Raw genomic sequence first — 1,153,433 nt, forward strand, 5'->3', positions numbered from 1 at the left:
GCCTATGTCTCCTAGCTTTCTTCCAGTGATCCTGCCATTTCTCCCAATACATTGTCTCTCTGAATTGGTTTAGAGACCTAGAGAGAGCTTCTTCTGAAATCTGCAAAGGGGTATTTAGGGTGAGATGAAGGCTCAGAGATCTCAGAGATCTCAAGCCCAAATTTCAGGAGTTAAGCATTTACTATCATTCTCCCAACAGCAGCTAGACTTTCTAATACTTGTACCTTTTCTAGAATTCCCAGGAGAAAGGAGGGAAATACAGATCATGTTACTATGTATCATGGCTCCACCATAGAGACACACTAACTGAATATGTTACCTTTTCCCTGCAAGTCTCAATTGTTCTACTTTTTGGTTTGCAGCTTTTGTTCTCGTTCAACTGTAGTTTTTCTCAAAGCACCCTAGCTCTGACCCTTAGAGTGACCCCAGTTCCTGGGCCCATCTTTCTTCTTACTCTTGCATATTGTATCCCCTAATTCCCACCTCTATCCCTTGCCTTGTGAGTCCTTTTATCCCAAATTATGCTTTCAATTTTTACAGCTACTCTATTTCTTTTTTTTTTTTTTTGTGAGGAAGATCAGCCCCGAGCTAACGTCCGATGCCAATCCTCCTCTTTTTGCTGAGGAAGACTGGCCCTGGGCTAACATCTGCGCCCATCTTCCTCTACTTTATATGGGATGCCGCCACAGCATGGCCTAACAAGCGGTGCATCGGTGGGCGCCCGGGATCCGAACCTGGGCCACCAGCAGCGGAGCGCATGCACTTAACTGCTACGCCATGGGGCCGGCCCTAGCTACTCTATTTCTTAACACCATCCCTTCCAAACCAATAGCTAGCTCTCTGATAAAGCGCTAAGAAGCCCCTCTCCTTATAGCCCCTGACATCTTCCAACTGACTTCTCTAGACCCTTACTGGATTCAGGCCATGGATGAAACCCTAATCTCTCTAACAACAGAAAATTAGAAATTCATCCGTTTCCCTAGAAGTCTGGCTCAAATTACCTCTAGCATCCTTCTTTTCCACTTCTCTTTCTTTGGTATAGTAGAAGGAACATTAGATTTGGAATAAAAATAACTGGGTTATTTTTTCAATGCAGCAATCTAGTAGCCTGAGTTCTAGGGGAAAACATTTACTCTTTCTGAGACTCAATTTCCTCATCTATGAAATGAAAATGGATGACAACAGCCCTAGCTACTTCAGCGGATGATTATGATGTCAAGTGAAATGACAGATTTCTTTGTTCATCACAAATTCAACAAACTTTGGCACCTATTTGGTGTCAGGATGTGGCTGTGGTTGGGTGTACCCAATCATGACCAAACAGATAGAGTCACTGCCATCTCAGGTGGAAAGAGTTTGTAAGCTGGGAAGCACCATACTATTATTATTCTGCACAAATTCCACATCCTGGAATTTCCTTGACCCTCCAATTTTATTGATTAAAACCCCAGGTTCCAAAGCAAGCTTGACTGAAACATTAACTACACACCTCAGAAGCCCAGGACATATTTGGCCAGAGGAATGAACATACAGGCACACTGAAGGAGAGAACTTAGACAGAGGGTGCCAACCCTAAATCTACTCTGAGAAGCCAGAGAGAGACTTCTCAAAAGCGCTTGCAAATGATAATGGAGTGGGGTGGGATGAGGTGGAGATAGAAGCCGCCATCTGGATTCACATCTCAACCAGCCTAGTCTTGGCTTCGTGCACCGTTCTTTGGATCCCACCTTGCTTCATGTTTCAGCTAGCACAGATTCGGGGGTGGAGGGAAGCAGCATCAGCCATCCTAACTACCTCAATCTGTTTTCCAGACATTGCCTTTTTCTTTTATTGGTTTATCTTAGAACACATCAGAGAGTTTCTCTCTTTCTCTCAATTTCTGATGCTCCCGGGAAGATTTTTTTATTTGGAAGCATGAGCATAAGGACAGGACTCCAATCTACCATATTCCCAAACCACAAACGAGAGCAAGAAACAACTTAGCAGCTATCCATCTACAACTTGCATTCTTCTAAATTTTCTAATCAATGCCAAGTTCCTTGCTGCTAACACATTTTCTCTTTAGACACTATATGTTGAAGATCACTCCAAAATGTAATATTATAGATTTTCACTGATTTTCCTGAGCCCCATTTAGAGTGAAACAATCTGTATCAGCAATTTTTTGAACTCACAAGAAAAATTCAGACTTTGAGAAAAGTCTGCATGGAACTAGTTATATGTAAGTCCAGAACATGTTAAATTGACTGGTAGTGTTTCCTGATTCTCCCAGCTTTCTCCAGTGCCAGGAGATTCTGAAATATACACTTAGCCTGCAGCTGATTTTAAAGAGACGACATCTCTGCAATTCAGCGTTTTACAATGAGGAAATCTATATCATTCCTTCTTATAGATAAATCTAATACTTACGTAATCATCTAAAGTCATTCTTGGACCCCATGTAGATAGGAGTGACAACTGCTGATGAAAAAAAGTTTAAAAAAAGCAGGGGGTAGGGTGGGAAAAGGTGAGAGATGTATTGAAAGCATCCTCATGTAATAGACTGGTAGTGAATAATTTGGTGGCACAAAAGGTCGATAAATACAGGCACATTCCATGCCTCAAGAAAATTAGGATCTTTCCAAGTCTTAAAAAAAGAGGGAATAAGAAACGATGAAATCCAGCCATTTGTGACAACATGGATGGACATTGAGGGTATTATGCAAAGTGAAATAAGTCAGAGGGAGAAGGTCAAATACCGTATGATTTCCTTCATTAAGTAGTAGATAATAAAAACAATAAACAAACACATAGAGACAGAGATTGGATTGGTGGTTACCAGAGGAGAAGGGGGGAGGGAGGAGGGTGAAAGGGATAATTCAGCACATGTGTGTGGTGATGGGTTGTAATTAGTATTTTGGTGGTGAACATGATGTAATCTATGCAGAAATAGAAGTATAATGATGTACACCTGAAATTTATATACTGTTATAAACCAATGTTACTGCAATAAACAAAAAATTAAAAAAAAAAAAAAGAGGGAATAGTCACTGCACACCAAAGCAGTGGCCTTGCATTGTCTACTACATTTCTCAGCAGAACGCACCACCTGTGCTAAGAGCTAAAGTCATCTTGTTGTTGACAGGTTGTCAGTAAACCTAAGGATGTGTGGTGGGGGACCACCAGGCATGGAATAGACTCTGGGATGAAATGTGAACTAGTCTTTCCAAACTTCTGCTGGTCTTTGGCCACCATATCTCAAGTGAGGAGCCTTAGGAAAAAGAATTATAAAGCATTTAAACAACAAAGCCATATGTTGTATCCATCCCTCACGCAACCCCATGGGGGCTGTGTCAGTGTGTGACAATGTCACATGAATGGGACAAGGTAGCAGTGCCCATGCTCTGACGTGTGCTTTTTTAGCTGGAAAGATTATCGAAATTCTTCATATTCAGAGTCAGTAAGATATTTCAGAGAAAGGCAATTGAACTCCCTCATTGTTTATTGAGCTGACTTAAGCATTTCATACCAGTGTGTCTGGCAGCTTTGGGAACTATTGTGTAAGTGGGGTAACCCAGAAGCGATTGCCAACATTCTGAGAATATTTCTTGATCAAGGATTTGGCAAATTCATTGCGAATCACATTGCCCCTAACCACTTCTTTTTTGTAAATCAGATTTCAGCTCTGAAACAGACCTTGGATAATTCTCCCCTTTGAAAATGTAGCCCTGCTTGGCAACTCAAGTAATGCACGTCAATCCCAGGACCCATTTCCAATCCTCCAATCAGCTTTCCCGTTCCCACAGGCTGTCATTGCTCACTGATACCTTTGAAAAGAGTAAATCTGGGCTGATGACGGAACATTCTTTGTACACAAAGGAAAAGCTGCGCAATCACCCACCTGTATGGGCTCAGGAAAGCGTTGCAGGTTGAAAATTAGGCTGAAGAGTGAGTATCAGGTATCCAACCCTTTGGGAAAACCCCAGATCCAGCCAAGATCCCTTGGCAAGAGCACACAGCTGAGAACCTGAGGCTTGGGCTCTCTGAGCGGCTGACTGATATTTGATTCTTTAAATAGACAAAGAATTCGAATCCAATCAGCAGACACGTCTCCAGAGAGATAGACAGAGAGAGTGAGTTCTGTGTCTAGAGGGGCAGGCTGGTTCAGGGCAGGTTATACGCAGGACACCTAAAAGATTGTGACTGAAATGGTCAGAGACAGGATTGCTGACCATCGCTGTGGAAGGCATTTGGGCTTCAGGTTAGAAGGCAGGAGTACAGACTTTGGAATCTTCGCTTTGTCACTAACTAGCTGGGTGACCTTGGGCAAGTCACTTAACCTCTGAACCAACTGAGGATAACAATAGAAACACTTCCACATGGTTATTACAAGGACTTAGTGAAGATTGTCTGTTAAACAAACAGAAAGCCTCAGACAAGGCTCAAGAAAGGGGAGCTAGAATGAATAATCAGGGGCTTAAATTAATGAACTTTTAAAGTATCTCTTTAGAATAGGATAAATAAATTCAGGGCCCAGAGTCAGGCAATTGGTTTAGGCAGCACAATGGAGATAGACTTTTTCATAATTAGTACTGGGACAATTGTGTATCGAAATGAGAAAAAAAAAATGTTGGACTCATACCTCATCCCCTACACAAAAATTTGTTCAGGGTCGATCATAAACCTAAACGTAAAAGGTAAAATTATAAAGCTTCTAGAAGAACCTAAGATAATATCTTCCTGAGCTCAAGAGAGGGAGTGCGGTGGTGATAAGGAGGGACGTGGAGGGAACATCTAGGTGCTGGCAAGTTCGATTCCTTGACCTGAGAGAGAGCTCTAATGGTCATGAACTTTCTAATTATTCTTTAAGCTGTACATACATGTTTTATGCACTTTCTATGTACGATCTCTCTTTCCCTTCACATTCTCTATAGTCTCCATGCTTCCTCTCTGCCTTTTCAGCATATCCCACGGTCAGGCCATTTAGAGGACAAACACTATTTTTCATGGAAATAGAAATCAAATAAATATTTAAATACAGCAAAATACAAATATTTTATTTCTATGGTAGCATAGATAGGCAAGTTATAAATACACAACGACATTGTTTGACACAGTTCATAGTTTGATATCAGTAAGGTACATACCAGGATATAGCACTCTCTGTCTCTCTCTTCTTTTGTTTTTTTTTAAATTTCATCTGCTACTTGTGCTCACATTCTGCCCAAACTATCTGTCATGCTGCAGTCCTCAGGCCTCAGGCCTTTCCTGCTCACACTGTTTCCCCTAAATCACTACTTCTCTTCTGCTTTAAGTCTTTCTAGCCAAGTTGCATCTTATGGTTGGTGGATAAATTCCTAACTACTCTTTGCTTTCTGATACAGTATCTCAAAATGCTTCCTCTTCTTTCTTCAAATTTGCCCCTTGTTCTAGATTGCCAGGCCAAAAATATTCATCTAGGGACTACATTTCCATCTTGTGGCATTATCTTATCCTTATATGCCTGTCCATTTTAAAGCAGCAGATCTAAAATCTGTACTTACCTATTTACCAGAGCACCTTTTGGGTATACACTAAGAAAGATTAGCATTCACAGAAAAACTGGTAAAAGAATAGTTCTTTACATTTTGAATGTTCAACACAAAGCATATGCTTAATAACACTTAAAATAAAAAATTAAGAAATACAGTATTAGATTAAACATTTAAAGCAAGCTGATGTTCAAATATAGACAGTACCAAGTCAAACCTATGAGCACTAAATTGGTCTGCCTAATACACTCATTGGTGATTTGTGTTTTGTATGAATGCTCTTATCTTAAATAAAGAGTTTATTTTTAATAGAAATGCTGAAATTATTGGATAGACATTCTATTCTCTTCATTACTCCTCCTCTGCCTTGGAAAAACCTACTCAGTTACTTGGTCCCACCATACCCGTACTGACCACTATCCACTCTATAGGGAAAATATCTAGAAGGAAGTCATCCATCTCTCAGTGCCCAGAGGAAGTTACGAGACAGCAGGTGACATTTGGGCTCTCATGATTTCCCGTCTACATAACGTCCAAAGCACACTTTCCTGACATTATTCCTCTCACATAAGTGTCTGATCTTTTCTGCATTTCTTCCCTAACCTCAATAATCTGATCGTGGCTCCTCTAGAGTCAACTTTTCAACCTACTCCAGTCCTGTACCCTTCTTCAGGGGGTGTAGGTACTGGATTCATCCTTAAGAGGTGGTAAGCCCTGCCTCCAAGGTGCCCTGCTTTTCCTCTCCTGGGCCAGAAAGCAGACCAGAGAGACAAGGTGAGAGATAAAATCAGCTGTCTTACTAGGGAGTTCAGACAGCACAAGACAGCCTGGCAGAAGGAGTGAGGTCAGGGAGAGGTCAGAAATCAATTATCGTGGAAGTCAGGACTATAATATTCACAGTTCAGGCGATATGATGACCCTTGTGGATTTTCTAATCCACACAGCTTAGCTGCTATGTGTCCTTTTAGAAAAAAGTATCAGGATAAAATAGCACTCCAGAGAGGAGAGTAGATCACAGAGTCATTCATTCATTCACTTAGTCATTCATTTGTTCATTCAGCATCTACATTGTGCCAAGATTAGACAGAAAATATAAAAGGAGCATAAATTGTGGTCTAATAGCAACATGAGAGAGAACTTCAATAGCTACTGTAGGCGTTTAGAGGAGGAAGGAGTTCTAAAGAGGCCAGGATGGTCCAAAAATGCCTTGTAGAGAGGTGGTACCTAAACCAGAACTTAAAACTAAGGATTATTAAGGAAGGTAGGGAGGAGAAGGCATTTCAGACAGAGGGAGAAGCATAAACAAAACTAGGATGCAGGGATGTGCCTAGAATGTTTGGGAACAGTAAAGGGCCCAGGAGAGTTAATGGTTGTAGAAGCAAGCAACAGGAAATTAAGTTGGGTTTGAGGGTGGTCTGCCAACTAGAAACGTGTGGGACTTTTTCTGTGGGTAGCATGGAATCTTGGAAAGTTTGATCTGACAGTACAGGGCAGCAAGGTTCAAGAGGGGAGGCAGAGAAACCAGCAAGCATGCCGGGCAAAGTCCAGGTGAAAGACAGTGCAGAGGAACGGACAGAGTCTTGGAAGAACTGGATCAGCCATTGCCTATGCATAACATTTTAGCCTGAGACAACTGGGAAAGAAAACGAAGTCTAAATGGATAGCCTGAAGCAGAGGTGCTGACACAGGAGGAGCAGGCTCTGCCGTGTGAGGCGGAGGCACACTGAAGGATTCTGTACACGTGAAAGATTCACACCATGCTTAGTGCTGAAGGGCGGCTCGCTCTCCTTTTGACCGCTGGTGGCTCCGCAGAGTCACTGCTTTCCTCAAATGCAAGTTCTGAGGTAACTGCCTTACTCTAAGGTAAATCATACGCCACCATCAACGAAAAGCCTTGTCTTAAGTGTATATTGTCTTTTGATAGCTTCTTGATTTCATTTTAAGACAAATTATATCACGAAGCTACCAAGATTAGTAAGAAACTTTAAAATAATATTTATTTCACCTTTATTCCATATCTTAATTTCAATTTTATAATGTTTTATCATGTACAAAATATATTAGAACATCGGTGTGCATGTCTGTGTAATATTTATAAATGAATAAGTATACATATGTTGGGATATATAGCATGTGTGATCAAAAAGTTTGGAGACAGTTAATGTGAAATAACCCTTGAGTTCAGTTCATATCAGCCTGAGTTATAACCACTATCTACAATATAGAGTATATGGGAAGGTGACTTATTAAAAGGAACAGAGCCAGGAGGGAGTCCCCTCCTGAGCTCCAGACCTGGGCTTAATGAGGAGCCTACAGGCTGAGATGGAGCCCTCACTACCAGCAACCCCAGGGCGAAAAAAACGCAGGTCCATCTATGTCCACCGAGGCACCAGCCGGGACTCAAGTATCAAATCATGAAGCTCTCTGGTGGGGGAAACTTCAGTTTCCATTTGATACAAATCATTTTTTAAAATATTTTCCAGGTAGGAATAAAAATAAAGACCTTTTCTCATATAACCAAGAGAGCTTTGTCACCCAGACAAAATCGTCAATAATTCTTTGATATCATCTATCTGTCTGACCATTTACATATTTCTCTGATTGTCTAAAAAAATGTTGTTTTACAGTCAGGTTTTGTTTTGTCTTAGGATCTAAATAGGGTCCACACATTTGATGATAATGTATTTTACTCTCCATCTCTCTTCTTTTAAATTGGGTGTAATTTATGTATAATGAAAAGCACAAATCTTAAGTGTACAGTTCAATTAATTTTTGACAAATGTGTACACCTGTGTGACTCATACTCTTATCAAGATATAGAACATTTCCATCACTCCAGAGAGTGTTCTTAAGTCCTTTCCCAGTCAATTTCTATCCCCTATCCCAGAGGCAGTCACTGCCCATAGATTGGCGTTGATTGTTCTAGAACCTCGTATAAATGTTACTATAGAGTATATAACCCTTTTGTGTCTGGATTTTTTTTGCTCAGCTTAACATTTTGGGATTCATCCATGTTTTTGCTTCCATTAGTTATATATTGCTTCATATTGCTAAGTATTATTCCACTGTATGGGTACACCATGATTTGTTTATCCATTTATCTATTGACTAGGTTGTTTATAGTTTGAGGCTGTTATGAATAAAGATGCTATAAACATTCTCTTTTAAGTCTTTTTGTGGATCTAAGTTTTTATTTTTCTAGAGTGAATACCTGAGATTGAAACTGCTGGTTCATAATATGGTAAAATATATGTAAACATGCATTATATGAAACTACTAAGGAATTTTCCAAAGTGGTTGTACCTTTCACACTCCCACCAGCAATGTATGAAAGTTTTGGTTGAATCACATCCTTGCCAACATTTTGCATTTTCAGTGTTTTTAATTTTAGCCATCCTAGTGGGTGTGTAGAGGTTGTCTTTAACTCTTTTAATCTAGATCAGTTCACATTCTAGCCATTTTTTAAATTTACTTGTTTTGTCTCTTAAAGAAATTAAGTGAGAAGATCTGAAAAATGTCCCATATTCTGGATTTGGCCGATTGCTTCTTCATGGTGTAGTTTAACTTGTCCCCCTATCTCCTTTATTTCCTGTAAACATTTCTGGTGCTTTTTATTACTTTGTGTAGATCTATGTTTTTGTCTGGTATAATTTTACTTTTGCATCAAAGACTTATTTGTACATTTTTTTTTTTATAGGGAAGATCTATTGATGATGAATTGTTTCAGCTCCTGCATGCATGAAAAGCCTTTATTTTGCCTTTGCCTTTGCCTTTATTTATTTATTTATTTCCCCCAAACCCCCATTAGATAGTTGTATGTCATAGCTGCACATCCTTCTAGTTGCTGTACGGGGGACGTGGCCTCAGCATGGCCGGAGAAGTGGTGCGTCGGTGCACGCCCGGGATCTGAACCCGGGCTGCCAGCAGCGGAGCACACGCACTTAACCGCTACCCACGGGGCTGGCCCTTGCCTTTGCTTTTGCAAGATATTTTAGTGGAACTAAGAATGCTAGGTGGACTGTTTTTCTTTCAGTACTTTGAAGATGTTGCTCCATTGTCTTCTAGCCTGTATGGTTTAAAACAAGATATCTGCTATCATCCTTGCCATTGTTCCTCAGTGTGTATGCAATGTACCCTTATTCTCTAACTGCATTTCTTTCTTTCTTTTCTTTTTTATATTGAGGTAACATTGGTTTAAAATGTTATATAGATTTTAGGCGTACATCATTATAATTCAGCTTCTGTATATACTACATAGTATTCACCACCAAAAGTCTAGTTTCCATCTGTCACTGTACAAATGTTCTCCTTTACCCCTTGCACCCTCCACCACCCACCTTTCCCTCTGGTAACCATCAATCTATTTTCTGCATCTATGTGTTTGTTGTTCTTTTTTTTTTTTCAATCTTCCATATATGAGTGAAATCATATGGTATTTGTCTTTCTCTGTCTGACTTACTTCACTTAGCATAATACTCTGAAAGTCCATCCATGTTGTCTCAAATGGCAAGATTTCATCTTTTTTTATGGCTGAGTAGTATTCCATTGCATGCATACACCACATCTTTATCCATTCAACCGTTGGTGGGCACTTAAGTTGTTTTCATGTCTTGGCTATTGTAAATAATGCTGTAATAGGGGCAGGCCCCATGGCTTAGCAGTTAAGTGTGCGTGCTCTGCTACTGGCGGCCTGGGTTTGGATCCTGGGCGTGCACCGACACACCGCTTGTCCGGCCATGCTGAGGCGGCATCCCACATACAGCAACCAACAGGATGTGCAACTATGACATACAACTGTCTACTGGGGCTTTGGGGAGAAAAAAGGGGAAAAAAAAAGAAAAAACAAGGAGGATTGGCAATAGATATTAGCTCAGGGCTGGTCTTCCTCAGCAGAAAGAGGGGGATTGGCATGGATGTTAGCTCAGGGCTGATCTTCCTCACACACACACAAAAAAAAGTCTCAATAATGCTGTAATGAACATAGAGGTGTATATATCTTTTGAAATTAGTGTTTTTGTATTCTTTGGATAAATACTCAGAAATGGAAGAGCTGAATCATATGGTAGTTCTATTCTTAATTTTTTGAGGAATCTCCATATTGTTTTCCACAGTGACTGCACCAATTTACATTCCTACCAGCAGATTATCAGAGTTTCCTTTTCTCCACTTGCTCTCCAACACTTGTTATTTCTTGTTTTCATAACAATGGCCATTCTGATGAGTGCAAGGTGATATCTCATTGTGATTTTGATTTGCATTTCCCCAATATTTAGTGATGTTGAACATCTTTTCACGTGCCTGTTGGCCACCTGTATATCTTCTTTAGAAAAATGTCTGTTCAGATCCTTTGCCCATTTTTAAATCAGGTTGTTTGTTTTATTGTTGTTGAGATGTATGATTTCTTTATTTATTTTGATATTAACCCCTTATCAGAAGCTTTTTAGTTTGACATAGTCTCATTTGTTTATTTTTGCTTTAGTTTCCCTTGCTTGAGGAGACATATTCAATAGGATACTGCTAAGGCCAATGTCAAAGAGCATACTGCCTATATTTTCTTTGAGGAGTTTTATGGTTTCAGGTCTTACATTCAAATCTTTAATCCATTTTGTGCTAATTTCTGTGTATGGTGTAAAATATTGGTCTAATCTCATTCTTTTGCATGTGGCTGTCCAGTTTTCCCAACACCATTTATTGAAGAGACTTTCCTTTCTCTGTTGTATGTTCTTCGCTTCTTTGTTGAAAATTAGCTGTCCGTAAATGTGTGGGATTATTTCTGGGCTCTCAGTTCTATTCCATTGATCTTTGTGTCTGTTTTTTTGCCAGTAGCATGCTGTTTTGATTACTATAGCTTTGTAGTGTATTTTGAAATCATGGAGCATGATACCTCTAGCTTTGTCCTTTTTTCTCAGGACTGCTTTGGCTATTTGGGGCCTTTTGTCGTTCCATGTAAATTTTAGGATTCTTTGTTCTATTTCCGTGAAAAACGTCATTGGGACTTTGATAGGAGTAACATTGAATCTCTAGGTTGCTTTAGGAAGTATGGACTTTTAAACTATGTTTATTCTTCTGATCCAAGAGCACAGAACATCTTTCCTTTTCCTTGTGTCTTTGATTTCTTTCAACAATGTCTTATAGTTTTCAGTGTACAGGTCTTTTACCTCCTTGGTTAAATTTATTCCTAGGCCTTATTCTTTTTGTTTCTGACTGCATTTCTCTATCACTTGTTTTAAGAAATTTTATTGTGATTTGCCACGGTGTAGTTTTCTTTGTGTTTCTTGTGCTTGAGTTTTATTGAGCTTCTCAGATCTGTGGGTTATAGTTTTCATCAAATTTAGAAACTCTCAGCCATTATTACTTCAAATATTTTTTTCTATCCCCTTCCCCAATTTCTCCTTCAGAAATTCCAATTATGCTTATCTTTGGTTACTTCAAGCTGTGCCTCGGTTTGCTGATGCTCTGTTCAGTATTTTTTAGTCCTTTTTCTCTCTGTTTCATTTTAGATAGTTTGTATTGCCATGTCTTTAAGTTCATTAGTCTTTTCTTCCTCGTATATCCCATAAGTATATTTTTCACCTCAGAGATGATAGTTTTCATCTCTAAAATTTTTATTTTTACATCTACTATTTCTCTCTTAGCATGCTCAATCTTTCTTCTAGCTTGTTGAACATATGGAATAGTGTTATAGTAACTCTTTTAATGTCCTTGACTACTAATTCCATCATCTGTGTCATTTCTGAGCTAGTTTCAATGAACTTATTTTTTCCCTCATTATGGGTTGTATTTTCCTGCCTCTCAAGATGCCTAATAACATTGAGTTGGATGCCAGACATTGTTAATTTTACCTCAGGTGGAAGATATTTGTGTGTTCCTAAAAATATTCATGAGCTTTGTTCTGGGACACAATTACATTACTGGAAACAGTTTGATTGTTTAGGTCTTGCTTTCAAGCTTTTTCAATGGGACCAGAGTAGCATTCAGTCTAAAGCTAATTACACCTAACTACTGAGATAAGACCTTTATTAGTTATGTATTCAATGCCCCATGAATTATGAGGTCTTCCATTCTGGCTGATGGAATCACCACTATTTCCAGCCCTGTGTGAGCTCCAGGCTTGCTCTTCTAATCCTTTTAGTGGTCGTTTTCCTGGTCTCAGATAGTTTTCTCACGTAGATGTTTTAATCAGTACTCAAGTAAATACTATATGGGGAACCTCTCAAGATCTTCTAGTTTCTCTCTCTGACATCTCTCTCTTCTTTAGTACTCTACATTGTGAACTCCAGCTTCATTGGCTTCCTCAAACACCCAGCTCCATCTCCTTAACTCAGGAAGACCTCTAATCTCTGCCTGGCTTCGCCCTCCCTGAACTGCAGCCTGGAGACTTTTTCCAGGTAGTAATCTGGGCAATTGTAGACCTCACGTCATTTGTTTTTTCTCTCAGAGATAACTTTTCGTTGCCTGATGTTCAGTGTCTTGAGAGCCACTTTTTCACATATCTTGTCCATTTTTAAAATTGTTTCAAGCAGGATGACAAATCTATGTGTTGTCATACCATCTTGGTCAGAAGCATGAGCCTCCGTTCAAATTTGTCTTAAGTCAGCTTTATGGGAAGAGCTGCTGAGGCACAGACAAGTCGAAGGACAGATCAAAAATCACACAGGTCAAGTCAAGAGGAAAACTGTAAGACAGGACTCTTAACCAGAAAAGTGGCCTACTATACCTTCTCCTAGACAATGTGGCCTTGAGAATAGCTTCACACAATCCACACAAGTCTTCTATCAGGAGAATCAGGGGGGGCATGGAAATAAGGACGCAATGGTTAGGCTGAATACTGGGGAATAGAAAACAAGAAGATTAAAGCAACGGCATAGACTGCAGCCTTAGGTTATGCAATTTGTATTGTCTACTCTGTCTTTCCTACTTCCAAAGCTTCTAGAAGCTTACCTTCGCTTCTTTATCTTCTAGGCAGCACAGTGCCTTAGACCATCTCAGTGTGATCTTTCTATAAATTCAGTGTTCATCTCACAGCATAGAACATATATAAAGGAGCCTGCAAAGGTGTGGTTCTCAGAGCAGGTTGTTGAATGACTTGCAGGGTGCACCAAGAGGCATCCAGCAGTTGCTGTCTTAACATTTCATCCACTTCAGCCTATCCCCTTTCAGCACTGACTGCAAATATCTTTATTTCTAAGTCTTTGGAAACTAATATGGGCAGTGGCATATTTTGATAGCACACTGAACACCAAAAAGGCTAATACCTATTCTCTACCTTCTCAAGGTGGAGCTAAGTATAGTACTACCAAATTCTGGAGACTCAACCAGGATTGTTTCTAGTGTGGAGAGAAGATGAAGACAAAGACATAGGTGAGAGAGCCCTAGTGGGAAGATTGTTAAGGAGCACACATTTGTAGATATTTGAAAGATTAGCAAACTCCAAGTTACTATGCAGATTTATTTATTATTGTTACTATTATCATTAAGTGAGCCACACTTAATGGCCCCATCCTCTAGGGGACATGTGTTGGGACATGAAAGTTTTCCTGAATGATCAAGCTAGGAGCCCCTAGGCTGATACGGGCACACCATGTGAGAGTATCCTTCCAGAATGTCAGTTGTCTCCCAGGGAAGCACAGAAGGTCTATCTTAACTTTGAGAAATCTTTTGGAATATTTGTGATGACAAAATTTTATGCCATGACTAAAGCAGGTCTACCTTCAAAGTATCCTTGAACTTACTACGGAACAATTGATTGTGCTTTGATATCTGCAGTGGTAGCTTAGAAATCTGAAAGAAAAATAGACAGTCCTCATGAAAAGCAATCAGAGAAACTGACTCCATTGGATCTTAGCCACAATGCTGATTGTGAGAGGATCAAATAGAGCTGCACAGCTATGGGCTTCCCTGGGGACCTTTCTTTTACCCAGATTCTCAGCTAGGTTATGTCTGAAAATAAAGCACAAATGATGCATCATAAAGGTTTCCAATTCTACAATGTCACCATTTATACAGAAAAGGAGATAAAGCTATGCCGATGGACTTGTTTTTCTCCTTAGAATTGCCAAACTAATCTTCCTAAAACATCTTTTGTTTTAGGAAGTGACTTTAGGATCAAGTCACTCTGCAGTTCAAGATTTCACAGTGGCTCACCTGCTTACCAAATGAAGGCTAAGTAGTTCTTCCTCACCTTCAAAGTCTTGTAGAAGAGGTCTCTGCCCTGCCTCTGCCTTAGTTGTTTTTCGGTATTCCCTAAGAGAAAGAACACAGTGAATTTCATTGAAAATCTATTGCAAAGCATTGTTAGACATTTACATACATATTTTCATTTAATTACTCTCATTTTAAATATGTATAAATTCAGATGAAGGTTCAGAGAGCTTGAATGACTTGCCTACAGTCAGAGCCAGCAAGAAAAAAGCCGGAAATACAGAAGCCAAGTCTGCTTGTCTCCAAAGCTCAGGCTCCTTTAATTGTATCTCACGGCCTATGCTCTATATTTTTTCTTTTAATATATAAGTAATGAATGAATATAGCTCATTATAAAATATTCAAGAAATATTTTATGATGTAGAGAAACATGTGAAATCCCCACTTACCCACAGCCAACTCTCAAATGCCTCCCACACGCAAACATTGCTAACAATTTGGTGTGCGTCTTTCGTTTTGTTTTAGCATTTATAAATATGTATGTACAAATACATGTGGGATTTTTTTACGTAAATGAAAAAGAAAAGTTCTCAGACTTACTTTTTTTACTAATATCTTTTCACAGTGATATTTCCCTGAAGCCTATACAAATCTATCCCACCATTTATAACAGCTACATAGTATTTCATAGTTTGAATGTTTAACCTTTATTTAGCCACTGATTGGCGTTGAGAATTTCCAAATAAGCATCTTTGTAAACACTTCTGAATCTTTTAGGATAGATAATCAGAGGTAAAACGTTGGCTAAAGGTATATACATTTTTCGCTCTCGCCAGCATTGTATGCTAGTAATATGCTAGTCCATAATCTGGTTTCACCTCACTGATTGTTAGCGAAGATGATCATTTTCTTAACTTTATCCATCATTTGCTATTTTTGTTCTGTGAATTGCTTATTGAGAAGTTTAGCTTATCTGAAAGAGGGGCCAGTTACTTGTCATTTTCTTACTGATTTGTAAATCCTCCCTTCATGATATAGACATTATCCTTTGTTATCTGGGCTCCAAATATCTTCCCTTAAACTTTCTCTTGTCTCTTAACATTATTTATGATGTCCTTTGTCAAGTGAATTTAAATTTGTAATTGTTAATTTTTAATGAGTTTAATTTAAATTTAAATAAGTTTAAATTTGTATGCAGTCAAGTTTATTAATCTTTTTTCTTTATAGGATTTTGTGTCTTGCTTAGATAAAAATCCTCCTCCTCTCATCTTAACCACTACCTTTGGCCAGGATAATGATATAGAAAATTCTTCATTTTTTCCTCTAATACTATATTTCATTTAGAATTCATGTTTATGTACGATATTGCAGGACAATGGATTATTTTTTCTAAAAAATGAGGTTTCAGAGCCTCTATTTCTAGGAATGGTAGACTACATAATTTAGACCAACCTTTCTACTGAGAATAACAGAAAAGCTAGAGGAAAAGGTGAAAAACAGTCTTAAAAGCACCAAACAACTAACGAATGAATGGGAGAGAATATAACTTCCAAACTAATAGAGGAGGGGAAATGGAGTGATAAAACTACATGAGTTATTATTCATTTTATGTATTCTTGGAATTGATTTATTAATATATTATTTAGGAGTTTTGCATCTTTGTTCAAAGGTAAGATTTGCTTATAACTTTCCTTTTCCATGCTAGTCTATTCTGCTTGGGGTATGAGAGTTATGCTAGCCTTAGCTCAAGTTAAGAAACCTTCATTGTTTTCTATCTTTGTAATAGTTTATAAAACAGAAATTATGTGTTCTTGTAAAGTTTTGCAGCTATAATCTATGGAAGATCAGGAACTGTTGCCTTTTATGGTATAGATCTTTGGGTATCTTTTCTATTTTTCCACTGGTTTGTACATTTTTTCTGCTCTTCTTTAGCCAGTTAGGTACTGCTTTCCTATAAAATTTTCATTTCACATGGATTTTTCATATCAGATTCTCTTATAATTTAAAATTTTATCCATAGCTATAGTTATGTCTTCTTTATCACATTTGCTTCAGTATTCTAGGATCCAATGTGTCAACAGAACATCTGATGCCACGTTGATTCTCATATCTTTGAGGTAACGCTAGCTCTAACCCTAGGAAAGTTTTAAGATTTTCCTCTATAATTTTTAAGATTTTCTATTGCTTATGTCTTACATTTCACCAAAAGGTATAGAAGCAAGAGACTTTTCCCATTCATTCTGCTCGCTACTCAACCTGCTCATCATTTAATGTAAAGATCATTTTTTTCCCCTTAGGTTATCCCTGGCTGCCATCCCTCCTCATCCTTTATATTCTCTCTTTGGGGATGGGGATGGGAACTTTTAATCTATCCTTGATACCACTTAAATTTTCTCTCATACTTCCAAGATCTTTGCCTTTTTGAAGTGTTTTCGGGAAAATTTTTACTAACTCTCTTTACCTAAGTGCATTTTATCTCTTGTTTTTTAGAATCACATTTTTGTTTTTTTACATTTTCATCCTTCTTTAGGGTAATAAAGTCTTTTTGTTTTCTGGATGCAATACCTTCCCTTAAACTTCTATAGATGTTGATTATACTTACTTTAAGGTATTCTTCTGTTTGTTCTGATAACTCTTTTTCTTTATGTGTTATTTCATCTTCTATGTATTTTTATTTTTTGTACTTAGTTTTCTTCAAATGCTTTGTGATTATTAGCAGCACTCTCATCTTTCCATTTGAGACCCTTGTTCCCTTCTCTATGGATGCTGCTTCTTTTTATCATAGCCCGTGTCTGGTGAGAGAGGAGAATGTACTGGTTGGTAGGGTTTGCCAAGGTTTCATTTTTGGTTCTAGGGCTGGGTCCCTTTTCCTTCTCAAGGCTAAATAAGTATCTGGACCAGTGGTTGGCAAACTTTTCCTGTAAAAGGACAGACAGTAAACATTTCAGCTTTGTGGGCCACATGGACTCTGTCTCCAGTATTCAACTGTATGGTTGTAGCACAAAAGCAACTATAGACACTATGTTAACTAGTGGGCACGCTGTGTTCTTATAAAACTTTATTTACAAAAATAGATAGCCAGCCTACAAATTTTCCAGCCTCTGACTTAGACCATTACTTCAAAGATGGCAGTGATGGGGCTTCTGTAATCCAGTCCTGAGTGTGACAGGTGCAATGATGGCAGGGAATTTCAGCTGCAGGAGTCCCAGCACGGTTGGGCATTATTTGGACCGTGAAACTCTACAATTTGACTCTACTCTTCCTTCCCCATTCTGGGAGGTAGTTAACTTTCCTTAATAAATTTCTTTTCTGCTTAAACCAGACATAATGAATTCTGTTATTTGAAACTTGAAGTCTGATTTATACACCCTCCTCCTTACATTATAGTAACTCCTCTAAATTTCTGTTCCATAAAGTTGCTTGTTTTCTTGTACTAGTATAAACTAATTCTCTCTTCAAAATTGTTTTCTGTTGTCTTATGCAATGTACTCATTCTGTCTCCTTGCTTCACTATAGCTCAGTTAGTTTGGGAGCAATTTTAAACAGTGAGTGTTTACTCTCTTCTGCTGTTGCCTGAGGTTCTTGCAGCTTTGACTCTTGTAGAACGTACTCCTCAGCCTCCTCCTTATGTGTAATCCTTAACTCATTCATATGGCTATGACATTGCAGGTGTTATTCTGTCACCTTGAAAGTCCCTCCTATATGCAAAACTGAGCTTGAGTGTCACCACCTCCATGAAGCCAACTCTGACTTCCCCAGCGTTCATCAATACATCTGGGCTCTGGGTTCTCAACATGGATAATATTACATTAGATGGTCCTAAATTAACCACTTGTTTAAGGTAGTTAACATAATAACAAGATAGAACATTTATCGAGCCCTTATTATGGCCTAGACACTGTTCAAAACACTTCAAAGTATTAATTCATTTAGGCTTCGTAACTCCCTGAGACAGATGTTACTATTATCATCCTGGCTTTACAGATAAGACAACCAAGGCATGACATATATTAAGAAAACTGTCCATGGTCTTATAGTTAGTAACTAGCACGATCAGGATTCAAATCCAGAGAGTCTGGCTCCAGAGTCTGGGCTTCATTCTCTATACTATACAGCCTGCTATGGGTTAGTTTTTTTTCCCTATTAAATTGTAAATCTATCTGCTTTTCTCTAGGAGCTTAGTAAGGGTGATGGATCAGAATAGACGTAATTTGGTTCTTGCAGATTAATTATATCACCATGTGATGGCCGTGTAGTTACCAGGATATGATATCAGTCAAAATTACTCTGATCCATCTCGTTCCTTCAAGTCTAAGCAAGAAAAATAGTCGCTATCCTCCTAGGAAGTTCCTAAGACATCTGAAGTCTTATATGGCTATGCCTGTTGGGAACAGCCCATATTGGGTCTGCAGGCATCAAGCAGGTATCAGAGGCGGCCTTTGGTCCCAGGTGAAAGACACACAATTCACGTTTGACAACTCTGTGTTCCAACCAGTTAGTGGTCTTTGGTAGAGACCATGAGCATAAAGTCACATTTCTCATTGGGTTACTCTGTTTCTGCTCATTTTCAAAAGACTAATACTATGAGTGACTTGAAGCCAATGAGAAAAGTAATCATTTTTATCTCTTTCAACTTGCCACTTTTCAGTGCAAAAATAACACATAGTAAGTATTCAATAAATATTGATAGAATTGAAAATAATCTCACTTTACCTCAGTGACCACAGAAAGATGGTTGGCAAATGGCTTGAAGAACTAGCTAAAAGCCATGTGTGGCAAGGTGACAGCTGCACACTGGAGGGTTTTGATTCCTGGGATTGATGGATGTAACAAGTGTCATCTCTAAGCAAACAAATGCAGACAGTGAGATTTCTGTCAGGAAACATGATTGCTCCCATTTGCAGCATGTAAGGTTGTTTGACACCTTGTGAATCATAAATACCAGAGACAAAGGACCAGATTTTCCCTCGCCTCACTTGCGGAATGATTAAATCCTTTGCTGCCACTGCATCTCTTGGCAAGTTGAGGGGTGTGTGTGCATGGGGAAGGGGAAGGTGAGGTGACCGGGGAAAGAAGTATTCTAGGGAAGGGTGGAAAGGTAGAGATTTCCTACAGATTATGCCTTATTTCTTTCTAAACAGCTTTTTAAATTTCCAAATTTGCCTCTAATTTGTAAATATTTCACTTTTAAGCCACCATGATGCTTCCCCTTTAATTTCTTTCTATCTTAGAGGATAAACCTTGCATTTTCTTGGTACATATTTATTTCTCTTTCTAGTTTTTTCTATGTCCACTGATTCCTCCTTGCTTTCCCTGAGGTTTTAGAAGGGAAAGGAGGTGGTGATAGAGGCAGAGGTCCAACAGCATGGAGTCAACATTAACGTTTCTTGTCTTGCTGATGGAGGAAGTCTCATGATACTCAGCCATTAAAGCCAAGCGCAGACCTCAAGAAGAGTGATTCTTCCAGGCTGCAAAATTAGAAGCCTCAAGGGCATGACTCTGAGCATGGGCTTCTAATAAACATAGTTTTGGAATTATCTCCCACACCAAGGAAAAAAATCCACCTCTTTGTCCAGTCTAAAGAGATGTCTTGAGAAGAAACACAAGGTATTTCATAAAGGCCTAGATGTGCACACGGGTCAATGAGCCCAGTTTCCCTGTAATCCTTAGAGGTGAAATGTTTGCATTGTTTTCAAGAGGAAAATTGCTGTTAATCTTGAACTCTGAGGGAAAGGAGAAACAGGAAGCCATTGGGAACATAAAATAACAGGCTGAACTTTGAAATTAAAACAGGAAAATTCACTGCCTGACTTGCCATCTGAAAGCAGCTTTCATAGTCAGTTGAAGAAAACAAAAGGAATCTGTTTGTGAAAGATTCTCTAAGTCATATATATTTGCTCACAATGTTTACCGTAACTTGGAAGTCTGACTTCGCAGAAGCTCACTTAAGTAAAAGGGTCTAGTTTAAAAGACAATTTCATATATCACTTCTTGCTTCTCCTTCTCCTCCATGTTCCTTGTCTTCTTTCACTTCAAGATCTATAGCAATGTCTACGAACATCTCATGAATGTTTCTATAACTAAGAAATGCTGCATTAACTCATGTCATGTCTGTTAGTTCAAGGGGCTTCTCAAACCTTATGGCAGAAAGAACACTGAGAGTTTAAGACCTAGGTTCCATTTTAGCTCTACCAGGAACAAGTCAAGGAATCCTTCTGTTCTGTAGCTTCATTTTTTAAAAAAAGAGGTGGGTGGACTTCACCAGAAAATTTAAAGTCCCTTTCAAACGACCTGATCCAAAAGCTCATCCTTGTTTATACTTAAATTACATAACCTTCACTAGAATATAAACCATGAGTGCAGGGTCTGGGTATGTTTTGCTCACTACTGTGTCCCCGGGACCTAGAACAGTGCCTGACCCTCAATAACTATTTGTTGAATGAAGGATGAAGGAGCAAATAAATAGACGGCGTTGGTTCATAAAGAGCTGTGATCCAAGCAGAATTGTCATGTTGAACATGGTAGCAAGGAGGATGCAGCTTCCCTCACCTCAAAAGGAAGAACCCAATGGGAGCTGAGAATTTAAGACAAGGTTCAATTGAGAGGAGGGGGCCCTTCTCCCAGGCTCTGAAAAATATGTGCTGGTGCTATGGAGCCAAAATACAGACATGAGTAAGAGGTCCAAAGTGGGCAAGAAAGAAAGCTTCAATTTCAGGGGCCAGATGAACACCAGACTCAAGAATTGGCGTGTAGAGTGATATGCGTAAACATGGAAACCCACAGACAGAGGAGAAAGACTAATCCAATTTACACACGTATGACAGAAAAGACGTGAGGGTCAAAGTGACTACAGATATAACTAAAAAAGCAATCTGTGCTGTTATTATGAAAGCAATCTTTTTGTAATTGCTGGCATTGGTCAGATCGTTTTTAGGGTGATGGATCTTGATTTCTATATTTTAAATGAAGGAGTCTATAAAGGAGTAGGAGAAATAAGAAATTACCTAGGGCCGGCCCGGTGGCTTAGCGGTTAAAGTGCATGCGTTCCACTGCTGGCGGCCCGGGTTCGGATCCCGGGCGCGCACCGACGCAACGCTTCTCCGGCCATGCTGAGGCCACATCCCACATACAGCAACTAGAAGGATGTGCAACTATGACATACAACTATCTACTGGGGCTTTGGGGGAAAAAATAAATAAATAAATAAAATTAAAAAAAAAAGAAATTATCTAAAGAAAAGAAAATAAGCTAAAGAATTCATTATGCTTTATTTGGAGGAAACTAAGGGACGATGCTTTTAGCATTACTTTCAAATATAGAAAATAAGTTTTTTGGTTCATTGTGAAGAATAACTTGCTAGTCAGGGAGATAATTTAAGAAATGTGCAACCAGGGAGCAGGGTGAAATCTCTTGCACTACACATATAGTATTTTCAAAAGTAGGCATTCATGTGGAAAACAGTCTGACAGTTCCTCAAACAATTAAATGTAGAATTACCATATGATCCAGCCATTTCACTCCTAGGTGTGTACCCAAGACAAATAAATACATATGTTCACAAAAACTTGTACACGTATGCTCACAACAGCATTACTCATAATAGCCAAAAAGTAGAAATAATAGAAACAATCCAAATATCTATCAGTTAATGAATGGATAAACAAAATGTGGCATATCCATACAACAGAATGTTATTCATCAAAAAAAGAAATGAAGTACTGATACATACTACATCATGGATCAACCTTGAAAACATTATGCAAAGTGAAAGAAGCCAGTCACATAAGGCCACATAGTTTATGATTGCATTTATATAAAATGTACAGAATAAGCAAATTCATAAAAACAGAAAAAGTAGGTTAGTGGTTGCCTGGGTCTGAGTGGGGAGGTAGGAGGAATGGAGAGTGACTGCTAATGGGTACAAGATTTCTTTTTGGAGTGATGAAAAATACTCTAAAATTACATTGTTTTGATGGTTGCACAACCCTGTGAATATACTAAAAACCACTGATTTCTACACTTTAAGTAAGTAAATTTTGTGGCATGTAAATTACATCTCAATAAAGCTATTAAATTTTTTTAAAGAGTAGATATTCATCTGAACTGAAAGGGTCTAAGTGTAGCCAGGCTGAGGCAAAGAATGTACCATATGACCTGTTATCAGCTCTAGAATGCTATTATTCTGTGATTTTGACCCATAAAGATACCAGACTTAGATGTGATCCAAAAGCTAAACAGATTGGATGTTTAAAAAGGGTCACAAAGACGTTTTCATATAGATCATAAGAGAAGACGCTTTACCCTGAATGCATGCACAAAGATGCTATTGGAAACCAGTTAAGACTCAACTTTCACTGTCCAGAAGTGAAAAGTTCTATATGTAGAGTCCAAGCCACATACTCTCTTTCCTAAATGATTCTCTTTTACTCCAATCCAATCTTGCTACTTCCACTCCTGCAATCCTCTACATCAAGAAGACAATGTGATCCTTTAAAATATAAATCAGAATGTGCTACTCTTCCTATTGTACTTAACACAAAATCCAAAACTTACCCTCTCCTACAAGTCTCATACGAGCTGACCCCTGCGTCCCTCCCCACTCTTGCTTCTACCCACAGCCTCCAGCCACATTGGCCATTTTCTGGTGTCCTGGGATGCAAAACTTGTTCCCACCTTAAAGCCTTTGCATTAGCTGTGCCCTCTCCCGTGAATGATCTTCCTCATTAGCATGTCAATCCCATAAGAGCATACTGCTTTATCCTTGGTGCTTATCATATAATAGACACTCAATGGTATTTGTTGAAAGAATGAATTACCTATTTCTTCATTTTGAGGAGCTATGATATTTACCTCCTATAACAACCACACAGGGTCCTCATTTTATAAACGGGGAAGTAGAGACATGACCTATAAGAGGCTACCTCGCATGCAGAAGTGGATTTTGTTCTGTATGAGGATAATTTATTGGGAGAGTAATTTGGTGATTCTCCCTGTATTTCCGGTCTCCCACTCTGCCAAGTAGGTTGTCAGGCTTTGCGTTTCCTTGTATCAGGGATTGCTGCTGGGTTGGTTGAAGGCAGTGGCTCTTCCTGTATTTGTATATCTTTCCTGTATTTCTTCCAGTTGAAGAGCTGATGCTAGTGGGCTGGAGGGGTAAGGGAGGAAGGAATGCCTTTGAAAGGAAGCAGTCTGAAAAGGAAAATTCCAGCAGACTGAGGATGAGACCTGGAGCCGTGGAGAAGCATGTCCAGTTCATTGCAGTGGCCCAGTAGAAAGCAAGGCTTCAAAGGGACGTGGTCCCAGGTATGACTCAGAAGGCCACAGCTTTCCTGCCAGCATAGTTTCATCTCCCCAGGCAGGTTACAGGGGCAGAAAGTTGGATATTAAGAGATTTCTAGGTTTAGATCACGATAATATCAGTGTGACCATGATGTATGGAGATAAAAAAAGCCATACTCTATAGGACTATGCTATGTCATCTCCTCTTGAGGTTGCAAAAATCAGGCAAAAAGGAAAATCATTCATTTCCTAGAAAAAGAGATCAGAGATTTGGGTAAATATTTGGCAAAGCTAACATGTCCGTTAGGAATCTATTCACACCACCCAGGGCAAAACAAACACCTGCTCCAGGCCTGAAGGAGAAAAAGACTGCTGAAGGAGAGAGGCACCCTGCAGGGAAAATCAGAGCCAGTGCCTATTACAGAGTGCATGGAGGGAGGACAGGCAGGAGTGTATTTTTAAGTAAGAGGGTAATTTGGTCTTCTTAGCTGTTGGTTCAGATATGCCAAGCTAAAGATAAATCATTGTCACTTTCAAAAGTATACCTGAAGGGAATTGGCATGAGTCAGTCAATGACCAGTCAAAGGTTCAGCCGCCGTGGGAGTGCTGTCCCTTTAGCAAGGTTCACTGGGTAATTGATGGGCTCTGCTTCAACGGTTTGTTCTCCCTTGGCATCTGAGGACTGCTCTGGTCTAGGGAGCTGGTTTCTTTCCCTCAGTCACCGCAGCCTCCATAGCAGGGGCCATGTTGTCCTCATCCAGGAATGTATGCAAGTTTTCTGCTCACATCACCAGCCCTCTGGAGAATGCAACCAATCTTCTTCACCGAGCGGTGGGAAAACAGGACTCTGCCAATATTTAACTGGTGAAACTGCTTAAGTGAAATCCCAACTAGGGTAACATGAGAACATTAAATGTTTAAGCAATATTTATGAGGTAGCACATTCCTGAGGAGTCAGCGTTGCTACCACAGTCCAGTTATCAGTGGACTTAAAGTTACACTCAATCCATGAGACTAGAATTTCTGTAAAATGGTGTTTTCCTGTCTTCAGAAATCCTGATAAGTCCCAAACTTTCTCACCTATATGAAAAAACGAAGAAGTACACATACACACTTGCTCTTCCTTTGCTGGGTTAATTGTCTCTGCCCTCCCACTCAGCACTTCGCCAAAACCTCCCATGTCTGATATTTCCCAGCATGCCAAGCTCCAAATGGGCTGCCTCTCAAGCAGGACACCCCACCTGATTGCCTCCTTAACTAAGCTGGATACCAGCCCACCAAGTATCAGACTATGGTACAACTGAGCACATGAGATGCCTGCCCATCCAACAAGCCTGACTCCTCAGGCTCTAGCGAGGAGCTCTACAAAATGGCAGATACAGGCTTAGTCTCCGCTCTTTCCCCTGAGAGAAGCCTCTGAGTGGATGTTTTGTAGATACACCAAATGGAATCTAGCCAAAAACAGAGTCCTTGTTCTCCTCCACAGGGGTCCCCTATGCCAGCACCTTTCTTTCTCTTAGTGGCACCCCTCTTTCCATTTCTTGTCAAATCACCTGTCTCTTCTTTCACCTTCATTTCCAATATTCATTCCATCATATCTAAGATGTTCCCATCATGGACTTCTTTCTTACTGTCTCTCCTTTCCCATACTCACCCATCCAAGAACCTGGGCTTCTAGCTCAGTCTCCTGGATGGTTCCACAGCCTGCAGTCTGTATCCACCTCATTCCTCCCAAGCCCACTACCAAGTGAGTCTTCCTCATCTATTTTCTATTGTTCATTCATTTATGCAACAAATATTCATTGAGTTCCTACTATGTGCTGGGTACTGTTCCAGGCACTGAGTATCAATTGCAAAAATTATGCATAGTTACTACCATTTTGGAGCTTACATTTCTAGTAGAGTGGGCACAAAATAAACAAATGTATAGTAAATTAGATGGTGGTGAATGCTATATGCAAAAAATAAAGCCTTTAGTAAGAGGAATAGAGAATGCTGGGGAGGGGGTACTACTGTATATTGAGTGGTGAAGGAAGGCCCTTCTGGGAAGGTGATATTTTCGCAGAGACCTGAAAGAAGTGAATTGTGAGTGCATGAGTGCATGAGTCATTTGAACATCTGGGAAAAGAGCAGTCTATGTAGAAAGAACTGATGGTACCAAAGTCCTAAGTGGGAGGCAGGCTTGGTGTGTTCAAGGAGCAGTAAGGAGGCCAGTGTGGCTGCAGCAGAGTGCGTGTGTGAGAGAGTAGGAGGTAATGAGGACAGAAAGGGAGCAGAGCAGGCAAGGCCAGACGGTATAGGGACTTGTAGACTGCTGGAAGGACTTTAGCTTTTATTTTAAATGACATGCAGAGCCTCTGAGGGGTTTTGAGCAGAGGTCTCATTAGAATTCTAAAAGGATTACTCTGGCTACTTTATTGAGAATAAGGGGAAAATGGTGAAATAAGGGAGCCCAGTTAGGAAACCATTACAGTAACCCTGGTTGAGAGATAATGGTGGCTTGAACTAAGGCTTAGTGGCAGGGGTGTTAGGAAGTAGTTGGATTCCAGAAATATCTTAAAGGTAGAGTGGATAGGATTTGCTGATGGATTGAATGAGGGCTGCGAGAAAAAGCAGACTCCAAGGTCTTTTACCTAAGCAATGGGAAGACTGGAGTATCCATTTATTGAGATGTGGAAGACCAGGGAAAGAGAAAATTGGTGTTGGGGGGTAGGGGTGAAAATGAAAAGTTTGGTTTTGGACATGTTAAGTTTGAGATGCTTTTTAGATACTTGTATGTCAGTGCCAAGGAGGCACTTGGATATGTGAGTGTGGAGGTTCAAGGAGAGGTTGGGTCTAGACACGTACATTTGGGAGGTATTGGCATATTGATGGCATTGATGGTGCTGGAGGAGATCACTGATGGAGGGGGGGTCAGTAGCATCATGTAGGGTGTGCTGTGGCACCGGGGAGTTCTCACTGTCTATAGAGAACAAAAGCCCTTTGCTCCTTAGGCTGCTCCCCAAGGCTGGCTGGAACCCAGCCTGACCCTGGCTGTTCAAACACCCAGTCTTCCCTTTTGTGAATCCTTTACACCAGTCATTACTTTCATCCTCTCTTCACTGAGCCCCAGGCATACCTTGTGCATTTTTTATTCTAAGCCTTAAATGCTACCCATCTTAAAAGGTCCAGTTCAAATCCCACTTTCATTTGTTTATTCACTCCCCAAATATTTTTGTAAATCTACAGAGTGTTAGGTGTCAAAGATACAGCAATAATAGAGACACTTACTTTCCAGAAAGCCTTTCCTGATCCCCTGCCTAATTGCTCTTTCCCTGATCTGTAGCAAACAAACCCAGAAATTTTAATTGGCACTGCAATGGGACAAGCTCTGCGGTAGGCACTGGGACAAAATTGGAAAGAAGAGATGCTCACAGTCTATTGGAAAAGCAGACAATTCAACATGAAATTACAAAAAGCATGTTCCTTGCTATGGTATAATACATTTGTGTTGTTTTAAGACACTAAATTTGTAGTAATCTGTTATGGCAGCAATAGAAAACTAATATAGCACTCTACGGTTAATTCACTCTTTCAAAGCTGTGTTTTATCTCCCCCGGTATAAATTGCCCATTTCCAAAGATCAGAGACAATGAAAAAATCTTTAAAAATTCCCTCTTTTAATGCTCCTATTAATCAGGGTTATTTTGGTGGCAAGTAACAGAAAACTTAGCAAAAATTTTCTTAAGCCACAAAACGGGTTCAATCAATGAAAAGTTCTGGAGTAGGTCTAACTTTGGGTACAGCAGAAAAGAGATGCTCAAGTGATTTTGATGTTGTCAGAAACCCATTTTTCCTCAATGCTTTCCTTTCTGCTCATTTTCTTCTCAGATAGGCTGTTCTTACATGGTGGCAAATATGTCCACTAGCAGCTCCAGGCCTACATTCCACATTATATTAGGAAAGAAAGAGGGTACCTTTTCCTCAACTCTAGGGGTTGGTCTCACTGGATTTACTTGTGTCATCTGCCTGATCTAATCAGGGCAGCCAAGGGAGAACCATAGTCTCCTTGCTAGGCCTGGGCCATGTGCCCAAACCTGGAGCCCAGGAGCAGGGTCAGCACCCTCACCTTCAATGTGCAGAATGAGGATGAAGGAGAATCCACAGCAAGCTCTCTTTCCCTGTGATGCTAGAGCAGGCAGTAGTTGCCAGAAACAGGATATCAGGGAAGTGAATGGACTTTGAAGTCAGATAGATTTAGGTTTTTGAATTCCGTCTCTCTCCTTTACTAACTGGGTGTCTATCAGCAAATCTTATAATCTTTCTGAGCCTCAGTTTCCTTATAAGCAAAGTTATGTAATAGGGTCTGTTTCATTGAGTAGTTCTTAAACCAGATCATTTGTATGAAACTGCCTAGCACTGTTCCTGGCATGGACAAGGCGCTCGGGACACGGAGGTTCCCTTCCCTCTTCCCATCTAGTGGAGGCTGAATGTCCTCAGTCAGGCAGCCTCCTACAGAGCACCTCTACCCTGGCTCACATTCTCCAGTCTCCAGAAAGCCTTACTGTACTCTACCTTATGCCAGCTTGAGTCTACCAGCTCCTCAGGGGAGTTCTTGGCCATCTCAGAATCCTCCTTGCTTCTCTGGCTGAAAGGGAAGGCTCTTCAGTTACTGATTTAGAAGCAATGACCCCCTGCTCTCCTGAAGGAGGTATCCCTTGCAGGGTATCCTTGCTGGGTGCTTAATCTGCAGGAGAAGGAAAATGCAAGAGCTAATGTGCACCCAGAGGTGCTTTCAATTCCCCCACAACCTAAAGCATCCCACTGCCCTAGAGACAGGGGACACTGCTTGTACTTCAAGGTGGAGCCAGCAAAGCCCAGCGTGCTTACAAAATTTGCTAAATGTTCAGCAAATCAATAGCAATGCTGGGAGCCGATATTTAGAACTAAATGGAGCCCAACTTGGGTGGTTCTCAAAGTTATTAAACTAAGAAAAAGAAATATATCTGGCATTGTACCCAGAGCTATCTCGTTCATTATCTCACATCTTACCTCAAGCTATCACTACCCACGTCCAGTGCTAAAACAGGATTGGCAGAGCCCCGCACAGAATTCTAACCGGTGCTAGTTCATTTCTGAGGACTTGATACCGAAAGACTAGGAAGGGGTAAGGAGAGTATCTCCAAGCCCTTAAAGCCTGTCATTAGTTCCTGACTTTCTCAGTTCGTTTAGGTCTTATTTATAAAATAAAGCCAGACCTTTATTTCATATATTGGCTTAGGCACCCTCAACTCCAGACCTCAACCGTTCCCGGTAGGCAAGGATTGTAATACCCTCTGAGCCTTGATGAAGAGAGTTTTCCTCATCACCCACAGCAGCCAGAAGATAGAAAAACTTCTAAAAATTCCATTCCACTAGAAACCAAGTGGAAAATCACATTGCAGTCCTGTTTCCAAGCCAATAAAGATGAACAATCCAGTAATGGGGAGGGTAGGAGAACAGAGGGGAGAGTTTGGGAGAGAATGAATAGAAGGAAAAAGAAAAGAAAACCCTAAAGCTATCTTCAAATGTCAGGGGACAAAAAGAAATTAAGTTGCCCAGATGCACAGAATGAAAACATTATTTAGTCATTCCCCAAAATCTTTAAGCATAAATAACAGGCTTCATATTAGCCTACCCAAACTAGGCACAAATCCCATTTGCAGGTCTGTTTTTTAAAAAAACAACAAAATCTCTGCAAATATCATTAACTCACTCTAAACTTGCTTCCAAAGTAAAAAGTCGAGTAATGAAACAATATTAATAGGAAGATGTGGGTCACAAACAGAGGAAGGCTGTAGAGTAAACAGCATCCTTGAGATCTGCAAAGCTTTAAGGGGAAACTATGAAAATGGCTGGTTTTGCTCTTACAGAGACAAAGCCTCAACTAGCTTACTGCACCAATCTTCATTTTCTGCATTTTCCTCCTGAGGCAGCAGGAGGATTTGCCATGTCTTATTTTGCATACTTATCTTCACAGAAGGAAAGCAATATGGTATATCATCGGAGGGAAAAATGACAGCAGTCTAAACATTTAAAGCAAAAATCAAATCAAAGTATTGCCATGTTAGACTTCCATCAGAAACTGAGTTCGATTTATGTTAGACTGGTTGATAGTTTGGCAGGGAGGGTCACAGTCTCGTTTCTTTCTTCCTGAGCCAAGGAAGATTTTATGGCAGCTCTTAACACTACTGACCCTGCGTCCTTCGAGAAGATTCTTTTTTCTGGGCTTTCCAAACACCACACTCTCCTAATATTTTTCCCTACACCTCTCTGGACATGTCTGTTTCATCTCTGATGGGGATGACTCTTCTCTTCCTGATGTTTCCCCAGGGTTTGATCCAGGCCTCTCTTCTTTACTGAGCTCACTCTCCTTGGGTGTCTGGTCTGCTCTCATGACCTCACTTGCCATCCTTGTCCTCAGGGCTGTCTTTTCTGAGCTCCAGAGCTATGTAGCAGCTACTTCATTGGACATCTCCACTCTAGTTCCCCAATGCAGTGTGTCCTTCAAATTCCCTTCCCAAACTGCTGTGTTCTTGGCACTCTTACCTCAGTGAATGGCCCAGCAGTACTAACAAGAAACTGGGTGACATCCTTAACACCTCGCTCTTGCCCATTCCCCAATCCACTCAATCCTCAGGTCCTGTTTATTCTACTTTCTAACTATTTCTTGAATCAATTCACCTTACCATATTCATTCTGCCACCACCTTTGTCCAAACTGTGACATCAGGAGGCAGTAGGCAGTAGAGGCTAAGAGAACTGTCGCTGGAGCCAGGGTTTAAATTCCAACACCACCTCATACCACCCTTGAGCAAGTCATTTAATCTGTTTATACTTCAGTTTTCTCATCTGTAAACAGAGATGATAATACAACAAAATTCATAGAGTTATTGTGAAAATTAATGACAGTACATGTGAGGGGCTTAGAAGAGCTCCCAGGACATGATTAGCTCAAGAAAGTGTTAGTTGTGGTTACCATGATTATTATTACTATTAATATTATTACTGTTATTATTGCCCATCTCGATAACTTAATCTCTTACATAACTTCATCTCCTATATCCACTAATACTTCTCTCCAATCCTTTCTGCACATTACAGCAAGAGTTACGGTTCCTAAAGGTAAATCCTATTATGACACCACTTTGCTTATTCCATTTCCATCGGGATAAAGTCCAAATCCTTTAAATATAACTCAAGAGGCTCTCTAGTACCTAGCTCTTCCCTGCATCTCCTTTTCCACTAGTCCTTTCTGACATCTCTGGTCCTTTTCATATGACTGAACTCTCTTCCCCTTCTTCACACAGATAACTCCAGCGCTCCCACAGATTCTCCACTCGGTGCCTCTTGTCTGTACTGGGAAAACATAATTAGAAACAAAATCTTCTTCCAACCCAGAAAACCTCCCCACAAAGGTAGTGGAGAAAGAAAACAGTTTTATTATTGAATAAGCATTAAACCAGAATGTGATGGCAATCCCCTAAGAGACAGGCAATCCCCTAAGAGACTGCAAAGACAGAAAGAAATCTCACCCTTTATATAGCCAAGCAGATACAAGCCATTATATACACGTTTCCAAGATAAACAATAACTAGTCTACAAGCAAGAGGACTTGGCAACACCATTTGTCACACACAGTTCACCCTGACTTTACCTGGTAATTGGGGTGACCATCTGTGTGATCTAATTAGCTTATCAAGAAGAAAAACAAACTTCTCATACTTTTATGACAGGAGGCAGTTTTGCAACTTGGAGCAAGATGTCCACCAAAATTAGGCTCCTACCCTCCCACAGAAACAGGGAGATAGGGGTGTCATCTCCCTTGATGTTTATGTTTCAAAGAAATAGCTCCCAGCTTCTTGAGAAAGACATTCCTGGTTATAAAGTTGACAAAAGATCTATCTAGTTTTCAAAAGGATTTATATACATTTCAAAGAGAAGAGGACATACTTACAATTACAAGTTTTCTAAAGTAAATTCTCTGAGAAAAAGGAAGAGGGATATCTCTCCCCTTATTTTCAACAGGGAGAATTAAGCCTCTTATATTCAATTTCTATTTATCCTTACACTCGCATCAGAATATGTTATGAGCCTGCCATGTCTGCCTGAAAAGCACCATTTTCTTCCCCTATATCACACTTGAAGCAGCCTTTCAGTATTTCTTTCATTCAGTATTTAATGAGTGCCGACCAAATGGCTATGCTGTGGTTAACAACTGACGTGGTTTTATCTGAATGAAGCTTACAGTTAGTGAGGGAGCCAGAAAAATAAACAAATAAACAACTGTTTAATTAAAAACGTGATAAGTGTAAAACAAACATGTTGCTTTCAAATAGAAACATTTTGTTCAAGAATTAATTAATGATTGATAAATACATTTCCAGAGCTCCATAGTTTAGGGAAGAGAGATTGCTTGGACAAATAAAAAGGAATAATTAGGATTGGAATTGGTGTCTAGCCCCCATCGAGAGTGACTGCCTCTCATGCAGGCAGAATGGGTTGAGAGTAAAGAAATTGGTTCACGCTTCTATTGTCTGCCCCACTTCAGAGGATAAGAGGATGGTGTAAACAAACTTCTCATGAAGCTGAAAAATTATTAATGCCGATGCAAGTTTAGGTGGTCAAGTTGTATGGCCCTAAAACCAGTGTTCTATTTGCCAGGACATTAATTAGGACAAACACTCAATTCTCTAGATGTTGGCTGACTGGTATTCCCAACCCAGACCATACATTTAATTCTAGGACTTGTGAGAAAGGGTTGGAAATCAGAGATTCATATGAGACAAAGAAAGAGGCAACACTATAGCCAATTCCAGAAGGCGTGCTTCCAAGGCCCCCACCCATGAGGGCAATGTCTGTGCCTGATTTTCACTCGCATCATATAACCCAGCCAGAAATATGCCCCATTGATCTCCAAGATAAATTCCATCATTCCATTTTATCACCCTAACCTAATGTTTTTTTAAAATGTTAACTCTGATCCAGCAAAGAAGGCTGGCATGGATGTAAAGGTGGCATAAACAACTCCTTTGAAGCTGATTTTGGTTGTTTGGGGGAACATCTTTAAAAATAAACACCATGGAGATAATGCTCTGAAACTAGAGTAGTGACCTCTAATTCCTGTTTGGTGGGCTTGGGAGGGAAGAATTTAAGGAGCGGCGATGATTTAGTGTGCATCAGAATCACCTATAGAGAGTGGAGATTTTAACTCAGTAGGAGCCTGGGAATTTGCATTTCTAACAATTTCCCAAGTGATGCTGATGCTGCTGGTCTGGGGACCAAATTTTGAAAACCATTGTTTGATGTTAATAGTTGCTCATCTTGACTGCACATTAGAATCATCTGAAGTGCTTTTTAAAAATACCGATGCTGGAGTACTACATCAGATCAATAAAATCAGAATCCTTTGGAGCAGGGTTAGCCATCTGTGTCTTTTAAAGTGCCACAGAGAAAGCAGGATTGAGAACAACTAATTTAGATAAAGCCCTGGAGAAAGAAAGCAGAGGATTGAGTGGAAGGTAGAAAGAGTAGTATATGAACATCAGTGAACACTTTCTCTAAACATGTGGGAAGGTATAGAGTGGAATCAGAGCATGGTAGAATATGATTATACAGTCCAAACCTCTCCTATGAAAGATGGACCAGAGAAGGGGAGTGATTCATCCAAGATTTCACAGCAGATTAATAGCTGATCTAGACTTGACCCCAAGTTCTCATGATTTCCAATCCAGTGATTTTTCCCCCCACTAAACTTGGATTTCAGCTCTGACAATACTCAAAACACTTATGAGAAATTGATCTTTGGAGACAGACGATAAACAGATGTGAGAATACAATATGCCAAATCGCATACTATGGGAACAGGAATACCAAGATGGGTCATTTAGCTTAGTCTAGTAGGATAAAGTGATGAGTCAGCATGAACCAGTGGTGAGAGAACAGTTCAAAGAGAGAGAAAAGTACAAGCCAAGCATAGAGGTTGGTTTGTGAGGGATCTGCAAACCTCTCAGAATTGCTGCAGCATAGAGAGAGAGGAAAGTAGGGCTCAGATCTTAAAGGATCCAGATCTTACAGGTAATGGGGAAGACTGATGCATTTTAAACAGAGTGTGGAATAACACGGTAAGATTTGTGTTTTAGGTAGGTCGCTTTGTCGGTGGTGAAGAAGTTTGATTTGATAAGAGCTGGTGTGTAAGCAAGGAAACATTTAGGATGCTATTGAAACAGTTCAGGGGAGATATATTAAGGGTATAACAAGGCAGAAGTATAGGGATCAAGAAGGAGCAATGGAGTTGAGATACTTTTGGAACTGAATAACCCAAGACTTGGTGATTGATTTGATATGGCTTATGAGACAGGGAATGGATCAAGGATGATGTCCAGCTTCCTGGACTGAGCAAGCAGGAGCAATTGCAATAGGAAGATTGGAGGAAAAGCATGTGGGGAGAAGCTGATGAGCGCCATTCGGAGAACATAGGGTATCCAAGTGGAGATGTCTAGTACATGTTGGGCAAGAGAAAAAATTGTTCACAATTCCCATTCAGAGAGAGTTAGAATCATAGGAGTAGCTGATAAAAACCAGCAGGCAATTCAATCATGGAAACTTGGGGGGATGCCAACATTTCGGGGGAAGGCAGAGTAAGAGGGGCCAATTAAAGAGAATGAGCATGTAGTGGAACAAAAGTACTTATGTGTGAGTCATCACCCCTCTACATCACTTTTCCTCCATTCCACACTCATGCTTTAAGAAGAAACCTGTATTTGGCCCCTTGTTTCTTGCTTCTTCCCCTTTCCAAAATAGTAAAGAAAGCAAAAGGCAAGTAAATCTATACAATAAAGAGATGAATGGAAGAAGAGTGTGGAGAATGAAGAAAAAGAGTTTCATATCTGGAGCTTCAGAAGAGAATTCTGGAGATTGTGGTGCGAGAGGCTCTAGATCGGCTATGAGGTTTAAGAAAATTTGTGAATGTTATAGGAGTCTTTGATAAGTGTGGATGGATTAGATTCCCTTTAATATTCTTCAAGGGATATAAGGCTAAATTGCTTTTAGTTGTTGCTCTGGATATCTTTGAAAAAGTCTCTGAGGAGAGGCTGAGCAACATGACATGACAAATTTTCCAGAGTCATAAGAAGGAATCATCAGGGAGGTAGGAGCACCCAGAAGAAAGTAATGCCACGGAAACCAATGAAACAAGGGAGAAGCCCACAGCACTGAATGCTGCTGAGAGATTAGATCATCAAAGTCAACTTTTGCCAATGTAGTTTTGGATGAGTTAGGAGTCAGAAGTCGCCAATGGGCAAAGAATGAATGAGAGGTAAAGAAGTGGGATGGTGAGCTTGATCTACTCTAAAAGAAAGCTTAACTGATAAAGGAAAGAATTAGGAGTAGCTAATGGGAAATAAGAAGATCATTTGAAATGAGACATCAGTTTATGCTTGTACAAAGTGATTGATCTGAGCAGGTATTTTCAGTTCAAACTCTTTGCTTCTCTCTTGCTCACTAGTCAAAAGTCAGCTCCTCACAACAATACATTAAAAAGATCATACACCATGATTAAGTGGGATTTATACCAGGGACGTAGGGATGGTTCAACACCCGCAAATCAATCAACATGATACATCACATCAACAAAACAAAGAATAAAATCCACATCGTCATCTCAATAGATGCAGAGAAGGCATTTGACAAGATACAACATCCATTTATGATAAAAACTCTCAACAAAATGGGAATAGAAGGAAAGTACCTCAACATAATAAAGGCTATTTATTACAAACCCACAGACAACATCATACTCAATGGGGAAAGACTGAAAGCCATTCTTCTGAGAACAGGAACGAGGCAGGGCTGCCCACTCTCACCATTCCTGTTCAACATAGTACTGGAGGTTTTGGCCACAGCAATTAGGCAAGAAAAAGGAATAAAAGGAATCCAAATAGGTAACGAAGAAGTGAAACTCTCACTATTTGCAGATGACATGATTGTATATATAGAAAACCCTAAAGAATCTGTTGGAAAACTATTAGAAACAATCAACAACTACAGCAAAGTTGCAGGGTACAAAATCAATCTACAAAAATCAGTTGCATTTCTGTATGCTAATAATGAACTAACAGAAAGAGAGCTCAAAAAGGTAATACCGTTTGCAATTGCATCCAAAAGAATAAAATACCTAGGAATAAATCTTACCAAGGAGGTGAAGAACCTATACAATGAGAACTACAAGACATTATTGAAAGAAATCCATGATGACATAAAGAAATGGAAAGATATCCCATGCACGTGGATTGGAAGAATAAACATAGTTAAAATGTCTATATTACCTAAAGCAATCTACAGATTCAATGCAATCCCAATCAGAATCCCAATGACATTCTTCACAGAATCCCAATGACATTCTTCACAGAAATAGAAAAAAGAATACTAAAATTTATATGGGGCAACAAAAGACCCCGAATAGCTAAAGCAATCCTAAGAAAAAAGAACAAAGCAGGAGGCATCACAATCCCTGACTTCAATACATACTACAAAGCAATAGTAATCAAAACAGCATGGTACTGGTACAAAAACAGACACACAGATAAATGGAACAGAATTGAAAGCCCAGAAATAAAACCACACATATACGGACAGCTAATTTTTGACAAAGGTGCTAAGAACATACAATGGAGAAAGGAAAGTCTCTTCAATAAGTGGTGTTGGGAAAACTGGACAGCCACACGCAAAAGAATGAAATTGGACCATCTGCTATCGCCATTCACAAAAATTAACTCAAAATGGATCAAAGACCTGAAGGTGAGACCTAAAACTATAAAACTCATAGAAGAAAATATAGGCAACACTCTATTTGACATTGGTCTTAAAGGAAACTTTTCGGATGACATGCCTACCCAGACTAGGGAAACTAAAGAAAAAATAAACAAGTGGGACTTTATCAGATTAAAGAGCTTCTATAAGACAAACAAAACCAGAATCAAGATGAACAGACAACCCACCAGCTGGGAGAGAATATTTGCAAAACATACATCTGACAAGGGGTTGATCTCCATAATATATAAAGAACTCACACAACTGAACAACAAAAAAACAAACACCCTGATCAAAAAATGGGCAGAGGAAACGAACAGACACTTCTCCAAAGAAGATATACAGATGGCCAATAGGCACATGAAAAGATGTTCAACATCACTAATCATCAGGGAAATGCAAATCAAAACAACACTAAGATACCACCTCATGCCCGTTAGAATGGCTATAATCACCAAGACAAAAAACAACAAATGTTGGAGAGGATGTGGAGAAACAGGAACCCTCATACACAGCTGGTGGGAATGCAAACTGGTGCAGCCTCTATGGAAAACGGTATGGAGATTCCTCAAAGAATTAAAAATAGAGATGCCCTATGACCCAGCCATCCCACTACTGGGAATCTATCCAACAAACCTGAAATCAACAATCCAAAGAGGCTTGTGCACCCCTATGTTCATTGCAGCATTATTCACCATAGCCAACAAGTGGAAGCAACCTAAGTGTCCCTCGACTGACGATTGGATTAAGAAAATGTGGTATATATATATATACAATGGAATACTACTCAGACATAAAAAAAGACAAAATCGTCCCATTTGCAACAACATGGACGGGCCTGGAGCACATTATGTTAAGTGAAGTAAGCCAGAAAGACAAACACTGTATGATCTCACTCATATGTGGAATATAAACCAGCACATGGACAGAGAAAACTGTACTGTGGTTACCAGGGGCAGTGGGGGTGGGGCTTGGGCACAAGGGGTGAAGGGAGTCATATACATGATGATGGACAAACAAAAATGTACAACCCAAAATTTCACAATGTTAAAAACCATTAAAACATCAATAATAATAATAAAAAAAAAAGCCAGCTCCTCTTCCCTGATGACTTGATCTCTGAGTCACTTACCTCATTGTTGCTCAACTGTACATTAATCTCCTAGAATGATGCTAAAGAAGGAGTAGCAAATAAGAAGGCATTTTGCTTTAATCCAAGAATATTTGGGCGAGGACTTCCTATGCTTTTCTATGTGCTTACTAGAGCTGTTTCGTTGTTTGATTTTTTTCTTTTTCAGTTTAGAAAGTTCCCTTAGAAAAAATTATTACAGAAAAATGTTAAAAATGAAATCATCTGACTTCAATTCTCTATTTAATTAAAACATTTTTAATAATATATATATATTTCAGCAGTAAAATGGTCTCTCTATGGGGGCTGCCCTTTGTGCACACTGGAAATGAAATGTCTCCTGCTTACTCTGAATGAGGCAATAGCGTCTTTAGAGAGGAAGACTCACTTAGGAGGAGAAAGGTTAAACCCATGACCATCCTTACATTCTTACTTGCAAATTCAAAACTCTCTTCTTTGATGATTTCTAGTCCAGATCAGCTTGTCTTGAGAGCAGGCTTGGCAATTGTGTGCTAAGAAAGAGGCAAAAATATCTTTAAATTATTGTCAATAAGTTGATACTCTGCTATTAGACATCCATCCCTTAGGTTTCGTATTGCCCTGTCTCAAGATATCAGACTAGTGCTACACAAAATGTGACCTGTAGAACAGCAGCGGAGGCAACACTAGGAATGTGTTAGAAATGCTAATGTTCCCACCTCACTCTAGATCTCTGAATCAGAACTGCTGGGGGATGAGGCCCAAGAATCTGTGTTTAAACAAGCCCTCCATGTGATTCTTGTGTCTGCCCAACTGTGAGAAACACTGTTGTAGACTCCTGGGAAGGAACCATGTCTTATCCATCTGTGTGTCAGATATCTTCCTTTGCCTCTTCAGATCCCTTCTCCTGTATTCTCACACTGCTGTGTCCTAAGAAGCTGACCTGTATTAATATCAGCAGTATCCTGTGGAGTTTGATTGATAGAAGGCACCAGAAGGAGATAGATATGAGAAGAATGAGGTTGAGACGTCTATTTCTTCCCAATGCCCTGCCTGCAAGGTCATCAAGGGCTGACGGCTTCCTTTACCTGAAGGTCACAGCTTCCTATCAGTTGGCCTTCTCCACACAATGCTCCCTGACTCAGTTTCCCTCCTCTCACCTCTTCTTGTGTAGTGGTGGTAATGAATTCCCGATCACTGTTGTTAATAGCCCCAGGAAATTGCACTATCCCTTAAGCTTTCCCTGTGATTAACTCCACCCAACTGATAATTTGTAAATAGTCACTTTATGGTACTCTTTTCTTTTTTTTATTTTTTTATTTTTTATTTTTTATTTATTTATTTTTTTATTATTTTTTTTTAATTTTTGTTTATTGCAGTAACATTGGTTTATAACATTGTAAAAATTTCAGGTGTACATCATTGTACTTCTATTTCTGCATAGATTACATCATGTTCACCACCAAAAGACTAATTACAACCCAGCACCACACACATGTGCCCAATTATCCCTTGCACCCTCCTCCTCCCCCTTCCCCTCTGGTAACCACCAATCCAATCTCTGTCCCTATGTGTTTGTTTATTGTTGTTATTATCTACTACTTAATGAAGGAAATCATACGGTATTTGACCTTCTCCCTCTGACTTATTTCACTTTGCATCATGCCCTCAATGTCCCTCCATGTTGTCACAAATGGCTGGATTTCATCGTTTCTTATGGCTGAGTAGTATTCCATTGTGTATATATACCACAGCTTTTTTATCCCTTCGTCCCTTGATGGGCACTTAGGTTGCTTCAAGTCTTGGCTATCGTGAATAAGGCTGCAATGAACACAGGGGTGCATGTACCTTTGCAAATTGGTGTTTTCAAGTTCTTTGGATAAATACCCAACAGTGGAATAGCTGGATCATATGGTAGTTCTATCGTTGATTTTTTGAGGAATCTCCATACTGTTTTCCATAGTGGCTGCACCAGTTTGCACTCCCACCAGCAGTGTATGAGAGTTCCCTTCTCTCCACAACCTCTCCAACACATGTTGTTTCCTGTCTTGTTAATTATAGCCATTCTGACGGGCGTGAGGTGATATCTCATTGTAGTTTTGATTTGCATTTCCCTGATAGTTAGTGATTTTGAACATCTTTTCATGTGTCTGTTGGCCATCTGTATATCTTCTTTGGAGAAATGTCTGTTCAGGTCTTTTGCCCATTTTTTAATTGGGTTGGTAGTTTTTTTGTTGTTGAGATGCATGAGTTCTCCATACTTCCTAAAGCCATCTATAGATTCAATGCAATCCCTATCAAAGTTCCAACAACATTTTTCACAGAAATAGAACAAAGAATCCTAAAATTTATATGGAACAACAAAAGACCACGAATAGCTAAAGGAATCCTGAGAAAAAAGAACAAAGCTGGAGGTATCACACTCCCTGATTTCAAAATGTACTACAAAGCTATAGTAACCAAAACAGCATGGTACTGGCACAAAAACAGACACACAGATCAATGGAATAGAATCGAAAGCCCAGAAATAAACCCACACATCTATGGACAGCTAATCTTTGACAAAGGAGCCAAGAACATACAATGGGGAAAAGAAAGTCTCTTCAACAAATGGTGTTGGGAAAACTGGATAGCCATGTGCAAAAAAATGAAAGTAGACTCTTACCTTACACCATACACAAAAATTAACTCCAAATGGATTAAAGACTTGAATGTAAGACCTGAAACTGTGAAAGTTCTAGAAGAAAACATAGGCAGTACGCTCTTCGACATCAGTCTTAGCAACATCTTTTCAAACACCACATCTGACCGGGCAAGAGAAACAATAGAAAAAATAAACAAATGGGACTACATCAAACTAAAAAGCTTCTGCACAGCAAAGGAAACCATCAACAAAACGAAAAGACAACCTAACAATTGGGAGAAGATATTTGCAAACCATACATCTGATAAGGGCTTAATCTCCAAAATATATGGTACTCTTTTCAAATCACCCAACTTAAGTGTGCCATCCACTTCTTTTCAAGACTTTGACTGACAAAATCCATATGTTCCCAATGCCTAGCATAATGGGTAATAGGTATTTACAGAAAGAAAAAATGAAGGAAAATATATATGGAAAAGAGCAACCTTCCCCATGACCATCAGTCATTAGTAGCTTAGTGGCTTTATAAGATTTTTTAAATGCCATTCAATAGGCTAATTTGAAAATGGGATGTGGATTTTGAGAGGCATGAAATCCAGAGCACTGGCTTTGGAAAGTACCAGTCCGAACACAACCCTAGTGCGTTAAATGGGAGGTGACCAATCCCAAGGACCATCAAAATTTACTGTACTCAACTTTTTTAGTTTCAAAAGTAAAATAGGTAAACACGGTTGCAAAGACATGGTACACAATTAAAAAATAATGAATAAACCTTCAGGAATTAGCAAGTGTGACTGGCGAGAGAAGAAGACCTTACAGCAATAAATAAAATCCTGGCTTTTATGGGTGGCAAAGGATACCCAACTGGCTCATGCTTAAGATGTGGCAATATTAAGGACAAATATTAAGGACAAAGCTCATCATTGCTTGAAATGATGTCATGTCTGTATTATTACTTAGCAGACATTTTAAAGAATGTCTATTTTCTTTTATCAAAGAAGAGATCTACAAATATTGATGTCCCCTATCTTAATAGATAACTGATTCTTCTCGTTAACCGATCTGTGGTGCATTCCCTTTGCCAGCATTGGGAACCACAGTGAATATGAATCAAAAGGACTTGGGAGACTGGCAGTTTGGGACCTGGTGCACAACCCCGCCCCACCCTCCATCACCTTATTTTACTTCCCCAGCTCAAGCTTCCAGGGCCGTCGGTAGGCACTTATTGCTATGTAGCTATGTAAACAAACACAAATAGATGGACAATAGACGTTGTTTGTTTAGAGTTATGATATCCTGTCTGGGTATCCTCTGTATTTTTAAAATTCTTTTCTACGAGCAACTGAATTTACCAATCAGCTTATCAAAACAGGCAATCCTGGGAAGTTTTTAAAAAAAGTTTCCATCTGCTGCATAATGTTGTGTATCCAGACCTGCTTCTTTCATCACTTCTTTCACCCAAAGTTCCCTCAACACATCTTGATTCAACTCTTCAGATTTCTATTCTGGCTCACCACATGTCAAATCTTGCTAAGCAAATGGAGAAACAACACTCAACATATCTCTTCCTGTCAACGGCAACATCTGTGTTCGAGTCATTAAAGACTGGAACCTGACTTTCATCCCACTGTTTACTCTCATATCAGACTCTGCAAGGAATGTATACAAGATCTTTCCCTTATTAGTATGGATTGAGGTAGGCAAGGGCTCAGAATCAGTGCTCTTCTGTTTCGAATCTTGTGCCTTGATTACTAATTAAAGTAACTAATCTCCAACTAATTCTTCAATCACATGGTGGATGTCTTGCCTGAGAGAATGCAAATTTAGCTACCCTGTCAGACACCTTCTACTGTACACCTACAGTACACCTTCTACTGAAGATGGGGAAACTGTAGTCTCCAGTATGAAATGTTATTTGGTTCAATCATTTTAACCCCTGAATAATAGTTTCTGTATCTGTACCTCAGTTTTTGCAATTTAGTCCCTGCAAGGATTATTTCTACTTGGGGGCACAGAATGCCAGTAGATTCTAAATTCTCAAAGCAGAAAACAGTTACTAAAGCTGAAATATTCATTGTGCTCAAGAAAAGACACCTAGTCCATGAAGAAATGAAAATGTCTAGGTAGCTAGTAATTTGCAATATTTTAAAACCTATCTGAATAAATTGCGAATGAGGGAATCGCCCTCTCCACCTAAAAAGCTTGGTAGAACAGTTGCTTTATCTACACTTGAAAGTAGGCTATTGGGTTTTAAAAATTCAGTCAGAAAGAAATATTGGCAATAGTTGGTTATATGTGCAGGTTTCATCCCCCCCACAAAAACACACACATTACACTAAGTGACCATCATATCAGATTAGTCATTACACATCATCAACTCCTGTTGGAAATCCCACAGTCACTTCAAATTCAGCAAGTCAAAAACTGATTTGATCACTCTTCCCCTTATATTACTCTCTTTCTCTTGACTTTGTTATATCAGCGAATGGTAGCCTATTTACCCAGATGCCCAAAGCAAAATGCTGGGTGACATTTCCATCTACAGCCAATCACCAAGTCCTCTTTTTCCTATTTATATGATATTTCTCAAATCCTTCCCTTTTTATTCCTCTCAACTGCTAATGTCTTAATTTTGTCCCTCAGAATTTCTTACCTGAATGAGTAAAATATCCTTCTAATTAGTCTCTCTGATTCCAGACTATTTGCTTTCCAATTAATTCTCCGTATGTAAGTCAAACTGGTTTTCTGAAAATACAAATATGATCCTTGGTTTAAATATCTTTCAGTAGTTCCTCATACCTTTAAATGATTTTTTAAATATCCAAACTCCTTGGGGCTGGCCTGGTGGTGTAGTGGCTAAGTTCGCATGCTCCTCTTTGGTGGCCTGGGTTTAGCGGTTTTGGATCCCGTGTGCCGACCTTTGCACCGCTTATCAAGCCATGCTGTGGTGGGCGTCCCACATGTATAGTAGAGGAAGATGGGCACAGATGTTAGCCCAGGGCCAATCGTCCTCAGCAAAAAGAGGAGGTTGGCAACAGATGTTAGCTCAGGGCTAATCTACCTCACCAAAAAAAAAAAAAAAAAAAAATCCGAACTCCTTATTATGGCACACAGACTGTTTTATAACCTGGCCCCCATCTACACCTTCAGCCTTATTTCTTGCCGCTCCTCACCTCTTGCTTATACTCAAACTGTAACAAAATACTTGTGGTTTTTTTGAATAAGGCCTGGTCTCTGTAGCCTTCACACACTGTGTTGGATCTCAACCAGGATGTTTGTGACCCGCAGAGCACATTTGGCAATGTCTGGAGATGTTTTTGATGGTCAGAACTGAGAGGGGTAACACTGACATGTTTAGGACAGCCTCCCACAACAAAGAATTATCCAGCTTAAAATGTCAATGGTTCTAGAGTTGAGAAACCCTACTCTGGTCCCTCTTCTTCCCTTGTGTGGGAGAGACTACTAATTATTCGTGGTATCTATTCTTCATCTTTCTTTTAATAATCAAACTTCCCAAGCTTCAGCTGGGTACCAGTCACTTAGCTGCACTGTCTCCCCCAGCTTCCATTGCAGCCAAGTGTAGGCATGTGTGCAGTAAGAGTTAACATAGCAGGCCTGAGACTGCTATCCTTAGAAAGGCCTGCTTGCAAGCTTGACCCTTAGCTGTCATCTGGGAACTTGGACTTCAGGAGGGTTCCCACCAGTCTCTGGTAAGAGTGGATCACTATGAATAAATTGTATGAAAATACATAGTTTATTCTAAACACCTGCTTTTCTTGTAACAAATCTTGGCCATGGGTAAGACTATATGCTGAGTCCTGTGAGAACTTCTAGTGAATCACTGAAGCTGGGAGAAGTCTGGAGACTCCTAACAAAACATGTAACTAAGTTCTGGCCAGTGAGAAGTGAACAGAAGTCATCTTCTGGTTCACATCCTCTAAACAGATTGTTTGGTTCTTCTTCCTCTTTTCCCTCCTCTTGTATGTTGGATTGTGGATGTGGTACTCGCCAGCCAGCTTCAGTCAGATGGAGGAGGACAATATCTTAGAGCAGAGGTTGGCAAACTTTTTCTGTAAAGAGGCCCTACTGTCTCTGTTAAAACTACTCATTGTAGCATGAAAACAGCTATAGACAATATATAAATGAAAGTGCATAGCCGTGTGCCAATAAAACTTTATTTACAAAAACAAGAAGGGGGCCAAATTTTGCCTGTGGGTCCTAGTTTGCCAATCCCTACCCTAGAGAACAGAGGTAGAAGGTGCTGAGAGACAGTCCTCCATGGGTTTAATTTTTCTGCCCATCTGGTGAGCAGAGGCACTGATTACCTTTGTTCCAGATGGTTTTTTTTCTTTTCAAGGATATGTGTAGTAAACAGCCTTAGAAGATAGAGAGAGTGTCTCCATCCAGAGCAAAGGAGAAGCTTCTTAACTATCCAGGATAATAAAGATAACATTTTCCTCTGGGGCAAAAGTCAGGCGGACTTATTGCTCATTATGAAAGATTTGGTTTCCTAAGCATAGGGTTTTTCTCTTGTATAGTACCGATTGCCAGTGCAGGTGTCTCCTGCCCCTCTTAGTGTGCCCTGTAAGATCTGGGGCTCAGGCAACTGGAGCAAATGCTGATACTCTGGCTGCTGCTGTTGCTGTGAGTAATACAGTCCTTGGTCTCTGACCCAGGAGTCTCACGCCTGTTTCCATCTATGAAACTGTGGCATGCTAAATTGACAGCTTATAAGTAGGATAAAATCTCACAGACCATTCACAGTCCTTGGCTTAGGAACTTGGGACTCTAAATGATCTAATGTGTAGAGCTTCCCACATCCCTGTACTACCATCCTATGTTGGAATTTTTCGCGAGAAAAAAATAAATTTGTAACTTGTTTGAGGCACTGGAGAGCAGTTTAGCCTATACTTTAATACTCCTAGCTAATTCTTAATCATCTTTCAATTCTCAAATTAGGGGTCATTAACTATAGGAAGTCTCCTATGATGTAATCCAACTGCACCCACACACTATCCATACAAATCCTTGGATAGTCCTCTCATAAGTGCTTCTATTTCATCCCATGTACATATTTGTCAAAACAAGTATTGTTTGAATTGTTGTCTTTCCCCTCCATTAATCTGTAAACTCTTGACAAGAAGCACCATTCATTCTCATATCTTCGATACCTATCACAGTGCTTACCATGTAGCAGGACTCAAATTTATTGATGTGGTTAATCAAGTACACTTTGCTTCTTATACTCTTTATTACTTATTCCATGGTGTCCCTGGCAGTCAAATAAATGAAGGCAGCATCACTATTCAGTCAGAACTCTACCCTGCGGCATTCCCCTAAGGCCTTCCAATCTCTAGGCTACATCTTAAAAGGAGGCTCATTTTAGGGGTATACAGGTCTCACTTTAGGGATACACATGTTTTAGACCTGACATAACATTAATGCAATAGACCAGGATATACACTGGAAGGATGTTTATATTTCACTCCTTGAATCAGGTCGAGCACTTAAAAATTTTACCCAATGAACTTTGTGTTCATTTATCATAGGACAATGCTTCCTCCTCTGTGAAAATAAGTGTACCAGAAATGTCCCAATAATTCAGATGCTGTCAGGAGTATGTTCAAATGTAGCCAAGGGACAAATGATAACACAATGGGACTTGTCTTGCTTGTGAGGGACAAAACTGCTCATTTTTTGGCCAGAATATCTGGCTCTCGTACATACTCTGTTTCCTGCTCCACTGTGCTCACTCACTGCTCTCCACAACGGAGTTTCAAACACCTTCCCATAAACCTTCCTCTGTTTTTGGAAATAGCCCCACTGGGCATGTTGAAGCTATAGCTTCCTTATTTACATAATTCCTCTCTCTTTCCCCATAGCGATGCCTGGGTGTTAGTCCTCTAGTGGATTCACCCCAAACTTCTGTGAGATAAAGGCTTGAACATAACTGGGAGTCTTCAGGTACACCTCAGAACATGCTTTACGGGTAGATTGTCCAAGTGCAAAGGTTTAGGTGTACTCTCTGTAGGCTATCAACTTCCTTGTGACCAACTGGGCCATCCCGTGTTGTTCTGATTAAGCACATCCCTACCCATATGAAGCATTCTCTGGGTCTGAATGTTTATGTTATTCCCATCATGCCTACCTTTCTTGGTACCTGTCTTCAACAGTGAGGTGGCATTGACCCCTGGCAGGTCCCTAAAGGAGTCCATGAGCCTGTTTCTGGACTCAGTATCTCCTGAGGCTGCCGGCATACCTCCTTTGGATATCAGTTATTGGCTGCTTGTTGTTTCTTAGTTTGAAATAGAACAAGAGACACCAAGACTTTCTGAAACCCAAGACGAATATAAATTACATATATGAATATTTGTAAATTTGGATCTTATCTGACCTGACCATTCATAAAGAAGGAGGAGTGAATGTTATATGAAAGTAGCATGTCAGGGACTTGGCAAAGCCAGGGGTGGAAATGGATCTGATCACAAATAGACAATATTCAGCACAATAACATGACATTGTTGGCTGAAAGAAAATGGTATCACATTGAAGGAGCATATGGTGTTTTGGCCAAAGCTCATGAGAATCAGAAGTGTTATCCTTGGACCCAAAGAGCAGAAGTAAATGAGACTTACAGATTATCTGAATCTGTATCAAACAGAAATCAAGTTCCTTAACTCACCCCATACAAAAAGGTCATACAAGATGGTGAGGCAACACGATAAATAAACCTAATCTGGACTATTGTCCTATGCTTTACTTAGTTCACTATTTCTACCTATCTGAATGAATTCAGCTGATCTTTTCTTGCATAAAAAGTCTTTATTATGCATTCATAGTTCGATTTCTACCCATCCTACAAAGCCTACCATAAATCTATTTCTACTCAGAAGCATCCATTGCTCTCCCTTTAGGTTCCATTTTCACAGAACTTGTCTGCCACTCACAATTTAGGTCTTCATGACACACTGCCTTGTGTTACTCAATGTTCCTTTATATGAATTATTTTATCATCTCACCTCAGTGGTAAGCTTCTTGAAATCAGAAGCCTTCACGAAAACAGTTAGCTTAGCACAGTTATATTGCAAGTACTCAATAAATATTTGTTGATTGGTGGGTTTTTAAACATTGTAAAAGTGAAGAAAAACAAAAATAATGAACACCATGATACAAAGGACATGAAGGATGTGAAAACCAATTTGTATGGTAGCTGAGGCCCCCTGAAGAGTTTCAGTACTTCCACTGTAAGAGGTTACCAGGATACCAGGCCTGTAGTCAGAGTTCTCAAGGCAGGGGGTCCCTGGCTGTTCCCTTCCCTGAGTTCTGAAGTCCAGTATAAAGTCATATTCAAAGGCCCCAAATTCACCGTCCAGAAAGAAAACCCAAGTTTGTACTGTTTGACAGGTCGCCTCAGAGGACAAGCCCCAGACTTCAGCACATGTCTCCAGCGACCGACGCACGGGTAGGACATTCCACAGGAGTTCTTGGACCCCAGCACAAGGTCATGTAGGGTGAGTCACGTGGGGCCTGAGAAAAACCAGATGCTTGGGAAAGAAGTAACAGGAGATACTGGAAATACTGTACGGTCTAGACTGAATGCTTCACTGGTCTCAAGATAAACAAAGTAGGCCAAGGGTGAAATGTGTGAGCTCAGTCAGCTTTACCCATGAGAGTTCCAGCTCCTATCTTCAGGAAACAGCTAAGGCTCGTTTATATGACCACAGGCAAACTTGGCGTGCACTTGACTCACTTTCTGTCAGCCTGATCAGTGTACTTGATTTTAGAGGACAGTACATTCCCATTGCAAGCGTTTCCCCAGATTCTAGGGCCTGATCTTGGGGCATACGGAAAGGAACTCTCCATGGGCATTTCCTTCCTGCAGAAGGTGCTCACTGAGGTGCCTTCCACTGCTGAGGAAGGATGGGTGTCCTGAGGCTCTGCCCCAGCTGTTTGCTCTCCTCAGATGTTATCTGGGACAGATCAGTGCTGATGTTCATTCAGCATGTTCGCCAGGGATAGATTTGAAAATGTTGAGGGAGGACTGGCTGGTTCCAGGAGAGGCAGGAGCCTAGCGCTCTAGGTGCCTTATCCAGATGGTGTCAGAGAAGGTTATCATCCACAGACACAGGAGATCATCAGCAGAGATCTCTCATTTGACAAACCAGGAAAACAATGCACCAAAACTAGTGCTTGCAAAATTGTCTCTCAATACTGTTCCCTTCCCATCAAATTATGAGGATCCATCCAGGCTCTGGTACTGTCAGAACAAGGGCCCTGTCCAGCTGGGCTCATTGACCTGTGCATATGATGTTGCCAGAGTGTTGTCTCAGCATTCCCAGGGTGGGTTCCTGAGCTGGCTTTGTTTCCAATCATCCTGTTTCTGACCCATACTTTGATCCTTTGGCTCATGTCCCACTCAGCTCCTCCTGATGAACTTTTTGATTTATTATTCTTTTGAGTCAACTTTACTTTTAATTAACTTTCTTCCTCCAGATATTCCTATGCAAGCCCCTGTTGGCCCCCTTCCAGGACCCTCTCCCACACTTGCAGACTCTTCTGGAGTGTAGCCATGACTGGAGATGAGCTAACTCCACAGTCCCACCCTCATCATGACCTGGCCTGGGAAGCCTGTAGGGAGCAGCTCTGCAGAAACAGATGTGCAATCAAGTTATACTAGAGAACCAGAGTCTTTAATACTTAAAAGACCCAAATTCTCTACCAATAGTTAGACTATCATATTGTTTAGTCTATTGACTAGCCAAATTAATGCTGACACCACCAAGCCCTTTGAGGACCACAGGTGGCCAGTATCAAAGAAAGTACCTGCAATTGACCTCAATGGGAAAGCATACTTTTAACTCCTTGAAGAAAATCGAGGCTTGACATCCCAGGCTTACAAATGGAATTCAAAATTAAGTTTGTGACCTATTAACACAGTAGCAACATACAGAAGTAATAGAAAAAAGTGAAGAAATACAAGTCTTCTGAAGAAAATTGGACGAAAGTATATCCACATGAACATAATTTAAGGAAATGCTCTGAGCACTAATGCAATGCCTTTCAGATTGTCAGCTTTTCAGGCAGCTGTATTCAAATGCCTGAGTCTGCATTCCCAAGATAAAGTCAATTTTTCATGCCTCTCAGCCCTCATAAGGGAAGTTAAGGGCTGTACGTAATGTTTTTCTTCATTTGTTTTGAGTTAATATTTATTTATTTTGTCCCTCATTGCCTCTGTGAAGTTTCAGTCTGCTTAATGGAGAAGAAACCCTCTTACGATTTCGTCCTTTAGACTTGTGGTTCCACTGTTGCTTCTGCCCAGAAAAATTTCCCCTCTCATCTTATGGTTTTTCCAAATCCAACCCTTCTTTGAAGGACAGATCAAGTCCTACCTCTTCCTTGAAGACTTCTATGACTGTACCAGCCAACGTTTTGTTTTACCTTTTGAACTCTTATATTACTCATTGTTCTTCTAGCATTGCTTGATTATATGAACCAAATACTGAGGCTCATGAAAATTTACCTGAGGATGCAGGTTAACATACGACCACATCTAGTATTGCTTTCTATCAACAAACACTTCCTTAGCTAGTAACTTGGATTTATTATTTTAATTAATTAATTAATTAATTTGATGAGGAAGATTTGCCCTGAGCTATCACCCACAGCTAATCTTACTCTTTTCTGTGTGCGAGCCACCACCACAGCATGGCCACTAACAGACGAGTGGTGTAGGTCCCTGCCTGGGAACTGAACCCGGGCCCCTGAAGTGGAGCACACCAAACTTAACCACTAGGCAACTGGGGCTGACCCTGGATTTATTATTTTAATATCTTAGTTCTAGGAATAAAATTGGCTTCCTTTTAAAATGGGTTGCAAGCTGGCAGCTCATGTTCAACACAAGAAGTGTTCTTTGCCCTACACAGTGTTGGGTTGCCTAATATTTTAAAGTCAAATTATTATATGCCCAACATTTTAAAATTGAGAAATTTTACCAAAAATCTATATTTCCAGCTTTTCTTCAGCTATCTGAAGATTTGGCAGCACGGGGCACTCTTGATTAGCTGTAGAGAGAGCACTCACTTTTGATAGGGTCAGCACTCTGAATTGTCCTAGTCCTTATGTCACTCATGTTTCTACAGCATGGACACTGAGTGCCCATTGCCTTCCATCATCTTCCAGTTAGCTCATTTCATTCATTTGCTTTATCTGTCTCGTCTCCATAAGCATCTAAGTTTGCAAAGTCCCTCTTCACTAAATTGTTTTTAGCCACAGTTGAATCAAACTCCTTTTTGCTTTCTTCAAATTTTAGTAGGAATTTTAAACTTCCTCTTGCTTTCACTTTAGGTGTCAAAATTCTTCTACTTAGTTCATTGGCTGCTGAAATTCTTCAGAACCTCAAAATAACTTAATTTCAAAAGCTCTTAACTACACACTTTGAAATAATCTGCCTTCTTAACTCTTTTAATTACTGAAACACTTCTAATTCACTATTCTCTAAATCTTTTTTGAAGAGAAACAGACTTCTGATCAGCATTGCCTGCTCCATTCAGTTTGGTGTAAGTTAGAAATAGCAAGATGGTAGCATCACCCCTGCCCAGGTCCCTAAACTGTGGAGAGTGGCTGCTTTTCAATTAAAAGTGAAAGAAGTCTTCGATAAGTTTGAAAGTCATACTGGTATTCCACGTTATGGTTAAGTCAGCTCTAGGATGCAAGAATCGATACTCACATGGACCACACAATTGTCATGATCCTCCCTTTGAATGAGACCAAGGAACCTACCTGGCATTTATGGAAACTAAGCCTGGAGACTAGCTGCACAGCTCAGCATATTCTCTCCCTGCTCGGGTCTGTAAATATGTGGTCAAATCTCGTGACACTCTGAGCTAATGGAGTTCAGCTACTAGAAGGTCTTTGGAGGGCAATCAGGTGCTATTAAAAATATGCTAATGGCAGCTTGTGATCTAGCAGCAGGACCCCAGGATTTGGGGTTGGCATGGCAACTGCCAGCAGATAGTTCACGCAGAACAGGAACGGAAAGAATTAGAATGAGCTGCTTAAATACGAGTGTTAATGAAAAATGTGGAACATGATTGAGGATCAGAGAGAATGTTTGGTGCCCTCAGTGACAAAAACAAAAAGCATGCACACAAAACCCAAAACCTGAAAGTGAAATTAATGCCTCCCATTTTGCCATGGCAATAGAAGGAAAGCTAGCCATTGGAAAGACGTGAGTATTTAGCCTGATGATATTATAGAGGACCTATGACTCTATTGAAATCTGCGTGTTTCATGTGTGGATGACAGAAGTGTCATATGTGTGTGTGTCTCCTCGCCAAGGCTGAAAGAAGAGGTCTGACAGGGAACAGCTTTTAGCAATCTACTGTACCAAAGGCAGTACAGATGGCTGTTTTTGCTTTTAGCTTAACTGAATGTCAAAGAAAAAAAATGGGCTCCCTGACAAGCACATATCCAATATGCAGAAGCGGGTTGAAACTGGCGCTTGTACCCAGGCGCGCATCAATGACTGGGCCAACCTAATGCATGTGTAAATGTGTGTGCACATGTGTGCACTCCTGTATTTTAGGTATGCCCTGCACTCTTTCCCTTCTTTGCCTGAATCTGAAAGTTTCATAGTAAGTCAGCCTCTGCCACTGTGGGCTTGAGACCACAAAGAACAAGATTGTTTCCTGCTTTTCCATTGCAAAGAGCAAATGCCATTGGAAATGATTTCTCATGGCGCGGATGGACAGAAAGCATATGCTTAGTTCACTGAGTCCATTAGCCTTGCTAGCTGATGTGGCTGAGGGAAGGACACAGAATAAAATAACGTGGAAAGGAGCTGTCTGAGACAGGCGGTGATGGGAACGACTCCAGGAAAACAGAGGTAATATATCTGCAGCCAGCACAGAGACTCTCACATGCTGAAGATGGAAATGAAGCCAGCAGTGCAGAAAGTAAGCACGCACATCTCTGGGGGCTGAGGGAAAAGGAAACAGAGAGCTCTGCAGACAGACCATGAATTAAGTGAGCCAGAGAATGTAGAGAGGACACTGGGAAAATGCATGAAAGCTCAAAGAACAATCTGTATGCAGACGAGTAGGAGCGACGCAAAGAAGGAATTCAACCCCTCCAAGATTCTTGTTCTATCACACTGTCCTTAGCCTCACCCAAAACCCCTACTTTGGGAAAAAGTTTTGTCATTTGAAAAATACACTTTTAAAATGACTTAGGCATAACTTCCTTTTCTTAGTCACTTCCTTCCTTCTCTTTGATACAATAGTCCCTGAAAGAAAAACCAGGGGAGAAAAGCTGGTGGAAATGCGTACAATTTGAAACAATTGCTATTGTCCTAGATGCATTCAATCTACCAGGGCCTGACAGGTGTTCTGCTGCTGGAAGGATGGACCTAGATATGGCTTCATTGTCAATAACATCTGGGGAATCAAGGTTTTGTTGGGACAGCCTGAAGTTTATATAATTTGGGGAGCCCGGCATGAGAAAAAAAATACAGAATTATAGTACAAAGTTGCTAGGACCCTCCTAGAGGCTTAGAAAGGGCCTGGGCAAATGAGAGGCCATTTCAGATAATATTCATTATCTACCATGTATCACTAAGTCAATGCCTGTGTGGGGCAGGGGAGTACCTTTCCAACAGGGGTCTTTAGGCAAGGAAAAATAGGGTTAATTTATTCCTTTTTATTTAAGCAGTCATCCAAGACATAGCCTGGGCTTAAAACACCCACAATGTTGTCTGCTTATTAGACTAAATTCTGCATCCTGTACTGCTAATAGCACTTCCTGAGGAAATGGGCTGAAATTCCAAGATAATAGCACTAAGAAACCAAGCAGCTTTAAGGTGCCAGGCGTGTTTCTAGGGATGCCTAAATAACTGTAGTATTTCACCTAGAATAAGACACAATCTCTTGGTCTTGAAGCAAATCTGATGGTGGATGTGTGTGGTGTAAAAATGAAAGAAGCCAAGAGGTTAACCTGAATCCTTCTAGATGGTGGAGACAGGCAGCTCATTGCTTAGATGAATAAATAGTGTGAGACTCCTAAAGAATGATATGACATAAGAAAACAGTGCACTAAGGTTATAATAGGAGTCTTTTGTTTTGGAATCACAAGAACACCTGTGATTCAGCTCCACAGGAATTTAAGTGGGCCAGTGTCCTTCCTGTCATTATCAAGGGATGTTTTCCTGCTGGGGCCCCTCTGAGGGCCCTCATGTACTCTGAGGTTGCTGGTGTCAGGCACAAAGGACGTGAATGGACCAGCAAGGACTTTCTTCTGCACGGGCGCCCTCTTGTGGGAATCTCATTAATTATCTTGCTAGGGAAGGAGCCATATACCCACCCTGTTGCTTTACACAAAGCACAATTGTGAGGATTCCCCACTTTTCCTATAAAGCCTCAATCATCAAATCTCATCCAGAAATGATCTCTCCTTTCTCTTCTCACTGTGGTTGAACTGGTGTATTTCTCGATTCTATTAGATCCTTCTGTAACCCTCCAGTTCCCTGTCAGGCAAAGTGAGTGTCCTGAGCACAAATGGCTTGCACCCTACTTGGACATTCTCCTGAATCCTCCTAAGTGCACAAGACCCTGAATTAATCTGTCCCTTACTTGCTTCTTCCCTTGCCTTCCCCCTTCATTCTCTTCAAGTCTATCAACTCATTTCTACCTCCACGCTCTCTCACAGGATCTTTTCTTCATCTGAACCATGCTTCCTTTTAACCCAAATCTTAATTATCCTTCAGGTCTCAGCCTAAAAGTCTGGAGAGGCCTTGCTCTCCTCCTCCAAGCATGGTGGTGGTATGTCTCCTATTTGCTCCCACAGTCCTCTTTGCTTCCCTGACATAGCTCTTATTGGGCTCTATTTTGATTTCCTTTTTACCTATCAGCATCGCTCACTAGACCAGGCTCCCCAAAGGCAGAGATTCTGTCTATTTCTACCTAATTTGTTCTTGGTTGTGACTCCAGTGCCCAGCATGTTGTCTGCCACTTAATAGGTCTAAATAGGTATTGGGTGATGAATAAATGGTTAGTGGCACATCCCCAGGCACCATTCCCTAACACCGCACACACTCTTCTAAATCACACACACATTCAGTACAATTCAGTGCAATTCCTACACAGTGTTTAATTACCACCAATCTATTTTTAGAGTAAACAATTACCCAGAACCTACTATGTGTCAAACACAGAACTGGCATAGTGTCAAAGGAACCGACAGAGACATTTAAAGAGAAGTAGGACGACAGCCACGGAAGAATGGTGTCTACAACGCCGAAGGAGGAGAGGGTTTTAACACGGGAGAGGAATGATTGGCTAAAGCTTCATCCGCTGAGAGGGCAAAATTCTCTAAGGCTTTACCACTTAGGCGGTCATTGTTAGAAACTTTATCACAAGCAATTGCAGTTAAGTGGTGAAAGTGATTGGCTTGCTACTTTTAATCGCATTTCAAGGTTTCTATGAAGAGTAAGGAAGGAGCAGGCACTTTTGTGTCTGTTGCAGCAAAGGTCCCGAAGCAGGTGTTACTTTTTATTACATCTTGGCCTTCGTGGGGCCCAGTCAAAGGCTCTGATTGGCCAGCCCTCCAGTCGGGACCCCAGTGGAGCTTCACATCCCCCAAATCTCCCTGCCTCCTTTCAACACGTCTCATTTAGCTTCTCTGGCTTCTCACCGGGCTCGAGGAACAATCTAAGATCGTGCAAGTGCACTTTGGAGAAGGGTAATTGCTGTGAATGACTAAAGAAGGCCTCCCAGCACTAAAGTGTTACCACGAGCTCTAAAACCTGCAAATCATATGATGATTATTCCTGAAGCGCCTTGGCAGCCCTTAAGTATAATTATCATGTAATCTGCAAGGCATGTAATGTTTTCAAAACAAGCATGAATGGAAAAGAAAGCTAATGAGCCCCTCTCTTTTTTATTAGCACAGCCCTGCTCCGAGGTCAAAGGGACTAAAGTATAGGTAGCAACGGGTTGTGTCCGAGAGCGCCTCCTTCTGGTGGGAGGTCTGTCAGTTGATAATCTATCGTGACAGCCTCGTCCGCCCATTGGCCCCAAAGAGTGCTTCTGTGCCTTTGTGCTTTGTTTCATCCCTCAGACACTGCAGGTGGCTCCGGCATTTCCTACGTGAAATATTCAAGTGAGTCCTGAGGATTTTAAGATGAACTCAGAGCGAATTAACTTTGTCAGGCATGGTTTATGGAGGCTTTTCAGTTTGCTTAGATTGCCATGTAGAAAGGGAAAAATCGGGATAAATAGGTCCATAAAGCCTGTCAGTTCTGCTCCTGATCCACGATGAGGACTTCACCAGTCCTCCTGGATAACACTATAAGGATTACCCATCTCCCCTGGAGCCATCAATGCCCTGGTGTGAAATGCAGCAACTATGTTCAAGAAACAAAGCACAACACAATTTTACAGTTCAGGGCAGGAGACCAGGAAAAGCGAGTATGTGGCTATTTGGGGACATACTAAGTGAGAAGTAATTTTGAAAACTGCAGCCCATCACCAGCAGAGAAGAGTGTATTTAGCTGCAATAGTGACAAATGGCTTGCCTGTATTAGATAGCAAATAGAATCATTGGATTGTGAGGGCCTACAGGATGGGTCCTCTATTCTGTATCCTACATGATAGAGGCTGCGCATTAGTCCTCTTGGTGTCATAGGATACAGATTCTGACACACAGAGTGGCCTTAATAGTGACTGAATGAATATGATCCATGCAAAAATCTAGACTGTTTCCAGAGCTCTTGGCTTATAGCAAATTGAGGCAGTGGACAGGAGAGAGAAATGAGAATAGAGTTTGCTAGTGTCCAGGTTACAAACGCTGTCCCCATGTGTTATCAAATGTACTCCTGCTCTCATCCTCCCCCCACCTTCCCCTGCCCCTCTCTGGGCAAGTACACTCTAGCCAGGGCAGAGTATACTTTCTCTTCAAACTTCCATCCCCCTGGCCAGCTGGCCAGGCCTCCAGGACAGAGCAGTCAGATTCAGTACAGGACAGTGCTTGGTCTCACATCACATACAAAAATGTTGAGACTGGATTTTTTAAAAATAAAATTTTGTTTGTCTTTTAGTTTATTTCATAAACCTATTTGAAGAAAATTAGGGAAATATAGAAAAGTAGAAAGAATCGAATGAGTTACCCAGAATCACTGTAGCTCATCTTTGTTAACATGTTTAGCATATTTCAGTGTTTGTTTTATTTTTTCTATAATTGTGGGCATATAACACATATCACTTGTGTCTTATCTTAAGTCATAATTGTTTCCCTGTGATATTACTATAATACACTCTTCATAAATATTTTTAATGGCCACAAGATGAAAGGGTCGTAATTTATGTACTCTGCTCTATGGTGGCAACATGATATTATTTCCAATTTTTCACCGTTCACCAATAGTGCCATGAGGAATGTCCTTATGAGTATTTAGTCCTGTACCACGTAACAACGTTTTGGTCATGATGGGCTGCGTGTACAACAGTGATCCCACCAGATTATAATGGAGCTGAAAAATTCCTATCTCCTGGATGTCATTAACTGTCATAGCACAACACATTACTCACACGTTTATGGTGATGCCAGTGTAAACAAACCCACTGCTTCATCCCAATATCAAAGCAGTGTTTCTCCCTCCAAACACCATCTCTTTGATCCAACCAATGGATCAAGGAGTTATAGCAGCTTTTAAGGCCTCCTACCTGAAGAGGACCTTTGCACAGGCTATTGCTGCAACTGAGTAAGACACTGAGAAGACATTGATACAATTCTGAAAGGATTACAACATCTATGACTGCATCAAGAACTTTGCTTGGGCTTGGGGTGATGTCAGCAAGGAGTGTAGGAATGGCATCAGGAAGAAGACACTCAAGAGGTTTGTCCATGACTTCAAAGGATTTGCAAAGGATGAGGAGGTTGCAAAAGTCAATCAGGCTGTGGTTGAAATGGCAAACAACTTTAAGCTAGATGTGGATGAGGATAACATTGAGGAGTTCCTAGAGGTGGTTCCTGAGGAACTGACTAATGAGAAGTTTTTGGAACTGCAACAGGAACGCATAGGTGAAGAAGAGGCAAGAGAAAAGGAAAGTGCGGGAGAAGAACCCCCAAGAACATCCACAGTGAAAAGTTTAGCAGAAGCTTTTGCAGACCGTAACAGGCTCCTTAAAAAGTTTGAAAACATGGACCCCAACACTGAAAGGTTTTCATTAATAGAGAGGAATGTTCATGGTGCACCATCTGCTTATAAGCAATTCTATGATGAAAAAAATAAAAAACCAAGCCAACCAGCATGGACATATTTCTGAAAAGAGTGACACCTCCTCAAGAAGAGCCTCAGGCAGGTCCTTCAGGAGGTATTCCAGAAGAAGGCATTGTTGTCATAAGAGATGACAGCTCCGTGAGTGTTCTTGCCCCGGAAGACCCCTCAGTGGGACAAGACGTGGAGGTGGAGGATAGTGATGTTGATGATCCTGACCCTGTGCAGGCCTAGGCTAACGTGTTTGCTTGCGTCTTAGTTTTTAACAAAAAAGTTTAGTGAGTAAAATAAAATTAAAAATTTTAAAAATAGAAAAAAGCTTAGAGAATAAGGATATAAAGAATGAAAATATTTTTGTACAGCTGTACAATGTGTTTGTGTTTTCAGTTGTGTTTCACTATTATTACAAAAGAGTCAAAATTTTAAAAAATCATAAAGTTTATAAAGTAAAAATGTTACAGTAAGCTAAGGTTAATTTATTATTGAAAAAAGAAAAATATTTTTTTATAAATTTAGTGTAGCCTAAGTGTACAGTGTTTATAAAGTCTACAATAGTGTACAGTAGTGTCCTAGGCCTTCACATTCACTCATTACTCACTCACTGACTCACCCAGAGCAACTTTCAGTCCTGCAAGCTTCATTCATATAGGTAAGTGCCCTATACAGGTGTACCATTTTTTATCTTTCATACCATAATTTTACTGTACCTTTTCTAAGTTCACGTTTCTTTAGATACACAAATTTCCTACAGTATTCAATACAGTAATATGCTGTACAAGTTTGTAGCCTAAGAGCAATAAGCTATACCATATATCCTAGGTGTGTAGTAGGCTCTACCATCTAGGTTTGTGTAAGTATACTCTGTGATGTTCGCACAGTGATGAAATCGCTTAACGACACATTTCTCAGAACATGTCCCCATCGTTAAGCAGTGCATGACTGTAGCATTTTCTTTCTTTAAAACTATTTTTTTAAGGAAAACTTTTATGACTTAGGATTAGGCAGAGTTCTTAAGAATGACACCAAAATAGGATCTGAAAAGAAAAATATTGATAATTTGGACCTCATCAAATTAAAAACTTTTGCTCTTGTTAAGATACTGTCAAGAGAGTGAAGAGACAAGCTATAGACTTGGAGAAAATATTTGCAAATCACATATCTGACAAAGCCTATGTATCCAGAATATATTAAAAAAACTACTAAAACACATCAATAAGAAAACAACCCAATTAAAAAATGGGCAAAGGACTTGAATAGAATCTTTACCAAAGAAGATATAAGGATGGCAAATAAACACATGAAAAAAATGCTCAATGTCATTATTCATAGATAAATGCAAATACAAAACAATAATTAGAAACCACTACACACCTATGAGACTGGCTTAAATAAAAAATACTGACAATACCAAGTGTTGATGAGAAACTGGAACTGTCATATATTGCTGGTAAGAATGCAAAATCGTATAGCCACTTGGGAAAAGAGTTTTGTATAAAGTTAAACATACCCTTTCTACTGACCCCACAAACCCACTCCTGGATATTTACCCTAGAGAAATAAAAACTTATGTTCACACAAAAGCCTGTACACATGTGTTCATAGTAGATTTGTTTGTAATAGCTAATAACTAGAAATTACCCAGTGTCCTTCAATGAGCAAAGGCAAAAACAAACTGTGGTGTGTTCACACAATGGAATACTACTAAGTGGTAAACAGGGAACAAAATATTGATATGCTGAACAACTTGAATAAATTTTAAAAACATTATGCTGAGTGAGAGAAGCCAGTCTCAAAAGGTTATATATTGTAGGATTCCACTTATTTGACAGTCTCAAAAAGACAAAGTTATAATGATAGCAATCAAATCAGGGGCTAGGGGAAGGGGTGTGACTATAAAGGGATAGCTCAAGGGAGTTTTTTGGCTGACGGGACAGTTCATTTTCCTGATTGTAGTGGTTACAAGAATCTATGTATGTGTTAAATCTCATAGAATTCTACTTCGATAGAAAAAAAAAAAGCCAAACTTACTACATGATTATTTTTGGAAATTAAGTTACATTTAGAAATAGAGGGTTTTTTAGGGAAAATCATCAAAAGTTGAATAAATGGGGCAAACAGTCAGTCATAGGATGAAAGAGTGTGAGGAGCTTCATTAACTATTCAGCTCAACCATGTGGAAACTAAGACGCAATGAGACTTGCCCAAGGTCATTAGCAAGCCTGAGATAAGAAGGAAAAGTTACACCCACCTGCTTTAGTGCTGTTTTTGTAAGTGCCTGGGTCTCTTCAACTGCAAATTGTGCTGTGCAGAGCTATGGAATAATTTTATTCTCAGGAATCCAGTCCAGAGAGGGTATGGTAGGGATAGGGAGCAAAAGGGAATTGCATCTCTGTGCTTTAAAAATCAACCCCTTCCTGCAGAAAATCTTGTTTTAATCAGTCTGTGACCATGTGTACTCCCGACCAGTGGGCAAACAGGCATAACTTTGCAGGATTTTGGATCCCAGTGCTGTATCAGAAGGAAAAGAAGTTTGGAAAGCTGGTCCTTGGTTGGCTGATGAAAGCACCCAGAGGGAAAACTAACAAATTGCAACAAAAGAGTAAGACCTGAAACATCATAGAATTGTATGACCATTCCCCCAAATGAAGGTAACAGAAGCAATTCAGTCTTTCATATCAGTGAATTATTTATTGGTTATGTGAAAATTTATGTGTTTTAATATGGAGATTCTTAAGGGAAATTTATTTTTTTACCCACTGATATGCTGCTTCATGATTGTTGAATGTTCCATTTAAGACCGAAGAGAATGTTTAATATATTTTTCTGTCTGTTTTTTTAGGATGATAAATAATCATAAAAGATACGATAGAAAGTTTTAACTCAACTATCATGTATATTCACAAGCATTTGTCTCATTTTCCCACGTTTTCTGTAGTTTTTGTTATAGTCTCAAAGTCACTGAAAACCTCAGGGTAATAAAACAGCATAGATATGCTAATAAATAAAACTATCACAATTCTAACTAAATCAACTGAGAAATAAATTTATAAATACATTACCAACTTCTTGTATATTACAAGAATGGATCATATACATTGTAAAAATTGAAATCTTAACAAGAAAAATACTATATATCTGTTGGTTTATAAACTGGCCCCTGTACATAGAGGGCAAAGACTGAAGAAAGAGGCTGAGCACTCCAGAATGGTAGATGGCAGGATTAAAAAGCAAAGGAACTTACTTACAAGGCTTGTCTTGGGCAGCTGCAAGAGAGTAGATCTCCACACTTGCCCACCAGAATCTTAAAAGTTTATAGAGAGGCCTTAACTGGGTTCAGTCATGTATGCCATCCAGATGGTCTCAACAACATATTGCTCTCTCAAGGATACGTCCTTATCAATGGCTCCCACTGTGGGAACAATGAGCAGAATGTATATTCCAAGGATAGGGGAGGGAGTGAGGAGCCTCTGATTGCCCAGATCCAACTTGCAGGTCAACCGGCAGTCACGTCCTCTCGATGACCTCCTCCAGCAATTTTTAGTTTGAATTTGTGTCAAGAAATCTGTTCTAAGACATTAACAATCTAAAAAGCCCTTAATAAGCTTTGTCATACCTTGGAATATTGAGAATACATTTTATTTTCTCCAAATTTATTGGATTCTAGTCAAATAAGAGTTGAAATTATATATTTTTAAAGCTGTAAGGTACTTTCAAGGTCCCTTATTACCACTCTTACAGATGAGGAGATTGAGGCAGAGAGTCCCACAGCTACTTTGTGCAGATGGGTATCTGCCAGAAGTCAATGCCTCCTTCTCTTCCCTCTGCTCTTGAGTGGTTCTCCTCCCCAGGCTCCTAAAAGTGTAAATTTTTCCTGACTGGTTGGGGGAACTTCTGATCAGTGAGATAGTCTTTTGGTAACATGGCCCGAAAACAAACAGAACATACACTTCCTAAATTTTCAGAGCTCTGTGTTTTGAGGGGCAAGTAAAATTATCACAGGTTTGACAATTCTACTCTTTATTGTGTATACAGAGCTAGAGAACGTCTCTAAGGGAAAGGATAGGAATTGTTTTTATTTGCCTGCTACCCTCTGGATATGCCTATATTACCTTAATACTTTGTTTGGGTAAATAACAAGAAAATATGATAAAGTCTCAATTGCAAAATCAACTCAGGGAAGTGTTTCAGGAGAAGCAATTAGATTTGTTGTAGGGCAAGAGATTTTTCCTGCAAAGTTGGGGGTTTGGTGTTGGAAGATAACAATTACTATTGAGTTGTATGTATCTCAAACTTGACTGCACCCTGGCTTGTGAGTGGGGTCTACTTTTACGAATTCCAGCTGGTAAGTGGTAATAATTGTTCAGTAAATGAGTGAATGAATGATACTCTTGCCCCATAAAATGTTATCTACATCTACAAAAACTTCAAAAAGTATTAAGATGATATTTCAGCTCAATATAAAGATGAATTTTCTCAAATTAATTTTGTTTAAAAGTGGAAGAGAAAAATTATTTAAAAAAGCAAAAAAGAATGGGTTACTTTGTAGAATATTTACTCTCCTATTCTGTGTGCAAGGAGAGGCCGGAAAACCACTGATATGGAATCCAGTGGAGGGCGTGAATATACAACATCTAAGATTCCTTCCAACTCTAAGATTCAATGATTCTGTGGTAAATATGTTGCCCCATATTCAAAATTATTCAAAGTGTTATTCTCTTATCTACATCTTTCTCACTTTCTTTCTTCAATTTCTGTCTTTCTTAAATCAAAAGATTTGGTAAAAATATTGATGAAAATTGATGTAATTATGCCATAAGAATATATCCTATCTATATCTATCTATCCAAGCTAGGACATATATTCCTATATATGAAATGGGTTAAAAAAATTTCAAGACTTCAGTTATCTAATTGATTTGAGTATCAATTAATTCTTTTATCTATCATCAATGTCAAGTGCCAAAGAGTGATATCTGGTCATTAAAATCAGTAAAATGCCCTAATAAACTATTTCTATTCCATTTACTACCAAGAAGCATTGGTTCTTTGGTGAGTCCATCTACAACTTGGTAATGATTCTATACATCATTGAAACTGATGCAAGTATTCATCGATAAGCCTCAACTGGCAGTCCATATTTGAAAATTTTTTTCATAGTAACCTTTTTCTCAAGGAAATAATAATGATAATATGATAAATGTTTATACAGGAATTTATAGTTTGTAAAGCAATTTCACATATTTATTTGATATTGTGCTGTTACTACCCTTTTATAAACAAGAATACTTAGGTTCAGAGCAGTTGAGTGACATGCTGTAAGTTACCCAAATAGTAAGTGATTGAGTTGACAATGAAAACCCGGTTTTTCAATTCCTCATTCCACATTCCTTCCTCACTACATTCATAATTGATAAATGTTCTCAGCAGTTTCTTCAAAGAGGTAATTAAGTTAATAATGAAGTTCTTTGATTTCTATTTGTATGCTCTTCAATGTAAAATGTAGGAACGTGATAAATACAAATACTAGAGAAATAGGTCCTGCAGAAACAGATTGTTTGATTTAGAATTTTTTCAAAGTCCCTTTAAAAATCATAACAATGACACATAACATTTTAATAAATATAAATAGGAAGCATTTAAATGTTCATAAGATCTGCTACTATAAAATAAAATGCCAAATCAAACTATGGTATAATGCCAAATAGGAATATATCATTACTCTATCTAGGACTCCAAAATAACTTGGTATTTTTTAAATTTGATATTGCAGAGTCTATTTAATTAATATTTCCATTCTTTGGTCATATTTTTGACATAGCAGAGGTAAGGCTCTATCTAAAGAAACATAAATACTCAAGTGAAACTTGAAGTATTCAGTCCAAAATATATGGTTTTTCTTACATGAATCTTTTCTAATTATTTTTCATATTTGCCTTTAGGGTCTGCTCTTAGAGCTTAAGCATTCTGAGTACCGAAACTATATCTAGATTATATTTTTCTCCAACACGCTGTTAGGAACAGAGGAGTAGTCTAACAAATGTGCATTGAATTGAATAAAACATCAAACAGATGAGCTTCCACAACATCCTACTCCATTATCTTTGGTAATTTTCCACAGCTGTTTAAGTTTCTCAACAAAATGAGAACCAATCCTTTCAACATGGCTGACCCTTCCTCTCTTCCTAAAATCATCTCATCCCATGGCTTGTGAACATGTCTTTCCTGGTTTTCAGCTGTCCCTCTTGCTTTGCCTTTCCCTTTAGTGTTGATGATTCCCAGGATCCTCTTTTCTACCTCCTTCTGCTCCCTTTCTGCATTATTGCTGGGAATCTTCATATACTAATAATTCCCAAATCTGTATCTGCAGCTCATAACTTTCAGTGGAGTTCTAGACATATCTATCTAGGTGCCCATTGGAGAGCTTCACATCTTCACTTGAATATTACACAAACACCCCAAAATCAACTTATTCTCTTTTTCCACAACTGGCTCCTCTTATTATGTCCATCGTACACTTAGTCTTCCAAGCCAGAAGTCCTTGACCTCTTCTGCCCTTTATTTCCCACCTCTTGTGAGCTACCATGTCCTGGTGAATTTGCCTTCTTAATGTCTCCCCATATTGATTTCTTCTTTCCATCCTCATTATCACAGCTCTTTAGAGGCTCTTATAATTTCTGTTAAATGATCTGGTCTCTCAACCCATTCTCAATGCTATAGACCAAGTCCTCATAAAATGAAAATATGATCAGGTCCCTCCTGGCTTAAATTGTACCTCATTGGCTCACTCTTGCCTTCAGGATAAAATCCACCTTCTCAGCAGAACCTTACAGGCCTTCCACAATCTGACCCCCTCTCCCTCCTCTAGCTTCGTCCCTTACCTCTTTGCTTCAGTGAAAGCTGTATTAAGCTACATTTATTTTCCTACATATGCGATCCTCCCTTATGCTTATATACCATTGCAGGTGTCTCATACTTTCAGGCCAGAAATGAAGGAAGGAGGTGGGGAGTCCATGCTCCTACTCCAGCAGATTAGAAGGAACAAGACATCCAGGGACAATACGGGTAGTGGCAGTAACCAAGAGGAAAGGAAAGCAGGCCAGGGCTAGAGATCTGTGGTTAATAAGAAAATAAGAATGGGATTTAGAAGTTGGAATACCTTTGTTGATTTCTGCAAGAAGAGGAAAATCAAGGGAAATGTCTGAAGAAGGAAGAGGAAATGTCATTACTCACAGCCAACTTGAGAGCTAAGGGAACAATGAATCCTTGATTTCCCGATTTCCATAGTTCTCCAGTAGGCATTGGGTAATGACATTTCACCTATCTTCTCATGCCCTTTTCTCTCCTAATTAATAACAAAATTAATAATGGCTAGTACTTACTGAGAATTTAATATGCACCAATCATTTTGCTTATGCGCTTTATATAATGTCTTATTTAATGCTCACATCAGCCTTAAGAGGCAGATGGTTTTATTCTCATTTTACAGAGGAGGGCACTGATGAACAAGGGTCAAATGACCAGAAATAACTTTCCATGTTAGCACACTTAGAAAGAGGAATAATTTGCTTATATATCTGTCTAGAATCAGACTTAAAGAAAATTGACATCTCTTAGCCTACTTGTCTCTCTTATCTATCTATGGGTAAGGGCTTTGTTTTCATGATAGATTTTTAATTGTAAGATAATTATTTTATTATTGATACTAAATGTATTAAATTTTGTCTCCTTTATTTAATGATTGCCATGTGCATACCACGCAACTTCCTCCTTGAGAAAAACAGGACTGTGATGATTATCTTTGTTAGATTATTCTTTTCTCCTGTACAGCAGATACACAGATTGAGAAATGGTTAATCGTGGCAGTTTCAGCTATCTTAACTGAATTGAATTTCATGCAAAGCTAATTCAATCAATTGGTTCAATGGCCTTGTAGAGACATGACCTTTTCCCTGAGAGAACTAGAGATACAATTTATTAATGACATCATTCCAAACCTCTATGTGTACAAACAAAAATCTTAAACATGAAGGACACACAAAGATATGAGATACCATGAACCAGACTTAGTAGAATGTTTCAGTGGCAATGCTTTACTGGCACCAGAGTCCAATGCCACACCAAATTAATAAGATATCAGCTGCATAAGAACAGAGGGATTTTTATCATCTAAATGTGTACACTTCTCTCTTTTCCTTATACCAAAAATATTTAGGAGAAAATATTTTAAAAACCAATATAAATAACAAGACTCTCACCAACATGACACCAACCAGAGTCTCAGACTTAAAAGTGCTGAAAAACATCTTACGTATTCTTCCCTTGAGAGTCTATCTTCTCATATATATTTATCATGCAACTGCTTTTCAACCTAGATGTATATTACATCAATCTCCATGTGAACAAATTAGATAATTATATTAAAAATACACGGTAATTAAGAGATGTGAGGCAGTGGAGAAATGGAGGGATGTAAGGGAGAGCGATTTGCAAAACAGTGGCCCATATTTTAAGTATGGTTTATTTCGAAAGACCCTATCCTCATTGTATTTAGAAAAAATCATATGTTCTAGCCAGAGCAAAATGAATTTGGATGTACTTTATCATTAGACTTGTACATGATGTTATTTCCTTGTCATCTGGTGGTCTGGACATAATTGACTTTCTGAGAATTGGCAACTAAGAATTTTTAGAAACACATTAACTCTTTCATGTGAAGAGGATCCACATAGTAACCTACTGGTGCTATGTACAAAATGCTACTGTAGTGAACAATTGTTGGTTCACAATTGCCTACATTAAGTCTCAGGAGTAGAATAAAGCCCTTGGCTGATGTAAAAACAACCACAACCATATAATAATCCATATTTATTTTGTGTGTGAGCCAATTGAAATGCAGGGTAATAGTTAGGCTGTGTCTGGTCAACAAGACAATAAGAAAAAGCACATTGGCATAGCACTTGCAGCCATCTGGATGGCTAAATAGGATTACAGCTAAGAGCTAACTAGAAATTGTCTGATGGATTTAATCAAAACAGATACTAGTTCTGGATAATTCAGACCAAAAGATTGTTTCCTCCTATTAGGGAGTCATTTGAAGAGGGAATTTGAAATCAGTGCAAACCATGTCTTCAAGTCTTCCCTTCACTGTGTGAAGACAAAGATCAGCCTACATAAAACCACAGATAGAACTATTTGAGGTGCAGTTTTTTAGCTGATGGGCAATTGGGAGCCATTTTGTTATTCAAATTCTTTTTCAAGGAGTAACCATCAAAGCCATGAGGGTTCTTCTTTGTTCTCATCATCCATGAGTGTTGCTAACAGAGAAAGTGGAAAACTTACTGCCAAAACTATGAAAATTTGACTAAAAATTATCCAGTCGCTGACCTGGGCTCAAACTGAGTGGTAGTGTGTCACATTAGAATTCTGGTCACTTAACTTAAGGACACAAGAAAACTATTCAAATTAACAAAAAACAAAACACAAAAAACAAGTGGCGAATGGGTGGGAGAAAAGTAAGTGCATTGGTTGATGCAGTTAACCAGTTTGATGGAAAGTTCAAATCACTGAAAATTGTTGGAAAAGCCTATGGAGTTGGTAAGATTTACTCCAGTTTAGCAAATATTTATTTGGCATTTCCAACCATGTGATCATCATTTTCCTCACCGAAGGAAAGGATATTGTCCCTGCCTCAAATATCTCAAACACGTAAATCAATGCTTGCAATTCAGTTCCATATATGTATCAGGGATGGATATGGGAACAAGAATCAGAATTTCTATAGATTGTGGAGTAAAAAATTGGGGATGGGTGAAAGAAAGACAATCAGAAAATGTGTCATATTTTCAGTGACAAAAAGTGGAATTTAAAGATAAACAGTGAAGAAGAGGGCCTTAAGGTTCCCCTCAGCTTGACTAAACTTTAAAAATGCTTGCTTCTGACTCTAGGCCCCTGACCTCCCTTTTCTTAGAGCATTTACTTTAGAAAACTTGTAATTGTAAATTCTTTCTGGGTCCTTTTGAGATGTGAATCTTCTTAGAAGCCCTTGCCAGTTTTACAACCTAGGACTGTCTTTATCAAGAACCTGGGAGCCATCCTTTTGAAAGGTAATCATCAAAGACTATAGCACCCCTATCTTCCAGTCTCTAGGAGGATAGGAGCCTAACTTCCATGGCACCACTCTGTGATTATGTAGCCTAATCACAGAGAAAAACATTTACAAACTCAGGAATAACTCAATGTGCTGGACACATCCCCTTGATCAATCTATCCCTAATGTCCTCCAGTACTTTTCCACTAGCTCACCTTGCTCCTAAAAACCCTCCTCCCCTTTGATTCCATGGAGTTGAGTTCAGACTTGCTTCTGGTTTCTCTCCCCTATTGCAATAAGTTTGAATATAGTCTTCCTTGCCGGTTTAACTTCGTCTGGTGCAATTTTGCTCTGACAATAGAAAGTCAACAAGTAGACAAGATGGGACCAGGCAGAAAGCACAGTCTTGGCAAAGGCCTAGAAGCATCATGTTCTACTCTGTATTTGGGGAGATCTACCCATATTTGTCACGTATGTGAGGCTACAGTCCTCTCTGGGTGTACCCCACCTTGTGTGCACTCGTGTCTGAGATTTTTCCACCTCCACCCCATCAGCAGTGCCAGGACACAGTTTGGTTCACTTCTGAGAACACCACCTATTGTCTTCTACTTTCTCCTTCCCAGGCTGGAGGAATCTTCCAAGACCTACATCCTCAATTTCCTCCTATTCCTATTTCCCTCTCCTCCCTCCATATAATCTCCTGGGTGAGTAGGTTTGAATACAAACCACCCTGCCACAGTCCTACCCTGGGGCAAGGAAGTAGAGTTGGCTAACTGTCTGAATAGGGCAAAAGGAAAAAGGAAAAATTCAGGCAGAAAACATAAATGAATATCTCAACGAAATTTACCAGACCAAGTCCAACCTCCTCTGTAAAGTAGATTTTGAGTCCCAAACTGATTTAGAAGCCTTAATTCTGTGATCCCAAAGGACCGCCCACTCAGCTAATCAAGACTCTGTTCTGGGGCACTCCCACATTGAGTCCAAAAATGCAGAATTCCCTTCAGTCTGTTTCCTCTTCAGATCTGTGAGTAGAACTCTCCAATGTCCACTCAGTCTTTTCCGTCTTCTTGATGAAAAAGTCCTAAGAGGTCTTCTAGTATAGTTTTGCCATTTTATAGAAGGAAACTAAGATCCAGAGAACTATAAGCACAAACCTAAATGTACAAAACTGGCCAATTACACAGTCTGGATTAGAACTCATAACTCCTACTTATCTGTTTAGTTCTTCCCCTCTAAACTGCCCTGAGTGTCTGTGGGCAACTTGCTGGATCATTCTAGGTTTCAGATTCCTTATCTGCAAGATGGAATAACAGTCACTACTTCGTAGGGCTTTCATGAATAGAAATAATATGCATAAGCACTTGGTGCAGTCTGACAGTTTGTGTTCCATGAACTCTAGATCTCTAGCCAGTTCTCTTCTTCCCTTTCCCTCACAGCATTTATCACATTGTATCGATATCATTTATTTATGTTTCTATCTCTGTTCATTGCAAGCTCCTTCAGGTAAAGAATTGGTATTTATTTGATGATCCATCTCTAACACTCTACCCAGTATAGTTGCCTAGTTAATGTTTATTAAATAAAGGAAATGATAAAGTCCTTAAAAAGAGATGTAAACATAGCCACAGGTTTTGTGGGCAATAAAACTGTTTAAAAGTAATCCCCTGAGGGAGGAGGTAATGGGGAGTTATTATCTAATGCATATAAATTTTCTGTTTGGGATGATGAAAAAGTTCTGGAAATGGGTAATGGTGATGGTTGCACAATTTGCAAATGTACTTAATGCCCCGGAACCGTACAATTACAAATGGTTGAGATAGTAAATTTTAGGTTTTGCATGTTTTGCCACAATAATAATAGAAAAAGTAATCCTTCTGAGAAGTTGCCTCCATAGAGAACGTTTGTAGTGTTACAGAAGAATGCAGCCCATGTTTAGACTAGTTGGAGACTTGACCTCAATCTGGAAGTTACTCTTCCCTTTCCCACCTCCCCACTAACAAAAGGAGAATGGAATGTGATTCTCTCCCCAGCTCCACAAGTGTGGCAGGCAGAGGCAGCAGCAAGAGCCATAGAGTCATTCTTCTTGCAAGTCCAAAGAGGAGCTGTTCCTAGGCAAGAAATGACAGCCATCTTGGGGAAAATATAATCTAGAACTTTAAATACAATGGACAGCCCTGTATTTTAAATCTGAATGTTTAGGACCTGCAGATACAGAGACTAATAATATTTTGTATTGGCAAATTAGATCACGGACCACTAGGTACTCAGGCCTTCCCTAGAACTTGCACAGGCTGCTCAGATGAGTTGCTGATAACCTCCTAGCTTTAAACCTCTCTTCTGCCTCCATCTTCCTGCTGGCTGCCTGTGTCTTAGCATGTCAGACCACAGCATTGCTATCACCTAAGGAACAGTTAGCCAGTGGAAGGCTGGAGTTAAAGAAGCCTTCCTGTATTGTTAGGTAGCAATGGGGAGGAAAAATCAAGATTCCCTGCGTCCAGAGTGCACAGGTTATGGAGGCAGAGCCTCTTATAGAACATACCTTTTCCCAGCTTCTTGTTTTCTGGGTGTGCAGCCAAGCTAGAGAGGTCCCCAAAATACTGACTGTCTCCTCTGACCAAGGCTTCTGGGCTCTAAGAGGACGAGTTCTGGCTCCTGGTTTCCTTTTTCTTCTTCCTTCCTATCTGATAAGGGAGAAATTAGAAATTAGGCAAGTAAATGTGAAATAGGGAACATTTCTTTAAATTACAAGTTTCTTGAGGTTGATTAAAAAAAATCATAGCTAGTGTTTTATAGCCACCTAGTGATCAAAATTGGGCTTTGCAATAGGAGATTTAATTTTCTCTCAAATATTAGCTCTACATTCTAACTTTATTTGCTGTCTACATACTGCTTAGAGTTGATAACATATGAGAAATCTTAGATTAACTGAGGAAACTGAATATGAGAAACTCAAATATAGTGGTCATTTCAGAATGCTTTCTAAAATCCTTAAATTTTGGGGTTTTCCAAATGGACACATAGGACTGAGACTTGGTTCTGAGGTTGTGATGATAATAACAGTTATTATAAAAAAACAGCTAACATCTATTGAGTGCTTACTATGCTCCAGACAATATTCTAATGCTTTTCAGTGCTACTCATTTATCCCACAATAGAGCTATGAGGCAAATTCTCTTATTATACCCATCTTTTAAAAGAGAAAACTGAGATAAAGAGAAGTAAAATAATTTGCCCCAAGATCAACCACCTATTAACTGGTAAAGCCAAGATTTAAAATCCATCAGTCTGGCTCCAGAACCTTAAGTCTGTTTAGCATAGGATAAATATGTACGTTATTTGATTCCTGTGGAATCAAAAAGGCTCCCCACTAATCTGAAGTTTGCTAATCCTTTAACTAGAATGTGGTTAAGTTTCAAATGTATGGGAAAGACAGAGGTGCCATAGGAATTCAGGGATGGAACTCGGTGAAAGGGATTTCTCAGAGAAATTTCAGAGACAGCAGGAACTTGACTTCAAACATTGGTGTGAAGTGGAAAGGCACAGAGGAGGAAGCATGGCCCAAGGAAGAAGGCACAGCAGGATCAAAGGCAGCAGTGCAATGGAGGAAGTGAGGGAGTGTGGGTGCAGGGACCGGAGCAGGTGAATGAAGTGGAGAACAGGAGGCCTTGCATGGGAAGAGAGGCAAGTCAGAAAGGTCAGTTTAGGCCGTATTGTTCATGGAGGATCTTAACATCACATTAAGAAGTTAGATCTTTAGCCAAGTGGCTGTAAAGAGTTATTGAGAGTTTAAAAAATAATATTTATTGCTTTTGTAATTTTTCAAAAGGAAGATGTGCTCAATGTGGAAAACACATCTTCCTTCCATCTTGGAAAGCAAGAAAGACACAAAGCTAAAATCCTATCTGTAATTCCACCTCTCTTTGTTAATAGTTGGAATATATCTTCCCGTCTTTATATTATACACATACATTTTTTCCAAAAAATAATATTATTACCCCTTACATAATAATTATATAGTATTTTAATGTTTTGGTTTTGTCTTTTATTACAATATATGTCTCTTGTAAATAAATAAAATAGAAGCATAAACACTAAAAGCAAAACTAAAATTATAAGCAATTCCAAGCTCCTACTATTAATGATCACTTTTATTATGTGTGTATGTATGTATATGTATCCTTTTGAAGAAAACACATAGATCCCATTCAAAAATAGAATAATGATTTACAAACTGTTTTAGACCTTATAGTTTTCTTTTAATATATCATGAACATCTTGCTATGTTGACACATATTTTTACAACAAAATTTATTGGCTGCATCCTATAATTTACTCAATTTCATATTTTTGAATTGCCTTTGCGTCTTTGTAGAAAATCAGTAACCGTGTGTGTGTGGGTCTCTATTCAATATTATAATCTTGATCAAAGTAACTTTATACTAAGACTTGAAGTCAGGTAATAGAAGTTAGCCAAATTTGTTACTCTTTTTTAAAGTTGTTTTGGCTATTCTATGTCCTATTTCCACATGAAGTTTAGAATTAGCTGTCAACATCTACAAATGAGCCTGTTGCGATTTTAATTGGGATTATGTTCTATCTATAGACCAAATTGGGAAGAATTGGTATTTTATCCATAAACATGACATTTATCTCTGTTTATTTAGGAGTTCTTTAGTTTCTTTCAGTATGTCTTACAGTTTGCAGTGTACAGGTCTTGTACATTTTTTATCATATTTATCTCTAAGTAGTTCATATTTTTATGCTATTATAAATGGTACTGTTATTTTAATTTCAATTTCCAATCGTTTGTTGCTAGTATATTGATTTTGCATCTTCCAATCTTGCTAAACTAACTGATTAGCTCTAGTAAATATATAGATGTATAGATTCCATAGGATTTTCTATATAGATGATCATGCCATTTGTGAATAAAGACAATTTTACTTCTTCATCTCCAATCTGGAAGTCTTTTATTTCTCATTCTTGCCTAGTTGATTTGGCTAAAACCTCTAGTACAATGTGGAAGAGAAGCGGGGAGAGTAGACATTCTTGCCTGTTTCCTCATCTTAGGAGAAAGCATTTCGTCTTTCATCACTAAGTGTGATGTTAGCAGTACAGTTTTTGTAGCTGCTCTTTATCAGGTTGAGGATGTTTCTTCTATTCCTAGTTTGCCCGTGTTTTCATCAGGATCAGATGTTGAGTATTTGTCAAATATGTTTTCTTCATCTATTGAGATGATCATATTTTTTAGTCTGTTAACATGGTGAATTACATTGATTGGTTTTTGAATGTTAAACTAACTTTTAACTCCTGAGATAAACCCCACTTTGTCACGATGTATTATCTTTCCAATATAGTGTTAGATCTGAGTGTTAAAATTTGGTAAGAATTGTTGTCTCTACGTTCATGAGGGATATTGTTCTGTAGTTTTCTTATAAAGCCTTTTTCTGTTTTTAGGAGCATAGAAATGCTGGCCTCATAGAATGAATTGAGAAGTCTTCAATTTTCTGAAGGAGTTTGGGTTGAAATATTATTTCTTCCTGAAATGTTTGTAGGATTCACCAATGAAGGCATCTGAGAATGGAATTTCTTCGTGGGAAGGCTTAAAATTCCAAGTTCAATGTCTTTAATAGATACAGGGCTCTTTAGGTTGTCTATTTCTTCTTGAATAAGGCTGGCAGTTTGTATCTTTTAAGGAATTTGAAATTTTTCTTGATTCTTAAGGTGGAAGCTGATGTCATTGACTCTAGATCTTTCTTCTTTTTTAGTATGGGTGTTTAGAGCAAAAATATTCCCCCTAATTACTGCTTTAGCTGTACATCATAAATTTTCATATGCTATATTTTCATTTTTATTCAGTTAAAATTTTTTTCTAATTTCACTTTTGACTTCCTTTTTCACCTGTGTGTTATTTAAAAGTATGTAATTTCCAAATATTTGGGGTTTGTCCAGGTAACTTTCTGTTATTGATTTCTAATTTAATTCCATTGTGGTCAGAGAACATACTTTATATGTCTTTTGTTACTGTATCTTGATTGCAAACAGAAATTCAATCCTATATTTTTGGACTTGTAGGTTGTTTCTAATTTTTACGCCCTTAAAAACAATTCTTGGAAGAAGATGAACTTGGAATCTTTGCACCCATTCTTTAGTATTTTCTTTAGTATTTACATATCATTTACCATTATTAGATTATCATTCTTTAGTATTTAGATAAATTCCCAGAAGCAAAAATTTTGAGTTAAAGAGTATTCACTTCCTTTTATAGAATTTGCACAGCCTGCTAGGGGGCTTGTTTCATGCTCTTCTTATTCAAATAATGTGCAAATATTTTCTCCAGATCAATAATTTTTTTCTATAATATGTTCTTAATGACTGCATAATATTTTAGTGATACACCAAATTATATTTAACCATCCTCTATTGTTGGACATCTCAGCTCTTTCTGATTTGGGACAAATTTCCATTATGCTTTAATAAATCACATTGTGGATCATTAGTTTGTGGAAGAGGATTGCCTCATAAAAGCAGTGATTTAGGAAAATTAGTCAGGAACTAGTGTAGAGGAAAGATTTGAGCTGAGAAGGACGGGAAGTAGGGAAATGTGTTCCATACCATTAGGATTCTGATATAACACTACAAACATGAAGCTGTGGTGGTGACAGAGGAATGCAGATATCAGGGTGGGTGGAAGAAATATTAAAAAAAAAAGAATCTATCACACTTAGTGACTGATTTTGTGGGAATTAAAATCAGTCTTTATCTTTAAAGCAGTGGCATTTTTAGATAAAATTGTCTTCACATTTATCCTTAAAATCTCCATTTTCTTAGCATTTGTTCTCACTTGTTAAGCAGTAATGTTTTCTGATTACTCAATAAGGATTTCTTCATAGATGATAGAAGGAAACCAGGGGAAATATTTTCTAAAGCAATTATATCTAAGGAAGAACAGGATTCATATAACTTCACATTACTTTATAAGGAATTCTCTTAGTCTCAAAATGTTTCGCCTTCTTGAATTATATTCTTACCATATAAAGAAATAGCAAATTTGAGAACTATCTCTAACCTTATTTTACTTTGTGATCTTGCAATATTCGAAGGCAAAACCTCTTTGGTCACTTGATCTAGAGAAGAATTCACCACATCTTCCTATCAATAAGTCCCTGAGAGCACACAGCCCGTCCCTGGCTGCTGCAGCGCCTCCTGAGTGCCTGGGGCATGGCAGGGCTTGCTGGGTATGTTCAAGGAATGGAGAAGGCCTATGCCTGAGCCTTCCTGTCACATCTTTCTTTATCCATCTCCTTTCCTCTGTACTTCTCTTTCCTGTTACTCTCACCTTATAATTTTTGAATGCTAAGATCTATGAAGTGTTCATTATTGTGTGCATTTGCACAATTTGTCTCTTATTTTAGTAGATTATTTAGCTCTCTGCTCAAAATTCTAAAAATAAAATCTGTCATCTCATTTTAAGGTCTTTTCTGAGCCTTGGCCAAGTAGTTACAGTCACAATGAGGTGAAGAATAGATGCCTGGCTTCACTGTTCTTGGGAGACTTGATCAAATGGCCAAGTCCAACTCATTAGACGAACATCAAATTTCTTCACAAGCGCCTAGAAAAATAGAAAGTACAATATCAGTTTCTTTATTGCTCATTTAATGTCCAAAAGCAATACTATGATAATCTAAAGGTGCTTAAAGCCCAGTTTCCATTTACTTTGTGGTCTTCAGGAATTTTCTAGTAGGTCAGTTGTATAAACTACCTCAACTGCAAACTCAGTTCCATAGAAGTCAAGAAGCACCGACTTTGAATTTATCAATTTATGAATTATTTCCCTGACTCCTTAAGTCCTATCTGCAACTTTGATGGTCTTAAGCTGTTTATATGCCTTTTAGGTCATGTGCATGTAATAAAATTGGTAATGACTACCCATCCAGATCATATCTAATGCCTTTAAAATACTATAAACTTCTCCACTACCATCTGAACACTCATTAACTAAGTCTTTGAAGTGAACACCTTGAAGGCATTCATACTATGTGTTGTAAATTTCTGTTTAGTGTTGTGTTGGCAGCCAAACAATCTCTTGATAAAGTATAATGGCTTTTCAGACAGAATAAATATCATTCTAATTTCAATCTTTTCTTAAATACTGTCTTGATACCTTTAAGTTACTTAAATTCTCTAAATGGTGGTGTGTTGGAGCAGGAGCCCACTTGTGAGAACCAACTGTTAAATTTTCAGGAGTTTTGCCCACAAGTCATTAAACTTTTAGAGACTTGAAATCAGCCATGGCAGGAGTACTTACCACAGATGGTGGCAAATGCTACAAATGAGAGCACATTTTTCCCCACAGAGAGCGAGTTTACCAGAGCAAGTTTACCAGCTCACTACTATCTCTAAGCCTTAGTTTCTTCATCCATAAAAGGAGAAAAATAATTCCAACCTGTGTTGGACACATTCAGTTGCAATAAACAGACTCTCTCTGCTAGTTTAAATAGAAAAGTAATTTGCTAGAGAGTCTTAAATGCCCTATAGAATTGTAGGGAAGATTGATAAAATAGGTTATAGTTTGAACACTCAAAAATAAATCTGAGAGTCACACCATAAAACTAGGCCACCAAAGGACCTACTGCCTCTTCTATGTAGGGACCTACTGCCTCTTCTACGTTCGGGAAGCCACTTGCCCATTTGGGAAGCTGCAGCTGTGCTTACCAGTTCTAAAACTACTTTGCCTCTACCATGATCAGGAAAGCCTCCTTGATCAAGAAGCCACCACAGGCAAATCAGAGAGCTTCACGCTGCCTCTTGCCTTCTGAATATTCCAAGAAAGCATCTGATTGGTAGAAACAACTCACAACTAGTACTGTAGCTGCAGAGGAGGCTCAGAAATACAGTATTATTTGGTGTGGTCTTGTGTCCAGATAAAAAATATCGGAGGTTCTGTTACCATAGGTTAAAAGAAAGAGAGGAGCTATTGGAGGACACCTAGAGGTCTGCCATAGACTACCCATTTCCATCCCTGAGATCTGTGAGTGCCCTTTTTCCCAAATAGAGAACAATTCCCACCCTACCAAGAGGTATGACCTTAAAGTCCCATCCAGAGACTGAATCGAGCTCAAAGGCCAGGATATCTGAGTGATACAAAGTCCTCTCCATCAGGTCCAGATGCGGCTACCTGTAGACAGGTGATCCAGGAAGTGACAGGTAAGTTATGCCCCCCATCCCCAACACACACACACACGCACACACACACACACTTCAGTGGTGTAGTAGGAACAGAGAAACTATAATAAAAAGTTCCCTTAAGAAAAAAATATTGTGCTGGGCAGGAATTTCAGAGACCTCTGCCCTGGCAATAGACTACTACAGTTCTCTGGGTTAGCCCATCCAAGAGCCTCTGGTTCCTCTCTCATCTCCATGACTACTGGTTTTGTTTTCTTGTAAGTCCTTCCTTCTCCACTAGCCTCCTTGACTGCATCTGAATTGGGCACTGGGGAGTCTGCCCTTTTTGGATCTGCAAAACTTTCACATCCTGCTTTTTGCTGGTGCAAGTTTGGGTACTTAAGTTTGCATTTTGCTCAAACAGTCAGGCTTTTGCAGGGCAGGTTTATGGTTTCTCTGGTAAAGAGTTTCCTCATAAACTTTCTTCCGGTCAGTTCCAGTGTGAGAATTGTACCCAAAGAACTCATCTAGACTTTATATATATATATATATTTAAATCTGAATATCTGGTTTTAGTTGTTAGCTGCTATGCTTTGTATAGCTTCTTTTCAACCTAATGGTGATGTTTATGGGTAAATTGTGTCCCTGCAAAAAGATATGCTTGATTATTAACCCCCAGTACCTCAGAGTGTGACCTTATTTCGAGACAGAGTCTTTACAGAGAATATCAAGTTAAAATGAGGTCATTGGGGTGAGCCCTAATCCAGTATGACTTGTGTCCTTATAAAAAGGTGAAATTTGGACATAGACATGCACACAGGGAGAATGTCGTGTGACGATGAAGGCAGAGATCAAGGTGATGCATCCACAAGCCAAGGAAGGCCAAAGCTTGCCAGTAAAATGCCAGAAGCTAGAGGAGAGCCATGGAACAGATTCTCTCTCACAGCTCTCACAGGAAACCAACCCTGCCAACACTTCGATCTCAAACTTCTAGCCTCTAAAACTGTATGACAATAAATTTCTAAGACACCCAGTTTGTGGTACTTTGTTATAGCAGCCCTAGCCAACTAGTACAGATGGCTACCATAATGCCCTAAAATAAGGGTCTTGAATGGTAGAGCAACACCCTTAATCTGATCTATCCTACCTGGCTGATTCTCATTGTCTAGCCCAGAATGCTTTGGAGAGGTGCTTGTAAATAGTTGAGGCTAGAGTGTTCCTTCAGAGCAAACTCTTATTATTGCTTCAGTGTGGTGGTACAGATACAATTGACTTTTTCAACACTGTGAGGCACCAAATTATTAGGTTCACAAATATTTTAGATTCTTTGCCACAGGTTGAGATTCTCTACTACAGCTTTAGATTCTCTGTCTTTTCCTTAGCAGAAATACATTCCTTTCATTTCTCTTTGAAGACTGGCTACATCTAGATATAGTTCATGTTTCTCTTGTAAAACTTTGCCGAAAGTAGCAGAAGCAAACAACCTACACCGTTATGTATTTTTCCAATGATTTAACCTACAGCTACAGGCTTGATCAGCAGGTAATCTCCCTTCCAAGGTACTTTGGGCCACTATCAAATTTATCAAATATTTTGCCACTGAATAACAAGGGTCTCCAGTTTTCCACACTGCTGTACCTGTCCTCATCATCTGCTGCTCAGACTGCTAAGTCAAGGAAACATACATTAATATCCTTTAGGGCCGCACTCCACTTCTGCATTACAAATTTTGTATCGGTCAGAGTTCATTTGCAGAGAACAGAATCCATTTTACCTAGTTTAATCATAAAGGGATTTAGTACAGATTTGGTTATGGCTTAGAGAATCAGTCGGAGGGCCGAAGAAACAATCAAGGAATCCTTTGAGAACAGTACAACAGAGTGGGGCCATCAATGCAGATATTCCTATAGCTATTGGGAAACCACCAAGATCATAAAGCAATCTTGAACTGGGGCAGGGGATTGGGAAACAAGCATGTGGTAGAATTGCAGAAGCAGTAAAAGCATGATTTCTATCTTGCAAATCTCTCATGAGTACATCTGATTAGCAGGATCCAAATCAATTCAGAGCTCTAGATATCAGAGTGTCTGGGAAACGTCTGTTATTCTGGACTATGATGTATTCAGCTAAAAATTAAGTTGTATTTCTGTGAGAGAGAAGGGAGAAGGAGATAACAAGTATATTGTGAACGTAGTATTTTAGGATTATTTCTGACACAGGGCAGGCCCTTAATAATTGACAAGTTTGTGGAAACATATTACAAGTTCTCTGTTTAAGAGAGAAAATATGAAACCAGAAATATGAGACCAGATTTGTAAAAGGCAAACTGTGTCACAATTACTTTGCACTTTTGCTTATTCAAAGTGCAATACAGTGCTCTTTGAGCTGGAACATTGGCAAATGTAGCCTTCTGGTTAACAGAGTTCATTCTCTGGAGAGTAATTGACCTTATAAGTCAAAGTTCCTGGTCCAATTGAAGTTTCTTAGATTTTGTCCTTTCTCATACGCTTTCACCTCCTCATGTCTTCCGATACCCATGATCCAAGGAAAAAAGGGCTCTCAGATGTGAATCAAGCCTGATTTTATGTCTTTAAAAATTTAAATCTTAAACCTAGATTTGTGAAATGTGTTTTACAGCAGAGGTCAGCAAAGTTTTTCTATAAAAAGTCAGTAATATTTCCAGCTTTTTGGGCCATGCGGTGTCTATTGCAGTTTCTCAAGCATGACATTGTAGTGTGAAAGCCATCCTAGACAGTACATAGATTAATGAATGTGCCCATGTGCCAACAAAATTTAATTACAGAAAAGGTGGGAGACCTAATTTGGCACATGGGCTGTGATTTACTGACACTTGTTTTAGATAATTGCATAAATAAAGTAAGAAAAAGAAACAAAATAAAACTTCATCAGAGGTACCTTGCTGATCACTGAAGATGTGGACTCTAGTTAGCCCTTTCTCTTCTCCTTGTGGGTGTGTAGAGTTCTTCTTTCACACGCTATAAACACTCAACCTAACTTCCGGTGTTTGAACCAGCACTTCCCTCTGCTTGGTTTCACTTTATGGTCACATATCAATGTTCTTCTGACCATTTGTGAACCTAAACACAAAATGAAATTTCTTTAACTTCAATAACCATCTTCATAATGCAGACAGCAAGTTGCTACCAAATGTACTCAGCCACACCTAGAACAACCTATGTGTTTTTCTGTCAGTCTCAACTGTCAGCTAGATTCACCCATCGGCTCCTGATATCCTTTAGATACCATGAGTACCGGTGAGCTAGCATGACCTCCCACACCCAGATGGAAATTCTATTGCTGTCCTGTCCTGGCAGGGTGTCAGCTTTTGAACCCAAAGGGAGAATGGCATAGGGATTAAGATCACAGGGTTCACATTTGACCTCTGCCACCCATTAGCCAGGTGGCCTTAGGATAATTACCTAACCTTTCTATGCCTCAGTTTCCTAATATGTAAGATGGGGATCAGGATAATCGCCTACTTAGAGCAGTGCCTGGAGTTTATCTAACATTCCACAGATGCTATCTATAATGGAGAATTTGGGATCAGCTATGATGATTATAATATTGTTAATGTGCCTTCATTTTCATCTGAATATTTTGATATATGAACAACAGCAAAATTTGAGTTTTGTTTGCATGTTTGTTATTGTTTTAATTATGGTTTCCTAATATGAATATTTTCTATACATTGGTGTAGCATGTTTTACTATTCGGTTGCCCTAAATTTTCTTTAAAAAGTGTACTTATTTTTTAAAACAAATGGGCATAAGTTTTAAACAGTAGAGCAGACAGTGCAAAAGAGTAAAGCACAAAAGAGTAAATAACAAGGGGCTGCCCGGTGGTGCAGCGGTTAAGTGCGCGCTCCGCTTCAGCGGCCCCGGTTTGCAGGCCCGGATTCCCGGGGCAGAGGGGCGCACCACTTGTCAAGCCATGCTGTGGTGGCGTCCCATATAAAGTAGAGGAAGATGGGCACGGATGGTAGCCCAGGGCCAGTCTTTCTAGGCAAAAAAGAGGAGCATTGGCATTGGATGTTAGCTCAGGGCAAGTCTTCCTCACAAAATAAAAGTAAGTAACAAAAATAAATACCACGGACAATTCAGTATTTTACCCACTGATTCTTAACAGTCGCCTGTTCCTCTCACCTGTCCTCTTCTCACTCAAACCTTGCTTTCTCTTCTCTGGTAGTTCAACACTAGTCAGAGTGGCCTTAGATTAGCTATGTGACGTCAGCCAGGGAGGCTTGTTAGAAGTCATATTCCTAGACACTCACCCCCAAAGATTCTGATTTAGTAGTTTCAGGAAAGGGCTTGAAATCTGTGTGTTTAAAATGCCTGCCATGATGCAGATGGAAGGCAGCTATGCTAACCTCTATACCACCACTGCCTCAGCTCAGGATGCAGATGTGGGAGACGTGGGGACTGCTGCTCCACACTCTCACTCATGTTCTCACCCAAGTCTTCCTCCGCAACCCCCACTACCTTTTTCAGTGCGCCCACACAGTGCCCGACACTGTGCCAGTCTCTGCAGCCACTGTCCTGAACACTTACAACAATGCTGTAAAGGATATATTCTTAATCCTATATTACAAGTGAGGAAACTGAGGCTCAGTTATGTTTAGTAATTTGTACAAAGTCTTCGGCATCTTTCCTTGACAAGGGCAGATAATTAATACTGTAGTTATTAGCTCATTTGTTTAAGCATGTAAAAAATGTCCTTGATGGGCCAGCCCTGTGGTGTGGTGGTTAAGGTTTGGTGCGTTCTGCTTCATGGGATCAGATCCCGGGCGTGGACTTATGTCACTCATCAGCCATGCTGTGGCAGGTGACCCACATGTAAAATAGAGGAAGATTGGCAGCAGATGTTAGCTAAGGGCCAGTCTTCCTCACCAAAAAAAAGTGATGACCCTGGTCCTTGCCTTCCTCCACACATACATAACACCAATGTTACAAGCCTTGTTTGATGTATAACCAAAAAATTCTTGTTCTTTTTGAAGTATGACTATTAGATGTGTAAGCCTTTCCAGCGCGTACACTCTTTTGTTAAAAATGTATAACATACATCAGACCTGTCAACTTTGGAGCAGTTCCTTAGAATACCCTGTCAGACTGTTTCCTGGGATCCAAATTCTTTACTTTGATTATCAAATAAACTCCTTTAATTAACCTTTACGCAGATGCTTTATTTCAGTCAACATAAGTCACCCTAAAGAGACAAAACAGCTTCCCTTCCAAGCCCTGGCTGTAATCAGATTGAACATATTAACACGCCTAAAGAAGGAATTTCCAAGAAAAAAAAACAGAAAAAAATTCCAAAACACAGAAATAATATATCCTTTTGCTTGAGGAAGATTATCTATTCTTTGTATGTGTGACACCGCCACAGTGTGGCTTAACCAGCAGTGTGTAGGTCTGCGCCCAGGATCCGAACCTGTGAACCCTGGGCTGCTGAAGCAGAGCATACAAACTTCACCACCATACCACAGGGCTGGCCCCACAGATCCTAACTTTTCCCCTCAATCTTTAAGAAATATAGCTGGGAAATGTGAGAGCGAGGTGCCCATTATCTCTTCCTGTTGCTGGTTCTTCCAGCTGGCATCTTCAGTCATGAGATGAGAAGTTGCAAGGACGTTTAGACACAGGCTTAAGAGGGCTGCGTGGCTGCTTCACTGTACAGCATGGATTTTTGTAGACTTTAAGCCTATGCAGCTTGCTTGTTAGATTTGCCTGTTAGACCAGGGAGAGAGGTCCCAGTTTCATGCACACTTACTATAGATGGTGTGGGAGACCAAAATTGGCCACCTCAAAATATATCTCTTTACCTTGATTATTTTCTCTGAATTGACATTTGACCTTCCCCTCCAAAATTGCCTAAAGAATTTAACATAGAAGGCCTGTTCCAGGAAGGAGCCACTACCATATGACAGCTGTGATATAATGTAAAATAGGTGTGATAAGAAAGGCACCAACAAGCCCATCTTATCAAAAATTCTGTCTCTCTGGCCACATTCTCTATAGGTGGCCCTGTAAAGAGTTGTTTGAAAAACACTTGTATTTCCATCTCCATGTGAATTGTCTTCTTCCCCTCTGAAATCCCAAACCACTACCCCAACATCCTCCTTTGTCTATCTGAATATGCTATTTAAGGTGAAAACCTCTGCCATTTGTCGAGAAACTCAGTTTTCCTGGTTTCTCCCATGTATACATGCTATAAAGCTTTGTTTGATTTTCTCCTGGTGTTCGGTCTCATGTCAATTTAATTTGTAGCCCAGCCAGAAAGGACCCAGAGTGAGTAGAGGGTAGTCTTCCCTCCCTTCAATGGTCAAATACATTGTATGTCTCTTTCACACTTGAACTCTAGATAGAAAGCTTATTTTCCCATTTTCAAACTATTTGGAGGGGGCATCTGTCTGTTGTGCCATATACTACAGTTCCCTTGTGAGTATAATAATAGCAGTGCAGGGCCGGCACCATGGCTTAGCGGTTAAGCACACACGCTTCGCTGCTGGCGGCCCGGGTTCGGATCCCGGGCGCGCACCGACTCACCGCTTCTCCGGCCATGCTGATGCCGCATCCCACATACAGCAACTAGAAGGATGTGCAGCTATGACATACAACTATCTACTGGGGCTTTGGGGGAAAAAATAAATAAATAAATAAAATTATAAAAAATAATAATAATAATAGCAGTGCATACCTTCTGGGGTTGTTAGCAGGATTAAATGAGTTAATACACATTAAATCCTTAGCACTGTCCTGGTCCATAGTAAGCCCTCAATAATAGCTCCATGAGATATTATTTTCTTTTTTCTGAACCTGCCATTTTGCTTTTTGTAGCATTCCACTCTGATAGACATGGCTGGTTTTTAATTATCCCCAACTTCTTTCCAACCAAGAAAAACACAGCAACAGATGAGGAACAAAAAGCAAAGAAACAAGAACCTCCCTACTGGCATAAGTGTGATGTAATAACCTTACACAGCACCCCCTTCCTAAAAAAAAAACAAAAAACTCCAGCTTTATTTATCTTAAACATGTTCTACTGGGTTCTGTGAGAGAATATGCAGAGCTGCTGATCAATGTACGCACAGCTGAACTCTAGTAACAAGAGATACTAATTGTCTACTTTTCCAAAATGGTTATGAGCACTCATTCCTCTCCATTATTAAACTGTGTAAACCTCCCTGGAGAGGATTAGCTCTTTCATTTCTGGTCCCCACTGCTGTACACAGGTGTCAGACAGAGAGCTATGAAACACATTATGAGTTTCATGGGGGTTAAGAGCCCCAGTTTTAGAGTACCCCAGACCTGGACCAAATTCCAGTTCAGCCACTCAGAAATCAAGTAATCTGCCTTAATTAAGAGCTCTGCCTGGGGCCCCATGCACTTGCTAGTTATTATTGGCCAATTATTTTGGTCCTCGTTTGTGTATGTATATATGGATAATAATTTGAGATGGTTGGTGGAAAAGTGCTTCATATAAAGTTTTATATACTTTATATCTCACTGAATCACTTAGCCCCTCAAGGCAGGTGTGTTTTACAGATGATTACGTGTGAGGTGATAATGAAAAAGTAACCACCAAACAAATTATTATTCCTTTTATATATAAACAATGAGGTCAGATTAAAAAAAACTTCCAATAATAACTAGCAAGCGGTATTTTGTGATTCCTTTAGTCAGTGTAACAAAAATTTATTAAGTATTATATTCTCATTGAAAGTACATCAAAAATCACTAATGGTGCAGCACAGCATTCCTTTCTACTCTTGGATATGTATACTACATATCCTAGTAAGTATAATTTGCGAACACCTGATTTTTAGTATTCAGATTTGGCAAACATCCTTCAGATGGGTGACTTCACAGCCCCTGGAAGAAATGTTGCTCATCTTCAAATAGATAAAAAACAGAACACTTTGTGAGGCTGCTAAAGCCACCTGCCACACCTTTCCTCTTGTCTCCTTTCAAAATTGTCCTCTAAACTCCCTTATATGAGGACAAACGCTGGGCGAAATACCAATTCACGCTGTTGCCGGGACTTGGTTTATATGCGCTCTCATATAGCGCTCTCAACTCTAAGCCAGGGGAGGCGGGAGGCCGAAAAGGGCCCGTGCTCCTTATGACGGGAGCGTTTTCCTTTCTTAATTGACTTTTGGTCCTGGGAGGGGTGGTGCAGCTACATGATACTAGATCTTCACAGCGGAGGAGAATTTAGGCCAGCCTTATTTCTCACTGTCGTCATTCCCTCCCACCTTGTGTTCTATTTCTCCCAGCTGCCTTCCAGAATTTTGTGACAATTAATTGACCGCGGGACATCCTGCCAGAGCCAAACACACAGGCAACTCCATACCTGGAGGGAACCGTGCGCCGGCTCCTGCCAGCCCACATCTACGCGGAATCATTCCATTTCCCAGGCACCAATCAGCGCTCCACACGCTGCCGCGCCAGCCAATCCAAGCAAACACACGTTCCTCCTGCCAAGTTCTGCCCCTAGCCCTCCGGAGCGCCCGGGTTCGAGCCGGGGGCGTGGCTGGGGAGGGTTCAGCCCACCTTCCCTTGAAGAACTTAGTGCCTTCCAATTGGCTGCGAGCGGCAGTGGCTTGACGCCCATTGGCTGCTGCCGCCCGCGGCCTCGGTGGGCGGGGAGGCTGAGAGAGCTCCAACGTGTCAGTGTTGCGGGAGGCAGCGAGTCCTGTGGCGGCCCGGCGCGCCTGAGCTGTGGACCACTGCTCGCGTCACCTCAGGTAGCCGTGGGTGGAGGCCTCACAGAAGGGAGGCGGCCTGGAGGGAGGGCGGCCGGGACGTCCGGGGCGCCCTGCCCGGTGCGGTTTCCCGGAGCTGTGCCGGGCAGTGGGATGAGGGAGGCTGCCGTGGAGGCCGGGGATGGCGGACCCCGGCGTCCGGGCGTGTGTGGACCTCAGGTGAGAGAGAAAACTGGGGCCTGGGGAGGGGAAGGGGCGACCCGGAAGCATCTCAGGGCTCTCTGCACCGCTCCCCAATTTAAGGACTCGGACGCTGAGTAGGCTCGGTTAGTTCCTCTATTCGATGGGAAGGGGTGGTAATAACCTCCCTTCTGGGGCCCCGGTGAAGACTCGCTGAGATCATGTTCTGTGAAGGGCACAGTGCTTTCTGGTTCTTAGGAGAAGGTCTATCTTACGCCGAGCTTGGACGGAGATGATGTTGATAAGAGAACGTTTTCCGAGTGCTTGACCGTCTTCCACGTTCAGTACTAAATGTATTAACTCATGTAATTCCTCAATAAATTAGTGTGACTATTATCCCTAATTTACAATTAAGAAAGATAATCTGAGATTTTTTGGGTTCAGGAGCCAGGACAAAATATGACAAATTCAATATGATGCCAGACTTTTAATGTAGAGTCTCCTCTAGCCTGTGATCGGCTGCCAGCTTTTTACAAAATAGACCTTTAAAGTCTGAAGGCGGAAGTCCTGAGTTGGAATTCTGGCTCCGTCACTTATTAGCTGTGATCTTGGACAAGTGACTTAACCTCCCTATTGCTACTTTCCCTTCCTGTACAATAGAGATAATAGGATTGACTCTTAAGGTTGTTTATGAGAATTAAATGAAATAATACAATTTAAAGTGGCCAGAAAGACTGATCACATAGTAAATGATCAATAAATGTTAGCTATTATTATTTTTAAGAAAAGATTAGAGCATTAGGGGGTTGAACATTATCTTGGACTCAAACTTAAAGCTGTGATATCATTAGAATTTAATATTGCCTTAAGTGTTGTAAAAAGTCTCAACGTTGTTGTAAAGCTTGTCTTAAAGTGAGCCAAAGTGAGCACTGAAACCGAGGAGCATTAGTCACATTGCAGAAGTAGCTTCCTGTTGCATTCCTGCTACAGCTGGTCTCAAAAATGAGAAACTACTGTACTTGTCTGAGTTGGAAAAGCTAAATTACCAATTCAAGATTGATTGGAAATCAAACATGATAAAATTTTTACATTAGGTAAAAATATAATTTTCAAGGCCTCGGTTTGCACAACATCTTGGGGAATGAAATTCATATCAATTGGGTAATGAAAGGTTAAACAATTCTGATATGAGCTTCTTTAACAAGTGAGTTCTGACTTATACCATGTAAATACCAACAGATTTTTATGGCATTCACTTTTTATTACAGATTAAAATGTTTATTTTGTTCCATATTTAACATAGAACCTATGGCCATTTCACTGTGACATATTTGACAAAAATTGGAGTTTTATTGGTCAAAGACTATGGTACTGATAAATGGCCTCAAGAAAATTTTTACCTTGGGAAGGCTGGCCTCTCTATGGTGGCAGCCGCTATCAACACTAGTGATCACTTAAAAAATGTGGACCTAGAAAACATGAGCAAAAGAAGTTAGTTTAAAGTAAGGAAAAAATGAAAGTGCACATTACTCAGTACTTTGCCATAGAACTGTCCAGAACATATAACCTTTCATGTGGAGCTGTTAGATTCTGATATGGTTAAGTGGTATCTGCTCTCTCTGATATGTAAGTGGTAGAGTTGGAGAGTGTCCTGTTATAAGGTCAAGAAAAAGAGTAAAAGAATTAGTAAGAGGGAGTGCAGAATGGTATTTAAAATGTTTTCCTGACAAAAGAATTAGTAAGAGGGAGTTCAGAATGGTATTTAAAACATTTCCCTGATTTTCTCCACAGATGATTGCAGTAGGGCATATTGTGTGCTTTCCTCAGTTAATGTGAGTGCCCTGTTATATTAGGACAGTGCCAAGACCTTGATAACCCCAATGCTGCCCCTCCCACCCCCCACCCCCTCCCCGCCCCAGTTCTGGAATATGTTTCAAGAGATGCTCTGTCATACTTGCCCACACACAGATATCAGTTTAGACAGTAACCATTATTCCCTTTTGGACTTAATCTTGATGAAAAAAATCCTTGCAAGAGTTAGGTTGCAACTGCCTGGTTAAATACTTCATTGGGCTAAAAGAGAGCTCTCCAAGTTTATACTTACTTTGTTCTCTTCCTTTCCCACCTCCTGTTCCACAACTACTAAAAATGCTCATTAATAGGATTTTTTGTGTGTGTGTGTGAGGAAGATTAGCCCTGGGCTAACATCTGTTGACAATCCTCCTCTTTTTGCTGAGGAAGGTTGGTCCTGAGCTAACATCTGTGCCCATCTTCCTCTATTATATGTGGGACGCTGCCACAGCATGGCTTGATAAGTGGTGCATAGGTCTGTGGCTGGGATCCAAACATGCGAACCCCAGGCTGCCAAAGCAGAGCGTGTGAACTTAACCACTACGTCACCTGGTCGGCCCCCCATTAATAGGAAGTTTTAGTGTTTTAGTTTTTGTTGTTGTTGCTGCAGTTCAAAGTTTATTTAATGGCTGGAATAAGTCAACTTTGAGAACAAAAACTTGGTTACATCCATTTCTGTAGTTCTAGGACCTGGTATATACTAGATGCTTGGTCAATAGAATAGTAGACATCCTTGAGAAATCATTGTTTCATTATGGTAATGGAAGTTTTAGTCCTACAGAAGCTCAAGGATGGTTGGTGTAAATGGGCCTACCTTAGATATGTTGACCTCTTCCATAAGTGAGACGAGTAGCTCACTGTCCACCCGTTTTTCCCTTTTTTATTCACTGGGTTTCTACTGCATGCTAGACATAAGGAGTATAATTCTGAACAAGTCACATTTCCTGCCCCTAAAGATTTTACAGTTAAATGGGAGAGGATGACAAGTGAATAATTACAGTACAGAGTTGCTGTAAGAAAACATTGGAGAAGGAGCTAACCTAGTCTTTAGGGGAGTCCAGGAAAGAAGAGTGGAAATTAGGCAGTGAAGCTCAGCCAGGCCATGACAGGGCCCAAAAGCCATATTAAGGAATTTAGACTTTATGCTAATCGGTAGGAGTGGACGGTTACTAAGGTAAGCACCTTAAAGATGTGGATTCTCTCCTCTATAGGTGGTTTTTATTGCTTACTTTTTGTGTGCTGGATTTGCACAAAGATAATGTTGTCTATGATAATAGTAGCTTTCCATTTCATCTTTGATTTCTATCAAAGAGTTTTGAAAAAATAATCTTATCTGCCAACCACAGGAACCTGGTAGGTGACCTTTGGGTTTAAAGAATATTGTTTAATCATAATGATCCCAGTAATAGATAAATTTCTTTTGCAAGTCCTCTCTAGGAACTTGTGCTTGTTTATAACATACCCTTGAATGAGGTCATTGTGCTGGCTATCAAATTGGCAGTCTCTTGAGTGGAAATGGGATATATTCCTGACTGGCAAACTTTTTGAATGAGCTCATCCACTTTTAGTCGTGGGGTAGGATCTATACTTAGACATTTTCATCACTTACCTAGATCCTAAATTCTGTATTATTGAATTTTCTATATATACTTTCCCATATTTCTGAAGGGTTATTATACCCCCAAATATGCCACTTTGGAATAAGGATTGTTTTGAGCTGAAGTTAATTAATAAGGAGCCAGTGCAGAAAGAGCTATTTTCCCTCCCACTATCTACGTAAAAGTAGGACATAAATTTCCCTCTGTGAATGTCTTCCCTCTCCTATACCAAGAGGAGAACAACTCTTATCTCTGGAGACCAAAAGTTGGCACCCAAATGGTATGCACAAGCTTTACTAAAATAACACTTATCTTCTGTGAGTTTCCTTGTATACATTTACCTTCCCATAATTTACCACTCCTAGAAGCCCAAACCCCTTTTCCTTTGTCTTGTCACTTCTCCACAATTTATCACCCTTTGTTAAAATGGTATATAGGGCCCTGGGTCTAACTGCTTCTTTGGGTCTCCACTTCTTTTCTAAGAAGGCTTCTGTGCATGTAAAACTTAAAATAATAGCATAAAATAAAATTTGTGTGCCTTTTCTCCTGTTAATCTATCTTTTGTCAGTTTAATTCACAGGTTCCAGTGACATAACATAAGAGAGTAGAGGAAAAGATTTTTTCCTTTCCTACAGTTCTATATCCTTTTAGTATTTATCATTTTTTTCCCTTATATTGTTGATTGATGTTGGTAATATTTTCTTTAGAATTTTTTTTTATTGTGGTAACATTGGTTTATAACATTGTATAAATTTCAGGTGTACATCATTATACTTCTATTTTTGCATAGATTGCATCATGTTCACCACCTGAATACTAATTACAATCCATCATCATACACATGTGCCTAATCATCCCTTTCGCCCTCCTCCCTCCCCCTTTCCCCTCTGGTAACCACCAATCCCATCTCTGTCTCTATGTGTTTATTTGTTGTTGTTTTTATCTTCTACTTATGAGTGAGATCATACGGTATTTGACCTTCTCCCTCTGACCTATTTTGCTTAGCATAATACCCTCAATGTCCATCCATGTTGTTACAAATGGCTGGATTTCATCATTTCTTATGGCCAAGTAGTATTCCATTGTGTATATATACCACATCTTCTTTATCCATTCGTCCCTTGATGGGCACCTAGGTTGCTTCCAAGTCTTGGCTACTGTGAATAATGCTGCAATGAACACAGGGATGCATGTACCTTTATGCACTGGTGTTTTCATGTTCTTTAATAAACACCCAGCAGTGGAGTAGCTGGATCGTACGGTAGTTTTATCCTTAATATTTTGAGAAATCTCCATATTGTTTTCCATAGTGGCTGCACCAGTTTGCACTCCCACCGGCATGGTGTTTATCATTTTTAATGACTTGTATGCTCTGCTTTGTGCTATTTAAATATTGACTAAAACATTGATTTATTTCTGTCACCTTTAGTTTTTAGGTCAGTGGTTTTCAACCCTGGCTGGATAACAGAATGATCGGTGAGCCCTTCTAAAGGACCTAGATTTCTGGCGCCTACCCTAGAACAGACCCACTGAATCGGGCTATCTGGCGGGGGCCTGAAATCTAACATGTAAAAACAGGGTCACAAAAAAACCAGAGGCATGGACTGGCCTGGTGGCACAAGCGGTTACGTGCGCGTGCTCCGCTGCGGCGGCCTAGGGGTTCGCCGGTTCAGATCCCAGGCGTGCACCGATGCACTGCTTGGCAAGCCATGCTGTGGCGGCGTCCCATATAAAGTGGAGGAAGATGGGCACGGATGTTAGCCCAGGGCCAGTCTTCCTCAGCAAAAAAAGAGGAGGATTGGCAGATGTTAGCACAGGGCTGATCTTCCTCACCAAAAACAAAAGAAAGCAAAACAAAAAAACCAGAGGCAGACAGAAGTTAAAGTGATAAAGGCAAATCTAATTCAAGAACTGTTGCGATAGAGGAAAAGAAACCTCAGTATAGAACTGGGCTCCATTCTGAATACAATAAGGACAAGTGGGGATTTCTTGCCAAGGAGCAGGATAGGTGTCAGTAGACAGAAAATTACTAAAAGGAGACATTAGAGGTAAGGGGGATTCTGGCTTAATTGACTTAGTAGGATTCTTGCTGAGGACAGGCCAGAGTGAGAAGATCAAGGTGGGGAATGAGGAATTTTTGAGATGGGGGGTTTTCACTAAACTGACCCAGCAGGATTCTTACTAAAACTGGACTAAGGGGGCCAGGACAAGCCCAAGACCTAGGCCTCGTCAAAAAGAGGACTCAGAGAGGCCTGATAAGGAGTCTTTGTCCACAGCAACAACTACTACAAAATATAACACAGGAGATTCTGATGATGCACCTGTAATTGAGAATTATAGCCTTCTTCCCGCAGAGGTTTGAGGCTTGATATTTCATTTAGATCTTTTCTTGATCCCCTTTTTGTTAGTAACTTGATGATTCTGTAAACTGGCAGCTTTTCCCCAAAACCCTTTTGTCCTCTAGCCTTTTACTAGAGAGCACCATGGCACCAAAAGAAGACAAAGTTAAGACCAAATAATTCTTGTTTTGAAGCAAACACACTTCAACAAATATTAAGGGCCTATTGTGTTCCAGGCAGTGTTCTCATTGGTGGGGATATAGTGGTGAATAAGGCAGACAAGGGCCCCTGCTCTATTAGCTGGGGATGTGATGGTCAGAGAGTAGAATACAGTACATTGATGAATGAACAAATTAATTTCAGATAATGATAGCACTATGAAGAAAATAAAAGAAGGATATACTAGTGACTTGCAGAGGGACATATTAAGGACAGGAGGTTTAAACTGAAATTGTCATTATATATTGTTATTAGTCATGCTCAGCTTTGGGACCTGGTAATCCAGGCAGAGAAATAGCAAGTACAAAGGCCCAAAGTCAGTGACAAGCTTGGCCTATTTGAGGGACAGAAAGAAAACCAGTAGGACAAGAACATTGTAGGCAGTGGGGTGTGGTAGTAGGAATAGGACTCTGACAGTCATACGTAACTTAATGATGGGGATGCCTTCTGAGAAATGCGTTGTTGGGCGATTTCATCACTGTGCGAACATCATAGAGTGTACTTACACAAACCTAGATGGTATAGCCTACTACACACCTAGGCTATATGGTGTAGCCTATTGCTCCTAGGCTGCAAACCTGTACAGCATGTTACTGTACTGAATACTGTAGGCAGTTGTACCACAATGGTAAGTATTTGTTTATCTAAACATACATAAACATAGAAAAGGTACAGTAAAAATATGGTATAAAAGATAAAAAATAGTGCACCTGTATAGGGCACATACCATGGAATGGAGCTTACACGACTGGAAGTTGCTCTGGGTGAGTTAGTGAGTGGGTCGTGAGTGAACGTGAAGGCCTAGGATGCTACTGTACGCTGCTGTAGACTATAAACACTGTACATTTAGGCTACACTAACTTTATAAAAAAATTTTTCTTTTTTCAATAATAAACTAACCTTGGCTTACTGTAACTTTTTTGCTTTATAAACTTTATGATTTTTTTTAAACTTTGGCTCTTTTGTAATAGCTTAAAACACAAACATATTTTACAGCTGTACAAAAATATTTTCTTTCTTTATATCCTTATTCTATAAGCTTTTTCTATTTTTTAAATTTTTTATTTTTTTAAATTTTTAAACTTTTTGGTTAAAAACTAAGACACACACACATTAGCCTAGGCCTACACAGAGTCAGGATCATCAGTAACACTGTCTTCTACCTCCACATCTTGTCCCACTGGAACATCTTCAGAGGCGATAACATGCATGGAGATGTCATCTCCTATGGTAACACTGCCTTCTTCTGGAATACCTCCTGAAGGACCTGAAGGTTTGTTTACACCAGCATCACCACAAACAACGTGTTGCACTACAATGTTACAATCTAGGCAATAGGATTTTTTCAGCTCCCTTATAATCTTACAGGACCACTGACGTATATGCAGTCTGTTATTGACCAAAACATCATGGTGCATGACTGTAATTCATATTAAGGGTGATTCCAAGGCTTTTGACCTTGAGCAACTGGCTCAATTACTGTTTTAATAGTAAAATTGTTAAGATGAGGAAGATTGAGGCAAATCAAGGGAGAAGCAAGAGATGCCCATTAGGCATGAAGCTCTAAGTAGGCTTCTGGATCTGGGACTTTGAACCAGTGTCTCTCTCCCTGTCTCTCTCTCTCTCCCCCTATGTCTTTCCATCTGTCAGCCTCAGGATAGCTAGATTTCTTGCATGTTGATCAGAAGCTCCTAGATCGATTATTCTAAAAGAAACCTGCAGAAGCTGCATGGACTTTTCCAACCTAGCCTTGGAAATCATGCAGTCACAAACTCCACCTTTTGATGGGAAATGTGTCAAAGAATTTGCAGCAATGTTTTGTTTTAAAACCATCACATTACAGAATCCTCGTTATAGTAAGTTTATTATCTTTCAAGGTTGGTAATCATTTCCCTTTAAAAATATTGTGGAGCAGTATCATTTGAAATTATTAATGATATAGTACTTTTCTTCTTTGTATAGTTAAAATTATTGCCTGAAAATTATAAACCATTTATTTATGTTGTACTGGTGGTTCTAAAAGTCTTCCTATGACCTCCTTCCTTATACAGATACCTCACTGATTCCTATAGACTTCAATAAATGAAATAAAATATTGAAAACAGTAGAGTTCTGCAAACATTTGGAATTGTTCAGAGTTCTATAGCTCTAGCCTTAAAGGATGTAAGACGAGGTTTCCAGTTGTGGTTGTTATTCATTTGCTAGAATGAGTCCTAAATCTGTAGGATGGTGAAAGCTGAAGCTCTAAGGACTTTTTAAAGAGTTTGTGCCTTGTATGTTATTTTTGTATTTTGAAAACAGCACTTTTTTTCTTTAATGTATCTGGAATTTTATAATTTAGTCCTTTTTATTAGATTCTATTACGTAAAATAGGATTGAATTTTATTTTTTATATGAGTGATTTTAAGAACTCAAAATGTGTGATTCTCATCCATAACTATGTATTACTCTCCTTGGGAGCTTTTAGAAAAACACCTATGCCCAAGTCCTACTCCCAGAGATTTGGATTAGTTGATTTGGGGTGGGTCCAGGTATAGGTAGCTTTTACAGCTCCCCAGGTGGTTCTATTATGAAACCAGACTTGAGACCCACTGGTCTGTTGCATCAAACTGGTATTTGCTGATGCTAATCTTGGTTTCTGTAACAGGAAAAAAAATGGAAGGTCTGCCTGATGTTGCTGCTTTTGCAACTGAACTTAAAAAGACTCTCATCCAGTACCATAGCATTGAAGATGATAAATGGAGAGTTGTTAAGAAAACGGTAAATTAGTTAAATTACTTATATTTGGGGTATATTTTCTGTCTAATGAGTTGATTGATGACTTTCAAAATGGTATGGAAAAATATGGATCATACTTTAGATGGATGTGTGGGAGAGATAATTATGCTAATAAAGCCAGTGGCTTAACATCTCACAAGAGAGAAACACAGTAATCCTGCACTGCGTTTTAGTTCTTTAGATATTGGACATGAGAGTAGACTCATGGCAATAAGAGCCTAAAGAACAGCCTCTTAAGTCAACAAATAAAATGCATCATTGTCAATTTAAGGAAGTATTGTAATTGATGGTTTGGAATAGTTTCAGATATTTCAGCAAGCCTCTGAGGGTGGCCAGTTAGTATTCTTTTTTACCAATATGACCTGCCCAAACTATCGCATGGCTGAGTGTTGACAGAGCCAACCTTAGAACCCAGGACACTTCCAGTTAAGTGCTCTAGCTATTGTGGTATTCAAAATTTCTTGGGAGATGATCAGCAAAAATGTAGGGACTAATTAAAGATAACACTATCATAATAGGTGTGAATTGTTTAATTTTAAAAGAAGATAAGAGCAAGTTCAGAATGAAATATTTAGCATTCTTAATATCTTAGTCTAAATGTGTCAGTAATGGTAAGTAGGTAAGACTGGAATGAGGCAAATAATAATGGCCAATGAGATAGTGCTATGACTGAATCTTAAGCGTGTTTGGGTCTCATTAAACTAATGAAAAATCTTTTTCGGATGTCTATAATTTAAGTAAAATGTGAAGAATTTTAGGATACAGAAGAAATTCAAATATGCATCATTTGATGATATAAATGACTTTTATGTATCTCTTTGAATATTTACTTAAGTTTTATTTTAATGCAAAGACTAATGCTCTAGACTTATGAAATTGTCAGTTTTATATCCAGGATTCCACCTATGTAATTATCACCATATACCGTTTTTATTTTTTTAGAAAGATGTAACAATTTGGAGAAAACCTTCAGAAGAATTTAATGGACATCTGTAAGTAAATTCTTGCAGTTTTATGTAGCGCTTAAGACATTGCTAAACTTCATATATATATATATTATATATATATATCACTAAAATAGTCATTGCTCCTAAAATTTGGTTTTCACTTTTAAGATTTTCAATTTTCTGAGAAGCAAATCGCCTTATGAATTGAAAGCCTTTAAAACGTCCATATCCCTTGTGGACTGAGTTGATGGTGAGGGGATCATAAATAATGATATCAAGCAGCTGATGAAGTTTTAATTTCTTAACATGGTGTACAAGACACTTCTAATATTCTTCTACATTTACTCAGTGCTGTAGCATACTTTATTCTGTGAATTTATCTTGAGGAAACCATCAGAAAGATAATAGTTTGGTACTTGTCTCTTCCATTGCAGCATTACTTGTAATATTAAAAATTCTAAACAATTGAATAATCAATAGTCAGAAATGATTAAATTATGAAATGTGGTATTTTGCAGTCTTTAAAAATGACATTTTTAAGTATTATTTAAAAACATAAGAAAACACTCGATATAATGTAAAGCGAATAAAGCAGAATACTAAACTGTATGTAGCACAATCGTGGGTTGACGTTATATACTTTTATATATTTAATTGTTTTTATTTAACACTAAATATACACCTCTGGATGGCGGTTTTATGAGTGATTTTTATTTCCATTTTTTAGTATTTGCATATAGTTGAACATGAATTACGCCTTTAACCAGAAAACAATATTGTTTTTTAAAGCTAGTGGAGAAAACTGCCTTGTGTAATTGCAATGGAATGTTCCGTCCTTGGGACTCAGTCCTTTTTAAAATGAAACTGCTGGCCCCACTTACTATATCCAGAATGTTCTGAAGTGTGATACCAAAGGCAGCATTTCCAGAAAGATGAGTTGTACAAAATTTATGACAAGGACGGGAAACTGGAGTTGGATTAAGCATTGTAAGCAAGTGTGGAAGGTAACCCTTTAGAAGGTAATTTCCAATGGGGGTTGAAAGTGTAAAAAATGCCAAAGGAGCACTATGCTTGGTGATTTGAAAGGACCTCGTAGAGGAGCTAATATATGAGCTGAGCCTCAAAGGTAGAACAGGTATTTCTTAGGAAATGAAGGACTGATTCATATTCCATGTGGAGGGAATTGCATCTATTACCTCAACACAGATGGAAAACTCTTTAAGGAGTTTTTTGGGAAAGTAGAAGTTGTGTTTGTATAGCTAGAGCATAAAGTATAGGGGTGGGGAGAGCACAGGTCTGAAGGATGTTTGAATTCTAAACTAAGGAAGTCGGTCTTGTGCTTACCCTCTGCTCAACCCCCACCCCCACCTCCCAGGTCCTCAAAAGATTTTGAATTTACTATAATAATGTTGTGAAAGACAGAAATGAGCATGGATAGTTTAGAGAAAGGGTTTTACCCTGGGAGTCCATGGCTGGCTTCTTGAAGTTCCCCTAAGATTATATACAAAATTTTGTGTCCATGTGTATATTCTTGGGAAGAAATCTGTGGCTTTTTTCAGATTCTTAAAGAGATATGTGATTGAAAGAGCTAGAAACTGACGCAGTGTTGAGTTGGACACAGAATGCCCAAAATAAGACTGTAGTATGGGACTTGAAAAGGGCAAATGAATGTGAAAAGAGATTTAATGATAGTGATGGTGGTGGTGGTGATGTTGATGATGGCAATGATAACTAACATCTATTGAGAACTGGGTATTGTTCTAAGCACTTTAAATTTAGGAAATCATCTTGATAAAACATGGTAACTTATTAGTTCTGACTATTGGAATGGGGTTAAGAGAAAAAGAAGAGTCAAAGTTGAATCCCAGATTTCTAATTTGGGTGACTAGATTAATTTGTAATGCCACCCCGCCTCCCACACGCATACATTCTCTACCCCAAGTTAGAGAACACAGGAGGGAAGAGCAGATTTTGGATGTGGGAAATAATATAAGTTTTATATAGCTTGAGATATTTACAAAATGATAAAACAGCTTCTGATGCTTTAAACAAACAAGCAAAAAAGATCCCCCAAAATGTTACTGATACAGTTAAAGCCAATCTCTCTCTCATTTCTTCTCTTTTCTTTTCTCCCCAGAGGTAACCACTATCTTGAAGTTGTGTGTAGTATTCCTGTTTCCTATTTTGACTGTGTGTGTGTGTGTGTGTGTGTGTGTGTGTTCTTTAGTAATTTGCTTTTAATTTTTCCATTCAGTATTATGGTTTCAAGATTTAGCCATGTTGTTATGCTAGAATGTGTTTATCTGTGTTTGCAAATTTGCCTACTGATAATTTTTAGGTTGTTGTCAATTCTTCCCTATAAAGCACAGTGTTATAGTAAACTTCTTGGTATATGTCTCTTTCTACACACGTGTGATTTTCTTTGAGTATGTACCTGGGTCTTGGGGATATACATCATCCAACTTTACTAGACATTGCAAACTACTCTCTAAAGTGGTGGTAGCAGTCTGAGAATTCTCACTCCTTTCCATTCAATACTTGTTATTGAATACTTGCCAATCTCAGGGGTATGAGATAGTATCTTATTAGTATTTACTTGATTATGAGTGAAGTTGAGCATCTTTTCTAAATTTATTGACATTTCAGGTCAATCTTCACATGTCCTTTGCCCATCTTTTCTTTGGATTATCTGTCTTTTTCTCATTGGTTTATAGGAATTAATTATATATCCTCTATAATAATTATATGTCTGTTTACATGCATTGCACATATCTTCTTCCAGTCTGTGGTTAGTTTTTATTTTGTCATTTGTGGTATGCAAGTTTTTAATTTTAACTATCTTGTATTATTTGTATTCTTGTGTGTTTTATGTATTCAAGAAATCCCCCTGTATCCTGAGTTCACAAAGTTGGTCACATATATTTTTCTCAAAGTTTTAAAGTTTTACATTTTACATAGCGGTCTTTAGTCTATCTGTAATTTGTTATTTTGAATGGTGTAAAGTAGAGATTCAGTTTTTATTTTCTCCATTAGGATAACTCTTGAATCCAAGCACCATTTATGGAATAGTACACCCTTTCCCCACTGATGTGTAATGCCATCTTTGAAATATGTCAAGTACTGATATTATTCATGAGACAATCCTGGGCGTTCTATTGCTGGGTGACCTATTTTTCTGTTCCTAATAAAAAGTTTTTAAAAGTCAGGGTAAAAATATGCATATACTAATAACATTTTAGAGCATAACTGAGAAGAGAGTAGCATACAACCTGAATGGGAGCATTGCAGTCATCTGTAGACTGCTTTCGGCTACACCATAACAGGAAGGGACTTGACTACGTTCATGATAATGCATAATATAGCCTTCAGACCTCTTACTAGATTTGAGGACAAACAGTACATTCTGATAAAAATAGTTGATAGAATTTAGTTTATCAGAAAAGTTGTTGTGATTTACTCCCTTTAAAAAATCTTCAGTAACTTTTACTCTTTTTGAAGTTAGCTCTGAACCACGTGGAGTGAAATTGTTCATTCTAATAGCATTTGACTTTAATATTTTTTCTCCAGCTTCAAAGCCCAAGGTGTTATAGATGACATTGTCAATAGTGTAATAGACAATATACGCCCAGGTCCCTGTCGCTTGGATTGGGACAGCTTAATGACTTCATTGGATGTTTTGGAGCATTTTGAAGAGGTATTCGTTTAGAAACATTATTTCCAATTGTGTGTGTGTGTTTGTGGGAGAGAGAGAGAGAGTGTGCGAGCGAGCATGTGAGCGTGAGCGTGTGTACACACTTGTGTTCATTGTATTCATTGCTTTGAGAATAAGTAGTCATGGCAAAGATCTCACGGGGGAATCCTTTTTGCCTTTTAAAAAGCTTGAGTTTCTGCATATTAGCTAATGAGTTCTAGAACTGAGTTTGTTTTCCACAGTAGCTCTAACCCTTGATGCTTAAGAAAATCGTCAGAGTCTTTAATTGTAAAAATTTAGCTGAGGTTCTGAAATCTAAAATTCTGAAAATACCACCATCATATTCAGGTTTCTAGGTAATTGTGTGTAGGTTTTCCATTAAAATTAAGCCAAAATCAAAGACCAAAGATAAAAATGCCACCTTAGGCATTAGAGAATTACATAACTAAAGCGGCTTCCTCTCTTTTTCTGTTAATTCATTTCTTGCTATGTTGAATTTCTTTATTGAAACATTTGATGTTTTAGTCAAAATATTTGTGGATTTTATCTTAAACACCTACAGTATACACAACATACTAGCATGTTGAATATCATGTAGGATACAAGGTGTCTGTATTGAATTAGAGATTTGAATACCAGGTAACTTACCTCTCTGTATGTATATTGATTATATATCTTCTTCATGTCCATACAGTAGCAGTGAGATTTAGAATAGAGATCTGAACCTATCAGAATCACTGTAAAAAATGTTATTAAGAATAATTATAAAACATTTTAAATGAGTGTTGGTTTTTTACTAAAGATTAACTTATGATATATGAGTCTGTTTATGATTTCTTATGGTAGTAACACCTGTTACTTGTTCTCTTTCAGAATTGCTGTGTGATGCGTTATACCACTGCTGGTCAGCTTTGGAATATAATTTCCCCAAGAGAGTTTGTTGATTTCTCCTACACTGTGGGCTATAAAGAAGGGCTTTTATCCTGTGGTAATGATCTCAAAACCTTATACTTTCAGTTTGTTTTAAATATTTTCTAGGATGGATATCTCTTTCTATGCAAGATATATTTTCAAACTTAATACTTATTTTATAATCACTAAGCTTTGTTTGCAAATGCTAAACCCTGGGAATTAAAATAACAATATCAAGAAGGATTTTTAAATCTTTCTGATAAGTTTTTTTATTCCAAGTTACGTGGTATCCTCCAGATCATAGCTAACAAGTATGGATCATGTGACTGCCTCTAAGAAAGGGATCCAGTAAATGGATTTCCTTTTTAGTCCTTCTCGGAAAACAGCCTCTTAGTCACCCACATTGAAAAAATAGACTTGCTATGTGTTAGAGTATCTTTCCTTCCTTGATCTGTGTAATGTTTTTCTTTTCAAAATGAAAAATACTGTTATTAGAAGGTTCCTGCTTTCTAAAATATATCAATAGGTAAATTATTATTTTTTTATGTATAGTATATACTGGTGTTGGCAGTTGTAGGTAAATATCTACTTGTTTATTCTTAACCAGCCAGTACCAAATTGGATGTGGTAGTGACTATGGGGAGTAGTAGTGGTACCATAGGTTTGATTACCGGCACCTTGAGGCCTGATGCCAAGATTTGTAGTTTCCAAGGAGTTACCGAGATGACATGATGTCATCTATTCTGAAGAGATTAGAACTTTCCCCATTACCTATCTACCAGCCTCCTGTCAGCATTCTACATGGTAATTATCTTTTTCATTCTTCCATGGTCACTTTTGGGGCTTAATTTTCATCTACATGAATAAGAAGAAAAAATATTTAAACGAGAAATTTGATAATATTTTTAATGAGAGTTTTAGACTAATGTCAGTCATTGCTGTTAATAGTGTTGTTTTAAAATTGCCTTGTAGGGATAAGTCTTGACTGGAGTGAAAAGAGACCAGAATTTGTTCGCGGATATAACCATCCCTGTGGTTGGTTTTGTGTTCCACTTAAAGACACTCCAAACCAGAGTCTTTTGACAGGCTATATTCAGACAGATCTGCGCGGGATGATCCCTCAGTCTGCAGTAGATACAGCCATGGCAAGCACTTTAATCAACTTCTATGGTGACCTACGAAAAGTCTTACGAAAGGCATAATATGTTTAAACTTGCAGTACTATGGTTCCCTGAATCAACCCTTTCTCTCAGCTGCATGGCCTGTAAAAATCATCCTTTCTTCTCTTCTGTGTAGCCTGTAGAAAAATTTGAGATGTTTTTGGTTTATTTTATTCCTAAAGTAGATAGCTGTCTAAGAGAGGGCATTTCAATTTTCTTAAACAGTTATTTGCACATTGTTTGGTATGGAAATGTGTCTAGGAATGGAGAATATGACAGAAATCCACCAGAAGTAGAAACAGTTCTTTGACCCAAACCTTAAGGGCTTGAATAGTGCCTGAGGATAAATATTTTGGCTGCTTAGAAATTAGAGAAAGCACAAGCTTCATGCTGTTAGGTTAAAATAGTCTATTTTAGAGCTTTATGAACATTTTGTGAAAGTTTTAATTTTTTTGGAAGTTAAATATTAGTGCTTTACTTTTCATATGCTCTCTGAGTTTGCCAATATCTCGGACTAAAGAGAAAAGCTCCTCTCTATATTTTATAAAGATGAACTTCATTGTCAATTGACTTGCACCACTTTAGGTATTGAAAAGATCAGAAATAAGAAAAGAATAGATATCATAGTAACTATAGGTACAATTCAAATGCAATTCAGTTTTGATACCTAGATAATAATATTTTGTGGATATCTTTAAAAATATATTTGTATCTTTATGTGAACTTATTTTAGGAGTCTTAAAAAGCATTTGTGCATGAATAAGACAGTTCAAAAAACTACCAGATATGTGCTGAGGACACCACATTGATTGGGCAGTAGTCTAGCTTGTATGAAATGGCTGGTGGTATCCTGTATTCACCAGTAGAGAATCATTTCTCTAGAAAGTCAAATTCAATGAATGTTCTGTATGTGTTTCAGTTTTAAAAGTATCACCCACCTCATAAAGTATTACTAACTACATCATAAACGTTCACAATTGGGATGTAACTTCAGTCTGGAACTATAACAAATGCGTTCATTAATTTATCCAAATGCCCAGATGAGTCATTTTATAACTAGAATGGACTATAATAGATCTCTTGATTCTGTGGCTGCCTTAAATGAACATTCTGAAATGATTTTAACATTCCAAATAATTTTTTGGCTTTTGAACTGTCCACCTAGATTACTTCTAAAATAAGAAGACTTGAGGCAACTCCGTGTATCCGTGCAAATGTATTTATGTTTGTGTGAATGCACACATCTTGAAATCTATTTCAGTGTTCAGTGTGAGTTCTTTATGTGTTACTATTACTGTTTCCATTGTTTCATTTCTTTTTTTTTTTCTTTTTTTTTTGTTTGGTTAATATGGGGTAAAGTGAGCACTGGAAATACTTACGTGCTAGATAGGCCACAAAAAAGCACAAGTGCATGAAGGTTTGATCCGTATTTTACTTTACTGTGTTTTCCTGAGGGTAAAGAAGCATAAGTCCTTGTTCTTCAGACCCATTTTGATAAAGTGGAAAAAGTAGCACTGGTTTTTGTTTTTATTTTTATTTTTTTGCTCTTGGAGATGATGAGGTTCAAAAAAACACAAGGTGGCAGCGCATTTACAATATCCGTGGCAAATAATCTCACAGTTTTTAGATTGAAAATGATGTTTCAAGATCTGACAGAAGCAATACACAAACGATCCTATATTCTTAACTTGAAATTTATTAATCACCAATATCCTTTTCTAAACTGACCGTAACTTGTGAGTTGCTGGATTTCTCTGCTACGTTTTTTCCTCTTGCAATAGGGAAAGAACACTCAGCAATTTAGCTTTGCTACCCATGGAAATTGTTAAATGTTAATTTTGACTTCGTCTGTTTTCTTCTACTTTGGTTTTATTAGTGTAGAGTAGGAGGTTTTTTATATTTCAGTATTCTGTCTAGGATGGCAAAATACCAGCAGATGTCCAGTTACAGGGTGCCCAGATTGGGTAAGGGATTTGCGACAAGGTTGTACACTACTACAAGGGCTATTATTGCCTGAGCTGGGTGCCCCTGAAGGCAAATAAGCTGTCCACTCTCAGCTACTCTAATGTTCCCTTTGTCCTTTTCAACTTATACCTCCAGTTAGTGACTACATAATCCACTGTTGAAATGTGGACCCACTATAGGTAAAAGGACCCTCATGGAAAAATTTTCATTGCAATATTGTCAGATGATGGATTGAAAAATTATATTTGAATTACTTGAAGTTTATATGCAGCTTCTAGATGAAACTTGAGATCTGCTGGGCTGTAGCTGCGTACTTAAAAAATAAACAGCTTCATTGGGTATAATTTACATTCTATATAATTTACTGGTTGTGAGTATACAATCCAGTGATTTTTGAATACATTTATAGTTGTGCCGCCATCACCACAATCCGGTTTTAGAACATTTCCATCCCCCAAAAGGTCCTCTTGCCTATTTGCAGACTCATATCTACCCAAAGTTTAGCACAGTTGCGGGAATACAGAAGATGATGAAAAAGACTAGAGTAGATTTTGGTTGGTTTTGTTTTTAAGAGTAGAGGTATATTTGATTCTAAGCTCAGGAACCTTGTGGTAATGTATTAAATATGTTATCTCAAATGGCATAATTATACAAAAATTTAAGAATGTGGTTTGGGATTAATATTAACATTAATTGAGCCTGCTGTTTCTATAGCAATGCTGTAGAATAGAAAAATAATATGAGCCAAATACACAATTTTAAATTTTCTAGCAGCCACATTAAAAAATAAAAAGAAACAGCTCAAGTTAATTTTAATAGTATAGCTTATTTAACCCAGTAGATCCAAAATATTATCATTTCAACATGTAATCAATGTAAAAAATCATCAAAATAGCTTACATTCTTCTTTTGTACTAATTCTTTGAAATCTGGTGTATATTTTACTAATTTGGATTAGTCACATTTTAAGTGCTCATAATCCACATGAGGCCAGTGGCCTGTATTGAATAGCACAGTTCTATAGTATATGTATTAATTTGTCTTTCTGTAATATGAAGTAGAGGATTTCATGGAATTACTCTCTTAAATACAAAATCTTTTCTGATCTCCAGAGCCTTAAGTGCTTGCTAAATGGAGACGTCTGAACATTAGAAATAAATCATTTAGAAGTTATCAATAAAATAAAAATTACAACGAAAAAATATTTTTCTTTAAAGATAATTAACTTTTCACAGAGCAGTTAATGAAATGAAAGAATATAATCTGCCTTGTTGTTATGTGGTTGATTATTTTCTCTAGCTTATAGCTAGTTTGTATTAGAAACATTTGTATGCAGGAAATACTTGGCATAGTACTGTTTTCGGTACATGGTACCTATTTTTTTAAGGAAATTAGTTTCATACAGGAAAAAATAATTTATCATAAGTGAAACTTTTGCATGAAATATTAGTTCGTATTGATAACTCTTGATTAACCTTTGAAGTTTAACACATTACTCAGCAAAAATAATTATAAGAATTTAGTGTTCTGCAGTTATGTATAATGTAAACTACTAGAGTATTGGCAAGAGATTGTAAATGTTAAAAATCTTTTCATTTCACTGTTCCTTGAGGTTGGATATATTTGAAATATGTGTAAAACTATCTCCCAGTAAAAAAGTTTTCTTTTTTTCTCTCCTTCCTCCCTCTTTCTTTCCTAACTGAAGGATATTTTATCAACACTCAGGGTGAATTGAATTAACATCTCAAGTTAAAAAGTCTGTAATTGAGGTTGCCTCTAGAGAAGATAGGAAAATATGGCACAATTTAAGTCCTCAATCATCTATGAAGCTTTTAGGTATGAGGAATTCCCTTTGATGTAGATAGAAGCTTTACCTGTTTACTCAAGAGCTCACTAGAATCCTCAGAATCAGTTGTTAAAATCCAGTTTCTTTTAATTCTTTTTAACCATATGGATAAATTAACAGAACCCAGAGAAGTTAAGGGACTTGACCAGGTTTATATTAGAACCTGTGTCGTATCATTATTTGTCTGTTATTTCTCCCATACCTTTCTTATTCAACTTCTAGAAGTAGGAGATGGAGAGATCTGAGCATAGAAGTAACATTAGATTAATCCTAAAGCACAGGAAATTGGATTGATAATTTTCTCATTATTTTGCTGTTTCCAAAGATTTTACATGTATAGTTAAATAAAAATTCATCTCTTGCAATTCAATAAAAGCTATACTATATATAGATTTTATTTTTTAAGAAGTTTATAATTCTTTTATGAGCCAATATGTAAAACTAAAACCTTTATTTAACTAAAAGCATGCGTTAATGTAAATAAAATATTTATTTTTAAATTGCTATGAAATATATCAGAATAAAATTTCTAGACACTCTTATAATTGATCATTGATGCTATCTGTGTAAGTTGCTTTAACGTTAAGTACTGACAAAAAGTTTCATATATCTGAACTTAAAGTATGTAATTTAACTTCCTGAATTCTTACAAAAGAAAAATAGAAAAAAAGAAGGAAAAAAAAAGAAAAATATAAACTGGAAAAATCTTAAAGATTAGTAACACACATGCTAATCTCCTGCCAATGTCTCATATATTAGACACAATACTGCTGAATCTTGATTTGCTATTACATAGCCAGGATGATGATGAATGTATTCTCCCTTTATTACAGTAATGTATAGACAGGGTTTATTGTACATGTGTTTAAATAATTGTGATAATTTGATTAGGAATTGTGATAATTTCATTTGGAGTTGAAAAAAGCTGTAAGTGATTAGAAAGAAACGCTTGATCTATGTTATAAGAAAGCAATTATGGATACTGTGGGCAGTATGCAATAGAAAATATGACTATTAAGTTGTTTAAACAAATAGGGAGTTATTTTCCTCATTTAATAAAAAATCTGGATGGGGTAATTGTTAGTGTTTATCAGCTCAAGAATGTCAGGGCCAGTGTTTCTACAGTGTTTCTTCATCTTTCCCTCATAGTCATAAGATGACTGACTAGCCCTGGAAGTTCCACGTGCATTCAAGTCAAGAAGAAGCAGGGGAAGGCATGGCACCACTCATCTGTCTCTTTTATCAGGAAAGCAGACGCTTTCCCACAAGCCTCCAATAGCTTTTCTTTCCAGTAGTCTAGGTCACATGACTACCATAGCTGTAAGTGTGACTGGGAAAGCAAGCATAAGAGTATCCAGCCTCTTAGAGAGAGGGTTGGTAATGACTCTTTGGATAGCCAATGATAGCATCTCTCAGTGGATCAGCTCTGGGAAGTGTGTGTAAGGCCCTCCAGATATCAGCAGGAAAGTGGTAGACTCCCAAAATAGGAATGAAAATAGCAAAGTAGTCATTCACTCCATGAAACATTTATTGGGCTCCTTCTACATGACAGACACTATATAGCTATCCTTAATTGAGGTAACAAGGTGATGGAGCTTCCTTTGTAGGTTGTTAATTAATGGTTGGTATCACATGGCATCCAACATGAATAACCTATGTTTATATTATACCGTGTTTCTATTCTTCTGGAGCAAAGGGTCCAGAAAATTGCTGGAAAGTGTGAGCTGCAAATGCATCCCAGGAGATAGAGGGTGGATCCATGCTACTTGTGTTATCAGCTGTACAGGTGATTAGTGAGGTGTAGTATTTTGCTGATAAAAATAATGGAGGAAGCATAGTGTACAAGCACCAAAATAGGCTTTTTACTCATTATTTGGATGATATTCTTCTTTTTCAGGAGCTTTACCTTCCTACTTAGGTTTTGCTTTAGTGACATCCCTTAAGTACAAGGCACCTGATTTTCTATTAAAAGAAGTAGTCAGTCCAGAGATTGTGCAAAACCAGGTTGAAATAATATGTTTTATACAGTCAAAAATGGACATGTAGATGGGAGAGGCTTTTGTTTTTCTCTAGCATTTCCCTCAATTCCCTCAATCGAGATGTCATTGTTTAGGATAAGTATGTCTTCTGAACAAAACGAGGATTTTGGATCTAATGGTAGTTAGTAGCCAGCTGCAATTTTGAGGGTAAGCCCCGCTGTCATATATCCCCTTCCCCTCAAATATTTCACACAAATGTTTGCTAATTGCTTGAGTGGCTAAGCTCAAGAATGACTTTCAGATCTTTTTACAACTCATGCTGCTAACAGCCAGCTTCTTAAGAGTGAACATGCAGTTTTTTCCCTCATCCTTAGGTCCTGTAGCTTTGAAAGCATCATCATGAGGTGACCACTGAATATCTTTTGGCCCAACAATTCCACATGAGAATTATTTCCTTAGGATAGATTTCCCCAAACACAGAAAAGGCTTTATGTAGTGCTACCAAGAAAAGAAAAACAATTGATACTGGATTACTATGCAGCTATCATAAATGTTTGTGAAGATTACACAAAAATGCTTGTGCTGTACTGATGGGTAGATACAAAAAAGTTACAATATGATTACAAGTCTGTAAGAAAAAATAAACTAATGCTAGAAGAAAAAGACAATGCTTGTCTTTGGAAAGCATTATTATGGTAATTTTCTACTTCTCTGGATTTTAAAATTTTTATAATGAAAAATCAGTTTTTATATGAATTGCTGTGTTTACCTTGTATCCAGTGAATTGACTTTTTGGCGTTGGAGAACACTGGGCTGGGAGATGGGCAACCCAGATCTATTCTCTTCTTAGCCACCAACTGTGACCTTTGATCAGTCATTACCTCTCTAGCTGTCACTTCTCTTTAATAAAATGAGCTTGTTGGATTAAGTCATTTCTAAGGTCCCCTTTTAACTTTGATGATTTTATGACTTTTATGAAATCACTGCTAGTGTTTAAAAATGCTATGAAACTCAAAGTATATTTTTATCTGAGAAAATAGGAAAACATTCAAGGAATGATTCAACTTCGAATTTCAGATGTAAAGAAAATGTCCATTATGTCACTCATGAATTGTGGTAACATTTCAAATCACAGAATACAAAGTTTTGGTGGGCTCTTAGATGATTTATTATCATACTGTACATGCAAATTGCTTTACAAATTTCCCAGCAGCAAGGTATATGCTTCTTTTGGCATGTTCTGACACATCTGGGTGAATTTACACAAAGTAACATTAGTCCCCACTAAGATCAATTTCAACAGGTAGTTTACCAACATCCATTTTGCCTCATGTCACATATTCTTCCTTTATGTTCCTGGGAAACACCAAAAAATGAGCACGTTTAGTCATTTAATCGGGTTATCCAACCTCAGTCCAAGAAGCAGCCACAGTTGTCTGTGGCTCTCATGTTGTCTGCTCCAGGCTTTGGGCAGCTGAGAGAGCCAGTGACTCTGTTGTGTCCCATCTGTAGGGAGTGGAGACTCACTGTCAGTCATCGCCATTGATGAATAATATGGCAGCTCAATCAAAAGCAAATGGGTATGATTTTGATGAATTCTCTACAAACATTTTCTTTATTTACATTTATAGCCAGGTCAGACTTACATGTTCACCTAAAAAATATTGTAATATATCTTTGTATTAAGGAGTCAATAGCACCATTTTGACAGGTTTTAAAAATGAAATGTTCACAGCTCCTTTTTCAATACTTTTCAATCAAAAGTTGGGAAGGTAGCCTATAATCTTAGCTGTGTAAACTGAAATATTTATACTTTTTCTTTGTCCTCCAAATCCTACATGCACTTGTTTTTGGCTAATGACTTGCAGTCTAAACTACTGGAGATGTAAGTTTCCTGTATATAATGGTATTCCATTAATCTAATCTGCCATGCTGTTATTGAGCTGTTTATGTCCCTTTAGTCCAGACAACTTTCAACAACCCAGGAATACAAATGTCTCCTCTAGGAAAAACTAGAGAAGCCATACCAGATAAAGTCACATAAGCCTGAAAAACCCTAGTAGTAAGTATTCCTTTCTAGAAGACTGCTAACTTGTTTTTTCTGTACCCTCACAGTATCTCTACCTCTTAGCTTCTCTTCCATCACTCAAATGATAGTCAACTTTTGTCCCTTCTTTCATTTCATTTGCTCTAAAGAATAAAGCAGCCATTCACTAATCACAGACATTATATGACACAAGCAAAATAGCAAGACAACTAAAAGTATATTTACTGTAATCTGATCCTAATTAAGTATTTTTTAAAAATAAGTTTCTTGAAGATGGATGTAAAATACTGCCATCAATAAGTGATACAAAAAGGAATTTACAGAAGGGTGTATAAAGTAGTGATGAAGAAGAAAGGATTTAACAGGACCAGCTTGATGTTTGGGGAAAGCAGTTCTGAAAATTTTAAATTTTGTTGTGTGAGAGTTAGCTTTATTGTACAGGTTATCTTTTGAAGTCTAAACTTTCAGGTATTGTATCTCAAACGCTGAGGGGATTGCCCTGTCAGGTCAGATCATTTAAAGGGTTAAAATAACCATGACAGAAGTAACCTTGACGTGGGCCTCCACTGGCAAAGCTTTAGCAAGTAGTTGGGTGATTTTCTAGAGTCACAGGCAGTGATTCAGATATCGGAGTTTTGCAAAACTTACTCAGATAATCACTATCATCTCATTTACTCTGCTTTGTCAGTGGAGACCTAGCCAAGGCAGTTTTTGCTTTTAGTGACTGAGGCTTTGCTTCAACAGGTGACTTACAAAAATGTCTTTGATATATTGGGTGATTTTTATTCTGCTTAGGGATGCACCAAATTAGCCAAATATATAGGAGATCACAAAGGGCTAGAAGCTCTGAGGAAATGCTGCACACATATCTACCCAGAATAAGAAAGGACCGAAGAGGTCTGTCTAATTCAACTCCGCATAAAATCTGAGACTCTTCTGTAGACTTAACAACACTTCCCTGTAGATTTCAGCCTTTCACACCCAATATTGTTCCTTCACCATTTTGCCTTGTATTTCGCCACTCTGTAGATGCTCTGTAGATTTCTCAGCCAGACCTGCCCCCTTCTTCCTCCCTACTTTCCAAGATTCTCCCCATCCTTCAAATCCAGCCTGTGTTCCCATGGAGATTTCCTTGATCATTCCAGGCAGAAGGGAGCTTTTCCTTCTTTCCATCCCTCGAGGGTTTACTGCTGGCCCAGATTTAGCGCAGGCTGTAAATGTACACTTGTTTTCTCTCTCCAACTACACAGCTCACTCCTAGAGGAGTTTAATTTGTCTCTGACTCCCTCATTGTACATAATTGCTTCTCAGTGAAACTCTACTGAGAAAATGGGTTCCTGGGATGGGCTACTCCTGGGAAGCTTCAAAATTAGCAAATTAGTTCCTTAAAGTGTGCTTGCAGTGTAGGCCTAATTTCCCCTAAACTACACTGTTTAATTTATGGTTCTGAGAGGAAAATTAGCTATTGACTTTGGTCTATTCATTTGTAAGGGAAGCAGGTGACCCAGATATTGAGAAATATGTAGAAATGTTAATTTAAGTCCATTAACAACTGCTTTCAGACTGAGCAATCAAGAAAAATGGGCAGGTGGGAACATGGAATCCCAATTTACATTTTTTCTTTTCCCTCTCCCATTCCAGTAAAGTCTGCCTCCTACACACATCAACCCTGAGGAGCTGGCAGACGATTCATCTCTTTTTTTCCTGAGTTCTACAGTGTATCCCAGTCGCTACATATTGATTGCTGCAAAAGTTTAAAGAAAACAGTATATTATTTAATTAGAGTCATCATATAATTTTAGGTATTCCTAAAAAGCTGATAATAGATTTTCTACTCAATATCTCATTTGTAACCTTTTGCCTACAGATGTTCAAAGTCAAATACCAAGGTCACGCATGCCTACATTTCTCCATATCTGGGTCACCTGCTTCCCTTAAGGCAGATACTGTGGAATGAATAATTTCTCTGTGACAGAAATAGACTAAAAGAAGGGGCCTTCCTGGATTTCTAGATATATAAAAAAAGTAAAGGAAAGCATTTACTCAATTCCCTCTCTTTTCGAAGAAATGAAATACATAACACTCAGAAAAAAGAATTGGCTGTTTGCTTGTTCCCTGAGCTATTAATGAGCAAGTCATTGTCAAAGAATGCCACGTAATAAAGCACATTATTTCCTAAAAATGATTAAATGAAAATCCAATTGATATAAATTATTTGAGAATACTCTGAAGGATTCAGAACCAGAGGGCTCTCTTATTTCTTAGCTTACTAAGTAACAGCTGCAGATTGACTTAAATGTGCGTAAATTGCCAGTGTCAAATGTCATTCCCATGATTTTAAATACAAGGATCAAATTTCTAAAACATGCTCAAAGTGCTAGAAATCTTTTTAATTCTTCTCTCTTAACCAAGTCAATTCATACTCTACATTTCTTTTTTCAGGAAATGATGCAATTTTGATTTTTAGTTCTATAGGGAAATTTTACTGTTAGGTTGTACTTTCAGCACAGTTACTGTTGTGAGACCATCTGCAACAGAAACAAAGTTCTCCTAACTTCCTAAGAAGCAAATGGGAGCAAGAACCTTAACCTAAGGAGAAGAAATCTGGAGTATGGGAATCTGTATTCCTAGATGTCACCAAAAAGGCATGGGGTGCCATGAAAAACCAGGGGCATCAATTTTTTTCTGTAGAGGACCAGATAAACATTTTAGGCTTTGCTGGGCCATAAGTCTCTGTTGAAACTACTCAACTCTTCCCTAGTAGCATGAAAGCAACCACAGACAATATATAAATAAATGAGCATGTTCGTGTTCTAACAAAACTTTATTAATAAAAACAGGCCTCTGGTGGACTTGGTCTGTGAACCATAGTTTGCCTGACTCCTGAAAACTGTTCTTTGGAGTTTTAAATTTATTTCCTTGAGTAATTATGTGGAAATTAGTTTTTAAAAAATGCACAGTTAAGTTTTATATGTATATCACAAAGACCGTCGATGAAAGAAATGATTGGCGTTCAAATAAGAAAGAGTATAAACATTAGCCCCTAACCTGTTTACTAATAATCCCTTTTGCCTGATACCCTTTGTTCACTGGGCATAAGGAATTACTTAAACCCATCTGCTGTTCTCCCTCAGTGAACTCACAGGAAATGTTAAAATTTCAAGGGAAGCATAGCAACATCTGTCAGACATGAAATGCAGCACTACTATTATGTTGTTTGGACCTAACTAGTTAATAAATGGACATGTTAGATCATTCTTTTGGCTTCAGTGGGGGGGACCATGAAAATATTACTAAGAGTGCACAAATAGAAACACTTTGGGAACTTCTGACGTAAGTAATAACCTTGACAATAAAAATGTAAACAAAATCATAACTCATACATATGTTATTTGTACTCTATGCTACTATGCATTAGCTGCAAAATAGGCTAAAAATAGGTCAGGTTAAAAGAGGCAGTTATGAGATGACAGTTTTCAATTTATAGTGATACTTACTCATATCCTTTACAATCCAGATTAACTACTTTACGTGTGTCAAGGAAAAGACAAAGAAAGGACAAGCCTAGTAAATTTTTATCATCCACAACTAATTGTCAGAATGAGAGCACTTAGGGAAAACAACAGCTTTCAAAAATTCTACTGTGAAGCCTATTGTTTTTGACTAGCTCAAAATAACCTTTCAAATGGAAAATAAAGATTATTATTTAATCTGACTGAAGATTAAATATCTGTCATTTTTAACACAATGAATCACAGCAAAGATTACGTGGATATAAATATTCCATGTCCATGGGTTTTCCTGGTCAATCTTCAAAATGTGCTGAAAACAGCTATTAAGAAGAACAGTGTGATTTTGAAGTCTTGGCATTGCTATTTAGAGTTTCAAACTAAATTCTGGGTCACCAAGGGGCCCACGTTTCTCCAGACAGTCTGGGATGCTCCTTCCAGGGTTTTAGAGAATCTCACAGTCCTAGAGGGTGGCCTGATGGCCAGAGGGATGGAAAAAAACATTGATTTGGGACAAGTGGTAGTAAACCAAGACTTTGGGAAGAGCAAATGATTGGTGGAATCCCATTTTCCATTACTGAGTGATGGCAATATACCAATATTCAAACAGTATCACTTTCAATCAGAGCATGGGAAGAGGTTTTCTTCCATTTGGCTCATCTGAGCTCAACCAAGTCAGATGCCTAGAGTCTTCTCTAGAGCAATGTCTGATTCCTGCAAAGGAGTCAGATGGTTCGCTCTCCTGGCAAGGCTTCCTTCTTGCCCTAGGTGGTCCTCTGGACCAGGTGACAGGGAAAAGGCTGAGTCTTGAAGGAAGTTAAAATCACGCAATCAAACCCTCTAGAGTACATCACAGATCATTTATGAAAATTGGAATTTTAAACAAGCAAACATCAATTAGTCAAGTTTGTTATTGCTCTCCAAGATAAGTATGTAAATAGTCAGGCTTTGTGAGCTGAGATTATATTATGTGATCTCAGGTGATATCCGAAAGGAGTAATAATGACAAAAACTGGTTCTTAATAGGTAGAATATGGAAAGAGGAAATGTTGAACTTGGTTACCATGGAAGGGTGGCTGATATCTCTCCAGTGGCCTTTTAAATTTTTTTTCCTATTTAGAGTCAGAAACTCACCCTGAGTTGTGCCAGGTGAAGAAAAAGATTTCGGGGAAAAAAATTATAGAAAATTATTGAGTACATTTTTGCTTATCATGTGGTTATGAATATTATAATACCAATATTGAGATTACATGTGCATAAATGTTTAAAAAAGCACTGAAGACACACACAGAGTTTAACCATCAAGCAGTATTTAACCAGTAAATGCTCAAATGCTATCAACAACCCTGATCAGGAACATATCAGTGATGAACATTAAGGAAATTGGAATATGACCTAATAGGCGGTAATTACAAGAATATTACAAGTCCTATTAGGTAGGTAAATGTCTGGAAACTTTGCACATCTAACATGAATACTCTGCAATGACAAGTAAATTACATAATGGCATTGTAATTATGTAATCGACTCTGCTCAGTATATTTATCTCTCTTATATGTGTAGTCAACCTTCATCAAGAAAAACCTGATTCACTTTGTTGACTTTTTTTTTTTTTTTTTTACATTTACTTTGCAAGAACAATCCTAAAGCAGAATAAATGATTTACTGATTTTATCCTTTGCCTTTTCTGGCATTTACTTTTTTTTTCCAATTTGAAATGCAACCAGATGCTTCTGTGAAATAAGAACTGAAATATGAAACAAAATGGTTCTCTCTCAATCTTCAGTCTGTAGGCAACCCACCAGCAGTTACTTTGCGTGTGAAACTGGAAATAGAAATTGCTAAACATTCTAAATTACAAAATATATTTAAAATACTATGTAATTGAGGTCACAGTAAAAGGCAAACCGTTCCTTTCTTTTTAAGTCTGCCACTAAAAATGGCTATAGAACCTTAAGGATATTCTAAAATAGCAGTATATAAGAAAATTCCAAAAGTCTTTTGAATCCATGTATAATGGCAGTGTTGATTAAACTCTTCTAAGGAAATCTAAAAAATGCCAGTCAATGGTTTTATTCTCATTTTGGGGTAACTGGGATGATATCATCATCCTCATCATACAATCTTCTTCATGCAAAATTTGGTATGTTTCAGTAGATTTCTAGAAGGAAATATTGCTCGCAACACAAAGATGGTGTCCAGCTTAATCCAAGCCTACAAAATCCTATTAAGATTCTGTGTGCAATCCTTGAATGGGTACACATGGTTCGCCCACGGTAGATTTTGGTATGCAAGAATGCTATTAGCTTCATGGCAGTACTCAGGAGACTCTAACCTGTAGTCAAGATTCAAGGGCCCAGAGAAGAATGAGAGGGATGAGAGGGACTATGGCCAACAGACAATTAGCAGTGCCCAGGAAAGTGTTATTCTCTAAAAGTCAAGTTGGGAAACACTCCTCCTCTGAAGCACATGAATAAGTAAAGTGGCCAATAGAGTTTTTACTTATTGCAGCCTATGACATTTCTGAAACATTTCTTTTTGGCCTCCTACTCATCAGTGTGGAAAACTGAGGCAGCTCAAATCTTAGCATAGAAATTCATGTGTCATTTTGCTAAAAAGTACTCTAGACCAGTGCTGTTCCAATACGATAGCCGCTAGTCACGTGTGGCTCTTGAGCACTTGATGTACTAAAGGTGTAACATTCACTCCTGATTTTGAAAACTTAGTATAAAAATAAATTCAAAACATCTCATTAATTTTTCATATTATTAGATATTAGAATAATAGTTTGGATATATTGGATTAAAATGAATAGTTAATTTCACCTGTTTTTGTGGATTTATTTTTTAACGTGTCTAAGAGAAAATTTAAAATTACATACGTGGCTTGCATCATGTTTATATTAGACAGCACTTGTTCTAGACAATAACTTCTACAACCATATTGTTCTAATTTCTATCTTAATTATGTATTCATGAGACAAACGAGTTCTTAAAGCTTGAGAAAAATCACTGGGATTCCAATTAGACTTTCTAAATGAAGGAAATAATTCAAGATTATCCTTCTTTGTGGTAAAATAGTCTAGTTTATGCTATATATCTGAACTTATCTGAAAATAAAAATCAATAATGTAATATAATAAATGTCAGCTCTAAAACGCAAAACATAATTTATTGTTCTTTGCTGAAATTCCCTTAATTCTTTTGCTCTGACTATATTGTCAATTAGCGGTGACATTATAAAGTAGTTTGTCAAATTAAGGCTTTATCTGCAATACTCTACCACTATTTAGCTAAGTAATCTTTGAGATAGATAATACATCCCATTTTGGCAAACAATATGTTTCCTCTTTTTTCCAAAATGTTAACCTAGTTGTCCTAAATTAGGTTGTATTTCTATGAAACCAAAGATTGAATCTTTTGACTGAAAAGACTAATTTTTGTGAAAGTTTGTCTTGACTTGTTTTCCACTGAAATGACTGACTTAGTCACTATTTAGGCATTATCGGGACTTAATCTTTAACAAACAAGTCAAAATTTAAAACTCCCATTGATTTTTAGAGAGTGCCATTTACAAGTTAAAAAAATAGAATTCCCTCAAACCCTTGAGTACTCATCAAGGAATAGGCATATGTACTCGTGTAAATGGGGACATTCTAAAGCACACGTTGGCTCTGGCATTTGCACTGCTGTTCCTATAGTCCACAGGGCCAACCAGTGCAGTCAGCCCTGAGTGTTGCAATGATGGAACAAATGCCCTTGGGTCAATAGGGGAGTGGGCTGGGAGGGACCATATGTTCTGATCTTCCAACTAATTGCTACTATCTAGTAAGACTCCTTTACCTCTCTTTCTCCCTTTTCCCTTTATAAATGGAACAATGTAAGAGACACTTACTGTGTATACCTGTAGTGTCTCATTGGGAAGAGTACACTAGACAATTGATCTTTTTAAATGGAAATCTGAAATCTGAAATGGAAATCTTAATGCTTAGTGAAGAAGGCATTCTTAAAAGTTAAAAATAGTGAGCCCTTTATAAAAGCTAAAATGGGAATTCTGAGAGAGAATAGAGGAAGAAGGAAGAAAACAGGGAAGAGGAAGGTAAGTACTCTCCAGTGGTAAATAAAGAATAATCTTCCTCTGAGCCCACATGATGTGCCGTAAAGGGCCTTTTCCTCCATGTCGGTCACCTGTCAGGCCCCTCAACTATGGAAGATAAGAAGTCCTATCTTGTTTTCTTCTCATCAGAATAGTAGTAAAAAAAGATTTGTGCTTGGAAAGCAGAATGTCTGCCGAGGTCCAATAGCCCCCAGAAATCAGAGATTTAATTTCATTTTCCAATTTAATAGTTTTGAGGAAGAGCCAAAAGAATTTAAGATCTCTTTTTTTGATGAGGATTTTTATGTGATAGTCATTTTTATTGTCTATCATTTTGGTCTTTGAAAATAATCCTTTTGTAAAATTAAGGAAACCTACTGAAAACGTGATACATAACTAATTTGATAAAAATGTTCATTTCAATTCAACTAGAAATAAATCTCAGATACCTGGAATTAGTGTGATTTCTGTAAGGGAAAAGTGTTCATATGAAAATCAAAGAAAATATTTTGAAAAAAACCATGTAAAGTATTAGGTCTGATGTTACAGCTTTTCAAGAGTCTGATTTGAAATCAGTGTTTTTTCTTTGTTTCTTTTTGGTTTTGTTTTTAAAGTAAATACACATTTACGTTGTCCCAAATTTCTTGACATGGAAATTTTCAAAACTACATTGTATAATGCATTTCCATTCCAAGTATGAGAAAAAAATATACTAGCTTTTCAGAAATATCTTTACTTGATAAGCAGTATATCTAGATAACAATCAGTTGAAGGAAAAAAGGACTTTTATAAACCAAAATGTTTCCTTACTTTAGTAAAGTCAATAATGAATGATTTTATAATGGAATATTATTCCCACTCTATTCAGACATTTTGGCATCTGCCTGTAGGTTAGATTTTTCTAAATATTTGAAACTCGGTAATTATAGAGTTTATCTATAAAAATGTTCCTATCGTTAAAGCTGTACAAACTCATGAAAAAAATTCAATTTTATCTGTAAAATGACAAGGAGTCAATCTTTGTTGGTCTAAGTCCCAGACTTATCTCTTTTCCTTCCCTAAATTTCTTTATTCTACCCTGAGTGTAGGCAATCAGAAGGACATCTTATTAGAGAGCAGGTGAAGGGAAGAATAAATTCCTCAGTGTGAATTTGTAAAATACTTTCTCCAGGATTGTAAAATGGCAGAATTTTGTGATAGAACATTTTTGGTTATTAGTAATATGATGCATATAAATAAGGAGAAAATAAAAAAGCATTTTCCACAGAAGCTTTAGGGGCATATGGTTTCATGGCTCTTAAAAAGTATGCTTCAATTTCTTACAATTTTTAAGTGGAATTTTTTTTTTTTGCACACACCATACAACTATAACCTATAACCATCTCTTTGTAAATAGTTTGAACACATGAATGAAAATTAAAATGTTGTGCATGTCATGGGAACATGTCTTATACCACTACCTACTATTAGCTGAACAATAGTCCAAAGGAATTACTGCCTTGTGAAGAAATCCAAAGGATGTACGATGGCTAGGTTTTCAAAGCAAAAACAATTTGTTACCATTTACTTCAAATGTGTACTACTGGTCCCTGAAGATGTATGTTTTTAAATGTTATGTTTACTTGCAATTTCAAATTTAACCCATCGGTATTAGGTATCCATTACATACCATGAAAGACACTATTTTTTCATAAATCAGTCACATGCATTGAAGTTAGAATTACCAACTGATAGATATGTATTTTTTTTTTTTGCACCTCAAAAACAGCATCACTATAGTGCATATCATGCTTCCATACCTTCCTTGCTGAAGGACAAAATGCACAAAATGCCAGGATTTGGTTTCCAGATTGGAAGGAAGCCAATTTAGTACTCTGGCAGGATCACATCATTCTGCTGAGCTCCAAATCCCAGAGCAGGGTTTTCTTGCCCTTCTCTGGGGGCTGCTGCTTCCTCCATTGTCTTCAGCATCTCCTCCACTAGGCCCTCCTCTATTTCTGAGTCAGCCACCTTTATCCCATCCTCTAGTGCCTCGGACACCATCTTGGTGGCCTTGGCAGCATGTATATCAGCATCTTTAACTTCCTCTATGGCCTGCACCTTCATCAGCTCAGCCTCTGCCCCCTCAACTGCCATTTGGGCCCTATCTCCTTGAATTTTCTCTCCTTCTGGAATAGCTTTAACATATTCATTGCCATCTTGGATTGGAGATGGCTCTCGACTGGCCTTCTGGCTCTCCTGGACGCTGCCATGGCTGCTGCTGGCGCTTCCCAACCGGGAAGAGGCCACCACGGCCTTCACTGCTGCCTGATTGGAAACAGAAAAGGGTCAGATGTTACCTTCACTTAAAATCCTAAAGCAGAGCTCAATCTCAACTTTGCACTGAGGGAGTTTGTTTTATATGTTACTGTTCAGTCTTTCAAAGTATATTATTCCAAGATTGTTGAATGAAAACTTGTTTGGAGAATGAACAGCAAAATCTCTTTAATCTCAAAGTAGTGTATTTAATCATCTGGACAATTGAAAGCCTGAGTAAATGCATTTGCCCCATCTATTATGAGTTTTCAAAAATTTTAGACTGTGTTTCCCAATGTATTTGTTTCATGAAACACTAGTTCCATGGATGTTAATAGGTATTATGAGGATAAAGAGTTCCATGGTCTAATTTATTTGATAAATCCTGGGTTATGTCAAAATTATTTAATCTAGCATATTTCAAATTAATTTGACCAGGGAACACTTCAGGTTTATTTAGTCTGTATCAGCCTGTAAGCAATGGCTGAATAGAACACTATTTTTGACCCCCAGCCATCCTCTGAGATGCCCTGCATTTATAGCTAGCCCTAAACATGATTATGTAAGAGAAAAGCATCTAAACTCTATTCCATGTATATTCTAATAAAGAGATATTTTTGGTGGATAATTTTCTATATTATTTGAATTTTAAAAATTTTTACCAAGTATGGTAATTATTTATCAATATCACAAATTATAGTTTAAAAAAATTATTTCCCAATTTTCACATATTCAGAAAGAAGACAACTTTCTGAATAAATATCAGTTTTCTGAACAATGCTGTTCAAGTAGTTCAGACTGATTTTAAATGAGAAGCAATAATAATCTATTTTTTTGGTGAGTAAATCTCAACATACAACACATTTCCCTTTATTAACAGTTAATCTTATGAGAGGATAACAAAACTGTAAGTGGCTTTATATCAGTATTGTTGGGATTTCAAAGCAGGATTTTCCCTGTTACCACAGGAGATGAATAATAGTATTAGATGAAGAATGGTGGAATTCTCTCTGATAGTTCAAGACAAAAAAGAAATCTTTTTTTTTTTAATAAAACAAAACAAAACATATGCCATCTTACCTTAAGCTTGCGCCGGGCATTGAATTCTTGGAGCTTCTTTTGGGCAGTATCCATGTGCACAAAATTGGCTGCTTTACCTGTGACCCATGGGTGCTGGAGAGCTTGGAAGGTTGTCAGCCGTTTCTTAGGATCCAAAACAATTAATTTTCTGACCTGAAATAATAAAGAACCATAGACTACTTAGAGAGATTTTTATGATGATCTGGGCTTGCCCCTTAGCTTGTGAACTTCTAGGTCTTATTCTGTTTCCCTAGGAGTACCACTATATACACATTTTTAAAAAAGTTTTTAAGCCCTCAGAGGTCACTGTGGGTAAGAATGGCTTCAGGTAGGAGTAGCTGAGGGAATCTGAGAAGACAGTGGTGTGTGCCACCTTTGAGCCCAAACTGGCAGGTGGCTTTCCAATAGGGGTCAAAGAAACAGGTCCTGGCTTGCCTGTGGACTGGAAGTTCTTTGAAGGAGAACCAGCATCTAAATAATTCTAGGCTGCACTTTGCATCACTTAGAATTTAGAACTTAAAATACATCTTAATGGAGACGGAATCATTTGTGCATCCGTCATTCTTTCTGGGGGGATTAATGGCAAACAAAAGGGGTAGTATCATAGTCCTTATGATTATCCCATAATTCTACCATGAAGTTTCTAGTTCTTGCTAATCCCTCAAGGATACCTGAAAGAATAAGTCAAATGCTGGAGTGAAAGCCTATTTAAAATCTCTTAATTCTCCCAACAACCTACAGATAGGTACCAGTATCACCCCAGCTAAGAAAACCAAAATGTAGAGAGGCTAGGTAACAAGCCCAAGGTTACACCTCTAGGTTCTGAGAAAGGGGGCGCTTGAATCCAGGTGCGTTAGACTTTAAAAACACATGGTCTATTTCCTGATTCATTGTTTCATTCAAGAAACATTTGAGACTGTATTATATGCCCATATGGTACTAAGATCTGGGCACACATGCTTCATCCTCTCCTAGAGCTTACAATCTAATTAAGGGGGCAAAGAACAAGGTGGCAGAAGGAACAAACCAATTGTGGGAAGAAGGGACTGCCAAAGGGGGAGCAGATCAAGCCACTCAGAGGATGTCAAATGGCAGCTAGGGCCTGACGATGAGTTACGCACGCAAAGAGGGGTGTGTGTGTGTGTGTGTGTGTGTGTGTGTGTGTGATGATGGGGAGTAAAAAGGAGGAAGGAAGGAGGAAAGAAAGCAGAAGGAAGAGCAATGGCCCATATCCAGAGCTGCACTGATGAGGGTCTGATGAAAGTCTGGTGCACTGCAGCGAAGACAGATCAAAGGAGAGAGGTGTGAAATGAGTGGCACAGAAGAGGGTGACAGGCTCCAGACCAGGCAGTGTTGTATAGATCTCCTTATAGATTTTAGATTTTATCTTAAGAGCCTTAAAGCAGGAGAGTGACATGATGTGATTTATTTATAAGACCAATTCTCTGGATCCTGTGTGGAGAGTGTACTTGAGAAGGGCACGAGAAGAGACAGGGAGACCAGACAGGAGGTTGTGGCCGTGGTCCAGTGGGAGAGGAAGGGGGCTTGAATTGGGACAGTTGTGATGGAGGTGGCAAAAAGTGGATGGATTCAAGAGATGTTTGGGAGTGTAGGGCCTGACTTGAGGGAGGAGTTGGGATGACGTATCCACACATCAACGCACTGCCTTTCTTCCTGGTCACACTGGAAAATTCGTGGCCTATAGGGGATCTATTTCATGAAAGAACACAGATGGCAAAGAGGAAATGTTTGGAGGGAAAAGAGCATTGAGTAAAGGGTCTGGAAACCTGGATCATTAGTTCCTAACAATGTCTTTCTGCTGGGAAGCTGTGTGACCTTGGACAGTCATTTCACTTCTCTGGGCTTTAGTACACCCATCTTTAAAATGAAGGGAAGACTAGATGAATCCTAAGATCTCTTGAAGATTTAACCTTCTGTGCCTCAAAAGTCAGCTTTTAGTTATTTCTGTTTGGTTTTTCTTTAGAGGATTGATGGTTAATGTTTCAATCTCATGTTGGCATCCTCTTTGTTTTAGAAGAAGTGGGCCTTCTCCCCAGAGGGTATGTGTTTCCTGAATGCAAACAAACTTCAATACTAGCTTAAGTGAGAAGCCATGTAAAACAAACAGGAAAAACAAACAAAATGCTCTATTAGTACAGTGTAACTTGTTTATAATGCCAGTGATGCATGATGGGACTTTTGTTACTATCAGGATATTTTAATAAGTTTGAATGACATTTCAGGAAGCAGTGTTGTTTTATTCAAAGTATAACCAAATCTAGGTAATAGCAAGACAAGTTAAAACAGAAATCTTCTGTGTAAATTACATTTGCATTCACCCAACACAGCTATCTTCATAAGCAAGGCTCTCCATTGACAAGGTGGTAAAAACTCATTAATTAATACTGCAGTAATTTGTAATTTGTGATAATTCAGCTAGTGACAAGTCAAACATATCTATTTTTCATCATCTATAAGGAAAATGCATTAGTTTGCATTGTTTTATTAAAAATAAATTTACAATTATATTTCTTTACAATTATAAAGAAATAAGATATTAAGTGGGCCAAATTTAAAAAATGACACTGCCCATTAATTGGTTAAAAATGAGTGTGAGGGATTTCATTTCATCTTGTTTCACGTTATTTTGATCACACTTACCAAGTCCTTGGCATTTAGAGATACTTCATCCCACCAGGGGGAGATAAAGTAATATTCACAATTCAGAATTCTCCGGAACATGAACTGATCGCCTCTTTCGTCATAGAATGGTTCAAATCCACAAAGTCTAGAGGGACAAAAGATAGGGAATAAAATGTCTTTAAAAGCCTAAGAATATTCCATCAAATTTTTGCAGAAATTCAAGACTCCTTTTCCACAGCTCCTTGTTACAAATGCAGGTCTACTCAGCACAAGCACGTAATTGCCTTGTTACAATTCACTTTTCATTGTGTAAACACACAATCATGTCTTCAGGAATTAAGAATATTTACAAGCCCAATTTAGGATTTCTACAAAAAGTTATAACAATATTAATAATTACGACACAAAACAACAATGATAATAGCTAACATTATTATAGGTGCTACACTAATGACTTTCCATGGATTTTTTTTTCATCAGGAATTGAGAAGACAAACAGAGATTGATTAGAGTTCCAATTTATCACAAAGTGGAAGAGTTAGGATTTTGAGAATAAAGAGATTAAAAGGCAGAAGGAAAAGATTTTTCAGTCATTTTTTTTCAGCCCTTTTCACTGAATAGGAATTCAGTGAAATGTGTCAAGTATTATATTTCCATCCCAGTCCAGTTTGAATTTCAGAGTGAACAAAGATAGACGCGAAAACTAATGCCAGGGAATGGCCTGTTAAACCTTAATACAGTGAACAGATGCAGCCAACAGAGATGAGCAGCCCAGAGTTACCTCGACCTTGTATGTGACCCTCACTTTTGTACATTTAAAGACATTTCACCATGTGCACCTTCATTTCCACTACAGGGACAGCATAAAAATGAATGGGCAAAGTGGGAGAAAAGAAACAGAGAACCATCTCTAGCATCCTAAAAAGAGACAGGGAAAGAGAGTTGCCAGTCTGGGACCACCAAGCCCTCACTGTTTATAGATGGGTGGAGGCTCTGAAATCACTAGGGACCAAAAAGAACTTATAAAAAAAAGTCCCTGCCAGGGCACACGTTGCATTTGACAAAGAACGGGGGAAAAAGAATGAACAAGTTAAAAAACATTATCTCAAATTCTTCCTTCAAGCTGGCCAGGTTGGTGCAGAGCATGACACGTTCAAGTGCATCCTAATGTAGTGGATTTCTAGGAAGAAGCAGCTTCTCATGTCCTTTTGCTCAGGGAATGTCCCACTGGGAGAGTCTTTGTCTCTTTCAAATATTCTGGAGCCAGTCAGGAAAAGGCAAGGCTCTGGAGCGCTGAGGCCGGGTCAATACATCGTCCCTCTCTCTACAGCGGAGGTCCACACAGAGGATCCTGCTCCAGCATAAGGAGAGAAGGGAGCACATGTCCACAGCTTGACAAGGAGGCAGCTCCGCCTTACCTGGCCCTCCTGTGCCCTCCACAACACTAGAAAAATACAGCCTGTTATTGGTTAGTCGTGGAGAAATTGGCCAACTTTCCAGGCTTAGTTTAGGGAGTGTTTATGTTTCCCCCTCCAGAAATCCAGAGAGAAAAATGACAGTTCAGAAGGTACAGTACTCGAATGCCTTTCTTTCATCTCAACCATGTCAGCAAATTTGTGCATTGGTGACAGAGGTAAAAAGTTTGTCATGACAGCCTGAAATGCCAAAAATGGAAGAAATGTGACACAGAGCAACACACACACACACATACAGTGCAAAAACCCTTCAGAGATGGAAATATCTGAACGCTGACAGTGACAGTGTAGGAGGACATTAGGATTATACAGGCCTGGCGTGTGAATGTTTAATACAGCATAGCTCTAAGCCATTGCGCGGAACTGGAGTGTTGAAAGCTGAAGGAGAGAGTTTGAATCTCTGACGTTATCTGAGTTATCTGATTCTGATTCTGACCTGAGCACTGTAGCAGTAGCTTTTGTCTGTGGGGACAAAGGGTTTACGTATAAGGTAGAGGGACTGTGAGAAACAATAAAATAGCCTTCATTTCCAGTCTGCTGTCATCCTCGGAAATAACAGGGTCATAGCACAGGATAACCTGGTGGAACTTTTAATAATAATAAAGGAGATATATAGGTCCAACGGCACAATCCACTGGAGAAAATGTTCCAAACAACCTTGCCTGGTGGATTTCATCAATTATTAGTCAACTACAGATTAAATAAAAAGTCCTCAGGCTTAGGGGCTGAGAGAAGTTAGACCAGAACTAAAGGATGTTAGTTACTAAACAGCACTGTTATTTTCATTTTGGAAGCTCCCACTGCTTACTTTCAACAACACCTATTAATTAATGACCTTAAGTGAACTAGGGGAAAGGACCTTGACAAACTTTTTAAATTATTGTCAGGGCTCTAAGAAGATATTTCTCAAATTATCGTATTTTTTTTCTCTTCATTTTCCCTTGTCAGTTACCTTATGATATAGTTTTACTCATTCCATAGTTCAATTTTTCAGGGCGAATGTAACTTAATTTCCTACCTCCATCTCTCCAAGTTCTTGTACATCCTTAATGCTTCATCCCCTACCATCACATTTCAACATGAAATTGTAATTGGGTGGGCATATTTACATTTTAAGGGCAAATCCAAATCATTATTTACACCAACAATTACTACACAGTTCAGCTTTTCACTTACCATCACTAAGTATGATATGTAGCCTACATAATTCAAGACACAACATTCTTTTCTCAGTATAAAAGTGATCTCAAATACAAGCTGAAGAAATTCTATGACGTAGGCTTAGGAATTCATTGCAATGAATTAAGCACTTAGTGTGGCAAACAGAAATTTACCTAACTGTTTGCACTTTCATGAAAAAAAACCATGGTTCTCTACCTCTCCAAATTCTTCTTAAGCCTTAATACAATCTGGAAACACAGGGAAGTGAACACTGAACATGTCTTTTGACAGTACATACAGCAGATGGTTATTTTATGGATTGTTTGTTAACAAGGCAATCTTTTTGTCTTGGCTACTGACCAGTGTGTATACCCACGTGAACTTAGAGTTGACTAACATGCTTGGGGGTCCTACCCTAGTTACCCCCTTCCTAGCCCATGTTACCTAGACACTGTACTTTCTAAGATCACTATTAAATTAACAAAAACAAAAACAAAAAACCTCTTTCTGCTGTGGACTGAATTGTTTCCCCCCAAATTCACATGTTGAAGCCTTAACCCTTCCAATGTGATGGCATTTGGACATGGGGCCTTTGGGAAGTAATTAGGGTTAGATGAGGTCATGAGGGTGGGACCTCATGATGAGATTAGTGCCCTTATAAGAAGAGACCCCAAAGAGCTTGCTTCTTCTCTCTGCCATGTGAGGACACACTGCGAAGGCAGCTGTCTGCAAGCCAGGAAGCAAGCTCTCACCAGAACCGGACCTACTAGCACTTGATCTTGGACTTCCAGCCTCCAGAACTGTGAGAAATAACTTTCTGTTGTTTCAGCCACTCAGTCTGTGTTGTTTTGTTATGGTAGCCCAAGCAGACTAATACACTTTTTTTTTTTTCCAACTATTTTATTGGGGTCATAATGGTTTATAGCATTGTGTAATTTCAGGTGTACATTATTATTTATCAGCTTCTGTATAGATTGCATCATGCTCACCACCACTAGTCTAATTTTTATCCGTCACCATATATATGTGCCTCTTTACCACTTTCGCCCACCTTCCAACGCCTTCCCCTCTGGTAACCACTAATCTGTTCTCTTTATCCATGTGTGTGTTTATCTTTCACACCCTCCAAAATCTTTTTACAGATTTGAATATTACAGGTTCCAACAATTAACTCTGCAGTATCCTCCAAATGGCAACCAAATCTACTTGTTTTGAATTAAAATCTGGAACTCATTGATATCTTGCTTTCGTAGCTGTTCTACAGCATTCTTCCTCCCTCGACACTCTTGCATCGTTCTTGCCGATTTCCCTCGTATTCGTCTGCAATTCCATCATCTCTTTGGCAAATTTCCTGAAACTCCTTGTTTATTAGTAGTACAGGAGCTCAGGAATGGGGTTGGGAATACCAGAGAGTAAGAGATTTAGCCCATTTTTTTTTCCTACCAGAGAAAAGCTTTCTCTGAGTTTAGGATGTTAAATTCAAGGTTTTTGAGAACCTAACAGAGATGGGAAAGAAAATTGATAACCAAAATGCATTTCAAACATTCCTGTTAAGGAATGTACCAGTTTGGGATTGTGTAAGAGACTAAATAGCCATTTGCCCTTTAAAAAGATCTAATACTTTAATTATTTTGATGAGATGCAAATAAATAAAATAAGAGCAAGTTTAATAGGTAGATTGAGTTTTACATTCATCACTATCATCAAATAATGAATTGTTCCCCCAATCTGCTATATACTGCAGAGCAGAATGAGACACAGAAAAGCCCTGGACAGAAGTTCTGGCCCAAGAAAATTACGAAATAAAATGCAGTGCTCATTTTCAGAAAATTCTATCACTAACTACATTTAGTATGTCATAGAAAATCACAAAAATCAAAAAGTAATCTTGCTTTATATGAGGACTATGAGTGCCTACAAAATATTACAGCAGAGGCAACAGTCTGCATCCAGATTGCTTCTCCTCACTTACAGGATGTAGGTGATTATCCCTACAGACCACATGTCCACCTCAGGTCCATAGGCGCAGCCTCGAAGAATTTCAGGAGCTGCAGAAAGAGTGAAAATTGTGTTAAATTGGAGTTTAAATTCAACATTCACATTTTAATAATGGGAAAGAAATGAATTCATCAACAGAAACTTCAGAACGGTTTTATAACCAATCTTCTTCCCCCAAACCAAAGTATGAGGCTACAAATTCTTACGTCTATTTTAATGCAAGCGATTTTAGTCCCTTGCAAGTAGGGAGCTTAAAAATAAAGCTATTAACTTTAATATTCTACATTGGAACGTCACGATACTGCTCAAATCAGAGAGATCAAGCTATATCTCTGCTACAAAAGATCTCTTACTTCAAAGGGAGCTCCGCACATAGAAAAGAAAGAAATGAAAGTTTAGTATAGTAAGGGAAAAAAAGGCATAATTATGCTACCTTGAGATCTAGATCTGCTTGGAGCCAGGGACGCCCATGAGTGTGTCTGTTTGACAGTGTGCAGGGCAGGGGCCAGGGCAAAGGGTGGCAAGGATTGGGAAGTCTCTAGTGCTGGGAGGTTGGAACAGGAGCTAGGAGGGACCCAGGCACATGTCCCAGTATTGAGAACTACATGTAGGTCCCCAGAGAGCAGCTAGCTGTCTCCCCTCAGTATGGGATTATGCACTAAGAAAGGGGACTTCTCTGTGTACAATGAGGCTGCTCATAGTAGCTCTTCCCTCCACTGTGAAAACAGAAGGTATTCTCAGCCACGAAACAGCGCTATGGTATAGAATAGTGAGAGCTTCGTGTTTTTATTACCTCACAGCTGTGAAAATGGGTCCAGTAGTTTGCACCGAGGCTTGGAAGTGTTGTTTGTTTGCCTAACTAACAAAAGTAGAAAAGAAAAATTGAGAGCTCTTCCCTTTATGCAGAAATAGGGCTCAGGCCTGTAGCCCAGAGTGGCCTTTTTCTATTTTAAACAGAAGTGCTGTAGGTGTCAATAGGGTCCCCACGGAAGAAGCTGATTGATGATGCTGAGGGCTCCCTGAGGGAGGCCTTAAGGATGCGGGCACCACACTCCTCCTTCTGGCTGAGGGCAAGAGAACAAGTGAACTGGATCTCCTGTCCATGGAGGCTGGAAATGTCATATTCAGTGTAGATCATCTGGGTGAGCTCTGGAAGGGAGCTGTCCCCGTGGGACTCTGGATTAATTTACAGGAAGGAACACAGTGGATTTTCCACTGACGTCTTCCCATACTGTCCCCCTCTCCCCATCCTTTTCCAATCAGGATATTCTCTTCTCTGTAGGAGTTGTGTTACATAAAATATAGGAGATGAAGAGGCAGTACACTGAAATGAGAGTGTACATTATAGCACTCTAGGCAGCAATTCAGCAAGATGCACCCTTTAAGGAGCTGTATCTGGAGCCAAGAACTTTTTGTCATCTATAGGTGAACTATTCCTGGAAAATTTTTCTTTTAAGATTTAATTAACATAAGTAAAAAAAAAAAAAAGAAGCATGCTCAATGTCAACACCATTCACTCTGTCAGATTAGCTTCCATTTCCCAGGGCAATCTGCACCCCACAGATGGTTCCTTTGAGTCCCAACAGCCCCAACACTGAATTCCCACTTGCAAATGCTTTGCTCCTGATAGTGCAACGGAAACTCAGGTTAGGCTGCCACTTTCAGGAGGGCTGCTACTGTCTGTCTTTGTCTCCGAGAGCTGTTCCAGTCAGAGAGCTGAATGGACGCACAGTTAGCACACATATTTAGTACCATTAGCCCTTCACTCAGGTCTTCACATCAGTGAAGTGCTATCAAGTCCCACAGTGACATTTGAACATAAATACAGAAATATGTTGGGGAGAGTCTTACATTTTCTGGGTCTTGGTTTTTACCTCTAAAAGCTAATTTCCAAGTTTACTTTGAGTTTTAAGCTGCTAGCCATGGTGACGTGGGTAAAGGGCTAGTTACTGATAGGTCAAGCAAGAAGAGTGAACAAGCACTCTACCTTGAGATCTAGATCTGCTTGGAGCCAGGGACGCCCATGAGTGTGTCTGTTTGACAGTGTGCAGGGCAGGGGCCAGGGCAAAGGGTGGCAAGGATTGGGAAGTCTCTAGTGCTGGGAGGTTGGAACAGGAGCTAGGAGGGACCTAGCTGTTGTATTCCCATTCCTCTTGCTAGAGGGCCTACTGTGTACGCTGCCCTGTGGGCACCTATCTTGTTGGCTCCAGTGAAATCAACCTTCCCATCCAGAGGTCAGCACACTGTCACAAAGATCAGGTGTTTTTTCTGGCCATTCTTCATAGCCCCCAGGCCAAGGGCCCCAAATGAAATGAATACCATGGAACAAAATTCCTTTCGAATCTACTTTCTAGGGCCTCTGTGTTTCTTACCTGACTTGGCAATATCTGATCCCCCTTCGCAGCACCCTGTGCAACCTTACTCTCCAGAGGCAATTTATTTCCTTGTGAGGCATTATGCTGCAATGTGAGTAAACTTGTGGTGTGAAAAGCTAAACTTCCACAGTGAGGTTAACTGAGACAAAAGGAACATAGGATGTTTTTGCCCTCCATAATGAATTTCTCTTAAAAAGAACTTTTTAAAAAGAGTTTATATTTACTAATCATAATAAAAAATTGGGGTGAAACAAACTCTAAACACCTAGACACAATTAGATACCATTCACAGTAACCTTCAAATATTTCCAATTACTTGTTAATATGACCTTGACTTTAGAACCAGCAGAAGATACTCTTGTAATCTATCTGAACCCTTTCCAAGAGCCAAAAGCTTTTCAAGAATAAATTTCAGGCTCTGGCACGACAGCGCCTCAAGTCTCCTAGGTATCCAATGTCCTTACAGGTGATTCTAAAAATCTGTGATTTTCTTAGAGTGAGAAATGGTTGACTACTTCCAATTTAGTTCAAGAAAAGACATCAGCTAGTCCACTTTTTACCGCTATAAGCACTTCGGGCTGTCCTTCGCATCTTTTCTCACTTCATTGCCAAAACAAACAAAGAAACAAACAAAATGGGGGGGTGGATTATTTTAAGGTGTAATACAGTTTTTTAAAAATGTATTTAAAATAATTTAGAACTATCTTTTCTGAAATAGTCAATAATCATTTATTGAGTTTCCTGGCTCTCTTCCAAGTGGATCCAAGTTTTCTGCCACTTCCTAAAATTACCTTATCATTCATATTGTTGCTCATCAAACACTAAATGCTACAGAGTGCCCAGGACACCTCATACTCCAGTCTCCAGTACGGGATAATTTTGGTAAATGGTCTTAGAATGACCACAATACCAGACTTACCTTTTTTAAAGGCAATTTTAACTGTATATAAAAATTATATAAAACATTCCAATTTAATTATGATATTTTTTCACCAACATACCACTAAGACCTCAGAGTGACGACTTTTGGGTAAGATCATGGTACCATTAAAACATCTAGAGATTGAGGGTCCATCTAGAGATTGGATGAATTCTGTTTTATCAAATAAAATCATTCATAACCAGCTCTGGAAATGGCCCTAAAATAAAAAGCATCAGGTGTGGCCTCTGACACACTGATAGAGACCCTTGGTGCTAGGTTTTCTTCTTTTCCTAAAGCCCTAGGAGGAAAAGCAGAGGGATGATTTTGGTCATTGATTGTACCTTCATTTTGTCAATGCCCTAGATGAGCTTTATGATCTCTTCCTACCTATTCAGTTAAAAATACAGAGTGGCATTCTTTATCAGAAGACTTTTTCAAACTACTGTTAACTGTTTTGAGAAAGGCAATCCAAGGGAGACTAAGGTGAATGAAATCAACAGGTTCATTCATTCCCTCATTAAATAAATCATGAACTATTTATCAAGCACCTGCCATATGACAGGCACCATGTAGGGTGGGGCTGGGGGAATAATGGGGAGTTAAAGAGAACAGGTCTCTGCCATCACAGAGCTTCCAGTTTGGTAGGGGAGGAGAGTGTTGATCATGAAAACACATGAAGAAATGCAAAGTGGTAACTGGAAGTGTGTGGAGGGAGAGTATCTCTAATAGAGTGTTGAGCTGGTCAGAAAGATCAGGGAAGGTGACTAGAGAAAGCAAAGTTTAAACTGAGATGTGAAGGATCTAGAGAAGTTAGCTGGGCAAAGGGGGAGAGGGTGGTGGTTGAGGAAAGAGAGAGAAGAGGGTTCCGGGTGGAGAAAGCACATATGAAGAGACCTGTGGCAGGAAGGAGCAAGGGGCACTCAGGGAACGGGAGAAGTCATGGTTTCTGGAGCACAGCCTGGTGTGCAGCAAGGCCCAGGAGTGATGGGCACGTGGGAGGCAGGTCAAGGCCAGACTACAGATTCCAGCAGGTCAGGGTTTTTGTTTGTTTGTTTTAAATTCTCTCCTATGCTTTCATTTTAGCAATTCAAAACATATGAGAAAAATATCTATTTTCATCTTACAGCTTGAATCTGACTTTATAGAACTACTCCCCCCTGACAGCTTTTTCACTATAGAAGCTTGTCTTGAATTCAGTTTTCTTGGGGCCACAAAAATCCACAGCATCTAGAAGTTTCTCTAAACTTTGCCTCTGGAGAGTGAGCAGCGTGGAAGGAGGAGGGAGATGGACTTATTTGCTAGAAGCAGAAGAGCAGTGTTGGGAAATTCTCTGCCCCTTCCCTGTTCCTAACTTGGCCTAGGAACCCCAGGAGAAGAATGCACTGAGGGCAGCCTCCTATAGGCGGCAGCAGTGCCCACAGCTGGGCACACTCCAAGCTGGTGCTTTTCTTAGCATCTGTACCAAGTGTGGTCCTTTGTTACTGTGTCACATACATTTGGCAAGAACCAGGCACAACCTTTTTAACTTTGTCAAGTGCAATTTTTGCTTTGACAACAGAGAAGACAGGCAATGTCCCAGTGCAGTATGCTAAGTGTTATAACAAAGGTATGGATCAGACTGGGATACAGTAGAGATGCTTCCAGAGTGGGTTGCCTCTGGCTAGGAGCAGCCTTGTCAGTTTATTGCGATGAATCTCAGAATACCATCAATCCTATGCGTGCTGTGCTGTGAAAGGTCAAGGAGGACTGAGCAGCATTTGAGGCCTCTGTCACTCTGGTTATCTATGACTGTTAGTTTGGAGCAAGAAAAAGTTTGAAGGATGTTTTGAAACACAAGTGATACACTTTATGTTCTACCTCCTGCTTTCCATCTTCCTGGGCTTTTCATCTTTTTCTTCATCTATTCTCTACAAATATCAATCAATCCAACACACCTAATATTTTTCATTTAAGCTGTTAAACAAGTCTTCCTTGTCACATGAATTGTATGATATTTCTTTTTGTATAAATCTTATAAATGGGTGAAGAAAGATAGCCTGTTTATTTTCCTCACCTTACTTTTCATTTTTTTAATAATACTCTAAAGAGAAAATCAAATATTTGAGAACACTTAGTGCTTTCAGAAGAGGACAAAATAAACACAACTTATTTCTATTATCCTGTGAAATTTTCATTTCTATGCAATTCACTTTTCTATGATTCCACTGAGCCCTCACATCTTGGAGTAATTACTGTTTGTTCCAAATCTTAATCAGACTGAGTCTCCTGGTCATTTTAAAGTTGCCCAGGAACAGCAAAGGAGTTTGTTGAAAAGCTGCCTTCCCATTTTTGTGGGATGAGGTGGAGTATAAATAAATAAACCCAACTCATCCTATTATTAACATTATATAAGAATCTCTTTTGTATATGGAGATGCCAATATAAAGTCATGGACTTAGAATTCAAACTCTGTCTCATGTGTTAAGTATGGCAAACATTGTGTTTTTCTTTAAGGGAGCTATAAACCTTACTGATAATTATCAATAATAATTCTTTTGAAACTTCTTATTTTTATTTTTTTGCATATCCTTTCTGTAACAACGTGCTAAAATGGAACATTTTGTGGGTGTTCAGGGACCAAATAATACATTTTAAGCAAGTCTTCTACCCACTTGCCATCAATCACCTCTTCCTCTCGACCTCCCTTCTCCCATCATTCCACCCTCACATCTGTAATAATAGAGCTGAATCCTCACTGCACTGTGAATTCTCTGGCACAGTTGGTTCTGTTCTTGAAGTAGTCTCTTACAGTTAAAAAGCAGTGGGCACAGAAGATAATTTACAGTATGGAGACCTAGAAGTTAAGGATTACCAGCACATTAAAAGACTGCCTCTAAACCAAAGAGAACATGAGAAGTGAGGGAATGATAAAATCTCTTCAGACTCAATTTTATCAGTCAGGCTAAAATATGTTTGGCTAACTTTGATTTCACTAACTGGTTGCCAGAATTCTCAACTTAGTTTACATATATAGAATATACAGATAGCTTTTGTGGTAATATTATTTAATACCATAAACCGTGTATCTGCTGGGTGATATAAAACTTAGCAGGACTCTTCCTCCCCTCCCCTTGTTGATAGGCCTGAATCCTAGAGATGAGTCAGCCAGCTTTTGTGACCATTTCCCAAGCCAGGGAGGCAGCCCCTTCTGTTGCTGACAGCTTTAGATGTTAGAATATTGTTTTGTATACTGAATCCCAAATCTGTGCCTTACAGCATCCATTCATAATTCATAATTCTGTCCTGTGGAGCTTCCTCTATGACTTGATGTTCTAGGAATGATAAATGTGGTTCCTTCTCTTCTTTCTGGCTTCTCAATGGTGATGTTGCCCAGGGATCAGTTTGGGTTTCCTTTTCTGCCTTGGTGATGCTGGATAGCCTCATGACTTTAAATAGCATCTATATGCTGATAATGCTCACATTTATCTCAACAGCCATGTCCTTGCTCCTGAAATTCAGACATATACACCCTTCTGCCCACATGTCACCTTCACTTAAATGTCTAACAGGCATCTCAAACTCAACAGGCCCCAAACCTGTTACTCCAAAAGTCTTCCCCATCTCAGTAAATGTGAACTCTGTCCCTCCAGTAGGAGCTCTCCACTCCCATCTCCTACCTACTACTTTCCCCGTCACTGCATTCCGATCAACCAGCCTCCTTGCTGGACCTTAGAGACACCCAGGCATGTTCCTGCCTCAGGGGTGGTGTGCTCTGTCCCCTTTACCTAGAATGTTCTTTCTCTAGACATCCACATGGCTTGCTCTCTCCCTCACCTCTTTCAAATCTTTGCTCTTCTGTCCCCTTCTCGCATGAAGCCTTCTCTGATCACCCTGTTTAAATTGCAAGCCAGGCTCCTAGCACTCCTATCCTCTTTCCTAACTCTACATTCTCCCATAGAAATTATCACCTCTTTTTATATAATTTTATATAATTATCACCTCTTTTTGACACATTTATTTTGTTTATTATTTGTCTTCTCCCACTAAAATGTACCATCCTTAAATTTTTTTTTTTTTCCACTGCTATCTCTAGCATCTAGAACAGTGCCTGGTGCATAGTAGGAACTCAACACATATTTATTAAACAAAAAAGGACTGAATATCTACACAACTAAAGTTATACAGAATCCACTTTGTTTAGGTCAGTACCAGATCCATACGAAACCTCAAGAGACTCATTTTCCTCTAGATTTAAAACTTCTAAGACAGCTTGAAATAAGCCTGTTCTCTGTAAGGTCAAGAACAAGATGAGCTATGACCTTTCCCACCATGCCGGTATTTGTCCCCAGCCCCACTTTTTCCTTTACCTGCATATGTTCACTTGGATCAGGCACTGGAAGCAGGCCTGGGACAGTCACAGGATGGCTCGGAGACACAGCCTGTCTCAGGGAGGAGCAGGGCTGTGGTCAGGAAGGGGAGATGCTTCGGGGCACCCTTTCCCACCTGCTTAGCATCCTCTGCCTTCTTTCTCTCACCTTCCCTGCTCCCTTCCTGTTGGACACAAGCCCCAAAGGGACCCTCGGGCACACATCAGCCCGACGAACAGAGAGTTAGTTATGGGCAGTGCAGATAGCATTTTACTATGGATTTCATTCTTCCAGTTTTTTAAAAGTTCATTGTAAAAAGAACGTCATCATTGTGGGTATTTAAATGAGATCATCCCTTACTTGGTTAGATTACCTGTGTAATGTGATACTCTTCTTATTTCACCTTAGTTATTTAGTCCTCCAGAAATGAACAAAAATATCATCTTTTGAAACTATTCTGAAAGCTTGGATTTTAGATTATTAGATTGACTTATTTCATTTAAATCTTCCTACATTTTTCGTGTTAGTAAGTGTTCATGTGGACAGAAATCTCTTCTGTCCAACTGCAGGCTGTTGAAATGTTGTCTTTAATTTTGGCATAGTGAACGTAATAGGTTATTTCTTTAAAACACAGCAATGTGACAACAACGTAGGATTATCACCATAATATTGAGACCCTGGTAAATGCCAAGAGAAAAAAAATTCTTAACAGCTTCTGGACCCTGAAACCAGAATTTAAATAAACATATAAATGTAAATATGAAATATGGACATACATAGTTTAATTAACTAAGCTTATGAATAAATTAGATAATTGGTGTTAGAAACATTCTTTTACTTGACTCATAACCATATTGGTTTCTTTTCTCCTCAAACAGCTTGTACTTCTTTTCTGTGATTGGCATGGGTAGGTTTGAATACCCACGGACTTCAAGCCTTAAATATCTAGGCCAATTAAGACATTTTGGTAGTAATATTGCACAGTTACCTTGTAGCACATTTATCAGGAGCCATGGCCCAATGGATTTTTTTTTGTTTTTTGAGACCTATTTCTTTTCCCAACAAGATGTTGAAAATCTCTTCAATGTTGAACCCTTCTTAGACTATTTCAGAGCAATAGTCACTTATTTCACTTAACTGGATCACAAATTTCAATTTTCTGGCCTGCAGTTTAGTTTCAACTGGGCACATTTCCCAGGAAACAATGAGTATTGGCTTAAACATGCAGCATCTGTGATTTTTCTTTTGCGATTCACTTGTATAGGAGAACCCTCTGTTATTAATAGCTGGGGGCAAAGGTTCTATGAGACCAAATGAGTGGCTTTTCCTTTTTTAAACTTCATGACAAATGACAGATGGTATAACACAAACACCCACTCCCTCAAAAGATTTAATTGAAAAATCCTTCCATTGAAGGTAGAAACTAGACCCAGTGTGCATAAGGATAATCGAGGTAGGATGTAGTCCCCTTACAACAAGGAAGGAAACAAGCTCACGCCTCCCCTCTCCGTCGATCACATGGGCCTCAGACGCTTTTTCAAGTTAAATGTCAAGTCTCTGTGTAAAGTCATGCTTTCTGTATCATGACAGTGACTCCCCCCACCTTTCTTGCTTGGTTCTCATTTCCAACTCATTCTACAAATGGACAGGTTCCTCCTCCCCTAAGTACCCTCAGAAGGACACACACCCAACTGATGACAGTAGTTATACGTGGTGAGGGGAAAGAGGGCTAGAACTGAGGGTGATCCTTAAAGGGGGCTTTAGCCTTGCCTATAAATGGTAATTGTTTATAAGACAGATGAATAAAAATATTCATTATTATATTAATTTTTAAAAAATTCAAAACCTTGCATCTTTCCTCTACTCTAGGTCATTCACTTCCTGTGCCTTGGCGTTACTATGACTTCCATTTTTCCCTAACTCAGCTTTTCCAGTGTTTTCTGCATTACTATACACAAGTGTATCCTTAAAATCCCGCCCCTTCCTCTACTTCCACTTTCAGGTAATATTTTAGTGTATTTCCTTTAGGTCAAGAGTAGGTATGAATAAATATATGTTTATTTATGTATAATTTGGACCTTGCTCTTGTAATTAAATACATTGAATCCACCTGTTTTTGACTTCCAAGCCTGCCTCAGCCTATATAATGTTAATTCCATACATATGTTTAGTGCTTCAGAGTCCCACAAAGCACTTTTATTTTTCCTCTCAATCCCTGCCTCTTCCCTCCACCCCCCACACTCCCCGCCTTCCTTGCTGCTTTGTCCTCCTTTCCTTATAATATAGCAAATTACTCCTTCCAAGTGAGCCTCCACCCACACCAGCGTGGAAGAATTATCTTGATCATGTTCAACCACTCAATTCCCTCCTTCCCTATTACATAGCCTTGAGGGTGATATGGATATCTGCAGGGAAAAAAAAAGTAAACGGAAAATATAAATTTTTATATTTAAAAAAAGATTGGATTTAGGAGTAGATCAAATACGTTATCCGCTGAGAAGCTGTTTATGGAGTGACAGCAACCTGGGTGTAGATTTCTGACGTCAGAAGGACAGGAAAGAACATTTATAATGGCTTTCTAATTTGTCTTCTTTTGGTCTCTTTTCTCCTTCAAATCTATCTGTCATAATGTCATTATCAATATATTTATAAAATACAGATTTGATTTAAAAATATAATTGATCAAGAACCTTTGCTGGATCACTACTATCTACCAAAGCAAGTCTGAATTCTTAGCCTGATGTACAGATTCTTTTAAAATACGGTCCGTCCAGCTTTTCCAAGTCCACTTGTATCCTCTGTACCAAGAACTCTATGTTCCAGTCATGCAAAGTGACAAAGTAACAAACAGTCCCTGAACTTGTCAGATGCTACTACTCCTCTGTGACATTTATCTGCCTGTGCCTGCTGACAAAGAATACCTTGCAGCCACCTCTCCACTTGGTGAACTCCTACTCATCCTTCAGTGTCCAGCTCAAACGCCGCTCCTCTGCGAAGACCTCTCTAGGCGGGATTGATTGCTCCCTCCCCTGCATATCCTTGAGCCTTTGGCTCAGATACATACAGAACTTATCACAACAAACTTTGATTTATAGCCTACAGGTCTTTCTTCTTTTATAGCCCATGAAATGCTTGAAGGTTAAGACCATACTGTGTTCGCTCTTGTAATCTCAGTGCCTAACATGGAGTCTATTAGACATTCAACGTTCATTTCATCAATGAATGAATCATTCATTCATAGAATGACCATTCTGTAATGCTGTAAGAAAAAACTGCTCTTATCACTATTATTAATGCCTTGACAGGAAGCTGCTGTCTCTTAGTCACAGAAGGGACTCTGGGAGATCACTAGTGTAATCTCTTCCTAGTCTTCCCACTTCAGGGCTGCTCAGTTCTCGGAGAATTGCTCCAACCTACTGACCTCCTTGGCATACTTAGTATTTGGTATTGGATAATGATTACTAAATTGCCCATTAGCTTTCTTCTTGTGAGAAATCCTTAATTTGTTTTATCATTCTTTTCTCAATTATCTTTCAATGCTCCTATCAATTGGTCAGCAATTAGTGATCCAAATGGGCAACACCTTTGGCACATGGTACTAAATTAAGGGTTATTTTTTCCCCCATAGTCTTGGAGATCTGGAGGCATGAAAGAAATCCAAGAGGAGGACAAATAAGGACATATGAATTAGAGAAAGGGAAAGTGCATATGGCACCATTGGAAGGGAAGGGTCATGGAGAGGCTGCCAGCTAACAGTTCTAAGGAAAATAAAATATATAAAAACAAAGCAAAACAAAACAAGTGCCTGCCTATAGGGAACATAGTGTAGTGCAATGGTTTTCACATGTTTTGCTAGGAATGGGAATCTTACTCATAAGTCTGTGGTAGAGAGAGTGGGTTGTCTAATGCAATACTCATGCTTAGTAACACAATTCATCTGAGGCAGCAACATGTCTAGCCAAAGGACACATTGCCAGCTTTCCTGGCAATGTGGAGGCTGTGATTAAGTACTGGTCAATAAGATATAAGTGGAAGTGACATGTGGGGCTTCAGCAGAGTAGTCTATTTAACGGTGAAAAGCTACACTCTATTTCAGTCTTTTTTCCTTCCTACTGTGTAGAATGCAGATGTAATGACTGCTTTTAGACTACGAGGAAGCATGCTAAGGAATAGCAGAGTAAGACCGAAAAAAAACCCCAAACAAACCCGGATCCCTGGCCCTGAGATCCACCACACCTGCAGAGCAGAGCCATAGCTGTGGACCCACCAAGACTGCCTATCCAGACTTCTAGCCTTCATGGTAGACTTCTAACATGAGAGAAATCAACTTCTATCTTGTTTAAGCCGTATTTTGAGTGTTCTGAATTTACTCCTAAATGATAAACTACTCTTGTCCTTAAGGAGCTAAAGATGAAGAACAAGAATATTTGGCACAATCTAAAGAATAGTAGAAAGATAGGTACACTTAATTCTGTGTAATTATTGGATTTATGAACAATTGAGCTGCATAGAAATAATATTTTAGATTCACCATGGAAACTAACAAGTGAAAAGCAAAATTATAAAATGTTTATGTGAACATAGAAACATGGAGAAAGGCATTGGAGGAATGCATGGGGCCATTAATATTGATTGCACATATTTGGATTTTTACTGTTTACAGTGACCAAGTAATACTTTTGAGGTTTAAAAAATTAAAACAGAAAATATTTTAATCCAAAAGCAATTACATAAATATTCTATGAAGGACAACTATATGATTACCTATATTGCTTTTTTTTTTTGGTGAGGAAGACTAGCCCTGAGCTAACATCCAATGCCAATCCTCCTCTTTTTGCTGAGGAAGATTGGCCCTGGGCTAACATCCACGCCCATCTTCCTCTACTTTATATGGGACGCCGCCACAGCATGGCTTGACAAGAGATGCATCAGTGTGCACCGAGGATCTGAACCTGAGAACCCCAGGCCGCTGCAGCAAAGAGCGCGCACTTAACCACTGTGCCACCGGACTGGCCCCTACATTGCTTTTTTAAAGAGGAAATTCTATAATTGTTTTTAGGCCGTTGGAAACCCAGATTCTCATCCCTGATCCACTAACAACTAGATGTGGAATCTTGGGGATGTCATAGTGTTTGGACTTTAGTGAATGAGAATGCTGGTAAATGAACTTTACAGTTTCTTCCAGCACTAACATTCTGTGAATTTAATCATACAATTGCTTCAGTGGATATCTTACTGCAATTCTCCAGTCTGATTTCTATGAATTGAAGAGTTGCTAAAATGAGTTAGTTATGTAGTTCTTATGTGTCTATTTCTGAAACAGGGGTGACTAACAAATATAAATGCCATAGAAGAATAAGACAGGTAACTCCAAATCCCACCCTTCTCCTATGTTTCCATAATGGCTTTTCCATACATATAACATGGCATTTCTTAAGGTGCTATACTTTTTTGATTTACATGTCTGTTCCCCCATAGATTGTGAGCCCCTGAGGTTGGGGAAGGGGCAGGAAATGCATCTCTCTGGTGCCAAGTGCTGGCTTGCATATAAAGTAGAAGATTTTGCTGAAAAGACGAGTGAGTGAGGAAAAATTTTCATAAAAAGATGATGATCCTAAGAGAAAATGATGGCTAATCTTTGACTGATGACTTGAAATCTGGTCTTTTTTCTTTATAATCCAGATTAGGATCTTAATTGATTTGTGACATATTCATTAGTCACAAAAACTTTAGGAATTCTTGATAATTTTTGCAAGCTACATTGGCTTTTAGGTTGTTGCCAGGTTAATTCAGCCATCAAGGAAAAAAGGGTGAGCTTCATGCTGGCATGGACCAAAAGCTATTGTTCTGTCTCTTGACTGTGGACCGTACACAGTGCACCTTCAGCCCACTCTGGGAGACCAGGCAAGAGGATGTGAGGACTGTCACACAGTCCATCTCCAGAGACTGGGGGACTCTGGTGGGGAAACTCCACCTGAAGCCCTTATCTTAGTGAGGTGAGGCCAGTGCCATCAATGAGAACTAGGGACTACCCACTCTCACTGTTGTCCTATATGCCACCCGAATTAATGGCACTTGCTCTGCTCACACACCCTCCCAAGTGAAAGCAAACAAGGAAAGTAACAAAGCGCTCGTGGCTTTAATTCCAACCACAAACAAAACCGTTTCCTTGCCCTCTTCCCTGATGACTGTCTTTCTAGTCCTGAGTGGGTCCAAGAGTAGCTACTGCCCAAAGGCAGGTACAGAGCACCCAGTCCTTCCTCCCTGAGGCCTCCTCTCTCCTGCTGTTCTAACAGGGGTGCCTTAAAACTGACATCACTGAACCCCTCATGCAGAACAAGAGGTGGTCTGAGTATCACTCATATATGCCTCCTCATGGAGACTCGCATCAAATTGTAAGCATTTTAAACAGAGATATTAGGACTTAAAAAAATCAGATCGTTAAATAAAAATAGATTTCAAATGACAGTAAATGTAAAATATGAGTATTAAAGAGCATACCGCAGTACCCTGGGGTTCCACATACTGTCTTCATGAGCACTTGATGTTCCACAATTTTAGAGAGTCCAAAATCAGCTAACAACACAAGAAGAAAATTGAATGAAGCAAGTCTTTTCTCAGCTTTTGTAAGATGACAGAATACTTCTGTAATTCAAAATAAAACTAACACTTATTTATGTGTGTGTTTCTTTTTGTATTTGATAATGCGGTGGATGTAGATGAGACCAGTCACCTGGGAGAAGAAACTAAAAAAAATAATAATAATTCAAGTCTTGCTTTAAATTGGAGAAAAATATGACTCCCAAATACATTTTATGCTCTTCTCTATAATTTCCAGCTTTTAGCAAGTAAGCTATTTCTTCTTGAAGTAATAGTTGCAATAGAAATATTTTTGTTTAATATTAATTCTGAGATTTATGAAACAGTAACTCTAAATGACAATATAGAATTAATGATATGATTCAGAACTTTTAATCCATTGGGAGAAATCAAAATAAAAAATTAGACTTTCATAAATGTCAAAGAAATGAAAGAAATATTAAAAGGTTTATTCTGCTTCAAAATAAATAATGTCATTCCCTAGTGACAGATAAGAATTACCCTCATATAAGGAATATAAAACTTTTTTTTGCAAAAATCCTTTTTCTTTATCCCTCAGAATATTACCTAGATAAAACATTATCACAAATTGCTACCATTATGGTCTATTTGCTGGGCTACATCTCTCACACTCGGAAAACATCAGGAAACCGTTCAAGGCCATTCTTCAAGAGAGGCAGGTGCAGAATTGATGCCATTTTCGACCTCAAAGATAAACCCACATTTCCACTGAGGTGCTGATCCTTATCAGGGAGAGCAGCAGGAAGTCCTTCAGAAAGAAAGGCTCTCTTGCCTAAATTAGTATCTATCTATCCATTTAAAGAACTTTCTTTAAGGATAAAATCTTTGAAAGTGATGTCAAAGGAAACGGAAGCCTCCCTGCTGCCCAGTGGCTTTCAGGAGTGATTATGAGAACAAGCTGGCGGCCCAGCAGGACTTCAGTATTTTTTCCTTGGGTTCTTGCATTCATAAAGCACATTATGTTGTCTGAGCTCTTCCACGATATGTATAACTTAATTTTCAAAGGTGTTAACACTTATAAATGCAGTGAACTTATCAGATTAGCATTATAAAGGATAGCAGCAGAAGAGCGATGCCCTTCAGAGGATTTAATACAGATTCTGCTAAGGAGAATGCATCCAAAATAATTTTTTTTTTATTTTGCAAATGAACGGACATGGAAAGTAACATTTATATAATTTTTTCTAAAATGCTGATTTAAATATCTCTTTGAATAGATCAGAATTTCCTAAAGTTCACCTTTGTAGTTCTTTAGAATATGTACTGAGGGAAAAAAGAAGTTTCCAGAGTCAGATAAGGTTTGGGGAAAAGCCTCACGGTACACTATATAAGATGTCAGTCTACACATTAGCATTTTGAAAATTCTGGGAGGTCTTGCAGAAATAAAATCGTGTTTAACTTTAAGTTGGCATTTCCTATCTTATTTGACCAACCTTCGCACCTCCGAAAACCACTCCCACCTCCCCCAAAGGGAGTTATCCACCTTTGTTCACTCTGCCGAGGAATGAGTGTTCCGTGGGGTGTGCTTTGGGAAGTACAGATCTCAATTTATCTCTGTTCATATAAACAAGTGACTCAGAGCCTAAAGTCACTAAGATGTACTAAGCATTTTGTGTAAAAGTTCTTGGTTATCTAAAATTAAGCTCCAACTAACTAGTGGAATAAAAATAATCAAAAAAGAAATGTTATCTGTGGTTTTCTTCTTTATAAACTTATCTGCAAAATACAAGGTCACCTCCTGAAGTCCCTATCATTTCTAAGAGCTGTCATTCCTTTGTGTGTCCAGCAACGGGGCACCCATTCTAGGTGCTAATTTCCAGGTTAATATTCCAGGAAAGAGCACATACTTCTAAAACTATGCATTATTCCTTCACAGACACCAAATATTCAAGAAAATTGAATGGAGGCAAAACTGGATGGAGCAATATTTTAAAATTCTATGAAATAAATTTCTTCTACTCTGAGAAAAGAGGTCTTAAGACATCAGGAAATGTTCTCACCGATTTTGAGTGGTGCATCTGGGGCTGGAGTTGCATAGAGAAGATTCTCTGGTTTGAGATCACGATGGACAATCCCATTTTCATGTAAGTACTAAATAGGGAAAATAATGAAGTAACATTCATGTAGTTATGTTTATAGTTCCAACATTTATATTTACTATTTTCAGAATTATAATAATCTTTACTAAATTATGTGATTCAACAACACACATACGAATTATGATTTAAAAATAAACACCACAGAGGAAAATATGTTTTAAACTATACTTCAGTAGAGAATAGCTTATATATAGTTACCTAAAAGTGAAATGCAATTTAAATTGTATAGAACCAACTGCCAGAACTGAAATATTTACTCCTCAGAGAATATTAATTGCAGTTCACTTTACACATATTACCATATCAGCTGGAATTGGCTAATTATTATTATAATAAAGTGAAGGTGTTGTGTATTGAAATTTGTCTGGTTTATTATCTGAAAGGCATAATTCTAAGTGTCATCTTAGAAACTCACAACCATAGCAAAGACTTCATAATTACTGTTTGAACAGACATTTAGATGTGAGCAGTTATCACACAGAATTATCTTAAATATGATACATATTGTTTAATGGTAGTAAATGCTGTCATAGGCTCTTCTGAGGATTAGTAAATTCAACTATCAGTATAAATATAGAGGGCTATATTTGAGATGAATCCTAAAGATCACCTCCAATAACTCCACTTATATTATTATATTTTAAATTATTTTATAAATTATGTGTAATCACACATGTAACATACTTTCGTTATAAATGTTGAAGTCCTATCTGAGCCTGCTCTCCCCAGTCCCAGATCCCTTTGCAAAAATAATCATCCATCAGTTTGAAATGATGTGACCTTTTTTTCTATGCATTTACAAACATGAATATATCTATACAAAGAGACATCTGTGGTTTTCTCCATTCTTACATAAATGTATCATTAATATAAATTTTTTACAGTGCTTTTTTTTGCTTAACAATATGTCTTTGAAAACTTTCCCACATATCACTTCAGCTTATTCTAGTTAACTCTTGCATCCATTTTGTTGGATGTATCATAATTTATTTTGCTATTCCCTTTTTGACGGATGTTCAAGTTTTTGAAAATTATAAATAACACAGTAATTAACCTTCTAGCACTTGGATATTTAGGTATTTTTGCTGGTGTTTCTCAAGGACAGATACTTGGAAGCAGGTCTGACGGGGTCAAAAGGTACATAGATTTTTTATTTTAATATATACTGCAAAATCACTCTCCTCAAAGACCCCATCAATTTTTACTCACACAAACAATGGAAGCGTATATGTTTTCCTAATGTCTTTACCAAATCTATATTTTTAACTTTTACTGAGCTGGAGTGTAAAGATTATATCTTAAGTTTGGTTTAATTTGTCTTTCTCTGTTCACTGGTATAGTCAAGCTTCTCTTCATATGCCAGTCGGTTTTCCTCTTCTATGAAGAGCCCATTCATATCCTTTGCCCATTTTTCTGTTAGGTTAAGACAAAAAGTTGCCAGGGTGCTCTAGCTTTTCTCCTTTCCTACTTCACTGGAGAAGGGAAGGAGTTCTTATTTTTACTCAAGCCAAGTAACAGGAGATGGATAGTTCAAGGTCACAATTGTAGTGTTCGATATGTGTCACTTAGCAATTTGGGGAAACAGAGACTAATGTAAGGCTCATGAAAAATTGAAAGATGGTTGGAGCAGGTGAGGGAGCAGAGAGAGCCTCAGTTGCTCTCAAATAACAGCTGGACAAGGGCACACATTTCTCAGGGGCCCAAGATGGACTGTGCAGAAGGGAACCAGACACGAGTCTCCCTGAAGAGGTCCCTTTGCAGGAGTGTTCCTGCCCGGGTGATACCCTCTCAGCATCACATGGAGCAGAACTTGAGGGAGGTGACGGCAGGCAGCTGAGGAGCCATTGACTTCTCAGGGCACCTGGAGGGAAAGAACTGCCCTGCAATGGAAAGGTCTCGTAGAGCCATCAACAACGTCCCACAGGAAAAGAACAATAGGCATTTGTAACCTGCCTCACCCAGAGATCATGGATGCCAGACCACAACTGTATCAGTTTGGGGAGACCTTTCTTAACCTTCCATCTCTTCTCTTTCTTCCCACCATCACCCTCACATCTCAACACTAGAAGGACCACAGACAGCATCTAGCTGGTTGGAAAAGAACAAGAAAAAGAGAAGAAACTAACAAGTGTCCCTACCCCCTCTATTTATAAATTATAGATCTCTAAGGTCCAAGTTGGGGGAGGGAAGAAGTTTAAAATTGGATGAGTTAAAATTTTGGTCTTTTCCTTACCTAAGAGTGACTGGAAAAGCTATGGGAATGGCCTGAAATTTTACTCATGGAGAAGAAGAATGGCTACACAGAGTTGATTTGCTAGGACAACAGTGAGAAAAAAACCAAATTGCTTTTGCTCATGCTTTACCAGGTCTGGTTCATTCCTTACGGTAGACAATTATCACATGTAGATAATATTGTATATGTCCCAAGCACTTACTATATTCCAAGAACTGTTAAAAGCACCTTATACTTATTAACTCATTTAATCTTCCAGCAGCTCCATAAGGTGACTCATATAACACTTGTTTTGCAAATGAGAACACTGAGGCATAAAGAGGCTAAGATATTTGTACAGTGTCACAACTGGACATTGTGGAGTTGGGATTCAGACTCAGGCATTTGGCAGTAGAAGCCATACCCTCGCCCATTCCATGATTTCCAAACAGATGCTCAAGAAATACTTATTACTTGGTTGTGTAGGGTGGGGATGAGAGGAAAATAAAAATGAAGGAGAGGAGGGGAGAATAATGAAGGAGAGGGAAGGTAATGAGCGTGAGAGGAGAAATGAGAGAATGATAGAGGACCATACTCAGCCTTGAATGATCCCAGGGAAAACATACTATATCCCTGAGGAGGAAGATACTATATCTTGTATAAGCTGAGTTTGAAGGCAAAGATACAAGTATTTCATATAGTAGTTTTGGAACATACCTAAGAATGCATTGTTTGGGATCAATAGAAAATATTGATGTCCCCCCCTAATCTAACCCAATTTAGAAGCTCCATTGCTTTGGGAAGAAAATGACATTGAAAATAGCAACACAATAACAATAACAAATGAGATGAACTGACAAGTGTTGGTTTAGCAAAGTACTAATTATATAAAGATTCTCATTAATTGTTGTCTGGCTTTCCTGAACAGAAATGGTGGTTATGTGTTCTAAGTCCAAACTAAAAAAACAAACACCATTTGGCACTCCATACAGGAGAGCTAGATCAGATAAAAGAAGAAAAGTTTTAGAGAAAATAACAGATTTAGGAGCTATGTGCTACCAAGGAACAAATTTAAAAACAAAATATAGCAATGAAATAAAGGTCATGATCCTGACTTTTAAAAATATAGGCAGGGATCATTTGCTTTAAATTACTTGGTATAGAAAGATTATTAAAAGTCATGATACAATCATGCACACATGTGGGAGGAAGCATTTAAATATATTTGATTGACAAAATGGCAGGAGTCACTACTTTATTTTTGCTTAGACCCATTGATTTCCTTTGACCAATAGCTAGTATTTTTTACTTTTACATGATCTCAAGTCACGAAGCCAGGAAGAAGGAAAACATGGAGTATGATTCTTTTGTCTTCCCGAAACGAGATACAATCATTAGAAGCAGTAACAGTTTTAGAGCGCCAGTGCTCAAACTTTTTGTTCTCCTTTATAGTAAAAAACATTATTGAGAACCCCAAAGAGCTTTTGCTTATGTGAGTTATATCTAACATTAGTTACTGTGTTAGTATTTAAAACTGAGAAATAAAAAAAAATACTTCTTAATTTATGTAAAAATGAAACAACTCATGACATGTTAACATAAACCATTCTTTAATAAAAATAACTATATTTTCTAAAACAAAAAAAATTAGTGAGTAGCGTGCTATTGTTTTAAAGTTGTGCAGATTTCTTTAATTTCTGGTGTAATAGAAGACAGCTGGATTTGCATATTTGCTTCTGCACTGTCCATTTAAAATCATACATCATGTAGCCTCTGGAAAATTCCACTGTTCTTTCAAAAGTAAGGGGAAATGTCTTCATATTATGATGAAATAGTTTTGACTTCACAGACCCTCTGAAAGGGTCTCAGGGATCCTTCTGGAATTCCTAGACTTTATTTTGAAAACCTGTGTCTTAGAGCATCTGAAGACATAAAAAGAGCAGTTTAAGAGCTGAATAACAGTCACACCTCTCTTTATTTTCAAACTGAATTTTAAATGAAAGACACACCTCTAATCTCATCAAGCACTAATTTCATCTCATCACAGCAGGATCACTGCACGTAGAGAAGAGGAGAAGGAAAGGAAATCAAGGGAAAAAAAGCTCCTCAAAATTATGTAAAGGCACAATGGAAAACTGTGCAAGGAACTTTTATAATATTATATTAATTATATAGAACTGATGATGAAATATCTAATTATGGAGAAATATACCCTAACAAGATATAGTTCACTTATAGCTGCAGATTATTGAAATCATGGGGATTCAACATAAATAGACAAAAAGATTAGAAAAATTAAGAAACAAGATAAGTGAATATTTTAGAATAAACTAAGTGTTAAAAGTAATCTTAATTAAAGCAAACCAAAGACAAGCAAGGAAACAGATGCAAAACCTTAACAACACTTTGGGAGAAGATCTGTAAAATCTTCCACATGAGTCTAACAATTTAATGGAGAAAGAAACAATAAATCTGACAATTGTAGCACCTACCTACTAAAGGTTATCTTGACTAATGGTAACTTTTAATAAAGAACTTGAAGAGCAAATAACCAGGTGTGTATGAATTTAATGAAGACTTTAAGGAATAAAAATTAGAAGGAGAAGGAGGAGGGAAAGGAAGAGTCAGAGGCAGAAAGCGAAATTAATTTACTGGCTCAATTTTTTTAAAGCATATTATCTTTTTTCAAAAAAAGCATAAAATGACAAATGTAATTTTATCTGCAGAGTAATCAACATAGGAAACAAATACCTTTTTAAGGATTTTATTATAATAAATTTAATGTTTTGGTGCCAAGGGCATATCTTTGCCGAGTTCTGTTGCAATATTATGTCCTCGGTTTTGATCAAGGGTTGATATAAAGAAATAAGCATATTAAGGTTTTTTGTGATACTGTTTTTGAAACAATTATTAAAGAACAACTTCATGAGCACAATATACCCCCAAGTATATCATTTAGTAGCTGTGTGACCTCAGATAAATTGTCTACCCTCTAAATCTCAATTTTCTCACGTGCAGCATCCACTTTGCAGGTTGTAGTGAGAATTAGACACGAGGCCTGGCAACACTTAGCATGTAGAAGATATTCTATCCATATACAGTAGCTATTAGGACTCTATCATTGCTGTTCCACATCTCTTGTAAAATAAATTACATTTAGAAATCCTTTGAGATTTGGAAAACTTGCTTTTTCCTGAAGTATCAAAGGACACTTTGATCAGAAAATACTTGCTTTGGAATTCATCATATTTTCCTCTTTTGTTTTGGCTGCCAAAATGCTCAGTGAAAAAGAGGTTTCAATTACAATAACTAGCCTGGTTTGGATATTTTTACTTCTCCCTTTCTCTCCCTGCTTTTGATTCCTTTTTCCACTTTATTTTGTGTGCATTTTTTCATTTAATTTGCCACAAATTCTCTTCCTAAGAAGATGCAATATAAATTATAGAGTGATAGAATAGGTTACATATTAGTCTTCACCCTTGAAATAGGTCTAAGTGAAATATGGACTGATATTGCCATATATGTGTTTTTAGTTGACTGTGAGAATGTTTAGAAGTTAGAAAATAAACAAAGTTTGTGGCAGCTAGGGTTTGAAACATTCTTTCTATAGTTCTGTCAATTATAAAATAAAGAATTTCAATAATAAATAGTATTTGCCATTGATAAATAGTTGCATTTCAAAGCCCATCGTTTTGCTTATGCTGATTCTCCTGGATCTTCTGTAGTTCTTCAGAGCCATCCCGGTGCTGCTCTGGATCCTATCCCATGTCCCCCTCCTGCCCCATCACTCTGTTTTTTCTTCCACCTCTCACTTTCTATTCCCTCTTGCTTCTCTTTCATCACATAAATTTCTCTAGACTGGGTGGTACCATCATCAAAAAGAAACAAAAAAAAAGAAAACCACCACCACCTCCATATTCTTTCAAATCCATAGATTCCCATCCTGTTCTAGCTATACTTAATGATTTCCTTCTCTAATCAGTCAATCTTCCTGAAAATGTAGTGTTCACTCACAGTTTGCCTTTTCTGTCCTCTCATTTTTTCCTTCAACACACGATAGTCTTATTTCTGACCTCATCAAATCAAGCACTCTTTCTTTCATTCATTCTTTCTTTTCTTACTGTGGTAACATTGGTTTATAGCATTATATAAATTTCAGGTGTATATCATTGTGACTTCTGTATAGACAGCATCGTGTTCACCACCAAAAGTCTAGTTGCCATCCATCACTGTACAAATGTGCCCCTTTACCGCTTTTGCCCTCCTCCCACTCCTCTTCCCCCCTGGTAGCCATCAATCCATTCTTTGTATCTATTCCAACACACACTTTCTGACTCGTTTTACTTGACCTGTTTAGCATCTGAGCACATGGACAAGTCTCTCACTTAGACTCCCATCTCCTGGTGCTCTTGCGATACTAGCTGCCTGGTTTTTCTTACTTCTCTGTTCTCTCCTCAGTCTCCTCCCCAGACTCCTGTCTCTCACTTACTCAGGACCTTCTGTTTTTCCTTTGTTTCCTGAATGGGTTTATCCAAAGCCACAAGTCGAGGCACAATTTATTCTATTGTGTCCCAAATCTTCATCGCCTGCCCAAACTCCTCTGTAGCTCTGGACTCCATAGAACTTTCTAATTTACATTCCATTTGGATGTCTCACAGGTGTCTCAGGCTCAACATTCCCAAAACTATACTCGTTATTTACCCTAAATCTGCTCCCTCTGTACCTGTGTTTCCAAATCCAACAAATGACATCCTCCAATTGACCAAGCCAGAAGCCCGGATTCATCCCACTCCTCCATCTCTTTTACCTGACACATCCAATCCAAGACCACAACCCTGTGTATTTCTCCCTCCTTAGTGTCTGATGCATCCACCCCCATTCTACCTACTGCTCTTGCCTTCAGCCAGGCCACATGCATGTTTTCCCTCTTAATGATTCTGATAACTAGCTTAATTGCCAGCTCTTCTCCAGTCCACGCTCCACGCCACCACGAGAATCATTTCTTAAAAGTGCAGATGTAGTCACGTCACTCCCTTGCTTAAAACCTCAGCATCTTTCCCTTGCTTTTGGCATACACGCAGCAGCAATGTTGCATATGATTTTATATCTCTTGAGGAGGGGTCACAAACTCTCCAGGGGCCAGGAAGGTACCCTAAAAGAATGAAGGAAGTCAGCAGAGTGTAAAATAAAAGGGAGACATTGAGAAGTCCAGACTGCATCTGTCCCTGGAGAGAGCATGACCCCTTTAAGAAGCAAAGGTGACTCAGATTCAGACAATTGTCAGCCAGGAATGCAGGCCTCATGTTGCTAGCTCTTCTGATTTTTCAATGCAAAAGAGAAATTTAGACTTTTTTGAATGTAAAATATTCCAAATTTTAAATGTTGGCAATGAAGTTGAAAAATTTTAAACCCTGTATGTGCCAAACCAAACACTGTGCACTCTGTGATTCTTGCTTTGAAATTTAAAACAGGCCTTGGCACTCAAAGATGCTCAACAAACATTTGTTAGGTATATGAATAAAAAAACTCATTTTTTTTCTGACTCTGCTTCTTAAATTAGATCTTTCCTGAGGTTGTGGTGCTCGCCTTCTCTTTCACTGTAAACTCTCCTCGAACCCATTCGTCTACTTCCTTCCCTTCAGCTATGTTGTATAGCATAAAAAAGTACACGTGTAAAAAAAATTCTGTGGTGGGATTATAATTAATTTTAATTTTTCTTATATAAAATCTAACTAAAAAATTTATATATTACTTGGGTGAAGAATTTTTTAAAAAATAAGTTTTATGTAAGTGGCAGGCAGTTCATGTTTGCTTATCCTGAATACCATGCATCTGCGACCAAAGACGGGCTCTGAATGTGAATAAATACATTTAGTTCGTAACTATGTCTGGTCTCATATTAAGTAAATAAACTATGTAATTACGTTGCTAGCAGTTTAAGAATGTAAAGACCATTCCATGACAGAACTCTAAAAGGGATTTCTAGTTCAAAACTGTTTCTTAAGCTCCAGGACCATTTATCCACAGGCCTATGTCTCATTTCCAGCTGGATGTCTCACAGGCACCTTAAGGTCAACATGTCCAAACCTGAACCCTTGACCTCCCATCCCGGTTCTTCAGTTTTTCCCACTTCAAAATGTGGTCTCTCGGTCAACTCAAGAGTTCAAGCCAGAAACTGATGCTCTCCTCTCCCTCACTGCCTCCATCCCATTTACAACAGAATGCTGTCAATTCTAATTCTAAAACATCTCCTGAATCGCCTTGCCTCTCTCCATGTCATTGCCATGACCTCAGCTGGCTTGCCACAATAGTCCCCTAACTACTCTCTTTGATTTCCAACGTGCCCCCCTTCAATGTATTCTCCAGGTAGCAGCACAGGTAATCAGGACATATCTTCTCCCAGGGAAACTTCAACGGTTCCCCATGACTTTTTCTTGGCTTTCAAGGCCTTGGTGATCCAGTTCCTGTCTCCCCCTCCAGCCTCAGATTCTGCCACCTTCCCCTCTCTTGCTCTGTTCTACCCATCCTGACTTTCTTTCAGTTCTTCAAAAGCCCTAATCTCTTTCCCACCTCAGCATCCTGGTCTGGCTGCCCACTCTTCCTGGAATGCTTTTTTCACCTTTTTCACCTGGCCAGCCCTCCTTATCCTCAGGATGCAACTATAATGTCAATTCCTCAGGGAGACTGCACCTATCCTTCCAAACTAACACATGTGCCCACTCGTATAGCCTCTCACTGATGTCTCCTATTTTTCTTTACAGCATGTATGTTTCTGTACAGGGTTTACGTTCAGGATGTCTCCCTCACTAGACTGAAAACTCCATGAAGACGAGGACATTTTTATCTGGTTCCTCAGATATCTAATTTCCTGCACAGTGCTTGGTACTAAGTATGCACTGAATAAATACTTTTGAATGTAATAAATAACTTAATTTTCCTATAGACATGTATGTTGTTCTACTTTTTAGTCACTAACTTGCAGATATTCAAAGAATGGTGGTAATCTGCGCCTTTTATTCATTAGCCATTATTAATTTGTAATAGAAGTTAATGTCGTTAAAAATTTTGTGCTTACCTTGTAGCACTATATTTCCATAGCAACATCACTTCGATACATTTAGCTGAAATAAGGCTCAGTATCTGTGTGCTTATGAAACATATAATACACTTATTGGATAATAATGCTTAGTTACCTCAAAGGTGCTCACTGAGAATCAGTTAAATGAATGAGATTTACAGCATCACTTTGAGAAAAGCCAAAACCCAACAAGAATATTTTAACTGCAAGATCCGGCCAAAAGGTTTCATCTTCAAAATGACATTTTGAATAATTACCTAATTAGTTTTTGTTCTGTAGTAGCATTAAGTCGATAGTTATGGCTGAATTAATTTTTTCACATCCTTTGAAGTTGATCTGAATATCCAACGTAGCATATGCCTCAGGGGAGTTTGCGGGAAGACAGCTGAAAATTCATCTGTTAGTTTTCTCTTCAGTTCCCTTCACGTCTGAGACATTCATAAATTGTACTTGCCAGTGTGATAAAATGAAACTGAGTAGTGATTCGGCCAGCTATAATAACACATTAGTGAACAGTGGGCAAGCCAAAAGACCTCTGTAGATGAAGGCACCCTGCTGGACTCCAGTGGTGAGCTTGAAGAGGACAGGGCTTGCTGCTGTCCCTGCAGTAAGGTTCCTGTGTGAGCATCATTGCTTTAGATTTTGGGTGTGGCCTAGAAGTGTCTGGATAAAGCAAAGCTTTGCTGGAGTAGCAATGTCATGGGGAAAGGGAGCAGGATGCTAACAGAGAGGGTAATTCTGAACGCCACTGGGTAGAGAAACCTGGGGTGTCAGCTTAGAGTGGTTGATAGGAACGAGGTCATGAAGAAGAGCCAGACTTCAGTTCTTGTTTCTGATTTTGGTACAAGTCTCCTGGTGTATGGAGTAGGGGAACATGGATACTTTCAACAGGTTGGAAATTCATTTTCCTGTCTATTTATTTATGTGCATGTAATAAAAGTCTTAATATTAAGTACATATTTCTAAGAATGGTTTATATAGTACTGGTGGAAAATATCATTTTACCTATACTATTTTCCTTAGGTTCAACTCAAAATCTAAAAAAAATCACTCAATTAAGACTTCAATGAAACACTTCTGGCTTTCAATGCAATTATTATTAAGTGAATGGTTATCATTTTAAATTACGCATTATGCAAAAAAAAAAATGGAAAAAAGTGACATGTCCTGATTTAAACAGGCAAGTCTCATGCTAACAGAATACAAAAATACAAAGAAAACTGAAGTAATGTACATGTAATCAACAATGAGTCAGTATATAAAATGTATTTGTATATAAGATAGAGCAAGTGCAGATGTGAGGCAACTTTCCAAGCAATTGTAGAGAATATTTAGAGAGGATAAGCATACGACAAGTTCGTTCTCTTATTTCCAATGTATGTGGTCAGATTTTAGGAAAGCTGAGATTTTAGGAATGGGTACTATGGAAAGGTTTGACCAAGTAAATGGAGGTGGTATTAAGAGATAATGCATAGCGTGGAAAAAAGGTACAAAAATGATCTACAGTTACAGAGAAAGAGGCAGCAAACACATTTTGGCAATGAGTAAAAAGAAATCAGGTTGGAGCACAGAAGAAACAAAAGGGAGCTCCCACATCTGCATGCCCTGGTCAAACAGAATCTACAGAGAGGCTAAACTCTGCACTGTCCAGAGAAGCTTACTGGGCAGGACTGAGGATGAATGTAGAAAGCTCTCCATTCTCTGGCACAGAGATGAGCTTCTTTACGAAGAAGAGGAAGCTGGAAATATTACTATGAGAGATGACTGTGCTTCAGACTACAGTACTTGCTTTATACATCAATAAGTTAGAGTGGATATTTGGGATGTATTAGAGAAGGAAAGTTTTTGGATGCAAGTGAAATGTAAATCAAATATAACAAAGAGTGAAAATATGTACATTTTCCTTGAAAAAAATCTCCATCAACAGATGTATAAATGGTTCCTAAATCGGAGATGCATTACAGTATAATATGGAATTAAAAAAAAGAAAAAAACCCAAGCCATATCTCACCATTTGGTCTTTCAAAAAAAAAACGCAATCACCAAAAGCTCAAACTCACTTTTAAACAGACAAAGATAATCCTGCTGCTGTGAATTCAGGGGGTGTCTAGACATGTAATTAAACTCTCTCTATGGTCCTAACAAAACTGTGTCATTGTGTAATGAAAGCTACTGCATAGTAATTTAGTTTAATTACAGCTATGCTGTGTTCGATGGGCTGTGCGTGGTTAATTGATAATGTCTCAGGAGTTGGTAGGAGGAAGTTTAAATCTCTTTAAAAATCTAACAGGACAAAGAAGAACCAGTCATTAAAAAAAGAAAACGGTATTCTGACTACAGTTCTCCTATTGGGAAGAAAAAGTTAAACTGCGTAAAATCCCTCTTCTCTACTCTTCAGAAAATTGAGAACAAATATACATAAATTTAAGTAAGAACTTCAAAGTGAGTACTCTACTTTTGTGTCACATTGGCTTTGGAGACCTGCCACTACCATTGTCTTTACCCTTGACCTACACTCTAGGATGCCGTCAGAATTGTCAACAAAATATATGAGAAAAGCAAAAGGTGACTACTATGTCCCATAACCAGATCAACAGGCATGGTTAGGACTGACTGGCTGTGAGACCCGTGGTCAGCCTTGATCTGTAGAGCATCCCAGGATCTGAGGAATCTACGTTAGGCAAGCAGCCAGGTTCTGGGGCCTCTTAGGCATTCTCATTTATGTCAGAGTCATCTTTGATGCCTCCTTTTCTCTCACTAGCCTTGGCCAATCATAATTCCACCTCCAACATACATCTCGTATCTACTTATTCTTTTCATTTACATTGTCACCGCTTAGTACAGTCCTTCATACTCTCTACTGGCACTATTAACATTTGTCTCCTAACCACCCAGATACATCCATACACCTAAGTCATCTCTCTAAAACACAGATCAACTCATGTCAATCCTCTAGTTTAAAAGCAAAAACAATTCACTTTTAAGGCTCCTCATTGCCTCTTAGTTAAAGTCTAATCTCAGTGTGAAAATTAAAGGTCCTTCAAAAATTGTCCCCAATTTTTAGCTATGCATCATCCTGGGACAATTCTTACCATGCACTAGCCACTAGCCTTACTTACTATTTCTATGCCATACACAATTCCCACTTGGTTCCTGGATGATAATAATCTTTCCTGTGCCAAATTGTATTTTCTAAAGATTCTGGCAACAATATTACTCATCCCAAATGCTCTTTCAGAATCTTGCCACTCGCCATCTAGAGGTGGAGTCTAATTCTCCTCCCCTTGAATCTGGTCTGTTTCTTGCTGGTAACCAACAGAATGCAGTGGAAGTGACAATATGTGACTTCTGAAGTTAGATTCTAAAAGCCAGTGCAGCATCTACCCTGTTTGCTAGATACTCATTTTTAGATCCTGAACTGCCATGTAAAAAGTCTGACAATCCTAAAGTCAAGACACTGTAAGAAAATTGGGCAACATGGAGAAGCCAAGTATAGTTGTTCCAGTTGACAGCCCCTGCTGAGGTCCCATGGGGCAGACATCATCAACTGCCAGACATGTGAATGAAGACACCTCTAAATAATTCCTGCCTCCATCCGTGAAGCTCTCAAACTTTTAAGTCTTCTCAGCTAAGGCTCCAGACATTGTGGAGCAGAGATAACGATCATTCCTGCCATGTCCTATCTGAAGTCTTGACCCAGAGAATATGTGAGCTATTAAGCTGTTAGGTTTGGGGATAATTTGTTAACACAGCAATAGTACCTGGAATACTTCATAATCCAGATTACAGACCACCTCCTCTGCGAAATTTTCCTCTAATCCCACAAGCAAAATAAATATCACTTTCTCTGCCCCTCCTCAAAGCATTTTCTTCATATCCCTATAATACTCTGATATTCTCATCATAGTTAATTGTACTTGTCTTCAAAGAAAAAGATAAATTCCTTGATAGCAGGGATTGTCATATTCACCTTTGTACCCATGGACTGTAGGCAAAGGGCCTGGTATGTTTTTGATAACTGTTTGTGAAAATAATGTATGGAAGAAGGAGTGAATGAATAAATGAATGATCAAAACTATGGGCTGAGGGGCTGGCCCAGTGGTGCAGCGGTTAACTTTGCCCATTCCCCTTCAGTGGCCCAGGGTTCCCTGGTTGGGAACCTGGGGCACGGACCTACTCACCACTCATCAAACCATGCTGAGGCGGTGTCCCACATAGAAGAACTAGAAGGACCTACAAATAGGATATACAACTATGCACTGGGGGCTTTGGGGAGTAAAAAGAAAAAAAAAAAAGAGGAAGATTGGCAACAGATGTTAGCTCAGGGCCAGTCTTCCTCAAAACAAACAAAAAAAGAATTATGGGCTGAATGAGGCTCTTTGGCAGACATCAACAAATAGACACAAAATTCCAAGGAATAACTAGAATTCATTCTGAGGTCTAGCACATATTGACACTTAATAAATGTTTATTAAATAAGTAAAATGTGGAATTACCTGAGCTGGGACAGGAACCAGCTCCTAATATCTTTGAATTAGAATAGATGTCCCATGTCCATCCCAGTTCATAACCATGTGTGGCTCTGTGCTCAAGAAACAGTGAACTCAACTCATTCTGCTCTTTGTGTAAGGCAATGTCAACAGCTGCCGTTGGACAACCAGGCCAGGCAGTGAAATACAATATAAATTGATCAGTTCCATTTTGCAGTGCACTCTAGTTGTAGGTCTGCTAGTGATGAATTCTATTAGGTTGTGCATGTCTAATGAAGTCTTTGTTTTGCCTTCATTTTTGAAAGCTATTTTCATTGAGTTTAGAATATCAAGTTGCTCCATCTTTTTTCTTACAGTACTTTGATGACGTTCTTCCACTGTCTCTTACTTGCATTATTTCTGATGAAAAATTTAATGTCATGCTTATCTTTGTTCTTCCGATACAATGTGTCTGTTTTCCTCTGGCTGCTTTCATGGTATTTTATTTATCTTTAGTTTTAAGAAAATTGAATATGATGTGCCTTGGTATCATTTTATTCATGTTCCTTGTGCTTGAGTTGGATGTGTGGCTTTATAAGTTTCATCAAATTTGGAAAATTGAGCATATATTTCTTCAAATATAATTCTCTCTCTCATCATTCTTCAATGACTCCAATTATATGTATATAATATATTTTTATATATTAAATACATATTATATTATATATAATTATTATATATAAATATCTTTACCAACTTGAAGTTGTTCCATAGCTTACTGATGTTCTGTTAATTTTGCTTTCAGTCCTTTTCTGTGTTCCACCTTGGATAGTTTTCTAATGCAATGTCTTCCAGTTCACTTTCTTTTATTTCTGAAACATCTAATCTGATGTTAATTCCATCCAGTATATTTTTCAGCTCTGATACTGTAATTTTCATCTCTGGATGTTTGATTTCAATCTTTTTTTGTATGCCTTTCATGAATCTATTTAACACCCATGGTCTTTCCTCTACCTTCTTGAACACAAACTCTTTCCATTGCTATGTGAGCTGCAGGCATTATTCCCTCTAATCTGTGGCTCTTTCCTAGGCCTTGGATAGTTCCCTCACATGCAGGTTCTCATCAGTGCTCAGCTGAAGATTTAGGGATTTAGATAGCTCTGCAGCTTTCCAGAGATATCTCTCGGTGCAGTTCTCTCCTCTGTGGTACTCTGCTCTGTGAACTCTAGCCTCCTTGGCCTCTCAGACTCTCTATTCTGTCTCCTCGTCTCAGGGAGACTACTGGGCTCTTCTTGGTTTCTCCTCCCTATAAGGCAGCTTGGAAACTCTCTTCGAGCAACTGTAGGGTTCATATTGTTTGTGTTCTCTTTCCAAGAATCACCATCCAGAGCTGCCTGATGTGCAACATCTGAAAACCATGTTTGATCTTTTTTGTCTGTTTTTTTTGTTTGTTTCAGGGAAAAGTGTAAATTAGTTCCCTTTTATTCCATCTTGGCCAGAAGCAGCCATCACCAAAATTACTCCAGACATTTTAAACATTTTCTAAATAATATTTTACTTGGTACCTAAGATTAGAATTATCCCCAGTATTTGAGACCATTTTGAACCTATGACTGCTTTTGGTGTACCAGCAAATGCAGTTAAAGCTGTTAAGGACAGAAAGAATGACAATTGGAGAAACTCTGCCTTTAGTTCAATGTTGATCAAACCCTACTCTTAATTCAATATGGATCAAAATTTCTACTGTATTCATCTATAAGTTTCTGAGGTTTCCTATAGTAAAGGGAAAATAATTTCAGCTTCCTCCTTGGTTAGAAAGAATTTCTTCCCTTTTTGTGGACCCTTGGAAGTGTTTGAAAGTAGTGCCATGTGTGAAATGGATCCAAAGTCATAGAGATACAAAGGATAAAAATCATACTTAGTAAGTTAAAGAGGGGCAATAGTATTTCCTTGGAGATAATCCTCTTGATAATTCTTAAATCCATAAAATAGTTGAATCAATATTTTAACCGTTATAGGTCATATTTCCTTCCAAGTAAAAATGAAGTATGCATTTATTATATTCTACATATAAAGTTTACAACTTTTATGAAATAAATCTTTTAAGATTAATTGAAGCAAAACGAACACTTACCAAAATAAAAAATTTCTAAATATATGAAAGGTATAATTATTATACAAATATATCACTAAAGCAATCTGCTTAAAGAATTGATATGAGGAATTACATTGAAGGTCACCAGTTTTCAGATACTAGTAGCAATCGTTCATTTAGGAATTAAAATACTTCAGAGCTGTTGTTGGTTGTTTAGAGATTCTCTATACTCCACGACAATCATAAGATCTCTTGATTCTTACAGATAAAAGTGATCAAATGATCTATTATGTTCTGTGACATTTTGCTTAAAGAAAATAAAATACAGTTTAATCAAAACTCTGAAGGCTTTGATATGTTGAAGTTACTTCTAAGCTTTAAGTGGCCTCAACTCACCTATACTTTAAAAAAACACCAAGTGCCTGTATTAGAGTATTAATTCCTATTAAACAAGGTTTTAGATTTTAATAAATTTAGATAATCAAAGTGCTTTACAAGCATGGGCTTTTTAAGCCCTCTCTAAAGGATTACTCTAAGAATTCTAGAACCAGTCCAAACTTTAAGAGATTATTTAGAATAGGAATCCCACACTGAAATGCCTCTAAAGGAGGGCAGATAACATAAGAGTGAAGCAGGCAAAATTCATATTCAAATATTTTTATATAATAACTTTTCTATAGCACTTACTATGTGACAGGCACTGTTCTAAGTGATTTGCCAAATACATATTTATCCTATTATATCCTATATTTATTATATTAATCTTATATATAATATATTAATATGTATAATTTTATTATTTCCATTTTACACATCAAGAACAGCCAAGTTGAACAACGTGCTCAAGTTCACACGGTTAGCAGCAGTGCTGGGAGTGGAATCTTCATAGTCTGGCCTGGAGTCTGTGCTCTTAATCACTAGGCTGGGGACCAGTGGAGAGGTTTATGGTAAATGGAGAGAGCTTACCCTACTCCCAAGCTTTTCACAGGATTTGAGCAAACTCAGGCTTTAATCCTTATTCAGCAATTTAGTTTCAAAGGTTTGATGTTAAGAGTGAAAGAAAATCCGTAATCAGGCCTAAAATATTTCTGGACAGAAACTCTAGATTACCAGGCTTCTTCCACATAGGAGATAAACCGATACTGGAGATGCCTCTTTTGAGAAAAAGGAAATAAAAGAGAAAACACCAGTGAGAGAATCTGGAGTCACCCACTAATTCTGCATCTTCTCCCATTAAAGGAAAAGCACAGAGTTTCTGCCCAATTCCCTTGGGCTACTGGGACCCTGCTTTCTGGGATGCAGAAGGAATAGTTTTTCCTGGCTTGACTTGGGATAATTTTAATTGATCGTTTAATAGTTACTACAATTTTTACCCCCAAGGATCCCTTTTGTTAATCTCTGTGTGGTAGATGCCATATTTAGAAAGAGTGTGTATTTATAGAACAATATTTATTAAGTAATAATTAACCAGCCCATCTCCTTCTTGTTAATCAGAAACATGTAACCCAGGAGCCCATAGAATGTCAGCACTATCTCTGGCTGCCAGCCAGAACTTTATCAATAGCAAGAGATACAAGGATTGCCACTCTAAGTGACAAATCAAATGGAGTTGGATTTTCATTAACTATTGCATCATTCTCAAAGGCACTTATGTAATTTTCATAAAACATATTGACATATTGAAAACAGCATTGTAGCCCTTAACAAATGCCCTCTCGTGTCCCTAAAACGAGAAAATCTCAATCTGGGAACCAGGACACTGTCGGGTGGATATTTGGCTTCAATTTGTTCTATACATAATAACTAGATATCAAATATGGTGACTCTTGTATTCTTTACCAGGTGAAGTAATTTAAAATTATTTTCACAGTGAAATTTCTGGATAACAGGTATGTGAAGGATAACTATACAGTCATGCATCACTTAACGACTGGGATACGTTCTGAGAAATGCATCGTTAGGCTATTCCGTCACTGTGCAAACATCACAGAGGGTACTTACACCTAGATGGTATAGCCTACTACACACCTGGGCAATATGGTACAATCTTATGAGACTACCGTCGTATGTGCAGTCCGTCATTGACCGAAATATCATTACGCGGCACATGACTATATTGTTATTGCCCGTCTTTGAAGTCTACTTTCTCAATTTGGGGTATATAAAAAATATATACCCCATGTGAAAAGTTTTCACATTGTCACATCATTTTGTCTTGTGAATACTTATGCAATAGAATTTTAAGTTTCATTTGGCCACAGATGTTGCAGAACTATTTTCTTATTAATATTGTTTGTGTGAAATCTCAGTCCTTTTCAATATTTCATCATCTGATGAGATTAATAATATATAAAATGAGAAAAGAAAAGGTTAAATAGATCTTTTAAGAGAAAACTTGGATTACTTTTTTTTTTTTTTAAAGATTTTACTTTTTAGAACAGGTCTAGATTTACAGCAAAATTGAGGGGAAAGTACAGACACTTCCCATGTACCCTCTGTCCCCACACATGCATAATCTCCCCATTATCAACATTGCCCACCAGAGAAGTACATTTGTTAGAACTGATGAGCCTACACTGACACATCGTAATCACCCTAAATCCGTAGTTTACATTACGGTTCACTCTTGGTGTTGTACATTGTATGGGTTTGGACAAATGTATAATGACATGTAACATCATTATGGTGTCTTACAGAGTACTTTCACTGCCCTAAAAATTCTCTGTGCTCTTCCTATTCATCCCTCCAACCCCACCACAACCTCTGGCAACCACTAATCATTTTACTGTCTCCATAGTTTCACCTTTTCCAGAATGTCAGATAGTTGGAATGATACAGATAGTTGGAATGTGATCTTTTCAGATTGTTGATATGCATTTAAGGTTCCTCCATGCCTTGTTAGCTCATTTCTTTTCAGTGCTTAATAATATTCCATTGTCTGGATATACCAGTTTATTTATCCATTCACTAACTGAAGGACATCTTAGTCGCTTCCAAGTTTTGGAAATTATAAATAAAGCTGCTATAAATATCTATGTGCAGGTTTTTCTGTGGACATAAGTTTTCAGCTCCTTTGTGTAAATATCAAGGAGCACAACTGCTGGATCATATGGTAAGAGTATGTTTAGTTTTGTAAGAAATCTCCAAATCGTCTTCCAAAGTAGCTGTACCATTTTGCAATCCCACCAGCAACGAGTGAAGAGCTCCTGTTGTTCCACATCCTCACCAGCATTTGGTGTTGTCAGTGTTCTGGACTTTGGTCATTCTGATAGGTGTGTAGTGATATCTCATTGTTTGAATTTGCATTTCCCTGATGACATATGATGTGGAGCACCTTTTCATATCCTTATTTGCCATCTGTACATCTTCTTTGATGAGACGTCTGTTAAAGTCTTTGGCCCCTTTTTAAATCAGGTTGCATTTTTTCTTATTATTGAGTTTTCAGAATCTTTGTATATTTTGGATAACAGTCCTTTATCAGACTTGTCTTTTGCAAATATTTTCTCTCAGTCTGTGGCTTGTATTATAATTTTCTTGACATTGTCTTTCACAGAGCAGAAGTTTTAAACTTGAATGAAGTCCAGTTTATCAATTATTTCTTTCATGGATCATGCCTTTGGTGTTGTATCTAAAAAGTCATCACCATAATCAATGTCATCTAGGTTTTCTTCTGTTATCTTCTAGGAGTTTTATAGTTTTGCATTTTACACTTAGATCTGTGATCCATTTTGAGTTAATTTTGTGAAGGGTAAGGTCTGTGTCTAGATTCATTTTTTTGCATATTGATGTCCAGTTGTTCCAGCACCATTTGTAGAAAAGATCTTTGCTTTACTGTATTGCTTTTGCTTCTCTGTCAAAGATCAGTTGACTATATTTATGTGGGTCTACTTCTGGGCTCTCTATTCTGTTCCACTGATCTATTTTTTATTCTTTCACCCATACCACACTGTCTTGATTACTGTGGGTTTATAATAAGTCTTGAAGTCAGATAGTGTCAGTCCTCCAACTATATTATTCTCCTTCAACATTGTGTTGGCTATTCTGGGTCTTTTGCCTCTCCCTATAAACTTTAGAGTCAGTTTGTTGATATTCACAAAATAACTTATTGGGATTTTGATTGGAATTGCATTGAATCTATAGATCTAGTGGGGAAGAACTAACATCTTGACAATATTGAGTTTTCCTATCCATGAACATGGAATATCTCTCCACTTATTTAGTTCTTCTTTGATTTTGTTCATCAGAGTTTTGTAGTTTTCCTCATATGGATCTTTTACACATTCTGTTAGACTATACCTAAGCATTTCATTTTGGAGGAATGCTAATGTAAATAGTATTGCATTTTTAATCTCAAATTCCATTTGATCATGGCTAGTATATAGGAAAGCAATTCACTTTTGTATATTAACTTTGTATCCTGAAACCTTGCTACAATTGCTTATTATTTCCAGAAATTTTTTTGTTGATTCTTTTAGATTTTCTACATAGATAATCACGTCATCTGTGAACAAAGACAGTTTTACTTCTTCCTTCCCAATCTATATACCTTTTATTTCCCTTTCTTGTCTTATTGCATTAGCTAGAACTTCCAGTAAGATGTTGAAAAGGAGTGGTGAGATGGGACATCCTTGCCATGTCCCTGATCTTAGAAGGAAAGCTTTGAGTTTCTCAGGATTAAGTATGATGTTAGCTGTAGGTTTTCTGTAGATATTCTTTAACAAGTTGAGGAAGTTTCCTTCTACTCCTAATTTACTGAGAGTTTTTATCATGAATGGGTGTTGGATTTTGTCAAATGCTTTTTCTGCATCTATTGATATGATCACGTGATTTTTATTTTTTAGCTTGTTGATGTGATGGATTACATTAGTTGATTTTCAAATGTTGAATCAGCCTTGCACACCTGGGATAAATCACACTTTTTCATGGTGTATAATTCTTTTTATACAGTGTTGGATTTAATTTGCTAAAATTTGTTGAGGATTTTTGCATTTACGTTCATGAGAAACATTGGTCTGCAGTTTTCTTTTCTTGTAACGTCTTGTCTGCTTTTGGTACTAGGTAATGCTGGCCTCACAAGATGAGTTAGGAAGCATTCCCTCTGCTTCCATCCTCTGAAAGGGATTGTGGAGAATTGGTAAAGTATCTTCCTTAAGTTTTTGGTAGAACTCACCACTGAGCCCATATGGGCTTTATGTTTTGGAAAGTTATTAATTATTTTTTCAATTTATTTGATAGATATGGGCCTATTCAGATTGTCTATTTCTTATTGCATGAGTTTTGGCAAATTGTGTCTTTCAAGAAATTGGTCCATTTCATTTAGGTTATCAACTTTGCTGGCATAGGGTTATTCATAGTATTCCTATATTATCCTTTTAACATCCATAGACTCCGTAGTGATGTCCTCTCTTTCATTTCTGATATTAGTAATTTGTGTCCTCTCACTCTTTATCATTATTATTATTATTATTTTAGTTAGCTTGGCTAGAGGGTATTGATTTTAATGATCTTTTCAAAGAACCAGCTTTTGGTTTCATTGATTTTCTCTACTGATTTCCTGTTTTCAATTTTATTGACTTCTGCTCTAATTCTTATTATTTCTTTTCTTCTTATTTAAAAAAATAATTTTTTATGGATTTTCAAGTACTTCATACATGAATATAAGATTTTTTTTTGTAATTTTAGAGATTCAGGGATTAAAAATACAAAAAGTTTTATCATTACATTTATCACCACATTACTCTTTAAATTGCTGGTATTGCCAATTCAGATTAAATGACATTGTGAAAAAAAAAATTTATCCTGTAGAACTCATACGATGAGGCTCAGAGTTAGAATTCCTGAGGTGATATTAAGGTAGAAGTCTAATATTAAAACCCAAATCAAATCAATGAGTCTCAATACATTGCCCATCCCATGAAAATTCCATGTGAATATAAATGTAGTTTCTGATGCTTATGGGGAATAAGATTTTAATTATATGCAAAGATAATAAGTTATTGAATAAACTCTACAATGCAAAAAGAATTACATTTATACTGTATTGGTTATACTGTCATAACAAACCGTGCTAATTTCTTTTAGCCTATCTTTCTCATCGTTCCTGATACCTAAAAAACGCTGGATGAATGAATGAAGAAAGTCCTCAATTCTGCCAAATGAGCTCTCTCAGTCTCTTTATCTGTTACTGGATTTAACTTCAAGGGAAAAATGGATCGGTTCTACAAAATGTTAAAGGAGGAACTGATACGTGCTTGCATTTTGAAAGCATAGGGAGCTGGTGTTTGAGAGTCAGCCTGATCATCAGCAGACTCTAGAGCCATGTGTGCCAGGTAAGACTAGTCTGAATAATCAGCCCATGAGTGCTGCAGTATATGTATGATCCCACAAAACTGGCATAAAAGGGCAACTACTTGTGAAGAAATACAATAATTGAGTGAAAGTTGACTTTGGCTACAAAGAAATGACTAAGTCTTCTACCCAATTTCTTACTATTGACTCACATCAGGGATGCTGTACTTTTGATGCTACCATCATTCTGAGTATCGACAAAGTTACGGAGCTGATTGCACCTGGAAGAGTTACATCTTTGAAGCTATTATTATTCCCACCCACTCCTGTCCTAAAAAGAATGGAATATGCATTTGCACATATTCTTAATTTATTTGAGACAGATTTCATTTTTTAATTATAGCATGCAGGGTGATTCTCTCTCATTATGTCAAATAAGTGGTTTTCAAGAACTGAATCCAAGCGTAAAAAAGCAGAGGCAAATGTAAACAGGTGCACCTGCTGCAATGCACCTGAGTCTTTAAAAAAATGTGTGACTTTTTTCTGCTCTGTTATCTTAAAAATGGATATATCTCACTTGTCTCATTTCAGTGTTAGCCCTTGAATTCTTGCCATGCTTAGGCCTCTGTCTGCTCATCTGTGTCTCTGGCTTTGGGCCCAACATAGTCTATAGCAGGTTATGGTAGAGGAAGGCAGACAGCAGAAAGATTAAGAGCACAAACTCTGAAGTCATCTTTTATTTTGCATTCGAATCCTGATTCTGCCATAAACCAGCTGTGCGATCTCGGAAAAGTTATGTAACCTTTCTGCGTTTCAGTTTCCACATCTGTGAAATTAATATAATGAGACTGATAGCCTTATAGGTGTGAAGATTACCTGAAATGATGTATATAAAGCCTTTAGCTAAAGCTTGGTCCACAGTATGTACTTAATAACTCATGGTAGTGACAAGCTAGTATTATTATTATCGAGATAGTTATTACTAGGTCTTAGTCACATGTGTTCCAATTATATATTCCCCACAAGATTCTATCTTTTTTCAGTTTTCTAGAAGAATAGAGCATGAGCATTTAGCCCCTTTACTAAATGACCCATTATACGGATAAACAGAAGGTATGGACATTGTGAATCAGTGTGTAACAAGGCTCTTTGTCAGTGATATTCAACTTTAATAAGATGGAATTTATGGAATTCTGCAGGATCCAGAACCATTTAGCCTTGAGTGTGGCTAAGTTTCTGTAATGATAATGTCACAGGTAAAAGTTAAGAAGATAATTTAAAAGTTAGATACTGTGGTTTTAGATAGATTTCAACATTCAAGGAAATATTTTCAAAGGATAAATCACACAGATGGTCAGATCCTATGGCATGTTCAACATATTATTCATAGAAATGTAAGTGTTTCAAGATTAAATTCTGAGAAGTAGAAACCAAGACTAGAATGCAAAGTGTATGTGTGAGAAATTATTATTTGTTTATTTTTTTTGGTGAGGAAGATTGGCCCTGAGCTAACATCTGTTGCCAATCTTCCTCTTTTTGCTGAGGAAGATTGGCTCTGAGCTAACATCTGTGTCCATCTTCCTCTATTTTGTATGTGGGACGCCGTCACAGCACGGCTTGATGAGCTGTGTGTCAGTCCACACTGAGGATTTGAACCTGTGAACCCTGGGCTGCCAAAGCAGAGCATGCGAACTTAAGCACTATGCCGTGGGGCTGGCCCCAGAAATTATGTTTTTTTTGTGTGTGAGGAGGATTAGCCCTGAGCTAACATCCGATGCCAATCCTCCTCTTTTTTGCTGAGGAAAATTGGCCCTGGGCTAGTATCTATGCCCATCTTCCTCTACTTTATATGGGATGCTGCCACAGCATGGCTTGACAAGCAGTGCATCGGTGTGCACCTGGGATCTGAACCTGCGAACCTCTGGCTGCCGGAGCAGAGCGCGTGAACGTAACCACTACGCAACTGGGTCAGCCCCAGAAATTATGTTTTTTAACGTGAATTTTCCCCTGTATCTATCATTATGTCAAGTTCTATGAAATTAGATATCTTTTCCAAAACATAGACAAATATGCCATGTATATTTATTTAGATTTTAAAAGACATTGTTTTCCATGAAAAGTATTCTCCTGCAGAGTCGGATTAGCATTATCCTTTTTGAAAGTAATGTGATTCTTGAAAGTAATGTGATTTAACATTTTCTTGAATTATTAAACGTATTTGAAGTCCTACTGTCTTTTAGAAATCATGGATATAAAGCCAGTTCTAAAATATTCACAGCACTCAAAATGCTGGGATCCTAAACAAGTTTTAGATAATTAGATTCAAGTCAATGAATATATATTGGGCCTGCTATGTGCTATGAATAGAAAGGGGTATTTAGGGTGTGTGTGAGAGAGGGGTAGAGGGCAGAGGAAAAGGATGACAGATACAGATGATTAAATCATTATTCCTCGTCTAGAGCTAACCTGTCTATTTCAGGAGACAGGCCTTTATACAACTAACCATAATATAATGTGGTTAGTGCTACACACTAGGGATAGAAAATGCCTTGAGACTATAGGGAAGAAAGTAATTTGTTGAAATTCTGAATTTATATTTCTCAAGAAGAGAAAAAGATAAAAATGAAAACAAATATATACGTTTAGCTTCAGCATTTATTACAGGTGAATGGAGGGGGTAGAACCTTAGATTAGGGTTCAGAAGTGCTCTAAGAAGTGGGCCAGGGAGTCACAGAAACCAAAATTGCTCAAAGGTTCCAACTGCTTTGACTTAAAAAGATAAGTGCAGAAAATTATCAAAAGCCCATAGACTGCTTAAATGAATAGACTTTTGTACAGGTTGGAACTTAAAAGACCCATAATCTCAAAGGCCAATAAAGAAGACTTGTGGTCAAGCCTAGATTGGGAGTTTTAACAATGTTGGTTGCACTGTTTGTACAACTGTGCAAAAGCCAATCTCTCCAAGCTTTGGTTTGTGCACAATTCTAACATGGGGGAATTGCTACTGATGCTTTTCTCATAGGAAAAGAGCTGAAAACTGACATGCACCTGCTCAAGTTATTGAACTTCAAGGATAAAGAAGGGATCAAATCATCTCTAGGAAGGGAAACATCAGGTTGGTGTCAGATTTCTGCCAGGCAGCTTTCAACGCAAGGAGACTACAGAGGAATCTGTACAGACTGCTGAGGTTAGGACCAAGTGTCCCACAAATATTACAGGAAGTCCTGCAAGTATAAAGTGACCATAAAAATCATGAAAGAACTCAGGGAACATATTGCTGCTATGCCCTTTTGGAAACAGAAAAACAAACAAAAAAAACCCAAAGCAAAACAAAAAACCCTAACAACTTGATGAATAAATCCAACCAACTAAGAAATCAAGAGAAAAAACTGTGGTAAAGGGTTGATGATGGGATCAAGTCCATTTAAATGTAGAACCCAAACAAACAAATAAGAGGCAGAATACAAATGAGATAAACCTTACCAAGGTAAAACAGAGATAAGACAAGAGGGCATCGAAGGTGGAGGTCAATGAAAGAAAGTATACGTATGTTAATTTCTTCATTTTTCTCACTGGAGAGATAACATAGACTGCTTAATTTTAATGAAATATAAAATAGAGGTTGAAGGATGTTGTTTAAAGTTATAAAAGGAATCACCAGAAGAACTGAAAATATAAATGCACACACAAAATCACTAAATAAAAACAATAATAATAATTCCATGTAAATTAAAGAGCTATCAAACAAACAAATGTAGAGTAAACTAACAAATGTGGATCAAACTAATAAGTGTGGATTAAAGAGCTATTCAACTAAGAAAATTACAAGAACAAAACAAAAAAACTACAAAAGTATTTTAAAAGTAAATATATGAGATTTTAAGTATATATATGTACATATAAATATATAAAAAAGAGAGAGAGAGTGGGAGAGAGAGAGAAAGAGAATATGGTAGAACTATCTCAGAAAAGTATAAGAAGATAAAAAATCTTAGAATTTATGCAAAAAACCCTTACAAATTTGACTCCCTATAAAAAATTATACAACATAAAGCAAAATTAGGAGAAAACATTTGCTCTATAGATAATTTATCCATCTGTCTACATGATATAGATTACATATAAAGATATATATAATAAAGATTAAAATTTAAATATATAAAGAGGTCCTACATACCAACAAGAGGAAAAAAATCAAAAGAAAAATCATTGAAAAAAGACCAAAGAATAGAAAAAAGTTAAAGAACATGATGACCAATTCACAGAGGATTGAAAATGGCCTATAAACGAAAGAAATATTCATGATATCTTTAGTACTATAGTCAGAAAATGTAAATGAAAACAATGAATTACTTTTGCCTCTTATATTAACCTCCCTCCCCCCAAAGACTGATATTATCCAGGATTGGTTAGATGCACATATGGGTAAAGAGGGCAGCCAGGGGTCTTTTCAGGCAGGACTTTGAGGGCCAGGCATAGAGGGTGAGTGTGATGGGGAGACACTGGAGGGCTAAGTGGGGAAACACTGTGATATGATATATGCTTTATCTCATAAATCAAGAAGGATCTCAAACGTCCAAAGTCTTTTAAATATCACAAAGTAAATGTAGGGAAAACTGATGGCCTCAGAATTGCCAGTGCAATAATCTCCAACTTGCAGCTGTGCTGCATCAAATTTAGAGCTGGAATTTATACTTCCAGTTCAACAACAACATGAAGAAAACAAAGGATAGTTAAATGGGACTCACTCTTGTCTACATTCCAAGTTATGTACGTAAACTCCTCATTTTCTTGGTGGTCATCAATTGCCAGTATAATCATGCAACTTGTACACATCTTTTAAAATGGTTGGAACATTGTATTAATAAAATCTGAGTTTTGGAATATTGTATTAATAAAATTCAGAGCACAGATAAGTAGTTCTCTATTTAATCCACCAACTGCTTATAACATAGTAGGCAGAGTCTTGATATTCCAGCAAAATTTTATGGTTTGATGATATGTAGGGCAGTATTCCCTTGAAAAAAATGAGCAAAGCAGGCTTTGTAAACTTTAGGCACAATAAATAATCTGGAGAAAATACTGAGGTCAGGAATCCTGTGGAAGATTAGTATTAAATATACGGCAAATGCATTAGAATTATACCATACTTCTTTCATGAGCTAAAAATAAAGAGGATATTGCACAGAGGGGCCTTAAATTACATTTAAAAAAAAGCAGAATGATAAAGTGAGACCCTGGAATGAGGAAGGGTATTCTTGTCCTAGGTCAAGAAAACATTTTGAAACCTATAGCGGTTACTGAAATTTTTCTTTAAAGGAGGCAAAAAAGTTAACAAGGATTGTTAGGGTGTCTAGCACTGCATACATTGTAATGGTGTTTACATTTCTTTGAATATTTGGCTGGTGATGATTTTCTGGAATTTACGAGGTAAAGAGAGGTGGAGAGAGAAGGAAGGAGGAAGAAAGAGAGGTTGAAAGTGAGAGAGAGAGAACGAACAGACAGATTAAGGGGAAGGTTTCACCTAGATGCACTGGAAATTGTGTGAAAGTGTTTTTCTCTTTTGTAGTCACAATATCTAGGCCTCCTACTAGCATTTAGTGTATTGGGGTTAGTGCTATGGACTGAAGGTTTGTGGCCCCCTAGAATTTATGTGGTGAAGCCCTAATCCCCAATATAATAGTGGTTGAAGGTGAAGCCTTTGGAGGTAATTAGATGTAGCTAAGGTCATGAGGGTGGAGCCCCCATGATGGGATCAGTGCCCTTATGGGAAGATGAAGAGACCAGAGCTCATTCTCTCCCCCATGTGAGGATATAGCAAGAAGATGGCAGTCTGTAAACCAGGAACAGAGCCCTCACCAAGAATCTGACCATGCTGGCACCTTGATCTGGGACTTCCAGCCTCCAGAACTGTGAGAAAGAAATGTTTATTGTTTAAGCCACCCAGTCTATGGTACTTTGTTATAGCAACCTGAACAGGTTAAGACCTTCAGGGGTGCTAAACACCTACAAAGAGCTGCCGTATCAAAATGAAACTATTGTTCCCACTCTCTGCATTGAGAAACTCTGTATCTTTGTCAAAGTGAGTACACTGGGCTTTTGTGAGCATTCCTTATTTTAGGAGCTACATTTGAGAGGAGACTGAAGACAGTGACTAAAACAAAGAAGACCAAGTTAACCTTCTGTTTCCGTGACTGGTGCAATGTACATAGGCTATGATCTAGGCCTATGCCTATATGTTAATTTGACATCTTCGTTGAATTCTGTATTTCTCATTTATTAGGCAGACAAAATATTTTGTAAAATTTTGCAGAAATTTTTCCTGAATTATTTAATAATAATAAAATCAGAATTCCATGTTCAAGGAGTGAAGTGAACAGAATATTATAATATTGCCTGAAAGCTCTTCTTCTGACCCAGAAATACAAAAATATTCTACCTATTTCAGAGAATTGTTCATTTTTTCAACACTACTACTGAATTAGCCATTCCTAAAATAAAAATCCATTTTTTATGGGTCAAAGACATCAAAAGTAGTAGATTCACATTGCTCCATATAATACAAAATAGGACTTCATGCTCTCAAGACAGAGAATACTTCAGCTTTTGGGCAGACAACTATTACCAGAAAGCAAGGAAATAAATTTCATGGTCTCATCGCCATCCTCCAATAAATAATCAATGAAAGAACAACATAGAAATAGTAGACTAGAGTCTAACCTTAGTCCCTCCACCATCTTTAGAGAGAAGCACACATACAAAGAAAGGACGACTATTCACCCTCAAACCACAATTCTGTGATATTTCCCAAACAATCATTCTTTCTTAAAAGGGGATTATTGTCAAAGGAATCTTTCCAGCTGAGAGTCCTTCCCTTGTGGCCCATAGGTAGAGGCTATCGCATATAAACTATGTTGATGTAAAGAAGAGACGGTCCCCCTAGAGAGCCCATTATGGGTGGTAGAATTCTTTCCTCAGTTTTTCCTGAATTTTAGCTTTACAGAGCATTCAGTGTCAGAGGAACAGAATACATATACACACAATATGGTGTCAGAGGAAAAATAAATAGGCCAAATTACCAATTAGAGTAAGGTTTGTTTAAAATAAAAAAGTTATTGTGATAATATGATAATATCCTTCCTCTCATGGTCTACACACACCTGGTTGGGCTAAGCACTCTTAAATGTAATCAGAACTTGTTACCTTACGTAAAACCTTATTCCCTTATAGCTTGAATCCCCATCTTTTTGCTTTCTCTTTATTCACATGAATCTTTGTAGGTCATCTACAGAAAGAGAAACAACGCATGCCTTTCCTGACCTCATAAGGACACTGTGAGTACTTCTTTATTATTACATTTTGTTTCCTTTTTTTATGCTTTTCTTTCATACTACCACCATTAACTAGACAATATTTTCCACCCTTACTTAAGGTTATCCAATTCTCCTACTCCAAGTCAATGATTCTATCAATATCATTCTCTAATCAACTGAAACCTGACAGAACATGTGTGAATGAATTTCCAAAGACCATAATCCAAGGATAGCAAACAAGAATCAGGTCATGTCTCCTCAGTAACCTCATGTCCATGACACTTCAATGTGGTTTTTGTAATACTAAAGGCACTCATCTCAATCCTGAGGCATTTCCTTCCAAGAAAGATAACTTGGATGTTATTTTTATCCTCTTTTTCTTGTTAAATCCTTCGAGGCGGGGATTGTGCCTCATGTTTCCTTTCTGTAGCTCTCCTCAGGACCTACAATGTACACTGTGCATAGTGAACACAGTCATCCTGGTCTAGAGGCTTTGGTTGGTCTCTTAAAATGTTTGTTATTTTTGCTGTTGTTGTTTTATTCACTATCAGTTCTCAACTAGAGGAGAGGGGAAAGAAAAGCATAAAAGGAAAAAATGGAAACAGGAATGGAAGACAAAGAGGTCATTAGGGGAACTGTGAGACTGAGTGGAAGAGAATGGAATAAAACCTTAGTGGGCAGAGAAGTGAGGAGAAGAGAAAGTAGCGTTAAGTGTTAAAGGTGAGAAAGTTTGATGAGACATTCTTATCAATCCTCTAAGTCCTCTTATCTGCGTGTTACCTGCTCTAGATCATTTTTCATAATCTCCAAGTCTTCGCAAATGTAAAATTGATAAATTTTGACAGTGAAGGTCCAAGGGGACTTCTGGGCTTAGTCGGCTAGTGCATTGCATTCATAGAATCACAAACCATGTTCCTTTAGATGCTTTTCATCTCTTGCCTGGGCATTTTCATAGCCTCTTAACTGGCCTCACTGCTTTTGGACTTCATGCTGCCTTCAGGATTGTGGTCCTGCTGCAAAAGTTCCTCAGGGTCTCCTCAGCTGCAGAATCACATGAACCTCTTTTGCAAGTCACATAACCCCCTCAGGACAGGTTCCCTGCCTCTCTCTCAAGCCCCAGTTCTCACCATGTGTACTTTACTTTCTAGCAACATCCAAAGACCAGTAGTTCATGCCTTTGTACCTTTAGTCTATTATGTTCCCTAAAAATTTGTGAGAGAAAGAGAGTATTCCTGGAATTCCCTTTCTTTCATACTGGCTGCCTATTACACAATAAATTTTCTTCTAAAATCCAACTCAGATATAACTTCCTCTGGCAAGATTTTTCTGAGTCAGTTTCTCTCTAGATACACTGAATAGCTTTCACCCTTTCCAATGCCTTTTAATCTGCAAAACGCGTCAATTGGTGCACTTACGTCATGTTATAGCTGTGTGCTTATGTGTCTATCTGCCCTATAAACTAGTGAGCTGCTTGATCTCTGTATCCAAGACTCAGGCACATACCAGAGAATCAGTTAATGGTTGAACTGCACTGTTGACATCATCCAACATTTACAAAACCCTGAAGAACAAAAGTCATTTTGAATGTAATCATTGACATGATATTTTGTGTATAATAATTGGAAAATTTTTAGATATATGCTCCAAATTTATTGTGATTCTCCTGGTAATCAAAAGAGAGAAGGCCACTTAGGATTTGATAAACTGTTGTTATCATTATTATCATTGCCAATAAAGATGTACAGAAACATTCAATGAGATAGATACCCCCCTCTGAAGAATTATATTTAGATCTCCAGTTTCCTAATATTGAGCTATAATTTTCAGAATGTGGATTATTTTTTATTCCAAAATTTTTTCCTGATATCTATACTCTGACTGAACCACTAGTCTACTTTATTCAATGTTTATAATCAAAAAATTAGAATATTAATAGAACTGTTTGTTATTTCTTCTCTGGTGACTGTGATCTCTCAATTCTTAGTAAGAATATGTAAGCATTTTTACTTTTTACTGGTAAAATTATCATTTAGTGTTTCAGTGCTTTGAGCCTTGCATTAAAATCCATCCTCTAGGGATGAGTGTTCAAATGTGAGTAACAAGAGACAAAATCCCCCAGGAAAGAAATGCAAATACCACAGGAACTGACAAATTTAAAAAACAGACAACAAAAAAACCTCACATTTTCTGTTCTAGCCTCTCATTACTTAATTGAACTCTCAGCATCTTTTTACTGACAGTAAGTGGACCCAAGCAGGAACAATATTCACAAAAACAAAGAACAAGTGTCAGAAGCAAGCCTATTGTTAATAACCTTAAACCTCATTGTGCCTTCAAATCATACTTAATCCTAATTTATCATAATGTGGGTGTGTGTTTGATATTCACTGAAATTCAGTTTTTAGAAATTTTTATCTAGGAGCCTGCCCTTTGTGTTATGTTTAGACAGATGGAAAATTGTACAACTTGCTCTGACCACAAAATCATTATTAGCATATACTCAAAAGTTTGTTCAAGAAGATGTTCAGTATCTTATTGCTTCAAGTAATAGGATACACAATTTAAAGTGGCAGAAATACTGAGAAACTTACTATCCTCTGAGATATCAAGTGGGAAGAGAATTCAATGTTGTCTACTTTTTTCTCTGCCTTCTTCAACAGTTATGTTTCTTTTCATAATTACAAGATGGCAAAAGCAGTTTCCAGCATCCTATGGAGACTCCACTATGCCAGCAAAAAAGAGAAATGGCCTTTCCTCCCTTAGGTCTCATTTTATTAGGAGAAGCTTTTCCCAGAACTCACAAGCAGACTGCCCATCAGAACTCACTGGTGAGGATCAGGTCATATGCCCTTGCCTAGCTGCAAGGGAGGCTGGGAAAAGAAGTTCTGGCATTTTCCATCTTTATAAAGGTGGATTGGTTCTGCTAATAAAGAATAAGAGGTCAGGTGAAAGATGGCTTAAATGTGTCAAATAATGTAAAGTTGAATAATGTATATATTGCTCATTAAACCTATAAGTGTTATCAAGCATAGTACTCAGTACTAAATATAGATAATAATTTATTTTAGTGCTACTACACTTGTTTTGCTTTCATTGACCTGTAGAACCATTTCATGCACATTAGTAAAGACTATGAGCATTTTAGAAGACTCTATGAATAGAAATAGAAACTTTGAGAATTGATTTTTGTTTTCAAATAACTTCCTATACCATTTATTAAGCTATTGTCTCTCAACTTAAAATCCACCCTCCTGTAGTCCACTTTGTGAAGTTGGTACTTTAATTACAAGCGACACTTTTTCTTCTTCCACCAGCTCCCTTTTTGTTTCTGCCATTAGAGGGCACTAGGGAGCAAGCGGAAGGCTGGAAGAGGACGAAGGGACTTGCTCCATCACATCTGCTTTCTGAGTCTGTCTTTCTGCTTGTTATTCCCATGCACCTTAGAAACACTTTTTCACCCTGCAGTGGCAGATCATTCCGGTAGCAGCTGCTGATTCCAGTTTGCAGGTTTTCCGGTGCTCACAGAACCAATCCCAGTGTCCCTCTTCAGCAGCACCAGCGCTAGTTGGCTAGAACACCATTCTCAACGATCTGAGTGCCAGCTTCCTGGGCAAGTCCTCTGAGCTCAGGCAAGCAGTGAGCGTTCATCACAGGTCTATGGGGCACCTCCTTTAAACTTCTAAGTTTTAATCATCTCAACCTCTTCATTGTGTTTCCCCAGTCCAAGGCGGGCTGCTTCCCGACGTTGCTACCTCCCCAGTACCTTAGTTTAATGTTCCCCTTTTGCCTTTCCAGTTCTTCAATATCTAGTAGTCAATTCTTTATCAATTGATTCTCTAATAGTTTAAATCTGTTCTTTTTTAGGGGATGTTATAGGTTTCTAAAAATTTTACCAAAACAAGCCTGTACTATTTCATCTTTTTCTGCACCCTTATAATCACATCCATTCCTGTTTTACTTCAACGGTCAGATACCATATTGATTTCCATAACTTTAAAGCATTAGATCCTTTTGTTTAAAACTCTTCACCCCCATCATCACAGTCTTTAAAACAATTCTAACCAAAAACCTATGTGCTGGGACACCATACATATTTAATTGTTCTTCAACCATTTCCTTGTATTTTATTAAATTCAGTATATACTCTATATGTACAAGATTCTCCAGGTTCTAAAGTCATGGCTTTGAAATTAAGACATACCCAAGGGAACTGTGGCTAGAAAAAAAGGGAAGGTGGCAGCAGGGATGGGAAAAAGAAGACAGTGGTTTTTTTGAAATAGAACATAGGATATCAGTGGTGACAAGGAAAGAACTGAAGGTGGTGGCAACAGTAAGGGCTGTCAGAGGAGATGGAATATTCCCTGGTTGTCTTGGTAAGTAAATGGAAAAGGAGGGCTTTAAGGTTTGGCATTGTGCTTTATGACAGATGAGGACATGCTGACCCTTCCAGAATGACCAGATTGACCTCGACCACTTAACTTGGGCCACTTGGGCCGACCTGGAAGTCATCCCAAGAAGATAGCCTACTCAAGAAGGCTTAAGGATCTGCCCTCAAAGACTAACTGAATGACTTCACACTTGAAGGAGGAAACATCTTTCAAATTCACTTTAAAAGCTTTCAAAAATGCTATTTAAAACTAAAAAGCAGAAGAAGCAAGATTACAGTCTGACAAATTCTGTGAAATATTTGGGGGCAAGAATTGGGATAAAGTAGGGAGGAAGGGAAGGATTGCAAGATTTGTTACCTAAAGGGCATAATTATACCTGTGACATATTTTCGAAGAACTTTTTCAATTCTTAAGTTTTCTGCTTTTGTACTTTCAAAACCCACCTAGATATAGTCCTATAAGTGTGTGATCCAGAGGAAATGTGAGATGTATCACTGATTACTTTGAGTTCCCAATAACTGTGCTATTTTTTATAGCTATCTATAGCTATGTAGTTGACAATAAACTATTTCATAAATGTCAGCCACTTCTCACAAGTTTTAAATTGCTTGCTTACTACTTTTGAGACACTTAGGGAAATGACTGTAATTTTTTTTTCTCTAAGTTAGCTGTAGCAATCAGAGAAAGTTTGATTTTTATAAAATTTCTTTCAAAGGATGTTTGACTTATGTGGTAACCTACTTCCTAAACTAGAGATTTATGAAGCTTTGTGAGTAGATAAAATAAAAAATTTTTTGTTTTAAGTTTAGGATCAGCAGTAGACTAATCAATCCATCTTTGCAGACCTGAAATACAGTTCTAGGAACTCTAGTCCCTCTGTTCTATGTGGGGCACCCCTATCTAGAGCAATCTTGTTGGGGGCCCTTTTATTCCTTAATTGGTGTAACTCCAATAAGTGGAAAATTCTGATGCTGAAAGCATTCGTTTCTCATTCACTGAATGAGAATAGAGTTCTTTCAGTCAGCTATCCGAGGTAACACTAAATTGAAGCATGCCCACTGTGATAAGCCAAAAGAATCAAGAGCTGACCTAAATGGATGGAAGCAACAAGATAGAATGTATTGAAGAGGGTGAATTTTGAATGACAGGAAAAGAATTAAATGATAGTAAGAGAGCAGAAAAGAATCTCATGAATGGAAGCAAGCTATGTAGCTTTGTTTCACATGAAGTAACAAAAAAAATGATAGTAAGGATGTCTCAAATGTGTCATCATCTAGAAAAACAAAATAAAGAATAATGGCTATTTCTGACTATTATGATAAATTTGTATTTATTTATTCAGTAAATATTTACTGAACACCTACTATTGTCAGTTGTTTTTGATTTTAGTACTTAGCTAAGGAGTAGGTATTATATACAGATTTACAACACCTAATATGTCTTTAAATGAATATGCTGAGTCTGAAGTTGCTTATCCTCTTTTCCCTCTCTTTTGAACATTGCTATGACTTCCATATCTTATTTCATTTAGTGTTTTCCACAACCCTGTTAGGTTGAATGTTATGCCTATTTTACATGAGGAAACTGAGGCTCCAAGGTGTTTAGTAATGGGCCCAAGCTTGCATATCTAGAAACTGAACCCAGCTCTGTTTGACTCCCAGAGTACTCTTACCTGCTATACCAACTGCCTGCCTGATTTGAGTAAAGTGATAGGGGGCCATTGCCAGCAAGTTTACTTGAATAGAAAATCTATGGTATATAGTAATGAGAAATGAAGTTTTAAAATGGGTATTTAAGAAAGGCATAAAACTGCCATTACTGAACTCAGAAGCAACCAAATGAAAACAGTGATTGCAAAAGAGGATTCTGGACTTATATATTTAAGGATAGAAATTGGAACCAACCAGAAGTATTTACAAAAAAAAAAACATGCCAGAAACAGTCATAACACGATAAGGAGCAGGATTAAGTTCATGGACATTTGAAGGAAGATTCAACCAAATTTGGGAAGGCAGATGTGAGAAGAGAAGATAACAGAAGAGTTAAAAATCATTCTCAAGTTGGCAAGCTTAGGAAACCAGGGATGGTAAATATACTGTGTTTGATGAAAAATCCGGAATGGAGTCGTTATTTTGGGTATGATGGGAAGATGAACTTGACATTCAATATTCAGATAATCATGAGGTGTCTTGTGTATTTAGAGTAAAATTCCATGGCATCCTCTCCAGCTTCTAGCCACTCTCAATTCAAACTTTTTATTCCCCATCACAGCAAAAAGACTCAAACACTTGCATAGGAAGGAATAATTTGGAAAGACTGGGCGATAAAGCCAATTAAATTTGGTGTTGATAACTCAATAATGGATTTGGTTAGACCACATTTCTGCTGTTTCTGGCAGCCCTATGCAAAGATTGTGAAGGCTGTTTTTTCTTTTTCACCATTGGTACATAAACTAGTTAAATATCAGGGTTCTTCCTTCCTTCCTTCTCTTTCCTTCCTTCCTTCCTTCCTTTCTTCCTTCCTCCCTTCCCTCTTTCCTTCCTTCCTTAACATAAACTAGTTAAATATCAGGGTTCTTCCATCCTTCCTTCTCTTTCCTTCCTTCCTTCCTTCCTTTCTTCCTTAACAAAAACTAGTTAAATATCAGGGTTCTTCCTTCTCTTTCTTCCCTTCCTTCCTTCCTTCCTTCCTCCCTCCCTTCCTTCCCTCCTTTCCTCATTTTCTCTTTCCTGTTTTGGTTGTGGGTATAATTCATAGGACATATGCCCGTGTCACTGTGGCTGATTTCTCAAGATATTGAATAATGATTTTAGTTAGATTACTGACTCTGAATAATAGAACATATCCTAATTCTGGGTATATTTTATAGATTTGTCTCTAACTGATTGTGATAAATACCTCTTCTTGGGCCCCATCCTGTTTGTTCAGAGAATAATTTGTTCTGGCTTTTATTCAATAAATGAATCACCAAAGTGTCCCAGCATGTATTAGAAACCATTAAATATATGGGAAGGTTTTCACTAGTGGAGTCTGTTTTATCTGTTTAGCCAAATATTTCCTTATTAATTTAATCCAAACAAGCTTCTCAAAATTATATTCTTCTGTAAGTATCTGTGCATGTTTATCTCATTAACTATAAAACTTTATTCCAGTTTAAAATATTAACTTATGTTTCATCCTTTAAAAAATAAAATTGTGAGAATTTTTTCCTTCAAATTCACTCATTTCTTGTCTTAAAAGAAAAATCAATTGATCTCTATGTTCCAAGGTCTGTATTTATCACATTCAACCTTCCTCCACTTCCCTACCAAACAACAAAAACAACAAAGAAACAAACTCAACAAATGCAAAAAAAGTAACAACTGTAGGCACCAAAGTTTGATTTGATATCATAATAACAGAATGGAAATTACTTTAACAAACTTATGGCATTACACAGGACTGCATCTTTAAGATTTGAGTAAATAGAAAATACAAATTTATTCAACATATTTTCTGATAAATAGTCCACACTGTTTTGAGGTAAATTTTATGGCTTGTCACAGATGTACACTTCTTAAACGATGCTTCTGTAAAAGGAAGAGATTACCAAGAGTTCCACTGCTGCTGCCACTTCATACTTACAGCGACTGCCTCCAGGATTTGTTTAACAGCATTGGCAGCATCTCGTTCACTATAATATCCCTTTTCAACAATCCTAAAAAAAAAAAACATGAAATGCTTCTCAGACACATGCATTCAGTTGAGTGGATGTTAAAAGAAGTTAATTAAATTAATGTTAAAGAAGATGCTTCTAGACAATTGCAACAGGCTCCCATAACACCAGGGGAGAGATTTCCATAAACAGGAATTCTAGAAACCTTTGGGTTTATGTAGGAAAATGAAAAACATTTACTTTGCCTAGGCTTGAACTGTCCATCCTATTTGAGGACAAAAAATTCTTTCTTTTTATATTTGCAAAACATACATCTGACAAGGGGTTGATCTCCATAATATATAAAGAACTCACACAACTGAACAACAAAAAAACAAACAACCCGATCAAAAAATGGGCAGAGGAAATGAAGAGACACTTCTCCAAGGAAGATATACAGATGGCCAATAGGCACATGAAAAGATGCTCAACATCACTTATCATCAGGGAAATGCAAATCAAAACAACACTAAGATACCACCTCACACCCGTTAGAATGGCTATAATCACCAAGACAAAAAACAATAAATCTTGGAGAGGATGTGGAGAAACAGGAACCCTCATACACGGCTGGTGGGAATGCAAATTGGTGCAGCCTCTATGGAAGACGGTATGGAGATTCCTCAAAGAATTAAAAATAGAGATGCCCTATGATCCAGCCATCCCACTACTGGGAATCTATCCAACGAACCTGAAATCAACAATCCAAAGAGGCTTATGCACCCCTATGTTCATTGCAGCATTATTCACCATAGGCAAGAAGTGGAAGCAACCTAAGTGTCCCTCGACTGACGATTGGATTAGGAAAATGTGGTATATATATACAATGGAATAACTACTCAGCCATAAAAAAAGACAAAATCGTCCCATTTGCAACAACATGGATGGGCCTGGAGCATATTATGTTAAGTGAAATAAGCCAGAAAGAGAAAAACAAACACTGTATGATCTCACTCATATGTGGAATATAAACCAACACATGGACAGAGAAAACTGTACTGTGGTTACCAGGGGCAGTGGGGGTGGGGGGTGGGCACAAGAGGTGAAGGGAGTCATATATATGGTGATGGACAAACAAAAATGTACAACCCAAAAATTTCACAATGTTAGAAACCATTAAAACATCAATAAAAAAAAAATTCTTTCTTTTTAAACTTTGTATTGCAAATCATTTTAAACATATACCAAGTAGATAATATACCATGAACCATCCCACGTAATTGTCACACAGTTTCAACAATCATTAACTCATGGCCAATGTTATTTTATCTATCCAATTAATTACTTTTCCTCTTTCATTATTTTGAAGTAAATATCAGACATCATATAATTTAATTGATAAATTTTTAAGGAGGTATCTCTAAAAGATAAAGGACCAAATAAGGTCCATACAATTTGACTGGTTGATATCTCTCTTATTCTCTTTTTACTTGTAGCTCCTCTCCCCCTGCCCCTCTATCCAACTGGTTTTCTTTTCCAAATAAATGACTTGTTCTTTTTGCATGGATGTGGGCAAAGAATTTTTCTTTTAAGTTAAAGTCTTTTCTTTTTTAATTTTAAGAATGTTTTCCTGAATTAGAATGCTTTGTATTTATTTTCTTCCATTGCTTTGGTTTTCTTCTTTGGAGTGTGCAATTATATACATTTACGAATTTTTCTACTTTTGGTTATGTTGTTCTTTCTTCTATGCATTTCTTAATTTTAGTTTATTTGGCAATATTAAATTTCATCTATTTTGTGGACATATCCTCTTGACAAGCTTTCACTGCCTTATTCTGCTCCTTGTTTTCTGTGCTCTTATAATCCCTTTGTATTGGAATTAACTGAGACACTTCTCTGTTGCTGTTTATTTTTCAGGCCATTTGGTTTTCTTAACCTTTTGACAGAGTGATCGGTCAGGATGTCTTTTCTAGTTTCATGCCTCTTGACTTTCTGGTTATTTTCATGAAGTATTCAAAAGTATGACCTGGTACTTTCTGTGATCTCTTCTCCTCTCTCTGGAACTTCATTTCCTTGCCTCTACCGTCTCTGCTCTGATTATTAGAGTCTCTTCCCAGCAGTTTCTCCTAAATATGGGGCTTTTTCCCAAAGGGGTTTCAGGTGTTAGTTTCAGTTCTCAAGGCCTTTACTACATTGGTCTCTTCAGACCTTACTGTGGGTGCAGCCCTTGCACTTCTCAGAAATTTGGATGGCAAAAAGCCCTCACAATTTCAGCTGTTCTTGTACTGGCACATTCTGCTTCCCAATGATTTGGAGATTTTGGAGACTGGAGCATTCTCCTATTCTTTGGTCATCATATGTCCTCTTGCTTCCTTTGTTCCTCTTACCTAGATGCTAATACCACATGGCTCTTGTAATTGTCATTAGTTTGTCCTCATTCACTTGTATTTTAGGCTTCATGGGGCTACCTTGTCACCTGGTTTAGTTATAGATATTGTCTGTGAGTTTTTGGTTTTTCTGTCCTAGTTTCTCTGTCTATTCTTATGGAGATATTTGGGAAGACTGAAAAACTACTTTGTTGCTGTTTCTATCTTCCCAGAATTTCAAGAGAAAACACATTTTTGATAGCACTGTAGATTATCAACTTGCGTTAAGAGGTTTTCAGCTGACAAAAAGTTTGTGGTAAAGACATGTCTGAAAAAGGTCAATTCAAAACATGAAAGAAACAAAACTTCAACAATTTCTGTAATGTTGCATTGAAATGTTTCTTAGACTGTTAGTTATCTCAAATAGCATAGTTATTTTTCAGAAAGTATATTTCTTTTTTTTTTTTTAAATGTTGGGGTAAGAAGCTGTAAGTTCTCAAAGTAGCTGTTGTTAAAAGTTGAATTTAAAATCTAGAAAATGTTTCCAAAACAGGGGATGGAGGGTGAGGAAAAGCAGAACAGAACAGATATGACAAAAATAAAAAATACATTACAAGAAGATACCTCAATGATCATAATTATCAAGATTCAGAAAAATTATATTGATTTAAAAATTTCAATTATTTGATTTTGTCCATTCAGTTATTCAGAAGATTATAAAAAAACACAAACTCACTATCTTTTTAAAGGACAAAAGATGGAATATCCCTCCTCACCTTTTTATTTATTGGATACCTGTTATGTGACAGGGTCAAATAAAATGTGAAAATAGATTACAATGTTCAGAGGATGACTACTAATTGGTTCTTGAAAATCAATTTTCATATATTTCCTTACAAGAATACAAATTTTTCCAATTCATGATTAAGTTACATAGTCTACTTACTAAAAATTTAATTGGAATAATTTCTTGAACTACACTTTCTGAACAATTTAAAATAAGTACAACAGAGGGTATAATGCAAAGTGAAATAAGTCAGAGGGAGAAGGTCAAATACCGTATGATTTCCTTCATTAAGTAGTAGATAATAACAACAATAAACAAACACATAGGGACAGAGATTGGATTGGTGGTTACCAGAGGGGAAGGGGGGAGGGAGGAGGGTGAAAGGGATAATTGGGTACATGTGTGTGGTGATGGGTTGTAATTAGTATTTTGGTGGTGAACATGATGTAATCTATGCAGAAATAGAAGTACAATGATGTACACCTGAAATTTTTACAATGTTATAAACCAATGTTACTGCAATAAACAAAAAATTAAAAAAAAATAAATAAATAAAATAAGTACAAGAGAAGGAGAAAAGAAGGACTCTTGTGTCAGAGTAAATTGAGAACTTCGGCTGCCATTACATCATCCTCTGCATTTTGCTCTATATGTGGATTTTGTGGTATATCCAGCAGTCAACACAAGTGTAATTAGTGTCTCCTCTGTGTGCTGCACCTGAAGCCTCAGCACCTTGATTTTCTCCAGTTCTGTTAAAGGAGGGGAGTTGTTACAAAGATAATGGAAAAGAACGGCCAATAGTCAACTTTCTGTCCACCTCCCATTCTTCCCAGAAGAGGATAAAATCAATTACCTCCTGGCTTGCAGAAAACAGTGTGGATCTTCCCCAAAGTCACTCACCAAAGCTAGAGTTTTACCACAACTGTTTTGTGGTACCTCTCCAGGGAGGGCTACTCATGGCTTAGTCTATGCAAGTAGTACTCCTTGGGGTGGTACAGAGCCAGCACAACCATGCGCAGCCTCCCTGATGAGAAACCTTTCTTGTCTGTTAAATACACCTGAGTTCTTATGGGCATCCCCACCTCTTGGAGACGCAGTCCTTCACTTACTAGAATTTCCTCTCCATATTTTAGTTTATTATGAGGTCTCAAGCTTTGGCCTAAATATGGTGTTTATCCTTTTTCATTTGGGTATAATTTAGGTTTAAGTGCCTGTGTTCAGAACATGTGCTTATGTGAATGTCTAGGGACTGGCTGGATGGAGGAGTGAACTTTCTTAGGAGCTGTTTTCAGGTAGAATGGAGGGAAGAGTAGTAGGTGTAAGAAGAAAAGTTAATGGAAATTTCACTAATTTTCCACAATATATGTTAAATTAGTAAAATATTTCATCTAATTAATGGAGAGGATGCATTCTAACAGATATATCCATTTATTCAGTAAATATTGTGGAATGACTATTATGTGCTGGGCACTGAGTAGTGAACCAGACATGGCCTCTGCACTCATGGGGTTTCTCTTGGTATAAGCAGATAGATAACAATCAACACAGTGTGCTAAGTGCTGTGGCAGAGGTATTAGAGAGTGGCCTGAGAATTCCTAGAAACGGCAGGTAATCTATTCTGGAGGCCATGCAGGGTGGGAAAAGGATTCCAGAGGTAGCTATATCTTAGCTCAGACCTGAAGAGTGTATAGAAGTTTTCCAGCTATAGGGAGGGTGGGAGCGAGGGCTGGGATAGGTGTCGAGGAGAAGCATGGGATTAGAGAGGATAGAGACTATCCTAAGAAAAAGGACCAAGACTACAGTGGTAATTAGAGCGTAAGGATGGAGTAGTGATATTCATTCAATAATTCTAACCATCTAATATGAGCCAGGTACTTCCTGGATAAATAAAGAACAAGATTTGGGTCCTGCCCCAGATGAGACCACAGATAGTGGAGAAATTATTAACAAAAACATCATCATATATGTAATACACGTTATAGTAAGGTTTGTACAGCCAAGGGATTTATAAATTCTGTTGTCAGAAACATCTCTAGAGTAGACATGTGGGGCAGGAGCACAAAATGCAGGCGTCTTCCCCACCTCATCTCAGTGTGAACTCTGCACACCACAGCTTGGCCCTGCTGTCAGAATTCAACTGCTTCTCCTCCAGGCTCCTTCTGCTAAAAGGAATTTTGTTCCCAGTTGATTTGTTCATCAGAGTGTCATGTCACAGAATTAGGTTTCTGGAACACAGACGCTCAATTTTAAATATTTTATAAGTTGAGCTACCAAAGATCAATAGCAGTGAACTTCTCAAGTTGTGAATGGAGGTTTGCTGAACTAAGATTGTAAGTGAAGATATTAGTGACCAAGCAAAGGAAAATGAAATCTTGCAATCTTTTTCTCTCCATTTAGGTAGCATGACTACAGTAGATGTGTTTGGCCAATGCCTTCTGTGGGGTATTGTGGCAAAATTCTCACTAGATATTGTTGCTTTGACCACCCACAGAGCCTATCTCCAAGCCTTGCTCATAGTAGGCAGTCAATAAATATTTGTGGAATCAATACTAACTGCCAAGTGAATGGATGCCAGAAAAATTTCAGACTGTGGACTTCTGGACCACTCCTTTGCCTGCGTTCCTTATCATGGGGAACAAAAACACTGGACTGGGAAGTGATGCTCATCACAAGTACATTGGCCATGGGTCCAGAGGGAGAACAGCCATATAGATGCTTCCCAAAGCAAAAAACAATAAGTGGAAACATTATTGCTGGCCTTAGAAATAAACTCAGAGTCACATAGTTTCTAGATATTATTGTAATAACATGAATCTTTTTAGAAACTCATTTTGAACAAAATCAAAGTGATTCAAATTCAGCAAAATACAGTATTTGTATCATGAAGCAACACATAACAATTCTACATAAAATTTAGCTGGAATTTCAAAAACATTGCCAATGAAATTGAACCATGTGCAAACAATCAAGAGTTTATAGCTTTATATAAAATATACTAGTGACTTCAATTTTTAGAAGCAATGAAGTATTCAATCATTGTAGGAGTTTAGAGCTGTAAAAATAGGATGGTTGATATTCTTGTTTTATATATTTAAACATACTTATTGCTATATTTCTCTTCAGATTTAATAAACTAATTTCCTTTTCATGCTTTGTAAAATAATAAGAAGGCAGTTAAGATGCTACTAGCATCTTAAGATCATTTTCAAAGGCCCAGGGCCATGTAGTTTGTCTCTACACCGCACAATTTCCCCTTCGTTCCATGACGGGCTGGGCTAGAAGACTCAGTGCTGAAAAGAAAATCTTTCCTAGGATTTAAAGCACAACACTGACCCAAACGGCTGCCCTGGGATGCTAGTTCCTACAGGTCCCTCAGTCGCTAAGGGGCCTAGCCGACACCTGGAGATCTGGGAAGGAAGCACAATGGCGCATGTTTCCCTAGGTTCCCAGACTGCGATTCTCTGGCCTCAGCAGGCCCTCCGCCTCGACAGGGCCTTTTACTCCAAGACCGTGCCTTTTACTTTCACTGTTTGCTGTGTTAGCCCACATGCTCCTCTTCCCCATAGTTGGGACTGTTTTCCTTCTCGTCATTTTAAAATTGTAGGATAAGAAAACACAGACAATGCCTATTTCTTTCCATGGATCTGCTTTAAAATAGGACTTTTGTGCATTTGCTTCTGTCACCTTAATTGCCGCAAATTGAATTGAGCACATCTACAGCCTGGCAGTTAGCACAGGCAATGCAGCTGAAGAGCTCTAATCTGATCATATTCTGAGGCTCTCAGACTTCCTGGCACATGGATGAGAAGCCCTATTGCTCTCCCCACCAAGGGCAGCTTTTTCTAAAATGGAGATATTATTAGATGACTGCAGGTTTACATGAGAAAGACATTGGTCTGATAAGAATGTGGACTGAAGGATCAAATGACATAGGGTAAAAACCCCAAATAATATGAGTTTCAGAAACCAAGTCTTAAAGGTTGCCAGTACATCGCAACGCTCTTACATACAAAATTATATTAAAATGAATTCTGCTGTACCCTGTGTAAACTCACTACTCCTTTATAAGCTTCATTCACTGCTTTTTCTCATTTCACTGATGGCATCTTGCTCTATATTGATGCTTTTTCTAAGAAGTCTCCCAAAGAGTGTTAAATTCATATGCCTAAAAAAATAGTTTCAGAGGTGCTACTAGCACGTGTTATATTTGAAAGCTAGGGAGAGAGTGAGGGAGTTGTGGATTGATGTGGTGCTGGCCAGGGAGTCGACAGTGCAGGAGAAGGGGAGGCCAAATCAAATTGCAGACCTGGGAATGGGCTTAAGGGACTCCTAGTCCAATCCTCTCATACTGTGAATGAAAAGCCTGACCCAAAGATGTTATATAAATTGTCCAGGGGCACAGTGCTTACTCAATCATTCATTTGACAAGTACCTAGCAACTGCTTGCCTCCTGTCTAGAACGGCTTCTAAAATGAAGGCTAAGATACTCACGTCTAGCCCCACCAGTGTGCTCTGCTTTTGGACATCCTTCCCTTTACCCTTTACCTGCTAATTTCCAATTTCTCACTTAAGATCCAGCTCAAAAGAATCTGCTCCTCCCTGAAGCCATTTCTGACTTAAAAGACCCCCATATTTTGTGCCCAAGGTACCGTGTTTATGCCCCAGTTATAGCTTTTATCATCCCCACATAAATACTTACAGCCAAATTTGTGGCCAGCCTCTAGCAAATGTAAAGTATCTTATGATATGTCTTTTGTGTACCGATTCTTATCTTTATTTTCGTTTTAGTCCCTGTCCTTGTTTATTCTTTTTTTATCTTGTGATAGTGTAGTTGTCTCTATAGCCCTAATACACTTTTTTTGGGAGGTGATGGTAGTACTGAAAAATAATATTAGGGTTGGGACTGGCCTGGTGGTGTAGTGGTTAAGTTCGCACGCTCCACTTTGGCGGCTCGGGGTTCACCGCTCATTAAGCCATGCTGTGGCAGCGTCCCACATACAAAACAGAGGAAGATTGGCACAGATGCTAGCTCACGGCTGATCTTCCTAACCAACAATAATAATAATAATAATAATGATAATAATAATAATATTAGGGTCCATATAACATTTTTACTTTGCCACTTCTAGACCCTGAGCTCCTTGAGGATGATGACAATGTACTCTGGTTAACATGGTGGTGAGAAGGGACTCAAGTGGGTGGTGAAGCTAGAATGGTAGAGTGAGGCCAGACTGTAAATGGTTTTGTTTGTCACGTTTAATAAGTACTGACTTGAACCAAAAGTAGTGAGCTGCCTTCTGGGCTGACCTGATCAAATCTGTGCTTTAAACACAGATGGATGGACGAGAGTGAAATGAATGCCAGTTAGGAGTCTAATGAACGCCAGTTAGGAGTCTATTGCAATGGAAAAGAGAATGTGAAGGCTCAAAAGGGCAGAAGCAATGGGAAGGGGGAGAGGGAGTGGATTTTGGAGCTGCTCAGAGAAAGCATTATGGGAGGGAGAAGTGAGAGGAAGAGGGAGAAATCAATGCTGACTAGCTTAGTTGTTAAGTCAGTTCACAGAGGTAGGGAGGGGAAGCAAGATTGAGATTTGAGGGAAGGATGCTGAGTTCATTTGAAGACTATTGATTTAGAAGTTCCTCTGGGACTTGTAAGTGAAAATGTCTAGCAGATTGTTGAAAATACTGTTTTCACCTCTGCTGAGACAGCAGTCACCAATGTCGCTGAAGCCACAAGAGAGTGTCCAATTCACCTACGGAGAATGTAGGAAGAGCTTTAGGAAAGGTGGACATTTAAGGAATGGAAAGCAGAAGAGGAATGCAGGAAAGAGATCAAGAAGGAGAAAACCAAAAAGTAGGATAAAAACCAAGGGAAAAAGAGATGCTGTCAAAAACGGCATGAAAGATATGGAGAGGTTTAGCCAACAATGTAAAATACCACAGACCAGACTCCCCAAAAACACACAGCCGCTGGCTTCAGCAGACCCTCAGTGCTCCTCAAAAGTCTTATTCTTGCCCTTGTCTGTTCTCACATTCCCACTTTCCAACTTCACCACTTCTTTCCTCAAGTCCCTACTCCATTCTCACTCAGCCATTGTTAGGAGATAAATTTCTCTTCTACAACACTACTGGAAAAATAGAGCCTATCAAGTCTGAATTACTTAAACCTCTTACACTCTCCTCTCCCCCAGTCCACTCCCATTCCCAGCCCCAGGCATCCACAGCTTTGCTTTTTGTCTCTATAGATTTGCCCCTTCTGGAAATTCCATATAAATGGAGTCATACAATATGTATGGTTTCTTGTCTGGTTTTTTTTACTTAGTATAATGTTTGAGGTTCACCCATGTTGTAATGTATAATCAAAGGAACATTCCTTTTCCTTTATATGTGAATGATATTCCATTGTACATTTTGTTTGTTCATTTACTAGTTCATGGACATTTACGTATTTCCTCTCTTGTAACATACTCAATTCCATGTGCAAGTATCTATCCGGGCCTACTGTGTTGCCCTGGCAGAATCTGAAAGGGCAAGGGGAAATGACACAAACTTGCTGACTCCCATGATGTTTGCTGAGCCATGAAGGGTAATGTCCTTTGTCTCTGACCTCGGACTCGTATATCTTTTTCCGACATCCATGAAAGCGTAATAGGTTAACAGTTTGTAAGTGGGGTAAAATTATATCCCATCCTCAATAATAAGTTCTCCAACTTTGTTCTTCTTTCTCCAAATTGTTTTGACTATTCTAGGTCCTTTGATCCTTCTGTATCTTGACTCTTTCTGCTTCTTAGAAAGAGAGAAACTTTTTCTATCTTAAACAAACCCTTTGATCTGACTCTAGATCTCACTCTTGCCATATCTTCTCTGGGATGTTGTTCCAAATATAAGTCCCCCTCACACAGATCTCTCCTGCTTCTCCATCTTTGGGCTCCTTCCCAACAGCAAATTAATGTGTTCCCAGTGTGCCAGCTTAAAATAATAAACAAGCCTCCAGTTATCCTGTATCCCCTTCTATTGTCTCATCTTTACCCTTTCATTTACAGCCAAGCTTCTAAGAAAAAATAGACTATAAATCTAGTCCAAAGCAAAGTATGTGCTTTCTTCCCATATAGCCAGATAAAACTGCATCAAGAGAAGATATATTTAAAATATCCATGGTTGCAAAACAAATCTATACATATTAATATTTAAGTTAAGCCAACATTCAAGCAGGACAAAATGTTACATTACTAATTTGAAGTTTTATTTTTAAGTAAAAGAGTATTAGCATTTGCCTACACAGCAGCAACATGACATGGTATAAAAATCACATGCTTTGGAATCTGACATCCTTGAGTCCAATCTCATTTAATTATTGTTGTTGTTGTTATTATTATTAGATCCAATATAAGCTGAGTGACCTAATGGTAGTTAATGGACCTCTCTGATCCTCAGTTATCTGGTCTATAAAATGTATATTACAAGGCCTACCTTGTATGTGTGTTGCTGTGAGGATTAAATGAGGTCATGGTTACTAAAATGCCCTGCCACTGCCAGGACCCCAATAGGCACTCAAAACACCCCTTATTTTAGTGACTAATTGTCTTTTTTAGACAATCATATTTTATAGATCTTCTCTTTAGACAATTACATTAATGACTAATTTTTGGCATAACAGTCTTCACAAATTCAGATGTGTTCTGAGTTTGGTCAACCAAAATACCAACCACGACACAACAGTAAGGAGACTGAAGCAAGAAAAACTCTAAGTTCTATTTCTGCAATATTTTTCTAATGACAATGTCCTAAAAATTCCGTGCATTTCCACCAAGAGTAAGAGACTTGAAAATGTTGAAGTAGAGATGACTGCTAGGACACATACGCTCTGACTTTGTCAGGTAACTAATAGGCTAAACGCATAGTCCCCAAACATAGCCGCTACTTCTCTTGCATATTGATGACTTGTAGTTTACAAAAAGAATATGTTCAGTCTGGGGAAAATGAGAAATAAAAAAAAACGTTCGGAGTCAGATAGACATGAGTTTCAAGCCTGACTTTATGACTTATCAATTTCTTCAGTTTATGCTCTTGAAAAAATGGGGATAATAATACCTCAAAAACTTTGAAGCATGATTCAGTGGGTTAAATACACATATAGCTTTGCATATATACAACCAATACATCATGAGTTCTCCATAACACACCACAGATTATCCATAAACCAAAGGAACAATAGTTTATTTTCTTGGAAATTATGTGAAAGAGACTGTATTTAAAAAGAAAGACAGTGAGACAATATGAACAGGCAACAGCTGGACCAGAAGACAGTCCAGCTATCTAATTTGTGCAGATCGTTTACTTTTACTCATTCTCAGTTTCCAAATCTGTATAGTGGGGATAATGCTTTTTCATCCTGCTTGCCCCAAAGGGTTGACATGAAAGAGGAAAGTGCACTAGTGTCTGTGAAAGATCTTTTAAAACTATATGTATTGAATTTTCGTCCTCAGGCATGGTGAGGCAGACAAGCCTCCAGGCCAGAACAACGAAAACAAGCCAAACAAAATATTTTTTAAAAATATATTTGAAGACATCAGAGAGTTACCAAGGAAGTGAAGGCTTCAGGAGCCAAGATCTAGGAGAGAAGAAAAACCCAGCAAAGCAAACCTGACATTTGATGCCCCTGCTTTCCCTTTACAGGCATTTACTGATCCTAAATCAGCAGCTGATAGGCCAAGGAGCTGAACAAAGCTTCTGGCCACCTCACAGGGTGGCGGGAACAGACTTTGGCATTGAGGGGCTGTCAAGGAAGGGGGCTCTGGTAAAATACCCTGGCTTCAACTGGGATCTTTAAAGAGCAAAACCCTATGAGTAAGAGTTGACAAGAAATAGACCAGACCTCAGGAAGCCCAGCTTCAAATCAGCCCAATAGCTGACTGTATTAATCTGTCCCTTACCCTAGCAGCCTGCTACAGCAAAAAAAAAAAAAAAAAAAAAAAAAATCTGTTCTTTTGGAAGGTGACAACACTGAAAACTTCAAATTCTAAAACCTTTTATACATAATGTTTGGCATTTGAACAAGCATAATTAGGCAAGAAAAAGCACAAGAAGAAAACAGAAAAAACAAGACAATTTAAAAATCCACAAGATATGTTGATACTGGGAGTTCGACAAAAATCCAAAAAAATTTTTTAGTTTAATTAGAAGAACATAAGCATACTGCTAAATCAGTTGCCTTAAAATACAGTGATTTTCTGAAAGAAAAAAAACTTGAAAATTTACTCTTAAAACAAACAGCCTCACACCTTGTCCACTTAAAAAGTTCAATGAATTTTTGAGCTGTGATGAGACTGAGAAGGATGGAGCAGAAAACCTCGGGAGTGTTCTTTTTCCCATGATGTCATAATTTTGTTGAAACATTTTTTTGGATTTTCTTGGACACAAAAATCACTGATTTTATTCCAAAATTTTAATCACTGTCCTATGCAATTTATTATTTATATTCTACATGAAACAGCAGATTCCACTTGGATTTTTACTATGTTTAATTTTTTAGAAGCACCATAAAATAGATCTTTTGCTAATAAAATACAACCCTTTTGACTGTAATGGACTAACATGATTATCTCTTCATCAAATACTCCATTAGTTCATTCATTAGATACTATTAGAGTCATCATTAGACCAGGAATGAATTTTTATCATCACAATTAAGTAAATTTGGTTTTGACCTAAGTACAGGAAAAAGAGACCATATTACGATTTTTAACTCTCAAGAAAGAAAGCAATACATGGGTAATAATGCAGGATATATTTTCAGCTTGATACAATTTTAAAGATAACTGTAGAATCAAGTAACTTAATGGAGAAACCAAGTTCATCTCAGATATGGCAATGATGTGGACGACAACATTTGGGGGGAAAAAGTATATCATCTAAGACCACTAAGAGTTTACAGAGTGGTTGAGTGCTTTACTCGCTGCCTGCCATTCTTTAGATGTCTTCTGTTAAATGTGAATATTTCACCCATTTATCTCTGTCACTGAAATTTATCAACAGCATTCAGTTTTTCGTTTTTATCTAGAGCTGAATTAACTCTATCCCTTCAAAATCAACTAGACTACAAGATGAGAGAACCAGAATTCTTTCATGAAAGAAAGGTTGGGAAAGAGGGAAGAAGAGACTCTATTCCAAAATAATTCAAACAAATAGAAGTAGGTCGGGAAATAGTAAGTGCTATTGGTAGATGACAGGTTTAGTGTGACATCCCTGTCCTGTAATTATTTACAATTAAAGAACGTGAGATTTCTCTCTGCTAGACCATAACTAGCAGAGTAATATTTAGTTGTCCTTAGAGAGATCTCATGGCTCCAAAGCCAGCAGGATCTAACTATAAATGGACTTTATTAACGTACCTGAAGAAGGAATATGTCCATGAAAGAGTCAGCTAAAGAAATGTTGAAAAAGGAGCCATTACTGGCAAATTTCAGCAACATTCAAATAAGCTAGTCCAGAAGGGTCTTGACTAAGCACATGGAAACATGATGGTTTTAGAACAAGACTGTCCTTATAGTGGGTCAGTGTCTCGGCTTCCTTACCAGCACAGAACTGCTTCAAATTTGTTCTGAGGTTCAGAGAAGTTAAGCAAATCACTCCAGGTTAGTTACTTGTCTCTTAAGCCAGGATTTAGAACCATGAGTCTGACTGACTGTCTGCCAACTGCCACGGGAAGTGTATGCCTTTAGGCTACTAATGCTCACTTCCCTCGGTTGATTCATTTATTTGAAAAGAATGAATACAGTTTAAATGCTATAATTTTTAAAGTCTGATAATTCACATAACTTGTTCTAAGGAAACTTCAATATATATACTAACAAAATTGTTATCATCTGTTGAAGATACATATGTAGCTCCAATCAAGCTGGGCCATTTTGCTCCTTCTTACCTGAAGATCCAAATCTGCACTAGGTAACATTAAAAACAGACAGAATCTTTGAAAACCAATATGAATACTTTTGGAAGCTCTTGGAGAGGCAGCAAATAGAACTGGGTGGAGTCGGAGGGGGAAGGGAGGGGAGGAGTGTTCCTCTCCCAACACATTCTAAACCTATCTTCTTCAGATATCTGTCTCCTCAGAGTCCATTCATTGTAGCAGTTGCTCATTCATTTATTCATTCATTCAACAAATATTTATTGAGAATTTACTGTGTTCCAGGCACTCTGGCTATATTAGCAGTTCCCTCAATCTCTTTTCTGTCTCTGTCTGCCCACTTGTCTCCTAACCCATTCTTTAACCAACAAGACCTTTACACCAGTGCAGTTTCTTACCATTTCTAATATAGACCTACTTAGTCTCTTTGTCTTCTTCCAATTCCATTCTTTTTTTATTATCCTGATGAGCGCAGCAAAGGGCACTGAAGAGCCCATCAGGGCAAAGAGAATTCTCTTGAGAAGAGGGAAGGTGGGAAAGCTCTGGAAACTTAAAGCTTGTGTCTCCTGCACAAATAGTTTGCCTATGTTATGCTCTGCTAGCTTTCCAGGCATACTCCCTGCCGTCTTCAAACCTCTTCCTTGAGTGATGAACATGTGAACAGACAACTAAAATTGGCTATAATTGGATATAACAGAACATGTTTTACTCTGCAACTTGGAACTCTTTACATGGCCTAATAGAGAAAGTAGGGCTAAAAATAATCATTTGAAGAGTATTGATTTTTTATGAGCTTTTGGATCATAACAGAGAATACTATTATAATACACGTTTAACTTTCTATAATTTTCATCAAACATTTCCTCACAAAATATTCTTGTAAATCTTACTATTTAGTTTAGATTTAGTATGACTTGAGAAATTCTGTTTCTTATTGGGGAAGTAAATGTTTGCCAAAGTAAGTAGATATTACAGTGTATCTCTTCATACTCACTAAGCATACCAAATTTTCATCAACTCACCTCTTATCAAATATCACTCTCCTTCCTTTCTACACTCCTCTTAAGTTTTATTTTAGTAGAATCTATCAACTGGTGTGATATGTCATCATGAAACATTTCAGGAGAAACTTCCCTTTGATTCTTTTTCGGTGACTGGAAGTGAAACCTTGCTGTGGTTGGATTTCCAAGACCAACTCACCTGTCAAACAGTTCTCCTCCTGTGACCAGTTCTAGGACGAGACTGATTTCTGTAGGGGTTTCAAATATCTCTTTAAGTTTTATCTGGGGAAAGATATTTAAAAAAATCACAGATTACTTATTTTCATCTTTCCAGGAAATAGCTAAAACTATGGTTAAAACAACATTCTCTGTATTAGTAATATGTTAGATCATTGTTAATAAAGATTCCTCATTCTAGTATCAGGCAGCCATTTGTCACTCTCCAGTTGTTTTTATCAGTTACCTCATTTCTTCAAAGGCCCTTTTGAGTTTTTTATATTTTTCCTTTTAACAATTGAAAGATACCTGCTTTAGAAACACTTCCTAAATTTTGCCAAAACATCCCAGTTTCTGAATTGCTCCAGAATTAAAAAACAAAAGCACACAAACAGAACTTCCTACACCATTTGAAAGCATCATGGTTGCTAGAGATGCAAATGTTTCTTTCTCTCCATAGGGGTCTAAGGCAGAACAGGACCAGGTTAAAGTGCGTCTGTATGGAAAGGATATCCCTCAACAGCTAAAAAATTGCTGATGGGTGAAGGGATCTTCAAAAAAACAGTGGTGGCAGTGATTTGCTTGACCATAACAGGGTTTTCATCACATTCTGATAGTTCATCCAATTTTGGATATTTTCCTCAATACATATCTAAGAATCTAGTGACCAGGACTGATCTACATTTGAGGGAAATTCCACATTGACTTAACTCTTTGAAAGAAAAAAGATGAATAATGTAAAAGTGGTGATTGTATGTGGCAAATTTTGTTAATTGCTTACCCAAAGCCCTTCTCCCTCCACTTTATCACAAACAGAATTCTGATTTTGTTTAGGGAAGCAAGGTGCCTAGCGTCAAATTATGGATCATGATGGGGCTCAGCCACTTATGATAACCCTGTTCCTCAATTTCTCAGTCTTCGTGCCATTAAGGATGATCTTGTGACCAGCTCTGGCCAATAAAATCTCAAGAGAATTCTGCTGCAGCTGGAAATTCTGAAAAAGCTTTTACTCTTCTCATCAGACTCTGCTGATAAGGCCTTTCCACATCTTTCTGTCTTGAATATAAACCTAAAGACTTGTGAAGACCTCAGAGTAGCCATTTTAGGACCATGAGGGGAAAACATGAGGATGAAAGCTAGTGCACTGAAGATGGCAGAACCAATGGATGGAAGGCATCTGGGTCCTGGAGGGCATCACTGAGGAGCTGAACCAATGTTAGCAACGGCCTGCCTTCTGATTTCTTATAACATAAGGCAAATATTTGTTTAGATCACCATATTCAAGTTTTCTGTTGTCTATAGTTGAATGCATTGCTAACTCAGAAATTAAGCACTTTGCCTGGAGCCTATGTACTGCAGATGATCCTACTGGATACCATAACTTTCTCACAGAAATGAGTAAAATATTTTCTTTAAGTAGTTGCCTCAATTCATAAAAACAAGTTATGGCCTGGAAAATGATTTTGTTCTTTTCACTTCATTGGTTCAAGAAAGCTTTCTGCGAGACCTTTCTCTCAGTGCCTTTGTCTGGATATAGCCTAGAGCAGAGCTTCTAAGGACATTTTATTTTCCCCATTCAAGTACATCATTTATTTGAATCTTCACATTGTTTCTGAAGCAGACACTCTCTCAAAGGAGATTGAAATGACTTGAGAAAGCAATGTATTTTCTTCACAGGCTTTTTCAGTAATGGTATATTAATAAGATAGGCACACAAAAGGAAAAAGCCAGTGTTTTATTAGAGTGCAGCAAAACTCTCCAATTTCTGGTTATCTTTTTATCTATGAAAATAAAGTGGTATATATTGCTTATCTGTCCATTTTGAAATCCTTTCAAATTATTTTTAAGATTTATTCATCTAAAGAATTGAAAAATGCGATCAGATGAGGACAAGAGCTAGGTCACGGTGGCTACTCACTGGTGGTGGGAGAAGCCCTTGCTCATTATCAGCATGTGCAGTAAAGAACAAAAATCTCATTCTATGACTTTGGAGATTATTTGAAAAGGTAGGTTAAAAACCACTTACAATGTTTGGATGTGAGAGGCGAAGAAGAACTCCTATCTCAGTTCTTACGATTTTTTTGTCCACCTAAAAGGCAAAATGAAAGATAGAAACTGAAAGAAACTTCCACCTTAGTAAAGTCTTCATTGTGGCAGAGAATCAGAAATAGCAATAACTGAATCAGGTAATCAGCAGAGGTTAATTCCTAAGCTTAATTCTTGTGTCTCCTTCCTCCCTTTTTTCCAGCTCCATGTCTTTTCTCTCTGCTTCAGACATAAAGCAGAACTAGTTACAAATTGTTGTGACAAGTCACAACTTGTCAGGCCCCTTGCACAGCCCCTTTCCTATAGAAAGTCATTGCTATCACCACTAAGGCACAGGTTCATCTCAACCTATTCCTCCTTCTTCTCCTCCTTTCTTTTATGGATCCCTGTCTCAAACCCATTGGAGCTGTCAATCACTTCATCTGCCTTTCTCACACAGAGGTGGGGACATAAACCAGCCAAATCAGAGTACTCTGTTCCCTGGCCATAGTGATTGGGTCAGGAATATTCACAAGATCCAAGTCATCCCAGTCAAATAATCAAGAAAGAGGTATTCTTCTTTTCTCTGAAATTGTGAGAGCAAAAGAGGATAGAGTTTACTACTATCAGTGACTATTTTTGATACCATACGGAGGCCACTTTACTGAAAATGGAGCCAATACAGGAAAAAACATTGCTGAGAGATGAAGAATGAGTACTGTTCACACAATGTAATCCACTGGATTCAGTTATGTATAAGCTAGTTTGCCTTTTGAACTTACTTATTATATGAGCCAGTGAATTTTCTTTTCTACTTAAGTTATCCAGAGTTAGTTTCTGTTGCTTGCCATTAAGGAATCCTAGTTGGTTCCCCTACTTCATCTCTATTTTTGAGACAATAGCCGTTTACTTTAGGATATTCCAAAATTAGGTTTGCTTCCCTTCTCTAGGCCAATGATTGACTCTTTTAATCACAATGACCTGGAGTTTCAGATCTCTAAAAGTCGTATATTTAGACAGAAATGTTTTAATGTCTTCCTCTTTCAACAAAATCCATCAAAGCAATATATGGATAATACTTGTACTCTTACTGTGGTCTCTGCCATCTGAGCTGTTCAGAACCCTTTGATTGGCAGAGCTCACATAGTTTTAGAACTATGCAGAGGTTTATAGCACTTCAGAGCCAAGCTCTGTGGGCACAACCAAGAGACTGTTTCAAATGGAGAATGAATTCTACCCTTTAAGTTTTATCTCCTCAGGAAGAAAGTGGGGCCCTGAGGAGAAATCCAATTCCAACTTTCAAGATGATGACAAACAACATTCATTCATTTGAGAACATTAACCAACAATAATATATTCTTTGAAAATAAAAAAGGAATAGTCAAGGGAATTTTACTAACTTTATGTGTTCTTTTGTTTGGTTGCAACATAAAAATTTTTTTTCTGGAAAATTTAATTTTGCAAGAGCCTAGAATACCTTGCTTATAGAGAATAGTCACCATTTATAAATGTCTTTAGTTTCTATCAGAAGGAAAAATACTTATAAGAAATTGTTAAAGAGTTCTCATTCCAATAAGAGATTTTTCAAGGGTCTCTTGTTTCAACACCATACATAAGAAAACATTAAATGACCATATGGTCATGCCACGGCTTTTTAAACTATAATAAAAGTTTTGGTCATTAATATGGTCAATTAGAAGGCTCAAGGTGTTTTAACATATTTTTGCTAAAGAAAACCAAATAATCAAAATTAATTCACAATACTGCAAAACGAAAATGTATTCTACTTATGTTGAGTGGATGCTAGTCTCTGCAACTCAGCATACTTGCTAAAATATTCATAAATATCCAATATAAAAATGCAGCATCAGTTAGAAATTTTGACTAAGACAAGAGGATGGAGATACGATCTGTGCATTTTAATACCTGACAACTAATATGAGGCAGTTACATATGAGGGAGGGTTCACTGTGAACAGAAAAAAACAAGTTGGTAAGAAATAACCTAACTCAAGTACCGTACATCAAATTGATAGGCTCTAGGACTTTCACAGTGAAGGAATTAAGGAAAACACACATCTGGATACACTCAATGCTCTATGACTCAAGAACTTGGGAAGCTGCTTCACCCAGACACTAAACCATAGCTACTTGGCACGATGCAAAATATGCACAATTCAAAACTTTTACAGTCACAAGTAACAAATACCCAGCTCAAACTTACTTAAGTCAAAAAGGTAACTTATTGGCACATGTAACTGAGAACTCAGAGTGAATTTGTCTTTAGACATAGCTAAATCCAAGGGCTCAGACACAATGTATTTCCTTCTCTCTCCCTCTCCCTCTCTTTTCCTCTCCGGCTCCCTCTCTCCTTTCTAAATGACAGGAAACATGACCACCAGAAGCCCCAAGCCTATATTCTTCAGTCTCATATTTCAAAGGGAAAAGAGAAAGGAGACTCTTTCCACATGTATGTATCTAAACTCAAGGTAGCATTCTCCAAGGCCTTGCTTGTTTCCTAGGCCTATAAAGGATAGTCCTGTAACTAGGAGACATATTACTGTGACAGGGCCAAGCATGGGTCATGGGCCCTCTCCTTTGACCAGAGATGAAGGAATTGGGGAGGCTTGGTTCTCCCAAACAACCGATATTGGCAGGCACTGAAGATTCCCATGCTAACTGCTTTTAATATTTGTTCCCTCCCTTTTACATTTGCATAAGGTCCTGAAGTATTACTTTCTCTGCTTATTCCATGTCCCAGACTAATCAATAAATCATTAATCAATAATTATTAATTTGGAATAAACCCTTGTCATCAGCAGATTTAATTTTCAAAAATTTGACTGTTTACTGGTAACCAAAATGTACTCTACCAAATTGCAATTTAGAATTTTTTCTAGAAATTCTTGAACCCCACACTGAAAAGCTGATGTCGGGCAGTCATGTAGCTGGTGAATGAACCTAGCAGACTACCTAGCACTTGTACATAAATTCTGCTATGTTATTCTCTACTTCTAGGCAGTAATCTTGTTAATTATTTTGATGTTACCAGTGATATAAGTTGAAGGAAAGTAAAGAAGTCTAAGGAAATGATGGCTGTAGTTAACAAGAAAGGTTGGAGTAGAGATCTGGATAAAGCAGTTCCTCAAATCTATGTGTTTTGTGGGAGAGAAGAGGAACCACTGCTTTCATCATCTTCTCCAAATGTCTGAGGCAGAGAAAAGCTAAGAATCTGATCTATTTAAAACAAGAAAAGTCTTCCACGGACCTGCAGGAGTCAAGGATCTCTGACAGTAGTCTTGAATGTATATGTAATGAACGTATAGTACAGACTAAGGGTCTAATATAGTTTTTGTGTGCTCAGTCCCATTTTAAACAATGTGGGACATATGAAAAAACAAACAAACAAAATATGGTCTTTTCCAGAGGAAGACTATAATCTAATTTGGGGCATAAGAATCCTCTACATAATGCCATCAGAAGATAGAAGGATGTAAATTGCAAGCAAGTTTCATTTTAAAAGTTCCATTGTTCTGTGCAAGATCATTTTTCTATAAGTTGAAATATTGCTAACATTCAAACAGCAAGCTTACTCTAAAACACTTGAAGTTACTAACCATTTAAAAAGTCACTCAATTGTTAATATACAATGAAGAATGATTTGTGAGAGTGTGCACAGGTGATGATAGTGTGATATGTGGGCTGCCAGCCGTCACTCAGTGATGTCAGACAGCCCAATCCAGGGAATATAGAGAGCACGATCCAGGGGTAATGGAATAATAGAAGACTCTAGAAGTTCTTTTACCTAGTGAAAAAAATCATAAATTTCATGAAAATTTGCTATGGAACAAGAAACTTTCTACTTGTATCAAATGAGAGATCTTAGAAAAAGAGAGGCATTGCTAGAACAGGCAGAGGACACTGACAGATCTCTTCCAAAGAGCTCTTGGCTCACGCTCTATTTCAGTTTCTGTGGATGCTGTTGAAGAAAATTTGGGTATAGATTATCATTATTATTTTTATTATTTTTTAAATTTTTAATTTTTTCCAGCTTTACTGAGGTATAATCAGTACACAAAAAAAACACACAATTAATGTATAGAAATTGATGAGTTTGGACATATGTATAGACTAGTGTTAGCATCACCACAATCAAGGTAATAAACATATTCGTCACCTCCAAAAGTTTCCTGTAACCCTTTGTTGAGTGTGTGTGTGTTTGTGCATAACATGAAATCTACCCTGTTAACAAATTTTTAAGTGAACAATACCTTATTGTTCACTATAGGCATTATGTTGTAGGGCAGATCTCTGGAACTTAGTCATCTTGTATAACTGTAACTTCATATCCATTGAACTACAAGTCTCCATCTCTCCCTTCACCCATTCCCTGGTAATCACAATTCTATTGTCTACTTCTATGAGTTTGACTATTTTAGATTCCTCATATAAGAGCAATCATTTAGTGAAGACAGATTATCTTTATTACTACCCTCTCTACAAGACAACAAAAATTTCTTCGCTAATACAAAATAAATATATTTTTCATTATTGCGTGATGCTTTAAAAAAATTTTAAGGACGTGAGTGTCTCTAAATTAAGATTGTTAGCAATCAAATCTATTTTTCTCACTACACATTTAGCGCTTATGTAATATAAGGTTTTACCCCTTGTTTTCATGTATTTCTGATAAATATAAAATAACAGCCAGTGGGCTCCTTTAATTTTTTCACATGATATGTTAATAGTAAACAAAAGCTTTTTTAATACAAATAAAAATTTTAAACATTTATTCTTTACCATATTACATCACACATGTTAAATATTAGAATGCCTTCAAATTTTCTTTCAAAACTTTTTCAGTTGAGAGTTAAGTTAACGTTAACTCTAGAAATATTCAGAACAGACCAGATTGTTTGGACTAGCAACGTTCTAATGTAGTTATTTGTTTGAATTCAGAATTAACTTTTCTTTAAAGGTAATTTTGAAAAGGGTAATTATTTTTCCAATATACTCCAGATAACTGGTTCTCAAAATGTGATCTGAGGGCCCTTCGGGGTCCCTGAGACCCTTTCAGGGCATATGTGAGGTTCTCCCTTTTCCAACTGCATATCTGAGTAAGGCTAGATTTTCTCCTATACTTGAAACAAAACAACAAGTTCAATGCAGAAGTGGATGAGAATCAAACTGTCTTATACTAAGCCAGGCAGTAAAGAGATTTGCAAAACAATGCCACTCTTCTCAGTAAGAATTTTTTTATTTTGGAAAATATAGTTATTTTTAACTAAAAATGCTATTTGTGTTAAAATTAATGGTTTTATTGTTGTCATGTTTTTAATTAATTAATACATACTTTTTAAAAATTTTAAGAAAAAGAATGGAGGAAGGATTGAAAAATATGTGAAGAAAAAAGTAACAAGGACTTAAGAAAAGGAAAACCAGTTTCTACTGAAGGAAGTAAAATTGTATTAAAAATTAAAAAGTTACTACCTTAGAGACAGGCACCTCCACGCCCTAAGGATTCCTGGTATAGGAGGGAACGTTTATCGATCCTGACTGACTCTATTCATGAAAGACCCACCCTAAACTGTTCGGGAAGAATTGAGAACAAGAGAGTGCTCCAGAGGGATAAGTTTGGGAGGGTCGGGGTGGAGGGGGTCCAGATAGAGACGCGTGTGTGTAACCTGATAATCGCTTCGCGCCATAGCAATTCGCGCCATAAAATGTAACTGTTTAAATGTTTTAAATTAGCCAATCATGTAAGACCGCGCCAACCTTTTCCCGCTTTGTGCTTCCAAACCCTATATAAGAATTTGCCCTTTAAGGTCCGGGGTCGACTCCTCTGTCTCCTGCGAGAGATACGTGTCGACCCGGAGCTCCGCTTAATAGACCTCTTGCGTTTGCATCAAGCTCGGTCTTCTGTGTCTGTGGGTCCGCGCCTTCCCGAGACTGGAGTTGGGGTTTCCTTTTTGGGATCCTACACTACATTGTGGGAATGATGGATGGAGCTAGAGGTGGTGAATGAACGGGAGGAAAGGAGAGGGGCTATAAGACCAGATTTCTGTTTGACTTCAGCCACTTGGCTATCTCAGATGTAACCTAGATCTGGGCTCTGGGACTTCAAATACTCTTGGCAAGTTGTATAGAGTACTGCTCTACTTCTGTGATTCAGTCAAGCGCAGCAGCATTTCCACATAAAAGGCTCTATTTCTATGATTCAGTCAAGTATGGCAGCATTTCTACATAAAATCCTCGGCCTCATCTCATTTTATTTGCAGGAATTGAGACCATAAGTCTTGTTTTGTCTCTCTAGTCTTTCTCTGCTTCTTAGGTTCATTTGTTGTTTTAACAATGACCAGAGAACATGATGTGAAGTACAGAACTGTGCTCCCCAAATCCTTTATGGAAAAAAGCAAAAGATAAATTATTAATGGACAAATAAATAAACAGACAAATGTCTTTAAATTTTCACACCAATCCTCTTCTGCACAGCCTCTGCTTAATTTAGCATCCTCTTTTCTGACATACCAACAAGTACATGTTGGCACAAACATGCTTGGTGAAAAGACTTGACAATTGGAGCCTTGTTAAATTCAAGAATGACAGTTTTAGCCTATAAATATTTGAAAGCTAAGAACTACTGCTGGAACATGCAAAAATCAAATGTGGGATACAGATAAAATATCAAGGTTTTCTTACATGAGGCTAGTATCTCCAATAAGTACAGAATTTTAGCCAAGTCTGATTACTCCCTTTATCTTCTTGACCTAACAGAAACCTCGGTGTCTCATAACTACCTTACTTTTTTCATAGTCTTCTCGAATGGTGACTGGTTTTTGTCCCAGAAGGAAACTTACCACCAAGCCTGGAAGGAGGGTAGACGTCCTTCTTGCTCCTCATTGTTATGTCCAAACATTTCTCTCTTGTCCCTCTAAAATCCCAGCTACTTTGAAATGTCTGCCATCAGCCAATACAACCTGCAACCTCTCCTTGTTGTAGTCATCTTCCTATCTCCTTGTCATCCATCCTATACTGAAGATTTTAGCATATTTTAGCATCTTTATCTCAGCCACTGATCCTATTATCATTCTTAACAACTTCAACTTTCATGTGGATGATCCATTCAATATCCTTGCCTCTCAGTTCCTTTACCATTTCCTCAATTCCCACAATCTCTTCCTCCACTCCTCCTTAGTAACCCACTCCCATGGTCATATCCCAAGCCTTATAATTACCATCAGTTGTACCACTTCAAAAATATTGATTTCAAACATCACACTCTCTGATTTCTACCTCCGAACTTTTTAGCTCTTACTTAGATTCTATGGTCCCTTAGGATAGGCACTGATCTCCACATTCCCTCAACTACTTTGCTCTTATTTTCCTCTGTTGGACTTGCCAGGCAAAACTCTTAACTTGGTTAAACTCTTCTCTTGCTCCATGTCTGTGTCTGGAAGAAAATGCACAACCAAGTTGACTAGTCCCATTTTTAATTTATGACCTCAAATCTCAAGGGGCCCTCAGCTCTCTCACTCTGCAATAGAACATTTTACACTTTCTCTCCTCTAACCTCCAGTACTCCCTCTTCTCTTCACTCTTCTATCACAGCCTTGCTTCTAATTGACTGAGAAGGTATAAACAATCCAAGACAACATTCAGTATCCTCTCATCACCCAATCTACCAATCTATATACATCTCTATCGAATTAATTTCATCCATTTATTCCACAAATATTTTTGAGCACCCACTACGTACAGATGCTATTCTGTGCATGAGGATACAGCAGTGAACAAAATAGATAAATTTCCTAAGAAGTTTATGTTCTAGTGAAGACAGAGAATGAACAAATAAATAAATAAAAGGTCCGGAGTTGATAAGAACTAAGGTAGGGGAAAAAAAAAAAAAAAAACAAGAAAGGGAGACAGGGTGATGAAGGACACTATTTGAGATGGATGGTCAGGAAAGGTCTCTCTGATAAAGTAAGATGGGACACAGCCACTTGGATCTGAGGGAGGAGTGTTCCAGACAGGGAAAATAGCAAATACAAAGGCCCTCAGTTCTAAGTTGGGTTTGGAGCAATCGAGTGACTGCAAGGAGGCCAGTTTAGCCAAAGCAAAGTGACAGACAAGGAAAGTAGTAGATGATGACAGAGCCTCTTCCTGACCAGGAGCTGGGTCATGAAGAGCCATGTTGACCATGGTAAGGACTTGGTATTTTAGTATGAGAGAAAGTAGACACAATTGGAAGATTTTGAAAGATGAATAACATGATATTAGTTAAGTCTTAAAAGGACAGTCTGACTCTTGTCAGAGGACGATGGAAAGAATAAAGGCAGGAAGACCTAATAAGAGTTTATGGTAGTTATTTCTATGAGAGGTGATGGAGGTTTGGGCCCAGATGGTAGTGATGAAGGAGGTGAGAAGTAGATGGATATATTTAAGAAAAAGCCAATAGTATTTGAAGGTGGACTGGCTATGGGGTGTAAGAGAAAAGAGGTTGCCTGCAAGTTTTCCAGCCTGAAAAATGGGAAAAATAAAATTGCCATTTAGTGAGGTGAGGAAGACTGGAGAGGAGTAGGTTCAGAAAGATGCTAATAATATCTTGGCCCTGTCCATTGTACTGAACTCACCTATCAGTCATCTCCTTTTACTGCAGCTCACTAATCATCTAGTTGATCTTGGAAGAAGCCAAAATCATTTCCATTTCCGGGCCTTTCCACTTTGTACTTGATAGTCTTTTGTCTTGAATATTCTTCTCCCAGATCTTTCAATGTGAGTTTGGACCCAATGGAGAGGAGAATGGAAGGGACAGCTACACAGAGGAGGTAATGGTTCAGAGGTGGAGGCAGTGATAGGCACTAGAAATGGTGGGGTGGGACAGAAAGGAAATTTATTGTAGAGGAACCAATATCCTATTTTACATTTAACGTGAATAGCATAATGTCAGTCTTGTTCTGAACAGCATAAGAAGGCAAACTTTAAAAAAGCGTTTCAATCAAACAAGCTTGGTTTTGAAAATTGTGAAACTCAATTTTCAATAGTCCTGTTAATAGCCACCTCCTACTCCCTGAAGACTCTAAGACATTGGGAAGACAAAAAGGAGAAAAGTAGAGCTTTCCACCAATGGAGGAAGAGCCCAATGATTGGAATAGAGTTTAGGCAAGACAACAAATGCTCTGAGAAGCTCAAATCAGACGAAAAGACACTAGTATTTGAGAACCTGAAACCTCTGTAAGTCAGGTAGATTCAGAACAGGGGAGCTCCTCCAAGCGAGGTTACCTCTCTGCTTCTTCATTCATAGATTCTAAAATCTAAGCCTTCCAGCTCACAGATACCAGAAATTCTTTCACAGGGAACAGTTTTTTATTTTACAGTGAATGAAACAGGCTTAAAATATTCCTGGTGATACCAGCTCAAGACAAGGTAGACATAAAGGAAGCCATACTGTAGAAAAGAAAAACTCTATTGTAACTTTGAATGACCTCTGACAAACTAACCCAGCTGGATATGCACCCTCCAGGAGACAGGAGATCTAACTGCTCTGTAGATTTTACGACCCCTGCTTGTGCATGTACCTCCCCGCTGCGATAAGATGATAACTTTGTTCTTTTGAGTTCCTTAGGAATGTGATGACCCCTGAACAGAGAATCTATGCTGATAGCCATCATCAATGAAAGCTGAAAGATCTGGTGTGGCACTCCCAGTCTGTAACACCAGAAGGTCAACATTTCTAACCCCCTCCCCAACAACCCAATGGCCTATATAACTGCTGTAAGATTTTGTGCCCCCTTAAGATGGTTCTTTTGGACATGAGTCGGTCATCTTCCCTCTTGCTAGCAAGCTGTAACAAAAAGTCCTTTTTCTCCTACCACCTTGCCTCTTGACTATTGGCATGTCTTGTGGTGGGCAGAAGGCCCCACGTTGGGCAGTAACACTGGGAGAGATAACAAGCTGAACAAAGTTTATACAAAAGATTTGGCTGATGCCAGACTCTCACTAGAAACAAGTTTGGCTTAACAGAAGGAGAGAAAAGGGGAAAGAGAACATGGTATGTAAAGCAGGCAGGCTTTATATCTTTAGGCACTTCTTTCTCCTATTTCTTTCATCTCTGTATCTCTCCCTGAGATTAAGAGTATATGGGAGGAAGCTTGATTTAATACCTCTTATCCTTAAAAAGATCTCATCCTTCAGTTCCTCACCCCTCTTCCTGCTTCCAAAGCATATCTCTGCTCCTCTCCAAAGAAAACCTCTCCAGGGTTGTCTCTGCCTTCTTTCTCCACTTCCTCCCCCCACACTATTAGCTACTTTTCTGATCTCGTCTTGTTCTGTCAGCAGCATTTGATATGGTATTTGACTACTCCTTTCTTCAAATAAAATTGATTATTCCATGTCACCATTCTGGTCTGACTTTTCTTCTACTTTAAAGGCTGCAGAAGTATTATAATACTTCCTAACTAGTCTCCCTGCTTGGATTCTTATCCTTTACAATCATTCCTTCTGCATACAGCAGCCAGAGTGTCCTCTTTAAAATGTAAATCAGATCTTGTCACTCTCCAACTTAAATGCCTTTGTTGGCATCCCATTGTGCTTAGAATAAATGCAAACTCTTTACCATGGACCATAAAACTCAGGATGGTTTGGCCTCACCCTTTTGATCTGGTGTCATTTTTCTGTCTACACAGGCCATTCAACTCCTGACTAAGCTCCAAGTCCTTTGCACTCACTACCCACTCTTCCACTAGACCTTCCCACTTCACTCAGAGAGTAACTGAGAGGCCTTCCCTGGGCACTCCATCAAAAGTAACTACATACATACACATACACACACTATGAATCATATCACTCTAATCCCTTTATAACATTTACAAACACCCATGTTATCATTTAATTACTAATTCATTATTTGATTCTTCCACTGGAACACAAGCTCTATAACAGCAAGGGTTTTGTCCATTGTCTACACACGAGTATTCCCAGCATTATTTACCAATGCCTGGTATATAACAGTTTGTTGAATGAATGAATGAGAGATGGAGCTGGTATTTGAATACAAATGTTAGTATTGTATTCAATACTAACAGCTGGTTTCACAGCTTTGGTTAGATGAGATTAGAACTGGTGAGTCACTTCTCCTCCTGCCATACAAGTCTATACGACATTTTGTCATGTTATTGACACCAACGGAGTGGAAAATGCCTGTCCCACTGGCAAAGCTAAATACCCAAATCTTCTAGAGCCTGTATGGATAGTAGCTTGTGATTTCCAAACCGTGAGCCACTAACGGTTACTACACCACTTATTTAAGATTACATTCTCCCAAGGAAAATGGGGACTGTTCCAAGAAATATAATTAATAGAAGCTCAAGTGGAGTTACTGACTTTCTAAATCCACTACAGCAAGTACTCATATTCCATGTTTGCTCCTCTCTCCAGTCATAGGATACAGAGCCTTTATAGCTGCAAAAAAGGAGGCCTGTTCTTCAAACAGCACACCTTGCCTTTAATTTGTGTGATCAGTGCTTTGTATCAAACACAACCAGAGAAGAGATTAAATGAGAATGAACTGATGAAAATTAGAAAATGATAACAATGAGAATTGGAGTGTACTATGCGGTTCCAAAGAAGGAGCTGTGAGATCCCTGGTAAGCAAAGAATTCTACGGATGCAACTGTGAATTCTTTGCTTTGTGTCTGTGCCCATCAGAGGACAGTATAAGAGAAAAGCCTTGCTGGGTCCCTACTCCCATATTCCCCAATGAGGTGACTTTAACACCAGCATAGTCAGATGCTTGCAAAAAGGAAATTGATATCCTGTGAGGAAAAATGAATAAATGTTAGCCTCCCAAATTCTCTTTTCAGGTTCAAGTTGTCAAGGCCGGAAGAAAATAAACAGATATTGTAAATTTTTATAAAAGTATCATAGCCACATTTTTAAAAGATGTGAAGTGTAAAAAGTAAGAGTGAAGAACATATCCACCATTGTAACACAACTATCACTAGCATGTTGGTTCATTTCCTTTCAGCTTTTTGAACTGCCTATATTTCTTTACATGTTTCAAATACAGAAATATAATTTTGTTTCTTATAATTTTCACTAAAAAATACCATAAAATTTTATGGATACCTACTATTCATAAGCAGAATGTAAAACTGCTTCCTAATGGCCCAGTGTGACCAATGGCTAATTTCTTACAATTTGTTACTAATATAAATCATTCTATAATAAACATCCCTGGTTGTACTTTTTAAAAAAATGCAATTTGAATCCTGGCTCTGCCATTTAGGGTCCTTTATAAAGTCATTTATCCAGTCTGAGGATTATTTTAATTTCTTCATGGATAAAATGGAGATAATCATTGCTACCCCATGGTATTGTCATAAGGATTAAACAAGGATATGTGAAATCTCCTGGCCCATGGTAGACATCCAGTGTCTTTCCTTAAAGAATTTGTAAAAGTCAGGCATTTCCTAGTCTTTTATTTCCAATTTTCTAAGTCTTCCCATAAAAACGACTGCAATTGAAACAAATTAAATTTAGAAATATTAGGATTTATGAGACCATTCCAGCAATAGTAAGAAAAAAAATGCCTAATATACATGAAATATGGTTTTACTTATCTTGTTTTCCAAAAGCAGAGAACAACTTCATCAAAATCCTAAACTGTATCCAGTACAATCTTCTTGTTCGATGGTAATCAAAGAGGGGAATCGACGCCTGTTTAACACCTGCCTTCACCTTTTTTGAAAACTTGGATAAGAGCTGTACTACTTTACAGATAATAACAATAACAAACAAACACATAGAGACAGAGATTGGATTGGTGGTTACCAGAGGGGACGGGGGGAGGGAGGAGGGCGAAAGGGATAATTCGGCACATGTGTGTGGTGATGGGTTGTAATTGGTATCTGAGTGGTGAATATGATGTAATCTATGCAGAAATAGAAGTATAACGATGTACACCTGAAATTTTACAATGATATAAATGAATGTTACTGCAATAAACAAAAATAAAAAAAAAAAAGAATTTTAAAACGTTAGTGCAGGGCTTTGGCAATGTTCTAAAAGTGTCCTCAGTAAGATAGTAAATACATATTTAGCTGGCTTAAGACAGCTTACTTTAGCCAACATCAAATATAGAAGAAAAGTAATAGCTTTGTCTTAAAAGTGATCTAGGTGTGACTCAGGATGATTGTTACTTTGTCCAACCAATTTGGATTCTGTATTTGATGAAACTTGATAAATAAATTAATAGAGCACACACACACAAAAAATAAATAAAAAAAATAAATGGTAAAAAAACAAAAACAAAAACAACAACAACAAAAAAAACCTAATATACAAAAATGTGAATTTTTATATATGTAGTTTATATATAGCTACTTTATGAAAGTTTCTTATCTCTTTTGATTATCTATTTCTAGGTATATAATGTCATTCTCTATTAATAATGATACTTTTTTCTCTCGTTGTAACGAGTAACACTTTTATTTTTGTTTTTTGCCTCAAGTCTTTGTTAATGCAGATAGAACCTATCCTTCTGTCTACGGTTTTAGGGTTTTAGTAATTTGTCGTTAAATGATGTTGGCAGTTGGCTTAAGATGATTAATCATTTTATAATACAATGGTGATGATAAAAAAAAAAAAGGGCTTTACTACTTTGGTTAAACTCCAGGGAGGTTTTAAGACCATTTCTTATGTTTATTAATTACTGTCAACTACCAAGGTCACACGTGAGTTACTACGGACCTGAGTATCAGCCATGTCCTGTACACATTCAAGTTCTAACAGAAATGTAACAAACTGCACCATTTCTTTTTAGAGTTTTTTGGTAATTTTTAGATGGTCAAGGCAGTACTTTTCAAAATGCTTTTAAAATTACCAAGAAGGTGTGAAAACAACAATGTTTAGTTTTCACTTGATATTTCTTTCAGTTGGACAGCAATCACTCAGTGCACAATCCCCAAACCATTTGAAGCGAGGGCCAGAACAATGTATACTTTCAGAGGCCCTGAGAAATCTCTTTGATATTAAAATTACGTGATTATCTATTAGTTATAAAACTGTTATTAGATATTCAAGAAGCTTATGACTTTGTAACCGGTTAAATGACAAAAACAAAAAAATACTCCTGGAAATATTAAGCATTTTAACTACATCTTGGAGTTGAATCCCTTATCGTGGGTAGCTTTGAATAGGGGAGAATCTAGACACTCCTGGAAGCTTTAGTTTCCATTAAATGACACCAAAAGTAACATAATCTTGCCCTGGGGCTGGAATTAGAAAGAAAGAGATACTAGAGATCTTAATGATTTAAGCTTTGAAAAAAATCCCATCCTTGATTTTGCTCCACGGCAGTATCTTGCTTCAATGTGGAAGTCTGGTTTTGCCTCTCTTGCTTAGGAAACATCTTAACATGAGTGAACCCCAGAGCTTCACTTTTCTGAAGAGACCAGATGCTTCCAGAAATCAGAAACTAAAGTGTGTCAGCTCAGTCCTTCTCAGCGTCTTTTTCTTTACACTGCTGTGCCTATCCTCAATGCACTCCCATCAGGGTGTCCTTAAGTCCCTTCTGGGTTAAAGGGCTCAGAGTTTACAAGTTGCACAAATGAGTAATTGGGTAGATATGCACACATCCCACACTAATGCCCTAGCATTGCTCCCTCTCTGATACCTTCCAAGACTGTCAGGGTTCAGAGAAGGCAGTGGAAAGACGCCTGTGATCCATGCACTGGGCTGGTCTCTGATTTTGCACCACTGGGATGGTCTGGTCTGGTTCTTGAACGTCTGGCCATTCTTCATTGGCCTTTTCCACACAGCTGGTGAACCCCATGATGTGTCCCAGCCATCTGTAGCTGCTCGTACCCTCATCTAGTCGGGTCTCTAGTGCAGTTAGCATCTGGTGATGGCTCTGATGCATGGCTACTTCATCCTCATTGTGGAGTCCGTGCTCCCACAGATTAAGCTTCTCTTGAACCCAGAGGCCAGTGTAGGAAGAACAGGGAAAGGGAGAGATAGATCTGAGAGAGAGTTGAACTTACACTGAATATTTACCATAAGGAAACTCTTTTAAACTAAAAAAGACTCTTAAACTGGAAAAAAAATAAGATATCTTTTACAGGAAATTATAAGTATTTTTCCCCCCAGATATCTAGTGGTACCAGTCTCAGGAAGAATTTTAATTATCAAATAAATAGAGAATACTTTAAACTTTTTTGGCAGATATAAATGTGGTGGGTAAACTTTGACACTCATCCACATTTGCCTTCATAAAAATGTCAAAATTTAAAAAATTAGGATGATAATCTTGGGTCTGCCTTGATTTATCAATAAAAGAAATCATTCACAGCTTATAGTACTTTATTATGTATGTCACACCTTGAAACTGATCATGACACCCAAGTGTGTGCTGATGCTATGATGGAAAAACAGTTCTAGACTATTCTGATCTCAAAATCTCGAAGAAAAATCCTCCCAGTGACAGCTTGGTATGTTGTGGGAAAAAAAGCATTGTAGATATAACTATCCATTTGATGCATTTTTCAGACTTCTAAGGTAGATAAGTATGAGTAGCTTTAACTGAATTTATCCTGTGATATTGGCACTTGCAGCAAAGAGGAAATTGGAATTCCATATAAACAGCCTCGTCTGGGGCCACCACTGCCTCCCATCTACCATTAAGACAAAGAGCAAAGAGATTCACACCAAGCAATGTGCGTAGTTTGTATATTAGGCACTTCCCAGTTATTCTTCTTTTCATTTGTTAGCGGATATTATATGCTGAGACTTATTAAACTAAGGTTTTAACAGCATTTGGAAAAGAAATGTGTTGCTGGTGCGCTCCACACATAGAGAATATTATTTACCCTTGTTTCACAGCGTGACTTAGAGCTGCACACAGGTTCCCTGTGTCTGTGTGTCAACAAAGGCTTTTTCATCCTTTATCAGCTTAGCGAGGAGCAACATCTAAGTTTCAGTCCCAGATCTGGGCCACCATCATTCCTGACCTTTTTTTGTCTTTTTTTCTATCAGTACCTAGCTGGTATAAATAGAAAGGGCCCAGAGTTGGGGCTCAAAAACCCTGGGTTCAAATTCTATGTGCTATTGTGTACTTGGGACGTGTCGCTTCTCTAAAACTCCCGTAAGTAAAACACTCCCATGGGGCTCTTTGTGTCAACATGTGAAAGGAGCTATTACATAGTGTTTAATAATTAAATGTGGGCTCCATTCTTATTAGCATTATTAAGATTAGCATTATTTAGCATAATTATTAAGTTTAGCATTATTACATTTACTATTAAAACTACTGAGGTGGCATATGGGATTTGAGGGTGCTTACTTAAAAAAAAAAACAGTTGAAAGAGAATTCAATACTGCAAATGATTTGGATCTCTTCTAATTAATATCCTCTGAACACAGTCATTCATTTTCTCTTTTAGCAAATTAATGGTTGTGGAGTTCCGTGACTTGATCTCTTTTTAGCCTTCTTTTTCTCCTCTCTTCTTTGTACTTTGGATGGATGGATGCAGCTTTGACCACCATTCAACTTTGCACCATAAAGAAATATAAAAATAAAAATTTAATAAGATGTTTTTCTCTGTTAACACTAAGATTATAGCTTTTCTGCTATAAGATGAATCCTAAGTTTGCTTTGAGGCTGATAGGCTGTGCTCCTTCTGGCTCCCTCAGCTCTCGTGGTTGTGGTGCGTTGGGCACCAGTCCCCAGCTCTGATCTCCTGGCCTTGGGCTCCTCTGAATTTTCCCGCTGCCCAGCACCTCTCCTTTGGTTACAAGGCCTTTCCAACTCAGCTCTCTGAGAAGTTTCTAGTCTCTTCCATCTACTCGGGTACAATAACAAAAGCTCTCTCTCTAAGAGTTTCTCTCTTTTTGGCTACTTATACATCTGCTTTTTCTGCTCCATAGACTGCACTTGATCACTTTAGATCCAACCACCTACTACTTATACATGTGCTAGAGGGTTCAATGTGATAACTTGAGTGGATGGTGTAAGTGCAAAGTGCGCTTCCTTTAGGGCAACAGCACGCAGGTCCATGCCTATATTCTCAATCTCTCTCTCTCTCTCCATCCCCTCGCCCTTGCTTCAACTTGCCTGTGAATTACCCTGTTTATTTTTAATAAGGCAACAAAATACCTATAAAAGATCAATATAATGAGGGGATGGATAAGCAAGCTGAATTGTGACAGATACCAGCAGTGTTTCTATCAAAAAAGAAAATAAATCATACTGCAACAACTGATTCTATACAAGAATGTTCAGACTTCCAAGTGGCTCTCTGAATGGTAAAGCATACAAATCAAGCCAAGAGTTCACATTCCGCCTCACTACCTTTTTCCTCTTGTAGACGTATACTTGTCACAAACTGAACAGAAATACCCCTGTTCCTATTCCAGGAAACCTGGCTTAATAGTCCCTATGAAAATCAATAGGTTCCAACTGACAGAATGCTTAAAGAAGTTTCACTTCACTTAACACGGCTTGTTATCCGCAAGCTACTTTCCTTAATGTGTTCTGAGACCTCAATCGGGCCCAAAAAGTCTATTTGAGCTAGTGATTTATTATTCTCCTCTCCATCACTGACAAAAGGCGACCTTGCCTGCACTTCTAGAGCACACCCACAAGCGGTTAAAGTGACTACAGCAGTGTTTAATGGATGCGCATCTTCAACCCAGGTTGACCCAGCATCTCTCTTACATGCATCACAGCAACTGGAAAGTGAATGGCCCACGGTCACTTTTCTAAGTTCCTAAACGTTGGGTAGAAAGAGACAAGAGCAGGTAATCCTCAGATTACCCAGTGGTATAAATGGTATTATCTCTATTTTAACTTGAAAATCTCCTCTAATGGAGATGCCTTGGAGATTCACCTACCAAGAATTTGGGAGGAGGCCTGTGTACATTGTGTAACTTATCTAGAGCAACTTTTCAAATTCTCCTGCAACATTATAGTTATATACTCAAATGCTAACCCATAAAGATACAAGGGAAAACGAGTAGAAGTTAAAAACTAACTCATAGAATGATTAGCAAATCATGTGTGGTTCTTCAACTAACATAGAAGAGGATAGAAGGCTAAACTAGTACTTATGGAAAATTTTATAAAACTCAGGGGCATTTACAAGATGAATGTTTATTAAATTATTCAAGAAAAACCTTTCCAGAAATTTATAGGTAACTTGATATTATAATAACTAAAATATGACAAAATCTAGACTTGGAACAGCTTCTACACTGGATCTAGTCACAATGCTCCAATGAGAAGAAGTGAAATAAAGCCTTAGCATTGAAAGCATTCCAAATCTAGGAATCACAGACATCCAAGATTTGTTTAAGTAGGAGGTCATATGATCAGAAATCTTTATTTAGTGCCACATTAAATTTTATTGATAACAATAGCAAAATATGTACTCATTTTTAGCAGAAATTTTAAAAGCACTCCAAAAACAATGTAATTAATTTTATTCATACATAAATGCATAATGTGTCTGGTGCTGCTCACTGCTCAGTTTTAATCAGGCCAATGAGAACATTAGAACTGCACAGAATGAACTGGTACTATTATAATATAAAATATCTGTGTGGACCCATTATAATTAATAATAAGAATATTGTTTGTCATTTATTACATGCTTCCCGGGTGCTGAGAAATATTTTCATAAATTATCTCATTTTATTCTTCACTAGAACGCCATAAGCTAGATTTCTTAAACCTATTTTACAGACGAAGAAACTGAGATTGAGAGATTTACATAACTTGTAGAGTCACACAGGTAGTAAGTGGTGGAAGTGATCCTGAACTCAATCTGTCTGGCTCTAGAGCCCATGATCTCACCTCACAACTACACAGCTATTCTTAAGAGAGTCACAATACCTATGCATTCTGAATTTACACACTGAGATTGGCTCTCGGACTCACAAATTCTGGATTTACACACTGAGATTAATTCTTAGACTCAATACTGGGTATTTCATGAAAAGGCATGGCTTTTACAGTAAGCTGAAAGCAATCTTTTCCGAGAGTTGAGCCACACAGCTAGAAATTTCATCTGAGTTCTAGAATTCAAATATTTGTCTCCAAAATTCTAGGGACACTATAAATGATTGGAGAGCACAATTTTCTTGACTCCCAGTCAGTGCTTGAAAATAAGCCATATCGATAGGGCTGATGTGTAATTATTTAGACACCCCCTGAAGGATGTACTCCTGATGGCGAAAGGTAAAGCCGGTGAATTGCTCCTGAAATAGTGACTCCGTGATCACCACATCATTCTCCAAAAGTTATCATTCCATTTAACTCAGCAAAATTCAGTCGAGGCGAAAGCTTCCATCAGCTTAATCTGTTGAAATTTTGACACTTCCTTGAATCTATTTTTTTCCTTTTGTGCAGTTTTAATTTCAGCATACTCAAAAGTTATAGGACATCAGTAAAAACATTCCATCTTGTAATCACTGGTTGTCCCACTAGCTGTCTCTCTCAGAATCCTTTAATACCCCAAAGTCATTAACCTGAGGAAGTAGCTTAGTAAATCTTTCTACTCTACTTCAGTTTCTTCTAAATATTACATAAAAAGCAGATGATGGAGGGCTCATGCGTGAAGGAAAAAAGTTAGCCTTGTTTCCTTCACCCTTGATTCACATTTTACAAAGTTCACAGTATAAGTTCCACTGATGCCTGCAGGCCAATGAGTGCTTATGTGCAACGCAATGAGGCATTTCTGGGCACTGTGAGTCTGTAACTGTTTCAAAATAAAGTTACAAAATAGGCCACTTTTTCCCAAGAAGAGGGTATGGATGCCACTCCTAGTGATTTGATGATTTCTCCAGTACAAGGATCACTAATACCAAGTGGAAAAAAATTAAACAACCAGAAAAGCCAGTCAATTCATTTCCCTCTCTTATGTATTCTTACTACCCTCCACGCTTTAATCCTCATTAATGACAAAATGAGACAAATGCATATCGTTTCCAGAAATGTGCATTTTTTTTAGTATAGTAAAAAGTTAGTTCAACTATCATTTTCTATTTTCCAGCACTCAATACCTCTATAATAGAGAATAACCAATGTTTATCATAACATTTAGAAACTGCAAGATCTTGAAATGCTTTCTGAATGGCCACAAGAAATGTTAAGTTACATTGAACAGGATCTCAATGTTGAAATATGTTTTTCCCCAAATTTTTTGTTATGAGGGTTTTTATATATACAGAAATGTTGAAATACCATCATAGACACTAGTATACGGTCTTAAATTCATTAATTGTTGATTTTTGCTATATTTCTTTCACTCTTTATCCCCATATGTGCACGTGTGAACACACACACACAACACACATACATTTTTTGTTGTTTAAGTGTTGGAAAGTAAGTTGCAGACATTTTGACCTTGGTTGAAATGTATTTTAATGTATTCTAATTCTATGAAATGTAGTTATCTATATATAAAGTACACGATAGTATATCCATTTATAAAATATATGGTAATTTAAAAACATTTTTATTATAATTATGTGTTAACTTCCCACAGGGATATTTTATTAGCCAAAACAGCCAATTGTCTGACTATGACAATGTACTTTATATTCATCATCAGTATTAATTCTGTCCTGTACCTGACCACCAATGGGATATGGATTTCTCCATAACAGTTGGTGCTTCAGTCTGTCTTCCCATGGATAAACTAGAGTATTTCTCTGTCACCCAGACATATGAGTGCTTAAGAGATTCTCAGTGATGATCAGGGTGTTTTTTAGGGCAATAAGTCTCTTACTGCTAATGTAAACTAAACTCTTCCGAAAATAGTAAGCTATGAGAAATTAAAATTTATATTTAATAATATTAAGCTTAGTAATAGTAAAATATTAAGTTATGAGAAAGGTACTTAATATTGCCACAAAATAAAATTTGGGTAAACTGTCCCAAAAAAGTATTTAAACAGATCTTGGGAAAGAGAATTATCAAACAGTTATCAAATAATTAACTGTAGAAGAGATAGACAACCTTTCTTGAACTTAAAAACATTTATATATGAATTTAATCACTTATAAACTGGATGATGTTTATTATGTTTATTAACTTTCTTCAATGTGATATGTCTTACTCATCTTCAGATAAAATATTGAATAGAATACTTTGAAATTCACCTTAGAGGTCTTCTGGCTCTCTCTTTTTTCTTTTTTTTGGTGAGGAAGATTGGCTCTGAGCTAATATCTGTTGCCAATCTTCCTCTTTTTGCTTGAGGAAGTTTGTCGCTGAGCTAACAGCTGTGCCAATCTTCCTTTATTTTGTATGTAGGACGCCACCACAGCATGGCTTGATGAGTGGTGTTTAGGTCCATGCCTGGGATCTGAACCTGTTAACCCTGGGCCGCCGAAGCGGAGTGCACAAATTTAACCGCTATGCCACCAGGTTGGCCCCAGAGGTCCTCTCTTATAGATAATATTATGAGTGGAATTATGTCCCCTGAAAAAGATATATTGAAGTTCTAACTCCCAGTACTTTGGAATGCGACCTTATTTAGAAATTGGGTTGTTGTAGAATAAGTAGTTAATTTAAGGTGAGGTCGCCCTGGAGTAGGGTGGGTCCCAATCCAATAGGACCAGTGTCCTCATAAGAAGTGGGAAATTTGGACACAGACATGCACAGAGGGAAGATTATATGAAGATGTGCAAGGGGAAGATGGCCATGTGACAAAGGAGGCAGAGATTAGAGTAATGTATCTACAATAAGGAAAGCCAAGCAATTGCTGGCTGTCACCAGAAGCAAGGAGAGAGGCATGGAACAAACCCTCCCTCAGCATACTTAGGAGGAATCAGCCCTGCCAACACCTTGATTGCAGACTTCTGGCCTTCAGAACTGTAAGAGAATAAACTTTTGTTGTCTTAAGCCAGTTTGTGGTAGTTTCTTATGGCAGTCGTAGGAAACTCCCACAGATAGATGACAGATAAATAGACTAACTTTCAGACGTCTTAGATTTAGGTCTAGTAGTAAAATTAAGACCTGAGGATCTATCCAGCAAAGTAGTATAGTGGTCCCAAAGTTGTTAGTTGAACCACATAAAATTTGCCATTTTTATAGGAAGAAATGGCTTAATAGAGGCAATTTTATGTGGCTCAGTCTAATAGATAGATTACATAAATAAGTCAAGTTTTCTGAAACCTCCTTTTCCCCCCAAGAGCAGATCCTTGGCTGAATTTGCTAGGAAAATACTTTATTTTCCCTGCACCACTTTCCTTCTGTAAATGGATTCTTAGCCTTCATTCATTTCATTCATTTAGATAAGGAAGTTTCCATCTCCATGACCTATATGGAATGAAACATTGGAGGCAATTGCTCTTTGAGGTTTTGCCTGCAATTGCTCTCATTTACACATCTCTGTGCATTGTTTATGCTGGGAGACAATCCTGGGAATTCCTTCTAATTCACGTTCAAAGCTGAGGTTTCTCCAGGGGATTTTCTCTCATTCCATTTGCCGCAACAGTAAGTGTGTTTGACAACATCTGCCTCACAGCACTGCTCTGCAGCTCATCTGACACTTGGTTCCCATCCCCATTCTCTTTCTCCCTGTCTTCTGAGGAAGATGTTTCCACAACAGAAGTGGAGAAGAGAAGACAGCAAGGGCAAACCAGAGTTTTCCTTTCCCAATGAATATGAGTCACGAACCTGCCAAGCGTCTTCACCTATCTCTTATTCCAATCCATCCAAAGATTTTTGACATAAACCAACATTCTTTAAACCAGACCTTTGGCCTTTGGGACTCAGCATTCACAAGTCATTTCTGAATTTTTTTTTGGACTTTCATACATCTTTCAAAATTTCCTCAACTATGAAACAAAAATAACCACTCACAAATTTTATTGACAATTTTTTTAACCAGCAAGAAAGGATACAACCAAGTCCAAAAACATCTCGTGTGTGACTACTGCTAAAGCATGCCAATTTGTTTGCATAAAAATTAGATATTTAACAGGAAATTCTATTTCATGAAATGTTTAATAATCCTTAGTTCAAATAAATTTTATGACCATAGGAAATTGATTTAAGAGAAAATTCCAAACCTTATCAACCAAAAGATTCCCCTACATTCCAGGACAACCTAAATCATTGCCTACACCAAACAAGAAATCCAGAACATCGAGTTTATTGGTAGAAATTGCCATTCAAATTATTACCTACTTCAATTAAACTGTCTTTGTTAGCTACGTCTTTAAATTCTAACAGATTGTTTCAAAATGTCATTCTACTTCTACTCGACTAAAAACCCTGTGCCATTATTCTCTTCTTCATCATATGAAATTCTAAAATTTCCCTGTGCCAGACAATACATAGACAGCTGGTGATATTAAGCTGCCTTTAGGAAAAAAAAAAAATCCCTTGGCCTAAAAGATGTATTATTTGACTTCAAAATTTATGATATTTCTCTTTCAGCACACTTTACAACTGGGTTTCCAGAAATGTATGTATCTCACATATTTTTTCACACAAAATTTGAGAAAGGAAGAATGTGCTATAAAAGAATATGTGTCTTTTTTGTGGTTTTATAAGGCGAAACCACCTAAGGACAGAAAGTGCAAGGAAAGCATTACAATGATCAACACTCTCTGGGCACAGGCAGTCTTCCCTCTGGGCTGGCATTTGTATTCTGAACTTTTATCTGCTGCGTTTCTCACGCATTGGAGATGAGCCTAAGTAACTTTTGCTCCCCTCAGCTCTCCTGCAAGTATAGGGCAAAAAGAAGCAACTCCAAAACACAATCCTTCCTTCTTGTTCAAATACAAACTTCTTAGATGGGCGGGTTCAGTCCCAGAAACATTAGCATGGGTCCAGCTGTACTTTACTGAAGCAAACCCAACACTCGAGAATCTGGGCATATATGTATATCTAAAAGCATGACTGGTATACAAAGCAAGGTTTACCTGCCAGCTCTAAATGTTTTTCCTTTCCACACTTCTCCTCCCCACAGCCTCACCCGATCTGAGATCTAGTAGCTTTCGGTCACGCGGTTTCCATCAGACACAACCCCTCTGGTTGCACTTTCACAATCAAGATTCTAATGAGTTCATTGTACATAGCGGCTCTCCAGCCCCTTTGTCCCTTGAATCAGGGCTCCTGGCTTCTCCAGGTCACAGATCCTTTAGAGATGCTATTATATAACGAAATAAACTTACTGTTTTCTTTAACACTTTGAGAGCATAAGGCTTCTGGGTCCCCTTCTGTTTGCATCTGTACACAATGGATGTAGCACCCCTTGAGGGGGAAAAAGACAAAAAGAAAATGTTATGCTCTGGACGTGAAATAAAAGGGAAAGCTTGAAAATAAGTGTCTCTTGCAGTTACCCTCAGAACTGACAAGTGTTTATAAGTTCTACTGCAGGACCAGGCCAACTGTCGAGAGTATTTTTTCTCTTGCAACTGAGTATAGTTTGCTCAGGAAAATTCTAGGTTTTCCCATCTGCTCTTTTCCTCCTGCCCCCTCCTATGCAAGTAACAAATCTAGGGCTGTTGCATTCAGTGGCTCTGGAATAAACCAGGTCCTCAGGTGAACATAGCTTTTGGAGCACATCCACCCAATTTCAGAATCCCTGAGCTTTCCTAAGGGCATGTGTCTGGAGTAAAAGAAAGCATATGGCTTTCAGAAGAGGGTTTAAGTTTAGCACTTGGCTACAAGGGTCAGAACAGTATCCACTACTTGGCAAGGGAGCTGGGGACCCTTGAGAATTTACACCACTTCGTTTGGAGCCCTGGCATTCTCCCAGAGCCAATGTTGGCCCCACAGAGATTCTGGTTCCTTCATCCTGGTGAATATTGCTACCACTTAGTTACACATGCCCTAACAAAAATAATCAGGTGAAACATTCAGGGGGAAATACTATTCAAATGGTTAAAGGTATATATAGAAAAAGTAGAGTTATCCCTCCATAAACAGCTTGGAAAAGTACAGAACATTTTTCACCTGTAAAGGAGAATGGTAGGAAGAGACTCAGTGGCTAACTTCATGTATGTGTGAGGCCACTAAGGGAGAATATTAAAAAGCAGGACAATGTGGTCCTGTTGCTCCCACTCCACACATGAGAGCGAAAGTAAGAGACGGAGACAGACGAAGAGACCCACAGACCAAGCTTGTTTCACCCTCAAAAGGAGAACTTCAGATAAATCTTAAAATAAGATCACTTGCGGTAAATCTGCCAGACTTTGAAGATTAAGCCCAAGGACCTCTTATGATATATTCAGTCCTATAGTTCTGAAACTCTAAGAATTATACAAATCAAACAAAGTCCCAGCTGCCTAAGCACAACAAATTTTTAACAGAGCCAGGAGGAGTCAGAGACTGGTGTTGTAAACGCTAATAAATTTTAAAAAATTTCAACATATTTTTAAAAACTATGGTAAAATATAACATATACATAAAGAAATAAGGGGTTCTAGAAATGGAATAAATGGAGGTAAACATAAAATTTATCTTTCCTTAATTTTCGTTAATCTAAAAGACAACTCCCGAAAGTAAAAATACTAACAATGCGTTGTGTTTATAGCATATGTAAAAATAAAATGTATGGCAACAACAGCACAAAGAATGGGGGGAGGAAATTGGAAGAATACTGTTAAGTCCTTATACTACATATTAAGTTGTATGGTATTATTTAAAGGTAGACTCTGATTAATTAAAGATGTGTATTGTATAACCTAGGGCAATGAATAAAATAATTTTTAAAAGAAAAATTAATAATAAATCAATGACAGAGCTAAAATAGAATAATCAAAAATGAAATGCAAGAGAGGAAAAACAAAATAAGAGATCAAAAAATAAAACAGCTAACAATATGGTGGATTCTAATCCAACCATATTAACAATTACATTAAATGTAAACCTTATAAAGACATCAATTAAAAATAAAGATCATTAGGGGGCCGGCCCAGCGGCACAAGCGGTTAAGTGCGCGCGCTCCACTGCGGGGGCCCGGGGTTCGCTGGTTGGGATCCCTGGCATGCACCAATGCGCTGCCTGGCAGGCCATGCAGTGGCGGCGTTCCATATAAAGTTGGGGAAGGTGGGCACCGATGTTGGCCCAGGGCCAGTCTTCCTCAGCAAAAAAAGAGGAGGATTGGCGATGTTAGCACAGGGCTGATCTCCTCACAAAAAAATAAATAAATAAATAAAGATCATTAGATTGGATTGAAAAATCAAGAACAAACTATATGCTGTGTACAAGAAACCCATTTTAAATATAAAGGCATAAATAGGTTAAAAATAAAATGACAGAAAAGAGATACTATGCAGACACTAATCAAAAGAAAGCAAGAATACACATATTAATACCAGGTCAACTAGACTTCAGAACAAGGGTAAAGAGGGACGTTAATTATGAAGCGTTCAATTCCCCTAAATGACATAACAAATGTAAACGTTAGGTGTATGCACCTAACAACAGCACTTCAAAATGCATGAAGCAAAACTGATAGAACTGAAAAGAAAAATAGACAAATCCACAAACACAGTTGGAGACTTCAACACATACTCTCAGCTATTGATTTAAAAAGTAGACAAATTGCCACCATGAATATAGGAGACATGAACAGCACTATCAACTAAATTAACCTAATTGACATTTAGAGAAAACGCCACACGAAAACAGCAGAATACACATTCTCTTCAAAGTTAGAGGACTTACATACTTGACATCCAGGCTAACTATAAAGCTACAGTAATCAAGAGAGTAGTATTGGAGAAATAATAAACACAGAGACAAATGGAACAGAAAAAAGAATCCAGAAATAGTCTTACACATATATGGCCAATTAGTTTCTGACAAAGTAAAAAGGCAATTCAGTGGAGAAAGGAGAGAGAGTTTTTCAACTAAAAATAGTCTTGGAATAATTAGATACCTATATGCAAAGAAAAAAAAACCTTTATTCATACCTCACACTCTATACAAAAAAATTACTTAAAGTGGATCATAGATATAAATGCAAAATTTAGAAGTCTAAAACTTTTTTAAAAAACATAGAAGAAAATTTTGTGACCTTTAGTTAGGCAACAATTTCTTACATAAATAACCAAAAGCACCATAAATGAAAGAACAAATAAATAAATTGGATTTCATTTAAATTAAGAATGTTTGGGGCCAGCCCCGTGGCTTGGTGGTTAAGTGCACGCACTCCGATGCTGTCGGCCAGGGTTCGGATCCCGGGTGTGCACCGACGCACCGCTTCTCCGGCCATGCTGAGGCCGCGTCCCACATACAGCAACTAGAAGGATGTGCAACTATGACGTACAACTATCTACTGGGGCTTTGGGGGAAAAATAAATAAATAAAAATTATAAAAAAAAAAAATTATAAATTAAGAATGTTTGTTCTTTGAAAGTCACAGACAGGGAGAAAATATTTACAAATCACATACTTGATAAAGAGCTTGTGTTCAGAATTATAAAGAAAACAAACAATGTATTTAAAAAGTGGGCAAAAGATTTAAACATATACTTCACCAAAGAAAATATATGGATGGAAAATAAGCACAAGGAAAGATGCTCAACATCATCAGTCATTAGGGAAATGCAAATTAAAACCACATTGAGATACAACTACATATTCATAGAAACAGCTTAAAGAAAGAGAGAGACAATATCACGAGCTGGCAAGGATGCAGAGCAACTGAAACCTTCGTACATTGATGGTAGGAATGCAAAATGCTACACCGACTTTGGAAAACAGCTTAGCAGTCTCTTGCAAAACTAAGCATACCATAAAATTCATCCATCTCACTCCTAGGTATTTACCCAAGTGAGATGAAAGCTATGTTCAGACAGGCGGAGTCAAGATGGCGGCGTAAACAGACTCGGAACTCACCTCCTCCCGTGGACACAGCCAATTTACAACTACTCGTGGAAAAATGACCCCTGAGACAGAACTGAAAACTGGATAACAGGAACTCCTGCAACAACGGACAATCCTAACTGAGGTAGAAGAGGCAGAGACTCCCTTCTGGAGAGGAAAAACGCCGCCTTCACAAGCCGCCAGCTTCACGGCCGCTGGGAGCAGCTCACAGGTACGCAGCCTCCCTGGAGGAGTGGGGCCCTGAGCCGGGGAGCGCCCCCGCTGTGGGCATTTTGTGGACCCAGCACAATCGAGACCAGCGGCATAATATCTGACTTTGCCTGCTACTAAAGCACTGGGGAGCACCCCCAGAAAACCCGGTTCACAAAGAAACTAAAACTGGCTCTTAAAGGACCACGCGCAAACTCACCCCTTTCAGAAAGCACCCTAAAATTACCAGAAAGAAAGGTGCACAGTGCTTTGGTGACAAGAGACTCACCTAATAGGCCCTGAGTGCATCTTGGTTAGGGGTAAGACCTCTCCAGGGACTGGGACATTGGTGGCGGCCATTGTTGTGGCCTGGTGTGGGTGTGCTGACACAGACACCATTGGAGTTCTCCCTGGGGCCTGCTAGCCCATGGTCTGCCCCACCTGCTAGAGCAGCGATTTAATCCAGCTCAGCCAGGGCAGGCAGCCCACCCTAGAGACTGGCCCCACCCAACAACAAGCCCTCAGGCAACTTGTGGGCCTGCACAGATTGGTGACAGGATTCTCTGCAGCCTGGCAACTGAGCCAACTTGAGCAGGGCAGGGTGTGCACAAGGAGCGGGTGGAGAGTGTGGGGCGGTGGCAGAGTGTGTGGGGCTCCCACCGTGGAGAGACTGGGTGCGCTTGGGGAGGTCGGGGCGCTCACACGGGGCACGACTGTGTTGACTGTGTGTGTAGACCTGTGGGCGGCAGGGTTTCTCAGCTGCAGAAGACTTGTGCTTCTCAAAGACCCACATAGGAGGTTTGCCGCACCTTCCAAAGCCTGAAACCATTGGGTGCTCCTGTGCCTGAGGCCAGCCCCACCCAGCTGCAATCCTCAGAGAGCTGACAAGAGACCTAATAGGCTAGAGGCTTACAGCAATTGTAAGGCCCTGAGCCTAACAACCTGCCACACTGGGGGCCTACTCACTTAAAAGAAATACTGCAACACAAATGTGGTATTAGAACTTGCAGCCAACTGTGCTGGGGCTCCCCACACCTGATAAAGAGACTGAAGGGTCCACAACAACTACAAGCAGCTGAGAATTACAACAGCTGGCCAGGAGCATAACTCAGCCTCCCTGGGCGCCTACAGGGAGAGCAAACAGGCCACAACAGAAGGACACACGCAGCCCACATAGGGGTCACCCCTGGAACATTGAGAACTGAGGGAAGCACACTGGAAGCCTCCTAAGGCATCACTTACATAAGGTCACCTATCCAAGAGCAGGAGACGTAGCTGACCTACCAAATACGTAGACACAAGCACAGGGAAAGAGGCAAAATGAGGAGGCAAAAGAATACATTCCAAGTAAGGGAACAGGACAAAACCCAGAAAAGGAACTAAGTGAAACAGAAATGAGCAACCTACCTGACAGAGAGTTCAAACTAAGAGTGTTAAGGATGCTCACTGATCTGGGGAGAAGAATAGATGAACTCAGTGAGAATGTCAACAAAGAAATGGAAGATATAAAAAAGAACCAATCAGAAATGAAGAATACAATACTGGAAATGAAAAATTCTTTAGAGGGACTCAAAAGCAGAGTAGAGGATACAGAAGAACGGATCTGTGAGCTGGACGAAAGACTAGAAGAAATTACCCAAGCTGAACAGGTAAAAGAGAAAAGAATTAAAAAGAGTGAGGACAGTCTAAGGGACCTCTGGGACAACATCAAGGGCACTAACATCCGTGTTATAGGTGTCCCGGAAGGAGAAAAGCAAGACAAGGGGGCAGAGAATCTATTTCAAGAAATAATAGATGAAAACTTCCCTAACCTAAGGAAGGAAACAGACATCCAGGTACAGGAAGCACAGAGAGCCCCAAACAAGATAAACCCAAAGAGGCCCACACCAAGACACATCATAATCAAAATGTCCAGAACTAAAGATAAAGAGAGAATCCTAAAAGCCGCAAGAGAATGTCAAGTTACATACAAAGGAAACCCCATAAGGCTATCAGCTGACTTCTCAGCAGAAACCTTACAGGCTAGAAGAGAGTGGCATGATATATTTAAAGTGCTAAAAAGAAAAAACTTACAGCCAAGAATACTCTACCCAGCAAGGTTATCATTCAAAATGGAAGGAGAAGGCCGGCCCCTTGGCTTAGCGGTTAAGTGTGCGCGCTCCACTGCCGGCAGCCTGGGTTCGGATCCTGGGCGCGCACCAACGCCCCACTTCTCCGGCCATGCTGAGGCCGCATCCCACATACAGCAACTAGAAGGATGTCCAGCTATGACATACAACTATCTACTGGGGCTTTGGGGGAAAATAAATAAATAAATGGCAAAGGAGTTTTAAAAAAAAAAAAAAAAAAATGGAAGGAGAGATCAAAATTTTCCCAGATAAGCAAGAATTAAAGTAGTTTGTTACCAAGAAACCAGTGCTACAAGAAATGTTAAAGGGACTGATTTAAGGGGAAATGAGACGACCACAAATAGGAAAAATTATCTATTTCCATGATTAGAACGTAATGGATACAAATACACAAAAAAGAGGTTAGATATGATATCAAAAACATAAAAGGAGGGAGGAGGGGAGTTAAGAGTAGAGCATTCAGACAGAGGTCAAACTAAAGTGACCATCAATTCTGTATAGAAGAAGAAAGGAACAGAGAAGGCCTACTAAAACACAGAAAAAAAAAAAAGTTAAAAAATGGCAGTAAGTACATACTTATCAATAGCTACTTTAAACGTCAATGGACTAAATGCTCCAATTAAAAGGCATAGGGTGGCTGACTGGATAAAAAAACAAGACCCATATATATGCTGCATACAAGAGACACACTTCAGACCTAAAGACACTCACAAACTGAAAGTGAAGGGATGGAAAAAGATACTCCACGCAAATGGCAATGAAAAGAAAGCTGGGGTAGCAGTACTCATATCAGACAAAATAGACTTTAAAACAAAAACTGTAAAAAGAGACAAGGGCATTAGATAATGATCAAGGGAACAATCCAACAAGAGCATATAACACTTGTAAATATCTACGCGCCCAATGTAGGTGCACCTAAATATATAAAGCAATTATTAACAGACATAAAAACAGAAATAGACAGTAACACAATAATAGTAGGGGACTTGAACACTCCACTTACACCAACGGATAGATCATCCAAACAGAAGATCAATAAGGAAAGATTGGCCTTAAACGACACACTAGAACAGATGGACCTAGTAGATATATACAGAGCATTCCATCCAAAAACCGAAGAATACACGTTCTTTTCAAATGCACATGGAACATTCTCCAGGATTGATCACATATTAGGCCACAAAACAAGTCTCCATAAATTTAGAAGATTGAAATAATACCAAGCATCTTTTCTGACCACAACGGTATGAAACTAGATATCAACTATAGGAAGAAAATCAGAAAAGCCACAAATACGTGGAGATTAAACAAAATGCTACTGAACAATGACTGGGTTAACGAAGAAATCAAAGAAGAAATCAAAAAATACCTGGAGACAAATGAAAATGAAAATACAACATGCCAGAATTTATGGGATACAGCAAAAGCGGTTCTAAGAGGGAAGTTTATAGCGATACAGGCCTATCTCAACAAACAAGAAAAATCTCAAATAAACAATCTAACAATGCACCTAAAGGAACTGGAAAAAGAAGAACAAACCAAGCCCAAAATCAGTAGAAGAAGGGAAATAATAAAAATCAGAGCAGAAATAAATGAAATAGAGACCAAAAAACAATAGAAAAAATTAATAAAACCAAGAGCTGATTCTTTGAAAAGATCAACAAAATGGACAAATCATTAGCTAGACTCACCAAGAAAAAAAGAGAGAAGGCACAAATAAGTAAAATCAGAAATGAAAGAGGAGAGGTTACAACAGACACCTCGGAAATACAAAAGATTATAAGAGAATACTATGAAAAGCTATATGCCAACCAATTCGACAATCTGGAAGAAATGGATAAATTCTTAGAATCATACAACCTTCCAAAACTGGATCAAGAAGAAGTAGAGAATTTGAATAGACCAATCACCAGTAAGGAGATTGAAACAGTAATCACAAACCTCCCCAAAAATAAAAGTCCAGGACCAGACGGCTTCCCTGGTGAATTCTACCAAACATTCAAAGAAGACTTAATACCTATCCTTCTCAAACTCTTCCAGAAAATTGAGGAGGGGGGGAAGCTCCCTAACTCATTCTACGAAGCTGACATTACCCTGATATCAAAACCAGACAAGGACAACACAAAAAAAGAAAATTACAGGCCAATATCACTGATGAACATTGATGCAAAAATCCTCAACAAAATACTAGCAAATCGCATACAAAATATGTTAAAAAGATTATACACCATGATCAAGTGGGATTTATTCCAGGGATGCAGGGATGGTTTAACATTTGCAAATCAATCAACGTAATACACCACATTAATAAAATGAAGAATAAAAACCACATGATCATCTCAATAGATGCAGAGAAAGCATTTGACAAGACACAGCATCCATTTATGATAAAAACTCTGAATAAAATGGGTATAGAAGGAAAGTATTTCAACATAATAAAGACCATATATGAGAAACCCACAGCTAATATCATCCTCAATGGTGAAAAACTGAAAGCCATCCCTCTAAGAACAGGAACCAGACAAGGATGCCCACTGTCACCACTCCTATTTAACATAGTACTGGAAGTCCTAGCCAGAGCAATCAGGCAAGAGAAAGAAATAAAAGGGATCCAAATTGGAAAGGAAGAAGTGAAACTGTCACTATTTGCAGATGACATGATTTGATTTTATATATAGAATACCCTAAAGAATCCACCAGAAAACTTTTAGAAGTAATAAACGAATATGGTAAAGTTGCAGGATAGAAAATCAACATACAAAAATCAGTTGCATTTCTGTACACTAACAACGAAGTAGCAGAAAGAGAAATTAAGAATACCATCCCATTTACAATTGCAACAAAAAGAATAAAATACCTGGGAATAAACTTAACCAAAGAGGTGAAAGATCTGTACACCGAAAACTATAAAACGTTTCTGAAAGAAATTGAAGAAGACATAAAGAAATGGAAAGATATTCCGTGCTCTTGGATTGGAAGAATTAACATAGTTAAGATGTCCATACTTCCTAAAGCCATCTATAGATTCAATGCAATCCCTATCAAAGTTCCAACAACATTTTTCACAGAAATAGAACAAAGAATCCTAAAATTTATATGGAACAACAAAAGACCCCGAATAGCTAAAGGAATCCTGAGAAAAAAGAACAAAGCTGGAGGTATCACACTCCCTGATTTCAAAATATACTACAAAGCTATAGTAACCAAAACAGCATGGTACTGGCACAAAAACAGACACACAGATCAATGAAATAGAATCAAAAGCCCAGAAATAAACCCACACATCTATGGACAGCTAATCTTTGACAAAGGAGCCAAGAACATACAATGGGGAAAAGAAAGTCTCTTCAACAAATGGTGTTGGGAAAATTGGATAACCATATGCAAAAAAATGAAAGTAGACCCTTACCTTACACCATACACAAAAATTAATTCCAAATGGATTAAAGACTTGAATGTAAGACCTGAAACTGTGAAACTTCTAGAAGAAAACATAGGCAGTACGCTCTTTGACATCGGTCTTAGCAACATCTTTTCAAACACCACGTGTGACCGGGCAAGAGAAACAATAGAAAAAATAAACAAATGGGACTACATCAAACTAAAAAGCTTCTGCAAAGCCAAGGAAACCATCAACAAAACGAAAAGACAACCTAACAACTGGGAGAAGATATTTGCAAACCATACTTCTGATAAGGGCTTAATCTCCAAAATGTATAAAGAACTCATGCATCTTAACAACAAAAAAACTACCAACCCAATTAAAAAACGGGCAAAAGATCTGAACAGACATTTCTCCAAAGAAGATATACAGATGGCCAACAGACACATGAAAAGATGTTCAAAATCACTAACTATCAGGGAAATGCAAATCAAAACTACAATGAGATATCACCTCACGCCCGTCAGAATGGCTATAATTAACAAGACAGGAAACAACATGTGTTGGAGAGGATGTGGAGAGAAGGGAACTCTCATACACTGCTGGTGGGAGTGCAAACTGGTGCAGCCACTATGGAAAACAGTATGGAGATTCCTCAAAAAAGCAAGGATAGAACTACCATATGATCCAGCTATTCCACTGCTGGGTATTTATCCAAAGAACTTGAAAACACCAATTTGTAGAGATACATGCACCCCTGTGTTCATTGCAGCATTATTCACAATAGCCAAGACTTGGAAGCAACCTAAGTGCCCATCAAGGGACGAACGGATAAAGAAGCCGTGGTATATATACACAATGGAATACTACTCAGCCATAAGAAACGATGAAATCCAGCCATTTGTGACAATATGGATGGACATTGAGGGTATAATGCAAAGTGAAATAAGTCAGAGGGAGAAGGTCAAATACCGTATGATTTCCTTCTTTAAGTAGTAGATAATAACAACAATAAACAAACACATAGGGACAGAGATTGGATTAGTGGTTACCAGAGGGGAAGGGGTGAGGGAGGAGGGTGAAAGGGATAATTCGGTACATGTGTGTGGTGATGGGTTGTAATTAGTATTTTGGTGGTGAACATGATGTAATCTATGCAGAAATAGAAGTACAATGATGTACACCTGAAATTTTTACAATGTCATAAACAATGTTACTGCAATAAACAAAAAATTAAAAAAAATTTTAATTCACTCACAAACTTGAACACAAATCTTTACAGCGGCTTATTAGCAATCATGAAAAACTGAAAACTACTCCAATATCCCTCAACTGATTAATGGATTAACAATCTGTGACACATCCATAAAGGAAAATGAATACTACCCAGAAATAAAAAGCAATGAATTACGGTACCTACAGCAACATGAATGAGTCTCTGATATAGTACCCTAAGTGAAAGAAGCTAGGTTCAAAAGTCTATATACTGGATGACTCCATTTATATAATATTCTTGCAAGGCAAAATTATAGAGACAGAAAATAGATGAATGGTTGCTGGGGGCTCAGAGGTGAGGGGTGCAGGTTGACTACAAATGAGTACGGGGGAATTTTTTAGAATGATGGAATTGTTCTATATCTTGATTGTGGTGGAGTTTACATAACTATATACATTTGTCAAAATAGGTAGAACTGTACAATAAAATAGATGAAATTTATTGCATATGAATTATATCTGTAGAAAAATAGGGTAAAAAAAAACATTTCCAAGAAAATCATATTGTTCAAAGGTAAGATTAAAAACCCCACTACCAAAATGTACCCTATAATATTCAACTCACTCTATTTCCTTTTTGTGGTAACTGATGAAATTTAAAAAAAAAAAAAAAGTGAAAGAAATATAAGGAAATGTGATTTGCAAACATCAAAAAAAACTAAAAATCTAATTTTAATTTTTATACCAATTAAAAAACTAATATTACTCAAGAATTCATTTAAAAAAATTATATTAAATAGCATCCATTCCTTAATTTCCTCATCACATTAAATTAACCTATCAATAATTTCAATATGTAAATCATTGTCTTAGCAAGAGTTTTAAAAGAATTTTTAACAAAACACATTCCTGATTGATCGACCTCAGGACCAAGTATGCTAGAAATAGCTTTTAATTTTTTATTTATTTTTATTTTTTGTCCATGGGGAATCTACTAAGAAAGTTAAATTTTATTTTGTTAAGTAATGGACTTATTAATATTAACAGACCTTTTAATTTTTTCCAACTTTATTGAGATATAATTGACACGCAACACCATGTAAATTTAAGGTGTACAACATAATGATTTGACATATGTATATATTGCAAAATAATTACCACAATAAAGTTAGTTAACATCACATCACATCACATAGTTACAATTTTAGAAATAACTTTTTAAAGGATAGAAAGATTAAGTTAAAAGAATAGAACAGCCCAAATAAATTTATATGAAAATAACATTTCAGTAATCTTTCAAAAATATAATCTATATTCTTTGCTGAAATTAAATGATTGGCTTAAAGTGTGTAAATATAATTTTAGAAAGGAACCATATTTTCAGTATATTTATTTAAAAATAAACGTTATTTTGCACATTAACAGTTAACTTTTAATACAGGAAGAACATTTTGTTATAATGTTTTATCTTCATTTCAAAATAGATTATATAAAGAGAGAATCACCATAAAATTTCCTGAGATCCAAAGGAAGGAAGAAGATTACAGATTAGAGAATATTATATTTATGGAGTTATTCAACTGAAAAAAAAAAGCCTCACTACTCATGTGTATTCATTTATAACATTATTTAACAAAAAAAGCTAAGGAATATAGCAATTATTCCACTTAGAATTTCTTTCTGCTATAATTTTGATGAGAAAGAAAATCAATATTGTTTTGGAGTTTGAGTCTGACTGCCACCTTCAGGTTGGTTTTCTTTAACAGAAATTTTGGAAAATTTTTTAGCTCTAGCCTTGTCTACTATGGTTGGTTATCAAAAAAAAATGTAAAGGCAAAAATTTAAAAGTGTAGACTCCCATGTTTCATTGTGAGAAACAAGAGAAAACGGTCAAACCTGTAATGTGTTTGTAAAATCACGTACAGTATGTGTTCATGATAATCGTAATACTATGTATATGCTATTTCCTATATATATGTTATATATATACATATATACCTCACACACACATTGTTGCCCCTGTGAAGCTGGTAGGAAGCACTCGATGTTGGTACCTGTCATTGTGTGCCAAGTTTATGGATGTGAGGGAAAAGCTCCGGATACAATATTTATTTTGCCTGAAGACATTTCAAGTATAGAGTCCCCTGCTACCACATTTAGGAGTACTTAGTACAGAAAAGAGTGTTTTTTATCCTATAGTTCATCTTGACGTGCTCCTCATGCCCAACACTTAAGGAACAACTAATAAAAATTTTTTAATCTCTCTTATAATACAGATTTTTTCTTTTCTTTTTTAAAATAATGTTGCCTTTCCTGTCCTTTCTTGTTTTAAAGAAAGATTGGTTTAATTTTATTTTTTTCTCCAAAAGAAATCCAAGCATATTGACATAACTGTCCAACAACCAGCTGAGAGATAGACGCCCAGAAGCATTCAAAGGGCCAAGTAGAGATCAAATCTGATTGGAAATGGAAGCAGGAAATCAGAAGTCTGGATTCACATCAATGTTTTAGAGCATTAGGATGAGACTGCACAATGTTAAGGTAATTTAGCATCACGGGCATTCTCCTATTAAGGGAGGTTATAAATGAGAGATTGGCTTTCTGGGAGAGGACCTAGAGGGACATTTGTGATTGTTTGGGTTGAAGCAATAAAGCTTGGCTTCCCTTAGCATCAAGCCTACAACTTGCCCTTTGGAAATACAAGAGATCTTCAGATATGAAATTTCTTAAAACACACAAGTCTGGAGGGACTGCTGACTAGTCTGTTTCTTGGCTCCAGCTGCGTATCTGCAATGATATGCTTCATAGCCATGTGAAATTGTCTTTGCTAAAGGTACTAGGCCTCATAAGTTATGAAAGAGTTTCACATTTTTTTTTTTAGATGGGAATGGTCTTGAAATGGAACCAAAGAATCTTGTGATGTTTTTCGAATGTTGAAGCTGTTTGGTTAAAGAATATAGTTACGTCTAAGCATCATTTTTAAACATTTCAATGCATGTATTTCTTGTTCTTCTGTTTGTTTTTGCCTTTGATTTTTAAATTTTTTTATTTTCAATGTGTGTATGTGCTTGCAGGAAAGATCCTCCTAATGCTCATTATGAAAAGGTTTAAAAGCAAAGCTGTGATTTATATGAACTGTCAATCACATGTTGAAAGCACAGATGTGTGCAATTCTACATAGCGTCGTATTCTTCTATATGATTGACTTGCTATTATTTAACAAGCCTGTTCTTTTCATTGACTTCTTTAAGATTAGATGAATCATTAAAGAAGACTGTTTATAATCTCAAAATTGATTCTTCTTGGAGGTGAAAGTAGAGTCATATTCAGGAAAAGGAGCACCAAAAAGTCAAAGTCTCTAAGTGTTTAATGTCAGCATACATCTTGCCCCATTCCTGTGACAGTTTTTCATTGTTTCATTCTCCATCTCTGTCAGCCTGCAACTCCTTAATGCTCTTCAATACTTGAGTGTTTCAAGATGTTCTTTGGTCACCAAAGACAAAAGAAATCTGAACCTTAAACCAACAAAGAACAGGAGGAAAAACGGCTGAAATGATTTAATTACTGATTTGGCATTTTCAATCTACAACTTGACGAACAGCTAACCTTTAGAATTTAGAAAGTCGTTATTAGACGTGGAGGTTTTCCAAATCAGTTAAATATTGCAGTTCTAAAGTAAATCTCAAAAATATCATGTCGAGGAATGATATTGAACCCCAGATCTTAAGAAGTGCTCAGGCCCAAGGTTTCAATAAGCTTGGGTTCAGAGTCTGTCCATAACTACTCTCTCTCTCCTCTGGTTTATTTATTTGCTAAATCCTGCAGAGGGCAAAGGCAGACACCACATTTCAGTATCAGGGTCATATCATGTCCTCCTACTTAGACCTGTCTCCCTGACACATTCTCATTTGTTGTTTCACCCTGATGTCAGCTTACTCTCTATCTGCTGTTTTTTATGTCTAATCCTGACCTGTACTCCCTTCTTTAAGACTTACATCGGCAAGCGCTTAACTAGTCAACTCTGATCACCAGCTCAATCCACGAGCCCCCATTATATTCTCTACTTGGTGTGCCTCCAGTTTCTCACCATTCTGTTTGCCTGCTTAACAATTTCTCTCAGCCATTGCCTGACAGCACTTAACTGTGACTTTGTTCCTAGTGCCTGGATCTCTGAAAGGACTGGCTTAAATACGACCCCTTTTGTTTTAAAAATTTAACAAAACCCCTTTCCTAAGATAAAGTAAGAGCTTAAGAAGCTTTGGAATCCAAACACTGAGTTTTAGCTACCACAAAGTAAACAAAAAACAGCTTCAAATTATCAGGTTGCCTTGGTATTTGTTCTCAGTCACGATGTGATACAACAGTAAAAACTGTGGATATAAAGGGTTTTAATACTCTTACCAGTCCTTCCTTTTGTTTGATTCAAAATATTTAATGCCTCACATGCTAGCAATTAGTATCAATTAATCAAATTTCTTGGGAAGACTGTGATTATTTTTCTTTTCTCTTTGAATGGAGACAGCACACACAAAATTGAATTTCCACTCATCCATTTATGCATATGAAATATATACATTATGAGGACAGCTATGGCTTTTCTCTTTTTCACCTTTATCCTCCATTCCCAGTCCCATTCTCTTCTATTCCATACTGTCTACTATAATATATTTAACATGTATCCATCTGATCCAACTTTCACACCTTCACTTAACCTTATTAATATCAATATGCAATATGTACTATTATTTTTATTACTACTTATCATAATCTACTTTTTTCCAGCTCTATTGAGATGTAATTGACATATATGGTGTAAGTTTAAGGTGTACAAGATGTTGATTTGATACACTTACATATTGCAAAATGATTACCACAGTAGTGTTAATTAACACCTCCATCACCTCACGTAATTACCATTTCTTTTCTGTGGTGAGAACATTTAAGATCTATTCTCTTAGCAACTTTCAAGCATATAATACAGTATTGTTAACTATAATCACCATACTATACATTAGATCCCCAGAACTTACTCATTTTATAGTTGGGAGGTTGTACCCTTTGACCAACATCTCCCTGTTTCCCTCACTCTCCAGCCTCTAGAAACCACCATTTTACTCTCTGTTACTGTGAGTTTTTTAGATTCCACATATATGTGATATCATACAGTATTTGTTTTTCTCTGTCTGATTTATTTCATATAGCATAATGCCCTCAAGATCCATCCATGTTGTTGCAAATGACAGGATGTCCTTCTTTCTATGGCTGAATAATATTCCATTTTATATATATACATATATATATATACACACACACACACATACTGCATTTTTGTTATCCATTCATGTGCTGATGGACACTTAGGTTGTTTCCATACCTCGGTTATTGTCAATAACTGCAATAAACATAGGAGTGCAGGTATCTCTTTGAGATCCTGATTTACCCAGAAGTGGGATTGCTGGATTAGATGGTAGTTCAATTTTTAAGTTTTTGAGGAACCTCCATACTGTTTTCCATAGTGGCTGCACCAATTTACATTCCCATCAACAGTGCTCAAGATTCTCTTTTCTCCACAGCATCGACAACACTTATCTCTTGTCTTCTTGAGAATAGTTATTCTAACAGGTTCGAGGTAATGTCTAACTGTGGTTTAGATTTGTATTTCCCTGATGATTAGTGATGTGAGCATCTTTTCATGTACCTATTGGCTATCTGGATGTCTTCTCTGGAAAAACGTGTATTCAGTTTGCTGATTTTTTAAATGGATTTTTTTTGCCTTTTAATAAGAGTATTTCGTTTATTTACATTTAATATCATTAATGATATAGTTAGGTTTAAGTCATCCATATTGTTATGTGTTTTTTGTTTCATTTGTTCATTTCTTTTTCTACACTTTCCTGCTATCCCTTTGATTAAGTGAGTTTTTTAGTATTTTCAGTATTTTATTTTATCTCCTTTCTTGGCCTTTAAGGTATACCTCATTGTTTTATTTTGTGAATGGCTGTTCTCAGGATTACAGGATAACTTATGATAACTGTAAGTTAATTCTATTTACCACCTTCCCTTCCTTTCCTATCCTTTGTGCTACTGTTGTCAAGTATTTTACTTTTACAATGATTTTATTTTGCTTCAAGTGGTTAGTTGTTTTAAAAGATATTAAAGGAAGAATGGAAAAGAGCCTTTTATATTACCCACATTCTATTTCCAATGGTCTTCACTCCTCACTATAAATCTGAATTTCTATCTGGTATTATTTTCCTTCAGCTCAGAGAACTTCCTTTAGCATTGCTTGTAGTTCGTGTGTGCTGACAATATATTTGATCAGAGTTCATTTATTTTAAAATGTCTTTATTTTACTCCCATTTTTGAGAGATATTTTCACTAGATACAGAATTCTGGGATGACAGTTTTTTCAGAACTTTAAAGGTGTTGTTCCACTTTCCTCTGGTTTCCATTTTTTCTGATGAGGTATTAGCCATCATTCATATCATTGTTTCCTGTATATATCATATCTTCTTTGGTTGCTTTAAAGATTTTTTCTTTATCTCCAGTTTCTGGCTTTTGACTATGTAGCTAGATTTGGTTTTCTTTTCATTTATTATGCTGCTCAATGAGCTTCTTGAATCTGCAATATTCTTTACCAAATTTGGACAATGTTTGCCAATTATTTCTTTGAACACTTTTTTCTGCCCAACTCTTTCTCTCTTCTCCCTCTGGGACACATACGACATGTACAGTAGCCTTCTTGATGTTGTCCCACAAGTTATTGAGGCTCTGTTCCTTTTTACCAGTTGTTTTTCTCTCTATTCTTCAAATTGGATAATTTCTATTGATTTGTCTTCAAGTTCACTGACTCTTTCTTCTGTAGCCTCCACTCTTAGCCTATGAATTTTTAATTTCATATAATGTATTTTCAATCCTAAAATTTTTATTAGGCTCTTTTTTATAGTTTCCATTTCTGTGCTGAGATACCCCATATGTTTATTCATTATGCCCATATTTTGCTTTATGTTCTTGAATGTATGTACCATAGCTGTTTTACACTCCTCATCTGCTAATTCCAACATCTGGGTCATCTCCAAGTCTATTTTATTGACTTTTTTTCCCTCTTGATTACAGGTCCAATTTCCTGCTTCTGTGAATGTCTAGTTTTATTATTATTATTATGTGGTATACCTTTTTAAATGTTACACACTAGGCAGTCTGGATTATATTATCTTCTTTTAAAGAGAGTTGACTTATTCTAGTGGCAGGCAGTTAAATTGTTGACAAATCTTTTTTACCGTGTCAAGTTTGATTTTATTTGTGGTTAGAGGAGATCTATTTGGGTTTTGTTCTTGGTCCTGTGTCATGACCCTTGCTCTAGGCTATGGTCTTTACTCTTAAGGTGTGACCTTTCTGAGGTCTCAACCAAACATCTGAAGTGTTCAGTGATGTCTCTCCACCCTGGCTTGGTCAGAGATCCAATGTCTTCTGACAGTACATGCCTATCTTCCCTCTGATATCTGTTAGCTCTCAGCCCCTCCGCAGTTGCTCCTGCTTGGCCTCATACAGTCTCACCATACACTGTCCCCAGTTAGAATGCCAAAGTGAATGTAGTATTCATCTTGTGTTTCCCGTCTTTCAAGGAACACAGTCCTGTACTGCCCATTGTTCAGTGCCTGAAAACAGCTGTCTCATTCATTATGTTCAGGTAATTTATGGAAGAAAGGCAAGTGCAGTACCTGTTACTCCATCATTGCCAGAGCAGAACTCATCTCTTATAATCTTAATTTTTATCACCTTATTGAGTTTGAGTCAGACATTATTGTTGCAAAAGAGAAAAACAATGTTAATTCTGTATGCACTTATTAATAGTACATTACAAATGCTGACAAAGCTTGTGATGGAAGGAGATTAGCAAATGATAATCTATAATGGCAGAATTAAGAAATTCCCATTTGGCATTCCAGGGAGCTTTTTAACATCAACAGTTTGTGTTACTGTTTCTGAAGAAGAAAGGAATTTTGAGGCATGAGATGTAATTTTATTATGTCAAAACACTGTGCCCAAGAATTTTTCCTGTTGAATAGATGATCAAATAGACATATTTGAGGACAAAATGGCTAACCCATTTTAGGCCACAGGCTTTGAGACTACCCCTACTGCTGCTTCTAAAGGATTCATGTGGCTGAGAGCTGTACCAGATGGCTGATACAGACAAGGAAGAGATTTCATCTCTCCCAGCTGTGACTTCGTCTTGTCACTGGCATTCCGTGACTATAGAGCATTTAATATTATGAAACTGTAAGAATTAGAAATCAGTACAATCACTCCTTCAACAAGAGGCTTAGCAGAGGCAAGGCTGGTAGCTTATTTAGCAAACAGATGTGTTTTGTTTGGCTTGCACAGAGTTATTTAGAATGTTGAATGTCTTGCCAACATTTAAATAGTGAGAGATGTCATTAAAAAATTCAGATTTCCAGTTTCTTTTGAATCTGGCAACACTAATGTTTAATTTGTGTCCAGCAGCAGTTGGTATGACCTAAGTAGCAACTGTCTAATTTTAGAGAGGGCCTGTGGTCCCCTTACCAGCTTTACGCATTTACACCATCTCCTAGCTCCTGTGGCATGCACATTTGCCTGCCCTGATCCAATGAACAGTCAGGAAGTGGGTACACAGCTGGTAACTAAAGCAGATAAATGTCTAAAAGCTCCCTTCCAGAGATGTAGGTGGGATAATCAATTCACACAACCTATTCTACTTCTCTGCTTTAAAATTCAGTTGAGTGACTAGAAGTCCATGATTATTATTCCATTTCATTGTATCAAAGACACCATCAATTTTAAGAGGCATCATTATGATATGACCACTAAAAAAAAGAAAAGCTGGGGGCTGGCCCAGTAGCATGGCAGTTAAGTTCACGCACTCTGCTTCAGCGACCCAGGGTTCACAGGTTCGGATCCTAGGTGCAGACCTACACACAGTTTATCAAGTCATGCTGTGGTGGCATACCATATAAAGTAGAGGAAGATGGGCAGAGCTGTTAGCCCAGGGCCAATCTTCCTCAGCAAAAAAATAAATAAAAGGAGGATTGGCAACAGATGTTAGCTCAGGGCTAATCTTCCTCAAAAAAGAAAAGAAAAGAAAAGCTGCTACCATTTAACTATGACATCCCATGGACTGAAGAATGCATCCTGATTACGGAGATGTTAAAATGAGGAATTGCATATTTTAATATCAATTAAAAATGGTAATATCATATATGAATAGTACCACACATTAATAGAATGCTTTCTAGGTTACAAAACAATTTCAATCTCTTCATAATTTCCTTTCCCATTGCCATGGCCTCTTAAATAGGCTCCCGGCCTCTAGTTTCATTCTCCTTCAGTCCTCCTCCATTCTATTAGTAGACTGATCTTTCTATAATAGAAATCTGACCATGTGTCTCCCCTATGCTCACTATCCCCATGACAGTGACAGTTAGCACGTTATGTGAGACCATTTATCATCTTGCCCTCCTCTTTTCTAGTCTTACCTCCTCTTGCCCTCCCTTTTGTATCTAGCAATACCAAATTCACTGCGTCTTGGAGCATGCTGCCCTTCTTGTTTGAGTCACCGCCTCCGATGTTTTGGTTAACAAGATTTTAGTCATTTTTTAATTCAGCACGGTCACCACCTCTTACGGGATACTGTCCCTAGTACGCATACCACATCCTTTTCATTCCATTCTGGAGTCATTTGAGGCTAGCTTGGTCCACTTCTGCACTTAATATCTGCCTTGTGATTTATTTGCATGCATGCCTGTCTAGACCGGAGCTTGCAAATGGCCACCTCATGAATTGATTCCACCCTTGACAGACACATTTTGCCTACAAAATGTTTAGATAATTTTTGGAATTAAAAGTCAACATTAAAAATAGAGACATTTCACATTTTAAGAACATTAAGCCTAGAAACACAGGACTACCATTCCTGGATAGCCACAACCAGCTGAAGCTATAGCAGAGGCTGCCCCATCAAGATTAGACAAGCTTTCTACAGTGTGTCAGGGAACTCATCAGTTCCCCTGGTTTTTAATATGTCTTTTCACTCATTTATAGCATAGGCCTGGCTTCTGTAAGCAACAGAGTTTGCAATTTTGGTATAGACTGGGACCTCCTTGAAATAAGGAAGTATCTTATTGATCTAGGTCCCCTGGTGCCTAGCACAGAGTCTGGCATATATAGTTGGAGTTCAAGAAATATTTTATGTATTGAGTTGAACAATCTGACATGATAGTCACAACAGTCTAGCAAGGAGGCAAGGTAAATATTATGCTTCATAGTTGATAAAGAGACTACAGTTCAGGAAGTTAGTGTCTTGTTCAAAAAGACATAGTTCACAAGGGGCAGAGCTGAGACCAGACCCAAATCTCTTCTCCGTGTCTCAGGATTCCTGACTAAGACACACAGCCTCTTGTGGCTGTCTGTCCGGAGAGGTCATGAAACCTCAATACTTTTTCAATTGATAAATTAATCACTATGTCCTCTCTATCCCCATCATTACAGAACTTATTGTACATTGCTTTGTATTATAGTTAATTGAGTGCATGTGCTCCCTCAATGTGACTTGAGGATGAAAGAAAGAAGGGTAGGAGGAAGGAAAGAAGAATATTGTTATTAAAGAAAAAAAATTAAAATGCAGCCAAGAGTCCACTTACACCTAGCTACTGTTTCCCATCTTTAGCAACAGTATTTATCGTGAGAAAACTGATAAATTCATATTGTTTCTAATCCATTTAGGATTTAAAAGTGTTACCTACATTATTGCCATATTTACTCTTGCAGATATTTATATTTGTTTCCACCAGGTCATAGCCACCTCTCTCTTTGTTAGTGGTATCATGTGTTTCTTTCGTTAATGCCAGATGATTTGTTCCATTAGTGACATTTCACGACAGTTTAAGAGTCAATCTTTCAATTAGAAGTGACACTGCCCTTCTGGACAGTGTTGTCCTAGTTGAATTGACTCTGACTGATAGCAGACCTTGGTATTTCCAATTTATTGGGAGGTTTTCCCTACAAAAAACATAATGTTGTGGCTGGCCCAGTGGCGTAATGGTTAAGTTTGTGCACTCCACTTTGGCAGCATGGGGTTCACAGGTTTGGATCCTGGGCATGGACCTAGGCACCATTTATCAAGCCATGCTGTGGCAGGCGTCCTACATATAAAGTAGAGGAAGGTGGGCACAGATGTTAGCCAAGGGCCAATCTTCCTCAGCAAAAAGATGAGGATTGGCAATGGATGTTAGCTCAGGGCTAATCTTCCTCACACACACACAGACAAAAACAAAAAACCATAATGTCTTTTTCCCCCTTCCCCTTAAGTAATAAAGTTTATATGAGAATAAAATGACTGTTATTTATGGTTATAATATGGCAATCAACCCTAGAAGAGTCTTATGCTCCATAAACAGTATTCAATGAGCCTCACTCACTCATCCCAGAAAAGAGGAACCATATTTGGGGTTTTACTATCTGACAACTTCCGGGCCTGGCTCAGGGATACTGCCCAGCCATGTGAGTCACAGAATTGTGAAGGCGGCTAGCCATATACTTTGCCAACTTTAAACCCAAATATGGAAACCTTGATCACTTTTTTCAGGCTATTACTTAGCAAGCCATTTTGTGTCATAGATAAATAATGTACTTCCTCCAAATGCATTTACTAAATTATGTAATATACTTACATAAACCAACTGTTACTATTTATAGTTGTCTTCTTGCCATAAATGAAAAGCTAGGGTTTGAAGGGATGAAATAACTTGTGAAAACTGAATCAAGTGCTTCAGTTCTCTCTGCATGTAGGACAAATCTGCCCTTCTTTCTTAGCAACCCATCTTCATACACTCTACTAAAAGATATCCTTTCAATACTTTTTATGCTTCCTTACATGTTACTCCACTGGTTTTAGGATTCTGGATTCTGGATTTATTTGAAATGAAAATGTAAGTTTGCATTCAGACAACACAGGGCACCTTGTTCAAAATTTATTAAGAATTTCAAAATGGCGATAGCAAAGCATTAAACCAAATGCAGACTTCTTCTGAGTGCAGGAACCTGTGTGACTGTACAGCTCACATGTCCATGGAGCCAGCCTGACCAGAGGCACATCATTTGGCCTCCTTGACCCTCAGATTGCTCATCTACAAAAGCAGCCTAATCACACGTGCCTCATTACTCTCATGGTCATTGGAAGGATCACATAAGCTCAAATGCTTTGTATACTCCAAAACACTTATAAATATATAAGTTTGTGTTACAAACATATTGGTTGATGCACATGATTCTTTTTCATTTACTTAACAAATATTGTAAAACACGTCCTACAGGCCAAGCTTGAAACAAATGAGTATTGCTTATTCCCCTATGAAAACCCAAATTCTTTCTTAAAACAGGCTTTACCATGATTTTACACCAGTTGTGTACTTTGGGAAGTCAATAATAACATATCCCTTGAAACAAGAGTCTACCTAATAGATCTACCTAAGCACAAATGGATGCTTTGAAACTAACCTAAACTGTTTCAAATCACCGTGTAACATAATTCCGAAATTTTATGTTCATTTTCTGGGATGTCCAGTCCCTGCGTCAGCCTGACCCCAGTTTCACAAGCCCCCCTAGTTTCTGGGTAGAAATTCTCCTAGCATATTATCTTACCAAATGCATGAATAGGCACTATTTATTCCTTCCTGCTGATATCAGAGTTTATAAAGAGGGAAGCCTGAGCTCCTCAATTCTGAGCTCTTGTGTCTTTGGCAGGGTTTCCTATCTTGTGGGACGAGTTTTTTTTAATGTCTCTTCAGTAATTTTCCTGTTTTGCTTTGGGGTCAAAAGCAAAGGAGACAAACTTAAACTAGTCGGAAATTTCAAAATGAACTCTTATATGTTTTTGATTCTCAAAACACAAAACACATCAGGATCCAATTACAAAAACGACTTAATTTTTATAGTGGAGGAAAAATGTCTTCACTTTTTGTTCTGGTCTTTGTTCTCTTTTGGCCTTGCAGGGAGCATTTAAATAGCTATGAAATAGATTAGAATATTGCTATTCCTATCCCTGAAAATGTAATATTAATTGCAATTATAGATTCCTTGTTCCTAGTGATTTATCAATGCCGGTAAAGCATTGAGACACTACAGGCTCTGAACTCTTTTTTCCTGTAATAATATAACCATAACGTAACCTAAGGAAACTATTTTTTAAAATAAGCAATTTAAACAAATAATGGAGTTCTCCAGTTGAACAGACACTATGACTGTAGAAGAGCCTCCTCTGCATTTTCATGCTCTTACCTTGGCATCCATTTAAAGCTAAGGGTCTAGCCCTCAGAGCTGGAGGAAGATCAATCACTCAACTTCTATCAGAGGCTCAGAGGAAAAAAAAAATATAGGCCACCTCAATGTCCTAATCTTCAAAGAAAAAGTCACGGAAAAGGAGTTTACAACTCAAAGTGTGTTTCCAAATATCAGATTGGGCCTCCTGGGCAAGTGTCTGTGGGGTAGGACTCAATGGTTGAGAACAGTGAAGTGGGACAGTGATGATCACAAAGTACTGCAAACTGAAACCACAAAGACTGGCCACAGAAAAGGAATTGAGCTAATGCTTTCCCTTCCCTAGGGGACTGGTGACATCTCCTGCCCTGTTTCTGTGGAGTGGGAATGGCAAGGGGGGTGGGGAGGAAGAGACTAGAGTGTTAGGTCACATGCCAGGCCGCTGATGTGATTAAAAATGATTGGAAATCTCGTGGGAGAATGTTAATTTCCTCTTTATTATTGGTAATGTTTGCTTAGGGTCACAAAGTAGTTTGAGTTGGCCTAAAATGCAATCTTTAACAGCTAAAATATAGTTGTCTATCCTGCTTCCTGCATTAATTAGAAATGGTATCTAATTATTTCCTAATGAGCCAAACAAAATGATAAGCTCCTTTGTGCCCTCTTTAACTTTAATCCTAGACCTCTGCCTCTGAAGAAAGCAGTAAAGCATCTGTAACTTATGCAGACATGAAGGATTCTGGCTCTGGCATTGCAGCCCATTGCAATCATTCAGGTGGCAGTCAAAATTTTCTAGCAGAAGCTGTCACTGGCTGCAGACTGGGAAAAACTGAGAAGGAGCCTTTTCAACAAAACATGGCAGAATTTGTCTCAACATCGCCAAACAGAAAATCATTTTTTTTCTAAGCTAACGTTTATTTAGCAACTCCTATACCTTGGGGGATAAGGATTAGTGAGTTTAAGAATTAGAGGAAAAGAGATAAGAATGAGGCTTAGAGTTTCTTCATATGTAAAAAAGGGAGATCGTAATCCTCAACAATAAAAGTTGTGATGAGGATTAATTAGGTGCTTTATGTGAAAAGCCCTAACACAGTGCCAGGCCCATGCACGGAGTTAAATGAATTTTAATTTCCTTCTGTTTTCCTTACTGTATCTGATTTCAAAATCTCAACTGAAGACTAACCTAGTCAGATAGACACAGACATTAATAAATGAGCATCCCTGTTCTGTTCACCACCTACAATATTAATGTTTCAAATTAATCTGAACAAATCAATAGTCATTAAATTGCACAAAGCGAATAGTACATGAAATTAAAGTAGCTCTCTATTTCTCTCCCTAATCAATTGAAAAGCTAGTGCTAGCAAAAGTTTCTAATCATCTGTGCAAACAGTGACTTTCCCCTTTGACTACTAATTTTGAGGAAGAAATAAAATCTTTCAATTAACAGTTTTCTTTTTAAAGAACTCTGGCCAAAAAGTCACTCGAATGCATATTCATTTCAAATAAAGTGTGGAAGAACTTCCCAGCTGATCCAGCAAAAAACAAGATAACAAAATGTTTATCAGGAAACAAAAGTGTCTTGAACAGAAATAGCCGTGTGGAGCCATATACAGTCACGCATCACCTAACAACAGGGATACATTCTGAGAAATGCACTGTTAGTTGATTTCATTGTTGTGCAAACATCATAGAGCATATCGAAGGGGAACAAAATTTGCCACCCAAAAATGTGTCTCTTTAACATGAGGATTATTTTAAGCTGATTATTTTTAAGTCAAATGACTCAAAGCTTTTCTTGTTACCTCCCTCATAACTGCCTGAAAGAATTCAGATAAAAAACCTCTCAGGAAGCGAGCTATCACCTTAGCATAACATGAACTAGGAGGTAGACTGGGAGGAATCGAGAAAAGCCTCTTTGTTGGGCTCCCCTCTGGGTTCTTCTGTTTCTGTGTGGCCAAACACTTGTTTGTCAAATGTTTGCTCCTTTTCACCTACCTGTGAATTGCCTTCCTTCCCTTTGAAGTCCCTGACTCTTCCCACTCCCAGCATCTTCTTTTGTCTTTAGCTCAGGATGGTATTTAAGTTGAGGGCTTTGGCCATTTTGGTGAGTTACTCGGTTTTCCTGGGTTTCTCCCATGCATACATGTTACTAAACTTTATTTGTTTTTCTCCTGTTAATCTGTCTCATGTCAATTTAATTCTTAGACTAGCCAGAAGAACCTAGATAGGTAGAGAAAAACTTCTTCCTCCCCTATGGTACTTATACAAATCTAGATGGTATAGCCTATTCTGCAACTAGGCTATATGGTACTAATCTTATGGGATCACCATCATATATGTGGTCTGTCATTGACCGAAATGTCATTATGCAGCACATGACTGTATGTTATCCACTTGTCATAGGATTCTGCTATGGCATTCTCTTATCTTTTATAGAATACTTTTTTTATATCAAACCCATCTATTTCAGAAATGACATTTCATCATCTAAATTGATATTATCATCTCATCAAAATGTCAAGATAGAGAAAGCTCTCTCAGTTTTCTGTAGTTGTTTCTGGTTCATTTTAAACACAATAAAATCTCCCATATTGGTAAATGTCTACTTTTCTTCATTGGTATATTGTTCATTTTGAAGATAGAAATAGTAATTTCAACATATTAACAAAACACTTATTTGATGATCTTAGCGGTTTTCAATCATATTCAAGAACAGAAATGAAACACAAAATTATACTACAGTATATCATTACATTGATAAGAACTAATTAATTCATTCATTATTAATTAAAAAATTAAATAATGAAAAAAATCTACCTTATTAGATTTGTAGATTTTTAACTACCAGCTTTTTTTAATTTTTCTTTTTTGAGGAAGATTGGCCCTGCACTAACATCTGTTGCCAATCTTACTCTTTTTCTTTTTTTTTTTTCTCCCCAAAGCCCCAGTGCATAGTTGTCTATCATAGTTGTAGAGCTGTAGCTCTTCTATGTGGGACACCGCCTCAGCACGGCTTGATGAGCAGTGAGTAGGTCCATGCTGGTCCAGGATCCGAACCAGTGAACCCCAGGCTGCCATAATGGAACGCATGAGCTTAACTGCTACACCACCCAGTGGCCCCACTATCAGTTTTTTAAAGTTTTCAAAATATGAAAATATTCTGAAAAGATGATGGAACATGTTTGTTCCTTTTCTCAATAAAAAGCACTGTCAAATTTATTGGTCAATTATAAAGCAAATTTTTGGAATGTAAAATGTGTATTATGGGGCAAATGAGCAATACTTTACGTTCACTGGAAGAATACAAAGCCATTTACATTCTTGTAATTATATTCTTGTAAATACATTGAAGAAGAGCAATGTTTTATATTCACTAATAACTCTCAATATTATAAAATTGAATTATGATATACTATTTGCTAATAAATGGATTTATAAATTAATGATTGCAAAAGTGTTAGAACTATATTAAAGCATGACTTTTCATTATACAGATTTTTTTTTTTTTTTAATTTTTTGTTTATTGCGGTAACATTGGTTTATAACATTGTAAAAATTTCAGGTTTACATCATTGTACTTCTATTTCTGCATGGGCTACATCATGTTCACCACCAAAATACTAATTACAACCCATCACCACACACATGTACCAAATTATCCCTTTCACCCTCCTCCCTCCCCCCTTCCCCTCTGGTAACCACCAATCCAATCTCTGTCCCTATGTGTTTGTTTATTGTTGTTATTATCTACTACTTAATGAAGGAAATCATACGGTATTTGACCTTCTCCCTCTGACTTATTTCACTTTGCATTATACCCTCAATGTCCATCCATGTTGTCACAAATGGCTGGATTTAAATCGTTTCTTATGGCTGAGTAGTATTCCATTGTGTATATATACCACAGCTTCTTTATCCATTCGTCCCTTGATGGGCACTTAGGTTGCTTCCAAGTCTTGGCTATCATGAATAAGGCTGCAATGAACACAGGGGTGCATGTACCTTTACAAATTGGTGTTTTCAAGTTCTTTGGATAAATACCCAGCAGTGGAATAGCTGGATCATATGGTAGTTCTATCCTTGCTTTTTTGAGGAATCTCCATACTGTTTTCCATAGTGGCTGCACCAGTTTGCACTCCCACCAGCAGTGTATGAGAGTTCCCTTCTCTCCACATCCTCTCCAACACATGTTGTTTCCTGTCTTGTTAATTATAGCCATTCTGACGGGCGTGAGGTGATATCTCATTGTAGTTTTGATTTGCATTTCCCTGATAGTTAGTGATTTTGAACATCTTTTCATGTGTCTGTTGGCCATCTGCATATCTTCTTTGGAGAAATGTCTGTTCAGGTCTTTTGCCCATTTTTTAATTGGGTTGGTAGTTTTGTTGTTGTTGAGATGCATGAGTTCTTTATATATTTTGGAGATTAAGCCCTTATCAGATGTATGGTTTGCAAATATCTTCTCCAATTGTTAGGTTGTCTTTTCGTTTTGTTGATGGTTTCCTTTGCTGTGCAGAAGCTTTTTAGTTTGATGTAGTCCCATTTGTTTATTTTTTCTATTGTTTCTCTTGCCCGGTCAGATGTGGTGTTTGAAAAGATGTTGCTAAGACCGATGTCGAAGAGCGTACTGCCTATGTTTTCTTCTAGAAGTTTCACAGTTTCAGGTCTTACATTCAAGTCTTTAATCCATTTGGAGTTAATTTTTGTGTATGGTGTAAGGTAAGGGTCTACTTTCATTTTTTTGCATATGGCTATCCAGTTTTCCCAACACCATTTGTTGAAGAGACTTTCTTTTCCCCAATCTATGTTCTTGGCTCCTTTGTCAAAGATTAGCTGTCCATAGATGTGTGGGTTTATTTCTGGGCTTTCGATTCTATTCCATTGATCTGTGTGTCTGTTTTTGTGCCAGTACCATGCTGTTTTGGTTACTATAGCTTTGTAGTATGTTTTGAAATCAGGGAGTGTGATACCTCCAGCTTTGTTCTTTTTTCTCAGGATTCCTTTAGCTATTCGGGGTCTTCTGCTGTTCCATATAAATTTTAGGATTCTTTGTTCTATTTCTGTGAAAAATGTTGTTGGAACTTTGATAGGGATTGCATTGAATCTATAGATGGCTTTAGGAAGTATGGACATCTTAACCATGTTAATTCTTCCAATCCAAGAGCACGGAATATCTTTCCATTTCTTTGTGTCTTCTTCAATTTCTTTCAGAAATGTTTTATAGTTTTCGGTGTACAGATCTTTTACCTCTTTGGTTAAGTTTATTCCTAGGTATTTTATTCTTTTTGTTGCAATTGTAAATGGGATGGTATTCTTAATTTCTCTTTCTGCTACTTCGTTGTTAGTGTACAGAAATGCAACTGATTTTTGTATGTTGATTTTGTATCCTGCAACTTTACCATATTCGTTTATTACTTCTAAAAGTTTTCTGGTGGATTCTTTAGGGTTTTCTATATATAAAATCATGTCATCTGCAAATAGTGACAGTTTCACTTCTTCCTTTCCAATTTGGATCCCTTTTATTTCTTTCTCTTGCCTGATTGCTCTGGCTAGGACTTCCAATACTATGTTAAATAGGAGTGGTGACAGTGGGCATCCTTGTCTGGTTCCTGTTCTTAGAAGGATAGCTTTCAGTTTTTCACCATTGAGGATGATATTAGCTGTGGGTTTCTCATATATGGTCTTTATTATGTTGAGGTACTTTCCTTCTATACCCATTTTATTCAGAGTTTTTATCATAAATGGATGCTGAATCTTGTCAAATGCTTTCTCTGCGTCTATTGAGATGATCATGTGATTTTTGTTCTTCATTTTATTAATGTGGTGTATTACGTTGATTGATTTGCGAATGTTAAACCATCCCTGCATACCTGGAATAAATCCCACTTGATCATGGTGTATAATCTTTTTAACGTATTGTTGTATGCGATTTGCTAGTATTTTGTTGAGGATTTTCGCATCGATGTTCATCAGTGATATTGGCCTGTAATTTTCTTTTTTTGTGTTGTCCTTGTCTGGTTTTGGTATCAGGGTAATGTCAGCTTCATAGAATGAGTTAGGGAGCTTCCCCCCCTCCTCAATTTTCTGGAAGAGTTTGAGAAGGATAGGTATTAAGTCTTCTTTGAATGTTTGGTAGAATTCACCAGGGAAGCCGTCTGGTCCTGGACTTTTATTTTTGGGGAGGTTTGTGATTACTGTTTCAATCTCCTTACTGGTGATTGGTCTATTCAAATTCTCTACTTCTTCTTGATCCAGTTTTGGAAGGTTGTATGATTCTAAGAATTTATCCATTTCTTCCAGATTGTCGAATTGATTGGCATATAGTTTTTCATAGTATTCTCTTATAATCTTTTCTATTTCTGAGGTGTCTGTTGTAACCTCTCCTCTTTCATTTCTGATTTTACTTATTTGTGCCTTCTCTCTTTTTTTCTTGGTGAGTCTAGCTAAAGGTTTGTCTATTTTGTTGATCTTTTCAAAGAACCAGCTCTTGGTTTTATTAATTTTTTCTATTGTTTTTTTGGTCTCTATTTCATTTATTTCTGCTCTGATTTTTATTATTTCCCTTCTTCTACTGATTTTGGGCTTTGTTTGTTCTTCTTTTTCCAGTTCCTTTAGGTGCATTGTTAGATTGTTTATTTGAGATTTTTCTTGTTTGTTGAGATAGGCCTGTATCGCTATAAACTTCCCTCTTAGAACCGCTTTTGCTGTATCCCATAAATTCTGGCATGACGTATTTTCATTTTCATTTGTCTCCAGGTATTTTTTGATTTCTTCTTTGATTTCTTCGTTAACCCAGTCGTTCTTCAGTAGCATTTTGTTTAATCTCCATGTATTTGTGGCTTTTCTGATTTTCTTCCTATAGTTGATTTCTAGTTTCATACCGCTGTGGTCAGAAAAGATGCTTGGTATTATTTCAATCTTCTTAAATTTATGGAGACTTGTTTTGTGGCCTAATATGTGATCAATCCTGGAGAATGTTCCATGTGCATTTGAAAAGAACGTGTATTCTTCCGTTTTTGGATGGAATGCTCTGTATATATCTACTAGGTCCATCTGTTCTAGTGTGTCGTTTAAGGCCAATCTTTCCTTATTGATCTTCTGTTTGGATGATCTATCCATTGGTGTAAGCGGAGTGTTAAAGTCCCCTACTATTATTGTGTTACTGTCTATTTCTGTTTTTATGTCTGTTAATAATTGCTTTATATATTTAGGTGCACCTACATTGGGTGCGTAGATATTTACAAGTGTTATATCCTCTTGTTGGATTGTTCCCTTGATCATTATGTAATGCCCTTCTTTGTCTCTTTTTATAGTTTTTGTTTTAAAGTCTATTTTGTCTGATATGAGTACTGCTACCCCAGCTTTCTTTTCATTGCCATTTGCGTGGAGTATCTTTTTCCATCCCTTCACTTTCAGTTTGTGAGTGTCTTTAGGTCTGAAGTGTGTCTCTTGTATGCAGCATATATATGGGTCTTGTTTTTTTATCCAGTCAGCCACCCTATGCCTTTTAATTGGAGCATTTAGTCCATTGACGTTTAAAGTAGCTATTGATAAGTATGTACTTACTGCCATTTTTTAACTTTTTTTTTTTTTTTTTTCTCAGTGTTTTAGTAGTGCTTCTCTGTTCCTTTCTTCTTCTATACAGAATTGATGGTCACTTTAGTTTGACCTCTGTCTGAAACCTGTACTCTTTAACTACCCTCCTCCCTCCTTTTATGTTTTTGATATCATATCTAACCTCTTTTTTGTGCATTTGTGTCCATTACGTTCTAATCGTGGAAATAGATAATTTTTCCTATTTGTGGTCTTCTCTTTTCCCCTTAAATCAGTCCCTTTAACATTTCTTGTAACACTGGTTTCTTGGTGACAAACTCCTTTAATTTTTGCTTATCTGGGAAAATTTTGATCTCTCCTTCCATTTTGAACGATAACCTTGCTGGGTAGAGTATTCTTGGCTGTAAGTTTTTTCCTTTTAGCACTTTAAATATATCGTGCCATTCTCTTCTAGCCTGTAAGGTTTCTGCTGAGAAGTCAGCTGATAGCCTTATGGGGTTTCCTTTGTATGTAACTTGACATTCTCTTGCAGCTTTTAGGATTCTCTCTTTATCTTTAATTCTGGACATTTTGATTATGATGTGTCTTGGTGTGGGCCTCTTTGGGTTTATCTTGTTTGGGGCTCTCTGTGCCTCCTGTACCTGGATGTCTGTTTCCTTCCTTAGGTTAGGGAAGTTTTCATCTATTATTTCTTGAAAAAGATTCTCTGCCCCCTTGTCTCGCTCTTCTCCTTCCGGGACACCTATAACACGGATGTTAGTGCGCTTGATGTTGTCCCAGAGGTCCCTTAGACTGTCCTCACTCTTTTGAATTCTTTTCTCTTTTACCTGTTCAGCTTGGGTAATTTCTTCTAGTCTTTCTTCCAGCTCACAGATCCGTTCTTCTGTATCCTCTACTCTGCTTTTGAGTCCCTCTAATGAATTTTTCATTTCCAGTATTGTATTCTTCATTTCTGATTGGTTCTTTTTTATATCTTCCATTTCTTTGTTGACATTCTCACTGAGTTCATCTATTCTTCTCCCCAGATCAGTGAGCATCCTTAACACTCTTAGTTTGAACTCTCTGTCGGGTAGATTGCTCATTTCTGTTTCACTTAGTTCCTTTTCTGGGGTTTTGTCCTGTTCCCTTACTTGGAATGTATTCTTTTGCCTCCTCATTTTGCCTCTTTCCCTGTGCTTGTGTCTACGTATTAGGTAGGTCAGCTATGTCTCCTGCTCTTGGATAGGTGACCTTATGTAAGTGATGTCTTAGGAGGCTTCCAGTATGCTTCCCTCAGTTCTCAATGTTCCAGGGGTGGCCCCTATGTGGGCTACGTGTGTCCTTCTATTGTGGCCTGTTAGCTCTCCCTATAGGCGCCCAGGGAGGCTGAGTTATGCTCCTGGCCAGCTGTTGTAATGCTCAGCTGCTTGTAGTTGTTGTGGGCCCTTCAGTCTCTTTATCAGGTGTGGGGAGCCCCAGCACAGTTGGCTGTAAGTTCTAATACCACATTTGTGTTGCAGTATTTCTTTTAAGTGAGTAGGCCCCCAGTGTGGCAGGTTGTTAGGCTCAGGGCCTTACAATTGCTGTAAACCTCTAGTCTATTAGGTCTCTTGTCAGCTCTCTGAGCATTGCAGCTGGGTGGGGCTGCCCTCAGGCACAGGAGCACCCAATTGTTTCAGGCTTTGGAAGGTGGGGCAAACCTCCTATGTGGGTCTTTGAGAAGCACAAGTCTTCTGCAGCTGACAAGCCCTGTTGCCCACAGGTCCACACACACAGTCAACACAGTCCTGCCCCTTGTGAGCACCCCGACCTCCCCAAGCGGACCCAGTCTCTCCAAGGCGGGAGCCCCACACACTCTGCCACCACCCCACACTCTCCACCCGCTCCTTGTGCACACCCTGCCCCGCTCAAGTCAGCTCAGTTGCCAGGCTGCAGAGAATCCAGTCACCAATCTATGCAGGCCCACATGTTGCCTGAGGGCTTGTTGTTGGGTGGGGCCAGTATCTAGGGTGGGCTGCCTGCCCTGGCTGAGCTGGATTAAATCGGTGCTCTAGCGGGTGGAGCAGACCCTGGGCTAGCAGGTCTCAGGGAGAACTCCAATGGCGTCTGTGTCAGCAGGCTCACACCAGGCCACAACAATGGCCGCCGCCAATGTCCCAGTCCCCGGAGAGGTCTCACCCCTCACCGAGATGCACTCAGGGCCTATTAGGTGAGTCTCTTGTCACCGAAGCACTGTGCACCTTTCTTTCTGGTGATTTTAGGATGCTTTCTGGAACGGGTGAGTTTGTGCGCGGGCCCTTTAAGAGCCAGTTTTAGTTTCTTTGTGAACCGGGTTTTCTGGGGGTGCTACTCAATGCTTTAGTAGCAGCAAAGTCAGATATTATGCCACTGGTGTCGATTGTGCTGGGTCCACAAAATGCCCACAGCGGGGGCGCTCCCCGGCTCAGGGCCCCGCGTCTCCAGGGAGGCTGCGTACCTGTGAGCTGCTCCCGGCGGCCGTGACGCTGGCGGCTTGTGAAGGCGGCGTTTTCCTCTCCGGAAGGGAGTCTCTGCCTCTTCTACCCCAGTTAGGATTGTCCGTTGTTGCAGGAGTTCCTCTTATCCAGTTTTCAGTTCTGTCTCAGGGGTAATTTTTCCACGAGTAGTTGTAAATTGGCTGTGTCCACGGGAGGAGGTGAGTTCAGAGTCTGCCTACGCCGCCATCTTGACTCCGCCCCCCCATTATACAGATTTTGATGTGCTATTGGTCAAATCTTATCTGGATTTGGACAAAGATGGTGAAGGTGAGTCTTCATGAGAAGTTTCAAGGGCACCAAAAAGTGTCACCAATTCTTTCTTAAAATTACACAGCCTAAATCTAACTAAATCCTACCTTTAAAAGAAATTCCACTCTAAGTACTAACCATATCTTAAATATTAAATAGATGCATTCCCAAAAATGTCACAATTGCTTGTTTAATATTGGATTACTTTAATTTCTATTACACTTTTGAGGAGTGGCTTCTATAGAAAAAAATTGTCCCAGTGGGGAAAAAGACACACACTTAAGAATTCTAATATTCACTACAAGGGAGATTCTTCTTCTATCATTTTATATGCCTATACAATTACTGCAAGAAATTACTTAAAAAGACAATCCATTCACATGATCTCACACATCATTTCAAAGAGCATATATTAAAGTTAGATCCCATTTCATTGTCCTCCTCTCTGACTCCACAACAGTAAAATATCCAAGTAGCACATGGTTATGTCTGTATTCTGGGTATTTTGTAGAAATCCTTACAGAAGAAATTCACTTAAAGAGGGTGTTATGGATGGTTCAAATGATAAAGTACCAATAGTCAACATGTATTAAGCCCTATATTCCAGGCACTGTATTGATCACTTTGCATATATCATTTCATAACAATAATCTATTCATGGAGTTGAGAAAACTGAGGTTCAGAGAGGTCAAGTAACATGATCAAGGTCACAAAGCTACCATGTAGTGGGGAGGGAGGATTTGATGACTTATATCCCTGATATTTTTAAGTTGTGTGGCTATTCATATTTCTTAAGTATAATGACAGATTAGTTGATAACAAAGAATTTCCAACAGATCTTTCAGTAGAAGGAAAAACATTTCAAGTTTTAATTCTGTTAATGAAGAAATCCTATCTCTGTTCACTCACTTATTCAAAAAATCCTTCTTCAGTCTCTAATTATGTATGGTGCTAGAAGACTAAGTGATATAAGGAAGAAGCTCAGAAAAGGGCAACGTACTTAAAAAAAATGGTGTAATCAGGAAAAGCCTCATAGAGGAAGCATCATTTCACTACCCTTCAAGGATAGGAAGAATTCAGCAGGAAGAGATTAGGGCAAAGGGCATTCTGGGAAGAGGAAGTGAGCAATGGCTCAGAAGCTGAGATTTAAGACTCACACACAAAGAACAGTGAAAATTCTTAGGTGGCTATTCCATGCGGTGGATGAGGGGGTGGTCTAATGTGAAATAAGGTAAGGCGAGAGTCTGGACGGTATTAAATGCCAAGGTTGAGAATCTGCTATCAATCCCTTAAGCAGAGAGAAATTATTGAGGTTTCTGAGCATGGGAGTAATATGATCAGTGCTTTAAGAGGATAAGAGATGAGGGAGGGAGAGGGACCAAAACCCAGGAGACTGTTGGAGAAGCCATCACAGAAGTAGAGGCATGGAGGAGGGAAGTGGTGGTGGGAAATAAGCGAAGGGGAAGTTGTAAGAGAGATTTCAAAAGTTGTCTTGGTGAATGACTAGAGATGGGAGGGGACAAAGACAGACAGAGAGAGAAGTCAGAGGCAACTAAATTTGAGTGTGAGTTATTGGAAGAATGGTGAATGGAGAAGAAAGAATTTGGAGAGAGAGGGAGGTTTTGAATTGGGTTCTGATACATGGAGTTTAAAACTAAAAAATCCAGTTAAGACGTTCAGATTAGAGAGATTTGACATCATGTGACTAGAGGTGATGGCTGATGTCACAAACTAGGTTAAGTGTAAAGAGAGAAGAGCCTTAATGAATACCTCCAAAGAGAGGACAGAGTGATCAAGCGGAGGAAGAAAACTTTCTCAAAGCAACGATGTCGAAGTTGCATAATTGGACCTGTACTAAAATTTTCTATGGTATGTAGCTGTAGTTAAGGCAGCAGCTCTCAACTGGGAGTTATTTTTGCCTTCCTCCCCAGGTGACATTTATCAATCTCTGCAGACATTTTGTTGTCATAATTGAGTGGGATGGGGTTTGCTACTGGCATCTACCAGGTAGAGGACGGGGTGTTACTAAACATCCTACAATGCATAGGATGAAACCCCGCCCCCACCCCCGACAACAAAGAATTATTGCTCAAAATGTCAATAGTGCTGAGGCTGAAAAACCCTGGCTTAAGGTGAGACTTACTCAATTTAAAATTGTAAATTGTTTAGGAAGACAGGATACCTAGAATAGAAGGGAGACCCACCTGATGTGGTAAAAGTTCTCAAATCCTTCATATGTAGGTTAAAGTTAAAAACTTACATTAAACCTAAGTTAAAGTTAAGTTTAAAGTTTGCAACATAGTTATTTTTAATCATATTTGCCCAGTTATGGAAAAAAGAGGACCCATTATAAACTGAGGTCTCCAAAAAAACATATTGTAGCTAATGGTTCAAAATTTACCAACATGTGTTGCAGGGGCCCCCGACTGGAAATCACATGAACCAATGGGTTGTTGGCCCTCAGCTCATTCCTACATTGTGTTTTAAACTCAGAGACATCTCTGAGAGTTTCTTGGACTGTTCCAGAAGATTTAGAAGGCAGGACCTGAATAATTCTATTTTCGATCTTGAAATTTCTGGCTACCACTAGAAACTCCAGAACATCTCATAAGAAGAAGTCAAAGAAGCCTCCAGACATTTTGACTGAGCCTGCTGGGATCATGAAAAATATGAACAAATCCAGGTCTCCTGGAACACAATAATAACTAACACTTACAAGCAGTTACTCTAGATCAGGCATGAGCTGTTCTCTTTATACGCACTATCTCATTTAATTCTCAGAACAACTCGATGAGCTAGCTATTTTATGCCCACTTTACAGATGAAGATGAAACTCAGGGTGGTTACTTACTTGCTCAAGGACATAACAATTAGTAAGAGGTAAATCTGGAACTTGAACCCAGTTCTTTCTAGTGTTAAAGCCGTTGCCTGCAACCACCATGCTGTCTGGCTTGTTTGACAAGCCCTCAAACCCGCATCCTCTGAGTGTCTATGAGGAGTCTTCCACTTTGGTCTTAAGGTCCTAGCACCCAGCCACATGAGAAGCATTTGTGACATGTCGCAGGGTACATGACCTTGCAATTAAATGGAAGTACTTCCTGATGAATAAGTTCTTTGTTCCAAAACTTATCATTAGAAAACCAAGGAATTTGCTTTGCTTTAAAGCAAAAAGAACTAACATTTCTAGGACAGAACTCCATCTCATATTTTTAGTTCTTTGACTTATCTAAAAAAAGGTATAACTTTTAATCTGGCTTTCTACATATACCAAGAGAATTGTCAATGAAAAAATACCAAAGAAACAAAAAACAAAACAGCAACAACAGCACATCCACACCTCACTCCTACTGGAGATTGAGAAGACTGACAAATCATCCACACTGATTCTCTACTGGAATGAGACCAAAGACAGTAGCAAATACAGCTGTTTTTATATAATATTTACAATCACCAGGCTTGAGAAACTTCCCAAGAAAATCAGGGAATCCTTCAACTTTCCTTTGAATGACAGCTCTGCCACATGAACAGAGGGTATGATGCCAGATCTGCAAAACCTGGATATCCCCCTACATTCTATGGGGGTCACAGACTGTCAAACTGGCCTCTGATCCACTATGCCTCTCCTGCACCCTTTTGCCTTCCAAACAAAGAACGGGGTTAACATATCACCTGTTTAGAGTTTTTCCATACAAAGCTCAACTATTCTTCAAACAGAAACCACAGAGGTACAAGGCAAGCAGTGCAGTATGCTAACACCAGCACAGTCTCTCAGCAAGTCTTCTCCAAAGCCAGCAACTATGCAGGTGGTGGCTGCCACATGGCAGCAGGCAGCCCCCTCCATAGGCCAATTTTAGAAAATCTGAGGAAGAGGAACTAGAATACTTTTTTTTTTTTTTTGCCTCGGACATAATTACAACCTTATGCTAGCTAAACTGACGCCACATCCCCTCTCAACAGGAGAAGGCATGGAAGAGGAGATCTGAGGTTTTTTTCACATTCACTCAGGCGATGCTCTGATTATAGAAAGATTGATGACTGTCAAGAGTCTTTAATAACATTCTCTCTGCACATAAACTCCACTATTTAAATGCAACTGTATTTTAATGGCATTCTTAGAATGGGTATGTGTGAGATCTGTCATATGCCTGTGAGAATAATGCTCATCACTGCTGTCAGGTGAACACAGCTAAGGGGACTCATCATACCCACAGCCCAGAATACTAGACAAAGCCTCCCAAACGAACACAACGCTTTTCTGTGCTAAAAATAGAAATATGTTTACAATGATTTATTATAGCTTGACTAGTATAAAAAAGACCACTACACTTTGAATAATTCACTAGAACTTTCTTTAAGTAAATGTGTTAGAATATATTCTTAACCTTAAAGCTATACTGTGTTCAGTAGGACAGGGATTACTGAAGCATGAAAAGTAATACTAGTTATCATTGTTGAGAAGTTCCCATGTACTAAGTGCCAGGCTTAGCATTTACACACACACCCCTCCAAGCCACCTTCCACCCTGCTGTAAAACTACCCTTGAGCCTCAAAGTCAATTTTGTCACCCCCTTTTTAAAACCTTCCAAGAACCCCCGACTACTGATGGATAAAATCCAAATTCCTTAGCATGACATGTAAGGCCATCTATCAATTGGCTCCTGCCTACCTCTTTTACTATTAGTGCCTGTAACAATTTCAAGCCTTACTGAACATCTAGCAACCCCTTGGCGACTCAGGCCCTACGTAGCACATTCACTATGTAGCACAATACCATTTATGTATATTAAAAGCATATTTATACAGAAAACACTGTATTTCATAATGATACATTCATTTCCAAAGACATACACCATTAAAATGGACTCTTACTAGGGGGTGGAGGTGGAGAGATGAGATGGCTGGTGAAGAGGGAATAAAGCACTAAAACCAGAGAAAACTTGCACAGCGTGGGATATGGGATGCCATGACTGAGGAGCATGGTTAACTCAACTGTGCACCAAAAACAATGAAGTTGACTATACCTTGTTAGGCTAAGTAATATGTATGTCCCAGGGAGGGCTACTCAAGAAGGTGTCAGTAAACACTCCTCAGGTTGTGGAGAGCAGGACACACAACCCTTCCCTCTACTCATATCCTTAATCTAAGAAACTATTTGTCTGCTTTTTCCTAAGCATTTGCAAGACTGAACATTTATTTTCCTGCAAGTCAAGGCACCAACCAGTCCAGTAAACATCCCTTAATCAACCTCTGCCCTCACCTCCAAATGACACTGAGACCACTGCTGGTCCTAAAGATGGACTAAATCCCAAGTCTTGAGTCCCATACTCACCTCATATTTATTTCAAACTGACTTTTTAAAAATTAGCAAAGTTAAACGGAACAGACATTTTAATAAGATGATTGAGGTGAAAGGTGGTGATTGAGAGACACTCAACGCAGAGAAAGCAAGCTGGAATGGACTAAACAGTCTACATACAGCAAGGAGCCTGGAGGCCACCGCCTCCTCAGGGGAAGAACTTCCACAACTAAGCAGGCAGTAAGCAGCTCAGAACCAAGGTTAAAACAGGAGGGGCCAAAGGTCAGAGCTCACCCCTCGATTTGCCTTTAGCTTCAGGAGCTTCAGCATCCTTTATGAGGATGGTTAAGTGCAGCAAAAAATGGGCATACATTCCCTCCAAGAGGGACCAGGGCTCCCAGAGAGGGAGTGGGGTATTGTCCCCAGATCTCAGAGAGTTCCACACAAATGCATGTCTTCTATCACGCTGCCATCTCTGCTTTTCACCCAGGACAACTGATAAGACCATTCAGGAGGCAACTGATCTGGTGTGAATGCTTACTGACAATAGAATTGTCTTAAGCTGCAGAGCCCTACATTAACCTAAGTGTCCTCATGAGGCCCTGAACTAACAGCTGCCGCAGCCACATACTCTTCTGTGTGCTTGTTTGTCTGAACCCACAAGACTGTAAGATCCTCAAGTCCAGGGATCAAGTCTCATTCATTCATGTCTCCAATGTGGATTGTAGTCCCTGGCACCTAGAAAGATCTTAGTACGTGTTTGTTGTATAAAGTCAATCAGTCAGTGATGTTAAACAAATATAACCACAACACAGATAAACCCCATGTGGCAAATGAAAGGTTAACTACATCTCAATTATTATATTTTTCATCTACAATTAAACAAATGTTACTTTCAAATGACTGGATTTTTAATTTTCCTTTCAAATAACTAACCGGGTTTCATTTTGAGATTAGAGAAGGCATTTTTAATGAGTTCAATATCTAGGGCTAAAGCCCAGATAATTAGCTATTATTTCCCATTGCATAAGTGATTGCAGGAGTATTTTACATAATTGACTTTTTCTAAAACCTGAGTCAACCAAACTAAACATCTCTAAATCCCATCATGTTTTCCCATTGCACTAAAGTTCAATTCCAGAGATGTTTTGCTGTCATTTCAGATTGATCTTTAAAGAGGATGGCTTCCAAAATTAAGTTTTAAATTGTATTTGCAAACTTTGTGACCTATAGATAAATATCCATAAATAAATAATGATGAGTACAGTAAAAGAAATTATTATTTTTAAGGGGAACATTGATAATTTCACAAAACAAAATATTCTGTAATCTTTATTACCACTTCCTATCTTATAATTCTATATATTTGGATTTTTAAACCATAGGCTTTTAATAATTAAAGTACACCTATGTTTTATTAGCAAATAAGTTACATTTAAAAACAATACTGGTTTTGGTACATTTATAAGGTAACTGTGGGATCCTGAGAACTTTAGGCAGTTTCCAAAAACGTTTAACTCACAACTAAGTAGTAGCTTGGACACTGACAGAATACGGCCAAAAATATAAAATTCTTTATGATTTCCTTTCAGTCCAAAGCCAATGTCGTTTAAAAGTTTAAAGATTCCAAGGCTTTACAATTGAAGAATATTCACTCTTTAGTAAGCGTCCTCACCTAATTCAAATGCCAGTTGAATAATTATATCAAAAGCTCTTCGGAATAAATGATCCTTGACTGAACAATAAGACTTGTCTCTTGCTCATACGAAAACCAACTAAATTTAATCATTTTGCAAGTGAATTGCAGAAAGCAAAAATAAGTGGTAGAAGAATAAGTATGCAAATATCTGCAATGGCTTGTACTTCAGTCTAGTCCTTAAAATGAATCTAAATCAGTAAATGGAACCACGTTTATGTAAAGGTAAGTTTTGCAGAGTCTAGTTAAAGCAAGGTCCTCAAAATGTAGTGGGGAGAGGGCATAAGGAAGCTGGACAGAATGAAACTAAATCTCTCTGAATTGGGAGACTCCAATTCATTTGCCTACTTCTACGCTTTCCAGACCCAGGTAACCCTCTGAAAGCTACATTTAGCAAGAAAAATTTATCTTCCTACTTAGGTTCTTTCCCACACCCCCTTTAAAGGAAAATAATGACTTTTCCTCAAGGATATTTTAATCCCAGGCACAGTTAGAATAAGATCAGGACTCACAGTTCCTTTAGACCCTCCAGTAAAAGTTTCACCAACACCCACGTGGGAACAGATCAACAGTTATCAACAGCATCAGTCTAGGTTGATTCCTATCATTTGAAGTTACTTAAATGCACACAGTTATATTCATTGTCACTGTTTAGTACGTAAACATGTATGCAAATCATTCAATAGAATGAGATGAGTTATTCTCAAAAAAGTCTTTTTTTGCCATTCCCCAGTAAATAATCTTTTCCGTTATTGCTAGGAAGAGATCTTGCCTGAGACATGTAGAAGCAAATTACATTTGCTTGACTACATACTTGACTACATTTGTAATCAAGACCACCTAGTGGGTGAAGGGGGCCAGCCACACTTTTTACAAATGGCACCTGAACAGGGCTGGTTAAAAAAATAATTAGCTACCAGGCCATTAAATCCTTTTCCAGTGTGTGGATTTTGATTATGGGTCAGTTGAAACTGCAAATTTGCTAATTGCAAATTTTCCCAATGGCAAATAAAGTGATGGTCACTGAGTTTATGAACACAAGGACAGAGATGGTTTTAATCCACTTTACCTCTCAAGGATTCTTTTCTTTGTTGAAAGTTAACTGGTAATTTTGATGCATATGCACTCAACTAAATTTAATTCAAATATGCAGTTCAAATTTTTATCAGGAGAAACCTTAGGACATGTTAAAAGTGATGTTAAAATAACTTCATTTGCCTCTGATTCCAACATTTACAATCTCATATTTTTTCATAACATCTCTCTGAAGCTAATTTAAAATAGGTTGCAAAGTTTAAATGGGTCGACTCCTTAAAGTGATGTTTTGAAGTTTGGCAGTTTCTATGAAATACTCAAAAGAAAAATTTATTCATTTACTCAATGAAAAAGTCAATTATATTATTTTCTTCTGTGATTTATCTATGACATCTGCCGCTACAGCATCAAGGGCCAAGACGCAGACATTGAATTAAATATTTTAACAAAAAAGGGAAAAGTAAGAGATTTATTTAAAAATTTTTTCCTTTGAAAAGAAAGCTTGGACAAAAAGACTATCACTGCAAAGATTATCTACACTTTTCATTAGTGACTTCATTTTTACTAAAATGGTATTTATCACTAGGTGCTTTCTTCAAAAAGACAATTATAGAATTTCAAAATAACTTAAAAGTCTAGAGGAAGAGGCGAGTCATACTCCCAGACAAGGCAAAGTTTCAGATTACCAAGAAGGAAAAATGTAAGCATCTTAACCTGCAGCCAGTCCAAATGTGCTCTTATGCTCTTGTATTTTTTACTTTTATTAATGGTAGCAATTGTATCTTGTTTCACAAATCTTACGAGCAAAGCAGTCCCATGACTCAGACATTACCATACAATTGGTCTATCATTTCTATGATTTTAGCTAACTTCATCACCTCATGCTTTGTCTCATTTCTCATTCTTTTTTCTCATTTTCTTTAGCCTCTAGGTGAAATAATGGATGAAAATGATGAGGAAGGCTGGGAGTGCAAAGAGAAAGTCTGAGTAACAGCCCAGCTCTCGCTGTCTCCTGGATGGAGCAGGGGGCTGCCTGCAGGCTTGCTCAGTGTGTGGACCCCATGAGAAGTTCAGCATAGACATAATTTCAAAAAATTGTACATGTAAACTTGGTAACCAAAAAGAAAAACCTGGGCTATATCAAATATGGAGCATATGATTAGGACTTGTAGAAGGCTTTTAAAAAAATGTGCCAATGGGAGGTAATCACTTTGTAGATATCATCTGTGTCCACACTTTCCTGGTTTATTATTAGAACAGCGCTGCCCAAGAGAAGCAAAATGCTAGTTACGCATGTTTGTCACATAAGTAATTTAAAATTTCTAGTAGCCACATTTTAAAAAGTAAAAAGGAACAGGTGAAGTTAATGTTAATAATAATAATATAATCAATATATCCTAAATACATCCAATATAAATCGGATATATCCAAAATATTGTCATTTCAACAAGTAACCAATATAAAATTATTAATGAGATACTTTACATCATTTTTTGTCCCTGTACTGGGTCTTTAAAATCTAGTATGTATTTTACACCTAACAGCACATCTCAAGTCAGACCAACCACATTTCAATTTCTCAGTAGCCACACGTGGCAGGTGGCTGCTACCGTAACGCACAGCACAGCCCTAGAACATCAGGAGGAATACGGACCCTAAGTATTTTGCCCTTTACAACTAATTCCTCTGACTTTTTTTCAGGGAATTATAAAATTAGGCATTGCCACTATGCCTGGAAGACACGTTCATTACTCAGCTCATGTCTTACTTACGCTGCTGCCTAGAACACTCTTTCATTTCCTCTCACCTTTTCAAGCTACACCCATCCTCAGTCACTCCTCAAAATTCCACCTCCTCCTCATGGCCTCGTACAAACACTCCAGTTCCAGCTTTTCCCCTTCTCCCAAAGCAGTTTCTTTCCCTCTGCTCTCTCAGTCCTCTGTACAGACCTCTTACTGCCTAACAGTTGCTTGCATTCATTAGGCACTCAATAATTGCACATTAAAGAAATGAAAGAGTCATTTGCACAGTTTATTTTAGCATTGTATTCTTGACTGCCTTGCATTGTAAACATAAATAGGCATTTCCCATTCTTAAATTAAATGTTATTTCCCATAAAGCAAAATCTATACCCAAATTTCTTACAACTATTGTCATCTTCTGTCCTCTTCCAAGAAATGTATGAGACATTTTATAAACCTTAGAGAAGTATAGTAACCCCTAAGCAGAACAGAGCCATATTTGAAACTCCTCTTTAAGTTGGCAATGTATTTCCCCAAATGTCCTCTAAATATACGTTTTGGCCCTGTCAGGACTCATTCATTTTCTTCTCATGTTACATTACTTTTCTTCAGTGTCCTCTTTTCTTCCTCCTTGAAATTGTTACTCAGCCTGGAGCTTCCTTTGTCTCATGTTAAAATATTGCTGGTTGACAGAAATGCAGGAGTCAAGGGAAACAAATGGTAGCAGCAAAATAAGGAAGCATTTCTGCTCCGGGCCTGAACTATGAGTTGGGTGATGAAAGCAGGCTCAGTCCCAGTTCTCCAAACAATCGACAATAAGGCTGTTCTCTCCTCTTCCTAAACAACTGTACAATCACACACACACATTTGATCTTAAGTCTGGCCCTTATAAGAAAGAAGGGTCAATACTACTAAACGTCATAGAGTACAATTTCCTCACTGGACCAGCCATTTAGAAAGTCAATACTGATTTTAGTGAGAGTGGTTTTCTTGGAGTACTACAGGTAGAAAAAAGGCTGTAGAGGGATGAGGTTTAAATGGAAGTTGAAAAAGTAGAGACAAAGTGCCAACTGGGGTTTTTGAAAAAGTTTGTTAAGGCTTCCATCAGCCACCACCGTTGGGAAGCATGAGGGGATGGCACAGTGTCAAAGGGGGCTGTAGCACAATTGTGCTCGCCATTTCTCTCTGGACTGCATTCTGTAACCCATTCTCCAGACCTTTCTCCCCACCCACTTTGAGCTTTTTACTCCACTCTCATCCTTGCCTTTTAGATTTCTCTCTTGACAGCATTTTCTTAGCTATAGCCTTAGCTTTCCCTTGACAATAATTCATGTTTTTTAAACTGGCTTATGCTAGCTCAGGTAGCTCAGGGGAACCCTGCTTCCACTCAGTATGGCCCTTAGACTCCTGTCCGCCCCCTCATCCCTCTCTGCTTCCACAGGCAATACCCCACCTGTATAACTAGGACCTGTGAATATAACAAAGATAAAAGGATAAAGAAAGGCAATGTAATTCTCTCACTGTATAGAGGATGGTGATAGCCGAGTCCCCTAGCTATTCTTAGAACTCTGCAAAAGAGATCATTCAAAGTAATCTAAATTAAGTATATTGTGCATTAATTATATTTCAATGAAGAGTCTACTGGTCTTATTGCAAATTATTTTCTTTTACTGTTCTTGGTTTTATATGGGCTCCAATTTGAATATGCATGTTTATAATCTTTATTTATTTAGAACTTATATATACAATTTTTAAATGGCTAATAAGAATTTTAAAAATAAAAGTCTATTGAAACATAAACCATTTCCCAATTGTAAAATGTTCTCAGCATAGAGAAGTTTAGAATAGTGATATTAAGTGACATTCTTACTTCTCAGTATAGAGAAGCTTAAAATAAAATTAAGTACTATTCCTACCTTAGGGGCTATGGAAAGCACTCTACTTCTTCAGTTTATAGTACTACCAACTGTAAGACATACGAGAAAGAAAAAACACAGCTGCCAATTATAATTGTAAGATGCGATTTATTGTAAAATATATCCCAATTTCATGGATGTTAAAATATGTAAAGCCTCTGTGTCTAATTAGTGATGAAATACAGTATTTCTTAATGGAGCTAACAGAAGTAGAGATAAGAGGCACCAAATTCAATCAGCAATGTATTCATGTCAATGGAGATGACTGCTCCAGATCGAGAGGAATTAGCATTGGAAGGATAATGTGTGGCAACTGCAACGTTCAGACTTTGTGTTGGCACAACTGGAAAAATGAGATCTGCTTCTCAGATCTATTTATCAGGACCACCAGGGCCAAGGTCAGGGTGCAAAGAGTGAGGCACTCACCTTGGGTGCAAAATTTAAAGTGGTAACAAAAACTCAATAATCAAGATTAATAATATTTTAATGCAATACTTAAATCAAAGTCAATGCCAAAGATCCATGTTGAACAAAATATTAGAATTTTAAATAAAAACAGAGTCCGTATAGCTGAGTTTCCTTTTACCTCGGGCTCCAATATGGCTCGGCAGGGCACTGAGAACCACTCATGTATCAACCGGAGATGAATTAAAATCTATTTCAAATGGGTTTGACAGAATATAGTGAACTATTTTTCCACATTTTAGCTTGGCTTTGGAATACCACACTGCCCCAGGAGAGACTAGAAATTATGAACGAATTATTAAGTCACCTATACAATCAAGTATTGAAAATTAGTTGTATGATATCCATAAAAGTATTGAATATTTCTGGAAAAAGAAGAGAATGTTTCATTATTTTCATTGGATTCTAAGGTTTTTTTATTTAATTTTTAAGTGCTGTTAGAAATAACTCATTTTTACAATGGGATTCTAACTCAGCAAATTTTCAAGAAATTAAAATTCTGGTGTGTATTTCAGTTATAAAAGTGTCTGAATCTTTCATACCCTAGAGAAACTTAAGAGCAAGTTGGAAACTCCATCAGCCAAAACAATCAAATGTAGGTTTTTGGCCAATCCTAAATAATTATGAGCAGAAGGGCCCACTAACATTTTCCCTTTTAGAACCTCATAAAGGTTTTTAACCAATACCAATTTCACTGCATATAACCATTTTCTTGATTTATGCAAAATCTATGTCTAAAATGTACTGATTCGGAACTGAGTGACTGACAATCTATTCAGTATTATGCACAGAACTGAATTGCTGCTACTGAATCAGAAATGTCTAGCCCTGCAGGCATTGGGCCCATCACCCAACAGAATTTCCCAAGGGTTTGGAATAGTATCATAACGGAGTCAATATTGTGAAGGTTTTGTTCTGTCTTTGTTTAAACTCCCACTCATTCGATTATTGATATCATCTCACCCTAGCCCAATTTCTTTCAAGCCATAGGTTATTTGTCTATGTTAATGTACAGAGTTGCCTTACTTATACGTGTATTTGACAAATTTTTGTTAGAAGATACTTATTTGATAAAACAATCACAGATTGCAAATGCAAATTTAAATACATGGAAAAAAAAAAGCAATTGACAGCAAAGATTAGAGTTAGCTATCTGTCCCTTTTTAAAGAATTTGCTGAACCAAGAATTCTTGATTAGGACTTCTATATATAAAGGCCATCCATGGAAATTTTCCTGACTGTTTTCTTGAGGGATGGAATGTACGACTGGTATTAACAGAATTGTCTTCACCAGACTTCAATATTCCCTTACATTTTCTGAAGGGAAGCTTGACTTCTTGTAGAGGAAGCTTATGTTGAGCTGCCAGACGCTTCTTTCTCCTGCAGAGCCAATGAACACCTACTGATATTTGCCATACCCTCAGGGATGGAGGTGGGACCCTGAGAGGGTGCCAAAAAGTTGCTAATTTCCTAGAGGAAGCCATGTGGGCTGTTAGTTGTTTTTGTTTTTAGCAGGTGAATTTCCTAAAAGAATATTTAAGCATTATCTTTCCAAATAAAAACAGCTGTGAGGCCATACCATTATCTAATATTATTATATCATTAATTAGTGGAGTCATTAAAATTAAAATAAGCCAGACTGAAAAAGACAAGCACTGCATGTTATCACTTATATGTGGAATCTTTAAAAAAAAAAAGACAAACGCACAGAAACAGAGAGTAGAAAAGCGGTTGCCGGGGGCTGAGGAGTGGGGGAAATAGGGAGAGGTTGGTAAAAGGGTACAAACTTTCGGCAATAGGATGAATAAGATCTGAGAATCTAACGTAAAACATGCACCTATAGTTGATAACACTATATTGTATAATTGAAATTTGCTGAGAGAGTAGAACTTAAATGTTCTCACCAAATAAATAAATACGTGAGGTGATGGAAGTGTTTATTAACTAGATGGGGCGAATCCTTTCACGATATATACAATAAAAAAATACAACAAACAATTCTTATTTGAAGGAAGTCACTATGGTCAACTACATAGTAAATGAAGACTGATAAAAGAATAAGATCTCATAGATAATTCAACAACTCTAATTTTAGTTGTATGCTTCACTTTCATTTTTTTAAACCATATGACCAAAAAGAAAAACAAACCTATTGGTTTAAGTTGTCCTTGCTCCTCCTGTTCCCCTAACAACCAGACAACAGTTGGGAGAAGAAGGAGAAGCCCAGCATCTGAATATTTTAGAATATTGTGAATTTCTCCCAGCAAGTAATTTCCAAGATATACTTTGGAATTAAAGAGCAAAAAAAGACCGTATTCTTTCCTATGTGTCCCATAATTCCATAATAGCTTTAGTAAGTACTTCCCTAAAACGCACTTGCATTATTATGGGGAGAGTTTGTGCAGATACAGATCTGGGGTGATCTTATCTTGAATTATTATTTTCATTGACACCAAGCTGGAGGCTAAAGGATAAACTGTTATAATTTTTCAGCAATCATTTTCGGTCTAGAGTTCTTGAACTTAATTTGAATCAAAATTCCATATGCTTCACTTTCAGTTTCATAGTAACAGAATATTGACAATTAATTTCAGATGGGGAAGTGAGCATGGTGGTGCATCTAAATGAGAAATCTGTTGAATATGGAGGGATCTCAAAAATAGTCATACTTTTTAAAGTATAATAAAGATGTTTATTCTTGGACCTTCTTAGTATAACCGTCTCCCTTTCACACAGTTCCACTTATCCGCAGATATTCTGGCTTTCTTTTCTATTTTAGTCTTAAAGGGGGATGTAGGGGAGAAGCCAATTTGGGAGAATTATCATGAAGAGTTAAATTTGAAAGCCAGAACAACTGCAAATAATCCCTACTAAATCACAACAGCTGGCAATATGTTTTTAATTTGAAATTTAAATCTGCGCCGACTTTTAAAGTCACAAATTTCTAAAATGAAATTTGCATCTTAACGTTTTATATGAAGAATGACTTACCTGTATAGATATCAGAGCTGTATTTATTACTTTGTATTTAAAATGAAAAATATAACGGTTTCATGCACTGAACATAGCTTAGCAACATCTGCAGCAATTTCATAATTAGCTATAATAAAAATAGCTTGACTTTTTAAAATTTTCTCATGAAGAATGCAACCTGCTTAAGAAAAAAAGGAGGAAAAACCCATTTTTGACATGAAACTCAAGCACTGAAGGGACTCTACCACAGGGCATATTCAGTATCACTCAGATGCATGCTCTTCTGAGCCCCCATTGGATTCTTTCCAAAACTCTAGGAATTAACAACATTTGCAACAGAGTACAGAACAACATGCATTATTTTTGTGTTTCTGGAGCTTAGACAGTGCTTGTATTCATAAGATATCATCATCTTGCTTTTAAACCTGAATAATATATCTCAATCATGACCCGGGAAACCCTAGGGAGAAAATAAAAGAGGGAGAATATTTGTGGCATCCTGAACCTTTTAAGCTGTTCCTTCTAATTTAATATCTCACATTAATGTTAAGTAAAAAAAGAATACAAAAAATATATATGCCCTAACGCAGCTATTTAAAATTATGCACGTATGTATGTATAAAATAACTAGAAAGTATTGTGCAAAACTAAATATGATGGAATTAGGGGTGATTTTCCCCCCAAATTTACCAATTATAAATAACATGTTTAACATCATGAGATTTGTAGTTTTAAAAGCCCATGAGTCATTGATGGAGTTCTTAGCTTTTCTACTAGAGTGTAAGGGGCTACCATTTCTATTTCATTCATGGCATCAAGACAACCGTGAGTGCTCTATATGTATTTGTTCGAATACATGAGTGAAAGAATAGGTGAATGAACAAATGAATAAATACAAACTAATGAACAAACTTTCCACCATTTTCAAGAAAGCAAATCATTAAAAAAAAAATTAGAACACCACCACAAGGACATCGAATATAACCTAATCTTCCTAGTACTCTTCCTAACCTAATCTTCCTAGCATAGTATTTTCCTTCAGCAATTTAAATTTACATGTAAGTTTAAGTTAAAAAGCCTAAAATCCCTGAAACAAGTATTTTCCCAGGGAAGCCCACTCCATAATGAACTGAAGGTGTTGTGTCAAGCATCAAGGATCCGCATCTCAGTCCTCTCGAATTTCCCAGAATCCAGAACAGTGTGTGGCATAGGCCACTTCTCCATACTTGTTTGTGGCAGGAAAGACTCAAGGTGGGTAGCAGTGATGTCTCTGTTACTGCCTTTCAAATGAAGAGAAATCACTCGTTATGGTCCTCTGAATATCAGTTAACTAGACTTTAACAAAGTCAAACCCTTGTTCTGTCAGCTCTTGCAATCTAAAATTATTTCAAATAGAGGACGCCTGTAGGTCATTAATGCCCAGTTTTAAAAGCAGGCACATTGCTGCATTTAAGCATTAAATTCCACAAAAAATCAGTTAAAAGAGGTACTTTACATATATTTCAATGAGCCAAATTCATGACTATCAAAAGGCTAAGGAAGGACCTAGAATTTTCATACTATGCTATTAAGGAGAAAAAAATATATTTTTCTGAAGTTAGAGTCTTATTTGTACCATTAAAATAATAAGGTAAGCTCTTGCTACATATGTCCTCATCAACACATACTATATATACATACCTTATACAACAGTATTTTATTTCTTTAATAATCTGTGGCTGATATTGTGTAGTTTGGAAACATAAATTTTAAAGGAACTTAGATAAATTCAACCATGATATGGATATAGAAAGTTACTGAAAGTCAACCTGTTTCAGACTCACTATAACCGTTGAGGGTGACATCATGGAGATAATTATGAGGCGACATTGTCCCTGGTACTATGGTAAGATGAACTGATTGCACCCACCCAGTATTAGCATGACCTAGGTTATGCATTTATGGTTTGATGGAAATAAAATTTACTGCAAATGTGCATGTTTCTTTATTCCTCTACCAACCACAGATTTTGATGCAGGATGTTAGAAAAATATATATATATATATATATGTACCCACTTTGGCTTTTATATTTTCTTTTCTTAAGCACCTGGAAGTTATTGCAACACATGTTTTGTGTAGCGTTTAAACATTATTACTTATAAAATAGCATGCTTTCAAGAGAAATCCAAGATCCCAAATAATTGAAAAGTATCACTTCAAAGGCAGATAGGGAAAAGACACTGAAAAAAAGTGAAAGCTCTATGTACAGGTGTAAAAATAAAGATTGATTAGAATCTTAATAGAAACTTCAGATAACTGCAAGGCACCATGGAGATAAGTAGTGCGAAGACACACAATTGAGTAGAAATTTCCACTTGCTTCAGTTAACTTTAAAGAAAAATGGTGCAGTGTGTCCACAGATATCAAGAAAGAAATTGTGATTTTTACACGGAAAAAAAATCAAGTCATTTCTCAGCCTTTTTGCCATTATTTCATTTAAAAATATTTATTGTACTTTTTCCAAACACAAACATAATATGTTTCTTATTGAATATTAAAAGAATACACAAAATGATAAAGAAGAAAGTTTAATCACAGGAGATAACCACTGTTAACACTGAGATTTTTCAAACTGTCATTACTTCTTGACCACATAATGAACAAAGCTCCAGTAGTCAATCATGAAATCCAATGCATATTTACATTAGATAATTTGACATAAAGTTGCGTGGTTCTTTAAAAGTCCTGGGTTTATTTCACTTGTAATTTTTAATCTCATATATATACAAACCACAGGAACATGGATTCTGAGATTCTTTCCTTAGAATTCCTCGTGATAACATAAGGAACCATGTGGCATTTTCTTAATTTAAATAACATTTGGACTATAAGCCCAAGTTTCATGATGAAATCCAAATCTGCATATGTGGTTCCTCAAGTTTTAGATAGTCACTTTTATATACATCTCTGAGAGAAGCGTGATTTTAGACCCTATGGACGATAGCAGGGGACTTTTGGCACCTTACCAAGTGCCTGCACAGCACATCCCTCACTTCCTACCATGGAGTTTCCCGGCCAATACCACCACTGGACCCAGCTGGCACCACACATGTGCGACCCACAAGTCTGGGAAAGTTAACACTCCTTAATGCTTGAATTCAAGAGCCAGTGGACAAAGTCTTCCCCTTTGCTCTGCCCCCATCCCTGCCTCTGATGGATAGTGCTGAGAAGCTGCTTAAAAGGCTTCTCAGGGGACAGTCCCTATGGAATTGAGCAATCAGTTACATTTAGGGCTTGCTGGCACAATAACACATCTTCATATTGGCTGTCCTTCATTTTCTAGTTGATTCCTTTTGTCCCTCACTCCTAATGCCTGGGAATTAATTCCCTAATTAAGTAACAGCTCATAAGCAATTTGCCTCAGGCTCTGATTTCTGGCTAGGGACCATTTCATGGCAAGAAGGTGCAAAAATATTTGCATGATCATGGGAATCACTAGTCTTACCTCTAAGATTAGAAGCAGGTGGTCTAATAGCACAATGAAATGGCCAGTTATCTTAGGTACCAGCTCAGGAAAAATTCTTTGGGGTTGGGGGTGGGGGTGGGGGGGGTCTGTTCTCCAAAACAAAGTTCATGTATTGAACCAATGGCATATATATGGTGCAGTACAGGTCTGGAATGCAAAGGTCTGGGAATCTAGGGATAGAGGTAGGATTGGCCCGTCTCACCAATACTACCCATGTTCCACCTGTGGAATTTGTACTTCCTGTCCCGACAACCTCAGATTCTGCCAGGGTAGAATATAGGGTTCCCAGGGAAATACAGCTTCCACCAGGAGACACGGTAATGTTCCTACTAAACTTGAGATTTCTTGTGCTTGAGGCTCAACAGGCAAATAAATGAGTTACTGTATTATCAGGGGTAATCAACGTTGATCATCAAGAGGAGCTAGCGTTTCTGCTACACAATGAGGGTAAGGAGGAGTACAAATGTGAGCTGATTCACTGGTGAATCACATCCCTCCAAGCACATCCCTCATGGGACGTCTGTGATAATGGTGAATGGGCAATTGCAGCAGCTACAGGCCAACAAAAACCAGGCATCTAAAGGTTCAGTCTCTCAGGGATAAAGACATGGAATTACTCATCAGGCAAGCAACCAAGACTGGCTGAATAACTGTCCGAGAGTAAGAAAAAATCTAGAACTAATGATGAGGGAAAGTTACAGTGACTATCAACTACAGCCTTGAGATTACCAGCAACAATGGAGACTATTACTTGTTTCACTAACCCTCTTGCCTTAAAGTCTTTTAGAAATTGTGACAGGTCGCTACCTTGAAGGGGCTACTGTGACTGACTAGAAGAAATGAGAAGGACATCTTGTATTTACAAAAAATAAAGACCCCATATGAAAGCTGAATACTTTACCTCATGCCTGTGTCTCAGCCTCTCTTCTCCCACCATGAGCTTCCCTGTTGACACTGGACTAGTAGACCCCACTCTGGATCCACATATGTGCAACCCAGAAGTGTGGGGTAGTTAAGACTCTGTGGGTGGACCTTTGACCAATAAATGGCAAGAAATGGCAGATAAATATATTCCCCTTCCTCTCCCGCAATGGAAAATCTTGACAGGCATTTATTGCTCTTGCGAGAGAATCCTATGAGACTGAGCAATCAGTTGCACATAGAGGCAGAGTGCTCAGTAACGCATCCTTTCATTGGCTGTCCCTCCTTTTCTGTCTTACTCTCCTTGTTACTCATTCCTTCTCTTTGGGATTGCACTCCCTAATAAAGTAATAGCAAATAAACCCTCTGCTCCATGCTCTGATATACGAGGAAGGAAGACTAAGAGAGCTTGTAGCCAAAATATATAAAGTATTTTCACAAATCAACACAAAAAAAGATAGACAACATAAGAGAAAACTGAGAAAAAGGTCTAAATAGAGATGTCATAAAAGAGGAACTCTAGACAATAAATACATGATACAGTGCTCAGTGCCATTAATAATCATAAAAATGTAAATTAAAATAATGGAGGCAAAGTTTAAAACTAGTGTGTTTTGGCAAAGATGTGAAGCAATGAAGACCCTCACACTATTGGTGGGAGTGTCAGTGATATATTCTCTGGGGAAAACTTAGGATTATCTAATAAAAGTTAAAATATGCGGGGCCGGCCCTGTGGCTTAGTGGTTAAGTGCGCGCGCTCCGCTACTGGCGGCCCGGGTTTGGATCCCGGGTGTGCACCGACGCACTGCTTGTCCAGCCATGCTAAGGCGGCATCCCACATACAGCAACTAGAAGGATGTGCAGCTATGACGTACAACTATCTACTGGGGCTTTGGGGGGAAAAAGAGAAAAAAAGGGGAGGATTGGCAATAGATGTTAGCTTAGGGCTGGTCTTCCCCAGTAAAAAGAGGAGGATTGGCATGGATGTTAGCTCAGGGCTGATCTTCCTCAAAAAAAAAAAAAAAAGTTAAAATATGCCTCCCCTATGAGCATCAATCCACTTCTGATTATCCACCCTAGAGAAACTCTTGCACATGTGTACTGGGTTACAAAACAAGATGTTCAGAGCATCATTATTTGTAATAGCCAAAACTTGGAAATAATCCAACTTTCCATGAACTGTAGAACAGAAAAATAAATTGTGGTATATTTTTACAATAGAATACTATACAGCAATGAAAATGAATAGCTACAGCCATACTCAAAACATGAGTAATCTTAAAAACTTAACTTGAGCAAAAAAAAAAAAAAACAGACCAATATGGTATTCACTGCATTATTTCATTAATATAAAATTCAAAACAGGAAAAACTAAAGTATAATATTTAGGAATGCATACTCAGTGGCAAAACTATAAAGAAAAGCAAGGAAGTTTACTACCATAGAAAAGAAGGGGATATGACTAGGAAAGCCATGCAGGAAGTGCCAGGAGTGCTGGCAATGTTCCATTTTTCTATGTCTGTGGGACTTTTGCAATAAAAAGGTGAAGATGCAACTTTTAATTTGCTTTTTATATGAGATGGCCACTTTTTGAATATTACATCATCTCTAACAGTCAGATTAGTAGATGCTATAGACATTTGAAAAACAAACCATTATATAAGCATCTAATCATTCCTTCTATCACTTTTTAAAGTATTAAAATACAAAATAGAATGCAAATTTATTTTGACATTTTGACAAAAATGTCAAAACAATATGACTGTCACAGCAAATGTTATACAAGTTTGAAAAATAACTCCTCTTAATATCTAATAGTTCTTTCTTTCATTGACAGTATTAAAATTCAAAACAGAATAAATGAAATCCAAATGATTCAAGATTTCATATCAACTACAATATGAAAGTTGCATTTTCTATTTAAGTATTAGCCAAAGCTTTTTTGTCGATCTCTTCTAAATTCTAACTATATTCGCTACTACACACACTCAATTCCACACCAACTTTCTCTGGGACTTTGTTCCTATCCTGTCTCATCTGCCTTGATGCATCCCTCCTCCCACTTTAGCATGGTCTGTCTACTCTGAGCAGTATTCAGGGTTTTTCTTAGTGGCCTGTTCACACTTCTGGAAGGAGAGAGAATGTACAGTGGTCTTCTGTCTGTAGGGACCTCTAGGAACCTGACACAAAGAAAGTTTTAAAAGTTAAAAAAGGTTCAGTGAAGTCATTCTTTTTTTTTTCTTTTTTGAGGAAGATTAGCCCTGAGCTAACGTCTGTTGCCAATCTTCCTCTTTTTGCTGAGGAAGATTGGCCCTGGGATAACACCCATGCCCATCTTCCTCTACTTTATATGGGACGCCGCCACAGCACGGCTTGACAAGTGGTGCATCGTGTGCGCCCGGGATCCAAACTTGCGAACCCTGGGCCACTGAAGCAGAGCACACGAACTTAAGCCGCTATGCCACCAGGCTGGCATCGCAGTGAGGCAATTCTTATCAAAAGATACTAGTACGCCCACCAGTTAGCAATCTTTTAGCAAAGAGGTCAAAGAGGTCATGGAATTTGATTAATCGTGACTTCCAAAAAAGTCTCAGGAACACATAAGGCTAAAATGCTTTTGCTGAGGGGAGAGAGAGAGAGGGGGGAAGACAAGCATCAGGAAGGGAGGAACTTATCTAAAAACACTAGAAACTAACTTCAAAGAGGTCCACCTATTAAGGAATCAAAAATGAATTTTAGTAGCAGTTCTCTGGTTTCTCTTTCTAATGTGCATCAATTCACAAGCTCCTGATAGGATTAGATTAAATTTTAGTGTTCCCTATTTGGATACCTGACCATTAGAAATACTACTAAAAAAATAAATTTATAATATTAGTGGTTAGATGAAGTCTTTAGAGCAGCAAAATTTTCATAAAATGAACTCTTAGATCACTGTTAGATACATAGCAAATAGCATGCAATTTGGGTCCTGAGGAACTGGGTTTGAGTCCTGGTTTTGAAACTTAACAGACACGTGATTTTGGGCAATCTTCTTGAACATTCTGAGCATCATCTGTAATGGGAGCTTCAAAGGGTTGTTAAATGGAATAAGGTCTGTAAAATCTGCTGTATAATTTATAAAAGCATTACATTAATGTTCATAGTTATTAAGATAATTTAATTTTATATTTAGTATTCCTGTAATATGGACACATAAGCAAAATTTAGTCAACTATACATTATCAAGTAAAAATTCTGTATGTGGTATTGTGAGATGCCAAATGGCACAGCTGTGTGATACTGGACAAAGGTTTTACTCTCTCTGGAACTACATTTCTTTACCTTTATGAAGAGAAAATGCTAAGAATTACCTCAAAAGAGCTGTTACGATGATTAAATGAGATGACATATGCCAATATGTATAGAACCTAGGACCCTCTAACTGTTAGATGTCACCATCATTATTGAAATACAGATTTCATTGCATTTTGCAGACCTCTATTTTTTCTTACAGGAGTATGTCCCCAACTTGATAACACATACTTTGTATTTTGGTCACATATCAACCAAAGGAAGGATTTGTGAAGGATTCTGGCTAATGTTCCATTTATTCCCAAGCTAGGTCGATGGCAGCATTATAGCAATGTTACTAACAGTGAGTCTGAGAGTGATGAAGGGTCCTCCTCAAAGACTGTTGAAACTCTTATTATGAGTTATTTTATCAGAAAAATGGATGACCACATGTAAATGCCAATGGCAATTCCCCCAAAGACTGTCCTGCCATCACAAGGGCACCTACAGCAGCACCTATACAGCAGAGATTTACCGTTGATGAAAAACACTAATTTTGTCATTTGACCATAAAGGCTTTGACAAGAAACATAAACAACCTACCATTAAGGGGACTACCATAAAAATAGATGAATATGCTACTTTCTTCTAAGAGCACAGCGGAGTTAGAAGTCAAGGAAAAAAAGAGAAAAGATATGAAGATTATCTATATGAAAAAGCATGAATTTTGAATGCATTAAAAAATTGCATCCCTTGAAGCCATGCTTACAGCACAATAGGTGACATCAGTATGCATGGGAACCTCAATTTTGGCAGCACTTTTAAGTATGTTTATAGAAGATGTTTTAGAAAAGCTAATAGGTATTATCTTGCTAACAGCACATGACACATTATGTTATTGAACAATTAAGTTAGTAAAGTACCAGGGCATTCTGGTTTTCGTGAAAATCACATTGGCAACCTGTGAATTGTGTAAGCACATCAGAGACTACAAAAGGTACAAATTTAGTGGGATTCATTATAATGCACATAGGCATACACGGATATCTCAGATGTGTGTGTGCATGTATTTCATTTCCCAAATTGTATATAAGCTGTTCATTAGTATATTTCTTTCTGCATATTCTGCATAGTATTTTTTTCCTTCTGGTGTACCATGAACATTTTAAGAAAATTTTCATTTGTTTCAATTCCTTGAAGTAGGGTTTTATGTTCATGTTCCATCCAAAAGAACAGTGCATGATATAGCTCTTATTTTAGTGACAGATATTCCGTATGTACCATGCATGAAATGTTAAAAAATTATAAATCATCCAATATTTCCAGGCTGCGTAACATATGACACAATTATAGATTCTAGTGATATACAGTTAAGTTCTATATATATTTTGTGAGAAAGTAAGTTTGTCGTGTTTTTTTTTTTTTGTATGGAGTGGGGGGGATACAATACAGATCTCTTTTTCAAAGTAAAGAAATCAGGAACAAAAGAAACATGTCAATTAGGCAAGCAACAAAAATCTGACTACACCCTTGATTATTTCCAATAGGGATCACTAGTATGTTTAACTTCCAAGTTAGCAAAAATAACATCAGGAAGAAGAGGCAATAATGCCCTCCATGTCTCTCCCTTCCTCGGGACCCTTTTCCTGTTAGGAGCCTTTAAACCTAAACAGTTCTCCTCCAACAATGCCCCAGGGAAGAAGCACTTGCAGCTCAACTAAGTGTCCTCATCACGGAATGGGGGTGGGAAGCAGAGAAGAAGGCACTCTCGGAGGCTGGGGCTCTGCCCAGATCCAGAGAGCTTCTGTCCATGCCTGGTATAGAGTCTGCACATGCAGGTCCTCAAGGTTGAGAGAACTCAAATCTGAAGTGACAAGTGGAAAACAGGGAAAGACTCTGAGCAAGGGCCATGATGGAGAAACTAGCCAACTTTTTAGTTTCTTGTTAGTTCATCTTTATATTTTTCATGCTACCCAATACAGTGTCTTGCAAAATCAGACTACCAATAAAAGTCTTTTGAATGAATCTATTGATTAATGTTTATTTGACAAATCCATATTTATATATAAATCAAAAAAATACATCAAAGCCAAATATGAAATGTTTGTTACCCACAATCATCTTCTATTGATGTAAATATTGAAAATCTTGTGGCTTACAGAATTATAAGTGAGATATAAAGTGCATCACTTAAATAATTGACTGTAATAATAACAGGTGTAAAGAGGGGAGACCACAATTTTTGCTTGCAGTTACCTTGTTATTAATTTAATTATTTAATTACATATTAAAGTTTAACCATATTTGAAATATTACACACATCTTATGAAAGCCTCACAAATTACCTACTTGAAACATTATGACACAATTCTCAGAAATAAAAAGATTTTTCAAGTGAAATAGAATAGCAAAAAAGGAAACAACCTAAATGCTCAGGAGTATAGGAACAGATCATTAAAGTATGTTATATTTTTAAATGGAATACTATACAGCAGTTAAAAAGAATGAACTACTGTATTTCACCAATTCCAAGATGTATTTTTTTTCCACTTTTCACTATATGAAATGGGGTTGCTTCTTACAATCAATTGCATGATAAAATTTCTGCTTTTTAGGCATTAGGCATGCTTCTGTTGCCATTGATTAAGCATGGGAAAAATTAATTATTATTCCTGATGGCACACCTGGACGACTACAATCCTGTAACATTGCACTCAACAAACCATTTAAGAATTATTTGAAGAATGAATATGAATCCTGATTGTTATCTGAAAACCTTCCATTCACCTTCTGGACAGATCAAGAAAGTGCCAACATCAAAACTGATACAATAGATATCAGCAGCCTGGAAGAAAATATCGGAGATAATAGGAGAGCATTCTTTAAGTAAGTGCTCTTTCATCAATACTTTCGATGGCACAGAGGATGATACTGTTTAGAAAAACACAAGCATCAGTAACTGAGTCAAGTTGTGATTCAAGAATTTAACTCTGAATGTGAAGACATTTTAGGAATATCTTAACTAGTTAATTTTTCTGTATTTTCCTTTCTATATCCACAGTGTAATAAGTGATAAAAGTCTACATCTAAATAAGTCTAAAAGAGCTCTTTCAATAAGAGTGTTAGTTTAATTGGCAATGTTTTCTATTTTAGTGATGCAAAAATATTGATGAGTCAAATATAGTAGATCTATATGCAAATACAAGAATAGATCTCAAAAGCATATTGTTGAAGGAAAATGTACATTGCAAAAATATACATACAGTATGATCCTATTCATATAAAAAGAACCCATAAAATTATAAGCTACATTTTTGCAGCTACATATACACGCAGGTCAAAACATAAAAAATGAACTGAAAGGAACACACAAAGTTAATTACAGAAGTTAATCTGGGCCAGGTAGAGGTAAAAGAATCAGAATTAGGGGTCATAGAACAATGCGATATAACTTAATCTTTCATAAAATTCTACTTCTAAAGTGAGAAACATACTCTTATATTACTGATATTTTTTTAAGCACTGTATACCTACAAAAATGGACCAAAAGCTACCATATATAAATATTAACCAGTGGTTAATGGGACTATCAGTCTTCTTTATTTTCTAGTTGGAACTTTTTCAATTTCCACATTAGCCCCCAAATTTTCAAAAGTAAAACAGCATTAGGGAATTAAGCATACACTTGTATTTTAGATAAAATAACCAAGCCTGAATTTGACTGTGCCTGTTACTGTTAAAGCCAGCCAGTAGCATGAGCCACACAGGCCCGTGTTTGCCTCATTCCTTGACTCGCTCTTGGGAGAAAAAAATGCAATGAAGAAAAAATGAATAAATTGGGACTTCATTGCCCTAATTCCAGGAAATTTCTTGTCGATTTTAGATAACAGCTCTTTGCGAGAAGCAGCCATTCTTTCATCTTCTATCTTGATGCATGTAAGTTGTAAACATGACTTTAAACTCTTATGAACTTGACTTCTCAGATGAAGTGTTTTATCCTTCCCTCTTGATAATCTTCTCATGTTCCAAATGGTCTCTCTGAGTTATTTAATGAATAAGCTTAACCTCTTTCTCCTGAAATGTTCTTCTCCTCTTCCTTCTAGAGACAGATGAACGAGGTAAAGATGTGTGCTTTACAATTCAGCACAGAAACAGGGCTTATGAAAGGCTTACCACAGATCTGGGGGAGGGGAGGTGCAGCAGGAAACAGCTATATTTTATTACATGTACTGTAACAGTTAGGTTTGGGTTGGAGGAAAGAAAAATTATTCTGGCTCTTTTAAGCTAAAAAGCTAATACAGGAAACTAGGAGTTTGCAAAATCATTGGCAGGACTGGAGTAGCAGGTTTTAGGCTAGGCCACCAGGAGTGAGTCCCAGAAAAGACCACAGAACTGTCCCTCATGTCACCATCAGGAATTTATGGATTCCAGATCCATGGGTCTGGAAGCCACTGATACCTCTGCCTTAATTGTCTCTTGACATCTACTAAACTAGCACCTTGGCCATAGATGCTGTTATAGAAAAAACAATAAATAAACAAAATCTCCCTACAATTTTATTTGCCAACATCGACAACACAGCAGAAAAACTGCCCCCACTTTACCGTCTCATTCCAGATCTTATTTGAGTGTATATAAACGGCAGGGCCAATCATATCCAGACACTTAGTAAAGTCTAAAGAAGATTCCAAAAAATCCCCAGGCTTCCCAACTATTGGTATCATAGCAATGATACAGCCAATACTGATATTCAATTAATATTCTGAAGAAGTATATCCAAGCACTCTGAATTTTGTTCTGTGTTTTAATTAGAATTCTCAGAGGTGCGCAGTGAGATAACGTTTCCTCTCTAGCTTGCTTCCTTTCTGGGTTTGGCCTCTGCCAATTTGCATGTAGAGCTCTCTGTGTCACAGTTACCATCTGTTTCAATAACCCACATCTCAGAGATTTACACGGCTGCACGTGTCTCAGCAAACCTTTCCGTTTGGAGATCTAGGTCAGTCAGCCTAGATTTTTAACAGAACAGTTGGCTTTCCTATAGAAATAACTGTATTTAGAATTTTGGAGTGTTCATTTCCTTTGCCGAGTTCTTGATCATCTGCATATATTTTAATTATAATAAGGCAGCACGAGAGAGGGAAAGAAGCATGGGTATTAAACACAAGACCTTTGGTAGGTGTCTTAAGACCTGGTTAATAACTAGATTATGTAACTGGCAGACATTTTGGGTCTCAAAAAACAGTAAAAAAATTTGAACTATCGAATTCTTTTTCTACCTTTTGAGGTACAATAATCCTCGTCCAGTGTCTTCGGAATGCTTCTTCATATCAAGCCCCTAATTTACTGGAACTGATTTTTAAAACTAAGAGGTTATCACTGTTACCTGATAAACCATCAGAAGAATCATTTAAGCTTTTTCTATTTCAAAATGGGCCCCATTACTGTGATGTCTGGGGAATGTTCTTATTCCATTAGTAAACCACAATCAGATGCAGGAAAACACGTCTTGAGTGACATGCTTGTGCCTTTTATGAAAACTGCCTTCTAATGTTTTTGTTTACAAGCTGCACACATACAATTGACAATTCTGTTTTAACACTGTCTGACCTCAATACCTCTCTGAATACTTGCTCTGTAACACTCCCTTCTTCTGAAGGACCACCTCCAATCCACTCGCCAATTAAATTCAGTCAGGAGTAGCTCTATCATTCATTGAACTTAGCCATTCCTAATTACACTCAACAACTCAAATAGCACTTGTGGAGTGCCTAACTGAGTGCCAGACATAGTGGTAGGTCCAAAGGACATAAATATAAATACCACATAATTCTCATCCTCAGAGCACTCAAAATCTATTGGAGAACACAGACACACAAACACACAATACACATACACACACATGCACATGTTTGCATGTGCACTGCAAACAAAAATATTTGCAGTATAAAAAATAACGCCTTCAGGCACTCTTAAAGATAAGCAATTAGTTAGCAATGGGAATCAGGATTTGCTGAATTAACTGTCCTTTGACGCAAAGTAGAATATTTGTATTCTATAACCATTCATTATTTCTATCACAGGAAGGGAAAAAATCACTTTCAGAGAAAATTTTACTTCCTCTCTCCCTCTGGCTCATCTGTGCTTGGTTTGTGCATCCTTCAGTACGTAGCATCTGGCTTTATTGTAAATGGATTTGATAGCTCAAGGCTGGAGCTGATTGGCAGAGACAGCCAAGATTTGCAGAAGTGGTCCCAGTGTTGCTATGGCGACGGAGTTCAGGCTTCCAAGTGGCTCAGTCAGGGTGTGTCATATTGAACCACACTCACTGGGCCAGGAACTCAGGTCCCTCTGAACCTTAGCCAGGCCTCACTCCTTTTTCTCAGTAGTATCCATTGTTCTACCCTGACTTCTCAGGTCAATACACATAATCAGCTCAAGCCTACAGCTAAATTTGCTTCAGACAAAGGAAATTTAGGGTGCAAACTGGACTCATTTCAGGTAAATGACACAAGTTCACGTCGCAAAACGCTAAAGGGGTGCCATTCATACTAAGACTGTGCTCCAGGAGGCACCATTCACTAGAATACTAGAATATTCTCTGAAGGTTGTCCCCAGAGGCTGTATTGAGTTTCCCTACTGCCTTTGAGTTAGTGTCTTAGGCACTTTACAATACTTTCTAGAACTCTCCAAAGTCATTTCTTTCCTATGAAAGGAAATCTGATATATATATATACATATATTTTTTTAAATTTCCTATAATCACTTTGAAACTATCCCTTTTTTTCTCTCTCTCATTTCTTTGGAAAGGAAAGAACTGAGTGGTTTTTTGCAGGACACAGAGACCCAGTTCAAGATGCCTGGTAAGCCTTGCTAAGAAAATAAATGATTATAAGTGCACAGCACTTAATAAATATTTATATATTTAGTTTTCTTAACTATTTATTTACATAGACCTAATAGGATCTCTGTTCATAACATTATAATGTAATTAAATATACAAATTATATATGCACTTGAATGTTACAAAAGCACATTTCTTTTAAACTTTTCATTAAGTTAAAGGTTTTAGTAATTGTGAATGGTCTTTCCCAAACTATTCTGAACTACTTAAACTTCACTGTGAGAAAACAAACAAACAAGCCCAATTCTCCAAATTTCATATTGAAACTCATCATTGCATAAATCTGTGAAATTCCGTGATTCCATGGGTTTGAGTGGGTATCCCTTTCCCACACAGAGGCAGGCGCTCCCAAGTGTCCAGGGGTGTGAAGGTGACTCCAGTGCTCCCCAGCATCCTCTTTACTGAACCCTATGTAAAGAGCTGTAATTATTTATATAGGAGGGAAGCCAGAGCAGAAGGCCTGCCCTCATGGACATTATCATCTCGGTGGGAGAAATAAAGCACACAGAGGAATGACCTAAAAACATTATTACAGCTACTGAAACTTAATGGAATAAGTTGATTCTTTAAGTTCTAAGAGTTTCAGCACATATTATCTTTTCCTCTTTCTCTGAGTTATACCACATCCTAAATTATTAAGTCATTATTAGTCATAATGATCACACATTACCTCGGGCAGTATTGAATTTAAAATGTTTCCTGTTTCACAGTTTTTATACATATATACAAACTTATCCTTATAACACATTCTAAATTCTCACCACTAAGAAGCAGTTAATAATTATTGGTGCTCTAAGCAGTGAGAAAAGTAGTGACATTATAAACTGTATAAAATGGTACATGCAGTATAGAAGCTAGAGTTGAGAGACACAAAAAGTAATGTAATATAAACTTACAGAAGAAAAATGTGACTGAGTTTCATGATCAGCATTTAAAAATTCATTTTCTGTGGGGTTTTTTTTTAACATCTAAAAACTATATTGATTTCAAGTTAATGCTGACTCTTCACCCTTTTCGAGCTGCTGAAATTTATGATTCTCTACCCAAACTGAAATCACTGTAAATCTTAGTACGGGAAACTTTGAGAGGGAGGTAAAAAAGAAAATAAAAATAAAATGATTTCAAGTTTGTTGAAATTGCAACAAGCAACCAGCTGAGTGAAACACTACCTTTAATCCCAGAAAATCAGTTTCAGGGAGTCTCTGTGATGTATTATGCTCCTAATGCTTTAAGACAAAGCACTCCCACATGCCACCATTTAATTCAATGGATATTGTTCAGCCAGTTGCTACAAGAACAAGCCAAGGACTTATTCCAGCTTCTACCAGATTCCAGTTTAAGTGGTTGAAAGCCTGTGGCCTCCAAAACCACAGCCAATATCTCTAGGATTCAAATACCTCATTACTCATGGAGCGTGTTGCATCTGCAAATTCAGTTTCTCAAAGTTTATCATCCATATGTTAAAATCTTAATGAAAATTAAATAGATAGGCAGTAACTTTCCAATAGTGTATTTTGGACTATGTGAACACGTCTCCTGGGAAATAGCAATTCAGTCAAGTAGAGATTTTTCATTTAAAACAGCTAATTTCAATCTGGCAAAATATTGTTTATGGCAAAGGAATAGAAATGTACGTGCTTAATTTTAAGATCAAATTGCTTACAGCCTTTAAAGGTTAAAAGGGCCCAAACTCTCGTGACTGGAAAGGACGACAAGTAAATAACAGAAAGATGGCCAAGAATCATATGTTTTAAAAGTTTCAGTAAGGATTCTTTAGGCTTTACATCTCTAATGTTTAACTATGTTTATAATAGAGAAGTTATTACTATTATCTAACTCATTAAGAAAAGGGTGGGATCAAGACGGCAGAATAAGAACTGATTGAAGCCCCACCCCCATCCTACTCCAAAACCATACAAATGACACAAATACGTTTCAAAAACAAAAAATTCACAAAGCTGGTGGAATACACAGCATGACCTAAGTGAACAAGAAATACTTAAGTGAAAGAATTCAGACTACTAAGAAAAGACGGAGGACAGCTCCAAGAGAACTACAAGTGGTGGGTAGGGGGTGGGGAGAGGTTACACTGGCTATTAAAGGAGTAGAGGCAAACCAGGGGACCCGGGGTGGTTGGCTGCATCACCAATCATGTGCCTCCCCATAGCCAAATATGCCTCTCCATACCCCCCGAGCCTCACTTGTGCCCAGAAGGAGGAATCGGGGGACCCTGATGCAGGTGTGGCCAGGCAGAGTCCCCAGAGCTGGCCCCCCCACAGCCCAGAAATGGGGACACCTCATCCCCAAGCATCTCCTGCCACTTTCTCACAGTCACTAGTGGGGAAGCACAGGTTGCTGTAAACAGGTCCACTACTCACGACAAAGGTGAAAACACAACATGGAATTACCATGTGAAAGAGAAACCCAAATAGAACACACAAAAGTAACCCAGTACAAAGAATAGAAAATAGAACAAAAAGAAGTAACACATTTAGTAGAGCACATCACCCTCCGTGTGATTTAGATGTATACTATACCACACACAAAAAAATGAACAAGACGTCTCAGAAATGAAAAAAATGACTTATTTGAAATTAAAAACTGGATAGGATAAGGAACAAAAGAGACATAACTAAAGAGTGAATTAGTTAACTGAGTGCATATGTCCACAAAATACACGTACAAGAAGGTTCATAGTAGTTTTTCTCATAATAGTCCAAATGTCCATAAAAAACAGTCTGGATAAACAAATTGTAATACACTTATATAATGACATACTTCTCAGAAAGGAACAAATCTTTGAGACAGACATCATCATGGAAAAAATCTCACAGACATATTGAGTGAAAGAAACCAGACACAAAAGAGTACATGCTATATAATTCCATCTTTATAAAGTTCAAAAATGGACAAAAATATTTTATGGTAATAAAGCTATCAAAATAGTGAGTGTCTCTGGTGGAGGGTAGGAATTTCCTGGAAGGGGCCCAAGAGGACTTTCTGGAATCATGGAACTGTTCTGTACCTTGATTAGTGTTAAGCACTTGGGATCTGTGCATTTGAAAGTATATAAATTATACCTCAATAAAAAAAGAGTGAGAAAGTGAGCTGGAAAATTGAGCAAAGAAAGTATACCAGGATGTATCAAAAAAAAGGAAAAGAAAATGAAAGCTTGAAAGAAAAATGCAGAGACCTAGAGGATAGATATAAATCTTTAAACATTTATGTAGTAGTTTTTGAAACAGAGGATACAGCAGACTGAAGGAAATGCTTCAATAAATTATAACAGAACATTTCTCAAATCTAAATAAAGACATTAGCCCTCACAATTAAAGGGATGGGAGTGTACAGTGGAGGATAAGCAGACACGGATCACAGTCAATCTGAGAACACTAATAAAGGAAAAAAATAACAAGTTTGCAGTATAAACATTGAAAGAATCAAAATTAATATTGTTTAGACAGAATTCTCAATAACATTTGATACAAGAGGAGAGTGTAACTGTATATTTAAAGTTGCAAGATATACTACTTTGAACTTAAAATTCTATCCTCCTAAGCTATAATTCATGTGTGAAAGCAAAATTAAGACATTTTTCAGGTATGTGAAACTCAAAGTTTATCACTCTCAGACACAATCTGAAAAAACTACTACAGGAAGTACTAAAGTAAAATGAAAATTAAATATAAGAGGAAAACCGAACACAGAAGTAGTGGTGAGCAAAGAAAACAGTAAAATGTATGGTTGAGTGCAAGTAAATGTAAACTGTAATTTTTAACAATTGCAGTAACAATTTGCAATTTAAATCACATGAGAAGCGTCAAAGAAAAGAAGAAAGAAGAAAATTAAAGTCCCCTCAGATTCCGGCCCTGTTCCGGAGTGAATATAGCTACTGAATAACTCTCAACATTGAAAGTGAAATATGAGTTTAAATGTTTGTTAAAAATGAAGGTGTTCCACTAGAAGGATAGAAAAAGGGAATATAATTTTCAATCATTATCAGTTCAAGTTTGACCAGTGCCAGTATTTTGTCTGGCCAATTTTTTTTTTAAATGAAATTAGTTGCCAAAAATTAAAAATAGGACCATTAACTTAAAATCCAGATGGTTTGGCAAGTCTATTTTTTTAAAAAAGGGAGGAGAGAGGAGAAACAAATAAGGATAAATAAGAAGACATTAAAAATAGTTGAGATTTATTTAAAATGGTAGAAGAACACTATGAGAATCTTTACACAATAAATTTGAAAACCTAGGCAAATAATCTCTTTTGGAAAACTTTATCAAGATTGGCACAAAACAGGGGCTGGCCCGGTGGCATAGTGGTTAAGTTCGTGTGCTCCACTTCAGCAGGCCAGGGTTCGTGGTTTCGGACCCCAAGCGCGGACTTACACACCGCTCATCAAGCCAAGCTGTGGCAGAGATCCACACACAAAATAGAGGAAGACAGGCACAGATGTTAGCTCAAGGCCAATCTTCCTCATCAAAAAGAAAAAAAATTGGCACAAAACAAATAAGAAACATTAAAAAGTTCAAAAACAATAGAAGAGATGAAAAATATCTACCACCCAAAAGTTAGCTGTTAAAATAGTTTGAGTGAATTTCTACATCCCTTCAAAGAGGAGATAATTCTCAGATTATAGCAACTGTTCCATGGTATGGAAAAAAATGAAAAAGCTATTGTAATCATTTTATAATGCTACAACATCTCCTATATCAAAACCAGATAAAGGATATGAAAGCAAAAGTCAATCTTACCTACAAACATGTAGTAAAAATTCTAAACAAGAATAGTAACAAATCAATTCCATCATGACCAAGTAGATCAGCTATTCCAGGAATGCAATGGTGTTATGATACTGAAAAATATATATCAATACAATTCACTACAATAACGGATAAAAGGAGGGAAAAAATCCACAGGAGGACCTCAAGCAATAAAGTCCAACACCCATTTCTGGTTAAAACAAAAACAAAACTCACAGCTGACTAAGGATACATAGCAAACTAAGAAACATTCTTGACTCAACATGGAAGCTGCAAGAAGACAAAAGCAATCATCAAACTTACTGGTGAAAACAAAAGCCAGGAATAAGGAAAGGACACCCTTATCTCTTCCATTATTCAACAATGTACTGGACTTTTTCATCAAATTGGCTTAGAAATCAAGAAAAAAGTAAAAGAGTGATACAACATTTAAAAGGAAATGAATAAATTTTGATGCAGAAATTGATAGTTGCCTACTTAATCATACTTTCTCTTTCTTCTTTAGTAAAAAATTTCAGATTTGCCCAACAGACAGACAAACATTAAAAAGTTACTTCACATGTAGTGTTGGCAAGGATATGAAGAAACAAATTCTCCCATATTGGAGGGTGTAAATTGGTATAACCTCTTCGGAGGGCTATTTTTCTTCATCTATTAAATGTGCATACATGTTGACCCAAGGATTTTTCTTATGAGAATCCATCCAAGACACATACTTACATATATGCATAGAGATATATAAGAGAATGTTCACTGTAATGTTGTTTGTCATACTGTAACCTCGGAAACAACCTAAATACCCATCAAAAGGGGAATGGTCAAAGAAATTAAATGAACTTCCATACTAGTCATTCATTCATTCACAAGTATTTATTGAAAACCAAGTATGTGCAAGCCACTGTTCTAGGTCCTGGGGATATATTAGTGAACAAACTCTGAAAGTTCTACATTCTAGTGGAGGAAGACAGACCTGGAGACATAAATCTATTACATGCCAGATAGTGATAAATGTTATGAAGAAAAGTAAAGCGGAGTAAGGGGAGATAGAGTGATAGGGATAGAGTTAGAGAGAAAGAGAGAGAGAGACTGAATGAGGGGACACAGGAGATGGAGAGGAACAGCAGCGAGTTTCTGATGAGACCATCTTTGGGTGGAGACTTGAATGAAGTAAGGGAATGAGTCAAGAAAATATCTAGGAGTGGAGCTTTTCAGGCAGGAGACATAGTTGGGACTGTGTTCAACGTGTTCTAGAAGCATTAAGGCACAGCCAGTGTGGCTGGAAAGGAGTGAGCAAGGAGAAGGAGATGAGGTGGCCACACTCCATGGATCCCCTCAAGTAAGGACTTTGGATATTATTCTAAGTTGATTGGATACCACGCAGCTATAAAAATTAATGAGATAAATACATATGCCCTGGTACAGAGTCTGTAGGACACATAAACTAACAAAAAAGTTGCAGAATAATATATGCCTGTTTTAACACCTTTTATATTAAAAACACATGTACACAAGACAAAGCTAAAATGTCCTATGTACAAATATGTATACAAACACATTAAAAAAAAAAAAAAAAGCTGGAAGGATACATTCCAAAGAAGGAACACTGATTTCTCTGGGGAGGGCTCTGGAATGGGGAAAATGGCCAAAAGGGATTTTGGTAAATATATCTACATACTTTCTAATTTCTTTATGATGAGAATGAATACAAGTGCTATTTGTTAAATTAAAAATTAGATCAAGAAAAATAAAGATAATCTTTAACCATCCAGCAAGCCTTTGCATCCCTAACAAATGGGTATTGTTGCCACACTCTCCTCCAGGTGAACTCTTTGAAATCTTATAAGTAAACTCCTATATAAGTGGCACATGAGCATGATAATTGATAAAGGCTGCCTTTTCCTGGACAACTCTGTCTTTGTATTTGTGTGTGTTTACATATATATATGCATTTATGTATTTATATATAAATATCTGTGTGTGTATGTATATATACATATATTCTCTGAACAATAATTGTTTGGGCCATCAGCATGAGTTGGTAAGAAATATGAAGTGATGAATGAGAGATCATAATGACAATCCTGAGTGACTACTGGTGTAGAGATAACAGTCATATAATTTATTTACACAATAAAGTTTCCAACATGACAGAAGCGTCTAGGCTTATAGAAAGGTGAGTCACAGTGATGCAGCCCCTTCTCAGGACTCTTGACTCAGGGAAGTACAGAAATAGACATGGTACTTGTGTACCTTCCCGGAAAGACGATCTTTTAGATGGATACGGAAGATTAAGTTGAAACCGTGGTCCCCCAAGTCATACCCGAGAGTACCAAAGTGAGGAAAGGCAATGTGCATAATCTAATGAGTGGGTGTGGATGGCCCTAGACAATTAATTTTCTTTTTTTTTTTTTTTATGGATTGGAAAGTTTAATATTTTTTTTTTAATTTTTTGTTTATTGCAGTAACATTGGTTTATAACATTGTAAAAATTTCAGGTGTACATCATTGTACTTCTATTTATGCATAGATTACATCATGTTCACCACCAAAATACTAATTACAACCCATCACCACACATATGTACCGAATTATCCCTTTCACCCTCCTCCCTCCCCCCTTCCCCTCTGGTAACCACCAATCCAATCTCTGTCCCTATGTGTTTGTTTATTGTTGTTATTATCTACTACTTAATGAAGGAAATCATACGGTATTTGACCTTCTCCCTCTGACTTATTTTACTTTGCATTATACCCTCAATGTCCATCCACGTTGTCACAAATGGCTGGATTTCATCGTTTCTTATGGCTGAGTAGTATTCCATTGTGTATATATACCACAGCTTCTTTATCCGTTCGTCCCTTGATGGGCACTTAGGTTGCTTCCAAGTCTTGGCTATTGTGAATAAGGCTGCAATGAACACAGGGGTGCATGTACCTTTGCAAATTGGTGTTTTCAAGTTCTTTGGATAAATACCCAACAGTGGAATAGCTGGATCATATGGGAGTTCTATCCTTGATTTTTTGAGGAATCTCCATACTGTTTTCCATAGTGGCTGCACCAGTTTGCACTCCCACCAGCAGTGTATGAGAGTTCCCTTCTCTCCACATCCTCTCCAACACGTTGTTTCCTGTCTTGTTAATTATAGCCATTCTGACGGGCGTGAGGTGATATCTCATTGTAGTTTTGATTTGCATTTCCCTGATAGTTAGTGATTTTGAACATCTTTTCATGTGTCTGTTGGCCATCTGTATATCTTCTTTGGAGAAATGTCTGTTCAGGTCTTTTGCCCATTTTTTAATTGGGTTGTTAGTTTTTTTGTTGTTGAGATGCATGAGTTCTTCATATATTTTGGAGATTAAGCCCTTATCAGATGTATGGTTTGCAAATATCTTCTCCCAATTGTTAGGTTGTCTTTTCGTTTTGTTGATGGTTTCCTTTGCTGTGCAGAAGCTTTTTAGTTTGATGTAGTCCCATTTGTTTATTTTTTCTATTGTTTCTCTTGCCCGGTCAGATGTGGTGTTTGAAAAGATGTTGCTAAGACCGATGTCGAAGAGCGTACTGCCTATGTTTTCTTCTAGAAGTTTCACAGTTTCAGGTCTTACATTCAAGTCTTTAATCCATTTGGAGTTAATTTTTGTGTATGGTGTAAGGTAAGGGTCTACTTTCATTTTTTTGCATATGGCTATCCAGTTTTCCCAACACCATTTGTTGAAGAGACTTTCTTTTCCCCAATCTATGTTCTTGGCTCCTTTGTCAAAGATTAGCTGTCCATAGATGTGTGGGTTTATTTCTGGGCTTTCGATTCTATTCCATTGATCTGTGTGTCTGTTTTTGTGCCAGTACCATGCTGTTTTGGTTACTATAGCTTTGTAGTATGTTTTGAAATCAGGGAGTGTGATACCTCCAGCTTTGTTCTTTTTTCTCAGGATTCCTTTAGCTATTCGGGGTCTTCTGCTGTTCCATATAAATTTTAGGATTCTTTGTTCTATTTCTGTGAAAAATGTTGTTGGAACTTTGATAGGGATTGAATTGAATCTATAGATGGCTTTAGGAAGTATGGACATCTTAACTATGTTAATTCTTCCAATCCAAGAGCACGGAATATCTTTCCATTTCTTTGTGTCTTCTTCAATTTCTTTCAGAAATGTTTTATAGTTTTCGGTATACAGATCTTTCACCTCTTTGGTTAAGTTTATTCCTAGGTATTTTATTCTTTTTGTTGCAATTGTAAATGGGATGGTATTCTTAATTTCTCTTTCTGCTACTTCGTTGTTAGTGTACAGAAATGCAACTGATTTTTGTATGTTGATTTTGTATCCTGCAACTTTACCATATTCGTTTATTACTTCTAAAAGTTTTCTGGTGGATTCTTTAGGGTATTCTATATATAAAATCATGTCATCTGCAAATAGTGACAGTTTCACTTCTTCCTTTCCAATTTGGATCCCTTTTATTTCTTTCTCTTGCCTGATTGCTCTGGCTAGGACTTCCAGTACTATGTTAAATAGGAGTGGTGACAGTGGGCATCCTTGTCTGGTTCCTGTTCTTAGAGGGATAGCTTTCAGTTTTTCACCATTGAGGATGATATTAGCTGTGGGTTTCTCATATACGGTCTTTATTATGTTGAGATACTTTCCTTCTATACCCATTTTATTCAGAGATTTTATCATAAATGGATGCTGTATCTTGTCAAATGCTTTCTCTGCATCTATTGAGATGATCATGTGATTTTTGTTCTTCATTTTATTAATGTGGTGTATTACGTTGATTGATTTGCGAGTGTTAAACCATCCCTGCATCCCTGGAATAAATCCCACTTGATCATGGTGTATAATCTTTTTAATGTATTGTTGTATGCGATTTGCTAGTATTTTGTTGAGGATTTTCGCATCGATGTTCATCAGTGATATTGGCCTGTAATTTTCTTTTTTTGTGTTGTCCTTGTCTGGTTTTGGTATCAGGGTAATGTCAGCTTCGTAGAATGAGTTAGGGAGCTTCCCCCCCTCCTCAATTTTTTGGAAGAGTTTGAGAAGGATAGGTATTAAGTCTTCTTTGAATGTTTGGTAGAATTCACCAGGGAAGCCGTCTGGTCCTGGACTTTTATTTTTGGGGAGGTTTTTGATTACTCTTTCGATCTCCTTATTGTCAAGTATTTCATAAGCACTGGGTAGAGAGACAAGGATTATACAGAGAAATGACTCAAAATCTTTTTAAAACCACGGCTTCTTTAAAGGTTTTTTATAGACTCCATAGATATACCCATGACTCTCTCCTTCTACCTTTCCCATTAGAGGAATTTATTTTAATTCCTTCAAACTGGCACTCAGACATTTTGCAACTTTGTTGAAATACTTGAATCATTTTATTTACAACACTTCCAAGTAATTAATTATCTTAATTACAAAAGTCAAATATGTTAACACTACCTAATTTCTAATTTGCAATCACTGGCACAGTGCTTGATATGAATATGTTAAATCAGGTATAAGTTTTATGTGAATTTATGTAAGCTGCAGTCTCTCAAGATTATGGTCCCAAAATATATATTTCAAATCTAGATTGAAATCTAGATTCCTGCCCCTTAACAGCTGTATGTCCTTGAAAACTTTATTTAACCTCTTTGCACTTCAGTTTACTCACCTACAAATTGGGGAGATAAAATCTACCTCTTGTGTTATTATTGTGGGAATCACAATTTTTTCTGGCAATCACAATATATTAAGTGATTACTTAATATTTATGAAAATGTTTCACACCATTATCTGCATTCATACGTTGGTCCCCTTCCCTATGGCATAACATAGATGAAAGACTGAATGGAAGGAAAGGAGAGAGAACGGAAGGACCAAAGTGACAGTGCTCCACAAAATACTTTTAAAAAAGACCCAGTGAAGAATTTGGCTAGTGAACTCTTTAGCAGAATTAAAGCAAAGAAATCCAGAAACTGTTAAGTTGGAACAAAAGTTTCCATCACATCTTTCTGGATATATGCACTTCATAGCAAATTCCCATCTTTTAAGTTCATTCAATAACAACACATACATACACACACACACACACACACACACACACAACTAAGGCTGTCTATGGTCCAGACATGCTGATTGGGACTAGGATCACAGGGCAAAAAAGACATATCCCATGCCCTCTAAGGGTTTGTGGGTTGGGAGATACTCACATAAGTCTTCCCACGATATCTAAAAATGCTACTGAAGAATGGAGGGAGAGAGATGATGTTCTATTAAATGAGCAGAAAGGAAACCCCAATGACATGTGGATGATGGTGTCCATTTTGTTCTATATCTTTGCTGAAGCCTCAAATACAGAGCATAGATGAACTTTTATGGCATATTTAGAAGATCAGTGACCTAGTAAGAAAACTTGGGAATTAAGCAAGAGAGGGGAGAATGGTGATTAAGATGGGAGAAAATGAAACAAGGACAAACTATAAGCCCAGTCAGAATCTAAGATGCAATCTTGTCAAAAATTATGATGATTCTGTTTTTCCATGAATTTACTTGTATAGTAACAATGAGAATTCATATACAAAAAAATAGGCACTGAGCAAGAAACACTGCTGTTGAAATACTATGATCATTTTATTAACGGCTAGAAGATACTCCTACCTACTGCTTGCTGTGATATCACACCCATGTAACTTCCAGCCCCTTGTTCCCATTTCCTCTCACTTGCCAGTCCAGTCACAGCTGGTTGGACTACTGAAGCAATGTGGTAGAGGAACCCAAACAAACCATGGTGCAAATGTAGGTGATTTGTCCATTCTGCTTCAACAACTACACACTGGCTGACATGCCTTGAAGGGCACCATGTGCCAGCCCCTAGCCAAGTGATTTATCCTCATTGTGCCTTCGAATCCTCACATGTGGTAGACACTGTTATAATCTTTATTTTAATGGTGAAGAAATCAAAATGAAGAGAGGTTTATTAACATATCCAAAGTCCTAACAGTTAAAATGTGATGTTTAGGCCTCATCCAAATTCTATGATCTTAAACACCAGCCTATATGCATGTTACAGACTTTTATTCATTCCGTAAATATTACGTAATTACTATATGCCAGGCATCATGCTTGGCACTCAGAAATCCAGGTTGCAGGTGGAGAAAATGGACAACTAGATGGATCCAAATTGAGGTTTTGCCAGGCTGGTGAAATGAAGACTGATGGGGGATTGAGGATACTTTCAACACGGTATGGAAGGCATGGTTCAGGGAATTTAAGAAGAATGAGAAATGAAGGGGATGGGGGAAGTTGATAGGCAAGAAGGGAATGGGGAGCCAAAGGCCGAAGAAGAAGGTATTTTAACAGTAATCATGTGAGAAAGCTGAAAGGAGAGGCTGTGCTCCAATACTGGGATGTAGAAGTTAACAGTTTTGAGTGTAGAGCCATTCTGTAATGAGGCAAGAGTCACTGGGGACAAGGACGTTGAGGAATCCAGAGGCCAGGGTGACGGCGGCCACTGGAGGGAGAAAGCAAACGTGATTTGAGTGTTTAGTCATTCAGTGTAGGAGAGGAACAACAGTGAAGTAAGAGACGGACAGGAAAGAGGAAGGGCAGTGATGGGACAGTGAGAGCCTTAAACAAGGAGGAGCCTTACACAACCTTCTACACCAGAACCTACGGCTCATATTTTTTATTATTGTAACACGGTTAATATTTTTAAAATATTACCCATATGTGTTTTCACTTCTCTTTCCAGCAAATCATGTTTTCCAGCAGATATTCTGACGTTATAAGATCACAGAAGAGGAGAAGGAAAACTCTTCCCTGGGAAGAAGGATAGGGAACAGGAAGCCTCTGTAAGATTGCAGGAGGGAATGAAAGGCTGCCAGATCTGGCCTGGTGGATTGTAGGAGCAGAGGAGAGATACAGGCAGGATTGAAAGGTCAGATGCATAGGTCCTTTACTTTTCCATTCTGGGGAGGACAGAACATTATGCAAACATCTAGATAGGTATGGGGAGCTCTAAACACTGAAAAGTCTGGTTAGCGGCACACTTCTGTGCGTGTTGTCTAAGGAAGCACTTCAGATGCCCCCGCCCAGCACATTACAAAAGACAGCAGAGGCACCAGTAGAAGACAGTGACTCAGTGGGTGAGCTGAGTTAGAGCTCCAAGCCCCCCATGCTCTCTATTAGGGCATGCAAGGAATCCAGAGGTTTCCATATGCTCCAGGGAGAAGATGAGGAGGTGTAATAGGGCTGGAGGTGGGACAAAATAAGAACAGTGTGCAGGCAAATAGCTGTGACCAGGGGCATCAGCTGTAAGTGCTTGCATGGTACCCGTATTGGAAGTCATGGCAAGACAGATTTCAGCAGCCACCAGTCTCGAAAGCCAACCAAACCAGGCACTGCACAGCAAGAACCCAGGAAGGTCCACAGGATGTGGACTGGTTATGTCACTCCCATTTGTCCCACCAAGAGATCACATAAGCCCTAACCCCCATACAATCAGAAGCCATTGTGGAGATGAAAAGGGGGAGAAGAAGAAATATAAAAGATTGAAATTGAAAATTCACTTGCAAAAGACCGAGCTATACAAAATAGGTTACTTAAATCAGAAGATAATGTGATACAATAAATTTCAAGTTTGTTTGCCTTCTCAATTCTTCCCAGTCAAACCCTTCACCCCACTACTCAGTGCAGGTCAGCTCACATCTGGACATTAGGTACCTCCATTGTCTTGGCAAATATGTACACAGGGTGCCAATTTACAGTTTCAATGCACACAGACATAAAAATGTATTTCTTCCAAGTTATCATTATCATAAGTATTAAAATACTTTTAAATTAAATTTCCCATACCTTAACTTCATTTTATTCCTTCTGATCATATACCTCTACATTATCAAATAAATCTTTCCTGCTTTTCGATTTTTTTCTTTGCTGCTTTTCATTATTTATAGGTTACAATCCTTCTTAAACTGACGTAATTCAAGTTTTATGTATTTAGCTCCTATAATCTTTCTTTTTAAATGAATCCCCATGTTTCTTTGATTCTACTTTTTTCCTTGGTCTACATGTCATTTCTTTATTTTTAATACCTTTCAGGTTTAGAAGTAGCTAGAAAGGAATGCCTGGTTAGTGATATCTCATTAGAATAGAAGCAAAAACTATCCTTGACATGCCACACATCATACATCGGCCTTCTCGGCTATTAAATCACATCATAAACATAATATGATTTCCACCATCAAATCTCTTTCCATCCTCCTTAATGTTTTCAGAGTTAGATTTGAGATTAGCAGCCTCAAAACCTGATGCTACAAAGCTCAAAAGACTTTACCTTTTTTCCTATTAATTTCCTGCAAATGTTAGGATTTTGTTGGACACAGTAACAGTGTACCCAGCAAAATGAGTGAGGAATATATGGGAAATCTCTGTACCTTTCTCTCAATCTTGCTTTGAATCTAAAGCTGCTCCAAAAAAAAAAGTCTTAAAAAAAAACCTGAATGGAGATCATTCATGGGCTGGAAACTCAGGGGACACTGTCAGAGGGAAAACTCAAGCCTTCTCATTATTCCCACTGAAATGTTTCAGCTTTGCTTTTCCTCCAAAAGGATGAAAACTTATACGTGTTATTCCAAAATGAATCCATTAAACCCCTTTTCTACACTAGATCTAACACAAACACATCTCCACCCTTATTCGAACAATAATTAAGATCCTCTCAAAGTGCTTTCAAGGGATTAGCCATTAAAATATATCTTTGCAGGACACAGAAAATCAGTACTACATTCATGAGAAGTAAAACACATAAAAGAGAATTGTGGATCCCCAATGGATCTAATATTTTCATGAGTCTGGAAGTTCCCTTTACTGCAAGAGGAGTAAAAATAATGAGCAGTAGAGGGACTACCTCTAGTCTCCGCCAGGCACCTCCTCACAGTGAAATACACTGGGCCTAATTATACCAATCTGCCTGTTGAGTGCAGAATTCTCCCTAGGCTTCTCTAGGAAACCACTGACAACCTCAAGTATAGAGAAGGGAACACTGAGGAAAAATCATTCCTACTAATCAGTACCATTTTTCACACAGACAAATAAATAATACAGAGGTCTGTAACTTTCTAAATCAATTAGAATATGCATACAACATATTCATCTGCATTTTCACTAACATTTCCTAAATCAAAAGCAGTACATAAATCGTGCTGGTGATGATCGTGTTAGAATTGTTATTCTGAGGCTGTTGTGTTTGTAATGTGGGGTATTCTAATTCTATCATTCCCTGTGTCCTTCAGAACCAAGATCCTCAATGTGAAATGAAACATAGATGTAATATACAAGAGATGAAATAAGAAACACATAGTCCTGAATTTGAATTAGAAGTATTAGTGTTAATTTCTGTATATATAATGGAAAAGCACAGAAACTACAGCAAATTCTGTCACAATAAGCACCTCTAGGGACCAAATTATGGTCTTGCAATACCATTTCCCACTAAAAAAAACACAGGACTTCTTGGAGAAATAGCTGATTTCAGGTCTAGGGCAGGAAATATATACAGAGAGCGTAGAATATCTTAACAAACCAGATAGCAAGGAAGCTATCAGAGACCAGTAGAGTCATGTCAAAAGGATTCAGGAGCCAACTTGAAGAGGATCCTGCTGGCCAAAGACGTGGGAATGAAGGTAACTGCTGAGAGAGCATGAAGAATTAGAAGAGAAGAGGACCTAGGCTTTGGGAGATGTCCATATTTAATGGCCAAGTAGAGACTATTGCAGTAGAGAAGAAATAGACTAAGAGGCAAGGAGAAAAGAAAACAGAGAGGATGTTACATCGTTGAAAACAATGTTTTAAGGACAGAATGGTCATGAGCCTCAAATATTCTAAGAATTCAAATAAGGTGAGGATTGAAACACATCCAATGGATTTAGCACTTTGGCACCCTTAGCCGGAGTTATGGCATATGGCTCAACCAAAATATATGAATGAGATACATAAACAAAATGTCATAGTGCTAGACATGTGGTTTGTACGGTAAAACATCTCTGAAACAAGTATGATTCAATCTGGGGTGTGTGTGCGTGTGTGTATGTGTAAGTGTGTGTGTGTTGGTGGCGGTCGGTAGGAGTGAAAGACTTACAGGGAAAATTAGGCCAAATATGCTAATCTGTTGAGAAAGCCTAATAAATAGCAAGATAGTAATTCATAAGAATAAAGACCCTTGGTGGCCAAACTTGAGTCTGGATGTTTCAACTATGCCAAAATGCAGAATATTTTGAAGATTGATAAAGATCTTAAACATGCTTTTAAATACCTGAGAATAGTAAAATAGACCCAAAAATCTATTCCTAAAAATGTAAACCACAGGAAAAAATAGTTCATGAATGTGAAGGTGAAAAAGTCTGGGTTTGAAGAATGAAGTAACTCCAATTCAGCATAAAGGTACTAAGGGAAAAGTTCCTTGTGCGTACAAAATTGTGTTTCCCTTTGTGTGTGTCTTGAATACACTTCTTTAGGAAAACTATTATCCTACTTTTCAAACTCTTATTCTGTCATTTCTGGACTGTCATATCACAACAAATTGCTAATCAATTGGTCTCCCTGCCTTCAGTTTGTCTTCACTCCACTTCCAACCAATTCTGCCAAAATATGTCTAATTTATTCTTGCTACGCACTCCTGTGCTTGTGTCAGTCCTGCTAACAAATCTCCAACGGCTCCCACCACCTACCAAAAACATTTCAAAGCCCTCCAGGATAGAGGTCCATTCCAAAACTTCGTGCTGATGCTGATGCTCAACTGAAAAGCCCCTATTCCTCCCTTGCCATTTCCTCTACAGGTGTCATTTCCTACATCTGTCAAAATCTCAGTGATTATTAAAAGCTAAGATGAAGCTAATCTATTAACAAAGCATTTCCTGTTCATCTTCTCTCTGTGTGAGCTCTCCCTTTTCTGGATTCTTCTACTTGTTCCTTTTTTTTAAAATGGAATTTACAAGATACAGCTTTATATCATGTTTATCAGAATACGAAGTTCATCTCTCCCTACTAAATTTCATATTCCTTGGAGACAGGGTAAACATCTTACCCTCATATGTATACGTCATAATAAGCAGTAGAAAATCTTGAGTTTGGTACCTGCTGGATAGAGCCTTATTAAAGTGAATAAATAATATATGTATAATGAGAGAAGCTAAATTTTTAGAGGTTCCCAGGAAGTAGACATAGAGTATACTTAGAGAAACAAAAGTATCTGACTATCTATGAATATTCTCAATTCATAATTGATTCCCCAAACAAAAGTTAAGCATAAATCCTAAAAGATGGTTTTGTATGATGCCCAGATAAAGATAACAGCCAGCCAGTAAGCTACATGAGGTATGGAACCATGCAATAGTCATCTTTGATTCCCAAGGGAATGTTGCATGGACCTGGCAGAGGGGAGGGCATCAATAAATGATATTTATTTAGTAAATTAATTAATTCAAATATTTACTAAGCACATCAATGTTCCAGGGGTGCTTTTGGTGCTTGGGTTATAGCAGTATATATGATAGGTAAGATCCCTGCCCTCGTGGGGCTTGTATTCTCATAGCAGTGGACAAGCAAAACAAAGAAACAAACAAGAAAATTTTAGGTAATTTAAGTATTAAAATTAAAACAAAACAAGAAGATGGTAATAGATAGAGACTGACTGGGGGGGAGGGGACTGATATAGAGCGGGTGGTCAGGGGATCTTCATTGATGAGGGGACATTTGCTGAGAGATGAATGGCAAGAAAGCCTGCTACCCAAAAATCTGGTGGCAAAGCTGTCCAGGAAGAGGGAACAGCAAAGGCAAAGACCTCATGGTAGAAATAAGCTTCAAGGAACAAAAAGGACCATGTGCCTGGGGGACTGTGAACCAGGCGGAGAGCGGTAAGAGGTTAGGTGGATGAGGTAGGCAGAGTCTGGAGTCTATTGGGTTTTGAAGGCCACAGTTAGGAGTCTGGAATTTATTCTGAGTACACTGGGAAGAAATGGGAAAGTTTTACAGGTATTAAGCAGAACAATTTGGTCTGGTTTACATTTTTTAAAGCTTATTCTGTGTAAAAAATAGATTGTAGAGAGGCAATAAAAATTGGAGTATCGATAAAGATATTACTGCAGTCGTCCAGCTGAGAGGTGGGAAGCTGACTTGGATTAGGGTGGAGATAGAAGTGGAGACGGCAGTGGTGATGGGGTTTTGAGAAGCAGGCTAGTGTGGGAGCAATACAGCAGGAAAGAAATGGAGAAGTGAATAAATGTGGCAGTACAAACAAAAATAAAAGTGGAGAAATAATGGTATTTTCTAAAGACCTCAAGTTATTGATTGTCCTCTGACAGCTCTCACTGACCACTCATTCCTTGCCCTGACCCAACTCCTATCCTTCCCTTATTTTCCCCATTTCATGCAACTTTATCTAAAAGGTCAGGTTACAATGATAATTATAATGTGTGTAATATAATTTAAAACATGAGTAATGCCTTGGGATCACTAGCTGTATTTATGAAATCCATTTCGCATAATAGGCATGGGAAACTAAGTCAAATAGCATTTCTACCAAGCGAAAAAAGAAAAATCACCTGACGTAGTCAAGATCTATCCTTGAACGGTACCCTTTAGAAAAATGGTGACATTGAACTATAGTCTCTTTTTGTTGTCTTAATGACTACTTCACTACTTCTCTTTCCCTTTAACCTATCTGCCCTTTGGTTTAGTACGATTCACTTATACTAGAAACAGCCCAGCTGGGGCGCTAAATTATTATTTTCTATGTTGCAGAAAGACTTACCCTAGTAGGTACTTCTACAGTAAAGAGAAAGCAATAATACAAATCAATCAAACCACAAGTATTTGCCTGTGTGATAAATGCATTCACCTTTAATAAATTCTGAGTCAGAAGGAAGAAAATAGTGATAATTGCAAAGCATTTATTCTGAAGTATTTCTTCTTTTCTCCTCGAAAGGACATAACCTAAGAGGGAAATTATTCATAATTATAGCATATTATTAGAATAGAGTACATATAAATTTCATTAATAATGGCACCTGCCCCACTGCATGACCCATTGCATTGTTATTAATGGAATATGAAAAGCCACATAAAAGCAAGATAAGTGGGTCCTTACTTACCTTTTAGTTTATGCTTATGCATCTGACCAAGATGGACTAAAATTGCTTGACTAAATTTTGGACAGGTTTCTTTCTAAATATAGACCCCTGACCTCCCTTTTCTTAGAACATTTACTTTAGAAAACTTTCAATTATAAATTTGTTCTCTGCCCCTTCGAGATATAAATCTTCTATAACCCAAGACTGTCTTTCTCCAGGACCTGGGAGCCATCCTTTTGCAATGTAATCATCCAAAAAGACAGCATTCCTATCTCCAAATCTCTGTGGAAGGAGGAGCCTAACTTCCATAAGCACTGGTTAGCAACACAGATGACCTAATCACCTCGACCAACCTCCCCACTAATGTCCGCTAGTACTTTCTCAGTAGCTCACTCCAGCACTGAAAAACTCTTCTGCCTTTTGTTCAGGGAAGTTGTGTTCAAGCTCTCTCTATTATAATAGTCTCTCTCTTCTATTGCAATTGTCTTGAATAAAGTCTTCCTTGCCTGTCTAACTGGTTTGGTGCAATTTTTCTTTTACACATCAAAGTTGCAGAAAGAAGACCTAAGTTGGGTCTCCACAGCCTTTGTTGGTGGACTGAGGGGCCCAGGAATCCATGGAAGGAGCTAATGAATGGACACAAGGATGAGTCTGCAGATCTAAGACTCCTAAATTGTTAAACTATCAGAGATAAGGGCCTCTCTTTAATGCCTCAGGCTGTATACCCTGAAAAAAGGAGGAGATACATTGTACAGGTTTTGCCTCTGGACAATGGTTAAGCATGTGGACAGAAGAAACACTTTTAAGAAGAGCAAAATGTCAGTCACTCAGATTGGCACATATTCCAGTCCCAAGGAGCTTAAGCTGGGCCACAAGAGAAGAGGGTCTGTAAGGAACAATGAGTCATGGGATAGAGCCTTATTATGAAGGGATAAGAGGAAAATTCTGCTTGTGATCTATACATAAACTGGGAGAGAATGCAACACAAGTGGGGGTGGAGGGCATTCCTCCAACCTTTGCATAGTAAATGTGGGTACCAAATAGAAACAGTGACTCTTTCCCAGTATTGGAAGCACATAAAAAGACCTCACTCTGGTGACGTGAAAGGCAATTGTCAGTGGTAGAGGATAAAATCCCAAGGATGATGAAGTGAAGAAGATGAAGACAATTATTGCTGTGATTGTTTGTGACAAACAGTTGTGGGTTTTGGAAGAATCAGGGAAAATTTCACCACGTATGACAACCAAACTGTATCATAGAGAATGAACAGGAGTTCACCAGATGGACGAGGTCTGAGAAAGGGCATTCTAGGAAGAGTGACAATGCATTTTAGGATGAAGCTATCAAAAATTGAGTGTTGAAACGGCAGCTGATTTATGCATCCAGAAATGTAGGCAGGGATCATATTGTAAACTGTCTTAAGAACCATGATTGAGATGATCTGATTTTAATGAGAAAGATACTTCTGACTTTATGAGGAGGGTGGATATTAAGGAGAAGAAATTAGGGATCAGGATACATGTTAAGGTACCATTGAAATAATACAGGTGAGAAATGTTGAGGGCTTCAACAAAATAGTGGCAGTAGGGATGTAGAGAAGTTTCCGGATTTGAGGGATCTTTAGGGTTGGGAAATGAAGGAGTGAACTGATAAATAAGGAGTGAACAGAGCTAAGGAAGAGATTGAGACTACCCAGCTGGGAGCTTGGTAGTATAAGAGCAGGTACATAGGGAGAGAAGCAGGGTTTTTTGAGGAAGATAAAATATTCAGATTGGAAAATCAGGCCTACAGTGCAGAAGAGAGTTAGGGGCTATAGATACATATTTGAGACAAGAATACTGAGTTATAACTAAAAATGTTGGCACTTCCAAGAACACCCAAGAAGAGCTGTAGAGGAAGACGGGGGGTCTGAGGGTGGAGCCTTGGGGAAAGCCCACACTTCAGGAATAGACCAAGAAAGAAAAGCCAGTGAAGAAGGCAGAGAAGGGCCAGTGAGGTATGAAGATTTTACTAGAAGACATGGTGTAAGTGGAACCAAAGGAAAATGTTTCCAAAAGTTTTGTATGATTAAGACTATCAAATGCTAGAAAGAAGTCAACTAATAATAGGACTACAAAATATTTCGGTTGAATTTGGCAATAAAAGGAGACCTTAGGCTTTAAGCTTTAGTGACCCGGTGGGATAGAATCAAGATTGACCTGCATAGAGGAGAGAATGGGAGACCAAGATGAGGAGAAAACAAGTGGACTGACTTCTGTTTCAAGAATGTGAGCTATAAAGGGAAAAAGAGATACATTTATTTTGTCTTTTAAAAATCTTTTCAGCTACTGTTTATGATGCTATTAAAAGAATTTATAGATAGTGTACAAGTGTATAAAATTGATATACTCTCCAAAATGGCTTATAAATTGAATTATTTTCTGCTTAATTTATCTAAAGTTTTCAGGAATACTTTATGTCACTTTTGATTGATCTTCAATTGGCAGTGCTTCCTAACACAGCGGTTTTATATTTTTCTACTCCCAGAACCTGTGAGGTTGTTAATGATGTAGAAAAATCCACTTTCACACCCTAAAGGAGTTCACTCTTAAATGAATGTCACAAGAAATCCCTTGTTAATGTGAAGTCCTTTTGAAATACTTTTAATTAGTTTTGTACACTGGAAACTTGGTAAATCACATTTTCTTAATGCAAACTAGAACAATTAGGAGATCACACATACAGCTAAGGTATTAAAAAAATACTACACCATCTTCTAATCACTTGGAGCAATGCATGTGGGTCACTGTTAATTCGTGGTAAAGAGAATTCAGGGCAGTGCAGCTTTACCCATATCCCATCCTCCAGAGACAGCAGATCGCTATCACTTCCAATGGATTATTGAAAACTTGCCCACATCCCCTTCAGTATTCTTCCCATGGATATCATGAGTTCAGTGAGAAAATCCTTTAGGACACTTGGGTTAAACTCATTTTTTTTTCTATACTTCAAATCAAATTACACTAAGAGAATCCATTAATTTTGTATCATTGTTGCAACTTTTCTCTGAACTACACTCAGGTTTTAAAGAATAATTCAGTTCCCATTTATTTGGGGACTACTAAAGATGTTAGTAATTAAATATTAAACTCTATGGCAAACGAGTTAAATATTAAACCCTATGGCAAACACCAATATGGCAGTGAGAGATATAGAGATTAACATAAAATGTATTATGCTCTGAGAAGTATATACTCTGTATATCTAAGGAAGGTGACGAAGACACTCTTTCTCCCTCTTTCTACAGGTTCTTGTTCTACGGTTGTGTCTCCTTTTACTTCTTTGAGGGAAGGGGAAGAGAAGAATTGGAAAAGGTACAAATAGCATATTTCCGAAATGACTTGACAAATTAGGAAAAGTACTAAAGTATAAATCCCTCCTCTTTCTTCCCTAGATTTGGGCCTGACAGTTTAAGAAAAATTTCATACCATTTGTCGAGGTTACTTCCTTACAGGTTTTTCCTAGTTTCCCCTTGCCATAGCTTGAGATGTCTGCTTTTCTCAGCCAGCTTAAAGGCCTAGATATGGATTTTTGGATTTTTTTTTTAAAGAATTAAACAGAAAGTACACAAGTTCTGCCACATTAGCAAAATTTCACAACAAAAAAGCTAGGACTGCCATATTACTCTGGCATTTGTGTATGAATATTATATCAAGTCTTTTCCAGCTCTCAATTACAGCATTTATTACTGACATCAGTCAAGAAAGGTTAGTTTTCCTTAGGGCTCCTTATAACTACTAGCTCACTGGAAAAAAATTTATTTTTAAATAATTATAGGTTCACAGGAAGTTGCAAAAATGTTATAGAGAGGTCCTGGATCCCCTTCACCCAGTTTCTCCCAATGGTTATATTTTATATAATCATAACACAAAATCAAAACCAGGCACTTGACATTGGCACAACGTGTGTGTGTGAGTGGTTCTATGCTATTTTATCATATGTGTTGATTCATGTAACCACAACGATCAAGCTGCAAAACTATTCCATCACCACAAACATCTCGCTCATGTTTCCCTCTATGGTCACACCCAAACCCAGTCCTTCCCAACCCCTCCATCCTGAACTCCTGGCAACAACAAATCTGTTCTCTACCTCTGTAATTTTGTCATTTTAAGACTGTTATATAAATAGAATCAAACACTATACAACCTTTTAAGATTGGCTTTTTTCAATTAGCATATGGCCCTTGAGGTCCAGCCAAGTAGTTTCATGTATCAATAGTTTATTATTTTATTGCTGAGTAGTAGCCATTCTGTGGATGTAACACTGGCTCATTTCTGTGAGGCATGCAGTTAGATTTTGTGATCAACTAGTCAATATCAAAATATATATAGCTATATATGCAGTGTGTGTTTGTGTGTGTTCTAAAGATGAGGAAACTTACCTTAGGGAAATGTTTTTCATCTTTATACCATTAGCCTTAAAATTGTTTATTTCCTGCAACTCTGCTGATTCCAGCCCATTACCCACATGTCCAAAAATACGCTGGGGGAGGTTGGTATTTTAAGCATGTAAAACAGTGTTGTGGTAACTGGGAAATGAGCAGTTAATTAGAACACCATGAGAGACTCCAAATGATCGTAAGATGATGATACAATGAATCCATAAATGCAAAGCTTCTGAGACTGCAAAGATAAATAATAGAGACTTTACAAGTATAGTTTGGGGCTTTGGGGATGCAAACACACAACCCAGCTCTTGTTTGCATTCCCAAGTCAAGCTGAGCTGAGGTGCTGTAGAAATTGTTATTCTACAAGTCGCCAATAAAGATCTTAGGGAACTTTAGATAATGGATTTTTAAAGGCTCTACCACATTTACTCAAACCCTGACCTAGCTGAAGTTGTCAGCAAAGATAAACAGTTTGGTAAACTCTACTAAGAAATATTCAGAAAATTAGAAAATCAGCCTACTCCACACAAAATTAAACTTGCTGGGCATGAGTCCAAGAAAACCCACTCAGATTATAATAGAGACTGCTGCAAACATTTTCTGTTTGTAAGGAGAAATATCATTCTTGGTACTCAGAAAGAAGTTTTCGACTCAGCTCACCAAAGCAAGCAGATACAATGGGTGAGATGACGGCATGAGATAGGCAGACCAAAGGTATTTGTAAGACACAGGAACCAGGGCTCCATGGCCATCAATGGCAGTGCAGATAATATTCCACTATAATATTAGACCTTCAATAAAGCCAATCAGAAATGTACTTAAACCAAACCAGGGGATTCCAGTAATCAGCCCCAATTTAGAAGACACATAAAACCACTCTGTTTATTTAAGGAAAAAAACGTTCTAAGTAAAGGCTGGACAAAGTTCAGCTTCAGGAACATGTAAGTTTTTTTTTTTTTTGCTGAGGAAGGTTGGCCCTGAGCTAACACCTGTGCCCATCTTCCTCTATTTTGTATGTGGGATGCCACCACAGCATGGCTTGATTAGTGGTGAGTAGGTTCACGCTCGGAATCCGAAACTGAGAACCCTGGGCTGCCTAAGCAAAGTGAGCAAACTTAACCACTACACAACTGGGCTGGCCCCAGGAACATTGAAATTTGATGGATTCTTTTGCAGTCACTGAGCTCACTGCAATGCCATTGCCACAAAGTGCTTCATGTTTCCCTCCGGCACCTGATATGGGTCCCATCAAGGTCAACACAAGTAATCAAATGAGGTATGGAAATAGCACCCAAGAACCACAACAACCCGCAGAGAAAACCCAGGGAATCAAGAGCAGCACCTTCATTACCCAGTGAGCAACATACTTGGTTAGTTTCATTTTTATCCTCATCATCCAAAGAAATATAGGCGTCAATACTGATGCAGTGTTGGGTTGGCAGTGTTGATGCAGGATTGGCAGAGACAATCCCTTGCCCTGTAGAGGCTGGCAATCGTAGGTGAAAAATCTATGCACTCGAGAACAGATGTATTTATGGGAATGAATTTCTGTGAATCCTGAGAGAAACTGACCTCTTGGTTCTTCAGTTTCTTTCTCAACATGTTAATTTCTTCACATCTTCCATGAACATCATCTCAGCCACACTTTAAAATTTGTATTCTGATATTAACGTCAGTTCATGTCATTACAGATTGGGAAGGAGTTAAATGAGGTTAACAGGTCTATTCCTTTTGTTTTATCAAGGGTGTCAACACTGCTCCCAACCTAGAAAAGGATTCTGAGCAGAGACCTGGGACCATCTTACAACCCACACCGCAATGGCCACCGTTGCAGCAATCTTAGCCAGTCTCCTGGAGGGTCTGCCCACAACGACCTCCACCTCACATCCCCCCCACCCCCATTTCCTGTCAGCTTCTTTCTTTGTATCAAGCTCATAGAATGAGTTAATATGAAGCAGCAACACAGCTAGTTATATCCCAGGAAGCAGAACTAAGGCCCTTGCCCTCATCTTCCAAAACAGACCCTGACGTTTGAGAACAAAATTTGAGTCACTGCCACCTCCATGTGCAGCAACAATCTAGAGGAAGATCGCTTATTCTGGGCTTCTATTTTTCATAAGCCAGATTCAATGTTCAGATCTTAAACTATGATAGTTTTACCAGAGTTCTATATCAGAGCAATGTCAGACTTCTGAAATGCTTTCTAAGTGAAAAGAAAATATTTATACAAGAAAATGTTTATACGTAACATAACAATTTATTATTTAAATAACTGAAACTTATTTGGAAATTATTTAAATAATGAATTGACCTGTCATTATGTAGCTAAATGGAGCTGATAATGACAAAAGTCTTGTCTGAGACAAAGAAATATCAGTGTACATATATGAATATCAAATTAGAAAATTAAAATGGAAATTTCTGGCACAAGTATTTTTGAAAAATGAAAACATATATATATATTTTAAAATACTCAATAGCTTCCCAGTAGCTAATTTTTTAATCTTCCATAAAAGGGAATAAATAAATGAAGATCATAGAATTGTAGTTAAGCATTTTAGCAAAAGTGCCACGTTCATTTCTGTTGTTTTTCTTTTTTTTTTTCTTTATATTGTGTTTCACTCTTGTTGACACTGAAGCTGTTGGATATTTTGATATGGCATTGTATTCCCCTTTTCTGCTTCTCTTTAATGAAAAGTAAATAAGAGAACATAAAACAGTATTGGAGTTCACCAGGTGACAGGACTGTGAAAACCATATGCTGCCCATCTGTTGGGGCAGAACAGCCGACCCTGTCCGGAATTGGAACTGTCTCTCCTCCCAGGCTCCAGGGGCAAGCGGGGCTGCCAGCACCTGCTGTTAGTTTGAGAGGTCGGCTCAGAGGAGGAGCATCAGCACATGGCTCTGGGGCTTCTCCATATGCAGCTGCCAGAACCAAAAGGTGCTTTTGGAGGAAGAAGAAAGGCAGGAATGGGAGGGCAGGAGAGGCACACAGAAGTATCACCTGCGCGGAAATTAGTATCCACCTCCACATCAGAGACTAAGACATCACCGACATGAACGTGAATGTGTGCACGTGTCTGTGTTGCTCTAAACTAGTTATATAATCAGCAGAGGCCAAATGACCCAAAAGGAGACGTCTCTGTAGACAAGAAATCGGACTTGACAAAAATAAGGAAGCTAATACAAATGAAAATACAATTTACAGCCTGAGCTCTATTTCTCTTCATGCTTTGTCCATGTGGAGCTGGCACCAATACAGGTAGCATCACTTGCTATTGCTAAGTCATTGTCAGACTGGTGAAAATTTGTAGACTATTGGAATTATTTTTCGAGTCCATGCAATGCTACATTAATTACTTCTCATTACATTAAGGACAAATTCTTTATCCAGTCCTTATTTTGAAAATCAGTAGGTTCAGATAGAAAAGAATTTTTCCAGAAAACAAATATGTAGTGAGTCATAAAAAATTTAGTCATAGGTTTTCTAATAAATTCCCTTTGTTAACATTACATTACAATTAGCTTACTATTGCAACATTATTATTCTGTATTAGTTACTAGCCTATTGCTAAGAATGCCATTATAGATTTTTTAAATTAAGTATTACATTTATGTCCTTATTGGGACCTGTAAATAAGGTTCATAGGATTTTGTTTTACTAACTCCATTAGTAACCATCAGTTGCCCAAAAGTGTTTTTCAGTTTAAAGTTGGTTAAATGGAGAGATCCAGGAAAAATATATAAGAAAACACTGGTCTTGAATATATCATGAAGGTTCAAATAAGAAGCAGTGCTAGTTGGTTTTTTTTCACACTTCTCCATACTAAACAAAAATATATAAGAAAGCACTCACTCTGTCATGGTTTACGATATGCCATACTATTTACAGTGTGAGACCTATATCTCTATGTACAGATTGCACTTCAGCAGCCAATGATCAGAGTCCCCACATAAATCAACTGAAGAAGCCAAGACAAATGATTTTGACAAGGTTTAAAATACATCTCCAGATAGATCCATTCTTGGCAAGTGTAGACTACAGACTCGGGGAGTAATTCCCAGAGTTGCTGTGAATATGATGGTGCCTTGGCATCCTATAATTATGACTATGCCTTGGCATCGCATCACTCTGCCCTAGCCTAGATGCCTTCTGTTATGCTAACACGACTCTAGAAGTAATACAAGCATAAAGGAAAAAAATGTACATAGAGTTTGGACTCATAATTAGTCCCTGTTCTCTCCCATCAAATCTGAGTTCTTTAGTGGTAAGGAGACACGAACACTGAAGACCTGGTCACGAACAAGTCGGTGAACCCCAAACTCAATACCACCAAGTCACATACTTATGCCACACAACGTGAACTGGAAAAGGATGAGCCTCCTCCATGTACTTATGTACCGGGAAACCTTCATTAGTGAATACACATTGAAATTTCCCTTCCATCACAGCTATATATCACATTATGACTTATTTAGATTTGATACTTAGAAGCATTTAAAGGGAGGAAAAGACTAGGCAGAGGGAGAAAAATAAAAAGCAAAGGGAGAGAATTAAAGAAAACAGACACTAGAAAAATTACGGAAAGAAATAAAAGCCCTCTCAAACTGAATTCTCATTGCTGTATTCTTTATTTTAAAAAGAAGCTAAATGAAGAGAAGGTTATAATTAACCCAGCCCTGCCTTCCTTCCAGACTTGTGATGTAGTGGGCATGGCAAACACGTTGAATGTGTCTTGTTAGGTAGTTTCCTTCTGTTATGGTCTTGGAGTCTTTTATTACTACCAGTGCACTTGTATATTTCCAAGATCAACTTGAACACACACGTACAGAAGACCTTTGCTAGACTAAATGACCCTGGAGAAAGAATTCAAAAAGGACACTTGTTCGTCTGGAATGAAGTGGATTGGTCAGTGCAGAATGGACTGGATGTCACTCTTTTGGTCAAAAGCCTTTGTGCATGGCACAACAGATTGTTGAAGAGTAAAATACAATCAGATTATTCACAACATGAGAACCTTTCCACTGGAAACAGAACAATCACTTCCTGAAAGTGCAGCTAAGGGGAATGGAAAATATAAAACACAGCTACCCACATTATATTTCTTAAAGATATAGAAATGCCCTCCACTCTGAAAGCGAAAGTGGTTTCCAAGTACAGCAAGCAACAGCAAAGAATATACACAAATTTACAAAGCCAAGGCAGTTGTCAGGCTAACAAAAGTTACACTTTATTGAGGGGCTGAGAGGGGCTAGGAAACGAGTATGAAAAAATGAGAAACCTCAAGGATAGAGCTCAGAATTGGGTATTGCCCGGCACAGGAATCAAAGGTGAGAGTGGAAGATAAAACGGAAGTCGGGACAGAAGACAATGGTTATGGGGAATGGAAAACTGAAAGAGAAAAGGAAGAAGAGAGAGATGGCAACATGGGTTCCAGGTAAGAATAGAAAGAACGAAGCAGACAAGGAAGAAAAATGAATGCTGCAGCGATGGAGACACTATATGAAGGAGAAGTGTATACCGGGGGATGGAGCTGAAGCTTCAGCGTGTGAGCATTGTTCTAGAAATGAAAAGTAGGCACATAGTGAGCCCATAGGCATTAATAATGGATAACAAAATAGAATGTGCTATCAGCTAAGCTCAAAGTCACCAATTTGGGTCCTCTGATACTATTTTGAGGCCATTATCAAAAACAAGCCTGATTTTTAAGAAAAGACATGGAGAAAATCTTCCTTCTTTAAAGACATCATGGCTTCAATAGGGTAGGACCAGGCAAAGGGCTCTCTCCTCTGGCTCTCTGCAGCTCCCTGATGATATGCTCATATCATCCCTCTGAAATGTGAAAGCACTCTGAATCGCCTCTGTCAAGTCCTGAATATCAAATTTGTGTGCAGGACTAATTTGCTCATAATTTCATTTCATTGTATCTTAGATATTTCATCTGGGGCCTAGTAAATTCGATATGGAATTCATTTCAGAAGAGGCAATATGATAGTTTTAAGCACATAAGCTTTGGAGTCAGACAGACAACCAGACAGTCTGGGCCATGGAACTTGTACCTGTGTGACATGGACAGGTCATCGTGCTCTGCAGGCCTCTGCTTCCTTGGGCTAATAATGCGTACCTAGCAGGTTACTGTGAGAGCTGAGGACAATGAAGACCATATGCCCAGATCGTGGTACCCACCTGTTAAATGTCAGCTGCTACTATTGGATGTGATTTTGTATGCTCAATGAAATACATTAAATATGTTTTCATATTTTATATGAATTATATAAAAGCATATTAAAAATGAATCAACAAAAAATCTATTCTTAAATTCATAAAACATTAACCTTAAGGCCCTAAAATAAAATAATTGTTTGGGGAGATAAATAATTAGGTGAAAACAGTTACACATACATATATATATGAATACAAAAAGAACTGAGCATAATGTGAATAGAGATAGTTTCTGGGTAAAGAGATTCAAAATAATTTTTATTGTCTGCCTTTTGTTTATCATTTCCAAAATTTCTACACGCAAAATGAATTGGTTATTTTATGATTATTTATATATTTAAATGTTATATTTATTTATAACAAATATAAATTTATACATTGTATTGTATATAAAACATGGTAATATTTAGATTTTTCATTTTATAATCTGGGAAAAATTTTTTAAGGCTAGCTCTTTTCAGTTTTTAGGCTATTGTCTCAAGCAAAGCAGATAATCATCTCTGTCCTTGGGAGGAAAAAAATTCTTAAGTTTCACAAGGTTGGGCTTTATCCCAACTCCTTGACTGAGGACAGCTTTAAAGCCTCTTTTTCTCTTGTACAGTGAGGAAGGGAAGAGGAAACTAATAAGCCCACTTTTTCATGCCCACACAAAGTGGCTTTTAAGTAATCCGGTTGAATTCAATCAGAATGGCTGTTTTAAAACAATAATCCCTTCAGATTCAACTAGTACCTTTCTAGTTAAATCAGATTTTAAATTTTGATTTGTTTTCCAAAAATATTTTTACTTGTTGACAGCAACCATGCAGACAGATTAGGGTGGCCCCCATATAGGAAGCAGCTCAGAGGATTTGGCAAGAATTCAAGATAGAGCTCACATGCTCAGGACATCAGGTGACAATCACATCTGTCCCTCATGCTCCACTCCCTTCCAGGCAGATGGATCTCCCCACTACACGATTTGATTACTGGCCAGGACTTTAAGCCACATCTAGACTCTAGACCATCTCTAGACCACATGACACTACTGATAGGTTACAGGAGAGAAAATTTCAGCTCTGTTTGATCTAATAATATGGCATCACAATAAGAAGGGATTTAAGCAGAGTTAAGAGGAAATATTTTTCTTTTCTAAGAGTCAGACACAACATACACCACGCACCACTAAGAGTAAAGCAGTGTGCTGGATATTGTGAGAGGATAGTAAAACAAAACAACAGACCCACTTTCAGGACTTTAACCTGTCCTGTTGTTTTTTTATTTGTTTTCTATGGATTTAAATAATCTCTTAAGTAGAACAAAGTTATAGCCTGTCACATTAAAAAGTAAAAGTAATAAAAAGAGGCTTATCATGCCCAGAACATGGAACCTGCTCGATCCTACTAGCTGGTTCCCCACAGTGAGAAAATCTCCAAAGGGCAGCAAGCATTTTAAAGCTATTATAATTTAATGTCTGCCAAGGGAAAGTGATGGCTCTGAGCAAACATAAAGATCATTAACCCGAGACTTAATAACCATTCATTTATCTAAGAATATTTCTCAGTCAACATTATTGAATTTCCACTTCATGAAGATAAAAAATGTGTGATCCCAAAGGGGCTTATAATTTAACAGAGGAAGAGGAACACACATTAATACATTTAAGAGCACAAACAACAGAAACATACAAACAAATAAAATTGTCCGTAATTATAGTAAAGTCCTTCTTCTTAGTCACAGTTTAATCCACTGTTTTCCAAGATGTATTCTGTGAAACACCAGTCCAGTGAGATATTCTTCAGGGGAACAAAGAAATGTCCTTGATCAAGCAAGTATGAGAAATAGTTAAAAACCACAATGTACTTGAGCACATTATAGAATGAAAAGTCCTACAGCAATGTTTAATATAACGTTTCTCAAATTTATTTAACCACAGATCTCTTCTTTGGCCGTACTATTACTACATTTGTGATCACTAGTTTTATATGTGTCAACTTGGCTTGGCTATAGTAGCCCATTATTCAATTACACACTAGTCTTGATGTTGCTGTTAAGGTATTTTATAGATCTTGTTAACATCTACAATTAGCTGACATTAAGTATAGGAGATTCTCCTCAATAATGTGGGTGGACCTCATCCAATCAATCTTAAGGCCTTAAGAACAAAACTGAGGTTTCCCTGAGGAAGAAGAAAGTCTGCCTCAAGACTACAGCATCAGCTCCTGCCAAGAGTTTCCAGTCTGCCTGCCTGCCCTACAGATTTTGGACTCGCTAGCCTCTACATCATGTAAGCCAATACCTTGAAATAAATAAATAAATAAAATTTAAAAAATAACTAAAAGTGCATGCATGTGCATGTGTGTGTGTGCATGTGTGTGTTAATTACTGGTTCTGTTTCTCTGGTAGAACTCTGACTGATCAAACATCCCGAAGGGGGCTGGTCCTGTGGCATAGTGGTTAAGTTCAGCGCACTCTGCTTCAGCAGCCTGGGTTTGTGGGTTTGGATCCTGGGTGGGGACCTGTACCAGTCATCAGCCACATTGTGGTAGCAACCCACATATAAAGTGGAGGAAGACTGGCACAGATGTTAGCTCAGAGCTAATCTTCCTGAGCAAAAACAAACAAACAAACAAACAAACAAAAAAAAAACCGAAGGAACTAATATTTCACATAGTTTCCTTTAAGGAACACAATAAATTCCCCTCTTCTATGGCAGTAAAATCCTATCTTCCACAGCATAACTGTAATCAGATACCAGGAGCTGTATGCCAGAACCCCACTTAAATTAAGGGATATAATAAATATTGTTAGTTGTCGCTCAGCATCTTTCCTACCAGCAATGCACACTCACACCCACACTCAAGTTGGAATTGCCAAAGTCCTAAAAGTAGACCCTGACTGGCAGCAACCAGACATTGTAATCTCTCCCCCTTTGTCTCAGTGACTTGTTCTGGCACGGTGGCAGTACAGGCCTAAGGCAGTTAGTGCCCAGATACGGCCCTATCCACTCTGATTGGTCCTGCTTTAGGAAATGAGAGAAGGAGCTGAGGATCCCTACTGTCTTAGATGATGGTGGTTGGCTGCCAACATCAGGACTCAGACTGCTGCACTGTGCTACCATGAGGGAAGCTAACGTGAGGACGAAGCCAACACACCTAGGAGGGCAAAGTTGAAAGAAATGAAGAAAGATAAATCTGTGTCCAAGTCAAACCACATGTAAAATCTGAACAACCTCTGGACTTTAGTTACTTGAGCCAATAAATCCATTCCATTGTTTAAGACAATCTGAGTTGGGTTCCTTTTGGTGCTTCAGTATATATTTGTTGAATTACACTTGCACATAACAGCATCCTAACTAATAAAAGGAAACATGGAAGAGGTAAAAACTGAGAATATAAGAGCATGGAAAGCCCTGGTTGGGGATATATGGAGGGGCAGGGTAGCAGAAGAGAGAAAAAAGAAGTCTGCTAAATGATGAGGTCAATGCAAGCCTCGTGCTATCCAACTGTTCTGAGCATATGTAAGAATACGTGTGTGGAGATGAACCTCAATCAGGACTCTTTAAACATGATGGAAAATTTAATGAAAGTTATGGTCACTTTCCTCAGAAAAATATTTACACGTATAAAATTTAGCTTTCAATTTCAAGAACTTCATGTAGTCCTGAAACACAGGCACCGAGTCTATGGATTGAAATTAGGAATCCCTGCTCTACATGGTGGCAGGAAAAACTGTCAACATTGATGCTCTTTATAAATAGACATAGAAGAATAAAACTAAAAATATGGCTTTGCTGAACACAGGTTATACAAACTACAGTTATTTGTGAGAACCATTTACTCCTGGGCTGATAACATTGCTCACATGATTATGATATACACACTCAATCGAGTTTTGTGCTAAGTTTTATTTACGTCAGTAAACTTTGTCCATGAACGCTCATGGCATACAGAGCACAGTCATCTTATCATGTTAAAAAAGGTAAGGGAAAATTTCTTATCAACAGATTCACAGGCAGTTAAGAGGTTTAAAACGTGAGATCAGAGAATTAGTTTGGGAGGTGGAAGTCAAGTGGAATTCAACTGTCGCTTTTTAATGGAATTATGAGGATAAAAACCAGATGGAAGGGGCCAAAGTAGAAGTTGTTTGAGAGAAATAAGGACAGAGCAGTGCTGACTCATATCAGAGAAAGTAGATCAAGAAAGGAAGAAAAGACACGGCTTTAACTGTTGTTGATATATGCGTTCTTCAGCACGGGCTCAGATATATGCATGTGAACAAAAGAAATAAGACATTGTTGCAATTTTCCCTGTTATTGATAATGAACGCTTCTAACATTTATATTAATAATAAATAATAATATTTTTTCTTATCAGCTAACAGAACTTAAAACCTAACTTGCCAGCTTATCACTATAGTCAGCAAAATTATTGGGGTAAGGAAGACAAGAGAAGAATATTTATTGAATGTAAATCAGGTGCTGGTAGCATTAATTGAAATTAAGAATAAATATCCCATATATTTCTCTTATAAATAACTTTTGGAATCAATAGTGTCCCCAAATATAAGAAAATTGCCTTGGTCTCATGACATGTACAGGCATCATAAAAACACCTCTATGTAATTTTTCTAGTTCCTAAGTACTGCTCAATATTGGAGTAACATATTAATCACTGCATCTGCTCAAATATTCCATTTTCCTGGAATTAGAAAGAACAAATAAAGATGATTTATTTTATATGTTAATATAGGAAGCCTTTTTAAAGTGGGCACTTGCATATTTGACTAGTTTCTTCAATGAGTTGTATGAGAATGACAGAATGCACTCTGATACGCATGCTAGGATTCTTAAATGTGACTTCAATACATTTAAGGACAGAGTTTTTCTACTAGGTGAACAAACACTGTCCAAAATGTAGAAGAAATCAAGTGTAAAATACCACCCAATGTTTAATAGTTTTTGTTGCATTTTAATTTTTAAGACTGTATCCTCTACAAAAAAAAAAAAATGTAAACACGACATAGACAATAGTGCAAATTTAAAAATCACAGTCTGTAACAGCTTCTTGGAGATGAGAAATTTTGTATTCTGAAATAACTCAGGAAAGCTTTAGGAAGAAGAGCCAGGATGGGTTTAAGCCCAGGTTTCTGCAAATGGCGCTTGTGAGGAGAGGAAGTGGGTCACAGAGTCAAAGCGCAGAAGACCGAGGTTCTGGTCCCATTTCCACCATTAACTAGCTTTGGAGTGCTGGGAAAGACATGTGCCCTCTCTGTGCTTGATTTCTAAGGTGCTGTCCAGCTCCACGTTTCTGAAAATCTAAGTCAGAACCTTAAGAATGATATTCGCACATTCTAGTCATGTAGATAGAGGCACAGGGTATAATCACAATATCTTCACTGTTTTTACAATTTGAGGTTTAACATACCACCAGCACTGTCCCTTTTTGAACACAGAAGAAAACCATTATCTATGCATCTCTCGCAGATGTATGCCTGAATCCCGCCTCATCTCTCTAAGGCTTCAAAAGGTGCAAAACAAAAAAAAAAGTTGGCCGAGAGGGGAATAGGGATCACCACAGGGCTAGGAAAATTTCCAGTTAAGTTAACTCGGGCATGATACGACCTATATTCTTCCAGAGCAGTCAAAATTCTACCCCCTGCCAGAGCCTGTGGAGGCACATGGGGACTAAAGAATCCTGGAGGAGCTCCAGTCAAGATGTAGAGGCAGAGGAGCCCTGTGGGCAGTGCCCCAGAACTGTACAGGCGGAGTGTAAAACTGCCTGCCTCCAAGTCAGGCAAGGCTTCCCTGTGCTCTCCTAAAGGAGGATCCTGCGTGAGGAAAAATAGCTGGTCGGGCTGGAGCCCACGGTGAGAAAGCAGGTGGGAGAATGTGGTGGGAGTAACACAGGGAAGCAACAGAAGCCGTTCTGAAAAGACCTGCTGTCTATGCAAAAGGGTCTACATCCCGGATGGGATGGAAGATGTTAAAGTATCTTAAGCAGGGGAGTGACATAATCAAACTTGGCCTTAGAAAGGTCACCTTCCAAGCAGAATGGGGAATGGATGGGAGTAGAGACAAGATTTAAGATACCAGTGCAATACAAAGAGCTCCTAATGAACTGAACTAAAAGGAACAGCGGCCAGACAGAGGAGGCGACTGATTTAAAATATATTTAAGAAATGGAAATCACACTTAATAACCTTTATTGAATGTGCAATACACATCATGCCAAGAACCTTACAATGCACAATCTCACTGAATCCTCATAAATTGATCAGACTATCATACCTCTTCTGAGGCTCAGAAAGGATAAGTGACTTTCCCAGGGTTGTATATCTATTAAGTGGAAGAATATATCTTATCAGCAGAGGTGAAGGAGAAATCCAGAATGCCTCCCATGATAGTAGGTAGGGGGTCACGGTAGATGGTGGTAACGTGTACTGAGTCGGGGTACACAAGTTAAAGGGCAGGTTTTGTGTTGGTTGCTGTTTAGGGGTGACTGGAAGATGCAGTCAGTCTTGAATAGCCTGCATGCTAGTTTCCTATGTGGTCTTCCAATGGAGAAGTCAGCAGGCCACCTGAAAAAAGGGCTGTTTCTGTTATGAATTATGCACCTACAAGATACATAGAGAGACCATTTTTTGCCTAGAGTTGACCTACTTCTGTCAAGACAAAAGAGATTTTCTGCCTTCATAACCTTCCCTTAAACCCTCATCTCCAATATGCTCCATTGTCTAAGCACAAGATTCCAGGGACAGCTTCTACCAGATTCAAAGTTTCTCACTGTCTAGTACATTCCCAATTGCATGATTTACAGTGGTAGTATATTTTTACAAGAATTTTGGAAAATGACAAGATATTCAATCATCTTATATATATGTAAGAATTTATTAGTGGTAAAATAATACCTCACAAATCTTCCTTACAGAAGAACTATAAATAATATATGTAGATACTCCCCCCTCCCAGGAGGTGGAGCTTAATCACCCTCCCTCCCAAGAGTGGGCTAGATTCAGCTTTAGCAACCCAGTTCCAAAGACTGGACAGAGTGGGGAAAGGGTTAAATAGTAACTGCACAGTGAAGAAACCTGGCAGACACCACCTTCATCAAGCGATGAAGGTTATTACCAGAGATGTCGTGATGTGACAAGAAGGGCACTTCGCCTCTGTGGTATCCTTTCCAAAAACCCATAATCCCAGTTAACCATGTGGAAAAACAAAAGGCAAATCCAGATTTGGGGGACATTCTACAGGATACCTGGCCAGTACTCCTCAAGACTGTTAAGGTGATGAAGAACAAGGAAAGACTGAGAAATTGTCACATATCAGAGAAGGCAGGGAAAAACATGTCAACTAAATGCAGAGTGGTTGCCTGGATTGGATCTTGGAAGAGGAAGAGGATATTAATGGAAAAGCTGATGAAATCCAAATAAAGTCTGGACTTAAGAGTAAAAGGAATAGTAATTATTATTACTCAAATAAAAAGTCTTACACAGTAAGTGCACAGCTTTTTTGCTTAATATACCACATAATTCATCTTGTTAAAATCTTTGCAACGACCCTGTGAGAAAGGCACTAGTATTTTCACTCTACAGATGAGGAAAGTGAAGCTCATTACAGTTTAAAAGATTCGTTAACAATAGACAGCTAATAGGTACCAGAGTCGGAATGTACTTTTACACCACCATAGTTGCCACTGAGGGTTCTGTTAATATATATTAGAGTCATAGGTTCATCTTATGTGGCCTGCAGCCCTGCTTGCTATTCTCAGCTTTGGCCTACAGCCAACACATTTCCAGAATCTTGGAATCAGAAGACATCTTGAAAGATTGTGATATCGAATCATTTATGATGCTGCCTCCTTTACAGAGAGCCGTTCCAGAATTAATACTCCCTACCCAAATGACACTCAGGAAAGGCATCTCTCAAGTCATCTGGGCTCTATTTTTTTCCCCTTTTTCCCAGCCGTGCATATCTCATTAACATCTTTCTCAAAGTTCATTAATTGGTTTTCTTAAGTACTGCAAAGAAATTCCTTCACCAGAAGAGACGAAGACAATTAATAGCAGCTACTAAAGAAATGTATGATGAAACCAGAAGTCAAACTTTATTTTACCATTTAGGTACCAAGTTAGAGAAATACATTTTTTAGGTATGGCTAATAGTGACATCATTTAAGTATAAGAAGTCTCTTCTGTGTGATAGGTTTTCTTTATCAGTGTACACAGGCTACAGACTGCTCTAAAATACTCCTTACTAGATATATATTTTACATCCTTAAATGATTTCCAGGACTCTATTCCTTATGTCTGAATCATAGGCAAGTTGCAGTGATTCTGGGTCTGGTATTTAACTTTTCAGTGAAGAATGCATTATTCTGAATAAAAAGTTAATGAGTCTATGACAAAGAATTAAAGTTAGTGCAAATAAGGTCTTAAAGCTACAAAATGATTAATATTTTCTAATTTTAACGCCCTTCTTATAAGCAAAGCAACCTGTAAAAATTACACAGATAGACCCCCTACAGCAGTTTTGTTAAACTACCCCAGCTGTCCTTTTGTCTGCAGATATGGAAAACCTTAAGGTTATACCACACGTTCTTTTCAGTATGTGAAATACAAAGAAGAGAAGTAAATATTTACAAACATTAAGATCTCTTTTCTTGGATCGCCTCATCCTCATGTGAAGTCATGCAGTAAACACCCACATCTCAATGTTGTGTGTTAGCTTCTCATTAACCTAAGACACATGAACCTGATTCTTGATAATTTATAGTCTATGATATAAAACTGACACCAACTCTTAGAGAAGGCAGCCTAGCGCTAAAGAAACACTGAACAGGTTAATATACTCAACGAGACCAAGTAAAATGTTGGTAAACTGGCCCTCCACTAATCATAGTAGCACAGGTTTTTTAAGGCTGGAATCGCATTGGGAATAAGCAGGTGAAAATGTGGCCGGAGACCCAAAGGAACACTGGGGTCTCGCTCCTGAGAGGGGTGCCCAAGTGATCGCGTGAGGTGTGCCAGAACGCAGAGCCAGGTCCTGAGAAAAACATATGATACTCAAGATGGGCCAAGTTTTATTTTTTAATAGCTGAGCTTCTAGTTGGCACCAAAAAAATCCTGTGCCAGCTGCTGAGGAAGTAATGTGCTGGGAGCTGGCAGGCACAGGCACTTGGGAAGCCAACAGGTACGGACGCACAGTGGATTCCTAGGTGCTAGTGACTAGAAGGCAGCTCCAGCCACCCTGGGCAGACCAAACGTGGGGGCCACACTCCCTGTGAAGTGGTGTCCAGACTACATCCCCCAACATCTGGGAGAACAACAACAGTGGGCATCTGGGAAAGGAAAAGCACATCGCTTTCCTCAAACTTAGCTGGCCACATTAGCCTAGGTGAACTCAGGTTAGCTTCTGAGAGATAGCAAGCATTCTGTGGTTATGTCTGAAGTCAGATAGATATCCAACTGGAGAAGAAGGGCATAAGCATGTCTTAGTCGGCTCAGGCTGCCATAACAAAATACCACAGGCTGGTGGCGTAAACAACAGAAATTTATTTCTTACAGTTCTGGAGGCTGGAAGTTCAGGATCAGGGGGCCAGCGTGGTCGGATTCCGGTGAGAGCTCTCTTCCTGGCTTGCAGACATCTGCCTTCTTGCTGTGTCCTCACACGGCAGAGAGTGTGTACTGTCTGGTGTCTCTTCTGATAAGGGCACTAATCTCACCATGAGGTCTCACCCTCATGACCTCATCTAACCCTAATTATCTCCCAAAGACCCCATCTCCAAATGACATCACATTGGGGGTTAGGGCTTCAACATAAGAATTTGGGGGACACAAACATTCAGTCCACCACCATGGGAGATACAAGGAAAATGGAAGCACCTGGGCTCTGGTGGGAAAAAGGAAACAGGGAGGAATCAGGCAGGGACACAGGTGCTTGTGGGTTGAGGTGTAACTGGATTCAGAAAACAAGAAATAGACCTGGGTGAAGAGTGGCCTTTCTTTTTTTAATTTTTAAGAATAATTATTTTGACAGTGCATAAAAGTCATGAACATAAAGTGAGTGACCCTACTTGGAAGTAACGTCAAGGAGTGATTTATTTTTTTATCAGACAATTACACATCTTGATGGATGGTTTTTAAATAATATCCCCAAATAAAGATAGAGCAGAAAGGCCATTTATGTTGTTATCTCCTTCCTGATCCTTTCCTCAGCTCTCCCTTCCCCTCCTGTGGTCAGACAGGGCAGGTGTTACAGGACTGTTACAGGAGACTGCTAATCCATTACAGAGCCACAAACAGGGCATAAGTCAAGCTTTTTGAAAAGAATGATTCCTTTTAAAAACCAAACTAGAGGAGTGGAGAAAGCTAAGAAAAATACCTTCTTGCTAAATCCTAGATATCCACAACTATTGCCAGCATTTGTATGGTCCACTAAAGGAACTAAAAATGAGCAAATATAACAATGAGGACATATTTCTAAAAAGAGGTGAGGCATTTAAAAAGCACAAAATAAGAATAAAAATGATTCAAGGGTCCTCCAACATTTATAAAGCCTTTGGAGCTTAGAGCCCTACTTACTCCAAAAGCTGCTCTGTCTCCTGAACGCAGTAAAGAACTAAGATAATCATCCAGAGAATACAACTGGAAGAAAATGTAGATGCACAGATGCTTGCGGCTAGAGGGGACCTTAGAGGTAGATGATCTAACCATAGAAGGTCACACTAGTCCCGATTGTCAGAGACAGAAGCCCTTTAAGACAGAGTAGACCCATAGAAGACCAGAGTCCCTTGAGTTCCAAAGGACTTTCAATTGCAGAAGCCCTGTTGGTACTCACTCAACAAATATTTACTGAGTGCTCACTACCCGCCAGGCACTGAAGGGGGGACACAGCAGTGAACAAGGGGACAGAGGCCCGGCCCGCAACAGCTTACATTCTAAAAGCATTGAATAAGTAATTTCACAGTGTGCTGGTTTAGCAGAGGGCTGTGTAGGGAAAACATCCTGAAGAAAGAGAGATTTAACCAAAAGAGAGATGTCTGCAGCTGTTCACCTAATTCCTCCAACATTGATTCATTCACTCACGATTCCACAAACATTTATTAAGCACTTACAGGGGGCAAGCAGTAGATTGAAGAATGGGCTTAGTAGGGGGGATAAAATACGGGATTGATACTCTGGGGATGAAGACCACAAAGCCTTTACCTGTAAGACAATAAACACATGAAATGGTATGAGAGTGAGACAGGATAAACCTTCTGCCTGGGGGGTAGGATGACTACCCTGGAGGAATTAGAAAGAGACGGGCATTTCAGGCCAAGAGAGTTTCATACACAACACCATAGAGATAAGAGGATTACTGAGGGGTCCTTGCGGAAGGTGGGTGTAGCAGAAAGACTCAAGCACTGTAGTCAGGAAAACCTCGGCTTGAACCTCAGCTCTGCTCCCCTCCCCAGCTGTGCAAGCTTGGACAAGCTGCTTGACCATTCTGACCCTCAGGTTCTTCATCTGAAAAATGGTGCTGGTGATGATCACCTTGTATTACTAAAATAATTCACAATGTACATAAAGACAGTAAACCACAACACCAAGCTCGGTGCAGGTAATTAGGGGAAGTGGGGAATGAGGCTTGCAGGCAAGTTGGGGTCAGACTGCTGAAAGAGCCAGGTAGGCTGGACTAAGGTATTTCCCCTATAGCTACCTAATTCCAAATCATTATCCTGTGCCTCCCGCCTCGTGCCCTGTCTGGGGAATGACATAAAGCTTATGTGCCAGCTAATGAGCTAAGTGTTTTTATATACGTGATCTCATTTCATCGTCATAACAACCTTGTGGGGACCATACCACCACGATCTTCATTTTACAAATAAGGCTGAGTGAGGTGCGACGTTATGTCCAAAGGGACAGAGCCATCAAGTAGCAATTTTATCCTGCCTGTTTTCCTGTCTGCATCCTGCACCATCTGGCTCAGTTCTTGTCTTAGCCCCTGCCTTGCTCAGCAGTCCTCCTTCACCTCGGCCAGCTCAATTGTCCAGAATGGCCTGCTTGAAGCTGGCCTGAGTAGCTGCCTTGCCGGGCTCTCCCCTTAGGGTGCGGCTCCCTGAGGATCATTCCCCGGCACCACCTGCCAGCTCAAGCCGGGACCAGCGCTCTGCTGCCCCCTCCTGGCCTGGGCCAGAACCTCAACTGCTCCCTGGGATCTCAGCTCAGTCCTGACATTCCATTTCCTCAGTGTCTCAAGATTTGCAAAAACTATATCAGTTTGTCGTGGATTATCCTGATAACTTCCTCAGGTTTCCACTTCACTAATGTGGCATTCATACACATGACAGGCTCTGTTTATTATCTGTTTAGTTGGCTTCTAGATACAGGTTACTCTCAGGAGAGCTGCTCACAAGTTTACCTCACTGAACATTTTTACTAGCTCACATGTTCACATTGAGGGAAAAAGGAAAGGAAGGGCCCAGAGTCTCATAGGAGCCCCTAAAAATGTTTCCACTCACACAAGAAATCTTCAGAGGCCTATTATGACTGAACACTCGAGGCCAAGCTGATTTATTGAATTATATATTTTGAATTTGGTCATATTTAATAACATAGTCTTATTTTCTCAGTGGTTGTCCTGACAGGAAGCTTTGAAAAAATATATAAGATTCATTTGAACGAATAGGTAGCAGTATATTTATATCCTGTTAAAGATTAAACTTGGACTTAATAGCTGTCACAACTAAAGAACAACTTGGTACGTCTATTAGAGTCCCAAATGGAAGGTTGTCACTTACTAAATTAAAGTTGTCACTAACTGTCCCTTCAAGGCAGTACAAGAAGTAAGGGAGACGAACCTAAAAAGTGCAAGATTCTGTGCAATGAATGGTAAAATGCAAGCAAAGGTCCCTACTGAACAGTCCATAAGGACTGAACGTAGGGAGAAATCGTTCAATCCTCCATTGTAGGTAACAATAAATGTATGAACGTAATCATAAATTTGCCATCCCCTACTCTTCTTTGTTCTAGTTTATAATATTAGTCAAGTTCTGTCTATAATCATGACATAAATCAAAGAAAGTGCACTTTTAAGTAAGAATGCTACTACAAACTAGTAGAGCAAACAAATTACTTTTTTAGCAGACCATTCCAACCAGAGGGGTATCTCAAGGCTAGCCTTTTTTACTTTTTAAGAAACATTTTTGCACCTGGTGAATTTTTCAACCATATCACACTGAAGCATGACTTAAGAAGTCATTAAGTGATGACAATACATTTGTTAACCGGGTTAAACTTAACACCCTGGCACTAATGCCCACCACTCTTCAACTACTGCCCACCACACACTTCAGACAAATGCAATCAGTGGGCAAAATTTACCATGAAGTAAGGTAGGTATAGGAAAATTGAGGTTCTTGCAAATAATATGAATTGTGGGTTCAACAACAAAGAAAAACAAAATTCACTTAACCTTCTGCTTTATGGGCAAGCTGCATTCCTTTTCTCTTCTGTTTTCTATTATGTGACTTTTTTGGTTACAATGGCAGTAAATTCTTATCAAAACCTTTCATCGGGTAGTCTTAAAATGCATAACAAGTGCACATATGTACCCACTTCCCCTTTCTGTACAAAGACACACCTTGCAATATGATCTCCTTTTTTTTTGCATTTTGCATATCTGCTTTAAAATCATTTTCATAAAGTATAATGTTATTTAAATATAAGTAAAGAAGTTTATTCAGCATCTACCTATACCTACTATTTATTGATCCAATAATCATCCAAAAAAATGTTTTTGAGCACATGCTCCCAAATTATGCATATTTATGTACCTATAAATGCAATACATGTGCTACTGAACCAATATGTAATGTTCTTTTCAAAACATTCAAAAGCAAAATAGCAAAAATTAGAAAAATAAGCAAAAATAGATTCTCTAATATTTTCTTCTAGCACCCCATTTATTATGCACCCTCTGGATATGAATGTCCCACTTTGGAGACCTCTGCTTTAGTCAAAATATGAGTGATTGCCTTAGTTTAGCTCTAAATTCTATTCAAAATAAAAAAGAATAATTCTATTTTTTCAAAAAAATGCTTTTTTAGCAGAGTCTCAATTTAAAGGACTTTAATTAGTCCATCTGAGATATACGCATGGCATATAGGAGGATTATACAACATGAAGATAATATATTAGTAAACAGAAAAATGAATTAATTAAACTTTACTAATTAGAGGCCAATCTTTTATCAATAGTTTATTTAGCATATTATTTTGTAATTAACTGTCACTTCAAATATAATAGAAGAATGATCAACTTGAAACCTATTTAATTATTATACACAACACAAATGACCCTCCAATAAATAGTCTTCGGATGTGAATGCTGATCACGACATGGAAATTTAACTTAAACACACTTCAAGTAAAGCTTCTCTGTTCTCAAAAACATGAATGATGAAGGGAGCTAGCTAACGTGTGACATAGGTCGGAACTGTAACTGACACAGTTTCAATAGATGTAGAAAAAGGATGAGTATGCACTTAAAGCTTGCACCCACCTGAAAAACTAGTATCAGGTTGACATGTTCAAAGTAAAAGGGAGATTCAAGGTAGTTCCTTGATCAAATGAAGTCTTGATATCATTTTAACTTGAAATTCTCGTGTAAATGAGAAGGAGTAGAATTTTGGCTTGACTGATGCAGGTGAGGGGTCAGCAAACCATGGGCCAAGGGCTTAACACGGCAGCCACTAGTTTTTGTATGGTCTGCAACCTAAGAATAGTTTTTACATTTTTAAGCGGTTTTTAAATATCAAAAGAAGAGAAATATTTTGTGATAGGAAAATTATGTGAAATTCTAATTTCACTGTCATAAATAAAGTTTTATTGGAACACGGCCATGTGCATTCGTTTCTGTGTTGTCTATGGCTGTTTTCACTTAATCATTGCAGAGTTGAGAATTGTTACAGAGACCGTGTGGCCTAACCCAAAATATTTCTTGTCTGTCCCTTATAGGCTCTCTACCCAGTAACTGATCTCAAATCCCTCGATCCCACACTTCCCCTTTCTTATCTAGTCATAGGCTGTGGGAGGGTCTCGTTCTCCTTCTCTTCCCCCCCCCCAACATGGTAAGTTCTCTCTTACCCAGCCCTGGTTTATCTACACTACAGGTCAGGGCAAGTTCTGAGTCCTATACCATCAGCCTAGGACACAGCTGCTTCTACAGACACCTTTGTTCTCATACCGTTACTTTCTCTCTATCTACAATTTTGGTTGTCAATTGATACAGACTCAGTCATTTTTGTACAGGCCTTCTTGGGTCTCATATCAACTTACCCCTCCCAAATCTTATCAGCCATTATGCTGTTCATGTTTTGTAAAGTTTGCAAAATAAAATGTATACCCTGCATTTTTCTGCCAGATTTTGCCTTTCCTTAGAATGCACTTTCCACTTGGCACGCCCTTCACAGAAGCTCTACCTGTTAAAATCAAGGTCCACCTCCCAGTAAGACAAATTTTCAAGGTCCACCCCTCCCATTAAGACACCTCAATCTTCCCAGTCAGCATCACCACTCTATCGTAAAGACTGCTGTGATTCTCATATCTCTATCTCATATTGGTTTTATTTATCTCATATTAGATTTATTCTTGATGTCTTATTATCAGTAAACTGCATTTGAAAACCAAATAGTGTTTTATTTATCACATTCATTCATACTCTAGCCCTATCACCCCACCCTGCACACACTCCCAACATAAATGGCCTAGTTCACAGTTATTCCAAAGGTCAGACCTGTAACAGAGAGGACTTTAGGCAGCACAAAAGCAAGGAATTAAATAACAAGGGATCAAAATTGAGAAGACCATTCTTTTTTCCATTATTGTTCCATCATTCTGATTACATCAAGAAGAAAACCTCAATTTGTGCTACTATGGTTTTAATCTTTGATAAGCTCCCTTTTTAACAAAACAAGAACAATCCTCAAAACCTCAGGCTTAGAGACTTCTGCAGACAAAGACTGCTAGCTACAATTTAATAAAAATGCTTTGTTTTTATTGCAATTTATTTTTACAATTTGCTTCTATTTATGGCATTAATACCAGTTTTCAATTTAATGAAATTAAATATTCTCAATAAGTAAAATTTAGGTTAACAAAAATGAGATGATTTAAACAAAAATATTAAGGAAATTATAGCACAGTGTGCACATATGACAGAAGTCAATGGTATTACATAGAAATGGGAGAAACATTTGGTTGTAGCAGATACTCAATAAGCCAACTGATTTTAATCCATCAACCTCCCTGCCATTCACTGTCTACACAACTAAAAGAAAACCACGTAAAAGGATAGGTTCAAGCTTCTGAGACAGTGGTTCTCAACAGGAAGAGTGGATGACATTTGACAACGTCTAAAGACATTTTTGGTTGTTATAACCTGGGGGGAGGGGCTGCCACTGGCATCTAGTGTGTAGAGGCCAGGGACACTGCTAAATATCCTACAATGCACAGGACAGCCCCCACAACAAAGAATTATCTGGCCCCAAATGTCTACAGTGCCATGGCTGAGAAACCCTGCTCCAGAGGAAAGAGAAAAGCTCTATGCATCCTACCCTTTGCCCATCGTTATAAATCACCCTGTCCAGCACCTCTCCTGAACCCATTTGATCTCTCCCACTGATAAGACTACTGAGGAAAATCTCTCATGCAAACCTTTCACTACTTTATATCACCCACACAACCACTGCCCTCCATCAGCAATTAGAATTTTAAAAACGGACTGTATGAAGAGTCCACGTCCTTCATGTACTAATACCATGCCATCAATATTTAGATCTAACTTCCTAACTAAATCATTGGAGTTATGAAATTGTCAGATGATCCTGCATTATCAAATAGATTAAAAAATAACTAAGGTAAAGGTTAATATAATTTGAGTAAAACCTTGATTCTAGCTGCTACTGATTCTATGTAAGTTATTCTTTGGCCTGAATTATATGGTTCATTGACTCAATTAAATACTATACGTTGCAGAAGAAACCTGACCTTGAAATTTTAAAAATTCAATATATTTTTTATTAGATATGTTAGCTTTCCCAAAAGGAAGTCTAAAGAGAACTACTTTTTAAGATAGCAAAAAAGAAAAAAATCATTAACATAAAAAAAAATAACTAGTAGTTGAAACAATTCACTTGGCTACCACTTGGTACTTTATTCTCAAATGTATTCCTGCAAACACATAATCCACACATATACATCTGAGGGTAAAGTGTTGACAGGAAAGTTCTTTGAAGCTATTTTGTGGTTAGTGTTTTCTTTCTCTCTCTTTTTTTTTTTCAAGTAAAGTTCTCCAGAACAGTTTAGAAGCAGATAGCACGTGTCTTTTTTTTTTCCAAATTAGGAGTTATTTTTACCGTTGTAACAGTATTTAAACATGGAAAAATAGCGTGTTCTTAAAGTAATGATCCTATCATAGTCTTCACTTGATGTTAAGGCTCTTTACAATGAGTGTATTTCCAAATTTAGCATTTACTATGTATTAACGTAAGTGGTTGGTATAGCTTGGTGGCATTTCATGCCTTTAAGTTCAAGTTGATTTAATTTCTAATTCTGCCACACCTGTGGTAAAATGAGAGTGAAGGTGAAACTGAATCCCTTTGATTTCAGAGCCACAAAACACTCTGCCAACAGAAAAGCAGCATTATTTTCAACACCTACCAGCTACAGGTGGCAGTTATCATCCTCGCACTGTGAAGAAAGGAAACCAGCGCTGAGTGAGATTAGGGTCATGGTCACAAAAGTTTTATGGAGAAAATAAACAGGTCACGGGATTTCCCTGTCCCTGGGCCACTAGAACCGAGATCATCACATCAGGACCAACACAGACCACATCTCAAAGATGAGGAAGGGGGCATGCCCACCATGCCTAGTCCATTTCATTATCATTCATTCATTCTCTTTAAAATCATTTGTGGAGCACCTGCTGAGTACTGAGCTGTACTAGGCGATGAGCACACAATAGTGAATCAGCCAAACCCACAGACCCTGGCTTCCAGGAGCTGACAGTCAACGTTTACACAAAGAGCCCGTGGGGCCCCAGTTTTGATTCTCCTGCTTGCAATCCCACCTTGCTCCTGAGTTGCCTGTCTGAGAAAAGAATTAAGCACACAGAGAACAAGAGAGAGACCAAACAGGTGTATTTTAAACTCCTAGTCAGATAAAAAACACACTATCCCCAAAAGAGCTTAAGACACTAAGTGCAGTGCATGTGGCAGGAGATCTGTGGCCAGCAGTATACCCTGGATAGGCTGTGGGGCCTTAAAGGAAAGTGTGAGGGAAAGACCAAAAGCCCGAGAAGCACAGGCTAAGAAAGGCTCAGGAAGGGGCTCCAACCAAGAGAAGGAAAGAGAAAGGCAAAAGAAAGTATTTCATTCCTCACCAGCCAGGAGCACTGGTTGGAGCCCTTCTGTGAGAAAATGAGCTCTTACAGAAGCCCATTTTGCACAGTTTTCAGGTTTCTTTACAAGAAAGTGTTTGCTGACCATTAGCTGGGGCCGAAGTTATGTGTTACGAGTGGAACACACCACTGCTCAGGCCTCTGACTTTCTCCCCTCCACAGTGAAGGCGCTCCCAGTCCAGCCTCCTGGGCCACTCAGCCAGTCCAGAGTACAGTGCACCCAGCAGGTTTTGGGGAGACACCAGAGTTTTTCCAAAATGTTTGAAAGGGGAAACCCAAAAATGACTTGGAGCCAAAGATGGGAGAATTTTTCTCCACAGAGCTGTGCAAATGGAGATCACTCAATGTTACCAATAGGTCTGCAGGGCATTTTTCAAAAGGACTCTGCCTCCTACTTTCCTCTGGCATACACAGATTTATGGCCTAAAGCAGCATTTTCAAACTGAGTCACAACCCATTAGTGGGATGTGAAATCACATGGGTTCAGCCAATATTTTTTAATGAAATAGAATAAAATCAAGCAGCATAGAACAGGAAATATAAGAGCATATTGTTGGTAATAAGAATAAACATTGTTTTATGAAAATTGTTTCTATTATATACACACATATGTCTCACTATCTAAATCTATTTGGTTCCTAAGCAATAATACATATAGCGAGGGATCCTATATATACGTTATGCTTAAATTGTATTAGATATTATGCTCAAATATAATTATTCTTAAATTGGGTTGCCATATAAATGTTTTTTTTATTATAAATCAAGTTGTGGGGGCAGGGGTGAGGATTGAAAGTCACTAGCCTAAAAAAACTATAGTAAATGGAATGGAAATTTTTTAAAAAATTGATTCTAAAATAATTTAACACAATTCTTCTTTTATCCTAATTATCTCTCATTTGGTTTCCCTGAACTTGTATGTGTGGGAATACATCTGGTTTTGTTACATTCTTTCAATCTCGTATCACAGACAGAAAGGTGAGAAATAATGGAAAACAGGACATGGGTTTGGATGCCCAGGCCAAGTCCCCACCACAGAGCAGCCCAGGCCAAATCCTGTCCCTCCATGTGCCAAACCACAGGACAAAATCTGGACCAGAGTCAGCCTCCCTTCTCCCTTGGAAAAGCCTTTAAAAGGCCAATTTCTCAAATCACTGGGCAAAGGACCAAACCGCTCTCCAGGACATGGAGCCCTGAATAGGATCATAGCCAATTCAACTTTTTAAGTAGAGTTAAATTTGTTGGTGTATCATGATTTTTGTAAACTTTTTGACAAACTTTATAAATAAAGCAGTATTTTCAAATGTGATTTTTGAAAAATCAAATTAGTTTGCCTAAAACTCTTAAATAATTTCCCTCACCACCACCACTCCCCCAGCACAAAAAGAAAGCTACCCTGGTAGCTTCCGCCCTGGTCTGAATGGCCACATGTAGACCAGTGCTGCCAGCACCATCCAGGGGCTTCAGGTGGTTATAGCCTTGGGAATTCGGCTCCCTGAAATTCCCAAACACATCCTCAGGATGTGTTGTCCTAATAGTCACATGGCCAATCTTCTTGAATTCAGGAGTCACCAGCTTACAACAGATAATTGTAATAGAGGAATGACTACAGTATTCAAAAATTAACTTAATCTAAAGGGGATTGCCTACACCCTGGAACTAACCCAAATGGCACTACACAACACTGTTCTCTTAGCATCTTAATGACAACGGTGTTACTCTGAATTAAATGTCTTGATCTTGGAGTCACCACTGGCAGGCATATTTGGCGCAAGACTGGGAGTAAAGAGAATAAAGACTTGAAACCAAAACTGATGAGTCTCCACTTCATCACTAGTGCAGGAAGGAAGAGGACATCTGTCACTCAGTCAATACTCAGAATTATAATTCTGTTGCATTCTCTGGCTTTATAGATTCTTAGTAATTATATCAGTAACATAGTTGCTGTATGTTTTAGGTTTATTTTGTTGAAAACAATAACTAATGATGAAGTGATATTTCTCAAAGTCTCAACCAAATGGAGTAAGCATGTACTTCACCAATACTGCCATCTACAGAGAACTTACCTAATACACATGACTACCGAAAAAGAGCAGAAATAAGAATGTTTAACTTTTTTCTCAAAATATTTTAATTCTGTGATTTTCAAGGTAATCAAACGACTAGATAGCAGAGTGAGAATCTCAGCAATATATAACTGATTTATTTTTGTCCTCCAAAATTTACTGCAAAATATAATACCAAGCTTTTTTTAAAAAAATAAATAACTTAAATTCCTTAGGTTTTCCCTATGAAGTCTACCATCCGTATATGTGTGCAACTGGCAGTTTATTTTTTCTTTCTGCCCACTTTCCCATTCCTCAAATTAAAGGAAATTTCTTGACTTTCCTGATGGAGAAGTTATTCATAAAGATAATGTGTGCTAAGGATAAGTCGGAGCTAATTAGAGGCTTCTAAGGTAAACGTTACTGAGAAAGCAGTTAGACTTGGTGGTGGGACGGTCCCTAAAGCACCATCAGGCACTTCCTCTATTATGTGTCAGTTTCTAAAACACTAAGTAAACAATTTTAAGTAGATTATCTCTTGAATCAGAAGTTTACACTGCCTCACTGCAGCTCATCGTACAATTATAGTAGGTTTCAAACCTTACAGAAGGAGGCATTTCATTTTTTACCTACTAGTGAATACATACAACAGCAGATCTTCAGATGAACACTGAAAAACTTGGTCAAAACAGGATGCTTATGTATACATGATTCAATGTTCAAATATTTTTGAAACATTTTTAAACAACAACAAACTACTAAATTTTCATTCAGAAGTTTTCCCTTTCTTACACACCTTCTGTACTCAGTGAGCCATCAATAGTAGTGGCAAACTGGAGGGGAAGGGTGACCCTTACACATTCCCACTAAGTACCAACATTCAGAATCCTGCACTGTGGTCTCCAATGGCATAAAAAAGAAAATGGCTGTTAGCTAAACTCTTTCCAACAAAAAAAGAATGGAAAATAAAATTGGAAAGAAGCATTAAGTACAGAAGCTTCAACTTGTTAACAGTTGAAATTATATCTTCAGATTCCATATAACAAAGGGCCTGGATCTAAAATGTGTATTGAAAAGAAGTCTCCTTACCTATGGATAACAGAAAAGAAAGAAGGGAAAAGAAAGGAAGGGAAAGAAAAAAATAATTTTCAATGGATAAAAATAGGAGAGAATACGGCATTCACATGACAAAACCACCACCTGTTTGGATCTTCAGAAGAGGGACATTTCTGCAACCCCAGGGAGATACCTTTTTGCATACATAATTTAAATAAATCACTCTAGCACACGAAAGAAGCGCTGTAGAACTCTTCTCACTAATTATCACTGCCTGGAGCACATGTGCTGCTTTTTTTGTTTAAAGCCACACTAGTTCATTATTCTGCCTTCAACTCTCTTAAATGATTCATCCCCCCTTCACTCCTGAGCAGACTCTGCAGGGAAGCTAGTACTTAAATTTAATTTCTAGTGCCACTTGTTTTGGAGAGCTTGATGAGGGGAAGGAGGAAGAACCTAATTCAATAATTCTGTCATGATTTGGAGGGGCCCCCTCCGCCCCTTACCCCAAAAAATAACTAGACAAACAGGACCCTCTGGCAAGCTATAATCGTGAGCAAAGACACCAGTTGGGAAAGCAGGGCCCACGTGCAGTGGGAGCTGTCACCCAAGGGAAGTGGCAGCAACCAGGAGGAGGGAGGGTGGGAGAGAGTCGGGCTGCTGCTCACAGGGGCACCGGCCTGGGCGCTCCCTGGGATACCCAACTCGCACTTGAAAGGTGCTTAGCTCTCTCCCGGACACTAGGTGGGGAAACACCGAAGGGCAGGGAGGCCGGCTCCAGCATCCTCGGGAGCTGTCACAGCGAGAGGGACAGCCCCCGGTGCGCGCCGCAGGCTTCCCCAGAAGCCCGAGCCCGCGCGCAGGGCGCCAGGCTCCACTAGGTCCAGGGCGTCCCCCGCGCGCCCCAGCCCGCCGCGCCTCGCCTTACCGTCCCAGCTCCGACTCCACCTCGAAGAAATCGCTCAAAGCATCCCTGTTGGAGCCGTCGATCCAGTAATCCGGGACGAGGCTCCCGGCCCCCGGGGCCACGCTGGCGGTGACCGAAGAGCAGGACGAGGCGGAGCACGAGGGCACCGTGACTTTGAGCATCTTCGCGGCGGGACTCCGGAAGCCGCCGCCGCTGTCGCCGCCGCTGCCGGAGCGAGAAGCCCCGCCGCCCGCCGTCGCCTGCGAACGCAGGAGCGAGAGGTGGCGTCCTTCACACACACGCACACACCCACCGCCGCCGCCTCCCCGGCGCCCTCGGCCGCGCTCGCGCCGCAGCTCCCTTTCTGCACGCTCCGGAGGGAGGGTGGGCGGAGAAGGGGGCGAGGAACTGGGAGAGGGTGTGGAAGGAGAAGCCGAGTCGCCGCCAGCCAGAGAAAGAAGAGGCGGAGGCGCTGCAAAGGAGCGAGATTCCCTCCTCCTTCGCTCCTTCCCTCCCCACGTCCCCTCCTCCCTCCGCCGAGCCTTTCCAGCCCCCCTCCCTTTTTTCCTTTCTCCCTCCCGGCAGTGGCTGCGGCGGTGCCGGCTAGGGCGGCTCCGGATGCAGGAGCTTGGAGAAGGCACAAGGACCAGAGCATCATCCCACGCGCCCTCCCGCGGGAGCCGGGAGCCTGGAAGGGACGGCGCGCAGTGGGACGCTCGCTCCGGGAGTGGCGGGCGCCCAGCGCGCTCTGGAACCACATGGGTCCGGGTGGCCCAGCAGGATGGTGGGAAAGGGACCTGGCTGTCGGCGCAACTCATTCCTCCTTGAGCGCGTCTCGGTGGCGAGTCCCTCCCACCTAGCACTAGCTAACCAGCCATCCCTTGTTCCTCCCTCTGTCAAAGCTTATACTGGTGGCTGAGGAGGGTGTCCTGTGGTCGCAGATCCCCAGGGCGCCTGTGCCTGGACCGAGTGAAAGCTAGAGGAAAGGGAAGCACCTGGGTTCACGCTGACCTGACTCACCTTTGAGTGAAGTCTTCAGTTGGAATAGACACTGTTATGCTGCTGCTGGCACTGCCTCCTTTGGTACTGTTGGAGCTCCTGAAAGGGCAGGTACTTGCTGTGTCTAGTTCACTCCCAGCCTCTGAAGGCTAGCAACAGAAGTGACCCAGAGAATTACAGCTCTGGAAGGACCCTGTGGAAGCCAACCAGTCCAGCCCTCTACCTTAAGGCAAGACCTGTCATCATTCGTGACAGAGAATATTGCTACATTTGAAGCTCTTTCCTCTTCCCAAGAGATGTGTCCCATCACCAGCATTCTAGTATCTGTCTATCAACCTTCAGGCTATTCTCTAACTATTGGTTAAATATATATCATTTATATTTCAACCCTTGAACTTTTGTCTTTTCAGATTTCAGCAGAGATGAACAATTAGTCATTATATTCTGTAATAAATCTTTATATATAGTGACAGTTATTACATCATATCTCATTTCTGGCTAAATAACTCTAGGCTGTTTAATCTTACTTCACAGGTGTTCTTTTAGTCTTTTTTTTCTGACTTTCCTTCAACATGCACTAAACTCTTCTCCATAAGTCCCCATTCCTGATAACACCAGTAAACACAATCCGACATTCTCCTCTAATTTACTGGTTTATTTTTTACTCTTAAAAGCTTTTGTGCAATATTGGTGAACTACGGAAAAAACAAAAACAAAACAAGCAAAAATCTAACTAATTAGTGATGTGAATGTGATCCTTAGTTGATTCAAAATGAAAAATAAATACAAAAACTCTTCCTCACAGGTAATTTTATGAAGATGAGCACATGCTCAATTTACAAATGGCCTTAAAAATGGCAAGTATATGTAGAGTCATACAAATTCAGTTAAATATTGAATTATTTGGTGAGAAACTGAAAATACTCACATGACTTGTTAGTTTTCAGAGAATGAATTTACTAATCTTCATGTTGGAAATCAAGTTTATAAGCAAAGCAGGCAAATAAAGCTCTCTAAAGTAAATTCTAGTTCTCATTAAATGTTTCCCTTGGCTTGCACTGATGGGTGGAGGGATGGGCATGAAGAAGTTGCTAGGCCATTTTTATTCACACTTCTTTGGGGCAAGTCCTGAGTGGCAGCACTGCGTGTAGGTACTCGTCTGTTGCAAGCAATTCTTTTATAACTTAAGTCCAAAGCAAGCATATTACATTGAAAGGGAGGGTAAGCCTTTTTTTCTCCTGCTATTTTAGGGAACAATAGCTAGATAAACACTATTTCATGGTACAGAGGTGATTGTAGAATTGATATTTACAGTCAACATTAGTTTAGTCATTTGACACCTATGATTTTCATAACTGACTTTTATAAAAGTGCTATTAATTAAAGTTTAAAAAGAGGGTATTTGGTTTAATAGATGCAGTTTATTTTTATTTAAAAATAGAAGATGGCAATAAATAAATATTATTTTAAAACAGATGGAATAGCAATTAAATCCATGCAATTTATCTTCACTTTTTATGAAATATCTAAAATGACCAGAAAAGGAACAAAGGCATATATCCACAAAGAAAGGGAGAAATAATGTCAACTAAATCTTAGAATCTAGAAACAGCTGGACAAATGGTAACTGATTTAGAAGACTGGATAGACTTGAAACCCAGATTTGCAATCTGGGAGAAGTCAGTGAGAAGAAGTCTAATTCTTACCACAGAATTCCAGAAATGCTCGGGAATTGGAGTACCAGATCCTTCTAACGGTGGAGCAGAGGATAAGACACGAGTTGGACGTTTTTAAAAGAAGTTCTTAGGCCCCTACATTTCTTCTTCTACCATTCACCGCCAAAAAACACACTTCTCAAACCCTTGTAAAAGAGAGTAGATTTAATCTTTAGAAATGTTGAACAAAAAATGATGTCTTAGATCACAAGGTACAGTTGAAACCATATTGAAAACAGAGGGATTCATGAAATTCTACATAATAAACAGTAAGACTTCCAGGTCCATTAAGCTCCCAGAATGCTAAAAAAATAGGCTTATATCTATCACATCCCCAGCCATACAAGAAACTGGAGAATTCCTCATTGAGAAAACTAAACAACCCAAGGAGAGGGGGATCTATCGATACTGACGATTAGGATACACTCCCCAACAAAGCATCCTGATTTTTCTCAACACCGTACAGTGAAGCCCATCACTGAACAGACTCAGGGACCCAAAACTTCTAATGAGCTATTTTGTGTCTCACTCAAACACAAATGGACAAGGTTCCACTCTGGTATGGCAGAATAGCTGGTATGACTAACCTTCCTGCATATGACCATTATAATCTCTAGACTAAGTACAAAAAAAAAAAGTTATTTAAATGTGCAGAAGAACCACCAAAATCAGAAAACTGGATATGATAGAACCCATTAAAGAAAATAACTCTTCTGAATGAGATGCACATTTATTTGGCTTTTCCTCTGAGGGCTCTATAGGCAGTACAACTCTCAGCAGCTTGAGGTGTCAGAAAACAGAATTCAGGGCTGGCAGAGAGGCTAGAAATTGAGAAGGAAATCCAGAAAGAAGGGGCCACAGTGGAGGAATCCAAAAATCTACATTAAAACCATGCTCAAATACTAGGCTAACCTCTGAACTACACATATGTGTGGGAGACTTCAAGGACCCTAGTAGAAAGCACAAAGCAATAATTGGAAGGCAGAAAATCTGAGAAGAAATTTTAGCTGTTCTTCACCACAGAGGAGACATGGTTTGGAGTATGAGTCTCCCCATGCTTAACTGTGTGTTAGAAGAAAAAAAAAAAAAACTCTTGAGGAAAAAGATAACAAAATCCAGAATCTCTGCAAGGAATCATTGACAATCCCGTATACAATAAAAAAAATACTAAATATATGAAGTGGTAGGAAAGTGTAAACCACAGTCAAAAGAAAAATTAATTAATAGAAACCAACACTAAGATGATTCATAGGTTGGTATTCATAGACAAAGGATTTAAAACAGCTATTATAGATATGTTCAAATAATTAAAGGAAATGATAATCATAATAAGTGTACAGATGGGTAATCCTATCAGAGAAATGAAAACTATTCAAAAGAAACAATTGGAAATTTAAGAACCGAACAAGCAAACTATCTGAAATTTGAAAAAAAAAACTTACTTAAAGGGCTTACAGAAGAGTGCAAATTACAGAAGAAAGAGTGGGTGAACTTGAAGATAGAATATGGTATCTGGCCTCCAAGATAGTCCCTACTGATCTTCACCTCCTGGTATTCATGCCGGTCTGAGTTCACCTACCACATTGAATTAAGGTCAAACGATGTGACAAATAGAATATGGTGGAAGTGAAGGTGTGTGACTTCCAAGGTCACAAAAGCATTGCCAATTCTGCCTTGGTCTCTTGGATTGCTCATTCTGAGGGAAGCCAGCTTCTATGACATGAGTGTACTCAAGCATCCCCATGGAGATGCTGATGTGGAGAGGAACCAACTTGCTAGTCATGTAAGTGAGCCACCAACAAAGTAGATTCCCCAGCCCCAATCAAGCCTTCAAATGACTGAAATCAACAACATCTAACTGTAACCTCGTGAGAGACCTGAGCTGAAACTACCCAACAATTCAGAATTTCAGATAATTCAGAATTCTGAATTCATAGAAACTGTGAGAGATGGATGATTATTGCTGTTATAAGTCACCAAATTTTGGAGTTATTTGTTATGCAGCAATAGAGAACTAATAAAAACATGGCTATAGAAATTATCCATTCTAGAAAACAAAAAGAAAAAATATCGGAAAAAAATGAACACGTCTCAGTGAATTTTAGGACAATATCAAGATATCTTACTTGTAACTGGAGTCCCAGGAGAAAAGGAGAAAGGATTGGGGCAGAAAATTTATTTGAAAAAATAATGGCTGAAACTTCTCAAATTTGGGTAAACAACATCAACTAATAGGTTCAAGAATCTCAGAAACCCAAATGGAATAAATAGAAATAAAACCACAACCAGGTCCATGTAAGTCAAATGCTTGAAAACAATAGATAAAGTTTTGAAAGCATCTCCTGCCCCAAGAGAGAGAGAGAACGAGAGAGAGGGGGAAGTATATTATATATTACAGGGAAGTAATACAAATGACAGATCAAAATAATGTAGGCCAAAAAATAATGAAATGATATCTTTAAAGTTACAGTAGTCCCTCCTTATCTGTGGGGGATAGGTTCCAAGACTCCCAGTGGATGCCTGAAACCACGGATAGTACCAAACCCTATATGTACTATGTTTTTTCCTATACATACATACCTATCGTAAAGTTTAATTTATAAATGAGGCACAGTAAGAGATTAATAACAATAGCTAACAATAAAATAGAACAATTAGAACAATATACTGTAATAAAAGGTACTGTAGATCTTAGTAACCTCAGCATACAATTATTTTTTTCCCTATTAAGTTGAGAATTTTCACCTTTTCACTTAAAGGAAGCACTCTACAGCTTCTCTTTGGCATATCCGAATTGCCAACATCACTACTTTTGCGCTTTGGAGCCATTATTAAGTAAAATACTGCAACAGACAGTCTGATAACCAAGAAGGCTACTAAGTCACTAACAGGTGGCTAGTATATACAGTGTGGATACACTGGACAAAGGGATGACTCACGTCCTGGGCAGGATGGAGCAGGATGGCATGGGATTTCATCACGCTACTCAGAATGGCACGCAATTTAAAACTTCTGAATTGCTTATTTCTGGAATATTCCATTTAATATTTTCAGACCGCAGTTGACCAGAGGTAACTGAAACTGCAGAAAGCAAAACCATAAGGGGGCCTACTGTGTTTGACTGAAAGAAAAAAAACTAGATCCAGAATTCCATACTAAAGGAATATTTTTAGGCTGAAGCGAAATAAGCAAAATGGAAGCTCGGATATATGGAAAAGAATGAAGACAGCAGAAATGGGATATATGTATAAATAGAAAAGACTGTATTTCTTATTTTTTTATGTCCAGTACAACTCATAGTTTAAAGCAAAAATTATAACATTGACTTTTGTGGTTTATAATATTCGTATAGGTAAAGTATAATACAAAATACTACATATAATTCCTTCTATATAATATTCAGGAAAAGGCAAAATTAAGTGACAGGATGCAGATCAGTGGCTCTCAGGGGTCATGGAAGGGTAGAAGATTGACTGAAAATGGGTTTGAGGGAATTTTGGGGGTGATAGAAAGTTTTATATCATAATTTTGATGGTTATTACATGTTTTTATGCATTTATCAAAGATCTTTAATTATACTTTTAAAATGGATGAATTTTAGTGCATGCAAATTGTATCTCAATAAAGTCAATTAAAAATTGTAATAGCAGCACAGACAATTCTTTAACTTAGGTAAAATCGAAAGCCTACAAATATTGAAAAGGAAGAAGTTAAACTGTTGCCATTTATAATTAACTTGATTTTTGCATAGAAAAGTCTAGGATTTGACTTAGACTTCTAAAATTAATAAGTGAATTTGGCAAAGTCATAGGGTACAAGGTCAAAATAAAACAATCAAGATTGTATTTCTACACACTAGCAGGAAACAATTGAAAATGTAATAAAAATATTTCATTTACAATAGAATAACAAAGTATAAAATTCTTAGGAATCAATTCAACAAAAGATGTTCAAATCTTCTATAGCAAAAACTATCAAATATTGCTAAGAGAAATTAAATAAGACCCAAATAAATGGAAAGATATACCATATTCATTGATTGGAAGACTCGATACTGTTAACATGTCAGTTCCCCCCTAATTGATATATAGGCTAATTCTAGTAGACTTTGAAGAAATTGAAAAGTTTATTCTAAAATTTGTAAAGAAATAGAAAATACCTGGAATATGAAAACAATCCTGAAAAAGAATCAAGTTGGACATCTCACTCTATCTGATTTCAAAACTTACAATAAAGCTACAGAAATGAAGACAGTGTGGTATTGGTGTAAGGACAGAATGAATAGGTAAATGGAACAGAATAGAGAGTTCAGAAATAGAACCATATACATGTGGTCAATCAATTTTTGAAAAAGTATTGAAGCAATTTAATGAGCAAAGGAAAGTCCTTTTAATAAATGGTACTAGAAGAACTGGATAAATATATAGGGAAAAATGAACCTCAATCTTTCCCTTGCACCACAAACAAAATTAAATTTAAGATGGATCATAAACCTATGCATATAAGCTAAAACTACAGTAGCACTTCTAAAAGAAAACCTTGAAGAATACCTTCAGGAACTTACAGTAGATAAAATATCTTAGACAGGACACAGGAGCACTAAATAGAAAAGAAAAAAAATAAAAATTGGAATTTATCATATTTTAAAACTTCTGTACAGCAAGAGACACAATTAAGAAAGTATGAACACAAGCCACAAAGTAGGAGTAAAATATTTTTAATACAAATATATAACAAAAAATGTGTATCTAGAATATATAAAGAATTCTTAGAAATCAATAAGAAGATGACAAAAAAAATTAAAAGACTTCTGGTTTCTGCTCAGGATATAGAAAGCTGCAAAGAGTATTGCTCCAATCCTTATAATAGAACAACAAAAAGCCAAAATGCAAGATCAAGATTTTCTTTTTTTTTTTTTAAAGATTTTATTTATTTATTTATTTTCCCCCCAAAGCCCCGGTAGATAGTTGTGTGTCATAGCTGCACATCCTTCTAGTTGCTGTATGTGGGATGCGGCCTCAGCATGGCGGGAGAAGCGGTGCGTCGGCGCGCGTCCGGGATCCGAACCCGGGCCGCCAGCAGCGGAGCCCGCGCACTTAACCACTAAGCCACGGGGCCGGCCCTCAAGATTTTCTTGAACCTTTTAGAGAACTGAGGTCATAGGACAACCAAGTAGTCTAAAATCTAAGGAAAGACAGGTGCCCACAAGGAAAGATGGCAGTTGCTTACCTATGGCAAACACAGCCACACACCAGTAAGAATTCAATATGAAGAGTTAAAACATTGCAGAATGTTGAATATGGGCTCTCAAAAGAATCTGAAGCCCCTGGGAGCCACATATATAGGGGGAGTTCACACATTCTTCCAGGCTTTTCTCCAGACTCTACTGGGCACACACACAAAAATGGGTGAGAGTCCTGAAAAAGCGTGTCTCATATGCAGACCTGGAGAAGGAGAACAGCAACTACCGGGGGCGGGGGGGGGGTTGCCTAGAAAACCAGCCACGACCTTCTCCCTTATCTCCCCTGTGGAACAAAAGCCTCAATCTGTAGATGGGGGATTAAACATTTTCACCTTTAGGCAGTGGCACAAACCCACAGCAGCTGGGAGAGTTCCCTGAAAGGAGAGAAAGGAATATGTCCTGAACACAGAACTACAAATGGTAGAAAGGCAAGAGCTCTAAGAAGGTCACATCCCTGAGACCCAGGGACACAAGGCCTGCCTAAGACTCATCTGAACAACAGATAATGCCCCAAACCTAAAGAAAAGATATTGTTAGAGAAATATAAAGCACGTTGTGCAGGGAAGATAAGCATAGCATGAATAAACTGCAAATCCAGCCAAACTCCTCGCTAGTTTAACTCCAACTCCCACACTAAACGCCTGGCAGAAGGGAACGCATGCATACTTCTAGGCGTAAAATCTATTTACCTCAGTCTCTGCTATCCAACACAAGATGCATGGCTTTCAACACAAAATTATGGGGCAAATGAAATGGCAAGAAATAAACAATGTACTGTTAAGAAACAAAGCTATAAACTGAACCAGACTCAGATGTGATGAGGATATTAGAATTATCTGACAGAGATATAAAAATAACTATGATTATTATGTTAAAAACTCTAATGGAAAAGGTGAAAACATATAAGATCAGTGGGAAATTTCAGCAAAGAGATGAGAACTAAGAGAAAGAATCAGGTGGAATTTCAAGAAACAAAAAACTCACAGTAACGTAAATGAAGAATGTCTTCAACACACCCATCAATAGATAAGTGAGTAGTATATCAAAGCCTAGGAAAGAACCAGTGAACTAGAAGATAGGTCAATAGAAATTACCCAAATGGAAACACAGCAACCAAGAGCCATGGGACAATCTTAACCAGTCTAACATATGCCTAAATGGAATTCCAAGAGGAGAAGAGAGAGAGAGAACAGAGGGAAAAAATTAAAGAAATAATAGCTATGGATTTTCCAAAATTAGTAACAGACATCAAGGTACAGATCCAGGAAACTTAGAGAACAGCAAGGATAAATATCAAATATCATATACATATATCTGTATGTGTATTATGTATGTATATACATAGGAATATACCACCTATGTATAGTACATTCAATCTGCTGAAAACAAAAGACAAAGAGTAAATTTGGAGATAGTAAGAGAAAAAGACACATTACAAACAGTGAAAAAAAAATAAGAATTACAGTAAACTTCTTGTCAGACAAGGAAGATGACAATGTAGTGACATCTTTTTTTTCCTGTTATTTCTGCAATGGTATGTTTTCTAAACAGTTTTACTGACATAGACTTGACATAAACTGTAAATATTTAAATGTGCAATTTTATAAACCTTCATATATGTGTATACCTGCCAAATCACCACCACAATCAAGATAGTGAATATGTGCATCACCTCCAATCCTTGTCCCCCTCTGTAACCTCTCCCTCCTGCCTCTCCTTACCATTCCCCAACCCAAGCAACCATTTATCTGCTTTCTGACACTATAAATAAGTTTGTATTTTCTAGGATTTTACATAAATGGAACTACAATGTGTACTATTTTTTATCCTGCTTTATTTTTGAAGAAATTAATATAGATATTTAAAAAAAAATCATATAGTGTTGCAAAGCTTAGTACTCTGCCTTGTTTATTTCTATTTTCTTTTTGTTTTAATTTTATTTATTTATTTTTTTCCCCCAAAGCCCCAGCAGATAGCTGCATGCCATAGTTGCACATCCTTCTAGTTGCTGCATGTGGGATGCGGCCCCAGCACGGCCGGAGAAGCGGTGTGCCAGTGCGCGCCCGGGATCCAAACCCGGGCTGCCAGCAGCGGAGCGCATGCACTCAACCGCTAAGCCACGGGGCTGGCCCTATTTCTATTTTCAATTTCCACTTCTCAGAGGACAGCCTGGGTCCTGAGTTTTCTAAATTATCATCTAATTTCACAGATTTCCAAATAATTGCAGAGCTCTTTTCTTTAGCTGGATGATCTAGCTTCCTTGCCTTGTTCATCTTTCCTAACATTTTCTGGCTTTGAAGTGCAATGATCTTAGCACCCATTTTAAGAAATTAGGAAAAAAAGAGAAATTACATGCATAGAAAGGGGAATAAGCTAAAAAGATAAGAGGAGAAGTTAATGAAATAGAAAATATACCATAGAGATACTCAGAAAGCCCAAAATTAGTTCTTTAAAAGGACTAATGAAATTGAAGAACTCCTATACAGATGATCAATAGAAAGAGGAAACACAAGTAACCGATATCAGGATTAAAGCTGGGGAAATTACCACAAATTTGATACATATATAAAAGTCATAAGAGGATATGAAAATTTGAATAAAATAGATAAATTACTGGAAAAATACCACTTACCACATTAAAGAAACAGAAAATCTGGATAGCTCTATTCCTATTAAAGAAATTGAGTCTCTAGGAAAACCTTCACACACACAGATACACACACACACACACTTCCAGACCTAGATGGCTTCACTGGTAAATTCTACACTTTAAGAAAGAAAAGAACATCAATCTTACACAAACTATTCCAGAAAATAAAAAAAGAGACAATTCTTGACTTGCCTTTTGAAGCTAGGCTAAGATGGTTTATAGTAAAGACATTACAAGGAAAATATTTTTCAGGCCAATATTATTCATGAATTAAATTGTAAAAGCAATATACAAAAATTGTACTAGATCATGACCCGTTAGGTTTATTCCAGGAATTCAAGGTTGGCTTAACATCAACCATATATTTCACTCACATTAGCAGATAGAAGAAGAAAAATAATATGGCCATCTCAACAGATGCAGAAAAAATGATAAAAATCAAGTCCGTTAATTCTAAAAACCAAAAGACACTTAACAAACTAGGAATAGAATATGCAGCAAAAATCACACTTAACAGTGAAATGCTGAGAAATTTCCCTTTGAGATCAGAAATGTTGAAAGAAGTACCACCACTTCTACTTTTACTCAGTATTGTACAAGAGGTCTTAACCAATGCAATAAGGCAAGATTTAAAAAAAAATAAACTGGGGGCCAGTCCCGTAGCTTAGTGGTTGGGTGCGTGCGCTCCGCTACTGGTGGCCCAGGTTCGGATCCCGGGCGTGCACTGACGCACCGCTTCTCCGGCCATGTTGAGGTGGCATCCCACATACAGCAACTAGACGGATGTGCAACTATGACATACAACTATCTACTGGGGCTTTGGAGGAAAAAAAGGAGGAGGATTGGCAATAGATGTTAGCTCAGAGCCGGTCTTCCTCAGCAAAAAGAGGAGGATTAGCACAGATGTTAGCTCAGGGCTGATCTTCCTCACACAAAAAAAAACAAAAAAACAAAAAACTGAAGGAATAAGTATTGAAAAGAAGGAAAGAATCTGTCCTTATTTACAGATGATAGGATTGCTTATGTTGAAAATCCAAGAGAATCTATAAATAAATTCTTAGAATTAATGAGTTTATAGTCACTGAATACAAAGTCAATATACAAAATTCAATATAAAAATTGTATTTTTTATATTAGCAACAAACAATTGGAACAGACAAAAAATTTTTAACTTTACCATTCAGCAATAAAAAGGATAAACTACTAATACACCGAAACATGGGTGAGTCTCAAAAACATTAAGCTGAATGAAAGACGTCAGATCCAAAAGAGTATGTATTGTATGATTCTTTTTATTTGAAATTCTGGAAGAAAAAAGTGAAGGTAAAACAACTCACATAGAGATATAGCTTAGTGCTATTTAAGAACACTGAAGTTTCTGGAAAGAATAACCAGGTTATCTATAAAGAAACAATAGTCAGAATTTCATCACACTTCTCATCTGTAACACTTGATGTTGGAAGACAATGAAACAATCACTTCAAAGTTCAAAGAAAAAACAATTTTGAACCTATATATTATGCCCAAGCTATCTAGCATTTCAAGTGAAGCAAAATAACAGACATTTTCAAATATTTAGGGACTCAGAAAATTTATCACCCATTTATCCTCTCAGAAACAACCACTATAGGATGAACTGCAATAAAACCTTTAATATGTGCAAGAAAGTGAGCAACGTAGAATACAAGAAAGAGTGCTAAATGAAGAAAAAAACTAAATTTTTAAAAATTATTAGTGCACAATATAATAATGCAGATTTATTTAACATAAATAACATTTATTTAACATCAGTCTAGAAGTGTATTAGAGGCAGCAGAGGAGAGAGGTTAGGAGCAGAAAATACGTAAAAGTAGACTACAAATCCCATCCCTTCCAGACAAAGAAGAGATATTCTAATTAAATAGGGACATTGATAGACAGTTATAAAGTTAAATATACATTCAAAAATGTAAAAATAAAATGAGAAGACTAGAAAGTGTTTATAGCTTTCAAATAAGGTGGGGGGAAGAAATAGGACAAAGAAAGTTTGAAAGACAAAAGGCAGAGAGGTAAAAAAGAAACGAAAGAGCATTATAAAATATTTAAAATGGCAGTATAGCGAATGCTGTGGTGCACTGCTAAGGATGCCTCACTCAAAGTTAGACCCACCCTGAGGGCAGCCTCCATCCAGTTACTCACTCCAGACTCCTTGTCTCAATTCAGGACAATTCTGAAGTTCCATCCCATCTCCAGAGCTCCTTGTGGGATTGGCTGAGACCTCTGGATCAAATGTGTCACAATTCAATCTATCTTTCTGCCCAATCCTTCCCTTACTCCCTCTCACAGGCATTGTTCCTGATGTTGCCCAATAAACTTTGTGCTTGCATATCTCTCTGTCTTCTCTATCTCAACAAATATTTCTAAGGGGACCTGATTTCAGACAGTTGGTGCCAAGTGGTCCAAGGAAGCAGAATTTAAGGATGAAATTTTGGAGCTGAATCACTCACCAGCTGGCTAACAATGAAGATCCCATTATTGGTAGTGAATGGAGTATGGTAGCTCCTGGCATACTGTGGCAACATATCCTGATTATATATTCTTGCATAACAAATAATTCCAAAGCTTAGTGGCTTAAAATAACTATTTTATTATTTCTCATGATTCTGTGGGCTCAGTTGGGCAGTTCTCCAGCTTCAATGAGGTCGGCTGGGGTTGCAGTCATCTAGGAACTTAATTGGGTTCATTCATATGGTTGGAAGCTGATGCTGGCTTCAACTGCAAGATCACCTGGGACTGGCAACTAGAGTGCCTACAAGTGGGCCTTTCACAGCATGGCAGCTGGTTTCTAAGAGGGAACATCCCGAGAACAAGTGCTCCAAAAGGGAGGATGTGGAAACTGCTGGATCAGTTAAGGGCTAGGTCAAGAGCATCACTTATACTATATTCTACTGATCAAAGCAATCACAAGCACAGGCCAGATTCAAGGGGAGAGGAAATAGAATGTGTGACATATATATATGTGGGATGCGATGAAATTGAGGCCATCTTAGGCAACTAACTATTGCACAGTGTAATTGTTAAAATTTCACTAGCGGTAAACTGAGATGAGATCATTGCACTGATGAGTGCAATGTCTCAAATCTTTGAAAGGTCTGGACAAAGTCATAAGTATAAGGACAATGAAATCAAATGGATTTTGTTGAGTGCAACTAAGCATTGGAGAAAGAAAATAAAAGGCCGAGGATGACTAATCACCAATTCAAGGCAAAGTGAGAAAGCCTTGGCAGCTTTTGAAGAGACTCTCACCTCCCGCAGCAGGACAGCAGAAAGAGTTGTGAATCAGGTACAGGACTTAATTGTAAAGATAGCTAGTTGCAGAAAAAGCTGAAGTCTCAATCCTGGAAAGTCTGCTATACCAAGCTCAGGGCCATTATCGGAAGGAATGGAACCCTGAGTCTTGGGAGGGAACTATCTTGGCCGATGCACTGGAGAAACTTGAAACCCCAGATTTGCTTGAACCATCTGGACCTGTAGAAGTGGCCCACCTCTCCCTATTAAAGGCTGTTACACCTCCCTTGCTTGGAGATGATACAGAGGCCTCTGTCTTGCAAGACAGTATGCATCCTACTCAGCATCTATCTCCCCACCATCCCTCCTGGTCTCTAGGCTGATAACTAACGTCAAGTCACAACATAACATAACGTAATATCAGGGAAGTGCTGAGCCTACTACATGAAGAAAGGGACTAGACTCTGAACGAGCTGCAGGACCTACCCAACATGTACTGGCATGAATTTGAATCCTGGGGTTTCTGAATCAAGGGAGTCAGAACATAAAATTGCGTAAGGGAGATTTTATGGGCATGAGAACTGCTCCCTTGTTAATGTATTTAAGCCCCCGGATAGAAATTTATGTATTGAGCCACAAGGAAAAATCTCCATTATTCAAAACTAGAAATCATACGGGACAAGTTTTCTTACCAAATTGCAGTAAAATTAGAAAATAAGAACGAAAAATAGCAAAGGAAGCATGTACTTGGAAATTTTTAAATACCCTTCAGTTGAAATTAAAATTGAAATTACAAATTATAATTTATATCCTTTATAATGAATGAAAATGAAAGCAGTAATTATAATAATCTGTGGAATATAGTCAAAATAGTACTCAGAGAAATAGTCATAATTTTAAATACGTATACTAGTAAACAACAACTGAAAATAAATGTTAAGGTTATGTAACTGGTATGCTGAACTAGCAGAAATTGATAGGATGCAAACATGATGCAAATTTATTTATTTTTGACTGTCTTTTAAAATCCATTCTATAGTCTAATTCTTCTCCTCTCCTTGGATAAAATATTGAGAAAAGGTCATAGTTTTTCTGGTCACTCTTAAACAGTAAACAGTAAAAAATAATAAATAAAAATCCTCCATTCACTTCTAATAACGATTATGGTCTTATTTAGATAAATAAAATGTCCGTTTTAGTGAAATAGTCTACACTAGGATTTTTTTCTTTTCTTTTTTTTGGTGAGGAAGATTGCCCCTAGGCTAACATCTGTGCCCATCCTCCTCTATTTTGTATTTGGGATGCTGCCACAACATGGCTTAATGAGCAGTGTTTTGGTCCGTGCCAGGGATCCGGGCCTGCAAACCCAGGCCACTGAAATGGAGTGTGCGAACTTAACCACTATGCCACCAGGCTCGCCCTTACACCAGGATTTTATTTAATTCTTCACTTCTCCCCCCCAGCTCACGTTCATTTCAGGCTGGGACTTGGCAGGGAGGGGAGAAGGTGCATGTGGAAACTTCTGTCCTTGCTTTGTCAGCTCCCTCTCATCCACACCCACGCTTTCAGCTATGATATTAGGACCCCCCAGGGTTGAAGTTGGGCAGAGTCGGAGATAGTATAAGGGGGTAAAGGGGTAAGAAAGGTCTAACTTGTTGGGGGGGGTGATGTGGTGATAGTGCTCTCTGCCCTTGCTGAATCTTCATTGCTGACCTCAAGGGATATTTTTGTGGGTTTTGTAGAGATTTCTTCACTAGGAACATATAATTGTAGCTAAATAAAGAGGCACAAATTTCCGTACATTAAGAGATTTAGAAAATAGAGTATTATTCCATTGACCACTTATTCTATGTGGTCGTTAGTGCTATCAAGTCAATTCCCAATCCTAGCAACCCTGTGTACAACAGAGCAGAACCCTGTCTGGTCTTTCTGCACCATCCTCTCATCTTCCAGCGCTATATCAGAAAATTCCCTGCTGCAATTCATAGGGTTTTCATGGCCAATTTTTCAGAAGTGGCTGGCCAGGTCCTTCTTCCTAGTCTATCTACTCTGGAAGCTCGGCTGAAAGCTGGCCGCCATGGGTGACCCTGTTGGTATTGGAAATACCAGTGGCATAGCTTTCAGCATCACAGCAACATGCAGCCACCACAGCATGACAACTGACAGAAGGATAGTGTGGTTCCCTGACTGGAAATGAACCCAGGCTGTGGTGATCAGAGCGCCAAACCTTAACCACTAGACCACCACTTATTCTTCAGCCAATACTATATTACACAAAATTCAGAGGTCATACTGGTTTCAGACTTTTGTTTGTGAGATTCTGTTTCTTTTTTCATGCATCTGAACTGACATTGACCCCTTTATTCCCCACTTTATGTAAGGCAGACAGATCTCTGTCTAACCTCTCCTGGTGCAGCTGTGATTGCCAGTGATCCTAACCAGTTATTATCCCATTATCTTATTCACACTGGTTAAATGGTCAAGTTCCTCTCTGTGCTTTGGTACAAAAGAGAAAGGAAAAATCTTGAAATCCACACTTATAAAGAGTCTGACCAAGGGTTTTCCAGAACACCTGATTAAATATTAGAAAATAAATGTATATATCATTATTAGATAAGGAAAAAATCCATTTGATTATATTCAGCTCTTTAATGATTCAAAAAATTAACAAGGAGAAACTAAAAGGAGATAGCCTTAATCTAATAAAGAGTGTTTATATGAAATGTACAGAAAACACGTTCATGGAAAAATATGAGTAGCATTCTGATTAAAGACAAGAAAAGGGTGACTGCTACGGCAATACTCAGTGTAGTGAAGACCTGGGAGAAAGAAATGAGAGGCATCAAATGAGAAACCAAGAGAGAAAGCTGGCAATTTCTTTGTATAAGCAGTATCCAGTGAGAAAATAGATCTCATTAAAAATATATAGAATACCTAAAAGATAAAATCCAAAAGACTATATCTATATCTATCTGTTTATCTATCTATCTCATCTCTTCTTTCACATGAAAGAGAATATGCCCCAGAAAAGCCAAAAACACCTGAAAAAGACCATCAGTGAACAGAACTTCTAAATAGACATGAATACACGTTATGAGGCCTATACTAATTAAACCTGGAGAGTTTAGTCAATAAAATTGTCAATAAAAATGAGTCAATAAAATTGAATAAGGTACATAAGCAGACTCGTGTATATGTAAGACTTTAATTTATTATTAACTTGGCCTTTTAATCAGTGGAAAAGATTGTATATATATTAGATTGTAGGAAAGTACCTATTATATCAAAAGAGTAAAGCAAGATACTAACTATGCCTCTAACTATTTACTAAAACAAATTCCAGATGGTTTAAAGCACTAAACATTAAACAAAAATATAAATGTGTTGGAGGAAAATACAGAATACTTTTAAAGCCTTGGGGTAGCAAAGGTCCTCTCAATTGAGAGCTTCAACCCAGAAACCATAAAATATACGTGACAGATATCTCCTAAAAAACTTTAAGACTTCTGTATAATTGGGGAAAAAAACATAAAAAAGATAAAATACACAAGGCAGAGATAAATTACTCCAACACATTTAGCAGACAAGGTATTAATAACCAGAATGTATAAAGACTGCTATAAATAATTTAGGAAAAGGCAAACAACTCAACACTAAGATGAGTAAAGGATGCCAGATGGCAGTTCTCAAAAAGAGAAACAAAATGGCCAGCAAAAATAAAGGATAGTCATTCTCACTGGCAATTGTGTGTGTGTGTGTGTGTGTGTCTGTGTGTGTGTGTATGTGTGCATGAGCATATGTGTATGTGGCTTTTCACTTATCAGATGGCATAAATTGTCAAATTTGGGAAAAATATGGGGAAACTGGCACATTCATATACAGTAGATAGAAGTCTTTTGGGAAGGCAATTAGGAAGTATATTTTAAATCTTAAATTCCTTTGGGCTAGCAATTCTGTCTCTAGCAATACATTTTCAAGAAATATTTTCTCAAGTGCCCAATGATATATTTAAGGATATTCATAACTTGACTGTATATATTAGTGTAAAGCTGTAAACACTGAAATGCCCATTGATAGGGAAGTTGAGCATAGAATACGATGTATGGCATGTAAAAAGAATGACTTATAGCTATATATATATTACATGAAAAATTTTCCAACCATATTATTTTTTACAAGTTCAAGTAGCAGGGTATGATCCCCTTTGTGTAAAAAATTTAGAAATATGTATATATTTGCTTCCCAATTTATATAAAAACATATGTAAACACATGGGAAGGGACGGAAGGATGCATATCAGACTCTTGACAGTGGTACCAATTGAGAAAGGAAAGTAGGAGAAGCGTATACCGCAGGAGTCATTTCAGGGTTTGCTCTTAATACTTCTGTATTTTAAAAAATCTTTTACAGTGAGAGTATATTCATGCATTAGTGGGATAATTAAAAAGACAAAACAATTACAGCAGTGAAGTTGCAGAGAATTTTCCTTTTTGGTCTCTGCCCACGTCTGTTTGTAATGGACAAACTAGCCCCCAATTTGGCCACTACATTCATTTTGGCCATTTGTTAGCCAATTTGGCCTTTGAGACAGGGCCAAATTTTCAATGGATGCAGAGGAAAAGAAGGAGCATATTTCTCAAAGCAAGTTATTCACCATAACAATCATCTCTGTTGGGGCCCAGGGCAGGCTACCACAAAATATCCTACAAAGACATATTGATTATTTTGAATTAATGTTGTTTGAGAAGCAGCCAGTGCAGAAAGGGCACTTTGTCCCTCCACTTCCCCCGCCAAAGCAGGAAAATAAATCTCCCATGTTAAAAGCGCTCTCCCTGCATCCTTATCACTAGAGATAGGGAATTCAGGGCCAAAAAGTCTGTATAAACAAACCTTGTTACTTCTTCACTAATTTACTACCCCAAACCCAAACTCTGCTTAAATTCCTTACTAATCGAGCATTCAAACCTAAGTTCTTTGTCCTGTCAAATCTCCACAAATTTATTGTTTCTTTGTATAAAAAAATTATTTAACCTGCCTGCTTTGTTTACTCTCTGAGCATCATTTTTATGATCTCCCATGTGCATGTATTAAGTTGCTTTTTCTCCTGTTAATCTGGTCTAGTGTCAATTTTACTATTAGTCCAGCCGTAAGAACTTAAGAGGGGAAGGGGGAGAATTTCTTCCCCTCCAACATCTCAAAACCTTCACTTTAGGTACTTATTTACCTACCTTCCACACTTTCCTCCATTGGAATTTAGAATTTTCCTTCCTAAAACTTCTGGTTGCTAAGCAACATTCTTCTCTGTAGAGCTTGGTTTCCATATTAACTTTTAATCAGCTTGATCTTTCTCTTCTTTTCCTCCTAATCATCACATACACAGACATCACACACACACGTGCACACACACAGAGTTTTCTAGAGTTCTTCCATGCACATGGTATTTGTTCATTCATTTGCTCTGTAAGAATTTAAAGTCTTCTTTTTTTGTTGTTGCAAACTCATAACCAAAGAATGAAGAAAGGATTACCCTTTCCTCTTCTAAGAGGGTAGCCACCTCAGAGATAGCTTTCTAAAAACTGAGAAGAGGATTGGCCTGGGGGTTAGAATTTGGGGATGGAGTCCTAGGTCTTACATATTACTTTAGGGTGATGGCTTTCAGATGGTTAAGGCCTATTATAATTCCATGCAATAAATACTTATTGAGCTACTTCTATGCTCCCCTATAATGTACTGGATATTGAGAATGCAATGGTCAATGGAAACAGTCACCACTTTCAAGCAGGTTACATTTAGAGGATGGTACAATAAACAAGCATGTCCCTGCCTCCAGCCTATTCAAACTCTGCTCCAGCTTCCAACTACGCCTTCCCCTGAGCTGCATGATGGCTATCAGAGAGGAAGGGTTTACAGGCAGTATGTGCAAAGCCTTCTGCCCTATCTGGGTTCTGAAGGAGTGATGGAATACAGAACGTTTTCTTCCTTTGGTCAACAGAGTCTGAAGACTGGCAGTGGAGAGGCTTCAGACAAAGATCTGAGCCCAAGGATTCCTGGGGAGACTTTGGCCTCTGGAGAGCCTTGGTCCATCCAGAGGAGCTACTGGTCAACTTGGTCCTGCAATAGCTATTAGGAATACACACATGATGAACGTTCATGTGGGCAGAATAGCATATTTCCGTGTTATGGAGAAAGACTGCCTGGATTTAAGTCCTGACTCCCCTGCTTCCTAGTAGTGAAAGCTTGGACAAGTGTCTTAACTCCTCTTTCATAAAATGATGATAACAGTGTGTAGATCAAAAAGTTGTTATAATAGAAATCTTTAATTTTTATAAATTACTTAGAACGGGACCCAAAACATAATATGGTCAAAAAATGTTGACTTTCTATCTCTTCAGCCTAATACTAATTCTGTAGCTGAGCATGGAAAGGAGAAAAGCTTCCTTAGGAAGGCGCCATGCTGGTCTATCTTGAACTCACGAGAGTGTATAATGCCATGTTTCCCACCATTTTTTGGTTATGCTTCTGTTTGTAGTACCCAGCTGGTCAACCTGAGTCCTGAAGGCAATAAAAGCCAGTACCCAAAGGGAGCCATTGCCAGATGGAGTAAGAGCTTGTGGCTCCCAGCAAACAGGTAGCTCCAAGGGATAAGAACTTCTGATGGGGAATGGCCACACATTTAACATCATCAACAGCAACAAAATAATAAGAGCACTTAAGGATGTTTAGTCATAGCATTAAAATATACTTTCTGGAAATAAAAGTCATGATTTTTAATTTTTTTAAAATGCAATGCATTAGATGAAATGAAGAACAGAATGAGTAGTGCTGAGAATTGAATTATTGTCACGGAAAATCAAAGTACAGAAATGGAGCAAAAACTTAAAAAGATAGAAATCTGGAGGGAAGAGAGAAGTGATTTGGAGAACACATGAGAGTCCAAATAAGTAAATGGTAAATGATCCAGGAGAGAAAGAAACAAGGGAAGAGAAGCAATAATTAAATAATAAAGAAAAATTCCCTGGCTTCAAGAAAGATTTGATTCTGTAGGTTAAAAGTGTTCACTGAATTTGAGCAGTATTGACTTGTAAAAGACATCATCTATGCATATTATGATAAAATGTTTGAATCCCAATGATAAAAAACAAAACAGAACAGTATAAGCTTCTAGACAGAAAGAATTTGTTACAAAGGAAAAAAGAACAGACTGACATCAGATCTCTTGTCTGTGATCTTGGAAGCTAGATGGCATTTAAGTAACATCCGGAGGCTCATGAGAGAAAAGAACTATGAACCAATAAGCAAGAATTCACAGAAGGTATCAGCACAATTCTCATCTGGAGAATACTCAAAAAAGAACTTGAGCCAAATGAGTGATTCAGGGCAGAAATCTTAACATAAGCAAAGGTGAAGAAGAAAGAAAATGGCGATGAGAAATGAACTTTGCAATATGTGGGCATGTGACTCAAAATAATTAAGGGGTTTGAAATAAAACAACATTCTTTAAAGTAATACAAAGTAATAGTTTAGAATTAAAGCACAAAATAATTTCTTTCTTTTTTTTTTTTTTTGTGAGGAAGGTGAGCCCTGAGCTAACATCCGTGCCCATCTTCCTCCACTTTATGTGGCACGCCACCACAGCATGGCCTGACAAGCGGTGCGTCGGTGAGCGCCCAGGATCCGAGCCTGGGCCGCCAGCAGCGGAGCGTGAGCACTTAACTGCTATGCCACAGGGCCAGCCCCAAAACACAAAATAATTTCACCAAAACTTTTGTGTTGAGAATGAGGAGAAAGGGAGAGAAGTAAAAGAATTCTAATCATAGCTTGGGGAGAGGAGGGAATTAGAGCATTCATCTAATCCATCTAACATTGGGGGAACTGCTGGGGATGCCTTGGTCAAGGGGGTTGCCTCCATTTAGATTGCATTCAGCCACACAAGACAAGAAATCTGACTAAACAGGGGCTTGTGTTTCTTACACAACAGAAGTCGGGAGCAAGCAGTCCAGCATAGCTCCACGCTGCCAACAAGGGCCTAAACGCTCGCATTCCCACTCAGTCCCCTTTCTTGTGGCTTTTGTCATCATGATCACAGATGGCTGCTCCACCTCTGCGCATGGTATCTGCACTTTAGGCGGGAAGAAGAGGAAGGGCAAAGGACAGAAATACATGCCAGTTGAGTATATATATTATTGTTCTCCCTAAAGCTTGTATATCATTAGCCAGAAAGTGGTCCCCTGGCCACTCCTAGTCAAAAGAAAAAATAGGAAATCAAGCTTGCAACACTCTTCTCTCCCCAAAGAAATCTGGATTCTGATTAGTAAAGAAGAAGGGAGAATGTTATCGGGTAGGTAACTAGCAGTGTCCACAATGGGAACAGTTAATATTTTGCTTTCAATCACAAGCAAGAATTTGTGTTTGAAACAAGAAGGTAACCCCTAGTGCAATGGAAACATAAAGTTGAACTTTAAAATTAACAAGAGGAAAAAAAAAATAAAGTGTAGTTTGATCATACCAAGAGAAACAAGGAAAAATAAAGGAGGAAACAATAAAAAATAAAATAAAATAAGATAAACAGTAAACACAAATATGGCAGGAAGTCTATAAGATCTTATTTCAAATATGAAAGGGCCAAATTGCTGCAAAGTTGTTTAAAAAACAAAACCTCAACCTTGAGGGCATTATGCTAAGTGAAATAGGTCAGACAGAGAAAGACAAATACCACATAATCTCACTTATGTGTGAAATCTAAAAAAACAAAAACAAAAACACCTCCCAACACCCCACCCAAAACCAAACTCATAGATACAGAGAACAGGTTGGTGGTTGCCAGAGGTGAAGGTGAGAGGTGGGCAAACAGAGGGAAGGTGGTTAAAACAAACAAACTTACAGTTATAAGATAAGTATGTCCTCCATTTTGAGTTAATTTTTGTGTATGAGGTAAGATAACGGTCTACTTTCATTCTTTTGCATGTGGCTGTCCAGGTTTCCCAACACTATTTATTGAAGAGACTTGAATGTAAGACTTGAAACCATAAAACTCCTAGAAGAAAATATAGGCAGTACGCCCTTTGACATCCATCTTAGCAGTATGTTTTTGAATACTGTGTTTCCTCAGGCAAAGGGAAACAAAAGAAAAAATAAACAAATGGGACTACATTAGACTAAAAAGCTTCTGCACGGCAAAGGAAACCACCAACAAAATGAAAGCACAGCCCACCAACTGAGAGAAGATATTTGCAAATCATATATCTGATAAGGGATTAATATTCAAAATATGTAAAGAACTCATACAACTCAACAACAAAAAAATGAACAACCCAGTCAAAAAATGGGCAGAGGATGGTGGCGTAGCAGTTGGGTTCACACTTTCCACTTCAGTGGCCCGGCGTTTGCAGGTTCGGATCCCAGGCATGGACCTAAGTACTGCTTGTCAAGCCATGCTGTGGCAGCGTCCCACATATAAGGTAGAGGAGGATTGGCAACAGATGTTAGCTCAGGGCTAATCTTCCTCACCAAAAGAAAAAAGAAAGGGAAAAAGAAATGGGCAGAGGCTACGAACAGACATTTTTCCAAAGATAAACAGATGGCCAACTGGCACATGAAAAGATGTTCAACATCACTAATTATTAGGGAAATGCAAATGAAAACTACAATGAGATATCACCTCACATCCATCAGAATGGCTATTATTAAAAAAACAAGAAATAAGTGTTGGAGAGGATGTGGAGAAAAGGAAACCTTCATACACTGCTGGTGGGAATGCAAACTGGTGCAAACACTATGGGAAACAGTATGGAGATTTCTCAAAAAATTAAAAATAGAAATGCCACATGATCCAGCTATCCCACTACTGGGTATTTATCCAAAAAACATGAAAACACTAATTTGAAAAGACACATGCACCCCTATGTTCACTGCAGCATTATTCACAATAGCTAAGGCTTGGAAGCAACCCAAGTGCCCATCAATAGATGAATGGACAAAGAAGATGTGGTGTATGTATACAATGGACTACTATTCAGCCACAAAAATAGATGAAATCTTACCATTTGCAGCAAGGTAGACGGACCTTGAGGGTATTATGCTAAGCAAAATAAATCAGGCAGAGAAAGACAAATACCATGTGATTTCACTCATATGTGTAAGATAAACCAACAAACACATAGATAAGGAGAACAGATTAGTCATTACCAGAGGTAGGGTGAAAGGGGTAAAGGGGAACATATGTGTGGGGATGGATGAAAACTAGACTTTTGGTGGTGAACACAATGCAAGTCTACACAGAAGCCAAAATATGATGATGTATACCTGAAATTTACAGCGTTATAAACCAATGTGACTTCAATAAAATACTTAAAAAAAAAGATAAGTCCTGCGGATGTCATGTACGACATCGCGACTACAATTAACAATACTGTATTGTATATTTGAAAGCTGTTAAGAGAATAGATCTTAAAAGTTCTCATCACAAGAAAAAAATTTGTAACTATGTGTGGTGACAGATGTTAACTAGACTCATTGGGGTGATCATTTCACAATATATATACACATCGAATGTTGTACACCTGAAACTAATATAATGTTATATGTCAATTATATCTCAACAAAAAAAAAAACAAACAAAAAACAAAACCAACCATATGTTATTTGTAAGAAATATACCTTAAGTGATAAATTAAAAACTAAAAGTAAAAAGATAGAGAAATAATTACTAGACAAATGTAAATAGAAAGAATCAGAGTAAAACATATATATTAAACAAGGTACAATTTAAAAATACAACCACTACCCAGCCAAAAGAACCATTATATAATGAGAAAATGCATAATTTTTGAGAAGATGTAATAGACATATATTTGTATGCATCAAACAACACAGTGACTAAAGACACACAGTGCTGTTGACTACAACTATAAAATTGAAAAAATTGTAGAGGGAGATGTTAATATGTCACTTTAAAAATTAGGCCAATCTAGGAGCCGGCCTGGTGGTGTAGCAGTTAATTGTATGCGCTCTGCATCGGCAGCCTGGGGTTCGGGGGTTCAGATCCTGGGTGCGTACCAACACACCACTTGTCAAGCCGTGCTGTGGCGGCGTCCCATATAAACTAGAGGAAGATGGGCACAGATGTTAGCCCAGGGCCAGTCTTCCTCAAAAAAAGAGGAAGATTGGCATCGGATGTTAGCTCAGGGCTAATCTTCCTCAGAAAAAAAAAATAGGCCAATCTAGGAGAAAAGCAGCTTATTTTCTAGCAGAGTTATTGGGAATGAGAGAATGGAACAGACAAGCAGACAAGCGATTATAACATAGGGAAATAATTGCTATGATCAAAATGAATTCCGAGTGTCCCTAACCCAATTTCTTTTCTAGTAGATGGGGCACACACAAAGTAGGTTAAACAAGGATGGTTTCTGCCTCTAGCAGTTCACGATTAGGGCAGGTAATTCCACTCTGGGACACACTTTAAGGTCAACTCTTTCTGTTTTTAAAGTTTTTCCTGGTTCACATCTTAAGATTTAACAGGCACATCATCGAAATAACCTGCAATATACGTATGACTGAAAAGTTTTTCAAAAAAGCAAATGTGATTCCTTTTCCAGATCACTGATACCATTCATTAAATATTTTTAACAAAGTAAATGTCTGGGAAAAAATTCTCATCTAATTAATCATTTTTTCTCATTTATATATGAGTGCATAAGAACAGGTGTTCATAAGTCCTTTAAAACAATCACTGCTCCGGGATGAGAGTGCTGATAAGTTACATTTGCTGCTGTAATGATTTGCTTGACTGACAGGTTCTGAAGGGCTCCCAAGATTGTGACGTCATCCCTTAGGTCACCCACTGCTCCTTTATCCTCTCAAGAAAGTTGACAATTTCCCTCCCATATACTTCCAAGGCTCCTTTTCTTCTCCAAATGTAACCACTTTCAGTGTTTTTTCTGAACTTATTTTGATATATTTACTGTTATAGTTCTGAAGTGTACTCAATCATGATTTGAATATGTAATAGTTACTGGGGCATACTGAGACCTTGAATTTTACAGAAAACAGACCTGTGAATTACATAATCCAGTTTTTTTGAAACAGTGACTTGGTAAAATGCCAACCTAGAAAGACGCTTATGAAATATCTACACAAAATTACTTACAAAAGCCTATGAGTACAACAATTAAATGCAAACTTTTAAAAACATGATGTGTTATGTTACACGATAATATACTTTCATCTCTGCATTTCAGATTTTGTGTTTATTCCCTCCTGGTTGCCTCACTTCTTGCAGCTCAGTGAATGCTGAGCATTAAAAATCATTTAACCATCTTGCAGATCATTGCTTTCAGATCACTGAAATCATACAGATTTCATTCTCTGAGTCTGATCCTGGCAAACTGATTATTAAGATCTACAACAGCGATTTTCAGTGCAGGTTGTCCCACATCTTAGGGAGAATTCTGTAGATCTGCAAGGCCATTTTGGGTCATCGCAGTGACTGGGGAGTGCTAATTGCATTTAGTGGACAGGGTGAGAGATGTTAGAGATTCTGCAATGCAAGGAACAGTCACGCACAATGAAGAGCTGCCTCACATGAGCACAACTTTCCAATATCCTGCCAGACGTTTATGCAATTGGAAGACCAAATTATAATTAGCTGAGCTTAATTGACACATAAACACATTTAAAATCTTTAAAATATAATCACAAAGTATTTTCTCATGGTTTTAATATTTTTCACGGGTGCAACTAGAATGTTGACCATCATTTCAGGAAATCATTTTATGGAGAGCAATGCTGTTTGCGGTTTTAAGTTAACAATACAATACACCACCATTGGCTTGCATTCTTATTCTAAGTTCACATGCAAATATGTAACAGAGGAGATTCAGACTCCTTCTAACAGATTTAGAGCCAAATATTTTTAAGTTAACAGAGATATATGAAGCATAGGAATCTTACTGAATTTATTAATAAAAGATGTTTTTAATTTTCATATTAATGACCTCCTATGTCATTTTTAATTGTAGTACAGGATAAATCTAGGTTATAAAATTACATATTAAAATTGTTTCTTGGAGGCCAGCCCGGTGGCGAAGCGGTTAATTTCGTGAGTTCCACTTTGGTGGCTCAGGGTTCACAGGTTCGAATCCCAGCACAGACCGTTTCACCGCTCATCAAGCCATGCTGCGGCAGCGTCACATATAAAGCGGAGGAAGATAGGCAAGGATGTTAGCTCAGAGCCAATCTTCCTCAGTAAAAAGGGGAAGATTGGCAATGAATGTTAGCCCAGGGCTAATCTTCCTTATCAAAAAAAAAAAAAAATTGTTTCTTTCCGGGTTACCTAATTACTCTTAGTTTTTTCCTCTCCCCACAATCTACCACACAGCCTCTCTGTGGCCCCCGGCATTTCTATTTGTTTCAGTCCCTCCTCTATCCCTGGCCTCCTAGTGTCAGAGACTGAAGGTAATTGCCTCTGACTGTCTGATACGTTATCCCCACATCAACTGAGGTTAGCTCACTTCTATTGTACACAAATAAGTCTTGTCTGTTATTAGTCATCCCAATGCTAGGTTTTATTTTTATGTCTCCTGTGCCTTTGCTCTACGATTTTCCTATGTTCTGATGCTGAAAGTGTCAGATCAACTTCTCTTAAATCCAAATTTATTTATTATGATAAAGAGAAAATATTTGGGTGCTTCATTCTGTTGTAGTGTTATTCAATATTTACATACTGAAACATATATATAGTTTTATGAACTATTTTCCATTTTTAATAGAGTTAGGGCATTATATTGGTTTATCAAAAGTATATATTTTTAGGTTTTAATATCTCTAAACTTAATTACAGGACAGTGAATGGGGCATCTGATTTGACAGAATGGAGAGCTGCAGGTCTGTGTGATTTCCCAAAGATGTAGTAGATATGGGTATGGGTGTGGTTATGATTATGGTTATGGTTGTGGTTAACAGCTATGGTAATGGCTATGATAACCTTAAGGTTATATACCAAAGTTAAACTAGAAGAGCAACTAAGCACCAATTCACAACCCTTGAGCAAAAAATTTTGTGAATTTATTCTTCATTTCACTTTCTCCATTCTCTTTCTTTAACCATCCCTGCCAACATATTTTCTCCCTTGTCCCTTCTAAAATGTTCATACTTCTCAATCTCAGCCCAGGCCTTTACTCAAGTGTTATTCATCCTGCCTGGAATGTGCTTCCTTTATAGTACATTTTCCAGAGTTAAGTCAAACACCGTACTAACAGAAAGCCTTCCCTCATCACTTTTATTGGAAGTAATTTGCTTTAGACTCTGAATTTCCATAGAACTATTTTAAAGCAAATATATTTCTCTTTGTTATAATCTTTAGACTTTGCATTATGGCTGTTTATATACATGACTTATTTTATTGCAGGAGCTCCTAAACTCCTTGAGAGCGAGATGTTTGCTTTAGTTTATTATCCCTCCACCACATGCTTAGCTTGACCAAACAAATAAATAATCTGTAATCCACCAGAAACCGGAATTCCTGGGAACTGTGGACATAAAATAATTGTTATTGTCAATATTACAGTTAGCTATCCAGTCTTAAATTTGATTGAGCTTAAACTTGACCTACATAATATATATACATACTACATAAAATCTCCAATAAAAAAAGATTTAAATGAAATTGATAAAGAAAAATATTAGTGTTTCATGTACAAACATTTAGGTCTTCTGATAACATTTGTGCTGAAACTTAACTATCCTTCAAATTTCTGAAGGATGTTTCCAGTAACAAAAAGGGGAATGAATGGTCCTATTAATATCACTGTGGAAAGATCACATGGTTTAACAGAGAGAATGGATATTTCACAAAAGAAGATGGTATTTGGATTAATGGGTAGGTGGAAACATCTAGTCTAGTTCTTTCTTTAGCAGAATGCTGTAACAAATTGTACTTGAGTGCAGAGGCATCTATTACAGCAAATTCTCTTTGCAGAATGCCAATGATTTTGTGTACTTCTAATTCCTCTCTGTCTTGAACTTCTGAGCCTCATAAAACAAAAATTACTTATTAGTAGAAAAAGCAATTAAAGTCAGACCTTTAGGTTATAGCACATAAGTTTATAGTGGACCAGCCTTGGGAGAATATAGCCAGAGAGACAGTGAGTGAATGGGGAACCTCCAGGGGCAGCCACTTCAGTGGCTGCAAAACCCACTCTGAAGTAGACAAATACAGATTCTGTAAGGTAAAGCATAAGCAGTACTAAATATCAAGAGGATTCTCCCAAAACTTTTAATGCAGAACATGTATAGCTTGCCAAAAAGGATGAAAAATAGAAAGTTACAGTGTCTTAATGAAAACTCATACAAAAAAATTTAGTCATTTCATGTTTTAATTTTTTATTATGTAGAATACATTATTTAAAATGTAAATTTCTCTCCCAATCCCCAAAAATGAGGATTGCAATTCAATTTATTTTTCTATTTTGGATATTTTACTGCCATCTACATTAATAAATATAAAATTTGCACACATTTCCCTCACCTTATCAAAATAACAAATGTATCAGTCAGGGTCCAGTTGTGAAAACAGAAACCATACAGTTATTTTAACAGAGATTTAATTGAAGGAATTGGTTAAAGAGTTATTGGACCACTGAAAGGTACAAGGAAACACTGAAGTAATAGATACGGGAATTACAGAAAGTAGCTCCTGCTTCTAGGGCTGGAGGAACAAGGGGAAAGCCTGAGGTTATTAAAACCGACCAGCTGGTCAGTATCCCAGGAGCTCGGCAGAGGGACCTGCATGGCTGGACTCAGAAGTCAAAGGAAGGGCCGCTGAAAGGCAGCTGCAAGCTGGTGCTACTATCCCTGAGGAGGCAAACGAGACTGGTCCTACGAGTGTGAGAAGTAAACTGTGCTACCAGGATAAAAAACTATCGGTGTGGTGATACTGACATGAGCAAGAAGCAAAACTAGAAGGAGCAAGTCCCCTATCCTGCCTCTAGTTTTGCCTCTGTCTCTTGTGCCTCATTTTGCCAGGGAGCCAGATAGCAAAGAAGAAGTGCAGTTTGCAAAGTTCCAGCCCCCGGATCATAAGGAAGAGTAGAGAAAGATGGGTTTAAAGCTAAGAGAAAAAGCAAATAAACAGAAAATATCAGTAATTACACTTTTACATCTTAATGGACATGCATACTTCAAAATTTAATCATTTAATGTTTTAGTTCATTATTTCTATGCTATACTAAATGCATTCTCTTTAAAAGATTAGAATTGCAATTAAGCTTTTTCATTAATATCATATTAATCAATTTATAAAATACGATGCTTTTTCCTTGCCTTGTAACAAATAATGGATTACTTACGTCATAATTTTATTTAAGTTGCCAATGACATCTTAGACTATTTCAAACTTTTGGTTTATGATACTGTGTTAGAATTCCTTGATTAAATTACAGCCTTACAATCAGCCTCTACATATCAATTACTCTCCAAGATTTTTCTTCAAATATTAGTATTAGTTAGAAAAAGAATATTATAAAAATTATAACATAAAATAACGTTATTTTGGACCAATTAGGAAGTCTTTATAAATGGAAATACATAAGTTTTTTATTTCCAACTTTGGCTCTAAAATATATACACATATTTTTCTCTGCCAAGGTTTACACTTAGGAATAAATAATCATAACAATATTTATGGAATACATACTTTGTGCCACATGCTGTCATGTTCAATACATAGATAATCCTCATTACAAGTGTTTGAGAGAGATACTCTATTATCATTATACAATTAAAGAAACTGAAAACCTAAAAGCCATAAATAATTTCGCTAAGATTACACGGTGAATTAACGGTTAACAATATGCTTTGTTATAGTGCCATTAGTATCAATTACATTGCGATTGATATTAGCTCCCTATACAACCCATTGGTAAGATTAGTCCATTGGTAAATCAAACTTGATTTCTTTCTCTAGAACGCCATAATGTTTCTTCTGAGGAAGAGTATGACCTACCATCCTCACAATTCTGTCTTCACGCATAACTATGCCCTTTGTTGTGGTTTGTGACGTATACTGCTGGGAAAGTATAATTTATAGGGAGTATAGCCTAATCCATAAATGATGGACTAATAGAGTCTCAGAGTTGAAAGGAATCTTAATAACCATCACCTAATCTAATTAACAAATCTCACAAATACACTAAAATTTGTTGAGCACTTGCTCTTCCTAGGCATGGTGCTATATGGTTTATAGGCATTATCTCATTATCTCATTATCTCACCACAATAGAACTAATAAGTGAATATAGGAAGGTTGCTGGATAAAAGATCAATGTACAAAATTTAATTATATTCCTGCATATCAGCAACAAAAAATAGAAAATAAAATAGCATCATTGACAATATTATCAAAACTCACCAAATATCTAGAAATAGAATTAGCAGACAGTAGGTGACATTTCTATACTGAAAAATACAAAACATTATTGAAGGAAATTAAAGAAGAAATATGTAAAAAGAAGTGATAAACTATGCATATGAATTAGAAAACACTATGTAAAAAGATGTCAGTGTTGATTCTCCCCAAATTAATCTGTAGATTCAGTTCAGTCCCAATCAAAAACTCAACAGGTTGTCTTGTTTTTCTTTTTTGAAAAAATTGACAAGCTGGTTTCAAAATCCATATAGAAATACAAAGATCTAGAAATAGTCAAAGCAATTTTAAAGAAGAACGAAGCTGGAGAAATTACAAAAAGAGACATCAATGTATACTAAAGGGTGTATTACTTAAAACAATGTGGTATTGGCACAAAGATAAGCAAATTGACCAATGGAACATAACAGTGAAAAAAATACTTAATTTCTGGAAAAGATGACACTGCACTCTCACACCATACACAGGAATCAATTTCAAATGGATTGCACATTTAAACCTAAAAGGCAACAAAACAAAGCTTTTAGAGAAAAGCAAAGAGAATATCTTTAAGGCTGTGAAGTCACCAAACAGTTCTTAAAGTGGGACAAAAAAACAAAAAAATTGACACATCGGACTATATTAAAATATATGACTTCTGTGCATCAAGATACTATCAAGTGACTAAACAGGCAAGCTATAGAGTGGAGACAGCATATACATACATAACAACATATCCAGGGCTATAAACAACTCCTGTAAATCAATAAGAAAAATGCAATCAACAAAATAGAAATATGAACAAAAGACAGACACTTCCCAAAAGAGGATATACAAGTGGACAATAAACATATAAAAAATGGGCTCAACTCCATTAATAATTAGGGGAATGTGAATTGAAATTTAAAATACAATGCAGCACCACTGTACATCTACCAGACTGACTAAAATGAAAAAGATAGAAGATAGCAAATGTTTGTGAGGATGTGGGAAATCAGATCACTCAAGCATTGCTGATGGGAGTGAAAAGTGGCACAACCACTTTGTAAAACTGTTTAGCTGTATGTCTTAAAGCCGAACATATGCATATTCTACATGACCCACAATTTCACTCCTAGATTAATATAAAACAGAAATGCATACATATCTTCACCAAAGACATGTAGAAGAATGTTATAGATGCATTCATGAATCCAAAACTATCCAAATGCCAGAAATACTTTAAAGGATAAATAAATAATGTCATTTTCACAAAATTGAATAGTATATGCAATGAGAATAAATTATTTACAACTACACGTAACAATGTAAAGAAATCTCACAAACATAATGTTGAGTAGCAAAGTCAGACACAAAAGAATACAGACTACATGATTCTACTTAAAGTAGGGAAGGAGCAGGAGAGTATCTACGCAGTTAGAAATGAGGCAGGTGGTTTTCCTTGTGGGAATTGTGACTGGAAAGGATCATAAGGGGCCTTTCTGGGGTGCTAGTCAACTTCTATTCTTTGAATTAATACCATTACACAGGTGTGTAAAATTTGCGAGAATTTAGTGATCTGTGCACTTATGATGTTTTCATGTTTTTGCAATGTATACTTTAATTAAATTTTAAAAATACATATACCCTTAGACCTAACAACCTCTTTAATTCCATAGAAATCACTGACTAGTAGGTAGGGGTTATGTACAAAATATTTATCGGAATATCACTCCAAGCTTCAAGAAAATTGGATGCAACTTGAATTTTAATTAATAGATAAATGGTTAAATGTGTGTGCTTCCTTCACACCACAGAAAAATATGGCAATTAAAAATGATATTACTGGATTTCTACCAGCTGACTCAGAGGGATTTGCAATGCGTGTTATTAAGTGGGAAAATCCATAGAGAAGTATATAAATTATGATTTCATATTTATAAAATGAACTATCTGTGTGTGTGTTTGAGTGCATGCAAGTGTGCGTTGATATCACATGTTGATAACATTGGTTACATGGGGGCGGGTGCCATCCAGTGGAGAAAAGGAGAGGAGAGGAGAGACTCACACACAAATACACACATATTCACAAGGCTACATGTTGAAAAAAAGGTGTTAAAAAAGAAAAAAGTCCTATATGCTCTGCCCTAATGCATGCACACGGGCATAAAGAGATAAATAAAAGATTGGTCTTTTAAATGTTAATGGCTTCTCTCAGCATTGTGGGATTTCATGTGAATTTTTAATCTTTATTTCTCATAGATATACACATTGTTTGAACTTTCACAATGTGTATTTGCTGATTATATGACCAAATCTACAATAGAGCTTTTTTCATTATAAATATAAGTCAATGATAGGTGAATAAATTGGTACTTATGAGGAATTTTAAATAAACATTTATTAAAGGCTACTAAGTAATTTCAGAAAGTATTCAAAAACAAGACGTTACTAAAAGATGGGAGCACATAAACATGGAAGATTGTAGAGGAATAATTAGACTTAAAATGTTAAGTTTTGTATTGATAAGAAGCGGATGGAACTGTTGATTAATTTTAGACTTTTAAAATCAGATTTATATTAACAATGTATGTGTAAATACTAAAAAAATAAAAATAGAACATACAACTTTCAAATCTGTAGAGGAGGGAAAAGTGGGATAATCAAGACTCAATTATTCCAATACAAGGTACTAAAAAAAATAAAAAGAAACAATGATAAATAGAAAAGATAAGCTGAGATGTTGGAAACAAATCTGAGCTTCCAACACAACAGCATAAATCAGCCTTTCTAGAATGATTAGGTAATATGTGGCATCTGCAATTCAAAAATTAGCTATTATATTAGGAAAATTACCTTGCAAGCCAGGCTCCTGCTTTAAACAAGGATCTTCTTCCTTTATCTTCTTTAGCATCATCAATGTAGGGAGAAGAGACAGGAGATAGGAAGGCAAGGTGAGGTAATCCCATGCCTTTTGGCTTCTGGAAGAGAGAAAGAGAAGGAAAAGATAAAGGCAAGAGAGAGAGGACGTTATCAAGTCTCTGCTCTGTCTAGCACTGGCTCAGAGGGGAGGAAGAGGTGCTAGAATAGTGAGAGCAGTGGAAGGCTCTTGGCTAAACCTACTTGGTAGGTCTCTGGCTTCAGTAGGAGGCCACCTGCAGGCTCTCACTGCTTCAATGTCGGGGCTCAGGAAGAGAGCAGCAGTAGCTTTACGCAAAATAAAGAACTCACATTTTGTGTGCACAGACAAGTTAGAGTGTACGTCAAATTACATAATCCTATTTTGAGATTCATCAAGGAAAATGTTAAAGTGAGATTCAAAGTATTTATTTTCCAGGTATATATTTTAATGTTTAAAATATTGCTTATAGGGGCCAGACCGGTGGGGTAGTAGTTAAATGCTAACACCCCGCTTTGGCGCCCCGGGTTCACAGGTTCGGATTCTGGGTGCGGACCAATCCCCCGCTTTTCAAGCCATGCTGTGGTGGCAGTCCCATATAAAGTAGAGGAAGATGGGGACAGATGTTAGCCCAGGACCAATCTTCCTCACCAAAAAGAGGAGGATTGGAGACAGATGTTAGCTCAGGGCTGATCTTCCTCAAAAAAAAAAAAAATATATTGCTTATAGTCTTGAACAATGATATTGATTTGCCTTTTCCATTTACACCTGGATTCCTTCATTTACTTCTATAGAAATCAAAATTTAGGTAACTTATTAAAGAAGATCTGCTCTCCAGTTTTTAAAATACTTTAAAATTTGTTTTTGAGTAGAGGCAAGAAAATCTTTTACAGAGGATTACCACATTAGTCTAAGTTCCAGGTTGCACTCTTTTACATACTCTGCTCCTGATTATAGCACAAATGAAGGTTCATGCAGTGAAATTAAATCCTAGAAGAAATAGTAAAGAGAATGCTGTCAAACATATTAATTATGACTCCTAATTTTGGTATTTTTTATATAAAGAGAAGCCCTTTAAAATGTTCTTTCTCTTTGTCAAATAAAAGAATAAATACTGTATTTAGATATAATGACAATAATTCAACATCATTCATTTTCATTATTACCTACTATTTGTTACTAGTAGGAAGGCTAATTCTTGCTATAATTAAAAAATCATATTAAACGAATTCTACTTTATGTAGTTGTTTTTATTTCTTTGACTAGGAGGTCATTCTGTTCGGGTTTGATAATGTATGCCTTTTTACTAGTGTCTTATCTCTCCCATGAAGTAAATTTGACAAATCTTTTTATATATCATCTTATTATATTTATTCATGATAAAAATGTCATTTCATAAAAATATAAGAAAAATCAAATTACCCATAATCCAACCACCTAGATATAAGCACTCTGTTTAATAGTCTTTCATATATTTTTACATGTATACATAATTTTTTTTAATGAAAGTGAGTTATCTTACACATTTGAAAGCTCATTTTTGTAACTTCATATCTTTTCAATATCTCCTCATCAATAAATAAATATACATCTACAATTAGATATTCTATAATTTTTCTCTTAGGATAAATTGTTCACACTGAGATTACCCAGCCAATGTGTTATTTTGGTATATTTTGCTATTCATATATTTGATATAGTTTTATTCATTTGTATAAGCTTTTGATATATTTAATTAGTATAAATTATGAGAATAATGTCACAGGTTCTCATGAGGTGATCTCAGTTATCATTCTGAATATACCCAAAGATGCAGAAGCCTACATTTTAGGGTCCTTTATTTTTCTTTGTTGCTAACTTGCATTTTCTTTTTATTAAAACTAAGGTTGAGCATATTTGTGTATGTTTAGAGGCTAAGTTTCCTAATCTGTGAATTGCCTGTTCACATCCTTTGCCTATTTTTTATTGGATTGTTGACCATTTTTATTTTTTTTAATAAAAATTGTATATATTTAAGGTGTACAACATGATGACTTGATAATTATATACATAGTGAAATGATTACTACAGCCAAGCTAATTAGCATAGATATCTTTTTTGTGTGATGAGAGCACCTGAAATCTACTCTCTGAGCAAATTTCCAGGATTCAATATAATATTATTAACTCTAGTCATCAAGTTGTACATTAGCTCTCTTGATTTATTCATCCTACATAACTGCAATGCTGTACTCATTGACCAACATGTCCCCATTTCCCCCAGCTCCCTGTTCCTGGTAACCACTGTTCTACTCTCTACTTCTATATACTAGACTTTTTTAGATTCCGCATATAAATGAGATCATGCAGTTTTTTCTTTCTGTGTCTAGGTCCATTCTTAAACACATTCTCTGAACATATAAATTAGTCAACACATATTATTTTTAGTTTGTCTATACAGATAATTAACTGGTAAATTCTAGTGATTCTGGAGATATAAAATTCAATTTTGTGTGATGTTTTTATTGCTTTTACTATATTGTGGCTGACTGCTATTGCCTATCCAATATCCATCGCCTCTTTCTTAATTGAGGAATCCCATCTTTGTTCAAAGTATCAACGTCTCTAGTGAAAAATATTCTATCATCTCCCAGCCTCTCTTGCAGATAGGATAAGTACTAACTCTTCTAGTCACTTAGTTACAAAAGCAGAAGCTCTTTTGTACTGACATTTAAGCAACAGAGCCATAACATTCCCATTCCGCAACTAAACTAATTTCCTGATTGGAAACAGAAATCAACTGTGTTTTTTGCTCATCTGGCTATCACTTCATCTTACCTCTTGTGCAGGAAACAGTCAGCCAATCCATACTGAAATTCTGTAATATCATAAACTTGCCTACCAGACCAGGCAGGCAACATAAATGTGTAAATCCAGCCTAAATACAGTAGGATGGAAAAGCCTGTGATAAGCAGATGAAAACATGCACCACCTAAGGCATTAATGTTCAATTTTTAAAAAGCTATTTTCAGGCAAACAAATCAAGTTTATGGGCTTTATTTATTTATAGCCATCAATTTAGAACCCTCAGTCTCCTCTGTGCTAAGCATTAAGATACTATGGGGAATATTGGACAGTTTAAGACATAGCCACTGCCCTCAAGAAGATTATAATTTACGTTGGCTGGTAAGATGAATAGTCATGAATCATGGTCATCAACACAAAACAATATATAATTACCTATTAAGGTGTCCAGTATTGACCATAAGTATTGTAGGTATTTTGAAACATGGATAAGAATAAAGGTTAGAAGAATTGAGAATGTTTATGGGAGAGATAGGCCTTCATCTAGAGCATGAAGAATGGATAGAATTTGGATAGACAGAGAGCAAAGTAAAGAGCATTGGGAGGTCAGAAATGGAATCCAGAATGAAGATATCAAGATGGGAATGAGCCTAACATATGTGTATGGAACAATAGAGATTAGCCTATGGAGAAAAATGAGCATTTGGAGGAATGGTAGAAATTAGGTTTGGATAGGTAAGGTGAGATCAGGTGCCAGAGGACCTTGGAAAATAGGCAGTTAGGATTCCAGACAACATGAAAACATAAAAATTATGAAAACAAAAGAACATTAAGGGTAAAAAGTGTGACACAAAACAAAGAAGCTTAATGAGAAAAGTACCCAGGAAGTTTAAGGAAAAAACAACCATTAATACTTTCCTCAGATAATTATGCTGTTTATTTATTCATTCATTCACTGATTTACACATACAATAAAAATTTGATAGGCATCTATTATGTCCCAGGGAGTAAACTAGGTCCTGGAGTTACAATTATAAAAGCAAAACAAAACCAAATTAAACCATGCTATTGGGTTAGACAGCCTGTTGTGAGAGGACCTTCAAATATCTAAGAGTCTCCTTTTTGACTAGGTGCTCTTAAAATAACCTAAAGTCATGCAGTGAGAAGATACATCAAGAGAACATTTAACATAGTTCTGGAAGCGCTAGCTGATGTAACTGGATACCAGAAAGACAATGTATAAGCAAGGGAAAAGAGAAAGCAAATATATTATTTGTAGATAATAAAGTGGAATTTCTAGAAACCATGATAAGGGAATCTAATACTCTAGGAGGCTACAAAACTAACACTGAAAAACCACTAGCCTTTCCATATATAAGCAACAGCTCATTATAAAATATAATGAATGGAAAAAATTCCAGTTACAATTAAGGAATAAACTTCAAAAGTGTAAAAAATATATAAGAAGAAAACTTAAAGCCTACTGAAAAATATAAGAGAAACTTCAATAAATGCAAAGACATACCTGTTCTTGGTTAAGAATAATAAAAATTATAAAGGTGTCTTCTTAAACTAGCTTGTAAATTTAACATGATTACAACCATGCTTGGTACCCAGTAAGAACTATATGAGTGCCAGATAGATAGATAGAGAGACAGAGAGACAAAATGAAAATGGATATTTTATGGTGGGAGTAGATTTTTTATGGTGGGGGTAGGGAGAGACAAGGTTCTTAGTGTATACAAAAAAATACAATAAGAAAATTCTGAAAAATAAGCTATAGTAATTAAAAGTTTGATGCCAGCATAAACTGAGTAAACCTAGAGAAGAATCTAGAAATAGATCCAAATGTCTACGGGGATTGAGTATATGATAAATGTGGCATTGCAAATCAGTGAGGAAACGTAGTTTACTTAAGTGATGATAGCATAATATGAGAATGACCATCAGTAGTAAATTAGGTTGTTGCAGGCTGACCTAAGTAGTTGGGGTATGTACAGCTTGCTTTGGATATACGATAGTAGCCACTGAAAAGCTTTGAGGAGAAGGGTATAGTTAGATATTCCCTTGGTTAGAAAGCAAGCAAGCTTCCAAACACACACACACACACACACACCCCACACACATAATAAATAAATGTTTGAGGTGTTCTAACCACTACCTTGCATAAAAGACTCACGTGAGCAAGACCTGATGGCATTCCTGAGAAAGGATAATCAGCATCATAGAGCCAACCAACCTTTTAAACCAATGGCTGGATTCAAAACTCTTTAGATATTCAAGACTCAAGTTCTATCACTAAAGGTGCAGAGTATCTCAATGGATCCTTAAACCCAGTTCATGCATGGTTAGAGTGTCTCTAACCTATTTTGACACATCTATATATCTTAAATACCTTTCACTTCACCAATGGGATTCCATTTCTAATCTTCATCAATTTAGTGGACAGGTAATAATTTTCAATAGAAAGCCCCCCCCCTTTTTTTTATGCTGGGGAAGATTGGCCCTGAGCTAACATCTGTTGCCAATTTCCTCTCTCTTTTTTTTTCCCTCTCCAAAGCCCCAGTACATAGTTGTATATTCTAGTTGTAAGTCCTTCTGGTTCTTCTATGTGAGCCACCACCACAGCATGGCTACTGAGAGACGAATGGTGTGGTTCCACACCCAGAAACCTAACCAGGCCACCAAAGCGGAGCATGCTGAACTTTAACCACTAGGATATGAGGGCTGGCTCTAAAAACATTTTTTATAAAAGAAAAAATTCCTAGGGCTGGTCCGGTGGCTTAGCAGTTAAGTTTGTGTGCTCCACTTCGGTGGCTCAGGGTTCGCAGGTTCAGATCCCAGGCACAGACTGATGCACCTCTTGTCAAGTCATGCTGTGGTGGCATCCAATATAAAGTAGAGGAAGATGGGCACAGATGTTAGCTCAGGGCTAATCTTCCTCAGCAAAAAGAGGATTGGCAATGGATGTTAGCTCAGTGCTAATCTTCCTCACCAAAAGAAAGAAAAAATTTCTGACAGTCAATATGGCAATTAGAAAAGTACTGCTTGATAGAGTTGGGTATAACAGATAAGCCTGTAGTTGCTTCTCAGGAGTACAGCTTTTCTGATGTAACATTAGCTGACTTGCATTACAGTTCAACCTAAGTAACACACATAACACCACAATATAAATGTAAAATAATTTTTGAAGTACATTATAGACACTGTGACAATTGGATTCCCATGTTATTCTTTATGCCAGAATACATCCCAAGCAGAGCACTTTTTTTAATGTAAAATAAGGTGGATGAGGGTACTAAAAGAAAATATGAGAAACGTTTTGAAATCTCTCTTACTCTCTCTCAGCAATCAAACAAAAACCAGAAGCAATTAAAATAAGATAGATTTTGACCCCCTAAAAATAAAAAATTTCACATAAACAAGTTCAAATGATATATGTATGTATATATAAAATATTTGCAACACAAAAGATGACAAGAACTAATGCCATTAATATAATAAACATATAAATCAACCACCCAATAGAAAAATGGGCTGACTATAAAAAGACAAGTCATAGAGAGTCAAATTTAAACAACACATGAAAAGATGCTGAAACTTATTTATAATAATAGAAATACAAAATAAAACTAAATGAGATTCTAGTTTTCAGTCAGGTTGGAAAATATTTAAAAATCTGATGACACATGAGATGGGGGAAATCAGAATACCTATATATTGCCAGTGGGACCATAAGCTGGCAGACTGGAAATTCCTGTCAAAATATGAAGTATACATACTCTATGTTCCACCAGAATACTTTTGGGAATTTATTCTACAGATATGTACTACTTATGTGAAAAGAATTATGCACTAGGATATGTATTACCACATTTTTTGTAGTAACATGAAAGTGAAAACCACATAAACTTTCATTGATAGGGTATACGCTAAATGCTGCTACAGCCATACAAAGGCAGTCACAGCTGTTAAATAGTATGATTATTCCTCAATACGTTACCTCCTACGTACATTATTAAAAAAGAAAGTTTCAAAAAACATGTATGGAGTAATGTCAGCATCATGGAGGAGTGGTTCCCTTTGTCTCTCCCCTATAAGTTAGAACCAAACCGATATCCATTGATCAACAGAGGATTCCCTACAAAGCACAACAGGATGCCTAAAAGATCCATGCAGCTATACATCAGAAGGTGAGGGGACTGGACCCCTGGGAAGCAGTGGAACTAGGGGAACAGCCCCCTCCCCTCCCCCAGTAGCAGCAATCCAGGGTGTGGATCCTCAGGCAGCAGCTCACGCAACTGTGAGTGGAGGTGAGGGTGGCCTCCTGAGCAGTGGTGGCAGTGGCCCAACCCATGCAACTGCAAGCAGATGCGGCAGGAGCAGAGAAAGCAGCCCCTGCCACCCCCAGTAGTGTCAGGTGGAACTTGCAACTAGAGCTATCAGTATCCACAGGAGAACCCATCACCCAGTCCCCAGTGGTGGCACCCCCAACACCAGCTCCATCAGCAGGGGGCTGCATACAAGATCTCGGGTCCCCAGACCCCTGGCAGCAACAGCTACACCCATGAACACAGCACACCTGGCAGCAGTGCAACCAGCACCTGCAGATAACCTAGGAACAGCAGCATAGGTGGTGCACAGGGCAGCAGCATCTGAGCCTGCAGAGAGCCAGTGGAGGAACATGAGACCCAGGTGACCCTGGAAGCAGAAGAAGTGCTAACAGCCTGGTGACCCCAGTGTTGTCACCTGAGACTGCAGTGACATCATAAGCAGCAAGGCACTAGCAACTCCAGAGGCACAAGTGGCACAAGGAGGGCACTGAAAGTGCCTATGGCAGAGGCAATGGAGGGTGGAAAGAGCAGGCTCTCAATTACAATCAGAAGCAGCTCAGAACCAAAGTAACCAAGGCTGTAGCCAAATAAGAAAAGGTGGTTACTACCACAAATGCACCAGGAGAGGACCAATTCATCAAACAGTATGAAGAACTACAGTAACATGGCAGAACAGAAGGAAAATGACAACTCTCCAGAAACTAAACTTTAAGTCACAGAAGATTACATTCTGACAGAAAATTCAAAACACCTATCATAAAGAAATTCAAAGAGTTACAAGAAAACTCAGAAAGACAGTTCAATGAGCTCAGGGATAAAATTAATGAATAGAAGGAATACTTCACCAAAGAGATTGAAACTCTAAAAAAACACCAGAGACCCTGGAGATGAAGAACACATTAATGAGATAAAAAATAATGAAGAAGGCATTAAAAATAGAGCAGTCTTTATGGAGGGGAGAATTAGTGAGCACGAAGATAGAAACCTAGAAATGATTCAGGTGGAAGAGGAGAGAGAACTAAGATTTTAAGATTTAAAAATAATGAAGAAATTCTTCAAGAAATATCTGACTCAATTAGGAAAAGTAACATAAGGATTATAGGTATCCCATAGGGAGAAGAGAGGGAGAAAGAAGCAGAGAGCTTACTCAAGGAAAAAATAGCTGAGAACTTACCAAACATGGAGAAGGAACTGGACATGCAAGTGCATGAAGCTAATAGAACTCTTAATTATATCAATGCAAAAAGACCTTCTCTGAGGCATATAATATTAAAACTGTCAAAAGTCAATAACAAATAAAAAATATTAAGGGCAACAAGAGAGAAGAAAATACCTACAAAGGAAACTCTATCAGGCTTTCAGCAGATTTCTCAGGAGAAATACTACAGGCTAGGAGAGAGTAGAATGATATATTGAAAATACTGAAAGATAAAAGCTGTCAGACAAGAATACTCTATACAGCAAATTATCCTTCAGATATGATGGAGAAATAAAAGCTTTCCCAGACAAACGCTGAGTTCATTGCCACTACCCCTGCCTTTAAAAAATATTCAACAGAGCCCTCCTACTTGAAACAAAAAGACAAAGGTTTACAAAGCTTTGAACAAGGAGATAAATAGACAGAAAAAAAATCAGAAAATTACAGCTCTCAATGCAGAATAGGTTAGCAAACACTTAATTATAACATAAAGGATAAAGGGAAATAAAGCATCAAAAATAACTATAACCACTTCAATTTGGTCACAAACTCACAAAACAAAAAAGAATAATTTGTGAGAACAAAAACATAGAAGGAAAAAAAGAAAGGAATGGAACCTGCATAGACTAATGGAGATAAGAGGCTATCAGAAAAAGGATTATCTCATCTATGAGATCTTTCGTGCAAACCTCATGGTAACCCCAAAATAAAAAATCAGAGCAGAGTCACAAATCATAAATAAAGAGAAAACTGAGGAAACCATCATAGAAAAGCACCAAACTGAAATGGCAGACAGAAACACAAGGAAAAAGAAACAATGGAAATAGAACAACCAGAAAACAAAAGATAAAAGAACAATATTAAGCCTTCACATATCAATAATCACTCTAAATGTAAGTGGATTGAATTCACCAATCAAAAGACACAAAGTGGCTGGATGTATTAAAAAAACAAGACCCAACAATATCTTACCTCCAGGAAACACATCTCAGCTCTAAAGACAAACACATGGCCGGCCCGGTGGCGCAAGTGGTTAAGTGCGCGCGCTCCGCTGCGGCGGCCCGGGGTTCGCTGGTTCGGATCCCGGGCGCTCACCGACGCACTGCTTGGCAAGCCATGCTGTGGCGGTGTCCCATATAAAGTGGAGGAAGATAGGCACAGATGTTAGCCCAGGGCCGTCTTCCTCAGCAAAAAAAGAGGAGGATTGGCGGATGTTAGCTCAGGGCTGATCTCCTCACAAAATAAATAAATAAATAAATAAATAAATAAAGACAAACACAGGCTCAGACTGAAGAGATAGAAGATGATATTCCAAGCAAAATGGCAAGCAAAAGAAGTGAGTGTAACCATCCTTATATCAGACAAAGCAGACTTTAAGCTAAAAAAGATAACAAGAGACAAAGATGGGTGTTATAAAACGATAAAAGGGACATACCACCAAGAAGACATAATAATTATTATGTTATACATATTATACATATATTATATATGCAACCTAACACAGGAACACCAAAGTATATAAAGCAATTATTAACAGACATAAAGGGAGAAATTGCAGCAACACAAGAATAGTAGGGGACCTTAACACTTCACTTATGTCAATGGATAGATCATCCAGACAGAAGGTCAGCAAGGAAACAGTGGCCTTAAATGAAACACTAGACCTGGTGAACTTAATAGGTATATATAGAACCTTCCTTCCAAAAACAGCATAATACACATTCTTTTCAAGTGCACATGGAACATTCTTAAAGATAGACCATATGTTGGGAAATAAGGCAAACCTCAATAAATTTAAGATTGAAATCAGATCAAGCATCTTTTCTGACCACAATGCTATGAAAGTAGAAATCAACTACAAGAAAAAAAACAGAGAAAGTCACAAATATGAGACTAAACAACATGCTACTAAACATCTATTGGATCAACAAAGAAATCAAATGAGAAATCAAAAAATACCTAGAGACAAATAAAAATGAAAACACAACATACCAAAACGTGTGGGATGCAGCAAAAGCAGTACTAAGAGGGAAATTTATAGCAATATAGACCTACCTCAACAAACAGGAAAAATCTCAAATAAACAAGCTTACATAGGGAGAAGATCAAATACTGTATGATCTCACTCATAAGTAGAAGAGAAAAACAACAACAAATAAACACATAGAGACAGAGATTGGATTGGTGGTTACCAGAGGGGAAAGGGGGAGGGAAGGGGATGAAAGGGATGATTAGGTATACGTGTGTGGTGATGGATTGTAATTAGTATTTGGGCCGTGAACATGATGTAATCTATACAGAAATAGAAGCATAATGATGTACACCTGAAATTTATACATTATAAACCAATGTTACCGCAATTAAAAAGAAAATGGGGGGAAAAAAACAAGCTTACACTATATCTAAAAGAACTAGAAAAAAGAACAAACAAAGCCCAAAGTCAGTAAAGGGAAGGAAATAATAAAAATAGGAGAAGAAATAAATGAAATAGAGACTGAAAAAACAATAGGAAGGATCAATGAAACTAAGATCTGGTTCTTTGAGAAGATAAACAAAATTGACAAACTCTTAGCCAGACTCACTAAGAAAAAAAGATAGAAGAGTCGAATAAATAAAATCAGAAATTAAAGAGGAGAAATTACAACAGACATCACAAAAATACAAAGGATTATAAGAGAATATTATGAATAGCTATATGCCAACAAACTAGATAACCTAGAAGACATGGATAAACTCTTAGAAACATACAAACTAAATCAAGAGTAAATAGAGAATCTGAATAGATCAATCACAATGAAAGAGATTGAAACAGTAATCAAAAACCTCCCCAAATAATAAAAATCCAGGACCAGAGAGCTTCTCTGGTGAATTCTACCAAACATTCAAATAAGATTTAATTGCTATCCTTCTCAAACTATTCCAAAAAATTGAAGAGGATGAGATGCTTCCTAACTCATTTTATGAGGCCAACATTATGCTGATACCAAAACCAGACAAGGACAACACAAAAATAGAAAATGACAGGCCAATATCGTTGATGAACATAGATGCAATATCCTTAACAAAATATTAGCAAATCAAGTACAACAATACTTTAAAAGCGTCATACAGGGGCCGGCCCCATGGCGTAGTGGTTAAGTGCACTCGCTCTGCTGTTGGCAGCCCAGGTTCAGATCCTGGGCGTGCACTGACACACCGCTTGTCTGGCCATGCTGAGGTGGCCTCCCATATAAAGTAGAGGAAGGTGGGCATGGATGTTAACCCAGGGCCAGTCTTCCTCAGCAAAAAGAGGAGGACTGGCATGGATGTTAGCTCAGAGCTGGTCTTCCTCACAAATAAATAAATATAAAAGCGTCATACACCACGATTAAGTGGAATTTATTCCAGAGATGCAGGGATGGTTCAACATCCAGAAATCAATCCATGTGATACATCACATTAAGAAAATGAATAATAAAAATTACATGATCATCTCAATAGATGCGGAGAAAACATTCAAGAAGATACAGCATCCATTTATGATAAAAATTCTGAATAAAATGGGTAAAGAAGGAAAGTGCCTCAATGTAATAAAGGCCATATATGACAAACCCTCAGCCAACATCATATTCAATCATGAAAAACTGAAAGCCATTCCTCTAAGAACAGGAACAAAACAAGGTTGCCCACTTTCACCACTCTTATTCAACATAGCATTAGAAGTTTTAGCCAGAGCAATTAGGCAAGAAAAAGAAATAAAAGGGATCCAAATTGGAAAAGAAGAAGTAAAACTCTCACTATTTGTGGGTGACATGATGTTATATGTACAAAACCCTAAAGAATCCACCAAAAAACTATTAGAAATAATCAACAAATACAGTAAAGTTGCAGCATGCAAAATCAACATACAATATACAAAAATCAGTTGCTTTTCTATATAACAGACTAGCAGAAAGAGAAGTCAAGAATACAATCCCGTTTATAATCACATAAAAAAGAATAAAACACCTAGAAATAAATTTAACCAAGGAGGTAAAAGACCTATACACTGAAAGCTATAAGACATTATTGAAAGAAATTGAAGAAGACATAAAGAAATGAAAAGATAGTCCATGCTCATGGATTGGAAGAATAAACATAGTTAAAACGTTCATACTAAGTAAAGCAATCCACAGATTCAATGCAATCCCAATCAGAATCCCAATGACATTCTTCACAGAAATAGAACAAAGAATCCTAAAATTTATATGGAACAATGAAGACCCTGAATAGCCAAAGCAATCCTGAAAAAAACAGAACAAAGATGGAGGTATCAGACTCCCTGAATTCAAAATATACTGCAAAGCTATAGTAATCAAAACAACATGGTACTGGCACAAAAATAGACACAGAGATCAATGGAACAGAATTGAGAGCCCCCCAAAAAAACCACACATCTATGGACAGCTAATCTTTGACAAAGGAGCCAAGAACATACAATGGAGAAAGGAAAGTCTCTTCATTAAGTGGTATTGGGAAAACTGGACAGCCACATGCAAAAGAATGAAAGTAGACATTATCTTACACTATACAAAAAAATTAACTCAAAATGGATTAAAGACTTGAATGTAAGACCTGAAACCATAAAACTCAAAAGAAAATACAGGCAGTATGCTCTTTGACATCAGGTTTAGCAGTATGTTTTCAATTAGCATGTCTACTTAGGCAAGGGAAACAAAAGAAAAAAATTAACAAACGAGAGGACATCAGACTAAAAAGCTTCTGCATGGCAGAGGAAACTATCAACAAAATGAAAGACAACCCACCAACTGGGAAAAAATATTTGCAAATCATATATCTGACAAGGAGTTAATTTCCAAAATGTATAAAGAACTTGTACAACTCAACAATAAAAAAAATGAACAACCCAATCAAAATTGGTAGAGAATATGAACAGATACTTTTCCATAGAAGATATACAGATGCCCAACAAGAACATGAAAAGATGTTCAACTTCACTAATTATTAGGGAAATGTAAACCAAAACTACAATGAGATATCACCTCACACCCATCAGAATGGCTATAATTAACAAGACATGAAATAAGTGTTGGAGAGGATGTGGTGAAAAGGGAACCCTCATACAGTGGTGGGAATGTAAACTGGTACAGCCACTATGGAAAACAGTATGGAGATTTCTCAAAAAATTAAAAATAGAAATACGATATGATCCAGCTATCCCACTACTGGGTATTTACCCAAAGAACATAAAATCAACAATTCAAAAAGATATATGCACCCCTATGTTCATTGTGGCATTATTCACAATAGCCAAGATGTGGAAGCAACCCAAGTGCCCATCAATGGACAAATGGATAAAGAAGATGTGGTATATATATGCAATGGAATACTACTCAGCCATAAAAAAGACAAAATTGTGCCATTTGCAACAACAGGGATGGACCTTGAGGGTATTATGCTAAGCGAAATAAGTCTGACAAAGACAAATATCGTATGATTTCACTCATATGTGGAAGATAAACAAACACATAGATAAGGAGAACAGATTAGTGGTTACCAGAGGAGAAGGGGTAGAGGAGGGCAAAAGGGATAAAGGGACACATATGTATGGTGATGGATAAAAACTACACTATTGGTATAAACATGATGCAGTCTATACAGAAACCGAAATCTAATAATGTACACCTGAAATTTACACAATGTTATAAGCCAATATGACCTCAGTAAAAAACAAGTACGCATTATTTTCAAACATTTGAGAAAAATTAAAAATTTAATATCTGTGTATATACACTGGTATAGGATAGAACATCTTTGGAATGATTCACAACAAATTGGCTGTGCTCCGGTGGTTGCCTATGGGAAGAAGAACAAGAGGTAAGTGATGGGCATACACTTGCTTTTACTGGATACCTTTGCACTTTAATTTTTTTTTTTTACAGTATGTTAAGTTTTACCCTTCAAATGAGTGAGGGGAGGGGAAAGAGGAAGGGAGAGAAGGGCAGAAGGATGGAAGGAGTGTTGATTTTAGAGTTTTACCAGGAGTCAGCACTAAGATTTTTTTATTTTTCTGACAGCTGAAATATTCACTTTTCTAGCTGCATTAACAGTACTATTTTTGGAATGAGTGGTAAAATGAAAACACGGTCACCTCCTTTATTCTTAAAATCAAATGACACTTTCTTCTGTGACTCAATAAATGTATATCAGAATGCTCCATTTACGATCAGTTTGGTTCTCTTGTTTTCTGTGGTTAATGGAGACCAATGTACAGTCCATTGCCATGAACAGTTGTAGGACTTCTATATAGAAAGTCCACCGATCCAATGATTTTGAGGACAGAAAAAGCTAATCATTTCATGAACAACTTTTTGTGAGTAGAAAGTAGTTCCTGGAATGGAATGTTTACAATTTTTTTCTGAAAAAACAGGCAGTGAGAGTGCTGGGAATTTTTTATAGTATCATAATGAACTGAGATTTATTTTCCTTGACGTAAAATGACAGCAATTTGCTCTGTTGCCATGTTCTGTTTTTTTCTGGGGAAGATTTAATCTTATTTCAAATCTAAGCAAGTTGCTTATACTGGGAATAAGTGGATTAAAATAGATAATGAGAACTGAATAGAAAAACTTGCACCTCTTGTCAGATCCAAACAATTCTATTAGAGCACAGCACAGTCTGATGGAAGATTCTCTACCCGTGCAGGCTTAAAAAAGTTCCCTCTCTCAGTTGTGCCTATATTTTGCAATGTACAAATTAATTAACATAATAATGATTTAGTGATAACCTGTGATGGTTTACCATGGGCTAGAGCTCTAACTATACAGAAATGAATAAGTTATAGGTATTCTTTCAGGGGATATTCAAATTAGTCAAAGAAATAGATGATAAAATATAATTACAATACTATGGGAATGTTTCCAGTTGAAGAAGGTGTCAGAATATGTGCATTTATCTTCACTCCCAATTGAAACCCCACTAAAATGACAGTAAAGGATAAAATAAAATTAAATTTAAAAATTTAAAGGTATAAACCTACATGGGAAAATAGAAAAAGAAATTATGGCAATAAGATTTATAAAGATGAAACCCAGATGGATGAGTAATGAATAACTTCACAAACTTGAAATATCATAAACATAAGATTATTCCAAAGGTTTCCATGTTGTTCAACAGTATCAGAGCTCTGTTCAATCTGTCAGGACTACAGTGCTGAAAAGCTGACAAGGCACAGACAATTCATATGCCCCATTAGAGACACTTCTTTTGATATTTAGCTTAATTTTTTTTCAAGTGAGAAGTACTGATTCCATTAAAATACTTTAATGATGTATACACCTTTTCAGGATAGGTAGGTACATAATTATGTGCAAAGACTAGCGTAATAGTTGGCAGCAAGAGACATTTACATGGCTTCATTCCTAGGTTTGTAATATCCTCGCCTATTAACAGAATGAGGGCATATATTTTATAAACTGTATTTTAAATGAATCTTGCAAAACCCTAAAGATTCAACAATATCTCATCTGCCAACAGCACTCAGAACCAAAGGGGGAAACGGAAAGTCAAAATGGGATTTTGAAAAATGAACTCACCAAGATTTGTGGAGAAACCAGACATACTATCCACGGCTCATATGAGTATGAAATTGTCTCCCTCACAAATGTTCATGAATAGGCCCATGAGACTTCTGGTTATATAAAATGATGGGCCTGGTTGGAATTATCACATGAAATGAATAGATGGACAGAAAATGGAACAGACAAGAAAGAGTTCCTACATTCCAAATTTGACTATACTTTGTCCGTAGTCTGTAGCTGTAAAAACAAAACAAAACAAAACAAAACTGATTTAAATGAGCTTCAATCAATCAATCAATCACAGCTCTGGTTCAGTACCCCACTCTGAAAATCAGCCAATCCCTAAATTCCATGCTAAACATCAGTCAATCCTTAAAATCTCTCACTTCTGAAAATTGGGCAATCCCTACCCTTCATGCTTCCTCAAACTCTATAAGACTAGCTCTTCATGTATTCAGAAAGGCTGTGTCCTAAAAACATATTTCTATCTTCCTTAAGAAGTAACAAATTTAACTTAATTTCAGATATATTATTGGTGATCTCTTCCTGCTTCCCACTTTTCTACTCTGTTGAAAGAACAGAGTAGCAAGCCCAGAAATAGAGATAAATTCACAGTTAGATTTAATATGTCATAAAGTTTGTATATAAAAAAGCCACAAAAGTTGAACTTTTTAATATACGATGTTTGGGCAATTGGGAGCCATATAGAAAAAGATAAAATTAGATCTATACTGCCAATTAAACACCAGAGTAAATTCCAAATGAGTTAAATATATAAATGTAAAACATAAAAATAAAAGTACATGGGCGCCAGCCCAGTAGTGTAGCAGTTAAGTGTGCGTGCTCCGCTTTGGTGGCCCAGGGTTTGCAGGTTTGGATCCCAGGTGCACACATCGATGCACCGTTTGCCAAGCCATGCTGTGGCGGCGTCCCATATAAAGTAGAGGAAGATGGGCACGGATGCTAGCTCAGGGCCAGTCTTCCTCAGCAAAAAGAGGAGGATTGGCATCAGATGTTAGCTCAGGGCTAATCTTCCTCATAAAAAAATAAATAAATAAAAATAAAAGTACATGGAAGAATTCCTTCATAACATTGGACTTGGAAAGGCCTTTCTAGTACTCAACATTCAGAAACCATAAAAGAACAACTAAATTAAAAAGAAGCAACCTCTTGGCTGGCAAACATATACGACAGGTACAACCCCAAACAAATGACACACTGGGAATAAATATTTGCAACTCATAACACAAGAGCCAATCTCTCTGTATAAATATTTGTTAAATATAAATAAGAAAAATGTAAACAAATATATAGAAAAATAGGTAAAAGGCAACAATAGAATTCACAGAAAAATAAATACAAATGATTATTATACATATCGAATTGTTTAACCTGAATCATAAATGGAGAAATGTAAACTAAAACTGCACTAAAATATAATTTCTCCTTTATTATATTGTCAATAATCCAAATTTGACACCACATTCTGGTGGCAAAGCTATGGGAAAAGTCACTCTGTTTTTTAGGAGTAAGAAGTTGTACAATGTATCTTGAAAGCAATCCGATAATATTTGTTAAGATTACAAATTCATGTACCCTTTGACTTGCTAGTCACGAATCCTGATCAGGGTGTCAAGATGGTAGCGTAGGCAGACTCTGAACTCACCTCCTCCCATGGACACATCGGATTTACAGCTACTCTTGGAACAATTACCCCTGAGAGAGAACTGAAAACTGGATAAGAGGAACCCCTGCAACAAGCCACAGTCCTGACTGAGGTGGAACAGGCAGAAATTCCTTTCTGTAGAGAGAGAAGGAAAGCCACCTTTGCAAGCCGCAGTGCTTCACGGCTGCCGGGAGCAATCCAAAGGTACGCAGCCTTCCCTGGAGGAGTGGGGGAACTGAGCGGAGGAGTGTTGCTGCTATAAACATTTTTTGGATCCAGCACAACTGAGATGAGTGTCATAATATCTGGCCTTGCTGGCTACTAACAATGGGGTATACCCTAAGAAAAGCTATCTGTCATAAGGGAAAGAAAACCAGCTCTTAATGGGCCTATGCACAAATTCATCCATTTCAGAAAGCAACCTAAAATCACCAGAAAGAAATGTGCACAGCCTTTTAGTGAAAAGAGACTCACCTGATAGGCTCTGGGTGCATCTCAGTGAGAGATGAGACCTCTCCAGGGACTGAGACATTGACTGCAGCCATTGTTGTGACCTGGTGCAGGCATGCTGACACAGACGTTGGCAGATGTCATTGGAGTTCTTCCTTGCAGCCTACTAACCCAGGGTCTGCCCCACCCACTAGAGCATCAATTTAATTCGGCTCAGCCAGGGCAGGCAGCCCACCCTAGGGACTGGCCCCACAGAACAGAAAGCCCTCGGACAACTTGTGGGCCTGCATATGCTAAGTGACTGGATTCTCTGCAGCCTGGCCAGTGGGTCCACCTCTGGGGGGCAGGGCATGCATGAGGAGTGGGTGGAGTGTGTGGGGCTTGGTGGAGTGTGTGAGCCTCTGCAACGGGGTGACTGGGTCCTCTTCAGGGGGTTGGGGCACGTACATGGGGCAGGACTGTGTTGACGGTGTGTGTGGCCCTGTGGGCGGTGGGTCTTGTCTGCTGCAGAAGACTTGTGCTTCTCAAACAGCCACATAAGGAATCAGGCCCACCTTCCAAAGCCTGAAACAATTGGGTGCTCCCGTGCCTGGGGCTGACCCCACCCAGCTACAATCCTGAGAGAGCTGGCAATAACCTGGCAGGCCTGAGGCCTACAGCAATTGTAAGCCCCTGAGCCTAACAATCAGCCACGCTGGAGGCCTACTCACTTAGAAAAACTTCAATGGGAATGTGCTATTAGACCTTGCAGCCAACTGCGCTGGGGGTCCCCATACCTGATAAAGAGACTGAAGGGTCCATAGAAGCCACATGCAGTTGAGCATTACAATCAGGTGGCCAGAGGGACAGCCCAGCCTCCTGGGCACCTATAGCAAGAGAAACTGCACCACAACAGAAGGAAATACATAGCCCACGTGGAGGTCACTCCTGGAACATTTGGAACTGGTGATGAGAGGGAAGTACACTGCTAGGCCTCATAAGGCATCTCTTACATTAGGCCACCTCTCCACGATCAGGAGACGTAACTGACCTACTAGTTGCTCTTCTGGGAATGAATCCTGCAGCTAAACCAGTACATATACCAAGTAAAATATCTATAAGGTCCTTCATTGCAACATTGTTATAATAACGAAAGATAGGAAACAACCCAAGTATTCATCAGGAGGAGACTGGTTAAATAAACTCTGACACGTTTATGTAAAGAAATACTACTCGATACTATATCAATGCTCAGGTGAAAAGATCTCAAGGCTATATTATTATGTTTTAATAAGGCAAAATTCAGAGCATTCTAAAAGTTATGCTAACATTTGTATTAAAAAGGGGCAATGGGGCTGGCCTGGTGGTGTAGTGGTTAAGTTCATGCACTCCACTTTGGCGGCCTGGGGTTCACAAGTTCAGATCCCAGGCGAGGACCTACGCACCACTTATCAATCCGTGCTGTGGCAGGCATCCCACATATAAAGCAGTGGTAGATGGGCACAGACATTAGCCCAGGGCCAATCTTCCTCAGCACAAATAGGAGGATTGGCAATAGATGTTAGCTCAGGGTTAATCTTCCTCACCAAAAAAATAAATAAATAAATAAAAGAAAAAGGGAGGAATAAAAATACACGTACTTATATTTGCTTGTATTTGCATTTTTAAAAAAACACAGGAAAGATAACACAAGAAACTAGTAAGATGGAGGAGAGGGGGAAGGATAAAAGTGGATGGGGGTTGGGAAAGGAGCGATAATTTTCAATATGTACCTCTTTGTGTTGTTTTTATTTGTGAGCCATATGAATATTAAAAAATTATTCAATGTTTAAAAAATACAGAAAACTATGGGCTTGTACCTAGTGCTATTACTATACACTTTTCTGTTGGTGCTCTGGACTATAATAAACGTAACAATACATTCATTGGGCTGTCAAAAAAATATATGCAAACTGCTTACATTTCCAAAGTTGGATCTAACGACATACATCTCAGAACACTGACGGAAAAGCCCATCTGATACCAGAGCCTCACACCTGAGAAAGTACTTGAATAAGTTGGGGCCTCTGGCTGTATAAACCTCGCATGATTGATACTTTCCCTCACCACATCAGTAAAACAATATGGAGGTATCTGTCTTTTAGCAACTGACATACTTGATTATTGCTCTGTGTAAACAATGGCACTGTGTTCCTAGAATAATACCTGTGGCTATACCTTAGCCCATCCTAAAATTGTGACCTTTGTATATTCTAATGCCACTTTGGTTTTGGGGAAACATGTAGTTTTAGAAAAGAAAATATGACACTCTCAAAGTACGTATTTTATTTGTAGAATCTATGCTTACCCATGATTGCCATAAGACTGGTTGGGCTTATGCTATATAAATTATCTTGCCCCTGCTAAATGTCATCCTCCCGAAATGAAAGATCTTCCATATTTGTAATTGAAGCACATTAATATGGGGGATGTAATGATCCCTTTATATATCAGGTTGGGGACCCTTTGAGACAGATAAAGAATCTTAACCTTTTAGAACATGACTGCTTTCCCAAACCTGCTCACAACAGAGGTGGTGGCCATTAGACTACATTCCTAAAAAGTTGCACAGGAATTTCTAGGAAGAGTTTAAATTCTCAATGGCTGTGCCTATACACCTGGAAAAATCAGAGTTTATCCCTGATTTATTGAGCTACACACAAAAGAAAATAAAATATTTCCAAATTATACCAGTGTGAGAGCTGGGACCTATTTATATAGACTGATAGCCTTTCGGGGAATTAGCCTTTTCACCTGAATTATAAGCAAGCAATGTGTACTTTGTATGGTATTTAGGAGAATTCTGAGAAATGAAATCTGAAGAATAAGAAGTAAGGAATCTCATGCTAGAGAGCATTTCCAGTGTCCCACGCAGAGAGGGGGAATCCAAAGAGACCTTGACAGTCTTTCTGAGTTGAGGAGATAGGGTTGGAAATTCAAAGGCTAAGACAGCTAGAATTTAGGGGCTGGGGGAGCAGGGGTAGAGAGAAAGGAGTTTTATAGAGAGAGACCTCTGAGATCTACAGAAGGGATCACTTGTCTTTGGCTGAGTACTGATCAATGCACACATGTGAGGAAACTACCCAAGTCTGGGGAAAGAACCATTGGAACAGAACAGGCAAAACAATTTCCATAGCTAAAAAAGGGCTGGAATTAGTGTTTGTTTCCACCAGCTAGAATGGAAAGACTTCCTAATACATGGGTCATTGAGTAGAGTCATGAGAAGTTGATTGCTTTAGTAGTGAGGCTAAATTAGCCCTAGGCCAATCTTGCTCTGGGCCCCCATCTGACTATGCTTTAAAGCAAGCCTCGACAGAAGCCAACTCTTTCCAAGTAATTCAACTATGTCCCAGATCAGAGCTCAAAAATATTTTTAAAATTTTTTTAAAATTCCATCAACCAACAGTGTAAAATTAAAAATGTGTGGTATCCAATCTAAAACTGTCAGGCATAAAAAGAGGGCGGAAAATATGCCCCATAACAAGGAATGAGCTTAATGCATAGAAACAGGCATAGAAATGTTAAAAAATGATAAAATTAGGAGAAAAGTACATGAAAATAGCTGTTATATGTGTTATTATAAAATCATGTTTATAAAACATGAACATGATGAGAAGAGAGTGGAAGATATAAAAAAAGTCCCAAACTGAACTACTAGAGATGAAAAATAAAATACCTGAAGTAAAAATTGCACTGGGTAGGATTAATAACAGATTAGACACTGAAGAATTAAAGAACGGTTAAAATGCATCAACTTATCAAGAGGCTGTAATGATCCTAAAGGTGTATGCACCTAATAACAGAGATTCTAAATACAAGAAGCAAAAACAGACAGCACTGAAAAAGGAAATAGACAAACCTACAATAATTAGAAATTTATTTATTTATTCATTTATTTTTTGCTGAGGAAGATTAGCCCTGAGCTAACATCTGTTGCCACTCTTCTTTGGCTTTTGTTTTTTTTTTTTTTCTTGAGGAAGGTTAGCCCTGAGCAAACATCCATGCCAATTTTCCTCTACTTTATACGTGGGTCGCTGCCACAGCGTGGCTGAGGAGTGGTGTAGGTCCACGCCTGGGATCCAAACCCACAAACCCCGGCCGCCAAAGCAGAATGCGCCAAACTTAACCACTACGCCACTGGGTGGGCCCCTAGAAATTTTAACACTCTCTTTCCTCTCAATAATTTATAGAAGAAGAAGAAAACATCAGCAAGGATATAGATTAATTGAAAAACATTATCAAGCAACATCAACTAATTAAAACAACACAACATCTAATAAAGATATTTTCAGACTTGCGAAGTCTTACATGTATATCTCCATACTCACACTTTCTCAGGAAGATTCTAAAGGAGATGGTCCATTAAAAAACAACAAACTAAGGCGGCCGGCCCAGTGGCGCAAGCAGTTAAGTGTGGGCGCTCTGCTGCCGCAGCCCGGGGTTCGCCGGTTTGGATCCTGTGGGCGTGCACTGAGGCACTGCTTGTCAAGCCATGCTGTGGCGGCATCTCATATAAAGCAGAGGAAGATGGGCACGGATGTTAGCCCAGGGCCAATCTTCTTCAGCAAAAAGAGGAGGATTGGCATCGGATGTTACCTCAGGGCTGATCGTCCTCACAAAAAATAAATAAATATATAAAAAACTAAGAAAGCAGAAAACATGGGACACATAAAATAGAGAATCCAATACAATGAGAGGCAAAGGGAGTCCACAGAATGATGGCGAACCTGGAATCATAGCCGAGCTACTGGCTTAGAGAGAAATCATTCCAGACTTTGGTAAGAGCATAGTGGGCTCCAGGAGAGGGGAATAAAAGGAGATGAAATTCATAGGAATACCTATTAAGTTTGAATTATTAACATAAATTTTTATTTAAGGTAAAGAGTGTGCAGACAAGTTAGTTATATTTACATAGAAAACTAAGGAGAAAAGAAAATAAGACCTTTATTCTCTTCTCCAAGGAAAACAAAAAGTAATATAAAAAAAGAAATGTAATCATAGTATGTTATATTGCTCAGCTATAAGCCACATAGTACCATTGTGTTATATCTATATCAGAAAGATTGTGGAAGAAGGTGTGTGTGTGTGTGTGTGTGTCTGTCTGTCTGTCTCTATTTGGTGGGCTGTGGAGGGAGTGGAAAAACAACATTAATTCTTATATCAGAATGATTATGTAAAAAGATGTGTGTGTGAGTGTCTCTATTCGGTGGGCTGTGGAGGGAGTGGGAAAAAAACATTGATTCTTACATCAGAAGGATTGTGGAAGAAAATGTGTGTGCATGTGTATGTGTATGTGTCTATTTGGTGGGCTGTGAAGGGAGTAGAAAAAAAACATTAATTCTTATTTTCCACAGAGAGAAGACTGAAAATTAGGAAATAGCAGTATAAGCAGTAAAAGCTTGTCATTTGGAGATGTGGAGTTAGAACTAAAAGAGAAAGCCAAAAGAGTTGAAAATAGTTGAGTTTGGACAGTAGGACATTATTTTTCATAATAAAACTTGTAAAACTGTTGGTTTAAATCATACGCACATATAACCTTGATGAAATTTTTAAAATTTTAAATAAATAGTTTTTGAGAAGTTTTATGAAAAATAGGTAAACACAGGATTCTTTGGGAGCACAGTTGTTCAGCAAGGAGTTGGGGTAGAGTTCAGGGAAGACTTCTCAAAGAAAATTATTCTTTACCTAATCGTAAAGATAAGTTGGAGTTAATCACAAGATTGAGGGACAGAAAGTCATCATGGGCAGAGGAAACAACCTGAACAAAAGCTAAGTGGCATTCGAGAATATGCTTCACTGGGGGATTCTGAGTAGTCCAGCTAGGCTGGAGCATGGACTGTGGGAGAGAGGAGACTGCTGAGGAATGGAGTTGGCTGGGTCAGACAGTGCTCAAATCATGAAGGACCTTGTGTGCTCGGAAGGAGATTGATAGAGTGGATTTGCATTCTCAGGTAAGAATGATCTTTCAAATGAGAGACCCATTGGAAAATGAAAGTACTGTGGAGGAGCAGGTCATTTAGGACTCTGGTGAAGTAATTTAGGCCAGAAATGGAAGCAGCAGAAGTGGAGAGTAAACACACCTGACACATCTTAAAAAGGTAGAATTGATAGGACCTGGGGGAGATGAGGAAGATGGTGAAGTCACAGATGAATTTCAGGTTTCTGTTTTGGCTGCTGGGAGAATTTACTGGGAAAGGAAATGAAAGAGGGGCACATTTTCATAGGGAATGTTATGGACTGAATGTTTGTATCCCTCCAAAATTCACATGTTGAAACCCTAGCCTCCAATGTAACGGTATAAGGAAGTAGGGCCTTTGGGAGGTAATTAGGATTAGATGAGGTCCTGAGGGTGTAGCCCTCATAAATGGGATTAGTGCCCCTATAAGTGTCCCAAGACAGCTTGCTTCTCACTGTGCTTTGCCATGGAGGATACAAGGAGAAGATAGTTATCTACAAGCCAGGAAGCAGGCTCTCACCAGACACTGGATCTGCCAGCACCTTGATCTTGGTCTTCCCAGCCTACAGACCTGTGAGAAATAAATAATTGTTGTTTAAGCCACCCAGTCTGTGGTAATTTGTTATAGCAGCCTGAACTAAGACAGGGATTGATGAGTGCTATTTTGTACTTGTGTTTGTAGGATATTAAGTGTCTAGGTTCAGTTGCTCAATAGATAATGGGTTCAAGAAGAAGGCATGGACTACTGAAGACATAATGATTGGAGCCCTCAGCCCAAGTGAGATCTCCTAAGGAGAGTACATAGAGTGATAGGAATTCCTAGGAAAGAACCCTGAAGCACACCAACATTTGGGGGGGAATTTATAGAAAAGAGACTAAACCTAATAGAGAAGGAATGCCCAGAGAGGTCTGAGGAAAACCTGGAAGGAGCAGTGTTTCAGAAATCAAGAGAATATTTTCAAGAAAGAGGAAGTAGCAGACTGTGGCAAATGCCACAAAAAATACGACAAGGACAAAAAGTGTTTCTTGGATTTCACAACAACAAAAGGAAGGATGACTTTGCCGAGGGCAGCAGCTACCTTGCAGCAGATGTGGTGGGATCTCGGTGTCACAGTGAATTGGAAGGAGGAGGTGGGGAGAGTAAGGGCACTCTTCATTTGACTGGACACAGGTCCAAGGAGACCCAGGTTATTCTGACCCTTTCGACAATTGATTATGAACTAGGATTAGTCATATAATTTTTTTCTCTTAATACTCAAAGATTAAGGTTGGAATAAGGATTAAGGTTGCCTAAGGTTAAGTGACAATGCTAGATCTAAATTAGGCCTTCTAGACCCTGTGCTCATAACTACCACATTTTTCTAGGACACTGTATTGTTACTGTGTTCATTTCCATATGGCCTACGTCTCCTCAAACCAGACACGGAGGGAATCTCAAGAAATGGCTTAAATCATTCAATTGTGTAATGGTTAAGCCTAAAGGAACAAATTCAACATGATCATGGTATGGACGCTCAACTGAATCATGGAGGTCAGGTGAATTGCCCAAAACCACAGAGCAACTCACCATGAGGCTTGAGAGTATCAGCCCCATCCCCTGCCTGCTAGTCAGGTCAACATATTTCTCAAAAAACGACACCCAAAACAACAGTCTAATGTGTAGGAGACACAAGTTTTTATTATCTGAATGAGCCAGATCATTCCGATTAATCAGCTATATTACCCAGCACTGTTTTGACACAACATACATCCAAAAGCTCAGGAAAAAAATTACTTTGATCTGAAATAACTGGACCCTACCAGTCTCCAAATCAGACTCTCTTACGAGTAATGACAAAGACCCTAAAATATTGTGTCAATTTTCCCTTACTTGCTTAAAGTCAAAAAGGGTAGGTGAGGATAGAGTTGGGGATTGTATCATAAAAGAGGACAATTCTTTCAGTTCTGGAGATTACGCAAAGCGGCCTAGGCTAACGAGAAGATGAATCGATAAATCTGCGTGTGGAACTATGTAAGAATATAGTTCTCTGTTGGACATTTTTCCTTCTTTCTCTTCCCCATCTTCTTCCTTCTGCTCCTGACTCTTTTCTTCTCTCCCTTCTTTTCTCCTAGATTTTTCTTTCCTTCTCAGTGTCTTTCCTCTTCCCATCCTCCCTCCCTTTTCTTCATCTTTTCCTTCCTTCTATTTCTCTCTCGTCTTGATTCTTACTAAAATAGTTATACCGTATGGTTTTTTAACAACACTGAATTATGATCCCGAATGTCATCAGCAATCTCGTCAGAATGACCCAATCAAGAACAAAACAACAGACCATCAGTCTTATCTCGAGATTCTAGCACTGAGGTAGGAAGAAGGCTTAAAGTCCCTGTTGGTATTAACTTATTTCCCTAGGTTATCCACTTGTATATTGGTCTTTAAAGAAGTTCATATTACAAGAATTTTTTTTCCCATTGTGTTAATAAGTTTTAGAGTCTATGCTTTGATTTTGCCAGCAAATTCACTAGGTAAACTTAATAAGGTCTTTAACAGGGTGGAAATAAATTGCTGGGAGCCTGTTTCTATTTTCAAAAACCCTTTCTGAGGGTCTTTAGATAATGAAAATAAACATCTGAAATAACTAGGATGCCAAGGGAGTTTTAGGAATAGTCGAGGATAAGAAACAATTTTTCGGTAAAGCCTTAAGACACAGGAATATTTAGGCAAAGAAAAGAACTGAAGTGTGGACTGGAGAGAATCAAAACAGCAATATAGTTCTAGGGACCATCCGTGAAGTCTGCCACATGTTCTGACTCTACTCCAAGGCTTAGAGAACAAAACTAATGGGGGGAGGGGGAGGTGGGGGAGCATCAAGAGCTGTGTGACAAATGTGCAGCAAGAATCTCCAAGGTTGTTCTGTGGACTGAGGCCCCACCCCCACCTCACTGATAGGACAGGAAGTAGCCTAAGTTATAATAGTGGGTACCAGTTCAGCTCCCTGGGGTATAAGGCAAGCTCCACTCTTAAGCATTATATTCTAAAAATAATATTCTCATTTCCATAGAAGAAAAACAGTGATTGGGTAAATTCATAAAACAGAGTAGCAATGGCTGAAATTAGAGATATTTTCAATTCCTCCTAGTTGGGGGAGAATATAATTCTCCCTAGTTGGACCTCACCTGTCCTATGGTTCGTTAGTTCATTCAGTCATCATTCATTCAAAACCAAAACTTACTAAGGACCTCTCTCCTCACAGCTAAGACTGCCTTGTCGAGTAAATAAATATATGCATAAACCTCCCAAAATGATTCTATTTCCTTAAGTGAAAAATAAAGAGGATGGTTGGATAACTTAGAAAGAGCCAATGAGGAGAACGAGAAATAGAGGAGTCAGTGTCCGCTTAGGAAGTTCTTGGTAAAAGGACGTGGAAAAGAGAGTTAGAAGAAAGTAAGGAGTGGGGAGCAGCAAAAATAAATTTTAAAAAATCATCATAATGCCACAATAGTACTGGAAGACTTCTGGTTTTGATGGAACAATCAGCTATCTTCTATTTCTATTTAAATCTGTGTCCTTCTAATCAGAAAAATGTTATCTTACCTAAGCGCAGGAATGGATGAAGAAATACTAAATCTGAAATTATAAAATATATAACTTATTCCCACGGGAATAATTTATGGAATCATCAACTGTCAGGGAAAATAAATTTTAAATCATGTTTGAAATTTGCATCATTAGGTAATTTGCATCATTAGCATCTTAGCATTTCTTCTGTACTTCCCATAGCTTAATCACTGCTGAAAGTACATGCCAGCTTCTCTCGTGATCTAAATCAATGTTTGTGCAATTTTACAAAACTACCAACCTTGTACTACTGAAAACAAAACCGAGAACATTTTCTAAATTATAATGATTTCTGGGTTTGCCTGGTAAAGGTTTTTGTAACCAACCACAGCCTACATCTCACAACCTACATTATGCACATGCAGATTTTTCTAGAGAAATTTAGATCCTCACAATTTTCTAGAAAAAAAATGCATTCCTTCGTAGATAATATTCTGAAACATATACAACAGACTTGGAAAAGGAAAGGATAAACCACAAATTTGCATTTTAAGAAAGATGTATGGCCACAGCTCATAAATGTAAGCAAAAGAAAAAGATTCTGTTGTTGTTTTTTTTAAAGGATTTATTGTAATGATGTTGCTTTGATCTAAAAATCTCAGAAGGAGGTGGAGAAGGTGGCTCACAGGCTATGCAGACAGGAGCAATACTTAAAAGAATCCAGCAGAAGTAACCTGCTTGAGACACCAACACCGTTATTACTGTCACAAGCACTGAGTTCTTCAGCTCGTGATGCCAGCATCACTAGCACTGGATGCTGAACACTGTCCTGGCATCACCGCATGGCTGCCCCGGCACTCCAGCTCACTGCAACCATCACTGTTGCCAGAGGGTTCCCACAGTTTCCCAGGCTCTGGCTTACTAGCTAGCAACTTACAGATTGCCTGGACACATCTGATTGGCAGAGCTAGGTCACATGTTCTTGCTCTTGGTACAAAGAAGGCTGGGAAAGAACTACCTGGCATCTTCAACCTTTATATTTGGAGGTACGTTCTCCTTCTACCAAAATTCACGAGGTGAGAAATTCCTCAATTATAGGAAGAGGGCTTAGATGCTGGGCAGGCTAAAAGAATCATAAATGTCTACCCGAAAAGACATGGATGTACTCCTATATTTGTGTCCAGTTCTCCTTGACCTCCTTCATGGGTTCCTCTTCCAAATGTTAGTGTTTCCTTCTTTGCATTATTTTCTCATCTGCACACACTCTCTTGAGATCTCATCCATTCTCCTAGTTTAATGGCTCCTAAAGATACATCTTTAGCCACCTTCACATCCTTACTGTGTCAGAGACTGTTCTCTGTCCACCAAAATCCATTATCCTTTTCTTCCATAGAAATAGAATCTTAGCTTGGCACAGAGCTTCCCAGATATACAAAATTTCCTAGTCTTTCTTGAAGTTATTTGTGACTATAGTGCTAATTTCTCTTCAAAGGAATGTGAACAAATGCGATGTGTGTCACTTCCAGCTCTTTAGACTTGAGACTTCCAGATCTGTTTCCTCCATATTTCATTCTTTCCCCTTTGCCACAGCTGGAACCCGCCTCAACTGTGCAGATAATAACGAGACTTTGAGGAACTGAGAAGCAACCAAGGAACCTGGGTCATTGAGAAGCGGAGCTACCCACCAACCTGGAATGCTGATCTTAGACTGATATATGAGAGAGAAATAAAGGTCTATCTTTTGCAAGCCACAGAATTATTGTTGGATGTCACTTTTTATAGCTTCTTAGCCTTATGCTAACTAATACACACACACACACATACACATGCACAAATGCATGTCCACATGTGCACGCGCACACACACACACTCACAAGTTTACCAACTCTTTTAGTCAGAAACTTGGGGTTGGCCTAGACTCCTCCTCTCTTATTCCTCATACAACAGATCACTAAATCCTGTTATTTATATTTTATTAATCTATCTCTTTCTTTAAACCCAAAGCTACCACCTCAGTCTGGGTTCTCAGTTTATCTCTCCTGAAGAGAATTCATTGCTATATTAGTCTGCTTGGGCTACCATAACAAAATATCACAAACTGGGTGACTTAAACAACAGAAATTTACTTTCTCACAGTTCTGGAGGCTAGAAGTACCACTTGCTCCTTCCCATCACTTCTTGGCCTAAACCTCTGCATCTAAAGACCACACAAGTTTCAGTGGAAACCATGACTTTTAAATCAGAACAACTTCATCTCCTTGAGGAGACTTTTCTGAGTACTGAAGCCAGTCCCCTAAGAAAACGCTGATGGAAAAGATAATTACAGAATCCTAAAGCAATAGGTTTCTTACCCTGATTACAACAAAGAGATGTGTGGGCTTTCCGTGAGATAGCCACTCCTGGAAATGGTCATGTAATTGAGATAAAAGGCAAGAGGAAAATGAAATTCAGATCAATTCCCTTGAGTTCTCCATGTTTGCCCTTATTTTAAATTTGTCACATGTCCAGACGAAGTAAGACTTCAGTGTGCTTGTCGAAGATTCCCTGCTTCCTTGCATTTGGTACACAAGTTTAAAAGCCCCAACCTAGCACACAGAAACAATAGAATATTCTCATACCCTGCTTCTGGTTGGGTGGAATCATCCTATGTAAATACTGAGTAATCCAGCTCCCAGGGGATCAGCTGACTTCTCTGAACTTGCAGGGTCACCACCATTGATCATGGTTGAACTTTTTCATGGAGATCATGGTGGTTATCAAATTATATTTATGGAAAATATAGACAGTGATGTGTCATGTGATCACACTGATCCAACAGTCTCATTTTACTTAAAGTGTTGACCTCTGATCTTTTTTATCTACAAAAATAGCAACTTCATAGGCTTCAACCTAATATAAATTAAAAAACTGAAGTCTATAACAAATTGAGTGACTTCCCCAAGGTCACCCGGTTTAGTTGGACAGTACCAGGGCTGTTATTAGAATCTAGTCTTCACTTGAATCTCTATGATGATTCCCTTTAGACTCTACTTCATCTTACCACTAACCAACATTTCAATGAGCTTAGGCAGAGAGAGCAGAAAATTTGGAGCTTAGGATAAGTTCAGAATACAGTGTTCCAAGTCATTTGAGCTCAGTGAGCCATTGATTCCTTACCTTAAAAGGGGAATAATAAATCCAGATTCATAAGGAGGCTGTGTGTAAAGCATCTAGCTTTAAAGTAGTGCTAAATAAATATTAATTCTGTTTACAGAAATCAAAAGGCTATGTTTTCTATTTTTCCAACCATGTAATGGCCAATTTTTAATCAAATATTTTCAGAGTAATGGATAAGAAGCTTCAAAAAGTCTGACCTTTCCTTTCTACTCTCTCCCTCCCCAAATGAAGACACACACACACACACACGCGCACACACACACACACACACACACAGATCCCTTCCCCTGGAAAAACTTATGAAGCAACTCCATGGCCATTCTTCTGACAGAGATATGATTATTCATGCAGAGCCTGCGTGTAGGTGGGGTGGGCTGCTACGGATGTAGAGTATTGTTTGGCAGCCCAGGAGGAAATCCCCAAAATATACCATTAAGCACCCTCCACCCCACATCCTCTACCTCACCATCTGAGGACGCCCTTGTTTGGTTACTTTGGAGGATGTAAAGCATTGTATACTGAGAAGATCTCTCACTTGTTTAAACATCTTTACCTAGGAGGGGTGTCACATTGGTCCCTTTATTTAGTTTAGTTTATTGGATCAGCCAACTATCACCTCACTCAGAAAGTTGATCCAATTCTACTGAAGTCTTGAAGGGAAAATGAGATCTATATACAAATAATGACTACAGGTGATTAGTGCTATCAGTCATAGAGTTCAGGAAATGGAGAAATGAAGTACCACTGGAGATATCAAGGAAGGTTTCATGGAAAAATAATATGTGAACAAGTATTAAAAGATAGCATCAGGCCGTGCAAATATACAAATAACAAAACAAGGTTAAATGTAATGAAACTCCAGAGGTTTATGAGGAAATGCTTCTCAGTTAGGGTTCTTGGTTTGCAAATACCAGAAAACAACTCTGGTTACTTAAGCAAAAAGGAAACATTAAAGGAATAACAAGTAGCTTATGGAACAGACAAGAAGCTGGAGAACCAAGTCTGGATGCAAGGGAGGAGTCAGGACAGGTCCAAGAGCAGCTCTGGCTACAGCATTTATTTTTTCTATCCATGTATCTTTTTGTAAGCCTGGGGAAAAACGAACAAATTGGCCTAGTTTGGGTCAAGAGCACAGAGAATAAAGCTCCTGATTTACAGTCCCACTAAGACTGCAGAGGATAGATAATTCCTCAAAAGGAAGTCAGGAGGCTCTCAGGAAGAAGAATGGATGTTCAGCAGCCATATGAACCAACAAGCATCCACTTTAGAGCAAAAAGGGGACAGGACTGGTTGGTTTTGGTTCGAAGGGAAAGAAACAAAAATTTATGGAAGACTTTCTTTGTGCCGGGAACTATGCTACTTTAGACTTTGTGTCATTTAATTCTCACAACAACCTTGTAAATCAAATACTATTTTCCCCATTTCTCTATGGGAAAACTATAGCCAGGTTAAGGAAACTGCTCAAGATCATACAGCCACTAAACATCGGGCTGGAACTTGAGTTCAGGTCTGCGGGTTCTACATTTGTGCTGTTTCGGAAGGAAAGACAAGGCCAGATCAGGAGAGCCAAGCCGTTAGCCTCTAGGAAGAACAGACCTACTTAGACACCACAGCAGGAGGCCTGGCAGAGTGATGGGTCCCGCACAAGGAAGCTATAAGAGAGACAACAATGAAAAGGGCAGCAAACAGGTACCGAAAAGAACTGGCTGCCTCTCCACGTGTCCTCTTCTGGGGAGTCACAGAGGAAGGGTGGGAGCTACAGAAACCTCCTGATGGGCCAGTGATCAGCCTTTGATTTGTTTTTAAAAATAACTAACCAATAAAAACAAACAAAAATACACCTGACCTCTAGCTTGGCAGGATAAGAGAAAAGCAAAGGGCAGAAATAAAGGTGGAAAAGGGGCATAAACGAAGCTGAGTATCTGAGTGTCTGGGTCAGTGCCTGGGGTGTTGATAATTTTTATGGATGCGTGGACACCTCGCTTTTCCAATAATTTATCACTGAAAAATGCTTGTTGAGCACTATAGGGATAAAGAAAGAGCCTGGGGTAAGTTGAGATTTGAGAAATAGGCAGGGAATCCAGTAGGCCTGGGGGCCATGGGAAAGAGATCTGATGGAATTAATTCTAAGTCCAATGGGAAGCTAGTGAAGAATTTCAAACAGGCAGTGATCCCACTTACACGTCATCAAAATTATCACCCTGGTTGCTGGATGGCAAATAGACCGAATGGGAAAGAATGCAGCAGGATCTCTAGGTATTCCTACTTAGTCACCTTCTGAGTGAAAAAGGCTTCCTTCTTGGAACTTTGTCCCTATGGTATTAGCCTTTGCTAATATCGTTAATTTTTTTTTTGCTGGGGCTGCGAGGGTGGCGTAGCGGTTAAGTTCACGCGCTCCACTGCAGTTCAGATCCCAGGCATGGACCGACACACCGCTTATCAAGCCGTGCTGTGGCAGCGTCCCATATAAAGTAGAGGAAGATGGGTATGGACGTTAGCCCAGGGCCAATCTTCCTCAGCAAAAAGAGGAGGATTGGCAACAGATGTTAGCTTAGGACTAATTTTCCTCACAGAAAGAGAAAAAGAAAGAAATTTTTTGTTAATATCATTTGTTCATGGCAGAACTGTGCAACGGGCTTTTAGGCCTCAATACCCTACAATTCCTTTGTTAATTCCCTTCTTCCCTCTTCAGTCCTCACTTATATCTATAAATTAGGGGCCTTCACCTTCTTTTATTCTGCCTTCCACTTAGTCACTTGACTAGGAAATAACTGCTAAACCAATTCAATGACCACTGCTAATTCAATTCAATTCAATTTCAATAGGTGATCCTTCCCCTCAGGAGAGACATTCACATTTTAATAGGTACAGTCCATTGAACCAACAAAAGCATTAATGGTGAACTTCCAGGCTTCAGTAACTGAGTGGGGCTATTAAGATATTCGGGATTGGGGAATTGTCTTAACATCACTCAAATCCATTGCCAAGTATGAAACCTCTATGCCTACATTTGGCCTCCAATGAAAGGTTATTTTTGATGTTGAAAAGCACATCTTCATGACACAGCCAAAACCAATGGTGTAGAAGTTTAGCGCATGGACCAGTCCGTTACATACAGACTGCCCAACAGACAAAGCAAGTCACCAGTCCCACCACCATGCCCTGTTATAGGACCTCAATTCAGTGTCTGAAACTGAATTTGGCAACAACTTCAAACTCTCCATTGAAGTACCTAACATTTGTATTAGTCACAAGCTGTAGTCATCCCATCCCATTCATGACCTTAACCCTTATGATTCAAGGTGTAAATAACACATCTGCTCAAGCCGCTGATGGTGCAGCACAGAGGGGCTTTTCGTGCTGCAGCTCTCCTTTTCATCATTTGTCAAACGTGGATATGGAGGGATCCACACAAGTGAAATAATGATATCAAGCACTTTTACTACATGATTTCAATACACACTTGTTGGAGGGGTCTAAAAGTGGGAATGCACACATATTCAAGGCTCACATCCTCTAGGAAGGGCACGGGCCCTCTCAGTCTAACTTACATGCCTCTCTTCAGGTTCTGGAGTCAGATTGTCTGAGCTCAGATCCTAGTCCTCCCTTTACTGGCTGGGAGACCTTGAACAAGTTATGTCGTTTTTCTGCGTCTTAGTTTCCTTATCTATATGTGGACATATTACTAACATCTATCTCATAAGGAATTTATAAGAACTAATTTAAAACTATAGAGCACTGAGCACAATGCCTAGCACACAGTAAGTACTCAATAAACACGAGCTATCATGAGTCAATATTACCAGTGTATCAGAGAATTTATTTGATACCACTATTCTGCAGGCACAATGCACTTGTTTGTCTGGGCTTCCGGATGATAAGCTCCGTGGAGGTGCGATTCATGGCTTATTTAACTTTACATCGTCAGTGGAATAGCTGGCACGTGGTAGGTGTTTAGGAAATGTTGCTCAATGAATAAATGAGTGAATTTTTCAGACATTGTGCTTTTACTTGTCTCTGTTTAAAGAGTCATATTATTTAGGTGGTTTAAAATTTTTGGAGGTTTGGGGCCGGCCCAGTGGCGCAAGCAGTTAAGGGCGCACCTCCGCTTAGGCGGCGGCCCCGGGGTTCGCAGGTTCCGCCCCAGGCGCGCACCGACACACCGCTTGTCAAAGCCATGCTGTGGGGGCGTCCCATATAAAGCAGAGGAAGATGGGCACAGATGTTAGCTCAGGGCCAACCTTCCTCAGCAAAAAAGAGGAGGATTGGCATCGGATGTTAGCTTAGGGCTGATCTTCCTCATTAAAAAAAAATATATTTTTTGGAAGTTTTTTGGGACTACAGAGGCAGAAACGTTTAAGTGTCAGAATGATTGGTAGAGGATGTCCTACACTGGAATCTAAACTGCAACCTTCACGCTGCGCTCTCAGGCTTCTGAGTGCCTTCACATACTTCGCATTACAACCCTAAGAGATAGGAGCACTAACATTTCCAGCTCATAAACAAGGAAATTGAGGTAGAGCCAGCTAATTTGCTTGAAGACATTCAGCTCATAAGGGGAGCAGATATAAACGAGAAGGGTAAAATGCAGTGGATGGAATTCCAAATGGGCCAGTTCCACCACTTACTAGCTGGGTGACCTGGGGTAAGTTACTGAAATGCTCCTGTTTTTCAGTTGCCTCATATGTAGAAATAAAAATAAGAGTATTTTCTCATAGGTTGTTTTGAGAATTAACGGAAAACATTATATTCGGAGACTCCCTGTCTTCCGTAACTCATCTTTCTACTACTGGCTACTGAGCTCCCAGTGGCCCCACGCCTGGCACTTCGGGCCCCACTGACTCTATCCTCTTTGAGCCATACCCGAGGCCTCAGCCCTTGATCATTCCTTGCTTGACATGGTCAGACTCCAAAACTTTCTTTTCTTGTGTCCCTTTTACACAAAGAGTATCCGTTGAAAAATGACTAACAAAACAAATTAACTGAAAAAACAGCAACATTCAATAAAGCCCAAAGTGTAATTTTTTGTGAGTTTTTCTTTAATCTCTCTCTCTGCAGTGAGGAAATGCACCCATGATGGTGGATGTGCAGACACCACAGCTTTTCTGTAAGAAAGAGGAAGAAACTTCCTGATCCCACAGATTACACGCAGTAGGTGACCCCCTGCTCTGTATTTAGGTGAGGTTGGCCCTTTTGAGCAACTGATTGCAACATAGTGTAATGGAATCACTACATTGGCAATCATAGGCCAATGGCAGGTGTTCTCATTTTGGCTGCACAGTAGAATCATCTGAGAAACTTTTAAAATGTTTGATGCTCAGGTCACACCCCAGACCAATTAAATCAGAATCTCTTGGGATGAGGCCCAGGCATCAGCAATTTTTTTAACTGCCCAGTGATTACAATGTGCAGCCAAGATTGAAAACCTTTACCTGAAGGCTTTGTGGCCACAGTAGTTAAGCTCGCCTATCAGGTTTCTGCTGGTTCCTCCACAAGCGAGTTTATTCATCTGGAATGTTTTGCTCACCTACAATAAATCATTGGCATTGCCTTGAATATTATTTTCTTAAAGTACTAATTACCACTAATTAAAAGATGAAAATACAACTGAATTTTGATGTTTAATATTGAATTCCAACATGTATTTCTCATTCTAAATAAAATCGACTAGTAGCAAGTCTAACATAATTGATAACAAAAAACCCCATTGATTCTTTATTCAATGCCTCAAACTTAAAGGATTTCTGGTCAGGAATCTTCACATTTTAGATTGTGTCGTCATCTACTGGCAAAATGTGATATTGTGGCTCAGTCCTTGTGTCTGGAGGAGACTCACTCTTGACAAGCTCCCCTGCCATCCCCCTTGAAGCATCAACATAGCCTCCGCCCAGAAGGAGCCTGTGATGTACTTGAGGGGAGACATGTTTTTCCCGGCCCAAAACATAGATTCAGCTACCCTCCAAGTCATCTTAGTTCTTCTAAGTCGAGACTAGAAATAAAATCTGACGCTGGGCCTGAATGTGAAAGTTGGTGGTGGATCAAATTGTGCTTCAATATGCAAAAAATATTTATGGAGATAACTTCAAAATCTTTTTGTGGATTAAACTAAAATATCAAAGAGTTATAGATCCAGAATATATTATATTAGAAACCCTTCCTGTTCTTTTATTTTTTTTTTTTCACTGAATTATGCTTTGCGTGTTATTATCAGCCTATCTGGAAGGACACTGTAACAAACACTGAGAGTTGCCTTCTCCATGTCCATTCACTCTTTCTTCCTCACTAACAGAATTCCAATTTTGTTTCAAGCAAAATTATTCCAAGCTACAAAACCCAATGTCTAGCACCCCAGCCCCTCAGTTAGGGATCTCCATATAACCTAGTTCCCACTATTGGGATAAAGATAACAGTCTCCTGGGAATATCTGGAAGAAAATTTTGCTTCCTGATAAACATACGACTCTTCTTCAACCTTTCGGCCAGCAAGGTGAGCAAATGTGAAGCCGGCATCTTGTGACTACTGAAGCAGAAGCCACATGCTAAGGACAGCAAGGTAGGAAAACGGATGGAGGTTGAGACAGTGGTCCTGGACTCCCTTCCTGCAGAATTAAAAACAAACAAAAAAAAAGAACCTGGCTATGGACTGAATTGTGTCCCCCCAAATTCATATGTTAGAGCCCTAACCCCCGGGGCTGGCCCCGTGGTGTAGCAGTTAAGTGCACGCACTCTGCTGCTGGCGGCCCAGGTTCGGATCCCGGGTGCGCATTGACGCACTACTTGTCGGGCCATGCTGTGGCAGCATCCCACATAAAGTGGAGGAAGATCAGCACGGATGTTAGCTCAGGGCTGGTCTTCCTCAGCAAAAAGAGGAGGATTGGCATGGATGTTAGCTCAGGGCTGATCTTCCTCACAAAAAAAAAAAAAAAAAAAAAAGCCCTAACCCCCAATGTGACTATATTTGGAGATAGGGCCTTTAGGAGGTAACTAAGATTAAATGAGGTAATGAGGGTGGGCCCTAATCAGGTAACACTGGTGGCCTTATAAAGAGGAAGAGAGATCATTCTCTCTATGCATGAAATCAAAAGTTTACTTGAATTTACAGAGAGAGAGAAAGATCTCTCTCCCTCCCTCCCTCTCTCTCCCCACCATCTCCATGTGAGGACACAGAGAAGGCAGCCATCGACAAGCCAGGAAGAGCTCTCACCAGAAACCTAATCCACCAGCATTTGGTCTGGAACTTCCCAGCCTCCAGAACTCTGAGGAATAAACTTCTGTTGCTTAAGCCACCCAATCTGCGGTATTTTTGTTATGGCAGGCTGAGCTGATTAATACAAACCTCTATCTGGTTAAGGCAATGTAATACGTTTTCTGTTATTTTCACATGCATTCTTCACTGATGCAAAATGCAGCACCTGAAAGTGGAATGTTGCACACAGAAGAACCAAAATGTGAATTTCCCAGGAAAAGAAGGTAAAAAGGTAGGCAACTATGTCCCACCTATTTCAAGCTGGAAATTTGATGACCTTTTTTATATGGTGACTGAACATCTAATTTCATGCACAGACTTTGAGCTTTCTGCAGCTCTATTATTAGAGAAAGTGATAGGAAAATTCAAATTGTGTGGGTTATTTATTGCTGATTTTTGCAAAGTCCTACCTGAGAGAGATGAACTCAGACAAGAGCTAGTCAGTCTGGCAGCTAAGAGAGCAGGTCTCTGCCTATAACTTGCAATCTAAGTTGTCTGAGAAGCCTATGGTATAGAGTCTTCCAGCCTTGAGAAGAAGGCATACTGCTTTCCTACCCCAAACTGAAGCCTTTCCTACCAGAGCTGAAGCAGCAGCCTTACCAGGGGCTGATTTGGGGTTCCCAGTTCTTCAGGTTCTTTGCTAGACAAAGGAGGTAAACCTGCTGGTGAAGAAGGATAAAATGTTTCTTTCCCTCCAAATTTATGATTTCGCATTGCCCATGGTAAGTAAAAATGAGAGAAGGATGTCTGGAAAATGAAGACTTGTCACTAGGAACCAATATTTCTCAGGCCTTAACATTATAACTCCATCATTGGCTGTGGTTGTTCACATGTAAAATTGACTGGAAGAGACTGAAAGCCTACTAAATTTTTAGAGGGAACTGTATTTCTAAATAAATAGCAAACATTATTTAATTGATCAACTTATAAAGGAATCCCAGAGCCCCGAAAATTGTACCCACAGGTGATGAGTTGTGGAAGTTCTGCAGCCCCCAAAAGGATGTCCTCTCCAAGCCTTCCTTAGATGCTGCCATGGAGAATAACGAACAAGAGAATCCTCCCAAATTTGGCTAACCAAAGAATTTAGTTCACTGCTAGAGTGAGAGTCCTAATTGTTCCTGCCTGGCAAAAATTGATATGTGCTGTGTGGGCCCATGCCTGGGTTCCCCTTTCTCCCTTTCTCCAAATGAAGACATAATTTCTGTTGAAGCTTATTGATCACCAGACTATGAAGGGCCACCTCGAGACATGATGAAAAGGACAGCACATCACACAGAGATCCTGGTCTTTGAATTGAATGAAATAACTGGATGAGACAATGGTGTGGTGTTTTGTGGGAAGGGACTGGGAAGGTATTCTATTCGTAAGAGGAAGGGTGTGCCTGAATGTTAAAAAGCCAAACGGGTGGAATGTGGTAGAAACTGCTGGTTTTCTATTCAATAACCTTTTATTCCTTACTAACAGGATCCAACTTTGTTCAAACCAGCAATGTGCCCCAGAGTTGGGAACACAATGACTGATCAATTTCCCTTTTCACACTAACTTCCAGAAGGCTCAGAGCCAAGTTTGTAGCTCATCTTTAATAAAGAAGACTCTGTGGTGTGCAGTATTTCTAGTTTCACCTTATATTTCCACTGAAGATTTTCATTTTTCTTTTTCATCTATTTTCATAAATACTATTTTGCTACACTTATCCTGTTAGACCACCTTAAAACATTTCTAAAATAAACCATGTAGAAGCAGTGGCAAGGAAGGTAAAAAACAGAGAAAGAGAGAGGGAGAAGGGAGTGAGAAAGGAAGAAGAGACAGAGGGAAGAAGGGACGGAAGGACGGAGAGGAAGGAACATAAAACATACAATTAGGTGAAGGGGCACCTTGAAGGTCCAAACCTATGAAGGAATGATAAATGCCATTACCATTGATGACTCACTATAAGAATTAAACAATGTAGTTTATAGAGGAAGACTGATGAAAGATGGGAGAAACTATAAAGGGAATACAAACATAAAACTAACTGCCTGAGTTACATGGTTATAGTTCCAAGCTTTTGAAATGTCCTTTCTCTCAGTTCCTGGTGTCCTATAGGAAATCACCTTGATGCAATGAATGGCTGCCTGTAAGTGCACTGTCAGGCAATCTACTGCAGGGGCAAGAGCCTGTGGCCAAATGCAGCTCACCAAATAGCCGGATGGGTAGCCTTGGTTTTTAATCTGGCAGACGATAGGTGCCAGAATGGGTGTCACTAATGGGTGGCTGATTTAAGATCTCAGAAATATTGAGCAGCTCAAGTACAGTTAGTGTCTATTTGTTCCTTCCGTCACTTTCTGTCTGTGTTCACACACATATTCTCTACTTTCTTTATTTGTCTAGCAAATTTCATGGGTTACCAACTTACTGATCTCTTCTTAACAAAGATAAGTTTTTTCCATACATTTGTTTTTGATCTCATTCTCTCGGCAATATTTAAAATCCTCAAATAAAGAGGAAAATTCACATTACACCGGGCATCTTTCACTTGAACAATGCTCCTTTCTACATTCTCACATAAGAAGGGGAAAATGTCTAGCTCTGAATTTAGCTTAATGCATCTCACTAAAATAAGCATATAAAACAATTTGAACAAAAGCCTAGCACATAGACAATATATTAATATCTATCTATACCTTAATTTGGCTTGTCAGGCATATTTCACTATGCAATAAATCTCCTATTTTCAAAAGGGCAACACTGAATTTCTTTAGGCATTTCCTCATAAATCTATATCAATTTTGTATGCAGTAGGCTGTAGTCCAACTTTCTCAACTGAATATTCTATGAAAGGTACAAGAAGACCTTGGACAAAATATCCTGTTATTGAACTTTTACAATTTAATAAATTGTTAAGAATTAAGACTTTCTTTACCATTTTGAATCATAATACAATTTCTGATTATATTCCTGCTATCAACTCCTGATACCATAGAAAGAAACAATTCAAGAGCCAAGCTATTCAATCTTTAAATAGATACCAGGCTATTACTGCTCCCTCAGAATCTTTTTCCTAAAAATAATTGTGAATCTCAGAGTTACTGGGAATAGGCAGTTGACAGAACAAATTCCATTACAAAATGACATAAAACAGTTTTGTGTCCTAGTTCCACTTATCTTTAGTCAAAATGACTAGATACATTTTTAGATGAATCAGCTCCTTGGCTTCTAGCCATGGCTAAGAGGTACATAAATGCTCTGCTCTATGTTTATGGTACAGAAACCAGGTGTAGTTTCAAGAAGAAAGAGAAACCTTCTGGTTAATTGTTGTTGGAAGAGCTAAATATTAATGATTCACAATTAAAACATGTTTATTTCAGATACTCCTTAGTATTCATATGGGCAGTAAAAGTAGAGGCTAATACCTACATAAACACATGCGATGGTCCAGGCAGTAAATTACTCCATTCAGGTCAATTAATTTAGTAATCTGAAGGCACATTTTGCAACTTTTACTCATCTGAAAGGTAAAGATTTCTGTCCTAAATCAGTCACTATACAGATGCTATCCTAATCAATTTGTGCTGCTATAACAGAATACCATAGAGCGGGTACCTTAAACAAGAGACATTTATTTCTCACAGCTCTGGAGGCTGGGCAGTCCAAGGTCAGCGCACCTGCAGATCTGGGATCAGGTGAAGGCTCTCTTACTGTTTTGCAGATGGCTGTCTTCTCCTTGTATGCTCACAGAGCAGAACGCAGAGAGAAAGGAAGCAAGCTCTCTCATGTCCCTTCTTATTAGGGCACTAAACCCATAACGAGAGTTCCACTCTCAAGACCTAATTATCTCCCAGAGACTCCACCGCCTAATACCATCACATTAGAGGCTTAGAATTCCAACATGTGAATTTTGGTGCTACACAAACATTCAGTCCATAACAGAAGCTGTAGAGTATGGATTAATTTTAGGAATGTTGTTTGTGGTGAAGGCGCCCAGTTAGTGACAACTGGTTTCAGCTGGACATATTCTAGGCCAGGGTGTTTTCTTCTATTCCTTATTGTATAAGTGCTTGTCTTTTAGGATTTTTGGTGTCCTAATAAAAAACAACTGTTGAGAAAATGTATCCAAACTTGGAAATAAGGCAAAAAAGATTACTTCATGTCTTTTGAAAGCCATACTAGAGCACTGTCTAAGATGCGATATTGTCTAACAAGGGTCGTCTGATGATGTAAGGGAAGGTGACTTTGACTATTTACTTTTGATTAAGGCCCCGATTCTATAAAGTTCTTTGTTTACTTAGAGAAGGTTGATAAGTTGCAAAAATTTTTTTGTCCAGTAGAAATGCAAGTAATTCCTTTTCAGAAGAAATGATATCCCAAAGTTTAAAGTTCATTGCTCTATAGAACATTAACTAGTTTTATACCTAACTTAGTAATTGATTTTAACAGTCTTTCTTTTCCTTTCTTTCAATTTCTTATATTCTCTTTGAACCAGCTTTACTTTCCTGATAGGACCATCATTAAGGAGTGAAACATATCTTTCATATGTGCTCACTATATGTTTGTATTAGAGTTATATTTTCAATCATTTTTATTATATTTTATCACACTCCTCTTCCCCACCCTAGTGCAAATTAAATTAGGAAATAGATAAGTTTAGGAAAGTTGGTTATACTTAAAGATAACATATTCAAAATATCTACTTTCTTTACTGGAAAATTTGACTAGAGAACGTGGCATTAGAGCTGGAGCCAAACAGTCTTGCCAATATTTCACTCTTGAATCAAACTCACTTGCTCACCCAGTTCCTAGCAGAACTGGACAACTTCAGTCCTCTTGCTGTCTCCACTCTCCGGAGGCAGGCCACTTTCACCACGTGGCAAACTGTAGCCAAGAACACAAGGTAGAGGAATGGAAAAAGGAGCTGAGCTGAGCTTGTGCAATTCCTTTTCCCAAATCCTTCAATCACATAAGTCACTCATCCTTCCCTGGGGACGAGTTAATGAGTAGGAAGAGAGAGGTGAAGAAGGAAGATTAAATGTTAGGTCCTTGCTGCCACAGTTCAGCAGATCTGATGATCCTACCCCCATGTGGAAATGGAGTGACCCTGCAGTCTGGAGAAAAGCACAAGCCAGGTTTTTGCCATGATAAATGTAATGATTGCTACCTACATTCTTAGTGTCTTAAGTATATACCAAGCAATAACACAGAATACTTTTATATTAGGCCCTTACAAGAGGCCTCAATCAATTCGTATAATGTCAAAGGAAGCAAGTTTTATTCAACCTTAACCTCTAGCAAAGCTCAGAGTTGATATTCCAGTATGTATTAAATGAACGAATGACTGAATGAACACATGAATGAGGCGTAGGAGGCAATTCTGCATATTAAGGGAAGTTGAAGTTTTTCCTTCAAGCGAAGGGGAGAGTCTAGTCAGACAGCATAGCACATCTCTGCACCATGGCAGCTAATGAAGTACTTTCTTGAAAGAATGTTGGCTACATCAGCTTAGGACTAAAAATAACATCTGGAGTATACTGATTTGGTCCTTCCTTCTGCCTCCAAATTTCATCCAAATTATCCCAAATCAATCAGAATAAATATCGTTAAGGTCCTTCAATAAAGGAGATGCCACGTGTTCCTCTGGAAGAGAATTCCAAGTCCCTCAAACCTTATAGTTGAGAATTTTTGGAAGTCCATTTGAAATCCTCTCTGCTCCAAAACAAACTCAATCCTGTTTTCTCTTTAGAAAAGGAATGAACTTTAGTTAGAGAAATCTCCTCTTTGCAAAATATATGCTGTCCTTTCACAATTTTGCATGAAGTCTATTCCAGTTAAATAATCTGAATCCTTTTAAAAAGGAAATTTGAACAACCTGAAACTAGAAACAACCAAAATGTCCATAAATGGAAAAATAAATAAACTGTAGTGAATTTGTACAAAGGAACGCTAAGTAGCAATAAAATGGAGAAACTACTGATATACACAAAAAGATAGATGAATCTCAAGACATTACGTTGAGTGAAAGAAGCTAGACACAAAAAAGTACACACTGTATGATTCTATGTACATGAAATCACTTTTCTACGGTTATAGAAATCAAAACAGTAGTTGTTTCTGGGGTATGTGTGTGTGGAGGGAAAATTAACTGGAAAAGGACAAGAGGTAACATTCTGGGGTGAGGGGTGAGGGAAATGTTCTATACCTTGTTTGTTTAATAGTTTCATGAATACATACAATTGTCAAAATTTTTGAACTGAGCACTTAATATCTGTGCATTTAAATATATGTAAATTAAATTCCAAGAAGAAAACTTAGAAAAGAAAATAAAGGGCTGTGACAGACATTGCCAACAGACTTGCCAGCACCTTCCATAAGTTAAAGACCCTGAAGTTTCAGTTGCCTTCTTGAAAGCTGAGAAGATTGTAGCTAAACAAACAATCAGTTTCTAGCTGGCTGCAATTTTTCTCCTCTGGAGATGGTAAAGTTCACCAGAAGGATAGGTGAGTCAGGAAGTCAGTTTCCAAATAATTCCATACTCCTAAGTGCACTGGGCTCTGAAGGGGATCAAAGCCAGTAATTAATGAGACCTGCCCTCTCTTAGCCAGGTTTTTTTTCTGATGTGCTTCCCAAGCAAACGGGTCTAGAGGGCAATTGGATGTGAACTTTTCACAGCTACTCCCATCAAGGCACCAGATCAGCAAAAGGGTTCGCCAGTTGATGTAAGAAATATTAGGTCATTTTTTTTATCTGCATAAGTACAGATCTTTCCCCAAGGTGAAGAAGAGGAGCTTGCCAGTACTAATTAATCCCAGCTAAGACACCCCAGAATTTATGGGATGTACAAAAATACTCTTGTTCAATATTAATGACACTGCGCAAGTTTCCTTAAGTGGATAGGTTTTGGAGATGGAAAGACTGTCTACGAACTAGAGAGTGATCTTGGCCAAACTTCTCCAAATGACTTCACAGCTCAGAGGTAACGGGAAGATTAAATAAGATGATTTATTTGGAGTGATCAAGTCAGGTCAATAAATGTAAATCCTGAAATGAGATTCTTTTTCAACTTTTCTCTCAGAAATTTGCATACCAACCACATATGTGGAAGGATGACTGATTTCCTTTTGAGGAAAACACCCCCTCAGAAACATAACTGAGTCTTCAGTAAGCTATTCTACCGTTCTATCAGGTTACTTGCTTCTGTGGTATCATAATTACTATAGAAAATATCAAAATCTTTGTGAGCATTGGAGAAGAATATGATAGCCAATCATTTGGATGATTCTTAATCACTACTTAGTCTCTCCTGCTTTAACTTCAGAAGTTTACAACTCTTGATTGAATGGCTGTGTTGGGATATGGTCCTTTTGAAGCACGGGAGGGGAGAAGGGTAGGGTCGGGGTGGGGAGGGGTTGCTTACCTAGTGGGTCCTTGGTGCTACAGCAAAGGCAGAGAAATATATCATCACGTTAGGTGACTGTCAGAGGAGAAAGTGGCACATGTTGGCAGATTTGAGATACTTTTAAAATAATAGATTCCTAGACTGCATTATCTACTAGCTCTTGTCAGGGCTTTTTACACGTGAGAGCTTGAGGTCTCTCATAGAATATGATGATCCCAGCTTCCTGCACTCTGATATCAATCGATAAAAGCCGTGAACGTTGTGTATGCACCACCTTGGATGAATTAAATAGCTAAAGTAATGCTCAGGGGCTACTGCATCTATACCCAGAAAAGAACTTCCCTGGGCTTAATCCATTTGGCTAATTAGTATGCTGGGCATTTTATCCAGACAACATGTGAATTTTGATTAGCTGCACAACTTGAGAATAATGACTCTCAGCATGGATAAAGGTGAAGGTATTTGGGTCCCATGTGAATAGCACCAAAGGGCATCCACTGCAGAGGAAGCTTTCAATAATCAAGTGGACAAGAAGACGTTCTGTGGATGTCAGTTGGCCTCTTTTCCCAGCCACCCTGGTGTTTGTTTAAAGTGCCCATGTACAAAATGGCCATGGTGGCAGGGATGAAGGCAATGCATGGCCTTGAAAAAATGCATAGGCTGATCTGGCTACTGCTACTGCTGAGCACTTTGCTTGTGTACAGCAGGGACTAATGCTGAGCCCCAGATATGCCAGTACTTCCCAGGAGAACCAGCCAGCCACCCAAAGGGGTTGATTACATTGGACCTCTTCCGTCATGGAGGGGACAACAATTTGTCCTCACTAGAATGGACTCATATTCTGGATATGCATTTGTGTCCCTTGCCTTTAATACTTCTGCCAGTACTACAATGTATAAACTTATGGAGTGCCTTAATCACCACCATGGTATTCCCACAGCAATATTTCGGATCAAGAAACACATGTCATGGTAAAAGAAGGACGTCAATGGGCTCTTGCTTATGGAATTCGCTGGTCTTACCATGACCCTGAAACTACAGAAGAAAGTGACCTTATAGACTGACAGACCTGATAGACTGGTAGAATAGCTTACTGAAGACTCTATTATGATGCTAGTTGAGAGACAATCCCTTGGAAGGATGGATATTATCTTACAGAAGGCCGTACATGTTTTGATTCAACAACCAATATGCGGTACTGTTTCTTCGATAACCAGAATGTCTGAATCCAAGAATTAAGTGGTGGAAGTGAGAGTGACTGATCTTTTACATTTAATTACCCTCTCTCAGAGTTCTTGCTTCCCTTCCCCTCAACTTTGAGCTCTTCTGGTTTGGAAGTCTTTGTTTCTAAGGGAGGAATGCTTCCAACAGGAAACAAATCAAAAAGTCCATTGAATGGAAGTTGAGACTCTACTTAGCTTTTAGGCTCCTTGTGCCACTAAACAAACAAGCAAAAGGAGAGAAAGGAGATGCTCTACTGTCTGGTTGATTTCTCCTGATTGCCATGGGGAAATTGTGTTGCTGCTCTTTCCCTGGGGGTAGGGAAGACTGGGATTCTCTCCAGTGTCCTGTCAGGCTCCACTGATGAGAGGCTGCTGAAGGGAGACTGCAACGCTGGAGCAGGAAGAAGAGACATTCTCTTTCTTGTTTGCTTCCTCTTCCAGTCAGCAGCCCCCCGGCAATGCTGCTTTGACCCAGAAGCAGCAATTTATTCCAGAAGCAATGGCTGATTCCAGTTCGCAGTTTTTCCATACTAGAACCTCATAGCCTCACAGAATTAACTCAGAGGCACCAGCACCAGCTGGCCAATGCCACCTCCTTAGAGATCTGGTCCTATCTCCGTGTGACACCTCCTCCAAGTTCCTGAGGCACAAGTACCAGCCAGGCAGCACTACTGTCCTCAGAGTTCTGCATTTCATATCTCTGGGGCACCAGTAGCATTTAGACAGGATGCTTGGCTCAGAGACCTACTAACTCTGCTCCTCGATGCCCCTTCTCCAATTTTCTAAATTTTAATAATTCCAACCTTTCTTTCTTGTTTCTCTGATCCTACAAGTGGGTAGTTTCTGAATGGACCCCGACTGAATCGCTTGTTAGTGGTTGCTCCTTAAGTTTATACATACCTAAGGAAGCATCTAATAATGAACAGCATTTTCTAAGGTATGTTTCTATCAAAACTTTTCAGGTATTAAGTGTCTACGTTTGCATCAGGCCTCCACGCTATATGCTTTTCAGACTTTTTATGTTTAATTCTCGTTATTGGGAAGAAAAATGAGCCAAAATAGCTAAAACAATATGCATTAATGTGTTTAGATTAGATAGTATTTTTAGAAATAAGTAGACAATCTGAAGATAAAGTCTTGCACAAAATAATAAAAAGGAAAGGGCAAGGACTGATAAAATACAGACAGATCAACTGGTGTTGACAACTGGTGTCTATAAGGTAATGGAAGGAAAATCTCTGGTTCTCTGCATGTGATGGAAGTGGAATGTGGTTGACCTACAATGGGAAGAAAATCAAGAATGATTAAGGATATCACCAAGGAAAGACAGTGCAGCTGTCCACAAAGACTAAGACACCAGACCATCCTTTATACTATAGTGATATGATATACCAAGAGGTGGAGGTAACTCCACCTCTAACTGGGAGGGCTAACTGGGAGCTCTGGAGGTACTGACCACCTCACGGGAAGCATTAGGTAGGAACCTGGGTGAAATCAGAAGAAGGAACAAAGGAAAAGGGGTTTATAACTGTGAGGAAATTGTAAACCCAGTCTTGCATCTTCGAGAACTTTTGGGGCATTGCAGGCCTGATGTTTCTCTCTCTGGGAAAAGGCAGAGGCTCACTCAGGGGTGCCAGGGTGACTTGGCCAGGGACTGGCATCATGTAGTAACCTATTTCTTAGATTATTCTCCAATCCAGGAGGGTTAGGCCTCTCAGAGGTAAGAAGAGAAGGGGAAACAACTCTCATGACAACCCTTTGAGGCAGGATTATTTTCATCCCTTCTTTACAGATGAGGACATGGAGACTCAGAGAACCTAAGTCTTCTAGCTGGCAAGCAGCAGAGCTATGCTTAGAAACTATGTGTTTCTGACTCCAAAGTCTTCTAAAGTCATACTTGGTGCCCAACTGTAAATTCAAAGTGGAAACAGTTTAGGTTCCTGAAGGGTGGCAGAATACGCAACACCCAAATATGCCACTTTGGCATAAGGATTATTTTGAGCTAAAGGCACTTGAAAAACAGCAGGTGCAGGAAGGGTGCTGTAACCCCAGCTTTTATTCCTGAAAACAGGAGATAAAACTTCCCTGTGGAAGATGTCCTCCCTATACCAGGAGGAAAGAAACTTTATTGTCACCAGAGACTGGGAGTCAAGGTGGAGAGACCTCTGTACAAACAGACCTTGTTAAAATAGTTCTTAGCTTCCTTTAGCTCCCCACCATAATATATTTAGTTGCTTTTCCACAATTGCCTCTCTTTGTTCACCTGAGTACAAAAGCATTTAAATTTTGCCACTTCTTTAGGTCTTCATTTCCTTATGAGGGTTCTCACGTCACATAAAATTTATATTGAATAAATCTGTTTGTTTTTCTCCTGTTAATTGGTTTTATGTCAACTTAACTCTCAGGCCCAGCTGAAGACCCTAAGAGGGGAGAGGTAAAGTTTCACCTTCCCTATACTACAATATAAACCCCTTATTAATACGTTGTCTTTTTTGTTGTTGTTGTTTACTATAATTGAGGACATCTAACTGTAAGCTTCCTTGGGAGAAAAGATCTTGATGATATTGTCTTGGTAAAAAACTTTTTACCTCAACAACTCTACTCTACATCTGTCATGTTCAGTACCTACTTAGAAGGAGGAAATGTAAGGACTTCAGATGTCCTTAATATGTTAGGAAACACCTCCATTTATCTTTCACAGTTCACCACTATTCAACAAACTGTAACTGAGCACCTACTCTGTGCCAGAAACTGTGCTCCTACCTGCTGAGGACTGTGCTCCTGTCTTCTGCCAGGACCTGCCCTTCCTACCACTGTCTGGAGGGGCAAACATAGTTGTAGCTTCCAGGGCTCACCTTCCAGAAGGAAGTGAAACTCTGGCCAGCCACACAGCATCTGTGTACATAATAGGATGTATGGATGGATGGAGGGATGGAAGGTGAGATATATATATAGATAAAGCTTATATAAATAAATCTTATTTGAAAAACTAAATGAAAAAAATAAAAAATAAAGTAAAATAGGGTAAAAAACCACAACTAAATATACAGAGTACTGAAATGTACAGCAACACCCAGAATCAACAGCTGTTAATATTTTATCCTATTTTGTCTAATTTTAAATAAAGATATACAAAATAATACAGAAAAGTTAGTTTCCTTTGCACCCATTTCAAGGACCATTGGCCTCCACACATCCCCGGAGGTGACAACTAGCACGCATTTAGCCACCCCTGACTTTCCACTGCCTTTTCCACTTCCCCTTGGTCTCTGAATTCTGTCTCTCTCTGTAGGCCTCCCCACCCACTTCTTCCAAGATCCATGGCGGCTGTCCTCTTCTCCGTGCAGCCTTCCCTGACTCCACAGAGGCAGATGCTGTGCTGCCTCTCCTCCTGCGTGGCTCATCTCCTGGAGTTGGGGGTCAGGCACCTTGTCTCATTTGCGTTGGTATCTCCAACAGGATTACTGAATGAACCACTGAGGAAAGGGGAGGGAATGAGATGGGTTGAGAGAAGTGCGCGTCCCCACATGCATCTATTTCCCCACCCATTACTGTCCGTGCTTGTGCAGTGCCCTTCACCTCACCTCCTTGTCACCGCAGCAACAGACATGCACAACTCATCCTGTCCCCTGCCTCCACCTTCCCATAGGAGCAGACTGTGTCCAGCGCGCCAAGAGTTAACACTGGCACCCAGCTCCCTGCGAAGTGGCCCTCAGATCCATGAGCCATGTCTAACAAGCAGGGCAAGGCCAATTCCTCCCCAGATTCCCCAAATCCGACCGTCTAGTGAAACTGAGAACTAAGGAGTTAAAAAATCTTCCCTAGAGCAAAAACTTGAAGATAAGCTTTGCTAACTGCAGCTGTGCATATTCAACATAATCAACTCTTGTTCAAAACTAACCAGGTCTTTCTGTCCCTCCTCAGTATACGAGTGAGCTGTCTTTCCCAGGAAGTCAAGGTCCAGACATCAAGATTCAGCCTCACAAGGCCAAACGCAGGCTGAAGAGAAAAACTACCAGAAAAGTCCAGACAGTCAAGGAAAAAGAAACTGTCTTCAAGGCCATATGCAGGCTGGTGAGAAGGCACCAAACAACAAGGTCACATGTTCTCCCTCCCCTACCTAAAACCCCAGATAAAAACCCCTACCTTTTTCTCTTTGGAGACATGGATCTGAGTTCTAACTCTCATCTCTTCATCTGGCTGCCTTTCGATAATAATAAACCCTCTTTCCTTGCCACAAGCCTGACGTTTCAGTTATTGGCCCTACTGTGAAGCGGGTAAACGAAACTGTGTTTGTGTTTGGTAACACTAGTACCAACCCATGTCCTCCAAAGAATGGAGAACTGGCATCTTCCAAGAAAAAGAGTAGGGTTTTTTCTCCTTAATTATTTTATCTCTTCAAAGGCATTGCTTTTCTAAGTTATAATCATATCTTTTGTTAAAACGAAAACGGCAGTGAAACAGCATGCAGGCATTTTGTCATACTGTATTTCTTCCATGCAGGTATACAGGTACATTTAGAAGCTACTCGAGATAGTCTGTCTGCACACATGCTCGCGCACACATATGCATGCACATGAGCACGCTAGACTCTGAAACAAAGAAACTCCCGGCAATCACTCTTTTTCAAAGTGTGGAGGCTTAGAAACAATTTTTCTTTTCTCTTTGCTCTAAGATAGCAAAGGCAAAAGGCCAAGGAAAAGTATATAAAGAATGATGAGCTAAAATTAAGCTCCGCAGGATCGGAGTCCTTGAATGGTTTGTTTTCTGAAGTATTTCAAGAGCATAAAACAGCATCTGAGACCGAGTAGGTCTAAGTCAGTATTTGAGGAGACAGAATAAGTCAATGACTGAATGAGGAGCGCAGCACTGTGCGGGATGAGGAGGCTGTCACCTTTTGGTGTATCATACTTCTCAGAGACTCAGTCCACACGGTGAGGTGAGTCCAGGCTGGGCAACCCCCTCACCTGCCGCGCGTTTGCCCACTGGGCTTGCATATCGACTCTAGAGAGCAGGCTGTGGCCAGGAGTGAGGAAGCAAGGGCCGGAGTCACCGGACAGAGGCCAGACTTGGAAAGTTCAGAGGAAAAAGAGCCAAAATGAGTGAGTGGTAAAGATTAGAATTTAGTCAGAAATAGTGGAAAAGATTAAAATGGTAGCAAAAAATCCTGATTTGAAATATCCATTCCTGGCCATGCCAGCAAATAAATGATATTGCTAAAAATTATTTGTCTAAGATTTAAGCCGTTATTTTTTCTACAGTGAACATTAAATCATCATCTACATGTCTGTGGTGTAAAACACTTCTTAAAAAATGGAGATGAAAACTAAGTATTGAATATTTTATGTACCTCTTTAGAGACATTTAGTAGAATTCAGCTGGAATTGGAAATTAGCCTAATTGGAATTGGAAATTGAGCATACAGTACAGACACTGAAAAAAATCCCTAGCATTCCTTATATAACTGATTAAATTTTATCCTTAGCCCTCACACCACTGGATTTTGTGGGGGTCGGGGGCGGGGAAAAAAACAAAATTACTAAATTAAAAGCATCCATCTCTTTCACATTAGTTTAGGCTTTTTTGAATAGTTAGTGCAACTTTATGTTCAAATTTTCTACTACGGCTGTTTCTTTCCTCTCAGTGGTTCAATCCACTTCCTTCTTTCCAAGATGGCATGTGGGTAAATGGAAAGGCTTCTGTGTTGCTAGATCCTCCCGTCCTCTTCCCTCCACCCACCACCATCACCCCATTTAGCCTGGGCCGGAAGTCTCAGCCAACCTTCCAACTGGGCCCTGGGCTAGGATGGTGCTGCCACACTCTGCTATGGGGTCAGGGCTCACTCTGCCACAGTGGCTCTGTAGCCAGACTGTTGGCACTATACTCTGGACTCTCTCCCTTCGTACCCTCAGGAAGCAGGTGGAAACTTCCAGAGCTCTCCAAATGTCACCCACAGTCATGGAAAATGGGGTGTGAGCTGTCACAGTCTTCTCCCTCTGCCTAAATATGTCACCATACAATCACCCCTTGACTATAGTTCAAAGTTTAAGGAGGGTCATTGAGATTCTATTTCAGGATTTGTTAAAGATAATAATTTTCTCATTAGCTTAAGGGGAAAATATGCAAATTCAGAGCTGCTGGCAGCTGTGCTGCCTCAAGTTCTGATCAATTTCCAGCACAAATAAGATTTTGGCACATAGTAGGTCCTCAATAAACATCTGATGAACCCAGGAATGAGGACAGATCTTGACTGAACAGTTGGCCAATAACGAGGAGAGCAAAAAGTGGAGATGGAGAAACTGATTCCCAAGGAATCTGTGGATCTAGCAGTAGGTAAACCCAGTTTTCATCCCGGGACTTTGCAGACAGTCATGTACTTGAGTTGGGCTTTTATCGCTTGCAACCAAGTGATTAATAAAAGGACATAACCCTAATATAACTTACACTAATATATTTGAAAATCCAGATTAAAGTCCTGATTTGTAAGGAAAATATTGGCTTGAGACGGAAAGTTCAATTAGTTCAGTAACCAAAGAAACAATTAAATAGGCAAAAATTACCATATAATAAAGACTTTATGCAAGACATTTTTTCCACTTTGGTTAGGCAAGTTTTTAAAAATATCAAGGATAGACAATTCCATGAAACAGACAAATGCACTAGTTTCATCTTACTTATAAACAGTTCATTCCAGGAATGAACATATGATTCAATATTAGAAATCTTTGAAAATTCACTAAATTACACTAAAGAAGATATTGATCTTCCAATATATGCTGAAAACTCACTTGATAAAATTCTATACTTACCTCTAGTTTAAATTTTTTAAAAGTAGCAAATTAGTAATAAAACAGAACTTAACAAAGGATATCTACCAGAAATTCAGAGCATACATTATCCTTAATGGTGGAACATTAAAAGCATTTCCACTGAAGTCAGTAACAAGACAAAAATTTCTGCTAAGCCCTGCTAGTATCCAACATTCTGTGCCACATCATAGCTAAAGCAATCCTAACAAAACAATTAAATGAAATATAAATACTGGATAGAAAATAAAGTCTCATCAATTGCAGAAAATGGGATTCTCTTGGATTTTCTAAGAATATATTGACAGACTTTTAGAAGTAAGAGTTCTGCAGTGTCATAATAGATCAGCATATAAAAATCAAATTGCTTTTACCACAACAGCAATAACCAATTACAAAATATATTAGAAAAAAGATATACTTCACTATAGCAACAAAAATAAAATCTCCAGGGCCGGCCTGGTGGCTTAGCGGTTAAGTGCGTGTGCTCCGATACTGGCGGCCCGGGTTCGGATCCCGGGCGCGCACCGACGCACCACCTCTCCAGCCATGCTGAGGCCGCGTCCCCCATACAGCAACTAGAAGAATGTGCAACTATGACATACAACTATCTACTGGGGCTTTGGGGAAGGAAAAAAAAAGGAGGAGGATTGGCAATAGATGTTAGCTCAGAGCCGGTCTTCCTCAGCAAAAAGAGGAGGATTAGCATGGATGTTAGCTCAGAGCTGATCTCCCTCACAAAAAAAAAAAAAAAAGGTTTAAAAAAAAAAAAAAATCTCCAGAAATGAATCTGTCAAAAATGTATGATTATATAAAGAAATCTTATAAAATCAAGAGTCCCACAGAAGATCTCATTTAATGACACACTGTTCTTGAAAAGAAGTACTATTGTAAATCTCTCCAAATCAATACTATAAATTTAGTGCAACCAAAATCAAAACTTCAAGATGTGCTCAACAATAGCTAAGAAATTTTTGAAAAACATTAGGAAGTCTTTACCCCCACCAAATCTGAAAACATAACAGAAAACTATAATCAAAGCAATGCATTATTTATTAGGGATATCAAATACTTAGCATGTAATAAAACAGCACTTCAAATCAGTGAGAAAAGAATGGACTTGACTTCAATAAACGGTTTTTGGACTTTTAAATAAAAGCAGCTCTATTCCTTACACTTTTCACAAAAGTCAACTCCAGATGAAGATCTGGATGCATACATGATAAATATGTTAGAAGAAAATACAGAATATGCTTTATGTTTTTAAATGAAGTCATAAAAAAACTATTAATTTGACTATATATAAATATAAAACATCTATTAAAAAAAGACACCGTAAGTTAAAGACAGGTGACCAATTAAGAGAAAACACTGGTAACAAACATAAAAGACTAACATCTAAACTATATGAAAAACTCCGAACAAATCCATGAGACAAATCACTCAATAAAAAAATGAGCAGTGTTGGGAAAAGGTAATTCACATGAGAAATATAAAAATGGTCTAAAATAAACATATGAAAAGATGCCCATCCTCATTAGTGACAGAAATTTTTGAATTAAAACAAAAATAACATTTTTCCACCCACTAGATTAATAAAAAATTTTAAAATGATACGAGAAACTATAAATTGATAACAGTCATTTTGGAAGCCAACTGAATTATCTCTTTTAAAACTGCCTAACTCTGGCCCAGCAATTCAAAGCCAAAGCACATATTACAGAGAAATCCTTATATGCACATAAAAGTCATACAGGATGATGTTCTTTCAGCGCTGTTTGTAATTAGGAAAAAGAAAAAAAGGAATCTACCTTAAGAGTCCATTATAGGCTAAACGGATTGTGGGACGCTAAAAAGTGAAGAGATTATGTATGATTATAACGAAAAATAGAAAACCAAGTAGAAAAGCTGCAGAATGATAAACATATATTTATGTAAAAACCAAAACTATATATTTAATTTCCTTTGGCATATATAACATGTATATACATTCATAGAAAAAGGTCCAGATGGAAAGTTAACAACTGTTATTTCTAGGGAGAATAATGGGTTTGAAGCTGATAGTTAAAAACAGACTTGTCTCTGATGTTTTTACAAGTAAAATGTTGTCATATACTACATTTGTAATTTAAAATTTAAAGGAAAACAGGACACAGAGTCATACATTTTAAGAAAAAACATACACACAAAATTATCCTTTGTATTTCCTTCTCCCTCCCTTCCTTGATGGCAAACACAGAGCAAAGGTTCTGGAAGATTAACTACCAAAATAGTGTCGTAATACTATCTAAAGTTATCTCCAATAAAAACAATACACACAACTCCTGTGTTCTCATTTGAAAAAGAAGAAAATTCAGTTCAAGATTTACAAAAGCAATACAATTTCAGTTTAGAGTGCTTATTATTTTGTTTTAGTTATTTACAATCTTCATGGTACATGACTGTATACTGAAATTTTGCCGTATCTTTAGAATATACTATTTGCGGCAGAGAGAAATAGTTTTAAAGTTAGAACTTAAGTCATTATTAACATTTCAGTCAATGGCTTTATTAAGTTTATTTACACTTCTAAAAGAAATACAAAATGAGAGTACAAAACCAGACTGGCTTATTTCTTTAGCAGTTTACTAATCCTACTTTACACCATTAAACAAAAACACTTTGATATTTAAAGTTATCACTGATCAACTCACGAGCACTGTTCTTTCTGGAGATTATTCTGTAAAACCTTCTTATCCTAATGAGAACCATACTGGCTTTCAAATACAACCGGCTGCATTTCATGAATGACACTACTTTAGAGTAGCGTAAACTAAATATTGTTTTTAGAGCGCTGTGCTTTTAAGAATCACTTATTTTTAATCCATGTATGGCTCAAGTCTTGAACCATGAAAAGAAAACGATGATGAGAAACTGCCAGAGCTATCTGGTTTCGCAATGGTTATGAGAGAAAAGTGCAGTCAGCAGTTTCCTCCCAAATAAAAACGTCATCAGTGGGGAAGAAAAACCTTTTAAGGATATCTTCGACGGAATTTGGAATTTTCCCGACCTATCCTAGGTATCTGTCAAGTGTCTCCTGCAGCAATGTGCCTTGTAAAAGTGCCTCTCATGTTCCTAATACAAGGACAAGTTCCTTTAGAAAGGCTACTCTAGAGAGAGCACCATGGCAGTGTTAGAAAATCTGGATCTGTCACTGAGATCCCGAGCTGATCTCAGCAGCTCCTCTGTGCATTACAGGAGGGCTGCACTAATGTCTGACACACCTTCCAGCTCTAAGATTCCTCGATCCACGTTTTCATCAAAGGCCAACAAGGAAGGAAACACAACTTTTTACTTCATATCATGAAGGCACTTTTATAACTGCATTATCTATCAGTTTTATCTTCAATTTAATACAGCAATACTTTACATGAAAACACCCAGCATCTCTTCTATGTTACAGATATTCAAAAAACATGAGCCGGGGGGCCAGCCCGGTGGTGTAGTGGTTAAGTTCGCACACTCCACTTTGGTGGTCTGGGGTTCCCCGGTTCGGATCCCAGGCATGGACTTACTCACCGCTCATCAAGCCACACTGAGGTGGCATCCCATATGGAAGAGCTACAACTCTACAACTACGATATACAACTATGTACTGGGGCTTTGGGGAGGAAAGAAAGAAAAAAAAAAAGAAGAGGAAGATTGGCAACAGATGTTAGTGCAGGGCCAATCTTCCTCAAAAAAAAAAAAAAAAAGAACATGAGCTGGTGATGACAATCCAAAAAAAGTCATATACAAGTAACCGATGTGAAGAGACTCAGAAAATAAATCATTTGAGCAGATTCGTTAAGTCTTTAAAACAAAGGGCAGCCAGAAAGTATTTAGCATTTAAGGGGGAGAATGATTGACTAGTCAGTGCCAGCATTTATTTTCTTTTCACATTGAAACTTGGAAAACAAGATATGAGTTAAACTGAACCCATTTAATATGAAAGTCTTTGATTTATTTAGTCAATTTACTTTTATAACAAAGCACTTTTTATATAATTTAAAACACACATGCTTTGATTGAAGAGTGACTGTAAATGGATCCAATTTTCTTCCACCTGTGATGATAACTTTGTCATTTCTTCTAGAAGCACTGGCTCTGAAGAAAGCATTTTGAGATGTAACTGAAAAGAAAAATACAATAGCTAAACATTTTATTTAAGAAAATTAAAATGCTATTTACTCTGGATTCAACTTTTTTACCAAGGAATGTGTGAAGGTACTATTCTGAATACTGTTTTCTTAAATGCTGGTTTGTTACCATCTCCCATCTCCCTGCTATCAAACTTTTTATTATGAGTTCCTTTATGGCACTGTCACTCCCTTAGCAGAACTGAAGTGGTCATTACTCTCCTCCACCTAAGGACAGTCCTGATATAGATCCAGAAACAAGGTCCTACTTCTAATACTAAATTCCTATTTCTGTACTTCTTTAAGTTTCTCCTTTCATTGTAACCCACTGGTAATCAATGGCAGATGGGCCCTTTGCTTTATCTTCTCAAGATTTAAGTAAATTTATATTTAGGAACTAAACTTAGTAGGGAAAAGATATAGAAACAATTTTTGGCACTTCTATTTTTTCATCCTACATGCTATCATCTAAATATCTACTTTTTAAATAATTTTAAATAATTATATCAAATGAAAATTCATTTCAGATATTAATGGAATAAATGAAGAATCATATCTGCTATTACTGAAAATTATCTACCTCCTTCAACACATTATATGACTGAAATAAACATGAGTTCTCCATTATATCAGTCATAAAAGCAACACTGTTATTGCCAAATCACTTGAAACTCCTTCAACCAGGATAGAAATAAATATTTTGATTTCAGCAGTAGAAAAAACAAAACAAAACAAAAAATAAACATAAGACCTGACTTTCTTTTCATGAGCATAGGAAAATTACCAAAATGTAGCTACTTAAAAAAGTTAATAGTTTAGTATATTGAATCAAATGGATGACACAGAAAAGTCAAGGGGTTGAGTCAAAAGTGTGCTGAGTTAAAAAAAAAAAAAAAAAAGACTACAAAGTTGTCCAATATGGCAGTTACTAAGCACAGGTGACTATGTAAATTTAAATTAATTTCTATAAAATAAAAAATTCAGTTTCTCAGTCACATTAGCCACAAGTAGCCAGTGGCTGCCATGCTGAACAGTGCTGATATAGAACATTTCCATCTTTGCAGAAAGTTGTATCAGACAACACTACTCTAGAGGAAGGTAAGCTGGGAAGTATTGTCTTACATTAGACCTACCTTTAAAAACAACGCAAGGTATGCCTGGGCTAACTCAAAATCACGCTTTCTGTCCAACATCATCCCGATCATTTTTAAGAAGCTCTGCATGACTTCTACAGACCCGCCACAATCCGGAGACAAGCTTCGCAGCTCTGCTTCAATTCCTGATGGGCCTAATTCTTTCAGAAGGTTAAGAGCAGCCTCATCTGCATTAAGTTTTGAAAAGAAACCAGTTATTACCTACAATCCCTTCACTTAGGAAACTAGTTTTCATTTCATACCTCAAGCAACATATATGTTAATTGCACAGGAAATGCTTTCTGTGGCTTAATTTTTTCTGTTAAGTAGTAGAATGAACCTCAAATTAAGTAAAAATCAGTACAAATGATGAAAGTAATACAATAAAAAGTAATAAAAGCACTAAATTTTTTGCACTTTCAGTAATTTAAGTTTTCTTTCTGCTGTTAAGGCTGTTAAAGAAAATATAATTAACGCCTGGCAACAGACACTCTAAGATGCTCATAAATCAATCAAAACAAATATAGCCAAATATAAGGCTATAAAGGTAAATAAGAAATTTTTAATAGTAGTTGCCACTGGAGAATAGGATGAGGTGGGAGAATTTATTTTTCTTTCTTTTTTTTGTTATAAAAATTATAAAAGTACCACATGATCATTAAGAAACACTAACAATACAGAAATATATAAGAGGGGAAAGACCCCACTTTATTCTTACCCATGCCAAATCTATTTCTTTTCCCCAGAAGTAAGCACTCTTGTTTCATATGCATCCAGTGAATACATATTCTATACACTTACAACTATTTTTATACGAGGCATTTGATATTACAATGGCAATGACTATGCTTTTAGCTTTTTGAAAAGGAACAACAATCACAAAAGTCTAATAAATTTTATTTTCTGTCCTTCAGTATATACTACACAAAAGTACTTTTCTTCTTTGTACTCCCATAAATGTAACAAGTTACTCCTTGTATGATCTGCTATTCTTTAGTCATCTACAATGGCCCATCAGTACCATTCTTTGACTTTTGCCAATGTGGCCTCCAGTGATACTGGTATGGAAATAAGAGCATTTGGATCAGAAAACGAGAGGATAAGTCAAACAGGAGAGTGACTGTGAATTTGTTAATTGCTTATAGCTCTTATTGTTCATCATAGCTACACATTGTAGCTTTCAAAATTTAAATATATTAACATACTCAATAAATTTTAAAACTGCCTTTTTATGGTATAATTTGGGAATATCTGAAATCACCTAAGACAAAAGTCTCTGCTGTATTGCAAACTGCATTTGTAAATAAAAAAAGCAAAAAACAGAAAAAAATCTAATTTTCCATAAAGTGTGAAAAGTTCTCAAAAGATTATTATAATATTATCATCTGAATTTAGTGCTACTCATTTAATATAATACAAAAGCTAAAATTACTTCAGATTAAAACCAACATTTCAGTCCTTTTAGTTTTTACTATCTTCTTTCAGCTACCGACAGTTTGCTAATTTCATTCAATTTCTCTTCACATAAATAAGCTGAAGATACTTGGTAAAATATTTTATAATGTAACTTACATTTATTATTTACCAGTCCTTCTTCAAGTTTCAAGCAGAAATCTGATTTTTGAGCCAAAATTCCAAGATTTACCACTTTAGACTTAAGCAAAAACAAATATACATTATTCAAAGAACACAAGTGTAATAAAAAAATTTATAGATTATAATTAAAAGCTATCACTAATTTACTCTTTTTTTTTTTTTATAATTTTACTTATTTTTCCCCCAAAGCCCCAGTAGACAGTTGTACATCATAGTTTCACATCCTTCTAGTTGCTGTAGTGGGACGTGGCCTCAGCATGGCCGGAGAAACGGTGCGTCAGTGTGCACCCGGGATCCGAACCCGGGGCCGCCAGCAGCGGAGTGCGCGCACTTAACCACTAAGCCACGGGGCCGGCCCACTAATTTACTCTTTATCTGTTAAAACCAGGTCTTGGTAAAGAACTACAAAAGCACAACACAGAACACACCCCCCTTCCACGGAGAATGCTCCGATTTGGTTTTCACCTGCTGGGGATCATTATTTTGTTCAGGTGCAGCGTATCTGGGTACAAGGCCAGGAACTGTCGGAATAAAAAACGGTGCTGATTTGGGTACTTTGGGTGGTTCCTTTGGTTTATTCTTTTTCTGATTAAGAGAAAATGAGAGAGGGAAAAAGACTAGTAAGTAATTATCTTGCTAACAGTTTCTAATATTTAATTCCAAATCAATTTTAAAACGAAGTCCAAAAAGTAATAAAAAGGAATGAAACTTTTCCAGATTAGAATACTAAAATAAAACCCCAACCAACCAGTACCACAGATATCTTTAAACTGGGCTTCCCGATGCAGCCCTCCAGTAGCCTTCCCGATAAGGCAGAAGGAAAATGACAGGGTTCAGCAGATGCTCTAAGACAAACATAGCTCATTTTCCCAAAACATTAATATTTACAGGAATATTTAGGTGAAGAAATGACAACCAAGTAATTTTGAACTTCTTTTTTTTTTTTTTTTTTAAAGATTTTATTTATTCATTTTTTTCCCCCCAAAGCCCCAGCAGATAGTTGTATGTCATAGGTTCACATCCTTCTAGTTGCTGTACGTGGGACTCGGCCTCGCGCTGGACGGAGAAGTGGTGCCTTGGGGCGCGCCCGGGATCCAAACCCGGGCCGCCAGCATCAGAGCGCGCGCACTTAACCGCTAAGCCACGGAGCCGGCCCTGAACTTCTTTTATATTGAAATACAACCTTTTTCAAAAAATGGCCTAAAAAGCAAAATTTAAATACATGCTCAATAGTTTCTCAAATCTCTTTTCTTCAAAAGAAAGACTGTCATTGGAAGTAATTTGGTAAAATTTTTTTGGGAAGCATGGCCCCAATTCTTCCATTTTGTAGGAATTTTTACTTATTTTTCCTCAGTATTTTGTGTTTTTAAAAAGCAAGAGAACACTACTGCTCATTTATAAAATATTTCCAATGTTAGTAAAATTCTATCAGGAAAACCTCCCTCAGAATTCCAACTGACAGAATTTAGTTATGGTGACTACACTGCTACATGTCACTATCTCAGGAGCATCTGATGAAAGAGCCTTTCTAAGGTAAACTGCCTGATATCTGAGCGTCACAATTTTACCTTACCCTGTTCCTCTTCCACTCTTTAGGCGCTCTGTAATCCTAGGGAGATTTGCTTTTTGAAAGAAAGCCAGGGTTACTTGTGGCCTCATGGGGGAACAGCATAAAAGAAAGTTATTACATAAAAGCAGGACAAAGTACTGCCAATTGTAGTGTAAGCACACCCCTTCTTCGGCATGATACAGACTGAAGCTGAGTCCCAGTTACCCTCTAACTCACTGTTCTTGAGTTGGAAGGCAGACAGCCACTGAGTTGTAAATAAAAATAAAAGGCTTTTGGAGGAGCTCCACAGGGCTCTGGAAATTATCTAATCTTATAAGGAAAACCAAAAGTAGAAAAGTTAACCCACAAAATAAATATAAAAATTCTAACTTCTTTCACTCAGTAGGAAATGTTAGAGGTGTTAGCAGATTTCTCTCATAAAGATCATTCACTCAGGTTTCTATACAAGTTTTTATGCAGAACAAACTATACCTGAGCACAATAGCACAAAAACTTAGCTCAATTAATTGGTCATTATTCTGACTGTTCCCTTCATACGCACCTACTTGTACTTTTTAATGCATTGCTTTAAAGCTACGCCATAAAGTACCCCATTATAGCTGACAGACTGGACAAATTGATGGAGAGATCTCAGAACTATGCTCCTAAACAACATACCTTTATGCTGATGCCCAATCTCTCAAAAAGTGAGCAAGTAAAAAAGAAGCACTTGTAACTTGTTAGGAAAATTAACAGGTGAAATCTTCTATCTCTTTTCTTACCCAATACACACGTATCTTTTCTGGTGCTAAGTTATTAGCTACAAAAATATTTCCCGAACCTTTTTCCCGAACCTTGTCATAGTTATCTATGTCAGTGTTCCTTACACTTTTTTTATGCCAGCCCACAACATGACTTACTACACAAATAACCTCTAGTGAATGTGTGAATATGTGTATCTAAACAAACCAAGTTTCATAAAACAACACTTACCCTTATTATCAGAGGATAACCTCTGAAATTTTCTAGTCTAATCTATTCTTTTGTTTTTGCTACTCATAAATGGGGGTCATGAAATACACTTTGAAAAACACTAATTTATGCCATAATTGTCCATTTTTCATGTAAACTGCAAATTCCTCGAGGCCAAAGGGGCTAGGTTTTTTTCAGTTGTGTTGGAACATAAGTCATACTGACTTGTGTACCTGGACCTGACACAGCATGCTCTAAAAATCTTGTAGTTGACCAAATAGGGTGTGGGATGATAAAAGGTGGCTGAAGCTTAATAAAAAAAGAGACTAGTGAAGGTCTTCTAATCCCCAAATGCCTAGTAACAGAAATATCACACATTATGGTAGCAATTTTTTTCTTGTTTTAGAAGCCAAAAAAGTAGTTTATTAGTCTCGATTTTAAATATCCAATTTCTAACAGCTCTATAGTTGCAGGCCATACTTTTGCTATATCCAAAGGTCTGCTGAGTGCTCTCCAAGTCGATATATATAGCGAGAGACTCTTGTGATAATCATCCTGGACTAAATAGCATTCAACTACATGGTGTTCTCTTTACTACCTTAGGCATTAACTGTCCTTCCTAAAGCCCCCAAAGTAGGGGAAGCTATCTCTACCAAAGAAAATGCTTCCAGTATATGTCTTTAGGGGCCAATATTCAGTGTACTATAGTATTACCTTAATAACATCAAGATTAAGAAGGTTTTTCCACCGTGACTCAGGGAGGAGTGATAGAGTCACCAACTGCTCATTCAGCTGTTCTGGGGAATCATACTCTATCATTTCATCACTTGGTTCTATGGTTTCTTCTGATAATTCTACATCTTAAAACAAAAAAATTTCAGGTAAAACAACACAAAATGAGATTTTTATTAAAAAGCAACTTAATTCATTCCAAATCCATTAGTATTTCATAACATGTTCATTCAATGTAGCCTTGTAAACTCTACTTCCTTTCTTTATCTTCTACAACTCCCATCCCCAGACCCAAAACACTTCTCTACTGGTATACTATTTGATATCTTATCAATATCACATCAATTATATTTTTGTATAAATTCATGAAATCATTAAAAGTATTTCATATCAGTTAAAAAATATTTAGACTGAATGCATTAAACTGCTTTTGGTAGCAATAATTCCCCATGTTAAGTTTATGATATTACACTTCAAAAATTATTTTACTATTCTGTGATTACCTTGGGTTTGACAAGTACCAGGAAGCATCACTACTGAAGGAACATAATCTGCAGGAAGTGGTCGTAATGAAACAACTGAATACAGGGAGACATTGGACCTGAGAAATAAAAATATAAGTAATATTTTAAAACTTATAAAAATAGTTTTTTCAGAGAAAATTCAATTACTAGTAATAATCTCTATAATCTTGAATTTGGCTATAGATTCCAATCACCTGTAAATTAAAAAACAAGATCTCAAAGACAGAAAGTATTAATTTGAAAACGCCTTGATTCATGTTATAGATGTCATCACAAGAAAGATGCACACAAACATTATTAATGGAGTATTTTTAATGTAGTACAAAAAAGTATTTATTTGTGATATCAGTAATGGATAAGACTTTTATAAGGCAACATAACCTCCAAATATTTGTATTGTTTTGACAAATGTCAACCTTCATTTAAGGAAATTTATAACCAAAGGAAAGATGGACTCAGAGAGTTAAGTCAGAAGGCAAATATGCTGATCAGATCCTTCAGGCTGTTGAACAGTCATGGATTTCCCATTCTCTAGAATGGTCCTCTAAGTGACCATGTTTCTGCTATTTGACCCTGCACCATGGCCTTAGATGACTATTAAGATGGAGATACCTGTCCCAAAGTGGGCTAATCAGATTCTCTTTCCCACACATTATGAATCTGGAATGGAAAATAAAAATTGGGAATATCAGGTTCTGAGTTATCTTAATAGCGGTACTATATACTGTGGCTGCTGAGGTCCCACAGCTACAATTCTCCTCGTCTTCATTTTTCAAGCCTCATGGATTTCAGGAGATACTCCATTTTGCTTATTAAGGTGGCCAGAGTCAACATCTATTATATAGTTAATTTACTTTCATATCCTAAAAATCTAATTATAAAATTTTATAATTAGAAAAGGAATTAATTTCCCTTCCTCAATAATAAGAGTTAAAAGAATTAGATTCTAAACTCAGGAAATAGACAAAAATTTTTCTAGACCCAGATGACGTACTGTTTATTTCGAACTCTTACATGTTGATCATAGTGGAATAGGAAGATCACCATAAATATTTTTACATGGTTATGAAGAGTTACACAACTAGAATGAATGTTAGAAAGCATTTTGCCCACATTTATGCCTTATTTTATAGATGAAGTAGGCGGAAGCTGAGAAAAGACGGGCCAAGGTCATAAAGCGACAGTGGGGTAGTGGCAGGAAGGCCAGGGCCTGGCTGGGGACTCCTTTTTTCTGATATTTTTAAATTCATTTATCCTTTCTACAAATAAAAGCCAAATATGATAACAGACAAAAATCAATCCTGTGGTTTAGAATACACACTTGAGCAAAGCTAACTAAATTATCAAGCAGATACTGAATCAGTCATAGACTTATGGTGAATTTAACTCTCTGTGTTAACTACGTGACATTTCCATTCTATAAATTAAAAAAAAAATCTAAATGTCACTGTTAGTCTGATTCTCTGACATCATCTTTCTTCTCCTTATTCAAAACAGAACTGCATGAAAGCACTTACCACAGATAAATTCCAAGGTGGTCCACATGGGAAGTAGCCAGAAAGTCTCCAGTAGGGGACATAGTAACATTGAGAGGAGCTGAGTCCAGCAAAAAGCTGTCTATAAGGCTATAAAAAAGGAATCAAGACATTAAAGTATTTGAACTCTCCCCAAAAGGATATAATTCACTAAATATATTTTTGCTAAAAGAACAAGGAATAAGAGATGCAGAAAATTTTCATTTTTGTTTTAATCACCAACACCACAAAGTCATCACTAACAAACAGCTTTGTCAACTAAGTTACTATGTGAAAATAATCTCTCTTAATGAGAAAGACGCAGAATACTAAATAGACCAACTAACTGGAGAAAGAGTTTCAACAACAGGGAGAATATAGTAGGAAATACTCTGCTTTTCTGGAATGCCATTTTGGTAGACTGACTTGGAGACAATTCTGAAGATGTCACACATTTAAAATAAATGTAATTATCAATACTCTCCTGTATTTTTGCTATTTCAGTGAAAAGGTGTAGGTAACAGAAGAAAGTAATAAAATAAAACGGCTGTAAATAAGAATAAGAGAATGGTAATGGAAAAAACTTTTGAGGAATTCTACCTGTTTCTCAAATAGGTAACCATGCTATACATGAAATATATGAAATTCAGTCTACAGAGCATAACCACAGAGCGGCTTATGGAAACTAGTCCCACAGCTTTAAAATGCTGGAGGGTTGAAAAGTTGGGAGAAAGGGGGAACAATCACACCCAGGTAGGAGACTCAGAATAGGCTTCTCAGAGAACACAATTTTTGAGATGAGCCTTACAAATGGATAAGATTTCAATGGATGTTGATGGAAGAAAAAGCATTTCCTAGCTGACAGAAATGTGGAGGGCAAGGCGAGGGAAAATACAATTGGGTTCAGTGAGGAGTGCAGTTTGGTGCCTAAGCAGAAGGCTGCGTACAGGGTCTTGAATACCAAACATATGAGTTCGTTTTTATCTTTCCATCAATGGAAAGTTACTAAAGGCTTTTGAGCAGATGGTGTAATCTTCACTTTCCTAAGAAAATCTGCCATCAGAATGAAGAATATATTATTGCAAGAGGAAGAATAATGAGATTATGGTAGTAGTAATCTAACAAGTAATGAAGATCTCAACTAGGATGGTGGCAGCAGTAAGTGAAACAAGGTGGATTTAAGGAGCAAAGATAAAAGCCTAACACAGCGGCACCCTGCAGGAGAGGCTTCTTAGGCTGGCTAAGAGTGCAAATACTTTGTATACTTTAAGTGGAGTATACTGGTTTTAATCACGGCTATTTTAAAAACTACTTTATTCACTGAAGCCAATAAATTATCGGTGGGAAGGCACAGCAAAATGACTGGAATTCAGAATCTACATTAAATAAAGCAAATTATTTCAAGAAAAAAATAACAGCAGTTAACATTTTTTTAGTGCTCCATGCTAGGAAGTATCTTGAGCACTTAAGTCTACTAATTTAATCCTCACAACCCTATGAGGCAGATCTGTCCTTATTATACAGATCAGAAAACTGAGGCCCAGTAAGATTTCAAAACTTGCTCAAGGTAGAAAGTAACCGAGCCAGGATTGTCACCCAAGAAGCAATCTGCACTCTTAATCACTAAAAACTCAGTAAAACCACTACTGAAACTACAGGTACAACAATACTCAATAGCACAAACACACTCAGGGGATGCCCACACTGGTGATTCACAGAACAAACTCTGAGCAGCTCAAATGTAAATGAAGACTCTCCAGTGAAGACATTAAGTGACTTGTCCATGATAAAATCTCTCTCTCAATTTGTTCAGAGAACAATTAACAAGGTAAACCTTAAATAATGAATGCAAGACAGGAAGATAAGACTAAAATTAGGAGTACAGGAAACAAACACACACTCAAGTGTGCTCAGGACAATGACTGCTATTTAATTCTGTTATGGGGGAAAAAGTGAATAACCTATCTGATTTCTGCTCAGACTTACTTTGGAAGCTCACAAGAATGGCTTCTCTTGGGGATCAAAGGAGTTGAGGAAAAGGAAACATTTGTTAAACACTTATTATATACCAGAGACTGTTAAATTAGTTATGTTAATTCATTTAATTCAAACAACTCAGAGCAGAAACATTATTCCAACAAATATAGATGAAGATTAAACCTAAACACAGCAGTTTCAGCTCTTAACATTTCTTCATCTTGATCAATATTTGTTCAATAAAAGTTTAAGTATGTGAGGGATGAAACTTCCTAACACATTTAGAATCTGTTAAAAAGAGAATCTACTGCTTGAGCAAACTTATTTTACTTGATACTATAATTATTTTGTCAAATTCATTGTGCAACTTGATTTCCACAGCTGTTGTGTGTGGGTAGACTGACCTTCCATTATATAAAAGCATCAAATTGAGGAAGGTGGTTTCCATATACACAGCACGTTTTATACTGCCACATTAGTTCACAAAGCATAAGTCTGCAGGCTTAATTATAGACCTAACTACTATATGGTCTCCTGCTAATCCCACAAAATGAAAAGTCCCAGGTAAGTTATAATTTCTCTGAGAGAACATTAATAAAATTCCCATTCTAAGGGATCAGATTTTCAAGCACAGAGCCCTGCATATACAGGTGACACTCAGTAAGCCATTTCTGATTTTACTCTGAACAAATGTAGAGTGTCTAGATGTTTAATCTCCAAAGTGATGGCATCGTCTCACATAGGAATCTTCGATGACTAGAACAAAGGGATGGTTTTGCCTCAGTGAAGAATGCAAAACAACATCCTAATCTAATTATTCTCACGTAATGCTGCTCAGAAAGCAGGGGTTGGGGGAGTGAGACAGAAAAAATACAAAATTCTATTAAAACTACTTAATTTTGTATTTTTCTTACTCCCAAAAGAGGTTAACCCGAACTTTCAATAGATTAAAAACAACCAGAAATAAAAGGTGGTAGTGATAGGGGATGACAGGTAATTTCAGGGATGAAAAATTTCAACTCTGCTTCTCTGAGAATCCTACAAACACAAGAAAGTTTTCAGCACTTTAAAAAAACCCTATGGGAAACAGTTCAGTACCTCTGCAATTTGTTTTTGACATGCACAATTCCAGAGGACACATCTGTGTGTTACCACACCCAAAGGTTTACTCATAGACAACTTCACTTGTCAGGATATGTAATGAATATATTTATTCTTTAAATATAACACGCTGTGTAAATGATGAAACTGCTTACTGAAGAAAGAACTAGGAATCTCCAAAGGTTGCTATACTAATTATCTTCTCAAAAAGACAAAGAATCGAAAACCAACAGTTACCTATGGTTATATGATAAAATACTGATCCTCACTTCCTTATTATCTTCTATATCAAGAAAATCAATTCATCCTTAGGACATATGACACAACCTGAGCAAGGCAGGCTGCTATCACAACTGTTGGGAAATCTGTTTCTTTTTCCTATGTTTATTACAGCAAAATGTCACTTACAAACTATGCCGCCTTGGGCAAATCACTTAACTTCTCTCTGAGCCTCCATTTCCTCATTTGTAAAATGGGACTAATAACAGTAATAGTACTTACACCTATTTGGCTATGAGGGAAGATGAAAAACAAAAGCATATAAAGCATCTAGCAGCTCATGGTAAATGTTAGCTTAGTTGCAATTAGGCAGCAGTTGTGTGATAATGCTTTTCAAGCTTTCTTATTTGCTCCATTTCAAATCTTAACCAAAAAAGTACTTATTTTTTTGTATATTAAAAATATACTTTGGTCCAATCAGTGTAGATATTATTACATTTTCTTTTAACAATCCCTATCTGACTCATTTCTTGCTTTTATGTTTCTCTCAACTTCATGCCTCTGTATTTACTTAAAATTGCCTCAGTATTCACCTAAAAATAAGATACTAGAGTTGAAAACCAATCAGATTTAAATCTGTTCAACTTTTTACCAAAATAAGAAATTCAGTAAGAAGGCCAATGCTGAGCCAAAGATTGGCGGCTTTGAATGCTACTTTCAGATCCTAATTCTCCTGTTCCCTAGATAAACTTACCACTTTTTAAAAATATTTTGCAAATTTAGTACTACTGAACGTTAACCTCTCTCTCCCTTGTAATGTGAACTAACACAACTAAAAAGGGAAATGAAAAGAGCATTATTTTAACTCTATTACTCATATAACTTTCCTATTGGAAAGTAATTCAAATTATACCATTTATTTTTAGAAAACAGTAAAAGTCCAAGAAGCAAGAGACTACCAATATTTCTAATGGCACCTTTAAAAAAAAAATTATGGAAGTACCAACTTCAGGTGAACTTTTTGAAGGTGGAGGACACAGCCAACTAATTAGATTCTGCTTTACTCTATTTTTACTCTATTTTAAGTGAAAAAGAGCCACACCTGTGGACGAAAGTCCCTAGTTATTAGAGCTGGAGCCATTACACTTTTTTGCAGTGCACAATCCAGATCGGGTGTGTATGCTGGATCGTTGGCTGTGCCTCTTTCCTATATGAAACTTGAAGGGAAATGAGGACAACAGGGTTTTCCCTTTCTAAAGGTCAAACTGTTTTCAGGTATGAGCTTATTTAATTCCCAAGAAAGGAAGATGAAGTAGAATTGGACAGAGCTTAACTCAGGAATATTTCAGAGAATTAAAAAGTATAATCTTCCTTCTCATTTTTCTCACCCATCTCTTTCCTTATGGTTCCTGTTAAATTAGACACCTCACTGTTCCCCTCATTCCTCCTTCTTTCAGACTCAATCTAAACAATTCTATGTTAACTGATACAATTTTAAATTGTATCTGTACCTACATAGTTTTTAACAAGCGTGCGTGCGCGCGCACACACAGACACTCTCTCTCTCTCTCTCTCTGTAGGTCTCCACTGTTCAAATTATTTAACAGAATTAGATAATATTTTCTCTTCAAGCGCTGTTTTAGTAGCAAGTTTCAATCTATGAAACATATTTCTGAACACAGCTGGGTTTTACGCACATCTTAAGACACATTTTCATTACTTCGTATCTAAAATGTCTTCTTTTAAGAATTTTGTTAGAGACAGAAAATATATAATATATACAAAGGAAAGTTAGGGTTTCTGACCTTTTAACTAAATTCAATATGAACAACAAAACCACTCAAAAGGAAAATTTGCAGTCCTAAAGTCTAAGCTCTATTTTGGAGTACCAAAAAGGCCAAATGAGCTTTCTTAAGGTTTATGAAACTCATTCTATATTGTATTTCAATTTTATAGGAATAGAAAACTTACAAGAAATTGCATTTTCCTCACTATTATCTTTTATGGCACTACTCCTTGCTGTTTAAGAGATCAAAAACACTCCAAGGATAAAATATAATCAAGTTAGAAAAATCTCCAAATATATATTCACATTCAAAAAGCACATAATCCATTAACTATAGGTAAAAGTCACATGTAAAGACAATGACTGAGCAATCTTCTGATAGAGGTTAGGGATTTAAAAATAAACTCACCACCCAGACGGAAGGTCCCAAGTTCTAACAGAGCAATCCATTGAAGCGCTTATTAACCAACGACCATCAGGACTGAAAGTCTTTAAATTAAAAAAAAAAGAACACATACAAATATATTACGTGTGTATGTGCGTGTATGTATATATACATATGTACGCATTTATGTATGTATGTGTGTATATTTAACAGCTTAAAAAATGCAAGAAATGAAAAGATGATGCAGGCTTCATGAAAAAAAAAGTTTGAGTAAAATTTAGACCACATTATTTTATATAAAAGAAAATATTTCTCAAACACCACTGATTTGGATAAATATGAGGATTAGGCTTTTTTTTACTATAAAAAGTTTTAAAAATTAACAGTATCAATTTTTAAATTTTCACTCCATAAACTCCTATATAGACAACTAACAAATCTGTTTGACTACAAAGCGTTTTTAACATAAAATTGCTATTCTGAGAACATTCAATTAGAAATATTTTGTTAGTCTAATTTCAGTTATAAAGTATGTGTAAAAGCAACAAAAGCTACATTTCCTTGAAAAGAGTCTACATATTAGACTGGCTTTCTAAGAATTGATCCAAAATGATTTTGAAGACAAGAATGCAAATTCTCTTAAAATATTCAAGTTACTAAAGAAGTCCTTCTGGGCCGGCGCCGTGGCTTAGCGGTTAAGTGCGAGCGCTCCGCTGCTGGCGGCCCGGGTTCGGATCCCGGGCGTTCACCGACGCACTGCTTCTCCGGCCATGCTGAGGCCGTGTCCCACATACAGCAACTAGAAGGATGTGCAGCTATGACATACAACTATCTGCTGGGGCTTTGGGGGAAAAATAAATAAATAAAATTAAAAAAAAAAAAAAGTCCTTCTACTTTTACTTGTAGCTTCAGTTAAAAACCTCCTTTTCTTCCTTAATGATGTTTTATTTCGCAAATATAATTTAAAACCACAATAATCAGATTTTCAAAATACATTTAAATAATAAATTACTTATGCTACCTTAAAGAAGTTACTATATCTTTTCTATCAATAAACATGGATAAATAATAGCTCTCCTTGCCTGCAGTATGTAAGTGTTGTAAGGCTTAAATCAGGGCAGATGTGAAAGAAGACCCAAAAAGAAAAACTTTAAGGTTTATGATGGCAGTAGATTGTTCATCCAGGAGTCTAAACGCACCACAGGGATTATGACCTATTTGCAAATGATATTGGGATAAGTAAACTGTAATTTGTTCAACAGGCTGCCGTGATACTGCGGAAACCCAAATCTTAAAGTATAGAGAAAGCTCAATTTACAGAAGGATAGTGCAGATAATAAAGGATGGGGAAAATGGCCCTGATAGGTAAAGTCACATTATAAATGCTCAGAGATTTAACTGAACAGAAGTAATTTATTACTGAGTAGGAGAAACTCCAGACATACAAGTTGAAAGTAACGTTTGAAAAGGAGAGAAATAGGAGGAGCTATTTGGCACTGACAGACAGTTTTGAAAATGCCACTTCATCAAAATTATTCCATCCCACCCTCATTTCTATAGATGCTGTCACAACAAATTCTGTTGATGGGTAGTTCTGCCAATCTCCCATTTGCAGAAAACAATTTCCTGACCATTTTCTTTTCCTTTTTTTAAAGGAAATGGGTAAACATTGCAAATTCTGATTTTTAGCATGAGAACCGATAAGTAAACATGTTGGGATTGCCACTAAATAGGATTTTATTTTTTTCTGTTTTCAAGTAAATCAAGGTATCTGCAATTGAGGCAAAATGACAATATAAACTTATATACAGTCTTCAACTAACAAATTTATTTTAAAAGTTCTTTTTTTATGAAACATATACTTTCTAAACTAGAGTACTTCTTACTATATCATATATCTCACTATAAGAACATAACAATAAGCTAAAACACATTTTTATTAATTAAACTCTGTCGGATTTAAGATACATAAACTCTAGAAATAACACTAAACTAGGTACCAAGATATTCCGAGTCTCCCACTATTAATTAGCTATGCATGTAGAAAAACAGAAATGAGTTCTCTCAGCCTAGTTTAATATTAAGTCAAAAATGATATACTCACGTTTCAATGCATCATTCATTCTCCAAAGTATATTTTGGCCTTGTTTAGAGTTTAAGAGAAAAAGACGAACTTTGGGATTTATATATTAATCTGATGGCATGACTCCCCGAGAAATATTAAACTTACTGTAATTGTAAATTTTCCTTAAAAATCTCCTCTTTGAAAATTAATCTCCAAATCATTTATTTTGAACATCTCATATGATGAGTTTAAGGCTATTAAAGGATAACAGTTGCAATTACTTGAACATTTTTAACCTAAATAGAAGTAGAAATGAGTCAAGTTTTGTTTAAACATCTAAAATTTGCTTTACCATGTCATTTATTTGGCCTTGGTGTCCAGAAAACTCTCTGACAATCTTCCTAGTTTCTATGTCCAGAACACTAATGGAGAAGTCATCCAAGGCAAGTCCCAGAATGCCACTAGCAAGATAAATGCATCAGTTTTAATAAAAAAACAAACAAAAACACCTTGAACTAAAATCTCACAGTCATTTTAATTTTGTTAATCAAGTATACCTTTGGGGAAATTAAGCAAAATGCTGTTCCTTTATATTCAAAGTCTGATTTTTCCCACTTGGTAAAGTATATACTTGAATTAGTAAAAAACACTTGAAGTCTTTACTTAAATTAAAAACTTTTACCAAAAACATCAAGAAAAAAATCCTTTATCATTAAAAGAAACACTTTACCTGTCTCTATGTAGCAGCATCATATTTGGAGATGACTCGAGGCTCATAGAATGGATTAAAACTTTGTTTTTAAAATTCCAGAACTTGAGTAATCCTTCACTACCAGCTGTGATGGTCAACTGGTTTAATCCATCCACTGCAACACCTCTAACAGATCCTTTATGAGCTTTAAAGCATATGTTAAAAGAAAAGATTTATCAGAATTGGCATTGTCTCTTTTAAACACTACACAAAGAGTGATTCCTTCATTTAAACATCTAAGTTCCCACTATTTATATTCCCTAAAATCTTGAAATTAATCTGGATTTTAGGGGTAGGATGAAGATTATTATATTGCTTGAGTAAAAACAAAATCCATCACTTTGAGGCCACAAAGGGAGTTTCAAAAATCAGTTAAAATTTTCTGCTTAAAGCAAGGAGAAGAAAACAAAAATTTCAATTGTATAATATCCACTTTCCCCTAATAAATCCGTGACTTCATTCATTTTGAGTATTTCAGCATTGTGTTTATAATACATGTAATGGCAGTATCTATACGCCATATTGGGTTGGTAAGAACCCATCTACAGCTTTGGCAAGATGCCTGGCACTCAAGAATTTAATAAATGCCAGCAAAAGTTATTAGGTTTGTATTTAGCTATATTATTTGTTTAAAAATAAGGAAAAAAAATTCAATACCTTGATCTTTGCCAAAACTTCCTCGATGTATACCAGACTGCATGTTATATACATCCACAGTTCCTGATGAGAGACCAATTATAGCAAAGTTTCCACAAGAAGTTATATCCACTGCCTTAGGAGAAAAAAAAATTTAAATACAAATGACATAGAAAACAACTAACAACTTTTATTGCACTTGATGGTTTCCAAACTATTTTTTTATCTACTAATTATCTCATTTTTTTTTAAAAAAGCATGACAAATGAATTGCTTTATTAATTTTCTTAAGCATAACGTAATTATATGTAAGTGTATAAGAAATATCTGCATGATTCTATCTCCATTCTCTAAGAAACATGAAGAAATTATTATCCAAAACAAAACACACCTAAGTTAACTGAATTTAAATTTACAAAGTCAGGAGAATTGTATACCAACTGACCTTCAATTTTTAATTTATTCACAACATTGCTCAAGTCAAAGCATTCCACTGCCTAGTTTCCTTTTCCTTTACCTTACTTTTGTAACTTCTTCTACAGCTGATATAAAACTGAAAACATACTATTAGTTAGAATGTCCAATGAAAAAGCCAATGTCCAATGAAAAACAAAATATTTTAATTACGACATATTAGGAAGGGAATACATAAGATAGTGCATAGAAAACATTTAGTTTATAAGCAGATGTCTTTTCTTCTATGTTAAAAACATGAGGCTGGCTATGTATTGGGTCATGGCCAGAGAAATCCCTGATTGCCACTGTAAGTCAGTCAGATGTTACCGACCCAAGAGATAATTTAAAAGAGTGCTGAATTTATTCTTAAAGAAATAGATGACTTCTAAGACCTAAAAGAAAATATTTAATAGAGGCTATTTAACTGTGCAAAGTAGCTTAAAGTTGATATACCACTGTCCGAGTCAAGACATATTTACATAGCATTCACATACGTATGTTCCACTTACATATATATTTCTAGATAATTATAGCTTATTTCTTAAAATATGTATGTATTTTATATATATGGGAAATTATGGAGTAATCTTTTTTTTTCTACTTTTTTTTTTCTGAGGAAGATTCACCCTGAGCTAACTCTGCTGCCAATCCTCCTCTATTTTCTATGTGAGCCGCCCTCACAGCATGGCCACTGATAGATGAGTGGTGTAGGTCCTTGCCTGGGAACTGAACCTGGGCTGCCAAAGCAGAGTGCACTGAACTTAACCACTAGGCCACCGGGGCTGGCCCTGGACTAACCTTAAAAAGCATTCTATCTTCCTAAATACAACACAAACATCATCTTACCCATTTCGAATAACTCATAAATGTTTATGCTATGTCGTATAGTTATGCTCTCAAGAACTAATGGAGATAATAGGCTATAACCTACAAGTAATAAAGGCCCTGCTGGCCCTGCTGTGCTTTTTAGAACTTGCATTTATTTTAATAGGATTTATTGTTAGTGGGCCTGCTTTTGGCAATCTCCTTTTCTAATTTATTCATTTCAATCTATTACCGATACAGCAAAAGCAAAGCAAAAATGAATAAGCTGACAGGGTTACCTTTGAGTAACAAACTGTACTTTAGTGCAGAGGCTCCCTGATAAATACTTTTGTTTATTACTTATTGGTTACTGGCTTTGTTCCAGGTAGCTGAGTTTGCCAGACGTGTGACTCAGCACCAGTTAAGTATCACTACATATAAACACGAGACACGTTCCGTGAGTCATCACTATACGCTGTGAGTTAAGAACACAGTTTCTGTAATGAGTGGTCCTAGTTCAAACTCCAGCTCTTCCACTTACTAGGCTTTACTGACCTTAGGCATGTTACTCATTAAATTAAGCCTCAGTTCTATTGTCTATAAAAAGAGGCTAATAATAGACCATACTACAGGATTGTTGTGAGGATAATATAAAACATCACGTGCTAGGCAGAGAGCCTGGAACAAAGTTAGCTGTAATTATTATTACCACTACTACTACAACAGTTACTCAAAACCACACAGGCACGCTTAAGAAGCTTAAGATAGAATCTCTACAGTTTAGAAAATAGTATAAAAGCTTAAGACTGGATTTCTGTACTATGGAGAATAGAGCATACATACTTACAAGAAATCTGTACAAAATAGGATCAAATGTGGAGTTACACTTTTAATAAGCATTTTCAAATGCAAAGGCAGCCACTGAATTATTTGTACCAATAAGTTCAGCAAGGTTACAAGACACAAGATCAATATGCAAAATCAATTATATTTTGATACACTAGCACTGAACAATCCAAAATGACATTAAGAAAACAATTCCATTTACAATAGCACTGAAAAGAATAAAATACCAGGAAAAATTTAACCAAACAAGTATGAGACGTACAGTGACAACTACAAAATCATTGCTGATAGAAATTAAAGATCTAAATAAATGGAAAGATATCCTATGCTCATGTTTCAGAAGTAATATTAAAATGTAACACTCCTCAAATTGATCTACAGAATTAACAAAATCCCCATCGAGATCCTAGCTGCCTTCTTTGCAGAAACTGACAAGCTGATCCTAAAATTCATATGGAAATGCAAGGGACCAGAATAGTCGAAACAATCTTGAAAAAAGAACAAACTTGGAGGATTCAATTTTCCTAATTTCAAAACTTACTACGAAAGTACCAAAATCAAGACAGTGTGGTACCGGCATAAAGACAGACATACAGAACAATGGAAGAGAATTGAGAATCCAGAAATAAACCCTCACATTCATGTCAAATGGTTTTTGGCAAGGGTGTAAAGACCATTCAGTGGGGAAAGAACAGTCTTTTGAACAAATGATGTTGAGACAACTAGATATCCATATGTGAAAGAATGAACTTGGACCCCTACATCACACTATACACAAAAATTAATTCAAAAAGGATTATAGACCTAAATATAAAGGCTAAAACTATGAAACTCTTAGAAGAAATCACAGGAGTAAATCTCCTTGGGTTAGGAAATGATTTTTCAAAAACCACAAGCAATACAAAAAAAAATAATAGATAGGCTGGACTTCATCAAAATCAAAAACTCTTATGCTGAAAATGATACCGACAAGATGAAATGACACCCCACAGAATGGGAGGAACGATCTGCAAATCACATATCTGATAAGGGACTTGTATCCAGAATATATAAAGAGTTATTACAACTCAATAATAAAAAGAAAAGTAACCTCATTAAACAATGGGGAAAGGATTTGAATAGACATTTCTCCAAAGGTATACAAACAGCCAATAAGCACATAAAAAGATGCTGAACATCATAAGTCATCAGGGAAATGCAAATCAAAACCACAATGAGATACTATTTCATACCCACTAGGATGGCTATAATCAAAAGAACAATCACAAGTATTGGCTAGGATGTATGGAAATTAGAACTCTTATACATTACTGGTGGGAATGCAAAATGGTGCAGCCACTTTGGAAAACAGGTTGGCAGTTGTTCAAAAATGTTAAACATAGAGTTAGGTTATGACCTAACAATTCCACTCCTAGGTATAAACACAGAGAATATAAAAACATATGTCCACGTAAAAACTTGTGCACTAAATGTTCATGCCAGCATAATTTACAACAGTCAAAAAGCAGAAACACCACAAATGTCCATTAACTGATCAATGGCTAAACAAAATGTGGTTTATCCACAAAATGGAATATTATTCAGGAATAAAGTATTGATACAAACTACAACACGGATGAACCTTACGCTAACCAAACGAAGCCACTCAGAAAGACCATATATTTTATGATCCCATTTATATGTAATGCCTAGAATAGGCAAATCTACAGAGATAAAAAGCAGATTATGGTTGCCTAGGTTAGGGAGATGGGAGTAGGGGAAAGTGAGAAAATGGGGATGACTGCTAACGGGTACAAGGTTTCTTTTTGAGAATGTTCTAAAATTAGATTAATTAGATTTTGGTGATGCTTACACAACTCTACAAACATACTAAAAGCCACTGATCTGTATACTTTAAACAACAGAATTTTATAGTAGTGAATTATATCTCAATAAAATTGTTTTAAAAAAAGCAGAGGCAACAATTCTGCAAACCAAATTTGATATCATTTCTTTGTATCTTAAAATCTGAACCCAACAGAAGAAGATTTACATATTAACAAAAGAAAACAAAAATATTTCAAAAAAGGAGTAAGAACTTACAAGTAAACACTGGTATTTAAAAGCTGTATTTAAAAAATGCTTAGACAGGGCCGGCCCCATGGCTTAGCGTTAGCGGTTAAGTGCGAATGCTCCGCTACTGGCGGCCCGGGTTCGGATCCCGGGCACGCACCGACACACCGCTTGTCCGGCCATGCTGAGGCTGCATTCCACAGACAGAAACTAGAAGGATGTGCAACTATGACATACAACTATCTACTGGGGCTTTGGGGAAAAAAAAAGGAGGAGGATTGGCAATAGATGTTAGCTCAGAGCCAGTATTCCTCAGCAAAAAGAGGAGGATTAGCATGGATGTTAGCTCAGGGCTGATCTTCCTCACAAAAAATAAATAAATAAATAAATAAAAAATAAATAATTAAATAAATAAAAAAATGCTTAGACAGAACTCAACCAGAATGTCTCTAAAAGGCACTCCTCACAAGACACGAATATCAAAAAAACAAGAATAAAGAATTTAAATAACTTCTACATCTGTAACTCATTATAGATTTAGCTAAATCTTACTCCTACATCAAAAGAAATCAAGAAAAAAAGAAAAGAAAGGAAGAAGACTTAAGATTCACACTCCTTGAACCCAGTACTGTATACTCAACATAATTCAGGTGAGAAAGTATATTGATAAATGCTCAAATCATTTTCAAAGGGTATTCTCAGTATACTATATTAATTAGAAAATTAAAATAACCAAATACGTTGCATCTGATTAAGTAAAACTTAAATCTAAAATAATTCTCTGTACATTGGAAAACTTAACACTATTAGGGAATAATTTCAAAATGTTAAACTATGTTCTTTCAACCAATATCATCATTAATAAACTTGAGTATAACAAGATGACCACAGGACAGTTTTATAGGAGAAAATGCCCATACAAACAAGCTGACTTACTGTTGCAGTTATGTCATCTCTCTTCAGCTCTTTTGGCTTGAGAAAGTAAGCGCCTATTGTAGATCTCTGATAGTTCCAGGTGGAGCATGACAGCTTACCTTGATGGCAAGCAATGATACCATCCCACTCACTTTCACGAGCTTCCTCTAAAACGTAATTAAAATCATAAAAATCAAATTGCTTTTCATTCCCTCATTCATTCATCTATTATTTATTAAGCATTTAATATTCCATGTTATCATTAGGCACTAGGGACATGATAGTTAACATGTAATTCCTGATAGCTATGAGCTTCCTATCTAACAAGAGATTCTGATTAGAAGAAAATTATAAGAAATATGATAATGTCTTATAAGAGCACTCAGAAAGAGTTTACTAAGAGATTTCGGGAGAGTAATGAATGGCTCCTAAAAGAAGCAGTAAAACAAGCAGAAATTAACAGGGGGGAGGGATGGTGGTTTACATGCGCAAGCGTAACTTGAACAAAATCAAGCGCAAATAAGTGAACCATGTTCTTGAGATAGGTGGCAGGAGAGCAAGACAACTGGGGCCACATTACAAAGGGTCTTGAATGCCACGTCAAGCAGAGGAGATTCCACCTGAAAGGTAGTAACGGGCCACTGAAAGATTTTTAAGCAGATAAGTGACATGATTCAGACGTTTTAGAAAGAGCACTCAGGCTCTAAGACAGAAAATAGACAGGAGGGTGGTCAAAATTAAACTTCAAAAAAAAAAAAAAATCAGGTTGTTATAATAACCTTGAAAGGGAAATGGTACCTATACAGTTATTTCCTGATAGTTTTCACTCAACAATCCCATCACTTATGTGTATTTTTCTTAAAATCACTTTGAATGAAGCACTGCTCAAATGACACAGCATACTAAGACTTCAGTGTATTTAGATCTTTATTAAATTAGTCAGAGCTGTATATTCTCAGTTCTTTCCTTTTTACATTAGTCTATTACTATACCAAGCATATGATAGAATAAAAAGAAGGGCTACAAAATGAAATATCAAATATTGTTTATTAATAGCTCTTATAGAGAAAAGCTAAGCCTGAAATTAATAGATAAGTTCAAATTATAAATAACTCATTTTTAGTCTTCACATAAGATGAGCATGCACTTTGGGTTACTTTCTGGATGCTTATTAATATTTGCAAAAACATTTATTAAAATGGAGGAAATAAATACATAGCAGGAAATAAATGACAAGGCAGAACTTCTTGAAACACAATTATGAAGTTACTTACCAGCTGCAAACTTTGTGATGGGTGAAAGTCGCACTGACATGGTATTCTGAAGTCCTTTACGTTTGACTCTCTTTTTATTTATTAATCCTGGGGTTGGGGGAGAAGGGAACATAGCTATGAATCCTTCTTAATAAAAAACGTACATAAAAGAAAAACTATTCATTGTCACAAACTATAAAGTTTGAGATACTCTTGTATAAGTTAGGAGCAAAATAAAGATGATGTTATTACCACTATTATTTAGTTGTCTGTGATGTTTAGCCTACGTAATTAGATGAGAAAATAAACTACAAGATAAAAATAACTGAAAAAAGAAAGTAAAAATATCACTGTTTGCAGATGATATCATGGTCATATAGTCATGTCAATCAAGAAAAACAACCAAATAATTATTAGAATAATAATTTCCTTGGACCAGATACAGACCAACACACAAATCAGTGAGTAACCCCACAATGCAGCAATATTTAATATCATTATAATATATAATATTGCATTATATTCTAACTGCAATACTATTATCTGCATAATAATATAGCAGTTAGCAATATAATGAACAAAGATCACATTCATAATATTAATAAAAAATATTAGCAAATTATATTAAAATGTTTAATACACCAATGAGTGATCTTAAATATGTAGGACCAACAGGAGGAAAACTAAAGAAAACTTCACTGAGGAACATAAAAGACAACTTGAATGAGGATATAGCATGTTCCTAGATGTGAAGATTCTTAAAGATATCAAATGTCTCCAATTTAGTTCCAAGAGGAATTATTTTGGATATTGATTTAAAAATGATCTTGAAATTCATGTGGAGGCAGATATATGCATGAATAGCCAGGATATTAGCTTAAAAAGAAGAGTAATTATGAATAAAACTGAAAAACATTTTTGTTTAATAAAAAAATCTTTCGGGGTCGGCCCCATGGCTAGCGGTTAAGTGTGCACGCTCCGCTGCTGGCGGCCTGGGTTCGGATCCTGGGCGCACACCAACGCACGGCTTGTCAGGCCATGCTGAGGTGGCATCCCATACAAAGCGCAGGAAGATCGGCACAGCTGTTAGCTCAGGGCCAGTCTTCCTTAGCAAAAAGAGGAGGACTGGTATGGATGTTAGCTAAGGGCTGATCTTCCTCACAAAAAAAAAAAAAAAATCTTTCAAATGCTGGAAACCATGGGAAAGGAGAGAGAGTAAAGTTAGAACCCTTTTGGCAAAAAGATGGGACACTGCTTAGTTTGATGTTTTCTCTAAGTCCCTTCCATCTTTAAAATTCTGCACTCTACAGATGGCTCAAGTTAGACAATCAGTGTCTTTTGGGTGGCAGCAGTATGTTTTTACCACTCAAGATGTCTAACTCTTTTCAATAACCCTATAGCAGCACTTCAACCACTTCTATAGCAACGTTGATATTGGGAATCTTACTACTACTCTTTCATATAAGGTTTTTTTATTTCGTTCAAGAAAAGAGAAAATTTATCAATGAAACCTCCTCTAGTTGTCTCACAGAATCTTGAAACGTTGTTGTGATCACTAGCTTTTTTTCCATCCTGCAAGTGACCTACCATGTCCCAAGCTCTTGTTAAATTTTTCATGTATCGTGGAAAATGACTGAAGAGTTCCATCTTGGCCTGTTGATATATACGGAAAATTGCTAATCAAGCTTCATCAAAACAAAGGACCAACTGAATCACAGATCTTATGAAATTAGATTCTATAAAAAGCTTGAACTTACAGTTTGGGGTACTTTTTTAAAAAGGAGCGCCAGATCGCAACAACTTCATTATAAACATTAACTGTGCACAGAACGCCATTTGGCAAGAACAAAGGATAACATGAGGTACTAATAATTTTCAACAGATTATTAGAATAGGCAAGGGTCACATTTTCAGAATCTGACCATTACGTCTCTGAGGATTAGTAAACAGAATGACACTCCAAGTGAAGATAATATTATCTACAGTGCTTCCTGAATTATTCAAAAAGAATCGCCTCATTTTACCCAGGTTTCCAAGTCACTCAAAGGGACATTTGAATCTAAAAATGTGTAAATACCAAACCTAATAAATATTAAGCACCTGCTCTTACGACTTGCTGGAATAAACTAGTAGTACAAAGCAGAAGCTCACTTGCGCTAAGAATTTGCTGTCCATTTTGTCCATAATATCTGATTGTGGTAAGAGGAGCACTATGTCCCATTCTGAATCTCAAAAGCCGGCCTTCACCTGTGGGACCATCAAATATCCATATCTGCCAAGAAATAAAAAGGTAAGCTTCTTCCACAATGTGTTAAGTCACCTGCAAGCAGTCAAATCACCTTCTCCGCAAATCAACCGGCACTGCATATTCTCGCCAGGCCGCTGACGCTGGAGTGGGGGCTGGGAGAGAGAGAAGCTCTAACTCTTTCTCACTTCGTTGCAATCATGTAACCTGCTGTGCTTTTTGTTTCATCTACACCAACATTTCATCTCGTATTCCTTTCAACTTCTAAGTTCAAGGCTGATACATTAAAGCAGGCTTATAAGAACCCAAAGGGTAGGTCGGATAAGCCAGGAAGATGATAACAATAATCATAATACCCTGAGAGCATTGTCAGCGCCATTTGTGACAAGAAGTGGCTCTCTATGGAGAAATGTCAGTCCGGCAATTGCTGTAGAATGTGCATTTCTCATTTGATTGATTAATTTTTTGTCTTCTAGATCCCAGAGTCCAATATGGCCACATGGACTGCCAGCTGCCATTATTGGATGACCATCTGTTAATAAAATAAGATACATTAAGAAAAACATGTACCACAAGACAACTAAACTTAACAAGTCTTCTTTCCACCCTTTTAATCCATAAATATAAAGTTAGAAAAGACTGTACACCAATAATCTATCCATATTCCTTTGGCTCTTGATACCCAGTATTTCATTCATTTTTACTAGATTAAATTACAAGAAAACATCTATTAAGAAAATTTCTATGACCTTCAAAGTAATGCATTCTAAGTGTTCTTAACTCTTATCAATAAATAAGTTAAAAGTTACCTGTGCGAAATGAAATGGAAGTAATAGGTCCCCAGTCTTGACGAAACTTCATTAATGTTTCATCAAACTTAATGTTGTGAATGATAACCTGACCCGACATGAGACCAACAGCAACAACATCCACAGCTGGTGCCTAAAAATTAAATTACTCAACTTTTTATTTTCTTAATCAAAATAGCTTTAATAATCCTGATGATATGCATCATTACTTATGTGTTATCAAAAGAAATAGTGGAATATCTTCCTGAAGGTGACAAAAAATAGTAAGTATTACCAGTCTAGCATTCTTCAATTGTTATTTAGCATGGAAGTATTTAGGAATGATATTTTCAAGTTACTTCCCAGATTCAAATCTGGTAGTCACTATTACCTCCCCACCCCCAAAACATGGCTGCCTTGGTAAGAAAACAACCATAACAAAAAAGAAAGGTGATGTGTGAAATCACTACAGATCATTGACTGGATGGAAACAAAAAAAAGAGACAACTCTTAGAAAAAACACATAAAAGGCTTGCCATGTGCAGGGCAACACAAAAGGCCAACTACAAAGGAAGTGAAGAATTGTTTATCCAAGGAAAACAGGAAAAACCTATAAAACATGTTAAAATGCAAAGAAGTTTTACAATTAGTCTGTTCTAGCTCTAATATTCTATGATTATAATCTTCATTTTATACAATGGTCTTACATGCAGACTCAATAATAAGTTTCTCTTATCTTAGCACAGAAGATCAATGTCCAATACCACTACAGAATGGAATTAAGCTAAACATTTTATCAATTTGCTATCAAATAACTACTGTGCATGAGACCCTGTGTAGAAGCTGGGGATACTAAAACAAGTATGATCCCTTGCCCTCAAGGGACCTAATCATCTGATACCTTTGGGGTCTTCTGGGTAGGCAAAAGCAAAGCAAGGTTGATGGTAGTGCAGTGAGAAAGGAAGGAATGGATATAAATTGGGCAGGTATAAGCAATGGATATGCATAAAGACAAGGCACACTGGCTGTATATGTGTCCAATATCCATGTAAGATTCTCTGCAGACATATATTCATTCATTCATACATGTTTTGTGGACTCATAAAAACAAAAAGCAGTTATTTCTGGAAGAAAGCAGCATTTAATTAAATATTAGGATTTGGGCCCCAATTGTTTCAAGCTACAAATCTCAAAATCCTAACAAATCTCTCTGTATGTGCTATAATCTCCCTTGCTTCAATGAATAATTCATCTCTACTCTGTACAAGACACTGGACAACATGCTTGCAAAATATTAGTAAATACGGTTCCACAGCAACCACAGGTTTAGAGCCTAATTCCAGACAATAGGGCTTCCACAGATGTTTACAGGCAAAGGCATTACTATTTGTTTTCAATTGCATTTCCAAAACACTGTATCTTAGGGTAATATTTATAAAGATAACCTAGTCTACATATTATTTTGTCTTTATGTCTAAAAATATGGTTAACCCCAGAAACTGAAAGATCCTACTACTAACTTCATTTCCTCTTTGACTTAACAAAAATACTAACCTGCTGAAGAGCTGTCACTCCAACTTTCCATCCTGGAAATGTATACAGAAGTTTACTACAAGAAGAAAAATAGTTCAAAGTCTTTTTTTGTGTGTCTGTGGGAGGAAAACAAACTCAACTGCATATTAAAAAGTGAAATAATAACAGGTGATATTTGTTAAGTTCTTACTCTGCCCCACACTATTCTAATTACATATATTAACTTATTTAATACTCAAAACAATCCCATGACGTAGATACTATCACTATTTTACAGGTAAAGAAACTAAAAAACTTAATTATGTGAAATAATTAAGCTAAGCTCACAGGGCTAATAATTGATAGAGGCCAAATTCCAAACCCCAAGCTGCTCATTACTATGTTATGCCACCTCTTTAAGAAACTAAATAGAGAAAAAATAAATACATGAGTAAAAACCATTTTATATTATAGACTACAATAAAAAACAATCTTAGAATATAGGCGGATCTCATTTTTCACTGCAATGTATTTCTACAAACACATCATAAAAGGGAATATATTATTAATACAATACTACTCATATGTTATAACTGTTATATGACAATAGTGATGCTGCTCTAAATTTCCAAATCAAGCCAGGAATGATAAATAAGTCCAGGGAGCAAACAGAGATATCTGAAATTGTTATTATGATAATCAATAAAGTATTAAATCACGTATTAAATTCTGTAAGTAGGCACAGATTAGTTCACTCAGTGAATATTCAAGGGATAGTTACTGTACAATAAAGAGTGTAAACATCTAACGAGTTAACCTTAGGGGCAGAGACGATATCTCAGCCATTATCCTGAGCCCAGCACAGAGTAGGCAGTGATATTTGATAAATTGATATATATAAAATGATATTTGTTAAATTGAATGGAAACACTGATTTAAAACTAAGAACCAGGATAAACATTAAACCACTGATAATCTTATTTTCTATTTTGATTTTGTAAGGGCTTTGAAAGGGACAGTTTGAATGGTCAAATATTTTTGTTTGCTTTGTAAATGTTAGAAGCCTTAGCTGCCACTTTTTCTATGGATAAATGTTCAAATAATAGGTAGAAGTATTCAAAATCATTTATCTAGCCCTCCAGCTATACTAATAATATTATAGCAGATGACTATCATGTTTCTGACTGAAGCACTTTTACCCTGAAAACCACTTCTAAATGCTAGCACTAAATTAACACTGATTTGCTCTGCCTTCTCTTACCTTCTTAGTTTATCAAAAACTAGAAGCTGCCCAGTGACAATCTCATAACTAATTATTTTTTGATCTTATGTTACTTTACTAGAGCCTTCTCTATGGCTATATGGATTCTTTACAGTGACTAGGGCCATTAGTATATACTTGTCAATGGACATTTTTGAAACTGCCTACCATGTGCCAGGACCACATGCCAGTGTTCACATACGTGATGCCACGAGTAACTCCAACAATAGGTGTATTTACTGAAAGTCCTCCAAGTAAACATATAAAGGTAGGGAGAACTGAGAGTTTATGTATGCATTAGGGAGTAGTAGATGATGAAGTAGTAGTAGATGAAGATAAGGTAGGAACCACCTATGATATTTTCTGAATAAAATGCTTACTTGGATTTTACATTCCATAACTGTAGGCTTCCTTGTTCACTGCCAAGAAGTATTTTATTCAAGTAGGTACTCGGATGCAAAATTGCGGAAATTTTAAATACCGATTTATCGAAAGTCAACTGCAGGTATTCTTCTACAAAAGTGAAAGTTATAAATAACATGTAATTATTCTTTATAAAATGGTTTAAAATATTTTTCATATTCTCATATACTTATCATGTAAAGTAAGTCGACCATATCAAACATTTATATAGTAATATAAATCAGACCTTTTATATAATAACCTGTAAACATCCCTTGAGAAATTAAACAAATGTGTTAAGTGACAACTTGTAAATGTAATTTAGACTGTCAAAATTTTTCTACAAGTTCTAATATCAATACTATTAAAAATTTTACTCACCAATTTTTCTAATATCAATACTATTAAAACTTTTACTTTTATAAGTAACCAATATTGTAATCAATACTATTACAAATTTTCTTTCCTGTAAGCCAAATTGGTTTATAGGAAAGAAAAATAAGGATTAAGAAAAACACGACGCTTGGGATCGGCCTTAATATTTTTGTTATTTGATCAAGAGGCCGAGTGAATGTTCCAAGCGAAGTGCTTGCACTAAGCTCTTCCAGGGAGTGAAGAGCCAAATATCTGGTGAAACTAGAACAATGCTTCTCACACACTTCCACAGAAGAACCTCTAAGAGAGGAGAGGAAAAGAACTTATAACCCCATGGAGTGGGGAATGGCACAGCCAGTAGTCACTTCAGACAAGATCAAAACAATTTTTGAAATCTTTACATATGTTTAAAATTCCTATGTGTGAATTTGGTTTTCTACTCCACAGTTCATGAATGATTAAAACAATTTTTCACTAAATCTTCCAATAAATACAAGTACCAAAGAAGGTATACTTCATTTAATCTTTAGTTTCACATACTATCCAGCACACTGCTGGATATGTATATCCCAGAGGTATGTGTATCCCAGTTTAAGAAGTATAGATACAGATTAAAATTATACAAACTTTACTTTCAACACTATTTTAAAAGATACAGGGGCTGGCCCAGTGGCATAATGGTTAAGTTTGCGTGCTCTGTTTCAGCAGCCCAGGGGTCGCAGGTTCAAATCCCAGGCACGGACGGACGCACTGCTCATCATGCTGTGGTGGCATCCCATGTACAAAAAATAGAGGAAGATTGGCACAGTTGTTGGCTCAGAGCCAGTCTTCCTCAGCAAAGAGAGGAAGGTTGGCAACCGGTGTTAGCTCAGGGCCAATCTTCCTCACCAAAAAAAGGAAAAAAAAAAAGATCCTTGCCTCTATTTGTAACTAGCAGTTTTACTTAAAATCACTGCTAACAGCTCCCCGAAGACAGTGGTTCACTGTGCTGCTGTAACAGTAACAAAAAGCTGGGCGTCAGCATCAAGAGAAAGCCTGCTGGACTGTGAGAATCAGATTCTCTAACTTTATACGAGGCCTTTTAACATCCATCCACACAGAGACTACTTTTGGAATTCTGTTCCCTCTACTTGAGCAAAGATAAAACAGAGAAACAAGTGACTAACTTAACAAGAACATGAAATAACGCTTCGGAGGCCAATCTCTAGGATTTTTACTATAAATAAACATACTGAAATGAACAATGAGTTAATCGAGGTTACATAAGCTAAAATATATATAACATAAAATAATGTAATTCAACTAGCTGACTAAAATTGCTTATCTATTTTTTTTACCTAGAAACTTTTTCCTTATACATGTTACCGCTTACACGTGAAACTTCTGGTCTAGAAGCATGTTTACACGGGTTTTTAGTTTTAGCTACACACATACTATCCCAAGAAAAAGCAATAAATTAGTTAATTCTTACCTTCTGAATATATGTGCCAAATAATAAGAATGCTGTCAGTATCAACAGAGATAATGTGATCCCCAAAGGGTTGCAAAAGATGGATGTCTGCCTTATGACCCTTAAAGGTGTGTACTACCTATAATGTCAAGGTTTAAAAGAATTTCATATTACTCAGTCATCACTTAATATTATTCATATTAACCAAAAAACATGCTAATCCTGAAGATGCTCATGTTAAGAAATGTAGTCCAACTTTTGATTATCTGAGGTTAGATTAACAAGTAGCATAGAATCAGGCATTTTTCACCTGCTCCCCCAGCCAGTGCAATAAGGAAATAAAGCAGGGACTAGGAAGACAGAAACGAGACCTCTGAGGCTCAACCTCCCAACAGAGCTTAAGGTGGGGTCTTGCATACAGAGTCCCTCACCCAATCCAACCAGCACAACACCATGAATCCTAGAAAAGTGGAATGTTCTAGAAAGCGAACCTCTACAGATTCCATCACCAGCTGGCTTCCAGATGAGATGGGGGAGGGAGATATATGGTATTTCGTCCCTATACCTTTCTGTTTTGTCACAGAGACTCTCATCCTCAGAGTAGCTGCATCCCTCACTAACTACAGCCCCTTCTCCACGGTTTCAGTTCTCACCAGGATCCAGTAACACTAGTCTTCTCCTTGTCCCTTTAGCCTCAGGGGTAGTAACAGCTTCCCATAGCTGTTAGTCTCTGATGCCTTCCCACCCCATTCTATCTCCTCCAGAAAAAACTACAAACTGCACAATACTTTGCAAAAAAAACAGACATTTTTCCTGACTCTCTGAAAATCCAAACAGGTAAGTTGCCTTCCTCTGCCACAGGTAGTGATGACGGAGGACTTTGGGAAAAAACATCAGTCCAAGTCAAACCAGACTAGTGATTCCCTCACTTAGCTATCCAGGCATCCCCATTGCCACTTTCCTTTCATTCTGAACCACTAGAGCCGGGTCATTTCTCAAGCTAGTTGTCCCAGGACAAACTGAGAAACCAACTGGTAGATTAAGACAAGAAAAGATCCTTCCTTAGCAGTGGAGAAAACAGAGAACCTAGCTTTCTCTACATAGGAAACATGTACTTGGTTCTTAGAAAAGGAGTTACGGACTAAGTTGTTTATAATGAAAAACCCAATCCACATACAGCAGTGTGCAAATATGAATCTCCCAGGAAAGCAGTTTCAAAATACACATAACTAAATCCCACCCCAACCAAATACACAAGGAGAAAGCTCGAGAGATGGGATCCGACTGGAAATGAAAAATTTTAAGCTGCTGCCCAAATAGTTCTGACATTCATCCTGGCAAAGAAAACTAAACTAAAGCACTAGTTTTAACTAATTTTGAGAATTTGATAAAATCAATTTTCTTTTCCTCCAGAAAACTGAATATGTATTTTAAAAAAAGTACATGTCCAGAATGTCCCAGATGAAGAATAACAACATTAAAGTTCCCTCCACTCTCATGGCAATCACTCACTCACTGCAAAAGACAATTTAAAATAGTTTCGTGATACAAACCTCTTTATTTCGGGCAAATGCAGAGAAAACATTTCCATAAGCAGCAAAGACTAGCTTCCCATCAGCTGCCATACAGCAGATATCCTGTGGAAGAGAGTTACCTAGGAAAAAAGAAATATAAAAGAAATTAAAAATTTTAAGGTTTTGGAACAGATAGAAACCTTAAGTATACGTATAACTTTTTTCATGGCTATAATTTAAAAATGTGTGTGTGTGTGCGTATATGTATTACATGAAAGCTGAGAATCAGAGTAGAAAATTTTTTAAGTGCTATTTTAGACATCTAATAATAACTATCAGACTGAGAATATGAAATCTTCTTGACCTTTCCTAAAAGAATAAATATCTAGCATTTGCAGACATAAAAATGTTGTTGTTGGTGCCGTGGAATCAATTCTGACTCCTAGCAACCCTGTGTACAGCAGAGAACCCTGCCCGGTCTTTTTGCACCATCCTCTCACCTTCCAGTGCTGTATCAGACAATGTTCTGCTGCTATTCACAGGGTTCTCATAGCTGATTTTTTTGGAAGTGGTTGGCCAGGGCCTTCTTCCTAGTCTATCTAGTCTGGAAGCTCCGCTGAAACCTGTTCACCATAGGTGACCCTGCTGGTATTTGATTTACCAGTAGCATAGCTTTCAGCATCACAGCAATACACAGCTGCCACAGTATGACAACTGACTGACAGGTGGTATGGTTCCCTGACAGGGAAACCAACCCCGGCCATGGCAGTGAGAGTGGGAAATCTCAACCAAACTAGACCACCAGGGTTGGCTACATAAAAACATAATCCTAAAAAGCTTTCCAAGGTTATTTGGAAAAAATCCTCACTTAATACACAAAACTCCAGCAGACCGTCATCCAGTCTTCATGTGAATGTCTTCAAGTTCCCCAATAACTCCAGGAAAATTTTAAAAGTAAATCAAATCCTAGAACCCAAACTCTACCCTTTGGAGGAACCTCAAAAAAACTCCATGATATTCCACATGCTGCCCCTTAAAATTAACAATATGGTTTCCACCCAGTCTTCTCCAAGGTAACTCTAGCCATTTCTCATATGATATTTCTTGATTCCTCTCTCACTATCATGGTCACCCTGGCCTTTTCTTTGTATTTCCTGTTTTGGGGGCAGGAGGGTTAGAAGATAAAAGATTGTTTTAAGTATTTTTCATGCTGCATATTTCATTTTGGGATTTCATTTCCAAAATACTATTTTTATAAGTTTATTATTCACTTTTGTATTCAACTTAGGTTATAGTGTCCTTCTTCTGCCTTCCGTAATCTTTTAAAAAAATGTAAGTTTATCAAACATACACACTGGATTTCTTATAGTTCTCCTCTGCTTTTCTTAAAGATGATATTTGATAGTGAAACTAGAATCTTTCAGCCCTGGCAAGCCCCTTATTCTATTACACAGTTTTCAAATAAATAAATATTCCTTCCACTGGAAAAAAATATCAAAACATGGGAAAAGGAAAAACTCTTCCTTACAGTAGAATATTGGAACCAGAAAATCACTATTTGGTAATCATCATACTAATAACTGATTCAGGCAAGAATCATCACTAAATGATAAAAGCAGTAGGTGAAACTCTGAAGAGAGACAGCATATTTACATAGTCTCAGTGTATCTCACCACAAGATCCTTACTAATTACAAATGGTAAAACTTTAAAATGGAGCCTCCTGACAGATGTCACTGGTTTTTTTGTGTGTGTGTGAGGAAGATCAGCCCTGAGCTAACATCCATGCCAATCCTCCTCTTTTTGCTGAGGAGACTGGCCCTGGGCTAACATCTGTGCCCACCTTCCTCCTCTTTGCTGTGCGAGACGCCGCCACAGCATGGCTTGACAAGCGGTGCCTCGGTGCGCGCCTGGGATCCGAACCTGGGGCGCCAGCAGTGGAGCATGCGCACTTAACTGCCACACCACAGGGCCGGCCCCGACAGATGTCACCTTAACCAAATAATCAAAGTTATCAATTCCAGGAACAGGACTAACCAACAGCATACGCTTCCTGATATGATTCACTGAGAATTCAGCACCACTTCTTTGTTATTTCTACCGTAGTGCATAACCTGAACCTAACCATGAGGAAATATCAGAAAAAGTCAAACTGAATGACATCTAAAAAAGAAATAGCCTATACTCTTCAAAAATGTCAATGTTGTAAAATACAAAGAAAGTCTGACGAACTATTTGGATTAAAGACTAAAGCGATATGACAACTGAATGCAACACGTGATCCTGTCCTGGACTTTATTTTTTTTCCTATGTAAGTTTATCAGAAAAACACACTGAATTCCTTGTATGTTCTATAAATCTTAAATTTATGCCAAAATTTAAAAAGTTACTAAACATGCATAAATTCAAGATAAAGTCTATACTTACTTACTGCAACCAGACTAAGTTTCTGAACCTGTTTAAAAAAAGAAAAAAATGATTAAATAAATTTTCATTAACAAAAACAATTATAATAACCTAACACTTGAAAATTAAGTCATACATAAATTTGCTATGCTATGGTTCCTAAAAAAGACACTTACTGACCCTAATTTTCATTTTTAGGAAAGCTTATATTTTCAACTATTTCATCAGGAGAGGTGATGGAAGGGACAAGCAAATGTTCTCTGTAATGAGCCATACAGTAAATATTCTAGGGCTTTGTGGGTTATGTGGTCTTTGTTACAACTACTCAACTGCAAATGTACCATGAAAGCAGCCACATATAATACACAAGCAAACATGTGTGGCTGTTATTCCAATAAACTCCATTTATGGATAGAGAAATTTGACTTTTATATACCTTTCATGTGCCATGAAATATTATTCTTTTGATTTTTTTCCCAACCTTTAAAAATGTCAAAGCTGCCCATCTCAGAAGCAAAGCTCAGATAACCAGGAATTCAAACCCCAGAGATGCAAGAATGCTAAGACTGAAAGGGCCCTTGGAGATCAATTAAATATCCTATATTTCTTAAATGGGAGTAGCTATATCTCCATCCCATGCCAAAATTTTAATATATTGTATCCCACTGCTGTGCAAATTTTACTCGGAGATAATGATGTTATATTAGAATAAAGACAAACAGACATGAAAAATAAATAAAAATGTTAAAACCATTCATAAGCTGTGCTTCACACAAAAACAAACAGTGGACAGGACTGGCTTGCAGGTCATACTTTCCTGACTCCAATCTATAGTTACTGATCCAGCTGTGTGACCTTGAGAAAGTTACTGAACCTCCCTGTGCTTCAAATTCATCATCTGTAAAATAAAGATTAAAATAGGTACCTACTTTATGGGATTATTATGAGGAGTCAATGAGTAAAATTTGTGCAAAACAGTTAGAATGGAGCCAGTCATATAGTAAATGCTCAATAAATGTTAGCTTTTATCACTACCACCATCACCTATCCACAACTTGTCTAGTGTCCCTTACAGAAAAAGCTAATCTGTAGGAAGTCTGACTGGGCACAGGAATATAGTCGTAGCCACGGGATAGAGCACTTGCAGATCAAACTAGAGGCTTAAGCTTAGTGCTTTTTTTTTTTACTCCCAGGTGATTTTCAGTTTCAAAAGTCACAGCCCACTACATTGGTTTGCTAAGCAGTGCACAGAGCCCTCAGGTAATAAGCATTTACGTGCTACGATGTTATGATAAGAGTAAATTTAAAAATGCATCACCAGTGTTAGAACTACAGGTTCATGTTTATTATGACTATGAAAATCATCTTTATTATGACTAAACTTCAAAGCACAGATAAGTAAATTGTTAAATTTTTATAGAATTTACCAACTATTCTCTCCTAATTATAGGGTTTCTTTGGAAGTAGAGCACAGGCAAAATGTGTGTGTGTGTGTGTGTGTGTGTAACACACAGTGTCAAGAAAGACACTGTGCCAAAAATAAGATTTCAACAGCTCTTTAAGTAAGAAAATTAAAAAAGTAAAGTTACATTTCCAGGAGGAAACTCTTACCAGCAAAACCAAAAGTTAGGGAGCAAGGAAGAAGTGTGCAGAATAGTAACAATAAATAACCCCAGGTGATGAATCATGTCATTCTAACCCACTCTTTCTCCATTACCAACCCAATCGCTCTCCACCCGGGGCACCACACCTAACTTTCCTCTTCCACTAACTCCACTGGCTCCCCACAGCCAGCTCTTCCTGCTATAACTCATTTGATTTTCACAATCTTTCAAGGAATACAATTTTTTTAAAGAACGGTTTCCGGAAAAGGAGCTTAATTAACAGTGGCTATTATCATCTCCTCATCAAGAAAAGGTCCTGCTTTCACAGAGCGTATGTTCATTTGGAGAAGACAAAAGAAACAAGTAAACAGCAACAAAAGACAATTTCAATGACCAATGAGATACTAAAGGGGAAAAACCGTTACTAACAAGCATGAAGGCCTTGGGCAAGCGACTTAATCTGAGTTTTAGTTTCCTAGTTTACATCAGGGTGCTACGGGATACATACCCTGCAAAGAAACTGCTGCAAGGCTTAGAGTAGGTGGCACCGCGCCAGACCCTCAGCGTGCGTAAAAAACAGAGGCTCAGGGGAAGTTTAGGGAAATTAGTCTGCTATCAAATGTGGACAGCCCCTAAACCATAATTACTCTCACTCTCTCTAGTTCTCCCAATGCACTTTAGTCTGAATTTCTAACCCAGCTTGTGTCATCCACTGCACAATAAAATGGCTTGCATGTCTTTCTCAGTAAAAAGGCGGGAGCTAGGGACTGGCCTTAATCACATTTACCTCTTTAAGGGAACCTCAATAAATATCTACTGAACAAATACATTGCCATAGAACTGGAACGTTCTCTAGTACTTTCCCCCGCCCAGACTGCCTCCGAAACTCGCCCCAAGTGGACTGCAAGGGCTAACTCGGCACGTGGCTGTGACGCAGTGGCGAAACTGGACAGGATGCGGTTAAGGAAGAAAAGGGCAAAAAGAGAAGTCCTCGCTAGGTGCGGGAGGAGAGCGGGACGGCCCGGGGCAGAGCCGGCCGGGGCAAGCGCGGGTTCCCGGGAAGCGGTCACTCACATCATAGGTGTGGAAGCTCTTGCCCACGCAGGTCGCCACGTAGAAGCGGCGTTTCAGCGCACTGAACCGCACCACGTGCGGGACGTCGTTGCTGAAGAGCCCCAGGGCCCGGAACCCCGCGAACAGCGCGCTGGCCGTGCGGGCCCCCGCGCCCCTCTCCATCGCCGCCGCGGTCCGCGTGCCTCTGGGCTCCAGTCCTGACGGAAACCCAAGCAGCCGGGCCTCGGCGCGTCTCGTGGCTCGATCCTTGGCCGGCGCTGCAGGCGCACAAGCGCTTCCGGTGCCCGCAGCCAATCGCGGCGGCGGACACTGTCCTCGGTGCGACTGAAAAAGAGCTCCCTCCGGAGCTCGCAGGGGACGCGCGACTTCGGTTCTGCGGCCCGCACTCTCCAGCACCGTAACGATGCTTCCCAGCTCTGGTGGGGCTGGAAGAAACTCGAGTCACTGTTCAGCGAGACTTTGCGGGAGGGGAACGACAAGGGAAGGGTAGGAGGGAGACCAGAGTCTTAACCTAGATGGAATCAGGTTAAACATGTGGTTATGAAAACGTATAAAACCATGAGACTACCGAGAAAATTTGAACACTGGCTGGATTGATGATATTAAGAAATTATTAAGTTGGTGTATGTGATAGTATTGTGATTATGTTTTTAAAGATCCTTCTCTTTTGGAGATACACATTGACATTTGCAGATGAAATGATATATCTGGGGATTTGCTTTTAAAATAATTAGGGATGAGGGTCAGGGTTTAGAAGAAATAAAATTAATAATTTTTGAATCTGGGAATGATTATGTGAGAATTTATAATACTGTCCTAATGCTCCCATATAAAATTGAAATTTTCCATATGAAAAATATTTTTATTTGCTTTTTTACAGTTTGTCTACAGTAACAAAAGATTGGAATATCAATAGATTATCAATGTTTTACCTCAGTTATGGAAATACATATGATTTTAATTACTAGATGTACAGTTTTGTTTTGTTTTGTTTCTGTTGAAGAAGATCAGCCCTGAGATAACATCTGCCAATCCTCCTCTTTTTGCTGAGGAAGACTGGCCCTGGGCTAACATCTGTGCCATCTTCCTTCACCTTATATGGGGGTGCGTATAATGCAGGTGTTACTTCTATAATCAGAAACAGACTTCTGCGTATATTGGCAGTTTGGGGAGAAAATTGAAAAAGTTTCTCCACCAGGACTTTACAGTTCACAAAGCCTTTGACACCCATTTTCTTAATCTAATCCTCAGATTAAAGCTGTGAGATGTTTAGGGCAAAAATTATATTACTGTTTTACAAATGAGGAAACTGGTTCATTGGGGGTAAGTGATTTGTACAAAGTTCTAAGATTATTTAGTGCCAAATTCCAGACTAGCACAAGGTTTAGAGGAGGAGGAGAAGGGTAGATCAGTGAAGGACAGCTGGAGGTGGGAGAAATACGTATTCAGCAATCGTATTTTCAAGACCAAACATTGGGCCACATGATGGGAGTGGATTCGCATTAAATAAGAAACCCGAGTTTCCCAAAGATTACCCAACTTGTCCAGGGTCACTTAATTAATGGTAGTGTAGCAATTTGAATTTAGGCCTGACAATCAGATTTATATTCTTTGACCTACATCGGGACAGTGAGACAAAAGTTTAAAAATTAAAACTGTCATGGAAAATCTAATAGTATGGTAGCAGTAGATATGCATGTTAGCTATTGTGCTGTGATCTTTTAAAAGGAGGATGTTATGGGCTGATTGTGAGTTTTCCAGTCTTAAGTGTTGGCCAGAGTTCGTTTCCCCCCACCAGTTGCCTCCCTGAGTTACTTGCTATTCAGCTGCCAGCAAAGTGTGTGAATGTGTGTGTGGTGGGAGAAAAGGAACTAGCTATTACTCTTTTTACTTAGAGATGCCCCCAAGGACACTAGCACCGAGTTAGAATAAAAGAAGAGGTGGATGTAGTAGATCATTGACCAGTGATCATTTTCAATTTGCTTCAATGCATTGGGGCTTCACAATATTAAGGTAAATAAAATATATAGCTATGTCATGTTGTCATTTCTGACTTTTTAAAAAAGATTAAATATGACTTTCTGAGTAGTTTATGTAATAAATATCATTTTTCTTTTATTACTGACTTCATGTGTTGTGATCACCAGCCTCCAAGATGACCCTCAATGGTTCTTACCTTCTGGTATTCATGCCTCTCACACTGAACCAGGGTTGACCTGTGTAACCAGGCTAGGTCATAAAAGACACTTAAGCTTTTTACTTGCTCCCTCCTGGGTCATTTGTTCTGCAGGAAGTCAGCTGCCATGTTGGGAGGATACTCAAGGAGTCCTCTGGAGTGTTTCACATGACAGGGAACCTTCTGCCAACCACCAGCATTACCTTGCTAGACATGTGAATAAACCACATTGAAGGCAGATCCTCCAGCCCCAGTCAAGCCTTCAGATGACTGCAGCCTTGCTGACATCTTGACTGCAACCTCCGGAAAGACTCTGAGCCAGAACTACTCTATGAAGCCACTCCTGAATTCCTAAGTCTCAACTGTGTAACATAATAAATGTTTATTGCTGTTTTAGGCGACTAAGTTTTGGGATAATTTGTTACACATTAATACACAGCCAATATATTTATGCTTCTCTTGCTAATCAAATTTAGAAAGGCTTATACTTCATTTCATTGCATTGACAGAAGCATGTCAGAAATCCAAGGAAGTTTCAAGATCTTTCTTGCCCACCCTCTTATTTCGTAGGCGAGTGAACTACTGTGGCCCACAACTGTGAAATTAGATGGTGGAAGAGCGGGTACTACATACCAGTTCTCCTTATTCTCAATCCAAAACTCTTTTCACCTTGGGGAGCTGTTCGTTCTGGCTGCCCCATTTTTCCTCTGGTGGTGGAAGGTGTATGAAGAACATGTCTGTCACTGGTTCAGTAGTACCAGTAAAAGACACATTGCACTGAAGTATTGTTAACCAGGGTAGAAATAAGAGATTTTCTGAATCTCAGATCTATCTTTTCCATAGATAAGCTTGTACATTTCACTAAAATGTTGTAATGGCAATTTCTGCTCTGGAGTTTGGAGACTATGGGAAATGCCTCTGTTAGCCAGCCTTCTTGAGAAATGTCCTTTAAGTGTTGCAGCATAGAGAAACCTCTTTAGCAGGAAACGATTTATTTCAACTCTTTTCATGTAAATCCTCTTTTTTACATATCAGACATGACTTTCTCCTTTCAAAGTATAGGCATGCGCCCCATAACGTTTCAGTCGACAAGGGACTGGGTATACGACTACAACGATGATCCCATGAGGTTATAAAGGAGCTTAAAAATTCTCATCGCCTAGTGATGGTTTAGCCATTTTTAATGTTGTAGTGCAATGCTTTAATCATGTGTTTGTGGTGATGCTGGTGTAAACAAACCTACTGCACTGCCAGTCATATAAAAGTATAGCACATACACTTATGTACAGTGCATAATATTTGATAATGATAATAAACACCTATGTTACTGGTTTATGTATTTACTATACTATACTTTTTATCATTATTTTAGAGTGTACTCTTTTTATTTATTAAAAAAAGTTAACTGTAAAGCAGTATGCTGTGTTATTCTGGCAGCAGCCTCATACCTCTCATGCTTACTCAGTCTCTTGATTGGGTCCTTTTCTCTTGTGCTTGATTTAATCTCATGTTGTTTTGTTCATCATGGTCCCTAAGTGTACAAAATCCACTGTTAATGTTGCCAGTAAGAGGCCATGTCGAGTGATTAACCTGGAAATGAAATTGAAAGTGATGAAGGACTATGAAGGTGGAAAATCAGTGATGGTTATTGCTCCCCAGTCAGGCGTGTCACATTCTGCCACATCTACGATCCTGAAGAACAAGAACAAAGTGATGGAAGCTGTCAAAGGATCTGCTTCATTGAAGGCAATGAAACTAACAAAAATTCAAGAAGTGCCTATATCAGACCTGGAGAAACTTCTAATGACCTGGATTGAAGACCAGACACAGAAGGGTATTCCTCTTACCACCACGACAATCATAGCCAAAGCAAAGCGTTTGTTTGCGATGTTGAAAGAAAAGACTGGAACCCAGTACAATGTTGAATTTACTGCTAGCTCTGGTGGTTTAAATGATTCAAGAATCCTTATTCATTACATAATGTGAAAGTGAGTGGTGAGTCTGCAAGTGCTGATGTGAAGGCAGCTGAAGAATTTTTGGAAACTCTAGATAAACTGATGGTGGAGGAAAACTTCTTGCTGGAGCAAATATTCAATATGAATGAAATCTCTCTATTCTGGAAACGGATGCCTAAAAGGACTTCATCCATAAGGAAGACAAGTCAATGCCTGATTTCAAGGCTTTTAAGGACCAGACCTTCCTGACACTAAAGGACTAAGGGTAGCAAAAAAAAAAAAAAAAAAAAAAAGAAAGAATGAATGAATGAAAGAAATTAACCTGTGAATTACCATAAAAGTTTTTACCTTGCATTAGGTCTTCATAATAGAATTATCTAGAGGGCTGGCGTCGGCACAAGCACATGTTCAAAATGTGTCCACTACAATTAGAGCACATTTTAGGTATACAATAAACACAAAATGAGGACATTGTGGTTAGAGGCGTCCACCAACCTGCAGAATTGTTAGGAAGGCATGGGCATAATTCCCATGCTTATCTCATTGGTACAGAATCAGCATCCACTGTTGCAAAAATGCTCTCCCCGGAAGCAATATCTTGACCATCAAAGACCTTGCCAAAACTGGAAATTTGGAAGGAATAATGGGTTCTTGTAGTTCTCTTCCTTACCTCTTTTTGATTTGTCCTGCTATAAACCTCAAAAGACGTATAAAACTATATTTATGGGCCAGTTTAGAATTCTAAATAACTGTGTACCTGACTGGATGTCTGACTAAATTATCGTCACTGGTGGTGGTCAGTATGCAAAATCGCTGAGGTCCTACGACCCAATATTCTGATTCATAAAGGGAGGGGTGAGCTGCAGGAATCTGCATGTAAACAAGTTTCCCAGGTAATTATTATGCCGGTAGTCCACAGGCTACTTTGAGACCCACTGATCCTTGAGGAAATGGCTGGTGCAGTGATGCTGTTGGATGCTGGAAACTGATAAGATCATGGAATGTGTGCTGCCAGTACACATTGTCAGGGCTTCAAGTTCTCCAGCACCAGTTGAGAAAGGGATCCATTGAAATAATGCAGTCTTGAATTATGGAAAACCTCAGTTGTATATGGTCATGAAGCTCCTTACATTCACTCTGAAGTCTCCAGGCAAAGTCCATGGAAATAAATAACTGAATCTCATTTAAGAATTATTAGCCACCCTTTAAAATAAGAACAGTGAGGCTTCTATTCTTCTGGAGGTTAAGGTTTATTTTCTAGAGACGTGAACCCTAAGTAATCCAGATTTGGACAGCAGGTACAGAAGGGTGCTGTAGGAGATGAAGTGAACATCACATCCTGACTGGTGGGTCCCCCAGTTCCTTCCTCATCGTGCTCCCAGAAAGCCAACCTCAGGTCAATATATACCTCCACATAGAAGACTGCAGGAAAGGTGAACAGTCCCAGAGAGAGGACCTACAGTACAGATGCTGCCATTTGTAGGTGCTGAAATGTTGTCACCTGAATGACCTTCATTTTATGCAAGAAATATTTGTTCAACATCTAATGAATGCCAGAAACTTCTGGATGCTTCTGATATTTCCATAATCAAAGCAGATATACAGGACTTGCTTCAGACATACATGTAATCAAAACAGATGTACAAAAACTTACCCTCATGGAATTTGTGTTCTATAAAAGAGAGACAGACAGGGGCCAGCCCCATGGCACAGCAGTTAAGTGCACGCGCTCCGCTGCTGGTGGCCCGGGTTCAGATCCTGGGTGCGCACCAATGCACTGCTTGTCAGGCCATGCTGAGGCAGCGTCCCATATAAAGTGGAGGAAGATGGGCACAGATGTTAGCCCAGGGCCGGTCTTCCTCAGCAAAAAGAGGAGGATTGGTATAGATGTTAGCTCAGGGCTGATCTTCCTTGCAAAAAAAAAAGAGAGAGACAGACAATAAAAAATAAATGAACAATAAATTTAAAAGATGTTGATAAGTGTTCTGAAAAAAAGCATAGAGAGGGATAGAAAATGTCAGAGTTGCAATTTTAAATAGAATTGTCAGAGGAAATGCTGAGAAGGTGACCTTTAAGTAACAGAATTAGGATCACAAAATATATTTTTTGTATCTTACATATATTGTATCATGAGTATATTCTCATATAACTAAATATTGACAATATTATTTAATACTTATATATGTACATTTCATATAATGTTAATAAAACAAATGTCCATGTAACCACCATTCACAAAAAGACATTAGACATTGAGAGTAACTTGCAAGTTTTCCAAGTGATCTTCAATATTACATACCTATTTCTCTCTATTCAGAAATAATCACTACTGACTTTTGTGATAATCATTCTTTTGCTTTTTTATATTAAAAAATAACCATAATTTTAAATAATTATGATTAAATAAATATACTATATTTAATCAGGTCTTGTATGACATTTAGCTTGTTTCTAATTTTTTACTATTTCAACTTGGATCCTTGGATTACAATTTTAGTTAAGCTGTTGTTTCTCTGGGTAACTGTTACTCTCCAATTTTCCTATTAATCATATGCTTGCCAACAACACATCAAGAAATTAGCGAGAGAGCAATAAATGAATGAATATATGAGTGAGTGAATGAGCAAATAAATGAGTAAAAAGGTTATATTCTCAAAACAAGTCATCTTTTTATCTAAAGAAAATGTTGGTTGTGAATTTACATGATGTCGCATCCTTAAGAAACAAAACAAAACAAAAGTAACCCTGTGTCAAGTGCTCAAACTACATGAAAAGTCTGATGAAATGAAAGGAAAACATGTAATAACTAGTCCCCTCCCCACCATCACAGGGGCTGCAAATCAAAGATTCTGAAAGATTCCATTTTACAGGGGAAATATGCTACATTGAAAATACTAGAGAGGTCAGCTCTATTCCGAAAAAGAGCTTGGATGGAGAGGCTGATCTAAAAAAATAGAGTACTATAGAACAGGTTATCTTTCAAGATAAAACTTGTATCAGAATATTTCAAAAATAAGAAACTGATTTTCCTAAGAAAACTCTCTTGTTTTACCCCTACCCATCCTCCTTGCTCTCTAATCCCTTTATTTCTGTACTAGAAATGTTTGGGTCGGAAGTACAGAGAAACAAGGAAACTGAAAAACAAAATCTGGGGGGAGAGTGAAAGGAATCTAGGGTTGCTCACAGAACTAAAGGAAAAGTGAGAGAACCATGCTTCAGAAAGTATAGGAACCAGACCAGCTCCTACTAATAATCTCTTTTACTCTCCTTGTTTCTGCCACCTTGAGGCTGCTTTTTTGGGACCAGGGAAGGGAAAGGATGTGAAGGCATTTGTTATTTTGAATACTCAAAGTGGCATACGCACCCTACCCTTTGACTTTGTAAGTAGTTTCTGTAAAATGCCTTAGTTTTCAGTCCAAAGATATACATATATATTTTTTTTCCCTGAGGAAGATTCGCCCTGAGCTAACATCTGTGCCAATCTTCCTCTATTTTTTTTTTGTATGTGGGTTGCCACTACAGCATGGCTGCCAACACATGGTGTTAGGTTCGCGTCCAGGAACTGAACCCAGGCCACTGAAGCAGAATGCACTGAACTTAACCACTGGGCCATGGGGCCGGCCCCCCCCAAAGATGTTGCAGGAGAATTTCTCTGCAAAAGATAAAGAAATGAGATACATTATTCTTCTAGTTTCCCTCTTCTTTGGAAGATAGGAGTAGGAAAGAATGAAACATGAGAAAATAAATATACGAGAAGATATCAACAGACCAAACATGATTTTATGACAGTTGTTGTGAATGTGTTAAATTCTGCAGTTGAAAGATAATAATAATAAACTTAATTTGGGTCAAAGGCCAAACCCCAGTTACATACAAATACCATAGGCAGCATGCTGTTTGTACAGACTACAATACAAATACCATGGGCAAACCTAAATTAGAATTTTAGGTAAACAATAGCAAAACAAATTAAAAAAGCAATTTTACATTCATCAAAGCTACAGTTTAGAGTGAAGATTTAATCTCCATGAACCTTTATGTATTCAGTGACAGCATAAAGATAAATAAATAAAAAGCTGATAGGTGTTCCTGGGGAAACTGATGAACACAATTATCATGAAAAGCTTTAGCATTTGATTTTGAATTTTAAAGAAATTGAACAAGAATTTGGATAATTTGAATAAAAATATTGACTGAAGATAGCTATGGTGTGTTATACACAGAATACATATTTGTTAAATGCCCTTGAACATTTACAAAAATTAATTAAATAGGAGGTGATAAGGAAAATCTTAATATATTTAAAAGTTTCAGGAAATTGTAGCAAAAAACAAAAAAACCTTCATAGATTTCATGATCAAGATGAGAGTAAAGATCTTTTAGAGGAGGGATTTTTTAAATTTCTATTTTACGTATCTTCTCCTGTGATAAGCATTGAGCCCCACACTTTTGCCATTATTTTTCTGCTTTCCACATCTAATTAGGTACCGGGATAGATCTATCAAACATTGAGAAGAACTTATCACTCCACTATCTGTGTTGTTAATCTTTCAAATAGGCCACTTAACAGCATGATCAGGGACCCTCACCGTAAATACCAGTGGAGGGCTGTGGGGTTGGCAAGGAAATGCTGTTGGCAATTTTTGCCTAGAAACATTCTTAATTATAAAAGGAAAGGAATAAACATGGTACCATTTTATTTATCATGTAGCACACTTACATTGATACTCTGACTTATTCCGGGATATTTTAAAGGAGATTTTGAAAGATGTATACAATATAACATGATAGCAAAAATTGCAAGTGGAGTTAGGGTAGAGAAGGACAAAAAACAAGATATCAGGGGAATAAAATGGAGACAGGATTGAGAGTAAACAAACATACAGGCTTCTTTCTTTACTGAAAACAAAGGAAGGAAACATCAGTTGAACACTGAATTTTGAGAGCCAGCTTGGGTTCGTATGACTTATTTTATCTAAGTTGGCTATCTTTACAAGAAGTAAATTTGAATATGGTGGTAAGTCTACATGTTTGATCCAGGAAATCAATTTTCTGGTCTTAAACACAGTGTCTCAGGAAAAGCAGAAGAGAAAATCAACAAAAACAATGTTCCAACAACATAACTCTGCATTATGGAATGCTTGGCTACTTCAAAACATTTGTATAGAAGAAAGGTTAATATATTTCTCAGATGCTTCTTAGGAATATATTTTAAAAATTCAGTATCAACTCCATTCTGTCAATTTCTGTTCCTTCCCTTCCAATTCTAAAAATGTGCTTCTATATAAAAACTATTTTTGCTCTATAAAATGTTTACATAAAAGGTAAAAAATTACCATAGTTTTCCTGTTTTACTTTACTACATAGACATTCTTGCTTTTTCTTAAAATTTGTTTCTGAATTATGAAAATAAATGATGTGGTACCATGATAATTTAAATATCTTTTTACTTCAGTCTAGAATATGTAATTGATGTCCAGTTCTCTGAGATGAATTATATGTGGGTGGTGTAGGAAATAGAAACAAACTTAAAAGAGTCCCAGATGCTTTGGTCTATTCAGTAGGAAAGAGAGTATGTGAGAGGCGCAAATAATGTGCTTGTATTTGTGGACTCTCCCATTAATAAGAATGCAGGCAAATACGTCGTGATTCTCAGGAACCATCTTACGAGTGTGGGGCATATGCAGGGAATATCCCATGTTGAGTAAAGAAACTCGTATTAGGGCCAAAACTTCCCAGAAGGCAGAAAAGTAGAGAGAAGAACCACTTTCCCTGCAGACAACCTGCCACCCACAGAACAAAGTAAACAAATTGATAGTGGGCAGCATAGCAGACTGCACTTGTGTGGCGTGTCACACCTCTGGATCAGCATTGCCGACTGTGTGCCAGCATTTCTTCACAAGGCAGCCAGGGTTAACTCTATGGACTGGCTTTGCCTTGTTGCAAGCTATGTGGGACAGCCTCAGAAACACAGATGTGGTTATAAGAAGCTGGACATCTGGATCAAAGGAGAAAGGCAGTGTAGCGTAGTAGAAGGGATCCTTAACTAGGTGTTGCCCTTGTCTACCATTTGATCCATATCATTTAACTTCTCTAGGCTTGGGTTTCCTCTTTCACTAGAGCTCATGGCTTGGCTCTCTACAGAAAGAGACCACCAGTATCTTTGGAGAAGGTTTTCATCATTATGATGAAAATAACCTGAATAGACTCCATCAGTAATGCAGAGGTCAGTATGTTTGATTGCCCTGAGTGAAAGCTGCAGTGGAATATTTCAAACTCAACAAAGGGGAACCTTCATAGACTCCTTGGTGAGTAGAACTGATGACTTGGGGGAGGGAAATGGTTACCCGGGCAACTTGGATGGGTATAGACACCTCGTGGAAAAAAAAAGGATTGAGGTTAAATGTTATCAGGAGCCCTGGATTGAAATAGTCCTCTCTGAGGTCTTCTGTCAAAACTGGCAGCAGGGGTTCTAAAGAGGAACTCATCATAATGGGAAGGGGAGTCTGGGCAGATGATGAGAGCAGTGAAGTGCCTTGGGATGCTGGAGATGGCTGACTCGGGTATAGCGGGTAGCAGAGGCTCCACCTTTCAGAAGCCAGCTGCCCTAGCAAGATGTAGGTTTGGGGAATAATCTCTGAGTGTGTGAAAATGAACTAAAACAGTGGTGACCTTAGAACCCAAGACCTAAGTTCAACGTACAGAATAACCTCTTATCCTTGTTTTATTTCCATATGCTTCTCATTTGAAAAATTTGGCACCCTAATAAGATTTGGATGAAGTGATAAATAAGGAAAAATGTACACGACCATATTTGTACTTGACAGTGATGAAGAGGTCTTACCAATTAACTCTAATGAACAGAGGCCTGAGTAGATAATCTCTTAGGTCTCTTCCTTCTAAAATGTTACTATTTTATTAAGAAGATGAGAATAACTTGTCAGCTAATTTGAATATCTGACCCATGCATTCTTGAACAAGAAAATGCTAACAGAACAATAACTTGTTATTTGGTTCTTGACATGTTGTACTTATTTGAACTTAAATTTTTATCCTGGGTTTCTCAATAGCAGTGCACATCTAGCTATGTTTGGGGCATGCCTTGATAGTGACCTGGATGCTAATTATCTGTAAATATTTATTCGAATTCAAAAAGAGAGAAGAAGAGCTTCTTACTACACTATTAGCTTATTTATTAGGTTTATTTTATTTTAATATTTTAGTGGATAAGTTCCATGAATGTAGAGATTGTTTGTTCTTTGTTTTCTTCATTGATATATAACAAGCACCTAGAATGGTGCCTGGAACAAAAGAGGTGCTCAATAAATATTTGTTTTAAAAAAAAACCCTATATTTAAATATATAAAATGCTAAAAAGGTGAAATGTTCTTTCTTTCTTATATCAGTCATGTTCCCTCCCAGAGTAATGAGTAGTGTATATATTACTTTAGCTTACTTACATATTCCCAGTATTTATGCTCCCTCCCAGTGAGAAGATTTATGTCCCTGCTTTTTGTGGGGGCTTGTAGCAAATCCTTCATGGGCGGGGTAGGGAGACTTGAGCTGCTTTGGTCATTGCACCTGAGCAAACGTGATGCACACCTTATCCCAACAGAAGCTTGAAGAGTCACTGCATGTTTTTGCCAACTCGCTTGCTCTTTCCCTCTGCCAAGAGACAAAGGTGTCCTCAGATGGGGGCTGCTTTTTCAGCCTGGGTCCTGGAATGAGAAGGTTTGTGGAAAAGACCTGGAGCTGACTTGCAGTCGCCAATTGTAACGTGAGAATTAACTGTTGTTGTTGCAAGCCAGTGGGATTTGATGGTTGTTTATTACCTCATCATAACCTGCTGAAAGCCTAGAGAACTCTGGAGAAATGTGTAAAAGTCAGTTTATAAAAATAAAGTTTTTATCAAAGTATATATATATTTTTTTTGCAGAAGTATTAAAGCTGTATTACAGAAGGTGAGGGATGCAGGGTTCACAAATGATAAATATCCTCTCGTATGATTTTAAGATTTTCAAATTATCCATGTTCTCAGCTGTGTGCTCAGGGATGACACAGAATAAAGGCTTGGGGGATGTTTGATACTTGAATGAATGTAAGTTTAATTTTTATATTGCATGGGGGGGGGTTAGAGTGAGGTTGTTGGGAAAGAAGCCTGTGGAGAATAGAGGCAGACCGCAACAACATTGATCATATTCCAATTTTGGAATATGACAATCTTTTTCCTTTTACATACCTACAGAAGTAATGGGGAGGGAAAGCAGGTGGCAGACATGAGATGGCTCATCTGATAGTTGCTGCTATCCATTCAATTTCTGACTCAGGATGGCCTTTAAGGAAAAGCTTATTCTTAGGAAACAGGTATTTAACTTATAATTTCATTTTAATTCATTTATTCATTTACTCAGCATGTTTACTGAGAATCCCCTATGTGTTAAGTATTGTACCAGGGTGAAGTGTGAGCCGTACTGATAAGATTTCACCTGGTCTTCCTCAAACTCCACATCCATGTGATCTATTACTCCCAATTATTCTGCAAATTCTCATATCCAAGGGATCTGCTCCAAACACAGTCCAAATTCATCCTCAATACAATTTGAAATCCCTTGCCATCCCCCTCCCCATAAGAAGCATAGTTAGTGGAAGGGAGAGTAGAAGGCGAGGGAGCAGAGTCATCACAAAAGCAGTGCATCCAGGAGCATGTTCTAGAAAAGTAGCATCTTAGCAATAATCTCCAAGGCAATGATATATTGACATGAGAGTTTAGAGGAAGCAGTGTGAAATATGCCAAAGAGTGGTACCCCTTTTACACGCTCACTTCCCCTGTACCTCACTATCCCACATCACAACTTCAGGCTTGTTCCCCTTGATATTAAGGCCTCGCTTCATCTGGCTCACCACCCCCCACCTCCAGTCCCACTTCAAATTATTCTTTAAATCAAAGCTTAACTTATCTCTTGTTGGCATTCAGATAAATTGCAGCTTTCAACAAAAAGTAACAATCGCATATACAGAGAAACAAAAACAAAAGCAAACAAAACAAAGCCTTTACTCAACTAGCTCATGTGATGACAAATAAAGAGGTAGCGTGGACTTCAAGGTTGGTTGAACCACCCACCCAATCATGCATTTAAACCCTCGGGTTCTTTCCGTCTTATTTCTCTGCCATTCACAGCTTCATCTCAAAACTGGTCTTAGGATGACTGCCAATTACAATTGCTGCTGCATGCTTCTTCGTTCACATCTCGTGAGAGAGGGAGCCTTTCATCCTAGGGTCCTTCTTAATAATGAAGAAACAGTTTTCAGAGTTCCCCAAAAAACTTACATTTATTGTTCATCAACAAAAGTGGTCATAAGCTTTTCCGTGAAAAAGAGCAGAATTAGGGGAATTCCATGTGCTTCTTGATTTTAGCTTGGTTACCTCTATCAACTCCAAACAAAGATATTGGGACCACCAGACTGATTTAGACTAATCAAAGATCACCTCAGGAGCTGGGATCAGTTCTAAGCCCCATGAAAAATGGGGGAAATTGATGCATAATTGAGAAGATGTATAATGCACGTTGAGAAGACAACTGTAATATCTGCTGGTTAGGTAAGAGGCACAATTGCCACTTGGCAGAAGACGTTTCCAATTTAAAAATCTCAAATTTCATTCTCAAGTAACGGGAAGTGCACACACTTTGGAATTAGCCAGATACTGCACTTACTAGTTGTGCTATGTTGGATGTTTTACTCACAGAGCCTTTTCTTGCATCTATAAAATGGGGATAATAGGTAGCTCACACAAGAAAAGTAAATGATAAAGCTACTCAGTGTGTTGGTTTCACTTACGGTAAACCCTGTCATTACTTCAAGGATGGCAAAAAATGGACACAATGATACTTCCAACGCCACTGCTTAAACTGAAGCTAACAGGTAGAAATCCGTAACTAAGGCTATCCAATGTTAAATTTATTTCTATTATATAGACTATATCATGATGTTTCTTACGAAAGAATGTAAGAAGTACACAGGAAATGGTCAAAGAGAGAAAACCAAAGTGCTAAGGAAGAAGAGGAAATGCTAAAAAGGACATTCTGAAGGCCTTTACAATTCCCTTTTCTGCTTTTAAGATTTTCTGGGCAATTTGATTACCATGAGTGTTAGGGTAGTTTTCTTCGTTTCTCATGCTTCACTGAGCTTCTTGGATGTGTGGACTTATAGTTTTTGTCAACTTTGGAAATTTCCATTGTTTCTTTCTATATTTTTTTTTGTACGTCTTCACTTCACTCCTTAAGAGACTCTGATTACACACATATTAGCACTTGCTGTTGTTTCACAGCTCATTGACAGTCTTTTCATTTTTAAATGATTTTTTTCTCTCTGTGTTTTACTTTGGATAGTTTCCATTGGTATGTCTTCAAGTTTACCGATCTTTTCTTCTGCAATGTCTAATCTCCCATTAATGCCACCTACCGTACATTTCATCTTACATACTGTAGTTTTCACCTCCAGAACTTGGATTCGGATCTTCTTTTATATCTTCCATGTCTCTATTTAACTTTTTGAACATATTGAATATAGTTATAAAAATTGCTTTAATGTCTTCACCTGCTAATTTTAACTTCTATGAATGTGCCATTTTTTCTTTCTTTTTTTTTTTTTTTGGTGAGGAAGATAGGCCCTGAGCTAACACCCACTGCCAATCTTCCCCTTTGCTTTGGCTGAGGAAGATTAGCCCTGAGCTAACATCTGTGCCCATCTTCCTCTATTTTGTATACAGGATGCTGCCACAGCATGGCTTGACAAGCTGTGCATAGGTCCGCACCCGGGATCCGAACCCACAATCCACAGGCTGCCAAAGCAGAGCATGTGAACTTAACCACTACGCCACCAGGTGGGCCTCTCATTTTTTCCTCTTATCATAGGTATTACCCTTCTTCCTTCACGTCTGATAATCTTCAATTGCATGCCAAACATTGTGAATTTTGCTTTCTGGGTCCTGGATATTTTTTATTCCTATATATATTCTTGAGATTTGTTATGAAATGCAGCTAACTTACTTGGAAATAGTCTGATCCTTTCAAGTCTTGCTTTTAAGATTTTTAGGCGGGATCATTGCGGCAGTTAGGCTTGGCATAATTATTCTCCATTACCAAGGTAAGACTCTTCTGAGTACCCTACCCAATGCCTAATGAATTGAGATTTTTCTGTCTGGCTGGTGCAAATAGGCAGTCTTCCTGGCCCTGAGTGAGCACTGGTCACTATTCTTTCTAATCTTTCAGATGGTTCTTTCCCTAGTCTTGGGCAGTTTTCTCACAGGCATGTGCTGGTCGGTACTCTAGTGAATAATCTAGGGGTGCCCTCTACAGATCTCCAGGTTTCTTTCTCTGTGTACCTCTCTCTCCTTCAATACTCTGTCCTATGAACTCTACTGCCTTGGTCTCACTGGACTCTCAGCCTGTATCCTCAACTCAGGAAGTCTGCTGGTTTTACCTGAGTCCTCTCCCGATGCCATGGTCATGAAACTCTCTCAAACCAGTAAGCTGGGTAACTATAAGGCTTACCTCATTTGTTTCCCTTCACTCAGGATTACTGTCCTTTGTGATCTGATGTTCAATGTTTTGAAAACCACTGTTCTATGTATTTTGTAGGTTTTTTTTCTTAGGGCATGTATGTGTTGAGGTGGAAGGAGGTTGTTTCAGGTAGGAGGGTGAGTCCAGACCCTGTTACTCCATGTTGGCCAGAAACAAAAACCCTCATCAAAAATTGTAAGTACAGAATTGCCAAGCTGTCAACAATTGTGTGCTTAAACTTTTCAAACTTCTTTCCATTGATACAAAGCAGTCCTAGATAGAAAACTAAAAACTAAAAATAAATTTACCAGACTCTGTAACAGCCCTTATTTCTCATCTTCATAATGAAACAGGCATTTAAACAGCTAAATTTAAAATATTTTTCTTACCATTTGCCAGGTGCTTTATATTTATTATGTACTTCAATTCTCATAATAATCTTTTAATATAGGCAGTATCATCCTTATTTTAGAGCTATGGAATCTAAGACTCAAGAAAGTTAATTAGCTATTATCCTCATGTATAAACTATTATCCTTATGTTTAGGTGTAAAGAACTTATACATAACTGCAATCAGTGAAACTCTATCAGTCGGCATTCTATAAACACTGGGTGTCAAAAAGCAAATTTCCCCTGACCTTTATTTTGATATGGCTATAATGAGGAAATGGAGATTCAGTTCCACAAAGTTAAAGGAACCGTTTTTTTTTTTTTTCTTGACAAAGAACATGGACAAATGACTTTATCAGCCTATAGAGATGCCTATTTTGAAGGTCAACAAATCTTGGACAACACAACAAATCAACATTTTTTCAATAACTTGAATTAAGCCATTGAAAGCCTATGAAGGAGAGTTATGTAATAAATAGCAGAATCAAGATACGAAATCTCAAGATCTCACTATTCTGGAACGATAAGAAAAAAGAAGTCAACATGAAATGCTTGACAGGAATAAATGAAAAGACTTTTTTTAGGTAAAAATTATACAAATAATATAGAAGTATAAAAACAGAAAACATAACAATACAATGATGGTGCAAAACCAAACAATGCTCCCTGCTTTAACCTCTCCCGCCACCACGTACACACTAAAATGAAGTATCTATGTACAAGAGATACATCTAAAACAAAGGGACTCAGAAAGGTTGAGAGTAAAATAGTGGGCATATATTACTTGGCCAGTAAAATATTATATTTGGACATATAACGGTAAAAGATAAAATTCTCAATAAATAGCTCTCATGAATTTTTAGGCATTAAGTAAAAATAGTGTCAACAATTAGATAGCAAAACTTTAGAGATATAGGGAAATAAAGAACTGTAACAGCGATAGACTTTAACTCAGCTTTTTCAGCCTCTGACTGAAGGAGACAAAATTAAGAATATAAATTATGTAAATAGCATAATTAACAAGGTAGTCCCAATAGTTACATATCCAACTCTATAGATCTAAACCAAAATTTGCAACTTTCTTTCCCTTGACCATGGAGCATTTATAAAACTGACCATGTATTAGTGCACCAAGAAAACCTCAATACATTTCAAAACGTAGAAACATATAATCCATATTGTTTTTACATTTGGAAAAGTTCTTACTAAATTAATATGGTGCTTCTTTGTGCACATTACTTTTACTTGATAGTAATTAAAATGACTATTTTTATATTTAAACATCTATGGGATACATAGAAGAATAAAATATATAAATTACATGAATTTTTAAAGATAAAGCAGAGACTCAAAGAAATTGTATTCATGGGATGACTTCAAGCTGTCTCTTCTCTCCTCAATCCTTCATTCCTCTCTGCTAATAGGAAAATTGGGCAGAAACTTTGAGAAAATTTGTGAGGGTATTTCTTTTCACAGTTTAGTGAAATTTACAGTCAGTAAATCCCTAGTAAGATGGAGTTAATAGGCTTAAATTGTCATCTCCTTCCCCATCTTATGCATAGGAAATTAATGAATACTGGCCTATGCTAGACCCAGAGTTTCTCTTCTGATGGCATTTAAGGCCCTGGGCCAGGTCTTTAGAGGAAGGTTTTTGGAAAGAGGGCATGTCCTGATTTCCCTCAGGGCAAAGGAATCTGCCTATTGAGCTACACTCTGAGCTTCTCTGGGTGAGACCTGTGTCTTATTTACTTTTATATCCCCAGTACTTGCCTGAAGACTTGGCACACAGTAGGTGCTCTGTAAGTGCTTATTGGATACATAATGTAAACTTCCTCTTACTTGTTGGCAAGTAAGATGGATTTAGGGACACTGAACCTCTTCTGCCAGCACCAGCCCTCAGGGCAGTGGTCAGGGAAAAGTTCCAGCTCACAGGATGAATGACTATTCCTATCTTCTCTATGTTGGCCTCAGCTCTAGGGCTAGGGAGGCCCCTCCCACTGGTGTTCAGAGCATTCCAGTGGAGGGTGAGTAAGAGGGTGCCTGTGGCTCTAGCTTGCAGCAGGCACCCAAGAATAGAATGGATTTGACATGTCTTGTATGTCTTGTTTACCTTTGCTTCCTTTGTCTCTTCCAGTTGTGGAAAAGTTCAACAGGGGAAAGAAGGAAGGACTAGAGACATAATTTAAGAAAAGGATGATTGGAAAACATCCTGAAGTCACCTATCCCCAAATATTCTCTCTATAGGCAGGGCCAACAGACACAGTGCAGGAGGGGGGTAGTCAATGGGCGCCAAGGATGAGGGGAGATAAAGAACTGAAGAAAAGTGATGCCCCTCAGAAAAGTGTGTGTGCAAATCATCTAACTACATTAAAAACACCATCCATAAGAAACGAATTTGAGAATTATTTTATTAAGAAATATATAGTGTCTATTACAAAGCAATACGTACATGTGCTTACAAAATAAATTAAAATATATTCCATAAAGTTAAAAATATATATATTTTAGCTTTAACAAAGGCACTTCTTCAGGATCTGCTTGCATACACCACTCTTGTCTATTAGGTAATTTCTAAAACTTGGCTTAGAATACTTTCACAATATTTTGTTTGGAAATTCTTTCAGAATGCTTCAATATGTGTACAACTTCTTGTGCACCCCCTTTCGCTTTTATCTTCTTTTGTAAACTTTCAGTATGAGAACATGAGAATTATCAGTGCGTGTGGAAGAAATGCCTGCCTTTTAAACAAAGGTTTACATGCTATTGAGTTCAACTTTTTTCCTTTTTCGAGGGAAAAAGTTCTCCTTCTACTACACTTTTAGATTCTTCCCTTGAGCAAGGATTATGTAGTTCCTGCTGAGAATTACCGCCACAAAGCCAGTGGCACAGGCGTTAATGCTACAGAAGTCTCCCCCGACGATTGAGGCATGGTACTTCCCCTGCATTGCAAACCTATATTAAACAATAAAAGCTTACAAAAATAAGTTAAGGAACTCTTCTGCAATTAAAAAATAACCATAGTGGTCTTTGAAATGTCACAGTTAGAGTTAATGTTCTATGTACCTACTAAAGATAATTTATTTTGTTGCTGTGAAATATGACTTTAATGAAGATTTGTTTCTACGGAAGCGACTGAAATGACGCCACAATTCTATTAAGTTTGAGACTTGTGTAAGGCATTTGTTTGCTGTGACTTCTCTTTTCTTTCTTTTCTTCATTGCCTGGGTATTATTTATCTGTGGAATAAGAGAATCAATGGTCAAAATTAATTGTCATTATCTTTAACATCTGTTGAGTGGCAAGTTCTACTGTCTTCTCCATGCAAATCCATCTCTCAGTGCACCCCCCAAACATTTACTTACTATCTGCTGATCTGTGCTTTCTCCAGAGGAACGCCCTTCCATCTCTCCACCCATCTCCTCTGGCTTCAAGGCCAAGCACCACCTCCTTCACAAGGCCTCTGCTAACTGTTCAGACCTTTCTTTTGGAAATTCTTTTTTTTTTGTTTGTTTGTTTGTTTTTGTGAGGAAGATCAGCCCTGAGCTAACATCCACACCAATCCTCCTATTTTCGCTGAGGAAGACCGGCTCTGAGCTAACATCTATTGCCAATCCTCCTCCTTTTTTCTCCCCCCAAAGCCCCAGTAGATAGCTGTATGTCACAGTTGCACATCCTTTTAGTTGCTGCATGTGGGACGCAGCCTCAGCGTGGCCGGAGAAGTGGTGTGTCGGTGCGCGCCCGGGATCCGAACCCGGGCTGCCAGTAGTGGAGTGTGTGCACTTAATCACTAAGCCACGGGGCCGGCCCTGGAAACTCTTCTAATGCTTCCAAGTGTGTTTCATGTAACCTGGCTCTCACTCACACGTTGTTTTTATTATTGCATCATGGGTATTCCCCAGAGTGCTGAGCACGATGTCTTATACACAGGAAACACTGAATATTTATTGAATGATTAAATGAATGAATAAGTTGCTGATTTCATGATCTCCCCGACAAGATCATAAGTTCCTCAAGAACAAGACTTATCTTATGTCTCTTTATAGATATAATTAAGTAAACCTATTATTTGGATCCAAAGTGCTCCCGACTTCTGCCTCTCCCACCGCCTACATGTGCCACAGACACCTAAAGGCTTATTCTGGAGAGGTGTCTAAACTGAAAAAAAAGATTGCAATAATCTTCCAGTGTATTCCCTCACCCGAATTACTCTTGAGTAGTGACAGACGGGGCCTCCTAGAGACACAGTACTCAGATCAAAAAAGTTCACCAGGTTACTAAGCAAAAATCTTACAATGTAAAATCTGCTAAATCATAATTAAATATTAGTGGTCTCCTTTTGGGCTTAGGAGGGGGCTGAAATACGTTATTTCAGACTCTCCCTTTCTCATAAGCTGTAAGCTGTCCAGAACTGAGCTAGTCTGTCTTCTATGCTCTTAGATGGATGAACTTCATTGTGGCCATCTGTAGATCTGCCAGGGTCTCCTTGATAGAAGGCATAGAGCCACACAGGTTTTTCACATGGCTGTCTGGTATTGAGTATCCAACTCAAGCTCAACCCAGATCAACCCTATGGCTTCAGTCTTCAATCTCTAAAATAAAGTGACAGCCTTGGCCACCCAGATACTCAGTGGGCAGACTGATGAAGTCACCGGTTAATAGGCAGCAATTAGACATAGCTGCACTTGTCTCTATTTGCCTTTTTAAGATAAGTTCCCTGCTTTACTTGCCTGCTGAAATAAATATTTATTGAGTATTTGTCACATGCCAAGCACTGTTCCAAGTGCTTTTACATATATCGACTCATTTAACCCTCAGAAACACTCTATATGGGACTTGCTAATATGATCCTCATTTTGCAGATGAAACTGAGCACACAGAGGCTAAGTTATCCAAGTTTTCACAGAAGTTATGGGACTAGGATACAAAGTCAGGCAAGACTGTCTCCAGACTTCCTGCTCAGAACTCTGCACTGCTGTTTCCATATTTAAAGTTACACAACATTCATTCAAATGCATGTAACTGCATATGCAAAAATCCATTATGTAAAGAGACAGCAATACCGCAGCAATTAAGGAAACATGGGGTAGATATTTAACGTATAATTCAACATTTTAAGAAAGAAGCACGCAATTATTAAGTGATAAGCTCAAGCCGTGATGCTCAAACTTTGGAATGGATGAGAAGCTTATAAGCAGCCCGGACACAGGGATTGTGATTTTGAATGTCTAGGTTGGGGGCCCTGGGAATTGGCATTTTGGACAATCACCCTTGCATTCTCAGGCAGCCAGGACATTCTGATGTAGGAGGCTCGCTGATCACACCTTAAAACACTGACCTAGGGTTTAGAACCATAATTCTGCCAAAAGACTCAGAACCCTAGAAATAGGTGGGTTTGAGTCCAGGTGTCCACGTGGGGCTATGTGACAATCTACAGCTTTTCCTCGGCTCATTTGCTCTTCATAAGATAAAAATCACAACGATTTCTGCACGAAAGTCCCACCTTAATTCAAGGTTAGCTCCAAGACATAGAAAAGCAAGAGTCCAATGCATAGGCTTACCTGAATACCGGAGTAGCCTGGGCAATGGTGAGTGAGGATAGCATTAGTTTTTGTCAAGATTTCCTTGGCGAGTAACGGGCATTCTTGGGTGGAACTGAAGGTAAGGTGCTTGATTTCAGCGAGACACCCCGGCTGCTCACCGGCGGCAAAGTTTACGAGAAAAAGAGAAAACGCCAGGAAAAAAAAAAAATTACAGAAAGAAAAAAAAAAGTTGATAAACGAGTGAAAGCGGCAGCAGGAGAAGTGGGGAAGGAGCGGGAGACGCAACAAAAGCGATTCGAGTAAGAGGCAAGAGGTCTGGGTCAGAGGAAGGGAGAAAGAACCCAGGGAAGGAGAAGGAAGGAGGAGCGTTGTGAGAGTGGCAGAGGGCACTTGAGGAGAGGGGACCCGCGCCGACGCTCGCTCCGCCCAAGTCTCGGGGCCCAGGCCACTGCGAAGGGGCGGCGCCCGGCGCGGAGGCTCCGCACCCACCCCTCGGAGAGGCGGTGCCCCTGACGGTCTTCTCTGGTCCCAGTTCCTGATTTGCCTCTCCTCCCGGAGGGTGGGAGGAGGGGGAGCGTCTCCCGGCATCCCACTCAGTCCGGAGAGAGACTTCCTCGCCCCAAATTGGAACAGAAGTGGCCTCCCAAGCTGGGCACCGGCCCAGAGGTTTCCGGCAGCCCAGTCGTCCCTAGTCGGTCGGCGTCGCCTGGGAGCCCAGCCGCCGCCTGTGGTTCTACACACCGCAGGATCCCCCCTCCCCGGAATACCTGGCGTCTCTCTGGAGAAAGCCAGCAGCACTGACCACTTACTCACCCGGTCTCCACAGTAGACGGTGTGGTTGGACTCGGTACTTTTGATCTGGAAGAAAGAAAAAAAGCATACGACAAGGGTAAAGACTTAAGTTCACAGGAGAAATCGTCCCTCGCCAGTCCCCTCTGTTACTCCCAGGTTTTAAAGATGCTTTGAAAGCGGTTTCCACTGAGGCACTTGTTTCCTATGGATCTGTTCGTCATTGACAAGGTAGTAAAACACTTAGAGTCTTCAGATAGTGCCTACTCATGTTTGAAACTGGATATCAAAGGGTCCTCGTCCTAGAGGGAGACACCCCCCCCATCAAAGTGGGCACACCTGTACACAGGACTACACATGTGAGCAATAATGCCATTGTTCGAATGCCCACATCTGCCGGGTAGCCATTCAGGAATTTCACACATGCAGCTCTATCCAGAAATTTGAATAATCAGGAAAATGATTACTACTTTACATTAAAAAATCTGAAGCACACCTTATCCCATAATGGCATCCTGAGGCATCTAGAACACTAGAAAGATCTAAAGTGTACCTTTTGCCCGGCTATCCTCACTGGTTAGGGTTTAGCTCACAAGAATTCCCTCTCTTTTACTCCTCTTCCTTTCTCAAACCCTTACCCACTGTCTTTTTTGTACTGCACTAGCGGAGCAGCACTTTAGCAGAAGATAGATACCCTTCCTTGGTGGATCACGGGTTACCTATCAATATCTGCTCCTCATCAGCGTCTGCACACTTAATGTGTGCCAATTTCTACACAGTAATTTTAGAAGCCAATATATTTCAATATCACTTGTAAAAAATTTTGACAAAATGCTGGGCCATGATTTTTTTCCAAATTAATTTTCTTTCCTTGATAGTTAAATAGTAGTTTGCATGTGTGTATGCCTACTCTTCCGATGAAAACACATTTGTTGTTTTAAAAAATGTTTCTTCACTTACTCCACTCATATATCCCTCCAGGGCTGGAAAAATGACTTTCTGATACTTCTCTCTAATCTTCTCAAAGTCACAGTCAGCAAAATTGTAGGTTAGCACCAGCCCTACCAGTTGCAAGATGAAGATCTTCCTGAAAAAAACTGACAGAACAAATAATAAGGCATCAGGCAATCTACTTGGAAACCCAATTCCATCCCAGTTTCACACTAAACTCTTCCCATCAACTCTGAATTGCCTCTAGATCTACAAGGCCTGCCTTAGGGGCAAACACCCGAGCACCACTCTTTGCCTCTCAATTCCAGCGCTCTTGAAGCCCATATTCACCCATGCTGTTGCCTTAAGTTGGAGTCTCCTTGATGCTCCAAAGCTTTCTGGCTCCACATATATAACACCTAAACGCCTACGGGCTCTTTTCTCCTAGGCCAATGATTTTCCTTGATGTCATTCTCTTCCTTTATAGAATTCTGAATTGATGACATGGAAGAAAAAAATAGGACTAGCCAAATCTATGGAATTTTAACATTAGTAAAATCATCAGGAATTTCCCTCACCTTCCTCCTTTTATCTTTGCCTAAACACTTGGTATGTGCCTGAATGTGCTTTAAGAAAGAGATACCCACATCTTTCTCCTACAGAGCCATTTCCATGGCCAAGCTCCTTTCTTGTTGGAGAAAACACCCCAAAACGGCAGCCCACTTTGAGGACTGGATACTGCTGCTTGTGCATGCTGTACACTCTGAGTATTTCCTCTGGCCACTTTCAACTAGTGCTTTCCCTCCTCTGTGGCTACTGAGAAAACTCATGGGTTTACTTAATGGGATACTTTGGAGGGTGGGTGCAGCCTCAGGCTCGGACTGTGCTTCCGTATGAAGGCATCAAATGTGCAATAGTGACCAGAACCTTAGGGGCAGAGGAGATAAGAAGCTGAAATGAATGGGAAAAGATCTGATGGGCCTTGCCCTCAAAAACTTACTTTTCAAAGCGCCCTTACCAATTTCAGGAAAGAAGCGCCTACTCTGGGGGTGCCTTAGGGGCTGCAGTCTCCTCTAGCACGTTTTATAGGTATGGAGAACTTTTAAAACCACAAAGTCCAGCACCCAGCCACCTGCACAGCCCCACTCTTCAGGCTGACTCCCAATGCGCAGTGCGCAGCGGTGCGCGCCCGGGGAAGGTGCTGTCCAGCGCGCAGCTCTCCCGGATGCGCGCACGATTCGTGCGCTCTGCGCCCCAGGCGCTTAGCCCCGCGCTGCGCAGCCAACACAACTTCTGAAGTCTCCGGCTTGAGCAGCGGCCCCAGTTTTAGGAACAGGAGAAGCAACAAGGGTTTGTACTCGCAAAGCCTTGTTAATCCAGAAAACGGAGTTTAAAAGCAGCGAAGTGAGGCAGGGAGACTGCCCGAGAGGTTGCCTAGCCGCCTTCTGAGCTCTGGCAACGCCAACAGACGGGCGAAGGGGCGGCAGGTCGACACCCACCGGGCTGCTGGGGGATAAACTCCGCTCCGCCCGAGCTCGGCCAGAGCCGCCCCGGGCTCTCCTGACACCCAGCTCCCCTCTTCCTCCCCAACACCGACTATTGCGTGTCAGAGCCTGCAGAGTTCTGGTCCTTGGGAAGTTTCTAGGAGTCATCGCAGGAGTCGCCGAGGCAGGGCGCTCCACGTGAGTCCTAGCAAATGTCACAGGCCACGCGGGGCCTGGGAACAACAGCAGGGGCTGGCGAGGGAAGCGGGAAAAGCACAGACTCGGGAGTGGGGGTGGGGTGGGGACTCGAGCCAGAAGTGAAATTTTTTTTCAAAAAAGGCACTCAACAGCTGTACCAGTACAGCTGGACCCAGTTCCCTGGTTAAGGCCAGGGAATAAAGGTCTTGGCACTAACAGGAGTATCGGAAAGCCGCTGATTCACCGCTGACTTCAAAAATGGGCTTTTCTGGAACCCCCCAAGTCTAGGATTTAAATGTCATGGCAGCATCCTTTGGAAGAGAAGTCCCTCCGCCCCTCTCCCCCATCGCCAACTTTTCAGGGTGTTGAGGGATGATGCCAAAGCCTGATTCATCTGCTGTGACATCAGAGGTGTTTCTGGTCGGCAGCTAGTAGTTGGATAGGCAGACGGGAGCTAGAGACACAGATTTCTTCACCGGATTGAGATATGCTGATGGGGGCAGGAACAGAAGAAAGCAGCGACTTGCATTCTTCTAGGGTGTAACTCGAGTAGCCTTCCTTCCTTTGTTTCTTGCTTTAAAACTGCATCTATGTCGGTCGTTGTAGAGATGAGGCAGACAGGGTGCCAACTCCGCTGGCGTCCTGGAAGAGATCTCTTTGCCAGTTAAACACACTACTAAACACTTGCGCCTGGGGCCCCCAATTTCCTTGTCTGTGGTTATGTGACTTCTTAGAGCACATCATTTTTCTGCTCTTGGTAGACTCCCAGTTGCCTGGGCATTTACAATCTCTCCCCGCTTGGCTCCAAGCTATTTTTGGAGCCTTATCTCTTTCATTCTCCTAGGCTTCTAACAAATAGTATCTGAAATTAATGTGCTCTAAACGTGCCCTCAGCGTTCTTCTTCCCAGCCTCACACCCTCAGGTGTTGGCATTCTCCCACCATTCAATGCTCATTTCACTGGACATCTCCTCCAAAAGTGGTCTGCTACCTGGATGTGACCCCACTTTCCTTTAAGCCATATTTATTTTGGGCTTCCCTCTTATGACCGCCATTCGTCATGTAATATTTCAATGATGTTTTTCAACCTTATCTTTTTATTAGACTGTGAGTTCTTTAGAAGCTGGAAATGTTTTATAATTGATTTGTTTGATATCAATTTACTTTTTCCAAAAACCGTTGGAGTGGCTTGCAATAAATGTGTTGGTGTCAGAAGGGAAAAACAGTCAAGACAAGGCAAAATAAAGGAACCTAGGAATAAAGGAAGTGAGGATCACCTATAGGGAAGGCCATAGAAAAACATTATTAAGAACTGGAGAATTATGGGGTCCGGCCCGGTGGCACAGCAGTTAAGTGCGCAGAGGCCCGGGGTTAGCAGGTTCGAATCCCGGGCGTGCACCGACACGCCGCTTGGCGAGCCATGCTGTGGTGGCGTCCCATATAAAGTGGAGGAAGATGGGCACGGATGTTAGCCCAGGGCCAAGCTTCCTTGGCAAAAAGAGGAGGATTGGCATCAGATGTTAGCTCAGGACTGATCTTCCTCACAAAAAAAAAAAAAAAAAAGAACTGGAGAATTAAGACAAGCTCAAAAGTGAGTTCTGATCTTCCAAACAACAATTGCAAAGGAGAGAATATGATGGGCTCTACAAGTTCATTAGGGCAAGCCAATTTTTCTTATGCCTGTGGTCATCATCAGCCACCATAGGGCTCAGGTTTACGTGCTACATGTTACAGATACTCAGTAAAGCCTCAATAGGTTGAAGTATATTAATCTTCTTTGAAGATCATTTTCAGGAAGCAAATTATTCCCTATTGAAAGAAATCTGTCTATAAAGATCTCTTTTTCTAGCTTTTCACTGCCATCATCCTCGAATCCACTTATGCCTTGCCTGGGACAACCATTCAGGTAAGCATCTCTGAAATTTCCTGGTAGACTGAAGAGATTCCTGTTTTTCTCTCTTTCCATTTGTTCAAATGCTGAAGGTGTGAACAGTATCTACCTTGTAGTTTGGGAAATCCTAGATTAGGTCAAAAATAGTGTCTTTCATGTGGTAGGAAACAAAAGTGAGATCATTTGTAGCACTCTGTGATTACTCAGAGAGCTTAGGCAATACTCTCACCCATGAGATGGGCCAGAAAATGACTTACAACGCAGTTCTCTTCTCAACTACCCTCACTAGAAAGATCTGTCATTCATTTATTTCCTTACTATTTTTATGTCTTGTTTTAATAATAGTTACTTTTTTTAATTCCCTTTTTCTATCCCTCCCTCCTTTTAAATATACTTCTTTCCAACTCTTCTTTTAAGTATCTTGAATATTTAAAGTAGCCTAATCCTCATGTAAAACTCAGTTTGTGTTTGAAGAAGATCCAAGTTGTCAGGAAAAAAGGATGCTGATTTATTTTATTTTACCTTATTAAATTATAGTCATTGGACTTAAAAAATGGAAGGGAGGGGCCGGCCCGGTGGCGCAAGCGTATGAGTGCGTGCGTTCTGCTGCAGTGGCCTGGGGTTTGCAGGTTCGGATCCCGGGCGCGCACTGACACACTGCTTGGCAGGTCATGCTGTGGCGGCGTCCCATATAAAGTGGAGGAAGATGGGCATGGGTGTTAGCCTAGGGCCAGTCTTCCTCAGCAAAAAAAGAGGAGGATTGGCAGATGTTAGCACAGGGCTGATCTCCTCACAAGAAAAAAAAAAAATGGAAGGGATATCAGATTATTGATAAAATGGGAGAGATCTCCCTCTATAGAGTAAGAAAAGTGGATAACACCAACCTTCACATGGTAATATTTTAGGTGGTGTGACAATGGACTTTCCCCAGGAGATGGGTGTTCTTTTGGGCCTGGACGCAAAGTGAATTGCTCTAGATCTTCCAGGAACTGGTCATATAATCACTCCACCTCTTGGTTTTCATATACTCGTGCAGAATATGTGGGCCATTCTTTCTTCCTTGATCTTCTACCTTCGTTGTTCATAGTCAGGTATAGTATTCATGTAATGTGAAGTGGTCAGTGTATGGTTTGTGATGACTGCAGCAGACGTCCATTTTGCCCATTAATTTTACATCATACGATGTACTTAAGCAGCCTTGCTGTTGGTCTGAACCATTGATTGGGTTCACCAAACTCTACACTTCTTCTAAGATCCTTGGGGGACATTTGTAGACCAGAAAATGGAGTGAGAGAGTTTCCTATGACAAACGCAAAAAAAACCATCTCTTATTTTATTTCATTCTCAGGCTGGTGACACCTGTATAATTAGCCTATGGCTGAGAAATGTTGCCAGATATTTTATTATTATTATTATTTTTTTTTTTTAAAGATTTTATTTATTTTATTTTTCCCCCCAAAGCCCCAGTGGATAGTTGTGTGTCGTAGCTGCACATCCTTCTAGTTGCTGTATGTGGGACTCGGCCTCAGGATGGACGGAGAAGTGGTGCCTCGATGCGCACCCGGGATCCGAACCCGGGCCGCCAGCATCGAAGCGCGTGCACTTAACCACCAAGCCACAGGGCCGGCCCATTGCCAGATATTTTAAAATTAGGGAGTGAAGAAGGCTAAATATATGCATGAAAATCTACTGCTTGCTAAAGAAACAGTCTTACCCTCAGCCAATTGCTTACTTTACTGTTTTTCTGCAATCTAATAGGAAATGAACAGGGAGAAGATTGTTCAAGAAAAAGGTAGGAGTTGAGCTTTCTTAGAATGCTTCAAAAGAGTTGTAGAAGAGGTCAGAGCTGAAGGATAGTTTCAATTTTGGATACCTTTGCAAGGATGTTTACTATGCTGGATATCTTCTCTTTTCCCTCCAGCTATAGTCTCTACCCTTCCCTATCCTACTTCGCATCCTGGAGAAGCTGACCCATAAGGACTACATCAACAGCCTCCCTTGACTTCCAATTTCTGGTGGGTTCAGCCCATGGGAGCTATTGGCAAGAGATCAGAGGGTAGGAGGACAGTGAAGTTGGGGATTTTAATTCACCCACTCCTTCTCTGTTGGCTCCTCACAGATTTGATGCTTCCCTCTCAGCTTCTGTTAGTTGATCTTTTCATCTTGCTACCTTCCAGGTTCTGGAAACCTGTTCCCTCTCTTTGTCCCTTTAGGTATAGGGGTGATAACAGCTCCTTATTCTTGCTAGCCTTGGGGTACTACTCTATTTCACATTTTACAATTAGGCTAGGCAAGACCCAGTTTATAACCACTGTCTTGGCATAGTCTATTAATGAAGCTTCCTTTCACCTCAAAAGTGTCCTTTTACCCTCACAACTGAACAATCAATTATATGATTATTGTTGATTTCCCTACAGTTATTTGTTAAACTCCTACAATTACCCAGTTTGAATGTGCCATTTGTTTCCTGTGGGCCCCCTGACTTATATAGTTACCTATAGTCGTCACCAGTATGTCATAACTTGAAGCCGTCAGCTGACATTTCTTTCCTCACCTTGTTCGTCTACCTTGTAGCATCATACTAGTTCTATAACTTTTGCACAGGAAACAGTGGCTCTTGATGTATAATTAAATTTTAATTTTTAGGAAAAAGTTCCCCTGCTCTTAACTGTGAAAGATGAGTTATAAGAAATTCTGCAATTTTCCTTTTTTTCAAATGACATCTCTTCCTAGTAATATTGCCAGCCAGGAGTTGCAAGAAAGCTACACACTTGCTTAACTCTATTGTGTAATTTGCTTCATAGTTGAGCTCTCATTGTTTATGTATAAAAGGGTCTTAAGTGACAATTGTGTCACTAGGTGGTAGCCTAGTCAGGTGGTATCCATTAGCATATTTCTCATCTGGCAAATTTGAGGCCTTCCAGGTGTCTCCCCTATGGTGAATCCCACTATTATCAGTAATGCTATCTGGGTTAAGCAGTCACCCTAAGTATTTCCTCTCTTAAACGTAATAAGCTCCTAACAACCATTTTATGATTGTGCCTCATTAAGGTCTATTTTCTTCCCATAGAGCCAGTTGGGGTTTCTGAGAAAGGGCTGTCTGAGAATTCAGACTCATGGTGGGGGTGGAGGGAGGAAGAAACAGAAAAGAAGACGACTGTGGAAAGTTGAGGAAAATAAATGGAAAGCAAAGAAATATGGGGTCTAAGAGTTTGACCTGAGGCCTGTCCTCAGGGGAGACTGTTACCTCAAGAAGATAGTGGGAGTTTAGAGCAGGTGGTCAGCAAACTGCAGCCTGTAGGCCAAATCCTATCCACTTGCCTGTTTTTGTAAATAAAGCTTATTGGAACACAGCCATACCCATTGTTTACAGCATTGTGTCTGGCTCCTCAAAGACGGAGTTAAAGAGTTGAGACAGAAACCATCCAGCCTGCAAAGCCTAAAATATTTGGCATCTGTCCTTTTACAGAAAAAATTTACAGACCTCTGGTTTCGAGAATCTTACCACTTAGTCTTATAATAGGTTTGGTTGCTGATTTTCTGTAGTGTTTACAGTTCTTGTATCAGAAAGGTCATCAACAGTGTGTAAGGGTGCTGTGACCCCAATCCAGTAGTTTCTCCCTGACTGTTGTCTTTCAACCAAGAGAATTTTTCCCATCTTTTCTTCTGACTTCTTATCCCTCTTCATTAAAATTTGTACTATAAACTCGTAATTCACATTAAGTAGCTAGGAATATTAATTATACTCCCAAGTTCCCAAGTCCTTTCTCATGTACTCCTAATAGCTTTAAAGGTTCACATCACTTTTAGAGAACAGTTGTTCCAAAAATGCATTTGAAAAGATGAGATAGAATTTAAAAACAAGGACATGCAATAAGTGTTCATGCTTTGTTGTTTTACAAAACCAGAAAAGAACTTCAATAACTCTGTATCTCAGAGAATATAGGGTCCTCTCGCCTATTTGAAAGAAGAGATCTATAGAATTGTAGTGTGGGTGTTATTCCTATTAAACAATGTGCTAATTTATAACTTCATTGTAATCTAGTTCAATGAAGAATACCTGCTTTTCCTCTAAATGCCCGGACTTCTCTGATGCAATGAGTTGAATTACTGTTCCCATATACACTCGTATTTTTGTGAAGTCAGAGCCTTTTTATTGGTGACTTAATTCTTTAAGAATTTCTTCTAGCCAACAATAGTTTCTGCATAATCTCTGATAATTTCATACTTATGCATTTGAGTTCATATTATGATGCTTATATCTGCATTCTGTTTAGGGCCCAGCACATTGCCTCATTATATCTTAATGTAACTCACTTCTATTTAATATTTATTAAGCAACTATTAGGTGCACAGAAGTAAATCCAAGGATTCAGATAATGTCCTACGGTATTTTGTTTCGTAAATAAATAATTTTTAAAAAGAAACATGAGTTAATAATTAAAATTATTTGATTATTAAATAATTAAAATGGATTAAATAATTAATTAAATTATAAATAAAATGATTACATAATTAAAATTAAAATATGGCGCGTCAATGAGTAGCCAGTTAGTACGGGAATCAGGAGACAAGGGCATATGGTCCTGACTTTGATCCAGGGCATTTTGCTTACACATTCTGTTTTCTCTTTATGCCTCACTGGGATGATTTAAAGAGGAGTTAATATATACAAAAGCGCTTGAACATTTGGGGAGAGGCCCAATTGTGCGTTTTATGAGTTAAAATGCAAAACCCTGAGCAAACAGTTCTTTCATCTTCAGACGAACTGCCCACCGCTAGGTGTCTCATGGGGAGTATGCAGCATCACTGGCACTTGAGAAACAGTGTTCCCGAGCAATTACGTAATGAGCAGCCTTGGGCATTTTTATCTCCTTTTGCAAAGGGATTAGTGTAACAGTCTCCATGAGTCATTATTTTCAGTTGCAGAGTGAGGCTAAGTATCTGTCTTCCTCTATTCAGGCTGCTATAACAGAATACCATAAACTGGGCAGCTTAAACAGTAGACATTTATTTCTCACAGTTCTGGCAGCTGGGGAGTCATGATCAAGGTGCTGGCTGATTCAGTTTCTGGTGAGAGCTCTCTTCCTGACTTGCAGACGACTGTACCTCACATGGCCGAGAGAGAGATTATCTCTCTGGTGTCTCCTTTTAGGACACTAAATAGGATTAGGACACTAATCGCATCATGAGGGCTCCACATTTATGACCTAATTACCTCACAAAGGCCCCATCTCCAAATACCATCACAACTGGGGATTAGGGCTTCAACATCTGAATTTTTTGAGGGACACAAACATTCAGTGCATAGCATGCGAATCTATGTGACAGGTTGTGGAAAGAAGCATTTCCTTAAGTGGAAACTATTTTACCATCTTTTCTTTGTTTCTTTTTCTTTGCCTTCTTTTGAATTAATTCAGTATTTTTTTTTTTGAAGATACTGATGTGGGCCCTGACATCAGTTCCCCTATAGTAAACCCAATATATATGGGTTTAAAATCAAAAGCACTCATCCTCTTTCCCTGTTTCTCTAAGTTACATTCACATGTAGATATTGGTTGTTTTACAAATTGTTAAAAGCCTGGGTGGCATCAAGCTGCGCTCCTACTGATGTTTTGGCTCATTACCAGTTCTTGAGATTTGTTACAGGGAAACTGATATCAAGAAGCTGAAGCTTCTCAGACCTCAACTCCTTGGCTTCCTGGTGCCAAAATCCACCATCCACCAGGGAGATGGAGACAATTACAGAACACCCACCTGCGATTCCCTTATCTGACCATCCTCCTCCCTGCCAGCAGCCTCACAAGGCCAAACGCAGGCTGGTGGGAAAGTGCTGACCAACAGGGCCACAGGCTTCCCTTCCCTACATGCAGCCACATTCCTCGCAACCTTTAAAACCCCTTGCCTCCCAACTTTCGAGGACACAAGACAAATTTGAGAGCTCTTGTCTCCTGGTTGACATCACCCAAAATAAAAACTCTTTCCTTGCCATAAGCCTGGCGTTCTAGTTTTATTTGGCCCCTCTTGTGTGACGGGTAAATAACCTGGTATGTATTCGGTAACAATTTGGCAAGCCAGCCAGAAGGCTCTTTGCCGGTGGCTCCACGGCCCCAGGCTGACTGGGATTTCCTGGGAAGCAGTCCCGCAGCTGCCTAGGTGATTTGCCCTAGGGACTGCCCCCAGTACTTTCCGTCTGACCCAGCACTGCTGACCCTAGGCACATTTTCTTATGGCAAGGAAACAGGCTCTAGAACTGTTTGTTTGTTTGTTTTTGCTTCTGGTGAGTTGATGGATTCAATCTGAAATTTGGTAGGTCACCTTGGGGACACCCAAGAACTTCCTTCCCCTCCATCTGGGGTCCCTCCACTTATGGGAGTGCCATCTGAGGTCCAATAGGACCATCTGGATGCACACTCAGAGTAAAAATAGTTGTGGGAATTTACCTGAAATCTGGGAACTAGTTTGTTGGTGTCTGTTTTTTTTCTGGTGCTCGTTTGTGTTTCTGTGTCTGTGTGTATGTGTGGGACGTGTCAACTTTGTGTAATAATGGGAAATTCACCATTGGTTCCCTGGAAAAGCCCCTTGGGGCAAATTTTGAATAATTGGTCTAATTATAGTTATAAGCCAATGTCTAAAAAGAAAAGATTTTCTTTTGTAACACGACATGGCCACAATATTCTTTAGATTCCAGAGAGAAAAAAAATGGCCAAACAATGGATCCTTAAGTTGGAAAAGTTTTAAAGAGCTCTCATCATAAACAACTGTTTTATTGATACCTGTGAAAAGGAAATACGATGACTTGTCTTAAGAACTTAATTAAACTCTGGGTTTCAGCTTCCTTTCATGGTCTTACAGATGCTGATGAAGGCACTGAGTTAACAGATGAGTAAAGAGAAGCTGGGAGGAAAAAAGGGACTCCTCAACAAGGTGGAAATTTTTAGAGGAGTTAAAAAAAGTAATAAGGTAAATAAGGCAGTGAGATAAATAAGACAAATATTAAAAGGGGAAAAAACAAAGATAAATCAAAAAGAGAAGAGTCCCAGGACTCATCTCAGTAGGATGGACATCTTCAGCTGGTTATTGGAAAAAGACAAAATGGGATGAATAAAACAGACATAAATGAGGTTAAGACACAGGTTTAAATAAAACACTGCCTAAGGTTCGGTGGGCTAAAGGGCCCCCCAACATTAAAGGACCTCAGCCAGGCCTGTTGTATTCACCCCAGTTTGAAAAATTTAAAAAGCTGGAAGGCAGAAATCACAATAAAAAACCTGACTAGCGGTTGTTTGGAACAACGGTTAGGCCGTTCAGGTTGATAAAACTATAAAGATTAAAGTGCTAAAGTTAATATTATATACAGAAGTTTTGTCGACTTTGGATGTGTTTTTTTGGAAATGAATATTATGTCTGGCTGGGAATACTTCCCCTACACGGTATTATACTACTAAAACTTGTTAATGGAATCTTAATAAAAGTGGTAATTAGAGGTATAAGAGTGATAGAATTAAGTTAAAGTTTTATAAAAGTTGGTATATTTAAATGGGCTTTATGTAAAATGATTACATCTCTTTTGTCTGATTGTATTATAGATTATATTGTGGGGATAAACATTGTGTCTCACTGGGAAAAGGCAACATTTCCCCTGCCTGATATTGTAAGAACATATAAATCCCTTCAAGCAATGTTAAGTAAACATGCTAAAGGAAATCTCACTTTAAAATGGACAAAAGGGGACAATTTCAATTTACCCAAACTGATATATTTGCTTATACAATTGGAAAAAGCCAGCTATAAACAACCAACAGGAAGCCTATTTTAATTTTTTGAGGCTTCTAAATAAAATCAGGACTACTGTACCGCCGCTTTAAAAGAAAATAATTAAACATGCCAGCAGCTGAAGCTGAGTCTGCTGCTCCACTCTCTTACTGAACTTCCCCACTTCAACTCCCCCGAAATTCCTGATCTAAAATTAAACAAGTAAAAATAAGTAAAATTTGAGATAATTTAAAATTGTAATGGCCATTCCGGAGAACTTCTGTATGAGTCCACCTTAAGAGTCACCCTTAAAAGAGAGGATTCAAAACCTCTCACGATGGGAGACTGTGGGAGATCAAGATTTGACCACCCTGAAATATGTCTCTTTACCTTGATTGTTTTCTCTGATGGACATTTGACCTCCCCCACTAACTGCCTAAAGAATTTGACATAGAAGGCCTGTTCCAGGAAGGAGTTACTATGTGATGGCTGTAATACAATGTAAAATAGGTGTTACAATAGGAAAGGCACCAACGGGCCCCTCTTATCAAAAATTCTGTCTCTTCCTGGCCACATTCTCTAGGTGGCCCTGCTAGGAGTTGCCAGACAAACATTTACATTTATAAGGGAAATCTCCATTTGTAAAAGTATCTCCCTCTCTGTATTGGGAAGAGGGGGGATGACCTCATTTCTAGAAACTTATCAATGTGAAAGGTGAGGCCTTACATCTGCATAATAACCTTACTCTTGTGTACTGTGCGTTTCTGGTAATCTCCCGTAACTGACTCCCCCCACCCCCAACATCCTCCTTTGTCTTTAGCTGAAGATGGTATTTAAGACGAGAATCTCTGCTATTGTGTTGAGAAACTCAGTTTCCCTGGTTTCTCCCAGGTATACCTGTTATTACACTTGGTATTATTTTCTCCTGCTAACCTGTCCTCTTAATTATTTGGCCAGTGAGAAGAACCTTAAGGGAAAGGGTAGAGGGGGATTCTCCCTTTCCTTGATAATACAATCTTTGATTAATATACAAAAACTTCTGAAAGACAAAGTTATTTCAGAAAGAGCTGTAAAAAGGCTTACGGCTAAAGAAAAAATCTTTAGTAAACATTGTTGGCCATCTGAGCAGATCCACCTGCTAGAAAATAGTTTGGATCTAACTATTCCTTTGAATTTTGTACCTGAGACCTGACTAAAATTTTGAAAATCTCTGTGTTTATCTGTCTCTACGTGTATTTGTCTGCCTCCAGATGGTGCAGTTTCTAAAGGAGCTCTATTTAATTGGCTTAAACACTTTTATACGTTATTTCTGAATGTAACAGAAACTAGCCCAGATGTCTTTAAAGTTAACATAATATAACATGATCTTTGGTAAATAAAAGCCTGTTTAAGATTACTGGTTTGATTTAAAATAAATATGTTTTCAGAGTTATCAACATTGGATATGGTGCAAAAATGTTATCTTTGTTACAAAATTTGTCAACAAAAGTAATAACTTAGAATAATAACTGATTTTGCTTGATGTCTCATGAGGTTTTTGTACACAATCTAAATATAATTGTTAAGGACAAATAAACTAAATAGATATATAAAAGATATAAGTTTTTTAACTATTTGGCTCTCTTCGTTTGCCTTCAGGATCTTTCATTGTCACCTTGTTTAAATGGATAGCTAAACGTTACTTCATAAAACCTATGATATTATGTTGGTAAATGTTATCAATATAGGTGTTTTAAAATTGTATAACATTATTAAAATTCTGATCTGTCCTTGTTATCAGTCACAATTCTGGTTATTGTTTTAAAATGTTATATGTCACAAAATTAACCAAATTTCTTTGTCAATTGCCATTTTAGGGTCTAGTTTACAGACAGTTGTGTTACTCTGATACTTTTGCAAAATATGTTTCATCTTCGGAAAAAATGAAAAGAACTCTAACACTCTAAAATATAGGTTTCTGATAAACTTTCAGATCATAAAACTAAACTGGGTAAAAAATTACAGAATTCTAACTGAGAAACTGATGACTTTGTGAAACTGCTAACAGAAGATCAAGAATTGATATCACGGGACTAAATAAACTGATAAAGATAATTATAATTTTTATGACTTTTTGTTTAAAATATTGCTGATTCTTCTAATGTTTCATTTTTTCAGGTTTAAGGAAAACTTTTTCTCTTTTTCTTAAGAAACTACGACTTGTGCATTTATAAGCAGAATTGAAGCATTTATTTTTTCTCTCTACCTAATCCCTCCAGAATTAAAAACTCTTAGTAAGTAAATGTTCTTGTTTCATGGCAATATAGTTGTTTACATAAGTTCAATAAGAATCTTTTCTTCTTACAACAGGACACAATTAAAAACATTGGTTATATTACCAAAGTTTTGACTGGAACGTCATATTTAAAAAACATATACAGGCTCGGATATGACCAGACAGCTTTTGAGGAATAAGGATTGGACTTTATGGAATAAACCACTTGGTAGTATTGGCCTGGTACCTTGTTTACAGCATTCCCAAACAACAACCTTACAGATAAGTAAAGAGGGTCACTTATCTAGCAGGTGCCTGGAATCTCAATATTTTGGGGAATCTCAAAAGAAGTTAGGAATTCACCCAAATCTGTAGGTATTACAGACAAGTCTGATGACAAGTCCTTGGCTTGGCTTTCCTGGCCTTGAGAGGCCTTTCAAGTTCAATCTGAGATTCCTTATAAAAAGTTCCAGCAAAGCAGATTTAAAAGAGCCTATATGATCAGTTGCTATTCTTGCTGTACTTATGTAAACAATTGGGCCAAGTTTATTAAAACTAGACTTATTTTATAAAACAATGAGTCTTAATTTGGTTATCTTTGGTAAAAAGGAGGGTGATTTTAGAGAGAAAAATTATGTTTCAACAAAAACTATAATACATATTTGTGGATGTTAAATTCTGGTTCTGTTAATTGTCTTTAAGATTTTTGTTATATCTGTTAACTGGACTGGATAAATTCTTCTAGTCTCCTGAAATATCTGGCTACAAATCTCCAAATTAACAGTTTCAACTTTTTTCCTGTCCTTTTCATTTGGAATCATTAAAAACTAAACCATCCTTTTTCCCAGAGCCTTATAAACTAAAGCTAGAGGATTTGATATAAATTTAAGAGAGATTCATGTCTGTTACCATGTAAGCCACTCAGAAAAATACCTGAATACCTGATGACATCATCAGAGACATTTCAAACTACAAAAGATGCTTTGACTCTGACATCTAGAAATCTTTTTAACTGGCTACACCCTGTCCTCAGAAATTGGTTTATAATTTCCTCCAATCATTAACCTTGTTTTTCTTTTTGTTTCTCTAGAAACACTTCTTATTAAATACCTAGTTACTTGCTTACACAATATAGGCCTAACTTTGGGAGCCCACCTACATCCTTGCCTTACTAAGAGACTAGTTCAATGAGACGGAGCAACCTATGTCACTTATCAACAGGTATCCCCAGAGGTACCAAGTCCGAATTGATTTTCAGGACTGTTTTCTTGGATTCCCCAAGGGATAAAGTCTATTTTTCAGGGACTGTTAAAATTTGGGTTGTCTATACTTCTTATCCTTTTGGTCAGATACTCAATATGCCTTTAGATGTTATTCCAAACTGTTAAACAAGGTACAAAAATTCTAATCATACAAAATGTCAACTTGAAACCGGGAACACAAAAATATTTCCAAATGAGTGCTAAACAGTCTCATTCCTCTAACCTGGACCTACACCCCAATTCAGCAGAAAATAGCTAGATCAATCATTGCCCCTAATCCCTCAAGATTAAAGAATAAACATAAAATATGGGGAAAATTGATGCCAGCTCTGACACCAGTTCCCCTATATTAAACCCAATATATATGGGTTTAAAATCAAAAGCACTCATCCTCTTTCCCTGTTTCTCTAAGTTACATTTACATGTAGATATTGGTTGTTTTACAAATTGTTAAAAGCCTGGGTGGCATCAAGCTGGGCTCCTACTGATGTTTTGACTTATTACCAGTTCTTGAGATTTGTTACAGGGAAACTGATATCAAGAAGCTAAAGCTTCTCAGACCTCAACTCCTTGGCTTCCTCGTGCCAAAATCCACCATCCACCAGGGAGATGGAGACAATTACAGAACACCCACCTGCAATTCCCTTATCTGACCATCCTCCTCCCTGCCAGCAGCCTTACAAGGCCAAACACGGGCTGGTGGGAAAGTGCTGACCAACAAGGCCGCAGGCTTCCCTTCCCTACAAGCAGCCACGTTCCTCGCAACCTTTAAAACCCCTTGCCTCCCAACTTTCGGGGAAACGACAAATTTGAGAGCTCTCATCCTCCAGGCTGATGTCACCAGACGTCCAAGGGCAGGCCCCACTCAGGACTACTGAATCAGAAACTGCATTTTAACAAAATCTCCATAAATGTACTTAAAAGTTTGATAAGTGCTGCTAAGGGCATTCCAAAAGGCCGTCTAAAAGCATAAAACACTGGCAGCACTCACCTGGTAAGGAAAGGCAATGTAGCATTTGTTAGATGGAAAAAATGGGGAAGAAATGTACCCTATCAAATATAGGTGATTCTTATGAGTTCAGATAGGTGGGACTGACATGAGGCATTTTGCAACATATTCAGAAGGTTCCGACATTGCGATCTTGGCTGAAAGAGAGAAGTGAGGTCATAAGGTCTTATCCAACTGGCCAACCCTATGAGCCTTCCTAATTTTTCTGTCGTTTGTGTTGACATTCTATGTGCTCCACCCCCACCTCATAAAAACTGAGCTCTCTTCCTGAAAATTCTGGAAAAAGTTTCATTTTTCTATTTTTGTGGGGTTTAAAAAATAACATGCGAAAAATGGGTAAAGGAAAAGCTAAAAACGTGTAAATAAAAAGCTTACTCTTGTCCAAGGGGATTTACCCAGCTCTGATTCACATCCTATTAACTCTAGGGAAAGCCTTTACCCATGCTGATAGATAACTCTCAGGAAGAAGTCTTTTGAATTAGGTGGAACGTGAATCAGGCCTCAGGAAATCCCAGGAGCTAGAACAGAGAGCTTTGAGAGGACCCAGCTAGGATTCCAGTCAGAGCTAGCAGGTACCAAGTATAAGAAAAATGGCTGAGATGATGAGAGATATGCTGAGGCAATAGATCAGACCCGTGCAATGTGCTGATGTAATCAAATTCCCCCTCCCCCCTAGTTTAATAAAACCGTGAATTTGCAACTTCACAGGTAATGGGAGGAAAGAGAAAATAATGAATATCAGTTAATCAATTCTCCTTCTAGCTGGATTAGGCAAAGGAGGTTTAGAGGTTAGAAAAGATTAAACCAATCCATATATAATTGTCATCATTTTAATCACTTTTGTATATTTTTTCACATAAATGAAAATAATTATTTTTGTTTCAGATGAGAATTACTAGCACCTATTTCAAAATTCCAATGGTGCAAAATGGTATTCAAAGAAAGTTTCCCACCAAATTTTCAGTTCCTCTCCTTTTTTTGTTCCCCCGAGGAAAAAAAAGATTAGCCCTGAGGAAGATTAGCCCTGAGCTAACATCTGTTGCCAGTCTTCCTCTTTTTTTGCTTGAGGAGTAGCCCTGAGCTAACATCTGTGCCAATCTTCCTCCACTTTATATGTGGGTCACTGCCACAGCATGACTGATGAGCGGTGTAGGTCTGTGGCCAGGATCCAAACCCATGAACCCAGTCCACCGAAGTGCAGCATGCTGAACTTAGCCACTATGCCATGGAGCTGGCCCCACAGTTCCTCTCTTAAGGGGCTATCAATATTGCCCTTTCCTTGTGATTTCTTTTTTCCCCCAAAGAAAAAGAGATTCATTTCAAAATTTTGTACACAATGATAGCCTACTATACGCATTGTTGTGCACTCTAATCTTTTTTCTAAACAGTGTATCCTGGAGATTGTTGCACATCAGTAGACATAAAACTGCCTCATTATTTTTAATAGCTTTGTAGTGGTCTGTTGGATGTTTGGATGTTATCATAATTTACTTAACCAATCCCCTATTGATGGACATTTAGGTTGTTTTCAATCCTTTACTTTGACATGTCTGTGTGCATGAGAGAGAAAGCAGTTAAGGGTAGAGACTCTGGAGATGAACTGCTTGGGTTCAAATCCCAGCTCTGTCAATTATTAGTTAGTGAAGCAGTGACTACACCCTCTGTGCCTTCTGACACACAGTAAGCAGTATGCAAGGGTGAGCTACTTTTATTTGAGATAATATATCTCTAGGATTAATTTCTAGAAGTGGAATTGCTATGTTAATAGGTATGTGCATTCAGAATTGTGATAGACATTGTCAAGGCGCCCGTCACAGGTGTTTACAACTTAAATAATAATTGTAACTTTTCCTTCATATTCTCTGCAACATTGAGTATGTTGGGAAACCTTTAATTTTTTTCTTCTGTTTATAAACCAGTTAAAATGCTTACCATTAGTAAAGCTTGGAGATGATTGAAGGAGAATTCAAAGTTGCAGAATAGGATTAAAATAAACTGTTCTCTATTTTTTTCTAAGATGTATTTTATCATTGCAGAAGGAGTTAAGTATAATTCAATTTCCATCAACCTAGGCGCTGTGAAACTCCAGTAAAGCTTCAAAATCTTGTCTTATGAGCCAAAGACCAGCTTGTTCTCCAATATTTCTATTCTTTCCTTACTTGCACAGACCTAGACTATATTTCCCAGTTGCTTTGCATTTAGAAAGGACCATGTTATTAGACTGTGGCGATATAAAGTAAGTGAAAATTTTGCACCCACTACCAAGACCAGCCCCCAAAATATCAGGTATTATCTTCTACTTACTCTTTCTTTGCTCATTGAGCAGCCAGATGCAGAGGACCCTGGAAGGTTCTCAAAGACCCTAGGGATTGGTTGAGCCACCAGAGGGAAGGAGCCTGAGTTCCTGTATGACTGTGTGGAGGAAAGCACACTCCACATCTCCCACTAACTAGCATTAGACTGTGATATGGGTGAGAAAAATTTTATTTTGTAAAGCCACTGGGATTTGGTGGGGGGGAGGTTGTTATAGCAGTTTGGCCTACTTCAGTGTTTCTCGACATTATTTTTATTATTACCTCTCAAAGTAGACTTTCTCATAATTGCCCGTTCATGAGATTTTAATATCACAGATATAGTATATTTCTATTTATATATATATCTGTGCTTTCTACATAAAAAAGTAAGATTTTTTGCTCCTCACTCCCCTACAAAGGGCAATTTTTTGCCCCCTTGGTGGTGCTATTGCTCCTATTGGTGATGCACGGCCTATCCTGACTAATACACTTTGAGACACTTGAAAGAACACTTTAAAGTGTTCTTGAGGTAGGTCAAGGCAGTCCTGGGGAATAAAGGAGGAAAAAGATTGGCTGAACTTCCAGGGGTTGTTTTCACTCTAAGTTTCTGTTTGGCATTTATAATCTTCATAAATGTCATGATTTGCATGATAGTCACTGTCAGGAATTCTGATAGAGTATGTGTCTTTAAACAACACTTTGATTCCTCTATTTATGATATGTGGGTGAGGCAGGTGGGAGGTGGAGAGGGAGTGGGAATGGTGCGAGTTGCCTAGCTGAATTGCATTACAGTCATTTTAATGGGACCAGATTGCATAATTACTGTCACATACCCCAGTGCCTCATGGGAGTGAACTGAGGAAGGACGAGAAGGCCCAAGACCACTGAGTGATTAACATGAGGCTGCTTGGATAACTTGTTCGTAGGATTCTGTATTTGAAAGGGCACTGTCATCTTTACTTTCTCAATAAATAAGCATCTCAGAAACTTCCTAAAGGGAGTAGAGAGGAATAGAGACAGATACAGGAGCTCTTTTTCTGCATACCAAGAACTCTGTGTGATGGACACAAGCATACATCCTCATCAACACTTGCTATTTTCTGTTTTTCTTTTTTTTTGATAGTAACCATCCTAATGGGTGTAGCTGTTATCTTATGGGGGTTTAATTTGCATTTCCCTGATGATTAATGATAGTGAGCACCTTTCCATGTGCTTGTTGGCCATATGTATATCTTTGGAGAAATGTCTATTCAAGTCTTTGGCCCACATACATATTTTTTTAACCCAAGGTCTGGTTCCTTTATTCTTTTTTTTTTTTTTTAGCTTTATTGTGGTATAATTCACATATAAATTGTAAGATATTTAACGTGTGTACATCGTGGTGATTTGATATACATATACATTGTGAAAGGATTCCTCGCATCTAGTTGATAAACACATCACCTCACATTTACCCTTTTTATTTTTGGTGAGAACATTTAAGTTCTACTCTCTTAGCAAATTTCAATTATATGATACAGTGTTATCAACTATAGTCACCATTTGTGTTGCATTAGATCCTCAGACCTTATTCATCTTATAGCTGAAAGTTTGTACTCTTTTACCAACCTATCCCTGTTTCCCCCAACCTCCAGCCCCTGGCACTTTGCCCATTTTTTTAATGGGGTTAATTTGTTTTTTTATCGTTGTTGAGTTGCAGGCGTTCATTATACATTCTGGATATTAACCCCTTATTAGATATATGGTTTGCAAATATTTTTGCTCATTCCTTGGGTTGCCTTTTCACTCTGTTGATTGTGGCCTTTGATACACTGCTACTTCACTTTTAAAATTCCAATTTCTTTAATTATAAGTGAGGTTTTCATATACATATAGGCTGTTTATACTTCTTTTTCTGTAAACTGCCTATTTATGTCCTTTGCCTATTCTTCTGTTCGGTAATTTTTATTTTCTTATTAAATTGAACTAGCCTTTTTTCCCACTGATAAGTTGAAAACATTTTTCATTTTCTATACGTCTTTTGAATTTGTTAATTGAATTTAATCTATAAAGATTATTCTTAAAAAGTTCTCCATAGTCAAATTTAATAATCTTTTATTCCATGACTTAGAAAACCTGGAAGTCTTGCTTAGATAAGATTGTATATATACATGCAACTATATATACATACATATACACATAAATCCACCCATTATTTTCCAGCACTTTTGTAGTTTCAGTTTAAAATTTTGGGGGATTGGCATAAGCTTATTTTTCCAATTTGCTATCCAACTGACCTTATACTCTATTAAATAATCCAATTTACTCCCACAACTTTGAAATGCCACCTCTGTTGTGTATTAAATAATCATATTATATTCTAGATTTTCTCAGTCATAACATTTTAAAAATAATTTTAATTATAAAATTTTCTGTATTCTATCTCTTTCTCTCTCTCTCTGTCGTATTCATTTGCTAAAATACAAAATATCTCTGGAGGGATACACAATAAACTAGTAATAGTATTGACTTTTGCAAGGGGAACAGGAAATAGGGTTGAGAAAGGGGGAGACTTACTTTCCACGGTATACTCCTATGTATATTTTGAATCTAGTGCAAGTATAAACTGATTCAAAAATAAATAAATACATTTAAATGGCACATAAACATCAAACAACACCTCCCCCTTCCCCTCTTTACCCCAGCCTCATCACAAGGATGTTCTCTTACCCTTTAGTACCTCTCATTCCCTAGAATCTTCTGTTTCTCTTAGTCCCTGGGGCCTGAGGCAATATTCAGTTCCCTAATATGAAACCTACAGGACCATTTAAGGTCTTTGCTGCCTTTCTGACTCTCGGTGTTAAGAAAATGCTGAGTTTGCCCTGGGAGGGGAATGGAGGTCCAGAGAGGGAGGGAAAGTCATGGGCAGTTCACACATGTTCCCAGGATGTAAACCCCCGGGAATGCAGGATTCCTTGGTGGGAGATCTGGCAAGAGCTTTTGAGACTCATCTGATTATTTATCACCATCAATGATAAAACTCTAAGCAGCATTTCATAAGTGAATTCTGTGGAATATCAATCTCTCAAGTTATTCTTTAATTGTTCTTTCCTTGTGAAGTTTGCAAAACCAGTAAAGTATCTCCTCTTTGAAGAATGACGATACACACTAATATTTTAAATGTCTGAGAAATTTTGCAATAAAAAAACCTCTTTAATTTGTGTTTGAACTAGAATTTCCAAACTTCTTTGACCACAGAATCATTCTCACCCACCCATCTCTCCATTACTGGTCATGACCTACTCTGGCAGTGTTAAGTTAGAGCAGTATAAATTGTAACATCCAAAAGAAAGAGACAAATGAAGCATTAGATAAGAAATGCCAGTCTGAACTTGTGTATTGCTAGATTTTTAGAAGACTATTTTGACATTTTGATATAACAAATAGGACTATATTATAAATAATCCAGCAAATAGAAACAATATTGCTAATAAACGGGTGTTTTTGAAACTTGAAAACAATCCTCTTCTACAGGCTGAACAACACCAGTAATCATGTTTTTCTCTAAACATGTTTGGCAAGTCCTATCATGGCCAAAGTGGTCATCAGTTCAGACCCTTTCTGAATTAGCACACATCTGAACTAGACAAATCTAAATCCATGGCATCTGCCTAAATTTGTGCAAGTTCTAGAATCGGGGTAACAAACTCCATTTTCTGATATTTTTTCTCTAAAATGTCTAAAGCAATGGTTGAAAATGGTAGGGCTAATGGATAGGCTGGGAGAGTGTGAAAAGCAGAAGGGAGAAAGGAAGGAATGAGACGTGGTCAGAAAATGGAAAATGAAAAGAGAGGAACAGAGGTGCCTGTGGCAGGGATTGCCACTGACTCTGCCGCAGGTGTCACTCAGTGGCCTCAAGGTTAAGGGTCATGTGTCCTGAGAATGTAAGGCTTTAATGCTCCCAGTTCACAGGACAGGCACTTTTGGATGTAGGTAGAGGCTGCGTGTTTGTTTGATCTTGACGAGCCTTTTGTGTCTGCTCTGACATTAAGAACTAGTGAGAATGGTCACAACTCTCATCTTGTGTCAATTTAAAGGAATGCTCTAAGATATAGTTCTCAACTCGGGCAATGTATTAGAATCACTCAGGGAATCTTAAAAACATACCAATGCCCAGGCCCCACCCCAGATCAATTAAATTAGAATCTCTAACGTTGGGCTGTAAATGTGGGTATTTTTTAAAAGCACCCTAGATGATTTTAATATACTGTCAAGGTTGAGCTACAGCTGTAATGATCCAAGAGGCGTCTATTGAAGATCCACCAACTCACCACCAAGGGCACAAAGGACAATAAGCAAATTTGGTACATTTTAGCTCAGTGACATTGCGGCTGCTCCTGGCTGTTTGCAATTAAACCTGTAGTATTGTAAGATCTCCAATTTCTGGATCGGAGGATTTTAATATAAAACCATTTGTTGAGTGATCAGTAGTGATTCCAAATTTGGCTCTAGAATTGGACTGGCTCTGACGGAATGATTTAGGTATCAGAGGAAGCAGCATGATATGCTAAGAGATGCGCTAAGGCATCTCCTGTATTCCAGACATACTTCTGCCTTACCTCCACTGTGGAGTAGTAATCCAAATTCTCCTTGACAGTCAGGATCAATCCTCTGAGCCAGCACAGTAACGCCCTTCCTTGCCCATTGATTCTGAAGCATGAAGAGCCCAAAGTGACCAGGAGACAGTCTTAAGTTCTAGTTCAGTGGAATCATTGTTGTGTCTCCTAGTAGAAGCATTCCTCCCTCTGGAATTAAGACCTCTAGGCGAGCAGAGCATAAGATTGCAGGAACAGGAAGCAAGAATTGGGCTATGGGTCTCCAGGTTTAATAGTGAGTGGTGGCGCCGCTGCCAGTTCCACTCCTTCACTCCTGGGCCTAGGCGTCCTGGCTAAGGGAAGAACAGCACCATATATTGGACACTGATTCAGAGTATGTACAGCCTCCTGGAGAACCTTACCCCAGCTCTGTAAGTTATTGCCACCTAGCTGACGCTGTAACTGAGTCTTTAAAGGGTCGTTGCACTTTTTATCAAGCCAGCTGTTTCAGAATTGTGGAGAACACGATAAGATCAGTGAATTCCATAAGCATGGGCCCATTGCCACACTTCTTTTACAGCGAAGTGAGTTCTTTGATCAGAAGCAATGCTGTGTGGAATAACATGACAGTGGATAAAGCAAAGGCATTCTGTAAATCTATGGATGGTAGTTTGGCAGAAGCATTGCATGCAGAGAAGGCAAATCCATTAAAACAAAATGGACACTGTTCTCACACAATCTAGAAATGGAGATTTAGAGAGCATGAATTTGTCGATATTTATCACCGGACAAAGGTAAGAGCGGACTGGATCTGGCAGAAACGAGCAATTTGATCAACAAAAATCTATGCAATAGAGCAGGCTCCATTGCAGTCTAGATGAACTCTTGAGTCAAGACACTTACCTCTTTTCCATGTAATCTCTGGTTTGACTGGATTTTTAATCCTAAGAAGGGAATAATTTACACATAGAACAAGAGTAGTCTGTCATTGATATTTCTTTCATTTTAAATTAACTAATTGAAAAGTAAATAAGTAAGTTTTGAAGAGTAGGAACAAGTTTTACAGGGTCTGAATATCATTGGGACAAAACAAATTCATTCAATTCATACATTATCATCAAAGCAAAAATTAGAAAATACAATTCTGCAAAAGGAAAATATAGCAAATGAAAGTACTGTCATTGGAAATGACTATTGTTAACATTTTAGATTCAGGTAGAATATCTCTTAATTGACTTCTTCTTAACTGAAGACCCATTGAGTGAGATTATTGGTGTTCCCTATTCCTTCTACACAGTGTAACATTAGTTCCCACAGTGTGTTGAACAAGGGCGGCTAGCAGACTACTGACACTTCCTGTTCCTCCAGCTGAATTCTGTCCTCACTAAGAATCATCAGTTATGTTTGTATTTAATTCTTAATCATGTAACTATGTAATTAAATGTTATGTGAAATATGAGCAAAAACGAATGTCATCAATTCTGTGAAAACTAGGTTGAACGCTTTGAGAAAATTTGATTAATAGTGCTACACATAAATTGAGTAATTTGGTATGAGCAAGATAGCTATAAAAGATATAAAAATAAAATAAAAATCTAAAAAGGTTTTGCACTCAGATGTCTTTATAATTGTATAGTTTTGCTTGTCTTTGAGTTTTGTAAAATCAAAATCACATCCTATCTAATTTTCAGAGACTGGATTTTTTGACTTGGCATTTGAGAGATTCTATAGTTATAGTTGATTCTACAGTTATAGCTCATTCATTTTCACTGCTACATAGTGTTCAATACCATATTTGTAAATGTAACTAAGTTTATTAATCTATTTTCCTGTTGATAGACACTTTAGTTTGTTTTAATGTTTACTTCTGTAAACAATAAACATTCTTGTGATGGATTCTCATTAATAGTTCGTTTAGCAAACTTCTGTGGGTGATAAACCCTCTTAGACGAGATGATTAAAAGTGTATTTATTTTCTGTTGGCTGGAAATAATAGTTTATTTAGATACAGAACTTTTGACAGTTTTCTTAACTCATAATTTTGAAAATATTGAATTGTTTTGAATATATATGACTAATTTCCTTCTATATTCTTTTACTGCTGGGGACATGTCTCTTCTGAGTATAAGTCATTTCTTTCTAAGCTCTTTTTTCACTTTGATAGTCTTTATGGTTTTCTAGTATGCATTTTCAATGTGAATATTCACATCCTTATGGGACATTCTCAGCACTATATTTTTAAATATTATTATTTAAAAATGTTTTTCATGCAAATATTTTAAGTGCTTTTTCATAACTTTTAATCTATCTGCCTGTGATGTTTTCTTGGTAAATTAATTGTTACTATATTCTACTTTGATGATTCTCTCTTTGATTTCTATTTAGAATTTGTCCTATACATTCTATTTTCAATTGATAACTGTATTTATAACAATTTTCAGATTTCCTATTAGTTCATTTCTTATATTCTCCCTCCTTTCCCTCTATTTTTTTCCTCCCCAAAGACTAAAACACTTATTTTAAAGTCATTTTCAGGGCTGGCCCCGTGGTTTAGCAGTTAAGTGCACGCGCTCCGCTGCTGGCGGCCCAGGTTCGGATCCCGGGTGCGCACCGCTTCTCCGGCCATGCTGAGGCCGCGTCCCACATACAGCAACTAGAAGGACGTGCAGCTATGACATACAACTATCTACTGGGGCTTTGGGGGAAAAAATAAATAAATAAAAACTTAAAAAAAAAATAAAGTCATTTTCAGATTGTTCTATTTTCTTTCTTTCTTTTTTTTTGTGAGGAAGATTAGCCCTGAGCTAACATCTGTTGCCAATCCTCCTCTTTTGCTGAGGAAGATTGGCCCTGGGCTAACATCTGTGCCCATCTTCTTCTACTTCTATATGTGGGATGCCTGCCACAGCATGGCTGGATGAGTGCTGCGTAGGTCCTTGCTGGGATCTGAAACCACGAACCCTGGGCCACCAAAGCAGAGCATGTGAACTTAACCACTACACCACTGGGCTGGCCCCTGTTCTATTTTCTTTTTATTGGGACACATTAATCTACTAATTTATTTTCTTGTCTCTCTTTATGTGCTATGGAAGTGTAATATATAGGCTCATTTTGATAAGGAAATTTTTCTTTTCTTTTTCCTTCATATTTGAACATTTAGTGAAGCTTTCATTCCCAAACTAGGTCCTATTCAAGGCTTGAGGCTCCTGTTCCCTTTTAGATTAAGACTAGTTTTAGTCCGTTCCTGGCTGGAAAGTGGTCTCTGCTTTCTTCTATATCCCTCATTAAAAAGCTTTGTATAAGAAATAGCCTACCTGGTGGTAATAGCTGTTTTTATGTTTTATTTTTTCTTAAAGTCTCTCTTTGCACACAGGAGAGCCCTAAACTGTTTCCAGTTACCATGCACTGAGCCTAATGCTGATCCTTTCACCTATGTGGGTCACTCTGAGTTTTCATTTGCCACAGGAAGGTTATTTCAGTTGTTTCCTGCTTCCGGGCCCAGAGGCCTGCAGACTTCAGCCCTACTTACTGCTTTGGTATTTGGTCCTGTTTCTGCGCTACAGCGATATTTTATCTTTTTTGCTTTTTTTAATTGTTAAGGCTATGTCTTTCTTATTATATTTAAACCTACTTTATTAATTATTGCTATGTGTTTGGAGCTGGAAGATTGCGTGTATGTGTGGGTGTGTGTGGGTGTGTGTGTGTGTGTGTGTGTGTGAAAAGTGACCCACAGCTTCATCTTACCTCGGAGTTGCTTCTTAATAACTGCATAGATTTTCTCAATTTAAAGCTAGCAACTCTTTTGCTACCAATTTGCTACAAGTATTTTACTCAGTTTGTGACTTTTGTATATTGTATTTTTGATTACAAATGTTTTAAACTTTACAATTTCTCTCTTTGGTATCATACTTAGGAAATATTGATCCATATTTTGTTCTAGTGCTTTATAGTTCTTAATATTCTAAAGTATTTATTTGTTCCATTTTCCTAAAATATATTTTGATTTGAGATAGTAATACTACTAGTTTTTCCTAAATCATTAGTATATTCTTTACCATGTATCTTATGTATGTTAAATAACTCATCATATCAACTGACTTGAAATGTCTGATAATATTATACATTCTAGTTGATACTAGATGATTCTTTATATTATGTTGTGTTTAACTCTGCTGATTCAAGCAGCATTCATTACTTTGTAATGAATTTTAATATGGAGGGACTACCTTACCAAGTTGCAGATACACATGGATAGGAGAGACCAAACTGTAGACCTCGTTGGAGCTTCCCAAGGTGTTGCCTTCTGAGATCCAGCTTGAATAGCCAACTGCGCCCACCTTCCAAAATTTCCACTTCACACTGCTGAAATGAATTACAAGAACTAGTTTATGTGAAATAGTAAATTACAGCAGAAGGTGATAGGCAGACCTCACTCCACTCCTTACTAGATGTGTGACCTCTGTGATCCTATCTTTTCTCATCTGTAAAATAGGGATTATGTATGTACTCACCGTACAAGGACTTTGAGAACATTCTACATAATGGATGGAAGCATCAACTACATTTCTCACCCTATGAAATAAATAAGTAATAGATGATAATTATTATGTGCAGAAACTTTTCTACTGAAAATCAGTGATAAAATGGAGCATTCAGAGCTCCAAGTGAATATTCCTCTGGGTCGATTGCCTATAGCAAAAACACCATCAACAACAATAACGAAAACTAATTAGAAAGATTATAAGAGATTTACAGAGGATATGACCCGTTGAAAATTATTCCCAGGCATGGCTAAATGTCATTTTTATAATTAATTGAATTTCTAAGTGAGTTCTATATGTAGGCAGGTGATTACTAAGATATGTGTCGTTTGGTTTGCTATCCAGGAAAAGACGAATGACCCAATGGTGGAATCTCTATCCTAAATCTGAGCTTTTTCTGGGTGTTAATTTCTGAAACATAAAACTAAAAGAAAAAAATAAGTTTTTAAACCAATGATGAAAGATATTCACATCAAACTAATAAGATAAATTGTAAGAGATGTTTCATAAATTTCATCTTCCATAGCTTGACCTGTAATTTAGAAAAAGCAGAATTTTACCCTTTTCGAATGGATTGGAAAAAATCAAGATTTCTCTGGGAAAATATAAACAAGAACAGCATTAGGCACTAGGATACAAAAGGGACTTTTCTTAATTATATACAATAGTGTTGCCAGAGTGTTAAAAATCTACTTTCAAAGTAATATAAGTTAATTGCAAGAAAACTTAAAGATAGATAAAAGCATAAAAAAAAAAAATCACTCACAAATCCGTACTACATATAACACTTTCAGGCATTTTTCTGAGGATCAGAATAAGTAAATGTGGAGCCATACTAGCCAAAATATTTTTCAATGTTATTTTATCTTTTTCTATAATATGATTTCACTGGTTGCATAATAATCCATATATAGCCTATAGATTTTAAATATTTAGATATTCCCCTATTGTAGAACATTTGGGTTGCCTTCCTAAAGGCAGTATCACACATTTCACTGTGATGTGTAGACAAAATTATATCTGAAATTCTCTTAAGCAGTTGCCACCCACAATGTCACATTAAGCGACACTGATGTTCTGTCTCTCTATAGGTCCATCATGGCCAGTTTTTCCTCTCAACTATCAGTATTTTTTGGTTGTAGGCAACAAAAACTGCCTGTGGAATTTTTAAGCAAAAAGGTTATTTATTAGAAGATTATGGGGGATTATTCTTCATTGGGAATCAATGGGTAACTGGATTTGGAAAATGGGCAAAAACCAAGAGATCTATAGAGGTTAGGCTGCAGGAAAAATCTGGTCCATGCTTCCATGCTCTACTACAATGAATTAGGCCTTCAAACAGTTATTCCATCTCTGCATCCTTTGCTTATAATTATTAAAAGTTCTGATCAGTGAAGCTCAGGTTATGTGCTCACTGCTTAGTGCTCACAAAGAAAGAATTTGGTTATCTTGGCTTTTGTGATGGGACATGCCACAAGGGACAGGAGTTAGGAATTGCCTCCCACAAGAACTTTAATCATGGGGAAATTCCACCGGAAGGGAAAAATCAGGATATTAACAACGGCATGGGAGAGCAGTTGGATACCAGGAAGCCAAGAAACAACAAATATTGCCAGTTCAGCAGGAAAAAACATCAGGTTTTTTCCAGTTAAGCACCAGATAGAGAAGTTGGCATGGTTTAGGGGCCATGTTGTGCAAACTAGAATAACACTCAGCAAAATGGAAGTTCTATGTTGTAAGAAACACTCTGTGACCAACTGAGGGAAAACAGGTTCAGAGCTCTCATGTTGTGCTCACTCTCTAGCTTAGGTTTACAGAATGACTGGCAGAATCATCTCCTGCATTATTTAAATTATTATTATAATTATTATTTTTGTAGAGGGTTTAATGGCTAAATTTATGTAAATTAACTGTGTATATGCTGGAACTCCAATGTATGAAAAATAACTAAAATTCTTTCTGAGATGATAAGCAATTTTAGAATATACGTTTCTGGGAGGATATCAAGTTCCTCAAGGTCCTGACTAGATAGAAAGGATTTTTTCACTGAATCCCTGGATAGTGTTTAGGAAATCCTTGACCTCAATGAAATTGTGTGCACTTTTCTTGGGAGACATTCTAACACTCTCATCAAATGTTCACTGGGGACCATGACCCAAACACGATTAAGAACCATCTTTGTATCTCTCTCCTAATATCCACAATAAGAATTGAATCATTCAAATAGAAGTGAAGCCATAGAAGATAAGAGGCTGACAACATTTCTGTTAAGCTGGAGAATCCTAGAGAAAGAGTAGTCTGTAAGAAAAAGTTGAGTCACAGTGTTCTCTGACAGCCTCCTTTCCCATAGCCAATCCTGGAGGTCTCATTATGTCATTTCAATGGATCAGCTTAAAATAATGTAATGGATATCTAGGGACATATAAGCATTGCTATGAGACTAAAGAGAGTTCATTCTCCTTCTGAGAATGGTGGCTCCTTTTCCTCTGATTCACGCATCATGCAGAAGCCCCTGTCTCCCTGGAGTTCCCGTTAGGTATTCCCGGTATAAAATCTTATTTGCTATTCTTGATATAAATTCAGAGTATCAGAGAAATGTACAGGGCATGGGAGGTTCTCTTTTCTTTCCTTCTACTATGTGCAGAAATCTGTTTAACAATATCTCTTATCCAATCTGAGCCCTTCCAGTGACCATTTTTCTCTTCATAAATTAGGATTTTAGGGGCCAGCCCCAGTGGCCTAGTGGTTAAGTTTGGCACGCTCTGCTTCAGCGGCCCAGGTTCAGTTCCTGGGAGTGGACCTATACTACTCGCCTGTCAGTGGCTATCCTGTGGCAGTGGCTCACATACAAAAAGAGGATGATTGGCAACAAGATGTTAGCTCAGGGTGAATCTTACTCAGAAAAAAAAAAAAAAAATTAGGGTTTTAGTTTTGACCACTCAGCCTAACAGGCCATTTAAAATAAATTTTTATCTTACTCTTTCAACTTATAGGGATAGTTTCCTATAATCTCCCTATTGAAAGTTCTTGAGATAGCAGAGAGCCTCAATAAGACAGTGTGTAAAGATTTGTCATTTTCTAGCATTTTATTGCTTTCCATAACCTCATCATCTTCACTTCATTTGATCTCTCCTACTTTCCTGATAAGGTCATGTCCATTGACCCCGAATTTTATTATAGACTTTACTCTCCACTTCAGTGTATCATTTTCTCTGTTAATATAGTTTTATCTTTTCCTCCAGATTCAGAGTAAGGATTTACTCCCCAAGAATAAGATACTCTGTCCTGGATCTTTTTTTTGACTCCCAAGAAAACCTTAGGCTCAGACTCATGTCATTCTCTTCTCTGCCTCTTCCTCCTTACTGATCCTTCTCCTATGCTTTCAGAATGTTGTGATATCTGCCTGTTTATCTTTTCTCTCACTTTCATTACATTGCCAAACTTTTGAATAAAAAGCTCACGTTTTCACCACTCGTTCTCTTTTTAAACTGTTGTAATCTTACTTCTATGTCAAAACTGTTTTCTTGATAGTCAACAATGAACTATTAACTAAATTCAGGAATTGTTCTTGGCTTGAACTTCTTGGATGCTTGAGCTGGAGATCATGCTGTCCTTGAAATTGCTGTATTATTCATTAATCTAATCCAAATGTTTTTTAAGTGTTTGACATATAATAATTCATTTTGTCATCACCACACTCTTTGAGGTGGTACCACGATTACTGCCCTTCTACAGATGAGGGAACTGAGGACTGGAGAAGTTAAGGATTTGTTGCAAAGTCCATTTCAAATGTCCTTGGTTCTTTGCTCTTTCATTTCTATTTGTTTTTCTGGCCTCTCCTTCCTTGCTGGCTTCCCCTTCTGCTGCCTTCCTGTGAGCATTCCATACCTCACAACAGCCGTTTGTCCTTATTTTCTGTCTCCACTCACTTGCTTTCAATAAAGAGGTTCTGTCTTGTCAATAAGATTATCATCCTGTTGTAGATCAATTCTTACTACTTTTGTGACACACGTTCTTTCTGGATTCAAAGTTCTGCTTTGACTGCCCCCATCTAAATGATCATTTCCCTTCCCTTCTGCTATTGCATTTATACCCATCTTTTAAGATCTAGCCTTTTCTGATCTCCCCTGTTTCTTCTCTGGATTCCTACAACTCTTATTGTCCAGAACAATCAATTTGGTAATAAATAACCTCTTAACGTTATATATTTGTTTCTTATAAGAATGTCTTGCCTTTTCAGCTGTACAAGAAATTCTTGGAGGAATGAGACTCTGCCTTTTCATTATTTTATATTCTCTTTTTGTCGTTAGTATTTAGCATTTAACATAGTGGTGAGTACATCAGAGGTAGTTTATCAGCTAAGTTCTTTGGTTCCAAACAAGAGAAAACAACTATGGCTAATATAAGCAAAAGCAAAATTGTGGTAAGGATTTGGGGAGCTCTTGGAGCTGATGGGAGCTAGAGCATTAGTGGTTCTCCAGCCAATGATCAGAAAGCTGCTGCTGGTCCAGATGGGACTCCAGCCACTTTCAGTCTTTTAGACTCTCTGCTGAAGATGCTAATAAGAAGAAAGAGCATCTGAATGGCCTAGCTGAGATCTCATGCTCCTCCACTGAGGGAGGAGAGGTTATTAATTAAAGTCTAACCAGGTCGTATTAGGTAGGAAAGAGATAATTCTTCCAAAAGAAAATCACATTGCTGTCAGGAAAGGAAAAAGGATATTGGGAAACAAACCCGAAAGAATTTTACAATAGGTGGTGAATAGACATTTATTGAATAAATGAGTTAATAACCTTGTAACATTAATCACCACGTTTAGGTTTAGTTTTGTAAGACTGGCATGGCATATTTACGTTTATTCTTCCTGATTAGAGCTGAGTCAGCGTGCTTATGATAGTTGAGGACTGCAGAAATTCAAGGGCAGAGGGCCATGTGGGTCAAGCATGTTATAAGGGTAAATTTAGAAACTCCAAAGAAAGCAGGCCCTCACTGGATATTTAGATTCTAGACTGTCTGCTAAGAGATAAGTCAGAGTATTTTGTCATACATCGTCTGAACTACACTTCAGACTGCATCTAAAATTTAGGAAAAAGAGGCTGAATAACATAGAAATTGGTTTCAAGGTCAGCATGGAAAATTGAAAAGAGTTCTAACTCTGCTCTTCTACCAATTCCCTTTGCCGTTAGGTAGATCACTTTACCTGTTTGCCTCTGATTCCTCATAAGTAGAGGGGATTGAAACAGGAAATTTGAAGTCCCATCAGTTAAAAATCCTGCGTTTTCAGAGAGACTCTCTCATTCATGTTTGATATAGTTTTAAGGTGGTCCATAATTTATTATCACTTGCAGGAATCATGATGGAATACCTTTATTGGTTGCTTATCTACAAACACCAAATGGCACTTCAAATAAACTCTTCATCGGCTTATCCAGATCGGTCCTGAGGTGTTCATATGAAGTTACGCCCCTTGCTGCATTTGGCCAGACTCTGCCCTGCCCCCAGTCATGCTGGTCTTCTTTGAACAGTATAAATCCAATCCTTTCGTTTGTCTACTGTGATCCTCAGCAGTGACAAAACTCAGAGCTGTGGCTGCAGCTTTAGTTCTCTCCAGATTTGCAGCAAAGCCTTCATGGGCTCATCTAGGATAGATTTCTGCCCCTTTTCTGGCCTTCTCTTTATTAAAATGGCTATCTTACAGCTCACTAGGCCCAAATCTTTAGTCCTGTTTTTTAGACACCCTCCTCTTCATTTAAAGAGGTATGGCTGACAGTTATGTGATTTCATAAATATATATTGTGCTATAATTAGTGCCCAGTACACCCTTTATAGGGGACTTACTTTTATGGAATAACCTTAGAGAGCTTGGCCCTGACTAAGCACCCACATCAAGGGTTTTAGAGTTCAAAAACTCTCCCTTAGTTTATAGCTTCATCCAGATTAGATGATGATATATGATCTAAGCCATGTGCTTTTATATAGATGTGATTTTTGTCCTATGGACAAAGCAGTGCAACACAGGTAAAATTTCACTAAGGGGCATAACGTTACAAAAAATGAACTATTATAATGAAGTGATTTCAATGTCCTTGTAGTGAGTAACAAGGCTTTATGGGTGTCATACCTCCTCCCATCCTCATCCGAATCTCATATAGTTATGCAAGTTTTGCACTGCACTTCCCTAGGGGCCACCGTTCACATTGTAATCTAGGTAAATGGTGCTACCTGGATTTATACAGTATACAACCTGTGTAGCCTTACATGATACTCCTGCTCCCTGCACCTACACAAACACGAGAAACTCCAGCCATATAAAACACTGAATGCACCAAGTAATCTTTTAGTATCATGTCTTTTCACCTGTGATTACTTTTGCTTGAAGCATACTTCATCTTTCTGGCATGCTCCGTATCTTTCTCTAAGATAAATTCTAAGTTCTATAATTCATCAAACTGTAACATGACAATTGTAATATAAATATTATGTTATGTATTACTAGATACATGTCACTTTTTAAATTCTATTTTTACTGTTATACTTACCATGCTCTATTGCACTTATCTGCTTTTCCTACTGGAGTTTGTGGTTCTTGGGTATTAAGGACCATGACTTACATATCCTTGCAAGCTTAACAATGATCATGATGTCTGACATACCGTAGGCATATCATAAAAGTTCCTGAATAAATGGTTCCACCAATGTAGGATGAATGCTTTTTCAGATCTCTGTTCTTATAACAGTCACTCTAGTGCAAGTACCACGTTAGAGAGGACAGTGGGACAAGTGATGCAGTTGTTTAGCTGTTTGCTTGCATTTTGTCCTGCATAGTGATTTATTTGTTTGTTTAATATCATTTTTTTCCTAAAAGAATAAAGGTGACTTAAACATATGCATAAATTATAGTAGGAAAAAAAAATACTGGTGAATAAATATGAGTGAAGGTAATATCAGGATAGGAAATTAATATGTACCAGGGATACATTAATTAAAAAATCCATACCACAAAGATGTTATGTATTTGATAGGAAGTAAGATACAAAAGTGGTTCTGAGCTTCCCTTCAACAAAACAAAGAGAGAATCAAGCCCAACAGTGAAACTCATAGTGTTCATGGGCTAAACACAAACCACGTACTGAGGAGAAGGCCAATTTTTATTTGATCCTTAATTAGCCTTTTGGATAATGTCATACTAAAGTGTTTCTACCATGAGGCTTCCCCACTAAGATGCCAAGTGATGTGGTGGGCAAATTCTCAACTAAACACTGTGATAAATAGAATGAATTTTGTTGCTTTTCCTTATTCCTCAAGATAACTAGATATCATGATGTGAACTTATAATACAGAAAGAATTATTTTTAAGCAACCAAGGCAATGTGTTAGAGATATAGCTCTTTGATGTATGGCTGGATGCAAGATAAAATCTAGTATACCTGGAAGAGTGTATAAATTACACATTATTTGAGGCAATCACCCAAGAATTTTATGTTTCATAACCAAGCAGATAGTAAATATTGTCCATTGAAGATTGATTTACAGATTGTATTATCAATGAAAAAGAATGTAAGGTTGATATGCTGTTTTCAAAAATCAAGGGTATATTTACTTAATTTATTCTAAGATATATATCTGAGTGGATGGTCACCCCATTGCCACATGGAGATTGGCCAAGGCTTAAACTAGGTTCTGGGTCTACTCTAGCATGTTGGAGAGTGGCTGCCAATGGTCTCCTGATTTTTATCCCAGAAACAGTTAAAATAATTTTAGCTGTTAAATTTTCAGAAGAGAACTTAGAAAACATATGGTCATAATTGAAAACAAAGTAGCTAACTTTAGTTATTATAATTTCTTGGTGATCCCTTCAAGTTGATTTAGATGTAAAATATACCTTTTCATTCCTAAATAAGTTGGCCTGCCATCTTAGGTTGTAGGGTACATACCTATTATTTGTTGGAAGATATCCACCAGAAATACTGATTTTGACTTTGCTGTCGCTGGCTTTAAGGCTTTGTTGTTGTTGCTATTGCAGCAATCAGGTATAGAACCTGAAATGAGGTCATTCCTACCTAGTTCATACAATAAATCCATGTCATCAACATGTTGGATACTATTTTGTTCTTTATAGCATGTGGGAGGGAGAGAATATAGACAAATCATCAGAAAGTAGTTTCCAGCCGTAACGTACCAGTTAAAAATAAAGGAGAGCACAGACATTTGTTTCCCCTATCTGTCAAGAGCTGACAACAAGAAATACAAATTGGAAAAACCAAACAAACCTCATAACAATTGTTCCAGGAAAAATTTGGAATTATGACCAATTTCCTCCTCCTCCTTACCAAGAAGTTTGAGAATGGATACTGATCCTTATGAAATACACTGGGGCCGGTGGCAGACTTCTAGGGGAAAATTACTTTTAGATTTCTAACTCAGAACTTCCCTAAACACTGAGGTGGCTGAGATTTATAGGAGCTGTTTAAAAAATAAGGTATATTTCTTCTTGTTTACAAAAGCTACTTGCAAAGGTTCAGCCTAGTTAACTAGTTGGCTAGATGAGTTTTCTTCATTTATTTAAACAAAGAAGATATTCTTTATTGCACAACACTTGTAACTGCATGGGATATGTAAATTCATGGGGTATGAAACCTGCATATACTTATTTGACTATCTAAAGCTAAGCATGGCGCATTCCAAAAGAGAGGGCTTGGTTTAAGGAGTAAGCTGGTGAGTGATGTTCTCCAATAGGAGGCAGCAATAAAGTCATTGCTTATGATGATTGACTATCTTCTGTTCCTATATAGTGAAAAATATGAGAGCAGAGAACATCAACAATTAAAAATTTCAACATATCTGAAAGAAAATATTCGGAGACACGTTGGTGGATGAAACATAGCGAAGATCTCCAGAGCACATAATATATTCTGGAAATTGTATTGGGGAGGTAGTTGCTGATCATAATGCTGGAAGTCACACAGAGTCCGTGCTGAGAGTCAGCAAGTACTAAGGGTGCAGAGGATGGGAGGTAGAGCTGAAACTAGGGGAATTAATTCCAAGTTTCTCTGTGAAACAGAGGAAAGCGATATCAGCTACACAGAATAATATCTGTATTCTTTGTTTAAAAAATTATTTTTAATTGTCCTAAAATACACACAACATAAAACTTGCCAACTTAGCCATTTTTAAGTGTACACAGTTCAGTGATATTAAGTACATTCACATTGTTGTGCAACCATAACCACTATCCACCTCCAAAGCTCTTCAGCCTGCAAAACTGAAACTCTACTCATTAAACAATATCTCCCCATTCTCCCCTCCCCCAGCCCCTGGCAACCACCATTCTACTTTCCGTATCTATGAACTTGACTACTCTAGGTATCTCATATAAGTAGAATCATGCAGTATTTGTTTTTTTGTGTCTGGCTTATTTCAGTTAGCATAATGTCTGCAAGGTTCACCCATGTTGTAGCATGAGTCATAATTTCTTTCCTTTTTAAGACTGAACAATATTCCATGGTATGTATATACCACATTTTGTTTATCCATTCATCTATCCATGGACATTTTGGTTGCTTCCACCTTTTGGCTATTATGAATAATGCTGCTATGAACATGCACGTACAAATATCTGTTTGAGACCTTGCTTTCAATTCTTTTGGATATATACCCAGAAGTGCAATTGATGAATAATATGGTAATTCTATTTTTAATTTTTTCAGGAACCACCATACTGTTTTCCACAGCATCTGCACCATTTTACATACCTACCAGCAGTTCACAAGGATTCCGATTTCTCCACATCTTCATTAACACTTGTTATTTTCTGTTTTTTTTAATAGTAGCCATCCCAGTGGGTGTGAGGTGGTATCTTATTAACAGTTTTGATTTGCATTTCCCAAATGATTAGCGACATTGAGAATCTTTTCATGTGCTTATTGGTCATTTATATATCTTCTTTGGAGAAATGTCTATTCAAGTCCTTTTCTCATTTTTTAATCAGGTTGATTTTTATTGTTATTAAGTTGTAGGAGTTCTTTACATATCTGGATATTAAACCTTTATCGGATATATGATGTGTAAATATTTTCTCCCATTCCATAGGTTGCCTTTTCACTCTGTTAATTGTGTCTTTTGGTACAAAGAAGTTTCTAATTTTGATATAGTCCAATTTATCTATTTTTTTCTTTTGTTGCCTGTGTTTTTGGTATCATATCCAAGAAATCGTTTCCAAATTGTATTCTTCATTTTTAACATGAGTAGACAAAGAACAGATGATTCTAATTCTATGCAAATTCTTCCAGATAATAGCAAAGAGGACCGCTTCCAAGCTGATTTTTTTGAGGTTAGAATAATCCTGATACCAAAATAAGATAGGGACATTATGAAAGAGGAAAATTATAGGTCTGTTTCATTTATTACTATAGATACAAAGAAAATATTTGCAAATAAAATCCAATAACGTTTAAAACAGATAATATACTACAGCCAATTTGAGTTTATCCCAGAACATGAAGAAATTTTAATATTAGAAAAATCCATAAGTATAGTTAACCCCTTAATAGATTAAGAAAAATTCATATAATCAGCTCAAAGAAAAAAAAAAGCCCAGAGGAAACATTTGATAATATGCCCATTCATTATTTAAAATTCTTTGTAAGTTAGAAATAGGAGAGAACTCCTTTCACCTGAATAAACAGTGAATGCAATGGCATACAATATAGCACTCAAAACAAATGAACTATAAAAACATTTAAAAACATAGATAAATCTTAATGTTATAATATTTAATGACATCCTTTTTATAAAGTTAAAATAATAACATATTTTTAAGAATACATAGATACAAAAAACTGTATTAAAGGGAAAGCCAATGAGTGATTAACATAGGATTTGGGAGGATGGCACCTTGGAAAGGGGAAGGCAGGGAGATGGGATGGGGAGACTGGATGCTTATCTGTAGGACTTGGCTTTTGTTTGAGATGGTGCTTTCATAGCAGCTTATTACAGAGTTAAAAGTAAGGAATCAATCAAAGTGGAGTGATGACCACCAATCACCATAAACCACGAATTATGATTAGTCCAGTTTCATGCACCTGAGGTCAAATGAAAGAAAAAACATTTGACTGTAACATGGGGAAGAAAATAGTAGCATAGTATTTGGAGGGGACATGCTGGAGAAATTTTTTTTGTTATTTTTATTTTATTTCCTTTAAGAATTGCAAGACTTGACAATGATTCTATGCTGATGGAGAAGAGGCGATAATGAGAAGGAGGCTGGAGACAGAGGAGAGAATAACAAAGGAGCAGGTCCTGTTGCCCAGAAGTGCTGGAACCAGAGCATCAGCAAAGATAAGCCTGTGAGGGGCATCCTCTTCCACCCTGTCAAGAGAGGAAGGGAGGGGTGTGGATGTGGAAACCTGTGCAGGCATGGTGGCAGGAATCTGAGAGATTTCCCTTCTTATGACATATTTTCTCTTTGAAGTGGAAATCAAGGTCATCTTCTGAGTAACAGGGGTGGTGGCTGGGTAGGAAGTGTGGGGAGAGCTGTGAATGCTTGAAATGGCTGTCTGTTTGATAGGAGTTAAGAACCCTGACTCAGCACCACACACATTTAGGTTTAGGTCCTGACTCCCAGAGGGTGCTGTGGACGTTCATTTGTTCACATGTTTCTGTTTTAATTGTAGTTCCCCTCCTCCTTTTTCCTCTGCCCTTTTCCTTTTCCCTTTCTCCCTTCACCTTCTCCTTCCTCACTTCCAGTTCAAAAATATCTCCAGAAGGACTGCATTTAATCCAACTTTGGTAACAATTCCATTTCTGTATCAATGAAGGATGACTGGTGAATAGGGAACTAGAAATGCTGAGGCTTGGCCCAGGTGCCCACCAGGGACCATCACAGTGGACTGTGGGGTGGGATCTGTAAGAAGGTGCCATCTCCCACTCAAATAAGAATTTCTCAGAAGAAGAGAAGATACTGTTGTGGGCAGGCAAAGTAATAGAAATCCAGCACATTGTTGTAATAATTGCAGCTGTGAAGATTAGGAAGTAAAACTAAATAGAAAAACAATTTCTGGCCAGTGTGGAGGGCCAGTGAGAATTTCTAGTTGCAACAATCTTAATATAATTCTATATGATTTTCGCCAGCAACGCTCAGCAACTCTGATGCAGGTGGACTTTTGCATTGGTCCAGATTTGTTTTTTTCTGAGAGATGTGACAGAAAAAAGATGAGCCAAGACAGTTGATAATATTGGCAGGATAAAGGATGAACAGACAAGTGGATGATGTAATTAAAGACGCAAAAGAAAAAGATGAGGAGAGGAGGGAGGACTGGGAGAAAACAGCGGATCAAAAAAGAGTTTATTGGAAAAATATGTGTGATGGACCGGAAATGGTCTGATGCTGTGGTCAGAAAATTAGAAGACAATTTAATGTTTCAAGAGTGGATAATTATGCAGGATAATAAGTTTCAGTATCTGGCCATGGAAGTAGTTACATGTGGAATAAACACAATGGAAGCGAGAGGTTAAGAAACACATACTAAGCTTTGGGTGGATCATTCATGTAGATGCTGGTGTCTGCCAGGTTACTGTCACATCTGGGGTTAGAGGAGGACATTAAACCAGATGCTAAAACTGAATGAGAGGGTGTATACTTCTTTTCATTTGCTAAATTCATTACAGTAATGATCAGGAACTATTTTATCTCTAGAGTCTTCAGACTGGAAATGTGGTTTATTGCCATGTGTTTATCTTAACACCGTAACACTTTGCATATAGAGTTTGTTAAAAAGGAAGTTTACCAGAAGAATGAATGGGTTAATGAATCATGAATATATTTAATATAATGCATATTACATAGCTAGTTTTAGATACTATGTGAATTATCAAAGTTAAATTCTCTGACATTAAAGAGTTTGTAATTTGTTGTGGAAGTTAAGTTTACACATACAAAACAATGAGAGAATAACAGACTAGTGTAGTGTACAAGTCTAAAAGGAGAGTAAATGTGTATAACAGGTGTTTGGAGAAAGGATAGGCCAATTTTATTAGGCTATTATATGGACTTTGAAGAAAAGCAATGATGTAGACTGCTTAGGAACTCCTCTATTTCTATAGCTAGAAATACATAAATTGAGATATATATAAATAATTTTTTCATCTAATTTTAAAATATCTTGTCCAAAAGCAGGATACCCTTTTATTCTTTATTCTCTATTGAGGTGCTCAATAATTGTCTATAATGTTTTAAGTTTTCTGACTCAGGGGAAATTCCTAATATCACTATCTTCATCCTTTCCTTTATCCAAAGTATATGTTCTCTAATTTTGGAATTTCAAAAGGCATTACTCATTTTTAAAATAACTCAAAGAAGAAAGTTGAATTTAATGGAATGATTTTTCCTTCGGTTTCTTCCCCAAGTTTTCATAATTTCCATTGAGTCACGTATAGTTAAAGGAATAATTTTTTCCACGATCTGAGTGGAAGGCTATAGTCTCTACTTAGCATGAAGAAAATCGAATGGTTTTTCACAGGGGTTAGTCCAAATTCAACTATGTCATTTATCAAAATTATGCCCTTTGGCCATTCAGGAGTGTGCATGATGTGTCCTAGCCAAAATCCCTTTCCATCCAGTTATTCCTGGAAATTTGTCTTTGGATCTAGAAATATCTTTACTGGTCCCAGTTTTTAGTATGATGAGTTATGAGGCAGTGTTGCTATATCATGAGCTGAGGACTAACCTATCTAGGATGGAATACTGGCTCTGCCACTTGCCAGCTGTGTGAACTTGGGCAAATTACTTAGCTCTCTGCTCCTCAGTTTCATGATCCATAATATAAGGGTAATAATAATAGTACTGTAAGGGTATTATGAACATTAAATGAACTAATATATGTATAGCTCTCTGAATCCTGCCTAGTACCTAGCAAATACTAATAGCTATTCACTGTCATTCTTTTCCTTTGATACTTAGTGAGATATTGAAATGACTGCATAAGAGGCAGGTAGTAAAATGACCCTTCAAGCTAGATCTTCATGATACAATATCAAAGATCCTAACCTCAAGTAATCCTTGCAACAAGCTGCCTGAAATCCCATCTATAGACTTGTTCCTTAAAGTCCTCATGGAGACATGAACTTTACATCTACAAACTGCTGTCCTTCGAATTTTTCCATCTTTTTGTACCCACTAAGCTACCTCCCTGCTCATTCTTCCCCAGGAAGAATAAGAACTCTCTACTCTGGTCCCAACTTGTACTCCAACCATATTTTTATCTTGGCACTAAATTGTTTATTTATTTCTCCTACTGGACTATAATTCTCTAAAGGGATCCCGCTCTTTCTCCAGTGCTTAGCATGGAGCTCAGGATGTAGTAGGTGAATAATAAATAAGTTTTAAATGAAATTGATTAAACTCTTGATTTAGAATGTCCAAGCCTCCCAATCCATTCTCCCTTTATGACTTGATATCATTTTTGCCTCTAGCTAAACACCTGTCTGCCATGATGAATAACTTCGGTGAAACTCATTGGCACTCTCAATTTCTTCCCTCTGCAGTGTTCTGCCACACCCAATGCTGGCTCCCAAGAGCTACTTACTTTTCCGTTCTTGCCCCAAAGCTTTAGGACTCCACAAGGAAAAGAAAAACCCCACAGTCTGTGGATGAGTGACATGTCACGTTTATGAATTTCAACCCCACTGCTTTTTGGAAATCCTGTGCCTGCTCCTAGTCACTTCTCTTTTTATTCCCCTTAATGGATATTCCAAAATACCTTAGAAGTCCCATTCTTTTGCATATCTCATTCTTAGCAGCTTTTTCCTTTGCTTAACTGAGAAAATAGAGGCCAAGGGAATTGAGTAACCTTACTTTTCTTGCTTTTTCAGTTCCTAATTTATTCTTTTCTTGCCTCTGCCACTTCTTTTTTCCTCCCAATTCTTGCACCTATCTTCTAGTTCTTCTAAGATCTTAATCCGTCAATTATATCTCCTTTCTTTGATTTTAATCTCCCCCTTTCCAGTGCCTTGTGGACAGTGATAAAGTGGAGTAACGTATGTTAAGGCTTCTAAAATGAATCTGGGAGACTGTTAAAGAAGTGGGGCTTACGCGTGCACACCACATCCACCGCCAGATGTTAACTGAACTTTTGAACTTTACCTGACACTGGGGGTCAATCTTGAAATATTTTCTCATTCCAAAACAGACAATCTGCCCAAACACAACCCAAAGACCAACTGCATGCTGACAAGTCAGCTCACCCCATGCCAGAGCCAATCATTAGCTGTTCAGTGTGAACCTTTGTGGGCCTGTGTCTTTTGCCTTTATAAGCCCCTGCCTCCTTTGTCTTCCTCAGAGCACATTTTGGGTTTCTACTTGAATCTGTGTCTCCCGAATTGCAATTCTAATGGCTCAAATAAATATCTGTTGTTTGAATTGTAGTGAATTTTTCCTTGGTCACTACCTCTTTTTTCGAGATCAGAAAACTGAGTCTTAATATTGTAAAAGTTTTCCTTGTGATCCTGTCTCTGCTAAATATCTTGAACTAGTAATCCACAGTTTCCTTTTAAACTTCTTCAGCTTGTATTCACTTCTCAATCATCCTTCTCTGGCTTCTATTAATATCACTCAAAAAAATGGCTCTCGCTGAAATTTTTTGATTTCAAGTTGCCAAATCCAAAGACTTCCTTTCTTATCACACTTGATCTGACTGTGGGCATTGTAGCCTGCCGGCCATTCTATTCTTGACATTCTCTTCTCCCTGATACTCCATGACACACACTCTCCTAGATCACCTCCTGTCTGTCCAGTCTATCCTGGATATGTTTCATTAATTCACCCTCTCCTCCCACTCTTACATATTGGTGTTCCCCATAATTCTTCATTGGATTTTTTCACAATTTGTTTTCTTTGGTGATATTATCTATTTTCTGTGGTTCCAGCTACTGCCTAGTTATCAACTTCCAAAGGGCTATCTCCTTTTTCACTTTTCTCCTGTTACAGACTTACATTTGCTACTGCATGCTAGATATCTCAATGTGAATGTCTATTTTATTCTTCCCTCAGAATTTCAAAAATAATGAAATATAATAGAAATAATAAATTAAAAGAAATCATCTTTCCCGTCTCAGCTCAACTATTTTCTTCATGACACCTTTAAAATCCTTGCCCAAAAGGCATAGCCATTCTCTGTTTTTTCGTATGTCTTTACTAGTAACTGTCTTTGTTTTTGGTGAGGAAGATTCGCCTGGCACATCCACTGCCAATCCTCCTCTTTTTTTCCTTGAGGAAGATTAGCCCTGAGCTAACATCTTGTGCCAATCTTTCTCTATTTTGTATGTGGGTCACCACCTCAGCAGGGCCCGTGAACCTGGGCCACAGAAGCAGAGTACACCAAGCTTAACCACTACACCGCGGGGCTGGCCCTATAATTATCTCTTAATACTACTTTAATTGCATTATAATTATATTTGCCTGCCAGGCTCATTCAACCCTGTCTTCATTCCTAAACATGGAAATAGTTGGGATGTGAATACCGGTGGAATATATGAAGACATAAGTGAAAAGTTCAAGAATTCCCCTCACTCATCACAGATATGAGTTCATTTTTACCTCTGGACAACACTGGGTAAAGAAAAAGACCCTGAGGGAACTGACTCATATGACAACTAATGCTTATTGGAGTTGATGGGAAGGAAGAATTGGGCTGGGAAGATCCCAAATCAGGGAATCTTCCTGGGAAGACAGATTAAGAAAATGCAGTGCAGAGGAAGATCCTGGTCTCTAAGTATAGAACATGTGGTCACTGGGCTGTGTGGTCATAGAAGGAAGGACCATGGCGAAAAGTACAGTCAAAGAAGTTGGGGGGAGGGCACCTGAAACCAACTTTCCCAACTAGTCAGTTCTGCCTAGGACAGGCCTGAGGCTTGAGTATTGGTTCTGAATAGGGTCATCTTCTGGAACAAACTCCAAGGAAGTGGCATACTTATTTGACACTGGGAAATTCACATTGTGTAATATTTGCTGGAAGTTGGCCCAAACATTTATATATAATGCTTTTGGGGCCGGCCCCGTGGCTTAGCGGTTAAGCGTGCGTGCTCGGCTGCTGGCGGCCCGGGTTCGGATCCCGGGTGCGCACCGACGCACTGCTTCTCGGGCCATGCTGAGGCCTCGTCCCACATACAGCAACTAGAAGGCTGTGCAACTACGACATACAACTATCTACTGGGGCTTTGGGGGAAAAAAAAAATAAATAAAAATTAAAAAAAAAAAAAGTTATATATAATGCTTTATCCCTTCTCTTCACCAGAAATGTTGGTGGTCTTCAGGAAGGTAAATTTGGAAGAAATTAGAGCAGACAATCTATTTAATTATATAAGAATATCTGCTATTTCTCTTCTTTTTAAATTTTTTAAAAAATTCTTTAACTCTTGTCTCTTTTTGTCCTCTCTTTTGTTCTTTTCTCTATTTCTCTTGAAGTATATTAAGGATGTGCCACCATTGAAAGTTTTCTATGTACCTTGAAGCTTTAGGACACCACTGTATTCCCTGCAAGGATTGAATACATATTTGTTCTCCAAATAATTAATTGAATAAAGAGCTGGCATATTTTTAAGGGATTAAAAATTAAGCAGAAGCTCCACAATAAAAATGAAGAAGCAGAACTCTGAACCCACCTCTCAGAGACTTGCTAAGCAATTTAGTGTTTAGTGAAAACTTTTACCTGCTTCCTCACGCATAAAACGTCTTTTTCTGAGAAAGAATGTCTCCCCAGTGCTCTACAAAATATTATTGTTTGTGTATTGCTTCTTAGTTGTACAATGGCATATATGTGTTAGAATTATAGAAAAACCATGGAACAACCAAAATAAATGGATTTGCCATTTGAGCCCTCTACCCACATATAAAGATTGCTAATACTTTGGTGCATAACCTTGAGATTATATTTAGTTTACTAGATATTTACACATTCAAATACATATAGCAAGCAATTAACATGTTTATATGTTTTGTAACATTTTTACTCATAATATATAAAGACATTTTTATATAGTTGATAAGTATATGTCATGTAGATGTTTTAAAACATATTTGTAAATTTATTGATACTCTCACCCCCTCCCATCCAAGGTTGGAATTCAGTTCTCCTCCCCCTTGAATATGGCTGCCTTAGAAACTTGATTCTAAGGGACAGAACATGGCAGAGTGATACTATGTTTATTCTGAGTCGAGGTTGTAAAAGGCAACACAGATTCTACTTGGCTCTTTCTTTTGGAAAATGCGCCTACCTTGAAGCCCTGACACATAAAAAGTTTGGTTATCGTGAAGCAGCCATGCTGGAGAGATCATATGGAGTAATAGAGAGAGAGAGAGAGAGAGAGAAAGAGCAAGAGAGCAAGAGGGAGAGAAAGAGAGAAGAAAGAGAGATAGAGAGAAGTCTCCCCAGCATGAATCATCAGATACTTGATAATTTTAGTCCCCAGCCTTTGAGCTACCCCAGCTGACTCTGAGTAGAGCAAACACAGGTAGTTCTTGCCAAACCCCACACAAATTACAGATTTGTGAGGAAAATAAATGTTATTGTCTTAAGCCATTAAGTTTGGGGGTGTTTTGTTATGTGTCAATAGATAACTGGAACACATCTGCTAAATCTCTCTTCATAGCTATATAGTGTTTTAATATTATGAGTATATCGTATTGAACTAGTTTCCTATTGTTGGACATTGAGGATTTCTTTTTCAGGTTTTAGTTATAAAATAGTTGAACAACCTTGAACATACATATCTGTGCACTTGTGCAGTTATTAAATTGAATTCTTAGGAATTCCAGGTAGTACACAGAAGTGTGTCGTGGTGGTTGTTTTGTCATTAGGATTCCAAATCGTGTATGGTTTTCCTTTTTAGTCTTTGCCAATCTAAGGCAGAAAATGGTAGTAATTCATATATAAAATTTCAAAGAGTTAACTTATTTATCTGGCAAATAAAAAGGACATAATGAGACTATAATTATATAATGGTGATGGCAGTTATCCCCCGCCATATTTCTAACTTCAGAGCATTCTTTTCTCTCAATTTGAGTGCAGAATGCATTTTAGAATATCCTATGGGATTTTCATAAAGTACAGAGAGTTGCAATTTTCTGATCTCTCTACACAGCCTTCTTCTCCTCCTAGCCACTTGGTTGAAAACCATCCCTTTAGTGGGAGTGCCTCCAAAGTTTGCCTGAGGTAAACTGGAGAGAGTTTAGGGTTGTCTACATGGAATATGAAGAAAATGATCATTATATTTTCTTTATGTTACAAGAAAAGTAAAATATACTGGGGAAGATATTAATCACTGAGTTTGAATAAAACTTCTAACTTGCAAATACTTTCCAAATTTTTAGTGAGAAGGTTTACCTTTGTTCCATGGACATACCTTTGTTTTTGTAAATATATATCAGAATTTATGCTTGAAATGGTTGTATGCAATTCCCTGATGAGGGCTTGGTGATGTTATCTAAATTCTTGTAAATTATCATCAAGAAACTTTGTTCATACACGTAGATAATTAAATTGAAAAACAACACTTTATATCCATTAAAAATTTTTGTATTTCAACAGTAGAAATCATATTTCAAACTAAAGATCCATCTTTTATTTCATTGACAAATGTAATTTTGACATTTCCTGTGATTAATTGTGAGTGGATTTTGAGTCCAATCAAACTTTTTAACATTAAGTATTTCAAAATAATGATGAGGCTTTTATTTGGATAACATGCACCTGTTATAAGAATAGCCCCTCATCATTAGGTTGAAGCCACCTGAAGGAAACATGAGCCACAAACACGCTGGGTTCACAGCTCAGAGATGTGGCCCCCCAGTATACCTCTGTCTTGCCTTTATGAACCCGTCGCCTATCCCTGAGCAGGGCTCTGACTGCTGAAGTCTGTGTACAGGTGGTAGCATCTCCTTGGCAACGCTCAGCAGGTTGTAGCAGAAGAGCAAGTGCTAGGTGTAGCTCATCCTTCAACTTGCTTCCTGTCTGTACCAATAGCTCTGTTGCTATTCTCTCCGACTCTGTTTTGTTTTCTAATTTACTATTAATTTAAAAATTTAATTCTTATTTATTTTCCTGCCTGGAGAACCCACTATGCCCTACCGTCACCCCACCCACTCACCCAGCTCAGATTTTCTCACCCACCGAGTTTGTCCCTGTCTGAGGCAAAAGGTGTTGGGCTCAAGCTGCCCAAGCCTGTCCTTCTGTCTCCGGGGCTGAGAGAAACCATTACTCCCCAGCACACCTGTATCCAGTTTGCAGCACACCTATAAACAATTTTCTGGACATTTTCTAATTGGAAAGCTTTGCACTGGTAGATTAAATTTCTAATGTTTTATTTGTAAATTTTGTGTAGATATTCATAATTAAATGCTTTTTTGTTGTTGTTGTTTTTCTGTTTTGTTTTGTGTGTGTGTGAGGAAGATCAGCCCTGAGCTAACATCCGTGCTAATCCTCCTCTTTTGGCTGAGGAAGACCGGCTCTGAGCTAATGTCTATTGCCAATCCTCCTCCTTTTTCTCCCCAAAGCCCCAGTAGATAGCTGTACATCATAGTTGCACATCCTTCTAGTTGCTGTATGTGGGACGAGGCCTCAGCATGGCCGAAGAGGCGGTGCGTGGGTGCACGCCCGGGATCCCAACCCCGGCCGCCAGTAGCGGAGTGCACACACTTAACCGCTAAGCCACGGGGCTGGCCCCATAATTAAGTTTTAAGTAAATTTTCCTGTTTGTGTTACTCATGTTTGGTCTATGACGTCAGCTAATTATGTTGGCTTCATACAAATTGAATAGTTTTTCATCTTTTTTCTGTTCTGGAAAATAAGTAGGATAGGGATGAGCTACTTGTTGAAGATATTCTAGAACTTATTTCTAAAAATACCTGAATTCAGAGCTTTTGCGGTATAGGTTTTTAAATTGATTTTTTAATTCAGATAACCTCTTTACTGAATTTTTCATACATTTTGATAACTTACATTTTCTCAGAAATGTATTTTTTTATTGAAGTCTTTAATTTTTCAGTAGAGTGGCACGTAGTATTCTCTCAATTTAAATAATTATCTCGAAGTCGATGTTTGTCTCCATAATGGTTGAGATTGCAGGCTACAAGAGTTTACAGGATTTAAGTATTGGCATTATCATTAGTTTGCTTTGTGGCTTGAACAAGTTTCTTCATGCTCTGTGGCTCATTTACTCACCTGAAAATTGGAATACAGATGATATCTACCAGATTGATTAAATGTGCTAATGATTGTAAGTCACTCAGAGTTTCTGGCACATAGGCATAAGTAAATGGTAGTTTTTACCATTATTTTCTTTCTTATTCTAGTTGTTATATATTTGTGCCCTTTTTCCTGCTTTTTTGGATTACTCTTGTCATTTCTTATTGTGTATCTTTCTCCAAAGGAACCAGTACTTGAATTTATATATTTATCCTACTATATTGTCTAATTTGCTATTAATTTTAAAATTCTTAATTTTCTTGCTTTTCATAGGCACATTTTGTTTTTCTTTACCTAGCTTCTTGTATTCTCAAAATTTACTTCTCTGTTTATTTTCTGTTTACTGTGTTTAGGAAATACTCTTAATGCTCTGAGCAGTTTTAGCATTTTCATTCTAGAAATCAATCTGGGGAATCTCTAATTCAGTTTTACTGTAGGAGTTATTGAGTAGAATAACCTAATAATTTATGTTATTGTTTTAATTTTTTTCATTTTTCTTCTGTCTTCTTAGCAAGTTCCTCATGTTCAGTGATACCATTGTCCAAGATTTTAATTTTCCTCTTGACTGCCTCCGTAGGTTAGTTGTTATACTCAGGTTTTAGATTTCTTGAAATTCTTCTTCAGCACATCCATCTTCTTATTCATCACATTCTGTTACACAAATCTGTTTTCCAAAAATCCCTTTTTTATTGTTTGTTTTCCTTTTTGCGTGCTTGAAAAAGGTGAAATATAGCCAGACTTGGTCAGATCTTACTACTCTGTCCATTGGAATGGGAGTTGAGTCCTTGGCTTAAATCTACAACTGGAGATTGTGTTGATGGGCATAGCTCTGATTGTATTTCTAGTTAATAGGAGACTTTCATCTAGTGTGCCTCTTCTCTATTTTTTGTTGAATCTTCTTTCTACTTCCTCTGCGTGGTAATCCAAACTGATGTCTACGTAATGCTTAATTCCAGAAAGTGCTATTTCAAGGGTTCTTCTTTTCTGCTTTCCCTGATAGTGCTTAAATTGGGGGCACCACAAGCCTTAAAATTCACTGCTACACTGCCAGTTTCCCTTTACCTTCCACCTAGGTATTTTCTGAAATTTGAAATATCTTCCACATGAAATTACCCCTAAACGTAGGCAGGAGGCTGCTGTCTTTGGCTCTAGGCTACCGACGGCCCAACTCTGAATCATTTCCAGCTATGCCCAAGCCCACAGGGCTAAGTATCTATGGGTCCAACAAGAAGTATCCACCTCTAGCCTATACCACTTCTTGTAAAACACATAAAAGGAACTCGGATTCCCATCCCAATGGCCCCAAGCTCATTTTTTGTGCTTGCACAGTTTTCTTCTTTGGTCCATCTCTTGAGTGCTGGGCTGTGCACTGCTGATGTGTCCATCCCTTGTCTTTAGGAGTGGCCTAGGGACAGCTATTAGAGGTGTAATAAGTAGAATGACCAGTCTTAGGTATGAAGACTGGGGTGACCAGCTGCATGAGCAAACCGCCACTTGTGGGGCAGGCTAGGCCAAGATGTGGGAAAAGAAGAGGGGGTACCATGGGCTGAGGGCCAGAAACCAGCTCTTCCTGTATAACCACATCTCAATGTAGAACCCTAAGGAATCCTGGATTTCTAAAATACAATCTAAACTTTTAGGTTCTTATGAAGATATATTTTTCAACATAGGAAAATATAACATTTTATTTGTGTTTTTTTAGCTTGATTCATAATTTTTAAACACTCAGTCATATGATATATATGCCTCTATTTTTCTTTTTGTTAGATCAGCCCTGAGCTAACATCTGATGCCAATCCTCCTCTTTTTTTTTTTGCTGAGGAAGATTGGCCCTGAGCTAACATCCGTGTCTATCTTTCTTCACTTTATATGGGACACCGCCACAGCATGGCTTGACAAGCAGCGAGTCGATCCGCGCCCGAGATCTGAACCTGTGAACCCCGGGCCGCCGAAGAGGAGAGTGCGCACTTAACCACTTGCACCACCAGGCTGGCCCCTATATGCCTCTATTTTTGCTCTTTCTCTAGACTCCACAATTGTTAGGAGTGAGTCTGCTTCCCGTAGTTGGAAAGTGATGGGAAGAAAAGGATTAAAGAGGAGGGTGGAACAGGGTTGTACCCCACAAAACTGGAGTTTCCAGAAAGGTAGAAGGGAGCTGGTGGCCTAATTTTCTGTGTTGTAAGTCTCCCAGTTTGCCCATTTGGGTACTAATGATGGATGACCTTTCCCGTGGTCATAGGAGTAACTGAAATGTAACGTTGTATGTTTATTGTAATATTTATGTTCAGAAACAACGGTTACCGTAATGTTAGTGCAGAGGGGCTGATTTTAGGAGCCAGTCTCATCAACCTTTTTAATAGAAAATAATATTTCTAAATGAAAGATAAGCCTTTATGCTAAAAAGCCGAGAGTAAAATTTTTTGTCTGCCGGTCTGATGCCCTTGAGGGAAGTAGCAGATAGTAAAATAAATGCAATCAGCAGTATAGTTTGACATACTAAGAGATAATTCTTACTGATGTCACATGACTTCAATAGTCTTTTACTAGTTTCTAAGATTATAAAATAATGCTATTTGAGTCAGTTTGTAACAGTTGCATTTGATCTTAAGGAATTACTAAGTATTCATAGTATTCATTTATTCATTCAAGACATATTTATTGCATTTCTACTATGTGCTAACCACTGCTTTAATGCTAGAATACAATGGGGAATAATACTGAGGGTGGGTTGGGTTTCATCTTTATGGGATAACTTTATAAAACTTGAGTTATTGATGAGTGTAAGAGGAGTTTTAGTGCAAAAGACTTTTTTTTTTTTTTTTGGTGAGGAAGATTGGCCCTAAGCTAGCATCTGCTGCCAATCTTCCTCTTTTTGCTTGAGGAAGATTGGCCCTTAGCTAACATCTGTGCCAATCTTCTTCTATTTTATTTTTATTTTTTTTTTTGTCTGCTTTTATTTATTTTTTTCCCTTTTTCTCCCCAAAGCCCCAGTAGATAGTTGTATGTGGTAGTTGCACACCCTGCTAGTTGCTGTATGTGGGACACGGCCTCAGTACGGCCAGACAAGCGGTGCATTGGTGTGTGCCTGGGACCCGAACCCGGGCCGCCAGTAGCGGAGCGTGCACACTTAACTGCTAAGCCACAGGGCCGGCCCTCTTCTTCTATTTTATATGTGGGCCTCTGCCACAGCATGGTTTGATGAGTGGTGTATCCAAGTGGAACATGCCGAACTTAACCACTATGCCACCAGGCCGGCCCCTGCAAAAGACTTTTAATTGCAACACTCTTCATTATTCTTTGCTGAATTACAATTGGCAGATGTGCTCCTATTTTTGCTACTTAATTATAAAATATAAGCCCTAGCTCTGGTCACATTGTTCTTTACTAGAATTTTCAATTGTTTCACATTGCCTACTTAGTTAAATACAAATTTCTCCCTTTAGCATTCAAGACTTTCATAACACGTGACCTACTTCCTTTCTAGCCTTATTGCACACTCCATGCGTATGCATCATGTGTTTTGCAATATTGGATTACTTGTTGTTTCCCAACTGTCTACACTTTCCTCATTTTGAGCCTTTCCTCAGGCAGTTCCTTTTCACTATAAGCTGTCCTTTTAAATCCTGAAATTCTCCCTCCTGAAATCTCAAGCCTCACTCAAGCATGACCTTCTCTAGGAAGCCTCTCCTAATCCCCCCTAGTGATTTTTCACTCCACTGAACCCTCATGGCACACTGTCTCTGCTTCTCTTAATGAAAAAGAATATTGTTTTTTTTGTAGTTATTGTTTCCTTTTCTGATTTCTTTTTGAAGGTGGAATCTAATTTACTCTCTTTTGTATTATTTTTAATACCTGCTATGGACTGAATGCAGGCCCTGACTAGATCAGTATAAGATGAACAACTGAAACACTGATTTGAAGCCCTGTTTGAAAGACCTGAACATGCCTGCTATGGATTGAATATTTGTGTACCCCCCAAATTCATATGTTGAAGTCCTAACTTCCAATGTGACTGTTTTTGGAGTAAGGAAGCAATTAAGGTCAAATGAGGTCATAAGGGTGGAGCTGTGATTTGATGGGATTAGTGTCTTTATAAGAAGAGACACCAGAGAGCCAACCCCTCTCTTTCTCTTTCTCTTTCTCTCCACCAAGTGAGGACAAAAGTGGCTGTCTACAAGCCAGGAAGAGAGCTCTTTCCAGCAACGGAATCAGCTGGCACTTTGATCTTGGACTCCCAGCCTCCAGAACTGTGAAAAAATAAATTTCTGTTGTTTAAGCTCCCTATTCTATGACACTTTTTGTGGAAGCCCCAGAAGACTAAAGGCAGGTTTTGGTACTAAGAATGGGATACTGCTCTAACAAATACTTTAAAAAGTAGAAGTGACTTTGGAACTAGGTGCTGTATAGAGGCTAGAAGAATTTCGAGACATGTGTTAGAAAAATCTGAAGTTGCTGTGAAGGGATTATTTGTAGAAATAAGGATATTAAGGGCCATTCTAGTGAGGTCTCAGGCAGATAAGGGGCATAGGTTATTGGAAACTGGAGAAGGGTGATCCTTGTTATAAAGTGGCAAAGAACTTGGCTGAATTTATTCTATTGTTTTATGGAAGGTAAAATTTGTAAGTTATGAAATGGGATATTTAGCAGGGGAAATTTCTAAGCAAAGTATTGAAGATGTGGCTTGGGTCCTCATTACTGCTTTATAGCAAAATTTGAGAGGAGAGTTATGAATTGAACAAGGCATTGCTGAGCAAAAAGGAGCCAGAAGTTGAAGATTTGGACAATTCTCAACCTATCCATATTGTAAAAAAATGAGAAAGCATGTTCTGAAGAGAATACTAACCATTTGATAAAGAGAACATGAGTGCAACTCACAGACTAAATCAGACATCTGAGCAGAAGCCAGGAATAGAGATGGAATGATATCAGCAAAGATGCAGTCAGTTTGAATTAAAAGGGACAGAGACAGTGGGATAGAATGAAAGAAGGCTATCAGACTTCTTGGATTCTGCAGGACCAAACCATAGATCTATTTGGCTGCAAATGTGCCATGTTCTTCAAGTAAAGGGAAGAATGACCTTGAAGGCAATTCAGAGATCACAGGCCTGCCACTCCCACCACAGGCCCAGGGGACAAGGCTGTTTCCCCCTTGGTTTCTGAGGGCAAGGGTCCTGCGGAGAACCACACGGGTGGAGCCCTCACAGAGAGCCAAAGGGGCTGGATCACACCCCCTCCCACAAAGGGTTGTAGTCACCCCACAGAGCCGAAGAGGCAGGGCTGCCCCACTCTCACAGAGTGGGAGTGAAGCTGCCACTCCAGTGAGCCTGGAAGGCAGGACATTAAGCTGAAGAGGATTATTTTCGAGCAACGCTACTTTGGCTGAAGATCCCACAGGCTCTTGAAGTAAAAATACATATATAACGATATATTCATTGTCAGTCCTACCTCTTCATTTACAAATTAAGGAATCAAAGCTTCATTTACAAACTAAGGAATCAAAGCTCAGAGTGGTAAAAAAATTGCCCATTAGATTTTGAGCACTTTGAGTTGCCATGTCTTATTTATCTTTGTATCCCTACCTCTATGACATAGTTCTTGGTGTATAAAAATTACTTGGGAAATAAACTTCACCAGTAAATATTATTGGTAAATATTTGCTCAGTGATAACTTTCCATTTATTACGGTAGACAAGGCATAAACATTGGTTTTCTTCATTTTGAAACACATTGAAATTACTATAAAGAAAAAGTGCTGAGAATTAATAGTAGAGGATCAGTTGGTCAAAGAGTTTGGTACATTTTAGGAAGATGAAAGGTAGATGGCTTTGTAGTGGTAGATAAACTACACAACAAGAAGCTGAAGTCCAAGCCCATACAAGAAATGGCTGAAGCAGAAGTGAGAACAAGTTTTTTCTTTCAGAGAAAAACCATCACAAAACAACAAATGCTGAGAGCAGGGATGGCAAGTGTGGAAGAAGAGATAGGAAATAAGAGAACTGATTAAAGAATTCTTTGTGTGTTCCTCCTAACCCCCTTACCCCTAGGCAAATTGCTCTTAGGCCTAAATCAGGCAACTAATTTTAATGAAATTGAGTAATCTCCCTAGAAGGTCAAGGGCTTCAGAGTGAGGGTTGAGTTCCAGAGCAGGACTCCCTATTGTGGCCTTTGGTTCTTCCCCACCTGTATACCTAAAGTGATGATTGCAGGTCAAAAGGCCCACCCACGATCACAAAGCTTGTGATTCCTTCACCTATAGAAGGGAAAGTTCAGGGATGTTGGAGAAAACCTACATATGCCAACTAAATTAAGGAGCTTATCTTTTATCAACAATTTTAAACAGACAACCAGGGTTCTCTAGGCATTTGGGAAAAAATAACTGCACAAGGAAGCCATATCAAGAAGGACAAATAGAACATCTAACTTAGAGGAAATAGGTAATCAAAAAATATAAAAGCTCTTTAAAAAGGGAGCTAATACTACACAGTTTGCATCACAGTCTTGGTTTCTGTTTTCCTAGGTTATGATTGATAACACACCTCTTTCATTGTCAAAAGTGTCCCGGTTTAGACAACATATGGTATGGTCTTCTTAAATTTATAGGAATTTTACTAATTATCTTCAAAAAGATTTATGAAGATAGTACAGTATATTATAAAGCAAGAGCAGTGAACCAACTACAGTGAAAGCAAATCTTCAAAGCCCAAAAAGGAGCTCCTGAAAATTAAAAAACATTATTACTTAAATAATTATAGGAAGGCTGGAAGGAAAAGTGAGAAAATCTCAAGAACATGTAGCAAGAAGACAACAAATAAGAGAAATTATTGAGCTCCAGAAGCCCAATCCAGAAGATACAAGGTCATAACAATATATTTGGAATAAAAGGTCTTATTTCAAAATGAGAGCAGGAAATCATGTTATCAAAGAAGTAACAGAAAAATACCCAGTGCTAAAGAAATGTGAGTTTATAGAACTTAATGAAAGAGACTACAGAGTGTAGAACAGGAGGAAAGGAAAAATGACAACAACAAGAAAAACACGCCCCTCAACACATCATGCAATTTTAGAACACCAGGATAAAAAGAAAATCCTAAAATCTTCTATAAGAGACAAACATCAGAAACAAAAATAGTTTTCCTACAAAGGAGTCGTCGTCAAGCTGCTATTAGACATCCTATCAAGCTGTGGACATGTCCTTTGGATACTTGAAGACAATGGATTCCCTCAAAGTTAAGACAGGTAATGATTTTGAACCTAAAAATCTATAATCAGTACAATTATCAATCAAGTGTGAAAGCAGAATTATTTTTTCAGACACACATACATTCAAAATTTATTCCTATGCTTCTTATCTCAAAAAACATCCCTGTGGAAATATTCTAGCAAAACAAAGAAGGAATCAGAAACAAATGAATATAGAATACAAAAATCAGTAGGATTACAATGAAAAAAAATCTCAGATTGACCATTCTTGTAGTCAAGTTGGTACATATTAAAGCCTTCCACGAACAGGATCTGTAACATTTTGGAATATTTTAGTGATTTGGCGAGAAGTCATTTTTTTTTTTCAGGCAAGGAAAAGGAAAGTCAACAAAATCCATACAAAAAATCAACGTCCAAATGTGAGGAAAACTAAAGTAAGGTGTGGTTAATGGGGTGTAATAAGAGATAATCCATTTGAGCTTGTCATGTGGAGCATTCCCCTTCAAGTGGAACAGGTTTTGTGACAAAGGACACATGCATCCTTCTCTTAGATCCAATGGTGTTGTCAGATATTGCAGTGCATAATGCATAGTTACTATCATAATATTCTTAATACTATTTATTTGCTTTTGATTTCCCAAATCAGTCTATGATCAAAGAGTGGAAAAAGTCATGGCTATAGCACAGAATGCAAATATTAGAAAACCTAATAATATTAAAAAATATTATAGTTGATAGAATTTAGGAAGTGTTAGGAAGAAGAAGATGTACATGGAAAGAGTTATAAATATACTAATTTCCTCATCTTACTTAATACAGAGTTAGGAGTTACTCTCTGAAGTTAACACAATACAAAATTGAGATTTTTATATATATTATGTAAAGTCATGAAGATGATCAATAGAAAAAAATAATTAAAAACATAAGTAAAAGCAAATGGCAGGAACAAGGAAAGAAGTATTGTAAGAGATTTCTAACCCTTTACAGCAGAGAGTCAGTAAGTATTACCTGAGTTAAAAATCAACAAATACGTTTATAAGAATACTATTTAGATTTAAGAAGGTAATCAAAACAAAAACCAAGAGAGAAAACATTAAAGAATGGCCAATATAAGGAAAAGACCAGTGTAAAGTATGGAAAGGGAGCAATTTTAACTTTAACTTTTTATTTCAATTCTGTTTGAAATTTTCATTTATTCTATGATATTTAAAAATTTAATTCCGTGTAGATGCATTATTTTATAAGAAACAATTAGTAGGTAATTATTGTTCAGCGTTGAATTACTGTTGATTATGGTTAATTCTGTCATTCATTTAGTCATCAAATCAGTATTTCCTCAGCACTTACTATGGGCTAAACATTGTTACAGATTTTGAGATTAGAGATCGTTGCCTCCTGGGTTTCACATTCTACTGGGGGAGACTGAAGATAAACAAGAAAACTAAATAAATGAATAAAAAGTGTTCAGATAGTGATAAGGCTTTAAGAGAATACAACAGGGTAATGAGATTTTGCTTGTTTGGGGTTGAGGGGATACATTATGTGGGCGATCAGGAAGGGAGCTCTGTGGAAGAGATATTTAAGCTGGGGCCTGCTTGTTGTGTAAGAACTAACTCCTACTGAATTGGATGAAAAAGAGTTCCAAGCTGAGGTAACAGTTGTCACAAAGGCTCTAAGGCCCATGGTAGGCTCAAGGGACAGAAGAAGGAACAAGTGCCTATAGTATAGCAAATGAGGGGAAAGTGTAGGGTCCAGATGAAGAGAGGTCTTGTAAGCCATGGCCAAGTTTGGATTTGTGTAATTGTGATAGAAAATGACTGAAATGAATCAGAACTTGAACTTCGGTTTTCTAATGAAGAGTGCAATGGAATTTTCTGAAGTATGAGGGTGGACAGATCATCTTTCGTGGAGGAATCTTGTATTTAAAATTCTGTGTCCATTTCAATTTTGGAGAATTAATTAACTTTTGAAGTATCTTCCAACACTGATTTGTAATTGAATACCTTATAGTTGATATTTCACTACATGGCAAAACATACTGATGCCCTGTATTACCCATTTTAGTAGACTGTATTCTATTTTACTATTTGTCACCAAGAATTTGGAGACAATTTCACTCACTTTTTATATTGCTTTTTGAGTAAGACACCAGACTTGGATTTCACAAAATGTAAAGTTTAAATTTAATTAACAAGGGTTGGGGGTGAATAATTGACAACCTAACTGCCCTTTGCCATGGAAGTATATTAAAATAAAGTTACAAACAAAAATGAAGAACTATTACTCTCTTATCACCATCAATTCCCAAAGTGTAGATACAACACTAAAAAGCATATTCTGAAAACTATGGACTGTACTTCAATTGGCAAACATTTAACTTCATGAAAAATTCAACCGTGTGTCTTTGTTCTTCTTTTACTACAGACCAGTGGCTTTCATTGGACTGCAGGCCACATTTTGGGAGTCGTGTGCCAAATAATGTAAGAAATACCACATTCTCCATTTTGGAATTCACGGTCATGGAGGACAGCAATTGTTTTTCGTGGTGCTTAGGTCAGAATGGTTTCCTAGAAATATGCAGTGGTTTATTTTGTCACTTCATGCTGATGATTAATATCACAAACTGAAATAATCATGTCGGAGCACGTACAAATTCCAAGAATAAATTTGTGGCAAGCATAACTTTATTAACTTACATTTCTCACTGCCCTTGGTCCTACACAGACACAAATAGAATTCTATACTTTTATTCTTACCAAGGTTTGGCACTGGGGGCTGCTGAGGTGACATCTGCTTCGCTACCTCCTTCTCCTATCTCTCTTTCCTTATTTTTCTCAGTCTCCTCTCACTAATCTTTGCGGTCTTCTACGCTCTTTCTTTTTTCCTGCATTTCTTCTATCCGTCTTTGCTGTCGATTCCCTTCCTCCCTTATCTTCTCTCTTTCTCTCCCTCTTGTTCCATTTCCACCTCTCTCTATTGCCCCTTTTCCCCCCTGAATCTTAAAGATATCCTGTCTGTTTTTACGGATTGCATCCAGTCTTCCACCAGCTCTTCTTTCCGTTTTCTCTTTTCTATTTCACCCTATCTTCCTTCTTTCCTTGCAAGAGGAGGGAGGTGGAGATAGTGGGAGCTGGTGGACTGTTCAAGTATAATCATTGCCAATAGAGAGGTCAATTTAGGCATTTCAAACTCTAATCATCCAGGTATCCTTTTAAACTCTGATCTGAAAAGTCAAGGGTCTTTGGTAATCAAATCGTCTTGCATCCTAAAAGACTTTAGGGGCATGGATTGTTGGACTTTGTTTTTATCATTTGTGAATAAAACTAACTAGAATGTTAACTTTTTGCTTTTAAATTTTCAATTGTTTTTAATAGCACCAACAACTGTGCAGGCACATATTTGCTATTAAAATATTTATCGTTAAGGATAAGATAGGTTTTTAGAGTGAATTTAATTTCAAAGGGAATGGGAGAACTGACTCATAAATAATCTTATATTGGGTTGTTGAATACGTTAAAGTCTCAAAGACAGAAACTTTTATCTCAACAACATGGCCACTTACATGTCCAGGTTTTCTGGTGTAGATACAGTGTCATGAAGAGAAGCTGAAGGTCAATTAGGTAAGAAGAGAGTAAGATCCAATCTGTCCTTTTTGTACCCTCATGAATGAGGAAGCATCTTTGTCAGCTTCTCTGCTGATCCATTTTTTAATAAACCCTTTTAGGGACTATTATTTTATGCTTCTGAGCCCTCCTATAAAATAGTAGGCAGTTAACTGTACACAGAAGCCTCTAGCCTTATCAAAGTGCATTTTATCTAGAGCTAAGCCTTCTGGAGAGTACTGTAGGGCAAACCAAATAGACCAATACTTTGGTTTGAGTTGGAGATTCTCAAATGTGTTTAGATGGTGGAGTACTGAAACAATAGATAAATCATTTCTATTTCTCAGGCCACACTAGTGAAGAGGTAGGGATGGTTACAATTTCAGCAGTGTTATTTGCCCATTTTATTCCCTACCATAGAAATTGCTGATACTCTAGCCTCTCTTTCAAAGTTTCTTTCAAATGTTTCAGAAATTTCCCTGGGGAGAGCTCAAGTATTCTCAGGAACAAGGCCCTCAACTGTCATGACTGTTCAATATATTTCCTCCAGCTCTGGATGCCTTTGATGATACTGGTGCTACCTCAAAGTCCTGATGCCAGCCATTGTAAATATGGATGTCAGAGCTCAGGGAACTATCTTCCGTGTTCCCCCACATCATTGTTCCCTAGAAACATAATTTAAAAGCTTTGTCTCTTTTTTAGATGGTACATGCCTATGAAAGATATGAATTTTGTAATAGCAAGAATTCATCTTCCTTTGAATCTAGAGGCAGAGTTTAGGTGGTTAGGTGCAAAATCAGATTCCCTTGTAGATCCAGTGGTGGTAGTAACATGACGAAATTGTTATCTGATAGCTTCCTTTTTCTTTCATTGAATTGTGAAGATAGTCAAGCTTCCCTTTCCAAGGTCTGAAGCAGAATTCTCTCCATGGAGTTATCTGTAAATTTGATGAGAATATATTCAATTTCATTCATTCAAAAAATGGTTTTAAGGGTCCTACTCTGTGCCATGAACTATGTTAAACTCTTCAGATAGAAAATGAATAGAATGTATGCCTTTCTTTCTGATTGTAAAGTTCTAGGGCACAAAAAATGGTTGAGAGATATACAGTCACAATTTAAGGGGTTTTATTTCCTTCTGGGTACTAGACTTGAAAATAAAGTGCACCATGAGCAGGAGAATGATGGTGTACCAGTCAAATTCCTTTTAATCACAAGTAATCAAGAATTACTCAAGTTAGTTTAAGCCAGAGAAATGGAAATTATTAGATAGATATCTAGGAGATAGATAGACTAAGAAATGTTCCATTGCCACGAGAAGTAGAAAGCTGTCAGCCACCTAGACTGTGTTTTTCTCTATCTCCTATTTCTGCTTCTATCTTCTTTCTGTCTCTCGCATTGGCTTTCGGAGCTTTTCCATGGAAATAGCCACCTCACAGCTTGCAAGTTTATGTTTCCTCTGTTCAAGAGTTAAACCCAAAATGATGATTGGCTTTTTCTAAATCCCAATTTTAAATTCCTGGGAGACAGGTTCTGATTGACCCAGCTTTGGACATTTGATGGGACCCAATGTCTACCCTTGGTCCCATCAGTGGTGGCTTGGGGGTTGGATTACATGATATAAACACTATGAGGAGCAGGAGGGAGGCAGTTATTTAGGAAAGGGTTATCATGGTCAGCTGTGCAGTTTCCTCCAAAAGTGTCTACTACATGAGGTCTTTGGTTATGTACTTGTGATTTGAAAAATGAGACTTCTCATTGGCATGGTTAATCTCACATTTGCATTATATTTTATGGTTTTATAATGATTTGTCCTTCATGATAACTCTGTAGTTATTATAACATCTTGGTTCTTGGAGTTAAAATCCTGCATTGTGGTACTTGTATGCTACTGTATGAGTTCTTTCCATTGAGTTTTAGCTTGCTTTGCATAAGCTTCTAACTTTTCCCTCCAGGGAGTTTGTGGCAATCAAGGAAGATAAGTGCTTACAGCCAGATCACATCAGTATCACTTAGCTCTGTGATTGTCTTAACTTATTTCCCCCAATCAGAAGGGGAAAATCTTTTCTATCTTCAAGAAAAGCATATTTTTAAAAATATTTTTTGAGAGGAAATCTTTGCTTACTGATTAATTTGTATATAATTTAATTGTTCCCCTTTTGGGTTTCTGCAAATTTTTCTGGTTGACTTAGTATCCTCGTTTACTTCTCATAAAGCCTCTGTCTCCTTTTTCTGAATCTAACATTCTGAAAACATTAAAGATAATAGAAGATACTTTCTGCCTGAATTATTCCTGGTGTATAGATCATCCTAGAATGGAAGATATAATATTTTATCAAGACAAAATATAAATTGAGTCTTTGTAGTCATCAATAAATACTATGTCAATAAACATTAGACCCAGGAGTAAAATCTGAAGAAAAAAATCACATAGTTCCTCTAGCTTAATATTCAACTGTCTATAATTAACATCTTCCTAATGTAATTGTTCAGGGAGGTGTGTATGTACCTAATTCTTACCTCATACGTCATGGCTACTTTGCCTCTACACTCAAGATGGTACCATTTGCATCCATATTACCCTTTTTTTCCCCAATTATTTTTGTCAGGAGAAAGGAATGCTAGGATTAGTGTAATGAGGAACCCAAATTGAAGTAAACATATCAATATCTTTGAGCAGGAAATTGAAAAAAAAAATGCAACCAAAAAACTATAATAAACTGCATATATTTGCTTAACTCCAAGGTAAAATCATTTATTAATTCTCTTGTTAAAATGAAGTGGGGTGTGTGTGTGTGTGTGTGTGTGTGTGTATGTGTGAGGAGAGAGAGGGAGACAGAGAGGGAGAGAAGTGAAAATGTTATTAGATGTTATTACTTTCACAACTGGGAACAGAATTCCTTTTGGTGGAAGAATTGGGTTTTTTTGGAAAAATGCTTTGATAAGTGCCTGGCATAGAAGATAAGTCCCTCCAGGAACTCAAATGTCACTGGGTGTTCAGGGTAGAGAAAAGGTGTTTTGCATCACGATGAAGAAGAATTTAGAGCTTCCTGGAAAAACTGGGAGACTGAAGATTTTAAGCAGAAAGATGGGAGGAGGGGGGAGAAGAGAGAGAGAGAGATGATGGAGGCAGATGAGGGGTAGGGGATGCATTCCATGTGGGAGATGTTGCAGAGTAGAACCTCCAGAAGTGACAGCAGAGTTATTGAAAAGGAATGTAGAGAACAGGAAGACCATACATGGATTTTAAGATTATTTGCTTTTTGTATAGGATATAATCCCAACCAACTATCCCCATCTCTTCAGGGAAATCTACTTATCCAAAAGTGATGAAATTGAGTGATTCTGTGTGTGTGTATGTGAAAACTTAAAAAGGGGTTCATTTTCATATCAAGGTCAATATTATGGACACCAGAACAATATGTGAGGACATGGAAGCCAAGGGACCCCTAAGAAGGAAAAAGCCCTAGGAAATAAAAAAGGAAAATAAAAGACCAAAATATAGCACTTTTCAAGCTTACTTGACCCAGATTTTTAGGACAAGGGTGCTCCTAGACCTAGAGTTATGGAATTATAAGATCAGAACAGGCATTCCATTCCAACGATCCTTTTAGTTTTGTTTTAACTAGAATTGTGGGCTTCCTAAAAATGTCACAGCAAAACAAAACCAGAATATTTCACTAACTTTAGAAATTTAGGTTATCTATATTTGCCTTCACTAAAAGAAGAGAAGGTTTCTCCAACTCAGAAACAGAGAACAGATTGGTGATTGCCAGAGACAGGTGGTGGGTGGTAGGGGAAATGGATGAAAGTGGTCAAAAGATAGAAACTTTCAGTTATAAGATAAATAAGTTCTGGGGATGTAATGTACAGCATGGTGATTATAGTTAACAATACTATATTGTATATTTGAAAGTTGCTAAGAGAGTAAATCTTAAAAGTTCTCATCGTAAGAAAAAAAAGTTGTGACTATGTGAGGTGACGGATGTTAACTAAGCTTACTGTGGTAATCGTTTCATAATATATACATATATCAAATCATTATGTTATACACCTGAAACTAATACAATGTTATGCGTCAATTGTATCTCAGTAAAATTGAGGAAAAAAAGGAGAAGGTTTCTGGCAGCAGAGCCAAATGAACACCTGCTAATACTTTTTGAAAAATTCCCCCTACTTGCCATACCACAACCTTGAGACAACTTTCTTTTCTCTTTAAAATAACAAATGCATGACTGGCAAATTTCCTGCCTGCAAACATTTACTCCATTCTTTCTTCTGAATGTGCTATTCAGGATATTTTGAAATACCTGGCTATCTGTATTCTGAGGGAAAAGCATGAATAATGCAATTTATTTTGCAGGAAACAAAGTTTATATAGTCATAGTTAATTATATTAGACAAGAAATCATGGAAATTTATTCTAGGCAATATAACATGATCTTGGTCAAAACTTTTTTTTTTGGTATTGCTTACGTGAGATTTTCCTCTATGGACTTACTGAGAATTGGGGTGGGGAGAAGTGACACCATGGAGGGAAAATTAAAAGAGTGTTATTCAAATGCTTCATCATTCCCTGCGTTAAAATATTTCAAGTATACCGTGAAATAAAATTTTTGGAGTCTAATGGGTCCTTGAATCTGGGTCTTGTGTATCAATTGTGGAATAATATATTTTCATTAAAGATACCCAACTAATTGACACCAAATGGTATATTTGCATAAAACATTCACGTGTATGCATATTCTCAGCTTGAGCATAAGTGGACATCTTTAAGAGGGCGTTTCATTGAGAACAGTCCCCTGTTTCTATCACAGTCCTGTTTGGACTATACAAACTCACCCTCTTGAACAATGAGTCAGGGGCAGGTGCAAACCCTTTGCACAAATGGGTCAAACATTTTCTTTTGGAGGAATATAGCATTGGAACTTGGGAACAAGAGTCTTTGATAGGGCTTGAGCTGAGAAAAGGCATGCATGGGAAAACACACAAAGAAGTCAATTAGTAGAGAAAGATACAAATCAACTGAGGGAACAAAGTGGAAGATAGGTGAAGACCAAGAAGAGAGAGAGAAAGAATAAATCAGTGGCTTGTGTTTTCTGTTTTGAAGATCTACCTAAAACTCGTATATTGTTATAATAAGTGCACTCTTTTTAAAAACTTTTTATTGAGATATAATTGACATATAACATTATATTAGTTTCAGGTGTACAACATAGTGATTTGATATTTGTATATATTGTAAAACGATCACCACAATTAGTCTAGTTAAAATCCATCAGTACACATAGTTACAATTTTTTTTCCTTGTGATAAGAATTTTTAAGATCTACTCTCTTAGGAACTTTCAAATATAACACAGTATTATTAACCACAATCACTATGCCGTACATTATTCAGACAATTTTGTATGGGATTTTGTTCTTCTATTTCATGTCTAATATATTGTCTCTCCCCTGACCATCCCTGCTCTGGCCCTCAAAGTCTACCACGTGAACTTTACAAATAGATACTCTCCTAAGGTTGGTATTTTTAAAAAATTTTCAGGCATTTTTAATGCCCTCCTTTAAGGGCATTTTTAAAAGCATCATTTCATTCTTTTTACTAATTTCATTTCATTCTTTCTTACTAATCGGAGAGTAACCAGAAGCAAAATTATAAAAGTGAATTAGTGTGATGCCTGGAATGATTATGCTTTTGCTATTGACCCATCAATCACTTTCACTTATTTTGCATATTAGTCGTAGGGTAAATAATACTTTCATTTTAAATTTTAGTTGACATTGGCAAATGTTCACAGTTAGAAGAAAATAAGTTAAAATTATTTACTGTTATATCACTCACCCCAAACATAATAACCATGCATTACATGTTTGTTGAAAGAAGGATTTGACCAGCACATCCTATGTGAGTAACGGCATTTCATGGCAAAGGAAGGTGATGTTTGAGTCCTAACTGACTTTTCCTTTGCAGTAACAGGAAGGGAACAATAATAATTCTTTGCAATTTTTGAGCATTATTTCATAGCATTAATAATGGGCAATAAGATACTGAGTATCATTTTTCTCAGAGGAAAAATCAGGTTAGGCCTTCCTTAAATGAACAATATGCACCCACCATATAAAATGGAACCACGCACTGAGTTATGAATAATTTATGAATAATATTAAGGCAAAATCTAATATATTGAGTATTGGAACTCTTCCTTCAATAAGGAAAACAAAACAAATTTTATTGCATGAATGAGTGAACATTTCTGTCATAACAGTATGCCTTATTAAAGGCAAAGGATCACCAATTCAAATCCCTTTAGAAATACATTTGATAAGTACATAGAATGGTGGATTGGGCCTATTTCTACATAATAGGAAGTGATGGTGACTGAGGCAGTGGAGAAACATGCCATGCCTAAAGCTATTCAAATTCAAACAGCAGCCACAACCACAGCAAAGTAGACTATACTCTCTGTGGATAAAAACCCCAAACCAAAAAACATCACCAACAAGATAACTTCTGACCAGATTTGGAAATCGCCACCTGTTTAGAACCTCTGTTTGAAGTAAGTAGGCATGCTGCCAATACCCAATAGAATTGGCCTCTGGTGTCCTTGTGTTCCTCACGGGTTGCATCTCAAACTACTTGATACTCCACTTTCTTAACTCCTTGGCTTCTGACACTCTGCTTTGCTCTTCTTTTATTAGGGAAGATGGTTTACTGTTGCACATCTCACATTTCCACAGATGGGAACAAATTCCCACTCCATTGCCCAAGAGGAGTCAGTATTGATGAAATGCTTCTCATCCCTCTCTCCATTTCTTCATTACTTTCTCTCCATCAAGAGGAACACACAATCTTGACAAGAGCCTGAGTCTCATTGGGTAGAGTTAGCATGTTGAAAGTCATAGTCCAGTCTGATGAATTTCTCTCTTTGTTCCTGGGTTGAGACAGGATAGAATCTCAGTCTCCCTTGAGTCTTGATGCCTGAATGTGCTCAGGATGCTCCGTAGTTTCACTTCTTTCCACATGAGGATCCCAAGATCTAGATTTGAGAGAAAGTAGTAGGAGGCCCCCCTGTTGATTACAGATCCAAGCTATACCATCCAATTCAACTTTGCTAGCAACAAAGGAGGTAATAAATTTAAACTCAAAGTTGGCCCCTGTTCTATTTATCACTTGTTTTCTGCTTTGAAGTGGAAAAACAGTGAAGAATTAGGCTCGCGGCAGCCTAGGGGACCTTGCAACTCTCCCTCAGCAAGCCAAGGGGATTTTCTTAGCCACCTGGCATGTTACAATTCTTCCTTCAATTCTGAGCGCATGGATTTAGTAAACTGTTAAGAAATAGTTAAGAAATCATAGATTAGGTCTTTCTATTTCTTCAACATAAGGATGGTTTATATAAGATATAACTAGGGTATGGGACAAGTACATGCAATGTTCTTTTGTCTTCACATTCTACACTTTATCAAGATAATTTTTACATGCTTGTATTCCTTGTATATCTCTGATCCAGAATAATGGCAATCTACTTCTTGATGCCTTAATGAGAAAGGAAAAATTGTCATCATACACAATTACCCTTAATCATCTTGGGTATAAATGAGATAAGCAAATCCCTTTAAGGGGGAGAAGCAGCAAGCAGGTTGTATCCATGGAAATTTGTTTGCCTTGCTTAAACCAGAGACTCTCTGACCCATAACTATCAGGGACTAGTTTTAATGAACAGCCAGACCTCTAGAGAGTGTGTTACTAGGTAGAGTACCAGGGAATGGTGGTAAGGACACTTCCCTAAATATGGCTCTGTAAGAGTTGGATGCAATGGAGGAAATTAGTGCTTTATATATATGGAGAGTAAATAAATGGAGATTATGATGGTCCAGATTTGGGGGGTGTGGGGACACCTCAGCCAAAGAAAATAAAGAAGGAGTCAGAGAAGTCAGTAAAGAGGATTTCTACACTGCTAACCTTATCAGCAGAACAGGTTTCCTCAATCACTCACATAATTTGACTCTTATTGAAATGCAAAGAAATTGGCTTCTTTACTCTTACCAAAGATTTCAATCATCCATTTCATATCCTTTGATTGAGACAGGGCTACTATAGAGAATGATAATGAGGGAGACTTCGGGTAGTCAGTTTCTTGCTCTGTTTATGTCAGTCAGCTACTCTGAATGGAGATAATGTGGCTGGATATGGCAAACTGGTTTTGTGATACCAGCACATCAAATCCTCAATAAGTCTAGTTTTGAATTAAAAAGATTACAAAGGATATTAAGGCGGCACTGGAAAAATGATACTCTCAGGAACCATAGAGACTACTGAAGTGCTGCAACCAGAACGAAAGTCATGTTAGACTGTTTACCTGAACAGCCCAAGGTTCTGGAACTGAGAGGAGAAAGAGAACATCAAGATAAGGAAGTCAGACATCTTAAGGGTGGAGTTCTTCCTGTATGGAAGCATTAAACAGTGATATTTTGATTTTTATTTTAAAAACATCTCTGTTTAATGTTTGTCTTATTTTAAAAATTTAAAATGTATTCTCATCTCTCTGAATTTAAAGGGACATGACCTAACAACTCCACTCTCTTTTCCCTTCAGATATGTTAAAAGATCACAACTCTTTGGGGAGATCATAGGTCCTAAATCTGAGTGTAAGTATTTAAGAAAAACAATATAGTCAAGAATTTCGAGAATTGCAGGACTAATTGTAATTCCAGGAAACTTGGATCTGATGAGGACTAATTTGACCATTGAAGGATATGGAGGAAAAATACTTGAATTATAGGGTTGTGCTAACATTACAAGTTGGACACAGAGGACCAAATAAATTTCTTAAGATGGATTCACCTCCTCCTGAGTATATTATTGGAATTATTTTTTGTCTCCTTGGTGAAGAAGGCGGCCCTCTTGAGTGGAGAGAACTCATACAGTGCAGAGTACTGGCAAGTAGCTGTGCCAGATGGGAAGATCTGGAGCAACACAGACTCTCCAAAATAAAATATGGAGCAATTCCAGGTTCTAGGGGAAGTGGGACTCTGGTGGGGAAATTGAAGAAACAGAGGTGGGTCAGGGGTATGAGTGGGTGCTGATCCTTCCCAACAACCCTCTATTCATTTTCCAATTTGGCCATCAGTACTCCTATGTGAGACATTAACTAGGCAATACAGGAAAGTAAAGAAAATCGTCAACCATGGGAAGTACTGTGCTTGTTGTAGTTTCTCTTCAGGAAGATCTCTAAATCACTCTTAGTTGATAAGACTTTCTTTCCAAGAACAATACAATTTAATTCCCAGCAGTAGTTTTCCTTCACTTGGCAATATTAGAAGTTTATTTTCTGCTCTGCTACCACAGGGATATTTAAATTCCTCTACACCAAGTCATAACCTGATAAGTAGGATTTAAACAGTGTCTTAGCCTAACTCAAATATTGAATTTACATTATCACCAATGACAGCTGGATCAGGGGTGATTCAGAAGTAATGGTGTAGGCTCCCTGACTTCCCTTATTTATTTTATGACTGAAAAGGGATAGATCATTAAATAGAAAACAAATTCAAGTGTTCACTCTGACATAACCTTTCTGGGAAAACTGAACTCTGGGGGCAACCAGAGAAAGCCTGCTGCAGACCTTTAGTTGATCGCCAATTCAGTTGGTTCTCTTCATCCTGTTTCTCCTAGTGATGGCTGCTACTTCTCTAGGGTGGCACTACAATTCCAAGGTATCTGATTTTCCCAAGCCTCTGCATGAATGGGACCAGAAATGTGAAACTATTTACTCTGGTGGGAAGCAGCACTATTTACAGCTTCCCATAAAGCTTTTCTTTGTATTTACTACTATGCCAACATGGGCACTTGATGGAAAGTAACCATGGACTCTAATCATTATTAATACCACCTACACCTGTGCAAATATTTGTGCGCAGAGGCCAGGCTGTGGGTGTTACACTTCTCTAAGGAAGACATCAAGCTATTCTACTTTAGAAATGGAAAATAGAGATCAGTGGATTGAAATATATCATAATAATGATTGGTATGAACTAACCTCAAGTCAGACTCCAGTGAATTGGTTGACCCAAGAGCAGTTTTGGGCAAATGCCCTCATAGTATGATCCAGCTCTGCCTGCAAAACTTTGCCTTAGGGCAGAACCTTTGTCAGATTCCCTGTGGCTTCTCATATAGGACCAAGCAGACTAAATGAGTGAAAACTTTGTGATTGTGAAAAATAAGTGTCCCATATTTAGTGATGGTGAAGAATTCTGTATTAGTTAGGCTTAGATTTAGTTGCATATAACAGAAAATCCTAAATAATAAGTAGTTTATTTCTCTGGAAGTCTGGCTGTAGGGAGTGCAGGACTGGTAGAATAGTACCATGGTCATCAGAAACCCTGGCTCCTTCTGTCTGGCTACGCTGGCCTTCCTTTGCATGTTGCATCATGGCCCAAGATGGCAACTGGAGTACTAGCCATCATATCCATATTCTTTTAAGGACACTTTCTAGAAGTATCACACAACATTTCCACTTTCATTTTATTGGCCAAGTGTTAGTTATGTGGCTAAATTTAGCTGCAAGGGAGGATTAGAAATATATTTTTCTATTAAGCATTCAACTGAGATCCACACTTCGATTACTAGGAAATAAAGGGAGAACGAATGCTCAAAGTCAATTAGAAATGTCTATTTCAAATGAAATGAAAAAAACCTGTGACAACCAAGAATTTGCTCATTATATTTTTGATTATTATAGTACCAACTGAATTTCTCCAGTCATCACACCAGAGATTTTAAAAAAAGGGCCACATTAAATGTAATAACTCATGTTTTATGGGGTCTTGCTCTTACATGCTTTGGTATGTTCCCAGAATATTCCACAACGCTTTCAATATTTTCAGGGGTCTCCAGGAAGAATACCTTTTGTGCCTTCAAGCAAATCTAGTCAGCGTCCATGGGCATACAAGGAGGATTGGAAATATATTCTTCTATCAAATGGTCAACTGAGATCTACACTTCAATTACTAAGAATTAAAGGAAGAGTGAATACTCAGAGTCAATTAGAAGTATCTATCTCAGACGATATAAAAGAAAAGCTTCTGGGTCTCCCTCTGCTCACTGATAGTGATGCACGTGCCAAGCCATTCTACGTAATGTTCTGACTCCTGCTGCACCTCGGGGGCATCATACCTGTCTGGTTCTGTGCCTGTTTGAACAGGCTATAGCAATGGAATATTGCACACACATGCAAAAAATGTTGCACATACTCAGTATTTGAGAGTAAGTTGCAGACATCATGGCCATTTACTCCTAGATACTTCAGTGAGTATTTCCCATAATTAGAAATATTATCCTACATAACCACAGTACAGTTACCAACTTCAGTATATTTATCATTGATACAGTAACTTAACTTAATCTACCTTCTACATTCCAGTGCTGTCAATTTACCCCAAACTTCCCTTTATAGCCAAGTTATTCATTTTTGGATTCCCCTTCCCCTAGGACTTAGTCCCTGAGTCTTAGTGATCTAAATGGATATATATTCCCTCCCAATGTTTAAAAAAAATGTTATTGAAGAGAGAAAAAATATTTAAAAAACTGTATTACTTTATAAGACAAACAACAGTATGAACTAAAATCAGAGAAAGTATGGTTTAAGGAAGACGATAAGAATTGTATTCTGTACGTTTTTTCTTTGTATAGTGGTACTCGAGTTTTTGTAAACCTTTAATCTGTTAACATAGCAAACAGTCTGTCTAACCTCAAATTTCTTTATACTAGCAACTCTTTTTTTTTCACAGATCAGTAGTTTTGTTTTTTTTTTTTAAAGTTCATATTCACTTTATTCGTTGCTGAAGTTCAGTCTCTGATGCATCTTCCAGCCTTCTCTGATATTGTCTTCCTGAGGCTTCTCTACGGTAGACATCATCTGGGCCCTGGAAAATATGTCCGACTGAGGTCGTGGAGAGGGATACGGCGGAACCAGGAGCGTCAGGAGCTGCCCCAGGCCCTGGACTGGAGCGCAGGGGTGAGGCCGAGCCGTCCTGCTCGTCCTTGCCAAGGCCCGCGGCCTGGGCGCCGTGCCACCCCCACCCTGTGCCCCCTTCAGGCGTGTGCAGACCTTCAAGAGTCCAGCGCTGGACCCCAGACCCAAGGCCTCAGATCAGTGGGTCTTAAATTTGTGTCATAGAATCTCCTAGGAAGTCTATAAAAAAAGATTTAATCAATAAATATTTGAGTGCCTAAATATGTGCCAGACATTGTTGTGTGAGAAAGAAAACTGTGGAATAGCTTTGGGCAGAGAAATAACATGATTTTTGTTTAGAAGGATCGCTCTGGCTGCTGTGTTGAGAATATACAATATGGAGGCAAGGTGGGAAGCAGGGAGACCAGTCCCAAAATTATTGTGCACAAGGCAAGGAAGAGATGATGATGACTTGGATGAAGGTAGAAATAATTGATGGGGCGAGAAGTGGACAGATTCTGGATGTATTTTGATGTTAGAGTCATTAGGATTTGCTGTTTGCTTGGATGTGAGGTGTGAGATTAAAGAGCAGAGTCAAGAGTGACTCCAAGATTTTGGCCTGGGTAGCTTTTCTTAATGTTTTAGCAATTAAGATGGACAAATACTAGGTAAATATGATGCCCTGATTGTTTGACAGTCAAGTTTACACTGATGTGGTTAAATGCATAAAAGTATTTTCTGCTAAAATATACTTGTAAAAAACCCAACAAACAACCCGATTAAAAAAATGAGCCAAAGACCTTAATATACATTGAAGCAAAGAAGATATAAAGGTGGCAAATAAACATATGAAAAGATGCTCTACATCATATATCATCAGGAAAATGCAAATTAAAACAACAATGAGATACCACCATACACCTATTAGAATGGCCAAAATCTGGAACACTGACAACACTAAATTCTGGGAAGGATGTGGTGTAACAGGAACTCTCGTTCATTGCTGGTGGGAATACAAAATGGTCCAGCCACTTTGGAAGACAGTTTGGCAGTTTCTTACAAATCTAAACATACTCTTACGATACAATCCAGCAGCCCTATTCCTTGGTATTTACCCAAAGGAGTTGAAAACTTATGTTCACATGAAAACCTGCACACGAATGTTTATAGCAGCTTTATTTATAATTGCCAAAACTTGGAAACAACCAAGATGTCCTTCAGTAGGTGAATGGATAAATAAACTGTGGTACATCCAGACAATGAAATATTATTCAGTGCTAAAAGAAAATGAGCTGTCAAGCTGTCAAAAAGATCAGTGGTTGCCAGGGGTTGGGGTGGGGTAGGAGCAATGGATAGGCAGAGCACAGAGGATTTTTAGGGCAGTGAAACTACTTTGTGTGATACTATAATGATGGAAGCATGTCATTATACATTTGTCCAAATCCATAGAATGTACAACACCAAGTGTGAGCCTTGACGTAAACTGTGTATTCTGGGTGGTTATGATGTGTCACTGTAGGTTCATCAATTCTAACAAGTTACCACTCTGGTGGGGGATGTTGATAATGGCAGAGGCTCTGCACGTGTGGGGGTAGGGTACCTCCCTCACAATTTTGCTGTGAACCTAAAACTTCTCTAAAAAACTAAAGTCTTAAACAAACACACAATTCCTCAAACCTGCAAATCCGTGTAGATGATTCTTGAGATTCTCAGTTTTTTGTTGGGGGGGGAAGGAGGGAGGTTTAAATATAATTATTCATAAGCTTCTATATAGTGTAGGAATCTTTGTTACCTGATTCTTCATATCAAGGCTCTGTTTCACACTTCCAGTGATGGAGAGTTCACTATTAGTAAGGCACTAACTACATTTTGAATAGTTTGAAATGTTAAGAAATTCTACATTGTGTTCCAACAAAATTTACTTGTTCATTGTTCTGCCTCTGCAGCTGCATAGAATAAGTCTATGTTTTCTGCCACATAACACCACTTGAATATTTGAAGAGAATTATACCTCCACTGAAGTTTCCCTTCTCCAATGCCTTTCAGAGAATCCTTTTATATCTATGATAAACCAGGAAATTATGTCTAGGTTTTATTGAACAGATATGTATTTTGATTTTCTGGTTTTTGCTTTCTGAATAATTTTTAGTTTTCACTTCTATATCCACTGATTGGATGGTAGTCAGAGTGAATATTGGCTCCGGAAACCGTATCTAATAAGGCTTTACTCATTTCCTCTATGAGGGGTTTATGAGTCAGGGTGAATACAGCTTGTTTTTGAAACTTCATGGAAACAATCTTGTACAGAGTTGTACATTTATTCTCCTTTCATGTCTTTCCTCTTTTCTAAAATATAACAGAATTTTGTAAAGCCTTAATGCCCTATTCAACAAATATGTATATCTCCAGGAGGAAGAAGGACTGTTCCGAAAGCAGTTCTTGTTAAACTTTGAGGATTTGGTTGGGTAGAAGGAAAGTCTATATGAATTTACAGTTTGACAAAAAGGTAATGAAATCTTAAGTTGCATGGACAAAGGCAGAGGGACTTGAAATGGAGAAATAACTGTACCTTCCTAACTGCTGGTGAGACACATTGGAAGTGTGTTCAGACTGGGTATGAGGATCCTCATGCTGTGCAGGCAGAGTGTGGACAAGAGACAGCTCAACTGTGTTTTGGCCCCTCTCATCACCATCAGTGGTGTCAACTCATAGGTAAAAGAGTGGATCAGAGGAAATCTAGAAACTTCCCTACTTTCTCTACACTTGTTTTTCAGGGAAAGCATCCCAAGACTATGGAGAATCAGGACAGCTGCTGTGGTCCCTCTGAGCTACTCGTCCCAGGACTGTTCTCTGAGCTTGCTGTCCCGCTCCTTGTTAGCTGTAGGCGTTTTGGCAGTTTCTTGGCCTAGCCATCAGCAGTGTATCATCTTTATGTAGCGCAGAGTGTATGTGTTTTCCAGAGACAAAATTTTTCAGATTTGATAAACAGGAATTTTCAGATGTCATGAACAGGAATCATCTAGAAGCAACACTGTTCCCCTTGATAGGACTCATTTGAGGGTGTTAGGGCAGGAAAGGTGCATGGGGACTGGCACGCATTGTCTTGGCAGATCAGTTGGGCAGGGTAGGGGAAAGAGGATATGCCCTGGAGTGCACTCCAGTTCAGACAGCTCTCTTGACCATGCTATGCTAGATGTAGTGCTGATTTGGCACTGGGGTAGGAACCCTCAACTCTGAGCCTGGTTCAAGACTGTGATTTGCAGAATTCCCCATGGGGCACTGATAACCAGTTCTACCTCCATGGATAAAAGAGTATCATTGGCAGTGGTACAGGCACAGGGACTGAAGTTGTTGACTGTGCTAGCCTTTATGAAAATGACTTAAGGTCAGCAGAGTAGATTTTTACATGCCTTTACAGAGAAAACTCTAACTTGATTTGGGAAATACTGTCTGAGAAAAATAAGATGATAAAGATTGTCATATAAGTGAAAAATTAACTTTGCTTTCCAATTTACTGCATGATATTTATGCCAGATATCTTCTCTTGGGAATACTCACTGAGTCTCCTACCTTAACAAAATAGGCTTGTTCAAACTCTCACTCTGTTCAAATCTGCTTTTTTGCTGGGTGCCTACATGTTAGTGAGCTAATTGATCATGTTTTCATTAAATGCCGTTTGATGACCTGTTTTTAACATTGAGCTGTGTTTAAAAAGACCTTACAGTGGCAATAGGTGGGAGGAATGTCAGCTATGTAGCAGGCTGATGGGGGAGATTTTCAGTGCCAGTGGATTCATATCCTATTTTCAACTGCTTACATGTCCTGAAACATTCTTTCTGACTAGAAACTTCTTTTTCTCTGCAAATCCCTTTCCATACTGTTCCCTATTTTCCCTAAGAAGGGCAGAGTCTTCTACAGAGGAGAGAATAATGAAACTGAGCAAAAGCGTGTCCTTCACCGTTGGCCCTAGGCTTTCTCTGGCCTATATTTGTTATCTTTAAATACAGAAGTCCCCCCTCATCCACAGTTTCTGTGGTTTCGGTTACCTACAGTCAACCACGGTCTGAAAATGTTACATGGAAATTTCCAGAAATAAGCGATTCATAAGTTTTAAATTGCATGCCGTTCTGAGTGTGATGAAATCTCAAGCTGTCCCCCTCTGTCTTACCCAGGACATGAATCATCTTTGTCCAGTGTGTCCACACTGTATACACTACCTGCCCCTTAGTCACTTAATAGCCGTCTCAGTTATCAGATCGACTGTCCAGGTATTGCAGTGCTTGTGTTCAAGTAACCCTTATTTTACTTGATAATTGCCCCAAAGCTCAAGAGTAGTGATGCTGGCAATTCCGATATGCCAAAGAGAAGTCATCAAGTGCTTCCTTTACGTGAAAAGGTGAAAGTTCTCTACTTAATAAAGAAAGAAAAAAAATTGTATGCTGAGGTTTCTAATATCTATGGTGACTTTTATTACAGTATATTGTTATAATTGTTCTACTATTATTATTATTTATTGTTGTTACTCTTTTATGGTGCCTAATTTATAAATTAAACTTTATCGTAGATATGTATGCATGTATACGAAAAAACATAATATATGTAGGATTTGGTACTATCCACGGTTTCAGGCATCCACTGGGGGTCCACAGATAATGGGGGACTAGTGTACACAGTTTCATAGAGAGGTTTATCTGGGAACAGTAGGAAAAACTTAGGAGTCTCTAACCTGAGAAGATAAAGTCTGAAATTTTATTGTTTCATGAAAATATCTTTTGTTCTACCTCTTATGCATTAGGTAAAAAAATAAGGACCCAGGTCCCCCTAAAAACTTAAAAGAATATGTGGGCATTCTGTACTTGCTCCCTGGGCACCCCCAGCATCAACTTCCCTGGATCCAGTCTATTTCCTTTTCTGCTCTATGCCCTGAAAACCTGACGCCTATGGACAACATCAGTTGGACTCTCTTACTCTCTGGCTTCTGCTTAGATTTGAACAATGGGAGATACAGGTAAGATGCATCCCATGCTGTGGATGTATCCCTTTCCTGGCTCCAGCTCTCACTGGGCTCTGTAATATCATTTCTCCCCTTGCCCTCAGGCCTACGAGTGGTAGTGGCTTCTCGCTGTTGAAAGTTCTTGGGTTCCTATGTGTCTGGTAATAGATTCTCTTTAGTTAAACTCTTGGAGTGGGCCATCTGTTTCCTGTTGGCACTCTGAAGCGTGGGATCAAGGAAACTTTAGATAAATCTTGAATTCTTGCATTCATTCCCCACCTATTTATTAGGTACCTTCTATTTGTACTGTCATAGGCACTGAGGTGATGGACAGTTACAAGGGGCATTTGTCAAAGAGGGCAACAATTAGACTAGCTACAGTGTAGTCCTTCACATTCTGTTAGGACCAGACTTCTGACCTTGAAGCACCCTTGGCCTGAGGTCCCAAGTCATTTATTGTGCTCTGACCAAGAGCTGGAACTGCTGCCGAATAAACTATTCCAGCTCTAAGTGTCTCCTGAGGCAAGAAGTTGTCCTGCCACTTGAGGTGTGATGGATATAACCATGTATTTGTATACGTTTGTGGATGTAGTTGGTGGGATGAGAGGATGATGAGCAAAGAATAAATCAATGCCTCTGATTCTTTTCCTTTAACCCACTCCCTTTCTATTTTGATGAGAAGTCTCCATAGACAGAGTATAAGGGCTTATGCTCATTTAGGAAACATTTGGGATTCCAAAGGAGTGTGATGAGTAGAAAGTACCTAGCCTCTGAATTAGATAGATCTGAAAGGGAGCATTTGGACCAAGGCAGAGTGGAGAGCGCAGGAAAAGGGAGTATAGCAATCTGCTCCAAGGGCAGGGAATAAGAGCAATTAAAAAACGAACTAAATATTGGGCACATATCTGGATTGAATCCCAGTTCTGCCATTTACTAATTACATGGCCTCTGGCAAAATCACTTAAACTTATCCACCCTCAGCTTTCTCCTCTGTTCAATGGGGGTAATTCTACATATATTGCAAAGTTGTTGAGATATATAGTACTTGCCATGCAGTAATTGTGCAAAAAATGATAGCTGCTATTATTGTATAGCATATTCTCTTGCCTATCAACACAATCTCCCAGCTCTTCGTTCCCATCAATACACTTGCATACTTTTATTTTCTGGTAGCTGACGTATTCTTGTCTTGTCTCCTCTGTTTGTCCTTAAGTGTTATGAGGTTGAGACTGTATCTTTTAAAGTAGTTCTGGAAGCCCTCAGCAAATTTACAAACTAGTAATGCCTAACTCTTAGCTCTCTGCATTCTGCAAAGCACATGTGTTTGTGAGGCTATTAATATTTATCTTTTGGAAAATCAGCTTGCCTTTGGTGATGAGGCAAGAAGCCAAGTGCTGGATACAGGCCTTTGAAATGAGGAAAGGATAAAGGTCAGATGCTGAGGATGTTGATCTGGAGTTAAATCCTGTTCATAAATGTCATCTGTAAACACATTTGGGCCCGTGGTCACTGACCTCCTCAGGATTTGATCCTCTGAGACTATTCCCCAGTCATTTGTTCATCAGACCGTGTATTCCTAGTTAGAGAAATCATACAACAGCCATATTTATTTACCACATATCCCAAGTCTTTAAATAAGATCTAAATAGCTGTACTCAAGTTAGTAAAGACATCCTGACATCAACCAGTTTTAGTCAGAGAGAAGGTAGAAAATTTTTACCAATTTAATAACACTTGAGCAGCTTTTTATTTACAGGACTATGATTTGAGGCTGTAAGTTGTATTTAGTGAGGTCTGACATAATACAACTAGGGCCAGGACTGTCCCTAAAAGTTTGCTTGTGCAGAATGCATTGAGGGACACACTATCTTCGTCCTGATGAAAAATATCTGTTCTCCTTCTAAGTCTGCAACCATCTGCCTTATGGCCTCAAATGATTAGAGTCATTTTTTTTTAGTGAAAACCAACAAGCATTTTTAAAAAAGCAATTACTATGTTTTTGGTGTTTCACTGAGTGAGAATAATGATAAAATATCCAAAAGATTCAGCTCATGTCTTCAAGGAAGTTGCAGTTATGATTTAAAGCATTTTCTTGGCAATAGTTTCCATTCTTTTGGTCTCAAGTGGATAAACACAGCTTAAACTAGCTTAGACAAAAAAAAAAAAAAAAAAAAAGAGCAATTTACTGGCTGATTTACATGAACAAGGGGTAGAACAGTAGTTGTCTTGGGGCTCAAAAGTTTCTCTCCACTGTCTCTCTTTGTCTCACTGAGTTGAAATCGCTCTTGGACAGCTTCTTCCTTGTTTCTGGAACTGTGACCATCAACCACGTACAAGTTTATAATTAAAAAGGATAAGATGCTTTTTTTAGTTCCAATTTTTAAAAGTCATAAGACTCTGATGGACCTAGCTTAGCTCACATGGTTGGTGGGGGTGTGGGATATAAGCCTCTCACTGGAGTTACTGAGTTGGAGTCTAAGAGAAGTTTCCCAAAACTGGAAGAGTGATGTTATCATCTGCGGACTGTACATATATGCAGTATATACCCACCTGCCTCTTCTAAATCCCCATAAATTATTGTTCTTTGTCATCTGTTTGGAAAATGATTAAGGCAGACAATGAGGCTAACAGAATAAATTTGCAGAATAATACAAATTAGCCCTTAGCTAATTTACTAACTTGCAACACCATCAAAGGCCAACGTGTCTGAAGAGAAAGTTGTTTTCTATACTAGTTTCCTTTAATAATTGAATTCTATACTGAGGAGGTAGAGATTTTAAGGTCTGTTTTAACTTTAGATGCAAAAGGCCGTACCTGATAACAGGCATGCACACAGTATCCCAGCATGCCTGCCTACCTACAGCCTTTGTTAACTAATGAACCTGCACCGTGATTCATTTTTAATAAGGAAATTGGTTTAAAATGATCTGAATATTATTCTTATCATAAACATCAAGCTTCTATAATTTCAGGTAGTAATGAAAAGCCTCTTGAATGTGCCCCTTTTTAGCAAAATTAACTTTTTTGAATCCAACTAGTGTGTTGCTTGCGTGCCATCTCTCTATCTGCCCAAGGACACTGAGGGGCACACGAACACCCAATAGGGAACCCAATGGCAGAGCCCAGTCTCACCTGGCCCTGCCTTCTCCTCACTGGGTGATATTTGACAAGCTTCTGACTTCTCTCCGCCTTTGTAAACCAACCATCTCCACAGCATGTTTTTAGCAAGGTGATGCTGAGTCTAAGATGAAAAAGATTCTCCTTTCTGGTTCCTTGTGAAGCTTCATGTTCTTGTTTGTTTTTGTCTTTTTCCTAAAAATCTTGGCTCTTGCTTTTCCTGCCTTCCAAAGATCTAAAATAAGGAATAGAAATGAGAAATTTGTTTTCTTTCTGTCTGCTGGTTTAAGGCAGGACAAGGTACTACTTCAGGCAAAGGCCATGACCTACCTGTTCTTGCATGGACTTTCCTGACAAAAAGCCAGCTATGGCTCATACAGGAGGAGTGATATCATCCAAGGGTGATCAAAACAACAATATAAATTTTGTGCCTGAATTATCATCCTTCAGCGTGCCTTTAAATGGCCCTTGCTCGACAGAGAAGTGGGGGTGTTGTGGCAAACATACACAAAGCTTGGAGGAAGAGCACCTTCCTTCTCAATACACCCATTCTGCAATATTGTAGCGTGAAACGCTGAGCTAGGGGCAATGATGCACAAGACGTAAGATTCTGTCCTCGAGCTTGCTGTTTAATTGAGAAGACAAGAGATAAATTTGTAAAAACAAATAAGAGTACATTAAGAATACAAGAGATGTACCAAGACTATATATGCTTGAGTGAAACTTGAGTGGTTTAGATATTTAGTGAGTAGGAAGAAGAAATCACTATGAGTTGGTCAGTAATCACTCATATTTAGCAGATACTTTTGACAATGAAAAAAATAGTTGGCCACCTTCACTTGCAAGTTAGATACAACATTGATGGGGATAACTAATGATAGGATGTGAATAATAAAAGTTGCCATTTATTGAGTGTCTATTAGATGTTAGGCACTTTTCATATATTAACTCCAGTTGTATGGATAATTTGTCTTTCAATTGTAAAGCAGGGGAACAATAGCTAACATTACTTGCCAATCAAAGCTGTAAGTATAATCATTATCATCATTATGAATTAACATAATTATTATCATCATCCTCAAAATGAGATGTTGTTACAAAGACATAGACAAGCTAGGGAGATATTTAAAAAGAGAAATATGCCAAGTGTCAACAGTGTGATAAATTGTGAAAAGTCACTGTGGGCTGCAGGAGGTATGGAAGGTGTTACAAAGGAAAGGAGAGATGATCTGGGCCTGGGAGGCCTTAGATAAACAGAAAAATCCTTCTAAACAAGAGAAACCTGGCTAAACAAAACTGTAGAGGCAGGAATGGTTATGTACATGTGGGAAATGTAGGTGACGGCCAGTTTGGTTGGAATAGAGAGTTCTTTATAATGGCCCACAAGGCCCTATCTGGTCTGGCTTTCATTACTTCTCTGACCTCGTTTCCTTTCAGTCTCCACTTATTCCCACACCAGCCACACTTACCTTTTTGCTAATTCTTGAACCTGCCAGACATTCATCAGCCTTAGGGCCTTTGCACTTGCTGTTCCTTTTGTTACAAATACTTTCTTTCCAGATATTCACATGACTTACTCCAATATGCCCATCAAGTCTTTATTTAGATGTTATCTATTTGATGAGGCCTGCCCTGATTACTTTATTTATAATTAGAAACTTACTTGACATTCCCCATCTCTTTTCTGTAGCACTTATTACCTTCTAATATACTATGTAATTTACTTATTTTTGTGTATTTGGTTATTGCCTCTTTCTTCCTACTAGACAAAAGCTCCATGAAAGTAGGCTGTTCTAAAATTTTGTGTATTGTAGAATTCTAATACCTAGAATAGTGCTTGGGACATAGAGACTAATTAGTATGTGTTGTTGTTGTTCTTATAGATTATTAGTGGAATTTTTTGGATGCTTTTTGGTTTTCACTAGGAAAGTCTATCGATGTGAGATTGTGAGTTCCAGGAAGACCCAAGCAGAGGAAATCAGTAAATGTGTTCGAGAGAGGGAGTGACAGGTGCAAAGAGTATTTTAATAAACTAATCTGGTAGCTTGGGTTTTTCAGAGGAGGAATTATAGCAGCAGTTTAGAAGTGTAGTGATCTGGGCTTATACAAAAGTATTGGCAGTAGAATTGCAAGGGAAAGAATTGATTTATTGTTAAATAGTGTATTTAAAAAGGAAGACCAATCACACTTAGCAACTGATGAGACCTTAATATTAGGGGTGTGGAGGTGGGCAGGCACATGGAAGGTTCTGATTTTTCTCCCCCTTCCCCTCCATTGTCTTCTTTTCTCTGCCCTGCTCTGTGCCATGGAAGGCTGACCCTTGTGAACTGCCGCCCCTGAGCTCCTTTGCCATCTTGCTTCCAGTTGGGGTCAACCAGTGGGAGGAACAACAACCGTTTGGAGGGTGCAGGAGATGGAGGTGAAAGTGTTTCTTTCTCTTCCCTCCCCAGATCACTTTGGTAACGCTGTGCTGTGGCAATGACTGCATCTTTCTGCAGTTACAGCTGTTGTTAGAAGGCCCCTCACCGACCTTCTATTTCCTGGCCCTTCATCCCTAGGGCTGCTAACAGCTTCCTGCTATTGCTAGTCACTGGGCCCATCACTATCCTTTGTTTCCTCAACCTGCTCATACCTCTAAAAGTAGTCCTTTCATTAAAGACTCTTAATTTGAACCATTTGGGATATAAACTCTGTTTCCTCCTGGGAGTATGACTGATGCAGGGGGGAGGAAGTTAAGATTTACTGCAAACTTTCAAGGCTTGGAAACTGAAAAAAAATTAATGTCATCATTAAGAGAAACAGAAAAACTGAGAAAGAAAGAGTTCAATTGTGAGGAAGGATGAAAACTTTACTTTGAAACACGTGGAATTGGCCAAAATGGCAAAATATCTGAGTGGAATGCTTATTGGCCAGATATGAAGCCTAGAGAGACCAGAATAAAAGTTGAAATTCATTTAATAATCCATTTATTGGGCCCCTAAAGTGAGTCAGATTCAGGTTTGGGTTTTGTTGAAGTCTGAGTGTGATTGAGATCTTTGAGATAGGAATGGCAGTCGGTGTGTAAAAGAGAGTGTAGATTGAGAAACACAGAAGGCCCAGGACTGAACTGTTATCTTCTCATTTAGGAATTGGAAGGATAAAGTAGAGACAGGCAAGAGACCAGAGAAGGAATAGAGGGAACTGGACTAGTAAAACATGAAAAATGTCAAGAAGGAAAACGTAGAAATTCAAATATTATTAGGCAATATCAGAGGTTATATGCCATTAAAAGAATGCAAATAATGATCAGAATATACAATAATTTATAATGTAAACGTTAAGTGTCATAGGCAAAGGCCATCACTTGGTTTATCTGTGAAGACAAAAAGGTTTATCTATGAAGGCAAAAAGCATGGGCTTAGTGAAAAGGGATTAAGATACATCTATTGAAATCAGACAAAAGTAACCTGACATATTTATCTTGCAATAAGGATGGTCTTGCAAACAGGAGGTATACTACACTTGGTAATTAAATTTCCCTCTTCTTGAGGCTTGAGCAGGTATTGCCAATAGCTGCCCCTATGACTCTGTGTTTTCTAACTTCCATCGTAGACTAAGACCTGCCATTCAACAAATACATATTGAACAATTTCAGGTTCTATTAGAGAATAAAACTACAAGACACCCGCTTTCTTATTGCATATATTAAAGTAGGGGATACATATAATAAATCACTAAACAAAACATAAAAAGGTTTTTATTTCATGATAAGGACAATGAAGGAAATGCAATAGGGATATGCAACTGGGAGTGATGGTGCTGGCACAGGCATATTAGATATGGTAGAAAGAGCCTCCTAGGAGGTGACATTTGAGCTGATGTCTGAATAGTAAGCCAGGTTATAATCTTGGGGAAAACTATTTCAGGCAGACAAAAAATGGGTATACCTGACCTGAGGCAGGAATGAGTTTGGAATGCTGAATGAGTAGAAAGAAGGACAGAAGGACTTAAGCAGTGTTAATGAGAAGAAGGGTGGTAGAAAATATGATATTGACAGGACAGGATTATATAGGATCTTATAGGCAAAGTAAAGCAGTTTGGATTTTGCTCTAAGTGCAAGGAGACACCATTGGAGGGATGCGAATGTGGATGATTACTCTTTGTACTATGTAAGGAGTGGATTGTAGGATTCCAAGTGCAGAACTAAAGAGACCAGGTAGGAGGCTATTGCAATAATCTAGGTGAAAGATGGTTTTAGCTTGGACTGGAATGGTAATAATTGAGATGGAGAGAAGCACAAAGATTTAGGATATATTTTGCCTGGAACCAAGAGAACCTGGTGAATGATTATATGGATGGGATAAAAAAAGAGGACAATTCAAAGATGATTGCTAGATTCTTGGTTTGAGTGAATGCGTGAGTATGACAGCAGTTACTAATATAGAAAAATGTGGAAGAGAAACGAATTTCTGGGGTGTATTGGAGGGGTCCCCAAGACCACTCTCAGCTTCCATGATTCACTACTGGGACTCACAAAGCTGAGAAAAGCTATTATATTCACAGTTATGGTTTATTGCAGTGAAAGGCTATAGATTAGTAAGTCAGCAAAGCAAAAAAGTGCACAGAGTGGGGTTTAGGAGAAACCAGGCGCAAGCTTCCTCTTGTCCTCTCCCAGTGGAGTCATACGAATAGTGTTTAATTCTCCCAGCAACAATTTGGGATAACTCTTATGAAGTATCGCCAGCCAGGGAAACTCATCTGGGTCTTAGTGTCCAGAGTTTTTATTGGAGGTCATTCACATAGGCACAGAATACTCATATGACTGACTTTAGTTATTCAATGTCCAGCCCCCTGGCCCTCAAGTGTAAACTGATACAGCATGGCCCAGGGCTCCAAGAATATAAGGACATTCTTATCAGGCAATATATTACAAGCACTCAGAGGTTACTTCTCAGGAGCCAGTATAAAGCCAGTCCTGAAGATCTTTGGAATGTGCAGGGTTTGGGCAGTTCAGGCTTGCTGAGTTAACTTTTTACTATATAAAGGGGAAGTCAAGATTCTGGCTTGGCAATTTTAAGTTTGAGATGCTTCTTTGACATCCACATGGACATGTCAGGAGTTAGAAATATGATTATGGGAGTTTTCAGTGGGTAAAGTATATACAAGGTATTTAAAATTGGGGTTACCAAAAGAGAGAATCTAGGTTAAAAAGAGAAGAGGATCCTGAACTGAGATATAAGGCTCTCCCATATTTAGAACCTTGAATATGAGAATTTGCCAGCAAAGAAAATAGAAGGGAAACTAGGAAATGACATAGTCACAGAAACCAAAAGAATAAAGTATCTCAAGATAGAGGAAGTCAATAGCACTGAATGTTAATGAGATGTTTAAAGGTGAAAGATGGAAGATTGTGTGTTGTTAGGGTTGATCTAGTGAAGAGGCCAACACTGATGATGCAAAAGTGAAGAGATGATAACAGGCATTGAGTCCTTGGAAAGATAGGAAGGGATGGGATCTAGAGCACAACTGGAGATGCACAATGCTTACGTTGTGCAGCAGAGAAAGCAGCAAACAGAGTGCAGGGCCCATGGTTTGGAACACTTGGTGGGGAGAAATTGAAGGGATTGTTGTTAAATTGCTTATAATCTCCCAGTGAAGTAAACCTCCTTTTAAACTTACATATTTTTTTCTTTATGTCTGGTCAACATATTTCTCTCAATTTAAGGAGAATGGTGAGGGAAGAGAAGAATGGTTTATAGGCAAAATTAGAGGAATTCATGAACTGAAGATCTTGATGATGGACAAGATCTGTTGGATTAAGTGTAATAGGCAAAGCAAACCAGAAAGATGGGAAAGTGTAGTTTTAAAGGAGTTGCATTTATTATTTCAGTGATGACATAGGTGGAGGTGAAAACAAGGCCCAGGAGGCGGCCATGGAAGTGAGTGCCTGAAATAGAGCTGAGGTCCTTAGGGATAAGGAGGTGATGAAACCTAATGAGCAAAGATTTGGGATGGAGCAGCTATTAGTCCCTCAAGGTCATGACAGGATTTAGGAATGAGGAAAAGGCCAAAGACGTCAGTGAGTAAAGGGAAGTGAGAACGACTTTAGATGTGACAGTGAAGCAAAGGAGTAGAAGATAGGATTTAACAGGAGAGGAGAGGAGTAATTGTCTAGACAAGGCAGTGGAGAGCAAAGAGGATCCTGATGTCATCTTGGCAGCTTGACGTACCTGAAACATAGGAAAATGATTAAGTAAATTCAGGGAATTCATTTCCCCTGGGGAAATCAAATTTCAGCAAATGGTAAGCATTATATAAATATGAATGAAGAATATGAAGATATATGAGTTTATTAATCTTAGAATGAGAGTTCCCAAAGGAGCATCAAGGAGTGAAATCAACAGTGAGAGTTCAGATACTAGAAAAGAAATCATGCAAAGAGGAAAGTACGGATAATACAGGAGTCCAAGAATTTAGTTGGCAGTGACCAAGGAAAACAGACTGAAGATCTGTGGACATTTCTGACTTTCATGTAGCCAGGATAAGAGCCAATGTTACCCTGGTGAACACGAAGTCAAGCATTCAGAGTTTAATTGCATTCAGGATGAGACCAGAGAGAAATGCCTCTTTATCTAATGTTCCACTTTTGGCCACTGTTCAGATGGTTGTACTCAGAATAATTTTACTGAAATGTCAATTTTAATTATAGTATCTCCTTTGCTTAAACCCTTTCAATTCCTGTTAACCTAGCTACTTAACTTAATAATGGGTAAAGAAGAAGAAAGAAGGAGGAATAATATTTGGAGGACGAAGTTGAGAAATACGAAGGAAAAATGTAGAAATGCCGGTAAGTTTTAGGAAGATGGAGAATAGAGGAGGAAAAGAAGAAAGTTTGGATAAATATATAAACATATTTTAAAGAAGAAAAGAGCCGTATGACATTCCTGTTCTTAGGATATCAACAAGGAATTAAAGGCGCTAAACCGGTATTTTGTTTCTACTATGTCTGCCCCTTCTTCTGGCGTTAAACCATGACTCAGGTGAGTGGAAGAGAGGAGAGAGAGTTATAATGAAAACCACAGGCTTTTGAGTCAGACATTAATTTGAATTTGAATGATGGCTCTACCATATTAATTATTAAATCTATGATATTTGCAATGGTGGCTCAGTTTTCTCATGGTCACTCAAAACCTGGAATTTCTCACTGCTTTCAGGAGATTTTACTTGAAGATCAATCTTCTAGCTAAAAGTAAGCATATTAGAGAATTAAGTTCACACAGCCATCTGGTCATCCTCAGTTTTATACCTGGGAGGCTTGGCTTTCGTACCCAATCTAACTTCAATTAGTGGACTGTTTCCAGAAGGACAATAATTTTGTTTTTCAAATGAATCGTACTCTTTCCTACCTCTAGGTCTTTAAGTGTTTCTGAACAAATTCTTTCTCCTTTTGTCTAGTGCTTGGACTTCAAGTAAATCACTTTGGGCTTCTGGGTCTCAATTACAAAATGAGAGATTGGTGCGTATTCTAACTCAAAATGTGTATGATTCTGTGAAGCCTAGGGATATTGTACCCTTTTCTAGAGGCCACACAGCTGGTCAGCAGGAGACTTAGGAAGAGAACCTACACCTCCTGGCTCAGAGAGCAGTATGCTTTTCCCCATGCTCTGGTTAACCACACGGGAATCATGCCATCTGTTGTCATCTTTCCTATTACTTTCCCATATAAAAAAATCAGGTCAACTAACCCATTCTTTTCACTCTTCTTTTTTTTTTTGTTCATTCCACAGCCTGTGGTTCAGGCACTTATCAATTTATTCCACTGATAAGAATGGTGAGCTCACAACAAAACCATGGAGAGCTTTTCACTCTTCTTGAGTGAATATCTGGGAACACCCCAAATGTCTGGGAACAGAGTAGAAACTTGATATTCAGGCTGCTGATATGAAATAATGCACTCCAGGGATCTAAGTTAAGAGGGAAGGTGGTAGAGAGAAATACATGGCAAGAAAAGAGGGGTAAACAAAGGAGATCAGATGTCTTCTTTGGAAAAGCTGGAGGGGTTGTCCAGGGTAAAACCTGGAGCTCCAAGGAACTCGCCACTAATGAATTAAGATGTTGAAACACAAGCCTTTCAGTAGTGTCTGCAAGATTGACCTTTGCTGTCATCTCTCTTGTTTACTGTACATAATATTATATAAGTCATAGATAAGTGCAAGTTTGTATTTTTAAATTGGAGAGATTTCATGTGGTTTTGCTGCTCTTGGGGTGTGAATGTGAAGATAGGCTTGGAATGCTCTCATAAAATCCCATGTTTGTGTTAACCATCCTCAACATGACAAATGGACAAGAAAGAACCCTCGGGAAATCCCAGGAAAGGCAGGATGAGGGAGAGAAGTAGCAAATGACCGTTAAAGAAGTCCTGGAAAACTGATTATAGTTAATTCTTACAGAACGGTGGATGGTGAAAACAATCGGGAAAGCAGAGAAATAAAAAGCAGAAACCAACAGCTTTCTGTTCTGAAACCAACTACTATTTGGTTCTATTTCTTCTCCTTCTGGGAAGTTATAACCTTTCAGGGGTAAACTCTAACATCTCCCTTGTGTAAGGTTTTAGTTTCACAGAAAAGTGGTTGAAATCTTCGGCTCTTCCTTTTGAGCTGGGCGCTGGCTTTCCCCTGTACCAGAGGCTGTATGCTTACCGATGTTTCACATAGAGATCTGTAACTGTATCTGTTCTGTTTCCCACTGATCAGGGGCAAAATGCTCCCTTCATGCCTCCATCCACACACAAGATGTCCAATGCTCCTTCTCTTGTTAAGGGGTTGGGAAGTTGCTAGAACTGTTGAATCGTGAGTTGTCCTTAGGTGGATAACATGGGATGGTGTTAACTCTTGAGTCCATTTGGTCATTGTTGTCCTTTCTATTCTGCTTCCTGGTATTTGAGAAAAAAGCTATTCCTTCTTCCCTTCTCCAAGAAACACCAGTGGTTTTTCTCTCCCATCTATCTTTGCTCTACCTTGGATCTACTCTTTGCTTTCTGTCTTAACACCCCCTAACCTCTCTAGTCTATTAAACAGGAAAGCTGGCTCTATAAGCCTAGATCTCAGACTCTTACTCTCAGATTTAACTTTGCTTCTGTTTTGTTGTTGGCTGGAGAAGGAAAACTAGCTCAATAAGAGTGAGTGAAAAGGGGGAGTGAAATGCACAGAAAGCAACCGTACTAATATTTTTAGCTAACACTCTACAACAGCTATGCAAATGATAACATTGGAATAATTATGTCTCTCTTTTCTTAAACAGGACCAGGTGGTCTGAGACAAAAAAACATTTTTTTTAGTTAGTTTGGTCTACTAGTGAGATTTCCTTTGCTTGTATGACATAAAGAAAATTTGAATTAGCCTTAGTTAGTAAGGAAATTGATTGGAGAGATACGATGATATCTGGTGAAATAAAAAGAAGGGAACAATTCAGTTATAAGAAGGGCAGGAATTCCGCTGGGCTTTGGGAATAGCCAGCCCCACACTCTGCAACACACTCAGGGCTCTTTTCCTCTGCTCATTGCCTTTTGCCTGTGCCTATAGACTGACTTTCTCCATGTGGTAGAAATCACCACCACTCACTAACACCTAAATGTAATTTTGTAATTGGAAGAAAGAAACTATGTCCCCCTTCCCTCTAAGAAAAAGAAGAAGAAGAAAAAAGACAATCTGAGTAGGATATCTCTTGGCCAAAAATTTTAGACCTTACAAGAACAAATTTCAGAGCTTCTATTTGGACTTTCTACAGCAAAAGAAACAGCTATTAAGAGATATATTTTGACAATGAGTTTATTTTTCAGTTCTAGCAGGTCGCTGGGGTAAAACTGAAAGTGTAAGTTGGTGATATAAGAAAAGAATTAGCCCTGATCTGCACAATAAGAATATTAAATATTTCATTGTCAGATTGCTGGCCTTGCAAAGTCTGTGGCTGGTAAGAAAAATATTTATCTTCCACCATATGGGTTGCGATTATGCTGTTTTATAAGAATTGATATTTATACTTTGAAGATGCTTGTGTGTATGTGTGTGTGTGTGTGTGTGTGTGTGTGTGTGTGTCTACCACTACCTGTTGGAAATAGGAAGAATAATGAGACAAGTCCTCTAACGACTACTGGTGCAGAGAATTTTAGATCCCCTAGGTTGCTATTTCAAACTGTGTAACTCAGAACTGTAAAAATGCACTGCAGGGAAAGTTAGATGCATCTTAAAGCAAAATAATTTCCTGTCATCATGGGCATAGTTTCCCAAAAGGCATATAGAGCATCACGGAGAGGGGCAGACCTGAAGAGAAGGGCATGAGACTGGGGATAAGGGACATTTATGAGAGGCTACTCTATACATTTTTAACTTCTTGGTGCTGTCCTTGTAGATGGTGTACACAATAGATGACAGTCAACAAATACGTCATCATAGTAAGCTCCTTAGCTTCAAGAATATCTATCTGGAGAAGAAACCAGACAATGTGGCACCAGCATGGGTACAGGGTACAAGAAAGATCCTCATATGTTCCTTGTCCCACAGAGATTTACAGGCCAATGTGCCCATATTTCATCAGATATATGGAGTGACTTGCCTGGAGTAGGTTTCTGCAAGTCTCAGGAACTACTCTTCACCTTCCTTTGCCATTGTCTACATCCCTCCCTTGTGTGTGAGTAAGAGGCTCATTAGTATTTACAATGTTCAATTAAAAAAGCCATATTTAACTTAACACAATACATGTTTGAAAAAGAAGTCCTCTGTAACATAACTAAGTTATTTATACTTTTCGATGATCGCCTTTGTGTGGTTCATGGTCTGGACATCTCCACATGAAGTTACAAAACACTGTGGTTTATGTTATGTTAATTATCTAGTTTAATTTTCTCCCTTTTTATGCTATAATTTCCTTTAGTTACCCAGTCCTTCTGTAAAGATTGATACAGCTGTTCAACCTCATGTAACAATACTTTGTGGAATTAAAGAGTGGGCAGCACAGGAAATGCATCTCGAAAGAGAGTAACCCTTTTGTTAGTACCAGTGCACAGACAGCCATACACTATTGAGGTGACTATGTCCTGGCAGACAGCAGGTGACCAGAAGTCATGAGAAGTTTTCTTATGGAGGAGCTGGGAATATCAGAGTGGACCACAGTGAGGATTGTGATGTAATGGCTGTGTAAACAATACAGGAAGAGACATGAGAAAATCCCTTTACACATAGACTTGAGACAAGTCACGGTAAATTGGGAAGAAAATTGACACTTGGAGTACATGATATGATCAAATTCTAAGTCCCAGTTACAAATCTTAGTGTAGGGTCTTGGTGGCTTAGCTTAGATAAGATGTTAAGATCCAGACTAACACCCAATATCCGGTTAATGCAAGTGTTAAGCATTAACTTGGCTACTCCTGCAGACATATAGATGGAGAAGAGGGAGCAGTTTTCAAAATGAAAAGAGAGTTAAGATGATCAATCCCACAGTAATGCACTGGAGGCTACTTCTTTCCTACTAAGCATTAAGACTGTGAGGATATTACTATTTTTTGGCAAAGTTGACTTTTCCATACACTCCTCTGTTTATCATCAATAGGGATTATAGAAGTCATAGATAAAAGTGATTAATTTATTACATGGTGCAGTCTCTGTGTTTCACGCCTTTTAGTGCTTAAGTGGGAGGTCAGTTTGGGAACACTCACCCCCTTAAAATGACAAATTAATAAAAGCCCTCTGGCAATTCCAGGAAAATTAGAAACAAGACATAAATGAAAAGATGGTTTTTTAATTCCAAGAAAATTGAAATTTTCATAAGTTATCTCATATAACCTGATAGAAAGAAGAAAATTGGGAAAACAAAGAAAATGAAACCAGGAATCACCAACGAGAGATTTTGTTCACTGAAAATTAACAAACAACAAAAAAATACAACGTAACTTCTTTTTTTCCAGCTTTATTAAGATGTAATTGAAAAATAAAAATTGTATATATTTAAGGTGTACATGTGATGGTTTGATATATTTATACATTGTAAAATGATTAGCACAATCAAGCTAATTAACACATCTATCACCTCACATGGTTACCAGTTTGGGGGGGATGTGGTGACATTTAAGATCTACTCTCTTAGTAAATTTCATGTATAAAATAGAGTATTGCTAACTATAGTCACCATGCTGTACATTAGAGTCCCAGAACTTGTACCCCTTGACTAACCAATACCCATTTTCCCCACCCCCTAGCCCCTGGTAACCATTCTCCGGTTCTACTCTCCGATTCTATGACTTCAACGTTTTAAAATTCCACATATAAGTGAGGTCATACAGTCTTTGTCTTTCTCTGTCTGGCTTATTTCACTTAGCATAATGTCCTCCAGGTTTATCCATGTCATCACAAATGGCAGGATTCCTTCTTTTCACAGCTAAATCCATTTATCTGTTGATGGACACTTAGGTTGTTTCTGTATCTTGGCTATTGTGAATAACGCTGCAATGAACATGGCAGTGCAGATATCTCTTTGAGATCCTGATTTCATTTCCTTTGGATATATACCCACTAGTGGGACAGCCGGATCACCTGGTAGTTCTAATTTTATTTTTTTGAGTCATATCCATACTGTTTTCCATAATGGCTGTACCAATTTACGTTATCACCAACAGCGCACAAAGGTTCCCTTTTCTCTACATCCTTGCCAAAACTTATTGTTTTTCTTTTTGTTAATAGCCATTCTAACAGGTGTGAGGTGATTTCTCATTGTGGTTTTGATTTGCCTTTCCCTTATGATTAGTGATGTTGAGCACCTTTTCGTGTACCTGTTGGCCATTTGTATGTCTTCTTTGGAAAAACATCTATTTAGGTCCTTTACCCATATTTTAATCAGGTTATTTGTTCTTTTCTATTGAGCTGTAAGAATTTCTTGTATATTTTGAATATTAACCCCTTGTCAAATATATAGTTTGTAAATATTTTCTTCTGTTCCATAGATTGCCTTTTCATTTTGTTGATCGTTGCCTTTGCTGTGCAGAAGCCCTTTAGTTTAATGTAGTCTCACTTGTTTATTTTTGCTTTTGTTGCCCGTGCTTTTGGTGTTATCTCCAAAAAATCATTGCCAAGACCAATCTCTAGGAGCTTCTCCCTGTTTTTTTCTAGGAGTTTTATGGTTTCAGGTCTTATATTTCAGTTTTTAATCCATTTTGAGTTGATTTTTGTATATGTTGTGAGATAAGGACCCAATTTCATTCTTCCACATGTGGATATCCAGTTTTCCCAGCACCATTTATTGAAGAGACTATTCTTTCTCCATTGTGTGTTCTTGGCACTCTTGTCATAGCTTAGCTGACTGTATATGTATGAGTTTATTTCTGGGCTCTCTATTCTGTTCCATTGGTCTATGTGTCTGTTTTTATGGCAGTACCATACTGTTTTGATTAGTATAGCTTTGTGATATAGTTTGAAATCAGAAGTCTGATGCCTCCAGCTTTGTTTTTTGTTCTCAAGATTGCTTGGACTATTTGGGGTCTTTTGTGATTCCAAATGAATCTTAGGATTTTTTTAATTTCTGTGAAAAATGTCATTCGAATTTTGATAAAATTGGATTTAATCTGTAAAAAGCTTTAGGTAGTATGGACATTTTCACAATATTAATTCTTCCAATCCAAGAACATCTTTTCATTTATTTGTTTCTTCAGTTTGTTTCATCAATGTCTTATAGTTTTCAGTGTACAGATCTTTCACCTCCTTGGTTAAACTTCTTTCTAAGTATTCTTTTTGATGCTATTGTTGTTAGTGTATAGAAGTACAAGTGATTTTTGTACATTGGTTTTTTATTTATTTATTTATTTATTTATTTATTTATTTATTTATTTATTTATTTATTTATTTATTTATTTATGTGAGGAAGACTAGCCCTGAGCTAACATCTGATGCCAATTCTCCTCTTTTTGCTGAGGAAGATTGGCCCTGGGCTAACATCCATGCCCATTTTCCTCTACTTTATATGGGACACTGCCACAGCATGGCTTGACAAGCTGTGTGTTGGTGCCTGCCCGGGATCTGAACCTGTGAACCCTGGGCCACTGAAGCGGAGCATGCACACTTAGCTGCTGCGCCACTGGGCTGGCCCTGTACTTTGTTTTTTTGTCCTGTGAATTTACTGAATTCATTTATTAGTTGAAATAGTTTCTTGGTAGAGTCTTTAGGGTTTCTTATATATAAGATCATGTTATCTGCAAACAGAGACAATTTAACTTCTTCTTTTCCAATTTTGTTGCATTTTATTTCTTTTTCTTGCTTAATTGCTCTGGCCAGGACTTCCAGCACTATTTTGAATAAAAGTAGTGAGAGTGGGCACCCTTATCTTGTTCCTGATCTCAGAAGAAAAACTTTCACCCATCAACACTGAGTATGATCTTAGCTGTGGGCTTGTCATATCTGAACTGTTTTATGTTGAGATACATTACTTCTATACCTAATTTGCTGAGAGTCTTTATCATGAATGATGTTCAATTTTGTCAAATGCTTTTTCTGCATCTATTGAGATGATTATATAATTTTTATCCTTCATTTTATTAATGTGGTGTATTACATTTATTTATTTGCATATGTTGAATCATGATTGTGTACCAGGAATAAATCCCTCTTGGTCATGGTGTATGATCCTTTTAATGTGCTTTTGAATTTGTTTTACTAGTATGTTGTTGAGGATTTTTGGATCTATGCTCATCAGGGATACTGGCCTGTAATTTTCTTTTCTTATAGAATCCTTATCTGGCTTTGGTATGAAGGTAACACTGGCCTTATAAAATCCGTTTGGAAGTATTCCTTCCTCTTCAATTTTTTGGAAGAGTTTGAGAAAGATTGGCATTAATTCTCCTTTAAATGTTTGGTAGTTTTCACCAGTGAAGCCACACAGTCCTAGGCTTTTCTTTGTTGGGAGGTTTTTGATTACTGCTTCAATCTCTTTACTCATTATTCATCAGTTCAGATTTTCTGTTTCTTCATGATTCGCTCTTGGTAGGTTGTATGTTTCTAGGGATTTATCCATTTCTTCTAGGTTATCCAATTTGTTGGCTTATATTTGTTCATAATAGTCTCTTATGATTCTTTGTATTTCTGTGGTATCAGGTGCGTTGTCTCTCCTATCATTTATAATTCTTTATTTGAGTCCTCTTTGTTTTTTTCTTTGTTAGTCTAACTAAAAGTTTGTCAATTTTGTTTATCTTTTCAAAAAATCAACTCCTACTTTCTTTTTCTTTTTTTTAATGTTTTATTTTTCCTTATTGACATTTTGTCTTATATATATATATTTTTTTTTTGGTGAGGAAGACTAGCCCTGAGCTAACATCTGTACCAATATTCCTCTATTTTGTATGTGGGTTACCACCACGGTGTGGCTTGACGAGTGGTGTAGGTCTGCACCCGAGACCTGAACCCACAAATCCTGGGCCACCAAAGCAGAGCACACCAAACTTAACCACTACGCCAATGGGTTGGCTCCCTCAACTTCTACTTTCATTGATTTTTTTCTCTATTGTCTATTTCCAGCCTTTATTTCATTTATTTCTGCTCTAATCTTTTTTATTTTCTTCCTTTTTTTAACTTTGAGTTTGGTGTGTTCTTCTTTTTCTAGTTCCTTGAGATGTAGAGTTAGGTCGTTTATTTGAGATCTTTCTTGTTTTTTACTGCAGGCCTTTAGGCTATAAACTTTCCTGTTAGAATTGCTTTTGCTGTATCCCATAAGTTTTGGTATGCTGTGTTTCCATTTTTGTTCTTCTCAAGATACTTTTTGATTTCTCTTTTGATTTCTTCTTTGACCCATTGCTTGTCCAGGACTATATTGTTTAACTTCCACATATTTGTGAATCTTCCAGTTTTCCTTCTGTTATTGATTTCTAGTTTTATACCATTGTGATCAGAAAAGATACTTGATATGATTTCAGTCTTCTTAAATTTGCTAAGACTTCTTTGTGGCCAACATATGATGCATCTTGGAGAAGGTTTCATATGTGCTTGAGAAGAATGTATATTCTAGTGCTATTGGATAGAATGTTCTGTATATATTTGTCAGCTTTATTTGGTCGATAGTGTTATTCAAGTCTACTGTTTCCTTATGAATTTTCTGTCTGAGTGATCTATCCAAAGTTGAAAGTGGGGTATTGAAATCCTCCTACTATTATTGTATTGCTGTCTATTTCTCCCTTTGGTTCTGTTAATATTTGCTTTAAATACTTAGGTGCTCCAATGTTGGGTACATACGTATTTACAGTTGTTACATTTCTTGATGAATTGATTTCTTTATCACTATATGACCTTCTTTGTCTCTTGGGACTGATTTTGACTGAAAGTCTATTTTATCTGCTATAAGTATAGCCACTCTTGCTCTCTTTTGTTTTCCTTTGCATGGAATTACTTTTCCTATCCCTCTACTTTCAGCATATGTGTGTCCTTAAACTAAAATCAATTTCTTGTAGGCAGCATATTGTTCGATCTTGTTTTTTTTTTTAAATCCATTCAGCCACTCTGTGTCTTTTGATTGGAGAATTTAGTCCATTTACATTTAAAGTAATTATTAATAGGTAAGGATTTATATTACCTGGACAACTACCTACTGACTGGTTTCCTCCTAACCACTTCTGCCCCATTCCATTCTATTCTATCCACTGCAGGAAGACAGAACTTTTTAAAAAGCAAAAAAGATCAATTCTATTTAAAACCTTTTGGGAGCTTCTTGCTCCTTGGAAGAAGTGTTACATCTTCTCCATGATCCACAAAGCCCTACATGTCTAGTCTCTGCCTATTTCTCCTACCTCATCTCTTCCCCCTTGCTTCATGTGGTCCAGCCAAGTGGCCACCAGAGGGCTTTTACATTTGAAGTTTTCTCTCTCTGGATGTTGTTCTCCTTACCTCCTCTTTGCCTAATTAGCACCTATTTATTCTTTGGTTTTCAGCTCAGGAGTCACTTCTTCAATGCAAGCCTGCTTAATTCTCCACTCAAAATCAGGTATCTAAAAGATGGGAACTCTGTTCCCATCCTTCATAATTTCTATATCAGTTGGTAATTATGCTTTCATCAATGTACTTATAGCTGAATAATGTGCCTATCTGTCTCCTTCATGGAACTGTAAGTTCAATAACACAGGCGTGCTGCCTGGTTTTGCATACTATCAACCAGCACCTACCTCGGGATCTGGCATATAGGAGAAATTCATTTAATATTAGTTGAATTAACAATGTAGGACATTTCTTTTGTGAAACCATCTACTTCCTTAGCTTCTATTAATGCCTATGTGCTAATGGCTTCTGCATCTCTAACTCCAACCTTTAATATTTTCCTAGTCTCTCAATTTATTTGTTCAGCTACATACCAGGCATCTCCTGAATGTGATTCCTAAGTTCAATGTGTTGGAGATTTAATTCTCTCTCTCTTCAGACCTTCTCCTACTCCTAGGTTTCTTATCTTGGTTAATACTATTACTATCTGACTTAAGCTAGAAATCTTGAAATCATCCGTGGCTCCTTTTTCTTCCTTAACTTCTATACATAATTTATTAGCAAGTTCTGTCAATTCTACCTCTTAACACTTTTTTCTCTTTCTTTCACCTTTGTTTAGTTCAAGGCCTCAGCGTCTCTCTCCAGGACTGTTAAAATAACATGCTGAATGGTCTCTTTGTCCCAATTACTATCCTCACATTCTAGCTACTCACTTTGTCTTTGCAAAACAAATATTATCATGTCACACCCATGTTTTGATGACTCATTTCCTGGTGGATAAAATCCAAGTCAGAAATCTAATAGTCATTCTTGGAACCATCTGTCATTCACTCTTCATTTCTAATCCATCAACAAGTCCTTTTGTCAATTTTATTCACTAAATAACTCCTGAATGTGGTCATGTCTTACCATCTCCAGTTCTACCATTTAGTCAAATCTACCGTCATCTCTGGATAAAAGTGATAGTCTCCCATTTTGCATTCTGGACCAACCCTCCCTTCCCCAATAGTTTTGTTCTCCATTCTACAGTGAGAGTAATATTTTTAAATGCAAATCTTTTGTGTCCTAAAGAAATAGTGTAGAACAAAAAATGGGTGAGACACCCAAAGTATCAATTGATGATACAATACTGGGAGAGCTTCAGGAGAACTTCCAAAGGGGTGTGAAACACAGATATTTTTTCTTAGGCCAGTGGTTCTCAATCTTTGGTGCACATGAGAATCAACAGAGGAACTTATTAAATTTGTAGAGTCTCAAGAGAATTTGATTCAGTAGATCTTCAGCAATATTATAAACATCATAAAAATCAATAACACATACAGATAAATGGTCTGTACCACCTTTTAAAGATGATTGCTTTAGGGATTCCTCAGGCTTTAAACCTTTGGTGGTTCTCCAAGGTAATGAAAAACTTCTGGGCGTATGTTTTGCCCCAACCTTTCTCTTTATATAAAACTTCTTCAATAATTAGACTCTTTCTCCAAATAAGGCTCTTCAATGTTGACTTCACAAGATTTCCAGAAAGTCAGTTTTCCTTTACTGGAATACTCTTTGCTGAAATGCTAGTTATTCAAATAAACAAGTCACACATACTCAACTACTCATTTTTAAAGAACAGACTGCTATGTAGTACCCTGGAATAAACATAGGCATGTTCAGAGCAACTTGAGCTCAAATCCCACATCTGCTCCCTATTAGCTGTGAGCCTGGATAAATTATTTAACCACTCTGAGCCTCATTTTAGTGGGAAAAATAGTAAGAATTATTTTAAAGCATATGCAGACAGATACCAAAGAGAGGTAATTATTATTAAAAATGGCTTTGGAATTAGATCCTATGTGAGCTCATTGTTCAGTTTGGTCATTGTGGAAATTTCAAATGGAGAAAACCAGGCAGAGAAGGAGAAATGCCTTCATTTCTATGGAAGCATGCCAGCAGGAAACCAAGAGGCATGCCAGAGTGCTGTGGTTTTACCTTGGAGAGCTTACTCTCCTTTAGGCTCCTTGGTCTTTTAGGCACAGATAATGAACTTACATGGGCGTCTCATAAAGAAAAGGCTAAACCAGCTCAAAGGAGACTGATGCATATTTTACAGTATTATTATTATTATTTCAGTTATATTTGGTATGGCATATTCTTTTCCAGAGTCTGAAATGCTCACATTAACTTACAAGGCATTTATTCTAAGAAGCTCAAAGATTTAATCTTGACATCAATTTCTTAGTGGCAAGTACAAGGTTATATGATTCTTTCAAGGAATTTGTTCAATACCTCCAGAAGCTGCAAGGGGAAAGCAAACCCTTGCAGCAGCATATTCCTACCTGTCTCCTCAGATTCACTTTAAGCAGATTATTCTTTTTCCTGTAATTTGCACATACCCATGGAGATGGGTAGACTTAACTAAGAGGGAAAGAGTGGTGTTCATATACCTTGGTTTATTTAGAATAGATGAGTGCCTTCCAAGTTCAGTACAGAACGAGAAAGCCAATTTTCATTGAGAGGTGTCATCATCATGAGACACTTTTCAAGCAGAGTCCCTTGATTCAATGTGAATACCAGAACTTTCCAGTGTTTGCACTTCGTGTATTAAATATTCCTGATTCAGATCCATACATTATCTAAATATCTTAACTATGTGTTTCTGATGGACAATGTGTTATTTATAGAAAGTCTAACCCTTTTAGATATTATAGTTTAAAATGGTTTTTCTCTTGTGTATCTTAATTTTAAGATAATAATAGATGACTATCTCCCCAAGGAAAGGTCTTTTTCAGATATTTTGCAAACAACTGTGTAAAAGTTTAGAATTCTTCTTGATTCAAGTGGAGTAACATACACTAATAATCATCATGTTTGATAGTAATTTTAAGTAGTGGTAAGCAGAGAGGGTAATGGGGAGAGCATAAAAGCAGAGGGAAAATCAGATCTGAGATTCTAGTTAGCTTGAAAACAGTTGCTCCTGGGCAAGAGTTGGAGTTTTAAAAATTAAGCATTTATCTGATATGTAAATTCATCTGAAGATCCAAGACTAAATGGGCAGAGGGTACTAGCTCTCTAATCTTAAGGTCCATTCAGAGCTTCTTAAGTAAACTTTTAACTCCACCCAACCTGAAAACAATGATCCTGTAGGGGTCCACGTTGTAGGGAGGGGATTAGGAAAGGGGATTACGAGGCCACTCCAAGTATTAAGAGACTAACGATGCCACCTCTTTTTTTTTTTTTTTAATTTTATTTATTTATTTTTTTTCCCCCAAAGCCCCAGTAGATAGTTGCATGTCATAACTGCACATCCTTCTAGTTGCTGTATGTGGGACTCGGCCTCAGCACGGCTGGAGAAGCGGTGCGTCGGTGCGCGCCTGGGATCTGAACCCAGGCCGCCAGCAGCGGAGCACGTGCACTTAACCACTAAGCCACGGGGCCAACCCACGATGCCACCTCTTAGTTGTCCCAGCTTACACACAGAGGGAAAAAGTGAATGCACTAGACATAAGAGACTTGGAGACCAAATACTAAATAAAACCACTGGGTCATATTAATTAATTAACTGGTTCATTCCTAAAAAATAGTTATCAAATAACTACTATACTATAGTGCTCTGCTAGGTGCCATTTTGATTGTTAAAATATTGTGTCTTATCCAAAGAATTTGCAATCCAATTTTGTCTAGAGAAAAAGCTTACATACATGAAAATTTAAATATTACACAAGCAATAAAGCAAGAGGTATCAAAAACCATTGTGGACATCACTCTAGGGTCTCTAGAAGTTGGGAGTCAACTTGAAGACACATAAAAACAATCATAAACCAATGATGTTGGTGATTTTGTCATTAAATGGTGGAAGATTGGATGGGTTTACAGATGGCTAGACTGCTTTGGGAAGCTCTATTTACAAAGTGGTAGCATTTTTGAACATAGCAGTGTTCTAAAGTAATAGCTGGCTAACAGTAACTCCTAGGACAGGATACCAGCATAGGAAACAGGAGAAACTGGGGTTACTGAGTGCACTTTCTAAGGCAAAGTAACAGGGCCTTAAACTTGCACCACTGCTAAATCTAAGAGGTACTACCCATGGTCACCAGAAGAGCCTCTGGTTTGGTGGTAGCTTCTTTTTAGATTAATTTAAACCCACAGGAAAGAGCAGTGCTTGACTTTTGCTTTGGATTCTAGTGGATGTTGCTAGAATTCAATTGGACAAAGAAAGGACATGATTCTCCCATTAGTGTGTGTCTTGAAGATGAAAAAAAGATAGACACAAGGTAGAAGTACCAGTGTGAGTTTTTTGCCTTCAAACTACATGTCCCAAATTCTGAAAAACAGAGTCTAGGTGATGACGTAAATAATAATGTTAGTTTTTAAATATATCACATAATTTGTGTCTTAATTCAGGTCTCAGATAGTGTCATTTTCCCATACAAAGCATTTTTTAGTCTATAGCAGTCTCCATCAGAAGCAGTGGTGACACTGCACTTAGTCCCAAACCATTTCAGATGCCCTAAAGGCAGGCACATTATTTCCCCATGTGGAACTTCCTGGGTGAATCATGGTACTCTTGATCTTCTCTCTGTGCTGGTAGACTACTCCATGCAGAATCTGTAGTCCAGCAGGCATCTTCTTTAGAGCTTAAGCTCTTCTATGAGTGCCTGAGTTGTTCTCTAAAATTAGGCAGTCTAAGATATTGAGTTCAGTACTTGGGTAACACAAGAACCAAACAACCATGTTAGTGTTGGAAATGTATGTGTGACTGAACATTTGTTTAAAGTGAAATATTCACAAAATTCATAGTTTGTGGTGTTAAAAAACAAAATTCAACCTAGTAAATTTGAAGATCTGGCTTTATTAAGCAGTTCATTAATCACACGGCATCCCATCTAGCAAGTAGAAGGGTACTCTGAGGGGTTGTACAAAAGGGAAAGTTTTTATAGGAAGAAGAATGGGTCAAGGGAGTTATTAGCAAAAGAAAAGAAGGGATTACTTTTAGACCAGGGCAGCTTATTTTGGGGGGGAAGGGAACCCATCATAAGTTTTATCCATCATGGTTTTTTTTTTTTCTTTTACTATTTTATTGAGGTCATATTGGCTTATAACCTTGTGTAAATTTTAGGTGTACATTAGTATATATAAATTTCTATATAGATTGCATCATCTTCACCACCAATAGTCTAAATGTTATCCATCACCATACGTATGTGCCCCTTTACTCCTTTTAACCTTCCCTGGCTCCCTTCCCCTCTGGTAACCACTAATCTTTCTCTTTATTCATGTGTTTGTTTATTTTCCACATATGAGTGAAATCATACAGTGCTTGTCTTTCTTTGTCTTATTTTGCTTAGTATAATACCCTCAAGGTCCTTCCATGTTGTCACAAATGGCACAATTTCGTCTTTTTTAATGGCTGATTAGTATTCCATCATATATATATATATATTTATATGACATTTTCTTTGTCCATTCATCTGTTGATGGGCTCTTGGGTTGCTTCCACATCTTGGCTATTGTGAATAATGCTGCAATGAAAATAGGGATGCATAAATCTCTTTGAATTGTTGATTTCATGTTCCTTGGATAAATACCCAGTAGTAGAATAGCTGGATCATATGGCATTTCCATTTTTAATTTTTTGAGAAATGTCCATGCTGTTTTCCATAGTGGCTGCATCAGTTTGCATTCCTAACAGCAGTGTATGAGTGTTCCCTTTTCTCCACATCCTCTCCAACACTTGTTACCTCTTGTCTTGTTGATTATGGCCATTCTGACAGGTGTGAGGTAACATCTCATTGTAGTTTTGATTTGCATTTCCCTGATAATTAGTGATGTTGAACATCTTTTCATATGCCTGTTGGCCATCTGTACATCTTCTTTGGAAAAATGTCTGTTCATATCAACAGCCACATTCAAAAGAATGGAAGTAGACCGTTATCTTACACCATACACAAAAATTAGCTCAAGTGGATTAAAGACTTGAATATAAGACCTGAAACCATAAAACTCCTTGAAGACAATATAAGCAGTACACTCTCTGACATAGGTCTTAGCAGTATCTTTTCAAATACCATGTCTACTCAGGCAAGGAAAACAAAAGAAAAAATAAACAAATGAGACTACATCAGCCTAAAAAACTTCTGCAAGACAGGAGAAACCATGAACAAAATGAAAAGACAATCCACCAACTGGGAGAAAATATTTGCAAATCATATCTCCATCATGGTTTTTATCATGCAGATTACCTCTTCTTCCTCTAGGGGCTGAAGAGGGTCCATGTGACAGATCACCTTACTGGTGCTTGACCAGAAAATTCTAGACTGGTTGATTAAGATTACATTTCTGCTGGGTAAGGGAAACAATAGAAAAAATAAACAAATGGGACTATATCAAACTAAAAAGCTTCTGCACAGCAAAGGAAACCATCAACAAAATGAAAAGACAACATAACAACTGGGAGAAGATATTTACAAACCATATATGTGATGAGGGGTTAATATCCAAAATATATAAAGAACTCATACATCTCAACAACAAAAAAACTAACAACTTAAAAAATGGGCAAAAGGTCTGAACAGACATTTCTCCAAAGAAGATCTACAGATGGCCAACAGGCACATGAAAAGATGTTCAACATCACTAATCATCAGGGAAATGCAAATCAAAACTACAATGAGATATCACCTCATGCCTGTCAGAATGGTTATAATTAACAAGACAGGAAATAACAAGTGTTGGAGAGGATGGAGATAAAAGGGAATTCTCATACACTGCTGGTGGGAGTACAAACTGGTGCAGCCTCTACGGAAAAACAGTATGGAGATTCCTCAAAAAATTAAGGATAGAACTACCATACAATCCAGGTATTCCACTGCTGGGTATTTGTCCAAAGAACACAAAAACAGGAATACATAAAGATACATGCACCCCTATGTTCATTGCAGCATTATTCACAATAGCCAAGACTTGGAAGCAACATAGGTGCCCATGAAGGGAGGAATGGATAAAGAAGATGTAGTATATATGCACAATGGAATACTACGCAGTCATAAAACAGATGAAATCTGGCCATTTATGACAACATGAATGGATCTTGAGGGTACTATGCTAAGTGAAATAAGTCAGAGGGAGAAAGTCAAATACCGTATGATCTCACTCATAAATAGAAGATAAAAACAACAACAAAAATCACATAGAGACAGAGATTGGATTGTGGTTACCCGAGAGGAAGCGAGGAGGGAAGAGGGTGAAAGGGGTGATTAGGCACAAGTGTATGGTGATGGATTAGGCTTTGGGTGGTGAACATGATGTAATCAACACAGAAATCGAAATATAATGATGCATACCCTAAATTTATATAATGTTGTAAACCCAAGTTATTGCAATAAAAATTAAAATAATTAAATGATCATGTTTCTGGGAGAGGTTAAAACTGCAATTATATCAAATATTAAATCTAGATTTTGTATCATGGGCTTTAGCATAAGTGACACCATTTTGGGCCTGTGATTTTCTTTTTATCAATTCTGCTATTTTGATCACAACTCTCAGCCTAACTGAGAGATGTAATCAAAATTTAAGGTATTAGCATCATTCTCAGCTACTGTTCTGTAGTTCTCACAGCTTTTACTGATCCTCTGTGTAATACTCACAGATCATGATGTTTTGTTTAATCCCTGTGATATTCACAGGTTGTGGTTCCAGGTTCACAATCCTTAAATCAGTCATTCAGTCATTCTCTTCATTCCTTCTCTGACATTCCAGTCTTAGGGAGATCATTTGCTTGGCAGTTAGCAGCTACAAACATACATTTAAAGCTTTTGAGAGAATATAACATGCCGGGGAGATTATTGTAATTCTAACAAGCAGCATAATTCTTATTGTTTAGAGCGTACTTTGAAGCCATAGTCCCTAAGACCCAAGCCAATCAAAATCAAATAAGTCAAAGAAAGGTCCTGCTAAGGAAGCCAGCTTTTTAAGCTAAGTGGCTTGCCCAGTGATCTTACTTAACTGAGTTTCAACTTCTCCACAAGTGTTAATCCAGGTACAGCAGGTAGTGTTGGCCACAGCATAGATACCTTCTTGCTTAGCTAGAGGGTAAACAAGGACCATTCTATTATCAAGAACAACTTTTGCCAGAGAGCCTAAAGATATTTTCTGGTCAGCTAGTGTCTTAGCAACAGAATCTGCAATATCTTCAAGAGTTAAGGAGAGGTTTCTGATCATAATCTCATTTACGTTTACTCCTAACCAAGGAAGTAGGGCCCTACCAAGAGAAATGAACCCCAAATCGTGAAAAGCCTTCTGGTAGGTCTTTTCTATTACAGTTAGGGGCACAGTTAGATAGCCTAAGAGGCGTTACCCAGCTGTGTGCCAGCCATCTAGGCATTCATAGGCCCAAGGAGAAGGATAACTACCACAGATAAAGACAAAACCTTTTGGGGCACAAACAACTTCCACTAAGGTGGCACTCCTAATGGATTTATTTGCAGGAATTGTTGCATTTGCTCATTCAAGCTAGGGATCAGTTAGATTTTCTCCTAGCCTGAAATAAAGAGTCATATGATTTCATAGTGAGTGGAGACAAATCTGATCTAGATAATTATAAATCCAGCAATCTGAAAAGTTACCTCCCTTAACAACGGCCTGGAAGATACAGATGAGGATATTATCTTTCCAGGTCAATGCCAGAGTAAAGGAAAGAAAGACAAGAATAAAAATGTTTTTATATTTAGCTAAAGTAGGAAGTCTTGGTCCAGTGTCTCGGACAGCAGCAGTCTAGATTGATGTCCACTACTTGTCTTCCTTGTCAATTTGATTCAGAAGTTTCATTGTTTGTACAGGACCAGATGTCAGGTTGGGCCTTCTTTGGCTTTGAGATGTGTATCCAAGGCTCAATGCCTTTTAGTTTCGCAGCAGTGTCAGTGGTGAGGAGCATTTGGTAAGGTCTTTTCCAGCAAGGCTTGAAGACTGTCTTTCTCTGATGACATTTCCAGAATACTCAATCACCAGGCTCCAGACTGTGACTAACAGGATCCCTTGAACTGGGATCCAGGAGAGCTTCTTTAACCTGTTGTTGATAGGCTTGAGCATAAGACATTGGAGACTTACAGTAGCTGGTCATACTAGCATGAGGCAACAAGGTATCAGCAGACGGTTGTTTATCAATAGGCATTGGTCTGCTGGTGACTATCTCATGTGAAGTGAGTTTATGTTTCCCAAAGAGGGTACTGTGAACAGTTCGTACGACCAAAGGCGAGACCTTAGGCCAGGGGAGTCCGGTCTACTGGTATATAACAAGACCTTAAAGACGTTTAACATGACTCGAGTCTAATATGTACAAAAGTGCAAACATAATTTCTCTCTCTATAATTACGCCCGTTTTTTTTTACCACAGATAATCATAGTAAATCTTAATGTTTGTATTAAACTTGGCCTGATTGTTTATATAAATGTAGCAAGAATAGTGGTTGACCAAATAAGTTCTTTTTAAGACTGCTTTGCTGGAACCTTATAAGCAAGGTACCAGGTTAGTTTTTCTAAGCAGTTCTTTGAAGCTGTCTGGTCATAATCTGAGTCTGTGTGTATCTCTCTAACATGACATTCCAGTCAAAACTTTGGTAATGTAGCCAATGTTTCTAATTGTGTTCTGGTACAAGGGGAACAGATTCTTATTGAACTTATAAGCAACAAATAATATAGTGAATATAGTGTCATGAAAATACGAATACTCATTGAGAGTTTCTGAATTCTGGAGGGATCAGATAGGGAGAAAAAGTAATGTTTCAACTTTGTTCACAAAGGTATATCTTACCAAATCGTGGATAGCTTAAGAGAAAAGATTTCTTTAAATTTGGAAAAACATTAAAGAACCAACAATATTTTAAATATAAAGTCATAAAAATTATAATCAACCTCATCAGTTTATTCAGTCCCATGTTATTAATTCTTGTTCTGCTTGAATTTAGTTTTCCATTAGTTCTCTTGACCTTGCTTGATAATTGAAGGTGATGAGGCAGTGATAATTTCAAGAAGTTTGAGAGGCTTTCATTAAGGCTTCCATGATTTTCCCAGTGAAGTGGGTGCCTCAATCATTGGAGATTGTGGAAGGTATACCTGACATGGGAAACATCCTCTCTAACAGTTTCTTTGCCACTGTGAGAATATCGGCCTTGTGGTAGGGGAAGCCTTCAACCCATCTGGAAAACATACATACAATAACATGAATGTATTGATAACCCATACTAAATGGCAGTTGAATGAAGTCTGGCTGCAGGTGCTCAAAGGACCCAGAGGGAGGAGTTCTGAGGCTTCAGGGGACAAAAATAGTTTTCCCTATGGTGAGTGAAGGAATGCAAAAACCAAAAGATGGGGTTTTCCAGGGAGCTGGGAAGAACCAACTGTCCATCTTGGGTTCTCCTAACCCCGACTGTTTAATGTACAGCCATTGTTTACTTATCTTAATTTCTCTAATTCAGGAGCAGACTTTTGCCATGCCACCTGGACATCAGGATGTCAAAAGTCTGGCAACAAGGGATCAATTTTTGCAGAAGCAGAATGGGCTTCATCCACATGCACCACAATCCTTACAGATTCTGCTGCTGCTGCCTTTGCACGAAAGTCAGTTAGGGCACGACTCTGATATTTAGATTCAGTCTTTTTGGTGTGAGCCTCAGTTCTGATGACAGACAACATTTTGTACCGGGATATATCAGACTTTCAGGAATTTCACAGAATTATTGCAATACCTATAACATATGCCTATACAGACATAGCATAAAGAAGGTTTGGTATTACTTCTCATTTGGCAATGCTTCCTATGTAATTTAGCAAATTAAATAAGCCTAATTAGTTTAGCAGATCTTTTGGAATGTTCCAGGGGCCCTCTGGAAAAATCCCAAAGTTTCTTCCAGGTCAAAGAGACTTCGGTTTTAGAATTTGAATTTGAGAAGTTTGTCAAAGATATCAAAAGGTTTGAAGACTTGACTAGATAGCATCATAGATCAATATGAAGTAATACTTAATTATGTATTTAACCAAAGTGATAATAAAATATTTTAAAGGCAAATAAAGAAGGTTACACAGCTGTAAGGAAAATTAGGTTCCAGTTTTACACGAGTACGCTATTGATATTAAAGCCTAATTTTAAAGCCCCTTATAATAACAGCTTAATTTTTGCCAGCCTGATTGCACAAGGAAAAATTCTCTATCTTTCTATATACACATAATTTGTTCTTCATTTTACTCCTTCCCATGTTGAAATAACCAGAAGTTCTAATTTAGACAAAATTACTCTCATTTCCCTTAACAAGAATGCATCTTTGTGTTAGAATTTTTAACTTTTACAAAACCTTAATTTTTTTCTGAAGGACAAAAACTTTCAGCCAAGAATACTCTATCCAGTGAAAATATCCTTCAGATATGGTGGAGAAATAATAACCATCCCAGATAAACAAAAGCCAAGGGAGTTCATTGCCACAAGACCCCCACTACAAGAAGTACTCAAGAAGGCCCTCATCCCTGAGGAAAAAAAGAGAAAAGAGACTCAAAGTCATGAACAAGGAGGAAAATAGGTAGACAAAACCAGAAAAATTGCAGTTCTCTATCAAAATAGATTAGCAAACACTTAATTATAAAACCAAGGATCAAGGGAAGGTAAGCACCAAGCATAAATATAACCTCATCATGTTAAACACAAACTCACAACACAAGACGGAATAAGATGTGACAACAATAACTTAGAGGGGGAAGAGGAAAGGGATCAAATCGACTTAGTCTAAGGCAACAAGAAACCATGAAAAATGGACTATAACATCCAAGAGATTTTTAATACAAACCTAATGGTAACCACTAACCAAATAATCAGAACAGAATCACACACGATAAAGAAAGAGAAAACTAAGCAATCCTCCATACAGAACTACAAAACTGAATTGGTAGTCCAAAACACACAGGACAAGAAACAAAAGAAATGCAAAAGAACTGGAAAAAGAGTGATAAAGTAACCACAACAAGCCCCCATATATCAATAATTACCCTAAATGTAAATGGACTGAACTCTCCAATCAAAAGACACAGAATGGTGGGATGGATTAAAAAACAAGACCCAACAATATGCTGCCCCCAGGGAAATCATCTCAGCTCTAAAGACAAACAGGCTCAGAGTGAAGGGATGGAAGAAAATACTCCAAGCTAATGGCAAACAAAAGAGAGCAGGTGTTGCCATACTTACATCAGACAAAGTTGACCTCAAGATAAAACAGGTAATGAGAGACAAAGAGGGGCAATATATAATGATAAAAGGGACACTCCATCAAGAAGACATATCACTTTTAAATATATATGTACCCAATACAGGAGCACCAAGGTACATAAAGCAACTATAACAAACCTAAAAGGAGATATTAACAACAACACAAAAATAGTAGCGGATCTTAACACCCCACTCTCAGCAATGGACAGATCATCCAGACAGAAAATCAATAAGGGGGGCTGGCCCGGTGGCGCAAGTGGTTAAGTGTGCGCACTCTGCTGTGGCAGCCCGGGGTTCACTGGTTCAGATCCCGGGCACACGCCGACCCACCGTTTGGCAAGCCATGCTGTGGTGGCATTGCATATAAAGTGGAGGAAGATGGGCATGGAGGTTAGCCCAGAGCCAGTCTTCCTCAGCAAAAAAAAAAAAAAATCAATAAGGAAATAATGGACTTAAATGAAAAACTTGATGAGATGGACTCAACAGATATATATAGAGTGCTCCATCCAAACACAGCAGATTACACATTCTTCTCAAATGCACATGGAACAATCTCAAGAATAGACCATATATTGGGAAACAAGGCATGCTTATATAAATTTAAGAAGATTGAAATTATAGCAAGCATCTTTTCCGACTATAATGCCGTGAAGCTAGAAATCAACTACAAGGAAAATATTGGGAAAGTGACAAAGCTGTGGAGACTCAACAACATGCTATTAAACAACAAATGGATCATTGATGAAGTTAAAGGAGAAATCAAATCATATCTGCAGACAAATGAAAATGAAAATACACCATACCAACTCATATGGGATGCAGCAAAGGCCATCCTGAGAGGCAAACTCATAGCAACACAGGCCCACCTTAACAAACTAGAAAAAGCCCAAATAAGCAACCTCAAACTATGCCTAACAGAATTAGAAAAAGAAGAACAAACAAAGCCTAAAGTCAGCAGGAGGGAAATAATAAAAATCAGAGCAGAAATAAATGAAATTGAAATAAAAAAAAAACAGTAGAAAGGATCAATGAAACAAAGAGCTGATTCTTTGAGAAGATAAACAAAATTGACAAACCCTTAGCCAGATCACCAAGAAAAAAGAGAGAAGCCTCAAATAAATAGAATTAGAAATGAAAAAGGAGAAATTACAACAGATATCACATAAATACAAAAGATTATAAGAGAATGCTATGAAAATCTATATGCCAACAAATTGGACAATCTAGAAGAAATGGATAAATTCTTAGACTCATACAACCTCCCAAAACTGAATCAAGAAGAAATAGAGAACCTGAATAGACCAATCACAAGTAAAGAGATTGAAACAGTAGTCAAAGACTGCCCAAAAAATAAAAGTCCAGGACCAGACAGCTTCTCTGGAGAATTTTACCAAACATTCAAAGAAGACTTAATACCTATCCTTCTCGAACTATTCCAAAAAATAGAGGAAGATGGAACACTTCCCAACACATTCTACGAGGCCAACATCACCCTCATACCAAAGCCAGGCAAAGACAATACTAAGAAGGAAAACTACAGACCAATATCCCTGATGAACATAGATGCAAAAATCCTCAACAAAACATTAGCAAACCAAATACAGCAATACATTAAAAAGATCATACACCATGATCAAGTGGGATTTATACCAGGGACACAGGGATGGTTCAACATCTGCAAATCAATCAATGTGATACACCACATTAATAAACCATATGATCATCTCAATAGATGCAGAGAAGGCTTTTGACAAGATCTAAGATCCATTTATGATAAAACTCTCAACAAAATGGGTATAGAAGGAAAGTACCTTAACATAATAAAGGCCATATATGACAAACCCACAGCCAACATCATACTCAATGGGTAAAAACTAAAAGCCATCCCTCTGAAATCAGGAACAAGACAAGGATGCCCACTCTCACCACTCTTATTCAACACAGTACTGGAGGTTCTGGCCAGAGCAATTAGGCAAGAAAAAGGAATAAAAGGAATCCAAACAGGCAACGAAGAAGTGAAACTCTCACTGTTTGCAGATGACATGATCTTATATACAGAAAACCCTAAAGAATCTATTGGAAAACTATTAGAAATAATCAACAACTACAGCCAAGTGGCAGGGTACAAAATCAACTTACAGAAATCAGTTGCATTTCTATATACCAACAACAATCTAACAGAAAGAGAACTCAAGAAGACAATCCCATTTACAAGTGCAACAAAAAGCCTAAAATATCTAGGAGTAAATTTAACCAAGGAAGTGAAAGACCTATACAATGAAAACTGTAAGACATTGTTGAGTGAAATCAATGATGACATAAAGAAATGGAAAAACATTCCATGCACTTGGATTGGAAAAATAAACATAGTTAAAATGTCCATACTACCTAAAGCCATCTACAGATTCAATGCAATCCCAATCAGAATCCCAAGGACATTCTTCACAGAAATAGAACAAAAAATACTAACATTCATATGGGGCAAAAAAAGACCCCGTATAGCTAAAGAAATCCTGAATAAGAAGAACAAGGCTGAGGGCAGCACAATCCCTGACTTCAAAACATAATGCAAAGTGATAGTAATTAAAACAGCAAGGTACTGGTACAAAAACAGACACACGCATCAATGGAACAGAATTGAAAGTCCAGAAGTAAAACCTCATATCTACGGGCAGCTAATCTTCGACAAGGGAGCTAAGGACATACAGTGGAGAAAGGAAAGTCTCTTCAATAAATGGTGCTGGGAAAACTGGACAGCCACTTGCAAAAGAATGAAAGTAGACCGTCTTCTTTCACCATACACAAAAATTAACTCAAAATGGATCAAAGACCTGAAGGTGAGACCTGAAACTATAAAACTCCTGGAGGAAAATATAGGTAGTACACTACTCATCAGTCATAAAGGGATCTTTTGGAATTCCATATCTACTCAGACAAGGGAAACAAAAGAAAAAATAAACAAGTAGGACTTCATCAGATTAAAGATCTTCTACAAGGCAAACGAAACCAGGATCAAAATGAACAGGGAACCCACTAGCTGGAAAAAACTATTTGCAAACCACATATTGGACAAGGGATTAATCTCCATAATATATAAAGAACTCACACAACTGAATAACAAAAAAGCAAACAACCTGATCAAAAAATGGGCAGAGGAAATGAACAGACACTTCTCCAAAGAAGATATACAGACGGCCAATAGGCACATGAAAAGATGCTCAGGATCACTACTCATCAGGGAAATGCAAATCAAAACCACAATAAGATATCATCTTATACTCATTAGAATGGCTATAATCACCAAGACAAAAAACAACAACTGCTGGGGCCAGCCCGGTGGTGCAAGCGGCTAAGTGCACGTGCTCCGCTGCCCCAGGCGCGCACCGATGCACCGCTTGTCAAACCATGCTGTGGCAGCATCCCATATAAAGTGGAGGAAGATGTGCATGGATGTTAGCCCAGGGCCAGTCTTCCTCAGCAAAAAGAGGAGGATTGGCAGATGTTAGCTCAGGGCCAATCTTCCTCACAAAAAACAAAACAAAAAAAAGATTGCTGGAGAGGCTGTGGAGAAATGGAAACCCTAATCCACCGCTGGTGGGAATGCAAACTCATGCAGCCCCTATGGAAAACAGCATGGAGATTCCTCAAAAAATTAAAAATAGAAATACGTTATCATCCAGCTATCCCACTACTGGGTATCTATCCAATGAACCTGAAATCAACAATCCAAAGAGGCTTATGCACCCCTATGTTCATCACAGCCTTATTCACTATAGCCAAGACATGGAAGCAACCCAAGCGTCCCTCGACTGATGACTGGATAAAGAAGATGTGGTATATATATACCATGGAATACTACCCAGCCATAAAAAAAGACAAAATAGTCCCATTTGCAACAACATGGATGGACCTGGAGGGTATTATGTTAAATGAAATAAGCCAGAAAGAGAAAGACAAACAGCGCATGATTTCACTCATATGTGGAAGATAAACCAACATATGGACAGGTAGAACTGTTCAGTGGTTACCAGGGGCTAGGTGGGTTAGAGGTGGGCATAAGGGGTGGAGGGATGCACATATATGGCGACTGACAAACAATAGTGTACAACAAAAATTTCACAATAAGACAAAAAAAGGAAACAAAAACAAAAACCCTTAATTTTTATTGAAAAATAAAGAAGTAAACAGTTATGAACTGTCTTTTATATTAGCATTCTGTGGATTGGCAGATTTATAAATACTTTTTATAATTTCTAGAAACATTCTTTTTCATAAAAAATTTTCTCAGGGTCAGCCTGGTGGCATAGTGGTTAAGTTGGTGCACTCCATTTCTGGCGGCCTGGGGTTTACAGGTTCAGATCCCAGGCATGAACCTGCACCCCACACATCAAGTCAGGCTGTGGCAGGCATCCCACATAAAATAGAGGAAGATGGGCACGGGTGTTAGCCCAGGGCCAATCTTCCTCAGCAAAAAAGAGGAGGATTGGCAACAGGTGTGAGCTCAGGGCTAATCTTCCTCACACACAAAAACAAATTTCTCAGAGTGACATAAAACATATTTACTAATAGATCCAACTTTGTCTTTCGTTCCTCTGCAGTAGGAAGCCAAAAGTAGATAAACCTATGTTTAGTAATTAACGTTTCATCATTTTATATATTCAATACATTTCCCATCATTTAATTTAACTTAGCAAAACTCTAGTTTCAAGTTACCACAGAGAGTTGGGAAACTATTTTTAAGTACACATAAAATATAATTAATGCTGAAGAGTTCACCTAAAAACTCTTTATCTTACTTACATCTATCTGAATCGCTTGCTCCTGACAATTATGTTTAGATTACCCACAAAAACTTTGTGAGACATTAGACAAAATCAGCCATCATTCTAGGCTATTCGTTTTTTGCTGACAAATTTTGTAACAGAGATAGCATGAGCTTATTTGACTAATAAACCCAGGTAGAATAAAAGTTGTTTATCTGAATTATATTCAGTGTTGATAACTTTAAAGACGTGTCTGTTTTAATTACATCGGCTAAGCTAAACTAGTTATTATTTACTAAAGATTAATCCTAGATCACATGAACATGAAAAACATTTGGGTTAGTTCCTATATTCTCAGATCTTTAAAATGCCCAATCCTTACAAACACTTGCCCTTTAACCCAATTAAATAGAGCTCTTTTATACAAATCAATTTTAGCAATACCATCTGCAGGTAGAAAAACACCTCACATTTACAACATACAGTCATGTGTCATTTAATGACAGGGATATATCCTGAGAAATGTGTCATTAGGTCACTGTCATTGTGCGAACATCATAGAGTGTACTTACACGAACCTAGATAGTATGGCCTACTATACACCTAGGCTATATGGTACTAATCTTATGGGACCACCATGGTATATGTAGTTTGTCATTGACTGAAACATCGTTATGTAGTGTATGACTGTATGTACATGGACACACAAACAAACGTATAGACAAATGCAAACAGATACCTTAATAGTTACTAATATTTGTGGAGAAGACACTTAAGAATTTTCATTTGCCCAATTTCAAAATACCTCCTCTCTTTCTTTTCCCCTTCTGATGAGAAACATTGCATTTTAAAGAATGGCTCTTAGGTCCTAGAGGAGATAGGGATAGGAAATCTACATCACAATGGCACAGACTAAGTGCAGGACAGTTCTGTTTCTAACATCTCAATAGCTGGCAAAAAGGTCAGGGGAGCTTTAAACCACTTTCTAGAGACACACCTTTTGTCCTGTAAAGACTAGATTTGTAAACCAAAGACAGCTGTTTTTAATTCCTTTGGGCTGACAAGTCCATCCAACTACATTTTCTCCAATTTGCTTCTTTCCCTCTGGGTACATAGTTTTATTTTAGCTTAGGGGAGACGGCCAAAAAAAGTTCTTATCAGGCTCTGAACATCGGCTTCCAAATTAGCTAAATTTCTGATCATAAAGTTATTAAATCCATTCAAATACCTTGTCAGGTTTCAGTCAGGACAAACAGTAAATATTTCTGGCAGGATTGAACAACCCCATTAATTTTAATTTTAGTTTCCCTTGGCTGTTCAAGGGAACTACTGGAAATAGTTTACTGGAGAATTCCACAGAGTTTCGTCAGCTCTGCGAGGGGCCCATATGGAGGTGTTTAAGTTACTGTCGAAAGAGTCACGTAGAACTCACGAGAACAATCTCTTTTTCCTTGCTCCAAGTGATTACAATTGAGACATCAATTTCTGGACCAGGATTTTTTTGAAGATTGACCCCTTAGAGGGTATAACGGGTAGGCCTAGGGGTTGTTTTAGACACCTCTTGCATCTTTAATTTTTTGTTATCCTTTTGCAATGAGTCTTTTAATGAAGTTAGTTTGGAATCTTGAAGTCTTCTATAAGCTTCTGCTTACCAACTAAACTAGGCATCCCATTCTGTGTCCAATTTGGGATCCCTTGCTCTCAAGTGCATTTCTTAAATGAACAGTCTTGTCTAATTGGAATGTTCCCCACATGGCAATTATTATTCCCCTGAGGCCTGACAGCAGTTGGTAGGTCCCTGGCTGCGAATGGAGTTTAACTCACATTTCTGTCCAGCCATGTCTAACCACAAATGGTGTACAACTCACTTTTCTATTTGGCTATATTTTGGAGCCCCTAATCTGATGGCTACCAAGCCAAGCTCTCAGGACACAAATCAAGCTTAAACTCTCTGCATATAAAAGATCCCATTAGCAATTAGCCTTATTCTACACAAAACAAGACAAAACAAACATGTGCACATTAATATACCAGCAGTAACCAAGAGACGTTACTGTGTCCTGGCCAAGAGAAGGCCTTGTGCACAAAACAAGACAAACAAACATATGCACATCAACAGAAACCAACAGTAACTGAGGAAACAGAACTGTGGACACCAGCAGTAACCAACAAACTAGGGACTGAGGACAGGATTGAGTTAGCAGGCCCCAAAGAATGGAGACTACAGACTGATTCCAAACTAATGGAGAACTGCAGCTGCCAACAGCAGTTTTCAACGCAGAATCTGGGCATCAATTCCAAGCAAATGGGGAACTGTAGACCAAACCATCAGCAGTTCCCAACATGGAATCTGGGGACAGAAACAAGTGTTGGGGTTTACATGTTACTTTGGATTGACCAACAGACGGCCTTGTGTGCAACACCAGTAATTCCCAATGTAGACTAAACCAGCAGACTCCAGTAAATTGAGACTGTGGACTAGGACTAGGGACAGGTCAAACCAACAAACCCCAGTAAATGGGGTCTGCGTACAGGAACTGGGGAAAGGAAACCAACATGGAGCTGCAGACTGAACAAGGCCCAGGGACTTCGGGTTCCGGATGGAAATGTCTGCCAGCTCCAAGCTAGCCTGCTAAGCCCTGGACTGGAAAGCCAATTTAGACTGGGAGCTTGAATGCAAAGAGAGGGGAACTCAATGGAAAGGAACTTACTAACAGCCCTCCGAAACGAGGAGAAAGACAGTAAATTAGAAAGGACTCGCTGAGCACCACATCTGTTTCCCATTGTCTCCAAATGCCATCGGAAGCTCACTTCGGTCCCAACACTGCTACCAAATCTGTTAAAATAAAGAAATTCAACTCGGTAAATTTGAAGATCTAATTGTCTTTATTAAGTGATTCATGAATGGGGCAGTATCCCACCTAGGCAGTAGAAGGGCACTCCAAGGGGTTGTACAAAACGGAAGGATTTTATAGGAAGAAGGGTAGAGCAAGGGAGCTATTAGTAAAAGAAAAGAAAGGATTATTTTTAGACCAAGATGTCTTATTTGGGGGGGAAGGGAACTGGCATGGGTTTTATCATGCAGATTACCTCTTCTTCCTCTAGGGGGTAGAGAAGGCTCACATGACAGATCACCTTACTAGTGCTTGACCAGAAAATTCCAGACTAGTTGATTAAGATTATATTTCTGGGAGAGGTTAAAACTACAACTAGATCAGGTATTAAATCTAGGTTTGGTATAATGGGCTTTAGCACGAATGACACCATTTTGGGTCTGTGGTATTCTTTTTAACAGTGGAATGTCAGGTCCATGGGAACAAATGCCTTAGGCAGTATTTGTGATCCAGAAATTATACTAGTGAAACTTTCTAACATTATAAATGGTTCATTCATATAGTTTAACTCTTTCATTGAAGTTGTGGGAGATCAAGATTTGGCCACCCTGAAATATATCTCTTTACCTTGGTTGTTTTCTCTAGGGACATTTGACCTCCCCCACTAACTACCTAAAGAATTTGACATAGTAACTCCTTCCTGGAACAGATCTATCATGATGGCTGTAAAGATAACGTAGTGTAAATGTTACAATAGGAAAGGCACCAACAAGCCCCTCTTATCAGAAGTTCTGTCTCTCTGGCCACATTCTCTGGATGACCCTGCGAGGAGTTGCCAGACAATCATTTACATTTATAAGGGAAATCTCCATTTGTAAAGGTATCTCCCTCTCTGTTTTGAGAAGAGAGGAGGATGAGCTCATTTCTAGTGACTTATCAATGTGGAAGTTGAGGCCTTGGGGCTGCATAATAAACCTTACTCTTGTTTACTGTGCTTTAGTGGTAATCTCCTGTAACTGACCCCCCCACCCCCAAAATCCTCCTTTGTCATTGGCTGAAAATGGTATTTAAGACTAGAATTTCTGCTATTGTGTTGAGAAATACAGTGTCCCTGCTTTCTCCCATGTCTACATGTTATTAAACTTGGTATTATTTTCTCCTGCTAACCTGTCTGGTTGATTATTTGGCCAGCCAGAAGAACCTTAAGGGAAAGGGCGGAGGGAGTGCAATCATTGAAAAGAATCTACTTTTTTCTGAACAGTTACTACGTTCAATAAGACTTGATGGAGTTATTGAATTGGTGGGAACTGGGAAGTTGAACTTAGATATCAGAATCACTTTTAGCATTTTAAAAATTCACACATGCCCTCAGTTCTCATTGAGATTCATGCATGTACCCATGGGCAACATAAGAAACATCGCTCTTTCTCTACTCTTTGAGGACTATTGATTTAGATAAGTTTATTACAGTTATGTGGTTATACCAGTTGAAAGAATGTCCATTCATGACTTGAGAAGTATCTTCAGGCATGTTTTACAAGGCTTTATCCTTTGCCCTGCACTTCTCAAAATTTTTTATCAGTGGTTAGAAGATACAAAATTCAGATATTTAGAATCAAATATGCAGATGATACGAAGCTATTAAAGGGACCTAATTGATACGTGAAAGCACTGGAATCCAAAAGGATCTACATAGGTTGGAACACTTGAATGAAATAAACGAAGTCATGTTTAGCAGGAATAATTTAAACCTTTAATGGTAATTTACTTAATTTGGAAATAGAGAAACATGCATGACCTTGGGATGGGGTAGGGACAGAAGATGGCTAGAAGATCTAAATTAGAATTTGTGACAGGTTAATTTTGTGTCAGCTTGATTGGGCCACACAGTCCTCAGATATTTAGTTACATACTATTCTGGGTGTGTCTTTGAGGGTATTTCTGGATGAGATTAACATTTGAATTGGTAGACTGAGTAAAGCCGATTGCCTCATCCAATCCATTGAAGGCCTGAATAGGGAGACAATTAACTTGGACTTGCATACCTCAGAGATATTGTGAGTCTCTCTCAATAAAATCCCAAGTCCTTAAAACCAGTTTAGACTCTGTAGCTTTTACCCAAGGCTCCACTCTTGTTCAGTATGCTGATGATCTTTTACTTTGTAAGCAAACTAAGCAGTGCCTCACTCTCCTCAAGGCACTAGCTGAATGGGCCGTAAAGCTTACCCATCTAAACTTCAATGTGTGCAGATAACTGTTACCCACTTAGGGCATGAGATATCTCGGGGCATTCAAAAGCTCACCCCAAAACACCGTGCGTCAATTTTGTCCATCTCTCCTCTTCTGACAAAACAGCTACATAAATTTCTAGAAGCAGCTGGCTATTGCCACCACTGGATTCCTGATTTTGCTGCTCTTCCTAAACTTCTACAAGCCCTCCTCCCATATACCACTACAGAACTCATTTCCCGGCCCTCAGAGGCATTAACATTCCTTGAAATCTTAAAATTAACATTGTCCACACCTCCAACTCTATTCATATTTTACCTAATTTGAAGTAATTACTAATTTGGGCAAATCTTTTCACCTCTGTTGCCTTAAAAATAAGGGGATTGCTGCAGATATTCTGAGATAACTGTTTGCCTCTCAGATACATCCTGTAGCATGTTTCTCATGCCACTTAGACCCTGTGGTAGCAGAAGGTCCCTATGCCTGTATGCAGTAGCCACAGCTGCTGTCCTAATTGACAAAGCCCGTTCTGTTACTTTAGGCTCTCCCCTTGACCTTTATGTTCCCATGCTGTATCTGCTCTCTTATAAGTGCATAAGACACAGCACCTCTCTACTACCTATGAACAGGCCCTATTAACCAATCTCTCCATCATTTTACATTATCGTAACACTTTAAATCTGGTTACTGTACTGCCCCTGATGATGGAGAGCCCCATTCCATTTCATATGATTGCCTTGTGACTAGAGATATGGTCCTGACACCGAACCTCTTAATCTCAAGTTCATGTGCTGGATACACAGTAAGCCAATCACTGAGACATTGGTGCTTGGAGATGGAGAAAGTTTTATTTGATTTGGCCAAAATGAGAAGGCAGGAGGATAAGTTCTCTCAAATCTGCCTTCACAAGAGAAGAAAGCAGGGGTTTTATGGAGCTAAGGGGCTTGGCAAGAGGAGTTTTGGAGAAACAAAGGGGTAATTTGTGTTTCTTTCACTTCAGATAAGCCCTTGGGCAATCTGACTTCTGGGCATCAATGGCAGATGGGGGCTGGTTTTCTGGTGACTGTAACTTCTTTGAAGGCATTCTTTTTCTTCTGTAATACAAGTTCATAAATCCTTGTGACCCTTGAGTCACCCTTTGGGTTAAACAAGAAAATAGCAAATTGACAAGATTAACTTTTCATCTATGTCTGGGTTGGGAACAAGGTTGAAATGTAATCTTCTTGAATATTTACAGTAACCCTAAAGTACCCAGCTTCAGTCTCAAAACCACAAGATGATCTCTTAGGCACCCCATTAGTCAACCCAGACTTCTATTTACAGCTTCTGTAAATGAAATTTCCATACTGGTGATGCCAAATTGGTTATGCCATAGTTTCCCCACATGAAACATAGACTTCACTGATTGCAAAATCAGCCCAAACCTCTGAACTAATAGCTTTTACTTGAGTTTACACACTGGCAAAAGGGAAAACTGCCAATATTAACACTGACTCCGGATGTGCTTTTGGAGTCTTGCCATGCTATTGGCATAATTTGGAAATCCCACAGATTCTTGACCTCTGCTGGTATTCCTATTGCCAATGGGCATACAATTGCTGCCCTATTACAAGCTATTCACCTCGCTACTCAAATTGCTATTATTTACTCTCCAGCCCATACTAAGGAGACTGACACTATACCCCTAGAGAATAATAGGGCTGACAAGGCTGATAAATATACAGCTGAATGTGGATCCCCCTACCCTTTCTTGACCCAATTTATAAACCTGCCTTTATCCCTAACTGATATTATTAACTATCAGGCAAATGTCCCACAATCTGAAAAAGACAAATAGATACAAAAGGGTGCCAAACAATTATCAGACAGAGTACACATTGGGCCAAATGGACTTCCTATAGGCCCCTTTTTTTGACCTTTTGGCTTGCACTTATCTCCCATCAGATGGGACATATGTGCAGACAGGGGATAGTTAAAGAACTTAAAGACAGTTGGTTCTGCCCCAGCATCCACAAAATTTCTGACCAAATTATTTTCCAGTGCACTATTGTAAATCTCATTAAATTTCTGGAGGAAACCAGCATACCTCCGAGGCCCACGCTGCTCCTTAGGGCACTCCAAATGGATTTTATAGATTTGCCTCCAGCCTTAGGGTATTTCCACTGTTTGGTGACTGTCTGCATGTTTAGTGGATAAACTAGATGCTATCCAACTAGATGTGTTGATGCCACAACAGTGGTAAAGAAATTAATAACTGAGATTATTCCTCATTTTGGCATTCCTTTATGGATTGAATCAGATTAAAGAATTCACTTTACAGTAGAAATAAACTACTTGCTTGCAAAAACTCTGGGGTACTCATTAAAATTTCATACTCCATACCATTCTCAAGTGGAACGTATAAATCTAGATATAAATAGGGCTTTAGGAAAACAATCTATCAAGAAACTGGACTTAAATGGCCAAAAGCATTACCCCTCTCCTTTACAAAGATCCAGAATACTCCAAATAGGAAATATGGATTAATCCTTTTTGAAACAGTGTTTGGTCACCCTATGCCTACTGGCATATCTAAACCTTCCATTCCTGGAGTAAATGAGCATTATGGGGACTAAATTGAATAATTTGATGCTATGACTAGCTATGTATAAGAACTACTTAGTATACTTGAAGCATATCATCAACAGATAAAAAGACCATGGCCTCCACTAACTGACAAGCCTTGCCATCCTTTTCCACCAGGAGATCAGGTGTACATCAAGGCCCATAGAACAAAGCACACACTGTCTCCCCACTGGAAAGACTTTTATGAAGTACTGCTAATCACTTGCACTACCATCAAAATAAAAGAAAATGTCCTCCTGGATTCACATGAGATGCACCACACTAGACCCAGATATTTCCTTCCAGGACAATTGGAAGACCATCTCTACAAGTGACCCTAAAGTAAAGATTTTCAGGGCCAATTCCCAGGCTCTGGAAGCAGATGATCTCATGACGTAGACAGCTTTTCCCAAGATCATGGATCAAGGAACTTTATTTCCACCTATTTTCTTCTTCTTTTGAGTCTCCCTACTTCCTTCTCCCCCAAACAAAACAAACAAAAAACGACCACTTCTTTATCTTAATGGAACTCCTTTTTCTTTTTCTCACATTTGTTCCTCATTTATTAGAGGACTGATTGGAGATTACTCGTCTCAATCTGCCCTACTCACTCCCTGATTTTTCACTATGAGCTCTCTTTTAAACTGTGTCTTTGTTTCTTACAGCGGTATGTGTTAGCAATTCTGAAACTACCCTAATTGTATACTAGGGATGAACAAAGAAATAAATATATTATAAATAAAGAGAGCCAGATTTCTCATTGTCAAAGAAAGAAGTTACAAATGAGTTGGAGAGGGCAAGGGAAAGGATAAAATGAATGCTGTGGTGCTGGATTAGAGTTGGTGATATCATTATGAACTCACTTATTTTAATAGATATACAGACACGTAAATACAGAAATGAACTAGATATGTGTGTGTATATGGGCTGGTATACACACATATATTTACTAGGCCTGTCTACTAAAAGGGCCTAGAAAGAGTGACACTCCAGTAGCAATAAACTTATCTAAGGCCCAGATCTTGATTTCTATATATCATTCTCCAATAAAAGGAACCAGGACTCCTTAAAGAGTCTGCATCTGGGTCAAGGAAAATACAAGATTCTAGAGCATTTTATAGTGCCAGAAAATAAGGTGGTGCTAAAAATAAAAGAGAAAAAGACAAAAAGGAAGGCTAGGGGCATGTCAAAAAGACACAGGAGCCAATACGAAATAGATGGAATGGCTAATGCTGGAATAATTTGAGCAACCTAATAAATAAAAATAGTATGGAGTTATAACCCAGAGAAATAAAATAAACGTGCCTAAGTCCATATTTATATAAATAAATGACTGAGTAAATAAATAAATAATGAATAAATATATGAGGAAGAAGGGACAAATATTCCTTACAGATGAATTCCAATTAATAAATGCAGAAGATGTGAGGGAAATAGAAAATCACCATTAGAACACCATAGTAATAATTGCTACAGGCAAGATCCACTGAATGCTAATATTAGTAGACATAACTCTGAGAGGAAAGAGGATATTTGCATAACCTCAAAATATTTCCTCCAAATATTTGTTAGTTTATTGGAGTGGTTTTAATGATGCCCACAAATTCTTTGATATTGTTCTCTTCAGGAGGTGGAGTTGATTTTCCTCCTTCTGAGAGTGGGTTGAATCTAGTTACTCTCTTCTAATGAACAGAATATGGAAACGGACAATGATAACTGCAAGATGGATAGAACTGGGCACTCACCACTTAATCAAATGTTCAAAATTGGCATCACCTGTAATAAGTCATATTGATATCACCTGCCCCCTGAAATGATGCAATGAAAAGAGCACTTCACTTCTATGGGTTCTTCCCCTAAATCCATTACCCGAGTTTAATCACGGAAAAGCATCAAACACAAAGTGAGGGACAGTCTACAAACTACCTGACCAGTACTCCTCAAAATTGTCAAGGGCGTGGAAGACAAGGAGAGACCAAGAAAAGTCGACTAAGGAGACATGGTGACTAAATGCAATAAGCAGCCCTTGATTGGGTCCTGGGACAGAAAAAGAACATTAATGGAAAGAAATAGCAAAATCAGAATAAAGTCTGCAGTTTAGTTAATAGTATTGTACTAACGTTAATTTCTTAGTTTTGAAAATGTATCATGACTGTGTAACGTAGGGTAAGTTGAATGAAGAGTATATGGACCTATCATTGAAATTCTTCTGCAAACCTAAAATTATTTTGAACTAAAGTTTATTAAAAATGATTGGCCCTAAATCTCTTTCTCTTTTGCTGAAAAATAGGGTCAATTTCTAAGGAGCTGTTAGTATCTCTAAAGATAATGCAAAGATAACATTGAGTTCTGAAATAAATCAGGAGGATTTTATCTAGAAATCCTGCCAGGAATGATTCAAACATTACCTAATTATGAGGCTTTGACATAAAAACTTCAAGGAAAATGTTTTTAAACCTAAAAATATCTAAAAGAAAAATCAATTAATACTCAATGATTTTAATAAAACACAAATACTTCTAATTCTCTTAATTATGAACTCTGTTTATAAGTTTTATAAGCTTTATAAATTTATAAGTTTTGCTCACAAGACCAAGGAAACCCTACTGAAAAAATAACAGGTATTATTCTTGGATATTTTTGATAAAACTATATCATCTGACTAATGCTCCACAACAAACAGAGGGTTTCTAAAAATTTCTGAATTTATCTTGACTGAATGGATAAGTAAAAGCTATAGCGTGATAATCAGCATTAAAATAAACCCCAAAGCTTTTTTATGATTAACCCCTAAATGTGAAAAATGACTACTTCTTTATCAATTTAATCCCTAGGAACATGCTGGATATATCTCTGAGATGCTTTTCTTGATGTACAGTGCAGAAGATGGTCAAGTTAGATTCCATACTGCTTCCAAAAGCCTCTAAGGTTCTCAGAACGCAGGAAATTCTTATTCCATCTTGTTCTGGGTTTTGATCACTTCAGGTATGGGACTTCTCAACCATATGGTGCATATAGAATCATGCAGATTTAGATGAGCCAGGGAGGTTCCCATCACTTTGCAGAAGCAGCAGGAGGTGTTCATTGTTGCCCTGTCTGGCTTTCAAACCTCTTTCACCTCTCACCTCAAAGGGAAGAATCTTCCCCTCTCCTAGAAATGTGTCAAAAAATTTCCCATGTAGTCAAAATTTCCTATGTAGTCATAATTCAAAGCATGGAAACCTGTTCTGGAGGAACATTTCTTACCTGTTATGCAGGCTTGATCTATAAACGACAGAATGTAATGGCAGATTTGACATTTGCAAAATGACAGATTTCAAGCCCATTTCCATTATTAAACTGATAACTAAATTCTAGTGTTCTGGGCAGTAAAACAAGAGAAACACTAGGCCCAATGATTTCTTCTCAGGAGCCTACAACTGAAGACTAATGGAAATCATGTATATTGCACAGGTCAGAAAACTGATCCAGTGCAAGAATGGACAATAAGGTGTTTGTATTTGACATATGCATTATGGACATTCTAAAAGTGCCAGTGATGAACAGGTTTTCAGTCATCTATGTGCTAGATCCAATGCTAGTCTCTGGGGTTGGATGTGATCATATATAATTCACCTTCTTTACAGTTAAAGAGTGAGACAGGCAAGACCGCAAAGGCTGGTCTCAAAGATGATGACTTGGTTTTGAGCAGCACGGCATTCACTTTGTTCTGCTACCAAATCAAGCAAGGAAGCAAGGCAAATACAACCAGATCCAGCATGCTTGATGGCTTGAATGGGATCAGCTCCCCTTGCTTTCTTGCTGCTTATGGAAGTACACTTGAAAGTTCAGCGGGCTTTGCAGTCTTCATGGATTGAGGGATCCATTCAGTCAGAGGTGCCTAGGACTTTGGACTCACTGACTTTTACACTTTCAATGTGGGCTGCATGTGGGTGTAGTGGGGCAGCCATTAACCTCAAGGATTGGTATTAATACCATAAAAGGATATGATTTTATTCTACATAAGCCATAGCCCCTACTGCTCCATGGGAGAACTGTTAAAAAAAATATTTTTGATCATCTTTGGCTGTCATATAGCCCCTGACAAACTCTGTGAGTACAGGCCAAACTCCATGCAACCATCCAGAGTGCTTTTTCTGTTTTTTTTCCATCCTTGGTTTATTAACTGTAACAAATGTACCACACTAATGTTAGATAGATGTTAATTGGGGAAACTGGATACAGGGTATATGAGATCTCTCTGTATTATCTTTGAAATTTTTCTGTAAATCTAAAAGTGTTCTAAAAAATAAAGTCTATTAAGGATGTGTGTGTGTGTACCACTTGCAAATATAAATATTAGACAAATATTAAAAGAGATCCAAATCATTAGCCTGCCTCTCACTTACCTACACAAATGTCCTATGACAATTCCTTTCTTTCCCTTCCCTCTCTCTCTACATTCACACAGGCCCTGAGTATTTTCCCTGAACTGCTGCAATCTCTTTCTAAGTCTCTGTGCCTCAGTTTCTTCTCCCTCCTGACTCTGTACCCAACAGTCACTTCATAATTCAGTTTTTTTCTGGTAGTTAATTTTCTTGTTTAAAAATTCCCTAGAGACCTCACCATTGCTCCCTCTATAAAAGGCATTCTCCTGGGCATTTAATGCCTTTCAGGATCTAACCCCAAATTTCTGAGCACATTTCTATCATTCCTTTTATTAACCAATCAATGTTCTAGCTCAGTGGTTTTTCAGACTTTAGAGTATTTCAAGCAAACAGAGTCTTGTTTTCCCCAAATAAAATTTATGTAGAAATCAAATTGCAAATCAGATAAAGTTACAAATCAGATAAAGATACCGCCAGGGAGGGCTTAGTTCGAGAGAGAACCTGTTCAGCTCCCCTGCTTCAAGGTCTGTTGGATGTTGTTTGCATACCCCACTTCTGGATTGGTGGACTATTCATTGGTCCTAGGGCACTGAACGCCCCCACCTTCTTCTTGACTGATTTTATGTCCTTGTTTCTGCCAGTGCCACAGCCCTTCCTCTGTTTCCATCACTGTTTGGTCCTGTTAAAATCCTTCTTTCTCTTCAAATACCGCACCTTCTATGAGGACTTCTCGGATTGCCCAGCCAGAAGTTCTCCCTCGCTCCCATGGGGTTCTTGGTCCTTGACTTGAACTTCTGTTATGGCATTGAATGCATACTGATCTGTATCAGGGTCATTTGATTACACTTACCCTCCTCATTAGTCTGTAAACCTGTGGCACGACCTATGGTTTTTATATCTGTATATTCCCCACAGTAGCTAGGGTGATGCCTGTGCTCAGCAGACTTTTGGTTAGTGCTGACAGAAGTAGATGGGTGGATAGAAGGTGAATGCCTGGGATTTACTTGGGCTTGGACTCGTAGTTCTGCTTTTGACCCTTAGCCTGCCTCTGACTCTTGATATCTGTTTGCTTCTTTCACTGTCTTCTTTTTCCACTCATGGATGCCTATTGGACAACTAAATTTTCCAGCTCCTCATGATTTATACCTATGGAGAAATAGGTCTCATTCTCAAGAAATGTATCTTGAGAGTCATTAGACTGTGTCCCTTCTCTCCTTGTCCCACACTCTTCACTCAAATCCTAGTCCAGTGCCTGGAACACCATAGGTATTCAACATATGTTTGTTGAATTATTGAATACACAAGAATGATTTACAAAAAGAGCAATTTCCTTTTTAAACCAAAGCTGACTGTGCTCTTAGCCTATGTGGCTGTAGAGAATCAGCTGCAGCAACTACATAGCTATCCATGGAAAGAAATGTAGACAACTCTGAAAATGATTTATGGCATTCCAGTTGAGACTTGGGGCTGCCTGTGTGGCTCTACAATTCAGCATTCATATCTGTACAAACCTCTTATTTATATTGTGTTATTTAGCTTGGTTTTCCCCTTGAATGAAGTTCTTGATAATGATGTACAAATACTTATTCTAAATAAAGAATTGGAAGGGAATACAGAGTGTGACTTTTCCCACACCCTGCAATCCTCTACAGATGGCTTTAAACATAACCACAGCGATCAGAGCAGTGCAGATCACAGCAGGTGGCTCAGAGCGTCAGTAGGCTTGCTTGGCAGAGTTGGCTCCTCATGATTTATGAGGATTGTGTTATTTAGCTTGGTGGCTCCTCATGTTGATGGCTTGAGGGTAAGGAAGACTAAGATAATATTTTTGGTTTGAGTAGCTACCTTTAAAATCATATGAAGGTTATAGCCTGAATTTCCAAACTTGTTCACTTGATTTTCTTGCCACAACTTGAAAAACAAAATGGGCTATCATACACACAAAAGTAAAGGCACTGAAAATGCTAATTTCTTGGTTTAAAATTACATAAATACATTCACTGTAAAAGATTAAAATACAAAGTATCTGAATAGTATACAAGGTGTATTGAGCAAAATGAGAGAATTTGCCTGTCATGCCTAATTTCTTTCCCAGATGGTAACCACACTTCTAAGTTTGCTGGTCAACTTTTCAGCCCATTTTACATAGACATTTATGTTTTCCTATTCTATTTTATTCTCATATACATTATACATAAATTAAACTATATGTATCAGTTAGGATTTAATTTTAGCTGCAAATATCAAAAATAAATGACTTACCAAATGAGCATTTATTTTCATCCAAATAGTAAAATGTTAAAGACTGGTAGTAAGATCCACAATGCCATGAGAGACCTAAGCTCTTTCTATCTTTCCAGTTCTACCCTTAGTTTAGCTTTTGCCCACACACTTGTTACCTCAGGACCACAAAATAGCTGCCACAACACCAGCATTTTTCCACATTCCAGAGAGGAGGAGGAAAAAGGACAAAGATCAATGACTTCTTGTCACAACCCTTCAGTCAGAATGCTGCCACTTGACCATACCAAACTGCAAAGAAGTATGGGAAAGAGAGTTTTTAAATTTTTTTAAAGTTGGACACATTGCTTCCCTGAATAAGATCAGGGATTTCTCAGCAAGGAAAATTGAAGCAATGGATATTTGATAGGCAACTAGCATGTCTGCCATAATGAATTTTCCTTTTCTAACTTAACAATACACCTTGCAGTCCTTCCCATGTTAGTACGTTCTTCATTATTTTCAATGACTACTTGGTATTCTACTGTGTGAATGTACCACTATTGTTTTAAAAATATTTTATTGAAGTCATATTGGCTCATAATATTTATGTATAATGTGTTTTATTGAGGTCATATTGGCTTATAATGTTGTGTAAATTTCAGATGTACATTATTATATATCAGTTTCAGTGTAGACTGCATCGTGTTCATCACCAATAGTCTAGTTTTTATCCATCACCATACATACGTGTCCCTTTACCCCTTTTGCCTTCCCCTCACCACTTTCCCCTCTGGTAACCACCAATCTGTTTTCCTTATCCATGTGTTTGTTTGTTTATCTTCCACATTTGAGTGAAATCATATGGTATTTGTCTTTGTCTGACTTATTTTTGCTTAGCGTAATACCCTCAAGGTCCATCCATGATGTTGCAAATGGCACGATTTTGTCTTTTATTATGGATGAATAGTATTCTGTTGTATACCACATCTTCTTTACCCATTCGTCCACTGATGGACACTTGGGTTGCTTCCATGTCTTGGCTATTGTGAATAATGCTGTAATGAACATAGGGGTGCATATATCTTTTTGAATTATTGATTTCTTGTTCTTTGGTTAAATACCCAGTAGTGGAATAGCTGGATCATATGGTATTTTTATTTTTAATATTTTGAGAAATCTCCATACTGTTTTCCATAGTGGCCACACCAGTTTGCATTCCCACCAGCAGTATAGGAGGGTTCTCTTTTCTCCACATCCTCTCTAACATTTGTTATTTTTTGTCTTCCTAATTATAGCCATTCTGATAGGTGTGAGGGGATATCTCATTATAGTTTTAATTTACATTTCTATAATAATCAGTGATGTTGAACATCATATCATCTGCCTGTTGGCCATCAATATCTTCTTTGGAAAAATGTCTGTTCATATCCTCTGACCATTTTTTAATTGGGTTGTTCTTGTTTGTCACTGTTGAGTTGTATGAGTTCTTTATATATTTTAGAAATTAACCTCTTGTCAGATATATGATTTGCAAATATTTTTTCCCAGCTGGTGGGTTGTCTTTTCATTTTGTTGATGGTTTCCTTTGCAGGAGGGTTTTAGTCTGACGTAGTCCCCTTTGTATATTTTTTCTTTTGTTTCTCTTGCCTGAGTAGACATGGTATTGGAAAAGATACTGCTAAGACTGATGTCAAAGAGCATACTGCCTATATGTTCTTCTAGGAATTTTATGGTTTCAGGTCTTACATTCAAGTCTTTAATATATTTCAAGTTAATTTTTGTGTATAGTGTAACATAATGATCTACTTTCATTCCTTTGCATGTGGCTGTCCAGTTTTCCCAACACCGTTTATTGAAGAGTCTTTCCTTTCTCCAATGTATGTTCTTGGCTCCTTTGTCAAAGATTAGCTGTCCATAGATATGTGGTTTTATTTCTGGGCTTTCAGTTCTATTCCATTGGTCTGTGTGTCTGTCTTCTGCCAGTACCGTGCTATTTTGATTATTATAGCTTTGTAGTGTATTTTGAATTCAGGGAGTGTGATACTTCCAACTTTGTTCTTTTATCTCAGGATTCCTTTGGCTATTCGGGGTCTTTTATTGTTCCATATAAATTTTAGAATACTTTGTTCTATTTCTATGAAGAATGTCATTGCAATTCTGATTGGGATTGCATTGAATTTGTGGAATGCTTTAGGACATACTTAAAATACGGATGTTTTCAGTACATTTATTTTTCAAATCCATGAGCATGGAATATCTTTCCATTTCTTTGTGCCTTCTTTGATTTCTTTCAATAATGTCTTACACTTTTCCGTGTATAGGTCTTTCAACTCCTTGGTTAAATTTATTCCTAGATATTTTACTCTTTTTGTTGCGATTGCAAATGGTATCGTACTCTTGACTTCTCTTTCCTCTAGTTTGTTATTAGTGTGTAGAAATGAAACTGATTTTTGTATGTCGATTTTGTACCCTGCAACTTTACTGTATTTGTTAATTGTTTCTAATTGTTTTAGATTCCTTAGAGTTTTCTATATATAGAATCATGTCATCTGCAAATTATGACAGTTTTACTTCTTTCCAATTTGGATCCCTTTATTGCTTTTTCTTGTCTAATTGCTATAGCTAAAACTTCCAGTACTGTATTCAAAGACTGGTGAGAGTGGGTATCCTTGTCTTGTTCCTATTCTCACAGGAATAGCTTTCAGTTTTTCACAATTGAGTATGATGTTGGCTGTGGGTTTGTCATATATGGCCTTTATTATGTTGAGGTACTTTCCTTCTATACCCATTTTATTGAGTGTTTTTATCATAAATAGATATTGAATCTTGTCAAATGCTTTCTCTGCATCTGTTGAGATGATCATATGATTTTTATTCTTCATTTTGTTAATCTGGTGTATCACATTGATTGATTTGTGGATGTTGAACCATCCCTGCATCCTTGGAATAAATCACACTTGTCATGGTGTGTGATCCTTTTAATGTATTGTTGTATTTGATTTGCTGATGTTTTGTTGAGGATTTTGGCATCTATGTTCATCAGCGATATTGGCCTATAATTTTCCTTTTTTGTGTTGTCATTGTCTTGTTTTGGTATCAGGGTAACGTTGGCCTTGTAAAATGAGTTAGGAAGCATCTCATCCTCTTCAATCTTTCAGAATAGTTTGAGAAGGATAGATATTAAATCTATGAATATTTCATAGAATTCACCAGAGAAGCTGTCTAGTCCTGGACTTTTGTATTTTGGGAGGTTTTTGATTACTATTTCAATCTCTTTAATTGTGATTGGTCTATTCAGATTCTCTATTCTTGATTCAGTTTTGGGAGGTTGTATGATTCTAAGAATTTATCCATTTTTTCTAGGTTATCTGGGTTATTGGCATATAGCTTTTCATAGTATTCTCCTTGTATAATCCTTTGTATTTCTGTGGTGTCCATTGTAATTTCTCCTCTTTCATTTCTAATTTTATTTAGTTGAATCTTCTTTTTCTTTCTTAGTGAGTCTGGCTAAGAGTTTGTCAATGCTGTTTATCTTCTCAAAGAACCAGCCCTTAGTTTCATTGATTTTTTTATATAGTTTTTTTAGTCTCTGTTTCATTATTTCTGCTCTGATTTTTATTATTTTCTTCCTTCTACTGACTTTGGGCTTTGTTCTTCTTTTTCTAGTTTGCTTAGGTATAGTGTTTTCATTTTCATTTGTCTCCACATATTTTTTGATTTCTCTTTTAATTTCTTAGTTGATCCAATAGTTGTTCAGTATCATGTTGTTTAGTCTCCACATATTTGTGACTTTTCCAACTTTTTTCTTGTAGTTGGTTTCCAGTTTCATACCATTGTGGTCAGAAAAGATGGTTGATATGATTTCAATCTTCTTAAATTTATTCAGGCTTGCTTGGTTTCCCAACATATGCTCTATCTTTAGGAATGTCCATGTGCACTTTAGAAGAATGTTAATCTGCTGTTTTGGGATGAAATGTTCTATATACATATATATTAAGTCCATCTGGTCTAGAGTTCATTTAAAGCCACTTGTTGACTTTCTATCTGGATGATCTATCCATTGATGTAAGCGGGGTGTTGAGGTCTTGTATTATTTTTGTATTGCTGTCAATTTCTCCCTTTAGGTCTGTTAGTAGTGGCTTTATATATTTTGGTGCTCCTGTGTTAGGTGTATATCTATTAATAAGTGTTATGTTGGGGCCGGTCTTGTGGCGTAGCGGTTAGGTGCATGTACTCCGCTGCTGGTGGCCCGGGTTCAGATCCCGGGCATGCACTGATGCACTGCTTGTCAGGCCATGCTGTGGCGGCATCCCACATAAAGTGGAGGAAGATCGGCATGGATGTTAGCTCAGGGCCAGTCTTCCTTAGCAAAAAAAAAAAAAAAGGAGGATTTGCATGGATGTTAGCTCAGTGCTGATCTTCCTTAAAAAAAAAAAATATTATGTCTTCTTGGTGGAATGTTTCTTTTATCATTACATAATGCCCAGCTTTGTTTCTTGTTATCATCTTTTTTGTCTTGAAGTCTGTTTTATCTAATATAAGCACAGCTACACCCACTTTCTTTTACTTGGAGTATCTTCTTTCATCCCTTCACTCTGAGCCTGTGTTTGTCTTTAGAGCTGATGTGTGTTTCCTAGAGGCAACATATTGTTGGGTCTTATTTATAATCCATCCAGCCACTCTCTGTCTTTTGATTGGTGAATTTAATCCATTTACATTTAGAGTGATTATTGACATATGAGGTTTTTTTTGTGTGTGTGTGTGAAGAGATCAGCCCTGTGCTAACATCTGCCAATCCTCCTCTTTTTTTTTGTGCTGAGGAAGACTGGCCCTGAGCTAACATCTGTGCCCATCTTCCTCCACTTTATATGGGATGCCGCCACAGTATGGCTTGCCAAGCACTGCGTCGGTGTGCGCCCGGGGTCCGAACTGGTGAACCCCAGGCCGCCACAGCGGAGCACGTGCACTTAACGGCTTGCGCTACCAGGCCGGCCCAACATATGAGGTCTTAATACTGTCATTTTATCTTTTGTTTTCTAGTTCTTCTCTATTTCCATTATTTCTTTTTCCTTGTAATTCTGCCTGCCATTTCAGTTTAGTGTTTTTCTATGATGTTTTCCTCAGTTTTCTCTTTATCTATGATTTGTGACTCTTGTCTGATTTTTTTTTGTGTGGTTACTGTGAGGTTTGTATAAAAGATCTCATAGACAAAATAGTCCATTTTCTGATAGCCTCTTATCTCCATTAGCCTATGCAGGTTCTATCCTTTTCCTCTCCCCACTCTATGTTTTTGTTATCACAAATTATTCTTTTCTGTGTTGTGAATTTGTGACCACGTTACAGTGGTTATAGTTATTTTTGGTGATTTCTTTCTCTTTATCCTTTATGCTATATTTAAGTGTTTACTAACATCTTTTGATATAAAACTGCAATATTCTGATTCTGTCTGTTTATCTCCTTGCTCAAAGCAAGATTTGTAAACTTTTGCCTTTTTGTTTCAGGTAAGAGAGCTACCTTCATCATTTCTTGTAAGGCAGGTCTACTGGCAATGAGCTCCCTCAGCTTTTGTTTGTCTGGGAAAGCTTTTATTTCTCTGTCATATCTGAGGGATAATTTTGGTGGATAGAATATTCTTGTCTGATAGTTTTTGTCTTTCTGTATTTTGAATATATCATTCCACTCTCTCCTAGCCTCTAGCATTACTACTGAGAAATCTGCTGAAAGCCTGTTGGGGATTCCTTTGTAGGTTACTTTCTTCTCTCTTGCTGCCTCTAATATTTTTTCTTTGTCATTAACTTTGACAGTTTTAATATTATATGCCTTGGAGAAAGTCTTTTTGCATTGAGGTAATTAGGAGTTCTATTAGCTTCACGTATTTGTATGTCTAGCTTCTTCTCTAGGTTTGGGAAGTTCTCAGCTATTATTTCTTTGAATAAGCTCTCTGATCCTTTTTCCCTCTCTTCCCCTTCTGGGATACCTCTTATCCTTATGTTACTTTTCCTAAATGAGTCAGATATTTCTCAAAGAATTTTTAATTTTTTAAAATCTTAGTTCTCTCTCCTCCTCCATCTGAATCATTCCTAGATTTCTATCTTCAAGCTCACTAATTCTCTTCTCCTTATGGTCTACTCTATTTTTAATGCTTTGTAGATTATTTTTCACCTCATTGTGTTCTTCATCTCCAGAATTTGTTTGGTCTTCTTTTTCAGGGTTTCAATCTCTTTAATTTTATTCCTGAGCACACTGAACTGTCTTTCTGAGTTTTCTTGTAACTCATTGACTTTCTTTATGACAGCTATTTTGAATTATCTGTCAGTTAGATTGTAATCTTCTTTCACTTCAAGTTTGGTTTCTGGAGAGTTGTCACTCTCTTTCTGTTCTACTGTGTTACTGTGGTTCTTCATGGTATTCAATGAATTGATCTTCTGCTGGTGTGTTTGTGGTAGTAACCACATTTCTAATTTGGGTATGGCTTTGGTTACTTTGGTTCTGAGGTGCTTCTCTGAACCTGGTTGTTTTTGAGAGCCTGTACTCTCCAGCCTCCATTGCCTCTGCTAGAGGTGTCATCATTGCTCTCCTTATGCCACCTGTGCCTCTGAGAGTGCTGGTGCCTTACTGCTTACAACATTGCAGCAATCTCAGATGTTGCCACTGGGGTCTCCAGGCTGTGAGCACTTCTGCTACTTCTGGGGTTTCCTGGGTCTCATGGTCCTCCACTGGCTCTCCGTGGGCTCTCCACAGGCTTGGATGCTGTTTCCTCATGTACCACTTGCGCTGCTGCTTCTGGGTTCTCTGGGGGTGCTGGCTATACCACTGCCAGGGTGCTGGGTTCACAGGTGTTATTGTCACTTCTGGGGGCCCAGAGACCCAATGACTTGAATGCAGTCCCTGCTGCTGGTGGAGCTGGTGTTGGGGGTGCCACCAGTGGGGGATGGGTCACCAGTTTTGCTGTGGTTCCTGAAGCCTCTGGTCACAGGTTCCATCTGCTACCACTGGGGTGAAGCAGGGGCTAAGAAGGGAGAGGATGTTGCTGCTTGTTGTTGCAGCCTCAGCTCTCTGGTGCTAGCCAGTGTATTTTGAAAACTCAGGTCAGTGTGCCCTGCTCCAACTGGGAAAATCTGAATTTTGTATACTGTCTCCACTATTGGAAAGACCTGGCCACGGCTAGGGGAGGTGGTGCACACACACTGAATCTGCTGGGGGACGGGCAGGGAGCAAGCCATGCTTGTTTATTTTTTTGCCCGCACAGCATCTGCTTGCAGGTTTGTAGGCTGGATCCACTGGGGGATGGACAGAGATGCCTATTGTCTCTGCTCCTGCAGTGTACATGTTCACAAGTTCATGCATCAGTGTGAGGATCTGCACCCTGGATTCTTGATGCCAGAGGAGGGTGATGGGGCTGCTCTCCTTCTTCCACTGCCACCTTCAGGTGCATAGATGCATGGATCTCCTAGGCATCCTGTTATGCTGTGTAGGGAATCCTCTATTGGTCAATGGATGTCTGTTTGGTTGTAACTTAGGGAGGAGACACAAAGGGAATAACTCACTCTGCCATGATGCTAACATCACTCTCTCTATTTTTTTTTAACAATTCATTTACTGAGGCACATATCTATGTTATTTTTTTTTCTATTCAGGCAGTGCTAATGTGAGCATCCTTCATTCCGAATTTTATATTTGTAATTTTGTATTTATTTTTTTTATGAAGGGCCCCTCAAGTTATATAAGCTTCAGGCCCCACAGCACCTAGAATATATTCTTTTTTGTGTGTGTGTGAGGAAGATCAGTCCTGAGCTAACATCCATGCCAATCCTCCTCTTTTTGCTGAGGAAGACTGGCCCTGAGCTAACATCCATGCCAATCTTCCTCTACTTTATTTGGGACACCGCCACAGCATGGCCTGACAAGCAGTGCATTGGTGTGCACCCCAGATCTGAACCCCAGCCCCCAGCAGTGGAGCATGCCCACTTATCCGCTACACTGCAGGGCCAGCCCAAGAATATATTCTTAAATATTTGACAATATCTTTAAATATCTGAGTGGATTTATTTGATATTTTAATTGTTATTTCACATTATCCAAAGAGATATAATGGTCATTATTAATAATAATTAATACATGTAACCAAGTGCTAGGCATTGTTCCATATACCTTACTTTACAATTAATTTAGTCCTCATAATGACCCGGTGGGATAGATACCATTATTATCTAAATTTTACAAATGAAGAAATTGAAATGCAAAAAAGACTGAGGCATAAGGCCAGCAAATTAGTGGCAGAGCCATTTTCTTCAGTTTTTATTTTTCTAAAATCCCAAGTATATTTTCTTGTCCAATGTAATGGAACATAAAAAATTTTTTGAATGTTGAAATATAATTGAATCCATCTCATACCACATCTTCAATCTTAGTAAGAAATACTACAGGACCAGAAAAATGTAATTATATTTTCTTTTGGCCATTCAATGTAGAGCCAATAATATAGAAACAAATTATTCACTTGACATTAATAAGAAATAAAATATCCATGTAAATAAATTTTTTAGATAAAGAATACTTTCTGCTTTAAGAACTGAAACTTAACTCTGAAGCTTAATTTTTCTTATTTTCTTCAGAGAACATTAAATAGGAGTACTAGTTCTAATGCTGTTCTCTAAAAAAGGCAATTTGGGGGTCATTCAATTTTGGTGTCATGATATCAACCAGGGGTTCTGATATCAGGGTGCTATCTCTCTGCTCTTCTGTGGCCCCCAAAACCAAGAAACCAGAAATATTTAGAATTATGACTATCATATCATAGTCCATGAGCTTTTTATTTGGCTTTAGAGTATAAAAATTTGGAGACAACTATTCCAAAGCCTCAGAGGTTGTTTTAGTCAGCTTGGGCTGCCATAACAAAATATCATAAAATGGGTGGTTTATACAACAAAACTTGATTTCCTCACAGATCTTGAAGCTGAAAGTCAGAGATCAGGATGCCAGCATGGTCGGGTTCCAGTAAGAACTCTCTGGCAAGGGTTCTCTTCTTGGTTTGTAGATGGCTGCCTTCTTGCTGTGTCTTCACCTGGTGGAGGAAGAGGAGAGAAAGAACTCTCTAGTGTTTCTTCTTATAAAGGCACTAATCCAGTCATGAGGGCTCTACCCTTATAACTTCATCCGACCTTAATTACCTCTCAAAGGCCCCATCTCCAAATACCATCACATTGGAGGTTAGGGTTTCAATATATGAATTTTGGGGACACACAAACATTCACTTCCTAACAGAGGTCTTTCCTGATTACTTCTTAGTCTTCAGCTAGGTTCTGAAAACTTTACTCAAAGATCAAAAGTTGATACTATAGCATGGGAAGAGTGGGAGGGAGAAGGTAGTTTACTTAAATTCTACCTCTTTCTAATATTGCTTATATTTAGATGAAAATAGAATTGGCAAATGCTCTTATTTTGGGTAGGACAATCTTATCATAGCACTGAATGTCTTCTCTCCCATTCCACCCACATCGTTTATTGTCTCTAAGTCACAGTTTTACATTTGTTAAATAGGAAAAACAATATACATTTCCAACATAATATAATTGTGAAAATGAAGTGAGAAAATGGATATAGAGGCACATTGTTAACTCCAAAGCATTGCATAATAAAGTAACCTAAAGTAACCAAAATAAAGTAACTTTATTATATTGTAAAGTTATTGGCTATGATAACAATTAAAATACATTGAAGCTTATCAAATATCTTATTTTGAGATTTTCCTAAGGAAACTACATTTTCTACATGCACTGTATGTGTTTTAACTGTCTTGCCAAAGTTAATATAGAAAGGATTCCTGATGTTGGGAAAATGTTTATCTTGGAAAGTTTGTGCCCACAGAAAAATTGGTGCAGAATACACTTGGCATCACTGTGACTTCTGCATACTGTCAGCCCAACTTGGGGATTAATCACAACAAGAAATTGTAAGTCTTACAAGATGCATTTGAAGAAAAAGCAATAAGGAAAGCAAAAAACCTGCTACCTCTATACACATACATTGTACCAATGCCAAATTCCTGGTTTTGATACTATAATGTAATTATGGAAGATGGAACTATTGGAGAGAACTGGGCAAAAGGTATATTGCAACTATCTGTGAATCTCTATTTCAAAATAAAAGAGTAAAATACAATTCTGCTATCTCAAAAAGGAAAAACGTTGGAGCAGAAAGAACATGAATTGGGAAACAAATTATTGATATCAACTAACGTGAATGTAGAGATAGGGACCTATCCGTTCCCTAAATGTAACTGGCTATTCCATTTTCAGAGGACTTGGAACACCATCAGGGTAAACTGATCACACCAGATAGAGGTGCCAAAAGATGAGGTGAGCTGTGGTTTGCAAGCTCTATGTGGCTCTCACTCACACAGTGGTTTTCAAGGGGACACTACCAAACAGGCTCTTTAAGGAAGATTAAGCAAATTCCACAGACAAGCTGGGCAAAATCACAGGGTAGAGATTTGGGTGGAGGACTGATATAGATACTTTCCTCTCTGGAAGGGGCAAAAAAGGTTGATTCTCTTGAGTTGTGCTTTTCTTGTTTCCATCTGACTATTTCCTCTCTCTTCCTCTAATCATGCTGAAGCCAATGAAGAGGACAAGAGGGGACATTAAACCAATAGAAGGAAGGACATCTCCATAGGTTGTTACTGTTGATTTGGAAAGGGCAAGTTCATATTAATGAAATTCTCAATTTCACAGGCTAGAAGTAAGCTATTCCCTATACTCCCAGTGCACCAACTTTCTTTTCATTTTATGGCCTGAAGAATATTTTGTCATCTCTTCTGGTTATTCTCTATTCTCTGTTCTCTCCCCAAGTAAACTATAAGCTTCTTAAAGAATTTCTTTTCAATATATTTAGAATGCTTTAATCTTTCCAGTTAACACCATTTGTATCAGTATTGCAACATTGTAATGTTTAGCATCTTGCATTATCTAGTCAGTATGGATTTATTTTTTCAAGGTTAGGAATGGGAGCAGGAGGACAGGAGACATAGGAATATCAGGTTTCACATTTGTGTTAAAAACTCAAGAATCAAAATTATTTTCTTCTCTGCAGCAAAACTGTACCACAAACTTCAATGTTTTTAGCTTTAATCCCATGATTCACCATATCTACCAGATTGGGAGATTGTGAGGTGGAAAATCCGGCTACGTTCAAAGTGCTCTTGCCCTGATCATTCTTTTGAGTATCAACTGATGCAAACACATTTCCTCTTGTACCATCACTGAAGCCAGGAACATATAGTAGTCCTCCCTTTTTCTGCAGTTTCGCTTCCCATAGTTTCAGTTACTGATGATCTACTGCGGTCTGAAAATATTAAATGGAAAGTTCCAGAAATAAACAATTCATAAGTTTTAAATTGCATGCTGTTGTGAGTAGCATAATGAAACCTCAAATTGTCCCACTCGCTCTGGCCCAGGACGTGAATCATCTTTGTCCAGCATATCCATGCAGTATATACTACCCGCCCGTTAGTCAGTTAGTAGCTGACTCAGTTATCAGATAGACTGTCACAGTATCACAGTGCTTGTGTTCAAGTAAACCTTATTTTACTTGATAATGGCCTCAAAGAGCAAGAGTAGTGATGCTGGCAATTTGGATATGGCACGAGAAGGTGTAAAGTGCTTCCTTTAAGTGAAAAGATGCAAGTTCTCAACTTCATAAGGAAAGGAAAAAAAAATCGTATGCTCAGGTTGCTAAGATCTATGGTAAGAACACATCTCTCCATGAAATTATGAAGAAGGGAAAAGAAATTCGTGCTAGTTTTTCTGTTGCACCTCAAATATGTATGTACAGGAAAAAACAGTATATATAGGATTCAGTATTATCTGAGGTTTCACGCATACCCTGGGGATCTTGGAAGGTATCACCGGTGGAAAGGGGGGCTCTTGTATTATAGTGTGAAAGCAGCCATAGACAACGCATAAGTAACTAAGTGTGGCTATGTTCCAATAAAACTTTACAAAATTAAGTTACAGGCTGAATTTGGTCAGTGAGCTACAGATTGCCAACTCCTGGTTTAAATTATCCTTATATTTGCATTCAAGCTCTCATTCTCCAGAGCCTAGAATGGTGCTTAAAAGGGGCATAATTAAGGTTTGTTGAACGAATAAATTAATTATTAAAATAGAGTGATAGAACAAATATATAAATTCATTTACGAATTTAACAAGTGTACATTCAGTACCAGACACAGGACACAATCCTAGATTCTAGAGATTCAACAGTAGACTAAACAGGCCCAAAACTAAAATCCCTGCTCTTATGCTTATTGTTTCAAGGGACAATAGACAATACACAAGATAAATAACAAAATATATAGGATATTAGACAGAAATACTAAGTAATAAAGAAATAAAGAAGGCACAGGGGATAGGGCTTGTCAGGAGAATTGCCATTTTAAATTAGCCAAGGAAGACTTTATATAAAGGTTACATTTGAGTAAAAACCAAAAGGAAGCGGGAGAAACAAGTTTTAGGCACAAGGAACAGCAAATGCAAAGAATCTTTTTTTTCTTTATTGTGAAATTTTTGTTGTACATTATTGTTTGTCAGTCACCATATAAATGCATCCCTTCACGCCTTGTGCCCGCCCCACACCCCTTGCCCCTGGTAACCACCAAACAGTTCTCTCTGTCCATGTGTTAGTTTATCTTCCACTTATGAGTGAAATCATGCTGTGTTTTTCTTTCTCTTTCTGGCTTATTTCGCTTAACATAATACCCTCCAGGTCCATCCATGTTGTTGCAAATGGGACAATTTTGTCTTTTTTTTTATGGCTGAGTAGTATTCTATTGTATATATATATACCACATCTTTTTTGTCTACTCATCAGTCAAGGGACACTTGGATTGCTGCCACTTCTTGGCTATAGTGAATAATACTGCAATGAACATAGGGGTGTGTAAGCCTCTTTGGATTGTTGCTTTCAGGTTGTTGGGTAGATACCCAATAGTGGGATAGTTGGATCATAAGGTATTTCTATTTTTAATATTTTGTGGAATCTCCATACTCTTTTCCATAGAGGCTGTGCCAGTTTACATTCCCACCAGCAATGGATTAGGGTTCCCATTTCTCCACAGCCTCTCCAGCATATGTTGTGTCTTGTCTTGGTGATTATAGCCATTCTAATGAGTATAAGATGATATCTTAGTGTAGTTTTGATTTGCATTTCCCTGATGATTGGCGATGTTGAACATCTTTTCATGTGCCTGTTGGCTATCTGTATATCTTCTTTGGAGAAATGTCTGATCATTTCTTCTGCCCATTTTTTGATCGAGTTGTTTGTTTTTTGTTGTTCAGTTGTGTGAGTTCTTTATATATTATGGAGATTAATCCCTTGTGGGATATGTGGGTTGCAAATATTTTTTCCCAGCTGGTGGGTTGCCTTTTCATTTTGATCCTGGTTTCATTTGCCTTGTAGAAGCTCTTTAATCTGATGAAATCCCACTTGTTTATTTTTTCTTTTGTTTCCCTTGTCTGGAGTAGACATGGAATTCGAAAAGATCCCTTTATGACTGGTGATGAATAGTGTGTTGCCTGTATTTTCTCCCAGGAATTTTATAGTTTCAGGTCTCACCTTCAGGTCTTTGATCCATTTTGAGTTAATTTTTGTGTATGGTGAAAGAAGATGGTCTACTTTCATTCTTTTACATGTGGTTGTCCAGTTTTCCCAGCACCATTTATTGAAGAGACTTTCCTTTCTCCATTGTATGTTCTTAGCTCCTTTGTCGAAGATTAGCTGCCTGTAGATGTGAGGTTTTATTTCTGGGCTTTCAATTCTGTTCCAACGATCTGTGCTTCTGTTTTTGTACTGGTACCATGCTGTTTTGATTACTATCGCTTTGTAGTGTGTTTTGAAGTCAGGGATTGTGATGTCTCCAGCTTCGTTCTTTTTTCTCAGGATTGCTTTAGCTATTTGGGGTCTTTTGTTGCCCCATATGAATTTTAGTATTCTTTGTTCTATTTCCGTGAAGAATGTCATTGGGATTCTGATTGGGATTGCATTGAATCTGTAGATTGCTTTAGGTAGTATGGACATTTTAACTATGTTTATTCTTCCAATCCATGTGCATGGAATATTTTTCCATTTCTTTATGTCATCATTGATTTCACTCAATAATGTCTTATAGTTTTCATTGTATGTCTTTCACCTCCTTGATTAAATTTAAAGAAGTCTATTAATATTTTAAAGGTGTCAATTCTTCCTATAATTTCTTTACATTTTAAACAAAGCACCTTTTTAAATAAGATATTATTTACATGAAATGAAATGCACCCATTTTAAGTGTAATGAATGTAATGTATGATGTCACAGGTTCCATTTGTTCTTGAATTTGATCTCCTCAAAAATAGATAATATCCTAAAATAGTCAAAGAATCTATTCAGTAAAAAAGCATAATCCAAATAAATTAAAAGAAAATTTCTCAGACACATTTTATACTGAGAAACTATTTAGTAAGAGCATCAATTTAATACAAAGCTCAATGACTAAATGAAAAAATGGCACATCTAGTTTCCATTTTTTAGATCATCTAGTGGTTGCCTTTATAATTCTCATAATATGCTTAATCCTTGATTTCTTGAGGTAATTTTTCAGGCAATTGTATTGTTATATACACAGTAGACCCTCCCTCTTCAATATGCTAGCCATTAGCCGCATGTGGGTAGTGAGCACTTGAAATGTGTCTAGTGATGTGTTCTAAAATTCACATTAGATTTCAAAAACTTAGAGAAAAACTGTGAAATAACTGATTCATAATTTTATATTGATCATATGGTGAAATAATATTTTGGCTATATTGGGCTGGATAAAATATATCACTAAAATTCTTTCACTTATTTTTTTTTTTTACTTTTCAATGTGGCTACTAGAAAATTTAAAATTACACATGTGGGGGTAGTGGTGTAGTGGCCCAGTGGTGTAGTGGTTAAGTGCACGTACTCCGCTTCGGTGGCCCGGAGTTTGCAGGTTCGGATCTGGGGAGCACACCGATGCACCGCTCGTCAAGCCATGCTGTAGTAGTGTCCCATATAAAGTAGAGGAAGATGGGCATGGATGTTAGCCCAGAACCAATCTTCCTCAGCAAAAAAAAAAAAAAAGAGGATTGGCATCAGATATTAGCTCAGGGCTAATCTTCCTCACCAACAAAAAAATTATACATGTGGCTCGCAATATATTTCTATTGGGCAGAGCTGCTTTAGATGTAATATAAGAATAAACAAATAAAAGGGCTTATATCAACTTACATTTCCGTCATCAGAATATAAGATTCTGATTTTTCCTTACAGATCCTTGTTATTACATGTTTTAATTTTTGTCATTTCTTATTGATGTGGAATAGAATTTCAATGTGGTTGTGATTTCCATGAAACACTTTTTAAAAAAAAATCTTCATTGGCCTTTTGGCTTTTCTTTATTGTGAATTATCTTTTCACATACTTTGATCATTTTCTTTAGAATATTTGCTTTTTATTACTTTATGTTTTTAAAAAAACTTTAATACTAATTCTTTGATAGTTATGTATTTTTAAATATCTTATTCCAGTCAATAGCTTGCTTTTTCATTTTGTTTATGGTATTGTTTGTCATACAGAAATTTTAGGAGTTACCCCTTGAGAGGAGGAATCAAGATGGCGGCGTAAGCAGACTCGGAACTCACCTCCTCCCGTGGACACAGCCAATTTACAACTACTCGTGGAAAAATTACCCCTGAGACAAAACTGAAAACTGGATGAGAGGAACTCCTGCAACAACGGACAATCCTAACTGAGGTGGAAGAGGCGGAGACTCCCTTCTAGAGAGGAAAAACGCCGCCTTCACAAGCCGCCAGCTTCACGGCCGCCGGGAGCAGCTCACAGGTACGCACCCTCCCTGGAGGCGTGGGGTCCTGAGCCGGGGAGCACCCCCGCTGTGGGCATTTTGTGGACCCAGCACAATCGACACCAGCGGCATAATATCTGACTGTGCCTGCTACTAAAACACTGGGGAGCACCCCCAGAAAACCCGGTTCACAAAGAAACTAAAACTGGCTCTTAAAGGGCCCGCGCGCAAACTCACCCGTTTCAGGAAGCACCCCAAAATCACCAGAAAGAAAGGTGTACAGTGCTTTGGTGACAAGAGACTCACCTAACAGGCCCTGAGTGCATCTCGGTGAGGGGTGAGACCTCTCCAGGGACTGGGACATTGGCAGCGGCCATTGTTGTGGCCTGGTGTGGGCTTGCTGACACAGACACCATTGGAGTTCTCCCTGAGGCCTGCTAGCCCAGGGTCTGCCCCACCCGCTAGAGCACCGATTTAATCCAGCTCTGCCAGGGCAGGCAGCCCACCCTAGAGACTGGCCCCACCCAACAACAAGCCCTCAGGCAACTTGTGGGCCTGCATAGATTGGTGACTGGATTCTCTGCAGCCTGGCAACTGAGCCAACTTGAGCAGGGCAGGGTGGGCACAAGGAGCGGGTGGAGAGTGTGGGGTGGTGGCAGAGTGTGTGGGGCTCCCGCCGTGGAGAGACTGGGTCCACTTGGGGAGGTCGGGGCACTCACACGGGGCAGGACTGTGTTGACTGTGTGTGTGGACCTGTGGGCGGCAGGGCTTCTCAGCCGCAGAAGACTTGTACTTCTCAAAGACCCACATAGGAGGTTTGCTCCACCTTCCAAAACCTGATACAATTGGGTGCTCCTGTGCCTGAGGCCAGCCCCACCCAGCTGCAATCCTCAGAGAGCTGACAAGAGACCTAATAGGCTAGAGGCTTACAGCAATTGTAAGGCCCTGAGCCTAACAACCTGCCACGGTGGGGGCCTACTCACTTAAAAGAAATACTGCAACACAAATGTGGTATTAGAACTTGCAGCCAACTGTGCTGGGGTGCCCCACACCTGATAAAGAGACTGAAGGGCCCACAACAACTACAAGCAGCTGAGCATTACAACAGCTGGCCAGGAGCATAACTCAGCCTCCCTGGGCGCCTACAGGGAGAGCAAACAGGCCACAACAGAAGGATACACGTAGCCCACATAGGGGTCACCCCTGGAACTTTGAGAACTGAGGGAAGCACACTGGAAGCCTCCTAAGCCAACAGTTACATAAAGTCACCTATCCAAGAGCAGGAGACGTAGCTGACCTACCTAATACGTAGACACAAGCACAGGGAAAGAGGCAAAATGAAGAGGCAAAAGAATACATTCCAAGTAAGGGAACAGGACAAAACCCCAGAAAAGGAACTAAGTGAAACAGAAATGAGCAACCTACCTGACAGAGAGTTCAAACTAAGAGTGTTAAGGATGCTCACTGATCTGGGGAGAAGAATAGATGAACTCAGTGAGAATGTCAACAAAGAAATGGAAGATATAAAAAAGAACCAATTAGAAATGAAGAATACAATACTGGAAATGAAAAATTCATTAGAGGGACTCAAAAGCAGAATAGAGGATACAGAAGAACGGATCTGTGAGCTGGACGAAAGACTAGAAGAAATTACCCGAGGTGAACAGGTAAAAGAGAAAAGAATTAAAAAGAGTGTGGACAGTCTAAGGGACCTCTGGGACAACATCAAGCGCACTAACATCCGTGTTATAGGTGTCCCGGAAGGAGAAGAGCGAGACAAGGGGGCAGAGAATCTATTTCAAGAAATAATAGATGAAAACTTCCCTAACCTAAGGAAGGAAACAGACACCCAGGTACAGGAAGCACAGAGAGCCCCAAACAAGATAAACCCAAAGAGGCCCACACCAAGACACATCATAATCAAAATGTCCAGAATTAAAGATAAAGAGAGAATCCTAAAAGCCGCAAGAGAATGTCAAGTTACTTACAAAGGAAACCCCATAAGGCTATCAGCTGACTTCTCAGCAGAAACCTTACAGGCTAGAAGAGAATGGCACGATATATTTAAAGTGCTAAAAGGAAAAAACTTACAGCCAAGAATACTCTACCCAGCAAGGTTATCATTCAAAATGGAAGGAGAGATCAAAATTTTCCCAGATAAGCAAAAATTAAAGGAGTTTGTCACCAAGAAACCAGTGCTACAAGAAATGTTAAAGGGACTGATTTAAGGGGAAAAGAAAAGACCACAAATAGGAAAAATTATCTATTTCCATGATTAGAACGTAATAGATACAAATGCACAACAAAGAGGTTAGATATGATATCAAAAACATGAGGGAGGAGGGGAGTTAAAGAGTACAGCTTTCAGACAGAGGTCAAACTAAAGTGACCATCAATTCTGTATAGAAGAAGAAAGGAACAGAGAAGGACTACTAAAACACTGAGAAAAAAAAAAAAGTTAAAAAATGGCAGTAAGTACATACTTATCAATAGCTACTTTAAACATCAATGGACTAAATGCTCCAATTAAAAGGCATAGGGTGGCTGACTGGATAAAAAAACAAGACCCATATATATGCTGCATACAAGAGACACACTTCAGACCTAAAGACACTCACAAACTGAAAGTGAAGGGATGGAAAAAGATACTCCACGCAAATGGCAATGAAAAGAAAGCTGGGGTAGCAGTACTCATATCAGACAAAATAGACTTTAAAACAAAAACTGTAAAAAGAGACAAAGAAGGGCATTACATAATGATCAAGGGAACAATCCAACAAGAGGATATAACACTTGTAAATATCTACGCACCCAATGTAGGTGCACCTAAATATATAAAGTAATTATTAACAGACATAAAAACAGAAATAGACAGTAACACAATAATAGTAGGGGACTTTAACACTCCACTTACACCAACGGATAGATCATCCAAACAGAAGATCAATAAGCAAACATTGGCCTTAAATGACACACTACGACAGATGGACCTAGTAGATATATACAGAGCATTCCATCCAAAAACCGAAGAACACACGTTCTTTTCAAAGGCACATGGAACATTCTCCAGGATTGATCACATATTAGGCCACAAAACAAGTCTCCATAAATTTAAGAAGATTGAAATAATACCAAGCATCTTTTCTGACCACAACGGTATGAAACTAGAAATCAACTATAGGAAGAAAATCAGAAAAGCCACAAATACATGGAGATTAAACAAAATGCTACTGAACAACGACTGGGTTAACGAAGAAATCAAAGAAGAAATCAAAAAATACCTGGAGACAAATGAAAATGAAAATACGACATGCCAGAATTTATGGGATACAGCAAAAGCAGTTCTAAGAGGGAAGTTTATAGCAATACAGGCCTATCTCAACAAACAAGAAAAATCTCAAATAAACAATCTAACAATGCACCTGAAGGAACTGGAAAAAGAAGAACAAACAAAGCCCAAAATCAGTAGAAGAAGGGAAATCATAAAAATCAGAGCAGAAATAAATGAAATAGAGACCAAAAAAAAATAGAAAAAATTAATAAAACCAAGAGCTGGTTCTTTGAAAAGATCAACAAAATTGACAAACCTTTAGCTAGACTCACCAAGAAAAAAGAGAGAAGGCACAAATAAGTAAAATCAGAAATGAAAGAGGAGAGGTTACAACAGACACCTCAGAAATACAAAAGATTATAAGAGAATACTATGAAAAGCTATATGCCAACCAATTCGACAATCTGGAAGAAATGGATAAATTCTTAGAATCATACAACCTTCCAAAACTAGATCAAGAAGAAGTAGAGAATTTGAATAGACCAATCACCAGTAAGGAGATCGAAACAGTAATCACAAACCTCCCCAAAAATAAAAGTCCAGGACCAGATGGCTTCCCTGGTGAATTCTACCAAACATTCAAAGAAGACTTAATACCCATCCTTCTCAAACTCTTCCAAAAAATTGAGGAGGGGGGGAAGCTTCCTAACTCATTGTACGAAGCTGACATTACCCTGATACCAAAACCAGATAAGGACAACACAAAAAAAGAAAATTACAGGCCAATATCACTGATGAACATCGATGCAAAAATCCTCAATAAAATACTAGCAAATCGCATACAACAATACGTTAAAAAGATTATACACCATGATCAAGTGGGATTTATTCCAGGGATGCAGGGATGGTTTAACATTCGCAAATCAATCAACGTAATACACCACATTAATAAAATGAAGAATAAAAATCACATGATCATCTCAATAGATGCAGAGAAAGCATTTGACAAGATCCAGCATCCATTTATGATAAAAACTCTGAATAAAATGGGTATAGAAGGAAAGTACCTCAACATAATAAAGACCATATATGAGAAACCCACAGCTAATATCATCCTCAATGGTGAAAAACTGAAAGCCATCCCTCTAAGAACAGGAACCAGACAAGGATGCCCACTGTCACCACTCCTATTTAACATAGTACTGGAAGTCCTAGCCAGAGCAATCAGGCAAGAGAAAGAAATAAAAGGGATCCAAATTGGAAAGGAAGAAGTGAAACTGTCACTATTTGCAGATGACATGATTTTATATATAGAAAACCCCAAAGAATCCACCAGAAAACTTTTAGAAGTAATAAACGAGTATGGTAAAGTTGCAGGATACAAAATCAACATACAAAAATCAGTTGCATTTCTGTACACTAACAGCGAAGTATCAGAAAGAGAAATTAAGAATACCATCCCATTTACAATTGCAACAAAAAGAATAAAATACCTAGGAATAAACTTAACCAAAGAGGTGAAAGATCTGTACACAGAAAACTATAAAACATTTCTGAAAGAAATTGAAGAAGACACAAAGAAATGGAAAGATATTCCGTGCTCTTGGACTGGAAGAATTAACATAGTTAAGATGTCCATACTTCCTAAAGCCATCTATAGATTCAATGCAATCCCTATCAAAGTTCCAACAACATTTTTCACAGAAATAGAACAAAGAATCCTAAAATTTATATGGAACAACAAAAGACCCGAATAGCTAAAGGAATCCTGAGAAAAAAGAACAAAGCTGGAGGTATCACACTCCCTGATTTCAAAATATACTACAAAGCTATAGTAACCAAAACAGCATGGTACTGGCATAAAAACAGACGCACAGATCAATGGAATAGAATTGAAATCCCAGAAATAAACCCACATGTCTATGGACAGCTAATCTTTGACAAAGGAGCCAAGCACATACAATGGGGAAAAGAAAGTCTCTTCAACAAATGGTGTTGGGAAAACTGGATAGCCATATGCAAAAAAATGAAAGTAGACCCTTACCTTACACCATATACAAAAATTAACTCCAAATGGATTAAAGACTTGAATGTAAGACCTGAAACTGTGAAACTTCTAGAAGAAAACATAGGCAGTACGCTCTTCGACATCAGTCTTAGCAACATCTTCTCAAACACCACGTCTGACCGGGCAAGAGAAACAATAGAAAAAATAAACAAATGGGACTACATCAAACTAAAAAGCTTCTGCACAGCAAAGGAAACCATCAACAAAACGAAAAGACAACCTAACAATTGGGAGAAGATATTTGCAAACCATACTTCTGATAAGGGCTTAATTTCCAAAATATATAAAGAACTCATGCATCTTACCAACAAAAAAACTACCAACCCAATTAAAAAATGGGCAAAAGACCTGAACAGACATTTCTCCAAAGAAGATATACAGATGGCCAACAGACACATGAAAAGATGTTCAAAATCATTAACTATCAGGGAAATGCAAATCAAAACTACAATGAGATATCACCTGACGCCCGTCAGAATGGCTATAATTAACAAGACAGGAAACAACATGTGTTGGAGAGGATGTGGAGAGAAGGGAACTCTCATACACTGCTGGTGGGAGTGCAAACTGGTGCAGCCACTATGGAAAACAGTATGGAGATTCCTCAAAAAATCAAGGATAGAACTACCATATAATCCAGCCATCCCACTGCTGGGTATTTACCCAAAGAACTTGAAAACACCAATTTGTAAAGGTACATGCACCCCTGTGTTCATTGCAGCGTTATTCACAATAGCCAAGACTTGGAAGCAACCTAAGTGCCCATCAAGGGACGAATGGATAAAGAAGCTGTGGTATATGTACACAATGGAATACTACTCAGCCATAAGAAATGATGAAATCCAGCCATTTGTGACATCGTGGATGGACATTGAGGGTATAATGCAAAGTGAAATAAGTCAGAGGGAGAAGGTCAAATACCGTATGATTTCCTTCATTAAGTAGTAGATAATAACAACAATAAACAAACACATAGGGACAGAGATTGGATTGGTGGTTACCAGAGGGGAAGGGAGGAGGGAGGAGGGTGAAAGGGATAATTTGGTACATGTGTGTGGTGATGGGTTGTAATTAGCATTTGGGTGGTGAACATGATGTAATCTATGCAGAAATAGAAATACAATGATGTACACCTGAAATTTTTACAATGTTATAAACCAATGTTACTGCAATAAACAAAAAATTAAAAAAAAAAAAGTGAAAAAAAAAAAAGAAATTTTAGATTTTATTGTAGACAAATTTTTACTGATCTTTTTATAATTTGGGGATTTTTGAGTCTCCTTTTTTTAATTGAGATATAATTAACATACAACATTGTGTAAGTTTAAGATGTACAATCTATTGGTTTGATACATTTATATGTTGTAATATGATTACCACCATCGTGGTAGCTAACACCTCCATCACCTCACATAATTATTTTTTCTTTTTTGTGGTGAGAACGTTTAAGATCTAGTCTTATAGCAACTTTGAAGTGTATAATACAGTATTGATAGCTATATTCACAATACTTTGCATTAGATCTCCAGAACTTATTCATCTTCTAACTGCAAGTTTGTACTCCTTGACCAACATCTCCCCAATTCCCCCACCCTGTAGCCCCTGATAACCACTATCTACTCTTTGTTTCCACGAATTTAGCTTTTTTAGATTCCACATATAAGTGAGATCATAAGTATTTGTCTTTCTCTGTCTGATTTATTTCACTTAGCATAATGCCCTCAAGGTTCCTCCATGTTGTCACAAATGGCAGGAGTTTCCTTCTCTCTCATGGCTGAATAATATTCCATTGTGTGTATATATATATACCATATATATACCATATTTTCTTTGCCTATTCATCCATTGATAGACAAGTAGGTTGTTTCCATATCTTGGTTATTGTGAATAATGCTGCGATAAACATGGGAGTGCAGAGATCTTTTTGATATTCTGTTTCTATTTCCTTTGGGCATATACCTTGAAGTGGGATTGCTGAATCATATGGTCATTCTATTTTTAATTTTTTGAGGAACCTGCATACTGTTTTCCACAGTGGCTGAACCGATTTACCTTCCCCAAATTCAACAACACATTAAATGGATCAGACACCATAATCAAGTGGTATTTATCCCTGGGATCCAAGGGTGGTTCAACATATGCAAATCAATAAATGTGATACACTACGTTAAGAGAAAGAAAGATCATCTTGATCACATGATCATCTCAATAGATGCAGAAAAAACAATAGATGAAATATGATATCCTTTCATGATAAAAACCCTCAACAAATTGGGTATGAAAGAAATGTACCTCAACACAATAAAGGCCATATATGACAAACCCACAGCTAGCATCATACTCAATGGTGAAAGGTTGAAAGCTTTTCCTCTAAGATCAGGAACAAGACAAGGGTGACCACTATCACCACTCTTATTCAAGATAGTACTTACTGGAGGTCTTAGCTAGAGCAAAGGCAAGATAAGGAAATAAAAGACATCCAAATTAAAAAGAAGTAAAATTGTCTTTATTTGCAGATTATGTAATCTTAAAATCCTAAAGACGCAACCAAAAAGCTGTTGGAACTAATCAACGAATTCAGTAATTTTTGAGTCTTATTTTTAAATTTCTACTTTTAGTTCCTAAAAATAACTGCTTATATTTCCTTATATTAGTTTTGAATATTCTATTCTTTTAACTTAAATGAATCTATTTCGGTGGAGGGTGTAAAGTAAGAATCTAATTTTTTTCCATAAGAATATTTTCATATTATATCTCATTGAATTGTAATGCTATTTTATTTACCAAATTCTTATGTATATATGCAGGTCTTCTTGCCAAATGTCTATTCTGATCTATTTGTCTATCCTGCAACAATACTCACTATTTAAATTAATACAAGTTTCCAATGTATCTTCATATTCAACAGGACACATTGTTTTCTTGTACTGTTCTTCTTCAGAATTGCCTTGACTATTCATGATGCTTAAACCTTCCCATATCAAATTTAGGAACATCTTATAGTCAACAAAAAGTAATATCTGATTAAAATTATAGATAAATTGGTGAAAGTTTATATCATTACAACATTAAGCTTTTCCATTTATAAACATTGTATATCTCTCCACTTATTTAGGTCTTCTTTTATATATTCCAATACATTTTAAGATGATGTGTCTGCATATAAAGGATTTGCTTCATATATATTCTTATATTATCATGTATTGCTTCATGTATTATCTAATTGTTAGTTTATAAGAATCTATTTCTGTACATTGAACTGGTATATAAGAACATTTCTGAATACTTCCTTTAATTAAAATAGTTTTGCTTTGATTCTTTTCTGAGCTCATTTTTTAATGTTTTTGGTACTCATTATGTCTTCATTGAGGTTTTATAGCTCTTATTTCAGCTCTTTCAGCTCTTATTGACTTTATAGGGAAATATATGTATTTTTCATCTACTTCGTGTGTATATTTTCATGGTTTACATTCTTCACCTTCCTTTTGTTTGGCATGTCCCTTCTTCCCTTTTCCTTGCTGGTTCCTTTCTTGTTAGTACTCATGTTAAAGTCTCATCCATTCTTAATAGACCAGTTATCTGTTGAAGGATAGCATGGAAGAGGCGTTAAAGGATCGAAGTAAGCCAACACACTTGCATTTTATTTGAATGCTTTTATAGACAATACTCTCCTACAGACATATCTATACTCACAGTTAGATATTTCTTCTGGCTGGTAGTGAATTCTTAGACTTCTTCATAAGGAAGTTTTGCATTTATTCCCAAATCATCAGCCAAAGAATTGTTTGCACTAGTTATCCTCCACCTTTCCACACTGAAAGTCCACCTTGCGCGAAGATGGCATATCTACATATTTTTCCAGTTTCTATCATTCTTTGGAGTCAAATGGGACTCAACGGTACATTTTCAGGCTTCCTACCCTCTCCGATCTTGGCTTTCCAAGGAAAAGATCATTGGTTCAGCCCCTCTGAATGTACAGCTTGTTTTCAGAGGACTCTGTACCCTGCCCAAGGCCTATAGAGGTTAAATTTTCCTTGTTTCTTCCTTTCCAATTTTCACTGCTGTCAACAGCTCTTCTACATAGCTTTCATTTTGACAATTTCTTACCTTTGTTTAAGTTATAGTTTTATTTTCTGATTTTTATTCTAGTTGTTTTTATTAGTATTTAGGAGGGTACTAAGGTGTTAATTTCATGAATACATAACCTTTAACTGGATGTCAAGAATGTTTCTTTGAAGAAATTATGAAGAAATTTTGGAGTTAATATTGAATATATATCCTAAGTTGCTATTTTAGGGAAAGTATCTTTTCTTATAATATTAATATTAATTAAATAGTAAAATTTACCTCATTTTTCACGGGTAATGAAGCCCCTGTTTTGATGGTGAAATATTTTTTGGGGTTAAATGTAAATACATGGTCATTTTCCCTATGTACGTATATATAACACTCTTGCCCCCACACAACAGGTATAACTTATCTTTTATAACATTTGAAATATATGAATATTAAGAAGTTTAAAGATAAGGTGGTAATCTAGTAAAGAGAAAAAAATCCCCTGACTGCACAGTTGTAATCATTTTCAGAAATTTCTGTTTGCTGAGAGGTTCTCTGATAGAAGATATTTGCTTTTTACTTATATTAATTTTAAAAATTCAAAATTTTATAAACTTAGCAACATTCTTATGGACTGGCCCAAATAAATAATACATTTTGATGATTTCTATAGAACTTAAACTTTAATTCCTTTTTAAACCTTATGTTGAAATCATTAGCCTACAGCCATCCTGACCCTAGGGTATATTGGGATTGATCTAAACGTAACTGCTATCCAAAAGAAGAGTTGATGGACCAGTATGTCTATCACAATTTGCTTGTTGGTATGGAGGAACTTCACTTGTATTTTTATTATCCTTATGCCTGGATAGAGCCTTCTATATTGATAGGTAAAGGGCCACAGTGAGATACCATGCAGTAATCTGTGCAGCCTCTATATTTATTGTTAGTTCCTTGAATTACATCAGTTCCTTGAATTACAGGAAAAATAAGCACTCTTATTAACAAGTCTAGAGCTGATTGTATGTCCTTATTTCTGTCTCTCTTATATACCCTCTTCTCATGTATGCATGCAGCCTAATTCTATCCTCACCCCTGCCCATGAATTTTAATACCCAGTCTTGATTCATTGTCATTATTTTCCTCTATAAGCACAAGTCTTGAAATGTTTTTGTTTGTATTGTTTTCTATCTCTTCCATGGAAGTACTCTTGATTTTACCCATTTGGCCCCTTTTTCAGAATTTCTTCTATACCCTACACTCTTCTATTCCTGCTTTATAGGGAAGCTCAAGTATTATGCAGCCCTGAATGAAATTGCTGGGTTGGGGAAAAGATTCAGGTGGTGATGTGAGGTAGTACTAGGTCCTATTGTAACAGTGAGCATGTGACATCCTTAGTAATTCAAGGACTTCATAACATTTGTCACCTTGTGAGTCCTTAGTCTCCTTTATCTTGAGTAAGAGTCACTTTTTCCTCTCATACGGGTGTATCCTCACAAGAAAGCCAGCCCTAGCAGGATATCATGATAGCTTACAATTATTGAGGCACTTACTAGGTGTCAAGAAGTCTTGCTAAGTGCTTTATGGGTGTTCTCTCATTAGAGGAACACAATGAAATCTATAACATAAGTGAATATCTTATTTTCATTTTACCAGTGAAGAAGCTAGGGCTTAAAGGGGTGAAATAACATGGATAGCAAACAATAGATTTTAAAGGTCTATTCATTTCAGTCAGCCTAAAAAGTGCAACATTTAACTACTGTACTATTTTGCTTCAATATGAGGGGAAAATTCTAAAAGCAAGGTGAAGAAGCAGCTTCTTTCTTCTTGGTGCTCAGGAAAACATACCTCAGGCATGTCACTGATCATTAAGGTGAAGTACCCAGTCTAATAATTTAAAAGAACACATTATTTTATATCATTATTATATGTTTGAATATGTTTATATCATTGTGTACTGTACTCAGTGTAGTATAACCTAGTTATTCCTATTGTTTGAAGGCAGCAGCAGATTGTCAATGATTCAAACAGTAAGTGCTTGGCAGCAAAAGAGGGAATGCACAAATTAAATCTTCACAGATATTGTAATCATGAGTAAAACTGTATAAACAAAACTCTCATTTTAATGTTTTCCTTTAACTCGACTACTGTTAAATACTCATGTAAATTCTGTATCACTGCTCACTAAGATAAAACGGCTGTGTTTCCAGTGATTTCTTCCTTTTTAGTACTTTCTGATCTTTATTTTTTTACTTTCCTATCCTACTCATATTACCAAGTAAGATAACATTGCCATATTTCAAGTTACTGCTTCCTTTTTGCTGTTTCTGACGTTTTTCTTTTCTTCATGTACTTATGCATGTGAGTAAGCTGACACTGCCATTTTTTAAGCTATTGCTTTTTTTGTCCTTTTTCTCCATTTTACTTTTCAAATAACATTCACAGAAATACAGAGGAAAGTAATGATAATTTGGAAGACATTGTGAAACATGGAAATATGGAGAATTATGTATTTCATCCCACTTCGTTCCAAAGTAGATTTAAGTTGACTTTCAGGAATACATGCAGGTCTGGTCCCGTGGCTTAGCAGTTATGTGCGCGCGCTCTGCTATTGGCGGCCAGGGTTCGGATACCGGGCGCATACCAACGCACTGCTTCTCCGGCCATGCTGAGGCCGCGTCCCACATACAGCAACTAGAAGGATGTGCAACTATGACCTACAACTATCTACTGGGGCTTTGGGGAAAAAAAGGAGGAGGATTGGCAATAGACGTTAGCTCAGAGCCGGACTTCCTCAGCAAAAAGAGGAGGATTAACATGGATGTTAGCTCAGGGCTGATCTTCCTCACACACACACACACACACACACACACACACACAAAAGAAACACATGCAGAGCAATAATAACAACAAATGAGTCAGAAGAAACTATGGAAAATGCAATAATAAGCAAAAAAAGATGGAAGATAGGAGAGGGAGGGCAGAAAATGTAGAAGATAAAATATAAAGGTCTAATATATATTTAATTGAAGTCTAAGAGGTGTAGAAAAAAGGGTATAGAGAATAGGCAATATTTAAAGAGAGAATGGGTGATGATTTCCTGGAATTAATGAAAGACACCAAGATGCAAATTCGAGGCCAAAAAATCCAAAGCAAAGCAAATAAAAAGAAATCCATATCTACAAATAGTGAAATTGCTGAAAACCAAAAATAAAGAGAAAAATCTCATAATCAGACAGAGAAATAAGATGAGTTACCTTCAAAAGAGTAAAAGTAACATTAAAAGCTTATTTCTCACCAGTTACAATGGAAGTCAGAAGGTAATGTAATGTTATCAACAATATAATTAAGGAAAATAACTGCCAATCTAGCATTCTATATATAGCAAAAAAAAAAAAAAACAATTCAAGGAGTAATAATAATCAAAACGTATTTTGGACAAACTGAGTTTGTCACCAGAAGATCAATACTATAGGAAATTATAAAATATCTAAAAGATGTACTTCAAGCAAAGGAAAATAATTCCATATAGAAGGTAAGAAATGATAAAAGAATGAAGAACAAACATTGTGGTACATATGTATGAAAATATAAATAATATTGATGGTATAAAATTATAATTGTAATATATTATGGTTTAAAATACAGAGAGAGTTACTGTTAGCATATAAAGGAATGAGTGGGACAAATGGAGTTCAAGAATTCTAAGGTCATTGTATTGTCCAGAAGGAAGGCAAAAAAATTGATAAAAATAGACATTGATAAGCTAAATGTGAATATTTTTATTTATGGAGCTATCACTGAAAAAAAGAAAATAGAAAACAATTTACAAACTAGTAAACGAAATAATAATAATATAAATAATTAATCCAAGAGAAGGAAATAAAAGAGAGCAAAAAGAAAGAGAATAGATGGAATATATAGAAAACAAAAAATGGTAAATTGATACCCAGATATATCAGTTATTACACTTAACATAAATGAATGAAATGTTTGAGTTATGAGACAAACATATCAGGCTGGATTGAGAAACAACCCAAACCAAAAAATATTTATGCTACTTACCTCAGATACATAAAACTCATAACAAAACCAGATAGAAATGTGGAAGATATGAAAAGGACCAGAGATATTAAATATGTGGAGAAATATAAAATACTATAGATTTTTTTCTCTTAATCTGTTTAAAAGATACATGACTGTTTAAAGCAAAAATTATAGCATTGTATGTTAGGTATGCATATGTAATATATATCATAAATGTAACACATTTTATGTTAGCAGAGGAGTGGGAGAGGGGATAAAGAGAAAAAAATTTGTTAATATGTATAAAATTATATTCGTATTGACATAAGAAATATTCATAACTTCTTGAGTTCTCATTATTGTAATCTTGGTTGGTTATAGTTCATTGTCTTGTGGGGGTGACTCAAGCTTTCATCCCTAAAGAGTTGCTTCATTAGCATTCATGCCTGTAATGGGTATTTTTTTTTTCTTAATTTTTATCACAAAATATGGAAGTAATAAGAGATGATCCAGAGAATTTCTGCATTCCAGACATAATTCCTCCTGCCCTTGTTGTGTAATAGCAACCCATCATCTTTTCTGCAGTAGGATCAGTCACCCTAGCCAGTGAATAACCCCATCTTGGCCCATTGGTTCATTAGCATGAGTAGCCCAAATCGGCTGGCTGAGTGGCAATATTACCTCCTAGTTTAATGTTTCTTGGTGGAAACATTACTTCCTTGTGAATTAAGACCACTAATCCAACAGAGTCTAAATCTGTGAGGACAGGAAATCACTTCCACGTCTAGTCCTTAACTCCAAGACTCTTAGATCCCGGCCATGAGAGAGAAAGAACAAAAATGGTCATCGATTCAAAAAATATACTGTATTATGAAAGACATTACCCTAGCTGCTTAAAGCCTTTCCTCCAAGCTGGCACCACAATTGAGTTTTAAAACGGTATTTTACAATTGACTCAGGTTGTCTGCTTTAGAGTGACAAGGAACATGATAAGACAAATAAATTCTCTAAGCATGAGCCAACTGCCATATATCAATTTGCTGAAATATGAGTTCTATGGTTAAAAGCAATTTTGTGTCGAACAGCATGACAATAAATAAGATATTCTGTAAGACTATGGATGGTGGTTGGGGCAGAAGTAACATGGTCAAGGAAGACAGAGCATTTCCGGAGTAAGTATTTACTCCAATGAGAGTAAAGTGCTGTCCTTTTTTAAACCGGAAATGATCTAATGTAATTAATCTGCCACTGGTAGCTGACTGGACCCCCTCGTGAATGATGCCATATCAAGAGTTCATTGTTGGTCTCTGCTATGGGCAGATTAGACACTCAGCAGTGGCTATAGCCAAATCAACCTTTGTGAGTAGAAAATCATTTGATGACTCCACACATAACTTCTAACCTGCCTACGTGGCCAATTTGTTCATAAGCCCACTTATCAAGTACACAAAGCAAGTATTATTTGTCTCAAATAACAAGCATGTGAAATTAATCCAAGAATTGCTACAGACAGGAAATATGCATCAACTAAAATGTTTTGCTAAATTTACAAGTGGAAGAACCATCCTCTTGAAAAAATCAGGATATACTTCACTAAAAATCATCATCAGGAAGGACATCCGTGCCCTGGGGGTTAGTGTTGGCCACAGATCTTTTGGCCTGAATGTCAATGGCTCTGAATTCTAGTCTAATTCCTACATTCTTAAGCATTCACATAAAGTCAGATTAAATGTTCTCATCCGACAATTTTTAAAGCAGTGGCTTAATAACTTTGTGCTTAAAACTTTCATTCCGGATGGATTAGCATAATTCATCAATTCCTTAATATCAGTAATTGAAAAGATTTGCCAAGTTTTGCTTCATATGGCATTCTATTCCTTGCACCACTGTGAGATTTATGCCAGCTTAACTATACAATTTATGACGTGTCTGAATTGCCTAGACACAGAATTTTTGCCGAGTTTTCCTCACACGCAGTGTCAGGTTTAGATTCTAGCTTACGTTTTTGGTGTGGCAATCATTTATGTTCTTTGGCACTATCCAGCTAAGTGCCCACAAAAAGATCAAAGGAGTCATGCACTACAAGAAGGTTAGACTAGTAATATATGACATCACTATGTTGGCAAGATAATAGGATGCTTCTCTAAGAAATTGTGGGAGATCAAAATTGGCCACCCCAAATATTGATTATTTTCTCTGATAGACAGTTGATGTCCCCCACCAATTGCCGAAAGGAATTTAACTCTGGCTATGGACAGACTGGCAGGGTCCTCACTAAGCACATTCTTATCAAAATTCTGTCTACCAAACATTTACATTTGTAAAGGTATCTCCCTCTCTGTATTGGGAAGAGGGATGGGGTGACCTTATCTCTGGAAACTCTTATCAGTACGGAAGGAGAGGCTTAAATCTGCATACCCTTGATTGCTGCACTTTCTGGTAATGTCCCATAGCTGTCTCCTCCCCCACCCCCAATATCCTCCTTTGTCTTTATATAAATCTATTTAAGGTGAAATCCTCCGCCATTTGTTGAGAAACTGTTTCCCTGGTTTCTCCCAAGTATACATGTTATTAAACTTTGATTTTCTCCTGCTATTCCGTCTCATGTTAATTTCATTTGTAGCCCAGCCAGGAAGGACCCAGAGTGGTAGAGGATCGTCTTCCTCCCCCTTCAAAACTTTCTTCTGAAGCAACTTTTTTTTTTTTTAAAGCTGCATTTTTTTTTAATTTTATTTATTTATTTTTTTCCCCCAAAGCCCCAGTAGATAGTTGTATGTCATAGATGCACATCCCTCTAGTTGCTGTACTTGGGATGCAGCCTCAGCATGGCCGGAGAAGCGGTGCGTCAGTGCGCGCCCGGGATCCGAACCCGGGCGGCCAGTAGCGGAACGCGCGCACTTAACTGCTAAGCCACGGGGCCAGCCCTGAAGGAACTTTAAATAGAGTTCTAATGCTATATCCTGTCAGACAGCTGACATCATTGGAACCTCTTCATGTCCACTTTCTATCTCCTCTGAAGTTTGCTCTGAGACATAATTATTAAAAACCATGTCCTGATAAGTGTTACAGGAAACTAAGCTAGAATTCAAAAACTGTCACTGCAACCATTCTGTCTAGACAATTAAAACATGTCATAAATTGTTTTGTGAATTGTTCAGTAAAATATTATAGTTGTTAATGTGAGGTGGTTAAGTCCAGCTCTTAGCCAGTTACTCTGCCATGGTCAGAAGTGAAATGATTAGAATGGAATCTTAGAACCTTGAATGTAAGGATAAATTGGGATGTCTCTGGAAATTATTTCATATGAAGAATGTGGAAGAAGCTCAATCTAATCAAAGATGGAATTAAATGTGTGATTCCTTAGTGGCATGTTATTTTACAAGATACTCAATTTTTATACAAAATGAAATCCTTTTTTTTTTTTTCCTGTGATGCCAATTATGTTATACACATAATGACAGAATGTCATGAGTCAAACAAAAACTTCAAATTAGTTTATTTAGTAAATATTATCTAAGTACTTTTTGTGCTTGTAGCAGTAAGCTAGGTGCTAAAAGGGATAAGAAAAAAAGTCCTTTATCTTTAGCACATCCATATTTCAACAGGCACATTTCACTTAATTTGCCAAATTCAAAAAGGAACTTACTATATAGACCAACAAATTTGCTCTCTCTAGACTGTCCCACTTCTGTCAATAATAACCATGCTCAAATCTCAGTGATTGCTTTCTTCTTCTTACTCTTTGATAATCTATATTTAGTGAATCAATATGTTTCTTTATTTCTTCCTGCAAACTCTCTATCCCTCTTTTTCTATCCTATCCAAAGACTTTAAAATATCACACTTTTGATAAGATTCTCATTCTTAGACTTCTTGCCCTCAATTTCTTGCTTACCCAATTAACCAAATGAATTATCTTAAATGGTTTATTTCATCATCTTATTCCCCTGTTTGAGCACCTCTGACTTACTGTAATATTAGATCCAGAATCTCAGTGTCTGCTCATCGCCTCACTTCTCCACCATCTCAAACTCTCCCTAAGCTTCTCTGTTCCTTATTCTCACTCAAATCTTTTGCTTACTCTGGTCTCAAGATCTCAAATTCTATCTTCACGTCTCTCCAACTATCTAAATCTTACCCATCCTCTAGAGCACAACTCAAGACTCATTCCTCATCTTTTCTGGCTTTAGCAGTCCACATTGATTTTTCCCTTCTCTGAGTCTATATCATTTACGTTATCTCTCTACGTCTGGAAAACCACTTAAACAGAGTACTTAATACTTATTAAGTGAGTAATACCTAATCCCTAAACGCAAGTACTTTATAAGTTTTTAAGTAAAATATCAATTTTCCATCATTCCCAGATAAGGATTGGATTTTAATTTATGTCCACTTTTAGAAAGATAACTTGAAAGAATATGAATACTGAGTGAGATTAATATAATTCATAGCCTCGTCTTCTTTCTATGAAATTTAAATCTTGAGGTTTGAACTTCTTAAATAATCCAACGAACACATCTTATCTTAAATTTCACTTTTCCACAATGTGTTCTTTGCAGTTCTTTCTCTCATTAGGCCCAAACTGAAATGACAGCCAAATGGCCAAGTAAAATGAGTCGTTTTGGAGGAATTAAAAAACCTAGTATTTCCCAGGCTGGGTTGTGATCAGTGTAATGAGTGGTCAGTGGTTGCCTACGTGGTACCCACAGTCCATCTCAGAATTCATGAGCAATCACAATCATCAACTTTTTTTCAAAACATGGATATCAATTAAACTCAAAAAAGATATCCATGGGTTGGCCCGGTGGTGTAGTGGTTAAGTTTGCACACTCTGCTTTGGTGGTCCGGGGTTCGCAGTTCCGATCCTGGGCACAGACCTCCACACCACTCATCAAGCCATGCCGTGGCAGCATCCCACATACAAAATAGAGGAAGACTGGCACAGATGTTAGTTCAGGTACAACGTTCCTCAAGCAAAAAGGGGAAGATTGGCAACAGATGTTAACTCAGAGCCAATCTTCCCTACTCAAAAAAAAAAAAAAAAGATGTCCACATCTCTAAGACTCTATTAATGTACTTAACATTTAAAGCTATAACATTTAGTGGGTTGAAATTTTAATATCATCATTATCAGCATCATCATCATCACTATAATCAGCTAATATTTATTGTGCACTCACCATATTCCAGACATTGTTTTAAGTACTTACTTTTATTACCTATGCAATCATCACAATAGCCTCTGACTTACATATTTATTATTATTATTTTCTATCATTTTAAAGATGAGGATGCTGAGGCAAGGAGATGTTGAGTAATTTGCCTAAGGACACACAGCTAGTAATGGCAAAGTTTGGATTCAAAATCAGGCAGTTTAGTATATGGATTCAGGAACTTTAATAACTCTAGCAGAACTCACAGTAAATATACTTATTTCTTTAGTATAAATCATCACTGGTTTCTAATTCCATTATATTAATTATTGCTTATCACAGTTTTTACCTCTTACTATTAGTTTTTGCCCTTGTTTTACTAGGAAAATGTTGGAGTCAGACACTCATCTTCTTATATGGCAAACTGAATTGCCCAATTACTTAAAGATGTTGTATTTTTGTTGGGGAATATAACTGTTATTAGCGTTTAAAATTAGATTAATTAAGGCAGAAGGAAAGTAATAACTGTTTATAGAACTTTCATGTTATCATGGACAAATAGTTAAAACAAAGATCTGGGCTGCATTTCTTAACCTACATCAAAATTTATCCATTGAAGTTACTTCATTCCCATATTATACTTACAGATCAATTTTAAGTCTCTGACAACTTTTTGAACTAGCTCAAATAATTGAAAGATCAACTAACAATTTCAATAAATTCCAGTCAGATTTATTTGGCTAATATTCAGAAAAAAATTCCAAATGACTTCTCTGCCATAATCAAGTAAAGGAATACTTTTTATATTATATTCTGTTAAGCAATCATACATTCAATTTTTGCTCCATTCTACATTCCTGCAAGGAATTGAATGGAATATGAGATATTTAATGTGAGTCATTTGGCTGTTTTATTTTCTGATTTGGACTCATTTGCCCAAATTACATTAAAATCCAGTAAAAAATTAAAAGGTGATTCTATTTTGATATGACCTCTAAATAGAAACACACAAATGATAGTTGATAAACATAGAGATGCTTGCTCATGCTACTCTTTATTTGTAAAGATAAAAGCAAAAATGTTGAACTAGGTTTGGTGTCTTATGATTTTGCTCACTTTACCACCATAATATAGAGTATTATATGATACTGATTTCCAGAATTTAAATAGCACTTCAAAATTTCCTAATAGACCTAGTTTTGATGACAAATGATAAAATAAGCAACCACAAGCAAATATTTTTGTGAAACAGTTTAATGTCTATGCCCTTGAAAAGACATTGTTTTCGATTACCGTTCTCCATGACAAACGGAGCACATGCATTTACTGATCGTCCCTCCCGAATCCTACTGCAATGAGCATGAAAATGGACTGAAAAAACAAATCCATAATAGAATTGAGAACAGGAAGTATAGGACATTAGTAGACTAGAGAGTTTGAAGGCAAAAAGCAAATGAAATAGGTGTTCCTTATATGAACAGAAATGAAAACCAATGTGTATTCTAGAGAGACCACAAAGAATCAACAGGTGTGAAGAGTAGGATTGTGCTGGGGGACGGTGACAGTAATTGAGGTTATTATTTCAAAAAATACATACTGAACTGCTGTGTCCGGCATAGAGTCCACCACTCCCATTCCTGTGCATCCAGAGAGGGCAAATGTGGCAATAACCTAGAAGTGGAAATAACAGATCAACACTTTAAAGAGGGCTAGGGTCCCTGATGTGATTGTTAGAGACCTAAAGTAAAGTTCTTTATTTTGGCATGAGAGTGGATGAGAGCTGCTAAGAAACAAGTGCTCTAAACTGTTCAATTTATTAAGCCATTAACTCTTGGCTTCAGATGCATCCATCTGTAATCTGTTTTGTGATACTGGAGCTGGGACTCTACAAACCACGTTTCTCCTTTGTTGGCTTATTCCCTGTGAGGGTCTGCCAATAGGGGGCACTAAAGGGAGACTAGAAGGCTTTCTGGTGGCATCACCCCAGCAGTACTTCTTCACCTGATAATGCGACAGGAGAAGAAAGAGGGCTTTTTTTTTTTTTTTAAGTTTTGTGTCCAACTGCACCTCTGTCATTTATTAAATGTGTGATCTTAGACAAATTATTTAATCTCTCAACTATAATATCCTTTTGTATAATATGGAAAATATAATAAGTACCTCATAGCTCTCCAAAATGTATTATGTTCTAAGCATATGGGGAATCAAATAAACCCAGTCAGGTTAGAAAAATATGTATTTCAAAAGTCTAAGCATAACAGTAATACCCCATATGATGAATCACGTTGTATAAGTCCTATAATATACATGTATACAAAATCATAGATATATATGTACAAATTTGTATATAATCATAAAAGTTCATTTATATTCATATACTTCTATGTATTTTTCACTGTACTTTAATAATCTTACTTATTTCCAAAACCACTTTGTCTATATGTCAAGGAGGTCTTTCAATTCCTATTTTTATAAAAAATAAATTGAATCTTAAAGGGAAGGCTTGTTACTCATCTAAAGTCAAGTTTTAATTAATAATAGTAGAAACACAATTGGAACCAAGATCTCTTGACTCCTAATTCAGCACTTTTTCACAAAATTTGTGCTCTCTTCGTAGTAGCAGTACTTATGATTTCAGTTTGGTTTTTGCCTAAAGATAAATGTCACTATGGCACCATAATTGAAAGCGTGATAGTGGACCAGAGTACCCAGGGAGAAGGTATTAAATGCAAAAAAAATGAAGGCTTAAGTCATGATCCTCAGGCAGACCAACATTTAAAGGAAAGGCAGAACAGCCTGCAAATAGAGAAGAAAGGCCAAAGAAATAGGAAGTAATCCAGGGCAGTGAGTGTAATGTCACGGAAGACAAAGGATAGAAATATTTTATTTAAAAAATACGGTGGTCTAAAGGGTTCAATTATGTTAAAAGAAAATGTACATTGTACATCTGAGATTTATATTATGTTATAAACCAATGTTGCCTCGATAAAAAAAATGTGCATCGGATTTAAGAGCAAAGAAGTCATTGGTGTTTTGGGCAACAGCAATTTCAATGGGGTGGCAGGAGCAGAAGGTAGACTATAGTGAATTGAAGAGTGATTTGAAGGGGAGGTGGTTTGGAGAATCATTGTTGATAATAATTTTCTCTGTGAAGAAAGGAGAATGATGGAGAAGTAGCTAGAGGAGAGTATAGGGTCATGAAGAGATTTGTTTTTGTGTTTTGTTTTAAGATGGTGGAAATTTAAACATGTTTAAATGTTGACAAGAACAAACTAATAAAGAGGAAAAAGTTGAAGATACAGGAAAGAAAAGTAACAATCGGTAGACTGAGGTCTCCAAGTGAGAGGGCATCCAGAATACAGTTGTTGGAGTACACCTTATACAGAAGGGTGATATTTCCACAAGAAGGAGGGAGGGAAGAAAGGATGGTCTAGATGCAAGTAAGCGTGTAGATTTGGTGAGGAAGGGAGTTGGCTAAGATGACTTTTATTAATTTTGAGAAGTAATGGAGAGATATAAAGGGATTAAAGCTTTGAATCAAATGGAGACCACAGAAAATGGAAACAGTAACTTAATTGGGAAACCAAGGATGATTCTCAGGCAGTATCAAGAATCGAGCTATAGTTGGAGAATATGAATTTGTGGGGCCATTAAGTTACAAAGTTTTGTAATTTTCTCCAGTAGCAACAAGCAAATAAGTAAGTGGCATAGGATCAAAATCTTAAAAAAAAAAAACAAAAGGCATCAAGTGACTGCCTATTGACATGTGCAAACACATATGGAATTCAGGTAAATGGGAAGGCTTTCAAAAATATCTTTACAGCCCCTGATACTGAAAGCTGGCCCAACCACCAAAGAAGCAGGTTTACTCACGTCAGACATGTACCAAGCTATCGGAATTTTATTTATATAACCATTCTGAACCATTGGACTGGAAACTTAAATGCATAGTTACCAGACTGGTTCTACAATCATATGAAAAGAAAATTTGTCTTTTCTTCATAATAAGTTATGAATTTTGTAAGTGCCCTAATAAAATTCTGACAACACACTTTGCTTTGCAAATAGAGAAGTTGCTAACGCCATGGGCCACACAGATTAGATGGTTCTACTCCTTAATGCTTTAGATTTTTCAGATTCTTTACATATCATAGAACTTCTTTTTTACTTGACCTAAACCAAACACAAAAGCTGTTTCCAAAATTTAACACAGCATAAAACACTACTTTAGCACTTTCAAGATTTAACACAGTAGATTCTCCTTCCTTGCACCTCATTCTTCACTTCCCTTCTAAGATAATAACCTTTCTTGGATTTGCACCTTACCAGGCTGCTTTCTCCCTCCTGTTTGAATCTGTTTATTTTCCTGTCCTCTAAATTCTGAGATTCTTCTCTACATTTACTCTCTAGATGAACTCATCCAATCTCATGTCTATAAATACCATCTACTTGTTGATTACTCCCTAATTTATGCCATTAGCCTAAACTTCTCTTTTGAATTCCAGATTCACATATCCAGTTATCTACTTGACATTTCTATGCATATACTGAATAGGCAAATCAAACTTAACTTGTCAAAAAACTAGCTCTTGATTCCTCCCTTCCACCATCACCACTCTCACATCAGCTCTCACCACAGATTTCCCCATCTTAGCAAATGGCAACTCTATTCTCCCAAGTTTTTTTGGCCAAAGATGCTTGAGACATCTAGGATTCTGTACTTTATCTCCCACCCTTATCTCATCAATCAGCATACTCTGTTAACTATGCCCATCAAACAGGTTTTGAATTTGTCCACTTCTCACCACCGGAATTGATATGACCCAAGCTCAAGGCTAGGAGGTTCTTTCCAATTTTTGATGTTACAAAGAAAGCTGCAATCAAATATTCGTGGGCAAGTCTCTTTGTCTATATATGTTGGTGTTTCTCTATGGTAGATAACTAATAGGGTAAATACATTACACTTAGTCCTAAGGTATGGGCGTTTTATTTTAAAAGATATGGCATGATTGCCCTTCAGAAGGTTTGTACCAATTTGCACATCCTCCAGTGGTATATGAGAAGAGGTTAATGTTGAAATGGCTTTCTGTGTCTTTTGGGATGGGTCAAAGCAGAAAAATAAGTAGGAAGATGTCAGACTGGAAGAATTGGTAGGAGTAGAATAGAAATTTGGTGTTATTATCAGGTCAAAGACTATCGTTCTTCAGTAAGTAACGAAGTCCTGGATATGAAAAATAACGTTATTGTCATCAGAGATTGAGAAAGGATTTGGTTCTCCCTTGCTTCAGTCAGAGGTATCTCTAGGACCTACTTAAATTTTGGAGGTACTTGATCTGTTTGGTTTGTTTTTTCACCCATGTCAGATGTTGTGGATTAAAAAGATACTCCAGAATCATTTGCTCCATCACTTATCTTTCATTATACAGGCAAGTTTCATGGTCAAATTGAATGTAAAAATTTTACCTGTGTGTAAATTTAAAAGTATTTACAGTACATTGCTAGACCATACATCAGTAGGGGAAAAAGAGGGCGTTAGAAGTAATTTAGTGGAGAATAACTGGCATAATCAATAGTCATCCTTCTGACCATAGGTGTATAACTTATTTATTTTAATCATTTCCTTACAGACGCAATTACAAATCCTCCCTACCCCTAGGGCATTTAGTTAGTATTGTAAGGAACTTAATATAGAAGATAATCATACATAGGAATACGCTCTGAAAAGTTCTGGCTTAGAAGTAAGGATATACGCATGTGGTGAACATATCCGTGTTGGTGTGGGGAAATGTTTAGGATGAACGTAGTATACCCCAGATATGCTTCTCCGGAAACTATTATAATCAGGGAGCAAGCCTCATCAGAAATGGGGAAATAGAAGTACCAAGGCTCCACTCAGATTGAAAAAAGAGGTGACTGCAGGGAAAGGGCTCATGCACTATCCTGAGACCTGGTTTTGGTTAGTCTTTGGGTCTTCCACAGGTGAGCCAATGTAAGGGGGAAAACTGCTGCCCTTTCCTGCCAGACAGAGGAGTCAGACCAGGCCACCACACCGCTTATGCAATATATTCTTCTCCTTAAGATTCGAAGAGTAGAAATTTCCTGAACATGACTCAAAATGAGTAGAGGGGGGAAAATAAGAGATGGTAGGGAGCGGGGGAGGCAATAGAAAGAACAGCTTGGGTTCTTCCAAGTTTCACAAATTAAAAGAAAAAACCCCAAACACACACACACACACTATATTCTATGTCGTGGGTGTGGATTCCCATTTGGATCAAATACGAAGACTGCAAAGAATAGACTATAAGTTGCTCAATGACAAGTAACTAGACCATCTCAATGAGCTCTGCACCAGGCTAGGACTTAGCTATGATAAAACACCTTACAAACTACTGCAAGTTTGAGCCAGAATGAAAGCAAGTAGCAAAGGCGGAACTATGTACCGTCGTATACAGCTGTCGCCAGGTATGTGAGCTCCAAACCAGTCCTGGGCCATACCATAAAGTAAGATGTCCCAGATAAGTCAGGACGCAACTTACCTGAATCTAACCAAATGCAAGTGAAATGCAAATGCAGTCCTGTGGCCCTAAAGTTAAGGAGTCCTCCTTGTTTCCTAAGCCTATTCCTAGAGTAATATAGAACCCTAGCCATAATTCATTGGATTACCCCAGGATAATGCCAGAGGTCTGCCAAAAGAGAAAAGGTAGATGCATAAGACTATAAAGTAGTACATGGTTCCTGGTAGCAAAATGGACACCATTTCAAGCACTGCCTCACAGAGTACCTGGAACATCAAATGGGCAACTGCCATTTGCCAGTTTATATCACTTTCCCATATTCTCTTTAGGTACTCCCTTCCCTTCCCATAGTATAGCCCACTCTTTAGTTCCCCCACAGAGACTAGCATTCTTTCCTAGCACCAGCAGGAACCACTAAGGCTTGGAGAGAGCCCTGGAAGAGATGTGAAACAATCTGTTAGCATTGACTTGAAAAACTAGGTGGTTACAGTAGTATTAATAGTGGTTGAGTTTTCTGGACAAGGGGACTTCACTCAGGAACATCATATTCTAGGCCTTTGACAAGGATGACAAATCTCACCCACCCTTGCTTCCATAGCAACTATTTCCCATCGGTGTGACATTTTTCATAATCCACTTTATCCCCTCCCTTTTATTTTTTTTATCTGATTCTTTCTCTCCTTAAATTATAAGCCGTGCCTGATTCATCTTTGTATCCAACACAGAACTGATATTGAGAGTCTTTCCCAGAGATAAGGCAGGAACCACACAGCTAGGCATTCAGATATCTGGGGGTTTTGTCCTGGTCCTGTATCTAACTAGCCAGTCATCATTGGCAAATATCTTCACCGCTTCATGCTACATATTCTCTTCATCTTACAGATGAAGAGGCTGGACTAGATCATCTAAAATTTTTCTTCCAACTCTGCATTCTAAGATTTAAATCCTGCAAAATAAATGCTCTTGGACCAATTGGTGTTTCACCATGTGTTAGCTGACAGTAATTTGTCTGCAGCAATACATGACACTATCCTTTCTTCTCCTCTCTCAGTTTAGAAATGTGAGTTAAAAATAGAAAGAGAGATGGAGCCTGCCCAGTGGTGTATTTGTTAAGTTCACGCGCTCTGCTTTGGCGGCCCGGGGTTTGCAGTTTCAGATCCCGGGTGCAGACATATGCACCAGTCATCAAGCCATGCTGTGGCGGCATCTCATATACAAAATAGAGGACGATTGGCACAGATGTTAGCTCAGGAACAATCTTCCTAAAGCAAAAACGAGGAAGATTGGCAACGGATGTTAGCTTAGGGCCAATCTTCCTCACCAAAAAAAAAAAAAAAAAAAACAAGAGAGAGATCATTTAAATAAGTATGGATCATAAAACATATTTCTTTAGAAAAATAAAAGCTGAGACTCTGAAGAAGACATCGAGAGAATCTCATCTAATGTCTTCATGCTACAGATGTGGAAACTGTGAGCCAAGAGGAGGAATGTGAAGTGTCTGAGATTGGACCACCCAGAGCCCCAAGAGAAACCAACACAACTTACTCTCCATCTGCTGCTTGTTTCACCATCCCATAGTTTGTGGCATGTATTTCTGGGCAGCAGGGTTTCTACAGGATTTTGGAAGCAAAGAGTAGCCTATCTGGAGTGGCTCTTTTATTTGTTTTATTAAACTGACTGCTCCTGCTAAGTAAAACCTAAACATATTGTTTCTTGCTAGTTCCCTGGTGTACTCTTGGTTAGAGATGTGGTTAGTTTAGCAACAGCCTGAATGCCAATAATTTGGCTGTGAGGAGAGAGTTTGTAGCAACCTCTTTGAAGAGAGTCTAGTACTTTCTTCTGTGGAATCAGGAAGGAGCTTGACTTCTTGGCAGGAGAATTAACTGAGGTGTGGTGCTACAAGCTGCGGCCTGGTCTGCTCTGGGCCTATTTGGCTCTTGGTGAGAAAAGGCTTCAGTCCAGGTTTGGGGAGTGCTCAGGATGGGATTCATCACATCGTCTCCACTCTCTACTTTCTGGAGAATTTTGTGATAAGAGCATTGAGGAAGTGGAAAGAACTTGGAGGAAAATGATGGAGGAGCTGCTGTGCTCCTCCCCTGGTGGGATTGAACTTGTGATGACATGTGGCTCTGATGCTTTTGTTCTAAGTGGATTGGGAAGGTACTTTTTGTCAAGTGAGCGTGGAAGTCATAATGAAAATGTTTTTCAGTTTTAAAAAAGTAATATGAATAGTCACCATTCACTTAGCTCTCTCTGGGTATCGGGCAACTCTCTAAGCATTTTACATTTATTATTTCTTCTAATCATCACAAGTCTTATCAGTGTGGCACTTCTATACCCCATGGTAGTGGGAAATTGAAAGAAACCTAGGTGTCTCCATTTTTAGGGACACAGTTAAGTAATATATGGTAGACACATTCCGTAGGAGAAAAAATTAGCTAGACACACACATAGCACCATAGAGAGGTCTTAAAAACAAAGCTTGAATTAAAAAAACGAGGGAGAGAACAAGATTTATAGCACAATACCACCTGTGTAAAATAAAGACTATGATTACAGACATTATATCCAAAGATATATGCATTTTGAAAGACAAATATCAAACATGTTAGAATGGATGCCTAAAGGAAGAAGTGGCTGGAGTAGGGGGTGGAATTGAAAGTAACCAAAATAATAATAAAGAAAAAAGCTTTGTACAGAATGATAATGATAGTTTACAATGAATTGAAGGATAAATTTAACTCAATTCTCTACAAGTTCAGAAAACATCTTAAAACGCCGTGGATCATAATTAAAACAATACATGTGAAAATATGTGGAGTGCAGCTAAAGATGTACATAGAAACATTTATAGCCTTAAATTTTATGGCAGAAAATAACTCTTAAAATTAGTGATATCCAGCTCAAGAAGTTAGAAAATGAGCAACAAAGTAAGCCAAAAGAATAAAATAAGCAGGATAAATTAATGGAAGAGTGTACAAAGACATACCAGAAAATGGAAGCCAAGTCACAAGCTAGTTCTTTGATAAGGACTAATCAAATTGACAGATTTCCCACTCTATGGGCCAAGAAAAATTAAAAAAGAAAGAAGGCACAAATAATAATAGAAATGAAAATGGAACACAACTACAGATTCAGCAGATTTCTAAAAATAATTAGAGGATAATATGAAAATATTCTGCATGTGCTTTTCCTCCACGCCGGCCCCACTCCACTTTCTCTTTGGCTCCGGCTGCTGTCGCATTGCAGTCTCCAACAATCCATGAGCACAGAGGCTTTGCTGAGGCCTCTGTTTTTTAGAACAATTAGGCTAAAGCAAAGAGTAACATGGAATCTTGGAGGGATATACAAGTTGATTCAACTGTCTATTGAATATTTAGTTTAAATCTTATGAAGTATAAAGAATGAAATATTTTTGAATTAACAAGGCTAGGTGCTGAGTACACAGGCATTAATTATATTATTTTCTTTATTCTAGGACTTGAGAAAGTGCCTAAGTATAATTTTTTAAAAATGAGCTTCCTCTACTGGGATTTTTTAAAAGATTGATTATGCATTAACTGATTCCTTTCCTGTGCTTATGTCTGTTGACATTTCGTTTCTCTCTATAAAGACAATTAAATTAAATTTTCTTAGATCTCACATACTTACTCCTCTGAATACATCCTTTTTTTTCCTGAGTCAGATTTCTTTTTGATGACTCTACATTTGGAAGCAAGCACTGCATCTTGACGAGGTATCCTGCAGTACCGCTGTGCTACACCACCCAGTTCCCCCTTCAGACTGAAGGACTTCTTCCCCAAGCTTCTAGGAATGTTGTTGAATGACAACTCTCAGCCTTCAGCCATCTTTGGGAATTGCTTCTGCTGAAGAGAGCGGCCTTGCCCAAGTTCAAGTCCTCTTCTGGGTGTAGACCACATTCAATGACTTACTGACACATGAGTCTGAAGGCTTGGCCCCCTTACCACAACTCAGACAAGTCTAATGGGCTATTCCAGTTTCACAGTTCCCTGCAAGGTCAGGGAATGTAAGGCATTATTGTGACTATACCACAACCCAGCTTCTCCCCTCTTCCCAAACTTGCTTCATTCCTCACCCCTCACAGGTGGTGACCCCAAGAGCATTCCTTAATATAAACTTCTTCCTTGCTAATCTACATTGTGCAATCTGCTTCCCACGGAAACCACTATGACAAGGGACAGTGTAGCATGTTGGAAAGGGAACAAATATTGAAATCAGACATGTGCTTGTTTCAATCCTAGTTCTGTACCAATTCTGCAACTTGGACTGCCTGAGTCTTAATATCTTCATGTGTAAAATGAGGATAACACTTTCCTCACAGAATTTTTTGAGAATGTATTTAAGTTCTCAATAGCTATAGCAATGATGATGTTGACAATAGTGATGTAATTATTGTTGCTATTATTAAAATCAGGTAATTTCACAGAATTCTGCAAGAGCAATGATTCTCCCAAACTTTTTTTCTTTTTCTTCTTTCCTTCCTCCCTTCCTTACTTCTTTAGCGCAAATCAGATGTGGGACCCTAATACTTAACCTTTAAAGCACATCTTCAGAGCTCTAGAATTCCTCACAACACAATATTAATATCATCAACCTAGAGGCACTCGAAGGGACTGGATCTCGTAACTCCAAAAGAACAAACTAATTATGACACAGTGGTATGTCACAAGCCAGACATTAGTAGCATTGGGCTTCTGATGGATTTCTTCACAACCACTATCCTGAGAAAATAAGCACATATCCTAACAGGGTAATATGAACTCTTGGAGACTTCTATCATCATTTCAATGTATTCCTTAAGCTCACCATTGTTAAACTTCCTTTTTGAGAGGATAATATGAATCACTCCTTTGATGTGAGTCATCAGTTTCACTTAGTTAACTAAATCGCTTTTCTGAGATCCTCTATGAACAGAGAGTGGTTAGCTTTGTTTTTTAACTTTAAAATCTTTGAAAATACTCAGACTGCTGTTCTTTGTTTTCCTTATAAGATTTGTTGAGTGCCTACCTTGCACCAACTTATTTGCCTGTGATACTTAGCCTTAAAACAGTCCTTTTAGGTTTATTAACCCATTTCAGAAATGCAGAAAGTATGACTCAGTAAGGTCAAGTAACTTTCTCAAGGCCACAATTAAAGAACAGTCAGGATTTAAACTCACGTCCTTTGACACTAAGTTTTATATCATTTTCACTGTGCCTCTCTCCTTCACAAATTAAATATCAACTACTATCTACATGAATTAAGAAAAAATGATTTCAATTCTAAAACAAAACCTTAATAATGCTGGATTATTGTGGTTAAATTATGGTTGGAGATCTAAATCTAGTTGTGATTGCTTTTTTGTTGCTGTTTTCCATTTTAAGGACTGCGATAGTTATTTAAAACTGTAAACATGTTGCGTGGAATTTTATCATTTACAATATTTTCTTCTTCTACGTGTAGTACTGTGTAAATTACCGTGTGTAAAGTTTGGGAGTTTTTTTGTGTGCATGTGTGAGATTTGTGTGCATTACTGCAAAGTAATCCTAATATATTGTTCAGCTTCCCGGGTGTGACGATGAGCTGTCAGGTATAGGAAGAACATATACGATCTCTTACATTTTATATGACCTTTAAATGGGAAAATTCTTATGAAGTCACTGTTTCTAGACATGCTGAAGTAACTGGTATTGAACTTAACCCTTTCACCATAAACAGCTCTAAAGCTGAGCAAAATATATGAGCAGCTGTTTTTAGACCATGCAGGACTGTGATCCTTAAGAAAAGAGTAACATGAAAGGTGAGTCCCACATTCCTCCAGCTGTCTGCCTAAGGGTACTCTCCAGACCAGAGTTTAGAGAGGTAGAAGCCAATTGGAGAGTGGTTATCCCACTGAGCTGAGGTGGTGGAGGATGGAGTTTAGGCCAGCTCAGATAGAAAGTTATCTCAAAAAAGGGAATTCTGAAAAGGAAAGTCTCAAAAGTCTTTGAGGGATTTTCCCTCAGGCCTTTTGCTGAGAGCTGAGCTGTGTATGCATAAAAGACTCCATAAAGTCCAGTAGAAAGTGGCTAATGATGGGCAGAGAGCTGAAAATAACTACCAGTATTTATACAATGTTGGTAAAAGTTGACTATTTCAATCAGTCAGAGCAGAGAGACCTCACTGAGTTTATTGAGCATTCAGTTGAGACCTATATTAGTCTGCTCAGGCTGCCATAACAAAAGACTGGTTGGGTGGCTTAAACAACACAAATTTACTTTCTCACAGTTCTGGAGGCTGGAAGTCCAAGCTCAAAGTGCCTGCAGGGTTGATTTCTGGTGAGATTTCTCTTCCCAACTTGTAGATGGTGGATTTCTTACTGTGTCCTCACAAGGCCTTTCTTCTGTGTGCATGCAGCTGTGGAGGAAGAGGGAGAATCCCCCTCTGCCCATTCCCTTAAGGTTCTTATGGCTGGCCAAATAATTAACAAGACAGGTTAGCAGGAGAAAATTATACCAAGTTTAATAACATGTATCCATGGGAGAAAGCAGGGACACTGCATTTCTCAACACAATAGCAGAAATTCTCATCTTAAATACCATGTTCAGCCAATGACAAAGGAGGATGTTGGGGGTGGAGGGAGTCAGTTACAGGATATTACCACTAAAGCACAGTAAACAAGAGTAAGGTTATTATGCAGATTTAAGGCCTCACCTTCCACATTGACAAGTCTCTAGAAATGAGGCCATCCCCCTCTTCCCAACACAGAGAGGGAGATACCTTTACAAATGGAGATTTCCCTTATAAATGTAAATGGTTTTCTGGCAACTCCTGGAAGGGCCATCCAGAGAATGTGGCCAGAGAGACATAAGATGGGCTTGTTGGTGCCTTTTCTATTATAACATCTATTTTACATTATATTACAGCCATCAGATAGAAGATCTGTTCCAGGAAGGAGTTACTATGTCAAATTCTTTAGGCAGTTAGTGGGGGAGGTCAAATGTCCGTCAGAGAAAACAATCAAGGTAAAGAGATATATTTCAGGGTGGCCAAATCTTGATCTCCCACACAGCCTTGGTGTCTCTTCCTCTTATAAGGACGCTAGTCCTATTAGATTAACACCTCACCTTTATGACTTCATTTAACCTTAAAAACTCTATCTCCAAATGCAGTCACATTAGGGCTTAGAGCTTCAACATATAAATTTTGGGGAGGTCACAATTCAGTCCATACCAAGATCCCAATATAGTTGTGCTATAAGAGAAAGTACTACATGCCAAAAACCAAGCTTGATAGAAGCAGGATGACCTGCCAATAATTTCACCACTTGCCAGTTCAATAAAACAACATTGTTTATCAAGGAAATCAATCCAGACTCCCTATGATGTGTCCTCACATTTTCTGTAATACAATGTAAAATTACTATATATGCAAAGTACCAAGAAAATGGGTCCCATAAGCAAGATTAAAAGCAGGAGTTAAGATGCCTTTAACGTTGGAATTAGGATACAGAAATTTCATAAAAGTATTATTAATGTCTTCAGGAATTTAAAGGAAGATATAGACAAAATGAATGCAGTTATGGAATCCTAGCAGAAAAATTCAAACAATAAAAGAACTAAATGAAAATTGTAGAAATAAAAAATATAATATCTAAAATCAAAAGGTCACTGGACAGACTTAAAAGAAGATTATATGATATAGAAGTAAGGATCAGTAAACTTTAAGATTGTCGGGGGAAGAGGAAGAATCTCCCTCTGCCCTTTCCCTTAAGGTTCTTCTGGCTGGCCAAATAATTAACAAGACAGGTTAGCAGGAGAAAATAATACCAAGTTTAATAACATGTATACATGGGAGAAACTCAGAAATGAGCAACTCGTCCCTCTGTCTAAGCTGCTTGCTTAAGTATTGCAGCTAAAGGCGAGGAGCGTGTTGGGGGTGGGTAGTGGCCTGGGACTTCAGAGGGCAGGAGGACAATTCTTTTCGGGGTCATCTATAGATAATGTGGTCAGGGAGAGACAGAGTTTTTTGATAAAAAGGGGCTTGGTGCCCCTCCCATTGTAACATCTATTTTACATTATCATTACAGCCATCATGATAGAAGATCTGTTCCAGGAATGAGCCACCATGTCAAATTCTTTAGGCAGTTAGTGGGGGAGATCAAATGTCCCTCAGAGAAAACAATCAAGGTAAAGAGATATATTTCAGGGTGGCCAAATCTTGATCTCCCACAAGATAGATCAATAGAAATTATCTAATCCAAAGAGCAAAGAGAAAAAAATTTGAAAAAAAAAAAAAGAACAGAGCTTCAGTCACTTGTGGGACAATATCAAACAATTTACATAGGTGTAGAGTTCCATAAAAAGAAGAGATAGAGATCAAGGCCAAAAATATTGAAGAAATAATGACCCCAAAGTTCTCAAATATGTTGACAAACACCAATTTAAAAATCCAAGAAGTTCAGCAAATACCAACCAGAATAAATGCATAGAAAACCACACCTATGGACATCACAATTAAACTATTGAAAATCAAAGGTAAAGAGAAAATCTTAAAAGAAGCCATAGAAAGAAGAAACATTTCATATAGAGCAAAAATGGAGGAAATAAAATGGAAAATAAAAATTTTAGTGTACCATTTGGAGATGCTTCTCTCTCCAAACGCTGATCTGAGAAGTGCCGTTAGGCAGAAAGGTGGAGCAAACATGGAGCTAGCATTGTGTGTTTCTCTTCTCTCAAGGATCACAGGCCTGTACTATCTGAAAACCTAAAATACTTAGGAATAAACTTAACAACAACAAAAAAATCCAACTCCGCTACACTGAGAATTACAAAACATTATAGAGATAAATGAAAGAGGTCCTAAATAAATGGAAAGATATACGGTGTTCAAGGAAAGGAAGACTCAGATTTGTTATGATGTCAATTCTTCAAAAGTTATGAATCAATTAAACACAATCCCAATTGAAATCCTATCAATCAGGTTTCTGTGGTAGTTGACAAGCTGTTTCTTTTTTAATTATTTTGCTGAGGTCATATTTGCTTATAACATTGTATAAATTTCAGGTGTACATTATTATATATTAGCTTCTGTATAGACTGCAACGTGTTCACGACCACTAGTCTAGTTTTTATCCATCACCATACATGTGTGACCCTTTACCCCCTTCAGCTTCCCCCCTTCCCCTTCCCCTCTGGTAACCACTAATCTGTTCTCTTTATCTATGTGTTTGTTTATCTTCCACATATGAGTGAAAACATGTGTTTGTCTTTGTCTGGCTTATTTCACTTACATAATACCCTCAAGGTCCATCCATGTTGTTGCAAATGGCATGATTTCATCTTTTTTTATGGCTAAGTAATATTCTATCATATATATATATATATATATATATATATATATATATATCTTCTTTATCCATTTATCCATTGGTGGGCTCTTGGGTTTCTTCCACATCTTAGCTATTGTGAATAATGCTGTGATGAACATACGGATGCATGAATCTTTTTGAATTGTCTTTATTTCATGTTCTTTGATAAATACCCAGTGGTGGGATAGCTGGATCATATGATATTTCTATTTTTAATTTTTAGAGAGATCTCCATACCGTTTTCCATAAGGGTGCACCAGTTTGCAGTCCCACCGTCAGTGTTTGGGGGCTCCCTTTTTTCCACACCCTCTCAAACACTTGTTATTTCCTGTCTTGGTAATTATAGCCATTCTGATGGGTGTGAGGTGATATCTCATTGTAGTTTTGATTTGCATTTCCCTAAAAATTAGTGTTTTGAACATCTTTTCATGTGCCTGGTTGGCCAGCTGTATATCTTCTTTGGAAAAATGTCTTTTCATATCCTCTGCCTATTTTTTGGTCGAGTATTTTGGTTTTTTGTTGTTGAGTTCGTTATATATTTTGGCAATTAACCCGTGGTTGGATATATGATTAGAAAATATTTTCTCCCATTCGGTGGGTTTTCTTTTTGTTTTGTTCCTTGTTTCCTTTGCCTTGCAGAAGCTTTTTAGTCTGATCTAGTCGCATTTGTTTATTTTTTCTTTTGTCTGCCTTGCCTGAGAAGACACGGTATTTGAAAAGATACTGCTAAGACCAATGTCAGAGTGTACTGCCTATATTTTCTTCCATGAGTTTTATGGTTTCAGGTCTTACATTAAAGTCTTTAATCCATTTTGAGTTAATTTTTGTGTACAGTGTAAGATAATGGGCAACTTTCATTCTTTTGCATGTGGCTGTCCAGTTTTCCCAACACCATTTATTGAAGAGACTTTCCTTTCTCCATTGTATGTTCTTGGTTCCTTTGTTAAAGATTAGCTGTCTGTAGATGTGTGGTTTTATTTCTGGGCTTTCAATTCTGTTCCAATGATCTGTGCCTCTGTTTTTGTGCCAGTACCATGCTGTTTTTATTACTATAGCTTTGTATTTGTATTTTGAATTCAGGGATTGTGATACTTCCAACTTTGTTCTTTTTCCTCAGGATTGCCTGAGATTATTCTGGGTCTTTTGTTGTTCCATATAAATTTTATGATTCTCTGCTCTATTTCCATGAAGAATGTCTTTGGGATTCTGATCGGGATTGCACTGAATATGTAGATTACTTTAGGTAATATGGACATTTTAACTATATTTATTCTTCCAATCCATGAGCATGGAATATCTTTCCATTTCTTTATGTCTTCTTCTATTTCTTTCAATAATGTCTTATAGTTTTCAGTGTATAGGTCTTTCACATCCTTGATTAAATTTATTCCTAGATATTTTATTCTTTTCATTGCGATTGTAAATGGATTCAGTTCTTGACTTCTCTTCCTGATAGTTCGTTATTAGTATATAGAAATGCAACTGATTTTTGTATGTTGATTTTGTACCCTGGAACTTCGCTGTGCTTGTTGATTATTTCTAATAGTTTTCTGGTGTATTTTTTAGGGTTTTCTATATAGAGAGAGTGATGTCATCTGCAAACAGTGAAAGTTTTACTTCTTCCTTTCCAATTTGGATACCTTTTACTTCCTTTTCTTGCCTAATTGCTCTGGCCAAAACTTCCAGTACTATGTTGAATAAAAGTGGCAAAAGTGAGCATCCTTGTCTTGTTCCTGTTCTCAGAGAAATGGCTTTCAGTTTTTCACCATTAAGTATGATTTTGGCTGTGGTTTGTTATGTACAGCCTTCATTGTGTTGAGGTACTTTCCTTCTTTACCCAATTTAATCAGAGTTTTATCATAAATGCATGTTGGATCTTGTCAAATGCTTTCTCTGCATCTCTTGAGAACACCATGTGATTTTGTTGTTCCTCATTCTGTTAATGTAGTCTGTCACATTGACTGATTTGCAGATGTTGAACCGTCCCTGTATCCCTGGCGTAAATCCCACTTGATCATGGTGTACGATCCTTTTAATGTACTGCTGTATTCAATTTGCTAATATTTTGTGGAAGATTTTGGCATCTATGTTTACTAGTGATATTGGCCTGTAATTTTCCTTTTTTGTGTTGTCCTTGTCTGGTTTTTGTACCAGGGTAGTGTTGGCCTCATAGAATGAGTTAGGAAGCATCTTGTCTTCTTCACTATTTTGGAATAGTTTGAGAAGGATAGGTATTAAATTTTCTTTGAATGTTTGATAGAATTCACTAGAGAAGCCATCTGGTCTTGGACTTTTGTTTTTGGGGATTTTTTGATTACTATTTCAATCTCTTTCATTGTGATTGGTCTATTCAAATTATTTATTTCTTCTTGATTCAGTTTTGGAAGGTTGTATGATTCTAAGAATCTACCCATTTCTTGTAGGTTATCTAATTTGTTGGCATATAGCTTCTTATAGTATTCTCTTATAATTCTTTGTATTTCTGTGGTATCTGTCATAATTTCTCCTCTTTCATTTCTAATTTTATTTATTTGAGTCTTCCCTCTTTTTTTCTTAGTAAGTCTGGCTAAGGGTTTGTCAATTTTGTTTATCTTCTCAAAAAACCAGCTCTTAGTTTCGTTGACCATTTCTATTGTTTTTTAAGTCTCATTTATTTCTGCTCTGATTTTTATTGCTTCCTTCCTTCTACTGCCTTTGGGCTTTGTTTGTTCTTCTTTGTCTGGTTTTTTTGGGTGTAGTTTAAGATTACTTATTTGACATTTTTCTTGTTTCTTGAGGTAGAACTGTATTGCTATAAACTTCCATCATAGTACTGCTTTTGCTTCATCTGATAAGACATCTTTGATGTCTCCTTTGACTTCTTCATTGATCTATTGGTTGTTTGTAGCATGTTGTTTAGTCTCCATATATTTGTGACTTTCCCAGCTTTTTTCTTATAGTTGATTTCTAGTTTCATTGCATTGTGGTAGGAAAAGATGCTTGATATGATTTCAGTCTTCTTAAATTTATTGAGGCTTGCCTTGTTTCCCAACATATGATCTATCTTTGAGAATGTTCCATATACACTTGGGAAAAATGTGTATTCTGCTGTTTTTGGATGGAATGTTTTATATGTATCTAAGTCCATCTGGCCCAATGTTTCATTTAAGGCCACTGTTTCTTTGTTGACTTTCTGTCTGGATGATCTAGCCATTGATGTAAGTGGAGTGTTGAGGTCCCCTACGATTCTTGTGTTGCCATCAATTTCTCCATTTAGGCCGTTAATAGTCGCTTTATATACTTTGGTGCTCCTGTGTTAGGTGCATATATATTAATAAGTACTACATCTTCTGGGTGGAATGTCCCTTTTGTCATTATATAATGCCCATCTTTGTCTTTCATCATCTTTTTTATCTTGAAGTCTACATTGTCTGATACAAGACTGGCTACATTCACATTCGTTTGCTTGCCATTTTCTTGGAGTATCATCTTCCATCCCTCCACTCTGAGCCTTTGTTTGTCTTTAGACCTGAGATGTGTTTCCTGGAGGCAGCATATTGTCGGATCTTGTTTATAATCTATCCAGGTGCTCTGTGTCTTTTGATTGGTGAATTTAATCCATTTACACTTAGAGTGATTATTGATATATGAGGTCTTAATGCTGCCAGTTTATCCTTTGTTTTCTGGTTGTTGTATATTTCCATTGTTTCTTTTTCCCTGTATTTCTGTCTGTCATTTAAGTTTGGTGTTTTTCTGTGATGTTTTCTTCAGTTTTCTCTTTACTTGTGATTTGTGACTCTGCTCTGATTTTTTGTATTGTGGATATCATGGGATTTGTATAAAAGATCTCATAGATTAGATAGTCTATTTTCTGATAGCCTCTTATCTCCATTAGCCTAAGCAGGTTCCATCCATTTTCCTCTTCCCCTTTTATGTTTTTGATGTCATGAATTATCCTTTTTTTGTGTTGTGAGTTTGTGACTAAATTAAAGTGTTTATAGTTATTTTTGATGATTTCTTTCCTCTTATCTTTTATGTTATAATTTAAATTGTTTGCTAACATATTCTGATATAGAGCTGAAATTCTCTGATTCTGTCTATTTATCTCCTTTCTCAAAGCTTTGTAAACCTTTGTCTTTTTGTTTCAGGTTAGACAGCTCCCTTCATCTTTTCTTGTAAGGTAGGTCTAGTGGTGATGCACTCCCTCAGTTTTAGTTTATCTGGGAAATCTTTTATATCTCCATCACATCTGAAGGATAATTTCACTGGATAGAGTATTTTTGGCTGATAGTTTTTGTCTTTCAGTATTATGAATATATCATTCCACTCTCTCCTATCCTGTAAGGTTTCTGCAGAGAAATCTGCTGAAAGCCTGATGAGGGTTCCTTTGTAGGTTATTTTCTTCTCTTTTGTCACTCTTAATACTTTTTCTTTGTCATTGACTTTTGACAGTTTTACTATTATATGTCTTGAAGAAGATCTTTTTCATGGTAATTAGGAGTTCTATTAGCTTCATGTACTTGTATGTCCAGTTTCTTCCCCAGGTTTGGGAAGTTCTCAGCTATTATATCTTTGAGCAACTCTGCTCCTTTCTCCCTGTCCTTTCTCTCCAGGATACCAATAAGCCTTATGTTACTTTTCCTAATTGAATCAGCTATTTCTCAAAATAGTTCTTCATTTTCTAAAAAATTTAGTTCTCTCTCCTCAACCTCAAACATTTCTAGGTTTCTATCTTCGAAGTCACTAATGTTCTGCTCTATAAGGTTTACTCTGTTTTTTTGCTTTTTACATTAGTTTTTATCTCATTAATTGTGTTCTTCATCTCCGGAATTTCTGTTTGATTTTTTTGTAGAGCTTCAGTCTCTTTGCTGAAGTGCTCCTTCTGTTCATTAATTTTATTCCTGAGCTCATTGAACTGTCTTTTTGAGTTTTCTTGTAACGTGTTCAGTTTCTTTCTGAAAGCTATTTTGAATTCTCTGTCAGTGAGATTCTAATCTTCTGTGACTTCAGGTTTGGTTTCCAGAAGGTTGTCATTTTCCTTCTGTTCTGCAGTGTTATTGTAGTTTCTTCATGGCGTTTGATGAATTGATCCTCTGCTGGCACATCTGTGGTATTAATCACCTTTTCTTATTTGGGTACAGCTTTGGTTACGTTGGTTCTGGTCACCTGAGTCTTGTGTTCCTCCACTGGCTCTCTGTGGGCTAATATTCTGCTTTCCCATGCACCTGCTGTGCTGCTGTTCTTGGGTTGTCTTGGAGTGCTGTTTGCAACACTGGCAGGGGCGCTGGATTCAAGGGTATCCTTGTCGCTTGCAGAGGCCTGAGGGCCCAGGGACTTGTATACAGACCCCACTGCTGGTGGAGCTGGTGCTGGGGTTGCTGCCACTGGGCCTGAGTCACTGGTTCTGCTGTGGTTCTTGATGCTTCTGGTGGCAGATTCCCCCTGCCACAGTTTGGGGTGGGGGGCATGGGCTGTTTTTTCTGTTCCCGCCCTCTCTGCTCGTAATTGTGCTGGTCAGCTCCTCTCTGTTCATGTGGGCTGCACTGCAGCCACTTGCTAGGGCCCCTTCACTCAGGCAGAGCTGCCACCCTTGGCAAGTGGGTCACCCTTGAGTGGGCGGGGCCACTGTTTGTGTGGGTTGTGCTTGTGCAGGGGGGCCACCACCCAGCAGGGTGCCTTGTCATGGGCTGGGCCGCTGCACTCAGTGCACAGGGGCTGCTGCTTGGGCAAGGCATCCTCATGCTGGCTGCCCCCACCTCTACTCACAGTTGCCCTGGCCACTGTGTGAGGATCTGAGACCTGGATCACTGCTGCCAAGAATGGGGAGGGGCCACTCCCCTAGTTCCACTGCTTCCTGGGGGTACAGTCCACCCACCTTCAGATGTATAGCTGCCTGGATGTTTCAGGCATCCTATTGTGCTGTGTAGGGAATCCTTTGTGGGTTATTGGATGTCTGTTTAGTTGTAACTTAGAGGGGAGAGACAAAGAGCACATCTCACTCTGCCATAATGCTGAAATCACTCAACTCCCTGTTTCTAAAATGTATATGGAAATAAATTAGAGCTAGAATAGTCAAATCTGTCTTGGGAAAGAATAGGAAATTTTGAGGACTCACAACATCTAAACTCAAGTGTTACCATGAAGTTTCAGTAATCAAGACAGTGTGATTTTGGCATAAGAATAGGTAAAAAGATCAACGGGATAGAATCCAGAATCCACATATATAGAGTTAGTTGACTTTTGTAGAGATGCCAATGAAATTTGATGTGGAAAGGAACTCTTCTCAGCATATTGTGCTGGAACTACTGGATAAATCTATTAAAAATTATTTTAAAAATTAATCTTGACTTCTGCCTCATAGCATACATAAAAATTTATTATGGAAGCATCATAGACCTGAATGTACAAGCCAAAAGTGTAAAACTTCTAGTGAAAATAAGAGAATGTTTTCACAACTTTGGAGTGGTCAAAAAATAATAAATACAAAAGAAAAATAGATAAAATTAGACTTCTTCAAATTAAAAATAATCCTCATCAAAAGACACTCTTAAGGGGCCAGCCCTGTGGCATAGTGGTTAAGTTCATGTGCTCCACTTAGGCGGCCTGGGGCTCACTGGTTTGGGACCCAGGCATGGGCCTATGCAACGCTCATCAAGCCATGCTGTGGCAGCAAGCCACGTACAGGATGGAGGAAGATGGGCAGAGATGTTAGCTCAGGGCCAATCTTCTTCAGCAAAAAGAGGAAGATTGGCAACAGATGTGAGCTCAGGGCCAATCTTCCTCATAAAAAAAAAGACACTCTTAAGCAAATGAAAAATCTTGGGAGAAAGTATTTATAATACATATATTTGATGAAGGTCTTGTATTCAAACTGTAAAAACGTATCTTACAACTTAAAAATAACAAGAGAAATAGCTTAATTTAAAAATGAGCAAAAGTCTTTGGCAGAAACTTCATAAAATGTGATATTTGAAAGACCAATAAGTACTTGAGAACGTTTTGAGTAGTCATCAGGGATATGAAAGTTAAAACGACAGTGAGATGCCACTGCCCACTTACTAGAATGGTTATAATTAAAAAAACAAAAACAAAATACTTGACCAGACCAAATATTGGTAAGGATGTTGATTCCTGGAATCCTCATATTACTGTAACCAAGCAATTCTTCCTAGGTATTTACTAAAAATAAATAAAAAATATATGCTTTACAGATTTGTACAAAAATATTCATAGCAGCTTTATTCAAATATGCCTCACTTGGAGGATGAATAAACTAATTATAGTATACTCATTGTAATGGAAAATTCTTTAGCAATAAAAGGAATCAATTACTCACACACACAACATGAAAGAATGATGAAAATGCTATGTTGAGGGAAACAAGCAGCTACAAAAGAGGATGAACTGAATGGTTCAATTTATATGATGCTTATGAACAAGTAAAATCTATGGCGATAGAATAGTACATTGGTTGCCTCTGTAAGTTGGGGAATTTGACTAGAAGAGAGCATGAGGGGACCATCTGGATGGAAGGAAATGTTCTGTACCTTGATTGGGATGTTGGTTACTTGGGTATATATATATTTTAAAACTCTTTGAACTGTATAATTATGATCTGTGCATTTCATTGCATGTAAATTTTATCTCAATTAAAATAAATCACAGGGGCTATTACCCATTGCTCACTTGAGAGTATGAATACATAGGAAAATCTTAGTGTTACTCTGACATCATCAATCCTGGAGGAATAGTGTCATAAGAGAGCTGTTTTCCCAGTCATGTTTTTCTAGACACTAGACTATTTATTTCATGGCTTTTGCTCAGTTCAGTCAAATCATGAGTGATTCTCAATGATTCATATATTTTTCTTTTTATTACCACTAGGTTTTTCACTGTATATAGCTTGACTGAGAAAAGATGAGTATTATTATATGATCACAGCTTGGATATATCAAAATTTATTTAACTTTTTCCATATTGATGGTAATTTAGTTGAATTTATTGCCATTTTTATTTTGTTTTTTGATACTACAACTAGTTTTGCAATGAACATTATATTTGGTTTTATGAATTTATACTTTTGTTTCTATAAAGTAGATTTCACACTTATTGCAATATTTTACTTAATTAACCTATTCTCAATAATACTTAAAACTCCATGAAGGTTGACACATCTATTAGTAAACTGTTGAATCCCTACAGATTAGCACAGTACTTGGTGCATAGTACACTGTGTCAAGCAGGAAAAATTTTCCATCTAAGTTTTTCTGGCTGGTCTAAGGATTAAATTGACATGAGACAGATTAACAGGACAAAATCAAACAATAATTTAATAACATGTATACCTCCTGTATACATCGGAGAAACCCAAGATAATGGAATAACTTGCCAAAATAGCCAAAGCCACTACCTTAAATACCATCTTCAGCTAAAGATAAAGAAGATGTTGGGAATGTGGGGAGTCAGCTCTTACCAGGAAAGGCACAGTAAACAAGTGTAATGCTGTTATGCAAATTTAAGTCATTGCCTTCTGCATTGATAAAAGTTTCTAGAGATAGGTCATCCCCCTCTTCCTGGCGCAGCAAGAGAGACCCCCCTTACAAATGGAGATTTCCTTTACAAATGTAAAGATCTTTTACAAAGAGTAACTTCTACTCAGTTTTCAGAGCTTCTCCCATGTCTGGTATTTCTTAAAAAATAACCAGCCTAAAATAATCTTTATGCCAAGAATACATATTTTGGGATGACAAATTCTGCTCCTCCACAGTAGGTTCTTATTAAATGTTTGCTGAATGAACTAATAAATTGATGATTATGTATTTGTGTATTTATTTGTTTACTAGGCTTAAGTAGCAGTTGATTAGCTAGGTAGTCCAGTCCACTTAATTTCAGCCCTGTAATGAAAATTCTTTGAGGAAAGGTATGCCAAGTGTATAAAAAATTACTGAAAGGAAAACATCAATCAATATGACAAATTTACACAATGAAAAATGAGAGGATGACAAAACCACCACACATTAAGTGGAAACCTGAGAAAAAGCTGTTAAACTGAAACAAAAGCTGAACTTAGACTTTGTTGATAGGTAATTGCAGTGAATTTTTAACCATGAGTCCACTAGGACTGGTTCCAGGTGACCCTATCTTATCAGCAAAGTGATTAAGAGTGGTTTTTCAGAAGCAGTGAGCAAAGGAATTTTTTGCAAGTCACGTAGCCAGAGCATGTGCAGAGGAGAAAACCTTGACCTGAAATGATACTGGAATCAAAGATTTTCCCCACCATGGAACCAAAGGACTGGAACATGACCAGAACTTAAAAGTTGGGCTCATCAGAAGTGAGGACCCATTGTCTAGGAATATCCGGTGTTAAAGCCCCTTCCATACCTTACCATAAACATTTAAAGCTTTCAAATCAAGACCTTCCCAGCCAGTGTTTCCACGTACCACCCTATTCTCCCTAACTTCTTAAATTTCACCCTAAACCCTGAATTGGGGAGATAGATTTGAGAGCTTTGCCTCCTGTCTCCTTGCTGGTCAACCTCACAATAAAGCCTTTTCTTTTCTCAAATGCTAGTGGCCCTGGGGCCAGTCCTGTGGCATAGCCGTTAAGTGTGCGCGCTCCACTGCTGGCAGCCCAGGTTCGGATCCCAGGCACACACCAACGCACCACTTGTCAGGCCATGCTGTGGTGGCATCCCATATAAAGTGGAGGAAGATGGGCACAGATGTTAGCCCAGGGCCAGTCTTCCTCAGCAAAAAGAAAAGGATTGGCATGGATGTTAGCTCAGGGCTGATCTTCCTCACACACACACACAAAAGCTAGTGGTCTAGTAATTGATTTTTGTATACACATCTGGCAGAAAACCTCCTTTTTGTGTGGTAGCAAATTCCAATAACATTAAACTGAGGAAGTATTTATTTCAGCTTAATTAAGTTTTAAAGGGAAGTGTTTTAAATTCTTGAACAACAGAGTAGCTTGGGGAAACAAGGAAATAGTTCTTTGTTATTTGTAACTCAACCTGAAATGACAGGAAGAGAATGACTCCTGAACTGTGACTAAGGGACTAACCTAGGAGGTGTCTTTGATTCAAGCTACCTTTGGTGGAAGTCCCTACATTCTTGTGAATGTACAGTATTTGATTTTCCCTGCAACTTTGTACACATGAGATGTATGTGTGCATTTGTGTGTGTGTGAGTGCATGCCTGCTCCTACCCTATCAATAACACTAGCAAAGCAGTACAGACACAATTAATATTTGTTGAATTAAACAATCAATAAGCTGGAGATGGAGGAGGATGGAAGCTACAAATGCTGGTATTGAAGGTCCTGAGAAGAGAGGGCAGTAGAGTCTCTATGCTCCTCTGCTACAGGAATCTTGACAACCAAAATGAATAAACAGGGGCAACCAGCTTGTTGGTAAATATTTAAGACTTAGAATCCAAATCTATTGAATGCCAGTCAAGGGTATATACTTTCAAATTTCAAATGATTGAGCGTTATGTATTAAGATTGCAAGTTTGTATCATATGCTATACACCAACATATACCTTTGTATTCAATACATTTTAAAATAATAAAGGACAAAGAGGGCTAATTCTACGAACTAAGAGTAGAGGGATGAATATTGATTTCCTTTTCTGCTCTCTCATCTTCATTAGGGAAAAAAATTACTACCCATCCTTTAGCACATGACCATCTGCTCAGGTCATAAATGTGGTCTCAAGGCCATCTAGATAACTCTTCCTGATGATCTTGTTTCACTGAAATCTTGCTGACCTTAGAGTTATTTTGTTCAATGTTTTTCTTCTGAATTTTGGAAGCCACTTTTTAATTAAAATCTGCTTAAATATAGTATAACACTGACTGTCTTTATACCAACACCAGTGTATTACTTTGCTGGGGCTGCCATGTCAAGGAACCACAGACTGGATGGTTTAAACAACACAAATATTTTTTTTTGCAATTCTGGGGACTAGAAGTCTGAGATCAAGGTGGAAACAAGGTTGGTTTCTTCTGAGGTCTCTACCCTTGGCTTGTAGATGGCTGACTTCTCTCTGTGTCTTCACAAGGTTTTACCTTTGTGTGTGTCTGTGTCCTAATCTCTTCTTTTTTGCTGAGGAATATTAGCCCAGAGCTAACATCTGTTTCCAGTCTCCCTCATTTTTTGCTTGAGGAAGACTAGCCCTGAGCTAACATCTGTGTCAATTTTCCTCTACTTTATATGTGGGTTGCCACCACAGCTTGGCTGTCAAGTGGTGTAGGTCCACGCTTGGGATCAAAACCTGTGAATCTGGGCCACTGAAGCAGAACGCACTGAACTTAACCACCACACCATGGGGCCAGCCCCCTAGTCTCTTCTTATAAGGACACCAGTTAGGTCAGATTAGGGCCTATCCATTTGACTTCATTTTAATTTAATTACCTCTTTAAGGACCCTATCTCCAAATACAATCACATTCTGAGGTACTGGGAAACTTCAACATATGAATTTTGTTGGAACACAATTCAGCCCATAACAACCAGTACTTCATACCTCCAATAGCACTGATACAAAGCCAGTCTTTACTATGGTGTTGGTGAGGACTGGCTCACTGTGGACCATGTTGATAGTCTTCTTAGTACAAGTACAGAAAAACCAACCAGGTCCAGCCTCAGAGTTGATATTTTCCTTGTTCCATTTACTGTGGTTTGGGGTGGTGAGGGGGAAGGAGGGGAGATGATGCCAAAGTTGGAGTCAGCTAATGAGGGTCTCAGCCCATACTTTTGCTCTATGAAACAACTTCCTTTCACCTTTGATTTTCTGGTGCTCTTGGTAGTTTGTCAAGAGATGCCTGCTGTTTGGTGCTCATTGGAAAGAAATACAAATATATTTTTCTTTTAAACGTATTTACCTAATAGTCAAATCTCTTACTTGTTCCATCTTTCTATATTTTGTCCACTAGCTTCCCTAATGAATGGAGGAACACAGATGTGACTTGAGTAATTTTGTTGACCAGAGCAACTCCAAAATCAGATTTTGAGATAGGCTTCAAAAGATACAGTATGTCTGCATATCATCAAGGAATAAAGATGCCTAAGATATTTATAAACTTTGTTTAATTTTGCTTCCTCTTCTTGTAATCATCAAAGGTGCAAAGCAAAACATTCCTGTCTGAATGGAATTCCTTCTTGTCTGAAGTTTTCTTTAGTTAGCCATCAAACTCTGCCACACTATCCCTAAAGATAGTGTTCATTCCTAATAGGAATGCAAATGGAATTTTTCTTTGTCACTAAGGAGATTGTTCTGAAAGCAAAATTCTTGATGATGTAACAGCTATAACACACTGCCTATAAGTGCCACAGAACATTTCGAAAGGGAGAGATTAACAGTGACTATCAATATAGGGCAAGGTTTTTGTAGAGGATATTTGACTTAGATATACTTTAGAGATTTGTGCAAGGATTTGGGTAAATTGAGAGATGAGGGGGAAAAAAGACCAAAAAGTCTAGTTGTAACAAAGAATGAGATATGCATGTATTATTTCTCTTTATTTAATTTTACTTTATTCAGTTAATGTTTGAACTTTGAGGTTTCTCATCTTATATTTTGGGTACTCTATCCTTTTCAGAGCATGATCTATTGAGCCAATTTCTTAGTTCCAATCCTGTCTCTAGCACTCTGATAATAACACATATTTGATGCAGTTGTTGTGATAGTTAAATGAGTTAATGTGCATTAAGTGTTTAGACTATTGCTTGGCAATATAATAATAATAATAATTACAATTATTATTATTTTATAACTCAGAAGAATAGTTTTTTCTCAGTCCTTTATTTGAATTGAGTCTAGTTATCCACTTTTCCATACTCTAAAATCCAATATGACAAAAAAAGTATATCATTAGGTTGCCTTCCTTCCCACCATTTTTTTGTTTTACTGTGGCAAGGTTACCTTATTTTGTATTTTGTTCATCTTGTCTTCAAGGCTAGTAGCTCCTAGATCAGCCTCGTGCCAATTACAGTATATGCCTCACTGCAACTGGTTGAGAGATATTTATTGTCAGGATTGTGCTGGCAAATTTAGTCCTATTTCAACTTTGCTAAAGATGATCTCTAAATTTCTAAGAATTACTACGTGTATGGGTGTTTGTGTGCATGTGCATGTATGTGTGCCTGTTTCATATCTGAATAGGACTAAACCAACATCTGTTTATCACTAGTAATTTCCTACCTGGGATTATACAAAAGATGTGTGAAAGAAAATAATTGTGTCTTCCAGACCTTTGTTTCAAATCGTATGCTCAATGATTTTTAATAATAATTTGACATGATTCATTGGTCTTACATGTACTTATAGCCTTAAAACTTAATTTATAACAACTAATATGATTTAGAATGCTTGTAGTAACTGAATTCTCATGTCGCTATTAACACAGTAACACGTCATTTCCCAAGTGTAATGCATCACATGTAAACTTTATTTCAGAAGAGAAATTTAAATTTTATATATCAATTTTTAACTTTAGAAGCAATTTGGAATGAAAGTGTCTATAACCCGTATACAGAAAATTGAAAAACATTGCTAAGAAAAGTTCAAGAAGACCTAAATAAATGGAGAACTCTGTCATGATCATAAATTAGATGTTTAACACTAAGATGTCAGCTTTCCCCAAAATAACCTATAAATGCAATGCAATCCCAATAAAAAAAAATCCCAGGAGCTTTTTTTCTTGGTAGAAATTGATAGGCTGATTCTAAATTCAGTATGGAAATGCAAAGGACCTAGAATCCAAAAATATCTGCAAGAACAAGAACATAATTGAGGACTTAATGCTAAAGGATGTCAAGTCTTATTATAAATTCATAACAATTAAGACATATTGTCACAGGAATAAACATAATATCAAAGACAATAAAGAGTCCAAAAGCAGATCCACACATATACAGTGACCTGAATCATAACAAAGATGCTGCTCCAATTCAGTGGGAAAAAGAATTTTTTCAATAATGGTGCTGGATCAATTGGATAGCATACAGAAAAAACTTAACCCAATTTTTATTTCACACCTTACATGAAAATTAGTGATTGTCTTCATCAGCTTGGGCTGCCATTATGAAAAAAACACAGATTGGGTGGTTTAAACAATAGAAATTTATTTTCTCACAGTTCTGGGGGCTAGGAAGTCCACGATCAAAGTGTTAGCACATTCAGTAAGACCAGTGAGCATGGGCCTATTGCTGCACTTCTTTTGCTGTGAAGTGAGTTCCTTGATCAGAAACAATGCTGTGTGGAATACTGTGATGGTGGATAAGGCATTTTGTAAGTGCAGGGATGGTAGTTTTGGCAGACGCATCACATGTAGGGAAGGTAAATATATAGTCATATGGAAGTGGTCTGATATAATAACCTGTCACCAAGTAGCTGGCTAATCATCTGAGGGAATGGTGCCATATCAGGAACTCACTGTTGGTCTCTGCTGCTGGCAGATTAGGCACTCAGAGGTGACCAGAGCCAGGTCAGCCTTGGTGAATGAAAGTCCATTGTGCTGAGCCCATGCATAACTTCCATTCCTGTCACCATGGCCATTGTTCATCAGCCCACTGGGAGATGACAGGGGTGGCTGGGGAGAAAGGCTGACTGGTACCCACAGAACAGGTCATCTTATCCAATTGATTATTAATATGGTTCTCTGCTGAGGTAACACTTTGGTGAGCATTCACACGGGACACAAATATCTTGACATTTTTTTCCCAGAGAGGTCTATCCACATACCTCTTCCCCAAATTGCATTGTCACCAATTTTCCAATAGTGTTCCTTCCAAGTCCCTGAACATCCAGCTATGAATCAGCATATAATCGCACATCTTGCCATTATATCCAAGAAACCCACTTTATATATAAAGAGACAGGTAGATTAAAAGTAAAGCTATGGAGAAAAGATATATCATGCTAACACTAATCAAAACAAAGCTAGTGTAGCTATTTTAATTTCAGACAAAGCAGACTTCAGAGCAAGAAAAATTGTCAGTGATCAAGAGGGACATTACATAATGATATAGGAGTCAATTCTTCAAGGAAACGCAACAATCTTTAATTAATGTACCTTCAATTTTTTTAGCATCTATGTACCTAACAATAGAGCATCAAAATATGTGATGCAACAGCTGATAAAACTGCATGAAGGAATAAATGAATCTACTAGTATAGTTAGAGACTTCAACACCCCTGTATTAATAATTGCACTTCCAGTAGCCAGAAAACCAGTAAGGACATAGTGGAACTGAACAGCACCATCAATCAACTGGATCCAACTGACACATTGAATACTTCATAGAACAGCAGCAGAGTATACATTTTTCTCAAACTCACAGGTAACATTCACTGAGATAGATCACATTCTGGATCATACAACACACTTTAATAAATTTAAAAGAATAGGGATCATAGAAAAAGAAGCATTTATTAAACATATAAGGACATTGGAATTTAAAGACAATCTGGGAAAGGTCTCTGCCCTCAAAAATCTTAAAAATTTAGCAGAAGAGGAAGGCATATATATTCATTATCCATTCATATGAGAAATATCTGTCTAATGCCTGCAATGTGTTAGGCATTCTTCTAGGCCCTGCTGATATAATGGTGAACAAGAAAGAAAAGGTCTTTCTCTCACAGAACTTGCATCCTAGTAGGAAATAAAGGCAAGTAAACAAGCAACAGTGTGATAAGTTTTCTGATGAGGTGAATAGTAACACAAAGGAGAGGCATTTAACTCCAACTTGGGATTGGGAGAAGGTTTCCTGAAGCAGCAATATTTAAGTTAATATCAGAAGCTTGGATATGAGTTTATCTGGGTAAAAGTGGGAAGAGATGGCCAACAATAATTCTGGCAAAGGCATGCACAAAAACTAGGTGGCACATGGTGTGTTCAAGGAACTGAAAAATTCTTTATATTGCTGGAGCATAGAATGGAAAGTTGATCAGAGATAAAAATAGAGGGGTCGGCCCGTGGCTTAGCGGTTAAGTGCGCGCGCTCTGCTGCTGGCAGCCCGGGTTCGGATCCCGGGCGTGCACCAATGCACCGCTTCTCCGGCCATGCTGAGGCCACATCCCACATACAGCAACTAGAAGGATGTGCAACTATGACATACAACTATCTACTGGGGCTTTGGGGAAAAAGAGGAGGAGGATTGGCAATAGATGTTAGCTCAGAGTCGGTCTTCCTCAGCAAAAAGAGAAGGATTAGCATGGATGTTAGCTCAGGGCTGATCTTCCTCACAAAAAAAAAAAAAAGAGAGAGAGATAAAAATAGAAGTAAGCTGATATTGAATCATGAAAAGTTTTGTAAACTCTGATAAGAAGATTAAACTTTTTCCTAAGGCCAATGAGAAGCCATTGAAAGATTTGAAACAGGAAAGAGATATGATCATATTTCTATGGAAAGACATTTCTAGGAAAGACATGCCAGCTGGGGCATGAAGGATGGAGTGAAGAAATATAAGACCATGAGTGGGGAGAACACCACTTGTTATATTTTGGCAAATATCTAGTCTAATGATAAATGGTGATATCTAACCACGAGAAGTGGGAAAGATAGTATGATGTGGCAGAATGTGGGTAGGGGTCTCTGAACATATTACTTTTGAATTAGTGAAGATAATTTCTTGGTTTCTAGCATGAGCAAGTGACCGAATGTATGTTATAAGGCACTGGGGGAAAGGTAGTTTTGCATAAGATGACAAGGATCTTGTCTTTTTCTAAGTTGAGTTTCATGTACTTGTAGAAAATCCAGAGGTATTGAGTGGGCCATTGAATGAAACTACTTACTCATGAGTGAAGCTCAGGAAAGATAAATGGAAGGGAGATAAAGCAATTTAGATTCATCAGTCTATGTGGTGGAATTGAAGTCATAGGAGTGGGTGAGATTATTGAATACAAGTGTGTAGAGAAAGAATAGAAGAGGGCGTAGGAAAGAATCCTTAGGAACACCAACATTACAGAAAGTCAGAAGAAGACTTAACAAAAACAATTGAATAAGAAAAGCCAGAACTGTGGCTAGAAACCAGAAGACAGCAATATCTTCAGAGGCAAGAAAAGAAAGTCTTCCAAGAGGGAAGATGAAGTTAACAGGATCAAATGTAGCAAAGGTCAATATTGAAAAATCACTTGGATTTAAGATCAAGTTGCTTTTTCTGATCATAGCAAAAGCAGTTTTGGTGGAATTGTGGGAGTTGATGCCAGATTGTGATGGGTTTTGAAATGGACTACAGTGAGAAAGAATAAGTACACACAATAACTATAAAAAGTTTGCTTCTGAAGGGATGAATGGATGCAGAGAGATAGGCTGGCAGCTAAGGGAAGTCATGAAATCTAGGGGAGTTTTCTGTTTAACATTTTTAAGATGGGTAGCACAGAGTATATTTAAATCCTGGTTGGAAGGTACCTGTAGAGGGAAACAGTGAATTTTAGAAGTGACAAGTGATCCCTCAGTAGATTGAAGATGATGACATCCAAAAAACAGGCAAAGAAGGGGCCAGGCCTGTGGCCTAGTGGTTAAGTTCAGCATGTTCTGCTTCAGCAGCCTGAGATTTGGTTCCCAGGCATGGATCTACACCACTCATTGGCGGCCATGCTGTGGCGGTGACCCATATACAAAATAGAGGAAGATTGGCACAGATGTTAGCTCAGGGCAAATCTCCCTCAAGCAAAAAGAGGAAGATTGGCAACATATGTTAGCTCAGAGTGAATCTCCTTCAAGCAAAAAGAGGAAGATTGGCAACATACATTTGCTCAGGGCAAATCTTCCTCAGCAAAACAACAACAAAAACAAGCAAAGGAATTAGGTTTAAGCAAGATTTCAAAATTTTCTTCCATTTTAACTGTGAAATGAGCATTAAAATATTTTGCAGTTTACATAGCAGAAATTGTTATATTTCTGTTTTATAAGTTAAATAGGAAAGGTGATAAGGTCAAAGACCGAGGAAAGTAAAGATTTTAAATATTTACCTTGAAGAATGGGAGAAAAAAATGAATAGGTAAAAATTAGAAGATTGTTTTTTATGTTAAATGTGTGGGTAAAGTCTGAGTACATCACATGAATTTATAGTTTCACCTATCTCTAGGTCATGTGTTATGGGCTGAATATCTGTGTCTCCCTTAAAATTCGTATGTTGAAACCCTAGCCCCCCATGTGACTATATTGGACATCTAGCCTTTAAAGAGGTGATTAAAATTAAATGATGTCCTTATAAAAGGGGAAATGACACCAGAGATCACTCTCTGTCCACCATACGAGAACACAACAAGAAGGTGGCTTCTACAAACTAGCAGGAGAGCCCTCATCAGTAACCAATCCTGCCAGACCTTGATCTGGGACTTCTAGCCTCCAGAACTGTGAGAAAATAAATTTCTGTTGTTTGAGCCACCCAGTCTCCCTGCTGGATTCCCTAATTAAGAAGATGAGGAGTTACCAATCAGCTCTGACATGGTTTTAGATCGTAGGATTATGAGTGATTTTTTTCAAAATTTCTATAATGATCAATTATACCTTCCTTAAGGAACAAAGAAAATTTCCAAAACAAGATTTCAAATGTGAGGCTGTTCTAGATGATGGCAAAATTTAGGCAGCAATAATGGGAGCAGACTGTGGAATAGAGACAAAGTCCCTTAAACTTGAATAAATCAGGGAATTTTGAGTCTGGGCTACATAGCACATTATCCACATGTACATTAAGCTTGACCAAGATGATGTGGAACTGCAAGCTTGTAAGACTGTAAGCCTGGGAGATGGAGGATGGGAAGGAGATGGAAATCTGAAGGAGGGCTATGGGCTGTGGAAAGGACAAACCTGTGAGCCAACACTTGTGTTATTTCTGAGGCTCTCTGCATTTTGGATAGTGAAAAATTCACTATTCAACAGAAGAAGCAACTTACATTCCTTACCACATGGAGACCTAGCCTGAAAAGCTGTCTCCTTGATATTTTCTGCAATTCCTGAGCAAGACTCCCACTCAGGCTCCAAAAAGCACCTAGCAAATTTTTGAGCATTCACATGAGCAAAGAGCCTGAAATTCAGTATCAGAGTCCCTAAGTGCACCTCAGGGTTGCTCCCACACTTACCTTTCCAGAGAAGGAATTCTGATATCACAGTTTCATTCCTGTATTTCATCATGTTGGTTTATACTCATCAGGAAAAGTAAAAGTGGACAGGAAGGCAGAACAATAAATTACTAGGTATGCCAAGTGAATCACACACGTTTCTTATACAAGGAGTTGCAAGACTCTCTATTAAAAAGAAACATGTTTTCACTTGATACTGCATTCTTGAGCTTTCATAACCCCTGAATAATTCAAGAGGAAATATACATCTCCTAAACATGGTTTTAAGGACTCATGACCTTGCTTCACCCTAATTTACTCCATTTTTTCACGTTCTCACTCTTTCCACAAACGCTTTCGCAACTTCCGCTTTCAGCAGGGGGCACCTCCTTATAGGACCTATCATGGCTCACTTCCCTTTTCACTTAGGGGCTTGGGTATAAGCCATTTCTAGATGTGTAACTGATGTTTTAATCTAGTTCAGTTAACAGGAATATATTGCAATATGCTGTTTTCAGCACCATGCTAGACACTGAGAGGACTATCAGAATTTTAATAATTCAGACAATGATAAACAAGGAATTGAGAAACGGAGAGAAATAGAAATATCGAGAAATAAAAATGAATGTCATGCTACTCATTTTATTAGGGATTAACTAAAATGTTTGCTCTCCATGAAAAAGCTACTAAATAAGTAGGATATGAAAACAAATGACACTAACTCCATGCACCTTAGCAAACAGATATAAAGTTTCCTTAGCTCGATCTCTTTTCTGTCATACATCTATATCTACTTTGATCTCAGAATGTACCTTTATTTATGTTATGAAAGATATGTGTGTTAGGATGCTTCTAATTGAAGTAGGAGAGGACTCCAGCTTTAAAACTGGCTATCTAAAGCAAAACTTCTATTTTTCCTTTTTATTTCCTTAAATAAGCAAGTTATAATTCTGTTATCTTATATTTCCTCATCTCTTGAGTAGAGTCACCTATTAATATTTTGAACTTACTTTGACAAATTGTTTTGCCTTACTCTTCCCCAAGTTAGTAATGATTATTTACGTAATTTTGGTATCCACTTGATCTACTGATCATAGATATGAGGAGAACCCAAGCCATTTAGGGTCAATATTCAAGTTTCAGTAATATTGGCAATGCTGAATGGTATTTTTCTAAAATGTATGCAAAGACTTGTTAAAAGATGCTATGGGGACGTTTGCACAACTATGTAAAGTTACTAAAATTGTTGAATTTTTTTTTAACAGATGTTTGTCTTTAAGTTAAGTAGACAGAGCCACAGCTTACATCCTATAGTCAATGAGCATCATGATATTTATAAAATTGCTCAAGATTCCATGAGCTTAATCAAACTGTGCCTTCCCTCTGTTACCCTTGAGCTTTGCCTTATATCTTTATTTCATTTTCCTTGGTGTGTAACTGCAAGAATTCTCAAGAGCTAGAATCTTATTAACAAAATACTTGATAAGTAACTTCCTTTTGTTTTGGCCCTGAGGATACGTAAAAAAAAAAAAAACCAATAAAACACCTTGAAAAGATAATAAGAAAAAGTAAAGAAAATGTGTATAGCTTGAGAAAGTAAAGGGACTATTCCACTTAAGGAAGTATTAAAGGGCATGAGTTAGTGAAAGAAAGCATGCAGAACAGGATGGGGTTGAGGAGGATCTAGAAGTGAATAGCAACAATTCAATTTCTGTTGTCAGCTCAAGCAATGAAGTGATATCTCTTACGGGTCGCTTGAAAAACAGAATGGTCAACTTTTCCTGGGAATTGCATTTTTTTGGTTGGCTGGCTAAGTCATGACTGTGCATGTATATTTGTCACAAATACATGCGCCAACAACATTGTTTCGGCCAATGGCGCACCGCATGTATGATGGTGGTTCCAGAGGATTAGTACCATATAGCCTAGATATGTAGTAGGCTATACCCTCTAGGTTTGAGTAAGTATACTCTATGGTGTTTACACCACAATGAAATCACCTAAAGATGCATTTCTCAGAATATATCCCCATTGTTAAGTGACACATGACTGTATTCAAAGATGTATTACTCAGCTGTTTTCCAGTATTATAAAAAATATCTCACTTGTTAAATCCAGACTTGTTTTGGGGGCTGGTAATCCCTTGCAGCCTTCAGACATTATGCCATTATTTGCTTTGCCACTGTGTGGAATGTGTGTCAGAGGCTCAAAATATTTCATGAGACCTTTATACATATTAGGGAGACCAATCTGAAACACTTAGAATACTCTTGTAGAGCTAGAAGACAAGAAGGGAATGTCCTCTTAATTATTCCTTGAGATTACTCTTCAACTATTTCTGGTTTTAATGAAATCAGAAGTTGAACTCAAATACCACTTCTTGCGTTAGATTCACCCATATGTTTATACTCTCTCTATTTCTTTATGCTTTAGGTATTCTGTAGGTTCATCACATCCCTTTTATTGTGGTTATCTTTCATTACAGGAAATGAATGTGTTCTTTTACATGGGGAGACTGGTATATTTTTTGAATTTTTTACTTTGGGATGACTAAGGCTCAATAGAAGTTGTAAAAATAGCAGAGTCTTGTACATCCTTCACTCAGCTTCCCCAAATAGTGACCTCTTATATAGATCTAGTACAATAGCAAAACTAGGAAATCAACATTGGTATATTCCTGTTAACTAGACTATAAAACTTATTCAGTTTTTACCATTTTTAAAAACTGCAATCAATTGAGTGTGTTTGTGTGTACAGTTCTATGCAATTTTATTCCATGATTCTATGCATGTAACCACCACAGCAATCAAGATATAGAACTATTCCATCATCACAAAAGAACTCCATCAGACTACCTCTTCGTATTCTCACCCACCTCCCACTCACTCCAAGTTCCTGTCCCTTAGCAACCACTAATATATTCTCTATCTCTATGGTTTTGGCTAATGATGATGAGCTTTTTTCATGTGCCTACTTACTACCATCCATATCATCCCCTTGATGAACTATCTGTTCATGTATTTGCCCATTTTATAATAGGTTTGTTTGGGTTCATTTTTTTGTTTTTTACTGTTGAGTTTTGAGAGTTCTTTATATAGTTTAGATATATAAAAATATGTTGAGTATATGGTTTGCAAATATTTCTTCCTGGATCTGTAGTTTGTCTTTTCATCCTCTTAATGTTTTTTAATAGTGCAAAAGATTTTTTTTTTATTTTGCTGAGGTCCAGCTTATTGATTATTTTCTTTTATGGATCGTGCATTTGATTTCATGTCTAAGAACTCTTAGCCTAGCCCTCAGTCCCAAAGATGTTCTGCTATGTTTTCATCTTAAAGCTGCATAGTTTTATGTTTTATGTTTAAATCCATGACACATTTGGAATTGATTTTTATGTATAGTATGAAGTTTAAGTCAAGGTTCATAATTTTGTCTATGGATATCCAGTGGTTTCAGCACCATTTATTGAAACGACTATCCTTCCTCCACGGAATTGCTTTTGAACCTTCATTGAAAAATTGATTATGATATTGAAAAAAAATTTTCTTCTATTTTTAGTTTTGAAGCTATGTTACTAGGTCCATACTTGTCAGATATTTTTATGTCTTGCCAAGAAATTGACCCATCCATCATTATGGAACTTTCTTTTGTATCTCTAGTAATTCTCCTTGTTTTGAAGTCTTTTTTGTTGGATATTGATATAGCCATACCAGCTGACTTATGCCTACTGTTTACATGGTATGTCTTTTTCACCTTTTTGCTTTTCATGTCTTTGTCATTATATTTAAAGTACATGCATTGTAGAAAGCATCTACTTGGCTGTTGATATTTTTTTATTCGGGCTGTCAATCTCTGCTTCTTTATTGGTGTGTTTAACCCATTTACATGTAATATATGTATTGATATGTTTGAGTTTACCATCTTACTGTTTATTTTATATATTTCCATCTGATTTTTCTTCCTTTTTTCCTATTTACAAACCATTTTATTTTCTCTAGTGACATATTAGCTATACCTCTTTGTATGAATTTTTTTAAATAATTGCTCTATGTATTACAATATCCATTATTATCTTATCACAGTGTATTTAGACTTAATATTATGATACTATAAAACTTTGTGATCAAAAAATCACTTTAGGGGCCGGCCCCGTGGCTTAGCGGTTGGGTACGCGCGCTCCGCTGCTGGCGGCCCGGGTTCGGATCCCGGGCGTGCACTGACGCACCGCTTCTCCGGCCATGCTGGGGCCGCATGCAGCAACTGGAGGTATGTGCAGCTATGGCATACAACTATCTACTGGGGCTTTGGGGGAAACATAAATAAATAAAATTATAAGAAAAAAAAATCACTTTAAACTCTTCCATCCTATGGGCAATTTTCATTTATTTTACCTTCTTATATGTAAATCCCACAATAAAATATTATATTTTATTTAGATAATCATTTGTTTTTTAAAAACAGCTACCCGTTGATGAGGCTAAGTCCCTGGTTAATGCAGTTGAGAAGTGGGAGCTGCCTTCTTCCACCCAGCCTCCACTTGTGGAATGGAGACTCTACTACCACAGACACAGTATCCTGAGAATACTGGAGCTCTGCTTATCCCTGCTTCAGCACATGCAGTGGCGGTGCCATACCAGAGAGGCAAGCCAAAATGACATCAGGCTACTTCCCCCAGCAACACCAAGAAGTCAGCTCATAGAGTGAGAGTGTCACTCAGAGAGAAGCTTGCCATTGTCTCCATCCCCCAACTCCAGATTCCTGTATCAGAAACTTCCCTGGGTGGACAAGCAGGTTATGAAGTAGATAACTCCTAATCTCTTCTCAAAAGAACTGACTTCATTTGCAACAGAGCTTGGAGAGGTTCAAGCCTAAAGGGAGAACAGTGGAGGTTGTGGTGAAAGGCAATGGAGAGGAGATTCAAGATACAGAACAAACTGTAGGCTGACTAGTTTTCCGGAGAGAACCAGGGAATAAGACAGCACCCTCTCCCACCCTCTTTAAGTTGTCACAAATGATATCTTTATACATTGTGTGTCCACTAACATAAGTTTATAACTACTATTTTATGCATTTGATTTTTAAATCATGTAGAAAATAAAAAGAGGTGTTACAAACCAAAAGATATATTAGTACTGGCTTTTAAATTTATCTATATAGTTATCTTTATTAACGTTCTTTATTTCCTCATATGGCTTTGAGTTATTATCTAGTGTTCTTTCTTTTCAGATGTAAAGACTTCCTTTCTTGTAGGTCAGGTCTACAAGCAAAAACTCTTAATTTTTGTTTATCTGGGATTGTCTTAATTTCTCTTTCATTTTTGAAGGATAGTTTTGCCAGATACAGAATTCTTGGTTGACAGCTTTTTTTTTTCCTTTTAGAACTTTAAATATGTCATCCCACTGCCTTTTAGCCTCCATGATTTCTGATGAGAAATTGGATGTTAATCTCATTGAGAATCACTTATACCTGACCAATCCCTTCTCTCTTGCTGCTTTCAAAATTTTCGTTTATCTTTGTCCTTCATTTGATTTTAATGTGTCTGAGTGTTGATCTCTGCATTTATCCTACTTGGAATTTGTTGAGATTTTTGTATATATAGATTCATGTCTTTCATCAAATTTGGGAGGTTTTCAGCCATTATTTCTTCAAATATTCTTCCTTTCCTTTTCTCTCCCTCTTTTCCTTCTAGGAGTCCCATAAAGTATATGTCGATCTTCATAATGGTGTCCTGCAAGTCCTTCAGACTCTGTACCCTTTCCTCATTCTTTTTTCTTTCTGGTCCTAAAATTGGATAATTTCAATTGTCTTATCTTCAAGCTCACAGATTCTTTCTGCCTGCTCAAATCTGCTGTTGAATCCTTCTAGGGAATTTTTCATTTCAGTTATTGTACTTTGTATCTCCAGAGTTTCTATTTACTTCCTTTTATAAAATTTCTCTTTACTGATATTCTTATTTTACTCATACATCACTTTTCAGATTTCCCTTAGTTCTTTGTCCACAGTTTTCTCTAGCATTTTGAGTATATTTAACACAGTTGATTTAAGTCTTTATCTAGCTGATGTTTGACCTTTTTCAGGGCCAGATTCTGCCAACTTATTGTTTTCCTTTGAATGGGCCATACTTTACTGTTTCTTTGTATGCCTTATGATTTTTTTGCTGTTGTTGAAAATTGGGTGTTTTGAATATTATCCTGTAGCAGCATTGGAAATCAAATTCTCTCTCCTCCCCTGGGTTCTTTGTTGTTAATCATTGAGGGCTGCAGTTATCCAATTGTCTTGTGACATTTCCAAACTATTTTTGCAAAGACTGTATTCCTTGTCATGCATGGACAGTGAAGTCTGTCCACTATCTTAGTTGTCAGTCAGTGACCTGACAGATTTCCTTAAATGACTGGAGCCGAGAAGATGAAAATAAATAATACTCTCTCAGTCTTTGCAGCTTGGCTCTGAGTTTGATCACTCCTTCATCACTAAGCCAGGCTGCTTAGAACTCTGCCTTTACCTTCATCTACTGGTTGAGCAGAGTCGAGAACCTACAGGTCTGTCAGAAGTGCAAGTGTAGGGTCCTCTCAGGTCTTTTCTGATCATGTGTCTGGTTCCGGAAACTACATCTACCCCAGTAAATGAGGTGGCCCTTCAGAGGCTTTATTCCTCCAAGCAACTTTATCCTGAGCCTTCTTTCTGGTTTTGGATGTGTCTGTTACTTGTCCTGTCTACCAGTTTTATATTTCTCTGATAGATCTTTAATCACTTTTCCAATCTTTTCTATGAAAATTGGTCTACTCATGTTTTCCATGTCTTGAGTCAATTTTAATAATTTATATTTTACCTGGAAAATGTATATTTCTTCTTAGATTTTGAAATTTGTTTCAATAGAGTTGCATGTAGTATTCTCTTACAATTCTTATCATCTTTCCTATATCTATAGTTATATCTTCTGATTCTCAATACTGCTTATTTTTGTGCTCTTGCTTTCTCCCTCTCTTCTTCCTTCCCTCCCTCCTTCTCTCCTTCCATTCCCACCTTTTTCCTCCCTTCTCTTTTATTTACATGAAGGTTCAAGAGAGAATTTATTTGTCCCTTTATTTTTTATTTTCTTATTTAATTAATTTCAGCTTTTTTCTTTTTTCATTCTTTATTCCTATTTTTAATTATTTTTTTATTTTTATCTATTTCTCATTTTTATTATTATTTCTTAATAAAAGCATTTGAAGACACGTTTTAAATCCTCTCTTTGGTAGAGCTTTCATTGTGCCCAAAGATTCTATTATGAAATATTTTATTGCTTTCTAGATAGTTTGTAATTTTTCTTTTTAATTTCCTCTTTAAGAGCTATCTGGGAATGTGTTTCTAAATTTAAAAATATTAAGCTTTTATTATTAATTTCTAATTTTTGGATTATAGTCAGAGAATGTGATTTTTAAAAAATATATTAAAGTTTCTTTCTGGTCAAGTACATGTGCAATTTTCGTAAGTATTTAATGGATTGTAAATACATAATGTCCCTTAAATCCTGCGTGTGTGTGTGTGTGTGTGTGTGTGCATGTAGTATATGAGATTATATAATCTACTAAGTCAAGTTTATTGACTGAATTATGCTATTCCTCTAGGTCCTTTTTTTTAAACCAGGAGTGAGGGGATTCATTCTATACATCTGTCCAACTCTGAGAGTAGCGTATCAAAGTCTTCCTCTAAAAGTTCATTTTTAATGTCTCCTACAAAAAGATTTATGTACTCGTATGCTATGTTTTGGGGTCATAGAGATTATAATTGCTTTATCTTCATAAATGATGCCGTTTATCATTATATAATACTAATTTTTATCTTGTTTAGTTCTTTTAATATTAAGTTTTAAATAGTTTGTTACTGATATTTTCACTCTGAATGTCTTTTGTTTTGCTGGGCTTTAACTGGCATTTCTTTGTCTATCCCCTTAATTTCTAACTCATCTTTATCACTGTGTTTTAAGTGTTTTTTTTTTTTTTATTAAAAGCACTTGGTTTTAACAGCCAATTTGACTATATTTTTTCTCCTATTTGGAGAAAACAGTCTGTTTGTTCTTAGTATAATGAGTCACACATATTTATTCCATCTGAATTGATACTTTTTTAAATTTATTTTCTTTCCATTACTCTTTTCTCTGTTTCCAGTTCCAATTTCGTTATTGCTAGTTTGATCAAATTGTTATTCATTTTATTTATTCTTCATGCTTATTGAAAGTCTTACTTTACTCTTCTGTTTTACTAATATTTACCTTCCCTTTCCTTACTCTCATAATCATACCCATTTCTATAACAGTGTTTGAAAATAAAATATAAATGCATTCTCTCATGATATAAATAATTCTCCCTACTTCTTCACAACCCAAATAGAATGAGAGACCTGTAAAATATTTTTTAACTATTTTATTTTTATATTTTTTTGTGTGAGGAGGACTAGCCCTGAGCTAACATTCGATGCCAATCCTCCCCTTTTTTCCTTGAGGAAGATTGGCCCTGGGCTAACACACGTGCCCATCTTCCTCTACTTTACATAGGACACCACCACAGCATGGCCCAACAAGCGGTGCATTAGTGCTCACCTGGGATCCGAACCTGCGAATCCCGGGCCACCGAAGTGGAGCACGCGCACCCAACCACCACACCACGGGGCCAGCCCCAAGAGAGACCTGTAAAATATTTTTATCCTCCCCTACTCCCCTTTCTCCCCACCCCCACTCCAGTACACTGAAGGTTTTACTTCTCTCTTCACCCTCACCCTAATTCTAGGTTTTGCTGAGGTAGTTTAGAACTCTATATTTTAGAGTATTTGGACTACATTAGGATTTTCTTTACATCTTTTTCCTTCCAACTCTAAATTTCAAAGCATTTATATATGACAGTTTATTCTTACTTAGTGTCCTCTTTTGGACCACAATACCTAAAGCCCATAGTAGCCTTGTAGTAGTTTGAAAGTGGAGGGGAAGTGAGTTTCATTCAGGCCACATGTTCCTAATAATTTTATTTGTAAAACATTAAAAAATGTAAAGTTGTTTCATAGCATATATGCATTCTATTGTATATTTGGTTCTTATCACCATAGAACATGTTATCTATTTCAGTTATTTGTCTTGTTTCTTGATCTCTTCACCCTACTGGAAGTGCCTCATGTAAGGCCTATGAGGGCAGAGATTTTTGTCTAAAATTTTCACTGCTGTATCCCTACCACCTGCCACAGTACCTAGCATAGAGTAAGAACTCAATAAATATTATTTGAGTGAATGAATAAAGTAGTTGAATATGTTTCAAAGTGTAGATAGTTTTCTTTCTTTTGCTTTGACATGTTTTCCAAGTGTTTCTAAAATAAACATGTATTAATCTAACAGAAAGAAATAAAAGCAATCTTTTTTATTCCTTCCTCCCTCCCTACCTTTCCTCCCTTCCTTTCTTCCCTTCCTTCCTTCCTTCCTTTCTTTCTTTCCTTCTTTCTTTCTTTTTTTCTTTCTTTCCCTCTCTCTCTCCTTCCTTCCTACCTTCCTTCCTTACCTCCCTCTTTTCTTTCTTTCTTTCTCTTCTTGAGTGGAATGGAATGTACCAGTCTTCTTATACCAGACCTAGATCTGAGGCTAAGATTTATCGCTTGTTCTCTGAATGGTTTTAGGCAAATTACTTAACTTCCCTAAGACTTAATTTCGTCCTATAAAGTAGGGACGATAAAAAGTGCTTTTCTCATATTACAGGTAGATGTGCATATCAAATATAACAATGCACATAAAAGGACTTTGTTACTAGACAGTTGTCATGCATGTCACATATCTGATTGGAAATTTCTTTTGATGCATGTTGATGAGAATCATGGGAACAGCCTAAAATGAACACTGTTTAAGGAATAGAGAATATTGGGTTTATAGAGTGATTGACATTTGCTTTTCCATCTGCCCAGAATACTCTTTCCCAAGATATTCATAAAGCTCACTCTCTCACTTCATTCTAGCCTCTGTTCATATGTCTCTTCAGAGAAGACTTCCTTAACACAGAATTCCTCTCTGGTCAATCTCTATCACTTTGCCCTGCTTTACAGTTCACAACATTAATCACTTTTTAACATTATATAACCATTCCTTATTGCCTTCTCCATCCACTTTAATATAAACTCTGTAAAAGAAAATATTTTTACTTTTTACTCATTGCTATATTCCCAATGCCTAGAATAGTGCCCCACATGTGGGGGTCCCTCAATAATTACTTATAAAATGAATACATTAATAATTGGAAAAACGATTTTAAGAAATTAAAACTGTTTAATTTATGCATATATTCCATTTTATATTTTCATGTACTTTTGTTATTTTCAATAGAATCAATTGTTTAAAATGTAACAAAATTGTTTCCTGTTTACATCTTCATAAGAATTTTTCCTATTATATAAATATACTGTCAAAAAGGAGACAACAGGTCCAAAATGGAGTCTCTTTTGCTAAGCCCATGTCACCAAACCAAGACTTAATACCTAACTTAGTTATAGTTTCAACTTCTCCAAGGAGTGAACTCTTAAACCAGTCAACTGAATTACCTGGTCAGCTCTAGAGAGGTAATCTGCCTGATAGACCCCTGCCATCCCCTAAAAGAAGGTGACCTTGTCTGAAACAATCCATTCTTTGTGAGAGCTTCCTTGTCTAACCCGCTTTTGCTTATAAAAATCTTTCATTTTGTACAGTTCTTTGGAGCTCCTTTCTATATGCTAGATTGGATGCTGCCTGATTCATGAATCATTGAATAAAGCCAATAAAATCTTTAAAATTTACTTAGTTGAATTCTGTTTTTTAACAGATTTGGTTGCAGCATCAGGGATTGAAGCAAACTTCTGATGGCTTCAGGGGTGATGAGAAACACAGACGTGGTATCCACAAACCCTTTGAGTTCTTTGTCTTACTTGCCACTTCCAAGGGCCGTGGGTAAGTTCCTCTCAGTTCTGAACTTTGTTCTATTTGCATTGAGTTTCCAATCTAATTGGCTTTCCAGTCCAGGGCTTAGTGGGTCAGCTTTGGATCGGGCTGACAGTTCTACCCGTAACCTGAGTCCCTAGCCCTTGGTTCCATCTGCAGTTCCCCATTTGCTTGGAATCCCTCCCCAGATTCCACATTGAGAGCTACTGGTGGTTACGGCTGGAGTCATACTGGGTCCAACTTAAAAACTGGACTGAGTCTGAGGTCAGATTCAGTTTGACTTACACTGGACTGGGTCCAGAGAGGCCTCGAGTGAATAAAGTTTTGTTTTAAGGCTAAATAAGCAATTTATCTTAATCTGCAGTCCCCATTTGTTGGGAATTGCTGGTGGTGGTCACAAGGCTTTCTATTGGCCAGTTCACAGTAACATCTCTTTGGTTACTGCTGGAATGTTAATGTGCACATGCTTGTTTGTCTTGAGTTGTGTAGATAAAGGCTATTGCTAATGGGACTCTCAGAAGCCAGAAGCTGCAAAATTGGTGAGCATGGGTTGATCACTTAAAAGATGTTAGAGTGCTCACCACCTAACTCGAAGACTCCCATGTTAGGACAAACTGGTCACAGAACAGGTTAGACTGATACTAGGTCACTTGCCAATCTCAAGAAAATTTCTGTGCAATGAGGTACACTGTAAAATACCACACTGTAAAATGCCACACTGTAAAATACCACACAATCCCCAACCCGATGGCACGTTCCCCTTAGGTATTAGCTTGGCTCTGAGAAACCAAAAGACTTAGCTAAGAAAAGGGATCCTCAAATTTCAAAGAATTGAGTGTGCCACCTTGTGGCACAACTGCTTGTTTTATATCTAAGAACTGTGGTCTCAGAAGCTGTAGATATCTACAAAAATGGCAAAATATTACTAAGCTTATTTTGTGTCCTGAGAACTTGGCTTGGTAACTGTCAGGTTGAGGGCCACAAATCCTGTGATTTTACAAATGTTTGCAAAACCAGAAATACGGCTCCAGAAGCAATTCAAAATCCACCTATTCATTTCACTAATTCCAAAACCTCTCCTATTTATCCCAAAAGACCTATAAATATCCTTAAAAATTCTGGCCTTTAGGAAACAAAAGTCCCTCTTGGAGGAACTTGCATTCTTTTTCTATGGCTTTGAGTTGTAAATGTTCTACCTGGTCTTCTCCAGGAACTCTTATCTAGGCCATCTCTTTGAAATACAAACTTCGGGGAGGTAATTCTTATCAGGGAAAAAAAAAAAAAGAGGGGGAAAGAGGCTTTTTAAAAACACAAACTGCTGTAGAAGCTCCCTTGCCTAAAATCTAGTCCATAGCTTCCATAAGATTGCTTCTCAAGGAAAAATACAAATCTTAAGTGTTTTCTCCACAAATATTAGTAGAAAAAGCTTTAGCCATCTGAATAGGTAACCTTAAATTATTCCATCTGCCAAAAGGACATTTTGGATCCAAGTTCTTTTATAACTTGTGAGTTTTGTATTATTGTACCTGATTCATGGCTAAAATTTTAGAACAGAAGCTATAAGGTCTGTCTTTGCATCTGTCTATATGTTCATGTGTGTCTATACATATGTTGTAGATGTACGGTATTTTTCTACCTCTGGATGGTAGTGCCAAAATTAATTTGTAAAAGAGCTCTATTTAACTGGCTTAAAGAAAATAAAGTGCTTATGAAAATTAGGTATTCCTAAAACTCTCAGAAATATAACAGAAACTTAACCCAAATGTTTTTTAAGTTCACGTGGTATGGGATAATCTTTGGTGGATGAAGGCTAGCTTGAGTCTGTTTGTTTAATTAAAATAGGGGTATTGAACCAACAAACTTAAAGTAGCTTTATCTACTTTTGTCTTCTTATTGCTGAGAAACATAAGATAATTGAAATTTTAAAAATTTTACTATGAGGAAGAAATACTTCTAGAAATTATGAAATATAATTATAACTCTACCAGTCCACAGAACACTAATGTATGAGATATTCCTCGATTGTTTACTTCTTAATTTTCACTAGAAATTAAGGTTTTTAGAGTTAAAAATTCTAATGTTTGTTAATTAAATATACTAGAAATGATAAGGGAAACAACTGTGTATACAAGGAAAGTAAGATATGTATTTTCAGTAAGAGAAGGTATAAGGAATGGAGATGCATTTTTTGTTGAGGGAAAGAAATTAATTTTGTCCTAAAGTGAGTCTGGTTATTTCAGAATGGGAAAGAGGAAAAAATCTGGAGGGATATTTAAAAAGTTGTAGAAGGTTTGTGGGAAAGGAATCTCTGGAAAGGAATTTTATGTGTGATCAAACTGGCTAAGATTAGAATGAATTTAATTAAATTTTTAAAAAATGAATTTTAATATCAAAAGTAAGCTGGTATAAAATTAGAATTTGGTTTTCTTTCTGTTAAAAGGACAAAGTTTTCTTGGACTATTAGTTAATTTTGATAAGATATTGTTAAAGGTTTTTCTTTACCTTTTACATAAGTAATACTAAGACTTCTTTATGTTGTATTTGTATAGGTATGTTATACGTGGTACACAAATTGTGTGAAATTTCTGGAAATCTGATATCTTGTAATATAATGTTATTAGTCATAATTCCAGTTATCTTAAAATGTGGTGTGGCACAGAAATAATCAAATTTCCTTGTCAATTCCGTTATAATGAACTTTCATCAGATCCTTAACATGGGCATTTTAAGTCTTTTGTCATTTCCACAGTTATTGTTTTACTCTGATGATTTTGCAAAAGTGAGACTCTACCAAGTGCCCCTAACCACTGACTCTGCTGTGAAACTAGACCTTAGGTACACATTTCACAGCTGAAAAGGGTCTACCTCACATCTGGTCCTGTGCAAATGTTGGAGAACTCCAAATCAAATGACTAGGAAGAGAAGTAGCTGACATCAAGGCAGACTGCTTCCTCCTAAGAAACTGGATCAAGACTTCATACTTTAACATGAAACTCTTTCCTCTTCTCTTTCTTTCCTTTACTCTGGTATTGGCCTGGAAAGATAATGCCATCATGTGTATCTTCCAGGCCATTGCTAATTGGGGTAACCCTTTGGACTGCTGGGTTTGTCATCAAAAACTCCTGTCTGTCCATGATGCTAGAGACCCCCTGGTCCTCCCTGTGACCAATTTCTTTTCTATTCCCTATGTCACTATGAACCGCAATCAATCCTCCCTTAGAAGTCACTTCAAGAGTCTACCTTTTATGGCCAGAACATCCAGTGCTTTGTTTTTACCTTTCTCTGATTATAACTGTACTTGCCCAACTAGACACATATGCTCATGGAAATTGTAGTGTATTTGTACCCCCACATTCTTATGATTATCTAAATCAGATCTGCCCCCAAACATGAAAAGATCTCACCAGCAGTACCCATTTTTGCAAGTAATTTAGAATAACTCTTTATTTCAGGCTAGGAGATTTATTTCCCAAATGCTCTGAAAACATAACTGACCCCTGACTTGAATGGGCAAATGAAACAATCCCTGAAAATGAATCCGTTAACAGTGCCACCTGAATGGGAGTGGTTTGTGCCCCAACAGGATTTCTCTTTGTCTGTGGTGGTTATCATTTTCCTCGGGCCTATGAATGCCTAGATGGCTGGCACATAACCAGGCAATGCCTGTTAGGTTATGTAACCATGCCTCTAGCTGTTCACAAACTGAGGCACCTCACTGGTCAACTTCCCTGAATTTACATGGTCAAGTTAGAAAGGACGCACCAGGAGGCTTTCATGATTCAGGATTCGCTTCCTTTGGCAGCTGCCTATTTCCCTGGTTAGGAGTGAGTACAAATGAGGCTATGATCAGGAATCTCTCCTTAACTCTTAAAAATATTGCGGAATCCACTTCAAAAGTGAGAGCTGCAACAAAAATTCTTATTCCTTCTGGCCAAGATTGTTCTTGATAATATGATAGCCCTTGATTTTGTTTTAGCTGAACAAGGAGGTGTCTGTGCTATGGCTAACACCAGTTGCTGCGCCTAGATTAACACTTCTGGGGAAGTTAAACTCAGCTACATAAGATTACTGAACAAGTCAATTGGCCGTAAGAAAGCGACTTCTTTAATGGGGTCTTTCTTTGACTGATTTGATTTGATTGGTTTGGGTCTTCAGGACCATGGCTCCCAAGTGCACTCCGAAGACATTGGGAATTATCCTGCTCACAGTAATTATAGTAGTCTCTCTGGTGCACCATGCTCTCTCACGGCTTTAAATGCATGTTTACAGCCACCAAACACCAAGCAAATGATCTCCCTCAGACTGAAACATTGGAAAAGGAACAAAGAATATGACTGACTTAAAAAAAAATGTGAACCTGAAGTTGTGACCTGTGAATAGTGCAGAGATTCAACCCAAAAAGTCATGACCTGTGATCAGCAAAAACTACAAGAACTTTAGGGCAGCAGCTGGGAGTGGCGCTAATGCCTTAAACTTTGATCACATCTCTCAGTTAGGCTGAGAGCCTGATCAAAAAGGGGGGATTTTAAAAAGGAGACAATAGGTCCAAAATGGTGTCACTTGTGCTAAGCCCATGTCACCAAACCAACACTTAATACCTAACTTAATTACAGTTTCAACTTCTCCCAGGAGAGGACTCTTAAACCAGTCAATCTGAATTACCTGGTCAGCACTAGTGAGGTAATCTGCCTGATAGATCCCTGGCCATCCCCCAAGGGAAGGTAATCTTGTCTGAAACAATCACTCTTTGCTAGCAGCTTCCTTGTCTCACCCACTTCTGCCTATAAAAGTCTTTCATTTTGTACTGTTCTTTGAAGCTCCTTCCTATCTGCTAGATGGGATGCTACCCAATTCATAAATTGTTCAATAAAGCCAATAAGATCTTTAAAATTTAGTCAGTTGAATTTTGCTTTTTTTAACAATGCGTATATATATTTTGTCACACCACATGTCATGAGGAGAACTGTTTCACAGATTTCAGCCATTTTCAGATCACATTCATAATTTTTGGTCATACTAACATACCTGTCACATGTAATGTTTTACTTTTCTTTAATGCTACCTTAAACCAACTTTCTCTACTATTTTTAACTTATCCTTGTCCTAAGTACTAATACTTGTGAAATCACAATTTTGATTGTTATATTTTTTAAATATACAATATGTTAAATACATGATTATTAAAACAAAAAGCTTGTCTACATATGCCCAGAGCATGCCTAGTACCCCCAGTGCAACATAATTTGGGAGAGTATGATGGAGAATATGGCAATGGATTATAGCAGCAAATGAACACTGGTGCAGCAGTGAGGCTCTCTGAGGCTTGATTTATTTGCGTGAAAAATGAAAACAAGGAAATGGATGGTCTCTAAGTTCTTGCCATCCTTCTCATAGTCTTTCTTCTAAGAGGGATGACTAGATCTAGGAATATTTCCCAGGAAAGCCTGAAGCTTTTTTCCTGGCGCCCCAACTCATCCATGCGTAAGTAAATGACTCTATTGGGCCTTTTCTGAACCTTTACATCCTACACAGTGAGAAAATAGGGGCTTTATTATGGAATTCCAACCAGATCACGTAAGTATTAGGTACATCTGCACACGTAAAATGAAACAAAAATATAAAGCAATTAACCATTATTCCTATACCACACCTCATTTCTCTGGTAATTTTCTTATACTTTTGAGGCGGGTTGAATTACTTGAATGAGCATCTTCCATTTTTCCTTCCATGGAGGAACCACCTGATTTTTAGTAGTGTTCTCAACTAGAACTTTCCTGAACTATATCCAGATCAAGCAGCCCACAAAAGGCATTTCACATGCAACAAAAACTGTGCTAAATGCTGTCAGGACACAGACACAGCTTCCAAGGCTTATGCTGTACTAGGGGAGACATGGCAATCCACAAGAACCTCTGAATCATTGCAAAGTTATTCATAGCTATAACAGCATTGAAACCACGCATTTGTACACCTTTTCTATTTTGCGTAAACTGATATACTATTATTTGATGCATATATCTTTCTATTTTTACAAATGCTAATTAATTTTAACAACAATTCTGTGTGGAAGAACACCTATCATTAATCTTTTTTGTATTTTGAGGTTTTTAAAAGAATACTGAAAGGTCCAAGATAACTGTGGGGAAACCTGGTTTTCATTGGTGTCCTTACGCTCTATGGGCCTAACTACCATTTATTTCTGGAAAAAATAATAAAGTATAAAATATGAAAATTAAAAATATATTGATAGGGAAAATAGGAGGAAACATTTGAAATAAAACTGTCCTAGGAATTCTGGTTACTTGTTTATATGGTTGCTACCTAGAGAAAGATGGGCAAGTGGGATTCAGGGCTTCCATCAGTCCCTTGGTTTGCTGATCAATTAGTTGCACCATTTTGGTTATAAGTTTCAGAAACCTAATTCAAACTAGCTTATGCAAATTATAAGAACAAGAAAGTGATTTATTGAATTACATAACAGAGAAGTTCATGGGTAGAGCTAGTCAGGCAGGTTAAGTTCAGGCATTCAAATATTATTTTCAGGATTCTTTCTCTCTCTCTCTCTCTCTCTCTCTCACATACACACACACACACACACACACACACACACACACACCCCACTCACTCACAGGCATGTGATATCCCCATGGTTGCCACCAGCAGCTAAAGATTACATAATCCTTTATCTTTAACAAGGCCATCAGAAAAACAGTTTATCTTTTTTTTTTTTTTTTTGTGAGGAGATCAGGCCTACGCTAACATCTGCCAATCCTCCTCTTTTTTTTTTCTCTTTTGCTGAGGAAGACCTGCCCTGGGCTAACATCCGTGCCCATCTTCCTTTACTTTATATGGGACACCGCCACAGCATGGCTTGCCAAGCAGTGCGTCGTGCACGCCTGGGATCCGAACCAGCGAACCCCGGGCCGCCGCAGCGGAGCACGTGCACTTAACTGCTTGTGCCACCGGGCCGGCCCTGACAGTTTATCTTTTTTAATACATAGATACATATATAGATACAATTCCTGGAATTCCATTGCTTGGATCAACATAGAATCTGTGCAACATAGAACATATTATAACCCCTTGAACAAAGGGGCTGGTGGGTGTTGTCTATCTGCACCTCAACCCCATGCACTGAAACTAGGTGAGGAAAGCATCCCCAAAAGAACATTAGAGCACCTTTCCCAGAAGAAGGGTGAGATGTGGCTGTAAGATAGATAAGATAGGGTAAAATAAGATAAGAAGATAAGATAAGATAGTAAAATCTCCATTACTCGTGTTCTGCCAGTCACTGAGCATTAGTATAATGTCCTCAAGCAGTTATAACTCCAAAGGGGGACTGCCAACCTCAGGAAGCATTGAGTAGACCATAGAAAATTACGGAGAATATAGCACTATGTTCTATAACTTAGGATTTTTATCTTCATACCTTTGACCTTGTCCCTCAAAAAGAACAGTTTTGCTCTGTAACTGCCCAAAGGACTCTGTGTGGATCCTGCTGTGGGCTGCCCCTAGAAATGGTGCTTAGAGAGCAGGGGCCAGGGGAAGGACAAGAGAGGCAAGCGCCCCTCAAGATAGGATGAGCTGCTGCAGCCCTGGGGATTTGGCAAGGGGACTCACTGCCAGCAGGAGCCATTTCAGAGAAGAGCCCTTGCAGATGGGAGCAGCTGTTGGGAGCCACTGCCAAGAGCAATCGCCAAAAGGAGCTGCTGGGAAGCCACTTTGGGAGCAAAAAGAATTGTCAATATTCTCAGCCATCTTCGTCACACCATTGTAAGTAACCACAGAGGTTTGGCGTGAGGGTAAGACTGTTCTTTCTAAATCCCATGTATTTTTATCTATATCTATATTGATATACAAATATAGATCTCAGTATAGTACATATTTCTATGTATTCCATTCCACAGTAAAGGATCAAATTCATTCCTTTCATCACTCACTCAGTTAGCATTTATGTACCCATCTCTCTGCAAAAGATGAAATAAAAAGAAAATTTTAAACTTTGTACTTCTGATGTGATTGCCATCTAGTGGAGGAAAGAAGTGTGTAAACAAATGTTTAGAATACAGTGTAATAGGAGTCGCAGTAAAATGTCACCTGGGGAAGCCTAAGGGAAAAAGCTCCTTTTGCCTGAAGGACTTGAGTAAGGCTTTACTGAAGATGATAGATTTCTTCTGAATCTTAATGAATGGAAGGCCCAGAAATCCTAACAGAAGTACAAACCTGCTATAGAACTGGAAATCAAGCTTCATATTTCAAAACTGTCACCTAGGAAAAGATGGTTGTGTACATTACAACTCAAATGAAGAATTAAGGTAATTCGCTCTCAAAAGTGTGTAGGTTAAGCGCCAAGTGAATATTTTGGAAAATATATTTAGTGGACTAAAAGAATATTTCTAATGCTTGATATGTACTTCATAATACATAGTTTCCTCCCAAAGTTTGATATGATCTATTCCTAGATAATGTGGATTTAAATTAATAGATGTAACTAATTTTATCTTTTACTTTTCTAACCACTATTCCTTCTCATTCATTATCATTTTACCAGATTTCTTCTTCAGAAGTTTATAGCAAGCAGAAGAAACATGGTCCCATTACCTAATTGTTATCATTTAAGAAACTATTATTAAATAATAGATTTTCAGCATTTGCTGAAAGTTATGTCATAGGCACTATACTATGTAATTTACAGGTATTAAGCTATTTAATTTGCTTTAAAAAACCATAAGGAACATAGCATTAATAATCCAATTTTATAGTAAAGAGTTTGAGATTTAGCAACTTTAACCAAGTATCACACAGCTAGTGGGTGACGATGCTGCCCCCCTAGCCAGGCTCTCTAATTTCAGGTGACTTCAACACTAAAGTAGAGGAATTGGAAATCATAGTGTAAATTGCTCTAAGGATATTTGTTTTAAGATGGCTATTTTAATACTTCCTTAGCTCATGAAGAATAATTTTGTCCTCCCAAATATTTTGCCCAATTCATAAAACGATGCTATATGCCTCCATATCATGATGTCTCATGCTTTCTTTATTCCCAAATATCTAAAGCCAAGGCTGAAACTAAGGTCATGCAGAAGTATTTTTAATGACTCGCAAACCACCATAGATCCCAGATAACCAAATACCAACTCATCCTCCAGCAGAACAGGTGCATTCTTGAATGTGGAACCCAGGCCACCTTGGTTGTTGGTTTATAAGCCTTTTCAACTGCCTATTAATTTCTTCCAGATAATCTCCAAACTCATAAAGTTTAATAAGCTCTAAGTGATCCTTCCAAAACACTGAAGAATGTGTGGAGACAGAATCCCATCTCATTTATAAGTCCTTTAATTAACATGCAATGAAATTAAACACTGTATGATCTCAATGTGGAATGAGGAATCTAAAAAACAACAATGAAAAATAAAAAAGACCCATCTATACTCGTAGGAAAAAGAGATCAGATTTGTGTTACCGAAGGCGGGGGTGGGGGAAAGGGGAATTGGATACAGGTGGTCAAAAAGTACAACCTTCCAGTTATAAGATGAGTAAGTACTAGGGATGTAATGTACAACATGATGACTATAGTTAACACTGCTGTACAGTATATTTGAAAGTTATTGAGAGTAGATCTGAAGAGTTTTCATAACAAGGAAAAAACATTTTTTTGTTTTTCTTATTTTTTATCTATATGCGATGATGGATGTTAACTAAACTTATTGTGATAATCATTTCACAATATATGTTAAGTCAAATCATTACTGTCTACCTTAAACTTATGCAGTGCTATGTCACATATCTCAATAAAACTAGAAAAAAGAATTAAACAGTTTTTATCAAGTAGTTGATACATGAAGAGTTGATGGGAGGATATCTGCCAATTAGGTCCTGGACTATACATAATATGACAGTTTATCTGGTTTAATAAAGTATCCTAGTACATAATAATGGCACAAGTGATGTAACAGCTGGTAGCTCTCATTGCAACTCCCACTCTCCTATTGGGTATTACAGCCCAAAGCTAAACTCTTGAATGCCTCCCAGCTTCCTTATTTAGTTGACCACCAACCAACTGTTGGATAGAAATGGCAAGCAGAGGCAGGGTAGTCTAATGACGAGAACCATGGAGACAGAAATATGAAAAGTGGAGGTCCAGTCCAGGTTTGGCTGACTTGTTGTATGATACTGGACAGACAGCAAGCCTCTCTTGACCTATGAGATTCCAAATGTGTAAAAGGGAAGTGATAACCCCTGCCATCTGTACCTGTTATGAGACTAAAGCATGATGATTAAAGTGAGAAGATGTTGCAGTTATAAGGTATTAGTTTTTTCTTTTCTGATTGGCCATAAATAACTACAATTTACCCTTCTTTCTTGATCAGTGCCGACTCTTCCAAAAGGTATTGTACAATCATTAACTAATGGTCTTAGTTACCAATTACTGTATAACAAATTATCACAAAACTTAGTAGCTGAAAACAATCACAACCATGTGTTATCTCCCATAGCTCCTGAGGGTCAGGAATCTGGGGTGGCTTAGTTGCATGGTTCTGGCTTAGGGTCTCTTATGAAGTTGCAGTCAAGCTGTCAGACAGGGCTTCACTCATGTCAATGTCTAGCTAGAGTTGAAGGATTCACTTCTAAACTCACTCGCATGGTAGTTAGTAGGCCTTGGACCCTCAGTAGCTGTTGGCTAGAGAATTCAGTTTCTCACCATATGGTCCTTCTCACACTACTGCCTCACAGCATGGCAGCTGGCTTCCCCCAGAGAAAATGATCCAGAGAGAGAAAGAGAGAGAGAGAACACGTACAGCCAAGATGGAAGTCTTTTATAATGTAATCTTGGAAGTGACATACCACGCATAAACTAATTGTTACACACACCCACCTTGGCACAGTGTAGGAGGGACCTACACAAGAGGGTTAATTCTCCAGGTGGAGATGATTGGTAGCCTTCTTAGATGCTGGCTCCCACAGGAAAGTAGAGAAAAGACTAATAACACAGCTTGACAACTGAAAGTGATCTTGTTAGGAATGCACAATCTCAACGCCCACTCCAGGATACTGAATCAGAATCTGCATTGTAAGAAGCGCTACAAGTGATTCATATGCACATTGAAGGGAGAGAAACACTGCTGCCTGTGATTCTCACATATTTCCCTGCAAAAAAACTGATCATTCGAGGAGAGTGACATCAGCATCATGATGGAGTGAGCTTCCCCCATTGAACTCTCCCCCTCTAAGATGCAACAAAAAGGACGTTCATATACCACTGAAGTCATTCACACAACATGAAGGACGTCTGAGGGACCCATGCAGCCGTACATCCAAGGGCGGAGGTGCTGGAAACCCCAGAGGAAGTAGAAGGAGTTTTGAGGAGCTCCTGTCCTTCCATAAGGACTGTGACCCTGAGACCAAGACCACGTGGCTCTCACAGAGAGGAGAGGAGGAGCAGCCATCCATGGGAAAACAGTCATTCTCCAAGATCCCTCACAGCCCGTGGGGAACTCCCCTATGGAGGAAGCGGAACTGTCGCGGGAGTGCCTTTGACAAGCTAGCACTTCAGGAGAGCAGAGAGTGACAGAGAAGTGAGAAATCCCTGGAATCGGGGAGGCAAAAGTAAGCACCCCTCCCCTCTGCCTGCCTGGCGCTTCAGCACAATAGCCCTGCAGCCTCAGCTCAGCAGCACTTCAGCTTGGCCCTGGCCCCAGTGCCAGCAGTGGTGGCTCCCTGGCGCCCCAGCCCCATTGACTGCGGAGCACCTGCACCCCAGCCCCAGCAGCTGCAGTTCCCCAGTGACACAACCCCAGTGGCTGTGGCTCACCCACTCCCTGGCCCCAGCAGCTTGGGCCTGACCATGTCCAAGCCCCAGCTGCTTCGACTCCACTGCACCACAGACCGAGCTCCTTTGGCTCGATCATGTCCAAGTCCAGCTGCTTCGGCTCAGCCACGCTCAGGCTCCAGCTGCTTCATCGCCAGCTACTTCATCCCAGCCATGCTCCAGCTCCAGCTCCAGCTTCTTTGGCACCGCCAGACTCCAGGTCCAGCTGCTTCCACTCAGCCATGCTGAGGCTCAGCTATGCTCCAGCTCCGGCTTCTTTAGCCCAGCCATGCCTGAGCTCCAGCTGCTTCGGCCTAGCCATGCTCTAGCCCCAGCCATTCCCACACTCCAGCTCCAGCTGTTCCTGTGCTCCAGCCCCAGCAGCCTCTGCTCAGCCATGCTCCATCTCAGCCGCAGGCCGACCAGAGCACCTACGGATCGAGGCAGGCTCAGAATACACAGCTCTTGACCTCCACCCAGTGATGGCAGGAGGAAACAGTGACCAGATATTTTCAGTATAAGGAAAAATAAGCCAACACTGTCAGGCACTATGCAAAAATACATTAAATCCTCCTCCACCTGAAGCATTTCTGCATTGCTGTCCTCAATATTGCTAAGTATTTCCTCCATATTCTCAGCTCTGATCCTTAAGGCTTCCAGATTTGTCTTTATCTCCTCCATTGTGTTTTCATCTCCAAGGTTTCTGATTGGTTTTTCTTTATAATTTCAATCTCTTTTGTGAAGAAATTCCTGATTTCATTGAATTGTCCATCTGTATTTTCTTGTATTTCATTGAGCTTTTTTATTATAGTTATTTTGAATTCTCTGTCATTAAGGTTATACATTTCTGTGCTTTCAGGGTTGATTTCTGGTTGCTTGTCATTTTCCTTCTGTTCTGGAGATTCTTAATGTTGAATTTGGAGTTGCTAATTTCTGCAGTGTAACTACATGCTTCTTCCACAGACATGACCCCCAAATTCTTGTAAAAGTCCTTGGTACAGTCATTATTAAGGCTCCTTTAGACTTAGTGTAAGTGGGTAATTATAAATAATCAAGGAAGGGGCTGTTTCACACCTAGATGAATAACATTGGGAAATAAAGTTTCCCAAACTGTTTCAGATCAGTAATTAATATGTCCACTCCAACATAATAATTAAAACTCCTAACTTCATTTAAAGCTAAGACTTTTACCCTCTCTAACTGAGAGGTGTTGTAGGTTCGAAGCTCACAGAGTGAAGGGGCTTACGGTTAACTTCTGTACTCCCTCACGCTGCACATCTCCTCTCCTCCCTCTGACTAGGTTGCCTCTCCTCCAACAAGGTCAAAGCAGGAAGGGAAGAAAAGGCAAACCAATCAAGGTTTTGGATGAACTGTAAGCTATGAAAAGGATTTCTAACCTTGGTAGGGAGCATAAGATGCTTTGTGGGTTCCTTAGAGATGTTCTATCATTAGAGAATCTCTTGTCTGCATTTCTTTGACACTGATGATGTGCTTCTCCAACTGACTGTCTTCAATTACCCCTTTGGACTGTGCTTTTCTGAGATCCAAGATGAGTGTCTTTCAAGTACTCTGTATTGGGGGGTTCCATAGTCCCTCCAAGTAACTCTCTTGGGCAAAGTCCTGGCTGGAAGCTAGCAAACTCTTGCATGTGCACTGTCCACATTTGGTCATATACATTGTATGTGGAAGGAGGTACAGATACTTTCCAAACGTTGGCCCTCTACTCTGTTGGCACCAGATGGCTTCAGCCAAATCTCATTCTTAGAATTTTCAGGTATGATTCAGACGTAGATCCACTGTATTTCTCAAGTGCCGGAGACAGATTTATAGGCTGAAGTGTAGTCTGCTTGAAACTCCTCTCATTTGGGGATTGGAGATGGAGAATATTTCCCCCTTTCTCCAATGGTAGTGGTGTGACACATAGCTTACCACCAGTTCGTTTTTTTTTTTTTTTGTGAGGAAGATCAGCCCTGAGCTAACATCCATGCCAATCATCCTCTTTTTGCTGAGGAAGACTGGCCCTGAGCTAACATCTATTGCCAATCCTCCTCCTTTTTTTTTCCCTTTTACTCCCCAAAGCCCCAGTAGATAGTTGTATGTCATAGTTGCACATCCTTCTAGTTGCTGTATGTGGGACGCCGCCTCAGCATGGCCGGACAAGTGGTGCATCGGTGCGTGCCCGGGATCCAAACCCGGGCTGCCAGTAGCAGAGCGCGCGCACTTAACTGCTAAGCCACGGCGCCAGCCCCCCGCCAGTTCTTTTAAAACAAAATCCTCTCTAGTTTCCAACTCTTTTACTCCTGCTTTAAGACTTTTATAATCTTGAGAAGGTCATGGGCCAAGGATTGATAAACTGGTTTTTTATCATATCCTTTGCAATTCTTGTATATTTGGCCCAGTGCCTCACTTTGAAATATAAAAGTACTTTCACCATGTTAGTATATTGTTCTGGATATTTATTGCCTTAGCCAAAACTAAAACAAATGTCCCATTTTTAATATCTTATCACAATAACTTAATTGAAAGGTGGTTTATACCAGGTTTCAATGGAATGAGTTCTACTTTACCTGGAAACTTTCTTGAAAATCCAAATCTCTTTCAGGATGTTTGGTATATGTTGTCAGGAAATGAGGAGGCATGTTTAGTAACTGCTCTTTTTATTATTGATACTCAATCACACAAATAATATATGAATACTTCTTCAAAAAAAAATAAAATAATTTAGAAAAATGGAGTAGTTCCCTTTGACTAGTCCCTTTCTAAATCTAATTGTTTCTATCGATTTGTTGTGTATTCTTCCAAACATTTTCTATATATTTGTATACCAAAGTTTAGATTTGTAGACTATATATATATGTATATGTGTGTATACACATATGCATATGTATACATACATGTATGTATATATATATTATAAAAGTTTATATTTATAATTGTATATTTACATATATTTATATTATATTTATATTATATTTATATTTGTGTGTGTGTTTTATGGTGGTTTATTCCTTTTTTCTTTATAAATACTAATATATGATGCATGCCATTCTTTAATTTGCATTTTTCTTCTTGATGCATTGTATTTGATAGTCTGATATAAATTAGTTAATTTAGGTATTTTCCTAATGATGGGAAACTTCTGGTTATTTACTGTTACACATACTTTTCACTACTGCAAAATAATTCCTGTATTTGTCTCTTTGTAAACACATGCAAGTGTTTTTCCAGACTGTAGACATCTAGAAAAAGAATTCCTAGGTTTTTGGATTAGTGCATTCAAAAATGTTATCGGGTATTGCCAAATTTTCCTCCATGTACTGCACCAATTGGTACCATCTCTTGCAGTGTATAAGAATTTCTTTCTATCCTTAATTTTTTGAGGAATCTCCCTACTGTTTTTCATAGTGGCTGCACCAGTTTGCACTCCCACCAGCAGTGTATGAGAGTTCCCTTCTCTCCACATCCTCTCCAACACATGTTGTTTCCTGTCTTGTTAATTATAGCCATTCTGACGAGCATGAGGTGATATCTCATTGTAGTTTTGATTTGCATTTCCCTGATAGTTAATGATGTTGAACATCTTTTCATGTGCCTGTTGGCCATCTGTATATCTTCTTTGCAGAAATGTCTGTTCAGGTCTTTTGCCCATTTTTTAATTGGGTTGTTAGTTTTTTTGTTGTTGAGATGATGAGTTCTTTATATATTTTGGAGATTAACCCCTTATCAGATGTATGGTTTGCAAATATCTTCTCCCAATTGTTATGTTGTCTTTTTGTTTTGTTGATGGTTTCCTTTGCTGTGCAGAAGCTTTTTAGTTTGATGTAGTCCCATTTGTTTATTTTTGCTATTGTTTCTCTTGCCCAGTCAGACATGGTGCTTGAAAATATGTTTCTAAGACTGATGTCGAAGAGCATACTGCCTATGTTTTCTTCTAGAAGTTTGATAGTTTCAGGTCTTTCATTCAAGTCTTTAATCCATTTTGAGTTAATTTTTGCGTATGGTGTAAGGTAATGGTCTACTTTCATCTACCATATGATCCAGCTATTCCACTGCTGGGTATTTATCTAAAGAACTTGAAAACACCAATGCATAAAGATACATGCACCCCTGTGTTCATTGCAGTGTTATTCACAATAGCCAAGACTTGGAAGCAACCTAAATGCCCATCAAGAGACAAATGGATAAAGAAGATGTGGTATATATACACAATGGAATACTACTCAGCCATAAGAAACGATGAAATCCAGCCATTTGTGACAACATGGATGGACATTGAGGATATTATGCAAAGTGAAATAAGTCACAGGGAGAAGGTCAGATACCGTATGATCTCACTCATTAAGTAGTAGACAATAACAACAACAAACAAACACATAGAGACAGAGATTGGATTGGTGGTTACCAGAGGGGAAGCGGGGAGGGAGGAGGGCAAAAGGGATAATTAGGCACATGTGTGTGGTGATGGGCTGTAATTAGTATTTGGGTGGTGAACATGAGAACATGATGTAATCCATGCAGAAATAGAAGTATAATGATGTACACCTGAAATTTATACAGTGTTATAAACCAATGTTACTGCAATAAACAAAAGATTTAAAAAAAATAAAAAGAATCTCTTTTCTTCAGTACAACTGCCAACACTTTTCATAATCACATTTTAAATTTTTTAGCACTTATGAGTAAAAGATGGTATCTCTTGTTGTTTTAAATTTCAGAACATTTACTTCTTGCCAGTTCTGCTGCTCCAGGAATTCAGAAACACTTGGAATCAAAGTCATGTTACGCATCTTAGCAGTCTGGATAGAATGAGGGAGGAGATGGAATGTGGCAAAGCAGGGGAATGACAGGGTCTAGGATGTCAAGGCAAGTTGGAAGAGTAAAGGGCAGACAATAAGACTGATCTGGGCCTGGGAGATGGATTTAAAACCTTGAGTTGAAGGAAGATGGTAGGGGGATGAGAGAGGGGAAGCTGTGAACACACAGATGCAGTTGATCATAAGAAAGCAGCAAATGAGACCAACCAGTCTAGCAGAAACTCCATACCATTAGCTAGTTAGAGCAAGGGGTCAAATGCCAGATGGACAATCCGTTCAGAACCATCAAATACAGAGTGATTGAAAGAGTAAGCCAATTAAAATTCAGACCAACAGGTAGTCTGGCAGTAGGTCTAGAAATCACGTCTAGCAACAGGCCAAGCCCAATCTACATGGAGACCTTGAAACCCTTGCAAACAGCCTCTGTAAGAACCACGATTGGGAGGGAGTTATGACCACACAAAAAAACCATCTGTAGGGCATGTTATGTAAAAATTGGCAAGTAAATGCATCTGTCATGAACAAGGAGTAGGAGAACAGACTAGACTTCGATTTATCCTTTGAATAGAAATCCTTAATTTCCAGTTCAAAACTTGTTGCATGGAGGCCATATTTTCCCACAGAAGTTGGCTATACATACTTCTTGCCTGCTTTCTCTAAAAGATTGTGTCCATACCTTGTCTCCTTGTCAATTTTATAAACATCCATGGTTTTCTGCTAGTATATGCTGGTTTTCATGGAAAGTAGATTCTTATCCTTTTAAGTTCTTTCTCCAACTATATCATTAGAAATGAAGTTAGTAAAATCCTCAGGTACTATTTACCTTGGTCCAAATAACCCGCACAAAAGTTATCATTAACTAAAGTCAAAGTTATCACAAATGACTAAGTGGGCCATTACAAACTACAGAAGCTCAAATCAAATGTATATTCATCTTTGCTGACACTGATGAAATAGCAAGGTTGGTACACTCCATTACTGTTAATCATGTGTAGCATATACTCTGCTGCTCATCGGCACCACCTCTGATCTTTTGTACTTATGCTAATGGGCTTGGAGGTGGAGAAATGTGAGTGGAGGAAAGAACAAACACTTGTTAAACAAAATAAACCTACATTTACCTGATGAATGCCAAAAAGATGACTTGTTCTTAAGTAAGTTATGTTCCCAAACTCTACAGAGTTTATCAAAGGTGAAACAACTTCTTGTTGTTATAGAAGTCTGGGCTTCTGAAGCTACTTGAGGAGCAACTTGTCTCTATAAAGCCTGATAGACTTAGCTACTGAGCCCTATCAGAATATGTTGTAGGAGTCTTTCCTGGAAAGTCAAACCATTCGTTAGCATAGGAACTCTGTCAACAAATGATAAAGGTTTCTTCCTTGACTGAACTGAAAAAATAAGAATGAGCACACAATGAGGATAAAAAGATAGATGGTATTCTTACCTACTTTTGGACTTCGGAATTGCTTTATTCCCTGTGAGTCAGTCTTTAATAGCAACATACGGTGAAGATTTATAACATTTAATAAGTGGAATATCCTCCAAGATTCTGGCAATCAGTTGACTGACTGTCTTGATTTACATTGCTTTGAATTTTCTTTTTCTTTTATTATTTAGGAGATATTTCAATAGGAAGTTGGGAGAGGCTGCACTGTAGATGTCTTCTTCAATCAACAAAGCATACTTAAAATTTAAGTACCCCTCAACTGACCTCTTAACCAAAAGAACTAAAAAATCCTCTGCTTGAGGAGAGAAACCAAAGAAACAAAACCAAATAGACATTTGGAGACACCAGAAGAGAGAAAATGACTGTATGATTTTTCATCTACAACACGTGCGGGCTCATGATATATACACAGGAATCAAATTTTACTGCAACAGTGCGAGGAAGAAATGGCTATAATTGGAGAGAGAAAATCAAAAAGGAAACAAAAGAGAAGGAAAAGAGAGAAGTCATGATTTTTAGAAATGACAGCAACATTAGCAGGAAAGAAGTAACGAAAACAAAAGGAAATAGACTCATTGATATCAGAAGGAATTCACTTCATCAAAAATTAAACAGGCACCTGATGCAGCAAGGAAATGGGCTAACTGCCAAGAGTTCTAAAATGACTAAGGTCTACTTTCTTATAACAGTTACCTTTTGTTGAGAACCTAGTGTGCACCACAACCTTACAACCATTTTCTTACATTTTCGACATTTTTGCTTGGTTGGTATTACTATTTCTGTTGTATCAAATAGGAAACTGAAGCTCAAAGTGTTTAAATTACTTTCTCAAGGACACAATAGTAGTAAAGGATATAGCTAGAATTCAAAAATAGATTCGTCTAATTCCAAAATCCATTTTCTTTCCAGTACAACACGTAAGCTTCTGGAAATCAGGAATCAGACAAGTTTACAAATAATTCAAGAAGTGATCATGGGGATAGCTGGAAAGGAACTAAGGAATAAAAACTAACATGAATATCTAATGGGAACACCGGTGCTAGCATATATGATATTTCAATATTATCCTAGCCCTACTGAGGCAAAGTCAATAACTGATATTTACAATGATAATCCCAAACCATTAAAATAAAAAAGCTCATTTTTGTTTTATATCCTCTAATTCCTAAGAAATAAATTGAAAGATACATTTTAAACTTCTTGTAGAATTTCTTCAACTTCCCACCATCCCACCTACAAATATGTTTAGGTTTGTGCCCTTTCTTATTTCTTCTCTCTCATATCAAAGGAAAAGTTTCCTTCCTCGTTCATCACCTCATTCAGTAAATATTGAGTTCATGCCAGAGTCTGTGCTAGACTCTAGGGAGAAAATGAAGAAAAAGAGAGACAAGATTCCTGCCCATATGGACTCACATTCTAGAAGGGGGGGATAAACAAATATATATATATGTATCATATCAAATATATATAATAAGATATAAATATTATATTATATAAATGATATATATCACATATATAAAGATCATATAAGTATTAAGTACTCAAGTATTTAAGTATCATAAATATATGACATTTACATGTATGATGTATATTTTATATTTATCATTAATATAATATTTATGATACTTAGATACTTAAACTCTAAATAGTTTAAGCAGAAAAAGAATATATTAATTTCTATTAAGTACTGCAGCATATATGGGTGAGCCAAGGAGCCAGGCTTTGAGAATATGCAGCAAAGACTGACACGCAAGCCACTCTATGCCATTGCTTCAGCAGTGTCCTAATGTGCCACTCTTGGAAACAGATGCTACAGTTTACAACAGTAATACTGCTCCATCATTACTGTTTCTGGAAAGCAAAACATTTCGGTTATATCTTCCCCAAAAGATAGATTTTATGATACTCTTTCATTTTCTGATCTGAATTCTTACACAGGCACGTCAACTATAAAGTCTAGGTCACAAGTCTCCACCTTAAATTCAAGAGATCCTGGAAAAGTGAGTTCTGGCTTCTGTCTCCGAGAGATGGGATTCAGAATGTGGGACATCCCCAAATACAGGAAGACTATTCAAAAGATGATGAGCACCCTGTGAAAAATACCCACAACTGGGGCAGGAACTCCTACCTGCCTCCCCAGTTTCTAGTCTCTCTGCTTCCTTAGTAACAAAACTCTTACTAACCAGATCCAGAGGTTCAATGTGCCCAGCTAGCAATACCTCCTTGCTTTCCCAAAATTCCTTGCAGTGTGAAGTTACCGTTTGACACAGTTGGAGCCAATGAGTAATGGGTAAAGTCTGCTGGAGATTTTAAGAAAAAATTTTCCTTTTTTTATACAAACAGTGCCCTGTTCATTTTTCCCTTCTCCTTTTTGCAGCTACCTTGCAACCATGAGGCAGCAAACATGACAGTAAATGCCCATCTGCCAAAGGTGGCAAATGAGAAACGTAGAAAGAGTGGCTGCACTGGCCCTGTGTGGTCTATCTCCAGACTTCGTGTTATACAGAAAAACAAAATTATTATTATTTAAGATAATCTTGGCCAAATCAATTTATTACTTGCAGCCAAATGTTTTTCCCACTGATATAACCACAAAGCACTTAAAAATTATTTTTGTTTTGGAACCGTCCAAAAGTCATTCATAACTATATCAAGTACTTAAGGTGGAGTGACTAATCTGGATATTATTAAATATAAAGATCCATATTTATCTATAAAACCTACAGTATCTATAAAAGAAGAAGATACTGTCCCCACGGATTATAAATGGAAAGACAGATTTTAAAAATGGACTAAGAAATTCTGCATTATTATTATAAGTATGTAACAATATAAGTGGAGTGTGTTGAATAACTACACTCGTTTGAATTATAGCAGACCTTGTGTTATGTTATGGACTAAATTGTGTTCCCCTAAAATTCGTATATTAAAACTCTAACCCCAGCACCTTAGAAAATGGCTATACTTGGAGATAGTCTTTAAAGAGGTAATTAAGTTAAAATCAGGCCATTGGTGTGGGCCCTTATCTAATCTGACTGGTGTATTTATAAGAAGAGGAGATTAGGGCAGACAGAGAGACATCAGGGATATGTACACAGAGAAAAGGCTATGTGAGCAGAGAGCAAGAAGGCAGTCATCTCATTTGCAAGCAAAGAAGAGAGGCCTCAGAAGAAACCAATCCAGCTAACATCTTGATGATGGACTTCTAGCCTCCAGAATTGTATGAAAGTAAATTTCTCTTGTTCAATATTTTGTTATGACAACCCTAGCAAACGAATACATATTGTCATATATATACACAGAGAGAGAGAGAGAGAAAGAAAGAGACAAGCTCCGTAAAGACAGGAGTTTTGTTTGTTTTGTTTAGTGGTATCTCCTAAGCACCTAGAACAGTGATTGGCACAGAGTTAGTGCTCAATAAATATTTCTTGTTGAACTGATTAATGAATTTTCTGTTGGACTTCTTTATATAACACTTTATAGATTTTTCTTAAGACATTTTCTGCAGAAGTTGGGTACAGATAAAGTAAAGAGATAAGTTGAGTCGACTTATTTCCTTCCCCTCGACCATTAATGAGGTCCAGTCTAGTTCCCCTTCAATTTCTTAATTTCCAGACAGGTCCTTGAGAGGCAGGGAAAATGTTAAGAAGGCTCCTACATGGGTATCCCTGGAGGACGTAGGGTAGGATATTGGCTCAGTATCTAGAGGTACTCAAAGCAGGCCTAATAGCTCTGGAGAGATGGAGCGAGTGTGGATTGAGCTCTTCCTGTAACAGCTAAAATACCATATCTCAAATCATTTTGATAGCAAGTAGTTTCTCTTTTTCTGAATATGTCCACATATTTACTGCCCTTTCCTTTCATAACTGAGCTTTTTCTACTTAACAATATATCTGGAAATCACATCACATAGAGAACTTTCTAATTCTTTGTTACAGCTGTAAAGAACTTATACAGACATACTACAGTTGATTCAATCTCATTCCTTCGTAGAAGCATTCAGCGGTTTTCGATATTTTGCAATTACAAACAAATAAGTAACCATGAAAATACAGACTTTCCTTTTGTTGGAGATATTTCTTTACAGTAAATTACTAGATGTGGAATTGCTGGGTCAAATCGTAAATGCACATCTGTTTTTTTTTCAGATCTCGCCAAGTTCTCCTCCAAAAGGGTTGTACCAGTTGTATTTCCACCAGAAATGCATGCGAGTGCCTGTTTCTCCACTATCTAGCCAAAAGATCTTGTCACACTTTTTAATTTTCCTTAATCTCAAGTGCGAGAAATGGTATTTCAGAATAGTTTTAATTTTTATATCTGTATCTATGAGTAAGGATGAAAATTTCATCCTCTCCTTAAAGGCCATTTTTATATCTTTTTAGTGCATTTTCTGTGTCATATCTTTTTCTCACTTTTCTATCAGTTTTTCTTTTTTACTTCATTCCATCCATTTTTAAGAGCTTTTCATATATTAGGAATAGTAGTACTATGTTGCAAATATTTTCTTCCAGTGTCAGCTATCTTTTGAATAGGTTTATGGGATTTGTTTTGTTTTTGTTCTGCTACATAAATTTTAAAATTTTTATTCAGTGACATTTATTAATCTTATATTTTATGTTCTCTGGACTTTCAATCATGGTTAGAAAACCTTTCCTACACCCAGGTTATGAAGGAATTCACCTACGTTTTACTGTTTGTTTTTTCCTTTTTCCTTTTTTTACATTTAGATTTTTATAGTTAGAATTTATTATTGAATATGGTCTAAGTTATGTATTTACTTTTGTCTTTTTCCAAGCAACAAACCCGTTTCCCAGCACATTTTATTTAAAGAGTATATTTCTTCTCCCAGTGATCTGAGATGCCACCTTCATCATATACTATGTTTTCACATGCACTTGGATCTATTTCTGGACTTTACATTCTATTCTGTTTCTTTATGCTCTGGTCTTATATTGTTTTAGCTACAGAGACTTTTTAATAAATTTTAATGTCTGGTAAGACTAGGTGTCCCTCATAGTTTTTCTCTTTCAGTTTTATCCTGGCTTGCACATCTGCTCTTTTATATGATCATTAGTGTTAACTTGTCTGGCTCCGTAAAATCTTGTAGGTGTTTTTATTGAGATTGCATCAACTCTATAAATCATTTAGGGAGAACTGACATCTTTATGATGTTGAGTCATCCTATCCAAGAACAGGAGATGTCCTTCCATTTCTTTAAATATACCTTTGTATCTTTCAGGAGTGGTTTAAAAAATTTTTTTAACCTACAAGTGTTTTGCATAATTTTTGTCAATTTTGTTCCTAGGTGTTGAATCTTCTTTGTTGCTATTGAAAGAGGGATTTTTTCCCCTACTGTTATGTCCTATAACTGGTTGTTGTTTGAATATATGGAGGTTATTAATTCTGTATATTAATTTTGTATCTAACTGAATACCTTACTGATACATTACTGAATTCTTGGAGTAAGTTTTATTATTGATACGCGAGGGTTTTCTAGGTATACAAAAATATCGTCTGCAAATTGAGACAGTTTTAGATTTTTTTAACAAATTTTTATGTCTCTAATTGACTCTCTTGTTTAATTGCATTGACTAATAACACCAGTAAAAGGTAGAATAGGGTGATTGTGGGCATTTTCACTTTATTCTTAATCTGAGTGAAAACGTCTTTAGAGTTTATTTATTGAGTAAGTTTAACTTAGGTTTATGTATTTAATCATGTTAAAAGAGTATCCAACAGGGCCGGCCCCATGGCTTAGTGGTTAAGTGCGTGTGCTCCGCTGCTTGCGGCCCAGGTTCGGATCCCGGGTGCACACTGACTCACTGCTTCTCTGGCCATGCTGAGGCCGCGTCCCACATACAGCAACTAGAAGGGCGTGCAGCTATGACATACAACTATCTACTAGGGCTTTGGGGGAAAAATAAATAAATAAATAAAATTACTAAAAAAAAAAGAAATCCTATTAAAAAAAAAAGAGAGAGAGAGATCTACACATGTTCTCTCCACTTCATAGAAGAGTATCCATCAATTCCTTTCTTGATTTTTTTTTTTGTCAGAATGGGGGTTGATTTTTGTCCAGGATTTTTCAACACCTATGGAGATAATTGCATGTTTTAGTCCTTAGATCCATTAATATGGTGTATTATGTTGATGGTTGTTTAATACTGAACCAATCTTGCATTTGTGTAATAAATCCCACCTGATCATGGTGTATTATTTCTTTAATGTGGTGTTATATCCCCTTTACTAATATTTCATTTAGTATTTTGCATCAATATTCTTAAGTGACATTAGTTTGTAAATTTTTTGTACTTTCTATCAGTTTCAGTTATAACTGCTATACAAAAATAATTAGGAAGTTTTCCTTCATTTTTAGTACTCTGGAACAATTTATGGAGCATTGGGACAATCTCTGATATTTGAGCATTTCTTACAATTCTTCTGTGAAAACATCTGGCCTGTGCTTCTGTGGGATAGTTCCTTGATAACTTTTCAACTGCTTCTAATGAAATTAGTCTCTTTACGCTTTCATTTTCAAATGGTATTGCTTTTATTAATCTGTAGTTCTCTAGTAAGTTAATCAATTTATCTAAGTTTTCAAATATATTTGCTTAGAGCTCTGCAAAGTGGCCTCTTACATACTTTCTAAAATTTCTTCTCTTTCACTGTTTGCCTCTTGTCATTTCTTATTTTGTATATTTGTGCTTCTCCTTTTGCTTCTTGGTTAAATTATCTTTTGGTTGTCTATTTTGTTAATCTTTTCAAAATTAAGTCTAATCTGTTTCTTTTCTCTACCTCATTAATTCTTTTATCATTATTTCTTATGCTGTCTTTTTGTTTAGTTTGTTGTTTTTTTTTAAGCTTGGATTTTATTATTTTATTTTAATTCTTTGATTTTGTTGATAAAAGTGTTTAGTACTATGAATTTTCCTCTGATCATTGTTTTAAATGTAGCCAATAGATTCTCATATGTAGTGTTTTGTTATCATTATTTCAGTATTTATTTTCTCTTCTGCCCAAGAGCTATTTAGTAGAAATATTTATTAATTTTTAAGTGAAGAGGTCTTTTTAAAAATAATTTCTAGTTTTATTGCATAGTAATCGGAGAGTACTACTTATGATATTTCTACTTTATAGAATTTACTGATGTTGACTTTGTAACCTAATATATAATCAATATTTGTGAGCATTTGATTAATTGTTTTATTCCAATGGTATATTGAGAAGAAGATCTATTCTATAGTATCAGGATATAACATTTGATATATACTAACAAAATTTACCTGATTATTTATGTTGTTTAGATCTTTAATGTCAATATTTATTTTTGTCCACTCGTCTTTTACCGAGAATGGCATGTTAAAATTTCTTATCACTAGCTTATAGCTGTTTCTTTGCATCTTGAATATTTTTTGCTTTATAAAGGTAGTTGCTATGTTATTTGTTGCATAGATATTTATAAATGTCATAATTTTTTTGTGAATTTTGACTCAATAATTAAATGTGGCCTTCTATACATGAGTTTATTTTGGTATAAATAAATAAATGAAAAGGAAAAGTTATTCTTACAATTTTCCAATTAATAAATTTAAAAGAAAATATAGAAATAGAAAATTACTACGGGACATACATCACAGTAATAATTTTTACAGGCAAGATACACCAATAAATACTAAAATTAGTGGGTAAAAATTTGAAGATAGAATTTGCATAGTTTCAAGATACCTCTTTCAAGAGGTTTATATTAACTACAAAGGAAAAGATAGCAACTTTGCAGAGGATAAACTCAGCAGACACCATCTTAATCAAGTAATTAAGGTTAACATCACCATTAATAAGACGCAGCAACACTATAAATCCCTTGATAAGAAGAAAGACACAATATCATTTTTGTGTGATTCTTGTCAAAAACACATCACCTCATTTCAAGGATGAGAAAACATAAGACAAATCCAAATTGAGCGACAAATTACAAAATAACTGATCAGTACTCTTCAAAAGTATTAAGGTCATGAAAGACAAAAAAAAAAAAACCTGTGGAATTTTTACAACTAAACGCAATGTGAGATCCTAGATAGTATCCTGGAATAGGAAAAAAATATCAGTGGAAAAAATGGCGGAATTCAAATAAAGTCTGTAGTTTAATTAATAATATATTTCCAATGTTAATTTTCTGTTCTTGTTAATTTTACTATGGTTTTATAAGATGTTAACATTACAGGAAGCATGTTGAGGGATAAAAGAAAATTATTTGTATTTTTTTTTTAATTAAGAGACTTTTTTTTTCACCAGTTTTAGATTTATAGAAAAACTGAGCAAGTAGTACAGAGATCCCATATATACTCCCCCACCTCCCTGCCACAGTTGCCTCTGTTAACATCTTGCATTAGTGTGGTACATTTGTTACAATTAATGAACCAACATTTTTGCATTACTGTTAACTCAAGTCCCTACTTGATGTTAACTTTTGCTTTTTAAGTTCCTCAATCTACAGGTTTTGACAAATACATAATGTCATGTATCCACCATGACAGTATCATACAAAACAGTTTCACTGCTCTAAAAATCTCCTGTGCCCCACCCATTCACCTCTCCCTCTCTTCTGCACTCCCCAACCCCTGGTAACCACGGATCTTTTTAGCATCTCTACAGTTTTGTCTTTTCTAGAATGTCATAGTTGCAGTCGTACAGTATGTAGCCTTTTCAGACTGGCTGCTCTCACTTAGCAATAAACATTTAAGCTTCCTTCACGTCTTTTTGTAACTTAATAGCTCATTTCTTTTTATCACTGAATCATATTCCATTGTATGGATGTACCAGAGCTTATCTGTTCACTTATTGAAGGACATCTCCATTGCTTCCAATTTTTGGCAATTATGAATAAAGCTACTATAAACATTTGTGTGCAGGTTCTTGTGTGGACGTTAGTTTTCAACTCAATTGGGTAAATACCTAGAAGCATGATTGTTTGAGTGTATGGTAAAACTATGTTTCAATTTGTGAACTACCAAACTGTCTTCCAAAGTGGCTGTACCAATTTGCATTCCCATCAGCCATGAATGAGTGTTCCTGTTGCTACACATCCTCATCAGCATTTGGTCTTGTCATTGTTTTGGATTTAAGCCATTCTAATAGGTATGCAGAGGTATCTCATTGTTTGAATTTGCAGTCTCTAATGACATCTTATCTTCAACATCTTTTCCTATGCTTATTTGCCATCTATATACCTTTTTTTAGTGAGATGTCTGAATGTCTGTTTGGACTTTTGCCCACTTTTTAACCGGGTTGTTTATTTTCTTATTGACTTTTAAGAGTTCTTTATATATTTTGGATACAAGTCCTAATCAAATACGTGTTTAGCAAATATTTTCTCCTGGTTTGTGGCTTTTCTTTTACCTTATCTTTTGAAGGTGAATATTTAAATAAAGAGCAAAGGTCAGCAGAATTATCAAATGTTGCCCTCTTTGGCTATACTGTGTACATAAATCTATGTCACTGTAAATATTCCAATTTTACTTTAAGTGGGGTTGGATATTTTTACAGAGCCATCATGAACAGTCTTTTTGTTGTCTTTGAGAAGAACCTAATTTAGCTTTAGGATCTAATTTGAGAAAATGCTACGTCCAAAGTTGTATAACACACAATTTTTCTATCTGTCTTCTCTTTGGTTTATAAAAGGTTGGGAATGATGTCAGTGTTGTGGGTTTTTCAGTAACTATTATGGCAAACTTTGTAACTGAGGACGGACCTCTTTTATTATCCAAAGCTTGATCTCGCCAAGTTTATCTTTTCCCCAAGACTCAGGCCATAGATCTTTCTTTTCTCTGGCTCAGTACTATTTCACCTAGCCCAAAGAAGTCATCTGCTCACTAGTTGCGGCACATCATAGGTCTTTTTAAAGAAATAAAATGTACTTGGGCCCTACACTTCCATTGTTGGATGCAGGAATCTTGTGACTAAACCGGTAATTAAAGAAGTTGCTACTTCAAACACATATTTTCCCCAGGCACTGTGTGTCGGAGGAGGCAGCACGGAAAGTTTTCTTCTATTAACAGGTTAGATCAGACGAATAAGATTTTACAACAGCCAGAAATAGGCTTTCTTTAGCACACTTCATACTTTTGTTTAAAAATAATTCCAGTAGAATCTGATTTGGGGTGGAGAGATTCTCTAATTTGTCTTAAAAGTCTAGGTTTGTCTGAGACTGTGAGGCATTACTCAAGGTAGATTTCTAGACGGACCCTAGCCTCAGGGTTGGATTTCAGGCTGGCAATTATAGGAGTTCTGAACTCATTTTCTAGATGCGAGAATTTATCAAAAGGGCCTCTTCAACATTGTGAAATTATGGTCTTAACAAGTTACTTGCTTATAGTAAATACAATTTGCGTTTTTGAATACTTATGTGTACCAAGAAATGTGCTAGGTGCTGGAATGGAATGGAGTGGTGAATTTACTTCTGATCTTGAGAAGTCTGTTTGGGAGCTAATAAGAGTAAGAGATCTGTAATTAGCCAGCCAGGGGTTCTGCTACTTCAAGTACTTGTTAGGTAGGTATTTGCTAGGTATGTGGTTTTTACCAAATTACGAACATTTTTAAACTTCAGTTTTCTCTTATTTAAACTGAGATCATAAATAATAATATATTGATATTATAATTATAATATAATTGTTATAATATATATTAATATTATTATAATATAATGATTATACGTTAATATATAAAATGAGGAGAATGACCCTCATGGGGTCTTAGTAAGAATTAAATAAAATAATGTTTGCAAAATTTATAAATAACTAACATTTGTAAAGCATTCGATACAGTGTTTGCCACATATCCAACACTCAACAAAATTTAGTCATTATTATGATGGAGATTACGGTCTTGTGGAAAGAGTAATAAACAAAGTTGTTAAATAAGAAACCCATGATAGCTGCCAAAAGACATGATAAAATCTGGTGATTATTTCTAGAAGACTTCAGAGGAGGAAAGACAGATGTGGACAGGAGTAGCTTGAGAAAGCTTGGCTGAAAGTTCCCTGTGCTTGTGGTGGTGTCTTATTCATAGCTCCTCTCCTGCTATGTCAGGGCACTTAGCATATCAAATGTGCTCAATGAACGTGGGCCCTTTGAGTGACTTAGGATTTGAGTTAGGAATCTCAGAGAGAGTTAGGATCTGCACAGGTAAGATGAGAGGATACAATCTTGGTGGAGCAGAAATTGAGCAAAGATGCAAAGGCAGGAACAAGAGTGGCGTGAGTGTTGAGGTAGATGTGATTAAAGTAGCCACTGCTCATGTAGGATGGTAGTGAGTGGTCAGAGAGGGCCCAGAAAGAGGTGACAAGCCTTTGGGAAGGCATAAAAGCCTGGATGGGTAGTAGGAACTTAATTTTATGGGCATTGGGTGGTTAATGAAAGCAACTGAGCAGGGAAGCAATGTTAATAAAATGATAATTAAGAAGAGTAACTTCTTTGGCCGACCTGTGGCTTAGTGGTTAAGTGTGCACGCTCTGCTACTGGCGGCCGGGGTTTGGATCCCAGGCGCACACCGATGCACCGCTTCTCCGGCCATGCTGAGGCCGCGTCCCACATACAGCAACTAGAAGGGTGTGCAACTATGACATACGACTATCTACTGGGGCTTTGGGGAAAAAAAGGAGGAGGATTGGCAATAGATGTTAGCTCAGAGCGGGTCTTCCTCAGCAAAATAGAGGAGGATTAGCATGGATGTTAGCTCAGGGCTGATCTTCCTCCCAAAAAAAAAAAAAAAAAAGAAGAAGAGTAACTTCTCATAGTAGAGCAGAATTATTAAAAGCGAAGGCTAGGGGCCAGCCCAGTGGTGCAGCGGTTATGTGTGTGTACTCCGTTTCGGCGGCCCGGGGCTTGCTGGTTCGGATCCCGGGCACGCACTGACACACTGCTTGCCAGGCCATGCTGTGGTGGTGTCCCGTATAAAGTAGAGGAAGATGGGCACAGATGTTGGCCCAGGGCCAATCTTCCTCAGCAAAAAAGAGGAGGGTTGGCATTGGATGTTAGCTCAGGGCTGATCTTCCTCACAAAAAAAAGAGAGGAAGGCTATTGGGAAAATCCATTACTCACATGTGAAATAATGAGAACTTAAACTCTAGCGGCAGAAAGGAGATTGGAAAGGGGAACATTTTCAGTACTGCAGGTTGTTTACAGACACTATTTCATTTAACTCTCAGTGAGGTAGGCCTTATCCTGATTTTCACATGTGAGGAGACTGAGGCTCAGAGAGATTGTTAGTATGCCATGGAACCAGAATCCAAAGCCAGATTTTCCAGGCTTCATGGCATGCTCTTTTTGATAAGCTTTAATAATTTATTGACTATGAAATATCTGGGGAGAAATTAAAGACGATTTCAAATTGATTGCATATATTGGAAAAATGCTAACATTATTGAGAAGAGAGAGTCAGTTTGCAGAAGATAATGAATTTAGCTTTCAATATTGAACTTGAGGCAACAGTAAGGAAACACAAGTGCCAATATGCGTGAAATAATTAGAGATGTGGATCTGGAGCTTAGGGGATAAATCAGGGCTGAAGAGACACATTGGGAAGTCAGTTAAACAATGGAGTGGTAGTGGATGATATGCTCTGGACACAAAACAGTAAAGCCTTAGAACAGAGTTAGGAAAATTCCAAGGACAGGATTAGAAATTAGAGCCAGTGAAGAAGTCAAAAGATGGAATGAAAAAAGTAACAAAGGAATGTGCAAGAAGATTTTTTTTTTGAAAGTAGGGTCTTTCAAATGCCACAGGATTTCTGTGGCCAGAGTTTCTGGTGTCTATGTTGTATAGATATATGTATACAGAAAGGAGGGAGTCAGCGGTGAATGAAAGATAGGAGGCAGGGTGATGTAGGAGAAAAAGACGAGTCTGGGAGTGGAAGACCTAGGTTGCAGCACCAACTCTTATTCTGTGACCTTACTAAAATCACCAAACATCTCTAGGACTTAGTTTACAAACTTGTGAAATGAGAGGTTTAGTTGAGATGATTTCCAAAGGTCACTCTCAGTGTTGAAATTCGAAGCTAAAAGAGAATAAGTTTCAAAATATATAGACAAGATTGGGTGCACAATTTAATCAAATCCGTTTAATCATTCAACGTCTATTATGTCTGTGTAATTTATGATGTCTGTGTCTATGTAGTATGTGTAGTGGGAATGGGGAGAAAACAGGACCTTTAGGATCAAGTTAGAGAATTTAACAGATAGTCACAGATAACTGCAAGGTAGAGAGTCCAAATGTTACAAGAAAGGATTAAGAGGTTATGGAAACTCAAAGAAAAAGAGAGAGGTTGTTTCCAACCTGGAGAAGGGCAAGTGGTGAGGACTGTAGATGGACCTACCAAAGAGCTCTCAGAAGCATTCCGTTGTCAACTGCAGTACAGATTAAGCTGAGAAGCAACTCATTAGTGAGTGAGAACAGTGGTGTCCTTCAGTCCTTCTGTTGGATGTCACTATTTAAAGCAAAGCAAATTTCGGCCTGGTGACCAGCATAGGAGTGCAAGAATTGAACAAGCCTGAGTCAAATCCTAGCTATGTTACTTACTAACGGTATCATCTTGGGCAAAGCTCTTAACCTCCCAGCTTTAGCACCTGCATTTGTCAAATGAGGATACATATTATCTGTACCTACTTCACAAGGTTGCTGTAGGTAATATATGAGATAAGGCATTTAAGTCCTTAATGATCTGGGCATTAAACTACGCATTCAATAAATGTGAGCCATTGTTCTTTTCCTAAAGAACAGATACCATTAGACCATCTATTCCTGACTTTGAAAGGTCCCTTTATGGTGGGACACTGAACTAGATTAAAGACCTAGGTTTGATTTCTGGCTTTGTGTTCAGCTAGTTGCTTAACTTTGTGGATTGGCTTTGTGTTGGGTCACTCCATTAATGCTTAGCCAAGCTATTTACAACTCTGCCTCACCCTTCACTTTCTGCTGGCACTGAGTTTATAGATCATCCAGTGGTGAAAATTTAGGGTATTCTCAGTTATTTTCTGAGCATGCGTCCTACCCTGGCCACACATGTGGCTTTCTAAATTCCCCAGTATACAGGACCCCTTTTGAAAGCCTTAATTTCCCAAAGAAACCCTCTCCTTGGCTTTTCCTCTCTTTTAGGCAGTCTCTTTCACGTCTCAATAGTAATTCTTAGCCCTAGGTGACTGCAGGTTTTTCTGATCACCTTACAATGTTTTCAAGCGATGCCCACCATCTATACCTATTTCCTTTCTAGATAGCACTACTCAGAAAATCCCTGAGGGTTGTTGTAAGGATCAAATAGGGAATGTGTAAGACTTTTACAAAAGATAATGCATAGGAAACATGTTACTTGTTTTGTGAGCCACATCACAGTTGCATCAGAAGGATTTTTTAAATGGTGGGCAAAAAACATTAACTTTACATATATTTTTCTTGATCATTTTTACCTACTTTTCTTTTACGACTGTAGGTGTAGAAAAATTTTCCCTTCTGGCCTTCTAGGTTCTTCGGTTGGTGTAATAACTTCATTGACATAAGACAGATTAACAGGAGAAAAACAAATTTAATTTCGTACATACAGAAGCCCCATGAAAGACAAGACTCAGAGAAGTGACCAGAACAGAAAGATTTTCTATCTTTTAGACAAAGAAACAATAGATTTGTTAAGAATTGACAAGGCAGAGGGGCTTGGACTTAGGGTAATAAATGGTAAAGAATTAACAAGGTTTATTTACACAGCCTTCTCAGCCCTAAATTCCCTGTCTCTGGTGATAAGGATCCCTTCTACTCTCCTGGTACAGGGAGACTACCTTTCACACGGAGATTTTATCACTCGCTTTCAGGTGGAAAAAGGAGGGTCAGTGTCCTTGCATTGGCTGTTTCTCAAGTACGTTTAATTCAAAATAATCAATAAACCAACATGGCATACTTTGGGGTGACATATCCTGAACCCCTACATGACTTGTGGTTGAGTAGCATCAGTAAAAGAAAAATATTGGTTTTATTTCAACATTTTATTGAACTTTTTCATATTACACAATTTACTGAAAATATTTAAAATACCAGTGAGACAAAAACAACTTAAAAACAAAACAAAACAGACAAAACACCTCTTCTAGCTGAGGTAATATTGTATAAGATTCATTGTCAAATCACAAATTTTTGTTACTCTGCTATACATCTTGGTGCCATGTCAATGATACTCAATGACTCAAAAAAAAGACATGACATATCCAGTTTATATTGGAGACAGAGTGAAATGTACTATTTGAAAGTGAAGAGAAAGCAGAAATGCCAAAGTTAAATATCACTCAAATTCTAGTGCAAGGGGATTTTATTTGCTTATATATTATTGAAAATAATTAATTCAAACGTGGCTATCTTTTCAAGAGCTGGCAGAGTAGTCTTTTGTATTCCAAAAGATCGAGTAACTGAGGGCAACATCTTCCACAATCTCAGTTGAAAAAACAAATATCAAAGCAATGTGTTTTATTTTCTGAGCAGATGTACGAATACACAGATAGAAATATTGAAGCACTTGTGCCCAATCAGTAAAGTGAATGCTTCATGTGGTTATAACAAAGCCAGTACTAAAAAGACAGCTGTGAATACTTAGGCATGTCTGCAAAAGTGAGCAAGACCTCTTACCTCTCCAGTTTTGTTTCTGAAAACACTGGCTAAATTATCAAATCCCCCAATCCACAGCCATTTTGAAATTAGTTTGTTTTTACTATTTCATATTTAGAACATCCAGTGCTGGGAGTTTGGAGGCTTGAATAAATTCTACAAACCTAGAGATTATTTTTCAAGGGCCCATAAAATAGAGAAGACTGTCTCAAGGGAAAGAGATGTATAAACAGATTTAGTAAATCAATTAATAAATTCACTTAACATAGTAAGTTAACATTTACCAGGTGTTTCAGTTTTTAATTCAATTGCTTTCAGATTATTTGACTCAAATTAAGAAACCCTACAATGTAAGGCAAGCATATCACACTTCAGCTCCATGGTCAAAATCTGGCTTATGTGGGAGGACCACTGGGCCTGTGGAACATTCTAATAGAATCTTATTCCTAATACCATTAATCATACTGAATTAAACAATATTATTCTGAGCTATTATCATCTTAAGAAATGTGGCCCATTGAAATTTGATTTTGGCACCTGTACGCTAAAGAAATAGAATAATTTTAAAAAACAGAAAAAGCATGTCCAACGTTTATTTCACTTATTCCTTTCTAAATTCAGTTAAACATATTTGGCCAGCATTTAATTTAGAGATTTTTATATTTCAACTAATTTGGAATGGGAGTAGAAAAAAAATTAGTATTTTATTTGCCACATTTCAATTTTAATGTTAATTTGTATTCTTGCTTCAATGTGAGAAAATAAGACCAACATTACTTGTGTGGTGTGTGGTTCAGCCTATCAGTCTGTAATGATTTCATAATGAAACAGATTTATGTAACTGAATCTTCATTCTAACTTCCATCAAATAATCTTGAAATATCTAATTTTTAGCTAGATAAAGGACCCCATCGGTTTTCACTAGTAAATACTTGACTCCATTCAGATTCTGTTCTTCTAGAAATTTTCTGAAACTTGAAGTTTTCAGGTTACTCTCGTCTAAACCTATCTTCTTTGATTACAATAAAAATGAAAGGTTTTTAGGAAGTTGGAAACATTATAAACATCTAAAAATTTACTTAGCAGTTCAAAAGCAATGAAAACAATTTAAATGCCCCAGGTTGGACAAAGTAACCATAATCTAAAAGCGTAACTATAAACCACAACATGATCAGTGGTGTTTAATTTTATTTGCCCCCTCTTGGTGGAATTTAAAAATGGAAAACTTATGTGTTTTAGTAATTAAAAAAACACACACAACACAAGATAATAGAGTTGCTACGTATATTCTGTTTTCACACTTTTTGGATATCATTTTTTGGTTCCAACGTTATTAATCACAAAAAGTAACCATTTCGCTGACATTTAGCAAGTAAAATACATCTCCGTTTGTACGCATTCTACGTTGAACAACGTCAGTGCAAAGTCATAGCACTTCAGTGTGCTAAATGGTTCATAGTCAAACTGTGATCTCTCCTGTGAGGAAATGAAACTTTAAAATGTGGAATGAGGGATCAGTCAAATGCATATCATTTTACTAATCAAAGAGCCTCGCCACCAAATTCAATTTAGGAACAGACAGAATTTTTTTATTAAACGGATTAACAATTTTTTTGCTTATTATTTGTTGAAATTTACTTCTTTTCCTCATCTATAAAAAGCAAAGACAAATTGCTTTTAAGGTTTGTATTTCTTCAGTATTCATCCAAACAAGTTTAAATAAAAGGCAATGAGGATAAATCTACTTTTCCCTTTATGTATGCCTAGTTTGGAGAATGAAACTATAAACAAAAACTGGAAGAAAATAAAAACTGAAGCCATTATTTAATGATGACTATACGGAAGGCAAGAGGCACAAATTCCCAGGTGAATTTTAATTGTGTCTTTTAAGACAAGTCATTCTGAAATGAAAGGCAAGTGACGTTCCTCTAGTGCACAATTTGTAAACGTGTAAACAGTAATAGTTGCCATGATTATTTTATATTCTATCTCTCTTAAGAGTGGCTCGAAAAACAGCCTCATAATTCACATAACTAGGTAAGCAAATTAAACTTCATAAACACTTGATGAATTTTAAGTTGCTGGCATTGAAATGTTGGGTTTGGATATGGACAAGTATGCTGTTTGCCTTAAATCTTTTGGATACCTTGGCTTTTAAGGTCTTATATTCAGGCAGAAAGTATATGACTTCATTTTATGCAATAAGCTGACCTAAGAGTGGAAAATTTGTAAGGATGAAGGAAATTCCAAGTTATATGTGTGTACATAAATGGCTTTATATAATAAACATACAGCCATTAAAAAGTTATATAGGGACAATGCAATTTAAAACTCTTCAAATCCTGCTTATAGATTGTTAAATCTAATCCTTCTCGTCTTTCTCATTGATAACATGATTTATTTGCTTAAGGTAAACTATGATCTCCTGATACTACACACGACATTAAGGATGACATACCAGTATCAATCTAGAAGGTGCAATAAACATGTAATAAATATTAAAGTCAGATGGAATAAACTCAGCTCTGTGAAATTTTGTTATATGTTTGCTGACAAGATCATCTTTAGTTTGGCATGAGTGCTACACTAGTTAGAATTTAATTCATATGAGCGTTATTTTTATGGAGTTTTCAAATTTGGAATACTTTTGATCCAAAATATATACCTATGACCTTAAAAAAAAAAAAAGTGAAGAGTCAATATAATTAGCATGGGCTTTTTCTACCAGTTTCACTTTCTAATCCATCCCTCCCCCAGGATTTCACTTTTATCCTTCATAATTTCATAACAAAGTATCCAGATGATGTCTTTTAGACTCACCAGGAACCTAAATCTCAAACGCTATTTTGAAGAAGTGTAGAGTAAATAATCTTGGTAACCTGTAAAACAGCTGCATGCAGTGTGTACTGTACTATAACAGCACCAAACCCTTTGTAAAAACCAAGCATTCCTTCCTCCTGCTTTATGGTATTGATACAGTCTCTCATTCCCTCATACTGTGTATTAATTGGAAGCACTTCATAGCCAAGGTCTGTATTGTCAATTATCGTGCGTGTTCCTTGAATGTGAAGGCGGTGCAAAACTGTTTCCAGTGGGTAAAGTAAAACATCAGAGCAAAGACTGGCAGCAAAGTTAGCAATAAGTTCTGGAAAATAAGCATCCAACATACTCTGTACCGGGCTAGTGCTCTCAGCTAGGTGGCTATTGTAAGTCTTTCTCTTTAGAATTAGCAGGACAAACTTCTGAATGACTGAGCTGATGATGTAATGAAGAACCCCATGCAGCACCGTAGGGAAGATCAGGGAAAGAAGCGGAAGGAGGCGTTTGCTGTGAGGTACTCCCATGCCTATTACTCTTCCAATTCCTTCTTTAACACATTCCAAAATTCCCGTGTTATCTCGAATTATCTCACTCTGAAATAAACACGATGAAATGAGGACAAGTTAACATTTGCTTATTTTGCCACAAAAAAGGACCTCTTTTTAGGCCCCTCTGAAATCCTAATTTACTGATTAAAGAGGAAAAACATCAATGGTTTGCAGACTTCAAACGTTACCTAGGCATTAGATTCTTTTTTCAAATGAAATTTCATCAAACAGATAGCAGTGAAGCTGGGAGCTATTCTTATTGGGGAAGAGAAACAGGAGAGGAGACATGGAGGGGGACACACCTGGCTTCCCCACCCTCAGGAAGCTCCTCGGAATGCATTTTGAGGAGCAACAACTACGTGACACCTAAAGAGGTAGTACAGTGCTTAGAGTTTTTAAGTACAGGTTTAATCCTGCCTCCATTACCTACTGGTTATGTGACCACGGGCAAGTTACATAACTTCTCCTGAGAGTCAGTTTATCATTCTATGAAAATGGGATTAGTACTGCCTACCTTTTATGCACAGAGTTGCTGGGAGTAATAAATGAAAAAAGTCCTGGCACCCAGAAGGCACTCAATAAATGTTAGTCATTACCATCTGCAATGTCTCTGGCTTTTTACAATTTGGGGGATTTGTATAACAAAGTCTGTGACACAGATTACATAGGCATGGACAGGCAGAAAAGGAACAGCCAAGAGGCCAGTTGGGCTGCAGCAGTGACTGAAGAAGAGAATAGTATAAAATGAAGTTAGAAACGCAGTGAGGGGCCATACCATGCCACTGTGTCGACTTTGGCTTCTAGTCAGATGGGAAACAACTGGTTGGTTTTAAGCAGAAGACGGACAAGATACACTTTTTGTTATACTGGCTGCTGTGCAGAGGAGGACAAGTGCGGAGGCTGAGAAACCAGTTAAGAAGTTACTGCGTGATCCAGGAAAGAGACGACGGTAGACGGGACTGGCAGGCAGCAACGGAAGTCAAGTGCTTCAACTGTGCTTTTCTCCTCAAGTTGCAGCCAATAGGAATTACCGGTGGATCGGATTTGGGGTGTGAAAGAGAAAATCAAGGATGACCTCAAGGCTATTGGCCAGGGAGATGGAGGAACAAGGAACAACAGTGCTTTTTACTGAGTTGGGAAATATTGCTGGGGTAGCAATTTGGGGGAGAAGATCAAGATTTCAGAAATGTTAAATCTAAGGTATAAATTCCAAGTGGAGTTTACAATCTAGACTACAAGGAAAAGGTCGAAGCTGGACATATAAATGTGAGAGTTTTCAGTAAATAGAATATATATATATAAAACCATGAGACAAAAATAACTTCTCCTAACCTAATCCATTTCCCTATCTCTGGCTCCCTTCTCACTCCAGTCTATTTTTAATACAGCAGCCAAAGAGATCCTAATAAAGACCTAAGTTAGATCATGTCACCCTTCTGCTCAAACCCACCAAAGCGGGGGCTGGCCAGGCGTAGTGGTTACGTGCGCATGCTCCACTTTGGCGGCCTGGGGTTTGGATCCCAGGCGCGCACTGATGCACCGCTTGTCAGGCCATGCTGTGGCGGCGTCCCGTGTAAAGTGGAGGAAGATGGGCATGGATGTTAGCTCAGGGCTAATCTTCCTCACACACACCAAAAAAAAAAACCCACCAAAGACTTCTCATCTCCCTCAAAGTAAAGGCAAAGTATGACAATGATCTACAATGTCCTGTGTGATCTCTCCCTCTCTCACCTCTCAGACCTCATCTTCTCCTGTTCTCCCCCTTGCTTAGTTAGCTTCAACTATATCGGCCTCCTTTTTGCTCCTCAAACACATAAGATACAATCCTACCTCAAGGCCTTTGCACTTACTGTCCCTCTACTTAGAATATTCTTCTCCCAAATATCCATGTGGTTCCTATGCTCAGACTTTTACTCAAATGTCACCTTCTCAGTGAGGTCTTTACTGATCTTAAAAAATTAGTAACCGACCCTCTCTATCCATTACACATCTTATTTAATTTCCTTGCTTTATTTTTGTTCTCTTTAGCACTTAGCACCATCTAGTATACTTTATATTTACCTTCTCTATGTCTATCTTTCCCACAAGAATATAAGTGCTATGAGGGCAGAGTATTTTTGTCTGTTTTGTTCGCTGCTGTATGCCCAGGGTCTACAACAGTGCCTAATATAAGTTGGCACTCAATAAATATTTAATGAGGTTAAAAAAATTAGCAGTTAAGATTAACTGGAAAGGTAAAATGAAGTCAATAAAAACCTTGATTTAATACTATGCTGAGAAGTCTGAAATTGACCTCAGGGAATATGAGTCAACATGGATCCTTAATCAGCAAAAGGATATAAGCATCGCAACTTAAGAACACTAATCTTGCAAGAGTAGAATGGACTTTAAAAATGCAGGGACTAGAATAAGGATTCTCAACGAAGAAAACAGATCACTAGGAAATTTATATCTAAGGGCTCCAGGAGATCTATGTATAGATGCGTATTTTTCAAGGGAAAGAACGTTCTCAAAGAGATCTGAGCGCCCCAGGAGGACAAAAAAACCACTGAACACTAAGCAGGAAGAAAGAAGCTGATGTAATAAGTTGAGTCTGTGGTGAAGAAGGGATGAGAATGTCTGCCTATCAATGGGGAGAAACAGACAAATCTCAGATACTTGTTGAAGTTAGAACTAAGAAGGCATGATGACTGATTGGTTATAAAGGATGAAAAAAATACTAAAATCAAGACTTTCCTAAAAACTAAAACTAAAGTTTTGAGTCTTTAGGGTGAAGATAACAATAGTACCATTAATAGAAAAGGAGAAGAGGCTCAAAAGGAATCTAATGAATTTTCAGAGGAATAAGATGAGATTGTTTTTATGAGTTGAGTTTGAGGTGACAATGATTTGATTCCCATAAAGATTAGTTAAAATGATTCATGAGAGGCTGGCCTGGTGGCATAGTGGTTAAGTTCGCGCACTCTGCTTCAGTGGTTCACAGGTTTGGAGCCCGGGGGTGGACCTATGCACCGCTTATCAAGCCATGCTGTGGCCTCATCTCATATAAAGTAGAGGAAGATGGGCACAGATATTAGCCCAGGGCCAATCTTCCTCAGCAAAAAGAGGAGCACTGGCAATGGATGTTAGCTCAGGGCTAGTCTTCCTCACTAAAAAATAAAAAAAGATTCATGAGAGTAAGTGAGTCCTTCAGGATAGTGAATAAAGGATAAAAAGCAGAGAGGGTCAAGGATTATGCCTTGGAGTACAGTAGAAGAGAAGGTAAAGAAGTTACTAAAAGAAGAGTTTTTAGTTTTTAGTTTAGTGTTTAACAGAGTAGAAATCTAAGAAGGAAAAAAAGGAGTTCTAGAAAATCAGACAAAAGGAGTCAAAAAGGAGGCAGTTAGCAGGTGGAACCTGGAGCAGGAATACAGGGGGCGGATATTAGAGCCAGCCCTGACAGCCTAGTGGTTCAAGTTTGGTGCACTCCGCTTGGGCAGCTTGGGTTCAGTTCCCAGGTGTGGAACACCACCACCCATCTGTCAGTAGCCATGCTGTGGTGGCGGCTCATGTAGAAGAACTGGAAGGACTTACAACTAGAATATACTACTATGGACTTGGGGCTTTGGGGAGGGGAAAAAAGGGGAGGAAGATTGGCAACAGATGTTAGCTCAGGGTGAATCTTTCTCAGCAAAAAAAACCCCAAAAAACAAAAAACAAAACCCTGACATATAGTGAGCTGAGCACTTTACATAATTCATTTAGTTTTTATAACTCAGTTATGAAAATACTATTTCCATTTTGTGGATAATAAAATTAAGATTTAGAAAGGTTAAGGCATTTCTTTGAAGTCACAGATCTAATTTAAGTAGAGAAATGTGATTCTGACACGGGTCTAAAGCTAAAACTTGTTTCCCCCAGTATATGATGCTGCTTAGTTGTTTTTCCTTAAACAATTAGCTTTCTGCTATTTTTTTCCTTATCTATAAAATGAGTATATCCCATAGAGTGATAACTACGTAAACTGCAGCTCCATACAAAGGTTATATCATTTATTTAACTCAATGCCAAATGCAAGGGAAGAGGAAAGTATATTTGGGTAGCAAGACGTTTACTTCAGTTAACTGAAGTTAATTCTAAGAATAAATAAATAAACAATCAATGATGGGGCTAGAAAAGCAATTAAGTGGAAAAGAGTAACTAGAAGAGGAAAGGCTGATCCAATGAGGTTTTTATAGAGCAGGAAATCGTACATATGGAAGACAAGAAATATGCTCGAGGATCTGATATTGGAGATAGAAGATAGGTGGTATACAATTAGTTGGATTTTGTGTATAGGTGAAGTCAAAACTATCTTCATTTTACAGGTTTAAGTGTAGGAAATACGCTATGATGAGACAGTACATTAATTCAATGTACTTGACGCGCCACCATGTGGTTAGAAGTAGTAAAACAATTTAAAACGCTAGCAGGAGATTGCTTCAGCTTTGTAGTATTTAACACACCATAGCACCAACTTTTCTTTAGAAGGCATATTTAAAAAGAATGCTGTTAGTAAACTACCCAGGGGGACTACATGCTCACTGCTAGGATGACTGTCCATCATGTTTTATGCTCAGGTAATTAGTAATTAATTTATTGTCTGATAAGCCATAACCATTTGAGTTGTACATAAAGGTCTTAAAAAGTTGAAAAAAAAACAAACAAACTATAGATTCTTTGTATTCAGAGCAAGTCACAGGCTGGGTTCTGAGATATCTGAATAAGGAGTACAGCTGCCTATGGAAGAGATAAAAAGAATTAAAACTAGAAATGTGAAGTAAGTTTGCAAAGGAAATATACACACTACCAATGCCTAGCGGTGTGTAAATTTAAGTCTTAATTTTTCTGTTATACAATCAGACATACACATATATTGAATATTCTAAAAAATATTTTTAACTAAAAAATGACAATAAGAAATAGCTCACCTGTACTGTTTCAATTAGACTTGCTGAATAAAAAGGCATTGCCACCATATAAGTTAGGCTGTAGAAATGAAAACAAACATCAGTATACTGAAACAAGATGCTTACACTAAATTTTTAAATATCCACTTTAACATATCAACATAATTTATATTCAAGCCTGAATGGTATTTTTAAGGTTCTCAACTATTAACACCTATAGCCTAAAGATACTTCAGAGACCTGTAACATAGGATGCTTCACTCAACAATTAGAGATGAAAAAAAATTAAGTATTAATAACACAGGGACAGCCTGCAAAGAAAATAGATTTTATTTTAAACCAGTAAAATGTAGGCTCGTTTATGATTCACTGTTTGGAAATCTATCTGCACATAGCTAATGTAGCCTATAAATCTGACACTTAAAATTTAGGATGAGGGATTCATTCCATTGCTTGCCTTTTTAGTGATATTTGAACAAGTCTACTGTTCTGCTATTATTCTATCTATTATCATTATCCACTCCCAAATTTCCCACCCAGCAGAGTTAAGCCAGTATTCAGTGGTGAGTGAAGTCCCCTTTTATTATTAAAAAACAATATTGTACAGCTTTGCAAAGTTGCTTCCCACCACCACTATTTAGACAAAGTAATATTACAACCTTGCAAGCCTGCAAAATATAGTTATTTGAAATAATATCGAGGTGGGACTTACCTAACCCTATGGGCCAGGTCCTGGCAAGCAGTGGTTTTCAAGGTGAATGGAACATCATTAAGTAATAATGTGCTGGAATGTCCCACAGAGGGAGCCAGCAAGCTGGGGGGGTTTCCAATTCACAATCTTCAAAAAAAATTAAAAAGTGAAGAGTAAAATTCTAATCTATAAAAATGCTCAGTGTTGTAAAATCACTACGTGCCTTTAGGACTACATTTTAATGACACTAAGGCTTTGAGTTTGCTCACCATCATACAAATATATTTGTCTCTCTGATTAATAATAAAATAATAATAATAACAATTTTCCTGGCAATTCAGGTTAAACAAGGTGAAGACCTTTGCTAATTTTCTAAGAACACAAAGAAAAATTAGGTTGTGATTTCAGCTTTTTAAATTAGAAAGATTTATTTTAAAGATAATATATATTTCAGGATTTTACTTCTAAACTCTATGTTACTTGTCTCTTGAAGTTCTGGCTCCACAATTATTTTATTGCTTTAATATCCTTCACTCTATTTATTTAATAAGATTTTTTTTTTCAGTTCTAACACTATAAAAATTAATGGAAATTTTCAATATAAATGCCACTTTGATACTTACGATTTCAGTAGAAGGTGTTCTCCTATTCGTTTAAGATTCCATTTATGTGAAATCTCCCTAAAAAATAAATTTAAATAAAACAAAATCCATGTTATTTAAAACATCTTGAATTAGCCCAATTTTCAAAACGGTAATCAATTTTTACATTTTTAAAAAATCTATAGGAGAAATATATTCTAATTTCTATAGTCCCTTTCTGGGGCATGCTTCAAACAACTGCAGTGGTTTGAAAAGAGAAAAAATATACACGGTGTTTTTGTATATGCTGATAGAAGGGGTTGACAGAGGAGGAACTACAACCGATTCTAAAAATGAACATGAGAAATTAAAGGAGAAGATATAAAAATGATAGGTTGAGGAAAAAAGAATGGATGAGGAAGGGAAAGGGAAACAAGGAATAGGATAAAGGAAGAAAAAAGCTTTAAAAAGTATGTAAGAAGGAGAATTAAAAAACAAAACAAAATTAAGTAACTGTAACACAGAAGGACGCATAAAATCTGTGTAGCACCTAATTTCCAAAGTGCTTTTAATTGTTATGATGACCTTAATTTTGTGACCTTTATTATATTCTATTATCTTTTGGAGCACCTAGTACATGCCGGGTGCTTTTGTAAAACGCTTTGCTAGATGATTTCTAACGCTCACAATGACCCTATTACCCCCATTTCATAGATGAGGAAACAGGGTCAGAGAGGGTTCAGAACGGACCCAAACCCATATAACCAGTCAGTGGGGCAACTGGGTTCTACCTCTGGTCTCTGTGACTTGAAGTCTGCACTGTCGGCCTGCACTGCCTCTCATCTCATTTGATGCAGGAAGGAATCTTTGAGACAAGCAGAGCAGGTGTTGTCACATTTGTTTTACTTATGAGAAAAATGAAGGTCAAAAAGATGACAGGGACATGTTCAAAGGAGCTAGGCAAAACACCAGGTCTGGAACCAAGGTCTAGGACCATGTGCTTCCGCTAGTTAGGTTACCTCTGGAAACCAGAAAAAAAGAAGAAAAAGAAGAGAGGCAACCTGAAAGAGGAACAGAAAAGGAGAAAGCTTTATCAAGAGAAAAGTGAAAAAGAAGAAAAGAATATGGAGAGTAAAAGGGAAAGTAAAGAAGGAGGCCGAAAAAAATGAAAAGGCAGATGGAGGGGATGGAAGGGGAGAGGAGGGAGGGAGAGAGGGGGGAACAGCAGAGAAGGGAAGCGTAAACGAGAGAGCAGACGCTGCCACCTGGCCCCTCAGGAAACTGGCAGCCACTGCACCACGGCCACAGCGGGAACCTGAGGAAAACATTTTCTATTCGAAATGAGTAAACATGACAAATGTAAGGAGATAAAGGAATAAATATATTTCATATTAAAGAGGTGAAGAAAATGAATCACTAATAACGTAGGCAACCTAAAAACAAACAGTACAATTATAGCATGGGTGGTTTGCATTTTTCTAAGACTGAAAGGTTTGCAGAGAAACTTTCAGACACTAGAACAACCATCTCTGATTTATTAGATCTTAGAGAGCCTTCTGTGGCACATTCTGATTAAATTAATACTAGAATACTATAATTAGGCCTGAACAACCACAGAAAAATAGAGCTGGAATGACATTCAATGATTAAGACAAAAAATGTCAAAAAAGATTAGGCCTCCCATGTTACTGATGGTGACTTTATGATTATAAAACAAAATATGCTACATGGTTTTTAAATCATCTGGGCTCTGCTATTACTCTTATCATAGCTTCAGAAAGTATTACCACAGGTTATCAGGACATTGATTTGAAGCATGCAACTGTCATTAACATGGGCAGATGGGTCTGTGAGGACTGGGCCACCTCCCCTTTGAATATAATACTAATTACAACTGCCAATTCTTAAGGTCATTAAGATTATTAAGGTAAAAGAGTGAAAAATGAAATTTACAACCAAGTATATAAGAAAATTGAGACTCTCTTCCTTGTATCTGTTCTCTACTCCTTTATAAAATGGGTAAAACCTATTGCCACAACTCTAGAAATTTAAATTAGCATATTTAAATGCTTCAAGGAAACAGGGTAGTGTTAAAATCTATTTGTGATTAAAGCTTTTTATATTTCATTATCAAATACCAAAACATGTATAAATATATTTAATTCACTATTTTCACAAGCAAAAACTGCCCTTCAAACGAGCAACAAAAATTAAGAGAAATGGCTTGCTTTTTCTCAAAATAGTTCCCCATTTGATAAAATAATATACATACTCCGATGCATAATCAATACACAAAAACAAGAGAATTTTTAAATAACTATATTTAAGCGGTCTTTACTTTCCATTGCCTCTCATTTTCACATGCTCAAATAGCTGCCCTCTTAAAAAAAATCTTCCCTCAACGCAACCGAAACCCCTCATCTTCCAGCTACTCCTCTTCATCTCTCCTCTTCACAGCCAACTTTCTAAACATGCTATTTCCAGTCCTAACTTCTCACTCACTTCTGAACCCACTCCAAATGAGCTTCAACTTCATTATTCCATAAAAGCAGCTCTTGCCAAGGTCCCCATGACCTCCATGTCACTAAATCCGATGGACACTGAAGATTCGCCCTGAGCTAACGTCTGTGCCAATCTTCGCTATTTTATATGTGGGTTGCCGCTGCCGCTGCCAAGTGGTGTACTTCCATGCCTGGGAACCGAACCCGGGCCACCGAAGTGGAGTGCATTGAACTTAACCACTAGGACTTGGGGCTGGCCTCCTGATGGACATTTTTAAGTCTGTACCTAATTTGCCCTTTCAGCAGCCACCACACATTCATGTTCCCCCCTTTCTCGAAGCACTCTCTGGCCCTACACTCCACTATCCCATACTCTTCTGGTTTTTCTCCTCTCTTCTGGTCTCTGCTTTTGACTCCTTGCAGGAGCACTTTTCTTAACCCAACCTAACTCCCTATTCTGGAGTTCCTAAAGGCTCAGGCCCTCTTCTTTTCTTATTTTATATGCTATACTCCTTCCCTAGGTAATCTCATCCAAGATTATGGCTTCAAAACCTCCCAAATCTATTATTTTCTGTTTAGACTTTTCTGTTTGTCAACCTTAGATATCATCTTTCTACTGACAACTCCACCTGGATACGGTAAAGCCCATGAAAATGAACTTGTCCAAAATCAAACTTATGATCTTTCTTTCCTACTCTTAGACTCTTTTAGTGTTCCCTATTTAGAACCTGTTAATCAGAAAGGAAATTTATTGAATTGGAGAAAGATTTCACTTCCTTTAAAAGAGAATGTGTTTAAAGTCAGTGAATTCAGAGGAGTCATTAGGAAAACAGACAACATGAGAAAACTGTCCGATGTTTACATTGGTACAACTATAAATGTGACATGAGTCAAACTAAGTTGGAATTCAACCAAATGGGTTCTGTGAGAGACTAAACTACAGAGATAGCCTTGGTTATAGGTGCTTCTTATGTTAATAATATGAGAAATGCCATATGAAAAGTAAAGGGTACTTCCGGGTAGAGCAACACATAGTCTAACTCACTCCACCTGGGGGAAGGTTTGGGGAAGGATTTGGGAGGGGTCTGGGCAGCAGATAAAGAAAGAGATCTCAGATGATGAACTTGGATTATATACATTTTTAAAAAAATTAGTAATACTGAGAAACTACAAGCTTGGTGATTTAATGGGTACTATAGACTTGCTCTTTTTCTTTCAGATGTAATTATAGCCAGTACAAAAAACTAAATATGGGCAAATCTATAGTGTCTCACCTGTTGGACCTAGTGATCACTGTGTAATTAAGGAACCTCAGTCTAGGAGACCCTAGAGCTCATCCTCCTCATGTGGTAACCTCTGTGAATTGCTTTGGGTTACTGCTTTGCTGCCTTGTCTGCTATGACTTTGCTTTCCCCCAGAAAGGTCAACCCTGCCCAAAAAGTCAGAATGAAAAAAAAAAAAAAAAAGTTTACATTGTACTTCAGAGAATGGCTTTATTTGACATCTGGTTACCCAAGCCAAAATCCTAGAAGTTATCCTAAACACGTCCTTCTCTATTATCTACCATCCCTAATCCATCACCAAGTTCCATCAATTTTACCTAAATGTATTTCAAAATTATCCCCTTACATCCATCTCAGAAGATACCACCCTGGTCCTAGCTACTATTATTTCTCACCTAGATTACTGTTATAGCTTATGAACATGTATCCTTTTATCTACTGTGGTACTCCCGCAAACTTTTCATCTCCAGTTACAATGCCCCTTTAAAAACATAAATCTGGTCATGTTATTGACCCCTGCTTAAAACTCTCCAATACCCTTAAAGTGGCCTACAAGGCCATGCATAGACTGGCTCTTACCTACTTCTTCAGCACTCTCTCACACCGCTCTCCATCTTGCTCTCTGAGCTCCAGCCATATGAGCTTCTCTCAGTTACTCAAATTCTCCTTGTTCCCCCTGCCACACTGTCTTTAAACAAACTGGTCTGTGCCTCCTCATCACCACTCAGATCTCAGCTTGAGTGTCATTTTATTAGGGACATTGTTCCTAACGCTTCAATACTCTCAAAGAACCATATTCTTTTCCTTCAGAGAACAAATCTCAATCGGTAATTATTTATTCATGAGTGGGATTATTTTACTTAACATATGTCCCTTACACTAGATTCTACCCTTCATGATCACAGGTACCTTTTGTTTCTTCTCCTCAATGTATACCTGATTTCTAGCATAGGACCTAACACATAGTAGGTACTCAGGAATATTAGCTAAGTAAATGAATGAATTAACGAGCAGAGTTTATCACCATAGTTATCCAGGTAGATTACAACAAAGATAATCTTTTGTGTCTTCTTTAATAAGGTTCAAAATGACCAAGAGGAAATACATACCCACACAACTGACATGACTAGATGTCTACAAAGTAAAAACGTTAGATAATAAAATTCTGTGCCTTCCCATTTGCATTTCTCTTTTTCCTTCTCTTCAACCTGAAGTTAAAGTTACTATTTCATCTCTGCTTTAGAGAAATGGCATTACTTGCCTAAGGTCCCAGAACTAAAAAGTGGTGTAGCCAGGACCAAAAGTGTTCTGACTGCAAATACAGAATTCTTTACACTTTACCATATAGAAATTCCTGAATTTTGATAAATTTTTATAGAATTTTGTGTTTGTGGGAGAACTTCAAGAACATTCAATGACAAGTACTAACTATTGATCTTATTCTGTGATATAAAAAGCAATAGCGTAAATAAAGTTAGCCAAGGGCAGGAATTCAAACTTTTTAAGTAAGAGAAGGGAAACCTTTAGCTGGCCAAATGTTTTGTATTTAACATTTAACAACGCTGTATTAAAGGAACTTCAAGACTATGATGTCCTTTGAAGGAATCACATTGGCAAAAAGCCTGATCTCAGTCTCTTCCTGCCTTCATTTTCTTCCCTATAAAGACTGAATCCCAAGATTGAGACACCAGTGGCTATACCTTTAATTACCTCATTTCCTTGTCAATCCAAAAATTCACCCTGCCAGGAGCCAACTTTGGATTAACAAACCATTCTAAGTCTTTAACACTATTCCTGGGATATAGTACTGATACAGAAAATCACAAAGTCCTGCCAAATAGCACCTAAACAAATTTATGATTTCCAATATTATCTATTAACATTCCTTTCACATATTCCTTGGAAAGTTCTCTTTCTGTTATATATAGTTGTGACTGTCCCAAACGTTTATCATTCTTCTCATGCTTTTCTACTTCGACTCCAATGCTCATCCTTCTTTTACCTAATGACCCTGCATCCTGTTTCAGAGAGAAAAACAGACCCAGAAGTGAACTTCCCCAATTTCTCTACCTTCTCCCTCCAAACCTATCTACAATTCTAATTCTCTCTTGGCCTCTAGGACACTATTGTCCTCTAGCTTACCGCTGTTTTCAGTTTGTTTTATGAGCATCTCTCACTACTCCCCTCAACTACCTCTCCTGCCACACACATACACACACATGCATGGTACACACATGTGAAATCACACATTGCCCAGGATTCTATCCTTGGTTTACCTTCTCTTACTTAGTCTACACTTTCTCCTTAGGGAAATTCATCCATCCTAATGCTTCAACTGCTACTTTTATGCCACAACATTCAAAGCTAGGCCTCCAGCTTCAAATTTTCTCTAAGACTCCGATTCACAGTTCCAACCACTTATTAGACATGTCCCCTTAGATGTCTTGCAGGAATATCACACTTCAACTATTGAAAGTTAAATTCCTTATCTTCTTTCCCTCTCCAACTTACTATTCTTCCTGAATTCTCCAACTCTATTCCAATCTAGAAATCTCAGTCATTGCTGACAATTCATTCTCCCATACCCCCATTCCCAATCTATCACCAATTATCATTTACACTTCAGAAATGTCTATCCAGCTCATCCCTTTCTGTTCTATTCCAGAGTTCAGGCCCTTCTCAGTCGGGCCTAGATTACTATAACAGTTCTCCACAAGTCTCTCTCTACATCAGTCCATTTTGTTTTTATACTGCCACTTGAGTACACCCTTGATCAAAGCACCCATATACTAAAAAAGAGAAACAAACAAAAAAAACTCCCTTAGATTCCCAACACCAAAAGGAATAAAGACTAAGTCCCTCACAAAGGCACAACCATGCGTCAATCTAGCACCTCAGCTTCTTTTCCTGTTATTCCACTCCATACACGCCCAATATTCCAAGCACAAGACACTTCTTATTACCCAGACCTTCCAACCTCCATAAAATTGGGCATGCTGTCACCTCTGCTCGGAATGCTCTCCTCCTCCGCCAAGTCAATTCCTACTCATAATTCAAGATCTAGCTCAGATTTCAGCTCCTTTTTGAAATCCTTGCCAATAACTCCACGCAAACTGTCCCTAAGGCTCTGAAATGAAAGTGTTTAATTATAGCACTATAGCAAATGCTTACATGTGTCTCCTTCACCAAACTGGCTAAAGAACAGGAAGCACTCACATACTCCTGTTTGTTTCTTAGTTGATACTTGTTGATACACAGTAGTAGGAGCTGAAAGACATATCTTAATAGATACTAGACCAGGAAGCATTTTCTTTAACACACACACATTCAGTAAGATATAATTCACTTTATTTTCTGCTTCTTCCCTTGGCTACTTCAGGCAAGTTTTCAAATTCAAGGAATTTTTTAGAAACTATCACATTTTGTCATTTTTTTAATATGAAGCTAATATTGAGAAAATGCCAAAAAAGGTACCTTGGCAAAGGTGTGAATTCACTGATTATTCCCTCCGCTCCAAGTGTGACTCCCTGGACAATAAATGTACTTCCCATTCCTTTCCAAAGGGCCCTTGGTCCCTAAAATGAACAAAATTTATTGTTATTTCTGTTAATGCCTAAACAAGAAACACAAAAAGGTCTTAATAAAACTTGATATTGAATGTGTACTGATATTTTCCCATAAGGCATTATTCTAAAGGACATTTTAGTAGAGAACTACAACTAAATTAACTCTTATCATTATTTTAATGTTTATTGAGTGGCCTAGGTGAGGCCAAGATGAACACTCCAATTAATTAAATATCTCTAATATTGATTAAATACCCCTAATATTTAGTTAATTTTGGCAAAGGTGTTAATTCACTGATTATTCAGTAACATCAAAAAGATGTCATTACCATGTTGCATTAGTTTCAGTATGAGAGTTAAGATATTTTTATTAACTAAATTAAAAGGAATTATTGTTGCTTTAAGTATTACTAAGGCCAAAGAGCAATTATATTATAAATAACTTTAATAGAACCTATAGGATAATTCTCACCTGAGTTTTGTTGAAGCTGTACATAATGTTGATGACAGTAAACGGAGTGAGATGATAATGCCGAGCATGGTAATTAACCTGTAAAAAAGATATTTCATGATTATTTTGTTATTGTTTTGTCAAGAAACAACAAGGCCATGAAAGATATACAGTGGAGTCACAGCATAAACAAATGTTCAATTCTAATGCCAGCATAAATTACACCTAAGCAAAATTAGTATTGAAAGTGCTTTCAATGACTTATTAAAAGTACAGTACATATGGTTATAGAAATACAACCCTGAAGACCAATGCACAACATATATAGTAATGTAGAATATATAATAAAGAAGGCCTTGTTGTTTGATATTTATGTTTCCTGAAACACTAGAATTACATTCAGTGTTGCAAAATGCCGATGCCATTTAACACACAGGAACCACAAAGAAACTCAGAGAACGGGAGATTCGTGTCTCCCAACAGCAAGCATCTTTCAAACTATAAGCTATAAACAAGTGATAAATTATGAAATCAGTAAAGGGGGTTCATAACCAATACTTATTAAGTGAAATAATAAAAAAAGAAAGTATGAGAATGCATCACACATTCTGAAGGTATAATTTCATAAAACATTTTTTTAAGTTACTCATATATATGTATATACTGGATCATGATGTAATATTGACACAATGTAAAATATATGTCTGAAATTTACTGTTCTGGGGCATATACATTGCTCAATATTTAAATGGCTATTTCTCTATATATACTTTTTGGTGCTAAGCATGAACAGCTTAATTTGTAATTATTTGTATCTTTTCTAACTCAATTTTGAAAGAAGATAAGTTATATTATAGGAGCTTTTTTTTTTTTTAAATTTTATTTATTTATTTATTTTCCCCCAAAGCCCCACTAGATAGTTGTATGTCATAGCTGCACATCCTTCTAGTTGCTGTATGTGGGACGCGGCCTCAGCATGGCCAGAGAAGCGGTGTGTCGGTGCGCACCCGGGATCCGAACCCCGGGCCGCCAGCAGCAGAGCGCGCGCACTTAACCGCTAAGCCACAGGGCCGGCCCTAGGAGCTTTTGCCACAGTGTGATCCACTGACACCGAGGGCCTCGTTACCCTTTCAAGGGATCGACAAGTTCAAAATTATTTTCTTGATACTAAGGCATCATTTGCCTTTTTCATTGTGTTGACTTTGAATAATAGTGCAAAAGCAACGATGGGTAAACTCACTATCTCCTCAGCATGAATCAAAGCAGTGGCACCAAACTATATTTTTGTACTTATTGTATACTTCATCCCACTCACTTGTAAGGAGGAAAAGCCACTTTCACTAAAGAATGTGTCCTTGGATGTATTAATTTTATAAAATATATTAATTTTATAAAATCTTGACTCTTTGAGTACACATCATCTTTCTAATTAATATTCTTTGTGCTGCACAATGAACGGCTGCCAAGGAAAAGCACTTGTCTGATGGAGCTGCAAGCTGAAGTAGACACTTTTTTCCCATTTCTTCTGGAAAAACTGACAGACTATAGTTACTCACACTTGGGACAGACAGATGTTTTTAAAAATGAACGAAGTGAGCTTGCTGATTAAAGAAAAAACAGACAGTATTTGTTGCCAACAATAAATCTCAGTTTACAAGCAAAAATCAGAATTCTGGAAAACCTGTATCCACCATCAAGAGTTGACCAATACTAAAATACTTTTCTGGTGAGATTGGTAGTGATTTTAATGACGGTGTTTTTTTGACACTGTATAATCAAATGTCATAACATTTAGAGGATCTATATAACTTAGTAAATCAATATTTTTCAATTTATCAATACATAATGTAACAGAATCATGCATGGATAAAAAAATCCATTCAACATGCAGTACAGATCAATAGATATTAATGTAACAGAGTATAAAAAGTTAATTGATGTGGCTTCAGACTTCACATTGCAAATATCCTTTAAGAAATTACTACTTATTGAGTTGTGGTGTAGTATCAAAGAAGAATATCTGCCAATTATCTGGAAAAGACATAAAATACTCCCATTTTCAAATGCATATAAGGCCAGATTTTCCTGTTTCTTTCAAAAACAATGTATTGCAACAGATGGACTGCAGAAGCAGATGTGAAAATCTGGCTGTCTTCCATTGTGCCAGACATTAAAGATATTTGCAAAAAAGTAAAATATTTTTCATAAAAACACTATTCATGTTAATACCTAAAGAGTTTATTATTTTTAATAAATTAAAGAAAGAAATATTAAAATTTTCCCAGTTTTGATTTTTGAAAGGAAACGAAGTATTGATAGATATAACCTATATAAACAAAAGTTCTTTGGAGAGCTCAATAATTTTTAACACTTAAAAGGTTTCAAGCACCAAAAAGTTTGAGAACTGATATATTATAGATTTTGGTACATTTCAAAGAGAATAATGGTTACATGGTCTCAGCCATTTATCTGGGTTCTGTACTTCAAATCAGGGTTAGGATTATTGTTTTGAAGGTCATAGAAAGTACATTTACCTGACATTGGCGGCGGAGAACAATGCAAGGATGGGCCAGTACATTTTCTGTAAAGAGACTATATAAGAATAATTTTTATATATATATAATATAGCCAAATTTAATTTACAACATTATGTATCTGAAATTATTCTTGCTTGAAGAATTATGCATTATTTTAATGATGTATTTTTTTGTTAAAAAAAACATTTTTAAATGTCTAGACATATTTGAAAATCATTCTACCAATAACAAAATTCAGTATGAAAAGAATTAAAGCCAGACTTGCAAACTGGTAAGCAAGGGAAACAATGTAAAATATTAATATGTATAGTATGAAGATGAAACTACATTTCTTGTGTCTGATACGGGAAAATCCTTTCCTAGAGAATTTAAATACCCCTTTCCATTTCTTTCAGAAGATGTCCTATGAACAAAGCTCCTATTAGAAGAGCTATCTATTCTTCAGGAACACCACTCTATAAATTTTGGTTTTGATGTACTTTGCACTTATATTATAGGGATTCTAATGACCGTGCTAATTGACTACTATTTTATGCATCAAATACTTCTTCTGAAAGCATTCCCCACAAACAAATTACGACTGTGGACTTAAGCACTAACAGTGACACGTGCGTGTGTGTGCACAGACACACACATTCACATATATATTAATAATATATCAAATGAACAATAGCTTAAGTATAAACAGTGAGGCTAAAGAAAAATTAGCTCTAGCAAAAGGAAAACTTTAATACACAAATTTTGTTTCTATTGACATTAACATCTCAGGTTTAACTATGCAAATAAGGTCATTTTTTCTTGATTAAAATGTGTAAAACAATGAGCTATTCTGACATGAAATCTAAGCCTTTGTGCAATTCCAACGTTTTTGAAACAGTATTCACTAAAGATCACAAAATCAAAACTGGAAGCTTTTCTTACACAAAATGATCATTAATCAAAAATGGTGCTCATTAAATGCTGATTGTAAGTGAAATCCAGATTCTATGTTGCTAAATATCTTATTATAATTTGAATGCTTACGGAAAAGGTTCAATGCACAATTACTTTTTTTTTGGAGAGGGAGATAAGATTAGATTTTATTTTATTCTTTGGCTAGACACATGAAAATTCTTACAATATTCCTTACAAAATTATTTTGTGATTATAAAATTGAATGACTATTCTCTATCCTTACTGAAAAAAGTTATAGATTTTAAACAATTTTTTCTGCAAAATATTATTCAATATTTAATCTACTGCTCTAAAGACTCAATCTAAAAAAGCAATACTAATCATTTAATATTATAAATTACATTAAAGAGAAAACTTTAAATAAAAACTTAAATTAAAAATCTTTAGATAAAATATTACCTTGCAAGTCCAATTCCAAATCCAGCAAATCTATTCAACTGTTCTAAAATAGAAGGAATAAGATTACTTATAACCAATACTTAGGTTTACTGTAAAAACAACAAAAAGTATTTTCTTTTATTAACATGATATCCATTTAAACTCCAGGTCCCAAAGTCAAATTCTGATGGGGGCCAGGGGGGTGCTTTGAATGAGTGAAGGGCTCTCTCGGGGCTTGTGGCAAGTTGCAAGGTATAGACTTTTTTCTAAAGGCACAACTGCTCTTCAGCTCCAATTCATTGTTGCCACGTGGGACTGTGGGCCCAGGGTTTCTAAGCTGTGATTTTTCTAAAAAAGATATTCATATTTTTATATAGTATCTTCCAATTTTAAAATACTGGCAACTATTTTAAAAAGCATTAAAACATTGTGTGGGCCAAATCAACACGTCTGTAGGTAGAATCTAAGGGCTATCAGTTTTCAACTTCTGACTACAAACGACTTAACATTTTTTCTATAGAAGGCTCTGACAGATACTTATACCAACTTTACCTTCCATGTTGTAAAATTAGTCATTCACTGTCACTGGTGGAGAGCATCTATGTGAACCCAATAGTCACAAGTAAAACACCTCAAAATTATTAAACTGAAAGAATACTTACGGTAACCAAAAAATGGGTAAATAAGGCCCTCTTCTTCTCTATCTCCCCAAGTTTTAGATATTTTGAGAGCAGTTGCTTAATTAGATCTCTGTGATAGGCTACTGGGTACCAATGTGCTACTGCTGATGGCATTTCTATAGTCCTAATAGTAAAGTTTACAGCTGGAAACATTCCTATGCACATGTCAAAACAGGAAAAAAAATTTTCTCCTTGACTAAAAAACTCAAAATCACAATGGTGAAATATCACAACCCCAGGGGACTAGACATTAAATTTCAGCTATAATACAATATTCACAAGGGATAATTTTTCTCTCTCCCTCTCTTTTCTCACTCCCTTTTCCCATCTCTTCTCTCTCTCATCTCTGCTCTTTCAAATGAAGTTATGCCCTCGCTATTCCCTTACAGTCAGAACAAGGCCAGGTAAACATGTCTCTGGGGAAACTATCAGTTCCCTCTTGCCTTGAAAAATGTCAAAGTTAGATAGAAGCTTCTTTTGCCCAATAAAGATACTTTCCTCCTTTCAGTTTTTCCCTTTTTGTGTGTACAGATCATCCCCTAATATTAACAGAAAAAAATATTTTCTGGAACATGTTAGGAAAGTTTACTATTGTTAACTGTATAAGTCTCTCAGGCTTCTATCTTCCTTGCAAACTTACATTAACTAGTCTCTTAACTGCCGTAAAAAAAAAAAAAAAAAAAAACCAAAACCCGAGGTTTTATTAAGAGCTCCTCCTCATTATAACCATCAAAGCATAAATTATGAAAAGATAAAAACATCAGATTTACTGCCAAAGAAGATAACTGTGTAGCAATCATATATGCATTTTGAATTATTTAATTTATAACTTTCCAGTACTCTTTTTGGGATCTATAGAAAGAAATTAATTGCAATTGAGCCCAAGCCTGCCTATGCTGAAAAACTTCCCTTTCCAGAACACAAAGATATAATTAATTAAATCAAGGAAATAGAACTGTCAGTGAATTAGGTATTGTTCACATATTCCCAATAAGCAGTAAATAACCCAATTTTCTTCTTTCTTGATTCAAGTCATGGGATGTCATACTCCAAAACCCTTCGAAATTCCTACCACGCACCCCAAGCTAAGGCAGGTGTCTTTTTTGGAGGTGATCCCGGAGGGAACATGTGTGAGAGGAAGAGGGCGGAGGCCCGCTCAGGCGCAGAGGACGAAAGGAGGGCAGAGGGTGTGGCGCGCGATAGGCCGAGAGGCAGCGGAGGCGGGACCCTCGGCGCGGCTTCCGGGGTCCGCAGGCCGCCGCTCCGCTACCCCACCCACCCCTGCCTTGCCCGCCGCGTCCCTCACCGCTGCTCTGGCCCGGCACGCCGCCGCCGCCGGGAAGCGGTTCCTCGGCGCGGTCCTCGAGCGGGGTGGAGGGGGCGGGCACGCCGTAGGGCGGGCTCTTCTCGCCCCAGTGCAGGTTGCGGCTCCCCGGGATGTCTGGGGGAGTGGTCACCCAGTGGCTCAGGTCCGAGGCGGTGCTGTAGGACCTTGCAGGGAAAGCGCCCCCAAAGCCCTGCTCATCCCGGGCACCACCCCGATAGCCCAAGCCATCGAATCCGTCCGGGCGCCGCGGATGCATCGCACACGGGGCAGGATGACGCGAGCCCACCCGGAGCCCACCGCCACTGGGGCCACGGCGACCTCGGGCCACGCAGCTTCTCCTCCACCGCCGCCGCCGCCGCCGCCGCCGCCGCGTCTGGGGAAATTGACAACCGGAAGTCACGTTGCAAACCCGGACGTCCACGGAGCACGTGATCGAGGTTTCTTCCGGTGGCCATTAGCGACACGGTTGCTAGGGAGACGTGGCGGTAACCTAGGGCCAAACCCGAAAACTGTCGCCGTGAGGGAGGAGGTGGACGATGACTGCAGAGTTAATGGAACACATTACCAAAGAGATGCCAAAAGGGAACTGGGGTGGGAGGTGCGGCCTGGATGAGAGGAGGTCGAATAATGATGTTTCATTGAGGGAGATAACGCGTCGCTGGAGCTGACTCGCTGAGATCTCAGCCAGAGATGCCCCGCCCCACACAAAGGCCCCAGACCCAGGTCTTCTGTTTCCGCACTGGGCTGGCTAGTGCCTCTCCTACCACAAGGCAGCTATTAGAGATTAGAGGTGCGGGGTGTTGGCTCCATCTGGCTTTGCCTCCCGCACTTAGTGTTTTGGGTAAAATCTATTGAGAGATCTGGTGCGGCCCAGTGAACGCAAAGGTGCTATGGGTGGCTAGAGCAAGCGTTAGAAAACGTCGGGGAGAAAAGCACCCCCCTTCCCCTCAGTTCCCGCGCTCCCCCCACGAATAAAAAGTACTCGCCGGGATTTAGGAACTAAGCATTTTGCTTTTGTAAGGCCACAAAACAACTATAAATAGTTTTGTGTAGTTTTCTGTCTGGTGCATCTAAATCACTCAGGATATTTAAATCCCAAGCGATATCGTTCAAAATGGAGACCCTAGCTGAAAAATTAAGAGGACTCCTGAAGAGAGTCCCCTACTACCTGTTTGCGTCAGCTCCATGGGCTCTTCGGGCAGAGCCGCTCACCCGACATCTGATCGAGCCTATCATGGGTTCTTCCTGTGTCCTTTCTTCCCCACTGGACGCCCAGGATTCCGAGGGCTTTCAGAAGAGAATCCTGATGCCTGACGCACTCTTCTCAGTCTTCCAGACGCGAATGCTTATTCAAAGTGATAATCAACTTCGTCTTGAGTAGATTGACATTTTCAAATTGGGTTCTGATGTGGCTTGGGCAAATGTATTGAATTTCTCCCTTAATAAGTGTATCCAGTATTACTCGAGTACTAGTACCAAATTACTGGGTAACTAAAATCAGTTGCTTGGCATGACAATAAATATTTCTCTATTCCTTAGGAATGATTGGCTGAAGGATGGGATTGGCTGAGGTTCAAAACTAATTGTTATTAAAAGGAGAAGGAGAAAAAAGCCTCTGTGTGACTGTGTGTGTATGTGTGTACTTTTAACATAAAAACAATGGCATCTCACAATGTCACATCCACATCAGTGGAGAAACGATGAATTATTAAAAGGAGGACAATTGGGTAGCCAGTTGAGAGGAAGAAACAATAACTGGCCCCCTCACAACTTACTCCCAATAAATTCCAACGGTAATATATTGTATTTTTTCCTTGTTTTTTTGAAGATTGAATATTGGCAGAAAATAATAGGTGAATATTTTTCAAATAGTGGATTGGAAAACTTTCTCTTTTTTTTTCTTTTTTCTTTTATTGCAGTAACATTGGTTTATAACATTATATAAATTTCAGGTGTACATCATTATATTCCAATTTCTGTGTAAATTACATCATGTTCACCACCAAAAGACTAATTACAATCCATCGCCAGACACCTGTGCCTAAACATCCCTTTTGCCCTCCTTTCTTCCCCCTTCCCCACTGGTAACCACCAATCCAATATTTGTCTCTATATGATTGTTTGTTGTTTATATCTTCTATTTATGAGTGAGATCATACAGTATTTGACTTTCTCCCTCTGACTTATTTCACTGAGCCTAATACCCTCAAGGTCCATCCATGTTGTCACAAATGACCAGATTTCATCCTTTTTATGGCTGAGTAGTATTCCATTGTGTAGATATACCACCTCTTCTTTACCCATTCATCCCTTGATGGGCATCTAGGTTGCTTCCAAGTCTTGACTATTGTGAATAATACTGCAATGAACACGGGGGTGCATGTATCTTTACGCATTGGTGTTTTCATGTTCTTTGGATAAATACCCAGCAGTGGAATAGCTGGATCATATGGTAGTTCTATTCTTAATTTTTTGAGGAATCTCCCTACTGTTTTCCACAGTGGCTGCACCAGTTTGCACTCCCACCAGCAATGTATGAGTTCCCTTTTCTCTACATCCTCTCCAACACTTGTTATTTCCTGTCTTGTTAATTATAGCCATTAAGACAGGCGTGAGGTGATATCTCATTGTAGTTTTGATTTGCATTTCCTTGATATTTAATGATGTTGAACATCTTTTCATGTGCCTGTTGGCTATCTGTATATCTAATTTGGAGAATGTCTGTTCAGATCTTTTGCCCATTTTTTAGTTGGGTTGTTAGTTTTGTTGTTGTTGATATGTATGAGTTCTTTATATATTTTAGATACTAACCCCTTATCAGATATATGGTTGCAAATATCTTCTCCCAATTGTTAGGTTGTCTTTTTGTTTTGTTGATGGTTTCCTTTGCTGTGCAGAAGCTTTTTAGTTTCATGTAGTCCCATTTGTTTATTTTTTCTGTTGTTTCCCTTGCCTGGTCAGGCATGGTACTTGAAAATATCCTGCTAAGACCGATGTCGAAAAGCACACTGCTTATGTTTTCTTGTAGAAGTTGCATGGTTTCAGGTCTTACATTCAAGTCTTTAATCCATTTTGTGTTAATTTTTGTGTGTGATGTAAGATAACGGTCTACTTTCATTCTTTTGCATGAGGTTGTCCAGTTTTTCCAACACCATTTATTGAAGAGACTTTCCTTTCTCCATTGTATGTTCTTGGCTTCCTTGTTGAAAATTAGATGTCCATAGATGTATGGGTTTATTTCTGGGCTCTTAATTCTGTTCCGTTGATCTGTGTGTCTGTAATTGTGCCACTACCATGCTGTTTTGTACTATAGCTTTGTAGTATATTTTGAAATCAGGGAATGTGATACCTCCAGCTTTGTTCTTTTTTCTCAGGATTCCTTTGACTATTCAGGGTCTTTTGTTGTTTCATATAAATTTTAGGATTCTTTGTTCTATTTCTGTGAAAAATGCTGTTGGAACTTTGATAGGGATTGCATTGAATTTGTAGATTGCTTTAGGAAGTATGGACATTTTAACTATGTTAATTCTTCCAATCCAAGAGCATGGAATATCTTTCGATTTCTTTGTGTCTTCTTCAATTTCCTTCAACAATGTTTTATAGTTTTCAGTGTACACGTATTTCACCTCTTTGGTTAAGTTCGTTCCTAGGTATTTTATTCTTTTTGTTGCAATTGTAACTGGGATTGTATTCTTAATTTCTCTTTCTACTACTTTGTTGTTATTGTCTAGACACGCAACTGATTTTTGTATGTTGATTTTGTGTCCTGCAACTGTACCTTATTCATTTATTATTTCTGAAAATTTCTTGGTGGATTCTTTAGGGTTTTCTATATATAAACTTGTATCATCTTCAAATAGTGACAGCTTCACTTCTTCTTTTCCAATTTGGATCCCTTTTATTTCTTTTTCTTGCCTGATTCCTCTGACTAGAACTTCTAATACTATGTTAAATAATAGTGGGGAAAGTGGGCATCCTTGTCCAGTTCCTGTTCTTAGAGGGATAGCTTTCAGTTTTTCTCCATTGAGAATGATATTAGCTGTGGGTTTGTCATATATGGCCCTTATCATGTTGAGGTACTTTCCTTCTATACCCATTTTATTCAGAGTTTTTATCATAAATGGATGCTGTCACTTGTGAAATGCTTTTTCTGCATCTATTGAGATGATCATGTGATTTTTATTCTTCATTTTGTTAATGTGGTGTATTGTGTTGATTGATTTGTGGATGTTAAACCATCCCTGCATCCCTGGAATAAATCACATTTGACCATAGTGTATGATCTTTTTAATGTATTGTTCTATTTGATTTGCTAGTATTTTGTTGAGGATTTTTGCATAGATGTTCAGTGATATTGGCCTGTAATTTTCTTTTTTGTGTTGTCCTTGTCTGGTTTTGGTATCAGGGTAATGTTGGCTTCGTAAAGGAAACTTCCCCTCTTCCTCAATTTCTTTGGAAGAGTTTGAGAAGGATAGCTGTTAAGTCTTCTTTGAATGTTTGTTAGAATTCACTGGGGAAGCCATTTGGTCCTGAACTTTTATTTTGGAGAGGTTTTTGATTACTATTTCGATCTCCTTACTGTTGATTGGTCTATTCAAATTCTCTATTTCTTCTTGATTCAGTTTTGGAAGGTTGTATGATTCTAAGAACTTATCCATTTCTTCTATATTGTCCAATTTGTTAGCATATAGCTGTTCATAGTATTGTCTTACAATCTTTTGTATTTCTGAGGTGTCCGTTGTAATTTCTCCGCTTTCATTTCTGATTTTATTTATTTGCGCCTTCTCTCTTTTTTTCTTGGTGAGTCTAGCTAAAGGTTTGTCAATTTTGTTTATCTTTTCAAAGAACCAGCTCTTGGCTTCATTGATTTTTCTATTTTTTTTTTTTTAGTCTCTATTTCATTTATTTATGCTCTGATTTTTATTATTTCCTTCCTTCTACTCATTTTGAGCTTTCTTTGTTCTTCTTTTCCCAATTCCTTTAGGTGCACTGTTAGATTGTTTATTTGAGATTTTTCTTGTTTGTTGAGGGAGACCTGTATTGCTATAAACTTCCCTCTTAAAACCACTTTTTCTGTATCGTATAAATTTTGGCTTGCAATATTTGCTTTTTCATTTGCCTCCAGATATTTTTTAATTTCTCCTTTGATTTCTTCTTTGACCCAATCGTTGTTCAATAGCATTTTGTTTAATCTCCACATATTTGTGGCTTTTCTGATTTTCTTCCTGCAGCTGATTTCTAGTTTCATACCATTGTGGTAGAAAAGATGCTTGGTATTATTTCAGTCTTCTTAAATTTATGGAGACTTGTTTTGCGGCCTAATATGTGATCTATAGTGGAGAATGTTGCACGTGCATTTGAAAAGAATGTGTATTCTGTGGTTTTTGAATGGAATGTTCTGTATATATCTACTAAGTCCATCTGGTCTAATGTGTCATTTATGGCCAATGTTTCCTTATTGACCTTCTGTTTTGATGATCTATCCATTGGTGTATGTGGAGTGGTAAAATCCCCTACTATTATTGTGTCACTCTCTATTTCTCCTTTTATGTCTGTTAATAATTGCTTTATATATTTAGGTGCTCCTATGTTGGGTGCTTAGATATTTACAAGTGTTATATCCTCTTGTTGGATTGTTCCCTTTATCGTTATGTAGTGCCCTTCTTTGTCTCTTGTTACAGTTTTTGTTTTAAAGTCTGTTTTTTCTGATATAAGTATTGCTACCCCAGCTTTCTTTTCCTTGCCATTTGCATGAAGTATCTTTTTCCATCCTTCCACTTTCAGTTTGTGAGTGTCTTTAGGTCTGAAGTATGTCTCTTCTATGCAGCATATATGTGGGTCCTGTTTTGTTATCCAATCAGCCACCCTAGGCCTTTTGATTGGAGCATTTAGTCCATTGACATTTAAAGTAGCTATTGATAAGTATGTACTTATTGCCATTTTGTTACTTTTTTCTGGGTGTTTTAGTAGTTCTTCTCTGTTCCTTTTTTCTTCTCTTGCTCTCTTCCCTTGTGATTTGATGGCTTTCTTTAGTATTATTTTGGGTTCTTTTCTCTTAATTTTTTGTGTATTTATTATAGGTTACTGGTTTGTGATTATCATGAGGTTCATATCTAATAACCTATGTATATAGCAATCTACCTTAAGTTGATGGTCTCTTTAATTTGACCTCTTACTAAAAGCTCTACTCTTTTACTCCCCTCCTCCCACATTTTATGTTTTTGATATCATATCTAACCTCTTTTTTTGTGCATGTGTATCTGTTACTTTCTTATCACAGAAATAGATAATTTTAGGACTTTTGTCTTTTTTTTTTTTTGGTGAGGAAGATTGGCCCTGAGCTAACATCTGTGCCCATCTTCCTTTACTTTCTATGAGGGACACCTGCCACAGCCTGGCTTGATAAGCAGTGAGTGGGTCTGCACCCAGGACCCAAACCTGCGAACCCTGGGCCGCCAAAGCAGAGTGTGGAAACTTAACCATTATGCCACCAGACCAGCCCCAGTACTTTTGTGGTTTGACCTGTGTATTACCCTCATAGGTGATTGATCTGCTACCTTTACTATATATTTTATTGTGTTTTTTTTTTTTTGATGATTTTCTTATTCCTCTTTGTGGTCTTCTCTTTCCCACTTAAATAAGTCCCTTTAGCATTTCTTGTACGGTTGATTTCTTGGTGATAAACTCCTTTAGTTTTTGCTTGTCTGGGAAACTCTTTATCTCTCCTCCCATTCTGAATGATAACCTTGCCGTGTAGTGTATTTTGGCTGTAGGTTTTTTCTTTCAGCACTATAAATATTTCATGACACTCCATTCTAGCCTGTAAGGTTTCTGCTGAGAAGTCAGCTGATAACCTTATGGGGCTTCCTTTGTATGTAACTTGTTGCCTTTCTCTTGCAGCTTTTAGGATTCTCACTTTATCTTTAATTCTTGACATTTTATTTATAATGAGTCTTGGTGTGAGCCTCTTTGAGATTATCTTGTTTGGTACTCTCTGTGATTCCTGTACCTGGATGTCTGTTTCCTTCCTTACATTAGGAAAATTTTCAGCTATTATTTCTTCAAATAGATTCTCTGCCCCTTTGTCTCTCTCTTCTCCTTCTGGGACACCTATAATACAGATATTAGTGTGCTTGATATTGTCCCAGAGGTCACTAAGACTGTCCTCACTCTTTTTAATTCTTTTTTCTTTTATCTGTTCAGCTTGGATAATATCCTCTAGTCTTTCATGCAGCTCACTTATCTGTTCTTCTGTATCATCTACTCTGCTTTTGAGTCCCTCTAGTGAATTTTTCACTTCCACTATTGTATTCTTCATTTCTGATTGGTTCTTTTTTATATTTTCCAGTTCTTTGTTGAAGTTCTCACTGAGTTCATCCATTCTTCTCCCAAGATCAGTGAGCGTCCTTATGATTTTTTGTTTGAACTCTTTGTCAGGTAGATTATTTCTGTTTCCTTTAGTCCTTTTTCTGAGATTTTATCCTGTTCCCTTACTGTTTCCTCATTTTGCCTCTTTCTCTGTGCTTATATCTATGTATTAGTTAGGCCAGCTACATCTGCCAATCTTGGAGAGGTGGCCTTATGTAAGAGATGCCTTATGAGGCTCAGCAGTGTGCGCCCCTCTCATCACCAGTTCCAAATATTCCAGGAGTGTCCCCTGTGTGAGCGACGTGTGTCCTTCTGTTGTGGCAGAGTTGCTCTTGCTGTATGTGCCGGGGAGGCTAGACTGTTCCCCTGGCTGGCTGGTTGTAATGCTCAGCTGCATGTGGCTGCTATGAACCCTTCAGTCACTTTATCAGGTGTAGGGAGCCCCAGCACTGTTGGCTGCAAGGTCTAATAGCACATCTTGTTGCAGTTTTCCTGTTAAATGAGTAGGCCCCCAGCATGGCTGGTTGCTAGGCTCAAGGGCTTACAATTGCTGTAGGCCTCTGGCCTGCAAGGCTGTTGTCAGCTCTCTCAGGATTGCAGCTGAGTGGAGCCAGCCCAAGGCATGGGAGCACCGAATTGTTTCAGGGTTTGGAAGGTGGGTACAATCCCCTATGTGGCTGTTTGAGAAGCACAAGTCTGCTGCAACTGACAAGCCCCACCACCCACCAGGCAACACACACTGTCAACAGAGTCCTTCCCTGTGTGTGTGCTCTGACCCACTGAAGCAGACCCAGTTGCCCCACTGCAGAGGCACCACACACTCCACCAATGCCCCCCCCCACTCCACCTGCTCCTCATGCACATCCTGCCCCACAGAGGTGGACCCACTCCCCCAGCTGTAGAGATTCCAGGCACCCCACCTATGTGGGCCCACAATTTGCCTGAGGGCTTGCTGTTCAGTGGGGCCAGTCCTTAGGGCAGGCTGCCTGCCCTGGCTGAGCTGGATTAAATCGGTGCTCTAATGAGTGGGGCAGACCTTGGGCTAACAGGCCAGGGGAAAAACTCCAATGGCGTCTGCCAGTATCTTTGTCAACACGCTTGTAGTAGGTCACAATAATAGCTGCTGCTGATGTCTCAGTCCCTGGAGAGGTCTCATCTCTTACTGATATGCACCCAGAGCCTATCAGGTGAGTCTCTTTTTGCCAAAGGACTGTGCACCTTTCTTTCTGGTGATTTTAGGTTGCTTTCCAAAATGGGTGAATTTGTGCATGGGCCCTTTAAGAGCAGGCTTTTTCTCCCTTATGTCTGATAGCTTTTCTGGGGATATTCCTCATTCTTGTTAGTGGCCAGCAAAGCCAGATATTATGACACTCATCTCAGTTGTGCTGAGTCCAAAAGCTGCTTATAGCTGTAACTCTCCCCTGCTCAAATCCCCTACTCCTCCAGGGGAGGGTTTGTACCTTAGGGTTGCCCCCAGCCGGCCATGAAGTGCTGCAGCTTGTGAAGGTGGCTTTCTTCTCTCTAGAAAGGAATTTCTGCTTCTTCCACCTCAGTCAGCACTGTCCTTGTTGCAGGAGTTCTTTTTATCCAATTTTCAGTTCTTTCTCAGGGGTAATTGTTCCAAGAGTAGTTGTAAATTTGTTGTGTCCATGGGAGGAGGTGGGTTCAGAGTCCGCCTATGCCGCCATCTTGACACCATCCTGGAAAACTTTCTAAAAGTGATGGCAAAGTCAAAAGCCATGTAGGGAAATACTAATCAATTTGATGATATAATGTTTAAATTTCCACAGAGAAAACAAAAATGGAAAAACAGTAATCAAAATTTAAAGACAAATCACAAACTGGGAAAAATTACATTTTAACATGATTTAGACAAGGGATTACTTTATGGTGAAGAGAGCTCTTAACAGTGAATAAGGGAAAATCAGTAGAAATATGAACAAAGAACATGAAGAGGCAATTCATAAAAAAAGAAATGCAAATGGATAATAATTATATGAACAAATATCTGCCCTCTAGTAATTGAAGAAAGGCAAATTTAAATAATAACTATCTTTCCCTTATAAAAAAATGACAATTTTTTTTTCTTTTTTTGTGAGGAAGATCAGCCCTGAGCTAACATTCATTGCCAATCCTCCTCTTTTTGCTGAGGAAGACTGGCCCTGAGCTAACATCCATGCCCATCTTCCTCTACTTTATATGGGACGCCGCCACAGCATGGCTTGACAAGCGATGCGTCGGTGCGCACCCGGGATCTGAACCTGTGAACCCCGGGCCACCGAAGAGGAGTGTGTGCACTTAACTGCTTGCACCACTGGACTGGCCCCAAAATGACAATTTTTAAAAGGGAAATATATATTGTCATGAAAGGTGAGAAGAAAGTAGCTCTCATTCATTTCTGGAGTGGTGTAAAATATAACAACTTTTTGATGCAGGGCAGTTTGGCAATATGTATCAAAAACCATAAAAATGATCATAACTTTTGACTCCTAAATCTTAGGAAACAAATATAGAATGCATATATTTCCTTATGCACATGTTCATGACATAATTGCTCATCATAGGAAAAAATTGTCATAATTCTAAATGTCAAGTAATTATTATTCATTAATTATAGATTAAAATAGTACACCCGTATGGTCCTTTAATCAAGATGTATTTATTGAGAACCAACCTGTGCCAGGTACTGTTCAAAGCAATGAGGAGAGAGTGATGAATAAGCCAGAAGCAGTCTCTGCTTTGTTGAAACTGACATTCTAGTTGGGAGACAAATAACAGATAAATATATCATGTCAAACAATGAAACACACATATAATGCAATGTCAGATAATGACAATGACATGTATTATATAAAAAAATTAAATGATAGAGGCAGAGTTTTTAGATTGGGTAGTCAAGGAAGTCCTCTCTGAGGAACTGATCTTTAAAAAGACCTAAATGAAGTGAATGGGTGAGTCATGTGTGAACAACTGGGAGAAAAATTTTCAAGGCAAAACTAAATGTAAGGTCCTGATGACAAGCTTGATAGCCAGTGAGCAAGGGCTTACTGAGAGCTGAAAGGAGGGTAGGGGCCACATTTTGCAGGGCCTTCTAGGTGATGGACAAGAATTTAGGTTTTTTCAAGAGTAGAGAAGTGAAGTGACCTTAATGATGTTTTAGAAGGATCAACCTGGCTTCTGTATGGGGCAAAGGTGGAAGTTTCCTCTATTTAGAAGGCCATTGCAAGCTGCTGAGGCAAGAGATAGTAGCAATTTGATCTAGAGTGATAGTGGTGAAGGAGGTGAGAAGAGCCAGAGTCAGCATGTTTAAAGATCAAATTAGAGATGGATATTAAATGACAAGTGAAAATGTTTACATGAAATTAAAAACATTACAGTATGATTTCACTTTTGTAAAAATAATAGTAAAGATATACACACAATAAAAAGATATATGCCAAAATGATAAAATTATGTTATGTCTGGGTGTAGGTTTGATATGGGTTTTATTTTTTCTTTGCATTTTCTGATTGTTCAAAAATAAGTTGTTTTTGTTTTTGTTTTTGCTAAGAACAAAAATTATTTTAGAAAAAAATCCATAGAATAGATTCAGTTATGGGACACAGCAATAAAGATCTTTCCAGATTACTAAATCTGTTCATAGCATTTAAGCAGCAGTCTTTAGTGCACTATCAAAGTCCTGCCATCCTATATTTCTTCAAAATCTTTCCAAAATAATGATGCTGAAATGGTCCAGAGTGTTTAGCTTCAAACTTGTTTGAGAAACTCATAACACTGAAAATAAAACATGTAATTCTCTCTAACATTTAAAAAGAGTGGCCAATATGCATTGTATGAGAATAACAGTATAATATTTGTGTTAGTTACCTGTTGGGGCTTAATTACCCCCAAATCAAGCAGCTTAAAGCAACGTTTATTATCTCATAGTTTCTGTAGTTCAAGAATTTGGGAATGGCTTAGATGAGTGGTTCTGGCTCAGAGTCTCTCATGAAGTTTCATTCAAGACTTCAACATGGGGTACAGTCATTTTAGACTCAACTGGGTTTGACTGGGACTGGAGGATCCACTTCCAAGATATCTCACTCAGCTAATTATGGAAAGAATGCCTCCTTTTCTTGCTGGTTTGCTGTCAGGAAGTCTCAATTCCTTGCTATATGGAGCTCTCCATAGAATATCTTGAGTGTCCTCATGACATGACAGTTGGCTTCTTCCCAGAGCAAATGATCCGAGAGAGAGCAAGGAGGAAGCCACACATCTTTTATGACCTAATCCCACCTCCTCACTTCTACCACAGTCTATTCTGTAGAAATGAGTCACTAAATTGAACCCCACACTCAAGGGGAAGGGCTTTGGCTCCATCTTTGGAAGGGAGGATTATCAAACAACTTGTCTTCATATTTTAAAATCACCATAATTAAACCATTATATAACAATTAATGGATAGAAGATATTATAGGCACCAAAAATTAATAATCAGGAAAATTTTCACACAATTCTTAATAGAATAATACAGATTAAATTTTTGACTTTCTTCTTTAGCAGATTTGAAGGATTAGTTTTATTTGAAAAGAATCATATGATAAAAATATTTATAATTGTGAAATAATGTAATAAATATTTTTAAAAGTCCAGCCATTATTCAGTTAGACTTGAGTCAAAATACAAGTGAAGAATAGTTGACTATTTTGACAGTTTTCAAGAGGTGGCACAGAATGATATGACCTGCTAAACAAAAGTACAGAACAAGCAGGTCGTCCATTTATATTAATATTTTACTTAGAAATTCTGACACAATGAATTCAGCTCACGAGATAAAATAAAATCATCTACATTTTTATTCAAGAATTCACCCAGAAATATTTGTTAAGCACTTACTACATGCAAGTCATTGTATTAGGTACTATGAGGCAACTATATACCATTTTCAAGGATGGAATTTTAAAATATTTTAAATATTTTATTTCCAAAATATACATGCACCACTAAACAGTTTTCACAGTAAGTTTTAATATGTAGTAAGCCAAGCCCTCCTACACTTGCTTCTTTTTCAGAATTTTCTTGGCTAATATGCCATTTATACTTCCAAATGAACTTTAAAACCATTTCATTCTTCACTCTCACTCTCCTAACACGCACACACACACACACACACACACACACATATTTTGGGCTTTGAAGTGTACTTGCATACAATTTATATGGTAACATTAAGAGGTTAGTTTTATTTTTCTTATTCTGTGAAATACTTCCTTCAAGAATTCATGGTTTTCTATTTGCTGAGGTCTGTATTTATGGCACTAAGTGTTCTCTTCCAAAAATATGTTATATATTTCTACTCGTTGAGATCCATCATTTAGTGTATAGTGTGAGTCGAGGATCTAACTGAATTCCCTCACCCCACAATAGTGGAACATCTTTATTTTACACTCCTTTATGAAAATTGAGAAACGTCCCCACTGCTTTCTCACACTTCATTATTTTAACTTGGATTATAAAAGCTATAAACATATTATCTTTTTCAAATTTGTTTTTGCCATTTCATTTGGTGGCCAAGGGAAAATGAATCGTTTAGGTATATCTGGTTTCAGAGCTCAACGTCCATTCTTTCTGATCACGACTTCTACATTTTTGAGTTCTGAGTTTTGGTTAATGTCTAAGCGATCTGCTTTTGAGTGGTTTATTTTGAGTGGTTTAATCTTAAAGTGTAGCAGGAGTAGGGGAAGAATTTGTGAATTCTTCCTTTTATAAACATGTCCTTTAGTTGTCTTCTCTATAGAATTCACGGGTAGCTACTTTTCTCTCTAAATGCTCTGTAGAATCAACGGATTTTTATATTATGGAGATGAATTTCTTAGCTAACCTGCTTTTTATTCCTTTGTGAGTAACTTTTAACAGTTTGAATTTTTCATGCTTTTAACATTTTTTCCTAGATGTCTTGAAATAAATTTTATATAAACCCCACCAAGCTATTTTTAAGTGCAGCAGTCTTTCCATATTCATTTTATCTGGAATATGGTAAGCAGTTTTGATTTGCTGTCTCAAGTCTTTTTTTTTTTTTTTTTTTGGATCAAGAAGGTTTTGTTCCCCCTACTAATTTTTAAATCTTGTTTATATTTTTGTTCTCTCTCTTACAGTTTTTCTCAATTTCACTTTTGTTCTTACCCTCAACTTACTGATCTATTAGGAGAGGTGTGTTTTGGCAAAGCCTGGGATCAGATACTGTAATTTCTGTTTTTTTTAAACTTTATTATTTTAAAAAATTTATGAATTTTAGTCTTTATTATTAATTTTTAGGAGCAGTTTTAGGTTCACAGAAAAATTAAGAAGAAGGCACAGAGATTTCCCATATACTTCCTGCCCCCACTCATACATAGCCTCCACCGTTATCAACATCCTCAACCTGAGTGGTACATTTATTACAACTGACAAACTTACATTGACTCATCATAATAACCCAAGTCCATAGTTTATATTAGAGTTCACTCTTTTCTGTGTATGTGAGGAAGATTAGCCCTGAGCTAATATCTGTCGCCAATCCTCCCCTTTTTGCTGAGGAAGATTGGCCCTGGGCTAACATCTGTCCCCATTTTCCTCCACTTTATATGGGATGCCACCACAGCATGGCTTGACAAGCGGTGCATCAGTGCGCACCTCGGATCCCCGCAGTGCAGGGCGCGCACTTAACCACTACAACACCTGGCTGGCCCCTAGAGTTCACTCTTGACGTTGTACATTCTATGGGTTTGGATCTACAATTTCTGTTTTAAATGTCTAAAAAAATTTAAAAGACTTATTTGTTTCTTATTATGAACAGGAATAATTCAGGATTGATGTATTTCAAGTTTACATCAGTTAAGTTCTCAAGTTCTTAATTTTTTAATGCAATTTATTTCACCAGGACAATCCCTGTACATTAGCTTGGAATTTAACCAGAATTGCTCTTACACATGGTAAAACACTTGTGAACCTTTGTAGAATATTTGAAGTTGCTCGCCCATTGGTAGACAAAGAAATTTTATAAGGATTTAAGTCAGATAATTTTATTGGATACTATATTTAAAGATAGGCAATTCTTTGTGTTTAAATTTGCCCCCTAGTGGTTAGTACATACAAAACACCCTAGATGCTTTGTTTTCCCATTATCCTAATTGCAGAGGACACTGGCAGGAGTCTACTTCTATGTAAAACGAGTTTACAAACAGCAATCTGATTAAAAGATATAGCTACATTTGTATAGCAAGCATGCTGTTTTTATTTTTATTTTTTATAGATTTGGGGGGTGGGGCGGGCGAGGCTTTAGACGAGGCGTTTACACGTTGAGGAGACACTAACGCACTGCCGAGCCGCTTCTTGCCGCAGCTACTGGCGGGATATCCAACGTACGCACAGTATGTAAAAAGAATCACTGCTAAGTGCTTTATGATTGTATTTTAAAGCTAACAAAGGTCTTTCACACATCATTGCATCTATTCGTTCGAAACTGAACACAAATGTGGTGAAGGCGAGGAAGGGAAGGTGGAATTGCATTTGCAGGTCCTGATTGGCTAAGCCCTCGTCAGGAGACTCTAGAAGGACAACCTTCTGGCTCTAAGAGCGACTCCCAGAGCGTCCTTAGCAACCAGTCTCTGTCCCCAGCGACCCTGCGTGCCGCGGTGAGTGATTACTAGGTTCTGCTTCTGATGACTTGAGAACTAAGGTTATGGCCACATCTACCATCCCGGGGCAACCGGGAGACCCACAGAGATCCACAAATGGAAGCACTGAGCCTTCTTTCGTAGGGATCCACAGCTCCGGCTGTTAGAAGAAGCCTCTAATACGCGCGCCCCGGCCCAGGCCCGCCATCCCGCCTCCTCCTAAGAGTCTAAGCGGTCGGGTGTGGAGACACTCCTGTGAAGGCATGAAGGGAGAAAGTGGGGGATCAACCACCAGCTCATTTGACAGGGAAATAGCCTTTCGCTGGGGAGACGAAAGGAGGTGGGAGAACTTTCTTATTGCTATCAATGGGGGAATTCTTTTAATTTTCTCTGGTCTCCGACTCGCTTGTCGTCTGGCAACCCTTATTTCAGAGGCCCGCTTGCCTCGCTGGACAGTTTTCAAGTCCTTCTACAGTTGGTGAAATTGCACCCCCCGCCCGCACCTTTTTTTTTGTACGCACACTCTTTTGGACTTCGAAAGAGAAAGTTAAAAAATTTGGAGAAGTGTGTGTGTGTTGCGGGGGGAGGTACCTTGAGGATGTGAAATAAAAGGATTTTTGAAGGCAATTAGTCTTGAGGAAAAGGTACAAGTTTCCGTTAGGAAAAATTTCTAGGAGGGGCTAAGGCCATGGTATGATTCCCTTAGTAACCTTATCTCAATATTATTTTTGAGTGGGCTCTTTCTTTTTGGTGGTCTTTGGCAAAATCATCCTTTGCTCCCTAAGGTTATAGCTAAATCTTATACTCCCTAATGCAAGTTACCTATCCAAAGGCTTGCTATAATTTAAATATTATCTAGCTTCTCAGAAATTGTTTTTTAATGTGTTTTTAAAGTTTTTTAAAGTGTTTTTTAGTTTTCCAACCTTGTTTTAACTCAAGCTTAAAAAGAATAATTAGCGATTAATATTAAAACCTTTTTTTTCAGGGCCCGCCCTGTGGCTCAGCTGTTAAGTGCGCGCGCTCCGCTTGAGCGGCCTGGGGTTCGCAGGTTCCGATCCCACGCGCTCACAGGCGCACTGCTTGTCAAGCCATGCTGTGGCTGCGTCCCCTGTAAAGTGGAGGAAGATGGGCACGGATGTTAGCCCAGGGCCAATCTTCCTCAGAAAAGAGAGAAAGTTTGGCATCGGATGTTAGCTCAGGGCTGATCTTCCTCACAAAAAAAATAAATAAATAAAACTTTTTTTTCTTTTAAATTCTGGATCTACCTCAGGTTGCAGACGAACTGTCCAGCACCCAGCAAGGTTGCTGGAGCCATTTCATGAGCTGAAACATGTCTCTTCAATGTGTAAACAGTCTTTGTTTTCATGCTGCTCATAAATTTTAGGTTCAAGGTGAGTATCAAATTTTTATTTCAGTAAGAACTATTCTGTATGAACCCTTATGATCTTGATGAGTAATGCTATATTCTTATTGAACATCTGATTCATTACCAGAATCCTTCATTATCTTGATTAATTTGGTAAGTGTTCCTTTCTTGAAGTTCATTGTCCATCCAGAGCTCCTAGTAAAGTGCCTGGTGGAAACAAATGCTTAGTAAATAGTTACGGTGCTATCAATTAGAATTTCCTAAAATGTGTTGTGCATGTGACTCTGGAAATACTGTTCTAAAGGTTTCTTGGTCAAATTTAGGAAAAACTATCATCATACTGCTACTCAGTGAGATTTGCCATGCGTGGGAGCATACAAACATCTCTGAAAAGTCTTACAGTATGCAAACCCATTTAATTTTGGCAAGTGCAATGTTTTCCAAACTTATTTCACAGCAAAAAGCTTTTAGGAGGTAATTACATCCCAAGAATCTATATTCCACAAAACACATTTTGGGAATTAGTGTTCTAAACTAAATACTGTACTCTTTATTTTTGCTTATATTTCCACAAAACCAAATGGATTAGGATTCTTTAAAATGTAAAACTATCTCTATTTACAGGTGGCATGATGTTGTATATAGAAAATGCTAAGGAATCCACTAATAGACTATTAGATCTAATAAAAAAGTTTAGCAAGGTTGCAGTATACAAAATCAATAAACAAATATCAGTTTTATTTCTATACACTAGCAATTAGCAAACTGAAAAGGAAATAAATTGAGAAAAAGTCCATTTACAATAGCATCAAAAAGAATAAACTACTTAGGAATAAATTTAACAAAAGAAGTGCAAAACTTATACTCTGAAAATTACAAAACACTGTTGAAAGAGATTAAAGAAGACCTAAATAAATGGAAAGACATCCTATGCTCATGAATAAGAACACCTAATATTGTTAAGATGGCAATGCTCCCCAGATTGATCTACAGATTCAGTACAATCTCTGTGAAATCCTAGCTGATCTCTTTGCAGAAATTGACGAGCTGGTCGTAAAATTCATATGGCAAGTCTACCTAGGAACCTGGAATAGATAAAACAATCTTGAAAAAGAAATACGAAGTTGGAAAACTCACATTTTTCAATTTCAAAAATTACTACTAAACTGCAGTAATCAAGACAGTGTGGTGCTGGCCTGAAGGCAGACATATAGATGAATACAGTAGAATTGAGAATCCAGAAATAAACTTATGTTTACGGTAAACTGAGTTTTGACAAGGGTGCTAAAATAAATCAATGGGGAAAAGAAAAATCTTTCTAATAAGTGGTTCTGGAACAACTGGATATTCACATGCAAAAGAATGAAGTTAGAATCCTACCTCATATCGTATATAAAAATTAACTCAAATGGATCAAAGACCTAAATGTAAGAGCTAAAACTAAACCCTTAGAAGAAAACATAGGCATAAGTCCTTGTGACTTTGATTTAGGCAATGGTTTCTTAGATATGACAACAAAAGCACATACAACCAAAGAAAAAATAAACCCCATGGACTTCATCAAAATCATAAACATCAGTGCTTCAAAGGACATCATCAAGGAAGTGAAAAGACAACCCACAGAATGAGAGAAAATTTTTGCAAATCATACATCTGATAAGGGATTTGTATCTAGAACACATAAAAATCATTACAACTCAATAATAAAAAGACAACACAATAAAAAGTGGGCAGAAGATCTGAGTAGACATTTCTTCAAAGGAGATATACAAATGGCTGATAAGCACATGAAAAGATGTTCAATATCGTAGGCTATCAGGGAAATTCAAATCAAAACCACTTCAAATCTGTTTGGATATCTGTAATCAAAAAGACAGGTAACAAGTGTTGGTGAGGATGTGGAAAAAATGGAGCCCTTGTTCACTGCTGGTGAGAATGTAAAATAATGCAGCCACTTTGGAAAACAATATGGTAGTTCCTCAAATGGTTAAACATAGACTTACCACATGGTTCAGCAACTCCACTCCTAGGAGGATACTCAAGAAAATTGGAAATATATGTCCACACATAAATTTGTACATGATGTTAATGGCATCATTAAGACTGAACTCATTCAGATCTTCTTGGATTCTTAGATCTCTGTGGCCTACAGTTAAGACAAGTTTATACTTTTATTTATAGAACATAAAATTTCATGGCCCTGGGTGTTTCTCGCTGATGTTACATTGTGTGTGCTGTATGTGGGGTGGCAGAGCAAATACTGAAAACATTATTTTCTACAGGAAGTCCAGGAGAGGGTATAGAGAGCAGTTGTCTGAGAAGAATAAATTTTACAGTTTTCTTCTAGTATACATTGCCTGTAACGACTTCATGCACCTTGTATGAAGTTGTCATTCAGCTAGTAGGTCATTCAGCTACTTCTCTGGCTATTCATACTTCCTTGTTTGCTTAGGGATGTATAGACAAGTTGTGTATATCTTCATATGCTGTGGACATTGACTTTTTCTAATTACTGCCAAGTTTATCCTGTAGCATTAATACCCTAAGAACAGCCAACCAATGCTTAGTATCCTTAAAACCTGTGAGCTTCCTTTCCTCAGCCATGTTCAATGTTCTTCTAGGCACCAGTACAGAACTGTTTCATTAGGTTCAGGACGAAGAGTCTCATCAGATATCACCATAGAAAACTCATCAATGTAATTTTCAGCGGAAATTTTTTCATGCAGAGATTCAGATATTTTACACCAAGAAGCTTCGTAAATTTCTATAGCCAATCTTCTGAATGTTCACCCTCACGTTCAATGTTCAGTTCTTCATGGTCAATTCAATCTTGTTTAGTGAGGCACAAATCAGTCATTTCCCTTATTTGGAAAGGTAACTTATTTGGAAAGTTTAGCATCATCTTATATGTTTATTGGTCATTTGCACTTACTCTTCATATTTTTGCTGGGTTTTCTCTTCTTCTTGGAGAAGAATTCAACAAGTACTACTGTTCAGAATGTAGAGAAGATTCTACCTTCTATGATATGTAATTTAAAGAAATATGCTAAGCAAGGTACAATCCCCTTAATTGGTACTCATTTAAATCACTCATGTTTACTGTAAATGTTCCTGCTGCACAAAATGTGCTTCTATTGAATCAGATAAAATTTTATTATTGAAAGCATGGTTTATACATGTAAAATAAACAAAAATATACAAAGTTCCCCAAATCCTGCCCAGGACATAGTAGATGTATAATAAGTATTAGTTCTGTTCGCTTCCCATTACATGTAACCACTAGCTGTAATTTTAAGCCATTTAAATTGATTTCATAAATTTTTAAAGTATTGATTCTAGGGGACATTTGAAGTTACTGAGATGGTTCAAATTGTTTGGTATATTAGTTTTCTAGGGCTCTGTAATAAAGTACTACAGACTGGGTGGCTTAAACAACAGAAATTTATTGTCACACAGCTCTCGAGGCTGGAAGTCCAATATTAAGGTGTTGGCAGCTTTGGTTCCTTCTGAGGGCTATGAGGGAGAATCTGTTGCAGGCCTCTCTCCTGGGCCATTGTCTCTTCTTCTCCCCTCAGCCACAACTAGGCCGAGAGAAGATTTTTATGCCTCTGCTATGCTATGGGGTCCAATCTCTCAAGATGCAGCACCCAGACATTTCTTTCATGATACTATCATCTCCAGGGGATGCCGTTACCACAGAGAAGATGGCTCTGAATGACCTGTGTTACCTTCCAATCTCTGGAAACATCTCTCTCTTAATAATTCCAGAAGCTTTTTCCCTCCCTACAGGGCACTCAGTGTCATCCCTTCAATGAGATTAGTTTTTTGTTTTTATTTTTTCGAGATGGGGAGGAGCCAGTGACTTCAGGCAGGTCAGCTTTCTGCCTTGGAGAAATTCAGGCAAGAAAGGAAGAAAAAGCCTTACATGCTTTATATCTCCTCAGAATAGAGAAGTACAAACCAACAGGGAGAGGAGTTCTTAAAAATATATATATAAAGCCTTCATACTTAAGAGCATCAATGAGACTCTGTCATTCATACTTCTCTTTTACAAATTAAAGATTTTAGTCTTTTAACTATTTCCAAAAGGGACATGGTTTTATATTTCTTTACTTTTCCCCTCATGCCACTTGGTAAAATAGTCCAATTGATGTTTTATAATATAAGTGTAGGCCCCCAAAATGGATGAAGTAATCTAGTTTCCAACATATTTTATACCAAATGTTTGCAATTAAAATTTATAACTGATACATATAGTTTAACTTTGTAATGGCAAGTAAAATAATTAGCTATTTTTTAAAACACACAATAGGTATAACTATAAACCATATACTCAAACTTTATGCTCTAGCAACCTGAATAGTTCCTACTCTGAGTTTGGAGTTTATCATTGGTGGTAGGGCTGTATTTAAGAGTCTTAGACAAGAGGGTGGGGCCTGGGGGAGTAGTGAAATGATCAGGAGGTTTATGTTTGGAAAAGGCAGTCGTGTACAAGATGAGACTAGAGGAAGAGAGATCAGAAGGAGACTGGAAGATAAGAAGTTACTGTATTAATCTGGGACGAAGATAATGGCATCTGGACTTAAGAGAATGGCAGAAGGGGTGAAAAGGAGACTTGATTAACATAGTTCTTTTGAAGATGGGAATCAATGGCACATAGAGACCAATAGTGCCTCCCCAATGAATTGATGCTACATGAGCTGTTGAACAACCAGAAGCAAGGGGAGGCCTGACAATGACCATGAAAGGAAGATTTAGATGGAGCCTTGGTTTCTTATGACTGTGAGGCTGCCAAACAGACCCTAAATTGTCTAGCTTTAGATTTAAAAAAAATTTTTTAACATCAGAGAGAAATACACATCTATCCTGGCTGAGCCATTGTCGTTTTTACTTCTGTTATATGTCACTAAACCTAATTATAATACAATATATTCTCTAATAATGTTATTTTTATTGAGGTAAAATTTGCACATTTGCAAAAAATGCACAAATATTCATTGTACAATTCAATGAGTATTCTGAGTATCTATTGCTGGTAATAACCACTCTAAAACTTAGTAGCTTAAATAATTTTTTATAAACTCTCATGGTACTGGAGTTGATTGTATGCAGCTGGGTAATTCTCATTTGGGATCTTTCCTGTGATTTCAGTTAGAAGTCAGCTGAGGCTCTAATCCTCTGAAGGCTTGACTGGGTTGGGCATCCTAAACGGCTTACTCACATGGCTGGCAGGTGCTGCTTGCTGCCACCTGGAAGACTGGCTGGGTGCTCAGCTAGAGCTATCAACCAGAGCCCTTATACATGGCTTCCCACGTGATGTTGGCCTCTCAGCATGGTGGCTGGACTCTGAGAGAACATCCCAGGAGACTTAAGAGGAGACTGTAAGGCTTTTTTTATGGTCTAGCCTCCTGTGTCCCAGAATGTTACTTCTGCAGCATTCTGTCAGTCAATCAGGTCACTAGGTTAAGCCCAGATTCATGGGGAGAGTGAATTAGACTCCACCTTTCGTGGAGGAGTGGCATGGGCACATTGCAGAACAATATACAGTATGCGGGATATTGTTGTACCATTTTGAAATATGCAATCTGCTACAATGAGTTTTTATACATATATATACACCCCCCATATAGAATATTTCCATCATGTCACCTTCTATTCAATCACTACTCCAGCCCCACTTCCCATCCTCCCATAGATCATCGCCATGTAATAGTTTTGCCTGTTCTTGACCTTTGTATATACGGGATCATACAGTATGTACACTTTTGTGTTTGGCTTCTTTCACTCAATCTAATATTTTTCATTTAATGTATGACTTTTGTTGCATGTAGCAGTAGTTTGTTTTTTATTATTGAGAAGAATCCTAGTGTATAAACATACCACAATTTGTTTTTCCATTCTCTTACTGATGGATGTTTGGGTTGTTTCCAGTTTGGGACTATTATGAATAACACTGCTATAAACATACTTGTGCACATCTTTTTGTGTCAATGTTTTCATTTCTTTTGGAATGAAATTTCTGGGTCAAGGAGTAGGTATATGATTAACGTTCTAAGGTGCAAATAGATTTCCAAAGTGGTTATAGCTTTTTTTCACTCCTATCAGAGTCCATGGCTCCACACCTCACAGCACTTGGTATTGTCAGTTATTTTTAAAAAGTTAGCCATTCTAGTTTAGAGTGAAATAGTATTTAATTATGGTTCTAATTTGGATTTTTGAAAACTAATGATTTTGAGCATATTGGCTTTGTTGATCTTTTCTCTCAGATTTTATTCTGTATATCACTGATTTCTGTTCTTAAGAATTCTCTTCCACATTTTTGGGAGTATATCTTGCTGTTATTTTTCTCATTTATTATGTTAGCTAATTAATTTTTAGCTTTTCTTTGTTGTTAGATAAGTGTTTAACATTTCCTTTGAAGTGCCACTTTTGTTGTACCTCATATGTTTCTATACGTAATATTTTTATCATTTAGTTCTGTTTTTGAAATTCCACTGTTATTTCTTTTCTGAACCACAGCTGACTTAGAATTTGGTTTTTTATTTCCCCAATATGGAGGGTTGATTTATCTTTTCACTATAATTTTCTAATTTAATTGTGTTTTGATGTCAGGGAATATAATCTACTCATGTAGATTACCTACTCTTTATAATTTGTTAAGACTTGCTTTCTAGGCTAGAATGTGATCAGTTTTTAGAAATTGTACTTATTTGCTTGGGAAGAACACATATTCTCTAGTGACTGAGTATATCTTTGTGTTCATTTGGTCCATCACATTAATTGTTATTGTTTAAATCTTCTATACTTTTGCTGATTTTCTTTTTGTTGCCTACTTGACTTGCTAGTAGTTAAGAAAGCGTAGCTTAAACTACTTTTTACTAATTTATTTTCTAAGAGCCACACTGACTGACTACCTACTTCTCCACCTCTCTATACACCAGTTCATAATGGCCTTTCATTTTCCCAGTGGCTTAATTCTGAGTTTTTTCTCTCATAATTTTTTGGATTTCAAGTTTCCTTGTTAGTCCTACAAAGTTGCTTTTAAAGACAAAAGTCCATGTTAGTCATTTTTACTGGCACTGGAACCCATATCACTAATTTTTCTGTATTAATTATTTACTCAGAAATCGTTTTTTAATTGTATGTGATCTATTTTTGTATGTGCAGATTCTTCTGAGATTGTTATTTAGATATTTTTCAAATAAATATACTGTCCCTCTTTTCCCATATTTATACCTCTTTTGTCTTTTTTTTAAAATATTTTTGTTGCCTAGGACGGCCTATAAAATGGTGAATAGTAGTAACAATATAAATGTCCTTATATTGTTCTTGGCTTTTCAGATAAAACTCTTAAAGTTATATTGTTAATTATCATATTTCTTTTAGTTTTTCCTATATATCTTTTATTAAATTAAGGAAAACTGCTATCCCTAGCTTGCAGAGTTTTTTCTTTGTTTTTTTAATCACGAATGGTAACTGGATTTAATTGAATTACTCTTTGGTATATATAGAAATATTTCCTACTTTTTGCCTTAACTCCATCAATATTATGATCTGTAATAATAGGTTTTATAATATTAAATCATCCTTGCTCTTCTGAGACTAACCCTTCTTAGTTATGATGAATTATTTTTTATTGGTATTTTTGGATTTGGTTTCCTTATTTCTTTTATTTAGAATTTTTGCAGCTATGTTAATAGATGAGATTTCCCTATAAATTTATTTTCCCATACTGACCCAGATCCTGTAATCTTGGATGGTCTAAAAATTTATCTCTTTTTGTATACGGTAAGTTAAGATTGTTGAAACTCTAAAAAGGCGTAAAAAGTAAAATTTTGGAAAACCTTAGGTAGGTATACTGGGGAGAAAGAATGAGCATGTGGGAGGAAGACAAATCCTCTACCCTCTGGGTCCTTCTGGCTGGGATACAAATTAACTTGACATGAGACAATAACAGGAGAAAATCAAACAAAGCTTTATAACATGTATACATGGAAGACACCCAGGGAAAACAGGGTAATTCACCAAAATGGTGGAGGTTCTCATCTTAAACACTATCTTCAGCTAAAGACAAAGGAGGATGTTGGGAGGTGGGGTTGGGGTGTCAGCTATGGGAGATTACCAGAAAAGCATAGTAAAGAAGAGTAAGGTTATTATGCAGATTTAAGTCCTCACCTTCTGTATTGATAAGAGTTTCTAGACATAAGATCCTCCCCCTTCTTCCTCGTAGAAAGGGAGCTATCTTTACAAATGGAGATTTCCTTTACAAATGTAAATGTCTCTTACAAAGGGTAAATTTTACTTTTCAGAGCTTCTCCCATGTCTACAGTTTTTAAAAGTAACCAACCCAAATAATCCTCATGCCAAGAGACACATTTTGGGGTGGCCAATTTTGATCCCCCATAAGCATAAGAATAAAAGAAAATGACAAACTAATTTAAATAATTGTATTAGCAATTTTAAAAGCAGTTTTAAAGTGTTCTGTTATTCTTTTGGTTATTGCAATACTAGATATTATGTCTGTTTTTTGGTTGATTAAATATTGAGAGATAATCTGATATATATCATATCTATCTATCTATATGGTGTTGTATATGGTGGCCTTGTGATTTTTAATTAAATGCTGAAAAGAAATTGATTAAATCTATGTAATTATGAATCAATACTTTATTATAAAAAACTTCATTCATGCAGAAAAGTTGGCAGACTAGTAAATGAATCCCCATTTACTTTTACCTCAGATTTAACAATTATCAATTAAATCCATATATTGTATTAATTATATAATATTTTTATGTCTAAAGTGTTTATTACTTAATACATTTACACAATTAATTAGGAGAGTATTACACAAAGAACAAATAGTAAGTAATGAGTATTACTCTCCATTTGGATAGTAAGGAACCATTAAGAGGAGATACCATTATAATCCCTATTTAGATGAGGAAAGTGAGGCACCTGGAAGTTAAGTAATTTGCATAGTGACACAGATGTACTCTGTGCTGGAGCCAGAATTTAAAGTAAGCTGTTGATTCGTGCACTTGCACACTTACCCACTACACCATACAGGATTCTGATGAGGATTCCTCACAGAGGTAGAGAGACAAGCCAGGGGAGGAGTTTCATGATAAATGAAAGAGAAGGCACTTATTCTAGAAGGTGATGGTGTTACCACCCAAGTAAGGGTTGTCTGCCCACTGCAAGACATGCCAATAGTCAAGAGGCAAGGTGGTAGAAGAGAAAGGACCTTTTATTACAGCTTACTAGCAAGGAGGAAGATGGCTGACTAACGTGCAAAAGAAATATCTTACTGAACAAAGATTACAGGCCAATTATATAGGGGCTGGTGTCCAGGTCAGGGAGGCATCTGGTCTCTGAGTGGGGCAGACATCTGGTCTTAGTTCCTGATAGTTTTTTGTTTTACTGGGTATGCATCAGAGACTGGAGCAACACCCTATACCCTGATCTTTCAGTTGTCATTGATGATGGCTATCAGCATAAACTCTCTGCCTGGGGGTCATCACATTCCTAAGGAACTCAAAAGAACAAAGTTATTGACTTATAGCAGCTGGGAGGGGCCGTAAAATCTTCAGAGCATGTCTGGGTTAGTTAATCAAAGGTCATTCAAAGTTACAACATGGTTTCTTTTCTACAATATGGCTTCCCTTATGTCAACCTTGTGTTGAGCCAGCATCAACGGTAGGCAGAGTCAGTTACTATAGAGGGATCAGGTAAGATCAGTACTGAAAAACTCTTAGTGGAATTGTCCATCTGGAGATCACTGTCAGCCTTGGAAAGATTATCTCAGGGTTGGGATAACAGAAACTAGATTCCAGATATTAAGTTTTCTGCATTGTAATAAATTGAAAGGTAATTATCATGTAATATAAAAATCAGGGCTGGCCTGGTGGCACAGCGGTTAGGTGCATGCACTCCACTTTTGCAGCCCAGGGTTTGCAGGTTTGGATCCCGGACGTGCACTGACGCGCCGCTCGTCAAACCATGCTGTGGCGGCATCCCATATAAAGTAGAGGAAGATGGGCACAGATGTCAGCCCAGGGCCAATCTTCCTCAGCAAAAAGAGGAGGATTGGCATTGGATGTTAGCTCAGGGCTCGTCTTTCTCACCAAAAAAAAAAAAAAAACTTTAAAAAAAGATATAAAAATCATACCTGATATAAGTAAAAGGTAAACTCAAGCTATCTTTTTGCCCACTTCAAATAAATTGTCAAGGTAAATATTTGGAACCTATTTAAATTATTGAAAACCATCCCAAGAAAGTGGTAGAGAAAATGTGAGTTACAGCAGACCATCCTCTATAGTGGTATGCTGTATAAGCCAAGAAAATTAGATCAAGCAAAGAGGTGTGTCTTAGAAATAGTTGCTTTCAAAAATAATGATTTTTTTTACCTTTCATTTCACTATTTGAGGGAAGATTTATTTAAAAAGGAGAGTAATCCAATCTTTAAGATCATTTTTATTCACTTAAGATTTTGTTTCCATTTCAGTCCACAAATTCAGTCAGCACCCTGTGTTTTGGGTACTATAGAGAATAAAAGGATATCTAAATCTTAAAGATCTATTTAATTTATAAAAAGGCTAATTTTTACATTTATATCACCTTTTGCTGATTCAGGAAAAATGATGTCTATTTCTTGACAATGATGTGAATGAATCCAATTTAACAAGTCCATTTTAATCTCTTTACATTTAATTATCATGTTTTCCCAGCAGAGTAACAGACATGTGTCTTGTATTTGATAGCAGAAAAATAAAATTTCTGCCTTCATTTTAACTTTCTATACCTGTTTTAAGGTGGTCTGTGGTTGCTAAAGAGCATGAGATAAGCCATTGTCTGTCCCTTTCTATAGAATTCGCAAGTCAACATCACTGCATGGAGCTGTCATGAGGAGGAACAAAATGGTACAAATGATTTCCCCCAGAAAGTTTCAATAAATAGTTCAAAAAAACTTTTTATCAAATAGTGTATTAGAAGATGAATGTTTCAGCTCCACTAATGATTAGTGTGTGTGACTCTAGTTATAGTAATACAATGCAAAAAGGCCCTACTGTACTTGCAATAATAATAATAATTCCGTGTTGATAGCTTCAGGTTTTGGACTATATTGAGAAATGAAAGAGAATATTCTTATGAAAAGACTAAAAATTTTGTGAAAGTTGATGCTTTTAGGTTCTATATTTTGAAGTATTTTTAGGAGGGGGGAGTAATTTTAAACCTTATGTATTTATTTTTTTGTTATTTACCATACTGAGGGTTTACTTCCAACATCCATATGGGAAACATTTCTGAAGACGTTCATCTTTTCTTTTTGGAAACTTGAGATTATTTGGTTATTGTTTCTTTTATTCTTAGTCAAAAGCAATCCTAACTAATAAAATACCTTAAGGAGTCATATTGTCTCTTTTATATCACAATACTGCTCAAATAATGGTTCGCAAACTAGTGTTGGTTAAGCACTGTTACTCCCAAGATAAGTACTCCCAAGATAAACCAGAAATTGAGAGTAAGCAAGTAGTAAGTTTTACAGCAATTTGACGTTGTAAGGGAGCAGAATTTGCCACCTCAATATGTGTCTCTTTGGCGTGAGGACTATTTTTGGCTGGTTATTTTTTTAAAAACTGCAGACATGGGAAAAGCTCTGAAAACAAATTAGAAGGTACTCTGTGTAAGAGACATTTATGTTTGTAAGGGAAATCTCTGTTTATAAAGATGTCTCCCCTCTGCACCAGGAATAGGGGGATGACCTTATCCCTAGAAACTCTTATCAGTGAGAAAAGCAAGGACTTAAATCTGCATAACAACCTTACTCTTGTTTACTGTGCTTTTCTGGTAATCTGTCATAACTGACTCCCCCTACCCCCAACATCCTCCTTTGTCTTTAGCTGAAGGTGGTGTTTAAGGTGATGACCTCAGCGATTCTGGTGAGTTGCTCAGTTTTCCTGGGTTTCTCCCATGTATGTATACATGTTATAAAGCTTTGTTTGGTTTTCTCCTGTTATTCTATCTCATGTCAATTTAATTTGTAGACCAGCCAGAAGGACCTAGAGGGTAGAGGAGTTGTCTTCCTCCCCTACAACATTTTCTACCCATCCAATCTGGAGAAGTCTTATCACCAGGGTATTGAGGAACTTGCATTTTGAGCAGATGGTGCAAACACCTACCATTATTACCAGCAGATGTGAGGAGTCTTTGGACAGTAGGTCCAGTGATCAAGAGAGAGTTTCTAAAATAATTAGTCTCTAACTTCTTGGAATAGAACCTCAAAAAATATGACTAATTGTAGTCAATTATGTGAAATAATCGGGAAACAGCTCTAGATCAATATGCCCAAAGCATGTGCACAAAAACTAGTTTGCCTTTAATTTGGTTTCCCTTCAATTATTTTTCTCCACAGGTGATCTGTACTTTTTCCTTTCTATTCATTTGGCATTAAACGTTTTAAATTAATTTATCTAAGAGTCTGTCTGACTCAAATTTGTGTTTCTAAACTCTATTTCTGAAATATGTAATGTTTTATGAATGATGGGTTTCTTTTGTCTTCTTTTGAAGACATTGTCTTTACCTAGTGTATTTAAACATGTTATCTCCATAATTTTATATGACTCAATAAATACTTATCAAATTTGTGACATTTATTACTAGATTTATCAAATTAATTCTTTCAAATATCCCTACTTCTTTATTATTGTCATTCTGTGATTATGTGTACTCTATCATGCATTCATTATTAATTGTTTGGAGTTATTTTCCTGAGTGCCTTTTAAGGTGGAAATATCTAATATGATGTTAACCATTAAAAAAAATAAACTCTTGAATATATTAATCCTGCTTGTGAATAACTTGTGTTTTATATTAAAGTTAAGCCCACTCTGAATGACATCCCTGTATATAGCTCAGTACAGCTGCTGACTTAAAAATACATTTGCTTTATGTTCTAATGGATATAGATGATTAGAAGCAGACCTTGCTATTACTAACAGCAATAGACAATGATGTTTTGTGTTTATAATCCATTTTGTGCTGGATATTTTCCCATTGCTCCTCCTGATCCGCGTTCCATCCTTCTTCACTCTGCCCTGCACCTTCCGGCTTCCAGTCTGGTTTAGCTAATGGGAAGCCCAGGCTTGGAGTGGAGTGCAGGAGGAGAGTGAGATCAAAGTTCCTATTCTCCAGACTGCCTCTTAGGAGGCAGCCTCAGACTGGTTGCATCTCTTGACCAAAGGCCAAAGATGTTTAGTAAGCACCTTCTCTTACAGTTGTTCTTTCTGAGTCCCTCTTCCCCTCAGTCCTGAGAGTGGTAATGGTTCACCCTCTTCTTGCCAGCTGCTTAGAACAGCACTGTCTTGGGTTTTATTTTATTATTTGAATAAATCTGCCCACATCTTTGGAACGAGTCTCTTTATTCAGTTACCCCATTTGAGTGTGCCATCTGTTTCCTGTCAGAACCTTCAGTGATATAATGATCAGTTTTAAAAATTAACTATCTTAAAAATGAAATTCAAAATAATTCAATATAAATCTGACTACCTGTTTCATTACTTCATTTTGCTGTTTAAATACCCCTCTAAACACAAATAGTGTGTCTTAGTTTCGGTCATACACTCACAAAATGTGCTTAGACATACTTCAAAAGGAAATAAATTTAGATGTGAGGGCAAGCGGAGAAAGCATAATCTGAATGGCAAAAAAGACAGGAGACAAAAAGAAATTTACAAGTAACCTGAAAATCAGAAAGCATAGTAATCTAATAATGATCATAAGCTTCCTGTATGCCAGGCTCTAGTCTAAGCAATTTACGTACATTGACCTATTTATTTCTTACAGCAACTCTATAAGGAGATACTATACCCATTGTACAGGTGAGGAAACTGAGGCACAGAGCAGTTAAGTAAATCAGTTAGTCTTAAAAAGAGATTCTCACATATTGAGGTATATGGGGTAACTATTCGGGTTCAAAACTGATTCAGCTTGAACTAAAAAGCCTGACTTATGGCCTATCAAGCATACATTGTCCATCTACTTAACCATTAAAGTAAAGAATGCACCCTCTTAAGATAAGAATGCATACTTCCCACCCTAACACTCTATTGGTAATGCCCAGATTAGTTCCTTTCTTGACATTACGGTCATGTTGACCTGCTAATCTGCAACTGACTACCTCTTTGAAATTTTGATGAAAATGTATCCTGGGTATGTTTAATGTATGTTTTTTGTTCTAAAAAGATATAAAACTGTACTGAAAACCACACTTCTCTAGAATGCTTTCTAAGGCCTTCCTGGGTTATAATCCTCACTCTGGCTCAAGTAAACTCACCTCATTTCTCTTATCTATAGAATGGTTATTGATTATTTTGTGTTGACAGTCTGTTGTATCCTCATAACCACTATGCTATACATCTGTTGCCAGTCTTCATCTGTTTTGTATGTGAGCTGCCATCAAAGCATGGCCACTGGTAGACGAGTGATGTAGGTCCATGCCTGGGAACTGAACCCAGGCTGCCGAAGTGGACCGCATCAAACTTAACCATTAGGCCACCAGGGCTGGCCCTGCCATACTGTTCTTTCAATGGTTTGGTGAGAAAACTGCTAAAGCATAATAAGCTAAGTATTATATGGAAAGATAAGTCCCTAATACTAACATAATAGAAAGAACATGGGTTTTTGGTTCAAAGTTGGATTTGACTCCTAGGTCTGACAGTTTAATTTTAAATTTAAATTCTTCCTTAATGTAATTTTGTTCTCAAGCTTGATTTTCCTTCTTGCCGCCCTTTTCCCCACAAATTATGAATTTGTGTGAAATGCATTATTTGGTACTGTGAGTGCATTTGTATTCTAATATAAAATTTAATATTTCTCTCTAGGTTTGTGATCTGTGAATATGCCTGTTAATAAATCACCTGTGACTAACAAATTTGGACTAATATCCTCCTCTGATGAAAAACTCTTGAGGTTTAATTTTCAAAATTTAAGGAAAATGAGTAATAAATCAAAGTAAGTTTGAAAATATTCTTATATTATTAAAGTAGTGAATACATACGCAGTGTAGAATTTAGAAAGTACAGAAAATTGTGAACAATAAAAAAAATCACCCATAATTCTATAACTAAGGATAAAAATGTCAAGGTTTATTTTTTAAATAAATAGCTTCATTATTTTTAATCATCATATATTTTTAAAATTTTGAATTCTACAATATTTGTTTAAAATAAGGGTTTTTGCTATAATCATATGTCTTTGAACCTGTCATAATAATCTATGAAATACATAAAAGAAAGCATTTAATAACTCCTGTGTTGTAAAGCATTTTAGTTATTTCTGAGTTCTTTGCCATTTCAAATTAAGCCACAATAGAATATTTTCCTGCATTTCAAATTATTTCCTTGGGATAAAGTTTCTAAAATGAAGTTACTGGTTTAAAGTTTGTTGATATTTCAAAAATTGTGTGTGATTTTAAGAAATTTTTAAGAACTTGAGCAGAATAGAATACATAATAAAGCTTACATGTTGACATATTGTTACATTGGTTTCAAATATTTTTCTTTAATAAAGAACAGATCAACAGATAACCTTGAAGCTCTTTGACCGTATGTCCTCTTGGCTATAATAATTGTGGTGAATATCATTTCAGTTCATTTTTCTACTTTAATATATGTGAATATAAAATTGTATTTTCCATGTGAATATAAACGTAATTATACCTAACACATTTATCTGTGACTTCATTTTTTTAAAAAAATCAATGTTATGTTTTGAATTCAATCCATATTGATAATTATGTATTTTCTTCTTTCATTTTAGCATCTGCATAATGTTCCAATATAATGAATTCTTCTTATTTTACTTACCTTATTTTCTAAATTTTTGCCAATAAAATCAAAGCTATAGTGAAAATCACTGTATATTTCTCCTTGTGGACCTGTGTAAGTATCTTTTTGGAGTGGAATTTTTTTTTGTGTTTGTGTGAGAAAGATCCGCCCTGTGCTAACATCTGCCAGGCCTCCTCGTTTTTGCTGAGGAAGACTGGCCCTGGGCTAACGTCCGTGCCCATCTTCCTCCACTTTACATGGGACGCTGCCGCGGCATGGCTTGCCAAGCGGTGCTTCAGTGTGTGCCCGGGATCTGAACCAGCGAACCCTGGGCCGCTGTAGCTGAGCGTGGTCACCTAACTGCTTGCACCACCGGGCCAGCCCCTGGAATGGAATTTTTTATTCCTTGCTTTTTAAATTTTACTTGATACTATTACTCTCCAAAGTATCAGAATCAGTTTACATTTTCTTCACAAGTATATGAAAGTATCACTTCCCCCAACTTCACCAACACTTGATATTGTCAAACTTCTCAATATTTTCCATTGTAATAGGTCAAAAGTGGTTCTCGCCTGATAACTAATTTTTTTTAAATCCCTGATAACTAGTGAGACTGAGCATTTTTTAATGTTTGTTGTCATTAGAATTATTTCTATGAATTATCTGTTTACATATTTGACCAATTTACTTTTGTGGGTTTTTTTTCTTATTGATATATATATTCTTAAATATTTATTATGAATTCTTCCAGTCTGTGGCTTGTCTTTTAACTTTGTTTTTGTGGTGCCTTTCACCATATGGAAGTCTTGAAAATTAGTATAGTCATTATGTTTTTAAGATTCATTCAAGATATTGAGTGTAACTATATAATTTTTATTGCTTATTTGTTCATTCCATTTGTCCATTTCATTAACATACTGCAAATAATTCATTCATTCTACTGTTGTTGGCCATGTCAATTATTTCCTGTTTATGGTTATTATGAATAATGTTTCCATGAACATTCTTGTACAAGCATCCTAGCAGATATCCTAAGGTACAGACCTAGGAATGGAATTGTTGGATCATAGGATATATACCATTTAGTGAACGGAACTTATTAATTCTCAGTCTTTTATTATTAGTCATTTTTGTATTTTGGTTAAGAAATCTGTCTCCACCACAAGATCATGTAGACATTCTTATATATTATTTTCTATAAACCTTATTGCTTTGTCTTTCATGTAATACATATGGAAATGATTTTTGTTAAAGGTGTTAAGTACAGGTCTAATTTCCCTTTCTTATATACATACACATTGATCAACACCATGTATCGAAAAGAACATCCTTCTCCACTATTTCTCTAGTACAACTATTGCATAAATCAAGTGTCTACATATAGTCGGGTGTTTCTGGGATCTCTCTTCTGTTTCACTGGCCTATTTGTCGCTTTCCAAACTGACACTGCACTGCCTCAGTTACTAGAGTAATAACATTTAATAGTCAATATAACAGATTTTCCAAATTTGTTCTTCTTCAATGGCATACTGCATATTACTTTTACAATCAACTTGTCGTATTTTTTTTTCAAAAACTTGCTGAGATTGTTTATTGGATTTTTCTGAATCTATAGATGAATTCAGGAGAATTGGCATCTTTATCATGGCAAGATTCCAATCCATGAACAAGGTATATCTCTCCATTTTTTTAATTATTTGTAAAATTTTCTCAATAAAATTTTAATATTTTTTTCATGAGTGCTGTCCATCTTTTGTTAGATTTATTCCTATATATTTAGTACTTTTGATACTATTATAAGGTTTATGCATATATTTAAAATATATATTTTTTTCTAGCTGTTGCCAGAAGAGAGAAATACAATTGATTTTTATATGTTGATTTTTACATACAGAAATATTGGTAAATTCTCTTATTAATTCTAAACATGCTTTTCTCAATTTTGATTTAAAAGGAATACTCCAGACATTTCATGATTAATTATAATTATTTTCCTCAAACCTTATCTAGGATTTTAATTCTATTTTGTGCTTTTTAAAACCCCCCCACACTTCTTTATTGTTTTAAGTAGTTACTGTTTCTCTTTATTTTATTTACTGTTTATCATTTTTCTTGCTTTTCATTCCTTCTTGCTTCTTAGACCTTGTTTTTCTTTTGCCAGATGTACAACTTTTTAAACTTTCCTTAGTGAGATTTTGTTGTTGAGAAAAAACTCAGTTTTTGTTAGTCTGAATATATCTTTATTTTATTTTTATTCTTGAGAGAAATTGAAAACTGAATATGGAATTATCTTTGGTCCGTTACCACTTTTATTCTTTTTTTCTCCCAGCACATTGATGATATCATTCCACTCACAGCTTCCACTATTGCTGTTGAGAAGTTAGCTGAAATTTTGATGCTTTTTCTTTAAGATTAATCTCTTTTCCCCCAATTTGGTTGCTTTAAAAATTTTTTTATTGTCATACATTTTCTGCAGTTTTCCTATGATGTGTCAGAATGTAATTAAAAAAAATTATTCTGCCTGGATTTCTCGGACCTTTTGAATCTGTGGACTGTGTCTTTCATCATTCTTGAAAAATTATCAGATATTGTTTCTTCAGATATTACCTTGACAACCCATTTTCTCTTTTCTCTCCTGGGACTCTTGATTAAATGTATATTAGGCAATCTTATTGTGCATTTCATATCTTTTACTCATCTCCATTTTCCATCTTTTTGTCTCTTTCTATTATATTTTGAATAATTTATTCTGATATGTGATTTGTTTTCCATGTGACTAATTCTCTCCCTTGTTACCAAATTTATCCATTGAGTTTTAAAAATTTTGTCTTACATTTTTAGTAATTCATTTATTTTTCTTCCAATCTTCCATGTAGACTGATAGTTTCCGGTTGCCTGTAGATACTTGTAAGCCATATTGTAGAATAAGTATGATGGTTATAATTTGTGTCTGATTATTCCAATGACTGGAGTCTTGTTAAGTTTGTAATTTCTACTGTTCTAATTTATGTCACATTTTTCCTGTATCTTATCATTTCTCACTTATTCTTAGGGGAAAAAAATGTTTCTTCATGTTTTTTGAGGACTAGGGGAAATATATCATCCTCCAGGGAATCTTTTCATTTGCTTCTCTGCCAGGCACCTGTAAATGCTACCAGTCTGGGAAAACTGAAACTACATTCATTGTCTGACTTTTCTTGGACAAATATCTATGTTTGCCTCAGGTGTAAATATGTGTTAAGACTGGTCTTCTCAGCAATATAATACATTCATATATGTGTGTGTGTGTGTGTGTGTGTATTGTTTTTTCTTTTTCTTTTTCTTTCCTTCTCTGTGGAGCGCCAAGGTGGCCTTTCTGTACAGCTCCCTTGGGGCTGGGGAGAAGGCATTAGGATTAGTTCTGATTGCTCTTACCTCGGATATTTAGTCAGACAATGTGCAGGGAGTCTCCTGTAAGTTTCCTGCACCTTGAAAATCCTGGCTTTTTCTTACTGAACGGTCACATAGAAAACATACCTGGTCTTGTCTCCGTGGCCCCTTGTATCAAGGGAAGCCAGATTCTGTCCCTGGCATCAGCAGTTTGAGATGAAGCAGAGACCTATATTGTACAAGGGAACATCACCTTCGTTTTTCTTCTCAGGTGTTGCATGAATTGTCATAGGCCTCATACTGTATTTGCTGCACTTATTTTTCCTTAGAAACATGAGTTTTTGCAGGCTCAGTGTGGGTTCTGTTAGGGAAACATGTAAAGCTCCATGTAAATTCTTCACGTGAGGTACTGAAGTCCACACATTCCTGGACAAAGAGAAAAATCACACAGTCTTGCAATGGGTTACTAGCTCAGAGTATATTATTTTGTCACTATTTCCTTTTATAACTAAAATTAGTTTATTGTGTGTAGTCTGTTTTGCTTTTTCTACTTCATCTCAGAAATGGAAAAGATGAAAAGATTTTGAAGACTTACATCAAATGTACACATTTACTTTAGCTGACTGGAAAAAATTAAAGAGAAAATATAGAGTCTTATATTAGGAAGATTTAGTAAGCTATCAGATTATTTCTTTCTCACAGAAGCTGCTTGAGTACTTTTTATATCTGAGAGGCTGTGGTCTTCAAAGCTTCCTGAAATGTTAATAAGCTTGAAATATTTCCTTTTTATTAATGTTTTGACACTTTTATATTTAGTAAAATGTGTTCTACAAATACATGCTCTAAATATTTCAAAATATTATATGCATATATCTATATAATATTGATTTAGATATGTATACCTTTATAATACAATATAGCTCTGTATTGTGGGCTCTATAAAGCACTGCTGTCAACAGCAGGAGGAAACTTCTTTAGACTTATATTTATATTCTGATCTTTTGTTTATTTGATCTTTGTCTTTGTTTTTCATTTATCTGAATTATTATAAGCCTTTAAGTGAAATTGTAATGGTTAAGACCTTGCAATCAGGTCTGTTAATTTTAGCCTGAAACATCTATACTTGTAGCATTTGGGGTTGACTGTAGATGATTTAGCCAAAATGTGGTAACTTAGGAGCTGGATGGCCATAAAGAGCATGGACACGTTCAATTGTATATTGCAACGTAGCTTCCTCTAGGATGTATTACCCCAAACGAGAGATCAGTAGCTACTGATGAGAATATCAGTGCAAAGTATGTAAGATCTTAGAAACCACAGTCCTCTTATACTTGAGCTTACACCATTGTCTACCCATAGGTGCTAACTCATCCACACGTCTGGGTTGTCTGTGGCTACTCCAAATGTAGAAGGGGAGGGGCAGTTCACTGTCTGGGTCGTGAAGATCATGTAGGCGGCAAGTGAATCTGAGACTCTGCGCAATGTTTATGGCCAGTACAGGCACTAATCATGAAGACCTTACAAGCTCTGTATGCTTTCATTTTGGGGAATGTTTTCAGACATCAAATTTTTCTTATCCCTAAACTCAACTCTGTAACAGTGATTCACTAGTGAAACTACTCTCTGAAGGATTTCCACTGACTTTCTAAACATTAACTCTAATGATCTTCTCTTTGTTCTTAGTCTTGATATCTCTGCCGATGTGCATTTTTAGTCATGGTCTTCATCTTCAATCTATTCTTCTTTGATATCTCAGTCTAGGATTGCATGTTTGCCTGGAATAGATGCACATTTAAATTAACTCAACTAAAAGAAAAATGTAATGGAAGGATATAGGGTTGTCTTGTGGAACCTGAGAGCAGAAGGTATAGCTAGGCCTCATTCATTCATTCAGTATTCACTATGATCTCTAGTTGATACTGGAGATAAAATGGTCAACTTGGCAGATATAGTCTGCATCTACACTAGACTATAAACTCTAAAAGGGTAGGAACTCTGGCTATATATCAGTAAATCAAACACTGACTAGCGGCTACAATGGTGAACAAGTAGCTTTCTGCTTTGGAGTGCTTTGTTGTCTTGAATGATCTCTCAGCAAAAGCCACCTCTTGGCTCTACAGGACCTTTCAGCTCTAACATCAATGGATTGAAGTATCAGATAATTATTTAAAATCCCTGGAGGAGGATTGGGTTGGCCCAAGTTGAGTCAGATGCCTGTTGTGACCCAGTCAGCTACGGTCAGGAAGGTGGAGTCATATGGTACTAATGTAGTAGTTACATCCACTGGTTCAGCAGGGACTATGAGCAATGAACAATTCTCAAAGAGGAATTCACACCCCAAATTATACACATATTTGAATTACATTGTATTACTTTCCCGAATCTCCTCTTATCATGTTTACTGTTTCTTCTTTCCCTCTTCTCTCCTAACTGTGGGATTTGTCCAAAGATCTCCCTCGACTCTTTTTTTCTCAGTATTCTACCTCTTGAAATTTCGTAGCTTTGAGTATTACTGATATGTAGGTGAATCTGAAATCTTTATTTCCAGATCTGATCCACTTCCTAATGCCTGCCTCACAAGTCTCTTTGGATTACAGACCTCTCCACTTGGATGTCTCACAGGTAAATGGTGGTCAGTTGTCTAGAATGTCACAGATCATCTGCCCAGATTCCTCCATCTAATTGTCTTGATGTCAACTCTCTACAGCTAATCATGTAGGCTCAAAACCTGGAGATTATTTGTATGTCCACACTCACAATTTCTTTTCTTATATCCTATAATCAAGCCCTATTAATTTAGTCTCCACCTAATCTCTCACATTCTTTTACTCTTCTTCATTTTATTGCCCAAACCACAGTTCAGACCTTTATTACTTTTTACCTAAATTGTTGAAATAATTGCCCAACTGTTTACCAACAGTCACTCCTCACTCCAAACCTTTCAACACATGACTTTCAGTTTAGTCATCTTAAAGTGCGGCTGTAATCTCGTCACTCCTCTGCAAAACAATTCCCTCTTATTTATCAAATAAAACTCAAAAGTCTATGTATAGTATAGAAGTAGTGCCCACTGCAACTAAGAAAATCTAAAATAGCAATGACACTTAAACAAAATAGAAATTTATTTCTCTGAATGTAGTCAGTCCAGAACTGACATGGTGATCTGGGACCTAAGTTCCTTCTAACTAGCTGCTCTGCTGCCCAAGGCTTACACTTAGGCCATCTCATGGTCCCTCATGGCTGCTGAAGCTCCAGCTATCACAGTCATGCTTCATGCAGCAGAATAGAGGAAATGCAGAAGAAGGGCTTGTGCCCCTTTTTAGGAAACTTCACAGAACTACTATCTGAATTTTACTTACATTTTACTTGCTGAAACTTACACATATGGGCATACCTAACTGCAAGAAAGAATCATTTAGTAAGAAAAGGAGGAGAATAACACTGACATAGGCAGCTATAAGTCTCTGCCACAGACCACCATTCAATGCCATTTATGTTTGTTCTCAACGTAGCATTTCTATCTTCATTTCCTATCTTGATTTTAAGCATTCTGTCACTCTATGTTAGGTTAAAATTCTTCATTTGTTTTCTTTCTTCCTATTTGTAGTAGTTAGGGCAAATTTGAAGCAACTATAAAAAGAGGCCTCTAATTCAGTGGCTGAAGTAAGATAGAAGTATATTTATCTGACATGTGAATGGGTCTAGGCTGATGGGACAGCTCTGTTTTTGGGGTCAGTGAGAAACTCAGGACTGTCATTATCTCATAGGGTATTGGACTCATCCGCTTGACCAAAGCCGATTCAGCACTATATGTATGTTCTAGTCCCCTGGAAGGAGAATAAATATCATTCTAGGGACAGTAGCAAGTGTTTAAGTTAGAGGCAACCCGAAATTTGCTTATATTACATCTGCTTACATCCTACTGGCTTGACCATGTGGCCAAACCCAGCGGCCAGAAAGACTGGGAAATACAGACTTTAGCTGGGTGATCATGTGCCCAGGAATAAGCAAAGAAAGGATTTTGAAAGGACAACTGCTATTCTGTCACCTTCCAGTTCCTGTCTATACTTCAAGTTACAGCTCAAGTGACATTTCTGCAAAGAAGCTTTTTCTGAATCTTTAACCCAAAACAGTCATGCTTATAACTAGCAGTTGTCCAGCGTTGAATATATGCCTGTGTGCTCTGGCTTAATGCTTTTCAAAATTCTACAAGATTTTGTCCTCGTTTCTGTAGATGGAAAATTATAGCTCATACAGATTAAAGGATGAAGCAAGTATTGTAGGACTAGGAAGTGTTGGAATCATGATCTCTACTGCTAAACTCCCACAGAATTTTATTTCCTTGTTTTAGTACGTCTCCTTTATGTTACATCCTTTGTGACGTGTCTCACTTCCCTCCTGGATTAGGAACTTTCTGAGGGCAAGCCTGACTCCTCTTCTAGCCCTCATTGTATCTAGCAAAATATCTTGTATGTAGAAGGCTTTCCTTAAATACTTACTGAACAAATGAATTGTCAGGTAAAAAAAAAGTTCTGAATTCACAGATAATGTAAATAGTCAGTCTGGGTTGGGTATCCATGCAGTCAGGACACTTTAGTATATTTTCTTTATATGTAAAATTAGAATGATGCTCTTTATTCACAACCTGTTCCACAGGACTGCACTTACACACTGACAGTAGATTACATTTGTCTTTCTAAAATCCTTTGGTATTTTGAAGAAATTGGAATGTGTGAAGCTAAAGTATATTTTCTTTTCAAATGCCTGTATTTACTCTTTGAAGTGTCTTTCTGCTTCTTATTATGTATTTTGTATATCATTAAGTAAGTGTTAGTTTGTATAACAATCTCAATTTATTTGTGATGGGCTAAAAATGGTTAAAATAGCTGTATTTATTTCCCATTAAATATTTATTGACCTGAGCTGTGGGAGACCAATTAAGGGATTCAATATCTATACAGAAAACTAAAAAGCACTAGCTTTCCATATTTTCCATGATTCAGTACAGGCCACAATCCATATTGAAAAACAATTGACAAAACTAAAATTATTTATAAAATATATTCTAAGCATAGAAATTGAATTAGATATTATTTTTATCGTGAAGCTTTATTTTGCTTTGGAAATAAAATGATATAAATGCGTTTTCCTCAGAGCATATAAAAAAGCTGAGGTAAAATAGCTAATTTCAGAAAACATATTTTTAAACTTGTATTTGAAACCCTGGGTATTATGCGTGTGTGTGTGTGTGTGTGTTTGGTGTGTTAGGGGGGTGTCTGTGGTTGGTAGTGGGGAAATCTGCTTAAATTGCATTGACTATTATTTTGTTAAGAAGAAGAATGCATTTTACATTCTTATACTGTAAAACATTCTGAGTGATCTTCTAAAAAGAGCTGACTGCAAAGACTGAGTCAGACAGTTTATTTCAAATATTGGGCTCTGTTCTCTTTTAAAGTGATGACCTTGAGTTTGATAACCACTCTGAGCCTCCTTTTTCTTTTTGTAAAACAGAGAAAGTACATTTTAGTATATAGAAGGCAATTCACCAGGTGTTCACTAAGCAAATTGTGTATACATCAATAAGAAAAACCTTAAGAAAATCAAGTTATAGTAAGGAATATAAGACAGATACACTAATACTAAAATATGGAGAATATTTTTGTAGGCTTTAGAGTCACACTTGAGATGAGTCCTTGGCCCTTTGTAATTATGTGACCTTAGCGGTTTCTTCATCTCCACTAGTGCCACCCCCTGCCTCCCTCCACCAAGCTGTCATCCTCTAGTTCCTGCCATTCTCCAATAGCCTCCTAACCAGTGTCCTCCTCCTGCTCTCTTAACAGCAGCCTCCGTGATCTTTTGAGAATGTAAATGAAATCTTGTCATGCTCTAATGTAAACATTGTAGGGTCTTCCCATTATATCTAGAGTAAAATTCAAACTCTGCCCTCTGGTCCCAACACCTGGAGATCTAGTCCCTGGATGCCTCCCTGGTTTTATCATCAGCCTCTCCTTTGTCTCTGCCTCTTGCCTTGTTGGCCTCTTTCTCATCTCAGCTCAAATGTCTCTCCCTCAAATTTTCCCTGATTGCCTAATGTAAAGTATCACCTTCCCTGCTACTCTCCTCCACACCACTCTGGTTATGTCTTCCCAGCACTTACTGCTCTCAGAAATCTTGTTCATTTATTTGTTTTCTTGTTTGTTGTATATCTGTTCTCCTCCAACAGAGTACACCATCCATGAGGCAAATGACTGCACCTCAGTTTTTGATTCACTTTTGTTTTGTGTCTTCTTGCCTAGAAGAGTGCTTGACTCATAGCAGGTGCTCAATTTCTATAGAATGAAGTGATAAATTAACAAATGACTGGTGGGCTCTATCTCAAAGTGATTTTTTTTTCATCCTCCATTCCTAATCTGTCAACATTTCTTTTTTTAAAATATACTTTACTATTTAGAACAGTTTTAGATATAATACTGTTTAGAACAGCTTTAGATGATAGTTTTAGAACAGCTTTACATATGTTTACTGTTTAGAATAGCTTTAGATATATAAGCAGATAGTACAGAGAGTTCCCATATACCCTGCACCCACTTTCTCCTATTATTAACATCTTGCATTAGTATGGTACATTTGTCACAATATGGAACCATATTGATACATTATTATTAACTAAAGTTCACACATTATGCAGATTTTCCTAGTTTTTACCTGATATCTTTTTTTCTGTTCCAGGATCCCATATAGGATACAACCTTATAGTTTGTTGTCATGTCTCCTTCACCTCTTCTTGGCTGTGACAGTTCCTCAGGCTTTCCTTGTTTATGATGACCTTGACAGTTTTAAGGAGTACTGGTCAGGCATTTTGTAGAATGTTCCTCTATTGGAATTTTTCTGATGTTTTCCTATGATTAGACTAGGATTATGGTTTTTTTTTTTTTTATTTACAGATTTTATTTATTTATTTTTTCCCTCCAAAGCCCCAGTAGATTGCTGTATGTCATAGCTGCACATCCTTCTAGTTGCTGTATGTGGGATGCGGCCTCAGCATGGCTGGAGAAGCGGTACGTCAGTGCGTGCCCGGGATCCGAACCCGGGCCGCCAGCAGCGGAGTGCGCGCACTTAACCGCTAAGCCATGGGGCCGGCCCTAGGAATATGTTTTTTTGTGAGAAAGACCTCAGCGGTTAAGTGCTATTCTCATTATACCACATCAAGGGTACATACAATCAACACAATTTATCATTGTGGGCGTTGACTTTGATCACCCAACTGAGGTGGTGTTTGTCAGGTTTCTCCACTGTTTTTCCCTGCTTTCCATACTTTTGGACAGAAGTCACTATGAGCAGCCCATCTGAAGTGAAAAACCACGTTAGAATGAGATTTCTCAACGTTTTCAACAATAAGTTGCAAATATTATAAGAAAATATAGGTGTCTATTTGTATATTATTTGGGTGAGGGAGATCATCTAAATGAGAAACCCTAGAAATAATAGAGGAAATGGAATCATATCTAAATACAGTCATGTGTCGCTTAACGATAGGGACATTCTGAGAAATGTATCAAGCGATTTCATTGTTGTGCGAACATCACAAGTGTACTGAAGGGGAATAAAATTCACTACCCCAAAATGTGTCTCTTTAACATGAGGATTATTTTAGGCTAATTGTTTTTAAGAAACAAAAAACTCAGAAAGTTTTTCTTGTTACCTCCCCCTGAACTGCCTAAAAGAATTCAGGTTTGAAAAAAACCTGTCTCAGGAAGCGAGCTATCACCTTAGCACAACATGAACTAAGTGGTAGACAGGGAGGAACCTAGAAAACCCTGTTTGTTGGGCTCCCCTCTGTGTTCTTCTGTTTCTGTGTGGCCGAACAAACACTCATTTTTCAAATGTTTGCTCCTTTTCACCTACCTGTGAATTGCCTGCCTTCCCTTTCAAGTCCCTGATTCTCCCCACCTCCAAAATCTCCTTTGTCTTTAGCTGAGGATCTTATTTAAGGTAAGGGCTTCGGCCGTTTTAGTGATTTACTCAGTTTTCCTGGGTTTCTGCTATGTATATGTGTTATTAAACTTTTGTTTATTTTTCTCCTGTTAATCTGTCTTAACGTCAATTTAATTCTTAGACCAGCCAGAGGAACCTGGAAGGGTAGAGGAAAATTTCATCCTCCCCTCCAGTACTGACTAGATGGTGTAGTCTACTACACACCCAGGCTATACGGGGCTAATCTTATGGGACCACCATCGTATACGCAGTCTGTCATTGACTGAAACGTCATTATGAGGTGCATGACCGTATGAAATTTTAATGTATGGCCAAAGTTAGCATAACAATGAAAAAAGACAAATATTATACTGAGATAAAAGTACCTGCAAAATTTTAATAATGATAATAGTATCAGTTATCATTATTTAGCATGTGCTAGTTACTCTTCTAAGCACAATACATATATTATTTCATTTAACTTTCAAAACAACCCACAAAATATGCTATTTATTTTTCCATTTTGCAGACAGAGAAATTAAGGCACAGATAGGTTAAATAAACTGCTTAAGGTTACAGATCTAGTAAGGGACGGAGTGAGATTCAAACCCCAGGCAGTCTGGCCTGTGCACTTGACCTTCTGGGCATGCGCCCTTGACCACTCTACAATGTTGCCTCAAGTGAATAGGAAAAATACAAAAAACCTAATAAGAAAAAAATGAACAAAATATATAAACATGCATGCCACAGATTAGAAAATGTAAGAATGATTATAAAGTCATTCTTACAGAAAAAGTTGCTCAAGAATGCTAATGGAGAAATACAAACTTTAAACCACAAGGAAATACTGTCTTCATCAATTAAATTGGCAATAATTAAAACATTTGATGTCATCTTTTTCTAGTGAGAATGTGGAAAACGGAAATTTTCATGCTTTACTAATATGAATATGAATGACTAAAATATTTTTTAAAAAATATTTTTAAATAATCTATTATAATTAAAAGTCCATATATTCTTAGATCTTGCCATTAATTTATAAAACTTTTTTTGTTGTGAAGTAACACACATACAGAAGAGTATATAAAAATAAATATAAAGCTTAAAAATTATTATAGAGCAAACACTTGTGTACTCACCAGGGGAAGAAGTAAATCATTTTCAGAAGCCTCTTTTGTAACTCCTTCCAATAAAAACATCCTTCTTTCCCTGCTAACTTTCCGCACTCGCCTAACTTTCCTTTGGTTTTCTTTACACTTTTATGCTTTATATCAATGGAATATTATAGTGTGTATTCTTTTGTGTCTGGATTAATAGTGTGTTTGTGAGATCATCCATATTGTGCATCTAGCTGCAGTTTGTTTATTTTTATTTCCTTAACACTGAATACCCACTCTTGGGTCTTCTTAGGCTCTACTAGACAGACTCATACGATTACGATAGGCCACACTAACCATTGACAACATCGCTTAGCAGGATACAGCACAGGAAACTCAACATGCCAGCAGAGCGGCAATTATTTACTTCCTGAGAGTTCTCATAGCAGCCGCACAACACAAGACAATGGGAGCTGGTCTTCTTTAGCCCATCCGAATGATTACTTACGTGAAGATGTAAGACTCAGCGAGCTGGGTGCAATAGACACACAGGCTTAGAATTCTCCTGTCCCAAAGTGGAACCAATAATGACTTTTTTAAAAACAGATTTGTGGATTCCTGCAAAGAACATGCACTCTGGGAAGCCCAAAGCCTCCCCTCATCAGGTATTTATAGTTTATTCACAGCCCTCTTAATCCAGATATAGTGTAGCTATCAGGTCATTTTTACCATAAGTAATGGTTTGAATAACACAGATGACATCCACTTTTACTAGGTTTTCAGGCGACTGGAACTAGAAAATTAACCCCAGCTTAAATTTGTCCACAGAAAAGGAGAGGATGTTTTGTTCACCCTTCCTTCACAGACATACTACACTTTTTGGTCCATGAGATGGAGAATTGGTTTGACTCCAGATTTTAGCTCTTATGAAAAGTGTTGCTTTGAGCATTCTGTACATGTCCCCTGGCGTACAGGTGCACACATTTCTTTTGGGTATATATCAAGCAGTGGGATTGCTGAGTTGGTGGGTATGTCTCTCTTCAATCTTGGTAGGTAACACTCAATTGATTACCACAAGCAGCTTGTGAGAGTTCCTATTACTCCACATCCTCTTCAATTCCTGGTATTGACATTCTTTTAAATGTTAGTCATTCTGGTGGATGTATAGGAGCATCTCATTATGGTTTTAATTTGAATTTCCCTATTTATGATGTGAATCATCATTTCACATATTTATTGCCCACTTAGATTTCTTCTTTTGTGCATTACCTGTATAAGCCTCTTCTCCATGTTTCTATTGTTTGGGAGTTCTTTATATATTCTGGATTTGAGCCCTTTGTCAGTTATATGTGTTGAAAATATATTCTACCACTCAAAGTTTTGCCTTTTCATTCTCTTATGATATCTTTATATAAATATATTTACAAGCAGAGGTGGTAATCAAAATATTTAACTATTGATATAATGTGGGGATTGATAAATCAGAATAATGTGCATCTGTTGCATATTAGGCCCATGTGCAAGGATTTTTTTTTTTAATTATAACATCAGTTAGTGTGGACAAAATTATACAGGAAGTAATGAGATGTCAATACAGGAAGTAATGGGAAATGTCAATCAATAAAAGAATTGTTGCATTTGTACGTCCATATTACTAGATATTAGGATCAGTTGAACTTGAGGAATATCTGTTAAATTTAATGAAGAAAGCATGCTACAGTGTTGTATACATGGTTCCATTTATTAAATATAGTGCGTGTAGGTTGGTTTATGTTTGTGAGCATTGAAAAAGATGTGCAAGGATACACACTAAACCATTCATCTTGGCTATTTCTGATGGGTAGAATTGGAGGCAGTAGTGTTGGGAGGCAGTCTTTTAACTTTTTCTTCATGCAGTCCTGAATGTTTGGTTTGTTATAAACAGCACTGTTATGTTAATATTTTTAAAAACATAATTTCTAATGAAATTTATAAAAAATTAAATGGATATAGGGGCTACTTTCTTGTAATTCCCTTAGTGTTTTGTACAAATGGGAAGATTAAAGCTATTTTGGACTCTTCCTGCAGAGTAGGTCCAAGAAGATCGAAGATATGTCATCCTAGATGACTACCGAGAAAGAGTTTTCAACCACCCTTCACTATATCTGTCTAAGCAGATATCTCCAAAAGCAAGAGTAAAATGAGAACAGGAAATCAAGAATGAAGTTAGTCATTTCAAAATGCCCAATTCTAGCAGACAGTCTGAGTTCTAACACCTTGATTCTTCCTCTATTTTCCTATAAGCTCCATGAGGGCAGGGTTCTTTGTTTATTTCACCATTGTTTCCCCGGTTTTAAGCTTAGTTCCTGATACATAGTAGGTAGTCAATAAATGCTTACCAAATAAATGACTGAATAAAGGCCCATTTTACAATGACAGTTTGCGAGTTAGCTATTTCATTAATTGTTCTTCACTGGGATATGTATATTTGGTTCTAGTTTACAGGGCACCATGACATTACCTCTGCTTATCGTGTGATTTTGTGGCACTGTCATTACTTTTGCATACATCTGTACCCCCAATAGCACTGTGAGTTACTCAGGGGCAAAATCTGATTTTTATTCTTTTCCTTTTTTTCCCTATATCCCACAGAGCAACTAATTTGGTACATTCTGAATATAGTAAGTTGTTAAAAATGTGTTTTATTCTTCCAGATCACTCTTTATAATAGCATGACTCCAACAATTATTTGACCACACAAATAAACAACTCATTGATTCCACTACTTATTCACTATTCTTCTGATGTCACTTTTGATCCCATGCCCATCTTAAATTCTGTGGTACATCATTATAATCACTCTACTCGTTGTCTTTCGTACACCTTCAACTTATTTTTCTCGTTTCTCTTTGAAATACTTGTCTACTTTCTCTACACTTTCCCCATGGGATCCTTTCCATTCACAAGACTTTAAATACCATGTGTGTGCTAATGACTCATAAATTGATGTATCTAGGCTGAACCTTTCCCCTGAAATGCAAACTCATATATCCAATGGCCTACTCTACATCTCCACTTGGATGGCTTGGTCATCTCAAACGTAACATGTCCAATACTGAACTTATTCTCTACCCTTACCCCAAATATGCTCCTCTAGCAATCTTTCCCATCTCAGTAAATAGCAACTCCATCCTTCCAGTTACTCAGTTCAATCATGACTCCTTTTTTTCTGTCACATCTAATTTCTAAATCAGTGGGAAGTCTGCTTGGAGCTACTGTCAAAATATATCTGTTATCCAAACACTTCTCTTTACTTACATTGCTATAATCCTGATCCAAGCCACCATTACCTCTCATGTAAACATATGTGTGCTCCCTGCCTTGTTATGTCCCATCTCCCCCCACTCAAACTCTCAACACGACATTGGAATGATCCTGTTAAAACTTAAATTAAATCATGCCACTCCTCTTATCAAAGCACTGCAATAGCTTCCCATCTCATCCAGAGTTAATCTGGCTACTTGTCACCTCTCTGACCTTACAACGTACATCTTTCCTCCCCTGCTCACTTTACTCCAGCCACAGTTGGACTGATTCCACTTGCATGGAGGGAATAGAGGCTTAGCTTAAATTGAATGAACACTGATTTATGTGAGGAGATAAATCAGTCTTCAACATAATTGAAGCTGTGCTGGGTTTTACCTGTGAAGAAGGCATATTCCAACAAGACTTCTGGCAATCATTTCAGAAACTTATTTTTCAGAGGCTACAAAGTTCTTTGACATCATGAGAATTATGTTTCTCAATCCAAGAGTATGATAAGATCAATCTAGGAGGCCTGTACATGTATTTTTTTATTTTACTGATTTTGTGTGTGTGTGTTAAACATTCTTATTAAGGTAAAGTACTTTTTAGAAAATAGTTACACTTGGCCACTAGAAGTTGATTAATTAAAATTTGGAACTGATAGCTATAATTATTGATTTTTTTTTTTTTTTTTTTTGGTTTAGACCATCATTTTCAGTCACAAAAGAATTCATCTTGAGATTCAACCAAACAAAAAATCCAAAAGAGGAAGAAAAATTTTTGGACCTAGCTAGAAAAAGCATTCTCAGATGTAAGGTAATGGTACACTATTGATTACTTAGTATGTGAACTGTCTCTTCTAGTTGGTGGAGGATTACATGTTCTAAAGTATTTAAATAAAAAATAAGAGTACACCTTTCTTTAATTATAAGGCATAGTTAAAACTATTAATGCAAATTAAAGTTAAAGCTTATAACTGAATAATTCAATGTCAAATGGCTTTTTGGGTGAAGAGTCTCCATAAATGATTGGGGAATATGTCTGTCAACACTAGCCCAAAAGCCCACAGCAAAATATCAAAGGCTGACAAATTTTTTATTAAGAAAATTCTACTTTTTCCTAAAAAAAAGTTTACTGCGGTATGATATGTCCCAAAGAGGAAAAAAAGCTTTCCTAAACCTTTACTATACATGCACAGAGTGCTCTGTTCTTTCTCGTTAACAAAGTATTCACTTAACTTGTAAAACATGCCTTCTTTAAGAGTATGCCATTAATTACCAAATTTTCAAACACATATCAAAACAGAACAGGAATTGAAACAAGTCCTTGTTTTGCCTTTTCTACATTAGAGCCAATTTAAGTTTGGCAGAGAAGTAATGTACGTGTGATTTTGCTTTAATACTGAATAATTTATGAAATAAAAGCTGCACAAAACAGGGGCGTAAGTTAAGCCATGCTTTTTGTTGTGGTGGTGCCGATTTCCTAGTATTTTGACTCATATTTTTGCCTTTGCCTATATATTTAAAAATGTTGAAAAAAATCCATGATAAAATTTGATTAGAAAAAAGAATATACTTTTGATAAGTATGCACGCAGAAAGATGCCTGCAGGTACGTTCGTCAGTGAGCTTCTCTCCAATTGGCCAACTGTGCCCTGGGGCAGCCCCGGGAGTGGGCACGTTAAGAGAAGGGGGGCAATCTTGATATCTCTATGTTCATTAACTTTAGCCCATCCCCTGTGAAGTAGCCAGAGTTTTCCTGCAAATTGGCATCAAACTAATTTCTGTTGAATCACATTTCTTTAATATACTTTTCCCTCTAAAATCAGAAATGCATTCTCTTGGTAGGGCAATGGGGTAGAAGTAATCCCCGGAGAAGTAAAGAGTGAGGATTATTTTCAGCAAATAACTAATGATATTACTCAGAATATTAACAAACATTCTCTACATTTTAACAGTAATACAGTTTACATAAATGTCAAAACATAAAAATAGTAAAAGCAAAAATATAAAGTTGTATACAACACTGGCCACAGAGCATCAGCCCCATAGAACGACTTTCAGAATATAATTAAGGGATAATCTAAATAAATCAATTAATTTTTTAAAAGCTATATATTTTGGTTTGTCTCTTTCACGCTTCCCCGAAACAGAGAAAATTGGGTCTCAAAACCTTAGGCGCCGGGAAGCATGTGCATCTTCCTACCGCATGGACTGAAGTAATATATCTGGCTCAATGCAAAGGAGAAATCCAAGATGGTATGTGCTCTAACCAATCTCTTCTTAGTTACTCTAAGTGTTTTCTAGATTAGCGGTGAAGGCATAATTCGAGACCCTTAATATTTAGAAATTGTGCAGGAGCCGAGGAAAAATTGCCTTTCTCTATTGAAATATCTGATAATGTTTCATTATGAAAGTTTGTAATTTTGAATTTATGAATTTGACTGCTCAACTTTTTAATTACAAAATTGTTTTAAAAACTTTTGCTCAGCGTAGTCTTTATTGCTTTTCTCTAAAATTAGTAACTAATTAAAAAGTAATATAAAATGTCATTTAGTGATTTTCGATTACAACAGGCACTATACTTTAGAGAAACTTGCTTCTGCATTTTATAATTCTTACTCATAAAACATTAACCAAATGGCCGTTTGTTTTTCACTTATTTTAAACAGCCATTTTACTCATTACCTTTTCATTTATCACTTCTCATTTATATGTCCTCCATCAAACCACCACCCTCCAACCAATCTAAAAAAGAAATTAAAAACATTATTTTTAAGGAGGTAAAATTCCTTCTCTCATTATCCTAAATTTTCTGTGTGTGCCTTTTAAAATGAGTTTTAGAATGTTAACCATATGAGGTCAGAAAGTATTTCCCCACGTAAATTGGGTTTTGTAGTGCTATCTGGGAGCTTTCAAGCAGCGGGAAGAGTAAGAATGATTTTGTATTTAACGTGCCTTTACGGCGCCTCATCACAGCGCCATCCACAGCCTGACCTTATTAAATATTTAAATGATATTGAAGTAAAGACTCTTGGCTTACCAGCAACCGGCAGCCACTTGCTCTTCTTTGTCAATTAAACCTCAGTTTGATGGCAGAGACGACTGCAGAGTCATGAAATTCAGAAGAGGACTGGCCCTTCCCAGCCTCAGGGGCTGCATCACGGTTGATCTAGACTAATCGTGGCGATTCCCCTTTACTTGTCAGTGATTAGATTAGGGGTGGTCACATGGCCTGGTCCCGATGAAGAGATGTAAAGAGAAGTCTGTTTGGAATACTCTTTGTTGAACTGCTTTTAGAAAAGACATGCCTGGGAAGAAAGCACCCCTTGGAACTCATGCAGTGTCACTTCTGCCACATTCTGTTGGTTGAAACAGTCACAAGGCTTGCTCAGGTTCAAGGGGAAGGGAGCATAGACTTCACTCCCTGATGGGAGGGGTGTGAAAGAACTATTTTGAAACCTCAATCTGGTCTTGGTGACTGAGCAAATAGTTAATTGCAAGACTTAATTGTAGCATGTGGAAAATCAGCCTGATTTATAAATTATAGAGTTTCTACTTTTTAATATTTCAGAAGCTTTAAATATGCTTTATGCTTCCCTGGACCATGCTTCTTTTGATTATGATCATCTGCCTGCCTTATTTTTTGTTGCGGAATCAGTTTTATATAGACTCTGTTGTGATGCATTCCTAAAGACGTACTTATATTCAGTTGAAATAAAGCTGGCAAAGGTATGTTTTAAAATATTTTTAATGTGTTTTAATTGCTATATGTACTACATGTAGCCACATGACATCTGTTTTAGGATCTAAACAGGCCATTTGGTTTTATTATGAAATATTCTCATTAGGTAGCTTATTTTAATCTTCTCTAAATGTGGAGAATACATTATTGCTTGATATCCAAATGGAGATGGTTTGAGAAAATATAACTTCACCAACTCTGTAAGAAAATAAGATTTAATTAAAAATCAAGTTTATACTTACATCTGAGTATGTATAGCTTTTCTCCTTTCTATTTTAAGGATTTTTAAATGCCACTTTTCCATTTAAAAATGACCATAGATAACCTTAAATAATTGCTCAATTTGAGAAGATGAGTTGTTCTCTCAGTATTCTGTGTCATTTTAGAGCCATCGGATAGGAAACTATCTTCATGTAGCTCATGTTTTATAAGGTCCTGAAAGTCATATGGTTCCTCTCCCTGTGGTGATCGTGGTTGCCTGCTTCAAAATTTATTATTAGTCAAAGAAATTTAATGTAACAAGTGGTTTTATTGCAAAGAAAGAAAAGAAATGCTAGAAGAATTTCTTTAAGAATATATGCGTAGGGGCTGGCTTGGTGGCGCGAGCAGTTAAGTGTGGGCTCCACTGCAGCAGCCCGGGGTTCGCAGGTTCAGATCCTGGGCACGCACCGACACACCGCTTGGCAAACCGTGCTGTGCCGGCATCCCATATAAAGTGGAGGAAGATGGGCATGGATGTTAGCCCAGGGCCAGTCTTCTTCAGCAAAAAAAGAGGAGGATTGGCAGATGTTAGCACAGGGCTGATCTTCCTCACAAAAAAAAAAAAAAGAATATATGTGTATATACACACACACACACACACACACATATATGTAACAATTAAAATTAAGTGTGGTATTATTTGCAAAAATGTACTTTTTTCTTATTCAATTTTGATTATGAACTGTTTGAAACCAAGCATGAAAATATTCATGTGTCAGTCAGGGCATTTTTGGAAGATACAGTATTTCAGTCCTTAGAAGTTAAGCCTAGATCCTCGCTAGCATGTTTGGGAGTAAAAGACTTATGGAGACCAGACAAGATAGAGAGAGCACATAAGAGAAACTGAACATGCAAAGAACTGAGGCTTTGCATAGAAGAAGGACTGGAGAAAAAGAGATAAGGTGTTACCAATGGCTGTTTAGATGGTAAGATTATGATGATTTTTTTCTTCTTTCTTTTTTCTGTATTTCCCAAACTGTCCATTATGGAGATATATAAAAGATTATATTTATATAATTATTATGGAGAGTTATATATATATATCTTTTTAAATCTGTATAGTAATAGATATCTATATATCTAGCCATAAATATATCTTTTATAATGAAAAAGAATGGAATGGGAAAACATAGAGCAAGTCTGTCTTTTCTCTTCTTTCTTTCTCATCTTCTTTAGTGATCTTTTTCCATTTCTTGCCTTTTATCTTTTGGCCAGCAATAAAACTGGCTATAAAATAAAGTTTTAGCCATTGCACACCTTGCTTATAATTTATATACATCATATCATTTAATTTTTAAAAGATTCCTATATCTTCTCATCTGAAAGTTTAGACAATTTGCACAGGTTCATATAGCAATTGCAAACACTTAGACAGCACTTAATTATGTGCTTGCACAGTGATTAGTGCTTTAGATGTATTAGACATATTAACTTATTTAATTCTCACAACAATCCTGAAAGGTAGACACTATCAGTATCCACCATTTTACTACTGAGGCATAGAGAGTTTAAGTGAATTACCCAAGGTCTCAGCAGAGAAGGTTTTGAAACCCAGAGTCCAGTGGACTCTTTGACCCATGATGCCACACATTTACCTTGGCTCTCAGATTTACTAATTTTAAAGCTTACTCTTTATTGTTCTAGATAATATAAATTAGCTAGTGGAAATAAGCATGCTCTATAAGTACCTTTGATTTCAGGCAAGAAGCTATTTCAGTTATCCTCTTTGCCATTGCAGAATTTTCATTGTATATCTGACAGTCAGTTGGAAAACTCTCTTTTGATGTTTTCTTTTTGACAGAATGCTATATTGAAGAGTATTGCCGTGGAGGCATCACCCATCTTCATATGCACAATTTTGTTTATCTTTAAAAAGTAGTATATAGCTCAGGGTTGGGAAGAGCCAAAAAGATCTGATTCCCTAATATTATTTACTTTCATATTTTGTGTGTGTTCCTTCCTTTCTATTTACCTCTGAGTGCAGAATCTTCCTAACTGTTGAAGTCTGCTTACTGAAGTGTAGAGAATAACATGTAAGCAACAATAGTTTAATATATTTTATATAGGAATATGAACAGTGTTCTTCAGGCTTCTATAGAAGCACATGGAACACATAACCAACTATTAAAATACAGCACATAAGAAAAAAGTTCTGCAAAGAGATAGTAGTGATGGTTGTACAACATTGTGAATGTACTTTATGCCACTTGACTGTACATGTAAAAATAATTAAAATCAAACTTTTATGTTATGTATATTTTACCACAATAGAAAAGATACGCCCTAAAAAGTATATAACACGTAACAAATATTATTCAGCGTTTCTATTTCACAGTTAGGTTAATAGAGTCAGAGAAGGGAAGAGAAGAAGAGATAGAGAAGGAAAGAAGAAGGTAAAGGATAAAGGAAGGAAAGATGAGAGAGCAGAGAAAGAGAAATTGACGAGCAGAGTTTCAGTCTAGGAGGCAAATCTTGAGTTGTCAAGCTCTAGAGAGAATATGTACACAAAGGAGACATGAGGAAAGATGCACAGAAAGTCCCCGAGTTCCTTAGAGATATAGAAAGGTAGATTGTTCAATAAAAATCTAGCCTTTCAGAGTATTACAAATGAAAGCTTTTAAAACCATTTTTCCAAACTTAGTTATAATTAGGGATAGTTTCCGGGTCAGGTGAAACTCATGACCAAATTGGGATACAATAGAGCAATTAGTCAAACTGATATGCTTCTCATATATTTCTCTATTTTGTCCCACACTACATTTTTGAACATTAACATTTTCTCAATATTCATCTCTACTAATCCTAAACTGTTCCCTTCTGACTAGTTTTTCTTTCATTTTCTATAACAATGGGTATTTCTAACGTTCATATTCTCACTTAGAATATTGCAATATTCTTTTAAATGGTCTGTCAATCTCCACTTGCTTCTCGTCTAACTTCAATCTCTTAGAGAAGTGCAGTACTATATCTACGTGGTCTGTATGAAGAGATAGACCCTTGGGCATGCCTTATAAACATTTTATTTTTATTTATTTTTTAAGTCTATAAATGGTGCATGTTTATAATTTAAGGATACATTTACAAATATTGATGGTGTATTCCCAGAATTTATTTTACTAATAGAAGTTTGTGATAAAAATATTTGGAAATCATAGCTATAATAGAAAGGTCATGACTTTTGGTGCGGTACACACAGTCCTGGTTTCAAAGTCCAGTGATGTCACTTATTTGCTTAAGAGCTTGGGTGAATCACTGAGACTTGGTAGAATCATCTTTTTAGTTATATTACTTTTTTTACATGTAGATCTAATAATCTAATAATAGATTAACATTGTCGTTAAGAGGATTTGCATATATATCTTGATAGTGATATAGTGGTAGTTATTATTTGGTTCTTCTCCATAATCTTATGATTTAGCAACTTAGGCACTGTGTTCCATTTATTTCTATAGTTGGTGGAGTTTTTTCTCGTTTTCTGTGAAATCTTGTATATCATATATTTTTGAAGATTTTCCATTTTCTGTGGTCTATGTAAAATAAACGGTTTTAGCTATACATCTATTTTAAACTTTACAGAAGTAAGATATTACAGGGTTTATTTAGTAATGACATTGTGTGGTGGTCTTTTTTTTTTTTTTTCATGAGGGAATGGGGATCTTAGTACAGCATGCTATGCACAGGCAGAATATTTCTCAAAACTATCTAAAGCAATGTTTTTCAAACTATTTTCACTGAGACTCATTGGAAGAAATATCTATTGCATTGAATTCCAGCACACACATAATACATACTCATTTATATACTGAAACAAGGAACTGTGCAATGTTTTATGATATTTTCTCTTCTCTTGTATTTTATTTAAAAATCCCCTCTCAGTTGATTTCATGACTCACTTAAGGGGCATGACTTGCAATTTGAAAAATACTGTTCTAAAGGACAGAACAAAATAGCATTCAGTATTGGTCATTATATGTAATGTAGAGATAATTTATGAAAGTTTTTTGGCTGAACCAGTATTTCAACCTAGATAGAAATGTTTTAAAGTTATTTCAAAAGCACATAATCTCAAGTGAGTTTGAAATTATTTGATCAAAAGCAAATGTTGTAACAACATAGTTTATTTTTCCTTATGGTTTTTAAACACTTATCGATGTAACTCAAAAATGCTTTTCTCTTCTCTTTTGACAGATTGGCTATTTGGTCTTCTTACGACTTTTTATATATTTCCTTCATGGTCACCTAGAAAGTTTTAAACAACATTTACTTAGACTTCAACCATATTTATACGGTAGACTATCTTGTATTTTCTACACTTATAAATGCTTTATGTTATATTTTGAGAAGCTCCAACTATCACTATAAAGACCATAAGCTGTATTTTATTTTTCATGAAAGATAATAGGAGCATGATTGAAGAACATGCCTTCTGGGCCAGACTGCGTGGATTTTACTGTTAACTCTCCTGCTTAACTAAGTGTCTGACCTTGTTTGTGACTCAGTTTCCTCATCTGTAATAGTATTTGCCTCTCTGGATTTCAAGAAAGTTGAATTCATGTTTTTGCAAGGTGGCACTAGTGGCAGTATAGCTGCTGGGCTGGAGTAAGGAGAGAGTAGATGCAGGGGGTCAGTTAGCTATGATATTAGCATAGGCAAGAGATGTTGAAGATATGAACTATTAAAGTGGGAATGAGATAGAGTAAAATAGTTTTGGAAAATATTTAGGAGATAAAAGACACTGGACTCAGTGATCAGTTGGATCTATGCTAATGTGTAAAGAAAAGTGAGGAATTCAGGAGGAATCTTAAATTTTACATATTGGCTAATAGGGTCAAGATAATGGTGCTCTAAACTGAGAGAATTTTGGAGAAACTTTGGACACATTGAATTTTAAAGTCACTCAGGTATACATACCCAGAGAGTAGTTGGAAGCTTAGGTTTGGAACTAGGAAAATAAGTGAAGCCTGAGATTCAGTTATTTTTGGATATTAACATGGATGATTTGACAGTCATCCATGTTAATGTGGCTGAGATAACCGGGGGGTGGGAGGTGGTGGTAGGGAGAAATTAATTCTAAGAATAGAGTCTTGGGGAACATAAACATTTAATAGATTATTAGAGTAACAGGCTTCAGTAAAGGAGAATTAAGGGAAATAGGAAAGAGTGATGACGTTCAAGAAGATCAACATTATCAAGAGCTGTACAAGTATTAAATAGTAGAAAGTCTGAAAGTGATGATGGGTTTCTGCAATCAGAAAGTCATTATTGATCCTGGGAGCATCCCAGTGGAGAAGTGGAAGCAAAATTCAGATTGGAGGTAAACAAAGAATGAAGGGAAAATTTAAGCATAAGACAGGGCTGGCTATTTAAGCATAAGACAGCGGTTAAGTGCGCGCGCTCCGCTACTGGCGGCCCGAGTTCGGATCCTGGGCGCGCACCGACGCATCGCTTCTCCGGCCATGCTGAGGCCGCGTTCCACATACAGCAACTAGAAGGATGTGCAACTGTGACATACAACTATCTACTGGGGCTTTGGGGGTAAAAAAAGGAGGAGGATTGGCAATAGATGTTGTTAGCTCAGAGCCGGTCTTCCTCAGCAAAAAGAGGAGGATTAGCATGGATGTTAGCTCAGGGCTGATCTTCCTCACAAAAATAAATAAATAAATAAATAAGCATAAGACAGAGATGGAGAACTATTTCAAAAAGCTTAGCTATAAAGAAAAGGAGAAATGTCAATAGTTTGGATGAAAAAAACAGGTCAAAAGAAGAGAAGATTAGTATGTTGTAGGATAAGAGATGACGTGATTCAAGATATAAGATAGGGAATAATATTTGATGGAAAAGGTTATGGAGAAGGCAATAGAAAGTAATAGAGGAAGTGTTATGGAGACTAACACTTCTACACCACTGCACCGCTGCTACAAGTTCTGATAGGGTATGAAACCAAGACGAGGCTCCAGACTGGCAGAATAAGAATTCATGTCTATCGTATCACTTGTTTTGATTTCTTTATTACATTATACATCCTCTTTTTAATTCCTCGGTGTTCAGCATAGTGACTCATCAAATATTCAGATGATGGTGGCAAATAAATTTGGAAAAATTATTTGAGTAAAACCTCACGTTCTCACATTAGCTTGTTATTGTGGATATATCCCAAGAAAACCAACATCTTTGTTTCATATTGGGATAAAATCCCCAGATTTTGCCTTCTTATCAAATACTGTTAAGTAGAGCCTTTCTTAGACTACATCTCTGTCTTCAGCAACAGGCTGATTCTTGCTGCACTATTAGCAGCTGCTACCTAACCATATAGCCATCCAGTAGAAAAGTGGTTATTACTAATTTTCCACTATGTTGATGACTGAAACTCAAAGATTGTCTAAAAGTTTATAAAAAGGACAGCACAAAGATGGTTCTGTTAAATATCACATAGTCTTATGTTGAATGACATAATTGTTGCTATACTTAAAATATATACTTTTAAAAATCAATAACAAGATATTGAAAAGGAATAAAATTGGAGAATGTTAGATTAAAAACAATGACATTGATTTGTTTGTAGGATTACAGTTTCAAAGTATCCATTATGAATAGAGTATCTATTATAACTTGATTTATTTTCAGCTGGAAGTTACCAAGCATTGTTGTGCAGTACCTATACTTAATTGAGCATTCAGCCGTTATGCAATTGCTGTTGTGAATGATATCAACTCTTATGTATGAATTATTTACCTTGTAGTTTTCTGTCATACCACCAGGGGTCAACATAACATTATAAATCTTGAACAGATGGGGACATGCACAGGAGTTTCAGCATCTCAGTACTGAATTTAATTATATTTTAACTAGAAGACAGACGATGCACAATGCAAGATATTAATGAAATATTTCTCACAAATTATTTTTCTTACAATAGCACTTTCTTTCTCTGGAGAATTATATTACAAGTATCCAAACATCTTTTCAAATACGCGATTCATTCTGAAAACCATGGAAATTATATGTGAAAGAGAATTCCTTTCTGAATCAATTTTTGGCCCTGTGGAAGACAAGAATAGATATGAGAACATAGATTCTGATATGGTGAGTACATCCTAGTGCATGGTGACTGAGATGAGATTACTCTGATTAAATAATTGTGCTTGCCAATTCAGTAACATTGCTGAAATCGAGTTTAGTTGGGAGGAGGAGTCAGAGTAAAGACACTAAATTCATGCAACCATATGCACATTCCCTGGGCAGTAGTTAATAGGATTAGTAGTGGGGCATCAATATGCACCACTACTGTTTTAAATCGAGTAATGCCATAATACCTTCTTCCTTATAGATTTATTTCAGCTATTTAATTGAAAATTGCAATATAATTTAGATTGACTTATAAATGAACGTTTTAAGATATTACATTTTTATTAAAGGGAAAGTGTGTAAAGTGCAGGCTATTAATGAGAGCAAGTGTAATATTTTTATGCTTCCATAATTCATATGTAGTAACATTTATTATGCTATTAAATTTAACCGAAAATTTTTTGAATGGTTCAAAATTAAGGAATTAAAATAATCCCTAGTACATGAAAAATCTTTTAATTTCTAACTCAGGTATTAGTGATCAACATTAGAGAAAACTCTCTGTCCCAATTATATAATTCCTTGGTATGTAATAAACTATTTATTATGCAAACAGAACTACACTGAGCCATATAATTGTTCATATACTTTAAAGGCTGATGAACTTCAAAAGACAAATTCCCATCTATGGAGTTCATAATTTCTTTATTTCCTTTTCCCACATATAATTCAAAAGAAAGCAAGGAACACTTCGAAAACTTGATTCTTTTATTTTTTGTCATACATAATTATTATTTTATAGTTTACAAATAGAAAATTTGTTTTTCTAGTAATTTCTTAAAAAAGAAAAAAATACGTTCAACATAATGCAAGTTGAAACAACTAAGGAATTTTAAGGAAGATTCTCTTTTAAATGGTTTTATCTGTGAGTTGCCTCACAGTTCCCTCATGCTTCCGTTTGGCCCTTTCTAAAACTAACTAAAATTTAAGTATATAAGGAAAAACATTTAATCACATCTAGTTGTAGTCTGTTTAGGCTTTAGTGTTTTGTCTTTGGCTCATTACTTGGTGAACCATTTTGTATAAAGAGTGACATATTCTAAGTAATTTGAAACTTTTGGTACAATTGCTAATGAACACAAATTGCCTCATGCATAAAAGGAATCTTGTTTATAAGTTTAAAATATTTTGGGGCTGGCCCAGAGGCACAGCGGTTAAGTTCTCGTGCTCAGCTTCTGCGGCCCGGGGTTTGCAGGTTTGGATCCTGGGCCTGGACCCACTCACCGCTTATCAAGCCGTGCTGTGGCAGCATCCCATATAAAGTAGAGCAAGATGGGCATGGATGTTAGCCCAGGGCCAGTCTTCCTCAGCAAAAAGAGGAGGATTGGCAACAAATGTTAGCTCAGGGCTGATCTTCCTCACACACACACACACAAAAATACTTTAACAATAATTATATAATCTAAGATACTGAGCGACAGAAAGAGCATTGATCATAAAGAGCAAAGACCTGCTCACCACCCGACTGTGTGATCCAGGGAAGGTCCATTAAGCTCTCCAAGTCCCCATTTGCTTAGCTTTAAAATAAAATCATCATCCTCATCATCGTCATCGTCATCATCATCATCGCCATCACCCTCCTTGTATTTATCGTAACTAATCTACAAGGTTGCTGTGAAGATTGCAAAAAAGCTATGTGCCTTATAAATGATTAAGTGCCATACAAACGTAAATAATGATTATTGAAATATATATTTAGGAACTCGCTTTAACTTAGGCAGTTAAATATAATAATTATCATCTAAGGACATGATTATGCCGACTAAATAATTGTGCTTAACTATGTAGTTAATTGTGCTTAATGTAGTGATTTGAGTGTTTTTCCTTTAAACAAATAAGATACCATGAAATCTTGACGACATGAGTGTTCTGGTTATGAGGCAGACAACCTTCGATGTTGCTTCTGCTTCTCTTTAAAAATCAATCTGTTTTTGTCACTCTTGGTGAACATTCACAGCAAGGAAATGGAAACTTACTGCTGTACCCTTTGGCCTGAACTGGAAGGGGCAAAAATGTCAACACATGAGAAGAATGTATCTGCTTAGAGTGGCACAAGTCACCAAGTCTCGGTGCCTTGGTGAACAAAGGGCATATTTCAATCTTTGCTGTATTCTCTTTCAGCTCTGTACGTGTGATTCTGTAAGGGGACTATAACAGATTTTAGCCTATCGGATTTATTGTCCTCCTTTTTCTCCTCCCATTACCTCATAATATAAAGAACATAAAGGCAAGTGTAGCCACAGCACTGCTAAAATTGCTGATTCAGCTAACTGATTCAGCGTTTGATGGCATGTTTTAACGTTCCCCAGTTTCAGCCCAGTTTCTCCAGTGGAACGTAATCTAAGCCAGCCTCTCCAGTTCAGTTGAGTCTTTACCCGTTCAATACCCATCTCTCTCACCTTATGGAGGGAGAAAGGGGAAAAAAGAGAAAAAAGTGGGAAGATAAAAGATACATTTGTGTTAATCCTCTCTCCCTTCTTTATCATTAGTGTGCTATAGGGAGGATTTGTGGATTTATTCCTACAGCCCTTATCCTCCAATACAGGACAGCATATTTTGTCTACTGTAAAATATTTTCTTTTTAATATATTTATAAACATTGGAATACAAGCATAGTTATTTAATTTGTTTTCAAAGTGTTGCTATAAAATTGCTGGAAAAAAAGGATTCTGTAGGATATAAACATTAGAATACACACAAGGTGGGTGTCAGTTCTATTTAAGAATAGGAAATTTCCTTTCCCTGCTGATGGAACTCATTTCTCCTTTTAATGTCGTTTTAAGCTGATCCGGACACAGGATTTCCATTGACTTTGACAAATGGTACACTTTAATTAGCTCCATGGATTGTAAGAGCCAGAACACTGGATTGAGTTTTCCACTCTGTCCTTTGCTTACTAGCAAAGCTGAATTTGCTAAGCACGGTTGTCACATGATAATAATGATGTAGTTCTTTAGAGAAGGTAGATTCAAACTCAACTAAAATTGAGACCCTTTACAAAATAGTTGCATCTGTCCTAAAGTACAACAGTTTTCAGAAAACTAGGAACCACATAGAGCTTACATTCAAATATGATTGCCAATTTCATCTTCTAATGATTTAAGTACTTGGTAGGTCAAAGGCATTATCTCACTTTGAGACATTTTGTGCTGTACTGTAATTGTAAATGGTTATTAGGAATTGGGTTAGCCTGAGACACAGGTTCTTAAAATTAGGAGCGTTATCTTATGATTCCTGTCCTGTTATCCAAGTAACATAATTGTATTGAGAGGTCCTTTCACAATGTCCACCATCCCCAAAATGACTGAAAACAAGGATGAATCTCAAAAAGCTGTCTCTGAGGAGCCAAAATAGAACCAGTGCTTCAAAGCTTCTTTCTGTTATAAAAGAGACCCTGGTCAGTCAAAGTTGCATAAAATTCAAGCTGATGTGGTTATCTGAATTCTCAACCAACAGTAGATTAACAACACTTTTGTAGGTGGGCTTCTCAAAGTAGGCATTGTACGAGTTGCAACTGATAGCCTGTTGGAGAAGGTAATCCAGAGGACATGACTGCCGGTTGACCCGTAGACTGGACCCTGGCAATAGGAAGCTCCTTACCCTCTCCCCTGTCTTTGGAAGGTACGCTCTGCCCACCATTCCCACAGCCAGAGTTGTTCTCAAAGACGCAGCCTTGAGATAGTAATGTGTTGTTGAGACTGTCTGGACAGTACACATGACCGAACCCAGTTAAGGCCTCTATATAAATAAACTTTTGAGATTCCGGTGGGTGGGTGTAGAGATCTACTCATCTTGTGGCTACCCAAGACAAGCCTTGTAAGTAAGTTCTTTTGCTCATTAAACCTGACACCTACCAATCTGGAGTAGTCTGCCTCTGTCTTGGGTCTCTCCTTGCCTTCTGTGTACGGCGGCCAATTTGCAAACCAACATAGCCCAAAGCTGGACAGCAAGGGGGGAGATGAAGGAAGTATAGGAAGTGGTCATAAAGGAAAAAAAAAGAAATGAAGGAAGAGAGAGGGGAAAGGAGGGGGGAAGGGAAGGGGAAAAAAGTAAAAAATTCTCCGGGAGTCCTTTAATGGAGTGCTCAGTGCTTTTCAAACTATTTGTGGTAAAAGATACCTCTAAACTTTTTTTTTTAATTTCCAAACTGTCACAGACTGATAATTTTGTGAACTACAATAATAATGAATTACTGAAAATAAAACAAAAAGACATAAAAATACAAGCCTTAATTTTTTGTTATTAGACTTAAGATACAGAAAATTAACTCTATCATATCGTTATAAAAGTTTCTAAATATTTATTCCTTATTTCTGTACTTGAGTTAGCAGTTTGCAGATAGCACTTATCTGCCAACCACACCCTGAGTGGGACTGATATAGCGTAAAGGCAAAGAACTCTACACCGCCGAATGCCTCTCAGAGCATTGTTTCCTCTTGGTCTCCCACACCCAGGATGTACAAGATGATTGTATTAAATCACATAATCATCATTATTACATTAATTCATTCAAGTTTGCAAATATATTTTTTCTTTTGAAAAAAGAAGCAGGGAAGAAACTTTAGCAAGATTTCCACACAAATGCTTGAAATATATAAAATGCGTGAGGATAAGTGATAAGCCTCACTTATCTTGAAAACTCACAGGTGTGGCAGTGTCATTTGCCCTTAATAATGCCAATGCCCTTCAGCCAAAGGCCACCAGGAACACACATGCATTTAAGCAAATTGGTTTTATTATTTGTTGCAGGGAAAGAATACACACCCAAAGAACCTGGGATATTTCAGTTAGAGGGTGTTGGAATGAATCTATTGTAGGATTTGGACTTTGGGTGATTTGGGGGAGGCTCTATAGAAGCAGGAGTTCTCTCTAGATTTGCTACTGTCAGAAAGGAATGGCAATTCTGATTGGGTGTTTTGTAGGTGGCACAGTGACTTTTTGTCTGCGTTAGAAAAAATTATCAAGCTGCTTTGTTTATTTATTTATCGTGGTCTCAGAGTAATATTGGCTGAGGTTGATGTTCTGTGATATCCAGCAGGAGAACAAAGTGACCTGGCTGTGAGTGTCAGCCTGGCTTGTAATAATATTGATGTCAAATCAGTTCCAGAAATCAGAGGCTGCTTTTTTGTCTCTCTCAATGATGAGTAGAAATGGTATCATATAAAATTGAAAATAAAACTTAAATCTTGTTCACTGTCTAAATCCTGATCATTTCTTTACCAAGTGCATTCAGGAATTTTCTCTGGTGATGGTGCATGAGATTGTTAACAAGAATTTTTGACCTAACTGAATAGTCTACGTAGCCATGCAATGTACATGATTTAAAAAAACAAAAAAGTATTGATTGTTTTAAATTAGTCAAGCCATCCAGAAGTTTCAAAACATATCTATTTACATATTTATTCAGAATAAATTAGCAACGTGAGGCTGTCAGGCATCCAGGCTGAGACTTCTAGAGCAATTTAAGAAAAGAATTTCATTTATATGAGTTCCACTTTTTGGGTGGGCTCTACCACAAAGCAGAAAATTGAGTTATTTGGATAAAATATGTGCATTTACTGAAGTCAGCACATCTTAGTCTGATGCCTTACATTATTTTAGAATAAAGCTTTTCTATCGAATATTCTAACATTCTTTTTTTTTTTTAATTTTATTTATTTACTTTTTTCCCCCAAAACCCCAGTAGATAGTTGTACATCATAGTTGCACATCCTTCTAGTTGCTATATGTGGGACGTGGCCTCAGCATGGCCAGGGAAACGGTGCATCGGTGCGCGCCCGGGATCCGAACCCGGGCTGCCAGCAGCGGAGTGTGCACACTTAACTGCTAAGACACGGGGCCGGCCCTATTCTAACATTCTAAACACTGACTTGTTTCCATTTGCTTTTCTGAAATATTGTTCCCCAGAGTCAGTAGCCTTGTGCAGAGACTTCATCTTACTCATGCCTTTATCTCCAGAGTCTAGCTAAGTTCCTGACATAAAGTAGATCAATGCACATCTGTCAGACTTAACTAAACAGTTTACTAGAAACTTACAATGTCTTAGTCTAAAATTTATGTATGAAACTCTGGCCTTCTATCTTAAGAGGATTCAACATGAAAATTATCTTTAAATTGTAGTCCTGATGTTGTTTTATATAATAAATGGGAATTATAAAGCCCTTTGGAGTCTCTTTTGAGCATAAAACAATAAAATATCATCTAAGTTAGCAATTTGAGTACATGTCACAGGACATGTATTTGAATTTTTACTGTTGACAATTCGAGAGTGCTGTTTTCATTGTCTAACAATAAAATCAGGTTTCTTTATACCAATTACTTTAGTAGACCAATTAAATATATGAAACTGTTAGTAAGCACTCTAAGAAAAACAAACAAATAGCAGCTATTTGTTTTCTGAATTTGTAGGCTTTTAAAATAGTTACTTAGCGGACATTGACCATGTCCAGCTGGGCATATATTTTGGTCCTTAAAGTGGAAATCCACATTTTAAAATCTAATTTACTGTTTGGTCATTGTTCAAACTTTCCCCTGTTCTCTCCGCCTCCGGTGTCAGGGAGAACTGTCATATAGGGTCTAAGAAGCACAATTGTATCTAATAGTTGTCCCTTAGAGGATACAGGAGTTTTGTTACAGTGTAGAACTGATGTCATTGAACACAAGGGACCCATGTGAAAATATATTAAGATATTAAGGTTCAGGTTAACTATATATACTTGCAGAAAATACTTGAGTAAATTGCTCTGCTTGGTGTAACATGAAGTGTAACAAAATATGCATTTTCATTTGTATATTTAAAATTTATTTTCATGTTTTTTCAAGTCAAAGAACTCTTTCCCAAATATGTTTTTATATTTTAATTCCAGGAACATTTGCAATTTAATCAGGGAGGATATGACATTAACCACCTGCTCTGGCACTGTGTTGCTGCCTGGTCTTGTGTTCAGAAGAATAGTCCTCAGTTGAATAAGGTGCTTGAACATCTCATCTTTCATAAAACACAGCTTCAAAAGGAACCCTGGTAAGAGGGATCCTATAAATCCAAAATAACTCATGAAGAAACCTTTGTGTTTAAATGTTAAATAACCTTTGTACTTAAATGTTAATCACACCTTAGTTGACTATGAAAAGAATTTATAATCTCAGTTCCAAAGGTAAGGGCAATTTATATATTTTGTATTCTATTCGTTCACTTCATCAATAAATTGTTCCTATATTTTTTTTTTTTTTGTGCTAGATGAGCATGCATGTAGTGCATAGTTTTTTATTAAATGAAATTTTTTATTGATAAGAAGTTCAGTCCTACCTTTTTTTTTTTTTTTTTTTTTAAAGATTTTATTTATTCAGATTTTCCCCCCAAAGCCCCAGTAGATAGTTGTATGTCATAGGTTCACATCCTTCTAGTTGCTGTACGTGGGACTCGGCCTCACGTTGGACGGAGAAGTGGTGCCTCGGGGCGCTCCCGGGATCCGAACCCGGGCCGCCAGCATCAGAGCGCGCACACTTAACCGCTAAGCCACGGAGCCGGCCCCAGTCCTACCTTTAAAACGTCCTTTATTTTCCAAGTTGTTAAACAACAATGAATACAGTTTATTATCCTTGGAGGAAATATACTAAAATTCTGTTTCTTTATGCCTTACTTGTAAAGTATAACAGACATGAATCTTGACTGAAAAGTGTTAGTTTCCTCCAGTATATATGTTAATTTGAGAAGGGAAAAAGTCTTAAATTACTACGAAAGAGGGCATGGGTTCAATGGAGGGAAGAAAAAGTTTAAAGTAATATTTCTGAGGAAATTGATCAGAGAATATCCCTTTCCAATATTTGAGGATGATCAGAGTTTTGAATTCCTTTTCCAATGCTAACAGTAATAATAATCTCTCATGCCATAACAAGTTTCAAATTCAATTGTCATATATATTTTTTTAAATTAGTCCCAGTTTTTAGGCCTCTGGCAGCCTGCTCTGCACCTATGGTCTTTGTATATGTAAATTCTAAGAATCTGGAGTATTCTTTAGGAACGAAGGCTGTTTTCCTAGTTTCATTTGGAAGTTTTGGGAATTCTAGATCAAGTAATTTCTGGAGGATGGCTTAGAGCTTGCCTAACTTCCTGGTTTAGAAGAGAGTTCATCAAGAACTTATTCTGTCTCATGGTCTGATGGGAGAAACCTACTCAGTATTGCAGTTAACAAAGATCGTGATTTTTTACATTTTACGACTAAGGATAGTATCTTCAAATAGGAAAATCACAATGCCAATAGAATATATTTATTATATCAATAATACAAAATATAATTTTAATAAGTGTATATTAATATGGAGCTACTAAATACAACAAAAATTAGAGAATCTTATTGGTCCAAATTAGGCTATTCTGAAAGCCATGGTGATTCTTTCAGACCACTCTTATTATAGAAAATAAGTTGTAGGGGATTCAAATATATGATTTAGTTTTCAAAAGGACAAACAACTAGAACACTTCAGCTCTTAGAAGACCTTAACTTGATTTTAAAAATAAAGTAAATTATATTTTAACATATATAAAATGGCATGACTTTGTCAAATTTATTTTCAAAGTATTCTAATAATTACCAAATAAACAAGTTTAAATAGGTGTTGAGATAGTAAAAGTGGCTGATTAAGAATATCTAATTCTGAAAGTCAAGGAATTGTTTCTTTAACCAACTTTCAGTTTTAGTGTCTTGCATCAATATTGATTTAATTTAATTTGTTGATGATTTGTGTTTAAGGTAGTTATTTTTTTATACTTAGTATTTTATAGATTTGGGGGCATTGGAGATAACATAAAACTATTCTCACTTTACAAATGAAGAAACTGAGGCCAAGTTTATTAAGCTTACTGGTGACTAGAGTCAGATTTTAAGGGTCGCCGTGTAGCACTCTTTTCAATACATCCTCCCACTGTCATTCTGGCTGCATTATTAAGGAGATAACTGCTTTGAGGCAACTTGTTACTGAATCCCGACTTCTCTTTTTCTGGGAGGACATTGTGGAAATCAAGTGAGAGAGGTGGTGGCAGTGTTTAGATAATGCTGAATGAACAGAGGGGTAAATTGGAAAAATGGTGAAACATGGTGACTGCTTATAATAGAAAGAAAAAGAGAATTGTTTAAAACTGCGCTGCCAAATAGTTTTGATTCTATTTCTTACATTTACTGTTTTTTTAAGAGGATTTAATCTTTTTTTAAAGTGATTCTAGTAAACAAAAATAACCCATTGACATTAAAAGATTAATGTCATTTTAAGTTAACAATGTGACTAACAGAAAAATTAGTCAAATTTTCTGTTATAATGATATTATACCAAATATTAAAAAATTAACTTTTCCTTTACAAAATATTTAAATTATATATGTAACAGCCTATACAGCTTTCAAGAAGTCATTATTCCAGATAAAACAAACTGTAACGTAATTATCAAAATAAAACCAGAAATGCTTTTACATTTCTGGGGGACTTTAATATCGGTCTTATGTATTCCTAAGATTGAGTACATGTGAAAAATTGAGAAAATTAACTGGATGAACTTTTTTTTTTTTGGTTTAAATTCAATAAAAATTTTAAAAAAAAGAAAAGAAAATGAACTTAATTTAGAATAAATTGGAAATATTAATAGTAAATTAGTAAACAGTAAAAAATTACTAAATAGTAAATTAAGACTGTCAGGATTTGCTGGACCAGATAGCCTTAGAATTGTGATGTTTGGTAGAAGACATCTTTTGTTTAACACCTGAAATTCAATGCCACGTGACCATAACGGGACTAATCTGAGCAATTTCATTTTCCATGCATGTCGGTAAAATACCATGATGATGAATGAATGCTCAGAGATTTGAAATGCAGAGGGAGACCATTCAACTGATTGATCAGAAGAAATTTCATCAAGAATCAAGAATTTAGAATTTAATTCTTATTAACAATTATTAATTCTAATTAATCTAATTCTTAATTAAGAATTTTGCCCTTGTATGGGCAAAAATTGCTTGTGCCCATACAAGTGAGTGGTTCTTATCTGCCTATTTCTGATGCTGTCCATCACTAGATACTTCATCGTGTATATCCCTGTCTGACTTCTTATAACCCCCTTCATAAAGATCATACAGTACAAAAGAAACGAAATAGAAGCACATGGTTTCAGCTGAGCCCAGAAAAGAGCAGGCCCAGGATCCATGAAAAGACTCAAGGAAAGACTCATGGTATTAGAGCAAATTTGCTCACTGGGGGACAGGGGAAAAACTAAGGAAAGGACATGCACTAAAGGTAATACATTATAAAACAAAGTGAAGAAGTAGAGAAAAGGAGAATACATGAGCCCCTCCCAGTGTCATGCACCAGCCTTTATCTTAGAAGTTTAGCTGCCCTGAGCTGTAGATAAGCAGCTTGCTGTAAGGCGGATTTCCATTTACTATGGTTAAATTTTATATGATGCTTCATACTCTCAATGCTCCACCCTGTGGTTTGGCCTTTTGTAAACTGCCCCATTTGCTCTGGGGAGATAGCTCAAGCCAGCGCAAAAGGCTTTCTAGTCTAACATGAAAATAATGAACTGTGTTTGTAATTGAATTATTAGCCAATGAAGACTGCTGAGAAATGCAGTATGGCATTTCAGTAGAGCAGTGTAACATATAAAATTATATCTCCCAAAGCAATAGCCGATTTAATGTGCTCCATGAATGTATTCCAAAAAAGCTTGACAATTTAAAATTATATCGACATGGCAAGTGTTTTCCAGACGTACATTGTGTTTGCATCGAACAAAGAATCAACTTCTTTGTATGGGCAGCAAGGCCTTTATTTGCAGCTAGATCACAAATATCCATATTGTCTATCTCCTGAATCCCAGTAATTATAATGTTCATGTGACAGTCTAACCGAAACCAAAGATTGTGTCAGTAATCCTCTTCATTCTTCATGAGCTGGGATTTCAATGTAAGTCCTCACTCTTCTGATTCATTTCCTGGATTTCCTTTTTTTTTTTTTGTGAGGAAGATCAGCCCTGAGCTAACATCGATGCCAATCCTCCTCTTTTTGCTGAGGAAGATTGGCCGAGGCTAACATCCATGCCCATCTTCCTCTACTTTATATGGGACGTTGCCACAGCATGGCGTCAAGTGGTGTGTTGGTGCACTCCCGGGATCCAAACCTGTGAACCCTCAGGCCGCGGAAGCGGAGCGTGCACGCTTAACCGCTATGCCACCAGGCCAGCCCCCATTTCTTGGATTTCTTATTGATCCTTTGATCTTCTGAGCAAAATATAGCCATTTAGTCTGTATCAATGGTAAATATAAAATTTATGCTTTGCTACATTATGGTGCAGTGAAAAAAAATTCAACCTCAAATCAGAAGACCTGAGTTTTAGTCCTGCCTCTTGCCACCTGTCTAATTTGGAATGAGTCACTTAACCTCTATGAACAGAATCTATGTAGCAGTTAAATAGAAATAATAGCCACTTCAAAAAGCTTTTGAGAGATTTAAATGAGATAAATAATATGAAAGCACTTTTTATAATCTGATTCTCCCCTAGATGCTTCATGTCCTGCTAATTCAGATCTGGATTAATTTTTTTCCCAGACAGGCTCCTGCCCACTGAATTGCTATCCTTGTGCCTGACAGATATTCTGTCCTTGAGTGAACCAAATTCACCTTAACTACTACATTTCAGAATTGTCCCCTGCTCTCTACTCCTACTGTCACAACTCTAGTTTGGGTCCATATTGTCTCGTGGCTATTGTAGCTTATTAACTTGTCTCTTTGCCTTAAGTTTTCTCCTCCACAATCTATTGTACTCTGCTGCCAGGGTTACAACATAAGTGTGATTATACCACTCTCCAGCTTAAAATTATTTAATAAGAACTGTTTTACATGGCTCAAGTGCTATAACTCCAATCAGGGTCTCATAACTTGCTATGATTTAAAAGAAAAAAAACAAGAAGTGCAAAAACAAAGACTGGAAGATTCTGTTACCGAGATTAATTACTATCAACTAACCAAACATGTGGTATGCCAGATAGGGCTGGAAGAGAGAAAACAATTAGTGACCCACCTCTGCCTTCTCTGATGAAACATCAGTCATTGCTTGTCTGATACTACATCCTTTTATTCTCCCCTGCAGTCTTCCATGGAGTTCCAAGAGTTCTCCTCTGTAAGTAGGAGAAAGAACCCTTTAGCAAACATGCTAAAGACTAGATTTTTATGTAGTCCATCCCTTCTGAGTGTCAAAAATCAGGCAATGGCAAGAGAAATGTGTGCTTTAAACTAGTTGTCTTAAATGGTCAAAATCAAGAATGAGATCCTGACTACCTCTTCTCCATATGTAATGAAGATTGAGACTAATTTATTTATATTAATCCTTCCCTTCCTAGACTGTTAATATAATCTTGAGTTTCTGATAATGGTAAGGTTAAATCATTATTTAAATTGTTCCATCTCCTCCTTAAAGAATGATTTATATATCTACATTTAATTTTTGGTCACATTTATAAATTGACTTATTAAAATTTATGTTTTCCCACTCACTGTCAGCCACTTACCACTAGGATTTCCCATTCTTAAGATGTTAAATACTATTCATTTCTTGGTAGGCTTAAGTACATTTCTAAGTGTGGACATAGGCCATCTATTTCATTAAGTGAGCCTTTGATTATATGCAACCCTTGGCTGAGTATAATATGTGTCACCATTTATTTTCCCCTAAAAAGCATAATGTACATTTTGTCTGGAAATAGATTTCTATGCTCACAAGTTTGTTTGTTTTTTATTAATTCCTTCTTCAAATCTCGTTTCTATGCCATTTCCTAGCTTAAAACTTCATGAAGAGATGTTCAACATCACTAATTATTAAGGAAATGCAAATAAAAACTACAATGAGTTATCACCTTACATCCATAAGAATGGCTATAATTAGCAAGACAAGAAATAATAAATATTGGAGGGGATGTGGAGAAAAGTGAACCCTCATACACTGCTGGTGGGGATGCAAACTGGTGCAACCACTATGGAAAACAGTATGGAAATCTCTCAAAAAACTAAAAATAGAAATACCATATGATCCAGCTATCCCACTACTAGGTACTTATCCAAAGAATATGAAATCAACAATTCAAAGAGATTTATGCATCCCTATATTCATCACAGCATTATTCACAGTAGCCAAGATGTGGAAGAAACCCAAGTGCCCATCAACAGATGAACGGATAAAGAAGATGTGATACATAAGAAAAAATTAAGAGAAAGGAACCCAAACATAATACTAAAGAAAGCCATCAAACCACAAGGGAAGAGAGCAAGAGAAGAAGAAAGGAACAGAGAAGAACTACTAAAACACAGAGAAAAAAAGTAAAAAAATGGCAATAAGTACATTTTTATCAATAGCTACTTTAAATATCAATAGACTAAATGCTCCAATCAACAGGCATAAGGTGGCCGATTGGATAAAAAAATAAGACCTATATATATACTGCTTAGAAGAGACACACTTAAGACCTAAAGACACTCATAAACTGAAAGTGAAGGGATGGAAAAAGATACTCCATGCAAATGGCAATGAAAAGAAAGCTGGGGTACCAATACTCATTTCAGACAAAATAGACTTTAAAACAAAAGCTGTAACAAGAGACAAAGAAGGGCAGTACACAATGATTAAGGGAACGATCCAACAAGAGGATATAACACTTGTAAATATCTATGCACCCAACATAGGAGCACCTAAATATATAAAGCAATTATTAACAGACATAAAAGGAGAAATAGACAGTAACACAATAATAGTAGGGGACTTTAGCACCCCACTTACACCAAGGAATAGACTATCCAAACAGAAGGTATTAAGAAAACATTGGCCTTAAATGACACATTAGACCAGTTAGACTTAGTACACATATACAAAACATTCCATCCAAAACCCACAGAATACACATTCTTTTCAAATGCACGTGGAACATTCTCCAGGATTGATCAGATATTAGGTCACAAAACAAGTCTCAATAAATTTAAGAAGACTGAAATAATACCAAGCATCTTTTCTGACCACAATGGTATGAAACAAGAAATCAACTACAGGAAGAAAATCAGAAAAGCCACACATACGTGGAGATTAAACAAAATGTTACTGAACAATGATTGGGTAAATGAAGAAATCAAGGAGAAATCAAAAAGTACTTGGAGACAAATGAAAATGAAAATACACCATGCCAGAACTTATGGGATACAGCAAAAGTGGATCTAAAAGGGAAGTTTATAGCAATACAGGCCTACCTCAACAAACAAGAAAAATTTCAAATAAACAATCTAACAATGCACCTAAAGGAACTGGAAAAAGAAGAACAAACAGAGCCCAAAATCAGTAGAAGGAAGCAAATAAGAAAAATCAGAGCAGAAATAAATGAAATAGGGACTGAAAAAAAATAGAAAAAATCAATGAAACTAAGAGCTGGTTCTTTGAAAATATAAACAAAATTGACAAGACTTTAGCTAGACTCACCAAGAAAAAAAGAGAGAAGGCTCAAATAAATAAAATCAGAGATGAAAGAGAAGAAATTACACCAGACACCTCAGAAATACATAAGATTATAAGAGAATACTACAAAAAGCTATATGCTAACAAATTGGATAATCTAGAAGAAATGGATAAATTCTTAGACTCATAGAACCTTCCAAAACGGAGTCAAGAAGAAATAAACAATTTGAATAGACCAATCACTGGTAAGGAGATCAAAACAGTAATCAAAAACTTCCCAAAAAGTAAAAGTCCAGGACCAGATGGCTTCCCTGGTGAATTCTACCAAACATTCAAAGAAGAGTTAATACCTATCCTTCTCAAACTCTTCCCAAAAATTGAAGAGAAGAGGAAGCTTCCTAACTCATTTTACAAAGCCAACATTACCCTGATACCAAAACCAGACAAGAACAACACAAAAAAGAAAATTACAGGCCAATATCACTGGTGAACATTGACCCAAAAATTCTCAACAAAATAGTAGCAAATTGAATACTATAATACATTAAAAAGATACACACTATGATCAAGGGTGATTTATTCCAGGGCTGCAGGGATGGTTCAACATCTGCAAATCAATCAGCATGATACACCACGTTAACAAAATGAAGAATAAAAATCACATGATCATCTCAATAGATGCAAAGAAAGCATTTGACAAGATACAGCATCCATTTATGGTAAAAACTCTGAATAAAATGGATATAGAAGGAAAGTACCTCAACATAATAAAAGCCATATATGACAAACGCACAGCTATATCATTCTCAATGGGGAACAACTGAAAGCTATCCTCTAAGAACAGGAACAGGACAAGGATGCCCACTTTCACCATTCTTATTTAACAAAGTATTGGAAGTTCTAGCCAGAGCAATCAGGCAAGAAAAAGAAACAAAAGGGATGCAAATTGGAAAGGAAGAAGTGAAACTGTCACTATTTGCATTTGACACGATTTTATATATAGAAAACCCTAAAGAATCCACCAAAAAACTTCTGGAAACAATAAATGAATACAGTAAAGTTGCAGGATACAAAATCAACATACAAAAGTCAGTTGCATATCTATACATTAATAACGAAGTAGCAGAAAGAAAAATTAAGATTACAATCTCAGGGGGCCAGCCTGGTGGTGTAGGGCTTAAGTTTGCACATTCTGCTTCAGCGGCCCGGGGATTGCTGGTTCAGATCCTGGGTGCAGACCTACTTACTGCTCATCAAGCCATGCTGAGGTGGCGTCCCAAATAGAAGAGCTACAACTCTACAACTAGGATACACAACTATGTACTGGGGCTTTGGGGAGAAAAAGAAAAAGAGGAAGATTGGCAACAGATGTTAGCGTAGGGCCGATCTTCCTCAAAAAAATAAATTGAAAAAAAAGAATATAATCCCATTTACAATTGCAGCAAAAAGAATAAAATACCTAGGAACAAACTTAACCAAAGAGGTGAAAGACCTATACGCTGAAAACTATAAAACATTGTTGAAAGCAATCGAAGACACAAAGAAATAAAAAGATATTCTGTGCTCTTGGATTGGAAGAATTAACATAGTTAAGATGTCCATACTTTCTAAAGCAATCTACAAATTCAATGCAATCCCTATCAAAGTTCCAACAGCATTTTTCACAGAAATAGAACAAAGAATCCTAAAATTTATACAGAGCAACAAGAGACCCCAAATAGCCAAAGGAATCCTGAGCAAAAAGAACAAAGCTCGAGGTATCACATTCCCTGATTTCAGAATATACTACAAAGCTATAGTAACCAAAACAGCCTGATACTGTCACAAAAACAGACACGCAGATCAATGGAATAGAATCAAAAGCCCAGAAATAAACCCATACATCTATGGACAGCTAATTTTCCACAAAGGAGCCGAGAGCATACAATGGAGAAAGGAAAGTCTCTTCAACAAATGGTGTTAGGAAAACTGGACAGCCACATGCAAAAAAAAAAAAAAAAAAATGAAAGTAGACCATTGTCTTACACCATACACAAAAGTTAACTCAAAATGGATTGAAAAGTTGAATATAAGACCTGAAACCATGAAACTTCTAGAAAAACATATAGGCAGTATCCTCTTCGACATTGGTTAGCAGCATATTTTCAAGTACCATGTCTGACCAGGCAAGGGAAACAGTAGAAAAAATAAACAAATGGGACTACATCAAACTAAAAAGCTTCTGCACAGCAAAGAAACAATCAACAAAACAAAAAGACAACCTAACAACTGGGAGAAGATATTTGCAAGCCATATACCTGATAAGGGGTTAATATCCAAAATATATAAAGAACTCATACATCTCAACAACAAAAGAACTAACAACCCAATTAAAAGATGGGCAAAAGATCTGAACAGACATTTCTCCAAAGAAGATATACATATGGCCAATAGGCATGTGAAAAGATGTTCAACATCACTAATTATCAGGGAAATGCAAATCAAAACTGCAATGAGCTATCATCTCACTCCCATCAGAATGGCTATAATTAAGAAGACAGGAAATAACAAGTGTTGGAGAGGATGTGGAGAAAAGAGAACTCTCATACACTGCTGGTGGGAGTGCAAACTGTTGCAGCCCCTATGGCAAACAGTATGGAGATTCCTCAAAAAATTAAGAATAGATACCATATGATCCGGCTGTTCCACTGCTGGATATTTATCCAGAGAACATGAAAACACGAATGCATAAAGATGTATGCACCCCTATGTTCATTGCAGCCTTATTCACAATATCCAAGACTTGGAAGCAACCTAGGTGCCCATCAAGGGACAAATGGATAAAGAAGATGTGGTATATATACACAATGGAATACTACTCAGCCATAAAAAAGGATAAAATCTGGCCACTTGTAACAACATGGATGGACCTTGAGGGTATTATGCTAAGCGAAATAAATCAGAGGGAGAAAGTCAAATACTGTATGATCTCACTCATAAATAGATGATAAAAACAACAGTAAACAAACACACAGAGACAGAGATTGGATTGATGGTTACCAGAGAGAAAGAGGGGAAGGAAGAGGGTGAAAGGAGCGATTAGGCACATGTGTATGGTGATGGATTGTAATTAGTCTTTGTGTGGTAAACATGATGTAATCTACCCAGAAATTGAAATATAATGATGTATAAGTAGTAGATAATAACAACAATAAACAAACACATAGGGACAGAGATTGGATTGGTGGTTGCCGGGGGGAGGGGTGGAGGGAGGGGGGTGAAGGGGATGGTTCGGTACATGTGTGTGGTGATGGGTTGTAGTTGGTGTTTTGGTGGTGAACATGATATAATCTGTGCAGAAATGGAGGTGTAGTGATGTACACCTGAAATTTTTACAATGTTGTAAACCAATGTTACTGCAATAAACAAAAAATTAAAAAAAAAAAAGAAATATAATGATGTATACCCAAAATTCATATAATGTTATAAACCAATGTTACCGCAATGAAAAAAAAAAAGATGTGGTATGCATATGTAATGGATAACTATAAAGCCATAAAAAAGACAAAATCATGCCATTTGTGACAACATGGATGGACCTTGAGGGTATTATGTTAAGTGAAATAAGCCAGATAGAGAAAGACAAACACTGTATGATTTCACTCATATGTGGAAGATAAACAAACACGTGGATAAGGAGAACAGATTAGTGGTTACCAGAGGGGAAAGGGGGGCGGGAAGGGTGAAAGGAGTAAGGGGGCACATATGTATGGTGACGGATAAAAACTAGACTATTGGTGGTGAACATGATGCAGTCTACACAGAAACTGATATATAATAACGTACACCTGAAACTTAAACATTGTTATAAGCCAATATGACCTCAATAAAATAATTTAAAAAAAACTTATAGTTATGATGAGATTAAAGCTAGTGTGCCTTTCTTTTCTATTTTATTTTCAATCCAGAAATTTTTAGGAACACTTTGTGATTTGATAGCCAGCAGATAGATGACACCCTCTCTTGTCTCACTGACTATCTTATTATCATTATTTTTTTGTGTGTGTGAGGAAGATCAGCCCTGAGCTAACATCCATGCCAATCCTCCTCTTTTTGCTGAGGAAGACCGGCCCTGAGCTAACATCTATTGCCAATCCTGCTCCTTTTTTTCCCTTTTTCTCCCCAAAACCCCAGTAGATAGTTGTATGTCATAGTTGCACATCCTTCTAGTTGCTGTGGGACACAGCCTCAGCATGGCTGGACAAGCAGTGCGCGCCTGGATCCCAACCGGGCTGCCAGTAGTGGAGCATGCGCACTTAACCACTAAGCCACGTGGCTGGCCCCTCATCTTATTATGAAGCTGATGGGGAAAATCTTCTGCTTTACTTAGAGAGAAGCCCCCATTTTGTGCATAAATGCTGCGGTTACTGGTCTACATTTTCTGAAGGCTTTCCATTGACTACTCATCCTTCACATGTGTTCTTAACTCCTGCTTCTCTGTGCTTAGGGTTTTTCTTACATTATGTTGGAAAACCCATATATGCCTGCATTAAATTTTAAATTAAATTTTGGACTTTTTGGCATTAGAAGGTTTTCCTTCGTTTGGATCCCATTCTCTTCATAACTTTAAAAGCCTTAAAGTTTCTTTCCTTTTTTTTTTTTTTTGATACTATAGATTTTATCTTGATTTTGTGTTTATTTAGTTGTTTCAATAGGAATTAGAAAGTGATGGGTCTCAGTTTGCCAGCTTTAAATGCAATCTTCTTCCTCTAAATTATGGAAGAATTTTTTAGTTTGCTCCCTCCCACGTGTCAGTTTTGCAGTAAACTTCCTCAAGTATGGGTTTGTATTATATTTTTGTAATTTTACTTTCCTTACAATCTCTTGTTTTCTTACTGTACTACCTTTTATCTTAGTATTGAGGCTTTACATTGTCCTTTCTTCCTCCTGGGTTTTATTAAAGATGTTTAAGAGTCTTGTGAAAGGATCTTCTGGTTCCTGTAAGAAATAGTTTTCAAAGGTATGGTCTTCTCTGAGTATACAGACTGGTATTCCCTTTAGCTCTTGCTGTAATTTATTTTTCCTTGGTCTCATGTAGGGCGCCATCCTCCATCTTCCATTTTACTTTTCCCAGAGCTAGGAGAAATTTATAAAAACTTGGTATTTTTTAAGTAAGAGGTTTGTATTCACAGCACACATAACAGAGTTGTTAAAAGCTACAACACTCGACATGCAGTATCTTCAGGGACCTTCCTGTATGCTCCCTACTCTTTGATGCTTTACCCTTAAGGAGAAAATACCCTCCACTCTTCCTGTCATAGTGCTCCTCTTCCCTCCCCCCACATTACACACACATCCCCAGGGGTGCTGGTTTCTACCCTTTTTATCATCTGGAAGTTGTCAGTTCCGAATAATTATAGAGAGCTGAGGAAGAAGCAGAGAAATCATATTCTACCTTCTTAAAAAATCCATACCCCAAAGTAAAGGCTTGGCTGAACTTTTTCTGTTTTTATGAAAAACATGGTAGACAGTAGAGATCGTTTTCTTTTTCTTTCATTTAACTTTCTTTGGGGAAACAAGGCTGCTATGTTTCATGAAATGGCATGTGGGTACTCCTTGCTTTTTTAAATCCAGTTCCATCAATTTTATGGTTAGCATAAATTGCCTATAAGGTAGTGACCTCTCTTTCATTCTTAGTCTTCGGGGTTGTGTGGATTTTTTGACATTGTCAGTGTTTTTCGAAATATGTATTTAAAGACTGAAATAACCATGTGTAAGTGTTGCAACTTGGAGACATTTTAATTCCATTTTTTAAAATAATTTGTTCATTGAAGAAACAGATACAGAGGAGTAAGGAGAACCTATGAACAGTGTGTTGAATGCTGACATTCCTAACCTTTTTATAAGGTTGTATGTAGATTGATAGCTTTTTATGAAGCCCCTGGTTATTGTATTTTAGCTGATTTATATTATTGTAGAAGGAACACTATACTGGAGTTCGGCTACATGAAGTCCAGTCTAGGATATGGTACTGTTTAGCTGTGTGCAATGATTCACATTAAGTTTTTTTTTTTTTTTGCTGAGGAAGATTCTCCCTGAGCGAACATCTGTGCCAATCTTTCTCTTTTTGCTTGAGGAAGATTTTCCCTGAGCTAACATCTGTGCCAATCTTCCTCTATTTTGTATGTGGGTCGCTGCCACGGCATGGCTGCCAACGAGTGGTGGAGGTCCATCTCCGGGATCCAAACCTGGGCTGCCAAAGTGGAGCATGCCAAACTCAACCAGTAGGCCATGGGGCCAGCCCTCACATTAATTTTAAAAGTTAAAGAGAGAAAAACTCAAAAGTAAATTGAATCAAGTAACTATGTTATTTTAGACATACCAGTAAACCTCTGCCTCAATTTCTTTATTTACAGAATTAGGGGGAAATCTATATTTATAAATTACTTTGTATGTGTTGAATTTCATGGCATTGTAAAACTAAGTCAATGTTTTAATAATTGAGACTTGGTGTACTATAATGAGTTCACAAAGAAGCTAGTGCTGTATTAAAATTTCTAACCTAATCCAATTTGAATTCTTCTTTCTATATGCATTGATTTTTAACAAACTCCAATTTATAAGTATTGATGCTTTGATTCTATTTTTTGGCAAAGACATTTTCACTTATAGAAAATTTTGCAATCGGCAGCATTGATTAAAAATCGTGTTTCTGGTGAAACATTTTCCTACCACAGGTGACTGACACTGAAAGATCTTTATCAATCCATGTTTTGGTAAGAGTCCCCTAGGTTAGTTACAGTTTTCCAGACTTAAAAGAGAACAGAAGAACCGGAACCTTATGACTGTGAGATATACTCAGAGGAAAAGAAGTTTTGTGAACTCGGAGACTATCCTTTCTTCTACTTGACCTTATGGGTGATGAGTACTCTGGAGAATGACTCACTCCGTGTTCATCTGTGAGGGCATCTGGACCTCTTCCTTTGGTCACTCTAGGACTTCACAGAGAAAGAAAGATATCAAATTCATATCCTTTGACTTTAGGAATAGTATTTCTGTAATTCAGTTCAGTTCAGCATCTTGAACCTAGCCATTTTACATAGAGTATTTCATTTAAATCTCACAATAGTTTCTGAAAAGTAGGTTTTGCTATATTTACCTTATAGAGGAGTAGATTAAGACTGAGGTAGGGTATGCAAATTGCCCTATGTCATGCACTTATAGTAGCAGAGCTAAGATTCCATCTCTATTTTTTGCAACTGTAAAGTTTATGCTTGTAAACATCATGTTATCACGTGTATCAGTTAGGATTCAGTTCTACATGTAACAGCAACCTGACTACAATTGCATTAGCAAATAGGGCTTTATTGATTGCACATAACAAGCAGTGCACTACTGATGCAGCTGCTTAAGAGGAATCCTCAAGACCAAAGTTCCTTCTAACTTCCTTTTCTTCCATTCTTAGTATGTGACTTTTATCCTCATTTTTGCAAGACAGCTGTTCTACCTTCTGGTTTCATGTATGCATTCTAAGTAGGTGCAAATGGATGAGCAAAGGAGGTAAAAGCACCTCTTATCTAAACTTAATCTTTTTTTGTTAATCAGAAAGGTAATAGTTTACCTGGAAGCTTTTCATAATATACTTCCATTTATATCTCATTGACCAAATCTACATTTATGGCTATTCCGAGCTTCAAAGGAGTCTGGGGAGTCATTTTTAAATCAAATTTATTGAGGTATAATTTACATAGAATAAAATTCACGCATTCTATGTATACAGATCTATGACCTTGGACAAATGCATACACCTGTGTAATCCTGCCTCAACCAAGATATAGAATGTTTCCATCTTGAGGAGGCAATGTTAACTGAGCATTTTGCCATCTTGAACAAAATTCAGGTTTGGTTCTGAAAGGAAGAAGGAGGCAAATAATATTAGATAGGCAACAGGCAGCATTGTCACACTAAAGGTTAAATATAGATAAACTTAAATAATGGTTTGGAAAAGCAAAATTGCAAAACAGTAAATCCCCATAGGTGGGAGAAGACTTCAGTTATAGTTAACTTAGCTTAAAAGATGAACTTGGACGAATCTCCAAGATCTGTTTAGGCCTCAATTTTCTAATATTTGAAAAAAAAGATTTTCAAAAGGTCTTGAATATGTCAAAAATTGTGGTTCAGATGAAATGAGATAATTTATGTGAAAGCACATTGAGATTTGTAAAGCTCTATTCAAATATAAAGAATTGTCTTTTTTTCCATGGTTAGAGGTGTTTCCTTTTGAAAATCATGATGAACTTGACTTACTGGCCTGAAATATCACAGTTGTGAAATTAAAATATAATTGTAAAACATACTAACTCTTTAATTTATTAGTGGCCTATAAATCAAGGCAATATGCAGCTCTAGGCAGAGGCATTTTTACATTGATGTTCTTATCAGTTCTCTTGCAAACTATATCTCTTTCAATTGGGTAAAAATAGCACTAAATGTATAATTTCCTGGAACTATCAAACATATGTATATTTAGGGCTAATAAATTCTTGTGTGATTTACCAGTTATATAATATTTTGAAAAATAAATCTTGACAGTCTTCCAATAAACGTAAAATACAAATTTTATTTTGAGAAGTTGCACTTTTTGTAAAACCAAATAATGCTGAACTTTTGGAATATTTAGGAAGACTACTATTTTATTTGTTCTCTCTTTTGAGAAGAAAACATTCTCTTGAAATTCATCCCTTGGAATCGCTTGCAAAGGTAAAAATCAAGACCTATTGTGAGATTGTGGGGACCCTCTCTGGAACCAGAGCCTTTGATTGCTTGTTATACAGGGTCTAGGAAGAAATGTGATCATTGGTAGTATTTATTACTCTCAGAGTTTTGTCGGAACAATTCTCTGAACTCAAACATCTTGGCAAAATGTGGCTCGCTCTTGTAGACTTTTATTATAACCAATGTCAACTTAATCTTTATTGAAATACTAATCTTTGTTGAAAGATAATGTATCTGGTAATCCAGGATACTCATCTCCTCTGGCCTATTACTATTTTTTCATTTTAAAATTGCTCATTATTTATTATTCTACATTAATGTCTGTTATTTTGTTCATAAAATTCCCAGGTTGGATTCAGCACTGGCTTTGTTGGTCCTTGGGGAGGCTGCCAAATTAAACACGCTCTGCTTGAAAGCTTTAATGGAACTAATGAGAGATTTTCTTTTAAGCATTATGTCTGTTCAGAATCAGGTAAGAGTATCTTTTTAATTTAGGTGTGCAAAAAGACCTGAATAGAAATAAATTTTATTTTTGCCACTATTTAAATTGTATATCATATTTGGGATTATAATGAGCGTAACTTTGTAATAATAATTTTAATTAAGTACAAAAGTTAATGCACATTTATCATATATCCCAGTATAGATAGATAGAGAGATAGAGATAGAGATAGAGATAGAGATAGAGATAGAGATAGAGAAATAGATTATACACACACACATACATGAAAGGGACTTTAAATTTTATTAAGAAATGAAATCATATAGCCATATATGGTTTAATTTACTCTTTTAAAAAATTTAAAGTATATCATAAAACCGTTTTGCATTGTCATTAAATATTATTAAAATTTAAATTTTAGTGGGCATGAGATAATTTGACCATTCCTCTATGGTTGAACATTGAGTTTGTTTCTAATTATTCACAGTTAATTACAACTAATGTTGAACTGGTATTCTCATATATACAATTTTTATCTGCATTTGACTATTTCTTTAGAATAAATTCATAAAATTAAATTACTAAGCGATAGACTATGAACTTTCTTTTAACATTCTTAGGACAGAAAATATAACTTTCTTGCTTTCCTATGAAAGTTGTATAAAAGTGCCCCACACAAGAATTGATCTTTATATAAAAAAGATTATTTTACAATATGATATGGAAAACAGTATATCATTGGATTAATTTACATTTCGTTGATTACTGGGGAAACTGAAAAATTGTTGTTCTTTATATACCTTTTAGCTATTTGCAATTTTAATTCTTTAAACTAGTTTTTATACAGTCTACCCATAGAAAAACTGTTTTTCTAATGAGTACATTTTAGAAATATTAATAGATTATGGTCTTTTAACAACTCCATAAAATTTGAAGATATTTTTTATTATCAGTACAGTATATAGTTCTTAATTATGACAGAACATACTTTGATTATCTAATAGCTATTGTCTCATTTTAGGATGAAAGCTACAAGGTAGATGATTTTTCCTGGGCCTGGAATGTAGTCTACATGTACACAATAATTCTTGCAGAAATCTGCTTGTATGCGGCCACTTCCAATTTGCGAAAAACTGCTTTAATTGGTTTCTGTGACTGTAAAAGTTCACAAAAAATTTTTTTAACCATTGACAAATCAAAAGAACAGCCAGAACTAAGGGAAACAAGTATTTTAGGTCTTTTGGAATATTTCTCTTCAAAAATATCAGATAATTGTAAGTGAATTATTTTTCATCTTGACTAAAAATATTTTTAAAATGTTTAAATGTCTGCATATATTATTAAGCCCTTTACATGAAGTTAACATTTCAAAATGGGAAATAATTTTAAATTCAGTAGGATAATGGTAGTAGAACAGTAAATATCTTGTTGATCATGTAGTTCTCATCCAATGCACAAATCTCTTCTAGACCATTTGCAAATAGTGAACAATCATCTTCTGTTCGTAGGGAACTCGATTTCCCAAAACAGGTCATTCCACTCTTGAACACTGTGAAAGATTCTTCCTTACATTAAAATGAAATCTTTCCATATCTTCCAAACTTTGGCGTAAGTTTTGCCTCTGGGAGGCAATCAGAAACAGTCTATTCCATTTCCCACATGCAAGCCCTTCAAATATTTGAAGATAATTGTATTGGTTCTCTTTTCCACCTCTCTACTCTACCATCATCTCCCATCTCTTGCTTACTGACAAGTTCCTGTAGTGACTTTTTGTAATACATGAACAACATATTTTCAATATGGTTTCTAATTAACGTAAGTTTGCTAGAAGGTTGTAGTGTTGTTAACTTTGTCTGAATTTGTAATAATTTATTTCAATATTATAAGATGTGAAAACATGAGGGATCCAAGTATTTTTCCATTCAGTGTTGTCTATGAATGGAAAAAGTAAATGTGACATTCTTCCTTTTATTTTTTTGTTAAGAATTATTTTCTTAAACAGGTTTTATAGTGATAGTAGTGAATGAAATACGTGTCAAAGTTGTAAAATAACTTTGTATGCTTCATTTTGATTCATTTAACTTGGGGAAAAACATTAGCACAGAGCAATAATTCCTTTTTAAAAAGTAAATGAAAGTTTACTGTAATCTTAGAACCAACTGAAACTTTTAATGGTACTCTATTAAATCTTCAATATACTTCTTACCTTGGTGAAGGTTATTCAGAAAAATATTCAGTAATAAGGTTGTGTTTATTGTACATGGAAAATAACTCCTTTTAAATTCCACATACATGTTAGCAACAGAATTCAGGCAATCATCATAATTCAAAATTCTGTGTGTTGACAAATCTAAAAGTATAGTACTGATTATATTATATATGAATAAAGAAGTTAACCAAATGTATCTATCTTTCTTTCTTAAATTTTTTTTTTTATTTTATCGAGGGAAAAGCACTTATCATGAGATCTACCCTCTTAAAAATTTGTGTAGAATATGTTGTTGTTGACTATAGGTACAATGCTGTACAACAGATTTTTAGAGCTTATTCATCTTGCTTTACTGAAACTTTATGCCTGTTGATTAGTAACTCCCTGTTTCTCCTTTCCCTCACCTTCTGGAAACCAGAATTCCACTCTGACTTTATGAATATGACTATTTTAGATACCTCATATAAGTGAAATCATGCAGTGTTTGTCTTTCTGTGACTGACCTATTTCATTTAGCATAATGTCTTCAATGTTCATCCATGTTGTCACCTACGGCAGAATTTTCTTCCTTTTTAAGGCTGTATAGTATTCCATTGTACGTATATACCACATTTTCTTTATCCACTCATTTCTTTTTTCTATTGAGGAAACGTTTCTTTATAACATTATATAAATTTCAGGTGTACACCATTGTATTTCAACTTCTGTATAGACTACATTATGTTCATCATCAAAAGTCTAGTTGCCATCTGTCACCATACACTTGTCCCCCTTTCCCCCTTTTGCCCTCCCCCCACCTTGTTTCCCCTCTGGTAACGACCACTCTGTTCTCTGTATCTAGTATCCACTCATTTCTTGATGGACACTTAGGCTGTTTCCACATCTTGGTTATTGTGAACTGTGCTGCAATGAACATAGGAGTGCTAATATCTCTTCGAGATCCTGATTTCAATTTTTTTGGATATATTGCCAGAAGTGGGATTGCTGGATCATATGGTAATTCTATTTTTAATTTTTTGAGGAACCTCCAAACTTTTACATAGCAGTGGTACCATTCTGCACTCGCACCAACAATGTGCAAGTGTTCCAATTTCTCCCCATCTTAGCCAACACTTGTTGTCTTTTATTTTTTTGGATAATGGCCATCCTGACAGGTGTGAGGTTTTGATTTGTATTTCCCAGATGGTTTGTGACATTGAGCATTTTGTTTCATATAGTAGAATGATAAGTGACCTGTTGGCCATTTGTATGTCTATTCAAGTCCTTTGTTTGTGCGTTGTTCTCTTGACTTTTGTGATCATCTTTATGAGAGTTGTTTGCAATTCTCTGTCAGGTAAATCATCTAATTCTGTTTCACTGGAGTCTGTTTCTGGAGATTTATCTTGTTCCTTTGTTTGGAACATCTCTGCCCGATTGTTCAGTGAAGAGATATATTCCCAAGAATCAGTGTTTTCCTTTGACACTTAATGGAGTTTTGACTATCTTTATGTGATCAACATAGTTATTAATTTCATTATCTTGTAAAAGTTATGAGAAATTCTGCAGATCTTTCAAATGAAATTATATTTTTCTAAAATGTAGTGGTGTTCAGGCACTTAAGAAATGTTGTTATGTAGATTAATGAGAATATACAATAAGTATAGCTTCTGATATCAATTCATTTGGTAAATATTTATATTTTTAGGAAGTTTTAGGCTGCAAGTAACAGAAGATCCAATTCATAGTGGCTTTTATGTTAAGGAAAATGTATGATCTCATGAAAGAATTCTAGGTGAACTAACACAGTAATTGGATTGACAAATCAAGCTCAAATAAATCAGAGATCTTACCTAGTATGGAGTTTTACTAATAATTTTAAGGATAGAGGCAGCCAAGAGGCTCAGACAAAGTGCGGAGAGATGACGGACGTAAAAAGATGCTCCTTAGGTCCTTTGTTCTCACATTAGACGTGATCATTCTGGTCCAGAATTACAGATGAAATCTGTTAAGTTAGGTTGAGTGGGTTATTACCTAACACAGCAGGGCAAGCATTTAAGATATTAAATATCTCTGTTTTATTCTTATAGAGAGTTGTAAATATTGCATAACTTTCTCCAGGGTGCCATGTCTCATCAATCTATAGATTTCAGGTTTATTTATAGTAGTTTATATATAATGTTTATATAGTAGTATAGTAGTTTATATATAATGTTTAGCCAGGGCTGTCTTACTAGGGGCACTCTGTAGATTAAGTCTCTTCCTCTTAGTAAATATCATTAGTCTATTTACCTGAAGATCCCATTGACAAACAGATTAAACTGGGTCATATGCCTTTTTTCTTTCTCTCAAGGATGCCAAAGCTGCAGATTTTCTCTGAGAAAAATGCCTGTATAGTCCAGTTTGAAGTGACTTGGTCAAATCTCTACGCTGCAGCAGGATATTTTCCTCTTTCTTTTTTTATTTTTTATTTATTTATTTTTTTTGAGGAAGATCAGCCCTGAGCTAACATCCATACCAATCCTCCTCTTTTTGCTGAGGAAATCGGCCCTGAGCTAACATCCATTGCCAATCCTCCTCCTTTTTTCCCCCCTTTACTCCCCAAAGCCCCAGTAGGGAGTTATATGTCATAGTTGCACATCCTTCTAGTTGCTATATGTGGGACGTGGCCTCAGCATGGCTGGACAAGTGATGCGTTGGTGCACGCACGGGATCCCAGGATTCTGTGGTGTTAAATTATATTTGTCAAAATTGTAAATGCTGTACTCATTTATACTCATTCACATAGGTAGAAATATTCATATTTCACATTCACTGCATATATGAAATCTAAATATCCAGACTGGCAATTAAAGGCTTCCAAGGAGTTCAAATACTAAAATAAAGCATTACTACAAAGAAAGGGTCATAATGTTGGTTTTCAAACACCATGATTTTTTAATGAATTTTCAAGGTTTATTAAGAATTTTGTCTTGCTTCAGCTTTGTTCTTTTGTAGGATACTGCCTGCTTAGCTGCAGACAGAGGCACATTTTCTCTCAGTATATTTGAAGTAACATCTTTGATAGCTGCCACAGGGTCACTCAAAGCAGAACAGAAGAGTGCCTTATGCTACAGCTTGATCCCTGGGTGAGGAGTTTCATATGCAAAGGCTTTGGATCTAGAAGTACTTGGTAGTTGAGAGAAACAGAAGTACAGAATGGATGGAGTTTGAGATACCCGGGGGGTCATGCATGGGTGAAGATGATGTCAGGTAGACATGCCCTTTGCAGAGTCACACTCTGAATGAGCATGGCCAATTTGTAGGCCATGGAAAAAAGTTTGGATTTTATTGTTAGTGTAATGAAAAGCTAACAGAGCATTTTAAATAAGGAAGGGACCTAACCCACTTTATGTTTCAAAAATTCTTTTTAGCTTCTTGGTTGAAAATGGATTCTAGGGAGTGTAAGGGAAACAGGGAGACTTTTAGCTTTTTGCAACAATCTAGAAGCAAAGTGATGACTGCATGGAGTTGGGAGGTATGCAGTAAAGAATTAACCATGACCAAAAAGAGAGCTGGCCTTTGACCTCAGCTTCTGGGAGGTGACCACTTAGACCTTGGAATGTTGTATCTGATGAGAATGTTTTGTTTACCTGGAAGCGTCAGGCCGTGGTATCAATTTGGCCTCTGGAATGTCTGGAGACTGGGGTCAGCCATGTGTGTGTGACTTAACTCTAATAAAAAATTATGGATACCAAAGCGTGGTGACCTTCTATAGTTGACAATACTCTATGCATATTGTCACACATCATTGCTAGGAGAAGTAAATGCTCTCTGCACAACTCCACTGAGAGAGGACCATGGATAGCTCTGTGCTTGGAACTCTCTTGGACTCTCCCTTGTATACTTCTTCCTTGGCTGATTTTAATCTGTATCCTTTCACTGTAATAAACCATAACCATGAGTAAAATGGCTTTGTGAGTTCTTCTAGCAAATTATCAAACCTGAGGTCTGTCTTGGGGATCCCCAAACTCACAGGTGGTTTCAGAAGTGAGGGTAGTCTTGGAGACTCTTGAACTTCATAGAAGATAGTAATAGAGATAGACAATATGTTTTAGATGCATAGAATACATAGGAATTCTAGGATACTCTTTATTTTCAGAAGGTTATACTATAATAATAATAATGATATATCTATCACTAAATATATATATACATGTATTTAAATATTGATCAAAGAGTTGTTTTGTATATATCATCATATTTGATCATTACACATATTAAACAAATATCCAATAGAATAAACCAAAGACAACCAAAGTATTGCTAATATGCTATTTTTTGTTGCAGGTAATATGGAAAATAAAAAGCAAAAGTCAGCTGATTCTTTTATCAGAGTGTGGCAACTAATTGAAACATGAACTTACCTTGCTCAAATTTTATGATCTTTTCTCATAGTCACTTATGGAAATCTGTTAATTAAAAGTAATTATCTTCTGGAGGTATAATTGGGAACAAAAGAAGAAAGTAGTTCATTTGCTTTTCAAGGACAACTTTGATTCTTATAAATAAGTTGAAGAAATACCAGACTTCTGATTCCTGGGTTTATTTTAAATTTCATTAAACTAAATTCTTACCATTAAGATATATGGACTATCTCAATGGAAGTAAACAATCTCCACAGGTTTTTATATCCAAGGGCAACAAAGAAAGATGAAAGGGTAATAACAAAGATGCTTTTGGAAATTTAAAAAAAAGAATAATAACTTTATGTTTATAAGCACATTACATGCAAAAAACTAATTTAAAATCCACAATCTTGAAGAAACTAAGATTCTGAGAGATATAACAAGTTGCCTAACGTCATCTAGAATTCGACAACTGAACCGAGACTCATCCCAAATTTCTGACATTCCAAATTTCTGACACCAAGTACAGCTCAGTGAACATTTCTTCATCTACACCTGCCTTCCTTGGCACCACTTTGGTGCTGTTTTCCCTCCTCTTCTTACCTAAATCTCTCACCCTTCACCCCATTTAGGGGCTGTCTATTATTCCTTCCAAGAAGTAGCTACTTATGAATGTTTTTAAAAATTGAAATAACTATTCACCCAAACTCTTAGGAAATATCTGTATCAAACACAGGAATAATGTGTTAGATTAAATTAGAGATTGCCGTACCCATGAACGTATTATCACGTTACTCTTGATGGATGTGAGAGGTGAAAAGGAAAATGTTTCTAGGGTATTAATATTCATTTCTGGACCAGATTAAATGACAGAAAAAAAAATCAATCTGAAAAGCTGCAGTCCTCAACTTTTTCTCATTGAACCTAGTTTTTTTATAATCCAAGCTAATACTAATAATCGTTACTATTATAACTAGAATACTTGGCAGTACCTACTGTGTGCTCTTCTTCTAGTCCTCCCTACAATCCTGCTATGTAGACTGTATTATACTTAGAGTAACAGAAGGGACCTAGGAGCTTCAACTTGGTTAGAAAATTCCCTAGCATCATATAGCTGATGAGTGACAGAGCCAGGGGAAGGCTAGTCTGATCTTATCCCAGGCAGCACAGCCTCTCCAATTCAGACATGTACTTTTCCTTCCAATCTCCGCCTTCTATTCCATTCATAAGAAAGGAAGAGGCTAGAAGGTAGAAAGAAGAGGCAGAAGAGAAAGTATGTACACATTTTAGAAATGTGTACAGGGAGGAGGAAGGCATATGTCCAGCTCCCAAACTTAAGGCACCTTCCACCCTTTCTATTGTTGATTTTTTAGAAGAGAAGGTATAAGCTGAAAATATGAGGCTACAGAGAAGCAGCCAATTCTTTTGAAAATATGATTTGCCCCTCATAAAAACTTTACTAGGTAAAATTGGTATATTGCAATTTTGAAGTTATATATAGGGAGTGATGTCAACAAGATGGTAGAATAGAAAGTAGCCAGCCCTTGTCCCCTCACAGAAACAATTTGGCAGCCATCCATGAATAAAAGTGCCTTTGTGAGGACCTTGGGATCCAGGTAGGAGGTTGTGAACGCTCCGTGGGACCCAAGACTGAGGAGGACCATTTTGAGAAGGCAGGCCTGGACCCAGATGGCAGGCCTGTAGACAGCGACGTGCTCCCAGCAATGGACCTAGAAACACCCCTGCCCCCCGTGAACTCAGCTCCAGCCCTTCTTGTCCACAGTGCTGCCCCGAGCCTCATCCACCAAGGACCCAAGAGGACCCCCTCCTGTTGGTGCCCTCAGTAACAGGCCCACTGACTGCAGGGCTGACTGAGGACCCTGAAGCAGTTCTGTGGCCTGGCTCCAGTCTCACTCTCTCATGGTCCAGAGGCAGTTCTGCTACCCAGGAACCCACCCATGGACCTGGCATGAGTGTGCTCAGGAACCTGGCAGGAACCAAATCAATTTGCATCCCTGGTACAGGCTAGAGATCTGCAGACCCAGAAGTGGTCCCATGACCAGGCTCCAGCCCTGCCCAACCATGGTCTCATCTGCTCAGAGGCCCGGCAGGAACCATGCCTACTCATGTCCCCAGTAACAGGCCTGCTGACTCCCAGCAGAGAGGAAGCTATAAGAAGAGAGAAGGTAGAGGATGATAGTGAGGATCTCAAATTGAGCTGAGGTAGAGAGTTCATATTAGAATGGATGAGGTAAAGCAACTAAAGAAAATGGGGTCAGATTAAACAGTAGATGTTTGAGCAAAAGAATAATGTCATATCTGTTCAATGATATGTTGTGTCTATTCAAGCAATAAACTGGGAAACCAATATGGGAGTTTTATGAGGTAATCGAGGTCTTTCCCATGATGAGCAGCAGGAGATTGGAGAATAAAGGACAAACCTAACACATTGTGGAGAAGATCTAATACTACTTTGTAGCTATGGAGGAGGAGGAAGGAAGGAAGTAGAAAGGAGAAGTACATTTTTAAGCTCAAGAAACTGAAACAATAATGAAATCACTTGCAGAAATGAGATAACGTAGAAAAGCCAGTTTGGGGAGAAAGGAGACAAATATTAATTAGAAAATGTGGCATCAGGTGGGGATCAAATTTTCAGTGTCTTGTAGCTTGCTGTAAAAGTATACCTAAAATTCAAGTAAAATACAAGTGAAATTATTCATTTGTGAGTCATTAGCAGAAAAATAAGGCTTGAATCCAATATGTGTAAAGAAACAATTATGAGTTTTTAAATTAATAATTCTGGAATTGTGAACCTCAGAAATAAAAAAGCAGTTTTTGAACAATGTGATAAATAAAACATCCTGTGGATTTTAACTCATTTATAAATTTTTTATAGACTCTCAAGTTCTTTACATTAAAAAAAAAGATTGATAAAAGTACATACAAACCACCTTCCTTCATATATTTTAAATTATTGTTTATTGAGGAACAATATTTTATAAGCCTACAATAGTTGAATCGTCAAATTGAAAATTGTTTGCTTTTAGAATCCACAAGACCAGTGATGAACCCATAAAACCCAGTTCTGATAACTGTCTTCTAAAAACACCCAAAACTTTTAAAATGTCATTGATGATTTGAAAAGTGAGCTGTTCACCTGCTGATTTAAACTACAGTGAAGTAATGCTTATGAATAATATTTGTAGGGAGAATCTGTTACATCCAATTGACTGACAGTTAATGAAGAAAGAAAACCTTATAAAGACAGATGGGATGTGTTACAACTGTCATAAAAGGTAGAAAGCATTCTAATACACAAGTCTAGACATTTGCTGAGAACCCTGCCTGCTATGAAACTCCTCCCTGCTGCAAACACCTTTTCCCAGCTCCTTGGATGGATAACTTTTTCTCTTTCTTTTTTTTTTTAAGCCTACAGCACCCGGTATTCCCAGGGGGTCTCCCATCCATAACTTTTTTTCTTTCATCCATTAGATCTTAGCTTGAATACCATGTCCTCATGGGGGTCTTTCTCTCACTCTGTCTATAGTAGTTTTCTTCTCCTAGTCATTGTTAGTCACATTACCATCTTCTATTATTTTCTTAACACTCGTTATGAACTGATATTGTTCAGTTTCCTTTTTTAGTATCTGTCTTTCTCCAGTAGAATTAAGTGTCCCGAGAGCAGTAACTTTGTCTTTTTCTTTGGTACATAGAACAATGGTTGGCACATAGCACTGACTCAGTAAACATTTGTTAAATGCCTGGCTGGCTGACGAGTTGTTGTCCGTTGGTTTCTTGGCATTGATCTATTTCCTTCCGCTCTACTTGACATTTCATAAAGACAGTGTTTTAAACTACATCTTACATTCGACTTACTGTTCAGTGATACTTTTGATTCTGTGGTGTTAAATTATATTTGTCAAAATTGTAAATGCTGTACTCATTTATACTCATTCACATAGGTAGAAATATTCATATTTCACATTCACTGCATATATGAAATCTAAATATCCAGACTGGCAATTAAAGGCTTCCAAGGAGTTCAAATACTAAAATAAAGCATTACTACAAAGAAAGGGTCATAATGTTGGTTTTCAAACACCATGATTTTTTAATGAATTTTCAAGGTTTATTAAGAATTTTGTCTTGCTTCAGCTTTGTTCTTTTGTAGGATACTGCCTGCTTAGCTGCAGACAGAGGCACATTTTCTCTCAGTATATTTGAAGTAACATCTTTGATAGCTGCCACAGGGTCACTCAAAGCAGAACAGAAGAGTGCCTTATGCTACAGCTTGATCCCTGGGTGAGGAGTTTCATAGCAGGCAGGGTTCTCAGCAAATGTCTAGACTTGTGTATTAGAATGCTTTCTACCTTTTATGACAGTTGTAACACATCCCATCTGTCTTTATAAGGTTTTCTTTCTTCATTAACTGTCAGTCAATTGGATGTAACAGATTCTCCCTACAAATATTATTCATAAGCATTACTTCACTGTAGTTTAAATCAGCAGGTGAACAGCTCACTTTTCAAATCATCAATGACATTTTAAAAGTTTTGGGTGTTTTTAGAAGACAGTTATCAGAACTGGGTTTTATGGGTTCATCACTGGTCTTGTGGATTCTAAAAGCAAACAATTTTCAATTTGACGATTCAACTATTGTAGGCTTATAAAATATTGTTCCTCAATAAACAATAATTTAAAATATATGAAGGAAGGTGGTTTGTATGTACTTTTATCAATCTTTTTTTTTAATGTAAAGAACTTGAGAGTCTATAAAAAATTTATAAATGAGTTAAAATCCACAGGATGTTTTATTTATCACATTGTTCAAAAACTGCTTTTTTATTTCTGAGGTTCACAATTCCAGAATTATTAATTTAAAAACTCATAATTGTTTCTTTACACATATTGGATTCAAGCCTTATTTTTCTGCTAATGACTCACAAATGAATAATTTCACTTGTATTTTACTTGAATTTTAGGTATACTTTTACAGCAAGCTACAAGACACTGAAAATTTGATCCCCACCTGATGCCACATTTTCTAATTAATATTTGTCTCCTTTCTCCCCAAACTGGCTTTTCTACGTTATCTCATTTCTGCAAGTGATTTCATTATTGTTTCAGTTTCTTGAGCTTAAAAATGTACTTCTCCTTTCTACTTCCTTCCTTCCTCCTCCTCCATAGCTGCAAAGTAGTATTAGATCTTCTCCACAATGTGTTAGGTTTGTCCTTTATTCTCCAATCTCCTGCTGCTCATCATGGGAAAGACCTCGATTACCTCATAAAACTCCCATATTGGTTTCCCAGTTTATTGCTTGAATAGACACAACATATCATTGAACAGATATGACATTATTCTTTTGCTCAAACATCTACTGTTTAATCTGACCCCATTTTCTTTAGTTGCTTTACCTCATCCATTCTAATATGAACTCTCTACCTCAGCTCAATTTGAGATCCTCACTATCATCCTCTACCTTCTCTCTTCTTATAGCTTCCTCTCTGCTGGGAGTCAGCAGGCCTGTTACTGGGGACATGAGTAGGCATGGTTCCTGCCGGGCCTCTGAGCAGATGAGACCATGGTTGGGCAGGGCTGGAGCCTGGTCATGGGACCACTTCTGGGTCTGCAGATCTCTAGCCTGTACCAGGGATGCAAATTGATTTGGTTCCTGCCAGGTTCCTGAGCACACTCATGCCAGGTCCATGGGTGGGTTCCTGGGTAGCAGAACTGCCTCTGGACCATGAGAGAGTGAGACTGGAGCCAGGCCACAGAACTGCTTCAGGGTCCTCAGTCAGCCCTGCAGTCAGTGGGCCTGTTACTGAGGGCACCAACAGGAGGGGGTCCTCTTGGGTCCTTGGTGGATGAGGCTCGGGGCAGCACTGTGGACAAGAAGGGCTGGAGCTGAGTTCACGGCGGGCAGGGGTGTTTCTAGGTCCATTGCTGGGAGCACATCGCTGTCTACAGGCCTGCCATCTGGGTCCAGGCCTGCCTTCTCAAAATGGTCCTCCTCAGTCTTGGGTCCCACGGAGCGTTCACAACCTCCTACCTGGATCCCAAGGTCCTCACAAAGGCACTTTTATTCATGGATGGCTGCCAAATTGTTTCTGTGAGGGGACAAGGGCTGGCTACTTTCTATTCTACCATCTTGTTGACATCACTCCCTATATATAACTTCAAAATTGCAATATACCAATTTTACCTAGTAAAGTTTTTATGAGGGGCAAATCATATTTTCAAAAGAATTGGCTGCTTCTCTGTAGCCTCATATTTTCAGCTTATACCTTCTCTTCTAAAAAATCAACAATAGAAAGGGTGGAAGGTGCCTTAAGTTTGGGAGCTGGACATATGCCTTCCTCCTCCCTGTACACATTTCTAAAATGTGTACATACTTTCTCTTCTGCCTCTTCTTTCTACCTTCTAGCCTCTTCCTTTCTTATGAATGGAATAGAAGGCGGAGATTGGAAGGAAAAGTACATGTCTGAATTGGAGAGGCTGTGCTGCCTGGGATAAGATCAGACTAGCCTTCCCCTGGCTCTGTCACTCATCAGCTATATGATGCTAGGGAATTTTCTAACCAAGTTGAAGCTCCTAGGTCCCTTCTGTTACTCTAAGTATAATACAGTCTACATAGCAGGATTGTAGGGAGGACTAGAAGAAGAGCACACAGTAGGTACTGCCAAGTATTCTAGTTATAATAGTAACGATTATTAGTATTAGCTTGGATTATAAAAAAACTAGGTTCAATGAGAAAAAGTTGAGGACTGCAGCTTTTCAGATTGTGCTTATATCTTTATTCAAGAAGAGCATCGATGAGTTCCAATGTCACACAAGCTATCACCAGGATTTGGGGAAAAAGTACAATACAGAATGTATTTGGCTTTGAAATCCTTCCATCTCCCTTTCTGAGCATTTTTTTCCTCTTGTTCTTACCTGCTTCACGTATACTCGGTACTCTCATGTTGCTCTTCGGCTAAGTGAAGTTCATATCCCCTCTGAGACCTGTGTTATTTCATTCTCCAAATTTATTTATCCCATCACTATCTCAATGAGAATTCTCTTTTCCTGAATAGTATTGCATAGCAATATGCCATCTAGGTAAGAAACAATTAAGATAAAGAGTAAAGAGAAACTTCTTCCTTTCTCTAAGGGAAACGCATGTTGTGAAAGTGGAACTTGATAATTTATATAAATTGCTAATTGGTATATAAATTTTAGAAGGAGCAGTGTCTTAGACTTTTTTTCTAATATCTTCTGGATTCATTACTCCCTTTCTCCTATTTCAATTGTTTTGTCTCTATTCTTAAAAAAAACCTTCCAGCCTATAATTATATCAGCAGTTTTTATCTGCTTTTACCATTATTTTCAAAGCTAGCTTTTTGATTCAAATGCCATGTTTCATAGAGTTTGATAGTTTTTTATAAGAGCCAGTGATTTTTCTTCTGTTTCTCTGATTTATTATAAAAATTCACCATAGTGGTCTAAGTGTTCATATTGCCTTGAACAAATTCCTCTGTCCTTAAATTCCAAAGATTTTTTTTAGTTCACAATTTGTCTGTTTAACTTTTAAATTTATGAGGTATGATATTAGTTAGGTGTAGTTCATCTTTTCATATGGTTAGAAATTTTAAAACAATTTGTGATCTTTTAAAATTAAAGGAGTAAAAGCAGTGAAGAGTAAAAAAACTTACAAAACTCAGAATTTTAGACTTTAAAATATTAGTAAAATCAAATTTCTTCTTTTTCACAAAACCATACATTAATAAGAGGACTAAAATGACATTTTCTCAGAGAATATTTCTTTTCAAACAGGTGATCAAGTGATATGGACTGGCTACTATGGCTTAGTGTATAACCTGGTGAAAATGTTGTGGGAACTTCGGGGAGATGAGGAACAGGATGGACTTAGAAACATAATCTGGCAAACATTACAGAGAACAAAGGATCATGAGAAAGATGGGCGAATCCGTAATGCAGTGAATATAGCTCAGGTAAGATAAAACATTGGGCAATAAATTGGTACTTCTGTCCTCAGGACGTGTTTGTCCTTTCTTTCCAAGGAGAAAGGAAGGTCCACATTCAGTATCAGTGACTCACAATTGAGAACACGATTTTTAAAATTTAATATTAACCAATTTTTCGTTAAAGATAAGAGGGTTGACCATCTTCTGATTAAGCAGCTTGAAGAATGGAGTTGATTTTTGGGGGAGAGTAATTGTTCTGCCTTGAGTTTGTACCTTTGAGGGACATTTATAAGTAAGCTGACCATGCGTTCCAATTTGCCCGAGTTAGCCTGGGTCTGTAGCTCCTTTTCCAGCTTTCTTCTTAGTAGTGAATTAATTCACTCTCAAAAGTGTCTTAATTTGGATAATAAATTATTTAGTTATTTATTAGTTTTTCTTTCTAGCATTAGACAATATAAATTGCAAATCTGGACTCACTAACACTGAAGTCTTTTTCTTTAAAGTTAAAAATGTATTTTATAAGTTCTTAGTTTTTCTAGTTCTATTTGAATGACTATATATATTTTTCTTCACAAAGAAAATCATTATGAAATTAGCTATTCATTCTTCATAAAATATAACTATGGTTTTTCAGTCATGCTTTATCCATGTGGTATCCTATGACATTTCAAAACTCTATCAAACGTTTTTTTCTTCTCTATGTCTTACTTTGAGCCAAGATAATTTGTTTGTTATCCTAAAGTACACTTATTTTCCTGTCACCGAAAGTTTCTAGTTCTTTCTAGCTTTCACAGATGAGATTATCCTAATGCTTTAATGTTCAGTTTTCCTGTAATAATTATGTGAATTTATGTTAACAAGTAAGAGAGCAAATAATGAATTCACTCTGCCTAATTGATTGTCAAAGCATATGAGGGCCATTACGGACAAAAGCATAGTATTTACATTCTAGATTCTTAGCAGAAAACAAAACCTTAAACTCTTTGCTTTTTAATAGTAAGTCTAATTTGGAGTAGCAATCTTTATGGAGGACTATCTAAAAACGTGCAACCTATCCTTTTATCTAGATTTCTAATACTTTTTCGTGGAAAAAGACAATCAGAGAGCAGCCCACTTGAGCTATATTGGTTTAGATTTCGTGGACTTGCTTTAATGCAGCTGTGCCTCTGCCTTGTTCTTGGTTTTGGATTGAGGAACACAGAAATAACGACAAAAATTATTGTATCTTTTATAGCGATGACTGCAATATCACCCAATATCCCCTTTATTGAGATTTGGGAAATAAATCCTCCTTAGTTTCATGTACTCTCCGAACCTTACTATTGGTTTTGTATAAGCAGCTTACTGGAGCTTAAAAAAAACAAGTCACATTTTTGGCCAGTTTCTAACAGAAATAGAGGACCATATCTATTCATCTCACTCAATCTTATTTTCTTTTGTTCTTTCTGTTTCCATGATTCTTTCAATTATTTGTATTATCCTCTGGTTTTGTATCTATTTTTATAGGCTGCGTCACATCTCAAATGGATTATACTGTGACTGAGTAAATAAGCCAACTCAAATCTGTCATTTCTGTAATTAGAATTCAATTTATATGCCTGTTTTCAGGGCCAATCATTTGGTATAAGATAATCTTTCTTCAAAATTTTAGTAAATATCTGTAGATAATTACATTTGAAATTCATAAGTCAGTTAATCAGACATAGCAAATATTTTTTAGTTGCTATATCCAAGTAAAGACTTTATTACTCTAGCAGTCAGCACTAAGAATAAAAAAATAAACAAAAGCATCACAACTAGATGAGCTAATTAGCTTTCAGTGCTTAGTGAGAAGACTTGGAAAGGATACTTTCATTCATTTTTAATGATAAATGTGTGGGGAAGGCAAGTTTTCCTCAGAGAAAAATCTAAATTAGAAATTTCTAAAAACAGCTGTATTAATTTAGGCATAATACATATTTAATATAGGAAATAATCTTAACTTGCATTAGATAAACTAAAAGATACAATTCACTCTAGACCTGTTGTATATAAAAGTTAGCTAGAGATAGAGACATTTGTATTATGAAACAATAAAATATACGATTTATGAATATAAATGATAAAATATCTAGTTGGTAACTTTGAAATATCACTTAATTTAGTTTGAATTCCCTTACTTAATACTAAGATACTATAAGGATATAAAGTAAGAAATCATAAAAAGTTTTCCCCCAAATCAGTAAAGAATAAGAAATAAATATGTATATATTGAGTACTAAGTCTGTTTTGCCATACTGAATTCCATGGAAGAAGCAAGGAAGTCCAAAAAATGACCTTTACACAATAAATATTACTAAGTTAGCTGAGATTTGTTGGGCGTTTACTGTGTGCCGTGTGCTAAGCACTTTACGTGCATTATTTATTTAATCTTCATAAAAATCATATGATATATGAGTTATTATGGTCTTGATTTTACAGATGAAGAAAGTGAAACTTTAAATAAGGACAGCTAAACTTTTTGTAAGATGAAATAACTTGCTCACGGATACTGTGGTAAACTACATTGTTAGATTTTCTTATGCTGAATAATCATTTCATTCCTACAATAAAAACACTTGATGATGATGTAATAACTTTTTAATATTGCTATATTTTCTTTTATATTATTGGAATTAATGGAATGAATTTGGAAGTGATTATCTCTTTTTTCCATTCTCTGGAAGAATTTTATAGTATTGTCATGATTTTTTAAAAATTTTGTAGAATTCACGAGAGAAGCCATTTGGTTATGGATACTCATAGAAAAGTTTTTCATAGTGGAATAATATACCTTCCTAAACTTTATTTTTCCTTGCATCAATTTTCATATTTTCTTCTGGGAATTTGTCCGTTTCATCTGTATTTTAAAAAAGATATTTTATAAAGTTGTTACAATATCTTTCTGATATTTTAAAGTCTTTAGAATCTGTCATGATGTTCTCCCCTTTATTCCTGACTTTCATTTTTGCCTTCGTTCTCTTTTTAATTTATCGTTCCAAGAGTTTATGAACTTCTTTGTCTTTTGAAAAACTACTTTGGAATTTCTTAATACTGATACTCTATATTATGGTTTTTCTATTTCTTTAATATCTGATATTAGTTTTATATTTCCTTTTGCTAATTTTCTTGCATTTAACGTGTTGTTCTTTTTCTAATATTATTGAACTATATTCCTTGTCATTGATCTGTAGCATTTTCTTTTCTAATACATGACTTTAACACTATTAATTTCCCCCTACACGTAATTTTGAAAGTTGTGATAAGTAATATTTTAATTATCGTTCAGCTCAAAATAGTTTCTAATTTCTACTATTATTATTTTAAGCCATGGTTAATTGGAGTTTATGGTTCAATGTCCACATTTATGGAAATCTTATTATGTTTATGATTTTGATTTCTAGTTCAATTCTGCTGTGCTCAATGACAATATTCTCATCATTATGAAATGTTGGTCCTTCTTTATAAAAAGTGTACATTTTCTATTATGAATATAACCACAATAGCTTTCTTTTATTAGGGTCCTTTTGATTAGTGTTTGCATAGTATATTTATTTCTATCTTTTCATTTCAAGCTCTCTGTATCCTTATATGTATATCTCTTTGGAGAAGCAGTATTTTTTTAACCTGAAAATTATTAACTTTACATTTGAACCATTATTCTATTTACGCTTAATGTCATTCAATATATTTGTATTTATTTCTACATTTTATTACTTACTATTCTATTTATACCTCCTGTTCCTTAGTCTCTCTTTTTCTTTAATCTCATTTTGTGTCTCTTTGGGGAAGGCTTTTTTATTATTCCATTCCACCCCACCCCCTTTATTTGTTTGGTGGTTACACATTCTTTTACTTGTTACCCCAGATGATACAGAATGAATCCTTGAATTATTGAAGTATAATATATATAGAGATTTTATATTTTCCTGGACCATAAAATAGTCTTATAATATTTTAACTCCATTTATTTCTCTTTACTTACACAGTTTTCCTGATGAGCATTTTAATTGTGCGTGTGTATCTGAATGTGTTTGTGTATTTACAGATACCAATATGTTAATGTTATTTAAACACTCAATCTTCTTTAGATTTACCCACATATTTGAATGTTTCTTTCCTTATTCTTCCTTCTTGACCTCGGGCCTTCAATATGGGGTTATTTTTCTTCTGCTGGAAGAAAATCCTTTTGTATTCTTTTTGTGAGCATCTGCTGGTGGTTAATTCTGTCAGTTTTCACTTACTTGAAAAGGTTTTTATTCAATTTGATTTTGAAGGAGAGTTTTATTGACTAAGAATTCTACATTAGTATAGATGTGACGTAACGTTAAATGTCTAATCAATTGCTTTGTTTATTCTCCTAGCCAGTGTTTTTCCTTGCATCATTTTTATGACTTTGGTCATAAAGTTATTTTTTTTTTAATTTTATTATTAGCTGGTATATTTTTAATGTCAAATTGCATATTAACATGTCTACACTAGGTTTCAGGAGTAATAATATGTAAACTAACTCCCTTAAATTCTCCACACCTAGTTATTCAAAAGACCAAAGTGATTAGCATCTGTGCAGGTTTTCTCTCTGTTGTCCCTGTTCTTATAACTGCCTTCGGATTTTAAAAGCTGCCTTCTTAAGGGAGTTAATAATGGTACTGTAGAATAAACAGCTAAACACCACATATATGAATAAGACAAAGCAAACCATTTCAAAAGAATCTATATAGGTTACCTTTATAGGTGTGTTTAGTTTTACAGTAAAACGTGAGCATGGTAAACTCATGGTTTCCTTTTCTTTTATTTCTTTTCTTTGGCACTATCATGACGGCACTTATTTGCAGAAATAAAACTACAAAGGTTAGTTATTTATTCCTAAACACCCTTAGTTTTTCATAATAACGTGCAAATTCCTACATTTCATTGAACCAACATATTGGCCTGTGATACTTTGGGCAACAAGTTCTATGGTATAAAATAGCTAGAAGCTTTCTTTTACAAGTGATAACAACTCTGTTAGTCTTTAGGTGCTGCCTCGTAGCTCAATGTGAATAGAGAACCTAAAAGAATCTATACAGTGAAGGCATGTACCTCCGATGCTTTGATCTAAAATAAAATCTGTATTCCACTTTTATTTAAGTTAATGCAAATGCCTATGTTTACAGCATAACCTTTGTTTTTTCTTTCTTTTCCCAACACCTTGTTCCCAGAACCTTTCCTCATGTAAGGTAATCGTCATATTACGTACACAGAGTGAAACACAGTCTTAATTATAAACAACTGTAGAGTGGGAAGGATTTATTTCATAAGGATTGAATATATTTGAATGTTTATAGAATTAAGTATAAATTTTTTCTTTTTGTGTTTTAAAAATAAATATACAATTCATATGATAAACTGTTGAATATAATGAATTAAATTTCATACTTAATATCTCAATATATCTACATCACTGGTAAATCCATTACTGACTATATTCTGTACTCTCATGTCTTGTGTGTTTTTTTATGCATAATAACATTCTATTATCTACAATATCTGTTCATAAAATTTGATGCTTAATGGAGGTTAGAGGGGAAGTGAGATATTTAATAGCATATTTGAAATGAAACACAGTTCTAAATAGATCCCTAAACATAAGCCCTTCGTCTGACAAATTCAATATAAACCCAACTGTTGCCTGAGTATTTGGAAAAGAAATCAAAAACTGTCATATACTCACAGTGGCATAATAAACAAACGTTAATTGATGTGCTTTGTTTGAAATACTTCCAGGGAGACTTGCGATGAGCAAGGCTCTTCTGTATAGGCAATTCAGCAGCATATGTTGGCACATCTAGGAAAAGTCATCATGTATAAATGTTTTATGCCATCTGATATATGACCTAAAATATCAAAAAGAAATATGTACAGCTAAAAGGAATATGTGACTTTATTCAGAGTACCTTTGACTTATCAGGTAAAGAATATGGTGGTTAACATTTCGTGGTGAGATCTTTAAAATAAAATTTGTTTTTGTTCTTAATGATATTTCCATACTCTTAATGTACTCTATAAAGCAGCAAATAGAACAAACAACACTATTAGTCTCTATTCTCTCAGTACCTCTCTCTCTGCTTTCCCACGTATGGCTCCTCTTTTGACATAAATGGAGATGTATTTTTGGAAGAGTATAGTTTCTTTAAATACTTATCAATCGAGTTCCAATCAACAGATACATTGTTTTAAGAGAACATGAATATTTGTAGAGCTTTTACAATGTGCCAGGCACAGTGCTAAGTATCTTACATGTATTAACTCATCTAAACCCCATAGCTCTCCCACCACCGCCATCACCCACGCAGATGGGGGATCTGAGTCTAAACAGGATTAAAATAAGTGACTGGTGGTGGATGCACCTATGAGTGATAACCCAAAGGCTCTGCCATTTCCACTATGTTGTGCTCTCTCCCACATTAAATATAAACAAGGAACTAAAATTTATTAAAAATTTTTTTGTGTGCCAGACACTGTGCTAGAAAATATATTCAATTTTTAGGTTTAATCCTTACAATTATTATCAAGTATTATTATCGTCTCACTTTAGGAATTAAAGAAACATGCTCAGAGAGGTTAGGTAGCTTGTGCAAGATCTCATGACTAGCAAGTCAGAAAATGGAATATTCCCATCCAGTCCTTTTCTTAATCTACTGCATCAGTCTTTCTTCGACTTTAATGTGCATACAGCAGTAGGGCCTGAGATTCTGTATGTATAACATGTTCCTAGGTAATGACAATAATGATGGTTGAAGGACCACAATTTTAGTAGCAAGGAGCTCGCCATGCTATCCTCCTCTGTGAGATTTTATAACTCTGTAGGAAATAGTTTTTTGAGACTACCAGTGAGTCACTTATATTTAAATTTTAAAGTTTAAAGAAAAAAATTGTCATTTTTTTTCATAAACAAGTTAAATAATGCAAGCTGTAAGATTACTTGAGGATAAGTAGAGACAAAAAAGAGAGAGACAGCAAGAGACGAAGATAGAATTTGCTGCAAACTAAGCTACAATGGCTTAACATCTTGTTTCTCCTTTATTCTCTCATGTCAAGAGTAGTGTGAGATAGCTTAAATTTTGATGTGTTTGCTCTTTTTCCCTAATGATTGATGGAAAATTCAGAACTCTGGGGAGAGTTTCTTTTCTTTTCTTTCGTATTGCTACTACATCATAATTCCTTGAGGAATTTCCCCTTGTGCTGACTTCTCCAACTTCCTGACAGCCTATATTAATGCTGGTTTTTACCGTCTTTACGCCCAATACAAAGAGTGGGCATCTGCTCTTGGATGTGGCTTCAATATTTAATAATACCATTTCTCCAATTTTTTAACACTAAATCAGTAAAATTAACATAGATATTCAAAAATTGCCATTTGTTTCTTAATTAAAAATGTCAAATTTCAACAATGCAATAAGGTAAATTCTGAATTTTTAAAGCCTACATGGCCATCACCAAGAAATAGGGACACATGATGAAAACGTAAATATGTGTATAATATTTAAAGGTGGAGTTTGAGGTAATGTTCATTGGCAGGCTAAATAGTAGTCAATTCATGAATTTGGAATCTATTGTAAGGAAGAGTCATTAATATTTTGTGCAAGTCTACTTCTAAGAGGTGTAGATTTATATTTATGCATAGTTGGCATTTAAGTCTCTGAATTGTAACGTTAGAATAATGGCTTTAAGAGAAGTAAGATTCTTTAAATAGGAGATGCCTATAGAAGTACAACCATGATCCTATTTCATAAATTTGCCAATGTGAAAGTACAATATAACAAAATTGTTTTCAGCACGGCAGAGGTTGTATCAAGTCTTCTCTGGGTTGGTGGTGGGAGTTGCAGCAAAGGCTGGAGCATTAGTGTTCTGTCTTAGGGAATTCCTGACAGGAGCTGATACCTGTTGAACTTCTCACTCTCTGCTAAGTTAACACTCACAAAACTCTGAGAGGTAGTTATTATTATCTCCATATCACAAATGAAAAACAAGACGGAATTAAACTAAACACAAAACATAGGCCTGGAGAGGTCAACTAAATTTCCCAAGTTTGCATTCTTAACCAGGAAGTGGAAAAGCGAGACCTGATTTCAGATCTTTTGAACTGCAAAGCCCACATTATTTCCTAGTACTTCCTGCAGGAAAACAAACAAACAAAACCTGTTATAGATAAGACAAACGTGCATTTGACAGATATTTGAGACTACATTTCCATAAGTTGAATGCCTTAGACGTCAAAGGGGAGGGAAATTTACCTGGGCTTTCAATCAGGGAACCATCGTGAAAGATGTGGGAATGCCTTCATTTTGCTTCTTGAGAGAGCTGGCGTCTGGATCTACAACCTATCTAGTCTGGGAGAGAAGAAAGCAAGGAGTAGCCAAATGAGACATGATGAAAAGAGCATCACCCTTCTGTAATGCAGGGTAATCCTACCTCTGGAAACAGTGTACTTTACCAGAAATTCTGTCATGAGAAGACATTATTTTTTGTTGGTCTATTCATTTAATTACACATTTATTCATTCATCACTCTCTTAGTAATGGAAGAGCTTATACTAATACATTTGTGCAATACTATATATTATTGATTTTGAAGTACTTTTTCTCATGAAAAATTAGGCCAGGAAGGTAAACAGAATAAACATTACAGGTACTGTGATTACCATTTTACAGATGAACCTGCAGACTGATACATTAAATAATGTCCTCAAAATCACAACAGCTACTAAATGTCCTAGACACAGTTTAATTTCTTGCTTCAAATTGAATGATCTTTCCATGATTTTGATCAAGTTAATAAGCAAGATACACAACTGGAATAGGATGAACATGATTGTATGTTGATTCCAATACCCAGAGATAATTGAAATCAAAGATATTTTAAAAAAGGATATATTTCAATGAGGACTAGTGATTAAGTTCTTTTTCTGACATTGTAAAAATAAGCCCCTCTTAAAAATTTTTAATATAATTTTTTTTAGCATTTTGAGGCTATTTTGAGTCTTCTTTTCATTTTTTTGGTTCTTACCTATTTGCACGATTTTCACTATATCCTTTTCATATATGTTTTTTGCATATTATTCTTTCCCAGCTTCTCTGGCTTTCACAGTAATCCATATTTACTTACCTGCCTTTTGCTATTTTTCTCATTGCTTTAACTCTTTATGTTTTTCAGTCTTTATCATGAGATTGTTCTCATTTTTTTCCACTATAATTTCATCTAAATAATACAGTAGTCAATTCAATAGTAATTTCGTTGAGCCAAGCTTGATCTTGGAATCTTAAAGAAGTTAAATTAAGTGTTCATATACATAAAACATTTTCCATTCCTTAATTTTCTACCATAGGATACATCTACATATAAAATGAATCCTGAGTGACTGGTAATGAGTTACATGAAGATGGATAATATGAATAAAAAATGTAAAACTTAAAATGAAAGGAGGCAGCATCTAATTTATTTATGAGAGAGTTCCTCTCATAAATATGAGCATACTGTGAACATTAGAAAAGGTATAACACATGACATTTTGAAACTTACGTCTTCATTTGTTATTACCGATTCCAGCCAAGGAAAATATGTCTCTAGCCATTTCAAAAGAAGATGTAATTAAAAATCAGTCCCGGGCATTATTGAACATAAATAGGAGAATTCAGAAAATAGCTCTTTCCAGACTAAAGGTTGCTTAAATATTGTGGAATTTTTATGTTAGGTTTTTTTTGATATTAAAACATATTAAATAAATATAAATATAAATATAAATCCTAGAACATCTTCCATGTATGAAATTCTTGCATAGGAAGTGTATACATTTAAAATAGCAATTATATCATTAAATTTTTGAAATTTCAAGACCGGTTTCATTCATGCTTAATTGTTTATTTCACTGAAAATTATTGTTATGAGTTTTTAAATCTTTTGGGAAACTTCATTTTTTTCTTATAAAGGTTATTTTTATTTAACAGGAAGAATGCAACATTAGTCGAAGAAAATGAACATACATTCATCTTAATAATACATCATTTTTCCTCTCATTTAACTCTATTTCAACAAGTTCCTTTTTCTTTTCTTTCCACAGGCTGAGTTAAATGACCCAAAGGATCCTTTCACTAGTTACAATACAAAAGTTTCACCAAATGTAGGGGATGAAATTTTCTCCAAATATATAGGATGGAGAATTGCAAGCACACTTTCCAAACTGTTCTTCCCCTCCACTGATGCCTGTGTTCTTCCTTTGAAAAAACCTTTGATAAAACGGGATCAAGTGAAATGTCTGAATAAAAAGGATTCCATGAAGAAGAGAGTTTTGCATTCTACTGTAAGGTAAAGTGAAGCACCATTCAAAATGGTCCTGTTATACTAACACATTACATTTCAAAGCCATAGAAATTATATATAATCATATGTCACATTATTTAACTCAGTTTCTCTTTTTCATTTCAAATCTTGGCTCCACCACCTTCTAGGTGTTCTATCATGAGGAAGTACTCCCTTCTTAGAAACTATTTTCTCATTTTTAAAATAAGTATTACTATATAATATAAATCAACGTTTTAATAAGATGAAGCCTCCCTCCCATTACTGACCTCCATTTGCTTAGTTTACGCCCCTCTCTCCCTATCATTAATTGCTCGTGTATCCATCCGGGGTCTATAAGATGTAAATACAAGAAATTATAAGTATACTTTTATTTTCTCTCTATTTTTACATGAAAGTTAGCATACTAAATATACTATTTGGCATCTTGCATTTTTTTATGTAACTTCATTCCCTAGAAATCTTTCCATGCCGGTACATAGATAATTTTCTTATTACGATATTTTTAATCAGTTATGATGTTTTCCTTAGTATAAATGTACCACAATTTATTTAACCAATTTCCTATTGGTTGGCATTTGGGTTGTTTTAGATTGTCTGCTACTACAGACTACCACAAAAAGTAACTTTTCACATATATCGTTGTATACATGTGGAATAATGCCTGCAGGATAAATTCTCACAAGTGTGATTGCTGTCAGAGGGCATATGTCTTTGTAATTTTGGTAGATATTTCCAAATCCTTTCAGAGGAGTTGTACAAATTTATATCCCCACCGTCAATATATGAGAATTCCTGTTTCTCTCTAGTCTTTCCAACAGAGGGTGTTGACAAACTTTTGGGGTTTTGGCAATCTGAAAAGTAAAGTATGGTTTTTAAATGCAGTTTTCATTTTTATTTTTCTTAAGATAAGTGGTTGGAACACCTTTCATATGTTGAAAGCCTTTTGTTTTTCCTTTATTTGGGAATTAACTCCTATTTATTTTGCCCATTTTTCGGTTGGATTTTTATCTTTTTCTCTTTGCTTTGCAAGAACTATTTATCTATTAATCTACGTGTCCCTTTGTCTATGGTAAAACGTACAAATGTTTATTTTTGCCACCATTTTTTATTTATCTTTAAATTTTGCTTATAGTATGTTTTTGCCATACAGTCATTTTTCTATGTAATACAATTTAGCAATTGTTCACTATGGTTTATGGATATTGTGATATATTTAGAAAAGCTCTTTTCATTTTAGGATTAAAATTTTATCACATTGTCTTCTAGTACTTTTAGGGATTTATTTTGAACATTTTAACCATTGATCCATTTGAAATTTTTTTTGGTGTGTGGTGTGAGGTATAGATCCAGATGGCTACTCAATTGTCCCAACAATATTTATTGAGTCATCTATCTCCCTTCAACATTTTTCCTGATTTTAAACGTTATCTTTATTAAATATTAAATTATTATTATTATTTCTTTTTCTATGTTCTAAAATAATTTCAATAATTTGGAATTATCTACTATTTCACACTTCAGCAGCATTCCCTCTTAAAACGTCAGTACCTATGCCTCTTCTAAGGGTAGCTTTTTTTCAAATCTTTCTATTTTTTATGGCTGTTGGCAAGGCTGATATTTAGCCAGAATGCAGGGGTACAGCTAGACACAGTTCATATTGTTAAAGACCCCTGCCAATGAAAGTATCTGGAGTACTTTTATTATATATTTAATTTAATATCCAGGATTAATATCTTGATTATCAATCCTGAATATCAGTCTCTTTACATCTTTTTCTTTCTTCTTTAGTCAATTTTGCAAATTATGCTGTCTTTGAATGTTATTTATTTCACCTCATTTTTCAGAATTTATTTGGTCACAGTTGAACAAAGTAGTCTTAAGATTCTTTTTTTTCTTTTTCTGATGAAGATTCTCCCTGAGCTAGCATCCACTGGCAATCTTCCTCTTTTTGTATGTGAGCCGCCACCACAGCACGGCCACTGACTGACGAGTGGTGTAGGTCCACGCCCAGGAACTGAACCCGGGCCGCCAAAGTGGAACATGCCAAACTTAACCACTAGGCCACCAGGGCTGACCCTTAAAATTCCTTTCATTCTCTCTGTTTCTATGGTTGCTCTCCCCTTATCGAATTCCTATTTTGTGTATTTGTATTTTGCCCCTTTTATTCTCCTTAATTAGTTTATTTAGTGTTTTATCTATTTTATATTATTTTTTTGATGAACCAGTTCTTGAGTTCTAACTCATGTATTTTTGTTCTAATGTCTATGACTCCATTCCTTCTTTTTGCCTTTGATCTATTTTGTAGTTCATTTTCTAAGTACTTGAAGAAGATGCTAAATCATTTGGGAAATTTTCTTCCTCAGCATTTGTCTAAATCATTATTTGAGGTCCAAAAATCACAAGACTTGCTGCCCAAAGGCAGACTTTGTTGCAAGTGTAATAATTGGGTGGAACAAGGCCAGTAGTCGGACTTTCCTTTTGTGTACACAAATAGTCCACAGAAAAATAGACATGTGCTTGAGAAGAGTTTTGACATAGTTTTAAGCATTTTTTCAAGAATTCCAAAATCAATGAGGAAGATATGTAGATCTAAGATTAAGTATCTTACAGCATGGGCTTTAGTAGTCTCATGTGGAGAAGTGAATATTATAAAAATATTCTTCAGCATGTATGGTAAATATTTATAAAATGGCAATAGGATCAAGGTGTAATGAAAATGCCAGCTTTAAATGTCATGGTTACTGAGGTTTACTTTTGAAATGTCTTCTGTATATTCTCAAGGACCACAGGCATAGAAGAAAAATTAATCTGGGACCACAGAGAGGACACTGAACAAGTGTACTTTTGTTTCTCATCACGGTCAGTTTAAGAAAAAGATAGTAAGAAAGAAACTAGAAAAATAGAAGAAATTTGATATTGACAATAGGAGATTAGAAAAACAGCAGAGGAAAGAGTAAATAGAAGGTAAAAGGCAGATGGAGATGAATGGTGCCTGGGGACACAGAAAGGAGAAAGAAAGAGAGAGAGAGAAAAGGAGACATATTGGGAATGCTTAAAATAGCTAATCAGAGAAATGAAAGTTATAAGCAGAAAGAAAGATGAAAGAGACCAAAAGGAAAGGGACAAGATATAAGTAAGGAGAGAGACATACTGAGAATGAAAGGTACAAATGGAGAGAGATGCACAGGGTTTGGGGATAGGAGAAGAGAAAATGCAAAGTCAGAGAAGAATGAGACAAAAGAGGAGTGAGGTGGGGTTAAGATCCAAAGAGTCCTGTAGGTTTTGAAGGATTAGTAAATTAAACTTCTCATCAGAGCCTATAGCTTATTACATAAATGACAGTCATTCATCACTGATCTTTGAAAAAATGTTTTCTCCTTTTCCATTTTTTTCACAGCTCATTACAGGCTCTAGCAATTAAACTTAGAGTGTCTCTAGCCCAAATGAGAGCCTGAGCATCCCTCTAGCATGAGCACCTCAGTATGGCACAGCTCCCGGGGGCAGCTTTCACATTGCACCATTCACACTGTAGTGCATGTGAACAGTGCCCCCTGGAGTTGTGCATATTGCCAGCTCCAGTTAGGGGCGAACTAATCTCTGGGCACAACAAGGTGAGTGGAGTAGGGCTACAGCTCAAAAACAAGACAAATGCTAGGTCAGGCATGGCTGAACAGTCTCTGCTGTCTATTAGGGCTATACCTGCTTTATAAAAATTTGTTGAAAAGCAAATTTAAATCTAAGATATGCATTGAGAAAATGTCTCTGGCTCACTAAACATTAACCATGGGAAATTTTATTTCTTCCATTTGCTTGATTCTCCGTCTATTCAACAGTTTCCTGGCTAGGTCCCTTTGTTGGTTCTTTACCTCCTCTCACTTCCAGGTCCAAAAACTAGAATTAATGCAGTTAAGGAACACTTGAGCATCTTGAAGCCCCATAGGTAAAGTGCGAAGATATAATTTAAAGCCCACTGTATGCTCAGCTCTTTTTCACCTCTTAAAGGTTTTCATGTGTAGGGTCATATCACCAATTCCTCATCAAGTATTCCCAGAAATATCCATTGTGTGTTTTCAACAAAGAGTGATGTGAAAGACAGCAAGAAGTCCAACATTTAAGCACCCCTACAGAAGATGGGGCACATTTGAGAGGTAGGAGGACAGGAAATTTAAGGCAATATGTTTCTTTATTGCCTTGGAGCACTAAAGCATACTTATTTCAGTGTGAAAATCTGAAAATTTACTAGTAAGGAGAAAACAGGAGCTTCCCTATTGATGAAACATTTGCTACATCCCATGACCTATAATTTTTTCCAAAAATATTGTTCCTCACGTCTGTTTTTAGCCTATAAAATTCTTCGAAAGCAAGAATGCTGTCTTTTATGTGTTTATAAATGTATATTTTGCTCTGAATGATTTGCAGATTTTTCTTTCTTTTATGAAATTTTTCAAAAGAAAATTCATTATTGTGCTTCTGTATATTGAATTTTTTGGTTTTGCTTTAAGTTAGTGGGACATGCTGTTGGATACATGTTCTTTTTGCCCCTCAGTATTTTTTTAAAAATGAAAAAATCGTTATGGTTCCTTACTGTATTGTAAAAGATGCAGCCATAAAACCAGGCATAAAATACTTCTGCTTCAAAGCATAGTATTTTCCTTTTCTCTCTTTGTCAGTAAAACTGTCTTAAATTTAGCTTAATTAAGGCTGAGAATTCAGAACTCTGAAGACCATATTTTCAAAAATCATTTTCCACGTCTACACTTTTTTGTTCTTGAGGTTTCTTGTAAGTGTATTTTCTAAGCTTATGCCTTGAATCCCTAAAAACTCACAAACAGCAACTAGAAGGATGTGCACCTATTACATACAACTATCTACTGGGGCTTTGGGGGGAAAATAAATAAATAAAATCTTTAAAAAAAAAAAAACTCACAAACAATTAATTATTTGCACATGTGTAAAAACTAGGAGAATAGTAACTTAAAACTTTGTCTCTTATCATTCTTAGTTTGCTCAAAAATTTTATGTTAGAAAACTTTATTTGTAAGACCAGCACCTGGAAGAGAGCCCAGGTAAAACTAGCACGAACAGACTGAGAACATCTGTTGTCATTTAGGTAGGAAATTTTACATGGCTAACTTCATAAACAGGGTGGATGTACTCAAGACTATTGCCATCTCCTCTACAACTTCCATTATACAAGGAATTACTCCAGAGTAGTAGAACTAGGAGTAGCTAACATTTACTAAATGGCAACAAGGTGGGGAAAGGTAAGTACCCTAATGTTCCATGAGATAGGTTAAAGAAAATAGGCTTTGTTGGAGAGAACAATGGTCAACAAAAAGAGACACATGGTCCCCTTTTTTCATTACCTTATTGAGAGTGGTGCTGGAGTCTGGGGAAGTAATTGGACATTCACTGTGTTTGCTTTTTGAGGGAAGAGACCCTGCCTGACTGCTACTTGACTTTCTTATAATGTAAGTGTGAAAACTTCTTTCTCAAGGAAGAAATAAACATTTTAGACTCAGTTGCCAAGCCATCTGACGTTGGGCATCAGCTGGATAGAGGATGCTAGAAATGCCAGCTGTCTAGAACCAGGAGACCGTGGGAAGTGCTCTTAATGGTAGTAGAAGATAGCCGCTGGCTCCTTGGGAAATTGGGTTTAGGAGAAGCTCCATGAAGTGGGAGACTCTTAGTACCTCTATTTCTAGCCAGCAGGTTGCCAGGCAATTCAAGATGAGTCTCTGATGTCATAGTCAAACAATTCTATTTGCCACCCCACATGAGTGTATTTTATAAACATAGCACTGTGCTGAGCACTATCCTTAGAGGTAGATATGATTATTTTATCCAATTTATGGATTTTGTATATCTATAAATCTTCATTTTATAGATGTGGGTACTGAGAGGTTAAGTAATTTGCCCAAGGATTCACAACCACTAAGCGTGGGTATTTGAACTGAAACAAATGCATTCTGACTCCTGAGTCTACTGTGCTGCTTTCTCTCTCCTCATGTGAACTTCATCTGATGACAAAGCCTTGAGCAGTTGTTAAAAAAAATGTATCTTCACATCATAAGAAAAATCTTTTTATTTATTATTATTTTTCCAATCTCTGTCTCTTGATTTTCAGAACTTGATTTTGATTAAGGGACATTTTTTCTGGACACTGCCTCTCTGTAGTTAGTATCAGGAAATGTACGTCAAGGAGGAGGCATTTTCTATATATTACATATAATACATATATATTATATATATATATGTGTGTTATATATCATATTTTTTTCCTTCATTGCCTTTAGCCAAAATCGTACTGACTTACTGGAAAGTGCTTCCTCCTTGACATAGACTTTATATATATATATAGAGAGAGAGAAAGAGTTTTAAAAAAGGAGAGCTCCAAAGGATTCTTAAATAAAATGCCTTAAACAAATCTGTCTAGTTCTGTTTCGTGCAGGGAAAAAAGTCTGTGCATCCTTCATAAAATAGCAAATATATTTATCTTATAGCTTCTTTCTGATTGATTTAGAGTAAGTTACCTAACTTCTCTGAGCCTTAGGCTTCTAATCTTTAAAAATGTAAAAGCTGTACCTCCCTCTCAGGTTTGTCCTGAGGATAGAAGGGAAGAATATAGATAAAGAGCCCAGACATGTTAGTTCCTTATCTTTTTGTTCTATAATTTAGTAGATTTTCTAAAATATTTACTTTCTTCAGAATATAATATTTAATTCTTAGTAAAATTGTGATAAATAATAAGTGAAAGATTTACATTTTTGTGCCCCTATTTTTTTTTTTTTTAAGCTATGAATTGCTGACAGCAACTTTTCAAATAGAACATACAGTTTCATGATGATCTCCTTTTTGGTTGTATTTTGTTACCCTTCTTGTTTTTAGTTTTTGAATTAAAACACAATTCAGATCTGGTTCTATGTCATACACACATTTCGAGGGTATGGTGTCAAGACCCATTATGGGATAGTCAAGTTTAGAATGTTGATAGTTAGCATGACTGATCATAATTTTCAGCAGAAGAGAGATAAAGAGTATGAATGATTCTTCAGTGATGGGCTCCTATTTTTTTGAGCCTTTGTGAAATATTTGATTATTTAAAAACTGGTTAAATCATCAGCTCAGATCAATCATTTAAAGTGTTAAAACTTGTAGAGATTGAAGTGATATTGGAAGTGAAATCCAATTGCCAGTGACAGAACTGTGCTTCATACATCTGTTTTCAACACGTGACTCAGTTTACCTGCAATCTTGCCTGAAAGATAGGTGAATCCCCATCTATCTACTGTCTCCTGCCTTTTCCTGCCTTTCTTTGGAGCCTCGGTCTGAACAGGAATTCTAGGTGTCATCAACGGGGAGCATAGCTTTAGCTGCCACTTTTGCTGCAGTGGCGTTATGCTTGTAAGACAGGTGCCTATCTTCAATATAATCATCAACCCCAGGAGTTCTCCATTCACAGTAACATGGTGTGATGTAGAATCTAAAAAATGGCACAGCTTTTAAAATGAACTGGGTGAGATATAAAAACATTCTGTGTTTCAAATACAGATCAACTAGAATCAAAATGACAGCCCTGTGGGAAGACAAAAGTTGTGCAACAGAAAACAAAAACAAAATCTACATTTTTCTTTTGTGCTTTGTTTTGTTTGTCCTGTGCACTTCACTCTTTCAAAGAAAAAGGCAATGTTCAGCTTGAGATGAAATGCATTTGCAGTGGTTGACAACTTGTATTACCTGCTTAATTTGTATGTAAACTTGGATATGATATTAATCAAATTGGTATAGCCTCCCCACTTTCTAGGCTCTCAGCAAATATGAAGTCAATCAGTTTAAGGGCTTAATCTTCCCCTATTTCTAAATGTTCCCTTGATAGAATCAAGTATTTCATCAGGCATATAAACTCTTTGAAAACCTGAGTATCCAGGGCAGGTGCTTTCTGTCCGCCTGTCAGAGCAAATTTGCTCTCCAACTAACCCAGCTTTCCCAGGACGTCTCTTGATGTGGATTTAAATGGTAGGCAGAAAGTAGAACTCCTGATAGAAGCGGAATATTCCTTTGGTTAGCATGAACTAAACACCTCTGTGTGCAAGCACTGTGCTAGGCGCTGGGAGTACAGACAAATAAACCATGCTCAAAAGTGTGATTGATGGTTTCTTGTCCAGAACTACTGCTTGTGTCTCTAGCATGTTGGTTTTCCACCATAAAGTCATTCGGGACTTTGCACCCATGGTTTTCTATTTTTTCATATATTCATTTATTCAATAATTATTTATTAGGTGCCTAATATATGTCAGGTACTATGAAAGAAAATGTCTCAGATAAAATAGCAAATAAAAATAGTTACAGTTCCCTCCCAATGGAACTTACAATCAAGTGTAGGAGATAAACGTGAATGAAAATCACACATATACATGTAAAATCACACATATGTGTGTTAAATCTCTATAATGATAAGTGCTATGAAAGAGAGCTACATGGTGCTGTCATGCTGGAATGGTGGAAAGACAGCTACATGGTGGCATGATAACGGAGAGCAGGGTGTGGTTGGGGGTAGGGGAAGATCATGGGTTTGGTTTTGGACATGTCCAATTTGAAGTAGTGCTTTTGAGTTCTTTAAGTGGAGATATCAAGTAGGCTGTGAGTTTCACAGTGCTGTGATTCAGGGAAGAAGTCTGGGCTGAGTCACTGAATGAAGGTGGTGACTGAAGTCATGGGCGCAAGCAACATTGCGTTGGTAAAGAACATCAAGTGGTGTGAGAGGTAGCGCTAGGGCAGAATTTTAAGGAATACCATCATTTAATGTGTGGAAAGAGGAGAATGATAGCAAAACAAATAACTTAGGTACAACCAGAGAGGTAGGAGAAAATGCAGGAGGATTTAAAAACTTGAGAACAATTTATAGAAGGTTGTGATAACTTGAAAATATGATATAATAATGCTTTTAAAAAATTTTAAGTTGGGAGCTGGCCTGGTGGCTTAGTGGTTAAGTTCAGCACACTCCGCTTTGGTGGCCCGGGTTCATGGGTTCGGATCCCAGGTGCAGACCTACACCTCTCATCAAGCCATGCTGTGGTGCCATCCCACATATAAAATAGAGGAAAGGGCCGACCCGGTGGCGCAAGCGGTTAAGTGCTCACTCTCTGCTGCGGCAGCCCGGGGTTCACCGGTTTGGATCCCGGGTGTGCACCAATGCACCGCTTGTTGAGCCATCCTGTGGCGGCATCCCACATAAAGTAGAGGAAGATGGGCATGGATGTTAGCCCAGGGCCAGTCTTCCTCAGCAAAAAGAGGAGGATTGGCAGATGTTAGCTCAGGGTCAATCTTCCTCACACACACACAAAAAATAAAATAGAGGAAAATGGGCACTGATGTTAGCTCAGGGCAAATCTTCCTCAAGCAAAAAGAAAGAGCTAGATTGCTAACAGGTGTTAGCTCAGGGCCAGTCTTCCTCACCAAAAAAAAAAAAAATTTAAGTATATGGAGATATTGATTGCAAGGACAGATAAGGGAGACTTTCTTAAATTATCTACGCAGATAGTGATAAAATCTCCTTCTTTTTTGAATATCTCTGATCGGCACTTTCTGCTCAGTGCACAAAAAATATAAATGCAGGAGACAAAAGAATTGCAAAGGATTTTTTATATATGAAGCATACTTGCAAATAACTTACAGTAGCCACCTAATGAAAAAAAAAGTGCCAAACCAGTGCATGAAGCCTTCTAAGTTCACAGACAAGATTCATCGGTCGGGAAGGGCCGTAATATAGTCTGCTGTATATAATGTATGTATACTTATGTACACATAACAGACATGAATTTCTGCCTTCTAATGAAACATTTGCACATATCAAAATACCAAAAAATTATGAAGGTAGATTGTCGCTTAGAAGCAAAACTTAATGGCCTTTCTGGTTATTTCACAGGCTTACAGTCCTTTTTAAAATTTCACTAGTCTTTCCAATTTTTTTAAAAGGTAAGATTTGTTAATGATATGTTTATACCATTAACAATGGTACAGTGTGTCTCTTCTATCAGTTTATCCAACAAACAAGGCACAGAAGTATGCATTTAGGGGATTAATTTCTCCCTATAGCACTTTTAGACCCAGTACTTCATGTCCTCCATTTTCATTTCAGAAAGTAAAACTCAGCCCAAACAAGTTAACCAGATTATGTGAAAATGTTCATGCCAAGGACTGCAGTAAAATCAGAGATCTCAGGGCAGGTTCAAAGTGTCCTCCACACACACTTCAGGTGCTCGCAGATGGAGCCTGGTGGGGAATAGCAATGACCAGAAGGAGGCTGTGATGAAAGATACCAATCAGGAGAGTGGGAGATGGTACCATGAATGTTTGAAAGTTGTGCGACACATCTGTTTCATGCATGTTTCATTATCTCCAAACTATGTTGCTGCTACATTTCTAGAATTTCTACATTTGTTTATAAATTTGGTATGTGCTGCAGATATGTCTTTCTTCCCAAAACTTTAATTTTCACATTCTACATTTTTTCATTTCTTTTTTTTCTTTCATCTTCCACCTCCTTTTTAAAAGGGTGCAGCTACAACCAACACTAATCATGCCTATATCTTTAATAAATTGTCATATCCATTTATCATTCTGAACAGCTTCCACTTTTAGTGCCAACTCTGTCACTGCAGTATAAGATCAGTAATTGCTAAGCATCCATCATATCTGAAGTGATATGTTACTAAATTCATAGCTGTTCACAGTAGTTCACTAACCTGAGTCTTGTCGAGCTAGAACTAATGTCGAGTGGTCCCCTTTCTGGTTTTTCTTTTTTCTACATAAAGCTATTCAAAGGAAAAAGTCTACGTTTAGCATTGTAATTTTACTAAACCATTTATATAAGCAAACCAATATTGTCATATGGAAGTCTAAGCACAGCTGGCTGACAAATCAACCACCTGTTAGCATACTGATATCAAGCAAGGAGAGCTTGTGATAAGTGAATCATATCACAGCAAAAAAAAAGTCACATCTAATAATTTCAGTAGCTTCTTTTCTTGCTGAGCTTATAAATAGCATGTGTTGCAACCAACAGGGATTTTTCAGGAGTCCCTCTCTAAAGGCCAAGCATTTAAAAAAATCTGACGTACTCAGCCTCATAAATTCCCGAATGCCCATGGGTCTTATTCCTATAATGTCCGCCTTCTGTCCATAGATAAAAATATAGGAAATGGACGATAAGTGGTGAATTCCATTTGGCACTCAGACACCTTCCCTAACAGAACCATATCTGGCTGGGAGAGGCAAGCTTGCCAAGTGACACAGCCCATGGGTTTAGGCAGGGCCATTAACCCATTCTGGGGACCTGGGCCAGCACCCACTCTGTTAATATGCTGCATATTGGCCTCTGAGACATTTTAGTCAAGTATGAGTTGGATTAACCCAGACTGAAGACTTCCCAGGTCTATTTTCAGCGTATCAGTATACCACAGCGGTGGTGGTGAGGGTGGAGGAGGTAAGCGAGCAGTGCAAGTGGCGGCAGGAGCAGCAGCAGAAACAACCAACCAAGGCTGGGCTCCCTAAATCTACCAGCAAGACTCTCTGCTGCATTTTGCAAAAGCTTCCGACGTCTTTCTATTCCTCCTAGCTGCCCTCTGTCATCAAGTAGCACTTGCTGTCACACAGACTTGTAAACACAGCTGGCCGAAGAATCAACCACATGTTAAGCATACCAATATCAAACAGGGACAGGTTGTGACAAGGGCATGTATATAAAAGAAAAAGCTGCCTAATATAATTTGCAAGCCCCCTTTTCCCTTCTCTTGTTCAATTCCATATACTATTCTATTAATAATCCCAATGTTAGGAAAATCTTCATAACATGGATGCCAGACTATCCAGAATATCCATTGATATTACACATGCATCCAAATAGGACTGGTGAGTAGTATTACTGTAAATTCTTCCATTCCTGGCTCAGTAAGCAGTCACTTAAGCCCTGTATTTCAGAGTTTTAATGCCACCAGGTTAGATATGTTCAGGAGGATGATAAAGTGATAGGCCCAAGGTAGTGGTAATTTTGCTGGAAGATATGAAAAAGAAAAATATAATTGCTTTTTGGGAGAATATATAGACAGAACATTATATATTTAGGAAAGAATATACTTAAATGGAAACACTAAAAGAGTTCTCAAGAAGGCATTTTCTCTCTTTCCTTGCCATAGTCAGAGATGTGTCTAATCCAACCGTGACTCAATGGGGTTTCCAGTCACCAGAAATGGAAATTATTCTGTGTTCATATGCTCTGTTGCTGAGCAAGCCTCACTGTCAGAAACCAATTTCACATCTTTCACCTTTAATTGTGGCTATACGTTACCGCATGAATGAGAATTGGACAAGAGGGCAGTTAATTTGATTGATGTAGACAGGCAAAGTGAGTAATTCAGACCCTTGAAATTCCCTTTAGGACTTGAATGATCCTATTTGGCTGTCTTGGTGACAGCCATATTTTCCCTCCAGTGTGTGGACAACCACCTCTAATACTGTTTTCTCAGCCTGCTTGCATTTGGATTCTACTGGGGACTGAAATGATGAGGGGTAAAGTTGACCATAAAATATATTATTATGTTCAAGTTCAAGTAGATTTTAAAAATAACTAGACTTAACAATCTGAGGAAAAACAGGCTTGCACAAAACAAACAAAAACCCACCACTACCACAACAACAATATAAGGTTGGTGGAAGAAAATATGTCAATATAACACCCACTGGTATCTGTAAGACGTGGACTTCTAGCAGACTTCTAGTCGTTTTGCATAACTGGGATCACAAAAGATCACTAGGGTTGGCACTGTCTTGGAAGAAAACAGGTTACTATTAGGGAGTCATTGAGGGTGAAACTAGCCCAGAACAATAAACACCCTCTATGTTTCAATGATAAGGAAATTCAAGGAATTAGATGTGCAAGTCTGATTTGGGCATGGAAGTAGGCAGCACTTTCACATCCACTAGGTCCTTCCACCTCTCATTCTTCCTTCCCTCATTACCACTCCCCTCCTCCTGCTCAAATTCAAGTAGGCATTTGAGAGGAATAACGAAAGGAAAATGGTTTAGTTTCTGTAATTATGTGATTCTAAGCATGCCCATTTGAGAACATCTGGTGGCACTGCGGACCTATTGTTTCTTCCAATGGTCGGTGTGAAGGATTCAGGTTAGCAGATCACATTGCTTTGCTTCCTCTGCTCGGCACTCACCGTCATGATCACTGAGGACTTATTCTTAGGCTAGGAGCTGGGGAATTCAATTCCACCTGTGAGCAGGCCAACCAGCCAAAGCTGTCACCAGTTTCAAAAGCCATTCCCATGGAGGAGACATACGAGTCGTTCCGTCCAATGCCCTTCTTGGATTTGAGGAAACTAAGATTTTACAAGGTTAACTGACTTTTCCAAGATCACTTAGGAGTTAAGGAGCAAGAGAGCAGACTTGAGATAAGAACCCAAGATTTCCTCACTCCCAATATGGCTCCATATTTGGAAAACTCCCATAATTTTCATAGAGATGTAGAAACTCTAATGGTTGAGATAGACTGTTTTCAAAGGGTACGTGGACAGAAACCAGTTAAAATTCTGTTAACTTTATTGAGCTAAAATCTTTAGGAATTCTTGTATAAAAATAAATGCCTGGTCATATTTATGTGGCAATTTTTGTATTATCTTTCGTGCTACAACTATGCTCTCCCCTAACCCAGCATCAGCATCTTTCTTTGAAAGCCCAGCATTTTAAACTTACAAGGAACCACATTCCTCTGCTCAAGCAGCTATATTAAAATGTGTCCTCCAAATTTACTTTTTTATGATTGGTCTTCTATAGCTCTACCTCTCAAAGGAGCATTTTAATAGAGGATTGTAAAATGTCCACATTATAGGATGAAAACTAGGACAAAAACCTATGACAATTAATTAAAATGGCACATTCTACAGTGAATTTTATATCTAAAGATAGACAAATAGCTATTTTCAATTATAACTGCACACATATATCCTGTTTCATGCTTACAAATTGCCTGATTGATTTGAGTTTATAAACTGCCAGGATATTCCAAGGAATAAGTTGTATGCCCTACAAACAACAAACAGGGAGAAGCAAGGAAAAATAGACACATATAAGGCATCAGTTATCCTATGTTCTTATACAATTTTAAGGGTCAGTTCCTTGGGTACAGAAGAGTCAGGGAATCATTTTCCTCAAATAAAGTCACACAACTCCAGTTAATGCTCAGTCATTTGACAACTGTTTGACAATTTGAAGATTCATGTTTTTAAAGCAGAAGATAAGGTGAAGGAGAAACATTTGCTGTGCATCCAGCATCAAAATTTAGGGCCTGCTCTGTATTTTTGAATTATGGGGCTAGAAGTATAGGCTTACGGAGAAGAACAAAGATTTTGGCCAAATTTATCCCATAGAATTTCAACCCAGGCCAACCTGAGCAAACTAGGCTCTGGGTACATATAGCTGAAACATCTGGATGAAAAGTGAAATAAATCAGTCAAGTTAGTGAGAGTCACAGTGACAAGCAATTTTGTGTTGGTCTCTTGGTCCCTTAGATGCCTAATTTTTCCCTTGAATTCTATACTCAGGTATACAACCACTTAACGTTTTGTTTTCATTTAGATGGTCTGATATGCATCTCAAGTTTAACATTTCCAAAATTTAGCTCATCTCCCTCTCACCTAAACCTGCCCATTCCATTATTTTCTCACTAAATGGAAAATTCATCCTTCCGCTATCTCAGACCTTGAAATCATCATTGTGTTTATTTTGCTCACGGTCTATGCTCAATCTATCAGGAAATCCTGTTGTCTTTACCTTCAAAATGTTTCCAAAATATTTCACTACTTCCACTGTTTCCGTTTGATTCAGGAAAGACGAAAAATTAATATTTGGGACAGGACGGTCTAGCTGTGAAAGTGGCTTTTGTAAAATCTTGAAATAATGGAAAAATAGTAGGAAGCTAAACATAGCTGAAATCTCTACAGTAGGCCAGGCACCTTGCTAAGTGCTAGAGATATTGTGGTGAACCAGACAAATACGCTGCCCACCTTCATGTAGTTTATAATCTAAAATAGAGGATGGGTAAATCAATAAGCAAATGAGGTAACTACAGATTATTTTAAATCCCATGAGTGAAATTAACTGGGTGATAAGATTGAAAGCGGTTGGAGGATTCCACTTTAAATAGCCAGGGAAGTGTGAGGGAGTAATTTTGGGCAGAGACCTGCTGGAGGAGAATGAGCCTGCCTTGTAAAAGAGAGTGTAGGCAGAGGGAACAGTGAGTGCAGGGCCCAGGGGAAGGAAAGGACTCATCACCTGTGGTAGCTGAAAAGATGGTCGGTGTGGTTGCAGAGCGCTGAGTGAGGAGAGAGGGGGAGGAGGCGAAGTTGTCCCTGAAGCCAGACCTTACAGGGCTCCTTAAGTACAGACAAGGACTCCTAGTTTTATTCTAGTGCAAAAGGAAGTCACAGGAAAGTTTTAATCAGAGGAGTAACAGAGCCAATTACCTTTTAAAGAGAACAGATTGTGGTCTGAAGGTGAAGGCTGAATTAAATTGACATTTCTTCTATTCCTTTGATCTCCTTTTCAAGATTTAACACCTGTCTTGAAAATGACCTAGGTTTATACTAAATGTCTGGTGAAAATTCCTTTGCTGGGACCTATCCTTCCCAATCATTGACTGGATTTCAGTTTGCCTCTGCAGCCGTATTATTCAGCCATTATTTCAGCCCCTGGCAACTGCAGAAATTCGCTGGTAAACCATTTCTGGCCTGATGAGGGCAACATTTGATCAATTCATTCAATGGGATTGGACTAACAATAAGAATAGTATTTATGAAACAACACTTTTTAAATTATGATAATCCTAAAAGGTCAGATTCTTGAAGCTGTTCTTTAATTTCAGGTATTTTGCTTTAACATAGATATTTGCCTGTATTTACTTTGTTTAAACATCATACACCAACATACACTCCCTGGGAGTTTATAGCAAAAACAAAATAAAACACACACACACAAAAAAAGAATTCAGAAAACGTTTATATCCTAGCAATTATTTATGTTTTTATACTTATATTTGCCATCCCAACAATGACAATAATGTGCACTTCTGTGGTAGTCATCTCTTTTCCTGTTATCACAAAATTTAAAACAATAAGCAAGGAAAATTCCCATTTTGGTAGTGATTTCAATTCTAAAGTTTATTTTATATTACATAGACTTTTTACAGTTTAGTCTCTCAGATTATTCTACTAGCTGTAGAATAATTCAGTACAGCTCTATTAAAAACAAAACTAAACTAAACAAAACTGTACTTCCCTACAATATTCTCCATACAGATTAGACCTAAGCAAATTAGTTAAATATGGAGGAACCCTTGCCCACTTCTGATGGCACTTGTTTTCTACAGCCACCTCGTGTATACTTTGCTAGCTTCAACCAGTGATTTTTGAGATGTTAGTTTACAACGTCTTCAGGGGTTTTTCTTCCATTAGTTACTGAAAATTCATGGATGTCTCTTAAAATCCCAAAAGCTATTGACCCTACGGAATGAATTTTAATGGGAGAAATTCCAGGAACATAGCCAAGTCATGTGAGGCTATTTGGGATCTGGAAGGCCTTTCTTTTCTTAAACTACATCCACCATAAGAACCCTTAAAATGGTTGCCTATGCTGCATTCGTCCTAAGGCTACACCTGCCTGAAATAAATTTGTCTCTGAAAAGTTATCCTATAACTTTGTAATGTAGGCACTCAAAAGTTTTTATCCTTGATTATACTTAAAAAGTCATCATACTTCCCTCTTAAGGGTTGTATAACATTGTCACAAGGATAAAGAGGTATAATGATTAATTAACAAAAGACTAATTGGTATTTACATTCTACTTTTCTCAAGCAATTCCTCAATAAACAGAGGCTAATTAATAGATTAGATGCCAATATTTTGTCTTCAAAGAGTTTAATGCTTTAGATTATGATTTATTTTTAGCTCAAGTGCTTCTTCAGCGTTTTTATTTGGTGCGGCATAGTACAACAGAAGGCAGATATTTTTCTTTTCTGTTCCACTGTAAGCAGGTAAAAGATGCTTGGACCACTTATTACACGCATTTGTGCTTGCAAGAGCCCTAGAAACAATGGGAAGAATGTCACTTTTTGGGGGGAAACATTTTAGTGGCATATAAGAAGAAAATTTGTTTCAGAAATAAAATGCATATTCCTATAAAACTGGTGAAGAATGATTTGTAAACAAACCACACCATTCCATATCTTGTATTTTGACCAGTTTGTAAGGATTTAGAAAAGTGGTCAAAGTTCTTTGCACATTTTGGAACTATTTATACATCTAGAACTATTTATGTTCAAGAACAATTTATATGTCTAGAAATCCTTGCACTTTCACAGCACAATTTGTCAGGAGATTTTAGCTCCCCAAGTGGCCTTTTCAGCCCCACGGTGAGGCAGCGAGTCTGTTATCCTCAACCTTAAGTGTAGAATGTACCCTAGCCAAGGCTTTAACCTTCAAAGTACTTATGGTGACTAACTACTTGATGTCATTATCCCATAGTTGTTGGGTTTTTTTGTTTGTGTTTTTCTTAGATTATTGTCTATTTTCTTATTTATTTTTCCTTCGTTCTGTTTCCTTTGGGTGTACTTTGTCTCCTTTTTTTAGTTTCTTAAGATAGAAACTTAGATTATTGATTTTAAAACTGTTATTCTATCCTAAGATATGTCTTCAGAGCTACAAATTTCTCTTTACACTCTGCTTTGAGATGTATTTTCATTTTAACTTAGTGCAAAAATATTTTCGTATTGTTCTTGTGATTTCTTCTTTGAATGATGGTTATTTAGAACTCTGTTTTTAAATTTTGAAATATGTGGGGGGTTATAGTTATCATTTTTATTTGTATCAAATTAAATCTCATTGTTTTCAGAGGTCATGCTTTATAAAATTTCAATTTTTAAAAATTTAATGAGACTTTTTAATGGTTGAATATTTGGTCTATATTACTGAAAGCTCCAGGCATGCTTGAAAATAGAATGCATTCTACAGTTGTTTGTAGTGTTCTATAAATGTGAAATTAGCTCAAAGTGGTTGATAGTATAATTTAAATCTTCATCTTTACTAATTTGTTTTTACTTTTTCTAGCTCTATTAGTGAGAGAGAACTGTAAAAATCTTCAACTGTAGATTTGACTGTATCACCTTTTTATCCTGTAGAGTTTGCTTTATGTTTATTGAATCTCTCCTTTTAAGTACACATACATTTATCATTTTAATATTTCCTGAGGAATTGACCCAATATCTCTCTTTACTTCTGGCTAACCTCCCTTGTCTGAAAATCTACATTGCCTGATATTAATATTTCCATACCATTTTTTTTTAATGCTTACCTTTTTCATGATATATATTTCTATATTTTTCCTATTCTTTTCCTTTTACCTTATGTGTTTTTTTAATTTAAAATATATTTTGTGTAGACAACAGATGGTTACCTTCTTTTTTTAAATCTAGTTTGACATTCTTTGCCTTTTAATTGGAATCTTTCACCCATTTAAATCTAATGTAACATTGGTTTATAACATTGTTATAAACCAATGTTACTGCAATAAACAAAAAATTTTAAAAAAATAAATAAATAAATAAATAAAATAAATAAAAAAAAAAAAAAAAAAAAGAATGTCCATAAATCTAATGTAAAAATTGATATGGTTGGATTTAGAGCTACTGATTTTTCTATGTTTTCTACATGTTGCGTCTTTCCCCTCTGTTCCTCCTTTTCTGCCTTATTTTCGGTTAATGTTTTACTATTCCATTTTATGTCATCTATTGACCTTTTGGGTCATACTTCTATTTTATTTTATGTTATTTAGTGGTTGTTTAAGGTATTATAAAATGCCTCTTCAACATATCAAAGTCTCCTTAGTATAGTACCATTTCATATAAAATGTAAGAACATTGTACAGACTCTGGATTCTGGTAACTTCCTGTAAAGAGTTTTGGTTTTTGTTAGCACCAACAATTTAATTGTTGGCTGATCACCTTGAACTTGTGGAGGTTTGGTTTGTACCTTGTTAGGAAGATCTGTTTCAGTTTAGCCCTTAGTCTCAGGGAAAATCCCTTGGCCCTGGAACATATTCTTTGTTCTTAAGGTCTGGCCTTTTGAAATTTAATGGCCAGCTAACAATTTTGGCCAAGCTCCTCAGACCTAGCAGTTTGCAGATTCCAAGCTCTTTCCTGCAGTGGTCAACAGCTTCAATTTCTGCTCAGCTCTTCAGCCTTCCAGCTGCTACTTTTCACTCTATGCTTTAGAGTCTCTTCCGTGTGTGTACATTTCCTATTTTATCCTAGGAATAGAGGGGTGTTTATATGCATATTTTCAGCCTTTATCCTTTATGGCGCCCTGCTTTCTGGAATATCCTCTATTAATTTCCAGCCACTCCGGAAGCCTGAAACTCCATCCTCTGACGCCTAATGCAAGATGCCTGAAGGTTTTTGCTTGAGTATTAGCCATTCTGAAGCTGGGAAGACTAGAGTGTGCCCTCAAGAGAAGTCACATAAATGCTTAGATCACCCAGTTGCACCCTCTTTCTTTCAAGAGCTCACCTCCCTTCAGTTTGCCTGTTTTTGGTTGCTCTCCAGTGCCTTAAGTAATTGGTTTTTGTATTTTATCCAGAGTTTACGATTGTCACCTCTGGGAGGGTAATTCAAATTAAACTACTCTGTTATTTCCAGAACTGGAATTGGAAAAATGATTATTTTTTTTAATATTAAGGCTCCTTATGAAAACAGCTGAGGAAGATTCTGAGCCACATAGCGTTTAGCGAGTCATATGATCTAGTTATGCACAAACTCTGTGCAGTGAAATGATCTGCGTTTTTTTTTAAGTCAATTCCATCATCAGCTTTTTTATTCTTATATTGAATCAAATGATGTGGCTACAGGGACATAGTTTATTGAATAAAGCAGACATTATTGTTCTATTCTTGCTTTAATGTGAAGCTCATTTTATAAGTATAAGATGTGGGAGTATAAAAGCTTCCAGATTTGGGGATACCTTATTTTATATATACTCGACATAATTTCTCATGCTGATTTCAAGAGTCTTTAACTTAGGTGTCATAAAATAGACGCATTTAAACTATTGTTAGACACTGAAACTACCCACTCTCTTCACTTAATTTCTAAATGTCCTCTGTTCTTATTCCCTCCACCCTGGCTTATATCCCTCCATATCCAGGGGTTGATACTAAAATTAATGCCTGCAGGCCTAGACAAAAAACATAAATGTGGAAAGCAGGCTAGCTTGGAGAGACATTAGAGAGTTCTGGAGAATTAGATAGATTGGAGAAAGCATACATTATGTAAAAGGTCAACCTCACCAACTTTTGCCATATGGAGATCTATAACAGAATACCGTAGACTGTGTTGCTTAAACAAACATTTATTTCTCATAGTCTGGGGTCTGGGAAGTCCAAGGTCATGGTGTATGATCTGGCAGATTCGGTATAAGTGAAGGCCTTCTTCCTGTTCATAGCCACTATCTTCTCACTGTGTTCTCACATGGCAGAAGGGGCAAGGTTGCTCTGTGGAGTCTCTTTTATAAGGGCACAGAATCCCATTCATAAAGGCTCCACCGTTGTGACCTAACCACCTCCCAAAGGTCTCATCTTCAAATACCATCAAATTGGGGATTAGCTTTCAGCATATGAATTTTGGGTGGACACAAACATTCAGTGTATAGCAATGAGTGTACCAAGTCCTTGTCTTTTTAATTGCTTGTTTCCAATGTTGGCTCTTCTTGCATTTGCTTATTCTCCTCAGTCACTTGGAATGCTCCCCCATACAAATCTACCCAAATCCTATTTTTCTACACTTGATTCAAGTTTTGTGTCCCCATAAAGCTACTGAGAGCCTTCCATTCTTCGTTGTTCATCTTCCCCTTCTGTGAAGTATATAATATTTAGAGTCTTAGAAAACATTTTATGTCTTAATTTTACTGCCTTTGTATACTGGAAGTTGTGCTTCAGTTCTCAACGTTTTTTCTTTATTTCTCCCATAGGTTTTCAATTTGCTCTTATTAATTTATGGTTGGTGTTGACGCACAAGGATTTTTAAAGTTTGAGGGAAGGTGAAACTGTAGGAGAATTATTGATTTGGAGAAGAGCATAGATATATCCAATCCAAAACGTTTATTTGACAGATGAGGAAACTAAAGCCCAGTAAGTTAAATGACTTACCAGTGATCAATCAGAAAGTTAACGACCAGATCTCAGGAATCTAAGCCTCCTGTTTTGTTTCTCTTTCCACCAAAGACACAGCATTCAGTAGATTTAGGACAAGGTACTTTTCCATCCAATATCAAAAGATGGATTTATTCTATTTCTTCCTCTATGTTCTTCTTCTTAGGGTAGCTGAGTGACATAGAATCAGAGTCTTTAGAGCCACAGAGATAAAGTAAAATATCTTTTCCTTGAAATTGGGAGTATCTGATAGCCTCATCCAATCGCTTAAATTTGGTAATGGGGAAGATTATAAGTCAGCCTAATTCTATTGTTTACAAGATTTTGATTTTATAGTATCTATTTCCCCTTATGAGCCTTACAGATAAGGAGATATCCTGGTTGTGAAAGAACAGAATTTGTCCTCTAATCTGAACCATCCATTCTTTCGTAAATTCTTAAGCAGAATTAAATTTTACTAAGAAAACTGTAGCATTGCTAAAATAGATATATATTCTACTCTAGTATGCATTTGCCTTTTGAACATAGGCATGATACCACACGATGGCATCCTAAATCAATTTCTATAAATGCAGCACTGAAGTAAAAACATAAGGCTCTGCCTCTATGAAACATGCTTTTTTAATCCAAAAATCTATATGAGTAACATTATTCATGAGCTTCAATTCATTAAAATTATTTGCAGCTTCTTTGTTCAGAGCCTGATATAAAAAAGTAGCAATTGCTTTAATGAAATAAAACTGCATTTGCTATCATTTTGAATTGTTAAAGAGCTTAAATATTATACACTACAAGTATATTTAATATACTCATCTAATTTTTAGCACATGAAGAATGCAAATCTTCCTATGATGAACTACAAAATAAAACTATCAAAATGACTATAAAAGTTTTTAACAAAACCTCTAAGTTTCCAATAGTAATTTCTGAGTGGAATTTTTTGTTGTAATTTTGTGACTTGAACGTAATATTATTAGGAAATCACAAGATTGGATTATGTATAATCATATCTAACTTGAAAAATAATACAAAAAGGATAGTCCCCTCTGCATGAAATGTTTAAGTTCCATTATATATATATTTTTTTTGGTGAGGAAGATTAGCCCAGAGCTAACATCTGTTGCCAATCTTCCTCTTTTTGCTGAGGAACGTTGGCACTGAGCTAACATCTGTGCCCATCTTCTTCTATTTTGTATGTGAGACACCACCACAGCATGGCTTGATGAGTGGTGCATAGATCCATGACTGGGATCCAAACCTGTGAACCCTAGGCTGTGGAAGTGGAGCACGTGAACTTAACCACTATGTCACCAGGCAGGCCCAAGTTCCATTCTATTTTTGTCAGTATAATACTTGTAGCTCAGTTGTTCTTTAATAACAAAGGCAGCATGGATTTGTTCTTTTTTGTTTATTCAATAAACATTTATTTCCTTCAACTGATATCTAATAATAGAGTCATTACTCTTCCAAAAAGACTGGATCACTTTGATTTTGGTTCTAGTAAATTTAAAGATTACAAATGTGGCATTAAGTTAATAACATTCATTCTGTTTGTTCTCACAGCTCAGCAATATCTGTATTTATTTGCTGAAATTAAGTAGAATATTTTATTCAATTTTATATTACATTTATTACTATAATGGTTATACTAATATATATTCTTGCCTCATATAGATTTTTGGATTAGAAAATTATAATTTTCATATCTTGTGTTTTTATTATTTAGCCATATATATATATATACATATACCTTTTTTTTTTTTTGGTGAGGAAGATTGTCCCTGAGCTAACATCTGTGTCAATCTTCTATTTTTTTTTTTTGTATGTGGGATGCCGCCGCACCGTGGCTTGCCAAGCAGTGCGTAAGTTGACACCCGGGATCTGAACCTGTGAACCCCGGGCCGTGAAGCAGAGTGTGCGAACTTAACCACTACACCACCAGGCCAGCCCCTAGCCTTATATTTTTATTTCAATATTCCCTTAGTACAAAGTAGGACATTTGGGCTAAATGTAATTTTTTATTTAATCAACATGTGTATTTTCATTTTGTTCGTTCAACCAAGTGAATAGTGTGTGACATTATTATTTGATGTATTTTGGATATACATTTGATATATCAGCAGTTTTTATACTTTATTACGTATAGAATTACCTAGGAGACCTTTTGAAAATCCTTATGTCAAGATCCCATCTCAGTTCAATTAAATCAAACTTTCCAGAGGCTGAATCCAGACATCGCTATTTTTTAAAACCCTTTAAGTGATTCCAAGTTTGAGAACCACTGGAATAGATGACAGGAGAATTTTGACATTACATAAGGACAAGGCTGACCTAGTTTAAACCTTTGATCTCTCTTTTACTTTTGCTATGATCTTCTGATTCGCTTAACTTTTCTAAGCTCCAATTTATTTTACGTAATATTTGATATATGAAAAATATATGCAATATAAATGTGTTATGAAGGTTAATTAAAGTAATGAATACCCATGAGCCTACTATACAACTTCAGTACTAAAAGTAATAATGTCTGCTTCTTATTCATAATCCTGTCTACCTGCTTGACCTCATAGGTAACCTCTATCCTGAATTTTGTGTTTATCTTTCACTTGTTTTTGTGAAAATATGTATAACGCATATGTTTCCGTGAGTTGCACGTGATCTAGTTTAGCTTGATTTAATGCTTTGTAAAAAAAATTCCTTACTGTATGTAGTATTTAGGACTGGTTATTCTTTTTGTTCAGTCGATGTTATGGTTCAGAGACCCTCTGGTGTTGTTTTATGTAGCTATAGTAATTCAATTATTTTCCCAGAGGTATAACATTTCATTGTGGGAATATATCATAATGTATTTTTCAATGCCTCTGTTGATGGACATTTAGGATTTCTTCTTTTTCATTATATTTTTGTTATTGCAAGCAAAGCTGCTATGAACATTTTTTTATACAAACTCCTGATGCATGTGTGGTACCATTTTTCTAGGGTATACCTAGGAGCGGGATTATTGGGTCATAGGATATGTGCCTGTGTAGCTTTGAAGACAATGTTGTTTCCCTCCCCGCCCTCCAAATGGTTGTATTGATTTACTATCACCAGCAGTTATAAAACAACTTCGCATTCTCACCAACACTTACTACTGTCCAACTTCCTTATTTTGGGAAACCTAGTGGATAAACAATACTTCACTGAAGTGATTTCTAATGGGTTTAATTTATTTTTATATATTTATTTCCCTATTGGGTAGCTTCTTCTGAAGTGGCTATTCTTGTCATTTGTCCATTTTTCTTTTGGTTTATTCATTCTGTTGATTGAATTATAGTTTCCTTTTCCACATTTGTTATGTTATTTTATGATGAATATAAGTTCTTAATTTTGATAAGGTTGAATTTATTACTTATAATTAGAATATTTTGTCCAGTTTAGAGAATCCTTTCCCACACCTATATCATAAAAAAATATACCCCTGTATTTTCTCCCAAAAGTTTAAAAAGTTTGCCTCTCATATTAAAGTCATTAAAGAATTTGTGGTTATGGTGTGAGGTGGGAATCTAGGGTTTTCCCCTATATGGATAGTCAATATTCATATACCATTTATCAAAACTCTGTTCTGTTCAAACTGATCAGCTGTGCTATATATGTTAATCAGTTTTCTATGTAGACAATGGACTTTATCTGGGCTTTCTGATCTGTTCCATTTGTGAATTTATTCATCACTTTGTTAATATCATGTCATTTTAGTTATTTGCTACAGATTCACAGTAAATCTCTACAGTTTGTGAGACGTTCTTTCCACTTTATTCTTCTTCAGCAATGTTTTTGGTATTGGGCCTCTAGTCTTCTGTATAAATTTCAGAATTAGACTGGTATGTTTCTTGAAAAAGTTTTTAGAAATTTTGCTTTAAATTGCACTAAGTTTGTCAAACAATTGTAGGAAATTTACTCCTTCATGATACTAAGTTTCCCCTCTGTGAACATAGTATAGCTTTTCGTTTAACTAGGGATTTCAAAATAATTTTCAAAAAAGTTTTAAAATTTCCTGCATAAAGATTAGTTCATCTTTTGTTGGATTTATTTCTAGAATTTTTTTTTTACTGTTATGAATGGTTTTTTTTTTTTGCAAACTTTTATTATGAAAAATTTGAAACGTAGAAAAGTGGAGAGAAAAGTATAATTAACCCCCTTTTATACAATGTCTAGCTTCGACAATTATCAATTACATATCCTACCACCTATTCTCTCCCACCAACCCCCGATTATTTTGAGGCAAATCCCTGATACATCATTTCATTTAAAACTAATGAATGGTGGCTTCAAAAAAATTTTAAGAAAAAGTATTTATTCTAACAGTTGCAAATGTATAGGAGTAAATATGTTTTGCTATAATTATCTTATATGTATATAGCCACTTTTCTAAAATCTCTCAATAATATCTCTCTCTAGACTGTGTTTGGTGAAATTTGTGACTAATGAGATTTTTTATATCTTCCTTTCAGATCCTTAGAGCTTTAATTTATTTGTTTTTCCTGGCTTACTGTACTTTTGGGTGCTACATTAAATTTTGAATAGAAGCAGCATTAGTGTCTTGTTCACAAATTTAGTGGAAATGTTTTGAACCTTTCACCATTAGAATGATATTTGCTGTAGGTTTTTGGTAGATATGATTCATGAGAATATGAAGTAATTTTTAATTCATAGTTAACTATGACTTCTTGTCATGAATAGCCATTTAATTTTATCAAATTATTTTCTCCATTATTGAGATAATATCATTTTTTTCTTTTGTGATTTGTTATATAATATTAGACAATACTAACATTCCTGGGATACATCCAAATTGGTCATGATGTTTTATTTTTCTAAATGAACCTATATTCAGTTTACTTATGTTTTGCTGGATTTGGTTTGCTAGTATTTTGCTTAGGATTTTTGTGTCTATGTTCATAAGGGATATTGGTTTATCATTTTCTTTTCTTGTCATTTCTTTGTCTGGTTTTGGTATCAGCCACATAGAATGAGGTGGGAAGTGTTCCCTTCTATTTTTTGGAAGAATTTATGAAATATTGATGTTAATTCTTCTTTAAACAGTTGGTAGAATTCTCCAGTAAAGTCATCTGGTGTTGGGCTTTTGTTTATGAGATTTTGTTGTTGTTGCTTTTACTAATTCAATTTCTTTGCAGTTATAGGTTTATTCAGATTTTCTATGTCTTCTTGAGTCATTTTCAGTAGTTTATGGTTTCTAGGCATTTGTCCATTTCAACCAAGTTATCTGTGTTGTTGGTACACAATTGTTCACACGATTCCCTTGTAAATTTTTTGATTTTTGTAAGGTCAGTAGTAATGTCTCCTCTTTCATCTTGGTTTTAGAATTTTAAGTCTTCTCTCCGTTTTACTCAATCTAGCTAAAAGATTGTCATTTTTGTCGATCTTTCAAAGAACCAACTTTTGGTTCTGCTGATTTTCTCTACTATTTTTCTAGTCTCTATTTCATTTATTTCCACTCTAATCTTATTCCTTTCCTTCTGCTGGCTTTTGGCTTAGTTTGCTCTACTTTTTCTAGCTTGATATAAGGTAGAAGGTTAGGTTTTTGGTTTGAGACCTTTCTTCTTTTAAAATTTTGGTATGGTGTGTTTTAATTTTAATTTATCTCAAAGTATTTTCAGTTTCTTTTGTTATTTGTTTTTAACCCAGTCGCTTATTTAGGAATGTGTTAATTCTACATTTATGTGAATTTTCCAAATTTCATCCTTTTAGTGATTTCTAATTTTATTCTGTTGTTTGTGAAGAAGATACTGTGTACAATTTCAGTCCTTTTTAATATGTTGAGACCTGTTTTATGGCCTAGCATATGATTTATCCTGGAGAATTGTCCATGTGCACTTGAGAAAATTGTGTATTCTGCTGTTCTTGTCATTATTATGCCTATTAGGTTTATTGTATTATTCAAGTCTTCCATTTCTTGTTGATCTTCTGTCTAGTTGTTTTATACATTATAGGAAGTGGGGTATTGAAGTCTCCTCTATTATTGTTGAATTCTCTATTACTCCTTTCAATTCTGTCCTTTTTTGATTCATGTATTTGGAGTCTCTGTTGTTAAGTGTATACATATTCATAATTGTTATATCTTCTTGATGAGTTGACATTTTTATTATTATTAAATGTCATTTTTTTCCCTCTAGTAGCAATTTTTGTCTTTAAATCTATTTGTTTCATGTTAGTATATTTTGATTACTGTTTACATGGTATATTTTTGTCATCTTTTTACTTTAAATCTATATGTCTTTGAAACTAAAATGTGTCTCTTATTGATAGCAGACCAACGTTTTTAAAAATATTCTCCGAATCACTGCCTTTAATCAGAGTGTTTAATCCATTTATATTTAACATAATTACTGCCAAGGTAGGACTTACATCTGCCATTTTCCAATTTTTTCTATATGTCTTGTCTTTTTTTGTTACTCAATTCCTCTATTATTGCCTTCTTTTGTATTAAATAGATAATTTTTTAGGCACTGTTTTATTTTTTTCATTTAGTTTACTATTTCATTAAAGTTACTGTCTTAGTGGTTGCCCTGGGGATTATAATTAATGTCATAACTTATAAAAATGTAGTTCACATTGATTCCATCTTAATTTCAACAGTATACAAAAACTTTGCTCCTCTATAGTTCCATTCTTTCCTCCCTTTTGTGCTACTAATGTCATGCACCTGACTGTAGAAGGCCAAGAGATCACTCAGATGATTGCTTCAAAGTCCATTCTTCATATTCACTAGCTCCAAGTGCTATTTTTATCTTCTGAGAAAAGTATGCTCTTGTAAATTAGAGTTGTGGTTTTCTGCTTCAGTCTGTTAACATCTACTTTCCATGGTTCAGACATTGGTCAAAATGTGCCTCCTCTTGTTTTACAGCTCTGATATTACATATTTGTTGTGTGTTTGTGTATGTGTAGGGGGGAAGTGTTTTATATTTTCAGGAACTTGGAAAGAAAGGGGTGAGGAAAGGAGAGTGTTCCCAGTCTACCACCATAATCCAGTGGTCAGTGTCTCCATTGTAAACATAAAATCTAGAGCCTAAAGAAGAGTTTTTTGTCTAAAGATATTCATCCCTTCTGCCATAGGTCTAGAAATGGAAATTTGATTTCCTGGCTTCTGTTGCTTTTCCTATATCATATTTGCCTTTTCAATGAAACAATAATGTGAAAAGTCATTTTATCATCCATATATATAACAATGTAATTTAACATTGAAAAGCTTACATTATAAGTAAACTTAGAAAGACCTAATAAATTTCTGGAAACAAATAGTAATGTTACACTTGTAAGCTATTGTTGAAATCACATGAAGGAAGAATATGTAATTTTGCATGGAAATACAAGATCTAAGATTCACTATTAACATCACCTCAGTTGATTCTCATGTGTCAAATTAGAAGAGATGTCTTTATCAAATACTTATGTTACTAGTAATTAAAAGATATAAAATGCATATTACTTAGCTACATAAGACAAAATGATATATAATAATCTTCTTATTTAAAATATTAAACATGTATAAATCAAAAAGGCAGGTATTTGGGTTCAAAATAAGCTGTTCATTCAGTTGCCACTACTGACCAGTCTTCAGTGCTGGAGAAAAGACACTTGTTAGTGTATACGCTGTTATGAAATAGGCTGCTATTTATTTTTATTTTAAAAATACAAGTAGGAAACAGATTGTTTTATTTCAACAGACACTTTTTTTAGTCGATGACAGGAAAAGTTGACTTTCTTTACCCTCACTCTCCACATCTCTTTTTTATGGTATAGAACAGGAACTTCTTTTAAAGCTCTCTGCCATTTTTTTTTCATCTTGTACCATACTCCAGAGAACCAGTTCAAGCAGGGTCCCCACCAATACCAAAGGAAATGAATCAGAAACAATTCCCATTGCAATAAAAGTATTATAGACGTTAGGGAAAAATGGGAATCTGAAAGAATCTCTTTCTATGCATTCTCTTAAAAAACAAATGAACAAAACAAAATTAAAATCTTCTACTTAGGTGTGGTCAATAGCTTAATATGAACTTCCTAACTGTTCATCATTTTCATTACCTATCTGACTTCTTTGGAGTGGAAATATCTCTAAATTTTTCTTCACACTAGTAGGGTGAGTTGCTCAAAGTCTTGCATTTGGATATAAATATAGGATGACAAAAATACACTGTTAGACTATTCCACTAAGAGCTGAGTATAATACAAGGAAATGGTAGTTCGTTTCTTAATCTCTGGAGATGATTTCTTTAATGGAGAATACAGAGGTTTTCTTTTCCTTGCAGTGCGTTTATTTAAGGAACACTGAAGTAGACTGCTCTTACATAACTTTAACTTTCAATTTTTATTTCTATAGGATGTAAAACATGCTGTAAATGTCACTGAGAATTAAAAGGAAAAGAATACACAAATAGTGGCTGCACCAGTTTGCACTCCCATCAGCAGTGTATGAGAGTTCCCTTCTCTCCACATCCTCTCCAACACATGTTTCCTGTCTTGTTAATTATAGCCATTCTGATGGGCGTGAGGTGATATCTCATTGTAGTTTTGATTTGCATTTCCCTGATAGTTAATGATTTTGAACATCTTTTCATGTGTCTGTTGGCCATCTGTATATCTTCTTTGGAGAAATGTCTGTTCAGGTCTTTTGCCCATTTTGTAATTGGGTTGGTAGTTTTTTGTTGTTGAGATGCCTGAGTTCTTTATATATTTTGGAGATTAAGCCCTTATCAGATGTATGGTATGGAAAACAGTATGGAGATTCCTCAAAAAATCAAGGATAGAACTGCCATATGATCCAGCTATTCCACTGCTGGGTATTTATCCAAAGAACTTGAAAACACCAATGCGTAAAGATACATGCACCCCTGTGTTCATTGCAGCATTATTCACAATAGCCAAGACTTGGAAGCAACCTAAGTGCCCAACAAAGGACGAATGGATAAAGAAGATGTGGTATATATACACAATGGAATACTACTCAGCCATAGGAAATGATGAAATCCAGCCATTTGTGACAACATGGATGGACATTGAGGGTATTATGCAAAGTGAAATAAGTCAGAGGGAGAAGGTCAAATACCGTATGATTTCCTTCATTAAGTAGTAGATAATAACAACAATAAACAAACACATAGAGACAGAGATTGAATTGGTGGTTACCAGAGGGAAAGGTGGGAGGGAGGAGGGCGAAAGGGATAATTCGGCACATGTGTGTGGTGATGGGTTGTAATTAGTATTTGGGTAGTGAACATGATGAAATCTATGCAGAAATAGAAGTATAATGATGTACACCTGAAATTTATACAATGTCATAAACCAATGTTACCACAATAAACAAACAAAAAATAAATAAAAAATTAAAAAAACAAAACAACAACAACAAGAAAAGAATACAGAAATAATGAATAGCCATTTCAAGGATGGATGTGTAAAGTAATATATGAAAAGGGGCTAGTATTAATACTGCTAATTGAACTGATTTAGGGAAGAAAAATTAGGATTATATATTTTTCCTCTAAGCTGAAAAAAATATACATTTTAAATATTATGTTGAGTTGAATATGTGTATAATACATGCCTAATGCATGTGGGTATGAATTTAAGTGAATCCTTTACAAAAAAGTATTGGATTTTGGGATAGAGTGCTTGACTGTATACAGAAAGTAAGTTGTATTCAGTAGTGCCTTAGCAGATACTGACACAGCAACTATATTTCGAAAATGATGCATTTAATGAACAACCATTACAAAACAGATACTATTAAGTAAAAACTAGTGGACAACTGGAAAAATTCAGAATATGAACTGACAGTAGATCAGACAAATATGCTGTGGTATAGTTATAAAATGTTATATAATGAAAATGAACAGACTACATGGAAAATAATGTTGAGCTGAAGAATCAAGACACAAAAGATTACGTACTTTATAATGCCATTTATATAAAATTTCAAAAAGAATCACTACTAATATATAGTGTTATAATGTAGCATAAAGGTTATATTTAGGCAAGGACTAGTGACTGGAAAGGGGGTATGAAGGGCCTTCCGTTATTTTGGTAATGTTTTCTTTCTTTTCTTTCTTTCTTTTTTTTTTTTTTCAGTGAGGAAGATCAGCCCTGAGCTAACATCTGTTGCCAATCCTCCTCTTTTTGCTGAGGAAGATTGGCCCTGAGCTAACATCTGTACCCATCTTCCTCTATTTTATGTGGGACACCTGCCACAACATGGCTTAATAAGCAATGCAAAGGTCTGTGCCTGGGATCCGAACCTATGAACACCAGGTTGCCAAAGCAGAGTGTGCGAACTTAACCACTATGCCACCAGGCCGGCCCCAGTAATGTTTTAATTCTTGATATGGGTGTTGTTTAATAGAATACATTCTCTTAGTGATAATTCATCAAGTTATAGCCTTATGATATGCACTATTTTCTATATGTTTATGCTATAATTTAGTTAGGTCTACATGGAGAAAAATATCTAGAGTATATGGCTACAAGAAAATATTTTCCTACCTCTATTACAGGTTATATCTGAGTATATTTTGAAAGGAGCAGGTAGGCAAAAAAAAAAAACAAAAACCTGTGAAATTAATACCTCAGGGCTTAAAGACATTATTTGCTGTGACTCCTGAGTTCTTCTTGAATATTTTAGGGGAAAAGGCATCGAGAAAACTGTATAGACTGACCACGGTCTATTGGAGCCAGCCAACAACTTTTTAAAAAAATTTCTAGTTCTATCATGGTCTTGTAGACCTAACCATAGACTCATTGACACTTTAAGTCTCAACCAAGGATACAATCCATGGCTTTTTACTGCCTTATTCTTAAACAACAAAGAAAGAGCCAAAAAAAAAAAAAAAAAAAAATCAATGTCTCCATCTGCTCTTAATCAAAATACGTCTACTTCTTCTATAACAATGCATAGACAAAACCCTGCTGAGCATTTCATTAGCTAGCTGAATTGTAATCACAGCAGTGGGCTAGCACAAACAAGGCAACTCTGGCACCTTAAAAGCTCAATAAACTCAAAATGTTGCCTTATAATATTATCTTGAAACATCTTGCAATCCTGTTAACTCCCTTTGCTGTGCATACAGACTTTAAACATCAATGCCCACAGATGAATTTTTATAGTTTCTTATTTTATCTTCCACTTCACATTTAACACTCTGAATCTTATTTTGTATAATTTACTCTGTATCTGCTTCTATATATACACACACAAGATGCGGTAGAGAGCTGAAGTCATTTTCTGGATAATCCAAGCCAAAAAATGGCCTCAGTTGCCTAGATATTTCAGATGAAGTTGTGTTTCTCTTAGTTTGAGTTAGAAGGATAATTATGGCAATTCTGTGTTTTACATGCATAGGGAAATCCTTAGAATTCAGGGTGTGGAAAAGTGCTGAGGGCAGTGATTTCAAATGAAAGGAAGGAATCTATTTTAAAGCAGAGTAAGAATTTGAATTTATGGTTATTATTTTGGCCTAAAGTTAGAAAACTTTTTCATTTTAATATTTCATTAACATTTTAGTGATCAGGTTGCCATAGTATGTAAATTAAAGTGGGTACCATATAGCAGCAAAACGGGGTCGATATTGATGATTAAAACAGGAAAAATTCATGGCATGAGATACAGTCGGCTTTGCTGTGAATACATAAGAGTAAAAGATGCAGTGCTTGCCAAGAGATTCTTATGGCTGAGACATGTCACATTAGGTAGTGCTATTCAGAATGTAATAATGAATGCCTTTCCACTATAATAACACCTACTCTAATCCTCTCATTCTAAACTGAACATAAATATAAAGGATATTAAGAATATATTTGAGATGTCAATGAAATAAAATGTTGTCACTGGATAATGGTCTCCTGCTGCTTCATAAAATACCAAGCCAAAGGCAAGACTTATATTTTCAGAGTAAGAAGACATTAATCCCATGACAGTGTTTTATTGCAGTGATTGTATTTCTATTATACAAAATGAGCATGTAGATTTAATCAATTCGTTTGATGTATGTTGATGTAGTAAATTGACAGTGGTTTATCATCATTATGAAATTGTTGTATTCTTGTAGGCGGTTTATCAAAGAAAATACAGATGTTTTGGAAACAGTTTTTGGGTTGAGGGGAAATAGAGGTTTCTGACTTGCTGGAGGTTAGTTTTTCTTAAGAAAGTAATAATTAATATAACAATTGAGGGACGGTCTGGTTGACATACCCAAAAAGGTTTGTGTAATAGTCTTGTTAATGTTATACTTCCACATTTCAGCTTGCTGACAGGCATAACATTATAATTAAATATAATTATTAGAGCAAAAAACACAATGACACAAAGAAAGTTGAACTCCTTCTCAGAATGCTTTACTAAGGCATTTACAAAACTAGCTTTTTTACTTTGAATAATGATTGCTGAATAACAGTTGATATCAGTAGACGAGATCATCATTCCATATTTCTAAGTACTACTGTAATACTACAAAGACCCATTGTGCAAGATAACTTGGGGCTTCTTATGGAACCATGGAAGCCAAACCAAGCCTTATTCCCAGTGGAAAATGGAAATCCATTGCTTGCTTTCTTCTGTAGAAAATCCATTAATGCCAAAATAGTTGGTTGTATTTCGTTGAATGTATTTAGAATATTGTTTCATTTAGAAATGCCTGTTCTTTAACATCTAAAACAGGCCTCAGGTTTACTTAGAGAATGTTTTCCAATTTTTTAAATGAAGTCAAACAAGTACAGTTAATTTATTATTCCCAAAGTCAGATCTGATTTCACAAGCCTTTTCATCTTGTTTGTTGTCTTAAATTAAGTGAATTTTATATTTCTGAGGCCATCTATGTTATCATTCTCTGTCTCTTGGTGCTATAAGGCCAACAAATCTGAAAATTAAAAGTTTAATCTTCAAACTCAAGAAGTAAAGTAACTGAAAAAGCTATTATTTTTCACAAAAATGCAAATCATCAAGCACATGTATCCCTTGTGCCATTCATGAAAAAAAAAAAATCAGAATGGCCAAAAGTGCAGTAAGAATGACATCTGGAAAATGCTAGCAGAGTTGAGATACTCTTTCATTGTCTTTTGTCATACTCTTGTCTTTAGGTTGTTCATTACAACATAGGCAACCCACTGTCAACTTAATTCTTTGTGTGGAAAGAAGATCTAGAATCATTACAGCAATATTTCTTCTATATTGATCACAAACTCATTTTTATGGTAATTTTAGTATGAACTTTACTCTTTATGGTCACATACTATATTAGTTTACTACGGGTGCCATAACAAAATACCACAGACTATGGGGCAGTTCCAGAGGCTAGAAGTCCAAGATCAAGGTGTCAGCAAGGTCTGGTTTCTCCTGAAGTGTTTCTCCTTGGCTTGCAGATGGCTGCCTTCTCACTGTGACCTCACATGGACTTTTATGTGTTCAAGGGCATCCCTGATGTCTCTGTGTGTGTCCGAATTTCCTCTTCTCATAAGGACACCTGTCAGATTGGATTAGAGCCCACCTATATGACCTCTTTTAACCTTAATTACCTCTTTAAAGGCCCTATCTTCAAATACAGTCACATTCTGATGTACTGGGGGTTAAGACTTCAACATACGAATTTTGGGGAATACTATTCAGCTTATAACACATACTAGTAAGATTTCCTTTGAATTTTGATATTATACTTAAAAAGAAAAACAGAAGCATTGAGTGGTGAAATGGGTTGCCCACACTAGCTAGGAAGTTAGTGATAAAGCCATAATGATACATGATCTTTAAAAATAAACATGAAAAAAGTGATTCTATGTTGAAAAGATTTTGTCACTTTTATTCTTCTAAACCTTTGACTGCAACCCCATGTATCATTGTGCTGTTAACATAATCTTACATTGATAAAGTATTTCTATGTGTATTCCTTCTATTCTAGGTTTTATCTTTTCTACAAGGAATAATCTCCTTGACAAAAGAGATCAGGTTTTATATAAATATGTGTTGCACTTTATATCTAGCACAGGGCCTGGGCACTCTAAATATTAGAGAAATAAATGGATAGTTGGATGGATGGATGAATGGATGGATAAATGGATGGATGAAATAATTTGTAAGTCATTTATTAATTTAGAGTTGTGATTTATATATTTCATACCTGAGCTTATTGCTGATGAGAAAAACTCTTGATTATGATGAAGACACCTTAGGAATATCATTCTTTAGTGTGCATAAAACTAGCTCTTAAAATATGACAGCCAAACAGATTTAAGAAAGATTTTATAGCATGGCTACCAGCCAAAACCATTGAGCAGAAAATAGAAAGGAAATAAAATTATACTGTCTTGAAATCCAGGTGGGGTTTTGTATGTACTTCCTTATTAACTATCTATCTCATTGCCTAACTGAGTTTCAGAGGCAAAGGAAGAGCTGTGAACATTTGACATATACATAGTTTCAACTAGTCTGAAGATACTCAGTAGCTTGAGTGGGCAAGCCAGGAGATGTGTTTATATTACTCACTTTCTCCACCCTTGTTCCGTGAACACAGATCTCTCTGAACATAAATTTGTACTCAGTCTTTAGGAATGTTTTTCCCAACACCAGGAAATAACCTGTATTTTAAACTTAACAAGAGAATTAAAAAATATCTAAGTAATATATGTATATTGTGGAAAAAGGAGAAAATATAGGTAAATAAAGACACAAGAAAAGAAAGAAACAGTCATTATAATTCTACTTCCTAGTGATAACATTTGTTAACTAAATATTCCAAGATTTACGTACACTTAAATATGTGTCTATGTTAAATCCGTATAAACGTGGAAATGATTCTGTTTCTATCTCAGATTCAGCAAGGCTCCAGAAGGATGTACAATGACACCAAGTACCCACTTGCTCAAGTGAACTGCTAGGTTACCTGTACAGAACTTCTTGAGAACTAGCTAAAGAAAATGTTTGATTACCATTACCCACCAATCATTATTAAGTTTGGATTGCATAAAAGCATTCCTTTTTGAAGAGTCCAAGGGAGAGAATTCCTTTGGAGAGGGTTGTGCTCTGTGCTCTGTGTTTGCCTTCTCAGGAGAGAGAGGCTAATTCACCTATTACCAAGCAAGATCCCATGCACCGAAACCTAGTCCGTGTGCTGTGGTGTTATAGTGAGGAGAAGTGTCTCATTTGAAATACTCAGCCCTTTTTGAAATGTTTTAGGCCAAAAAGAACACATGAGTGTTTTTCATGGTCAAGGTATGGGCTGTCCAGGAGTGAGAGACATTGGTAGCAAACAGAATGGTGGACTGTGGGAAATCAATAGCTGAGGGGAGCAGTAAGTAGCCAGCTAGAAGAGACATAGCTCACGTCAATGTAACTGCTCTTTGGGAATCTCCAGCAAACATATTTAAGACATGTGCCAGGCCCAGAGAGCGGCAATGCCACATGATGATAGAGCTCGATAATGGAAGTCATTTCTGCCCCTCGCCTCTTCTCCACACTTCACCAACTTCCTTCTGCTCCTACCCTGGGAAGATCAGAAGTCAGGGCTAGCAGGTAGAAGAGCTTTCAGAGTAAAGAGAAGTCATTCACGTCCTCTGTTAACAGCACTGTTTCCAAGCCGGAGGTGGGTAGAAACATTAATCTAAAATGAAGTTTGTTTATTACACATGACTGGATGTTTTTAATTATTGAAATTAAATTATAACAAAAGTGACTGAAGAAATATTTGTCTAAAGTGAGCATAAACTAAATCTGGTCTGACCTAAATTCCATCCAAGATATAGGAAAGAACTAGATCCAAGTAAAAGCCAGTTGGAAGGGGCAAACCAGAAGAGATTAAAGTGGTATCTTGCTTGTACACTATACAGTTCTGCTTTTTCAACATTATGCACACACATACCCACACATAAGTCATATATGAGACACATATTAAATATGTACAATGAATTATACATCATAAAACTATACACATATAAAATGGAACTATATTTGACATACTGTTTTAGGATTTTACAACTTGCTTTTTTCTCCATCCAGGTATCATAATCTGATATTTTTTCTACAGCATCATTTTTAATTACTTCAAAGTAATCCATTGAGTAGTTACCCACATTCATTTAACCATTTTCCCTATTGTTGACCATTTACGTTTTTAAAAATTTATTCATGTTTAAATTAGTTTGCTGAAGTTAATATCCTTATAATGAATAATTAGTGAACATCCCTCCTTATTACTTGGAATAAGTGTATAAGTATGGATTTGCAGAGTCAGAGGGTACACGTATTTTTTTGTGTGTAAGGAAGATTAGCCCTGAGCTAACATCTGTTGCCAATCCTCCTCTTTTTGCTGAGGAAGACTGGCCCTGGGCTAACATCCATGCCCATCTTCCTCTACTTTATATCGGATGCCACCACAGCGTGGCTTGACAAGCAGTACATCAGTGCGCGCCAGGGATCTGAACCTGTGAACCCCCAGCCAGCAAATCGGAGTGCGAGAACTTAACCACTACACCACTGGGCCAGCCCTGGGTACACATATTTTAATGGCTGTTGATAAGTACTTCCAAATCACAATTCAGAAGCCTTTACCAATTTATTCTTCCCACCAGTAGTGAATCACGTGCCCTTTCCCACACTCTCTTCATTATTAACTTTTCATGCATGGCGTTGTTAACTCTTGTTTTTGCTTGAAATTTTCCAATTTTAAAGTGAAAAATGCTTCATAATGATTGTTACAATTTGTATATTTCTGGTTACTATTGAGTCGCAGGTGTAATGGTTTTGCTAATTTGATTTACCACGATGTTTTTATTTTCTAATTTTGTTGGCCACAACTTCCTGTCTTGGGCCCGTTTTTTAAAAAGATAGTCCATATATCTTTTTCTAATTGATTCACAATTCTTTTGATATATTACAAATTTTAACACTTTGTCCTGTATGTTGGTATTGTATTCCCGTGAAAATCATTTACATTTAAATTTCTTTTTTGTTTTTTAGCCACACAAATATTTCATTTAATTTTTCTTTAGTCAAGTGAGTCAGTATCATTCTGTATGTTTTTCCATCTTTTGTATCAAAATTAAAATAGACTTATTGTGTATGTTTATATTTTATGTTTGTCTCAGGTGTAAATGTAATTAAAAATATAAAAATTGTCAAACATTAACCAAATAACAAAAATAATAGAAAATATACACTCATGTACCCAGATTTGAGATGTGAGCTTTTTCCACATTTCCTTCACTTTGCTCATATTCTTCTTTTTCTCACTTCCCTTTTTTAACAAAAAAAATTATAATTGCGAGTACATTCTCACACCTCAATACATTCACCTTCCATCTCTCTTCAGAAGTAATCACTATTCTAAAATTTCAGGGTATAATTTATGTCCAAGCATCTATACTTATTCTAGATATATAAGCAATCTTTGTTTCAGTGTTGTAAATTTTTATTAAAATTTTTCTATGTCTATATATTTGCAATATGCTTTTTTACTCAGCATTGTGTTTTGAAATTCACTAGTGTGGCAATTGTTTTTTCTCAACATTATATAGTTTAGAACTACCTATGCTGATGGTAATATATCTAGCTCACTCGTTTTAACTACTGTCTAGTATACAAATGTATGACTAAACCTCAGATCATCTGTTCTACTACAAATGAACTAGTAGGTAATTCCAGCTTTTTTATTTTTCAATTCCAACCAGTGTTAGAATGAATATTCTAGCTCCTGGTTCCTTGGGAACATGAGTAAGAGCTTCCCAGCAAGACATACCTAGAAAAGGAATTGTTGAGTCATACATCTGTGCATATTAAACTTTACTAGCTATCGCCAAATTTTTCTCCAGAGTGGTTGTATAATTTACAGAGAGTGTAAGAATTCTTGCTAATCCAAATTTTTGCCAAAACTTATTTTAAAGAGATTTAAATTTCTTTACTGCTATGTGAAATGGTTTCCCAGTGTTGCTTTGTTTTGCATTCTCTTATTATTCCTTCGGTTGTGCATCTCTTAATAGGTTGACTGTCTATTTCGAATCCTCTTCAGTCAAATACCTGACCAAACTCTGTGGTTTTTTTTTTCTACCGTGGTTTGAATTTTTCTCATTAATTTGATTTTTTAAATTTAAATTGAAATGCTACCCAGATTTTTCCCAAATGTTACTCAGATTGATAAGGTTTGTTTTTATTTTCTTCAGAATGTCTTTTAATGTATGAAAGTTTTTAAGTTTAGTGTGTTCAATTTACAATTTCCTTTAAGATTCTGCATCTTTGTGTCTTATTCAAAAAGTCCTTCTCTATCTTGATATCCTAAAAATATTCTCCCATATTTTCTTGAGAAACCTACACAGTTTTGGTTTTCACATTTTGGTCTTTAACCCATCTGGAATATGTTATTTTTGTGCATAGTATAAGGTAGGCTTCTATTTTTATCATTTTCCCTTATGGAACACAAATTGTCTTGGCATCATTTTATTGAATAGTCTATTCTTTTGCAACAGATTTGTAATGCCATGTCTGTCGTATGCCATATACATATAGTCTGTTTCTCTCCTCAGTCTTTTGTTTTTCGGTTTCTGTCCCAATAACTCATTGCTTGAATGATTGTAGCTTTACAGTTAGTCTTTGAGTGTGACAAGGGCAAATTCCCTTCTCTAGTTTTTTATCTACAACATGTATTCTTGATCCTTTGACTTCTTTTTATAAATTTTAGGATCAGTTTGTCCAATTCTATGAGTAGTCTTGCTGGAATTTTTATTTGAATTGTAGTGGGTTTATAGATCAACTGGAAATATTTGTGTTCTCCATGATTGGTCTCTATTTTATTTAGATCTTTTGTCCTTCAATAAAATTATATAAATTTCTTGAAAAACTTCTTGCTGGATCTTGCATCGTTCAACTCTTGATCTCTCTACATGGATATTGTATCCTGTAAAACTTTTGAACTCTCTTAATAGTCTTGATAGTTTGTCTTTGGATTCTATGTATTTCTGTGTATACATCATATCATCAGTAAACAACAATATTATTTATATGCTTATTTGTTTTTCTTTACTTATATGTAGTCTAGGATGTCTAGGTAATCTTGAAAAGAAGAGGTGATAATAAGCATCTTTATTTACATTTTACTCTGAATCAAAAAGAGATTCTTCTAAAGTCTTACTAGTAAGTGTATTTTTCGGTTACAGATTTTGGACGGGTATATTTTCCTAAGGTAAAGAATCCCTCTCAATTAACAGTTTAATTAAAGTTTTAAAATGCATTTTTCTTGGGATTGAATAATTTGTTTTTCTTCATCTATTGAGATGGTGACTTTTTTCCTCTAACTTATTAATGTTATAAATTACAAATTATAACATTACTTTTAAATGTTAAACTATCCTTGCATTACTGGTATATATTGCCTTGAATTCTACCTTTCTTTTATCAATATTGCCAACACTACTTTGTACAATGTGTTTTCATTTTCCAGCATATTTTTTGTATCCTATTTTCTCAATATCTTTGTGGTATTTTATTTTTCAATACAGTTGAATAAAACAGTCTATCTTTGGATTTTATTTTATATTTTCCCAATCTCAACATCTTTTTATTTTTTAAGAGAATCAATATATACTCCCTTCTCATTATTTTCTGTACTTTTAAAAAACTATATTTTCTAAGTTTATGTGAATTTTTTAGTTTCTAATATTTAAAATATTTTTTCTTTAATTTTTTGAAGAATATATTTAAAATTACAGGTTGTTATTGCAAGAGAATTAAATAGAATAGTTCCTGCCAAATAATAAATGCTCAATTTATGACAGCTATTTTAAGTACCATCACCTGTTCTGTTTGCCGTTTATACAATTTTAAAAAGTTTAATTGTTTTGATAATTTTCCTCTCTAAACCTTAACCACTAGACCAACAGAGCTGGCTAATAATTTTCCTCTCCAAGCGCTCTTCTCCATATTTTTTTCTTAGAATAAGCTGATTGTTTAGATTCAGGGTCACGTTATTAATTTTTTTGAGGTAGATTTTATTTTTTAGAGTAGTTTTAGGTACACAGCAAAATTGAGCAGAAATGTTATTAATTTTTAAAAGTTTCTTTGTAAATAATTATTTTTAACATTTCTGTATTGAATTTTATGAGTACATTAAAATTATTTTGTAATTAACTCTAGGTTCTATGAATTTTATTTTTTCACATTATTTCAATGTGAAGATGGCTGTTGGTCCATGCTAGGTCTTTTCTCCTTTGTTATTATCCACTTTTTAAGTATATTCCAAATCCTGACTTTTCTATTCTGTAGCTTCCTTAGCTACAAGAGAGTTGAAACTTTGTCTCTGATCTTTTTTTTTTTTTTTTTTTTAAAGATTTTATTTATTTATTTTTCCCCCAAAGCCCCAGTACATAGTTGTCTGTCATAGCTGCACATCCTTCTAGTTGCTGTATGTGGTACGCGGCCTCAGCATGGCTGGAGGAGTGGTGCCTCAGTGCGCACCCGGGATCCGAACCCCGGGCCGCCGGCAGCGAAGCGCACGCACTTAACTGCTAAGCCACGGGGCCGGCCCTGTCTCTGATCTTAACTGCTAATAGTAATCAACAGTTTTCTTCTTCACTTGTAAACTAAATGGAAGGAGAAAAACAAAGAAAATCTTTTTGCTATTTGAAGCTAAGAAACTTGCATTTATCAAACAAACAATAGAACTAAATAATAGTTGATTTTCCTCTCCAAGTCTTCTCTTCAGCACTATATTCAATTCATTAGCGCTCCTGTGAACTCTGCCTGCAAAATATACTTGAAGGCATCCATGTCTCTCCATCTCCACTGCTAATTCCCAAGTCCAAGCCACCATCATCTTTCATCTTGACAGCTATAGTGGCCTCAGCGTGATTTCTCCACTTCTAGTTTTGCACCTCTTCAAACCAGTCTGTGCTCTACTATTAGACTATGTTCACTAAGGGAACAATTTACCTAGTGGAAGTCCTTTCATTCTGAGTAGAGAAGTAGAGGGAATCTTGACATAACTATGGACTTCTACGGAGATAAGAAGAATCACTCCATCCAAGGGTAAAATGCCCTCATTTGCCTTCTCTCCCGAGTAATGGCCATTTGAATAGTAATTTGGGGAGTTCATCAAGTGTTGCTGGGTATCCTAGCCCTTTCCCAACTCAGAAACCTTATAGCACTTAGAGCATGCCCTATATTTTAAACCTAAAAATATGTTGTTTTGTATGGTTTGTATACTAATAATTTTATTACCTTATGCTTTTCTTACTCTCCATTGTTCAAAGTTAGTTTTCCTTCATTATCTCCTTACCCTTTTATTTAACTCAGTGGTTCCCCTTATGTTATATCCAACTCTAGATTGTAAACCCATTGAGAACTAGGATAATATATTTTATTCCTGTGTTTTCTGCAGGATCTAATAATAAATGTTCAACAAGCATTCTAACTGATTTGTTGATAGGACTAAAATGAAACTCCTGGGTCAAATGATTCCTTTAAAGATACAAGTAATTATAATTTGAAGTACCTTATAATATTTTATTTTGAAAAAGTAGGAAACATATAACACTAGTGAAAATGTGTTTGAAACAGTGAGCCATTGGATCATGATTTCAGTCTTTACAAGAATGAAAAATGTTTTCCCCAGTGCTTTTGATTAAATTTAGTGGATGGTACCACAGCAACTCAATTATATTAACATATCTGGAAAAATAATAGTCAATTTGATAGTTAAATATAGACCCTGGTTCTGACATTAAAATCAATACTGAATAAGCCAACATTTTTCTCATTAGTTTCCTTCAAATTTAAAGAGATTATAGTTTTAAAAATAATTTTCACTTAAGAGTCAATTGTTCAGGTTAAATTCATTAGCAGCATATGTCATGAGGTAGCTGCAATATAGCATTAATGATACTTTAATTATTATTGAAAAACTTTAGTTCCAGTTTTAGATCAACCACTTACTAGCTATGTGAGTTTAAGCAATGGACCTGTCTACTCAGAGCCCCAGTTTCTTTATACGAAATTGGAATAATTCTGTCTGCCTCACGGGTTCCATGTGAGGATTAAATGCAATAGTGCCTATGAAAGCATTTTTACACTCAACGGAATATCTAGAGAAAAATAATTCTTTATTTCAAGAGCTAATTTCATTTTAATAATTTCAAATTCTTATTTTAGGCTATAAAATAAAAGGTCATTGTTTTGAAATGTATTTTCTAAGTAAAAATCCTTTCTTTCTTCTAAGAAACTTGCTTTCATGCATCCTTTGATTTGCTAACTAGGCATTCTGACAATCAACAAGATAAAGTAATTTCATTAGAACAAAATCTATGACAATGGCATCTTTCTTTGCTCCGGGGTAAGTTTGTGAAAGAGCTTTTGCAAAATTTTCCACGTAGGTTATAACCTGGTCAAGGTCGGCAGCCTGTTGTATTTGGGCAATTATTTTGTATAGTGTGGATTGGGTGCCTCCAGACTAGATGTAGCTATGGAGACAATGGCCTCTTGAACTTCTGTTCTGAGCATCCTACCTCATCGATGGTGAATCCTTTTCATAAACAATAGCCCAAATATAATGTTTGTGACCACAAATGATAGAAACACAATCACTGCTTGCTGCAATTCTGGCCACAAAGGTGGGATAATGAAAGGAAGGAGAGAATGTGGTTGATGGTCTCTCATCTGTTGCCCCTGTCTCACGCTGGCCTCTGTCTAGACTGTAGGATCACTCATGGTCATTGTGCCAGGCCACAAGCAGCCTTTCTGTGGCTTCTCCCACAAACGGCCATTTATATAACCACTCCAGCATTCTTTTGATTAATGTTAGTGTGTTATATTGTTGGTATTAGCATGGTACATGGTTTTCTGTCCTATTTTTAACCTACTTGTGATTAGGAGTGGGTTTCTTATTGGCAGCTTATATTCTTTATTTTTTAGCCAATCTGTCAATCTTTACCATTGAATTGAGGTGTTCAGACCATACACATTAAATATAATTATTGATATGATTTGGTTTACTTAAACCATCTTTCTATTTGTTTTCTATTTATCCTGTCCTTTGCTCTCTTTTTGGGCTTACTGTTGAATTAATTTTGAATTAATTGAGAATTTCTGCAATTCATTTTATCTCCTTTCTTGGCTTATTAGCTATAACTCTTTGTTGTGTTATTTATGTGGTTGCTTTATGAGTCATAGTATACATCTTTAGCTTGTCACAGTCAACTTTCAAATGCTATTGTAGCACTTCACATATGGTATAAGAACACTATACTTCTATTTCTTCCCCCTGGCCTCTGTGTTATTTGTGTCATGAATTTTACTTCTACATCAGTTATAAAACACACAAGATATGTTATAATTTTTACTGTAAATAGTAAATTACCTTTTAAAGTAGTTTAGATAATATGACAAAAAAATTTTACATTGACCCATACAGCTACCATTTCTGGTACTCTTCATTCCTTTGCATAATCCAGAATTCTGTCTAGCATCCTTTTCCTTTTGCCTAAAGTACTTCCTTTTATATTTCTTGTGGTGCAAAATATGCAAGCCTGCTTACTGATGAATTCTTTAAGTTTTCGTAAGTTAGAAAAAGTGTTTATTTTGCCTTAAATTTTGAAAGATATTTTCTGTGGGTAAAGAATTCTATGTTGACAAGGTTTTGGTTTGGTTTGGTTTTTTGTTTTCAGTACTTTAAAAATGTTGCTCCATTGTCTTCTGTCTTCCATTATTATCTGTCTTGCATTGTATGGGTAAAATCTGCTGTCATTTTTATCTTTGTTTCTCTGTACACACACTGTATATTTTTTCTTTGGCTGCTTTAATATTTTTCTCTTTATCACTGCTCTTCAGTAATTGTATTATGGTGTGCCTTGGTGAAGTTTTATTTATGTTTTTCTGCTTAGGATTTGTTCAGCTTATTGGATCTCTGGGTTGGTAGTTTTCAATAAATTTGGAAAAAATTTGGCCATTCTTTTTTCTTTTGTCTCCCTCTATTTCTCCTTTCCTTAAGAGACTCCAATCATGTGTATATTCAGCCATTTGAAATTTTCCCACAGTTTGTTTACTCATGCTGTGTTCATTTTCTTTTCAGTCTTCTTTTTTTTCTCTGTGTTTCAATTGATCTATCTTGAAGTTTACTAATCTTTTCTTTTGAAATGTTTACTCTCCCATTAATCCCAGGAAATGTCTTTGTTATATCAGACATTTTACTTTTTATCTCCAGAAGTTTTATTTGGGTGTTTTTTATACCTTCCAGGTTTCTCTGCAATATGTTCAGTCTTTTGTCTCACATCTTGAATATGTGGAATACAGTTATAATAACTGTTTTAATACCCTCGTCTACTAATTCTATAACCGATGTCACTATTGAATCAGCCTGATTCATTTTTCTCCTCATTATAGGATGTATTTTCCTGCTTATATACATGCCTAGTAATTTTTTTTTCATGGCAAAACAGTTGTGAATTTTACCTTGTTGTTGATCTCTGTTGAGTTAACTTAGAAAGAGTTTAATCCTTTGGGTCTCAATTTTAAGCTTTGTTAGGGAAGACCAGGGCCGCATTTAACCTAGGGACTAATTTTGTCCCACTACTAAGGGAAAATCCTTCTAAGTGCTCTACCTGATGCCCAAGAAATATGAGATTTTCCACTTTGGCTGGAACTGGACTATTTCTAGTCCTGTATGAGCATCAACGATTGTTTTCTCTAATTTTTTCCAGTGGTTCTTTTCCTAGTCCATGGTAGTGCCCTGAAATACATGTACCGATCAGTATTCAGCTGAGTGGGGACCTCTAGCGATCTCCAGGGTTCTGTCTCTATCAAGCTCTCTCTCTGGTATGTTGCCCTGAAGACTCTAGACACTTTGGCCTCCTTGTACAGCCAGCCCCATCTCCTCTATTCGGCAAACTGCTGAGCTCTGTCTGGATTCTGTCTCCTTGCACCACAGTTTGATGACATTCCTGACAGCAAATTAGGACAATTGAACCTCATCTGTTTCCTGTCTTTAGGGGTTGCTGTCCATCACTGTGTGATGTCCAGTGTGTTGACAATATTAAATACATATATATTTTTTCCTTTTTTAAAAAACAATTTTTCAGACAGGAGCATAAATAGGGGCTCGTTACTCCTTAACTGGAAGCTGTCATTCATATTAAAAACTACAGCCTGTGAGGGATGGAATTGTGTAAATGGTGCCATAGGTATCAAAATTTTTCTTCTCTGTGGATATCCAGTGGATCCAGCCCAGCTATTGAAAAAGAAAAAACGACAGCTTTTCCTCATTGCACTGCAGAGTCACCTTTGTCATAAATCAAGTAACTATATATCAGATGGTCTGTTTCTGGAGTGTGTTTTGTTCCATTGGTCTACTTTTATATCCTTAACTAATATCATCCTCTTAATTTCCGTGACTGTATAATACATCTTGATAAAAGATTTGTTCTTCTATTTCAAGATTGCTTTAAGGCTCTTCAGGCCCTTTGAATTTTCACACAAATCTTAGTGTCAACTTATGAATATTAAATATAGGAATTTTTTAATTTGGGAAAAAATACTATCTTTAGAATCTTAAGCCATTCAGTCCCATGAGCATAGTATATGCCTCAATTTAATGAGATGTTCTTTAATTCTGATAATATTCAGGGTAGAAATCTTAAACATTTCTTGTTAGCATTATTTCTAGACATTTGATTTTTGATGTTTTGTAAATGGTACCTTTAAAAAATTTCATTCGCTGTTTATTTGTTGTTATTACAAAGAAATGGCAAAGCTTTTATGTGTTAACCATGCATATAGCAGCCTTGTTAAATATAGATATTAAGTCTAATAATCTATCTGTGGATATCTTTATCTTCTATCTTCAAAAGTCACTGAAGATAATACTGTTTTTCTTTTCTTTCCTCCATCCCAGGACTTATGTGTGTTATACACTTCTCTTTCCTCATTTACGCTGGCTAGGACCTCCAATTTAGTTGAATAGAAGTGATGATAGTGTGCGTTTCCTGAATCATCCTCAGTCTCATGGATAAAGGTTTCAATAAATCACCATTAAGTGTAATACTAGCTGTAGGTTTTTAAAAATCTTCATCAGTTTAAGAAGTAATTCCTATTCCTAATTTGCGATGATTTTTTTTATTATGAAAAGATCTTGGATTTTATCAAATATGTTCATACATCTATTAAAATGATCATATGTTTTTCTTTATTCTGTTAAACTGGTAAATTACATTGCTTGATTTTTGACTGATAAATCAAACTTGTGTTCCTGGAATTATACCCATATGGCTAAGGTATATGATGGTTTTATATATCACTCAAATAGATTTGCTAATATTTCATTTAGCATTATCACATCCCTGTTCAAAAGGGATATCATTAATTATTTAGTCTTTATTTTCTACATTTAGATTTAAAGTTATAAATTTATTTAAGGCAAAATATTTCCCTTTAAACAACCTTAGTGCATCCCATTTTACACTATCATGTCTATATTCTTGGTTTAATGTAGTTTTCAATTTTTCTCATAATTTTTTAAAGCATGGGTTATTTGGAAGTGTATTACTTAATTTTCAAATGGAGATTTTTTGGTTGTCCTTATTTTAATGATTGCTTGCTTAATTTCACTATATTCAGAGAACATGCTGTTAGTGATATCAAATTGTGATAGTTGTTGAGATTTACTTTATGATTCAACATATGGTCAATTATGGTAATTTTTCCATGTGCACTTGAAAACAGTATATATTCTCTTATTGTTGTTTGCAAGGTGTTCTATATATGTGAAAAGGGTCAACAAATAATTGTTGTTCAACAGCTATTATGTTGTTCAAATAGTCTATATTCTTAACGATTTTTTTCTGGCTTCTTTTTTCCTACCAACTATTGAGAAAGATATATTAAAGCCTCTCAAAGTGATTTTGAATTTGTCTATTCCACCTTTCCGGTCTATCAATCTTAGCTTTATTGTTTTGAAGTGCTGTTATTGGATGTACGTAGATTTAAAATTGTTATATGTTTTCCTGGTGTCTTGACTCCTTGGTGCTTTCTGACTAGCCTCCTTTATTTTAAGTAATACTTCTTTCTTTCAAACCTATTTTATTTTCACTAATAAAAGTCACACCACCAGTTTGGTGACCACACGAGGAGAAATCTGTTTCTCCATTCTTCTGTCCTCAAAGAGAAAGTAGAACAAATGTTATACAGTTGTGACTATATCTCTAGCCTTAGACACTTTGCTGTTCACAGTAGCTTTCTTTTGGCGAACATTTGCTTGGTATCTTTTTCATTTTATTTTTAAGTTTTCTGAGTTGTTATAAATAAGATGTATCTCTTATAAACTGCTTATAATTTCACTTGAAACAATCTATCAGTGCTAGTCTTTTATTTACCTGGAGTAATTAGTCCAATTACATTTAATCTTATTGTTCTTTGTATCTACCGTTCACTCTCTATTTTACCTACCTTTTTAATTTTCTCCCTTTTCTTTCTAGTTTTTTTTCAACATATACTCTAGACTTATTACAGTCTCTCTCTCTGTATATATGACTGATATATATATAGACTGGTTATGATTACTATATTATATACAGACTGATTATGATTATTATATTATATATTTTGTATATATACAGTCAGGTGCCACATAATCATGTTTCGGTCATTTGCGGACCACATATATGATGACAGTGGTCCTGTAAGACTAGTACCACATAGCCTAGGTGTGTAGTAGGCTGTTTGTGTAAGTACGCGCTATGATGTGTGCACATCAACAAAATTGCCTAATGACGGATTTCTAAGAACAGATCCTGGTCATTAAGCAATGTGTGACTGTATATAAACATGTACCCTAGATGGTACAGTCCGAGAGAAATTATTGCCTTTACAAATCATTTCCTCTCTTTGGCATTATATTGACATGCATTATAATTCTCTCTATATGTTTCAACCTTCAAAATGTATTTTATTAGTGTTTCATACAGTCAATATTTACTTAGATTTAGTCACATAATGACACTTTCTCTTGACTTTCATTCATTCAAGCATTTTGAGTTTCTATGTAGAATTTTTTTCTGCCTATAAAACTTCCTTTAACAGTTTGGAAAAAGAAAAATGTTTAGCGCAGGTATGCTAATAACGAAATGCCTCAGCTTTTGTTCCTGTGAAAACATTATTTCGCTTTCTTATATGAGAGATATTTTCACTGGGAAGAGATTCTGGGCTGGTGGTTATTTTCTTTCAACACTTAAAGATGTTATTCCATGGAGTTCTGGGTTCCATTATTCCTGTTGAGAAGTTAGCTGTAAGATTTATTTTTTTTTCCTTTGAAAGTAAAGTATTTTTTTTTTCCCCAGAGGAATGTCCTTGTTATGGGATGAATTGCATCTCCCAAAAATTAATAAGTTGAAACCCTAACCCTTGGTACCTCAGAATGTGACCTTATCTAAAAATAGGGATATTACAGATGGAAGTAGTTAAGATGAGGTCATACTGGAGTAGATTGGCCCCTAATCCAATATGACTAATGTTTGTATAGAAAGAAGGAATTTGGACACAGGGAGAATGCCACATGAAGATAAAGGCAGATATCAGTAATGCAGCCAAAACCAAGGAATGCCAGAGATTGCCAGAAAACTTCTGGAAGCTTGGAGAGAAGCATGGAACATATTTTTCCCTCACAGCCCTCAGAAGGAAACAATCCTGCTGACACCTTGATCTTGTCTTCTATCCTCTGACTGTAAGACAATAAACTTCTATTGTTGAAGCCACAGTAATTTGTCATGGTTTTTTTAAAGCAGCCCTCGCAAACTAATACAGATCTTATTTGAAGATTTTTATCCTTTATTTTCAGCAGTTTTAATATGATGTGCCTAGCTGTTATTTTATTTGTGTTTGTCTTATTTTTTGTTTGCAAAACTTTTTGAACTATTTCATGAGCTTTGCAACTGATGGCTTTCATAGTTTTGAAACTATGCTGCAAAGGCTGCTTTGATTTTCAGAGGCTTTCTGTTAGTGTCTGAGCTTCCCACACTGTATGACTTTAGAATTTGGCAATACCTCCAGAGAAAAACTGGCTGGATTTTGCAGCTCATCAGTTATTCACTTTTATCTCTCCAGCCTCAGAAGACCACCAAACGTTCTAATTTTTCTGTCCCCCACCAGTAGGCCTCTACTCAAGCAAAGCCCAGATTTTTAGTCGCTTATTCTACACTCAGTATTGACAAATTACGTAAAGAAAGAGTCTGGAGGAAGGGTTGGCTCACCTCTCTATGGTTCTTTTCCCTTGCAAACCTTTCTTCTCCAGTCTTCATTGTTTTAGCAGCACTATGATGCCTTTAGCCAGATGGATGATTTAAGCTCATTTTTCCCATTTTTTTTGTGGGAGTATTGGTCTGTCACCCATCTTCTTTAATTGTTTTTCTGATTATAAACATAATACATATTTTTCATAATAATTGGGAAAAAGAAATACGCCCTCAGTCCCTTTTCCTATCAACCTTAGATAATCATTATTAATATTTTAGTGCGTTCCCTTCCAGATTTATTTTTTGGGGGTGGTTTATCCAGTACACACACACACATACACATACACACCATACTTTGGCCAACACTAAGATATGACTGTTGCCCTGTGAACTTCAAAACCTAGAAATAAAGATGCACTAATGGATAAGGAGAGAAATTATACATACCAAAAGACCCATATTCAATCAAGTTACTTAACTCTACTGAGTGAATAAACTCATCTAAAGAAACAATTTGTAAATTTAGGAGGCAGAGAAAAGTGAGCATTCCAGAAACCAACTCTTATCTAACTCCCTTTGCTTTGATCATTTGCTCAATATGCAAACTTTAAAAAGAACCAAACCAACTGATTTTCTTTTTGGAATTGCCTATAAGGAGAGATTATGCTACTAAATTAGTTCTCTTTGTAAATCAATATCTTGGCATTCTGTTATTGTGTATCTACATTTTAAAATTTGGTTTATATGAATTTATATCAGAGTGATCTACTTTCCTGCATTAGTGTAACTTGCTTCTCTCTCAGCAGTACTGAGGTAATAAATTGTGGGAATCGGTTGGGGTAGCTATTGACTTTTCTCAGGCAACACCCAATCTCTCCACAAATGTCTTTCTATTTAAACAGTAGTATTCACTTAGTAAATAAATAACTTTATTTCCCACAATTGAGATATTTTGTGTATACAATTTTATAATCTGCTATTTTCAGTTATTCATATAATGTGAAGTTTTTTCCAACTCATTAAATCTCTCTAGAATGAAAATACTATGAGATCAGGGATTTTTCTGTCTCGTTCATTACTGTATTCCATTACCAGAGCAGAAGCTGATGTGTGGTAGACACTCAGTAAATATTGGGGGAATAAATCAATAAGTGAACTGTTATTTTTCTAACCAAGTAATAGTATTGAGTACCATATTGCATGGAGGAACCATAGCTCATTTCACCAATTCTCTATCATTCATCATTTAGTTAATTTCCACATTTTACTTTTATCAACAATGCAGTGATCAGTAAATTTGTAGATACATCATTAAGCACATATTATTATTTAATCCAAGTTCCTACATTAGTGGTTACGTATATGTGTTAGACTTTTGTAATTGTCAGATTGTTAAAACTGCATTTAAAGTGTTTATTTATACACCAAAATACCAAGATGGTAGTCTCAATAGCCAATTAAAATTGGAGTCTTTGTTAAATAAATAGTACACTAGGAAAGATAAGAAAATAGTATTCTGCTACTTTCAGACCCCTGAAACTGAAACTGGACCCAGCTAAAATATTAGGCAGATAAAGGGTCTGGGCTCTCGACTACTCTTTCATGGACCCTGCCTTGTCATATGATGTTAACCACCAATCATAGATGACACTGATGGAATGGCTTAAGACGTTGAATGTGACAACTTTGTCAGGTAGAGGTCCCAGTGACAAATAGAAAGCTGCACATAACCACAGCTCTGAGGAACTTCCAATTTGATGCCTAACTGATATAATATTTTATCAAGACAGCTTCCCAACCAGGCTGATCTTCTTGGCCTGGTTTTCCCTGCTTTTGTCTATCAGCATATTCATTTCACCGTGTGCTCATGCAGTCGCAGAAAGAAAAGACAGCTTTTCACTCTCTGTCTACTTTGAAAATCTTTGGCTTTTGGTAGTGCTCTTCTTGGTGTGATTTGTTAGATAGCCTCAGTTTTCTTTAGGAAAATTGTCTGTTTATATAGATGTACTGACTTTGGGAAACAAGTTCCAGGCTTTGGCTGGCTTCCTGTGTGAGCATTACCGGGACAGGCATTAGCATGCTTCCCTTTTGATTTACTAGCTCAAGCTCCTTGGAAAACACTTGCAGTTTAGTAAGCTGGAAGCATGGAATTTTATAGTAGGTTCATGATATATAAGATACAGTAGGTTCATGGTATATATAGATTTAACTCCTAGGTCTTTCCAAATGCTATGGTGATTTATCCCAGTTATCTCTTTTGTTCAGAATGTATAATTTTCCATTTATTTTTCCATATGGAATGACTTTTTCCCATTAATTTACTGTAGTGTCAAATTTCTCTTTTATATAAAGGTGATGTTTTAAAATATGAGAATTGTATATACTCTGACTGATGCTTTGTGGTACACCTGGATGCATTTGTGTTTGAAGGTCATACCATATGCTAGCAGGGCTGGACTCCCAGGTGTCCATTTACATTTATGACATTCTTCCCGTTGCAATCACTTACCAATTAATGGCATTTTGAGCAAACTGGCAGTATAATTCTAGATCTCTGGCCCCATGATGGCTTGTCCAGCCTTGCAGGTTTTCCTCGCTCTCCTCTCCCCAGCTCCTTTACTTTTCAGCCAACATCAACATAGTCCCAAGTTACTGACTCAAGCAATGAATAGTGAGCTATTATTGTCGAGTAGAAACAACATTACAAGGCTATATTTCTTGAGTAGCTTTTGTTCATTTCTTACTCATTTGCTAAATATTTATGAACATCTACAATTTCTCAGACACTATATTCTGCTGATAAAAGATTGAACAGGCAATTCCTTCCTCTATGGCTCTTTTAATGGAGGAATAAAAATAGCTATGTTATTGTAAGTTGAGTGTGTGATAAGTGCTAAGAAGAAAGTTCAATAGGATGAAATATTGGCAGAATATGGCTTCCTTATATATGGTGGTCAGGAAAGGCCTCTCAGAGGAGATGACATTTGAGCTAAGACCTCGATGATAAAAAAAGACAGCCATGTGAGTGCCTGGAGAATGAGTATTTCAGATAGCAAGCACAAAGGTCCTCAGGTGAGAGCTAATCAGCCGGCCTGTGTAAGGGGCAAAAGGAAGGCCAGAGTGATTGGAGAACACAGAGGCAAGAGGAGATAGAAGGAGATCAGGTGAGAGGGTGGTACTGCAGGGCAAGTGAGCTGCAATACTGGGTCTGGAGTAGGGAAGGAGTCGTGGAGTTAGAGAAGAGTGTTTTGAAGATAGAACTAACAGTACATACAAATGAGCTGGAGATGGAGAAAAGAGGCAAGAGGTCTTGGGAATAACTCCCATGTGTTTGAACTCTGTAACACAGAGAATTATGCCATTTAACTAAAATAAGAATGGTTTGGAATGAGATCAAAGGAAAAGACAGGACTAAATGGGCAAAAATAACATGCTTGGGATATATAAAGTTTAAAATATCTAATAAACATTCCAATATGATATGTAGAGTAGCATTTGTGTGTGTGTGTGTATTTAAAGTGGCAAAGTATCCTTAAAGATAATTTTTTTAAAGTGTTTCAAAAAATGATTTGAGCAAAAGTAATAACCTATTTGCAGTACTTTTGGAATAAATATTTAGCATCCTAATACCATATTTTTGGGGTAACTTTTTGTTTTGATACAATTTCAAACATAAGAAAATTTGCAAAAGTAGTACAAAGGGCACCCTTATAACCTTTCCCAGATCCATAAGTTGTTAGCATTTTGCTGCATTTACTTTAACACTCATTATCTATCTGTCTATTCATGCATCCAACTATTCACACACACACACACATATATATGTATAGATGTCACACACACATATACATTTTTACTAAACCGTGTGAGAGTAAATTTCAGACATCTTGCCCCTTTATCCCTAAATACTTCTGTGTATTTCCTCAGAACAACAACATTCTCTCATATAAATAGAGAACAATTATCAAAATTAGGAAATTAAAATTGACACAATACTATCTTATAATTCACAATATGTGTTTAAATTTTCTAATTGTCCTGAAAATCTTTTTATGGCTATTTCCCCCCTAGGTCTAGGATCCAGTCTAGGATCACACATTGCATTTGATTGTCATGTCTCTCTTCTCTCATTTAGTCTGGAATCATTCTTCAACTTTTGCTTGTGTTTCTTCATCTTAACATTTTTCAGACTACGGGAAATTACTTTGCAGAATGAAACTCAGCCTGAGTTTAATTTTTCCTCATGATTCAGGTTATCCATCTTCAGCAATAATAGCACAGAAATGATGTGTCCTTCTCAGTGTACCATGTCAAGGACGACATTGGTTTATTCCACTACTGATTATTTTAAATTTCATCTCTTGGTTAAGGGAGTGTCTAACAGATTTCTCTGACATAAAGTTACTCTACATTACATTAGTAATCAATTAATTTATGGGATAATATTTTGATACTATTTAAATAACCTATTTCTCATTAATCCTTTACCCACTGGTTTTAGTATCCATTGATGTTTCTTGCCTGGTATTTCTTGCATTACTATCATGGTTGCAAACTTGTGATTTTCTATCTCTATCATTTCTACTACATTTGTGATTCAGCATTCTGCCAAAAAATTATTTATTCCCTTATTCCTTGTTTACCTATTTATGCAATTATTTATTTAGTAATTCATTTACTTATTTAAATCACTATTGTTTCATTGATTCTTATTTTATTCAATGAGTTATACTCTGTTATTCTCGTTTTTTATTTGGTCCCATATATTGCCAGTGGGAGCCCCTTCAGTCAGGCTCCTGTGTCATTTTGCTATGTCCCAATCTTTTTTTAAGCACTTCCATACTTTCTGGAACAAGATGCTCTCACCTTATATCTTTCCTTCTCAATTTTGAAGTCAGCCATTTCTTGAAGGAGCCCTCGTTCCTTTTAGTAGGAAATGGTATTTAGAAACCAAAGGCTCTTGGTGTTTCAAATATTTGAAAAATATTTGGAAGTCTTATTTCACACATACTTATTTTTAGTTTCAATGGCCAGTAGACATGTGCTGGTAATATTTTTAATTCACTATTATAATGTAAAAGGCAGGACTTATTCCTAAAATTTGAAAAACCTTTGATTTTGCATTCTTAAGGTCAAATTCAAGCTTGAAGTTTTGTGCACCTTTTGACATTGAGACATCAACCTGCTAATGGACTGAAGAATAAAAGCTTCAGTGCAAATAAGAGTCAGTCCATGTAGTCTAAAGAGAGTTCTACCTTGCCTAGCATCAGGGTGCAAGAATTGCCACTGATACAGTTGAAAATAGCAGAAAGTTGAGGTTTCCAAGGAAATAGCATAAAACGTGATACCTAATATCTATATTTGCTACGGGATATATGTAAACAAAATAACAAGGCTGGAAAAGAACTGTGTCCAGATCAATTTCTGAAAATGCCATCAAGTAGTCTTATCCCTACAAAGATGCCTGAAGATCTCCCCAAAGAATTCTTATTACCTTCACAGAGACATTCATTTTGATTTAATGCAATACATAATGCTGAAAGTAAGAAAAAAGATAAAAGAGCTCAGTAGAGTATAACTGTAGTATTTCACATTAGTTGCAGTTTACACAGGTCCATTTAGCAAATATTTATTTGGAGTCTATTATGTACAAGACTTCTAACCAAGCTAGCAGAGTAAGTTCATGCTTTAAGCCCCTGAGCGTTCCATCTCTCCTAACTGCTCCAAACACACAGAGGGATATAAAAACAGTTCTTAAAACTATTATTTATAGTCATACAAAAAACAAGGAAAGCATATTCATATATCAGAACCATAAAAGAAATAGAAAGTAGTGAGTGAGGTTCAGCATGGTAAAGACTTCATGGGTTCAGTTGCTATGGGGGTATCAAGGAATAAAAGCACTCCACATAAATTGGTGGTGGTGGGGCTGGGTCATAGCCAGCCTCAGTGCTAGAGTTTCAGCCAGCTCCCCATCTTTCCTGAAAGGGGCTGAAGACAGCTACTATTAATGCTGCCAAGGCCTATGGCTCATATCAGGCTGCATTCCTGGGAAGTTAGGAGGACACAGATGTAACCTCTAAACCAGGAACTGAGCTAAGACCCTGCTGGCTCATTGATCGCAATATCCCCACATCACTATAGGAAGGGAGCTCCACAAAGCCGACATACAAACTTGTTTTGTACTAGAACAACGAAACGCTGGGACAACTTGAAAAAGATGGTTGCAAAACTAAGACACAGGTAAGATGGAGCAAAGAAAGAGAGAAAGAGGAGGAAAACAAGTGAGGGGTAAAGGAGAAGAGAGGAAAATAAAATCATTGACTTAAAATTAGCCTGCCATACAAATTCTCACAAATGCATACCGTAAGAGAACTAAGTAAGGAAAATCAACAGTTGAACGATGGGTTAATTTAAGATGAAATAAAAAGAATAGAAAAAATTTAAAAACGTAATAAATATGCATAGAATATTCAAAGATATAAATTATGGAAAAGCTTCTTTTATTTATAAGATATCATGATAAGCATTGGCACAAAAGCATAATTTCCATCCTCAAGGAGCTTATGATGGTAAAGATACTATATATATCATCACAAGCTATGATATATATGTATGTGTGTGTGTATATATATATATATAATTGACTACCTTGTCACCTTGTCTACTCAACACACATACAAACTTTAGAATGTATTATAACGTGTATCATTTATTATTATCTGTGGCATTTGCAGTCATTTTTATAAAAAGTTGGAACAATTCCTTCTAATATATATAGTTATTTCCATTGGAGTATCTTATTTGTGTTCCATTTTAACTTACTTTAAGTCCTTTCTTGGGTGATTTCTTCCTTTTATCGTAATGCATTTGAGATTCATCCTTGTTGTTGCGTGTATTAGTATCCATTCTTTTATATTGCAAAGTAGATTTCATTTTATGGGGATGCCAAGTTTTTATCCATATATCAGTTTAAGGACATTTGGTTTCCAGTTTTTTGATGACTATGGATACAGTCATTATAACACGCACGTAAAGTTTTTTGGATAAACATATTTTTATTTCATCTGGGTAAATATCTAGGGGTGAGATTACTGGATTGTATGTTAAAAGTATGTTTAGCTTTATAGAAAACAACCAAACTGTTTTCCAAAGTGGCTATACTATTTTGTTTTCTCATCAGGAACATATGAAAGTTCTAGTTGTTAGCACTTGGTATTGTCAGTTTTTTGGAGTTTTTTAATTGTAGCCAATCTTACAGGTATGTGGTGAAATCTCATGGTGATTTTAAATCTCCTTTGCCTAATGACTAATGATGTAAAGCAAATTTTCATGTAGTTATTTAGCACCCATATATATTCTTTAGTAAAATCCTTTGTCCTCTTATTATTGTTTTTTTAATTAATAAAATTTGAGAGTTTTTTTTAATACAGTGGATGTAAATCCTTTGTCAGATATTTGTTTTGCAAATATTTAATCTCTGTGGGGTGTCTTTACATTGTCTTAGCAGTATACTTCACAGAGGAACAATTTTAGTTTTTATGAAGTCCAATTTATGTTTTAATCTAATGGCTCATGCTTTTGGTATAGTAACTAAATAATCTTGCATAACCCACAAAGGATTTTCTCTTATTGTCCTGTGTAGAAATTTTATAATTTTAAGTTTTCTGTTTGTCTATGATGCATTCTGAGTTAATTTTGTATATCTTGCAAAGTATGTGTCAAAGTTCTTTTTTTTTTTTTTTTGCATATGGAATTCCAGTCTTCCCAGCACTATTTGTTTAAGAAATTATCCTTTATCCGTTGTAATTGTGTTTGCACCTCTGTCAAAATACATTTGACTGTGTATGTGTGTGTGTATTTCTAAAATCTTTTTCTGTTCCATTGATCTGTCTATGTTGATGTCAATACCACACTCTCTCATTTACTGTAGCTCTATAATAAGTCTGGGCTCTAGCTAGTCTTCTTATTTTACAAAACTGCTTTTGTTATTCTAGTTCTTTTGCTTTTTTATGTAAATTTTGTGATCAGTTGATCTATGGCTATATAAAATTCTGCTGAGATATTGATTGTGATTACACTGCATCTCTGGATCAATTTGAAGAGTATTGACATCTTCACAATGTTGACTCCACCAATTCATGAACACTGTATATCTCTCCTTTTATTTAGATCTTTTTGGGTTTCTTTTATCAGTGTTTTGTAATTTTCTGTCCATAGATCCTGTACATATTTTGTTAGAATTATATGTAGTTACATCATTTTTGTTGCTATTATAAAACTTGTTGTGGTGGCCTCTAATCATTCATTGCTAATATATAGAATTACAATTGGTTTTTGAATATTGACCTTTTCTGCATAATCTTGCTAAACTCACTTATTAGTTCTAGTGACTCTGTTGTAGATTTCATAGGGTTTTTAGCAGATAATTATATCAGCTGCAAATAAGACAGATTTTTTTTTCCTTTTTAATCTGTGTGCCTTTTAATTTCCTTTTTTTTTTTTTAAATTGACTGCACTGGTTGGGATCCCCCAGTTCAGTGTTGAATAGGAGTGGTGAGAGCAAATATCCTTGCTTTGTGATCTTAGAGGCAAAGCATTCGGCTTTCACCATTATGCAGAATCTAAGTTACAGGTTTTCATAGATGCACTTTATCAGAGTGAGAAAGTTCTCTTCTATTCCTAGTTTTCAAAGAGTTTTTATCATGAATGAACATTGGATTTTGTTAAATGCCTTTTCTTCATCTATTGAAATGATCATATGAAGGTTTTCCTTTTTAACCTAGTGATATGGTAATTATAATTGATTCTTCAATGTTGAAATAGCATTCCTGGGATAAACCCTACTTGCTCATAATTTATTATCCTTTTTGTATATTGTTGGATTTGGTTTGCTATCATTTTGTTAAAAATTTTATATCTATGTCATGAAAAATATTGATTACTAGTCTTTCCTTGTAACATCTTTTTCTGGTTTTAGTGTCAGGGCAATGCTGGACTCATACTTTGAACTGGGAAATGTTACTTTCATGTAGAGTTTTTGGAGAATTGGCATTATTTCTTCCTTAAAGATTTGGAGAATTAATCAGTGAATTCATTGGTATTCATTGGTATTTTCCTTCTTGGGAGGATTTTAACTATGAATTCAATTCCTTTATATACATTAGAGTAGTCATGTTATACTCATTTCTTTTTGAACGATGTTTGATCATTTTCATCTTTCAAGGAATTTGCTCATTGCATCTAAGCTGTTGAATTTATAGGCATTAAATTGTTTGTAATATTTTGCTATTATCCTTTTAATGTCTGTAGGATCTGTAATGATGTGTCCTCTTTCATTCTGATATTTGTATCTTTTATTTATTTATTTAGTAATTTTTTGGTGAGGAAGATTGGCCCTGAGCTAACATCTTGTGCCCATCTTCCTCTATTTTGCATGTGGGATGCCGTCACAGCATGGCTTATTGAGTGGTGTATAGGTCTGCACCCAGGCACTGAAGCAGAGAGCGTGAACTTAACCACTACGCCACCTGGCCAGCCCCTCTTTTATTTTTATTTATTTTTTTGTTTTATTTTCTTTGGTTTTTGCTTGGTAAGCCTGGCTAGAGGTTTGTCATTTTCATGATATTTGCAAAGAGCAAGTGTTTGGTTTCAGTTTACTCTACTGTTTTTTCCACTGTCAATTTCACTGATTATTGTGCCTATATTTATTATACTTTCTTCTACCTCTTAGGGTTTAATTGCTTTTCTTTTACCGGTTTCTTAAAGTGAGAGCTTAGATTACTGATTTGAGACTATTTTTGTTTTCTAATATAAACATTTAATATTATACGTTTTCCGGGCCGGCCCCGTGGCTTGGTGGTTGGGTGAGCGCGCTCCACTGCTGGCGACCCGGGTTCGGATCCCGGGCTCGCACCGACGCGCTGCTTCTCTGGCCATGCTGAGGCCGCGTCCCACATACAGCAACTAGAAGGATGTGCAGCTATGACACACAACTATCTACTGGGGCTTTGGGGGGAAAAAATAAATAAATAAAATCTTTAAAAAAAAAATATTATACGTTTTCCTCTAAGCACTGCTTTAATTGCATTCTACAAATCTTGTGTGTTTGTTTTCATTTTCTTTTGATTTAAAATATTTTCTAATTTCCCATGTGACTTCCTCTTTGAATCATGGGTTATTTAGAAGTGTGTAGTTTAATTCCAAATATTTGGATATTTTCCAGATATCTTTCTGTTACTGTTTTTCTAATTTGTTTTTTTTACAGTCTTAGAATAAACTCTTTTTGATTTTTTTTATTTTAAATTTGTTATGATTTGATTTATGGCTCAGAATATTGTCTATCTTGGTGAATGTTCCATGTGTACTTGAAAATAATTTGTATTCTGCTGTTGTTATTTGGAATGTTCTATAATGTTAATTCCATAAAGTTGGTTGATAGTGTTGTTTCAGGCTTATTGACTGATATTCCTACTGATTTTCTGTCTACTTTGTTATATTAATTACTGAGAGAATTGTTGAAGTATCCAAGTATAATTATGGATTTGTCTATTTTTCTTTTCAGCTCTATTATTTTTTGCTTCATGTATTCTTAAGCACAATTTTTAGGTCCAGACCATGTGGGATTGTTTTTTATTCTTAGTGAATTGATTTTTTTTTCATCATTTTTTAATGTCCTTTTTTAGCCCTGGTAATATTCCTTGTTCTGAAGTCTTTGTCACACTGTCTGAGGTGTGCATGTTTTATGACATTGGCCTTTATTTCTTGGCTTATAGAATTAAAACTGAGCCTTGCTTGTTATAAAGTGAAATAGTAAAAGAACTGAGCAGGCCGACTAAGATGAATAACTCAGATGTGGAAACCAAGGCTTAGAGAGTTCAGACAAGGAAAGAGAGTCTCAGATGAGAGGCTGAGATGAGGAAATTGAAGTGCTGAGAAGTTGCATTACACCCAGCTAGTTAGTCGCAGAACTAGGGCTAAAATCCTTACATTGGGTAATCTCTAGTTCTACCCAAATTGAAAACGTGTCTTCCAACGAATTTTCTCTGAATGAGCACCTTTTAATAGTTCTAGAGGTATTAAGTAGAGATTTAAAGTCAGGTATCATATCTGAGGTTCTCAGAATGGGGAATCCATTTCTCTTTGGTAACAAATTACAGGGAACAGGTCATTGTGTTTTATGGAAATGGACCAAAAGAAATTGTAAAGTCATTTGCCACATTCTGTTTCTAAGATGAAATTGTTGATAAGGTACAGCAATGATTTCATGATATCAGTGAGGCAATCATTATGTGATAGCAATGTGACCCTCAAAGTCAGCTTCAGTTTTTGGTGCAGTGGCTTCATGAATTAGCTATTATTTTTTGGTTTTCCAAGTGCTTTACTCAAAAACTGTTAAGCATCTCACACGTTGAAAAGAGTATATGCATGCACTCAGGTACAGTGTTTTCCATTGCATTTGGAACTGAACACTGCCCTTTATCACTTTTGCAGAAGATGTTCTGATTGACAAGCACAGTTGGCATAAAGTTATTAGTAGATTGCCCTTTTATTTGTTCTTCCAATTCTGTCTTTCCTCCTAAACTGATTAGCATAGAAAATAAAAACATTAGGCTATATATTGGGAAATTCTTTTGTTGAAATACCTTTTTATCTCCTGCCCTGTCTTCCATTTCCTCTTATCCAAATTGCTATAGTAATCTTGGGATTGTATAGCTGTCCCTTTTAAGATACATTTTCAGAATCTGCTCAGAGAAGATTTGATGGAATCTATTTTCAGTCTCAGTAGGAGAATCCTAATTTGCATCTCTTCATGGGTCGATGTGGCCTAAATTGATCTACACTGACCTGGTTCATTTGAAATCAATTCAAGGTTTTTCTGTGTGCACACACAACAAACTACTACCTATACTTCAGATGCTGCAAAATCAATCCCAAGGAAATTTAAGCAATCTGGATGGGTTCTTCAAATAAAAGTGTACTGTGTTGTATGTTCAAAATTGAGAGGAGCACTGAGGTGAAACTAAGAAGCTGGAAGAATTTAACCAATCAGCTGGTCAAAAATTGTATCAGTTTTCTGTGGTACAAAATACATTTTGTCCCACCTAATGTCTAATTATTACTTTATTTATCATCTGAAGTGATTGCTATAAAATCAATTCCACTAGCATTTTATTATACAGTCATGCATCGCTTAACAACGAGGATGCACTCTGAGAAAGGCGTTGTTAGGCGATTTCAACATTGTGTGAACAGCATAGAGTGTACTTACACAAACCTAGATGGTATAGCCTACTACACACCTAGGCTGTATGGCACTAATCTTATGGAACCACCGTCACATATGCAGTCCGTCATTGATCAAAACATCCTTATGTGATGCACAATTGTATTTCTTTTAAGTATATGAAATATTTTTGTGGCGAGATGGACAATTGTTATTCTACTACAATTGTAAAGATTGTAACAAGTTATTTCTTAAAGCCAAGATTCTGTAGCCAGCTTTACTTTAGAAATGAGATGTAAAAACAAAGCAATCTAAACTGAATAAGAGCCTATGGTAGTTCACTTTGCTAGAACATGCTGCGCTATTTAGCCAGAATCAACAAAAATAGTAGTTGGAACTTCTCTCAGTATTTTAGCACTTGCTTTTAAACAAATTTTCCCTCAAGTAAACTGCTGAACTATAAGGAGATAATGATATATTTTTTGTTGTGTTTAGAAAAGATCCATACTTGGAAATATATTACATTATTGAGCTTTTAAAATACTAAATGTGCAATAAATGCTGTTCATAAATACCTATAATATTAAGTCTAAATAATAAATGCTATAAGGAAGTTAAAGGGCTATAAGAGTTCCTAGCAGGGAAAGAAAACTTCTTGCTGGAAGGAGTTAGGAAATGTTTAATTGATAGTAAGACACTTAAGTTAGGCCTTAGGAGGAAATGGATTTTGAATATGGAAAGATAAAAAAAAAATTCTCTGTCAAAGGAAGAGTATAAACAAATTCATTGAAGCAGAGGATTATGGGAATTTACTGAAAACAGTGACTAGGAGATTAAGGTACTGAATGAGGAAGAGGTGAAAGATGAGGTAAAATATGACTGCTGTCGCCAGATAACGGTGACCCTTGCAAACCAGCCTAAGACTTTGAACTTTCCTTTTTAGGCTACGAGGGACCATCAAAGTGTTAGAGCTATTGAAACATATCATAAAATAACAGGATTCATTCATAAAAGCCACATCTAAAAGGCATATTGTCAGGGTGTATTTAACTTCAGGCAAGTATGCTATGTTCTGGAGATACAATAAAGGGAGTATCCTTGATCTCAAGGAATTTTGAGTTTAAAAGACGAGATAGATGCACCAAAAAAAGCATATGAATTATTGACTGACTGCTTCTCTAATAGAGACAGATACAGGGTGCTAAAGAAACAGGGGAGAACGATATAGTAGGGCAATTCTAGCTCCAGAAGCAGATAAATCTTGAGTTATAAGTGGCTTAACGCAGTAAGTATTTCTTGTTCCATCACAGCCAAATGTGGTGTTCCTTCTCAGATGGCCTACTGTGTGGTCATTCAGAGATTTAGATTCTTTCATTTTGTAGTTCTCCCTCCCCTAGGTCCGCCAAACCATCTGAATGGGTAAGGATAACCAAGAGGGAGGTATATACACCTAACTACGTCAACTCAGAAGGTTCATGCTTATTCCATTGATGAGAACTAATAGAATGGGAAATGTAGTCTAGCTGTGTGTCTGAGACAAATACAATAGGATTTTGGTGAACATATTGGAATCTCTGCCCCAAGAACACATCTGACTGTAGGGTAGGAGTAGGTAGACCTAGGAATGATGGAAAGCACTGGTATGGTTGTATCTGGTTCCTTACATCTGGCATTTGTTCTGATCAGTTAGACCCTATCTGACGCCTGTTCTGATTGGCTGATGCTCATGACATTTGGTTGTTAAATATTTTGATTAATTTCTACAGTTTACCTGCACTTGTGCTAGACCTGGAATAGTGAGGGGGAATCCTGGAGTTCTACTTTAGCAAGATTGAACCGGCAGTAGGTTATAAGATAAATCAAAAGTGGAGAGATTTGGAGGTAATAAGATAATTTAGGAGGCTGTTTCAAAAGTACAGGTGAGAGATGAATAGAGGGTAGACAGTAGAGATGAAGACCAGTCAGAAAACTGAAAACACAGCTTTGGGCATCTATCTTGATGGGAAGAGCAAGAGAGGGAAAAGAGTAAACAAATTAACTAACTAACTGACTGACTGACTGACTGACTGACTGATTAAAGCAGGCCAGAGATGGTGAGCCTAAGTAGTTACGAGGTTGATAGTGCTTTTACCAAAATAAGGAACAAGAAAGAGGAACAAATTTTGGAAGGATCCGTTAGGCTCTTAGCCTTTTGAAGGCAAGAATCTGCTTTGTAATCCCAGAATCTGATACAGAGCTGAGCACGTAGTAAGTGCCCCATAGATATTCATTTAATTAGTGATGAATGAAACGACATTACTTCGGTTTTGGGTAGACTGAGTTTTTGGTGTCAGTAAGATGTTCAGGTAGAGATGTCCATCCACCAAGTAGTTGAAAAGGTAGAACCAGGGTAAGGAAGTAATAAAACCTCCTAGGGAGAGGTAGTAATTAAATCCACATGATTACAAGGAAGAAAGTGACAGCAAGGAGAGGAAATTTTGAAACAAGCCCTGTAGTTAGAGGAGAAGAAAATTCAGAGAAGGCACAACCAAAGATGAAAGAGGAGAACTGGAAAGGAAAAATGTCTCAGAAAACAGAGAGGCCTTTTAAACAGGGGTTGTTAGACATATTAAATAACATGGACATGTTAAGAACAAAGAAACAACCATTTCATTTCACGATTAGGGGTTAAAAACAAGTTACATTTTTATTTTATTTTGTAGGTGGTTTTCTTTCCTTCATTCACTTTTTTTCCCTAAATTTTATGGACACGAATACATAACAGTATGTATCGTGAAAGTACAAATTGTCTATGATCACATCTCCTTGAGATAGTTGCTGTTAAATTTGGCATATTTCCTTCCAGTCATTTTAAATGTATATGGAAATAGTGGCGAATGCATCAGTTGTCAAATGCACTGTTTGTCAACATAAAATTATCCTCTTTGAACTGTTTAATGATTTTTGCCTTAAATTCTACTTGGTCTGAAAATAGTGTTGCAATTCCTGCTATTTTAATGTTTGGATTTTCCTAACAAATCATTTTCATTCCCTCTCTCTTTTAAGTTTAATATCATTTTGTTTCAACAGTCTCTTGTAAGCTACATTTAGTTTAATTTTTCCTTTGGCTTCTATGGAATTAATGGCATTTACTTTTATTGCTACCATTTGTGTGTCTTGTCTTCTTTTTTGTTTTATATGCTATGTTTTGTATGACTCCTTGTTTTGGCTGTGTATTTTTTTCTATTTAGAATTTGTTATTCTTATTTTGATTTACCCCAATGCTTAGGAAGGCATATATCCTGTTTTAAATTCTTCGTATGTTTCCGTTCACATTTCTTTAAAAAAATTCTGTATGTCAAAAATTATCAAAGTCAATAATAAAATATATATTTTGCATCGTATCCTCCTTCTTATCCTTTCCCCATTCCACATAAGAGGGAGAATGTAACACATTTTTACTTCTTTTCACTCCATTTTCTCATATTTTAAAACTGTAATGTGTATTTTAAGAGCCATAACAATATTATTTAAATTTAGTAAATAAATTATTTTCTCTTTAAGCAACATTCTATTTTTATTCAATTTTGTAACAAAATTTAAAACAATTATTTAGACTGAAATTTATGTTTAATTTGCTTCAGTGTTCACTGCTAGTCTTTGTAGAAGTATTGGTTGGATGTTAGTTTCTGGAACTACACAACAGATCGTTGTCCTCAAAGACCTTAGAGTCTAACGGCTTTCTCTCAATACTATTACTCTTTCTTATTCTCTGTTTTGGTTAAAAGCACTACCAAACTTTGGGTTACCTCCATTCTTAATCTCTTAATTTAAGTCCTTTGTAGAAAGTAAAAAGAAGGAATTTATTGTAAGTACATGAACATCTAAAAATTCTTGGGATCAAAATCAATTCTTTTATCATTTTATATTGCAAGGAGAAATCCTAAGGCTGGTTTTACTTTTGTTTACTTATTTTTCAGTCTCAATCTTTTGTCGAATTTTGCTTTTATCCTTGAAGTTTATTTTTTTCGTGAGTCTCTTCATTTTTCTTTTTTGAACTGACATAGAAAGCCATTTCAATATACTTACTTAGGTCATATTTCAGCTCCATAAGTTTTCTTTTTTCATATCTTTGAATACTGTTTCTATTCCAATTTTTCTGGGTTTTTAAAAATTGAGAATGTTTGAGTTGAACAACATTTTATTTATTCCATTTTAGTTATCTCTTCTCTCTTTATTTTCACTTTATATTTTCCTCTTAACTTTGGAAAGCTTCTTGAATTGGTAATCCACAACACTGAGTTATTTTTCATAATGTGTGTGCTAATTTTTGGACTGCTTTTACTATGTATTGATCTTTTACCATGGCACTTCATGTTTTCATACCACACTTCATCATCTCACATTTTTTTCTCTCTGACTTTTCTATTCTTATGACTTTCAGTTCCATTTTATGACTATTATATCTTATACCCTATTGAGTGCCAAGTAGTTTTCTGTAACTTCTTTCAGATTCCTGCAGTAAATATTTTTTTAAAAGTTTATTTTCTTCTGGATATATGGGATGATATATCATTCTTTTTTCCTTTCAATAATTTAGAGATTCTTTCAGAAGTCTCCTTCTACTTGCCATGTTTTGAAGAGGGCTCTATACAGGACTGGTATCTGCCAACAGACCAGATTTATAAATTGTCCTTGTGTCCCTCTCTATACATCTGCAGGCTAGTGAAAGCCCCACCCCCACAGCTGGGTGGCATAATGATAACCATAGTGCCTATCATGGATGCCAGTCTCAGACTCAGCCTTTATCGATTGTGGCTATGCTGGAATGTGAGGAGATTTTTTTTCTATCCATTCTGCCTGGATCTCAGATCTCTGAACAGTGTTATTATCCTCAGTCTGTTTGGAAAACAAGTCCCTTCCTATCTCAGCAAGATTCTTCTTCCCACCAATATTATTTCATTGTGGTAAGTACACTTTCTAGGATGCAATATAATCTCTGCCCATCAATTTCCTTCTATTTAATTTTTAAATTATTTTTTATTACCTGCAGAAGCTAACTATATATTTATAGGGGAGCTGGTCTGGGGAGGGAAAAAGTAGCACTCCAGGTGCTGCAAAAATCAGTGCCTGTATTGCTGGTTGGGTTAGCGTTAGGGCTAGAGTTGGGAGCAAACAGTCATAGAGGGAAGACTACCTGCTTTCATGTGAGCATTTTCCCCTATTTCTGGTGGGCCCTCAATTCCATTTTGAAATCCAATTCCAATGACCTCCATATTACTAAAGATTGCCACGTGGTAAATATATACTCTGGGTATGCCCCATTTTTCAGCATGCTCCATTGATCAAATCCCACTCAAGAACATATTATAATGGACAAGAGTGAGAGTGGGATTCTGTAAACCTAGCAGAGTATATTTTAAAAGTATGAATAATTTCCAGAATTTGGTCTTTAGCTACTATTAATAACAATTTTTTTGTAATATACCCCACAATTATGGAAACATGCCAGTATGTCAAGACATCAGAGTTGAGAACTTCTGGAATAAAACACTGGTGGGATATTAATATATAGGCATTCTTAGTAGTTAGCCTCAAGCCCAAAGTCCTATACTATTTTGTTCTCTAACCAGCAGCGATTGAGTTATTCAGAGGCAGAAAAGGTAGGAAAAAACACAGTCTTTTATATTTCCCCATTTTCCCACCCAAAATGTATATAGTTGCTATGGCAATCAGTTGTTCCTCTGATAAGACGACTCTTCCAGTCTTTCATACTCGCTGCCACCATTCTGTTTCAGTAACTCCTGAAATGGTCCCATATCTTTAAGTATTTCTTGCTCAATCTGCAAACTGTCAGTAATCATGTTGAAACAGAATTCTGATCATACTATTTTAAAAATCATACTATTATAAAAGCCTTCAAAAACTAAAAGGATGTTGTACTAATGAAGGTAAAGTCTTCATATGGAATAGTCAGATTTGGAGCTCCTACTTTTTATCTCAATTACTTCCACTTTCCCCCTCTTCTCTCCATTTCCTGGGGGCCAGAGTGACACACCTCAGGTAGGAGATTGATGTCTCTGTCTGGCACACACAAAAAAAGGCCTATAGGTACCGATATTTGGTGGTTCTCCAAGAAAATGGCTTCACTTTTGTGCTAGGCAGCCTCTAAGATGGCCTCCAATGATCCCTGCTTCTTGATATTCATGCCCTTGTGTAATCCCTTCTCTTTGAGTATAGGTTGGACTTAATGATTCACTTCTTTTTGTTTGTTTGTTTGTTTATTGTGGTAACATTGGTTTATAACATTGTATAAATTTCAGAGGGACATCATTATACTTCTATTTCTGCATGGATTACATCATGTTCTTATGTTCACCACCCAATGATTTACTTCTAATGAACAGAATATGGCAGAAGTGAGGAGATGCTACTTCCAAGGTTAGGTTACAAAAAGACAGTGGCTTCTGTCTTGGGGACTCTCTCTCTCTCACTCTGAAGGAAATCAACTGCCATGTTGCCCCAAGGGGAGGCTTGAGTGGCAAGAAACTGATATCTCTGACCAACAGCCAGCAAGGACTGAGGCTTGCCAAGAGTCATATGAAAAAGCTTGAAATTGGATCCTCTTCCACTTGAGCTTTGAGATGTCTGCAGCCTCTGCCAACACCTTGATTTCAGCTTTGTGAGGGACCCTGAGCCAAAGGCTATACCCAAAATCCTGACCCAGAAAACTTGTGAGATGATGACTGTTTGTTGTTTTAAGCTGCTGGTTTTGGAGTAGTTTGTTATGCAGTAATGTGTAACTAATATAATCACTACCCAATCACTCCAGGATGAGGGCCATTAGCAACAAGAACAACAACCCACCCAGAGCTTCCCATTGCCTTTCTACTATTTTGCTCTTAAACACAAATAATTGAGAAAAGGGATATGAGTAAAATTTGGAGAATGATGGCTATGTTCGTTTTCTTGAATATGATGATGGTTTCATGGGTACGTATATATGTTAAGATGTATCAAATTATATATTTTAAACATATACAATTTATTGTATGTTAATTACACCTCAATAAAGCTGTTAAAATCTGAATGGAGATATAAGATTCCCCCAATAATTGAAAAATGTCTCCAACATAGTCGACAGTGACCCTAATAAATAAAATGTAAGAGTCACTTAGAGAAAACTGAAACAGTACAGAAAGACAGAAGAAAAGTTCAAAAAAATCTATAATAATTACTTTCTGAGAAATAGATGAAAATTTTTTCATCCATGAAAAAGGGAGGCTATAAAAAAAGAATAGTATCAGAATAAGAAAGAAAGAGCTCTTAGAAATTAAAAACATAGTGGAAACTAAAAATTCCACAGAAGATTTGGAAGATAAAGTTGAAGAGATCTCTCAGAAAGTAGAATAAAGACAAAGACGGAGAAAGTGGGAACAAGAAGATAAGAAAACGAGAGACACAGTTCCAGAAGTCTAACATTAGAATAAAGGGAATTCTGTGGGGGGAGGGCGGGGAGGGATAAAAAAAGCAACGAAGAAGACAAAAGGGAATTATTTATCAATGAAAGTTTTTTTTTCATTTGAAGAACTAAAGACAAATTAATATATTTAAGGGGCCTAAATAGTGCTCAAAAAATAAATTTAAAAAGACCTACTATAAGGCACTTTGTATTAATTATTCATGGCTATGTAATAAATGACTACAAAATGTAGCAACTAAAGTCAACATCCATTTATCATCTCACAATTTCACTGAGTCAAGAATCCAGACGTGATTTAGCTGAGTTCACTGTTTCAGGGTCTCTCACAAGGCTGCAATCAAGGTGTTGGCCAAGACTAGGGTTTCTTCTGAAGGCAAACTGGGGAAGACTCCATTTCCAAGATCACTCACAAATTATTGGCAGGATTTAATTTCTTGTGGGTTATTCCACTGAGAATCTCAGCAATTTGCTGACTGTTTGCCATAGACCATCCTAGTCACTTGCCTTGTAGGCCTCTCAAATATGGCAACTTGATTTATCAAAGCATAAATGCCAACAAGGCAAAAGAGAGAGTTTGCTGATAAGACAGAAGTCACGCTATTCATGGAAGTGATATCCCGTTACCTTTGTCATATTCCATCAGTTAGAAGCAAGTCATTGGGCTATACCATACTCAAGGAGAGGGAATTACACAGGGCATGAACACTAGGAGGTGAGGATTGTTGGGGGCCATCCTGGAAATCTGTCTACCACATAGTTCATTGTGAAAATTGAAAAAATAAAGATGAAGGAAACTGAAAATTTCCTGTGACAGAGACGATTAGTAACCATAAAACATTTCATGTGTGCCTTTGGTTTTCCCAGAAGATTTCCTTGAAGTTAGATTAGCACAGTGGTTCTTAACCAGGGGTGATTTTGCCTCCCAGGAGACCTTGGCAATATTAACAGACATACTTGGTTGTCACCAGTGGGGAGTGTTACTGCCATCTAATGGACAGAAACCAGAGATGTTGCTAAATATCCTACAATGCACAGGACAACTCCCCACAACAAACCAATATCTAGTCTAAATGTTAATATGGCCAAGGTTTAGAAATCCTGGGTTAGAATCATGTATTTTTTGCTAAGTATTATGAGCAGAAGTGACATGACACTTCTGTGCCAAAGCAATTAAGAACTAGTGTCTTTCCTTCTCAAGTCTTTCTTGCCCTGCCAAAGTGAACTTGAAAGCCACATGTGGAGATGGTGGCATTACAAGACAGGAAGAATCTAGATTCCTGGGTCACCAGATGGAGGAGAGCTCCTAATGAACTGAGTTAGATTTTATGTGAGCAAGAAATAAGCATTTGTTTTGTTAATTGAGATTTCAGTGTTTGTCTATTGAGAAAATTAGCAATAAATATCTTAAATAATACAGCTCCAGAGAGAATAAACAGGCTACGACAAATGCCTGGGAATCTGGATGGCATTGGATGCTGCACAAGCAGCATCAGAAGCAAGAAGACAGTAGAACAATTGCCTCAATACACTGAGGGGCAATAATAGCCACTCTAAAATCATAAACATTCCCTCCTTGGTATTTAAATATATTTCTTTCATAATATTTGGAAAATAGGTAAAAAGATTTCATATAAAAATTTATCTTAATCTATTCTGTTACTCAACGTGGGTAGAGTCCAAATAACAAATGGCAGGTGAATATTTTCCTGCATCAGCTTAACAAATGTGAGGATAGAATAAAGACATTTTCAAATTATTTACCTTCTATTCACCATTTCTTGGGAAGCCTCTTAAAAATATCTTTCTCTAAATGAGAGACTAAATCAAGAAAAAGCAACATAGTGGGTTCAGAAAACAGTGGCCCCAACAGAGAACAGTGGTGAAGAGCATTCCCAGGATGACAGTGATGTTGCAGGCCTAGAGTCATCCAGTTCCAGTTGGTGTAAGAAGACACTTAGACTCAACATGTTCAAAACTGAAGTTATCACTTGTTCTCCACCCACCTGCAAATGGATCTTTGATACATACACTCACTTAAGTTAATATGCACCCTTATTCTCATTAACATTACACTAACTCCTATTCATCCTTCTAGATTTGTTTCAGAAGTGTTCCTGGAGCCATGCCTCTACCTGGGGGCACATTATGTTTTCTCCTGCTTTGTGAAACCGTCTTCATAAGTTTCCATATGCTGCCTTTAAAGAAACTTAAACATCCTTTACTATATCTTTTGGCATCTTTCAGTCAATCACATCACAATCCTATTATGATAACCACACAGATTAGTGTCTAAAATGAGACCAATGAAAAGATCCCAGGCTTTAATGGCTAAATTGATTTAGGGGATTGTAGATAAACTAAATAGAATATGAATCTGCAATGCTAGTGTGACAGAGGACTATCCTTGGCCCAGGACTGCAAAATTGTGTGTCTGGGAATGAGGGAAGAATTGTTTCAGTGGAAAATATCCATTGGAAATTTTGACTCAGTGGATTAAAAATAATTTAAAATTCAAATAGCCTTGACTTTGAGTTCCTTAGTTGCTTCTGTAAGCTCTAGTCAATGTGAAAGTGACACCTGAAACTTTCTGGTAGGCACTGTATATGGAAACCACCAGATCAATAGTCCGTCTGGCAAGGAAAAGTGAGACTGAAACTGTAGAAGCTGATGTCTGAGACAGAGCCTCTGGGACGAGATCGCTGGGAATGGCAGAAGCCCAAGGACCCTGGAGACTCCTTGACTGGCAGTTTTTTATGCCAGGCAGAAATGGGATCACTGCCTAGGCTGTGTAGATGGTGGAAGGGTGAGAGAAGAAGGATTTTTTAACTCTCACTGAGCAGACTGTATACATAGAATGTTTTGTACTGCAGGAACTACAAAACAAGGGCAATTAAATAGGTACCAGATATTTTAAATGTGGGATCAAGTCATGGTAATAGTAATAATTGAGTGAGTACAAGCTCTTTCTTTACTAATCAAGTGGGATATCAAAGAATACCTTGAAACAAAGGAAGATGGAAAGGAACTTACCAAAACTAATGGGATTCAGCAAAAGAAGTTCTAAGAGGAAAGTTTATAGTGATAAATGCCTAGATTAAGAAAAAAAGAGGGGCTGGCCCAGTGACACAAGCAGTTAAGTGCGCGCGCTGCGGCGGCCCGGGCTTCGCCAGTTCAGGTCCTGGGCGCGCAATGATGCACCGCTTGGCAAGTCATGCTGTGGTGGTGTCCCATATAAAGTGGAGGAAGATGGGCATGGATGTTAGCCCAGGGCCAGTCTTCCTCAGCAAAAAAAGAGGAGGATTGGCAGATGTTAGCACAGGGCTGATCTTCCTCACACAAAAAAAGAAAGATCCCAAGTAAACAGCCTACTTTCATACTTCAAGGAACTAGAAAAAGTGGAAAAAAATAAGCCTAGAGTTAGCAGAAGGAAGGAAACAACAAAGATCAGAGTGGAAATAAACGAAATAGGGACTGGAAAACAACAGAAAAGATCAATGAAACTAAAACCTGGTTTTTTGAAAAGATAAAACTTTTGGCTAGACTTAATGAAGAAAAAAAGGGAGAAGACTCAAATAAAATAAGAGAAGACATTACAACAGATACCGCAGTAATACAAAGGATCATAAGAGACCACTGTAAACAATTATATGCCAACAAATTGGATAAACTAGAAGAAATGAATAAATTCCTAAAACCATACAACCTGTAAAGACTGAATCATGAAGAAATAGAAAATCTAAACAGACCAGTAATAAGTAAGGAGATTGAATTAGTAATCAAAAACTTCCTAACAAAATCCCAGGGTCAAATAACTTCATTGGTTATTTCTACTAAACATTTAAAGAAGAATTAACACCAATCTTTCTTAAACTCTTCCAAAAACTCAAAGAGGAGAGAACATTCCCCAACTCATTTTATAATGCCAGTATTACCCTGATACCAAAGCCAGATAAAGATACTACAAGAAAAGAAAAGTACAGGCCAATTACCCTGACGAATACTCTCAATAAAATGCAAAAATTCTCCATAAAATACTAGCAAAACAAATTCAACAGGATCATACATCATGATCAAGTGAGATTTATCCCTGGAATACAACAATTGTTCAATATATATAAATCAATAAATGTGATACACTACATTAATAGAATAAAAGATGAAAATTATATAATCCCCTCAATAGATGCTGAAAAAACATTTGACAAAATTCAAATTTTTATCCTTTCATGGTAAAAACTCTCAACAAATTGGATATAGAAGGAACATACCTCAACATAATGCAGGTGATAAATGACAAGCCTGCAGCTGACATTATACTCAACAGTGAAAAATTAAAGGCATTTCCTCTAATATTATGAACCAGAAAAAGTTGCCCACTCTCGCCACTTGTACTCAACATAGTACTGGAAGTCCTAGCCAGAGCAATTAGGCAAGGAAAAGAAATTAAAAGCATCCAAGTCAGAAAAGAAGAACTTAAATTGTCTCTGTTTTGCAGATGACATGATTTTATATACAGGAAACCCTAAAATATCCACCAACAAACTATTAGAACTAATAAATGAATTCAGTAAATTTGTAGGATACAAAATCAACATACAAAAATTAGTTGCTTTTCTGTACACTAACAATGAACTAGCTAAAAAAGAAATAAAGAAAACAATCCCATTTACAATAGCATCAAAACAGTAAAATACCTAGGAATAAATTTAACCAAGGAGGTGGAAGTTCTGCACATTGAAAACTTTAAGGCATTGATGAAAGAAATTGAAGAAGACACAAATAAATGGAAAGATATTCCATGGTCATGGATCAGAAGATTTTAATATTGTTAAAATGTCCATATTACCCAAAGTGATGTACAGATTCAATGCAAACCCTATCAAAATTTCAATGGCATTTTTCACAGAAATAGAAAAAACAATCCAAAAATTCATATGAAACCACAAAAGACCCCAATTATCCAAAGCAATTCTGAGAAAGAACAAACCTAGAAGCGTCACACTTCCCAATTCCAAACTATATTACAAAGCTATAGTAATCAAAACAGTACGGTATTGGCATAAAAACAGACACATAGACCAATGGAACAGAATCAGAGGCTAGAAATAAACCCATGCATATATGGTCAACTAATATTTGACAAAGGAGCCAAGAATACTCAATGGGGAAAGGATAGTCTCTTCAATAATTGGTGCTGGGAAAACTGGATATTCATATGCAAAAGAATGAAATTGGACCCTTTCTTTCACCACTTACAAAAATTAACTTGATTTGGATTAAAGACTTAAATATAAGAACTGAAACTATAAAACTCCTAGATGAAAACAAAGGGAAAAACCTCCTTGGTGTTCTTGGCAATGATTTTTTGGATTTGACATCAAAAGTACAGGCAACAAAAGCAAAAACAAACAAGTGGGACTACATCAAATTTAAAAGCTTCTGTACAGCAAAGGAAACCATCAACAAAATGAAAAGGAAGCCTACTGAATGGGAGAAAATATTTCCAAACCATCTATGTGATAGAATTAACATCCAAAATGTATAAGGAACTCATACACCTCAATAACAAAAAAACAAAATAATTTGATTATAAAATTGGCAAAGGATAGATATTTCTAAATAGTTATTTCTCAGAGACATACAATGGCCAATAGGTACATGAAAAGGTATTCAACATCACTAATCATCAGGAAAATGCAAATCAAAACCACAATGAGGTATCAACTATCTAACATCTATCAATGTTAGAATGGCTATTATCAAAAGGACAAAAGATAAGTTTTGGTGGGGATGTGGAGAAAAGTGAATCCTTGTGCACTGTTGGTGGGAATATAAATTGGTACAGCCACTATGGAAAACAGTATGAAGGTTCCTCAAAAAATTAAAAAGAGAACTACCATGTAATCCAGCAATTCCACTTCTGAGTGTATAGCCAAAGGAAATGAAATCACTACTTTAAAAAGATATCTGGACTCCCATGTTCATTACAGCATTATTTACAATAGCCAAGAAATGGAAGCAACTTAAGTGTCCATTGATGGATGAATGGATAAAGAAAATATGGTATATATATACAATGGAATATTATTCAACCATAGAAAGAACTAAATCCTGCCATTTGTGACAACATAGATGGACCTCAAGGGCATTATACTAAGTGAAATAAGTCAGACAGAGAATGACAAATACTGTATCATCTCACTTATATGTGGAATGTAAAAAAGCTGAACCCACAGAAACAAAGAGTAGACTGATTGTTGCTAAGGATTGGGGGAAGGGGAAAATAAGGAGATATTGGTCAAAGGATACAAACTTACAATTATAAGATGAATAAGTTCTGGGGCTTTAATGTAACGCATGGTGACTATAGTTAACGATACCGTATCATATACTTGAAAGTTAGAGTAAATCTTAAATGTTCTCATCACACACAAAAAATGGTAGTTATCTGAGGTGATGAAGGTGTTAACTAACATTGTTGTGGTAATCATTTTGTAATATATATCTATATTAAGTCATCATGTTGTACACTTTAAACTTACACAAAGTTACATATCAATTATATCTCAATAAAGCTAGAATAAAAAGAAGAAACCGCAGTAAAACTGAGGAAGTCTTTGAGGAAGGAGGTTCACTCAAGACAGTGTTCTAGTAGCCAAATACTGAAAATTTAAGCTTCCAAAAGAAAAAAAAGTATACAATTTATTGGAACAAGTTTGGAATCAGTGAAAGGTGTCCTTTTTGAGGATCGTACATCCAAGATGAACCTCAAAAAGGAAAATAAAGTGTACTAGAGAAAAACCATGCCAACCAATGAGTCTGTGGGTGCCCAATTTCTCTCAAAAAAAAAGTAGGACGGGGGCTGGCCCGGTGGCATAGCAGTTAAGTTCGCACGCTCCACTTCAGTGGCCCGGGGTTCACAGATTCGGATCCCGGGCACGGACCGACTCACTGCTTGTTAAGCTGTGCTGTGGCGGTGTCCCATATAAAAAAGTAGAGGATGATGGGCACGGATGTTATCCAGGGCCAATCTTCCTTGGCAAAAAGAGGAGGATTGGCAACGAATGTTAGCTCAGGACTAATCTTCCTCACACAAACACAAAAAAGTGGGATAATGGGGGCAAGTCATACAATTGTTAACAAAGATGTAGTTCTGTGGTTCGTTTAAATGATACGATATCTTCCCCTCATTGGGTAATTTCAAAGTTTACTTTAGTCTGTGTGAGATAAAAGCAATATTGTACCTGCTGAGTTGGTGCTTCAACACTGAATCTTAGGTCACAGTGTGAAATGCAAGAGTAAAGATGCCTGAGACATGGACATGCCACATGCTCCTGAGGAATACCTCCTGCCTGATGCGATGCTTATTGCATACATGTCTGTCCTCAGAAGAGCTTGGGTTCTTGAAAAATCATAACTCTGTATAAGGAACTGTGTTATTCCTTGTTTTTTTTTTTTTTGTGAGGAAGATCAACCCTGAGCTAACATCCATGCTGATCCTGGTTTTTTTGCTGAGGAAGACCGGCTCTGAGCTAACATCTATTGCCAATCCTCCTCCTTTTTTTTCCCTAAAGCCCCAGTAGATAGTTGTATGTCATAGTTGCACATCCTTCTAGTTGCTGCATGTGGGACGCGGCCTCAGCATGGCCGGAGAAGCAGTGCGTCGGTGCGCGCCCGGGATCCGAACCCAGGCTGCCAGTAGTGGAGCGCACGCACTTAACCACTAGGCCACGGGGCCGGCCCCCTTGTTTTTTTCTAAAATTCTTCTTTTTTAATTTTTCGTGAGGAATATTAGCCCTGAGCTAACATCCATTGCCAATCCTCCTCTTTTTTTGCTGAGGAAGATTGACCCTGGGCTAACATCCATACCCATCTTCCTCTACTTTATATGTGGGATGCCTGCCACAGCATGGCTTGATAAGCAGTACATAGGTCCGCACCCAGGATCTAAACCTGTGAACCCCGGGCTGCCAAAGCTGAGTGCACAAACTTAACCACTACACCACCAGGTCAGCCCTCTTTGGGTTTTTTGTGTTTTGTTTGTTTTTTTATTTTTGTCTTTCAGCTTTTTTGTAAATATCTCTGTATATTTCTCATCCTTGATATATTAAAGAAACTGAACATATCCTAAATGTGTCTTTTCCTCAATCCATAATCACTCTTTTGGGACAACCATACATAACCCATTAAGGAAATTTTCTCTTACGCACTTTCAGACTAAGTTAAACGACGCCAGCTCCCACTTTTGTACTCTTCAGAACCCTATTTTACTATCTTACAGCAGTTTCCAGTGTATTGTAGATGTTCGTTTACTTGTCTCTCTTCCACGCAAACTTCAAATTTCTAGAGCACAGTGTCTAAGTTAGAAAACTCTTTTTTCTCCCCACCCCTTATAATAACGTCCCTCTTGCAATAAATAGTTGAAAAAATGAGTGAGTGAGTGAATAGTCACTTACTATTCCCTTAAGTGTATTTTAGGTTCCATCCTCATCAGTCTATGTACTTCTTCCCAAATGAGTCCTTAGTTTCTTTTATCTGAGTCTCTGTTCCTGCTTTGTCATCTGTAGTGGGTTGAATTTTGTCCTCCAAAGGTATGTCCAAGTTCTAACCCCCCCATACGTGTCAGAGGAGAGAGATTGAACTCAACTTTCCTGAAATAAAAGACAGAAGGATTTAAGTGCTGAGGTGAGCTGGTGGAAAAGTCCTGGAGGATGTTAGAGGAGAGGTTGGTCAATGTGATTAGGTCACCTGTGTTTGCTAGTTGTTGCTTATCTAAGTTTGGCTCCTACACTCCCAGAAAGACTGGAAGATAGGGGCACTATCTTTCTTGATGATTACATTTTAAAAGGCTGGCTTTCAAGTCCTTGAGAAAGACATTCCTGGGCTGTAAAATTGGCAAGAGCCTGGGAGAAGAGAAAGAATTTACAATTACAAGTTTCCTAAAATAAATGCTCTAAGAAAAGGGAGGTCAGGGGCCTAGAGTCAAGAAGCCTGTCTAAAGTTTAGTCTAGCTGAGGGGAAAGTTAAGGCTGTCTTGATCATGTGGGCCTTAAATCCAATGATAGTGTCCTTGTGTCCTTATAAGACATGTCCTTATAAGAGACGGAAAAGGAAAAGACATATAGAGATGCCAAAGGAGAAGACCTTATGAAGACAGAGACAAAGATGGGAGTGATGTGTCTATAAGCCAAGGAATGCTAAGAATTTCCTACAGCTACCAGAAGGAATGCATTCTTCCCAAGAGCCTCCAGAGGAACCAACCCTGCCAATAACTTGGTTTAGGACTTTTGGCCTCTAGAACTGTGAGAGAATGGATTTCTGTTTTTTTAAGCCTACCAATTTGTGGTAATTTGTTATGGCAGACCTAGGATAGTAGTACACCATCTTTCTGGAAAAGTTTCTCCCTACTTCCCATTTAAACTCCAAACAGCAAAATTGTACGTCTCATTTAAGCCTCACCTTAATTGCTTTGTCCTGCATTCCTTTTCCTCTTATTTGTTTTTCTTCTCTTTTAGTACCAGCTAAAAGCTATGGCTTTCTCTTCTGAATTCTTTTGATAATGATGATAATAAGGATAATACAGCCAAAACTTGTTTAGTATTTGCTCCATCAAACATGCTTTATGTCTTATCCCTTTTTAGTCATTGTAAAAACATAACAAGGCAGGTACTATTATTCTTTATATTAAAAATGAAGAAACTGAAGAACAAGATTAAATAATACTGAGTGGTAGAACTAAAATTTGCTTGGAGATCTGAGTACCGAGCCCATGTCTTTAACCATTTTATATATTTTTCTTTCTATATCATTGAATCTTTACTTCTCTTATGTTTCATGTTGTCTTATACTATAGTTATCTATGCATTTTTCTTTTCTAGTACAAACTATTCAACTGAGATAACTGGAAATCACAGATGCACAAGCATATTCATCTAATCTTCCAATTTTAAAGGTTTTCTATGTTGTCATGCATTTAATTTAAACTTTTATAATTCAAGAAGGAATCTGAGGCAACTTGCTTGAATACTTTTAACATTTAAATGATTTAAAAATTCTGTCATTTATTTTTTCACAGTATTTAACACAATTCTTTGAATATCAGAAGTGCCTAAGTTTTGTTGAATGAATATGGTTAATCCAAGTGTCAGCTCCAGATGTCCCCAGATTCCCCAGCATTCTAGAATCATATTTTACTTTAATATTTTAATATAACAGCTAGAGTCTCTTCCACACGCAGTGGGAAGCTCATCACTCTTCTGCCCCACAATATTTCTGAATCTTATGGGTTGGGAGAGGGATCCAAATATTTTTCCTAGTCACTGGTGACTTGAGTTGTTTTCCTTTGAACTTCTGCTATCAGCTCTGCCCTGTGACTTGTCTTCTGAGATTGCCATCCTCTTGCTGTGCTAGACAATGCTCCACTGACATAAGAGTGTTGTGTGGTAGACTCTTACTGATGGCCTGGAATATAAAGGGGATTAAAGCATATCATAGCTTTCATTTATTCATTCAACAATTCACCAAACATGCAAACATTCATTGAGTGTCTAGTGGCACTGTGTTGGGCACTAAGGAGCCAATGATAAGCAAACAAATAAACATCTCCACAATCAGGTAGCTCATATTCTAATTAGAAAAACAAAAAACTCACACAAGCACACAAATATATGTAAAACTACAACTGAGATAAGTATGATGAAAGAGAGGTCCGTGGTGGATTGAGAGCTGTGGTGGTGGGCGTGAACTGAGAGCTGAAGGATACGTAGGCATTAACCAATCCCACAGCAGAGATAGAGGGGGAGGACAAGGGCATCAGAGAAAGGAATGACAGCATGTGCAAATGGACAGTAGCAGAATGGAGCAGGGTACATTACAGCAAGTGCAAGAAAGTCCCTGTGTTAGGAATGCATAGACCCAGGCCAAGAAGGGAGAGAAAGAAGTCTGGAGAAACCATGCGAAGTCACTTTAACAAATGCACAGTCTACTTCAGATGTCCTTAACAACAACTGTGATCTTAATCCTAAAGTTACTGGGGAGTTATTGAACAGTTTGAAGTAGGGTTTTGACATTATCCACTTTGTATTTTGAAAAAACATTTTGGCTACTCTATAGAGCCAAGAATAAAAAGGGTAAGGCATGGTAGATGCAGGGATTCCAAAAAGGAGGCCTTATCCAGGTGAGAAGTGATGATTTAGACTAGGGAAATGATGGTGGCAATGAAGATAAATGGAAAGATTTAAGAAGCATTTAGTGCAGCATAAAGCAAGAGGCCCTGGTGATACGAGGGAAGCGTAGGATGTCACCAATATAGAGCTCACTGAAATGGTGTAGGCAGCAACTTGAAAAACATGCTTGTTAGACATAGTCTTAAAAATTGATTAGGCTTCTTTGAATATGGAAATTTTCCATCATCTATGTCTCTCCTTAGGCTCTTGCCTGAGAGCTTTTCCTTTAAACCCATTTTCTCTTTCAAAACTATATACTCTACCACCATTTTGTTGCTTTATGTATTTCTGGACTCACAATCATTTCTTCACAATAACTTTAAGAATACAATTATTATGTAGACAGTTTAACAGTAAACCTCCACTAGTTTAAGGTCTAGCTTTGCACTGCCAACACTTTCACAGAGCTGTTGCTAAGCCGTCTGACACAGTCCCACCTTTAGTAATACAAAGAGCTTAGAGAAATATTGAAGTCACAGCATTTTTTAGTATATCTTAGATCAAATTCTTAGGCTTAGACTTCCACCAGAACTTCCAAGGTCATGGGATTGTGTATGGCTGTGGGCACTTTCGTCTCCCCATTGGGCATAGTTGACCTCAGGCTTCTTTAAGCCCTTCTTATCCTAGCGTCTCGTTTGTTACCGATCAGCTGTAGTATTTACATCTCCTAGGAGAAGATAGCCCTTTTCTTATTTTCTAGTTCTCATTCTATATGTCATGCCCTACCCTCAGAAACATTAGTTTTAGTAACCCAAAACTTACAGAAACTAAAAGCTATATATAGTAGTCTACACAGAGTAAGTACTTTATGTTAACAATGTACAATCAAAATGCTTAATAGTGAATTATGACTCGAAAATCTCTATATTCCTGGGAGGAGGGATATCTGCACTAATATTGGATCTGTTCTTGTGCTCTGTTGAAGGGAACGTCCTTCTGTATCAGAACATCCCTTGTTTCCTTATCCGGATTTCTTCACCAGGGCAGATGAAGAGTTGGCAAGAATCATTGACCATCACGTAAGATTGACTTTCTCAAACTAGCAGGAAAAGCTTTGTTCTTTAAAGGCACTTTGAATTAGAAAGTGTAATTCTGAGACTGAAATGTTAACATGTGGAATTTAAAAGCAAAGCCATGATTGGGCATTACCAAATTTAAATACATCTCACTGTGCTATCTATACACCTCAGTGCCTTCATTGAGTTACAGAAAATTTGGCTTTCTGTCATTTGTAAAATACTAGCCTTACCCTATTGCCTGAATTAGTACTGATTTCTTGTGACAAGAGTCTAATATTGAACACCAAACGCTGATGTTTTTCTATAATGTAGCTTCACTAATGGAACAAAAATTTTTTGACTCAATTTTCGGTGATCATTCTTTACCCTTGAAATATTAGGAAGACTTAATCACTTTGTTCTTGGTGTGAATTAAACAAGCAGTGGCAATATGAGGCCATTCACTTAAGATACTTTAATCCATTGAGCTATATTTAGTCGATGATTTCTTACCAAATCATTTTATGACTGCTTCCTTTTAGGAGTAGAGTTGGAGTAGGAGAGAAAGTACTTGTTTTTTTTCTTTGACTATAATATGGATTCAATAGCATATAGAACGTGTTTGAATTCATTTTATCACCAGTTGTTCAGTATTATCTATCACATTGTGTTTATATTTCCACGATTAATTTTTTCACGTTCCATTTATTTAGTGATCTTTTGAGAAAGAATAAGGGATTATTTCATTTACTGATTCCATTGAATAGTTATTTGTCACATAGCTAATATTTAAGCTAATCTAGCAATAGATACAAGTATTCGGGTTTGGAAATGGAATGATATCCTGAAATCACAAAATGGGAGCTGTAGTATTTTCTTTTATTCACTAATAAAGTTTTTGCAAAGCCAATATATCATATATACAGGGGATTATCAAAAATTCCTAATGGTTTATAAATTGCAGCATCTATATTTTACTATTCACTTCAACTAAATGATCTAGAATAGATTACAAGAGATAGCAAATTGCCAATGTCTATATACACATATATGTAGTGTAGTTTTAATAACAGAACAAAAATCAATGTTTTGACTCGATTTTTGGTGATGATTCTTTACTCTTGAAAGATTAATAAGACTTTAATCACTTTTGGATTAAACACATCTGCTTAGGGCTAGTTGAGGAGACAGATGGCATTATTTTGAATGATAGAGAGGAGGCTAGGAAATAGCTCCTAAAAACCATCATCTTTTCCTGTTTCCAAGAGTATAAGTATTATCTAAGTAATCACCGCCGTGATTCTGTTTATAGTGCAGCTATAGAAGGGGAAAGAAATCCTCTCTGAAAATATGTTTCAGAATTGATAGGATCCAAATTGTTTGATATGTGGCTAGCCTAATCAAATAGTTAGTAATTTAAAGTATTGATTTGGCAAAGTTCGTGGAAGTTTCTCCAAATATCACATTTTTAAAAATACTCACATATATTCCATTTCCTTTCAGATAGCTATGGCAGTAGTGCTTTGTGGTTATATTATATTTGCTCTTACATTAGTTAATTTAATCCTCACAACAACCCTGTAAAACATTTACCAATAAGAAGAATGGTGGTTAAAATGCAGTTACTTGCCCAAGGTTTTAAAGTTGGTAAATGACTGAGTTTATGCACAAAACCAGATCTCTGGATTCCAAATCCACTTTTCTTTTCAATTTTCCGTGGTTGCTCAATTTCTTGGTTTATAAGCCCTAACCTGAACTGGGGTTGGGAAGGTGGAACTTTAGTATTGACAAGAAATAAAAACACACAGCTGCAGGTTGAATGGTCTTGCTAAGTCAATTGAATTTTATTGAGTGGCCATAATAATCGAGGAATAGAGCAGATACCTAATTTTTCAGCAGATATTAAGGTACCTTGTGTACTGCTAGTATTCCATGACATGATGATTGAATCCCTGAATGGGTGGGTTGAATAAAGCAGTAAATAGTGCTTCTATTTTCTATCAACTTCAAGGAGGTCTATATCCCCCTAGCTGCCACAGTTATGATAATAATGGCAGATAAAAGTAATGACAAGACAGTGGTTTACCCAAATTGAATTTGTCATAGTCAACAGAGACAAAAATGAGAAAGAAAAGTTTACTTTTTCCGGGACTGACAAAAAGAAGGATCATAAGGTTATGGTGAATTCCAACTTCTAACAAGGGGGAAAAAGAGGAAAAGCTGCCTCCTGGACGTTAGCAAAATGATACCCCATTGCTGCTTTTATGCATCTGTTTGGGAAATAAAAGAATTCTATTTTACTGAGAGTTCTTTTTTTTTTTTAATTGTTTCATGAGAGTGGATTTTTCTTTTTTTTTGGAGGAAGATTGACCCTGAGCTAACATCTGTTGCCAATCTTCCTCCTTTTTTCCTTTCTTTTTCTCCCTAAAGCCCCAGTAGATAGTTTCATGTCATAGTTGTACATCCTTCTAGTTGCTATATGTGGGACGCTGCCTCAGCGTGGCTTGATGGGTGTGAGTAGGTCCGCGCCCAGGATCCGAACCAGTGAACCCTGGGCTGCCGAAGCAGAGCACGGGAACTTAACCGCTAGGCCACAGGGCTGGCCCTGAGAGTTCTTAAGAATTAATCCTCTATTGAATTTTCACAATGTAAAGATCAAAGTCATAAAGTACATTGAAATTTCATACATAAGGTAGACTAGTTGTCTTTGTTTATAGATACTGTCATTACTACACCCACTACTACTTTTATGCTATCACATAAAATTGGTAGTTTTGTCAAACAATTAATATTATTATTTAGTTTATTATATGAGAAAAGAGTGTATGTCGCACATGGAACTTGTAGACTAAACCAAAGCATGTATTTCAGCTTATGCCTCCATGTTCTGGACGTTTTGCTTCAATTTTCTGAATATTTCATGTAAAAATGGTTTCTGAGAAACGAAACTTATATGAGTAATAACTAGGTGTAGAACCAGTCTCAAGATAAGTGCAGATAACTTTTGTACTTTTTATGTCTTTAAAATTTAACAGGGAATAAAAAAGTGGATGTGATTTTATTATTTCTTTTGTTTAATATTTACTCCGAGTATGTTGACATTTTAAAAAATGTTATTGCCTTTGTAAGGCTGAGTGACGTGTGGTGGATTCTGAGGTTTAATTCTGCTTATTAATATCTGTATATCCCAGATGACAACAGTCATAATTCACAGCAATGGTATATAGTAATTTATAAGTTAATTGATAGGTTGTCAAGCATAGTCTGGTCATTTGTGAGAAAGCATGGCCCGAGGGTGAGAAAACAAGCAATGCAGATAATATCTTTAGAAATTTCCAACATTTCATGCTAAGGGTCATTCTGCTCTGAATTTTTACCTAGCTTGAAGAGGGATTACCACCTCCTTTTACCATTTCTTTCATAAAGACATTAGAAGGGGGAAAAAAGGTCCTCTTAATGATGTTCAGTTGATTTTCCATCATTACTTTCAACTACTTATTCCTGGGACTCTTGCCTCCAGATAATGCTGTTACTGTCATGAATTAAAACTGCTCAACTAAGATGAATCTCTTAGAAGTATTTTTTACCAGTCTGCTGTAAAATCAGCGTTTGTTTGCCCATTAGTTTCATTGTCAGCCTCCTATGTAATAGTATCACAATTTTTGCCTTTCTCTTTAATTTTTTTCTTTTTGTTTTACTTTGGCTTTACTTTTATGATTCCATGCTATCATGTAAATACCAATATTGATGAAGAAATGAAATTTCTTTGGTATATAGAAATGTAAATCCCATTATTTCTTCTTTTGAATGGTTTATTATTATTAAAAATATTAAGAGAGAACTCTGTTTTTCTGTGAGACTCACATGTTTTCTAATAGATGGCTTATATATTTTTCTGGCATAATAGAGTATAAATTCCTGAAGAATATCTGTGAGAAAAACTGACAGGATAATTGAATATAAGAATCTGTATTTTGAGAAGCCAAATTGATATACTTTTTCATGGAAAATCATACATAAATGACACTTTCTGTCTGTAACAGTGGCAGGAAGAGCTGAAGATCCGAGAGAAAGAAGACGCAATATGTGAGGCCAAAGAACATGAAGATAAAGAGTTAGAGGAAAAAAATCACTTCAGAGAAATTATGAAGAGAAGAGAAGAGAAACTACACAAGCAAACCAAACCCTACGAGCTTCCTCCTAGGACTGAAGAAATTTCATTAGAAAAGAAAATGCCCCCCCAAAATTGAAGCCCGTACGCCAGAAATTCATTGCATGAAGGAGACCAAGATAGCTACAAGTTAGGAAAAATTTCTTCTAATTTACTGGAGGCCATTTCTTGGAAAAGAGTTGTTATCTTGGTGCAGTCTCTTTAATAGTCATATCTTAGTCCTAAATTAACAGTTAGCTCTGAATCATATTTGAGTGAAGTGATTTTCTACACAGTTGCAAGAATACGGCTAGAGTTTTTCCTAATTGACTCTTATTTTGATGATAGAGCATACGTAGCCAATGATTCTCAGAATACTGATATTTATCGGACAGTTAGATGGAAATGAATTGCAAATTATTAATGAGTCACATATACGAACTATTTCTTGAAAACAGAATGAGCATCAACTGAAAATCCTGTAATAACTATTATACAAATAAAAGAAGTAAGGCACCTGCTTTGATTTGTATTTCATGGTCAATCTCTGCAAATTCAAACCATATTGATTTGTCATATTTGCCATATATCAGAAGGTTGAATTTGATAAATTACTGTATATAAACAAATCCTCACAGACCAGTTATCTCAGAGTGGCTTGATCTTTAACAGATAACAGAGGAGACTCCTCAGGGACAGTGGTTTTACTTTGTCAGACGAGTTTATGGATTTGGATGTCCTGGAAGGTATAGCAGCACTTACTAGAGGGATTCATCCAATCAGAAGTCACTTTTAAACTGGCACTTCACTTCATCTGATGCTCTCAATCCATGGGTAAGAGTAATGGCATGGGGTTCCTCTGATGCCTTATGCTCCTTTCTGAAAAATATAGATAATAACTACACCTCAGTTTCACAGAGACGACTTGGCGATACTCAAGAGACAGGTACTTTATCAGGAATGTCAAACTCAAATGACTGCCAGGTCAGGGAGGTAACATAAATTAGTGACAGGGGCTATAGAATACCTACTCCATCTAAAGAAAGTTCCCACCACTCAGCTACACTCAGTAATGTATATCCAGTATTGTGGTATCATCCGGACTTTCAAGAAGAAGCCCTCAGATGGGATTATTTCTTTTAAATAATAAAGTTGCTGGACTTCAAAATGTTGGCAACCAATTAAATAAAAAATCACATAATTTCAGGTTAAATTTGACACATGGACCACAAGTTTGTGACCTGTATTACGTGAATTTAAGGTATCATTCCTTGTTCAAGATAACAGTAACACATGGTAGAAAAATGGGAAAGAGGAAGGGTGTTCCTATTTTGATTCCCAATAGAGCTGAATCAAACTTATGTTGCTCCTCCCAAACCTTTTGTCTCGTCCTTGTCCTCTCATACAGAGAATATGTAAGTTCTCAGGAATAATATCTCCCAAAGTATCTTTGGAAACACCTTCGTCAATCTTTGCTTTCTTTGCATATGAAAAGAAATCTCCCCTACAGAAGACCAGCCAGTCCCTTTTCTCTGAATCTCATCCCTCCCAAAATCTTGATCCATCAACTCTTTGCTATCCCCCCTGAAGTCCCTCCCCATCACTCACTCCTACCCATGGAGGTTTCAATTTTCCATCATATTTCCATCCAAACCACTTTCTCTCCTTCAGGCCCACAGTGATAGCAGCCTTACCAAACCCTGACTGCCCTTGTAAGTCATAATCTTTCTATTGGGTTGTAGAGAGATGGAACTACTGGGCTGTTAGTTGTGGGGAAGGGACTCTGGAGATCAAAGTGCTACTTATAAGAATTTCAACAAATCCTGCTGTTTCAGAATCACTTTCATAGAAAGCCGATGTCTCCAATTTCTGAACTTTTCCGGTGTTCTGAGGCATGAATTAGTCTGTCTTAAGGCTTCCCTACTGCAGACTTAGGTTTATTTTTTTTCCTTTTCTGCTTAATCTATTCACACTTGTTCACCTGCTTTCTACTTTCCACAATTTTCTTAGTATTTCCATTGTGTTATTATCTTTTCTCCTTATGGATTCATGCCTTTTAAAAAAAATAATCCTTTTTCTGTCGTAGTAGGGAAGATTTGGAAGGGAACAACAACAAAAAAAAGGAATACACACACGTATATAGACAGAAAGAGAGTTGATTAGTCAGAATCCTTATACCTTTATTTTCAAATTATTTTCTAAAATTCTTAAATTAGTCTCTAAAATTCTTTATTCTTAAATTATTCTTTGAAATTCTTAAAATTTGGCAACATACATCTCTCATGGTTTTCTTCCTATATCCTGGAATATTAGCAAAGATTGGGGCTTGTGGGTCTGAGTTCACATTCTAGCTGTGCCTCCTGCTAGCTAAGAAACATTGGGCAAGTTACTGAACTCATTTGAGCTTTAGTTAACTCATTTATAAAATGGATACAATTTATGTAAAGAGTGGTTGGTGTCAGTCAAAAGCTAGTCAGAGAAACAGAAACACATCAGTCATTTTAACAGAGAGAATTTAATGTAAGGAATTGTTTTAAATGGTGTTAGAGAACTGGGAAAATGAAAAGGAGACAGAAATAACACAGAAACACTAACCGCAGGATACGGCTGCCGCCTCTGGGGCCAGGGGATCAGAGAGAAGGGTGGATTATCAGAATCTAGAAGCATAGAGGAGGCACCACACACAGTGGGACTCAGCCCTCTGAGGGGAGCACTGCCCAGGTCTTGCTGGTGCCTCTGATGAGGCACAATAACGTGATTTTGGAGGCGCAGGAAAAGAAAAGGAAACTGGAACAAATTGTCGCTGAAGCCATGCTGCCGGAAGAGCGAGAAAACAGGAAGAATCAGATTCCTTCTCCCCCATCCTGGAACTCTTCCTGAGTGGTCCTGTCTCCAGCATCCCAAAACACAGAAGAATGGGTCTGGAGCTGAAAGACACTGGTTAAATAACTGGGAAAAATATGTAGTGCCTGCCGAGAACATATTTGGCCATGCAATAAAAGTTAATCCTCCTCTTCTTCATTTTAGGCCCTCTTTTCCGCAAGCTTTCCTGGGACAAAAAAATGCTTGGAGGAAAGCATCACCTTTCAAGTTAATGTAAATAGCTTAAAAAGAAACTTTTACTACAAGTTTTCTTTATAACCAACCCTTAATTCTTCCAGTAAGTCTTTGTTTTTTTTAATTTTTTGTTTATTGCAGTAACATTGGTTTATAACATTGTATAAATTTCAGGTGTACATCATTATACTTCTATTTCTGCATAGATTACATCATGTTCACCACCCAAATACTAGTTAGTACCCATCACCACACACATGTGCCGAATTATCCCTTTCGCCCTCCTCCCTCCCCCCTTTCCCTCTGGTAACCACCAATCCAATCTCTGTCTCTATGTGTTTGTTTATTGTTGTTATTATCTACTACTTAATGAAGGAAATCATACGGTATTTGACCTTCTCCCTCTGTCTTATTTCACTTTGCATAATACCCTCAATGTCCATCCATGTTGTCACAAATGGCTGGATTTCATCGTTTCTTATGGCTAAGTAGTATTCCATTGTGTATATATAACACAAACTCAACTGGAACATTTTGTAATTTACCCTTAATATTAATTTTGCCTCAAAATTCACAAGGGGTTAAATGAGTCTCAGACTGGGTTGGGTGTCTGGTTGGATTCTTTCAGTTTTTCCACTACTCTTGTGTTGGGTCACCTCATGTTTTCTGAGCCTTAGTTATTTGTTTTCTCAGTCTTCTCACTTTAAGTTGGTGGGAGGAAGGAGAATGAGAAATATACTCCATGTTTAATTACACTACAACTCTCGTTCATCTTATGTCTCTCTCCTATTAGGAAGTGTTAACCCAGCTCACCTCAAATCCTTTCCATCTAACACTCGTTTCCATGCTACTTTACACTCTATGTTTACTTTTATTTTAAAAGAATAAACGCAAGTCTTCCTACATTCATTTATTATGAATTCTTTCTAGATTTCTCTTAGCAACCACCAAAGCAACTTCTTTTTCACACAAACTACCTAATAGACCTTTTACCTTCTTGAGAATGAAATATTTATAGGAATTTTAGCTAGTTTCACTAAGGTATTAGAAATTAAAAGACATACATTAGGGAACAAAAGAGAGAAAAGACACAGTAAATTTTGAGTAACAGAAACATAAAAATAAGCATTTCTTTTAGTGCAATTTAAAAAAGAAAAATCAAAAGATTCACAAAGGTTTGTGGGGCATGCCAAAAAGAAGTTTAAGGAAGAAAATATCCCAAACAAATATCTTTACTCTGACATTAGCAAGTGGGTGTTTGGGGAAAAGGGGCATGCAGAGGTAGTAGACAATTAACCCACAGCAACAATTTTAGAAACTCTATAGTAATGTTTAGCAATTATAATTTAAGTACAGTCATGCACCTCGTAACGTTTTGGTCAATGATGGACCACATATATGACAGTGGTCCCATAAGATTAATATTATATAGCCTAGGTGTGTAGTAGGCTATACCATCTAGATTTGTGTAAGTACACTCTATGATGTTTGCACAATGACAAAATCACCTAACGACGCATTTCTCAGAGTGTATCCCCATCTTTAAGCAACACATGATCATAATTGATTCTTAGGCTCTTACCAATAAAAATCCTCTGTGGGACATATGATCGTAACTGTCTACTAGTTGATTTTGAGTGACCTTTCTCATTTTTTTTGAACTTTTCATATCAATAAATCCAAAGAAAGTTACAGTGTGTAGGTAGTAAACACAGTTCTTTCTTCACAAATACCACCATAACCATCCCACCATGTCCACACCACATGGTGCCATAGCAGGGTTTTACAACAGTGGCACTTTCAATATTTTGAGCTGGATAATTATTTAATGTGGGGGTCTTTCTGTGCATTTTCAGCAGTTTAGCAGCGTCTTTGGTCTCTACCCACAAGATGCCAGTAGCAGCCCTCCCCATCCCACCCCCACCCTCATCCCTGCCAGTTCTGGCTACCAAAAGTACCTCTGGGGGCAAAATTTCTCCTGGTTAAGAGTGACTGTTTTATAGTTTCAATGAACTTGACTTCCAAATTTAAAGTTAACCTCTTGGTGATTGCTTTTGAGTTGCCTTGAAATTTTGTGCAACTGCTTACACATTAAGCTCTCACTTTTGTTCAGCTGGTGACTCTCAGTTAAAATCACCATAGGTCTCAGGAGGTCTCTTCGTTCCTTCTCTCATCTCCATTTACTGAAGTGGGAACATAACAAGAGCACCTCTATTTTTTTTATATGTGATTAATCAATGACGTTTATCTCCTCCCCTGTGGGCTAAATATAAACAAAGACAGGGAGGCATGTAAACCTGCTCTGCCAATGCCTACAGAGAAAAGACATGTCTAGTAATAAATTCAGCCCACACTGCACTTCTCAGCCTTAGGCTGGACACTTGAGACTTAAAGTATTTGTAAGGCTCCTTGTACTAATTCTAGCTATTTTCTCTGACATACAGGATGTGTTTGGAAACTCAGAGCGAAACTCATTTTAAATTATCATCTTCTATAACATAAATTCATATATTTATATAGTTTTGCAAATTCAGTTGATGATTTGGTTACTTTTGAACTACAGCATTTTTCCTGGTGACATAGATTTCAAGGATAATTTGGCTTTAATATTATTCAAGCTCACTTTTTCCTCCAATCATTCTAGCTAAGGGACCTATTTACATAATACCTAGTGCCTTGTTATTTTTTTATTCCTGCTTCATTGGAAAGTCAAAAATAAACAAAAATGCATTTCCAAAGCACTTTTCAGTTGGAAGATCCTTGTGGTATCCAACTTTCTAGTGAAATTTCTCAAGCTGGCTCTATATTGGAAAAGGCACATTCTCTTTTATGAGTTAATGAGCAAGGTAGAAGCTAAACATTTCAGAATCAGCAGTGCAACATTTTTATACATAGTCAGACTATTGGCAATCCAGAGATGCTTTGAATATTTACTCTCAAGTTTCTTTTTAAGGACATGCATAACTTTATTTCACTGGAAAATGGAGTTTGAATAAATGCTAAATTCTCAGGAAAACTTACTGTAGATAGCTTCTTGGTAGGCCTAGTTCAACTGATAGCCAAAGAAAGAGAAATATAATGCTGAGAAATTGTCTTCCAATTAAGTTAAACAACTGCCTATTATTTCCCACACCTGGTTTAGGGAGGAGGGTGAAAAGAAACCTAAAACCTAGTTATTCTTTAATTACCAAATAATAAATATTTGAAGTCCCTTGAAGAAAAACGTGAAAGCCAATTAAAACGCTTGGAGCCAACACAGAGCCCTCATTCATGAGAAGAGGGAGATGCTAAGAGGAATGAAATAGCTCATAAAATGTTAGTGCTAGAAAAGATCTTAGGATTAATAATCTAATGCTCTCATTCTAGAGATGAGAAAATTGAGCACTTGCAGTTCACCAAGCTAAACATGAGAAATTCATCTGTTCACTCAAGACAACAAAACTATGAAGTAGGTACAGTTATTTCCTTTGAATCAGGAGGAAACGGAGGCTTTTAGAAATTAAGTGATGTGCTAAAATGTCACTTAAGTAAAGGATGAAGGTCTGTGGGCTCAAGTACCACACTACACTCCCTCAAAAATTTGGGAAAATAGTCAATAGGAATAGCAATCAGGAATATTACCCAAGGCCCAGTTCTGTCTATGATAACATGGTACTATTCTGAGGTTCTCTCTGTCCAAACATATAATGCCGCTTATGAATACACACTAACAACATAGAAGTAACGCAAGTATATAAAGTTGAATTGATAGTGCAGCTTTAGATGAGCTCTCAAAGGAACTGAAAAGTTAAAATTCTTAAAAATTTTGACATTTCGTGAAATGTATGTGAAATCATGATTGTTTTTAGTAATCATTCAGGAATGAATCATAAGATGCTACTCTATATTCATCCCACTATACAGTTATGATTATGATGGTTTGGAAAGAATAAATTGTGTCTAGGAAGCAGAGGTGTAGCCAACCGGAAAAAATTTTGGCTGTGCCTTTTCTGTGTCCTTTGCAGAGTCACTCAATTCGAGCAAATGGAGGTTTTTTGCCTATTCCTTGACTTCATTTCATTGGCTTGTTCTATTTGTCAACTAGACAGTGTTTGAACCTTGAAGAAAATCAGTATTTAAAAAGAATTTTGGTAATAGTTGCAACTAGATACAAGGCCCGAATAGCTCAAAAGGCAAACCTTGGGTTCTAATTCAGCTTTCCTAGCTCCTATTCTTATGTCTGTACCACTGCTACGTCAATACAATGCAGGCAATTTTTAGCACCACGTTACTTCACAAGAACACTGATGGCTTTATTTTAAATACGCCTATGAAAAGTGAAATGGAGTATTAATGCCGAGGTTGTAGATGCAGACTTGTCTGTTCCCCCAGGGATGGTGAAACAGCATTTGGGGAGTGAAGTAGGTATTAAAACCTGAACTTAGAAAAGCTTTCTTGTTATCTCCTTGCTTTTTCCTATGATTCCAAAGCTTGTATTTCCTGTTCACTTTCCTCCTTTAAATTGCTCTAAATAAATGAATAACATGGCAATGATTTTAAAGAAGAAAGACAATAGACAGGTAAGTGGACTTGGGGATGGTGGTGATGATGCTGCTGCTGATGATAATGATGATTATTGTGATGATAAAACCAACGTATATTGAACCCTTATGTCTTACTCTGGGCTAAATACTGTGTTAATGCTTCTCATTTAATTATCAATTTTTCACAACTCTGGACATATGTACTATTATCATCTTCTTTTAGATGAGGAACCGAGGCTTAGAGAGGTCAATTAACTTGCACAAGTTTGCACAGCTAGTAAGTGGACATTTTGAACTTGACTTATCTGACTCCCAGACCTGTGTTCTTAAGCATTGTGCTACAGTGAGTCTGCAATTATATCAGCATGTTTAGGTAAGATTGGAAATGGTGACAGTCACAGGGATGATGAGGAGAAGGAAAGTAAACTTCTTAAGAGCAAAGATTTTGTATTTTTATTCAACTATGTGTTGCTCAGAACTTATAACAGTCCATAGTGAGCTTTGAACATGTGTTTCTGGAATAATTGAATGAATGGATGAACAAGAGATATTAAAGAGTGCTCAAGATCTTTCTCATAATAATAAAAAGCTCATTTTTAGAGAAGTTTGTCCATTTAATAGTGGTGAGTGAGTCTCCCTCCATGCCATGCACTGTTGTGCTGTGGGTATAATGGTGAGCCTGCTCTCATGGAGCTTACTATCTGCTCACTGGTTTACATTTCTATTATAAATTCAACAGGCTTGCATGTCATACATAACACATGCAAAAGAAAATGTAGGTTAGCCCCATTGTAACTGACATCAAAGCTCATATTTATAATACTGAAGTCAGGGCAGGGATGGGGAAAATGCTGTGAGAGAGAAGAATCACCCTGGTTTCTAGAAAACATAATGCCCTTCGCAGGTTACCTGACTTCAGTTTCATGAACAGAGTCTGTTGTATTTTTTCCTTACATATAAATTATTTTTATGAGTATACTACAGCCTTTAGAAATGATTTTTTTTTACAGGTATTATAAATACTGGCATGTTTTTGATATTATACAAATGTATTGAATCCTGTTTATATCTCTAGATCTAATTTTTCATTTGACCTCCCAATCAAAAGCAACTAGAGGACACATACAGTAGAGTTCCTTCCATAATATCCATCCTCCAACATGATCACTAGGTCATGAGACTTATGGCCGTAGAGGAGAGGAAAGGTGGGTGTTGAGGAAGAGAAGGCCCAGGCACAGAGATTGTGGAGAGTAAGAGTTAGAAGGGGTAGATTTAAGGCTGCTTAATACCCTCACTCCTTACCTCAAGGGATGGGGGTAGTTATAAACATCCAGATAGATAAGAAGCCTGAGCACCTCAAGTCAGTAGCAGTAACTCCTGCACTACTGGGGAACTGTTAAGTAGGGAGAGGCATTATATGCAGCCATTTCCAATGACACATCAATTGTCTGGGTGAGATGAGATACTGGATCTCTGGTGTTAGCACATTAAACCCAAATAGCCAGAGAGGATTAGATATACTTCAGGGCACATTAGTGCAGAAAGTGCACCAGTTCATCCACTGTACAGTAGAGGCAGGGAAGATCGAGGGCACTGGGAATGTCTAAGGACCCAGTCTCCCCTCTACTGCCCTACACAGGCCATACCTCTGCCCAGTATGTTCAAATGTCATCTTGGAGAAAAGAATGAGAGGAAGAGGAATCTGAAAGACCAAGCAGTTATCCCAAAGAAAACAAGCTAACATTTAAACAACCTCTTGATTTTCTAGATTTGTATAATTTTATAACTGAGTTAGACTGTTTCACCTTTGCCCTGCCCAAAGGTAACCAGCAGAGGGAGCCTCTTGAGGAAGATCCAAGAGGTTTTATAAAACTTTAGAAACTAAATTTTCTCTTTATATTTAAAATATAGTATAAAGCCAAATTTTCATTCCTGCAACATATATATGAAACTTACATTCCAACATATAGATATAGGTGGATAGATAGATAGATAGGCTAGACAGCTATACACCAATCTGATATATGCATTTGTTTATTCATTCATTCAGCTAATATTTATTGACTGCCCGCTGAGTTCCAGATACTCTTTTAGGCACTGGGGATATATCAGTGAATCAATAAACATGAAAGAAAATATAATATTCTGTATATTAAAAAGAATAATAATTATGTCTATGTGCATAAAACAAGTAACAAATAAAAGTTATGATATAATTTCAAATGGGGATAAGTGAGGGACAAAAATAAAGCAAGTAAAGAGAGAGTGATGAGGAAAAGCCTGTTTTAGATGGGATCATCAGGACTGACCTTTCTAAGGGTTTTGGCAAAGTTAGAAGGAAGAACGAGTGAGCCGTCTGATTTTCTGGGCGAAGTACATTCCAGGCAGTGTTAACAGCAAGTGAAAAATGCCTGGGGTAGTTCTTTGTGCTTTTTGTTCAATATTTCTGCGTCTTCCCCTGTCTAGGCACATAGCAGCATTGTACTTGTTGGCACTGTTATGTTGTGGATGGGTCCTAGGCAAATTCTGGCCAAAGAATTGTGAAAGGAAATAATATGTGTCACTTCTTGGCTGAAGCATTTACTTGTTGGCTTGAAAACTTACACTGTTTCTTTCTTTTCCTCTTCAGAACAATAATTCACAATGTTTAAGATATTGAGTCTTCTCTCATCCTTGGCTCCCTTAATAAAAATGATGGACCCGAGAAGATAAAGCATTTCAGTTTTAGGAGTTTGAGATTTTGGAGTTAATATATTACCGTAGAATAACACAGGCTAACTTCATGTGGTAAGAGTGAGTTTAGTTTGTTCAAGAAAAGCAAGGAGTCCCTTGGGGCTGGAGAAGAGTAGGCTCCAGAGGAATGGGAAGGATATGAAATTAGAGAGGTAAGTTTGGGCCAGATCATGAAGAACTGTGAAAGCCAGGGTCCTGGGTTTGGATTTTTTACTGAGTGGTGGGAAATTATTGTAGGGGGATGATAAACAAACACACAAACAACTTTAACCTGATCTGTAATACTTTGAAACTTATGTTAAAAAATGTAATTTCTTTCTTTCTTTTGAAGTTGATATTTTACCAAAAGTTTAATATGCTTGGCTAAGAACATAACAAATTATAAAACTGTGATTTATGAGCTGAAAAGATTTCAACTTAAACCTAATACTTTGGAAGTTACAACATAAAACATGGATTGATCCAAGTATTTTTCCATTGGAAACATTTAGAAATTTATGAAATGTATGAAACTAACTTGATAAAACTAGAACCAAGCAACAAAATTTCTTAAAATTTACTCAGCTGTCTTAAAATTTTGTTGGAAAAAGGTTATAAGTAAAAATACACATAACTTTATGCTGCAGAAGGATGCTCTTCTTGTTATTGTTGCTTTACTCAAAAAAGAGAAAGAGTTTGGCCACTTTTACTGTTAAGCTGATACAGTGGCCTTGATTTTTTCTTCTCAGTAAGAAAGGCAACATTGGGTACATCAGTAGTCATGATTGCTTCAACCCAAGTAAAGAGGTGCAAATTGAAATAGTGGCACGATGGAGCTCACAGTGCATAAGTGTAGGTGTGTCAGTGGTTTTCATTCACTTTGTAGCTGCCGTATCAATGGCAAGAAAAATAGGTTTGATTGGATTTGGCGGTAGCTTTCCTCTAACAGTATTTTCAAGAGAGGAGATTGTGTGGAGTTGAATTCCCAATTATTTCCTGCTGTAAGAAGCAGGATAAAACAATGTCTCCAACATCAAATGTAATTAGTTCTTCTATTGACTTGTGTTTTTAATGTTAAAATCATATTCCTCTGTGGGAAGAATTGACAAAACCATTCTTTCTCTCATATGCACTACTGTCTGAAAACTGAGTGGATTTGTTTGACAACTTATTTCTGTGTCTCTGAGATCAGAGCTCTGAAGAGATCTGGGATCAAAGTGCTAAGGAGACGGGACACAAGATGTAACAGGTATAATATTTTGAAAATATTCTACTAATGTAGACTGTGGATTTTATTCTCCCCTACCCCCATATATCGTGTTCCTTCATCATCCTTTAAATCTTATAGTACACAAAGGAAAGGAGCACACCCATATTCACAGCAGCATTATTCACAATAGCCAAAAGGTGGAGGCAGCCCAAGTGTCCATTGATGGATGAATGGATAAACAAGCTGTGGTTTATACATACAGTGGAATAATGTTCAGCATCAAAAAGGCAGGAAATTCTGACACATGCTACAATATGGAGAAACCATGAGAACATTATGTAAGTGAAATAAGCCAGTCACAGAAAGACAAATACTGTATGATTCCACTCATATGGGGTATCTAGAGTAGTCAGATTCATAGAGACATGAAGTAGAATGATGATTGTCAGGGACTGGAGTGAGGGAGAAATGGGAAATTGTTGCTTAATGTGTATATAAATTGTGTTACTTTTGCAAGATGAAAAAGTTCTGGAGATGGTTGAAGAATAATGTGAATATACTTAAACTACTGACTTGTACACTTAAAAGTGATTAAGAAGGTAAATATTATGTTATGTGTATTCTACCACAATTAAAAAATAAAATATATTTTAAAAAGGGAAGGGGTGGTTATAATCATACTAAGAAGGAGAAAGAAAGGGGATGCCTCTTATGATGGAAAAATGAAGATAGTAGACATCATACCATTGAAGTCCTGGAAAAGTGTGGAAAAGAGAAACAGTGATATGAAGAAAGGTCCAATACACATGTCCTTGTTTCCTCTCTGGGGATGTGTCCTGACAAAAACATCTAGGGGTGGGGTATGGGAAGAGCTGGGAACATCAGGGCAAGGTGGAAGGTGATGGGCCTTTAGGAAAACACTACATCCTTTTCATCCAGCATGGCACAGGGACGCTATCACAGCATTTGCAAGGGAGGTAGCTGGATGGATGAATCTGCGACAGTACTTCTCATCCCCTTGTCCTGTGTGGGGAAGTGTAGTGGTGAAGAACTCCCTGTGTTCTGAGACAGTTTCAAAAAGGACGTTAATGAGATATCCCAAGAAAATAGTTCCTCTAAATACCACCTGAGAGAAGCAGAACAGCACTGTGGTAAAGACAGAACATGAACTCTGCAGCCAGTCTACCTAGGTTTTTATTTCTGGTTTGTCTATCTTCTAGCTACACAAACTTGAAGAAGTTAACTAATCTCTTTGTACCTTAATTTCTCTTCTTAAGATGTAGTAATAATACCTACCTCACTTTGTTGTGTGAGAATTAAATGAGTTTATACATGTGAAGATCCCCACACAAAATTTGACACATAGTCCTCAAAAAATGTCAGTCATTGTTTCTTATTCTTATTCTTATTGAAAAGGGCATGTGAGGAGATTGATCAAATATACATTTGTCAGCGCTGACTAAAGAAACTAAGTCACTCAACTTCAAATGGAAAGCCTAAAGCTTCTATCTTTTGCTACCTAATTGAATATGGGTTAGGGAAAAACATGAGATCAGTTATTAGAAAAAAAATTAAAAGCTAACTTTTTTGTGCATTGAATGTAGTGTGAGTAAATGATCCCACTATATATGGGATCCTCCAGTATTTCTAAACTGTGGGCCTGCACCTAACATTTGTGGGATCTGGGAGAAGGATACAACTAGAGGCCCATATACCATCTGCATAAATATTTAAATGATACCAATCAAGCTAATAAACTCTTAAATAAAAATACCTCCTATCCTTTTACTTTGAAAGGATATACTTTTACAATGAACTGGAAGGCCAGGCTCAAATTTGGAATTCACATGGAGTTCCATGCTGGAATATGATGGGGCAGGCAAAGTAGTGTCCCTTGCCTCTAACCAATCCTCTTCTCTTCCCACTATCTGTCTCTGACCTGCACAACAGGAAGCCTGATGCACATGCATTTTGTCAACCTGGCCCGCATGATCAAGCTCCACCTGTACCCCTGTAAACAAACACCCCTTGCCCACCCCTCAGGCCAAGAGATGCAGACATTAGCAACATGGGCCAGCCTCCCGGCACTTGAAGCTGGTATAGTTGGAGAAGGGGCTTGGCTTCCAGGGGGGCATGTCCCGTTAGCCCAATACACTCCTTGCCTTGTAGAGAGGACCTTGGGCAGAGGATCAGAGCAGGATTTGCTTATGCCTGGAGCCCAGAGCAAGAGCTCTTCTTGCTGAGCCTATGGGTGGCAATATGCAGCAGAAACTAATTCCAAATCCCTCAATTACTGCTAGAGGGCAAATTCATACAAAGTTAGAGGCCATCCCAACCCTGAAAGAGAAAGAATAAATAACAGAGGCTAAAAGATACTCAACAGATAGAGGAATGGGAGTGACATAGAAGGTTATCTCTTAGGCCTTTCTTGAAATCAGGCATTTTGAAAAGAATGAACCTCTGCCAGAAAGAGAAGCCCAGCTCCAGCAACAGCAACTCAGGCTGCAAATGTAGTGATCAAGCATGTGCCATTTTCCATTGATTCTAAGAAGCACATTTATTTTACATTTTAACATCTTGAAATTGGAATGTTTCCTATAATTGATGATACTTTACAATTACTGTTAACCAAGCAACAGTTGTAAGACGGTTGTTGGTGCCTGTGCATGCACAAACTTGATCATAGCTGTGCACCACCAACCTTGCTTCACTTGATCTATATGCTCTGTTGTTGGCTCTGTACAAGTTCTGTTGTGTTGCTATTTAAAATGTCTTCAAAAAGATTATACTACGATTTGGCACTGAAACAAAAGTCAGCTTGTGTGCAGGAAGATAGAAACAGAACAGCAGGGTATAAATTGGATGTTAGTGAAACAAATGTTCATCATTGGAAGAATACCTACAACTTCATGTTTATTTGCAAAACAACAAAGTGAGTTATGGACCTTAAAGGCAAGGTACCCACAAGTAGAAGAAGTAACATTTTGATACTAATTACTAATTTAGCTATTGCCACAATAATGTTGTGTAAAACCATCCCCAAACTCAGTGGTTTAAAACAACTCATTGATATCATGCCTGTGGCTGAAGATCAGCTGAGGTTCAGCTGGCTTAGGTGGGAGTTACTTAGCTGGCTCAGCTTTTCATATTTCTGCTCTGCATCTTGTATGGTTATATCAAAGTTTATTTATCCATTTCCCCATATCCAGTTTATTTATCCATATCCAGTTTTGGCAATTGACATTCTCATACAAGACACTTTGTGGACAAATATTTTCATTTTTCTAGATAGATAACCGGGAATATAATGTCTAGGTCTTAGATGAATGAAAGTTAAAGTATATAAGAAACACTCAAAGCTTTTCCATAGCTGGTATGTTATTTTACAGTTATCCCAGCAATGTATCAGTGTTCTGTTTGCTCCATATCTTCACCAATATTTGGATTAATCAGTCATTCCACCATCTTCTGGCTTGCAGTGTTTCTGGTGAGAAGTCTGCTATCATTCTTTAATTATTCCTTTGTCTATGATGTCTTTTTTCCCTCTGGCTGCTTTTAAGATTTTCTTTCTTTTGGGTTTTCAGCAACTTGACTATGATATGCCCAGGTGTGGTTTTCTTTATTCTACTTGGGGTTTGTAAAGCTTTGTGATCTGTGGAAGGATATTTTTTGTTAAATTTTTAAAAATCTGGGCCATTATTTATAAAACATAATTTCTGCCTCGTTCTTTCTGGGACTCCCTTCTGGGACTCCAAATACACACACATTAGGTAGCTTGATAATTACTAAAAGTTACAGATGCTCTGTTTATTTTTTTCTACTTTTTTTCCCACTATGTGCTTCCATTGGAAATTTTCTCTTGATGCATCCTTAAGTTGACTGAGTCTTTCTTATACACTATCCAATTTGCTTTAATGTTCATGCAATGAAATTTTGTTTTTTAGATATTATAATTTTCTTCTTTTTTTTTTTTTTTTTTTTTAATTTTTTTGTTTATTGCAGTAACATTGGTTTATAACATTGTAAAAATTTCAGGTGTACATCATTATACTTCTATTTCTGCATAGATTACATCATGTTCACCACCAAAATACTAATTACAACCCATCACCACACACATGTACCCAATTATCCCTTTCACCCTCCTCCCTCCCCCCTTCCCCTCTGGTAACCACCAATCCAATCTCTGTCCCTATGTGTTTGTTTATTGTTGTTATTATCTACTATTTAATGAAGGAAATCATACGGTATTTGACCTTCTCCCTCTGACTTATTTCACTTTGCATCATGCCCTCAATGTCCATCCATGTTGTCACAAATGGCTGGATTTCATCGTTTCTTATGGCTGAGTAGTATTCCATTGTGTATATATACCACAGCTTTTTTATCCATTCGTCCCTTGATGGGCACTTAGGTTGCTTCCAAGTCTTGGCTATCATGAATAAGGCTGCAATGAACACAGGGGTGCATGTACCTTTGCAAATTGGTGTTTGCAAGTTCTTTGGATAAATACCCAACAGTGGAATAGCTGGATCATATGGTAGTTCTATCGTATAATTTTCAATTTTAGAAATTTAATTTGATTCTTTTTTATTTTACAATTTCCACATTTCCCATCTCTAACTGTTTTATTCATCTTTTCCTGTAAATTCCTTAACATATTTTTCATAGTTATGTTAAATTCTGGAACTGCTAATTCTAGAACCTGAGGCATTTCTAATTCTGTTTATATTGACTTTTTTTTCCTCTTGATAATGAGACCTATTTTCCTGTTTCATCACATATCATAATGTTTTATTGTATTCTGAATATTATTTGCAAAATAACAATATAAAATTTTTAATTTGTTTTGCTTCTTTGGAGGAGAAGACAAACCCATTACCCTTGTTTGACAGTTCAGATGAGGGTGCTGGTATTCAGAATCTTCATAGAGTCAAACTGAACTGGCGCTGTATCACAGCTTTAGTTATATTGAGTTCACCTGTGATTAGCCCTTCCCCAATTTTCCTGTATCACCACTGCCTTTTTTATCTTGCCCACATTTGAACTGGGAGAAGGTTGGGCTTCAGTTTAAGGTATTTTTGTTTTGCCTTTGTACTCAACTTTGGCAGTGCTCTGGGATCTAAGCAACACAGGAATATGTGATTTCTCTCTACTTAGCAGCCCCTCCCCCATGGCTGATTTCTTGCTAATCTCCAGATAGGGAAACCTATTTGACTGAGCAATTTGTTTTTTGTTTGGACTCTTCCTGAGTTAAATATTTCCTGCCATCTCAGTATCACCTAAAACTCAGCTATTTTCTTTTTGCCCCTGCAGAGTCTCTGCATCTACAGCAGGCCCACATCTCCATCCACCCATATCCAGATCAAGAACTATCCATCAGGTGGAGAAGTTATTATGGTACTCTCTTCAACTGTGTAGCATTTGATTTTCTCTGGAATTCAGTTCATCAAGACATTATTATATCTACTATTCCTCATTATCCCCTTAGAAAATTATGTTTACTGAATGTATTTTGTTGATATTGTTCTCATCATAATTTGGAAATATTTTTTGGTTATTCTCCATATAAACTAGCCGGCCCTGGTGGTCTAGTGGTTAAGATTTGGTGCTCTCACAACCATGGCCCGGGTTCCTTTCTCGGTCAGGGAAACATACTGCTGTCTGTCAATTGTCATACTGTGATGGCTGCGTGTTGCCATGATGCTGAAAGCTATGCCACTAGTATTTCAAATACCAGCAGGGTCACCCATGGTGGACAGGTTTCAGTGGAGATTCCAGACTAGGGAGAACCTGGCCACCCAGTTCTGAAAAAAATGGGCCATGAAAACTCTATGAATAGCAGTGGAACATTGTCTGATACAGAACTGGAAGGTGAGAGGATGGAGCAAAAAGACCGAGCAGTGTTCAGCTCTGCTGCACACAGAGGCGCTAGGAGTTGGAATCGACTCCATGGCACTAACAACAAACCATATAAACTGGAAGTGGAAGGCAGATAAAGATTCACCTTTGCACTTAAATTTGTATTCACAGTTTTATACTATTTTTCATAAAAATTCCCAGAAATTAAATAAGCTTTAGGGCTTACGTACCTGTATCTCTCCTGAAAGAATTAAAACACTTAATTCAGAGAGCAATTTTTTAAATCAAGGAGACATTGAGATGGACGTAAAATAAATCCTTCATGGGACGTGCCTCAAACATTTCTTCTCTCATGCCATCATCTTTCACCTTTTCCTCTGCCACCTTCTATCCCTCTCTTTTTACTCAAGAAACAGAAATAGAGATAAGGGTAAGAGGGCATAACAAGACAGAGTAGGGTCAGAAAGCAAGAAAGAAGCCATGTTGGAGGCAAACAATTTGGGCAGATATTAGAGAAAGAAAAAACATTTTGAGGTACATCTATACTTAGTTTTATAAGTTAAGCCTCTAGCAAATTTAGATGTTGAAATTAAATTCATATATTCAATTTTACTGTGTTTCATTTCTGAAACATAAAGATGGCAAGATAGTGGAGGGGGTAGGGGTGGTAGGTTCCCACAGGGAGTGTGGTGAAGAAGAGGAGTGGAGAGAGAAAGGTAAGGTTGTGGTAAAGGGGCAAAATAAGAAGGAAGCTTCATTGAAAAGTCTTACTCACAACCTACAGCCCACGTCACTGTTTTGATCTTGTAACAAATTCTTCTTTGCCTCTCCTATCACCCATCTTGGAGAATTTGCTTAAAGTTATAGCCAGGCCCTGCTCAATATAGTCTCCTCTTCCCACACCTTCCTCTTCACTCCCCATTCCACTCCACACATAACTGAAAATCAGTTTAGAGATTTATTTAGCTCTCTCTTACCGGCCCAAGCTGCACATTGAATATCTCTAGCCCACTACAGGATCTGTTCACTATAATCTAGCAGATGATTTCTAATGTCTTTAAATGCTGAAATGTTTTGCTTTAAAGAAAAATAAGATGACTCACTTTGTGCTTTTGACACATTCTCTACAGATTGCCTTCCATGGAGATAAAGCCATATACCATCAGTCTGACTTCTTACAAAAAGGGTCGAAGACACTGGCATGAATAGAAAATGCTCAATCTTGGTATTTCAATTCCAGAGAAAATTTTAAGTAATAAATCTCTTAGACTGTGAGAAGAATTAGAAAGTCTACTTAAACTACCATAAGGCAGATACATAGATCTGAGTTAAAATATGTTTGAGAGTTTTCCCCCAATGTGAATGGCTCTCTTTACCATCACTTTCAGCTAGATGAAACCTACTAATCTATGGTGGTGCCTTAGGACAGAACACTCATTTTCCCCTCAGGATTTACTAGGATAACTACGGATGTCCCACATTCTTATTTTGATCTGCGTAGCTTCAGCCTTCCACAGATCGTCAGAGGCTAAAATGACTGTTTGGCAGAGAGCTGCTAGGGACTGTTCATAGGTCAGGAGATTTAAAAATGATACCAGAGGATATATAAAGCTTTTGAGCTGCAGCCCTGCTACAAAGATTTGTTAAAAGTAGAGGCATTATTTGTGCTGGAGGGAAGGCTCACAATAGGAACACATAGGGATTTGGGCTGATGAATTCAAATCTGAGTTGAATTTAGTATAGACTATGAATCCTTGTTTCTTAATATAATCCAAAAGCCTTTAAAAATCAGTAAGTTGGAAATATTCAGTGTGCAACTTAGGCCACTGAGAGAGAGCTGAAGTTATCTATCTCTAAACTGATTTTCAGTTGTGTGTGGAGTGGGATAGGGAGAGAGGAAGGAAGGTGTGGGAAGAGGAGACTATGTTTGCAGGGCCTGGCTATAACTTGAAGCAAATTCTCCAAGCTAGAGATAGGAGAGGCAAAGAAGAATTCATTATAAGATCAAAACAGTGATGTGGGTTGTGGGTTGTGGGTAGGACTTTTTAATGAAGTTCCCTTCTTATTTTGCCCCTTGATGCCAAGCTTACCTTTTTCTCGCCAGCGCCCTTCTTGACCACACTCCCTGTGAGCTGCTTACTCTCTCTCACCCCTCCACCATCTTACCATCTTTATGTATCAAAAATGAAACACAGTAAAATTGAGTACATGAATTTAATTTCAACATCTAAATTTGCTAGAGGCTTAACTTGTAATACTAAGTATAATTGTACCCCAAAACGGTTTTTCTTTTCCCTAATATCCACTCAAATTCTTTGTCTCCAACACGGCTTCCTCCTTACTTTCTGACCTACTCTTTCTTGTTATGCCCTCTTACCCTTATCTCAATTTTTCAAGAGGGATAGAAGGTGGCAAAGGGGAAGGTGAAAAATGGTGGGGTGACAGAAATGTTTGATGCAGATCCCATCTGGGTTTATCTTATGTCTTTCTCAATGTCTCCTTGATTTAAAAGATTGCACTCTGAATGAAGTGTTTTAATTCTTTCAGGAGAGATTTAGGCATGTGAGCTCTAGTGCTTATTTAATTTGGGGGAATTTTTATGAAAAATAACATAAAACAATACAAATTTCAGTAGAGAATGTATCTTCTTATTTTTCTTTGTCTTAAAACATTGCGGAATTTAAAGACATTAGTAGTCATCTGCTCGATTATAATGAACAGATCCTGTAGTCAGATTTTGCTGTATTTTTGGCAACTACTCTGTTTTTCTTCTGGTCATAAGCAGTTGGATTTTCTTTTGCAAAATTATCTCTCCTCCACTGTTTGTAGTTCTGCTGAGACTGTCAATCAAGGTACACTGACCTTCCTTGGGGACAAGTGTCATTCACTCCAGGCCATCTGGACACCTGAACTTTGAGTCTGAGTTAATGGACAGAAGAATAAAACCATAAACCTTTTGGAGATATTACTTGTCATCAGCAGCATGTTGATAAAACTGTCACTCACTCCTGCCATCCCACTTTCCTGAGCTGTATCTCTTCCCACTCTGCTGTGCCTAGTTCTGTTTAGTCTTCTTAATGATTGTGGTGCCATCTCATAGCCTTCTAATAAATTCCCTTTTAGTTAAATTGCCCAGAGTTTGTTTGTATTGTTTACAACCAGAGAAAAGCAACTCATACAAATGTTCCAAGTTAGTGAGATGGTAGATGATTTTAAGTGTAATTAGCTACTCCATAATATGTCTCTGCTTTCCTAACAGTACAAATTTTTATTTTAATATTTAGATTAAAGTTCTGAAAGAGCTGTTTCAGTACAAGTTGATACTTTGTGGGACTGCAACAAGACGTAAGAGATTTAGTCAGGAAATAATGTCAAGCGGCACTGGCAATCTTCTATATGGAGAAAATGATGGATCAGTAAGGCAGTTCTGGTATTCCTAAATCCAGGAGGGCTTAGAACTGGGATTGCAAACTGCAATATCCGTGGGGAATGAGCAATGATGCAAGTGGGTGAGTCATCCAGGACGTTCTCATTTCCATGCAGAAATAATCTAGCCCATTTTTCTTCTTCAGTTTCTTCAGTCTTTTTTCAGTTTCCACTTCTAATAGAGACATGTGCCCAGAGATATATTGCTTGACTCTGAGGAAAACGCCAGTGCCAGTGTAATGATAAATGGCAACTGAAGCTCACTCTCATTTTCAGAGAAACAATAAGACCATAAGGACTCAGGAACGGGAGAACACATGCCCTTTACAGGGGGCAACACTCCTCAGCTCTAGCCAATTATTGCCTTTCAAGAAGACTGGCTTGGCGTTGCTGTATCTTCTGATTTTTTAAAAAAGTGTCAGAAATATTGATGTTTTCCTTAAATGTCCAATAATCCTTTTATTATGTATTGGCAACAAATTTCGTTTAAAAAATATTGGATCAGCCCAGGAAAACAGATGTGCATTCTGTTCTTGACTTATGCTAGAAGCTGGGCTGTGATAAGTGATATAGGTTTGAGGCATGTAAAATGCTTATTAAGCACAACATCCAAGCAAACAAAATAATTTTACAAATCAAACTCATAAGCTGGAACAAGCCACCACGGGCATGGACTAAATCCCCGGGGGTGGCCTGATGGGATCCTGCAGGGCCCAGAGAGTGACAGAGGATAAGCAGAGAGCAGAAGACTCTTCTGCTGCTGGTAGCTTGGGAGGACATCGATGTGCTTTGCTAGGCCAGACAGGTGAATCATACCTAGCTCAGTAAGTGGTTTGGTCACTCTGTTATATATGTAGAAATAAATCAAAGAAAACTAAATATTTATACTCTAAATTTATCAAGCTTATTTATCCCAGATGCTGGAGTTCCCAAAGCTGAAAAAAGAATGTAGCATCCACTTCAAGTTGCTTTTAGACTACTGCATTTCACTACATAGGTTGCCTAGAAAAATGAACCACTGTTTTGCCACTGAGCATCTTCAAACAAAGGAAAGAATAAGATTGACATCACTGTTCAGATCCGTTAGTCAAAAAACAGTGGTGTTAGACAGGTAGTTTCCACGAGACATCAGCCTCATTTACACCCAACAGCAACAACAGACAGTGGGCATTTTACCACCGTGACACTATGCTTCCAAACACGAAGGCAGAAAGTGGTTTTTGACACACAGTGCTTAGGAAAAAGATTGGAAGGGGGAGGTGAAATGACAGAATAAATGTCTGTATCCTAATGATTGTAGATAAGAAAGAAAGAACCTGATTTTACTTAGAGGCTAGATTAAAATCATTGAAGGAACAAAAGGATGCAGCAGGAAATCAACTAGTATGATAAACAGTAATCTTCCCAAAAGATATACCACATAGGTCTAAATATGTCTAAAAAAGTAGAAGAATCTGCTTATTCTTGGAAATTTTTGTTCTAATAAATGTCACTACATTATTTATTGATTTTAAGTGGTTCATTCCTTGGACCCCAGGCATCCTGCATGCCCACATTTAAAATAAACATAATTAATTTGGATTCTGGAATACAACCTGAAAGTAAAAGCATTTGCTAACTTGACTTTTCCTGGTCCCTAATACAATGAGCAGGATGTATGTTTTATCTGTTTTTAATCTGGATTAATTTTATGTCCCCAGGCTTCTATTATTGGCATGAAATATGCCAGCTCCATGAGAGTTAATCCGATTTCTTATTAATACAGAAAAATAATATGTTATTTATTTCCCCATATAATGGTAATGTGGCAGGTAATGTGTTCATTATCTCATTTAAAATTTAATTATCACATCAAAATGTCAGCTAAATCATGACTTGTCAATTATGCTTTTATATTTGAGAAAACCAAGATACAAAGAAATTAAATAATTGGTTCAATGTCACACATATTGTAGGGAGAACAGCCAAAATTTGATCTTAAGTCTGCCTGATCCCATATTGTGCATTTTTCACTCACTTATACTTACCTGAGGCAGAATGAGTGAGAATTGACAGATGAGGAGGGAATTGTTCTAAATATGATAGTCGACATTTAAAACTTAAACATTTATGATAGCACAGGGCTAAGGGAGGCAGGCCACGCGGCACATAAAAACATTTCCCTTCGTAGAAGTGCATGTCAGGGACTTAAGAGTAAGGATTATTGTGTGTCTGTGTTCTCACCTCCAGCCCCACAAAGTACACAACTTAGCGATCTTTTACCAAACACAATCTGGTGAATGTGCACTGATCAAACATCAGTGTCAGTAAACATAGGAGTTTGGGGAGAATAGTTTAACACTTGGGTTGAGAGTGTGCACATGATTCAGCAGTGCCTTTAGAATATCTAGGAAGAAAGCATCCACGGGTCGCCATCCGATAAGAAAGGGCAATGAGGTGATTTGCTTTGAACCTGCACTTACATAAAAAGAGCCCTGTGTTTAACGAGTGTTGATTTGGAGTCACTTAGGGGCTGATGGAAATCTCAGGAGCTAGAATGCTTCAGAGGCCACCGTCCCCCTCCAGTGACTTCACTGGAGCAGTGGTGAGACTCACAGGACGTGAGGGGCGGGCAGGACAGATGCACGATAACTTGAGAGGCTTTCAGGTTAGCAGTAAGGAGTTCGGATTGATACCGGAAGAAGGATGAAGTGGGTATTGTGAGGGAAACGGACAGGGCGTGACAAGCCCTTGACACACCACTGCCGTTATCTCCGGGGCTGGTGTAAAGGAGGAAGCAGCCAGGAAGCCGTGGTTGGTCGGCGGTGGAAAGCAAACCACGTGGGGGTCCCGAGTTACCGCATATGACAGGGACTATGGTAGGGACAGACGTCCACCCTGTGCAGTGCAGAGAAATCTGAGTAGCGCTGGGGCCAAGAGGCAACTAAAGAGAATTTTGGCAAAGTGTAAGTCAGTCATGAGGGCATAAAGCAATATCGGTGGGAAACATGTCGTTTAAGTGTTCTAAATGGGGTTGAGATGGGGGTACTTAAAGTAACTTTTTCTCCTCTTCATGTCTCATTTTCTTTACAAAATATATCCTCTTCCTCCATAAACATTTTTAAAAAATCAATAAGTAAAGATGTCTTGGATTTTCTATGGCCTCATTTTCTCCAAAAGAGATTAAACATATTTTCTGTAGGTAAAAAAAAAAAAAAAAAAAGCAAGCTTATTATACCCAAGTTTTGAAACAGGTTTGGAGCAGAGTTAACAAACGGGAGGTGAGAGGCTCTGAAGGCGTGTTCTCCTTTGCACCCCACCATCCCTCAGTATTACAGGAACCCAGCTTCAACTTCCTCAGGAAGTATCTTGATTCCTGCTGACAGCAGGATTAATGGCTGCGCTCAGAAGAAAATCAACTGTCAAAAAAAGTTTACTTCTTGTGGTTGTCCTCCCTTTCTTTGTGCTGCGTAAGCTTTTTTTTTTGCTGGATTTAATGGTGTGTTGTTGAGTGTTCTTCATGGCGGGCCACAGAACCTGCTAGATTAAGCAGAATGGGATTAATGAAAGGTTGTAGGCAGTTCACAGAATCTTTGGAGGACTGAGGCAGCAGACCCCAGCCTGAAATACCCACCACGTCCACGCTGTGTAATGGGCCACGGAGATGCTGTGGCTTCTGCCACACCGGAAACCACTGCTCTAGCTGCCAACACCAGAACCATGTGGCTTTTGCTCCTATTTTTTATTATTTATTTATTTTTGTTCAGCGAAGTAGATAGCTTATATTCTTGCTGTCTCTCCAAACAACAACCGCAGGGACTGTAGCCATTGTTCATTGGAGAATTTCTATGAAATGGGAAGAAATTTCATATTTAGAGGTCTGAAGAGAGATTAAGGAATCATTTTGAATCTCCTGGCTTAATGTAGCTATGTGGACATATAGATCTGGCCTTTTCAGCATTTGGACATGTTCTGAGACTGTCACATCTTCTTATACGCTTTACAATGTCCTTAAGCACGTAGCTCGCAACCAAACTAAACCGAGGTCACTGGTGTGTGGCATCAGGGCTCGTGGATTATGAAGTGGCTTGTACAAATCTGTCTGGAGCAAGAAGCAAGGGAGGCTGTGAGCTCTGTGGCACCACTCATAGCCTCTGCTCATGCCCTCTAACCTGCAGCTGCCTCGGGCATCTACAGAACCTGCACGCGACACTCTCACAGACCTTCTGGAGTCTATGGCTCAGGGTCAGAAGCCATTGTCTTAGAAAGGTGTTAGAAGTCAACATATCATTTCTATGCCGTCATAATATTGAAATGAAGAGTAAGAAGAACAATACGCACCCATTCCTTTTCAAGAGAGACTATGACATTTTTAGAATTAGCTGTTGTTTAATACAGTGAAATCCTTTTCTTGAGAAAGGAAAGTCAAAAGAATTAATGTAAATCCAGAAGAAAAAGAACCTGTGTGAAATTTAATCCTGAAGATGTCATTTGTTTCAGACACTTAACCTCAATATCATTAGGCTGAAAGAACGATTAATGACCTATCCCAGACAAAAGCACTGATATAAATTTTGTTCACATAAAATAGAGTCTATTTTTAACCAATCATAAATTTACAGAGGGCTTCTTAAGGACTCAGAACACATGGTCTATATCTTTAAGGAACTTTACCTCTTTGGAGGGAAATAAGACTAACATACATGAAACTATTAGCCAAAAAGACAAGAAGTAAATTGTAGTTCATACTATGAGAGCCAGAGTGATAAGCAACAAGCAAAACTTGACATAATAAGGCATATTCGGGTTGTAAATTAGAATCAAAATTTTGCAGTTTCTTAAAGACTAGCATTTTATCTCTTAGGAAAGCATGTTCCCAAAGCAGAGTCCTTCTCACTTAATATTTAGACATAACCCTCATGGTATACATAAATTTATAAGGTTGAAAAACAAGGGATAGAGGGGAGGAGAGTTCAATTACATATCACCCTCACTATGACCACCATCTTTGTAATGATAGTATTGATTCCCAGAAACCTCATCAAATGTGTTCTTCAAGTAGGGACTTTGATCTCAAGTATCATTTACACCCCTCTGTAAGTCTCCACCTGATAGATGGACATCATAGGAATATTTTTGTGCATCCAAATAAAGATACATGGCCCTTGTTCAAAGATATAAAAGAGGAATGCAGGTATAAATATGGGTGCTTTTACAGATGGACTTTCCTTTGTGTTATACAGTGTTCTTGCAAATTTTTGTCTATTAAGAAGCATGCATTATATTACAGAAAAACATGACCTCTTGGTTGTGCAAAGTAGTCTTGGCATTTTCAAGTTTAAGTTCCCACTAATTTAAATTTTGATTTCTTTACTTTTCTTAAAGAGCTATTCCTATATTCTATAAGGAAATTTTCATAAATGCTTATTCTGGCTTCATGGATGCACTAGTTTCTTATTGCTACTGTAATAAGTTTATGAAAAATGTAGTGACTTAAAACAAAACAAATTTATCATCTTATATTTCTGGAAGTCAGAAGTCCAAAATCAGTCTCAGTGGGCTAGAATCAAGCTGTTGGCAGGACTCCATTCCTTCTGGAGCCTCTAGGGTAAAATCTGTTTCCTTGCATTTTCCAGCTTCTAGAGGCTGCCCACATTCCTTGACTCATGACCCTGCATCACTCCCACCTCACCTTCCATTATAACATCTCCATCTTTCTAACTCTAACCCTCCTGCCTCCTTCTGCTAGGGGCACTTATGATTACACTGGGTCCACCTGGCTAATCCGGGATAACTTTTCCATCTCAAGAGCTTTAATTTCATTACATCTGCCAATTCCCTTTTGCCATGCAAGGTAACATATACATAGACTCCTGGGATTAGGATATGGGTATCTTAAGGTGGGTATTATTCAGCCTACTACAATGGGAACCACCAGCCATTTATGACCTTGGTCTTGTTCTTGTAAAAGTTGGTTACAAACATTAGCAACAATTCTGACTTCAATTTTTCTGTGTCAATATAAGATTGTCGATCCGTTTTTCTTTCTATACAGATTTATAAATGTGTAATGGCAGCATTTTCTAGGGTATACATGGGTAAGGGACATCTTACCCTCACAGTAGTGGGTAGATAAAAAAGGGAGACATGATGATGTTGGCTAAGGCCTGGGAATAGGGTAATGTGAAAATGATTTTAATAAGATGCTTGGTGATGACTTGTGAATTTCATTTCCTAGACTGCACCTGTCCCTTTTTCTGTGAATAATTAAGAGGTGACAGTCCATAGAAATCCATAGCCTCTCTTATGGTGAACTGTGTTCACCTGAGGTGACGAGTTACTGAGAGAAGAACAGACTATCAATAATGGTTTTATATTTTTAAAACAACAATTTCCTCTTAGTCCAGAAGCAACATGCTGTGCAAAATTATACATCATGTAGCAATAGCTGAGAAGTCAACATATATCACTATCAATGCTGCCTCTATAAAAGCCAAAAAAATTACCATATCTAACAATAATTTTTACTTTAATAGAGAGAAAAGGGCACACAGAAAGAAAGCAACTTATTCTTATAAATGGTTGGTTTAACACACAGTGAACAAATTGATGTGTAAATTGGCTTTGATGAATGCTTGTGTTAAATGTGGTTATTTATTATGAGTTCCATCACATAAATTGGTTACAAAATTATAACAAATGTTCTTTATTAATCTTACCTTCTCTGTGGCTAGAGAATGACTCAAGGCAATTATCTTTCGTGGACTTCAGCATCATTAGTGCTGATGTGCTGAGGAGGGCAGACAAGTTCTAACAATACACAGAAAAGAGAAACATGCCTTTTCTTTGCTTCTTACATGGAGAGATGTTATTTCTCAATACAGTTTCCTTCATCTCCAGTTAAATCCCTAAAGTTGTTAGTGTCTGGTGTTTTTGCAGTGTAAGAACTATCTTGCATATTATGTTCTTTATGGTATGACATTTGAAATTTAAACAGATGGCATAGATCCTGGTCTTGAGACACTTAGAATTTACCCAAGATGACACAGGAGCTCTCGGGCCACATTTGGCTGCTTGGTAGGAGCTTCAAGCATTTGCTCTATGGTCCAGTGACAGATTGCAGAACTGTCTTACTGTTTTCCTCTTCAGTACAGGATATAAATAACCGGAAGGTAGTAGCTTTCTGGGAAAGGAAAGGAAATATTTCTTCCAAGAGCACTTTTACAGCCCAACACTCAACCAGAATCAAAGAGTTACAGAGCTATCACATAGATGCCCTGGAGCTACTTCTTAGTTATCAGGAGCTGTTTTCTCAGTTGTGAGTTTTTCAGTTCCCTGCTTCTCATCTTCCTCTCCCCTGTAGACACGTTCTTGCCTTTTCAGTTCTCATTACATCCCTAAGAGGGGAAAAACCAAAGGGAAAGAAAAATAATTCATTCTGTTAATTATGTACCTATGACTGAAGATTGAAGGTGAGGTTAAATGGTGCAAGTGAGGAGGTGCTTATAAATCATGATTATATAAAACAATGTAACAAAAATAGCAGTGCAAATTTGTAGTCTGGAGAAGTCACAGTCAGATGGTATGCCTGCATTCTTCATTATTGAATACTTACTGAGCACCAGTGATGTGTGAGCCCCTGAGCTAGGTGCTAGTGCTAAAGGTCTGGGGGATGGAGAGGATGAAAGGCTACTGCCCCAGAAATGCTAACCAGTAGACTGATACCCCAAAACTTGCCTCATCTTGATGTCAATTGTTCACCACTGACATGAATGCTTATAAAATTTATATTAGAATTAGGTCAGCAATGAAAGAGAATACCCCGTAAATTAAATATGTTAGAAGTTATTTTATTTTTTTCTCTCAGGTAAATATCCATATATGCAACCCAGTGCTTATATGAGGGTCTTTCCGTGTTGCTGTACTACCAGGCGTGGCCTCTTTTCCTAAATTCAGTTCATGGTGCAAGATGGTTGCATCAGTTCCAGGTCTCATTTCTGCATTTGAGTCTGCAGAATAAGGAAAAGGAAGAAGAAGACTGTGCTCCCTCTCTCTTGAAGAATATTTGCTGGAAGTTGTACAACTTCCATGTACATATAATTGGCCAGATCTAGCCATAAGAGAGGCCAAGAAATGGAGCTGGTCACGTGCCCAGCTAAATATTGTGTATTCTGGGACTTTTAGTTTCTGCTCAGGGTATAGAATGTTGTAAAGAGCATTGCTCCTGCACTTACAACAATAACAACAACAGCAGCAGAAGAAGAAATGCCAAACAATCCTCAAATTCATAACTTCTCTTGAACCCGACAGAAAATTGATGATTACCAACTAAGCTAAAATCTAAGAAAAGCACGTCCAGGAAGGGTTAGGACATGAGCACTTGCTTACCTGGGATAGATGCTATCTATCATAGTTAAGAATTCAACTTAATTTTTTTAATGAATTTCTAAAGGCCAACTGTGGGCTGGCAAAAGAATACAGAACCCCTGGACGGTGCAAACGCAAGGAGAACTTGCACCGGTCACAGGGTCACAGGCTTTTCTGCAAAGGAGCAGGTGCTCACACAAAAGATCAGCAAGAGTCCTAAAAATGTGTCCTTTGTGATGCGGGCCTGGAGCAGCAAGGACACTGGGGGGAAAGTACAGATCATTCTCCCTTATATCTTGTATGAACTAAAAGTCTTAAACCGTCAGAGGGAGGGAAACAAAATCTAATGCCCTCAGGGCACAATGAAAACCCACTGATGCTGGGGGAAGGGAAGGAAACAAAACCCTCTACAACTGAGAGAAGGATAGAAATACCTGCTGGGCCCAGACCTGCAGCTGGTTGTGAGGTAGGGTCATTGAGAAAGACCTACCCCAAGACTCAGGAGCACAGTGCCTGTCTAAGACTGAAACTTAAACAAAACAACAGAGAATGCCCCAGCCCCCTACCCCCCAAGGCTTACTGCTTGAGGATGGGCAAGAGCATGCAGAGAGACCCTTTTTGAGGCATGATGCAAAGGGAAAACCCAAAAGTGAGGGTGGAGCAGACATTGAAGAAAAGCCCTCTGGCAAACCAGCCCATGCGTAAATAGAAAGTAATCCTAGATGATTCAAAGTCTATGCTATACTGAGAGCAATCATAGCAGCAGCCCCAAAATCCAGCTAAACTCATAACAATCATTACCCAACCAGTCCCACCACACACAGACACAGACACACACCACACTAAGCCTAGCAGAAGGAGAGATGTGTCCATTTCCAGGCCTAAACATTGTTTATCTCAGACTCTACTGTCCTATACAAGATGGCCAGCTCCATCTTTCAACAAAAAATGATGATGCATACAAAAACAAAAGTGGAAACAACCCACTGTCAAGAGAAAAAGCAATCAACAGAAGCAGACTCAGATATACGATACAGACGTTGGAAATATCCAATAAAGAATTTAAAATAAATATCATCAATATAGTAAAAGCTCTAGAGGAAAAGGTGAACAACCTGGCAGATCAGATCAGTAATTCAGCAGAGATAGAAAATATAAGAAATAAACAGAAAGGTTAGATATGAAAAAGAAGTGACAAAGAATGCCTTCAATGGACTTATCAGTACACTCAATAAAGCTGAAGAAAGAAACAATGAACTTGAAGATGAGTCCGCATAAATTCTCAAACTAAAACCCAAAGAGAAAAATGGAGAGAGAGCAGAGCACAGGAAATATTTAAAGAAATACTGGTTGAGAATTTTCCAAAATTGGTGACAAACACAAAATGACAGATCCAAGAAGTTCAGCTGAGAGAACACCAAGCAGGATAAATACAGAAATAAACTAACAAATAAGCAAGCAGACAAACAAACAAAGGCACGTAGGCATATTATATTCAATCTGCTGAAAACCAAAGACAAAGAGAAAATCTTGAAGGTACCAGAGATAAAAGCCACATTACATACAGAGGGGAAAAAATATAAGAATTACAGGCTTCTCGTGAGAAACTATTCAAACCAGAAAGAATGGAGTTACACTTTTTAAGATATGAAAGTAAAAATATCCTGTCAACTTAGAATTCTATGTGAAAAAACCTTTCAGAAGCAAAGAAGAAATAAACACTTTCTCAAATATACAAAAAAAATGAGGGAATTAATGGCAAGAAGATCAACACTAAAAGACGTGTTATACGAAGTTCCTCAGGTAGAAGGAATATGCTACTCAACAGAACTGAATTTTATACAAGAAATAAAGTACACTGGAGATACATCAAATGTAGCTAAATATAAAGATCATTTTTTCTTATTTTTTAATTGATCATAAGAGAAGTAACTATCTAAAGCAAAAAAAAATAATAACATGGTATTATGTGTTTATAGCATATGTAAAGGTAAAATATATGACAACAATAGCACAGAAAATGAAAGAAAAGAATTGGGAATACACTGTTGTAAGGGGCTTTCAGAATTATGAAGTGGTAATAAATTATTTGATGTATATTATAAATTCTATGGCAACCATGAAAATATTAAAAAGGGGTATAAACAACAAGGTAATAGTAGTGATAAAATGGAATAATTAAAAAAATTAAAAAGAAGGTAGAAAAAGAGGGAAAAGAACAAAGAACAGATGGAACAAATAGAAAACAGCTAGATAGAGAGTAGTCTTTAATCCAAATGTATCTAAATTACATTAAGTGTAATTTAGATCTGTCTAAAATCTGTCTAAAAATACGAATTAAAAAAATGTTACATTGGATTAAGAAAAGCAAGTTTCAATTATATAGTATCTATGGTAAATCAATTTTAGTTATAAAAACATAGATTAAAAGTAAAAAAAATAGAAAAATGCTATACTGTGTAAATACTAATCAAAAGAAATTTAAAGTAGTTAATATTAGCAGAGACAGGAATATTACCCAAAATAAAGAAGTATATTACATGATGATAAAGAAGTCAATTCTTTATCAATTTATAGAATTGAATATTTTATACCTAATAACAAAGCAACAAAATATAAGAGGCAAAAACTGATGAATCTGAAAAGAGTAAAAGACAAATCCAGAATTATAGTTGAATACATCAGTGCTTCTCTTTCAGCAGTTGACAGAACAAGTAGATAGAAAATCAGTAAGGATATAAGATTTGAAGAACACTATAACCAACTTCACCTAATTGACATTCTAGAACATTCCACCCAATGACAGCAGAATACACATTCTTTTCAAGCGCACATAGAACATTCCTCAAAATAGACCATATTCTGCACTGTAAAACAAACCTCAACACATTTAAAGAATTGAAATTATTCATAGTATGTTCTCAGTCCATAGCAGAATTAACTAGAAATCAATAAGAGAAAGCTATCTAGAAAATCACAAAATATGTGGAAATTAAACAACTCACTTCTAAATATTAGGTATTCCATTACTATTGAAAGGGAGAAAATGAGATATTGGGAGACTACAGGCAGTCTCTTCTAAATCCAGATATATAAATACAGTGAGTATGCTGACAGAGCGACTCCACGTCCGGTCATTGGAATCAAAGTATTGAATGCAGCTGTTATGGACCGAATGTTGTGTCCCCCAAAATTAGTACGTTGAAGCCAACCAATTTGGAGGTGGGACATTTGGGAGGTAATTAGGTTTAGATGAGGTCATGAGTGTGCAGCCCACAGGATGGGATTAGCATCCTTATAAAAAGAGGAAGAAAGACCAGAGCTCTCTCTGTCTCTCTCCCTTATGTGAGGACACATCAAGAAGGCAGCTGTCTGGTCAAGAAGCAGGTTCTCCCCAGGAACTGAATTGGCTGGCACATTGATCTTGGATTTCCCAGCACCCAGAACTGTGAGAAATAAATGCGCGTTGTCTAAGCCACCCAGTCTATCGTATTTCATTGTAGCAGCCTGGATTGACTAAGACAGCAGTTCATATTACTGAGTTGGAGGGAGAAGCCACCTCAGTTTTACTCAGTCCACCAAATCATGTATACCCTTTTACCAAGATGCTGCACTTCTTAACCTTGTCTTGCTCTTTCTACTTACTCACTCATTTTATCAAGATTTTGGTTCCTTTATCTAAGTATCCATTCCTCTTCTGCCCTTCATAGTGCTGACTCAGCCCTCTTTTGGGAGGCAAGGGGTTGCAAGAGCAATTGAAACATCAGACAGCCACAAAAGCTAGCCACCCGAACTAATTCAATAACGACACCTGGAGAAGGACCTCTGCCACTTCTCAGTATCAGGAATTCCTCATACAAAAGAGTCAAATATGTTGACAGGTAGAGCCCACAAGGCAATGTGAGCTCTTTACTATTTCTCTAGTTAGGCTAATGATGCACATACCACATGATGCATATGCAGAAGATGCAATGACATGCAGCCAGCTCAATTTCTCCTCAAGCGTGCAAGCTCTGCATGTTTCTTTTATCCATCCACCAAGCCCTTCCCCATTTGATTTATTACTCTACCCCTCCCCAAACTCCTGCAAATTCCACCTCAGTAATTCCTGTTCTCTTGTGATTATAGGTGCAGTACCATTTATACACTTTTATCTTGACTTAATCTCTAAATATCTTGATGATCAAGACATGCTCTTCCTCTGACAAAAACAATTTCATCTAATTCTACTGGATCAATAGATTCTATTTTTATCAAAAAAGTGTAATATGTACAATATGCTTGAGCACATAATTTTAACTTTCCTTTCCGAAACCTCTAACCAAATTCATTTCATTATTATTTAACTGAAGATCTGAGCATTCTCCAGCACACTATATTTCCTTTCCAATTGATGCTATTATTTATTTTTTTATTATTTGAGCAATATCTTTCCTCCCCATTAGATGATAAGCTCTATAAGGGCATGGATAGTCACTGTTTTTTTTTTTTCTCATTTTATCCCCCGCACCTGGCACGTTAGCTCAGTAAATAGCTGTTTCATGAATGAATGAATGAATGCAGGCTGTTTCCCACAGAGGTTTATTTCTCTCTCTCTGTTTCTCTCTCTCACATACATACACACACACACACACACACACACACACACACACACATATGCTATTCATACGGGAGCCTCAGACTTCTTTGCCAATAGACGTGTACCAACCTTTGTCCAGCAGTGTTTGACACAGTTAGCTCATCATATTCATCAGATATGCCCATGCTTATTGGCCTCAGGGCATACTTACAAGCATTGCAGCAAAAAAGGTCATCCCTGCCATGATTGTTTATTGCAAAACAGAGGGAATAAAATAAAGCAAGCAAGTCGTGCTACACATACACAAGCTAATAAACAAACACAAGGTCTCAACCACTGTGGCATCGTTGTGACAGCAGTGTCTTGAAGAAACTCCACTCTTTCTCACTCCTGTCAGAGGCAATGAACACCTGTGCCATGTGTGCTGTAACAGAGCTGGAAGAACTGCGGCCAGTTCTTTGAAACTGTAAACATGTAATTGCAGATGAATCTTCCCACAGGTGAGCGTTGCCAGTGTACGATTTCTCAGCTTTAGTTGGGGACATGGCTTTGTGCTATCACATTATTATCACCAGAGAACATTATTACTAGAATAACACATGATCAAAACAGTATGTTTTAAGAGGATTTCAGAGTCCTGAGGCCAGCAGAGTATATGGAAGTTTGTTCATGTTATCCATAACCAGGTTCTGATATCCACAGAAGCTCCTTACTTTGGCTTTCCTGTGTCTTAGGGGTAAGGCACTCTCAAGGGAATATCTCAATGCTCCCTTGGTCACTTAGCACCCATCGTTTGGTCCTGTCTACTTCAATATTTTCCTTGGAGGCCAAAAACAGATTTGTCAGGTATAAAGAAAATGCAAGAGAAATTAATAGCATCTGGTATGTTGGATTCCGCTCAGAATCTCCACCTAAGAGATATGATTTGGGGCTGGACTGCAATACCAGGCCAAGGTTGTTCCATCCCCAGAGAGTAGTAATAAAGGGTCACTCTGCAAAGGGTACGAGGTGGCAGACTATGACATCCTCCAAATCTTCTCAATAGCAGGGATTAGAGAAAACTCTTTTGGCCAAATACCTGATTATTCTCTTCCCTGAGGTAGGACTCTCCTGCAGTGAGATGATATCATTTAAACCCAACAGTTTCCATTCTCCTCTTCTGATGTGTAACAGAGATATAATAGCCATGGAATGTAGGAGACGGCAGAAGGAAGGAAAGTGAGGAAGAGAAAGTGGCTTAGAAAAAAAGCTCAGATGGCTATGGGAATGGTCAGGAAAGACACAGTCATCTTTTATTTCTTAATGTTCCCCAAGGACAGGAAATAAGATTCTGAGAAGTCAGTCCTTCTCCCTCACAGGCTGAACCCTTCTCTGACAGATATACATATGTACCGGGTTGCCAGTGATTTTTAGGGATGGATCATGATAGCAGACATTTATTCTGCACCTGATGTGGACAGGTCTGACTTGCTCTTTACTTTCGTTGGCATTTTATTATGAATTTCAATGTGCCAATGGATAGCATGAACCTGAGCTTCTGAGCAGTGACAGCAAATGGCCCATTTATCTCTAGTGTCAGTGGTTTCCAGAGCTCCAGTGGAAACATGGTAATCTTGATACCTGTCTGATATTGGTTGGCATTTTAAAAAGAGCCTGATTCTTGCTCAATTTATAGCCCATCCAGTCCTTTGAAAGGCTTATTCTAATGCAAGGTCATGTAGTATGTTTGTGTGCAGTTGATGTTGAATTTTTATGCCAGCTGAGCTTCATTTCAGAATCCAATGCAATTGTTAAAACAAACTTTTCTTTTATTTCAGGACAAACTTTTCACCCAAAGTTATCAAGTGTCTTGGGTTTATTTTAATAGAGAATGTTTTCAAACTCATCATCCTGTGACCATGAATGTACAAGTTCTTTTTCAGCCACATATTGCTGTGGTCTTTGCTGGTATTAGGAAAAATAAAAACCCAATTGAACTGTATCTCAACCACCTGAAAGTCTTGAAAATCTTTTTTTAATGTTTCTCATGTTGAATACTCTCCTGCTTTGAGACTTCTTCCATCATCTCCTTTACACTTCTCTCCTCCATCATGAGTAAGCTTACGCTACCCTCTGACTCATTCAGTATGACACTAACCACCCTACATCACTGCCATCCTTAAAATACCCTGCTCATCTTCACCGTATCAGACATCCTCTGCCTCCGCCTGCTCTGCCCATATTCTTCATGCACTGCTGCAACTACCAGTACTTGGAAGTCTTGGCTTCTGTTTATTTTTATTTTCCTTTAACAAAACTATTGTTTACATGGTCTCCGACCCCTTTGTATATGATCTTCCTTCTACGAAGTAAAGGCCAAGTAGGGAAGTGAAGAAGGCTGCCTGCGTTTGGAACCTGTGATTGAAAGACATAGCGACTCTTGTCCATATGTGCAGTGCATGAAGCCAGACAACAATCGTTAAAGCCCATCTCAGAGAAGATTCCAAGAGTCAAGTTGGTGATGGACGGCCAAAAGTTAATCAGAGCAGGGGAGTTTGACCTGGAGAGCCAAGGAAATGTTGAGCAGAGAGTGTGAAAGAGGCAGGAGGCAAATCTGATCCAACGAATGGGAGCCCATCAGTCTTTCTGATGGAAAACCGTCAGAGGAGATTGGCCACAGTATACCATTGGGTTTTCATAAATATCTAGAAGAGTATTATCCTGGATTGATTTCTATGAATTTTCATTGATTAATGGAATCCATCTGTAAAATCAGTAGCAGTAAAATCTAATCTATCCTTTCCCCTTCGATGGAATGTTAGATGAGTGAGATCACCTTGGACTCGTGAGTTTAACCATGATCTGTAAACGTTTAAAAAGGAGGAGGAGGAAGAGGAGAAAGTGGAGGAAGAGGAAGAAAAAGAGCATGGCTTCTTTTTCTTTTAGAGCCTAGAAGGAAGTCTGTGGGCGTATGGAAATTAGAAAACATAACTAAATGAAATTTTCTCTGTATTATCCAGTCTCTCTTTCATGATTCTTTTGTCTCTTTTTCTTTAACTTTCTTTTGACTGTGGTTGTGAATTGATGTGGTCATGACAGCTTCTGTGTTCTACTGGCCTTGGGGACATGGGAGAAAAGGAGAAAGTACCAGATATCTGAGAGGAGAGAGATAATGATATAATGAAGCAGAAGAAAGTAAGAGGGAATTACTGAAAAATTTTGGGACTACTGAAATCTTGCAGCCTAATACTTCTTTGCCGGACTTTTTATGGGCATCTTTACTCACCCTATAAAGACAGAACAGGGCAGGCTTATTGCTTGCAATGGTGTAAATGGGCTATATTTGGGTCTCTGTATAGGCTGAATATTTTATCCTTTCAGCAGGGAGCTTTTTGGGAAATTTTGAGGATATGTCTAATGATTCATCAAATGCTTTGTTCCATTCCAAACCACTCTAGTTTGGGGTCAGGGAGGGAAATAGCCCCTTTTCAGAAGAGCAGAACCAGATTGGTTTGATCTCTGGCAGCTGTTAAGACCTGTGTGGTGACACACCAGGTGACTCTGAAAGGGGCTCCCTCCCACCTGCTCCATCCCAGGGAGATGTTGGGATCACAGAAGACCTCCAGCCAGGTGTGTGCTTTATCCTCAGCCCTCTAGAGGGAACACGCCAGATGCTGTTTCCTTCTGTACAGGGACCTATTCACTTAAGCAGCAGTCACCAAATCTAAAGATTAAAAAAAAAGAAGAATAAGCCATTTTCACATCCAATATTCAATATCTACTTTAATTAAAATGGATATCTATTTAAATTATTTAAAGAAGGTAGCTCTTTGATCGTGAGTGCTCATTTCCAAAGATTGAAGACAGCAGAACTCAGCCTCCCCAAGTCCTAATTAAAGGTGATAGCCTGAGTTAGCATTAACTACTTGCTATGTTTGTCACATCACTAGTAAAAGTAGTTTCAATGCTCTTATTTTTTCTTACTTAAAGAGCATACTCCCTCACAAGCAAAGAGCCCAAGCTCTCCCTTCCCAGAAAAGGATGGTGGATCCTGTTGCAGTCTGGAGGAATCCTGAGGGATACAAATGGTGATAATTATTTGAAAACAGTGAAGGAACCACTTCATAGTTTCCCAAGCATTTTAAAACTCTCATTCTAATCTTTGCTCGAAGACTGATTATTTGATATATGATGCCACTCACTTATTGCTAAAACAGCAGAATGGTTCTTGATAACTAGGCAGTATTGAAATTTGCAACTTCTTTTCTAATGAATGAATATTTGAGGAATTATAAAAAGAGCAAAATAGATGAGATTGGTTCAGATTTTTCATTACTCTCTTGCAATCATACCAACAAAGAAATCAGCTGTAGCATGATGTAACTTCATTGAAGTTGTGGTTTGAAAGGATACATCTGAGAGAAGGCAGAAATTGCAAGAAGCAGGAGTTTCTCTTTATACCCTTGAAATAGTACCCCATGCCAAGCTGAGGTTCCTGGGATATTACAGAAGTTCACAAAAGACTAAGGAATATGTTTTTGGTTTATTTGTTTTTGTGTGGCCCTTGATTTTTCCCTCCCAGAGATGAATTGTTCTTTGCTTCAACTGCCCAGCTTTCCTTCTCTTCTGGTAACAGGCTCAACCCTCTGGCCACAGGGGTGTAACCATGAACTAAGTCAAAGCAACATCCTTCTGGATAGAATGGTTAGCACATGATATATTATTAAAGTAGGCCAAATTGGGTTGCTCCTAAGGAATGTTTTAAACTGTAGTTGCCAGAGAAATGCCCATTCCTCTCTAATTGGGTAGCTAAAAGGGACTGAGCCAAGAGTAGCAGAAAACCATGTTCCTTCTGCTTAGAGGAGCTGAAGATTAAAAAAAGCCACAATGTAGAGACAGAATCATAATTGTATCTGAGGTCCTAGATCGAGACGTCCCAAAGGCCAGCTGCCCCCTGCTCTTTCTATAGTTTGATGTGGGCCAATACAGTTCTCTTTTGTTGAAGCAAATTTAGTTTTTGTCATTTGCAACCAAAGACTTCTGACTAAAACAACAACCTCAAATATACAAGTGTCTCACCTCCCTGCTGCATTGCATTTGAATTAAGTTTTATTTTCTCTAGCACATCAGCTCGGAATGGTATATTGCTGTAAGTGTAATGTCTTGGTATTTTTCTCTTGCTTCGTGTTCCTTCTGGCTGTCTCTGGAAGTGGTGCTTGGGGTAAAGGCTGAGCTTGTTTCGATGGGACCTGAGTTTAAAGCACCTGCTGAGAAAGAGAACCTCTCCTTTGTCCATGCAGCTGATGCTGCCAATGCCTTTCCCATATCCCTCTGACCTTACTATTTTGCTGTACTCCAGCCTCTTATAACTGTGCCCATACCTGCGTCTCTGTGCCTAAAAGCTTCTTCAGGCACTGCAGAGAGCCACTCTTCTCGTGTATACACAGGTTGGAAATTCTAGAGAGTTAAGAGTTAATTAAGCAGGTCTTAACCAATGACAATCAGGAGTTTGTATAAAACACCCGAGGTCCCTCGTCTCTTAGGTAGCGTAACTGGGAGCAGTGTTTTGGTCGTTTCTCAGTGTTTCCCCGTAAGATTGAGCTCCAGTTGCTGACTCCGGGGAGTGACTTAAAAATACACTCTTTTGTCTCCCTTCCCTTCCAATTGTCTCTCCACCACTCTCAACCAATGTTTCCTACACCTCCTGAGTAAGCAATTTGTGCTTAGATCCTGGTCTTAGAATCTGCTTCTGGGAGAATCCAAGCTAAGACAAAAATTAAGAACCAGAAATAAAGAATTTCTTGTCTAGAGAATGTGGTTTGAGAGTCTCAGGATAGGGATCTGGAATGTATTACTCTAAAATCAAGAAGTTTTCGAAAGATAAGGGGAAAAGAAATAGTTTTATACCAGAAATAAGCCCTTACTTTTATGGTCAAATGATTTTTTGACAAAGATGTCTAGACAATTCAGTGGAGAAAGAATATTCTTTTCAATAAACAATATTGAGTCAACTAGATATCCACAGCATGCAAAAAAAAAAAAAAAAAAGAAAGAAAAAAAAGGAAATTACACTCCTATCTTATATCATATACAAAAATTAACTCAAAATAAATCAAAGACCTAAATGTAAGAGTTAATATTATAAAACTCTTAGAAGAAAACATAAATGTAAATCTTCGTGATTTTGAATTAAACAATTGTTTCTTAGATATGATACCAAAATCACAAGCAACAAAATTAAAAATAGACAAATTGGGCTTAATCAAAATTAAAAAAAAAACCTTTTTGTTTCAAAGGACACAATCAAGAAAGTGAAAAGATAGCCCACAGAATGGAAGAAAGTATTTGTAAATCATATATCTGACAGGGACTTTTATTCAGGGTTTATAAATAATTCTTACAGCTCAAAAATAATAAGACAAATAACTCAATTTAAAAGTGGGCAAAGGACTTAATAGATAGTTCTCCAAAGAAGATGGAGAATGGTAACAACAAATGGTCAATAAGCACATGAAAAGATGTTCAAAATCATTAGCCATTAAGGAAATGAAAATCAAAACCACAGTGAGAAACCTCTTCATACCCACTGGTATGACTAGAATCAAGAAGATGAACAATAAATGTGTTGGTGAGGATGTAGAGAGTTTGAAACCCTCTTACATTGTTGGTAGGAATATAAAACAGTATAGTCACTTTAGAAAGTGGCTTGGCATTTTCTTAAAAAATTAAACATAGAGTTACCATATGACCCAGTGATTCCGTTTCTAGATATATACCTAAGAAAATTGTAAACATATGACCACGCAAAAACTAGTACACAAATGTTCATAGCAGCATTATCCATAATATCCAAAAAATGGAAACAGCCTAAATGTCCATCAACTGACAAATGGATAAAAAAATGTGGTATAGGGAATATTATTTGGTCAGATGAAAAGAATGAAGTACTGACGCTTGCTACAATATGGATAAACCTTGGAAACATATGACATGAAAGAAGCCAGACACAAAAGGCCCATATTGTACGATTCCATTTATATTAAATATCCAGAATTGAGTCAGAAAGTAGATTAGTGGTTGCCAAGGGCAAGGAGGGAGGCAAATGGGGAGAGACTGATAATGAGTATGGGATTTCTTTATGGGATGATGAAAATGCTCTGAAATTAGATAGTGGTGATGGTTGCACAACTCTGTGAATATGCTAAAAACCACTGAATCGTACATTTTAAAAGCATAAATTTTATGGTATGTGAATTATATCTCAACAAAGCTGTTATTAAAAGCAAAACAACAACAAAAGAAATGGTTTGGGTTTTACAAATCCCAAAAGCGAAATTCAGGAGGGGAGGGTTGTATTTTTGCTTTTTTTAATTCATTTGCTTACTCATTTTTTCAAATGGCAAGTCATAGGAAGAAAAAACTATTTAGGTAAACTCTGAGAGTTTGGAAAGAAATTGTCTAGATAAGTAATTAACTTCTGATCAGATGTTTTTCAGCAGAGAAGCTACATGAAAGAATTAAATTTCCTGCAGAAATTGTAAGGTAATTCTGAAGGAAAATAGTTTCCTAGCTTTGAATCAACCTGTACAACTAGAACTAATCTAAGCAAACCTAGGTTCAAATCCTATCACTGCCATTTAGTAGTTATAGGCAAGTGAATTGGCTTCTCTAAAATGCATTACTAATTTATTCAGTGATAATAATTATCCTGACTTGCAGATTTGTTTTGCCATGACTGTTGGATGAACAGATAGTATGTGCAGGACATGTTTGTGGCACTAGTGCCACCGGGATATAGAAAACAAGCTCTCTCCCCTTATAGAGCTTACACTCTGGGGAAGAAAATAGACAAATAAAGTAAATAAATAAAAAAGACAATTTCACTCTGTGAAAAGAGCTATGAGGGAAAGTAACAGGATATGTAGCAAAGAGTGATGGTGAAGTGAGGGATGATTTTAGACCAGGTGGTCCAGGAAATCCTCTCAAAGATATTTGAGAAAAAGACAGAAAAATAAGGAACCAGCTAGGCAAAGATGTCCCGAAAACATTCTAGGCTAAGAGAACTTTGAGTATCAAGACTGTGAGAGAAAAGAGGAAAAGTCATGAAAAAAGAGGAGAAAAGGGATGTTCAAGAAAGATGAACCTGGCTAGAACATTGTGAGGGGACGTTATCAGGATTAATGTTGGAGGAAGGCACAGGCTATATAGGCCCAGAGCCAAGATTCAGTATAAGGAGGAAATGCGACCATATATGGAAAATGCTTAGCCTCTGTCTTTAGCAAATTGTACTCATTATTACTAGAGCACAATAAAACCGCTCTCCAATGATTAGATTTCTCTTAAGGGATGCAACAGAGAGTGTGATAGGCCTGTGGCATCCTTCTCTGTGTAGACAACCAGGGATGACCTGATTGCTCTGGCCAGCAGGCAAGTGACCACTTTCCTCCTTCTCTAATTTAGGTGTGTTCTTCCCAGAATACAGACTCCGTCAAAAGAAGACAGGCTTCTTAGGATAGGAGCATGTAGGAATGCTCTGGCCTCCCTACTAGCAACTCCATTAGTGGATGTACCTTGTGCCATACTGTGCAAAATGTCTGTTTTCTCTTTTTCAATTAAAATTGATTGGCATGACTAATACTAAAGGGTCTGGTGATTTAAATCCACTAAGGATTAGCATTTGGGCTGTGTGGAAGGCTGAAACACAACCATAGAAGCTCTCACACAGAATTTCCCTAGATACTACAGAAAAAGCCCCAGGAGATGGGGTGCAGGGAACTTAGAAAAGAAGTCAGTCCACTCCTGTGTCTTTGCATGTTTCTTGCTGCTATTTGTGATGACAGGCTGCTCTCACCTGGAGGACCACTTCTCTATGAATCTCAGGTTGACATGCTATTAATCTAAAAAGGCAGTACAATCCATTATTGTTCTTGCAATCGTGATTTGGACGTTAGAGGAGGGGGCAGTGACACATGTTCATAAACATAAAATGAAAAACTCCCCTTTATTTTCTTATGTACAACATATTGAAAGAAATTTTGCCTTTCCAGCCACTAGCCATACCTCTCCAAGGGAAGACTCATTCATTCCTGTCTTTCTTTTGCTGAGGTTGTGAGTCAGAAGTGAGAGCTACTATGCTGGCTTTGTCATGTCTTTTAATTTAACCTTCCATGAACCGCAGGACAACAGAAACAAATCTACATTTTATTGTGTGTTTGGAGAAACAGGCGATTAAGAATGGAGGAGGAGGCAATGAGGGAGACGATGTATTAGTTTAATCTTGGAAGATTAAGGCTTGGAAAATCCTATCCTTCAAAAAATGAATCTGAAATAACTCTTCTAGGCTGTATACTGAATCTAAAACGGAGGCTAGCCAACTATGGATACTTTCTGAGATTGTATCTTAATCATATTAATTTATTAACACCCAAATATACACATATTTGGGTCATATACATGACCATAGTTTCTGAGAAATATATACTCTTCTTACAGTCTTTGGTTTTGTGCAGTAACTATGTTTCATCATTGCATTATAGTGTTAATTTTACAGACTCAATTTCTAATATGACTTGAAGATGCGATTGTAGTGGTCATATTTCATTATGTTATTAGCTGTATATATGAAAGTTGCTGGTGTAGGGGAATTTTCAAAAATGTATGTGTGGATGGAAGTATTTGGTAAAAGGGCTAATTTCAAGCGATGAGCTTAGGTAAATGAAGGTAGTGACAGTCATCCTAAGTGTTTTCCAAGCTAGTTTTAACTTCCCTTTCTGTAGGAGCAACCATAAGACACAAGTAGAAACTCTGCAATATCGAATGGTTAATGGATACAGTTCTTCCTTAACTGAATGTGGTCCATGGCATGGCCCGCAACACACAAAAGTAAGTCAGCTCTGGGATCTATTCAAACTGTTAGAAGCATCACAGCTGATCTTCTGCCATATCCTCAAAGTGACTCACATTTGAAACAACTTATGAAAACAGTTCCATATGTCAAACTTCATTTCATTCAATTTTCTCCTGGTTGAAAATTGACACTAAAGATGTTTTGTCTTTCAGAGCATTTTCCTTTGGGAGCCAAAGGCCTGATGATGTATAATCCTTCCTGAAGGTTTTATGGCATGGCTTTACAAAGCAAACATTTTTTCCCGTTATTTTACATCACCCTGACAAACAGAAATGCTGAGCCATTTAATTACAGAGCCTGCCTGACACATCCAGAGAGTCAAATATTCTGGCAGCGTCTAGTTGAAGGGGAAAATGCACTGAATCCCCAGAGTTACTTGTCAAGACAATGACACCAAGGAAACTAGTAAATAACCTGGCGGGCCCAACTGTGGATGCTACAGTGTACCAGAGTGGTCCCCGCTGCTCTGTGTCAGCCCATTAGCCTTGCAGCATTGCATCCCACGATGGTGATACTTTGAGTTTCAGGCTGAGCAGCCAGGAGATGATGGGAACAGGTCAGAAGAACAAAGGTCAAGCCATAGGCCCATTTGTCAAGAGATGGTCTGTGCTTTATAGAAACCTCCAATCCAGAGCTTGCACTCTTAATTCCCAAACTAACTCACATAAAGAATCTGTACAGATGCAATTGAGTATTCCTGCCTGAGAATTCAAGATGTGACAGACAACGCCCATGACCATGCAGAGGTCACTACGATAATATCCCGTAGTGTGTCAAAGCTCCAACACATAATCAAAATACGTCAGATCACCTTTATTTAATGCCCTTTCTTCCCTTTAGAACAGTTAATCCCTGTGATAATTTCCAGTCCATTTTATAGCAATAACTAAAGTATGAAAGTCACTCTCTTGAACAGTTTTTGTTTGTGTGCTTTAAAGTTTTCTCTCTTTTTCTTTCTTCTGTCAATCACACAGCAAAAAGAAGAAGAAAAAACATCACCCGCTATGAGGGAGGCACTATTCTAAGCACTGGAACTGCAGAGGAAGAGATAGACAATGTCACTGTCTTTAAGGAAATTACATTCAAGTTGAGGATTGGGGGAGAGAAAATAAATGTGTAAAAAGATAAATAAGATTATTTTGGTTGTAAATGCTCTGAATAAAATAATTTACAGAATGATACTTTCTCAGAATGGGAACTTTCTCAGGATGGCCAGGGAAGCTCACTTTGAAGTGATGATTTTTAACTTGAGACATGAATGATGAAAATGATAAAAGAAGGCAGCCTTGAAATATTTGGGGAAGAGTGTTGCAGAAAAAGGAATAAGATATGCAAATGCCCTAAGACAGAAATGAAGGTAGATGAGCTTTATGGAAAAAAGGTTCAGTGTGGCCAGAGAGTAATGAATGAGACAACACTATACATTCGCTAGAATGGCTGTAAACCAAAACGCAGACCATCACAAGTGTTGGGGAACACGTGAAGAAACTGGGAGGCTCCTCCACTGCTAGTGGAAATGCAAATTGGTACAGTCACTTTAGAAAACAGTTAGGCAGTTTTTAAAATTGATAAACATATATTTATCATGTCAGGCACTAATTTCACTCCTAGGTAGTTACCCAAGAACAAGACTACGTAACGATTCGTTCACCAATGTTTATAGCAGCATTTTTCATAATAACTCAAAGATGGAAAGGGTCCTAATATCTATGAACTGGTGATTGGATAGACAAAATGTAGTCTATCCAAACAATGGATTACTATTCAGCAAAAGATCAAATTACTAAATGATACAGCAAGATCAATGTATCTCAAAAACACTATGTTAAATGAAAGAAGCCATACACAAAAGACTACATATCATATGATTCCACATATGTGAAATTTCTAGAAAAGGCCAATCTACAGCTATAGAAACCAGATTAGCGATTGCCTGTGTCTGGCGGCAGGAGTGAAGATTGACCAAAAAACATGCATGAGGGAACTTTTTAAAGAGACAGAAATGTTCTAAAACAAGATTGTGGTGATAAATGTACAACTGTGAAGTCAGTTATACCTCTGTAAAGCTGTTGAAAAAATCACAATGGGATCATTGCCTGTAGTTATAATTATAACCTAAATGTTAAGTATTAATTAAATTATCTTCACCAATTTTAGTTTCGTTTTCCAAGATAAAATCTCAATTAAACATTTTATCCCTATTCACTATGATGTTGACGTCCCTGTTTTACATGATTTCACCTGAAGTGGCCTTTTTTAGCACCAATTATCTTCAGATAATGAAGAAGTTTTATACATGTATTACTTATAGTGTGCCGTATCAGTTTGGAATAGTTTAAAATACACGTAACATAGAACCCAATTTACAGCAGTGTAAAATTAGGTGAGGTTTTTTGTTTGGTTGTTTTATACAACAGGAAGTCTGGAAGTAGGTGGCTACTGGTAGGTTCAGCGACTCAAGGTGAAACAAGATGGTTGCCTCAGCTTCAGGCACCATCATTGTTTAAAACAGCAATAAGAGGGGAGAAGCAAACACAAGAGAGAAAGAAAAACCTCCCCAGGGAACTCCACTAAACTTTTGGTTACATTTCATTAATCAGAATTGAATAACTTGACTACCTCTGGCTGTGGAGGAGGCTGACGAAGAGGATACAGTTTCCCAGAGTATAATGAAGACGGAAATGGAGAAGAGTCAAAATATGTCAGCTAGCAATAAACAGTGATTGTCCCTTGAATCCATAATGTCGTTTGGGGAACATCAGAACAGGAGCTAATTAAATGAGGATCAGCTCCCAAGATATAGGATGCTATTGGTAATTCATATAACAAATGACATGGGAACAAAAATGTAAAAAGACTTCCATTTGTATCATTTCTGCCTTCGGAAATATGATTACATGAGGAAACCAATCCTATAATGTTAACCTAACACTATAATTTTATATATGAGGAATTTGTGGCCCAGAAAGATTACTTGGTTTGCCTAATGCCACCCAGCAAAAAACTAACAGAGCATGAAGGCCCACCCAGATGTCTTGAATCCCGGTTTGGTGCTCTTACTGTCAGGTACAATAACTCTGTTCCTCGTTTATCTACTGATTGTCCTCACCTTGTCTTTACTACATGTAAGGGACTGACTTGTTTCCTGCCTTTTTTCAACTCCCCTAGTTATATCCACAGTTTTGAGCACATATATTCTTAGCAAATATTTAGCAGAGTCATCATATCATAAAGACAACAAGAACCCTCAATTATTCAATGAAATGAAAAAAAAAAGCTATCATTGCAATGCTCAACTTTTATATGGAAATTTTCTATGACCTACTGTTGGTGTTTGCTGAGAAAATTCAACTCCTGAGGCATCTATTTTAAAGACCTGCTCGCTAATGTTCCTGGGATGGATTTATTTAGAAGTACCATTTTTCTCCGTGAGTTCCGAAGGAAATTATTGAGTTCCCTAGAAGCCTCTTGGTAACTGCAGTTGGAGAGTTTTCTTTTAGGAAACTCATTTGCAGAATATTTTCTTTTTTTTTTGGTCTAACTTTCTTTTCTGATCCAGTGCAGCCTAAAGTTCAGAGCAAAGAAGGCACTCTGTTTTTGTGTGATGAATATGAGAGAATGAGTCAGGCAAGTTAGAGTACGTGAAATGAAGTGGTTTCATCTTCTCAGTCTCTGTGGTCGTCACGTAGCTGTGCCACCTAGCACCTGGAATTGGAGACAGTTTCAGTCAAATGATAGAACACTGGCCTTGGAAATTTGGAATGAAAGAATGGTCAATGAAAGCCAAGGCCCATGAACTTGGTTTTAAGGAACGTTTAACCTGAGAGAACGCAGTAGCAATGCTTACATTTGCAGACAAGACTTTCGCCAGTGAGTGAGTCTATCACAGCAATTTAATGAGATGGAGAGAAATGAGGTGGGTAAGGTAGAGCTGAAGAATAAACATTTCGATATCAAGCCAGCTCATTTGAAACATTGCAAGTCAAATGTTCCTCCTTACCTTTGTTTCAGAATTCAAACATCCGCATTACCTCTCAATGAAATACCTCTTTATAATGGCAATAATTTTATATAAGTTTCATGAGATAATTACTCAAATACTCATAAGAGATGGAAATGATTTAATTGGTTTAAGTTCTGAAATACTCGAATGGCGTCAGTATCCCATGCCAATCTCTACTCTATTATGCAATGGACTTTATTTCTGTAAAGCATCAGCAAGCTGTAATTAGATAATATCATTAATATCAACATTAGAAATGTCATCTCCTCACTGAATATAAAAATACAGAGAAAGATCAGGCTTACAGAAGCAGAAGACCAATTGGTACCTCAAAATAACAATCCTCATTTCTATTTGAATGCTACCCAAATCACTAGAATAATCAATTGTAGTGAGGAAACTATTCAATACATCCCCACTAGCTGAACACATTCTTGAAGGAGCACTAGACTTAAAAAAAAAAAAAAAAGGGAATATACAGAGATGATGCAGAACATGTCTGAAGGCCTGGTGTAGGGCTGCTTTAATTTGGGGGTAATTAAATACTTCTTGAACTTATTGTTTTCCATGTCGTGCACACGATTCACTGGCAGAATCTTTTAGTCATAACTAATAGTCATCAGTTAAGTGATAAAGTATGAGCTCCCAGCAGGCACTCTCAATCTCTCAAGATATACTAAAAGCCACTGTATTGGTTTTTGCCTTGGCTCATTTTCCAGAGTCATTTATTACCTCCCACTGAGCACTTCTGGGTCAGCACGTGGGGTCCTTATTGGTAGCACTATACACTCCAGGTCTTTTATCTTGAACCACCATTCCCCTTCCTGCCTTGATCCTTGTGGACATAGAAAGACAGATTTATATTTTCTACTTTATGTATTACTCACACACTTTATTGGATATTGTTACTAGGGTTTCTCTCAGTCTCCATACTCCTTAAACTCAAGGCAATGCTAAAACAAAACAAAAAAATGTTTTGTTTACCCAAATTCCCTCTCTCCATTCCACTGGTAATAAACCTGCCATGCTTTGGGAAACGTTTCCTCCCCCATTTTCTGCAGCCATGATGGAACTTCCAGTTACACTCTCTCCTCTCTTGGCTAAGAACATCACAGGACAATGATTGGCACACTGGTAGAATTATTTCTTAATATTTTATATATGGTATTAGAAGGAAGATGTTCTCCCTTTTCCACTGGATTGTGAACTGTAAATATGTGTTACCAGAACTGTGACAGCCTGATTATACCAATTTTGGGCCATATCAAGTTTTGGGGATGACATGGAGCAACTAGAACTTTTATGCACTGTTGCTGGTAAAATAGTGCAATTGCTTTGGGAAACATTTTGCAATTTCTTAAAAAGTTAAATATACACCTACAATATGACCCAGACATTCCACTCCTGGGTATTTATCCAAGAGAAATAAAAGTATATGTGCACACAAAAACTTATACACAAATATTCAGAAGATCTTTATTTGTAGTAGTCAAAAACTAGAAACAACCCAATTGTCACCATAAAATGGTGAATGTACAAAAAAATTGTGATACACCACACACACACACACACACATACACACTAGACTACTAGTCAGCAATAAAAGGAACTATTAATCACACAACATGGATGAATCTGAAATAATTATGTTGAAGGAAAGAAGCCAGATATAAAACAATACATATTGTATGACTACATTTTCACACAATTCTAGAAAATTCAAATTCACCTATAGTTGCTTTGGAGGAGTCAGGGAAGGGCAGTAGAAAACTCGTGAGAGTGATGAAAATGTACATCTTCTTGATTGTGATTATGATTTCATAGTGTGTATATATTTCAAAACATCAAATTCTACACTTCAAATACATGTAATTTAATATGTAAATTAGATATCTATTAAACTGTTGAATAAAAAGAGAAATAGAGACACTTAATGTTGTCATAAACTGAAAAAGTTACTCCTCATAGCCTTTCACCAAAGGAACTTCTAAGATATATATTTAAGTCCCAGAATTAAAGACTGAGATGCAGTGTGCTGCCTATCACTATAGAAGTCAATTACCTGGGCCGGCCCCGTGGCTTAGCGGTTAAGTGCGCGCGCTCTGATGCTGGCGGCCCGGGTTCGGATCCCGGGAGCGCCCCGAGGCACCACTTCTCCGTCCAACGCGAGGCCGAGTCCCACGTACAGCAACTAGAAGGATGTGAACCTATGACGTACAACTATCTACTGGGGCTTTGAGGGGAAGAACTGAATAAATAAAATCTTTAAAAAAAAAAAAAAAAAAAAAAGAAGTCAATTACCAGTTTAGGAATCTAATCACTTCCAATGGGATGCTGCCTCCTGGGACTTTGAATCTGGATGTAGTGACACAAAGAACTAGGGACAGTCTAGAATTCAATCTGATTGTGGCAGAGGTAGCAGAGACAGAAACAGTGGCATCTCAGAAATCAGCGGCAGCTCTGCCTGAGGAGGGTTGGCATAGGCATCGGTAGTATTACTCACTGTCTAGTAGTATTGAAGCAGCAGGGCCAATGGTGGCATTGGGGCCCCCCAACAGGGACAGCGCAGGCAGTGGCATTCCAACAAGCTCTTCCATACTATGATTTAGCAATAGTTCTCGTCACTTACCTAACCTCAGGTATATTCATTTTAAGTCTCTTAGTCAGTCTTTCCTTCTAAGAGCTTCCCATTATCCTTCCAATAAATGTCCTCTCTGCTTACATTAGATGAGAAGGGTTAGAGATTAAAAAATATATATAAAGGTCTGAGTGATCCACATACTGATTAGCTGACAAGTGAACTATATTTTACACATTCTATGCTTTACAAATGAACAGCCCAACTTTCCCACCGTCAAAGTCAAACTGTGCTGGAGAAACATGTCTGGAGCTAGATGTGAAAGTGACAAGATAAGAAAGGCCAATAAAAGCAGAGTCACATTACTCATTTGAATGGAGAGCAAAGGGACTTGAGCTCTCAAAACCTCCTCCAGGATGGCAGGAATCCCAGATAACATATCTTAGAAGCAATGTAGTAGGGGCAAAGGCACGACAAAGTATATATTGAGATTAAAGTTTCCTTTGGGGAAGTTAGGCATTGCAAATTTACTAGTTTAATCTCTAGTAGTCTAGAGATAGGAAGATAGGAAGCAAGAAGCTCACGTACATGGGGCCACCCAAGCAGGGGGAATGTTGCAAGTTTTGAGAGTTCGTTGGTTTAGGAATTGAGGTTACTTCATGTTCTCTCTCTAACAAGAGAGGATTTTAATGGGCATTTTAAATACTTGCTGTTAACTTTATTTCATGTGGAAGAACAATAAAAATCATAGGGACGTCACCAAGAGACCAAGTAATGACATTTATTTTAGTGGTGCCTATTGATTCAGTTTCTTAGCGTGTGAGTTGCAAGGCAGCAACTTTTTTTTTCCAAAACAGAAAAGTAGCATTAACACATTTAGGCTTCTAGAACACCAAACAGAATACTTACAGACTAATGAAAATACTCAAGGAAATGGTGGGCTTGAGGCCTCAAAGAAGTTTTCAGATATGGGATAAATGTCTTTCTAGACAAGATGCTAAACACTTCTTGAAGTGAATCTTTTCACCTCTACCTCTGAAAGATCCCAAATCTGTCCATTCTCTTCATCTTCTAAGCCCCTTCAGCTCTTACCCGGATTAGTGGCAACTGGTTAACTTGATTTTACTTTTATCTACTAAAATCCATTTGTCACAAAGAAACCAGGGTGATCTCTTAAAAATGTATATCAGATTGTGTCACTTCCCTGCTTATAACATTCAGATGGCTTCTCAGTACATTTGGAATAAAATCTAAATTTCTTACCAGGACCCAGAATGCTCAAAAACATCTGGTCCCCACTAACTCCCCATCTCAGCCCTTTCCATTCATCTCTGTGCTAACTCTACTCCAAACACACTGGGCTTCTTTCTGTTCCTTGATGATACCAAGCAGCCCCATGAGGGCCTTTGCACATGTTGTTCCCACTGACTGGAACAATCTTCCTCGTATCCTCAAGTAGGTGATTCCTACTTACAAATCAGGATGCAGCTCAAATATCTTTCCCACAGAAGCCCTTACTGACCACCCAGTGTAAAGTGTCCCCTATCACACGACTGTTTTATTGTCACCATAGCACCTATCATTATCTGAGATTGACCTTTTGCTTTATTTGTTTACTTATTTATTGCCTGTTGTCCCCACTAAGAGTAAGCTCTTTGAGAATAGGGATCTTGTCTGTTTTAGTTATCATTGCATCTCCAGTGACTACAACAGGGTCTGGCATATAGTAGATATTCACTAATTATGTATTTTATGAGTTAATAAGTAAATGAAAAGCAGAAAGAAGAATGAATCGCAGTCACATTTATCATTACCTGGCAGTCTACTTGGCGTAGAAATAGGATTAATCTATTTGCAACCAACTATGAAGAATGATTGCTCCTGACCCCCAGTGGCACACCAACAATGACACTTCTTAGAAGATTATCCAATATCAAGTATTTCAATGCACACCATAAGGCTGGTCTAGTCCTTTTCATCAAGTGCAAGTATTGGCTTATCATAATTAAATATCAGAGCTGAAAGAGATCTTAGTTATACAATTGAAATGTAATACTAATAACAACAAAAATAATAATAGCTAACATTTACTGAGTATATACCATGTTCTAGTCACCGTTCTAAGTGCTTTATATGTATCACCATATTTAATTCTCACTACAACTCCACAAGTTAAGTACTAACGTGTTCATTTACAGATGAAAAAAACCAATTCAGTAACTTCTCCACGGCCATGCAACTAGTAAGAGTCAGAACACAGCTGGTGTATGCATACTACTCAGTCTTCAAACTCACCCTTCCACATGGACGACAGACATCATATTCAACCTAGATATTCGTTTTCTGAGACGGAACAAGGTCTCCCAACTTTTATCAGCACAGTGCTCCAGGCAGGGCCTGCCCACAGAGTGGTATTAGTACCCAGAGAAAACCTCAGCCATTCTAATCTTAGAGATGATCTATTCAAACCTTTTTATTGTATAGATAAAGAAATAAATGTCCAACAAAGTTACATAATTTTTCTGAGGTCACATGTCAGGACTGGAACCTAAGGAATCACTCTTTACGAAGCACTACAAGTAGTCATCAGGGAGTGGTAAACATCAGAGCTAGTGTATCGATTTGGGGGGTTAGAAAGAATCACATCTAACGTGAAAAGAAGGCCATGACCTGATACGGTAAGCCGTTCTACTAAAGATGTCTGGAATCCTCCTAGCCACTCTTTTCTGCAGATATCTCAGACTCAAATGACTTTGTCTTGTTTGGTTTAGTACAGGAGAAAATAGCACCACTGAGTAAAGTATACAAATATTTACTGAACACTACATGCCCAGCGCCCTACTAGGTGGTGATATGAGCTCAGATGAAAGCAGGTGAGATGAAAATTGGTCCCTGATCTCCTGCAAGGCAAAGCAGAATGGTTTTCTCCTGCCAAGCAGAGATGATAAATGCAGTGAACAGGAAGTGGGGATATTATCCTTCCAGGAACTGGTAATGGCCTTCAGACGCCTAGGCAGCTGTGCATAAGTTTCCAGATGAATTGTTTAAAAACTACTGAGGGTGTATCTTCTTTTTCTCATTTGTTCTTTTATTTGCAATTCTCCTGTTACCTTTTGGAAAGTATTAAGAGAAAGGAGAAAATTAAAGTGGGCAGGCTCTGTTTGAGTTCAGTTACTGAGTCAGCAAAATGTGCATAAATGAGTTTAGGATGGCGTGGGTACGGTGCAGAGGGCAATGTTTAGGTTTTTTCCCCCTCACATCATCTAGTGCAGCCCACTCTTACCTGCCAAGGCTCTAAGATGTGACCGCTGATAGATTTTAGGAGTCTGATGTACAACATCTGCTGATTCTACACTGGCCAAGGAGAATTAAATATCTTCTACAGCTCTAGAAACCAGGAAGCTTTTTCTGCCTACCTGGTGCTTTATATCTAAAAGTAACTGTAGAGGAAAATCTTGGTCTAATTTACTGGAACCATAGCAAATATTTTTGGGATGATTGCATAGGTCAGTTGTGCTTTCTTAGGAACCATTATTAAACCAAATCCTGGTGTAGTGTGTCTGTGCAGGAACCTCCGCATTCTAAATGGATTTCTTGCAAACAATCCCCTATGTAGCAAATGGCCACCTAGTTGGAGAACACGAGCTTAAGGTAAACTCCCATCTAAGTTGATTTCCCTATTCTCTTATAACAGAAGGGAGTAAAATGAAGCCTGAAAAAAATTTTACTACTATCTGACTCCAATAAAGAGAGGAGAAATCCCAGATTGCTTCATTTTTTTTTTAAACTGAGTAGACCTGTTATCCAAATTTATAAGTTGCCAAGTTTGACAGAATGGCAAAAAGCCTTCTCTCTGCCAAGGCTTCTAACCCACAGCAGCGTGAGTCACAAGGCAGGCAGGAGGAGGATGAAGCCAATTATCATTCCTTTGTAATGTGGAAAACCAAAATTCAAAGTCCTGAGTGACTGTGGTTCTTAGACCGGGAAGCCTTGTGTTGACTGTCATGGCTACCCAGTGTCTTCTTGAGCCTTAGAGCTTCTCTTAATTCATTCCACAAGCATTTTCTGAACACCTGCTAGGGGCCAGGCCTTGCGTTAGGCCCGTGAGGATACAAAAGTGAATACATCATGGCATTTGCTCTTGAGGAGCTCAAAATTCTGGCAAAGGAGAAGGACCTAAAAACAAGTAATTGTAATACATTGTGATAAGTGCACTGAAGAAATATGTTCTTGTAATATAAGAGGCTTTGGGAACATAGATTAAAAAGCTGCTAACTCTGCAGGCTGAGCGTATTTGTTTTTGAATACGATAAAAGGATTTGGAATGTTTCACAAGAAAAACACTTCTGCATCAAAATTGTTAATATAATTAATAGTAATCAAGAGCCATCAGTAGTTATGATTTTATTATTATTGACTTGTATTGGTGACCAAACACTACGTTAATAGCTAAATTCTCACATTTTGCCAATGAGGAAATTGAGGCTCAGAATTTAATAAGTCCTGAACATACAAACTGTCTTCATACTGAATTCATCAGGGGAACTTAAACCATTTAAACATTGAAAACATACAAAGGAATTAGTTTCTGCGGTCTCCATGAAAAGGGAGATCTGAGACAAAGAGGAGAGGAACAAAGTACAAGAGTTTGGTGCTGCCAACCCAGAGGGCACAAAGAGAGTCAGGACAAGGTCAAGGATTGCCATCAGCCCTAACTCCAGCTACTCCACTGTTTTTGGACCACTCACGGTGCTTATGTCTATCTCAACTGCCTCTCCCAGAACCAGTCTGAAGAGAAGGCAGAGATGGAAAAAGAAGTGGAAAGAGTGGCCAGATTCTATCACCTTCGATGATCTGGTTTCTCAAAGAGTTGTAAGATGGTATCCTTTGTTCCTCCTCTCAGCTAAACTAGTCATGTTGTAGGTTGGCCAATTATAGCATGAGTTCCATGGTACTTGGGCCATCAATGCAGGAGTTAGATGTGGTTGTTAAATAAGCAAAGATACCTTGATTGGCCACCCCGATACCCAATATGTCAGTCAGATAAATGGAGTTCATTCCAAAAACTGCTGAGAAAGCAATACTGGATTACCTAAATCTTGTCCATTCTCTCTCCAGACTTGAATTCTTTTGGAGGCATCTTCCACTGTAACCTTGGTATTTTGTTCTTTTGATGTTGTAAAGTTCTTTTCTACAGTTTAGGATAAACATTACAGAGTCTACATTTTTAGTCATAAGTTAAAGAAATCATTTTATAAATCCCATAGGGATAATAACATCAAACCAATTATTCCAAGGAGCAGTATGAAAGTGGTAGATTCAGGATGGCTCTAGTAGTTAGAAATCTATTTGCCGTTATCTAGCTCTGTGACCTTTGCTTTATCCCCTCTTTCTTTTAATTTTCTCAGTTGTGAAATATGTGAATTGGACTAGATCAATGTTCCCCAAATACAAGTTCATGGAACAGTTGCACATGGGTAATTTAAAAGAACTTCCCAATCTATACTCTTAGATATCTGGGGGTAAATCCCAACAGTATATATATATATATATATATTTTTTTTTTTTTTTAACTGATGAAGACTCACCCTGAGCTAACCTCTGTTGCCAATCTTCCTCTTTTTGCTTGAGGAAGATTTTCCCTGAGCTAACATCTGTGCCAATCTTCCTCTATTTTGTATGTGGGACACTGCCACAGCATGGCTGCCAATGAGTGGTGAAGGTCCGCACCTCGGAACTGAAGCTGGGCCACTGAAGCAGAGCACACTGGACTTAACTGCTAGACCATGGGGCCAGCCCCCCAAGAGTCTATAGTTTTTTAGGTTCCACAAAGGGTAGAATGTGCAGCTGGTTTGGAAAACCATAAGGTTTTTTTCACCTCATGTTTCACCTTTGGCAAACAATGGCTCAATGAGATGGACAGGCATGAAAAGAACCTAAGAAGAAATAGGTAAATTCACATTTTTCAAAGTGTTAAGTCTGTGTTAAAACACAGCTTTCTGAACGAGCAGCAAATAACTTGCATAGATTTCATGATCTTACTACTAAGCAAAACTGTCTTCACTTAATCACAAATAGTAATTCCCTAATAAGTTGTAGGCATGACAGTTGGTTAGATTTTAGATTTTTTTCACTCTAAATGAAGTATTAATAGCTAAAATATTACCTGTTTTCAGTAACAGTCAAACCAAAAGGCAAACCCAGCAACTGAGTGCAAGGCAATTAGGCTGGGTCTTATGACAAGGATAGAGTTTTATAAAGCCAAAGGCATTCCCAACCAGTGAAGTAGGTGCCTTGATCAGCAAGTATAGTTAAGAAAGAAAATTGAATTCTTTGAAAACAATTTGGAAAGGAATTCGGAAAGCACATCCAAACAATGCTCTGGGGCTGACATTTCAAAAATGTATTTGCTCTTTATCCTAATCACTTTGGTACTTTCATCAAAGGGAAGGCGTGACATATGGAACAGAAGATATTCAGTGAGATGAACGAGTAGTCAGATGCAAATGGTTGGAAAAGGCCCAGACTGTAAAGTCTGGCTCACCTTACACATCCAATTTCAGCTCCCTAAAGGCTCATAAAAGCTGTCATTTATGGAAAGCCAATGGTAGAACAGGCACCGCGTAGCTTTCTACAATCCTCAAAGGAACTCTAGGGAGACAGATGCCCAGAAAGATGAACTATTTTACACAAAGTCTCAGACTTGCTAAGAGATGGAGCTGGGATTCAAACTTAGTTCTATCAATTTCTCCTGCTTCTGAATTCAATTCCCTTCTGACCATTATTCTAATGTTATTTCTGCCCTATTGATGCCCCAGCACAATGTTAGTGTGTTCAGTGTCTTCTCAGCACGTTTCAGGGATTTACAGATGGAATTTCCCTGGAACAGTTTAACACCAATCCGGAACCATTACTGAAGGATTGCTTGTTCCTTCCTGTTCTTATTAGTGTTGTTATTGCTTGTTTTCTCCGATACCCAATATGGTTCCCATTGCATCTGATTGCCTATTCCTTAGGAGACATCCAGCCACGCTAGAAAATAAGTGAAGGACATAATCTTTTCTTAAAACCTTATCTTCTCTGCAGACTTGCACTGTGTGTTCAAAATCTATTGTACTTAACACACATAGTCGACCAATCAAAATGATCTGCAATAAGCTGCTTGTGTATGAAATGGTCTTTGTACACTGAAACCACAAATAACTGACAATGAATCATTTTAGAGAATCCAGAGCAAATTCATCCTGTATTGATGGATGGCATAGGCTGGAACACACAATGGCTGAGAGCAGAAAGCTGGTGAGAGGAGAGGGACTGAACAGATTACTTTTGTCTTTACGCCAACAGCTTCTTTTCTAAGAGGGGAAACAAACCGCGTTAAATGGATCTTTGATCCTACACAATATGAATCAAAACCAGAAAAGGTGCAGTGATTAGACATAGTATCAATCAATTGAGAACTAATATGGAATCAGTCATTGAAGCTTGGGCCTCACTGGCAGAGCATCTGAGCCTACTGTATGTTTCTTGCCCCCAACAGGTGAATCCTGGTTGTGCTGGAGACCCGACAGCTGCAGCCCATTTTCTCTCCTCTTCTCCCATTTTGGGTCTCCACTCTATCCTTCAACCCTCCCTTGAGAGCAGTCTAGGGGGTTAAAATTAGCACTGGAGGACCCTACAGAGGAGGAGCTAGAGCTGGCAGCAAGTATGTTGAATGTAACTTTCTCAGGAGCACGCCTCCTGCCTTGCCCTAGGGCCTCCTGCAGGGGTTCTGGAAGGCCCTTCCTCAGCCTGGGGCTTTGCCTGTTTTGGACTGAAGCCTCTTCCCGAAGGTGCAGCTCTGGCACCACGTGTGATCCTGGGTGCCACCAGCAGCAGCAGGAGCGCGCTGCTTCCTCCAGGGAAAGGCCGTGGAACCTGCAGACCGGAGAAGCTTGCACCCCGTCAGTCTCTGATGCCAGTTTCTTTTATTTCCGTGAAGCTACTTAATGAGATTCTTCATGCATAAAATTAATTTTTGCCCTCTTCTATCAGCTTTTACCACTAAACGATTTACGTACAATTTGTCAGATTTTATTTATACGTGCAATAAAGGGGACCCGAATCATAATGAAGGTTTTTATAGGTAATAATGGGAGATACAAAGGGAAGCTGAGAAGGGGCAGCCATCCAGGCCCCCTTTGGATGCCAGGCTGCATTATGCAGGAGATACCCCCTACAGAAATGCACACGAGGCCCTGCCTTCCCAGAGCAATACCTCAAGTCAGATCCTAATTTGTTTTTGGGGGAGAGGACGAGGAGCAGGGCTATTAATAAACAGTGCAAATAATTAGGCTTTATGGGAATTTGGTTGTTTTCTTACACAGTAGATTTGCTCTCAAACCCTTCACAAATGTGTCCTGCGTGACTGCTCGGCAGCCAGCGGGTTGCTGCAATGAAGCCACTGGGAAGCTGTTTGGAGCTGGAATGGGAGCAGAGCTGGACAACATGCTCCTTGATAATAACGGCCCTTGTTCACTGAGTGTCCCCTAAGGCTGGGCTTTGTGCCAGGCATAGTGCTGACATGATGTCATCCAATCTTCCAAACAGCTGGTAGGGTGGCTATTGTCATTCCCACTTTAAAGATAAGGAAATTAAGGCCCAGAGAAATTCTGTAGATGCCTAAGGTCTCATACTAGTCTTTGCGGAATTATCTTCCCTCCTTTTTTGGAAAGGGAAATTCACTTCCATCTCCACCCTCCATTCTAAGCCACAAGCCCTCCTCCAGGCTAGAAAGGACAGTCAAGTGTATTTAGAACAAGCACTAGACTGGACGCAAGAGACCTGACTTCTAGTTCTACTCCCGTTTTTGTTACTAAGTGCTCTGTGACCTTGAGCAAATCACTTCACTTCTCTGGCTATCACATTCTTTTTTTGAAAAATAAGATTATGGTCTCAAGGAGCCTGTTTGGTTCTGGAATTTTAATCTGGGACACTCTCTCCACATAGCTGACAACAGAGTGCATGCAAAGCGTGTGTATTAGCTCGTAGACAGAAACTGAGCTCATTTTTCAGAGCTAAAATACTTGGATCTATGCCGCTGCACAGACAACATCGGGATGGTCTCCGGATTTCCAAAGCTGTGAGTGACTGCCAAGCAGTCGTGGAACATCAGAGACCTTTTTCTTACTCACCCTCCTCTTGCCAACACTAGAGATGAAGAATCACAAAGACAACCAAAATGAAAGTTACATGAGATGGCTAAGTGCTAACAATCGGAGATGAAGAGCACAATGGTCAGTTTGGCCTTTTCCACCATGGGAACCTTGTTATGGAGTCCCAGAGGCTAGATGGGAACTTTACTTTCAAGAAAATTTGACTCTTTTGACATTTCACACTTCCCACAAGAAAAAGACATCACAAGCCATTTGAATGACAGGGGGAACTTCTGGGACACAATATGGCCTTTGTCGTCTGCCATGGGTTCTATGTCTTGGACTCTGCAACAGAAGGACAAGAGCCACAAACTTTTATCCATTCAACAAATACTTACTAAGATTCTACTGTGCTCTAAGCTCAACGTTAGACATCAAGGAGAAAAAGAAAAGGAAGACACAGAGCCTTTCCTGAAAGTGCTCACAGTCTAGAGACAAAAATGAACAATTAGAATGCAAGATGATGAGCACCATGGTAAAGAGGGTATGGTGTGTGTTTGGAGGATGGTCACCTAGCTAAACAGGGGTGGGCCATAGGGAAAGGCAAGCATTGGAGTTAAGGCAGGAAGAAACAATTAATTCCAAGAAGAGTTTGTGTTTGAGCTGAATCTTGAAGGATGAGTAGAAATTAGCCAGGCAGATGCGTGAGAGGAAGGTGTTCCAACAGAGAGAACGGTAGAAGACTCTACATTGATCATGCCATGCCTCGTGAGAGAAAGCATTGTTTAAACAGAGTCAGGACATTCTTCCCTCAGAGGAGTTTTCAGGAATTGCAATGTGGAATGTTTAGGTTTCCAATATATACGGCTTTCCCTTGTCTAAATGCAGCTCTCTCCCTTTCCTTCCAAGGAATCTGACTGCGAAATTTCTTTCTAGCAATCTCACTGGGAATACTCTTCAATGAGAAAGGATGCAGAAACGTTATATCTCTAAAAGGTAGAAAGGAAGAAAAGATGAGAGAGATGGAAGAAACTGAGATCTAGTGAAGCCTCAGCCACACCCAGATGCTCCTTGGAGTGAGGTCCCGGCTCCGTAAAGCCCAGGACCTATTCCCAAAAGAAACACTCAAGAGTGGAGAAAGCACAGAAGGAGCTTCCCAAGGTAGAAACATCCTGAAGCAACTCTTAGCCCAGACATTGAATCAGCAGTGGAAACAGAAAGTGTAAGGGTATAGAAAAGGCATGCTTGGCTCTCTTTTGAATTGTTAAGGAATAAATGTAAAAGACAGAAAATTGTTTGCTATGAGCTAATGGCTAGACCTGAGTAAAACCAAGAACAAGAAGTGTTGTCCACGTGTCATTGTGCGGGGAGGAACAAATGGAGCATATGACTTAGAGCATCACCCTCACCCATCCTGTGCCAGACTGGAGATGGCACCATAGGTGAGGAAGATGGGAGAAAGTGCATGACTTTGCTTTTTAAGTTCATGCTCAGCCACCAAATGTGAACTGAGCAGATGGAAGCAGGTAAGGGCGTGCAGTCTAGATTAACAATCAATGCCATAAAGTTGGAAGAAGTATTTCATAGCACCACGGACAAATAGCGTCTTTATTTTCCCTTCCATGAACTATCTTATTACAAGAGTAGAAGCAGGGGTGATGGAATGAGGTGGGGGTCGTGTAAAAGAGACTTGATGGAAATAAAAATAACAAAGCACTGAGCAATTTCTTGCGACTCACATGCAGAGAGAAAATGTTTTTGTGGAAGAAAGGCAGAGGAGGGCCTCACAGGAAGTATTGTGAGCTTTTCTTTGGCAATCCCATTATTACTTTAATAGTTTTTTCTGATTACTAAAGTGATGGGGGTCCTTTTATAATATTTAGAAAGTATATGAAAGCACACAAAAGAAAATAAAAATCATTCACTATCTTAAAGAAAAGCATTATTAACATTTTAACTCTTAGAGATCAAAGAATTTTTTAAGAGAAAAGCAGAAGAAAGAGGTGGCAAAAGCTATAAGATCTTTGAACTCTAAATTAGATGGCAAATAATTTAGTGACATAAAGCATTATCTCTATTAATGAATATGTATTGAAACACATAAATTCTTATCAGAAACTTCATTGCTATGAGTAAAAATAATTGAAACAGGGTATTTTGATATGGTGATCATTTACATCAAAATACCCACATACTTTTATGATCAAGTGTTGTACACAACAGAGGTCTCTGTCACAAGCCATCCCTGAGTTTCACTCTCTTTCCTTTATTCCATCCATTATTCTTTCCCTTTTGGATAGCCCAGTGTTGGTGAAAATGACACACTGACTTGGCAAGGCTCAGGGATAGGGTAAATATCAAGGAAGGAATGAGAGGCAGTGCCAAGAATGATTTTTAGATCAGATCAAAATTCTTCTCTGCACCCTGCTTGTACATGTGAATATGAGCAGAACAAGGAAGCCTTACTTTTGAGTCTCAGTAAGACAGATTCTTTGTTTTTGGCTTCCATCGTCCCTCCTACACTCAAGTTGAGAATGCTGTAGCCTTTTGGTATGATTGGATACTTCCTTCCCTACCACCAATGGCCCTCACCTGGCAACACAGATTTTGTACTTGGCTGTGGTCCAGGCAACACCTCCTCTTACCCACTCATAGGTTGGCAACGGGATTAAGCCAAGCCCAGGTCTGGGCCCTGACTTGCCAGTGGAAAGCCCAGAGAGAAATATTGCCACTGCTTCCTCCTGTTGGCTGCCACAAGTTCTAACCAGCTCTACCTCCGTCAGACTCCATGTTCTCAGAGGATTTCCTGGTAGTAGTGTTATGGTAATCTGGTGAAGGACAAGGAAGTCATAGTGACTCTAGGGTTCCTAGAGAGGGGTAAGTACAATTGTTCTCAGGAAAGAGCCACCCGAAGATTATTTGTAATACTCGTTCACTGGTAGGAAACTTGCAAGACAGATTCAACAATGTAACATAAAAAAGTTACCAAGATGTTTAAGAGAGTCTCCTTTCTGAGGGCACCATTTTTACAAATTTCTAGGTAAATGCATCAGCCTATAGCACAGGGAAATCAGAGGGACATATTTTCAATTTCCAACCAAAGTGGGGGAAAAATTTTCCTATCTATTCAGGATTGACAAAGGGATCTATGGTTAAATGATACACAAATTGTCAATAAGTTATTACCTGTCTGACAATTATATTATAGAGTTATATATGTACACGAGGGAAGTCAGCTACACTGAACATTCTCATGAACTTAATAACCCATTGTACTGAAGTATGAATCTCACTTCATTTGCTCATTTGTTAATTAATCTATTTATTCATATGTATCCACCTATTCATTCATTCAGTAAGTATTTTCTGATCATCTGACATGGCCAGTACCATGTTAGTTATCAAAATTAATAAGGAAAATCCCTTTCTTCAATAAGCTCACAATTTAATAGAGAAAACTAATATGTGTCAATAATAACAATAACAACTACCACTCCTTGAACACTTACTGTGTGTAAGGCATTATTCAAGTGTTTTGTGTGTTTTAACTCATTTAATCCTCATAACAAGCCTATGAGGTGTTTAACATTATTATTACCATTTTAGAGACAAGGAAACTGAAGTACACGGAGGTTAACTGGCCCAAGACCACTAGATAAAATAGGGAGGTGACCCAGAATATCTGCATCTAGAACCTATGTCCTTGTTAGTGTGCAGTGTGAAATGAGGTTTTGGGGGCACATAAGGAAGAATCATTAATTCCCAAATTAATGCCTGTGCTATGACTCAAGGATGGAAATGAGAACTCTGGGCAGCAGAGTCTAGTGCTTCTGGGCTGCAGACCTACCCCTCAATCATGGTAGATTTAACTCCCACAAGCCACACTGAGGGTGCGTCTGGGCCTGTGTGTGGGAGACAAGAAGGCATGATTCCATGCTTGATATTGGGAACAGATGTGTCCAAAAACGACTCTGACTCAGAATTCTGCTTGCCAAGGGAATGAGTCTGAACTGTTTCACCAACCAACAGATAATATGCTTAACAAGAAAGCAAGTTTATTCAAGAAGAAGCTTTCTTCCGAGTCATTGCTGGGGATTTGAAATCTTCAGTAGAGTGATTCCAAAGAATGAACCAGCCATATAGACACGTTGTATGGAGCACCCAACCCAAACAGGACGTTATCTTGCTTCCTTCTTTGAAGTCACAGAAAGCCTTAAGGAATTAAAGGAATTAAAAAAAAAAAAAAGGTTTTGGTACAGAGTTTTCTAATACAGAAGCTCAGCCCAGAAATTTCAAAGAAAATCCAGATAATTCATGGTTGGGCATTTGGAATATCAGGTAAAATTGTAAGTTTTTACAAGGAAAGTTAAGTTTTCTTGGTTTTCCAACATATTTGGGGCTGTCTTCTGCTATTTCTTTCTCTTTTATAGAAAACTTCCTACTGTAGCTTAAGTCTTGATGTTTTTTTCTCTTCTTTTTTTACTTCAGAACCCTAGAAGACCATCACTCTACCTGTTTTACTCCCAGTAAAATGCAAATAGTCTATATATTTAGAATAACTTTGTAAATAATGTATAGCCCGAACAGTAAATTATTTATTTACCCTAGGCATACATATTTAGAATACGAACATAAATATTTTATCTTCTGTTCCACTGCTAACACAAAAATTAAATCAGCCTGCTCTCAGCTCTGGTTTGTAGTGTACATACCCTCTACATCATCGATGGCCTGTGAGCAATCGCACACCGTTGTGCACTTGCAGAATTTCCCAAAATGCTCAGTCTTTGAAGTCTGTTTCAGTCTCTCCTCCTCAGTACACTACTTTCCTCTTCCACGACCTTTCTCTAATCTAGTGTCTGATGAGTCCTTTCCGAATCAACATGTATTTATTGAGCACTGACTGTATTTAATGCTTGCTAAGAACTGTGATTGAAAACTAAAGGAATATATTAACTGTGGGCCTTTCTAGGAGTTTGTATTCTGGCTGTTACATATATGCTCTGCAAACAAACAAAAATATTTTAGAACAGTCTAAATAATTCCTATGAATATCTTTGAAAAGTGATAGCATTTGAACAAACTACATGGATACTATCTGGCTACTGTGGGAATTTATAAAAACTGAATTAGAATATATATAGGGAAGAATTGTGACCTCTGAATAAAATGGCTTCTTCTGAACGTTGGAGCTACTCCGGAAACCTGAGTACACCCACCATCCAGCAGCAACTGGCATTATCGTGCTCAAAAAGTAGAATACGATATAGAAAGTCTAGAAAGGGAAAATTATAATGATTGAAGAACCAGGAGTAGAATCTTGTGGTATTAAATATTTAAAATATTTAGACTGTGAAGCACAGGGCAGAAACAGAAAAAAATTGGAATTATATAAAACCATGAAAATTAGGGACAAATTGAATATAAGCTTATTTTCCAAATCCTTGAAATATTAGGATAGTTTTATGAGTGCTTTGCTCTTTAAACCCAAGTGAGGTAAATATTAGGACGATGCATAGATACTGTTTCCCAAACAGCTTGTAATGCCAGGTGTTTGACATACATTGCTTAATGGAACCCTCATGATAGTCTTACACGATAACTGCTATTACATCATTTTAAAGTTGAGGAAATTGAGACTCAGAGTTTAAAAAATACCCCAAAGGGCAGAAAGCCAGTAAGTGACAAACCCCAGTATGTGGCTAGTGTTTACAATTTTCACCTGTTTTTGAAAATACCGAGGCCCCTGCCTTTGTTGGGTAGACATATTGTTATCCGTGTATTATTTCAAGCTTCTTTGCTATGCTGTTAATAAACTCTGTATTCATACAGATTTATTTTGTCTACTTAGTCTTTCAGTTTCTGTGAGAGATATGTTAAAAATCTCTCAATTACAGTGTGAACTCGTATATTTCTCACTTTGGGGTTTAAAAAATATGAAACTGCATTAATAAGTGCATAAAAATTTTCAATTGTTATATATTCTCGGTGAATTAAACCCTTTATCATTATGAAATGACACTCTTTTTATCTCTATTAATGACTTTTTCATTACAGGCTATTTTGTCTGAAATTAATATGACTATCTAAACTGTCTTTTATTCGAGTTTTTTACTATACTCAGCTATTTTAGGTATTTTCAGTGGGAAAAGTATTCCTATTATTTAGCCCACCGTGTTGCAAATTCAGAATGCTGTGATTTTATTTATTTATTTTTATTGTAATGTGGTTTCTTGGACTACATTTTATTAGTATTTTTTTGGTATTTTCTTTCCAATCTTTTTACTTTAACATTATCCCAATAAAGATGTTATATAATCTTTTCTAGTTTGGGTGATTATCACTTGTAACCTATGACTCTGAGGTTAGTGTGACAAGAAATGTATACAGTGACTATAAATACACACACATCAGCACAATTTTTCTTTTTCCAATAACTGAAGAACATTTCTTGTGCATATTTTATTTATAAACATCTCTAGTATTTTCTCTCTACTAGACTTAGTGGAAGCATCTTAAACTACACACTTAAATTTAGAATAATCTCCTGAAGATGCCTAAGAAGTAAGTCATTGGTGCCAAACCAAAAACAAAATTTTGAGCCAAGCAAAGAGAGCCAGCCAAAAAAAAAAAAAAAAAAAAGAATCAAAGAAGTGAATTGAGCTCCCCAGAGAAGAGTTTTTCCACTCTCTACTTTTACTCTTTGCTTTCCTGTGCTGACACCATAAAGACAGGCCCTTGCCAAGTAGGTCTCCCTTCCACCCAGAATTAGAACCCAGCCTGGCACTGCCAAGACTTTCTAGCATAGAGATCTTGAATCGTCATTTCCCATCTCCCTTTTCTTTAACATAATTACATTCCTTAAGCATTCCGTATTTAGTTTATTTCCTATATGATATGGAAAACAACAGCAGCCTCACCAAGATGTTGAAGGAATTGTGAAAAAAGATTACAAAGTTTCTGGAAATAGCAGAGAACAAATTACTATCTCACAAAGTGACTTGCAATCAAATTTGAGCTCTCAGTATCACTCCTGATCCCCGTTCTAAGGGTTGTATTAGTGAGACTCCAGATCCTTAGAACTCATTTAGAAAACACTAAACATCTTCATGTTTTAACTTAGATTAATACTTACCATGTATGCAAGCATGTATGGATACACAAACATATACGTTCATTCAAGTGCACGTACATATACACCTGTATCCATGCACATCACACCAACTACAGCAAACGTTTTGTTTATAACATGTGTTATCACGGAATCATTAAGAATACAAAGGAAAATCCTGTTGCGCTCTGGACAGAAATATCTTCTGCTTTAAATAAGACAGGTTTTCCTTGCAATTGATCTTCTACTTCTAGGCAATAAGAATCTGTATGTAACTGTATTAATTAAATTAAGGCAAATACGGTTGCCTATTTTATCGAGAGAGAATTAAAGTGATTTGGGAAGAAAATAACCTCCTGTTATCCCAAACAAAAAAAAAAAGCAGATTTTAGGCTGACCACCTAAAAGGGAAAATTCTCTACTGCATCAAGTTTTAGGGTGGCTTATCTCTAAGCCAAAGAATTCAGCATGCTGTCTCTTAATGAAGGGCTCCATACCCTCCCATTGCAGATAATTATCCCAGTGGGAAGGGACTGAAAACTCTGTTATCCACAGAGAGAAAGAAGGAAGGATGCTGCCATCCTGGGGAACCTCTGTTTATAAAAATTATTTAGATTAGAGCCAACACTGAACAAAAATTCTTGGGGCTCCTACAATGACATAGATAAAACTTTCTGAATGGACTGCTTATTAATGCACTGGAGCCTGGCGCTCTTCTTAGTACAAATGTCCATCAAAGTTAAAGCAGGTTGTATATTTAGAATAAGGAACTATAAATTAGAATTTGCAGAGTTGAAAATTTATTTTCTCGTTAAAATAAAGTGGCGTAATAAGAGTCAATATTCCTGAACAAATTTTTGCCACCCAGCTTTGTGGAAATTACCATCAACATTCTATTTTACGAACTCTATATAGTATACCGAAAGAAGATGAAGTTTTCCAATGTGCGTATAAATCAAGATCACAGGAACACTGTCATCAAATTAATTACATCAAATTTAATTTAGTAGAATATAGTGTACCATGTAAAGTTCTTTTCTTCATTCTTTGTAGTTTTTTTTTTTTTTTTTTTTTACTGCCTCCAATCAAAAATCATCAGAGTCCTTAATCAGGATCAATGAAGGAATTCATACTGGGGGATTTTCATAGTCAACTTAAGAAGATGTGTGGCTACACTGGGTCATTTTAGAAGCTGTTCCAAGATTGCCATTTCTGTTTTCATTCTGGTTTTTCTCATTGTACACTTACATATAGCAAATATAGGCATTGGGGGTAAAGTTGTTGGTCATTTTGCTGCTTTGGAAAGAAAATCTTCATGCTTTCTTCAGTTGCCATTTCATCATCATCAACAGTGGTGGTTTATATTTTAATGAAGGATAAGAGAAATTTGTTTTTAAGTATACGACTCATTGTTTTACCTTGATAATTTAGTTTGAAGAAAAGTGACAATCAAAGGAGTCCACTCCTGCAGACAGATCACGTCTGCCTTTTACAGCTCTACTCTGGGTCTTGCAATAAGTGGCTACAAAATTCACTAGAGCTCTCTCGTGTCCTTTTGTTATTTTAACAGGATATCTTACTATGCAGAAATAACATTTTTTCATAAAAATACATGAAAAATTATGCAGCCAGATTACACAGTGCTATTATTTAAGATTATATTCCTTTAGAAGAGATAACATCATTTGTAAACCAAAAACTTTATCCTAAATTGTGAGAGGCTTTAATTCAACCTCCATGATTGCTTCCTGAAAGATTTTGGCCATGAACCTTAACATTTCCTGCTCCTAGTTTCCTTATCTTTGAAGTGAGGTGTAGAACTGGACAATATCTAAGGTCCGCTCCAGTTCTGTAATGTTGTGATTCTAGTCCCATTTATTTAGATAATGTTTCCATTGTTAAAATACTTGTATAATTCCCGCTATGGGGCTGCATTTGGAGAATCAGTTTCCCTTTTGCAAAATACCATGTTCTTTCCCTCCTGGCACACTTTCTGCTCCAAGTTGTGTTTTCTGCTGAAGTTGTATTTCCTCCCTGTGGCTTGCACCAACAGAATCTTGCTCTTTGTTAGCCCCGAGGGAACCCATGAGCAGGGTACTTGACAGAAGAGAGGAATTACGCAGAGCCTGGTACTGGCCGTTGGGCTAGGCTGCAGCAGGGAGCTGACTTCATGCCTATGCTTCCCGTCCTCCTAGTCTAAGCGCTGTGGGGTAGGGACTGTTAGAGTGCAAAGAGCATTGAATCCACACCAGAAGACAGGAAGTTCAAATACTGGCTCTGTCATTTGCTAGCTGTGTGAGCTGCAGAAATGTGTTTAACCCTTATGAGTCACAGTTTTCTTCATTATAAAATGAGGGCTGTTGTGAGAATTGATGAGATAACGTGACAGCTCCTAACACAGGGTCTGTTATACTGTGGGTGCTTGTCAAACATTATTTGAATCTGGATCTGACACTGGCCCTGTTGATTGAGCACCCAAACCATGAGCACTGCTCTTAGGCAAGGACTGTGTGCATTTGTTAAATTCCTCCGCTGCAGCTGCTGCCCATGACTGATGTTAGAGTTCACAGAGATTTGCAACAAGATTCCCATAAAACAATAATCTATTTCCCAGTGAGACTCACACAGAGACTGATATCCTCTTTGAGATTTGTTGACAGAGAGGGTGCAATAAACACTGGCTAGGTAATCACCTTATTTAAGGTGATCTGCCATACCTGAGTCTGCTGTTTGTATAAGGACTTAGACTGGGACCTGTGAGAGAGAAGGACCATGCTTCTGAAATAGGTTAAGAAACTGTGCTAATAGATTGTTCTCTCCTTTGGAGAATATGTGCTGATTAGCATCTATCAAAGGAGGCAGAGCTGGAGACAAGAGCCAAAGGAAGAGGGCTGTGGCCAAGGGTTGATGTTTGTCAATATCAGTTGATCTGCCAGTCAGACATCAACAAATGTAAATTCCAAACTACAGTTTTGAGCTTAGACCTGACAATCCCATTCCTCTGTATTTATTTTTATTTTGTGTCTTAAGGGGCATAATAGTAAAACAGAAGGTGCCACAGCATGGACAGCTGGCTGAACACTTGTTACTGGAATGCAAAGGGTGTTATTTTCCCAGACAAAGAGGGAACCGGTGAGGCTCAGCAGAGCTGGATTATTGGAAGCTGAAGTGTTGTACTGGTATTCTATTGCTGCTGTAATAAATTGCCACTAAGTTGGTGGCTGAAAACAACATAAATTTATTATCATACAGTTCTAGAAGTTAGGATTCCAACAACACGGGTCTGACCGGAATAAAAGTGAGGTGTTGGTTCCCTCTAGAGGCTCTAATGGAGAATCTATTCCCTTGCTTTTTCCAGCTCCTAGAGGCTGCCTGCATTCCTTGGCTCTTGGCTCCCTCTCATCTTCAAAGCCAGCAATGGCCCTTTGAGTCTTTCTCATATCGCATCACTCTGACACTGACTCTTCTGCCTCCCTCTTCCATATTTAAAGAGCCTTTGTGATTACATCAGGACCACCTAATTAATCCAAGATCCTCTCTTTATTTTAAACTCAGCTGATTAGCAACCTTAATTGCATCTGCAACTTTAACTCCCCTTTCCCATGCAACATAACATAGTCACAGATTCCAGAGCTTAGGACCTGGACATCTTGCAGGGGCGGATTATTCTGCCTACCAAAAGTGTGTCATGTTGGTTGGTGCAAAACTAGGGAGGCTCAGTGCATAGGGCCTTTTTAAATATGCAGTAATTTTTGGGAAGTCACAAGTTTAAAATGATCTCTGAAGGTAGAGACTGAATAACAAAAGATAGAGGAAAATAAACATCCAACTAGCATTACAAGGCGGTTACTCCTTAGAGAGAAGGCAATGCTTCATTTCTAATGCTTCCTTGAATACACTGATTTCACTTTAGAAATCCAGTCTAACTGTGATGGGGGTAAAGATTTGTAAATGAAGATATTCAACAGAGTGCTGTTGGAAATAAACAAGATGTGCAACAACAGGAGACTGTTTAAACATGTCATAGCACCATCCGTATGATTGCATATTACACAACTATAAAGTATCATTTTTGAAAAAGAAATTTTATTTCCATTTTAACTTTCTCCACATTTCTCTGTGATTTCTCTTGCCTTGATCCAATATTCATTAACTTAAAAAAATATATTGAGTAACTACTGAATGCTAGTCTCTGTATTATGTGACAGAATACAGTACTAAACATTCCAGACCAAGTTTTTATGGATCTTACAGTTAAACACTAAAAATAGACACTGCACTGGTAACCATAAGTATGATGAATATTTTGAAAGAGGTCGTGGAAGATGCTTGAGGAGCAAACAGGATGGGCATCTGGCTAAGTGGGAGCCTCCCAAAACATAGAGGCCTCAACTGCTGTCTAAGTCCTACTACCCTGTTCTCATCAGGGCCTAAATCACCACTGCCTGCGGGTGGTACATTGGCAAAGTTTGGTGCTTTAGAATCTACAACCGTCCTAGGGCATCACTTTTCTCTACTTTGTTCTCCATTCCACTTTTTGACCCCTGATCTTTTCTTTTTAAATTTTTCACCTGCTTCCAATAAATGTTATTGTATTTTACATAGCCTATAGTCTACCTTAAAACCTTTCTGGAACAAGATGAGATAAATCAATTAAAATTTGAAAATAATAAGGACCATACCCATCAGATCAATGTGTTATCAGCATATGGGCTGCAAGACCATCAGTATATGACTCTCAGCAATTTGTTCCTTGTTTTATACTCTTTGCTTCTGTTCCATCTGTTTCTATAAGAGAAGGGCACCCAGTTCTCTGCCTGGGGTGTGGAAGTTTGCGCTAGTAATCTTCCCTAGCTCCTTGAGTTCTCCATGGATTTTCCTGTTCAGAGTAACAGCTAAATATGGATCTCTCTGCCTCTCTTGCAGAATGACTGAGATTAGAGTTGTCTGTCTTTTTTTGTATACTTCAGATGGTCTCCAAATATCACAGTGCTTGGCACAGCGCAAGCTCTTAATGAATGTCAGCTTAATTTCCTTCACTTTGTTGAGGCAGGAAGAGGAGACACTTCCACAGGATCAGTGGGTGAAATGGTAACCATGGACCCCAGCAACTGCAGAATCCTGGGGTTTGTTTTGACAAGATCTACAAATTCCATTATTATTTAGGCTCTCTTATGGGGGATCTCTTAGACCATACTACCTCCAAGTCTCTCCTCTCCTCTACTGCATCTGAAAAACTTCTAAAGACATGGAAAAATGTTTACCACATAATATTTAGTTAAAAAAGAGAAATGCAAACTATATGGAGCCCAACTTTCAGCAGGGACACCTCTGGCAAAAATCTCCTCAAAATTAATTCATAGGGACTTTTTCTTGCATCGTCTCCTCACTATATACAGCGATCCAGACCAAAAATCTCAAAACTTCTTTAAATATCCCCCAAAGCATTCATCCACACGAGAAAACATTGGAGAAGTAGGAAGAAGGCACACGATGCAGATCATTTTTGATCAAATTCAGGATATTTTGGTCTGATCCTAAGAGCAATGGAAAATCATCAAAATATTTTCCTCAGGATGATGTTTGATATGTATTTTGGAAAGATAATTCTGGATGCATGTGAAGATCTGCTTTTGAGAGCCAGAATGAGACAACATAGGAGGCTAATGACATAGTCCAGGTAGACTATGATGGTGGCTTGGATGGGGTGGTAGTATTAGAAAAAGAGACAAATAGACTTAATATCTTAAGAAAATAACATTGGCAGAGATTGATAGTGGATTGGGGATGAGGAATGAGGGAGAAGGAGCTGTCTAGAATGACTGCCAAGTTTCTAGCTTTGTAACTATATGGGTTGTGTGAAAGTGCATTCACAAATCCATTATGGGGCTCAGGAAAACAAAGGCTTTACAATTAACTGGATCCACTATTCTTGGAGCAGAGTAGGAATTCTAAAAAGTTTTTTTTGTTTTTATATATGTATATAAAAAGTCCAATTATTCTGTGTGTATGTATGTTTATATGTGTACATATGTACATATATACAAACATACCTAGCAAAGAGTTTAAATAGGATTATAACAGTATGCTGATATTAGTTGAGAAAGAAAGTTGAGATTTTTAAGTCATTACATATTTTTTAATTTATATTTTAATTAATTTTCTAGAATTTCTATATTGAATAAGAATTATTTCTAGAATCAGAAACACAACAAAATATATAAACTTGTTTTTAGAAAGAAAATGGCTTTTTCATGGCCATTGGCCCACATTCTTGTTTTTCACCTTTTGGTGATTATAGAATATTTGTACATATCAAAAATTTTCAGAGTTATAGTAAATTTATCAAAGATGTAATCCTTCTGCATTAGATTTTTATTGCTATTGTAACAAATTTAGCAGCTTATAAACAGTACACATTTATTATCTCTCAGTTCTGTAGGTTAGCAATCCAACATGGGTCTCACCGTGTGTCTGTAAGGTTATATTCCTTTCTGGAAGCTCTGGGAGACAATCCATTTCCTTGCCTTTTCCAGATTTTAGAGGCCACCTGCATTCCTCAGCTCCTGGCCCCTTTCTTTCATCTTCAAAACTAGCAACATCTCATCTCTCTGACCCTTTGTCTATTGTCACAAGTCTCTTTGATCCAGCCAGAAAAGCTTCTGCTTTAAAGATTTGCATGTGATTAGATTGGACCCACCCAGATAATCCAGGATAATGTCCCCATCTCCAAATCTGCAGTGTCCCTTTTGCCGTGTAAATTAACATATTCACATCTGGAGATTGGGATGTGGACATCTTTGGGCAACCATTATTCTTCCTACCACGCCTTCAAAGGTATAAAACATTTCTAATAACATGTTTCTTGACCTTACTGCTTCTCAATTGTTCTGTAATTATTTAATACAGGACTTGTAGAATATATGTAAATAGCACTGCATGAGGAAAGATATCTTTTAATCCTAAATTGTCCAATTCCCAGTGTTTAGCTGCCATCTATATTTCTTCCTCCCAATGCATTAATTGATTGAGGTTTTTATCCTCTGAGAACAGTACTTTTTTACTAACCATCTCAGGTAATTTAAGGGTCTGAGTTTGACAGCTTTGGAGAATTTCTTTTCCATTTTGAATTTTTTGAAATTGGAAAGTATCACCATATGATGCAAGAAATCACCAAATATAGATAGTTCAAAGTGTCAGAGAAATCTGAGATGCAAATCTCTAGTGCCCCAGATAAGAAAGCTTAAATAAATAAATAAATGAATAAACAAACAAACAAACAAATTGATGTATCCCGAATAGAAGTTGGGAGTTGCCTCAACATTTGTCTGAGGTAATGCTGAGGGAGGCTGGAACTGTTTCCAGCAAAGGGTCTTTCCTGTGTAATCCTTTATAAGTGGGCTAAAATGAACCTTTCAGAGGTGGAGAGCTGGACTTCCGCCTGTAGGATCTTATTTTCAACCCAACTGCAATCATTTTATCAGCATCCCAATGAACACAGGTGCTGCCAGAGTCAATCTCTTTGCTATATTTTTCTGTGTCACAGGGCAGATTTCCCCGTAATTGGTCCCACAATTGGCCAGTACCCTTCTTTTACAGTTTTGGCATTTTTTGATACAAATTTAGAATAATTAAACACTTCCTCTCCCTCTCTCATTTTCCCATTTGTAAAATGGTCTAACTATTTCCTGCTCTCTGACATACTCTGCTCTGTCTAAAAGCCAAGCTCTTAATGAGGCAATTGGCTCAGTCTCCCCCATGATCAGTGTGAGGAAAGCTTGCTGATCAACTAGCATGCGAATCTGATGGTTAATTCTTTTGGGGAAGCTGTAGCAGTGCAGGAAGGCAAATCAGCAACCCTATAAATGAGTCCAGTAGAGAGGTCAGATTTTCTAGCCCCTGAATAATATTAGAGCCATTTCCAGTTGAGTGTGCTCTTCAGGGATGTGTCTTCTCTAATTTCCTTGAAGATCCATGATTTATAATGGCAATGGGCACCTTCTTCCTCCATCTCATTTTCAAAATGACTCCCCATGCCAATGTTAAATCCTGAAAAGCAGCAGCTTCCAGCAGCCCAAGAAACAGAGCCATATGGAATAGAGAGAAATGAGAAGAGCTGGAAGAGTGCCAAGTATCTTGACTTGTTCCTTTACCTCATATTTTACCAACCCAGACATTGGTTTGATTCTGACTCAGACCCTGGTAAGTAAGTTCCAGTTAAAGGCAGATGACTATTTCTCTAACATGCCAGGCTAACCAGGCAGATCCAAAATAAGCTGCTGGAAGGTAACAGAGTTATATTCAAAGTCTTATCGTCAAGTAAAATAATAAAGTTCACATACACAAGTGTGGGGGAAGAGGGAGAAGCCCCCTCTACCCTTTCCCTTAAGGTTCTTATGGCTGGCCAAATAATTAACAAGACAGGTTAGCAGGAGAAAATAATACCAAGTTTAATAACATTTATACATGGGAGAAACCAGGGACACTGCATTTCTCAACACAATAGCAGAAATTCTCGTCTTAAATACCATCTTCAGCTAAAGACAAAGGAGGATGTTGGGAGGGTGGTGTCAGTTACAGGAGATTACCACTAAAGCACTGTAAACAAGAGTAAGGTTATTATGCAGATTTAAGGCCTCACTTTCCACATTGATAAGTTTCTAGAAATGAGGTCATCCCTCCTCTTCCCAATACAGAGAGGGAGATACTTATACAAATGGAGATTTCCCTATAAATGTAAATGTCTGGCAACTCCTCGCAGGACCATCCAGAGAATGTGGCCAGAGAGACAGAACTTCCGATAAGATGGGCTTGTTGGTGCCTTTTCTATTGTAACATCTATTTTACATTATATTGCAGCCATCAGATAGAAGATCTGTTCCAGGAGGGAGTTACTATGTCAAATTCTTTAGGCAGTTAGTGGGGGAGGTCAAATGTCCATCAGAGAAAACAATCAAGGTAAAGAGATATATTTCAGAGTGGCCAAATCTTGATCTCCCACAAAAGTTTCCATGCTCCTCCAATTTACCCTTCCACTAAGCCTGCTACTCTTGTAGTTTTCCACGTGGTGGTAAATGGTAACATCATAATCTCATTGAGCCTAAGATCTAGGAGTCATCCATTATACCTTTCTTTTTCTCATTCCCCATATCTAATTCCTCAGCAAGTCCTTTTGATTATACCTAAACGTATATCCCAAATCCATCTGTTTACTAAAACAATAAGGAATGGAAATCATTGAAAAATTCAGTTATGCCTTTCTTCTGTAGGTCAGGGCTGATGATACAAAAAGCTATTACTCCCTGATAGCAATGGAGATGAAGGGATCTCAAAATAATAGAAATCAAGTGATGTCACTTATCCACCAGGAGCAAGGTAGACACAATTATCTAAGTAAGTGGTATGCTCAGAGTGACAACGAGGGAAACTGACACACAGAGATGTATGGGATGTGGAGTTGTTAGGAGCAAAACAGATGGTAGCCAACAAGTTTATTGCTTAATTTATACATTCAAAAGAAAATAAAAATGGAAGATTAGGAAGTTGAAGGCAGTCACCTCAATGAAAAGTCATGATCCTTTGCCCAAATTCTGGTTGTGAGCCCATTTTTAGACCCAGAATCTGCTAGTTGAAGAAGAGGATCAGTCTCAAGGAAGAAGGACTATGCAACAACATAGCAAAGACTATGATTCACCAAGTCCTTCCCCAAAGGAAAATATGGCTATTGACTTTGTTAACCATATATGTTACAAACTAAATGTTTTTGTACCCCCAAAATGAATATGTTGAAACCCTATTCTCCTATGTGATGGTATTAGGGGATGAGACTTCTAGGAGGTAATTAGAATTAGATGATGTCATAAGGGTGGAGCCCTCACGAATGGGATTAGTACCCTTGTAAGAGTCACAAGGGAGCTTGCTTCCTCTCTCTGCTCTCCACTATGTGAAGAGACAACAAGAAGGCCCATCTATAATCCAGGAGAGGGCTTTCACGGGAACTGGACCATACTGGCACCCTGATCTCAAATTTTCAGCCTCCAGAATTATGAGAAATAAATTTATGTTGTTTATAAGCCACCCAGTTTAAGGTATTTTGTTATAGCAGCCTGAACTAAGATAATACACGAGTGAAAGGAAATGTTAAACACAGATTTAACAGGTATCAAGTTGACGTTTATACCTAGGGACTCAAAGTGTCATTATAGCCCTCCTGTTATAATGAGTTTTATGGGGTAAGGAGGCAAACGGAGTCTTGGGTTGGTACAGCTCACAGTGGGTGCAGTGGATCATAAACCCTCTCAGTGGTCATTTTCCAAGTCTCTGAACATATAATGACATACTTGGTTGACAGTTTGCTGTATTTTTTTCCTAGCCTGTAGGGTAAGAGCTAGCACGAAGGAAGGCTAACTGGAAGCCTCTGAAACTACGCCCCCTTCCCCAACTAAAGTAGTTAAGTCAAAAACAACAGTGCATGCTGGGGTGAATGATGGAAATTAATGGCCTAAAGGGCTGCCTGGGTGGTGGCCCACATCAGATATCCATTTACTTCACCAGTGTGACCTACATAAAAAACACCCTGGAGAATAACAGTGGACTATGTCAAATTCACTCAAGTCGTAACCCCAATTGCTGCTGCTGTGCTGGTTGTGGTATCTTTAGTGGAGCAAATTAACATGGATTCAGGTACCTGGTATACGCCAATGATATGGCAAATGAATTCTTTTCCATCCCAATCATGAGAAGATTGCATTCAAGTGAGATTTACAAGAGTATACACTTACAATCTCCCCCTGGCCTATGTTAATTCTCCTGCCCTCTGCATAACATAGTTTTAAAGGATCTACACTATTTGGATATCTAGCAGAAAATTACATTTGTCCATATATCTATGACATCATATTAATCAAATTGGATGAGCAAGAAGTGGCAAAAATGTTGAAGGCCTTAGTAAGACACACATGCTGCAGATGGTAGGAGATAAATCTGACAAAGATTCAGAGTCCTGTCACATAAGTTAACTTTTTGGGGAGTTCAGTAATCAGGGACATAATAGGACTTCACCACCCAAAGTAAAAGACAAATTATTGCATTTAAAGACTCTCATTACTAAGAAAAAAGCAGGGTGCCTGATTGGCCTCTTTAGGTTCTGGAACCAGCATATTTCACTGTTAGGAATACTGCTCTGACCATTTTTGAGTGACACAGATGGCTGCCAGCTTTGGGGTCCAAGTCAGAGAAGGATTCTGATGTAGGTCCTGGCTGTGGTGCAAGCAGCCGTGCTCCTTGGCGTATGCAACCTAGTAGATCCAGCGGCGTTAGAGGTATCTATGGTGGAAGAAGATGCCCTTTGGCATTTATGACAACCCCAGTAGCAGAATCACAACACAAAACTCTTGGGTTTGGAGAAAGGATATGCCAGGATTTCACAATTTGAAAAATAGCTTCAGGCATTTTGCTCAGTTCTGGGTTACTCAGGGGGAGGCAGAGCAACATCACGAGACACGAGTTACCATGCAGCCAGACTATCACGAGCTAGTTTCTCTTAGACCCACCAAGTCATAAGTTTGGATGGGTCCAATAGCAATTCATCATAAGATGGAAGAGGTACATTTGGGAACTGGCATGAACAAGGCCAGAGGGCAGAAATTAGCTCAGGTATTACAAAACCCTTTGACATCTATCACTGGTACATTGTCTCTGTCCCTCTCCTCCCTTCCATAGCTGCATAGGAGTCATTATGATACTTATAGAGGAGGCAAAAAAACCATGTAAGGCTGGTTCATGGATGGGTTGGCTTGATATGTTGGTACAAGCCAAAAATGAATTGCTACTGCATTATTACCCTACTGCTGAAAGACAGTAGTGAGAGGAAATCCTCCCAATGGCCAAGGCTTCAAGTAGTGAACTTGGTCATTCACTTTATGTAGATAAACAGTAGCCTGATATAATAATATATATGAACTCATTGGCAGTGGTTAATGGCTTCTTGGTTTGTTAATCTGGGGACTGGATGAAGAAAGATTGGAAGATTGTGACAAGGAAGTCTGAAAAGACACATGTGAGTATACCTATGGAAACAGGCATGAAGGGTGAAGACCTTCATATTTCAGGTTAATGACCACCGAGTTTATCCACTGTGGAAGAGACTGACCAATGAACTAGAAAGAGTGATTAGCCAGTTGATTTTAATCTGCCTCCATTACCAGCCACTTCAATGCCTGTACCATACATACATTAATGAAGTCACTTTGGTGGCAGGAGTGTAGACTATGTATGGAACTCCCACTCACAAAGGCCTGTCTAGTTTCTGCCACTGCCAAATGTCCAACCTGACAGAAACAAAAAACAATTTGTTACCAAATTGGCACCATCCTTCAAGGAGCCTAGGTGGTGCAAGTTCATTACATTGAACCTCTTTCACTCTGGTAGAATCACTGGAAGAGTCAACATGTCCTCTTGACTAAAATCGACACATACATTCTGGGAATAGATTTGTCTTTTCTGCCCATATGGTCTTAGCTAGCTAGCTTGCCTGAGGATTTGCAGAATTTTGATTCACTGAAGCAGGATCTTGTATAACATGGCATCTGCAAAAGAGTCCTGCTTTACAGCAAAAGAAGTATAGCAGTGGGCATATGACTATGGTAGCCACTAACCCTATCACATATACAGCCCAATATGAAAAAGAAATAAAATGGCCTTTTTTGTGTGTGTGTGTGTGTGTGAGGAAGATCAGCCCTGAGCAACATCTGTTGCCAGTCCTCCTCTATTTTGCTGAGGAAGATTGGCCCTGGGCTAACATCCGTGCCCATATTCCTCTACTTTATATAGGATGCCGCCGCAACGTGGCTTGACAAGTGGTGCATCGGTGCGCGCTGGGGATCCGAACCTGCGAACCCTGGGCCGCAGAGGCGGAGCGCGTGCACCTAACCACTGCGCCGCCAGGCCGGTCCCTGAAATGGCCTTTTGAAGACACATCTTAGTTATGATGCTCTGTGACGTCCATCCACCAGGACAGAGGAGGTGCTCTAAATCAACCACCATTATAAAGTGTTTGTTCCCAGTATGTGAAATTTGTAGGTCCAGCAACCAAGGGATATGAGTAATAGTCCTGCTTAGCATTATTCCCAGTGACCCACTTAGAGAATTTTGGTATTTTCTCCCCACAATTCTAGGCTCTGTGTCTCAGATCCTAGTTTCCAAGAGAAAGTACTTTTACAGGACACCCAGAAAGAGTCATACTAAACTTTAAGTTATGTCTACTTCAGGTTCCTTGTGCCAAGAGACAAATAAGCAAAGAATAGTTAACATCCTGTCAGGACAAATCGACCCTAACCACAAGGAGGAGGTAGGTGAGCTGTTTCTCAGCGGGGGAAGGGAAGAACACCTGGACTCCAGGAGATTCACTGGAGCATCTCTTCTTACTCCCCTGCCCAATTTGATCAGTACGTGGACAGTTGCAGCAAACACGGCCTGAAAAAGGCATGCTGACTAAGGGCTCCAACCCTTCAGTGGTGAGAATTTGAGTCATCTTATCAAATAATCCACCCAGATCAGCATAGATGCTAGCTGAGGGTGAGGAGAATCTAAATTGAGCAATATAGGAGAAAAAATGAGTATGAATTGCATCCTGAGATGAACTTCAGTGGCAGGAGGCTGTAGTTGATGTCACTCAACTTCCTTTTTTTAGTCCCCTGGAATCCTAGAGATGCTGTTCCCTGATGGGATGGAATTTTTACATGAAGGAAGTGGATCTAAGTAGCACAATAAGTGGGCTGTAATGACTGTTGTTGGGTGCCACTCAGATCCCCTGAGACACTCCTTCCCCAGCGGCAGGGGTGTTGTCAGTCAAGGACCCATAGATTAGTCCCTCCCTGGAAATTGGCCTCAGCTAAAAGTAGTGATATTTACCTCCTCTGCAGGAGCAGGCTACATCCAACGATTGGTTGATGTGAGAGTATAAAGGCCCAGTCCTCTTGCCTCAATTTAGGCCAATTCTGCAGGGCTGTCAGAGTTCCAGAGCTCACTGTGGAGTGGGCTGAAGCCTCTGCTGCACCTGTACTGCCCTTCTACATCTCCTCCACCTAACTCTGCTTTCCTCAACACGTCTCTAGTGTTGTTCCTCAGAGCACTCCCCCACAGAACGCTTTGCAAGTGAAACTGTGTCAAAGTCTGTTTCCCAGGGCACCTAACTTAAAATAAATTTTGATCACGTTGTTAATTGCCCCATACCCAAACAAGATAGGTGATGAAAACACAGGATCTGTACTTGTAAGATCACAATGTTCTTGGACAATGTTCTGTGTCTCATGTTTTAAGAGTATCTGATAAATTCGAGTGCATAAGTTGATGAAATATCTAGAAAAGGTATCAAATGAGGGAAGTCCAGGAGTTTGTATTTTTAAACAAAGTGTATTAGACTTAGTTAGATCATGATAGCTATCTTCAGATAATTGAAAGACTAACATCTGATAGAAGGATTTGGGATTTTTTTAATGTCACAGAGTCTAAGATCAATAAGTAAAAATTACAGAGCAAGTTTCAACTCAATATGAAAAAAAAAACCATAATGCCTGATAATTAAAAGCTTTCTCTTAGCATAATACTCTCAAAGTTCATCCGTGTTGTCACAAATGGCTGGATTTCATCGTTTCTTATGGCTGAGTAGTATTCCATTGTGTATATAAACCACATCTTTATCATTCGTCCCTTGATGGGCACTTAGGTTGCTTCCAGGTCTTGGCTATTATGAATAATGCTGCAATGAACACAGGGGTGCATATATTTTTACTCATTGGTGTTTTAAGTCAGAGGGAGAAGGTCAAATACTGTATGATCTCACTCACAAGTAGAAGATAACAACAACAACAAACAAACACATAGAGACAGAGATTGGATTGGTGGTTACCAGAGGGGAAGGGGGGAGGGAGGAGGGTGAAAGAGATGATTAGGCACATGTGTGTGGTGATGGATTGTAATTAGTATTTGGATGGTGAACATGATGTAATCTATGCCCAAATAAAAGTATAATGACGTACACCTGATATTTGTACAATGTTATAAACCAATGTGACTGCAATAAAAAATAAATAAATAAATAAATAACTGGCGTTAAAAAAAAAAAAAGCTTTCCAATAATTGAATAAGCTGTTTAGAAAGAGAATGAGTTCCCTGCACTGAAAGTGTGTGGGAGAGGCTGCATGATCATTTTCATGGATGTTGTCAGTATGGTTTTTACAACATAAACTAAATGAACTTTGCAGTGTATATTAGTTTTCTATTGCTCTGTAACAAGTTACCACAAAATTAGCAGCTTTAAAACCATACAAATTTATTACTTCACAGTTTCCATGGGTCAAGAGTCTGGGTTTGAGTTAGCCCAGTCTCACCAAGTTGAAATCAAGGAGTCAACTAGTTCTGGGGGCTCCTCTGATGCATGGGGTCTTCTTCCAGTCTCATTCAGGCAGTTGGCAGAATACAGTTCCTTGCAACTCTTGGACTGAAGTCCCCATTTTCATGCTGGCTGTTGGCCAGGATTCACTCTAAGTTATTGGAGGCTACTCTTGGGTCCTTACCCCATGGCCCCCTATAAGCCCTCTCACATTCTCATGCATCAAATCTCTCTTTCAGGAAGGCCCTAGGACCTTTTATGGCTAACTTAATTAGGTCAGTCCCATCGGATAATTTCCTTTCTGATTAACTCAAAGTCAACTGATTCATAACCTCATCAAGAGAATGATATTCCATTATATTCACAGGTTCTGCACACACTCAAGGGGAAAGAATTATACAAGGCATGTACACCAGGGGGCAGGAACCTTGGGGGCCATCTCAGAATTTTCCCTACCACAAAGTGCTTTCCAACTATAAAATCCAGAATTCAAGTCATGATGACCATCCACAGAGTCTCACAAAATTAAAGGTCTCCTGGGTTAACAAAGCATGCCTCCTGGGGCTGATTTTGTAGTCAGGCATTGTCCTCAGTACTGACTGAGACATCAAGATCATCTCCAGATAAGTGATGCTCCAGAGGTTCCTGGGGAGGCTGAAGTGGGGTCTGACCACGAAGAGCAATGCCCGCAGCACTCTAGCCACTCCTAGATGTCTCGGAAACATCATGGATCTGGAGATTTCTTAACACCTCCAGGATTTCTGAACACCAAAACGAACAATTGCTGAGCACCCAGAACAGTGTCTGACACTAGCAGATATACATTCCTGGGAACAGACCAGAAATTTTAAGGGGTGAGACATGAAAACTTCCAATTCTCCTCATTCTCTTCTTTCTCTCAGTTCTCAGCTTTTCATCTGGAGACTGAGAGGGTTAGGATTTTGTGTAGAATTATATCCACAGCTCAACTGAGACCCCTCTGAAGAGAGGAAAGACAGAATTACTGGGCAAGACTTTGGAGGTGGAAAGCCATACCCACTAAGAATCTGGCTACAAACACCTCCAGGCCCTAGAGGAGGTGCTACAGGGACAATTATCTGTCACCCACAATGGGCCAGCCTAATCTGCTCTCATTGTGTGTGGCTGCCACCTCCTGTGACTGTGCCCCTCTGAATCAGACTGAAAAGAACTGATTTGGCTGCAACAAGGTGAGAAACTGGAAGAAATGCTGGCTTTCCTGATATTTTGGCTTACAGTTCCTGGATCATTGGCCCTGAGAAAACCGAGCCAAGCAAATAGATCTTTATCTTTGCTCAGTGAGCTGCTCATTTTATCCTTGAGCAGAAACAAAACAACCTTTTTAAATAAGTGTGTACTGTTGGGAAGACCCAAAACAATGAGCCCTGCTTTATACAAAGGATTCTAAGGATAAGGACCCTTGTATAAAATTATGGCCAGATAAACACTGATCTAAACTGATATTCAGACCAAATCACAGTGTGTTATTTCTTAACGTATTTGACCTATGCTTTTAATATTGCCTCTAAACTTACACCCACAGAATTTGCAATGTATTCCACTCTCACTTTTTTATTCCTTGAGCATGTATATTTTTGTGTAAAAGTCTGCATAGATGTGATTGTTTTGATAAACAAATAAATCATTATAGAAAATACAGAAAAGCTTCAAGAAACATAATAAAAACTACCCATGTTTTCTCTATTCAGAGATAACCACTATTAATGTTTTGAATTATATCCATCACATCTTTGATATATTTCATATGTATCATGCATACTGTTTGGTAGACTGAATTTTTTTTATGTAAAAATATATCACGCATGAAATTGAGAGACAGCAGGGACCATAAACTTCCCAAACTCAAAGCAGCTACTCTTGTTAATATTACTAGGCTTTAGTTTTAAGCCTCTTTGTAGAACCCCATCTCCAGGGAACCTGACCATATTTGATAGGCAACAAGAGGCTATGTCTGTCCCTCTGGTTTAGGATTAGACTAACAGGCCTTGTTGTTCCCTTTTTCCTAGACCCCTACACTCATCATTTACTTTTAAGAGAGAGAATCTATAGAGAGACAAGAGTTCCAAGAGCCGAGTGAGGAAATTCAAGGAAGCCTTCTATGCAGATGCCAGAATTATTGTCTTTTTCTTTGCCCATACCCAAAACTCCACCCTGTAGCAGAATGGCCAATGGCCCAGTAGTATTTCTGTCCCATATGAAAATTCCTTTCCGCAAGGGTAGAAAATAATCTTTGCACACACCTTTTCCCCAAGGGATCAGCACATGCCATTTTTGATGAGCGTTTTCTAAATTAATAAAATCTGTGAAGTCTTGCCTTTTGGTTGCTGCAGTGTCCCACTGCTTGGACGTACCATAATTTAATCTACCATGTAGAAGTATTAATTGTTCCCGCTTTTTTCCTTTATGTATAAGGCTATGATAAATGTACATGTACATTAGTCTTTAAAAATGTTTTCCCCAGCATTTCAAAAGACTATCTAACAGTTTTGTTGCATTCTGACAACTAACAACAGATTTTTTCTTATGTAAACTGTTGAAAATAGAGCATATCATTCTAAATGACCTAAGCAGAATTATTCTGGTCTTAACAGTGGAGAAAATTAAAAATGGGAATACATAGAGAAATAATGTTTGGGAACCTCTTGGTACCAATCATATACAAGTCTTTTACAGAGATGGTATTAATTATTGACTATTCAAAGTTGCTAGAAAAAGAAGTTTCTATGCTCTGTGCTTATATATATATTCAAACCAATAAATTGATTATCAATTAAATTGAACATAAGTAATGGATACAAAGTGAGAATAAGATCGGGGCAGTAGCATGGAAGTAATATATACTTTATTATTCAATCTTTTCATAATCATTAAACAACTACATAGTTGCTTGGACTCCATAAAATTTATCAATGATAAAAATAGGGAAGCCATTCCCCTTTTTTTGTGATCTTACTTTGCTCTTTTTCAGAGGTCAGCATGATTTTTTGGGTGTCAGCTGGAAGGAGTTAAGAAACTCAAAGTCTCCATTCCTTCCCAAGGGGAAATAGATATTGATTGCATTTGGGGGAAGGAGTGTATGTACCAATGATGAGACAGGAATTCGAAAGAAAATGTCTAACCTCAGGAGAATGTTCCAACCAATCAAAAGCTGGATTTATGTACTTAATGATGTAGTAGGAAGCCTTAGTTTTCCATCTGTGGTTCATCTGCTTCTCCATCCATTTATTCATTTATCTACCCATCCATGCATATATTCCCTGCCTATATCCAAAAGAATTTGGAGTGGTTCACTGGTCAGATGTCTCAGAAACTGTCTTGTTGAGAATTCCTGACAACTGCTCTCTCTACTGCAGCACTGACCCTGACCAACACTTTTGAATCATGTTTCAGAATAACAATGGTAGTTTCATTTAATCCTTCTATTTTTTTGAGTAAATTATATTTTCAAATACTCTTTGGAGAGAGGAGCTTGAAAGATAGTAGGGAACACCTACTCCTTCCTCCCATATGACAAACATTTACTTTTGACTCCCACATTTCAGATTTTCTCTTTTTCAGCAGACAAGGTGCTGAATATTTTACTCCTCTATAGTTCACCTTAAAGATTGTGCATTAAGAAGTATTGGAAGGGCAGTGCCATGGGGAAAGCACTGAATTGTCAGTGTTGTTGCTTGAGTGGTTTGAGTCTTCAGACACATCCTTAACTTCTTGTGCCTGTATTTCCTTATCTGTAGAATAAGATGACTATATCTTAACATCCTTCAGAAGTACCCATCCTATGTCACTTGCTAGGATCAGTAAATTGCTTCTCAAGAAATAAGTGTTTAGAAGAGTTACCCTAAATTTTAAAGGCTAAATACAAAATGGATTAGCTGAACTCAAAAGAGAAAATTTTCTGGCGTCAGGGATAGCAAAAGGGCATCACAAGGACAGAGAGGTTTGGGAGGAATCTAGAAAGAGACATTAGAACCTTGGAGAAGAAAGTACTAGTTCTGAGACTTCTCCAAGGTAGACTTTTCCCTGGACTCTTCTCGCCATCACTGCAAGATGGGTTGCTGCTAGCCCCTCCTTTGATCTTGCTCCTCAGGCCTAGTTTTTCTAGAAAACAGTCAAAATATATTTGAGCTACAGTGTGAATGTCACCCTAGGGAATAACTTGGGAACTAGATTTGCCTGTTTCTTAAACAGGTACGTAAATCATACTCCCGAGAGTGTGGTGTCAATGCCAAATAATCTCTCAGAGCTGTTGGGAGTGAGAGAGCAGGGGAAGAAATAGTTTCATAAGTACATATAGTCATAGCCAAACACCAGAAATAGAAAATATACATACAAGTGTTATTAGTACAGTTAGATCTCATCATAACAGACTCCACAGACATAGAATTTCCTTGAAATAAACATTCCTTGCTACCTCCTCCCTTCCTGTACTTTTCAATCTTACACCCACAGTGCTATAGGGTCCTGTCTAAAAATACTGTAGCATACGTTTATGTAAAAATACTGTACCATGAAGAGAATGAGAAGGCTCCCTTGAAAAGCAGCAGGGGGTAATGAAAAGAGAGCTGGGCTGAAAATTGGGAGATTTTGGCTTCTAATTTTGATTCTGCCTGTGATTAAGTCTGAAGATGTGACCAAGTCAAATGATCTCTCTAGGCCTTGATTTCTTCATCTGTAAATAAGCAGTTTGGGCAACATACTACCAAAAGCTGTTCTAGCTCTCCTGTCATATGAGTCTATGATAGGTGATAGTGAAATTCTTCCTAGCACTACGATCCATGAAGTCTTGCTTATATTTTCCATTTTATGAATTTCTTTCTTAAAATTCTTAAATTAAAAAGTCACTTATTGAGGGCATCCCAATAGCCCCCAGTAGCAAAATAGCACTGGGGTAATGTGCATTAAAAATAAGCAAACATATCCATTTATATTTCTTGAAACATCAGTTCAAATTTTAAATTAAAGGAGACTCTTTTTCATTTAAATGGAAGACAAATCTAGCTCATGAAGATAGCTCCAACTATGAAAGGGCAGACAACAGAACACTACTGAGGCAAAGAAAGTTGCCACAGGGAAAAATATTTTTTCTTATTATAAATTTGTTAAAACCCAGTGATTCTCAACTGGGGCAATCAAACCACAGGGAACATTTGGCAATATCTGGAAACATTTTTGGTTGTCCCAATTGGTGGTAACTATTGGCATCTAGTGGGTGGAGGCCAGGGGTGCTGCTAATCATCCTACAATGCACAGAACAGCTCCTACAACGTAGAGTTATCCAGCCCAAGATGTCAATCGTTCTGAGGTTGAGAAACCCTGATACAACCCTCTCAAGTCCACTAACAGTGTTATATCAAGCTTGAAATACCCAAGTTGACATTGAGACCAGTAGCCTCACTATGAAATGTCCATTTTAGTTTTGCCTAGAAAGAAACCATCCTCTCAGATGAAATTCTCTAAAGGAGTTGGGCAAAAACATTATTTTTGTGGATGCAGGCATTTATTCTTTATACTGAGTTAAAATCCAGCATACTCGGCTATTTTGTGTTTCACATATTGCTATTTCACATCTTAATTTCTAAATACTCTTTTTCAATCCGTAGCAAAAATAGTACCTAATATTAGTTACAGTCATATTGCGAAATATAAGAATCCAGAAAGCTAGTCAGATTTTCAGTTCTTCCTGAGCACTATCAAATCAGAAGGTATCACTGGAGAGCCACGCTGAGGTTTCAAGTACCCCATCTTCAAACTAGTTGTGTCCTCTGTGTCTGATAGACTTTTGTGATGGACATCAGCCTTCTCTATCTTTCAAATAAACACTGGTAACTGACATTTGCAAAGGAGAAATTGATTATTCAACAAGTGCAAAGGAGTTTCTAAAAGCTCCTGAGGTGAATACAGGGAACCATATTGACCAAAGATCAAATGCCTAATGTTGCTATTTCCTACTTTCAAGCCTATTGTCCTCCGTTAGTTGTTATATGGGGGCTTGTATGCAAAGATGGCCACTACCAATTCATTTCTTTCCTATACACGCATGCTACTCGCCTGTCAAGTGGAGTCTATTCCCTCACTCTCTTGAATCTCGGTTGGTCTGGGACTGCTTTGAACATTAAAATACAGAAGAAATGCAGGGCCAGCCCTGTGGCCTAGTGGTTAAGTTCAACACGCTCTGCTTCGGCGGCCCAGGTTTGCGGGTTCACATCCTGGGTGTGGACCTACACCACTCATCACCCACGCTGTGGCGGCGACCCACAGATAAAGCAGAGGAAGATTGGCACAGGTGTTAGCTCAGGGCTAATCTCCCTCAGCAAAAAAAAAAAACAAAAAACAAAAAAACAGCAGAAATGATGTGCCAGTTTGGGGACTCCTCTTTAAGAGGACTAGTAGCTTCTGCTTTCTCCCTCCTGGAACTCAGCCCCCATCTTGTGAGGAAGCCCAAGCAGCTACAGAGACAGGTCCGTGTGAAGAGGAGTCAAGGCCTCTAGCCAACAGCCCCAGCTGAGCTACCACCTGACAGCCATGCAAAATTTGTTCACCACATGTGCAAACTAGCTTAGAAGTGGATCTATCAGCCTCATTTGCCCCCCAGCTGATACCACACAGAACAAAGGGAAACTGGCCACACCTAATCTTGCCCAAATTCCAAATTCATGAACAAATAACTGTTTTATTTTTTCCAGCTTTATTTAGGTATAATTGACAAAAATTGCATATATTTAAGGTGTAAAATGTGATGCTTTAGTATATGTATACGTTATGAAATGATTACCACAATCAAAATAATATATCCATCACCTCACATAATGTGTTGTCTTTTTTTTCCTTTGATGAAAACAGTTAAGATCTACCCTCAGAAAATTTCAAATATATAATACAGTATTAATGACTATAGTCACTGTGCTATACATTAGCTGTTCAGAATTTATTCATCCTGCCTACCCAAAACTTTGTATTCTTTGACCAACATTTCCCATTTTCCCCACCCCCTAGCCCCTGGTAACCACCACTCTACCCTCTGCTCCTGTGAATTCAATTTTTTTTAGAGTCCACATATCAGTGAGATCATACAGTGTACGTCTTTTTGTATCTGGCTTATTTCACTTAGCGTAATGTCCTCCAGGTTCATTCACGTTGTCTCAAATGACAGGATTTCCTTTTTTCTTATGGCTAAATAATATTGCATTATATATATATATGCCACATTTTCTTTATCCATTCCTCCATCAGTGGACACTTAGGTTGTTTCCGTTATCTTGGCTACTGCGAATAATGCTGCAATGAATGTGGGGGTACAGACAATTCTTCCAGATACAGATTTCATTTCCTTTGGATAAATACTCAGAAGAGAGATTGCTGGGTCATATAGTAGTTCTATTTTTAGTATTTTCAGGAACCTCCATAGTGTTCTATAGTGGTAGCACCAATTCACATTCCCACCAAGAGTGCACAAGGGTTCCCTTTAATCCACATCCTTCTCAGCACTTGTTATCTCTTGTCTTTTTGATGATAGCCATTCTAACAAGTGTGAGGTGATATCTCATTATGGTTTTACTTTGCATTTCCCTGATGATTAGTGATGTTGGGCATCTTTTCATATACCTGTCGGCCATTTGCATGTCTTCTTTTGAGAAATGTCTACTCAGGTCCTTTGTCCATTTTTAAACTAGGTTTTTTGTTTTCCTGCTATTGAGCTGTTTGTGTTCCTTATATAGTTTGGATATTAACTCCTTATTGGATATATGATTTGCAAATATTCTCTCCTATTCCATTTGTTTTTGTTTTTAATCACTAAGTTTTGGGGTAGGTTTATACAGCGATCAAGTACCAAAGCATACATCAAAGTGAATTTAAAAAATGGTTCCTGTTAAAAGCCCTTGTTAATATTATATAAAGAATAATTCTGGTGGCTGGCCTGGTGGCATAGTGGTTAAGTTCATGCGCTCTGCTTCGGCACCCTGGGGTTCGCAGATTTGAATCCTGGGTGCAGACTGACATATTGCTCATCAAACCATGCTGTGACAGCATCCCACCTACAAAATAGAGTAAGATGGGCACAGATGTTATTTCAGAGCCAATCTTCCTCAGCAAAGAGAGGAAGATGGGCAACAGATGTTAGCTCAGGACCAATCTTCTTCACCAAAAAAAAAAAGAAGAAAAAAAGGATAATTCTATTTTTATTAATAGCAAATGTCCTATGATTTATGGTCTTTCTTATAAATTAGACCCTTTGGGAGGTTTGAGATGTTGAAATATATAAACAATGCTAATTTTATAATCTACTGATGAGACAGGTACATAGCTTTTGCTGTGAAGTCCATGTAGCTTTCACCAGGATTCTAGGACCAAAATGTTCCACACCCAGCTGTAGGTCCTTTCTGCAGTGGCATACGCAAAACAGGGACATGGAACTATGTGAATTTAGAATCCTTTACCTTTTTAGAGGCAGTTGCTACCAACACTCTGACTTCCTCCACTCAGCAATGGAATAGAGAGGGAGCCATATCTTGTGGAAAGGCATAGTTAGAAAAAAGTTGGTGCAGGGCTATATAATGTGAAGCCACCTGAATTTCTCTTTTTACTCAGTAGTCACCATTCCTACTTTCTCTTGGCTTTTTATTTCATGTTCGTCACCCCTAAGCCATTAAGCATCTAATCAGATGTCTTCAAATACCAGTCAGTGCTTTATATTTTAAGTTCAACTTAAGGAGCCTATGTTAGAGTGAAAGCACCAAGAAATTTGGGAAGTGTTGCTTTCTAAGAACATTCAGAACATTAATAATTTTTATAAATTCTAGTTGGTTGTCCTGATAACCTTTAAGTATGATTCAAACTGATAAAGGATTATTTTATCAGGAACTACAATCAGATCTGACTGCTACAATTTGACTGCTCCAATTTTTATCACATGCAAAAGCAAGTCTAGAGGCCAGAGGTCATGGACTATAGTCCTATTTATCTGTATCTGAAACTTATACACTTTAGAAAAGATAAAATAGGCGCCAGCCCCGTGGCATAGCGGTTAAGTGTGCGTGCTCCGCTGCTGGCAGCCCAGGTTCAGATCCTGGGCGCACACCAATGCACCGCTTGTCAGGCCATGCTGTGGCAGTGTCCCATATAAAGTGGAGGAAGATGGGCACAGATGTTAGCCCAGGGCCAGTCTTCCTCAGCAAAAAGAGGAGAATTGGCATGGATGTTAGCTCAGGGCTGATTTTCCTCACCAAAAAAAAAAAAAAAAGAAGAGATAAAATATTCAATGAGAATATTTAAAGTAGACTTTTAATACAAACATGCAAATTACATTTATTTTTTGAATCACAGCTTCTTGAATATGGAAGGCATAGGCAAAATTTAAAAGTAGGTAGTTTACTTCAGGAAAATGCATCCTCCTTACTTTACAATTGCAATGGCTAGAGCCACCAAAGTATCGAGCAGCAAATATTTCTGTTGATTTCTCTGTGGCCTCTATCTGACCTGGTAGTTATTTGAACAGATGAAAATGGAAAAGTTTCAATTCCGCCTGGCTGAAGGAAGCCATTTAGAATGGATGTAACTAGACTTTTATTTTAGACACAAGAACTTGATGTTTCATAAAGCTTTGTGAAGTGTGGTGACTGTAAGAGTTGGAGTCATCTGAAGGGAAACTTACGACTTCTAAAGGTAACAGAGAGAGGTCAGCAGAAAAGATCGTTGAAGCAGTTTGGAAAAATGAATATTTCTACTGAACCAATCAGCTAGGAAGGGAGACTGAAATGAAATGGGTCATTTGAACGTACCTCACTCCAAATGAACTAATCTCATTTCATATAGATTTGCTTAACCACACCTTCCATAGATTAGTTATGTGTACATTACTGGAATGCATTTAATCCATGAATTGGGTGGCCACTCAATGTCCAGTTTGGAAATAATAATATGCATTATAAATAAACATAATAAATATTGTGTCTATTCAGTACTTAGAGCAGTTATACTATGATAACATGCATGTGTACATTTGTATATCTGTGTATATTTTGTGAGAAAGCCAATTTCTCTTATTCAATTTCTATTTTTATTGTAGTAAGAACATTTGACATGAGATCTACTTTTACCCTTTTTAAGTGTATAATATAGTATTGTTAACTATACACCAATTACTCTTTTAATCAGTTTTCATACATCATTGTAACCAGCAGAAAATAAAAGTTTCATAAAATCAAGAAAAACACCTCTTCTATGGTTAAATTTGGTGCACAACCATCTGAGATGAGGCCACGCACACAACTGGTACTAACCAGATATAGGAGGATTGTGATGTGTGAAGAAAGAGTTCAGTGCCTCACCTGGTGAGGGAATGAGTACTGTTGGAGGCAATGGATTATGAACTCTGAGAGCATGGACTCTGACCTGAGTTTAAGCCCCAGCTCTGCCACTTTAGTAGCTGTGTGCCCTTGTGCAACTTAATTTCTCTGAGCCATTATATCCTTGTCTATACAACAGATATAAAAGTAGTACTTACCTATAGGGTTGTTTTGATAATTAAACAAGAAGATGTCTGTGTGAAGAATATTAACATATAAATATTTAAAGCCCCTGCCCCTCCTTAACCCATCAAAGACAGTGTATGAATCAAGACAGGTTAGCTGTTGTATGATAACAAACAACCTCCAACTCTCACGCAGCCCCTTCATGCTAAGTTCTCTGAAGACAAGTTTCTGAGGAGCTGTCCCCCAGGTGTTAGCTCAGCATTTCAGCTCCTTTGATCCGATGGCACTTCTATATCAACACACGCTTCCACAACACCTAGCAGGAGAAGAGAAGGCTAGAGAGTCAAGCATCGGTGGTGATGTGAAGATAGAGTCAGAGATTAGAGTGATGCATCTACAAGCCAAGGAATGCCAAGGATTGCTAGGAGCCACTGGAAGCTGGAAGAGGCAAGGAAGAATACCCCTTAAAGCCTTTAGCAGGAAAATCGCTCTGCTAACACATTGATTTCAGACTTGTGCCCTTCAGAAACGTGAGAGAATAAATTTCTGTTGTTGCAAGCCATGCAGTTTGTGGTAATTTGTTGCTGTAGCCCTAAGAAACTAATATAGATTTGAAGGCCAGTATCTCTGGCAATTTCTCAATCTTTCCCTCTTTCTATCAAGATGGCTATCACATCTCCAGGCATCATGGCCATATCCAAGAAAAAAATAATAGAGAAAGGATGTCACAAATGCATTTGTCCCTTTAATTAGGAAAGTGAAGCTTTCCACTAAGTGACCCCTCTTTAGCAGGCTTCCTTTATTTCTTTTTTAGCTAGATTGTTAACATGAGATGCTCAGTTCACACAAACCCAGAGAAAGTGAGGGAAACAATCCTTATTATTAGATCTATCAGGATTCATCACTGGGTAACAGCACATTGCTGCCCCAAACAAAATCTGTGTTCTACTAAGCAGAGGAGAAGGAGATAATGAATATTGGGTAGGAATAAAGTGTCATCCAAATAAATGTTAGCTATTATTACTATACAAAAATGATGAGACATAAGTAAGGTATTAGAAGGAGAATTTTGGATTCAAATCCTTTAAGTCCAAATTTCCCAAGTAGCATGTCAGAGTAAATTAGTGTACCACACATGGGCTATAAGCTTTCATTGCCCCGCCAGAGACTGGGGCTGGTCACCTCTAATAGTAGGTCTTTCATCTGACTACCCCAGAAGTCCATTGAAATATCATTTTTTGCGTGTGTAGCAGTACGTTAAAAGTGTTGAGAGCATTTTTAATTGCTCAAGGATGGCAGGGATTTCATCTAAACTCTTGGGAAAACCATAAAGCAGTCTAGAGTGTAAAAAATGAAGAAAAAAGGAATAGAAGAGTCAGAATATAAGAAAGAATAAAGTCATCCGGCTGCTTATGCCTTCTGTGGTATATTTTCACACTCATAGCCCCAGTGAATTATGCCTCCTAGTATCCTAACCCCCGTACATTCTCCTTCCACCTTGACCCTATGCTTGACTGTGTGATTTGCTCTGGTCTTTGGGACATCGGCAAACATTACACAAGCAGACGTTTGTTAAGCTCTTGGGAACTGGGGCTTATATTCTTGGAATACTGCCACCACCATACTGGATATATGGTAGACACTTCAGTAATGTCTTTTGAATGAATTAATAAATGAACAAACAAAATGAAATTTATTAAGAGTGAATTTGGGTAGGACCAGAGGGAGTGATAAGATGCTATTCAGAGAAAGGACTCAGATTCCTTAATGGGAAATGCATTCCTAATAATTTTCATGTAAATGCCATGTGTACTCTTTGATTTTTTAATTGACACATTGAATTTTAACCTCTTGCTCAGTGCAGAGCTTTTACAGTACATTTATAATACTTTAATTCTAATTAAATATTTAGCTATTTTTTGCTATAATTTATAAATAATTTTTTTATAAATGCTACTATTTTAAATGTAGTTTTTTATTCATGTGGTTATAAATATTCTTCCTAATGAAATGCCTCATTACTATTATTTTACAACTTTTTGAATGTAAAATTTCCAAGTAATTGTGAAATTACACCTTATTTGTGTTGGAAAAGGTTCATAATTCTCCACACTCTGAACTCGGTCCTGTTCAACAAACATCTTAACAATAAACAATAAAATATAATAATTCATTATTTCCATATAGGACAGTTACATATCTGAAAATCTTTACCCTCCTGAAAGAACATGAAATAATGGCCTCTGAGAACCCATTATATATATCAAACCATCTCTGGGTTAAATCCCATGCACTTTCTACATACATGATCTCATTCACAACTGTTTTATCTTTAATGTGAACAACAGTCTAACAATTTTGTTATCTGGATCTCTAATCTTTAGTAGACTATAAGCAGAAAACTGTAAGGAAAGAGAATTTTGAAGTCTTCTAGAAAAAGGCAGCCGTGCAATTGCATCCTGCTCTGTCCTAGGTCCTTTAAATTGTTCATGTCCATTAACACAAACTTATTCTTTGTACCTAAATGACCAGCCAAAGTCATTGACACTGTCACTTATATTTAACCAGACTGCCTTCTGTTCACTGTTTCTAATCTACTGGCTCTGTGCATCCTGACACCCATCTCTAGTTGCCCTGGTGCCTCTAACAGTCTTCTGGCTTGACTGTCAAATCTCTCTCTTTCTCTCTCCTCCTCCCTCCCTCTCTCTCTCAAATACACGCACTCCATTTTGGTGCTACCCTTCCTTATACAAGCACTAGCACTGCAGATAAGAGGAGCCCCATCTTTGATTTTAGTTTCAAAGGACCCACAGCAGTCAGAGTACTTTTTCCTTTCCTTTCCAGAAGGGGACAACAGATCAGAACAGAGAGAAACTGTTGATGGGCAAATAGGGAGAAAGGAGACCATGAACACGTGAAAAACAAAACCAGAAAAAAAGTGAGGGAAACAGATATGTGTGATAAACGCATGTATATGTTTGTATATCTACCATGTATATACATACATACATCCATATATGCTACACAAATAAATATGAGTTGGGTTTTATTTTACAGTTTTTTCTGTCTGCTCTCACCATTGATCTTGTTCTCATAAATCATAGCCACCTGGAACCACTCAGTGGAGGGACAAATCTGTACAACATTCATGGTGACCAGTATTAACGGTGTGCATATGTATGTGATGGCAAGCACAGTGGCTTTTTTAAAACCAGAGCAATTGGTACAGATCAGTTCAAGGTAATGTCATCCTTGCTGACAACACGCAGTGGGTGATTTGGTCCGTATGAGACCTCTTCTGAAGACATGAAATTCTGTTTTCAAACTCATCAGCATGCTTTGCACGGGCATTGACTAATTTATGCCTGGCATCCAGCATAACATATAAATACTAGAAAACATATCTAGAGAAAGATCATATGACATGAGTTCAACCCAATTATTGGTTTGTAAAACTGTATGCAAATTGCAGCCTGTCATTCCACACAGTTGAGATAGAAATCTGAGCTTGAGCAGATGAGAATTTTATGCTTTTATAATACAATTTAAGGATGTGACAAAATTGTTACAAGATCCGTGTTTAAAGGTATGGACTCTTAAATTCAATAGAAAAAGAAAGGAGCAGTTTTGGAAGCGATGAGAAGAAACTTTTGACATGTTATCCAGGTGTGAAGAAACATTTCTCTACTAAAGTATAAGTCAGTGGAAAGAACGAGAGAAGATAATGGAATATGTAATCTCATTGAGAAAGGTGTCTAACATAAGCAGTTAAATATGAAGAAATTTTTGATATTCTGAAATTCGTTGATCTTAAACTGAATAAATTAAACATCTTTGTGACTTGTCATGATTTTTTAAGCAGACAAAGGACAAAATGAAACACACTGTGGCCCCTTCATTATAAGATTACATATTTTACTAAAAATCAGTTCAGGCATCTTCACCCATTTGCTCACTTTCCTCCCGATATTACTATCTCCCCCCTCCCCAACACACACTTAGTTCTCTTTTATTTTCCTTATCTTTTCGCATTTCTTCCCTTCTTTCACTTTCCTCCAAAGCTGTACACTTTACAAACTCACTTCCCTTCTTCTAAATTTCGTCTCTTTTGTACAAATAATAATAACTACCATTTATTGAACACTTACTAGTTGTTCAGAGTTTTACATACAATGGCCCATTTGATGTTCACAACACCAGGAGGTGGACACTTTATTACATCCATTTCACAGATGAGGAAATTAAGGCTTAGAAGGATTAAATAATTTACTTAAAATAATACAGTTACTAAATTGCAGAACTGAGATTTGAACGCATCTCTGCCAAATTCCAAAGCTCCTGGTCTTTACCACTATGCTTTAAAGACAATCTTCTTGCTATATCATGGCAGTAAATTAAATCAAACCAAGGCACATTTACTGAGCATATATTAAGTGCAAGACACCATTCTAGTATCAGAGGCAGAAGTGGTACATGCAAGAAAAATTCCCTTTGTGTCTGCCAGGGTCCTGTCAGGAGACAGAAACCGCACTGGTTACTTCAACGGAAAGAATATCATATACAGAATGTACACAATTGTTACCTGGCTGTTGAAGAACTGAAAAGACATAAAAAAGAAATACTCAAATATCAGAAATGTAGTAGGACACAGATTCCACGGCTAGAACTGAAGGATCAGAGGGAAAAGTTTAGAATTTCTAAAACTTAGAATTTTGGTGATGGGGACCCAGAGATTTGCCACTCAGACCTCTGAGGAGGGGTCAGCCAGCAGGTGCTATTGTCTTGGCTCAGAGAAACATTGTGAGAGGTTGGTAACCAGACCTCTGAGGAGGGAAACCTCACTGACTGATGCTATCTCTAAGAGGGTCCAAGGTCACTGGAGGAGTTGGAAAACTGACAACTTAAATCAAGTGCTCCTACTAGAGGGACCTGCCACAGGTGAGACGCAAAAATTTTCCTATGGTGAAACTGACAAGAACAGGAAGCAAAAAGAAAGTAAGTGTTCCTTCTTCTTTTTCCAGCCTTCCATCTCCCTCTAGCTTCCCTATTGGCAGAGCCTAACACAGAGGTGGTAGGGCAAAGCAGACATGTGATTGCAGGGTCTTGGAGCTAGCACCACGAAGGAGAGCATGAAAGGGTGTGTTTGAAGCTGAGAGACAGTGGCTTATTAATTAGCACACCCTTGCAGCTTACAATCTAGTAAAATGACTTATGCAAACTATTATGCAAGGTGTCACATACTTGCTGGGACACATAAAACACAGGAGGGTGTGCATCTCAGCCCATCAACTCTAGCATGTAGGAAATATCAAATCTATTCTCTTTAAATCCATCTAAATTCAATTCTGAGTTCCATTGTAGTCACTATTGTGGCTTCTCCTTCCCCTAGGGTTTTGCAAACATCCTTTGCCTGCTGCAGTATCCAGTAGGTTAGCACTGTTTTCTCCTGAGAGGCCCATTTTCTCCCTCTTCCCTCTGAGACACCAGCGTCATTCCTTCAAAGAACTTAAAAAAGACAGACACAACCACTGACGTTAGGCAGCTTCTGCTTTTGGCTCCACGAAAACACCCTAATGGGTGAAAATACTAAGGGGCTGTCCGCTTGGAAAAAACTTCGGTAAAGCAAACAAAAAATTAATATTTTAATACACTCTCCTGTCACACAAATACAATGCCTATGAGTTGAGAGTGATTTAATAATATTTAAAGAAATGGAAGTAGATAATGGCTAATATGCCAGTTTTATAGCATATTCCACTTTATACCTACTGTGAGCTGTCCTGAGTACATTAGCACCTGAGGGACAGGCACTGAATCTAGAATATTCCTCCTGCTGTGCCATGAAAAAGGGCATATGAGAAAACTTCCTTCATAATCTTAGTATCATTGATGTGATTTACCTGTTCAATTGTGAATATTACTGAGAAAAGAGAAACCGTTCTCTTTTGTTTTAATCATCATTACTATTTTCAAGAAGTATAAATCACTAGGGGTTACATTCCCAAACCACAGTATTATTGGTGTCCTTGAAAATATTTCCGGTTCCCTGCTGTTTTCCTCAAAGCAGAACCGAGGCAGCCTAAAACTCAACTTAATTTGCAGTGCTGGTTTCAAGGTCCTTGGAGATAATGATTATGTTATTTGATTTATATATTAAATGTTATTTGCCAGTAGGATTTGTGCCCTTGAGATCTTGGGTGCATTCTAGAGTTTGTGCCAGCGTTAGAGCATTGCCTCAAGAGCCTCTCTTTAGGAAGGACCTTAGGAAAAGAGGCTTATGGTCTGCAAAACAGTGCCATGGACGCCTATCAATGGCAGGTGTGAGGACTTCTAGCGGTGCTGTTTAACACCAAGAAATCACTTTCCAAGGAACTTCCTGCAGCTTCAAATTATCTGACACTGCCGTCTCAAGTGTTGAATGAGATGTTAAAATGTTTGTGCTTTGGGTTTGATCTCTGCCAGAGACGACTTCCTGTTGCACCCCAAGGATAAGTGGGCATAATAATAATAAAATGACTCCGCCACAGTGCTGGGAAATGGAACCATACAGCATTATCAGAACCAAAACCACAGTCCGAATGCTTCAGGCCTCTTGTAACACATTGCAAACAAGGGTGAAATCCTAGTCCAAAGAGGTTGTTCTTTTCTATCTAGTTTTTATGTTTTAGAACTTCTCCTCCAAAAACCATGGCAAATCCCAATAAGAAAAAGGAGGGTACATGATACATCTCTGCCTATTTTGTCACTCGCTATATTCTCAAACCCATTTCATCTATCACACACATTACTCCAAAAAATGGGTTCCCCTAAAAACAGATAGCCATGAAAAGGATTTTTTTCAGTTTATCCTGACATATCAGAGAACTTAACCAAAGTACCAGCCCAGTGCCTCAGTGTATGTGTGCAGTCCAAAAGAAAATTCATGATCTTGCAAGACTTCTTCTCAAACAATTATGCACAAAGAAATTTTATTTAGTCTTCTTGATAACAAGCAAATGCATGATGATAAGCAACCCTTGAATCTTCTTTTCACATACTTTATTTCCCAGTAGAAGAACAGTGCTCCTTGTAATGAGGTTTCTCCTTCCTACCATCCCTCAGTGGCACCCAGGAAAAATAGTAAATTAAAGTGTGTGCCCATGAATCACTAAGATTTTTCCAACCTCTCTGAGGGGGAGAGATTTATGCGATGAAACCAATAGCTTTTTGCAACCTGTCTTACAGTGTGCATTGTCTGCACAATAAGATATGTGTCCCTTTCTTCCTCTATGTTAGCTAACCTCTAAAGGTCACAAAAGCTAAATCCAAATATAATGACATCCAGTAACATCTCTATTGCCAAGAGACTACTAGTCGACTCTAATGTAATGCATTCGTTAATGTAGAGTAGCATTTCTCTTAGCGTTTATTATGCTCCTGTGCACTGACTCAAATCAGCCTATGTTTGCTCTAAAGAATAAGTATTCTGAACTCAAAGAAAAATGAAGGTGTTAATGATGATGATGATCATCATCATCATAAGGCTGGGTTGGACTTTGCAGCTGTTTTAGCTTGGGTAAGAAATTTCAGAAGAAATTACCCAACAGATGATTTTGTTTTAGTCCTAAGAGCCAAACCCTATGTGTAGATAAAAAATATTTATTCCCATGGAAGCAGATATTACCTTATATAAAACTCTAAATTGAATTCCCAACAGAGCTAATAGTCTAAGTGCTCGTTAACCTGTAGGAGCTCAGAAATCCCTAGAACTGAAAGTCTGTTTTAGTCATCCCACTGGCACTAGGAATAACTTAAGAACAGTGCTGGAGTCCTCTTTCAAAGCATTTAGGAAAAAGGGAGGAGTCGTCTTTCTTGATGTTGTTATTTTCCCTCCATTCTGAAACCAGTAAATTTACCTTGTTCTCTATGCAACTCAACCTCTTTAGAGAGACTGAGCCCTGGTAGCTGAGTTCTCAAGAAGACTAAAATTAACTGTAATCACCTCTGTACAGTATATTATTTGAAATCCCATAATGGCACAATGTAAATGGAAAACCTTCTCTCCTATCTTCCTAAGATCATAGATCAAATAAAAATTGAAAACAATCCTTTTCCCTTTCCAAAGGGGGACTCTTTAATAGTAAAATGAAAAGATTTCAGCCTTCCTTTGCTGTAGCAGTGCCCACACCTCTCTAATTTAATGACAGTGTAAAGCTCTAGTAGTTGCACTCCACAGATAACACATTAAAGTGTAGCTCTGGCTGAGAAATAACCTCACATCAAAGCCTCTCGAGAAAAACACATTCATTAGAAATGAAAACAACAAGAGAGGAAAGCTCAAGTTTGCCCTGGAAAGAAACATGAAGTGTCAAGATTCTGAGGTCACGCTAAATCCTAGAAAGCCAAGAAGAACCTTCTATATTTGATAATACTGCTTTGGTGTGAAGAGGCTGAGTACTTATGGAATTACGTCACATTTAACCCGAATCACAGGGTGTGAACACTCGTGCTGAAGTTCCAACCCATCAAGTCCCCTGAGGAGAAGTGAAAATGGTGATATCTGCTGCTGACGTTGCTTTCAATTCTGCCAGGAAGGAAACAGCTAAGGCAACAAACCTTCCTCTAAGGAGAAAAAGAAGCCATTTAGATAATGCCAAGCTTCTGAAGGATCTATGAAATAAGGCACAGAGTGAGATGAATGAATTCACTATATCTTTAATTTGGTGTAGAGGAGGGAGGTGGACTCAGAGCCAAGGAGCCTAGTTTTCATTCCCATTTTTACTTTTGGCTCATTAAAACATAGAAAAGCAACTCATTTTGCTTGTCTTGATTTCACATTTATTAAATTCTAAAATGCATGATACTGTGGTAGTTCCCAACACTCAGTTCTTCCAAGAAGCCCATGTAGCCCTATTTGGACCATCATTAAGCCTCTAAATAGTATGTAGAAAACCCAAATATGAAATTAGTGTTTTAGCTAAGCTGGAACTACATGTATCAGATCTCCCTTCCTTGTATGGTTCAGGTTAGGGTCGCCACAGAGGAGCACGCATGAGATTTGGAGGTGGGGTATAGTAGTAGCCGTGAAGCTCAGAAGGAGCCTCCAAAACTCATGCACTGTGCTGCTGACTTGACAGCTCACCTCATCGGATTAGGAAGCAGCAACTTGGGCCTATAGCCTTTCAGCTCCCACCAAATCTCTTTCATTTTTTTCCAGGCACATGTGCAGCTCTGCAGCAAACGGTCCCAGATCCTTCTGCAGATCTTCCCCATCATCAAGGTTAGATGTAGGGAGAGACTAATGTGATTTGCAGTTTGTCCTTGTGGATTCCATTTGTCCCAGCAGATTCCAGTATGTCCTTGCGTTATATCCAGCTTTTCTTTCCCACTGCCTGTTTTGGGGACCTACAGTGATTACAACCTATTGCAGATGCAGAAGCAAGAGCCGTCCTTAGTGCTACAGTCTGAATGTTTGTGTCCCCCCAAAATTCATATGTTGAAATCTTAACCCCCAAAGTTGATGGCATGAGGAGGTTGGGCCTTTGGGGAGTGATTAGGTCATGAGGGTTCTTGTTAGGTCATTTAGTGCCATTATAAAAGAGGTCCAGAGAGATCCCTCATCATGTGAGTGCAGAGCAAGGAAGCAGGGGCTGTGAACCAGAAGAGGGCCTACACCTGAACGCAACCGTGCTGGTGCCTTGATCTTGGACTTCCCAGCCTCCAAAACTATGAGAAATAAATTTCTGTTTATGTAAACTACCCAGCCTGTGATATTTTGTTATAGCAGCCCAAATGAACTGAGACACCTAGACTTCTTTCCCTTCATGGTGCTTGGTTAGTGACTTCTCTGGTCCTCCAGCCATCCCTCCCAGACTTCCTTCCCCAGCTTCTCTCACAGTATTATAACGTCTAATCTCCGTAATAAATTACTTATTCCAGGTCTTTCATTCCTCAATCAAATCCACCTAATAATTTTGTGAGTCTGGAACCTGGGCAGAGCTCAGCTGGGTGATTCTTCTGTCCTCAAGTGTTGACTCGGTCACTAGGTGGTATTCACCTGGTAGTTGGATTAGCCTTAAGGGTCCAAAACAGCTTCAGTCACATGAATGGCACCTTGGTAGGAGCATCTGAAAAGCTGAACTATACTCGCCTCCTCTACACCTCCATGTAGTCTCTTCCACGGGATATTTGAATGTCTTACTAAGAGGTTCAGGAGGATTTAAGCTTCCAATCCTCTTAAAGGCTAACCAGGAGCTGGCATAACATCACTTGATCGTGGACTTCCCAGCCTCCAAAGCTATAAGAAATAAATTTCTGTTTATGTAAACTACCCAGTCTGTGATATTTTGTTATAGCAGCCCTTTATACCTCATTGGATAAGTCACAAACTAACTTCGATGAAGGGAACGAAAAAGAGACCCAATCTCTTGATGGGATGGATGCCAAAGAATTTTCGGTCATATTAAATCCACCACAAAACCGAAGTGGCCTTGTTTAAGTATTGCAGTGAGTTTGGTTAGAATTATGCTCTTCCCTCATATTTCCTCCTCATCCCTTTTGCTCCTTTTTTCTGCATTTATTTACTTATCCATTCATTTACAGTTATTTCATGTGATACCTTGAGATTGCCAAATCCTTTTCTGTGGCTATCTTCTACTTCCCAAACAAGATTATAAGCACTTTCGGAACAGAATTGGTTTCTCTCCTATACCTATCTCCCATTCCCCAGTGTCTTCAAATCTGTATCTTCTGGGAAGTTCAGAAATAGGAAACCTAGTCTATGGGAGGCCTAGGTGCCAAATACGATAGAGTCTCAGTGGCTGAGGAACTGGGAGCAAAGTGTAATGTTTGACATGTAGTGAATGTGCTATCATGGTGACAAGCTGACACATAGACAGTCAATGGCACCCGCTCACATATAACTCTAAAGCTCCTTTTATAGCAGCTAAGAGTGTGTAAACAGACAGTTCTTTCACTCTCCTTAAAAGCTTCATATAATTTTTAAATTAATATCCACCACTAGCCTGAGTTTAAAAGCAATGGGGTAGAAGCTTCTTTTTTTAAAAACTTTTGATTTGGAAATCACTTTAAACTTGCAAAGAAGTTGCAAAAATTGTATGAGGAGTTCCTGCGTACCCTTCACCCAGCTTCCTCAAATGATAACATCTTATGTAACTATAGTGAAATGATCAAAACTAGGAAGTTGTCTTTGGTATAATTCTACATACTAAGCTACAAATCTTATTCAGATTTCACAAGTTTTTACATACTCTTTTTTTTATTTTTAGGTTTGAGTTTATGAAATGTCATCACATGTATAGATTCATGTAACTATGACCACAGTCAGGATGCAGGACTCTTTCATTACTCCAAGGAAACTTCCTCATGCCACCCTTTATGGTCACACCCTCCTCCACTCCTACCAGAGACAACCCAAAATATAGTGATGCAGTGGGAAAAGTATAATAGCCATACACAGTTCACTCAATAAAGGGAAGAATGTGAAAGACCACAGACATTAACCCATCGTAACGAAGTAACTCTACAGGGTGGGTCTCATGAGGCCCTTCCCTCTGGCAGTGGAACAAGTTCTTTAATTAGATCTCAATTCTGCTTTTTGGAAATTTCACAGGCTGGCTTCTGTAAGAAGCAGACTCTGACAGAGATTAGCGCCAGGAGATTTACTAGAGAATGCTCTTGAAAATAACACCTGCGGAGAGAAGCCAAGGCCAGGATTGGGAAGAAGGAGAGGTAGATCTCCATCTACTGTCTCACTGGAAGCTTCAGCCACCCCATACAGGTCCCAAAGATGAGATGTCCCTTAAGCACTGTCCTGAGATGGATTGAGAGAACGGGGCCTTTTATTCCCACATTGAACAGTCACCAGATCTAGTGCTGTGGAACCATCAGCACTCTCAGACTGAGGGTAACAAATTCTATAATCTGGAATGGAGGTCCAAACGGAGCATTCCAGCCTCCCCTACAGGAGAGGAATTGTCTTTTAGATCCTGGGTTTCTGGACCATGAGAGCTCTGAAAACCTTAGAGAGAGCATGCTGCACTATCCAGATATTCTGGACTTTGAGCTGGGTGGGTTAACCATTTCAGACTTATGAAGAATAAAGTGGTCTATATGTGGGAACAAGAGTGTGAAAGTATAGTTGGAGACCAGTGGGGTGGAGTTTGCCAGAGACTTTAGCTTTCCACCAGAATTGCATGTACTCACTTCAGGAATGCAGAGTTATCTCTGGGAACTGAGATAGACTTCATTTCTCACATCCCCTACTCCCAGCAGCTAAGTGGCCTTGTGTCTGAGTTCTGTCCACTGGAATAAAAGCAAAAGTGATATACACTATGTTCAACCCAGGCCTGTCAAAACCTCCCTCCCAGCAGTCCTCTTCCAAGCTCTTTCCCATTCTGGCTGGGTGTAATGAAGTTAATTCCCCAGGGCAACTTTGGAAACCATGTGTTGAAGACAAGAGAACCTCAGTCAGCCTGGGTCCCAGGTGGGCATGAAGGAGAGCCTTTTCCCCATCCTGTTCACTTGCCAAATACTGTTATGTGAACAGTCCCTATACTGCTTTGGTGTTTTTGTTATGGCAGCCAGCTCTACAGGATTTAATGCAACACATACACACACACACACGTGTACCCGCATACATACAAATAGTGAAAAATATAATTTTTAAAAGATAATACAGTAGTCACAATGATATAAAGTTTTTAGGCAGAAATTTAACAAATTTGCAAGATCTTAATGGGGAACACTAGTAAAGTTTATTGAAAGACTCATTAAAGAAAAGTGAGAAAGATATAGAAGCATAGAGGAGAGAAAGAGATTGAGAAAGTGAGAGAGAGAGAGGGGCTATATCCGTGTAGAGGATAATTTAATATGTAAAGATGTCACTTTTCTTAAAAGTATACTAAAGATTAAGTGCAAGCCCTATCAGTTGTCAACGAAGTATTTCATGAAACTTGACAAGCTTATTTTAAACAGACATAGAATAAAAATGGCCCCAAATAACCAAGACACTCTTGGATAAGAACAAGACAAAACAACTCTCCTTATAAATGCAATGATTTTTTTTTAATTATCAGGACTGTGATAATATGGCATTAATGCAGAGACCGATAAAGACCAATGTGCCAAAATAGAGAGCCCTGAAACAGACCCATGCATTTATTGAAACATGATATATTATGGATCAGGGTGGAAAGAAGAGACCGTTTGATAAATGGAACTGGGGGAACCGGGGAAAGAATTAGTTATCGAAAATTAGATTAGACTTGAAGGATGGAAAGCAAATCTTTTAAAACTTTTAGAAGAAACATAAAATAATATCTTTATAAACTAAAGGTGGAAAGAATTTCTCAAACAAAGCACATGAGCCATAAAATCAATGACTGATTGGATACATTAAAATTACGAACTTCTGGTTATCAAAATCTACCACAAAGGAAGCTTTCAAACTCTAAAAACAATAAGGAAAAGGCAATCAGATAGAAAAATGATCAAAACATATGGGTGAATATGGATTAATAGAAATGTACACACACTTCTGGTAGAAGTATTAATTAATAAAAACAGCACAAAAGATAATTTGGTATTATAAAGTTTAATTTTGGATTCATGCATATGAAAACTAGGAAATTCATGTCACAATGTTCATGCTTCTAATAGTTAAATGTTTTTAATAGTGTAAAACTGAAAAAAAATCTACATATCTGTAGACAAAGGATGGATAAATTGTGATAGATTCATATAATGGTACGCCACTCAGGGGTGGAAATAAGTGTGTTACAGCTACAGGCCTCGATATGGATATATCTCAGACACTTTATGTTGAGTGAAAAAAAAAGCAAGATGTACAAAAATCCATATACAGCCGTGTACCACATAATGGCGTTCTGGTCAATGACGGACTGTGTATATGATGGTGGTCCCATCAGATTAGTATCATATAGCCTAGGTGTGTACTAGGCTATCCCATCCAGGTTTGTGTAAGCACACTTTGTGATTTTCACACAATGATGAACTCATCTCATGACGCATTTCTCAGAACGTATTCCTATCATTAAGTGACGCATGACTGTATATCGTATCATTTACATAAATTTTAAAACACTATATTCTTTAGACATATATTTAAATATATTACAACTATAACAAAAAGTGAGACAATGCTAAATATGAAAATCGGGATAGCAGTTAGTCCATAAGGCATTTGTGGGAACATGGAGGAGGGACACCTGGACTCACTCTGGGAGGCTAAGGGTGAAAACTTGACTAGGAAAGAATTCCTGAAGACAGCAACACATGAGGTGAGGGTGAAAACTTGACTAGGAAAGAATTCCTGAAGACAGCAACACATGAGGTGAGTTTTGAAGAAGTAAGACGTACAAGCAATGGGTGGAGGGAGAAGAAAGGAAGGAAACAGGGAAAATGGCAATGAGGTGAGAGAGAGCTCAGGGGACATTTGGAACAGTTCTGAGAGTTACACTTGGCTGTGGTGAGCAGGTGCTGATGTATCTGGTAAATGTTTAACAATGGGTCTCTAGGGGGAAAATGTGTACACGAGTGCACAATATATGCATATATAGACATATAATATATACGTACATATATATGTAAGTTTTTTGTAAATTTTACTGATATGAATGCTGTGTAGCCTACAATTTACAAATAATAATAGAATATGAAATACTCTTTATTGTGAATTCCATACAGCGAATTGATTCTCAAAAAATGTTTCATTGATTTTTGCTGAACTCTTGGATACTTGACCAACCTATAGTTTCAATTTAATCATGATTTGACGATTGGAGCGGCATCCCAATCCACTAACTTTACCTGATAAGTTTATTGCCATTAAATTTGATGTGACCTAGTTTTACACTGTTTCTCATCCTTATACAAATTTGATTCGTTAAACCAAAACCTCTTTTGGCTTCAACACTACCATATTTCAGAATCTCACTCTTTCACCGGTGATGCAAACAACTTCTTTGCTGAATTAGATAACAGTGTTTAACACGGGAAGATTATTTCCTCAAGTTGAGTGCTATCCAGTACATAAAGGCTATAGGCACACCATACTTTAAATTTAATCTGAATTATTAACATTCTTTGAATCACTTTCTTAAGTCCAGACAGTCAGCAAAACAATAAATCAACCCCTGATCTGTAGCATTTGCCTATTGCCAGAGGGCACATGTTCCCCTTCGGCTGATTTCAAGTTACCAACGTAAAGTCAATGTATGTGAATTTGGAGAGAGATGGGCAGTAGCACAATGTTACACAGTGTTTCTACCACACAGATACGTTAGGCATAAATAACCACAAGAGTAGAATTAAAGAAAAAAAGTAGTAAAATAATTAAAGTGATGAGTTTTCAGAATTTATCTTTAATTTAAAAATAGTAGTTAATTTTTAAATCATAGGCTCTAAATATTTTTAAATAGTAGGTTTATATAACTTAGTTTTTAATAATGGCTGTGTTTAACTGGCTTTCAAAATTCCTGAAAATTTGGCAGTTGGCTCTTGTGAACTGGAACTTGTCCTCTCCAGCCCACCACTTGGAGGATGTGTTGAGGGACAGTAAATGGGCTGGCGCAGGAGAAGCCACAAGCACGTTGTGGCAGAGCTTGCTGGTGCCCCCCTGGGAAAGCAGTTGTACTACACCCTCCTTGCTTAGATATGGCCATTGCACTGAGTTCTGGCTAATGGAATACAAGTGGAAGTGATGTGCATCACTCCCAGGCCTGGCCAATGGCCCTCCCCAGCCACCTCTCCCTCAAATGAAAACTTAGCCCTCTTTCCCCATCTGCCAGCTGAAAGGAGACTACTCAGCAGTCCCAGAAGACAGAGGCACAAGAGGCAAGGAACTTGGCTCCTTAACTTGGCTCATGTTGAGCAGAATCCCCTCCCGCTTGACCCCTCCACCCCACCCACCCATTCACATGCTGACAGGAATGGGCCTGAGATGAGCAAGCAAAACATTTTACTTTGTTAAATTACTGAGATTTCAGGACTTATCTGTCATAGCAACTAGTGATTTTTCCCTCAACAAATATAAAATAATGTGGAGTTTTCTTTGTTTTGTTTTGCAATGAAAGTCTTAGCTGTATTTTGTGTCTGTCTTCATTGCTTCTCTATCTTATCTTCAGGCTCAGGCTCCAATTTGGAGACTGTATTGAACATTGGGGCCAGAGAAATAGATTTTTCTGAATGGGCCCCCACACAGTGAGAATTATTGGAAAACAAAACCCACCTGTGCTTTGACAGGCTTTTTTAGGAGAAACAGCTTCCAAGCCTGGGGATATGAAATTCCTTAGGGCCATCAGAGAGAGGTAAGCGGGAAATCGTAGATACCCTAGGAATGAAAGCATGTCTTCCAACACTAACATATCAAACTCTTATCCTTGAACAGTGACAATAAAGGAAGTAGCGAATAAGACCAGGATAAAGAAATTAATTTTTAGAAAATCAGGACTCCACAAAAAGCACTGAGCAGCCTGCCAGGGGAGAGCCATCCCTGCAGGACAGCCTGTGGGCATTGGCCCAAGTTCAAATACTTCCTGCTCCTTCCTCCTCACCACCCTGAGTGGATGTAGCTCAGCCATCTGAGCTTTGAGTTGTGTGCAACATTATTCCTCTCTGCTTGGGGTGTTCTTATTTCTTGCTTGTTTTTTACATTTATTGGGAATGTTTCCACATAACTTTAACAATATTACCTTTCACAGTCTGGAGTCTCTCCCTTTTTTTATCTTTAAGTGGGATCCTTTTAAATGCTTTCTGGCTTGATTTCTTTCTCTGTGTTTGTTGACCCTCTGCTGCATGGAAGGGTAGGCACATCTCTCCTGATCCTCACCTTGTGAGCAATCTCCAAACACAAACACACAGAAGTGTCACTCTCTTATCTTCAACTACAGTGTCAGGCCCTCCAGTCTCAAAACTTTTCCTATGTTCTCCAAGCTCCCATTACTTTTTTTAGAGAACAAGAGGTAGGTTCTTTGAAAGTAACCTGAAATTGAAATTAGCTCAAAGATTATTTTATGACATATTCAGATCCAAATTAACTGAGAGATGTGAAATATTTAAAGCACTTCTTTCAAAGAAAAGTCTCCTTTCATAGATGCATCAAATGCTAAATAAACGCCCTGCCCTAAAATAGATTGCTCAGCACAAATTATTATAATAATGCTACCTAATCAAGTCCAGCAGAGTACCTTCTCAAAACTTGCTATCGGGTTTCCTATTTTTAACATTTTTACACCATCATTGCTGTGCATCTGTGCTTTTTCACCTGTATTATTTAAATACAATAAAAACTGAAAGCCCACAATTCAATATCACAAAAGAATAAAACAAAGAAATTCTGATATATAAGACACAGCTGCTGCTATTTTTGGACCCAACCTTCTATAGATTTTAGGGAAGAGGAACTATGAAGATGATCCATTGTTTATGCCATCCATTATCCATTCATCACTTTTCTGGTTATTGTGCCTCAATTCCCCTCTGAGCCATCGTCCTTCCCCTATTGTTAGCTCCCATGCTTTCGGAAAGGCTTGGCTGCTGACTCAAGAATGAAGAATGTGACGTAGGTCACATCCAATCAGGGTATTTGCCTAAGTGAGTGATTGGTACAGAGAAGAGCAAATAACCTAATCAGAGATGGTGAGAAATAAGATGACTATTTCTGGAACTTGTACAAGCTTCTATCTAGCTATTTCTTTTCTTTGGTCTCTCACTCAGGCTCCCTAGGATCATCTCCCATATACACTACATGCACATCCTTATCTTATTCTCTACTTTTGGGAGTAGGGGGGAGGCAGGGAGACCAGGCTAACATATTCACTGTAGTCCATCTTCCTTAGAGCAGCCAAAATTAGCTTTTGAAAGCTAATTCAAATCAATTCATACCTGGCTGAAAACATTCCAGTGGCTTTATTTTACTACAAAATAAAAATCAAAACTCCTTTTTGTGATGGTCTATAGGAATCCATAAAGTGTGACTCTGCCAACTTCTGACCTTACCTTCTTCCAAACACCCTCATTTACAATTCTAGCCACACACCAGCCTTCTTTTTGCTCCTACAATATGTCAAGTCCGTTTTTGTCTCAGGACACTTGCACCTGTAGTTTATTCTTCTTTGAACAATCTTTCTTAGGATATTTTCATGGCTGTTTCCTCATTTAGGCCTTACTTAAAAAAACACCTTCCAAGAAGTTCTTACCTCACCACCATGTCTAAAGCACTCACTCTGTCACCAATTTTCTATTATAATTCCATACTTAATGATGTTTGTAAATACCTAAATTTGTCATACTAAGATTCTCTCTTTCCCTCTGGACAATAAGCTGAGAATAAAGTGTAGAAGTGTTATAGCATCTTATGGAAGTAAAGAGATAACCTGGAGAATGGAACCAGCAGGAGGAGAGTAAAGAGCTGACACAGTGGAGAAACCAAACCCTGGTGATGTTGTTTGACTCTAGGCTTAAATAGCATCCAAAGCCACCTAGCCCTGCTCTTCTCAGTTAAATTATATGTTAAATCTCTCTTGAGTCAGTTTGAGTTGGGTTCTCTGTCACTTGAGTTTAACAGATAGTACGAACTCCACCTTACAAAGGAAAAATTAGCGGGAATATCACTTCAAGACAAAAGAAGCACAGGATGCTCCTTAGAGAAATTGTTTTAAATGTCTTAAAAGAAACATACTGGAACAAAGAATAGCAAAGCTAATAAGACTTGAAAATATTTAAATCAAACAAAAATTTTATTCAGTATTTTTACATAAATTACAAAGGGCAATGTGCAGGGCCCTTCTCTGGAGGTACTTTAAAAGAGTGTCTCATCTGTTTGAAGTGACTGAATTGGCATCTAATTTGATGGCAGAGGGAGGACCGAAATGACCTCAGGCTTCTTTTGATCCTGTGATACAACAAAACACGGAAAATGGCTGTTCTAGTTGTCTATAAAAAAGTGGGCATTTTTAGGGATAACACAATGTAATTAACAAGGGACATTAGACTAAGCAAGAACACGTGCTTGGTGTATAAAGTAAAAAAAGAAAATAGTAAGAAAGCAGTGTTCTCTTTATTAGGGAGGGCAAACTAATACCATGTGATGGGGACTGGTCCAAGATGCCTGTAGGGAATGGCTGGAGGGCCTCAGTATCACTTAGGTATGTTCAGAAAGTCCTATTCTGTCATAAATGATCTCAATATTCCTAACATCTCTTATTTGGAACCAAATCATTTAAAAAATGTGCATCATGCCCATTTCAACAACCTATCTAATAATTATTACAACAGTGATAGTAGCTTGACATTTTGGAGCAGTCTCTATATGTTAGGTGCTGTTCTGGTACTGAACATCTAGTATCTCTTTTAATCTACCAAGAACCCAGTAAAGTAGGTACTATTAATTTCTCCAGTTTATAAATGAAGTCATTTAAGCAGAGAGGGCATTTATCGTTTTGATGGATGAAATGTCAAAGTTTCAAGAAAGGATAACTGAGATAAGATGCATAAATTACCAAGTACAAAGCAGACTGAAGAATCTAAGAGCCAGTAAATTTGGTCCTTCCCAAATTTAGATCTGATCATTTTCTTGGACCTTAGCTATTGGGAATATTTTCATGCAGTTTAATACTATGATCAAACCAGGTAAAATCTGAAACTCTGTAATTTTTTTTAGAACTGGAATGCGGCAATTTATATTCAGCATAAGGCAAAAACTCTCAATGTCAGAGAAGAGGCTGATAAAGCTGGGTTACTTAAGGAGATCAAATGGCAAAGAATTCAATAAGGCCAGATTGTGTATGACAGAGGAAATGACAGTGTGCCAGTTAGGAAATAAAAATAGGGAAGTCCAAAGAACTTAATGCATGCAAGGGTTTTTTTTTCTCCATGAAAGAAGTCAATTTGAAAAGCTTCAGGGAAAATAAAAGTTCTGTGTTAAGATGAGGTTTTAGATAAATAAGAGCTTAAAATACTTTCAACTTGACATGACTTGGCTTCAAGGTCTAGTGGTTTCATTATGAAGTACTATAGATGATGTAACTAAAAGCATGACTCTTCCCATGAACCAACAGAGAGCTGGAATGGTAAGGAAAAACACGAGTGCCATGATTGCTAGCTTCCTCTGTTTTAAAGGGAAAACGCTTCTCTGAAACTTTTTACGCTTCCCATGTACATGATATATTTTGTAGAAAATGAATAATTCCTCAGTGACAAATCTGTGCTCAAGGACCAAATCATGGGTGAGCGTCTTGGAGAAGCAGATCCCGAGGACCAGGCAATAATGAAGAGGGATCCCCAGGGTGCCCCCCAACAGGCTCTGGCTGGAATGATAACTCAGGGAGGCTCATTCCATCCACTTCTCCAAGCTCCTGCCTATGTCATCCTATATATTCCCCAGTGCACAACAAGAGGCAGTTGGAAATAAGGTTTGACTAAAAATATCTAATTTACAAGAGACATTTTCAAAACAAAATACAAATAATTGTCTTTCTGGGTGGTTGGTTGCAACACTGCTCTGGAGTAAAAGGGTGAGACCTCTTGAGAGCTTTCTTTACTTCTGATACTGAGATTCAAAACAGTTTGAGTTTCCAGATATCTCTCCACTGAGTCATTCACTCATAGCCTTCAGGCTCTGGGAACATAGGTAGGGTTCTTGCCTTCTTTTGGACAGATAAGGGTGTAGAGGTCTGCAGGAACTAGGGGATCTTACAAAAGCCTCAGCTGAAAGAACAGACAGCCCGAAGCAGAGACTGCTGAAATCTTGAACTCTCTGGTTCTTAGCCTGGAGTCCCAGTAACACAAGACTGATCATTTTCACTAGTGTTTTTTTATTCCTCTCTTCTTATATTTTTAGTTTATTGTGATGAACTGTAATAACCATCTATGAAATACCATATAACAGGTACAGTAAATCCGTTTGAAATCCTGCGATGTGATTCCAATCTGTCTGCCTCCTTTTCTTGCTGGCTTCTGCTAACACACCTGGTGAAACTCAGAAGGTGCAGCTGGAGTCTCTCTTTGAGTCTTTTTTAAACATCAATTGGAAGCTGAAACTCAAAGCAATGAGACCCCGGCACAACCTGAAACCTAAAAGTTTCCCAAGGCTCTTCTGTGAATTAAATGGCCAAGTTTCAAAAACACGCACATGGCATTTGAATGAGGTTCAGGGCAGCTGGTCAGAAAAAGGAAATGAACAAAAGAAGGGCAAACTCAAACTCAGTAAAAGAGCAGACATTTCAACAACAAAAGCAGGCAGACAATGGCACTGAGGCCATGCAGAGCTTCGCAGGCCTCTGACAGAGCTAGGGCTCCTCAGATTCTGGCAATAGTGCAGCTAATGAAAGAGCCCAGGATACCAAGTATGAAAGCATGACTTGGTCTCCCAGACATAACTTGGACAGTTTTATAGCTACCACCTTTTCTAGGGACACCTTGAAACTTTCTGGGTCAACTTAAATCCAATCTCCTTCAGCAATTCAGTGGTGCTTCTGGGGATGGCTTATGTTACTCTTTCTCTCGAAATGTGCCCTGAGATTAGAAGAGGAATTCTGTCCCACTTCCTGTTCCTTGTAATTAGCAAAATGGCAGCCTAGACCAACTTCTATAGGGCTGCATAAGATCCAAATCACCATTTTTTCCATAAGTGTCTACTATGTATCCAGAACTACACTAGTTTCTGTCATTAAAAATATAAAAAGTACATCACACTATCCCTATCATTTACAATCTTTTTTTGGACACAGATTTACAAACCTGAAACTGTGCTATAACAATACAATATCATCCTGAAAGCCAACTTAGCCTTAATTATATTCTGTGTTAAATAGAGTTTGTCTTCATATCCCTTCTCAGAATATAAAATCCTAGAGTGCAAGTCCATGTTGTCTGTATCCCCTACAGCATCTAGCATTGAGGCTGAGCACAGCATGTCCGCAATGAATAATGGATGGTTTATAGGATTAATCAGTTGGGAACCTGAAATGCCTGTGTTTCTTCATGGGTTAGGTTCCCTAGTAGCATTGGAGATGGAGACAGGTGGAAAATGCCACTAGCTTGTACAAAGAACTTCATTCTGGTTTGCAAGAAGAAGTTTACCTTATTTTTGCCCTCCTATTTTGAACTCTGCAAGATGGCTTCCCCTTGTGACTGTGTGGTGTCTGGTAAGAAAATGTTCCAGTAGGGAGTTACTTGGCAGTGTTCCTTGTCCACCTTGACCAGCAAATGGTCCCTGTCACAAGAATTCTCCTTCCGGGTTCATTTGACAGTAGGACAGTTATTGAAGCATCTTCTAGCATAGAAAGTGTTAGATGGCACCACACACGTGTATGCACACACATGCACACACATATACACACAAATAACACAAAGAAAGTAGAAGACAATTGCAGAAAACAGAACAGCTAGCTTAGAAAGAGTTTGCCTTTTTTACTCTGGGAGAATGGGGGGCGAGGGTGGAGGGAATGCATAGTCCTTCTCTCAGTACTGTTAAAGGAAAGTTGGTTGGCCACACTATATAGCACATATATTGGGCAGTTGGAGGAAAAAGAATCTTTCCACTTTCTGGACTTTATTGTAAAGGGAAATGCATACTAAAACTTTTTGTCCAAGCTTTGTCAATTCTAGTTGTATTTTACAGACTGTTTTTGGCAGTCCTATCCAAAGATAATAATGGGACTCAATCATTCATCCATCTAACCAATATTTAATAACCACCCTCTGTATGCCAGGCACTAATTCTAGAAGATGAGGCTATAGTGTCTAACAAGAGAAAAGAACCCTGTCCTCAAGGAGATTAGAACTAGCGATAACGATATAACTAGTGATCACTAGTTATGTTATTATAACTAGTGGTATAACTAGTATATATCATTATAACTAGAGATAATTCATTATAGCTAGTGATTATAACTAGTGATTTCAGAGAGTAAAAATGCTTTCTCTTAAGGACATTAAATAAAGAGGGATGATGTTGGAGAGGGCTGTTTAAGATTGGCTGCTCAGAAAAAGCCTGGGTGAAGAGAGACATGTGTGCTGAAGGCTGAGTTACAAGACAGGGAGAACATTCCTGGCAGAAAGAAGAGCAAACCAAAGGCCATCGCTTTTCTTATTTAGTTACTAGCATGATCAGCCTGATCCCTGATCCAGATAGTCTCCCATAGCAATAAAAGCTGCATGTTAATGAGGCCTCCACTCTGACGGGTTATCCTTTCAGCTGGCCCAAATGCATGGGAGCTGAGACCTGGCAAAGAGACTATTTCTCAGCTTCCAAGGAAAGGAGAAAACATCAAAGGAGGAAGAATCACCACTGGCCAGGGCATGTCTTCCAGCCCTCCTTGTGGTAATGGTCCCTGTGGTTTGAAAATTACCTTCAAACATCCTTGAGGCAGAGGCTGGTTGGTGGCAGAGTACTAGGTGTTTTCATTGGTCATAAAACACAGCCCACCATGGGACGCACAACATGGCCCGGGCTGAGGCCAACTCAAAAAGATGTGCTCTCATGATCCAAGTGAAATTAACTTCTCATCCGGTTTTCTCCCTCTACCGCATCAGACGCTCCTGTATCTGTATGACAGAAGGAAGAAGGCAGAGAGGAAGCTTGCTTCTGGGGCTTTGGCTGTTTGTCCTGACAAGTCTCTGATTCTTTCTTGCGCTTGTGAGTTCTTATCATTTTATAAACGACAGTGTCCTAGTTAAAAACAAAGAGATCTGGAGTTAGGTTGCCTGGATCCAAATCCCGGCTACACTGCTTGCTGTCTGCATGACTTGGAACAGGTTACTCCAACTCTCTAAGCTTCCATTTTCTCATCTGTAAGACAGTGGATATATTACCTCACAGAGTGGCTGTGATGATTAAAAGAGATCATCCATGTAAAGCCAGAATGCACAGGACCTAGCACACGGTATACACTTGATCAAAGCTGGTCGCCATACTAATAAGAAGAGGAGGAAGAACGAATTAGGTCCTAGTAATACTTAATAGGCTTGACACTCAGCCTCCATTTGTGAGCATCAAGAACGCTTAGCTTTATTGGACATGTTGGCCCCTATAACCAACCTCTAAAGCCCGAGATTAGAGGAAGTGGGAAAAAAGTGTAATTTTCCCCTTTCATACTTTCAGCCATGTTTTCAGAACGCTCTATAGGGCTCAAGGACCGAAAGTACATTTGTTTCAAATAAATATCAAAACAATCACCAGAATTAGAGAAAAGAAAAGCTGTTTTGCAGATGTCTGGCTATTCATAGTCATCCTGCTTTTGTATTGCCCCCAAACAGCAAAGGAAAGAGAAAGTACAATTTGAACGTTTGGAGCTCCCTATGAGGTCACTGCTGATTCTATTTTAATAGTAGACCTCCAAAGGATTAGTAATCTTTCAACAAGAAGCCTGAAAGGAAAGGAAGCACAAATCTAGCTTTCTCCCTGAATGCTTGCAAACATTCATTATTTTATGCCTTTCTGGTCTCCTTTTTGATTAGGCTAAAACGTTTTCAAGGCCAGAGACCCCGCCTGTTCTTTTTATGTGCCAACAGCAAAGCTGATTGGTGTGGTAGTGATATTCATCTACTGTCACTCACCTGTACTTCTTTGGAATGGGGGGTCTGATGAATATTTCAAGGCCATGGAGTATTATACTACTAACATTTGTTTTCCAATAGCCTGGCATAGTTCCTGAAACACTGCTTTCCACTGAAGTTTGTTTGAGGGAATGATTAAAATAAGAAGATATGTAAAGATGTTAGGAGCTACCATAGAAATATAACACAGAATAACAATAGGAGAAAAGTAAACCCAGTACGGTAGGACATGCTGATGATGTTGTTAAAATAAGGTTAAAAATAGTACTCCAACTGGAAGTGGAAGGGCTAATAAGAGTTTATTTCTCATACACATAAGGAAAAAAAGTATGAAGGTGGCCAGGCCTGGGCTGGAATGATAGCTTCATGGTCACCAGAGATTCAGGCTCTTTCTGCAATTATGTGTGTGTAGCTCTCACCACCATAGTCTAAAAAGGCTGTTGGGGGCCAGCCCCGACAGCCTAGTGGTTAAAGTTTGTCACGCTTTGCTTCAGGGGCCCGTGGTTTGATTCCCGGGCACAGAACCACACCACTTGTCTGTCAGTGGCCATGCTGTGGCAGCAGCTCATGTAAATAAAAAGAGGAAGACTGGCAATGGATGTTAGCTCAGGGTGAATCTTTCTTAGCAAAAAAAAATAAATAAATTAAAAGGCTGCTGGAGTTCCAGCCATCACAGCCATGTTCTAAGCATCAGTATACGAAGAGAGGAAGAGAAGAAAGAGGCTTCCCGGGATTTCTACACAAGACATTTGCTTACTCTTCATTAGCAAGAACTTAATCACCTGACCTAAGCTAAATGCAAAGAAGGCTGTTTCTTAGTTGTAGGTTTCTTAACAGTAGGAAGCAAGATGTTTGGCAAGAGGATTGTAAAGATAATAACTCTAAATATAAAAATGTTTAAGAGCTTGCAGATGATTCTCAACAAATACTTGCTGTCGGATGACTTGAGAAACAGCCATCACTGTCAGTACACTCACCAACCTTCCACACACATATCCACCACCACACTCACATACACTTCTTGTCTCAGAACAAGCAGGTTTCTGAGCATTAATTGATTAAATATTTTGAAGGAAGATTCAACAGCCTAGTAACAAGGCTTCTCTTTCCCCAATGAATGTTCATTCCTTTGGTAGCTGTAACTGGGGAAAAAGCATAACCAAGTCCTCCTATATTCCTGGCAAGGAGAGGAGGGAGTCCAAGACAACCGAGGAAGATAGCACCAGATGGAGGGCATCCTGGAAATCTCTGTCCTCTGAGGAGACAGCCCTGAGGCAGAGAGCAGCAGTGCTGCTGTGAGAAAAATCATTTACTGAACCCTTGCTAGCCCCAGCCCCAGGCTTAAAATTGAGAATAAATGAAAATGGAAATGGCTGAGTTTTGTTTTTGTTTTTGTTTTTTTGGGGGGGGTTTGGTGTGATGGAAGAGAGATGGGAAGGGAGTCATTGACTATGACTATAAATTTTATCTCTAATCTCTCCCTGTCTACTCTAAAAACTGGGAACTCTCCAAGGCATAAAGGGGGTGGACCAACAGTCTTAAAGGAATTCTATGAAATTGATCTACTCTCAGTAATTAAAAATACCCAGCATGCTTTCACCCTGCCCTTCCACAGCTCTCTGAGGCCTCTGCCTCCCAACAAATGCTTTAGCCCAGGACGTGACTATTCTTGGTGCTTTTAGGTTGTTGCCCACCTCACAAGAGTTGGATCAGCCTCAATCCCTCCTTCACCCTCAACTTTTCCTTTCGTTGGGACAAAAATTAAGAATTCTCTGAACATTTTCTATTCTGTCTATATATCACTGAAAGGATTATAACAGTCATGTTAGGGATTTATGTGGCACGGTAGGATTTTCACAGTTTTTTCAGAATTCAATCTGAACTTATCTCCATTGAATCAAAGGGCAGGAGAGATTTTAAGAGATGGGTTGGGGGGATCATAGACCATCTGGATTCTGTAAGGGCCTAGGTGAGAGGGAGGTCAGCGGCCTAGTGGCAGAAAGAAGCCTATCTAAACTTTAGTCAAGCTGAGGGGAAACGTTAAGACTGTCTTGGTCAATCCTTATCATGACACCACAGAGTCATGTATTTATATGCCCATTTTACAGATTAGAAAACTGAGGCACAGAGAGGTTGAGACTTGCTCTAAATCACAAAACCTCACAAATCCCAAGCCATCCTCAAGTTCACATCCCTCCCACAGCTCCCAATTGCCCATATATGTGAATTATTTCTTACATGGTTGAGAACTAGTTCAGCGGCATTACATCCAAGGGCTGCCTTGATGATAGTACCTTTGAAGGCTCAGCCTAAAGATAGCTTTGGGAAAATAGGGAAGAGGAAAGGAAGGGCGAGGTATAGGTATGGATGAGAGTAGTCAGCCATCATCCTCCCATCTCATTTCACACATACGCAATCTCCAACCATATGTTCAGAATGGGGTTGGCAGTAATCTAGGCAAAAAGAGATGAAGCCCTGGATGAGATCAACGGGAATGAGAATAGAATGGATGGGACGAATTCTAGGGACACATCAAAAGGTGGCAAGAGCTGAAAACAGAGAGGTTAGAAGGGACGTAAGGCAGAGACCTGTCTGTCCAACATGACGTTAGCCCCAGAAAGATGGGAATTGAACTAGTTGGGAGAGGGAGCAAAATTTAAGGGGAAAGATATTAATTAAAGATTATGCATGTTGACTTTAAGGTCAACTGACATGTTTATAACTTTAGAAATATTAGGTCCATACTATAGATATAAAATTGATGCTGTTGATTTCCAAATTGGAAGTGCTCATCTTCACAGTGATGCTACAGGTACAAAAATAAATGACCTCAGTAAAAGATAAACTTCTAGAGAGAAAAGCAGAGGGCAAGATAAGGAGTCCTGAAGAACCACCATCTCTGAGGATCAGGAAAGGAGAGACAAGAAAGCAGAAAAAGAGCAACAAGAGAAATAGAAGAGCAGAAAGTATCATGTCATAGGAACCGATGCAGGGGCCGGCCCCGTGGCTTAGCGGTTAAGTACACACACTCCGCTGCCGGCGGCCCGGGTTTGGATCCCGGGCGCGCACCGACGTACCGCTTCTCCGGCCATGCTGAGGCCGCGTCCCACGTCCAGCAACTAGAAGGATGTGCAGCTATGACATACAACTATCTACTGGGGCTTTGGGGGAAAAAATGAATAAATAAAATTAAAAAAAAAAAAAAGAAACCAATGCAACAAGAAGCTTAAAAAAGAAATAAATCCCAAGAGTCCAGTGGTATAGTTCAGCTAAGGAAAATTGTATATTACAAGGCAGAGGAGGATACTGGTGACTTTTCAGAGAGAAATCTCAATATAGTTGTGAGGACGAAAGTCAGACTGCACAGGGTTAAAGGAAGTGGTAGACGGATAAGAAGCAGAGGTATTGGGTCACAGTTAAGCAGTAAAAAGAAGAAAGTTTGTCTGCTAGTTGGAAAAACAAAGGTCTTTTGTTTTCCAGTAATAAGGGAAAGTATAGTGAGAATCTGAAGCATGAACCTTGGATCCAATATATTTATAGAGGCTCCTATACAGACTTCTAATGTATACACAGAAAGTGTGTGAATCCATAAGAATATTCCATTTCTCTACCACACTTTGATCAGTCCCATCTCTGATATGTGGCGTTCATAATGCGGGACTTCTAGCTTAGGAGTTTCTAGCCTTTTGATTGCTCTTAGCTTGCTCACCAATCCAAGGCCTTTTAGCTTGTTCCTATTTGAGGAGATTCTACCATGGGCCTAGAGACAACTACAGATCACTTGTTTAACTTGGTGTCTTAATCAGGCTTCGGGCTGCTATAACAAATTACCATAGACCGAGTGGCTTAAACAACAGACATTTATTTCTCACAGTTCTGGAGGGTGCGAGGTCCAAGATCAAAGTGCCAGCAGATCTGGTGTCTGGTGAGAGCCCTCTTCCTGGTTTGCGGATGGCCATCTGCTCATTGTATCCTCACACGGTGGAGAGAGCAGAAAGGAAGCCAGCTCTCTTGTGTCTCTTCTTATAAAAGCAGTAATCTCATTCATGAAGGCTCCACCCTCCTGACCTAATTACCTCCCAAAGGCCCCACCTCCCAATACCATCACATTGGAGGTTAAGATTTCAGCATATGAATTTTGGAGGGACACAAACCTTCAGTCCATAGCACTTGGCAACATGAGTGAGGGTTTCAAGGGCTTCAAAGAAGGATGCTGATGCTCTTAAAAGGGTCTTGGGGACCGGGTAGTAGTTGTCACATTTGAAGGTGATGGATGTCTGTAGAGCATTAAATAAGAAAGTTGTCGCTTTGCTTGATGTGTTTCCCTGTGAGAGATACCTGCTTCCCAATGGTGATCATTTTCCAGCTCTTGACAATCTCCAGCTGTTTTCTCTGAGGGTATGGGGCATAGATTTGATCAAACAAGGGGTATCTTTGTCTTATTAACTTTTTTGTGGACGTACATCTTTTTCTGGCTATGGCCAGCAAACGCACTTGGAAGACGGTAATTCACATCTTTTTGTCTCTGCCTTTCAGCACCCCTTAAAGCTATCTGCTCCTTTAAAGCAGGTCCATGCCTGTCAATAGTTTAGTGGATTTATTCCAGTTCCTCCCTCTGATCATTTCCTGTTCTCAATCTTGGTGTTTTTGTCTGTGTCGTTCTCCTGAGAGCAGGCCTCCCCTTGCCTCCACATCTCTCACCTGGCAAATAAACTCTGTTGTTCCATTTTATGTTTTCAATTCATTGTTCCCAGTGACCACCCCAAATCTGCTCTCCCTGGAAACACGCTCAATGATGTCTCTGTCCTCCAGGGCCCAGAATAGGCTGAGGGGCAAGGAACAATTAAAAGTAGAGAACAAGTGTTTTCATTTACATTTGTGCTCTTGACTGTAATGGAAACAGCCAGCATATCAGTCCTGCATGTGCACGTGCACATGGAGAATTTTTAAACCAAATGAGCAACAACAATAAGCGCGCTGAAAATGCGATAAATTGGTATCAGAAATAAGGGAAAATAACTAAGTACAAAAGTATATCTGGTCCAGTCTTGTATAAAACTTCATCTGAACCATGTGATCTCTTCAAAAATATCATATATAGAAAAGAAGAAATTTTATGTCAAGGAACAGATCAAGGAACCTGTGATATCAGTAGCAAAGATGCTATTAAATGTTCTGAGGATATTTGAAAAGTTAAAAGCTTTTCAGATTCCTATTTAATGTCATTGGTTAGAATTGAGTAAGCTATGTTATTGACTATACTCAAGCTTTGTTTAGGTTACCAATTATTTCCAAAATTTGTCCATGTCACATAATTGATGGGAGGCCCCAGTTTGTCCAGGGAGGCCAAGGGGAAGTCAGGAGACTGCACAGGACACTGCTGCCCCGACCACATGGCTTTAGGGAAAGGCTGATATCCTTGGTCTGGCCGAAGAGAGATATGCAATTTTTAGAGGTCTTTGTCTTTTTCACACATACACATACTCAAAAGATCTGTTACTACACATGTGCCTTTTGTTGTCCTTTTGAAAAGCTGCATAATGAAGAAAGATTTATCCATTTCAAAATGTCGTCTGTGCACAAAGTGAAACCTGCCTGCATCCTTCTGGCTTATAACATTGCTCTTTCGCTGAGGCTTGTAAAGCCTGCATGAGCCGGCCGCTTACCGTTTGCCCTTAGCCTAACAGGCCTTGGGGCGGGGAGGGGCAGCTGGTGTGTGCAATCTGTTAGCTACTGTACAGCCTAATGAGGCAGGAGAATAAAGGTTCCCCATGTGGAATGTTCTTCTCCGTGTCTGAGGCACTGAGGAGGTGCTTTGCAGATTCCAGCAGGTCTGAGGAGACTGTTGAGTGGGGCTGCCAAGCTCCTCTGGCTGCGGGAGTGACCTGTCAGTCTGTCAGGACATGAAGTGACCATGCCAAAGTCTTGGCATCCCCTTGGACCAGTATGTAAGGTCTATGCTTATTTCCAAGGTCAGACTCTCCTCAGCTACAGTCGCCTCCCCCAAAGCCTGCTTGAGTCCTTGATGGAGTGACCCCCTTTTAAGCTGATAACTGCTGAGAAAGAGAGAAAAAGAGAAAGATTCAGCCTGAGACAGGGAACGTAAAAGAGAGGGGCCAGGGAGCAAGGTGGAGATGTCTCTAAAGATCGCTCTCCCAGGGCCTTCAAAGAAAGCTTTAGAACTAAGATGGAAGATTCAGAGAGCTGTGCTGTGGGCAATTGAGGGCTGAAGGTGTGCAGACCAGCTGGAACAAAAGCAAAGAGTTCAGCTGAAACTGGGGCAGCACCCTGTGGCTCTTACTGGAAAATTCACAGGCAAATGTCAGCTGCACCTGCAAGCATAATGGAAAGGGTGGAGATGATGATGGCATCTGATTTCTATTAACAAGCACGAACACCAGGCTTTCTGATAGGATGGGAATAGCAAGGATTCATCATCTCATATCTCTAATATGGTGGCTGTGGTGTTGGGCTGTGTGTGTGTGTGTCTTCCTGGGTACGGCAAACAACAATTGTTGCACATCCTTCAGGGTAGCATTAATAAATTAGTTTGAACCAGAAAAATATTATCAGTGGGCAGAGAGTCTGGAAAAAATATTAAAATGATGAAGGAGCTGGTGGCTGCATTGAGCCACACTGGGAACTATAAATACGGAGAGCAGAGACAAAGAGTCAAGAGTGGTTGCTCAAGTACATTCCCATAAATGTCACCCTTCCCAAGTAAGCAGGGAGAGTGTGAACTCGCACCTACTCCCAGCAGTCCTGTTCGGTACTCTCTTTCTCCACGGCTGTGCACAACAGTGTGCACACTCTCATAAAGCTGATTACCCTAAGACCAAGATTCTCAAATATGAGTGTGCTCAGGATGATACGAGAACTTACACAAATGCTGATTCTGAGTCCCGCCTACCCCACTCCCTACCCCCACCAGCAATCTGACTCAGTATGTGAGATGGAACTCAGAAATGTGAATTTTTAATGTCCCTCAAAATTTTGAAAAGCACTGTTCTAGCCAATACAGAGGCTGACACTGGATGAAACTATATGATGAATGTTTCCTTCAGAGACTGTACTGTTTTCTTTCCTGGAGGCTACCTTTACTTACTGCCAGCACCCAAGGACCATCCATAGATAAAAAGTAGTCCAGGAAATTCACTGTTGACAGACATTTACATCTTAGATTAAATTTAAGTCAACATGATACCTATCTTAGGAGTATTTGTCGTTTTAAATATACTGCTTATTTTAGAATGGGAGGTTGTGCTGTTGAGTGGAGGGATTTCTCACAGCAACCGAGAGAGGAAGACGTCTTCTTGTTGTCCCTAGAAATCATAAAGTGCCTGACAGAGCCTATAGGTAAACAAGGTTCTAGATGTATATGTCATCTTATTGAGATCATTCCACCACCAATGGAATTCACTATATTCTCTTGTCTTAGTCTGTTCAGGCTGTTATAACAAAAATATTGACTGAGTCGGTACAACAAACATTTATTTCTCACAGTTCTGGAAGTTGGAAGTCCAAGATCACAATGACAACAGATTGGGTGTCTGGTGAGAGCCTGCTTCCTGGTTCATAGACAGTGTTCTTCATATTGTTTTCACACGGCAGAAGGGGCAAGAGAGCCCTCTGGGGTCTACTTTTTATAAAGGCACTAATCCCATTCATGAGGTCTCCACCCTCATGACCTAATCACCTCCCAAATGTCTCACTTCCTAATATCATCACATTGGGGATTAGGTTTCAACATATGGCTTTTGAGGGGGACACAAACATTGTCTATGGCACCTCCAAAATCAGACTTCTGTCACCACCAGTTCAGGCAAATGCCCAGGAGTGCAGAAGGAGCTCTGTCAGGTAGTCCCATCTGGGTTTTGATAATATTCTCAGCCACAGCACTTGAGCTGTGTTAGAGCTTAACTAGAGTTTGATAAAGTTTCTCACTGCCTCTAGAATGGGGCAGGCTCATCCATGGGTCACTGGGAAGATACCCTTTCCCCTGTATAATCAAACAACCCTATTCACCCTAATCATTGCTGAGCACACAAATCACATAAATGTTGATGCATAAAGTGAGACTGATTCGAGGAAATAAATATATACTACAGGATCCATTAAGAAGATCAGATTCCTGTATATGGAATCACTTGTACATCTGCCTCTTTATTGGGCTGGGGGTTGTCTTGGCCCATGGAGAAACTGGCCTTCATAAAACCCTACCACAATGATTTGCCATCCACCCTGCTCTGGGCTACACGTGAAGCCTGCTTTCTCCTAAACAAAAGTGTGCTTTTATCCCTGCAGCCACCAAGGAAAAGCAATAAAAATTAATTAACTTCCTTTCAATTTTGTCCTCATTTGTTAGAAATATAATTAGATCCAAGTGAAAGGAAAGCCTGGCAATTGTGGTCAATCTCACTGTGCTTGTAAACGGCATGTGGTTGGACTAGGTAAGGAGGCTAGCAAGATGAAATGACCTTTACTTTAAACCTTACTAAGTGTAAAAAAAGAAAATGTTTTTGAGAAAGTCAGTAGTGGTTACCAGAGCCAAATAAAAATGTCCTCAATACTTCTGAGATGGTAAGAATTATGCGTCTTTTGGTGTTTACAAGAAAGGAGATGGGAATAATGATCATTATATAATAGTTGGTGTTTATTGAGCACATAATATGTGCCAGGCATTGTGTTAAAATTTTACTTGAATTATCTCTTTTAATTTTCATACTTATTCAATGAGTAAGTTATTTTTAGTATTCTCATTCTACAGATGAGAAAATAATTGGGGGATTTTTTTTGGAGGCGGTCATTCTATTCATTTGTAAGAAGCTGTAGGTAATAGAGTTCACCAGGTCCCAGGTCTCCCTTGTAAAATAACTAAGGCAAAAAATTTTTGAGAATCAGATAGTTTAGACAACAACTAATGCAACGCAGAGCAAGGACTCAAACACTGGTATGTTGATGCCAAAGCTCATATTTTTAAGGATTGCACTATATTGTCTTTTATGTTGTTTCTTTGTTTGGATAAATCAACAGTGAAGGATATTACGTCCACATGTTAAAAGCATATATGGATCATTTTTTAAAGAGTCTCCTACCACATATGTTTGGGGCAACTACCATCAAACAAATTGATGACTGTTGTGTATTTATTTGAAGTGGAAATTTTCTTAAAGTTGGGGCATGTGAGGAAGTGGATAAAATATAATTATTTGCTGTTGAGGAAAAATGTGAATCATGGGCTCAAGGAGTTAGAAGCCACATTAGTCATGTTCCTGTAGGACCCAGGATCCAAAGCAGGAATTCCGCTGCAACATCCCCAGTGGAAAATCCTAGTAGCTCAGAGAACGGGCACTCATCTTTCTTACTAATGCTTCAAGATCCAAATTGAGAAGTATTTCCTGCATGAGGATCTCCCTGATGGATAAGTTAGGACTTCTTCTAATGTTTTGAATCAGAGTGTAGTTTACATAGAAACAATCATATAACTTCTTTCTTTCTTACTCTTATTTTCTTTCCAGCTTTATAAAAATATAATCGACATATAACATTGTGTCAGTTTAGGTGTACAATATAATGACTTGATAAATGTATATTTTGTGGAGAGAACTTTTAAGATCTAATCTCTTAGCAACTTTCAAATATACAATACAGTGCTGTTAACTGCAGTCATCATACTGTGCTGAGTCCAGATGGCTGGGCTCCACATTCAAGTGGGGACAGTGGGTGTGTTCCCTGATCAGGCTGTGTTGCTGGCTATGTTCCATGGTCAGATGAGGCCGGCAGTTGGGTTCTCCAATCACCACTAGTAGGATGAGGTTGCAGGCCATGTTCCCTAGCAGGGCGGTAGCACTGGTTGGATTCCACGATTGGGCAGGGCTGTGGGCTGTACTCCACAATTGCCCCTGGTCTAGTAGTGCCTCAGACTGTGCTCCCCAACTGGATGGTGCTGCCAACTCAGCTCTACATTCAGGCGGGGCCACATGCTGTGCCCTGAAGTTGGGTAGGGCCCCAGCCTGTGCTTCACTATCAGGTCGGCTGCTGGCTATGCTCCACTGTAGGGCCAGGTCACTTGCTAGGCTTTCTGTTTGGGCAAGGCCTCTAGCTGCACCCCACATTTCAGTGGTGCTGAAGACTGTGCTATGCAGCTATGCAAGGTCTCTGTCTGGGCTCTCTGGTCTGATGGGGCCACAGGCTATGCTCCTTGATTGGGTGGGGTCACTGACTGTGTTCTCTGCCTGGGCAAAGCCTCAGGCTTCATTCAGCAATTGGGCAGGGCCGTATGCTGGGTTTAGCTGCTGGGAGGAGTTGTAGGTTGGGCTATGTGGCTGAGGGGTGGGATTGGAGACTATGCTGAGAAGTTGGGCAGCACTTCAAATTTGCTCCCCTGCCCAGGTGGACCCACAGAATGGGCTCCACGGCCAGTATCGCCCAGTTGGTTGAGGGTCCAAATTAAGCGGAACTGCCAACTGAAACCCCTGGCAAGATGGGGTCACCTGCTTGGCTCTGGGGATGAGCAGATCTGCTGGCTGATATCTCTGCTTAGGTGCTTCTGCAAGCAGGAACATAGCCTGCCAAGATCTGAGCTCTGGTTGCTATAAGCCCTGTCTATCTTCTCTGTTTCTTTCTGATTCCCCAGTGGTGGAGCTCCACAGATTACCTCCGTGATCCCCATGAGGTATGACCTGAGTGGGTCTCTTAGGAAGAATCCCACAATACCAGGGAAGTTGGATGTCTACCTTAGGTTGTCTTTTTCCCACTAGAAAAACCATAGGCCCAGAGGATCCTTCTCAGTGTAGCTCTATGCCAACTTGGGGGAGGGGCTATGCTGTCAAAGTTAAACTGCTCATTGTATCCTTCTGATGTGGTCCTTTCCGATCTCTTTTGTCCAGGGGAACACTGCAACTTCATCTCTGGGTTCTGGGATTTTCACAATGGTATCATGTCTGCAGGTAGTTGCTGGTTGATCTTCTTACAAGGGGGACCTGAAGTTGGGAATGACCTATGTTGCCATCTTGATGACACCACTCCCCTCTTTTATTATTAATGTGGAGAATTATATTGATTTTTTCAAATAATAAACCAACCTCAAATATATACAAGAAACTCCATTTGATTGTAAAGTACTATCCTTTCTTCTACACTACTGGATTCAATTAGCTAATTTTTGTTAAAGATTTTGCTCTCATGTTCATGAGAGAAACTGGAGTATAATTTTCTTTTCTTATAATACCCTTGTTAAGTGTTGTACTCAAGGTAAGGCTGCCCCATAAAAAGAATTAGAAAGTGATCCATCACTGTATTCTCTCTGGAAGAGTTTATCTAAGTTGAGTGTTCTTCTTGAGTGAATAGAATTCACCGGTGGAGCCATATGGATCTTGGAAGAATGATGTTTTAATACCAGACTACCATTTCTTTAACAGATACAAGATTCTTCAGATTTTCTATTTCTACTTCTGTTAGCATGTTGTGTGATATTTTTCATAGACATTGTCCATTTTATTCAAATTTTTGAATTTGTCTAAAGTTCATAACATTCTCTTTATCTATAAAATAAAATCCCATTGTGCTCTCTTGCTCGCTCTCTCTCCTGTCCCTGGCTGCTTCCTTAATCATGTTTGATGGCTAAAAGTTTATCAATTTCAGTAATCTTAAAAAAAAAAATTTGCCAAAATATTTGTTGATTTTCTTTTGTGTATGATTTTTTCTATATCATTTATTTCTGCCTTTATTATTTTTTCTGTTTTCCATAGTTCTGATTTGCTCTTCACTCTCTAGTTTCTTGAAATGGAACCTTAAAATATTTATTTTCATCTTTCTTATTTTCCCTAACATCATTTAAGCTAAGAATTTTCATCCAAGCACTGATTTAGATTCATTCCAAAAGTTTTGATGTGCTAATATTCCTTGTCATTCCATATAAAAGTTTCTGATTTCCATTTTGATTGCTTCTTTTACCCATGGATTATTTAAAAGTTTGCTGTTTAACGAATTTGGGTTTTTTGTCATTATGCTTTTGTTATCGATTTCTAGCTAAATCTCAGTGTAGTCACAGAACAAACTGAATAATTTTAATCACTTGAAGTTTCTGAGGCTTTCTTTTTGGTCCAGCTTATACTCAATTTTGGCATGTGCACATGAAAATGATTTGAATTTTATTAAGGCTGATTTCAGTGTTTTCTCTGTGTCAGTTGAGTCATGTTTGTTAATTTTGTTGTTCAGATCTATAACATTACTGGGTTTTTTTCTGCTTGTTAAATTGACTTTAATTGTAGGAATTTTCTGCACGCCATTTTAGTTCTGTTTTGCTTATTTATTTGTTTTTGCTTCATCTGTTTTGGAGCTATAATATTGAGTGCATATAAATTTAAGATTGGGACATCTTTCTGTTGGATTAACCCCCTTATCATTATAAAATATCCTTACTTCCTGCTCTTCATGCCTACTTTGTCTCTTAGTACAACTATTTTCTTTTGTTTTGTGTTTGTAAGGTAAAATAGTTTTCCGACCTTTGACTTTAAAACTTCCCATGTCTTTATAAGTAATGTGTGCCTCTGATCAGCAGCATAAAGGATTTTCAATTGTTATTCAGTCTATCTTAGATTTTTATTGGCACATTTAGTCTATTTATATTTAAACTAATTCCTAACAATAGCTGGGTTTATATCTACCATCTTATCATTCACTTTCCATTTTTCCCATTTGTTTACTTTTCCTCCTTTCTTGACTTCTTTGGGATTAATCATATATATTTATTATTCTATATTTTTCTTTCTGTTAACTGTTAGTCACATAGTCTTATACTCTTCTGTTAGCAGTAGCCATAGATATTACAAAACACATCCTTGAATTATATAGTCCGATTCAGTTTATTACACTCACCACTTTGTGGTACTGTTAATACCTCAGGACTTTTAAACTCTTGACTTTTATTGTTGTCATACCTTTTACTTCTACATATAAATGAAACTCCACAGACATTCAGTATTCATATATATATGAATATACATATATTCATATACTCATAATATATTTATCTTTTGTCCTTTCTAATATTTTTCATTTCTTCCTGCATGTCTTTGTTTTTGTCTGTGATAATCTTTCTGCCTGATGAATTCTATTTGGGTTTTTCTTTTACTGCAGGCTTATTGAAGAAAATTTCTCTCAGCCTTTGTCTGAAAACATTCACGCTATTCTGAAGGATATTCTTGCAGAATGCGTAATTCTAGTTTAGCCGTTATTTCATTCAGCACTTTAAAGATATTATTCCACGGCCGTCTGGCTTCCATTGTGTTTGTAAAGAAGTCAGCTAACAATTTAATTTTATTTTCTTTGAAGGTATATGACAATTTTCTCTGGATGCTTGTAAGATTATCTTCTTTTCCTTTAGTTTTTTTTTTTTTTTTTACAATATTTATTGTGATGTGCCCACAGTTGTGTTTTTCCTACTTTGGATTTGCTAAATTCTTGAATTTGGGGGTTAATGAATTTTGTTAATTTTGAAAATTTTTAATCATTATCTTATCAAATGTTACTGCTGTCTCATTCTGTCTTCTCCTTTTAGGATTCTTCTTATACATACATTACATACTATATATTTTTAAGTATGTTCCACATATCTTTTGTCCTCTGTTCTGTTCTTCCATTTCTTTTCCCCTGTGTGTCAGCTTGGATGCTTTCTATTACCTGCTTTGAATTATTTAATTCTGTGCTCTATTATATCCAGGTAGGTTTGGGTATTGTGTGTGTGTATATATATTTTCTAATTCTAGAATGATTATTTGATTTTTATAGACATCCTTTATCTATTTGGTCCTTTCCTCTAATTTCTTTAATATATTATATATAATTACTTAAAATACTTCAGCTGCTAATTCTGTTACCTACTTCATCTATTTTCTGCCTCTTCTCTTAATTATTGGTCCTATTATCTTGCCTCTTCACAGGTCTATTAATTTTTAATTCAATGCCAGATACAATGAATGTAAGAATCATAGAAGGTCCAGATAATTTTGTCTTTCACCATTGAATGTTCCCTCCATGTTTAAGCAAATATAGTGAGGGCATGGTCATTTCAATCCAATTAGAAATTCGTTTGGGGCAAAACTCAGTTGCAGTATTTATAATATTCAGTCCATTTCTGATTTTTACTGCTCCAAGGGCATATATCTCCTAGATTTTTTATTAGAACCCTGATTGGACTCTGTCTACTGAGACCCAGAAGAGTAAACGTTTTCCATATCTGCTCTTTATAAGTTTCAGTCAATATATCCAGCCCCACTCAAACGTCTTGAATTGCTGACAGGTAATGTTCTTGATGCAAGCTCCCTTCCCGGTAGATCTTAGTTCCTCAGCACCAAGAAACTCCAGATACTTTATTCTGCATTTTAGAAGCTTTTAGCTTAGCTCCCCTGCAGCTTTTGAACTTGTTTGAGGAAAACAAGCACTTGAGTGCGCCCAAGTTTCCAAATTGCCACACCAGCCCCATTAAACTGCTAAAAGCTTTGGTGGTTACTCTTAATCCCAGCAGAGTCGTCTGCTTCAGCAAGACTAGTCCTCGGGTCATGCCCCAAATTGGCAGATGACCCAAGTTGAGAAATGGCTGGAGGTAGTTAGCTTACTTCTCCTCTCTCAAGAGTTATGGCTTATCTCATCTCTGTTATTTCCACATCTCTTTCACATCTTCCACATCGTATTCAGAAATATAAATGTCGTAATTTATCTGTCCACTTCTAGCTGTTGTGGTGGGAACATTACTCTGCCAGCATCTACTACATCTTACTCAGAAGCAGAAGTCTACTATACACTATCTAGAAGCAGACAAACCCAAGTTAGAAATCTTTTGGTTGCAAGTAGCAAGCAATTCAATGCAAACTGGCTTCAGCTATAGGCAATCTAGGAATTAAAAAAAAATTCTTGGGACCGGCCTGGTGGTGTAGTGGTTAAGTTTGGCATGCTCTGCTTCAGTGGCCCAAGTTCGCAGTTTCGGATCCCAAGCGCAGACCTACACCACTACACCATGCTGTGGTGGCGACCCACATATGAAATAGAGGAAGATTGGCACAGATGTTAGCTCACAGATAATCTTCCTCAAACAAAAAAAGAAAAGGAAGATTGCCGACAGATGTTAGCTCAGGGCTACTCCTCCTTAGCAAAAGAAGAAAAAAACTCATGGGCCGGCCCCATGGCTCAGCGGTTAAGTGCACACGCTCTGCTACTGGCGGCCCAGGTTTGGATCCCGGGCGCACACCGATGCACCGCTTCTCTGGCCATGCTGAGGCCGTGTCCCACATACAGCAACTAGAAGGATGTCCAACTATGACATACAACTATCTACTGGGGCTTTAGGGAAAAAAAAAAAAGGAGAAGGATTGGCAATAGATGTTAGCTCAGAGCCGTTCTTCCTCAGCAAAAAGAGGAGGATTAGCATGGATGTTAGCTCAGGGCTGATCTTCCTCACAAAAAAATAAAAAATGAAACAAAAAAAAAAGCAAAAAACTCATTGGCTCTAGTCAGTTATGTGCCCATTCCTGTCTTAGTCATCACCCAAACTAAATGGCCTAAATAGAGGATGCATGATTCCTCAGATCAAAATCTGCATCATGTCATTAGAGGAAAAATGAGTAGATTGTGGGCAATAATAGTAAATGCCCACTACGTCTGACCAGTCCAGCCATCATTCATCTCTTGATCTTCTCAGCTGCCATAGTTTCTATCAGCCATTTAAACACTGAAATGGGTTATTTTGTCTTGGGTATTGCTCAAGTTAAGCTGAAACTTTGTTCTTGATACTCTTTTGGTATCCAAAGCATGAAAATTCATGCTGGACTGTTAATAGATACTTAATAAATAAATGTGGCTTGGTTGGTCCTGGGGTAGGTTACCTGATTGCATTTCACACTGCAGATCAGCAACTGAAGGAGGATTAGTTTCTCAGTTTTCAACTCTAATCATGTGTTGTCAGAAAAAAGCACTTTAAAATAAGTCGTGAGTTATTGTTCTATATTTTGTGCAGTATTCTTCTGAAGATAAACTAAATGAGAAAATGGGTGAGGGTAAACCCTGAGCCATTTCACTGCTGTGCAACACTGGGTTCAGCATGCCCTCATCTCCTGGGACATTGTATATCCCATTTTCCACCTTCCACGCAGGCAATTATAAAAAGACTTCAATGCTGTTCTCCAAGAGATTAGATTATGGGCTGAATGGAGCTATGTCAGAAAGGCAGCTCCATTTCCTCCCAACTGCTTGATGAGTCTCCCCCAACAAAATATATGGTTTTGAATTCTTTCTTTCACCTGCTTGCTGCCAGAAATCTCATAAAAGTCTCCACTTTGAGCCTAAGCTTGAAACTAGGAACTGACTTATACAATGGAGGGTTGGAATTAGCAGATCATGCTATTTCCAGTAGGTACGCAATCCCACAGTGGCTGCATTGACTAAAGGCATTTAAAATAGAAAGGCCTAAAGGAATTAATAAATTAGAGCAAATGCATAATGTGATGATAAAGAGCATAGCCACTGGAGACAGAATCCTGGCTCTGCTGTTGGGTAGCCAGGGGTCTCAGATTCTTAGTTTGTATCATAGAGCTATTGTGATTAGTTGGAAAAATGCAGGTGAAGTGCTTAGGATGATGCCAAGCATAACCAATAATAAATAGTTATTATTGATATTTTTATTGAATTGTGCAGGAAACTTTAGGGATAGCACCACCAACTATTTATCACCACGGTAATGAGCTAGTGTGGCAATGGCCACAGATGAGTGCAGAAAAGGCTTAGGGATTAGGCTGTTTTAAATGTGTCCATATGTATTTTTTCTGCACACTAAAGTGCCCAACTAAATTGTTTGGAATATCTGCAGACCCAAGGGCAGAGTCTGTTATTTACAATTAACATCATTAATTATGACAGGGGAAAAATTAGGTGTACATTCCTACGAGTACTTGTGTTGTTCAGGGCTCACAGATGTCAAAATCTCCTGCAGCATACAAACTCTTATATTAAATGTCATTTTTTTCCCCAAAAATAATTAAGAAGAAGCAATGTGGAATTATTTGTATTTTATTTATTTATTTACCCTGCATCTGTTTTTAATCCGTAGCTCATCCTAGATTGAAGCAATTAGTATGAAATCTCTATTTTCTCTGTCCCAAGTTTTGACTTCTCTCCTCTTTCCCTGTTTTGAACCTTGTTCCTGAGAATATTCTGTTCACCTAATTATCATGGATATTTATTCACTTGTTGATTTAAAAAACATGTATAGTATGTGCCAGGCCCTGTGCTATGGACATAAGAATACAGGTCCTGTTCACACTCCAGTGGAGGAGAAAGTGAGGAAAGAGACTATTTTAACACAACAAGAGAGCTGTGCAAATGTGCACAGATTGTGAGAAAGTAATGGAATCTGAGTCTTAAATGATGGATGGGAGTCAGGCAGACTGGTCAAGGAGAGAGGATTCTGGCATGACCAAAGGTACAGAGGCAAGAAATAGCTCAGCATGTCAAGAAACTGAAAATCATTTGATGTTGCTCAAATATGAAGTTCAAAGTAGTGAGTGGCAATGGAATGCTGGAGAAGCAGGCAAGGGAAAAATAGTGAAGTGCCTTTCATCTGCGGTAAGGGCTTTGAGCTTTTTCTGTACATAGTGGGGAGCCTCTGAAAGGTCTTCAACCAAGAAGTGACATGGTCAGATTTCACACATTAGGTAGATTACAGAGTAGAGGAGGACGCTCAAGGCTATGGCTGGAAGCAACATGGCCAGCTATGAATATGTTCAATAATCCACGCTAGAAAGCCGAAGGCCTGGATACTGGCAGTGGTAATTGACAGAGGGAGACTAACCAAAGATATGTCTAGGGAAGATGAAACTTACAGTTTTTCCAAACCAATCCTTTTTAAAAAAAAAAATACCTGAGGAAAACATTTAAAAATGAGAGAAAGACAGAGTATTAAAAAATAGAAGCCAAGGATGTTACATAATACATATCCTAAGGTAGTTAAGTTATGCTAGCCTCACATTTTACCAGATACCCAGGCCCCAGAAATTTTGCTGGTCTCTATCCCATCTCCCTTTTATCCAGGGACAGACTTAGAGTGGCCTTGCAGCTAACACTGAAGGCTCCCTCAGCAGCCTCCGTTTTTCTCCTTATAAGTACCATGGAGTCAGGTCTTAGGGCCTCAATTATGAGGCCATTGCTATGCATCTTCTCTGTCTCCTACAAGTGATGATCAGCGTCCAGGCCCTGACACCTCAAGTGAGAAAGTCGCTCCCTTATCTACTTCCCAACACCTTCTCTTGAACTTTATGCCATTCTTCTTCATCTTTGTATTTACTTCCAGCATCCATCCTGATACCTTTCTTCAAAGTAGAACTTCTCAGAGTTCTGACCAGAGAAGTTCTTCTTTGAACCCTGACCAATATTTTTTTATTCTGCACCGTTTAAGAGAAGCATAGTAAATGGTGGGGAGACAAGTTCTACTCCTCAGTGGCAATTGTTTTGTCCACCTATAGCTCTAAAACAGGGCTCTGCAAACTATGGCCTACAGGCCAAATCTGGCCCACTGTTTTAATAAAGTTTTACTGGAACACAGCCACACTCATTAATTCAGGTATTTTCTCTAGCAGCATGTGTGCTCTAGTGGCAGAGTTGAGTAGTTGTACCAGAGAGTTGAGACCATGTGTGCCAGAACTCTAAAACCCTAAAATCATATGTCCCTTTAGAGAGAAAGTTGTTGATCATTTTTCTAAACCATTATCAAGATGGATTTTTCTCTAGTAGTCACATTTATTCTGAAGTAAATGCCCATATGCTTACAGTCTTGGGAATGCTATCCAGCTCCTTACCACAGCAGATGTGGCCCAAACCTAGTGCCTGTTTCCTATGTGAGGACAGTATTCAGCTTCCCCAACTCCAGCACCCACCCCCAACCCCCACCCCAGTCCACTTTGGTGACCATCCAGAATTCTATTAATAAATTCTATAAAATGTCTACAGAAAACTGCCTTTCATATATAGTATCAATTTTAAAAATTTGCCTGGCAGCAGGACATGGAGAAGCACTGAGTGGTTAAGCGAAATGGTGCAACTAGTTTTACTCCTTTGTTCTCTTTCATACAAGGCATATCAGCAAAGCCAAAGACACAGGGGAGGAGGCAAAGCTAAAATGCTTCAATAATCCATATACCAGAAAATCAATTCATAATAACTAAAATTTAGCTGAACCAGCTTTCAAGGCACATAAAATGTCCTTGATTTTTCTGTAATGTAGTAAGATAATTTACATCTGTTTTTACTTAAAGAAGTATTTTGTTGAGAGACAATATCGTTTGATAATTCAGAACAAGGACTCTGGAGTGATACTGCCTGGGTCCAAATCCTCCCTTGGTCACTCATTTGCTTACATCACTTCATTGTACCTCAGTCTTCTCACCTGTGAAATGGGGATAATACTACTGTCTACCTAATAGGGCTTTGTGAAGATTTTATGAGTTACCATATGCAAAATAGTTAGAACAGTATTGTAAAATAAATGCTACGTTTTTGTTATTGTTATTATTTTTATTTCCCGCATTTTGTTTGTCTCTGTTCTCAAAGTGATGTGAGTTCTGTTTAGAACAGAGTATGGCTTCATTCTGACTGAAGTTCTCCATATCTTCTCCACGTTAGGCAGCCTCTCATGCTGTTACCTTTCCATTTCACGTGCTACACAAGACATACTACCCCCCTCTCCTATCCCCATCACTCTTACTGATCACAACCAAAGTTCCTAGTCTTGCAATTGGTCTCACCAAGAGTGGAATCAGGAGAGTTGAGTTGAAAAAGTCAAGATCTCAAAACAGTGGCTATTTGTCTACTTTTCTAATGCCTACTCCCCCACACCATGAAGGAAGGGACTGTGTCTTTCTTGTTCACATCTCTGTGCCAAGCCCCTAGAACAATGCTTCATAGATGGAAAGTGTCCATGAATATTCATGGAAGGATGAAATAAAATGCACAGGGAAGCAGAGGCTAGTGAGGGAGAGAAGGGTGAGGAATCAGTGCTGAGCCTTCAGCAGCAGCTGTTCCCCTGACCTCGTGGTCAATGATCAATATGGAAAGTGACTAGACCAGAGGGACATGGATCCTTGAAGGCAACAGCAAGAGTTGAAGAGAGCAGTGAAGCATAAGTCAGGGCATGACTTTCTGGGAAGAATGGCTCAGTCAATCTTGGCTATATTAACAGTTTACCAACTCTAGATATATACATATACATAATAGTACTAGCTGAGGAGATCAGAATCATAGACGTTACCTTGAAATTTAGGTAAATAAGCACCATTCATTCCTAATTTGTCCAATAATGTTCCCATTCTTATGGTATTTTTAATCATTTATATCACTAACCATTTATTTGCAATTAGTAATTCAACACAAGCCTATTGAGTACGTATTTCATACCAAGCATTTTGCTACAGATGGAGGATCTCAAAAAAACTGAGTAGCACATTGTTCCTGCTCCTGTTCTGAAGGAACACCACTTGAAAGAGATATTCTGGGGCCGGCCCTGCAGCATAGCGGTTGAGTGCGCGTGCTCCACTGCTGGTGACCCAGGTTCGGATCCTGGGTGCACACTGATGCACCGCTTGTCAGGCCATGCTGTGGTGGCGTCCCATATAGAGTGAAGGAAGATAGGCACATATGTTAGCCCAGGGCCAGTCTTCCTCAGCAAAAAGAGGAGGATTGGTATGGGTGCTAGCTCAGGGCTGATCTTCCTCACACACACACAAAAAAGATAGAAATATTGAGACGACAAATAATATAACATGGTAAGTGCTAATCAGGGCAAGGAATAAAGGCTATTGGAGAACAGAGGAAGGAATGATTATATTCCCCTGCAAAAGAGACATCCATAATGACTTTAGAAACAGGAGATATTTCAGTTGAACTGGCCAAGCAGTGAAGGAGTGAGGTGCATGTCAGACAGATGTGGATAGGACGAGACAAAGCACATTTTGGAAATGGCAAATAATGTGGGGGCCTAGAATATAGAGACTGTATTGTGTAGTTAACAGGGTATGGTACAGAGAAGATGGTTGGGGCCAGATTAGTAAAGATTTAGTTGACATATGCATTGGAAGTCATTAGAGAAATTTTAAGAAAAAGAGCGTTGTACAGATCCCAGAAAATTCAGCTCTGTGACTTGGGAAAATTCCTGGAATTCTGTTTCTATGAGTGTTCTTAGTTTTCCTTGTCTGTAGGGCATCATAACAGTGTCTCTCTCGTGGTTGTTGTGAGGACTAAATGAGTCAAAATATGCAAAGTGCTTAAAAGAGTGACAGACTCATATTAAGTAGCTTTTAAAAAATATCTATTATCATTGTCTTTAAGAGTGAACGTCTCATTTGTGCCTCATTGTTAAGGCATATCTGGAAGATCTACCATTTCCCTACTCCTAGGTCACCAGTGCAGTGTGCCAACAAAATATCTGCTTTGTCTTGAGTACTGTTCCTGTCAAGATCCAGTGCCAAAGTAAGAGCTGTGTTGGCTGCACAGACTTCAGAGCACTGAGATCCCAGTGTGTGATGACAAATTATGGGCAGAACCAGCCACTCATGCCAAACAAAAGAGAAGGCCGTCTACAAGTTTCTGCAAGGTGAACTCTTACACCATACATAAACCAACATTATTTTATGCTGTGCTTTGCTTCCTTCAGGACTTCCTTCTAGAACATTTTTTGAAAGGAATCTTGCTAATCAGATTTGTTGTAAATTTTAAAAAGCTTCCTCCTCTGATGTTTTTCATCATGCAGCTCTCTCTGAACATCCTGAGCATTGAAGTTCTAGGGATTGTCAGCAGAGCATATTGATTTCCTTTATTATATGAAATTTGACCTTTATTTTCCCCCTATATTATATTGGTATTTGATGTGGTTTTCCATTTTTAAAAGCACCAAGTTGGTAAAAAGAAACTATCAGTGTGTGATATGCTAAATGCCAATTCCAGGAATTGACTCCCCAGAGGCTAACCTGGATTAGCTAATGGCTATCTTTGTTTACCACTGCAACCTTCTCAACTGAGAAATGATCTCATCATAGTGCTCATCTAGTTTATAGTCCAGAGAGCAGTCCCCTAAAATGCTTAAGCATCAGAATAATTCTATTTTGGCCCAGAACATTTGACTGGCCCACATCAGCACTCCATGGCAGACCAGAACACCAAAGTGTCACCTACTTCTCTTTCAAGGGCCCTCAGTATCCCCCCTAGTCTAGATTTCACTGAATTTAAGTGATTTGTTCTTAAATCATAATAAGAGGTGAGTTCTTTATATATATAAAGAACTCATTCTTCTCAACAACAAAAAAACTAACAACCCAATTAAAAAATGGGCAAAAGACCTGAACAGACATTTCTCCAAAGAAGATATACAGATGGCCAACAGGCACATGAAAACATGTTCAACATCACTAACTATCAGGGAAATGCAAATCAAAACTACAATGAGATATCACCTCACGCCTGTCAGAATGGCTGTAATTAACAAGACAGGAAACAACATGTGTTGGAGAGGATGTGGAGAGAAGGGAACTCTCACACGCTGCTGGTGGGAGTGCAAACTGGTGCAGCCACTATGGAAAACAGTATGGAGATTCCTCAAAAAATTAAGACTAGACCTACCATATGATCCAGCTATTCCACTGCTGGGTATTTATCCAAAGAACTTGAAAACACCAATGCGTAAATATACATGCACCCCTGTGTTCATGGCAGCGTTATTCACAATAGCCAAGACTTGGAAGCAACCTAAGTGCCCATCAAGGGACGAATGGATAAAGAAGATGTGGTATATGTACACACAATGGAATACTACTCAGCCATAAGAAATGATGAAATCCAGCCATTTGTGACAACATGGATGGACATTGAGGGTATTATGCAAAGTGAAATAAGTTAGAGGGAGAAGGTCAAATACCGTATGATCTCCCTCATTAAGTAGTAGATAATAACAAACAAACACATAGAGACAGAGATTGGATTGGTGGTTACCAGAGGGGAAGCGGGGAGAGAGGAGGGTGAAAGGGATAATTCAGCACATGTGTGTGGTGATGAGTTGTAATTAGCATTTGGGTGGTGAACATGATGTAATCTATGCAGAAATATAAGTATAATGATGTACACCTGAAATTTATACAATGTTATAAACCAATGTTACTGCAATAAACACAAAATTTAAAAAACAAAAAAAATAATAAGAGGTGAAATAATGTCCTTGACTGGATTCTTTACTTGATAGTGTTTATGTGGACTAGACTTTGATCTACTTTTTATGCCAGAGAAGCTTCAAAATTAACAGTAGATGCGGGATAGAGTAAAATTAATTGTGTATTTATAAATGACACGTGTTGATATAAAGTACATTTGTAAACACAGTGTTCAACCATTTTACTTATGTGCCATAGGTGAAATGGATTTGCAACAGGACTATTTTGCTCATTCATTCAATCATCTATTCATTTGTTCATGTACTAAATCAATACCTGAAGAAAGTCACTCTATCAATGAATGCTTTCTCCTCAGCATTCACAGCTCTTTGAAAGTCACTTATAATATTATTTATTTTGAATAGATAACCCCTAAATATCTCTAATCTTAAGGAAATAATATGATGAGAATTTTTTGTGATGTTGAGAAGATTCATGTGCAATTATTTTTACTGCAGCATTATTTATAGTAAAAAATGTAGACACAACCTAAATATTCAGCAATAGAGAAATGGCTAAATAAATGGTAGCACATGTGTACAATTAAGTGCTAGAAAGCCATCTCAATACTCATGTGAAATTTTAAATGATGGCAAAATATTTGTTTTATAATGTTAGTAGAAAAAATGATATACAAAATTTTATTCCTATTCTTAATATAATTCAAATTACATTTAAATATTCATGAATAAATTGTTATATGAATAGTGATTTTTGTGTGTGTGTGAGGAACATCGGCCCTGAGCTAACATCTGCCAATCCTCCTCTTTTTGCTGAGGAAAACTGGCCCTGGGCTAACATCCACGCCCATCTTCCTCCACTTTATATGGGACTCCGCCACAGCATGGCTTGATAAGCAGTGCATGGGTGTGCGCCCGGGATCTGAACCAGCAGACCCCAGGCCGCCGCAGTGGAGTGCCTGCGCTTAACCGCTTGCGCCACCGTGCCAGCCCCAACAGTGATTCTTTTGAATTAGAAAATTAAGAGTATTATCTGTTACCTTATTTTATATATGTCTGTATAATAAGCATATATAACTTTTATAATCACAGTACAAAACCAGAGTTGGTTTTTTTGTTTTTTGTTTTGGTAAGCCCCTAATGTAGATCATACTGTGTTGCCTCTATAAAGGAATTAGAAGAAAAATAAAATAACAGACTGGTTCCATGGAGCTTACAATGTAATGGAGGATACTAAAGAGACAAATATAATAAAAAAATAGCAATACAAAAGAGGGCTAAAATTGAAACTGAGAAATTGTTTACTATAGGCTACTACCACTGAAAGAGTAAAGAAATGTGGATTTAGTAGGGACTCAGGAGCAGGAAATATTGCATAGAGGCAAATATAGATGGATTTGAAAGGTGGAAGAGAGGGAGAGACAAGGGACGTGACCAAAGCATGAAGTCAGTCCATATTTTGCCTTTTGTTTTAGGAATCTTTATTAAAAGAGTGTTTATATTACATAATCAGGTTTCAGTTAGAAAAAGAGAAGCCATTCTATGTACTCAAAGCAGAAAAAGATATAATACAGGAAATTAGGAGTCTAAGAATCATGGAAAGGTCTGGACAGAGTGAGAAACTCAGATCCAGGAGTTAAAAACCTGCAGAAAACCAGTAACACTTCATAGTTCCTCCACACACCTGTGGCAAGTGACTAGCAAGTGAAAACAGAGGTCATTACAAAACTCATCTCTGTGAAGCCCATCGCCTACTGTCAGATAAGAATAAAACAGCTTCTGCCTACCTTCTTCTTTCCAAATCTTGCATAATCGTGTCTACTAGGCAAAAGGTCAATCCATCGAAAACACTGGAGACAAAGTCGTCTAGAAACTGTAGTTCCCAGGTTTGTAGCCTCTGCCACACAGGATAAAGCTGAAAAGGGCGTAGGAACGAATGCTGACTTCCTCCCCAGATATTTACCGCAGATAGTTATGATAAACCCTTGAAAGCCAGAGTGAAGAGTTTAGCCTTACAAAACATAGGATTCCTTAAGCAGATAAAAAAAAGTACTGTGTCGGAAAAGTGAGTTGGTTAAGAAAAGCTATCTCACTATGGCAGGTATATTCTGAGTTGCTTCACCAACACAGAGCGCCATGAAAAACACCAACAACCTCAGAGAACTAAAGGGAAATCAGAAGTGGAGTCAAAGTTATATGGGGCCAAGTTAAGGGCCATGTGCCCAAATCTCACTATGGGTCTGGAGTTGGCTACATGAACACGCAGCCACCCTGACCCTTTAACAGGTCAGTTTGCTCAAACAATAAATTCAGTAAAAAAAAAAAAAGCACGAACTCCAACTGGTTTTTCAACTGTTGTTCTTGTTGCACCACATAGATCCCACTTACCAGCTTCTAGAGTCAACTCTGGTCAAAGAGAAATGTCACATTCCCGCACACTAGTCCTCCGTGGTGATATTTTCACTCAAATACTATTTTCTTATCACCACATATCTGATTTTCAACATTTCTCCCTAAGTGGTTCAGGAAAATTATATTTTAGATCTCTAATGAGTTATGAGTAGAATAATTTTAATATAAATTCCCACTTGCTGAAACATAATTTCTGTTTAGAAACAAAGAAATTTCAAACGGCAAAAAAAATAATTGAAACTCTTAAACTCTCCTCATTTGTGAGTGTGGATGAGTGGACGAGGCAAGGTAATTCTTTGTAAGAGAGAGAGAGAGGAAGTCATGAAGGATTTTGATCAATTCACCATACTCTCCTACTGTCCTGTCTTTATAACCTACTGGTCTGTAAATTCTTGGGATGCAGGTGGCATGCTTTATGTTTCCCAATGCTACTGACCTCAGGCATTTGCCTACAGCTCTTGTTTGATGAATAAATCTATTCTAAGAACCTCCATATCACTGCTGCTCTGTCACAAGTCCACACTGACACTTGAAATGATGGAAGTTTCTTAGCCTGGAATTATACTGTGTTAGTGGCTATTCAATAACAGCATTAAAGGAGAAGGAAGTGGATGAGGAAGAAGAGGAGTAGGAAGAGGGCAAGGAAGGAAGGAAGGATGATGAAAGGGAAGGAAGTGTGATATGAAACTTTTAACAAGGGCTTGAACAATATCTTATCCAAAGGAATTATAATAAGAGCTGAGACGAAACATAGAGTAGGGCAAAATGAAATCATATATGGTCTTGACTAGACTCCATTAAAAAAGGTGTGTTTAACATGCTCATACTTACAAAGCAAGGCTGAAACCACAGAAAATTTGTAGGTAGACTCTTAAAGTACATTTTTGAAGATGTTCTGAACCCTGACAAATCTCTTCAGTGGAGGTAAATAGAAAATTCTAAATAAAAAGTCATGATAGTGTTCTCTGTGATCTATAATTTCCTAAATTGATTGATTTTTTCATAAAAATGTTCATATTATTTTCATTAAGGTATGTCTTATGGTCTTATCTACTCAGCTTAGCTACCAGCAACTACGATTAAAGCGGGCACTTCTGCTACTTTTGGAAAAATCCTTTCAAGTCAATTTTCCTTGGATCAACTTTCAACATAAATTTTGTCCCTTGTGGAGAACTTCAGTACAATGTATGCAAGCCCATAAAATAGGAAAGCCTATTTTCATCAAGGAAGTGGGGCGCTGCATATTTATGCACAATGCACTATGTAAATCAGGAAACCACAAAACTAAAGGCATTAAAAATTCCAGGTCTTTCTACGGAATACTAGGGTTTTTATGTGAAAAAAAGTTAAAGCTGAGACTCAAATCCTTCTGTGTGGCTGCAATGCCTTTGCCTTAATAAAGATCTGAGGCCAGAAAGAATTGCCATCAATTCACAACATATTTTTCTTTCCAAAATTACATTTCTCTTATAAATATCCCCGGAAAACACCCTTAAGAATCCAATAAACCCTGAATCACTTTACCAGTGACCTTATTTCTGGTTGAATGTTCTCGTCAGCATCCTGGAGGAAAAATTGAAATTTGTGATCTTTTGATGAACCATGCAGATGAAACCTGTGATTTAGAACCCAGGGTTTTGAGAGACTTTCTAAACTGAGAACAGGGCTTCTGATGTCCAGGATCCTTTAAAATGCCTACCTGTACACTCTTATCACTCTGTTCCTTTTTGGTCACCTTCATGGGCTTGAAAAGAATTTCTGTGGTAATGCTATACTTACACAGCAGGTTTTAGGTTTCAATATACCAGGAGGGGTTTTTATCCCCTTTCTCTGACCCTCCCCTCCCCTACTTTTCCACCCCATGGGCAGCAGCTTTGCAAAGCCCGCCTTTATTGTCCCCTCGGTTTGTATTTTTATCTGATTGGGAGTGACATACCAGCAGAGGCTCTGCTTTTTATCCTCTCCTATATTTCAAAGCTTGTTTCCCCCTCAGTCCTGACACCAGCAATTCTTTGTGGTTTTTCTTGGACCTCAAAGGCTAATGGTCCAGCACAGAACTTAAATCTTTGGAAATATATCCCTACCACCTCTAACAGCAGCTTCAGAGTTCAGGGAGCAGCCACTCAGACGAGCAAAAGTGGTGCCTGTGGTTAAATGTTCCAGGGAGATTTTTATCTTTAAAATCAAGTGAATATATTAAAAGTCTGCTTTAAAACCTGCAGCACTCACTCAGATAGCTTAGGGAGGTTTCTAGATTCGCTAAGGGTAAGATAAAACTGAGTTTAAAAGTTAATTAGTTAGCCCTCTTCCTGGGTGTTTGGTGGTCCCTACCCTGGGGAAGGGGGGAAGGGAAGAACATGATTGAGGAAAGAGAATTCTTGCATGAAACTAGTTGTTTGGAAGTCAAGTAATATTAAATGCCTAATTGCCTCACAGGAGTATAGACATAAATGCAAAAAATATAGTTAAGTAGTTATGATAAAAAGAGGCATTCTATTATTCTCATTAAGGCTCCCATTTGATAGCTTTTTTAAACTTCAAATGAATTAAGCTACTATTTTAAACCCTTAGAGGTTAATATTTTGCTTATTGCTTTGTCATGGATTATCTCCTAGAGAAGGCCTGACATGAGAGGGAGAGAAAGAGAGGAGAGAGAGAGGAACTAACATTTATACGTTACCTATGTGTCAAAAACTGTTCTTAACACTTTACAAATATTAACTTATTTAATCATCAACACTGTGCAGAGTATTATACCTTCCATTTTACATATAAGGAAACTGAGGTACAGAAAGGCAAATAACTTGCCCAAGACTGCACAGCGAATCAGCGGCAGAACCAGGATACAAACCCAGGAAGTCTGAGAGTCTGAGAGAGAGTCTGAGCACTTCACCAACTAGACTTTTGACAGCAACCCTGGGGCTCTATTTTTAAGGCTGCTGAAACTAAACACATACACACACACGCAGCACACACACACATGCACACACACATCTCCCAAACCTCAACGGCTTAACACAACAGAAGTCAACTGCATGATCATGCTATGTCCAACACAGGTTCCTAGAGAAGCTCTGCTCCTTGTATTCACTCAGGAACTCAGGCTGTTGGAGGCTTCCTCTCAACATGTGCTTCCACAAAAACCATCCCAGTGGGAAGGGAAGGTGGCAAGTCACACTATGGTTCTAAAAGTTACACATATCACTCCCACTCACATTGCAATAGTCAATATAAGTCATATGGCAACATCCAATCTCAAGAGAACTGAGAAATGCAATCCTACTACGTGTCCTAAACTAGGAGTGGGGGCTAACCAGATATATTGGATGAACAGCACTAATGACTATCAGTACATCTCTTTGGAGCTCACCTAGATCTGTTATCTCAACAGTTCGCCTCTATAGCTTTCTTCCCTTTAACTGGGAAATTACTTTTAAATCTCCAGGGGAAGACCCACTTTTCTTAAACTTTTGATTCTCCAATGTATGATCTTTATGGAAGTAGTTTTGTCCATGTTACCTTAAAAGTGAAGGATTTTTGAGTATATAATCCAGACAGAGACTTAAAATCAATGTCCTTTCTGCTCTGCATTTCTTCCTTGTGGCAATGTGCACAGGCTATTATCAGCTCCAAAGGGAAGACAAACATAAGGTAATATTTCGAAGTTAGTACTCTATCACAATGCTACTAGTTGATGATAAAATCTTAGAGTTCAGTTTTTACTTTTTCAGTCAAATCACTTTTCAGGTCATTAAATTCAGTCTCAGCTTGGAATTTTGAATCTCTGCTCCCTCCTAGTCATTCTCTCTCTCCAGTCTTCACGTGTACTTTCTGCTCCTCACCTTCGACTAACTTCACCAGCAGGATCCAAGCTCTTAACATTCAGTTCTGAGGGGAAAGGGTAGGCCCTTCAGATCCTACCCGTCAATGATGGAGCCTTTAGCAATTTCAAAGTGAAATTTTCTATGGAAGACAATTTTCATGTTAATAGCGATGGTCTTCAGAATGTCCTTACATTATTATACTACCAGGATTTCTATCCCTTTCCTCCATACGACCAAGAGACCCCTGCCAGGAGGAATGAGGGAACAATAATCCTGCATCCTACCATTGCTGTATGAAAGTACTTGGCATGTCCCAGGTACACTATAAACTGTCCCCCACACCCATTCTTGGTCTCATGCCTCTAATACGAAAAACTCTGACCCATGAATTAAGTGACCGAAACATGGGCATTGTCTAACACTAATATCTTAGTAGTATTGCCTAGGTCAGTAATTTTTAAATATGAGGATTCCTTTCAAAATAAAAATATAGTTGAAAAAGATACACAGATGGCAAATAAGCATATGAAAACATGCTCTACATTATATGTTATCAGGGAAATGCAAATTAAAACAACTGTGAGATACAACTATATACCTATTAGAATGGTCAAAATCCAGAACACTGACAACACCAAATACTGGCGAGGATGTGGAGCAACAGGAGCTCATTTATTGCTGATGGGAATGCAAAACGGTACAGCTACTTGGGAAGACAGTTTGGTGGTTTCCAACAAAACTAATCATACTCTTACCATACGATCCAGCAATCAATCTCCTTGGTATTTATCCAAAGGAATCGAAAATTTGTGTGCACACAAAAGCCTTCACACAGATGTTTATAGCAGCTTTATTCATAATTGCCAAAACTGGGAAGCAACCAAGATGTCCTTCAGTAGGTAAATGGGTAAACTGGGTGCATCCAGACAATGGAATATCATTCAGCGCTAAAAAGAATGAGCTATCGAGCCGTGAAAGGACACAGAGGAAACTTAAGTGCATATTACTAAGCGAAGGAAGCCAATAGGAAAGGCTCTCATGATTTACATCATGTCCAACTGCAGATCTTTGGATGCAGGTACTCTTAATCTGATGATCTATGAACTAAACAGTATAGGATATCTGACCCCTAAACACCCAAGGTACAAAAGTGAATGCAGTCTTTATATGGTACTGACAATGTTCCAATCCCAGAGTCCAACTCATTCAAAGTCCAGAGTATTTTTCTTTTCATCATATATGCAATAGTACCAAAAAGGAAATATGCCAGCAGAGCTCCATAAAACTCTATTAGTTGCTTTTATACTACTTTTGCTTACATCTGAATTCCTCCTGGCTGTATTGTTCACTGCTACGTGACTTGACAGAACTAAGCATATTTGATAGTGCCTGGACATTTCCATTAGAAGGGGAATGGGCTATAAACTAGAGAGAGAACTGATTACCAGCTACTACTTGCTCTCAGGCCTCCAATGCAGACACTTCCTTGAAAAACTGCTAAAGATCATGAGAACAGGTTTAGAGGAAGCTCTTGGTACTAAATTAGAAAGGAAAAATAAAAACTTCAAAAATTGATATGGATCCTAAATTTTCAGAGTAGTTGTGTTTATAAGGACTTTGTTAGCCTTCTAAAACTCTTTTAACACAACTACTGGTTTTAAGAGGAGAGAAAGGACATAGCACAATAGCTCTATGGTATAGTTGTTACGTTTAACAGAGGTGCTGTTGTTTGATGTTAGTTGTGGGTTTATTGATCTTTTTCAGTTACTGTGGTAGCTCTCTGTAAGAATGTTAGAGTTATTTCCCAGTTACCCAATGAAAGCTTGTTCTTTTTTTTTTATTGCTTCCCGACACGATATATTTTCTAACAATGAGAATGGGATTCTGTTGGAAAAAGAAGACAAAAGCAAGCAGAACTAATTTATCCTCAATAATTATTAGCAAGCAATTGGGTAACAGAGTCAATAACTTCTGTTAAATTTTTCTGAGTCTCAACCTGGAATTTATTCTCTTACAAAGCTAATCCAGGAGAATTTTCCTGAAACCCAGCACCACAATACTGCAAAGGGGAGAAAACAATTAATTCTTCCATAGCAGTCATTCATTCTGCAATGCATGTCTTAGACTGGAATAGAGTGTGTCTCTTTTGTTCCAAAATTACAAGGAGCTCTGCTAATGAGAATGGAACATCCTAGAGTTGATATGAAGAGTTGATGATCTTGGAACACTGACCATTTAAAATAATGGTCAAAAAAACCCCACAAAAAAAACAATCTCTGGACTTTAAAAAATTGTGGGCTAATCAACAAAAATAAATCTCAAAAACATGTTGAATAAAAAATAAGTTACAGAGAAAAATATGTATCATATGATACAATTTAATTTTTAAAACACATAAAGCTATATACTCTTTATAAATACATGCATATGGAAATATATACATCAGCTTCAGCACGGTGGCTATCTCCAAAGGGGGAGCAGAGTGTTCTGAGAAGCATTAAGAAATGGCCTCAACTGTATCTGCAACGTTTTATTTGGTGGGTATAATGGATGTTTTCAATATTATTCTGTGTACTTTTCTATATGCTTTATATATTTCATACATTAAAAAAATTTCCAAAGATTCAGAGTGCCTTCCAAATAATATGCCAACCCTGATATAGGGAGCTGGTATTGAATGTAGACTAGCATAGACCCTAAAAGAAAAGTTCACAAAAAACAACAAAATAAGAATGATGAGGAAAAAAAGGATAAGAATGAAGAGAAAGTGAATTCCATTAGCCTGACCCTCTGTACGCTTCATCAGTTCCTAAGAGTCTTAGACTAAGCTCACCCCAAAATCAAAGCACAAAACAAGAGCATATGCACAATTATTTTATATAACTATTTCATTACTCATTCTGGACTGTCTTAACCTTAATCAGCATGTAGATTGGTCTAATTTGCTTGCCTGGCAAGGTGACCCAGAGGCATCAGAGTCCTCAGGTGCTTTACCCTTGTTGGGCTGTTGTTGCTACAATTTTCAATATATGATTATCACTGAGTTTAAAGGTATCAAAAGACGACTTGGTGAGTTCTCTGGATTTTAGATATACTCCTTTCTGTCCTCATTTGTGTAGCAATAACCCTGGATCCTCATTGGAATACAATGACAAAGTTTATTAAAGTTAAGATGAATTTCCTCCACCAGTTGGTAATTCCTTTCTTTGCTGCTTCCCTATCATGAGGAGCCCAAAATTTCCAAGCGGAAGTCATAGCTTCAGGCTCAATGGACCTGTTACTATATTCCCTGGTGAAAGCATTACTTCACCAGCCCCGAGAATCAAGACTTTTAATCTAGCAGATCCTAAGATTGCATACATGAGACACACAAATTCCATAAGTGGGTCACAGGAAGAGATAGCGTGAGGGTCAAGCCTCTTCCATACTTAGTTCCCAAATCCATGTAGTTCAGCTATTGAGTACATAGTGCAAAATATTGGTCATTAGTTTAATGTATAAATTACATCTTTGAGAACAGATCCTGTACCTTACAGAGTGTGATACTCAAGGTGATATCTTGACTGAGCTTTTAATAAGCAATTCTATCAGACTATTAGGCAAGTTTTTTCCACATGATATGGATAAGGCAGTAGCAGTGGATCACATGGGTGGTCATGCACCCACAGTCATATCTCCTTTATGAGAAAAAGTCTCCTGTGGCCTGAGGCAATGTCATACAGATCTGATGTTGGTAAATCAGGCATTCAAAGCCCTCAAAGGATAGTGTTGGCAGAGGCACTTCAGATAGAGAAAGCAAACCCATATATGAAATATGGGATATGGGTTGACAATTCCAGGGTTGAATGGGTCTGGTGTAATCAACCTGCCCCTAAGTGGCTGCTTGGTCTTTCTGAGGGATGATATCCAATCAAGGGCTTAGAGTCCATCCCTGCTGGCAGGAGGGCAGTCAGAAATTATCAGCCTTAGTGATAGGTAGCCTCTATGCCGGCCAGGATCACTACTCTGTTCACAGGCCCATTGTGTAAGTACTAGGATAACCAAGAAGAAAGACTAGCTAATATCCACAAGAGGAGTAATCCTATACAGCTGATATTCAGTGACTCCTCTGAGGTAGATGCTGGTGGGACATGAGACACAAAGATTCTCAATCTTTGTGCCCACACCCATAAGTCTATTCACATGTCTCTTCCTCAAACTTCTTTGTTTCTGATCATCTAATCTTGCTCTTTCAACATCCCTCAATAACCAAACTATTTACTATTGCCCATAAGTCCATTTATATCCATAACTTAGATCAATTTTTCATTCATACGGCGTGAGCATCCAAATACACAACTTGCAGCTCTGCCCATTGGGAAGATTTCCCTTTATAACTTTTCTTCATACCCACCTCTGGGAAGGTTGTAATGCAGTGATGATTCACTCTTGCCTAGCAGTAACATATTGAGCTCTGTTGGTTGTTGAAGGAGACCACAGAGAAATGATAAATGTTTTTTGAGACAGGTGATGGGGGAATTTGAACTACCTGTTCACGTAATTTACTTGTGCTACCTGAATTTTCTTGAACATTTCTATTATAAAAGGATTCCTGTTGCATCTGCCTGACATTATGACCTCAGAAGATCTGTTAACATCCTGAACACGATGGCCACCTCTGGTGGCATAGTTACATAAGGTCCCTACATCAGACTTTCAATCTCTACCAGGGCACATTAGCACACCACAAGTTGCTTTTCAAATAGTAAGTTATCCTCTACTGCAGAACATATTACTTTTCCCAGAATCTTAGCAGTCTGCACTGTGACTCTCTTATAGGGGCTTTCCAGAGACTTTGCACAGTATCCATATTCCCCAATGTTAATTCTAGCACCTCTGAATTTGTTTGGTCATATAATCCAATAGAAATGTTCCTAGAAGAAGAGACTGAATAGGGATTCTTTTTCATGTGGTGTATTGGGGAATTCTCTCAGGGAAAGGAGAGTGATGGTGGAAGATATGTTTAAGTCTTAACCCCTAGTGCCTCCAAACATGATCTTATTTGGAAATAGGGTCTTTGCAAATGTAGTCAAGATAAGATGAAAACATTAGGGTAGGTTCTAATCCAATATGACCCATGTCCTTATAAAATAGGGAAACTAGGTCACAGAGACAGACAAGCACACAGAGAGAATGCCATGTGAAGATGGAGGCAGAGATCAGGTGATGCATCTACAAGCCAAGGAACACCAGATTGCCAGCAAGCCAACAGAAGCTAGGAGACCTGGAACAGATTCTTCCTCATAACCATCAGAAGGAAACAACACTTCCGACACCTTGTCTCAGACTTCTAGTCTCCAGAGCTTCAAGACAATAAATTTCTGTTGTTTAGGCCACCCAGTTTGTAGTGCTTTGTTATGGCAGCCCTAGCAAACTAATACAGAGCATAAGGGAAATTTGGGGTGTGGTAAAAACACTCCTTATTTTGATTAGTATGGTAATCCAATGAGTTCAAAACTCATTGAACTCCATACCTAAAAGGGGTTCATTTGTTGAATATTATTTATTCTTTAATAAAGTTGATTTTAGCAAGTAAAATTAATGGATTAGTCAATACTTCAAAGTTATGGCTGCCGCTAGTCATTTTTTGCTCTCTATGCCTATAGACTACTTCATGCCAGTTACTACTCTGATTACTAATTGAAGATTAATTCTGATTACCATAAGAATGTAGGATGACTACCATATAATGGGGGCAGGGAAGAGTTTGTCTGGAACTCAGTGATTCACTGCATGCCTATTGGTATTTCCACGTAAGTTGGCAATTGAAGACAAAACAGATAAAAGAATACCTCCCTCACTCTCCATCAGTTCTTCATACACTTCAAATACATAGAAATTCTGGGTAACTATATCTTAATTAAAAAAAAATATCTCCAGGAGAAAGATTGTTGTTCATGAAGTTCAGGGAAGGGATAACAGATGGCTAAGACAGAGAAAGAACTGGATAAGATATTCCTCAATTAAAGGCTGAGGTTTTTTTTGTGTGTGTGAGGAAGATTGGCCCTGAGCTAACATCTGTGCCAAGCTTCCACTATTTTGTATGTTGGATGCCGCCACAGCACGGCTTGATGAGCGGTGTGTAGGTCTGTGCCCAGGATCTGAACCCATGAACCCCAGGCCGCCAAAGTGGAGCATGCAACCACTACACCACCAGTCCAGCCCCTAAGGGCTAGGGTTTTAATATCTATCCAGAGTCGGTGGTTGTAGGACCTATCTGGGTATAGCAGGAAATCAGATCTAGTCTTCCTCTATAAAGCTAGGAACAGGGATGACACTGTCCTGTCCCTGAACTTGGACCTAAAAAGTCTCTTTCTGCCACTCAGGTACATTAGCAATTGCTAAATTAATCTTTATAAATTTTGGTAATTTTGAATTTCTAAAAAAAATAATACTGGTGGAAGAGTGAGTCTAAATTCTAGTCGGGGGAACTGATAAGTTTAATTTGGAACATATTGAGTTTGAGGAGTGTTTGGGACATCTAAATGTCCCAAATGTGCAGCAAGCTTACCTGGGGAGAACTGAAGAAAAGTGTAGCCCAAAGCTTTGGTAGTCATCGAGGAAAGGGCCAGAGCTAGATGATACCGCTAAAAGAGAATATGTATGACAAGAGGGCATTGGGCAAAAGTGAGAAGCCTGGGGTTCACCAACACTTAAAGAATGAAGAAAAGCGTGAAAGGTCACAGACAGAGAAAGGCAACTGAGAGAAGACAGTGTTACAACACCAAGCACATAGAGTAGGCAAGCATGCACATGAGAAGCCTGTGAGCTGCAAGTTGGAAAATGTCCACTGGAATTGGCAATTAGATGGTAGTTAATAAACTCCAAGAGCAGTTTCCCAAGTGGGGAAGGTTGAAAGCAAATCACAGTGAATTGAGTGAAAGGTAAATGAAGGAATAGAATACAGTTAATATTATAGGAAAAGAAGAGTAAGAATAGAGTAAAAGAAATTTACATGAGATGAGAGTTGAGAGACTACACAGTGCCAGATGGGAGACATGGTGTCAAGGGAGGGTAGTTTGCGAGTGAGAGATACTTGAGTTTCTTAAAAAGTGAGGCAAATGAGCCAGCACAGAAGATAGATTAATGATGTAGAAAAGAGAATTATTAGTAAATAGAACCATATCTGCACTGATGAGGAAGGAGATAGATTTAAGGGAACAGATGAAGTGAGCTGGGATAAGAAGAGAGGCCCCTTATTTTTAAAAATTGGAGGAAAATCTGTCAGATGGATGTAAATATGGATAAGCCTCTTGGTAGAGAGACAACATGTTATCCTAAAGGGAATGTGTACAGAGTCCTTGAAATAAGCAAAGAGATTTAAAAATCATCAACCCCAAAAGAATGCTTTGCATGACAAGTCTATTTCTTTGAGATGATAGTCATAGTATCTCAGCCATGCTAAATCCAGTACATTTAGAAAATGTTTGTATATAAAAACACATTCATAAAATAAGTCTCATGGGTAAAATTAACTTTGTCACTTAAAAGTTTGCACAGGAATTTAAAACATGATTTTCTAAGTATATCTTTCCCAAAGGGACTTACTTTGATAGAAAATAAAGAGTTGGATAATGGTGAGTCATATAGCCTATATCTTATAAGATTGTTCTTACAAAATAATATCCTTTCTCTGGTTAAATATTATATTTGATAAAGGGGTGTGTTGTCTATGTCAAGAAGCATTGTAGTTGCATGTCAGTGGGTGTACGCATGTGTGGAAGAAAGACAGGGGTTGGAATGAAGCCCTGTCCTTCTTCATTTCTGTTTTTTTACTGCATAGATCACAGCAAAGAGATGTCAGCTACAATCTCAGCCATTGCTGCAGAATGAATTCTCCTGTAACTCTTGGAAGACCTAACTGAACTCATTCTCTTTCTTAACTTCCTTTTTTTAGGTCAGATACCTGATTATGTCCCATTCTTCAGACTTGTCCTCCAATCCCTCCTATAGAGAATGGAGGCTTCCTTGTCTGCACACAAGCAGCTAAATATCTTCATCTATTGATGCAGAAGACATACACATTAAACTATATGCAATAAAAGACAATGAAAAACCAATTATAATGGTCATTTCTTTGTATTGGCGAATAGCATTTTTAGTTAGTAAAGAAACAAGTTTCCCCACACACCTACACCTAATGTGTGACTGTTTGACATGTAGTGTCAGTAAATCAGGCAGTTTACTGACCTGATGACAATTTTGAGCCCAAATTACACTGTTATTTCCTTGACTCAGATGGATTGTGTATGATGGAGAAAAGTGTTAGCAGCTAATGTAAAATAAATGTGTTGGCAGATTAAATACTTGGTTTTTCAGTGAAACTCCCTCTTGTGTTGTTATGATGGTCCATAACAATCAACATTTTAGTTAGGGATTTGGGGAAGTTCTCCTAACTTAATAAGAATGATACATTGCTGTTCAAGTCATACACTTAGTCCCAGCCTGTATGCCCGGGGTTTTCTAGAGCACAATTTCATACCACTTTCTGTACCTCCACACACCCCAAAGCAGGTGTTAATTCATACTGGACACAGCAACAGCTTTCTACAACTTGCTATTTTGAAGTAATCAGGTATGAAGCAAGTCTCCTGTCCAAGAGTTGACACTTTATTGCCCCGCCTGCCATGGAGTGCTGTGAGTCTGAGATATGGCACCCTGACCAAAAGGGATTATGTGAGCAGATATTTTGCAGAAATAATGACTTACGAGTGCCTGCCTCATTTCCCCCTGCCTGATGATACCCTCACAAAGGCCATTTAGAGAGGATTCAGCAGCTTTCAAGATACAGAATTTGAGTTCTAAAATGTCCAAAGATGAGCAAATGCCACTTTTTTCTCCTCTGGAGCATTTCTAATCACATTTGTTACTGTAGCCTCCATGCTGAATAAGAAAAACCTATCTGGAACTCTAAAAATAGCATCTTTCAATCTGCTTCTCTGTCTTGTAAGCTTTCCAAAGGAAAGCTGTTGAATGATTTGCAGCTCATTATAACCAGAATCTTCACAAATGGGGGGACTATTTATTTAATCCTGGAAAATGCCAGATTGACAATATTTATAGCTGGGGTCTTTGATTTGTGATTACACTCAGAGTAAGAGAGAAGCTAAAGTGGCAGCAAGTCTGCAGGCCTCTGCCTTCCACAATGTATTGGAAAGCATGTTTCTCTATTTGAGCTAAGAAGAGTGATGCCTGCATTCAGTATCTGGCCACCATCTTGGAAGCCAAATAGACTTGCCAATTGAGATAATTAGGGCAGAGTCAATATCTCTGCCACCTGGGCAGCAATGCCTTCAATGGTTTAACCAAAAACTAGAAGGAAGTCACCGGTTCTTGCTACTTATAGTAGTTTTTCCTACATAGTGCTTCCTACATGTCACTGTTTATAAAACAGAACCATTCTATTATCTCATTTCTGGGACTACTATTTGTGGGTCATTTTCAGAAATAAAATATGGGTCATCAAAGGATGGGAAAAGGATTTTGTTTCTTTCTCTGTCCCAAGTATCAAATTAAATCTTAGCTTCACCATTCTTGAAACAGACAAGTGTCATATTCACATCCATTGTTCACTGCTCATTCTTTCTACCATTCACGGGAACTAGAAAACCGTTAATTGTGTAGTATGTTCCAAAACAGGAATGGCATAAAACAGAATTTCTCAGGGTATAAGGAAATGTTCTATCTTAGTTTCTGGTGAGGTGGCTAGTTATTATTTTTCAGGGATACTTTCTTGTTTTTTTTTTTTAATTTAATGTTTTAATTTTTATTTATTTATTTTTTTATTGAGGTAACATTGGTTTATAACATTATATAAATTTCAAGTGCACATCATTATATTTCAGTTTCTGTGTAGACTACATCATATTCATCACCCAAAGACTAATTACCATCCACCACCATACACTTGTGCCTTATCATCCCTTTCACCCTCTTCCCTCCCCACTTCCTCTCTGGTAACCACCAATCTAATCTCTGTATCTATGTGTTTGTTTGTTGTTGCTGTTGTTTTTATCTTCTACTTGTGAGTGAAATCATACAGTATTTGACTTTCTCCATCTGACTTATTTCACTTAGCATAATACCCTCAACGTCCACCCATGTTGTCGCAGATGGCAAGATTTCATCTTTTTTCATAGCTAGTAGTAGTCCATTGTGAATATATAACACATCTTCTTTATCTGTATCTATTGATGGGCACTTAGGTTGTTTCCAAGTATTGGCTATTGTGAACAATGCTACCATGAACATAGCAGTACAAATATCTTTTCGACTTGGTGTTTTCATGTTCTTAATACCCAGACGTGGAATAGCTGGATCCTATGGTAGGTCTAGTCTTAACTTCTTGAGGAATCTCCATACTGTTTTCCATAGTGGCTGCATCAGTTTGCACTCCCACCAGCAGTGTATGAGACTTCCCTTTTCTCCACATCCTCTCCAACATTTGTTATTTCTTGTCTTGTTAATTACGGCCATTCTGATGGGCGTGAGGTGATATCTCGTCGTAGTTTTGATTTGCATTTCCCTAATAATTAGTGATGTTGAACATCTTCTCATGTGCCTATTGGCCATCTCTATATCTTCTTTGGAAAAGTGAATGTTCAGATCTTTTGTCCATTTTTTAATGGGTTGTTTGTTTTCTTGTTGCTGAGTTGTATGAGTTCTTTATATGTTTTCAATATTGACCCCTTATCAGATATATGGTTTGCAAATATCTTCTCCCAATTGTTACGTTTTGTTGATTGTTTTCTTTGCTGTGCAGAAGCTTTTTAGTTTGATCTAGTCCCATTTGTTTATTTTTTCTTTTGTTTCCTTTGCCTGGTGAGACATGGTATTTGAAAAGATGCTGCTAAGATGAATGTCAAAGAGTGTACTGCCTATGTTTTCTTCTAGAAGTTTCATGGTTTCAGGTCTTACATTCAAGTCTTTAATCCATTTGGGGTTAATTTTTGTGTATAGTGTAAGATAATGGTCTACTTTCATTCTTTTCCTGCAGCTGTCCAGTTTTCCCAACACCATTTATTAAAAAGACTTTCCTGGGCCAGCCCGTGGCTTAGCGGTTGAGTGCGCGTGCTCCGCTGCTGGCGGCCCCGGGTTCGGATCCCGGGCGCGCGCCGATGCACCGCTTCTCTGGCCATGCTGAGGCCACGTCCCACGTGCAGCGACTAGAAGGATGTGCAACTGTGGCATGCGGCTATCTACTGGGGCGTTGGGGAAAAAAAAAGGAGGAGGATTGGCAATGGATGTTGGCTCAGAGCTGGTCTTCCTCAGCAAAAGGAGAGTAGGATTGGCATGGATGTTGGCTCAGGGCTGATCTTCCTCCCAAAAAAAAAAAAAAAGAGTTTCATTCTCCATTGTATGTTCTTGTTTCCTTTGTCGAAGATTAGCTGTCCATAGATGTGTGGATTTATTTCTGGACTGTCAATTTTGTTCCGCCGATCTGTGTGTCTGTTTTTCTGCCAGTACAATGCTGTTTTGATTACTATAGTTTTGTAGTATATTTTGAAGTCAGGGATTGTGATGCCTCCAACTTTGTTCTTTTTTCTCAGGATTCCTCTGACTATTCAGGGTCTTTTGGTTTTCCTAAGGGATAGTTTTAAGAAGAGGCCTGCTACTAACAACATTAAGACTAAACGGGATATCAACTTCTACTAGAACAAAACAGTACTTTTGAAACATTTTTACTTTTGAGAAAATTAAGAAATCTCACTTCAAGGAAGTTAAAAAACTGATCTTCTCCTACTGATAGTAATGAAACTTCTTAGAGTGTGAGAATATTTCCAATAGAGCTCCTTGTCCTAGTGTATCAAGGCTGTACCTTTACACACTGCTGGATATGACGAGCTATGTCTTTAGGCATTGTGGATAGGGAAACTTCTCCCCTTTCCTCCTCACCTCTCTAGTTAAAAAACAAAAAGAAAGCAAACAAAAACAACGTTTTCTTCACCCACTTTACAGGTGATTAAATTTTCCTTCATGGGACATCAATGTTTCATTTCCTATTTAAAAGGATACTTAATCCAATATCTTTGCAAGACAAACATCAGGACCTTACCTGAGAACTGGTTTTAATAATCCAGAGAGCCAGCTGGTATGAGGGTAACTGTTTTGGAAGGATGGATGCCATAGTGTGAGAGAAACGAGACATAAACAGGAAGCTAAAGAATATTTAAAGACAGAGTTTGGGCATCTCACAGATTATCCTAGGGCAGCTTGAGCTCTGAGACTGGCTTGTTAGAAGAGTGTTTTGAGCCTAGTTATTACAGTCAGACACACCTGGTCCACATCCCATCTTTGTTGTACTGATTTATAAAACTTTGGGCAAATCATCTGAGGGGGGATCAGAATTGGTCACCCCAAAATGTGTCTCTTTGCCTTGATTATTTTCAAGAACAAAAGACTGTGAAAGAAACTTTGACCTTCCCCCTAACTGCCTAAAAGAATTTAAGATAGAATGCCTGTTCCCAGGGCAGGCCATCACCATAGAAAACTCTGGGTATCAGAGACTGTGAGGTTCCTTGCTAAGCCCATTCTTATCAAAGTTCTGTCTACCAATCATTTGCTTTTTCATTTCCATGTGAATTGCCTTCCTCCCCTTTGAAGTCCCAAACCACTACCCCCAACATCTTCCTTTGTCTTTAGCTGAAGATGGTATTTAAGTTGGTGGCTTTGGTCATTCTGGTGAGTTTCTCAGTTTTTCTGGGTTTCTCCCATGTATATGTGTTACAAAGCCTTCTTTGATTTTCTCCTGTTATTCTGTCTCATGTCAATTTAATTCTTAGACCAGCCAGAAGGATCTAGAGGGTAGAGGAATCATCTTCCTTCCCTACAGATCTAACATGGCTAAGCCTCGTTTTCCTCTTCTATAGAGTGCGTGTTAACTACCTAGCCTTTAATGGAGATTTCAGTAAATGATACCCTTTTATACCCATATACTTCACTATACATACATATACTGTATATACAAGACTGTGTCAAAGACCCACAGTAGAGACCCAGGGAAATATTCAGGTAAGAGAAATTGACAGAGAGTGATGACATCAACTATTTATTAGAAAATAGCATAGAAAACAAAATAATTGTACATAAGAAACAGAGATTTTTTTCCCTTAAATTCCTTAGAAACTTTTTGAACACTTATTAAAATGCTTAATATGTTAAAATATTCTATATTCTCAGACAGTCATTACAGTGAGGGGGATGTTTAGCCCAGGCAGCCCTGTGCAGAGGTATAAAATAGGTTGTTTTGTTCCTGGACAGCTTGATCTAGATAGTCTTAACAATCCCCTCAGCTTGACTAAATTTTAGACAGGCTTCTTCCTGACTCTAGGCCCCTGACTTCTCTTTTCTTAGAGCATTTATTTTAGAAAACTTGTCATTGTAAATTCTTTCTCTGCCCCTTTGAAATGAATGTAAATCTTCTCCCAGTCTCTTGCCAGTTTTACAACCCAGGAAATGTTTTTCTCAAGGACCGAGGAATCATTTTTGAAATGTAAACATTGAAGGAGATAGCACCCCTATGTCCCAGTCTGTGGAGGGTAGGAGTCCAATTTCCATGGGTGCCAATTAACAAACACAGGTGGCTTAATCCAAGAAAAAACATTTGCAAACTCAGGAATAAGTGTTCTCAAGAAATCTCATTGATCAACTTCCTCTCTAATGTCCTCCAGTACTTTTCCACTAGCTCACTCCCAGGGTTTAAAACACCCTGCCTTTTGTTTCAGGGAAGCTAAGTATCCAGACTTGCTCTGGGCTCTCTGCCCTATTGCTGGCAATAGTGTCAGAATAAAATCAACTTCTGTCTACTCATCTTGCCTGGTGCCATTTTTTTCTTTAACAGACTCCACTCTTGTTTTGGAGCCTTCCTCTTGACCATGAGTGCCTCTGTCAACATCTAGTCTAGTGCAGTTTGCAAAACCTTCAAGAGGTAATGAATTACAAGATGATGAAACTTGCAATGGAGGTGAGATTCAGGGAAGTCCATCTACTCTTGGAGCCCTTTAAGGTCTGCTACAGAATGGCTATCCCCATATATCTTCCTCTTGTCACTCTACCTCCTGCTGACCTCTCAGGGGTAAATTGGTGTAGCAAAGTATAGTGGTAATGGCATGTTTGTTCACACCTCCTTGTATGCATGGCCTTTTGCAATGTGACTTTGTCACTTGTCCTATCAAGAGATGTAGTCTTTTTCTCCAACTCTTGAATCTAAGCTTAGTCTTATGTCTTGCTTTAGTTAATGGGATGTTGACCAACATGCCAGAAGCAGAATCTTCAAAAGTGTGCATTGGGGCTTGCCCTTTCTTGCTTGCTACTGGGATCCATACAGCCTCCAAACAATGAGGAGCCGCATGGAGAGATCCCAGCCAGCGCAGCTTCCCCAGCTGAGTTCCTAAACATGCGAGTGAGGTCATCCTAGCCCCAGCTGACCTATCACAGCCCAGAACATCTAGCCAGCCTACAGAATCATGCTAAATGATAAATATTTATTGTTTTAAGCATTTGAGTTTCATTTTTTTTTAATATAGTAAAAGCTGATACCACCAGGATGTTACATTTACTGAGAAAGCATGAATGAGTTTCCAACCTTGAGAAATTAACTGGAGAAGGGAGGGCATCCAAGAAAACATTCCTTCATCATGGTGAGTCTCAAACCTGAAACGTTAGCTGGAATTTCCAAGTTTTTTTTTTTTTTTTTTTTGTGAGGGAGATCAGCCCTGAGCTAATATCCGTGCTAATCCTCCTCTTTTTGCTTAGGAAGACCAGCTCTGAGCTAATATCTATTGCCAATCCTCCTCCTTTTTTCCCCCAAAGCCCCAGTAGTTGTATGTCATAGTTGCACATCCTTCTAGTTGCTGTATGTGGGACCCGGCCTCAGCATGGCCAGAGAAGCAGTGCATCGGTGCGCGCCCGGGATCCTAACCCGGGCCGCCAGTAGCAGAGCCCGTGCACTTAACCGCTGAGCCACGGGGCTGGCCCCTCCAAGTTTTTTAAGGTAATTCAGAACCTCGTGGAAATCAATCTCTCTGTAGGACTAAAAGTATCTCAGCTTTGAACACTTTTTTCATTCTTACTAGACTTGAAAGCATGCCTATTGATCTAGCAAGAGCAATTTGCCAGTAATTAGGCTGGCAAGTCAGGTTTAGGATTGTTACCAAAAGGGTGGGTGAGGGGCCCCTTTAGTTCACAGCAGCCACAGCCCTAACGAGAGAAAACAGATAAGGAAGCAGCAACTGAAAATGACTCTGTTCCCTAAAATATAAGTGAGATTAAACTCTATCACAGAAAAATAACTTCCAAGCAAAAAGTCACCCATTCTGTACTCAATGCCATTTTCAAAAAAGAAACGGCCTTTAAGTCGAGCTCCCCTCCTAAGAGATCCTGCAGTGCTCTTATATTCTTTTCACACGGCACTGTCTTCTTCTGCTTCTCTTTTTTGGTCTTCCATGAGTATAAACAATATACGCTTGTCCATCTCTCCCATTAGACTTGAAGTTCCTTGAGGTCAGCGTCTAAGGTTTTATCTCCTACAGCACAAGGCACGGAAAAGGTGCTCAGTAAATGCTTGTGACATAAATGAACGGAAGAGGGCAGGTTCTGTGCAAGACAGGGACTCATATCCAGATGACTCTGTCCCCAAGGCCTGAACAGGGAGCTTAGCAAAAAATGGCCACCTTCTTTGCATTAATAAAGTTTATATTACAAAAGCTACATAATTCATGACAATGTGTCACTTTTTCGTGAGGTTGCCTGAAACTTCACCAGAAATCATGACACTTGATACGTCTATCATAGGTTTTCTTTTGAGCGAATTCCAGATAGTATTTGTTACTTGCATCCCTTCTTTTTGTTTGGAAGACCAGTAGGCCTGAGCAGGGGACAGACTTCCATGGAGTGCCAAGACAATATTCTCTTCCTGAGATAGTACGTGCCAAGCAAGTTGCATCTTAAGGTAAATATTTTTGGGAAGCTCAAACTAATTAGAAACGGCATTTTTTTTTTCATTCAACTGGTTAATATGGAGAGATTATTTTTACTGTTTTAGTTGCTTATGCCCCTAAAAAGAAAAAACTTATCCCTTACCTTATAAAATATTTATTGTTTTATATTTTAAAAGAAAGAACCAAATCAATTCTATTTGAAAGGCACATTAAAAATGTAAGCACAAACCACAGGGCACATTTCACAGAAGATTGGAACTGCTAACAGTTTTTTTTCATCTACCAGAAGAAATCAAACGAAGCCCGTTTGCCTCTGGGGTTTTAAACATCATTACAATTCATCTTAATAATGAAGTTAAAATTAACTGAAAGAAGGCAAAATGGAAAAAAAATCCCTCACATCACTAACATGGGTTTATTCATGGGAAAATGGATAAAAGCAATATCCTTTGGGCATAGTTAAGAAAAAATCAAAATAACCAGTATATCGGTGACCCGTGATTGAAGCAGCACCTCAAACAGTCATTTTGTGTTTATGAAAGCATAAACTAATGCATAACACGCACATTTTACACCCATATATAAACATATGTTTGGAATACACACACACACACACACACACACAATAAAAAATAAATGCAACCACCAAGAGATTTTTAAAACTATATTCAAAAATATTACAAACAAGACGATCTACTTATTATGGAATTCTGTTTCTGGTATCGCACATAACTAACCATAGGAACTCAGTTCTGCTTTACTTAAGCTTCCCAGATTGTCTTTGTGGAATCTTTCTATTGGGGAATGAAAAGACTGATGAAAAGGTCAAAAGAGGCATCTCCACTCCACAGGGCCCTCAAAATAGCTCCTAGAGCACTCTTACTTGGACTTTCATCCTTCCCCCCTGAGAGAAAGAACAAAACAGGCAGCTTGCTCCTTGGAAATGGACAGGGGATATTTTTTAAACCAATTAAATCCTTTTCAGAAAACCAAAGCTGTCGCATTGGAGATATAATGATGGTAACAATAAGGGATTGCAGAGCCAAGTGACACACTAGAAGATGCTGTGTTTGCTTGGTATCAGGTGGGAACACTGCTTACTCATTCACACTCTTCTATGGTAAAGTTTGGAATTCAATCATTTCTCTTCAAACAAGTAAATTATTTTGGTTTTGGTTGGAAAAAAAAAAAAACTGTTAGTTTCCAGAGGAGGTATGCAAAGTTCCAAATTACAGGACTGAAACTGTTGATTTTTTGTGTGTGTTTGTTTTTTGAGAGTGGAAGAGATAATTGACTTATAAACTTAATTTTTCTTCAGTGTCTGAGAAACCAAATATAAAGAACAATGTAAATTAGGAAATAGAGTAAGCCCGAATTCTCATGGAGTTTTTACCTTATCAAGTAAACAATTCCAGAAAGGTTGAGGATGAAATCAAAACTATCCATTCCTAACATGGAGAGATCATTCTCTCGCTCTGTCTCTCATTAACCATCACCTCTAATTAATCAGAGTTTCCATCCTTTTATTCTGATTTCTTTAAATATTTAGCTTTTTTTTTTTACCTTATACTACATGCAGAATGATAATAAGGTATCAAAAAGTCATGATTAGCATATTATTTATGTTCCAAGATTTTACCATTGGTGACCTGGTAGTATAGTTAATTCTAAGTATGGTTTGAGGAAATACTCAAAAGGTTACATGCAACCTGTATAACTGGGTAATACATGCACAGAAATTAATACACACACAGAAATTTTCCCACAAAAATATATTTATACAATAAAACTAGAAATGACTTAGGTGGAGAAATGAACATGATTGAGGGGTTTGATAACTAAGTAAAGCTTTTAAATGATTTAATAATACCTTTCCATTAAAAAGATAAAGAATCGTAGAATCACAGTGAGTGAGCAGTACAGAATATGATATGTGATGGAAAGCTATGGAATCAAAGAGTTCTAGTATATATGCATAATGGTTTATATGTCACTCCCAAGTTAAGAACAAATAAAAAAAGGCACTTCATATCACACATTTGGTAACTTCATGGAACGTAATATATTCATTATATTTACACGTAAGAGGCAGTTTATAAAGCATAGCGATTAGGTGCCTAGTCACTGAATTCACACTGCTTGGTTTCAAATCTCAGTTCTTTGTTTCTAGCTCTGTGAACTTGCACAGATTTATACTGTTTCTTGACATCAGTTTTATTTTTAAAATGGAGATAATTCTATCAGTTAGTGTCCAATGAATAGGAAAAGTTTAAAATAAAGAATTGATTATGGTAGGGGATTGGAGTAAGGAAGAAATGGCTAATAAAAAGCATAAGGACTCTAAAGAACATAGGGATAGCAGTTACAAGAAACAGACTTCAGGCTGAGATTGAGCACCCAAGAAAGCAGCTGCCCCGGGCTGAGATCCAGACCTCATTAGAGAGGACACAACCATGGCTCACTGGATGGCAAAGAAGTTGCTGTGGTCCCTCAGTGGTGGAACTTGCTGAAAATCCACCCTCTGCAATTTACCAAAAGCTTACCCTTTAGGATTCCAAGGAAACCTGATCACAAAGACTTCTCTCAATGAGGACACTCCACTATAAAACTGCACCAAGGGAAAGCCAGGGGATCCTGATGGCCACCAGGTGCTGGAGAAGCCAAACATGCTTCAGGAACCTGCCTAGTGAGCACACTGGAATCAGGATGGAAAACCCCTTTCTCTTCCAATGTTTTTCCAGCGCCCCCTACTGACAAACCTTAACATCGTGCCAGCTGGCAAGGGAAAAATACTTAAAGGGCCCAGATCCATTTTCACAGGGCAGAAATTAAGGTTGAATTTGGAGCTGAGAGGCAATAAATTCATAACAGGCACATTAGTAATAGTAGAGTTGTTGATAGTATTAAGCGTGACAGTCCCTGTAAAACACTTAGCACAGATCTTGTGGCATAGTAAGTACATCTTTCATTCCTTCAACAAATATTTAAGGGGCACCTGCTCTTTTCGAGGTACTGTGCAAAGTACCCGGGATTCGATGCTGAACAAAATTGACACAGTTACTGTTTCAAAGAAGAGAAATAAGAGCTGTAAAACTTTACCTTTTAAAATGCTTTAGATAATAGCAGATCCATAATGTCTGCTAATTAAATTAATTAATTTAATTAATCTCTAATTAAATTAAATTTGTATGTGTGTGCATATTGTTCTGATACAATACCATAATTGTCCTTTTCCTGAGTTTTTCTCTTTTCTGTGCCTGCCTGAGTCCTTAATGCTAGGAGATATACAAGGAAGACATAAGGAACAGAGTACATTCGTATATACTGACTGGATCTTCATCACGGCTTGAAGTTCTTATTGCCACTAAGTTCCACCTGTCTGGATCGTGGAAAACAAGAAAGGATGGTCAAGTAGTTAATGGGTGAAAAGACCAACAGGCCTGCTTTAAGAGAAGATCATGAACATCATGTACAGCTTTAGAGACGTGTGGACTCTTCATTATCATTCATTCTTTTCTCTTAAGGTACGGGTCATATCTCTTGAGGATTAGAGTCAGAAATTTAAAGGAGTAACTGTAAACACTGTCAGGCTTCCATGTTTAAAGTTATCAAGAAAATTCAATGCTCAGCTATAGGCCCTAACATCCAGGCTTGCCTTTTCTGTTAGTGTCAGATGGCCTATAATAAGAAAACCGTATCTGAAAGTCACAACTGGAAGATAAGCTACATTTTACAATGGCATTGTTGTGGGCATTTAGCCAACAAATTTTTGAGTTTTTGCTATGAAGCAGGCGCTGTATTCAACATTGGAGATTACATGGTGAGCAAAAACTTAAGTGCCTTAGAGTCTTGGGGATGAGAAACACAATTAACGTAATGATCATGCTAATGATCTTAGGAATACCATCCCATAGGAGTATGCAATAAATAAACATACCAGAGTGGGCAATCAGGGAAGACATTCCTGAAAAAGTAGTACTTTGAGAAGAGTGAGTAGCCATTAATGAGACAAAGACGGGAAGTGGGAATAAGAAGAAGAAAGTACTAGACAGAGGAACAGCATGATTACAAGCCCTGTCTCGGGAACCCTCATGACGTGGGCAAGGAACAGATGGACGACTACAGAGTGATGAGGAGAGAGTTCCATAATGAAAGCAGAGAGGTTGACAGGGTGCAGTCACATAAAGCCTTGCAGGCTGAGCAGATGAATTAGTCACTACGTAAATAGAAATGTGACAAAGAAAAAACATTTGTAGGTTTTAAGTATCTGTGTGTGGATGCAGTATGGAGAACAGAATGGAAAAAACCCAGAGTGGATGCACAGAATTCAAAGGAAGAGAGTATTACAGAAAGGAGTCACCAACCATGTCACATGCCCCTGGGAGGTCAAATGAGATGAAAATTAAATAATGTCTATAGAATTTTAAGATGCTGACTTCAATGAGAGCCACTCTGGCAGAGTTTGGAGAAGAGAATGCAAGTTAAAGTGGTTTACATGTGAGCTGGAAGTAGGGAAGTGAAGAAAGTAGGTATAGACAATTCTTTCAAGAATTCTGGCTGTTTCAATGTAAGGAGAGAGAGGAGGGGGACAAAGGATCTCTCTGTCGTCTTTTTCATAAGGGTACTAATCCTATTCATGAGGGCCCCACCCTCATGACCTAACCACCTCCGAAAGGCTGCACCCCCTAATACCATCACATTGAACATTACAATTTCAACATATGAATTTTAGGGTATACATTCAGATCATAGCAGGCACCAATTTGTTTTCAGTATTTTTTAAAACTCTGAGATAGAGATCATTTCACCTCCATTAATGAAATGAATCAGGATTTTAAACCCCCTGAGGGCAGAAGCTATGTCTTCATACAATTTGAACTCAAAAAATCCTTGTTGAATTTTTGCAGAATGCAAGAGTTGGTGCAAAAATGAAAAATTTGGTAATGAAATCTTCAGTCCAAATGGGCCTTCAAAAGACCATCCATTCAAGTCCTCTGTCCCAAGTTGCCAGTAATGAATGTATGATACTAAGGGAGAGTGTGCAGATTTTTAGCAATAACTAATAACATCATAAAGAAGTCAGTACTTGGAGCATTCTTACATAGTCCAGAAGTTTCTTCACTAACAAGGAACTTTTCCTCTCCTCAAATATGTAACAGTCCCTCCTCACTCTTTGCTGTTGACTTCTCTTCTTACTTACCTGAAAAAAAATAGCACTACCAGAAGAAAAAGACTTCCTTTCCCAGTGTTACATCTATAACCAATAGAGATCTGAAGCCATAGACTCCGCCTACCTACTATTTCAATTTTTGACCTGTCCATGCTCCTTTTCTGAGGCCAATTCTGCAAAATATGCACTGGGTCCCACTCTCTCTCACCTACTCAACAAATGTGTTTCCTCTCCCTCCCACATTATAATCCCGCTCCTCTTTGCAAGACCTTTTCTAATAATATACAAACATGCTATAGAATTTGCTATTTTTTTAAAAGTCTCTCTGATGCCCTCATACATTTTATCAGCTGCTCTTCTTTGCAGCAAGAATCTCTGAAAGAGCTGGCTGCAGATACTCACTGTCTTCACTTCCTGATCCCAAATTTTCTCTTTAACACTGATCCCGCCACTACATTGAACTTCCTTTTGTGGTAGTCACAATGACGGCATCTTGCCAAATGCAGTGATCACTTCGCCTCGATTTTTCTGATCCTCCCAGTACAGTAATATTTGACATAGGGAACACGTTTTCCTTCTTGAAAAACTTTCTTCATGTGGCTTCAAGAATATCAAGTTCAGGTGGAAGTTTCCATATTCACTGACTATCTTTGATGACTCCTCTTTCTCTTAATGTTAGAGTGTCCTAAAACTTAATCCTAACATGTTTATTCTCTATCTAAATAATCTCAACCAATTCAATGACTTTAAACATTATATATATACTGATGACCTCCATATGTTTATCATTTTTCTCTGGGTTCCAAACTCAGTTATATAACTACTTACTTTATATTTAAATATCTGGTAGGAAGTTTAAAAAGAGAATTCTCGATTTCTCACACCTGAACCACAAATCTGCCCATCCCCATGACTTCCTCATTTCAGGAACTGGCACTATCCTTTACCCACTTGCTAATGCCAAAACTTGATAGTCATCTTTGATTTTTCTCTTTTCTCGTCATCCCATGTCTAATCCATCAGCAACTCTTGTTGACCCTATCTTCACAATCTATCCTGAGTCCAACAGTGTCTCTCCACCTCCACTTATATCTCTCTAGTCCCAGGAACCATCATTTTCTGGCTGTTCTACTTTAATAGTCATCTAACTGGACTTCTAGCTTCTACTCTTTCCTTCTGCAGTTTACTGTCCTCATGAAGGCTAACACGAGCTTTTCAAAATTACCTCATGCTCCGTAGCAGAGAATAGCTAGTTGTTCAAACATCTAGCTTTTCTTCTTCTTGCTTTCAAAACTAGAGTACATTATACAGTTAGGTTTTGTCATATAACTCCTCTTTAGCCAATGAAATGTGAGGGGAAGTGATATTTACCACTGCCAAGTCTAACCTCAAACCCTTCCAAGTATGATTCCCAATTATCCTTCCCCTTCTGCTAGCTTGATGCAGCAAACGTGCAACTTGCCTCCAGATGGAATAAGGCTGGGTCTCTGAACCACTCTCTGAGGCAGAGTTATCCACTGACCAGGAATACATGTACTGTGTTTGATATAAAAGGGAAATAATCCTATATTGCTTTTGTGCCTTTGTATATTTTTGGATTTGTTTGTAACAATAGCTAGAATTACCCTAGTTAGTACATTCTCTAACACAAAACTCTCCAATGGCTTCCCATTACATTTAGAATAAATTTAAACTTCTTTCCATGCCCTTTGAAACCTGGGCCTTGGACAATTTTATGATTTCATCTCCGCCTCGTTCATTCCCCTCTACCCACAGTAGCCTCTTGTTATTTCTAGAACACACCAAATTAACTCCTATCCCAGGAACCTCACGTTTACTTTTCCCTCTGCCTGGAATGCCCTACTCTCAGATATTCATGTCTGTTCAAATTTGAATTTCAAGATTCTCTTCTTAAGAGAATCTTACCTCATATCCCATAAAATATGGCATTTCTATACCTCTATCATTTTTTTCTGTCGTATCTTCATGGCCCTTGTATCTACTTGTAACTATGTCAATTATTTATTTGCTTATTACCTTACTCTCTATAACTCCTACTACAATGTCAGCTCCATGAGTACAGGAATTTTTTTTTCCTTTCACCGTTGAATCCTGGCTAATTCCAGTAGTGCCTAAAATCAATATTGGTTGGACTAATGAATGAAAGCAAGGTGGATGGATGGATGGATGGAATGATAAACAGAGAATTCCTTTGTGGTAGGCTATTTCTAAAGAGACCCCCAATGATCCCTGCCTCCTGGTAGCTATAGCCTTGTGTAGTTTCCTCCCCTCGAGCAACTTGCTTCTAACCAGTAGATGTAACAATGTTGAAGGGATATCTCTTCCATGATTAGGTTATATGAGAATGTGACTTCCCTATTGCTAGGAGATGCTCTCTGTTGATTTTTTTGGCTTGCACACTTTGATGAAGCAAGCTGCCATATGGCAAGTAACTATGGGTAGCCACTAGCCAACAGTTAGCTGGGAACTGAGGCCTTCAGTCCAACAACTGATGAGAAACTGAATTCTGACACATGAGATCGAAAATGGATCCTTCCCTAGTAAAGCTTTCAGATGAGACATCAACTCTGGGCAACACATTGATGGCAGCCTTGTGACATGCTGAGCAGAGAGCCCAGTGAAGCCATGCCTAGGTCCTGACCCATAGAACTTGTGAGGGAAGACATGCATGATATTTTGAGCTGCTGAGTTTGTGGCAATTTGTTACACAAAAACCAATAACTAATACACACTTGTAGAGCAGCTGTTCTGGGTAGAGCAAAAAGAAAATAAAGGAAAATCTTCTTTTTTCTTGTAAAATCAAATAGAATAAAAGAAAACTAAAGAAGTGTGTTGCTTTCTTGGATGCCTGATGCCCTAAAATATAATCTGGTATCTATGCGCTGTGTCCTCTAGTTTTACTTTCAGATTTTGTAGGAAACATATAAGAGTAAATTCTTACATTCTTACCATTCTCATAGTCATCCTGGATGCACAGCGTCAGAACAAAAACACTGCTGTATTTTCCCTTCACTCAGATAGCAATAGCATCTATGAGCACAAACATTAAGGCTTTCCCTCTGAGAAACTATCATTTATCAGATGACTGGCTCCACTTCTTCCATTCTTTCTTGAAACTAATATGAAGAAAAAATAGAAAGTTAAAGTTATTTTGTTCTTGTTGCTTATATCCTTACTAGATCAGTAAGGAAACTTTAGGGGGAGACATATCACGGAAACTGTAGCTTTTGTTTCAAATATATTGATGAGGCTTAGTCTAATTGTGCACTTATAAAATATTTTATTCCATTAAATAGCAGTTGAGAGTTACAATAAAAACTCTTGATTCAAAAGGTTTTGTTCCTTCTGTGTTAGAATATTCCAAAGATAAAAATAAATCTCTGCTCTGGAAACAGAGAATGATATCAAAAATTGAATTAAATGGGAAAGTAGTGACATATTTTCACTCTGAAATAAATGTGTGAGACTAGCTGACAACAGGGAAGCTAGTTCAGATTCTCACTCCTCTAGTGGTGTGGTTTACTGCAAAGTCTAATAGGCATTTAGCCACCTGACTAAGGCAGGAAGAGAGGGTCTGCAGCCCCTAATGCCTGCATCTGTGGGAATGCAGTGAAGCAGCTAAAATTATCATTGAAGTGTTGAGGCTGGTGTCAAATTTGGGGATTTTTTTTTCTTTCAAAGGAAAGAAAAATAGATAACTTTTGGCTCAAAGGGCCCAATGACTGAATGTTGGAAAGTAAAAATAACCTCTGATAACATGAATAAGGATTATCAAAATAGCTATATCTGCACAAAACTTGGAAGTTCTCATTTCTCAAAATCAAATATCCATTTGAGATTTTAAATCGTTTGCATTTTGCTATTATCAAGAAGAATAAAGTCTAACACCTGTGTCTTCAAGTGAACCATCAGACAGCGACTTAGGTTTAGAAAATATGATGTCACATCAGCACAGTGCAGGAGTAATATCAGTGCTTTGGTGCCTAGAGGAAAAAGAGTCTACTCAAAAAAGTGTAAATTACTTTTGATTTTTCATTTGGTATTGGAATTTTTAGTTTTTACGTAATTGATTGCACATACAACCAAAGGAAGGAAAAAGCACCAACTAAATGGGTGTTTTTATCCATTCATGTAATTCATGTAGGTACAGTGGACTTGCCAATAAATTAGTCAGCAAAAGTTACACTTTCTCAAGAGAAGAAAAACCATGAACATCAGCACCTATTCAATCCCAATCCAGATCCACGGAAATGAAAGGAAGGAATGTTAGGAATTAAGCTCTATTGGAATCCATTCTATTTACAGGGTGAAAAGCAAGGATAGAAGGAATATTTCATCTAATAAAGATTAATGTGAGAACTCTTTTGAGTAATAACTGCATTGCTTCCTTCCAGAGCTAATTATGCCTTTGAATCACATTCTGAAAGGAAGACATAAAGTTACTGTCAGCAAATACTTATTTTAATTGCTTAATAGTGAACACGTCTTCTTTAGCTGATTGGGTTATTTTTCTGTGAGGTACACAAATCCCTCTGTCCTCAGTAGAATGTTGAAGATGAACAATGTTATTCCTTTGGAAGAAAGATTTGGAATATTGTAATTATTGACATCATATTGTTTTTGTGAAAAGATAATTTTAAATCGAATTTATTTTGACCATTAAATTATTCTATGGAGTTTTTGAATGGACCAACGCTCAGGAGTTATTCCACAGCTGTACTCTGTGTCCTCACATAAAATGAAAAAAGATTTTCTGTAACCTTATTTCTATATACCCATACAGATAGCTGACATGATGGGAGGGCTGAGATTGTCTTATCATCCAATCTACTTGTCCTTCCAAGAAAATATATGCACATATTAATATCTCTTATAAAAGAGATTGATATCTTCTAACTACTCAGTGGTATACCAAGGTAGAAATGATGAAAATGGGTTATCTGGCAGGGTGGAGTACTTTATTACTGAAATAGTTTAAAATCGATGGCTCATAGTGATAAATTATAATCCAACTTTTACTAAGTGTTATTATTTTTTTAAATTCTCCTCAGGCAATGTCTCCACCCACGCAACTGCATCTGGGGCAGACCACTTCATCACCACCATCTTGGTATATCACTTGGTATAACCACTTGATGAGCATAATCATATTGAATTCTCTCAGCTAAGGAAAGAAAACTCAGAAGTAAGTAACTTGCCTTACACAGTTAGTTACTCAACTAGTTAAAGAAGTTACTCAACTTATTCAACTAGCAATGGCAGAGCCAGGCTTAACACCAATTATAACCAAGAGCTTCCTAATGCCAAAGCCCATATATAAACCACTAGTTATGCTACTCAAATGAGGAATCTGAGTCTCCCAACTATCACCTCCTTCTTTGTTCCTCAAATGTCACATTCCCAGTATGGGAGTACTTAGGCTGATAAAAGGCTGACAGAAATGATAATTGCACCCCAGCTTTCCTAGTGACAAGGGAAGTTTTCCTTATAATATATGAATCCTGCTGTAGAAAAGAGCCATATATGTGGGAGAGGGAAGTATTTTGGCCTCTCCTCCTCTGCCAAGGACAGAGCAGAGAGAGGAGAGTAAGTATGTACAAACACTGTATATATCATCAATCCTGCTACTCTACATGAAGAGTGCATCTTCCCTTAATTTGAAGAAAGTGTAGATCCCTCATCACCTAAATATCTCAGACTCAGTTTACTCTCCCTTCAAGTTAACAAAAGTTAGTAGGGAGTAAATTATAAATGAAAGAATACAGACGATTTTCTACTTACCTTATTGTCTATTGATTTCAAAATTAAACTCACTAACACATTTTTATAGTACAACAAGGATGAGATTAAATAACCCAGATTTTGAGAAATGTACTTGTAAAGACTTGTATAATTGCTTTGTCAGGCTGTAAACTAACCAGACCACTCCCGAGTGGGTGGTTTACCTAAAAAGAAATGGGTGTTCTCACAGCCAATATTGTGGGAAGGATACGAAGAACAAAGTCTGAGACAGACGTAGAGAGAACCTGCTTCTTTCTCAGGGAATGAGGTTAATTTAGTTTGGACTCCTAGAAGTGGAAGTACCTGGTGTGCTTACGGTGACGGTTACTGAGCTGCTCGAGTCACATAGAGCTATGCCGGCATGAAATAGGAAATTAGCTCTCTGACATCCCTAGGGCAGGCTTGGGCCTAGGTCTGCACAGTAGTTGAACCAGTTAATACATCACACAGCTAATTAAGCCAAGATGCTGACCACTGGAATTCCCCTTGGTAGCTTGTGTCATTGTCACTGCTATGAGATTTAGGATGCAGTTGCCTCATGTCTTCTATTAGATTTCCATAGTGTTTCTCAAGTTGAGCCCTATCCCCCCACAGTACTTTCCAATCGGATAACTGGCTTTGATACATGAATTTCTGATCCTGAGGCCCACAAAGATGTTCAACAAATCTTAGACCTCAGCCTCTATTTGGGTCTCCATCTGCCTATAGCATAGCTACAGAAGATCCTCTGTCAAAAACTGGAGACCTATACAACCCCTTTGAAAAGATGTTTGATAGTATCTATTAAAAAGGAACATAAACACAATCTATAATCCAATAATCCTACTCCTAGCTACATATACCCCTAAAATGTGCACATACGTTCACAAAAGACTCTCACAATTATGTTCACAGCAACGCTACCTGTAATAGCCAAAAGCTGGAAATAACCTAAATAGAATGGATATATAAAAGGTGTTATATACACACAATGGATTACTATATAGCAATATGAATGAATGAACTACAGCATGCAATAACATGGATGAGTCCCACAAACATAATAAGTGAGAAAAAAAGCAGATACAAAAGAATGTATATTGTATGATTTTGTTTTTATAACATACAAATACAGGTGAAACTACTATATGGTGTGAGAACTCATGATAATGGTTACCCTGACAGGGAGGGACAAATAAAGACTAGACGGGGGCATAAAGAGGATTTCCTGGAGTGCTGGTAATATCCTGTTTATTGAGATAGGTCTTTCTGCTTGGGTTTGTTCAGTTTGTGAACATTCAGGAAACTATAAGCACATGAGATGTAGACTTTTCTTAATGTTACTATTAATGTTATAATGTTTGAATTAAAAAAGTATACTTAAAAATGATAAAATAATTGAGTCTTTTAAAAATTGGAACTCTGCCTTGCTCTTGCCAACATCCTTCTCTCCCATCCCAGGCCTCACCACCTTCTGCTTTTGGAGTCAAGAAAAGACTGACGGCAAGTCATCTCTGTCCACCACAGATCATGACAGGTAGCCACAGAGAGGCACATGGACCACGGCTCTCACAGTGACCAAACCATTCAGTCAAATCTATTTTGAAAGCGGTAAGGAGCCAACCATATGAATTAAATGTGTCCATTACATGATTCTAGTATATGTAGATAAAATGTTCTAAAAAAATAATTAGAACCTGCAATATGTTTCTATTGTCTGCTTGGAATTTACTTTTTCTTGTTTGGTAATCATCATATCCTAAAATGTCCAGCAGTTTTTAAATACTTTTTTATCTCGTTTGCATGAATTAGGGACCCCATATGAGTGGAATGTGGACTCTAGGAGCCATGTTTTTAAGATCTAAGATCTTAAAACAGATCTAAGATCTAAGAAGAAAAGTAACACATAACATTTCTCTGTGAGTTTATCAGCTTCATTAATGAACAATTTACTCGCTGCATTTAATAATGTCAAGTAATAATACAGCCCAGTAACGATGATTTCAATTGTTCAGAGTGACACCCATAGCTATATTTGTACCAATCTTTTGGGAAAAACTCATGAAAGTGATATAATATTGCTAGGTTGCCAGAGTCACTCCCATTCCTAACAAACCTGACAATTGAAAACTCTGAAGACACTTTAAATTTAGATTTGTTGGAATATAGATTCGGACAATATTTGATATATCGACATCCAATGGGAATTGTAAGTATCCTTTTAATCCTACCCCTTTCCAGGCCAGTCTCAGTGATGACTCCCACGTATATTATAAATAACGCTAGCACAAAAGAGTAACAAAACTCTTAAGGCAACAAATTGTCTACACTTGTTCTGAGAGAAGCTTTTATATTTCCTGTTACATACACATTCACTGAAGCACTTCTGCCCTTTGCTCAGAAAAGATACATTTCCAGATGTATATCCCACAGATGACAAATAACAGATTTCACTTCACCTCCAATGTGATCTTTACCTTAAATTCCCTTTCTTTAATTAGCTTGAGGAATTTTTACGCAACCTTGCAAACAAACGGTACCCTTCCTTTTCTTTTCTCTCCTCCCTCTCTCTTTTCCATAAACATTTATTGAATGCTCCCTATATGTCTGACATAGGCGATACAAAGAAAGGACACTCTCTGACCTGTACTACTGTAAATTTTCCACCAATCTACTAATTTCTAACTACTTGAGTTCCCTTGTTATCCTGGAACCTTACTGATTTTAGTTTCTGATAAGTAATCTCAGCTTCTTTTAAAACCCGGCTTTGCCACAGATTTTTTCCTGTTCTTACGGGCTGCAAGGGAAACAAAGGGTGAGCATTCCTCCATGATCTTTTTTCTTACTCAGAAAGTCTCCTTGACCACCCCCTTCTCATCCACTCCGCCCATGGACATTCATGGCCAGGTCGGTAAGGTGATTTCACTAGGAATCCCAAACTGTTGGAAAAAGCCATACTTCCTCCCAGAATCTCCAGAGCAATTTTTGTGCTGAGATTCTTCTGACAGTTATAGTCCACAGATGAGGACTTAAGATGCAAGGCACAGAAAACTAACATTGACACACGGTGAATCTCAAACCACCTGAGTCCTACTTTGGGGCCACCCTGCTTAGTTCTAGAACATTTATGGGAATTTGTCATTTTAGAGATAATAGTGATGAGAAAAACAGCCTCTAATTTCTTCGTAACTATCAAATCATGAATAAATGTGCTATAACTATCCCAACCGATTTTTCCCCAATCAATTTTCAACTTGAATTCATTTCAGGGTCAACACAGAGGGTCATTTTATATGCAGAAAATGTCCCTGAACTGAATTTATTGCCTCTCAGTCTCTCAACAGGCCTACTACTCCTGGATCAGAATTTCAATTGTACTAATTTTAAGGGCTACATTATTTGCTGGTTAGAAGGCTGGCAATTAACACTAATAGTATGTGAGTTGTGGCATAGCCTTAAATTCTTCCAGTAGATTGATACCTACCTTAAGGAAAAAGTAGTAGGGCTATCTTTTTTTTTTGACTTTAACAGCAGACATTTATTTTCTCACAGTTCTGCGAGATAGAATTCCAAGATCAAGGTGTTGGCAGGGATGGTTCCTTCTAAGGCCTTCCTCCTTGGCTTGTAGATGGCCATCTTTTCCCTGTGTCTTCACATAGTCTTCTGTCTGTGTGTGTCTGTGTTCTAATCTCCTCTTCTTTTATTTTTATTGAGGTATAATTGACACATAACATTATATTAGTTTCAGATGTACAACATAATGATTCGATATTTGTATATATTGCAAAATGATCACCACAGTAAGTCTAGTTAACATCTGTCACCATAACTAGTTAAAAAAAATATTTTCGTTATGAGAACTTTTAAGATCTACTCTCTTAGCAACTTGCAAATATGCAATACAGTATTATTAACTATAATCACCATGCTGTACATTACATCCCCAGGACTTATACATTTTATAAGTGGAAGTTTGTACCTTTTGACCCTTCACCCATTTCACCCACCACTCCATTTCCCATCCCCTACTTCTGGCAACCACCAATCTGTTTTCTGTATCTATGAGTTTGGGTGTTTTTGTTTTTGTTTTTTGTTTTAGATTCCACATATAAGTGAAATCATATGGTATTTGTCTTTCTCTGACTTATTTCACTTAGTGTAATGCCTTCATGGTCCATCCATGTTATCTCAAATGGCAGGATTTCAGTCTTTTTTTGTGGTTGAATAATATTCCATTGTGTGTGTGTGTGTGTGTGTGTGTGTGTGTGTGTATATATATACACTACATTTTCTTTATCTATTCATCCATTGATGGACACTTAGGTTGTTTCCATGTCTTGGCTATTGTAAATAATGCTGCAATGAACAGGCAGGTGCATATATCTTTTTGAGTTAGTGTTTTTGTTTTCTTCAGATAAATACCCAGAAGTCGAATAGCTCTATTTTTAATTTTTTGAGGAACCTCCATACTGTTTTCGATAGTGGCTGTACCAATTTACATTCACACCAACAGCATAGAGGGGTTCCCTTTTATCCATATCCTTGCCAACACTTGTTATCTCTTATCTTTTTGATAATAGCCATTTAACAGGTATGAGTTGATATCTCATTGTGGTTTTGATTTGCATTTCCCTGATGATTAATGATGTTGAGCACCTTTTCATGTACCTATTGGCCATTTGCGTGTCTTCTTTGGATAAATGTCTATCCAGGTCCTTTGCCCATTTTTCAATCGGACTATTTGTTTTTTTGCTATTGAGTTGTATACGTTCTTTATATATTTTGGATAGTAACTCATTATCAGACATATAGTTTGCAATGGATGTGTGAACTAACCTAATTGTGATAATCATTTCTCAATATATACATATATCAAATAATCATGCTGTATAACAAACTTACACAATGTTATATGTCAATTAAATCTCAGTAATGCTGGAGAATAAAAGAAAAGAAATAGGAATATAGAACAAGCAGGGTAAATAGAATGCATTCTAAAAAATGGTAGATTTCAATTCAAATATATCAGCAATTATATTAGATATAAATGGACTAAGTGCTTCAATTATAATAAAAATAGATCAGACTAGATAAAGAAAATTACAACCTTATGCTATTACAAGGGACATCTAAAACATAAAGATACAGAAAATTTGAAAAGAAAAAAAAGACCCTACAAATACTAAGCAAAAGAAAAACTGATATAGCTAGATTAATACCAGAGAAATTAGACTATTATGAGAAAGCATTATTAGGGATACAGAGAAAGACTTCAAAATTATAACTTCAAGTTACCAGAAAAATATTTATATCTATCTAAAATTATGCCCTCAAAATATGCAAAGCAAGAGTTAACAGAACTAATAAAATATGATCCAAATAAATGGAGAGAGAAAACATTTCATAGATTGAAACACTCAGTATTGTAAAGCAGCTGATTTTTTCCAAACTGATGTAAAGAATTAATGCAATCTTAATAAAAATCCCAACAAGTATTTTCTGGAACTTCACAAGTGTATTTTAAATTTTATGTGGAAATGCAACCATTATCTGTAAATAGTGAATTTTATTTTATTTTTTTCCATCTCATCTTTTATTTGTCCATTCATGCCTTAATTTACTGGCTTTCACCTTCAGAATGATATTGACTAGAAGGAATTCTACTGGACCTCTTGACTTGATACTGGGATCAATATCATTAAAGTTGATGCATTTTTTAAAATTATTTTTTCAGAGTTAAGGGAGTTCTCTTCGAGTCATTGTTTTCTACATTTTTCCATAATGAATGTATAATACATTTTTTCAAAAGTGTTTTGTGCATCTTTTTAGGTTATATGAGTTTTCTTCTTTATTCTATTACTGTGATGAATTACATTGATTGGCTTTCATATATTACACCAAGCTTGTATTCTTAAAATAAAACCAAGTTAGTCATAGCATATTATCTTTTTTATGTATTGCTGGATATGATTTGATAACATGTTGTTTGAAAGTTTTGCATCTACGTTTTTGGGTGAAATTGACCTGTAATTTTTCTTTTAATGTCCCTGTCAGGTCAAGTTGATATCAAGATTTTCTAGCTTTATAAACTGAGTTTGCAAATATTCTCCCTTTTGTTTGTCTCAGAATTTTGTTTCTTTTTCCTGTCTTTTTCTTTTGAGATTGGTGTTGTTTCTTAAATATTTAGTAGAAGAAAAGTATTCTAAAAGATCCCTCTATGAATATGATTTGTCTGTTTTTCCTTTTAGTTTGTCAATGTTTGCTTTATACAACACACACATTTAAAATTATTATACCTTCCTGGTGAAATTAATATTAAATCATTACAAAATATCCCAACTTTTCCTTGATAATGTTTCTTGTTTTTTTCTGATATTAATTTAGCAAGACCAGCTTTCTTGTTAGCAATTATATTATATATCTCTTCCTACCCTTTTTACTTTCAAACTTTCCGTAGCTTATATTTTAGTTGCATCACATGTAAGCAGCATATAGTTGATGTGCTTTAATCCAGTTTCACCATCTTTGTTTTCTGGTGGTTTCAGATAGTTCATTTACATTTAGTATCAAGACTGATACATTTACAATGAAATCTACATCTTATTAAGTGTTTTCTATTTGTCTTGCCTACACTGTGTTCCTATTTCTCTGCTTTTTTGCTTAAATTTGTATTAATTGTCTTTTAATATTCCATTTTCCTCAATACTGAGTCAGTGGTTGTACACTCTCTTACTATTCTTTCAGTGATTTCACTAGATTAAAAGATGCCTCCCATCCTTATCAAAGTCTAATGCTCCTTGACACTCTTGACCCTTTTCCAAGACAACTCAGGAAACTTACAAAAGTACTCTATATCTTTCCCCTCTTTACTTACATGTTCTTCTCATTACGTTTTTCAATTCTATACCTAAAGTGCCAATTGGCTTAATTTTTTTGCTTTTTATAGTAACATTCCTTGGATTCACCCTCATTGCTACCAGTTTTTGCCTCTTCATTCTTCCCGGCATCTCTGAACTTCCTTCCATCTGAAATCAAGTTTTGTTTTATTTTTTAATTCATGAAGAGTAAGCTTTACCAGAGGCTGATTTGCTGTGAAAGTATTGAAACTTAAGTTTCAGAAAACTTTACTGATGAGGACCCCTTCCAATGTGTTCACATGATTACATCACTGTTATAAAATTTGCACAAGATATTTAGCTGAAATGAGTTAAGACCACAGTCTTTTTACACTCATGTGTCTTCTCCATCAAACTTGCCTTCACCACAAATAGTACTTGATTGGATACAAGCTAAGGGAAAGCTGAGTTGTACATACATTTAGCTTGGATTTAGTGGAATGTATTTTGGTGATTCATTGTCACTTCTGTGTATAGCTAAACAATTTCTAGCCATCCTGGGATATTCCTAGAACCTGTTGTGCTGATTCACTTGGCATTATGACACAAAGATGGAGGGCCAAGGTTGTAACACAACAAGAATACACCCTATGGTGCTCAGCATTGGGAGTATGTGGTTATGCAAAAGAAAAACACAAAAAGAAAGAAAGAAAAAGAGAAGATCGAAAAGTACAAAGCCCCTAGCTAGTAGGTGGGAAATTCTTTGATTCATCAGATATGTAAAATCATAAATGGAAGATTAGGTTCTATATGATGCTTAATAAAAACAAAATGTTTCTCTTATCAAGAATACATTCAACAATGGAACATTATAAATAAACAATATATACATTTTTTTTCTTGATGAGAATTGTGTGAAATAAAATGTTTCAGAATTCCTGTTTGTGAAGTGTAAACATGCAGTAGTACTAGAAATATCATGTTTATTGGTGTCTGATATTCTATGCATCTCAATAGAAAGGATCATATTTTAGAGTATTTGATGCATATTTTCCTGATAATATATAGTGGTTTAAATGAAACAGTAGGTAAAATTGGCCCAACAAAGAAACACAGAAATATTTAAAAGAAAGATTATAGACATGGTTAGTAGTTATTTAATTAAAATATATAATTTGGATTTAGGGATATTTGTGGAGGTTTTGGCTTTCTTAAAAGCATTTCTTTGTTATTTTTTTATTCTAATAAATATTTACTTTTTAACCTAACTTCGAACTCAAAATCTGAATTCTTTCTTTTAAAGAGGGACCCAACATTAACGAGCTCCAGGTTCCACAAACTCTCCCTTTAACGGTCTATTCAGTATTAACAAATACTCTGTTTTCATTTGAATGTAAATGTCTTTAATTCCTCATTTTCAAAGAAGATTTACTGGATTTTGAATTCGGTTTTGAACTATTTTAACCCTTTGAGGATATTTCTTTCTCCTGGTTTCCATTCTTTCTGTTGAAGTCAGTTGACATTCTGATTGTTGCATTTTTTTAGCTAAACTATCATTTTTTCCTGGCTACTTTTAGGTTTTTACTTTTTCATTAGGTTTAGCAGTTTTACCATGCTATGATACATCCTACTTATTGTAAATAGTGTCTTGAATCTGTCGCTTGGTGTCTTTCATCTTTTACAGAAAATTCCAAACAATTCTTTCTTTGTTATTGCTCGTCTCTACTCTCTCTGCTCCCTTCTGGAACCCCAGAATTGTAAATTTATTTTGGAATTTTTTATGCATCTCTATTTCTCTTGTACAATTTTTTATATTTTCTCTCTTTTTTGCCTCTGCATCCTTCATTCTGGATATTTCCATCTGAAATGACTTCCAATTCGTTATTGTCCATTCAACTCAGAATAATATATTTTTAATTCACCCATTAAATTCCTAGACTTAGATATCATATTTTTTCAGTTATAAAAGTTCTGTAATTTATTACCTTTTATTGTTTATAGTCCTCTTTCAAAATTCTCACCCTTATGTCCTTGAACATATCCAACAGGGTTATTTTAAAGTCTGTATCTGATTTTTCCATTATTTGTATCACCCATGATTCTGTGTATCACCATGATTCTTAGCTGCATTATGTTGTTCCTCTTGGGTTTGGGCCACATTTTCTGCTCTTCTTATATGTTTAGGTATTTTCTGTTGAAAATCACCTATTTCATATAAAAATAATAGGGACAATTTGAGGCTTAGTGTTATTTTTTTTCCATGGAGGAAATAATTTTTCCCCTGGCACAATGCTAGTGGTACTAGCAAATCAAGAGAACTTTAATTCTTTCAAGGAATAGAAGGATTCAAAGCAAGGCTTCACCCCTAAGAGGACAGGACTGTTTCCAGTTCACTCTTACCCTCCAGGTACAAATGTTCAGAGTTCCAACCAAAAAGTTGACCAAGGTCGCACAATCTTGGAAGGCCTTAAAGTCCAATTTTGTAATGCAAGCCTCATGAGCCTGTCAAAAACTCTGCTTAAGTGAAAAAGAAATAAGGAAATTACAAAGCAGAAAGGAAGAAATAAAAATGCCCCCACTCAAGGCCTATAAGCTTAGCTATGTAGAAAATCCCAAGGAATCTACAAGAAAGCTCCTAGAATTACTGAGTTTAACAAAGCCACAGAATAAAAGGTCAGCACACAAAAATCAATCATATATACTAGCAATGTACAATTGAAAACAATTTTAAAACAATACCATTTATAGTTGTAACAAAAATTAAGTACTAATACTATAAACCTAATAAGACGTATACAGGAGCTCTATATTGAAAATTTTTAAATGCTGATAAAAGAAATAAAAGTCAATCTAAATAAATAGAGACATACCATAATCATGGATTAGAAGATACATCATAAAAAAGCCATTAATTTTCCCCAAATTGATCTATAGATTTAATGGATTACCAATCAAAATCTTAAAAAATAATATTTTGTAGATATGAACAAACTGATTCTAAAATTTATATGAAACGGCAAAGAAACTAGAAGAACTAAAACAATTATGAAAAAGAAAACAGCTGGAGGAAGTGAATTTAACACTTACCAAAGACAGTTGTGATTGGTGAATGGTTAGCACACAAATCAATGGAACAGAAGAGAAAGTCCAGGAATATTTCCATACAAATATGGAATTCAATTTTTGACAAAGATATTTTAAAAAGCCATGGATAAATTAGTCTTTTCAACAAATGGTACTGGAGCAATTACACATCATTGTGGAGAAAAAAATGTAAACTCTGACTTAAATTCCTCATCTTATACAAAAAATAATTCAAAATAGATTATAGATCTAAAGTAAACAAAAGATGATAAGACTTCTAGAAGAAAACATAAGAAACATATTCATGACCTAGAATTTGGTGACGAGCCCCTAGACGTTATACTAAAAGCATGACCTTTAATGAAAAAACTTTTAAAACTAGACTTCATCAAAATTAAAAATTTTTTTCGATATGAGGGAGATCTGGCTGCCACATCTGTCACCCCATTGATCACCAGGGTTGATTTGGCTGATCTGGCTGGCTAGGCAGGTGTCCCCTTCCTCCCTCACCATTCCATGTGCCTTCTGCCTGAAGTTGTGTGCTGGGTTGAAGCGGATGACCTTCCTCAGTAGAGGAGGACCGTTCTTCGGTCAGGGGTATATGAATAGCTGCTCTCCCCTGCTAGTACCTCCAAACAAGCACTCAAAATTAACAATTTTGCTCTGTGATAGGCACTGTTAAGAGAATGAAAAGACAAATCACAGACTTAAAGAAAACATATGGAAATCACGTGTAAGACAAAGGACTTGTATCTAAAATATATAAAGAATTCTCCCTCTCTCCTCTGGGGTGGAATAAATAAAGAAGGAGAAAGAACAAGAATAATACTATTTGTGCTCTCTCCCCGTGAAAGGAAACATCAGAAGTTGAGAAGTGTTTGCTACTACCATTCACTAATCTTTTGTTCTCTTAACCACTGAGATTAATCATTAAGCCTGTGGTCAACCAGGGCTGAGACTTTCCCGTTCAGGGTGAAGAGCAAGCTATCGGGGCAGAGCTTGGCTCCCACCTTCACAAGACCACTCTCCCAAGACCAGTCACTGTTCCGTTGTGTATTATCTTGGGACAATTTGTGGACAGTTTAGATTTGACTCCAGCATATTCTAAAATAGGTCAAAAAGGAGCATTAATTAAATCAATTCCACTTTGTACTCAAGACTGAAGATAAAGCTCATTCTCTTCTCTATATTGGTTCTGAAGTGATATCCAGCAACATTATCCAAAAATAGCACATTGTAAATCCTGCAATGAGATTAAATGACAACATGAAGATACTCCAATAATAAAATGCCAATGTAGAGATGCACCAAAATTGAATATAAACACCTTCCTATTATCAAATTCCCAGAGAGAAAAGATCAGAGATTAAATTTTACTTGCAAGTTTAAGTCCAAAAACATTCAAGTCCAAAGGAATTGAACTTCAAATCAAATTTTCTTGCTCTTGAGAGTTAAAAGCCCAAAGTCCAAAGAGCCTCCTCCCCTTTTTTCGTTCTGTGCAATCTCAATCAGAGGGGTTCTCAATGCCTGAGTGCAACTGCGTGTTGCTTTGCATATTTCAGGCAAGATTATGTGCTCAAAACAGCACTTAGATTTTCAAATCTCACAAAGACTCAGGGTTATCTGAATAAAGAAGGGTGGGTGGAGAAGGATGTTGGTCGCTTGTGAACATAAACTCAATTGAGAAAAATCTTGCATCAAAAGGTTAATATTGTCACTGTGCATTATCTGGGAGAGACGAGAGGATCTATCTGTGCATATTGCCTCATCTCCAAAATAGTGGCATTTGAGATATACTTGCTTTCTACAAATCTTAGAAATTTTCAATGGTGACCCAAGGTCTGCACATTTGGTGAAACCCAAGCATCTTGACTGTAGCACAGAATGGAAAACGCCAACTCATAGGCATTCTCCATGGAGCACCAGGGTTCCAGAAACATGGTGCTTGTGTTACGCTAGGTTGCTTTGATAAAGAGGCAATCAAGTCAGTGGGAGATACAATGGGTTTTACAGGTACACAAGAAGTTCCTGAGCGTGTGGGCTGAGAATAGCCTCATTTAAAATAAAACCTAAATTTCCTCCATTTTTTATCACATCATTTTACGCTGCACAACCTTTCCTAAACTTCTCTCCAAACCACATTCTCCAAGTTGAGGCACCTACAGAACATGTTAATTTGCTCTTGATTAATATTTACTTTGTTTTGGAAGAGTCTTATTATCATTCTAGTAACGTAGGGAAGGGGCCTGTAATGAAAACAACCAGGAGTGAGGCCTGCACAGTTCAGTCCTAGAGACTCCCTGTGTACCTTTGACTAAACTCTATCTGGGGTCACAAAGGCACACATCCTGCAGTCTACAGCTCACCTTCCTTAATTGCTCTGCTTATATCAGCTGTCTTGGAACCTCTGCACGTCCTTTTGGACTCACTAGCTTAATATGTTCAATTCTTCCTAATGAAAATTAATGTATTTTTCTCCTCTATTATAATACATTTTCATTCTGATCAAAACTAATATTACCAAATGAAAGGAAATAAGCATTTAAAAAATTGATAGAAGCCATCAATTTTAACAAAAATATCATTGATTTTCAATTATATACATATAACTATGTTATATGTATATGTACATATTATTTAGCATTTTTCTTCTAATTCAAAAAAATCAGTGACTAGTTTTTTTTTTTAACAAAATTGTATTTATTTCTCTATCAAGCTGTAATAGACTAGTTAAAGACATCCATAGAATCTGGTGGTAAACATTTTGACCTGTTTTTATAGGGGTCCTACAATATATTATTCTAATGTAATTTTTACCAAAACAGAATTCCAGTTATCCTAACAATAAAAGCATATTTTGGTTTTGTATACCTCTTTACAAAGATCTCTCTTAAGTTCTGTTAAGCCTTAGAGCAATTCTATGAGCTATTCTGTCATTGTTTCCATTTCACAAATGAGTAAACCGCAATTCAGGAGCAGATTTTCCACACTCCAAATATTTAACATATAACAAATCTTGGATTTAAAAACAAGTCTGATGCCTGTTAGTTCTTTGTTTTTCCTGCAACACTCACTGAGACTTTGAGAATTTTAGGGAATCGTCATTATTGGTGTACTATTCAGCTAATGCCTAAATAATGCTGTATAACAAGTCATACTACAGCAGGGTTTCTCAGCCTCAACATTATTGACATTTGTGCCAGATAATTCTTTGTTGTGGGGGCTTGTTCTCTTCATGATAAGATGTTTCGCAGCATCCAAGGCTTCTACTCTCTAGAACCCCCTGTGGTAGATGGACTAATAGCTCCCAAACATGTCCACATCCTAATCCCCAGAGCCTATAAGTATGCTACCTTACATGGCAATAGGGACTTTGCAGATATGACAAGGTGATGGGACATTACTCTTAGGATCATATTTCATTATATAAGATTTCATCTTAGACTGGAGGGAGAGATTCTCCTGCTGGCCTTGAAAAGTAAATAGCCATATTTTGAACTGCCTATGGAGTGGGTTGCATGGTAAGGAACTGCATGTGACCTCTAGGACCTAAGATGATTCTCCAGATGATGGCCAATAATAAGCCAAATGAGTTTGGAAGCAGATCTTTCCCTAACCGAGCTTCCAGATGAGAACATAGCCTGACAACACTTTGCAGCCTTGTTGAGACAGCAGAGAACCAAGATAAACAATGCCCATAATCTTAACCCATGGAAATGATGAGATAATAAATATGTGTTAAGCCAATAAGTTTCTGGTAATTTGTTATACAACTTTGAAAACTAATGCACCATGACAGTGAATAAAACAAGCCTTAAGGCTGTGAATGGTAGTTCTGGGCAGGGAAAGCAAATCAGTATCCAGACTAAGTGTCTATTCCAACATGTTCAAAAGAATACCACAGGCCCAAAATGGCATCACTCGTGCTAAAACCCACGATACAAAACCTAGACTTAATACCTGATCTAATTGCAGTTTTATTTTTTTTTATTTATTTATTTTTTATTTTTGTTTATTGCAGTAACATTGGTTTATAACATTGCAAAAATTTCAGGTGTACATCATTGTACTTCTATTTCTGCATGGACTACATCATGTTCACCACCAAAATACTAATTACAACCCATCACCACACACATGTACCGAATTATCCCTTTCACCCTCCTCCCTCCCCCCTTCCCCTCTGGTAACCACCAATCCAATCTCTGTCCCTATGTGTTTGTTTATTGTTGTTATTATCTACTACTTAATGAAGGAAATCATGCGGTATTTGACCTTCTCCCTCTGACTTATTTCACTTTGCATTATACCCTCAATGTCCATCCATGTTGTCACAAATGGCTGGATTTCGTCGTTTCTTATGGCTGAGTAGTATTCCATTGTGTGTATATACCACAGCTTCTTTATCCATTCGTCCCTTGATGGGCACTTAGGTTGCTTCCAAGTCTTGGCTATCGTGAATAAGGCTGCAATGAACACAGGGGTGCATGTACCTTTGCAAATTGGTGTTTTCAAGTTCTTTGGATAAATACCCAGCAGTGGAATAGCTGGATCATATGGTAGTTCTATCGTTGATTTTTTGAGGAATCTCCATACTGTTTTCCATAGTGGCTGCACCAGTTTGCACTCCCACCAGCAGTGTATGAGAGTTCCCTTCTCTCCACATCCTCTCCAACACATGTTGTTTCCTGTCTTGTTAATTATAGCCATTCTGACGGGCGTGAAGTGATATCTCATTGTAGTTTTGATTTGCATTTCCCTGATAATTAGTGATTTTGAACATCTTTTCATGTGTCTGTTGGCCATCTGTATATCTTCTTTGGAGAAATGTCTGTTCAGGTCTTTTGCCCATTTTTTAATTGGGTTGGTAGTTTTTTTGTTGTTGAGATGCATGAGTTCTTTATACATTTTGGAGATTAAGCCCTTATCAGATGTATGGTTTGCAAATATCTTCTCCCAATTGTTAGATTGTCTTTTCGTTTTGTTGATGGTTTCCTTTGCTGTGCAGAAGCTTTTTAGTTTGATGTAGTCCCATTTGTTTATTTTTTCTATTGTTTCTCTTGCCTGGTCAGATGTGGTGTTTGAAAAGATGTTGCTAAGACCGATGTCGAAGAGCGTACTGCCTATGTTTTCTTCTAGAACTTTCACAGTTTCAGGTCTTACATTTAAGTCTTTAAGCCATTTGGAGTTAATTTTTGTGTATGGTGTAAGGTAAGGATCTACTTTCGTTTTTTTGCATATGGCTATCCAGTTTTCCCAACACCATTTGTTGAAGAGACTTTCTTTTCCCCATTGTATGTTCTTGGCTCCTTTGTCAAAGATTAGCTGTCCATAGATGTGTGGGTTTATTTCTGGGCCAATCACCAGTAAGGAGATCGAAACAGTAATCAAAAACCTCCCCAAAAATAAAAGTCCAGGACCAGACGGCTTCCCTGGTGAATTCTACCAAACATTCAAAGAAGACTTAATACCTATCCTTCTCAAACTCTTCCAAAAAATTGAGGAGGGGGGGAAGCTCCCTAACTCATTCTACGAAGCTGACATTACCCTGATACCAAAACCAGACAAGGACAACACAAAAAAAAGAAAATTACAGGCCAATATCACTGATGAACATCGATGCGAAAATCCTCAACAAAATACTAGCAAATCGCATACAACAATACGTTAAAAAGATTATACACCATGATCAAGTGGGATTTATTCCAGGCATGCAGGGATGGTTTAACATTCGCAAATCAATCAACGTAATACACCACATTAATAAAATGAAGAACAAAAATCACATGATCATCTCAATAGATGCAGAGAAAGCATTTGACAAGATACAGCATCCATTTATGATACAAACTCTGAATAAAATGGGTATAGAAGGAAAGTACCTCAACATAATAAAGACCATATATGAGAAACCCACAGCTAATATCAACCTCAATGGTGAAAAACTGAAAGCTATCCCTCTAAGAACAGGAACCAGACAAGGATGCCCACTGTCACCACTCCTATTTAACATAGTATTGGAAGTCCTAGCCAGAGCAATCAGGCAAGAGAAAGAAATAAAAGGGATCCAAATTGGAAAGGAAGAAGTGAAACTGTCACTATTTGCAGATGACATGATTTTATATATAGAAAACCCTAAAGAATCCACCAGAAAACTTTTAGAAGTAATAAACGAATATGGTAAAGTTGCAGGATACAAAATCAACATACAAAAATCAGTTGCATTTCTGTACACTAACAACGAAGTAGCAGAAAGAGAAATTAAGAATACCATCCCATTTACAATTGCAACAAAAAGAATTAAATACCTAGGAATAAACTTAACCAAAGAGGTGAAAGATCTGTACACCGAAAACTATAAAACATTTCTGAAAGAAATTGAAGAAGACACAAAGAAATGGAAAGATATTCCGTGCTCTTGGATTGGAAGAATTAACATAGTTAAGATGTCCATACTTCCTAAAGCCATCTATAGATTCAATGCAATCCCTATCAAAGTTCCAACAACATTTTTCACAGAAATAGAACAAAGAATTCTAAAATTTATATGGAACAACAAAAGACCCCGAATAGCTAAAGGAATCCTGAGAAAAAAGAACAAAGCTGGAGGTATCACACTCCCTGATTTCAAAATGTACTACAAAGCTATAGTAACCAAAACAGCATGGTACTGGCACAAAAACAGACACACAGATCAATGGAATAGAATTGAAAGCCCAGAAATAAACCCACACATCTATGGACAGCTAATCTTTAATTGCAGTTTTAACCTCTCACAGAAATGTAATCTTAATCAGCCAGTTTGGAATTTTCTGGTCAAGCACCAGTAAAGTAATCTGTCAAGTGGGCCCCCTCCATTCCGCAGAAGAAGAAGAGGCAATCTGCCTCATAAAGACCCCTGACATTTCCTTTCCCCACAAGGGGATGTCCTGGCCTACAAACAATGTTTTCTTTTCTTTTGCTAATAGCTCCCTTGCCCCACCCTTCTTCCTATAAAAACCTTTCAGGGGCCGGCCTCACGGCTTAGAGGTTAAGTACGCGTGCTCCGCTGCTGGAGGCCCAGGTTCGGATCCCAGGCGCGCACTGATGCACCGCTTGTCAGGCCATGCTGTGGCGGCGTCCCATATAAAGTGGAGGAAGATAGGCACAGATGTTAGCCTAGGGCCAGTCTTCCTCAGCAAAAAAGAGGAGGATTGGCATGGATGTTAGCTCAGGTCTGATCTTCCTCACAAAAAACAAACAAACAAACAAACTTTTCATTTTGTACAACCCTTCCAAGTGCCCTTCTACTTGTTAGATGGAGTGCTGCCTGATTCATGAATGGCTTACTGAAGCCAATTAGATCTTCAACTTTACTTGGTTAAATTTTATTTTTTAACAAATGAGAACAATGTGCTGTCCTTCCATGATGGAAATGGTCCTATGTAATCAGCTGGCTGATATTCTGGAGTATAGTGCCAAAACAGGGCCTCTGTGTTGGCTTGCTGTTGACAGGTTGGACACTCAGCAGTGGCTATGAAGCTGGGCACCTGAGGGTTACTATAAATATTCAATAAGAACATGATTACCCCTTGACCTTGTTCCCAACACAGACATAGATGAAAAGAAGTTAATCTTGTTAATTTGCTGTTTTCTTGTTTAACCTGAGGGGTAACTCAATGGTCACAAGGATTTATGAGCTTGTTTTGCAGAAGAATGCCTTTAAGGAAGTTATGATCACCTGATAACCAGCCCCCAGCTACCTTTGACACCCAGAAGTCTGATTGCCCAAGGGTTTATCTGGAATGAAAGAAACACAGACTTCCCCTTTGTTTCTTTGAAACTCCTCCTCCCAAGCCCCTTAGATCTATAAAGACTCCGTGCTTTCTTCTTTTGTTAAGGCAGATTTGAGATAACCTATCCTCCTGCCTTCCTGTTTTGGCCAATTCAAATAAACCTTTCTCCATCTCCAAGCACATGATTGGCTTATTACACATCAGGAACATGAACTTGAGATTAAGAGGTTTGGTATCAGCTATAGCTAGATCAGCATTGGTGAGTGGAAATTCATGTTGCTTAGTATGAGGATATCCTCTAACCCTAACACTATGGGCATTTTCTGAGCCCAATGGGCAAGGACAGGGGTGGTTGAGGGAAGAGGCTTGGTTGATATCTATAGCACAGATCATGTAGCTTTAAACAAAAATAGCCATTTTATTATCTTTCACTATTTCTTTTTGTCAGGAATCCAGTAAGGACTTGACTTCTTATTTGGGATATGTGATGTGGTTTCAGTCATATGTCAGCTAGGTCTGTATTCAGTTGAAAGTTTGACTGGGGCTGGAGGATCCACTTCAAAGGTGGCTCATTGATGCAGCTGGCAAGTTTGAATCCTGGCTCTGACTCTCATTACCCATGTTATTTAGGTACAGTTGCTTAAATTCTGTGAGCTCCAGTCTGCTTGGCTATAAAATGGAGATAATAATATTTACTTTGTAAGATTGATTTGAGAATCAGCGATCACATGTCAAAGCAGCTGTCAAAGATTGTACTCAACAAAAGGACACTGTTGCTATCATATAGGAGAGGAATTGGAGCTGATGCTGGAAGTATGACCAGGAGTTTGTTCTGGGGCAAGAAAACAATTTAAAAGATGAAACTTAACCAATTATTAGAATGAGCCTCAAACATAAGAGTCCTGATGGTCCCAGAGCATCTCTCTTCCCCCTTTCTCTCCTCATAGTCCTTCCAGCCCCATTCCCTTCCTACTGCAATACAGCATAATGGTCTAACAGGAATGGCTCAGCACAAAGTCCTGTCCATACTTCCTGATGGGCCAGTCCTCTTCCTTCCCCAAAGACAAACCAGAGAGTTCCCCATAGCTTTTTGCTATACCTCACTTACTACTAGTTAACTAAGTCCTTGGTAAGTCATATCTATTCCATATGTAACCTACTTGTTTCAGTCAAACTGATACATCCATTGCCCCTTGTGCTCATGCTGATCCTTCTATCTTGAAACCCTCACCTAGCTGCAATTCTTGCCAGAAAACCTACTCTTTTCTCAGGGTCCATATCAAATTTCACTTCATCTTCAGAGTTTTCCCTGACAAATTTTTCTTTCCTTTGAAGTCTTTTAGCATATTTTATGCCTGCATCAGTCTAAATCTTATCTTCCATTAGTCTAGAAGCCCCCTGAGGTGGTGACTAAGTCTTTAATATTCTCCACAGTGCCTGGCACAGCATGTTCTTCCTAATATGTGTCCAAAAATTTATTTTGAGTATTAGACTTTATTTCAAGAATTAATTCACATCTTTGCAGTAAACTGACATTCATCTTCAGTGTGAAAATCACAACAATGCTAAATATTTGTATTTCTGTGAAAAGTAAACATTGACTAAGAAAGACTTCTTTTCTCTCTTTTTCTTCTCCTTGAAACATTTTTTTCCTTTTTGTGTTAAAACCAAGAATACATATTTTGTCTCCTGACAGTATTTAATGCCTAAGGCATTGTAATAGAATCACAATAGTCCTAGAAGAAACTTTAAAGAGTAAAGTAAGCCACTATCTTATTTCTAAATAAGACTATAATTAAGTCTTCCTAGAAAAGAGAATATATATATTCTCTTAAGAATTTACTTTAGAAAAGAACTAGATTAGAAAGGAAAGGTAGGGTAGGAAAATTCAATCTTTCATCCCTGGTTAACTGCCTACTCTTCCAACAGTTCTGTCTTTGCAGTGATCATCTCTGTGGTGCCTTTTGGCATTCTCAAGGAGAACCTACTAGAGGACAATACAAATGTTATTTTTTCTGATAATTCTGGTTGCTATTTTCACCTCAAATTTAACGAGAATGGAACTCTCTTTGTATTCTTTAAAATAGTTCCCTGGACCACCACGTTTTTGTCCTACTCAGTGTCAACTATTACACATCAGCAGGTTTTCATTTGGGGTAAAGTCACTTCATAGAACAACAACTGAGGTAAAACAAAATATTAGAATTAGAGGACCCTCGGGCTTTAAGAGGTCTTCCAATTCATTCCTCTGACTTCAGGTACGAACACACAATCCATCACAAGGGAGACTCTCCTATGTTTCAAGATTTTAGGAGAAAAAATTCAATCTCCTTTGTTAACTGACTTCTCTCTTCATAGGGTTATGTACTACAAATCACTATGCTGGTTTCTGGTGGTAATGGTGGTGGTGTTGTTTAGTTTGGTTTAGTTGTTAGATTTTTTTGTGTCCCTTGACAATTTCATATTAAAATTATTACCTAATTATCCTTCAGCATTTATTTCCTAATCCGGTTCTTTGATACTTGCTCAGAAATCACGCTTGTCTGCTCTTTAATTATTTGATTAGTGTCTTCTGATCTGTGTCTATATTCTCCTCAACTCTCTTTGGATATGGCCAGAATAGATAGATGACTCCAGTAAGTCAACATAGGAGGGTGGGTAAATTTGCCACTGCACTTTTCTCCTTGTCAGTAATTCCTGCTTCACACTTTTATTCTGTATATTCATCCCGCTAATGTTGGCACCAGAGACTTGTCAAAGTCTGGTCAAGTTTCACGCTAGATTGAAATGTTATGATCACAGGTGAATTAATTGCTCCCTATTCTGTGTTCCTTTTGCTCTTTATACTTATCTTTATTAGATTACATATATTATATTTTCATTTATAGACACATATCTGTTTCTTATACATATTAAAATATAAAAAATCAAGAATAGGACTTAGTTTAGAACTGGACGATGTCATAAAGATTATCAAGTTTAACCATATCTTACAAACAAGGAAAGTAAGACAATAAGGAAGTGAGCCAAAGCCATATGCCTAGCGAGGGGCTGTTTTGGACATATATGAATTTGGGGGAACCAACTACCCCTTCTCCCATTAATTTTGTAACAGCATCATGACTTTAGACCCTTGCCCATCCAGAATTTTTGTTTGAACTCTTAGGGGAAGAGGAGCTTTTCTACCTGCCAGCCTTGAGCCTGGGAGGATTTAGGACAAGAGCTGCTGGCAGTCATTGTACCACTGTTTGGAGCCTGAGAATAGAGCCAACTTAGAGCAGACAAAAGCTTGAAGGTGAAGAGAGACTGGGTGCATTGATGCTTCTTAAAGCCATAGATAAAGACAATCCTGTAGTACAAATAGGTTTCCTTTTTTACTTAAGTTTCACTTGGGCTTTCTGACTTGGTCCTAACTAAAATCACGCAATGCTTAAACTAAAGTATAAGTCTTCTAACTCTCAACGCGTATTCTTTTCACTACCTTGCTACTGCCTGCTCCCCTCCCCAATATTGTTTTCCTTTTCCTTTATCTGTCAAAGAATCAATCTTCCCTAGCAAGTCTTCCCTGAGACAGGAAGCTTCCAGCTTTTAAAGCCAACCTTGGTATCTTTGCCTGGCCTTGCATTTGATGGATGGAAGGATGACCTCACCATCTTTACATGGTTAGATTCCTATTTATCCATCCCCAAAACATGCCTGCTATTTAAAAAGTAAAAATACAAAGCTCCAATATTCCCAAAGCCTTCAATCTCATTCCAAATATGTTCCAGTTTCTATTTCTTCGGAGTTTTGAAATCCAGAGCCCTAGGGATCTCTGAGTTCTGGTGCATACATATGTATGACCTTATCAATGCAAAGGCAGAAATTCTATGCATCCAAAAAGCCCTGAGTCAGAGGTGATTCCTAGACCATTGTTGGAATTGATTTCCTCAGGCTGTTAAGGTGACTTTTGTGACTTTGCCATTGTAACAGAAAGGGTCATATTTGCTCAATAACTGATCTAGTGGCTGTGTGGAAACACAGCTCAAACTTCTGCTTCCCTGGCTAGATTGGTAACAGCTAAACTAAACCAGAGAGAAGTCCCACATCCAGAAATCAGCACTGCACTCTGGCTTATAGTTAATAGCTCAAAAATAAAATACAATTAAGTCTGCTATAGTTTTCTGCTGGGCACGGGACAAAATTACAATCACAGAAGAGGAAAGATGTGAGAACCAATTTATACTATGGCAGTTAGAGGTTCAAAATATTTTACACTTTAAGGTATATGTATAAGAATAATCATCTCAAAATTATAGTGGCAAATGAAACAAAAGAGCCTAAATTCCCATCAGTAGGGAGCTGGTTAAATAAATAATGATGCATACCTCAGTGGACTTCTATACAGCTATTAAAATGAAGAAGACTGCTCTCTATGTCCTGATATGAAATTATCTCCAACACCTCTTTTTAAGTGAAAGAAGCAAGAGGCAGGAAAGTGTGTGTAGCATGCAACTATATACGTTAAAAGAAGGAAGCGAGAGCTCTGTGAATGTACACACACAACACACACTTTAATATACAGAGAATATCTCTGGAAGGATCCAAAAGCAATCAGCATCAGATGTGGCCTCAGGAAAGGGGCACTGGAGTGCCAGTGGGGAGGTTTAGAAGGAAGAATGTCTTTTCGATATATTTCTTCTTGTGCCATTTGAATTTGATACAATGTCTCCACATTGCCTATTAAAAATAAAAATAGGGGCCAGCCCGGTGGCGCAAGCGGTTAAGTGCGCGCGCTCCGCTGCGGCGGCCCGGGGTTCGCTGGTTCGGATCCCGGGCGCGCACCGACGCACCGCTTGGCGGGCCATGCTGTGGTGGCATCTCATATAAAGTCGAGGAAGATGGGCACAGATGTTAGCCCAGGGCCGTCTTCCTCAGCAAAAAAAGAGGAGGATTGGCGGATGTTAGCACAGGGCTGATCTCCTCACAAAAAATAAATAAATAAAAAAAATAAATAAATAAAAATAAAGAACAATATACCAAGGCCCGACTTTGATTTCCAGTTTAAAAATGAAGACATTAAGATTTTATATTCTTTTCTTCCTTTCAGGCAAAAGCAGGCCGCGTCCATCTTTGCTACTTGCTTTTGAACAAATAGGCCCTAGTATTTTTAGACTCTCTCCCTGGAGTCCAAAGCTCACAGTCTTAAAGCAACCAGGGAAATAGAAGTTGGAGCCCAAGTTCTGTGTCCAAAATGTTTTTGAGTCATGGAAAAACTAGCTTTCTTTCCTAATCCTGCTGTTTATACCAGTAGGAGCATGCACTGAGGTAATCTCTTCCTCTTTTCTGCTGGATTAAGGAAAGGGTTTCATCTTTTTCTTCTTTCTCTGTCTCTCTCAGAGAAGGTTCTGTTGTTCTTTTCCTCAGAGTGAATATAGATCTGAAAACAGCTCTAGCGCATTTCTGCTGGAAGAAGCGAGAAGCTATTAACTGCAGCACTTGAGGCCACTGTGCAAGTCCATTACCCCAGAAACAGATTAAGGGAAGCTTGCAGAAACACGTTCCCCCGGTATTGTTGTTCTTACTTGAAAGAACGGGCCTCCTATTTAGCAGGAGACTGATGTTCTTATCTCATTTCGCTGATAAACTAAAGAGAAATAGACAAATAAAACCTCCCCCTCCTGAGAATTTGCTTTGCTTCTTTTGTTTTGAATCATATATTTTGAAGGTGGTTATTTTTTTCTCCCCAGCCTTCCACCCCCACCACCTTCTTTGAGGTTCTTAATGGCACCTGCTTGGAACTGTGGCTCTGAAATATCTAGCTTAAATTTATTCTCAGACACAGTAGAAGTGGATCAAAACAGTGAAGGGAGGGACTAAGCCTAAGCCTTTGTCGCTTGTGAAACAATTTGTATGAACTCCAGGTACTCGTTCCACAGCTGTTCCTTAGACACAGAACTTAACTAGTGTCAGTGCCAAACAGACTCTGACTGGTAACAAAATGATCTAAGTAAAAACCTATTTGTGGTACTCCTCTCTACTTCCTCCTCTCTTTTTTCTATCCTCCTCTACTACAGCAGTGCTCCAAAGGGCAAAAGACAAAGTTCAACTGTGCCCTAGCTAATGCTTAAAAGAGGGCTTAGAGAGGGCTAAATATAGTTCAAGTTGAACCTTGCCTCGTTTCCAAAAGATATATCGTTCTCAGGAAGTTCTTTTCTGATAGTAGTGTCAGAGATTTCTTCCATGGAATATATGGGGAAGAAAACCCTGAATCAAGACTAGAAGGTCTATTTGTCAAGCTTAACAAGAAGGTTACAGCAGAACAGCTCCCTACAGATTCTATCCTGTCTGCACTACACCGCAGGCATCAGACATGAGAAGGGACATCCTGTCACAGACAATGAGTATTAGGATTTGAGATCAAGAGAGTAGTAAGATTTCCTTGTCTTTAGATCAGTGGTTCTCAAATCTGGCTTCACATTCATTTCATATGCCTGAGACCTTCCCCTAGAAATTCTCATTGAGGGTGGCCGGGGGAATCCTATCTCTACCGGTTCTGCTGTGTTACCTGAGCTGAGCACTGCAGCTGTGGCTAACAGAGGATCCTCAGGGCCTGGGACCAGTTTGATGCCATCTCCCTGGTTAAAGGACTGATCAGACAAACCTGGTAATTTATCACCCTCTGCACTGCATAGCACTTTCCTGAGTGCAGTACACTCTCTCATCACCGCCCTGAGGGGTAGGCAAGACAGGATATTTATCTCCATTTTACAGATGAGGAAACTGAAGATCCAAGAGATCTGCAGAAGGTCAGATGCATGTTAAGTCAGAGGCAGATCTGGAACTCCAAGCAAAGCTTCCAAGGCCACTGGAGTTTTCAATATAGCATTGCAGCTTCCTCCAAGCTTCAGGTCCACGATGAGCAGACTTCATGCTGGCAACCATTTTGCTTCTTAGAACCAAAGGAAAAAGCATGAAACCCAGGCTAGAGCTAAAAAGTACAACCCCTTAAATTTATACATAAGGAAATAGAAGCACCATGACTTGCCCAAGTTTACATAGCCAGTTAGTGGCAAGAAAAAGAAACAACAGTGGCATTATAGTTAATACAGACCAAAAGCAGAGCAAGATGTAGGGGAACTGCTTATCTCCTGTTTGGGGTTTCAGTGAAGTCAAAGTGATTACTACCCAGAGAGAGAGCTGCTATGTATTTGGAAGACTGCCCACTGCATTGAGAAATGGACCATGGCAAGGGGTAGCCATACAAATCACTGAGGTCACCTTGCATGGTCTTTATGAATGTGCCAGCCAATTTGTGCCTATTTGTGTGTGTGTGTGTGTGTGTGTGTGTGTGTGTGTGTTGGTTAGTTGCCAAAGGGATGCTCAAGCAAGCAGGAGCTTGTATACATTTGGCAAAGGTAAAGAACAAAAAAATCTCTCTGGAAAGTGTTAGCATAATTATATAGCCAGTCTGTTTCTTACCTGGAGGTAAATGCAGGCTCCACAACCCTGTTGATTGGGACGATCATTCACGACTCAGAAGTGTGCAAGGGAGAGGTCCCCCCTCTCTCATTCAGTCTAATTTCTCTAACCCTCTAGCATAGCCAGAGATTAACCCAACTCCTATAAAACAGAAACAAACTTCAAATCCATGTCAGAGCCTGCCAGGGAGAATGATTTACAAACTACCAGCAGAACATTGGTGTAAACAAGATAATGCACATTAATTCCCAGCAAGTCAATTAGCATTCAGTTATTCTGAACAGGACCTGACCTTGATGCTTGAGGATCTGAACAGAATGCAACCTGTAGCTTAAAGGAAAATGCCACCTCTTCCACTAAATTGGCGGGTCTCTAGTGTTGAAAGGCTCAAGAAGCACTCTTCCTTGTAAAAACGCACAAAGGGACAAAGACCATCTTGACGAAACACTTGTATTTCAGAACTGATGTCTTTTTGCCTTTGAGCCCAAAACCACTTTGATGACTCACCTTTGATTTAAATTTCTAAGGGATCAGTTATGCCACATTCCAGAGGCATCTTTTACTTCAAGACCTGTGAGGGTTTAAAAGGTCTCAAAATGAATAATAGCACACATTTCTTTGGATATTTCCCCAATTGCTAATTCAAAGAAGAGGGTTTATTTGTAATTGCCATGCTTATTAGCATTATTTCTACTTCCTGGGGATACTTTTCCTCAAATTTTGGAAAATGATCAACCAGAGTCTCTCGCCATGTTTTGCCACTCCTGGGTGGTGGGTCAGACACCCTGAGACACTGTGTGACCCACTTGAGCCACTGGAGCAGAGCTTTTCAAACCTTAATGCCATGTGACTCTCTGGGGACCTTGTAAAGGGAGGCCCTGATTCAGTAGGTCCGGACTGGAACCTGAGCTTCTCCATGTCTTACAAGCTCCTGGGTGACGCTGATGCTGCTGGTCCAGGACTGCACTGGGTGGCACTACCTCAGAGTGCTCGTCTGCGGAGCTTCATCCATGGAACAAGCAGTTCTATGAAAGGCAGTCCTTCCTCAATTTCAAGACTCTGCTATTTGAAACAGGAGGTGTCACTAAACACCATTCCAGATAGGAGTCTCAAACTTGTCTGAGTCGGGCCCCCTAGACATATGGTTTAGAGGAACGCTCCAACACCAACCCTTTTGTGCCCAGGGGACACCTTTTTGAGCCATGTTCTGGGTTTTTTTGTTTCTTCGTTCCTTTGTCATTTGTTTTGCGGGGTCCATAGCTGTCCACACTGGGTTAATTTGATGGAGACAAACCAAATTCCTTGGCATTAATGGCCCTTGCTTCTGTTGGACTATCAATCGATAAAGAAAACACTGATAAAAACAGCAAATGTGATAATACTCCTTCCCCCAGAGGTTGCAGAGGCTGGGTCCTGGCTGCAGGCAAAAGCAGATTCTTCGTTAGACACAGACAAGGCAGTTGGCTGCTAGGGAGAAATCTGATTGTTTGGGTACCAAAACGATGTTCTTCATGGAGTCTTTCTCTAGTGTACTCAACAGGCACTGTCCAGGCAGCTCGTCGCCTCATCCCCAGCCTCTCCTTCCCCAACACACACACACACACACACACATTTCCTAGGCAATTTCCCTGGAATCATTTGGAAGGCTCTATGGTCCCATCGGTCCATCCCATCTTTTCCCTCTCCCTTCCCAGAGTCCCAGGCTGATAATAGTATAACAATAAATAATAATAACAACAATAATAACAATTGTGTAAATCCTCACTACAACCCTTTGAGATAGGTACTATTAATATTCTCATTTTATAGATGAGGTCTCTAAGGCCTAGAGAGGATAAGCAATTTGCCCAAGGTCACACACCAAATAAGCAGGGATACTAACACAGACAGCCTGGCACCAGAGTCCATGATCCTAACTACTACACGATACTTGTCCATACCCTCATAATCACTTTACCAACAAAGAGAAAAAAGCCTTATTATCCTCTTTATCTTTTACAGTGGATGGCTCATTAAAACCAGAGCCAAAATAATTAGCAACCAAATAAATTAGTTTCCTTTCCAAGAGAGTGTTGTCAAACACTCCCCTGAGGTGAAGGAAAATATTTACATTCCGTCACTCTTGGTAGGGTGTGTGCAGTGAAGTGCATTCTCCTAGAATGGGCTGGATCCTTCTAAAGAAGCAAATATGAGGAAGAAAAACAAAACAGTTGTTTCCACAGTAAAATATGTTGACTCTTCTTACCCCCTTACATTTAAATAAGTTCTACTCCTTTTTGGGGTGTTCAGGACATACTGCCTTTGGGAAGCTTCCTTCATTACACCATTTCTCATTTTTTTAGCACCAGTGGCCAGTATTATTAGAATCTCTCTGCATGCCATTTGAGTATATGCATCATATGTTTTCCTTTGTTTCACATGTTATTCTAGCCTCTTCCATTTGATTCTAAGCATTTTGATTTAAACACTTATTCCTAGAATACTGTATAATAATTTTAGCTCTCTACCTATATTGAGTAAGGGATATGTTCATGCTTTATTCGGCAAACACTGCCACCATCCTTCCCTAACTCAGGGTAACAGAGCTGTGTATGATTAGCTTAGGTGGTTAGTGCATCAAATTAGCTGTGCCTGCACAGGCAAGGTTACAGTGTTTCCTCTATGCAGCCTCAATACCTGTACCATGGCAGAGTTAGCCAGGACACCACAAAGCCCAACTAACCAGCTCATACCAATGCGTGATGGTCACAAAGATACTGGTCAAGTGATATAGGCCAGACCACAGCAAATTTAGGAATTGCAGTCATGAGAAAACAAACTTAGAGTTCAGGCTCCATGGATAAAGGCTCAGAAGGTTCATTTTTATATATGAAGGGCAACAGTTATTTTTAAAGTTTTGATTTAGACACTGAGGATATCTATTCCATTAAGTTGGCCGAGGGTCAGTGGGAAAAATTCCAGGAAAAGCTCTGCTAAATCTCCTATTTTCTAGGTTAGCAATTCACTCAGGGGTTCCTGGGTTACATGAAGGACCAGGTGTTTAAAAAACGAAGTTAATTTTGAGCATTCATACGATGGTCCAACCTGAAAAGATATTGGGAATAAGACACATTTTTGGACACCTTAAGGAAAATAAGATCCAGGGTAATATTTAGAATATGTTTAGTCAGGCTAACTTAATTTTCTCTAAAAGAGTGACACATCCTGAAAACTGATAGAGATAATATATCTTGACTTTACTGAGACTTTGATGCCATCCTCTGTGGCATACGCATCAATAAACTGGGGACACCTGAAATTTATATAATGTTATAAACCAGTGTTACCTCAATAAAAAATAATAATAAAAAATAAATAAACTGGGGAAATGTGGCCTCAACTATACAACTGTGGCTTGGGCAAATAGAAAACCTAAAGGCAACTCAAGGTTTTTATCAGTAGGTCAGTATCAACCTGGGAGCTCCACTAAGTAATGAAAGTATATTGGAAACATATTACTGGGTACAGTGTTTTGTCATTTACTTAAAAGTTGGCATCAGAATATTATTTGATTTTCCTACGCATAGAGTCATGGGAACAAACTTGCCCATTTCAAGAAAGTCACTTCCTCCCACCACTCCCGAGAGCTTCTCTGGAGAGATTTAAAATGGAATAGGTTTTTATCAGTTGAGAAAAGATTACACGAAACAAAGTGAGAGTGTGTTGATAGATTAAGCTACTTATTGCAGTTTTAACCCTTTTACTTCCCGGGTTTTGAGATACACCAATAAAAATCCATTACCGTATTTGTATTTGTATCGAAACTCCCAATATTTATAAACAGATTGGGCTAAGAAGAGGACCATGAGGCAGGCCATACAGCTCCCTGGGACCCCAGAATCCCAGTGTGACACATAGGCTTCCAGAAGACTACAGGTAACCCCATCATCACCATGGAAATGCCCCTTGCTTATAGGGTAGCCTGAGCCAGTAAATCAAGAGCCTCTGGAATCTATGGTCTTTGGGGATATAGAGAGATTGATAAATTCTTTCTGACCACTGCCCTTCACTTCTGTGTCTCTCTCATCTCTTTACTCCTTGCCCTCACCATGTCTCTCTAAGTGAACAGGTCATCATTCTGATTCTGGAATCCCTTGATGCATCCCTCTCCAGCTTGATCCCCAAAGTTAACATTTTTAATACGGACCTCACTATAGTGCCAGAAGCCCCTGCTTCCCTTTCACTGGGTTGTGGTAAGGATCAAACACATTCATTTATGTGGAAGCATTTTGAAAATGTTAAAGGGCTTTATGGACATTATTTCTATTTTTGCTATTTTTTCTGGCACCATTGCTAATACCTAGCATATGATAGATACTCATTAAACATGTGTGGAATGAACACATACACAAATGGAAATACGTTCCACCTTACACATCAAAATCAGGTCAATCTTCCCAAAGTTCAGCCCCACCAAAAAAAGTTGCATTCAATTAAATGCTTTGTTTAGAACAAGTATTATGT

General features: G+C 37.5%; 6 protein-coding genes across 11 annotated transcripts; 2 read left to right on the forward strand and 4 right to left on the reverse strand.

The window, feature by feature from the left end:
• The first annotated feature begins 85,707 nt into the window (after positions 1–85,707).
• On the forward strand, positions 85,708–108,148 carry STARD4 (StAR related lipid transfer domain containing 4). Of its 2 annotated transcripts, none has more exons than XM_087429936.1 (6): positions 85,708–85,793; positions 94,586–94,698; positions 95,659–95,708; positions 99,231–99,357; positions 100,228–100,342; positions 101,239–108,148. In XM_087429936.1, exons 2-6 carry the CDS (start codon positions 94,594–94,596, stop codon positions 101,466–101,468), a joined length of 627 nt encoding a protein of 208 aa, XP_087286062.1. In that variant the 5' UTR covers positions 85,708–85,793; positions 94,586–94,593; the 3' UTR covers positions 101,469–108,148. The 2 variants fall into 2 exon arrangements, with proteins under 2 accessions (XP_087286062.1, XP_004420376.3); XM_004420319.3 differs by lacking the exon at positions 85,708–85,793 and adding an exon at positions 85,890–85,970.
• A 6,187-nt stretch (positions 108,149–114,335) lies between these two features.
• Positions 114,336–339,193, reverse strand: CAMK4 (calcium/calmodulin dependent protein kinase IV). The gene is made up of 11 exons (XM_004420320.3): positions 338,696–339,193; positions 222,839–222,917; positions 198,661–198,723; positions 196,618–196,700; positions 181,350–181,422; positions 143,784–143,874; positions 141,664–141,738; positions 127,494–127,569; positions 122,904–123,030; positions 120,243–120,395; positions 114,336–119,174 (listed from the first exon to the last, which is right to left on the reverse strand). The coding sequence occupies exons 1-11, from the start codon at positions 338,854–338,856 to the stop codon at positions 118,734–118,736; spliced, it is 1,422 nt and encodes a 473-aa protein (XP_004420377.2). The 5' UTR covers positions 338,857–339,193; the 3' UTR covers positions 114,336–118,733.
• Positions 256,299–951,032, forward strand: TMEM232 (transmembrane protein 232). 2 transcript variants are annotated; one of them, XM_087429935.1, is made up of 14 exons: positions 256,299–256,458; positions 787,581–787,710; positions 804,955–805,066; positions 806,402–806,507; positions 807,823–807,980; positions 812,443–812,542; positions 815,171–815,337; positions 822,246–822,400; positions 838,957–839,080; positions 840,072–840,324; positions 853,437–853,615; positions 863,706–863,950; positions 946,283–946,376; positions 950,399–951,032. In XM_087429935.1, exons 2-14 carry the CDS (start codon positions 787,598–787,600, stop codon positions 950,603–950,605), a joined length of 2,013 nt encoding a protein of 670 aa, XP_087286061.1. In that variant the 5' UTR covers positions 256,299–256,458; positions 787,581–787,597; the 3' UTR covers positions 950,606–951,032. The 2 variants fall into 2 exon arrangements, with proteins under 2 accessions (XP_087286061.1, XP_087286060.1); XM_087429934.1 differs by lacking the exon at positions 256,299–256,458 and adding an exon at positions 772,521–772,723.
• Positions 427,160–468,427, reverse strand: WDR36 (WD repeat domain 36). Of its 3 annotated transcripts, none has more exons than XM_087429932.1 (23): positions 468,178–468,427; positions 465,521–465,548; positions 463,134–463,234; positions 461,602–461,719; positions 459,734–459,866; positions 458,135–458,189; positions 456,602–456,734; positions 456,149–456,324; positions 455,648–455,819; positions 455,135–455,200; positions 453,569–453,655; positions 452,316–452,461; positions 447,243–447,357; positions 446,565–446,730; positions 446,187–446,295; positions 443,794–443,873; positions 438,305–438,412; positions 436,767–436,864; positions 436,246–436,391; positions 433,476–433,595; positions 432,987–433,068; positions 431,415–431,602; positions 427,160–430,274 (listed from the first exon to the last, which is right to left on the reverse strand). In XM_087429932.1, exons 1-23 carry the CDS (start codon positions 468,337–468,339, stop codon positions 430,125–430,127), a joined length of 2,739 nt encoding a protein of 912 aa, XP_087286058.1. In that variant the 5' UTR covers positions 468,340–468,427; the 3' UTR covers positions 427,160–430,124. The 3 variants fall into 3 exon arrangements, with proteins under 3 accessions (XP_087286058.1, XP_004420378.2, XP_087286059.1); XM_004420321.3 differs by having other exon boundaries at positions 455,699–455,819; positions 468,178–468,426; XM_087429933.1 differs by lacking the exons at positions 465,521–465,548; positions 468,178–468,427 and adding an exon at positions 464,937–465,054.
• TSLP (thymic stromal lymphopoietin) lies at positions 486,649–491,605 on the reverse strand. Its single transcript, XM_014794127.2, has 4 exons — positions 491,549–491,605; positions 490,613–490,657; positions 489,818–489,949; positions 486,649–487,495 (listed from the first exon to the last, which is right to left on the reverse strand). The coding sequence occupies exons 1-4, from the start codon at positions 491,555–491,557 to the stop codon at positions 487,337–487,339; spliced, it is 345 nt and encodes a 114-aa protein (XP_014649613.2). The 5' UTR covers positions 491,558–491,605; the 3' UTR covers positions 486,649–487,336.
• SLC25A46 (solute carrier family 25 member 46) lies at positions 734,356–757,572 on the reverse strand. Of its 2 annotated transcripts, none has more exons than XM_014796830.2 (8): positions 757,499–757,572; positions 754,345–754,387; positions 752,989–753,046; positions 750,476–750,553; positions 749,912–750,012; positions 742,696–742,752; positions 741,403–741,460; positions 734,356–736,498 (listed from the first exon to the last, which is right to left on the reverse strand). In XM_014796830.2, exons 1-8 carry the CDS (start codon positions 757,515–757,517, stop codon positions 735,920–735,922), a joined length of 993 nt encoding a protein of 330 aa, XP_014652316.1. In that variant the 5' UTR covers positions 757,518–757,572; the 3' UTR covers positions 734,356–735,919. The 2 variants fall into 2 exon arrangements, with proteins under 2 accessions (XP_014652316.1, XP_004420379.1); XM_004420322.3 differs by lacking the exon at positions 757,499–757,572 and adding an exon at positions 756,310–756,676.
• Positions 951,033–1,153,433: the final 202,401 nt, after the last annotated feature.

The sequence above is a fragment of the Ceratotherium simum genome, chromosome 4, assembly GCF_057802395.1.
Source record: "Ceratotherium simum simum isolate JZ-2026a chromosome 4, ASM5780239v1, whole genome shotgun sequence".
In the NCBI taxonomy this organism is placed as follows: Eukaryota; Metazoa; Chordata; class Mammalia; order Perissodactyla; family Rhinocerotidae; genus Ceratotherium; species Ceratotherium simum.

Bases quoted from the DNA above. Each gene is read 5' to 3' on its own strand.
- TSLP (XM_014794127.2), bottom strand. The intron at 489,950-490,612 runs GTGAGTAAGTGG...GCCGGTGAGCAG, and splicing joins CCGTCTACTGTGGAGACCGG to CCGGGGTGTCTCGCTGAAAT. The intron at 487,496-489,817 runs GTAAGCCTATGC...CTTATTCCACAG, and splicing joins CAGGCTACTCCGGTATTCAG to ATAAATAATACCCAGGCAAT.
- TMEM232 (XM_087429935.1), top strand. From the start codon at position 787,598: ATGCCTGTTAATAAATCACCTGTGACTAACAAATTTGGACTAATATCC. The intron at 840,325-853,436 runs GTAAGTGAATTA...CTTTTCAAACAG, and splicing joins TTCAAAAATATCAGATAATT to GTGATCAAGTGATATGGACT. The intron at 853,616-863,705 runs GTAAGATAAAAC...TTCTTTCCACAG, and splicing joins ATGCAGTGAATATAGCTCAG to GCTGAGTTAAATGACCCAAA.
- WDR36 (XM_087429932.1), bottom strand. From the start codon at position 468,339: ATGGAGAGGGGCGCGGGGGCCCGCACGGCCAGCGCGCTGTTCGCGGGG. The intron at 438,413-443,793 runs GTGAGTTTATTT...CCTTTTTTATAG, and splicing joins TGGGACCTTCCGTCTGGGTG to CCTTATAGACAGCTTTTTGC. The intron at 436,392-436,766 runs GTAATCACAGAA...TTTTGTTTTAAG, and splicing joins TGGTACTTGTCAAACCCAAG to ATGTAGAATTATCAGAAGAA.
- STARD4 (XM_087429936.1), top strand. From the start codon at position 94,594: ATGGAAGGTCTGCCTGATGTTGCTGCTTTTGCAACTGAACTTAAAAAG. The intron at 99,358-100,227 runs GTATTCGTTTAG...GTTCTCTTTCAG, and splicing joins TTTTGGAGCATTTTGAAGAG to AATTGCTGTGTGATGCGTTA. The intron at 100,343-101,238 runs GTAATGATCTCA...ATTGCCTTGTAG, and splicing joins AGAAGGGCTTTTATCCTGTG to GGATAAGTCTTGACTGGAGT.
- SLC25A46 (XM_004420322.3), bottom strand. From the start codon at position 756,586: ATGCATCCGCGGCGCCCGGACGGATTCGATGGCTTGGGCTATCGGGGT. The intron at 754,388-756,309 runs GTGAGGGACGCG...CTTCTATTTTAG, and splicing joins CGTGCCGGGCCAGAGCAGCG to AACAGTTGAATAGATTTGCT. The intron at 736,499-741,402 runs GTGAGCTATTTC...TGTTTATTTCAG, and splicing joins GTCTAATTGAAACAGTACAG to AGTGAGATAATTCGAGATAA.
- CAMK4 (XM_004420320.3), bottom strand. From the start codon at position 338,856: ATGCTCAAAGTCACGGTGCCCTCGTGCTCCGCCTCGTCCTGCTCTTCG. The intron at 181,423-196,617 runs GTGAGTTGGTCT...TTTTTTTTTTAG, and splicing joins GGAGGAGAACTGTTTGACAG to GATTGTTGAAAAGGGATATT. The intron at 119,175-120,242 runs GTAAGATGGCAT...GTTTCCAATCAG, and splicing joins ATGCCCGGCGCAAGCTTAAG to GCAGCAGTGAAGGCCGTGGT.